The 1,134,780-nt window shown below is 38.5% G+C and overlaps 24 protein-coding genes, 7 long non-coding RNA genes and 1 pseudogene across 55 annotated transcripts in view; 12 read left to right on the top strand and 20 right to left on the bottom strand.

The window, feature by feature from the left end:
- Positions 1-1,079: 1,079 nt before the first annotated feature.
- On the bottom strand, positions 1,080-38,498 carry LOC121913711 (major histocompatibility complex class I-related gene protein-like). Of its 2 annotated transcripts, none has more exons than XM_042436478.1 (7): positions 38,246-38,498; positions 6,850-7,122; positions 6,342-6,632; positions 4,909-5,193; positions 2,734-2,859; positions 1,962-2,024; positions 1,080-1,694 (listed from the first exon to the last, which is right to left on the bottom strand). In XM_042436478.1, the coding sequence occupies exons 1-7, from the start codon at positions 38,433-38,435 to the stop codon at positions 1,546-1,548; spliced, it is 1,377 nt and encodes a 458-aa protein (XP_042292412.1). In that variant the 5' UTR covers positions 38,436-38,498; the 3' UTR covers positions 1,080-1,545. The 2 variants fall into 2 exon arrangements, with proteins under 2 accessions (XP_042292412.1, XP_042292413.1); XM_042436479.1 differs by lacking the exon at positions 38,246-38,498 and adding an exon at positions 8,948-10,130.
- LOC121913714 (major histocompatibility complex class I-related gene protein-like) lies at positions 11,331-20,827 on the bottom strand. The gene is made up of 8 exons (XM_042436486.1): positions 20,672-20,827; positions 17,400-17,672; positions 16,850-17,140; positions 15,706-15,990; positions 14,155-14,274; positions 13,187-13,213; positions 12,743-12,799; positions 11,331-12,502 (listed from the first exon to the last, which is right to left on the bottom strand). Exons 1-8 carry the CDS (start codon positions 20,724-20,726, stop codon positions 12,480-12,482), a joined length of 1,131 nt encoding a protein of 376 aa, XP_042292420.1. The 5' UTR covers positions 20,727-20,827; the 3' UTR covers positions 11,331-12,479.
- On the bottom strand, positions 25,623-126,578 carry LOC121913712 (major histocompatibility complex class I-related gene protein-like). Of its 4 annotated transcripts, none has more exons than XM_042436483.1 (11): positions 126,487-126,578; positions 120,829-121,101; positions 36,378-36,668; positions 34,953-35,237; positions 34,205-34,324; positions 31,698-31,745; positions 31,465-31,491; positions 30,764-30,799; positions 28,698-28,757; positions 26,087-26,143; positions 25,623-25,790 (listed from the first exon to the last, which is right to left on the bottom strand). In XM_042436483.1, the coding sequence occupies exons 1-11, from the start codon at positions 126,536-126,538 to the stop codon at positions 25,735-25,737; spliced, it is 1,305 nt and encodes a 434-aa protein (XP_042292417.1). In that variant the 5' UTR covers positions 126,539-126,578; the 3' UTR covers positions 25,623-25,734. The 4 variants fall into 4 exon arrangements, with proteins under 4 accessions (XP_042292417.1, XP_042292416.1, XP_042292415.1 ...); XM_042436482.1 differs by lacking the exon at positions 126,487-126,578 and adding an exon at positions 122,865-123,085; XM_042436481.1 differs by lacking the exons at positions 120,829-121,101; positions 126,487-126,578 and adding exons at positions 36,920-37,192; positions 89,150-89,316.
- Positions 42,173-300,466, bottom strand: LOC121913709 (DLA class I histocompatibility antigen, A9/A9 alpha chain-like). 3 transcript variants are annotated; one of them, XM_042436472.1, is made up of 30 exons: positions 297,796-297,996; positions 295,433-295,705; positions 294,882-295,172; positions 293,411-293,695; positions 292,659-292,778; positions 290,286-290,312; positions 289,559-289,591; positions 266,559-266,585; positions 265,831-265,860; positions 76,678-76,719; positions 74,952-74,975; positions 73,566-73,607; positions 72,794-72,835; positions 71,067-71,090; positions 69,658-69,699; positions 68,886-68,927; positions 67,157-67,180; positions 65,772-65,813; positions 64,999-65,040; positions 63,272-63,295; positions 61,865-61,906; positions 61,098-61,133; positions 60,680-60,727; positions 59,735-59,761; positions 59,006-59,038; positions 58,054-58,077; positions 56,197-56,232; positions 55,529-55,570; positions 53,959-53,985; positions 53,137-53,270 (listed from the first exon to the last, which is right to left on the bottom strand). In XM_042436472.1, the coding sequence occupies exons 1-30, from the start codon at positions 297,848-297,850 to the stop codon at positions 53,152-53,154; spliced, it is 1,965 nt and encodes a 654-aa protein (XP_042292406.1). In that variant the 5' UTR covers positions 297,851-297,996; the 3' UTR covers positions 53,137-53,151. The 3 variants fall into 3 exon arrangements, with proteins under 3 accessions (XP_042292408.1, XP_042292406.1, XP_042292407.1); XM_042436473.1 differs by lacking the exons at positions 59,735-59,761; positions 297,796-297,996 and adding an exon at positions 300,328-300,466; XM_042436474.1 differs by lacking the exons at positions 53,137-53,270; positions 53,959-53,985; positions 55,529-55,570; ... (5 more) ...; positions 61,098-61,133; positions 297,796-297,996 and adding exons at positions 42,173-42,550; positions 43,245-43,271; positions 44,815-44,856; positions 45,483-45,524; positions 300,328-300,466.
- On the bottom strand, positions 48,467-51,078 carry LOC121913716. The gene is made up of 3 exons (XR_006100363.1): positions 50,855-51,078; positions 50,187-50,228; positions 48,467-48,643 (listed from the first exon to the last, which is right to left on the bottom strand). It is a non-coding gene; the product is annotated as an uncharacterized LOC121913716 (long non-coding RNA).
- On the bottom strand, positions 129,685-141,256 carry LOC121913710 (major histocompatibility complex class I-related gene protein-like). Of its 2 annotated transcripts, XM_042436477.1 has the most exons (9): positions 141,098-141,256; positions 138,518-138,790; positions 137,974-138,264; positions 136,565-136,849; positions 135,175-135,459; positions 134,043-134,189; positions 132,567-132,614; positions 131,788-131,845; positions 129,685-131,374 (listed from the first exon to the last, which is right to left on the bottom strand). In XM_042436477.1, exons 1-8 carry the CDS (start codon positions 141,150-141,152, stop codon positions 131,835-131,837), a joined length of 1,395 nt encoding a protein of 464 aa, XP_042292411.1. In that variant the 5' UTR covers positions 141,153-141,256; the 3' UTR covers positions 129,685-131,374; positions 131,788-131,834. The 2 variants fall into 2 exon arrangements, with proteins under 2 accessions (XP_042292411.1, XP_042292410.1); XM_042436476.1 differs by lacking the exons at positions 129,685-131,374; positions 131,788-131,845 and having other exon boundaries at positions 132,508-132,614.
- On the bottom strand, positions 149,417-230,255 carry LOC121913719. Its single transcript, XR_006100365.1, has 2 exons — positions 229,768-230,255; positions 149,417-149,543 (listed from the first exon to the last, which is right to left on the bottom strand). It is a non-coding gene; the product is annotated as an uncharacterized LOC121913719 (long non-coding RNA).
- Positions 208,817-223,452, bottom strand: LOC121913713 (major histocompatibility complex class I-related gene protein-like). The gene is made up of 7 exons (XM_042436485.1): positions 223,250-223,452; positions 221,223-221,495; positions 220,679-220,969; positions 212,705-212,989; positions 212,013-212,126; positions 209,806-209,856; positions 208,817-209,601 (listed from the first exon to the last, which is right to left on the bottom strand). Exons 1-7 carry the CDS (start codon positions 223,302-223,304, stop codon positions 209,480-209,482), a joined length of 1,191 nt encoding a protein of 396 aa, XP_042292419.1. The 5' UTR covers positions 223,305-223,452; the 3' UTR covers positions 208,817-209,479.
- Positions 230,880-233,778, bottom strand: LOC121913718. Its single transcript, XR_006100364.1, has 4 exons — positions 233,637-233,778; positions 232,183-232,230; positions 231,397-231,454; positions 230,880-230,982 (listed from the first exon to the last, which is right to left on the bottom strand). It is a non-coding gene; the product is annotated as an uncharacterized LOC121913718 (long non-coding RNA).
- A 1,807-nt stretch (positions 300,467-302,273) lies between the features above and the next one.
- LOC121913715 (pyroglutamylated RFamide peptide) lies at positions 302,274-305,558 on the bottom strand. The gene is made up of 2 exons (XM_042436487.1): positions 305,495-305,558; positions 302,274-303,313 (listed from the first exon to the last, which is right to left on the bottom strand). Exons 1-2 carry the CDS (start codon positions 305,531-305,533, stop codon positions 302,762-302,764), a joined length of 591 nt encoding a protein of 196 aa, XP_042292421.1. The 5' UTR covers positions 305,534-305,558; the 3' UTR covers positions 302,274-302,761.
- Positions 305,559-307,033: 1,475 nt separating this feature from the next.
- Positions 307,034-314,590, bottom strand: LOC121913751 (LIM/homeobox protein Awh-like). Its single transcript, XM_042436541.1, has 7 exons — positions 314,359-314,590; positions 313,483-313,615; positions 311,465-311,667; positions 310,377-310,485; positions 310,118-310,253; positions 309,104-309,336; positions 307,034-307,909 (listed from the first exon to the last, which is right to left on the bottom strand). The coding sequence occupies exons 2-7, from the start codon at positions 313,606-313,608 to the stop codon at positions 307,511-307,513; spliced, it is 1,206 nt and encodes a 401-aa protein (XP_042292475.1). The 5' UTR covers positions 313,609-313,615; positions 314,359-314,590; the 3' UTR covers positions 307,034-307,510.
- A 476-nt stretch (positions 314,591-315,066) lies between these two features.
- Positions 315,067-319,356, bottom strand: LOC121913752 (histone H3.3). The gene is made up of 5 exons (XM_042436542.1): positions 319,245-319,356; positions 317,722-317,890; positions 316,941-317,062; positions 316,294-316,368; positions 315,067-315,746 (listed from the first exon to the last, which is right to left on the bottom strand). Exons 2-5 carry the CDS (start codon positions 317,831-317,833, stop codon positions 315,618-315,620), a joined length of 438 nt encoding a protein of 145 aa, XP_042292476.1. The 5' UTR covers positions 317,834-317,890; positions 319,245-319,356; the 3' UTR covers positions 315,067-315,617.
- A 981-nt stretch (positions 319,357-320,337) lies between these two features.
- Positions 320,338-327,027, bottom strand: psmb10 (proteasome 20S subunit beta 10). The gene is made up of 8 exons (XM_042435536.1): positions 326,838-327,027; positions 325,476-325,569; positions 325,195-325,292; positions 322,501-322,641; positions 321,935-322,050; positions 321,764-321,822; positions 320,797-320,948; positions 320,338-320,613 (listed from the first exon to the last, which is right to left on the bottom strand). The coding sequence occupies exons 1-8, from the start codon at positions 326,900-326,902 to the stop codon at positions 320,502-320,504; spliced, it is 837 nt and encodes a 278-aa protein (XP_042291470.1). The 5' UTR covers positions 326,903-327,027; the 3' UTR covers positions 320,338-320,501.
- Positions 327,028-329,609: 2,582 nt separating this feature from the next.
- LOC121913520 (ATPase family AAA domain-containing protein 2-like) lies at positions 329,610-351,992 on the top strand. Of its 2 annotated transcripts, XM_042436182.1 has the most exons (27): positions 329,613-330,037; positions 331,612-331,700; positions 331,965-331,993; positions 332,464-332,557; positions 333,239-333,311; positions 335,901-335,979; positions 336,095-336,220; positions 337,233-337,299; positions 337,782-337,868; positions 338,451-338,559; positions 338,666-338,781; positions 339,094-339,268; positions 340,238-340,326; positions 340,432-340,591; positions 340,799-340,889; positions 341,714-342,028; positions 342,119-342,236; positions 342,849-343,035; positions 343,578-343,763; positions 344,037-344,172; positions 344,422-344,618; positions 345,011-345,170; positions 345,708-345,830; positions 346,562-346,642; positions 350,290-350,423; positions 350,620-350,748; positions 351,913-351,992. In XM_042436182.1, the coding sequence occupies exons 1-27, from the start codon at positions 329,870-329,872 to the stop codon at positions 351,943-351,945; spliced, it is 3,351 nt and encodes a 1,116-aa protein (XP_042292116.1). In that variant the 5' UTR covers positions 329,613-329,869; the 3' UTR covers positions 351,946-351,992. The 2 variants fall into 2 exon arrangements, with proteins under 2 accessions (XP_042292115.1, XP_042292116.1); XM_042436181.1 differs by lacking the exons at positions 350,290-350,423; positions 350,620-350,748; positions 351,913-351,992 and adding exons at positions 347,855-348,601; positions 349,507-349,735 and having other exon boundaries at positions 329,610-330,037.
- Positions 351,993-354,983: 2,991 nt separating this feature from the next.
- LOC121913442 lies at positions 354,984-360,296 on the bottom strand (annotated as a pseudogene).
- A 7,055-nt stretch (positions 360,297-367,351) lies between these two features.
- Positions 367,352-385,597, top strand: LOC121912634 (zinc fingers and homeoboxes protein 1-like). Of its 3 annotated transcripts, XM_042434876.1 has the most exons (9): positions 367,352-367,709; positions 367,834-367,891; positions 369,962-370,444; positions 371,614-372,243; positions 375,038-375,164; positions 376,321-377,568; positions 380,838-380,969; positions 382,534-383,027; positions 385,401-385,597. In XM_042434876.1, the coding sequence occupies exons 3-8, from the start codon at positions 370,086-370,088 to the stop codon at positions 383,017-383,019; spliced, it is 2,982 nt and encodes a 993-aa protein (XP_042290810.1). In that variant the 5' UTR covers positions 367,352-367,709; positions 367,834-367,891; positions 369,962-370,085; the 3' UTR covers positions 383,020-383,027; positions 385,401-385,597. The 3 variants fall into 3 exon arrangements, with proteins under 3 accessions (XP_042290810.1, XP_042290809.1, XP_042290811.1); XM_042434875.1 differs by lacking the exon at positions 367,834-367,891; XM_042434877.1 differs by lacking the exons at positions 367,834-367,891; positions 369,962-370,444.
- An 86,921-nt stretch (positions 385,598-472,518) lies between these two features.
- LOC121912633 (zinc fingers and homeoboxes protein 2-like) lies at positions 472,519-613,414 on the bottom strand. Of its 6 annotated transcripts, none has more exons than XM_042434872.1 (6): positions 612,985-613,414; positions 588,540-588,809; positions 570,447-570,635; positions 486,010-489,335; positions 482,809-482,992; positions 472,519-472,838 (listed from the first exon to the last, which is right to left on the bottom strand). In XM_042434872.1, exons 4-5 carry the CDS (start codon positions 489,000-489,002, stop codon positions 482,812-482,814), a joined length of 3,174 nt encoding a protein of 1,057 aa, XP_042290806.1. In that variant the 5' UTR covers positions 489,003-489,335; positions 570,447-570,635; positions 588,540-588,809; positions 612,985-613,414; the 3' UTR covers positions 472,519-472,838; positions 482,809-482,811. The 6 variants fall into 6 exon arrangements, with proteins under 6 accessions (XP_042290806.1, XP_042290804.1, XP_042290803.1 ...); XM_042434870.1 differs by lacking the exon at positions 588,540-588,809 and adding an exon at positions 534,786-534,896; XM_042434869.1 differs by lacking the exon at positions 588,540-588,809 and having other exon boundaries at positions 482,802-482,992.
- Positions 613,415-636,965: 23,551 nt separating this feature from the next.
- Positions 636,966-851,499, bottom strand: LOC121912967 (collagen alpha-1(XIV) chain-like). Its single transcript, XM_042435553.1, has 48 exons — positions 851,367-851,499; positions 848,420-848,534; positions 838,996-839,112; positions 828,955-829,098; positions 825,823-825,906; positions 787,865-788,023; positions 787,523-787,642; positions 784,511-784,675; positions 780,256-780,417; positions 778,878-779,047; positions 776,965-777,091; positions 773,538-773,683; positions 765,641-765,770; positions 758,630-758,769; positions 757,480-757,606; positions 757,213-757,352; positions 756,472-756,604; positions 756,256-756,300; positions 754,291-754,445; positions 743,430-743,559; positions 734,131-734,253; positions 732,720-732,869; positions 725,668-725,784; positions 717,592-717,741; positions 713,864-713,938; positions 706,546-706,685; positions 704,833-704,956; positions 702,314-702,457; positions 701,897-702,061; positions 701,662-701,700; positions 698,798-698,936; positions 697,448-697,590; positions 696,594-696,703; positions 686,889-687,047; positions 684,064-684,141; positions 683,799-683,885; positions 683,058-683,111; positions 654,921-655,016; positions 654,487-654,540; positions 653,416-653,469; positions 652,552-652,605; positions 649,986-650,057; positions 647,469-647,504; positions 645,988-646,054; positions 644,869-645,057; positions 644,369-644,446; positions 642,997-643,152; positions 636,966-637,734 (listed from the first exon to the last, which is right to left on the bottom strand). The coding sequence occupies exons 2-48, from the start codon at positions 848,499-848,501 to the stop codon at positions 637,442-637,444; spliced, it is 5,622 nt and encodes a 1,873-aa protein (XP_042291487.1). The 5' UTR covers positions 848,502-848,534; positions 851,367-851,499; the 3' UTR covers positions 636,966-637,441.
- Positions 658,925-664,246, top strand: LOC121912966 (natural killer cells antigen CD94-like). The gene is made up of 6 exons (XM_042435552.1): positions 658,925-659,474; positions 660,132-660,248; positions 660,373-660,438; positions 661,155-661,297; positions 662,162-662,283; positions 662,814-664,246. Exons 1-6 carry the CDS (start codon positions 659,312-659,314, stop codon positions 662,935-662,937), a joined length of 735 nt encoding a protein of 244 aa, XP_042291486.1. The 5' UTR covers positions 658,925-659,311; the 3' UTR covers positions 662,938-664,246.
- Positions 664,321-673,945, top strand: LOC121912965 (killer cell lectin-like receptor subfamily B member 1B allele C). Its single transcript, XM_042435551.1, has 9 exons — positions 664,321-665,018; positions 666,440-666,561; positions 668,908-668,984; positions 670,334-670,484; positions 670,641-670,745; positions 671,263-671,373; positions 671,787-671,929; positions 672,767-672,888; positions 673,419-673,945. The coding sequence occupies exons 4-9, from the start codon at positions 670,334-670,336 to the stop codon at positions 673,540-673,542; spliced, it is 756 nt and encodes a 251-aa protein (XP_042291485.1). The 5' UTR covers positions 664,321-665,018; positions 666,440-666,561; positions 668,908-668,984; the 3' UTR covers positions 673,543-673,945.
- On the bottom strand, positions 688,188-689,330 carry LOC121912968. Its single transcript, XR_006100188.1, has 2 exons — positions 688,788-689,330; positions 688,188-688,334 (listed from the first exon to the last, which is right to left on the bottom strand). It is a non-coding gene; the product is annotated as an uncharacterized LOC121912968 (long non-coding RNA).
- Positions 700,610-706,603, top strand: LOC121912970. Its single transcript, XR_006100190.1, has 3 exons — positions 700,610-701,030; positions 703,953-704,044; positions 706,528-706,603. It is a non-coding gene; the product is annotated as an uncharacterized LOC121912970 (long non-coding RNA).
- On the top strand, positions 800,174-804,227 carry LOC121912969. Its single transcript, XR_006100189.1, has 3 exons — positions 800,174-800,239; positions 800,333-800,391; positions 804,133-804,227. It is a non-coding gene; the product is annotated as an uncharacterized LOC121912969 (long non-coding RNA).
- A 15,524-nt stretch (positions 851,500-867,023) lies between the features above and the next one.
- LOC121913440 (DEP domain-containing mTOR-interacting protein-like) lies at positions 867,024-882,490 on the bottom strand. The gene is made up of 6 exons (XM_042436118.1): positions 882,405-882,490; positions 879,622-879,677; positions 869,116-869,262; positions 868,083-868,153; positions 867,731-867,835; positions 867,024-867,202 (listed from the first exon to the last, which is right to left on the bottom strand). The coding sequence occupies exons 1-6, from the start codon at positions 882,488-882,490 to the stop codon at positions 867,074-867,076; spliced, it is 594 nt and encodes a 197-aa protein (XP_042292052.1). The 3' UTR covers positions 867,024-867,073.
- A 4,616-nt stretch (positions 882,491-887,106) lies between these two features.
- On the top strand, positions 887,107-960,382 carry LOC121912918 (ectonucleotide pyrophosphatase/phosphodiesterase family member 2). The gene is made up of 25 exons (XM_042435470.1): positions 887,107-887,239; positions 891,213-891,318; positions 894,005-894,154; positions 896,991-897,116; positions 897,212-897,272; positions 898,565-898,662; positions 898,753-898,832; positions 899,039-899,158; positions 906,639-906,694; positions 908,046-908,111; positions 910,534-910,606; positions 910,715-910,823; positions 912,310-912,435; positions 912,517-912,548; positions 914,301-914,428; positions 914,782-914,860; positions 915,410-915,497; positions 915,975-916,150; positions 916,313-916,373; positions 919,249-919,388; positions 923,517-923,658; positions 924,354-924,431; positions 927,358-927,490; positions 929,367-929,520; positions 959,170-960,382. The coding sequence occupies exons 1-25, from the start codon at positions 887,222-887,224 to the stop codon at positions 959,338-959,340; spliced, it is 2,571 nt and encodes an 856-aa protein (XP_042291404.1). The 5' UTR covers positions 887,107-887,221; the 3' UTR covers positions 959,341-960,382.
- Positions 960,383-972,552: 12,170 nt separating this feature from the next.
- Positions 972,553-1,014,651, top strand: LOC121912753 (venom phosphodiesterase 1). The gene is made up of 25 exons (XM_042435143.1): positions 972,553-972,628; positions 979,447-979,534; positions 981,322-981,456; positions 981,637-981,762; positions 982,458-982,518; positions 983,900-983,997; positions 985,344-985,423; positions 985,855-985,974; positions 986,558-986,667; positions 991,205-991,270; positions 991,444-991,516; positions 995,823-995,931; positions 996,468-996,590; positions 998,156-998,187; positions 998,271-998,398; positions 998,806-998,875; positions 999,139-999,226; positions 999,654-999,826; positions 1,001,668-1,001,719; positions 1,001,956-1,002,110; positions 1,005,032-1,005,167; positions 1,009,138-1,009,215; positions 1,009,432-1,009,564; positions 1,012,334-1,012,484; positions 1,014,279-1,014,651. Exons 1-25 carry the CDS (start codon positions 972,614-972,616, stop codon positions 1,014,450-1,014,452), a joined length of 2,574 nt encoding a protein of 857 aa, XP_042291077.1. The 5' UTR covers positions 972,553-972,613; the 3' UTR covers positions 1,014,453-1,014,651.
- On the bottom strand, positions 1,014,415-1,016,056 carry LOC121912755. Its single transcript, XR_006100141.1, has 4 exons — positions 1,016,021-1,016,056; positions 1,015,894-1,015,937; positions 1,015,682-1,015,810; positions 1,014,415-1,014,429 (listed from the first exon to the last, which is right to left on the bottom strand). It is a non-coding gene; the product is annotated as an uncharacterized LOC121912755 (long non-coding RNA).
- Positions 1,016,057-1,016,385: 329 nt separating this feature from the next.
- LOC121912752 (adhesive plaque matrix protein-like) lies at positions 1,016,386-1,019,978 on the bottom strand. Of its 3 annotated transcripts, XM_042435141.1 has the most exons (5): positions 1,019,867-1,019,978; positions 1,019,737-1,019,780; positions 1,019,168-1,019,653; positions 1,016,623-1,019,131; positions 1,016,386-1,016,461 (listed from the first exon to the last, which is right to left on the bottom strand). In XM_042435141.1, exons 1-4 carry the CDS (start codon positions 1,019,881-1,019,883, stop codon positions 1,016,634-1,016,636), a joined length of 3,045 nt encoding a protein of 1,014 aa, XP_042291075.1. In that variant the 5' UTR covers positions 1,019,884-1,019,978; the 3' UTR covers positions 1,016,386-1,016,461; positions 1,016,623-1,016,633. The 3 variants fall into 3 exon arrangements, with proteins under 3 accessions (XP_042291075.1, XP_042291074.1, XP_042291073.1); XM_042435140.1 differs by having other exon boundaries at positions 1,016,619-1,019,653; XM_042435139.1 differs by having other exon boundaries at positions 1,016,623-1,019,653.
- Positions 1,019,979-1,036,217: 16,239 nt separating this feature from the next.
- LOC121912754 (tumor necrosis factor receptor superfamily member 6B-like) lies at positions 1,036,218-1,044,262 on the top strand. Of its 3 annotated transcripts, none has more exons than XM_042435146.1 (4): positions 1,036,218-1,036,310; positions 1,040,536-1,040,950; positions 1,042,461-1,042,643; positions 1,043,113-1,044,262. In XM_042435146.1, the coding sequence occupies exons 2-4, from the start codon at positions 1,040,536-1,040,538 to the stop codon at positions 1,043,436-1,043,438; spliced, it is 924 nt and encodes a 307-aa protein (XP_042291080.1). In that variant the 5' UTR covers positions 1,036,218-1,036,310; the 3' UTR covers positions 1,043,439-1,044,262. The 3 variants fall into 3 exon arrangements, with proteins under 3 accessions (XP_042291080.1, XP_042291078.1, XP_042291079.1); XM_042435144.1 differs by lacking the exon at positions 1,036,218-1,036,310 and adding an exon at positions 1,039,738-1,040,009; XM_042435145.1 differs by lacking the exon at positions 1,036,218-1,036,310 and adding an exon at positions 1,040,030-1,040,167.
- A 24,848-nt stretch (positions 1,044,263-1,069,110) lies between these two features.
- LOC121912819 (F-actin-uncapping protein LRRC16A) lies at positions 1,069,111-1,110,370 on the top strand. 2 transcript variants are annotated; one of them, XM_042435274.1, is made up of 38 exons: positions 1,069,111-1,069,571; positions 1,076,516-1,076,613; positions 1,083,215-1,083,265; positions 1,089,699-1,089,758; positions 1,090,100-1,090,221; positions 1,091,186-1,091,283; positions 1,091,385-1,091,455; positions 1,091,888-1,091,961; positions 1,092,820-1,092,895; positions 1,093,198-1,093,286; positions 1,093,432-1,093,526; positions 1,093,901-1,093,987; positions 1,094,087-1,094,190; positions 1,094,698-1,094,775; positions 1,095,065-1,095,141; positions 1,095,700-1,095,804; positions 1,096,260-1,096,329; positions 1,096,660-1,096,741; positions 1,096,843-1,096,942; positions 1,097,102-1,097,156; positions 1,097,347-1,097,519; positions 1,098,080-1,098,148; positions 1,098,895-1,098,988; positions 1,099,094-1,099,192; positions 1,099,290-1,099,418; positions 1,100,303-1,100,425; positions 1,100,533-1,100,708; positions 1,101,428-1,101,515; positions 1,101,605-1,101,766; positions 1,101,982-1,102,048; positions 1,102,846-1,103,090; positions 1,103,407-1,103,522; positions 1,103,738-1,104,248; positions 1,104,363-1,104,405; positions 1,104,876-1,105,043; positions 1,105,141-1,105,278; positions 1,107,371-1,107,532; positions 1,108,628-1,110,370. In XM_042435274.1, exons 1-38 carry the CDS (start codon positions 1,069,532-1,069,534, stop codon positions 1,108,753-1,108,755), a joined length of 4,323 nt encoding a protein of 1,440 aa, XP_042291208.1. In that variant the 5' UTR covers positions 1,069,111-1,069,531; the 3' UTR covers positions 1,108,756-1,110,370. The 2 variants fall into 2 exon arrangements, with proteins under 2 accessions (XP_042291208.1, XP_042291207.1); XM_042435273.1 differs by having other exon boundaries at positions 1,104,873-1,105,043.
- An 851-nt stretch (positions 1,110,371-1,111,221) lies between these two features.
- LOC121912820 (secretagogin-like) lies at positions 1,111,222-1,118,417 on the top strand. Of its 2 annotated transcripts, none has more exons than XM_042435275.1 (11): positions 1,111,222-1,111,685; positions 1,112,537-1,112,607; positions 1,113,409-1,113,504; positions 1,113,906-1,113,995; positions 1,114,281-1,114,337; positions 1,115,364-1,115,441; positions 1,115,517-1,115,572; positions 1,115,996-1,116,041; positions 1,116,162-1,116,221; positions 1,116,778-1,116,846; positions 1,117,686-1,118,417. In XM_042435275.1, exons 1-11 carry the CDS (start codon positions 1,111,616-1,111,618, stop codon positions 1,117,809-1,117,811), a joined length of 819 nt encoding a protein of 272 aa, XP_042291209.1. In that variant the 5' UTR covers positions 1,111,222-1,111,615; the 3' UTR covers positions 1,117,812-1,118,417. The 2 variants fall into 2 exon arrangements, with proteins under 2 accessions (XP_042291209.1, XP_042291210.1); XM_042435276.1 differs by lacking the exon at positions 1,111,222-1,111,685 and adding an exon at positions 1,112,346-1,112,448 and having other exon boundaries at positions 1,117,686-1,118,416.
- Positions 1,118,418-1,121,987: 3,570 nt separating this feature from the next.
- The window catches only part of LOC121913565 (protein MTSS 1-like), a 70,971-nt gene continuing 58,178 nt past the window's right edge, over positions 1,121,988-1,134,780 (top strand). For 2 of the 4 annotated variants that reach the window (XM_042436230.1, XM_042436227.1), the window contains exons 1-2: positions 1,121,989-1,122,543; positions 1,133,079-1,133,140. In XM_042436230.1, coding sequence (XP_042292164.1) covers positions 1,122,472-1,122,543; positions 1,133,079-1,133,140 — 134 coding nt within the window. In that variant the 5' untranslated portion in view covers positions 1,121,989-1,122,471. Of the gene's footprint in view, positions 1,122,544-1,133,078; positions 1,133,141-1,134,780 lie in introns of all 4 variants that reach the window. The other 2 variants (XM_042436226.1, XM_042436231.1) reach the window with 2 other exon arrangements.

Raw genomic sequence — 1,134,780 nt, 5'->3', positions numbered from 1 at the left:
CTGGTAATATCTAATTATTTTAAGGATGGGATGACACATGGGTTGTTTTTTTTTTTTTGCTGTAATCATTCCTCCTGCTAATACTGACCATTAGAAGATCCCTTCATAATGCTCTTACAATGTAAGTGATGGAGGACAAGATCCACTGTCCTCCTTCTGTGAAAAAATGTATTTAAAAGTTTATCTAAAGCTAATATGAAGCTTCAGCCGTCCAAATGAGTCAAATCAAGTAGATATCTTTCAACATTACAGTCCCTCTTTTTGTTTTTGTTAGGGAATTTGATGCCAAAAAGACTGTAAATGTGGCAGATATCCACTTGATATGACTAACTCAGACTGCTGAAGCCTCATATAAGCTTCACATCAACGTTTAAATACATTTTTGCACTAAATGACTGTGTGGACACACTATGGATTTTGGCCGCCATCACTTATAATGAGAGAGCATTTCAAGAGGAAAACCTCTTTCACTGTTCATATGGACACCTGACTGTTGTTTTAAGACAGTCTTGAAAAACTGTGAACCTGTCCTTTAACAGTGATGAAAGTTTGAAAACTGTGGCGACATTATGTAGCACACTATAGAACAAAATAACAGCAGTAACAATGCAGGAACACACATATGTTGCGTTCCTTCTTCAAGATAACTTCATCCAGGTTTAACAAACAGGTTTATTTAAACACAAGCGCACAAAAAAGCCTCTTGGAGCCATACCCAACAGGAAGTTGGCCATTTTAATTTACTTTGCAATTTCTGCAGATTTTGCCATTTGCAGGCATTGTATTTTAACAAACTCCTCCTAGAGATTTAACCCGACTTCAGATTTAGTCAGTGTGGACTTAAGTCCTTTGTGATGAAAACTTATCAAAATCTTGAGTTTTCATTGAAAGCCGTTGCTGTAGCAACGCGGTGAACTTCGATGTTTCACCATGAAATAGGATGTTGTTGTAACTTGAATTTACATCGTTCAACTCTCACCAAATATCTCATGCTTGATAAGAGTCCCAGCCTAAACACATCTACATGTCAATATTGAGTCATAGTCATAACGCCACCTACTGACAATAGGAAGTCAGCCTTATATGACAAACATCATCTGATTTACATGGACTTTACATGGTGTGGTCCACATATGATATACAGCAACATGTTGTATTATTAATGTGTGTTCTCTAACGCCACATGGTGGACACAGAAAATGACATTTATCTCCTTCATGCACTCCGACAAGAGTCAAACCCTGAACACATCTACATAACCGCAATAAAACCCTTCAACTGCAGTGCAGCCTGACATGCACAAAGGTGCAAGGACCCGATCGTTGCTGCTTGCAGCTTTAATTATTAGTAGTAGTAGTAGTAGTAGTAGTAGTAGTAGTAGTAGTAGTAGTAGTAGTAGTAGTAGTAGTAGCAGTAGGCAGTGGTAGTATCATTGTTAAACTATCAGTTAACTTTGAAAACCTTTTAAAGAAGTTCTCTGAGCTTAATTAAACACTTTGTTCTTGTTTTTGTTTTATCTGTCAACTCAATGTCTCTTCTGGTTTTTCAAACTCTCCTTTTTACTTTATATTTCCTTCCCACTGGTAATGCATTTTTTGTTTCCTGGTGAGTTGGTTCCTCTTGGGCTTCAGGCTGACTGGAACCATCGGAGACATTGTCTGAGCCGTTGGCTGATCCATTGGCTGAGCTGTTGTCTGCAAGAATTAACAGACGTGTTACTTTCTATACACATACTAATGCTGCTTTTCTACATATCTTGTGAGGCTAAAATGCAATGTTGGTATTAACTTTTCATCTATCCAAATTACAAAACATATTTTCTCAGTTACCTCTACAAATGTCTAGACATGAAGATAGAACATTAGGTTTTTGTAATTTGGCTATCTCTTGCTGCCACTTGAGGCTGTCAAAGTATGAACCTGCATGGTGCAGCTTTCAATCAGTCAACAGAAGATACTTACCAGAAACATCAGTGCTAGAACCACCAGAACCACCGCTGCTGCTGCTGAGAGATGCTTTGGATCCTGTGAAGAAAAGAAAATGCATCGAAGTATGTGTTACCATGTTTGGAAACCTACTTATATCCTGTCTGTGCTTTCTGAACTGCTTTTGATTTATTTATTATACTAACAAGTATTGTGTGATATATCTTATTCCTCTGTGCCGCAGAGCTCTGTTGAAAAATATTGAGAGATGGACTCATCACTTTGTTGGTTTTACTTGTGGTTGGTTATTACTGTTGACAATAAGAAATATATTTAACACCAGCCTTATCCTTTAAACTAACTAACTGGCCAAACTTGTGATTTAACTGACCAGCTTTTAAAGACTCAATTTGTAATTTTTGTTTTTTTGACCCCAAGCATTTTTATGTACAAAGCCCCTGATGTCCAGAAAGAAGATATTTTTATTTTGTGGCAAAGAGATGTTATATTGTGCGCAAAAACAATCTTTTATACAAATATATGCTGGGATGGAGGGAACTAGCAGAGTTTGAGTGTGTAGTTACTCTTTAAATCAATTCAATTTAAAGAAATAGAAAACAAGTGTTAGTAAAACTTAAAAAGGAAAACTTGCAGGAATCAGTTCATTTTCTTAATAGATCTAGTTTTTTGAGGAATTAAATGTTTTATGTATTTTCTTCTATAGGATATAAAATAAAATATGGGGAAAATATATCTCACTCTACAGGTACCTTGCTGAGAAAACACAATGATTATATATTACACCTACCATTCATCCTGTTTCTATACAACACCACCAGCACTGCAGCCACGATGATGACAAGGAGCACAACCACAATCACCCCAGCAATAGTGCCTTCGATGTCTCCTCCAGGAGGGTCAGGATATTTATGATCTAAAACATAGAAAACATTTACATTAGTTTCACATTCAGTTCAGTTTTAACATCATTAATATTTAGTTTCATTGGACTCGGTGTTGATGCATGGTACTAAAATGTAGACGTGATAATCAGTGATAATTTGATAAAAGTGATAAGATACAATTTAATGACACAAAACAACATGAAATTTGGAGACTATGTCAAGGGTCAAAAAGGATTCTTATCAAAAATTTCAAAATTCAAAAAAGTTGGTTCTTGCCCCTTAATGTTGTGGTTTTTCCCTTGTAGCTACGAACTGTAATGCTAAAAATGATATACAATATACAACATGTAGATCGGACCAAGCAATCTGATTGGTCAACTAGACATTTAGAACGTGATCAAATCAACATGACAGCACACCTAGCCATGCTCAAATGAAAAATGCCTCATCACTAAAAATATTATTCCACCATTGATTAGAACTATGGACCGTGACATTACACTAACAACAACAGTCATTTCTGGGTAGAAGACTGGTGGTTGATTTGAATTGCTATATGTGAACTTGGCAAACTTGTTTTTTTCTGTTGTTATTTTCAGCTTTAACTGTAACGTTTGAAGATATATAGTTAAACACGGTGGACCAAACCATCTGACATTTCTGCTGGGCTTATTTTATGTACTGTGTTGCTTTACTAGTGTTTTTGGTTTGTTTTATTTTGTGGGGATCTGCGGTAAAACCCAGAGCAGAGTTTTGAGATGTTTTTCTTTTATGTTTCAATTCAATTTCAATTCAAATTTATTTATATAGCGTCAAATCACAACAAAAGTCATCTCAGGGCACTTTTCACATAGAGCAGGTCAAGACCATACTCTTTGATTTACAGAGAGAGAGACCCAACAATTCCCCCATGAGCAAGCACTTGGCGACAGCAGTAAGGAAAAACTCCCCTTTAACGGGAAGAAACCTCAAGCAGACCCCGGCTCTAGGTGGGCGGCCATCTGCATTGTGAAACTGGATTGAAATTAACTGATTTGGGATTGTGGGGAACCCTTCTCCACTCTTTATCGTTACCTGGCACCCCCATACACAATTTTCCCTTCAGTTGACAGTATATCTCAGCTCCCACTCTGGTATCCTCCATCAGCTGCGCCAGTGAGTCAGTGACACAGCGCTACTAGCTTAAAAATGTATGTGAAGTTCGCGGAGGTAGTAGCTAAATCTGTCCATGGAAAAAAAAAAATTTCAGCGGATATCTTAGTTACAACAAGATTGAGCTAGGAAAGCAGTTTTGTGTGGTATGTATTCAGTTTGGGAAATCCCACTGTCTCTAGAAAGCATTAGCTCAAGTTGGCTGGCTGACTCAACAGGGACTAGAAATCGTCTCTGTTGCTAGGTCGTTACTGAGGGTCGGCCTACGTGCTGGAGTAGTAAACTAGGTTTCATTACATAGAAGTCTACTGACATAACTGATTGTTTTCCAGGTATTAGTCATACCCTGTGTTTTTCCATGGAAATGGACATAACACAAGCAAAAGGTTTTTTATTTTTGGAGCGAATTTCCCCACAATATGAATACTTTTTGACTATATCTTTTATTTTGTTGGTAACCATTGTATAATCACAATATTACACTCAAGGGTGTGTTTTACCATCATTGTTGGCACGACAGTGATGCCATCAGGAACGAGGCGCTCGCCCCAAGTTCTGTAGGCATCACTGAAGAACACCTCTTGTGTAATATTGCTTAAATGAATCCACCTCATCTTCAATAGAAAAACATTTGAACACATTTTGAATATAATACTCTCCTCCAGTGAAGAAGTAACTTGACAGTAGGCAGTTTTTGATTCAGATTCTTATTGCATCTCATCCTGAGCTAATACAAGAAGGTCTGCTCCAATATGAAGCATAAATGATTAAGTAAAGACTACATCTGATTTAATACAACGTGGATCTCATTTTCTTATGTTTGTCTTGGTTATAACCTGTCTGATCATCTGACCATTTGCATTTTTGCCCCAATCAACTTTGTTGCACTGTGACAAATTGTAAATTGAAATAAGAGAGTTTCTTACCCCAAACCTTCTCCACATATACATTGGTTGCTCTGTGACGGACTTCACATCTGTATGTAGCAATGTCACTCCTTAAAATCTCCACACTTTCTCTTCTCTGGTAGGTATCGTCTTCATTTGGTCGAACGCCTGAAGAGAGCAACCCGTCCTCTTTAGTCAGAACCCGACCATTCCTTTTGATCTCCAGGATGATGTTTTTTGGGTAGAAACCTGTGGCCAGGCAGGTCAACTTGACGGTTATCTTAATTTTGGTGTTTGTAGCAAACACGTACACATCTGGCTTTGCTGGTAAGAGAAAAAAAGAGAAAATGTTAGGTGAGTTCATGTTTGCAGGGAGGCTACATAGTATTATGCTAAACCACATGTGATACTGTTTGTACCATCCTCATACTAAACTGAACTAATAGAATCTGCTGCTACAACTACTACAACAAATAGTGACAATGATATGATATGATAACATAAAAACACTGCTGCTATGACACACACTTCATTTCATTATTTCTGGTCTTTTTCCAAAAATTTTCTGAGATTTGAAGATCATGTTTGTTATTGAATATGGTGTTTACGAGGGTTGGGTTCCAATAGCCAGTTCTCGTTTGTATTTGGTTCCAGATTGGCAAAGTACCGGATTTGCTGAGCTCCAGGGCTAATTTTTTTTATATTTGCAAAGACTGGTGTACAGAGCAGACGGGGAACAGTTTTCTCATTTACAGTATATACTGTAGCTGACACTGTCCGTCTTCTATCAGCTGTAGCCAATGAATGTTAACGCCTTGAGTAACTTGACATATTGACAGTTAAATCAGCTTCAGTTGTCAAAATCTCCCGCTCAAACTTTAATTTATAATCATATTAATTATTTAAGCTAATCAATTTAATAGTTCAGAATCAGGACTTCCAGTATTTGAAACAAGTAGTTCGTGAAAAATAAGGTCTACAAGTGGGTTATAGCAGTTATTTAAATGTGTCAGATACATATTTAATCAATATTTAATATCTTCTGCTGCTCATCTCACTTTCAGGTTGTTGCAACAGGTTGTAAAATGGAACCGAAACTGAAGTGTTTCTGCCTTTGTTTCGTGAAGTTATTTTTCATTTTACTTACAAATGTTGAAAGCTGAACCTAAATGGATTCAAAAGGATTCAGAGTTAATAAAATACTATTGAACCATAATCCTAGTGAAGTGCTGTTTGTTGATGGGAAATGTTGCCACATCTGGACCTGACAATTTTCCATCACAAATACTAAAATTCAGGAAGACAAAAAAAAAGCCAGTTTTTGTGTGAATACCAATAATATCAAGAACAGTTGATTTAATGTTAAATATTTTAACAGCCTGCGTAGTAATCCTTCTATTACTAAAGCCACATCTATAATCTCTAGTAATAATGGATATAAAAATACAGAAATGATTTTCTGTCATACATACGAGCTGTTTGCAGCTGCTTTTGCCCGTATCTCATGAAAACACTCAACCATTCTATACACTCGAACTCCAAGTAGTCTTTGGTGTATTCTTTTAGGACCAGGACACCATCCCACATTTTCTTGGTTGGGACTGCTATATCAGTGGAGGCAACCCAGACTGCGTTGGTGTCATCGAAGGACAGGAAGTCTCTTCCGTCGTAGTTGTACATGTACAAGCCACGGCTATACGTCACATTGCCATCAGCCTTCGTCTTACCCTCACAGCCGACCATCCACTGAAGAATATGGACATCTAAAGGGAAAAATGAAGCAAATAATTACAAAAATTGTTTAATTGAAGCTAATTAGAAGTTATCACTTGTTCCTGACTTAAGGGAAAAAAGCAGCTTCATTTTTGCTGGAACATTTATCTTTACTAAAGGTATTACAGTTGTTAATTTCATAGTGTTAATTATTGATTCATCAAAAAGTGATCCCAGTCTGCGTCTGACATAGTTCATGAATCTCACCATTGTTGGTCTGATTCATTCGTTTCTTCAGGATGTCGATGTTGATTTTGAACCACTGCTGCTTGCTCAGGCGGGACTGTGTGCCTTTCTCCCAGTAGTCTGGAGGAAGTCGCTCTTTCATCCAGGGCTGCTTGGGAACTGTTTTCTGGAGATCACTGTCATAGTAGTCAATCATCCTGCCGTCCAGCAGACCCATAGCAGTGAACTCGTGGATGCCCGGAAGTCCGACAGGTTTGGAGAAGGCAGTGTAGATGTAAGTGAGGGAATGTTTCTCTGAGAGTCACACAGAGAGAAAGACAGACAGACATGTTTACAGACGAGGCAGATGAGCTCCAGCAGATTTGAATTAATGCTTACCAATCTATTTACTGGCATCAATCAGAATATTTAGCCACATGTATGGGCTGAACAATAAGTTCAAGGAGATTACAGCGTATGCATCATTATTATCAAAAAGAATAATTTGATTAAACACAAGGGCTTAGATACACAAGGAGAACCAAACAGGGGGGACATCATTGGTTAAACACAACAAGGAACAGGTGAAAACAAAGCAGACAATGATCTGGCTAATAAACAGAATAAGGTGGTTGGAGGGGGGGGGCAGAGACACAAGGAACGGAAGCACATGGACACATAAACAAAACATCAGATGGCAACCAGGGAAAAAACAATCACCCAAAACCATGAAGAGCATGTTTGATACCTTAATTAATATAGTTTGGTTCAAGGTATCAACTTCATATTTTGTGCATTTATTAAATAAAACATGTTCATTCCAGTGGTATGATTGTTTTTATGGTAGACTTTGTCATACATGGGCAATATGTGCTTGAAATATAGGTGTGAAATCATTTTTTTCCATTTTTAATGCCTCATAAATCAGAAATTTTGATTTCTTTCAGACATGCACCTAGTTGCTAAGACAGTACTATAACATGATTATTATATATCAAAATTTAAAAGATCTGATGTGGTTCAGTGTGAAGATATAGTGCTCCAAAGCACAAAATACATTTTTTATTACAATTTTCAGCAAGCCATAACTTGGCAAATATGCAACTGTGGGACAACTATTTCACATGTTTAAGATATCTAATAATGTAGAATAATCACTGAAAATTTCAAGCATCTAACACGAATAGTTCAAAAGTAATGACTTATTGAACTCCATGATTCTTCAGCAACATTCATTCCAGGCCATGACATGGAACAAAGCAAATAATTACAGTGAAAACAGTTTAATTTAAGATAATTAGAAGCTAATAGTTTCATTTTTCTTTTCAAGCACAAATGTCAAACTTTCTGTAGTCATCTGCTCTTTTTTCTTTCTTATATGAATCAGTAAATTCTTCTTTTTAAGGTTTTGGACTGTTGGTTGGACAAAACCAACAATCTGAGGAAATCTTGAGCTTTTGGAAAATTGGATGGGCATTTTCTCATGTAACACTTAAAAATTATATATCGCGAAAATAATCGTCAGGTTAATCTATAATTAAAATAATTATCTTATTACTACTATTATTCTATAGTTATGATGATGTCATTGTTTTATCTTTTAAATATTTGAAACAGAAAAATAAACTCGTGGCCACATTGAAGTGATCCTGACATGTTACTCAAGCAGGTCATAAGTTATTAACGATTTTCTAAGTCGTTGATCGATTTTCCCCTTGTCTTTTTTGATGTAGTAGGCTTATAGAATACGAGTACATTACAAAAACTGAAAAAAACATCAGAATTAATGAGTTAAACTCAAATAATCAACAGAAATCTGATTGTAAATAACCCAATTTATGTTGTAGCTCTGAAGAAAAGATAGCCCTGTTGAACATCATTTTGTCGCTTTTATTGTTTAACTAATTGAGTTAACTTTAGCTTAATGCGAGCTAATGTTAAGCTATGTTAAGGTGTTGTTTGTTTTGTGATTTGTACCCAGCTCTTACGTTGGTTTTGGGATTGTCATCAAACCTAAAATCACCAGTTCAAGTGTCAGACCATCTTTCGGTGGGGTATGCTACACTGATCGTTACAAAGACACTACAGACACACTTTTAACCGGAGTCACATTAATGTGCTATATAAAACTCGTCCTTACCGCTGTTTACCGTCAGTCTCGTCCCCAAAAGGACGAAAACTGCGATGAAATACATCTTCAGCACAAAGTACTCTCCATTTACTTTACTAAAAGTCCGTTTTGTCCGAGGGCTCTTCTCATTTTCCTGTTTTGGACGTATTCGTCTCCTCTCTCCTCTGTGCTACTGCCCGTGACCCGGAAATCGATCTGAGCGCGTCATGTTTACGGATGTCTCAATTCCCTTAATGCATCTCGAGGAGAGAGAAGTCTTTCCGAGGATAGACAGGTGTATCCTTTGCGGGAGTTTTTCGGCACTCGTGACGCATAAAATGTGTGCGTGTTAAATAAAAAAATAACAACCGTACATCTTTGTCACATTATGACACGTGATTTGAATTAAAAAGCAAATATACAAGTTGTCATGAACACTGCAATGCTCATCTGACAGATCATAAAATACAGCGGTGGACTATAACAAAACAATGGACAGACGATGCAGCTGTGCCGCACTTCATATTTGATTGCTGATGCTTTAGAATGACGGCTCCGTAGCGAAGATGTCTTATTTTGCTAAATGCCTGTTCTCTCCTCGTGTCTCTTCCTCGCCGTCTCCGCTCGCATCTAAGGCATGGATGTATAAACTAAGAGGGGTCTTATTTCTGCTCTGAGGAGCTATGAGCGAGAATAGATGAGAGCAGCCTTCATGGAAGTCTTTTACCGGTCGACACGCCCTCCCTTATTGGATATTAGTTATTGATTTGACGCCGCAGCTGATCGGACTGATCTGATACATCACTGCAGTTTCATACCGAAGTGGAGATAGTTTACAGATTAAACTCAAGTGTATCACTCCCAAGTTTTATATTTTTTTCTTCTGATTCGTCATCTAGTTAACCATCTGTGTTAACTGTAATTCTGATCAATAAAAGAACCATAAACAACTTTCTTAATTTATTAGAAAGATTTTTCTTTTCATGATCTGTTATTTCCCCCATTAGCTGTTATTATGGATGAAATTGCAGTGAGGGAGCAGTCTGTCTGTCAGCAAGAAACGCAGTTTAAACACATTTATAGTTTACATAATTAGTCATCATTTCCATTCAGTCACATGTAAGGCTGAAAATTCGTGGAGTGTCTGGTTTGATATGAGTTACATAATTCCCACTTTCCCTGAAACATTTAGCCTCATAAATAATTTCCAGTGTTCAAAAGACTCTAATCATATTCTGGGTTATTTAATAATGAATCCACAATCAGAATATCAATAAATACAGACGCAAAAAATTAATAAATAACATAAACGCTCTCTTCCAGTACAAATGGTTCCTGTGTCTCTGAGCAGGACACAGTATACAGTAGAAATACAGAATGCAGGTTTTTATTCATGTACATGTGTTTGTTAAACAGGTAACAGGCTGCAGAGAGAAAACAGCTGCTGAAAGTGATAACTGTGCACCTTTGATGTCATCATCAGTACTACACTTTTTACCACAAGTAATTCTAAAAAAAAAAAAATAAATGGGTTCAATATTTGGATTACAATACGTTCACATCAGAGCCCGAAAAAGGAAAAAACACACACGGTGAAAATTTATAAAAACAGAAAATATATTACATAAAGCAGACAATGAATGTGACAGTGTGAGTAAAGCAGACAAATATTTCATTAATAATAATTGTATTTAGAAAACCAACCAGGTACAAATCATCTGTTTAAACTTGCAGTGAATTTGCTTTCACTTAATTTAATATTGGATTTAAAAAGTGATCAAATTTCTCCTGTATTTCAGTGACAGGAGCATGTTTTACAGTATCAGATCAGAATTTTCAATGAAAATGAAAAGTATGTTTACAATAATTGATAATTCATACTATTTATTTTAAATGATCCCTGCTTATCACTCGATGGGGTCAAAATACATTGATTGCTTCTTTTTAATTCAAGCTAACACCACTTTTATTTAATTTCAGAATATACTTAATTGATCAAAGCTGTGTGTTTTCAGTTGTAGCCAGTTTAATACAAATCACATACACTATATACTTAGTTCTTACCATTTGTTAATGTATTTTTTACCATTATTTCCCACCTTTAAGGCAGCCATTGACTTCCACTAATTTATTTATGTTTAACATCATAATTTTGACAATAAAATCAGACATGATGTTAACTGTGATGTGAGCCTTTTGTAAAGAATATTTTTTAAATGTTCCACACAAATAAAAAAGTCCTTACTTATATGCAGTCAAATCTGACAAAGATTTTGTTTGAAATACGGTATCGACAGATAATGTTGTGGAAAATCCTGCAGCTGGGCCAATAATGTCTTCAGGTCCTCCACAACACTATATCATAAAAGTTGAAGAATAAATCAACAGTCCAACAAGAAACACACTGGTAGAGTTCAAAGTGAAAACAGATTTACTGTGTTATTAAGCAGAATACAGTAAATCGAGACTGATTCCATGGAAGCAGGCACTGAATGACAAACTCAAAAGCAGTCTCTTATATACCCTATTCCACTCCTCCTACTGTGGAGCCTATTTTTATCTGATTTTTTGGACTCCTCCTCACTTTACAAAATTCTGGTTCTTTCCACAATTATAACATAACTGCTTATTAATCAGTGACCTTAAAAATGTTGCAATTGATTGGCAATGATTCAACATGGGACTTCTGGGATGCAATTATTTCTGGATCTGTTTACTGTAATATTAAGGGAAAATGGCCATATAGCCTTTAATGAGTAATTATCAGAAATGGTGACCTTTCATAGTCACTGCCATATGATCATAGGTAACTATCGTGAGTTCTGACCTTTAATGACTCATTATCAGATGATTGTCAACTGATTATTAATAGAAGACAGTCCATCACAACAGCAACTACTTAAAGTAAAAACATTTATCCTCTTGCATAGATCTACTGTAGCATTTAACATTTGAGAAGTGTAACTGTGATTAATGATCTCTAAACTTAAATATTTTCAGATTTCAAAGAGATTCCTTTTAAAAGTTAAACGTCACATTTGTATAATTTCTTACAGGTCACAATTTTCTTTATTTTATACATTCTATGTATTCTACATTTTAACTTTATTGCTATTATTATTCAGTATGTATTTAATGTATCAGTGGGTTTTATCTTTGACCTTATGTCATGCATTCTATGTATTTTTAGTTTCACTTCATTTATTTTATCTTATTTGTATTTTTATCATCAAGTGGGTTTTATATTCCATCTTATTTTACATATGTATGTTACATATGTGTTATGTTATGTTACACAGGTACTTGTCTCATCCCTGCCACAGGGGTGAACTGTCACCATAGCAACCTATTTTTAGACCTGTTTTAAAGGTTTATCCCACTCAGATGCTACTTTCTGTCTAACTTCTTCTGTCTAAAGGACACACTCTCTCTCTCTCTCTCTCTCTCTCTCTCTCTCTCTCTCTCTCTCTCTCTCTCTCTCTCTCTCTCTCTCTCTCTCTCTCTCTCTCTCTCTCTCTCTCTCTCTCTCTCTCTCTCTCTCGTTGGTTCTTGTTGGTTCCTCTCAGACTTCAGACGGTATGTTGTCTGCAAGAATTAACAGATGTGTTACTTTCTATACACATACTGATGCTGCTTTTCCACATATCTTGTGAGGCTAAGATACATTTTTGGTATTAACTTTAACATAACATATTTTCTCAGTTACATCTAGTAACATCTTGCCATGAAGATAGTATGTAATTTTTTGTAATTTGTATTTATGTAATTTGGGAGTAACTCCTTTAAACCTTTACTTTAACTCTTGCTGCCACAGAAGATACTTACCACAGACAGTAAAGACACCAGAGTTACAGCCACCGCTGTCAAGAGGTGTTTTCACCCCTGTGAAGAAAAGAAAATACATCGAGGTATGTTTTTGGGAACCTGCTTATATCCTATCTGTGCCTTCTGGACTGTTTCCATTTATACTCTTTGGCTCCGTGGTCAATGAGTCACACCACTGTAGTGTTCCTTCAACACCATGAACACACACACTGTCATCTACTTTGGCTCAATCCTGCACACACAGTCCTGCTGCCAGAAATACAAATGTGGATTCATCCACCACTGAAAATAGTCCCCTACAAATACACTGAGACAGACTCATCCCTTTGTTGGTTTTACTTGTTGACAATAAGGAATATATTCAACATCGGCCTTATCCTAAAGCTAAGTAAGTCCTACCAAAGCTGTAACCTTCAAGTAAAAGAGAAGAAATAAAATAGTTACCTTGATGATTGTTGGGTCCACCTCCTCCTGTTAATAAAGACAACATTAACACATTAATGAACAGTTCAATTAATTACTACTCCAAAACTACATAACCAATTCTAAATTTGGAAAAGCCCTTCATTGAAGACCATCATGACTTGGGACACCTTTTGTAAACAAACAGCTGGACTTATTTCAATTAGAAACATGCATATCCATTTTTGAATTGAAAGAAGTGATTATCTGAAACAAATCAGTTTCTTTTCTCTCAGTTTCGAGGTGATGACAGCAAGTTGCATGATAAAGAACTATATAAATGTATACATTATATCACTCCAATATGGTAACAACTTGTGTGCACTGTATGGAGGTTTTTCACATAATATGCTTAAACAAAATCAATACAACAATCTTTTGGGACTTCAGGGGTTGCACAAATGAACTTCATATGTATAACTGAGCATTTTACTTTTAGATGAAATATCAGCATTGTGTGTTCTAGTGACAGTCAAAGCTCTGGCGGACTCTGTGTTTTCAGTGCAGACACAGAGAGTCTGACAGCAGCTGCTCATGGCCGGTTATCTCTGACTACCAGCTCTACATCTGTTCATGCTACACTGAGCGGTGGTCAGTCTTAATCCACTCTCGTCCACGTCCCCGTACCTCCCACATCACGAACTATGTAGCCACGAGGCCACGCCCCCTACAGTCGTCCTGCGCACATCTTTTAAATATGCTGGGATGGAGGGAGCTAGCAGAGTTTGAGTTTGTTGTTACTCTTTTAATCAATTTAAAGAAATAGAAAACAACTGTTAAGTAAATAGAGCTTTTCAATTTTTTGCTGGAAAACTAATTTTTTTTGAGGAATTAAATGTTACATATATTTTCTTTTAAAGGATATAAAATAAAATATGGGGAAAAATACATCCCACTCCACTGGTACCTTGTTGTTGAGAAAACACAATGATTATATATATTGCACCCACCAATTTTCCCTTTTTTATACAAGAACACCAGCAGCACACCCATGATGGCGACAAGGCCCCCAGTCACTCCAGCAATAATGCCTATGATGTCTCCTCCAGCAGTGTCAGGAAGTTTATGATCTAAAACACAGAAAACATTTACATTAGTTTCACATTCAGTTCAATTTTAACATCATTAATATTTAGTTTCATGTGACTCTCAGTGTTGACGCATGGTACTAAAATGTAGATGTGATAATCAGTGATAATGTGATAATGGTGAGAGGATACAATTTAATTTAATTGAGATACAATTTAATGACACAAAATAACATTAAATTTGACGAATGGTTCAGCACCACCGCCGATGGACAGCGATTAAGCCAGGTGCACTGTTTCAGTACTCTGTCTTTCTTACACTGGAATAACATAAACATAAAATAGACACAGCGGTCTACAACGCTACACAAGGCCTAGTCAATATAAAGTATTTGGTCTACAACACCATAGGCAGTGACACAGACAGGTGCTGAGATGCGGTAAACATGGAATTAAACAACACAATCTAACATTCTGATTTCTTCATAACCAAAATTTAAGTTAATAAAAACTAATTATGAATCTTTCACTCACCAATTGTTGTCCCTGCTCAGCCTGTAGTCTATTTGTGTATCCCACCATCCTCCATAGAACAAAATAACTCAAAGAGGTTAACAAACTTTGTACACAGTCCCTTTTTAAAACTTCATTCTCCTCTCCGTCATGGTGGCAAACCTGCCAACCACTTTGTCAATGTTTATGTCCCACTCAACACACAGCAAAGTGAGGTTGGATAGTCTGGCCTCATCCATGCACAAACGCAAATAGCTCTTAATGAGCCTCAGATGGCTGAAACTTCGTCTTGCGAGTTTCATTCACCACAAACACAAGAAGACATGAATATCTCATATTTTGACAAAAGTTTTCAGCAAAGTTAGTCATAAACTTTGCTTTGCTGCTTCTGCAATCTTCACTTTCCACGAAGTGAACAAGCAGCGCCTCTCTGCCATTGCAATCCACTTCCAAATGTGGTTGGTGAGGGATTACTTCCAGAGTGATAAGGACTACCATAGAGAATGAATAAAAAAAGTTAAGAGCACGCTGTGGAGCCCCTACTGAGCGTTGGCCCTGGGGCGGTCACCCCCTCTGCCCCTGCAGTGCTCCACTCATGATCCAAAAGGATTCTTAACAAAAAGTCCAAAATTTCAGAAATCAAAAAGTTGGTTTTTGCCAGTTAATGTTGTGGTTTTTCTCTTGCAGCTACTAACTGTGATGCTAAAAATGAATGAATCCACCCCATCTTCAATAAAGACAAACATTTAAACACATTTTGAATATAATACTCTCCTCCAGTGAAGAAGTAACTTGACAGTGGGCAGCTATTGATGCAGACTATATAATACAATGTGGATCTCATTTTCTTATGTTTGTCTTGGTCATAACCTGTATGATCATCTAACAATTTGCATTTTTGCCCCAATCAACTTTGTTGAACTGTTACAAATTGTAAATTGCAACAAGAAAGTTTCTTACCCCAGACCTTCTCCACATATACATTGGTTGCTCTGTGAGTGACTTCACATCTGTATGAAGCAACGTCACTCCTTAAAATCTCCACACTGTCTCTTCTCTGGTAGGTGTCGTCTTCATTTGGTCGAACGCCTGAGGTCAACAACCCGTCCTCTTTAGTCAGAATGCGGTTGTTCCTTTTGATCTCCAGGATGATGTCTTTTGGGTAGAAACCTGTGGCCAGGCAGGTCAACATGACGGTTGTCTCAGTTTTGGTGTTCGTAGCAAACACGTACACATCTGGCGGAGCTGGAAAGAGAAAATGTTAGGTGAATTAATGTTTGCAGGGAGGCTATATAGCATTATGCTAAACCACATGTGATACTGTTTGTACCATCCTCATAATAAACTGAACTAATAGAATCTGTTGCTACAACTACTACAACAAATAGTGACAATGATATCTTTAATTATAACAAAAGTATAACACAACAATATACTGGTGATACTAAACTTAGCAACATAAAAACACTGCTGCTACGACTAGTGACTTGACATATTGACAGTTAAATCAGCTTCAGTTGTCAAAATCTCCTGCTCAAACTTTAATTTATAATCATATTAATTATTTAAGCTAATCAACTTAACAGTTCAGAATCAGGCCTTCCAGTATTTGAAACAAGTAGTTCATGAAAAATAAAGTGTATGTCAGGTACATATTTAATCAATATTTAATATCTTCTGCTGCTCATCTCACTTTCAGGTTGTTGCAACAGGTTGTAAAATGGAACCAAAACTGAAGTGTTTCTTTAGTTATTTTTAACTTATTTTTAACTTTTACTACAACTGTTGAAAGCTGAACCACAGTGGATTCAAAAGAGTCAGAGTCAATAAAATACTATTGAACAATAATCCTAGTGAAGTGCTGTTTGTTGATGGGAAATGTTGCCACATCTGGACCTGACAATTTTCCATGACAAATACTAAATGTCAGGGAAAACAAAAAAAAGCCAGATTTTGTGTGAATACCAATAATATCAAGACCAGCTGATTTCATATTTGACATTTTAACAAACTGCATAGTAATCCTTCTATTACTAAAGCCACGTCTATAATCTCTAGTAATAATGGATATAAAAATACAGAAATTATTTTCTGTCATACATACAGGCTGCTTGCAGCTGCTTTTGTCCGTATGTCATGAACTTGTTCAACCAATCTATACACTCGTTCTCCAGGTACCCTTTGGTGTATTCTTTTAGGACCTGGACACCATCCCACTTTCTCTTGGTTGGGACTGCTATATCAGTGGAGGCAACCCAGACTGCGTTGGTGTCATCGAAGGACAGGAAGTCTCGTCCATCGTAGTTGTACATGTCAACGCCGCGGCTAAACGTCACACTGCCATCAGGCCTCGTCTCACCCTCACAACCGTGCATCCACTGAAGAATATGGACATCTAAAGGGGAGTGACAATGAAATAAATTACAGAGAATGAGGGCATGGAAAAATGCAGCAAATAATCACAATTAAAACAGTTTCATTTAAGCAAATTTGAGGTTATCACTTGTTCCTGACTTAAGGGGAAAAAACAGCTTCATTTTTGCTGGAACATTTATCTTTACAAAAGGTATTACAGTTGTTAATTTCATAGTGTTAATTATTGATTCATCAAAAAGTGGTCCCAGTCTGCGTCTGACACAGTTCATGAATCTTACCATTGTCGGTCTGATTCATTCGTTTCTTCAGGATGTCGATGTTGACTTTGAACCACTGCTGCTTGCTCAAGCGGGACTGTGTGCCTTTCTCCCAGTAATCTGGAGGAAGTCGCTCTCTCATCCAGGGCTGCTTGGGAACTTTTTTCTGGAGATCACTGTCATAGTAGTCGATCATCTTGCTGTCCAGCAGACCCATAGCTGTGAACTCATGAATGCCCGGAAGTTCAACAGGTTTGGAGAAGGCAGTGTAGATGTAAGAGAGGGAATGTTTCTCTGAGAGTCACACAGAGAGAAAGACAGACAGACATGTTTACAGACGAGGCAGATGAGCTCCAGCAGATTTGACTTAATGCTTTGGACTCTTACCAATCTATTTACTGGCATCAATCAGAATATTTAGCCACTTGTATGGGCTGAACAATAAGTTCAAGGAGATTACAGCATATGCATCATTATTATCAAAAAGAATAATTTGATTAAACACAAAAAACAATCACCCAAAACCATGAAGAGCGTGTTCGATACCTTAATTAATATAGTTTGGTTCAAGGTATCAACTTCATATTTTGTGCATTTATTAATTAAAATGTGTTCTTTCCAGTGGTATGATTGTTTTTATGGTAGACTTTGTCATACATGGGCAATATGTGCTTGAAATATAGGTGTGCAATAATTTTTTCCATTTTTATTGCCTCACAAATCAGAAATTTTGATTTCTTTCAGACATGCACCTAGTTGCTAAGAAAGTACTTCAAAGTCAAGAATTGCGGGGCAGATGGACCCAAATGCAGAGACTGCAGGCTGAAGAACTTCTTTATTTTGAGAAAAAAACAAAAAAAAAGTTGGTTAGAGCTGAGCAGAGCAGAATGCTGAATGAAATTTAACAGGACTGAACAAACCAGAACAAACTGAACTGACAGTCTGAACAGCGGATCCAAAGACTGAACAGAAAACCAAGACTTAAAAACTAACGAGGAGAGAAGGTGCAGGTCGGGAGATGGGTGGAGAAACTCAGGAGAGGGGAGTGAGGTGACGAAACAGGACAACAGACAGGGATTCGATTGGCTAGGGGAAACACAGGTAGCAGGACAGGGCTGACGAGGCTACATACAGGGCAGGTGTGGGGGCAAAAACAGGCTGAGGAGGAGTGCAGGAACACAAAACCCAGAAAACACAAAACTCTTAATAACTAAGTCTGAGTAAGCTGTGTAAGCACAGACCAAAATAAAAAAAGACAGACTAACTAAAAAAGGCAATTTAATATCATGCCAGAGAGTGTTTTAGAGAAACAACTTAAATCAGCCTTCTCCAACACAGTCCAGTCTTAACATAACAAGGAGAAAGGCTGAGGTCTCTCGTGGAACAGAGGAGAATAGCAACCAAGGGACACAGAGCTATACTGTGACAGAAAATCTTAACAGGCTCTATAACCATAAATAAGAACTGGACACACAGACACACAGAGTGAACACAGAAACCCAAAAGAACAAAAACGCAAAGAGTCCAAAATCAATGAGTCCATGACAGTACCCTCCTCCCCCAAGGGACAGCCCCAGACGTCCCTAAAACCTCCCCATCGGACACAGGACAGACAGCTGTTGGAAGACAAGGGGAGGAGGATTGACAAAATTGACAGTGCATCGGCCAAGACAAATCACAATTGGCCAAGAAGACTTTTTTTGCTTTCCTGAGTGAAGACAGCCAACTGGAGGTCTAGAAGATCTGGAAGGTTTGGCTGTGGGTCAGCAGACACTGCCGACTAGAGGTCTGGAGGTTCTGGCTGTGGGTCAGCAGAGACTGCTGAATGGAGATCTAGAAGGTCTGGAAGATCTGGAAGGTCTAGTTGTGGGTCAGTGGAGACTGCAGACTGGAGGTCTAGAAGGTCTAGGAGGTCTGGAAGGTTGTTGGCTGGTGCACTGGGCAGTGGAAACACAGGGAGCTAGGCCACTAGGAGCATAGCTGACCCTGGGGGCCAGAGGGATGCAGGAGGTGGAGAATTGGCCTCCTTGGTAAAGCTGGAATCAGGTGAACTTGGCAGCCAAAGGAAACAGCTAAACAGGAACCCAAGGACCAGGGACTCTATGACTTCAGACATGCAGGGACAGGATGGTTGCAGCTCAGACAGAGGGGACTGTTGGGGGCTTTGCTGTGCTGATGAGCAGAAGAGTAGCCCTGGACCGGACAGGCATGGTGGCAAGGCAACCAAAGGAGAGGTTTCATTGTCTGCCATGAAGACCAGAAATCTTGTTGACACTATGAGGGCCTCCCAGAGCCGGGCTAGGTGCCCAGGTATGGGTTAGTCTCTGCTGGGTCCATGGCTGGTTGGATCCTTCTGTCAAGAATTGCGGAGCAGGTGGACCCAAATGCAGAGACTGCAGGCTGACCCAGGCTGAAGGACCTCTTTATTTTGAGATAGTGCAAGCAAAAAACAAAAAAAGCCGGTGGAGCTGAGCAGAGCAGAATGCAGAACGAGACTTAACAGGACTGAACAAACCAGAGCAAACTGAACTGACAGACTGAACAGAACAGAACAGAGGTTCCAACAAAGACTGACTCCTTTTTAAAGCCTACATATCTCAGAAATGAAACAAGATACAAGCCAAAACTTTGCGCAGTATCCGTTTGGTCCAATGACATCATTTATAGCAAGTGTGAAGCAAATCCAAGATGGTCAGTTACCCACATTTTGATAATCAGCTAACAGTTTCAGTTTTTGTTTCAAGCATAAGTGTTAAACTTTCTGTGGTTATCTGCTCCTTTTTCTTTTATGTATCAGTAAATTCTTCTTTTTTAGGTTTTGGCCTGTTGGTTGGACATCTTGAGCTTTTTGAAAATTGCTATGGACATTTTCTAAGAATTTCTATTCAGCCAGTTTGCATCACTGATGGAATTTTTCGCAAGACCTAATGTGCGTGCCAAATTTGGTGAGTTTTTTAGCATGTTTAGGGGGTCAAATTTAGGGTTTAAGTGGCGTATTAATAAAGAAAGAATAAGAAAGAAACAAACATACGATATACAATAGGGTATTCGCCCCTTTGGGGCTCAGGCCCTAATAAAATGAAAATAATCAAACTCGTGGCCACATTGAAGTCATACTCCTGATGACATGTTACACACCCAGGCGATAAATTACTAACGATTTTCTAAGTAGTAAATGAATAAGTTACACTCAAATAATAAAATAGCAGAAATCTGATCATTACAAAGACGTCACAACTGTATCTATTTTTAACCGGAGTCACGTTAATGTGTTATATAAAACTCGTCCTTACCGCTGTTTACTGTCAGTCCCGTCCCCAAAAGAACGAAAACTGCGATGAAATACATCTTCACCTCGAGGAAGACTCCGTTTACGTTTCTATAGGCTAAGTCCGTTTTGTCCCGGTGTTGGGCGGTGTTTTGACTCTGCAGCGACAGCTGCCTGCTCTTTTTTTTTTTTTTTTTTTCAACTTTATTGATAATAATCAAACTCAAACAAAAACAACATAAATAAGTTTAAACAACAAAAAGAGGAAACAGAGTGCCAAGGAGTTCAGTTATGAAATTTAAAAAATAAAAAATAATACAATAAAAAAAAAAAACAATTCGGTAAAGGGTTTGTGCAAAAAGCACACATTCAATAAGCAAAATAATACATAGGAAAATAAATTAATTAATTAATTAAGGGGCACAGATTAATAATTAAGTGATACAGTCGATAATTTTGTATGTTTCAAATATTTTTGGGGTCTTTGCTGCTTTTCTATTTGTTATCTTGACTATAGAGTTGTAATAGAGGTTAATATCGATTAGAAATAAGGACAAGTTTGGTTTTCTATTGGTCCATTTTATTTTATGTGTGTGGAATTTGCCAAAAATGAACAGTTGGATTAAAAAGCTAACATTTTTGTCCATTGAGTTTTAATTTGAGTTATTTTTAAAATAAATGAAGATATCACTACCCGAGAGCATGACCGCCTGACTTCTTTTTCAAGACAGAAAATTTTACATATCATTCCAAATTTTTGTAATACAAACAATGGAAAAATAAGTGGAAAAACTCTTTCTTTGTTGAGACTGTAGAAATCAGAAGAATAATTAATATTCAGTTTAAACCTTTCCAGAACGTGCTTAACATAATATATTCTATATACATTTTAAATGACACCTCTTTCATTTAATTGTTAATACAATATTTGTCTGATATTCTCCTTGCTTTTTTCCAATTCAAGTCACCATAAATAGAAATCCAGAGGATATTCCGGATTTGTTTATGACTACATTTTTTCTTAAGGATATCTATATCACCAGTGAAGATATTCCTTCTCCAATCTGATGACTGAGTTGTATAATCATGAGTATTTTTCAGAACCCATAAAGCACCTTTTGGGACAGCATCAAACACCAATACATATTCTTTTTGTGTTTAGACTGAATATCTTTGTTATTCCATATGTAATATATATGCTTATATGCTAAGCTCCATGCTAATACTGCCTGTTTGTGTAAATTAGCTAGTTTAATAGGTAGTTTATTATGTTAGTATTTGGGAATAGAGAAATGTTCCCAAATACTTATTTGGTAATGTTGGTGGCCAATTAATTTTAAAGCTATTGTTAAGTGTTTCATAATCTATGACTTCCAGCGCCCCATTATCTTTGCTGTTATACAAAATATCTATTTTTAAGTGGTGAGTTTTATTTTTCCAGATGAAATTCTATAACTGTTAATTAAGTGTTTTATAAATTACTTTCCATGCTTGTGTAGGAACTATTTGAAACAGAGTGCAACAGAGTGCTACTGCACAGTGCACACACCTGGTAAACCGATAGTAGGCCTGGGTCATGCAGTGTAGCACCCGGCAGCAGTTCCTGGAACTCAACTTGGCTTTCCTTTGGCTGAGAACACCCACCTGCAGGGGGGTGAGGTTGGGTGCGTGTGTAGGCAGACAGGCAATTAATGTTCATTGTTCATAAGCCTGGTTAGGGTTAGAAATACAGTTGTAATACACATGGAAAATAATAGAACAACTCAAAATATGTATAAATGTTTTAAATCTCTTCAGTTGGCATATCTAAAGAGAGTGACTCATATACAGACCTCGAAAGGCCTTCAGCCTTTGATAAAAGAATTCTTCTTTGTAATGATGAATCTCTAGATAACCATATATTAAACCTGCTTTTGGTTTGGTTAATAATTGGGTCAAAATCGCCAAATATGAGACAGTAACTTTTTACCTCTATGTCATTTATATGAGACAAATTGCAAACTATAAGTGGGAAAAGGACAGATTTCTTGGCATTCATCTTCAAACCAGATACAACAGATGTTCGATGAATTGTAATGCTTTGGGAATTTCATCTTTGTTCCTTAAAAATAATGAGGTATCATCTGCCAGCTGACGAATTTTAATTTCTCTCCTTAAAGCTGAAATCCCTTGAAAATTGTTCATTTTGATATGAGACGCCATTACTTGAGTAACCAACAAAAATAGAAAAGGGGAGACTGGACAGCCTTGTTTTAAACCTCTTTGAAGTTGAAATCATCGTGTAGTTCAATGAGCCAGTTTTACTGAGCTATTGCATCCATTGTAAAGTGTTTTGACTGCATTCAAAAAACTTTTACTGAAGCCAAGAAATTCAATCACTTTAAACATAAAATTGTGTTCAACAGTATCAAAAGCCTCATAGAAGTCAATGAATAGTACAAAGCTCTCATCCAATAAAAGATTATTATAATCAATCACATCCAGAATTAATCTAATCTTGTTGTGAATATTCCTACCGCGCATAAAGCAAGTTTGCTTTTCATCATTTTTTTTTCAATTATTTTAGCAAATATTTTATAGTCATCAATTAATAAAGTAATGGGTCTCCAATTATCAATATGTAGCTTGTCTTTTATTGGTTTTGGGAATTAGTGTGATAACTCCTTGTGAGAGAAGGAATGGAGGTAGTTCTTCACTGAAAGCCTTATAGAATTCACTGGTTATTGTAGCATAAGTATTTATAGGGACAAACTTAGTTTGTGAAATGTCCACAAGCAAAATAATCCATCTTCCTTCATCATCAACCTCATAATTCAGAATGTGACCTTTGAAATTACCTAGAAGTACAGCGACCCCTGCTGACCGACTGCTACCATGAGAAAACCAATCTCTTTTCCCCACTGACTCCTCCAAAATTTCACATCTTCCAAAGTAGAATGTGTTTATTGAAGAAAATAAAAATCAGCATTTTTCCCTGCACAATATAGAAAGATAGATTTCCTCTTTAACATGTTATGTAATCCCCTGGCATTGAATGAGAACACTCAAACTGACATTGATCACTTATCTTTGTTTTGTTTTGTTAAACAGAAGAGGGGTCCTCACACAACAGATATTAGTGTTGCTTTTAAAGTTCTTTTCATATAGGTTTAAACTTTAACAAAATATTAGTGAGGAAAACCCACGACTCGAAGTGTCAGATTCTTTAATCTTATACTGCACAAAAAATAATAATGAATGAATATCACTGTTGTTGCTAACTATTGACATATTCCAGACTGATAATCAAAAATAAAAATAAGAAAATCCCCCTTGCCTTTAGTATATTGAAAATATTTCAACTTTTATTCATCTGATCATGACCTACAAATCATATGCTGACACCCCTGACCTAAATCCAACAGGAAGTCCGCAATATGCCCATCAAAGTACGACTTTGCGCCAATTTTGGACCCCCAAGAAACACTATTTCCTCCTAGGGAGTTAATGGTATCGGCTTCAAACTTGAATACATGACTTATGACACTGTGCTGAACAAAAGTTGTTAAAAACTTTGTAATAACTCAAATGGTTTAGATATTGTAAGCCCTGAAAGTTGGAGTGCCACATCACACCTTACAATGTAAACCAATGGGGAGGCAATCTCTAGGCATGGACTTTGTGTCAAACAAATGGCTCTGATGTCTAAACTATGAGTCTGACCACTTTGAAACCTGTATCAATGGATTGGCGACAAAATTTCCTACAAAAAAGTGTGCTTTTTAATGTAGGATTTGGCCAAAGTTATGGGATTTATGAGGATATTTCACAAGAAGAGTGACATTCTCCTCTCCAACTGAGAGGGAGAGAGAGAGATTAGGAGGGAGAGATGGGTATGGGGGTTGAATGGAGCTCATTGAGTGAGAATGACAGTTTAGTGATAAAGTGCTGCAAAAAAATAAAATCAAAACTAAAATTTGTAGCTCTGTACTGCAGTTTTTCCTTTATTAGGGCCCGAGCACCTAGCGGTTCGCTCACACTCTCCATTCAAATATATGAGTATTTTTCTGTGTCCAGCTGCAGTTACTTATTGTCTCTACACACCTGACAGTACACATGTCAATCAACCTATGACCAGGTCATGTGGGTTAAAAGTCTTTACTTTTCTAAAAATAAACACTTAGGAAGTGATTTTCTTTTACACACAAACTCATTAAGAGTTTTCTTTACCGACTGAAATTCAAGTGAATGGGCCCAAAACTTGCATAATTTTGATAACACAGGTATGAGCAAGACAGACATGTCTGCACCAAACTTTACATGTTTGATAAAAGTCCCGGCCTGAACACATCTACATGACAATATTCCATTAGTGATGCAAACTGGCTGAATAGCGCCCCCTACAAAATTTCAGCAAAGCAGCCCCAGCAGCAGGCAAAATAGTGGGCAAAGGAAGTGATGTTTATCTCCTTTTTGCATTGTCTGAGAACAGCCCAGGTCTGAAGACATCTACATGCCCGTGACAGAAGCCCTTCGATTGCATCGTAGCCCGACGTGCATGGAGGCGCGAGGGCCCGTTCAACGCTGCTTGCAGCTTTAATTTTAAATGATCCCTGCTTATCACTCGATGGGGTTGAAATACATTGATTATTTCTTTTTAATTCAGGCTAACATCACTTTTATTTAATTTCAGCATATACTTAATTGATCATAGCTGTAAATATTCAGTTGTAGCCTGTTCAATACAAATCACATACACTGTATATTAAGTTCTTACCATTTGTTAAAGTACTTTTTACCATTATTTCCCACTTTTAAAAGGCAGCCATTGGCTTCCACTAATTTAATTATGTTAAACATCATAATTTTGAAAATAAATAAACTTAAACTTAAAACTTAACTTAAAAAATATTTTTAGATTTCTAAGAGATTCATTTTAAAGGTTAAACATTACATTCGTTTAATTTCATGGACATGGAAGAATTTTTTCATCATTGTTTTTGTGTTATCTGTCAATTCAGTGTCTCTTCTGGTTTTTCAAGCTTCCCTTTTTACTTTATATCCCCTGCCCAGTAGTAATGCTTTTTTTCCCTGTTGAGTTGGTTCCTCTCAGACTTCAGACGGTGGAAGGAGACCCTCATTGAAGGTGTCAGCTGAGCCGTTGTCTGCAAGAATTAACAGACATATTACTTTCTATACATGAACTAATGCTACTTTTCTACGCATCTAGTGAGGCTGAAATGCATTTTAGTTATTAACTTTTCGTTTATCCAAATTTATTTTGATATCATATTTTCTCAGTTACCTCTAGTAATATCTAGCCATGAAGATAGTATGTTAAATTTTGGTAATTTGGATGTAATTCCTTTAAACCTTTAATTTATCTCTTGCTGCCACTTGAAACTGTCAAAGCATGAACCTGATTGTTGCAGCTTTCAATCAATCAACAGAACATGCTTACCGCAGGCAATAGAGAGACCAGAGTCAGAGTCACCGCTGTTGAGAGACCAATCAGACCCTGTGAAGAAAAGAAAATGCATTGAGGTATGTAATAACTGCTTATATCCAATCTGTGTTTTCTGGACTGCTTTTGATTTATTTATTCTGTTGGGACTACATGTGGACCACAGTTTACCACATGTTTCAAGACTCCAAGAAACCTGAGCCCTGGGGGGTTCGCACCCAAAGTGTGAAGCTCCACCCATGGATCCAGGTTATCAAAACTAGAGATTCCCCTCTTATCTCTCTCTTTTCTCCACGAGCTGCAGCAGGAGCAGCTCCTTGCTCTCTTTCACACCTCCAGCAGCTGCTGGAGCAGCTCTCTGCTCTCTTGTGTGGCCTGCTCACAGCAGAACCACACAGTCTTCTTTACGGCAGAAGACGCGAGAGCCTGCCTAAGACTCAGAAACTAAGTTTCCTTGTGCCAGCAGCTAACACACAAGTCTGCTGGCCAGTTTAACAAGTACAGGAGCTGCGAAATGGAGTTAGCTTGCCGCTAACTCTACACCAAGGAGTGACCTGGGCCCTCTGCACGACTGGAGTGCTGTCTGCCCAGCAACGCCTGCATCTTTCAGCTTCAGAGCCAAAGCCTTCTCAGCCTGACTCACCCACGGATTCACCGGCTACAAAGCAGGACACCACAAAGCATCTCTTACTTCATGGACTGGTAACAACTGGGCATAGCCTAGCAACACAGTGAAGCATAGTACGGCTAAGCAAGAATGTTTAACTCAAACAATGTACTGTACGTGTATTGATTTGGTTAAGGTTATACATTGAACTGTTGTTGTGATGTCCTTGTTGCCTACAGTCAGGTTACTGCATAGCCACACTGCTAGGTTAATGTTAGCATGCTTAACACATGTTACATCCAGTAACTAGGCCTTGCATGCAACTAACCTCGTTTTAACCTGGCACCTTTAGCATACACCAATTGGCCTTGAATAGAGAACCACACAGTTAAGAGGTTAAAACCTAGTTTGGCAAACTTTGGTTCAGGCAGCACATGTGGTTCAAGACACCACATGGTCTGGCCTTTTATCCCTGTAGTTCCCTTTATCAGCCAAAGTGTCGGCATGCCATGTGCTCAGTCACCAGGTGACTGCAGCCATCTTGCTATTGTCTTCCCTACACACACACACACACACACACACACACACACACACACACACACACACACACACACACACACACTCACACACTCACACATTCACACTTGTATATAGATACACTTAGCTAGATTAGTATTGTGTGTTGCTTTTACCCTTTTGTTAAATAAATGCTTTTGGATATACCTGTTGTCTGTTTTAATGTTGCACAAGAATGAGTTTTGCCAACCTCTGCTCTGTAAAGAACTCCAAATCCTTCAACCTTTACTAGCTATTGATATGGTGATTTTGTTTATAGTTATTAAATTAATTATTAATCAAAGTCCCAAATTCATAGATTAGTACACTTTGAGACTGAATTGGCTATCTTTTTCCCTGAGTCCAGGGTGGTGCTCCGTTATTATTAATTCTTATTAATAATTTTATTGATTTTAATAATTAACAATTATCTTTGATAATCATTAATTATTGCTGATAGCCAAACTTGTAGCCACGGCCCAACAATTCACTGAGGATACATCGGAAACTAAAGATAAAATGCTTTAAAATACTGTTTCAGGACCTGAGTCAATGTCTGCAGAGGAAGAGCTTTCTTTATGTTATAAATGATGATATATAATAGATTAAAGTGATGTAACATCACAACAGTTTCAGACAATAACAAATGTTTTGATGGTTTCCTGTAACACCATTAACACCAGCACCTCCTAACTTCACTTCCTGTTTGGTTTAAAACTTCCAAAGATTAAACTCAGTCATCTATTGTTTTTTAATCTATTATTCCGATTACATGAACATTGGTGGGTGCAGAGTTGGGCAATATGGACAAAACACTGAAAACAAACATTTTTTACCATGTGATTTATAATTAATAATTATTTTAAAGTCAACTAAAACATAATGGTTTGATTTTTAATAAATAGTAAAAGTATTGAAGATCTCATGCTGGGCCAGACTTTGGTCATATTTAGATTATTCATTTAGACATAACGATTGTCAACCTTTTTCATATTAATAATATGGTGAGATAATCAATAATAAAATGATGTCATTATCAAAACAGTATTTCATTATGTAACACTGACATCATGTCTTCCTACAGGAAAACTTTTACCTTTATTTCCTTTCAGACCAAACAACCAGGTTTTTTCCCCAAAGCATCTTAAAGTTATGACGAAACTGTAAAATACTTATTATGAACCTTCTCAAGTTTCAATACTGCTTTTCTACGCATCTAGTGAGGCTGAAATGCATTTTAGTTATTAACTTTTCGTTTATCCAAATTACAAAACATATTTTCTCAGTTACCTCTAGTAATATCTAGCCATGAAGATAGTATGTTAAGTTTTTGTAATTTGGGTGTAATTCCTTTAAACCTTCAATTTATCTCTTGCTGCCACTTGAAACTGCCAAAGCATGAACCTGCGTGTTGCAGCTTTCAATCAATCAACAGAAGATACTTACTAGTGGCACCACGGTCACTAGAGCGACCAGAGTCACCGCTGTTGAGAGACCAATCAGACCCTGTGAAGAAAAGAAAATGCATTGAGGTTTGTAATAACTGCTTATATCCAATCTGTGTTTTCTGGACTGCTTTTGATTTATTTATTCACTGAGGATACAACGGAAACTAAAGATAAAATGCTTTAAAATACTGTTTCAGGACCTGAGTCAATGTCTGCAGAGGAAGAGCTTTCTTTAAGTTATAAATGATGATATATAATAGATTAAAGTGATGTAACATCACAACAGTTTCAGACAATAACAAATGTTTTGATGGTTTCCTGTAACACCATTAACACCAGTACCTCCTAACTTCACTTCCAGTTTGGTTTAAAACTTCCAAAGATTAAACTCAGTCATCTATTGTTTTTTAATCTATTATTCAGATTACATGGACATTGGTGGGTGCAGAGTTGGGCAATATGGACAAAACACAAAACAAACATTTTTTATCATGTGATTTCTAATTAGTAATTATTTTAAAGTCAACTAAAACATAATGTTTGATTTTTAATAAACAGTAAAAGTATTTAAGATCTCATGTTGGGCCAGACTTTGGTCATATTTAGATTAATTTAGACATAACGATTGTCAACCTTTTTCAGATTAATAATATGTTGAGACAATCAATAATAAAATGATGTCATTATCAAAACAGTATTTCATTATGTAACACTGACATCAGACAGTCACGTAGCTCAGCAGCTGACATCATGTCTTCCTACAGGAAAACTTTTAAACTCTTATTTCCTTCTCGTCCTCCAGGAGACGTTTGTTCACACCTTCATTGATGTCATTGACACCACACACACACACACACACACACACACACACACACACAATTAAAGACTAAACTCTGCTTTAATGTATAATGTTAATTTTTTACATGATCTTATAATATTCTCAGGTTTGTCAACATCACGTGTGTGAGAGGAAGAAATCATAGAAAATCAACATAATGGTGCGTTGGCTCCGATCATTTATGGTGGTGTGAAAGCTGTCAAACCCTGCTGCAGACCAAACAACCAGGTTTTTTTCTCCAAAAGCATCTTAAAGCTATGATGAAACTGTAAAATCCATCTTATGAACCTTCTACAGTTTCAGAGGTTTGTTTCCCAAAAGCATCATAACTGACGACGCTCTTACAAACAAACAAAGATGAACGAGTGACTCCTGAACACTCGCAGGAGGCTCAAAGCATCTTAAGAACCTACAGCAGGAACCAAAAACTACATGTTTTATTCAAGTTTTCACTGTTTTTCTTCATGAAAAACTATAGACTCAAAAATGAACACTGATGTTCTGTAAGTAACAGTGATGTAAAAGGAAGAATTAGAAAATAAAACTAAACTAAACCAACAGACACAAAAATTAATCCAACAATTAATCTTCCAGTTTGTGTCTTCATCGTCCTCCTCTCCCTCTTCTTGCATCATATATTCATCTCTACTGGCTGAAACTTCCCCAGTGGTATATTTTCAGTTTCTTTTCTTTAGATTTATGTGTATGTTTGCTTCATGCTGACATACAGCAGGTCTGATACAGAAATGATGATGAAATGACGCAAAGTCATGAAACCTCTGCTGCTTCATTTCAGTTTTAATCTGATCTTCAGAGTAACGTTAACGCAGCTAAATCAAAGTTTACTTTCTTAAAGATCCCCTCCAGACATGTATAAAGACATAAAAATAATCTACGTCTAATAATAACGTCTCTCATATAGTTTTTCCACAATAAAAGTATAATTACCAGTTTAAAATCCTAGAAATATCATCTACTCCTTCTCCCTCGCTTCTGACTGTGTGGACACACTGTGGATTTTGGCCTCCATCACTTACATTGAAAGCACATTTGAAGGATCTTTTAATATCCAGTATGAACAGGAGGAATGATTACAGCGAGGAAAACCTCTTTCACTGTTCATATGGACACCTGACCGTTGATTATGATAGAGTTTAAAAATTGTGAACTTGTCCTTTAAAGCCTCAGTCAGTGTTTTTCTGATGGGAAAGAAAGAAAGTAGTTACCTTGGACATTGATGGTTGTGGCTGGCAGAGTGGTGACTGTAAATAAAGACAACATTAACACTACTAATAAACAGCTGCACTTATTAAAATTCAAAATATACATATTCTTTTTTTAAGTGAAAGTGTGAAGTTCATGATTCAGAGTTTACAGACAGGGCTGCCTTAACTAATGATTTGACTTACTGACCATCTTCTCTTAATATGAGTCCATGTGTCTGATAAAACGTGGAGCTTTTTCTGTCTCTACATCCTCTTTGATTTTTTTTTTTTTTTAAATAATCAGGATTGTTTGGTCTTTGGTTGGTTTGGTTTGTCTTTTGGTCTATAAGTCTATATTCTTGCTGTGTTTACAGAAATGACTGATACCAGTTAGATTTCTGAAGGTGAACTGGTAATGTATGGCAGAGGCTCGTGTCCAGAAGGTCTGCCTCAGGTTGGTGATTTATGTCTGAACAACTGCACCTGTCCACTCAGTGGCTCCTAGCCAACCTACAAGAGGCCCTTCCTCCTCCTCTGTCTCAGCTTTTTTTACACTTTAATTTATTAATCAAGTTAAATTTGGTTTATTCAGACATTTGGGATTCTTTCATCATGCTGCCTCCATCTGAGTCATTGTTGTAACATTATAAATATTCTTAGCACCAAAACATTTAACATTTCAAATTTTAAAAGAATCAATAGCAGAAAAGTAAAGCACTTACCAGAGACAGGAATAGGAACTGCTGTATCTGTGAATAAACACAAAGTTAACACACAAAAAACAAAATCAGCTAAACTAACTATTGTCAAGTTCATTGTACAGAAGTTACAGCCTGGCCAGGACTAACTAAAAGGATTAAGTTGGTATGAAAACAGCAAAAACAACAAACTGATCAAACTGAAAAGCATGAACCTGCATGATGCAGCTTTCAATCAGTCAACCAAAGATACTTACATGAGGCACCAGGGCTAGAACTACGGCTGCTGGGAGGTGATTTGGACCCTGTGAAGAAAAGAAAATACATCAAGGTTTGTGTTAACGTGTTTGGGAACCTGCTTATATCCTATCAGTGCTTCCTGGACTGCTTTCTATTTATTAATTATACTAACAAGTATTGTGTGATATATCTTATTCCTCTGTGCCGTAGAGCTCTGTTGACCTCTGTGGCTCCGTGGTCAATGAGTCACACCGCTGTACTGGGTGACATGTTCCTTCATCAACATGAACACACTGTCCTTTATTTTGACTCAATCCTGCACACACAGTCCTGCTGCCAGAAATATTCACAAGAGTTCAAATGTGGATTCATCCACCGCTGAAAATAGTCCCCAACAAATACACTATTTCCTCTGTTTGTTTGTTAAAAACTACAGTGACAAAATGACTGAGACTTTTTTAAAAACATGAAACTAAATATTTCTGATCTACGTCTTCAGTAAGAAGTAACGAGCTTGAAGTTGAGAGCCACAGACAGGGAGGGACGTTGATAAGTATGTAGAGACAGACTCATCACTTTGTTGGTTTTACTTATTGACAATAAGTAATATATTTAACACCAGTCTGATCCTATAAGCTAAGTAACTGGCTGAACTTGTTATTTGACTGATCAGCTTTTAAAGAATCAATTTGTAATTTTGTTTTTTGACCCCAAACATTTTTATGGACAAAGCCCCTGAAGTTCAGAGAGAAAATATTTTTTATTTTGGGGTAAAAAGATGTTATACTGTGTGTAAAAAACAATCATGGTCTGAAACTGTTTAATCCCTCCATTAAATAAATCTATTGTCCTTTAAATTACACAGCGTTAAAATACACAGTTTGAACACTGATTTAATTTGAGGACAATCCCAGAGCAGTAGGACTTCAACTGTATGAAATTCAGAGGTGAAAATAAAACTTTATCTAATTTTATTCTCTCAGTTTTGAGGTGATGAGAGCAAGTTGCATGATAGAGAAGAACTATATGAATGTATAGTTCATTATATCTCTCCAACATGGTAACAACTTGTGACATAATAAATCTATTTAAAAACACCAAATGCAAATGTTGTGTTTCAGTGGCTTTCCTTTTCCTAACATGTCATGATGTCCATGATCATTAAATAATAGACCTCTGCACCAGATAACCAACAATGATTTAACACCCTTTCACCTTCCTGACTTATAGCAGAAGAGACTGTAATATCTGTCTAAAATTGGTGTAAATACAGTCTATGTAAGAGATAAAACCCGACAGCTTGTATGTTCCATGATTGAAATGGACGGCACAAACACTAAGAACCATCAGTATCCCTCTAATACCATGACCACTTGGGTTTTGTTTTTACAATCGCAGCGTGAATCAATTTTAAGTTCTGGGTCACTTTTGACTGAATTCAGTAACTATGGCACCACGTTTTATTTACAACAGCAATGACGAAGCATTTTGAATTCATTACTGCTCTGATTCTATTTTTCCAACAAAACACATATATTGTGTGTAAAAACTACTTTTTCTGCACAAAATTAGCTAATTTCTGTCTGTTTGGATTTAAATTTCAGTTCAGCCAAATTCTCTTATCGTGACTCTGAGGTTCATTTCAGCTGCAGCATCAAGTATAAATATCAGAACTCTGCTAACTGTAGCCTCAGTTTGTTCCTCTCACACAGAGCTGCTGGAGACGTTAGCAGGTCTGATAAGAGACGTTGTGCTGCTCAGAGAACCCTGGTTATACAAATAATTTATTCCTTTTCTGTGGCAGTAAACACAACACATGGGCCCGCTGATAACTAACTGTGCTGTATTAAAAGCTGTATGATGTATGTATTATGTGCTGTATTATAAAGACATTCAGACTGATGACGGTAACATTAACATGATCAACCGCAGGGCTACAGCTACGTACTGACACTCCCTCACAGACACACACACACCTGAGAGCTTCTCGTAGTAGAAACTTTTACAAAGGGCCATGAATGTGCTTCTAGTGACGGTCAAAGCTCCGGCGGACACAGAGAGTCTGACAGCAGCTGCTCATGGCCGGTTATCTCTGACTACCAGCTCTACATCTGTTCATGCTACACTGAGCGGTGGTCAGTCTTAATCCACTCTCCTCAACGTCCCCGTACCTCCCGCATCACGCACTACGTAGCCACGAGGCCACGCCCCCTACAGTCATCCTGTGCACATCTTTTAAATATACTGGGATGGAGGGAGCTAGCAGAGTTTGACTGTGTAGTTACTCTTTAAATCAATTTAAAGACATAAAAAACAACTGTTAAGTAAATAGAGCTTTTCAATTGTTTGCTTCCTTGAAAACTTGCAGGAATCAGTTTCTTTTCTTAGTAGATCTAGTTTTTTTGAGGAATTAAATGTTTTACGTATTTTCTTTTAAAAGGACATTGAATAAAATATGGGAAAAACATATCACACTCCACTGGTACCTTGTTGAGAAAACACAATGATTATATATTACACCTACCAATTATCCCTTTTTTATACAAGAACACCAGCAGCACTGCAGCCATGACAAGGACGCCCACAACCACTACAGCAATAATAACTACGCTGTTTCCTCCAGGAGGGTCAGGAAGTTTCCCATCTAAAACATAGAAAACATTTACATTAGTTTCACATTCAGTTGACTTTTAACATCATTAATATTTAGTTTCATGTGACTCAGTGTTGATGCATGGTACTAAAATGTAGATATGATAATCAGTGATAATGTGATAAAAGTGATAAGATACAATTTAATGACACAAATTAACATGAAATGTGGAGACTATGTCAAGAGTCAAAAAGGATTCTTACCAAAAAGTCCAAATTTCAAAATTCAAAAAGTTGGCTCTTGCCAGTTAATGTTGTGTTTTTTCTCTTGTAGCTACTAACTGTGATGCTAAAAATGAATGAATCCACTTCATCTTCAATAAAGACAAACATTTAAACACATTTTGAATATAATACTCTCCTCCAGTGAAGTAACTTGACAGTAGGCAGCTTTTGATGCAGACTCTTACTGCATCGCACCCTGAGCTAATACAAAAAGGCCCAATATGAAGCATAACTGATTAAGTAAAGACTATATCTGATTTAATACAACGTGGATCTCATTTTCTTATGTTTGTCTTGGTTATAACCTGTCTGATCATCTGATCATATTCATTTTTGCCCCAATCAACTTTGTTGAACTGTGACAAATTGTAAATTGAAATAAGAAAGTTTCTTACCCCAAATCTTCTCAACAGATACACCGGTTGCACTGTGACGCACTTCACATCTGTATGAAGCAACGTCACTCCTTAAAATCTCCACACTGTCTCTTCTCTGGTAGGTATCGTCTTCATTTGGTCGAACACCTGAGGTCAACAATCCGTCCTCTTTAGTCAGAACGCGGCCGTCTCTTTTGATCTCCAGTTTGATGTCTTTTGGGTAGAAACCTGTGGCCAGGCAGGTCAACATGACGATTGTCTCAATTTTGGCATTCGTAGCAAACATGTACACATCTGGCGGAGCTGGAAAGAGAAAACGTTAGGTGAGTTCATGTTTGCAAGGAGGCTACATAGCATTATGCTAAACTACACATGTGATACTGTTTGTACCATCCTCATAATAAACTGAACTAATAGAATCTGTTGCTACAACTACTACAACAAATAGTGACAATGATATCTTTGATTATAACAAAAGTATAACACAAAAACATACTGGTGATACTAAACTTAGCAACATAAAAACACTGCTGCTACGACACACACTTCATTTCATTATTTCTGCTCTTTTTCAAAACAATTTTCTGAGATTTGAAGATCATGTTTGTTATTGAATATGGTGTTTACGAGGGTTGGGTTCCAATAGCTGGTTCTCTTTGTATTTGGTTCCATGATGGCAAAGTACCGGATTTGCTGAGCTCCAGGGCTAATTTATTCTTTTATTAGCAAAGACTGGTGTACAGAGCAGACGGAGAACAGTTTTCTCATTTACAGTATATACTGTAGCTGACGCTGTCCGTCTTCTATCAGCTGTAGCCAATGAATATTAACGCCTTGAGTAACTTGACATATTGACAGTTAAATCAGCTTCAGTTGTCAAAATCTCCCGCTCAAACTTTAATTTATATCATATTAATTATTTAAGTTAATCAACTTAATAGTTCAGAATCAGGACTTCCAGTATTTAAAACAAGTAGCTTGTGAAAAATAAAGTGTACAAGTAGGCTACAGCAGTTGTTTAAATGTGTCAGATACATATTTAATCAGTATTTAATATCTTCTGCTGCTCATCTCACTTTCAGGTTGTTGCAACAGGCTGTAAAATGGCATTGAAACTTAACTTAACTTACAAATGTTGAAAGCTGAACCTCAGTGGATTCAAAAGGATTCAGAGTCAATAAAATACTATTGAACCATAATCCTAGTGAAGTGCTGTTTGTTGATGGGAAATGTTGCCACATCTGGACCTGACAATTTTCCATGACTAAAATTCAGGAGGACAAAAAAAGCCAGATTTTGTGTGAATACCAATAACATCAAGACCCGCTGATTTCATGTTTGACGTTGTAACAACCTGCATAGTAATCCTTCTTTTACTAAAGCCATGTCTATAATCTCTAGTAATAATGGAAAAATGCAGAAATGATTTTCTGTCATACATACAGGCTGCTTGCAGCTGCTTTTGTCCGTATGGCAGGAACTTGTTCAACCACTCTATACAGTCGTTCTCCAGGTAGCCTTTGGTGTATTCTGTTAGTCCCTGTTCATCATCCCACTTTATCTTGGTCGGGACTGCTGTCTTACTGGGGGCAACCCAGACTGCTTTGGTGTCATTGAAGGACAGGAAGTCTCGTCCATCATAGACGTACATGTCAACACCGCGACTAAACATCACACTGCCATCAGGCCTCGTCTCACCCTCACAGCCGTGCATCCACTGAAGAATATGGACATCTAAAGGGGAGTGACAGTGAAATAAATTACAAAGAATGAGGGCATGGAAAAATGCAGCAAATAATTACAATTAAAACAGTTTAATTTAAGCAAATTAGAAGTTATCACTTGTTCCTGACTTAAGGAAAAAACAGCTTCATTTTTGCTGGAACATTTATCTTTACTAAAGGTATTACAGTTGTTAATTTCATAGTGTTAATTATTGATTCATCTAAAAGTGATCCCAGTCTGACACATTTCATGGATCTTACCATCATCAGTTTGATTCATTCGTTTCTTCAGGATGTCAATGTTGTCTTTGAACCACTGCTGCTTGCTCAAGCGGGACTGTGTGCCTTTCTCCCAGTAATCTGCTGGAAGTCGGTCTTTCATCCAGGGCTGCTTGGGAACTTTTCTCCTGAGATCACTGTCATAGTAGTCGATCATCCTGCCGTCCATCAGACCCATAGCTGTGAACTCATGAATGCCCGGAAGTCCAACAGGTTTGGAGAAGGCAGTGTACATGTACATGAGGGAATGTTTCTCTGACAGTCACACAGAGAGAAAGACAGACAGACATGTTTACAGACGAGGTAGATGAGCTCCAGCAGATTTGACTTAATGCTTTGGACTCTTACCAATCTATTTACTGGCATTGATCAGAATATTTAGCCACATGTATGAGGCAACACACTCAGAGAACAACCACCAAACAATAAGTTCAAGGAGATTATAGCATAACATGCATCATTACTATCACAAAGAATAATTTGATTAAATACAAGCACCTAGTTGCTAAGACAGTACTATAACATGATTATAATATATCAAAATGTAAAAGATCTGATGTGGAAAAAAAATGTTTAATTAACATTTTCAGCAAGCCATAACGTGGAAAATGTGCAACTGTGGGACAACGATTTTACAAGTTGAAGATATCTAATAATAATCTAATAATGTGGAACAATCCCTGAAAATTTCAAGCATCTAACATAAATAGTTCAAAAGTAATGACTAATGGAACTTCGTGATTCTTCATGACATGGAACAACGCAGCAAATAATTACAATTAAAACAGTTTAATTTAAGCTAATTAGAGGCTAATAGTTTCAGTTTTCTATTCGAGCACAAATGACAAACTTTCTGTAGTCATCTGCTCTTTTTACTTTCTTTTATGTATCAGTACATTCTTCTTTTTTTAGGTTTTGGACTGTTGGTTGGACAAAACCAACAATTTTCTCATGTAATATTTAAAAACGAACAATTATTTGAGTCATCATGAAAATAATCGTCAGGTTAATCTATAATTAAAATAATTATCATTTCTATAGTTATGATGATGTCCTTGTTTTATCTGTTTAGTATTTAAAACAGAAAAATAAACTCGTGGCCACATTGAAATCATCCTGACATGTTACATAAGCAGGCGATAAATTACTAATGATTCTAATAAAGTCTTTGATCAATTTTTCCATGTCTGTTTGGATGTAATAGGCCTATGGAATAAGAGAACTTTACAAAAACTGAAAAACTATCATTATGAATAGATTAAACTCATATTAGTCATATTAATGTGTTAAAAAAAAAACCTCCCTTACCGCTGTTTACCGTCAGTCCCGTCCCCAAAAGGACGAAAACTGCGATGAAATACATCCAACACCACAAAGTAAACTCTGTGTACGTTTGTAAAAGTCCGTTTTGTCCGAGGGATCTTCTTTTTTCTATTATGTGCCTACTCGTCTCCTCTCTCCTCCGTCCTGATACCTGTGCCCCGGAAATCGATCTCATGGCCTCATGTTCAAAGATTTCTCAATTCCTAAAATGCATCTCGACGAGACAGGAGTAGGAGGAGCTATGAGCGAGGACACACAGGTGTATCTTTTTTTCTCTTTTCTCAACTTTATTGATAACAGTCAAACTCAAACAACACAAGTTTTAAGAACAAAAAGAGGAAACAGAGTACCAGGGAATTCAGTGATGACATAAAAAAAACATTTGGAAAAAGGATTGTGCAAGAAGCTTTTTACATTCACTAAAAGCAAACCAATACCTGCCTTCCTTAGAAGCAAGTTATTTTTGACATTTCTGATAAAATAATGATAATCTTTATTTTTAAAGAACTTTTCAAAATCCATGTTCACAAAGGCAGCAAAATAAAAACAGACATATCATAAAATCATTAATAAAAAACTGATTAAAAACTGTGTTGGATTAAAAAAAAGACCATTTGAAAAGAAACAAATACAGAACTAAATACAGTAAAATCAGGAAAGGCTCCAACTCCCTCCAAATGCTCTGCCCCCCCCCCCCCCCCCCCCCCCCCCCCCCTTACTTAAAGTATAAAAAGTACAAGTATATTCATAATTCAAAATGGTCACACATACTGTATTAACAGCACTGTGCAAATGTTTTAGGCACCTTAGATGTTTAGGTTCTTATCCATAATGCAGTACTATCAGGGAGACGTACTCCAAACATCCAGCCAGAGTCATAAAGAACTATCTTCAGCTAAAGAAGAACAAGGAGTCCTGCAACAGATGGTCTGGACCCCACAGAGCCCTGATCTCAACATCATGGAGTCAAATCTAAATGAAAGTTTGTACAACTAAAAATAAATCAATCCAAATTTAGTTTAAGATATTCTGAGTGAAAAGACTCAAAAGATTCTGTTAAAAGACCAACAGAGCCAGAACATCTCAACAATTATACAAATGTCCAAGTACAAAAATACATAACGAAAAAGATAAAGTCGAAGAGTTGGTTCATCTTGGACTGACTTTCAAAAGGAAGGCCGCCAGCCTTTGGTTGAGTTGTCTGAGTTGTAGTCTAAGTGGTCATCTGAGCCGTCATCTGCAAGAATTAACAGATGTGTTACTTTCTATACACGTACTAATGCTGCTTTTCTACGCATCTTGTGAGGTTGAGATGTATTTTTGGTATTAACTTTTCATTTGTCCAAATTACAAAACATATTTTCTCAGTTACCTCTAGTAATATCTAGCCATGAAGATAGTATGTCATGTTTTGGTAATTTGGGTGTAATTCCTTTAAACATTTAATTTATCTCTTGCTGCCACTTGAAGCTGCCAAAGCATGAACCTGTGTGGTGCAGCTTTCAATCAGTGAACAGAAGATACTTACCAGAACCACCAGGGGGACTAGAGACACCAGAGTCACCGCTGTTGAGAGACCCATCAGACGCTGTGAAGAAAAGAAAATGCATTGAGGTTTGTAATAACTGCTTATATCCAATCTGTGTTTTCTGGACTGCTTTTGATTTATTTATTCTCTGAGGATACAACGGAAACTTAAGATAAAATGCTTTAAAATACTGTTTCAGGAGCTGAGTCAATGTCTGCAGAGGAAGAGCTTTCTTTATATTATAAATGATGATATATAATAGATTAAAGTGATGTAACATCACAACAGTTTCAGACAATAACAAAATGTTTTGATGGTTTCCTGTAACACCATTAACACCAGCACCTCCTAACTTCACTTCCTGTTTGGTTTAAAACTTCAAAGATTAAACTCAGTCATCTATTGTTTTTTAATCTATTATTCAAATTACATGGACATTGGTGGGTGCAGAGTTGGGTAATATGGACAAAACACTGAAAACAAACATTTTTTACCATGTGATTTATAATTAATAATTATTTTAAAGTCAACTAAAACATAATGTTTGATTTTATATAAATAGTAAAAGTATTGAAGATCTCATGTTGGGCCAGACTTTGGTCATATTTAGATTATTAATTTAGACATAACAATTGTCAACCTTTTTCATATTAATATGGTGAGACGATCAAGAATAAAAATGATGTCATTATCAAAACAGTATTTCATTATGTAACACTGACATCAGAATCTGTACAAAGTCATGTAGCTCAGCAGCTGACATCATGTCTTCCTACAGGAAAACTTTAACTCATTTCCTTCTCGTCCAGGAGACGTTTGTTCACACCTTCATCATTGAGATGTTGTAGAAAGACTGATAAAACACACACACACACACACACACACACACATACACACACACACACACACACACAATTAAAGACTAAAATCTGCTTTAATGTATAATGTTAATTTTTTACATGATCTTATAATATTCTCAGGTTTGTCAACATCACGTGTGTGAGAGGAAGAAATCATTGAAAATCAACATAATGGTGCGTTGGCTCCGATCATTTATGGTGGTGTGAAAGCTGTCAAACCCTGCTGCAGACCAAACAACCAGGTTTTTTTCTCCAAAAGCATCTTAAATCTATGATGAAACTGTAAAATCCATCTTATGAACCTTCTACAGTTTCAGAGGTTTGTTTCCAAAAGCATCATAACTGACGACGCTCTTACAAACAAACAAAGATGAACGAGTGACTCCTGAACACTCGCAGGAGGCTCAAAGCATCTTAAGAACCTACAGCAGGAACCAAAAACTACATGTTTTATTCAAGTTTTCACTGTTTTTCTTCATGAAAAACTATAGACTCAAAAATGAACACTGATGTTCTATAAGTGACGTTGATGTAAAAGGAAGAATTAGAAAATAAAACTAAACTAAACCAACAGACACAAAAATTAATCCAACAATTAATCTTCCAGTTTGTGTCTTCATCGTCCTCCTCTCCCTCTTCTTGCATCATATATTCATCTCTACTGGCTGAAACTTCCCCAGTGGTATATTTTCAGGTTCTTTTCTTTAGATTTATGTGTATGTTTGCTTCACGCTGACATACAGCAGGTCTGATACAGAAATGATGATGAAATGACGCAAAGTCATGAAACCTCTGCTGCTTCATTTCAGTTTTAATCTGATTTTCAGAGTAACGTTAACGCAGCTGAATCAAAGTTTACTTTCTTAAAGATCCCCTCCAGACATGTATAAAGACATAAAAATACTCTACGTCTAATAATAATGTCTCTCATATAGTTTTTGCGCAAGAAAAGTATAATTACCAGTTTAAAATCCTAGAAATATCATCTACTCCTTCTCCCTCACGTCTGACTGTGTGGACACACTGTGGATTTTGGCCTCCATCACTTCCATTGAAAGCACATTTGAAGGATCTTTTAATATCCAGTATGAACAGGAGGAATGATTAGAGCGAGGAAAACCTCTTTCACTGTTCATATGGACACCTGACTGTTGATTATGATAGAGTTTAAAAATTGTGAACTTGTCCTTTAAAGCCTCAGTCAGTGTTTTTTCTGAATAAAGACAACAGTAACACTACTAATAAACAGCTGCACTTATTAAAATTCAAAATATACATATCCATTTTTTAACTGAGGAAAGTGTGAAGTTCATGATTCAGAGTTTACAGACAGGGCTGCCTTAACTAATGATTTGACTTACTGACCATCTTCTCTTAATATGAGTCCATGTGTCTGATAAAACGTGGAGCTTTTTCTGTCTCTACATCCTCTTTGATTTTTTTTTTAAATAAATCAGGATTGTTTGGTCTTTGGTTGGTTTGGTTTGTCTTTTGGTCTATAAGTCTATATTCTTGCTGTGTTAACAGAAATGACTGATACCAGTTAGACTTCTGAAGGTGAACTGGTAATGTATGGCAGAGGCTCGTGTCCAGAAGGTCTGCCTCAGGTTGGTGATTTATGTCTGAACAACTGCACCTGTCCACTCAGTGGCTCCTAGCCAACCTACAAGAGGCCCTTCCTCCTCCTCTGTCTCAGCTTTTTTTACACTTTAATTTATTAATAAAGTTAAATCTGGTTTATTCAGACATTTGGGATTCCTTCATCATGCTGCCTCCCTCTGAGTCATTGTTGTAACATTATAAACATCTTTAGCACCAAAACATTTAACATTTCAAACTTTAAAAGAATCCAAAACAGAAAAGTAAAGCACTTACCAGAGACAGGAATAGAAACTGCTGTATCTGTGAATAAACACAAAAGTTAATACACAAAAAATAAAATCAGCTAAACTAACTATTGTCAAGTTCATTATACAGAAGTTACAGCCTGGCCAGGACTAACTAAAAGGATTAAGTTGCCGTCAACAAATCAGTGCTTCCTGGACTGCTTTCTATTCATTAATTATACTAACAAGTATTGTGTGATATATCTTATTCCTCTGTGCCGTAGAGCTCTGTTGACCTCTGTGGCTCCGTGGTCAATGAGTCACACCGCTGTACTGGGTGACATGTTCCTTCATCAACATGAACACACTGTCCTTTATTTTGACTCAATCCTGCACACACAGTCCTGCTGCCAGAAATACTCACAACAGTTCAAATGTAGATTCATCCACCGCTGAAAATAGTCCCCAACAAATACACCATTTCCTCTGTTTGTTTGTTAAAAACTACAGTGACAAAATGACTGAGACTTTTTTAAAAACATGAAACTAAATATTTCTGATCTACGTCTTCAGTAGGAAGTAACGAGCTTGAAGTTGAGAGCCACAGACAGGGAGGGACGTTGACAAGAATGTAGAGACAGACTCATCACTTTGTTGGTTTTACTTGTTGACAATAAGAAATATATTTAACACCAGTCTGATCCTATAAGCTAAGTAAGTCTGACCAAAGCTGTAACCTTCAAGTAAAAGAGAAGAAATAAAACAGTTACCTTGATAATTGTTGGTTACACCTGCTACTGTTAATAAAGACAACATTAACACATTAATGAACAGCTGAACTTATTACTACTCCTAAACTACATAACTGATTCTCAATCTGGAAAAGTCTCTAACTGAAGAACATCATGACTTGGGACAAGACAAACAGCTGGACTTATTTCAATTCCAAACATGCATATCCATTTTTCAATTGAGAAAAATGATTATCTGAAATTAGTAACTTGCAGAACTTGTGGTTTAACTGAGCAGCTTTTAAAGACTCAATTTGTAATTTTTGTTTTTTTGACCCCAAACATTTTTATGGACAAAGACCCTGAAGACCAGGCAGAAGATGTTTTTGATTTTGTGGCAGAGAGATGTTATATTGTGTGCAAAAAACAATCTTTAATACAATTTTTTAGTAGGAACAAGTTAATTAAAAGGTGTGTTTAAGTTTAGGATAGCTATTTAATGCTTCTAGTGCTTCTATAACATGGCCCTCAATTATTCATGGATGTCAAGTCAATGACATGGTCTGAAACTGTTTAGTCCCTCCATTAGATAAATCTATTGTCCTTTAAATTACACAGCTCTCTGAGCTTAATTAAATACTTTGTTCTTGTTTTTTTGTTATCTGTCATTTAATGTCTCTTCTGGTTTTTCAAACTCTCCTTTTTGCTTTATATCCTCTGTCCAGTAGTAGCGCTTTTTTTTCCTGCTAAGTTGGTTCCTCTCACACTTGAGTCTGTGGGCTCTTCTCATTTATCTATTTTGTGCCTCCTCATCTCCTCTCTCATCCGTCCTCCTGCCTGTGACCCGGAAATCGATCTCAGCGCGTCATGTTTAAGGACGTCTCTTCACACAATAAGATATATAAAGGATATATATGTGTTTATATATTAAAATATAACAATGTATGACATCCGTACATCTTTGTCGCATTACGACACATTACGATTTGAATTAAAAGTAAATATATAAGTTGTCATGAACACTGTTCTGTTCATCTGACAGAGATCATTAAATACAGTAGTAGGCTGTAAAAAAAGCAATGGACAGATGATGCAGCTCTGCAGCACATTATTTTAATTGACATGACGGCTCCAAAGCGAGGATGTCCCATTTTGTTAAATATCTGCTGCCTCGCCTCCTCCCCTCGCATCTCAGGTGGGAGGGACTAAGATGTGAGGAGAGGAGGCCAGGAAAGGAATCGAGGATGTACAAACTGAGAAATGAGAGGAGGGCTAGGTAGTAAGGAGACGCTCATTGGAGCCGTCAGGTGAGTTGATGTCTGCAAGAATTAACAGATGTGTTACTTTCTATACATGAACTAATGCTGCTTTTCTACATATCTCATGAGGCTGAGATGCATTTTGTTATTAACTTTTCATTTATCCAAATTGCATAACACATTTTCTCAGTTACCTCTAGTAATATCTAGCCATGAAGATAGTATGTTAAGTTTTGGTTATTTGGGTGTAATTCCTTTAAACATTTAATTTATCTCTTGCTGCCACTTGAAGCTGCCAAAGCATGAACCTGTGTGGTGCAGATTTCAGTCAATCAACAGAAGATACTTACCATGAGTCGTACAGGCAGGGCTGTAGAGAGACCCATCAGACCCTGTGAAGAAAAGAAAATGCATTGAGGTTTGTAATAATGTAATAATAATGTCTCAATTCCTAAAATGCATCTCAAGGAGAGAGGAGGCTTGCTGGAGGAGCTATGAGCGAGGATGCACAGGTTATCCTTTGAGGAAGTCTTTTCAGCACACATGACATGTAAAAGAGGCGTGACACACAGCTGGAATATACAAACCATTTGTAGTGCTTCACACAATAAGATATATAAAGGATATATATGTGTTTATATATTAAAATATAACAATGTATGACATCCGTACATCTTTGTCGCATTACGACACATTACGATTTGAATTCAAAGTAAATATATAAGTTGTCATGAACACTGTTCTGCTCATCTGACAGAGATCATTAATTACAGTAGTAGGCTGTTACATCTTGTGAGGCTGAGATGCATTTTGTTATTAACTTTTCATTTATCCAAATTGCATAACACATTTTCTCAGTTACCTCTAGTAATATCTAGTCATGAAGATAGTATGTTAAGTTTTGGTCATTTGGGTGTAATTCCTTTAAACATTTAATTTATCTCTTGTTGCCACTTGAAGATGCCAAAGCATGAACCTGTGTGGTGCAGATTTCAATCAATCAACAGAAGATACTTACCAGAACCACCAGAGGCACCCCTGTAGAGAGACTCATAAGACCCTGTGAAGAAAAGAAAATGCATTGAGGTTTGTAATAACTGCTTATATCCAATCTGTGCTTTCTGGACTGCTTTTGATTTATTTATTCTCTGAGGATACAACGGAAACTAAAGATAAAATGCTTTAAAATACTGTTTCAGGACCTGAGTCAATGTCTGCAGAGGAAGAGCTTTCTTTATGTTATAAATGATGATATATAATAGATTAAAGTGATGTAACATCACAACAGTTTCAGACAATAACAAAATGTTTTGATGGTTTCCTGTAACACCATTAACACCAGCACCTCCTAACTTCACTTCCTGTTTGGTTTAAAACTTCAAAGATTAAACTCAGTCATCTATTGTTTTTTAATCTATCATTCAAATTACATGGACATTGGTGGGTGCAGAGTTGGGTAATATGGACAAAACACAAAACAAACATTTACCATGTGATTTATAATTAATAATTATTTTAAAGTCAACTAAAACATAATGTTTGATTTTATATAAATAGTAAAAGTATTGAAGATCTCATGTTGGGCCAGACTTTGGTCATATTTAGATTATTAATTTAGACATAACAAATGTCAACCTTTTTCATATTAATATGGTGAGACAATCAATAATAAAATGATGTCATTATCAAAACAGTATTTCATTATGTAACACTGACATCAGAATCTGTACAAAGTCATGTAGCTCAGCAGCTGACATCATGTCTTCCTACAGGAAAACTTTAACTCATTTCCTTCTCGTCCTTCAGGAGACGTTTGATCACACCTTCATTGATGTCATTGACACCACACACACACACGCACACACACACACACACACACAATTAAAGACTACAATCTGCTTTAATGCATTACGTTAATTTTTTACATGATCTTAGAATATTCTCAGGTTTGTCAACATCACGTGTGTGAGAGGAAGAAATCATTGAAAATCAACATAATGGTGCGTTGGCTCCGATCATTTATGGTGGTGTGAAAGCTGTCAAACCCTGCTGCAGACCAAACAACCAGGTTTTTTTCTCCAAAAGCATCTTAAAGCTATGATGAAACTGTAAAATCCATCTTATGAACCTTCTACAGTTTCAGAGGTTTGTTTCCCAAAAGCATCATAACTGACGACGCTCTTACAAACAAACAAAGATGAACGAGTGACTCCTACTGGCTGAAACTTCCCCAGTGCTATATTTTCAGGTTCTTTTCTTTACATTTATGTGTATGTTTGCTTCATGCTGACATACAGCAGGTCTGATACAGAAATGATGATGAAATGACGCAAAGTCATGAAACCTCTGCTGCTTCATTTCAGTTTTAATCTGATCTTCAGAGTAACGTTAACGCAGCTAAATCAAAGTTTACTTTCTTAAAGATCCCCTCCAGACATGTATAAAGACAGAAAAATACTCTATGTCTAATAATAATGTCTCTCATATAGTTTTTCCACAATAAAAGTATAATTACCAGTTTAAAATCCTAGAAATATCATCTACTCCTTCTCCCTCACTTCTGACTGTGTGGACACACTGTGGATTTTGGCCTCCATCACTTCCATTGAAAGCACATTTGAAGGATCTTTTAATATCCAGTATGAACAGGAGGAATGATTACAGCGAGGAAAACCTCTTTCACTGTTCATATGGACACCTGACTGTTGATTATGATAGAGTTTAAAAATTGTGAACTTGTCCTTTAAAACCTCAGTCAGTGTTTTTCTGAATAAAGACAACAGTAACACTACTAACAAACAGCTGCACTTATTAAAATTCAAAATATACATATCCATTTTTTAACTGAGGAAAGTGTGAAGTTCATGATTCAGAGTTTACAGACAGGGCTGCCTTAACTAATGATTTGACTTACTGACCATCTTCTCTTAATATGAGTCCATGTGTCTGATAAAACGTGGAGCTTTTTCTGTCTCTACATCCTCTTTGATTTTTTTTTTTTTTAAATAATCAGGATTGTTTGGTCTTTGGTTGGTTTGGTTTGTCTTTTGGTCTATAAGTCTATATTCTTGCTGTGTTTACAGAAATGACTGATACCAGTTAGACTTCTGAAGGTGAACTGGTAATGTATGGCAGAGGCTAGTGTCCAGAAGGTCTGCCTCAGGTTGGTGATTTATGTCTGAACAACTGCACCTGTCCACTCAGTGGCTCCTAGCCAACCTACAAGAGGCCCTTCCTCCTCCTCTGTCTCAGCTTTTTTTACACTTTAATTTATCAATAAAGTTAAATCTGGTTTATTCAGACATTTGGGATTCTTTCATCATGCTGCCTCCATCTGAGTCATTGTTGTAACATTATAAACATCTTTAGCACCAAAACATTTAACATTTCAAACTTTAAAAGAATCCAAAACAGAAAAGTAAAGCACTTACCAGAGACAGGAATAGAAACTGCTGTATCTGTGAATAAACACAAAAGTTAATACACAAAAAATAAAATCAGCTAAACTAACTATTGTCAAGTTCATTATACAGAAGTTACAGCCTGGCCAGGACTAACTAAAAGGATTAAGTTGCCGTCAACAAATCAGTGCTTCCTGGACTGCTTTCTATTCATTAATTATACTAACAAGTATTGTGTGATATATCTTATTCCTCTGTGCCGTAGAGCTCTGTTGACCTCTGTGGCTCCGTGGTCAATGAGTCACACCGCTGTACTGGGTGACATGTTCCTTCATCAACATGAACACACTGTCCTTTATTTTGACTCAATCCTGCACACACAGTCCTGCTGCCAGAAATACTCACAACAGTTCAAATGTAGATTCATCCACCGCTGAAAATAGTCCCCAACAAATACACCATTTCCTCTGTTTGTTTGTTAAAAACTACAGTGACAAAATGACTGAGACTTTTTTAAAAACATGAAACTAAATATTTCTGATCTACGTCTTCAGTAGGAAGTAACGAGCTTGAAGTTGAGAGCCACAGACAGGGAGGGACGTTGACAAGTATGTAGAGACAGACTCATCACTTTGTTGGTTTTACTTGTTGACAATAAGAAATATATTTAACACCAGTCTGATCCTATAAGCTAAGTAAGTCTGACCAAAGCTGTAACCTTCAAGTAAAAGAGAAGAAATAAAACAGTTACCTTGATAATTGTTGGTTACACCTGCTACTGTTAATAAAGACAACATTAACACATTAATGAACAGCTGAACTTATTACTACTCCTAAACTACATAACTGATTCTAAATCTGGAAAAGCCTCTAACTCAAGAACATCATGACTTGGGACAAGACATACAGCTGGACTTATTTCAATTCCAAACATGCATATCCATTTTTGAATTGAGAAAAATGATTATCTGAAATTAGTAACTTGCAGAACTTGTGGTTTAACTGAGCAGCTTTTAAAGACTCAATTTGTAATTTTTGTTTTTTTGACCCCAAACATTTTTATGGACAAAGACCCTGAAGATCAGACAGAAGATGTTTTTGATTTTGTGGCAGAGAGATGTTATATTGTGTGCAAAAAACAATCTTTAATACAATTTTTTAGTAGGAACAAGTTAATTAAAAGGTGTGTTTAAGTTTAGGATAGCTATTTAATGCTTCTAGTGCTTCTATAACATGGCCCTCAATTATTCATGGATGTCAAGTCAATGACATGGTCTGAAACTGTTTAGTCCCTCCATTAGATAAATCTATTGTCCTTTAAATTACACAGCTCTCTGAGCTTAATTAAATACTTTGTTCTTGTTTTTTTGTTATCTGTCATTTAATGTCTCTTCTGGTTTTTCAAACTCTCCTTTTTGTTTTATATCCTCTGTCCAGTAGTAGCGCTTTTTTTTCCTGCTAAGTTGGTTCCTCTCACACTTGAGTCTGTGGGCTCTTCTCATTTATCTATTTTGTGCCTCCTCATCTCCTCTCTCATCCGTCCTCCTGCCTGTGACCCGGAAATCGATCTCAGCGCGTCATGTTTAAGGACGTCTCTTCACACAATAAGATATATAAAGGATATATATGTGTTTATATATTAAAATATAACAATGTATGACATTCGTACATCTTTGTCGCATTACGACACATTACGATTTGAATTAAAAGTAAATATATAAGTTGTCATGAACACTGTTCTGTTCATCTGACAGAGATCATTAAATACAGTAGTAGGCTGTAAAAAAAGCAATGGACAGATGATGCAGCTCTGCAGCACATTATTTTAATTAACATGACGGCTCCAAAGCGAGGATGTCTCATTTTGTTAAATATCTGCTGCCTCGCCTCCTCCCCTCGCATCTCAGGTGGGAGGGACTAAGATGTGAGGAGAGGAGGCCAGGAAAGGAATCGAGGATGTACAAACTGAGAAATGAGAGGAGGGCTAGGTAGTAAGGAGACGCTCATTGGAGCCGTCAGGTGAGTTGATGTCTGCAAGAATGAACAGATGTGTTACTTTCTATACATGAACTAATGCTGCTTTTCTACATATCTCATGAGGCTGAGATGCATTTTGTTATTAACTTTTCATTTATCCAAATTGCATAACACATTTTCTCAGTTACCTCTAGTAATATCTAGCCATGAAGATAGTATGTTAAGTTTTGGTTATTTGGGTGTAATTCCTTTAAACATTTAATTTATCTCTTGCTGCCACTTGAAGCTGCCAAAGCATGAACCTGTGTGGTGCAGATTTCAGTCAATCAACAGAAGATACTTACCATGAGTCGTACAGGCAGGGCTGTAGAGAGACCCATCAGACCCTGTGAAGAAAAGAAAATGCATTGAGGTTTGTAATAATGTAATAATAATGTCTCAATTCCTAAAATGCATCTCAAGGAGAGAGGAGGCTTGCTGGAGGAGCTATGAGCGAGGATGCACAGGTTATCCTTTGAGGAAGTCTTTTCAGCACACATGACATGTAAAAGAGGCGTGACACACAGCTGGAATATACAAACCATTTGTAGTGCTTCACACAATAAGATATATAAAGGATATATATGTGTTTATATATTAAAATATAACAATGTATGACATCCGTACATCTTTGTCGCATTACGACACATTACGATTTGAATTCAAAGTAAATATATAAGTTGTCATGAACACTGTTCTGCTCATCTGACAGAGATCATAAAATACAGTAGTAGGCTGTTACATCTTGTGAGGCTGAGATGCATTTTGTTATTAACTTTTCATTTATCCAAATTGCATAACACATTTTCTCAGTTACCTCTAGTAATATCTAGTCATGAAGATAGTATGTTAAGTTTTGGTCATTTGGGTGTAACTCCTTTAAACATTTAATTTATCTCTTGTTGCCACTTGAAGATGCCAAAGCATGAACCTGTGTGGTGCAGATTTCACTCAATCAACAGAAGATACTTACAATGAGTCCGATGCCTGTAGAGAGACCCATCAAACCCTGTGAAGAAAAGAAAATGCATTGAGGTTTGTAATAACTGCTTATATCCAATCTGTGCTTTCTGGACTGCTTTTGATTTATTTATTCTCTGAGGATACAACGGAAACTAAAGATAAAATGCTTTAAAATACTGTTTCAGGACCTGAGTCAATGTCTGCAGAGGAAGAGCTTTCTTTATGTTATAAATGATGATATATAATAGATTAAAGTGATGTAACATCACAACAGTTTCAGACAATAACAAAATGTTTTGATGGTTTCCTGTAACACCATTAACACCAGCACCTCCTAACTTCACTTCCTGTTTGGTTTAAAACTTCAAAGATTAAACTCAGTCATCTATTGTTTTTTAATCTATCATTCAAATTACATGGACATTGGTGGGTGCAGAGTTGGGTAATATGGACAAAACACAAAACAAACATTTACCATGTGATTTATAATTAATAATTATTTTAAAGTCAACTAAAACATAATGTTTGATTTTATATAAATAGTAAAAGTATTGAAGATCTCATGTTGGGCCAGACTTTGGTCATATTTAGATTATTAATTTAGACATAACAAATGTCAACCTTTTTCATATTAATATGGTGAGACAATCAATAATAAAATGATGTCATTATCAAAACAGTATTTCATTATGTAACACTGACATCAGAATCTGTACAAAGTCATGTAGCTCAGCAGCTGACATCATGTCTTCCTACAGGAAAACTTTAACTCATTTCCTTCTCGTCCTTCAGGAGACGTTTGATCACACCTTCATTGATGTCATTGACACCACACACACACACACACAATTAAAGACTACAATCTGCTTTAATGCATTACGTTAATTTTTTACATGATCTTAGAATATTCTCAGGTTTGTCAACATCACGTGTGTGAGAGGAAGAAATCATTGAAAATCAACATAATGGTGCGTTGGCTCCGATCATTTATGGTGGTGTGAAAGCTGTCAAACCCTGCTGCAGACCAAACAACCAGGTTTTTTTCTCCAAAAGCATCTTAAAGCTATGATGAAACTGTAAAATCCATCTTATGAACCTTCTACAGTTTCAGAGGTTTGTTTCCCAAAAGCATCATAACTGACGACGCTCTTACAAACAAACAAAGATGAACGAGTGACTCCTACTGGCTGAAACTTCCCCAGTGCTATATTTTCAGGTTCTTTTCTTTACATTTATGTGTATGTTTGCTTCATGCTGACATACAGCAGGTCTGATACAGAAATGATGATGAAATGACGCAAAGTCATGAAACCTCTGCTGCTTCATTTCAGTTTTAATCTGATCTTCAGAGTAACGTTAACGCAGCTGAATCAAAGTTTACTTTCTTTAAGATCCCCTCCAGACATGTATAAAGACAGAAAAATACTCTATGTCTAATAATAATGTCTCTCATATAGTTTTTCCACAATAAAAGTATAATTACCAGTTTAAAATCCTAGAAATATCATCTACTCCTTCTCCCTCACTTCTGACTGTGTGGACACACTGTGGATTTTGGCCTCCATCACTTCCATTGAAAGCACATTTGAAGGATCTTTTAATATCCAGTATGAACAGGAGGAATGATTACAGCGAGGAAAACCTCTTTCACTGTTCATATGGACACCTGACTGTTGATTATGATAGAGTTTAAAAATTGTGAACTTGTCCTTTAAAACCTCAGTCAGTGTTTTTCTGAATAAAGACAACAGTAACACTACTAACAAACAGCTGCACTTATTAAAATTCAAAATATACATATCCATTTTTTAACTGAGGAAAGTGTGAAGTTCATGATTCAGAGTTTACAGACAGGGCTGCCTTAACTAATGATTTGACTTACTGACCATCTTCTCTTAATATGAGTCCATGTGTCTGATAAAACGTGGAGCTTTTTCTGTCTCTACATCCTCTTTGATTTTTTTTTTTTTTAAATAATCAGGATTGTTTGGTCTTTGGTTGGTTTGGTTTGTCTTTTGGTCTATAAGTCTATATTCTTGCTGTGTTTACAGAAATGACTGATACCAGTTAGACTTCTGAAGGTGAACTGGTAATGTATGGCAGAGGCTAGTGTCCAGAAGGTCTGCCTCAGGTTGGTGATTTATGTCTGAACAACTGCACCTGTCCACTCAGTGGCTCCTAGCCAACCTACAAGAGGCCCTTCCTCCTCCTCTGTCTCAGCTTTTTTTACACTTTAATTTATCAATAAAGTTAAATCTGGTTTATTCAGACATTTGGGATTCTTTCATCATGCTGCCTCCATCTGAGTCATTGTTGTAACATTATAAACATCTTTAGCACCAAAACATTTAACATTTCAAACTTTAAAAGAATCCAAAACAGAAAAGTAAAGCACTTACCAGAGACAGGAATAGAAACTGCTGTATCTGTGAATAAACACAAAAGTTAATACACAAAAAATAAAATCAGCTAAACTAACTATTGTCAAGTTCATTATACAGAAGTTACAGCCTGGCCAGGACTAACTAAAAGGATTAAGTTGCCGTCAACAAATCAGTGCTTCCTGGACTGCTTTCTATTCATTAATTATACTAACAAGTATTGTGTGATATATCTTATTCCTCTGTGCCGTAGAGCTCTGTTGACCTCTGTGGCTCCGTGGTCAATGAGTCACACCGCTGTACTGGGTGACATGTTCCTTCATCAACATGAACACACTGTCCTTTATTTTGACTCAATCCTGCACACACAGTCCTGCTGCCAGAAATACTCACAACAGTTCAAATGTAGATTCATCCACCGCTGAAAATAGTCCCCAACAAATACACCATTTCCTCTGTTTGTTTGTTAAAAACTACAGTGACAAAATGACTGAGACTTTTTTAAAAACATGAAACTAAATATTTCTGATCTACGTCTTCAGTAGGAAGTAACAAGCTTGAAGTTGAGAGCCACATCTGGACGTTGACAAGTATGTAGAGACAGACTCATCACTTTGTTGGTTTTACTTGTTGACAATAAGAAATATATTTAACACCAGTCTGATCCTATAAGCTAAGTAAGTCTGACCAAAGCTGTAACCTTCAAGTAAAAGAGAAGAAATAAAACAGTTACCTTGATAATTGTTGGTTACACCTGCTACTGTTAATAAAGACAACATTAACACATTAATGAACAGCTGAACTTATTACTACTCCTAAACTACATAACTGATTCTAAATCTGGAAAAGCCTCTAACTCAAGAACATCATGACTTGGGACAAGACAAACAGCTGGACTTATTTCAATTCCAAACATGCATATCCATTTTTCAATTGAGAAAAATGATTATCTGAAATTAGTAACTTGCAGAACTTGTGGTTTAACTGAGCAGCTTTTAAAGACTCAATTTGTAATTTTTGTTTTTTTGACCCCAAACATTTTTATGGACAAAGACCCTGAAGATCAGACAGAAGATGTTTTTGATTTTGTGGCAGAGAGATGTTATATTGTGTGCAAAAAACAATCTTTAATACAATTTTTTAGTAGGAACAAGTTATTTAAAAGGTGTGTTTAAGTTTAGGATAGCTATTTAATGCTTCTAGTGCTTCTATAACATGGCCCTCAATTATTCATGGATGTCAAGTCAATGACATGGTCTGAAACTGTTTAGTCCCTCCATTAGATAAATCTATTGTCCTTTAAATTACACAGCTCTCTGAGCTTAATTAAATACTTTGTTCTTGTTTTTTTGTTATCTGTCATTTAATGTCTCTTCTGGTTTTTCAAACTCTCCTTTTTGTTTTATATCCTCTGTCCAGTAGTAGCGCTTTTTTTTCCTGCTAAGTTGGTTCCTCTCACACTTGAGTCTGTGGGCTCTTCTCATTTATCTATTTTGTGCCTCCTCATCTCCTCTCTCATCCGTCCTCCTGCCTGTGACCCGGAAATCGATCTCAGCGCGTCATGTTTAAGGACGTCTCTTCACACAATAAGATATATAAAGGATATATATGTGTTTATATATTAAAATATAACAATGTATGACATTCGTACATCTTTGTCGCATTACGACACATTACGATTTGAATTAAAAGTAAATATATAAGTTGTCATGAACACTGTTCTGTTCATCTGACAGAGATCATTAAATACAGTAGTAGGCTGTAAAAAAAGCAATGGACAGATGATGCAGCTCTGCAGCACATTATTTTAATTAACATGACGGCTCCAAAGCGAGGATGTCCCATTTTGTTAAATATCTGCTGCCTCGCCTCCTCCCCTCGCATCTCAGGTGGGAGGGACTAAGATGTGAGGAGAGGAGGCCAGGAAAGGAATCGAGGATGTACAAACTGAGAAATGAGAGGAGGGCTAGGTAGTAAGGAGACGCTCATTGGAGCCGTCAGGTGAGTTGATGTCTGCAAGAATGAACAGATGTGTTACTTTCTATACATGAACTAATGCTGCTTTTCTACATATCTCATGAGGCTGAGATGCATTTTGTTATTAACTTTTCATTTATCCAAATTGCATAACACATTTTCTCAGTTACCTCTAGTAATATCTAGCCATGAAGATAGTATGTTAAGTTTTGGTTATTTGGGTGTAATTCCTTTAAACATTTAATTTATCTCTTGCTGCCACTTGAAGCTGCCAAAGCATGAACCTGTGTGGTGCAGATTTCAGTCAATCAACAGAAGATACTTACCATGAGTCGTACAGGCAGGGCTGTAGAGAGACCCATCAGACCCTGTGAAGAAAAGAAAATGCATTGAGGTTTGTAATAATGTAATAATAATGTCTCAATTCCTAAAATGCATCTCAAGGAGAGAGGAGGCTTGCTGGAGGAGCTATGAGCGAGGATGCACAGGTTATCCTTTGAGGAAGTCTTTTCAGCACACATGACATGTAAAAGAGGCGTGACACACAGCTGGAATATACAAACCATTTGTAGTGCTTCACACAATAAGATATATAAAGGATATATATGTGTTTATATATTAAAATATAACAATGTATGACATCCGTACATCTTTGTCGCATTACGACACATTACGATTTGAATTCAAAGTAAATATATAAGTTGTCATGAACACTGTTCTGCTCATCTGACAGAGATCATAAAATACAGTAGTAGGCTGTTACATCTTGTGAGGCTGAGATGCATTTTGTTATTAACTTTTCATTTATCCAAATTGCATAACACATTTTCTCAGTTACCTCTAGTAATATCTAGTCATGAAGATAGTATGTTAAGTTTTGGTCATTTGGGTGTAACTCCTTTAAACATTTAATTTATCTCTTGTTGCCACTTGAAGATGCCAAAGCATGAACCTGTGTGGTGCAGATTTCACTCAATCAACAGAAGATACTTACAATGAGTCCGATGCCTGTAGAGAGACCCATCAAACCCTGTGAAGAAAAGAAAATGCATTGAGGTTTGTAATAACTGCTTATATCCAATCTGTGCTTTCTGGACTGCTTTTGATTTATTTATTCTCTGAGGATACAACGGAAACTAAAGATAAAATGCTTTAAAATACTGTTTCAGGACCTGAGTCAATGTCTGCAGAGGAAGAGCTTTCTTTATGTTATAAATGATGATATATAATAGATTAAAGTGATGTAACATCACAACAGTTTCAGACATTAACAAAATGTTTTGATGGTTTCCTGTAACACCATTAACACCAGCACCTCCTAACTTCACTTCCTGTTTGGTTCTATTGTTTTTTAATCTATTATTCAAATTACATGGACATTGGTGGGTGCAGAGTTGGGCAATATGGACAAAATAATATCTCATTATCAAAACAGTATTTCATTATGTAACACTGACATCAGAATCTGTACAAAGTCATGTAGCTCAGCAGCTGACATCATGTCTTCCTACAGGAAAACTTTAACTCATTTCCTTCTCGTCCTTCAGGAGACGTTTGTTCACACCTTCATTGATGTCATTGACCACACACACATACACACACACACAAAATTAAAGACCAAAATCTGCTTTAATGCATTACGTTAATTTTTTACATGATCTTATAATATCCTCAGGTTTGTTAACATCACGTGTGTGAGAGGATTAAATCATAGCAAATCAACATAATGGTGCGTTGGCTCCGATCATTTATGGTGGTGTGAAAGCTGTCAAACCCTGCTGCAGACCAAACAACCAGGTTTTTTTCTCCAAAAGCATCTTAAAGCTATGATGAAACTGTAAAATCCATCTTATGAACCTTCTACAGTTTCAGAGGTTTGTTTCCCAAAAGCATCATAACTGACGACGCTCTTACAAACAAACAAAGATGAACGAGTGACTCCTGAACACTCGCAGGAGGCTCAAAGCATCTTAAGAACCTACAGCAGGAACCAAAAACTACATGTTTTATTCAAGTTTTCACTGTTTTTCTTCATGAAAAACTATAGACTCAAAAATGAACACTGATGTTCTATAAGTGACGTTGATGTAAAAGGAAGAATTAGAAAATAAAACTAAACTAAACCAACAGACACAAAAATTAATCCAACAATTAATCTTCCAGGTTGTGTCTTCATCGTCCTCCTCTCCCTCTTCTTGCATCATATATTCATCTCTACTGGCTGAAACTTCCCCAGTGCTATATTTTCAGGTTCTTTTCTTTACATTTATGTGTATGTTTGCTTCACGCTGACATACAGCAGGTCTGATACAGAAATGACGACAGAATGACGCAAAGTCATGAAACCTCTGCTGCTTCATTTCAGTTTTAATCTGATCTTCAGAGTAACGTTAACGTAGCTGAATCAAAGTTTACTTTCTTAAAGATCCCCTCCAGACATGTATCTATTAAGACAGAAAAATAATCTACATCTAATAATAATGTCTCTCATATAGTTTTTCCACAAGAAAAGTATAATTACCAGTTTAAAATCCTAGAAATATCATCTACTCCTTCTCCCTCACTTCTGACTGTGTGGACACACTGTGGATTTTGGCCTCCATCACTTAAACTAACTAAATACTAAACTTAATATTTCTGATCTACGTCTTCAGTAGGAAGTAACGAGCTTGAAGTTGAGAGCCACAGACAGGGAGGGACGTTGACAAGTATGTAGAGACAGACTCATCACTTTGTTGGTTTTACTTGTTGACAATAAGAAATATATTTAACACCAGTCTGATCCTATAAGCTAAGTAAGTCTGACCAAAGCTGTAACCTTCAAGTGAAAGAGAAGAAAAAAAACAGTTACCTTGAAAATAGTTGAGTATCAATCCTGTTAATAAAGACAACATTAACACATTAATGACCAGCTGAACTTATTACTACTCCTAAACTACATAACTGATTCTAAATCTGGAAAAGCCTCTAACTGAAGAACATCATGACTTGGGACAAAACAAACAGCTGGACTTATTTCAATTCCAAACATGCATATCCATTTTTCAATTGAGAAAAATGATTATCTGAAATTAGTAACTTGCAGAACTTAAGCTTTTAAAGACTCAATTTGTAGTTTTTGTTTTTTGACCCCAAACATTTTTATGGACAAAGCCCCTGAAGACCAGACAGAAGATGTTTTTAATTTTGTGGCAAAAAGATGTTATATTATGTGCAAAAAACAATCTTTAATACATATTATTTGGTAGGAACAAGTTATTTAAAAGGTGTGTTTAAGTTTAGGATAGTTACTTAATGCTTCTAGTGCTTCTATAACATGGCCCTCAATTATTCATGGATGTCAAGTCAATGACATGGTCTGAGACTGTTTAGTCCCTCCATTAGATAAATCTATTGTCCTTTAAATTACACAGCGTTAAAATACACAGTTTGAACACTGATTCAATTTGAGGACAATCCCAGAGCAGTAGGACTTCAACTGTATGAAATTCAGAGGTGAAAATGAAACTTTATCAAATTTTATTCTCAGTTTTGAGGTGATGAGAGCAAGTTGCATGATAGAGAAGAACTATATGAATGTATAGTTCATTATATCTCTCCAACATGGTAACAACTTGTGTCCACCTCTGTCTCAGCTTTTTTTAAACTTTAACTTAACTTAAACAGTTAAATCTGGTTTATCCAGACAGGTTCATCATTCCTCCCTCTGAGTCATTGTTGTAACATTATAAACATCTTTAGCACCAAAACATTTAACATTTCAATCATTAAAAGAATCCACAGCAGAAAAGTAAAGCACTTACCCGGGACAACAGGATCTTCATCATGTTGTACATCTGTGAATAAACACAAAGTTAACACACATATAAAAAACAAAAACAGCTAAACTAACTATTGTCAAGTTCATTATACAGAAGTTACAGCCTGGCCAGGACTAACTAAAAGGATTAAGTTGCTGTCAACAAATCAGTGCTTCCTGGACTGCTTTCTATTTATTAATTATACTAACAAGTATTGTGTGATATATCTTATTCCTCTGTGCCGTAGAGCTCTGTTGACCTCTGTGGCTCCGTGGTCAATGAGTCACACCGCTGTACTGGGTGACATGTTCCTTCATCAACATGAACACACTGTCCTTTATTTTGACTCAATCCTGCACACACAGTCCTGCTGCCAGAAATACTCACAACAGTTCAAATGTGGATTCATCCACCGCTGAAAATAGTCCCCAACAAATACACCATTTCCTCTGTTTGTTTGTTAAAAACTACAGTGACAAAATGACTGAGACTTTTTTAAAACATGAAACTAAATATTTCTGATCTACGTCTTCAGTAGGAAGTAACGAGCTTGAAGTTGAGAGCCACAGACAGGGAGGGACGTTGACAAGTATGTAGAGACAGACTCATCACTTTGTTGGTTTTACTTGTTGACAATAAGAAATATATTTAACACCAGTCTGATCCTATAAGCTAAGTAAGTCTGACCAAAGCTGTAACCTTCAAGTAAAAGAGAAGAAATAAAATAGTTACCTTGATAATTGTTGGGTCCACCTCCTCCTGTTAATAAAGACAACATTAACACATTAATGAACAGCTGAACTTATTACTACTCCTAAACTACATAACTGACTCTAAATCTGGAAAAGCCTCTAACTGAAGAACATCATGACTTGGGACAAAACAAACAGCTGGACTTATTTCAATTCCAAACATGCATATCCATTTTTCAATTGAGAAAAATGATTATCTGAAATTAGTAACTTGCAGAACTTGTGGTTTAACTGAGCAGCTTTTAAAGACTCAATTTGTAGTTTTTGTTTTTTGACCCCAAACATTTTTAAGGACAAAGCCCCTGAAGACCAGACAGAAGATGTTTTTAATTTTGTGGCAAAAAGATGTTATATTGCGTGCAAAAAACAATCTTTAATACATATTATTTGGTAGGAACAAGTTAATTAAAAGGTGTGTTTAAGTTTAGGATAGTTACTTAATGCTTCTAGTGCTTCTATAACATGGCCCTCAATTATTCATGGATGTCAAGTCAATGACATGGTCTGAAACTGTTTAGTCCCTCCATTAGATAAATCTATTGTCCTTTAAATTACACAGCTCTCTGAGATTAATTAAATACTTTGTTCTTGTTTTTGTATTATACTTTGTGTTTGTGTTATCACAACAGTTTCAGACAATAACAAAATGTTTTGATGGTTTTCTGTAACACCATTAACACCAGCACCTCCTAACTTCACTTCCTGTTTGGTTTAAAACTTCAAAGATTAAACTTAGTCATCTATTGTTTTTTAATCTATTATTCAAATTACATGAACATTGGTGGGTGCAGAGTTGGGTAATATGGACAAAATAATATCTCATTATCAAAACAGTATTTCATTATGTAACACTGCACATCAGAATCTGTACAAAGTCATGTAGCTCAGCAGCTGACATCATGTCTTCCTAAAGGAAAACTTTTACCTCTCATTTCCATCTTTTCCAACAGGAAACGTCTGACAATGTCTTTGTCTTCGGGAAGTTGCGGGGAGACATTGATAAAAAAAAACACACACACACACACACAAACACATAATTAAAGACTAAAATCTGCTTTAATGCATTACGTTAATTTTTTACATGATCTTATAATGATGCTGCTTTTCTACATATCTCATGAGGCTGAGATGCATTTTGTTATTAACTTTTCATTTATCCAAATTGCATAACACATTTTCTCAGTTACCTCTGGTAATATCTAGCCATGAAGATATTATGTTAAGTTTTGGTAATTTGGGTGTAACTCCTTTAAACATTTAATTTATCTCTTGCTGCCACTTGAAGATGCCAAAGCATGAACCTGTGTGGTGCAGATTTCAATCAATCAACAGAAGATACTTACAATGAGTCCGATGCCTGTAGAGAGACCCATCAAACCCTGTGAAGAAAAGAAAATGCATTGAGGTTTGTAATAACTGCTTATATCCAATCTCAGTTTTCTGGACTGCTTTTGATTTATTTATTCACTGAGGATACAACGGAAACTAAAGATAAAATGCTTTAAAATACTGTTTCAGGACCTGAGTCAATGTCTGCAGAGGAAGAGCTTTCTTTATGTTATAAATGATGATATATAATAGATTAAAGTGATGTAACATCACAACAGTTTCAGACATTAACAAAATGTTTTGATGGTTTCCTGTTACACCATTAACACCAGCACCTCCTAACTTCACTTCCTGTTTGGTTTAAAACTTCAAAAATTAAACTCAGTCATCTTTTGTTTTTTAAATCTATTATTCAAATTACATGAACATTGGTGGGTGCAGAGTTGGGTAATATGGACAAAACACTGAAAACAAACATTTTTTTACCATGTGATTTATAATTAATAATTATTTTAAAGTCAACTAAAACATAATGTTTGATTTTATATAAATAGTAAAAGTATTGAAGATCTCATGTTGGGCCAGACTTTGGTCATATTTAGATTTTTAATTTAGACATAACAAATGTCAACCTTTTTCATATTTATATGGTGAGACGATCAAGAATAAAATGATCTCATTATCAAAACAGTATTTCATTATGTAACACTGACATCAGAATCTGTACAAAGTCATGTAGCTCAGCAGCTGACATCATGTCTTCCTACAGGAAAACTTTTACCTTTCTCTTTCTTCATTTTCTTCAGGAGACATTTGTTCACACCTTCATCATTGGGAAGTTGTGGAGAGACATTGATAAAAACACACACACACACACACACACACACACACACACACACACAAACACACACACACACACACAAACACACACACACACACACACACACACAATTAAAGACTACAATCTCCTTTAATGCATTACGTTAATTTTTTACATGATCTTATAATATTCTCAGGTTTGTCAACATCACGTGTGTGAGAGGAAGAAATCATAGAAAATCAACATAATGGTGCATTGGCTCCGATCATTTATGGTGGTGTCAAACCTGTCAAACCCTGCTGCAGACCAAACAACCAGGTTTTTTTCTCCAAAAGCATCTTAAAGCTATGATGAAACTGTAAAATCCATCTTATGAACCTTCTACAGTTTCAGAGGTTTGTTTCCCAAAAGCATCATAACTGACGACGCTCTTACAAACAAACAAAGATGAACGAGTGACTCCTGAACACTCGCAGGAGGCTCAAAGCATCTTAAGAACCTACAGCAGGAACCAAAAACTACATGTTTTATTGAAGTTTTCACTGTTTTTCTTCATGAAAAACTATAGACTCAAAAATGAACACTGATGTTCTATAAGTGACGTTGATGTAAAAGGAAGAATTAGAAAATAAAACTAAACTAAACCAACAGACACAAAAATGAATCCAACAATTAATCTTCCAGTTTGTGTCTTCATCGTCCTCCTCTCCCTCTTCTTGCATCATATATTCATCTCTACTGGCTGAAACTTCCCCAGTGGTATATTTTCAGGTTCTTTTCTTTAGATTTATGTGTATGTTTGCTTCACGCTGACATACAGCAGGTCTGATACAGAAATGATGATGAAATGACGCAAAGTCATGAAACCTCTGCTGCTTCATTTCAGTTTTAATCTGATCTTCAGAGTAACGTTAACGCAGCTAAATCAAAGTTTACTTTCTTAAAGATCCCCTCCACACATGTATAAAGACAGAAAAATACTCTGCGTCTAATAATAATGTCTCTCATATAGTTTTTCCACAAGAAAAGTATAATTACCAGTTTAAAATCCTAGAAATATCATCTACTCCTTCTCCCTCACTTCTGACTGTGTGGACACACTGTGGATTTTGGCCTCCATCACTTAAACTAACTAAATACTAAACTAAATATTTCTGATCTACGTCTTCAGTAGGAAGTAACGAGCTTGAAGTTGAGAGCCACAGACAGGGAGGGACGTTGACAAGTATGTAGAGACAGACTCATCACTTTGTTGGTTTTACTTGTTGACAATAAGAAATATATTTAACACCAGTCTGATCCTATAAGCTAAGTAAGTCTGACCAAAGCTGTAACCTTCAAGTGAAAGAGAAGAAAAAAAACAGTTACCTTGAAAATAGTTGAGTATCAATCCTGTTAATAAAGACAACATTAACACATTAATGAACAGCTGAACTTATTACTACTCCTAAACTACATAACTGATTCTAAATCTGGAAAAGCCTCTAACTGAAGAACATCATGACTTGGGACAAAACAAACAGCTGGACTTATTTCAATTCCAAACATGCAAAGCCATTTTTGAATTGAGAAAAATGATTATCTGAAATTAGTAACTTGCAGAACTTGTGGTTTAACTGAGCAGCTTTTAAAGACTCAATTTGTAATTTTTGTTTTTTTGACCCCAAACATTTTTATGGACAAAGCCCCTGAAGACCAGACAGAAGATGTTTTTAATTTTGTGGCAAATAAATGTTATATTGTTTGCAAAAAATGATCTTTTATACATTTTTTTAGTAGGAACAAGTTATTTAAAAGGTGTGTTTAAGTTTAGGATAGCTTCTTAATGCTTCTAGTGCTTCTATAACATGGCCCTCAATTATTCATGGATGTCAAGTCAATGACATGGTCTGAAACTGTTTAGTCCCTCCATTAGATAAATCTATTGTCCTTTAAATTACACAGCTCTCTGAGCTTAATTAAATACTTTGTTCTGGTTTTTGTGTTATCTGTCAATTTAATGTCTCTTCTGGTTTTTCCAGCTCCCCTTTTTGTTTTATATCCTCTGTCCAGTAGTAGCGCTTTTTTTTCCTGCTAAGTTGGTTCCTCTCAGACTTCAGACTGTGGGCTCTTCTCATTTATCTATTTTGTGCCTCCTCATCTCCTCTCTCATCCGTCCTCCTGCCTGTGACCCGGAAATCGATCTCAGCGCGTCATGTTTAAGGACGTCTCAATTCCTAAAATGCATCTCAAGGAGAGAGGAGGCTTGCTGGAGGAGCTATGAGCGAGGATGCACAGGTTATCCTTTGAGGAAGTCTTTTCAGCACACATGACATATAAAAGAGGCGTGACACACAGCTGGAATATACAAACCATTTGTAGTGCTTCACACAATAAAATACATAAAGGATATATATATGTGTTTGTGCGTTCAATAAAATATAACAATGTATGACATCCGTACATCTTTGTCGCATTACGACACATTACGATTTGAATTCAAAGTAAATATATAAGTTGTCATGAACACTGTTCTGCTCATCTGACAGAGATCATTAAATACAGTAGTAGGCTGTAAAAAAAGCAATGGACAGATGATGCAGCTCTGCAGCACATTATTTTAATTGACATGACGGCTCCAAAGCGAGGATGTCTCATTTTGTTAAATATCTGCTGCCTCGCCTCCTCCGCTCGCATCTCAGGTGGGAGGGACTAAGATGCGAGGAGAGGAGGCCAGGAAAGGAATCGAGGATGTACAAACTGAGAAATGAGAGGAGGGCTAGGTAGTAAGGAGACGCTCATTGGAGCCGTCAGGTGAGTTGATGTCTGCAAGAATTAACAGATGTGTTACTTTCTATACATGAACTAATGCTGCTTTTCTACATATCTCATGAGGCTGAGATGCATTTTGTTATTAACTTTTCATTTATCCAAATTGCATAACACATTTTCTCAGTTACCTCTAGTAATATCTAGCCATGAAGATAGTATGTTAAGTTTTGGTAATTTGGGTGTAATTCCTTTTAACATTTAATTTATCTCTTGTTGCCACTTGAAGATGCCAAAGCATGAACCTGTGTGGTGCAGATTTCAATCAATCAACAGAAGATACTTACTAAAGCGATCAATTTCACGCATGAAGAGAGACTCATAAGACCCTGTGAAGAAAAGAAAATGCATTGAGGTTTGTAATAACTGCTTATATCCAATCTGTGTTTTCTGGACTGCTTTTGATTTATTTATTCACTGAGGATACAACGGAAACTAAAGATAAAATGCTTTAAAATACTGTTTCAGGACCTGAGTCAATGTCTGCAGAGGAAGAGCTTTCTTTATGTTATAAATGATGATATATAATAGATTAAAGTGATGTAACATCACAACAGTTTCAGACATTAACAAAATGTTTTGATAGTTTCCTGTAACACCATTAACACCAGCACCTCCTAACTTCACTTCCTGTTTGGTTTAAAACTTCAAAAATTAAACTCAGTCATCTATTGTTTTTTAAATCTATTATTCAAATTACATGAACATTGGTGGGTGCAGAGTTGGGTAATATGGACAAAACACTGAAAACAAACATTTTTTTACCATGTGATTTATAATTAATAATTATTTTAAAGTCAACTAAAACATAATGTTTGATTTTATATAAATAGTAAAAGTATTGAAGATCTCATGTTGGGCCAGACTTTGGTCATATTTAGATTTTTAATTTAGACATAACAAATGTCAACCTTTTTCATATTTATATGGTGAGACGATCAAGAATAAAATGATCTCATTATCAAAACAGTATTTCATTATGTAACACTGACATCAGAATCTGTACAAAGTCATGTAGCTCAGCAGCTGACATCATGTCTTCCTACAGGAAAACTTTTACCTTTCTCTTTCTTCATTTTCTTCAGGAGACATTTGTTCACACCTTCATCATTGGGAAGTTGTGGAGAGACATTGATAAAAACACACACACACACACACACACACACACACACACACACAAACACACACACACACACACACACACACAATTAAAGACTACAATCTCCTTTAATGCATTACGTTAATTTTTTACATGATCTTATAATATTCTCAGGTTTGTCAACATCACGTGTGTGAGAGGAAGAAATCATAGAAAATCAACATAATGGTGCGTTGGCTCCGATCATTTATGGTGGTGTCAAACCTGTCAAACCCTGCTGCAGACCAAACAACCAGGTTTTTTTCTCCAAAAGCATCTTAAAGCTATGATGAAACTGTAAAATCCATCTTATGAACCTTCTACAGTTTCAGAGGTTTGTTTCCCAAAAGCATCATAACTGACGACGCTCTTACAAACAAACAAAGATGAACGAGTGACTCCTGAACACTCGCAGGAGGCTCAAAGCATCTTAAGAACCTACAGCAGGAACCAAAAACTACATGTTTTATTGAAGTTTTCACTGTTTTTCTTCATGAAAAACTATAGACTCAAAAATGAACACTGATGTTCTATAAGTGACGTTGATGTAAAAGGAAGAATTAGAAAATAAAACTAAACTAAACCAACAGACACAAAAATGAATCCAACAATTAATCTTCCAGTTTGTGTCTTCATCGTCCTCCTCTCCCTCTTCTTGCATCATATATTCATCTCTACTGGCTGAAACTTCCCCAGTGCTATATTTTCAGGTTCTTTTCTTTACATTTACGTGTATGTTTGCTTCACGCTGACATACAGCAGGTCTGATACAGAAATGATGATGAAATGACGCAAAGTCATGAAACCTCTGCTGCTTCATTTCAGTTTTAATCTGATCTTCAGAGTAACGTTAACGCAGCTAAATCAAAGTTTACTTTCTTAAAGATCCCCTCCACACATGTATAAAGACAGAAAAATACTCTGCGTCTAATAATAATGTCTCTCATATAGTTTTTCCACAAGAAAAGTATAATTACCAGTTTAAAATCCTAGAAATATCATCTACTCCTTCTCCCTCACTTCTGACTGTGTGGACACACTGTGGATTTTGGCCTCCATCACTTAAACTAACTAAATACTAAACTAAATATTTCTGATCTACGTCTTCAGTAGGAAGTAACGAGCTTGAAGTTGAGAGCCACAGACAGGGAGGGACGTTGACAAGTATGTAGAGACAGACTCATCACTTTGTTGGTTTTACTTGTTGACAATAAGAAATATATTTAACACCAGTCTGATCCTATAAGCTAAGTAAGTCTGACCAAAGCTGTAACCTTCAAGTGAAAGAGAAGAAAAAAAACAGTTACCTTGAAAATAGTTGAGTATCAATCCTGTTAATAAAGACAACATTAACACATTAATGAACAGCTGAACTTATTACTACTCCTAAACTACATAACTGATTCTAAATCTGGAAAAGCCTCTAACTGAAGAACATCATGACTTGGGACAAAACAAACAGCTGGACTTATTTCAATTCCAAACATGCAAAGCCATTTTTGAATTGAGAAAAATGATTATCTGAAATTAGTAACTTGCAGAACTTGTGGTTTAACTGAGCAGCTTTTAAAGACTCAATTTGTAATTTTTGTTTTTTTGACCCCAAACATTTTTATGGACAAAGCCCCTGAAGACCAGACAGAAGATGTTTTTAATTTTGTGGCAAATAAATGTTATATTGTGTGCAAAAAATGATCTTTTATACATTTTTTTAGTAGGAACAAGTTATTTAAAAGGTGTGTTTAAGTTTAGGATAGCTTCTTAATGCTTCTAGTGCTTCTATAACATGGCCCTCAATTATTCATGGATGTCAAGTCAATGACATGGTCTGAAACTGTTTAGTCCCTCCATTAGATAAATCTATTGTCCTTTAAATTACACAGCTCTCTGAGCTTAATTAAATACTTTGTTCTGATTTTTGTGTTATCTGTCAATTTAATGTCTCTTCTGGTTTTTCCAGCTCCCCTTTTTGTTTTATATCCTCTGTCCAGTAGTAGCGCTTTTTTTTCCTGCTAAGTTGGTTCCTCTCAGACTTCAGACTGTGGGCTCTTCTCATTTATCTATTTTGTGCCTCCTCATCTCCTCTCTCATCCGTCCTCCTGCCTGTGACCCGGAAATCGATCTCAGCGCGTCATGTTTAAGGACGTCTCAATTCCTAAAATGCATCTCAAGGAGAGAGGAGGCTTGCTGGAGGAGCTATGAGCGAGGATGCACAGGTTATCCTTTGAGGAAGTCTTTTCAGCACACATGACATATAAAAGAGGCGTGACACACAGCTGGAATATACAAACCATTTGTAGTGCTTCACACAATAAAATACATAAAGGATATATATATGTGTGTTTGTGCGTTCAATAAAATATAACAATGTATGACATCCGTACATCTTTGTCGCATTACGACACATTGCGATTTGAATTCAAAGTAAATATATAAGTTGTCATGAACACTGTTCTGCTCATCTGACAGAGATCATTAAATACAGTAGTAGGCTGTAAAAAAAGCAATGGACAGATGATGCAGCTCTGCAGCACATTATTTTAATTGACATGACGGCTCCAAAGTGAGGATGTCCCATTTTGTTAAATATCTGCTGCCTCGCCTCCTCCGCTCGCATCTCAGGTGGGAGGGACTAAGATGCGAGGAGAGGAGGCCAGGAAAGGAATCGAGGATGTACAAACTGAGAAATGAGAGGAGGGCTAGGTAGTAAGGAGACGCTCATTGGAGCCGTCAGGTGAGTTGATGTCTGCAAGAATTAACAGATGTGTTACTTTCTATACATGAACTAATGCTGCTTTTCTACATATCTCATGAGGCTGAGATGCATTTTGTTATTAACTTTTCATTTATCCAAATTGCATAACACATTTTCTCAGTTACCTCTAGTAATATCTAGTCATGAAGATAGTATGTTAAGTTTTGGTAATTTGGGTGTAATTCCTTTTAACATTTAATTTATCTCTTGTTGCCACTTGAAGCTGCCAAAGCATGAACCTGTGTGGTGCAGATTTCAATCAATCAACAGAAGATACTTACTAAAGCGATCAATTTCACGCATGAAGAGAGACTCATAAGACCCTGTGAAGAAAAGAAAATGCATTGAGGTTTGTAATAACTGCTTATATCCAATCTGTGTTTTCTGGACTGCTTTTGATTTATTTATTCACTGAGGATACAACGGAAACTAAAGATAAAATGCTTTAAAATACTGTTTCAGGACCTGAGTCAATGTCTGCAGAGGAAGAGCTTTCTTTATGTTATAAATGATGATATATAATAGATTAAAGTGATGTAACATCACAACAGTTTCAGACATTAACAAAATGTTTTGATGGTTTCCTGTAACACCATTAACACCAGCACCTCCTAACTTCACTTCCTGTTTGGTTTAAAACTTCAAAAATTAAACTCAGTCATCTATTGTTTTTTAATCTATTATTCAAATTACATGAACATTGGTGGGTGCAGAGTTGGGTAATATGGACAAAACACTGAAAACAAACATTTTTTTACCATGTGATTTATAATTAATAATTATTTTAAAGTCAACTAAAACATAATGTTTGATTTTATATAAATAGTAAAAGTATTGAAGATCTCATGTTGGGCCAGACTTTGGTCATATTTAGATTTTTAATTTAGACATAACAAATTTCAACCTTTTTCATATTTATATGGTGAGACGATCAAGAATAAAATGATCTCATTATCAAAACAGTATTTCATTATGTAACACTGACATCAGAATCTGTACAAAGTCATGTAGCTCAGCAGCTGACATCATGTCTTCCTACAGGAAAACTTTTACCTTTCTCTTTCTTCATTTTCTTCAGGAGACATTTGTTCACACCTTCATCATTGGGAAGTTGTGGAGAGACATTGATAAAAACACACACACACACACACACACACACACACACACACACACACAAACACACACACACACACACAAACACACACACACACACACACACACACAATTAAAGACTACAATCTCCTTTAATGCATTACGTTAATTTTTTACATGATCTTATAATATTCTCAGGTTTGTCAACATCACGTGTGTGAGAGGAAGAAATCATAGAAAATCAACATAATGGTGCGTTGGCTCCGATCATTTATGGTGGTGTCAAACCTGTCAAACCCTGCTGCAGACCAAACAACCAGGTTTTTTTCTCCAAAAGCATCTTAAAGCTATGATGAAACTGTAAAATCCATCTTATGAACCTTCTACAGTTTCAGAGGTTTGTTTCCCAAAAGCATCATAACTGACGACGCTCTTACAAACAAACAAAGATGAACCAGTGACTCCTGAACACTCGCAGGAGGCTCAAAGCATCTTAAGAACCTACAGCAGGAACCAAAAACTACATGTTTTATTCAAGTTTTCACTGTTTTTCTTCATGAAAAACTATAGACTCAAACATGAACACTGATGTTCTATAAGTGACGTTGATGTAAAAGGAAGAATTAGAAAATAAAACTAAACTAAACCAACAGACACAAAAATGAATCCAACAATTAATCTTCCAGTTTGTGTCTTCATCGTCCTCCTCTCCCTCTTCTTGCATCATATATTCATCTCTACTGGCTGAAACTTCCCCAGTGGTATATTTTCAGGTTCTTTTCTTTAGATTTATGTGTATGTTTGCTTCACGCTGACATACAGCAGGTCTGATACAGAAATGATGATGAAATGACGCAAAGTCATGAAACCTCTGCTGCTTCATTTCAGTTTTAATCTGATCTTCAGAGTAACGTTAACGCAGCTAAATCAAAGTTTACTTTCTTAAAGATCCCCTCCACACATGTATAAAGACAGAAAAATACTCTGCGTCTAATAATAATGTCTCTCATATAGTTTTTCCACAAGAAAAGTATAATTACCAGTTTAAAATCCTAGAAATATCATCTACTCCTTCTCCCTCACTTCTGACTGTGTGGACACACTGTGGATTTTGGCCTCCATCACTTAAACTAACTAAATACTAAACTAAATATTTCTGATCTACGTCTTCAGTAGGAAGTAACGAGCTTGAAGTTGAGAGCCACAGACAGGGAGGGACGTTGACAAGTATGTAGAGACAGACTCATCACTTTGTTGGTTTTACTTGTTGACAATAAGAAATATATTTAACACCAGTCTGATCCTATAGGCTAAGTAAGTCTGACCAAAGCTGTAACCTTCAAGTGAAAGAGAAGAAAAAAAACAGTTACCTTGAAAATAGTTGAGTATCAATCCTGTTAATAAAGACAACATTAACACATTAATGAACAGCTGAACTTATTACTACTCCTAAACTACATAACTGATTCTAAATCTGGAAAAGCCTCTAACTGAAGAACATCATGACTTGGGACAAAACAAACAGCTGGACTTATTTCAATTCCAAACATGCAAAGCCATTTTTGAATTGAGAAAAATGATTATCTGAAATTAGTAACTTGCAGAACTTGTGGTTTAACTGAGCAGCTTTTAAAGACTCAATTTGTAATTTTTGTTTTTTTGACCCCAAACATTTTTATGGACAAAGCCCCTGAAGACCAGACAGAAGATGTTTTTAATTTTGTGGCAAATAAATGTTATATTGTGTGCAAAAAATGATCTTTTATACATTTTTTTAGTAGGAACAAGTTATTTAAAAGGTGTGTTTAAGTTTAGGATAGCTTCTTAATGCTTCTAGTGCTTCTATAACATGGCCCTCAATTATTCATGGATGTCAAGTCAATGACATGGTCTGAAACTGTTTAGTCCCTCCATTAGATAAATCTATTGTCCTTTAAATTACACAGCTCTCTGAGCTTAATTAAATACTTTGTTCTGGTTTTTGTGTTATCTGTCAATTTAATGTCTCTTCTGGTTTTTCCAGCTCCCCTTTTTGTTTTATATCCTCTGTCCAGTAGTAGCGCTTTTTTTTCCTGCTAAGTTGGTTCCTCTCAGACTTCAGACTGTGGGCTCTTCTCATTTATCTATTTTGTGCCTCCTCATCTCCTCTCTCATCCGTCCTCCTGCCTGTGACCCGGAAATCGATCTCAGCGCGTCATGTTTAAGGACGTCTCAATTCCTAAAATGCATCTCAAGGAGAGAGGAGGCTTGCTGGAGGAGCTATGAGCGAGGATGCACAGGTTATCCTTTGAGGAAGTCTTTTCAGCACACATGACATATAAAAGAGGCGTGACACACAGCTGGAATATACAAACCATTTGTAGTGCTTCACACAATAAAATACATAAAGGATATATATGTGTGTTTGTGCGTTCAATAAAATATAACAATGTATGACATCCGTACATCTTTGTCGCATTACGACACATTGCGATTTGAATTCAAAGTAAATATATAAGTTGTCATGAACACTGTTCTGCTCATCTGACAGAGATCATTAAATACAGTAGTAGGCTGTAAAAAAAGCAATGGACAGATGATGCAGCTCTGCAGCACATTATTTTAATTGACATGACGGCTCCAAAGTGAGGATGTCCCATTTTGTTAAATATCTGCTGCCTCGCCTCCTCCGCTCGCATCTCAGGTGGGAGGGACTAAGATGCGAGGAGAGGAGGCCAGGAAAGGAATCGAGGATGTACAAACTGAGAAATGAGAGGAGGGCTAGGTAGTAAGGAGACGCTCATTGGAGCCGTCAGGTGAGTTGATGTCTGCAAGAATTAACAGATGTGTTACTTTCTATACATGAACTAATGCTGCTTTTCTACATATCTCATGAGGCTGAGATGCATTTTGTTATTAACTTTTCATTTATCCAAATTGCATAACACATTTTCTCAGTTACCTCTAGTAATATCTAGTCATGAAGATAGTATGTTAAGTTTTGGTAATTTGGGTGTAATTCCTTTTAACATTTAATTTATCTCTTGTTGCCACTTGAAGCTGCCAAAGCATGAACCTGTGTGGTGCAGATTTCAATCAATCAACAGAAGATACTTACTAAAGCGATCAATTTCACGCATGAAGAGAGACTCATAAGACCCTGTGAAGAAAAGAAAATGCATTGAGGTTTGTAATAACTGCTTATATCCAATCTGTGTTTTCTGGACTGCTTTTGATTTATTTATTCACTGAGGATACAACGGAAACTAAAGATAAAATGCTTTAAAATACTGTTTCAGGACCTGAGTCAATGTCTGCAGAGGAAGAGCTTTCTTTATGTTATAAATGATGATATATAATAGATTAAAGTGATGTAACATCACAACAGTTTCAGACATTAACAAAATGTTTTGATGGTTTCCTGTAACACCATTAACACCAGCACCTCCTAACTTCACTTCCTGTTTGGTTTAAAACTTCAAAAATTAAACTCAGTCATCTATTGTTTTTTAATCTATTATTCAAATTACATGAACATTGGTGGGTGCAGAGTTGGGTAATATGGACAAAACACTGAAAACAAACATTTTTTTACCATGTGATTTATAATTAATAATTATTTTAAAGTCAACTAAAACATAATGTTTGATTTTATATAAATAGTAAAAGTATTGAAGATCTCATGTTGGGCCAGACTTTGGTCATATTTAGATTTTTAATTTAGACATAACAAATGTCAACCTTTTTCATATTTATATGGTGAGACGATCAAGAATAAAATGATCTCATTATCAAAACAGTATTTCATTATGTAACACTGACATCAGAATCTGTACAAAGTCATGTAGCTCAGCAGCTGACATCATGTCTTCCTACAGGAAAACTTTTACCTTTCTCTTTCTTCATTTTCTTCAGGAGACATTTGTTCACACCTTCATCATTGGGAAGTTGTGGAGAGACATTGATAAAAACACACACACACACACACACACACACACACACACACACACACAAACACACACACACACACACACACACAATTAAAGACTACAATCTCCTTTAATGCATTACGTTAATTTTTTACATGATCTTATAATATTCTCAGGTTTGTCAACATCACGTGTGTGAGAGGAAGAAATCATAGAAAATCAACATAATGGTGCGTTGGCTCCGATCATTTATGGTGGTGTCAAACCTGTCAAACCCTGCTGCAGACCAAACAACCAGGTTTTTTTCTCCAAAAGCATCTTAAAGCTATGATGAAACTGTAAAATCCATCTTATGAACCTTCTACAGTTTCAGAGGTTTGTTTCCCAAAAGCATCATAACTGACGACGCTCTTACAAACAAACAAAGATGAACCAGTGACTCCTGAACACTCGCAGGAGGCTCAAAGCATCTTAAGAACCTACAGCAGGAACCAAAAACTACATGTTTTATTGAAGTTTTCACTGTTTTTCTTCATGAAAAACTATAGACTCAAAAATGAACACTGATGTTCTGTAAGTAACGTTGATGTAAAAGGAAGAATTAGAAAATAAAACTAAACTAAACCAACAGACACAAAAATGAATCCAACAATTAATCTTCCAGTTTGTGTCTTCATCGTCCTCCTCTCCCTCTTCTTGCATCATATATTCATCTCTACTGGCTGAAACTTCCCCAGTGGTATATTTTCAGGTTCTTTTCTTTAGATTTATGTGTATGTTTGCTTCACGCTGACATACAGCAGGTCTGATACAGAAATGATGATGAAATGACGCAAAGTCATGAAACCTCTGCTGCTTCATTTCAGTTTTAATCTGATCTTCAGAGTAACGTTAACGCAGCTGAATCAAAGTTTACTTTCTTAAAGATCCCCTCCACACATGTATAAAGACAGAAAATAATCTACGTCTAATAATAATGTCTCTCATATAGTTTTTCCACAAGAAAAGTATAATTACCAGTTTAAAATCCTAGAAATATCATCTACTCCTTCTCCCTCACTTCTGACTGTGTGGACACACTGTGGATTTTGGCCTCCATCACTTAAACTAACTAAATACTAAACTAAATATTTCTGATCTACGTCTTCAGTAGGAAGTAACGAGCTTGAAGTTGAGAGCCACAGACAGGGAGGGACGTTGACAAGTATGTAGAGACAGACTCATCACTTTGTTGGTTTTACTTGTTGACAATAAGAAATATATTTAACACCAGTCTGATCCTATAAGCTAAGTAAGTCTGACCAAAGCTGTAACCTTCAAGTGAAAGAGAAGAAAAAAAACAGTTACCTTGAAAATAGTTGAGTATCAATCCTGTTAATAAAGACAACATTAACACATTAATGAACAGCTGAACTTATTACTACTCCTAAACTACATAACTGATTCTAAATCTGGAAAAGCCTCTAACTGAAGAACATCATGACTTGGGACAAAACAAACAGCTGGACTTATTTCAATTCCAAACATGCAAAGCCATTTTTGAATTGAGAAAAATGATTATCTGAAATTAGTAACTTGCAGAACTTGTGGTTTAACTGAGCAGCTTTTAAAGACTCAATTTGTAATTTTTGTTTTTTTGACCCCAAACATTTTTATGGACAAAGCCCCTGAAGACCAGACAGAAGATGTTTTTAATTTTGTGGCAAATAAATGTTATATTGTGTGCAAAAAATGATCTTTTATACATTTTTTTAGTAGGAACAAGTTATTTAAAAGGTGTGTTTAAGTTTAGGATAGCTTCTTAATGCTTCTAGTGCTTCTATAACATGGCCCTCAATTATTCATGGATGTCAAGTCAATGACATGGTCTGAAACTGTTTAGTCCCTCCATTAGATAAATCTATTGTCCTTTAAATTACACAGCTCTCTGAGCTTAATTAAATACTTTGTTCTGATTTTTGTGTTATCTGTCAATTTAATGTCTCTTCTGGTTTTTCCAGCTCCCCTTTTTGTTTTATATCCTCTGTCCAGTAGTAGCTTTTTTTTTCCTGCTAAGTTGGTTCCTCTCAGACTTCAGACTGTGGGCTCTTCTCATTTATCTATTTTGTGCCTCCTCATCTCCTCTCTCATCCGTCCTCCTGCCTGTGACCCGGAAATCGATCTCAGCGCGTCATGTTTAAGGACGTCTCAATTCCTAAAATGCATCTCAAGGAGAGAGGAGGCTTGCTGGAGGAGCTATGAGCGAGGATGCACAGGTTATCCTTTGAGGAAGTCTTTTCAGCACACATGACATATAAAAGAGGCGTGACACACAGCTGGAATATACAAACCATTTGTAGTGCTTCACACAATAAAATACATAAAGGATATATATGTGTGTTTGTGCGTTCAATAAAATATAACAATGTATGACATCCGTACATCTTTGTCGCATTACGACACATTGCGATTTGAATTCAAAGTAAATATATAAGTTGTCATGAACACTGTTCTGCTCATCTGACAGAGATCATTAAATACAGTAGTAGGCTGTAAAAAAAGCAATGGACAGATGATGCAGCTCTGCAGCACATTATTTTAATTGACATGACGGCTCCAAAGTGAGGATGTCCCATTTTGTTAAATATCTGCTGCCTCGCCTCCTCCGCTCGCATCTCAGGTGGGAGGGACTAAGATGCGAGGAGAGGAGGCCAGGAAAGGAATCGAGGATGTACAAACTGAGAAATGAGAGGAGGGCTATGTAGTAAGGAGACGCTCATTGGAGCCGTCAGGTGAGTTGATGTCTGCAAGAATTAACAGATGTGTTACTTTCTATACATGAACTAATGCTGCTTTTCTACATATCTCATGAGGCTGAGATGCATTTTGTTATTAACTTTTCATTTATCCAAATTGCATAACACATTTTCTCAGTTACCTCTAGTAATATCTAGTCATGAAGATAGTATGTTAAGTTTTGGTAATTTGGGTGTAATTCCTTTTAACATTTAATTTATCTCTTGTTGCCACTTGAAGCTGCCAAAGCATGAACCTGTGTGGTGCAGATTTCAATCAATCAACAGAAGATACTTACTAAAGCGATCAATTTCACGCATGAAGAGAGACTCATAAGACCCTGTGAAGAAAAGAAAATGCATTGAGGTTTGTAATAACTGCTTATATCCAATCTGTGTTTTCTGGACTGCTTTTGATTTATTTATTCTCTGAGGATACAACGGAAACTAAAGATAAAATGCTTTAAAATACTGTTTCAGGACCTGAGTCAATGTCTGCAGAGGAAGAGCTTTCTTTATGTTATAAATGATGATATATAATAGATTAAAGTGATGTAACATCACAACAGTTTCAGACATTAACAAAATGTTTTGATGGTTTCCTGTAACACCATTAACACCAGCACCTCCTAACTTCACTTCCTGTTTGGTTTAAAACTTCAAAGATTAAACTCAGTCATCTATTGTTTTTTAATCTATTATTCAAATTACATGAACATTGGTGGGTGCAGAGTTGGGTAATATGGACAAAACACAAAACAAACATTTACCATGTGATTTATAATTAATAATTATTTTAAAGTCGACTAAAACATAATGTTTGATTTTATATAAACAGTAAAAGTATTGAAGATCTCATGTTGGGCCAGACTTTGGTCATATTTAGATTATTAATTTAGACATAACGATTGTCAACCTTTTTCAGATTAATATGGTGAGACGATCAATAATAAAAATGATGTCATTATCAAAACAGTATTTCATTATGTAACACTGACATCAGAATCTGTACAAAGTCATGTAGCTCAGCAGCTGACATCATGTCTTCCTACAGGAAAACTTTAACTCATTTCCTTCTCGTCCTTCAGGAGACGTTTGTTCACACCTTCATTGACGTCATTGAACACACACACACACACACAGACACACACACACACACACACACACACACAATTAAAGACTACAATCTCCTTTAATGCATTACGTTAATTTTTTACATGATCTTATAATGCTCTCAGGTTTGTCAACATCATGTGTGTGAGAGGAAGAAATCATAGAAAATCAACATAATGGTGCGTTGGCTCCGATCATTTATGGTGGTGTGAAAGCTGTCAAACCCTGCTGCAGAACAAACAACCAGGTTTGTTTCTCCAAAAGCATCTTAAAGCTATGATGAAACTGTAAAATCCATCTTATGAACCTTCTACAGTTTCAGAGGTTTGTTTCCAAAAAGCATCATAACTGACGACGCTCTTACAAACAAACAAAGATGAACCAGTGACTCCTGAACACTCGCAGGAGGCTCAAAGCATCTTAAGAACCTACAGCAGGAACCAAAAACTACATGTTTTATTCAAGTTTTCACTGTTTTTCTTCATGAAAAACTATAGACTCAAAAATGAACACTGATGTTCTGTAAGTAACGTTGATGTAAAAGGAAGAATTAGAAAATAAAACTAAACTAAACCAACAGACACAAAAATTAATCCAACAATTAATCTTCCAGTTTATGTCTTCATCGTCCTCCTCTCCCTCTTCTTGCATCACATATTCATCTCTACTGGCTGAAACTTCCCCAGTGGTATATTTTCAGGTTCTTTTCTTTAGATTTATGTGTATGTTTGCTTCACGCTGACATACAGCAGGTCTGATACAGAAATGATGATGAAATGACGCAAAGTCATGAAACCTCTGCTGCTTCATTTCAGTTTTAATCTGATCTTCAGAGTAACGTTAACGCAGCTAAATCAAAGTTTACTTTCTTAAAGATCCCCTCCAGACATGTATAAAGACCTAAAAATACTCTACGTCTAATAATAATGTCTCTCATATAGTTTTTGCGCAAGAAAAGTATAATTACCAGTTTAAAATCCTAGAAATATCATCTACTCCTTCTCCCTCACTTCTGACTGTGTGGACACACTGTGGATTTTGGCCTCCATCACTTCCATTGAAAGCACATTTGAAGGATCTTTTAATATCCAGTATGAACAGGAGGAATGATTACAGCGAGGAAAACCTCTTTCACTGTTCATATGGACACCTGACTGTTGATTATGATAGAGTTTAAAAATTGTGAACTTGTCCTTTAAAGCCTCAGTCAGTGTTTTTCTGAATAAAGACAACATTAACACAATAAAATATAACAATGTATGACATCCGTACATCTTTGTCGCATTACGACACATTGCGATTTGAATTCAAAGTAAATATATAAGTTGTCATAAACACTGTTCTGTTCATCTGACAGAGATCATTAAATACAGTAGTAGGCTGTAAAAAAAGCAATGGACAGATGATGCAGCTCTGCAGCACATTATTTTAATTGACATGACGGCTCCAAAGCGAGGATGTCTCACTTTGTTAAATATCTGCTGCCTCGCCTCCTCCGCTCGCATCTCAGGTGGGAGGGACTAAGATGCGAGGAGAGGAGACCAGGAAAGGAATCGAGGATGTACAAACTGAGAAATGAGAGGAGGGCTAGGTAGTAAGGAGACGCTCATTGGAGCCGTCAGGTGAGTTGATGTCTGCAAGAATTAACAGATGTGTTACTTTCTATACATGAACTAATGCTGCTTTTCTACACATCTTGTGAGGCTGAGATGCATTTTGTTATTAACTTTTCATTTATCCAAATTGCATAACACATTTTCTCAGTTACCTCTAGTAATATCTAGTCATGAAGATAGTATGTTAAGTTTTGGTAATTTGGGTGTAATTCCTTTTAACATTTAATTTATCTCTTGCTGCCACTTGAAGCTGCCAAAGCATGAACCTGTGTGGTGCAGATTTCAGTCAATCAACAGAAGATACTTACCAGAACCACCAGAGGCACCCCTGTAGAGAGACTCATCAGACCCTGTGAAGAAAAGAAAATGCATTGAGGTTTGTAATAACTGCTTATATCCAATCTGTGTTTTCTGGACTGCTTTTGATTTATTTATTCTCTGAGGATACAACGGAAACTAAAGATAAAATGCTTTAAAATACTGTTTCAGGACCTGAGTCAATGTCTGCAGAGGAAGAGCTTTCTTTATGTTATAAATGATGATATATAATAGATTAAAGTGATGTAACATCACAACAGTTTCAGACATTAACAAAATGTTTTGATGGTTTCCTGTAACACCATTAACACCAGCACCTCCTAACTTCACTTCCTGTTTGGTTTAAAACTTCAAAGATTAAACTCAGTCATCTATTGTTTTTTAATCTATTATTCAAATTACATGAACATTGGTGGGTGCAGAGTTGGGCAATATGGACAAAATAATATCTCATTATCAAAACAGTATTTCATTATGTAACACTGACATCAGAATCTGTACAAAGTCATGTAGCTCAGCAGCTGACATCATGTCTTCCTACAGGAAAACTTTTACCTTTCTCTTTCCTCTTTTTCCTCAGGAGACGTTTGTTCACACCTTCATCATTGGGAAGTTGTGGAGAGACATTGATAAAAAAACACACACACACACACACACACACAATTAAAGACTGAAATCTGCTTTAATGCATTACGTTAAGCACATTGAAAGCACATTTGAAGGATCTTTTAACAGCCAGTATGAACAGGAGGAATGATTACAGCGAGGAAAACCTCTTTCACTGTTCATATGGACACCTGACTGTTGATTATGATAGAGTTTAAAAATTGTGAACTTGTCCTTTAAAGCTTCAGTCAATGTTTTTCTGATGGGAAAGAAAGAAAGTAGTTACCTTGGACATTGTTGGTTGTGGCTGGCAGAGTGGTGACTGTAAATAAAGACAACATTAACATTACTAATAAACAGCTGCACTTATTAAAATTCAAAATATACATATCCATTTTTTAACTGAGGAAAGTGTGAAGTTCATGATTCAGAGTTTACAGACAGGGCTGCCTTAACTAATGATTTGACTTACTGACCATCTTCTCTTAATATGAGTCCATGTGTCTGATAAAACGTGGAGCTTTTTCTGTCTCTACATCCTCTTTGATTTTTTTTTTTAAATAAATCAGGATTGTTTGGTCTTTGGTTGGTTTGGTTTGTCTTTTGGTCTATAAGTCTATATTCTTGCTGTGTTTACAGAAATGACTGATACCAGTTAGACTTCTGAAGGTGAACTGGTAATGTATGGCAGAGGCTCGTGTCCAGAAGGTCTGCCTCAGGTTGGTGATTTATGTCTGAACAACTGCACCTGTCCACTCAGTGGCTCCTAGCCAACCTACAAGAGGCCCTTCCTCCTCCTCTGTCTCAGCTTTTTTTACACTTTAATTTATTAATAAAGTTAAATTTGGTTTATTCAGACATTTGGGATTCTTTCATCATGCTGCCTCCCTCTGAGTCATTGTTGTAACATTATAAACATCTTTAGCACCAAAATATTTAACATTTCAATCTTTAAAAGAATCCAAAGCAGAAAAGTAAAGCACTTACCTTGGGCAGCAGGAACTTCATCATGTGGTACATCTGTGAATAAACACAAAGTTAACACACATATAAAAAACAAAAACAGCTAAACTAACTATTGTCAAGTTCATTGTACAGAAGTTACAGCCTGGCCAGGACTAATTAAAAGGATTAAGTTGCCGTCAACAAATCAGTGCTTCCTGGACTGCTTTCTATTTATTAATTATACTAACAAGTATTGTGTGATATATCTTATTCCTCTGTGCCGTAGAGCTCTGTTGACCTCTGTGGCTCCGTGGTCAATGAGTCACACCGCTGTACTGGGTGACATGTTCCTTCATCAACATGAACACACTGTCCTTTATTTTGACTCAATCCTGCACACACAGTCCTGCTGCCAGAAATACTCACAAGAGTTCAAATGTGGATTCATCCACCGCTGAAAATAGTCCCCAACAAATACACTATTTCCTCTGTTTGTTTGTTAAAAACTACAGTGACAAAATGACTGAGACTTTTTTAAAAACATGAAACTAAATATTTCTGATCTACGTCTTCAGTAGGAAGTAACGAGCTTGAAGTTTAGAGCCACAGACAGGGAGGGACGTTGACAAGTATGTAGAGACAGACTCATCACTTTGTTGGTTTTACTTGTTGACAATAAGAAATATATTTAACACCAGTCTGATCCTATAAGCTAAGTAAGTCTGACCAAAGCTGTAACCTTCAAGTAAAAGAGAAGAAATAAAATAGTTACCTGGATGATTGTTGGGTATCAATCCTCCTGTTAATAAAGACAACATTAACACATTAATGAACAGCTGAACTTATTACTACTCCTAAACTACATAACTGATTCTAAATCTGGAAAAGTCTCTAAATGAAGAACATCATGACTTGGGACAAAACAAACAGCTGGACTTATTTCAATTCCAAACATGCATATCCATTTTTCAATTGAGAAAAATTATCTGAAATTAGTAACTTGCAGAACTTGTGGTTTAACTGAGCAGCTTTTAAAGACTCAATTTGTAATTTTTGTTTTTTTGACCCCAAACATTTTTATGGACAAAGACCCTGAAGTCCAGACAGAAGATGTTTTTAATTTTGGGGCAAATAAATGTTATATTGTGTGCAAAAAACAATCTTTAATACATTTTTTTAGTAGGAACAAGTTATTTAAAAGGTGTGTTTAAGTTTAGGATAGCTACTTAATGCTTCTAGTGCTTCTATAACATGGCCCTCAATTATTCATGGATGTCAAGTCAATGACATGGTCTGAAACTGTTTAGTCTCTCCATTAGATAAATCTATTGTCCTTTAAATTACACAGTTTGAACACTGATTCAATTTGAGGACAATCCCAGAGCAGTAGGACTTCAACTGTATTAAATTCAGAGGTGAAAATAAAACTTTATCAAATTTTATTCTCAGTTTTGAGGTGATGAGAGCAAGTTGCATGATAGAGAAGAACTATATGAATGTATAGTTCATTATATCTCTCCAACATGGTAAAAGCTTGTGTCCACCTCTGTCTCAGTGTTTTTTAAACTTAAAATTAACTTAAACAGTTAAATCTGGTTTATCCAGACAGGTTCATCATTCCTCCATCTGAGTCATTGTTGTAACATTATAAACATCTTTAGCACCAGAACATTTAACATTTCAATCTTTAAAAGAATCCACAGCAGAAAAGTAAAGCACTTACCTGGGGCAACAGGATCTTCATCATGTGGTACATCTGTGAATAAACACAAAGTTAACACACATATAAAAAACAAAAACAGCTAAACTAACTATTGTCAAGTTCATTGTACAGAAGTTACAGCCTGGCCAGGACTAACTAAAAGGATTAAGTTGCCGTCAACAAATCAGTGCTTCCTGGACTGCTTTCTATTCATTAATTATACTAACAAGTATTGTGTGATATATCTTATTCCTCTGTGCCGTAGAGCTCTGTTGACCTCTGTGGCTCCGTGGTCAATGAGTCACACCGCTGTACTGGGTGACATGTTCCTTCATCAACATGAACACACTTTCCTTTATTTTGACTCAATCCTGCACACACAGTCCTGCTGCCAGAAATACTCACAAGAGTTCAAATGTGGATTCATCCACCGCTGAAAATAGTCCCCAACAAATACACTATTTCTTCTGTTTATTTGTTAAAAACTACAGTGACAAAATGACTGAGACTTTTTTAAAAACATGAAACTAAATATTTCTGATCTACGTCTTCAGTAGGAAGTAACGAGCTTGAAGTTGAGAGCCACAGACAGGGAGGGACGTTGACAAGTATGTAGAGACAGACTCATCACTTTGTTGGTTTTACTTGTTGACAATAAGAAATATATTTAACACCAGTCTGATCCTATAAGCTAAGTAAGTCTGACCAAAGCTGTAACCTTCAAGTAAAAGAGAAGAAATAAAATAGTTACCTTGATGATTGTTGGGTCCACCTCCTCCTGTTAATAAAGACAACATTAACACATTAATGAACAGCTGAACTTATTACTACTCCTAAACTACATAACTGATTCTAAATCTGGAAAAGCCTCTAACTCAAGAACATCATGACTTGGGACAAAACAAACAGCTGGACTTATTTCAATTCCAAACATGCATATCCATTTTTCAATTGAGAAAAATGATTATCTGAAATTAGTAACTTGCAGAACTTGTGGTTCAACTGAGCAGCTTTTAAAGACTCAATTTGTAATTTTTGTTTTTTTGACCCCAAACATTTTTATGGACAAAGCCCCTGAAGACCAGACAGAAGATGTTTTTAATTTTGGGGCAAATAAATGTTATATTGTGTGCAAAAAACAATCTTTAATACATATTATTTGGTAGGAACAAGTTATTTAAAAGGTGTGTTTAAGTTTAGGATAGCTACTTAATGCTTCTAGTGCTTCTATAACATGATCCTCAATTATTCATGGACGTCAAGTCAATGACATGGTCTGAAACTGTTTAGTCCCTCCATTAGATAAATCTATTGTCCTTTAAATTACACAGCTCTCTGAGCTTAATTAAATACTTTGTTCTTGTTTTTGTGTTATCTGTCAATTTAATGTCTCTTCTGGTTTTTCAAACTCCCCTTTTTGTTTTATATCCTCTGTCCAGTAGTAGCGCTTTTTTTTCCTGCTAAGTTGGTTCCTCTCAGACTTCAGACTGTGGGCTCTTCTCATTTCTCTATTTTGTGCCTCCTCATCTCCTCTCTCATCCGTCCTCCTGCCTGTGACCCGGAAATCGATCTCAGTGCGTCATGTTTAAGGACGTCTCAATTCCTAAAATGCATCTCAAGGAGAGAGGAGGCTTGCTGGAGGAGCTATGAGCGAGGATGCACAGGTTATCCTTTGAGGAAGTCTTTTCAGCATACATGACATATAAAAGAGGCGTGACACACAGCTGGAATATACAAACCATTTGTAGTGCTTCACACAATAAAATATATAAAGGATATATATGCGTGTTTGTGCTGTAAAATAAGCAATGGACAGATGTTGCAGCTCTGCAGCACATTATTTTAGTTGACATGACGGCTCCGAAGCGAGGATGTCTCATTTTGTTAAATATCTGCTGTTAAGTTTTGGTAATTTGGGTGTAATTCCTTTTAACATTTAATATATCTCTTGCTGCCACTTGAAGCTGCCAAAGCATGAACCTGTGTGGTGCAGATTTCAATCAATCAACAGAAGATACTTACCAGAACCACCAGAGGCACCCCTGTAGAGAGACTCATCAGACCCTGTGACGAAAAGAAAATGCATTGAGGTTTGTAATAACTGATTATATCCAATCTGTGTTTTCTGGACTGCTTTTGATTTATTTATTCACTGAGGATACAACGGAAACTAAAGATAAAATGCTTTAAAATACTGTTTCAGGACCTGAGTCAATGTCTGCAGAGGAAGAGCTTTCTTTATGTTATAAATGATGATATATAATAGATTAAAGTGATGTAACATCACAACAGTTTCAGACAATAACAGAAGATGTTTTTAATTTTGTGGCAAAGAGATGTTATATTGTGTGCAAAAAACAATCTTTTATACATTTTTTTAGTAGGAACAAGTTATTTAAAAGGTGTGTTTAAGTTTAGGATAGCTACTTAATGCTTCTAGTGTTTCTATAACATGGCCCTCAATTATTCATGGATGTCAAGTCAATGACATGGTCTGAAACTGTTTAGTCCCTCCATTAGATAAATCTATTGTCCTTTAAATTACACAGCCTTAAAATACACAGTTTGAACACTGATTTAATTTGAGGACAATCCCAGAGCAGTAGGACTTCAACTGTATGAAATTCAGAAGGTGAAAATAAAACTTTATCAAATTTTATTCTCAGTTTTGAGGTGATGAGAGCAAGTTGCATGATAGAGAAGAACTATATGAATGTATAGTTCATTATATCTCTCCAACATGGTAACAACTTGTGTGCACTGTATGAATGTTTTTCACATAATATGCACAAACAAAATAAATACAACAATCTTTTGGGACTTCGGGGGCTGCACAAATGAAATCTATATGTATAACTGAAGCATTTTACTTTTAGATGAAATATTAGCATTATGTGTTGTTCCACAGATCATATTGAAAATATAAACCGACTGTACATGTTAACATGTTAATAAGGATGCATGCTAATGTTTAGCATGTTAGTAATAGAGATGGAAGATATTATTAAAATCCTCTTTCACAGTGTTGCATATTTTATATTGTGACAGATAGATGATATAGTGCCTTTTCACAATATTTAACTTAACCAGATGGGAAGAATGCTTTTTTGGCTAATCCAGTGATTAAACAAAAATCATCTTCAAATCAAATATTGCCATTACACAAACTCATTCATTTGCAGCTTTGCCAACAATGACTGAATGCAGTTTATTGCAAGGAACAAATCAAGAAAAAAAGTCTATTTGACTGACAAAATGAATCTATTTAAAAACATCAAATGCAAATGTTGTTTCAGTGGATTGTTTTTCCTAAGAGGAGGAAATGCAGCTTGTACTTTATAAGCAAAAGGAAATCCTTTTTGTAAACTTGTGTTGTGTCACAGTGGTTTTTAATGAGATTCTCAAAAAAATATATATTATGAACTACAGCTGGTAGCAGTTATTTATGCATCTAAGAAGCAAACAACAACAGACAACTATAGCTAACTGTGAGGTAGAAACTCAACACCTCTGGGCAGCTCCCTGCACAAATGTGTGATGAAGAGTTTTGATGAAGAGACTTTAAACTCAGTCAAATAAAAGATAAGAACCTTTCCTACATGATGACTGACAGGACTGATATTCACTGTGACCTGTGAACATCTCATGATGTCCATGATCATTAAATAATAGACCTTTGCACCAGATAACCAACAATGATTTAACACCCTTTCACCTTCCTGACTTATAGCAGAAGAGACTGTAATATCTGTCTAAAATTGGTGTAAATACAGTCTATGTAAGAGATAAAACCCAACAGGTTGTATGTTGCATGATTGTAATGGACAGCACAAACACTAAGAACCATCAGTATCCCTCTAATACCATGACCACTTGGGTTTGTTTTTACAATCTGCAGCGTCAATCAGTTCAATTTTAATTTCTGGGTCATTTTTGACTGAATTCAGCAATGACGAAGCATTTTGAATTCATTACTGCTCTGATTCTATTTTTCCAACAAAACACATATATTGTGTGTAAAAACTACTTTTTCTGCTCAAAATTATCTCATTTCTGTCTGTTTGGATTTAAATTTCAGTTCAGCCGAATTCTCTAATTGTGAGGAAAAGTCAACAATCTGAGGTATATTTCACTTCAGCTGCAGCATCAAGTATTAATATCTGAACTCTGCTAACTGTAGCCTCAGTTTGTTCCTCTCACACAGAGCTGCTGGAGACGTTAGCAGGTCTGATAAGAGACGTCATGCTGCTCAGAGAACCCTGGTTATACAAATAAGTTATTCCTTTTCTGTGGCAGTAAACACAACACATGGGCCCGCTGATAACTAACTGTGCTGTATTAAAAGCTGTATGATGTATGTATTATGTGCTGTATTATAAAGACATTCAGACTGATGACGGTAACATTAACATGATCAACCGCAGGGCTACAGCTACGTACTGACACTCCCTCACAGACACACACACACCTGAGAGCTTCTCGTAGTAGAAACTTTTACAAAGGGCCATGAATGTGCTTCTAGTGACGGTCAAAGCTCCGGCGGACACAGAGAGTCTGACAGCAGCTGCTCATGGCCGGTTATCTCTGACTACCAGCTCTACAACTGTTCATGCTACACTGAGTGGTGGTCAGTCTTAATCCACTCTCGTCAACGTCCCCGTACCTCCCGCATCACGCACTACGTAGCCACGAGGCCACGCCCCCTACAGTCATCCTGTGCACATCTTTTAAATATGCTGGGATGGAGGGAGCTAGCAGAGTTTGACTGTGTAGTTACTCTTTAAATCAATTTAAAGACATAAAAAACAACTGTTAAGTAAATAGAGCTTTTCAATTGTTTGCTGGAAAACTTGCAGGAATCAGTTTCTTTTCTTAATCTAGTTTTTTTGAGGAATTAAATGTTTTATGTATTTTCTTTTAAAGGATATAAAATAAATTATGGGAAAAACATATCACACTCCACTGGTACCTTGTTGTTGAGAAAGCACAATGATTATATATTACACCTACCATTCATCCTGTTTCTATACAACACCACCAGTACGATGACAACAAGGAGCACAACCACAACCGCCCTAGCAATAATAACTACGCTGTTTCCATAACATAGAAAACATTTACATTAGTTTCATTCGCTTAACATCATTAATATTTAGTTTCATGTGACTCAGTGTTGATGCATGGTACTGAAATGTAGACGTGATAATCAGTGATAATGTGATAAAAGTGATAAGATACAATTTAATGACACAAAATAACATGAAATGTTATTTTTTTCCCATCAGACAGAAAAACGTGGCTGGAACTAGTTCTGCCCCAGAACAAAGATTTTCCTTGTCGACTAGTAGTCGTTAGTTCAAGCCATTATGATATTAATTTAATTATTTAAATATATATTTTGGGGGGCATCAGAAACTACTGGTTTGAGTTCCAGGGCTGAAAAGATGTTATAAGTATCATTGTTAACACTGTGCTACATTACAGAGAAAAACAAAACCGTAATGAGCCTTTAAAATATACATTTTACACGCGCAAAGTGACGTTAGGACCACTACTGTTCTTAATCAGAATCACTGGAGTCTGATGGAGTCTGATTAAGAGCAGTAGTGCTCAAAACGTCACCTTGGTACAATAAATTATAAGTGGAGATTGGAGCCCTGCAGTGTTTGAGCTGTTTATCTGCGTATTTCGACATTCGCTCACTTTCAGCCCAGCACCTGCCCTCTTCCGCTTAGATGTGCGCACATGCTCCTGACTTGTTGATACCAATGACAGACCTGCTATAACAAACTGTACTTTCTTTAATTTACTCTATTTCATTTGTAGATTGATGTTGTTTACAGTTGTAACTATTATTCCAGTAATCATATTGGCACATTTTGAGAATCATCTAATTGTTTCAGTTTTCTGTTCAAGCACAAGTGTCAAACTTCCTGTGGTTATCTGTTCCCTTTTCTCTCTTTTATGTATCAGTAAATTTTTCGCCTTTTTTAGGTATTGGGCTGTTGGTTGGACAAAACCAACAATTTGAGGACATCTTGAACTTTTGGAAAATTGAGAAGGACATTTTCTAATGTAATATTAAAACAGAACAATTATTTGAGTCATCAAGAAAATAATCGTCAGGTTAATCTACATTTAAAATAATTATCATTTATATTTATGGTGATGTCTTTGTTTTATCTTTTTAGTATTTGAACAGAAAAATAATCAAACTCTCTGACGACATGTTACACTCTCAGGTGATAAGTTACTAAAGATTTTCTAAGTAGTTGATCAATTTCATTTTGATGTAATAGGCTTGTACATTGCAAAAAGTAAAACAAAATTTAAAAAAATCAGTCTATATGAATGAGATAAACTCAAATACGCAACAGAAATCTGATCATTACAAAGACGTCACAACTTTGACCATTTTACTTTCGATTTTAACCGGAGTCGCATTAATGTGTAAAAAAATATCTCTCTTACCGCTGTTTACCGTCAGTCCCGTCCCCAAAAGGACGAAAACTGCGATGAAATACATCTTCATCACAAAGTAGACTCCGTTTACGTTTCTAAAAGTCCTTTTTGTCCGAGTGTTTGTCGATATTTTAACTACGCAGCGACAAACTTCTGCTGCTTCCTGCTTCTCAAGTCTGTCTCATATAGACACGTTACTGTATAACGTATTTCCCTATAACGGTTCTATATCTATTGTCTGTCTGCTCTGCACGGTGCGTTCAGGTGCTGCTCGTAATGTAGGGACATTATTCTGCGTTCACGTCGCGTCTACATTTAGTACTTTTTGCTGCATGGGATCATTTCGTTCAGATAACTGTCTTAAATCAACAGTCAGGAACCCAAATGAACATTGAAACATGTTTTTCTTACTGTAATCATTCCCCCTGTATATTTTGGGGGGGCATCAGAAACTACTGGTTTGAGTTCCAGGGCTGAAAAGATGTTATAAGTATCATTGTTAACACTGTGCTACATTACAGAGAAATACAAAACCGTAATGAGCCTTTAAAATATACATTTTACACGCGTAAGGTGAAGTTTCCACCACTACTGTTCTTAATCAGAATCACTGGAGTCTGATGGAGTCTGATTAAGAGCAGTAGTGCTCAAAACGTCACCTTGGTACAATAAATTATAAGTGGAGATTGGAGCCCTGCAGTGTTTGAGCTGTTTATCTGCGTATTTCGACATTCGCTCACTTTCAGCCCAGCACCTGCCCTCTTCCGCTTAGATGTGCGCACATGCTCCTGACTTGTTGATACCAATGACAGACCTGCTATAACAAACTGTACTTTCTTTAATTTACTCTACTTCATTTGTAGGTTGATGTTGCTTACAGTTGTAACTATTATTCCAGTAATCATATTGGCACATTTTGATAATCATCTAATTGTTTCAGTTTTCTTTTCAAGCAGAAATGTCAAACTTCCTGTGGTTATCTGATAAGAGACGTCGTGCTGCTCAGAGAACCCTGGTTATACAAATAATTTATTCCTTTTCTGTGGCAGTAAACACAACACATGGGCCCGCTGATAACTAACTGTGCTGTATTAAAAGCTGTATGATGTATGTATTATGTGCTGTATTATAAAGACATTCAGACTGATGACGGTAACATTAACATGATAAACCGCAGGGCTACAGCTACGTACTGACACTCCCTCACAGACACACACACACCTGAGAGCTTCTCGTAGTAGAAACTTTTATAAAGGGCCATGAATGTGATTCTAGTGACGGTCAAAGCTCCGGCGGACACAGAGAGTCTGACAGCAGCTGCTCATGGCCGGTTATCTCTGACTACCAGCTCTACATCTGTTCATGCTACACTGAGCGGTGGTCAGTCTTAATCCACTCTCGTCAACGTCCCCGTACCTCCCGCATCACGCACCACGTAGCCACGAGGCCACGCCCCCTACAGTCATCCTGTGCACATCTTTTAAATATGCTGGGATGGAGGGAGCTAGCAGAGTTTGACTGTGTAGTTACTCTTTAAATCAATTTAAAGACATAAAAAACAACTGTTAAGTAAATAGAGCTTTTCAATTGTTTGCTGGAAAACTTGCAGGAATCAGTTTCTTTTCTTAATCTAGTTTTTTTGAGGAATTAAATGTTTTATGTATTTTCTTTTAAAGGATATAAAATAAATTATGGGAAAAACATATCACACTCCACTGGTACCTTGTTGTTGAGAAAGCACAATGATTATATATTACACCTACCATTCATCCTGTTTCTATACAACACCACCAGTACGATGACAACAAGGAGCACAACCACAACCGCCCTAGCAATAATAACTACGCTGTTTCCATAACATAGAAAACATTTACATTAGTTTCATTCGCTTAACATCATTAATATTTAGTTTCATGTGACTCAGTGTTGATGCATGGTACTGAAATGTAGACGTGATAATCAGTGATAATGTGATAAAAGTGATAAGATACAATTTAATGACACAAAATAACATGAAATGTTATTTTTTTTCCCATCAGACAGAAAAACGTGGCTGGAACTAGTTCTGCCCCAGAACAAAGATTTTCCTTGTCGACTAGTAGTCGTTAGTTCAAGCCATTATGATATTAATTTAATTATTTAAATATATATTTTGGGGGGCATCAGAAACTACTGGTTTGAGTTCCAGGGCTGAAAAGATGTTATAAGTATCATTGTTAACACTGTGCTACATTACAGAGAAAAACAAAACCGTAATGAGCCTTTAAAATATACATTTTACACGCGCAAAGTGACGTTAGGACCACTACTGTTCTAAATCAGAATCACTGGAGTCTGATGGAGTCTGATTAAGAGCAGTAGTGCTCAAAACGTCACCTTGGTACAATAAATTATAAGTGGAGATTGGAGCCCTGCAGTGTTTGAGCTGTTTATCTGCGTATTTCGACATTCGCTCACTTTCAGCCCAGCACCTGCCCTCTTCCGCTTAGATGTGCGCACATGCTCCTGACTTGTTGATACCAATGACAGACCTGCTACAACAAACTGTACTTTCTTTAATTTACTCTACTTCATTTGTAGATTGATGTTTACAGCTGTAACTATTATTCCAGTAATCATATTGGCACATTTTGAGAATCATCTAATTGTTTCAGTTTTCTGTTCAAGCACAAGTGTCAAACTTCCTGTGGTTATCTGTTCCCTTTTCTCTCTTTTATGTATCAGTAAATTTTTCGCCTTTTTTAGGTTTTGGACTGTTGGTTGGACAAAACCAACAATTTGAGGACATCTTGAACTTTTGGAAAATTGAGAAGGACATTTTCTAATGTAATATTAAAACAGAACAATTATTTGAGTCATCAAGAAAATAATCGTCAGGTTAATCTACATTTAAAATAATTATCATTTATATTTATGGTGATGTCTTTGTTTTATCTTTTTAGTATTTGAACAGAAAAATAATCAAACTCTCTGACGACATGTTACACTCTCAGGTGATAAGTTACTAAAGATTTTCTAAGTAGTTGATCAATTTCATTTTGATGTAATAGGCTTGTACATTGCAAAAAGTAAAACAAAATTTAAAAAAATCAGTCTATATGAATGAGATAAACTCAAATACGCAACAGAAATCTGATCATTACAAAGACGTCACAACTTTGACCATTTTACTTTCGATTTTAACCGGAGTCGCATTAATGTGTAAAAAAATATCTCTCTTACCGCTGTTTACCGTCAGTCCCGTCCCCAAAAGGACGAAAACTGCGATGAAATACATCTTCATCACAAAGTAGACTCCGTTTACGTTTCTAAAAGTCCTTTTTGTCCGAGTGTTTGTCGATATTTTAACTACGCAGCGACAAACTTCTGCTGCTTCCTGCTTCTCAAGTCTGTCTCATATAGACACGTTACTGTATAACGTATTTCCCTATAACGGTTCTATATCTATTGTCTGTCTGCTCTGCACGGTGCGTTCAGGTGCTGCTCGTAATGTAGGGACATTATTCTGCGTTCACGTCGCGTCTACATTTAGTACTTTTTGCTGCATGGGATCATTTCGTTCAGATAACTGTCTTAAATCAACAGTCAGGAACCCAAATGAACATTGAAACATGTTTTTCTTACTGTAATCATTCCCCCTGTATATTTTGGGGGGGCATCAGAAACTACTGGTTTGAGTTCCAGGGCTGAAAAGATGTTATAAGTATCATTGTTAACACTGTGCTACATTACAGAGAAATACAAAACCGTAATGAGCCTTTAAAATATACATTTTACACGCGTAAGGTGAAGTTTCCACCACTACTGTTCTTAATCAGAATCACTGGAGTCTGATGGAGTCTGATTAAGAGCAGTAGTGCTCAAAACGTCACCTTGGTACAATAAATTATAAGTGGAGATTGGAGCCCTGCAGTGTTTGAGCTGTTTATCTGCGTATTTCGACATTCGCTCACTTTCAGCCCAGCACCTGCCCTCTTCCGCTTAGATGTGCGCACATGCTCCTGACTTGTTGATACCAATGACAGACCTGCTATAACAAACTGTACTTTCTTTAATTTACTCTACTTCATTTGTAGGTTGATGTTGCTTACAGTTGTAACTATTATTCCAGTAATCATATTGGCACATTTTGATAATCATCTAATTGTTTCAGTTTTCTTTTCAAGCAGAAATGTCAAACTTCCTGTGGTTATCTGATAAGAGACGTCGTGCTGCTCAGAGAACCCTGGTTATACAAATAATTTATTCCTTTTCTGTGGCAGTAAACACAACACATGGGCCCGCTGATAACTAACTGTGCTGTATTAAAAGCTGTATGATGTATGTATTATGTGCTGTATTATAAAGACATTCAGACTGATGACGGTAACATTAACATGATAAACCGCAGGGCTACAGCTACGTACTGACACTCCCTCACAGACACACACACACCTGAGAGCTTCTCGTAGTAGAAACTTTTATAAAGGGCCATGAATGTGATTCTAGTGACGGTCAAAGCTCCGGCGGACACAGAGAGTCTGACAGCAGCTGCTCATGGCCGGTTATCTCTGACTACCAGCTCTACATCTGTTCATGCTACACTGAGCGGTGGTCAGTCTTAATCCACTCTCGTCAACGTCCCTGTACCTCCCGCATCGCGCACCACGTAGCCACGAGGCCACGCCCCCTACAGTCATCCTGTGCACATCTTTTAAATATGCTGGGATGGAGGGAGCTAGCAGAGTTTGACTGTGTAGTTACTCTTTAAATCAATTTAAAGACATAAAAAACAACTGTTAAGTAAATAGAGCTTTTCAATTGTTTGCTGGAAAACTTGCAGGAATCAGTTTCTTTTCTTAATCTAGTTTTTTTGAGGAATTAAATGTTTTATGTATTTTCTTTTAAAGGATATAAAATAAATTATGGGAAAAACATATCACACTCCACTGGTACCTTGTTGTTGAGAAAGCACAATGATTATATATTACACCTACCATTCATCCTGTTTCTATACAACACCACCAGTACGATGACAACAAGGAGCACAACCACAACCGCCCTAGCAATAATAACTACGCTGTTTCCATAACATAGAAAACATTTACATTAGTTTCATTCGCTTAACATCATTAATATTTAGTTTCATGTGACTCAGTGTTGATGCATGGTACTGAAATGTAGACGTGATAATCAGTGATAATGTGATAAAAGTGATAAGATACAATTTAATGACACAAAATAACATGAAATGTTATTTTTTTTCCCATCAGACAGAAAAACGTGGCTGGAACTAGTTCTGCCCCAGAACAAAGATTTTCCTTGTCGACTAGTAGTCTTTAGTTCAAGCCATTATGATATTAATTTAATTATTTAAATATATATATTTTGGGGGGCATCAGAAACTACTGGTTTGAGTTCCAGGGCTGAAAAGATGTTATAAGTATCATTGTTAACACTGTGCTACATTACAGAAAAATACAAAACCGTCATGAGCCTTTAAAATATACATTTTACACGCGCAAAGTGAAGTTTCCACCACTACTGTTCTTAATCAGAATCACTGGAGTCTGATGGAGTCTGATTAAGAGCAGTAGTGCTCAAAACGTCACCTTGGTACAATAAATTATAAGTGGAGATTGGAGCCCTGCAGTGTTTGAGCTGTTTATCTGCGTATTTCGACATTCGCTCACTTTCAGCCCAGCACCTGCCCTCTTCCGCTTAGATGTGCGCACATGCTCCTGACTTGTTGATACCAATGACAGACCTGCTATAACAAACTGTACTTTCTTTAATTTACTCTACTTCATTTGTAGATTGATGTTGTTTACAGTTGTAACTATTATTCCAGTAATCATATTGGCACATTTTGATAATCATCTAATTGTTTCAGTTTTCTGTTCAAGCAGAAATGTCAAACTTCCTGTGGTTATCTGTTCACTTTTCTTTCTTTTATGTATCAGTAAATTCTTCGCCTTTTTTAGATTTTGGACTGTTGGTTGGACAAAACCAACAATTTGAGGACATCTTGAACTTTTGGAAAATTGAGATGGACATTTTCTAATGTAATATTAAAACAGAACAATTATTTGAGTCATCAAGAAAATAATCGTCAGGTTAATCTACATTTAAAATAATTATCATTTATATTTATGGTGATGTCTTTGTTTTATCTTTTTAGTATTTGAACAGAAAAATAATCAAATTCACTGACGACATGTTACACTCTCAGGTGATAAGTTACTAAAGATTTTCTAAGTAGTTGATCAGTTTTATCATGTCTGTTTTGATTTAACAGGTTTATGGAATAAGAGTATATTACAAAAAGTCAACGAAAAAATCAGTCTATATGAATAAGTTAAACTCAAATAATCAACAGAAAACTGATAATTACAAAGACGTCACAACTGTGTCTACTTTACTTTAACTGTTAATCGGAGTCGAATTAATGTGTAAAAAAAAAACAACAACTCTCTCTTACCGCTGTTTACCGTCAGTCTCGTCCCCAAAAGGACGAAAACTGCGATGAAATACATCTTCATCACAAAGTAGACTCCGTTTACGTTTCTAAAAGTCCTTTTTGTTCGAGTGTTTGATGATATTTTAACTGCGCAGCGACAAACTGCTTCCTGCTTCTTAATTCTGTCTCATAGATGTAGAAAAGTTTCGATACAACGCATGTCTTTATAACGGTTCTATATCTATTGTCTGTCTGCTCTGCATGGTGCGTTCAGGTGCTGCTCGTAAAGTAGGGACATTATTCTGCGTTCACGTCGCGTCTACATTTAGCATTTTCTGCTGCATGGGATCATTTCGTTCAGATAACTGTCTTAAAACAACAGTCAGAAACCCAAATGAACATTAAACCTGTTTTTCTTGCTGTAATCATTCCTCCTGTTCATACTGACCATTAGAAGATCCCTTCATAATGCACTTACAATCTACAGTCCTCTTTGTGGGTAAAAATGTATTTAAAAGTTTATCTGAAGCTAATATGAAGCTCAGCAACACATCAGCTGTAACATTACTACACTGGGAAGAAGATAAGAATTTTTTTCTTTTTAGGCTGATAATAAACCCCTTTGTATTAAACCATTTGTATTAAAGACCACATGTAAAATAGTTATAAAAACACTTTTAAAACCAATGTGACTCACAGATTTTTGAACAGGCATCAACATTGTTTGATATTTTCTATTTATTTGTTAGACAAGCTTTGAAAAGCGTGAGATCAGCTGCAGTGACCCACATCTGGACGGACCAACAAATGTCTTTCTGTTTGAAGGAAATGTGTATGTTTTTATATTAAAGATATACTGTATATCTTAATATGTTTTTACTTTTTCAATAAAAACCTTTTGCATCAAAACAGGTAGATAATTCATTAAACCCTGAGGGGGGAAAGTAGTAAAATTGTGCAGTACTAAAGTGATCAATCACTTAATTGACTAATCAATCAACAGAAAAGTAATTGGAAACTATTTTAATTTACTTTTCAAACAGAAATGCCAAGAATTTGCTGGTTCAAGCTGCTTAAATATGAGGATTTGCTGCTTTCTTCTGTTTTATATCATTGTAAATTGAATATCTTTGGGTTTTGGACTGCTGGTCAAAGAAATCAAAACATTTGAAGGCGTCACCTTGAACTAAGAAAAAAACAGAAAAACTTCATAATTGAGAAACTGGAAACACAGGATGGAAAACTGGAATTGAAAAATTGACTAAAATGGTTGAAAATCAACTTTCTGTTAATAAATATTTTGATCTCTAATCAGCAGCAGCAGCTTCAGTCCTCAGTCAGTTTCACTCCGGATGCATTCAGTCACAGTACTTCTGTGTGTCAAACACATATTTGCAGCCCAACATGCATCAGTAGAGTCACTGTAGTTACACACTGAAGACACGTGCGCTTTACACACGTAGACAACCTGCGTACATTACCACATTGATTAAAACTGAAGTGTATTTTTTCCCATCAGACAGAAAAACGTAGCTGGAACTAGTTCTGCCCCAGAACAAAGATTTACCTTGTTGAATAGGAGTTATTAGTTCAAGCCATTAGTTGACTAGTTGTCGCACACATATGACATCAATTTAATGATTTAAATATATATTTTTGGGGGCATCATGAAGAGGTTTGTTAGTGCAGTTAAATCCTCATATCCCTCAACTGTATTGGTAAAAATCCAGCATACAGCCGAGTGAGAAAATAAGCAAGAACAAGGAAATAAAACGGTTGTTTATGAGCCAATTACGGTTAAGCATCATGTCAATAATATCTTAACAATGTTGTCTGCTCACCTCAGTGACACACACACACACACACACACACACACACACCCTCATTTCTCATTTTAGAAGTGAATATACAGTGAATAATCATGTCTACTATCATCTTTCTGATACCAATGATAGTCAAAATAAACAGATGAACAGCTCACACACTGCAGGGCTCCAAAGTCCACTTATAATTTATTGCACCACGGAGACTTAAACAGACTCCACTGTGTCTGATTAAGAGCAGTAGTGCTCTAAATGTCACCTTGGTACAATGTGTACAGTGAGCGAGCTGATTATACTCCTAGCTTATTGATACCAATGACGAACCTGCTGTAACAAACTATACTTTCTTTGATTTACTCCACTTTATTTGTAGATTGATGTTGTTTACAGCTGTAACTATTATTCCAGTAATCAGATTGGCACATTCTGATAATCAGCTAATTGTTTTCTTTACAAGCACAAGTGTACAACTTTCTGTGATTATCTGCTCCTTTTTCTTTCTTTTATGCGACAGCAAATTCTTTTTTTTAGGTTTTGGCCTGTTGGTTGGACAAAACCAACAATTTGGGGACATTTTGAGCTTTCGGGAAAATTGAGAGGGACATTTTCTTAAGATATTTGTTTGAGTCATTAAGAAAATAATCGGCAGGCTACTCTACAATTAAATTAATTATCATTTATAGTTATAATGATGTCCTTGTTTAATCTTTTTAGTATTTAAAACAAAAAAAAATCAAACTCGTGGCCACATTGAAGTCTTACTAACGTTACTGGCGACGTTTTACACGCAGGCGATAAATTACGATTTTCTAAGTAGTTAATCGATTTTCTCATGTCTGTTTTGATGAAATAGGCTTATGGAATACGAGTACGAGCACCGTGTTGGACGGTGTTTAGGGACGTTTTGACGGCGCGTCGACGAACTGCTGCTACTTCCTGTTTCTCCGGTCTTTCTGGTCTACATGGTGCATTCAGGTGCTGCTCGTAAAGTCGGGACATCTTGCTGCGTGCAAGTCACGCCCAAGTTTCCTACTTTTAGCACTTTTTGCTTCATGGGATCATTTCGTTCAGATAACTGTTAAGATTTAAAAAAAAAAAAAAAAAAAAAAAAAAACAGTCAGGAGCCAAAATGAACAGTGAAACTTATTTTTCTTGCTGTAATCTTTCCTCCTGTTCATACTAACCATTATCATTACAGTCTTTTTAGTACCAAAGTTCCTCTTTTTGTTACTATACTTCAGCTCAACAGGGAAAGGAAACACAAAGAGGGAATTTGATGCTATAAATATTGTAAATGTGTCAGATATCCACTTGATATGAGTAACTCAGACTGCTGAAGCCTCATATAAGCTTCACATCAACTTTTATTTATTTATTTTATTCACTGAAAGTGCATTTGAAGGGGATCTTTTAATAACCAGTATGAACAGGAAGAGTGATTACAGTGAGGAAAACCTCCTCCAGTGGTCATTGGACTGTTGTTTTAAGACACGCTTGAAAAACTGTGAATCTGCCCTTTAAGGCCGTCCTCAACTAACTAATTTAATCATGAGATGAGATGTGACATAAACTGGGGGGCTGAAAACCTCTGATAAACAGTTTCTACAAATACTTCTGCACAAAATGCTTCTTTGCAGATTCTGTATATTTTTGTAGCCACCAATTGCATCAATCTATCTGCTAAAGGAAGGAATCTCTGTCTGTATGTTTGTATGTCCTTTGCGAATCTCTTGAACTGTTCATCCGATCAACTCCATACTTGGTGGGTGCATTGCTGGGGAACAAAGGGACGACTTTGTGCAAGTTGGACACATGGCACAATTAAAATTAATAAACTTAAACTCTGAATAAACAAGCGATCAGCTCTGCAGCAGCCGGGCGGGGCTTCTGGGCTCTGTGACTGCATGTCACGATCAGAGCTGTCGACCCTGCCATGAGAGTGATGAGGGGACGACATCTCTCTTCATTTGATAACATTAAAAGTTAGGCTTTGTTGTGGGTTTCCTGACTCATTTAAAAAAAAGATGAGAAATAGAGAGAGAGAGAGAGAGAGAGAGAGAGGGTGATGAAGTGACAAAGAGACAGGCTGGAAAGCTTTCTCTGAGAGAGAGACAGAAATACCATGTTATTTCCTGATTGTTTCATGGCAGTGATGTTCTAAAGCACAAATAAACAACCATCAAACACTAAACAGGTGATTTACTGAGGAGACAGACGTTCTTTTGGTGCAATTTGGACACACAATACGTTTAACATTGATAAGCTTTGATTAAACAAGTGAACAGCTTCCTCTAAAGAAATGACTCAAAACAATCAATTATCAAAATAGTTGGCAACCGATTTAATAGTTGGCAACTAATCAATGGATCCACTAATCATAGCAGCTCTAATTATAACCAGCTTGACTTTGTGATGTAAACAGGAATAATGAAACTTTTTATGGCTTTCTATGATTTTTACCTTGGGCTGATCATGTTAAGACGTTTTAATGTTTCCTTTTATGTCTCACACTGCTGTCAGAAATATCACTGGGAAACAACATGACGCAGTAATGAAGTAAGTTAGCTAACGTTTTTACAACTGACTACTGCAGGTAATGTTAACCAACACTCATTAATCGTACTGAACGGTCATATTTTTGGATTCAGATATACTAGAGGCCAAAAACAGGAGAGAAGAAGCATGTTGTTAACGTTAGATCAAACAGGTAACTAGTGATCGGTACATTTCACCTGTCTGAGAAAGACGTTACAAGTAACATTGTTAACACTGTGCTACATTACAGAGAAACACAAAACCATAATAATGAGCCTTTAAAAAATCAAATCTACAAGCGCACGCACAAAGCGATATGACTCGATTCAGGCTGGTGGCGAGTACAGTGTGGGAAGTTGTCATGACAACGGTAAACTCTTGCTTCCTAAACTCTCAATTTTGAGTGCAAAACTTTCACCAAAACTTTGCAAATGCTTTTATTATATGTTGTTGGCAAATGACCATGGTATAAGTCAGATAATCAACTTGTAGGTGTAGGTTTTAAAGCACTTGGCGGAAAGGTGGTTCTTCACTTCCATAACATGCTTGAACCCTTAAACAGGCAACGTGCACCAGGAGATACACATTCTTTAACATAATGTTGGGGGCTTATTTAAAGATTTTCACCCAATCAAGTTATCATTTATCAAAAGTTTTATCTGGTATTGGTATCTAGGTCGCATGACTTTGTTCAGGTTATCTGTCATTTTTTAGTCAGCCTGATCAGAAATGTTCATGGCCGCCAGTGGTGCAGGACATGCTTACCAGGTGGTAAGTAATTATATATTAATCATAGTTATTTTCAGTAAAACAACAATATAAATTCATAACACTAACTATGACTAATGTCTTAATATTCGGATGAAGAAAAAATGGTCTGAAGGTGTTCATGGTGTTATTCAGCAACTTTTGAAATGTATGTATCCCACGAGATACGTTGCCAGATTAGGGGTAAAAAAAAAATTGGTTCATATGTAAATTTAGTTTGAAACTGGAAGACATGTTATTTTCACTGCAAAAACATATATTATCATGCACATGTATGTACATTATGACAGTATACCAATTTTATTTTACACATATATTTATATATGTGTGTGTTTATGTATATATATCTATATATATACACACACACATGCACACTCAGATAGATAGATAGATAGATAGATAGATAGATAGATAGATAGATAGATAGATAGATAGATAGATAGATAGATAGATTCGACGTTACAGTCTTTTTAGTGTCAAAGTTCCTCTTTTTGTTACTATACTTCCACCTGCAGCTCAACATGGAAACACTGTCCGAGGAAACACAAAGAGGGAATTTGATGCTAAAGACTAAATGTGGCAGATATCCACTTGATATGACTAACTCAGACTGCTGAAGCTTCATATAGGCTTCAGATATACTTTTAACCCTTGTGCCTCACTAGGGACATAAAAGGACCTTTAACATTTTATTTTTTTCGATCATTTTGGCTGTGATTATGCTGTAACCATGATCTTTGGCAAAGGGGTGTATTTTTTTAATCAAATTTTGGAAATTCAACTACGTATCCTATATTAAACCTGCAGTGCAGAACTTTTACATATAAATGAATGTCTGCTACATTCAAGTCCTTGTCAAACGAGTTCACACAATGCCGTTTAAGATAGATGAATCTCTCTGTATTTCACAGTATGCAGAGTTTTTAAATCTCAAGTCAGTAGAGACATCAATCGTGCGGCTCTTCTAGACTTTCCAAATGTTATAGGACTGAATGGATCAAATTCTGATAGTGAAACAAATCATTTCACGGGGGTTGTGTGATGCTCAAAACAATTTATCCATCGTTTTACAGCCACAGCAGCAGACTGGCATACTGGCATACAGGGACAAATGCCAACGGACCATTAGAAATATATCAGTTTTTACCTGCCCTCTCTATGTGACTGTCATTGGGGGTGCGCACAAGAGCGTGCTGCATGCTTGTGTCGGGCAATCACAGCCGAGCACCCCCCTTTACTCTCACTGCCAGAGGGGGGAGACAAAAGTCCCGTAAGCTTTAAGTCTATAATACACTGTGTGGAAACAATACTAATTTTCAGCACATTAGAGCCCTTCAGGTCCCAATGAAACCCATTAAAACCACATTTTTTTGATCCCATGGTCGCTACAGCATAAATTCATGCATTCTGTTTTATAAGACTTTCAAACTGAAGCCCTGGCTTCAAATTTGTAGTTTTTACTATTTTCCATGGAAAATACCTCACCTAATCTGCATGTTTCAATATTACCACACTCTATTGAGCAACATAATGTATCATACCTGCATTTATGACAAAGGACAATAGAATAGAATGATCATCTCTTGTTGACAAACAACGCATGCTCTGTCTGGAAAGACTGTATCATGTTAATGTTAGCTAGCTACACTGGAGAATTTTTACTAGCAATAAAACACATAAAAAATGAATGATTAACTTTATAAATACATGGATAATTTAATCTGAGACAAATAATATCCACCTTAATAAAAACAGCTCAACTTTTATGTGCCTTTCAAGTTAGTTAACATTATTTTGTCCACGGACATTCACAGACACGTTACCTAGTGGCAACTCCTCCGTTGCTTTGAGGATTGGCCATGAAATATATTTACTATTACTACTCAATGCAGGTACAAATTTACAACAGCAGGTGGCAGAGTTGTCCCATTTAGCGGGATTTAACCTGAACCTCTTTCAACTATGTTACACTTGGAGTGACAGAACAAGTGCATATCTGTCACTCTATGTTTGTGTGTGTGTGTGTGTGTGTGGGACACAAGAGGGTAAGTGATTCCCATGGCATTTTTTTTCATTTGCTCCGATTTGTGTCTCTTAAATACTGATTCATGTCTTTGAAATACAGAGATAAAAGTAAGATCAAAGCTTCCGATGACATAGATGCTCACAAACACCCATACAGACTCTCCTACATGGCAAAAACCAAACAAGGCATCCTAAACCATCAGTTTATTCATGTAGCTGCAGTCGAAGCTAAACTAATAAATACAGCCAGCTCCGGAGCTATGTAGGTCTTACCTGTGACACACACACACACATACACACACACACACACACACACACACACACACACACACACACACACACACACACACACACACACAGTCATTTCTGTTCTGAATTTTTTGAATGTTAAATGTTGAATTTTAACATAAGAACTTTGAAGGGTTAAAGGACACTTTACATAGACTATAAATTAACAGGTCAGATTCTTTAATCTTATACTGCACAAAAAAAAAGAATAAATATCACTGTTGTTGCTAATCATTGACATATCCCAGACTGATAATGAAAAATAAAATTAAAAAATTCTCCCTTGCCTCCAGCATATTGAAAATATTTATACTTTTGTGTGTTTTCTTTGATAAAATTTAGTGTTATCATAACAAAAACTGGCATTTAAAGGGTTAACATTCTGAAAATTAATGAATATTTGGAAATTATGATCAAGACTGATGTGGGTTTAAAGAAATTAACTTATTTCAAAGTGAGGCACAAGGATTAAATGCATTTTTGCACTAAATGACTGTGTGGACACACTGTGGATTTTGGCCTCCATCACTTACATTGAAAGCACATTTGAAGGATCTTTTAACATCCAGGATGAACAGGAGGAATGATTACAGCGAGGAAAACCTCTTTCACTGTTTATATGGACACTTGTTTTAAGACAGACTTGACAAATTGTGAACTTGTCCTTTAACAGTGATGAAAGTGTGAAAACTGTGACGACATTGTGTAGCACAACATAAAACAGAATAACAGCAGTAACAATGCAGGAACACACATAATATTTTGTGTTTATTATTCAAAATAACTTCATCCAAGTTTAACAGATTAATCCTCAAACTGCCTTGAAAGAACCAAATTAGCTGGTTGAGAATTAACAGGATTATTTTAGCCTGATAGCAGCATGTTAGCCTGAATTACTTATAGAGCAGCAGGAGAGTTTGTTAACTGCTTTTTTTATATTTCTGCTTCACAAAAGTCTCACATATCTACTGCAGGACAGCCAACAAAACACTTCATATCAACAATGATTTAATCAACTTACTTTATTTAAACACAAACATATGAGTACATTTAGATTATAGCCAGATAGGATATATATTCCACGAGTCAAATTATGATTAAAATATGATCACACACAAAAAAAGGAGAATATCAAAGCAGTCAACAGGAGACAGAATAAAACAGCTTCATCAGTTTCAAAGAAATACTTTAAAAATATCGACTTGAATGTAATGTCTTTCCTAAATTCAAATGGATTTAAAATGAAAAATCTATGACAAACTTTTTAGACAGAAGTTGTAAATGTAAACTTTATATTTGTCGCTACAGTCTGACAATCAATGTTATCGGCGAGAAAATTAATCTGTTTATTGCACTTCAACAGTGATGTAGATTTTAGGACTGAGCGGAGATTTGTTACACTGACAAACTGATACTTGTTTGATAGAAATATTTCAGAGTATTTTCAAGATGTTTAGACAATGTCATCATCAGTACTACACTTTTTACCAAAAGTCATTCTAAAAACAAAATAAATGAGTTCAACATTTGGATTATAATACATTCACATCAGAGCCTGAAAAAGGAAAAAAAAAAAACACAGTAAAAATGTATAAAAACATTAAATATATTTGATACATGTGAATAAAGCAGACTAATATTTCATTAATAATGATTGTATTCAACCCAACAGGTACAGATGCAGAAATCATGTTTAAACCTGCAGTGAATTTGCTTTCATATCATTTAATATAGAATTTAAAAAGTGATCAAGTGAGCATTAAACATTATAACTTGTTGAAGCAGTTGTAGACACTGAACAGTACATCACACAATCAGTAATAATTATACAAATATCCAAAAAAAAAAAATAGTTATCTTGTATTTTTGGAGAGAAAGCATGTTGTTAAGGTTGACCTTTCGCTAAAGATTGAGAACACAAACCAGACAGCTTTATACCAGCAAAGTTAAAGACAGTCAGGTCCCTAAATGGACACTTCAACAAACCGTTACACCTTCTTACAAAAAAGAAGGGTCATAGGATGATGTCACAGAGACCTGATGGTCAGTCAATAACTTCAAACAAGGACATCTATCAAATTTAGCTCAACTAGGTACCTGATGATCCACAGTTTGTAAAACAGCAGGATTAAGGCAAAGATATCTGTAGATAAACCCCAGAGGTCAGCAAACAACCCTCAGATACAAACAAGTTCAAGAGTTCAACTAACCTAGGAGGTAGAATTTCTTATTCCACAGTGTCACAGTGATGTTACATCACATTGAATAGAGAACAAACACTGAACCCTTTAGTTTAAAAACATGTGTAACATATATAATATATACAAGAAATACATTAAATGAATCACTATTTAAATCACTCTCACAAGTGTAATACTGACAAGTTGTTTTACTAAATTTACAAGCATGAATTTCTTGCTCAACACCTCATAACTCTGACTTTATTTCATGATCTGTCTTCAGGCTTTTCAAAACGTCTCATCAAATCCAGCTGTTACTGATTCTAGACAAATTTGACAAAACTTTTGTTTGAAAAACAATATCAACAGATCCACAACAGCTACTTCAAGTAAAAACACTTATTCTTACCCTCTTGTATAAATCTACTGTAGCATTTAACATTTGCTTCAGTAACTGTGATTAATGATCTCTAAACTTCAATATTTTCAGATTTCAAAGAGATTCCTTTTAAAAGTTAAACGTCACATTTGTTTCATTTCTTACAGGTCACACTTTTCTAATCACCTTCCTGAGTTTCCACTTGACGTTCCAGGATCTCTTACCCCCGATCACAATAAACTTGCCTCAGTAATGTGAAACAATAGTGTTTCTTTCACCATGACTTTGAGGTTCAGTTTAAAGAGACATGGAAGAATTTTTTAACAAATTTAAGGCAATCAATGGAAGAAAACTACAAAGAGAGAATATGTGAAATCTGTTGGAACATTATTCCAGAGTAATCAGGACTCCTCAAACTATTACACTTACTAAAGTTCAAACCCAATCCCTGTAGTGTCTGTACTTTAAAATCACTGTTGAAACATTACAACCACAAAGCAGTGTCTTTTTACTACTACTGTTCTCATCATCATCAAATGATCAATTAATTTGGAAAACTCTTAAAAGAGGCTCTCTGGCTCTCTTTGGTTCTTCTGGTTTTTCAAACTCCCATCTTTACTTTATATCCTCTGCCCAGTAGTAAGGTTTTTTTTATCTGGTTAGTTGATTCCTCTCAGACTTAAGGAGAGACTGACTGGAGCCATCAGAGCCGTTGTCTTGAGCTGTTGTCTGCAAGAATTAACAGATGTGTTACTTTCTATACATGAACTAATGCTGCTTTTCTATGTACCTTGTGAGGCTGAGATGCATTTTTGGTATTAACTTTTCGTTTATCCAAATTACATAACATATTTTCTAAGTTACCTCTAGTAATATCTAGTCATGAAGATAGTATGTTAAGTTTTGGTAATTTGGGTGTAATTCCTTTAAACCTTTAATTTATCTCTTGCTGCCACTTGAAGTTGCCAAAGCATGAACCTGCGGGGTGCAGAATTTCAGTCAATCAACAGAAGATACTTACTAGAACCATCAGGGGGACTAGAGACATCAGAGTCACCACTGTTGAGACCAATCAGACCCTGTGAAGAAAAGAAAATGCATTGAGGTTTGTAATAACTGCTTATATCCAATCTGTGTTTTCTGGACTGCTTTTGATTTATTTATTCACCGAGGATACAACGGAAACTAAAGATAAAATGCTTTAAAATACTGTTTCAGGACCTGAGTCAATGTCTGCAGAGGAAGAGCTTTCTTTATGTTATAAATGATGATATATAATAGATTAAAGTGATGTAACATCACAACAGTTTCAGACAATAACAAAATGTTTTGATGGTTTCCTGTAACACCATTAACACCAGCACCTCCTAACTTCACTTCCTGTTTGGTTTAAAACTTCAAAGATTAAACTCAGTCATCTATTGTTTTTTAATCTATTATTCAAATTACATGAACATTGGTGGGTGCAGAGTTGGGCAATATGGACAAAATAATATCTCATTATCAAAACAGTATTTCATTATGTAACACTGACATCAGAATCTGTACAAAGTCATGTAGCTCAGCAGCTGACATCATGTCTTCCTACAGGAAAACTTTTACCTTTCTTTTTCTTCTTGTTCTTCAGGGGAGTTTTGTTCACACCTTCATCATTGGGAAGTTGTGGAGAGACATTGATAAACACACACACACACACACACAAAATTAAAGACTACAATCTGCTTTAATGTATAATGTTAATTTTTTACATGATCTTATAATATTCTCAGGTTTGTCAACATCACGTGTGTGAGAGGAAGAAATCATAGAAAATCAACATAATGGTGCGTTGGCTCCGATCATTTATGGTGGTGTGAAAGCTGTCAAACCCTGCTGCAGACCAAACAACCAGGTTTTTTTCTCCAAAAAGCATCTTAAAGCTATGATGAAACTGTAAAATCCATCTTATGAACCTTCGTCAGTTTCAGAGGTTTGTTTCCAAAAAGCATCATAACTGACGACGCTCTTACAAACAAACAAAGATGAACGAGTGACTCCTGAACACTCGCAGGAGGCTCAAAGCATCTTAAGAACCTAAAGCAGGAACCAAAAACTACATGTTTTATTCAAGTTTTCACTGTTTTTCTTCATGAAAAACTATACTATATACTATATACTATACTCAAAAATGAACACTGATGTTCTATAAGTGACGTTGATGTAAAAGGAAGAATTAGAAAATAAAACTAAACTAAACCAACAGACACAAAAATTAATCCAACAATTAATCTGCCAGTTTGTGTATTCATCGTCCTCCTCTCCCTCTTCTTGCATCATATATTCATCTCTACTGGCTGAAACTTCCCCAGTGCTATATTTTCAGGTTCTTTTCTTTAGATTTATGTGTATGTTTGCTTCACGCTGACATACAGCAGGTCTGATACAGAAATGATGATGAAATGACGCAAAGTCATGAAACTTCTGCTGCTTCATTTCAGTTTTAATCTGATCTTCAGAGTAACGTTAACGCAGCTGAATCAAAGTTTACTTTCTTAAAGATCCCCTCCAGACATGTATAAAGACATAAAAATTCTCTACATCTAATAATAATGTCTCTCATATAGTTTTTGCACAAGAAAAGTATAATTACCACTTTAAAATCCTAGAAATATCATCTACTCCTTCTCCCTCACTTCTGACTGTGTGGACACACTGTGGATTTTGGCCTCCATCACTTACATTGAAAGCACATTTGAAGGATCTTTTAATATCCAGTATGAACAGGAGGAATGATTACAGCGAGGAAAACCTCTTTTACTGTTCATATGGACACCTGACTGTTGATTATGATAGAGTTTAAAAATTGTGAACTTGTCCTTTAAAGCCTCAGTCAGTGTTTTTCTGATGGGAAAGAAAGAAAGTAGTTACCTTGGACATTGTTGGTTGTGGCTGGCAGAGTGGTGACTGTAAATAAAGACAACATTAACACTACTAATAAACAGCTGCACTTATTAAAATTCAAAATATACATATCCTTTTTTTAACTGAGGAAAGTGTGAAGTTCATGATTCAGAGTTTACAGACAGGGCTGCCTTAACTAATGATTTGACTTACTGACCATCTTCTCTTAATATGAGTCCATGTGTCTGATAAAACGTGGAGCTTTTTCTGTCTCTACATCCTCTTTGATTCTTTTTTTTAATAATCAGGATTGTTTGGTCTTTGGTTGGTTTGGTTTGTCTTTTGGTCTATAAGTCTATATTCTTGCTGTGTTTACAGAAATGACTGATACCAGTTAGACTTCTGAAGGTGAACTGGTAATGTATGGCAGAGGCTCGTGTCTAGAAGGTCTGCCTCAGGTTGGTGATTTATGTCTGAACAACTGCACCTGTCCACTCAGTGGCTCCTAGCCAACCTACAAGAGGCCCTTCCTCCTCCTCTGTCTCAGCTTTTTTTTTACACTTTAATTTATTAATAAAGTTAAATTTGGTTTATTCAGACATTTGGGATTCCTTCATCATGCTGCCTCCATCTGAGTCATTGTTGTAACATTATAAACATCTTTAGCACCAAAACATTTAACATTTCAATCTTTAAAAGAATCCACAGCAGAAAAGTAAAGCACTTACCTGGGGCAGGAACTTCATCAAGTGGTAAAGCTGTGAACAAACACAAAGATAACACACAAAACAAAATCAGCTAAACTAACTATTGTCAAGTTCATTGTACAGAAGTTACAGCCTGGCCAGGACTAACTAAAAGGATTAAGTTGGTATGAAAAAAGCAAAAACAACAAACTGATCAAACTGAAAAGCATGAACCTGTGTGATGCAGCTTTCAATCAGTCAACCAAAGATACTTACATGAGGCACCAGTGCTATAATTATGGCTGCTTCTGCGACGTGATCTGGACCCTGTGAAGAAAAGAAAATACATCAAGGTTTGTGTTAATGTGTTTGGGAACCTGCTTATATCCTATCAGTGCTTCCTGGACTGCTTTCTATTTATTAATTATACTAACAAGTATTGTGTGATATATCTTATTCCTCTGTGCCGTAGAGCTCTGTTGACCTCTGTGGCTCCGTGGTCAATGAGTCACACCGCTGTACTGGGTGACATGTTCCTTCATCAACATGAACACACTGTCCTTTATTTTGACTCAATCCTGCACACACAGTCCTGCTGCCAGAAATACTCACAAGAGTTCAAATGTGGATTCATCCACCGCCGAAAAATAGTCCCCAACAAATACACTATTTCCTCTGTTTGTTTGTTAAAAACTACAGTGACAAAATGACTGACTTGAAACTAAATATTTGTGAGCAGTTTTTAAGATTTACATCTTCAGTATGAAGCAACGAGCTTGAAGTTGAGAGCCACAGACAGGGAGGGAAGTTGAAAAGTATGTAGAGACAGACGCATCACTTTGTTGGTTTTACTTGTTGACAATAAGAAATATATTTAACACCAGTCTGATCCTATAAGCTAAGTAACTGGCCCAACTTGTTATTTGACTGATCAGCTTTTAAAGAATCAATTTGTAATTTTGTTTTTTGACCCCAAACATTTTTATGGACAAAGCCCCTGAAGTTCAGAGAGAAAATATTTTTTATTTTGGGGTAAAAAGATGTTATACTGTGTGCAAAAAACAATCATGGTCTGAAACTGTTTAGTCCCTCCATTAGATAAATCTATTGTCCTTTAAATTACACAGCGTTAAAATACACAGTAAGGACAATCCCAGAGCAGTATGACTTCAACTGTATGAAATTAAGAGGTGAAAATAAAACTTTATCTAATTTTATTCTCTCAGTTTTGAGGTGATGAGAGCAAGTTGCATGATAGAGAAGAACTATATGAATGTATAGTTCATTATATCTCTCCAACATGGTAACAACTTGTGACATAATAAATCTATTTAAAAACACCAAATGCAAATGTTGTGTTTCAGTGGATTTCCTTCTCCTAACATGTCATGATGTCCATGATCATTAAATAATAGACCTTTGCACCAGATAACCAACAATGATTTAACACCCTTTCACCTACCTGACTTATAGCAGAAGAGACTGTAATATCTGTCTAATCTTGGTGTAAATACAGTATATGTAAGAGATAAAACCCGACAGGTTGTATGTTCCATGATTGAAATGGACGGCACAAACACTAAGAACCATCAGTATCCCTCTAATACCATGACCACTTGGGTTTGTTTTTACAATCTGCAGCGTGAATCAGTTCAATTTTAAGTTCTGGGTCACTTTTGACTGAATTCAGTAACTATGGCACCACGTTTTATTTACAACAGCAATGATGAAGCATTTTGAATTCATTACTTCAAAATTAGCTAATTTCTGTCTGTTTGGATTTAAATTTCAGTTCAGGCAAATTCTCTTATCGTGACTCTGAGGTTCATTTCAGCTGCAGCATCAAGTATAAATATCAGAACTCTGCTAACTGTAGCCTCAGTTTGTTCCTCTCACACAGAGCTGCTGGAGACGTTAGCAGGTCTGATAAGAGACGTCGTGCTGCTTAGAGAACCCTGGTTATACAAATAATTTATTCCTTTTCTGAGGCAGTAAACACAACACATGGGCCCGCTGATAACTAACTGTGCTGTATTAAAAGCTGTATGATGTATGTATTATGTGCTGTATTATAAAGACATTCAGACTGATGACGGTAACATTAACATGATAAACCGCAGGGCTACAGCTACGTACTGACACTCCCTCACAGACACACACACACCTGAGAGCTTCTCGTAGTAGAAACTTTTACAAAGGGCCATGAATGTGCTTCTAGTGACAGTCAAAGCTCCGGCGGACACAGAGAGTCTGACAGCAGCTGCTCATGGCCGGTTATCTCTGACTACCAGCTCTACATCTGTTCATGCTACACTGAGCGGTGGTCAGTCTTAATCCACTCTCGTCAACATCCCCGTACCTCCCGCATCACGCGCTACATAGCCACGAGGCCACACCCCCTACAGTCTTCCTGTGCACATCTTTTAAATATGCTGGGATGTTGAGAGAACGCGATGATTACATATTACACCTATCAATTTTACCTTTTCTATACACCACCAGCACTGCAGCCACGATGATGACAAGCAGAACGACCACAATCACTACAGCAATAATGCCTACACTGTTTCCTCCAGGAGGGTCAGGACAATAACCATCTAAAACACAGAAAACATTTACATTAGTTTCACATTTAGTTCACTTTTAACATCATTAATATTTAGTTTCATGTGACTCAGTGTTGATGCATGGTACTAAAATGTAGACGTGATAATCAGTGATAATGTGATAAAAGTGATAAGATACAATTTAATGACACAAAATAACATGAAATGTGGAGACTATGTCAAGAGTCAAAAAGGATTCTTACCAAAAAGTCCAAAATTTCAAACTTCAAAAAGTTGGTTCTTGCCAGTTAATGTTGTGTTTTTTCTCTTGTAGCTACTAACTGTGACGCTAAAAATGAATGAATCCACTTCATCTTCGATAAAGATAAACATTTAAACACATTTTGAATATAATACTCTCCTCCAGTGAAGAAGTAACTTGACAGTAGGCAGCTTTTGATGCAGACTCTTACTGCATCGCACCCTGAGCTAATACAAAAAGGTCCAATATGAAGCATAACCATTGTCTTGGTTATAACCTGTCTGATCATCTGATCATTTGCATTTTTGCCCCAAAAAACTTTGTTGAACTGTTACAAATTGTAAATTGAAATAAGAAAGTTTCTTACCCCAAACCTTCTCCACATATACACCGGTTGCTCTGTGAGTGACTTCACATCTGTATGAAGCAACATCACTCCTTAAAATCTCCACACTATCTCTTCTCTGGTAGGTATCGTCTTCATTTGGTCGAACACCTGAGGTCAACAACCCGTCCTCTTTAGTCAAAACGTGGCCGTCTCTTTTGATCTCCAGGATGATGTCTTTTGGGTAGAAACCTGTGGCCAGGCAGGTCAACGTGACGTTTGTCTCAGTTTTGGTGTTCGTGGCAAACACGTACACATCTGGCGGAGCTGGAAAGAGAAAATGTTAGGTGAGTTCATGTTTGCAGGGAGGTTACATAGCATTATGCTAAACCACATGTGATATTGTTTGTACCATCCTCATAATAAACTAAACTAATAGAATCTGTTGCTACAACAACTACAGCAAATAGTGACAATGATATCTTTAATTATAACAAAAGTATAACACAAAAACATACTGGTGATACTAAACTTAGCAACATAAAAACACTGCTGCTACGACACACACTTGAAGATCATGTTTGTTATTGAATATGGTGTTTATGAGGGTTGGGTTCCAATAGCCGGTTCTCTTTGTATTTGGTTCCAGGTTGGCAAATGTTGGGACTACATGTGGACCACAGTTTACCACATGTTTCAAGACTCCAAGAAACCTGAGCCCTGGGGGTTCGCACCCAAAGTGTGAAGCTCCACCCATGGATCCAGGTTATCAAAACTAGAGATTCCTCTCTTATCTTTTTTTTTTCTCCACGAGCTGCAGCAGGAGCAGCTCCTTGCTCTCTTTCACACCTCCAGCAGCTGCTGGAGCAGCTCTCTGCTCTCTTGTGTGGCCTGCTCACAGCAGACACACACAGTCTTCTTTACGGCAGAAGACGCGAGAGCCTGCCTAAGACTCAGAAACTAAGTTTCCTTGTGCCAGCAGCTAACACACAAGTCTGCTGGCCAGTTTAACAAGTACAGGAGCCGCAAAATTGAGTTAGCTTGCTGCTAACTCTACACCAAGGAGTGACCTGGGCACTCTGCACGACTGGAGTGCTGTCTGCCCAGCAACGCCTGCATCTTCAGCTTCAGAGCCAAAGCCTTCTCAGCCTGACTCACCCACGGATTCACCGGCTACAAAGCAGGACACCACAAAGCATCTCTTCCTTCATGGACTGGTAACAACTGGGCATAGCCTAGCAACACAGTGAAGCATAGTACGGCTAAGCAAGAATGTTTAACTCAAACAATGTACTGTACGTGTATTGATTTGGTTAAGGTTATACATTGAATCGTTGTTGTGATGTCCTTGTTGCTTATAGTCAGGCTACTGCATAGCCACACCGCTAGGTTAACGATAGCATGCTTAACACATGTTACATCCAGTAACTAGGCCTTGTATGCAACTAACCTCATCTTAACCTAGCACCTTTAGTATACACCAATTGGCCTTGAATAGAGAACCACACAGTTAAGAGGTTAAAACCTAGTTTGGCAAACTTTGGTTCAGGCAGCACATGTGGTTCAAGACACCACATGGTCTGGCCTTTTATCCCTGTAGTTCCCTTTATCAGCCAACGTGTCGACATGCCATGTGCTCAGTCACCAGGTGACTGCAGCCATCTTGCTATTGTCTTCCCTACACACACACACACACACACACACACACACACACTCACACATTCACACATTCACACTTGTATATAGGTACACTTAGCTAGATTAGTATTGTGTGTTGCTTTTACCCTTTTGTTAAATAAATGCTTTTGGATATACCTGTTGTCTGTTTTAATGTTGCACAAGAATGAGTTTTGCCAACCTCTGCTCTGTAAAGAACTCCAAATCCTTCAACCTTTACTAGCTATTGATATGGTGATTTTGTTTATAGTTATTAAATTAATTATTAATCAAAGTCCCAAATTCATAGATTAGTACACTTTGAGACTGAATTGGCTATCTTTTTCCCTGAGTCCAGGGTGGTGCCCCGTTATTATTAATTCTTATTAATAATTTTATTGATTTTAATAATTAACAATTATCTTTGATAATCATTAATTATTGCTGATAGCCAAACTTGTAGCCACGGCCCAACAAAATGGTGCCCCGTGTGAGGCAGAGTATTGTTGGCAATTATTCATAATTGTGCAATATTAATTTCAGCATAATTTTGGCCAGTAACAAAATTCTGGAATCTAAAACCTTTAGACTATCCAAAAGTCTTTATATTTAACACGACCAGTCTGCCATAGGAGAAGATATCTAGCTGTACTTACAAACAAGTCAAGTGTTGGGAGAATTGATTTTTTCAAATCAATTTTCGCTAAAGCAATTGGTAACCCAAATCTTGAGTTGTTGATAACTACCACTTTAAGCCCTCGTAGTGTTAAACTAAGAGATTGCTATTGCTGCTAGCCACTCAGGTTAAACCTACTCTGTAGGAAGTGTAAGAATTTTGGTTCAGCATTCGAATAGTACACATTCAATGCCATCCAGTCAAGCTGTCAGAATTAGTTGTTAATTCAAGTGCTCCCCTTGTTAATTAAAACACAGTGTGCCACCGGCCCTGTGACACATAGAGAGCTTGTACCTGGCTGTTACTGCCATGCATTCCAGCCTGAGTAAGAAATAGAGCCTGTGAGATAGAGTCACAGTGTGCTACCAGCCCTGTGAAACTTATCACAGGGCTTGAAAGTTATCCTCTAGCTGTTACTGCCATGCATTCCAGCCTGAGTCAACTTTAAGAAACAATCCTCTAGCTGTTACTGCGCTGCATCTCAGTTAGTGCATGTTGAAATCTGTTGTGCCCACTAGAGCCACTAGACGGTGTCGTAGCTACCCCTCCTCCACAGGAAGCTACTCCCCATAGTGTAAGCCACAAAATTGTTTGGTTAGGCTAGTGTACTGCCCAAACTACACTACAAAGTGTCTGCCACGCAACACCATAGCCAACCACATTGTTTTGTTGTACTAGTCAACTGTTAATCTAATCCTCCGTTCCGGATACAACAATGGAGAACCCCTGTGTAGAACAGTTTATTTCTTCCCTAGCACAGAGCCTAGAACCTGGCTACCCAGAATTCATCAGCAGGTTGAATTTCAGTGGGTGCAGGAAAGAGATAGACTCACTACTCAAGGACAGGAATGATGCACAGACCGCATCCAAAGACCCATTGTTATGCTTGCTTCTGAACTTCCACAGGCAAACCAGCCTTGCCTGTCAGAGCAGAGCAGCCCTAGAAAAGGAGGTAGATTTCCTTAGAGCGCAAAATGCTTGCCTCCTCCATGAGGTTCAGACGGCCAATAAGAAAGCCATGTGCTATTTAGAAGACCTGTACTCAGCAGAGTTAAATCTCTGCTCACACAAGGAGGAATTGTTAAGGCTTAGGTCAGAATGTCCTGCCCCACTACAGTCATTCAGCCAATGTGATTCCAGTTATTCCGATTCATACTCCTCCCATAATGAAAGGTTAACTCCCTCTCCACTCAGAAGATTGGAACAATTCCCAACTGACCCTAAGTTCTTGGGAATGAAGTCAGCTTCTCAACCTCCACTGAGAGACAGAGCTAACAGCTACCTGAGTTCCCATCTCTCTGAAACAGACACTGAAGAGACATGTAGTTTATCCTCTAGAAGATATTCTGCCCAGTGTTTTTCTCAGCCACCAATACATGACACATTCATCCGTGCTCATCCTTCCGAAGGGGGGACTAGATCATCCCAGAACTGTTCAGCCTCTCCTCAGCACTATCAGGAAAGTGATAACAGTTGTTCAGCCCCTGCCCTTCAACCAGAGAGAACTGTAGTACGTGATGCACATGTCCATGATAGTGCTAGTTTAGTCTTGTCTTCACCAGAAATGACTTCACAGTGTCCCCGCCTTAAAGTGCTTGAGCTCATAGCTAAGGACATTGATCATTTTGACCCAGACAGCTGTAATCACCACATTGAAGATTACTTTAGAGAACTAGAATACAATCTAGTTGACCTGCCCCATGCAACCCAAAGTGAGAAAGTTAAACTTGTGTGGAAAACCAGCTCTAAAGCTGTACACAAGTTTATACAATCACAACCTTCCAGAGTCAGAAATGACTACCAAGAGCTCCGTCAAGCACTAGTAGAAGAATTCTCTTTTACTGCTGACAAGACCACATCAATGGTTGCAGCCCTCCAAGTTAAACATTCCCATCGTGAGCATCCCAGGGATTATTACCAACGTTTGAGGCATGCGTACTTCCAGGGTAAGAATGCACCAGGCTTAGAAGAAAACCCCACCTTCAAGTCCATATTCTTGCAGAACCTTCATCCATGCGTACGCACTCACGTTGTACTTATGACACACCAAGGTAACCCCTCACTGCGTGAGATAAGAAAGATGACACAGGTGGCTTGGGAAACTGCTGTCACTTCCAAAGCAGGAGGGAAAACAATTGAGCCTGCCAGCTCAAACACTGAAGCGTCATACAGGTCTGCTGCCTCAAAAGACCACCCTCATAACAGTCCAAAGGGGGGTGACAAAAGGCAGCATAGGGACACTGAGCGTAAGCGCCATGTCCACCAACTGCGTCGAGATAGGCATTCACACAGTAGAAGCTTTAGAAGGCCATACGCAGAGATTCTGGCCCAGAAGTGTGACCAGACAATGGACAGATCAGATGATGACCACAGCATCTCTGACCACAGTTCAGTACATGGTCACCATCTATCAGACAGTGACAGTGCCTCTGAATGTCTCTCTCCCTCTGGCTACACGGAGCGTTACAGCCCTGAGCCACAAGTTAGAAACTTAAGGCACAAGAGCTCTAGAGTTCGCTTCTCACAATTCTAGACAGCAACACAGTCCACCCCTGTACTGACAGTAAGACAGATACCAGTGCCTTACTTTTCCTGCAGTTACATAGATACACTTGGGTTTGTTAGCAACAGTAGCAACCTCAGTTATTCTAAACTCAGTAATAGCCAGACAGCCTGCTATTAGTTGAGGAAAGCCTAAATTCTGATTCAGCTCAGACACCACTGTCCTACTTTGCAAGTACAATTGGATCAACTCTTTGGTAGTATTTTGTCAATAGGATCACTTTGCAAAACACTAGCTTAGGACACTCCATTATGTACTTTCAGAAGTAGTTATACACATGTCTTCATCCACCACAAGTTTAGGACATAGTGCCAAACAAACAACGATACAGCCATTAGGACTTTGGGATTTTTGGAAATATGATGACATCCTTCTGCAGCTACACTTGCCTGAAGGACAAAATTGTAAAGTCTGCCAAGATCAGACTGAGTACTACATTGAGTAGTCAGTATTGTCATCAGATCCAATGAGTGAAACAACAAACACTCTTGGACAATCCAGAAATGGCTTTATCATTTTAGGTGCCGCTTTCTCACCTTAACAAAGTTACACCACTAACATTCCTGTTCTCACTGACCCAAAGAGTAATGAGAAACCCAGGTTATGTTATTTAGGACTATGCCTTTGTTGTTGTCTATCATGCTTTTGTTTTGTAACTCTGACTGTTCTTGCTTAGCCAAGATAGATAGTGTTAACCACTGCCCAGATGTTACGAACTTGAATGAACGGACAAATTAACTCTTTCAACTGTGGACCATACAGTACATGTATGTTTGTGCTCCCGGGATCACACATCAGGTGCAATCCTAGGACCAAAGGGGGGATGTTGGGACTACATGTGGACCACAGTTTACCACATGTTTCAAGACTCCAAGAAACCTGAGCCCTGGGGGTTCGCACCCAAAGTGTGAAGCTCCACCCATGGATCCAGGTTATCAAAACTAGAGATTCCTCTCTTATCTTTTTTTTTTCTCCACGAGCTGCAGCAGGAGCAGCTCCTTGCTCTCTTTCACACCTCCAGCAGCTGCTGGAGCAGCTCTCTGCTCTCTTGTGTGGCCTGCTCACAGCAGACACACACAGTCTTCTTTACGGCAGAAGACGCGAGAGCCTGCCTAAGACTCAGAAACTAAGTTTCCTTGTGCCAGCAGCTAACACACAAGTCTGCTGGCCAGTTTAACAAGTACAGGAGCCGCAAAATTGAGTTAGCTTGCTGCTAACTCTACACCAAGGAGTGACCTGGGCACTCTGCACGACTGGAGTGCTGTCTGCCCAGCAACGCCTGCATCTTCAACTTCAGAGCCAAAGCCTTCTCAGCCTGACTCACACACGGATTCACCGGCTACAAAGCAGGACACCACAAAGCATCTCTTCCTTCATGGACTGGTAACAACTGGGCATAGCCTAGCAACACAGTGAAGCATAGTACGGCTAAGCAAGAATGTTTAACTCAAACAATGTACTGTACGTGTATTGATTTGGTTAAGGTTATACATTGAACTGTTGTTGTGATGTCCTTGTTGCTTATAGTCAGGATACTGCATAGCCACACCGCTAGGTTAACGATAGCATGCTTAACATGTTACATCCAGTAACTAGGCCTTGTATGCAACTAACCTCATCTTAACCTGGCACCTTTAGTATACACCAATTGGCCTTGAATAGAGAACCACACAGTTAAGAGGTTAAAACCTAGTTTGGCAAACTTTGGTTCAGGCAGCACATGTGGTTCAAGACACCACATGGTCTGGCCTTTTATCCCTGTAGTTCCCTTTATCAGCCAACGTGTCGACATGCCATGTGCTCAGTCACCAGGTGACTGCAGCCATCTTGCTATTGTCTTCCCTACACACACACACACACACACACACACACACACACACACACACTCACACATTCACACATTCACACTTGTATATAGGTACACTTAGCTAGATTAGTATTGTGTGTTGCTTTTACCCTTTTGTTAAATAAATGCTTTTGGATATACCTGTTGTCTGTTTTAATGTTGCACAAGAATGAGTTTTGCCAACCTCTGCTCTGTAAAGAACTCCAAATCCTTCAACCTTTACTAGCTATTGATATGGTGATTTTGTTTATAGTTATTAAATTAATTATTAATCAAAGTCCCAAATTCATAGATTAGTACACTTTGAGACTGAATTGGCTATCTTTTTCCCTGAGTCCAGGGTGGTGCCCCGTTATTATTAATTCTTATTAATAATTTTATTGATTTTAATAATTAACAATTATCTTTGATAATCATTAATTATTGCTGATAGCCAAACTTGTAGCCACGGCCCAACACAAAGTACCGGATTTGTTGAGCTGCAACAGCTATTTTTTTTCTTTTATTAGCAAAGACTGGTGTACAGAGCAGACAGAGAATAGTTTTCTCATTTACAGTATATACTGTAGCTGACACTGTCCGTCTTCTATCAGCTGTAGCCAATGAATGTTAACGCCTTGAGTAACTTGACATATTGACAGTTAAATCAGCTTCAGTTGTCAAAATCTCCCGCTCAAACTTTAATTTATAATCATATTAATTATTTAAGTTAATCAACTTAATAGTTCAGAATCAGGACTTCCAGTATTTAAAACAAGTAGCTTGTGAAAAATTAAGTGTACAAGTAGGCTACAGCAGTTATTTAAATGTGTCAGATACATATTTAATCAATATTTATTATTTTCTGCTGCTCATCTCACTTTCAGGTTGTTGCAACAGGTTGTAAAATGGAACCGAAACTGAAGTGTTTCTGCCTTCTTTCATGAAGTTATTTTTAACTTTTATTACAAATGTTGAAAGCTGAACCTCAGTGGATTCAAAAGGATTCAGAGTCAATAAAATACTATTGAACCATAATCCTAGTGAAGTGCTGTTTGTTGATGGGAAATGTTGCCACATCTGGACCTGACAATTTTCCATGACAAATACTAAAATTCAGGAAGAAACAAAAAGCCAGATTTTGTGTGAATACCAATAATATCAAGAACAGCTGATTTCATGTTTGACATTTTAACAACCTGCATAGTAATCCTTCTATTACTAAAGCCACGTCTATAACCTCTAGTAATAATGGAAAAATATAGAAATGATTTTCTGTCATACATACAGGCTGCTTGCAGCTGCTTTTGTCCGTATGTCATGAACTTCTTCAACCAATCTATACACTCGTTCTCCAGGTAGCCTTTGGTGTATTCTTTTAGGACCTGGTCATCATCCCACTTTCTCTTGGTCGGGACTGCTATATCAGTGGAGGCAACCCAGACTGCATTGGCATCGTCGAAGGACAGGAAGTCTTGTCCGTCATAGTTGTACATGTCAACGCCGCGACTAAACCTCACACTGCCATCAGGCCTCTTCTCACCCTCACAACCGACCATCCACTGAAGAATATGGACATCTAAAGGGGAGTGACAGTGAAATAAATTACAGAGAATGAGGGCATGGAAAAATGCAGCAAATAATTACAATTAAAACAGTTTCATTGAAGCTAATTAGAAGTTATCACTTGTTCCTGATTTAAGGGAAAAAAACAGCTTCATTTTTGCTGTAACATTTATCTTTACTAAAGGTATTACAGTTGTTAATTTCATAGTTTTAATTATTGATTCATCAAAAAGTGATCCCAGTCTGACACAGTTCATGAATCTTACCATCATCAGTCTGATTCATTCGTTGCTTCAGGATGTCGATGTTGACTTTGAACCACTGCTGCTTGCTCAGGCGGGACTGTGTGCCGTTCTCCCAGTAGTCTGCTGGAAGCTTCTCTTCCATCCAGGGCTCCTTGGGAATTTTTTTCTTTAGATCACTGTCATAGTAGTCGATCATCCTGTCGTCCATCAGACCCATAGCTGTGAACTCGTGGATGCCCGGAAGTTCGACAGGTTTGGAGAAGGCAGTGTACATGTACATGAGGGAATGTTTCTCTGAGAGTCACACAGAGAGAAAGACAGACAGACATGTTTACAGACGAGGTAGATGAGCTCCAGCAGATTTGACTTAATGCTTTGGACTCTTACCAATCTATTTACTGGCATCAATCAGAATATTTAGCCACATGTATGAGCCAAACAATACGTTCAGGAGATTACAGCATATACATCATTATTACCACAAAGAATAATTTGATTGAAATGGAAATTATCAGCCCCCCTATGGCTTGTTGACCTGATGTTTGTGAACACACAGAAAATAAAAGTTTGCACTAAGAGCCTCCAACAAACTTTATTCAACTTGGGGTCCTGTGATCCAGAATTTTTATAATCTTTAAAGTCTTCCCAACAGTACTAGATGGAAATTTTTTTTAATTAATAATTTTCTTTATTTTGTATATTATTTACTTTTTGCATCATTGTGTTTTGAAATTTACTGGCTAACAGTTTTATTTTAAAGATATACTGTATATCTTGATATATTTTTATTTTTTCAATAAAAACCTTCCACATCAGGAAGATAATTCATTAAACCCTGAAGGGGGAAAGTAGTAACATAGTGTAATACTATAATGATTAGTCAGTTAATTGATGAATCAATCAACAGAAAATTAATTGGTAACTATTTTAATTTACTTTTCATGCATAAAGGGTGCGTTTCTCTTGCACTTTATGCACGTTACACAACCTGCATAGACAACCGCATTGATTAAAACTTAAATGTATTTTCCCTCCCATCAGACAGAAATACATAACTGTAACTAGTCCTGCCCCAGAACAAAGATTTTCCTTGTTGAATAGGAGTCGTTAGTTCAAGTCATTAGTTGACTAGTTGACACACATATATGAAATCAATTTAATGATTTTAAAATATATATTTTTGGGGGCATCATAAAGAGGTTTGTTAGTGCAGTTAAATCCTCATATCCCTCAACTGTATTGGTAAAAATCCAGCATACAGTTGAGTGAGAAAAGAAGCAAGAACAAGGAGATAAAATGGTTGTTTATGAGCCAATTACGGTTAAGCATCATGTCAATAATATCTTAACAATGTTGTCTGTTCACCTCAGTGACACACACACACACACACACACACACACACACACACACACACACACACACACACACACACACCTGCCAACCTGTTTTTATCTCTTTATCACAACAGTTCCACCTTCACCTGCCTACTTGTAACTCCCAAAATGTGACTTCATAGCATTTCCAGAACACTGAAGTCCACCAGTAATTAACAGATCAATCTAATTAGCCAAGTACTAATTATTTTAATACATTTAATAAAAATGTTTAATGCAGAGAAAACATTTCTTCTAATTGATTTAAATGTATTTGTTTTCCTCATTTCTCATTTTAGAAGTGAATATACAGTGAATAATCATGTCTACTATTATCTTTCTGATACCAATGATAGTCGAAATAAACAGATGAACAGCTCGCACACTGCAGGGCTCCAAAGTCCACTTATAATTTATTGCACCAAGCAAACCAACAATTTAGGAACATTCTGAGCTTTCGGAAAATTGAGATGGACATTTTCTTAAGATATTTTAAAAAGAACAATTGTTTGAGTCATTAAGAAAATAATCGGCAGGCTACTCTACAATTAGATTAATTATCATATACTAACTTTACTGACGACATGTTACACACGCAGGCGATAAATTGTGATTTTCTAAGTAATCTAATCGATTTTAACCGGATTCGCATTTATGTGTAAAAAAAAAAAAAAACTCCCTTACCGCTGTTTACCGTCAGTCCCGTCCCCAAAAGGACGAAAACTGCGATGAAATACATCTTCACCACAAAGTAGACTCCGTTTACATTTCTGAAACTCAGTTTTATCCGAGTGTTGGACGGTGTTTGAGGGCGTCTTGACGGCGCGTCGATGAACCGCTGCTACTTTTTGTTTCTCCGGTCTTTCTGCTCTACATGGTGCATTCAGGTGCTGCTCGTAAAGTCGGGACATCATGCTGCGTACAAGTCACGTCCAAGTTCCCTGCTTTTAGCACTTTTTGCTTCATGGGATCATTTCGTTCAGATAACTGTTAAAGATAAAAAAAATAAAAATAAAAAAAAAACAGTCAGGAGCCAAAATGAACAGTGAGACTTATTTTTCTTGCTGTAATCTTTCCTCCTGTTCATACTAACCATTATCATTACAGTCTATTTAGTACCAAAGTTCCTCTTTTTGTTACTATACTTCAGCTCAACAGGGAAAGGAAACACAAAGAGGGAATTTGATGCTATAAATATTGTAAATGTGGCAGATATCCACTTGATATGAGTAACTCAGACTGCTGAAGCCTCATATAAGCTTCACATCAACTTTTATTTATTTATTTTATTCACTGAAAGTGCATTTGAAGGGGATCTTTTAATAACCAGTATGAACAGGAAGAGTGATTACAGCAAAGAAAACCTCTTCCAGTGGTCAGTGGACTGTTGTTTTAAGACACGCTTGAAAAACTGTGAATCTGTCCTTTAAGGCCGTCCTCAACTAACTAATTTAATAATGAGATGAGATGTGACATAAACTGGGGGGCTGAAAACCTCTGATAAACAGTTTCTACAAATACTTCTGCACAAAATGCTTCTTTGCAGATTCTGTATATTTTTTGTAGCCACCAATTGCATCAATCTATCTGCTAAAGGAAGGAATCTCTGTCTGTATGTCCTTCTTGAACCGTTCATCCGATCAACTCCACACTTGGTGGGTGCATTGCTGGGGAACAAAGGGACGACTTTGTGCAAGTTGGACACATGGCACAATTAACATTAATAAACTTAAACTCTGAATAAACAAGCGATCAGCTCTGCAGCAGCCGGGCGAGGCTTCTGGGCTCTGTGACTGCATGTCACGATCAGAGCTGTCGACCCTGCCATGAGAGTGATGAGGGGACGACATCTCTCTTCATTTGATAACAATAAAAGTTAGGCTTTGTTCTGGGTTTCCTGACTCATTTTTAAAAAAGATGAGAAATAGAGAGAGGGGGGGGGTGATGAAGTGACAAAGAGACAGGCTGGAAAGCTTTCTCTGAGAGAGAGACAGAAATACCATGTTGTTTCCTGATTGTTTCATGACAGTTACATTCTAAAGCACAAATAAACAACCATCAAACACTAAACAGGTGATTTACTGAGGAGACAGACGCTCTTTTGGTGCAATTTGGACACACAATACGTTTAATATTGATAAGGTTTGATTAAACAAGTGAACAGCTTCCTCTAAAGAAATGACTCAAAACAATCGATTATCAAAATAGTTGGCAACCAATTTAATAGTTGGCAGCTAATCAATGCATCCACTAATCATAGCAGCTCTAATTATAAACAGCTTGACTTTGTGATGTAAACAGGAATAATGAAATTTTTAATGGCTTTCTATGATTTTTACATTTGGGCTGATCATGTTAAGACGTTTTAATGTTTCCTTTTATGTCTCACACTGCTGTCAGAAATATCACTGGGAAACAACATGACGCAGTAATGAAGTAAGTTAGCTAACGTTTTTACAACTGACTACTGCAGGTAATGTTAACCAACACTCATTAATCGTACTGAACGGTCATATTTTTGGATTTAGATATACTAGAGGCCAAAAACAAGTGAGAGAAGCAGCATGTTGTTAACGTTAGATCAAACAGGTAACTAGTGATCGGTACATTTCACCTGTCTGAGAAAGACGTTACAAGTAACATTGTTAACACTGTGCTACATTACAGAGAAATACAAAACCATAATAATGAGCCTTTAAAAAATCAAATCTACAAGCGCACGTACAAAGCGATATGACTCCATTCAGGCTGGTGGTGAGTACAGTGTGGGAAGTTGTCATGACAACGGTAAACTCTTGCTTCCTAAACTCTCAATTTTGAGTGCAAAACTTTCACCAAAACTTTGCAAATGCTTTTATTATATGTTGTTGGCAAATGACCATGGTATAAGCCAGATAATCAACTTGTAGGTGTAGGTTTTAAGGCACTTGGCGGAAAGGTGGTTCTTCACTTCCATAACATGCTTGAACCCTTAAACAGGCAACGTGCACCAGGAGATACACATTCTTTAACATAATGTTGGGGGCTTATTTGAAGGTTTTCACCCAATCAAGTTATCATTTATCAAAAGTTTTATCTGGTATTGGTATCTAGGTCGCATGACTTTGTTCAGGTTATCTGTCATTTTTTAGTCAGCCTGATCAGAAATGTTCATGGTGGTGTTCCAGTGGTGCAGGACATGCTTACCAGGTGGTAAGTAATTATATATTAATCATAGCTATTTTCAGTAAAACAACAATATAAATTCATAACACTAACTATGACTAATGTCTTAATATTCTGATGAAGAAAAAATTGTCTGAAGGTGTTCATGGTGTTATTCAGCAACTTTTGAAATGTATGTATCCCACGAGATACGTTGCCAGATTAGGGGTAAAAAAAAATTGGTTCATATGTAAATTTAGTTTCAAACTGGAAGACATGTTATTTTCATTGCAAAAACAGATATTATCATGCACATGTATGTACATTATGACAGTATACCAATTTTATTTTACACGTATATTTATGTGTGTGTGTTTATGTATATATATCTATATATATACACACACATATGCACACTCAGATAGATAGATAGATAGATAGATAGATAGATAGATAGATAGATAGATAGATTCAACGTCACAGTCTTTTTAGTGCCAAAGTCCCTCTTTTTGTTACTATACTTCCACCGCAGCTCAACAGGGAAACACTGTCCGAGGAAACACAAAGAGGGAATTAGATGCTAAAGACTAAATGTGGCAGATATCCACTTGATATGACTAACTCACACTGCTGAACTCAGATATACTTTTAACCCTTGTGCCTCACTAGGGACCTAAAAGGACCTTTAACATTTTATTTTTTTCAATCATTTTGGCTGTGATTATGCTGTAGCCATGATCTTTGGCAAAGGGATGTATTTTTTTTTAATCAAATTTTGGACATTCAACTACGTATCCTATATTAAACCTGCAGTGCAGAACTTTTACATATAAATGAATGTCCACTACATTCAAGTCCTTGTCAAACGAGTTCACACAATGCCGTTTAAGATAGATGAATCTCTCTGTATTTCACAGTATGCAGAGTTTTTAAATCTCAAGTCAGTAGAGACATCAATCGTGCGGCTCTTCTAGACTTTCCAAATGTTATAGGACTGAATGGATCAAATTCTGATAGTGAAACAGATCATTTCATGGGGGTTGTGTGATGCTCAAAACAATTTATCCATCGTTTTACAGCCACAGCAGCAGGTTACAGCCAGTGGTGTACTGGCATACAGGGACAAATGCCAACGGACCATTAAAAACATATCAGTTTTTACCTGCCCTCTCTGTGTGACTGTCATTGGGGTTGCGCACAAGAGCGTGCTGCATGCTTGTGTCGGGCAATCACAGCCGAGCACCCCCCTTTACTCTCACTGCCAGAGGGGGGAGACAAAAGTCCCGTAAGCTTTAAGTCTATAATACACTGTGTGGAAACAATACTAATTTTCAGCACATTAGAGCCCTTTAGGTCCCAATGAAACCCATTAAAACCACATTTTTTTGATCCCATGGTCGCTACAGCATAAATTCATGCATTCTGTTTTATAAGACTTTCAAACTGAAGCCCTGGCTTCAAATTTGTAGTTTTTACTATTTTCCATGGAAAATACCTCACCTAATCTGCATGTTTCAATATTACCACACTCTATTGAGCAACATACTGTATCACACCTGCATTTATGACAAAGGATAATAGAATAGAATGATCATCTCTTGTTGACAAACAACGCATGCTCTGTCTGGAAAGACTGTATCATGTTAATGTTAGCTAGCTACACTGGAGAATTTTTACTAGCAATAAAACACATAAAAAATGAATGATTAACTTTATAAATACATGGATAATTTAATCTGAGACAAATAATATCCACCTTAATAAAAACAGCTCAACTTTTATGTGCCTTTCAAGTTAGTTAACATTATTTTGTCCACGGACATTCACAGACACGTTACCTAGTGGCAAATCCTCCGTTGCTTTGAGGATTGGCCATGAAATATATTTACTATTACTACTCAATGCAGGTACAAATTTACAACAGCAGGTGGCAGAGTTGTCCCATTTAGCGGGATTTAACCTGAACCTTTTTCAACTATGTTACACTTGGAGTGACAGAACAAGTGCATATCTGTCACTCTATGTTTGTGTGTGTGTGTGGGACACAAGAGGGTAAGTGATTCCCATGGCATTTTTTTCATTTGCTCCGATTTGTGTCTCTTAAATACTGATTCATGTCTTTGAAATACAGAGATAAAAGTAAGATCAAAGCTTCCGATGACATAGATGCCCACAAACACCCATACAGACTCTCCTACACGGCAAAAACCAAACAAGGCATCCTAAACCATCAGTTTATTCATGTAGCTGCAGTAGTAGCTAAACTAATAAATACAGCCAGCTCCGGAGCTATGTAGGTCTTACCTGTGACACACACACACACACACACGCACACACACACACACACACACACACACACACACACACACACACACACACACACACACACACACACAGTCATTTCTGTTCTGAATTTTTTGAATGTTAAATGTTGAATTTTAAGTTTTGAAAAATAAGTGATGTCGCAGTGATGTTTCAGCTTTATTTGTAGAGCAAAATAAGGTGATATGCTATTAGAACGTAAAAACTTTGAAGGGTTAAAGGACACTTTACATAGACTATAAATTAACAGGTCAGATTCTTTAATCTTATACTGCACAAAAAATAATGAGTAAATATCACTGTTGTTGCTAATCATTGACATATCCCAGACTGATAATGAAAAATAAAAATAAAAAAATCCCCCTTGCCTCCAGTATATTGACAATTTTTATGTGTTTTCTTTTATAAAATTTAGTGGTATCATCACAAAAACTGGCATTTAAAGGGTTAACATCCTGAAAATTAATTAGTGATTAATATTTGGTAGTTATGATCAACACTGATGTGATTTACTTATTTCAAAGTGAGGCACAAGGATTAAATGCATTTTTTCACTAAATGACTGTGTGGACACACTGTGGATTTTGGCCTCCATCACTTACATTGAAAGCACATTTGAAGGATCTTTTAATATCCAGTATGAACAGGAGGAATGATTACAGCGAGGAAAACCTCTTTCACTGTTTATATGGACACTTGTTTTAAGACAGACTTGACAAATTGTGAACTTGTCCTTTAACAGTGATGAAAGTGTGAAAACTGTGACGACATTGTGTAGCACAACATAAAACAAGATAACAGCAGTGACAATGCAGGAACACACATAATATTTTGTGTTCATTATTCAAGATAACTTCATCCAAGTTTAACAGATCAATCCTCAAACTGCCTTGAAAGAATCAAATTAGCTGGTTGAGAATTAACAGGATTATTTTAGCCTGATAGCAGCATGTTAGCCTGAATTACTTATAGAGCAGCAGGAGAGTTTGTTAACTGCTTTTTTTATATTTCTGCTTCACAAAAGTCTCACATATCTACTGCAGGACAGCCAACAAAACACTTCATATCAACAATGATTTAATCAACTTACTTTATTTAAACACAAACATATGAGTACATTTAGATTATAGCCAGATAGGATATATATTCCATGAGTCAAAATATGATTAAAATATGATCACACACAAAAAAAGGAGAATATCAAAACAGTCAACAGGAGACAGAATAAAACAGCTTCATCAGTTTAAAAGAAATACTTTAAAAATATTGACTTGAATGTAATGTCTTTCCTAAATTCAAATGGATTTAAAATGAAAAATTTATGACAAACTTTTTAGACAGAAGTTGTAAATGTAAATTTTATATTTGTCGCTACAGTCTGACAATCAATGTTATCGGCGAGCAAATTAATCTGTTTATTGCACTTCTACAGTGATGTAGATTTTAGGACTGAGCGGAGATTTGTTACACTGACAAACTGATACTTGTTTGATAGAAATATTTCAGAGTATTTTCAAGATGTTTAGACAATGTCATCATCAGTACTACACTTTTTACCAAAAGTCATTCTAAAAAGAAAATAAATGAGTTCAACATTTGGATTATAATACATTCACATCAGAGCCTGAAAAAGGAAAAAACACACAGTAAAAATGTATAAAAACAGAAAATATATTATATGTGAAAAAAGAAAATATTTCATTAATAATGATTGTATTCAACCCAACAGGTGCAAACACAAAAATCATGTTTAAACCTGCAGTGAATTTGCTTTCATATCATTTAATAAAGGATTTAAAAAGTGATAAAATGAAATAATGAACATTAAAAGTATATTATTTACAAACAAAAATAACAGATAATTCATACCATTTATTTTCAATGATCCCTGCTTATCACTTGCTGGGGTTGAAATACATTGATTATTTCTTTTTAATTCAGGCTAACATCACTTTTATTTAATTTCAGCATATCGATGGCCAAAGCGCAAAACCTCCTATCTGCACAATTTTCTGATTGGTGGATTTCACTTTGGATGATGAGAACAAGGAAGGCTGCTCATCTTCAGTCTGTCTGCTGGATAATCCCGCCCTTCGTTGTGACAGAAAAGTCACCTGACGAAAACTTCCTATCAGGTTCGCTGGGAACATGTTGAGTCACAAAACCTCCAACCTGCATCAGCACCAGACCGAGCTGAATTCTGACCCTAATATACTACAATGTAGTAACTATTACATTTATTACACTGGCCCATCTTTTTACCTGAAAACAAGCTTAATTTTATTCTTAATTTAATTTAAATTATTAACTTCATTTAGAGCATCGCTTTGTAGAACCTCTTCCAACTTGCACAAAGTGCAAAAGCTCCTATCTGCAAAATGATCCAGGAAAAGTGGGGAAAAACCTGCTATCTGCACTATGCGAGGCACTAATACCTAGTTGGTATTGTTAACACGTAATATATTACGTATTGGGTATCCTTAATAAATAGCATTCTGCAAGAAAACAAGTTTTTTATAGTTTTCTCAAAAAAGTGCATTTTTCAGATAGGAGACTTTGCTCTTCGGCCATCGATATACTTAATTGATCATAGCTGTAAATGTTCAGTTGTAGCCTGTTCAATACAAATCACATACACTGTTTACTAAGTTCTTACCATTTGTTAAAGTACTTTTTACCATTATTTCCCACCTTTAAGGCAGCCATTGGTTTCCACTAATTTAATTATGTTTAACATCATAATTTTGGCAATAAAATCAGACATGATGTTAACTGTGATGTGAACCTTTTGTAAAGAATATTTTTAAATGTTCTGCACAAATAGAAAAGTCTTTATTTATATACACTTACATATAGATCTCCTCAGAAACTTTAAACATTTCCTCCCTCTTTAAACAAGCCCAGCCACCTGGTCAACTGACAAGCTGTTTTTACTAAATTTACAAGCCAGAATTTTTTGCTCAACACCTCATAAATCTGATTTTATTTCATGATCTGTCTTCAGGCTTTTCAAAATGTCTCATCAAATCCAGCTGTTACTGATTTTAGTAAAATTTGACAAAGATTTTGTTTGAAATACGATATCAACAGATCCACAACAGCTACTTCAAGTAAAAACACTTATTCTTACCCTCTTGCATAAATCTACTGTAGCATTTAACATTTGCTTCAGTAACTGTGATTAATGATCTCTGAGCTTCAATATTTTCAGATTTCAAAGAGATTCCTTTTAAAAGGTTAAATGTCACATTTGTTTCATTTCTTACAGGTCACACTTTTCTAATCACCTTCCTGAGTTTCCACTTGACGTTCCAGGATCTCTTACCCCCGATCACAATAAACTTGCCTCAGTAATGTGAAACAATAGTGTTTCTTTCACCATGACTTTGAGGTTCAGTTTAAAGAGACATGGAAGAATTTTTTCACCCATTTAAGGCAATCAATGGAAGAAAACTACAAAGAAAGAATATGTGAAATCTGTTGGAACATTATTCCAGAGTAATCAGGACTCCTCAAACTATCACACTTACTAAAGTTCACACCCAATCCCTGTATTACCCGTACTTCAGGATCATTGCTGAAACATTACAACCACAAAGCAGTCTCTTTTTACTACTACTTAACTTGGAAAACTGTTTTTGTGTGGTGAGCTGGTTCCTCTCAGACTTAAAACGGTATCGGAAGGAGAGGCTGACTGCTGCCATCAGAGCTGTTACCTTGGCCGTTGTCTGCAAGAATTGACAGACATGTTACTTTCTATATACATGAACTAATGCTGCTTTTCTACGCATCTTGTGAGGCTAAGATGCATTTTTGTTATTAACTTTTCATTTATCCAAATTACAAAACATATTTCTCAGTTACCTCTAGTTATACCTAGCCATTAAGTTAGCATGTTCGTTTTGTAATTTGGGTGTAACTGCTTTAAACCTTTAATTTATCTCTTGCTGCTTGCTATATTATTAATTTAGATATAACAATTGTCAACCTTTTTCATATTAATAATATGGTGAGACAATCAAGAATAAAATGATGTCATTATCAAAACAGTATTTCATTATATAACACTGCACATCAGAATCTGTACAAAGTCATGTAGCTCAGCAGCTGACATCATGTCTTCCTACAGGAAAACTTTTACCTTTCTGGTCTTTCTTGTCTGGCAGGAGAGGTTTGTTCACATCTTCGTCATTGGGAATCTGGGGGGAGAAGTCATTGACAACACACACACAAAAATTAAAGACTAAAATCTGCTTTAATGTATTATGATAATTTTTTATATTATCTTATAATGTTCTCAGGTTTGTCAACATCACGTGTGTGAGAGGAAGAAATCATAGAAAATCAACATAATTGGCTCCGATCATTTATGGTGGTGTGAAAGCTGTCAAACCCTGCTGCAGAACAAACAACCAGGTTTTTTCCCAAAAGCATCTTAAAGCTATGATGAAACAGTCAAATCCATCTTATGAACCTTCTACAGTTTCAGAGGTGTTTTTCCTAAAAGCATCATAACTGACGACGCTCAGTAAAACTAAACTAAACCAACAGACACAAAACTTAATCCAAATATTGATCTGCCAATTTGTGTCGTCATCATCCTCCTCTCCTTCTTTTTACATCAAATATTCATCTATTGACTGAATCTTCCACAGAGGTATATTTTCAGGTTCTGTATCTTTTCTTTTGATTTATATGGAGGTACTTTTGTGTCTTTATATGATTTGCTCTTTGTTCAGTGAGACGAACTGATGCAAATCTTTGTGTGTTCTGTCTCCATATTGTACAATACTATTTTTTAATCTTCAACTCAGCAGTGTTTTGTGTATCATTTCATATGTGTGTTTTGTTTTTTCAGACAGTTTCCACAACACTAATCTGCGTGGTGCGGCTTTCAATCAGTCAACCAAAGATACTTACATGAGGCATCAGGGCTAGAACCACCTCTGCTCCAAGACACTCTGGACCCTGTGAAGAAAAGAAAATGCATCAAGGTTTGCGTTAACGCGTTTGGGAACCTGCTTATATCCTATCAGTGCTTCCTGGACTGCTTTCTATTTATTAATTATACTAACAAGTATTGTGTGATATATCTTATTCCTCTGTGCCGTAGAGCTCTGTTGACCTCTGTGGCTCCGTGGTCAATGAGTCACACCGCTGTACTGGGTGACATGTTCCTTCATCAACATGAACACACTGTCCTTTATTTTGACTCAATCCTGCACACACAGTCCTGCTGCCAGAAATACTCACAAGAGTTCAAATGTGGATTCATCCACCGCTGAAAATAGTCCCCAACAAATACAGTATTTCCTCTGTTTGTTTGCTAAAAACTAAAGTGACAAAATTACTGAGACTTTTAAAACATGAAACTAAATATTTGTGAGCAGATTTTAAGATTTACGTTGTCAGTAGGAAGTAACAAGCTTGAAGTTGAGAGCCACAGACAGGGAGGGACGTTGACAAGTATGTAGAGACAGACTCATCACTTTGTTGGTTTTACTTGGTATATTTCATTTCAGCTGCAGCATCAAGTATTAATATCAGAACTCTGCTAACTGTAGCCTCAGTTTGTTCCTCTCACACAGAGCTGCTGGAGACGTTAGCAGGTCTGATAAGAGACGTCGTGCTGCTCAGAGAACCCTGGTTATACAAATAATTTATTCCTTTTCTGAGGCAGTAAACACAACACATGGGCCCGCTGATAACTAACTGTGCTGTATTCAGAGCTTTATGACGGTAACATTAAAATGATAAACCGCAGGGCTACAGCTACGTACTGACACTCCCTCACAGACACAGACACAGACACAGACACACACACACACACACACACACACACACACACACACACACCTGACAGCTTCTCGTAGTAAAGCCGCTAGCTAAGCTACAACACAGGAACCACACAGAAACTTAAACAAAGCTCCGGCGGACACAGAGAGTCTGACAGCAGCTGCTCGTGCCCGGTTATCTCTGACTACCAGCTCTACATCTGTTCATGCTACACTGAGCGGTGGTCAGTCTTAATCCACTCTCGTCAACGTCCCCGTACCTCCCGCATCACGCACTACGTAGCCACGAGGCCACGCCCCCTACAGTCATCCTGTGCACATCTTTTAAATATGCTGGGAGGGAGGGAGCTAGCAGAGTTTGACTGTGTAGTTACTCTTTAAATCAATTTAAACAACTATTAAGTAAATAGAGCTTTTCAATTTTTTGCTGGAAAACTTGCAGGAATCAGTTTCTTTTCTTAGTAGATCTAGTTTTTTTGAGGAATTAAATGTTTTATGTATTTTATTTTAAAGGATATAAAATAAAATATGGGAAAAAATATATCACACTCCACTGGTACCTTGTTGTTGAGAAAACACAATGATTATATATTACACCTACCAATTATCCCTTTTTTATACAACACCAGCAGCATTGCAGCCACGATGGCGACAAGGAGGAGCACAACCACAATCACCCTAGCATTATGTTGCTGTTTCAAGCTGTTTCCTATGATGTTTCCTCCAGGAGGGTCAGGAAGCTTATGATCTAAAACACAAAAAACATTTACATTAGTTTCACATTTAGTTCACTTTTAACATCATTAATATTTAGTTTCATGTGACTCAGTGTTGATGCATGGTACTAAAATGTAGACGTGATCATCAGTGATAATGTGATAAAAGTGATAAGATACAATTTAATGACACAAAATAACATGAAATGTGGAGACTATGTCAAGAGTCAAAAAGGATTCTTACCAAAAAGGCCAAAATTTCAAATTCAAAAAGTTGGTTCTTGCCAGTTAATGTTGTGTTTTTTCTCTTGGAGCTACTAACTGTGATGCTAAAAATGAATGAATCCACCTCATCTTCAATGAAGACAAACATTTAAACACATTTTGAATATAATACTCTCCTCCAGTGAAGAAGTAACTTGACAGTAGGCAGCTTTTGATGCAGACTCTTACTGCATCGCACCCTGAGCTAATACAAAAAGATCCAATATGAAGCATAACTGATTAAGTAAAGACTATATCTGATTTAATACAACTTGAGTCTCAATTTCTAATGTTTGTCTTGGTTCTAACTAGGGCTGTGCAATATGACAATACATATCGTGTGACGAGAGAAAAATGTCCATCGTTTCATATTGTGCTCTATTGTTTATATCATTGTGACGCAAATCACTGCAATATTTTTTGTCATTTGGAGTCTGTCCATTCTTTGTGCAGATTACATTGATACATTACTCTTCTTGGCTTTACTTGCCAAGCTTTTATTGCACTTACAGTAACATAATGAGTTTAGTTGTTGTCAACTCTCCACCACTGTCACGCCTCTGGATCCAGAACGCCAGCATGCTATGTAAATGTAATCGGGAAAGGTATTGTTATCAGGATATGAGATTTTGGTCATATCGCCCAGCCCTAGTTCTAACCTGTCTGATCATCTGATCATTTTCATTTTTGCCCCAAACAACTTTGTTGCACTGTGACAAATTGTTAATTGAAATAAAATTGAAAGTTTCTTACCCCAAATCTCCTCCTTATATACATTGGTTGCTCTGTGACGGACTTCACATCTGTATGAAGCAACGTCACTCCTTAAAATCTCCACACTGTCTCTTCTCTGGTAGGTGTCATCTTCATTTGGTCGAACACCTGAGGTCAACAACCCGTCCTCTTTAGTCAGAACACGGCCGTCTCTTTTGATCTCCAGGATGATGTCTTTTGGGTAGAAACCTGTGGCCAGGCAGGTCAACATGATGTTTGTCTCATTTCTGGTCTTTGTAGCAGACACAAACACCTTTGGCAGAGCTGGAAAGAGAAAACATTAGGTGAGTCATGTTTGCAGGGAGGCTACATATCATTATGCTAAGCTACATGTGATACAGTTTGTACCATCCTCATAATAAACTGAACTAATAGAATCTGTTGCTACAACTACTACAACAAATAGTGACAATGATATCTTTAATTACAACAAAAGTATAACACAAAAACATCCTGGTGATACTAAACTTAGCAACATAAAAACACTGCTACTACGACACACACTTCATTTCATTATTTCTGCTCTTTTTCCAAACAATTTTCTGAGATTTGAAGATCATGTTTGTTATTGAATATGATGTTTACGAGGGTTGGGTTCCAATAGCCGGTTCTCTTTGTATTTGGTTCCATGATGGCAAAGTACCGGATTTGCTGAGCTCCAGGGCTAATTTCTTTTATTAGCAAAGACTGGTGTACAGAACAGACGGAGAACAGTTTTCTCATTTACAGTATATACTGTAGCTGACACTGTCTGTCTTCTATCAGCTGTAGCCAATGAATGTTAACGCCTTGAGTAACTTGACATATTGACAGTTAAATCAGCTTCAGTTGTCAAAATCTCCTGCTCAAACTTTAATTTATATCATATTAATTATTTAAGCTAGTAAATTTAATGACACAAAATAACATGAAATGTGGAGACTATGTCAAGAGTCAAAAAGGATTCTTACAAAAAAGGCCAAAATTTCAAATTCAAAAAGTTGGCTCTTGCCAGTTAATGTTGTGTTTTTTCTCTTGTAGCTACTAACTGTGATGCTAAAAATGAATGAATCCACCTCATCTTCAATGAAGACAAACATTTAAACACATTTTGAATATAATACTCTCCTCCAGTGAAGAAGTAACTTGACAGTAGGCAGCTTTTGATGCAGACTCTTACTGCATCGCACCCTGAGCTAATAAAAAAAGGTCCAATATGAAGCATAACTGATTAAGTAAAGACTATATCTGATTTAATACAACGTGGATCTCATTTTCTTATGTTTGTCTTGGTTATAACCTGTCTGATCATCTGATCATATTCATTTTTGCCCCAAACAACTTTGTTGAACTGTGACAAATTGTAAATTGAAATAAGAAAGTTTCTTACCCCAAACCTTCTCCACAGATATATTGGTTGTTCTGTGACGGAATTCACATCTGTATGTAGCATTATCACTCTTTAAAATCTCCACACTGTCTCTTCTCTGGTAGGTACTGTCTTCATTTGGTCGAACACCTGAGGAGAACAACCCGTCCTCTTTAGTCAGAACGCGGCCGTTCCTTTTGATCTCCAGGATGATGTCTTTTGGGTAGAAACCTGTGGCCAGGCAGGTCAACATGACATATGTCTCAATTTTGGCATTCGTAGCAAACATGGACACATCTGGCTTTGCTGGAAAGAGAAAACGTTAGGTGTGTTAATGTTTGCAGGGAGGCTACATAGCATTATGCTAAACCACATGTGATACTGTTTGTACCATCCTCATAATAAACTAAACTAATAGAATCTGTTGCTACAACTACTACAACAAATAGTGACAATGATATCTTTAATTATAACAAAAGTATAACACAAAAACATACTGGTGATACTAAACTTAGCAACATAAAAACACTGCTGCTACGACACACACTTCATTTCATTATTTCTGCTCTTTTTCCAAACAATTTTCTGAGATTTGAAGATCATGTTTGTTATTGAATATGGTGTTTACAAGGGTTGGGTTCCAATAGCCGGTTCTCTTTGTATTTGGTTCCAGGTTGTCAAAGTACCGGATTTGCTGAGCTCCAGGGCTAATTTCTTTTAATAAACAAAGACTGGTGTACAGAACAGACGGAGAATAGTTTTCTCATTTACAGTATATACTGTAGCTGACGCTGTCCGTCTTCTATCAGCTGTAGCCAATGAATGTTAACGCCTTGAGTAACTTGACATATTGACAGTTAAATCAGCTTCAGTTGTCAAAATCTCCTGCTCAAACTTTAATTTATATCATATTAATTATTTAAGTTAATCAACTTAACAGTTCAGAATCAGGACTTCCAGTATTTGAAACAAGTAGCTTGTGAAAAATAAAGTGTACAAGTGGGTTATAGCAGTTATTTAAATGTGTCAGATACATATTTAATCAATATTTAATATCTTCTGCTGCTCATCTCACTTTCAGGTTGTTGCAACAGGTTGTAAAATGGAACCGAAACTGAAGTGTTTCTGCCTTCTTTCATGAAGTTATTTTTAACTTTTATTACAAATGTTGAAAGCTGAACCTCAGTGGATTCAAAAGGGTTCAGAGTCAATAAAATACTATTGAACCATAATCCTAGTGAAGTGCTGTTTGTTGATGGGAAATGTTGCCACATCTGGACCTGACAATTTTCCATCACAAATACTAAAATTCACAATTAATTTGACATTTTAAAAACCTGCATAGTAATCCTTCTATGACTAAAGCCACGTCTATAATCTCTAGTAATAATGGAGATAAAAATACAGAAATGATTTTCTGTCATACATACAGGCTGTTTGCAGCTGCTTTTGTCCGTATGTCATGAACTTGTTCAACCAATCTATACACTCGTTCTCCAGGTAGCCTTTGGTGTATTCTTTTAGGATCTGGACACCATCCCACTTTCTCTTGGTCGGGACTGCTATATCAGTTGAGGCAACCCAGACTGCATTGGTGTCATCGAAGGACAGGAAGTCTCGTCCATCATAGTTGTACATGTACACGCCGCGACTAAACGTCACACTGCCATCAGGCCTCGTCTCACCCTCACAGCCGACCATCCACTGAAGAATATGGACATCTAAAGGGGAGTGACAATGAAATAAATTACATAGAATGAGGGCATGGAAAAATGCAGCAAATAATTACAATTAAAACAGTTTCATTGAAGCTAATTAGAAGTTATCACTTGTTCCTGACTTAAGGGGGAAAAACAGCTTCATTTTTGCTGGAACATTTATCTTTACTAAAGGTATTACAGTTGTTAATTTCATAGTGTTAATTATTGATTCATCAAAAAGTGATCCCAGTCTGACACAGTTCATGAATCTTACCATCATCAGTCTGATTCATTCGTTTCTTCAGGATGTCGATGTTGACTTTGAACCACTGCTGCTTGCTCAGGCGGGACTGTGTGCCTTTCTCCCAGTAATCTGGAGGAAGCTTCTCTTCCATCCAGGGCTCCTTGGGAACTTTTTTCTTTAGATCACTGTCATAGTAGTCGATCATCCTGCCGTCCAGCAGACCCATAGCTGTGAACTCGTGGATGCCCGGAAGTCCAACAGGTTTGGAGAAGGCAGTGTAGATGTACTTGAGGGAATGTTTCTCTGAGAGTCACACAGAGAGAAAGACAGACAGACATGTTTACAGACGAGGCAGATGAGCTCCAGCAGATTTGACTTAATGCTTTGGACTCTTACCAATCTATTTACTGGCATCAATCAGAATATTTAGCGACATGTATGAGCCAAACAATACGTTCAGGAGATTACAGCATATACATCATTATTATCACAAAGAATAATTTGATTGAAATGGAAATTATCAGCCCCCCTATGGCTTGTTGACCTGATGTTTGTGAACACACAGAAAATAAATGTTTTCACAAAGAGCCTCCAACAAACTTTATTCAACTCTGTGAACGACCGCCAACAGGACTAGACTGGACATTTTTGATTAATCATTTTTTAAATGTTATTATTGTTTATTTTTTGCATCATTGTGTTTTGAAACTTATTGGTTAACAGTTTTATGTTAAAGATATACTGTATATTTTAATATATTTGTATTATGTCAATAAAAACCTTTCACATCAAAACAGTGTAAACCCTGAAGGGAGAAAGTAGTAAAATAGTGTAATACTAAAATGATTAGTCAATTAACTGATTAATCAATCAACAGAAAATTAATTGGTAACTATATGAATTTACTTTTCAAGCAAGAATTTGCTAATTCCAGCTCCTTAAATGAGAGGATTTGCTGCTTTCCTGTTTTATATCATTATAAATTGAATATCTTTGGGTTTTGGACTAAAAAACATTTCAAGGCGTCACCATGAACTCTGGAAAACATTTTTTCACAATTTTCAAACATTTTATAAACAAAGAGAAAACAGCAAATCCTCATAATTGAGAAGCTGGAAACAAAGGATGGAAAACTGAAAAAATGACTAAAACAATGAATCAATTATCAAAATAGTTGATAATCAACTTTCTGTTAATGAATAGTTTCAGCTCTAATCAGCAGCAGCAGCTTCAGTCCTCATTAAGTTTCACTCCGGATGCATTCAGTCACAGTACTTCTGTGTGTCAAACACATATTTGCAGCCCGACTTACATCAGTAGAGTCACTGTAGTTACACACAAAACAAAGAGACCTTGAGTAGCGGAATACGTGTGTAAAGCGCGAGTGAGACGTGCGCTTTACACACGTTACACAACCTGTGTAGACAATCACTCCATTAAAACTAAGGTGTATTTTTTCCCATCAAACAGAAAAACTTGGCTGAAACTAGTCCTGCCCCAGAACAAAGATTTACCTTGTCGACTAGTAGTCTTAAATTTAAATTTAAACATTTATTTTTGAGGCATCAGAAAATAGTTTGAGTTCCATTGTTAACACTGTGTTACATTACAGAAAAATACAAAACTGTAATGAGCTTTTAAAATATACACCCGCAAAGTGACGTTAGGACCACTACTGCTCTAAATCAGAATCACTGGAGTCTGATGGAGTCTGATTAAGAGCAGTAGTGCTCAAAACGTCACCTTGGTACAATAAATTATAAGTGGAGATTGGAGCCCTGCAGTGTTTGAGCTGTTTATCTGCGTATTTCGACATTCGCTCACTTTCAGCCCAGCACCTGCCCTCTTCCGCTTAGATGTGCGCACATGCTCCTGACTTGTTGATACCAATCACAGACCTGCTATAACAAACTGTACTTTCTTTAATTTACTCTACTTCATTTGTAGATTGATGTTGTTTACAGCTGTCTAACTATTATTCCAGTAATCATATTGGCACATTTTGATAATCATCTAATTGTTTCAGTTTTCTTTTCAAGCACAAGTGTCAAACTTCCTGTGGTTATCTGCGCCTTTTTCTTTCTTTTATGTATCAGTAAATTCTTCGCCTTTTTTAGATTTTGGACTGTTGGTTGGACAAAACCAACAATTTGAGGACATCTTGAACTTTTGGAAAATTGAGATGGACATTTTCTAATGTAATATTAAAACAGAACAATTATTTGAGTCATTAAGAAAATAATCGTCAGGTTAATCTATAATTAAAATAATCATTATTTATATTTATGATAATGTCCTTATTTTATCTTTTTAGTATTTGAACAGAAAAATAATCAAACTCACTGACGACATGTTACACTCTCAGGTGATAAGTTACTAAAGATTTTCTAAGTAGTTGATCAATTTTCTCATGTCTGTTTTGATTTAATAGGCTTATGGAATAAGAGTATATTACAAAAGGTCAGTCTATATGAATAAGTTAAACTCAAATAATCAGAAAACTGTCACAACTGTGTCTATTTTACTTTAACTTTTAACCGGAATCGCATTAATGTGTAAAAAAAAAAAAACAAACAAACAAACAAACAAACAAAAAAATCTCTCTCTTACCGCTGTTTACCGTCAGTCTCGTCCCCAAAAGGACGAAAACTGCGATGAAATACATCTTCACCACAAAGTAGACTCCGTTTACATTTCTTAAAGTTCGTGTTGTCCAAGTGTTGGATGATGTTTTAACTGCATGACGGCAAACTGCTTCCTGCTTCCTGATTCTCAAGTCTGTCTCATATATAAACGTTTCTATATCTATTGTCTGTCTGCTCTGCACGGTGCGTTCAGGTGCTGCTCGTAAAGTAGGGACATTATTCTGCGTTCAAGTCACGTCCAAGTTTCCTACTTTTAGTACTTTTTGCTGCATGGGATCATTTCGTTCAGATAACTGTCTTAAATCAACAGTCAGGAGCCCAAATTAAAATTGAAACACATTGTGACTGTAGCTTTTCTGATATCTTCTGTGTTAGAACAACATTACCTGCTACTAAAGACACTGGTGTCTCATTGCCATTTATCAAGGGGTCTGTTCAGCTGGCCATCTACTACCAGTTGATCAGATGACAGCAGACAAACTCTTCGTCTTCTTGTAGCTCACTCTGCATACAACAAAGAAGAAGCTTTAGTGATCAGTTTACTGAGGGTTTCAGGTCCTAAATATGTACAGCTAGAGGCAAATTTAAGGTATCCCGCCACAGTAGGTATAAAGAGGTGAAGGTTTATTATCAACCATCAATCTTCTTCCCAGTGTCATAACATCACAGCTGATGTGTTGTGTAAAGTTATAGTGTCACAGCATGCAGTCAGTGCGGATTAGTCTGGTGCAGATTACTAAAACATAGTTAAACATGCAGGCTGTAGTTTATCTTGGTATCTCTAGTATAGTTAACAATCACTTATGTAGCGTTTTAGTCTGAGTAAAATCTCAGCTAATGAAAGAGACAGCATACTAACCTAACGTTAAGCTAGATCATGTAATTAGTTTGGCCTGGCACGACTAGAACAGGAAATATCACCTCATAGCCATAAACTGATGCAGTGAGGTCGTACATGGCAGGTGTGACAAGGTGACCCCCACAACCAACAGTGACAAAGTCCCCAGCTGATTTCTTTACAATGTTTGGGATAAACTGTGAAAGTTTTGTGTCAGCTGTCTCAATTATAGTGCATGACATAGATTCACTGTCCACTAATGCTGTGAGAACATTCCCACTATCAGTAGTCACATCTGTGTAGAATAGACTATCAGTCTTTGAGAGTCTTTGCAGGTTTTGCACAATCAGTGTTTTCTGTGACAGCACTATGTTGCTTTAGGTGTGACACAATAGTTCATAATCATCAATGTCTGCCAATGTCCAGGGTGAGCTGTGCTTTCCTGCCCTGCATGCAGATCATTCACTTTCCCTGCTGACCATAGAGAGGACGACGTCTCCCTTCTGGGCAGTTACATCTTGAATGGCCAGATAGGCGACACAGGAAACACAGCTTGTTCTCTCGACAGTGCGTGAGGGCAGAGTGAGAGCTGTCTTTACATGACTTAACATGGCGTGTCATTTAAGCCCTCAATTTTGGAAGCTGCTTGTTGGCTTTTTATTGGCTTGAGCATAACCTGGGCCTGAAGCAACACTTTCTCTAGCATTCCAGACAACCTCTCTAGAGCAGAGGCGTCTTGACTCAGCTTTTTTCTGGGGATGTCTGAAACTAAAGTAGCATTAGGGCTAACGTCAACTTTATTCATATTGATTCTGCTACACCTCTCAGTAGAAGACCTGAGTCCCTTCTCTAGTTGGTATCCATCTAACACTTCCTGAACCTCACAAGCTCACCATTTATCAATTGTCTCGGACCTAAAGGCAAGAGCTAAATCTCTACTGGGGCAGTGACCTCAACTCTGGGGTTGTCAAACATTTTACCCTGCTCTTTAAGACAACTTGCAGCAACATCAGCAGCAATATATGCAAATGGATCCTCTTGTTCTTTTGGCAGGCTGGAATAAAAGTCAGCTCGGGGCACAGAGGAGCAATGACTAGAGCTGAAATGTTTGTGCAGGAGTCCATAAGTGGCCTGTTAGTGATGCTGGACATCAATTTCACTGTTTCTTTTTCCAAATTTCACAACATCCTTTGCTCTGCCTCTTAGGTGGATGAACATTTCCTCAGCTTGGTTTTCCAGCTGAACACCACTTTTTCTGATGTCAGTCTTCAAAAGACTATGCATATATGTACACAGACACATACACTTATAAATATTATGCATATGAATACATCATTGCCATGAATTAGGGAACATACACATTTGAACACACATACACAACACATGTAAATTGATTGTTATGTGATATAAATACTGTTGTTATTGAGAATGTCACTATTTATTATGAGCTCTATTTAATTAATGTATTTCTGTAATGATATGTTATGACTATTTTTAAGTAGGAAAGCCTAACCAGGGACAGGGTTTGCAAATTAGCATTGACTAGAAATCCTGTATGCAATACATCTGTTTCATGTTACTTTAACCTGTTACAATGTTTTTTTGCATCGTCCCAGACAAATAAACTAATAAATAAAAATGATTTCTCCCATTCATCAACAGCCAGAGTATCTGAACTCTCCCCTCAGAATACAGGTGAGTCTTTGATTTCTCTCTAAGTGACCAGCTGGACTTGGGAGAGATCCAGTGTGCGGCTGGAGTCTTTCTTATTGCATGTCTCTTCATGACTCATACGCACAGCAGCTGTAGGGCTTGATGTGTTGAGGTGTGAAATAATGCTATCTGCTAGCTGCTGCCCTTTCTGCTGCACATTACTGCTCATTTGGTCAACTAGTCTCACATCATCCAGAGGAGGGTTTGGAAGTGATGTTCTAGTGCACTGTGGTGGATATAACTCATCTATAGGCTGACTGTGAGGAGTCACTACATCCCTACATCTGAAGGGACTGTGCACAGAATCCTCACCAAAAGCTGTTTTATCCCCCACCTGATGGTCACCTAGTGAAAATGGAGCAGGTGTGTTATGTAACCCTTGACCCTTACCAATACTGAGAGGAGTCATATCAGAGGTACCAAATTTGCTGAGACTAGACTAGATTAGTATTTTAAGGTAACCTAGTTACATTACAAGACACAGAAGGCAAGTAAACCATGGAAGATACCTCATCTGCATGTTTAAATATTACCAAACTCTACAGAGCAACATACTGTAACATACCTGAATCAATGACAAAGGACAATAGAGTAGAATGATCATGCTCTGTCTGGAAAGACATCATCATGTTAATGTTAGCTAGCTATACTGAAGAGACTTTTACTGGCAATAAAACACAAAAAAAAGAATGATTAATTTAATAAAAACATGGCAAATTTAATCTAAGACAAATAATATCCACCAGCTCAACTTTTATATGCCTTTCAAGTTAGTTAACATTATTTTGTCCATGGACATTCACAGACACGTTACCTAGTGGCAAATCCTCCGATGCTTTGAGGATTACCCATAAAATACATTTCACTAACCAGGATGACGCCAAGAACGATATGGCTTTTGATGGTTCAATTGAGATAATGAAAGAGAGTTGAGACGTAGATGGATTGGTTGGAGAACTTGTTGAAGGGAATAGGAATGGAGGGATGAAGTGATGGGGGGAGGAAAGGGTAAGGGATGAGGGGTGAGAGTCGAGGAACAATTTGTCGACATACATTCACAGACACATTACCTAGTGGCAAATCCTCTGTTACTTTGAGGATTACCAGTAAAATATATTTAGGACCTGAGCCCCAAAGGGTTCCTGAGCCCCAAAGGGGGTATCTGTTCTGTTTCTTTCTTTCTTTCTGTCTTTCTTCTTTCTTTATTAATCCGCCACTTCAGCCATAAATTTGACCCCCTAAACATGCTCACCAAAAACTCACCAAATTTGGCACGAACATCAGGTCTGGTGAAAAATTCAATAAAATGTAAAAATTATCCCCCAAAGTGCCAAAATGTGCTCTATAGCGCCACCCATGTCACTAAAATGGCCGCCACAGCCCATAGGAATGTCGTAGAGAGATTGAACCAAAACTCAATTATTCGTCTCATCAAGACCTACAAATCATATGATGACACCCCTGACCTAAATCCAACAGGAAGTCCACAATTCACCCATGAAAGTATGACTTTGTGCCAATTTTGAACCTTGAATAAACGCTATCTCCTCGTAGGGCGTTAATGGTATCGGCTTCAAACTTTAATGCATGACTTATCACACTGTGCTGAATAAAAGTTATTAAAAACTTTGTAATAACTCGAACAGTGTAGATTTTGTAAGCCCTGAAAGTTGAAGTGCCACATCGCACCTTACAATGTAAACCAATGGGGAGGCAATCTCTGGGCATGGACTTTGTGCCAAACTGGGGCGTCTGGCGTCTGAACTATAAGTCAGACCACTTTCAAACCTGTATCAATGGATTCGCAACAAAAATTCCTACTAAGATATGATTTTTGATGTAAGATTTGGCCGTAGTCATGGGATTTATGAGGATATTTCACAAGAGGAGTACTCTGAAATCCTTCTCTCCAGCTGAGAGGGAGAAGGAGGGAAGAAAGTGGGGGGATGGGTGTGACGGTTAAATACAGCTCATTTTTGAAGGATACAGCAGAAAGGTCTATATACATACAGTACAATATATACAAACTTTGTATGAAGTTTGGTGTTATTATCATTTATTTTACAATAATTATGAGTCTTACATGTATAATCAGTAGTGGGGATGACCTATGAGGGGAAGGGGAAAAAAATGGAGTGAGGATGACAGTTTAGTGATAAAGTGCTGCAGAAAAATAAAATCAAAACTAAAATTTGTAGCTCTGTACTGCAGTTTTTCCTTTATTAAGGCCCGAGCACCTAGTGGTTCGCTCACACTCTCCATTCAAATATATGAGTATTTTTCTGTGTCCAGCTGCAGTTACTTATTGTCTCTACACACCTGACAGCAGTGATCAATGCTTACTTTTTTGTCAAGGGGTACATTTGTTCCTAAATGAAAAAAATTAGGAGCACACAGAAATTTAGCAGCACACTGAAAAATGTTCAAGTAACTGTTTATTAAAGACAACAATTTATCACATACATATTTAAATGCTTTGTGTGTGTGTGTATGTAAATCAAAATTTATGTTCTCATTAGGGGTGCTTGATTATGGCAAAAAGCAGAATCACAATCATTTTTGCTCAATATTGACATCACGGTTTTTTAACATGATTACTTTTTGACTATCATTTTTGGCGATTGTCGATATATGCACATATTTTTTCCCACTTTGCTGAGGAAACTATTACACATGCAAGCATAGATTGTACTAAGTATGATCAAAAAAGACAATATATGATGGAAGAACTCAGGAAGACTGGAGTTCCAGAGTTCAGCATTAAAACTTTAATGAACCTGCCAAGTGGGTGGGGTAGCAGTTTTGAGTTTGTTTTTTTTAATTTATTAGACAGACAGGATTGATGTGTAGGATTTAATATTTGGTCTACAGTCCGAAGTGGAGGGTGGTGGTAATGTGCCTAATATGCTATAATTTAGCTATCGTTGAAGCGTGTGGCCGTGGTGTGGCATTGAGTTTTGATGTTTCGCCATGACAGAGGAAATTGCTATAACTTAAGTGCAAATGCTCCAGTCTGCCCCAAACTTTACATGTTTGATAAGAGTCCCGACCTGAACACGTCTTCATGACAATATTCAGTCAGTGATGCAAACTGGCTGAATAGCGCCCCCTACAAAATTTCAGCAAAGCAGCCCCAGCAGCAGGCAAAACAGTGGACAAAGGAAGTGATGTTCATCTCCTTCTTGCACTGTCTGAAAACAGCCCGGGTCTGAAGACATCTACATGCCCCTGACAGAAGCCCTTCGATTGCGTCGTGGCCCGACATGCGTGGAGGTGCGAGGGTCCGTTCAACGCTGCTTGCAGCTTTAATTACTATTCCTACTCAATGCAGGTACAAATTTACAACAGCAGGTGGCAGAGTTGCCCCATTTAGCGGGATTTAACCTGAACCTTTTTCAACACACTTGGAGTGACAGAACAAGTGCATATCTGTCACTCTCTCTCTCTGTGTGTGTGTGTGTGTGTGTGTGTGTGTGTGTGTGTGTGTGTGTGTGTGTGTGTGTGTGTGTGTGTGTGTGTGAAACAAGAGGGCATGGCATTGTGATGGTGATTCCCATGGCATTTTTTTTCATTTGCTCCGATTTGTGTCTCTTAAATACTGATTCATGTCTTTGAAATACAGAGATAAAAGTAAGATCAAAGCTTCCGATGACATCGATGCCCACAAACACCCATACAGACTCTCCTACACGGCAAAAATCAAACAAGGCATCCTAAACCATCAGTTTATTCATGTAGCTGCAGTCGTAGCTAAACTAATAAATACAGCCAGCTCCGGAGCTATGTAGGTCTTACCTGTGACACACACACACACACACACACGCACACACACACACACACACACACACACACACACACACACACACACACAGTCATTTCTGTTCTCAATGTTTTGAATGTTAAATGTTGAATTTTAAGTTTTGAAAAATAAGTGATGTCGCAGCTTTATTTGTAGAGAAAAATGAGGTGATATGCTATTAGAACGTAAGAACTTTGAAGGGTAAAAGGACACTTTACATAGACTATAAATTAACAGGTCAGATTCTTTAATCTTATACTGCACAAAAAATAATGAGTAAATATCACTGTTGTTGCTAATCATTGACATATCCCAGACTGATAATGAAAAATAAAAATAAAAAATTCTCCCTTGCCTCCAGCATATTGAAAATATTTATACTTTTGTGTGTTTTCTTTGATAAAATTTAGTGTTATCATCACAAAAACTGTCATTTAAAGGGTTAACATTCTGAAAATTAATTAGTGATTAGTAATTAATTAGTGATTGATATTTGGTAGTTATGATCAACACTGATGTGATTTAAAATTTTTTATTTATTTTACTTATTTTTTCACTAAATGACTGTGTGGACACACTGTGGATTTTGGCCTCCATCACTTACATTGAAAGCACATTTGAAGGATCTTTTAACATCCAGTATGAACAGGAGGAATGATTACAGCGAGGAAAACCTCTTTCACTGTTTATATGGACACTTGTTTTAAGACAGACTTGATAAATTGTGAACTTGTCCTTTAACAGTGATGAAAGTGTGAAAACTGTGGCGACATTGTGTAGCACAACATAAAACATGATAACGGCAGTAACAATGCAGGAACACACATAATATTTTGAGTTCGGTATTCAAGATAACTTCATCCAAGTTTAACAGATCAATCCTCAAACTGCCTTGAAAGAACCAAATTAGCTGGTTGAGAATTAACAGGATTATTTTAGCCTGATAGCAGCATGTTAGCCTGAATTACTTATAGAGCAGCAGGAGAGTTTGTTAACTGCTTTTTTTATATTTCTGCTTCACAAAAGTCTCATATATCTACTGCAGGACAGCCAACAAAACACTTCATATCAACAATGATTTAATCAACTTACTTTATTTAAACACAAACATATGAGTACATTTAGATTATAGCCAGATAGGATATATATTCCATGAGTCAAAATATGATTAAAATATGATCCCACACAAAAAAAGGAGAATATCAAAACAGTCAACAGGAGACAGAATAAAACAGCTTCATCAGTTTAAAAGAAATACTTTAAAAATATCGACTTGAATGTAATGTCTTTCCTAAATTCAAATGGATTTAAAATGAAAAATCTATGACAAACTTTTTAGACAGAAGTTGTAAATGTAAATTTTATATTTGTCGCTACAGTCTGACAATCAATGTTATCGGCGAGCAAATTAATCTGTTTATTGCACTTCAACAGTGATGTAGATTTTAGGACTGAGTGGAGATTTGTTACACTGACAAACTGATACTTGTTTGATAGAAATATTTCAGAGTATTTTCAAGATGTTTAGACGATGTCATCATCAGTACTACACTTTTTACCAAAAGTCATTCTAAAAAGAAAATAAATGAGTTCAGCATTTGGATTATAATACATTCACATCAGAGCCAGAAAAAGGAAAAAACACACAGTAAAAATGTATAAAAACATTAAATATATTTAATACATGTGAATAAAGCAGACTAATATTTCATTAATAATGATTGTATTCAACCCACCAGGTACAAACGCAAAAATCATGTTTAAACCTGCAGTGAATTTGCTTTCATATCATTTAATATAGAATTTAAAAAGTGATCAAGTGAGCATTAAACATTATAACTTGTTGAAGCAGCTGTAGACACTGAACAGTACATCACACAATCAGTAACAATTATACAAATATCCAAATAAAATAAAAAATTATCTTTTACTTCTGGAGAGAAAGCATGTTGTTAATGTTGACCTTTCTCTAAAGATCGAGAACACAAACCAGACAGCTTTATACCAGCAAAGTTAAAAACAGTCAGGTCCCTAAATGGACACTTCAACAAACCGTTACACCTTCTATAGAGTAGAGTTCAGTCTGTTTATCACTGGAGCCGTCAGCTCAGCCGTTGTCTGCAAGAATGAACAGATGTGTTACTTTCTATACATGAACTAATGCTGCTTTTCTACACATCTTGTGAGGCTGAGATGCATTTTGTTATTAACTTTTCATTTATCCAAATTACAAAACATATTTTCTCAGTTACTTCTAGTAATATCTAGAAACTAAAGATAAAATGCTTTAAAATACTGTTTCAGGACCTGAGTCAATGTCTGCAGAGGAAGAGCTTTCTTTATGTTATAAATGATGATATATAATAGATTAAAGTGATGTAACATCACAACAGTTTCAGACAATAACAAAATGTTTTGATGGTTTCCTGTAACACCATTAACACCAGCACCTCCTAACTTCACTTCCTGTTTGGTTTAAAACTTCAAAGATTAAACTCAGTCATCTATTGTTTTTTAATCTATTATTCAAATTACATGAACATTGGTGGGTGCAGAGTTGGGCAATATGGACAAAACACAAGACAAACATTTTTTACCATGTGATTTATAATTAATAATTATTTTAAAGTCAACTAAAACATAATGTTTGATTTTTAATAAACAGCAAAAGTATTGAAGATCTCATGTTGGGCCAGACTTTGGTCATATTTAGATTATTAATTTAGATATAACAATTGTCAACTTTTTTCATATTAATAATATGTTGAGACAATCAATAATAAAATGATCTCATTATCAAAACAGTATTTCATTATGTAACACTGACATCAGAATCTGTACAAAGTCATGTAGCTCAGCAGCTGACATCATGTCTTCCTACAGGAAAACTTTAACTCATTTCCTTCTCGTCCAGGAGACGTTTGTTCTCACCTTCATTGATGTCATTGACCACACACACACACACACACACACACACACACACACAATTAAAGACTAAAATCTGCTTTAATGCATTATGTTCATTTTTTACATGATCTTATAATATTCTCAGGTTTGTCAACATCACGTGTGTGAGAGGAAGAAATCATAGAAAATCAACATAATGGTGCGTTGGCTCCGATCATTTATGGTGGTGTGAAAGCTGTCAAACCCTGCTGCAGACCAAACAACCAGGTTTTTTTTCCTGGTTTGAAACCTCTGCTGCTTCATTTCAGTTTTAATCTGATCTTCAGAGTAACGTTAACGCAGCTGAATCAAAGTTTACTTTCTTAAAGATCCCCTCCAGACATGTATAAAGACATAAAAATACTCTACATCTAATAATAATGTCTCTCATATAGTTTTTCCACAATAAAAGTATAATTACCACTTTAAAATCCATTTGTATGGACAAAGCCCCTGAAGTCCAGAAAGAAGATATTTTTTATTTTGTGGCAAAGAGATGTTATATTGTGCGCAAAAACTAATCTTCAATACAAAAATTTTGGTAGGAACATGTTATTTAAAAAGGTGAGTTTAAAACAGCTTTATACCTCTGCAGAAGCAAAGTTAAAGACAGTCAGGTCTCTAAATGGACTCTTCAACAAACCGTTACACCTTCTTACAAACAAGAAGGGTCATAGGATGATGTCACAGAGACCTGATGGTCAGTCAATAACTTCAAACAAGGACATCCTTCAAATTTAGCTCAACTAGGTACCTGATGATCCACAGTTTGTAAAACAGTAGGATTAAGGCAAAGATATCTGTAGATAAACCCCAGAGGTCAGCAAACAACCCTCAGATACAAACAAGTTCAAGAGTTCAACTAACCTAGGAGGTAGAATTTCTTATTCCACAGTGTCACAGTGATGTTACATCACATTGAATAGAGAACAAACACTGAACCCTTTAGTTTAAAAACATGTGTAACATATATAATATATACAAGAAATACATTAAATGAATCACTATTTAAATCTCTCTCACAAATGTAATACTGACAAGTTGTTTTACTAAATTTACAAGCATGAATTTTTTTGCTCAACACCTCATAACTCTGACTTTATTTCATGATCTGTCTTCAGACTTTTCAAAATGTCTCATCAAATCCAGCTGTTACTGATTCTAGACAAATTTGACAAAGATTTTGTTTGAAATACGATATCAACAGATCCACAACAGTTACTTCAAGTAAAAACACTTATTCTTACCCTCTTGCATAAATCTACTGTAGCATTTAACATTTGCTTCAGTAACTGTGATTAATGATCTCTAAACTTCAAAAATATTTTCAGATTTCAAAGAGATTCCTTTTAAAAGTTAAACTTCACATTTGTTTAATTTCTTACAGGTCACACTTTTCTAATCACCTTCCTGAGTTTCCACTTGACGTTCCAGGATCTCTTACCCCCGATCACAATAAACTTGCCTCAGTAATGTGAAACAATAGTGTTTCTTTCACCATGACTTTGAGCTTCAGTTTAAAGAGACATGGAAGAATTTTTTCACCCATTTAAGGCAATCAATGGAAGAAAACTACAAAGAAAGAATATGTGAAATCTGTTGGAACATTATTCCAGAGTAATCAACACTCCTCAAACTATCACATTTACTAAAGTTCAAACCCAATCCCTGTAGTGTCTGTACTTTAACATCACTGCTGAAACATTACAACCACAAAGCAGTGTCTTTTTACTACTACTGTTCTCATCATCATCATCATCATCATCATCATCATCATCGTCGTCATCATCATCATCATCAAAGAAAGCTAAAAACGTATCTCTTCACTTAAGCCTTTAATCAGCTTTTCTCTCAGTCAGCTTCACACTACTGCACTACTTTTAAAACGTTGTATTTTACTTGATTTTATACATTCTATGTTTTCTATGTTTTAACTTTGTTTTTTATTTTATTTTATTACTAACACTACACTAAGGGTGTTTTTTTCCACGACAGCTTCGGGTTGCGTCTGACACAGATAAGACCCACAGTGATGTTAAACCTGAAGGAAGATGTTCTGGGTTAAGCTAAAAGAGGTTTATTTTGGTTAATCAAGACTGGTGGTGAGTCTGTGTCCGTTGGGAAAAGGGAGTTTCAGTTTGCTTATGGTTTCAGAGACCTAGACGCTGATTTATAGATTGTCTACACATGACAAAACGTTCTCAGCTTTCATTTATTAAGTGTCAAATTACTGAAGTACACATTCTATGTATGTATTTTCACTTTATTTGATCTCATTTTTATTGATGTTATCAAGTGGGTTTTGTTTTCTATCTTATGTTACAATAATGTTTTTACATGTTTTTATGTTCTTACATAAAAATTACATGCACTTGGTGCATGTAATTTCTTTTGTTGTAAAGCACTTTGAGCTGCATTTCTTGTATGAAAGGTGATATACAAATAAAGTTATTATTATTATTGTTGTTAAATTATCAATCAACTTTGAAAACCCTTTAAAGAAGCTCTCTGAGCTTAATTAAATACTTTGTTCTGGTTTTTGTGTTATCTGTCAATTTTATGTCTCTTCTGGTTTTTCAAACTCCCCTTTTTGCTTTATATCCCCTATCTAGTAGTAGCTTTTTTTCCTGCTAAGTTGGTTCCTCTCAGACTTCAGACTATGGGCTCTTCTCATTTATCTATTTTGTGCCTCCTCATCTCCTCTCTCATCCGTCCTCCTGCCTGTGACCCGGAAATCGATCTCAGCGCGTCATGTTTAAGGACGTCTCAATTCCTAAAATGCATCTCAAGGAGAGAGGAGGCTTGCTGGAGGAGCTATGAGCGAGGATGCACAGGTTATCCTTTGAGGAAGTCTTTTCAGCACACATGACATATAAAAGAGGCGTGACACACAACTGGAGTATACAAACCATTTGTAGTGCTTCACACAGTAAAATATATAAAGGATATATATGCGTGTTTGTGCGTTCAATAAAATATAACAATGTATGACATCCGTACATCTTTGTGGCATTACGACACATTGCGATTTGAATTAAAAGTAAATATATAAGTTGTCATGAACACTGTTCTGCTCATCTGACAGAGATCATTAAATACAGTAGTAGGCTGTAAAAAAAGCAATGGACAGATGATGCAGCTCTGCAGCACATTATTTTAATTGACATGACGGCTCCAAAGCGAGGATGTCTCATTTTGTTAAATATCTGCTGCCTCGACTCCTCCGCTCGCATCTCAGGTGGGAGGGACTAAGATGCGAGGAGAGGAGGCCAGGAAAGGAATCGAGGATGTACAAACTGAGAAATGAGAGGAGGGCTAGGTAGTAAGGAGACGCTCATTGGAGCCGTCAGGTGAGTTGATGTCTGCAAGAATTAACAGATGTGTTACTTTCTATACATGAACTAATGCTGCTTTTCTACATATCTTGTGAGGCTGAGATGCATTTTGTTATTAACTTTTCATTTATCCAAATTGCATAACACATTTTCTCAGTTACCTCTAGTAATATCTAGTCATGAAGATAGTATGTTAAGTTTTGGTAATTTGGGTGTAATTCCTTTTAACATTTAATTTATCTCTTGTTGCCACTTGAAGCTGCCAAAGCATGAACCTGTGTGGTGCAGATTTCAATCAATCAACAGAAGATACTTACTAGAGCCACCAGAGGCAAGGCTGTTGACCAACCTTTCAGACCCTGTGAAGAAAAGAAAATGCATTGAGGTATGTAATAACTGCTTATATCCAATCTGTGTTTTCTGGACTGCTTTTGATTTATTTATTCACTGAGGATACAACGGAAACTAAAGATAAAATGCTTTAAAATACTGTTTCAGGACCTGAGTCAATGTCTGCAGAGGAAGAGCTTTCTTTATGTTATAAATGATGATATATAATAGATTAAAGTGATGTAACATCACAACAGTTTCAGACAATAACAAAATGTTTTGATGGTTTCCTGTAACACCATTAACACCAGCACCTCCTAACTTCACTTCCTGTTTGGTTTAAAACTTCAAAGATTAAACTCAGTCATCTATTGTTTTTTAATCTATTATTCAAATTACATGAACATTGGTGGGTGCAGAGTTGGGCAATATGGACAAAATAATATCTCATTATCAAAACAGTATTTCATTATGTAACACTGACATCAGAATCTGTACAAAGTCATGTAGCTCAGCAGCTGACATCATGTCTTCCTACAGGCAAACTTTAACTCATTTCCTTCTCGTCCAGGAGACGTTTGTTCACGTCTTCACTGATGTCATTGACCACACACACACACACACACACACACACACACACACACAAAGACTACAATCTGCTTTAATGTATTACGTTAATTTTTTACATGATCTTATAATATTCTCAGGTTTGTCAACATCACGTGTGTGAGAGGAAGAAATCATAGAAAATCAACATAATGGTGCGTTGGCTCCGATCATTTATGGTGGTGTGAAAGCTGTCAAACCCTCCTGCAGACCAAACAACCAGGTTTTTTTTCTCCAAAAGCATCTTAAAGCTATGATGAAACTGTAAAATCCATCTTATGAACCTTCTACAGTTTCAGAGGTTTGTTTCCCAAAAGCATCATAACTGACGACGCTCTTACAAACAAACAAAGATGAACGAGTGACTCCTGAACACTCGCAGGAGGCTCAAAGCATCTTAAGAACCTACAGCAGGAACCAAAAACTACATGTTTTATTCAAGTTTTCACTGTTTTTCATCATGAAAAACTATAGACTCAAAAATGAACACTGATGTTCTATAAGTGACGTTGATGTAAAAGGAAGAATTAGAAAATAAAACTAAATTAAACCAACAGACACAAAAATTAATCCAACAATTAATCTTCCAGTTTGTGTCTTCATCGTCCTCCTCTCCCTCTTCTTGCATCATATGTTCATCTCTACTGGCTGAAACCTCCCCAGTGGTATATTTTCAGGTTCTTTTCTTTAGATTTATGTGTATGTTTGCTTCACGCTGACATACAGCAGGTCTGATACAGAAATGACGACAGAATGACGCAAAGTCATGAAACCTCTGCTGCTTCATTTCAGTTTTAATCTGATCTTCAGAGTAACGTTAACGCAGCTAAATCAAAGTTTACTTTCTTAAAGATCCCCTCCAGACATGTATAAAGACATAAAAATACTCTACATCTAATAATAATGTCTCTCATATAGTTTTTCCACAATAAAAGTATAATTACCACTTTAAAATCCATTTGTATGGACAAAGCCCCTGAAGTCCAGAAAGAAGATATGTTTTATTTTGTGGCAAAGAGATGTTATATTGTGCGCAAAAACTAATCTTTAATACAAACATTTTGGTAGGAACATGTTATTTAAAACGGTGTGTTTAAGACAGCTTTATACCTCTGCAGAAGCAAAGTTAAAGACAGTCAGGTCTCTAAATGGACTCTTCAACAAACGTTACACCTTCTTACAAACAAGAAGGGTCATAGGATGATGTCACAGAGACCTGATGGTCAGTCAGTAACTTCAAACAAAGACATCCTTCAAATTTAGCTCAACTAGGTACCTGATGATCCACAGTTTGTAAAACAGTAGGATTAAGGCAAAGATATCTCTAGATAAACCCCAGAGGTCAGCAAACAACCCTCAGATACAAACAAGTTCAAGAGTTCAACTAACCTAGGAGGTAGAATTTCTTATTCCACAGTGTCACAGTGATGTTACATCACATTGAATAGAGAACATACACTGAACCCTTTAGTTTAAAAACATGTGTAACATATATAATATATACAAGAAATACATTAAATGAATCACTATTTAAATCTCTCTCACAAATGTAATACTGACAAGTTGTTTTACTAAATTTACAAGCATGAATTTTTTTGCTCAACACCTCATAACTCTGACTTTATTTCATGATCTGTCTTCAGACTTTTCAAAACGTCTCATCAAATCCAGCTGTTACTGATTCTAGACAAATTTGACAAAGATTTTGTTTGAAATATGATATCAACAGATCCACAACAGCTACTTCAAGTAAAAACACTTATTCTTACCCTCTTGTATAAATCTACTGTAGCATTTAACATTTGCTTCAGTAACTGTGATTAATGATCTCTAAACTTCAATATTTTCAGATTTCAAAGAGATTCCTTTTAAAAGTTAAACGTCACATTTGTTTCATTTCTTACAGGTCACACTTTTCTAATCACCTTCCTGAGTCTCCACTTGACGTTCCAGGATCTCTTACCCCCGATCACAATAAACTTGCCTCAGTAATGTGAAACAATAGTGTTTCTTTCACCATGACTTTGAGCTTCAGTTTAAAGAGACATGGAAGAATTTTTTCACCCATTTAAGGCAATCAATGGAAGAAAACTACAAAGAGAGAATATGTGAAATCTGTTGGAACATTATTCCAGAGTAATCAGGACTCCTCAAACTATCACACTTACTAAAGTTCAAACCCAATCCCTGTAGTGTCTATACTTTAAAATCACTGCTGAAACATTATAACCACAAAGCAGTGTCTTTTTACTACTACTGTTCTCATCATCATCATCATCATCATCATCATCATCATCATCATCATCAAAGAAAGCCAAAAAACGTATCTCTTCACTTAAGCCTTTAATCAGCTTTTCTCTCAGTCAGCTTCACACTACTGCACTACTTTTAAAACGTTGTATTTTACTTGATTTTATACATTCTATGTTTTCTATGTTTTAACTTTGTTTTTTATTTTATTTTATTACTAACACTACACTAAGGGTGTTTTTTTCCACGACAGCTTCGGGTTGCGTCTGACACAGATAAGACCCACAGTGATGTTAAACCTGAAGGAAGATGTTCTGGGTTAAGCTAAAAGAGGTTTATTTTGGTTAATCAAGACTGGTGGTGAGTCTGTGTCCGTTGGGAAAAGGGAGTTTCAGTTTGCTTATGGTTTCAGAGACCTAGACGCTGATTTATAGGTTGTCTACACATGACAAAACGTTCTCAGCTTTCATTTATTAAGTGTCAAATTACTGAAGTACACATTCTATGTATGTATTTTCACTTTATTTGATCTCATTTTAATTAATGTTGTCAAGTGAGTTTTATTTTCCATCTTATGTTACAATAATGTTTTTATATGTTTTTATGTTCTTACATAAAAATTACATGCACTTGGTGCATGTAATTTCTTTTGTTGTAAAGCACTTTGAGCTGCATTTCTTGTATGAAAGGTGATATACAAATAAAGTTATTATTATTATTGTTGATGTTGTTGTTAAATTATCAATCAACTTTGAAAACCCTTTAAAGAAGCTCTCTGAGCTTAATTAAATACTTTGTTCTGGTTTTTGTGTTATCTGTCAATTTAATGTCTCTTCTGGTTTTTCAAACTCCCCTTTTTGCTTTATATCCTCTGTCCAGTAGTAGCTTTTTTTTCCTGCTAAGTTGGTTCCTCTCAGACTTCAGACTGTGGGCTCTTCTCATTTATCTATTTTGTGCCTCCTCATCTCCTCTCTCATCCGTCCTCCTGCCTGTGACCCGGAAATCGATGTCAGCGCGTCATGTTTAAGGACGTCTCAATTCCTAAAATGCATCTCAAGGAGAGAGGAGGCTTGCTGGAGGAGCTATGAGCGAGGATGCACAGGTTATCCTTTGAGGAAGTCTTTTCAGCACAAACATGACATATAAAAGAGGCGTGACACACAGCTGGAATATACAAACCATTTGTAGTGCTTCACACAGTAAAATATATAAAGGATATATATGTGTGTTTGTGCGTTCAATGAAATATAACAATGTATGACATCCGTACATCTTTGTGGCATTACGACACATTGCGATTTGAATTCAAAGTAAATATATAAGTTGTCATGAACACTGTTCTGCTCATCTGACAGAGATCATTAAATACAGTAGTAGGCTGTAAAAAAAGCAATGGACAGATGATGCAGCTCTGCAGCACATTATTTTAATTGACATGACGGCTCCAAAGCAAGGATGTCTCACTTTGTTAAATATCTGCTGCCTCGACTCCTCCGCTCGCATCTCAGGTGGGAGGGACTAAGATGCGAGGAGAGGAGGCCAGGAAAGGAATCAAGGATGTGCAAACTGAGAAATGAGAGGAGGGCTAGGTAGTAAGGAGACGCTCATTGGAGCCGTCAGGTGAGTTGATGTCTGCAAGAATTAACAGATGTGTTACTTTCTATACATGAACTGATGCTGCTTTTCTACATATCTTGTGAGGCTGAGATGCATTTTGTTATTAACTTTTAATTTATCCAAATTGCATAACACATTTTCTCAGTTACCTCTAGTAATATCTAGTCATGAAGATAGTATGTTAAGTTTTGGTAATTTGGGTGTAATTCCTTTAAACATTTAATTTGTCTCTTGCTGCCACTTGAAGCTGCCAAAGCATGAACCTGTGTGGTGCAGATTTCACTCAATCAACAGAAGATACTTACTAGATGCATCAGAGTCACGGCTGTCGAGAGACCAATCAGACCCTGTGAAGAAAAGAAAATGCATTGAGGTTTGTAATAACTGCTTATATCCAATCTGTGTTTTCTGGACTGCTTTTGATTTATTTATTCACTGAGGATACAACGGAAACTAAAGATAAACTGCTTTAAAATACTGTTTCAGGACCTGAGTCAATGTCTGCAGAGGAAGAGCTTTCTGTATGTTATAAATGATGATATATAATAGATTAAAGTGATGTAACATCACAACAGTTTCAGACATTAACAAAATGTTTTGATGGTTTCCTGTAACACCATTAACACCAGCACCTCCTAACTTCACTTCCTGTTTGGTTCTATCGTTTTTTAATCTATTATTCAAATTACATGGACATTGGTGGGTGCAGAGTTGGGCAATATGGACAAAATAATATCTCATTATCAAAACAGTATTTCATTATGTAACACTGACATCAGAATCTGTACAAAGTCATGTAGCTCAGCAGCTGACATCATGTCTTCCTACAGGAAAACTTTAACTCATTTCCTTCTCGTCCTTCAGGAGACGTTTGTTCACACCTTCATTGATGTCATTGACCAAACACACACACACACACACACACACACAAAATTAAAGACTACAATCTGCTTTAATGTATAACGTTAATTTTTTACATGATCTTATAATATTCTCAGGTTTGTCAACATCACGTGTGTGAGAGGAAGAAATCATAGAAAATCAACATAATGGTGCGTTGGCTCCGATCATTTATGGTGGTGTGAAAGCTGTCAAACCCTGCTGCAGACCAAACAACCAGGTTTTTTCCAAAAAGCATCTTAAAGCTATGATGAAACTGTAAAATCCATCTTATGAACCTTCTACAGTTTCAGAGGTTTGTTTCCCAAAAGCATCATAACTGACGACGCTCTTACAAACAAACAAAGATGAACGAGTGACTCCTGAACACTCGCAGGAGGCTCAAAGCATCTTAAGAACCTACAGCAGGAACCAAAAACTACATGTTTTATTGAAGTTTTCAATGTTTTTCTTCATGAAAAACTATAGACTCAAATATGAACACTGATGTTCTATAAGTGACGTTGATGTAAAAGGAAGAATTAGAAAATAAAACTAAACTAAACCAACAGACACAAAAATTAATCCAACAATTAATCTGCCAGTTTGTGTCTTCATCGTCCTCCTCTCCCTCTTCTTGCATCATATATTCATCTCTACTGGCATCATCATCATCATCATCATCATCAAAGAAAGCTAAAAACGTATCTCTTCACTTAAGCCTTTAATCAGCTTTTCTCTCAGTCAGCTTCACACTACTGCACTACTTTTAAAACGTTGTATTTTACTTGATTTTATACATTCTATGTTTTCTATGTTTTAACTTTGTTTTTTATTTTATTTTATTACTAACACTACACTAAGGGTGTTTTTTTCCACGACAGCTTCGGGTTGCGTCTGACACAGATAAGACCCACAGTGATGTTAAACCTGAAGGAAGATGTTCTGTGTTAAGCTAAAAGAGGTTTATTTTGGTTAATCAAGACTGGTGGTGAGTCTGTGTCCGTTGGGAAAAGGGAGTTTCAGTTTGCTTATGGCTTCAGAGACCTAGACGCTGATTTATAGATTGTCTACACATGACAAAACGTTCTCAGCTTTCATTTATTAAGTGTCAAATTACTGAAGTACACATTCTATGTATGTATTTTCACTTTATTTGATCTCATTTTAATTAATGTTATCAAGTGGGTTTTGTTTTCTATCTTATGTTACAATAATGTTTTTATATGTTTTTATGTTCTTACATAAAAATTACATGCACTTGGTGCATGTAATTTCTTTTGTTGTAAAGCACTTTGAGCTGCATTTCTTGTATGAAAGGTGTTATACAAATAAAGTTATTATTATTGTTGTTGTTAAATTATCAATCAATTTTGAAAACCCTTTAAAGAAGCTCTCTGAGCTTAATTAAATACTTTGTTCTTGTTTTTGTGTTATTTGTCAATTTAATGTCTCTTCTGGTTTTTCAAACTCCCCTTTTCGTTTTATATCCTCTGTCCAGTAGTAGCTTTTTTTCCTGCTAAGTTGGTTCCTCTCAGACTTCAGACTGTGGGCTCTTCTCATTTATCTATTTTGTGCCTCCTCATCTCCTCTCTCATCCGTCCTCCTGCCTGTGACCCGGAAATCGATGTCAGCGCGTCATGTTTAAGGACGTCTCAATTCCTAAAATGCATCTCAAGGAGAGAGGAGGCTTGCTGGAGGAGCTATGAGCGAGGATGCACAGGTTATCCTTTGAGGAAGTCTTTTCAGCACACATGACATATAAAAGAGGCGTGACACACAACTGGAGTATACAAACCATTTGTAGTGCTTCACACAATAAAATATATAAAGGATATATATGCGTGTTTGTGCGCACGTGTGTTAAATAAAATATAACAATGTATGACATCCGTACATCTTTGTCGCATTACGACACATTGCGATTTGAATTCAAAGTAAATATATAAGTTGTCATGAACACTGTTCTGCTCATCTGACAGAGATCATTAAATACAGTAGTAGGCTGTAAAAAAAGCAATGGACAGATGATGCAGCTCTGCAGCACATTATTTTAATTGACATGACGGCTCCAAAGCGAGGATGTCTCATTTTGTTAAATATCTGCTGCCTCGCCTCCTCCGCTCGCATCTCAGGTGGGAGGGACTAAGATGCGAGGAGAGGAGGCCAGGAAAGGAATCAAGGATGTGCAAACTGAGAAATGAGAGGAGGGCTAGGTAGTAAGGAGACGCTCATTGGAGCCGTCAGGTGAGTTGATGTCTGAAAGAATTAACAGATGTGTTACTTTCTATACATGAACTAATGCTGCTTTTCTACATATCTTGTGAGGCTGAGATGCATTTTGTTATTAACTTTTAATTTATCCAAATTGCATAACACATTTTCTCAGTTACCTCTAGTAATATCTAGTCATGAAGATAGTATGTTAAGTTTTGGTAATTTGGGTTTAACTCCTTTAAACATTTAATTTGTCTCTTGTTGCCACTTGAAGCTGTCAAAGCATGAACCTGTGTGGTGCAGATTTCAATCAATCAACAGAAGATACTTACCAAATGCATCAGAGTCACGGCTGAAGAAAGAACTTAAAGACACTGTGAAGAAAAGAAAATGCATTGAGGTTTGTAATAACTGCTTATATCCAATCTGTGTTTTCTGGACTGCTTTTGATTTATTTATTCACTGAGGATACAACGGAAACTAAAGATAAAATGCTTTAAAATACTGTTTCAGGACCTGAGTCAATGTCTGCAGAGGAAGAGCTTTCTTTATGTTATAAATGATGATATATAATAGATTAAAGTGATGTAACATCACAACAGTTTCAGACAATAACAAAATGTTTTGATGGTTTCCTGTAACACCATTAACACCAGCACCTCCTAACTTCACTTCCTGTTTGGTTTAAAACTTCAAAGATTAAACTCAGTCATCTATTGTTTTTTAATCTATTATTCAGATTACATGAACATTGGTGGGTGCAGAGTTGGGCAATATGGACAAAATAATATCTCATTATCAAAACAGTATTTCATTATGTAACACTGACATCAGAATCTGTACAAAGTCATGTAGCTCAGCAGCTGACATCATGTCTTCCTACAGGAAAACTTTAACTCATTTCCTTCTCGTCCTTCAGGAGATGTTCGTTCACACCTTCATTGATGTCATTGACCACACACACACACACACACACACACACACACACACACAATTAAAGACTAAAATCTGCTTTAATGTATTACATTAATTTTTACATGATCTTATAATATTCTCAGGTTTGTCAACATCACGTGTGTGAGAGGAAGAAATCATAGAAAATCAACATAATGGTGCGTTGGCTCCGATCATTTATGGTGGTGTGAAAGCTGTCAGTTTTAATCTGATCTTCAGAGTAACGTTAACGCAGCTGAAGCAAAGTTTACTTTCTTAAAGATCCCCTCCAGACATGTATAAAGACATAAAAATACTCTACATCTAATAATAATGTCTCTCATATAGTTTTTCCACAATAAAAGTATAATTACCACTTTAAAATCCATTTGTATGGACAAAGCCCCTGAAGTCCAGAAAGAAGATACGTTTTATTTTGTGGCAAAGAGATGTTATATTGTGCGCAAAAACTAATCTTCAATACAAACATTTTGGTAGGAACATGTTATTTAAAACGGTGTGTTTAAGACAGCTTTATACCTCTGCAGAAGCAAAGTTAAAGACAGTCAGGTCTCTAAATGGACACTTCAACAAACTGTTACACCTTCTTACAAACAAGAAGGGTCATAGGATGATGTCACAGAGACCTGATGGTCAGTCAATAACTTCAAACAAAGACATCCTTCAAATTTAGCTCAACTAGGTACCTGATGATCCACAGTTTGTAAAACAGTAGGATTAAGGCAAAGATATCTGTAGATAAACCCCAGAGGTCAGCAAACAACCCTCAGATACAAACAAGTTCAAGAGTTCAACTAACCTAGGAGGTAGAATTTCTTATTCCACAGTGTCACAGTGATGTTACATCACATTGAATAGAGAACAAACACTGAACCCTTTAGTTTAAAAACATGTGTAACATATATAATATATACAAGAAATACATTAAATGAATCACTATTTAAATCTCTCTCACAAGTGTAATACTGACAAGTTGTTTTACTAAATTTACAAGCATGAATTTTTTTGCTCAACACCTCATAACTCTGACTTTATTTCATGATCTGTCTTCAGACTTTTCAAAACGTCTCATCAAATCCAGCTGTTACTGATTCTAGACAAATTTGACAAAGATTTTGTTTGAAATACGATATCAACAGATCCACAACAGTTACTTCAAGTAAAAACACTTATTCTTACCCTCTTGCATAAATCTACTGTAGCATTTAACATTTGCTTCAGTAACTGTGATTAATGATCTCTAAACTTTAGTATTTTCAGATTTCAAAGAGATTCCTTTTAAAGGTTAAACGTCACATTTGTTTCATTTCTTACAGGTCACACTTTTCTAATCACCTTCCTGAGTTTCCACTTGACGTTCCAGGATCTCTTACCCCCGATCACAATAAACTTTCCTCAGTAATGTGAAACAATAGTGTTTCTTTCACCATGACTTTGAGCTTCAGTTTAAAGAGACATGGAAGAATTTTTTCACCCATTTAAAGCAATCAATGGAAGAAAACTACAAAGAAAGAATATGTGAAATCTGTTGGAACATTATTCCAGAGTAATCAACACTCCTCAAACTATCACATTTACTAAAGTTCAAACCCAATCCCTGTAGTGTCTGTACTTTAAAATCACTGCTGAAACATTACAACCACAAAGCAGTGTCTTTTTACTACTACTGTTCTCATCATCATCATCATCATCATCATCATCATCATCATCATCAAAGAAAGCTAAAAACGTATCTCTTCACTTAAGCCTTTAATCAGCTTTTCTCTCAGTCAGCTTCACACTACTGCACTACTTTTAAAACGTTGTATTTTACTTGATTTTATACATTCTATGTTTTCTATGTTTTAACTTTGTTTTTTATTTTATTTTATTACTAACACTACACTAAGGGTGTTTTTTTCCACGACAGCTTCGGGTTGCGTCTGACACAGATAAGACCCACAGTGATGTTAAACCTGAAGGAAGATGTTCTGGGTTAAGCTAAAAGAGGTTTATTTTGGTTAATCAAGACTGGTGGTGAGTCTGTGTCCGTTGGGAAAAGGGAGTTTCAGTTTGCTTATGGCTTCAGAGACCTAGACGCTGATTTATAGATTGTCTACACATGACAAAACGTTCTCAGCTTTCATTTATTAAGTGTCAAATTACTGAAGTACACATTCTATGTATGTATTTTCACTTTATTTGATCTCATTTTTATTGATGTTATCAAGTGTGTTTTGTTTTCTATCTTATGTTACAATAATGTTTTTACATGTTTTTATGTTCTTACATAAAAATTACATGCACTTGGTGCATGTAATTTCTTTTGTTGTAAAGCACTTTGAGCTGCATTTCTTGTATGAAAGGTGTTATACAAATAAAGTTATTATTATTATTGTTGTTAAATTATCAATCAACTTTGAAAACCCTTTAAAGAAGCTCTCTGAGCTTAATTAAATACTTTGTTCTTGTTTTTGCTTTATATCCTCTGTCCAGTAGTAGCGCTTTTTTTTCCTGCTAAGTTGGTTCCTCTCAGACTTCAGACTGTGGGCTCTTCTCATTTATCTATTTTGTGCCTCCTCATCTCCTCTCTCATCCGTCCTCCTGCCTGTGACCCGGAAATCGATCTCAGCGCGTCATGTTTAAGGACGTCTCAATTCCTAAAATGCATCTCAAGGAGAGAGGAGGCTTGCTGGAGGAGCTATGAGCGAGGATGCACAGGTTATCCTTTGAGGAAGTCTTTTCAGCACACATGACATATAAAAGAGGCGTGACACACAGCTGGAGTATACAAACCATTTGTAGTGCTTCACACAGTAAAATATATAAAGGATATATATGTGTGTTTGTGCGTTCAATGAAATATAACAATGTATGACATCCGTACATCTTTGTCGCATTACGACACATTGCGATTTGAATTCAAAGTAAATATATAAGTTGTCATGAACACTGTTCTGCTCATCTGACAGAGATCATTAAATACAGTAGTAGGCTGTTAAAAAAGCAATGGACAGATGATGCAGCTCTGCAGCACATTATTTTAATTGACATGACGGCTCCAAAGCAAGGATGTCTCATTTTGTTAAATATCTGCTGCCTCGACTCCTCCGCTCGCATCTCAGGTGGGAGGGACTAAGATGCGAGGAGAGGAGACCAGGAAAGGAATCGAGGATGTACAAACTGAGAAATGAGAGGAGGGCTAGGTAGTAAGGAGACGCTCATTGGAGCCGTCAGGTGAGTTGATGTCTGCAAGAATTAACAGATGTGTTACTTTCTATACATGAACTAATGCTGCTTTTCTACACATCTTGTGAGGCTGAGATGCATTTTGTTATTAACTTTTCATTTATCCAAATTGCATAACACATTTTCTCAGTTACCTCTATTAATATCTAGCCATGAAGATAGTATGTTAAGTTTTGGTAATTTGGGTTTAACTCCTTTAAACATTTAATTTATCTCTTGCTGCCACTTGAAGCTGCCAAAGCATGAACCTGTGTGGTGCAGATTTCAATCAATCAACAGAAGATACTTACTAGAGCCACCAGAGTCACGGCTGTTGACATACTCATCAGGCCCTGTGAAGAAAAGAAAATGCATTTAGGTTTGTAATAACTGCTTATATCCAATCTGTGTTTTCTGGACTGCTTTTGATTTATTTATTCACTGAGGATACAACGGAAACTAAAGATAAAATGCTTTAAAATACTGTTTCAGGACCTGAGTCAATGTCTGCAGAGGAAGAGCTTTCTTTATGTTATAAATGATGATATATAATAGATTAAAGTGATGTAACATCACAACAGTTTCAGACAATAACAAATGTTTTGATGGTTTCCTGTAACACCATTAACACCAGCACCTCCTAACTTCACTTCCTGTTTGGTTTAAAACTTCAAAGATTAAACTCAGTCATCTATTGTTTTTTAATCTATTATTCAAATTACATGAACATTGGTGGGTGCAGAGTTGGGTAATATAGACAAAATAATATTTCATTATCAAAACAGTATTTCATTATGTAACACTGACATCAGAATCTGTACAAAGTCATGTAGCTCAGCAGCTGACATCATGTCTTCCTACAGGAAAACTTTAACTCATTTCCTTCTCGTCCTTCAGGAGACGTTTGTTCACACCTTCATTGATGTCATTGACCACACACACACACACACACACACACACACACACACAATTAAAGACTAAAATCTGCTTTAATGTATAATATTAATTTTTTACATGATCTTATAATATTCTCAGGTTTGTCAACATCATGTGTGTGAGAGGAAGAAATCATAGAAAATCAACATAATGGTGCGTTGGCTCCGATCATTTATGGTGGTGTGAAAGCTGTCAAACCCTGCTGCAGACCAAACAACCAGGTTTTTTCCAAAAAGCATCTTAAAGCTATGATGAAACTGTAAAATCCATCTTATGAACCTTCTACAGTTTCAGAGGTTTGTTTCCCAAAAGCATCATAACTGACGACGCTCTTACAAACAAACAAAGATGAACGAGTGACTCCTGAACACTCGCAGGAGGCTCAAAGCATCTTAAGAACCTACAGCAGGAACCAAAAACTACATGTTTTATTCAAGTTTTCACTGTTTTTCTTCATGAAAAACTATAGACTCAAAAATGAACACTGATGTTCTATAAGTGACGTTGATGTAAAAGGAAGAATTAGAAAATAAAACTAAACTAAACCAACAGACACAAAAATTAATCCAACAATTAATCTGCCAGTTTGTGTCTTCATCGTCCTCCTCTCCCTCTTCTTGCATCATATATTCATCTCTACTGGCTGAAACTTCCCCAGTGCTATATTTTCAGGTTCTTTTCTTTAGATTTATGTGTATGTTTGCTTCACGCTGACATACAGCAGGTCTGATACAGAAATGATGATGAAATGACGCAAAGTCATGAAACCTCTGCTGCTTCATTTCAGTTTTAATCTGATCTTCAGAGTAACGTTAACGCAGCTGAATCAAAGTTTACTTTCTTAAAGATCCCCTCCAGACATGTATAAAGACATAAAAATACTCTACGTCTAATAATAATGTGTCTCATATAGTTTTTCCACAAGAAAAGTATAATTACCAGTTTAAAATCCTAGAAATATCATCTACTCCTTCTCCCTCACTTCTGACTGTGTGGACACACTGTGGATTTTGGCCTCCATCACTTCCATTGAAAGCACATTTGAAGGATCTTTTAATATCCAGTATGAACAGGAGGAATGATTACAGCGAGGAAAACCTCTTTCACTGTTCATATGGACACCTGACTGTTGATTATGATAGAGTTTAAAAATTGTGAACTTGTCCTTTAAAGCCTCAGTCAGTGTTTTTCTGATGGGAAAGAAAGAAAGTAGTTACCTTGGACATTGTTGGTTGTGGCTGGTGGAATGGTGACTGTAAATAAAGACAACATTAACACTACTAATAAACAGCTGCACTTATTAAAATTCAAAATATACATATCCATTTTTTAACTGAGGAAAGTGTGAAATTCATGATTCAGAGTTTACAGACAGGGCTGCCTTAACTAATGATTTGACTTACTGACCATCTTCTCTTAATATGAGTCCATGTGTCTGATAAAACGTGGAGCTTTTTCTGTCTCTACATCCTCTTTGATTTTTTTTTTTTTTTAATAATCAGGATTGTTTGGTCTTTGGTTGGTTTGGTTTGTCTTTTGGTCTATAAGTCTATATTCTTGCTGTGTTTACAGAAATGACTGATACCAGTTAGACTTCTGAAGGTGAACTGGTAATGTACGGCAGAGGCTCGTGTCCAGAAGGTCTGCCTCAGGTTGGTGATTTATGTTTGAACAACTGCACCTGTCCACTCAGTGGCTCCTAGCCAACCTACAAGAGGCCCTTCCTCCTCCTCTGTCTCAGCTTTTTTTAAATACTTGAATTTATCAAGAAAGTTAAATTTGGTTTATTCAGACATTTGGGATTCCTTCATCATGCTGCCTCCATCTGAGTCATTGTTGTAACATTATAAACATCTTTAGCACCAAAACATTTAACATTTCAATCTTTAAAAGAATCAATAGCAGAAAAGTAAAGCACTTACCTGGGGCAGCAGGATCTTCATCACGTGGTACAGCTGTGAATAAACACAAAGTTAACACACATATAAAAAACCAAAACAGCTAAACTAACTATTGTCAAGTTCATTGTACAGAAGTTACAGCCTGGCCAGGACTAACTAAAAGGATTAAGTTGCCATCAACAAATCTCTGCTTCCTGGACTGCTTTCTATTTATTAATTATACTAACAAGTATTGTGTGATATATCTTATTCCTCTGTGCCGTAGAGCTCTGTTGACCTCTGTGGCTCCGTGGTCAATGAGTCACACCGCTGTACTGGGTGACATGTTCCTTCATCAACATGAACACACTGTCCTTTATTTTGACTCAATCCTGCACACACAGTCCTGCTGCCAGAAATACTCACAACAGTTCAAATGTGGATTCATCCACCGCTGAAAATAGTCCCCAACAAATACACTATTTCCTCTGTTTGTTTGTTAAAAACTACAGTGACAAAATGACTGAGACTTTATTAAAAACATGAAACTAAATATTTCTGATCTACGTCTTCAGTAGGAAGTAATGAGCTTGAAGTTGAGAGCCACAGACAGGGAGGGACGTTGACAAGTATGTAGAGACAGACTCATCACTTTGTTGGTTTTACTTGTTGACAATAAGAAATATATTTAACACCAGTCTGATCCTATAAGCTAAGTAAGTCTGACCAAAGCTGTAACCTTCAAGTAAAAGAGAAGAAATAAAATAGTTACCTTGATGATTGTTGTGTCCACCTCCTCCTGTTAATAAAGACAACATTAACACATTAATGAACAGCTGAACTTATTACTACTCCTAAACTACATAACTGATTCTAAATCTGGAAAAGCCTCTAACTGAAGAACATCATGACTTGGGACAAAACAAACAGCTGGACTTATTTCAATTCCAAACATGCATATCCATTTTTCAATTGAGAAAAATGATTATCTGAAATTAGTAACTTGCAGAACTTGTGGTTTAACTGAGCAGCTTTTAAAGACTCAATTTGTAGTTTTTGTTTTTTTGACCCCAAACATTTGTATGGACAAAGCCCCTGAAGACCAGACAGAAGATGTTTTTAATTTTGTGGCAAAGAGATGTTATATTGTGTGCAAAAAACAATCTTTTATGCATTTTTTTAGTAGGAACAAGTTATTTAAAAGGTGTGTTTAAGTTTAGGATAGCTACTTAATGCTTCTAGTGCTTCTATAACATGGCCCTCAATTATTCATGGATGTCAAGTCAATGACATGGTCTGAAACTGTTTAGTCCCTCCATTAGATAAATCTATTGTCCTTTAAATTACACAGCTCTCTGAGCTTAATTAAATACTTTGTTCTGGTTTTTGTGTTTTCTGTCAATTTAATGTCTCTTCTGGTTTTTCAAACTCCCCTTTTTGTTTTATATCCTCTGTCCAGTAGTAGCGCTTTTTTTTCCTGCTAAGTTGGTTCCTCTCAGACTTCAGACTGTGGGCTCTTCTCATTTATCTATTTTGTGCCTCCTCATCTCCTCTCTCATCCGTCCTCCTGCCTGTGACCCGGAAATCGATCTCAGCGCGTCATGTTTAAGGACGTCTCAATTCCTAAAATGCATCTCAAGGAGAGAGGAGGCTTGCTGGAGGAGCTATGAGCGAGGATGCACAGGTTATCCTTTGAGGAAGTCTTTTCAGCACACATGACATATAAAAGAGGCGTGACACACAGCTGGAATATACAAACCATTTGTAGTGCTTCACACAGTAAAATATATAAAGGATTATGTGTGTTTGTGCGTTCAATGAAATATAACAATGTATGACATCCGTACATCTTTGTCGCATTACGACACATTGCGATTTGAATTCAAAGTAAATATATAAGTTGTCATGAACACTGTTCTGCTCATCTGACAGAGATCATTAAATACAGTAGTAGGCTGTAAAAAAAGCAATGGACAGATGATGCAGCTCTGCAGCACATTATTTTAATTGACATGACGGCTCCAAAGCAAGGATGTCTCACTTTGTGAAATATCTGCTGCCTCGACTCCTCCGCTCGCATCTCAGGTGGGAGGGACTAAGATGCGAGGAGAGGAGGCCAGGAAAGGAATCAAGGATGTGCAAACTGAGAAATGAGAGGAGGGCTAGGTAGTAAGGAGACGCTCATTGGAGCCGTCAGGTGAGTTGATGTCTGCAAGAATTAACAGATGTGTTACTTTCTATACATGAACTAATGCTGCTTTTCTACACATCTAGTGAGGCTGAGATGCATTTTGTTATTAACTTTTCATTTATCCAAATTGCATAACACATTTTCTCAGTTACCTCTAGTAATATCTAGTCATGAAGATAGTATGTTAAGTTTTGGTAATTTGGGTGTAATTCCTTTAAACATTTCATTTATCTCTTGTTGCCACTTGAAGCTGCCAAAGCATGAACCTGTGTGGTGCAGATTTCACTCAATCAACAGAAGATACTTACTAGAGCGACCAGAGTCACGGCTGTTGACATACCCATCAGGCCCTGTGAAGAAAAGAAAATGCATTTAGGTTTGTAATAACTGCTTATATCCAATCTGTGTTTTCTGGACTGCTTTTGATTTATTTATTCACTGAGGATACAACGGAAACTAAAGATAAAATGCTTTAAAATACTGTTTCAGGACCTGAGTCAATGTCTGCAGAGGAAGAGCTTTCTTTATGTTATAAATGATGATATATAATAGATTAAAGTGATGTAACATCACAACAGTTTCAGACATTAACAAATGTTTTGATGGTTTCCTGTAACACCATTAACACCAGCACCTCCTAACTTCACTTCCTGTTTGCTTTAAAACTTCAAAGATTAAACTCAGTCATCTATTGTTTTTTAATCTATTATTCAAATTACATGGACATTGGTGGGTGCAGAGTTGGGTAATATAGACAAAATAATATCTCATTATCAAAACAGTATTTCATTATGTAACACTGACATCAGAATCTGTACAAAGTCATGTAGCTCAGCAGCTGACATCATGTCTTCCTACAGGAAAACTTTAACTCATTTCCTTCTCGTCCTTCAGGAGACGTTTGTTCACACCTTCATTGATGTCATTGACCACACACACACACACACACACACACACACACACACACACACACACAATTAAAGACTACAATCTGCTTTAATGTATAATATTAATTTTTTACATGATCTTATAATATTCTCAGGTTTGTCAACATCATGTGTGTGAGAGGAAGAAATCATAGAAAATCAACATAATGGTGCGTTGGCTCCGATCATTTATGGTGGTGTGAAAGCTGTCAAACCCTGCTGCAGACCAAACAACCAGGTTTTTTCCAAAAAGCATCTTAAAGCTATGATGAAACTGTAAAATCCATCTTATGAACCTTCTACAGTTTCAGAGGTTTGTTTCCCAAAAGCATCATAACTGACGACGCTCTTACAAACAAACAAAGATGAACGAGTGACTCCTGAACACTCGCAGGAGGCTCAAAGCATCTTAAGAACCTACAGCAGGAACCAAAAACTACATGTTTTATTGAAGTTCTCACTGTTTTTCTTCATGAAAAACTATAGACTCAAAAATGAACACTGATGTTCTATAAGTGACGTTGATGTAAAAGGAAGAATTAGAAAATAAAACTAAACTAAACCAACAGACACAAAAATTAATCCAACAATTAATCTGCCAGTTTGTGTCTTCATCGTCCTCCTCTCCCTCTTCTTGCATCATATATTCATCTCTACTGGCTGAAACTTCCCCAGTGGTATATTTTCAGGTTCTTTTCTTTAGATTTATGTGTATGTTTGCTTCACGCTGACATACAGCAGGTCTGATACAGAAATGATGATGAAATGACGCAAAGTCATGAAACCTCTGCTGCTTCATTTCAGTTTTAATCTGATCTTCAGAGTAACGTTAACGCAGCTAAATCAAAGTTTACTTTCTTAAAGATCCCCTCCAGACATGTATAAAGACATAAAAATACTCTACGTCTAATAATAATGTGTTTCATATAGTTTTTCCACAAGAAAAGTATAATTACCAGTTTAAAATCCTAGAAATATCATCTACTCCTTCTCCCTCACTTCTGACTGTGTGGACACACTGTGGATTTTGGCCTCCATCACTTCCATTGAAAGCACATTTGAAGGATCTTTTAATATCCAGTATGAACAGGAGGAATGATTACAGCGAGGAAAACCTCTTTCACTGTTCATATGGACACCTGACTGTTGATTATGATAGAGTTTAAAAATTGTGAACTTGTCCTTTAAAGCCTCAGTCAGTGTTTTTCTGATGGGAAAGAAAGAAAGTAGTTACCTTGGACATTGTTGGTTGTGGCTGGTGGAATGGTGACTGTAAATAAAGACAACAGTAACACTACTAATAAACAGCTGCACTTATTAAAATTCAAAATATACATATCCATTTTTTAACTGAGGAAAGTGTGAAATTCATGATTCAGAGTTTACAGACAGGGCTGCCTTAACTAATGATTTGACTTACTGACCATCTTCTCTTAATATGAGTCCATGTGTCTGATAAAACGTGGAGCTTTTTCTGTCTCTACATCCTCTTTGATTTTTTTTTTTTTTTAATAATCAGGATTGTTTGGTCTTTGGTTGGTTTGGTTTGTCTTTTGGTCTATAAGTCTATATTCTTGCTGTGTTTACAGAAATGACTGATACCAGTTAGACTTCTGAAGGTGAACTGGTAATGTACGGCAGAGGCTCGTGTCCAGAAGGTCTGCCTCAGGTTGGTGATTTATGTTTGAACAACTGCACCTGTCCACTCAGTGGCTCCTAGCCAACCTACAAGAGGCCCTTCCTCCTCCTCTGTCTCAGCTTTTTTTAAATACTTGAATTTATCAAGAAAGTTAAATTTGGTTTATTCAGACATTTGGGATTCCTTCATCATGCTGCCTCCATCTGAGTCATTGTTGTAACATTATAAACATCTTTAGCACCAAAACATTTAACATTTCAATCTTTAAAAGAATCAATAGCAGAAAAGTAAAGCACTTACCTTGGGCAGCAGGAACTTCATCACGTGGTACAGCTGTGAATAAACACAAAGTTAACACACATATAAAAAACCAAAACAGCTAAACTAACTATTATCAAGTTCATTGTACAGAAGTTACAGCCTGGCCAGGACTAACTAAAAGGATTAAGTTGCCGTCAACAAATCAGTTCTTCCTGGACTGCTTTCTATTTATTAATTATACTAACAAGTATTGTGTGATATATCTTATTCCTCTGTGCCGTAGAGCTCTGTTGACCTCTGTGGCTCCGTGGTCAATGAGTCACACCGCTGTACTGGGTGACATGTTCCTTCATCAACATGAACACACTGTCCTTTATTTTGACTCAATCCTGCACACACAGTCCTGCTGCCAGAAATACTCACAAGAGTTCAAATGTGGATTCATCCACCGCTGAAAATAGTCCCCAACAAATACACTATTTCCTCTGTTTGTTTGTTAAAAACTACAGTGACAAAATGACTGAGACTTTATTAAAACATGAAACTAAATATTTCTGATCTACGTCTTCAGTAGGAAGTAACGAGCTTGAAGTTGAGAGCCACAGACAGGGAGGGACGTTGACAAGTATGTAGAGACAGACTCATCACTTTGTTGGTTTTACTTGTTGACAATAAGAAATATATTTAACACCAGTCTGATCCTATAAGCTAAGTAAGTCTGACCAAAGCTGTAACCTTCAAGTAAAAGAGAAGAAATAAAATAGTTACCTTGATAATTGTTGTGTCCACCTCCTCCTGTTAATAAAGACAACATTAACACATTAATGAACAGCTGAACTTATTACTACTCCTAAACTACATAACTGATTCTAAATCTGGAAAAGCCTCTAACTGAAGAACATCATGACTTGGGACAAAACAAACAGCTGGACTTATTTCAGTTCCAAACATGCATATCCATTTTTCAATTGAGAAAAATGATTATCTGAAATTAGTAACTTGCAGAACTTGTGGTTTAACTGAGCAGCTTTTAAAGACTCAATTTGTAGTTTTTGTTTTTTTGACCCCAAACATTTTTATGGACAAAGCCCCTGAAGACCAGACAGAAGATGTTTTTAATTTTGTGGCAAAGAGATGTTATATTGTGTGCAAAAAACAATCTTTAATACATTTTTTTAGTAGGAACAAGTTATTTAAAAGGTGTGTTTAAGTTTAGGATAGCTACTTAATGCTTCTAGTGCTTCTATAACATGGCCCTCAATTATTCATGGATGTCAAGTCAATGACATGGTCTGAAACTGTTTAGTCCCTCCATTAAATAAATCTATTGTCCTTTAAATTACACAGCTCTCTGAGCTTAATTAAATACTTTGTTCTGGTTTTTGTGTTTTCTGTCAATTTAATGTCTCTTCTGGTTTTTCAAACTCCCCTTTTTGCTTTATATCCTCTGTCCAGTAGTAGCGCTTTTTTTTCCTGCTAAGTTGGTTCCTCTCAGACTTCAGACTGTGGGTTCTTCTCATTTATCTATTTTGTGCCTCCTCATCTCCTCTCTCATCCGTCCTCCTGCCTGTGACCCGGAAATCGATCTCAGCGCGTCATGTTTAAGGACGTCTCAATTCCTAAAATGCATCTCAAGGAGAGAGGAGGCTTGCCGGAGGAGCTATGAGCGAGGATGCACAGGTTATCCTTTGAGGAAGTCTTTTCAGCACACATGACATATAAAAGAGGCGTGACACACAACTGGAATATACAAACCATTTGTAGTGCTTCACACAGTAAAATATATAAAGGATATATATGTGTGTTTGTGCGTTCAATGAAATATAACAATGTATGACATCCGTACATCTTTGTCGCATTACGACACATTGCGATTTGAATTCAAAGTAAATATATAAGTTGTCATGAACACTGTTCTGCTCATCTGACAGAGATCATTAAATACAGTAGTAGGCTGTAAAAAAAGCAATGGACAGATGATGCAGCTCTGCAGCACATTATTTTAATTGACATGACGGCTCCAAAGCGAGGATGTCTCATTTTGTGAAATATCTGCTGCCTCGCCTCCTCCACTCGCATCTCAGGTGGGAGGGACTAAGATGCGAGGAGAGGAGGCCAGGAAAGGAATCAAGGATGTGCAAACTGAGAAATGAGAGGAGGGCTAGGTAGTAAGGAGACGCTCATTGGAGCCGTCAGGTGAGTTGATGTCTGCAAGAATTAACAGATGTGTTACTTTCTATACATGAACTAATGCTGCTTTTCTACACATCTTGTGAGGCTGAGATGCATTTTGTTATTAACTTTTCATTTATCCAAATTGCATAACACATTTTCTCAGTTACCTCTAGTAATATCTAGTCATGAAGATAGTATGTTAAGTTTTGGTAATTTGGGTTTAACTCCTTTAAACATTTCATTTATCTCTTGTTGCCACTTGAAGCTGCCAAAGCATTAACCTGTGTGGTGCAGATTTCACTCAATCAACAGAAGATACTTACTAGAGCGACCAGAGTCACGGCTGTTGACATACCCATCAGGCCCTGTGAAGAAAAGAAAATGCATTTAGGTTTGTAATAACTGCTTATATCCAATCTGTGTTTTCTGGACTGCTTTTGATTTATTTATTCACTGAGGATACAACGGAAACTAAAGATAAAATGCTTTAAAATACTGTTTCAGGACCTGAGTCAATGTCTGCAGAGGAAGAGCTTTCTTTATGTTATAAATGATGATATATAATAGATTAAAGTGATGTAACATCACAACAGTTTCAGACAATAACAAAATGTTTTGATGGTTTCCTGTAACACCATTAACACCAGCACCTCCTAACTTCACTTCCTGTTTGGTTCTATCGTTTTTTAATCTATTATTCAAATTACATGGACATTGGTGGGTGCAGAGTTGGGCAATATGGACAAAATAATATCTCATTATCAAAACAGTATTTCATTATGTAACACTGACATCAGAATCTGTACAAAGTCATGTAGCTCAGCAGCTGACATCATGTCTTCCTACAGGAAAACTTTAACTCATTTCCTTCTCGTCCTTCAGGAGACGTTTGTTCACACCTTCATTGATGTCATTGACCACACACACACACACACACACACACACACACACACAATTAAAGACTAAAATCTGCTTTAATGTATAATATTAATTTTTTACATGATCTTATAATATTCTCAGGTTTGTCAACATCATGTGTGTGAGAGGAAGAAATCATAGAAAATCAACATAATGGTGCGTTGGCTCCGATCATTTATGGTGGTGTGAAAGCTGTCAAACCCTGCTGCAGACCAAACAACCAGGTTTTTTCCAAAAAGCATCTTAAAGCTATGATGAAACTGTAAAATCCATCTTATGAACCTTCTACAGTTTCAGAGGTTTGTTTCCCAAAAGCATCATAACTGACGACGCTCTTACAAACAAACAAAGATGAACGAGTGACTCCTGAACACTCGCAGGAGGCTCAAAGCATCTTAAGAACCTACAGCAGGAACCAAAAACTACATGTTTTATTCAAGTTTTCACTGTTTTTCTTCATGAAAAACTATAGACTCAAAAATGAACACTGATGTTCTATAAGTGACGTTGATGTAAAAGGAAGAATTAGAAAATAAAACTAAACTAAACCAACAGACACAAAAATTAATCCAACAATTAATCTGCCAGTTTGTGTCTTCATCGTCCTCCTCTCCCTCTTCTTGCATCATATATTCATCTCTACTGGCTGAAACTTCCCCAGTGGTATATTTTCAGGTTCTTTTCTTTAGATTTATGTGTATGTTTGCTTCACGCTGACATACAGCAGGTCTGATACAGAAATGATGATGAAATGACGCAAAGTCATGAAACCTCTGCTGCTTCATTTCAGTTTTAATCTGATCTTCAGAGTAACGTTAACGCAGCTGAATCAAAGTTTACTTTCTTAAAGATCCCCTCCAGACATGTATAAAGACATAAAAATAATCTACGTCTAATAATAATGTGTCTCATATAGTTTTTCCACAAGAAAAGTATAATTACCAGTTTAAAATCCTAGAAATATCATCTACTCCTTCTCCCTCACTTCTGACTGTGTGGACACACTGTGGATTTTGGCCTCCATCACTTCCATTGAAAACACATTTGAAGGATCTTTTAATATCCAGTGTAGGAGCCATTTATGTTGATTGTTGGCATGTTATTTGTTTAGTTATAACTTGCAGTATTATTTTGGACACTGGGTGGCGGTCATGAGATGCACAGGGTTGTATATCTAGGGGCATAGGTGACAGGAAACGGGAGGCACAGGCAGGTGGAGCACATACAGTTCTTATCAGATCGGGAACAGACGCACACTACAGCTGGCAGGACAGAAACCCGGTATGTTCATGACATGTACAAAGACTTCAATAAAACAACAAACTAAACGGCAGCCAACGGACTGGAAAATCTGTTCTTGAATCTGCGTAAGATCACTCCTAACCAAACCTACCTGTGTAGTAATGGCAAACCGGAAAAACAGGAAAAGAAAGGACATCGAAAAATGAAAATTGCCATTACATCCAGTATGAACAGGAGGAATGATTACAGCGAGGAAAACCTCTTTCACTGTTCATATGGACACCTGACTGTTGATTATGATAGAGTTTAAAAATTGTGAACTTGTCCTTTAAAGCCTCAGTCAGTGTTTTTCTGATGGGAAAGAAAGAAAGTAGTTACCTTGGACATTGTTGGTTGTGGCTGGTGGAATGGTGACTGTAAATAAAGACAACATTAACACTACTAATAAACAGCTGCACTTATTAAAATTCAAAATATACATATCCTTTTTTTAACTGAGGAAAGTGTAAAGTTCATGATTCAGAGTTTACAGACAGGGCTGCCTTAACTAATGATTTGACTTACTGACCATCTTCTCTTAATATGAGTCCATATGTCTGATAAAACGTGGAGCTTTTTCTGTCTCTACATCCTCTTTGATTTTTTTTTTTTAATAATCAGGATTGTTTGGTCTTTGGTTGGTTTGGTTTGTCTTTTGGTCTATAAGTCTATATTCTTGCTGTGTTTACAGAAATGACTGATACCAGTTAGACTTCTGAAGGTGAACTGGTAATGTATGGCAGAGGCTCGTGTCCAGAAGGTCTGCCTCAGGTTGGTGATTTATGTCTGAACAACTGCACCTGTCCACTCAGTGGCTCCTAGCCAACCTACAAGAGGCCCTTCCTCCTCCTCTGTCTCAGCTTTTTTTACACTTTAATTTATTAATAAAGTTAAATTTGGTTTATTCAGACATTTGGGATTCTTTCATCATGCTGCCTCCATCTGAGTCATTGTTGTAACATTATAAACATCTTTAGCACCAAAACATTTAACATTTCAATCTTTAAAAGAATCCATAGCAGAAAAGTAAAGCACTTACCTGTGTCAGCAAGAACTTCAACTGCTGTATCTGTGAATAAACACAAAGTTAACACACAAAAAACAAAAACAGCTAAACTAACTATTGTCAAGTTCATTGTACAGAAGTTACAGCCTGGCCAGGACTAACTAAAAGGATTAAGTTGCCGTCAACAAATCAGTGCTTCCTGGACTGCTTTCTATTTATTAATTATACTAACAAGTATTGTGTGATATATCTTATTCCTCTGTGCCGTAGAGCTCTGTTGACCTCTGTGGCTCCGTGGTCAATGAGTCACACCGCTGTACTGGGTGACATGTTCCTTCATCAACATGAACACACTGTCCTTTATTTTGACTCAATCCTGCACACACAGTCCTGCTGCCAGAAATACTCACAAGAGTTCAAATGTGGATTCATCCACCGCTGAAAATAGTCCCCAACAAATACACTATTTCCTCTGTTTGTTTGTTAAAAACTACAGTGACAAAATGACTGAGACTTTTTTAAAACATGAAACTAAATATTTCTGATCTACGTCTTCAGTAGGAAGTAACGAGCTTGAAGTTGAGAGCCACAGACAGGGAGGGACGTTGACAAGTATGTAGAGACAGACTCATCACTTTGTTGGTTTTACTTGTTGACAATAAGAAATATATTTAACACCAGTCTGATCCTATAAGCTAAGTAAGTCTGACCAAAGCTGTAACCTTCAAGTAAAAGAGAAGAAATAAAATAGTTACCTTGATGATTGTTGCGTCCACCTCCTCCTGTTAATAAAGACAACATTAACACATTAATGAACAGCTGAACTTATTACTACTCCTAAACTACATAACTGATTCTAAATCTGGAAAAGCCTCTAACTGAAGAACATCATGACTTGGGACAAAACAAACAGCTGGACTTATTTCAGTTCCAAACATGCATATCCATTTTTCAATCGAGAAAAATTATTATCTGAAATTAGTAACTTGCAGAACTTGTGGTTTAACTGAGCAGCTTTTAAAGACTCAATTTGTAGTTTTTGTTTTTTGACCCCAAACATTTTTATGGACAAAACCCCTGAAGACCAGACAGAAGATATTTTTAATTTTGTGGCTAAGAGATGTTATATTGTGTGCAAAAAACAATCTTTTATACATATTATTTGGTAGGAACAAGTTATTTAAAAGGTGTGTTTAAGTTTAGGATAGCTACTTAATGCTTCTAGTGCTTCTATAACATGGCCCTTAATTATTCATGGATGTCAAGTCAATGACATGGTCTGAAACTGTTTAGTCCCTCCATTAGATAAATCTATTGTCCTTTAAATTACACAGCTCTCTGAGCTTAATTAAATACTTTGTTCTGGTTTTTGTGTTATCTGTCAATTTAATGTCTCTTCTGGTTTTTCAAACTCCCCTTTTTGCTTTATATCCTCTGTCCAGTAGTAGCGCTTTTTTTTCCTGCTAAGTTGGTTCCTCTCAGACTTCAGACTGTGGGCTCTTCTCATTTATCTATTTTGTGCCTCCTCATCTCCTCTCTCATCCGTCCTCCTGCCTGTGACCCGGAAATCGATCTCAGCGCGTCATGTTTAAGGACGTCTCAATTCCTAAAATGCATCTCAAGGAGAGAGGAGGCTTGCTGGAGGAGCTATGAGCGAGGATGCACAGGTTATCCTTTGAGGAAGTCTTTTCAGCACACATGACATATAAAAGAGGCGTGACACACAACTGGAGTATACAAACCATTTGTAGTGCTTCACACAATAAAATATATAAAGGATATATATGCATGTTTGTGCGCACGTGTGTTAAATAAAATATAACAATGTATGACATCCGTACATCTTTGTCGCATTACGACACATTGCGATTTGAATTCAAAGTAAATATATAAGTTGTCATGAACACTGTTCTGCTCATCTGACGGAGATCATAAAATACAGTAGTAGACTGTTAAAAAAGCAATGGACAGATGATGCAGCTCTGCAGCACATTATTTTAAGTGACATGACGGCTCCAAAGCGAGGATGTCTCACTTTGTTAAATATCTGCTGCCTCGCCTCCTCCGCTCGCATCTCAGGTGGGAGGGACTAAGATGCGAGGAGAGGAGACCAGGAAAGGAATCGAGGATGTGCAAACTGAGAAATGAGAGGAGGGCTAGGTAGTAAGGAGATGCTCATTGGAGCCGTCAGGTGAGTTGATGTCTGCAAGAATTAACAGATGTGTTACTTTCTATACATGAACTAATGCTGCTTTTCTACACATCTTGTGAGGCTGAGATGCATTTTGTTATTAACTTTTCATTTATCCAAATTGCATAACACATTTTCTCAGTTAGCTCTAGTAATATCTAGTCATGAAGATAGTATGTTAAGTTTTGGTCATTTGGGTGTAATTCCTTTAAACATTTAATTTATCTCTTGTTGCCACTTGAAGCTGCCAAAGCATGAACCTGTGTGGTGCAGATTTCACTCAATCAACAGAAGATACTTACCAAATACATCAGAGTCACGGCTGTCGAGAGACCAATCAGACCCTGTGAAGAAAAGAAAATGCATTGAGGTTTGTAATAACTGCTTATATCCAATCTGTGTTTTCTGGACTGCTTTTGATTTATTTATTCACTGAGGATACAATGGAAACTAAAGATAAAATGCTTTAAAATACTGTTTCAGGACCTGAGTCAATGTCTGCAGAGGAAGAGCTTTCTTTATGTTATAAATGATGATATATAATAGATTAAAGTGATGTAACATCACAACAGTTTCAGACATTAAAAAATGTTTTGATGGTTTTCTGTAACACCATTAACACCAGCACCTCCTAACTTCACTTCCTGTTTGGTTTAAAACTTCCAAAGATTAAACTCAGTCATCTATTGTTTTTTAATCTATTATTCAAATTACATGAACATTGGTGGGTGCAGAGTTGGGTAATATGGACAAAACACAAAACAAACATTTTTTATCATGTGATTTCTAATTAATAATTATTTTAAAGTCAACTAAAACATAATGTTTGATTTTTAATAAACAGTAAAAGTATTGAAGATCTCATGTTGGGCCAGACTTTGGTCATATTTAGATTATTAATTTAGATATAACAATTGTCAACCTTTTTCAGATTAATAATATGGTGAGATAATCAATAATAAAATGATCTCATTATCAAAACAGTATTTCATTATGTAACACTGACATCAGAATCTGTACAAAGTCATGTAGCTCAGCAGCTGACATCATGTCTTCCTACAGGAAAACTTTAACTCATTTCCTTCTCGTCCAGGAGACGTTTGTTCTCACCTTCATCATTGGGAAGTTGTGGGGAGACATTGATAAAACACACACACACACACACACACAATTAAAGACTACAATCTGCTTTAATGTATAACGTTAATTTTTTACATGATCTTATAATATTCTCGGGTTTGTCAACATCACGTGTGTGAGAGGAAGAAATCATAGAAAATCAACATAATGGTGCGTTGGCTCCGATCATTTATGGTGGTGTGAAAGCTGTCAAACCCTGCTGCAGACCAAACAACCAGGTTTTATTCTCCAAAAGTATCTTAAAGCTATGATGAAACTGTAAAATCCATCTTATGAACCTTCTACAGTTTCAGAGGTTTGTTTCCAAAAGCATCATAACTGACGACGCTCTTACAAACAAACAAAGATGAACGAGTGACTCCTGAACACTCGCAGGAGGCTCAAAGCATCTTAAGAACCTACAGCAGGAACCAAAAACTACATGTTTTATTCAAGTTTTCACTGTTTTTCTTCATGAAAAACTATAGACTCAAAAATGAACACTGATGTTCTATAAGTGACGTTGATGTAAAAGGAAGAATTAGAAAATAAAACTAAACTAAACCAACAGACACAAAAATTAATCCAACAATTAATCTTCCAGTTTGTGTCTTCATCGTCCTCCTCTCCCTCTTCTTGCATCATATATTCATCTCTACTGGCTGAAACTTCCCCAGTGCTATATTTTCAGGTTCTTTTCTTTAGATTTATGTGTATGTTTGCTTCACGCTGACATACAGCAGGTCTGATACAGAAATGATGATGAAATGACGCAAAGTCATGAAACCTCTGCTGCTTCATTTCAGTTTTAATCTGATCTTCAGAGTAACGTTAACGCAGCTGAATCAAAGTTTACTTTCTTAAAGATCCCCTCCAGACATGTATAAAGACATAAAAATACTCTACGTCTAATAATAATGTGTCTAATATAGTTTTTCCACAAGAAAAGTATAATTACCAGGTTAAAATCCTAGAAATATCATCTACTCCTTCTCCCTCACTTCTGACTGTGTGGACACACTGTGGATTTTGGCCTCCATCACTTCCATTGAAAGCACATTTGAAGGATCTTTTAATATCCAGTATGAACAGGAGGAATGATTACAGCGAGGAAAACCTCTTTCACTGTTCATATGGACACCTGACTGTTGATTATGATAGAGTTTAAAAATTGTGAACTTGTCCTTTAAAGCCTCAGTCAGTGTTTTTCTGAATAAAGACAACATTAACACTACTAATAAACAGCTGCACTTATTAAAATTCAAAATATACATATCCATTTTTTAACTGAGGAAAGTGTGAAGTTCATGATTCAGAGTTTACAGACAGGGCTGCCTTAACTAATGATTTGACTTACTGACCATCTTCTCTTAATATGAGTCCATGTGTCTGATAAAACGTGGAGCTTTTTCTGTCTCTACATCCTCTTTGATTTTTTTTTTTTAATAATCAGGATTGTTTGGTCTTTGGTTGGTTTGGTTTCACAGTGTTGCATATTTTATATTGTGACAGATACATGATATAGTGCTTTTTCACAATATTTAATTGTGATTTATTTATTCGTAATGTAACCAGACGGGGAAAATGCTTTGGTTTTTGTTTGGATAATCCAGCAATTAAACAAAAATAATCTTCAAATATTTCCATAAAACAGACTCATTCATTTGCAGCTTTGCCATCAGTGACTGAATGCAACCTGCTCTGAAGGGACAAACACCTCGGTGTAGACAGTACAGCAAAATCTCTGATGATGGACACATTTCTATTTTCTCATAGTATTTACTGACATACAACCCAACTCTAGTTAGTAATATGCTAAGGTAAAGCATTAATGCATGTTAACATTCATAGTTACCATGGTAACATGCTAAGTAACATGAAAAACTATAGAGGACAGTAAAGAGGCTGAAATGATGTGACCTGCTCTCACTGTACCTTTATACTGCAGTTTATTGCAGCCTCAAGGAACAAATCAAGATAAAAAGTCTATTTGACTGAAGTAAAGAAATTATTTAAAAACATTAAATGCAAATGTTGTGTTTCATTGGATTTTTTCCTAAATGAGGAGGAAATGCAGCTTGTACTTTATAAGCAAAAGGAAATCCTTTTTGTAAACTTGTGTTGTGTCACAGTGGTTTTTAATGGGATTCTCAAAAAAATATATATTATGAACTACAGCTGGTAGCAGTTATTTATGCATCTAAGAAGCAAACAACAACAGACAACTATAGCTAACTGTGAGGTAGAAACTCAACACCTCTGGGCAGCTCCCTGCACAAATGAGTGATGAAGAGTTTTGATGAAGAGATTTTAAACTCAGTCAAATAAAAGATAAGAACCTTTCCTACATGATGACTGACAGGACTGATATTCACTGTGACCTGTGAACATCTCATGATGTCCATGATCATTAAATAATAGACCTTTGCACCAGATAACCAACAATGATTGAACACCCTTTCACCTTCCTGACTTATAGCAGAAGAGACTGTAATATCTGTCTAATCTTGGTGTAAATACAGTCTATGTAAGAGATAAAACCCGACAGGTTGTATGTTGCATGATTGTAATGGACGGCACAAACACTAAGAACCATCAGTATCCCTCTAATACCATGACCACTTGGGTTTGTTTTTACAATCTGCAGCGTGAATCAGTTCAATTTTAAGTTCTGGGTCACTTTTGACTGAATTCAGTAACTATGGCACCACGTTTTATTTACAACAGCCAGATGAAGAATTTTGAATTCATTACTGCTCTCATTTGATTTTTCCAATAATTCATATAGTTCAGCCGAATTCTCTGATCGTGACGTAAGAGACTCTGAGGTATATTTCTTTTCAGCCGCCGCATCAAGTATAAATATCAGAACTCTGCTAACTGTAGCCTCAGTTTGTTCCTCTCACACAGAGCTGCTGGAGACGTTAGCAGGTCTGATAAGAGACGTCGTGCTGCTCAGAGAACCCTGGTTATACAAATAATTTATTCCTTTTCTGTGGCAGTAAACACAACACATGGGCCCGCTGATAACTAACTGTGCTGTATTAAAAGCTTTATAAAGACATTCAGACTGATGACGGTAACATTAACATGATAAACCGCAGGGCTACAGCTACGTACTGACACTCCCTCACAGACACACACACACCTGAGAGCTTCTCGTAGTAGAAACTTTTACAAAGGGCCATGAATGTGCTTCTAGTGACGGTCAAAGCTCCGGCGGACATAGAGAGTCTGACAGCAGCTGCTCATGGCCGGTTATCTCTGACTACCAGCTCTACATCTGTTCATGCTACACTGAGCGGTGGTCAGTCTTAATCCACTCTCGTCGACGTCCCCGTACCTCCCGCATCACGCGCTACGTAGCCACGAGGCCACGCCCCCTACAGTCATCCTGTGCACATCTTTTAAATATGCTGGGATTGTTTGCTTGAAAACTTGCAGGAATCAGTTTCTTTTCTTAGTAGATCTAGTTTTTTTGAGGAATTAAATGTTTTACGTATTTTCTTTTAAAGGACATTGAATAAAATATGGGAAAAAACATATCACACTCCACTGGTGCCTTGTTGAGAAAACACAATGATTATATATTACACCTACCAATTATCCTGTTTCTATACAACACCACCACCAGCACTGCCGCCACGATGATGACAAGCAGCACAACCACAATCACTCCAGCAATAATGCCTCCACTGTTTCCTCCAGGAAGTTTACGATCTAAAACACAGAAAACATTTACATTAGTTTCACATTCAGTTGACTTTTAACATCATTAATATTTAGTTTCATGTGACTCAGTGTTGATGCATGGTACTAAAATGTAGACGTGATGATCAGTGATAATGTGATAAAAGTGATAAGATACAATTTAATGACACAAAATAACATGAAATGTGGAGACTATGTCAAGAGTCAAAAAGGATTCTTACCAAAAAGTCCAAATTTCAAAATTCAAAAAGTTGGTTCTTGACAGTTAATGTTGTGTTTTTTCTCTTGTAGCTACTAACTGTGATGCTAAAAATGAATGAATCCACTTCATCTTCAATAAAGACAAACATTTGAACACATTTTGAATATAATACTCTCCTCCAGTGAAGAAGTAACTTGACAGTAGGCAGCTTTTGATGCAGACTCTTACTGCATCGCACCCTGAGCTAATACAAAAAGGTCCAATATGAAGCATAACTGATTAAGTAAAGACTATATCTGATTTAATACAATGTGGATCTCATTTTCTTATGTTTGTCTTGGTTATAACCTGTTTGAAAGTTTACTTTCTTAAAGATCCCCTCCAGACATGTATAAAGACATAAAAATGCTCTACGTCTAATAATAAGTGTCTGATATAGTTTTTACATGAAAAAAAGTATAATTACCACTTTGAAATCCTCAAAATTGGTTTGTCTTTTGGTCTATAAGTCTATATTCTTGCTGTGTTTACAGAAATGACTGATACCAGTTAGACTTCTGAAGGTGAACTGGTAATGTATGGCAGAGGCTCGTGTCCAGAAGGTCTGCCTCAGGTTGGTGATTTATGTCCACTCAGTGGCTCCTAGCCAACCTACAAGAGCCCCTTCCTCCTCCTCTGTCTCAGCTTTTTTTACACTTTAATTTATTAATAAAGTTAAATTTGGTTTATTCAGACATTTGGGATTCCTTCATCATGCTGCCTCCCTCTGAGTCATTGTTGTAACATTATAAACATCTTTATCACCAAAACATTTAACATTTCAATCTTTAAAAGAATCCACAGCAGAAAAGTAAAGCGCTTACCTGTGTCAGGAACTTCAACTGCTGTATCTGTAAATAAACACAAAGTTAACACACAAAAAACAAAATCAGCTAAACTAACTATTGTCAAGTTCATTGTACAGAAGTTACAGCCTGGCCAGGACTAACTAAAAGGATTAAGTTGGTATGAAAACAGCAAAAACAACAAACTGATCGAACTGAAAAGCATGAACCTGCATGATGCAGCTTTCAATCAGTCAACCAAAGATACTTACATGAGGCATCCGGGCTAGAACTACGGCTGCTGGGAGGTGATTTGGACCCTGTGAAGAAAAGAAAATACATCAAGGTTTGTGTTAACGTGTTTGGGAACCTGCTTATATCCTATCAGTGCTTCCTGGACTGCTTTCTATTTATTAATTATACTAACAAGTATTGTGTGATATATCTTATTCCTCTGTGCCGTAGAGCTCTGTTGACCTCTGTGGCTCCGTGGTCAATGAGTCACACCGCTGTGCTGGGTGACATGTTCCTTCATCAACATGAACACACTGTCCTTTATTTTGACTCAATCCTGCACACACAGTCCTGCTGCCAGAAATACTCACAACAGTTCAAATGTGGATTCATCCACCGCTGAAAATAGTCCCCAACAAATACACCATTTCCTCTGTTTATTTGTTCAAAACTACAGTGACAAAATGACTGAGACTTTATTAAAAACATGAAACTAAATATTTCTGATCTACGTCTTCAGTAGGAAGTAACGAGCTTGAAGTTGAGGGCCACAGACAGGGAGGGACGTTGACAAGTATGTAGAGACAGACTCATCACTTTGTTGGTTTTACTTGTTGACAATAAGAAATATATTTAACACCAGTCTGATCCTATAAGCTAAGTAACTGGCCCAACTTGTGATTTGACTGATCAGCTTTTAAAGAATCAATTTGTAATTTTGTTTTTTGACCCCAAACATTTTTATGGACAAAGCCCCTGAAGTTCAGAAAGAAGATATTTTTTATTTTGGGGTAAAAAGATGTTATACTGTGTGTAAAAAACAATCATGGTCTGAAACTGTTTAGTCCCTCCATTAGATAAATCTATTGTCCTTTAAATTACACAGCGTTAAAATACACAGTTTGAACACTGATTTAATTTGAGGACAATCCCAGAGCAGTAGGACTTCAACTGTATGAAATTAAGAGGTGAAAATAAAACTTTATCTAATTTTATTCTCAGTTTTGAGGTGATGAGAGCAAGTTGCATGATAGAGAAGAACTATATGAATGTATAGTTCATTATATCTCTCCAACATGGTAACAACTTGTGTGCACTGTATGAATGTTTTTCACATAATATGCTCAAACAAAATAAATACAACAGTCTTTTGGGACTTCGGGGGCTGCACAAATGAAATCTATATGTATAACTGAAGCATTTTACTTTTAGACGGAATATCAGCATTATGTGTTCTTCCACAGATCACATTGAAAATATAAACCGACTGTACATGTTAACATGTTAATAAGGATGCATGCTAATGTTTAGCATGTTAGTAATAGAGATGGAAGATATTATTAAAATCCTCTTTCACAGTGTTGCATATTTTATATTGTGACAGATACATGATATAGTGCTTTTTCACAATATTTAATTTAACCTGATGGGAAAAATGCTTTTTTGGCTAATCCAGTGATTAAATAAAAATCACCTTCAAATCAAATATTGCCATTATACAAACTTCATTTGCAGCTTTGCCAACAATGACTGAATGCAGTTTATTGCAGCCTCAAGGAGCAAAACAAGAAAAAAAGTCTATTTGACTGACAAAATGAATCTATTTAAAAACATCAAATGCAAATGTTGTGTTTCAGTGGATTTTTTTCCTAAGAGGAGGAAATGCAGCTTGTACTTTATAAGCAAAAGGAAATCCTTTTTGTAAACTTGTGTTGTGTCACAGTGGTTTTTAATGGGATTCTCAAAAAATATATATTATGAACTACAGCTGGTAGCAGTTATTTATGCATCTAAGAAGCAAACAACAACAGACAACTATAGCTAACTGTGAGGTAGAAACTCAACACCTCTGGGCAGCTCCCTGCACAAATGAGTGATGAAGAGTTTTGATGAAGAGATTTTAAACTCAGTCAAATAAAAGATAAGAACCTTTCCTACATGATGACTGACAGGACTGATATTCACTGTGACCTGTGAACATCTCATGATGTCCATGATCATTAAATAATAGACCTTTGCACCAGATAACCAACAATGATTTAACACCCTTTCACCTTCCTGACTTATAGCAGAAGAGACTGTAATATCTGTCTAATCTTGGTGTAAATACAGTCTATGTAAGAGATAAAACCCGACAGGTTGTATGTTCCATGATTGTAATGGACGGCACAAACACTAAGAACCATCAGTATCTCTCTAATAGCATGACCACTTGGGTTTGTTTTTACAATCTGCAGCGTGAATCAGTTCAGTTTTAAGTTCTGGGTCATTTTTGACTGAATTCAGTAACTATGGCACCACGTTTTATTTACAAAAGCAATGATGAAGAATTTTGAATTCATTCTGATTCTATTTTTCCAACAAAACACATATATTGTGTGTAAAAACTACTTTTTCTGCTCAAAATTAGCTCATTTCTGTCTGTTTGGATTCAAATTTCAGTTCAGCCAAATTCTCTAATTGTGAGGAAAAGTCAACAATCTGAGGTATATTTCACTTCAGCCACAGCATCAAGTATAAATATCAGAACTCTGCTAACTGTAGCCTCAGTTTGTTCCTCTCACACAGAGCTGCTGGAGACGTTAGCAGGTCTGATAAGAGACGTCGTGCTGCTCAGAGAACCCTGGTTATACAAATAATTTATTCCTTTTCTGTGGCAGTAAACACAACACATGGGCCCACTGATAACTAACTGTGCTGTATTAAAAGATTTATAAAGACATTCAGACTGATGACGGTAACATTAACATGATAAACCGCAGGGCTACAGCTACGTACTGACACTCCCTCACAGACAAACACACACCTGAGAGCTTCTCGTAGTAGAAACTTTTACAAAGGGCCATGAATGTGCTTCTAGTGACGGTCAAAGCTCCGGCGGACATAGAGAGTCTGACAGCAGCTGCTCATGGCCGGTTATCTCTGACTACCAGCTCTACATCTGTTCATGCTACACTGAGCGGTAGTCAGTCTTAATCCACTCTCGTCAACGTCCCCGTACCTCCCGCATCACGCGCTACGTAGCCACGAGGCCACGCCCCCTACAGTCATCCTGTGCACATCTTTTAAATATGCTGGGATGGAGGGAGCTAGCAGAGTTTGACTGTGTAGTTACTCTTTAAAACAATTTAAAGACATAAAAAACAACTGTTAAGTAAATAGAGCTTTTCAATTGTTTGCTTGAAAACTTGCAGGAATCAGTTTCTTTTCTTAGTAGATCTAGTTTTTTTGAGGAATTAAATGTTTTACGTATTTTCTTTTAAAGGACATTGAATAAAATATGGGAAAAAACATATCACACTCCACTGGTACCTTGTTGAGAAAACACAATGATTATATATTACACCTACCATTCATCCTGTTTCTATACAACACCACCAGCAGCACTGCCGCCACGATGATGACAAGCAGCACAACCACAATCACTCCAGCAATAATGCCTCCACTGTTTCCTCCAGGAAGTTTACGATCTAAAACACAGAAAACATTTACATTAGTTTCACATTTAGTTCACTTTTAACATCATTAATATTTAGTTTCATGTGACTCAGTGTTGATGCATGGTACTAAAATGTAGACGTGATAATCAGTGATAATGTGATAAAAGTGATAAGATACAATTTAATGACACAAAATAACATGAAATGTGGAGACTATGTCAAGAGTCAAAAAGGATTCTTACCAAAAAGTCCAAAATTTCAAAATTCAAAAAGTTGGTTCTTGCCAGTTAATGTTGTGTTTTTTCTCTTGTAGCTACTAACTGTGATGCTAAAAATGAATGAATCCACTTCATCTTCAATAAAGACAAACATTTAAACACATTTTGAATATAATACTCTCCTCCAGTGAAGAAGTAACTTGACAGTAGGCAGCTTTTGATGCAGACTCTTACTGCATCGCACCCTGAGCTAATACAAAAAGGTCCAATATGAAGCATAACTGATTAAGTAAAGACTATATCTGATTTAATACAACGTGGATCTCATTTTCTTATCTTTGTTGAACTGTGACAAATTGTAAATTGAAATAAGAAAGTTTCTTACCCCAAATCCTCTCCACAGATACCTTGGATGCTCTGTGAGTGACTTCACATCTGTATGAAGCAACGTCACTCCTTAAAATCTCCACACTGTCTCTTCTCTGGTAGGTGTCATCTTCATTTGGACGAACACCTGAGGTCAACAACCCGTCCTCTTTAGTCAGAACACGGTCGTCTCTTTTGATCTCCAGTTTGATGTCTTTTGGGTAGAAACCTGTGGCCAGGCAGGTCAACATGACGATTGCCTCAGTTCTGGTTTTTGTAGCAAACATGTACAGATCTGGCGGAGCTGGAAAGAGAAAATGTTAGGTGAGTTAATGTTTGCAGGGAGGCTACATAGCATTATGCTAAACTACATGTGATACTGTTTGTACCATCCTCATAATAAACTGAACTAATAGAATCTGTTGCTACAACTACTATAACAAATAGTGACAATGATATCTTTAATTATAACAAAAGTATAACACAAAAACATCCTGGTGATACTAAACTTAGCAACATAAAAACACTGCTGCTACGACACACACTTCATTTCATTATTTCTGCTCTTTTTCCAAACAATTTTCTGAGATTTGAAGATCATGTTTGTTATCGAATATGGTGTTTACGAGGGTTGGGTTCCAATAGCCGGTTCTCTTTGTATTTGGTTCCATGATGGCAAAGTACCGGATTTGTTGAGCTGCAACAGCTTTTTTTTTTTTTTCTTTTATTAGCAAAGACTGGTGTACAGAGCAGACGGGGAACAGTTTTCTCATTTACAGTATATACTGTAGCTGACACTGTCCGTCTTCTATCAGCTGTAGCCAATGAATGTTAACGCCTTGAGTAACTTGACATATTGACAGTTAAATCAGCTTCAGTTGTCAAAATCTCCTGCTCAAACTTTAATTTATATCATATTAATTATTTAAGTTAATCAACTTAACAGTTCAGAATCAGGACTTCCAGTATTTGAAACAAGTAGCTTGTGAAAAATAAAGTGTACAAGTGGGTTATAGCAGTTATTTAAATGTGTCAGATACATATTTAATCAATATTTAATATCTTCTGCTGCTCATCTCACTTTCAGGTTGTTGCAACAGGTTGTAAAATGGAACCAAAACTGAAGTGTTTCTGCCTTCTTTCATGAAGTTATTTTTAACTTTTATTACAAATGTTGAAAGCTGAACCTCAGTGGATTCAAAAGGATTCAGAGTCAATAAAATACTAGTGAACCATAATCCTAGTGAAGTGCTGTTTGTTGATGGGAAATGTTGCCACATCTGGACCTGACAATTTTCCATCACAAATACTAAAATTCAGGAAGAAACAAAAAGCCAGATTTTGTGTGAATACCAATAATATCAAGACCAGCTGATTTCATGTTTGACATTTTAACAACCTGCATAGTAATCCTTCTATTACTAAAGCCACGTCTATAATCTCTAGTAATAATGGATATAAAAATACAGAAATGACTTTCTGTCATACATACAGGCTTCTTGCAGCTGCTTTAGTCCGTATGGCAGGAACATGTTCAACCAATCTATACACTCGTTCTCCAGGTAGCCTTTGGTGTTTTCTTTTAGGACCTTGAAACCATCCCACTTTGTCTTGGTCGGGTCTCGTCCGTCGTAGTTGAACATGAACACGCTGCGACTAAACGTCACACTGCCATCAGGCCTCTTCTCACCCTCACAGCCGTGCATCCACTGAAGAATATGGACATCTAAAGGGGAGTGACAATGAAATAAATTACAGAGAATGAGGGCATGGAAAAATGCAGCAAATAATTACAATTAAAACAGTTTCATTGAAGCTAATTAGAAGTTATCACTTGTTCCTGACTTAAGGAAAACAAACAGCTTCATTTTTGCTGGAACATTTATCTTTACTAAAGGTATTACAGTTGTTAATTTCATAGTGTTAATTATTGATTCATCAAAAAGTGATCCCAGTCTGACACAGTTCATGAATCTTACCATCATCAGTCTGATTCATTCGTTTCTTCAGGATGTCGATGTTGACTTTGAACCACTGCTGCTCGCTCAGGCGGGACTGTGTGCCTCTCTCCCAGTAGTCTTCTGGAAGTTGCTCTTTCATCCAGGTCTGCTTGGGAACTGTTTTCTTTAGATCACTGTCATAGTAGTCGATCATCCTGTCGTCCAGCAGACCCATAGCTGTGAACTCGTGGATGCCCGGAAGTCCAACAGGTTTGGAGAAGGCAGTGTAGATGTAAGTGAGGGAATGTTTCTCTGAGAGTCACACAGAGAGAAAGACAGACAGACATGTTTACAGACGAGGCAGATGAGCTCCAGCAGATTTGACTTAATGCTTTGGACTCTTACCAATCTATTTACTGGCATCGATCAGAATATTTAGCCACATGTATAAGCCAAACAATACGTTCAGGAGATTACAGCATAATGTGCATCATTATTATCACAAAGAATAATTTGATTAAATGGAAATTATCAGCCCCCCTATGGCTTGTTGACCTGATGTTTGAACACACAGAAAATAAAAGTTTGCACTAAGAGCCTCCAACACACTTTATTCAACTTGGGGTCCTGTGATCCAGAACTTTTATAATCTTTAAAGTCTTCCCAACAGTACTAGATGGGAATTTTTATTAATAATTTTCTTTAATTTATTATTTACTTTCTGCATCATTGTGTTTTGAAACTTATTGGTTAACAGTTTTATATTAAAGATATACTGTATATCTTAATATGTTTTTATTTTTTCAATAAAAACCTTTTGCATCAAAACAGGCAGATAATTCATTAAACCCTGAGGGGGGAAAGTAGTAAAATTGTGCAGTACTAAAGTGATCAATCACTTAATTGACTAATCAATCAACAGAAAAGTAATTGGAAACTATTTTAATTTACTTTTCAAACAGAAATGTCAAGAATTTGCTGGTTCAAGCTGCTTAAATATGAAGATTTGCTGCTTTCCTGTTTTACATCATTGTAAATTGAATATCTTTGGGTTTTGGACTGCTGGTCAAAAAAATCAAAACATTTGAAGGCGTCACCTTGAACTAAGAAAAAAACAGAAAAACTTCATAATTGAGAAACTGGAAACACAGGATGAAAAACTGGAATTGAAAAATTGACTAAAATAGTTGAAAATCAACTTTCTGTTAATAAATATTTTGATCTCTAATCAGCAGCAGCAGCTTCAGTCCTCAGTCAGTTTCACTCCGGATGCATTCAGTCACAGTACTTCTGTGTGTCAAACACATATTTGCAGCCCAACATGCATCAGTAGAGTCACTGTAGTTACACACTGAAGACACGTTGGGTCGCGAGACTACGTGTGTAAAGCGCAAGTAAAACGTGCGCTTTACACACGTAGACAACCTGCGTACATTACCACATTGATTAAAACTGAAGTGTATTTTTTCCCATCAGACAGAAAAACGTGACTGGAACTAGTTCTGCCCCAGAACAAAGATTTTCCTTGTCGACTAGTAGTCGTTAGTTCAAGCCATTGTGATATTCATTTAATTATTTAAATATATATTTATATTAGGGGCATCAGAAACTACTGGTTTGAGTTCCAGGGCTGAAAAGATGTTATAAGTATCATTGTTAACACTGTGCTACATTACAGAGAAATACAAAACCGTAATGAGCCTTTAAAATATACATTTTACACGCGTAAGGTGACGTTTCCACCACTACTGTTCTTAATCAGAATCACTGGAGTCTGATGGAGTCTGATTAAGAGCAGTAGTGCTCAAAACGTCACCTTGGTACAATAAATTATAAGTGGAGATTGGAGCCCTGCAGTGTTTGAGCTGTTTATCTGCGTATTTCGACATTCGCTCACTTTCAGCCCAGCACCTGCCCTCTTCCGCTTAGATGTGCGCACATGCTCCTGACTTGTTGATACCAATGACAGACCTGCTATAACAAACTGTACTTTCTTTAATTTACTCTACTTCATTTGTAGATTGATGTTGTTTACAGTTGTAACTATTATTCCAGTAATCATATCGGCACATTTTGAGAATCATCTAATTGTTTCAGTTTTCTTTTCAAGCAGAAGTGTCAAACTTCCTGTGGTTATCTGTTCCTTTTTCTTTCTTGTACGTATCAGTAAATTTTTCGCCTTTTTTAGATTTTGGACTGTTGGTTGGACAAAACCAACAATTTGAGGACATCTTGAACTTTTGGAAAATTGAGATGGACATTTTCTAATGTAATATTAAAACAGAACAATTATTTGAGTCATCAAGAAAATAATCGTCAAGTTAATCTACAATTAAAATAATTATCATTTATATTTATGGTGATGTCTTTGTTTTATCTTTTTAGTATTTGAACAGAAAAATAATCAAACTCACTGACGACATGTTACACTCTCAGGTGATAAGTTACTAAAGATTTTCTAAATAGTTGGTCAGTTTTATCATGTCTGTTTTGATTTAATGGGCTTATGGAATAAGAGTACATTACAAAAAGTAAAACAAAAATAATATAAAAAAAAACAGTCTATATGAATGAGATAAACTCAAATAATCAACAGAAAACTGATAATTACAAAGACGTCACAACTGTGTCTACTTTACTTTAACTGTTAATCGGAGTCGCATTAATGTGTAAAAAAAAAAAAAAAAATCTCTCTTACCGCTGTTTACCGTCAGTCCCGTCCCCAAAAGGACGAAAACTGCGATGAAATACATCTTCACCACAAAGTAGACTCCGTTTACGTTTCTAAAAGTCCTTTTTGTTCGAGTGTTTGATGATATTTTAACTGCGCAGCGACAAACTGCTTCCTGCTTCCTAATTCTGTCTCATAGATGCAGAAACGTTTCGATACAACGCCTGTCTTTATAACGGTTCTATAGCTATTGTCTGTCTGCTCTGCATGGTGCGTTCAGGTGCTGCTCGTAATGTAGGGACATTATTCTGCGTTCACGTCGCGTCTACATTTAGAACTTTCTGCTGCATGGGATCATTTCGTTCAGATAACTGTCTTAAAACAACAGTCAGAAACCCAAATGAACAGTGAAACCTGTTTTTCTTGTTGTAATCATTCCTCCTGTTCATACTGACCATTAGAAGATCCCTTCATAATGCACTTTACAATCTACAGTCCTCCTTGTGGGTAAAAATGTATTTAAAAGTTTATCTGAAGCTAATATGAAGCTCAGCAACACATCAGCTGTAACATTACTACACTGGGAAGAAGATAAGAATTTTTTTCTTTTTAGGCTGATAATAAAACCCTTTGTATTAAACCATTTGTATTAAAGACCACATGTAAAATAGTTATAAAAACACTTTTAAAACCAATGTGACTCACAGATTTTTGAACAGGCATCAACATTGTTTGATATTTTCTATTTATTTGTTAGACAAGCTTTGAAAAGCGTGAGATCAGCTGCAGTGACCCACATCTGGACGGACCAACAAATGTCTTTCTGTTTGAAGGAAATGTGTATGTTTTTATATTAAAGATATACTGTATATCTTAATATGTTTTTACTTTTTCAATAAAAACCTTTTGCATCAAAACAGGTAGATAATTCATTAAACCCTGAGGGGGGAAAGTAGTAAAATTGTGCAGTACTAAAGTGATCAATCACTTAATTGACTAATCAATCAACAGAAAAGTAATTGGAAACTATTTTAATTTACTTTTCAAACAGAAATGCCAAGAATTTGCTGGTTCAAGCTGCTTAAATATGAGGATTTGCTGCTTTCTTCTGTTTTATATCATTGTAAATTGAATATCTTTGGGTTTTGGACTGCTGGTCAAAGAAATCAAAACATTTGAAGGCGTCACCTTGAACTAAGAAAAAAACAGAAAAACTTCATAATTGAGAAACTGGAAACACAGGATGGAAAACTGGAATTGAAAAATTGACTAAAATGGTTGAAAATCAACTTTCTGTTAATAAATATTTTGATCTCTAATCAGCAGCAGCAGCTTCAGTCCTCAGTCAGTTTCACTCCGGATGCATTCAGTCACAGTACTTCTGTGTGTCAAACACATATTTGCAGCCCAACATGCATCAGTAGAGTCACTGTAGTTACACACTGAAGACACGTGCGCTTTACACACGTAGACAACCTGCGTACATTACCACATTGATTAAAACTGAAGTGTATTTTTTCCCATCAGACAGAAAAACGTAGCTGGAACTAGTTCTGCCCCAGAACAAAGATTTACCTTGTTGAATAGGAGTTATTAGTTCAAGCCATTAGTTGACTAGTTGTCGCACACATATGACATCAATTTAATGATTTAAATATATATTTTTGGGGGCATCATGAAGAGGTTTGTTAGTGCAGTTAAATCCTCATATCCCTCAACTGTATTGGTAAAAATCCAGCATACAGCCGAGTGAGAAAATAAGCAAGAACAAGGAAATAAAACGGTTGTTTATGAGCCAATTACGGTTAAGCATCATGTCAATAATATCTTAACAATGTTGTCTGCTCACCTCAGTGACACACACACACACACACACACACACACACCCTCATTTCTCATTTTAGAAGTGAATATACAGTGAATAATCATGTCTACTATCATCTTTCTGATACCAATGATAGTCAAAATAAACAGATGAACAGCTCACACACTGCAGGGCTCCAAAGTCCACTTATAATTTATTGCACCACGGAGACTTAAACAGACTCCACTGTGTCTGATTAAGAGCAGTAGTGCTCTAAATGTCACCTTGGTACAATGTGTACAGTGAGCGAGCTGATTATACTCCTAGCTTATTGATACCAATGACGAACCTGCTGTAACAAACTATACTTTCTTTGATTTACTCCACTTTATTTGTAGATTGATGTTGTTTACAGCTGTAACTATTATTCCAGTAATCAGATTGGCACATTCTGATAATCAGCTAATTGTTTTCTTTACAAGCACAAGTGTACAACTTTCTGTGATTATCTGCTCCTTTTTCTTTCTTTTATGCGACAGCAAATTCTTTTTTTTAGGTTTTGGCCTGTTGGTTGGACAAAACCAACAATTTGGGGACATTTTGAGCTTTCGGGAAAATTGAGAGGGACATTTTCTTAAGATATTTGTTTGAGTCATTAAGAAAATAATCGGCAGGCTACTCTACAATTAAATTAATTATCATTTATAGTTATAATGATGTCCTTGTTTAATCTTTTTAGTATTTAAAACAAAAAAAAATCAAACTCGTGGCCACATTGAAGTCTTACTAACGTTACTGGCGACGTTTTACACGCAGGCGATAAATTACGATTTTCTAAGTAGTTAATCGATTTTCTCATGTCTGTTTTGATGAAATAGGCTTATGGAATACGAGTACGAGCACCGTGTTGGACGGTGTTTAGGGACGTTTTGACGGCGCGTCGACGAACTGCTGCTACTTCCTGTTTCTCCGGTCTTTCTGGTCTACATGGTGCATTCAGGTGCTGCTCGTAAAGTCGGGACATCTTGCTGCGTGCAAGTCACGCCCAAGTTTCCTACTTTTAGCACTTTTTGCTTCATGGGATCATTTCGTTCAGATAACTGTTAAGATTTAAAAAAAAAAAAAAAAAAAAAAAAAAAACAGTCAGGAGCCAAAATGAACAGTGAAACTTATTTTTCTTGCTGTAATCTTTCCTCCTGTTCATACTAACCATTATCATTACAGTCTTTTTAGTACCAAAGTTCCTCTTTTTGTTACTATACTTCAGCTCAACAGGGAAAGGAAACACAAAGAGGGAATTTGATGCTATAAATATTGTAAATGTGTCAGATATCCACTTGATATGAGTAACTCAGACTGCTGAAGCCTCATATAAGCTTCACATCAACTTTTATTTATTTATTTTATTCACTGAAAGTGCATTTGAAGGGGATCTTTTAATAACCAGTATGAACAGGAAGAGTGATTACAGTGAGGAAAACCTCCTCCAGTGGTCATTGGACTGTTGTTTTAAGACACGCTTGAAAAACTGTGAATCTGCCCTTTAAGGCCGTCCTCAACTAACTAATTTAATCATGAGATGAGATGTGACATAAACTGGGGGGCTGAAAACCTCTGATAAACAGTTTCTACAAATACTTCTGCACAAAATGCTTCTTTGCAGATTCTGTATATTTTTGTAGCCACCAATTGCATCAATCTATCTGCTAAAGGAAGGAATCTCTGTCTGTATGTTTGTATGTCCTTTGCGAATCTCTTGAACTGTTCATCCGATCAACTCCATACTTGGTGGGTGCATTGCTGGGGAACAAAGGGACGACTTTGTGCAAGTTGGACACATGGCACAATTAAAATTAATAAACTTAAACTCTGAATAAACAAGCGATCAGCTCTGCAGCAGCCGGGCGGGGCTTCTGGGCTCTGTGACTGCATGTCACGATCAGAGCTGTCGACCCTGCCATGAGAGTGATGAGGGGACGACATCTCTCTTCATTTGATAACATTAAAAGTTAGGCTTTGTTGTGGGTTTCCTGACTCATTTAAAAAAAAGATGAGAAATAGAGAGAGAGAGAGAGAGAGAGAGAGAGGGTGATGAAGTGACAAAGAGACAGGCTGGAAAGCTTTCTCTGAGAGAGAGACAGAAATACCATGTTATTTCCTGATTGTTTCATGGCAGTGATGTTCTAAAGCACAAATAAACAACCATCAAACACTAAACAGGTGATTTACTGAGGAGACAGACGTTCTTTTGGTGCAATTTGGACACACAATACGTTTAACATTGATAAGCTTTGATTAAACAAGTGAACAGCTTCCTCTAAAGAAATGACTCAAAACAATCAATTATCAAAATAGTTGGCAACCGATTTAATAGTTGGCAACTAATCAATGGATCCACTAATCATAGCAGCTCTAATTATAACCAGCTTGACTTTGTGATGTAAACAGGAATAATGAAACTTTTTATGGCTTTCTATGATTTTTACCTTGGGCTGATCATGTTAAGACGTTTTAATGTTTCCTTTTATGTCTCACACTGCTGTCAGAAATATCACTGGGAAACAACATGACGCAGTAATGAAGTAAGTTAGCTAACGTTTTTACAACTGACTACTGCAGGTAATGTTAACCAACACTCATTGATCGTACTGAACGGTCATATTTTTGGATTCAGATATACTAGAGGCCAAAAACAGGAGAGAAGAAGCATGTTGTTAACGTTAGATCAAACAGGTAACTAGTGATCGGTACATTTCACCTGTCTGAGAAAGACGTTACAAGTAACATTGTTAACACTGTGCTACATTACAGAGAAACACAAAACCATAATAATGAGCCTTTAAAAAATCAAATCTACAAGCGCACGCACAAAGCGATATGACTCGATTCAGGCTGGTGGCGAGTACAGTGTGGGAAGTTGTCATGACAACGGTAAACTCTTGCTTCCTAAACTCTCAATTTTGAGTGCAAAACTTTCACCAAAACTTTGCAAATGCTTTTATTATATGTTGTTGGCAAATGACCATGGTATAAGTCAGATAATCAACTTGTAGGTGTAGGTTTTAAAGCACTTGGCGGAAAGGTGGTTCTTCACTTCCATAACATGCTTGAACCCTTAAACAGGCAACGTGCACCAGGAGATACACATTCTTTAACATAATGTTGGGGGCTTATTTAAAGATTTTCACCCAATCAAGTTATCATTTATCAAAAGTTTTATCTGGTATTGGTATCTAGGTCGCATGACTTTGTTCAGGTTATCTGTCATTTTTTAGTCAGCCTGATCAGAAATGTTCATGGCCGCCAGTGGTGCAGGACATGCTTACCAGGTGGTAAGTAATTATATATTAATCATAGTTATTTTCAGTAAAACAACAATATAAATTCATAACACTAACTATGACTAATGTCTTAATATTCGGATGAAGAAAAAATGGTCTGAAGGTGTTCATGGTGTTATTCAGCAACTTTTGAAATGTATGTATCCCACGAGATACGTTGCCAGATTAGGGGTAAAAAAAAAATTGGTTCATATGTAAATTTAGTTTGAAACTGGAAGACATGTTATTTTCACTGCAAAAACATATATTATCATGCACATGTATGTACATTATGACAGTATACCAATTTTATTTTACACATATATTTATATATGTGTGTGTTTATGTATATATATCTATATATATACACACACACATGCACACTCAGATAGATAGATAGATAGATAGATAGATAGATAGATAGATAGATAGATAGATAGATAGATAGATAGATAGATAGATAGATAGATTCGACGTTACAGTCTTTTTAGTGTCAAAGTTCCTCTTTTTGTTACTATACTTCCACCTGCAGCTCAACATGGAAACACTGTCCGAGGAAACACAAAGAGGGAATTTGATGCTAAAGACTAAATGTGGCAGATATCCACTTGATATGACTAACTCAGACTGCTGAAGCTTCATATAGGCTTCAGATATACTTTTAACCCTTGTGCCTCACTAGGGACATAAAAGGACCTTTAACATTTTATTTTTTTCGATCATTTTGGCTGTGATTATGCTGTAACCATGATCTTTGGCAAAGGGGTGTATTTTTTTAATCAAATTTTGGAAATTCAACTACGTATCCTATATTAAACCTGCAGTGCAGAACTTTTACATATAAATGAATGTCTGCTACATTCAAGTCCTTGTCAAACGAGTTCACACAATGCCGTTTAAGATAGATGAATCTCTCTGTATTTCACAGTATGCAGAGTTTTTAAATCTCAAGTCAGTAGAGACATCAATCGTGCGGCTCTTCTAGACTTTCCAAATGTTATAGGACTGAATGGATCAAATTCTGATAGTGAAACAAATCATTTCACGGGGGTTGTGTGATGCTCAAAACAATTTATCCATCGTTTTACAGCCACAGCAGCAGACTGGCATACTGGCATACAGGGACAAATGCCAACGGACCATTAGAAATATATCAGTTTTTACCTGCCCTCTCTATGTGACTGTCATTGGGGGTGCGCACAAGAGCGTGCTGCATGCTTGTGTCGGGCAATCACAGCCGAGCACCCCCCTTTACTCTCACTGCCAGAGGGGGGAGACAAAAGTCCCGTAAGCTTTAAGTCTATAATACACTGTGTGGAAACAATACTAATTTTCAGCACATTAGAGCCCTTCAGGTCCCAATGAAACCCATTAAAACCACATTTTTTTGATCCCATGGTCGCTACAGCATAAATTCATGCATTCTGTTTTATAAGACTTTCAAACTGAAGCCCTGGCTTCAAATTTGTAGTTTTTACTATTTTCCATGGAAAATACCTCACCTAATCTGCATGTTTCAATATTACCACACTCTATTGAGCAACATAATGTATCATACCTGCATTTATGACAAAGGACAATAGAATAGAATGATCATCTCTTGTTGACAAACAACGCATGCTCTGTCTGGAAAGACTGTATCATGTTAATGTTAGCTAGCTACACTGGAGAATTTTTACTAGCAATAAAACACATAAAAAATGAATGATTAACTTTATAAATACATGGATAATTTAATCTGAGACAAATAATATCCACCTTAATAAAAACAGCTCAACTTTTATGTGCCTTTCAAGTTAGTTAACATTATTTTGTCCACGGACATTCACAGACACGTTACCTAGTGGCAACTCCTCCGTTGCTTTGAGGATTGGCCATGAAATATATTTACTATTACTACTCAATGCAGGTACAAATTTACAACAGCAGGTGGCAGAGTTGTCCCATTTAGCGGGATTTAACCTGAACCTCTTTCAACTATGTTACACTTGGAGTGACAGAACAAGTGCATATCTGTCACTCTATGTTTGTGTGTGTGTGTGTGTGTGTGGGACACAAGAGGGTAAGTGATTCCCATGGCATTTTTTTTCATTTGCTCCGATTTGTGTCTCTTAAATACTGATTCATGTCTTTGAAATACAGAGATAAAAGTAAGATCAAAGCTTCCGATGACATAGATGCTCACAAACACCCATACAGACTCTCCTACATGGCAAAAACCAAACAAGGCATCCTAAACCATCAGTTTATTCATGTAGCTGCAGTCGAAGCTAAACTAATAAATACAGCCAGCTCCGGAGCTATGTAGGTCTTACCTGTGACACACACACACACATACACACACACACACACACACACACACACACACACACACACACACACACACACACACACACACAGTCATTTCTGTTCTGAATTTTTTGAATGTTAAATGTTGAATTTTAACATAAGAACTTTGAAGGGTTAAAGGACACTTTACATAGACTATAAATTAACAGGTCAGATTCTTTAATCTTATACTGCACAAAAAAAAAGAATAAATATCACTGTTGTTGCTAATCATTGACATATCCCAGACTGATAATGAAAAATAAAATTAAAAAATTCTCCCTTGCCTCCAGCATATTGAAAATATTTATACTTTTGTGTGTTTTCTTTGATAAAATTTAGTGTTATCATAACAAAAACTGGCATTTAAAGGGTTAACATTCTGAAAATTAATGAATATTTGGAAATTATGATCAAGACTGATGTGGGTTTAAAGAAATTAACTTATTTCAAAGTGAGGCACAAGGATTAAATGCATTTTTGCACTAAATGACTGTGTGGACACACTGTGGATTTTGGCCTCCATCACTTACATTGAAAGCACATTTGAAGGATCTTTTAACATCCAGGATGAACAGGAGGAATGATTACAGCGAGGAAAACCTCTTTCACTGTTTATATGGACACTTGTTTTAAGACAGACTTGACAAATTGTGAACTTGTCCTTTAACAGTGATGAAAGTGTGAAAACTGTGACGACATTGTGTAGCATAATATAAAACAGAATAACAGCAGTAACAATGCAGGAACACACATAATATTTTGTGTTTATTATTCAAAATAACTTCATCCAAGTTTAACAGATTAATCCTCAAACTGCCTTGAAAGAACCAAATTAGCTGGTTGAGAATTAACAGGATTATTTTAGCCTGATAGCAGCATGTTAGCCTGAATTACTTATAGAGCAGCAGGAGAGTTTGTTAACTGCTTTTTTTATATTTCTGCTTCACAAAAGTCTCACATATCTACTGCAGGACAGCCAACAAAACACTTCATATCAACAATGATTTAATCAACTTACTTTATTTAAACACAAACATATGAGTACATTTAGATTATAGCCAGATAGGATATATATTCCACGAGTCAAAATATGATTAAAATACGATCACACACAAAAAAAGGAGAATATCAAAGCAGTCAACAGGAGACAGAATAAAACAGCTTCATCAGTTTCAAAGAAATACTTTAAAAATATCGACTTGAATGTAATGTCTTTCCTAAATTCAAATGGATTTAAAATGAAAAATCTATGACAAACTTTTTAGACAGAAGTTGTAAATGTAAACTTTATATTTGTCGCTACAGTCTGACAATCAATGTTATCGGCGAGAAAATTAATCTGTTTATTGCACTTCAACAGTGATGTAGATTTTAGGACTGAGCGGAGATTTGTTACACTGACAAACTGATACTTGTTTGATAGAAATATTTCAGAGTATTTTCAAGATGTTTAGACAATGTCATCATCAGTACTACACTTTTTACCAAAAGTCATTCTAAAAACAAAATAAATGAGTTCAACATTTGGATTATAATACATTCACATCAGAGCCTGAAAAAGGAAAAAAAAAAAACACAGTAAAAATGTATAAAAACATTAAATATATTTGATACATGTGAATAAAGCAGACTAATATTTCATTAATAATGATTGTATTCAACCCAACAGGTACAGATGCAGAAATCATGTTTAAACCTGCAGTGAATTTGCTTTCATATCATTTAATATAGAATTTAAAAAGTGATCAAGTGAGCATTAAACATTATAACTTGTTGAAGCAGTTGTAGACACTGAACAGTACATCACACAATCAGTAATAATTATACAAATATCCAAAAAAAAAAAATAGTTATCTTGTATTTTTGGAGAGAAAGCATGTTGTTAAGGTTGACCTTTCGCTAAAGATTGAGAACACAAACCAGACAGCTTTATACCAGCAAAGTTAAAGACAGTCAGGTCCCTAAATGGACACTTCAACAAACCGTTACACCTTCTTACAAAAAAGAAGGGTCATAGGATGATGTCACAGAGACCTGATGGTCAGTCAATAACTTCAAACAAGGACATCTATCAAATTTAGCTCAACTAGGTACCTGATGATCCACAGTTTGTAAAACAGCAGGATTAAGGCAAAGATATCTGTAGATAAACCCCAGAGGTCAGCAAACAACCCTCAGATACAAACAAGTTCAAGAGTTCAACTAACCTAGGAGGTAGAATTTCTTATTCCACAGTGTCACAGTGATGTTACATCACATTGAATAGAGAACAAACACTGAACCCTTTAGTTTAAAAACATGTGTAACATATATAATATATACAAGAAATACATTAAATGAATCACTATTTAAATCACTCTCACAAGTGTAATACTGACAAGTTGTTTTACTAAATTTACAAGCATGAATTTCTTGCTCAACACCTCATAACTCTGACTTTATTTCATGATCTGTCTTCAGGCTTTTCAAAACGTCTCATCAAATCCAGCTGTTACTGATTCTAGACAAATTTGACAAAACTTTTGTTTGAAAAACAATATCAACAGATCCACAACAGCTACTTCAAGTAAAAACACTTATTCTTACCCTCTTGTATAAATCTACTGTAGCATTTAACATTTGCTTCAGTAACTGTGATTAATGATCTCTAAACTTCAATATTTTCAGATTTCAAAGAGATTCCTTTTAAAAGTTAAACGTCACATTTGTTTCATTTCTTACAGGTCACACTTTTCTAATCACCTTCCTGAGTTTCCACTTGACGTTCCAGGATCTCTTACCCCCGATCACAATAAACTTGCCTCAGTAATGTGAAACAATAGTGTTTCTTTCACCATGACTTTGAGGTTCAGTTTAAAGAGACATGGAAGAATTTTTTAACAAATTTAAGGCAATCAATGGAAGAAAACTACAAAGAGAGAATATGTGAAATCTGTTGGAACATTATTCCAGAGTAATCAGGACTCCTCAAACTATTACACTTACTAAAGTTCAAACCCAATCCCTGTAGTGTCTGTACTTTAAAATCACTGTTGAAACATTACAACCACAAAGCAGTGTCTTTTTACTACTACTGTTCTCATCATCATCAAATGATCAATTAATTTGGAAAACTCTTAAAAGAGGCTCTCTGGCTCTCTTTGGTTCTTCTGGTTTTTCAAACTCCCATCTTTACTTTATATCCTCTGCCCAGTAGTAAGGTTTTTTTTATCTGGTTAGTTGATTCCTCTCAGACTTAAGGAGAGACTGACTGGAGCCATCAGAGCCGTTGTCTTGAGCTGTTGTCTGCAAGAATTAACAGATGTGTTACTTTCTATACATGAACTAATGCTGCTTTTCTATGTACCTTGTGAGGCTGAGATGCATTTTTGGTATTAACTTTTCGTTTATCCAAATTACATAACATATTTTCTAAGTTACCTCTAGTAATATCTAGTCATGAAGATAGTATGTTAAGTTTTGGTAATTTGGGTGTAATTCCTTTAAACCTTTAATTTATCTCTTGCTGCCACTTGAAGTTGCCAAAGCATGAACCTGCGGGGTGCAGAATTTCAGTCAATCAACAGAAGATACTTACTAGAACCATCAGGGGGACTAGAGACATCAGAGTCACCACTGTTGAGACCAATCAGACCCTGTGAAGAAAAGAAAATGCATTGAGGTTTGTAATAACTGCTTATATCCAATCTGTGTTTTCTGGACTGCTTTTGATTTATTTATTCACTGAGGATACAATGGAAACTAAAGATAAAATGCTTTAAAATACTGTTTCAGGACCTGAGTCAATGTCTGCAGAGGAAGAGCTTTCTTTATGTTATAAATGATGATATATAATAGATTAAAGTGATGTAACATCACAACAGTTTCAGACAATAACAAAATGTTTTGATGGTTTCCTGTAACACCATTAACACCAGCACCTCCTAACTTCACTTCCTGTTTGGTTTAAAACTTCAAAGATTAAACTCAGTCATCTATTGTTTTTTAATCTATTATTCAAATTACATGAACATTGGTGGGTGCAGAGTTGGGCAATATGGACAAAATAATATCTCATTATCAAAACAGTATTTCATTATGTAACACTGACATCAGAATCTGTACAAAGTCATGTAGCTCAGCAGCTGACATCATGTCTTCCTACAGGAAAACTTTTACCTTTCTTTTTCTTCTTGTTCTTCAGGGGAGTTTTGTTCACACCTTCATCATTGGGAAGTTGTGGAGAGACATTGATAAACACACACACACACACACACAAAATTAAAGACTACAATCTGCTTTAATGTATAATGTTAATTTTTTACATGATCTTATAATATTCTCAGGTTTGTCAACATCACGTGTGTGAGAGGAAGAAATCATAGAAAATCAACATAATGGTGCGTTGGCTCCGATCATTTATGGTGGTGTGAAAGCTGTCAAACCCTGCTGCAGACCAAACAACCAGGTTTTTTTCTCCAAAAAGCATCTTAAAGCTATGATGAAACTGTAAAATCCATCTTATGAACCTTCGTCAGTTTCAGAGGTTTGTTTCCAAAAAGCATCATAACTGACGACGCTCTTACAAACAAACAAAGATGAACGAGTGACTCCTGAACACTCGCAGGAGGCTCAAAGCATCTTAAGAACCTAAAGCAGGAACCAAAAACTACATGTTTTATTCAAGTTTTCACTGTTTTTCTTCATGAAAAACTATACTATATACTATATACTATACTCAAAAATGAACACTGATGTTCTATAAGTGACGTTGATGTAAAAGGAAGAATTAGAAAATAAAACTAAACTAAACCAACAGACACAAAAATTAATCCAACAATTAATCTGCCAGTTTGTGTCTTCATCGTCCTCCTCTCCCTCTTCTTGCATCATATATTCATCTCTACTGGCTGAAACTTCCCCAGTGCTATATTTTCAGGTTCTTTTCTTTAGATTTATGTGTATGTTTGCTTCACGCTGACATACAGCAGGTCTGATACAGAAATGATGATGAAATGACGCAAAGTCATGAAACTTCTGCTGCTTCATTTCAGTTTTAATCTGATCTTCAGAGTAACGTTAACGCAGCTGAATCAAAGTTTACTTTCTTAAAGATCCCCTCCAGACATGTATAAAGACATAAAAATTCTCTACATCTAATAATAATGTCTCTCATATAGTTTTTGCACAAGAAAAGTATAATTACCACTTTAAAATCCTAGAAATATCATCTACTCCTTCTCCCTCACTTCTGACTGTGTGGACACACTGTGGATTTTGGCCTCCATCACTTACATTGAAAGCACATTTGAAGGATCTTTTAATATCCAGTATGAACAGGAGGAATGATTACAGCGAGGAAAACCTCTTTTACTGTTCATATGGACACCTGACTGTTGATTATGATAGAGTTTAAAAATTGTGAACTTGTCCTTTAAAGCCTCAGTCAGTGTTTTTCTGATGGGAAAGAAAGAAAGTAGTTACCTTGGACATTGTTGGTTGTGGCTGGCAGAGTGGTGACTGTAAATAAAGACAACATTAACACTACTAATAAACAGCTGCACTTATTAAAATTCAAAATATACATATCCTTTTTTTAACTGAGGAAAGTGTGAAGTTCATGATTCAGAGTTTACAGACAGGGCTGCCTTAACTAATGATTTGACTTACTGACCATCTTCTCTTAATATGAGTCCATGTGTCTGATAAAACGTGGAGCTTTTTCTGTCTCTACATCCTCTTTGATTCTTTTTTTTAATAATCAGGATTGTTTGGTCTTTGGTTGGTTTGGTTTGTCTTTTGGTCTATAAGTCTATATTCTTGCTGTGTTTACAGAAATGACTGATACCAGTTAGACTTCTGAAGGTGAACTGGTAATGTATGGCAGAGGCTCGTGTCCAGAAGGTCTGCCTCAGGTTGGTGATTTATGTCTGAACAACTGCACCTGTCCACTCAGTGGCTCCTAGCCAACCTACAAGAGGCCCTTCCTCCTCCTCTGTCTCAGCTTTTTTTTTACACTTTAATTTATTAATAAAGTTAAATTTGGTTTATTCAGACATTTGGGATTCCTTCATCATGCTGCCTCCATCTGAGTCATTGTTGTAACATTATAAACATCTTTAGCACCAAAACATTTAACATTTCAATCTTTAAAAGAATCCACAGCAGAAAAGTAAAGCACTTACCTGGGGCAGGAACTTCATCAAGTGGTAAAGCTGTGAACAAACACAAAGATAACACACAAAACAAAATCAGCTAAACTAACTATTGTCAAGTTCATTGTACAGAAGTTACAGCCTGGCCAGGACTAACTAAAAGGATTAAGTTGGTATGAAAAAAGCAAAAACAACAAACTGATCAAACTGAAAAGCATGAACCTGTGTGATGCAGCTTTCAATCAGTCAACCAAAGATACTTACATGAGGCACCAGTGCTATAATTATGGCTGCTTCTGCGACGTGATCTGGACCCTGTGAAGAAAAGAAAATACATCAAGGTTTGTGTTAATGTGTTTGGGAACCTGCTTATATCCTATCAGTGCTTCCTGGACTGCTTTCTATTTATTAATTATACTAACAAGTATTGTGTGATATATCTTATTCCTCTGTGCCGTAGAGCTCTGTTGACCTCTGTGGCTCCGTGGTCAATGAGTCACACCGCTGTACTGGGTGACATGTTCCTTCATCAACATGAACACACTGTCCTTTATTTTGACTCAATCCTGCACACACAGTCCTGCTGCCAGAAATACTCACAAGAGTTCAAATGTGGATTCATCCACCGCCGAAAAATAGACCCCCACAAATACACTATTTCCTCTGTTTGTTTGTTAAAAACTACAGTGACAAAATGACTGACTTGAAACTAAATATTTGTGAGCAGTTTTTAAGATTTACATCTTCAGTATGAAGCAACGAGCTTGAAGTTGAGAGCCACAGACAGGGAGGGAAGTTGAAAAGTATGTAGAGACAGACGCATCACTTTGTTGGTTTTACTTGTTGACAATAAGAAATATATTTAACACCAGTCTGATCCTATAAGCTAAGTAACTGGCCCAACTTGTTATTTGACTGATCAGCTTTTAAAGAATCAATTTGTAATTTTGTTTTTTGACCCCAAACATTTTTATGGACAAAGCCCCTGAAGTTCAGAGAGAAAATATTTTTTATTTTGGGGTAAAAAGATGTTATACTGTGTGCAAAAAACAATCATGGTCTGAAACTGTTTAGTCCCTCCATTAGATAAATCTATTGTCCTTTAAATTACACAGCGTTAAAATACACAGTAAGGACAATCCCAGAGCAGTATGACTTCAACTGTATGAAATTAAGAGGTGAAAATAAAACTTTATCTAATTTTATTCTCTCAGTTTTGAGGTGATGAGAGCAAGTTGCATGATAGAGAAGAACTATATGAATGTATAGTTCATTATATCTCTCCAACATGGTAACAACTTGTGACATAATAAATCTATTTAAAAACACCAAATGCAAATGTTGTGTTTCAGTGGATTTCCTTCTCCTAACATGTCATGATGTCCATGATCATTAAATAATAGACCTTTGCACCAGATAACCAACAATGATTTAACACCCTTTCACCTACCTGACTTATAGCAGAAGAGACTGTAATATCTGTCTAATCTTGGTGTAAATACAGTATATGTAAGAGATAAAACCCGACAGGTTGTATGTTCCATGATTGAAATGGACGGCACAAACACTAAGAACCATCAGTATCCCTCTAATACCATGACCACTTGGGTTTGTTTTTACAATCTGCAGCGTGAATCAGTTCAATTTTAAGTTCTGGGTCACTTTTGACTGAATTCAGTAACTATGGCACCACGTTTTATTTACAACAGCAATGATGAAGCATTTTGAATTCATTACTTCAAAATTAGCTAATTTCTGTCTGTTTGGATTTAAATTTCAGTTCAGGCAAATTCTCTTATCGTGACTCTGAGGTTCATTTCAGCTGCAGCATCAAGTATAAATATCAGAACTCTGCTAACTGTAGCCTCAGTTTGTTCCTCTCACACAGAGCTGCTGGAGACGTTAGCAGGTCTGATAAGAGACGTCGTGCTGCTTAGAGAACCCTGGTTATACAAATAATTTATTCCTTTTCTGAGGCAGTAAACACAACACATGGGCCCGCTGATAACTAACTGTGCTGTATTAAAAGCTGTATGATGTATGTATTATGTGCTGTATTATAAAGACATTCAGACTGATGACGGTAACATTAACATGATAAACCGCAGGGCTACAGCTACGTACTGACACTCCCTCACAGACACACACACACCTGAGAGCTTCTCGTAGTAGAAACTTTTACAAAGGGCCATGAATGTGCTTCTAGTGACAGTCAAAGCTCCGGCGGACACAGAGAGTCTGACAGCAGCTGCTCATGGCCGGTTATCTCTGACTACCAGCTCTACATCTGTTCATGCTACACTGAGCGGTGGTCAGTCTTAATCCACTCTCGTCAACATCCCCGTACCTCCCGCATCACGCGCTACATAGCCACGAGGCCACACCCCCTACAGTCTTCCTGTGCACATCTTTTAAATATGCTGGGATGTTGAGAGAACGCGATGATTACATATTACACCTATCAATTTTACCTTTTCTATACACCACCAGCACTGCAGCCACGATGATGACAAGCAGAACGACCACAATCACTACAGCAATAATGCCTACACTGTTTCCTCCAGGAGGGTCAGGACAATAACCATCTAAAACACAGAAAACATTTACATTAGTTTCACATTTAGTTCACTTTTAACATCATTAATATTTAGTTTCATGTGACTCAGTGTTGATGCATGGTACTAAAATGTAGACGTGATAATCAGTGATAATGTGATAAAAGTGATAAGATACAATTTAATGACACAAAATAACATGAAATGTGGAGACTATGTCAAGAGTCAAAAAGGATTCTTACCAAAAAGTCCAAAATTTCAAACTTCAAAAAGTTGGTTCTTGCCAGTTAATGTTGTGTTTTTTCTCTTGTAGCTACTAACTGTGACGCTAAAAATGAATGAATCCACTTCATCTTCGATAAAGATAAACATTTAAACACATTTTGAATATAATACTCTCCTCCAGTGAAGAAGTAACTTGACAGTAGGCAGCTTTTGATGCAGACTCTTACTGCATCGCACCCTGAGCTAATACAAAAAGGTCCAATATGAAGCATAACCATTGTCTTGGTTATAACCTGTCTGATCATCTGATCATTTGCATTTTTGCCCCAAAAAACTTTGTTGAACTGTTACAAATTGTAAATTGAAATAAGAAAGTTTCTTACCCCAAACCTTCTCCACATATACACCGGTTGCTCTGTGAGTGACTTCACATCTGTATGAAGCAACATCACTCCTTAAAATCTCCACACTATCTCTTCTCTGGTAGGTATCGTCTTCATTTGGTCGAACACCTGAGGTCAACAACCCGTCCTCTTTAGTCAAAACGTGGCCGTCTCTTTTGATCTCCAGGATGATGTCTTTTGGGTAGAAACCTGTGGCCAGGCAGGTCAACGTGACGTTTGTCTCAGTTTTGGTGTTCGTGGCAAACACGTACACATCTGGCGGAGCTGGAAAGAGAAAATGTTAGGTGAGTTCATGTTTGCAGGGAGGTTACATAGCATTATGCTAAACCACATGTGATATTGTTTGTACCATCCTCATAATAAACTAAACTAATAGAATCTGTTGCTACAACAACTACAGCAAATAGTGACAATGATATCTTTAATTATAACAAAAGTATAACACAAAAACATACTGGTGATACTAAACTTAGCAACATAAAAACACTGCTGCTACGACACACACTTGAAGATCATGTTTGTTATTGAATATGGTGTTTATGAGGGTTGGGTTCCAATAGCCGGTTCTCTTTGTATTTGGTTCCAGGTTGGCAAATGTTGGGACTACATGTGGACCACAGTTTACCACATGTTTCAAGACTCCAAGAAACCTGAGCCCTGGGGGTTCGCACCCAAAGTGTGAAGCTCCACCCATGGATCCAGGTTATCAAAACTAGAGATTCCTCTCTTATCTTTTTTTTTTCTCCATGAGCTGCAGCAGGAGCAGCTCCTTGCTCTCTTTCACACCTCCAGCAGCTGCTGGAGCAGCTCTCTGCTCTCTTGTGTGGCCTGCTCACAGCAGACACACACAGTCTTCTTTACGGCAGAAGACGCGAGAGCCTGCCTAAGACTCAGAAACTAAGTTTCCTTGTGCCAGCAGCTAACACACAAGTCTGCTGGCCAGTTTAACAAGTACAGGAGCCGCAAAATTGAGTTAGCTTGCTGCTAACTCTACACCAAGGAGTGACCTGGGCACTCTGCACGACTGGAGTGCTGTCTGCCCAGCAACGCCTGCATCTTCAGCTTCAGAGCCAAAGCCTTCTCAGCCTGACTCACCCACGGATTCACCGGCTACAAAGCAGGACACCACAAAGCATCTCTTCCTTCATGGACTGGTAACAACTGGGCATAGCCTAGCAACACAGTGAAGCATAGTACGGCTAAGCAAGAATGTTTAACTCAAACAATGTACTGTACGTGTATTGATTTGGTTAAGGTTATACATTGAATCGTTGTTGTGATGTCCTTGTTGCTTATAGTCAGGCTACTGCATAGCCACACCGCTAGGTTAACGATAGCATGCTTAACACATGTTACATCCAGTAACTAGGCCTTGTATGCAACTAACCTCATCTTAACCTAGCACCTTTAGTATACACCAATTGGCCTTGAATAGAGAACCACACAGTTAAGAGGTTAAAACCTAGTTTGGCAAACTTTGGTTCAGGCAGCACATGTGGTTCAAGACACCACATGGTCTGGCCTTTTATCCCTGTAGTTCCCTTTATCAGCCAACGTGTCGACATGCCATGTGCTCAGTCACCAGGTGACTGCAGCCATCTTGCTATTGTCTTCCCTACACACACACACACACACACACACACACACACACTCACACATTCACACATTCACACATTCACACTTGTATATAGGTACACTTAGCTAGATTAGTATTGTGTGTTGCTTTTACCCTTTTGTTAAATAAATGCTTTTGGATATACCTGTTGTCTGTTTTAATGTTGCACAAGAATGAGTTTTGCCAACCTCTGCTCTGTAAAGAACTCCAAATCCTTCAACCTTTACTAGCTATTGATATGGTGATTTTGTTTATAGTTATTAAATTAATTATTAATCAAAGTCCCAAATTCATAGATTAGTACACTTTGAGACTGAATTGGCTATCTTTTTCCCTGAGTCCAGGGTGGTGCCCCGTTATTATTAATTCTTATTAATAATTTTATTGATTTTAATAATTAACAATTATCTTTGATAATCATTAATTATTGCTGATAGCCAAACTTGTAGCCACGGCCCAACAAAATGGTGCCCCGTGTGAGGCAGAGTATTGTTGGCAATTATTCATAATTGTGCAATATTAATTTCAGCATAATTTTGGCCAGTAACAAAATTCTGGAATCTAAAACCTTTAGACTATCCAAAAGTCTTTATATTTAACACGACCAGTCTGCCATAGGAGAAGATATCTAGCTGTACTTACAAACAAGTCAAGTGTTGGGAGAATTGATTTTTTCAAATCAATTTTCGCTAAAGCAATTGGTAACCCAAATCTTGAGTTGTTGATAACTACCACTTTAAGCCCTCGTAGTGTTAAACTAAGAGATTGCTATTGCTGCTAGCCACTCAGGTTAAACCTACTCTGTAGGAAGTGTAAGAATTTTGGTTCAGCATTCGAATAGTACACATTCAATGCCATCCAGTCAAGCTGTCAGAATTAGTTGTTAATTCAAGTGCTCCCCTTGTTAATTAAAACACAGTGTGCCACCGGCCCTGTGACACATAGAGAGCTTGTACCTGGCTGTTACTGCCATGCATTCCAGCCTGAGTAAGAAATAGAGCCTGTGAGATAGAGTCACAGTGTGCTACCAGCCCTGTGAAACTTATCACAGGGCTTGAAAGTTATCCTCTAGCTGTTACTGCCATGCATTCCAGCCTGAGTCAACTTTAAGAAACAATCCTCTAGCTGTTACTGCGCTGCATCTCAGTTAGTGCATGTTGAAATCTGTTGTGCCCACTAGAGCCACTAGACGGTGTCGTAGCTACCCCTCCTCCACAGGAAGCTACTCCCCATAGTGTAAGCCACAAAATTGTTTGGTTAGGCTAGTGTACTGCCCAAACTACACTACAAAGTGTCTGCCACGCAACACCATAGCCAACCACATTGTTTTGTTGTACTAGTCAACTGTTAATCTAATCCTCCGTTCCGGATACAACAATGGAGAACCCCTGTGTAGAACAGTTTATTTCTTCCCTAGCACAGAGCCTAGAACCTGGCTACCCAGAATTCATCAGCAGGTTGAATTTCAGTGGGTGCAGGAAAGAGATAGACTCACTACTCAAGGACAGGAATGATGCACAGACCGCATCCAAAGACCCATTGTTATGCTTGCTTCTGAACTTCCACAGGCAAACCAGCCTTGCCTGTCAGAGCAGAGCAGCCCTAGAAAAGGAGGTAGATTTCCTTAGAGCGCAAAATGCTTGCCTCCTCCATGAGGTTCAGACGGCCAATAAGAAAGCCATGTGCTATTTAGAAGACCTGTACTCAGCAGAGTTAAATCTCTGCTCACACAAGGAGGAATTGTTAAGGCTTAGGTCAGAATGTCCTGCCCCACTACAGTCATTCAGCCAATGTGATTCCAGTTATTCCGATTCATACTCCTCCCATAATGAAAGGTTAACTCCCTCTCCACTCAGAAGATTGGAACAATTCCCAACTGACCCTAAGTTCTTGGGAATGAAGTCAGCTTCTCAACCTCCACTGAGAGACAGAGCTAACAGCTACCTGAGTTCCCATCTCTCTGAAACAGACACTGAAGAGACATGTAGTTTATCCTCTAGAAGATATTCTGCCCAGTGTTTTTCTCAGCCACCAATACATGACACATTCATCCGTGCTCATCCTTCCGAAGGGGGGACTAGATCATCCCAGAACTGTTCAGCCTCTCCTCAGCACTATCAGGAAAGTGATAACAGTTGTTCAGCCCCTGCCCTTCAACCAGAGAGAACTGTAGTACGTGATGCACATGTCCATGATAGTGCTAGTTTAGTCTTGTCTTCACCAGAAATGACTTCACAGTGTCCCCGCCTTAAAGTGCTTGAGCTCATAGCTAAGGACATTGATCATTTTGACCCAGACAGCTGTAATCACCACATTGAAGATTACTTTAGAGAACTAGAATACAATCTAGTTGACCTGCCCCATGCAACCCAAAGTGAGAAAGTTAAACTTGTGTGGAAAACCAGCTCTAAAGCTGTACACAAGTTTATACAATCACAACCTTCCAGAGTCAGAAATGACTACCAAGAGCTCCGTCAAGCACTAGTAGAAGAATTCTCTTTTACTGCTGACAAGACCACATCAATGGTTGCAGCCCTCCAAGTTAAACATTCCCATCGTGAGCATCCCAGGGATTATTACCAACGTTTGAGGCATGCGTACTTCCAGGGTAAGAATGCACCAGGCTTAGAAGAAAACCCCACCTTCAAGTCCATATTCTTGCAGAACCTTCATCCATGCGTACGCACTCACGTTGTACTTATGACACACCAAGGTAACCCCTCACTGCGTGAGATAAGAAAGATGACACAGGTGGCTTGGGAAACTGCTGTCACTTCCAAAGCAGGAGGGAAAACAATTGAGCCTGCCAGCTCAAACACTGAAGCGTCATACAGGTCTGCTGCCTCAAAAGACCACCCTCATAACAGTCCAAAGGGGGGTGACAAAAGGCAGCATAGGGACACTGAGCGTAAGCGCCATGTCCACCAACTGCGTCGAGATAGGCATTCACACAGTAGAAGCTTTAGAAGGCCATACGCAGAGATTCTGGCCCAGAAGTGTGACCAGACAATGGACAGATCAGATGATGACCACAGCATCTCTGACCACAGTTCAGTACATGGTCACCATCTATCAGACAGTGACAGTGCCTCTGAATGTCTCTCTCCCTCTGGCTACACGGAGCGTTACAGCCCTGAGCCACAAGTTAGAAACTTAAGGCACAAGAGCTCTAGAGTTCGCTTCTCACAATTCTAGACAGCAACACAGTCCACCCCTGTACTGACAGTAAGACAGATACCAGTGCCTTACTTTTCCTGCAGTTACATAGATACACTTGGGTTTGTTAGCAACAGTAGCAACCTCAGTTATTCTAAACTCAGTAATAGCCAGACAGCCTGCTATTAGTTGAGGAAAGCCTAAATTCTGATTCAGCTCAGACACCACTGTCCTACTTTGCAAGTACAATTGGATCAACTCTTTGGTAGTATTTTGTCAATAGGATCACTTTGCAAAACACTAGCTTAGGACACTCCATTATGTACTTTCAGAAGTAGTTATACACATGTCTTCATCCACCACAAGTTTAGGACATAGTGCCAAACAAACAACGATACAGCCATTAGGACTTTGGGATTTTTGGAAATATGATGACATCCTTCTGCAGCTACACTTGCCTGAAGGACAAAATTGTAAAGTCTGCCAAGATCAGACTGAGTACTACATTGAGTAGTCAGTATTGTCATCAGATCCAATGAGTGAAACAACAAACACTCTTGGACAATCCAGAAATGGCTTTATCATTTTAGGTGCCGCTTTCTCACCTTAACAAAGTTACACCACTAACATTCCTGTTCTCACTGACCCAAAGAGTAATGAGAAACCCAGGTTATGTTATTTAGGACTATGCCTTTGTTGTTGTCTATCATGCTTTTGTTTTGTAACTCTGACTGTTCTTGCTTAGCCAAGATAGATAGTGTTAACCACTGCCCAGATGTTACGAACTTGAATGAACGGACAAATTAACTCTTTCAACTGTGGACCATACAGTACATGTATGTTTGTGCTCCCGGGATCACACATCAGGTGCAATCCTAGGACCAAAGGGGGGATGTTGGGACTACATGTGGACCACAGTTTACCACATGTTTCAAGACTCCAAGAAACCTGAGCCCTGGGGGTTCGCACCCAAAGTGTGAAGCTCCACCCATGGATCCAGGTTATCAAAACTAGAGATTCCTCTCTTATCTTTTTTTTTTCTCCACGAGCTGCAGCAGGAGCAGCTCCTTGCTCTCTTTCACACCTCCAGCAGCTGCTGGAGCAGCTCTCTGCTCTCGTGTGTGGCCTGCTCACAGCAGACACACACAGTCTTCTTTACGGCAGAAGACGCGAGAGCCTGCCTAAGACTCAGAAACTAAGTTTCCTTGTGCCAGCAGCTAACACACAAGTCTGCTGGCCAGTTTAACAAGTACAGGAGCCGCAAAATTGAGTTAGCTTGCTGCTAACTCTACACCAAGGAGTGACCTGGGCACTCTGCACGACTGGAGTGCTGTCTGCCCAGCAACGCCTGCATCTTCAACTTCAGAGCCAAAGCCTTCTCAGCCTGACTCACACACGGATTCACCGGCTACAAAGCAGGACACCACAAAGCATCTCTTCCTTCATGGACTGGTAACAACTGGGCATAGCCTAGCAACACAGTGAAGCATAGTACGGCTAAGCAAGAATGTTTAACTCAAACAATGTACTGTACGTGTATTGATTTGGTTAAGGTTATACATTGAACTGTTGTTGTGATGTCCTTGTTGCTTATAGTCAGGATACTGCATAGCCACACCGCTAGGTTAACGATAGCATGCTTAACATGTTACATCCAGTAACTAGGCCTTGTATGCAACTAACCTCATCTTAACCTGGCACCTTTAGTATACACCAATTGGCCTTGAATAGAGAACCACACAGTTAAGAGGTTAAAACCTAGTTTGGCAAACTTTGGTTCAGGCAGCACATGTGGTTCAAGACACCACATGGTCTGGCCTTTTATCCCTGTAGTTCCCTTTATCAGCCAACGTGTCGACATGCCATGTGCTCAGTCACCAGGTGACTGCAGCCATCTTGCTATTGTCTTCCCTACACACACACACACACACACACACACACACACACACACACACTCACACATTCACACATTCACACTTGTATATAGGTACACTTAGCTAGATTAGTATTGTGTGTTGCTTTTACCCTTTTGTTAAATAAATGCTTTTGGATATACCTGTTGTCTGTTTTAATGTTGCACAAGAATGAGTTTTGCCAACCTCTGCTCTGTAAAGAACTCCAAATCCTTCAACCTTTACTAGCTATTGATATGGTGATTTTGTTTATAGTTATTAAATTAATTATTAATCAAAGTCCCAAATTCATAGATTAGTACACTTTGAGACTGAATTGGCTATCTTTTTCCCTGAGTCCAGGGTGGTGCCCCATTATTATTAATTCTTATTAATAATTTTATTGATTTTAATAATTAACAATTATCTTTGATAATCATTAATTATTGCTGATAGCCAAACTTGTAGCCACGGCCCAACACAAAGTACCGGATTTGTTGAGCTGCAACAGCTATTTTTTTTCTTTTATTAGCAAAGACTGGTGTACAGAGCAGACAGAGAATAGTTTTCTCATTTACAGTATATACTGTAGCTGACACTGTCCGTCTTCTATCAGCTGTAGCCAATGAATGTTAACGCCTTGAGTAACTTGACATATTGACAGTTAAATCAGCTTCAGTTGTCAAAATCTCCCGCTCAAACTTTAATTTATAATCATATTAATTATTTAAGTTAATCAACTTAATAGTTCAGAATCAGGACTTCCAGTATTTAAAACAAGTAGCTTGTGAAAAATTAAGTGTACAAGTAGGCTACAGCAGTTATTTAAATGTGTCAGATACATATTTAATCAATATTTATTATTTTCTGCTGCTCATCTCACTTTCAGGTTGTTGCAACAGGTTGTAAAATGGAACCGAAACTGAAGTGTTTCTGCCTTCTTTCATGAAGTTATTTTTAACTTTTATTACAAATGTTGAAAGCTGAACCTCAGTGGATTCAAAAGGATTCAGAGTCAATAAAATACTATTGAACCATAATCCTAGTGAAGTGCTGTTTGTTGATGGGAAATGTTGCCACATCTGGACCTGACAATTTTCCATGACAAATACTAAAATTCAGGAAGAAACAAAAAGCCAGATTTTGTGTGAATACCAATAATATCAAGAACAGCTGATTTCATGTTTGACATTTTAACAACCTGCATAGTAATCCTTCTATTACTAAAGCCACGTCTATAACCTCTAGTAATAATGGAAAAATATAGAAATGATTTTCTGTCATACATACAGGCTGCTTGCAGCTGCTTTTGTCCGTATGTCATGAACTTCTTCAACCAATCTATACACTCGTTCTCCAGGTAGCCTTTGGTGTATTCTTTTAGGACCTGGTCATCATCCCACTTTCTCTTGGTCGGGACTGCTATATCAGTGGAGGCAACCCAGACTGCATTGGCATCGTCGAAGGACAGGAAGTCTTGTCCGTCATAGTTGTACATGTCAACGCCGCGACTAAACCTCACACTGCCATCAGGCCTCTTCTCACCCTCACAACCGACCATCCACTGAAGAATATGGACATCTAAAGGGGAGTGACAGTGAAATAAATTACAGAGAATGAGGGCATGGAAAAATGCAGCAAATAATTACAATTAAAACAGTTTCATTGAAGCTAATTAGAAGTTATCACTTGTTCCTGATTTAAGGGAAAAAAACAGCTTCATTTTTGCTGTAACATTTATCTTTACTAAAGGTATTACAGTTGTTAATTTCATAGTTTTAATTATTGATTCATCAAAAAGTGATCCCAGTCTGACACAGTTCATGAATCTTACCATCATCAGTCTGATTCATTCGTTGCTTCAGGATGTCGATGTTGACTTTGAACCACTGCTGCTTGCTCAGGCGGGACTGTGTGCCGTTCTCCCAGTAGTCTGCTGGAAGCTTCTCTTCCATCCAGGGCTCCTTGGGAATTTTTTTCTTTAGATCACTGTCATAGTAGTCGATCATCCTGTCGTCCATCAGACCCATAGCTGTGAACTCGTGGATGCCCGGAAGTTCGACAGGTTTGGAGAAGGCAGTGTACATGTACATGAGGGAATGTTTCTCTGAGAGTCACACAGAGAGAAAGACAGACAGACATGTTTACAGACGAGGTAGATGAGCTCCAGCAGATTTGACTTAATGCTTTGGACTCTTACCAATCTATTTACTGGCATCAATCAGAATATTTAGCCACATGTATGAGCCAAACAATACGTTCAGGAGATTACAGCATATACATCATTATTACCACAAAGAATAATTTGATTGAAATGGAAATTATCAGCCCCCCTATGGCTTGTTGACCTGATGTTTGTGAACACACAGAAAATAAAAGTTTGCACTAAGAGCCTCCAACAAACTTTATTCAACTTGGGGTCCTGTGATCCAGAATTTTTATAATCTTTAAAGTCTTCCCAACAGTACTAGATGGAAATTTTTTTTAATTAATAATTTTCTTTATTTTGTATATTATTTACTTTTTGCATCATTGTGTTTTGAAATTTACTGGCTAACAGTTTTATTTTAAAGATATACTGTATATCTTGATATATTTTTATTTTTTCAATAAAAACCTTCCACATCAGGAAGATAATTCATTAAACCCTGAAGGGGGAAAGTAGTAACATAGTGTAATACTATAATGATTAGTCAGTTAATTGATGAATCAATCAACAGAAAATTAATTGGTAACTATTTTAATTTACTTTTCATGCATAAAGGGTGCGTTTCTCTTGCACTTTATGCACGTTACACAACCTGCATAGACAACCGCATTGATTAAAACTTAAATGTATTTTCCCTCCCATCAGACAGAAATACATAACTGTAACTAGTCCTGCCCCAGAACAAAGATTTTCCTTGTTGAATAGGAGTCGTTAGTTCAAGTCATTAGTTGACTAGTTGACACACATATATGAAATCAATTTAATGATTTTAAAATATATATTTTTGGGGGCATCATAAAGAGGTTTGTTAGTGCAGTTAAATCCTCATATCCCTCAACTGTATTGGTAAAAATCCAGCATACAGTTGAGTGAGAAAAGAAGCAAGAACAAGGAGATAAAATGGTTGTTTATGAGCCAATTACGGTTAAGCATCATGTCAATAATATCTTAACAATGTTGTCTGTTCACCTCAGTGACACACACACACACACACACACACACACACACACACACACACACACACACACCTGCCAACCTGTTTTTATCTCTTTATCACAACAGTTCCACCTTCACCTGCCTACTTGTAACTCCCAAAATGTGACTTCATAGCATTTCCAGAACACTGAAGTCCACCAGTAATTAACAGATCAATCTAATTAGCCAAGTACTAATTATTTTAATACATTTAATAAAAATGTTTAATGCAGAGAAAACATTTCTTCTAATTGATTTAAATGTATTTGTTTTCCTCATTTTTCATTTTAGAAGTCAATATACAGTGAATAATCATGTCTACTATTATCTTTCTGATACCAATGATAGTCGAAATAAACAGATGAACAGCTCGCACACTGCAGGGCTCCAAAGTCCACTTATAATTTATTGCACCAAGCAAACCAACAATTTAGGAACATTCTGAGCTTTCGGGAAATTGAGATGGACATTTTCTTAAGATATTTTAAAAAGAACAATTGTTTGAGTCATTAAGAAAATAATCGGCAGGTTACTCTACAATTAAATTAATTATCATATACTAACGTTACTGACGACATGTTACACACGCAGGCGATAAATTATGATTTTCTAAGTAATCTAATCGATTTTAACCGGAATCGCATTAATGTGTAAAAAAAAAAACAAAACTCCCTTACCGCTGTTTACCGTCAGTCTCGTCCCCAAAAGGACGAAAACTGCGATGAAATACATCTTCACCACAAAGTAGACTCCGTTTACATTTCTGAAACTCAGTTTTATCCGAGTGTTGGACAGTGTTTAAGGACGTCTTGACGGCGCGTCGACGAACCGCTGCTACTTTTTGTTTCTCCGGTCTGTCTGCTCTACATGGTGCATTCAGGTGCTGCTCGTAAAGTCGGGACATCATGCTGCGTACAAGTCACGTCCAAGTTCCCTGCTTTTAGCACTTTTTGCTTCATGGGATCATTTCGTTCAGATAACTGTTAAACATAAAAAAAAAAAAAAAAACAGTCAGGAGCCAAAATGAACAGTGAAACTTAATTTTCTTGCTGTAATCTTTCCTCCTGTTCATACTAACCATTATCATTACAGTCTATTTAGTACCAAAGTTCCTCTTTTTGTTACTATACTTCAGCTCAACAGGGAAAGGAAACACAAAGAGGGAATTTGATGCTATAAATACTGTAAATGTGGCAGATATCCACTTGATATGAGTAACTCAGACTGCTGAAGCCTCATATAAGCTTCACATCAACTTTTATTTATTTATTTTATTCACTGAAAGTGCATTTGAAGGGGATCTTTTAATAGCCAGTATGAACAGGAAGAGTGATTACAGTGAGGAAAACCTCTTCCAGTGGTCAGTGGACTGTTGTTTTAAGACACGCTTGAAAAACTGTGAATCTGTCCTTTAAGGCCGTCCTCAACTAACTAATTTAATCATGAGATGAGATGTGACATAAACTGGGGGGCTGAAAACCTCTGATAAACAGTTTCTTACAAATACTTCTGCACAAAATGCTTCTTTGCAGATTCTGTATATTTTTTGTAGCCACCAATTGCATCAATCTATCTACTAAAGGAAGGAATCTCTGTCTGTATGTCCTTCTTGAAGTGTTCATCCGGTCAACTCCATACTTGGTGGGTGCATTGCTGGGGAACAAAGGGCCGACTTTGTGCAAGTTGGACACATGGCACAATTAACATTAATAAACTTAAACTCTGAATAAACAAGCGATCAGCTCTGCAGCAGCCGGGCGGGGCTTCTGGGCTCTGTGACTGCATGTCACGATCAGAGCTGTCGACCCTGCCATGAGAGTGATGAGGGGACGACATCTCTCTTCATTTGATAACATTAAAAGTTAAGCTTTGTTGTGGGTTTCCTGACTCATTTAAAAAAAGATGAGAAATAGAGAGAGAGAGAGAGGGTGATGAAGTGACAAAGAGACAGGCTGGAAAGCTTTCTCTGAAAGAGAGACAGAAATACCATGTTATTTCCTGATTGTTTCATGGCAGTTACATTCTAAAGCACAAATAAACAACCATCAAACACTAAACAGGTGACTTACTGAGGAGACAGACGTTCTTTTGGTGCAATTTGGACACACAACACGTTTAATATTGATAAGGTTTGATTAAACAAGTGAACAGCTTCCTCTAAAGAAATGACTCAAAACAATCGATTATCAAAATAGTTGGCAACCAATTTAATAGTTGGCAGCTAATCAATGCATCCACTAATCATAGCAGCTCTAATTATAAACAGCTTGACTTTGTGATGTAAACAGGAATAATGAAACTTTTTATGGCTTTCTATGATTTTTACATTTGGGCTGATCATGTTAAGACGTTTTAATGTTTCCTTTTATGTCTCACACTGCTGTCAGAAATATCACTGGGAAACAACATAACGCAGTAATGAAGCAAGTTAGCTAACGTTTTTACAACTGACTACTGCAGGTAATGTTAACCAACACTCATTGATCGTACTGAACGGTCATATTTTTGGATTTAGATATACTAGAGGCCAAAAACAAGTGAGAGAATCAGCATGTTGTTAACGTTAGATCAAACAGGTAACTAGTGATCGGTACATTTCACCTGTCTGAGAAAGACGTTACAAGTAACATTGTTAACACTGTGCTACATTACAGAGAAATACAAAACCATAATAATGAGCCTTTAAAAAATCAAATCTACAAGCGCACGCACAAAGCGATATGCCTCGATTCAGGCTGGTGGTGAGTACAGTGTGGGAAGTTGTCATGACAACGGTAAACTCTTGCTTCATAAACTCTCAATTTTGAGTGCAAAACTTTCACCAAAACTTTGCAAATGCTTTTATTATATGTTGTTGGCAAATGACCATGGTATAAGCCAGATAATCAACTTGTAGGTGTAGGTTTTAAAGCACTTGGCGGAAAGGTGGTTCTTCACTTCCATAACATGCTTGAACCCTTAAACAGGCAACGTGCACCAGGAGATACACATTCTTTAACATAATGTTGGGGGCTTATTTAAAGATTTTCACCCAATCAAGTTATCATTTATCAAAAGTTTTATCTGGTATTGGTATCTAGGTCGCATGACTTTGTTCAGGTTATCTGTCATTTTTTAGTCAGCCTGATCAGAAATGTTCATGGCCGCCAGTGGTGCAGGACATGTTTACCAGGTGGTAAGTAATTATATATTAATCATAGTTATTTTCAGTAAAACAACAATATAAATTCATAACACTAACTATGACTAATGTCTTAATATTCGGATGAAGAAAAAATTGTCTGAAGGTGTTCATGGTGTTATTCAGCAACTTTTGAAATGTATGTATCCCACGAGATACGTTGCCAGATTAGGGGTAAAAAAAAAATTGGTTCATATGTAAATTTAGTTTGAAACTGGAAGACATGTTATTTTCACTGCAAAAACATATATTATCATGCACATGTATGTACATTATGACAGTATACCAATTTTATTTTACACAAATATTTATATATGTGTGTGTTTATGTATATATATCTATATATATACACACACACATGCACACTCAGATAGATAGATAGATAGATAGATAGATAGATAGATAGATTCGACGTTACAGTCTTTTTAGTGTCAAAGTTCCTCTTTTTGTTACTATACTTCCACCTGCAGCTCAACAGGGAAACACTGTCCGAGGAAACACAAAGAGGGAATTTGATGCTAAAGACTAAATGTGGCAGATATCCACTTGATATGACTAACTCAGACTGCTGAAGCTTCATATAGGCTTCAGATATACTTTTAACCCTTGTGCCTCACTAGGGACATAAAAGGACCTTTAACATTTTATTTTTTTCGATCATTTTGGCTGTGATTATGCTGTAACCATGATCTTTGGCAAAGGGGTGTATTTTTTTAATCAAATTTTGGAAATTCAACTACGTATCCTATATTAAACCTGCAGTGCAGAACTTTTACATATAAATGAATGTCTGCTACATTCAAGTCCTTGTCAAACGAGTTCACACAATGCCGTTTAAGACAGATGAATCTCTCTGTATTTCACAGTATGCAGAGTTTTTAAATCTCAAGTCAGTAGGGACATCAATCGTGCGGCTCTTCTAGACTTTCCAAATGTTATAGGACTGAATGGATCAAATTCTGATAGTGAAACAGATCATTTCATGGGGGTTGTGTGATGCTCAAAACAATTTATCCATCGTTTTACAGCCACAGCAGCAGACTGGCATACTGGCATACAGGGACAAATGCCAACGGACCATTAGAAATATATCAGTTTTTACCTGTCCTCTCTGTGTGACGGTCATTGGGGGTGCGCACAAGAGCGTGCTGCATGCTTGTGTCGGGCAATCACAGCCGAGCACCCCCCTTACTCTCACTGCCAGAGGGGGGAGACAAAAGTCCCGTAAGCTTTAAGTCTATAATACACTGTGTAGAAACAATACTAATTTTTAGCACATTAGAGCCCTTCAGGTCCCAATGAAACCCATTAAAACCACATTTTTTTGATCCCATGGTCGCTACAGCATAAATTCATGCATTCTGTTTTATAAGACTTTCAAACTGAAGCCCTGGCTTCAAATTTGTAGTTTTTACTATTTCCAATGGAAAATACCTCACCTAATCTGCATGTTTCAATATTACCACACTCTATTGAGCAACATACTGTATCATACCTGCATTTATGACAAAGGATAATAGAATAGAATGATCATCTCTTGTTGACAAACAACGCATGCTCTGTCTGGAAAGACTGAATCATGTTAATGTTAGCTAGCTACACTGGAGAATTTTTACTAGCAATAAAACACATAAAAAATGAATGATTAACTTTATAAATACATGGATAATTTAATCTGAGACAAATAATATCAACCTTAATAAAAACAGCTCAACTTTTATGTGCCTTTCGAGTTAGTTAACATTATTTTGTCCACGGACATTCACAGACACGTTACCTAGTGGCAACTCCTGGCAAACATCCATACAGACTCTCCTACACGGCAAAAACCAAACAAGGCATCCTAAACCATCAGTTTATTCATGTAGCTGCAGTCGTAGCTAAACTAATAAATACAGCCAGCTCCGGAGCTATGTAGGTCTTACCTGTGACACACACACACACACACACACACACACACACACACACACACACACACACACACACACACACACACACACACACACACACACACACACAGTCATTTCTGTTCTCAATTTTTTGAATGTTAAATGTTGAATTTTAAGTTTTGAAAAATAAGTGATGTCGCAGTGATGTTGCAGCTTTATTTGTAGAGCAAAATGAGGTGATATGCTATTAGAACGTAAGAACTTTGAAGGGTAAAAGGACACTTTACATAGACTATAAATTAACAGGTCAGATTCTTTAATCTTATACTGCACAAAAAATAATGAATAAATATCACTGTTGTTGCTAATCATTGACATATCCCAGACTGATGAAAAATAAAAATAAAAAATTCTCCCTTGCCTCCAGCATATTGAAAATATTTATACTTTTGTGTGTTTTCTTTGATAAAATTTAGTGTTATCATCACAAAAACTGGCATTTAAAGGGTTAGCATTCTGAAAATTAATTAGTGATTAGTAATTAATTAGTGATTGATATTTGGTAGTTATGATCAACACTGATGTGATTTAAATTTTTTTATTTATTTTACTTATTTTTTCACTAAATGACTGTGTGGACACACTGTGGATTTTGGCCTCCATCACTTACATTGAAAACACATTTGAAGGATCTTTTAACAGCCAGTATGAACAGGAGAATGATTACAGCGAGGAAAACCTCTTTCACTGTTCATATGGACACTTGTTTTAAGACAGACTTGACAAATTGTGAACTTGTCCTTTAACAGTGATGAAAGTGTGAAAACTGTGACGACATTGTGTAGCACAACATAAAACAAGATAACAGCAGTAACAATGCAGGAACACACATAATATTTTGTGTTCATTATTCAAGATAACTTCATCCAAGTTTAACAGATCAATCCTCAAACTGCCTTGAAAGAACCAAATTAGCTGGTTGAGAATTAACAGGATTATTTTAGCCTGATAGCAGCATGTTAGCCTGAATTACTTATAGAGCAGCAGGAGAGTTTGTTAACTGCTTTTTTTATATTTCTGCTTCACAAAAGTCTCACATATCTACTGCAGGACAGCCAACAAAACACTTCATATCAACAATGATTTAATCAACTTACTTTATTTAAACACAAACATATGAGTACATTTAGATTATAGCCAGATAGGATATATATTCCACGAGTCAAAATATGATTAAAATATGATCACACACAAAAAAAGGAGAATATAAAAACAGTCAACAGGAGACAGAATAAAACAGCTTCATCAGTTTCAAAGAAATACTTTAAAAATATTGACTTGAATGTAATGTCTTTCCTAAATTCAAATGGATTTAAAATGAAAAATCTTTGACAAACTTTTTAGACAGAAGTTGTAAATGTAAATTTTATATTTGTCGCTACAGTCTGACAATCAATGTTATCGGCGAGCAAATTAATCTGTTTATTGCACTTCAACAGTGATGTAGATTTTAGGACTGAGTGGAGATTTGTTACACTGACAAACTGATACTTGTTTGATAGAAATATTTCAGAGTATTTTCAAGATGTTTAGACGATGTCATCATCAGTACTACACTTTTTACCAAAAGTCATTCTAAAAAGAAAATAAATGAGTTCAACATTTGGATTATAATACATTCACATCAGAGCCCGAAAAAGGGGAAAAAAAACACAGTAAAAATGTATAAAAACATTAAATATATTTGATACATGTGAATAAAGCAGACTAATATTTCATTAATAATGATTGTATTCAACCCACCAGGTACAGATGCAAAAATCATCTGTTTAAACCTGCGGTGAATTTGCTTTCATATCATTTAATATAGAATTTAAAAAGTGATCAAGTGAGCATTAAACATTATAATTTGTTGAAGCAGTTGTAGACACTGAACAGTACATCACACAATCAGTGACAATTATACAAATATCCAAAAAAAAAAACACAGTTATCTTGTATTTTTGGAGAGAAAGCATGTTGTTAATGTTGACCTTTCGCTAAAGATTGCAAACACAAACCAGACAGCTTTATACCAGCAAAGTTAAAGACAGTCAGGTCTCTAAATGGACACTTCAACATATACCTTCTTACAAACAAGAAGGGTCATAGGATGATGTCACAGAGACCTGATGGTCAGTCAATAACTTCAAACAAGGACATCCTTCAAATTTAGCTCAACTAGGTACCTGATGATCCACAGTTTGTAAAACAGTAGGATTAAGGCAAAGATATCTGTAGATAAACCCCAGAGGTCAGCAAACAACCCTCAGATACAAACAAGTTCAAGAGTTCAACTAACCTAGGAGGTAGAATTTCTTATTTCACAGTGTCACAGTGATGTTACATCACATTGAATAGAGAACAAACACTGACCCTTTAGTTTAAAAACATGTGTAACATATATAATATATACAAGAAATACATTAAATGATAACCACTATTTAAATCTCTCTCACAAGTGTAATATTGACAAGTTGTTTTACTAAATTTACAAGCATGAATTTTTTGCTCAGCACCTCATAACTCTGACTTTATTTCATGATCTGTCTTCAGACTTTTCAAAATGTCTCATCAAATTTAGCCGTTACTGATTCTAGTCAAGTTCTAGTTTGAAATACGATATCAACAGATCCACAACAGCTACTTCAAGTAAAAACACTTATTCTTACCCTCTTGCATAAATCTACTGTAGCATTTAACATTTGCTTCAGTAACTGTGATTAATGATCTCTAAACTTCAATATTTTCAGATTTCAAAGAGATTCCTTTTAAAAGTTAAACGTCACATTTGTTTCATTTCTTACAGGTCACACTTTTCTAATCACCTTCCTGAGTCTCCACTTGACGTTCCAGGATCTCTTACCCCCGATCACAAGTAACTTGCCTCAGTAATGTGAAACAATAGTATTTCTTTCACCATGACTTTGAGGTTCAGTTTAAAGAGACATGGAAGAATTTTTTCACCCATTTAAGGCAATCAATGGAAGAAAACTACAAAGAGAGAATATGTGAAATCTGTTGGAACATTATTCCAGAGTAATCAGGACTCCTCAAACTATCACACTTACTAAAGTTCAAACCCAATCCCTGTATTACCCGTACTCCAGGATCATTGCTGAAACATTACAACCACAAAGCAGTCTCTTTTTACTACTACTGTTCTCATCATCATCATCATCATATAATCAATTAACTTGGAAAACTGTTTTTGTGTGGTGAGCTGGTTCCTCTCAGACTTAAAACAGTATCGGAAGGAGAGGCTGACTGCTGCCATCAGAGCTGTTACCTTGGCTGTTGTCTGCAAGAATTGACAGACATGTTACTTTCTATATACATGAACTAATGCTGCTTTTCTACGCATCTTGTGAGGCTAAGATGCATTTTTGTTATTAACTTTTCATTTATCCAAATTACAAAACATATTTTCTCAGTTACCTCTAGTTATATCTAGCCATTAAGTTAGCATGTTCGTTTTGTAATTTGGGTGTAACTGCTTTAAACCTTTAATTTATCTCTTGCTGCTTGCTATATTATTAATTTAGATATAACAATTGTCAACCTTTTTCATATTAATAATATGGTGAGACAATCAAGAATAAAATGATGTCATTATCAAAACAGTATTTCATTATATAACACTGCACATCAGAATCTGTACAAAGTCATGTAGCTCAGCAGCTGACATCATGTCTTCCTACAGGAAAACTTTTACCTTTCTGGTCTTTCTTGTCCGGCAGGAGAGGTTTGTTCACATCTTCATCATTGGGAATCTGGGGGGAGAAGTCATTGACAACACACACACAAAAATTAAAGACTAAAATCTGCTTTAATGTATTACATTATTTTTTTATATTATCTTATAATGTTCTCAGGCCTGTCAACATCACGTGTGTGAGAGGAAGAAATCATAGAAAATCAACATCATGGTGCGTTGGCTCCGATCATTTATGGTGGTGTGAAAGCTGTCAAACCCTGCTGCAGACCAAACAACCAGGTTTTTTCCCAAAAGCATCTTAAAGCTATGATGAAACTGTAAAATCCATCTTATGAACCTTCTACAGTTTCAGAGGTGTTTTTCCTAAAAGCATCATAACTGACGACGCTCAGTAAAACTAAACTAAACCAACAGACACAAAACTTAATCCAAATATTGATCTGCCAATTTGTGTCGTCATCATCCTCCTCTCCTTCTTTTTACATCAAATATTCATCTATTGACTGAATCTTCCACAGCGGTATATTTTCAGGTTCTGTATCTTTTCTTTTGATTTATATGGAGGTACTTTTGTGTCTTTATATGATTTGCTCTTTGTTCAGTGAGACGAACTGATGCAAATCTTTGTGTGTTCTGTCTCCATATTGTACAATACTATTTTTTAATCTTCAACTCAGCAGTGTTTTGTGTATCATTTCATATGTGTGTTTTGTTTTTTCAGACAGTTTCCACAACACTAATCTGCGTGGTGCGGCTTTCAATCAGTCAACCAAAGATACTTACATGAGGCATCAGGGCTAGAACCACCTCTGCTCCAAGACACTCTGGACCCTGTGAAGAAAAGAAAATGCATCAAGGTTTGTGTTAACGTGTTTGGGAACCTGCTTATATCCTATCGATGCTTCTTGGACTGCTTTCTATTTATTAATTATACTAACAAGGATTGTGTGATATATCTTATTCCTCTGTGCCGTAGAGCTCTGTTGACCTCTGTGGCTCCGTGGTCAATGAGTCACACCGCTGTACTGGGTGACATGTTCCTTCATCAACATGAACACACTGTCCTTTATTTTGACTCAATCCTGCACACACAGTCCTGCTGCCAGAAATACTCACAACAGTTCAAATGTGGATTCATCCACCGCTGAAAATAGTCCCCAACAAATACACTATTTCCTCTGTTTGTTTGCTAAAAACTAAAGTGACAAAATTACTGAGACTTTTAAAACATGAAACTAAATATTTGTGAGCAGATTTTAAGATTTACGTTGTCAGTAGGAAGTAACAAGCTTGAAGTTGAGAGCCACAGAAAGGGAGGGACGTTGACAAGTATGTAGAGACAGACTCATCACTTTGTTGGTTTTACTTGGTATATTTCATTTCAGCTGCAGCATCAAGTATTAATATCAGAACTCTGCTAACTGTAGCCTCAGTTTGTTCCTCTCACACAGAGCTGCTGGAGACGTTAGCAGGTCTGATAAGAGACGTCGTGCTGCTCAGAGAACCCTGGTTATACAAATAATTTATTCCTTTTCTGAGGCAGTAAACACAACACATGGGCCCGCTGATAACTAACTGTGCTGTATTAAAAGCTTTATAAAGACATTCAGACTGATGACGGTAACATTAACATGATAAACCGCAGGGCTACAGCTACGTACTGACACTTCCTCACAGACACACACACACCTGAGAGCTTCTCGTAGTAAAGCCGCTAGCTAAGCTACAACACAGGAACCGCACAGAAACTTAAACAAAGATCCGGCGGACACAGAGAGTCTGACAGCAGCTGCTCATGGCCGGTTATCTCTGACTACCAGCTCTACATCTGTTCATGCTACACTGAGCGGTGGTCAGTCTTAATCCACTCTCGTCAACGTCCCCGTACCTCCCGCATCACGCGCTACGTAGCCACGAGGCCACGCCCCCTACAGTCATCCTGTGCACATCTTTTAAATATGCTGGGATGGCGGGAGCTAGCAGAGTTTGACTGTGTAGTTACTCTTTAAATCAATTTAAAGACATAAAAAACAACTGTTAAGTAAATAGAGCTTTTCAATTGTTTGCTGGAAAACTTGAAGGAATCAGTTTCTTTTCTTAATCTAGTTTTTTTTGAGGAATTAAATGTTTTATGTATTTTCTTTTAAAGGATTTAAAATAAAATATGGGAAAAAATATATCACACTCCACTGGTACCTTGTTGTTGAGAAAACACAATGATTATATATTACACCTACCAATTATCCCTTTTTTATACAACACCACCAGTACTGCAGCCACGATGGCGACAAGGAGGAGCACAACCACAATCACCCCAGCATTATGTTGCTGTTTCAAGCTGTTTCCTATGATGTCTCCTCCAGGAGGGTCAGGAAGTTTACGATCTAAAACACAGAAAACATTTACATTAATTTCAAATTTAGTTCACTTTTAACATCATTAATATTTAGTTTCATGTGACTCAGTGTTGATGCATGGTACTAAAATGCAGACGTGATAATCAGTGATAATGTGATAAAAGTGATAAGATACAATTTAATGACACAAAATAACATGAAATGTGGAGACTATGTCAAGAGTCAAAAAGGATTCTCACCAAAAAGGCCAAAATTTCAAATTCAAAAAGTTGGTTCTTGCCAGTTAATGTTGTGTTTTTTCTCTTGTAGCTACTAACTGTGATGCTCAAAATGAATGAATCCACCTCATCTTCAATGAAGACAAACATTTAAACACATTTTGAATGTAATACTCTCCTCCAGTGAAGAAGTAACTTGACAGTAGGCAGCTTTTGATGCAGACTCTTACTGCATCGCACCCTGAGCTAATACAAAAAGATCCAATATGAAGCATAACTGATTAAGTAAAGACTATATCTGATTTAATACAACTTGTGTCTCAATTTCTAATGTTTGTCTTGGTTCTAACTAGGGCTGTGCAATATGACAATACATATCGTGTGACGAGAGAAAAATGTCCATCGTTTCATATTGTGCTCTATTGTTTATATCATTGTGACGCAAATCACTGCAATATTTTTTGTCATTTGGAGTCTGTCCATTCTTTGTGCAGATTACATTGATACATTACTCTTCTTGGCTTTACTTGCCAAGCTTTTATTGCACTTACAGTAACATAATGAGTTTAGTTGTTGTCAACTCTCCACCACTGTCACGCCTCTGGATCCACAACGCCAGCATGCTATGTAAATGTAATCGGGAAAGGTATCGTTATCAGGATATGAGATTTTGGTCATATCACCCAGCCCTAGTTCTAACCTGTCTGATCATCTGATCATTTGCATTTTTGCCCCAAACAACTTTGTTGCACTGTGACAAATTGTAAATTGAAATAAGAAAGTTTCTTACCCCAAACCTTCTCCACAGATACATTGGTTGCTCTGTGAGTGACTTCACATCTGTATGAAGCAACGTCACTCCTTAAAATCTCCACACTGTCTCTTCTCTCGTAGGTGTCGTCTTCATTTGGTCGAACACCTGAGGTCAACAACCCGTCCTCTTTAGTCAGAACGCGGCCATCTCTTTTGATCTCCAGGGTGATGTCTTTTGGGTAGAAACCTGTGGCCAGGCAGGTCAACATGATGTTTGTCTCATTTCTGGTCTTTGTAGCAGACACAAACACCTTTGGCAGAGCTGGAAAGAGAAAACATTAGGTGAGTCATGTTTGCAGGGAGGCTACATATCATTATGCTAAACTACACATGTGATACTGTTTGTACCATCCTCATAATAAACTGAACTAATAGAATCTGTTGCTACAACTACTACAACAAATAGTGACAATGATATCTTTAATTACAACAAAAGTATAACACAAAAACATCCTGGTGATACTAAACTTAGCAACATAAAAACACTGCTGCTACGACACACACTTCATTTCATTATTTCTGCTCTTTTTCCAAACAGTTTTCTGAGATTTGAAGATCATGTTTGTTATTGAATATGATGTTTACGAGGGTTGGGTTCCAATAGCCGGTTCTCTTTGTATTTGGTTCCATGATGGCAAAGTACCGGATTTGCTGAGCTCCAGGGCTAATTTCTTTTATTAGCAAAGAATGGTGTACAGAGCAGACGGGGAACAGTTTTCTCATTTACAGTATATACTGTAGCTGACACTGTCCGTCTTCTATCAGCTGTAGCCAATGAATGTTAACGCCTTGAGTAACTTGACATATTGACAGTTAAATCAGCTTCAGTTGTCAAAATCTCCCGCTCAAACTTTAATTTATATCATATTAATTATTTAAGCTAGTAAATTTAATGACACAAAATAACATGAAATGTGGAGACTACTTCAAGAGTCAGAAAGGATTCTTACCAAAAAGTCCAAAATTTCAAATTCAAAAAGTTGGTTCTTGCCAGTTAATGTTGTGTTTTTTCTATTGTAGCTACTAACTGTGATGCTCAAAATGAATGAATCCACCTCATCTTCAATGAAGACAAACATTTAAACACATTTTGAATATAATACTCTCCTCTAGTGAAGAAGTAACTTGACAGTAGGCAGCTTTTGATGCAGACTCTTACTGCATCGCACCCTGAGCTAATACAAAAAGGTCCAATATGAAGCATAACTGATTAAGTAAAGACTATATCTGATTTAATACAACGTGGATCTCATTTTCTTATGTTTGTCTTGGTTATAACCTGTCCGATCACCTGATCATTTGCATTTTTGCCCCAAACAACTTTGTTGAACTGTGACAAACTGTAAATTGAAATAAGAAAGTTTCTTACCCCAAACCTTCTCCACAGATACATTGGTTGTTCTGTGACGGAATTCACATCTGTATGTAGCATTATCACTCTTTAAAATCTCCACACTGTCTCTTCTCTGGTAGGTACTGTCTTCATTTGGTCGAACACCTGAGGAGAACAACCCGTCTTCTTTAGTCAGAACGCGGCCGTTCCTTTTGATCTCCAGAATGATGTCTTTTGGGTAGAAACCTGTGGCCAGGCAGGTCAACATGACATATGTCTCAATTTTGGCATTCGTAGCAAACATGGACACATCTGGCTTTGCTGGAAAGAGAAAACGTTAGGTGTGTTAATGTTTGCAGGGAGGCTACATAGCATTATGCTAAACCACATGTGATACTGTTTGTACCATCCTCATAATAAACTGAACTAATAGAATCTGTTGCTACAACTACTACAACAAATAGTGACAATGATATCTTTAATTATAACAAAAGTATAACACAAAAACATACTGGTGATACTAAACTTAGCAACATAAAAACACTGCTGCTACGACACACACTTCATTTCATTATTTCTGCTCTTTTTCCAAACAATTTTCTGAGATTTGAAGATCATGTTTGTTATTGAGAGGGTTGGGTTCCAATAGCCGGTTCTCTTTGTATTTGGTTTCAGGTTGGCAAAGTCCCGGATTTGCTGAACTCCAGGGTAATTTTTTTTTTTAAATCAGCAAAGAATGGTGTACAGAGCAGACAGACAACAGTTTTCTCATTTACAGTATACACTGTAGCTGACACTGTCCGTCTTCTATCAGCTGTAGCCAATGAATGTTAACGCCTTGAGTAACTTGACATATTGACAGTTAAAACAGCTTCAGTTGTCAAAATCTCCTGCTCAAACTTTAATTTATATCATATTAATTATTTAAGCTAGTAAATTTAATGACACAAAATAACATGAAATGTGGAGACTATGTCAAGAGTCAAAAAGGATTCTTACCAAAAAGTCCAAAATTTCAAATTCAAAAAGTTGGCTCTTGCCAGTTAATGTTGTGTTTTTTCTCTTGTAGCTACTAACTGTGATGCTCAAAATGAATGAATCCACCTCATCTTCAATGAAGACAAACATTTAAACACATTTTGAATATAATACTCTCCTCCAGTGAAGAAGTAACTTGACAGTAGGCAGCTTTTGATGCAGACTCTTACTGCATCGCACCCTGAGCTAATACAAAAAGGTCCAATATGAAGCATAACTGATTAAGTAAAGACTATATCTGATTCAATACAACGTGGATCTCATTTTCTTATGTTTGTCTTGGTTATAACCTGTCTGATCATCTGATTATTTGCATTTTTGCCCCAATCAACTTTGTTGCACTGTGACAAATTGTAAATTGAAATAAGAAAGTTTCTTACCCCAAACCTTCTCCACATATACACTGGTTGCTCTGTGAGTGACTTCACATCTGTATGAAGCAACATCACTCCTTAAAATCTCCACACTGTCTCTTCTCTGGTAGGTGTCGTCTTCATTTGGTCGAACACCTGAGGTCAACAACCCGTCCTCTTTAGTCAGAACACGGTCGTCTCTTTTGATCTCCAGGGTGATGTCTTTTGGGTAGAAACCTGTGGCCAGGCAGGTCAACATGACGTTTGTCTCAATTTTGGTGTTTGTAGCAAATGTGTACACATCTGGCGGAGCTAGACAGAGAAAACATTAGGTGAGTTAATGTTTGCAGGGAGGCTACATAGCATTATGCTAAACCACATGTGATCCTGTTTGTACCACCCTCATAATAAACTGAACTAATAGAATCTGTTGCTGCAACTACTACAACAAATGTCTGCAGTGAAAACCCTTAGCAGAGTTTTGAGTTGTCTTTCTTTTATGTTTGTGAAACTGGATTGAACTGAACTGATTAGGGGTTGTGGGGAAAACAAAACAGACCCTTTGTGGATAGAACTCTGAGACTCTCAGTTTCCACTCTAGCATCCTTCATCACGGCGCTACTAGCTTAAAAATGTCTGTGAAGTTTGTGGACGTAGTAGCTAAATCTGTCCATGGGAAAATTATTTTTTTTCGGCGGATATCTTGGTTACAACAAGATTGAGCTAGCAAAGGATTTTTCTGTTTAAATGTAAGGCATTTATTCAGTTTGGGAAATGCCGCAACCTCTAGAAAGCATTAGCTGAAGTTGGCTGGCTGACTCAACAGGGACTAGAAATAATCTCTGTCGACCTATTTGCTGGAGTAGTAAACTAGGCCTCATTACATAGGATTCTACTGACGTGAGGGATTGTTTTCCAGGTATTAGTCATACCCCATGTATTTCCATTGAAACGGAGATAATAAAGGCAACACAGGCGACAATGTGGCGGTCACTGTCGTGCCAACAATGACTATTCCTTTTGGCTGGCGTTTTCACCATAGCAACGGTCGCTTCCGCTATCGTACAAAACTGACAAAAATATTTGATTTCTAAACCAAAATTGCACAGTCTTTTGAATTTGGTTTTCTGGATTTTTGTTGGGAAACAAAAAAGGAATAGATCACGTGATTTCGTTTTTCATTTTTGGTTTAAAATGAAAAAAGGAAATAACCATGTGACTTCTGTTTTTGGTTTCAAACGCAAAAACGAATTGGCTTGATGTCCGCAGATCTGCTGGATATTCAATCCAAAAAGGAATAACGATACAACGAATCGGCAAAAACCAAAAACGGGCCGGGTTTGATTGGTTTTTTATTATTTGATTCTGACACCAAAAACGTTTTTTTGTTTTTTGTTTTGAATCAAATAACAGATTTACCGTTTTTTGGTTTTTGAATTACAAATGAATTACGAATTATCCAATGATACCTGGACCCTGGTGATACTAACCTTAGCAACATAAAAACAGTGCTGCTGCGACACACACTTAATTTCATTATTTCTGCTCTTTTTCCAAACAATTTTCTGAGATTTGAAGATCATGGTTGTTATTGAATATGGTGTTTACGAGGGTTGGGTTCCAATAGCGGGTTCTCTTTTGTATTTGGTTCCATGATGGCAAAGTACCGGATTTGCTGAGCTGCAACAGCTATTTTTTTTTTCTTTTATTAGCAAAGACTGGTGTACAGAGCAGACGGGGAACAGGCTTCTCATTTACAGTATATACTGTAGCTGACACTGTCCATCTTCTATCAGCTGTAGCCAATGAATGTTAATGCCTTGAGTAACTTGATATATTGACAGTTAAATCAGCTTCAGTTGTCAAAATCTCCCGCTCAAACTTTAATTTATATCATATTAATTATTTAAGCTAAGGAGCAAAACAAGGAGCTCGTGGAAAATAAGGTGTATAAGTAGGCTATAGCAGTTATTTAAATGTGTCAGATACATATTTAATCAATATTTGATATCTTCTGCTGCTCATCTCACTTTCAGGTTGTTGCAACAGGTTATAAAATGGAACCGAAACTGAAGTGTTTCTGCCTTCATTTCCTGAAGTTATTTTTCATTTTACTTACAAATGTTGAAAGCTGAACCTAAATGGATTCAAAAGGATCCAGAGTCAATAAATTACTATTGAACCATAATCCTAGTGAAGTGCTGTTGGAAATGTTGCCACATCTGGACCTGACAATTTTCCATGACAGATAATAAAATTCAGGAAAACAAAAAAAAAGTCAGATTTTGTGTGAATACCAATACTATCAAGAACAGCTGATTTCATGTTTGACATTTTAACAACCTGCATAGTAATCCTTCTATTACTAAAGCCACGTCTATAATCTCTAGTAGTAATGGATATAAAAATACATACGGGCTTCTTGCAGCTGCTTCTCCCCGTATGTCATGAACTTGTTCAACCAATCTATACACTCATTCTCCAGGTACCCTTTGGTGTATTCTTTAAGGACCTCGACACCATCCCACTTTCTCTTGGTCGGGACTGCTATATCAGTGGAGGCAACCCAGACTGCATTGGCGTCGTCGAAGGACAGGAAGTCACGTCCATCATAGTTGTACATGTCCACGCCGCGGCTAAACGTCACACTGCCATCAGGCCTCGTCTCACCCTCACAGCCGACCATCCACTGAAGAATATGGACATCTAAAGGGAAAAATGAAGCAAATAATTACAAAAAACAGTTTCATTAAAGCTAATTAGAAGTTATCACTTGTTTCTGACTTAAGGGGGAAAAACAGCTTCATTTTTGCTGGAACATTTATCTTTACAAAAGGTATTACAGTTGTTAATTTCATAGTGTTAATTATTGATTCATCAAGAGGTGATTCCAGTCTGACACATTTCATGGATCTTACCATCATCAGTCTGATTCACTCGTTTCTTCAGGATGTTGATGTTGTCTTTGAACCACTGCTGCTTGCTCAGGCGGGACTGTGTGCCTTTCTCCCAGTAGTCTGCTGGAAGTCGCTCTTTCATCCAGGGCTCCCTGGGAACTTTTCTCCTGAGATCACTGTCATAGTAGTCGATCATCCTGCCGTCCAGCAGACCCATAGCTGTGAACTCGTGGATGCCCGGAAGTCCGACAGGTTTGGAGAAGGCAGTGTAGATGTAAGTGAGGGAATGTTTCTCTGAGAGTCACACAGAGAGAAAGACAGACAGACATGTTTACAGATGAGGCAGATGAGCTCCAGCAGATTTGACTTAATGCTTTGGACTCTTACCAGTCTATTTACTGGCATCAATCAGAATATTTAGTCACATGTACAAGCTGAACAATAAATTCAAGGAGATTATAGCATATGCATCATTATTATCACAAATAATAAGATTAAAATGAAAATTATCAGCCCCCCTATGGCTTGGCGACCTGATGTTTGTGAACCTACAGAAAATAAAAGTTTGCACTAAGAGCCTCCAAAAAACTTTATTCAACTTGAGGTCCTGTGATCCAGAACTTTTATAATCTTTAAAGTCTTCCCAACAGTACTAGTACTAGAATTTTTTTGTTTTTATTATAATTCTCTTTATTTTAGTATTATTTACTTTTTGCATCGTGTTTTGAAACTTACTAGTTAACAGTTTCATTGTAAAAATATACTGTATATCTTAATATATATTTATTTTTCTATAAAAACCTTTTGCATCAAAACAGGCAGATAATTCATTAAACCCTGAGGGAAGAAAGTAGTAAAATAGTGTACTAAAATGATTAGTCAATGAATTCATTAATCAATCAACAGAAGATTAATTGGTAACTATTTTAATTTACTTTTCAAGCAAAAATGCCAAGAATTTGCTGGTTCCAGCTGCTTAAATGTGAAGATTTGCTGGTTTCCTGTTTTATATCATTCTAAATTGAATATCTTTGGGTTTTGGACTGTTGGTCAAAAAAACAAAACATTTTAAGGTGTCACCTTGAACTCTGGAAAACATTTTTCACAATTTTTTAACATTTTATAGACAAAGAGAAAACAGCAAATCCTCATAATTGAGAAGCTGGAAACAGGATGAAAACTGAAATTGAACAATTGACTAAAACGATGAATCAACTATCAAAATAGTTGAAAATCAACTTTCTGTCAATGAATAGTTTCAGCTCTAATCAGCAGCACCTTCAGTCCTCAGTAAGTTTCACTCCGGATGCATTCAGTCACAGTACTTCTGTGTGTCAACTACATTTTTGCAGCCCGACATGCATCAGTAGAGTCACTGTAGTTTGTTGAAGAAAATTCACTCAAGTCCTTGTTCAAAGTTTGCTGTGGTGGAAGTGGTTTAATAGCATTCCGGAAATGCGGTGAGCTTACTGACACAGAGCTGGTCTGATACAGTAGACTGACCCAGAGCAGAAGAAATGGAAAGACTTTATACAGTAAGGATCAAAGCAGTGACCAACAAATGGTGAACAAAAGATAGGAGGGGAGTGCATTTACATAAAAGATCAAGGCATATCCAGGGGCAAGTCAGGAGGGGTCAAATCAGCAGGGGTCAGGAGGCAGGAAAGAGGATTGTCCCAGACGTCACTTGATCTCTACCAAAATGTGTATTCTTCTGCAAGTTACACACAAAACGAGGACACGTTGGGTCACAGACTACGTGCATACAGCGCAAGTGAAACATGCGTCTCACAACCTGTGTAGACAACCAAACTGGTTAAAACTGTGTTAAAAAGTGTATTTTTCCCATCAGACAGAAAAACGTGATTGTAACTAGTCCTGCCCCAGAGCAAAGATTTACCTTGTCAACTAGTAGTCGTTTGTTCAAGCCATTGTGATATTAATTTAATTATTAAAATATATTTTTTGGGGCATCAGAAAATGGTTTGAGTTCCAGGGCTGAAAAGATGTTATAAGTATTGTTGGGACGGGCAGTAGTGCGTTTGGTTATTCGCAATAATTCATAATTATCATAGATAATTATGAATTATGAAATCAAGATATTGTTAACCTTAATCAATAATTCAGGCACCAATTGTTGGCTCTGTGAGGAACACAGTTGATTATTTGCAATAAATATCAACTATCAAAGATAATTAACTAATTATAACAATTAATAGAATTATTAATATGAATTAACAAAGACGGGGCACCACCCGGAAACCGGGACCAATAACCCAACAAGGTAGTCTCATAAATGGGAGTTCACCTAGAATGTTAATATCTGAGAGATATCAACATTCAAGGATGAACAAAGAAGGGTGAATTCGAGCTCTGACTCCTTCAATCAGCCACTTTTCACAATATTACACACAATAATGACAGAAGACCTTCTCTTTAAAGATATAACAGTGTTTATTAAAATTAACAAAGTTAACAAATGCTTCATTCAATAAACAACTATCCTAAAATCTAATCCTACCAAACAAAACATAAACAGCTATGTACAGGGTTGGACACATGCAGGGGAATGCATGTGTGCGCGTGTGCGACAAGATGGCAACGGGGCCTGACGTGATGACGTCATCGGTCTGCGACGCGGACGTGACTATGGGAGGAGGTCACGTCGTGCGAGAACTGGATGGCAGAAATATGGCGGTGTCTTGGTTAGACAGAAGCAAAATGGCACCGAGTGGTCGGTGTCTTGCACTCACCCAATTCTATGAAAAACACACGTGTCTGATGGTGGATAAGGAAAGACAAAGCAAAGTTTTGTCCGATGTTATCTGACCATCAGATGTGCAAAAAGATGTCGGTGCATGTATGTGTGTGCGCGCCTGTGTATGTGTTAGTCAGAAGAGAGAGGGAAGAAGGAGAGAAAGCGATCGTGAGAGGAAGAGAAGCGGTTCCTTTGTCCACAGACAGCATGTGTACGGACGGCAGTCTGTGACGCACGTTGTCTGGTTTCTGATCGACAAAGCAACTTACTTTCTCACTTACGATGGCACAAACACAGCAGTAGTCCCAAGCGGGACAAACACAAAACAGTCTAACGTGGTGAACACAACTAAACAGGCAGCAAACTTAAAATACTCCTAAGAGTAAAGCAGGAAAAATGGACTTGGTGGTCCGTCAACAACACAACAAACAATAGCAAAAGCTAAAAGCCAAATGCTAAACAACAGCAACTGATGCTGATAGGAACACACAACTAACACTGCCTCTGCCCAGACTCATGCCTCTTACTTGGTTGCTTCAGAAAGCGAGCAGGGTGTGTGTGTAGTCAGTCTTTATGTCTGGCTTAGTCCTTGGCTCGGATGCAGACGGTGGCCGTTCTCGCACGGTCAGCGAAAAGCACGGCAGCTGGCTTTCAGTGGCGTGGCGGAGAGAACAGCAGAGTCGACTCAGTGAAGAAGAGCGGAGCGTTTCTTCCTTCTCTAGGGAATTTGAGGATGCTGGATCTCTCTCGGATCCAGGAATGTGTTCGGGTGAACACGGGTGAAGTCTTGTCTCGTCCGGCGAGGGGAGTCTTCGATGAGGGGAAAAACATGTACATGGGGTACCCCCTTTAGTCAAGCTGACTCACAGAGGAACAGAAGTTACCCCTAGCTCAGTGACATGGGAAAGGCATGTGCTTCAGGGCACATTCAGTTTTTAAAGGGGTGGTGATGTCATGGCTGCGTCATCAGGATGCTCCGCTGTGCAGGAGCGTCTCCGCCAATGAGAGACTGTATGTTGACTGTTCACTGCTGAGGTGTGAAAATCGCAAAGCATCCTTGGAAATGGAGTTTGCAATGGACTCCCATTGTCTGTAAGCAGCATTTTGGCACTATTCCTTTTTTCTCGGGGGAAACAAAGGAAAAAGCACCCCGTGGTCAGGCCTCACAGGTTACATGTAGGCCTTCTCTGTGTGACCTCGTGGTTTGAGCCCCAACATCCCCCCTTTGGTCTGAAGAGTGGGGTGCTGGCCACAATCTTCAGAGCAACCCAAGGGCCGAGCAGTCCCTGTGGGTTAGAAGTAACCTGGTGGTCACACAGTCCATTTGCTCCAGAGACAGGTGGAAGGCTGGAACAGTCCGTATTTCCTGAGAACAAGAAAAGGTTGAAACAGTCCATACAGTTCACGAAGTTCAGAGGCTTGTCTGGGCAGCTACTAAGGCAAAGTCAGAGGCAAAGTCAGAGGCAAAATCAGGCTAGTGACAGAGGCAGAGTCTGAGCAGTGTTCTAACAAACCTATGGACATTCAGTATTAACCAACACAATCCTTTTGCTGCTCTTTGGTTATCACCACTAAACACAACAGATAGGTCATGAAAGAAAGGGAAAAGGAAAGTTGGTTAGGTTGATAGGCTCGCTCTTGAAAGAGGTTGGAGTTAGCCAGTGGACTGGCGCAGACTGGCGTGCTGGATGGAAGGAGGGAGTCCAGTCTGGCCTGTGTGTGTTGAATGTACCTGTACAAGATGTGTGAATCCTAGTTGTAACTGGATTTGAAGTGCAATGCCAAGACTATATGTCTGATGTGTTTGTGAAGGTTTCATGGCAGTAATAGTAGCAGATCTAAGAACTTAGTCTAACTTACATACTCACCTATGTTACACCTGACCTCAAACCTGACATAATATCTAAGGCATGCAGGGGTTATGGGGAAACAAACTGCAAGCTGATGGTAACCATGGTAAAGGAGGGAGTGGTAGTAAGCGTTAGTGCATGCTGGGTTGTGGGTACAGTACAGTACACTCCACTAGAGGGGACACTACCACAATGGCTCCACCACCCTTCGATGTGGAGGCTGCTCCATGCATCTAGGGAGTGGAAATGGCTGAAAAAGCTCAGTCAGGGGAAAGGTCTGGTCATCACCCCTGTGGTTTTGTTTCCCACCCCGCTGGCGAGGTGGTCGGCGCCTGGGAGGTCCTGTTCTGCCATCCATCTTGGCGCGAGGCATCTTGTTGCCTTCCAACGCTAGGTTGGCATATCCTGAGGTGTGGATCCACAGGACTCTGGCGTCGTCTTCTTGCCCTCTAGCAGGGTGCGTGAGGTGAGGTGACTCACTCTGATAGCGTTCGACTTCCTGGAGATAGTTGTCGATGTCTGAATCTTGACTATCAGAGTCGAAGCATTCGACGTCGCTTGTGAGGGACTCGAGCTGTCAAGTGCGCAAGCGTTGGCGTCGACGTTGCGGCAGACTGTCTGCAACATCAGAGACTCCAGAGTCACTCAGGTCACCAAGGCGATGAGAACGACTTCTTCCTCCTTCTGGTGGGGATGGAGTTCTGCTGAGACAGGGGTGTGAGCTCTGTGATGTGGTCAGCTCACTGGTCAAGGGGGGCCTGGAGGCATTCACACCACTCTCATCTGTGGAGTGATCCTCCCCCCTTCGATCTGAACACGAAGGGGTGTGACTGAGGATTGAGGGGCGTGCACCATTGGAGTGAGGGGCACCTGCATCCATCAGGTGGTCTGATGGAGGCACTTGGCAGTCATCTGGACTGTTGAGGTCAGGGACTGCATCACCAGGAGTCGCTAGGCTACTAGCTTGCATCTCCTGGTGGACTGGGGTCATCTGCTCCTTTACCTGTAAGGTTTCCTGGGGCAGGCTTCGGCTGGTTGCGCCGGGAGAAGGGACCTCTTCAAGGTCGGGAACATCACTCGGTTCCTGGGTGGCCATGTCGACAGCAGTGCTCATCTGTCTGGTCTGGCCTTTTTCGTGTCTGTCCTCTGGTCTCGTCTGAAGAGACTGGATCTGCACACGCAGGGTTCTGTTGGCATCCTGTAGCCAGAGTATCTCAGTACCTGAGCGTAGGCGGTCTTGACTCAGCCTGCGGTTCTCCTCCAGTACAGCCTGGTAGCTGTGTTGCAGCTGGCTCTGTTGTGCTTGGCTCTCTGAGGCTAGCAGCTGGGCTATGCGCTGATGGAGGAGAAACATCTCACCAAACAGGTCCGGGATGGTATGCCTGGGCTTCCCGGCCGGGCTGTAGGCGTACTCAACTAATTCCTGTGACAAATAATCACAGTCGCTAACACTATAGCAGTTAAGATTCTCTCGCTCCTCTCTGGAGAAGCGGAGGAGGGCAGTGACGATATCCTGCATGTCTTGGTCATCTGGCCTGTGGGGAGCTACGGCTCCGGCCACGTGGGGTACCTGGTGACTCATTTTACTTGTAGTAAATGCACAGTACATGGCGGCTCTAAAAATTGTTGTGGTAAACTGCTAATGCTGCACTAACAACTCTCTGCTAACACAACCACTAGCGCACACTGGATATGATACACAACCACACTGTATATGCTGGGCAGAGCACAAGAGAAGTCAAAATTTCAAAAAAATTGAAATTTTGAAAAAAAATATTAATAATGCAAAAATTATTAATTATTGATTATTGTGCATAAATATTGCAAAAAGGCTGATATCTCAGGAGCCTCACACGGGGCACCATTAATGTTGGGACAGGCAGTAGTGCGTTTGGTTATTAGCAATAATTCATAATTATCATAGATAATTATGAATTATGAAATCAAGATATTGTTAACCTTAATCAATAATTCATGCACCAACTGTTGGATCTGTGAGGAACACAGTTGATTATTTGCAATAATTATCAACTATCAAAGATAATTAACTACTTATAACAATTAATAGAATTATTAATAAGAATTAACAAATACGGGGCACCACCCGGGAACCAGGACCAATAACCAAACAAGGTAGTCTCATAAATGGGAGTTCACCTAGAATGTTAATATCTGAGAGATATCAACATTCAAGGGTGAACAAAGAAGGGTGAATTCGAGCTCTGACTCCTTCAATCAGCCACTTTTCACAATATTACACACAATAATGACAGAAGAACTTCTCTTTAAAGATATAACAGTGTTTATTAAACTTAGCAAAATTGACAAAGTTAACAAATGCTTCATTCAATAAACAACTATCCTAAAATCTAATCCTACCAAACAAAACACAAACAGCTATGTACAGGGTTGGACACATGCAGGGGAATGCGTGTGTGTGTGTGTGTGTGTGTGTGTGTGTGTGTGTGTGTGTGTGCGTGCGTGCGCGCGCGCGCGTGTGTGTGTGTGTGTGCGACAAGATGGCAACGGGGCCTGACGTAATGACGTCGTCGGTCTGCGACGCGGACGTGACTATGGGAGGAAGTCACGTTGTGCGAGAACCGGATGGCAGAAATATGGTGGTGTCTTGGTTAGACAGAAGCAAGACGGCGCCGCCTGGTGGTCGGCGTCTTGCACTCACCCAATTCTGTGAAAAACACACGTGTCTGATGGTGGATAAGGAAAGACAAAGCAAAGTTTTGTCCGACGTTATCTGACCATCAGATGTGCAAAAAGATGTCGGTGCATGTATGTGTGTGTGCGCGCGCGCGTGTGTATGTGTTAGTCAGAAGAGAGAGGGAAGAAGGAGAGAAAGCGATCGTGAGAGGAAAAGAGGCGGTTCCTTTGTCCACAGACAGTGCGCGTACGGACGGCAGTCTGTAACGCACATTGTCTGGTTTCTGATCGACAAAGCAATTTACTTTCTCACTCACGATGGCACAAACACAGCAGTAGTCCTGAGCGGGACAAACACAAAAAAGTCTAGCGTGGTGAACACAACTAAACAGGCAGCAAACTTAAAATACTCCTCAGAGTAAAGCAGAGAAAAATGGACTCGGCGGTCCGTCAACAACACAACAAACAATAGCAAAAGCTAAAAGATAAATGCTAAACAACAGCAACAGATGCTGATAGGAACACACAACTAACACTGCCTCTGCCCAGACTTATGCCTCTTCCTTGGTCGCTTCAGAAAGCGAGCAGGGTGTGTGTGTAGTCCGTCTTTATGTCCGGCTTAGTCCTGGGCTCGGATGCAGACGGTGGCCGTTCTCGCACGGTCGGCGAAAAGCACGGCAGCTGGCTCTCAGCGGCGTGGCGGAGAGAACAGCAGAGTCAACTCAGTGAATAAGAGCGGAGTGTTTCCTCCTTCTCGAGGGAATTTGAGGACACTGGTTGCAGAAGTGATCTCTCTCGGATCCAGGAATGTGTTCGGGTGAACATGGGCGAAGTCTCGTCTCGTCCGGTGAGGGGAGTCTTCGGTGAGGGGAAAAACACGTGCATGGGATACCCCCTTTAGTCAGGCTGACTCACAGAGGAACAGAAGTTACCCCTAGCTCAATGACATGGGAAAGGCGTGTGCTTCAGGGCACATTCAGTTTTTAAAGGGATGGTGATGTCATGGCTGCGTCATCAGGACGCTCCGCTGTGCAGGAGCGTCTCCGCCAATGAGAGACTGTATGTTGACTGTTCACTGCTGAGGTGTGAAAATCGCAAAGCATCCTTGGAAATGGAGTTTGCAATGGACTCCCATTGTCTGTAAGCAGCATTTTGGTGCTATTCCTTTGTCTTGGGGGAAACAAAGGAAAAAGCACCTCGTGGTCAGGCCTCACAGGTTACATGTAGGCCTTCTCTGTGTGACCTCGTGGTTTGAGGCCCAACAGTATCATTGTTAACACTCTGCTACATTACAGAGAAATACAAAACCATGATAATGAGCCTTTAAATTATACATTTTACATGCATGAAGCATTCCACCTGTTAACGATAATCAATGTGTCAGAACAACCAGCAAAGAGACTGATTTACCTTTTTCAGATTTGTGGGTCAGTTAGTTCAGTTAAATCCTCGTGTCTCTCACCTGTATCGGTAAAAATCTAGTATGTGGACAAGTTAGAAAAGAATCAAGAACGAGGAAAATCGTTGTTTATGAGCCAATTACAATTAAGCATGTCAATAATATCTTAACAACGTTGTCTGTTCACCTCAGTGACACACACACACACCTGCCAACCTGTTTTTATCTCTTCATCACAACAGTTCCACTTTCACCTGCCTCCTTGTAACTCCCAAAATGTGACTTCATAGCATTTCCAGAACAATAAAATCCACCGGTAATTAACAGATCAATCTGATCAGTCTAGCAATTATTTTTATACATTTAATAAAAATATGTTTCGAAATCAACAGATAAACAGCTTGCACATTGCAGGGCTCAAATCTCCACTTATAATTTACTGCACCAAGGTGACTTAAACAGAGTCCACAGTCTGATTAAGAGCAGTAGTGCTCGAAACATCACCTTGGTGCAATATGTTATTAGTGGACATTGGAGCCCTGCAGTGTGCGAGCTGTTTATCTGTTTATTTCGACATTCACTCACTTTCAGCCCAGCACCTGCCCTCTTCCGCTTAGATGTGCGTACATTCTCCTAACTTGTTGATACCAATGACAAACCTGCTATAACACATTATACTTTCTTTAATTTACTCCATTTCATTTATAGGTTGATGTTGTTTACAGCTGTAACAATTATTCCAGTAATCATATTGGCACATGTGGATAATCAGCTAATTGTTTCAGTTTTCTTTTCAAGCACAAATGTCAAACTTTCTGTGGTCATCTACTCCTTTTCTTTCAGTTCAATTTATCAGTAAATTCTTCTTTTCTTAGGTTTTGGACTGTTGGTTGGACAAAACCAACAATTCGAGGACATTCGAGGATCATGAGCTTTTGAAAAATTGAGATGGACATTTTCTTATGTAATTTAACAAAGAACAATTATTTGAGTCATCAAGAAGAAAATCGGCAGGTTAATCTATAATTAAAATAATTATCATTTATAGTTATAATGATGTCCTTGTTTCATCTTTTTAGTATTTGAAACAGAAAAATAATCAAACTCGTGGCCATACTAAAGTCATACTACTGACGACATGTTTTACACGCAGGAGATAAATTACGATTTTCTTAGTAACTTAGTTAATCAATTTTCTCATGTCTGTTTTGATGTAATAGGCTTATGGAGTAAGAGTACATTATAAAAACTGAAAAACTATCAGTCCGTATGAATAAGTTACACTCAAATAATCAACAGAAAACTGATCATTTCTAAGACGTCACAACTGTGATGAAATACATCTTCACCACAAAGTAGACTCCATTTACGTTTCTAAAACTCAGTTTTATCCGAGTGTTAGACGGTGTTTGAGGGCGTTTTGACGGCGCATCGACGAACTGCTGCTATTTCCTCTTTCTCCGGTCTGTGTGCTCCACGTGGTGCGTTCAAGTGCTGCTGGTAAAGTCGGGACATTATACTGCGTTCAAGTCACGACCAAGTTTTCTACTTGAAACACTGTTTGCTGCATGGGATTGTTTCGTTCAAACAACCGTCAGGAGCTCAAATGAACATTGAAACTTGTTTTTCTTGCTTTAATCATTCCTCCTGTTCATACTGACCAAGTAGATATCTTTCAACCTTACAGTCTTTTTAGTGCCAAAGTCCCTCTTTTTGTTACCATACTTCCACCACAGCTCAACATGGAAACACTGTCCGACGAAACACAAAGAGGGAATTTGATGGCAAAAAGACTGTAAATGTGTCAGATATCCACTTGATATGACTAACTCAGACTGCTGAAGCCTCATATAAGCTTCACATCAACTTTTATTTATTTATTTTTTTCATTGAAAGCATGTTTGAAGGGGATCTTTTAATAGCCAGTATGACCAGGATGATTACAGCATGGAAAACCTTTTCCAGGTCAGTGACACCTGATTATGGTTTTCACAGTTTTTTTAACATGTTTCTTAAAGTTCAAATTTGGATCCACTGTCACGCCAAGACATTTAAAATCAATGACTGTGTCAATATTTTCACCTTTGATGAGAATATCAGTGTTAGGAAGTTGTACCATAGTTTTAGAAAAAAACATACCTTTTGTCTTGTTTACATTTAGACTCAGACATGATTGATCAAGCCTTAAATGACAGGTTCACAGTTTTTCAAGTGTGTCTTAAAACAACAAAGTACAACTTAGCAAATTTTAGACATATCAGAAACTGTCTCTCTTTGGACGCAGCCAAGATATTTATGCATGTTATGATTCTACTGATATGTCTTATTGCATCACATGTTGGGGGCAGGCTGGAGAAACAGCCATAAGAGTCCTTACACAAACAAACTCTAAAAACTCCAGACAAAAAACCAATGCATTTCTAACACTGTAGGATACTGGAGAAATACATTTTACTGAGCTTTTAGAATTTAGATTATTTTCAAATTTGTGCCTAGTTTATAATTTTTTAATCGTTTGGCCTCCTCCACTATGTGACTTTGTGTACACTCATTCAGTAAGTTCTATTAGATCCTCCAGAATATCTTCTATACAAGATTGTACCAGACCATTTTATTGCACTGCATTTGGACAGTTAGCTTTCTCTGTGAAAGCCACAACCCAGAGGAATGCCCTACCTGATTATATGAAGAACTGTAGTTCCATCAATACATTCAAGGCCAAATTTAAAAAACCTACTTAAAATCAATCAGCTCTGTAACAACTGGATCTTAATTTCATCTATGGTCTTCTCATTAGCACAGGAAGTCTTGCTTTTAATTTGACAAGTTTACATTATTAATTTCTAGTTGACATTGTGGGTGTATGTGATGTGTTGTTGTGTGTAGCTTTGTATTTTGTATAATGTGTTCTGTGTGTTTTTTGCTTTGTACTGTTTGTTGTGCTGTTGTATGTTTTGATTGTGGGGGACTACAGATGCAAAATAGCTTTGAGCTAACTCTGATGCAGTGCATCATTTATGTTGAAAAATGCACACTGTCCTGATAAATAAATACAACACAATCACGAGATGAGAATGAATGAATGAATGAATGAATGAAATTTTTATTATTGTGTCATGCATACAACTGTATGCCCAGCCCACATGGGCTTACAAGACACCATGAATTCCCACAATCCAGGACCAGAGTACAACGTATATATTGCAAAAAGAAAATCTTTCGCCTTCAGATCCAGAGACCATCATCAAATAGTACAGATATTCTAATTTACTGTCAAAAGCTTTCCATATATTACTGAAAAGTCTAGGTAAACAATCTGTCTCGCCTTCTCTTCCAATCATTAGATATAAAGTTAGCAAACCTAAATACATCAAAATTAAACAACCATTCTAGTTTTTGCTCATCTGAACACCAAAGTATTTCAGGGTTTAGTCGAGCAATTTCATGAAACAGTAGCTCTCTCAAGTCATCATAATTTGTGCAGTACAATAGAAAAGATGTGACACAAACTGGAGGGCTTAAAACCTCTGATAAACAGTTTCCTACAAATACTTCTGCACAAAATGCTTCTTTGCAGATTCTGTATATTTTTTGTGGCCACCATCTGCATCTATCTATCTACTAAAGAAGGAATCTCTGTCTGTATGTCCTTCGCATATCTCTTGAGCCATTCATCAGATCCACTCCACACTTGGTGGGTGCATTGCTGGGGAACAAAAGGAGTGTCAAATTTGGTGCAATTTGGACACGTGGCATGATTAATATTAATAAACTTAAACTCTGAATAAACAAGCAATCAGCGCTTTGCTCTGCAGCAGCCGGGAGGGGCTTCTGGGCTCTGTGAATGTCATGATCAGAGCTGTACAACCCTGTCATGAGAGAGACGAGGGGACTACATCTCTCTTCATTTGATGACATTCAAAGTTAAGCTTTGTGGTCAATTTCTGACTCATTTTTTTTTTTTTTAAAAAGACTGGAAACAAAGAGAGGGAGGGCGATCAAGTGACAGAGACAGGCTGGAAAGCTTTCTCTGAGAGAGACAAAGCCCCTGAATGACAGAAATACAACGTTATTTTCTGATTGTTTCATGGCAGTTACGTTTTAAAGCACAAATAAACAACCATCAAACACTCAACAGGTGATTTACTGAGGAGACAGACGTTCTTTTGGTGCAATTTTGGACACACGACATGTTAAATATTAATAAACTTTGAATAAACAAGTGAACAGCGAGCGACTCAGCTTCGTGTCTGAGTGCAGCAGGGGCTATTTGATATAAACACTGTCACATCACAGCGGGGCGGGGCTTCTGGGCTCTAATTTGCTGAGCGGGACAAAGGCACACGCCCCACTAAATTAAACTGCCCGAGAGAGAAGAACAAGCGCACATAGGAGAAAAAAACAGAGGCAGAGGTTATAAAACTAGCCAATAGGAGCGCAGACATGTTTGATTGGCAGCAGAATCAAGCAATGGAACGCCGTAAACTGCTTCCACAGTTTAACCTCAGTTTAGTCTCACTGTCTGAAATTGAAGTATCTGTCTGGATTAAAACCATTTAATTTACTAAATCCTTATCGTTTAATTGATACGTTTGTCAACTGATACATATATATATGGTTCTCAAAAAATAATAAGCAACCTGCCCGTTCTGAACAGGCACGTTTTGAACGGGCACTGCACAAGTTGTATAAATCTCTCCACATTATATAAATTTAACACATTTAATGGAAGTTTTCTTTCTCTGTAAATTTTGTTATATATATTTTGTTTAATCGTATATTTCTATAACGTTTATACATACTTTATGTAAAATTATCATAAATTACCCAACTTACTTTTTTTTATGTTTTCTTACCTTTATATTATTCTACTGACACCTGAAACCAAAACAGATTTCTTGTATCCGTGTACTTGCTGAAGTTTCGATTCTGAATTAACAAATAAAAACTTGGATAACTAAATGATAAACTAAAATTTGTCAATCTGCTGTCCAATACCAAATTTTAGCTGGATATAGCTTCTCAAAACTGAGGATTGTTGTAATTTGAACAACTTTAGTTTTTGTTCAGCTGTTGCTCAGATTGAACCAGAAAATACAAGACATCATCTTGAGGTCTGATAACTTTCAGTGGGATCATTATTTTCTTCATTTTTGAAAAAGAAACACAGAACACAGCTGTGTTCTTACTGACAAACACACTGACTTGACCCTAATTTTGTTATGAGCCAATAGGCAGCTCAATGATAACGCTTTGAGACTAAACTGTAAGGTTTAATTGTTAAACAAGTACATTTGGGGATGCCAGAATGACCAAATCATTATGTGTGATTACAAGCACACTTCTAAATACTGTTGTCAAGAACCAGATGACTGTATCTATATTAAAACCTCCCAGGACAGTACTTTAACAAATACTTTCCTGCAAGAAACAATACAGATGACATAAAGCAGATTATACTTTCTCCCATAGTTCAGGTCACCACAGCCTTGGGTGTTAACTTAAGACTTTTACATTGTCAAGGAAGTTGCATCATAACTGCAACTTCCTGGTTATCTGTTCTGTTTCTTGTTTTTTGTTCTTCTGTGATCAAGTTCATTGCCTCAGACTTATGCAATATGATTGTAATACAGGCCAGGCTGACTAGAAGTTATCAACTTTTTTAACTAATTTACTTCAGTGCAAGGACACCTGACAAATATTATATTATTATATGACAAATTATTCTATATGAAAACATCTTAGGGATAATCAATTAATTATTTAGTCTATAAAATGTCAGAAAATAGTGAAAAATTATGTTATAACTTCTTAGAGTTCATGGTGACATCTTCAAATGTCTCAATTTGTCCAATTAAAAATCCAGAAGATATTGAGTTTACTGTAATGTATGACAAAGAAAAGCTTCACATTCTCACCTTCGAGAAGCTGCAACCAGCATTTCTTTTCCATTTTAACTTACAAAATTGCTAAAACAATCAATCAATTATCAAAGTAAATGCCAATTAATTTTCTGTTGATCGACTAATTGACTAATCGAGCTCTAAAACACATATTAGATTTTCAAGCTTCAATGCAGTGAAAAGACGTCTATGAATAAAATATTACACATATTCAAAGTCTGTAAAATCTATGTGATTTAGATAGTTGTGTGGATAAACCTATAATCAATTATATAGTTATATGTTGATACAATATTATAACTAGGGCTGCAACTGACGATTATTTTCATTATTTATTAGTCCGTCAATTATTTTCTCGATTAATTGAACGATTGTTTGCTCTATAAAATGTCAGAAAATGGTGAAAAATATTGATTACTGATTACCTAAACCCAAAATGACATCATAAAATGTTTAGTTTTGTCCACAACCCAAATATATTCAGTTCTTTAGTTTAGAGGACTAACGAAACCAGAAAATATTCAGATTTAAGAAGGTGGAATCAGAGAATTTTGAAATTTTCCTCTAAAGAAATGACTCAAAACAATCGATTGTCAAAAAAGTTGGCGATCAGTTTAATAGTTGGCAACTAATTGATGGATCCAATAATCGTAGCAGCTCTAATTATAACCAGCTTGACTTTGTGATGTAAACAGAAATAATGAAACTTTTTATGGCTTTCTGTGATTTTTACATTTGAGCTGATCATGTTAAGACGTTTTTAATGTTTCCTTTTATGTCCCACACTGCTGTCAGAAATATCACTGGGAAACAACATGACGCAATAATGAAGTAAGTTAGCTAACGTTTTTACAACTGACTACTGCAGGTAATGTTAACCAACACTCATTAATCGTACTGAACAGTCATATTTTTGGATTTAGATATACTAGAGGCCAAAAACAGGTGAGAGAAGCAGCATGTTGTTAACGTTAGATCAAACAAGTAACTAGTGATCGGTACATTTCACCTGTCTGAGAAAGACGTTACAAGTAACATTGTTAACACTGTGCTACATTACAGAGAAATACAAAACCATAATAATGAGCCTTTATAAGCGCACGCACAAAGCGAGCCGCCCGTTAACGACGATGAAAGTATCAGAACAACCAGCAAGGAGACTGAGTTACCTCTCCAATCCCGTCGGTCAGTTAGTTCCATCTGTACCATGGTCTGGGTGAATACTCTTTTCTGATTGGCCAGCAGGTGTGCGTTAAAACCGTTTAATGCACAAGTAGTTCGGCTCAAGTTTAATCACCGTTCTAAATTCATCCGCTACCCAACTTGTAACCATAAAAGAGCACAGCTGTCAAAGTTTACTGGTTAGGAAGTTTTGAAGAATGGCAACAGAGGAAAAAGAGAGTGAGAAGAAAAGAAAAAAAAACAAACGAAAAACAGCACAAGGAATTGACACCTGAAGAGCTTAAAATGATAAAGGAAGAGCAGGATGAAATTAATACAAAAAAAGCAACAAAATGGACAGTTAATATACTGAAAGACTTCTCTACCAAAAACAAAAGAACACTGATTTGATGACAAACTCTGCCGTTATGCTTAATGAAACGTTACGTGAATTTTATGCCTCGGTTCAGGCCGGTGACGTACAGTATGGCAAGTTGTCATAACAACGGTAAACTCTTGCATCTTAACCTTTCGATTTTGAGTGCAAAACTTTCACCAAAACTTTGCGAATGCTTTTATTTTATATTGTTGGCAAATGACCATGGTATACGTCATGCCTTAAAACCTTTAACGCACACCTACTCGTTGATTATCCCCTAATCCTCCTATCTCTCATTTTATCGAAACTGATAGATATTTCCAGAGGAATCAGTGCTTCAGTTATCACAGACAACCGGGAAGGGGTCACTGACTGAGTGATGAAGTTATGCCATTTTGTCACCACTTCCTGTATCCGTCCTTATTAGTAATTTAAAAGCCCTCTAGCATCCATCACACAGTCTAGCCATATATGAGGTTTTGACCTATTTTTGAGTTTGAGGTTTTTTTTTCCTGCGACTAACTGACCAATGAAAACATCAACTAACAGTTGGTTGATTACTAGGAGGCAGCCCTAGCTGAAACAGTTCCTGTAGAGACAGCCTCTGAGAAATATGTTAGTTTAAAGTAAAGCTCTTCACAGATCTCTTACTGATGATAAATACTAGACAATGCAGTAAAGAAATGCCCAAGATGTATTTATGACAGAACGAGGAAGTAAAACCTTTAAACTTTAAACTCAAGAAACTATATTGGTAAAAATCCAATGCATGGCCCTTACCGCTGTTTACCGTCACTCCCGTCCCCAAGAGAACAAAAACTGCGATGAAATACATCTTCACCACAAAGTAGACTCCATTTACGTTTTGAAAACTCCGTCTTATCCGAGTGTTGGACGCTGTTTAACGGCGCGGCGACAACCTGCTGCCTGTTTCCTCTTTCTCCTGTCTGTTTGCTAGGCATGGTGCATTCAGGTGCTGCTTTTACGGTTTGGACATTATGCGTTCAAGTCACGTCCAAGTTTCCTACTTTTAGCACTTTTTGCTGCATGGGATCATTTCATTCAGATAACTGTTAAAACAATATCAGAAACCCAAATAAACATTGGAATATGTTTTTCTTGCTGTAATCATTCCTCCTGTTCATACTGACCATTAAAAGATCCCTTCATAATGCACTTAAAATGTAAGTGATGGGCAACAAAATTCACACTTCCCCTTCTGTGCAGAAATGTATGTCAAAGTTTATCTGAAGCTAATATGAAGCTTCAGCATCCAACGAGTCAAATCAAGTAGATATCTTTCAACGTTACAGTCTTTTTAGTGCCAAAGTCCCTCTTTTTGTTACTATACTTCCACCTGCAGCTCAACAGGGAAACACTGTCTGAGGAAACACAAAGAGGGAATTTGATGCTAAAGACTAAATGTGGCAGATATCCACTTGATAGGACTAACTCAGACTGCTGAAGCTTCATATAGGCTTCAGATATACTTTTAACCCTTGTGCCTCACTAGGGACCTAAAAGGACCTTTAACATTTTATTTTTTTCGATCATTTTGGCTGTGATTATGCTGTAGCCATGATCTTTGGCAAAGGGGTGTATTTTTTTTAATCAATTTTTGGAAATTCAACTACGTATCCTATATTAAACCTGCAGTGCAGAACTTTCACATATAAATGAATGTCTGCTACATTCAAGTCCTTGTCAAACGAGTTCACACAATGCCGTTTAAGACAGATGAATCTCTCTGTATTTCACAGTATGAGTTTTTAAATCTTAAGTCAGTAGGGACATCAATCGTGCGGCTCTTCTAGACTTTATAAATGTTATAGGACTGAATGGATCAAATTCTGATAGTGAAACAGATCATTTCATGGGGGTTGTGTGATGCTCAAAACAATTTATCCATCGTTTTACAGCCACAGCAGCAGGTTACAGCCAGTGGTGTACTGGCATACAGGGACAAATGCCAATGGACCATTAGAAACATATCAGTTTTTACCTGCCCTCTCTGTGTGACTGTCATTGGGGTTGCACACAAGAGCGTGCTGCATGCTTGTGTCGGGCAATCACAGCCGAGCACCCCCCTTTACTCTCACTGGGGGGAGACAAAAGTCTCGTAAGCTTTAAGTCTATAATACACTGTGTGGAAGCAATACTAATTTTCAGCACATTAGAGCCCTTCAGGTCCCAATGAAACCCATTAAAACCACATTTTTTGATCCCATGGTCGCTACAGCATAAATTCATGCATTCTGTTTTATAAGACTTTCAAACTGAAGCCCTGGCTTCAAATTTGTAGTTTTTACTATTTTCCATGGAAAATACTTCACCTAATCTGCATGTTTCAATATTACCACACTCTATTGAGCAACATACTGTATCATACCTGCATTTATGACAAAGGACAATAGAATAGAATGATCATCTCTTGTTGACAAACAACGCATGCTCTGTCTGGAAAGACTGTATCATGTTAATGTTAGCTAGCTACACTGGAGACATTTTTACTAGCAATAAAACACATTAAAAAATGAATGATTAACTTTATAAATACATGGATAATTTAATCTGAGACAAATAATATCCACCTTAATAAAAACAGCTCAACTTTTATGTGCCTTTCAAGTTAGTTAACATTATTTTGTCCACGGACATTCACAGACACGTTACCTAGTGGCAAATCCTCCGTTGCTTTGAGGATTGGCCATGAAATATATTTACTATTACTACTCAATGCAGGTACAAATTTACAACAGCAGGTGGCAGAGTTGTCCCATTTAGCGGGATTTAACCTGAACCTTTTTCAACTATGTTACACTTGGAGTGACAGAACAAGTGCATATCTGTCACTCTATGTTTGTTTGTGTGTGTGTCTGTGGGACACAAGAGGGTAAGTGATTCCCATGGCATTTTTTTTCATTTGCTCCGATTTGTGTCTCTTAAATACTGATTCATGTCTTTGAAATACAGAGATAAAAGTAAGATCAAAGCTTCCGATGACATCGATGCCCATAAACACCCATACAGACTCTCCTACACGGCAAAAACCAAACAAGGCATCCTAAACCATCAGTTTATTCATGTAGCTGCAGTCGTAGCTAAACTAATAAATACAGCCAGCTCCGGAGCTATGTAGGTCTTACCTGTGACACACACACACACACACACACACACACACACACACACACACACACACACACACACACACACACACACACACACACACACACACAGTCATTTCTGTTCTGAATTTTTTGAATGTTAAATGTTGAATTTTAAGTTTTGAAAAATAAGTGATGTCGCAGTGATGTTGCAGCTTTATTTGTAGAGCAAAATAAGGTGATATGCTATTAGAACGTAAGAACTTTGAAGGGTAAAAGGACACTTTACATAGACTATAAATTAACAGGTCAGATTCTTTAATCTTATACTGCACAAAAAATAATGAATAAATATCACTGTTGTTGCTAATCATTGACATATCCCAGACTGATAATGAAAAATAAAAATAAAAAATTCTCCCTTGCCTCCAGCATATTGAAAATATTTATACTTTTGTGTGTTTTCTTTGATAAAATTTAGTGTTATCATCACAAAAACTGTCATTTAAAGGGTTAACATTCTGAAAATTAATTAGTGATTAGTAATTAATTAGTGATTGATATTTGGTAGTTATGATCAACACTGATGTGATTTAAAATTTTTTATTTATTTTACTTATTTTTTCACTAAATGACTGTGTGGACACACTGTGGATTTTGGCCTCCATCACTTACATTGAAAGCACATTTGAAGGATCTTTTAACATCCAGTATGAACAGGAGGAATGATTACAGCCAGGAAAACCTCTTTCACTGTTCATATGGACACTTGTTTTAAGACAGACTTGACAAATTGTGAACTTGTCCTTTAACAGTGATGAAAGTGTGAAAACTGTGACAACATTGTGTAGCATAATATAAAACAAAATAACAGCAGTAACAATGCAGGAACACACATAATATTTTGTGTTCATTATTCAAGATAACTTCATCCAAGTTTAACAGATTAATCCTCAAACTGCCTTGAAAGAACCAAATTAGCTGGTTGAGAATTAACAGGATTATTTTAGCCTGATAGCAGCATGTTAGCCTGAATTACTTATAGAGCAGCAGGAGAGTTTGTTAACTGCTTTTTTTATATTTCTGCTTCACAAAAGTCTCACATATCTACTGCAGGACAGCCAACAAAACACTTCATATCAACAATGATTTAATCAACTTACTTTATTTAAACACAAACATATGAGTACATTTAGATTATAGCCAGATAGGATATATATTCCATGAGTCAAAATATGATTAAAATATGATCCCACACAAAAAAAGGAGAATATCAAAACAGTCAACAGGAGACAGAATAAAACAGCTTCATCAGTTTAAAAGAAACACTTTAAAAATATCGACTTGAATGTAATGTCTTTCCTAAATTCAAATGGATTTAAAATGAAAAATCTATGACAAACTTTTTAGACAGAAGTTGTAAATGTAAATTTTATATTTGTCGCTACAGTCTGACAATCAATGTTATCGGCGAGCAAATTAATCTGTTTATTGCACTTCAACAGTGATGTAGATTTTAGGACTGAGCGGAGATTTGTTACTCTGACAAACTGATACTTGTTTGATAGAAATATTTCAGAGTATTTTCAAGATGTTTAGACGATGTCATCATCAGTACTACACTTTTTACCAAAAGTCATTCTAAAAAGAAAATAAATGAGTTCAACATTTGGATTATAATACATTCACATCAGAGCCTGAAAAAGGAAAAATCACACAGTAAAAATGTATAAAAACAGAAAATATATTATATGTGAAAAAAGAAAATGTTTCATTAATAATGATTGTATTCAACCCAACAGGTACAAATGCAGAATCATTTTTAAACCTGCAGTGAATTTGCTTTCATATCATTTAATAAAGGATTTAAAAAGTGATAAAATGAAATAATGAACATTAAAAGTATATTATTTACAAACAAAAATAACTGATAATTCAAACCATTTATTTTCAATGATCCCTGCTTATCACTTGCTGGGGTTGAAATACATTGATTATTTCTTTTTAATTCAGGCTACCATCACTTTTATTTAATTTCAGCATATCGATGGCCAAAGCGCAAAACCTCCTATCTGCACAATTTTCTGATTGGCGGATTTCACTTTGGATGATGAGAACAAGGAAGGCTGCTCATCTTCAGTCTGTCTGCTGGATAATCCCGCCCTTCATTGTGACAGAAAAGTCACCTGACGAAAACTTCCTATCAGGTTCGCTGGGAACATGTTGAGGCACAAAACCTCTAATCTGCATCAGCACCAGACCGAGCTGAATTCTGACCCTAGTATACTACAATGTAGTAACTATTACATTTATTACACTGGCCCATCTTTTACCTGAAAACAAGCTTAATTTTATTCTTAATTAAATTTAAATTATTAACTTCATTTAGAGCATCGCTTTGTAGAACCTCTTCCAACTTGCACAAAGTGCAAAAGCTCCTATCTGCAAAATGATCCAGGAAAAGTGGGGAAAAACCTGCTATCTGCACTATGCGAGGCACTAATACCTAGTTGGTATTGTTAACACGTAATATATTATGTATTGGGTATCCTTAATAAATAGCATTCTGCAAGAAAACAAGTTTTTTTTTATAGTTTTCTCAAAAAAGTGCATTTTTCAGATAGGAGACGTTGCTCTTCGGCCATTGATATACTTAATTGATCATAGCTGTAAATGTTCAGTTGTAGCCTGTTCAATACAAATCACATACACTGTATACTAAGTTCTTACCATTTGTTAAAGTACTTTTTACCATTATTTCCCACCTTTAAGGCAGCCATTGGTTTCCACTAATTTAATTATGTTTAACATCATAATTTTGGCAATAAAATCAGACATGATGTTAACTGTGATGTGAACCTTTTGTAAAGAATATTTTTAAATGCTTCACACAAATATAAAAGTCCTTATTTATATACACTTACATATAGAAAGTTTAAAGTTTCTCCTCAGAAACATTAAACATATCCTCCCTCTTTATATCAGCCCGCCACCTGGGCTTTTTTTTTTGGTTTTACAAAATTTACAAGTATGAATTTTTTGCTCAGCACTTTATAACTCAAACCAAATCCAGCTGTTACTAATTCTAGTCCAATTTGACAAGATTTTGTTTGAAATATCAACAGATCCATCACAACAGCTACTTAAAGTAAAAACATGTATTCTTACCCTCTTGCATAGATCTACTGTTGCATTTAACATTTGCTTGAGGAGTGTAACTGTGATTAATGATCTCTAAACTTTAAAAAATATTTTCAGATATCAAAGAGATTATTCTTGTTTTTGTGTTATTTGTCAATTTAATGTCTCTTCTGGTTTTTCAAACTCTCCTCTTTACTTTATATCCTCTGCCCAGTAGTAAGGTTTTTTTTATCTGGTTAGTTGATTCCTCTCAGACTTATGTAAGGAGATGCTGACCGGAGTCATGAGAGCCGTTGTCTTCAGTTGTTGTCTGCAAGAATGAACAGAAGTGTTACTTTCTATACATGTACTAACTTTTCTACACATCTCGTGAGGCTGAGATGCATTTTTGGTATTAACTTTTCATTTATCCAAATTACAAAACATATTTTCTCAGTTACCTCTAGTAACATCTAGCCATGAAGACAGTATGTTTGTAATTTAGGTGTAACTCCTTTAAACCTTTAAGTTATCTCTTGCTTTTGAAAGATCTTTTAATATCCAGCATGAACAGGAGGACTGATTACAGCGAGGAAAACCTCTTTCACTGTTCATATGGACACCTGACTGTTGATTATGATAGAGTTTAAAAATTGTGAACTTGTCCTTTAAAGCCTCAGTCAATGTTTTTCTGATGGGAAAGAAAGAAAGTAGTTACCTTGGACATTGTTGGTTGTGGCTGGCACAGTGGTGACTGTAAATAAAGACAACATTAACACTACTAATAAACAGCTGCACTTATTAAAATTCAAAATATACATATCCATTTTTTAACTGAGGAAAGTGTGAAGTTCATGATTCAGAGTTTACATAATGATTTGATTAATGATTTGACTTACTGACCATCTTCTCTTAATATGAGTCCATGTGTCTGATAAAACGTGGAGCTTTTTCTGTCTCTACATCCTTTTTGATTTTTTTTTTTTAAATAATCAGGATTGTTTGGTCTTTGGTTGGTTTGGTTTGTCTTTTGGTCTATAAGTCTATATTCTTGCTGTGTTTACAGAAATGACTGATACCAGTTAGACTTTTGAAGGTGAACTGGTAATGTATGGCAGAGGCTCATGTCCAGAAGGTCTGCCTCAGGTTGGTGATTTATGTCTGAACAACTGCACCTGTCCACTCAGTGGCTCCTAGCCAACCTACAAGAGGCCCTTCCTCCTCCTCTGTCTCAGCTTTTTTTACACTTTAATTTATTGATAAAATTAAATTTGGTTTATTCAGACATTTGGGATTCCTTCATCATGCTGCCTCCCTCTGAGTCATTGTTGTAACGTTATAAACATCTTTAGCACCAAAACATTTAACATTTCAATCTTTAAAAGAATCCATAGCAGAAAAGTAAAGCACTTACCTGTGTCAGGAACTTCATCAAGTGGTACATCTGTGAATAAACACAAAGTTAACACACATATAAAAAACAAAAACAGCTAAACTAACTATTGTCAAGTTCATTGTACAGAAGTTACAGCCTGGCCAGGACTAACTAAAAGGATTAAGTTGCCGTCAACAAATCAGTGCTTCCTGGACTGCTTTCTATTTATTAATTATACTAACAAGTATTGTGTGATATATCTTATTCCTCTGTGCCGTAGAGCTCTGTTGACCTCTGTGGCTCCGTGGTCAATGAGTCACACCGCTGTACTGGGTGACATGTTCCTTCATCAACATGAACACACTGTCCTTTATTTAGACTCAATCCTGCACACACAGTCCTGCTGCCAGAAATACTCACAAGAGTTCAAATGTGGATTCATCCACCGCTGAAAATAGTCCCCAACAAATACACTATTTCCTCTGTTTGTTTGTTAAAAACTACAGTGACAAAATGACTGAGACTTTATTAAAAACATGAAACTAAATATTTCTGATCTACGTCTTCAGTAGGAAGTAACGAGCTTGAAGTTGAGAGCCACAGACAGGGAGGGACGTTGACAAGTATGTAGAGACAGACTCATCACTTTGTTGGTTTTACTTGTTGACAATAAGAAATATATTTAACACCAGTCTGATCCTATAAGCCAAGTAAGTCTGACCAAAGCTGTAACCTTCAAGTAAAAGAGAAGAAATAAAATAGTTACCTTGATAATTGTTGGGTCCACCTCCTCCTGTTAATAAAGACAACATTAACACATTAATGAACAGCTGAACTTATTACTACTCCTAAACTACATAACTGATTCTAAATCTGGAAAAGCCTCTAACTGAAGAACATCATGACTTGGGACAAAACAAACAGCTGGACTTATTTCAATTCCAAACATGCATATCCATTTTTCAATTGAGAAAAATTATCTGAAATTAGTAACTTGCAGAACTTGTGGTTTGACTGATCAGCTTTTAAAGATTCAATTTGTAATTTTTGTTTTTTGACCCCAAACATTTTTATGGACAAAGACCCTGAAGACCAGACAGAAGATGTTTTTAATTTTGTGGCAGAGAGATGTTATATTGTGTCCAAAAAATGATCTTTAATACAGTTTTTTAGTAGGAACAAGTTATTTAAAAGGTGTGTTTAAGTTTAGGATAGCTACTTAATGCTTCTAGTGTTTCTATAACATGGCCCTCAATTATTCATGGATGTCAAGTCAATGACATGGTCTCAAACTGTTTAGTCTCTCCATTAGATAAATCTATTGTCCTTTAAATTACACAGTTTGAACACTGATTTAATTTGAGGACAATCCCAGAGCAGTAGGACTTCAACTGTATGAAATTCAGAGGTGAAAATAAAACTTTATCCAATTTTATTCTCTCAGTTTTGAGGTGATGAGAGCAAGTTGCATGATAGAGAAGAACTATATGAATTTATAGTTCATTATATCTCTCCAACATGGTAACAACTTGTGTCCACCTCTGTCTCAGTGTTTTTTAGCCTTAAACTTAACTTAAACAGTTAAATCTGGTTTATCCAGACAGGTTCATCATTCCTCCCTCTGAGTCATTGTTGTAACATTATAAACATCTTTAGCACCAAAACATTTAACATTTCAATCTTTAGAAGAATCCATAGCAGAAAAGTAAAGCACTTACCTTGGGCAGGAACGGCAACAAAGGCAATATCTGTGAATAAACACAAAGTTAACACACATATAAAAAAACAAAAACAGCTAAACTAACTATTGTCAAGTTCAATGTACAGAAGTTACAGCCTGGCCAGGACTAACTAAAAGGATTAAGTTGCCGTCAACAAATCAGTGCTTCCTGGACTGCTTTCTATTTATTAATTATACTAACAAGTATTGTGTGATATATCTTATTCCTCTGTGCCGTAGAGCTCTGTTGACCTCTGTGGCTCCGTGGTCAATGAGTCACACCGCTGTACTGGGTGACATGTTCCTTCATCAACATGAACACACTGTCCTTTATTTTGACTCAATCCTGCACACACAGTCCTGCTGCCAGAAATACTCACAAGAGTTCAAATGTGGATTCATCCACCGCTGAAAATAGTCCCCAACAAATACACTATTTCCTCTGTTTGATCGCTAAAAACTACAGTGACAAAATTACTGAGACTTTTTTAGAAACATGAAACTAAATATTTCTGATCTACGTCTTCAGTAGGAAGTAACAAGCTTGAAGTTGAGAGCCACAGACAGGGAGGGACGATGACAAGTATGTAGAGACAGACTCATCACTTTGTTGGTTTTACTTGTTGACAATAAGAAATATATTTAACACCAGTCTGATCCTATAAGCTAAGTAAGTCTGACCAAAGCTGTAACCTTCAAGTAAAAGAGAAGAAATAAAATAGTTACCTTGATTATTGTTGCGTCTACCTCCTCCTGTTAATAAAGACAACATTAACACATTAATGAACAGCTGAACTTATTACTACTCCTAAACTACATAACTGATTCTAAATCTGGAAAAGCCTCTAACTGAAGAACATCATGACTTGGGACAAAACAAACAGCTGGACTTATTTCAATTCCAAACATGCATATCCATTTTTCAATTGAGAAAAATTATCTGAAATTAGTAACTTGCAGAACTTGTGGTTTAACTGAGCAGCTTTTAAAGACTCAATTAGTAATTTTTGTTTTTTGACCCCAAACATTTTTATGGACAAAGCCCCTGAAGACCAGACAGAAGATGTTTTTAATTTTGTGGCAAATAAATGTTATATTGTGTGCAAAAAACAATCTTTAATACATATTATTTGGTAGGAACAAGTTATTTAAAAGGTGTGTTTAAGTTTAGGATAGCTACTTAATGCTTCTAGTGCTTCTATAACATGGCCCTCAATTATTCATGGATGTCAAGTCAATGACATGGTCTGAAACTGTTTAGTCCCTCCATTAGATGAAACTATTGTCCTTTAAATTACACAGTTTTAAAATACACAGTTTGAACACTGATTTAATTTGAGGACAATCCCAGAGCAGTAGGACTTCAACTGTATGAAATTCAGAGGTGAAAATAAAACTTTATCTAATTTTATTCTCTCAGTTTTGAGGTGATGAGAGCAAGTTGCATGATAGAGAAGGGTTAGGGAAAGATCATAGTTTGGGTTAAAATGAAAATAAAAAATAAAATAAAAACAGCTGATGTCTCACTAAAAACACCCGCTTTTGTCGGTTGAAACAGGAAGCGGACATTGGTTTCGAGGTGGTCTTGAACCGTGTTCTCTGCTGATTTCCAAGAAACTTACTAACCAACCACTGACCCCTCCTCCTCCTAATAGGAAAGATCAGCTCATATAGATCGCATGTGAACTACGTCACTTTAGAAATGTTGAGATGATATGTATTGTTGAAATGTTAATATGCTATGTATTTCACATGTTGAAACGTGGATGTTCAACGTTTCTGTGGTTTGCAGAAACGTACAATGCCAACGTTTTATTTTGGCGACCAGGCTGGAATGTATCGTACATTATATCTCTCCAACATGGTTACAACTTATGTGCACTATTTCACTTCAGCTTCAGCATCAAATATTAATATCAGAACTCTGCTAACTGTAGCCTCAGTTTGTTCCTCTCACACAGAGCTGCTGGAGACGTTAGCAGGTCTGATAAGAGACGTCGTGCTGCTCAGAGAACCCTGGTTATACAAATAATTTATTCCTTTTCTGTGGCAGTAAACACAACACATGGGCCCGCTGATAACTAACTGTGCTGTATTAAAAGCTTTATAAAGACATTCAGACTGATGACGGTAACATTAACATGATAAACCGCAGGGCTACAGCTACGTACTGACACTCCCTCACAGACACACACACACCTGAGAGCTTCTCGTAGTAGAAACTTTTACAAAGGGCCATGAATGTGCTTCTAGTGACGGTCAAAGCTCCGGCGGACACAGAGAGTCTGACAGCAGCTGCTCATGGCCGGTTATCTCTGACTACCAGCTCTACATCTGTTCATGCTACACTGAGCGGTGGTCAGTCTTAATCCACTCTCCTCAACGTCCCCGTACCTCCCGCATCACGCGCTACGTAGCCACGAGGCCACGCCCCCTACAGTCATCCTGTGCACATCTTTTAAATATGCTGGGATGGATTTTTTGCTGGAAAACTTGCAGGAATCAGTTTCTTTTCTTAATCTTTTTTTTTTTTTTGAGGAATTAAATGTTTTATGTATTTTCTTTTAAAGGATATAAAATAAAATATGGGAAAAATGTATCCACTCCAGTGGTACCTTGTTGAGAAAACACAATGATTATATATTACACCTACCATTCCTGTTTCTATACAACACCACCAGCACTGCAGCCACGACAAGGACGCCCACAACCACCATCACTCCAGCAATAATGCCTACACTGTTTCCTCCAGCCGGGTCAGGACAATAACGATCTAAAACACAGAAAACATTTACATTAGTTTCACATTTAGTTCAATTTTAACATCATTAATATTTAGTTTCATGTGACTCAGTGTTGATGCATGGTACTAAAATGTAGATGTGATCATCAGTGATAATGTGATAAAAGTGATAAGATACAATTTAATGACACAAAATAACATGAAATGTGGAGACTATGTCAAGAGTCAAAAAGGATTCTTACCAAAAAGTCCAAAATTTCAAAATTCAAAAAGTTGGTTCTTGCCAGTTAATGTTGTGTTTTTTCTCTTGTAGCTACTAACTGTGATGCTAAAAATGAATGAATCCACTTCATCTTCAATAAAGACAAATATTTAAACACATTTTGAATATAATACTCTCCTCCAGTGAAGAAGTAACTTGACAGTAGGCAGCTTTTGATGCAGACTCTTACTGCATCGCACCCTGAGCTAATACAAAAAGGCCCAATATGAAGCATAACTGATTAAGTAAAGACTATATCTGATTTAATACAACGTGGATCTCATTTTCTTATGTTTGTCTTGGTTATAACCTGTCTGATCATCTGATCATTTGCATTTTTGCTCCAAACAACTTTGTTGAACTGTTACAAATTGTAAATTGAAATAAGAAAGTTTCTTACCCCAAACCTTCTCTACATATACACCGGTTGCTCTGTGAGTGACTTCACATCTGTATGAAGCAACGTCATTCCTTAAAATCTCCACACTGTCTGTTCTCTGGTAGGTTTCATCTTCATTTGGTCGAACACCTGAGGTCAACAACCCGTCCTCTTTAGTCAGAACGCGGCCATCTCTTTTGATCTCCAGGATGATGTCTTTTGGGTAGAAACCTGTGGCCATGCAGGTCAACATGACGTTTGCCTCAGTTTTGGTGTTCGTAGCAAACACGTACACATCTGGCGGAGCTGGAAAGAGAAAATGTTAGGTGAGTTCATGTTTGCAAGGAGGCTACATAGCATTATGCTAAACCACATGTGATACTGTTTGTACCATCCTCATAATAAACTGAACTAATAGAATCTGTTGCTACAACTACTACAACAAATAGTGACAATGATATCTTTAATTATAACAAAAGTATAACACAACAATATACTGGTGATACTAAACTTAGCAACATAAAAACACTGCTGCTACGACACACACTTCATTTCATTATTTCTGCTCTTTTTCCAAACAATTTTCTGAGATTTGAAGATCATGTTTGTTGTTGAATATGGTGTTTACGAGGGTTGGGTTCCAATAGCTGGTTCTCTTTGTATTTGGTTCCATGATGGCAAAGTACCGGATTTGCTGAGCTGCAACAGCTATTTTTTTTTCTTTTATTAGCAAAGACTGGTGTACAGAGCAGACGGAGAACAGTTTTCTCATTTACAGTATATACTGTAGCTGACACTGTCCGTCTTCTATCAGCTGTAGCCAATGAATGTTAACGCCTTGAATAACTTGACATATTGACAGTTAAATCAGCTTCAGTTGTCAAAATCTCCCGCTCAAACTTTAATTTATATCATATTAATTATTTAAGTTAATCAACTTAATAGTTCAGAATCAGGACTTCCAGTATTTGAAACAACTGGCTTGTGAAAAATAAAGTGTACAAGTGGGTTATAGCAGTTATTTAAATGTGTCAGATACATATTTAATCAATATTTAATATCTTCTGCTGCTCATCTCACTTTCAGGTTGTTGCAACAGGTTGTAAAATGGAACCGAAACTGAAGTGTTTCTGCCTTCTTTCATGAAGTTATTTTTAACTTTTATTACAAATGTTGAAAGCTGAACCTCAGTGGATTCAAAAGGATTCAGAGTCAATAAAATACTATTGAACCATAATCCTAGTGAAGTGCTGTTTGTTGATGGGAAATGTTGCCACATCTGGACCTGACAATTTTCCATAACAAATAATAAAATTCAGGAAGAAACAAAAAGCCAGATTTTGTGTGAATACCAATAACATCAAGACCAGTTGATTTCATGTTTGACATTTTAACAACCTGCGTAGTAATCCTTCTATTACTAAAGCCACGTCTATAATCTCTAGTAATAATGGATATAAAAATACAGAAATGATTTTCTGTCATACATACTGGCTTCTTTCAGCTGCTTTTGTCCGTATGTCATGAACTTCTTCAACCAATCTATACACTCGTTCTCCAGGTAGCCTTTGGTGTATTCTTTTAGGACCTGGACATGATCCCACTTTCTCTTGGTCGGGACTGCTATATCAGTGGAGGCAACCCAGACTGCATTGGTGTCGTCGAAGGACAGGAAGTCTCGTCCATCATAGTTGTACCTGTCCATGCCGCGACTAAACCTCACACTGCCATCATCCCTCTTCTCACCCTCACAGCCATGCATCCACTGAAGAATATGGACATCTAAAAGGGAGTGACAGTGAAATAAATAACAGAATGAGGGCAAAGAATTACAATTACAACAGTTTCATTGAAGCTAATTAGAAGTTATCACTTGTTCCTGACTTAAGGGGAAAAAACAGCTTCATTTTTGCTGGAACATTTATCTTTACTAAAGGTATTACAGTTGTTAATTTCATCGTGTTAATTATTGATTCATCAAAAAGTGATCCCAGTCTGACACAGTTCATGGATCTTACCATCATCAGTCTGATTCATTCGTTTCTTCAGGATGTCGATGTTGACTTTGAACCACTGCTGCTTGCTCAAGCGGGACTGTGTGCCTTTCTCCCAGTAGTCTGGAGGAAGTCGCTCTTTCATCCAGGGCTGCTTGGGAACTTTTTTCTTTAGATCACTGTCATAGTAGTCGATCATCCTGTCGTCCATCCGACCCATAGCTGTGAACTCGTGGATGCCCGGAAGTCCAACAGGTTTGGAGAAGGCAGTGTAGATGTAAGTGAGGGAATGTATCTCTGAGAGTCACACAGAGAGAAAGACAGACAGACATGTTTACAGACGAGGCAGATGAGCTCCAGCAGATTTGACTTAATGCTTTGGACTCTTACCAATCTATTTACTGGCATCGATCAGAATATTTAACCACATGTATGAGGCAAGACATTCAGACAAAGACCACCGACAAGACAATAAGTTCAATAAGATTACAGCATATACATCATTATTATTACAAAGAATAATTTGATTAAATGGAAATTATCAGCCCCCCTATGGCTTGTTGACCTGATGTTTGAACACACAGAAAATAAAAGTTTGCACTAAGAGCCTCCAACAAACTTTATTCAACTTGGGGTCCTGTGATCCAGAACTTTTATAATCTTTAAAGTCTTCCCAACAGTACTAGATGGGAATTTTTTTATTAATAATTTTCTTTAATTTATTATTATTTACTTTCTGCATCATTGTGTTTTGAAACTTATTGGTTAACAGTTTTATATTAAAGATATACTGTATATCTTGATATATTTTTATTTTTTCAATAAAAATCTTTTGCATCAAAACAGGCAGATAATTCATTAAACCCTGAGGGAGGAAAGTAATAAAATTGTGCAGTACTAAAGTGATCAATCACTTAATTGACTAATCAATCAACAGAAAAGTAATTGGAAACTATTTTAATTTACTTTTCAAACAGCTGCTTAAATATGAGGATTTGCTGCTTTCTTCTGTTTTATATCATTGTAAATTGAATATCTTTGGGTTTTGGACTGCTGGTCAAAAAAATCAAAACATTTGAAGGCGTCACCTTGAACTAAGAAAAAAAAACAGAAAAACTTCATAATTGAGAAGCTGGAAACACAGGATGAAAAACTGGAATTGAAAAATTGACTAAAATGGTTGAAAATCAACTTTCTGTTCATAAATATTTTGAGCTCTAATCAGCAGCAGCAGCTTCAGTCCTCAGTCAGTTTCACTCCGGATGCATTCAGTCACAGTACTTCTGTGTGTCAAACACATTTCTGCAGCCCAACATGCATCAGTAGAGTCACTGTAGTTACACACTGAAGACACGTTGGGTCGCGAGACTACGTGTGTAAAGCGCAAGTGAAACGTGCGCTTTACACACGTAGACAACCTGCGTACATTACCACATTGATTAAAACTGAAGTGTATTTTTTCCCATCAGACAGAAAAACGTGACTGGAACTAGTTCTGCCCCAGAACAAAGATTTACCTTGTCGACTAGTAGTCGTTAGTTCAAGCCATTATGATATTCATTTAATTATTTAAATATATATTTTTGGGGGCATCAGAAACTACTGGTTTGAGTTCCAGGGCTGAAAAGATGTTATAAGTATCATTGTTAACACTGTGCTACATTACAGAGAAATACAAAACTGTAATGAGCCTTTAAAATATACATTTTACACGCGCAAAGTGAAGTTTCCACCACTACTGTTCTTAAACAGAATCACTGGAGTCTGATGGAGTCTGATTAAGAGCAGTAGTGCTCAAAACGTCACCTTGGTACAATAAATTATAAGTGGAGATTGGAGCCCTGCAGTGTTTGAGCTGTTTATCTGCGTATTTCGACATTCGCTCACTTTCAGCCCAGCACCTGCCCTCTTCCGCTTAGATGTGCGCACATGCTCCTGACTTGTTGATACCAATGATAGACCTGCTATAACAAACTGTACTTTCTTTAATTTACTCCATTTCATTTGTAGATTGATGTTTACAGTTGTAACAATTATTCCAGTAATCATATTGGCACATTTTGATAATCATATAATTGTTTCAGTTTTCTTTTCAAGCACAAGTGTCAAACTTCCTGTGGTTATCTGCGCCTTTTTCTTTCTTTTACGTATCAGTGAATTCTTCTTTTTTTTCTTAGGTTTTGGACTGTTGGTTGGACAAAACCAACAATTTGAGGACATCTTGAGCTTTTGGGAAATTGAGATGGACATTTTCTGATGTAATATTAAAGAAGAACAATACTGACGACATGTTACACTCTCAGGCAATAAGTTACTAAAAAATTTCTGAGTAGCTGATCAATTCTCTCATGTCTATTTTGATTTAACCGGTTTATGGAATCTCTTATTACATACATTATAAAATCTATCAGTCTATGTGAATAAGTTAAACTCAAATAATCAACAGAAATCTGATAATTACAACGACGTCACAACTGTGTCTACTTTACTTTAACTTTTAACCAGATCGAGTCGCATTAATGTGTAAAAAAAAAAAAAAAAAAAATCTCTCTTACCGCTGTTTACCGTCAGTCCCGTCCCCAAAAGGACGAAAACTGCGATGAAATACATCTTCACCACAAAGTAGACTCCGTTTACGTTTCTAAAAGTCCTTTTTGTCCGAGTGTTCGACGATATTTTAACTACGCAGCGACAAACTGCTGCTTCCTGCTTCTCAAGTCTGTCTCATATAGAAACGTTACTGTATAACGTATTTCCCTATAACGGTTCTATATCTATTGTCTGTCTGCTCTGCACGGTGCGTTCAGGTGCTACTCGTAAAGTAGGGACATTCTTCATTATTCCTCCTGTTCATACTGACCGTTAGAAGATCCCTTCATACTATATAAGTGATGAGGGACAAAATCCACAGTCCTCTCTCTGTGCAAAAATATATTTAAAAGTTTTCTGAAGCTAATATGACGCTTAGCAATACATCAGGGTTAGGGTTAGGGTTATACATTTTACACGCGCAAAGTGAAGTTTCGACCACTACTGCTCTTAATCAGAATCACTGGAGTCTGATGGAGTCTGATTAAGAGAAGTAGTGCTCAAAACGTCACCTTAGTGCAAAAAAATATCAGTGTTTGAGCTGTTTATCTGCGTATTTCGACATTCGCTCACTTTCAGCCCAGCACCTGCCCTCTTCCGCTTAGATGCGCGCACATGCTCCTGACTTGTTGATACCAATGACAGACCTGCTATAACAAACTGTACCTTCTTTAATTTACTCTACTTCGTTTGCAGGTTGATGTTGCTTACAGTTGTAACAATTATTCCAGTAATCATATTGGCACATTTTGATAATCATCTAATTGTTTCAGTTTTCTTTTCAAGCAGAAGTGTCAAACTTCCTGTGGTTATCTGTTCCCTTTTCTTTCTTTTGCGTATCAGTAAATTCTTCGCCTTTTTTAGATTTTGGACTGTTGGTTGTACAAAACCAACAATTTGAGGACATCTTGAACTTTTGGAAAATTGAGAAGGACATTTTCTAATGTAATATTAAAAAAGAACAATTATTTGAATCATCAAGAAAATAATCGTCAGGTTAATCTACAATTAAAATAATTATCATTCATAGACGACATGTTACACTCTCAGGCGATAAGTTACTAAAGATTTTCTAAGTAGTTGATCAATTTCATTTTGATGTAATAGGCTTATGGAATAAGAGTACATTACAAAAAGTAAAACAAAAATAAAAAAAACAGTCTATATGAATGAGATAAACTCAAATAATCAACAGAAAACTGATAATTACAAAGACGTCACAACTGTGTCTACTTTAACTGTTAACCGGAATCGCATTAATGTGCAAAAAAAAAAAAAAAAAAACTTTCTCTTACCGCTGTTTACCGTCAGACCCGTCCCCAAAAGGACGAAAACTGCGATGAAATACATCTTCACCACAAAGTAGACTCCGTTTACGTTTCTAAAAGTCCGTTTTGTCCAAGTGTTGGTCGATATTTTAACTGCGCAGCGACAAACTGCTGCCTGCTTCCTGTTTTTCAAGTCTGTCTCACATAGAAAAGTTTCGACATAAGGCGATTCTATATAACGTTTTTATATCTGTGGTTGGTCTGCTCTGCACGGTGCGTTCAGGTGCTGCCTAAAGTAGGGACACTATTCTGCGTTCACGTCACGTCCAAGTTTCCTACATTTAGCACTTTCTGCTGCATGGGATCATTTCGTTCAGATAACTGTCTTAAAACAACGGTCAGGAACCCAAATGAACATTGAAACATGTAATTGTAATGTTTTTCTTGTTGTAATCATTCCTCCTGTTCATACTGACCATTAGAAGATCCCTTCATAATGCATTTACAATGTAAGTGATGGAGGACAAAATCCACAGTCCTCCTTGTGTGTAAAAATGTATTTAAAAGTTTATCTGAAGCTAATATGAAGTTTAGCAACACATCAGCTGTAACATTACTACACTGGGAAGAAGATAAGAATTTTGCTTTTTAGGCTGATAATAAACCCCTTTGTATTAAACCATTTGTATTAAATACCACATGTAAAATAGTTATAAAAACACTTTTAAAACCAATGTGACTTACAGATTTTTGAACAGGCATCAACATTGTTTGATATTTTCTATTTATTCGTTAGACAAGCTTTGAAAAGTGTGAGATCAGCTGAATTGACCCACATCTGGGCATCCTGCAAATCCAGAGACTGACATGGTTCAATGACATCTCCAAGAATCTACTGTGACCTACCTTCAAAGACAGGATGACCAACTCATGGGCAGCCAAATATTTAATTCAACAAATGGTGTAAACTGTCTGGGTCTTAAAATGTAAATAGAACTTTTTAGGTTTAAATCTGAAATCACTTCTTTGTTAAATTGTCATAATTAATATATCTGTATGGTCAACAAGGGGAACAAATAGGCAAAAGTGGCTTTGCACTGTGTTCTAAGTTATAAACAAAGGAGAGAAGGACTGCACACTCATGACTCCTATTCAACCTTTATTTTAAATTCAGCATTTCAACACATGTTACTTTGTTCAGGAGGTTTGGGGTCTGAAAATAAATGAACTGAGACCAACAAATGTCCATCTGTTTAAATGAAATGTGTATGTTTTTAGCAGGAATATTGAAAATATCATTGATAGCATTACAGTTCATGCAAAAGATCTTAGCTAATGAGAGAACAACATAAATGTCAGCCAGGAGAGGTCACTTTTTGTTAATCCAACATTCAGAACAACTATACAACATTAATATAAAACATTAATGACAAAGCTTTAACATGGAATTCTCTGTATAGTAATATCTATCAAGATGGCTGATGTCAGATAAGCTATAATCATTTTAGCAGGCTGGAAATATATTTGGCAGCTAACCGACAACATTGCAGTCTCTTCTGGTCAGAGTGACCTGATACAGTAAGCTGGTCACTCTGAAGACACCTCGAAACCTCTTCTTGAGATAGCAGTTATGTTTGATGATGTAAATAGTGAAACACAGTGTTAATTAAATAACTTATTGTTATTTGTTACCAAATTAGGTTTAGTGATCTTTACAAGAGACATTATTTATACCTGCCTTTGACCAAAATACTTGATGTCTGAAAGTCAGTTTTCTCTTGCTGTGACCTAATTGGTATTTCTGTCCAGTGCAACACTGCAGAGTTCAGAGTTCAGAGTTCTGACAGAACACAGACCCACTACTGTGGTGGGAATGCATCTCTACGTGCAAAGAAAACTGAAGAAATCACTTTTAATCTCATGCACTGCAGTGCTAACATTAACGTTAACTTTATGTCTTTTCTTGATTTGCAGTGCTAGGTGCATGTTATTCCTGTTGTTGCAAGCACTTTGAGCTGCATTATTATCATTATTATGATTATTATTTTTGTATGAAAGGTGCTATACAAATAGCGTTATTACTATTATTATTATTATTGTCTTTCAATAGCTCACTGCAGCGCAGCACAATAACTGGGTGCCACTAACCCCAGACTTCATTTTAACAATTTACACAGAGCTCAATTGACAAGTTTAAACAAACACATATACGTGTCACCAAGCATTACAGCAGCCAAATTTAATCATGTTATCACCACAACCAGCAGCCAACAAGTGAAACAACCAGTTCAGCTATAATAGCTAATAAGATCATGCTAGAAGGCTAACGGCTAATTATAGCGCTAACACCTAATGTCTGTTAAAACAAAGATTGCAAATCACAACTAGGATTATTATTTTCATCACTATCTCACAGTAACTACAAGCAAACCTCGACTGGGCTTCAAATGATTTCCTGGACTTTTGATGAGTTTCTAGCACTGTTAAGCAGCTATCATTAAAGCTAACATTGTTTGTTTACCTTTGAGCAGCAGGGGGCAGTTGGTTTGTTTGGCCTCACACAGGGCACCATAAATGTGGGAGTATTAATACTTTATTAATGAATTACCTCGTTACTGGGGGCGCCACCTCCTTTTTGGTTAGGATTTGCTACTGCCAGGAGGGAGCACTAACCCTTGCTCAATTTAATCAATGAACCAGTCTCATTATCGTAGGTTCTTGTCCCAAACAGTGACCTCCGTTTACTGCAGCTCAAAGAAACAACCAAACACTTTTAGGATAAATGAAGACATTTATTAATAGCTAAACATCTTGAGGATACATGATAAAGCATAGATAATATACAGAAAATAATAAATAAAAAGAAAGTAAAATAAATAAGGCCTAAAAATGATAATAAAATAATAAAGAAAATTATTCAGCAAGAGTGGCTCAAAATGTGTGACTCAAGGCTTAACGTGTTGCACCGGGGAATGCTAAGGGAAAGCTAATTCAACTTCTCTAAATAAACTCTTTAACTTACATGTTATTCCACATCAACCCTTGATCACAAAGCCATGTTATGCCTTACTGTTGAGGTGTCTCGTCATGGTAGAGGCGTCATCTTGGCAGGTCCACCATTGTTTGACGCAGCATCTCCAGCGGTGTTGCAGTGAAAGAGCCCGGATCAGCTGTGGCACATCTCAGTAGATGCAGAGGCGTTGAATTCTGGTAAAGAATCAAGCCGTTTCAGGCTGCTCTGAAAGAGTCTTTAGGCCAGCTTCACTTCTGGTTTTTTGGTTCTGTTTCTTCCTCTTCTTTTTCCTCTTCTTCCGGAGCTTATGTTCAGGCTTTATTTGGCTTGTAATAACTTGAGTTAAGTGTCAAATAAAGTTTAGTCTGACTACGCTCAAATCTTCAGCGGCGTCTACTTCAAAATAAAATACTGTATGTTTTTACTTAAAAATAAGACTTAATGTTACTAATAAATCAGAGACAAATTAACTTGTTGCGATAAAAAATTAAATACGGATACATTTGGTTGAAAAACATATAAAAGAGATGTCTTAAGAGTTTTCTTGAGTCTTTGGAGGCCAGCTCAAAGAGGAATCTCTCTATAATCTGGCTCTTCCTGCTAGTCATATTTCTGTCCACCTCTAGTCATTTTCGACTCCTCTCTGTGATGCAGGCCCCAGCTTCTTGACACCACTTGTTAGGATGGTCATGTAGCGGCTGGAATTTGAAGCAGGAGGCTTGAGGCAGAGGTTAGACCGTAGACTGTAAAAAATATGGACGTAGCCACCATGATGTCACCCATTGGTTTCTGAAGGGCAGTTTTGAAGCTCAAAGTGGGCGGCTCTGGCTGTCGCCGTCTTGGCAGCGCCTACCTCCTGGCTAATCCAAAATGGGCAAAGAGGTGGAGCCCAGGTGGGCTGAATGAAGTCTGGTTGCTGAAACAAGCCACCTAGTGGCTAGTGACCTGTCACTCAAAGCGGCCACATTTTTAATTATGCATAACTTTACGGCTTAAAAAAATGTAAATGGGTGAATTATTAAAAAAATCACCCCTCCTACAGTTGTTATGAAGGGGGAAATTAGCTAGAGAGACCAAAACCATTTTTTGTACCAGGTTGTAAACATGTTTATTTCTGCTGTAAAATTGGGCATTATAACATGGGGGTCTTTGGGGCTTGACTCACTTTTGGAGCCTCAAGTGGCCATTCAAGGAACTGCAACCAACAGCAACCAGGTGTTTATTTTGTCCACAATGAAGACATAGTACAACAGTCATAATTCTCCACATAAAATACTGTGGACCACAGGCAGCATGTGATCCTGACAGCAGCAGCGCTTGATGGAAACTGGCAGCCTTATATAGATTGCCACCTGCAATGACCTCAATCCCTACCACAGTCTGGGAACCACAGTAGGGAAGTCTGCCCTTCCCCTAACATCAAAACTACAAAAAACACAACAAACACATTGAAATACTTTTATACTACACCCATGTCAAATAGTTTACCTAATCTAAATTAATGTTACACATTACAATAGAATCATAGAAAACCTGAACAGCAGATTAACCACTAAAACCCCTACACTAATTTCCACATGGTATCTCCTAGAACCTTTAAATTGATGCTCAGATACTGGGGACTCTTTTAGCCCAAACACCCTGGAGAGGAGACACAACAGAGGTGTGTGACCTACACAAATACTACACATTCTATTATTGCACAATCAAGTAAAAGTTAACTATATTTAATCCACCATCAAAGGTTATACCACAATGAGCTAATTATGTTGAGGTAACCAAACCAGCCACTAACCCCTCAAGTTTGTGCCTTATTACTTTTACCACTACTGTACGCAAATGTGCTACAAAATACTAGTACTACAAAATATTAGTAGTGTAGAGGACCTTCATTACAAACACTGTGTGCCAAATGCATGCTACTTTCCTGGCTTCCACTAGGGGCACTAGGGGCCTCTAGTATGAATACAGCAGTCAGGTGTATTGCATCTTCAGTGGGGATGTCTAAATGTGGTGTGTGTGTGTGTGTAACCAAAATACAGACACTCAAATCCTTATGGAAAAAATGGCCCTATGCAAATCCATCAAAACTGTCTGTTTTGATTCCATGACTATTGTAGCATAAAACCATGCATTCTATTTTATAAGGGTTTCAAATTGAAACCTGTGGCTTTAAAATTGTAGTTTTTACTATTTTAGAGCTGATTGGGCAATTTTCTCCTGTTTGTCCTAGAGAGCAAGTGCATACTATTAGCCTTGCTTTCCACTAGGGGCTATGCCAGGGGCATTTCATGCATTATCAAGTTTTGCAGGACATTGTAGTGTATGCAGATTTCTCTCACCGAATTGTTAACTTTTTTTAAACTTTTTTTTAGTATTTTTCATTTTATAATAACAATTGGGTAACCTAGTTACATTACACATAAGGCAGGTAAACCATAGAAAATACCTTATCTGCACGTTTAAATATTACCACACTCTACAGAGCAACATCTTCCTGTTAGAGGGGAGTTCTTCCTTACCACTGTCGCCAAGTGCTTGCTCATGGGGAATTGTTGGGTCTCTCTCTCTCTCTCTCTCTCTCTGTGAATCTGTAAACTTAAGAGTATGGTCTAGACCTGCTCCTTGTGAAAGTGCCCTGAGATGACTTTTGTTGTGATTTGGTGTTATCTAAATAAAATTGAATTGAAATGAATTGAATTGAAATAATATCCACCTAAATAAAGCCAGCTCAACTTTTATGTGCCTTCAGTTTGTTAACAGTATTTTGTCAACATACATTCACAGACACATTACCTAGTGGCAAATCCTCCGTTGCTTAGAGGATTATCTATAAAATATATTTACTATTACTATTCAATGCAGGTACATATTTACAACAGCAGGTGGCAGAGTTGTCCCATTGAGCTGAATTTAACCTGAACTTCACCTACACTTGGAGTGACAGAACAAGTGCATATCTGTCACTCTGTGTGTGTGTGTGTGTGTGTGTGTGTGTGTGTATGTATGTGAAACTAGCAGGTAAGTGATTCCCATGGTATTTTTTAAAAATTTGCTGATTTATGTCTCTTGAATTGCTTAAGTTGCTAATTATTGCCATGTTCCAGACTGATAATCAAAAATACTGACTGAGGGTTAAAATTTTTACTTATTTTAAAGCAAGGCACAAGGATTAAATGCATTTTTGCATTAAATGACTGAACACACTGTGGATTTTGCCCTCCATCACTTACATTGAACACACATTTGAAGGGGCTCTTTTAATAGCCAGTATGAACAGGAGGAATTATTACAGTGAGGAAAACCTCTTTCACTGTTCATATGGACACCTGACTGTTGTTTTAAGACAGATTTGAAACATTGTGAATGTGTCCTTTAACGGTGATGAAAGTGTGAAAACTGTGGCAACATTGTGTAGCGCAATATAAAATAACAGCAGTAACAAACATAATACATTGCATTCATTATTCAAGATAATTTTATCCAGGTTTAACAGATTAATCCTCAAACTGCCTTGAAAGAATCCAATTAGCTTGATGAGAATTAACAGGATTATTTTAGCCTGATAGCAGCATGTTAGCCTGAATTATTTGTAAAACAGCAGGAGAGTTTAACTGCTGCCACATTTCATATTTCTGCTTTACAAAACTCTCACATATCTACTGCAGGACAGCCAATAAAACACTTCATATAAACAATGATTTAATCACAACTTCCTTTATTTAAACATTAACATATACGCAATTGCTTACATGTAGACATTTGACTCATGTTGCATGAGTCAAAATATGATTAAAACATGATAAAACAAAAAAAAGGAGAATATCAAAACAGCAAACAGGAGACTAAAACAGAATCGGCAAGGAAATTAATCTGTTTATTGCACTTCTATGATAGTGTAGGTTTTTGGACTGAGCGGAGATTTGTTAGACTGACAAATTGATACTTTTTTGGTAGAAATATTTTAGTGTATTTTCAAGATGTTTAGACAATGTCATCATTAGTCCTACACTTTTTACTAGAAGTAATTCTAAAAAGAAAATAAATCAGTTCAACATGTGGATTACAATACATTCACATCAGATCCGGAAAAAGAAAAAAAAATAAACACAGGATTAACATTTATAAAAACATAAAATATGTGAATAAAGCAAGTATTTCATTAATGATTGTATTTAGAAAACACACCAGGTACAGATGCAAAAATCAAGTCTAAACATGTAGTGAATTTGCTTTCATATCATTTAATATATGATTTAAAAAGTGCTTAAATTTGCGTGTTTATGGCATGTTAGCGTGTTTTATGGTATCAGATCAGAATTTTGGCAAAAAGTAGTGTTGCAATTGAAAATGTTTCTTATAAACTCAATGAAAAGTATTATTTACAAAAAATAATATACATAATGCATACACATCATGTATATAATAGATAATTCATACTTATAAGTAAGGACTTTTGAAGTTTAAGTGAACCTGAAACATTTCTTCCCTCTTTAGTGCAGCCCACCACCTGGGCACCTGACTGAAGTTGTTTTACTAAGTTTACAAGCATGAATTTTTTGCTCAGCACCTCATAACTCTGACTTTATTTCATGATCTGTCTTCAGGCTTTTAAAAATGTCTCACCAAATCCAGCTGTTACTAATTCTAATCATATTTGACAAAGATTTTGTTTGAAATACGATAAACAGATCATCCATCAACAGCAACTTAAAGAAAAAACACTTATTCTTACCCTCTTGTATAAATCTACTGTAGCATTTAACATTTGCTTGAGTAGTGTAACTGATTAATGATCTCTAAACTTCAATATTTTCAGATTTCAAAGAGATTCCTTTTAAAAGTTAAACTTCACATTTGTTTCATTTCTTACAGGTCACACTTTTCTAATCACCTTCCTGAGTTTCCACTTGACGTTCCAGGATCTCTTACCCCCGATCACAATAAACTTGCCTCAGTAATGTGAAACAATAGTGTTTCTTTCACCATGACTTTGAGGTTCAGCTTAAAGAGTCATGGAAGAATTTTTTCACCCATTTAAGGCAATCAATGGAAGAAAACTACAAAGAAAGAATATGTGAAATCTGTTGGAACATTATTCCAGAGTAATCAGGACTCCTCAAACTATCACACTTACTAAAGTTCAAACCCAATCCCTGTAGTGTCTGTACTTTAAAATCACTGCTGAAACATTACAACCACAAAGTAGTGTCTTTTTACTGCTACTGTTATCATCATCAAATGATCAGTTAAAACCCCTTTAAAGAAACTCTCTGAGCTTAATTAAATACTTTGTTCCCGTTTTTTGTGTCAATTTAATGTCTCTTCTGGTTTTTCAAACTCCCCTTTTTACTCTATATCCTCTTCCCAGTAGTAAGGCTTTTTTTCCCCTTATGAGTTGGTTCCTCTCAGACTTAAGTAACGAGAGGCTGACCGGAGCCATGAGAGCCGTCGTCAGAGCCGTTGGCAGAGCCGTCGTCTGAGCCCTTGGCTGCAAGAATGAACAGACGTGTTACTTTCTGTACACATACTGACGCTGTTTTTCTACACATCTCGTGAAGCCAAGATGCATTTTTGGTATTAACTTTTCAATTATCAAAATTGCAAAACATATTTTCTCAGTTACCTCTAGTAATATCTAGCCATGAAGATAGTATGTTAAGTTTTGGTAATTTGGGTGCAACTCCTTTAAACCTTTAATTTATCTCTTGTTGCCACTTAAAGCTGCCAAAGCATGAACCTGTGTGGTGCAGATTTCAATCAGTCAACAGAAGATACTTACCAGAACCACCAGGGGGACTAGAGACACCAGAGTCACTGCTGTTGAGAGACCCATCAGACCCTGTGAAGAAAAGAAAATGCATTGAGGTATGTAATAACTGCTTATATCCAATCTGTGTTTTCTGGACTGCTTTTGATTTATTTATTCACTGAGGATACAACGGAAACTAAAGATAAAATGCTTTAAAATACTGTTTCAGGACCTGAGTCAATGTCTGCAGAGGAAGAGCTTTCTTTATGTTATAAATGATGATATATAATAGATTAAAGTGATGTAACATCACAACAGTTTCAGACATTAACAAAATGTTTTGATGGTTTCCTGTAACACCATTAACACCAGCACCTCCTAACTTCACTTCCTGTTTAGTTTAAAACTTCAAAGATTAAACTCAGTCATCTATTGTTTTTTAATCTATTATTCAAATTACATGAACATTGGTGGGTGCAGAGTTGGGTAATATGGACAAAACACTGAAAACAAACATTTTTTACCATGTGATTTATAATTAATAATTATTTTAAAGTCAACTAAAACATAATAGTTTGATTTTTAATAAACAGTTAAAGTATTGAAGATCTCATGTTGGGCCAGACTTTGGTCATATTTAGATTATTAATTTAGACATAACAATTGTCAACCTTTTTCATATTAATAATATGGTGAGACAATCAATAATAAAATGATCTCATTATCAAAACTTTTTTTCATTATGTAACACTGACATCAGAATCTGTACAAAGTCATGTAGCTCAGCAGCTGACATCATGTCTTCCTACAGGAAAACTTTTACCTTTCTTTTCCTTCTCGTCCTTCATGGGAGGTTTGTTCACGTCTTCATCATTGGGAAGTTGTGGGGAGACAATGATAAAAAAAAACACACAAAATTGAAGACTACAATCTGCTTTAATGTATAATGTTAATTTTTTACATGATCTTATAATATTCTCAGGTTTGTCAACATCACGTGTGTGAGAGGAAGAAATCATAGAAAATCAACATAATGGTGCGTTGGCTCCGATCATTTATGGTGGTGTGAAAGCTGTCAAACCCTGCTGCAGACCAAACAACCAGGTTTTTTTCTCCAAAAGCATCTTAAAGCTATGATGAAACTGTAAAATCCATCTTATGAACCTTCTACAGTTTCAGAGGTTTGTTTCCCAAAAGCATCATAACTGACGACGCTCTTACAAACAAACAAAGATGAACGAGTGACTCCTGAACACTCGCAGGAGGCTCAAAGCATCTTAAGAACCTACAGCAGGATCCAAAAACTACATGTTTTTTGAAGTTTTCACTGTTTTTCTTCATGAAAAACTATAGACTCAAAAATGAACACTGATGTTCTATAAGTGACGTTGATGTAAAAGGAAGAATTAGAAAATAAAACTAAACTAAACCAACAGACACAAAAATGAATCCAACAATTAATCTTCCAGTTTGTGTCTTCATCGTCCTCCTCTCCCTCTTCTTGCATCATATATTCATCTCTACTGGCTGAAACTTCCCCAGTGGTATATTTTCAGGTTCTTTTCTTTAGATTTATGTGTATGTTTGCTTCATGCTGACATACAGCAGGTCTGATATAGAAATGATGATGAAATGACGCAAAGTCATGAAACCTCTGCTGCTTCATTTCAGTTTTAATCTGATCTTCAGAGTAACGTTAACGCAGCTAAATCAAAGTTTACTTTCTTAAAGATCCCCTCCACACATGTATAAAGACATAAAAATAATCTACGTCTAATAATAACGTCTCTCATATAGTTTTTCCACAAGAAAAGTATAATTACCAGTTTAAAATCCTAGAAATATCATCTACTCCTTCTCCCTCACTTCTGACTGTGTGGACACACTGTGGATTTTGGCCTCCATCATTTACATTGAAAGCACATTTGAAGGATCTTTTAATATCCAGTATGAACAGGAGGAATGATTACAGCGAGGAAAACCTCTTTCACTGTTCATATGGACACCTGACTGTTGATTATGATAGAGTTTAAAAATTGTGAACTTGTCCTTTAAAGCCTCAGTCAGTGTTTTTCTGAATAAAGACAACATTAACTGAGGAAAGTGTGAAGTTCATGATTCAGAGTTTACAGACAGGGCTGCCTTAACTAATGATTTGACTTACTGACCATCTTCTCTTAATATGAGTGCATGTGTCTGATAAAACGTTGTCTTTTGGTCTATAAGTCTATATTCTTGCTGTGTTTACAGAAATGACTGGTACCAGTTAGACTTCTGAAGGTGAACTGGTAATGTATGGCAGAGGCTCGTGTCCAGAAGGTCTGCCTCAGGTTGGTGATTTATGTCTGAACAACTGCACCTGTCCACTCAGTGGCTCCTAGCCAACCTACAAGAGGCCCTTCCTCCTCCTCTGTCTCAGCTTTTTTTAAATACTTGAATTTATTAAGAAAGTTAAATTTGGTTTATTCAGACATTTGGGATTCCTTCATCATGCTGCCTCCATCTGAGTCATTGTTGTAACATTATAAACATCTTTAGCACCAAAACATTTAACATTTCAATCTTTAAAAGAATCAATAGCAGAAAAGTAAAGCACTTACCTTGGGCAGCAGGAACTTCATCACGTGGTACAGCTGTGAATAAACACAAAGTTAACACACATATAAAAAACAAAAACAGCTAAACTAACTATTGTCAAGTTCATTGTACAGAAGTTACAGCCTGGCCAGGACTAACTAAAAGGATTAAGTTGCCGTCAACAAATCAGTGCTTCCTGGACTGCTTTCTATTTATTAATTATACTAACAAGTATTGTGTGATATAGCTTATTCCTCTGTGCCGTAGAGCTCTGTTGACCTCTGTGGCTCCGTGGTCAATGAGTCACACCGCTGTACTGGGTGACATGTTCCTTCATCAACATGAACACACTGTCCTTTATTTTGACTCAATCCTTTTACTTGTTGACAATAAGAAATATATTTAACACCAGTCTGATCCTATAAGCTAAGTAAGTCTGAGCAAAGCTGTAACCTTCAAGTAAAAGAGAAGAAATAAAATAGTTACCTTGATAATTGTTGGGTCCACCTCCTCCTGTTAATAAAGACAACATTAACACATTAATGAACAGCTGAACTTATTACTACTCCTAAACTACATAACTGATTCTAAATCTGGAAAAGCCTCTAACTGAAGAACATCATGACTTGGGACAAAACAAACAGCTGGACTTATTTCAATTCCAAACATGCATATCCATTTTTCAATTGAGAAAAATGATTATCTGAAATTAGTAACTTGCAGAACTTGTGGTTTAACTGAGCAGCTTTTAAAGACTCAATTTGTCATTTTTGTTTTTTGACCCCAAACATTTTTATGGACAAAACCCCTGAAGACCAGACAGAAGATGTTTTTAATTTTGTGGCAAAGAGATGTTATATTGTGTGCAAAAAACAATCTTTTATACATTTTTTTAGTAGAAACAAGTTATTTAAAAGGTGTGTTTAAGTTTAGGATAGCTACTTAATGCTTCTAGTGCTTCTATAACATGGCCCTCAATTATTCATGGATGTCAAGTCAATGACATGGTCTGAAACTGTTTAGTCCCTCCATTAGATAAATCTATTGTCCTTTAAATTACACAGCGTTAAAATACACAGTTTGAACACTGATTTAATTTGAGGACAATCCCAGAGCAGTAGGACTTCAACTGTATGAAATTCAGAGGTGAAAATAAAACTTTATCAAATTTGATTCTCTCAGTTTTGAGGTGATGAGAGCAAGTTGCATGATAGAGAAGAACTATATGAATGTATAGTTCATCATATCTCTCCAACATGGTAACAACTTGTGTCCACCTCTGTCTCAGTGTTTTTTAAACTTTAACTTAATTTAAACAGTTAAATCTGGTTTATCCAGACAGGTTCATCATTCCTCCCTCTGAGTCATTGTTGTAACATTATAAACATCTTTAGCACCAAAACATTTAACATTTCAATCTTTAAAAGAATCCACAGCAGAAAAGTAAAGCACTTACCTTGGGCAGGAACGACAACAACGGCAATATCTGTGAATAAACACAAAGTTAACACACATATAAAAAACAAAAACAGCTTAACTAACTATTGTCAAGTTCATTGTACAGAAGTTACAGCCTGGCCAGGACTAACTAAAAGGATTAAGTTGCCGTCAACAAATCAGTGCTTCCTGGACTGCTTTCTATTTATTAATTATACTAACAAGTATTGTGTGATATATCTTATTCCTCTGTGCCGTAGAGCTCTGTTGAACTCTGTGGCTCCGTGGTCAATGAGTCACACCGCTGTACTGGGTGACATGTTCCTTCATCAACATGAACACACTGTCCTTTATTTTGACTCAATCCTGCACACACAGTCCTGCTGCCAGAAATACTCACAACAGTTCAAATGTGGATTCATCCACCGCTGAAAATAGTCCCCAACAAATACACCATTTCCTCTGTTTGTTTGTTAAAAACTACAGTGACAAAATGACTGAGACTTTATTAAAAACATGAAACTAAATATTTCTGATCTACGTCTTCAGTAGGAAGTAACGAGCTTGAAGTTGAGAGCCACAGACAGGGAGGGACGTTGATAAGTATGTAGAGACAGACTCATCACTTTGTTGGTTTTACTTGTTGACAATAAGAAATATATTTAACACCAGTCTGATCCTATAAGCTAAGTAAGTCTGACCAAAGCTGTAACCTTCAAGTAAAAGAGAAGAAATAAAATAGTTACCTTGATGATTGTTGGGTCCACCTCCTCCTGTTAATAAAGACAACATTAACACATTAATGAACAGCTGAACTTATTACTACTCCTAAACTACATAACTGATTCTAAATCTGGAAAAGCCTCTAACTGAAGAACATTGTGAGAGTTTAAAGACTGCGGAGGACTAACTTAGGACTTGGGACACCTCTTCTAATCGAACAGCTGGATTTATTTCAATTCCAAACATGAATTTCCATTTTTGAATTGAGAAAAGTGATTTTCAGATGTATAACTGGCCAAACTTGTGGCTTAACTGGCCAGCTTTTAACGATTCAATTTGTAATTTTTGTTTTTTTGACCCCAAACACTTTATGGACAAAGCCCCTGGAGTCCAGAAAGAAGATATTTTTTATTTTAATACATATTATTTGGTAGGAACAAGTTATTTAAAAGGTGTGTTTAAGTTTAGGATAGCTACTTAATGCTTCTAGTGCTTCTATAACATGGCCCTCAATTATTCATGGATGTCAAGTCAATGACATGGTCTGAAACTGTTTAGTCCCTCCATTAGATAAATCTATTGTCCTTTAAATTACACAGCGTAAAAATACACAGTTTGAACACTGATTTAATTTGAGGACAATCCCAGAGCAGTAGGACTTCAACTGTATGAAATTCAGAGGTGAAAATAAAACTTTATCAAATTTTATTCTCACTTTTGAGGTGATGAGAGCAAGTTGCATGATAGAGAAGAACTATATGAATGTATAGTTCATTATATCTCTCCAACATGGTAACAACTTGTGTCCACCTCTGTCTCAGCTTTTTTTAAACTTTAACTTAACTTAAACAGTTAAATCTGGTTTATCCAGACAGGTCCATCATTCCTCCCTCTGAGTCATTGTTGTAACATTATAAACATCTTTAGCACCAAAATATTTAACATTTCAATCTTTAAAAGAATCCACAGCAGAAAAGTAAAGCACTTACCTTGGGCAGCAGGACCTTCATCAAGTGGTACAGCTGTAAATAAACACAAAGTTAACACACATATAAAAAACAAAAACAGCTTAACTAACTATTGTCAAGTTCATTGTACAGAAGTTACAGCCTGGCCAGGACTAACTAAAAGGATTAAGTTGCCGTCAACAAATCAGTGCTTCCTGGACTGCTTTCTATTTATTAATTATACTAACAAGTATTGTGTGATATATCTTATTCCTCTGTGCCGTAGAGCTCTGTTGACCTCTGTGGCTCTGTGGTCAATGAGTCACACCGCTGTACTGGGTGACATGTTCCTTCATCAACATGAACACACTGTCCTTTATTTTGACTCAATCCTGCACACACAGTCCTGCTGCCAGAAATACTCACAACAGTTCAAATGTGGATTCATCCACCGCTGAAAATAGTCCCCAACAAATACACTATTTCCTCTGTTTATTTGTTAAAAACTACAGTGACAAAATGACTGAGACAATTAAAACATGAAACTAAATATTTCTGATCTACGTCTTCAGTAGGAAGTAACGAGCTTGAAGTTGAGAGCCACAGACAGGGAGGGACGTTGATAAGTATGTAGAGACAGACTCATCACTTTGTTGGTTTTACTTGTTGACAATAAGAAATATATTTAACACCAGTCTGATCCTATAAGCTAAGTAAGTCTGACCAAAGCTGTAACCTTCAAGTAAAAGAGAAGAAATAAAATAGTTACCTTGATGATTGTTGCGTCCACCTCCTCCTGTTAATAAAGACAACATTAACACATTAATGAACAGCTGAACTTATTACTACTCCTAAACTACATAACTGATTCTAAATCTGGAAAAGCCTCTAACTGAAGAACATCATGACTTGGGACAAAACAAACAGCTGGACTTATTTCAATTCCAAACATGCATATCCATTTTTCAATTGAGAAAAATGATTATCTGAAATTAGTAACTTGCAGAACTTGTGGTTTAACTGAGCAGCTTTTAAAGACTCAATTTGTAATTTTTGTTTTTTTGACCCCAAACATTTTTATGGACAAAGACCCTGAAGACCAGACAGAAGATGTTTTTAATTTTGTGGCAAAGAGATGTTATATTGTGTGCAAAAAACAATCTTTAATACATATTATTTGGTAGGAACAAGTTATTTAAAAGGTGTGTTTAAGTTTAGGATAGCTACTTAATGCTTCTAGTGCTTCTATAACATGGCCCTCAATTATTCATGGATGTCAAGTCAATGACATGGTCTGAAACTGTTTAGTCCCTTAGTTTAGTCATTGTTGTAACATTATAAACATCCTTAACAACTTGTGTGCAATGTATGAATGTTTTTCACATAATATGCTCAAACAAAATAAATACAAAAATCTTTTGGGACTTCGGGGGCTGCACAAATGAAATCTATATGTATAACTGAAGCATTTTTCTTTTAGACGGAATATTAGCATTATGTATTCTTCCACAGATCATATTGAAAATATAAACCAGCTGTACATGTTAACATGTTAATAAGGATGCATGCTAATGTTTAGCATGTTAGTAATAGAGATGGAAGATATTATTAAAATCCTCTTTCACAGTGTTGCATATTTTATATTGTGACAGATAGATGATATAGTGCCTTTTCACAATATTTAGCTCCCTGCACAAATGAGTGATGAAGAGTTTTGATGAAGGGATTTTAAACTCAGTCAAATAAAAGATAAGAACCTTTCCTACATGATGACTGACAGGACTGATATTCACTGTGACCTGTGAACATCTCATGATGTCCATGATCATTAAATAATAGACCTTTGCACCAGATAACCAACAATGATTTAACACCCTTTCACCTTCCTGACTTATAGCAGAAGAGACTGTAATATCTGTCTAATCTTGGTGTAAATACAGTCTATGTAAGAGATAAAACCCGACAGGTTGTATGTTCCATGATTGTAATGGACGGCACAAACACTAAGAACCATCAGTATCCCTCTAATACCATGACCACTTGGGTTTGTTTTTACAATCTGCAGCGTGAATCAGTTTTGATTTCTGGGTCAATTTTGACTGAATTTAGCAATGACGAAGCATTTTGAATTCATTACTGCTCTGATTCTATTTTTCCAACAAAACACTTATATTGTGTGTAAAAACTACTTTTTCTGCTCAAAATTAGCTCATTTCTGTCTGTTTGGATTTAAATTTCAGTTCAGCCGAATTTTCTTATCGTGACGTAAAAGACTCTGAGGTTCATTTCAGCTGCAGCATCAAGTATAAATATCAGAACTCTGCTAACTGTAGCCTCAGTTTGTTCCTCTCACACAGAGCTGCTGAAGACGTTAGCAGGTCTGATAAGAGACGTCGTGCTGCTCAGAGAACCCTGGTTATACAAATAATTTGTTCCTTTTCTGTGGCAGTAAACACAACACATGGGCCCGCTGATAACTAACTGTGCTGTATTAAAAGCTGTATGATGTATGTATTATGTGCTGTATTATAAAGACATTCAGACTGATGACGGAAACATTAACATGATAAACCGCAGGGCTACAGCTACGTACTGACACTCCCTCACAGACACACACACACACCTGAGAGCTTCTCGTAGTAGAAACTTTTACAAAGGGCCATGAATGTGCTTCTAGTGACGGTCAAAGCTCCGGCGGACACAGAGAGTCTGACAGCAGCTGCTCATGGCCGGTTATCTCTGACTACCAGCTCTACATCTGTTCATGCTACACTGAGCGGTGGTCAGTCTTAATCCACTCTCGTCGACTTCCCCGTACCTCCCGCATCACGCACTACGTAGCCACGAGGCCACGCCCCCTACAGTCATCCTGTGCACATCTTTTAAATACGCTGGGAGAGTTTGACTGTGTAGTTACTCTTTAAATCAATTTAAACAACTATTAAGTAAATAGAGCTTTTCAATTGTTTGCTGGAAAACTTGCAGGAATCAGTTTCTTTTCTTAGTAGATCTAGTTTTTTTGAGGAATTAAATGTTTTATGTATTTTCTTTTAAAAGGATATTGAATAAAATATGGGAAAAAACATATCACACTCCACTGGTACCTTGTTGAGAAAACACAATGATTATATATTACACCTACCAATTATCCCTTTTTTATACAAGAACACCAGCAGCACTGCAGCCACGACAAGGACGCCCACAACCGCCCCAGCAATAATAACTACGCTGTTTCCTCCAGCCGGGTCAGGACAATAACCATCTAAAACACAGAAAACATTTACATTAGTTTCACATTTAGTTGACTTTTAACATCATTAATATTTAGTTTCATGTGACTCAGTATTGATGCATGGTACTAAAATGTAGACGTGATCATCAGTGATAATGTGATAAAAGTGATAAGATACAATTTAATGACACAAAATAACATGAAATGTGGAGACTATGTCAAGAGTCAAAAAGGATTCTTACCAAAAAGTCCTGAATTTCAAACTTCAAAAAGTTGGTTCTTGCCAGTTAATGTTGTGTTTTTTCTCTTGTAGCTACTAACTGTGATGCTAAAAATGAATGAATCCACCTCATCTTCAATAAAGACAAACATTTAAACACATTTTGAATATAATACTCTCCTCCAGTGAAGAAGTAACTTGACAGTAGGCAGCTTTTGATGCAGACTCTTACTGCATCGCACCCTGAGCTAATACAAAAAGGTCCAATATGAAGCATTACTGATTAAGTAAAGACTATATCTGATTTAATACAACGTGGATCTCATTTTCTTATGTTTGTCTTGGTTATAACCTGTCTGATCATCTGATCATTTGCATTTTTGCCCCAATCAACTTTGTTGAACTGTGACAAATTGTAAATTGCAATAAGAAAGTTTCTTACCCCAAACCTTCTCTACATATACATTGGTTGCACTGTGAGTGACTTCACATCTGTATGAAGCAACGTCACTCCTTAAAATCTCCACACTGTCTCTTCTCTGGTAGGTATCGTCTTCATTTGGTCGAACACCTGAGGTCTCCAATCCGTCCTCTTTAGTCAGAACGCGGCCGTCTCTTTTGATCTCCAGTTTGATTTCTTTTGGGAAGAAACCTGTGGCCAGGCAGGTCAACTTGACGTTTGTCTCAATTCTGGTCTTTGTAGCAAACACATACACCTCTGGCGGAGCTGGAAAGAGAAAATGTTAGGTGAGTTCATGTTTACAGGGAGGCTACATAGCATTATGCTAAACCACATGTGATGCTGTTTGTACCATCCTCATAATAAACTGAACTAATAGAATCTGTTGCTACAACTACTACAACAAATAGTGACAATGATATCTTTAATTATAACAAAAGTATAACACAAAAACATACTGGTGATACTAAACTTAGCAACATAAAAACACTGCTGCTACGACACACACTTCATTTCATTATTTCTGCTCTTTTTCCAAACAATTTTCTGAGATTTGAAGATCATGTTTGTTATTGAATATGGTGTTTACGAGGGTTGGGTTCCAATAGCCGGTTCTCTTTGTATTTGGTTCCATGATGGCAAAGTACCGGATTTGCTGAGCTGCAACAGCTATTTTTTTTTCTTTTATTAGCAAAGACTGGTGTAGAGAGCAGACGGAGAACAGTTTTCTCATTTACAGTATATACTGTAGCTGACACTGTCCGTCTTCTATCAGCTGCAGTCAATGAATGTTAACGCCTTAAGTAACTTGACATATTGACAGTTAAATCAGCTTCAGTTGTCAAAATCTCCCGCTCAAACTTTAATTTATATCACATTAATTATTTAAGTTAATCAACTTAATAGTTCAGAATCAGGACTTCCATTATTTGAAACAAGTAGCTTGTGAAAAATAAAGTGTACAAGTGGGTTATAGCAGTTATTTAAATCTGTCAGATACATATTTAATCAATATTTAATATCTTCTGCTGCTCATCTCACTTTCAGGTTGTTGCAACAGGTTGTAAAATGGAACCGAAACTGAAGTGTTTCTGCCTTCTTTCATGAAGATATTTTTAACTTTTACTACAACTGTTGAAAGCTGAACCTCAGTGGATTCAAAAGGATTCAGAGTCAATAAAATACTATTGAACCATAATCCTAGTGAAGTGCTGTTTGTTGATGGGAAATGTTGCCACATCTGGACCTGACAATTTTCCATCACAAATACTAAAATTCAGGAAAACAAAAAAAAGCCAGATTTTGTGTGAATACCAATAATATCAAGACCAGCTGATTTCATGTTTGACATTTTAACAACCTGCATAGTAATCCTTCTATTACTAAAGCCACGTCTATAATCTCTAGTAATAATGGATATAAAAATACAGAAATGATTTTCTGTCATACATACAGGCTGCTTTCAGCTGCTTTTGTCCGTATGTCATGAACTTGTTCAACCAATCTATACACTCGTTCTCCAGGTAGCCTTTGGTGTATTCTTTTAGGACCTGGACACCATCCCACTTTCTCTTGGTCGGGACTGCTATATCAGTGGAGGCAACCCAGACTGCATTGGTGTCATCGAAGGACAGGAAGTCTCGTCCATCGTAGTTGTACATGTCAACGCCGCGACTAAACATCACACTGCCATCAGGCCTCGTCTCACCCTCACAGCCATGCATCCACTGAAGAATATGGACATCTAAAGGGGAGTGACAGTGAAATAAATTACAAAGAATGAGGGCATGGAAAAATGCAGCAAATAATTACAATTAAAACAGTTTCATTGAAGCTAATTAGAAGTTATCACTTGTTCCTGACTTAAGGGGAAAAAAACAGCTTCATTTTTGCTGGAACATTTATCTTTACTAAAGGTATTACAGTTGTTAATTTCATAGTGTTAATTATTGATTCATCAAAAAGTGATCCCAGTCTGCGTCTAACACAGTTCATGGATCTTACCATCATCAGTCTGATTCATTCGTTTCTTCAGGATGTCGATGTTGACTTTGAACCACTGCTGCTTGCTCAGGCGGGACTGTGTGCCTTTCTCCCAGTAGTCTTCTGGAAGTCGCTCTTTCATCCAGGGCTCCTTGGGAACTTTTTTCTTTAGATCACTGTCATAGTAGTCGATCATCCTGTTGTCCATCAGACCCATAGCTGTGAACTCGTGGATGCCCGGAAGTTCGACAGGTTTGGAGAAGGCAGTGTAGATGTAAGTGAGGGAATGTTTCTCTGAGAGTCACACAGAGAGAAAGACAGACAGACATGTTTACAGACGAGGTAGATGAGCTCCAGCAGATTTGACTTAATGCTTTGGACTCTTACCAATCTATTTACTGGCATCGATCAGAATATTTAGCCACATGTATGAGCCAAACAATACGTTCAGGAGATTAAAGCATATACATCATTATTATCACAAAGAATAATTTGATTAAAATGGAAATTATCAGCCCCCCTATGGCTTGTTGACCTGATGTTTGTGAACCTACAGAAAATAAAAGTTTGCACTAAGAGCCTCCAACAAACTTTATTCAACTTGGGGTCCTGTGATCCAGAACTTTTATAATCTTTAAAGTCTTCCCAACAGTACTAGATGGGAAGTTTTTTATTAATAATTTTCTTTAATTTATTATTATTTACTTTTTGCATCATAGTGTTTTGAAACTTATTGGTTAACAGTTTTATATTAAAGATATACTGTATATCTTAATATATTTTTATTTTTTCACTAAAACCCTTTTGCATCAAAACAGGCAGATAATTCATTCGTTCATTCATGTTTTTTCCTCCCATCAGACAGAAAAACTTAACTGTAACTAGTCCTGCCCCAGAACAAAGATTTTCCTTGTTGAATAGGAGTCATTAGTTAAAGTCATTAGTTGACTAGTTGACACACATATATGAAATCAATTTAATGATTTTAAAATATATATTTTTGGGGGCATCATAAAGAGGTTTGTTAGTGCAGTTAAATCCTCATATCCCTCAACTGTATTGGTAAAAATCCAGCATACAGCCGAGTGAGAAAAGAAGCAAGAACAAGGAAATAAAACGGTTGTTTATGAGCCAATTACGGTTAAGCATCATGTCAATAATATCTTAACAATGTTGTCTGCTTACCTCAGTGACACACACACACACACACACACACACACACACACACACACACACACACACACACACACACACACACACACACACACACACACACCTGCCAACCTGTTTTTAATCTCTTTATCACAACAGTTCCACCTTCACCTGCCTACTTGTAACTCCCAAAATGTGACTTCATAGCATTTCCAGAACACTGAAGTCCACCAGTAATTAACAGATCAATCTATTTAGCCAAGTACCAATTATTTTAATACATTTAATAAAAATGTTGAATGCAGAGAAAACATTTCTTCTAATTGATTTAAATGTATTTTTTTCCCTCATTTTTCATTTTAGAAGTGACTATACAGTGAATAATCATGTCTACTATTATCTTTCTGATACCAATGATAGTCGAAATAAACAGATGAACAGCTTGCACACTGCAGGGCTCCAAAGTCCACTTATAATTTATTGCACCAAGGTGACGTTTCGAGCACTACTGCTCTTAATCAGACACAGTGGAGTCTGTTTAAGTCACCTTGGTGCAATAAATTATAAGTGGACTTTGGATCCCTGCAGTGAGCGAGCTGATTATACTCCTAGCTTATTGATACCAATGACGAACCTGCTGTAACAAACTATACTTTCTTTAATTTACTCCACTTTATTTGTAGATTGATGTTGTTTACAGCTGTAACTATTATTCCAGTAATCAGATTGGCACATTCTGATAATCATTTAGGCTAATTGGTTCAGTTTTCTTTTCAAGCACAAGTGTCCAATTTTCTGTGGTTACTTGCTCCTTTTTCTTTCTTTTATGTATCAGTATCAAATTCTTCCTTTCTTTTTCGGTATTGGACTGTTGGTTGGACAAAACCAACAATTTGAGGACATCTCGAGCTTTTGGAAAATTGAGATGGACATCAACAGAAAAATAATCAAATTCGTGGCCATATTGTCAAACATACTACTGGCGACGTTTTACACGCAGACGATAAATTACGATTTTCTAAGCAGTTGATCAATTTTCTCATGTCTGTTTTGATGTAAAAGGCTTATAGAGTAAGAGTACATTACAAAAACCGAAAAACTGTAAGTCTATATGCACAAATTAAACTCAAATAATCAACAGAAAACTGATCATTACAAAGACGTCACAACTTTGACCATTTTACTTTCGATTTTAACCGGAATCGCATTAATGCGTAAAAAAACTCCCTTACCGCTGTTTACCGTCAGTCCCGTCCCCAAAAGGACGAAAACTGCGATGAAATACATCTTCACCACAAAGTAGACTCCGTTTACGTTTCTGAAACTCAGTTTATCCGAGTGTTGGACGGTGTTTGAGGGCGTCTTGACGGCGCGTCGACGAACTGCTGCTATTTCCTGTTTCTCCGGTCTTTCTGCTCTACATGGTGCATTCAGGTGCTGCTCGTAAAGTCAGCACATTATGCTGCGTTCAAGTTTTCTACTTTTAACACTTTTTGCTGCTTGGGATTATTTCGTTCAGATAACAATCTTAAAACAACAGTCAGGAGCTCAAATGAATGTAATCATTCCTTATGTTCATACTGACCATTCACCAAGTAGATATATTTCAACGGGTTTTTTTTCCTTTTAGGAGGAATGCAAAGAGGGGGATTCACTGTTTGGAACATGCTACTGAGACAGTTTTGCTGCTCGAGTCCTATGTCACTTTGTTTTGGCATTTTAGAATAGGTGTATCAACCTGTGAGAGAGAGAACTGCACTTTGCCTTATATCTATGCAAGGCTTCATATTTGGAAGGTTTACCTTAAGAGAGAGGAAGTTACATAACGCAGGGCAGGAGTATGAATTATGGAGCTGCTGTTTTTGCATTTTGGTCTGCCTGACACGGCACAGAGGTGTATGAATATGATGGTGTATGATGATGATGACAATGGATCACCAACAGCTTATTGTCAACAGTGAAACAGATTTGTTTACCTTGGGGATGTAAAGGTAAACAAAAGCTGTAGGTTAATGGTTAGTCTACATGGACTGTCCTCGTTTCCATCTGTCAGGTTTGACATCATCATCATAAATTATTGTGGCATTATTTGTAAGACTCCTGAGAAGTCATGTCTGTCATGTGGACAATAACAATAACAGGGCTACACATTTCTCCAACTGTGTTCTTGCTGAAAAACACAGACTTGACCCTAATTTTGTTATGAGCCAATAGGCAGCTCAATGATAACGCTTTGAGACTAAACTGTAAGGTTTAATTGTTAAACAAGTACATTTGGGGATGCCAGAATGACCAAATCATTATGTGTGATTACAAGCACACTTCTAAATATTGTTGTCAACCAGAACCAGATGACTGCATCTATATTAAAACCTCCCAGGACAGTACTTTAACAAATACTTTCCTGCAAGAAACAATACAGATGGCATAAAGCAGACTATACTTTCTCCCATAGTTCAGGTCACCACAGCCTCGGGTGTTAACTTAAGACTTTTACATTGTCAGGGAAGCACCACAACTGCAACTTCCTGGTTATCTGTTCTGCTTTTGTTTGTTGTTCTCCTGAGATCAAGTCAGGTGGCAACTGTGAGACCAGCCTCAAACTTATGCAATGCAACTGTAATACAGGCCAGGCTGACTAGAAGTTACCAATTTTTTACACTAATTTACTTCACTGCAAAGACACCTGACAAATATTATATAAAATATATTATTCTATCTGACAACATATTAGGGATAATCAATTAATCATTTTGTCTATAAAATGTAGTATAAAATAGTTATATTTCTTAGATGGTGACACCTTCAAATGTCTTGTTTACCACAATTTACGACAAAGAAAAACTTCACAAACAGTTGCCAATTAATGTTCTCTTGATTGACTGATTGATTAATCGACTAGCCCTAAAACACATATTGGATTTTCAAGTTTAAATGCAGCGAAAAGACGTCTATTAATAATATATTACACATATTCACAAAATCTGTAAAATCTATGGGATTAAGATACAGTTTGTGTGGAAAAACCTATAATCAATTACATAGTTATATATTGATAAAATATTATAACTAGGGCTGCCACTAACGATTATTTTCATTATAGATTAATATATCGATTATTTTATCGGTTAATTGATCAGTTGTTTGGTCTATAAAATGTCAGAAAATGGTGAAAAACACTGATTACTGATTACCTAAACCCAAAATGACGTCCTCAAATGTTTGGTTTTGTTCACAGCCCAAATATAAGCTATTCAGTTTACTGTCATAGAGAACTTAAGAAACCAGAAAATAGTCAGATTTAAGAAGGTGGAATTTTGAATTTTTTAAGCTGATATTTTACATATTTCCTTTTATGTCGCACACTGCTGTCATTAATATCAGAGGAAAACAACATGACGCAGTAATGAAGGAGGCTCAGCTAACGCTTTTACAGCTGATTACTACAGGTAACGTTAACCGATACTCATTCACTGCACTAAACCGTCATATTTTCGGTTATCGCACAGGTCAAAAAAACAGGTGAGAGAAGCAGCATGTTATTAACATTAGATGAAACAGGTAACTAGTGATCGGTACATTTCACCTTTTATCCAAAAAAAACCCACCAACGCATCCAGTATTAACGTTAACCGTTGGCTGTAACGGTTAACGTTACTTAATTTAACGTTAGCTAACGTTGGCTATAAACTGCTGGGAAATGGAGACGACAGTTGCTTTTTTAACTTTCGTTTTCAAAATGTGACCGCCGACAGTGAACTTACCGCATTTAATCGGCTCTAAGTTGGGCGAAAAGACTGCCCAAAATAAAAATATCCAGGTTGTTGCTGGATTCATGGCTGCAAGCTGCGACGTGATATCAGTTAAGAAAGAGGAAACTGGACCAACATGCACGCGGCGTGCTCGCTGGTTTATATAGTGCGCCACATCCAATCAAATAATTCAGAGCATGTTGCCAGGCAGATTTAACCGAATAAGGTTTTGGCCACACAGTCAGGGTTGACGGCGCTTCGGAGGAAATCTGAAAATATGGGTTTAAAGGTGTAAAGTCCTTTCCGAGCGAAATATAGATCATTTGATATCATACATGTATGAATATGTTTTTAACACGTAACAGGGACTTCCTACTTAAACTGTAAGCAGTGGTGGAAAGAGGGAAATATTGTACTTTCTACTCCACTACATTTATTTGACAGCTTTAGTTACTTTTCTGATGAAGATTTGACACAATGGATAATATAACAAACTTTTAAGATACAACACATTGTTAAAGATGAAACCAGTGGTTTCCAACCTTTTTGGCTTTTGATGTCTTACAAAAAGCAGTGTGTAGTCGGGGTCACATTTCACGTGTCTAAAAATTGTCTAAAAAGTCCAAAAACTGAAAACAGATTTGTGTATTGGAGCTTCATTCTTTCTTCTTTCCTCTCCCATTAATCCTCTCATGACCCTTCAGATTTATTGGTTCACCCTTTGGAGGGGCCCGACCCCTTGGTTGGGAACCACTGGACTTAACTAGCTAACTGTATATAAAGTAGTGTAAACTAGCTCCACCTCCAGCAGCTACAACAGTAACATGCTGCTCCAACACTGATGCTTCACTATTAATAATCTAATGATGTCATATATAATAATATATCAGTCAGAGGGACCAAACCACTACTTTTACTGCAATACTTTAACTACATCAAGCTCATAATACTTATGTACTTTTACTTAAGTAGGATTTTTCATGCAGGACTTTAACTTGTAATGGAGTACTTTTACATTACTTTATTGGTAGTTTTACTTAAGTAAAGGATCTGAATACTTCTTCCACCACTGGTTTTCACGAATTAAATTTCAAAATAGGATTTAAAAGTTTTTGAACTCTAATGTTCAGGAGATAAAATTACATCTCCTAAACACCTTGGGGCTCCATACACTTCACTGAAGTCCTCAAATATGAAAAAAAATCTTTATAACTCAATTATTAAATCCTACTATTGTTTCACCTTCGGTGGAATCAAATATTATACAGGAAAAATCACATTGTGTTATCATTAAACATTTTCCTGTCTTTTGACTTCAAAATACATTTGAAACTCAACAGCAATGAGTCTATCCAGAGAGGATATCTCAGTTAGCGTGGAGGATAATCCATAAACCTCACTGTCAAGTTTTCTTAGGGACAGTTTCTTCTCTAGAAACTCTAGTACAGTAGTTCCAATAAATCTGTTCAAAATGAAGGAAATAGAGTCACCTGCACATTGTCTTTTGAGAGAGAGGTTGCTATGGAGCATATAATTTTTCAAAGCTTTGAGAACCATCAAAAATGAATTTCCAATCACATCTGTTGCGTTTTGAGTGCCAGCAGACATGTAAGAGACAAACATCTCAAAAACTGGACAAATAAAACAAAAATTACTGTAGTGAAATGAATCCAAACCACACTGGCTTCCTATAGAGGAAGAAAAACAGAATTTAAAGATAGAAAACACTGATTCAAAGCAGCTGAGATTTACAATAAACTTGCTAAAATGAATAACGTGCAAAAATATATGACGAAACAATCATGAAGGAATCAAAAATCCAACTCCAAAAACTCTTTATTCATTGCAACAAATTAACACATGTACAAAGGCCTACTTTTAATATTTCTATATACATATATTATTACACTTTGTATTTGACAGATACTTTAACATTTACATTCACTTTTGCAGAGAGGAGTTAACATCTGACGCTGACGATGAGTGAACACGCTGCCTGCCGTTCGTCTATCGGTACATTCATACATGCACTGAAAAACAAGTCTCTCACTGCTGTCTTTCGAAATTGTTTGCAGCGTTCAATTAATATAACACTATTCAAGCATATACATTTTATCCATTTGTTTTCTTGCATTTAGTCTTGTTTGTGTAAGTCATGTTGTTCTGAGCATTAACTAAAATCTGCTTTTCTGTTCTTTCAAATATTCCTCAAACTTAAGTGCAACCTGTACTGCTTCTTATCTTTAAAGGCAGTGATCCACTGGGCAACTTTTCTAGCAACATTTGGTTGCCATAATTCATTTTAATGTGTTTTTGACCCTGTTGTTTATTGCCTAAAACAGTTGCTGAGTGTATCACCACCCTCATATTTTTACTGAATTCAACCTCTTTATCTCCTCTACTCTATTAAACTCCTCTACTCCTTCTTGTTGAAACCTGTCGCTCTTCAGTTCCACTTGTCCTCCTCCGTGCTCCCCCTCCCTTCATCCCTCCATCCCCTGTCAGTCCATCTCTTCCTCCCAAAGCGGAAGCCGAATCCTCCTTTCTCCCGGCTGACAGCTTGGAGCCCTCCGGCGATGGAGGTCAGAGCTTCGTTCCTCTTCCCCCCGTCCTCCCCCTCTCCTCCCTCCTGATAGTGCATGCTCTCCAACAAGTAACCCCCGGGGAAGGGCATCAGCGGCCGGGCCATCAGGTCTCCTCTCTGGGCCCTCAGCAGCGCCTCCTTCTCCTCCTCCTCTTCCCTTCGCTGCGGCAGGACAGGCCGGGGGTCTTGGGGCCACACAGCCCAGGCTTCAGTATGGAGGTTCTCGTCATCCCTCAGGTCCTCCAGAGCAGCCTGGAGCTGCAACAAGGCAGTTTCTAGGTCAGGTCCGTCTACTGTGGGCAGGAGGGCGGTGGGGGAGTGGGGGTACGATGTGACGGCCCATGGGACGGGGCAGAGGAGGGCGAGGGAGAGGAGGGTGAGCTGTGAGACCCCGGGATGGAAAGAAAGTCTCATCTGGTGAGAGAAACAAGTCAGGAGGGAAAAGAGGTTATTTTATATTTTTATCTGTTGTTTCTTTGCTTTTTACCAACTTACTTACCCAACTTTATAATCATGCAAAAGAACTCACAATACTGTAACTCATAGGACAGTATAAGAGAGAAATGACGACATTATAACAGCGAGAAAATGAAAGACATTTACAGAAATTATCCAAAACATACACTGATAGCACTCAGAGTCTTGGAAATAAAGAGGGCGCAAAACAGGTCAAGCTTTTCAGATTTTCACCCACATATTTACATCTAAAATTTACCATTCTGCTTTATTTAATTAACTACTATAACAAAGGAATGCATCTTAACAAAATGATAACCCACGGCTAAAATTCAAAACACAGATTTGGATCATTACGATCGCTTTCAATTATTAGTAGTATTAATGATAAAAAAACAACTAATATTTGATTCATAAAACAGGCATATACACAGTACATATAATCAGTTAGAGATACACAAAACAATCAAATTTTGTCTAAAGTCAAACTCTTCAGTGATTCTACATGTAAATGTGCAGTTCCAGTCAAAAGTTTGGACACACTTTCTCATTCAAGTGAATGGAAGGTGCGTCCAGACTTTTGACTATATATACATATACGGACGAGTGACAAATTAAAGGAAAAACCAACATAAAGTGTCTTAGTAAGGTTCTGGGTCACCACATGCTGCCAGAACAGCTTCAATGTGCCTTGGCTTTGACTCTACAGTCTCTGAACTCTACTGGAGGGATGAACGTTATCCTTCCAGTAGATATTCCCTCATTTGCTGTTGTGATGATGGTGGTGGAGAGCGCTGTCTATAGGTGTTCAGTTGGGTTGAGATCTGGTGACTGTGAAGGCCATAGCATATGATTCACATCGTTTTCATACTCATCAAACCATTCAGTGACCCCTCGTGTCCTGTGAATTGGAGCATTGTCATCCTGGAAGAGCCCACTCCCATCAGGATAGAAATGTTTCATCATCGGATAAAGGTGATCAATCAGAACAACTTTGTATTGATTTGCAGTGACCCTTCCCTCTAAGGGGACAAGTGGACCCAAACCATGCTAACAAAATGCCCCCCAAAGCATAACAGTGTATATAACCTTTATTTAAACAGCCATTGAGAGCAAACACATGGACGCCCTGGTTACAGTACATATAAAAGCACACTAAAGTTACAGTATATATCAACAACAATTCATATATAAGATGTTTAATTGTATTATTTAATTATTTTACTATTAGTACTATTATTTTAACTTTCCACAAAATGTTTTTGAAATCTGGTGTGTAGTGTTGAAGATATCCTGCCAACAAACAAACGTCCACTAACATAAAACTTAAGTAGTGGATGAATCGATAGGAAATGTCCGATTATCTGCAAGAAGGATTCAAGTAAGAATAAGTGCATTTTCCCAGCAGTCATATCTATCGTACATTTACAATGTGCTGAATTAAAACCAGACAAAATACAGAAAAAATGAGTTACCCTGCCAGAAGAAAAACTACGATTCTCAAACACTCAAAACTCAGAACCAAGAAAGTGAATTACCCTTCGGACAAACACTGGGAAACTTTGACTGGTTGAGTTTTTCTTACCATGTGGGCAAACCATCAGGCTTTTCTCAGAAATAATAAAAACATCATAAAGATAACTTAGAGCCAGGCCATGCAAAGTCTCAAAAGAATGGTTAAATCTCGAAATCAGATTTGAAAACGTGAACTCAAAGAAGAGACGCCTCCCAAAATGAGACATTCATAGACACTCGTAGAACAACACTAAGGTGCAACAAGTCCCAACAAATCAGTGCAGAGGAGAAGGTCCAATACAACTAAAGCAAAGCCGTCAATTAGTAGACCTTCATCAGGGCAAATAAGTTAAATAATGTGTTGAATAATAATGATAAATAAGTCTCACAGCAGCATTTTTAACAAACAGGAGCTATTGTAGCTTCTCATGTCTGCAGAATTGCATCACTGTGCAACTTCTTGACTGCTTCAGATGTCAACATGCTGTAAGAATTATTCTCTCAAAAGTGCAAAAATATAGATGAGAAAGAAGTTGCTTTCACCTGTTAGCATCAATGAAGAAAGAAGAGGAGGGACAAAACAAACAGAACAAAAATTCAGTTAAAAAAAAACAGTTTTCTTACCTTGTGCCACGGGTAAACTTGCTGTATCTTCTCCAACATTCGTCGCCTCTGACCTTTTTAAAAACTGCCCGCCCTCCATCCTCCCCCCCGCCGCGCTCGGGTCACAGGTTGCCGTTACCCATTGGCCCCTCGCCCCTCTGACGCAGGCAAACATTTGTGTCGACCCTCCTAACCTTCATTCTTTCAGCTGAGAAACATCGGTCCACTTCAGCGTCAAGACCCCGAGTGTCTTAATTATCGCTGCTTGATTGACGAGGCCATCCACAAAGAGGAAGAAGCCAATTCATTAAGATGTTTGTGAGGAGAGAAAGAGAGACAGATGAGAGCGGTTTTGAGGCTTCTTTTGTCACGGCGGTTGTCATGAAGGTCGTCTCGCTGGGTAAACACAGACATACCTGGAAGAATGTCATTCAGACGGTCTGGTCTTTGAGGAATCTTCTCATTGACAAACCAGTCAGTCACTCCGAAACCAATTATATGACAACAGATGCGTCTTCGTCTAGGTGTTGATTTTATAACGACTTCTAGTTTCAGGCTATTTTAAGACTCAGATTCAAAGGTTTTTTTTGTCACACACATGTGATATGTGTAGTGAAATGCAATGTTTAGCATTTAACTTCATGTCAAAGTGTTTCCCTCTTTATTTCTATCACAGTGCAGCTGCTGCTCTGACGGATTCATGTTTTCTAATAGTTTCAGCTCCTCTAATACGACTACTGACGCTGATAAATGTGTCCGCTGGTTTCTGACAGCAGCAACTTCAAATTCTTCTTTTGATTCTTTGGGAACATTTTTGTGAATGAAACTCGCCCACAAACGGAGCCGAACAGGTGGCCTTGCATTGACATTTTAGGGGCGTCGATGATGCTGATGATGAAATCTCAGGCGACGTTCATCAGGCTGAAACCAGATTTACTACAAGTTTGTGAGAGTTTGTTGAATCTGACGAGCAAAACTCAGAAAAAAGCCACAAATATTTAAAAGATTTTTAAAAAAAAAGGAAAGACATGAGAAAAGGGTAATTAATTTGACCTCAGAGGGTTTCATCGAATATATTTCTATAATATTCTAAGCACTTATTGCTTTTTTATTGTTTGTATGAGAAAGTGATGTTTCACCAGCACAAGTAATCTACATCCACATATTTGGAGATTATAGAATTCACTGGATAGATTTTATGTAAAAAATTTTAAATGTACTTCTTGAATTTATTGGGTATGTAGTCACCAAATTAATAGCTGAAAAGAAGTCCGATGGATCAAGAAACATGAGCAGTGAGACAATCAGACAGGTCGGAAACTAAACCTCAAGGTGAGACAAACTTATTCGGAAGAAAACATGAAGGCGAACAGCAAACTTTCTGTTTATAGACTGACTCCTTGCTTCTAAGAGAGATACAGTTTATAATTACTGACTACCTGGATTTAAACTGTATTTATGTAGAATAATCATGTAATTGCATCAATCAAATTTTCTTGAGAGAATGTAAACATGTTGCTGGCTGTGATGCACAAATAAGAAGCTTGAAGAGAGGAGATGTAGGAACCAGCTGATGGTTTATTCACCACTCAGGTAATAACATAAAAACAGCTCATACAGGTGGAGGTAAGTGAAAATTCAATGTCTCCCGTTCACCTCAACTGATTAAAACCCAAATGACACAATATGTGCTGGTTTGTTGTGGATATAAAATGTGTTTGTATAGAGTGAAAAGCCAACCGTCAGACAGTTTACAGTGTTTTGGCATCGGCTAAGTCTTCAAACTCATGAATCTGTTATTTTCCTCAGTAGTTTTTCCTTAATAGATTAATTATTTAGCAGATTACAACATGATGACAAGCGCTTATGAAATCCCAGAGCTCAAAGTGACATCATCTGTCACTCAAAAAACCCAAATGAGAATAATTTACAATAATATAAAATAAAAAAAAGAAAGAAATCCTTAAAATTTGGGAAGCTTTAATGTTTTCTTTTAGTTTAAAGCTGCGTATTTACTCTTTTTTGAAGTAGCCTTGTCTAGCAGTAATGTGGTCTAAAAGGATCAGCTTCAGGATCAGCTTCGCTCTCTGCTCCACCTCTGGCCTCCCCAAAGTCCCCGTAGGCCTCCAGAGAGGAGGTACAGCCAGGTGCACTCTGGGAGTCGTAGTCCAGGAAGAAGGCGGGGTTTTGCGGCTGGTGTGACTGGCTGACGGCCGGGCTGAGGGCCGGGCTGAGCGGGGCGGTGAGCAGGGAGAGCTGCAGCTCGTCGATGGTGCTGGTGGGGAAGGGCTGCGATTGGTCGGCAGGGGAGCGGGCCGGAGGCGGGGAGCCGGTCGCCGCGGTGACGCCTCTCAGGGGAGTGGAGGGGGAGTGAACCTGAGAGTCGTCGGTGGAGAGGGAGCGTCTCAACTTAGCCCGAGCGTTCTGAAACCACACCTGAGATAGAATATGTGAAACAGGTGAAACATACGAGGCACAAAACGTCTGTAAATGTAGATTTAATCTGAAAGATGGGTTCACAATTTTTCAAATCTTTTTCAAACCAGCAGTCAGGTGTCCATATGAACAGTGAAAGAGGTTTTCCTCGCTGTAATCATTCCTCCTGTTCATACTGGCCGTTAAAAGATCCTTCAAATGTGCTTTCAATGGAAGTGATGGAGGCCAAAATCCACAGTGTGTCCACACAGTCATTTAAAAGTTGATGTGAAGCTTATATTCAGCTTCAGCAGTCTGAGTTAGTCATATCAAGTGGATATCTGACACATTTACAGTCTTTTTAGCATCAAACTCCCTCTTTGTGTTTCCCTGTTGAGCTGCAGGTGGAAGTATAGTAACAAGAGGAACTTTGGCACTAAAAAGACTGAAAGATATCTACTTGATTTGACTCATTTGGACGCTGAAACTTCATATTAGCTTCAGATAAACTTTTAAATATATTTTTGCACAGAAGGAGGACTGTGGATTTTGTCCCCCATCATTATGAAGGGATCTTCTAATCGTCAGTATGAACAGGAGGAATGATTACAGCAAGAAAAACAGGTTTCAATGTTCATTTAGGCTTAAAAAAACTTTTAAAAAACTGTGAACTCGTCCTTTAACTCAGATACCATGTCATAATGATGCAGTTTTTTTGGTTTTTTTGTTTTCCCCACAAAATATATGTAATATGTTGTTAAAAACTTTAAAATTACATCTTATGTCTCAACTGTAAAAAAACACTTAATTTCTTGGTTGCAGTTGTTTTTTTAAAAAAAGTTTATTTATGTTATTTTTTTAAACTCTCAAGTATTAATATTGGTATTCAAAATCCTGTATTGGTCAGGATATATTATGAAAGGAGGTGGACTTAAAAATCCAAAATATGCAACTCATCTCTACATTTTCTGTAAACTAGACTCAAATTGGTCTAGTAAAAAAAAACAAAAAAAAAACAACTCATTAATATATATATATTCAAACAACTCCAGAGCTGTCTTATTGGCACCTGATTGTGGTTTCAGGTGCAGCTGCTCTTTGGACTTGAAGCTGAAACTCACAACTTAATTCAACTCTGTAAAACTGTATGACCTCGTACTTCGTCTGGATTGGAGGACGATTTCTGTGATGTCACTGGTTTTATAAGTTTCTTACCTGCAGGACTCTCTTGGGCAGGCCCGTCTTGTGGGTAAGGCAGGTCCAGTCTTTTCCGTCAGGGTTGTGCTTCTGGGCGAAATATGACTCTAGCGCTCTGAGCTGCTCAGTGCGGAAACACGTCCTGATTCGCTTGGTCCGCCTGCGGGTCCGCCCACCTGTCACCTTGTCATCCAATCGTGGCTCGGGACTGCTGACAGACTCCTCCCCGTCACCTGAGATCTGGTTTTGAGCTGTTTCACACATGTACAGGCAGAGTCGCAGGGTTTTGTTTGATAGCTGAAGGTCTGGAGTGTCGTGTACCAAATGTTCTTAGTATTCAGTCTCAGTGATGTCACAGACGCAGTTACCACGGTTACGATCCTCTACATAGTTTAATGTTACAGCTTCACAGAAACAAAGAATCATGTTTTACAAATATTAAATCTGTACTTTACTATTTGCACCTGCTGGAAGCAAACTGACACTTTTTATCTCATAATTTTGACTTTTTTAATTCATAATTTTGGCCTAAGTAAAAATTTTGACTTTTTAATCTCAAACTTTTGTCTTTTTATTTCATAATTAAGAATTTTTATCTCATAATTTCATCTTTTTTATCTTTTAATTTTGATTAACCATCTCATAATTTTGAATTTTTAATCCAAAATTTAGAATTTTATTCTCGTAATTTTTACCTAAATCAAGATTTTGAATTTTTATCTCAAAAATTTGATTTTAAATCAAATAATTTAGTCTTTTTATCTAATGATTTAGAATTTTTATCACCTGCTGGCAGCAAACTGAAATTTGAAGACTAATGATCAAACCTTTCAGAATAATTTCAGCTGGACAAATAGTTTAAATATAATAAAAATATTATTAATACATTTAATTTTTACTGCTCTTTTCATTTGCAGTGAATCTCAAAGTGCTTCAGCATTAAAAAACATACAACACACAACATGTGGGTGCAGGTTTGTGGTGTTGTGTGTACAACAGAGATGAAATTACATATTATTTCCAAACACTCACCTTCTTTCAGATTTGGTTCAGGCGGCGGGTTATGGGATAGCGGGACGCTCCCATCGCTGTGATAATGTGCCTGACAGTAGAGGTTCTGGCCCTGCATGCAGTACAGGTTCCCTGGCATTAATTTGACGTCACACTCCTGCAAAACATCATCATCCTAAAAACATCTGCATTTATTTGCCCTTTTTTTGTATTAATAGTAAGATGAATGAATGAATGAATTAGAAAGGTTTCTGTAAATGTCTGTAAACTGTGAGCTAACCTCGCAGGAGAAGCAGTGAAGATGGAAGGTCAGCTCACCGGACCTCATGACCAAAGCAGACGCTGGGATTGGCTGGAAGCAGCGGGCGCACTGACCACCTCCGAACATCCTGACCATGAAGAGAAAAAAAAGAATAAATACTGAGCAGAGTGGTCGTCCAGAGGTCGGGAGATGCTGCGGCTGCTGCTGCTGAGGACCCAAACCTCAGAAAACACAAATTTTATCCAAACCTGGAAAGAATTAACATCCTGAAATATTTTGTTTTTATTATTCTGAAAAACTCTAAACTGTCAAAGGTGGACTGATTCATCCTCCATTTGTGGAAGTATGTAAGTATGTAAAAACTTTAATAAATGTGGTCGTAGTTTTCAAACCACAGAGGACAATTAATAATCTCCAAGTAATTAATGGGTATTTTAGCTTTCTATGGAAGCTCATTTATGCCAAAAAAAAAAAGAAACAAGAAGAAAAGTTATTATAAAAAATGCTCATGGTATGTCATGAGATTGTAAACTTCTCATTTTATCTCATGATTTTGACTTTTTATCTCATGATTTTGATTTAACATCTTATAATTTTGACCTAATTCAAGATTTTGACTTTTTAAATCCCCAAATTTTGTTCTTTTATCTCCTAATTTTGAATTTTAATCACAAAATTCTGACTTACTGCCTCATAATTTTGTCTTTTCATCTCATAATGTTCAATTTTTGTCTCACAATTTTGACTTGGTAAGTGAAATTTTTTGGCATACCATACAAGCTTACAATTTTTTAAATTTTTTTTGTTGTTGTTTTTCTTTTACTGGTGGAAATGTGCTTCCATAGCTCTGTGACTCAAATGTAACGCTACGACATGAGAGAAACAAACTGGGGCTCCATAAGAACATAACATCATTAATTTTCAGCTGTCACACACAGGAAAATAAAACAGGACCCAAAAGACATGAGAGAGACTATTCATATTAAATGTGATGCTTGCATGTCTCATATGAAGGCAGCGTTTCCAGTTGAAGTTTCTCTTGTAAATTATTCCAAACCCAGGTTATATAGTACAGTTTATTTAACGTACTGAATATTTTTTCTGACCTGCAGTAGTCCTGCTGGCAGTAGATGTTTCCATCTCTCCAGTAGAGCGAGGGGTGTGTCTGCAGCTCACAATGACATTGGCTGCAGCGGAGGCAAACGCCGTGCCACACGCTGCCTGCAGCCAATAGGAAGAAGCGGTCGCACACCGGCTCGCCACAGCCGGCACATGTCATTGGCTCCTGGATAGAAACAGCTGCTGGAGTCTGGAGTCCGAGAAAGATTTCAATTCATTGATAAAAATGAAAGTTACTGGTGACAACCAGACAGGACGGGAGGATTTTACCGAAATTTAAACTAAGAATCTAAATGTTTAAGTTGTGAAAATGACCATCACAATTTCCTCAAGTTTGGTTTTTTTTTTGTGAACACAACACTGACACATCATCATCTTTTCAGTGGATATGTTGAACTTGTTAGCAAACAGTTGCTTATTTCCACATCCAGCAGTTACGGAGCAACATTATCATTCATTTGGAGTCGTGTTTCTGTCCACCTGGTGAATGTAAGTCCAATATTCACTCTCTTTTAGCTCTGTTTTTGTTCTCCACCAACTCCTGAGAGAAATATCTGGCTCTGTAGCTGCTAAATGCTCCACTATGTTCACCAGCTAGTCTACAGCTAACCACTATGTTGCCGTTTGGTGCTGAGCAGGTAGTTTACAGCGGCTTTTTAAGAGCTTTTTCTCTGAAAACGACGCTATGAGAGCGCTGAGAGTGAACCACAACAGTAAAGTTGTGGGCTGCAAATAATCGTTACTTGCAACCGTAGGTGACATCATCAAATCAAATTGTTGCTTTGCAATTTAAAAAAAAACAAATATATTCAATATATCTCAAATTAAAAGCAAAAGCAACAAATTCTCTCATCTGAGAAGCTGCAACCATCAAATGTTTGGTATTTTTGCTTGATGAATGACTTAAATGACTATCAAAACAGTCGTAGATTAATTTTCTTTTGATCGCTTCATGGTTAGTAAATAAAAAATGTGATTTGTGTGAAGCGGAAAGTAAATCCCATTTTCTTTTGTACTGTACAAAATATGATTTAAGAGAATTACTTTTCCATTTATTAGCCTGACAAAATGCTTAAAGTTAAGTACAGTGCTTAAGTGCAATTCTGAGGTACTTGTACTTGATTTGAGTTTTTCCAATTTATGATACATTTCATGGGGGAAATATTGTAATTTTTACCACACTACATTTATTTCACAGCTATATGTACTAGCTAGTTTTCATATCGCGTTTTTACAAGTAAAACAGATTATGTATTTTATATTTGTACTTAAGTTTGATCACTTTATTGAGATTTATTTTTACTGTGACATATTTTTATCTTGATCAGTGCCGAAAAAAGCAAATTAAATGACCTTTAAGACAATAATTTGATACAAATTTTACTTTTGTACTACTATTTTTCACTTTTAGTAGGATTTTGAATATAAGAATTTTACTTCATACTACAGTATTTCTATTTTTACTTTACTAGTAAAATGTTTCAATACTTCTTCCACCACTGTAAAACAGACTGTTAAGTTATTTACTCTGAAGTGTTACATAGTAAATGCTTTTGACAGTGATTTATTAAATGATTTATACATTGTGTTTTAGTCAATGATGGTCTGATGATTTGATTGTGAAAGTTGTTTAAGTTGCTTCTCTATTTTTGCACTTTTTCTGTAGTTTGGGAATGTAAATGCAGCCCTCTGGTCCTGGCTTGTATGAATATTTGGTGTCTTGTAGACTCATGCAGGCTGTGAACGGTTGTATTCATGACAGGAGCTTTAAAGGACAGACCATAATCACCCCTCCTGTTCATACTGACCATTAGAGGATCCCTTCATAATGCACTTACAATGTAAGTGATGGGGGACAAAATTTGAAGGAGATCTTTTAGGAGGAATGTTTACAGCGAGGAAAACCTCTTTCACTGTTCATATCGGCACCTGACTGTTGTTTTAAGACACACTTTTAAAAAATTGTGAATCTATCCTTTAATAACGATGTTGCCTTGATGCTCACATTATCTATGGCAGCGCTCTCCTCCGTCCTTGCCGGGGCGCCGCCCAGCTCCCCTGCCTCCACCTCGTCACCAAGGTCGCTGCAGTACAACAGGTCCTCGAGGGCTCGGTCATCTGGAGACATCATGATTGTCCTGAGAAGGTAGAGGAGACAATTATCTGTCCACTTGGTAATCACAGCCTTCAGTAGAGAACTAAAAACAGACTCATTTAATGTCTCTATTAATAAACCAATGTCGGACACAAACACACAGAGCCAAACTGTGACACCGGGAGGAAGAATTACATAAAGTGATCTGACATAACGGTTGTTGCTTTCTGTTACAAAACCTTATCTAACAATTTTTTAAAAATATACATAAAAATAAAAGAGACATCTTTCAGTGTGTGAAAGCTTTTTTGACTTTTAAAAAATATAAATATATAAAAACTCTCAAAAGCCAGCTGGTAAAAATGTTCTTTTATTATAATTATACAATAAACATGAGCTGGACCAGATAGACAGGTGGCGTAATGAGTTTTTTGCTATTGTTGATTAGCTTCTTAGCTACTGTACAGCAGTGAGTGTTTGCTGCAGGACTGAACTCCACAAAAAAAAGGATGAAACAGCTTCCTGCAGCACAATCCACTGTCTCACCAGTATCACTTGTAGTTTATAGATGTAGAACATCTGTTAGTCAACAGCTGGAGGAAATGTTGTGAATGAATTTTAAGCCTTTAATATGTTCTCAGGACTTTTTTGAGGGAACTGAGTTCAGTGCTTTTTAAAGACCTGCAGATACCCAGAAGATGTCAGTCGTAAAGAAAATTGTATCATAGCTTTCACCGTTTTATCCAGGTAGACAGAAGAGGAGGGAGGAGATGAATGAGATCTTACCGGTCTAGTTTAGAAGCTCCTGGTTGGTGTTTTCCTCTGTATGAACCTTTAAGAAGACGACTTCAGCAGCTTCAGAGAGTCCTGAGCTTCTCTTCCGACCAAAAACACTCTATGTGGGAAAAACAACCTCCTCTCTTTGCTTTGTTGTTTTGTGTTTTCTGTCGTGCACTTTGGATATTTTCCTCCCGGCTGTCAACCACCTGAGCGCTCTCTCTCTCCTCCAGGTGTTTCTCTCTGCAGCCGCCTGTCTTGTGGTTTTGGGATCGGTTTCCTGACCTGAGATCAGCTTCCACTGCAGATGAACCGACAGCGGGATCAGCACCAGTCCCTCCCGCCTCGCGTTGTCCCAGGTGACGTCCCGGCACACACCTGTAAACAAGAGGCCCAGCTAGCTCAGGGCGCAGGTAAGAAGTGATCTTATTGGCCGGCAGGTGAGCAGATGGGCGGGGGGGGGGCCTCACCCCTGGGACCAATTAAAAAACACAAAGGGTGTTTAAAAGGACATCTGGGATCAGAGCTCGAGGATGAAAAGACAGATAGACCTGGAGATTTCCCTCAATCCCTCAGCTGCGTTTGGACCAAACCTGCTTCTTTTATGTTTTAAGTTTTTTTTCCTGTTTAACTGAAAAAACACAACCAGTAACATCATACAAGGAGACATAATGACATTAAATGTTTGCTTGCATCCAAAATAAGACATCAGGTACATAATAGAAAAAAATCTTACTGTTTATTCACAAAATAAATGTACTTGAAACTCATTAAAATGGACACAAAATGCACACATCAATAATATTAAAAAAAAAAATCAATAAAACACAGAGCAGTGATCATCAACAGCAGATATATTTAGTCTATTCTGTACAATAAAAATACTTCAACAATGTTTAAAAATACAGCCGCTTGACAAGGACGATTATTGTTAAAAAGGAGCTGAACTTGAACTTGCGTCCTTTTTTATGAACTATATCAAAAACATGAAACCTAAAGTTTTCTGAAAGATGTTGAAGCAGAAAAGCGTCAAACATTTTACATATTCAAGTTCCTACATAATTTAAGTCCATGCTTGGCAAAATGTACATTTTTTTCAGATTCATCTCGCTTTAATTTAGATATGAAACAATGAATTTCATCATCTTGAAGTTCCAGTTTGATGTCTGCAGCCAAACACGGATGTAGAGTCCCACAGTATCGAAGCATCATAACAGACTAAAGTTGTAAAAAAAAAAAAAAGTCCTTCTTGTCCTTGTCTGTGGTTTTTATAGGTTCTCCGCTCCTCGGATCCTTCTGGCCAGCTGGACGTCGCGGGGGAACAGGGTGACCCGCTTGGCGTGGATGGCGCACAGGTTGGCGTCGGAGAACAACATGACGAGAAACGCCTCGGCCGCCTGGGAGGAAGAGGGAGGGACGCAGGTGAAGTCAGATCACGACAGATTTAACGACAAAATTCAAAGCAATGTTTTTGTAACAATTTAAAAGGACAAGTTCGTTTTTTTTCTCAGTCTGTCTTCATACAATACCGACGTACGTAGAGATGGATCTTAGTCGCTGATTGACTGATTTAAACAAAAATAACTTGTCAACACAACAACTTAATTACTCACCGATCTCATAGTTTTATGTTCAGTGAGTTTTACTGCTTCCGATCAGCCAATCATTCTGCACCGTTTGTGCTCAAGTCAAACTACAGTTTTCAGGCATCAAGGCAGCTGAAGTGCAGTGAATAAACTCTACAATCAGATGTATATTTTTAGATTTGACTCTTCAAGAAGTCCAGGTTTTCAGTGTCTGGCGTTTTTTTTAAAACCCAAAGTATCGCACCCAGGCAACTCCGTTCATACTTTATCCTCCAGTGAAATACTTGTCTCGAGTAAACTCTACCTGAGCCTCCCCTCTGAATCTGTGGTGTTTGTGCTGCTCGAGGACGCTGCTTACCTCCTGCAGGGCCAGAAGAGCATACACCTGCCACCTGAGAGCTTCCCTGGAAAAATTCTGACACACCTCGCGAACCTGAACCGAGAGGAGGAAGAAAGGTTTTTAAATCAAACGGGACCTCAGTCACACAGGAGCAAGAAAACAAGTAAACTTCTGTTGCAATTCACAAATTATATATCTAAAGATTACTGTATTTATTCAGTCTGTAGTTCTTTCCACACAACCATGAAATCCTCTGAAATTTCAGTTTTCTCTTAACTTGAGCTTTAGTCTTTATAATTTTTATATTTTAATCATGTAAATGAATCCTTGAACATTACAGGCTGAAGTGTCAACACATTTCCTGGTTATAAAACTGGACTGAGGATTTTTTTCTTGGGCAAATGCAGAAAGACGTTACTTTTTAATCTACAATGCCTTTTTGTGCACGTTGCAATAAGTCCATTTCCACAATGAAGACATTTTATACATCCTGCAGCCCTAACTCAACCATTTACAACAAGTAACCACTGCAGACGAACAACATTTAGCTCAAATGTACATGTTTACTGAGTAAAGGCGCAAATGCAAAGATTGATCTCTGGATTTTATGAATCCTGCCCCATCTGTGAATGTTTACCTCAGGGGTTTCTTGCGGTTTGACTCACCAGGCGGGAGAAAGGTCCCTTCCTGAGCAGGAGGTCGGTGCTCTTCTGGTATTTACGGATCTCCATTAAGGCTTTAGTTCCTGGACGAAACCTTCTCTTCTTGGGAGTCCCAGCAGGCCTCTCTGCAAAAAAGATAGAGTGGTTAGGAGATGTAAGGATTAGCTGTTCGCCAGGAAATCAGTCAGCAGCATATTTGATAATCGATTTATCATTTAAGTCATTTTTTAAATGAAAATTCAAACATTATCTTGTTCCCTTCATGTTAATCTGACAGTAATTTAACATGTTCGTCTCATGTCTGAAAAAGCGCAGAGGTCACTTTACGTAAGTCACAATGGCGATCGTCTGAGATCGGACCTGAAATATTTCTGAAACACTCTGAACACAAGACTGAACTGAACGCTGTCAGATGAACATAAAGCCCACAGCAGCAGTCAAACATGTAGAGACATTACATGGGCTTTGTTCCGTACTCTAAGATCACTGTAATGCTTTTTTTTTATCCAATCTTCATCTTTGATGCACACAGAAAACAAAATCAGTTTATTAAACTATGAAACGCTGTGAAAGAGACAATTTGAAGTCGCTGAGGACGCTCTTCTCATGACGCCAGAGATGTAACACATTCCGTGTCTGAAAAGGGCTTTTGTTGTTAGGTGACCTTTCCTGGTTTTCAGAGTTTTACTCATATTTAGATTTGACAAAAGCAGTGGCTTATTTCTGTGACTGGAACATAATCATGAGTGCAGGATGTCAGCCCCGCTGCTTCCATCACTCTCACTTGAAACTCCGCTCCGCCTCGGGGACCGGGTCTTTGAACTCGGGGCCGGCTGCGGGGGCCGACGTTTAGGGGTTTTGCCCTTCCTCCGGCTGGCTGAATCATCATGCCGCATCGCCTCCAACACACAGGTCAGGAACACAAGAAGAAAAAGACTGCAGCCGAGATCTGCCTGCAAGAGGAAAGACATCATGTGCTCATTTGTTAAAAAAACAAACCAGGAAGTCGTCACCTTAGAAAACGTGTATACTGACTTTTATATTTGAGATTTTATTCCTTTAATTTGACTCTTTTGTATGTATTGTTAACAATAAAGCCACAGGTGACGTCTTCATTCTCTCCTCTAGATTTAGTTGTAGTCTAAGGAAGTCGCCCCTCATGAGAGGCAGATAACTTCATCTTCCACAGGGAGGTCAAAGGTCATGTCCTGCCTTACAACAGGGACCCTGGAGCTTTAGGGTCCTGCTCAGTGGCATTATTAATTGAGCTAAGCTGCAACATTTGGTTGATTAATCGATAGTCCAAACAATTCATCAATTAATCAAGACATTAATTGACAGATTAATCAATAATGAAAGTAATCATTGGTTGCAGCCCTAATTTTGCACTACTTTATTTTATGAAGCCACAATTTAGGTTAGTTAATCAGGACAAAGACCTTAATGAAAACATTTGATGCAAGATCAAATCATCAGTGTGGTTAAGATGCAAACCACACCGCTACACCGTGTAGTCTACTGTTTTTATTATAAACGCTGGAATTAAAGAATGGATTTTGTCCCCCATCACTTAGCTACATTGTAAGTGCATTATGAAGGGATCTTCTAATGCTCAGTATGAACAGGAGGAATGATTATGGCCCGTCCTTTAAAGCTCCTGTCATGAATACGACCGTTCACAGCCTGCATGAGTCTACAAGACACCAAATATTCATACAAGCCAAGACCAGGGGGCTGCGTTTACATTCCCAAACAACAGAAAAAGTGCAAAAATAGTGAAGCAACTTAAACAACTTTCACAATCAAATCCTCAGACCCTCATTGACCAAAACAAAATGTATAAATCACCTAATAAATCACTGCCAAAATCAATAACCCTGGAGACCAAAGACTAAAAAGACCCCAAAACACATATCAACAGTGATCGAAATTAATTACAAATATAAAACACATGATCTGTTTACACAAATAACATGTCCTTTAACTAACGCTAAATTCAATTCAAACCCATCCAAACATTTAAATCAATGTTAGAGTAACGTTAGGAGGAAGATATGGAGGATTTTAACCCACAACTGGAACATTAACGTATATTCCTAACATTAAACACAACATGAGTAAGTTATTTTAAAGCTAAAACATCGTGTTGCTGTATATTTTTAAAAAATAACGGCTATGTGTTTGCTAGCACGTTAGCTCCTCAGTCGGTTTAACGTTAACGTGTGTTTTAGGTGCTATTTTATGTTTGCAACAGAAGTCATACAGTTGTAAAACTTTATCAACGCAATAAAAGAGCTTTAAACGCACCTGTGGAGCTGAATATAATTCCTGAAACACTGGAAACACAACTTTAAAAGTCCGACTGACGCCGAGCCGACAACAACAGCATCCAACTGAAATTCAAACGACGCCTCTTCGCCGGATCAACCAATCAGCATGGACTAAGTGGGCGGGACAAGCTTTTGGGGAGCGCTTGATGAGGTTTATCTGAAATCGCCACATGGGCGGGAACTGAGCCTCAGCGTACTCATTGTACGTTTCAGTGAGACTACTTCATAAATCGAGCTCGTCCCGCTTCACGACTGAAACGCACCTTGAGACTGAATGGAAACAGAAGAAAGTTGATTGGAAATCTCTTTAAAAAGCCAGTCAAGCAGATTTTACATAGATTTTACAAGCAGAGTTTACATAGAATAAAATTTTAAAATTATACTTTAAAGATAATAATAATAATAATGATAATGATACTACTACTACTACTACTACTACTACTACTACTACTACTAATAATAATAATAATAATAATAATAATAATAATAATAATAATAATATATCACAATTAATAATTGTATTTCAATTAAATAATAGCTTCAAGAATCAAAATTGCTCAGGTCTAGCAACCTTCTTATAGTACAAAACATGAAACAGCCAAGCTTTTAAAGGACAGATTCACAATTTTTCAAGTTTTTCTTAATACAACAACCAGGAGCCCAAATGAACATTGAAATGTTTTTTTTTTCTTGCTGTAATTACATAAAATGTAAGTGGTGGGGGACAATATCCACAGTCCTCCTGCTGTGCAAAAATGTATTTAAAAGTTTATCTGAAGCTAAAATGAATGAGAGAGGGAATTTGATGCTAAAAAGACTGTAAAGGTGGCAGATATCTGCTCAATATGACTTGATATGACTGCTGAAGCCTCATATAAGATCAACTTTTAAATGAATTTTTGCACAAAATAACTGTGTGGACACACTGTGGATTTTGGCCCCAATCACTTGGGAACTTGGAAGATTTAGAAAAAGTTTTAGAGAGAAGAAATAAAGAAAAACAAGCTGGAAGTAAAAGAGCAGGCTCCTGGCCCTTCAGGTGGGGTCAACAAATAACTTGCAGACATTAATCATTTAACAAAAAAAAGTTTTTATTGCATAAAACTATGATGTCATGGAAAACTACTTCCTTAACAGTGATGCTTTATAGATACTAAACAGTTCAGTTCTAAACCCTTTGACCACATGCTTTTATTTCACCAGTACACTGATGTACGACTACATATGGAGTATTTTATTCAGTGTCCATGGTCTGAACAGACTCGTCGACCACATCCAGAGAGATCGGGGTGATGGTTTTGGTGAGGACAGCTGTGGTGCCGCGCTTATACCTGTACTGTCCCTCCCTGCAAGACAAAGGCAAAAAGTGTATTAATTAGAGTTGTTCATCATCCTAAAGTGCACTGTACTGGGGGGGGGGGGGGGGGGGTTCTCAATTAATTACCAAATCCTTTTGTCTATGAAATGTAAGAAACACAAATATATTCAGTTCATGAAAATATATCTATAATATATAATTTGTGGCTCACTTTTTGCCCTTGGTCGCGGGTTTGTCGTAGCCTCGCAGGAACTCCACCCCGGCCTGGGTGATGACACATAGGTCCACGTTACTGCCTGAACCCAGGTCACAGAAAATCCCAGCGGTGATGGCGTCTCGTACGAGCTGTTTCGCCTCCTCCAGCTGCGAGGGAGAGAGGAAGAGGAGGAAAATAAAGGAAAGGAAGTAATTTACTGTAGAAGAGTTATTAAGGACAGGACAATATTGAACATAACATCACTAGAGGTGCAGTCAAGCCTCTAGTGGCCTTGTTGAAGGAGTGCTTCACTGTTTTGTGCTAATTTAATTTCAAACTTAAATGACAGGTTCACAGTTTTTCAAGAGTGTCTTAAAGCAACAGTCAGGTGTCCATTTGAACAGTGAAAGAGGTTTTCCTCACTGTTATTTCTCCTGTTCATACTGGCTATTAAAAGATCCTTCAAATGTGCTTTCAATGTAAGTGATGGGGGTCAAAGTCCACAGTGTATCCACACAGTGTGTCATTTTGTGTGCGGTTGATCTGAAGCTTATATGAGGCTTCAGCAGTCTGAGTTAGTCATATTAGTCATATACAGTTTTACAGTTTGAAAAAGACAATCAGCCTTTAACTCTAGATAAGAAACTTGTTTCTTTTTTTTAAATCAAATGTTGAATATAAATGTTGAATAACAAAGCTAAATTCCTCAGTATTTGTATGACTCAGCAAGAGTAATGTGGGTAAAAGTTTTAATGGCAGGATAGTCAGAGTCACTCATGGAGGAGGAAAATACTGTGTACTTGCTCTTTTCTGCATTTAAAAGAATAAAAAATATAACTGGAAAGCATCAAAAGCAGACTGAAGACGAGTCAGATTATTGCAGACAAAATAGATATTTTGCCCATTAACCTGATTGTACCATTTGCACTGGGTGATCTACAGTTAGAATAACAGACAAACCACTACTGAATGTCAGTCTCACCTCCATGTTTGGTTTGAATCTGTCCTCAAATACAGAGACAGCAGCTGCAGCACCAGAACCTGAAACCACAATCAAATATTACTTTTAGTTCAGTCAGGTTTAAATGAGCAGGTTTTTCTCAGAATCTCACCACCCAGACACCTGCACAGCCTCATACACATTAACGCATACCCATAGTGAGGAAGGGAAGCTTGTCGTAGGAGCCGTGTGGGTAAACACTGTACAGGTGAGCTCCATTCACATCGACTCCTCCAACGATCAGAGATGACCCGACGTGACCCTGGTACCTGAAAAACCAGAGAGACGTCACTACAACATGCAACAGACTATTAGTGATGTGACTTTTCTGTCCTGTTAATCTCTGTCATCAGGCAAATGGCCAACATGACAAAGAGCCGGGCATTTATGGACACTAAATTAATCACATCGTGCTGACGTCATTATATGTACAGTTCATGGCGGGACTCAATACATGATCAAGATCAAATAATTATCAATCCAAAAATGTCTTGTTGAACAAGATAGACAATGATTAAAATTGGATAAAAAAAATCTAACTGGGCACAACTTAATTAAATTCTAATTCTAAGACAGGGGAAAACATTGTACAATACACAAATAATTATTTAACAATTATTGAGACATTTTTGGATGTATTTTTGTGGGAAACCAGTGTTACTTCCCTTTATTGAACCTGTTGTCCTGCACACATCTATCTCTTCGTTTAATCTCCTCACCTGAACAGCATCTGTTTCAGCTGTCGGGTTACCATGGCAACGAGAGGAGGTCGCCCGGTGTTGAGTGTGTGCAGCTCCACGTTGGACGCCATGATCTGTGTGGTGACCTCTGCGTCTGCAGCAACGCCGGCGCCACAGCAGCTACAACACACACATGACACAGTTTAACAAATGTAACATTGGATGTTTCTCATATTGTTTATTATGATCTTACTTTGTGTCCCAAGTGATATTTACTTAGTTTACATCATTTGCCTGTGCTAGTACAGGCTTTTCTTGCTGTAATCATTCCTCCCGTTCATACTGACCATTAGAGGATCCCTTCATAATGCACTTACAATGTAAGTGATGAGGGGCAAAATCCACGGTCCTCCTTCTATGCAAAAATGTATTTAAAAGTTTATATATATCTTTTTGTTACTATACTTCCACCACAGCTCAAAAAGGAAACACTGTTTGATGACACAAAAAGGGAATTTGATGCTGAAAAGACTGTAAATGTGGCAGATATCAACTCGATATGACTAACTCAGACTGCTGAAGCCTCATATACTTAAAATAAACTTTTACATGCATTTTTGCACAAAATGACTGTGTTGAAACACTGTGGATTTTGGCCCCCATCACTTACATTGAAAGCACATTTGAAGGGGATCTTTTAATAGCCGGTTGTAGGATAAAGTCCCTGCATGTTTCAAAGGTAGACAGCACAAGCCTCAAGCAAGAGACCAGCTCTTTCAACAACCCCCCAGGAATGCTGGCCAATAATATATAACACAAACTCCCCACTAACCAGACCATCTAAACAACCTCCTGCAAACAGAAAGGATCAGATAAGGACCCCCCATCTCCTGCATGGTCACCAAACCAGATCACTGACCTAAACCACCTGTGATCTTCAAGCTACAAGAACCAGCAAGATGGGAAGACCAATTCACACTCCTGTGTGAACTGGGGTGCCATTTGGATAAACGACCCCCCCCAAGAACTGATCACTGGGCAAACCAGCACAAGGCATAATTACCATAATACAAACATAATTCCATCATCCTTGATAACACTATCATGTTTAATACCATGCCGGTTGAAAGCTTGCATTTTGTTAGTTTGAAGATGTGATTCAGAACAATAGGAGGTGAAACCTCAGCATGTAGAGTCATGAGTTGAGGATCGAGCTTAGGAGAGCATAAACCAGGAGCTCTCTTCCAATGGGAATTTTTCAACCAACTGGCCGACTTACTCATCATTGCAAGAACTAGACTCCAGCTTCTAACCCAAGCACATTGGACTCCATTGTCCACAAGAAGCCTCCCCAGAGAGCAAGCAATTAGTCCTACAAAATCTTCATCAGCTTGCTTAAACCCTGGTGCTTTCATGATTTGTAATTTCAACTGGCAATCCAGAACTAAGCTGTTGTACCGTTGATTTGACTCACTGCTTCTCAGGTAACACCCATCTCATCTGTTTATCAGGTCTCTCATAACAACTACACAATAGATAAGTGCATCATGCATGTCAATCATTCACCAGCCATAGCCTTGTTTACCAGTTTCCCTTTCCCTCTTGTGTCTTGTCTGTAAAATGTTGTAGTGTTTAGTACTTGTAGCTTTAGTATTAGTAATAAATGTGTATGTAACTACAATGAACTTGTTGGTGTTTTCTTGTGCTTGGATCTCAGTCACTTAACCTTAAACGACCTATACCTTTGCAAAATCATAATTAATTAATTGATAATTAATTGATTAATAACAATCATAATTCTAATTGATCTCATCTTGTGTGGCCAACAAGGAGGACTATTTCCTATTATTAGACCTACTCTAATATGAGTTATGTCGCTGGACAAATGATTTTATGTTGGAGTTGTGCACAATAATAACTCATAATTCCCTCATAAAATCATAAAGATAATTGAGTGCGCAAATTCCTACACAGTATGAACAGGAGGAATGATAACTGTGAGGAAAACCTTTTTCACTGTTCATATGGACACTTGACTGTTGTTCAGATCATGGTTTGGTCTGAATGAGGAAATCTGTCCACATATATATACATCATCTGAACTGCACCACTGGTCTGGGTCATAATTATTATGGCTGCTGGATGGCATCTGTCACTCAAACCTAACTATATGACATTTTTGGGTGACTGACATTACAATGTATTGTGCTGTTTTTCTTCGGAGGACAGTCTCCTCTGTTTACTGGTTTGGACTGCCTTCCTGTTGCTGGCTGTAAGCCTAGTTTTGGATATTGATTTAATAAAATCTCTTTCTTTTACCTATCCTGCCGTGATGTCTGCATTTGGGTCCTCCTCCAGGTACTTCACACTCACAAACCTGTCAGTTTCCTACTAAAATGTATCTTGTGGGTCGAAATTGACTCCTCTCCTTCAGTTTTTATGTCCACAGTCTTGTACATTTGACTTTTTATTAGTGAGCCAGATATTTTCTAAAACAGTTGTTCATCTTTTGTACTGATGATTCAACCAGGAGAGTTTCACATTTATGAGAAAATGAACGTGAGTTTTACTTTGCTCAAAATATCTCCTCCAACTTTTATTTCTGAGAGCATTTTCTCGTTTAACGCCACATCATATTTCATATTTCCACCATCAGAAATACAAGCAAGGATACAGCCAGGGTTTGTCCCATCCCACCTGGGGAACTGAAGATCAAACTTTACTTCTACTCACTAGATCTTAGGAGCGATGTAGTGAATCTTCATGCAGTTTTTGTCGGCCACCACCATGTCGTCTGTCGCCCTGGTGTCTGCTCCCAGGATCACTCCATCCTGGCGGACAGGGGACAGAGAATGCGAACATCTGATTCACTTCCTGAACAACTTCCAGGAAACTTTCTAGAAAATAAGAGCACTGGGTGCAGAGAAATTAAACTGATCTAAATCTGAGTATATTACAATCAAAATATCAGTGTGTTCCTGTTAGTAAGGATTCAGACTGAAAACCATAGACACCTTGTAAACGACACCAGCGATGGTTGTCCCCGTCTTTCTGGCGTTGGGAGCTTTGAAGCCGAGCTCTGACAAACTGGACTCCAAAACTGTGTTTCTGGAACAAGCAGGAGACAGAAACATGTTTATATATCAATTCACTCCAACTCTCCTGTCTCCCCCATCACTTACATTGAAAGTGCATTTGAAGGGGATCTTTTAATATCCAGTATGAACAGGAGGAATGATTACAGCAAGGAAAAACCTCTTTCACTGTTCATATGGACACCTGTCTGTTGTTTTAAGACACATTTAGAAAATTGTGAACCTGTCCTGTAACCATCTCATGACCACTCATGTTTGCCTGACCCACAGGTTGGGAACCACTGGTTTACATCGATTGATTCTAATCGCCACAGTATTTCTGTGTTCCTAAATTCAATAAAGATAATAATACAATTCCAATTGATCCCTCCTGATTGAAATGTGGCTATATATTTAGCATTAAGGACATGCACTGATATCTGTATACTGCCCAATAATTAATATATAGAAACGTAAACTTACAGTGACACAATACCACAATGAAATCAACAGTGAGTGCACAGGAGGAGTCAGATTACACAACTAAATCTGAATTATTGCTTCACATGAGTAATATTTTTAGATCTAAGTAACTCAGTCTATAATTCAAGCTAAATATGGCAATATTTGTACTTTTACCTTTGTACCTTTTTTCAACATGAATGCATTTTAGTCTATTGTCTTGTTATATGATTTTATGGAAAAATGTTTTTGTGGATAAGCAATGGAATTAAAAGTATGATATCTTACTAATCTTGTAGTTTTGTTATCTGGCAGCTCTGCTGCTCTGTATTTCTTGGTTAAATATTGTGATTCTTTGTCTCTACACTGATTCTTCTTTCTACTCTGAACCAATGAAACCTGCATGTCTGTCCGTCCTGGATGATGAATCCCTCCTCTGTTGATTTTTCTGGCAATGTTTCATTTTATTGTTATGTGAATCGGGGGTGTAAGGGCAGAGTGGGTTGTATCTTTTACAGATTGTAAAGCCCTCTGAGACAAACATGTGATTTTAGGTTATACACTGTAAACCTCACTCTCACAGCTTCTCACTTTACAGCCCTAGACTCACTTCAAATCCTTCAAATCAATCTCAAGAATGCTGTAGGGACACTGAGGATACTACAAGAGGTCATGAGTAATGATGAAAAGGTTTTATAAACTCAGAATGGAGTACAGACACACTTCAGCTTCAGATCACAGGCTACATGAGCAGTTTTTTTTTTTATAAACACGCATTTCCTCCTGACCTCCATTTTAGCTTCAGTACCAGCAGTAAAAATGGATGCAGTGTTCCTTTACCTGCGGCTGTTTTCAAAGCAGAAACCTCCAGCCTGGAGCTCACAGGGCTTCAAACTGTGGAGCATCTTTAAAGGTGAAGGCAGAAGAGATGATTCTGACAGGAAAAAACTGAGCTGAAGTTTAAAATAAAACCCTGCTGACAGCCAGTGTGTCAGCGCTTTTCATGGGTTTTTACTTTTACTTTCATTTCTACTGCACAAGCCAAGCCTTCATGCACTCCACTGTAAAAAATGATCCGCATTCATAAGTCATATGGTCTCATGTGGTGTTTGAAAGAACAATGTTTCATCAGACAGACTGAAGGTGTTGTCAAAAGAGAGAGGAAATCACACTTTTCCCTCAATTTAGTTCCATATAATTCAATATTATCATTGTATTATAATTGTAATTTATCACAAGCAAGATTCTTAGTTTTGAAACAAAGCAGAAATCTTCACCTGCAAGAAAAAAAATACCCCAAATTTGACAGAATTTATAGAAAAATTATGTATGAAAATCATTTTGCTCTGCTACACAGACTAATTTTATCACTCCCTTTGAGAAAAACATATTTAAAGACTTAAGAGTTGCTGAAATGACCTGCTGAAATATATTTCCTGATATTTCTTGCAGTGTATTAAAATTTGACAAAGAGTCAAGATGGATCCTATTTCCTGGACGCCTAAAATGTCGGCTCAGATGACATATTGCAAAATAAATGAACTATGAGTTAATGAGTAAATGAAAATAAGGGTTGAAGCTCAACGGTAACTTCATATGTTACATATTACAGTACTGTAACTTCAGCATATGCAGTTGAGCTGACAATAATTCAGATTTAGTAAAGTTTCTTGTTGCCAGTGATGTCTTGACTAGACATAGACATAGACTTAAATAGAGGGTGTTCTGTGTTTAATGTGAGCCATATTTATTCAATATAGTGCTGTGATTCTCAAACTTTTTCATGTCAAGGACCGTAAACTTAGACCACGTACCCCCACCTGATAAGATTTCTTCTTTTAAATGTTTTATTACAGAAAGTGTATGAAACCCATGACCAGAACAGTCGCACATTCTGTCATTGTGTTACTCATGGGTGGAATTATGGTGAAAATGAATTATGCCCCCCCCCTCAAGGACCCCTGGGGGTCCCTGGACAACATTTCCAGTGAATAATGAAAAAGCTAAAGAATACACTGTCTGTTCTCTGACAGTTTAATCATGGATTAATCACCTATTTATTAATGACTGATGAGGTATTAATTAAAACATAGATTTATGGTTCAGACGTGTTCTGACAATGATCACATTTACTGTCAGTGAAAAGTGTGAAAACTTTCATTTTCACCTTTCTTTTTTCACCAGTGTTTTATTGTTTTTCTTAGTGTCATAGGAAATTACATACAATTGACAAATTAATTATTTGTCAAACATTTATCTCCCGCCTCTGCTCTGTGAATATTTCAGGTTGATTAATAATGATACGACATGACAATACAGTACTGTCTCAGTACAGTGAATGTGTTGTGTGCTGTGCTGACCTCCATTTGAAAGTGAGATAGGAGGGCCCTCCACTGTTAAAATCAGGTATTACATGAAGTAGGTTGCAAATGTTTTACACAGAATTCACGTTAAGGGAATTTTTTTTTTTTTTTTTTTTTTTTTTTTTGCTTTTCTTTATTAAACAAAACACATATTACAGAATAACAAACAACTTAACGCCAGGAACAAAACACACATAGAAAGACAGGAGTAAGGGAGCAGCATAAAGAAATAGTAAAAAAAAAAAGAAAAAGATTTTAAATCAATATACATTCACATTGGTGCTGGAAAGTAACTAAGTATATTTACTCAGGCACTGAACTTAAGTACATTTTGAGGTAGGCTACTTATTAAATATTTCCATGTGATGCTACTTTATACTTCCACTCCACTACATTTCAGAGGGAAATATTGTACTTTCTACTCCACTACATTTATTTGACAGCTTTAGTTACTTTTCAGATGAAGATTTGACACAATGGATAATATAACACGCTTTTAAAATACAACACATTGTTAAAGATGAAACCAGTGGTTTCCAACCTTTTTGGCTTTTGATGTCTTACAAAAAGCAGTGTGTAGTCGGGGTCACATTTCACATGTCTATGAGTTGTTAACAGCTCCACCAATTAGTGATTTTTCCCTCTAAACTTCTCACATGCTTTCATTTCAATAAATGTTCAAATGATCCAATATTTCAGCAAAAATCAAAGATTAGAGAAAAAGTCCAAAAACTGAAAACAGATTTGTGTATCAGAACTTTGTTTTTTCTTCTTTCCTCTCCCATTAATCATCTCACAACCCCTCAGATTTATCTGCTGACCCTTTGGAGGGGCCCGACCCCTAGGTTGGGAACCACTGGACTAAACTAGCTAACTGTATATAAAGTAGTTGAAACTAGCTCCACCTCCAGCAGCTACAACAGTAACATGCTGCTCTAACACTGATGTTTCATTATTAATAATCTAATGATGTCATATATAATAATATATCAGTCAGAGGGACCAAACCACTACTTTTACTGCAATACTTTAACTACATCAAGCTCATAATACTTATGTACTTTTACTGCAATACTTTAACTACATCAAGTTCATAATACTTATGTACTTTTTACATTGCTGCACTGGTACTTTTACCAAAGTAAAGTATCAGAGTACTTCTTCCACCACTGACTAACACAGATCAGAAGCGTTGTAGACATTTGTTAAGAATTTTTTGTTTTTACACACGTACATTACGTCATGACGTCACTAGGTGGCGGCAGAACAGAGAACACAACGTTTTTGAATCCACACAGCGGTTTGACGTTTGGTCTGTATCAGTTTATCAAGTGTTCGGGTGTGTTTGTGTTTCAGCGGGTACAGCGCGGAGCAGCCGTCCGTTCGTCACGGCGAAACAACCGTTAAAGACTTGGCCGTGATAATCACCGTATTCACCTTCTTTTTCTCTACTTAATTTTTAACCGGTAAGCTAACGTCCAGCGTTAAGCTTGTGTGTGCGGCGTTACCATGGTGACGCTCCGCGCTCGAGGCAAAGGGGACGCGGACCACAGCGGCGGACCGCCGCCGCAGCAGCAACAGAGGCCGGCCAGGAGCTCCGAGTCCCCGCCCCTGGACCCTCCAGCGACCCGGAGCAGAGGCACCGTGACCCGGCTGGAGGCACCCGGACTGTCCAATGTGAGTCTGTCCGCCTGTGTAAGCAGCAGAGTGGGCTTTTCTAACCAGGCTACCCGGCATCATTTGAGTTTTAGTTCGCTTCTGTATTAACTGTCTGCGATGGTGGAAAGTAACTATGTACATTTACTTAAGTACCTAAGTACAAATCTGAGGTATTTGTACTTTACTTGAGTATTTCCATTTTATGCTACTCTGTACTTTCACTTCACTACATTTCAGAGGGAAATATTGTACTTTTTAGTCCACTAGTTACTTTTCAGATAAGATTTTACATAAAATAATGTATTTTAATATTCCAACTATTGTTTTTAGTCGTCTGCTTTTTCTTTTGCAATCTCTCATGCACTTTTAGCTGCATTACTGTGGGAATGGTGCTATATAAATAAAGTATATCATTATTATTATTATTATCATTATTATTATTATTATTTTAAAAAACATGTAATATGATGCAATACCATTACTAGAAATCTACCCAAAGTATCTAAAACTGGCTTCACACTGATGAACTACAACATTAAAATGCTCTTACATGTATTTGATAGTATTAAAAACAAACAATATAATATACTACAATAATGTAACACTCTGAAAGAAGTCTGAGAATACCTCTATACTTGAACTTGTAATGGAATATTTTGAGACTAATTATTATTATTATTATTATTATTATTATTATCATTAATAATAATAATAATAATAATAACACACAAAACAACATAATTTAACAATAGTACTAATACTAAATTTTAAAAAAACAAGACAAAACAATTGTATTTTAAATTTCTATGTAAAGCACTTTGGTCAACAGTTGTTGCAGTATAAATTAATTGACTTTACATATACAGTATAAGTGTTGTAGTGAAGTGTTAATAAAAGTATTGATGATAGTTGTAGTAGTGGAAATATGCCAAAGGGAGAAGCATTAACATTATCTGTACTTCTGGCTTACAGCTTTCTAGGGCTGCGACTAATCCATTCATTGTCAAATGTCAGAAAATGGTGAAAAATGACGATAATTGTTTCTCAAAGCCCAAGATGACGACCTCAAATGTCTTGTTTTATACCGACCAACAGTCCACAACACAAAGATATTCATTTTACTGTCATAGAAGACTAAAGAAACCAGAAGCTATTCACATTTTAGAGCAATTTTTCTTAAAAAATGACTCACAACAATTAATCGATTATTAAAATAGATGGTTACTAATTTTCTGTCAACTTACTAATCAATTAATAGAATAATTGTTGCAGCTCTGAAAAAAAGTTGGCTATCATGATGTTGTACAGTTAAAATGTCAGGTTTCTGTGACAAATGAAACCAACATAAATAATGTCAACAGTTTCCACCTGCAATGTGAAATTAAAACATATAAAAGTAGAAAAAAACAAAAAATAAAACATATAATCTGGTTGCATAAGTGTGCACAGCACATTTTGATTTTATTACATTACATTATACATGATAGACAATATTTTCCTCGCAAAAAAAAAAAAGTTGTCGATCATTGTGACAGTGACTTCTTGTTAGTTACAGTTCACCAGTTGCTGAAATGTTTTCTCTTATTTCTCAGGGATTTAATGCCGAAGATGATGACGAGAATCACGTCGATTCAGAAACACAGGAGGATGACGATCGGAAACCAGCGAGAAGCGTCATCAGGTCTGATCAAAATGTTCAGTGCTGAAGTGATTAGTCTGTTAATTTTCTTAACACAGTTCATTAGCAAAAGACTTGACAGAAAAATTGGCGCCGTAAAAAATAAAACCAGATATATGAAATAAAAATAATAGATTAAATGATATAATAATGTCCAGGAGATATCAAGTCATACAAGTTAATGAAAAGATAAAAAAGGTGCCTGTTACTTTTTATCTTTAACCCTTTGAACGTTTTCTCACACTGAGGTTTGTTTTGTGTTTATAGGAAAACTCCGTGGCTTCGAAAAAACGCAGGTAAGGACAGTGACGTTAAGCACGACAGGAAGCTTTGAACTCTTCACAAAAAAAAACTTCACAGGAATGCAGCTGCGCTTCACTCACACGACGCTTTGAAGTGCTGGAGCTTGGATTGAGTCTTTGATATCTTAGAGGGAAAACAGACCAGCTGCAAACATTTAAAATACATTTAAATAAGCAACTGTTGCCATATCAACTTAAAAGGTGATAATGTGTCAATAATGTGTTCACAGTTTGTTTCACGCTGCCCTGAAGTAGGCAAAAACTCTTTCATGATGGTGAAAATGCTGTTTGAGAGGATTTAGCAACCTGACAGGAGTACAGTCGGGGGGGAATCAACTGATTTATTATCACAAAGAAACGATCAGTTGGATCAGAAAGTTCAGTTCCTTTATGAAACCATAAGAACATGTTTGAGTGTGTGTGTGTGTGTGTGTGTGTGTGTGTGTGTGTGTGTGTACACTCAGGTGGTAGGAGGAGCGCGCTGAGGAGAAGCACCAGGCCGACCAAACGGACCAGCAGATATCAGGCCGCCAACATGTTTGACGGCATCGGCGTCAAGTAAGACAGCAGCTCTCAGCACTGCGTCCGGTTTGTTTCACACTAACTGTCCAAAAGAAAAGCAGCAAATCGTCACATATGAGAAGCTGGAACCAAAAAAAATATTTGGTGTTTATGCTTAAAAAAATGACTGAAATGATTATTCAATTATCAAATAGTCGCTCATTGATTTTCTGTCGATCGATTAATCGTCGCAGCTCTAGCGGACCTGCACTGTGGTACTTCTGTTTGCACTGATTGATTCTGGCACCGTCATTTACTGTCTGTTATTTGTGTTATCAGTGGGGCTGCAACTAACTATTAGTTTCAATGATCATGGATTTATCTACAGATTATTTCCTTGATTAACTGATTAATTGCTTGGTCTATAAAATGTAAGAAAATAGTGAAAAATGTCCATCAGCTCCACGGTGACGTCTTCAAATGTTCAGATTGTTCAGATTAGTTTACAACGATATAAAACACAGAAAAGCAGAAAATCTTCATGTCGGAGAAGCTGGAATGATGAGTAGTTGGCATTTTTTCTTTAAAAAAAGAACTTTATTGACTAATTGGTTAATTGAAACCAATCAGCTATCTTCTTTCCTGCATTAAGGCAAATAAATACCTTGTATGGATGTGATAATAGAGTTGACTGAATCTGAATGATAAGCGTTCACTTCTTCACTGTTGTTTCTGCAGCGCGGCCAGGTCGGTCATAAAGACGATGGACAACATGAAGAACAAGAGGCGACTCAGTAACAACAAAGAAGGAGTGAGTGATGCAGTCACCCAACTGAGATATATCTGTCCTGGCAGCAAACATCCATCTGCGTTATCACAGCTCAATCTGTGTCTGACTTATTTATTCCTGTTAAAGCTGCTCCCGTATGTGATCAGGAAACTCACTGTGTTTATAGTTTGTGGACAAATGTGTCCCCACATATGCACACACTCTAGTACAGTAACTATCTAATCTACTCTGGATGATCCTCAGACCTCACTGTCAACAGCTTTCATGAGGATTATTATCTCATTAGGAAGGAGTTCCAGTGAAAATAGCTATTGTTAAAGTCAGTAAATTATCAAGAGTACCTCTGTGTGCAGTGTTCAGTATAAGTTACTTGTTTAGTTTGATCTTTCTGTTTGTTTTAATCCAATGTATGAGGTGTATGTTTGTTTTTTCCATTTTAAAGCAGGTTCTCTGCAGGTTTTGAAAAAATTTGAAAAAGCATTTAACTTCCTTAAAAAGGCTTCAGAAGATATTTAAACATTTAAATTTTAATTAACAATATAAAAGGTTAAAAAAAGGTGTCGGGAGACGACAGCTGATTTTGCTGCAAGAAGCTGTTTAATCCTTTTTTTGTGGAGTTTCAGTCAGCAGCATCAGACCTGCAGCAAACACACTGACACTACTGCAGCTCCAGTAGCAGGAAGCTCATCCACTCACAGTAGACGGACAAAAACTGAAATAAATTAATTTTGTCATCGGTTAATCTATTTTCTCCTGCTCTTCTGGATCCAAGTCGCACTAATTAAATGAATGATATCATTAGGAACTATTAGGAATTGGTTTTATATACTGCAGGGACATAATATATATTTATCATCCATATCGTCCGTCATACTGTCACTTCTTACAGAGCCGTGCAGAAACCCTGCGAAAGAGAACCACGCCCTGTAAACAAAAGTCACATGACTTGGAAGTGGCTTTTTTTATTGGACAATTCTGATAAAATGTCATCTGGAGGGAGTTTGAACGGCCTGATGCCAGTCACATGACTTAGCAGAATGAAAAGTTCGCCGAATGTGCAGCTGCTTCAGTTTTGAGCTCGGCTGCGTCCAACATCACTCCCTCGTTCCCTCACTCTCTGTTTACTATATCATAGATTAATAGTTTACTTCATAGTGAGCAGAAAATTTGGATGTCAGACTTCAGACACTCACATAAAATGACGGAGGGTAAACATAGTGCACTATAAAGTAAATAGGAAGTGATTTCGGACACAGGCCTTGTGTTTACATTTGGTTTAAAACTGCAGCTAAAAGCATGTGCAGACACTCTGTCAGTCAGTGGGCGCCACCTCTCTTATCAGATGGTTGTGAGGGCGGTGCACCCAGCTGCGCCCTGCCCCCCCTCCCTCTGCTCGCCGGTCATGGGGAGTGGGCGACGCGGGCTAATCTCTATCAGCCACCACCATATTGGAAGGCAGCCGAAAGAAGAGAAGCACCAGCCCTTGTTTTTTTGTGTTTGTTGACAGAAACAAGGACTGACGTAGTTCAGGTCTGTTGGTCTTGAAGTGGTTTATCTCCAGTCAAACGTCTTTATCATTCTGATTTAACTGAGCAGAAATGGTCCCAGTGAGAAAATGTGTAGGATTTACATTTGTCTACCAGGAATGTGACTTTCAAGTAAATTATGTCACAATTTTCATCACATTGGAAACTAAAAGGCTGAGATGAAGGCAGTCAGGCTGGTTGGTTCAGTAACTTTGGTTTAGTTGGGTGTGTGGAGTGCATTGACTTCAGGGGCCACTAGTAGAGAATAAATACTGCGTTCTTACCTCATGTTTATGTCACAGTAAACTTTGAGACCTGCTGTAATTTAGAAAACCAGTAACAAGAAAAACAGTTGTTGTTGAAATGTATCTGGACTTCATTCTACCTCAGTTGATCTCCATAAACACACGCTTCAGCTCATCTTTTAGAATACGTCTAGACACTGGACTAGACATGCACAAGCTCATAAATGATAAAAGAAGTATATGTGTTGTTTAATCCCGCAAATTTAGTGTCATTTAACCTGCTTCAAACAAAGTAAAACACAATATTAAAGTGGCTATAATCAATATGTTTATAATAATGTCTGAGCTGTCAGTGTGTAATGTGTTGGTCGTGACTCGTAGGGATGAACCTACAGAGAATTATCAGCAACTCTGCAGCTCCTCTCGGCTTTACAGAGCTTTATAATGAGTTTCAGCTCATTGTTTAACTGCAGCTTTAATGTTTCAGTTCACTCTCAGGGCTCTCTTAGCGTTGTTTTCGGCTGCAGCGGGCAGCTGTTTTCAGACAAAAAGCTCTAAAAACCCAATGTAGCCCAAAAAAATCTGCATGTTTAAGCCTGAAATGTGCAGGATATAAATATTCTGAAGCATATTTGGACATATTTAGTAAAAAAAGCAAAATGTGGTCATGATTTAAAAGTGCCAATTGCTATGTTTAAGAGCCCAACAAATATGGCCACTTCTACATGGCACAATCAAGCTGGAGGTAACGCTGCCTGGGATCGATCTCCGAGTCTCTGTGATAGAAGTTGTTTTGCTTTGAATTTCTGACGGTGTTTTTATGTTTGATGAAACTGCAGAAGATCTACTCTAAAGCCCAGAGGAGGAGGACACCAGTGCCACGGCAGAGAGAGCTCAACGACAGCGACGAGGAAAACGGTTTGTACAAACATCTAGGAAGACACAGTAAGAGAGAGAAGTAAGAAGATTAATAGAGTTTATGGGAGAAGAGAGGGTCTGAAAAGCTTGTTTTTGCCTTTTCTGGTATTTTCAGGTGCGGCTGATGACGAGGACAGCAGACAGGAAGTGGCTGCCGACGAGGACAGCAACTGCAGCGTCAACCAGAACTTTGACGCCAAACTGAGCCGAGCCTCGTCGCTCTACCAGGGACCCAGCAGCGGTCAGTCCCGCACCACCGATCACCACCGCACCACTCAATCAAATCACAACTAAAACCAGTGATCACAGAACACTTAACATAAAGGTAAATGCTGCTTCTGCTCCTCTTTGTCACCAGTGGAAGTAACATAAAAGACAATTAATTCCCAACTATTTGATGACTGTTTTGAGTCATTTTTCTGAGAAAAAACACTAAAATTAGTCCACCATGACAATAAACTGAATATCTTTGGGTTTTGGACTGTTGGTCGGGACGAAACAAAACATTCGAGGACGACGTCTTGGACTTTGGGAAACAATGATGGACATTTTCACCTTTTTCTGACATTTTAAAGACCCAACAACTAATTAATTAAACGAGACAATAATTGACAGATTAATCAATAATTAAAACAATCGTTAGTTTCAGCACTGGCTCTGCCAAACAACAGTATGCAGGCCGATGGTCACAGATTTCCAACCAACTCGCCACACAGAGCGTCAAGATTTGAAAACCCTGAATGACGTTCAATGGCAGCACTTTCTAACTTACTGCTAAAGACTTTCTTTAGCAGTAAACTACATTCTGGATACAGTCAGACAACTGAACCACTCAGATAATTGTTAGAGAAAAACTTTCACCATAAATAAGAAAGGAAGACCAACAATAAAGGGGCATCCCGGTGGCCTTGTGGTCGAAGGTGCGCACCATGTAACCGCAACGTCCCTGATTCGACCTCCACACTTTCTTTTTCCTACGCAATCATCACAACATGACTCCCTTCATCGGACATGAACATGTTGTTGGACATGCATCTGTAGAGCAGAATCATCCAGTATAAATATTATTTCCCTGAGGTTACAGCACTCTAATAATATCCCTGTGTAACGTGTCAAACACATGTTGGGTAAAGAAAAATAAGCACTAAGTCCAAGACCAGGTAACTGTAAACTTCCAGTTTATTCATTTTTACCTTGTTTAGACCACTAGTCCAACAACAACAGGTGGTGATGTTTTCTCTGGTGTTGTTTAGAGTTCCCGAAAGGAACCTTACGGATCGGCGCCTCTGGACCAAACACGACCCGCAGAGGAGCCTACAGGTCAGACTGTTGAAAGAAAACTCACAACTTTTCTCTTTTATTTGGATAAAAGGAGGATGATGAACGATGCTTTCTCATCTGTGGCCTAACAGGGACGCTGCGTTAAATAACCTTCAAGGGTCTTGTTCATATTTAGTCCCTTAGTTTACTTTTGAATTACTGTTGTCATACTGTTATTTCTACTGTCTAACAGATGACTTTCAGTTCAATCTTATTTTTGTCTTTAGCTTTGAAATTGGGAAATACAGACAGAAAACCATTATTGATTTGCAGCAGACCCTAATTTAACTAAAAAACACCAAAGTACACATTTGTGTTGTTAATGTCTGAAGTGTAAAATATTGATCTGGTGTTTCTCTTGTTTGGTGTTTATGTAACTTTTATTGTGTCCAAAACTTTACCACCATTTCCTCCAGGACACAAACACACGTCCTTTAAATCTGTCTCTCTCACTTTTCATTTGTTTTCGTTTTGTCCTCCAGACCAACTAAGAGAGTGTGGTCGAATCAGTCTGATGAAGACAACGACTCTGACGACGAAGACCAAAACGACGGGAAAGTCCCTGACAGGTCAGTAGGAGGACGATGGAGGGACAATGGGCTGAAACTAAAGATTATTTTCATTATCAATTAATCTGCCAACTACTTTCTGGATAAACTGATTAATTGGTTTGCCAATTAAATGTCAGAAATTAGTGAAAAATGCTGTTATAATTTCTTGGAGCTCATAGTGATGTCGCCTGATCAACAAAATCCAAAAAAAATTCAGTTTCCTATCATGTTTGACACAGAAAACCTTCAAATTCTTACATCTGAGAAGCCAAAACTAGCAAATGTTTCTCATTTTTGCTTAAAAAATCAAAATAGTTACTGATTTATTTTCTGACTAATCAATGAATCAACTAGTTGTTGCAGCTCTACTGTAAAACCTGCTGGCTGTTCTGGAGGTGTTGTCACGTTTCTCCTAAAATATCAAACAAAATCAGGTTCTGAACAAATCTGAAGAGAGAAATAAGCCATGCAGCTGAAGAAATCTGAGTTTCTCAGGAAGCTGACACACATCTGGACGGGCTGAACCGATTCTCGTTGAATTTTCTCCATATTTAAGCTCAGCGTTGTTGACGGCGTTGTTGTTTTTGTTTTTCCTCCCAGCTGCCGCCCGCTCGGCCTGCGTACAGACGATCTTCTGGGGAATCGCAGAGAGAAAATGAATGCAGGAGCAGGCCTGGCAGACATCGATCCCATGGCCATCGACCAGTCCGTGAGTTTAGCTGCGTCGCCTGTTGCGCGGAAACCGTCTCACATTGTTACGATTTAGAGGGAAATCTGCCGGATCGTCTCATCCCGCCTTTTTCATCCCTCCTCAGGTGGGTTTCGACAGCATCGGAGGTCTGTCGGGTCACATCTCAGCTCTGAAGGAGATGGTCGTCTTCCCGCTTCTCTACCCCGAAGTCTTTGACAACTTCAAGATCCAGCCTCCCAGGTAACACACACACACACACACACACACACACACACACACACACACACACACACAGGATTCAAATATTAGTTATTTACATTATTTTACACTCATGGATAAAGAAAACACTGCCTTTAAACATTGAAGAGACAGTACTATAATATGTCAACAGCCCATGTGACTGTCTGATGATAAATTTATGGTGATTGTCGAACTTTTTGCTGTGATTTTTAAAATGATAAGATATTCCCTAATGTAACAACAAAAATCAGTGCAACTTTAATTGTAATTATCTAGAAAAAATAATTGAATTTTCTTCTTCTGTCTCTCCAGAGGTTGTCTGTTTTACGGTCCTCCCGGGACGGGGAAAACGCTGGTTGCCCGGGCGCTGGCCAACGAGTGTAGCCATGGCAACAGGAAGGTGGCTTTCTTCATGAGGAAGGGAGCCGACTGCCTCAGCAAGTGGGTGGGCGAGTCGGAGCGGCAGCTGCGGCTGCTGTTTGAGCAGGTAACACTCAGTCCTACGCTGCCCCCTGCTGGCTGACTGCAGACTCTATCATTTATCATTCTATAGTTGAAGCACTCTATAGTTTAGAACTTTTTGCAGTGTAATTTCTGTTTTTATCCCAGCAGTTTTAAATATTTTGTAATTTTAAATAAATTCTACCATCATGACTTTATTAGCTTTTCACAATGTCAGTATTATTAACCTGTTTTTCTTCACATTTCCTGTCCCTGTTACACTGTAACAATATTAATGTACTCTGTAATTATTCAGCAATTTAAATACACATTAAAAGGACAGCTTCACAGTTTTATATAGCTGTCATAAAACCAGCAGTCAGGTGTTCATATGAACAGTGAAAGAGGTTTTCCTCGCTGTAATCATTCCTCCTGTTCATACTGGATATTAAAAGATCCTTCAAATGTGCTTTCAATGGAAGTGATGGAGGACAAAATCCACAGTGTGTCCACACAGTCATTTAAAAGTCTCTGTGAAGCTGATATGAGGCTTCAGTCATATCAAGTGGATATCTGACACATTTACAGTCTTTTTAGCATCAAATTCCCTCTTTGTGTTTCCCTGTTGAGCTGTGGTGGAAGTATAGTAACAAAAAGAGGAACTTTGGCACTAAAAAGACTGTAACGTTGAAAGATATCTACTTGATTTGACTCATTTGGAAGCTGAAGCTTCATATTAGCTTCAGATAAACTTTTAAATACATGTTTGCACAGAAGGAGGACTGTGGATTTGTTAGTGCATTATGAAGGGATCTTCTAATGGACAGTATGAAGGGTTAGGGTTAGAGGAATGATTACAACAAGAAAAACATGTTTCATTGGTCATTTGGTCTCTTGACTCCCATTCTATAAAACTGTAGAATTAATTTTCTGTCTCTGGTAACATTATTTACCAAAGTCAGTGTTATATTTCATCCAGTGGTTGAGTGTGTGTTGGTGTGTGTGTCGTCCTCAGGCGTATCACATGCGTCCGTCCATCATCTTCTTTGACGAGATCGACGGCCTGGCTCCGGTCCGGTCCAGCAGACAGGACCAGATACACAGGTCAGAACCAGTGACACAAACTGTCTGCAGTCTTTAAAGGTTTTAACTCTCAGGTACATGTGGATGAATAAACTGCAGCGACGATTAAAACTTTCTGTCCTGCAGCTCCATCGTGTCGACGCTCCTGGCTCTGATGGACGGGTTGGACAGTCGAGGTGAAGTCGTGGTGATCGGAGCGACTAACCGGCTGGACTCCATCGACCCGGCGCTGCGGCGGCCCGGACGCTTTGACAGGGAGTTCCTCTTCGGCCTGCCAGACAGAGAGGTGACGCTTTCTCTCACGTTTTCTGTTTAATTGAGCTTTTTTATACTTGTGATTTATAATTATTATTATTATTATTATTATTATTATTATTATTATTAACATTTTACATCTTTTTACATTTACATATTTCCTGACTATGAATCTGTTTACCGTTGTGATTAAATGTTATTTGATTAACTGACTGTTTTTTATCTGTATGTGTTTCAGTCCCGTAAAGAGATTCTGAAGATCCACACCAGGCAGTGGAAACCTCCTCCGGCTGAAGATTTCCTGGATGAACTTGCTGAGAGATGTGTTGGTAAGAAAGACAGCAGAGGTGTTAAATCAGTCCAGACAATAAGCTTTATTCTAACCTGGATGATAAACTGGATTTACTGTACTTTTGTTTTAAAAATTAAAGTCACATTTTCTTCATACATCTTTGAGAAGAAGGATGCTCTACTGATTGTTAAAAATATATTATCTTTTTGCTCTAAATATTTTAACGGAACAGATCAAATGTCTTCTGTCCTAAATAATCAATTATATAATAATACAAAGCCACATAGCAGCAACTGCATAAAATACTGATTAGTATCATTCATATTATTAGATATATAAAATTACTTTAGCATTCCTTTTGTGTCCTTACAGGAGGATTGTTGTGCCAGAAAATATAGTAGAAACATATTAAGAGCTGTAAGTTTTATTGGGTATAATGTATTAAATCTCAACTGCAGCATTGACCTTTGACCTTTAAAATAGAGCAGCTCTGTCCTGCAGAGACACAGAATAATCCATATAGATTAAGAGTTAGAGTTAGTTAAACTAGGGCTGCAACTAACGGTTCTTTTCTTTTCCTTTTTTAATCTGCCGATTATTTTCCCGTTTAATTGATTGTTTTGTCTTTAATATGTCAGAAAATAGTGGGAATGTCGGTTATAATGTCAAACATTCAGTTTATTTTCATTTATACTAAAGAGAAGCATAAAATCCTGACACATAAGAAGCTGGAAACTGAATAAAATGATTCATCGATAGTCAAAATAGTCGATCGCTGAACCAACCTCAAGAGTTAAATCTGTGCAGGTCAATTGAATTTGTTTGCTATGTAACTTCCTGAGTCTGCCGTCTGTCTCCTAGGTTACTGTGGCGCTGACATCAGGGCGGTGTGCACCGAGGCGGCGCTGTGCGCTCTGCGGCGGCGCTACCCGCAGATCTACGGCACCTCCCAGAAGCTCCTGCTGGACGTCTCCTCCATCGCCGTCAGCAGCTGCGACTTTGTTGCGGCCATGAAGAAGATGTCGCCGGCCTCGCAGCGCTCCGCCGCCTCGCCCGCCAAACCCCTGTCACCCGTAGTTCACCCGCTGCTGGGCGCCGCCCTGCACAACATCCTGGAGGCCCTGCAGAGGCTCTTCCCCCACGCTGAGCAGGGGATGAAGAGGAGGAGGGAGCCAGGTGGGTCAGACGGCAGGTAGACTGGAGGCTGGAGAAGCTCCCGCTCTCTTCCTGATCCAAACATTATCATTTTATTCTGCTTCACATCAGATCTGACCTCCGGTATCCTTGACGACGGCCTGATGTACAGTGGAGACGAAGGATTGAGTACCTCCAGCATCTCCGCGCCCTCCACCTCCAAGAGCAGGAACTTCCTGCACTTTGCCAGGTGAGTCCGATCAACATTTCATTAAAACCTGGACCAGCAGTTCGTTATTAATTATCAGAAAACATGAACAAAATGAAAATACTCTCATCAGATTTGATATTTTAAGTGAATTAGTGACATGAACTACAAAAATGTGAGAATATCTCTTTAACCTGATGCTCAGTTACACCTTTTATCTGATAACAAACTGTTCATTTTGTCAATAAAGCAATTTAATGTATTTACTGTTACTTCTCTATAAGCTCAACAGTGTAATCTTATGCAAAAAAAGGAAGTAATTTTTACTTAAATTTACTATATTCATTTACATATGTATTTATTTTACTTAATATTTAAGAATTTGCTCTAAAACTAGTTATTTCTGGCTTTGGCCTCACGACGGCTAATTTGAGCTGAAATAAACGAGTCAGTTTTAATTTTTCACACTGAATTTAAAAATGTGTGTTACTACAACTGAGTGTCTCTCCCATACCTTTTCATTTGCTCCGTTATGTCTCTTTTCCTCTCTTCTTAATCTCCTCTCCACGTTCTTTCCTCCCCTCTTATTCTCTTGCTCGATCTCCTCTCATCACATTGCTCATCACTCCCTCTCTCTCTCTCTCTCTCCTGCAGGAGCGCAGTCAAACAGCCGACGTCTTACCGTCCCAGGATGCTCCTGGCAGGTTGCCCCGGCGCCGGTCAGACCTCCCACCTGGCCCCGGCGGTGCTGCACACCCTGGAGCGTTTCACCGTCCACAGCCTGGACTCTGCCGTGCTGTTCGGAGTCAGCAGCACCTCCCCGGAGGAAGCCTGCGCCCAGGTGTCTCTTCAGAAATAAAACACTGACACTAATTCCACAATTGTTGAGCGCCTGTTGTCGGACAGGAGGCTTGTTAGTTCTGATAAGATTGAAAAGATCGATGGTGAGTAGAGGTGTTCGAAAAAACGAAATGAAACACCGCAGGATGTAGATTAGTTTTAAAATTTGTGTTTCACTCAGTAGAAATTCAGTCTTGTTGTGACTTCCTGTCTTTACTCTGAGTATCTGCTGAACAAATGGAGTAAAATTAGGTTCAGCAAGGTTGAACATCTCCATAAAAATGATTAAAACTGCAGTGACATCTAGTGGTGATGACAGGCAACTGCAGTCTGCATGTATGATGTGATCCTTAAAAACAATATTTTGCAACCTTTGCATCAAAGAAAACCAACAACACCAAATATAAAAAAAACTATTTTAGAAAAGGGACCAACATGCAGAACTCTGTCGAGACATTTACGACTCTGAAGGGCTGAAAAATGACAGCAGACTTCGGTGTTCAGACGGTTCGCGGAAGGTAACGTCCTCCTCTGTCCCGTCAGGTGTTCTGCGAGGCTAAGCGGACGTCTCCAAGCATCCTCTACGTCCCCCACATCCAGCAGTGGTGGGAGGCGGCGGGGCCGGCGCTGAGGGCGTCTTTCCTCAGCCTGCTCACCAGCATCCCTTCCTTCTCCCCCATCCTCCTCCTCGCCACCTGCAGCGTCCCCCTTCAACAGCTGGATCCAGAGGTGAGTTTGTGTTATATACCGTATGTTGGTTTCTGTTCATCAAGGGTGGAGCTCCTGAAACACTGTGAAATTGAGATGTTCACTTATCCAAAAAAAAAAAAAGAAGCTGAGTCTGAGGAAGTCAGGGAATATGAGTCAGGAATGATGCATTATGCAGTTAAAGCCTTTTTTCTCTCATATATTTTGCATCAGTCGGTAGTTTTCAGCTGTTTAAAAACTCTAAACTGGAATAAAAAATCTTACAGCTGCTCTTCTGCTTGTTTCTGTCCTCAGATTCAGTCTCTGTTTCGGGAGGAGTACGGGGAGGTTTACACCGTCAGTGTTCCCACCCGTAAGGAGAGGACCAACTTCTTTCAGGACCTCATTCTGAACCAGGCAGCCGAGGCTCCACCCCCCAAAAAAACTGCACGTAAGGGTGCGCGGAGGAGAGTGTGTTTGTTGAGTACAAATCCTGAGTTTGGTGTTTCTTTTTTCACCTTTCTCCGGATGATCCGCACACAGATTCTTCCTCCCAGCCTGAAAATTAAACCAAAAGTATCAAAAAACCTACAGTATCACTCAAAAGTTTGGACACTTTCTAATCCAAGGGAATAAGAAGGTGTGTGTGAACTTTTTCATGGGTACCATCTATTAATCCCTCCTCCTCGTTCCCTCTCAGTGACTCAGGCCGTGGAGATCCTTCCCCTGGCTCCCCCGCCTCCTCCCCGCCAGCTGTCGGAGCAGGAGCGCCTCCGTTTGGAGGAGCAGGAGGAGGACGTGCTGCGGGAGCTCCGCCTCTTCCTGCGTAACGTCACCGAGCGCCTCTCTCTGGACCGCCGCTTCAGGGCCTTCACCAAGCCAGTCGACATAGAGGAGGTGTGTGTGGGATTCATAAAGCCGAACGAATTTGCTTCTTTTGGTTTGTTTAGTGAGAGCGAGAGAAGAATAGATACCAGAAATAAAAAAGATGTTGTTGACGACGGCCTTGTAAAACTCTGCAGATGCTAAATATATTAAAAGAAGCATAATGCTGTAAGTGCAAGGAAACAGATTTCAAAGGATACGTTTTCCAGGAACGTCTAGTGTTCTTTTCCAGTTTTAAATCCAGAAGCATTAATGTTAAACAGAAAATTAAATCAATGCTCTAGATGAAAGAAAAGATCAAAGATTGTTCAAACATTGATTTTAAAGAGTTTTAGATCGTAAGCAGTCGTACTTTCTGCATATTTGTGATTTTTAACACTCCCTCTCCGTCTTAACTCCTCCAGGTCCCGGACTACCTGATGGTGATCAAGAAGCCGATGGATCTCTCCACGCTGCTGACCAACATCGACGAGCACAAGTACGTCACCGTCGGCGAATTCATGTCAGACGCCGACCTCATCTGGCGGAACGCCCTCGAGTACAACCCAGACAGCGACCCCATGGGTGAGAGACGACCTCCAACAGCAGTTTATAGTATATCAAAGAGAACTAAAGCCGAACTTTGTGCTTTTCTAAAAGTATAAATTAACTGATTAACTGATTGATTATTTTACTCTATTATGATGTAAAGTATGATGTCATTTTCTGGTGCCAGCTTCTCAAACGTGAGGATTTGCACATTTTCTCTGTTTTGTGTAAATTAGTTTTAGACTGTTGGACATTTAAAGACAAGAACTTAGACTCTGGGAAATTGTGACGGACATGTTTAACTATTTTGTTATGTTATCGAAAATAAAAAATGATGGATTGATCAATAATTAATCTTTACTTACAGCCCTACATTGTGCAAAATACAAAAATAAACTAAAAAAATGGATTTGTCAGTATAGAACCAGAATCAGTTTAATACTTACAGTAATGTTTATGATGAATATACTGTAAATGTTAAATTTTATATAGAAAGAAGCTGTAACCATAAAGTTTGTGTAACTGTGTGTGTGTGTGTGTGTGTGTGTGTGTGTGTGTGTGTTTGTGTGTCAGACCGTCACATCCGTCATCGAGCGTGTGCGCTGAAGGACACGGTTCGCGCCATCATCAGAGACGAGCTGGACGAAGACTTTGCGAGAGTCTGCGAGGAGATCAAAGAGACGCGCATCAAGAGAGGTGAGACTTCCTCAAACTGCTGCTTCTTGTTTTTTTGCCAGTTTTTGAGGTGAATCTGCAGCGAGAAACTATGATGAAGTCGTCGTTTCTAAACCGTGCAGCACCGACAGCGTTCATGCAAATTTGTCTCAGCCGTATAACTGAGCGAATAATTCACTGTGGAAAAGAACAGCATCTAAATTCCTAAAATATAACCTCATGCAAGAACATTTCAGTGTTCATATCCTAAATCTCTCCGACTCTAGCATAATCGACGCGCCTAAAATGTCCATATAAGGCGAGGGAACACTTTGACATGAAGTTAGCTGCTAAAAAACGTCTTTCTAAAGCAAAACGCTCCATGACTGATATGAGAAGTGGTCATGTGACCATCATAGAGATATTAGAGGAGAGAATATTACAGCCTACAGTAGGTGATGTTACACTGTCAGCTGCAACACAACATGATGCTGCACAGAGACACTGAGGCAGCTGTTAACAACCACTGAACTGTTGCTGCACCAAAATATGCCGGTAAAATCATGAAGATTGAAGCAACAGTTCTTAAGTCAAACAAATGTTATTCCACCTTTGGAGAAAATCTTTTTATGACTCATAAGACAGGTCTGAACCGCTCGTACGATCTTTGTACTTCAGAGAAAAATCAAACTACAAGAAAACTGGTGAATGCGACAAGTTGTCTTAAATCATTCGTACGTGTATGAAGCCCTTCACTTTTATTTTGCTGGCAGCTTCTTCCTGCGGGACAGACCCAGAGGAGACCAGCGGCGTCTACAGCTCCACTTTCAGCAGGAACAGCCCTCGACCTCCACGTAAGTCCACCATGAAGCTCCTGATTCATGCTGAACATACTGTGTGTTTGTTTACTGAAGAGGAACAACTGTTATGATTGACCTCTGCTGGTGAGATATAGAAACTACAACAACACTGACAGAACTAATTTCCTTCTAGTCAAGTTTCTACGTAGCTTCCCACATGATGCACTAACGATTAAGTCACCACACACACACACACACACACACACACACACACACACACACACACACACACACACACACACACACTTCTTATTGCTTATTGCTCCATAATTTTCTTTTTCAGATGTTTCATTATAGAATACATGTACTGTAAATGTATAATTCCTCCTAATGTAAAGACTTTAAGATAATAGCTTCATATGTTTAAAATCAGAAACACAGAGGTTGTATTTTCCCTGGAAGTTTGTTATCCTTTAAAGTTACACATAGCAGGTTTTTTAGACTCTTTAACTATTTTCAGGCCAAGAAAAATATGAAATACATATTGAAAATGCAAAGATTAAACACTTTAAGCTCACCAGAATTAAATTCAGGCAGCAAACTTTCAGACCAACGTGTAGGGAAACTCTGGGACATGCAATAGTTTTTAAATTAACAAAAAAATGATGTGTTTTAAAGGCTAAAATCAGGAACAAAAGTATCCTGTATGCAGTAAACACCATGTTTGCCTGCAAGATGTGCAGAGGTGTGTATTCACCGTATACCTGCACATTGATTGTGATACTTTTAGGAAGGTAATCAAATGTGAGTGAAGACAAAGTTCACTAGTTTGTTTTTAAGCATTCCTATCTATTTATTTGTAATGTGTAATGTCTGTACTACGCACTTGTAAAGCATACTGAGACACTTTAAACAAACCTACTCAGTCACTTTGAAATAACGCCGATGTATGCTGAGGTAAAGCGACATCGACAGGAAGCTGCAGAGTCTCATTTAACCATCAAAGCCTCAGAGTGAAAGAGCAGACGAGGAGAGCAGGAGGCAGTTTTAACAGCAGCGCTGACAGGAAGGAGAAAAGATGATGAGAGATGAGACTACAGATGAAATGGAAAAATCAAGAGAGGAAGACGAGGAGATCAAGTGAAGAGGAGTGGAGAGGTTTGATTGATCTCATCATCCTCCCGGCCGTCTGTCTCTGCTCTGTCTAATGACCTTCACTCTTCTGTCTCCCCCCCCTCCCCACTTCCCTCTTGTTTCTCTCTCCAGCTCGTAAGAAAAAGAAGTACAAAAAGCCCCGAAAATCCAAGTGGAGCACCGGCGTCATTAAGAAAACCAAGAAAAAGAAACAACCCGTCCCCGTCTCGTCTTCCTCTTCTTCCACGTCCAGCAGGGGCGTCTCTGAGTGTGAGGAGAACGGAGTCGTCGTAACCAAAGCGGTGAATGGCTTTTCTCTTCTGAGCTCATGCACCACGTCAGAGAGCAGCGACGGCGAGCACGGCCACCTAACGGGCACCATGAACGGGCACCATCAAGACATCCCCGACGTCACAGGAACCCACAACGGAGTCATGATGAACGGGTACCACCATCCTGACCCACGTGACCTGCAGACAGCTGACAGAGTCCCCACGAGGAGCTCGGATCTCAGGCGTCCGACTCGGACCTCAAAGGCTCCCCCCGTCCCAAAGATGATGGTGAACGGGGTTTGTTTGAGCAAATTAGGTCTGTATGCCTCACAAAAAACCTCTAACCCTGCTCTGCTAACCGGTCTTCACTGGACTACGCTGCTGCAGCTTCCAAACAACGCGCATGAGAAGTGTGTCAAACACTTAAGACTCCTTCTTCTTCTGCTTCTGCCGCTGCTGAACAAGCTTCAACAGGCCAAAGCTTCAGACTCAAAGGCTCCGCAGAACTCTGGGCAGCGAGCCAGGCTGACACAAGCTGAGCTGAGAGCAGACCGTCTCTGCTTATCAGAGGAAGTTAATCTTATCAAAGTCGTACTCTTAAAGAAAGGTAGAGTTAACGCGCTTCACAAGGAGAGTAATGAGTCTACATGCTGTATGATGATCTCGTTTCCAAAAACACTATACGTCCCTTTTAGAAACGATGACATCAAATCAGTTATTAAAGGATAGATTCCCAGTGAAAGAGAATATTTGAGCGTTGTACAGTTACAAGAGGGATTTGTTTGTTTCCCTGTTGAGCTGCAGGTGGAAGTATAGTAACAAAAAGAGGGACTTTGGCACTAAAAAGACTGTAACGTTGAAAGATATCTACTTGATTTGACTCATTTGGACGCTGAAGCTTCATATTAGCTTCAGAAAAACTTGAAATACATTTTTGCACAGAAGGAGGACTGTGGATTTTGTCCTCCATCACTTCCATTGTAAGGTCATTATGAAGGGATCTTCTAATGGTCAGTATGAACAGGAGGAATGATTACAGCAAGAAAAAACAGGTTTCAATGTTCATTTGGGCTCCTGACTGTTGTTTTAAGACAGACTTCAAAAATTAAGAACACATCCTTTAAAATCCATGATTTCTCCTCATCTTGGCACATTTATCTCTTTTGTGACATCACACGCACACTCATATTTGACTCAGCATTGAGTTCTACAAACAGATCAGTCCGGTAGTAAAATCTAAACTCATTCAGCTCTGCATTCTCAGTAGTTCTCTGTAGGTCTGACCTGGAGAAAGTCATGCTTTCATATCCTCCCGCCTTGAAAACTGCAGCTCTTTATAATTTCATCACTCAGTCAGGCATCACTCAGTCTTCTTTATCCCGTCTCCAACTAGTTCAGAATTCTGTTGCAAGAGTTTTAACAAAGTCAAAAACACGGAGATGACATAACTCCCTCTCTCACCTCCCTACACTGGCTCCCTGTTAACTAGAATAAATCCTGCTTACATTACAGATCACATATCCCCATATCACACAGTCAGAGACCTGAGACCGGACCAAAGACTTTGGTCTTTCCTGAGATCCAGAAGTAAGAGTTACAGAGGCAGAGCCTTCTCTATAGCTGCCTCAAAACTGTGTTGTGTGTAAATTGCAGTAGTGGAGGAAGTACTCAGATCCTTTACTGCAGTAACAATACTAATACAGCAATGTTATAAGTAAAGGTCCAGCATGAAAAATCCTACTACAGTAACAGTACATAAGTATTATGAGCTTGATGTAGTTAAAGTATTGCAGTAAAAGTAGTGGTTTGCTCCCTCTCCCCTGCACACTGCTTTTTGTAAGATGTCAAAAGCCAAAAAGGTTGGAAACCACTGGTTTCATCTTTAACAATGTGTTGTATTTTAAAAGCTTGTTATATTATCCATTGTGTCAAATCTTCATCTGAAAAGTAACTAAAGCTGTCAAATAAATGTAATGGAGTAGAAAGTACAATATTTCCCTCTGAAATGTAGTGGAGTGGAAGTATAAAGTAGCATCACATGGAAATACTCAAGTAAAGTACAAGTATCTCAAAATTGTACTTAAGTACAGTACTTGAGTAAATGTACGTAGTTACTTTCCATCACTGGTAAAGTTATATTCAAATAAAGTTGAGTTGAGTTGCTGTACAGGTAGAAAGACGGAGAGTGATTCAACCTAAGCTGAAAAGTTTACCAATCCTTTTGGAAGGTTGATCAACCCTGGCAGGGTACTGAACCTTCCTCCTCCTCTTCTCCTTCTTCTTCTTCTTCCTCAGAGAGACGTAACAAGAATGAGACGAGAGCCAACGAGGCCGGCTCGGAGCAGCCGCAGGTGTTCGATAGGAGCAGATCTGTGGAGATCCTCGACGAGGAAACAACGCCGCTCGTAGTCGATCACCAAAAACTGAGGGTGAGTCGACCCGGGTGAACGGTCTTCTACCACACTTCTTTACAATCACAGTCAGATGTTTCTTCCTCTACATGATGCAGTGGTCACATTAGTAGTTTTAGTAGCAGTGTTAGCAGCATGGTGGTAGAACTAATGGTTTGATTAGTAATCAGAAGAATGATTATTGTCGTTAATGAAGTGTTTGTGTGTTTTTCAGGACCTTCTGAGTCGAGCCGTGGCCAAGACGGATCGAGCTGAGGTGGAGCCGCTGGAGAAGCTTTACGCTGTGCTGGCTCAGTGCATCTACAGACACCGCGGCAACTACAACAAGACGGAGCTCATCCAGGTACACTGAGACGACCAGTGGCCCCATCCACAAAACTGATGTGCATCCATCAATACAGGCAGACTGAATTGGTGTCTGTAGGGGAGGTGGAGTGATTTGAACATTACCTGCTGGTCAGTGGTTTTAATCCAGCGTGTGTGTGTGGGTCATTTTTCACCACTACTCCAGTAATAATTACAGCTGCAATGACTGCTAACGCCAACATATTTGGGAACCAATATGACAACAGAAAAAGCTCATCAAATGGGCTGTTGTAATGTCATCTACAGGTAGGTACGGCTCTTCTCTTTCAGACCCGTTTTTTGCCAATATTTGTTCACATTTTGGCAAATCGTCTCCATTAAAAGTCGGCTGAATCAGCTGTTAGCAGCTCCTGTTTGCAGTGTAACATGGATGTACAGACAACCACCATCACTGGATTACTTTGATACTGAAGAAAACTTAAAAATGTGATGATTCTCGGCAAGTTCTGCAGCCTCTTTTTTTCTAAATTAAATAACAGAGGTTTATTGGCGATGGACACAGATCGACATCAACATGTGTTTCATTTCTGTGTGTTCAGATTTAACTGAGTTACAACTCTGAGAAGACGTTTTTACTCTTCACCTCACGCAGTATCTTCACCTTCACCTTCAACTCTCCGGCGCCTCCGTGAGGAAGCTTTTGGCGTTGTCCTTCTTAATGACCATGTAACCATTTACTCATGGTTGACATCACAGAGAATATTTAATTCTCCTCCTCCCCCTGTGATGTTCATCCTGTCTGAATGAGGTTTTAGACAAGTTCAGGTTTGGTACAAATAGTTTTAGCCTTTCGAAAAAACACCTTTTCAGTTCCACACCTGTCAGTTGTTCAGACTGGTGTGTTCCCAGTGCAGCTCAGCGTATTTGTGTCACTTTGAAAAACACCAGTAGAAGTGGCAGTTATTCTTTCTGAAATGACAGAAGTGAACAAAGCAAACCAGAAGATGTTTCTGTCTTCATGAACCTCTTGGCTTTGCACATAAATCTGTAAGCAGCTTGTGTTTGACATTTAGTTGTGAAATGTGTGAAAACATAATCCGTGCTGCTCTGGCTAAAAGTATTCTGTCAGTATTTCTCTCTCCTTGTATTGAGTTGCTGCAGCTGTCCGTTCACTTTTAATTTTTTGTGTTTTTGTTTCCAGGAAATGAGGAAAGAAATCGACAGCTTCTCCTGATCTCCCATACCAGGTCTCTTTGAATAAAACCTCAGTGCATTCCAACACCAAGTTGTTTACTCTTCATTTTGTTTTTTACATTTTGATACGTTCATAAAACACATCAAGTATCAGAAATACCTCAGTATTTATTATGTCAGATGTTATTTTTAATATTAGAGTATTTATTAATGTGACCAGCTTATTAAAGAGTAATATTTATGACCATGCAGTATTTGTTTAATTCAGCTTTATCATGAAGTAAACTTGAATAAAAGTGTTGTTGAGTCTTAAATATAATCATTGTCTGTGTGTTTTGTGTTCAGCAAAAAATAGAAGTGCTGCAGGTGTTTATTTATGGAATTTCTAAAGTAAAATTCAGCACCTACACACTCACACCTAAATCCACCTAAACATCTGAAAATCACCTGACCAATCGTCTTATGGTATTCATAAGTTTAGATCGCTTTTAGTGTAGAAAAAGCAAAGTTGCAAGATTGAGAACATGTATTACATTTGGAATGTTTTATATCAATTTAGTCTGGAAGTTTTTTATTTTTAAAATATAGCTGTGAACAGTAGACATGATCAAGGTACAGTGATCAGGATGTGACAGATGTACAAATGACCATTTTAAGTCCATTTAGATTTTCAACCTGGGTAATAAGTTCAGTTGAAAGTCCTCACTCTGCTACTTTAATGTTGTTGTATATTGCTTGCTTCTGTTTTTAATGCATGCTTATATCAAAGTTTCAGACCTCAAGTAGTTTCTCAGGCTGTGAAGTAGAGCATCTTCTCTGTTCTTCTCTCCCTTTCTCTCCTTGGTTGGGCAAAATGCACTCCTGAAACTATCAGGAACAATCTGGGGTTCAGGATCTTGCCCAAGGGCACTTTCACATGCAGTTTGGAGGAGTTAGGGATCGAACCACCGACCTTCTGATTAGTGGACAACCCGCTCTACTTCCTGAGCCACAGCCGCCCCCTTGATCTCAAGAAAACCATGTATTTCATGTTATTTGCATCAAGTATCAGTTTAACGTTAATAACATATTTCAGTGCATTAAAGGAAAGTTGCCGTTTCACAATGGATAATTGAACAGAATCAGTAATACTGTAATAAATATTTATTTATTTATGTAGGTCTCCATTAGCTACTACCAAGGTAGCAACTACTATTCCTGGGGTCCAAACAGGTAAACATTACATCATAATGCAAAATAACAACAAACATTTTGGAACAAAACATTTTTAAAAAAAACAAGTAAACTACAAAAACAAACAAGCAAACAAAAAACAATAAATCAACAACAAAACTACTAACAACAATGACAGCAAGTACCCACACTAAAATGATAGGGGTACCACCAAAACAGGGTAAACAGTGACTGAGAAAATAAAATAAAAATAAAAAATGACCAAGAGAAGTCAGATATTACGTAGCAAAACATGTCCTATTTCGAGAGGGGCTGGTGCTCTGTGTCTTTAAGTATTTCTTTAAACTCTTTTTAAAAACATTTTTCTTGTTAAATGTGTAACGTCTGATGGCAAACCATTCCACATTTTCATTCTTCTGTGTGTAACAGTCCGTTGCCTTGCATTAGTTTTTGAAACAGGAAGTGAAAAACAACCTCTTGATGCATGCTTAGTACTTAAGTTATGTTAGATGGGACAGGACATTCAGGATTTTAGAAAATGACATTTTTTATAAAACAGAGCAGATAAAGAACTGTCCTGTCTCTCTCCAATGAACAACATAAGGTTATGTGCATTCTGATGATGTTAGCTCCTCTGATACAGTTCAGTACAAGTCATGCAGCTTTATTCTGGACTAACTGTCTTTATTTGACGCACTTGACCATACTACTAGACAGTAATCCAAATCAGTTTGAAAAATCAAATCTCACTACACTGAACTTGTTTGTAAGTACATCTAGATATCTACTCCTGTGGCAGACTCGCTGTGTTAAATATAAAGACTTTTGGATAGTCTAAAGGTTTTAGATTGCAGAATTTTGGTAATGGCCAAAATTATGCTGAAATTAATATTGCACAATACTCTGCCTCACACGGGGCACCATTTTGTCGGGCCTCGGCTACAAGTTTGGCAGCAATAATTAATGATTATCAAAGATAATCTGCTCTAGATTTTGACATGCACTAACTGAGATGCAGGGCAGTAACAGTCAGAGGATTGTTTCTTAAAGTTGACTCAGGCTAGAATGTATGGCAGTAACAGCTAGAGGATAACTTCTAAGTTTCACAGGGCTGGTAGCATGCTGTGGCTCTATCTCACAAGCTCTATTTCTTACACAGGCTGGAATGCATGGCAGTAACAGCCAGGTACAAGCTCTCTATGTGTCACAGGGCCGGAGGCACACTGTGTTTTAATTAACAAGGGGAGCGCTTGAATTAACAGCTAATTCTGACAGCTTGACTAGATGGCATTGAATGTGTGCTATTCGAATGCTGAATTGAAATTCTTACAATGTCTACAGAGTAGGTTCAACCTTAATGGCTAGCAGCAACAGCAATCTCTTAATGTAACACTGAGGGCTTAAAGCGGTAGTTACCAATAACTCAAGATTTGGGTTATTAATTGCTTTAGCTTAATTTGATTTGAAAAATCAAATCCCACCACACTGAACTTGTTTGTAAGTACAGTTAGATATCTACTCCCGTGGCAGACTCGTTGTGATAAACATAAAGACTTTCAGATATTCTAAAGGTTTTAGATTCCAGGATTTTGTCACTGGCCAAAATTATGCTGAAATTAATATTGCACAATACTCTGCCTCACACAGGGCACCATTTTGTTGGGCCTTGGCTACAAGTTTGACTATCAGCAATAATTAACTTTGATAATCATTATCAAAGATAATCATTTTTTATTAAAATCAATAAAATCATTAATAAGAATTAATAATAACGGGGCACCACCCTGTAGTCACGGAAAAAGATAGCCAATTCAGTCTCAAAGTGTACTAATCTATCAATTTGGAACTTTGATTAACAATTAACTTAATAACTATAAACAAAATCACCATATCAATAGCTAGTTAAGGTTGAAGGATTTTGGAGTTCTTTGCAGAGCAGGAGTTGGCAAAACTCATTCTTGTACAACATTAAAACAGCCAACTGGTATGTCCAAAAGCATTTCTTTAACAAACAGGTAAAAGAGCGAAACACACAATATTAATCATTAACATTATAACATTTCCCAAACATTATGTCGCTAACATCCTTCTTACTTCAGCATAATTCAAACATTCAACATGACATTCTTAACTAACCATCGAAAATATAATTGTCTAATACTATGGTAAATGTACACAAGGTTGAAGCAGTAATTAGGTGATGAAATGCTATCACGAAACACATCTCCCCCGCCTTAGTGATGATGAAAACTATGACTGAATCCTATTGTGATCACCAGCACAGTTTACATACAGGCCGGTTTACACAGTTCAAAAGAGCGGTGTGTCTAGCGTTATTCACCCCTCATGCGATGAGGAATACACTAAACACACACAAACAAATCGGAGAGGGGGGGTTTGTGTCTCCACTCCCCTCTCTTACTCCACAAAGGAAAAAGAGTGAGACGATATGCTGTCAAAAGGCAAATATCCACTATGATCGACTTCAACTTCGACTGACCCCCGCTGTGCTCACCGCCTCCGTCCTCATATGGGCTGGCTCACAAAGTTCAAACCTCCAGTTGAGAGATATTTGTCTAACGATATTCCCTCATCTGTGGTCTCATTCTTCCTCGTTCAACTCTGGTCGGGAGGCAAGTGAGGATGAAAGTGGAGACACAATGTCAGCTGCTGTGAATATCACACAGCTGGCATTGGTGGTTCTATGCCTCCTGTAATTTTCACCTGCAAAGAAAAAGACATACAAAAAGTAAATAAATAATCTGATTCAACCTAAAGTCTAAAAGTCAAAGCACCTAAAGACTTAAATGATAAAAATCTGTCAGTTTAAATCTCTCACATTTCTTCTTTATGTAAATAAGGGCAACAGCAGCGATGATGAGAGTAAGAACAGCCACTGAAGTGATGATGGGGACAGTCACGCCAAGCAGCTTCTCTGTTGAATTAAAAAAAAAAAAGTCACGACTTGTATGGGTGAAGTAAGAACAAAAGTACATCTGTCCACCTGTTTATTCAGTTTACTAAGACAGATTAGCAGATCAGTTGCTGTCCATGAAAATGTCAGTACAAATCCCTGAGTAACATCTGATTGCAGCCTTACCCCAGTTGGTCCTGATCACAGCTTTGTCCAGTCTGGTGACGATGTCGTCCTTCACACCAAAGAGCCGGAACACACATTCGTACTTCGTCCAGTCTTCAGATGCAACTGATGAAATGTTCAGGTCAACACTCATCTGGAAGGTTCCATTGTGGTTGGGGAGGATCTCTCCGTGTTCCACGTCCTCATGAAGCTCCTCTCCATCTTTCCTCCAGAACATATCGGCTCTGTGAGGGTAGAAACCTGTAGCGTGGCAGCTGACTGGAGAGGAAGGAGTCTTCTGGAGGAGAAACACTGAGGGAAGCTCTGGAGAAACAATGAGACAAAGAAAGATTCCCTCCACTCAAAAACATGTTTTTCGTCTTGTTCCTACAGTTGAATGTTTGAGCTTCACTGTGCAGAATGATGTATGTGCAGAGTTTGACACTTGCTGAAAGTGGAAAGTTTCTCTGTGTTCATTGAAAATCCAATTTTAAGGGGCGGGTATACAAGCATGATTTGTGACATCACAACTAGTTTGGAAGCCAATCTTGGTCCAAAATTCAAATTAAGTGTGATGTGGAAACTTGAAGCCTCAAGTGCACAAACACTGAGAATAGACTTTTCAGTGAAGCAGGAATCTTTTGTCCAGCAGTTCAACTTCTGAAATGAACAATATTTGCATATTTATAGATTCTGGATTTGAAATGAGGGAGAAGGAGTGGATGTCATTTCAAGGATTTTAACAAGATAACTTTTTTGGTGAAAAAACTGTATCAGACACAAATTATTTTTCAAAGTAGAGCATTTTATGTACATCCTAAAACACATCTGGTTGGGATCTCAGCTAGTAGTGATATGTTTGATACTGAGGCTCCGAAAGCACGTGATGAGTGTGTCAGGCAAAACAGTTTCCACTGATGCCTCCTTCTGAGGCTTGTATCATTTTCAGAGAATCACATAACTGATGACAAACAAGGCCTCAGTTTCAGCAGACACGTGACGTTTCCGTTTGAGATTTGATTTGTCAATGTGAAACCTCAACCTTTTGTGGGTCTACATCCATGGTTGGTTCGTGCAGAAAGTGCTGAGATTTTGACAGTTTGCTGAATTTAAATATTGAGAAGTTAGTGGATTCGTGAGAAATATGAAGCCAATAGCAGCAAATCTAGCATTTATACCAAGTAATGACAAAGTATGAAGAGATGTAGGATTCCTTATTGCATACAGCAGTGGCACAAAGTGCAGCAACATGTCAGTAATTGCAGCGCCACATGATCATTTATGATTATTAAAACGGATCACTTTTAAACAGAGTCTTTAGAGATCGTGGGAGATTGAGAAGCTCATCCTGTATCCAAAACCAGTGTCAAACCTCTCGAGTGACGTAACGAGGCCTTGTTTGGGGTGGTCACGTTTTTTGATGTGGTGAAGCGAGGCATCGATACATCTTGCTGCGATACTTTTGCTTTGAAAGGTCGATACTGTGTCGAGTAGTCTGCTTCGAGCGCGACATCACTAGTTGTGAGGCTGTTGTTCTTTTTCAATGTGCTGCACATGGTGTTTGAGTAAATGCCCACCCAGAGGTTAAAGAAATTGAGGAGGAATACAGATATGTTTGTGTCCATTAAACTACCTGATTACCTGTTGTTTGCAGGGAGCTGTTCCCATAGCCCACATACAGCTTAAGGAAGTTAATGCAGTCATGGGTAATGGCGTTCTTCCAAAACTGACTGTCTCTGTCCCACTCATGTTTGGTGATGACGGCCTGTGGTGTTGGAGCGATCCACGTCACTGTCTTCAGGTCAAATACAATGTAATCTTTGCCATCGTAGCTATACTGATTGAAACCATTAATGTCTCCAGTCTCATCATCCCATTCACACCCATTCATCCTCTGAAAAACGTGGGCATCTGAAAGTGAGACACAATTACAGAAACTGCAGCAAACCAGAGTGAAATTCCAGCATTGGTTGATATCAAATCTTCACCACAGAGACTCACAGTGATCCACAGACACTAAAAATCTATGATGGAAGACACTTACAGCCAATCATCATCTGGACAGTGTGCACAACCTGCATTCATATTTAAAATTGGAAGCTACATACGTTTGTTTCTTTACAACATATCGGTATGAACAAGTAAAAAAAATAAAAACTACCAGCTTAATTTCTTGTTTAAGTGCAATTATCTGAGTTAGTTTAGTTAGTTTGGGATCAAAATGCTATTCTATGAACATCAACATCCCATATGCCGTGAACAAATAAACATCTTTGTGAAAACATTTTAAACAGGTTTAAACACAGTCACTTTATGCACAGCTGGCACAGTGTGGATACCTTCATTCATCATGTAAATATTTCAATAAAACAGTGATAGAACTTGCGCACTTTTCAAACACTAACCAGCAAATGTACTATATCTGTTATTAAGGATATTATATGTAATTAAAAGCATAAATGAGGACTTTCAAATATACAGAGTAAAACTGCAGAGTTCAAATGTATTAATCATCCTATATTAATTATTTGCAAAAAATAAGCGGAAGCACCAGTATGCCAGTGACTGCAGCACCCATGAGAACACATGAGCTTCTTTTTTCCATTCTACCATTGGCAGCATATTAAATTGCTGACAATAGGGGAGCCCTAAATCCTTAAATTGCCTCTCTAAACAAGGACCATGCACAAAAAACGTTAATCTAAAAATGAGAAGAGATGATTTATGCCACTTTTAGCTATTAGCAATTTCCATCTGCAGTCCTCAGGCAGATACATGCAGAACAATCACCAGACACTAAAAACATTCATTTACATGCAACACTATTACATAACAATTATTAAGACAAATCTACAAGCACATATCAACATATAAATACCGGCACATTCATCCAGTACATCTATAAAATTACAATTCTTTACAATTAAAAATCTGAATGATCTGGGAATGAGGATGGTTTGGCGTTCCCGAAAATGTGCTTAATCAACTGAAAGAAAACAACTGTAACATACCGTCAGATTGGTTAAAGCGCTTCTTCAATTTCTGAATCTGGGCTCTGAAGTCATGCTGGTTACCTAAACACTTACTATTGTACCACTTAAGAACGTACAAATTTTCTTTAATTACTTTTTCCATCCAGCTTGTTCTAGTTTCTTACTTTTTCCTGTCGCTGTCGCAGTAAGCCATCTCAACTTCATCAACTATTCCAGCAGCCATAAACTCTGGAAAGTTTGGGAATCCAGCCGTACCAGTGAGAATATACTTCAGGGAGTGTTTCACTGTAAGACAAACACATGTTTGAATTAGGTTAAATTAATTGACATTTGACAAAATAATCACACCGCAGATATTCATACACATATTCTACACTTTGTGGCTTTGAGATAAGTACATACCCATTACTATAATAACCTACACAACAAACATAAGTACAACATATATGAGCCACAGTTGATAAACTTACTTTGAATTCAGTGTCTATTTGTACAGCTCATTTCAACAACAAGGCAAGTCAAAGTGCTTTACATAAAACATAAAAGGCATCAAGATAAAATGTAAAGAATCACATAAAAAGACACATTTATGTACATTTAAAAAGAGTTAATTGGAAAATAAAAATAAGCTAAAACAGAATAAAACAGGAGAATAAAAAATTAAGTTACAGTACAAAGAGATATGAATCAAAAGCTCCAAATCTGATTTAATAAAAGGCAGCCACATAACCACAAATATGAATTTGGAAATGTGTAACACCACAGTGAATGCACATGGACACTGATGGAACCAGTATCATGCAGTTTTCCCCTTGCCAAAAAGATTGCAGCCCATAACTAGTTACTGAAAGGGGTTTTCTGCCTCAAATTAACTTTATATCACTCCTCTGGGTTATATGTTAAAGATCTTAAACCACCCGGTCCTTTTTTCTTTACCAGTTTTGAAACCTCTAAAGGGCCTGTCAAATCTGGACTAGATTATTTAGTTTTGACAAGTCTAAGTGGTTTCTGATGTGGACCAGAGGCTTGTACTACGAAGCAGGATTTGGGGTTAGCGAGGTAACTTCAGGTTTGACTCTGGGTTTTCAGTCCTACGATGCTGGTTCACTTCTTACCGGTTCACTTCTTACCAGGATACATCACCATGGTAACTTATGATGAACAGCTCACCTGCTCCTGAGCAGGTTAACTTCAGAGGATCGGATCACATCACATTGTGTGTGTTTTCATAAGCAACATAAAGGTTTCACAGATCCGAAAGTAGGTTTAAACAGCGCTAAGGTTTTTGCTATGACATCTAACACTTTTTTTCATAGTTGTAAGCGGTGAAAATGTCGTTTCCTGTTATTTTCCCCGTAATACCGAATCGAAAGTTAAGTTCAGCGTCGTTATGTTGAGAGTTTCCCAGCGACATGAACAATATAAATATCCTACAGAGAGGAAGTGTAGAGAGGAGTGAATGAAAAACGTATCTTACCTGAACATACAATGTGAAAAAGACGAGCAACAAAATTGGCCTCTTCATGTTGTTTTGGTGCGTTTGAACCGTTAGTTTTTTCGGTATAATTGACACAGAGCAGAAACCAGAATACGGTCGTTTTTTCGTTTTTGAAATATTGGGCAAAATGCAAAAAACATAAATTCAGCTCGATTTCTTGTGTTTCTGTTCTTACTGACAGAACAAATTTACCACTCAAGGTTTTGTTTTCATTGGTGGATGGTCCATCAGCGCCCCCTTGTTCCTGATTGGCCAGTGTGCTCTATCAGTTATGTTTGCACTCTACTCTTCAAAATAAAGGTTCCACTTCTTTGCCTTTAGAAAGTGCAATGTCAATACGAAATAAATTGCTGCTTGAAAGTTTGTGAACCCTTTAGAGTTTTTAGAAAGTCCTAAAACTAGGTAAAGAGAACCCAATTAAACAAATGAGACAAAAAAACAACATTTTTTTCATTTATTTATTGAGGAAAATGATCCAATCTTACATATTTGTGCATTTGCCAGCTTTCATGTATTTTGCATCTTCTCCTTCTCTATTATTTCGCATAATATAATCTACTCAAATGTCAAAATACAGCTATTAATGTGACTCAGGCAGATCAGAAACGTGTTAGATTTGTGTCTGAATCTTACAATAATGTCGTTCAGGTGTCACTGAATTTATCCGGGATGTTGCAGAAACATCAGTACTGGTGTTCTGCTCGTTGCCTACAGCTGGCTGCAGCATCACACTGCGGCTGAAACGATAAGTGCGTCTCCAAACTGAGGAAGAGGCTGTGCGTATTTACGCACGCGGCACAGCAGCGGTAACTTCATTAACACCGGATCAGTCAGGATCTGTCAGTAATTAATGTTCAGTGTTCTGCTGCACATCTACAGGTCAGCTGTTACACACTGATTCCAGGTTCATACGGTGGGAATGTTTGTAATAAAGAAGCCCTGATGGATGAATCCTGAGCTCCATCACGCTGTTTTTATTTTTAAATCTGAGATAAGCTCACAACCCCATTTGATATCCCCCCCATGTCTGACTGTATATATCGCCATTAATATCATTCAATATCAATATCATTCAAGCCTCACAAGCTTGAAGAGAGAGAGATAGAGTGAGAAGTGAGTGTGTGCGCGCAGTTAACACTATCTGAAGACGCTAATAACTCCAGTCTAACTGCGTGTGGCAATTAGCGCCGGTCTTTGTGAATTAGACTGGTTTGTCTATGTATCAATATTACCTAATTTACATAGCCTACATGCAAATGGAACAGGCGCACCATGACGCAATGTGTTAAAAAATAGAAATGTGGAGATGTTGACAGCTACAAAAAACAAAACAAAACAAAAAAAATCCAGAACAAAAAACAGATAGGCATCTATAGAGAGGCGTTTATGCAGGGAATGATCTACAGAGACAGTGAGCATCATATGAAGCGTCAACTGCTGTGCAGTAAATCTGTTTGGCTCATTTCATCCAGCCTGTATCAGTTGGACTCAAACTCTCACTGGACTTTTGCCTCCATCAGCTGTGATCACATGGAGCTAAAACATACTCAGTGTAATTCTGCAGACTGATTAGAGATTCATTCTACCTGACATGGTCTAGTAAAAAGAACCTCCTAGTTTTCATGTCTACTCAAGCAGACTGACGATATTTGTACTTAACAGATTTACTGCACAATAACTGAGGCTTCATATGATGCTCGCTGTCCCTGTAGATCATTCACTGCATAAACGCCTATCTATAGATGCTTATCTGTTTTGCTTTGTTTTGTTTTGTTTTGTGTTGTTTTGTTTTTGTCTAGCTGTCAACATCTCCACATTTATATTTATTTTTTGAGAGGTTGAGTATAAAACCATATTGATGTGGAGATTCACACAGTGCGACACCTGCTGGTCATTTTTTGTAACTACTTTTTGCGTGCTTGTTGGTTCTTCGCCGTCGATCTAATTATTGAGAACAGACTTTAGTGTCCACAGTACATCCTGAGGAAAACTTACTACAGTGCTTTCATTTACAAAATAGACATAATGCGTTATGATCACTCAGCTGCATATGAACCTGCAGTACAATAAAACGCTGTTGCATTACTTTATGCACAAACTGAATGTTTGAAAATAAAAGACAGCGTGTTCATTTGATATGAAAAACACTTTATCGTCATTGTAGGTCATAATAAATTATTATTCAACTATAATCAATTATTAAAGGCTAAAGGTCTGTCTGTCTGTCTATATATTTCGTGTTGATATTGCACTTTCTAAAGGCCCTTACGTACTAATTAAAAGTATAATTATAATTAAAAGTATAATTTCAGCTGAACACGTTGAGCTGAACTTCGTTGTGGTCATGTGGGCTCTTGCTAGTGGGTGCATTTGGGCTACGTACCTATCATGAGTCTTATATGAAATTGTGTAGTTTTAGTATTTGAGACAATCCATTTGTGCAGGTGATTTTGAACTCTAGTGGCTGAAAAGAGCAAAAAATGGCCTCCAGAAACGTTTTGAACAACTGTGGCCATTTCTTTGTAAACACAAAAGAAAAACTGTGATTCCTAATCAACAGTCTGTTCATGAAAAGACAAAAGTTAAATTAGATTTTTTTAACATAATAGTAGAGTGTAAAATAGAATTCACACCACTGTCGCCATTAATCAGAGAGGATCTTAACCAGTTTAGATCAAAATCAATGACTTGCAGAACACAAAATTCTTTCTTTTTTCCCCTAATCAACTCAAAATTCAACAGGTTGCTATTTGAGCTCTAATACTGCCATCTAGTGGACACTTAGGAAAACACACCACATTAAATGAATATGTCAAGTATGATATTGTATACAAGCTACATTTTTTCTCAATAATTAACCTGTAGCTTACAAAAATACATGTTAATAATGTCACCGTAAATCAATATTATTTCTTAAGCCCAATTCATACAAGGTAGGTTGAGTGGGGAATTGTTTTCTCTCTCATAATGACTGTATGTAGGGTTTCCCCTCAGAAACTGATGAAGTGTGTTAACAGGGTATTTTCTGTAGTCTTAAGATGTACAAATTTGATGCATTAGTGTGAACGCCAACGACAACGTTTTAGTCCAATTTGCAGATGGTTGTGGATTTCAGTTGGAGCGCAGCCCCACCCGCCCCCATCACCCCGTGTGACTCCCCAGTCGACACTGCGGAGTCCTTCTGCTTCCTGGGAACCATCATCAGCCAGGAGGAGTGCTCAGTGGTAGCAGAACATCAGCAACCTAAACCAAGAAGGCTCAGCAGAGGATGTACTTCCTTCAGCAGCTGAAGAAGTTCAACCTGCCAAAGTCAATGATTGTGCACTTCTACACCACCATCACCGAGTCCATCCTCACCTCCTCCATCACCATCTGGTACGCTGCTGCCACTGCCAAGGCCAAGGGCAGACTGCAGCGTATCATCTGCTGTGCTGAAAAGGTGATCGGATGCAATCTGCCGTCCCTCCAGGACACTGAGGCGAGCAGGAAAGATCATGGCCGACCTCTCCCATCCCTGACATAAACTTTTTTAAACACTCCCCTCTAGTGAGAGGCTGAGGTCTGTCAAGACCAAAACCTCAACCTCAACCTCACTTTAAATTTAAACCAGCTGCAGCTCCTCTCACTAGAATATATTTTACATTTTCCTTCTATTGTAAATTCTTTCTCTTTGTGTATTATTAAGGATTTCTTAATTTTATGTATATTTTTGATTCCTTGTGTGTGCAAACCTACTTGGTAATAAATCTGATTGTGAAACAGAAGTTAAAGCATCTTTAGCTTCTGTACTATTACATATTTCCCAGTGAAAAGAAATATTTGGACAGTGTACAATTATTTGACGTATATTTGGCATAAAACAAGAGAAAATTGAACAATTAACAATTAAATAAATAGGCCTACTGGGCGATAGATTATTATCAGATTTTTTAAACTGTCAAATATCAATATCAGTATCGGCCTCAAAAGTCCTGTATCTGTCAGGCTATAATATAATAGTGTTAAAGTTCCACCTGTATCAGCTGCAGCACTGACTGTAGTCACAATAATCAGTTACAGCTGAGTCAGACCTCTGCGGCCAAAGTGCTGACCAGGACCAGAAGGAGAGAACACCTTACACCTGTTTTAAAGTCCTTACATTAGTTGCCTTTTACTTGTTTTGAAAGCACTTCATGGTCTTGCACCAGCTTACATGTCTCACATGCTTACAGCGTGTGAACCAGTGCGGCCCCTCAAGTCCTCTGACATGAGTCTGTTCCAAAGTGCAGGACTGAAGCCTTTGCTGAGGCAGCGTTTAGTTTTTACGCTCCGAGGCGCCAGAACAGTCGGCCTGAGGATCTGAGAGCAGCTGGAAGTCTTTAAACATGAACTTAAACCCGCCTCTTTAGCCTGACTTATGATTAAGAATGACTTACAGACATTAATCACTTTATTTTATTCACTTATTTTTATTGTATTCATGCCATGACATTTTATTTTATTCATATTTTTGTTATTTTTCCCTCAATTTTTTAAATTAAATGTTTATTTCACTTTATTTTTTATTATTATAGTTTATTTTATTTTATTACACTTTCATAATTTTTATTTCTCATGTTCATTATTCTCAAATTGTTTCACTGTTTACTGTCTTGTCAGTCATCTGTGAAACACTTTGAATTGCACTAACCTGTATGAAAGATGCTTTACAATAAAGTTTGATTGATTGATTGATTGATTGATTGATAATAATACAATATAATGTATCTTTATTTAAGGCGGCTTGTTAATACAGAACTTTTACCTGTAATGCAGTATTTTTACATTGTGTCATTGCTAATTTTACTCATGCATGTGATGCTTTGCAGCAGCATTTGAATGTTGGGAACAGCATGTTTCTGTCACTTCTTGCATAACATCAGCACACAGTGTGTTGGCCTACTTCAGTGTGGTAGTACAGAGCTGGAACACACTCGTGTCGTCGGTCTGTGACGTAAACACGCACGAACCCTTCTGCCCCGGCGCTGATATGAAAAAAACAAAAAACACAAAACATTCATATCTGTCAAAAGGACGTCAGTAAATCAACTGTCATTTCCGCTTTGCAGGGATCCCTTCAGAATAAATGCTGCTTGGGAATTGTTGCACATAAAAAAACCAAACAAAAAGCTGCAGAACATTAATTAAATTAATTACACCAAAAATATAGTTCAATAGGAATAACATGAAATAATAATAAAAAATATATAATATATACAAAAGGGTAATAAATATAATGAGAATGCTACGGAGCCCCACAAGGGTCACGGCAAGATTTCTTTTTTCTTTTTTTGCATTCCCTTGCAATATGTTTTGCGTTCCCATGTTTCCTCAGTGAAACCCCTCTGGGAACCAGCTCTTTCATACCTCTTCCCTTACTTGTAGGCCATATTCTCTACATTTAGAACACATCTATCTGTATCCCTGCAGTTGTCCTGAGTACTGTAACTGGTTACGAATGAAACCCAACAGCATCCTGCAGATTACTGTTCTGCTTTCATCTGGTAAGACTTCTTCATCTAAGAATTTGTTTAATTACTCTCACTAATTATATGACCATTCCTATTGAGCAGTAGTACTATATCAGCATACTTAATGCCAAGTTCAAAGTAAAATTCAATGAGCTGATCCATACTGGGGCGTTGCACTGTTGTGTTTTTGTGTTTGATGTATCTCATACATTGTATGTAAAATTTTAGTTCTGTATATAAACTCAACCAGGTAATTTTGTATTGATTGAAACCATTTATACTATAGAATGTGTAATCTTCAATGATTTGCCATTGTATTTTCCCCAGTAAAACATTATAGTTTGTGAAATCTTATTGTAATGTGCGGTGATAATATATAGTGTTTTTGTAGGGACATTTGCAATTTGTTGTCCTCAGTAGTCAGTTTACTGTAATATTGTTTTTTTGTATTATTCCGTTATTATTATTATTATTATTATTATTATTATTATTATTATTATTATTATTGTTGTTGTTGATTCTTTCACCTATATAGTGCTTACTGAAAGGTTTTTAACAAGCTAGTTTAAAGGATGGGTTCACAATTAGTCAAGCCTTAAAACAACAGTCAGGAGACCAAATGAACAGTGAAACATGTTTTTCTTGTTGTAATCATTCCTCCTGTTCATACTGACCGTTAGAAGATCCCTTCATAATGCACTTACAAAATCCACAGTCCTCCTTGTGTGCAAAAATTTATTTAAGAGTTTATCTGAAGCTAATATGAAGCTTCAGCGTCCAAATGAGTCAAATCAAGTAGATATCTTTCAACGTTACAGTCTTTTTAGTGCCAAAGTTCCTCTTCTTGTTACTATACTTCCACCTGCAGCTCAACAGGGAAACACTGTCCGAGGAATTTGATGCTAAAAAGACTGTAAATGTGTCAGATATCCCCTTGATATGACTAACTCAGACTGTTGAAGCCTCATAAAAGCTTCACATCAACTTTTAAATGACTGTGTGGACACACTGAGGATTTTGACCTCCGTTGCTTACCATGAAAGGAATCTTTTAATAGCCAGACTGAACATGGGGAATGATTACAGCGAGGAAGACTTTCTTCACTGTTCATTTGGGCTCCTGACTGTTGTTTTTAAGGCAGACTTGAAAAATTGTGAACTTGTCCTTTAACTTTTTTTGTTCGAGCTTTTATTTTGAAAAGGCGGAACCGGATATAATTTTCGGCCGTTGCTCGCTTGTAGCGGCGGTACAAAAAATGGCCATCGTCAGATTCGGTGAACTATCGGTGCCTTTTTTAATAAACTGTCCCTTTTATTAACAAAGCAACGGAGTAGACAATGCGAGTCGTGGCGGTGCGGGCCGTTACGGGAGCTACCGGGCGGTAGTCGGCTTGTTCCCAGCGGTTAGCGTGGCTCTGTGTCCGGGCTGAAGCAGATGGGAGCCTCGGTGTGTTCGGGGAAAAGGCGGAAGACTGCGCATCAACACAGCGAACCAGAGATGCTACCAAGCTACAACCGCTAGCCAGCTCACTATTTGTCCCAGGATGCGGGTAAACAGCGGCCGATACACCAGGTAAATACACACCGGGGTGACACGGGGCTCCTCTCCCCTACAGGCAGCCTCAGACCCGGCTAGCTAACGTTAGCTCGGAGGACGTTTGGTTGTTGTCTTTCCTCTTTCTCTGTTTATTTCCCAGACAGAAGCTGAGAGGACACAAGACAGAAAGACTGGAGCCTCGACGGTGCTGTAGAGATGTGTGTGTTATCAGTGTATGTGTGTGTGTGAGAGAGAGAGAGTGCGTTATCTCTGTGTGCGTGCGTGCGCATGTGTGTGTGTGTGTGTGTGCGCGTGCGGGGACAGGAAGTGCATTTTCTGCTGCAGCCTCAGAGTTTGATAGCATGAGTTTAAAGCTGCAACAATTAACTTAGTCCATTAATCGATTTGTTGCCAACTACTACATTAAACGCCAACTATTTTTATAATCGATTAATCGTTCTGAGTCATTTTAAGAAGAAAATCTTCAAATTATTTGACTCCAGCTTCTCAAATATGAATATTTTCTGGTTAATTTAATCCTCTATGACAGTTGACTGAATATCTTTAGATTATGGACAAAACATCTGAGGATGTTTTTGGAAACAGTGACAACTAATCAAGAGAATAACTGACAGATTAATCGATAATGAAAATAATCATTAAATGCAGCCCTGCATGAGTTAAGGATAAACAGCTCAGAGTGAATCATCCGTTTGCTCACAGGGCTGCAGACATCAGGACTTTGCTCCACAAAAAGTAGCTGATATGTCAAAAGGTCATTCCCATGATTGTTACCAGATTTACCACAATCACGCACAATTTGCATAACTGACCACAGATTTTCAGTAGCAAACAAGATTTTTAGATCAAAGATTAATTGAAGCCAACAGGACAAGAAATATAACCAAACAAATATCAGTATAAGAGATGAGATAACTACTGTTGGTCCCATGCAGGGAAATCAAAGTGTCACAGTAGCAAAGAGGCCGTACACAACAGATGCATGGTATAGATAAGATTAGTAACTTAAAAATAGTACATACGTATGAGCAATATAAGGGATGAAAATAGAAATAGTTGCCATGGACACAACATACAGATACTAAAGTTAATACCCAAGTGTAGAGCCGCAACAATTAGTTGATTAGTCAGTCAATAGAAAATTCATCTGCAACTATTTTGATGAAGCTATTTTCTAATCAAAAAATATTTAAAATTCTCTGGTGTCACTTTCTCCAAATTTGCTGGTTTTCAACATTTTATCCGTTGAATCTTTTTGGGGTTTTGGACTGTTGTTCCAACAAAACAAGACTTTTGATGTGTGGCGACCATTTTTTGCTGTTTTCTTACATTTCATTGACTGAACTATTAATCAAGAAACTGGTCTGCAGATGAATTGATAATGAAAATGATCAATTGTTGAATCTAGGTCTGCAACTAACGATTCTTTTCATAACTGATTAAATCTATCGATTATTTTCTTGATTAGTCATTTTGGTCTATGAAATGTCTGAAACTGGTGCAAATGTTCCCCAAAAGCCAAGATGCAACCTAAAATGTCTTGTTTTGTCCAGAACCCAAAGATGTTCAATTTACTGTCATAGAGACTAAAATAACCAGAAAATATTGATATTTATAAAGCTGAAATCAGAGAATTTGAACTTTTTTTTTCTTTAAAAAATGACTGAAAATGATCAATCGATTGTCAAAATACTTGACGATTAATCAGCTGTTGCAGCTCTACTTGCATCCACACTCAAGTGCTCGTCAGTCAGAGTTTTACCCCTTTGATACGCCTGAAAATGACATCTACACATATCAATTCTGCATTTATCATAATGATATAAAAATCAGAGCCCGACAAATAAATTGTGAGGCAGATATTAGCTTGTCACACATATATATCTGATGATATAAAGTACCAGTCAAAACTTTCTCAATCTGGGAAAGTGTGTCCAAACTTTTGACTGGTACTGTACGTCAGCTGATAAGTTTAAAGGAAAAAATGTGAAATGTCTCACTTAGTACATATCTGGGTTGTTACTCTTTAATAACCAAATTTAAAGATCCTTATTAAACATGTTTGCTATATTATTTATATCAACTTTTAAGACATTATTTGGCTTTTAGGAAACAGTTTTCACCATTTTGCACCATTTTCGGACATTTTATAGACCAAACGACTTATCAATTCATCAAGAAAATAATTAACAGGTAATGTCGCCTTAAACGTTTACATACGTTGCACTACAGTCATATAAAATAATGCTTTGCTACTTTGTCTTCAGGAATTAAGGACAACAAAGGAAACTTTTCGACTGATGACGTCCTACTTTATGGAGCCACGACGGGACGACTTGAACTGAGACAGTTTCGATACTCAGCTAGACGCAGCGCTAAGCGAAACTCAGGATGTCGAGCAGGAGGAAATCCACCACTCCCTGCATGGTTCCTCCTCGAGAAACCGTGGACTCGGATCAGGAGATGGAGGACGTGACGGAGGCGGCCGAGCCGGAGGACAGTAACGGCGTAGCGACCGTCTCCTCGGAGGCTTGCGGTCTGTCGGAGGAGCGCGGCGAGGAGGCCGACGTCCGACAGGTGTCAGACCACTACATGGACTTGAACATGGCGGAGGGAGGCTACGAGTGCAAATACTGCAGCTTCCAGACATCCGAGCTCAACCTGTTCACCATGCACGTGGACGCGGAGCATCCCGACGTCGTCATCAACACCTCCTACGTCTGCATGGAGTGTGACTACCACACCAAGAGGTAGAAGATGCGCGTGAACGGGTGTCATGGCAGGAAATTACTGTAGTTGGTTCCAGAGCCGCAATGATTAGTCGATTAGATGCCAACTTTTCAATGAATCGGCATCTATTTTGATCAACGTTTCAACATTTTGAGTCATTTTTTAAAAGACAAAAGTCCAAATTCTCTGATTCCAGCTTCTTAAATGTGAATATTTTCTGGTTTCTTTAGTTCTCTATGACAGTAAACTGAATATCTTTAGGTTGTGGACAAAAAAAAAGACATTTGAGGACGTCACCTTGGGCTTTTGGACATTTTATGGACCAAACAACTAATCGATTAATTGATTATTTGATAATAAAAATAATCGTTAGTTGCAGCTCTGTCTAGTTCTACTGATCTCTAAGCCTCCAACACTTCTTAAGCAATAATTCTGTTTTATTGTTCATTAACTTTCAGTGGAATTATATTGTGACAAACGTAGATTTGTTGATTTAGGTTTTAAGAAATCATGAGGGGCATTTTTCATTATTTCTGACATCTGCAGTCAGTCGGCAGAGCTCTGACTGCAGGGAGAGTCGAGGCGTAACACGAGTCGGTAGACGGCAAAAACAGAGCTTTTAATCAAGAATGGACACTTTTACCCTGCGTCTAGACAGAAAACGTAGCGTTAGCAGCACGTTTAGCAGATCAGCGGGGAGAGACTACACAGGAGGCGTTCAGGTACATCCGTTTTTAGAAGCGCTCAGAGCCCAGCAGTTCAAAACCAACCTTTATTTTACTTGAAATGTGAAAAGAATATTTATTTACTATTAGAATACTTATTATTTATAACATATGTGAATGATATGTTTCATGTTGTTGGTGTTTATTCTCATTCACACCTCAAATCAACTTTATCAGTTTTTCTATGCGTTGAATCAGCAGCTTGTTATGAACAGACGCGTCTTGAACGGGCGCTGCATCAGTTGAAACTGACTGGAAGTGGTTTTAAATGTGGTTCGAGGAGGATGTTCAGACAGACAGAGGTTATCGTCTCCCGCTGTACGACCACCTGTTCATCATTTAGGTCACATGATGACACAAAAGCCAGCTCTATTCACTGAAGAAGACATTGAGATGAAACTGAAAGCTCAGAGTGTTTGATAAAATAATCTTTGTCGATATTAATCTACACTCTCCTCCTGTAGTTATGACACGCTGCTGGCCCACAACGCTCGCCTCCACCCCGGCGAGGACAACTTCACCCGGACGATGGTGAAGCGGAACAACGAGACCATCTTCCAGCAGACGGTCAACGACCTCACCTTCGACGGCAGCTTCGTTAAAGTGGAGGACGTGGAGGCGGAGGAGACGTCCCGTAAAGGCATCGCCCTCAGCAAGACGCCCATCATGAGGATCAAGAGCAGACCGGAACCCAAGAAGTTCACCGCCTTGCACAAGACCGCCGTAGACGACGTCATCAAAGTGGAGAGCGACGACGAGGACGACGAGAACAAGGAGCCGCCCACGCTGTCGCCCGCCCCGATGACCCCCGCCGCCATCACCCCCCGGCTCATCCCCGTCTCCGCGCCGGTGCAGGTCCAGGCCGTCCCGCAGAGCATCGTGGTCAACAGCCCCAACGTGCTGCAGATTAAAGGCGGCTCCGGCGGCGGCGGCGCCGTGCTGCCGCCGGGGACGCTGGCTCAGGTTCTGTCCGCCCTGCAGAACCAACAGAACAGCACTCAGACACAGACGCAGCTCCTCATCCCCATCAGCAGCATCCCCACCTACAACACGGCCATGGACAACAACGTCCTGCTGGTCAGCGCCTACAACAGGTAACCGCACCTGGAGGGGCGGGGCAACAACTCAGCACATCAACATTTAGTGTCTGACAGCAGCTTTTGCATGTTTTAGTTTCTTTAAAGGTTATATTTTCTATAAAACAAACTTCATGAAAAGATCAAAACCAACAATGTTTATCTTTCAGTACTTCCTGACTTCTCTGTCTGTGTCTCTCAGCTCTAAGCTCATTGGCTCCCACTGAAAACTTACAGTAAATCTTTAAAAAAAACAGCTCAGAATTAAACAGCATAGTTTTATGTTTAAAAAAGTTTCAGTAATTTCATAAAACAGCTGCACATTGTAGTTTTTAACTAATAAAACAAGAGGAAATAGTGCATTTGTTTGGGACTATTTTCAGCAGCGGATGAATCCACATTTGGTGCTCTAGCGAGTCTTTCTGGCTGCAGAACCGTGTGTGTGTGTTCATGATGATGAAGGAACATGTTAACCAGTGCAGCGACGCGGCTCGTTGATGTGTTTTTAATAGTTTTTGGACAATAACGGCACAGAGGAAGAAGATCTATCAATACTTGTCAGTAGATCAGTTCATTGTTGGTTTGGATCCAAACATGAGATTTATTGACATGAACACAAATATAGAAAATCACCATATAGTGCATATTTTACTGCAGACCAGCCTTTTTTAAAATGCAATCAACCACATTTGCTTCATTCTTCTCATGAAATCTTGTTGTTTATCATCTGGATTTGTCGTTCTGCGTCTAATATCAACGCTCCGATAATGAAGTTTTCTTACAAAACTCCACACAGTGATAATATAACTTAGATATTAAGTAAAGGTGTCTGCGGTTCACCGTGATGAAAGAGCGATCCGCCGCAAAGTTTCAAGTCTCTGCAAGTCTGTGTTCAAAGCGATGATGATGATGATGATGACCTGAAATGAACGTCTGCCTGGGAGGAAATATGTCTAACATGACGCACTGCGGGAAATTTTTTTTTTTTTTTTTAATGGTTTCTGTGATGTAAAACACGAGAGGAAGGAGGATTTTACTCGTCACAGTCAGTCCATGACTGTGTCAAGTCTGAGAAAACAAACTCGATGATGTCATGGTGATGTCATCGGGGGTTATAAACAGAAAGGCTGTATGATGTTTAAAAGACATGGGTGTTAACAAAGCAGGGAGCGTCTAATGAAATGCACTGTCGAGTTGCATCATGGGAAATGTAGGAGCTGGACCTGCACCAGAGACTCAAAGTCAGGATATTTTAACGTGTTTCTTGCGAGTCACCAAAACCTTCTGGAAGCGCAGCGGTAATATGTGTTCAGTGTGATAGATGGTTAGAAAGAAATGGACGTTTTGAATAAATAACGTGACAAAACATAAGACAATAAAAACAAAGAATACAAAACATTTAACAGCCAGCAGTAATAAATAATCCTAAAGGCCTCATTATCACCTTTGTTATTTCCTCCATCACCGAGCAGCTGATGATGATGTATGTGCAGAGAAGCGTATTGATCATCCCCCTCTGTATTTATTAGGGCAATTTTTTTTAAGCAATGAGGCGTAAAAAATTATAAATGCGGAACAGTAAGACAATATATGTCCTTTATAATAATATAATAATATAAGTGACTCGGTGTGTCTCTCTCTAGACATCCAGACCGGATAACGTCGACTGTAAACACAGATGTCATGTGTTTCAGTTCAGCTTCTGTAGTTAGAGATGAACAAGAGTCGTAGGCGGAAGTAGAAAAGCCGTCATCATTTCACTTTTTTTTTTTAAGTACTTTTGTCAAGAAAACTATCCAAGAGATCCTGAGAATCAATCAATTAATCTGCTGATTATTTTCTTGATTAATTTGATTTAGTCTAAGAAATTTTGAAAAATAGTGAAAAAAGTGCATTTATATTTTCTTAGTGGCAACAGTGATGTATTCGATTTGCTGATTTTGTCTGACTAACAGTCCAAAACCTTCAAATATTCAATTCACGGGCATAAATGACAAAGAAAAACAGCAAATCATCACATATAAGAAATGTTTTAACTTAAAAATGAAGAAAAAATTGCTGATTAATTTTCTGTCTGTCGATGAGTCATTGTGTCATCTATAAAATATTCTCATCATCTTCCATTAAAATGAAGGTTTTAATCTATAAACTTTTGAACTAAATGTGTTCAGAACAGACAGCTCTGTTGCTGTTATCAGCTGCTCCAACAACAAACTGACACTTTGAGCCAAAAGCTTCTGCTGCATGAAACCTATTTTACTTTCATAATCATCATAAATCTCCATTAAATCCTCATGTTTCATTCTGAGCAGCCGACCAGGAACCTCCTAAAGACAGCGAGCCACCGCCCCGCTGATCTCGCCAGCGTTACGCTTCCTGGCTCCACTTTTACAGCGTCATGTGTTTCAGATTTGTATGAAATGATATACCTCTTCTAATTATAATGACAGAAATCAGGAGTTGGATGATTGAAAGTAATTCCTGCTGGTTTAATGAACGACTCCACACAAACAGCACTTTGACATCCGGACCGTGAAGGTCGGACACAAAGCAGACGACCTTGATCCGTCTGCCGTGATTAACGCACACACACGTCTCTGCTTTCACCGGCGCTGGAAATGTCTTCACTTCAGTCTGACACCGCAGGAATGGCATCACATAAATCAGCTGCCGCGTCGGTCTCTATTTACAGTCACCGTGTCATCGTTTTATTGTTTACGGGCTTTGTTTATTCCTTTCCTACGTAAGTGAACAGCTCGCTTTACAGAGCTACATTTCCCAGGAAACTCATCAAAATTCTCTTGTGCCGTAGGTTCCCGTATCCCTCGGTGTCGGAGATCATGGGCTTGTCGTCGCAGACAAAGTTCAGCGAGGAGCAGATCAAGGTCTGGTTTTCCGCTCAGAGGCTGAAACACGGAGTCAGCTGGACGCCGGAGGAGGTCGGTGCTTCACGAGATGCTTTCACACCACATCCACATCCTCCTCATCCTGTATTATTTAAGGCCGCAGTTTCACACTTTCGTCCCTCACGTGGCGTCTGATGTTTTCTAATTACTGTGAATGTCAGAAAACTTCAGACCAAGAAGCCTTGAAGCCCAGAAAAACCTAAAATATGTCTGGAGATGCTCAGATTTTTTATTATAATCAGGTCACATTAGTATCAGACATAAAGTGGATTCTTAATAATTAAATTTAATTGGTTATAAAACTAAATAAGACCTGGTACATTATCTTACACAGCAAATATTTTGACCCCACACAAGAGTCAGATCACAAACACGCAGTTGTTTTGGTTTTATTTCAGCTGATTCCAAAAAAAAAATAAAAATCTAGATTTAAAAGCCAGCAGCGACTGTGTTTTATTAACTCCACAACACTTTGGAAGGACCTGCGTGAAGCTGGCAGACTCTCACTCGTTTATCAAATCACTTCATAAAAGTAATTTTTATAGACTTTGCTGTAATGTAATGATGTCTTTATCGATTTTTGTGACCTGATTTTTTTTTTTTAAGCTGTGTAACTCTCTGCCTCTCCTTCACTGCTGTTTCAGTTTGTTGTGGTGACATTTTATTGTAGTTTTTAAGCTTTTACCATCTTTTGCCTCCAGTTAAATTTTGTTTAGTTTTCTCTGAGGGACGTAAACTGTTCTCGAGTCAGATGTGAAGTGCTTGTCAAATTTTTGGGGCTTTTGTTTCAAATATTGTGTTTATTTACACAATTTATAATTACGTTGCTGCTTAAAATCACTAGGCGTCAAGCGACATGTCAAAAATAGAGTTTTCTACGGCTAAGATCCATTCTCAAGAAGTCCGTTCTTGACCTTGGACATAGCAGTAGACTTCACAATCTCACCTCAAGCTGTTCTCGTGCTTTCGGTCACATCACATGATCTTCATCAGCAGTTGTCAGGTCTAACTGGAGCTGGAGGTGAGATTATATTGTCAACTGCTGTTTCCAAGGTTAAGGATGAACTTTGAACCTTTTACGCCAACACAGATCTGCTGATGAAGATCATGTAATATGATCAAAAGCTCCAGAACAGCTTCCAAATGGACCTTGACAGCACAGTTTACACATTGTTCTTCTTCTCTGCAGGTGGAAGAGGCGAGGAGGAAGAAGTTTAACGGCACGGTGCAGACCGTCCCTCAGACCATCACCGTCATCCCTGCCAACCTCGCCGCAGCTACGAACGGCCTGCAGTCCATCTTCCAGACCTGCCAGATCGTCGGCCAGCCGGGTCTCGTCCTCACGCAGGTGGCCGGTAACGGCGGCACCGTGCCGGTCGCCTCTCCCATCACGCTGACAGTCGCGGGCGTCCCCGGCAACCAGCCTAAAGCCGCCGAACCGTCGACGTCAGAATCAAAGACTGAAATGTCAGCTTCCTCAGCGAGCACGCCGCTCAGTTTGGACGCAGCGGCGACCAAACCGAAGAAGTCCAAGGAGCAGCTGGCGGAGCTGAAGGCGAGCTACGGCAGGAGGCAGTTTGCCACCGAGGCGGAGATTTCACGGCTCATGCAGGTCACCAAACTCTCCAAACGCGCAATAAAGAAGTGGTTCAGTGACACGCGCTACAACCAGAGGAACTCGAAGGACCACCACGGCGTCCTGCTGAGTGAATCCCCGTCCAGCAGAGCGGTGGCGTCCGGAGGAAGCCGAGGAGGAAGGAACAACAGCGGCAGCTTTAACGACAGCAACACCAGCAACGCCACCGCCACCACCACCACCACCACCACCACCATCGTCATCGATTCCAGCGACGACGCCAGCGACTGCTCCCCAACTTCTGCCAACACCCCGGGGTCATCGGGTTCCTCCAGCGACCCGCGGGTCAAATTCCGCCACGCCTTCCCGGACTTCACGCCGCAGAAGTTCAAGGAAAAGACTCCGGAGCAGCTGCTCATCCTCGAGGCCAGCTTTCAGAAATCAGACACGCCCTCCGACGAGGAGCTGAGCCGGCTGCGAGCGGAGACGAAGCTGACGAGACGCGAGGTGGACGCCTGGTTCACCGAGAGGCGGAAAATGCCCTGCGGCGCGCAGTTGAAAGACGGAGACGTCGAGGGAGACGGCGAGAGGGCGAAACCAGCTGCTGTGCCTTCGTCCTCAGCTCAGGAACGGCAGACCACCCCTCCCGTCAGCAGGAAGACGATGAAGAAAACGCCGGAGCAGCTCCACATTCTGAAGAAGGCCTTCGTCCGCACGCAGTGGCCCACGCCCGAGGAGTACGACCAGATGGCGGAGGAGAGCGGCCTGCCGAGGACGTACATCGTCAACTGGTTTGGAGACACGCGCTACGCCTGCAAGAACAGCAACCTGAAGTGGTACTACCTCTACCAGAGTGGAAAGGTGCACATGCTCAGTTCCTCTTTTACATCACGTCAAAGTAATTTAGTGTCCGAGTAACTTTCTTTATCTTTGTTAAATTTAAGGAAAGCATCAAAACTCAGTACACCTCTGTGCAATATCACTAAAATGTTAAATGATTCATGTATCATCTTACAATGATGGTAGTATTTTTAGGCAGAGGTTTCCCTGGATTTTCTTAGGACAAAGGCTGGAGAACATCTGAGGTGTAGCGTACACCTTTAGAGTGATGTACACTTAAAAATAATGATTTGACAGATATAGAGATAGCAATAGAGATAAAATAAGGGTCGTGCTACGTAGTCCTGGGATGATATAGGCTATTCATCTCCTGATTCGATATTGTCACGATACTTTGGTTCAGAATCGATTCTCAATTGAACGAACAGAAAAGGCGGCACTATTTTCAGTCTCTTGCTCCACTATGCTTTGTGCCAAATCATTCACCGGAGTCCTCAGTCCACTGAAACACTAAATGAAACATAACTGGCAATTAAGATAAATGGTCCGCAGCCTTTTTTTATTTTAAAAAGTTTACTGCATTAATTAATTTGAAAGCATTTTACAGTCTCCTGCCTGTATGAGAATAACAAACTGAGGGCGGAGGCGTCATGTCTCCAGCACCCTCACTGCTGCACCGCCAGCTCCGAGGGAAAGACGTCGCCGTCCAACACGCTGAGCGGGCGCACGGTTTCTGAGGTGAAACCCTGTTCGGAGTTGTTTTCTTTCACCTCAGAGTTGGTTTATGTTGTTTAATGCTTCAGTGTGTGTTGGTCAGCCGGTCCCGTTTGTTACTGCTGGAGTTCGCTGCTCCGCTAACGTTGGCGTAGAAAGTTCACAATATACTTCACGTTCATCTCGCAAAGGTAATTATTTAGTCATTATATCAAAAAATGCTTGCAACTGCCTTCCATAAACATCACATGCCGCAATTTTAAACAAAGGCGGCGGCCAGTAATACAAAGCATTTGAGTTAGATCTTATTTATAATGAAAAACAAACAGGTTAGATTGACTACATTGAAAATACAGGCGTCAACCTCAGTGCAACTAAAGTGAGTAAACCTGTGACCACTGAAACTAAAGTGATTACAACAGTGACTTCCAGTTCAGACTAATTGAACAAGGTTATAACAGAACATCAGTTTTCTCAGTTTTGGCCTGAGTTCATGGCTCCACATGATGATGATGATGATGAGCAGTTGCCTGAACAAGTAAGAAACCAGATTGTGAGACTTCATAAAGATGTGAGAGCGATACAAGATCATCAGTAGTGGTCAGGAGGTACAGGAGGACGCATACAACCAATAACAGAAGGTGTGACGGCGGTCGTCCTCGTGAAACGTCGGCACACGCGATTCGTTATTTATGCAGCCTTGCAATGAAAAACAGACGGGCGAGCGCTTCTGACTTGGCACGAGGATGATCTGTGTAAACTGGTGTTTCAGTGACTGCTCAGACAGCGTGAAGGACGTTACATGAAGTCAACCTCAACGGCAGACGTCCAAAAAAGAAAAACTATCGCTTACAAAACAGCACAAAACTGCCAAAGATTCAACTTTGCCAAAGAAACATGAAAAGAAGGCTGATGAATATTTTGGCGGCACTTTCTTTGGTCAGATGAAACCAAAATAAATGAGTTTGGATCAGACGGGGTCCAGCGTGTTTGGCGTGGACCTGGCCAGGACTACCACAGTGACTGCATAGTGCCGAGCGTTAAACATGGAGGAGGGAGTGTGTTGATACGAGGCTGCAGGAGAGACGACATTTATAGATGAAACTATGAAAGTACTGAATGAAAAGATGAATCCCTTTAAGAAGGTTGACAACATGACAATGATCCCAAACTAAAACTATGACCTGGCCCAGTATGACCCCTGACCTGAATCCAATAGAAAACCAGTCTCAGCAGTGGTTGTTGTAGACTGGTATCATCCTGTCCAGGAGGATCAATCTCATCAAAAACAAGGACGAGCAAATAAAATATTAAAAAATAAAAGAACAGAGTCTCACTAATGAAGGATGAGTTGACTTCTGTTGCAGTTCGTTCTTAAATAAAGACCTTTAATTATAGTTTAATTAGTCAATGAATCGGCTTCATTCTTCCTGGGGTTTTGTCTAAAAACAAATAAATGTGTATTAAATGGGCAGGATTTGTAATTACTTAACATTTCAGTGATACTGACCAGGGTTGTACTCAGTTTTGTTATATACTGTAGTTCCTCAATAACTAATATTTAGGGATGTATGATATTATTGGCGCGCCATCGATATCGGCCGGTTAAAAGCTTTAAAATTAAATATCAGCATCGGCAAATTCTGCCGATTATGAGAGGCCGATATGTCGTCATCTCCACCACCACCTGACTGCGCTTCCCCTCGACGGACTGTTTCATCCCAGCGGTCCCGGTCCTTCCTCCGCAGGCTGCGCTTCACTCAGCTGCCTGTCAGACCCGCTGCTTCTTCCCACTTTAACCTGAATAACAAACCGGGGCTCGGTGCTCTGGTTGGATCCACATGGAGAGCCGGGGCTAACGTTAGCTGGGAGGCTAGCTGGCTGTGCTTCCCTCCGGTCATGCTGTGGCTAATGCTCCGCTAGCCTCTCAGCTAACGTTAGCCCCGGCTCTCCATGTGGATCCAACCAGAGCCCCACTTTATTATTCAGGTTAAAGTGGGAAGAAGCAGCGGGTCTGACGGGCGGCTGAGTGAAGCGCAGCCTGCGGAGGAAGCACCGGGACCGTCAGGGAGAAACAGTCCGTCGAGGAGCTGCTATGTTCGGCTGCACAGATAGGAAACACTTCAGCTGACAGGATGTACCACTCTGTTTGGCAACCAGTGTATTAGGTGCATTACCGCCACCTTCTGCTCCGGAGTGTGGACCAGAGATTAAATCCTACACATTAATCCTGTCTGTCTAGTAAACTCAAAGAAAACTCTACTGCTCCTCCCACTTGGCAGGTTCATTAAAGTTTTAATGCTGAGCTCCTGAACTCCAGTCTTCCTAAGTTCTTCCTTCATATATCGTCTTTCTTAATCATTCTTAGTACAATCTATGCTTGCATGCATAATAGTCTCCTCAGCCAGCTGGAAAAAAAATATGTGTATATATCGGCATCGGCCACAATGAGTTGGAAATATTGGCATATCGGCAAAAAATCCAATATCGTGCATCCCTACTAATAGATGTAGCAGCAGTAACAGTACTTGCTTGCAGTTGCTTTAACACATTTATCAATATTTGGTGGATTTAAGGTGGACGAGGCGCTCAACGGTGGAGCCAAGAGCCAGAAGAAGTCCAGGAAGCGTTTCCGGGGTTGGTCCAGGAGAACACGCCGGCCGTATCCCTGCAAACGCTCCCCGCAGGGCGGCGTCACCACCATCAAGGTCTGTGTGTGTGTGCAGTTTATTCACACCTGATACAAGAACGTTCACATGAAAATGTACCAATACGTCTTAAATGTTAGTGAGTGTGTATTTCCTTTTGAAATAGGTTTTTGGTGTCAGACAGTTAGAGAATGAAGTCGCCACTGAAGAGCAGCAGTTTTACATGTTCTAACTTCTAAAAAATCTCCAAAAAAACATATTCAAATAAAGTAAAAACATATAGTCCATGCCAATTATTTAAACACAAGTTTTTAATGAAGTTCAGGTTCTCATTTCATGGGATTAAGTGTTACAGTGTGTTCAGAAATAGCTCAAAGCTCATTTTCACCTCAATACATTCACACGACTTTGACCTCTGGAGTGTTTATTTTACAGTCCAGGTTAATTCACCTTAAAGCTGTAGCTCGCTAGCAGTTCATTTCAGCCTCTGACTGCTCTCAAAACTCACCTGGAAATCCAGTTCTTTATTGTTTCCCTCCTTTTTTCCCCCCTCTCATCTCTATACGATCATGAACTGGAGTTTATTTATTTATTCCTTCACCTTGCATTAAGGCCTTTTGACAACCTGAGCTGGCTGCTCAGTGTCCACTTGCGGCCTCACGTCGACTTTATATGAAATCGACCCGCTTCTGCTTTCTGTCTGTAAATACCTTTAGGAATGTCCTCCTTCCCTCTACTTCCTTAAAGCAGTAGGCTGAATAGTTTTACACTAGAAAGGAGAAGAAAGTACATCCTGCAACCCTTTATCTGTAACATTAACAAAGAAACTTAACTTGATCTAGATTTCTGTTCCTTTTCATTAAAATGTGGCTTAAAAACATGAATTAAACAAATTACCAATCCATGACTTTTTCTATTTTACTCACAGTCAGATGAGTGAGTCAGTGCTCTTGAAACAGAGACTGATCCAACATTTTTACCCTTGCTCCACTTTTTTTTTTTTTTTTTTATTCAGAGGAATTTCACTGAGAGCAATACTCTCTTTTTCAGGAAAGCCCTGATCACACAGTTACACATTCTTATTCATATTCATATAATTCTTCATAGTCTGATCTGCTGGGCACTGAGCAGCTCCGCTGGAGCAGTCGGGGTTAAGGGCCTCGCTCAAGGAACCGAGTGCTTCTTCTTCACTTTCCAAGCTTATGACCCTCCAGTCATGAGCTCGCTTCTCTAACCTTTAGACCAGCACTGCTCCTAGAAGTGCCTTCCAACAGTTTACATCTTGTGTATTTAAAATGTAGAAACTAGAAAAGGAAGAAATGGAGGCTGAATAAAATCCCTGATCATTCTTGGAAGTTTTAGTGACTTGCCAGCTAATGAGAAAACACTTGCAGCAGTTAGAAGTTATATTTTTACTCATTTGATTGAGGATAGCAGTTCCCCCCTGCTTCCAAACTTTATGCTAAGCTAACAGGCTAACAACATCATGCTTATACTGAATGCACAGAGAGGAAATTACTCAGTTTGTACTCAACTTAACTGGAAAATGTTTTAATGGATAGTACTTTGTTACTTTGATGTGTTGTCATGTGTTTAAAGTTTTTTTTATTCCTCCCTCCTGAAGGTGAAGTCCGGGAAGTCGTTTCTGAAGGACTACTACCTCAAACACCGAGCCCTGAGTGAGAAAGATTTGGACGATCTGGTGGCAAAGTCCAGCATGAGCTACGAGCAGGTGAGAGACTGGTTCGCTGAGACCGCCAGGCGGGCGGAGGAGGGCAAGGAGCCCTTCAGTGAGGAGGAAGCCGAGGGAGAGGAGGAGGACGAGGAGGATGAGGAGGAGGAGGAGGAAGAAGAAGAGGAGGAGGAGGCGGCAGCAGGAGCAGCAGAGCATGCAGACAGTGAAGAGGAGATGGAGGTGAAAGAACAAGGAGAGGAGGCATCAGACGAAGACTGCAACGAAGAGGAGGTGGAGGAGGAGGAAGAGGAGGAGGAGGAGGAGGAGAGGGAGGACGCCGAGGAGGAGGAGGAGGAGGTGGAGGACAATGAAACGATCCAGGAAGAATCTCAAGGTGTCAGCCAATCACAGCCTCAGGCAGAGGAGCAGACATGAGCAGACAGGTGAGAGTCACACACTCATAGTTACAGTTAGAGGTCCAGATGAGTGACAGTTAGCTTTACTGTGTTTGGTTCACTGATTTTCACACAATAAAAAACTGTGAGTTGAACCAGAGCTTGTAAACAGAAAGTCACAGCCTGTTTACGTGCACTGAAGTAAACGGGTTACAGTCGGCTCTCTCCAGTCAGCTGATTACTCTGCCATGAATATGTGTAAGTGGGTTTCTAATCTGCTCTTTACAAGTGCGCACAGGCTCTGAAATTAACACCCGCTAAGCGCCAAATGCAGGTAGATTTTCTGTTTGGTGTAGGGTGGCTATCCGTCTGGCGGGTAAATGTTTGTACCAAAAATAGTCATGTAATAAAATATCTGGCGTGATGTCTCTATAGAGTGTAGACACGACCACCGTATGTGTTTTTTGTGCATCTAAACAGTGCAGTGAAACTGTAGGAGCGCTCAAGACGGTCTGACGCTGTGTCTGCACAGAAAGCGTAGTGTGAGCAGCGACTGGTCCATCTGTGCGTCTACACAGGAGGCGTTCAGGTACAGAGTTGAGCGTAGGTCACCCGCGTTTTGGAAGTGCTCAATGCAGCGCTTTAGTTAACTACAGTTGTTGTAAAATGTGCTACAAATAAATTTGATCAATATATTAAAACATTTTGGCCTCTTCTTTAAGTCTGTATTCAACATAAAACTTTGTTTTCTCAATGAAATGTACTGAAACAAATGTATATGTGACACAAAAGAACAATTTATTATTTTAGCTGGTAAAAAATATGCTTGGCAGGTGAGTCAAAATGTTAATTTTGGATGTGCAGACAGGGAGAGCACCGTGCAGAGCAGCTGGATGAAAGGAAGATGTTATTAAACGGAGCAGTATGTCCTCATATTTAAAATAATCACATCCAAAGTTCGACTAAAACTGAAACAAACACAAGTAGCCTAAAAAGTCTAAATAAGTCTGTTTCCACCGCTGAACATTTGACCAACGTCTTCTATCACTAATAGTTAAAATCAGTAGCCACCAATGAGGTCGGTGGTAGGAGAGAAATCTGGTTACTGACCTGCTGCATGTAAACACGTTACCTGGTTTCTCTTGAGTAACCTGGATACGTACGTGCATGTAAACGCACTGAGGGATTCAGATGTGACGCTATCGAACCCCAAGACTTGTTTCCGTATCAGAGTACCAAGAACTGTCCAGTATTTAATGTCTGTTCACTTCCATTATGTAATTCATCATCATACTTAACTTCTTATACAGCTGTTGTAACATCTGAGAAGTTTGTATTAGTTTGATAAATGTAAAAGTAGAGTGTTTTTTTTCTCAAACTAAGGTATCAAAAAAATGATAACCAGCTCACATGTGGGGCCTTTTTATTGCAGTTTCAGCCATTCACACTTTTCTGTTACATCAGAGGTTTTTGAGTAAAATCAAATACATTCAGTCCATGAAAATTATTTATCATAATGAACGTCTGCAGGCTTTTCTCTTATCCACAAGGTTTTTTTTTAGTTTGGTTCTGAAATTGCTTCAAATCCAATTTCAAGTAACAAATTGATTTTGACAAAATAAAGCTAGTAAGTGGTCCTAAAGTTTTTAACTTTTTTTTAACATCCTGCTGCTGATGCACCCGGTTAGTAAACAGTGTTTTACTGTTAGTGATGGTTCCATATTGGATCTGGAGATATATATCTGGATTCTCAGCCAGCAAAAGATGGCTGAGAATCCATTTTTAGTTTCAGTTATTTTAAGCTACTTGTAAATGTTGAGACATAAACATAATAACATTCAATGAAGGATTTGATGAGTGGAGTCGATGCCGGATGTTCAAACCCCGCAGTTACTGTTACAGTTGATATTCTTTTGACAAGAGAAAGATTAAATGTGACGTCCACCTTCATCTTCTCTCGCTCCGATTTTATTCTGTTGTTATTGAATCTAATAGATGAATCATTTGAAATGAAGCACAGGAACACAATATGACAGGATGAGTGAAGTTATGCATCTGGAAAAATACGTAGCTTTACATTATTAACCTGAACTTAAGTGTCATGTCTTCTTAAAATGAGATAAATAACAAAGAAAACTGTTAATTAGTCCTTAAAACAGGTTTGTTTTGTACCTGATATTCAGTTTCAGGTTTATTTGGAGCATCAACGTGATGAATATTTATCAAAAATTGCAGAAATTTAACTGAGAGATCCAGAAAAAAGAGGATTTAAAAACTTGTAAAGCACATTTTGTCCATAATGAAGAGATGCAATAATTGGAATTTCCTGAATCTTTAACATTAAAATGATATTTATTGAGCAGCTGCTGGCTACGTCACATCCTTCCTGTCATAATGTTTTGTTTTTTTTTAATTTGATAGGATTAAAGTTGCTGCCCCCACTGTGAAGACAACATGCAGGAGGATACATGTCAGTGTTTCTCAGCCGGCGGGTCGGGACCTGAAGTTGTGCCGCAGGAAGCCGAGACAGATTCACCGCTCAGACGGATGATGATGATGGTTACAGCGTCCGGTGGCCGAGTTGAACTTTGTGTCCTGATGCAGCTGAGAAGCACTGAGATGATGGAAGACAGAAGAAGAGGAAGAAAAAATAAAAAAAGAGGACAAAAGCATCAGGATTTACTTTTGTTTTGGCTGATGAACTTTGGGGACCAACCTGAACGCGCAGGACGACGCCTTTCACCAAAAACAGCGACACCACGAGAGTAAGTTCCAGCTCTGCTCCTGTACAAATAACAAGGCTTGTATTCTGGTGTGAATGACAGGGCTTTTGTTTTGGCCTTTTCTGTCATTTTTCTAACAAAAAAAAAAATCAATGTTTTTTTTGGTAAACTTTGTATAAAGGAAAAAAAAATCCAAAACATTTCTAAGAGGTGAGACCTCTCTTGGTTTTCTCCTGAATAAAATATCTTTTTTTTCTGAATAACGGAGGAACCATCTGACCTTTTTTTCTGAAGGGAACGTGATCTCCCCGAATCCAGCAATGAAAACATTTTTGCTGTTCTGAAAGAAAAGGTTTTTAAAACCACACTGTTTTTTTTTTTGTGAATAGACAACTCAAATTAGTGCCATTCTGTTTATAAGTTTTTGTTTTTAAAAATCAAAAAAATCTGTGCTGGAATGAATTCCACATCGATGTTTTAACTTTTTTTTTTGTAATTTTTTTTTTTTTTTTTTTCCAAGTGATTTGCTCCTGACGGCGTAATGTAATGGGGATCGAATCCATTATAATATTATTATGCTATTATTATGAGTTCTGTTGAAAAATGGTGATAATTTCCATGTTTGCAGGTGTTTGGGTCCATTCAGTTTCAACGACATCAATTCAGTCTGTGAATTTACCTCCGAACACACAAAATCGCTGAAAGACGGAAATGACACAAACACAGCAGCCGAACACGCAAACTCCTTAAAGGGAAAATCCACCTTAAAACTCTTCTCTTTAATAATAAACACATTGTGCATTTTAATGTTGTTAAAATGTCTAATCAGAGCTTTTATCCCCTACATAGTGGATATAAATAATCCCACAATTTAACTGAAATCTAATGTAACACGTAGGGCTGCAAATAGCGATGATTTTCATTATTGATTAATTGTTAAATCTGTGAAATCGCACCTAACAGCCCAGGTGACGTCCTCAAATTTCCTGTTTTGTTCAACCAACAGTCCAAAATCTAAAAATATTAAACTTACTATCACATAAAGCTAATAAAAGCAGGAAATACTCACAAATTGCAGGCTAGAAAGGAGGAATTTGACATTTTTACTGTAAAAATGACTAAAAACAATGAATCGATTACACTAAATATCTTTATATATAGATATTTGAAGAGTCACCTTGGGCTTTGGGAAACAGTGATTGACATGTTTTATCATTTTATAGACCCAACAACTAATCAATGGTGAAAATAATCAATAGTTGCAGTCTTTTCCCTGTCTGTCAAACAGTTTGCAGCTCTCTTCATATGTCCATCAGATGTCAGACTTTGACTAAAAGCAGCAAGTGAAAGGAATTGAAAGGCATTCTGGGAAATGTAGGAAATCTGATGGAACCTGCGTCAATCACAAGGTGGATTTTTCCTTTAACGTCCAGCTCTGCATTAAGGCTCTGTGGAAAATATATCAAAGAAAAAAGAGAAGCATCTCTTCTTTCTCAGCGGTTACAGATCGAACTTTTTAAGACACCAGTCGACTGTTTTTTTTTTTTTGTGCCCAAAATGTTTCATCTTTTGAGTCTTTTTTTTTAAGCAGAATGAACAGAGTTGATCGACTTGAAAGGGATTTGAACCCAAATACTGTTTGTGTCCTTGTCCAAAAGAGGAAAAAAAAAAAACAAAACAAAACAAAAAAGGCATGTGTGCTCTACTTCAGGAAACAGGCAACTTTACCTCAGTCAGTTAAGCTACAAACTCGGTAAGATTGTGACATTTACACTTAAGACAGTTTTTCTTTTTCTAGAGAATTCAATACTGTATGCATGAAAATATGAGTACACAATAATAATTATGTCTTTCAGATGGCGTTTTCTTTTCTGGGTTTTTTTTTTTTTGTCCTCGCCACCAAAGTAAGTGAATCACTTTTAAAGAAAGAAAGAAAAAAAAAAGACATAGTTATTAGTGCGTTTATTTCCTCAAATACGGGTGAACTAGTAAACAATATCTTTCAGGTTTTCCACAAGAATTACAGACAGATATTTTAGGGACAAGAAACCACAAGCACTTGGCTCGGTTCCCACAGGAACTTTTTAAACTTTTTCGTATGTGTGGGGGGAAGAAAAAAAAAAAGAAAGAAATAAGCTTTTTTTAAAAAAAAATTTTTCTTTTCTCTTCTCTCTCTTCCTGTGTTTACTGAAGCACGTAGGACTCTGTTAGGATATGCAAACATCAAAGAACAATCAGTGGGTAGAGAGGTGGTGAACTTTTTAAAATGATTTCATCAGCGATATGGGATCCTTGTTATGAGCTCTGTAATTTTTGCAAAAGTTAAGCCTTTTTTTTTTCTGCCATTCTTTAAATTGCTTTAATAGCCAACAGTTTTTAGTAGTTAATTTATTTATTATATCTGGACTTTTATGGATATCTTTTTTTTTTTTTTTGTCTGCAAGCAAAAAAATAAAAAGTGAGAAACGGGTTTGATTATTGGTTTGTTTTTTTTTCTTTAAATTTATATTATTATTACACTCACCGAGCACTTTATTAGGAACACCTGTCCAATCCAATACAGCAACTCTGCCGTTAATTCTACTTTTATGAAGCTTATACATCTTCAGTTTTGTTGACATTGTCAGAAAAGGTGATAATTCTACTTTATGAGTAGATATTTTGCCCTCATGTATAGAGTGCATCACCACCAGCAACTACGACCTCAATAATAAACATGAAGTAGAATTATCACCTTTTCTGACAATATCAACCAAAGCTGGAAATGTATAAGCTTCATAAAAGTAGAATTTACGGCAGTACTGCTGTATTAGATTACACAGATGTTCCTAATAAAGTTCTCATTGAATCGAGGGCTGGAACAATTAGTCTACTGACAGAAAGTTTATGACTATTTTCATAATTGATTAATTGTTTTAAGTAGAGCAAAAACAACAAAAACAATTTCTTGTTCCAGCTTGCAAAGATTTTTCACTAAAGAGAAAATTATTTACACGGTGAAAAAATGTCCATAAACATTTCCTGAAGTCCGACCAACAGTCCAAGACTTTATTTCATGACACAAAACTGAGAAAAAGCAGCAAATTCTCACATCTGAGAAGCTGGAACGGGAGATTATTTTGTGTTTTTGCTTGTAAAATGACTTAAACGATAAATGATGAAAATAGTTGGTGATATTAGTTTTTATTTAACCTGCTGTGCAATAAGAACGATGGCGTTACATCTACCTGCTGCGTATGTTTCTGTTGAAATTTTAAACATAAAGGTTAAAGCTTGAATCTTGAATTTGGCCAATTAAATATACATTAATATATAGTATATTGACATAAAGTGAGTAATTAAGTAGTTTGACTTCTAGAAGAGGAAAGCTTCTGTTCAACACATCCTGTTATCACCGACGTAAACAAACCTTTAACATAATCAGCAAACATTAATAACTTAGATTTAGTTTAGTTGTTGTGTAGTGTTAATACTTTTATTTATTAAAAAACTACAGGACATCACTTTGGGAGTAACGGCAGCTTTCAGTTCTGTATTTACACTACAGCTGTGTATCCTCAGTAGTATTTTTATTCACCGAGTATCAAACTGTCAAACATCCGGTCAGATTCACTTTTAGACGACATCCTTGTACGGCTGCTTGTGTTCACACAACATTTAACATTTAACTTATTTTATCAAATAAAAAGAAAGAATATAAACACATTTATATTCCTCAAACAAATATGTAAACAAAGTTTTCTGTTGGCACCAAAACTCAGGTATCATATCAAAAAAAAACTCAAACAATGCACCGCCCTGCTTTTGACTTTTGGTGTGGTGATGTGTTACCTGATAAAAACGCCTGATCACCAGAGTCAGGAGGTGGAAGGTTGAGTGTCATCTCTATGCTGGTCTGAAATCAGAAAGAGAGATCAGCTGCTGGTCAGAGTCAGGAGGAAGAGCAGCAGAGTCAGGAGGAAGAGCAGCCTGGTGAAACAGATCAACTATCTGACTTTTCACCTGAACTGAGAAGCTTGAAGCTGCTCTCTTGAACGTTTTCAGCTCCAAACAGACGAGACTGAGGAGAAGATCAGAACAGAAAATACACCAATCTACTCAAAAAGTTTTAAATGTTTTTTAATCAAAGAATGAAGTTAAAAGAGCAGGAGAGAGTAGTTTGTATTAACTCGGGTGGATGACAAGTGTTTTATAAAATAATAGTAATAATCTAAGTGCTTTCTGGTGACAGAAGCAGCATGAAAAGACAGTCACATATAAATCTGACCTCCGGTGATTTCTGTCTCCACAGTCCAGGTCAGCGTTACGTCTGTCGTCTCCTGCAGGAGAAAAACCATCTCGGATTAAGGCAGCAGCTTCGACATCAAACTTTACAACAGAAACACATGAAATAAGAAGTGACGTGCAGCAGCCCGCCTGAGATAAAATAACCGAATGAGTTTGTGCAAAACTGTTCGTTCAGCGTTAAAAACTACATCAGTTATAAGAAAAAAACGTCTCTAAGCAAACAAGCATCTTCACTTTACATGCTCACAAACTAACCCTGCTGTTACACCCTGCTCTTCTCATACAGGTCAATGAAACTTAGTTTAAAGCAAACAACATTTAAAATCTGCATCATCTACAGACAATAAAATAGTTTGACTTTAACTGAGACTTTGGTGGATTTCAGTCTTATCTACATTTACTTAACAATGGTTACAAAGTGCTTCACAGAGCAAATAAACACCACAACATTATAATAAATATAAAATTAGGATAAAATATTAAAAACTAACTAAAAAAATGAATATAAAAGGTCAAAGTTGACCTTTTTAGAACTGTTTTAATGTGAGATTAATGTGCTTTTAGTGTGTTTTTGGATTTTTTCTTAACTTGTCTAAAGTGTATCTTGAAAATCACTCCATAAATAAAATGTATTAATATTATTATAGTGAGAATAGTGGGGGAAAAAACAACAACAAAACACTCAAAAACAGGCACAAGATATAAAGTAACTTGTATATTATCTTTTATTCTATTTTAAACTCCTGTTTCACTTCCTTTTAGAGGCAAATATTGTATTTTTTACTCCACCAGATTAAGATGTGAATGTATTGATGAATCGTTGTAGATTAAACTACACAAATACTCAGCCTGTAATAACAATAATGATAATTATACACTAATATATATCAAGATACGGCAGCCGTTCTGCATTATGAGTCTGTTTATTTTTGATACTTAAAGCACATTTTGTTGTTGTTCTTTTAACTTGAGGAACATTTTGAATGCAGGACTTTAACTTACAGTGTTGTGACTTTTATATAAGTATCTGAATACTTATTTTAAGTTCATTAACAGTCGTAGAACAAACTGACCTTTGACCTCTTTGCTGTGAACAGTTTGTAAAGAAGGTGACTTCTGCTCTGCTGCTGCATCACATTTCTTAAATGTCTCAAAAACAGTTTTTTTTAAATTATTATTATTATTATTATTACAAAAAAAACCTGTGAATCCTTTGTTTTATTTAAATCATCTCATAAAACCATCCTCAGTCTTTTAAATTTCACCTTTAAACACATATTTCCTCCTCGTGCCGTTTGTTTTCAGCCTCATTCCTTCGGTCTGGTTCCCACACATGAGCCAGTATTTTTTTTTCGTGCTGAATCATTCAAGGTATTCACCGCCGTCGCCAAGTGCGCCTGATGAAACACCATAGAAACCGGCAGCACCATAGAAACCAGTCTAACCAGTCCAGAGAACATACTGTTCTTCTCCAGAAATCAAACCGCTGCCTTTGCATACCTCTCTGCACCTTTCACCCGGTCCAGTTTCACAGCCTGACCTTTACATTCTGGGGACTTTTTTTTTGGTGTTTTTTTTTGGTTTTTTATGGTTAAACTCGGTCTTGATTTGTGGTGAATTTATCCGTGAGGTTGCCAGAGAAATTTTTTCGGAAGCCATGTTGGGGCGTTTTGGCACGTTGGTGATGTGAAAAGAGAGGGCTCTGTCTTCTTGTTCCTGTTTTCTCCAGCAGATGGCGGTGTGAGCTCAAACACCCGCCTCTCTTAACTCTACTGTAAATCATGTAAAGCTGGTTGGGGTTAGGTAATACACCATTTGTTCACAGATCTGGGCATTATCCAGCCTTCCTGGAAGTTCACTGGCTGGAAACCCGGTGCCACTCAGACGTTTTTTTTTTCCTCTTTTCTGCGCTGCTTTTTAGCTTCAGTGAGTGAATTAATTTGGGAGAAAAAGCTTGATTCATGTCTGTCTTCACAACATCGAGCTCTGCCCCATTTTGTGGCATCGGGTCTCCCTCTAAAACACCAGTTACACGCCGCAAATGGTCTGGCAAGGGCCTCTGTGAAAACACAAGCAGACCGCCGGCCTCAGGAGATAAAAGTTGACTGTTTTCAGGGTGAAATAAGGAGAAAAAAGAGGAAAGAAGAGGGGGAGGGAGGGAGGGGAAAGAGAGAGAGAGAGAGATAGACAGCGACTGAAGAGTTAACCTGCACAAGACCCGTCTGAACCAGGGGTGGGACCTGTTCCCTTCCTAATCAGAGCAGAGAGAAAGGGATGAAGGAGGAGGAGGAGGAGGAGGAGGAGGGGGAGGGGGAGATAGAGGGAGGGAGGGAGGGGAGGAAAAGAGGAGGGGGGATGAGGAAGAGAAAATTAGAGTCGACACGAGTGGTGTGACGGGCCGAACAGAGGCCGTGTGAGGACAGCAGAGAACCCTTTCACTACTGACCTACTTCTGCTAACACACATAAACACTGTGTGTGTTTGTGTGTGTGTGCGTGTGCGTGCGTGCGTGTGTGTGCGAGTCTATATGGCCGACTGATGAGGACTAAATCTCGTGTTTAATGCTTCACACGCTCAAGAACACGCACGCACGCTCCATCTTGGCAGCACACTCTGAGAAGAAGTGGTTTGTGTAATGACCCTTTTAAGGGTCTAAATGTTGGGACATATATGGTTCCTTTTGATGGTTGAGCTGTTTTTAAAAGGCTTCATTATAAAGATTTTTTTTTTTTTTTTTTTAACCTTTATTTAACCTGGAATTTACAACAATCCATCACATCCACCACAGCAGAGCAGGATCTGAGAAATATGAGTGAAATAAAAGCATCACGTGGTTCTTTATGAGCGTTAAAATGTTCTCGACGCCTTGTGACGTACAAACTGAGATCAACAACGTTAGATCGTCTTAATTTTGACACGCCAGACTTTGTGACCCTCACGTGAGCCGACTGTGCTGCTCGCAAATCGATGTGGGATTTGTTAACGGGATGTCGGCGCCATTTGCGATATGAGTGTTAGCGGCGCTCACGCATCGCTTCTGTAAAATCAGGTTGATTTTGCGTCATCCGTGGTTACCGTGGTAACAGCAGGTGCGGATTAATATGAAAGCTGTTGAGCAGCTGCTTTGTCAGAAATGTTGTATCCAATCAAACTGGGCAAATTTAAATATTGAACCTTTTTTTTGTGGCAAAACGTTTGTAATCTGGAGGATTGAATCATGTAATTATTAAAAAAGAATAGATTTATTTGCACACTTGTTTTGACGTGTGCTTCAGTGCATCATAGTCCTTCAGTTTTATGGTTGAGTCAGATGATTGATTCACAGCCTTTAACAGTGCAAACAGACCAACGTTTCAACACCGCTGTGTCTTCATCAGGTTGAGTTCTTGTTCCACCGTCGACTCAGTGACAAACATACACCTGTCCTACGTCGACTACATACAGTATGTGTTTGCTGTATTCATTTGTCCTCCTTTCGTTGGTCTGTTTGCACCATTAAAGGTCGTAAATCAGTCACTGTGCTCCAGCTTTTTCTCATCTGAAGTTTGCTGTCTCTGACCTGAGAAGCGCCTGATTCAGCCGCATGTTGCCGGAAGATGTGCGGAGAACCTCTTTCTAACAATAAGGGTGCAAAGTAAGTGGCCATAAGTAGTCAGACCCGCCTCACTGAAAACCTCACAGGGACCCCTCCCGACATTAAATCCCATAAAGGCCCCTTTCTTTCAGTCCAGAATGGTTTTCCTAGATCTCACTGTAAGACTCAACCACTAAAGACATTCTGAGAAAGAGTGTTTTCACCATGTGACTGTTGCTACGACCCACAACTACAAACCAACCAATCAGAACACGACGTGACGTGACGAATAAAAACTGTCCGCTGTAACATTTCAGTTTCGGATAAAGTTGAGGAGGAAAAAAGAACAGACAAACACACCATCCACAGCGAAGGAGTTGAATGAAAAAGAAGTTTTCTCTATGAATGATGACGCGTCTCTACTTTTATTTACTTTTTTCTATTTACATCGTAACGCTACGATTCAACTGACAGCCTCAAACTGATGGACAATAGGCGCCTTAAAATCTCAAAAAATTCACAAAACTATCTATAGATCATACAAGCAAACCGATATGAGCTTTATTAATGTGTCTAAACCGTTTTCCAACCAGTATGGACGATCTAAGAAAATATAAATGTTTCTACAAGTGGCTGCAGGAGACAGGAGACAGGTCGATGTCCTCGTTTAAACTTTACTCGGGTTTCCTCACAGAACCTTTGTATGAGAGGATGCTTCTTTTTTTTTTCCTTTTTTCATCCGATTACGCAGCAAAGAGCGAGCGAGCGAGCAAGGAAAGATATAGAGTGAGTGAGTGAGAGAGAGAGAGAGAGAGAGAGGCTGTCTGATGCTGGTGTGGGTCATTCTGAGGACAACTCGCCTCTCTTCACCTCATCCCATCCCCCACCCCCCTCTCCATCCTCCTCCTCTTTTTCTTCCTATACACTCTCTCCTCCTCCCTCTCCTCCTATACCTCCCCTCCCTCCCTCCCTCTCTCTCCTTCTATAGCTCCCCCCCCCCCCCCCCCCCCCCCCCCCCCCCATGCGTCTGCAGCCTGTGTCCGTGGTCCCTGCTTGTTCGCTGCTACACATCCAAACACCTGGATGAGCGGCTGCATGTATAGCTGCTTCTTTTCTTACTCTAGAAGTTTATTCATTCATGCATTTCCCTTATAAAAAGATGGATCTACCTCTAAACTATCAGAATATGATCTATGTAGGGCTGCAACTAGCTTTTTTTTATTATTATTATCGATAAATGTGTTGATTATATTTTCAGTTAATTGTTTTCTGATGTTTTTTTAGACCAAACTCATTTCATCAGATGTTTTGTTTTTTTCTGACCAGCTGTCTAAAGTCCAGAAATATTAACTTCACTATAATATAAGACAAAGAAAAGCACAATATTCTCACATTTAAGAAGCTGGACCCATCAAATACTCGGTATTTCTACTTGGAAAATTACCTGAATGATTAATAATAATGATTAAAGTTTTGTGAACTAAAGCTACAATTTACAAAGTTCAGTTCTTGACTTTGGAAACAGCAGCTGGCAAAATAATCTCAACATAAGATCCACTGAGCAGCTGTTTACGAATGTAAATAAGAAAATTCCACAGATCAACTTTAAATTTTGGAACATCTGTGATAAAAATATTCTAAATTCGAGGTTCACCGACAAGCGTTTTGAGGAGCTTTCGGCTGTAACTCATGGCCTTTGTCAGCAAATGGATCTTGCTCAGGTCTCAATGTAATTAAAACTAATGTTTTGTCCACTTTAGGGCTTCACATAATGATTATTTTCATTATTGATTGATATGTCAAGTATTTCCTTGATTAATCAATTAGTCATTTGGTCTTAAAAGTGACGTCCTCAAAAGTCTAAACAGTCCACAACCCAAAGCTATTCAGGCATTATTATTAAAAAACATATTGATTATAGCCGCTTAAAGTCCATTGGATGCAGAGAAAGCCACCTGTAGAAATCTGCTGGTACTATGTCGGATGAAATAAAACTAAAAGTCTCTGTAAGGATACATTTTTTTTGATATATTTGTGTTGCATTCAGCACCTGAATAACTTCACTCCGCTGCATTCACTGTCGACCGTGACCCGGCGACCTCGCCGTGTAATGAAACCCGCCTCCGCTGCCGTCTGTATACGTGATACATCAAGTCGTATTGCATGTCTGGGACTGCAGGACTGATGTGAACACTGATGCATGAGGAGGTTCCTCTTCTATGTGGGATCTAATGTGTTTTATTGTGTCAAAATTAACTATTTATGAGCCCTTTTTTCAAACCACTTGGCTGCGTTTCGGAACATTATCACTTCCTGATCGTTTTGTCAGACAGGGACTCCAGTTGGCAGCAAAAAAAAAAAATCTATTTTTTTTTTTTTAATTTTATGCTGTCAGTCATTTTTTTTCAAATGGTGGCTATCTCTGAGATAAATGGGAGATGTCATTATTCATGCTAACACGCTGGCTGGCAACCTGCTAACAGTCATCACACCTCTCATTATATCTATTCAATCAGTAGGAAAAAAGGGATAAATGGTGCAAACGAGACCCTCGTCCCTCCACAATACAACTCTCCAGCCTTCTATTAACTGTCAGAGTGCTCCAGCTCTCCTCCTCCTCCTCCTCCTCCTCCTCCTCCGTTTGCTGATAATCCCTCCAACATGAGAATAAATAATTCACCGCTGTCGGCTCACTGCCACGTCACTGCAGCTTTTTGTGTTTTCTCCTCCCTGGATTTTTAGAGTTTACATGCTCGATTTACATGCCGACTGAGGGCCGCGACCTTTCGGATTTTTGAAGCTGAATGTGGTTTTCAAGAGGAGATAAATAGTCCTGAGTCATCCCATGAAAACTGTTAAGTTTGGGTCCTCAACATTTAAAGGGAAAAACGAGGCAACGTAAAACTGTCACGTCATGTTTTCAATGGCTGAAGACGCTAATTCAAGTGTACTTATTAGCATAAAGTAAAATAAAATTACAATTTTTATATTTTTAACTGTTTTCTTTTTTTTTTAATTAATTTTTAAATTTTTAGGAGCATAAATGCTTCCTTCTTCATGTGTTAATCATTTTTTTTAAAAAAACATTTTGTTTAAAATAGCATGATTAATGTGTTCCACTCCGTCACACCAGTGTATTTCTGCACCGAAATACTGTACTGTCCCTTTAAGTGACATCACTAAGAGGAAATGACATCATTTAAGAGTTTGACGAAGACCAATTCAAATGCTGGTCAGTTTTGATTTGCTTTTAGAACATTTTTTGGTGCATTTTTCTTTCAAAAATCTGCTCTGTCAAGTTTTCAAAATCCCCGTCGCTAAGTGAAACAACAACAACCTCTGAGCTAGCAACCTACACGCTGAAAATGGCAAGTTGTGTTTGTCTTTTTTATCAGTAAAAGTCTTATAACGTAGTCGACATACGTCTCCTATTGTTTTATGTTGCGTTTTCTTTTGCGGGGATTCAGCCATTTTATTGCCACGGCTCAAATAAGTTCCTCCTCGACACTATTTTGCGAGGACACAGCAGTCGCTACATTGTAGGCTTAGCGCCGCCCAAGATGATTGTGATTGGTTTAAAGAAATACAAACAAGCCTGAGGGTTTTTTCCTCTACAGAGGAATGATAGTTGATGCAACCAGATAGGTCTGACTGTCACTAAAAAAACATGGGGAAAACTATTTTTCAATGAAATTTTCAACATGTATTTGTATAAAATATGTTTTGCTAAGTGTGGTGTTAGCTTTGACCACAGAAAGAATTTTGGCCTTATAACTTTGAATCTTCCCACCCAGTCACAGGCTTCATTGTAAAATTAAATAAAAAGAGTATTGCAGGTCTGCCACATTCTTCATGCTATGAAATACAAAATTCTACACTTGGTTATGATCACAAATCTTAAAATTTCAAGGTCAGAACAGTTTCATGGAACGACCCTCATCCTCATTATTAAAAGAAGGTGAATAGTTCGTGTCCCGCCGCAGTGAAATATAGTCCTATAGTCCCCGCCCCCCCAGGCTGCTCTGTAGATGAAATGTCAGTGCGTTGAGCTTCCCCTGCTCTGTTCTGTGATAATCCCTTTAACATGAGAACATTTGCCGTGTCAATCCCACCGGCACGGAGCCCCGCCCCCCCCTCCCCCCACCCCCACCCCCCTCAAAATGAACTAATGGCCTCCTGTCTCAGATGCCACAGCTCTAACAGATCAGTTGGCCGGACCGTCACGTCCTCAGAGGACCCCTGACAGGCTGCGTTCCCTGCCCCGATCACAGAGAACATTCATCCCAACAGGGACATCAGAGAGTCTCCCAACTCTCTCTCCCAAATACCAATCAAGTCGGTCATTCCACTTTCTTTCCGTTGTTATCTCCTGTTGCCATGGCGACGGGGGAATAATTGAAGAGATAATTGAACTTTTATTGCCTCGTTTAACTACTTTCTGCATTTGTTGTGGCTCCATTTATAAAAGGGATGTGCTTAATTGCGGTTCCGTGTTAGCTGATTAATCTGCCGTCGTTGCCTCTTTCTGTCAAACACAGATTAACAACATTAAGCCCCTCCCACCGCCAAACACTCTAATGTGCGGTTTGTTAAAATGCACACACACACACACACGTTCAACACAACACACCTAATATCCATGTTTGTGCCTGTGTGCATGTGTGTGTTTTTTGTCTGATAAAAACAACAATAAAAAAGCTTCATTATTATTCATGTAAAACAGAAACAATTTTTAAAAACCTTCCTTTCTATCTTTTCCAACAAACTTGAATTACTCTCCCATCAAACACGACTCCCAGGCTGCAACTAACAATTGTTTTCTTTATCGATTGATCTGTTTTGTCAATTAATCAATTAGTTGTTTGGTCTATAAAATGTCAGAAAATGGTGAAAAATGTCAAAGTGACGTCCTCAAAAGTCTAGTTTGTCCTGACAAACTTTTCTTTTAGGCATCTAGATTTAACAGTCAGCTTCCTTCTTTACTTGTCTTTTATAAAGTTGGAATGTAATATTGGTATTTTTTGTGCCCAAAATTTGAAATGTGTCCTAACTTTGTGACAGCTTATAACAACAGGACCAAAAAACTACAACTTCATGCAGCTTTTTGTAGTTTATTCTGAGAGAGAAAACATCAGAACGGTGTTGCTTAAGATGAAAAATATGTTTTTGTGATTGCTGCAATGTTTTTATTTCATTTACATCCGCTTTATATGCATTTATAAAGAACTTCTTCCTTAAAGTAGGTAAGCAATTACAACTAATATGCATTTGTTTTACTTTAGATTGTTTTTTATTGAAGTCATTTGAAGATGGGGTTTACTTACTTGTAACAACTTGCTGTGTTTGGTTGTCTGGCTAATTTATTTATTTTTGCACAGTGGTATTTCTGCATTTAATGCTATATTTTCCATCTCTTAGGGAGATATTCCTGCTCTTAGGGTTTAGTATTACCAGCATCAGCTATGTTCACACTGCAAGTCTTGGTGCTTCATTTGGATTTATTGCTCAGATCTGATTTTGTTTTTGTTTGGTCGTTGACATTATTTTTTAAAATGTGGGCAATATCAGATTCCAGTATGAACTGATCACAGTCCTGAACTGACCCGCACGCTGAAAAGAACAATAACAAAAATGTTACACGCAGCACGCTGTCATACGGAACTAAACATGGAGGCCACTGAAGTCAGTGTTTATGGTTTCTTTATAAGTTGATGTGCAGTGGAAACTTAAGTTTGGCGATGTTTGGACAAACTGTCATTTATGGCCAAATTTGTGCCAGGCCCATGCACATGTTTGGAACCAGTGGTGCCCCCTATTGAGCGATTTCAAAATAGTTTTACACACGTGGTTCAACTTTGAAACATATCCTGTGAGTTTTGTAATGAATGGACAAACAGATTCTGATTTATAGTCTGATTTGTGTTATGCCACGCCCATTTTTTTGCATTTGTAGCGCCCCCTAGTGGTTGATTTGAATGAAACTTTCAGGGTATCTTCCAGGTACTTGTGTGGATGCATCCTGCAAGTTTTGTGATGATCGGCTCAACGGTTGTTGACTTTGGTCTATTTATGTGCTGAGCCACACCCTTTTGAATTTCATTGGTCAATATCTTGAAAACTAAAGACCTTATCAACAAGCTTTAGGCAACTTTTGATAAGCTTGGCCCAATAATGATTCACGGAAAATTTGGTAGCAATCAGACCTACGGTTTAGAAGAAGATGTCAAAAATGTGTTTTTCAAAAACATTCAAAATGGCGGAAAATCTATCTAGGCGCAAATGGGCGTGGCTTACATGGATAGAATCGTCTAGACCCGCAGAATCCAGAAAAAATAGAAATTTATTTGTGAAACTTATAGGCCAAAACGTAAAGTTAGCTGTTATAGCGCCCCCAGCTGGCTGATTTGGGTCATATTTCTTGAGCAACACTTGCACACAACTTCCAATCAATGTGCAAAATCTCACGTGTCTCACATTTACCGTCTCACGGGGATTTACGCAAACATTTTTGCAGCAGAAAAAAATAATAAAAGCAGCACAAAAACAAACAAGGTCTCAACCCTTCAGGCTTGAGCCCCTAAAAATCTGATTTGTGAAAACTTGCTGCGGTGTGAACAAAGCCTCAGAGATCAACTAAAGGTCAGACTGAGAACTGTATGACAAAGAGAGAAAGTCTGTTTCTAACCCAGAACAGATCTATTTATCTCCTTCTAAAGCAGTAGGTGTGTGTGTGTGTGTGTGTGTGTGTGTGTGTGTGTGTGTGTGTGTGTGTGATGTGGTGGAAACCTGCCCTGTGTGACGGGTCTTCCCAGGATACCAGGCAGTCAGCTGAACGTACGCACCGGCTCATGTACTCCAACGCGCTCACGTTTGAGCGGGCAAACACACTCCGGGCAGGGCACGTGTGCTCTCACCGAGGCTATATGACCCACCTAAAAAAGAAAAACAACAACACGAAATAAATAAATAAACCACATCAGCCGGTGAGTCACCTGATCAGAAGAGACTTTTATATACCGTGTTTGTTTCACAGGCTCACAAAAACCATCCGCTCACCACCACCTCGGCCTTTCAGGTCAGTGCGTCAGTAAACCTAAAACGCACGCGCTCTGCACCCACGCGAACACGTATGCATGGATGCAGGCGAGAGAGAGAGAGAGAGAGAGAGCTACGCATGAGCTCACAAACACACACTGATCTTCCTCTGAGGAACAACCGTCTGTGATCATGAAGGAGCTGCTGTCCTCAGGTGACCCCACATATGCTGCTTTTACACCTCTCAGCTTTAAATAGAAACGCTTTTATCTCACTGACCGACTGGGAACGACCAGTCAGACCTACACACAGACACGTTTAGCACCGGCTGGTTCACTCACTGACCGTCTACATGAATGAATGATGAGTTCTGTTAGAAAAGCCGCAAAGTTGTTCTGGAGGACACCAGCGAGCCTGATGCGTGTATATTCATGACTAAAACTGTGAGCCAGAAATAAGCAGACGCATTCTTTTCGTCAGATTTACAAAGCTGTGTGAATGCATGGTTCTGTTTTATAAATCTCAAGTCATTAAGGAACTTGGCGCACTCGCACGAGCCTCATTTCCACTTACACAATTATCCATAAATGGATGAACAACCACCCTTAACCAGCTGTTTTCATATCAACACGCAGCCTGCTCCACCAGTCTGTACAAGCTGTCAACGACACAAACTAGAAAGAAGACGTGCACTTTCACAGATTGTGTTGCACCGGCGAGGTTCTCCAACAGTAGAGTCATTACGCGCGGCTCTTTATAGCCTCCACATCATTAATTCATCACATGGACTGTAAACCATCGTCTGCAGTGATATCTCAGAAATGTAATCAATGATTGGTTTGTAGCTCTCATATCTAAACCGACTTTACAAGGTGTGACCTACTAAGGGTACAATAAAAAGAATTATAACAGCAAAATACAATGTTGACTCCCGTGTAAATTAAAAGACGATAAAATGAGTCACATAAAAAATGTTTAATCAACAAATGTAAATGTGCATTTGATTGTCATTGTAAAGATCTGTGTAAACGCAACACCCCCACAAAAAAGAAACACACAATCAGTGCAGCTTATTATCAACCAAAACAATGTTTTATTAAAAGATTAAGTCTCACAGCTTATATTTCATCACATCACCCTCACATCGCTTTAGAAAAACACAAGTACGTCTGGTCTGAAGAATGCGTGAGCTGCGCACATCCTGTGTTTATAAATACCAGTTTAAGTGCGGGAAATGGCGTATGCCTGAGTTTTTGTGCGTACGCATTGTTTATTGCATCTGTCACCTGGAACATGATGATCCTGGAAGTGTATTTTAGTGTCAGAATTATAGCTGATGGGTTTGTTTTTAGGACCAGATCAAGTTCAAAAAGTGGAAAAACATAAGTGATGTGTGAGTTATCATATTTCCTGATTTAATGAAGAAATTATAAGTGTCTTCAGAGTTATGTGTGGCAGGATATTGCTGCCATAGAAAATATTTGCTTAGTTTCTTGTTATAACAAGATACTTTTCTTACTATTCTGAGATATTTACTCATTATTACTTTGTTTTTTTACAAAAAACTTCAAGAATCTGATACTATATTAAAGTCTCAGCTTTAATTTGAGCAGGTTTATATCAATATAGAGAGAAGTGTAGAGTATATAGCCCTTTAAACTCATAGTACCACAGAAATAATGGCGACCCATCCAGTATCCCGCTTAGTTATTTCAGTCTGGATCAAAGTTGTGGATCCACTGACCGACACTGTCATCATCCCTAAAGCGTCATCGCCAGCGTGGCTAAAAACCACCCGACCATACCGATACCAAAATGTCACCACGTTTGATGGCATCATGATGAACAAATACTTATGTGAAAGTCTGATTTATCAAATGCAATGTCTCATTTCTTAACAGAAACAGCTGTCCGAGAAATGAGTAGTAGTGGTTATTTACATCTGTAGCACAGACAGAAGAGGTGGTCGGGTACAGCAGAGGCCACAAAATAAAAATGAAATCTCAGAAATGGCTCGAGCCTGAAACTTGGTTCAACTGTTGCCACAGCACGATGCAAAGTCATCTGGCAACAAACTGCGTTGGTCAGTCAAATTGCTTTGTAAAGTTAATGTGATAAATATAAAGTTTACTTTGCAGTTTGTAAGGATAAAAACACGGCTGTAAAGAGCTAAAACATGTCTCATAGTATTAGAAAACTGTGCAGTGTTTTCTCACAGACACGTTAAACTAATCTTCCTGAATTATATTTCAACATGCCAATAAAAGCGCAGACCACTGTGGTTTTAATGAAGTGCTGGTTTTGGTCTCAATTTGAACTCTACCTCATTTTCATGGTTTATTTTAGAGCACGACCAATACTGGATCTTCGGGGCCGATACCGATATTAGGGAGTGAAAAATTCCATTAGATAAATTCTTCCCATCTATCTAAACAAACATTTTTTGCAATAATCCCTCAAATGTGGTTATCAAACACAGATATGTCATGGAGGCAGGATATTTTACAGTGTAACAATAAACTTTATTGTCCAAAATGACATCAGTGCACTGAAACCAGGAATTTAATCATTATAAACAAACATAAATTTAAAAAAAACAAATAGAACAATTTCTAAATTACACCAAGCAAAAATATATACATATACGCCAATACTGATATATCTGTGATAGGCCAGTCAGTCAGGCTCTAGTTTATTTTTCAAAAACTACACAGGTTATTATAAATCAGAGCATAATCCTGCATTAACTGATGTTTTGTCCACTAGTTTTCAGCATAAAATAAGCTGTGAACACAACACTGACATATTTAAGTTGACATGTTGAACTTGTTAGCAAACAGTTGTTTATTTCCACATCCAGCAGTTACGGAGCAACATTATCATTCATGTGGAGTCGTGTTTCTGTCCACCTAGTGAATGTAAGTCCAATATTCACTCTCTTTTAGCTCTGTTTTTGTTCTCCACCACCACCTGAGGGAAATATCTGGCTCTTTAGCTGCTAAATGCTCCACTATGTTCACCAGCTAGTCTACAGCTAACTGTGTCTGTTTGCTGTTTGGTGCTGAGCAGGTAGTGTACAGTGGCTGAAAACGACACTATGAGAGCTGTGAGAGTGAACCAGAACAGTAAAGTTGCAGCCGGACAGATAAACAATGAGCTGAAACTCACTATAAACCTCCGTAAAGCCGAGAGGAGCTGCAGAGTCACTGATAACTCTCTGTAGGTTCATCACTACGAGCCACAACCAACATGTTACACACTGACAGCCACAACTGATAGATTAATTGATAACAGAAATAACTGCAGCTCTTCCTTTGCTTTTATAGACTTTAGACTTTTGCAAGTATGACGAACGTAACCGTACACGATGAAGCGACCGGCGTCGACTTTACTTCGGTCTCAACTTGTCTGTCATCTTAAGTTCATGAAGTGTAGAAGCTGTCATCATTGCTCATCCTCCACTGGATCACTCTCTCCGTCTAATTTCTGCAGCCGAGGACGCTGCGAGCAGGAAGATGATGATGATGATGATGATGATAACCTGCCACACATTCTGTACACACACACACACACGACCTGAATATAGGACGACACACACACACACACACGCAGCATATAAAGACCTCAAACACACTCAGAAACTCCACCAGGAAGACAGTATGTGTGTGTGTGTGTGTGTGTGTGTTTTCATTCACATCTTGCATCTATTAGTATTCTTTTTGTTTCTCGTCGTGCTTCATCGTCTCTCCCTCTGCTCTATTTTGCTCTCTCTATCTATCTATCCACCCTCTCCCCTCTCTCTCTCTTTCTCTCTCTCTCTCTCTGTCAGTCTCTTTTTCATCACTCGCTCTTGTACACCCTCCACACTTATAACCTGATCTCTCTGTCTCTCAGTCTGCCCTCATTCTCCAAACCTTTCATTTCAGTTCAGCTCAGTTCACTGTCTGTTTTTCTAGCTCCACACACACACACACACTCGTTTCCATACGTAGCCAAAGCAGAAAGTGACAAAATGAGTTACTAGTTTCTCTGCTTCCAGTTTCCATTCAAGTTGCTACGCGTTTGAGTTTAAAAATCAATACATCAGTTAAAATAAATCAGGGTGAACTGGAGGCGCCCGCTTCAATCCCACAGTTGTTGGTTGTTTCCTCCTTGAAGACAAACAGGCTGGAAGTGATTTTTCCATCAGAGTTTTTCCTCCTTCTTCCATCTTCGATCGGCACAGACTCTGAAATCTTTGGCTCTCTCTGGGAGAACAGCAATCGCTTCCTGTTTTGTGCCATTAAGCGATCATGCAGGTAACAAAAGGTCAAAACTACACGTTTGTGTACATAAAAACATAGAGGCAGCTATGACTGAAAGTTTATGACTGGTGATTTTCTTTGTGAAGGAACATGTGACCCAGTGCAGCGACGTGTTTTTAATAGTTTTTGGACAAAACGGAGGAATAAGATATATCAGGCTTTAGATACACACACAATACTTGTCAGTTCATTGTTGATTTGACTCCAAACATGAAACTTGTTGACAATAAGAAAAATATAGTTAATTTCAAAACAAGGGTCTTGGTTTCAGCTGGCACAATAAACACATTCATCTCTTCTGATTACCCTTGTTAAAAGCAAAAAAACAGAATGCTAATGTGGATAGCAGTAGATCTCTACATATCTGAGACTGTAGCACTAAACCTGTTTGTCATCATATTAAGCTTTCTTGGTGTGCTGACAGCCTCCTTTGATGACGACTTTCTTACATGAAGCGCGCCAGTTTTCCATCACCTTGTGAACTGCTACCATCCGACCCGACCGGCTCTAACATTCACACAACAACTTTCAAACTGAGGCCTGTATAATGCGTTCAGTCCATTAACAACTAGACCCTTTAAAAAACATTTAAGTTTATAGTAAAGAGGAAAGCGTTTATAGTGATCACGTCTGTCCGTGTCAAATTGATCGCTGTAAGATTATGATTATTATGACTCCTTTTTCCTGTCATGATTTCAGCTGGCAGCAGACAAGTTACTGCAAGGCAGTAATGGTGCTGCAGCCGCTAAGTACATATAATACGTGTATCATGGGAGTACAGTTAAAAAAATAGAATTACCATAGTTTCATGTAATATCATGGACGAAAAGCGGACTGCTTGATTATTTTAACAGCATTTGTATAGAAATGATTCTGTCCTGAGCTTTTTGATCCATATAAGCAGTTGATCACTGTAACTGTGATCACTATAAGCGGTTGATCACGGTAACTGTGATCACTATAAGCAGTTGATCACGGTAACTGTGATCACTATAAGCAGTTGATCACGGTAACTGTGATCACTATAAGCAGTTGATCACGGTAACTGTGATCACTATAAGCAGTTGATCACGGTAACTGTGATCACTATAAGCGGTTGATCACTGTAACTGTGATCACTATAAGCGGTTGATCACTGTACAAGGTACTGTAGAGTTCCCCTGGTGGCACCAAAACATGCAGGACTGCAACTGAGCACCTGCTTCCAGTGTCCCATAGTGTTTTGTGCAGGTTGATGATGAGATGTTGTGCCAGGAATGTTTCATTCAGATCTCCAGCAAGAACTAAATAATAACTTAATAAGTTTAAATGCATTTTCCAAAGTGCGGCATCATCATGAGTTGTGATTTACGCCCCTGGGAATTTATAAATTCGGCACAAATCCATCCAAAAGTCACAAATGTCTTGCCATCCACATCTGCGATACACTCAAATGGGAGTTGAACGCCATCAGAAAAGCCCAGTAAAGACTTTTCTTCCTACGTCAACTCTCAATTCAAAATTCAGAGCGAGACAACACCTATACTCAAAGTATCCTCATATATCTTATAAGAATCTGGAACAACAATTCAGACAGTCATCATATAAAATCATCGGCACCTCACTTTCATCGATACAATCCCCACACGCTATAAATCTTTGCCAACCAGGACAAACCGTTTCAAAAACAGCTTTTTCCCTTTGCAATATAGACATACTATTAATAATATTCTGTTAAATACTGTTCTGATGGTGGATGTTAAACATGTTTAAAAGGTTCAACACTTTAGGTGAAGGTATGTAAAAATGCTCCCTGTAAGTCAAAAGTCAGGGCTTCAATCTGCTCTTAACATTTCGTTAGAAAAGTCGCCGCTACTTCCTCCTTGTGATGCCAGTTTGCACAAAAGACTGTCTGTTCTGCTAGTTGCTAAGGTGGTTGCTAAGGTGTTTACATACGTTGTTCACTCTCATATTTCAGATCAGATTCAGCTCCGACATGTACGGATGTGTTTGACAAGTTAATATTTCAAGTAAAGGACGCGAAAAAGAAGTGACATCCTGATACTATAGTTTGTTTACGTCGCCTCCGGAGCCGGAGGAAGCTTCCTGAAGCTGACCAATCAGAAGAGAGTGGGCTCATCGGGAGGCAGGCCTTAAAGAGACAGGAGCTAAAACGGCCTGTTTGAGACAGAGGCTGAACTGAGGGGCTGCATAAAGGACCAGAATATAAATATAGTCCTGGAAATGTGCAGAATACATCCCTTTAGACTCCTCGGCACATTAGTCATTTATTGCCCCTTTGTCAATCAATCTGTTGCTGTGCTGTGTGTATTTCTGTCTGTGCACTGTTGTTGAAGGAACTGTGCTTACACACTGTACCAAAACCAAACTCGACCGGCTTAACTGTGTTTTCATTAAAGTGAGCACTTTTTTTTTTCTTTTTCTGGTGTCTGATCTCAATATGAGGCCAATTTGTTATTTCTGGAAATAAAGTAACACAAGTAATTAGTGTTTTGTCTTTCAGTTCAAGAAGTTATCAACAGTAATTAGCTGCATTAACAAAGGTCAGCGCTGCTCGGATCAGAGTTCAACAAAGCTTTAACTGACACACCACATACACAATACTATACAAAAGCTGTTTGACATTCAGTATAAACCTGATAAAACATGAAGAGGTTAAAAATCAGGTCACTTTCACAGTCTGTATTCTGGGTAAACTGGTTTTCTCACATAAACTTCACTGTTCCCTGCAGCTGTACTGTCAGGGGAACAACCTGACTATGACATTTTTGTTTTAAAATGACGTGTTAATGATTTAAACATGTTATAATGCTACACATAACACCTTTTCAGGTGAGACAAAAATCTGCTACTTTAACAGCTAAAACACACTGCGCTCACACTCTGGGAGTTTCTGAGGAGCTCAAAGGGAAAGAGAGAGAAAGTTTCTGTGCTTCTTTACATTCTGAGTTTCTGTTTTCACTTTTCTCTTTTACACCATATGGCCAAAAGTATGTGGACAGACATTTATCTCGGTCTAACGCTATTTTTAAGGTTTGGACAAGGCCATTTGTGTGAATTAAGGGGAATATTGATGATATTTTAGACTGGTGCTTCCAAACATGGGGGGTTGTGTTTGTCTCTTTCCTGTTTCAACATGACAACGCCCCTCTGCACAAAGTCAGCTCCATATAGAAATGCTTTTTTCAGACTGTTTCCACACTAAGCCAGCTAAATCGGTAAACACATCTTCTCTCTGTTTTGGCCTTCCCTCCAGACTAAACGGCCTTTCTTTTTTGCTGAAAACAGAACTTTTTCAAAACGACCTCCAGAGTGTGTAAATGTGAAAACGCCGGCTTGATGTTGTAGTGTGTACTGGAAAAACTGAGCTTTGTAGAAACTATGTTATATCGCTGACAAAACAGATGGTGGCAGTAGTGCAGCGTTTCACTGGAAGAGGTAGAAGAAGAAACACAATAACGTTAATGGTGGACGGCTTCATGTGAGTGTTGTTCTCTTTATTGTCTTCTTTGACAGCTTGTTTAGAATTTAACGTAGCTATCTACCATCTTTCTCTGCTCAAACTGTTATCTGCTCACAATAAACTAAATATCAGGAAGCCACCACAGACCATTTCTTCTTTGTTGGTTTTCTGTGGCTGACTTGCTCGTTTGTCCCATGGATGTATAAAGAGAACCGGATACAACGCTGGAGGCGGGGCCCTATTCATTCCTATGAAAGTTGCTCAGTGGCGCCAAAGACTGTATAAAAATATGGACGTAGTTACCGTGACGTTACCCGTTGGTTTCTGAAGAGCGGTTTTGAAGCTCAAAGTGAGCAGCTCCGGCCGTCGCCATCTTGGCAGTGCGTGACGCTGCCTAACTCCCAGCCAATCAAAAATGGGCAAAGAGGCGGGCCGAACGGCTGAAACAAGCCACCTAGTGGCTGGTGGGCTTGTCACTCAAAGCAGCCATGTCCTTTATTATGCAGAACTTTACTTTATTATAAAATTTAAACGGGTGATATATAAAAAAAATTCACCCCCCGTACAGTTGTCATGAAAAGAAAAATTAGCTACTGAGACAAAAACCGTTTTTTGTACCAGGCTGTAAACATGTTTATTTCTGCTGTAAAGTTGGGCATTTTAACATGGGGGTCTATGGGGATTGACTCGCTTTTGGAGCCTCAAGTGGTCATTTAAGGAACTGCAGTTTTTCGCACTTTTGGCTTCATTTTACAGACCCAGAGGTTGCCGCTTGAGTGGCGCATGAAGCCAAAGAAGTTCAACTTCTTCCGCATTGCTTCCGCATTTGTTGGGCCCATAGAGCAAGCGCACTAGTGACTTTGCCGGCCGAGTTGGCTACTTAGCCGTCCAGCTAACTTGAATGGGGATAAAACAATTCAATCGTGCGGCTCTTCTAGACTTTCAAAATGTGATCGGACCGCATAGATCAAATCATGACAGTCAGACGAGTCATTCTGTGGGGGTTGCAACGCTAAAAAGAAATATATCTGCTAATTTACAAATCTCTTTCACAATGTAAGTCTATGGGAAAAAGTCTTTTGGGCCCAATAGCATAACGTGACGTTGTGATTACACTGTTTGGCCACTATGTCACATTGGCTTCAAAGCCTTGCGCTCTTCCATGGTCTGTCCTCCGCACGTGATGAAGAACTGCTTGTTTTGGTGTTTTAATGTGGATGGAGGTATTTGTAGAAACGAGCTGAAACCCCTGCTATGGAGGCATGTTGTTCTCGCATGAATTCAGCCGGCTTAATGTAGATGTATACCTCAACCCCATCGGGATGAACTGCGAGCCAGGTCTCATCACCCAGCCTCCCTTGTTATTCCTCCTCTGTTCCACATCTCTCTTGCCGCCTCCCTCCCTCCTTCTCTCGTTCTGCCTCTCCATCTCTGTGAAAGGAGGTCCGTTACACAATTGTATCGAGGTTATTGAGGTCTTGAGTGCACAAAGACTGTATTCAAACCTCTGTGCTATTTTTCAGGAGCCGGGCTTGACGCAGACACATCACACTTACCATCTGCTGTGTTTGTGTTTGTGTGTGCATGTGATTGTGTGTGTGTGTGTGTGTGTGTCCTCTCACCTGAATACAGATCCCATTCAAATCAAAACTTTTGGAACAATTATTTTAAAATTGTTTGACATTAAAAAGGTACAAGATTGTGAGGGTATGGCTAGGCATGCGATAGAATAGACGCATTGTTAGATAGCTCCGCAAATAAAGTTTTTCTTTTCACTTTCCAACCTAAACTCTTTACATTATAGCTCCAAAACCTATAACCAAGAAGACAGAGAAAACTGTGCAGAAAAATACAACATCAGACTTCTGTTTGAATCAAAGAAATGTTTGGCGAGCTAGCCATAACTCACGAGGTGAGCCCTGCAGCAGTGGAGACGGGGTCTACACTGCTGGTTAAGTCAAAAGAACCCTCGCAATCAGATTTGCTTTCTGTAATCACAAATTTAAATAAAAAGTAGAGGACAAGTTTGTCAATCTATTAGTTCATATTCAAAAGAGAGTATCTCCAGTTACTTGAAACTGGCGTCAACAGTCATGACAGCCAGATTGTAATATATGAAAGCAAAGTTGGATTACCTAGAATCCAGGTCCACACGTCAAAACATCAGAATCGTCGGGATCCCTGAGGGTGTCGAGAGAGGCCGACCTACTGGCTGATACTCTACGACTGCGTTCCCTGGTCCCTCGCTGCCAGGGATTCTTTCACTAATGTTGTTAGACACTTATAATAACATTCTGAGCTTGTCAGTGGCAAAAACAAGCACTTTTTGTGGACGTACATTTACAGTGCGCTATTGCCCCGTCGGATTACCTTGCAGTCTGTTTTGTGGCTGCCGGCTGCAGCACTCTCTCAACACAGGACCAATTTCAAAAATTGTTGTCCCCATTAGCACTTAGACACAAGAGATGGGAAAATGCCATCCAGGTTAACAAATACAGGAGTTTCCCTTTAATACCATAAAAATGGTTACGGTCCCTGGATTCCTGTATATGTCTCAGTGCCCACCAGTCTATATGCCATTTTACTGCTTCAAGATTCCATCATCTCATCATTTATTTGGAACAACAGACGGGTGACAAATTAAAGGAAAAACCAACATAAAGTGTCTTAGTAAGGTGTTGGGCCATCATGTGCCGCCAGAACAGCTTCAATGCACCTTGGCATTGATTCTACAGTCTCTGAACTCTACTGGAGGGATGAATGTTATCCTTCCAATAGATATTCCCTCATTTGGTGTTGTGATGATGGTGGTGGAGAGCGCTGTCTATAGGTGTTCAGCTGGGTTGAGATCTGGTGACTGTGAAGGTCATAGCATATGATTCACATCATTTTCATACTCATCAAACCATTCAGGAACCCCTCGAGTCCTGTGAATTGGAGCATTATCATCCTGGAAGAGACCACTCCCATCAGGGTAGAAATGTTTCATCATAGAATAAAGGTGATCACTCAGAACAACTATTGATTTGCAGTGACCCTTCCCTCTAAGAGGACAAGTGGACCCAAACCATGCCAGCAAAATGCCCCCAACAGCATAACAGAGCCACCAGACCCCCTCACTGTAGGGGTCAAACATTCAGACTTGTACCGGCTTTTCCTTTGTCACCCGTCTGTATGTCTATTAGGAGCGTGTCCCAATACAAATACGTGATTCGACAAAGCACAAATAGTGGGTTTTTCTTTTACAAACATTTATTTTGCACAAATATATTAAAAATGATTTGTTTTTGGGAAGAAAACTAATACCAGCGTGCAGGTCGGTTACATCACTATCTCAATGTCTCTCCTCTGCTCCGCTGTTGCGTCTATCAGCAGGTCTCAACTAGGGGAGTCACATCCACCTGCTACATGACGCACATTTCCTAATTTGGACATCACTCCCGGAGTTGGGGGTGTTCCCCAGAGATAAAGCTGACCTACCGACACATGCAAAGTGATCCCAAGGGACTCTCCATAACCTGTTGTTCCCCTTCTCCTTTCCACAAAGTTAGGTTGTAAAAAATAGGCAATAAATGAAAAGTGCGAAGCAATAATTGACTTTGAAGTTCTTCCCTAAACGTTACACGCTGTGCTGTCTCTGTGTTAGGGGTGTATAAATAGGTAGAGGTCTGGCTGTGCATTTGTGATGCACTTGGTCGTCTATGATCTGAGAGACTCAGGTTCGAGACTCGGTGTGGGGACCTCCTTCGTAAGATAGTTTATTCATAAACACTTATTTTAATATCCTGAAATTAAAAGAGTAATAAAAACAAAAACTGTATTTTTTACACCTATTTCCACTTTTATTCGAATACAAATATAAATGATTTTGCTGCCTTAAATATAAATACTAGACTCTCTGCACATCTATAATGTCTATGTCAAATTTTGGTTTTGGCCTCTTTCAATTTCAACTTCATTATCAGGCTGCAAACTTGAGAGTTTTGTCCCTCTGGCGCAAAAGCCCACCAGCAGACCCCGCTCTACTAACTTCAACTTCTTGGCTTCAGATTGAACAGGCGGCCTGCAGGCATACATCTCTTCCTGTGTTTTGAACAATCCTGTAAAAAATTCCATCATACACAACCAGCCCTGTCATTTTAAAGTCTTTAAGTATATGGAAGCAAATTAATTTTTTTTTCTTAATTTGCCTCAAACTCTACATAGATAGCCCTATCTGAGAAAAACATGCTTTTCCTCCCGGGCTTAGATGATTCCGTGTTTTCCGCCTGGGAGCATAAAAACAGTCACAATTGGAGACTTATATATTAACTGGCATCCTTTCAACAATTACAACAGTCCTGTAGTCCTACCATCAATGCACTTTATTAGATACTGTACCTCCAAATAACAAATTATATTAGGACTCACTTACCACACTATGAAAATATGCCTGAACATACCATACTCAACATCCTTGTTCACCATGATCCTAACAATAAGGGGTCACTCTCTTTTCTATATTCATCCTTGCAAGCCCATGTTGTATTGTCTGATGCTAAATTAAGGAACTCTTGGGTACTGAAATCACTGATGATACATGGAGAGCAATTTTAATTAAGATATACAACAGTTCCATAAATGTTAGACATCAACTCATACAATTTAAGATTATACATAAACTGCATTAAAATCAAGGCTTCATGCTATACTGTATATCCTAACATCTTCCCCCTGTGTGATAAGTGCAAACAGGATACAGGTACGCTTTCCCATCAGCTGTGCCCCAAGCTCCACTCCTTCTGCTCTCTTATATTTGACTATATATAAAAAGGTTTATAGTAAAACAATAACCAAACCAACCAAACCAAACACTTTTCTGTGAAATCTGTCATAGATCATCACATTGCTCAGGCTGCACTCTGCAAGCGAAACGCCTCATTCTACAACAATTTTCTGAATATTTATTATTTAAAAATGTAAATATTTTATTTTTCCTTTTTTTGTTTGCTGCTTGTACTATTATAATTGTATATATGTCTTAACCCTTGCGTGCTTTTTCTATAACTGGACTTTATCTGGCCTCTGTGTTTATCACAGAGTGCTGCCATTTTAACGCATACACTACACTGTTCTTTAAAAAATCCAATAAACACACTTAAAATAAAGTACATGAATGTGAAACTGGGATGTAGTGCAGCTTTAAGTGATGCATGCACACACACACACACATGCACACACACACACACACACACACAGTGCCAGCCATGTAGGTCTATTTGGGTCAGAGCTGAAATGAAAGTGTTGTCGCAGACAGTAACAGACAGTTACACCAACACAGATTCTCTCTCAGCGCTGCTCTCAATGTGTGTGTGCGTATACAATTATATAAATATATATGTGTGTGTGTGTGTGTGTATATATATATATATGTGTGTGTGTTCGTGCTCCTGTCAGCTCTGCTCCTCTTGTCGGGCCACGTTTGGACAAGTGCGTCAGCGTCTCCTTCCTTTCGTGCTGTCATGTTTATTCTCGGCTGTATACCTTTATGTTTGTGTGTCGTATTAACCTATATTAACACTGTGAGACGGCGGTACAGACACCGCCTGACTCCTCTGCATCAAAGACGCCGCAGCAGCCGTTTGAGTCTGTCACATCTAACTAGACTAAACGTGTTTTTCTTTACATTCCCTGCGCGCCGCCGGGGTCGCCGGAGCAAGATGCAAACTCCCCTGTGTAATGTGTGAGAGTTTGAAGAGTGATTCTCACAGCGCAGACTGCATTAGGAGGCAGATCTGTGTGCGGATGTGTGCTGGTGCAGCGATGTTATATAATGTTCTTAGCGTTTTGTTTTAACCTCGGCAGGGCAGCAGATGGGTGCGGTTCAACAAGGCAAGAAAAACACACACCCGTCTGCTGCTTAAAGGGCAATATGTCAGATTTTACTGTTACTTTTCAGCCCAAATGCTGTTACAGTGAAAAAAATAACATTTCGCTCTAAACTCTGCTTCCCTCCATTCAGGTACTAACAGCATCTCTTCGACTAGATGAATGTTAAGTCAACAGTTTCAAATCACTTGCCACCAAAAGCTTGTTGCATCTAAATGGAAAGTCAGAAAGTTTGACGGAGACACATCTGCTCTACAAAAAAAAAAAAAAAAAAATCACAGCACTCTAGATTAGACGGTTCACATATCTCACCACTTCAGAGCGAGTGGTTTCACCCCTTGCTCACAACAGTCCTGTAATAAATCCGGCCTTTGTAGTAATGCACTTTAATATTGGCTCTTTGGATTATTATAAAGCTGTGTGGTTTCCCTTTTTTTAGCTTCTTTACTCTGATGGCTGCAAAAAGCAAAAAAAAAGTCCTCACTGACGTACACACAGAAGTGAAATGTTGTTTACTGCTATGTTGTAGTTGAGATGTGACGACGATATCTGCTTGACCAATCAAAGGTAATGGCACTGCGAACGCACCCAGTTCCCCCTGCGAACACCTGGATCTTCATTTAGCACCAATCAGATGTATTTAGAGAGCTGGAGGTGGTTTTGCCAGTTTCTCCCAGTGGTCACTCCCCACAGACCACCATTATAAAAAGAGACTGTTGACAGGACTTATCTAACAGCAAATAAAGTCAATTATTACTCTTTGTTTGTTTGAGGACACAGTGCATGCGGAAAAGTCCGTCCAATGGTTTCACACTATTCCACTGATGTACAGGTGGCTGTAATGTGCAGAGAAACACAGGAATGTTTCAACAAAGGCAACAAAGAAGACGACGACTGCAAACTAGTTAACATGGATGTAAACAATACGGGATTAAATTACTGATACACACAATGCGCTTCAGTGAGTAACACTTAGTGTAAGACATGACTTTTTTTGTTTTCAGGAAAACTTCACAGGGCACCTTTAATGAGCAGGTGCAGTGGGCCGCACAACACGGAAGCTAACTAAAATCTAGAAAACTCCTCTGGTTGAGCAGTTTTCATTTGAGTGAACAGGTGCCATCTTTGAGTCTGATATCCAGTTCTTACTCTGTGTTCAGACAGAAAGCCGAACGAATTTCGGTTGTGGTGCGATTACATAACAAGTCAGTGCAAAAACGTGATTAAATGTGAATTTGCATGGGGTGGAATTGCCGCAAAGACACATCGACATGGGTTGAAAACGTTTCAACTTGAGTGACAAACTTCATGAATCTGCTTCATAAAAGGTCCAGAGATGAGAGGAAACAGGAGAGACTGGAGAGAAATAACAGAAAGAACCAGAAATTGCTGGTGAGTCCTGAGTTCAGTCAGAAGCTGGTGTGATGCAGCTAATGTACACCTGGTATTTTAGCTGTTGGGGTCAAATAAACAAGCGGTGAAACTGTCAAATACAAATAAATTGGAAAGGCAAAAATGAGCTTTGCTTTCTGTCTGAACCTTACGATGCATATAAAGATGGACGTAGCGAGGTGTGATGGTTGCGTTGGAGCCGGTTTGAAGGCCAGAGTTGCACCGAGCGCTGCACGCTTGAGCTAACGTTAGCTACTTTAGGTAAACTGTGCTAATAGGGCAGGATTCGTAATCAAGTCACATTAAACTTAGTGAAATATTACGACAATAGTCTGACTCAGTGTGAGTCCCGGAGCACAGCTGTCAATCAACGCCCACACAGGCAGACATCAAAGCTACTGCAGGTCTTCAAATCTTAACGGAGCAATAATTTCCAAAATGACCACCAGCCCACTTATTAGAGCGCCTGAATTTGTCAATTGAGACCATAATGACTCATTTAAAACAATGATTGACTCAGTATTTCTATAGAGAAGTTCTCTAGAGAGAAAGGCTTTTTGGACGGGAGTCATTTGGAGCGTCTAGCGGTTGTCGATGATACTTTGAGGTACTTCGGCTTTAAGACGCGGCAGCTGCTGATTGGTCTGAACACACCTTTACAATATATCCGTGGTAACACCTCCTGAAGGGTGTCGAAATGCACTGTAGCTCCCAGAACTCGTCTCCAAAGCGGGTGAAGAACCCAGAACAACGGCTACAAGTTCAGTTACGGGTGGGTAATGTAAGTATGGGTGTTATTTATTTCTGTGTGAGTATGAAGTATAATATTTTTTTACAATGTATTGTACTTTGTATTTTTATTATATTGAACCACTGTATTTTGGGGAGGTGTTTAACGTTTTTTCATATATCTAAGTAAGATGCAAAAAAACATTATAAATACCTTCTAAAAAATCCAGTTTAACACCACAAAGTAAAACTTTAAATCCTAATATAGAATCAAATCAACAAACAACTAAAGAAGTCGTCTCAACAAAAAAAACGGAACATTTTCACTAAATCTCTTTTGTTGTGAGTGCATCACACTGAACGTGAGTTTTTATTTTTCTGGTCAATCAGTATGTGATCACACTCGCTTTCAACCCAAAAAAAAAAAAAAAAAAGAAGAAGAAAAAGCACATGACAGAAAAGAGTATTATAATTATTTTACAGGACACAAGTTGTGTCATTGATCACTAGCACAGACAGACTGAAGTCACTGATGACTCACTTTTAAGCAACATAAAACAAACCACAGGAAATATTTTCAAAGACTATTTGATCAGAGCAGAAGACATTTAACCAAATCCCCAAATATAGAGAAGTCAGTGCTGCAGTATGGGACAGATAATCCTGCAAAACCTCTAACAATCTGCGAGTTCAGCACGCAGCAGAGTAAATATGTGTGTGTGTGTGTGTGTTGACATGAGCATGTGTGTTTTCTTTTTTTTTTTTTTGGTGTTTGTGACACCTTCTGCAGCGCTGCAGCCTGTCAGATGTCTCGTCTTCAGATACTCTGACAGATTGGGATGTTAAAACTGTGATTTCAGCCCGGTTACATCAACCCCCTCCCTTTCCTTCACCGCCACCACCACCACCCCCTCTTTACCGCACCAGCAGAGCCATTTAAGATATTGTCAAAGGGAATTATAACATGTCCTCGAATCGCTCAGGATACCTCCTCCTCCTCCTCCTCTTCCTCCCGTCGGCTCACCTGGGGAGGAGCAGAGGGAGCTACAGGAAGAGGTCAGGTGATGTTTCTCAGTTCAGTTTACTGTACTTTTCAAATCAATTCACATTTGTCTCCGGAGCAGAACTGACAAACATGTTTCTGTCTATTCCTGGAATCGTACGACAAAAGCTGTCTGATGTTGTTTTTAAATGACTTTGACAAATCGGGTTGAAGGTCAGACTGATTCATCGGGGCTGATACCGACCCTCTGGATGTCACGATTTGTCGTCAATTTGACGGAGGTGAAAAGTGTGTTTTCACTCCGACAAGGATACAATAATGTAGTGAACATGTGTTATTATTCTAATAGTGTGAAACCGGACAAATTGATGATTAAGCTTTAATCCTTAAAGCCTCCATTGAGGGAAACAAGTTACTAAACAATATCAGAATTTAATAGTACTCACATTTTTTTAAAAACAATTAAAAATGAGTACTTTAGTTGCACTTAAAGAACGACTATTATGATTTATTGACAAATATTGTTGGTATTTAATGAATAAACCTGTTGTTTAATTATTTGTTTCCATCTGTTTGGTTGTGTGTTTTAATTCATTTGTGTTATATCACACATTTTCATCTATTTTGATCTTGTTTCTACAGTAACGTATTGCTGCTACTATGAAAAAACAGTGCTTCTTGTTACAACAGAAACAAACATGTTCCCCCTTTTAACAAGATCCTTCTCACATTACAACAAGATATTTAAACATTACAGCAACATATGTTAGTACAAATTACTGTTTCTTGTTTTAAACAATAAATCTGGCGATTTTCTACATTTTTCTTCTTCTTGTCAACAAATCTCATGTTTGGATCCAAACCAACAATGAACTGATCTCCTAACAAGTATTGTGTGTGTATCTAAAGCCTGATATATCTTATTCCTCTGTTGTTGTCCAAAAACTAACTATGGTCATTTTAGTTTGTTTAGAAACGGCTCCAAAGACTAATAACAGCGATCACATTTTCAGTCTCTGGAGAGTAGTTCTGTGTAAGGCAGACGCTACTGAGCATGTGCAGGAACATGCCTCCATTTACAGCTTTGCTAGCTTGTTACGCTACATATCATGTCCTCTTTACAATTTACATTGTAGCACAACAGTCGGTGTTCCTGCACATGCTCAGTGGCCTCTGCCTTACATAGAACTACTCTCCAGAGACTGAAAATGTGATCGCTGTTATTAGTCTTTGGAGCCGTTTCCAAACAAACAAACGTGCCCAAACTCTCCATAGTGAAGGAACATGTTACTCAGTGCAGCGCTGTGACTCACTGACGTGTTTTTAGACACAGAGGAATAAGATATATCAGGCTTTGGAATTAAATCTCACTAACTTGTGAGATTCAAATACAGATGACCAATTTTTCTGGTATTAAAATAAATTCAGATAATTATGCAGCCTCGGTGAAAGAATGTGTTCTCTGCTGTTGATGTTGTGACAGACATGAAGCTGATAAAAGCAGCAGAGAAGCAGGAAAAATAAAATAAAGCTGCGGTTTGGATGTTTGTCTTTTTGCTTCCTGTGTGGTGATACGAATGCTTGAAAGGAGAATAACATGCCTTTTGTGATTTTCTATTATTTATATCCTGTTATGAAGTCGGATGTTAAACAAATCAAATCCTTGTGATGATATCAGATTGTTCACACAAACGGCCGTCTGTTCAGTAGTCCTAGTTGCTACGGTTGTTCTCGTCGTTAACTCTCATATTTCAGATCTGAAAAATCTGATAAAAAAATTCACCCCCGTACAGTTGTCATGAAAGGGGAAATCAGCTTTAGAGACCAAAACCGTTTTTTGTACCAGGCGGTAAACATGTTTATTTCTGCTGTAAAGTTGGGCATTTTAACATGGGGGTTTATGGGGATTGATTCGGTTTTGGAGCCTCAAGTGGCCATTCAGGGAACTGCAGTTTTTGGCACTTCCGCATTGGCTTAATTTTACAGCCCCAGAGGTTGCCGCTTGCTACTACCATTTGTTTACGTAGCCTCCGGAGCCGGTGGAAGCTTCCTGACGCTGACCAATCAGAACAGAGTGGGCTCATCAGGAGGCGGGCCTTAAAGAGACAGGAGCTAAAACGGCCTGTTTCAGACAGAGGCTGAACTGAGGGGCTGCATAAAGGACCAGTATAAGATGAATAAGGAGTTTTTAAATTGTAAATCATGCAAACATATTCCAGTAGAGACCCCAAATATAAATACAGACATGGAAATGTGCAGAATATATCCTTTTTAAAATGATGTTGAGGGAAGAAAGCAGATTAAGAAGCTGAAATAAAAATCCCACCCATGTTAAAACCCTCTAATTTTATTACTGTCTTACCACAGAAGAAGAGTAGGAGGCGTTCTGAACGTTCAGCAGGATAAACAGTCGGCTGCACCATCAGCAGCGCTCCTCACGAGCCTCAGTTTGATCCCTGATGGGGGACAAAACGCTATTACTGTGGTGGGTTGTTTAATGCGAGGGGTAAATACACTGGTACAGCTAATTGAAACCACACACGCATTAGTGGAAATGTATGAAACACTGGCTACTCTGAGCTTCTAAACACAGCTGTAGCTGTTAAAAGAGTAAATTAGAGGTCAAATCTGTCAGTTTTCTGTGTTAAATCTTATTTTTCAGATATTTTTTTTTGAACAATCGACTGTTTGTGATTTCAAAGAAACATATTCTCACTCAGAGCTTTTATGTGGCAGAGAGCGACAGCTGATAAAAACACGCATTGTAATATTTACACGCTGAAACAAGCTCATACTGATGAATTATACAAACGTCTTCACTAACAACAGGTTCAGCGATCGATATTTAGCTGAGTAACCCTGAGTCTTAATCACAGATTTGATATATGTTGGTATGCTCAGACAATATCTGATCAATACTGTATTACAGTTGAATCAGATGAGCTGGTGCTTGAGTTTAACAATACATGAAAAGGTTGCAGAGACTCTGAGGGAAAAACAAGAGAACACTGAATGCAAATATTAGTAAAAATGTTTGATTTTGATTATTTTTACAAAGTAAATAGCGACCTTGACTGGCAGACACAGAAACAACAAGACAGTCTGAAAACACACTTAACCAGGTTCATTCATCCATCCAAAGCAAAGAAAGTGTAAAAGGGAGAGTTTGCACTCAAAAAAGACACAAAAAAAGAGAAGTCGTCCACTCACTGACTATTCCAAACTTCTAACAATTTAACGATGCAAAGTTTCTCCATCAAGTTTTTTTCCATTTACTTATCAAGGACCAGCAGTGGAAGAAATAATCAGATCCTTTACTCAAGTAAAAGTAGACAAATAACCTCCATTAAAAGTAAGACCTGAATTAAAAATGGTACTTAATTAAAGTACAGAAGTATTATCAGCAAAATCTACTTAAAGTATCAAAAGTAAAAGTACTCGTTATGCAGAATGGCTTCTTTTATATGTTATATTATTATAGTATATTGTTTGTTTTTATCACTGACAAATACATTTAAGAGCATTTTTATTAATGTAGTTCATCAATGTGGAGCCAATTTCAGATACTTTGGGTAGATTAATAGTAATAGTACTGCATCATATTGTATAAGTGTATCATATATTTTTTAAAAACATTAATAACAACAATTATTATTTAATTATTAATAATTATTATTAATACATTATCATCATCATCATCATTATTATCTATGTAATGACATTTACCTACTAATGCAGCTCAAAGTGCATGAGAAATTAAAAAAAATAAAATGAGTAAAACAATGTTATCAATCCAACCTTATCTTATCCAATCTTAATCTGAAAAGTAGATATATATATATAGTAACTATGGGTGGAAAATAAATGTAGTGGAGTACAATATTTCCCTCTGAAATGTAGTGGAGTGGAAATATAAAGTAGCATCACATGGAAATACTCAAGTAAAGTACAAATACTGGAAATTTGTACTTAAGCACAGTACTTTGGGGGGGGGGGGTAATTTTGCACAGGTGGAAGATTAAAACATGCATACGACATTTAATGACAGTTAAAATGTTTAGCATATTCTATGATCACATCAATGTTTTGAAGGTGATACATCAGTCAAAAAAACCTGTCGGGCAGCTTCAGAGACTTTATTAAGTCAACATCACCTCTGATACTAAATATTACAAAGAGAAATAAAAAAAAAATTAAACTCACAGCTTCATGTGAAATTTTGGCTTGTTACTACAGTACATGATTAATTTGTCCTACATCTATTCTACTCTGAAATCTTGTTTTTGTGAAAGAGAAATACATAGATTATTAAACCCAAAGGGAAATTACAGTGTGAAAACAGCCACTTGACATAAATCTAAATACAAAAACAACAAATTATACACCATAACTAAATAGATTAACTCGTATAAAAAATAAATAGAATAAGTAAAGTAATAGAATAGAGACTAAAGATATAACCATGACTATATTATACTATTTGCTGAGTAAACACTGTTCAGTGATGTTTATATATGATAATGAAGGAAAAACCTGTTTTACAAAAAGGTGTTTGATGAGGAAGGACAGTAAAGTCTTCACTGCTTGCTGATAGAGTTTTCATGCACAGCAGAAATGGTGCGAGTTAAATCTGTTGATTATTTTCTCCATTAATTTATTAGTTGTTTGCTCTATAAAATGTTCAAAAATGGTGAAAAATGTTGATCAATGTTTCCCAAATTCCAAGATAACATCCTCAAATGTCTTGTTTTGTCCACAACCTAAAGATAATCAGTTTACTATCATATAGGATTAAAGAAACCATAAAGGATTCACATTTAAGAAGCTGGAATTTGGACAAAAAAATGACCGTATTATGAAAATAGATGGCAACTAGTTTTCTGTGAATCCACATAAACCAACTATACACTTTTTTCTTATAATTTGCACCAAATTGCACCACCTTTTCTGTAAAATGTCCTAAAAATGAACCTGTACAATAAAGCATTACAAAGACTTTAGTGAAGGTTGGTCTCATGTATCCTCATCGCTCCTCCGAGCAGAAATAAGTAAAAGTAATAATTAAGACATCCTTTATGGTGGCGGACCAGATCAGTTTATGGGTAAGTGTGGCTCGATCAGATAAGGGAAATGGGATACAGCCGTCATCTACGGCAGCGCGAGAGTGAAGAAGTCTCCTTTGTGGCAGCAGCATTTGTGTGTCAGAAAGTGGACTTTCAGATAAAACTGCAGTCTGGTTCAGCTTTAAAAACAAACAACATTAAAAAAAAAAAAACCCTCCATGACAGGAAAACTCATTTCCCTTTTTAATTGCATCACAAATCGTTTCAGGAATTCATTCTTCGGTGAAGTGGGTGTTTTGTTTTTTTTGTTTTTTTTAAATCAAGTGTGTGCTGCTTGATCACAAGATGTCAACACTTAATCTAGACTAACACCTGAAACAAACCATGTTGAATTAGAAACACATTAAATTATCGCTTCTGCTCTCTCAGTTGCTTTAAAATACAGAAAATAAGAATAAACACAGCTGTAAATAACCCGACAAGCTGAATTTGTATTTTTGCAACAAACTGTGGAAAAACAAATGTGTGGTTTTTATGACAGTGTTATGTGGCAGAGCTACGCTGACAGAAACCTCCAGAACAAAGATGGTGTTCAGAACAAAGAGGCCTCTGGGAAGTCGTGACGACAGCAGAGAGGTCACACAAATACATATTGTATGTATCATACTGTATGTTCTTTGTTAAACAACAATTTCCTAAACCACAAACTCTGACCCTAAATGTCCTCTGGATCAGTTAAAATTGAACTAAATGCAGCTCTTTAACAGGAAACATTTTGATGTTGAACAGATGTTGAGTCATCTGCCTGCACCAAAAATAAGATTATCACCAAAATGGTGCAAATGGCTGATGTTTGTATTAATCACATTACATTTAATCATCCCTATTAGCAGCCAGAAATAATGGTGACATGTTTTTTTTAATGTATTGTTAATAGTTTTGTATTATTAGAATGAAGAAAAAAGGTCAGAAATGCTCCTTTTTGTCTCATCCACACTTATTCTGGCTCTGAACAGGCAGATGGCCTTCATCCCACACCAAAGCTCTGATTGGCTCAGTTGTTTCTTCTCCCAGTGGAAATAAAACCAGACCTCTGTGAATCATTGAAGACATTTATTTAAATGATCCTGAAAAATCTTTTTTTTAAAAAAGAGGGATGCATCATGCACATATTTATATTCTGAAGCTCTACTGGAATATCTTTGCATGATTTACAGTTAAAAACTCCTTATTTATCTTCTACTGGTCCTTTATGCAGCCCCTCAGTTCAGCCTCTGTCTGAAACAGGCCGTTTTAGCTCCTGTCTCTTTAAGATGAGCCCTCTCTGTCCTGATTGGTCAGCTTCAGGAAGCTCAGCCTGGTCACCAGAATAAAACGTTGGCATTGTACGTTTCTGCACAACCACAGACACGTTGAATATCTACGTTTCAACACGTGAAATACGTAGCATATTAACGTTTCAACAAAACGTATCACATGAAAATGTCAACAAAACGTCATCTCAACATTTCTAAAGTGACGTAGTTCACATGTGATTTGTATGAGTTGATCTTTCCTATATAGGAGAAGGAGGGGTCGGTGGATGGTTAGTAAGCTTCTTGGCAGCAAGTTGGATATCAGCAGAGAACACGGTCCGAGACCACCTCGAAACTGAATCCAATGTCCGCTTTCCGTTTCAACCGACAAAAGCGGGTGTTTTTAGCGAGACGTCAGGACATTTGCAGCCGTTTTTCCGGCGTGTGAGAAAAACCATAAAACATCATAATTCAACAGGTAGAAATGTTAATATGCTGCGTTTGTAGAAATGTTGATATGATACGTATTACACGTGTTGAAACATATATATTTAACATTTCTGTGGTTGTGCAGAAACCTTGAATGCCAATGTTTTCTTCTGGCGACTGGGTTGGGAAGCTTCCTCTAACAATTTAAAAACTCCTTATTTATCTTCTACTAGTTCTTTATGCAGACCCTCAGTTCAGCGTCTGTCTGAAACAGGCTGTTTTAGCTCCTGTCTCTTTAAGGCCCGCCTCCTGATGAGCCCACTCTGTTCTGATTGGTCAGCGTCAGGAAGCTTCCTCCGGCTCCGAAGGCTACGTAAACAAACTATAGTAGCAGGATTTCACTTCTTTTTCCTCCTTCTTTACTCCAAATGTCAACTTCTCAAATCCATCCGTACATGTTGGAGCTGAATCACATCTGAAATATGAGAGTGAACAACCCATGGAGACACCTTAGCAACCACCTTAGCAACAAAGACTACGTAACTGACAGCCATTTGTGGGCATGTGTGAACAACCAGACGACATCGAGAGGTAACTTTGCAAACGAACCATTCACAGCAGGTTGAAGCCCTAATTTTTGACTTGCAAGGAGCATTTTTATATTTTTCACCTCAAGTTTTAGCCAGTTGACCACGTTTAACATCATAACAGTATAAAAATGACAAAGATCACAAAAAGGATGTTATGCCCCCTTTAAACCCCCCTTTTTTTGCAATCCTTTGATGCTTTTCCACCTATGAGTTTGTGTTAAAGCATCATGATAAATTTAAATGACTATAACAAGTTTTTTTTTTTAAATACATGTGTTGCACAGTTTGAGCTCTCAGGACATCAGTGATGTGTGAAATTCAGAGATGACACCGAACAGATTTTGACAGTTTGCTTCGACCGGCGGTGTTACGATCATCACATGGACTTTTTCTCTATAGAGGAGTCACGGTGAGGGCAGTAATCACGCTGCGGACACCGATCCAATCTTTCCTGCATTAAATTCTCTTTGACCTCTTGTTGGTGTTATATGGATGGAGAGATTTCTCTCCTCTTATGGTGCTCTCAGGTCGTGTTGGATATGTCGGAGCGCATGAATGAGTCAAGGTAAAGGTGTAAACAGGAGGCGGAAAAATTGATTTCTCGTTCACCTCGTGTAGCTCTTATTTCCAAGACTGTGTGAGACTTACAATCGCTTTGAGGTCAAATGCAACATCTCACATTTCTCATCAAACTATTGCTTTAACAAGTAACCACTAATGTACATTTCTCTCCTATTAACAAACCCAAACACTGGAATTTACCAGGTATGAGAACCAGACAGCTCATTTGGAAAAGCAACTCGGTCAGTGACATTAAACACGGCGTCCTGAGGGAGGAAAGCATCAGGCGAGTGTTTGATGAAACATTAGTCCTGTTGTATTTTTGGATGGTGCCCTATATTTTCCTCGTGTGCCAGGTGTGGAGGTAAACTGTGTCTTCATCGATCTCATCTTTGTTGACAGAGTCAGATCAGCTCAGAATGGCACATGACCTCTTTAATTCCTTAAGAGCCAAAGCAAAATGTATGTTTATTAAGCAATTATAATATTTCTTTGACTGTAATCAGCTGTTGTAGGTGTGAGAGAGACTTTTGAAGGAGAAAGACGTTCCTGACTAAACTGAGTGAGCTGTATTTCTATTTTAAGGAGCTGCTGTTTGTCAGTCGGGAGGGAGAAGGTTGTAGCTGTGATCATGCTTCCAGTTGCTCAGTTAGCCAAGCTAGCTATTTATCTTCTTTTTTTTTTAGTTACATGTTTCTTTGGCTGTGCAGTGTAAATAAATCAACTTTTTTTTGTCATTCAACACGTCTCTGAGCCTGCCTCCTACCTGCTTCCTGAACCCTCTGACTAGACTTCCTCGTTATATATATATGTATTAGGGCTGGAACTAATGATTATTTCCTCAATTAACTGATTAGTTGTTTGATCTATAAAATGTCGGAAAATGATGAAAAAGTCCTAAAATGTCTTGTTTTATAAACGGCCAACAGTCCACAAAACAAAGATATTTAATTTACTGTAAAGAAACCAGAAAATATTCATATTTAAGAAGCAGGAAACAGAGAATTTGGACATTTTTCCTTTAAAAAAAAAGACTCAAAACAATTGATTATCAAAATAGTTAATAATAATGTATATCACTTTCATCAATCTGCAATCACTACTATTCTTTTCAATACTGTGCAACAGTTTAATAGTTTAATACAGTATATCAAGTGTACGGAGGTTCATATATATCTTACAGGGATTGAATCTGGAAAGAAATATTTAAATGTTCAGTAAAAACATTTTAAAACATTTTCCTGATCTCTAAGGACACGCAGATAGTTTTATGTGTGAAGGTCATGGTGAAAAATATGGTTTTTTGTTGTTTTTCTTGTGTTCTTTTGATTTTGTTTTAATTTCTAATTATGACAAAGTTATTTCTGTTTTATTCTCCATCCTGTTGTTATTTTGTGTCCGTCTGTCGTCTTGCTGGTGCATCTGATTTAAGCTTGTATGTTTCATTCATCTAAAAAGCGAAGGGACACAATCGGACCTTGTAGCTGAAGCAGATCGGCACCTCGTCAGAAACCCAGACGCCGTGTTTGCGAGCCCCTCCAGGTGAGGAGGTTTTGTTTGGAAAACGGAGCGCCGACAGACTGTTTAAAATCATCTCAGATAAGCTGAAGTATCCTCCAATTTAGCAGCGTAAAAGAAAAAGCTGTTCACTAATTTGTGAAGAGCATGAATCCAAACCTTTATGTGCTGATCGTAAATGTCTTGTTGTACTTTAAGTGCCAGCATCCAAAAAAAGAGAAAAAATATCAGAGAATACACTCAGAAATAATTAGACTCAGTGGCTGAATGAGCCAAGAGCTTGCATGAAGAACTCGAGGTCACAGGTTCAAGTTTCCTTTCAAATTCCCAATTTGCAAGTGTGTTTTCAAAAGCTTACATGTAGTGAAAATATTGAAAAGCTTTAGGAAAGTGTTGCGGCTGTGCAAAGTATTTGCTCGCTGCGGTACACAGCTGCACTGAGTTGTGGCGTTTTTTGGATTTGACATGCAGCTTTTGCTTTTGACAATCAAGAGCCAGCATCTAAAGGAAAAAACTTGAAAAAGCCCTTGCGTATGAGGACTCAATGGCTCAATCAGAAAAGCAGATAGGTTTTGAGGTGATAGGATCAAGTCATATCTCTACTTCTAAAGAGGATGATTGAAAGCCAAAAGTAGTGTAAAGACTGAAAAGCTGCCAGCGAGGCAGCTGTAGAAATGTAGAAATGTAGAAACGTACAGAGAAAACGCTGCTGAACTGGCAGTGACTGTGTGGCTTTATTATTATTATTAGGACAGTGTGTGTGTGTGTATATATATATATATATATATATATATATATATACACATACACAAATAGACTCCAAACCAGTGGTGGAAGAAGTATTCAGATCCTTTACTGAAGTAAAAGTACCAATACAGCAATGTAAAAATACTCCATTACAAGTAAAAGTCCTGCATGAAAAAACTTCTACTACAGTAAAAGTACATAAGTATTATGAGCTTGATGTAGTTAAAGTATTGCAGTAAAAGTACATAAGTATTATGAGCTTGATGTAGTTAAAGTATTGCAGTAAAAGTACATAAGTATTATGAGCTTGATGTAGTTAAAGTATTGCAGTAAAAGTACATAAGTATTATGAGCTTGATGTAGTTAAAGTATTGCAGTAAAAGTACATAAGTATTATGAGCTTGATGTAGTTAAAGTATTGCAGTAAAAGTACATAAGTATTATGAACTTGATGTAGTTAAAGTATTGCAGTAAAAGTACATAAGTATTATGAGCTTGATGTAGTTAAAGTATTGCAGTAAAAGTAGTGGTTTGGTCCCTCTGACTGATATATTATTATATATGACATCATTAGATTATTAATAGTGAAGCATCAGTGTTAGAGCAGCATGTTACTGTTGTAGCTGCTGGAGGTGGAGCTAGTTTACACTACTTTATATACAGTTAGCTAGTTTAGTCCAGTGGGTCCCAACCTAGGGGTCGGGCCCCTCCAAAGGGTCAGCAGATAAATCTGAGGGGTCATGAGATGATTAATGGGAGAGGAAAGAAGAAAAAACAAAGTTCTGATACACAAATCTGTTTTCAGTTTTTGGACTTTTTCTGTAATCTTTGATTTTTGCTGAAATATTGGATCATTTGAACATTTATTGAAATGAAAGCATGTGAGAAGTTTAGAGGGAAAAATCACTATTTGGTGGAGCTGTTAACAACTCATAGACATGTGAAATGTGACCCCGACTACACACTGCTTTTTGTAAGACGTCAAAAGCCAAAAAGGTTGGAAACCACTGGTTTCATCTTTAACAATGTGTTGTATTTTAAAAGTTTGTTATATTATCCATTGTGTCAAATCTTCATCTGAAAAGTAACTAAAGCTGTCAAATAAATGTAGTGGAGTAGAAAGTACAATATTTCCCTCTGAAATGTAGTAGAGTGGAAGTATAAAGTAGCATCACATGGAAATACTCAAGTAAAGTACAAGTACCTCAAAATTGTACCCAAGTACAATACCTGAGTAAATGAACTTAGTTACTTTTCATCACTGCTCCAAACTGTTGAAAGTCACTACAAAACTTAAAACCGGCATCAGAAACTGCCGTCACTTCATTTCATTTTCATTTTCTTGCATCTTTTCCTGCGTCTACCTTTGTGTCTTCAGTGGGCGGGACTAAGATGCAAAGAGTCTACAGTTCGGTGTGCTGAGATGAGAAAACGCTCCTACGTATCGTTCTGGAGCCACATGGTCAAATTGTGTATTTGGTCATTTAATTTGGAGGACTTCTTGTATCTCAAAGTCGGGTAGTAAACTGTTCAGTATAACCAACAGGAATCATAGACAACACCATGAAAATAATGCTGCTTTTACGTCATGACGAGAAGAGAAAGATTCAAGTGTTGATGACTTGCAAACATCTTAAAACCAACTCTGTCTCCAAGAAATTATGTTAAAATACGACTAAAAAGTTAATTACGTTGTGTTGGCAAATTTAGTTGTGTACGAACGTGATTTCTAGGTAGCACAGTTGCTTCAAACTACTCAAGATCGTTGATGATTGATGTGCGTTGACAAAAGAGGACTATATTCATTAAATTTCTGTTTAATTACCTTGAATGACAAACACTGATTAATGTGGTGCCTCCATATTTGTTTGCTTTTTCAGGCACTGATATTATATTATATATTATGAGATGCTAAGTTGGATAAATCAGAGCTTTCAGAAAAATCTGCAAGTCACATTAAAGACTCGGATGTCGACGTGAACGCTATTTACAAATTGGAAAACGGTAAAACACAATAACTCTAATTTGACATAACCACAGCATAAGACCATGTCGTAAAACATGCTGAAGTGCCCTTAAGCAAGACATTCAACCCTAAATGACAAACCAGCAGCTCCAGGGATAAAAAGCTTCTCCAGACAAAAAAACATCTGCCAAATTAATGTAATTTTGTTTTCTTGTGATCACAAGAAAGCTACTATGTGATTCTCTATACAAGCTTTTATCCTGATGTCCAAAAATAACCATTTCATAATCATGAGAAAACACTTTAGGATTTTGTCACAACAAGCTGCCAGAAGCCTTTTCTCCTCCGTTTATTTTAGAATCATGTACGCTGTAGGAAACAAACCGTGAGTTTTACAGTAAATAACTGGCAGCAACTGACAAGTGACTTACTGTAAAAATAAATTAAAGTAGATTTACTGTCTTTGTAGTTACAGTAGCAATATTGTAACCATAAAACGAAGCAGTGATTTAATTATACTGTACTTAAAAGGCCCCTGGATGACTGGATGTGCTGGCCCTTCGCCAGTGGGTTGAGTCTTTGGCTGACTGGTTAGTGCAGTCGTCTGTGGTCTGGGAGACTCAGTGTGGGAACCCACCTTTACTATGACATTTTACTTATTTTCACCAGATTTACAGGAATCCAATGGCCTTTTTCCCATATGGCAGGAATACTCACGCTGAATTGTGAGCTGCTGCAATTACATCTTTGATGCACTATGCAAGTGGTTTTTCCCTTGGACAGGACAGAATTTGTTTTTTACCCTTAATGACACGTTAGAGGAGCTCTGGTTTGCACAAGCTGCAGTAAAAGCCTGCAGCTCTTCGTCTACCAGCTGACTATGGCTGTTTCCTCTTTTACCAATGGTTCTTTGTGATATTTAAGATTGATTTGCAAACGGTGCAAAACATCTTGCTGTGTAGACCAATGTTTTCTAAAGAATAGCACCAGTGCACTCCTTTTTGCATTTCCTGTATACACCAGTGAGAAGCTTTAAATGTGAAGCAGCAACAGCAGGAAATGTTTGGACTGCATGGGTATCAACATAGATTTGGTATTATGGCCTTTTATTAAGACTCATTTTTATAAATACTCTATTTTAATTTCTGTGCCATTTTATACACTCAAAGTTGTTTAGGTTTCTCTAAATCCATCTTTCCTTACAGCCCAGATTCCCCTCTGTCCTCCAGCAGGAAGCCATTAACATAAAATTATCGTTATTGATGAGGTGTGGCCCCCATCTTCACCCCCAGCCAATCAGAATACTACCTAATGAATAATGCAGCATGTTTACCTGCAGTAATGCCTCCAGCTGCAGATGTAAGATGGTATATTGCGTCTATGAAGTGGAGTCTGATCCTGAATGAAAGGAAAAACCTGCTGTTGCACAGCTGAGACTTTAACAGGATGTTTCAGAGCAGTGAGATAATTTTTTTTAGTTTCCTCATCAAGTGAAAGTCATTTTTTTCCAAACATAGCCAGAGGTCACTAGCTTAGATTTAGCACAGATATATTCCTTCAGCTGAGTAACAGAAAGAAACCATGTTTTAAAACATCATCCAAAAGATTGAAGATGAAACAGGAGAAAATCCTGCGGCGTGCCGAGTCTCGTTAAGCAGACAGTCAGCTGTAAAATGTGCCGAACACACAGACACACACACAACCGCTCGCCGATAACGGAGGGAAGATTGTCTCCATCCTCTGGAGGGCTGGAAAGACTTTTTAGCTGCTGAACAACCAGCATTGCTTTGCTCGTCATCTGGCTGCGATGCAAACTGCGACTTCAGAAGTTACGAGCACAGTCAGCGTAACACTGGGCGGCGGTGGGCTCGTGCTAAAGACGGGTGTCCCTCACTCTTGAGGTGCAAATTTCAAAATTTCAAATAACTTAAAAAGATGGAGGAGACAGAATTGAGTAGTTTTACAGCACAGGAGGCTTCACCATCACCCTGATTCATCCCAAAGCTAATTTTTCTTGTTTTCCGCAATAACAGTAAATATTCTTTCCAGTGTTTCCAGTTCTTATAATTCATTCACATTCTATCATGTCCCTTCTAGCAATAAAAGTAGCAAGTATGCAACTAATTGTGCTCTGAAAATCATTCTGTACACAGTCAGCGTAACACTGGGCGGCAGTGGGCTCGTGCTAAAGCTTCCTGCAGATTTGATTTGACGGGTTTCGCCCATAGACTGTATAAAAATATGGACGTAGTTACCGTGACGTCACCCGTTAGTTTCTGAAGAGCGGTTTTGAAGCTCAAAGCGAGCCGCTCCGGCCGTCGCCATCTTGGCAGTGCGTGACGCTGCCTAACTCCCAGCCAATCAAAAATGGGCAAAGAGGCGGGCCGAATGGCTGAAACAAGCCACCTAGCGGCTGGCGGACCAGACACTCAAAGCAGCCATGTCCTTCGTTATGCATAACTTTACGGCTTAATAAAATTTAAATGGGTGAGTTATAAAAAAATTCACCCCCGTACAGTTGTCATGAAAGGAGAAATTAGCTTTAGAGACCAAAACCGTTGTTTGTACCAGGCTGTAAACATGTTTATTTCTGCTGTAAAGTTGGGCATTTTAACATGGAGGTCTATGGGGATTGACTCACTGTTGGAGCCTCAAGTGGTCATTCAAGGAACTGCAGTTTTTGGCATTTCCGCATCGGCCCCGGACGTTGCCGCTTGGTTTCGCCTCAACACTACTCACTCTTGAGGTGCAAATTTCGAAATTTCAAATAACTTCAAAAGACGGAGGAGATAGAATTGAGTAATTTTACAGCACAGGAGGCTCAACCATCACCCTGATTCATCCCAAAGCTAATTTTTCTTGTTTTCCGCAATAACAGCCCTTTAAAAACATTAAATAAGAATGTTTTCCTTTTGGTGTGTCCAGTTCTTATAATTCATTCACATTCTACCACGTCCCTTCCAGCAATAAAAGTAACAAGTATGCAACTAATTGTGCTCTGAAAATCATTCTGTTACTCACAAGGTCAACAAAGTTTTCATATAAAATTACAAATATTAGCAAATGTGAACAAACCCAACAAACCAGCTGCAGTGAAGCTCTTTGGCGCCGAGACTGACTCAGCGACACAGTTCAAATATGAGATCGTACGTCGTCTTTGGCTCAACCAATCAGTTCACGACTTCACGAGCAGGTTTTCATGACCTGATAACCATCGAGACAAATTAAAAAACTGAAAAGTAACAGCCTGCAGAAGAATGAAGAAGCAAGGCCATCTTGTTCATCAGATAAATTATTTAAAAAAAAAAAGTTTAAATACTTTAATTTGCACCATGAATGTGAGGGTTTTACTTGAAAATATTATAAAATAATCTTCAAATTAGTGATTTTCTTTACAAAAAAAGGGAAATACAGCTGCTACCTTAACTACAGTAACAATGATTTCTGCTGTAGTATGAATATTACTGTGATTTTCCACAGTAGTACAACGGTTACTGTGATTTCTACAGTATTGTGTTTATTAATGCAAATTAAAAAAAACATTTACAGTAATTAACTGTGCAGAAACAGTAAATTACTGTGGATTTATGACGAGTTCCAACTGGTATTTTTAAAGTCGGTGCAGAAGGCGCATGGCTCCACATTTATCATCAGAAAACGTTTTCAATACGTCTCAGTGTTGGTTTGTGTCTGACAACCTGCCTGCAGGCCTGCAAACACTGGAGTCATGAAAGCAGCAGGACAACGGCTCGTTTGTTGGTTCGACTCGTCAAATGAGGACACGGCGTCCTCGCGCTGCCTCTGACATTTCTGTTCCTCCTGTGGTGCGCCGTATCTGGGTTGATGAAGGTCGATGAAGGTCAAATATGATTTCAGATGCTGAGCGGAGATACAGAGGCCGTGATTCTGCATCCGGCTGTTACCAGACGCTCCTCGTTGACCCACTTATCACTCCGCCCGGTTTCAACTCTTCTCCGTCTTGTATCTTTTATCTTTTGTTTCAAGCCGCAACATTATGTTTACGAGAATTTGAGTGAATTCTAGCGGCGCAAAACATTTAAAAATGTGAAATCAATTGAAAACAAAACAATAAAGTGAGAAAAAGGAAAAGGATGAAAAAGGGAACAAGATGTAAAAAGAAACTAGAATTGAAAATATGAAAAGTAAGAAAAATTAAAGCTGCAAGCAGCGATGAACGGGTCGTCGTACCTCACGTGTGTCGGAAGGATCGGCAGCCATGTTGCTACTGGAGGTCTGATGACACAGCTCTGAATTTTCAGGATTATCAGACATTGTGTGAATGGGTAAAATATTTATTGTGTGCAATACGTGGTGCTGGAGATGACGGATATCGTGTATACATTTGATGAACTATGTGTCATTTAGGCTTCACTTCCTGTTGCCTGTAGGCGATATTACATAAGTGAAATATTAATGCAGCAGCACATTTACCGCCAACTTTCTAATCTTCGCCAGTTCTGATGTGTGCGCCAATTTTCACGAGTTTTCGAGCATCCAAAGCCCCTCAAAGTCTAATAACAGCGATCAGGTTTTCAGTCTCTGGAGAGTAGTTCTGTGTAAAACTTCATTTATACTCCCGAGCGGACGCGCACACGGACAGCTATGGACACCACGGACGGATAGTTAATGTGGTCATACTTCCTTCTTGCATGCGCGGTAGATCGCTGTATACAGGAACACAGCGTTGTGTCCGCGCAGACACAACAAATTGCAGGTACGCGGATGTCCGCACAGAGCCCATACGCACACCCTCTGGTGACGAAATTTACACCACACGGACCCCAGCGGACTCGCGGACGCTGCAACTATAATTTCAGCTTAAGGCAGATGCTACTGAGCATGTGCAGGAACGTGGTTCTGTTTACAGCTTCACTAGCATGTTGTGCTACACATCACAACCTCTTGACTTTGTACTGAAGCTCTTTGCAATGTACAAAGTCAAGAGGTCGTGATACGTAGAACAACAAGCTGTTATTAGTCTTTGGAGCCATTTCTACATAAACTAACGTGACCAAACGCTTCATAATGAAGGAACACGGCTCACTGATGTGTTTTTAAGCTTTTTGTGTAACAACGGAGGTCTACGGCACAAAGGAAGATGAGATATATCAGACTTTGAATCTGCACGCACTGGTTGGTTTGGCTCTGCACATGAGATTTGTTGACAATAAGAAAAATGTAGAAAATCATCACATTTATACGTTAAAAAGGCAAAAAAGGTAATTAACTTTAACAAATGAATAAAATTTGGGGGCAGATGCATGTAATGGCTCTTTTCCCTTAAATTTAACTATACACAAGATTAATTTTTAAAATTCCTAAAGTATTTAATTATTTCTCAATTTATTGTTTCCATGACTGATTATTAGTTTTGATGTTTGTGGATGCAGTAAACTCTGGTTTTTCATGGATTGATAAAGTAAGAAAAGCTTCTTTACATAAATGGTGATCTGGTTGTTCTCCACACGGCTGATTGACATCCATTAATAGCAGGAGTCAGAAACACAGAACAGTCAGAGTGGCAGCGGTGTTAACAGGCTGCTCCACAGCTTCTGAAATCTTTGGTTAACAAACTGAAATGTTCTGCCAACTCTTCAGGTTGTCAGAGAGCCACAGCCGATAGGTAGAACCGCATCTGAAGTGTACTGTGAATATTTTAATACCACACACATTAAAGTATTAAATGAGTCAACTGTTGGCAGGAAAAGCTCTCGAGGCTGCACCAGTTAACTCTGGGTGGGTTTTTTTTTTAAACCGCTCTGCCGACAGGAGGTGATTAACCAAAACTTACACCCAAACCATCACATCAGTTTATCATTTGGCAGCACAGAAGAAAGAGAGGAGGGAAGGAAGGAGGGAAGGACAGAAAGAAAGAGGGAAGGAAGGAGGGAAAGAAGAAGGGAAGGAGGCGGGGAGGTAGGAAAGAAGGAAGAGGGAAGGAAAGAGAAGAAAGGAAGGCAGCAAGGACAGAAGGAAGGAATGAAGGAGGGAAGGTATGAAAGAATGAAGGAAGTACAGAAGAAGGGAGGGAAGGAAGGAAGAAAAGAAGGAGGAAAGGAAATAAAGGATGGGAGGAAGGAAAGGTTGTGGGAGAAGGAAGGAAGTAATGAAAGGAGGGAAGGAAGAAAGGAAGAAATGAAGGAAGGAGGGAAGGAAAGAAGGAGGGAGGGACAGAAGGAATGAAAAGAGGAGGAAAGGAAGGAAGAGGGAGGGAAGGAAGGGATGAAGGGTAGAAGGAGGGAAGGGAGAAATGAAGGAAGGAGGGAAGAAAAGAAGGAAAGAAGGAATGAAAGGAGGAGGGAGGGAAGGAAGAGGGAGAGAAGGAAGGAGGGAAGGAAAGAGAGAAGAAAGGAAGGAAGCAAGGACAGAAGGAAGGAATGAAGGAGGGAAGCAAGTACAGAAGAAGGGAGGGGATGAAATAAGGAAGGAGGCAAAGACAAAAGAGGGAGGGAAGGAAGGAAGGAATGAGGGAGGGAAGGAAGAAAAGAAGGAGGGAAGGAAATAAGGAAGGATGGAAGGAAGGAAAGAGGTAGTGGGAGAAGGAAGGAAGTAATGAAAGAAGGAGGGAGGGACAGAAGGAATGAAAGGAGGAAGGAAGGGATGAAGGAAATTCAAACAGGATGTGACTTTGACAGTAAGTTAGTCAAGTCAACTCTAACGAGCCCGTTAGATCAGGGTCTGGGTGAATACTCTTTTCTGATTGGCCGGTAGGTGTACATTAAAACTGTTTAATGCACACGTAGTTCGGCTCAAGTTTAATCACCGTTCTAAATTCATCCGCTACCCAACGTGTAACCATAGCAACATTAAAAGAGCACAGCTGTCAAAGCTTACCGGTTATGAAGTTTTGAAGAAGAATAAGACGCAGCAGAGGAAGAAGAAACAAAGAAAAGAAAACAAGCGAAAACCAGCAAAAGGAACTGAAGAGCTTCAAATGATGATGAAAGGAAGAGATCAATACAAAAAAGGCAACAATATAATATATAAAACTACAATAAAACTCTGCCGGTATGCTTAATGACACCTTATGTGAATTTTATTCATTGTTTCAGTGGTGAGTACGGTGCATGGATGTATCATAAGAGCTGGATACCCATTCAGTCCTACAGGAACTGCTCGCCTGGCGCATACGCCAAAAAAAGTTTCTAGCTCCCGGGTTTGCTTCCGCGTTGTGCGTCCCACTGAATATACGCGGTAGTGTTTCCCCTGCTGGCCCCGCCCACCACCTCCCGCTCGGCCCGTAGACTTTACATTGTGACGACGTCACGGATTTTTAAATCACTTTTCTCGGCTCGAGGAAAGTTTTAAAAAAATATAAAGAGTTCATAATAGAGAGAGGGAGGAGGGAGGGAGGGAAGGAAAGAAAGAAGGGAAGGAAAGAAAGAAGGGAAGGAAGAAAGGAAGAAATGAAGGAAGGAGGGAAGAAAGGAAGGAAACAAGGACAGAAGGAGGGAAAGAAGAAAGGAATGAAATACGGAAGGAAGGACAAAAGAGGGAGGGAAGGAAGGAAGGAAGGAATGAGGGAAGGAAGAAAAGAAGGAGGGAAGGAAAGAGGTAGTGGGAGAAGGAAGGAAGTAATGAAAGTTCATAATAGAAAGAGTCATAATTGTTGTTTGCAGTTCGAGGCGTCTCTTTTACGACGGTGATCTGTTGGGAAAATGCTTTTTTCACTGCAGTACCGCGAGTGGCCACTGGGGAAGAACTGGCTGTAAGGCAGAGCGGCGGCGCCCTATCCAGCTCTTATTATACATCCATGGTGCGGTGTGGCAAGTTGTCATGACAACAGTAAACTCTTGCTTCATAACCTTTTGCTTTTAAGTGCAAAACATTCACCAAAAATTTCCAAATGCTGTATTGTTGGCAAATAAACCTGATATAAGCAAGATAATCAACTTATAGGTTTGCATTAAATGGTTTTAAGGCACGACGTGGAGGCGAAAACCACCATCTTTATGTAGGATATATATATAAATAATAGTCAGTATAATCATCTTTATATACATGCTTTGGTACTGTTGGTTTTCTATTCCCTTTTCTCACAAATAACTTCCTGAAGGGCATGTCAGAATCATGATTTATGTTTATTACAGTGCAGACAAAGTTCAACTTCATGCTGTATTTTTTAAAAAAAGGGGAAACAACAGCTGCAACATCCTTTCAATAGAGACGCACATCTGGACAAGCTGTGCACATCACATCACATCTATCATCGTTCACTCGCTGAGTTGTTTGTGCATGTTTGATTAATACCAATTGTCTCGTTGGTGTACAGACAGTTTCTACGCACACATTCTGAATTTGTTCCCCTTCATGTTTTAATAACTGAGACCATCAGACCTTTAAAAAGAAAAAAATCAGCTGCAAACTGGAGATTTTTGTTTCAATTTCTAAGTTTTGACTTTTTCCTCGAGCTTTATTCTGCATCTCTGTGACTTCTATTGCATTTTTTTTTCTTTTTAAAGTGTTTTCTGCCTCCCAAGGACTCCCAAGGACCAGACTGTGGAATGCTCCCTTTTAAAAAATATTTATCTTCATTACATTTAAATAAAGCACCTCTGTACCGAGTTATCAGACACCTCTATACATGACAACGAGCCAAGTTGGGCTTGAAATATTTTTCAAAATGCAATAAAGAAAATTCTTTTTAAAAAGTGCAGTGTTTTAAGTCCTCGGGAGGCAGAAATCACCTTCAACTGTTTTTTTTTTTTTTTTTGTACCTTGACAAGAAAAATGTGCTTTTGTTCTGCAGACTGATTTTTATGCCTGAGCGCCGGCGGCAGCTGTGACCGGAGACATTATGTTTTGGGGTTGTCTGTCTGTCCGTCCTATTCTCATGAACACAATATCTCAGGAACACCTTAAAGGAAATTTCATCAAAAATTTGGCACAAACATCAGTTTCCACTCAACAATGAACTGATTAGATTCTGGTGGTCGAAGATCAAAGATCACTGTGACCTCACAAAACATGTTTTTTGGCCGCAATTCAAGAATTTCTGTGCTAATTATGCGAAAACAAATGTTTAATAGGATACAATTATGAAGTTATAATATTTTATATCCAAAAAGGTCAAAGGTCAACTTCACTGTGACATCATAATGTTCTGCAAAAACACTTTTCTGGACGTGATTCAACACCGTAACTCTGGAACAGAAGCGGAGATTGAGACTGTGTTTCACATTTGTTCAGATACTGAATCTTTGGTTCCAAACCTTGAAACTGTGATTGTTTAGATCTTCTGTGCTGCCGGTTGAAGACGTGTGTGAAACGTTCACATTTTAGAATTTGTAGCTTCTTTGCAGCAACGTTCACATCTGAAGCAAAGTCTTCACTACAAATATTATCTGAGTCTGGACAGACAACCACGAGGTGGTACAGTCTATGTTTTAACTCCTATTTTCACTTTATCTTATATCATAATGTTTATTTTCCCTCTTATGTACATTTACATGTTTTTATGTCTTTCTTTGCTGTAAAGCACTTTGAGCAGCATTTTTTGTATGAAACGCGCAATACGAATAAAGTTATTATTATTATTATTGTTATTATTATTAGTTTTCGTTTACTTGCATTTGTTAAAATTTTATTTATTCTTATTTACTCATATTTATTTTCACCTCACTCATGCATTTATTGGTTTTATGTCTTTTAGTAAAAGACTTGTTGTAACTTGTTTTAAAAAGTGATGTACAAATAAAGCTTTATTGTTATTTAAATCATCCATAGACCTCACTAACAAAAACTCTTAAATCAAGATTAGTATCTCCAACAAATGACAAATATACACAATATGCAATGTAGACTTTAATGCGGCTATAATGAATATTTTTTTATATCAATAATATATTCACTGTCAGTGTGTAATGTGTTGGTTGTGGCTCGTAGTGATGAACCTACAGAGAATTATCAGTGACTCTGCAGCTCCTCTCGGCTTTACGGAGCTTTATAGTGAGTTTCAGCTCGTTGTTTATCTGTCCAGCTGCAACTTTACTGTTCTGGTTCACTCTCACAGCTCTCATAGCGTCGTTTTCAGCCACTGTACACTACCTGCTCAGCACCAAACAGCAAACAGACACAGTTAGCTGTAGACTGGCTGGTGAACATAGTGGAGCATTTAGCAGCTAAAGAGCCAGATATTTCCCTCAGGAGTTGGTAGAGAGTAAAAACAGAAGCTAAATGAGAGTGAATATTGGACTTACATTCACCAGGTGGACAGAAACACGACTCCACATGAATGATAATGTTGCTCCGTAACTGCTGGATGTGGAAATAAACAGCTGTTCAACATATCAGCTGAAAAAAAAAAAAAATTAATGCATGTTTAAAGAAAAAAGTCTGCCAATTAATAAGGAATAAATCAATAAATACAGAATGCAAGTCAATGAACGTTATAAAATGAAGCTGAATGAAGGATTTATGTACATGTGGATCTGCTGCAGATAATTAATAGTTCATATTTAGTTGTTTTTTTTTTTTTTTTGCATCGTTCAAACTCACAATCACGTATTTCCTGTTTGATGTTAAAACCAAAACACATCAGGTTTGATAAGAGCTGAAGAGCTTTGGGACTAAAGTGAACTGACCTCCATCCTGACAGGAAGTTCTTACCTTCTTACTTCTTACACTTCATGTTGTCTCATTTCTACATTTCACTTTTAATTTAGTTTCAGTTTGATTTAATTAAGTTTAGAGGAGAAACAATAAAACACAGAGTCAAAGGTAGTTTCAAAAAAAAAACAAACAACCAAAAAACAAAAACCGTGCTGCTGGAGCTGAAGAGCCTCGTGGGGACGACGGAGCGTCTGACTCCTGATATGAAAAACAGTAAAATAACGTCTGAATGTACCCGTGTCACTTAGTCTGTTGTTTGTACGATTAAAGTTATTCTGAGACGAAGGCGGCGGCCCTGTTCTCCTCTGTTCTGACAACAGTATTAAATTACCAGTTTATAAAAAGCCGTGTTTTAATGACACAGTAAACGTCGGAGGACTGAACATGTCTCCTGCTGCTTTTACAGTTAAGAGAAAAAGAAAAAGTCACATAACTGATTTAGTCTCTTTTTTTCTCTCTCTGCAGTGTTTCAGTCACTACAGTGTCTTTGAGTTATTGTTTTATTGTTTCTTCTTATTAAAAAAAAACAAAATTAAACCTCATCATCACAACTTTTACATTTCGGTTTGGGTTCTATTTTTGGTAAAATACCTGATTTGTTAAATTCAGCTAATCTTGATCTAAATTTCTTATTAAAAATGGACACAAAGTCCTGAAAGAATATTCCCATGACAACTGGTTTAACATACTTCACTGATGAGGATCATGTGATATATTCAAAAGCTCCAGAACAGCCAATAAATACTGTTTCTAAGGTCAAGAATACATTTTTAACAATTATAACAATTAGAAAATGTGCACATATTGTTCATCTGCATCAGACGGTATTTTAAAGATTTGTGTAATATTACATTTTGTAATTAAATAAGTGGTTTAATTTTAATTTAGTAGAATTTTCTTTCAATTTTATCTTTTTTTCCCCCTAAATTCATTTAATTTATCTTTTTTCCTTACAGAGTTGGGGCTTCATTTATCTAATTTACAATACAAACACTACAGCAAGTATCCACACAAAGAGACGATCCACTTGATGTATTACAACAGAAGTTTCATTGATCACCTAAAGCACTTCAGCAGGCGATCAGAGTTACAACCAAATGTTTAACATGTGGAAATACATCTGTCAGCTCAAGACACATTCAGTATGAAAACTTCTGCAACACACATGTATAAAAATTTACCTGAAAAGCAGAAACAGGCGGTTGGTAGTTCAGGTGAATCCGAAGCTCAGAGGCGTCTGAGTGCTGCTCCGCACCTGCTGCTGATCAGCCAATCAGTGATGGGATAGAAGAGCAGCTGTTTGTCCACATATGTGGATCCCAGGATGAATCTGAGTGGACGAGAGATGATTAACAGGATAGAAGAAAAACATATTAGTATACATAATTTTTGCTCTAATTTTGATAGTTGTAGCTCCTCTCAAAAAGGAAAGTTGAAGGAAAAATCACAAAAATGTATTGCAGATATTCAGGCTCTCACACATCCACCCGGGTCAGCTGCTCCTCTTTAATCTACCTGAAAAAGGCACAAAAACGAGTTCAGATAAAATAATTAAATGATTAAATAGACTGTATTATAGTTTTATTTCTTACATAGTTTCCACAATAGTGGAAAAACATTTTTTTTAGCAACCTTGAACTGTTTTATAATAATAATTTGCATGATCACCACCGACAATGTGTAATTTTTCTTGTAATTTTGCTAGTTTTATTCTTTGTTAAATGGACAAAATGATAAATTAGACTTGAGTTTGTGTTGAGGAGAAGATACCATGCATGTGGGGTACAGACAGTTTAAAAGATGCTAAAGAAAGCCAAAAATAAATACCTCCAGAGGGATAATTTTATGTGCAGTAAGTTGTAAAAACTGTGAAACTTAACCAACTGTAACACAAACACACGGCCGGGAGAGGTCAGAGGTCACACAGACTGGGAGTTTCGTAGAGGTTTAGTGTCTCGCTGAAAGGCGATTCAGCAGGAAAGTGATTGTTGATATGAGAACGTGGAAGAATTTTACGACTATTTCCTTCTCTCTGTTTTTTTTTCTTTCTCTCTTTGAGCTTGTTATCACTTTCTCTTGTTAAGAACTGCTGGACGACCTTGACAGAGCGGCAGAGGGAGCGTACGTTCGTTTGATGTTTTCGGTGTGTGTGTGTGTGTGTGTGTGTGTGAGGACTGTGTCTGTTTTGGCAGGATGTCCAGTTTCTGCTCCACCTCAACCATTTTTATCTGTATTACACACACAGATTCAAAAACCGTCGTCTTTCGCTCTATCGATATCTCTCTCTCTCTCTCGCTCTCTAACACCGCAGCTGCAGCTCTGAGTTCAGCAGCCAATCGTATGAGAGTTCACATCTCTAATCAACCAGTCAGAGCATGAAGACACACACAGCAGACCGTCTCAAGGTTCTGAACTTAAGAAAAAAGGCAAAAGTTGACTCCTCTCGTTAGTGTTCAGACAGTCTTGGTGATGTAGAGGCTACAGAGTTTGTGGTAAAAAATAGAGACAAAGAGGAAGATCTGTTGTTATCTTTCAGCAGAACATGGCAACACTGCCACATGCTTCCTCTTTGTCTCGTTCAAAAGTCAGAACTGTTAGGACAGTTTGCAGTTGATCAACAATAAAAACTGTGTCAAAATTAATCAAAATATTTCATCTTTGCAAACGAATCAAAAGATCGCAGCAATTCTGAGACTGTCCTCCCAAGAAAAACAATAAAATCTGTTTGTTTCAGCAAGCCCCATGAAGTAATTATGAAGGGAGCAAAGGAGGAAATCATTATAGAGCGTCAAAAAGTCAGACTTTAGCCGTTTGTCTTTCCCCATTTCCAACCGTGAGTCAGCATTGTTTTTCAGCCAAACAAAGTATTTATTTTAACCCAGACAACGATGTTTTCCTAAAGCTAATCGAGTAGTTATCACTGCTGGTGGGTCAGATAAGAAAAAACTGGAGGACTTGTTGTAAATAGGTCTATTATTTCCTTAGTAGTGTAATTTTTAATTTCTTTTATGTGGTGCACTGTCACTATGGCACTCAGTAGAGGAAAGGTACAGTCACACTGAGACAGGAAATGCATAGTTGAATTTGTCTGCTGGACGGACTTCAATAGAAGTGAACGGAAAACGGAGAAAATATTAATAGGACGGAAGCCACATGTGACTGTACTTTACAGGGGACAGACTGCACATTTCCAGCTCTATATTTATATTCTGGGGCTCTACTGGAATATCTTTGCATGATTTACAGATAAAAATTCTTGTTTATCTTCTACTGGTCCTTTATGCAGCCCCTCAGTTCTGCCTCTGTCTGAAACAGGCCATTTTAGCTTCTGTCTCTTTAAGGCCCCGCCTCCTGATGAGCCCACTCTATTCTGATTGGTCAGCTTTCAGGAAGCTTCCTCCGGCTCCGGAGGCTACGTAAACAAACTATAGTAGCAGGATTTCATTTCTTTTTCTCCTTCTTTACTCCAAATGGAAACTTCTCAGATCCATCCGTACATGTCGGAGCTGAATCAGATCTGAACAACACGTGGAAACACCTTAGCAACCACCTTAGCAACAAAGACTACAGAACAGATGAATGAATGAACATGCGTGATGAGCTGACGTCATCTTGTCAGGAAAGTTAATGAAGCGTGAGAGCAGTCTGAAACCTGGTCTTTGTCTTACAGGAAGCATTTTTACTTTAGTGTTAATTTTGTCTTCTGTTTCCTTGTCCTTGTTATTTTTTATCATGTTTAGTCAACCTCATCCTGTTTCAATGTCAATAAAAACTGTTGACATTTTAGTCTTTTTTTAGCCATCATATTATATTGAACATTTCAGTCGATCTAGTCTAGCCAAAACCTTTGTTTTTTGTGATTTTAGTCAAACTTGTTTCACATAAGATTTTATCTTATCATTATCTGATGAAAAGACATGGAACATGTTCTGATTTGCATATTTATTTTGAACCAACACAATTCAACAACTGGGGCACAATACTGTCTTTAAAACTATTATAAAACAATGAGAGCTGTACAGACAATAAAATGTTTTGAAACCAATTTTTTGGTCGCCCAAAGTACACGACAAACTTATCTTTCTGCTCTGAGTGGTTAGCCTAATAAAATTGAAAAGAATAATGGACACACCAATTGCAATCTGCTTGCATTAAAAACAAAAACAACGGTGTTAACAAGAAAAGAATAAAAGTGCCCCATGGACTTAATAATGACATGAGGATAACAAAATTGCTGTCTAGCAAACTGGTTCGCATGGCATCAGTATTAAAGCTGCAGTGTGGGACTTTTGTCTTCTGCCCCCTTCTGGCAGTGAGAGTAATTACAAAAACAATGTAGATGCGTGTTTACATTTTAGGCTCCACTTTAGTCTATTCCGTCGCTATTGTTGTCGCTATTGTTGTCGCTGTAAAACTGTGGATAAATTGTTTTGAGTGTCACACAATCCCCATGAAATGTCTTGTTTCACTGTAACATTTGGAAAGTCTAGAAGAGCCGTACGATTAAATTATTTTATCGCCATTCAAATGAGCAGAGAGCTAACCGGAAGTTAGCCGCTTGGCCAGCGGAAGTCTCTCTGCCAATAGAGCATGCAGAGTATTTATTCATCTGGTCAGCAGGGGAATGCCAAACCTGACACCAGATTCAAAACTCTGTATACTGTGAAATACAGAGAGATTTACCTGGCGGTGATAGACTTAATCAGCATTGTGTGAACTCATTTGGCTTGAACGTAACAGACATTCATTAATATGTAAAAGTCGTGCACTATAGCTATAAAGGTTAAACAAGGCAAGGTTTGCTAGAATAACAACAACCATGACAAGGAAAGGTAACGTTATAAACTGCTATTTTAATCAATACTAGCTGTCTACATGGGCTGAATAATTGCTTTCGTTTTACTCGTACTATAGACACGTAAATGTGACCTGAAGTTTATTTTCCTCTGTTTTATTCCTATAAATACAGTCATTGTGTTTTGAGCTCTGAGTGCTTCCAAACCTGGGCGACCTACGCTCAACACTGCACCTGAACGCCTCTAATGTAGATACACAGACGGAGCAGACGCTGCTGCTGCTGCTCTGCTAACGTACTGCTCAGGCTACATCTCCCGGGAGTCTGTGATATTCTATCTCCCCTTTTTTGTCAATGAAAATAAAGAGAGGTTTTGGTAAAGTTTTTATTTTTTAAACTACATTTTAGTCTTGTCTTTTCATGTCAACAATATTGCATGTTGATATAGTCACAGTTAGCGTTTAATGACGTCGGTGCCGTCTCGCCATCGTCTCGTCTTTGTCATGGAAAAAAAGATTGTCGACAAAGATATTTAGTCATGGTTTTCATTAATTTTACAAACATTCATCTCAGGTTTTGGAACTTTGACCATGTTTAACAACCAAACATCATCCTCTTTAACCAGTTAACCATCTGTAGCCGTCCAGTCACAGTCCGCTGAGTGGCAGCAAAGACGACAACCTTCTGTCGTCTCAGACTTTCCCTGTAATCGCTTATTTTAAATGTCACACAGCTGTTGTCATTAACCTTTATTGAAGTATATTTTGGCAGATGATGTCATTCAGCTGGGCTGTCTGTCCCGCTCCTTACTGGATCACTTGGCTGCGATGCAGTTTTGTTGTTTTACAACTGAGAAGAAAGCAAAGAAGAAGAGATCGAGCTGTTTTATGTCGTTCAGCTGTTTGCGGTCGGACGTCTCTACGTAAAAAGACCTGGAAACACCGGTGTGGGTCTGCAGGTCGTCTTCAGACCAAAAACGACATTTTAAAAAAAAGCGTTGTGTAATGATGTAGTCTCCTCACACACACACACACACACACACACACACACATGGTCAACTTGTATGTCCGGTATCAGGTTTTAGAGCTGAGATTTGGATCTGTGCCGTGCCTGCTGCACTCGCCCCGAGATGGAAGAGAGAGAGAGAGAGAGAGAGAGAGAGAGAGGCGTTCACATCTCCAACGCAACCACAACCCCCCCCCCCCCCCCCTCCGGGACGTCCCGGCATCTGCCAAGAGCCTGCAAATGAGTGTGTGTGAAAGAGAGAGAGAGAGAAAGAGAAAGCCACAGAAGAGTAAGAAAGTGAGAGGTGTGGAGTAAGTGAGTAAGTGTGTGTTCATGTTGTGAGATTGAGAAAAATGGAAGCGTTAATGTGTGTGTGAGTGTGTGTGTGTGTGTGTGTGTGTGTGTGTAGGCAAAAAGAAGAATGTGAAAATGAGAAAAGTGTGAATATGCGTGTGAAAGAGATGCAAAGTGTGAGTGACTGCAGTGAGTGTGTGTGTGTGTGTGAAAAGACAAAAAAATGTGTGAGTATGAAGAAAGATAGTTAATGTGAATGTGTGTGTGTGTGTGTGTGTGTGTGTGTGTCTCTGGCCTCTTCCAGCTGTTGTTTCTTCTTCTTCTGTCGGCGGAGGAAGAACAAAACTCTCCTGCACCAAATCAAAATGTGGCATCAAAAACACAAATTTCATTTCATTTCAGAAAGAAAACTTAACAACAGTTTCTTCCCCGACGCACCCACACTGTCAACTGGAAACCAAAAGTTTGTTTGGAGCCAGATGGTGCGCAACGTTAGGGGACAATTAAAAAAAAAGTACAGTAGTACTGACAACGAGTTGGTTCACAAGAATGGAAAAGTATCCCAAATTGTCCTTGTTTTTCTCCTTTTTGTCTCAATTTTTCATGGAAAAGTCATATTTCATTACATTCACATGTTAACAAATACAAAATCAAAACAGATTGGAGCACCAGCAAAATAAATCAAATCATTCATTCAGTCTGTAACTAAATTGTCAGTTTTTATCCCAAGACAATGAAATAAAGTTGTAATCTTTCGAAAATGTGTGACTCAAAATAAGAAGCTTAAATCAATCTTTTGTTCTGCTTCTGTATAAAATACTGACACATGTATTTGATTTAAGAACAGTTTAGCGACTGTTCAGACTGACATCCATGTCCATAAAATAAATGTACGATAGAAATCAGACCAGATTTCGCCTGGAGAAATGTTCTCACGTGAAGCTAAAAACTCATAGAAACAGGAAATGGCGGCGGCTTGGTTGTAAGTTGAAAGTACAGGAGCTAGTGTATTCAGCAAAGCACAAATAGTGGGTTTTTTTACGAATATTTGTTTCATACAAATATTTTAAAAATTATTTGTTTTCGGGAAGAAAAAAAAAAAACATGTCAAATACCAGCTTGCAGGTTGGTTACATCGCTATCTCAGTGTCTCTCCTCTGCTCCGCTGTGACGTCTATCAGCAGGTCTCAACGAGGGGAGTCACATCCACCTGCTACATGACGCACATTTCCTAATTTGGACATCACTCCCGAAGTTGGGGGTGTTCGCCAGAGATAAAGCTGAGCTACTGACACATGTGAAGTGCTCCCAAGGGAACACTTCATGAACACTTATAATAATAATAATAATAATAATAATAATAATAATAATAACTTTATTTATATAGCATCTTTTAAAAACAAAGTTTACAAAGTGCTTCGACAGACAAAGCAAAAGCAAAGACACGAAAACAGAAGACAATAACAGATCTGACCTTAAAAAGATGGCGGCCGAAGGCAAAGAAAGACAATAAAGAGATGATAAAAAGTTTAAAAGAAAGATGATCAAAGGACAACATTACATAAAGGCAAGTCTGTATAAATGGGTTTTAAGAAGTGATTTAAAAGAAGTCACTGATTCTGCAGCCTTATCTCCTCAGGCAGGTCGTTCCAAAGTCGAGGGGCCCTGATGGCAAAAGCACCTTTAGATTTAAGCCTCGACTTTGGAACAGCCAGAAGGGCCCCACCTGAGGATCTACGGGCTCGTACGGGGGTCAGCATATCTGTTATGTAGCTTGGAGCTTCAGACCCAGACGTGCTTTAAAAGTGATCAGTAAAATCTTAAAATCAATTCTACAACGAACAGGGAGCTGATGGAGAGAAGCCAGAATCGGGGTGATGTGATGTTGTCTGTTAAAACCAGTAAGAAGCTGAGCTGCTGCGTTCTGGACTTATTGTAGCACTTTAATTTTCTAAAATTAAAAGTTTAATAAAAAACAAAAACAGGATTTTTAAACCTCTTTCCACTTTGAATTCAAATACAAATACAAATAATTTTTGCTGCCTCAACAAATACAGATACAAATACAAATACTGGGCTCTCTGCACAACCCTAGCGGCTAGCAGGCTAACAACGTCCCTCCTCCTCTACCGCTTCTATTAATTCACCTGCAGTTGTATAAACAAGAATATAAACAATCAATATTTCCCCAACAAATTCCTCCATCAAGCCCTCCGCTCTCTGGAGAGACTGGACACCTGACATGTTATCGTTCAATCTGATGGAAAGAGGTGACTATATCTTAGCTCATTATTCATTAAAACAAATGGGGAGCAAAAAGTGTTCTGGTTGCACCTTTAAGGTCTGGGTTATTTATAGAAAAGACCACACTGGAAACCAAAAGGTGTTCATATTTGTTCTGAACTGCAGCACTCGAAGGTGGAGTGAAGAGCTGACTGTCATGGAGTCTCTCCTGGAAGACAGTCACAGCTTTGCACTTGTTTTTATACATGAAACGTGCCAGAAATAGTTGTGTTAAGAATGAATGGTGGCCTAAAGGTTAGAGAAGCAAGTTTGTGACCAGAAAGAGTTCAATCCCCAGACCAGTGGAAAGTCAAAAAGCAGCACTTGAATCTACCTTACAGGCCTTTTAATGCTCAATTCTGATTGTTTTTCTCAGATCTGATATCTTTGTGTTGATGGTTCACATTCACGTTTGTAGGTGACATGTGTCCGGCTCCGGTATGAATGACGTTAAAGTCCTAAACTGCCACTCATGTGCAGATTTAACTGAAATGTGAGCTGCGTGCGTGTAAGAATAACAGCATTAAAGGACGACATGGCTGCACTCGCATACATGTGCAGGATTATTTGTTGTGGAAGTCGGCAGACAATCCGGATGATGAGGATGTTTATTTTTTACCGGGCTGTTAGGCGCCGAAACCGAATGATGATGACAGGCGATATGTGCAGAGAAGTTAGACGTTACAGAAACGGATGAATTCCGATCTGACAGCAGTCGCGTCTCCAGAGATCAGATATGAATCACGACCCGAGTCACTCAGAGGCAAAAAACATCTGATTCGGGTCATTTGAGCATGTAATGCGAATGTAGCCTGAGGTGTCCGTGAGCAAGTCTCTTAACCCCACCTGCTCCGGTGCAGCTGCTCAGCGGCCGGCGGGTCAGACTGGGGGGTTGTACTGGGCAGCTTCCAGGTGTGAATGTGTGAAACTGGGAGAGAGCTAGAGAGAGAAGTTCAAACTCTGGCTCCTTTCTCACCTCCACACAGCTGACCAACCTCAGCATGAAGCGTAAATGTCACATCGGTGGCTTTGTAAAGTTACAAAAACCCCACTGAGGAGTCCGAACCCCCAAGTTCAGAAACCACAAGTCCCTGTTGTGGATACTTCTGAGTGATGGTCAACACTTCAGCGGAGAGAAGAACACACGAGCCTTTGATGTCTTAATGCTGAAGATGTTTATTGAAGTTACTTGATCAAGGAGAACCGTAACGCTGTCTCTTTCTATTCTGTCTTCTGAAAGTCTGAGTCTTTAACCCGAGCAGATCGACCTACAATATGAAAAATTAGTCTAATTGGTTCTCTAGTTTCTAAACGAAGGACCTGCACTTTACCCGTGACATCTTAAAGTCACGTTGCATTGAGCCTCAGGTCATTGTCGACACATTTCGGCTGCATGTTCCACCTATCTGTGTCGTCTAGAAGGTTCCTCTCTGGCCTTGGTTTACCACATATACTCTTCATCAGAGAGGTTTCTGCTTTCACCAAAACATCACAGACAGCTGACGTCTCGAGGAGGAGAGAATTAAGAATTACGGTGTGACCTCAAGGCTCAGTTTTGACCCAATGTCACTCGATTTGTAACCCCTAAAGATGGAAAATTCCATAAAACGATGAGTAGGATCAAACTTTGGATGCTATAAATGAGATGAAAGGATGTTTTTTTCCTTTATTTGTTTGGTTATAACTCATCCACAATAATTGTTGTTTTCCTTTTGCACTAATTCCTCTTAAAACAACCTGAGGCAGCTCAATAAAAATCATTAGTGACGATCACAGAACTTTAAATTCTAGTGGAGATCCAAACATGTGAAGGTGAATTTGGGGAAAGTGTAAAATATTTCAGTTTGAAGGAAGCGTTTCATCTCAGTTTGAAGCTACTTTTGGGGCATGTTGTAAATATGAGGGGTTATTAGTGCTCATTAGCTGTACTGGTTTTGTATCGTCATGGGAACATTTTAGAAGATGTAATGTGTGTTTATATCTTGAAACGTTCTGCAGTGGTTGTTGTGTAGCATCATTTCTGCAAGAACTTGTTCTTTGTGAAATTTAAAACAACACAGTGAAAAAAAAACGAGCTTCTAGTTATGAGATGTATTTACTTCATCTTGTAAAAAAACTCACAATTTGGCACCTTGATATCCTGCGCGGAGTCTAAAAACAGCTCAGACGGTTGTCGGGGGAGAGCGAGTGAGGAAGACGGGGGAGGGTTTCCACGCGAAGAATCGCCTCCCTCAACAGCTGCCAGAAATACTGATGTGTTCAGTTTTTTTTTTTTTGTTTTTTTTTTTTACTCTCCCTCCGTCTTTCTTCCTCTCCTAAAAGACGGGTTGAAAAGTTCAGTGTGAAATCACATTTCCGTGCGATATAGAGCCGCAGTCAGGAATGAAAGCTGTTGTGCCCCCGAAAGCTGTGAATGTGTGTGTGTGTGTGTGTGTTCGATTAAGTGCTTCCAGTGTACGAGAATGTGTTTATCGTTCTGCCTTTTAGCTTCATATTCATGCAGTGTGTGTGTGTGTGTGTGTGTGTGGGTATATATGTGTGTGTGTGTGTTTTCCCCTCACTGAGCCAAAGATTTTCCTGTGAATTGCTCCCTTTAAGAGAAAGCTGAGTTTGTGTGTTTTTGGAGGCTGCTGATGAGCGTGTATCCGCGGCAACACAGATGCAGTAACACTCTGCTCCCATATGGGTGCCGACACTCAGGGGGGGTCACGGTAAGCTCATGGGTGGTGGGGGAGGAGGGGCAGAGGGGGGGGGGGGGTTTATGGGTGAAAAAGCTCCTTTTGACAAACTTGACAAACACTCATCAGCAGCATCGCAGGTCGAGTTAAATCTCTACAGACACGACGCAGGTGGAAGGTGAACGGGATGGTTCGGATGTTCCTTCGTCATGAAGAGTTTGGTCACGTTAGTTTGTTTGACTTTGAACTGAAATTTACAGCGTTGCACAAAGTCAAGAGGTTGTGATATGTAGCACAACAAGCTAGTGAAGCTCTGTAAATAGAATAGACGTCTGTCCTACACAGAACTACTCTCCAGAGACTGAAAACATGATGCTGTTATTAGTCTTTGGAGCCGTTTCTAAACTAAGTAATGTGACCAAACTCTTCATGATGAAGCAACATGACTCACTGATGTATTTTTAATAGTTTTTGGACAAAAATGGATGTCTATGGCAGGGAGGAATAAGATAAATCAGACTTTGGATACACACCATAATACTTGTTAGTGGATCCGTTCATTGTTGGTTTGGATCCAAACATGAGATTTGTTGACAATAAGAAAAAAATAGTTTTGTCCTTCATCAACTTGAGAATCTTCTCTGTCTCGATTTTGTAATTCAACTACTTGTCTGCCTTTAATTGACAAAGTTTCCTTGAATCCCTTTCAATGAGGCATTCTGGGAAAAGATGAAGGCTGGAGTTGTTCTATATTTTTCTTATTGTCAGTGAATCCCAAAACCCTCCGCAGTTACAGCGCAATCCAGCTCTTATAACAGCCTACAAGAGTCTCATGTTTTACCAGAGAGCCGTCTGTCAGATTTCCACACAGAGAAATAAAAAGTGATCATCCTGGTATTAGTTCAGTGTGTCTCTCCTGATTGGCTGCTGACAGTAGAGGAGGTTTTTTAACACGGTCTGGTTTAAAAGTAGCTTAACATTCAACATCATCAGTGTTTAGAGGGCAGACCTACTTAAGTTTGTTGAGTTTAGATTTTGTTTGTTTCTTCTTTTCATATTTTTTTGAAGTCCGTATGTTCTTTTGGTTTTGCACGGTGAAAATAAATCAGCTTGTTTTTTAGTCATTCAAACAAGTCTGTGAGTCTGCCTCTTATCACCTTCCTCCGGCTAAGCTTCCCCACACGGTGCATCTGTCTGTGAAAATTGGTGAAAACTGATAATGAGAGGAGCTCCGGTAACCTACTGGTTTAGACGCATACCACATAAGCAAAGGCAAAGGCGATGTCAGACACCCCCCCCTCCCTCCCTTTTTTTTTTCTCCACCCGTTTTTCTGTCTCTCTGCACTTTCAAACTGTCAAAATAAAAAGCAAAAAAGGAGAAACTGACAATGAGCCTGAAGAAAGAGGTAACACTCCTGTCTAAATAATTACAGCGGATCAAAACACAGGGCAGCGGTTTTTACTTAAAGTCTACCAGCTGCTTCAGTTGATCTGCTCAGCGTTGACCAGTTACAGGCTGTGGTTATAATGGGAAGCTCCCAGTATGGAGCTGTAGTTGTAATGGAAAGCTCCCATTGTGGAGCTGTGTGAATGTTGAGCCGGGGCTGGCTGCGGCTCAGAAAACCTGCTGCGCATGAAGGTTAAAAAATAATAAAGTGCAGCGGGAACAGCTCATCGTAAGCTTCCCGGTGAGGCCTAATATTCGGTCCGATGGAGGTAAACTGCCTCTCTGTTGACGAGCAGCCGCCCATTAAAACATGATTCACACATCAGTTCAACTTTTCATTAAAATTTCTCATAACAGACGTCTTCGATTGCCCCGTCCAAGATAACCAAAGCGGCTGATAAAATGTTGATGCTCCAGATAAGAAACAACTTAGTGACTGACTGAGACTTGACTGACAAAAACAGCATCTTAAATTACATGAGTCACCACAAATAGCCGGAGCAGCTGGATGTAAGCTGAATGCACTGGTTGTTTTCGTGACTCTAAAAGTTTAAATGAAACAAACTTTATTTTACAGGCACTCCTCCTACCAAACAGATAATCACAACACGAGGAGCAGAGAACATGATTTTCATTTTCATTCCTTTCAGGTGTTTTTTTTTTTTTTTTTTTTTTTTTTTATTACCCCAAAATATTTGTTCCTTTGCTCCTGTTTGTTTCTCTTCATATTAAATTGTAACTCTGTGACGTGCGTTTTATCGTGTTGTTTAAACTGTGAGACTCGCAGCAAGGCTGAGGCTCAAAAGGGGGGAGAGAAGAGCAGACCTGCCTCGTATCGAGTGAAAAAAACCAGTCTTTTTTTTTTTTGTTTTGCTGACGTATCTGTAGCACAAAGGCTTCTCCAGCATTCAGAACATCTTCAAACAGCTGAATGAGAGACTGGAAACTCAAGAGAGGACAAGTCCCATGATGCATTTAACCACTCAGACTCAGATAATGCAGCCCTGTCTCCTAGAAATTACATTTACGTACCACTAAATTGTTTTCCCAATTATGCAGCGTTGACAAATGTAATCGCCGGCTGGATTATCTTCACAGGCAACGTGTGTTTTTTTTTTTGGAATGAATGAAGCGCTGCATTTATGTGCAATGTACAAAAAGGAAGGGTGTTGACAGCAGAGTCTAGGTTCACGTCTATTTCCTGTCTGTGGTTAGGGTGTGAGGCGCCTTCAGACTGTGTGACAAACAGCGATCGTGTATGTTTTATCGTGTGATATCTCGGTCACAATCTGCGTCAGGTGATACAATATCAGTTTGAGGCTCTCGGATTGTGAGATGAATGTGTGTGGAGAATCGTAGCGAATGAATAGGAAAAAAAAGTAAATGAGAGCTCGTCATTCATCTGCAGCTCTGATGATTTTGAAAATGCAGCAAAGTCACACAGAGTTTTGGTTAAATGTTAAAACCTTAATCTTCCCCTGAGTTTAACCCATAAGAACCCATTTCTCCTTAAAGGAAAATTATGGGGAATATAAAACAGACCACAAGAAACACATTTCTGAACTTTTTTTTTTAAATTCTACCTTCAGTGTCAAAGATCTGTAATGTAACATATATGTCATAACGATTGTTTTATATCAATTTGTTCAAGAAATGTGGTCAGAACAGGTTAAATGTAATACAGGACGTCTTATTGAAGCATCAGAATTGTTAAATGGGTTGAAACCTACCTTTAGTAACAAAAAACAAGCTTTTTAAAATTAGCTAGTTCTGTCACATTTGCTGACCAGGCACGCCGCCATTTTGGAAGTGATGTCATGGGTACACAGATTGTCACATGACTGCACCAGGATGTTCAGTAGATGTCACTTAGGGACTTCATGAGTTAAAATCAAGGATAATAAGCTGTATAAGGAACATTGAAAGGGTTGGTGACACCTGTGGGTTCTTATGGGTTAACCAAGAGCTACAACCGTCCAAACACGACCATAACAAAAGTTGCTGTAGTCACAACGAGTGGATATTGTACTGAAAGATTGAATACTTTGCACTGAAAATGAATGAAACACGTCATTACTGAACAAATGTGTTAAATGGGTTGAAACCTACCTTTAGTAACAAAAAAAACAAGCTTAAAATTAGCTAGTTCTGTCACATTTGCTGACCAGGCACGCCGCCATTTTGGAAGTGATGTCATGGGTACACAGATTCACACATCGTCACATGACTGCACCAGGATGTTCCGTAGATGTCACTTAGGGACTTCATGAGTTAAAATAAAATCAAGGATAAAGCTGTATAAGGAATTTTCCAGAACACTGAAAGGGTTGGTGTGTCACCATGGGTTCTTATGGGTTAACCAAGAGCTACAACCGTCCAAACACAACCATAACAAAAGTTGCTGTGGTCACAACGAGTGGATATTGTACTGAAAGATTGAATACTTTGCACTGAAGATTAACGAAATACGTTGTTACTGAACAAGTGTGCATTAAGTATCAACATTTTTGTGACTTCCCAAATATGTTAATTAACATTTTCTCATTAAAAGACGATAAAATTAAACTGAGACTTTGGAAACAAACGTAAAATAAAGGCAAAAGCTCCATGAAATCCACTTTCAGAAATCTGCCTTAAATTCCAAAGTTTTGATTGAATCCTGAGCAGCATGCCAACAGAGTTCTGACCTGGGACTAATTAAGACCAGGACCCCTCTGATCTCAGTTAGCCTGATATTAACCTGGTATATATAAAACATTAAATCAGAGAGTAAGAATTTAAGTTAGATTGATATGCAGTATTAGCAGATCAACAGGAAATTGATTTGCAGTTATTTTGATAATTGATTCATTGTTTAACAAACATTTAATGTTTTTTTTATAGTGTATGATGACATCACTTTGGGCTCTAGGATATTATGATTAACATTTTTTCTAGTTTTATAGACTAAAAATGTTCAGAAGCTTCATCAATAATGAAAACAATTGTTAGCTGCAGCCATTGTGTTAATCATTAACATTTGAGGGCGACTTCCTGGTGATAAACCTGAAAATATTGGACTTTATATTTTGACAAGAACTTGTTGCACTCACTTGTAGTTTTAGTTTCTGCAAGGCTTCACGAGGATTCATTCGAGACTTTAGGTCTTCTAAAGGTCGTGCCTTCTCCGGCTGCGTCTTTTTCGAAGGATCTGGTCCTGAATTGAGATGCAACAATCGTATAAAAGATCCTGATACAAGACGCTGAAAACTTACCAGCTGCAGGGCTGCTGAGCTTGACCTCTGACCTCCGTGTTGAAGATGCCCAAAAAGAAAGTTTCTGTGCAGGGATTGATAAAGGATCCGATTATTATTCTGCACACAGTTTGCACAGTAGATCTGTGGGGAGATGAGAGGGGGGGGGGGCGGCTGTGTCTCTGCTAATATAAGGATAAAGATGAAAACCCACCTTTTCACTGTTTTATTATTATTCCAGCTTCACACACACACTGTACCTCTGCTCACTCTGAAGCACATTTGTTTTGTGATGAGCCGAACAAATCTTTTTAACATCTTTGAAGCCACTTAGACGACAAATCGAGCTGCCACGTTTCATACATTGATTCATGTTTGCCCTTCAGATCAGGGTTCAAGCTCAGCCACGAATGAAAAAAAAACCTACTTCACTCTCCCTTTCTCATACTTTACAAGCAGACTTCCTTCCTCTCTGGTTGATTTCTCTGTTTAGTTTCTATTTTCACAGAACATCAGAGATTGATTTTGCTGCCCAGTTAGTCCAGATTCAACTGTTAAAACATCTCTCTTTGTTCTCCGGCTCTGTGAATGAATATGCATCGAGATTTTGGATTATAAAGCAGACGACGTTACAGAGCGAGCACACTGCCGGGTGCTCCAGCGAGAGGTGATGCAACAACTCAGAGCCGCTTTGAAGAAAACCAACATCCAATTACAGGCCGAACAGCAGCGTGAAGAGACACAATTACACAATGACGAATTGCATAAGCCTTTTCTGAGAACTTGTGGCCTCCTCCCGCCGATGTTATGTGTGCATTTGACATGCAAAGAAAATGGTGGCTGTCTCACCGGCCAATTAAGCGGCAGACATGTTTTGTAACGGTGTTCCCTCCATACGGCAGCAGCAGCAGCAGATGCCTTCCAGCGAGTCGGCTTCAGTTTTTTTTTGGTAATTTGACCGATGATATGCGTCCAGTTGACTCTCTTTTGATTTGGCTTTCAAGTGCAGCCGCAGGATTTCAGGATTCAAATGCGTGATATGTACTGTACATCCTGGGCACAGCTGGGTTTGTGTTGAACATTTTGTGAGATACAACGGCGTTAAAGTAAAAGAAGCCTGGTTTGAATCCCTGGAGTTTGCCGAGGAAATCTAGGCGGAGATTTCTCACGGGACTTCTCGCCTAAGGTTTTTCTCTTTTTTTTGCCTTTAGTTTTTATTCATGCCGGGAAGCTTATCTGAGCGCGTGTTCTGTTTCTCAACAGCATCCTCATTCACATTCACACAGTTACGCTCATTCACACCTGGGACCCGCAGAGTACAACCGCAGTCTGCTGCCGAACAGCCTCAGAGGGGAAGCTGGAGGAGGGAAGCCTCCGCTCAGATTCCTCAGGTGGAGGCTGGGATTTAACCCAGTAAAACCAGTGAGCGTGACATCGCCCTGGAGGTGTAATGATAATGTTGATACAGAAGCAATGGTTTAGAACATTAACAGTATCTTTTTTGTTTAGGAAACCTGAATGAAAATAAGGTAACTAACTATTCAGATGTCCTCATTAAGCAAAACAAAAGTGGGAAAACTGTTCTGACGTTACACCATTTTTACTGTTTTTGTTTTTTCTTGCATGTTTTAGTGTAGAATGCAACTGACAGACACATCAGAAAACTCTTAAATGGAAAAATAAAAGCTACAAAAGAACATTTCTTTATGGACCTAAAACTAAACTTCAGACATGTCAGAGTGTCGTTATAAAGAGAAAATGTTTGAACGCGGTTGGACGCCTCAGTTGGTCTCAAATCCCAATTTTAACCTCTTTGTGAGGTTATAATTGGTTTGATTTCTGCAGCAGGACAAATTGATATTTAAGACTAAAAGCCTTTTGACTTTTTCAGGCAGAGGTTGATAACTGACAGCTCAGTGTTAAAGACGGTGATTACCATACGCAAGATTCATCGTTATGATGCATATGTTCACAAATATATTTGTAGTGTCTATATTTTGTGCCCAATTCAGTCTCCTAGAAATTATGTTTATACTAATTTGCAACAGCAAATATATTTTGACAGACATGTAATGAGGCCCGGACTACGTTTATTAATATATTGAGGAACATTTTTGACAAACCAATTTAGTAACTTTTAGAAGACAGGGTTGATTGTGTCACAAAGTTATATAACATCCCTACAGTACGACGGGGCGGCTGTGGCTCAGGAGGTCCTTTCTACATGCTGAAGTGTCCTTGGGCAAGATACTGAATCCTAAATTGCTCCAGATGGTTGTTGCCAGCACCTTGTGTGGTAGCTTACTGCCATCAGTGTGTGACTGTGGAGCATGAATGTGAGCATGAATGGGTGAACGAGCAGCAGAAATATAGAAATGCAGCCATTTACAATACAGTAGGTCTGTCAGAGAATTCATTGTAAAATCTCTGCACAGAGGTACGGTGGCTGGTCAATTTGGAGCGAACGCTGCTGCTTTTCTGAAACCATGATGTTGGTGGCGGGCTTAGAAAACTAGCCTGAAGCCATGTTTCCACTGCAGGAACTTTCCCGCCAACTCAATTCCTCTACCTGTGTTTCCACCAGAGGGACCAGGGTCTTATTTAAGTTCTAGGGAGACTGTTTTACCTCCCAAAAAGTCCCTGCTGGCGGAGGTTTACTATTTACAAAAGCACAGGAACTTTGGGGGCGGGGTTTGCAGGGATGACCATCACTGACTGGTCAAACGAACTTGTGGTACCACTTCACTCATAAAAGGAAGTGCTGTAGTATCGATTTAGGACCAGTTTAGGACATTTCTCTTCGCTTTGTTAATGTTAAAAGTAAAGTAAGGCATTGTCGTCTGTTTCCCGAGCTCCCAACCTGAGAGCACGAGCGAGCGAGTGAGTAGCGGTGGTGGAGCGAGGAGAGGGAGCGGCGGTAGCGAGAACAAAGCGATGAATGAGTGAATGAAAATGTTATTTTCTGCTTGTTTTCACAGCGTTTATGTTCTAAAGCAGACATAAATAACCATCAAACACTCAACAGATGTTATACTGTGGAGAAAGATGCTCATTTTCCTTCCCTGCATTTCTCCTTTTCATTACATTCAACTCATGCAGCAGGAAAATACAAAGAACAACGGGACAAATCTGTGTTTTTTTTCCTCATTTCTGAATGTTTCAAGCATGGCTGTAATTTTTAAATTCCTCATGGGTCTAATTTGCCTGATCTACCTGGTTCCTCTCTGGGAGTTCAGTCCCCCGGGGCTATAGATGTTTAGAGACACGTCCGACGTAGCGAGTACGAGTTTCTCTTGTGTTCTTCCAGCTTGTGTTTGTTCAGTGACTCAGAAGGATTTCCAAAATGTACCAAAATCACCAGTTATTTCTCATATTTTCCTCCAGGGTTCCTCCTTTTAATTTGCAGTACATTCCCAGGCGGAGTTGTGTACAGCATGTTTAACACTTTATTTTGTCCTTAATTTTTTTTAAATTCTCAAGGAACTTAACTGGAAAGAACTGAGTCATTTGGGTACCAAGTTTAGGGAAATGGATAGAATTTCCTCTACAGAAATACATAAAATATCGATTCGTTATTGATTTATTATTGTAAACTTTATCCTCCATATACAGTATGTTGAATTTCATGCTTACATGTAGACAATTTACTTTCACATTTTTGCAGGTTTTGCATGTTCAGCTGACCTGCTGTGCACCGAATAAAAGACTAGATTTCACAAGTAGCCTAAACCGATCGATCACTGTCTATTTTTCCCAATAATTAGTTACACATTACCTAATTATTACCGGGAAACTTAATGGAAATTACAAGAAAATTATTTGGAAATCATGGATGCTAAAAAAAATCCACATCTGTTTGCATCCAGTTGTGTCTTTAAATCAACCTGTAGAAGAGGTTACAAACTCATATTTATTGGGATTTACATGTTTACATTGTTATCTACTGTGGATTTATGTGTCATGTAAAATACTTGATGCAATCTATAAAAGGGAAAACTTAAGCCTTCCTTAGGGGGCCAAATGTTGTTATTGGAGGGCCTGATTTGGCCCACAAGCCAGTATTTGCCTAACACTAATATACAATTCACACAAGTGTCTCTCTGCATGAGGCTACACAAATTTTCATCAAGGTTTGAATTTTCAAGCAGCATTTACCACTGGGAAGTTGACTAAAACAGTGCTTCAAGTAGAGAACTCATATTTACCTGATTTCCCACGGGACATAAACGCAGCGTCTTACACAAGAAATGTTTTCTGTAGAAATGTTCATTTTTTTCGCAGGTAAATTTATCTGCTGAGACACAAGCTCAAACCCCAAACACACAATATGAATATTTAGACACACACACACACAGATGCACAAACTGTTCACTTCACTAGAAAAACAACACACTTCTACACACACACACACACACACACACACACACATACCTACATTGCTCTGAGGGCATGACAGCTTTCAATCCGCTCCGCACTGCTATCAGGCCGAAATGTGATTCCTCACCTTTATTCTTATTCATTTTTAATTTTTTTTACAGCCCCCTTCACTCTCATTGTGATTCCAAAGGCAGAGCTTATCTTAAATTAACACCAGCACCGTGATATCCTTTGAGAATACCGACCAGATATTACAGCTTGCCTGGGATGGGCTCAGCGACGTGGAGAACATCCAGAATGAGCGGGATGGAAATGCTAAACAGGAAACGCCTCCCTCATCTTTTACAGTTGCATCAGGCATCGACAGTTTCAAGGCCGCATAAGTTTTCTTCTTTTAAACCGTTTTCCTTCCTCTCACCTCCATCGTCTCCCCTCTTTTTCACGTCTGAAGTGGGTTTATCGGGTGAAATCAGCCGAGGATCGGAGCGTTCACCTCGCTGCACCGGATCAGTCTGCGTTGTGGATGGAGAGAGCAGGAGGTCAAAAATGTTTGGAGATGAAGTTTTTTTTTTTTTTTTTTTTTTATTCATTAAGGAATGTTGTATGAGCACAGGAGGAAACTCACCAACAGTTTGTTTTCTTTGATCCTCACAGAGTGGAGCATGTTTCCTTTGTTGCATTTTTCTATTCAGTTCACTGAGGTTCATGTTAGCTGCACGAACCTCAGTTCTTCTGGTTTAAACAGACGCCAACGTCTGCTCTTGACATTTTAAAAAAGAACCGTGGCCCCTACAGTAGAATAGACGTAACTTACAGCACACAAATAACATGACAACCTGAATAGCGGTCAGTTGTGAAATTAAGAGATTTTAAACCCAAACTGAAACGTGTCCAAACGTGCACATATATACATTTATACATCTTACGTTTGGGTTTATAACGTTTATAAAATGTTACAGTTTATCTTCACCAGAACATTGTAGTTGAAATATTTCAAGTAAGTCACTTTTTTGTTGGTGATGTTGGAGGTTGTGCTTGAAGAGCTGAAACTAAGATGTTAAAATGTCTTTATGGATCTGTCGTTATGAGCAGGCGCGGCGTTGTGGGCGGGCCTAACGGGCCTGGACCCGCCCACTTGTACAACTGGGAGAACATATATTTTCTTGACTTTTATTTTTAATTATTAAAATTAACGTTCAAATATACAATTAAGAATAATAAAAAAGTTTCCCTCTCTAAAAAATCAAGACATTTATTAGGCTATTCTAATAAGTCGTGTTTCCATTCACCTATTTTTTATGCGCATTTTAAAGTATCGCATTAGAGAAGCTTAATGGAAAAACGCCAAAATTAAAAAAAAAAACCCTCCTCAAGTTTTTACGCTTGCTTGAGGTGGAGTTTGAAAATGTCGAAAGAGAATTTATGCGCAAAATGGCCAATGGAAACGCATTTGTGGAATAAATAATGATGTTGCGAACGTTTAACTCACATGACTGATCAGCTGTTTCCGCTGAAATATCAAAGGCTGGCGGTGAAATGTGTTTCCACTATGACCTCCCAGAACTGGCTTCAGCCATTAGAATCATTGGGGCCTACATTTCTTGAGCTGTGTCCCAAATCACGTACTTCTGTTAGTACTTTCATGTAGTACACTGTGTACACTATGTACTTACTGGCGTAGTGCGCGAATTTTGACAGGGTCGTGTTGTCTCAAATCAAACACAGCCGTTGTGCACTTACTGGAAATGACGATTGCAAATAAGCATTAGCTAGCGTTAGCATTCACACTACCAAATCATTACAGACTTCTACATTAACCCAAAAAACATACTGATGGCTTATATCGGACAACAGTATAGTGGTGCTTAGTGCTAAAAAACACATGTATACATTTGTATAATGTGGTGATGTTCACCGTAGTTACAACGTACTCTGCCGCCATTTCCAGTTTGAAAAGTGGTCCCTCCCCTTCCACTACGTAGCCAAGATGGCGACCATCGAGGGTGAGAAGTGTCCATAGTTCAACACTCAACTTTTTGACCGTTTTGAGTGCACCATCCGGGTATTCACAGTGCATTTTCCCATACTTCTCAGCGTGAACGCATTCATGCACTCAAAATGTTCAGTGTAAGTACAGAAGTATGCGATTTGTGACACAGCATTTGTTTTTGTCTCCATATAGCACGAAGTATGGCCAACACTAGCTGACATTAAATAACAATTATAACTTGCCATAGTCGCCTTCCTCAATATATCAGTCATTTCTGTTTTTGTGGGACTACCAGTTGGAAACCGTCAAAGGAAGACAAACACTATTAACTTCTGTAATTAAAAAGGCACAGCCAAAATTACTTTGGCCCATTCAATATTGAAAACCTGGCGCAGCGCCTGGTTATGAGAAAACTGGAAATAGTATTCTAGACAAAACGTTGGTTATCTACACTAACAGTTTGTTTTCTGTGATCCAAACAGAATAGGGTATGTTTCCTTTGTTGCACTTTTTCCATTCAGTTCGCCGAGGTTCATGCTGGCTGCCATTTGGTTTACACGGACATCAACGTCTGTTCTTGACATTTTAAAACGAACAGTGGCTTCTAACAGCCAATAAACACAAATACAACATACAACTGCACTGATTACACGACAACCTGAACAGGAACCAGCTGTGAAATTAAGCCTGTGATTATGAAATTATTGGTAACAAACCAAAACTTGTCCAAACAAACACTGGAAGTTGATCTCGAAGACCTGAAACTAAACAAGATGTTGAGAAGTCTTTATAAACCTCTGCTGTTAGGAGAAAACCATAGACTGTATAAAAATATGGACATAGTTACCGTGACGTCACCCGTTGGTTTCTGAAGAGTGGTTTGGAAGCTCAAAGTGAGCCACTCCGGCCGTCACCATCTTGGCAGTGCATGATGCTGCCTAACTCCCAGCCAATCAAAAATGGGCAAAGAGGCGGGCCGAATGGCTGAAACAAGCCACCTAGCGGCTGGCGGACCTGTCACTCAAAGCAGCCATGTCCTTCATTATGCATAACTTTACGGCTTAATAAAATTCAAACGGGTGAGTTATAAAAAAATTCACCCCTTGTACAGTTGTCATGAAAGGAGAAATTAGCTTCAGAGACCAAAACCGTTGTTTGTACCAGGCTGTAAACATGTTTATTTCTGCTGTAAAGTTGGGAATTTTAACATGGGGGTCTATGGGGAATGACTCACTGTTGGAGCCTCAAGTGGTCATTCAAGGAACTGCAGTTTTTCAGCCCCGGAGGTTGCCGCTTGGTGAAAACCAGAAGTTGATCTTGTGATTCAAGTTCCTGCACCTTAAACCTGCATTAACGGATTGTTTGTCCACTTGTCTTCAGCAGAAACAAGTAATGTTAGTGAACACAACACTCACATCAGCTTTTAAGTTGATATGTTGAACTTGTTAGCAAACAGTTGCTTATTTCCACATCCAGCAGTTACGGAGCAACATTATCATTCATTTGGAGTCGTGTTTCTGTCCACCTGGTGAATGTAAGTCCAATATTCACTCTCTTTTAGCTCTGTTTTTGCTTTCCACCAACTCCTGAGGGAAATATCTGGCTCTTTAGCTGCTAAATGCTCCACTATGTTCACCTGCTAGTCTACAACAACACTATGAGAGTGAACCAAAACAGTAAAGTTGCATATCAGTCAGCCATAAAGCTGAAGGGTGCTGCATGAATCTCTTAACTCTATTCATATGCTGTTGTTAATAGATGTAGGCACCGTGACATCATCCACTGATGTGTCTGAGGTCTCCATGGATGTTTTACAAGAGCTGGATACTGAAAATGGGGCCCATTCAGTTCATTAAAGAATTGCCTCTGGGTTTGCTTACGTGTTGTTTGGCCCACTGACTATGCGCAGTAGTGTTTCTGCCGCTGACCCTTCCCCAAGTTCACCCTCAGCCCACAGACTTTACATAATGACTATTATGATTTCTCAGCTCGAGGAAAGTTTTACAAATATAAAACCTCCATGGATTAAATATTCATAATAGAAAAAGTCATAATTGACGTCCTGTCAACAGTTTTACAGACGTCTCTTTTACACTGGTGGTCTATGGGGAAAATGCTTTTTGGGCTGCAGGGCCAATACAATACTTATAATACATCCATGGTGGTCTCCCGTTTTGGAGCCTTGAGTTTGCATTTTGACCGTCGCCATCTTTGGTGATTTTTGGAGCCAGATGTGACCATGTTTGGACAAGAGGGTGGAGCTATCTGCTAGCTTGGTTAGCATGGTGCATTTACAGTCCATGATAATGCTAATGCTAATTTTCCCAACACAAAACAGGCTTAAAACCATTAAAACAAAATGTACTTACTGGAAAAACTTATTATTCGACTCTGTTGAGGGTCTTTTAGTACAACCAAACGCTGAACAAGACTCTTTTTGGGCAACGAAAAATGTTACAATTAACTTTCATGAACTGAAAACACACTGTGAAATAGCGACGGCTATGGCTATACTATGGTAATGTTACCTAACAAATGTAGTCACCATAGTAGCGACCTGTCACTGAAAGTGGCCACGCCCATAATTATGCATAACTTTAAAGCCTTAATAAAATTTAAACAGGTGAGTTATATAAAAAGTCACCCCCCCTACAGTTGTCATGAAAGGGGAAATTAGCTTTAGAGACCAAAACCGTTTTTTGTACCAGGCTGTAAACATGTTTATTTCTGCTGTAAAGTTGGGCATTTTAACATGGGGGTCTATAGGGATTGACTCGCTTTTAGAGCCTGAAGTGGCCATTCGAGGAACTGCAGTTTTTGGCACTTCTGCATTGGCTTCATTTTTCAGCCCCTTGGTTAAGATTAATGCTGCTTTCAAACCATCATATAAACAAGATTCAGCAAGTTTGTGCAAGGTAATGTGCAGAATGAAGAAAACCCAATAACACTAACTGGGATGCTACACGTCTGAATGTAAATTATTCAAATTTCAAATCAGAAAATTCAAATTGTTGCCATCTTAAAACCTCCATTTCATGCCAAACCCATTGGGCTTGTGTTGGAGGCAAATGTTAAAACCTTAGCAAGTTGACACGCTAACAAATGCTGATTACTATGCTCACTTTCTTAGTTTATAGTAGGACAGAGTTGGATTTACCATCCCACACCAGTAGTTTTTAAGATCACTGTAATCCTCAAATAACATTGTGGGTGAATTGAGTATAAGTGCTTGTTGACCACATAAAACACACACACAGTGAAGAGCACAGGGTGTACCCTTTGAAAAAGGCTGTGTTTTATTGAAATACAGCAGACATCAACAGGTTGTTTTGCTGACCTGGGCGACAGAAACAGAGCTTGAATACTTTTCAACCAACGTAAAAACAAATATTGATGGCTATTTTTGTCATTTTAAGTAAAAAAACTCCAAAGACACTTTCAGCGTGGGATCCAAAGTTGAGTTAGTGTTGACTCATTTTGGGCCACAAGCTGAGAAACACAAAGTGTCTTTGTCGGGAACTAAATCAAAACAAGCCCCTGACCCACTTTGGGTTCTGACGTAGATTTTCAAAAATGCTGGTATACGAAGTTAGAAATCAAACGCACCTCGAGTACTGGAGGGAGGGTTTGAAACAGTGTTCAGGCCTGTTTTTGTGCCCAGGGCTGGTTGTTTGATAGTAGCAGTAGTAGAAGAAGCAGAACCTCAGTTATGAAGCAGGGCTGGCCTCAACTCCCCTTAAAAAGTCATTTAGTGCACCTGGTTTTCCCAAAAAAAAAAAAAAAAAAAGAATCTGAAATTGTCCTCCTACGCGCACACAGGAACAGTGACTTTGATGTTTAACTCTTTGCGGCTCAGATGTGATCTTTGTTTCTGGTGTCTGAGAAAAACAAAAACAAAAAAACTGCAGAAAAAGAGATGTTTCCCTGCTCTGAGAGACAGTTAACAGGATGATTGTAATTTTTTGCAAAAGACTCAGTTATCTCCATCGTTTTTTTTACTTCTTTCTACAAACAAATTGAGACAGTTTGATTTAAAAGTGCAGCTTGAGTCCAGCTTGCAAGAACCCTGTTCGTACCTGCAGCATGTTGATTTTGCATTAAAACGTTTAAATCCAGCAGCATATCTGGAGCTCTAAGGAAGTACTTTTGCATCTTGATTGTCTCGAATCCTAAGTTTCCAAAGTGACATAAAAAGTGCTAACATGAAAAAAAAAAAAGAGTCTTTCTTCATTTTCACACGTTTCCTGTGTGACGTGTTTGACATAATATCTCATCTAAGTGTCATTTTTAAAACTGAAGACGGCTGAAGACTGAGGACGGATGAAGATCCCTGTAGAACAAATATTTTTAGATAAGAAGTTACAGCTAGCAAAAAAAAAATATGCTTCTGGTAAAAAGTCAGCATTATTGATTCCATTGTTTATACTTTTGGTGATAATTTGAACATATTTTGAGCTAAAAAGACAAGAAATAAAATCAGCTGATGGCTCCGAATGTTTAAAACAATTAGCAGAAAAGTCTGTAGACCAATTAGAAGTAGACTTACGTGAACAACTCTTGATAAAATACTTTTTATAATGTAAACAGAGGCTAAAATTAATGTTAAATCAAGACTCTGAAAGGTTAGTTGATGGTAAGTTTCCGAACTTTAAGTGTAAAGATGCTTTTTCAGAGTTGAAAACGTTTTCATGATAATACTGATCAGCTGTACAGTAAAACTTCAGGGTAAATGAAACGGTTCAGCCCTCACGACTGTCACTCAGTTTTGCGAAATCTCGACCCTCCTCTGGTCTCTGAAATGTAAAATTTGATCGCCGAAGAGCTTTTTGGGGAAACCAGGCGCACACCGAAGATAAATTTCAAGGTGAGCAAACAGCAAGTTTAAAATGAAACAAAGGAAGGACTCGTGCACACTAGTCATACCGCTACGGTTTTTGTTTTGTTGTAGTGTCAATAAATCTGGAAGGTTTCATCCAAAAAACTGCGACTCTGACATTCGCTGCCTCAAGACCTGCATGGTCGCACAGCTGAGTTCATCCTCGTGAAACAGACATCGCTAGAAGTATAGTGACGTAGTGACTTCTACTACTGTAACTAGCAAGCTAACTGCTAACCAACTGAGCGCTGTCCAAGCTAACTAGCTTGCCGACCGTCAGTCAGCAGTTACGTTAGCTCAGTCGCTAACGGGACAACGTATACGGTGTGTTTCTGGCTCTCCGCTCTCTCAAAGATAATTAGTGTCACAACAGATTGCTGTTGGTCAACAACACAAATTCATTAAAGTTGAGATTTGTGTGTCATCCTGTTTTTCCACGCTGTAATTTTGCAATCTGGTCTGTTCTGTACATCTGTTGCTCCTCTTCTTCAGGGTTTCTCCCAGTTTCTGGCCGGTTAAAGGTTTTTTATTTGGAGTTTTTCCTTATTTGAATGGAGGATCTAAAGGACAGAGGATGTTGTATTGATGTACAGGTTGTAAAGCCCTCAGAGGCAAATTTGTGACTTTGTGTCTTTCAAATGCAGGTTTAACTGAGCCTTTAATCTGCATGAAAACAAAGATGATCTTCTAAAACGTTCCTGGTGTCAAAGTGAAGGGCTCAGCTGAGAACGTGTCACATTTTAAAAGTTTTCCTTTGATACCTGTGGTCATGTTGTCAGAATATGAGTCACAGTTTTTGGATGATGGAGCTCTAAAACCTGCTGTCTTCACTGTGAACAGCAACTCTGAAAATTTTTCAGACAGATTTGTGTTTTTACATCCAGGAAAAGGAAACTTACTGCGTTTCCTCCAGCGGACACACAAGCAACTTGTTTAAAATTTACTGTCCACTTTCACCGTCTGTCAGCCAACTACTGGCGAAGCTTCGGAGACTAATAAAACCTCTAATTTTTTTTTTTTTTTTAAATGACCGGCTGCAGAGAAGACTTTCCCTCCCGGGCGCTAGTGTGCTCGACTCTTTCCTCTTTTTAACATTCATCAAGTAAACCCAAAACATTTACTTAACTCCCCAAAGCAAATACATTCAACCATTCTTCAGAAAAATATTCAATTAAAACTATACACTTTCAAAAAATAAAGGTCTCTTGGAAGCTTTCTAAGGCTGTGCGTCCACCAGGTGCGTCTCTGTACAGCGCTGCTCTCTTTTTAGGGTTTTTTTTTTTGTTTTTTTTGTTTTTTTTTACAGAAGGACGTGCAGCAGCTTTAGAGATGATGCGACGCTTCGAGTTTAAAAAAAAAAGAAAAAAAAAAACTATGAAGACTTTAAGTGAAGGAGCTTTAAACAGGCATTTTGATCGAAGCTTCGTCAGTCGCCCGGTGGACGGAGTTGAAAAGCCTCCCCCTCCTCCCTCCCTCCCCCTGATGTTGTGTTGTTTGTTGAGGCCAGCCCTGGTATGCATTTGTAAATACAGTATTTCAGATATATGTAATCTTATCATCTTTAAATCTGACCAGGACACTACAGCGGCAGAAGCAATACATAAAGAAGCTCATATTTTGTTTTTACTATTATTCTTTTTTGTCGGAATGGAACTAGTTTTAACTAAGCCTACCAAGCCAACATGTAGTTATGTATTGAATAAAAGGCTATTTATCTTTTTTTGTTTGTTTTTGTTTATTACAGGTGTGTATGATGGTGTGCAGGACGACAAAAACAGAGAGAGAGAGACAGATATAGAGAGAGATAAAAACAACAGATGAAGAAGGGAGACGGAGAAGAAAAGGGAGTGAAAGAGAGAGAGAGAGAGAGAGAAAGAAAGGATGAAAAGTAAGAGAAGGAAGACAGTGACAGAGCGAGGAAGAGAAAACAGACAGAAAAAGAGATATAAGTATGATTCAGGCAGCATGATTCTGGATTGTGGTGTTTTTTTTTTCTGTCGAGAGTGTGTGTGTGTTGTGTGATCGTTACCGTTAAATCCTTCTGCATTTGCCACCGTTTTAACAGTTTCTTAACTGCTTTTTTTGTTGTTGTTGTTGTTTTGTTTTGTTTTTTTGTTGTTTTTTTTTTTTTTTTCTCATGTTGTTTTGTTCCTTATCGGTTTTAAAACAAAGATCCACGACAGTCACTTGGTCATACAAGCATGTTCGTCGGAACAAGAAGTGCAGATTGGCTTAAGTTCTTTTTTTTTTTTTTTTTTTTTTTTTTTTCCTTTGCTTTTCTTCAAAAAAGGGTTCCAGACAGAGTGGCTACAATAATAATAATAATAATATAATAATATAATAATAATAGCACTTGACTTCACTTCAGCACAGTAAAAAAAAAAAAAAAGAAAAAAGGTCCAAAGGTGCTTTTTTTGTGTTTTGTTTTTTAAAATCTGATTTGATGTGAAGCGAAGTCCCCCCCCCCCTCCCTCTCCCCCCCTCCCTCCTCTTCCTCCTCCTCCTCCTCCTCCCCCCCTCCTCCCACCCGTCCTCTCCTCTCAGCGGGGAAGTGGCGGGCGGAAGTCCAGTGCCGGTGAGATGAAGAAGTGACTGAAGTATTGCCAACTGGTCCGTTGTTTTTTTTTTTTTTTTGTGTGTTTTTTTTTCTGTAGTGGTTCCACTCTGGTTCAGTACAAAAAAGAGAGAAAGAGAAAGAGAGAGAGAGAGAGAGAGAGACGGAGAGAAAAAGAAAGAATGAAAGAAAAAAAAAAAGCCCCAAAAAACGTTGCACGCACACATACACCACTCCTGGCACCGTTTTTTTGTTTTCTTTTTTTAAAAAGTCCATCAACAAAAAAAAAAAATAGAAGAAGAAACAGAGCCGGAGTTCAGCCGAGAGAAACCGAGAGAGAGAGAGAGGGGGGGGGGGGGGGTTTAAAAAGAAGAAGAAGAAGAAGAGAAAAAAAGAAAAAAAAAGGAGGCTTTTGGGGGGACGAATTGCTCCCATTTTACAAAATGTAACAAAATTTTTCCCGCAAAATTTTACAAATCTGTAGCAATACAGGAAAAACAAAAACAAACAAACAAACATATATATCCTATTTACAACAAGAAGAAGAAGAACCCTTTTTTTTTTTTTCAAAAGTGTAGTGAGAATGCAGCAGATCCCAGCTTTGGCACTCGGCGTTTTTGTTTGTTTGTTGTTGTTGTTGTTGTTGTTGTTGTGTGTGTCTTTTTTTTTTTTCATGTTCGTTTGTTATTTTAAATCCACTCTGTCGGTCGGTCTGTACAGTCAGACTGCTGCTGCAGGCACACATTCAGTGCTCCGGTTCACCCTCCTCCTCCTCCTCCTCCTCCTCCTCCTCCTCCTCCTCCTTGTGTCTCCACGGCAACACAGGTCATGCACAACATCACCTCAGCCACGTCCGTCCGTCCGTCCGCCCGAGTTCACAACCTGCTAATCCCCCTCTCACGAGACGGATGCTGCTTCCTCCGGAGTGACTTAAAGGAAGAGTTCAGGGATTTTTAGAGACTTACAGTAAAGTGCTGATCGTTAACGAAGCTTCCTCTTAAAGGGAAAGTTCATAATGTTAAAGGACCAAACCTATTGATCGTTAAACAGGTGTTTTCTTAAAGGGGAAAAGATGTTAAATCCCAACCAAGCTTCCTCTTAAAGGGTCAGTTTCAGACAGGTGCACACTGATTGTTTGGGCTTTTAAAGGGAAGTTTTAGGATGTAAATTTTATTAAAGGGATGATAAAAGATTTGAAGAAACCTCTTCAAAAGAAGCATCAGAGTGTTTTTAGGAGTAGCAACCAGTCCCGCTGACCACCAACCACAGTCATTCTTAAAGGGAACGTAGTATTTGTTTTATACGCTTGATTGATCAATAATAATCAATAATCAAGCCTGTTCTTACTGCAGGAAGGTTTAGGGAGTTAAAGATCTGTTATTCTGTTACAGTGATCAACCAAACCTCCACATTTACTTTCAGCTCACCGTTTATACTCTGAAACACAAAACTTGGGGGGGAAACCGAAACAAAATCTTGTGTCTTTAAGGAGCCAATTAATCATTAACGAGGCCGTTCTCTGTTGTTTCGGATGTTCGGGAACCAATCACATCGATCATAAATCAACCACCTTTGTCCTCAAGGCTCCGTTAACAAAGGGAAAGTTCAACCGTCCTGCTGATCCAAAGAGCTTTTAACAGGAAGGTTAATCAAGGAACCGATTGTATTACTCAATAATACACATATTAACCAACGCTGTGTCCCAGTGTCACATCCAGGCTACAGTTATGAGTACAAAAACTGGAAGAAATGACGTCATAAAGTAAATTTAAAAAGCCAGCATGAGGAATAAAACTGTCTTGTCTGTGGTGTTAAAGGACGTTAAAGTCCTGCAAGACAACAATGAACAGAAATAAAGGAGCTTCCACCTCATAGGACCAAGAAACAACTTGAAAAAACAAGTTTTTGACCCAAACCTTAAGTCACTGTTGACACACGAGCTCAGTTGCTGTTATGCTTTCTTGTCCACGTCGGTTTTAAATGTTAACAGATTATAATTTGAAAGCTCAGTGAAAAAGAAAAAATGGAACTTTGGAACTTTTAAAAGTTTCGTCGCTGTTGTTTGTTGGTGTCTAATTGCCGTGTAAAAGGAAGCGCTATCAACATTAGCACATCGTGTTCTAGTTGGTGATAAGAAACTGGGACACTGAGAGGAAATCACGTACCAGTCTGACTGATCATAAACCTGGAAGGAACGCTATGTTCTTATTTCTGGCAGAAACAAAGCACGAGGTCATATATTTCACCAAAGTCGCCACAATCAGCAAAAAAAAACAACTGCACCTGTGATTGGTTAGCAGTGCTGCTAGCCCCGCCCCCTTTCACTTATGTGACATTGAGGGAAGGTTCAGGGGTCGTAAAAACCAGCGTTACTGATTATAAACCGATCCATCTCTTTATGGCACTGAAGAAGAACCAGATTCCACCTTTAAAAGGAAGCTTCAACTTGCTGCAAACCCCCCGTCGTACCTTTGATCATTAACCGTGAGTGTTTACAGCGTTTTGGAGACCAGCTCCTCGTCTATAAGCTGACGGTGTTTGTGCACTGAGCCCCTCGTCTCTGCTCCTGTACTGTAACACTATTGTAAAACTCACATCGCTGTGGAAAAATGAAAAAAAAAAGAAAGCTGCAATTTGAGATTTACTGTTGAGGGGGAGGGCAATTTCAATTATCTTCACAGATCGTGACCCTGAATTTCTCCTTGCACTCTTCAGATTTTTCAATTTCGGGAACGTGTTTATGCCTCGGAGAGCAGAGCCCCCCGGTCTTATTTAAACTCACCCCCCCCCCCCCCTTTATTTTGTTGTTGTGGTGAACGTCACATCTGGGGGGGGGGGGGGGGGGGGGGTCACTTCAGGTCGAGCACGCTGACGAGATTACCTCCGACATGACGGAGGAGGATGTTGTGCGTGATCTGGGATGCGACAATCAAGAGATAAAAATCAGTAAAAAAAAAAAAAAAAAAAAAAAAAAAAAAAGGGAGAAAAAAAAACAATATCTGATAGTTAAAAAAAACTCTTCTTTTGTTACTCTATTCTCCGTCCACCTCGTTTTTTTTTTTCCTTCCTCCTGTATGTTTCCAGCAGCAGCAGCAGCAGCAGCAGCAGCGGCGGCGGCGGCGGCGATGGTGGGAAATCCTATTCGCACCTAAAATTAACACAAGAGAAGAAGAAGAAGAAGAAGAAGAAGAGATGCATTAACAATGTTTCTCGGGGCACATGAGAAATGTCACCAGAACTCAGATCATTCCCACCTCCCCCACCCCCCCAAAAAAAAGGAAGCCAAAAAACAAAAGAGAAGGGGATTAAAAAGCAATTGTGCCAGGAGCCGGTTGTTCCTGGTCGCCTGGTGCTGCTGGGAACTGGGACACGTGAAATAACGGCTTTCACGTTTACCTGACCAACCAACTCTCTCTCTCTCTCTCTCTCTCTCTCTCTCTCTCTCTCTCTCTCGCTCTCTCTCGCTCTCTCTCTCTCTCTCTCCTAATCCGTGTAAGAGGGGAAACTGTTAAAGTTGTGTTTTGTGTGGAAGTGATTAAACGAGGCTTGCAGTCGCTGTGATTACAGAAACAGGACAATGGACGGTCACACACACACACACACACACACACACACACACACACACACACACACACACACACACACACATAGATTCCTCTGTTATGTACGAAACGGCCGCAGATTCTCAAATACTGGTTTTCAGCTCACCTGCAGTGAGACGTGGCTCTTTATTATATCAGAGACACACTGTTATTGTACAACTGTCTTCATATTTTAGTGAGACTGTAAGAACCTGGTTTAAAGTTCATAATCCAGAAGAAATTCACTCACAATTCACAACAACATGAACAAAAAAATACACACACAGATGATAAGAATGCACAGACAAGAAGACAATTAGAGCTGCAATTACTGATTATTTATGCTTTAAATGATGATTTGTAGATTCATCGTTTTGTCTTTAAAACATTATGAAATTTGTGCGTCACAACAACGTCTTCAAATGTCTTGTTTTGTCTGAGCAACTGGTCAAATCCCCCTCTCTCTCTCTGTATATATATATAAATATATAGAAAAGCAGCTTCTTCTTCCTGCAGCACGATGATGTTTGTGCACAGTTTGTTTTCACATTCATCTGCTGAAAGTGGAAAGTTTCGGGGGCCTTCCGAGGAGGATCAGGATCAGGATCTGGATCCAGTCCTGGTCCAATATTCAATTTACACAAGTGCGACGCAGAAACCTGAAGCCTCCAGTTGCACAAACACTGAACTTTACAGTGAAGGAGGAGATTTATAGATGATTTATTTATAGATTTTTTTGACGAGGGAGAAGTTGTAGATGTAACTTGAAGGATTTTAAACATATAATTTACCTTTTTTTTAGTGGAAAAAAACACATCAGACACAAATGATTATTCAGAGTAGACGTGTCTATACTGTAGCTGGTTAGTTTAGTAAGAAGAACTTTATACTTTGATCAGCATCAAGACTGAGCTCAGAGGGAAAGTTCGGGCGCTAAAATACCACTAAAAGATAAAGACTTTGGTTTTGAAGCTGAAACCGTCTGCAGATAAACTCTCTTCTATGTATTTCTTAGTGTTTTCTAATCTAGACTTTAACTGGATTACAAAAACCCAGCTACCAGAGTCTCAAAAAGGAGTAAAAAAGGAGCAGATATTAACATTTACACTGATTAAAAAAAGGTTTGATACCTTCATATTCTCTCCTTCTGTATTTCTAGCTGCAGCACTAAATGTACCAACAGTTAAGACGAGGAAATGTGGGAAGGCAGCGTTTTCTTATTATGAATCAAAACTGTGGATTAACCCCGAACCCAAACATAAATAAACATAAACATCAGCGCTGCGGTTCTGACTGACGTCACCGCTCTCTCTGCTTACAGCTGACCGGGCGTTTCCGTTTAGACGAACCCAGAGAGGAACGAAGAGGTACGACCGATGAAACCCTGCCGTCCCCGCTGGGACGTCAAAGTTTCACTGAGAGTAAATAGTGAATGAAAACAGCTACAACAGACTGGTGAGTTCATATTTGAGAGTTGATGCTGAATGTGATGTGGAGCTTCCTGACATTAAAAACTCCCCACAAACATTTCCTCATTGTTGATATTTGGAAACCCAACGGTGATGAAATCATCGGATCCAAGTTAAAGAGAAAAAAGAACCGTTTATGTTCAGCTGGACAAGCTGTGAACAGCTGTTCAATCACACACCGTTACCCAACAGCTGACCGTCCAATATGGCCGACAGAGGGGGTGAGTTTCACCATCGAAACGGCAACAAACAGCTAAAATACGCAATGATGACGGAGGTCTGAAACCACGAGAGCAACAATATTTTAACAGATTTATAAACTTCCAAACTAAACAAGAAGAAAGAATTTCACATGAACGTTCAGACTGAACCTGGTCAGGTGTGACTGAACTATCAGCTGGAAGCTTTTTGTAAGGCTGAAGGTCATGTGACTCGAGTTCAACCTTCATAATCCAGAAGAAATTCACTTGGTCAGGGTCACAAAAAAATATAAAACATTCACAAAACAACAACAGAAACTCACACCAAAGACAAACTTTTTGTCTTGTGGATCCTTAAAATGAAGCTCATAGCGTCTATATGTGACCCTTCATGACAAGAACTGTGAGCAGTTCAAACCTAAAAGCTCAACTCAAGACTTTTTCTTTTTCTTTTCTTTTATTTCACAAGAAAAAAAAAAACAGAAAAAAGTTTGAAAAATAAACGATAAACATACTTTTGTGTATCTTATTTTTTTCATCCCTTTCAATCAAACAATCATTTGGGATCCCTCTGAGGAGGATCTGACTCCCTGGTTGGAGACCACTGATTTACACTATTGACTGCATTATTGATCAATGTGTATATTGATTATTGTTTAGTGTATAAAATGTCCATCACAGAATGAGATAAAACTGAGGAAGCTAACGGCGTCTGTTTGCCGTTTGGTGCTGAGCAGGTGGAGTTCAGCGGCTTTTTACAGCTTTTTCTCTGAAAGCGGCGCCGTGAGACGCTGAGAGTGAAGCAGAACAGTAAAAGTTGCAGCCGGACAGATAAACAATGAGCTGAAACTCCGTGAAGCCGAGCGGAGCTGCAGAGTCTCTGTAGGTTCGTCACGACGAGCCAAACACATCACACACTGACATCTGATATGTTGTTATTTAAAAAATTTTGGATTAAAGACGCTTTAAGAACTTTAACTTTAAGACCAAACTAGCTCGTAACATTTGCTGCTTTGTTACCTGCCTGTAAGGAGGTCAAAGGTTAAATAACCGATGTGAAGCCGTCAAACATTAATGTTACCAATTCAAACAAGCAGAGAGCGCAGAGACCTTCTGGTGAAGGCAGAACAGCTTCTGCAGAATAACACAGACGCTGTTTTCAGTCTCTGAGCAGAATAAAGAACAAGTCTTTGAATGTTACTGTGTGATTCAGAAGAACTGCTGCACTCAACCTGAACGCAGAACTTCTGTATCAAACACGCTGCGATCGTCTGTCGCTGTGTGTATTTAGATGCAGATAAAACAAATCTGATTATCTTTTATTAGAACGTGTTACATCTAAAACCCTTGGTGGAGCTGTGAGCTCTAACTGTATGTATTGATTATCTTTATTTTATTTGAATGTACTACATTTGACTCTGCTGTTGCATAGAAAATAATACAGATTTCATGTAACATCAGGACTCTTGAGAGCTTTCCAAAAAAAAAAGAAAAAAAAAGTTTGTGGCTGTAAATTAAAAGGTTTTCTACACATTTTTAATGAATCTGCTGAATCTACTAAATGAATACAGATTATGTTGTTTTTTTATTTGAGGGTTGTGTTTTCCTGAAAACAGGTAACTTTCAGTGTCTGCTGCCTCCGTCTTTTACATTATAATGATGACAGCGAGGGAGAAGCGCTGCAGCATTTTGGCAATTAAGCTTTCATCTATAAGCTACGACTGTTGGTAAGTTATTATGGGACGCTGCGCCGCGCTCTGCTGATTAAATGAAGCCCCGAGCTACTGTGATTAGTGAGACAGGACAATGGATGGTGAGAGCGCACACACACACACACACACACACACACACACACACACACTCACACACACTCACACACACTCACACACACACATCATACCACATCAATTTGCGCTGCAGGAATTTGTTTTTGCTCCATCAATCGTTATGACTCCGTGATATAATCTGGGCGATACCATCACTCTTCATCACTCTTTATTAGTATCATCTTGCTGCTATGACCTTTGACCCCTAACCATGACCCACTTCCACTGCAGACCAAAAAAAAAAATACTTAAACTGAATAAAAGACAAAGTAAAACAAGCTTACATTTCAAACCGAGATGCTTTAATTTAACATAATTTAACAGCTTCTTCCATATTTTTTCATATTTTATTTGCACTTTTCTCTGAATCTTTCCCATCAGTTCTCTTTCTCTCTCTCGTTTTTCTTGCTGCAGCTGCATAACCTCTTTGTAATTCATTTCAGTGCTGTTATGCTTAATATTCTCAACACATATTTGTCTCTATTATCTACCGTTTACCTTGGCCTTCTCCCCAAAAGGACAAAATTATCATTAAAAGGTTCTATATGTAAAAATTATGAAGCAATTTACATTTATTCATCATTTTTTATTGCCTATGAACGAACGAGTTGTAACGAAACTTAAAAAATGAGACCTTCCCCGACTCTGTGAACTGACTTCTATGTGAAGGTCTTGGGCAGGTTTTCCCGCAAAAAACCCAACAGATGTGACGTTTTTGAGCCTTATCTTTCTCCCGCCATCGTCAACATACGACTGACTGACGATGCTTTACAGAAACATGATGCAAAACACAATGTTAGAGATCTTTTCTGTTATTATGAGAAGCGTCAGTGAGGATAAAGAGCTGCCGACTGCAGTTCACTTAACGGCCACCGGTGTCACTAATGAATGAATTTCTGATTCCTACATATAGAACCTTTAAATCAGAGTAATGTTGCAGTAAGGGATGCATGCTGAGGAATACTAACAGGCTAAAAACACGCAGTGGTCCTTCCTTGTTGACGTTGTGCCGACACGCCGATAGCGACGAGCTACTGTCACCTGTCGCTATCTTGCTACTGCAGGTCTGCCTTCATGTACCTGCGTGCATGTCTTATTGTGGTTTTGCTTTTATTGTGTCAGACTCATTTATGTATTTTACATACTGTGCATGCTTTTTGTATCTGTGCTTCTGCTTTGCATGTTCTAGTTAGTGTCTAACAACGCAGCTCAATATTCAATCTACTTTTCTATTAACATTAATATCTTCATGCTTTTATTGTCTTGCATATCTTGTATCATGAGTCTCTGTGTTGCATGTTTTAAGGATGTTTTTTTTATTAATATTATATATGTTCCGCATGCTTATAAATGACGTCAGTAACTTTGTAATTTCAATCTCATTTTCATATTCTGTTTTTAGGGCGACTCTGTAACATCTGTCCAGGAGCTACAGATGAAAAATAGCCTCTTGGCTAACTCTGGCGCATTTAAAGCAATGTTTATTAATGTGCACTATTCCTGTTAAATAAACAAACAAATAAATACATAAATAAGAAGTGGCGTAGTCCACGTCTTCATGGTAAAACTCTGGGATACATGTGGATGTTCACTCAAGTTGAAAGATTTTCAAATTACGTGGATGCGTCTTTGCTTCGTTTCGTGTCGCATCCAGCGAATTCCCATCTAATCGAGTCTTTCCATTGACTTTGTTTGTTATCGCACCGCATCTGTTCACTTTGCATTCTGTATTAGATTATCAATATGATCAATACAGTCTGTGTTCAATGACATGTCCTATATCTTTATGTAAACCTTCTGTCTGCCTTCTTGTCTTTATTTAAAAACAGCGTGATTGACGAGTTGCATTTAACCTGCTGTGATGTCACTTTTAACATGAATGATGTAGGACTTCTTCTACAGTTTCACGTGTTTAAAGGAAATTGTGCCGGAGCAAATTGTGCAGATGTGACGGCCAAGTAATAGTTTCATATACTGAGGAATTAAATACACACATACGCGCGCAGACATAAAACACACTGTGGTCCGGTGGTGCAGGGAGGTGTGCCTCGAATATCCGATCCAAAGTACACAAGTTAAAAAATGCATTTTGTGTTTGGTGAAATAAGAGGAAGGGAAGAACAGAGCTGAAAAGAAATGCGTTTGAAGAATGTAATCTTTTGAGGTTGCGGCAAAAGACGAAGTTGGCGTCATAATCTGAGGTCACAGAGACACCCAATAACACACACACACACACACACACACACACACACACACACGTACGTATAAAACACACACACAGAAATCATTTAATCACATCTATACACAACAATGTACTATTCAATATCTCACATTTTCTGTTATCTCAAAAGAAAGAGTCACTGCAGAGTCTGGGCTGAATAGCGGCTCAGAAGAATATCTGATGTTTGATTTATCCTCCCCAGTGTACCAGAGGAGAGGAGCTTAACGGCGTCAGATCATTTAAAGGACGGGTTCACGGTTTTTACAAGTCTGTCTTAAAACAACAGTCAGTGAAACATGTTTTTCTTGCTGTAATCATTCTTTCCTGTTCACACTGACCAAATCAAGTAGATATCTTTCAACGTTACAGTCTTTTTAGTGCCAAAGTCCTTCTTTTCCACCACAGCTCAACAGGGAAACACTGTCCGAGGAAACACAAAGAGGGAATTTGATGCTATAAAGACTGTAAATGTGTCACTTGATATGACTAACTCAGACTGCTGAAGCCTCATAAAAGCTTCAGATAAATGTTTAAATGCATTTTTGCACTAGAACGACTGTGTGGACAAACTGTGGATTTTGGCCTCCATCATGTTAGGATCTTTTAACGTCCAGTATGAACAGGAGGAATGATTACAGCGAGGAAAAAACCTCTTTCACTGTTCATACGAACACCTGACTGTTGTTTTAAGACACACTGTGAACCCCGTGAGCTGGTAGCCACACCGAGAGCTAGAAAAAATACTTTCAAATCCACTCCAGTGACTTCAGTGCCTTCAGTTACTGGCAAACCCCACCCGTCTGGCACTGGGTGAACTTGAAAACAAACACAACCTGATGGTAGGAGGATAACAGAACAAGGGGGGAAAACACAGTCTTTTAAAATCTACTGTATGTCTCAGCACAACTCATCAGATACATCACGGTCGACAAAGTTCAGTAAAGTTTACACTGCTGCTTCATGTAAATTATCGCTCTGATTAGAGGAAAATACTCCTCTTTTAGCCACATTCTCCAGCTTTAATTAATACCACGTATTAAAAATTTCAGCGGGTTTGAGTGCAACAGTTTTTCCATCATCAATGTTTCGTTGGATTCCAACATCCACCTGCCACAGTCAGTCATCTGTGAGCCAAACTGATTTGGAGAGCAGAAACCTGCCTCCAACAATAACTGGCACCTGAACTGAGCAGACGAGTCGGTGTCCGCAGTCACAAACTGCCAGAGTTTAGACAGCAGCTCATGTTCATTTATCATCCTGCTCACATAAAAACTCAAACATGTAGCGAAACATCCACCCAGCTCAAGTTTTTTTGTTCCTCCGCGTGGTTTTTTTTATACGTACCGCCGCCGCTTCTGTGATTAACTGGATGAAAGTGACGGTTTGATTCAAGCTTGTTTTGACATTAATAGTTGAATTGTGTAATTTGTGTAAAGAGTGACCCTCTATGCAAATACACAGCACACTGATGTTGCGCTCAGTGTTGTTCAGTCTGATGTGTGGGTTGCAGCAGAGTGGAGGAGTTTAGAAGAGCAGCTGCATCAGACTGAAGAAAAACATCAGCAAATAAACATGTTGTTCTCTACTAAGTAATAATAGTTTTATAGCTAATATATATATTGTATTATAATTCTGAATTATTCATTATATCACATAATATTAAAGTGTGAGTGATTCAAGTCAGATTCACCAAATTCTCTTAAATACACAAACTTGTTGCAAACTTGTGAGACAAATTTGTGGGTTAGACGTTGAAAGGTTGGGAGGGTCTAATTCCTGGATGGATGATGATGGAAGTTTAACCTTCATACTTTCACAGCGTTCACATCATTGTATTGATTGTATTGATTGGATGTCGGATGGACGGGAAGGATCGGAGCGAGCCTGTTCGTGGCGGCTGGAATAAACACGCCCACGCCCCCCCCCACACGACCCGGCGGGAAGGCGCCGCATCTGTCTGCAGCCCCGCCTTTAATTTAAAGTTTCTCACAACTTTATTGAAGAGTAACACTAAAATGCTGGAGAGGCCTTTTAATAATGCAATTCTTTATTATAATTTGATTTATTTTGTTTACCTGAGAGCGAGAGGTGGCATCTTTATCATTGTTTACTTGAACTTGTTTGACCGCCCCCCCCTTCTCCCTCCTCCTCCCCCCTCATCTCCCTCCAGTTAAGGTTCTGAGATGGGAGGAGATAAATGCCTTCAAGATACAACAAAATGTCACTTTATATGAGGAAGAGGCATTTATGTTTCTTTCAGAAAATCAGATTTCAACAACCATCACTTGAGTTACACACCGTCAGTTACTCAGTGTATTGATTTGATTTCCTCTTCTTATCTTTACATGAAAATATTTGGCATTCAAACATTGTTTTCATGTGTGTGAATTAAATGTTGTGATTTTTAACCAGTTTCACTAAATAAGCAAATACATCATATTGAATTAAATGTGTCTCTGAGTGTCGGCAGCTTCTGTTCCAGCAGGAAAAAAACAGCAGAAAGTGTTTTCAGACATCACTGACAGGAAGCTTTTTATTTACTAAATCTGCACTCGCTGTTGGTTAATAAAAACGCTGCATTGATTATTGATTTTAGCTGTCAAGTGTTGATTTTGAAGACATCCAAAAGTGGTGACAATCTTTCAAAAAAAACGGATGATTTAAGAAGTTGCGTCTCCACCTTGTTTAGGGCTGTTTGTCTTGAGGAAATCATTTGAACAGATTCTATTTTGATAAGCAAAAGCCTCGCGGAGACATTAAAACTTTCAATCTTCTGTCAGAACAGACACCAGAGGGAGGAAGCAGCCGACTCTGTCGTCACACTTTGCCCCAGGCGGAGCCTTTTATCTATCAAACTTTACCACAGCGGGGGGTCTGCTTCTATTTTAGGCCTCCAATATTGTATTTTTTTTTTTTGTCTCCAAATTTTCCTGAAGTTAGTATTTGTTGCTGAGCAGTTGAAGCCAAAACTCACACAGCTACACACACAGAAGCGGACTGGCTGGAGTACTTTTGTTTGTTGCCTGGGATCGAGGTGTTGGCTTCAACACTAACAGACTGGGGAGCGGAGGGGGGACGCTGGGGACCGTCGAGGCCTCGCTGAGTTAAATCACTTCACTCGTTCTACATATGAGAACCTGCAGCCACAGATTCAGTAAAACAGTCTCAGATATTAGAAAGCAGAAGGCTCGCTTTACGCTCTTTTTACTCATTTAAAGATCTTTATGATTGATTTCAGACGTGTCATTAATGTAGAGTTCAGCTGACAGCTGGCACAAGCTGTTGGGCTTTTTATAGTTTTTTTTCTACATGTATTATTTCTCGCCCATGTCTTCATTTTTCCATGATTGGCAAAAAAAATTCTTCATTTCTGCTGCTTCCTCTAAAGAAAAATAGCTAAAAATCAAAGATACCCCACTAAAAAACATAATCCATGCTTCATTATCATTCATCATACATGCATAATTGCTTGAAAGCGGATCATTTGTCATTTTTGACATTTTATAGAATAAGTGATTAATCATTTTACTGAGAAATAATGAACACTGGTACTAATAGTGAAAATAATTTAGTTGCAGGTCTAATTAAAAACATTGCCCTCTTGACATGCACAAAATGTTATTTTTGGCATGAACGTACCTTTTCAGAGAACCGTCTACGCTCCTTTATCATTTAACTAATTATGCCCCAAAATAAAACACTAAACAGCCTGAACTGCGGGCCTCAGAGCTTCAGCAAAGAGCAGAAAAAGAGAAAAGAAAATCTCCCAAGGACGCTGTCGATAACCAGACGCCTCGCGACAGAAAACACGAACCTCTCACCGTTTATCCAGTCAGCCTCCCGGACGTGTCCTCCACCATCTTCTTGTCTCTGTCCAGGAGCAGCTCGCGTCCTCTCCTCGAGTGTCCGTCCTCCAGCCAGCTCCCGAACACCTCCCGCGCCGCTCCCACCACTCCCCCGTTCTGACCCCCGTTCTTCAGCTCCACCGCGTTCTGCTGCCTCAGTCTGTCAAGAGGTCACCAAACAGTTACAGTCAGATAGACAGAAACTTAAGACTGTGCTGGTGTTCAGATCTACAGCTGATTGAATGATTATTGGTACACTGGTACTGACAGATCGATGTTCAGCTATTTAACGCTACTGATCCAGGTGTTTTTTGACCACTAGTGGCACTTTGATGATCGGGTGCACATTTTTTTCAACAAACTCTACAGGGGACGTTAAAAGTTTTCAAAATTGTTCCTAAAACATATGTTTAAAAAGCTTTAAAAACCAATTATTTAAACTTCTGCTGTTTTTTAAAGATTAAAAATGACATTAAACACAGTTAAAGATTGACGCTTTAAAAACTTAACAGTATTTTTTATAAGATGATGTTTTTCTTTGTTGTATTTTGTCTTCAGAAAATTCTGTATTTAGTGTTATTGTGTGATACAAAAACTCAGCAGCAGATATACAGATATGGAAAATTAAAATTCTGAATAAATGTTATAATTATTGATATTACAAACATCCTTTTAGTCTTTAATCACTAGACCATCCTGCTGCCCAATCAAATGCTGAAAAAATATGAAATAACACAATGAGTTTAACATCAATTTAGTTCAAAAACACACTGGAACGGGACTAAAAATGATCACATCGCCAAATAATTTCTGAAATCTATCAACCGTCAATCATTTTCCCATATTTAAACGACTTAAGTGATTACTTGCAATCTGATTTAATACAAGTGGGTCATAAGTAGGACAGTTTTTTTTTTTAATTGTAATGATGAAAAAACTAATAATTAGACTGATTTGATTCTGATGGAGGACGTTTTCTTCATATTACTGTGGACACTGAATACAACAGATCAACTGTAACAATCATGAAGGAGGAGATGACGAGCTTCAACTGTGATGAAGACTGGGACAAACTTCATGTCAGAGCTTCAATTTTTGCACACACACACACACACACACACACACACACACACACACACACACACACAGAAAAATCTAATTTTACTTTCTTGAATAAACAGAGATCATTTTAAAACCTTAACTCTTCTCAAGCTTTCCACATTTAATATATTTTTAGTGCATTTACTGTAAATAAGCAGCAAAAATGACTCTTTAATTGTAACTATTTATAGCTGTTGTCTGTACATTGCACAACACTGAATCAGTGTGTTAAAAGAACCAAAAAGAGCCAGAAGGATTTCAGAGTGCCGTCAGCGCAGGTTCATACTGTGGTGCTTTCAAAAACTGAGCCTGAATCCACAGTTGACTCCTGGGAAGCATAAAACGCTTGCCCAAATTGTTGTGGAGATATTGGTTTCCATCCTAATGGCTGTGTTATTTGGCCAAAGATGTCCCAAGCTCCTGGAAGGGAGTGCAGGCTAAATAAAGTCCTGCAGATTTGTAGGTTAATGTCCTGAAAACAATGTCAAGGGGAAACTGATTTTCAATCAGCATTGTATCATTACAATGTAAGTAGCACGTGCAAATGAAGAATGTTTAAATTCCCTCCATGTTGCCTGCGCTCAGAGCTCCCCGCTCATTTGCCAGCAAAAACTGATCTGCATTAGATTCCAAACTACGTTTCCTCATTTTCAGTAGCGGTGCCTTCAAGGACGGTAAAACGTGGGTCTCCCAAAACACTCTGCCAACCATGTTTTACACCAGCAATAGAGAGAAGCAGACACTAAAATATCATATTTGGAAGAAAACTAGTTTCATGATATGAGGTCAAATATCGCACTGTTGAATCAGACACAACAAAATCCAGAAGAGCTGAATGCAACACAAAAAAACAACTAGCTTTACAGGATAATGTCAGAGCAGAGATGTGTCGCTTCTATTACAACTTATCAGGCTGAATATAGTGCTGTGTAATCAGACAAAACAGAGAATGGAGGAGGAAGCGATCACGTGAGTTGTAACAGCGCCAGCCGAGTGAGAGGTGGCTGCAGCATCGACCGGATCGTCAGGTTTGTCAGGGAGACAGACAGAAAACTTTGTGCTGCAACAAACTTTCCTGTGCTTTGGCAAACCTGACTGTCTTCTCACAGAATGTTATATTGGACTTTGCCAACTCTGAATACAGAACAGCACATCAGCGACTGTGTTATCTGTAGCATCCAGCTTTGAGCACTATCTGGTCCGACTCATCATCGTCCAAAATGGGTAAAAGAAACAGTTGAGGTTAGAGACACCGGTGTGATATATCTAAACTCAATAAGGAAAAACGTTTTGTAAATGAAAATAAGACTCAGTACAGTACTTCTACTTTACAGTACTCGCCGGCTGCGTTCAGTAGCGGATTGGATGGGATGCACGCAGTGAATTCTGGCTGTTGTAGGATTCCCCTTAAAGGCGGTATGGGGAAACTACAACCTTTTCCTCAGTTTTCTCTAGTCATAGGGCACCAATTTCAAAATTAAGTGCATATTTCTACTGCATAGGTGACCTAGTTTTAGGAAATCATCATATTTACAGCGGTGAATTTTACCTTTAATGTGGCAACTACAAAACAACAGCACAAAACCATCGAGGGGAAGCAAAGATTTGTTTTGGACACACAGGTCACCACAGAGGTTGTGCTTCTGTGCATTTTAAAGGGTAGAAAATGGTGCTGAAATGGCAAAAACTGCAGCTCAATGAACACTGGACGCACTAAATACTGGGGAGATTAACTTTTTTCATGCAATAGACACGTGTTCAGTCTTTGGTAAAAGCCACAGACCTTACTGATATTAATCTATTTCTAATGTAAAAGTGGCGATGGAGCTAAACAAAAGCAGAAGGATTTTTTACTTTTGATGTGGACTCTACAACTGCTCAATATTGCTGGTATTGCTTTTCACATCTGGTTAATCTTGATCGATAAAGAGTGACTTGTGCTATGAAAGGGGTTTGTTTCCTACTCAAAAAAACAAAAACAAAAAGTCACTCTGAACATCAGTGGCCAACAACTTACAAATAGCAGACAGTACAAGATATAGGCACTATAATTTAAATATCCAATGAATACAGTACCTGCCGGCAAACCGGTCTTGGAGCTCATCGTGCTGACTGAGGCTGTTAGCGCGCTGCTCCATCAGCCAGCCCAACTCAACCTCCAGCACCTTACTGCTGTTGTTGTTGTTTGTTACAGCTCCTTCCTGACAGTGCTGGATGAGGCTTAAGGGAGTATTTTTGGGGGAGCACACAGGCGGCCCCTGCCCTCCATTCACTCCATTGTTGTGAAAAAGTTCTTTCAGCTCCATGCTGCCGCTCTGCAGTGCTGACCGGCTGTCGTTGAACCAGCGGGCGAGGTCGGCGCGCGCCAGTCCTGTCCGACCCTCAAGTTGGCTGAACTCCTCAGGGGAAGGCCACCGTGTTTGAGCAAAGTCGTCCTTGAGGAGCGCCAGGGATCGGCTGTCTGGAGGCACTGAGCAGGAATTTGGGTTGGGGACGGAGGAAGCAATGATGGGCAGGGTATGTGAAGGAGGAGGAGGGCTTTTGAGATGGCCCACACCGGTGCTTGGTTTGTGAATCCCATTCAGCTGTAGAGTTTGGTGTTGCTGTTGCTGCTGATGTAGTCGTTTCTCAGCTATGGCAGCGATGCCACCAGCGCCCATCCTCTTAGTGCCCATAGAGTTGAGCAGGGCCAGTTCAAGGTTGTCGCGGAGTGCACGGCGCTCCACGAACCAGCTCTCGATTTCCTGGTGAGACAGGCGGGTGGAGGCTGCCAGATTGTCCACATCGCTATGTGTGGGAAAGCTGTTCCTCAAGAAGTTCTCCTCCAAGATCTTCAGCTGTTCCGCTGTCTTTCCTTTCATTCTCTCCAGCAGGGGGAACTGGGTCAGCACCGAAGACTTTTGCTGAAAATCTGGTTTCAGCAGCGCTGGTGGCTCACCACCATCCAAATGTATGACTCCATTGTTGTGAACAAGAGAGATCTGATCACTGGACCATTTGCCATCTGTGCGAGATGTCCCGTTGGCTTCTGCCAGAGGAGTGAGTACCTTGTCTCCTCTGGGGTAGCTGGCTTTCAGCTCCATACCTTGCTGCTCTTTTAGTTTCTTGCTATGCAAGGGGAACCCTGGAATCTGGGGCGGGGCTTTAGCTGGAGTGCGAATGGATTGGATGATGGGCGGCCTCCTTATCTGTGGGGTAATGAGAGGAGGGGAGTTGGGCAGCTTCAAATCAGCAGCTGGCAAAGTGTGGGTATTGGGGTGCTTTTCTTTGGAAGTGGTGGACGAAGTTCGAGGGATAAGTAATGAGTTTTTAAAGGATGGGGCAAAGATAGGTGGTGGAACTATCAATGGCCTTGTTAAGGACTCTGGAAAGACTATGGAGGGCAGTGACACCAACGGCTTGGTTTTGGGGTTTCCTAACGTTGAGGGAAACTTCCCTTTGGACAATGAAGATTGTGATAACGACGACGATGGTGGTGGCATTAAAGGCACAGCAGCGGATGACCTCTTCATCTCTGTGGTGACCAGAGGAACTGCTACAGATCTCTTCATCTCCATAGGAACAGGAGGTGGAGCCATTGGGTGGCGGTCTTTCTGAGGGGGAGGAGGTGGAGGTGGAGCCATGAGGCCCTTATCTTTAGGGTCACCAGAATGGGGGGCGACTGCCATGACTGGTCGCTTAGACTCCGGGCCGAACACTGTTGCTAGGTGTGTTGACAGGGATCGTTTAAGGGAGTGGTTGGAGCCAATGGCGACTCCCGCGGGAGAGTTTGTGGTGGTGACTATACTAAACCCATTGGACGTGACTGTCCGGACACGAGTTGGATGCTCCACTGTGGTGTGGACAATGGGCTGCTGGGAGGCTTTGGCAAACGGCTCAGAGACAGGGCTTGTAGGCAGGACGGTGAATGTGTGATGGGCAGGAGGGATGGAGCCGTTGAACATCTTCTTCCTGGCTTCCTCCACCTCCTCCGGTGACCAGGTGATGCCTTGCTTCAGCCGCTGGGTGGTGAACCAGACTTTGATCTGTTCCTCCGGGTGCTTGGAGGCAGCTGTCAGCCATGACAATTCAGCATGAGTCGGGTAAGGAAACTTGTTGAAGGAGGTGATCAATGTCAGGTTGTCGTCAAGGGAAGGGTTATATTTGGTGGTGTTCAAAGGAACGGCTATTTTTGGTACAGAGTTAAAGTTGGGTGGGCGCTGGAGCATTGGAGTGACATGGGAAAGCCCTTGGAGGATGGTGGGTTCAGGGATGATGACTGTTCCGTTGATGTTCACTGCTGTGATTTGATCCTTCTGGATCAGGCCATCCAGCTGGCTTTTCAGTTCGCTCCCTTGATAGAGCGACTTGATAGCGTCCGGAGTTTTCACCGTGGTTGATATGCAAGGTGGAAACACAGAACTGTTGCTGTTGCCTTCACCCTGTTCATTTGTCATTTCGCATTCAACTGAATTGTCCTTGCCTTCGATTGTCTGCTCCAAGATAGTCTGATTGTTCTTTTTTATCCTCTTGAACTTGAAGTTTGTCTCACCAGGGTGCTGGCTCTCATTGTGCTCTGTGAGCGAGTCAAACTTCTTGGTGTTGAAGTTGCAGACAGCACAGAGGTACAACGGATTGAGAATGACATTAGGGTGGCTGGAGTCCACATGCTCTTTAAAGTCATTCAGGTTCTGCGTTGAAAACGGGCAGTATTTACACTCGTAGCCCCTGGGCTGCTTTTTCTGGGATTCTGGGTCAGATTCGACCATTTCCCTGTCCTTCTCCTCTCTGGCTTCTACATCTTCAATGACAGGGGGCCGGTCTTCTTTACCCAACTGCTCCTCTTGATCTAATGGCTCAGGATTCTGGGTTTCCACTGGTTTTGAAAATGTTTGCTGGTCTGGATTCTCCTGCTGGGGGTCTTCACTCTTCTCTGCAGATTCAGATGGTTCAGACTGTTCTTTTTCTGTCACATTGTTGTCTGCCAACACTTCCATGTCCATCACCTCCCCCGGGTCATCTTGCTCTTCTGGCGGGTCGCTGATGACCCGGACCATGCAAGGGGTGGAGGACTTTCTACGACTGGACATGATGGCTGCTGCTGCTGCTGGTGATTTTGGTGGTGCTGGTGTTGCTGATTGCGCTGAAGATATTGTGGTTTTTGGCTGCTGCTGCTGGTGCTGGCCGAGGACGTCAGCGTGTCGGTTTTCAAGGGGGCCTTACTGAGGTGGATCGGAGCTGATGATTGTGGATACTGGAAGGCGGGTGGAGGTGGAGTCTCCAGCGTGTGAGAGGGAGGGCGAGAACCGGCTGACGGCGCTGGCCCAGGACCGGTTGTGCAGTGGCGTCTCCCGCTCACTGGCAGTGTCAGCTCCCGACCTGGGCGTCATGGGAGGGCATCACAGACAGCAGCGGCGCTCAAGCTGCGTAGAGACAAACACAGAGAGAGAAAATTACATGTTAATATTGTTTGTGTTCAGTGAGCTGCTCTGCAGCCACTTGGGGAAAGACTAAAAGCAGAGAAAAATACATGTTAGAAAAACATTGAAAGTCCTGTTGATATTGTTTGTGTGTGATGTGATGAGCTGCATTCACTCAGAATAAGACAAAGAGTAGAAAAAAATGCATGATGGGCTATGACAGAAGGAGAAAAAATAGATGAGTACTTTTGTAAACAGGCAAACTACGCTTTTGGTTGAAGTATCCTGTTTGTTTGAGAGATGTACGATCAGCGCTCTACCAGGGATGAAACACAGCAACATCAACAGAGATATTTATTCTCACTGGGGTCACTTGAACTGAAAATATATGCACTGTGTTGTACTGTTATGTGCTTGGATCAAAGGTTCCTCCAAAGACAACAAATTAAATATGAAGCAAAACTTAAACCCCCTGAAAACTTGGTTTCAAATCTTAAGTATTTCTCTACAAAATTAAATATTTATGACTAAATAAGCAGCCAAGGTCCTAAAGGTTGGAAAAAAACATCATAAGTGTTATTTACTAAGATTTTCATATTCAAAAACTCAGCTAATTTGCTCCATCAGAACTGTGTGAGTGTGGTTTCATCAGATTTATAAGTTGACAGTGGCTGGGCAACATAAGCAAATGTAATATTCTGTATATACTGTTTGATGCACAGAAGTATGTGACATCAATAACTTTGGTCCAAACTAGGTGAGTTAAACAGACAGACTTGTAATGAGAGAGTCTTTATTAGGGATTGATAAATTGTAGTGTTTTGGAAAACTCAAACTGATGCAGGATTTTAAAGGCTGATTCCAACATCAGCATTAGACTGTACACAAAACATCCAATAAGAGAAAAAAGTGATTTTGCTTTTTACACAAACATAAATTTGGACATTTTTGGCTAAGATGTTGATAATATGATTATTAAATAGTTGAGATGAAGACAAGTACTGAGGCAGAATATTTTACAGATGAAGAATAAATTCAAGAGCTGAAGCAGTACATCTATTGGATACAATTTTGATAATCTGCTAATCATGTAATAAAGTAATTTATTAAGCAAATAAGGCAAAACATTCAGTGGTTTCAGGTCCTCAAATGTTAGGAATTTGCTGCTTTTCTATGTTTTAAATCATTAAAAATTGAAAATCTTAATAATTTGAGTAATTTAATAATTTTGAAGATGTTACCCTGAGTTCTGAGAAATTGAGGTTGGTATTTTTCACTATTTTATGACATTCCATAGACTCAATGACTAGATAATTTATTGAAAAAGGGGGATTAATTGTTAGTTGCAGCTCTAATATACTGTTAGGTGACTGGCACAGTAAATAAAAGATGGTTTGTATTCAGTAAAATATAATTTACACCTTTACTTTGGAAGGCTACAGATGGGGGAATGTATCTTAGAAATGTATTTTCTATTATAACTATATATAAAGCACAAAAATATCTGGGACAGAAACATGTAAGACATAAATTGATAAAGTTATTGTTCATGTGTACAAGAATAAACCATGCAGGGCAGTTCTCAGTTCTCCATGCAGCCTCCCTCTCCTCTAATGTCCGAGCCATGTTTCAGTGTCGGCGCTCGTCCTAAACATCACAGGAGCTTCATCGGGTCCAGTTTAACCAGATGGCAGCCGATGACAGTGTTTGTTGACAAGCCGAAGCCAGAAATTAAAAAAACGAAGAGAGTCATGACTGACAACTGAGTGAGATGCTGCACATGAAAAATTATGATGAATCTGAGTGCCACTTAATAAGGACACACTGTTCCGGGCGTATGTAAATGCAATAAATGGAGTCCACAGCAACTACAAAAGACAAAAGAAAAGTCTCCAAACTCCAAACCCCATTAAAAAGACATTAAGTGTCTTTCATAGATTCGGGCAAAGACAACTTCACAGGATAATTACCCTGTAATCATGTAATAAGAGAGACTCAGTGATGAGATCTCCTGACAGCTATCATCCACACAATGGAAGTAGGAGAGTGAGGTAAAAACAGATGGAAGAAGACAGAAAGAGCAGAGAGGGAGAAAGGCAGAAGGAAAGACAGGTATGAATAAATATGGAAAGAGAGGAAGAAAAGGTTGAAAATAAAAGCAGGACAAATGGAAAACAGCACATAAAAAGAGGGGAAGAGTGATATAAAACGACAGTGGCAAAGAAGCACAGAGATAAGAAAAAGAGAAAAGAGGAGAGAGTCTAAAAACTTCCAAGCTGATGAAAGAGAACAGGCACAAAGCAGAAGACGTTTTAACTAGGCCACGGCCTGGCAGACAGAAAGAGAACGAAGACAGTGGAAGAAAGATGATGAAGAAGAAGAGGGAGGAAAGGAGGCAGATAAACATAAAGAGCATACCTGTCAACACTGGGCTTTGAAATATAAGGAAGATTTTCTGGGACCCCACCTGACCATAATTTTTATATTATGAAAAGGGTTTCCTCCCTCGGCTCCGGAGATCTAATCACCAGGTGCCTTTACTGCCTGCCCTGCTGTAATCGAATGAACAGTTGATGTGTTCTTTGTGGCTTCTTGGGCGCACTTATGTTTAACAGACCCACTTTGACCAACACTTAAGTCCACCCTTCACACCTCGCAAAGTGTATGGTTGTTTCCTAGCATGCCTTTTGTCAGGAACGGGAAAATAGTCTCCCAGGTACTTAAACTTAGACCTATTATGCTTTCCATTATTTTCAGTCATATATATATAATGTTACAATATCAGATGGTGATATTAAACGTGGCCAAAGTGTACTCGTGACAGACTTCTTTATATGGTCATCTGCTCCACACACAGTATGCAAGTTCACTGCTCCGCTAACATTATGGCATTTTTCCATTGTTGCTGGGTTTGCATCAGTGGTAACTTAACACTACTCTGATACCGCTGCCCCCTGGTAGGCTTCCCAAAAGCTGGCCAATCAGAACAGAGTGGGCTCATCAGGAGGGGGGCCTTAAAGAGACAGAAGCTGAACTGAGGGGCTGCGTAAAGGTCCAGTATAAGACAAATAAGGAGTTTTTTGAACTGTGAATCATGCAAAGCTACTCTAGTGGAGAGTAAAAACATAGAGTTGAAAAAACGAGTGCTCCTAGAGGCTACAACAGAAATTGTGGTAGGATGCAAGTCTGAGTGCACTGAAAGCTTTAAAGTGATGGAAGTTTGCATAAATGCTATTTCAGAATTTGAGAGGTGGGTAAACAGTGTTTATATGCATTTAGTCTCCACTACAGCCCTGTGTATAACTGTAAAAATGAAAAAGGGAATATGGGAAATTTGCAGGGGAAATTACAAAATAGGAGCATGGTGAGAGAGTGGGGTGAAAATACGGGAGAAACCCAGGAAAAACAGGAGAGTTGACAGATCTGATAAGAGGGGAGGAGAAGAAAGGAACAACAGAGTATTTAAAGAGGCAGAGAGAAAGAAGAAAGATAAACAGAGAGTGGAAGAGCAAAAGAGAAAGAAACTCCTTCTTCATCTGAGTGGATATTTAAGCAAAAACCTGAAATATCAAATTTTCTATCAACAAAGTTAATAGTTGGGGGAGAAAAAAAACATTTGCCAGAAAAATGGAGAGTATTTCCGCATTTAATTAGCACTGGGCAAGCTGTTATTTGTCCCCGGTGTCACTTAAAGTTGGACATATTTCATGCTTCCACAGCCTTGAACAGCTTCTAACTGCCGGCACAGGAGACATATTTTATAGTTCAAGAGAGTATCCGGAGCCCTGTCTGAATTGTTGCACTGTGCAATGAGACTGAACTAATCCTATGCATTTACATTACATAAATCCAATGAATTTACATTGCTGTTTACTGCGCACTGCAACTACTGGGCTTTCCTCCTTGAGCAAGAGTAGAGAAGATGTGATACTGACAAGAGCTGAAACAAATGAAAATAACATGATACGTAATGACTGATTCATTGTTCAAGTCATTTATAGGCTGGGGATTTTCAAATTTAAAAACAGATCCATGGAAATCCTCCCTAAACTCAATGCCAAAAGGAGGCCGTCCTTCCGAGAAAAACAACAAAATCTGTCATTTTCAGAAGAGCTCTGAAATGACAAACTTATGCTCACCCTTTAGTGGTTGTAGTATTTCAAAGAAATCAGGTGACGTTATTATAGAGTGACAAGGTCCACATAGAGAGGAAGTCAGGGTAGATGGATGAGTCAACAAAACATTGGTCTTTAACATGGGAGATCACTGTTCACCTCCTATTTACAACCACAAGTGGACATTGTCTGCTTTTTGTGATTGTCTGTTATTTTTATAACATAGTCAAAGACCCAAAACTTGAGGTGAACGTATGTAGAAACGTTCCCTGCAAGTCAAAAGCCAGGGCTTCAGCCTGCTCTAGACGCCTCATTTGTAAAGTTACCTCTACTTCCTCCTTGTGATGACATCAGCTTGTTTGCACATGCCCACAAATGGTCGTCCATTGGCAGCCTTTGTCGCTAAAATTGTACTGTGTGTTGTTCACATTGTCCACTCCCATATTTTGGATCTGATTCAGCTGCAACATGTATGGATGTATATGAGAAGTTGACATTTGGAGTAAAGAAGGAGAAAAAGAAGTGAAAACTTGCTACTATAGTTTGTTTACGTAGCCTCCGGAACTGTAGGAGGCTTCCTGAAGCTGACCAATCAGAACAAAGTGGGCTCATTGGGAGAAACAGGAGCTGAAACAGCCTGTTTCAGACAGAGGCTGAACTGAGGGGCTGCATAAAGGGCCAGTATAAGATGAATAAGGAGATCTTAACTGTAAACAAGGTAAAAATATTCCAGTAGAACCCCAGAATATATATGTAGACCTGGAAATGTGCAGAATATGTGTCCTTTAAAGCATGACCGTGATTGTCCTCCAACCTTTAACCACCACCCCAAAAACATCTTTCCCTAAGTCTAACCAAACCTTAACCATAGTGTTGTCAAATCATAAAACTTATTTATTCTTCATGATCTGTAACAGTTTGGAAAGTCACGGCTAAATGGTCCTGCTAATAGAGGCGTCATAAAACATTTGGAGTTCATGGACCAACAACATATTTTGTCCTTTAATTTGGAGGACTTGCTACTTGAAAAGAGAATCAGGCAGATAAAAACTGACCCAAACAGAGCAGCATGATGCTCCACCACTTAACAAGCAACCATGGTTGAAAACAGCAGTAACATTGCACTTCACATCTCACACTTTGCATCTTTTTAAAAAACGCCCTGCAGCGATACAGCAGGACCCTACTCAACCTGATTACACTGAATATAATTTTGGACCCTGCCCAACTTCGGTCTTAGGTCAAGTCTCGGTTACTAGGAAACAAGAGGACCCATGAAGACCTCAAGTCAACTGTCGAGAACTGAAAGTTGGCATTGAATGTTTGGTCAGATTCTTTGGCTTGTTCACTTATTGTTCAATCAGATTTTCCTTATTTAAATCAGAAAACTTTTTCTAGCTTTATATTTTATTTCATTTAGACAAAGTTCTTTATTTAAATCTGATGCATTTTAAAGTTTGGCATGTTTTAATAAATGGAAAAAAGGCTTTATATTCCCCAAATGGGGGTAAAAAATAAAGCATTGCTTTGGTACTGAAATTCAGGCACTGCATTAGCACAGATCTTGAAACTTTACAAACTACCTGCCCGTACATTTGCAGGTTCCAGCATCTCAGATACGAAGACATCCTTATGTTCTTTGTTTTATATCGTTAATTCTATAAGTTTGGTGTCAGTTGGACAAAAAGAAAAGCAATTGAAAGAGTAAGTTAACACTATACCCACTGTTGACTAACTTAAAGTTATGAAATTATATGCACAGTGACTTCATTATATTTAGGCTGCCTTCTTCCATCCTTTGTTTCTTCCATCAGTCCTCATGCTCAAAAAGCCTCTTCCTATTTCTCACTTGTAGAGCTGCAACGATTAGTCAATTACTATTATTATTAGTAGTAGTATTAGTCCATTATTATTAATATTATCATTAGTCCAGTATCTCCTGACAGAAGGGTCAAGTCAGTCGAGTGAGGCTCAGCAGCAGGACACAACCCACAGTCCACCAAGTATCAATATCCCAGTTGTAGAGGAAGGTAATTCATCCACGACATCTGAGAACCTGGAACCAATCCAGACACAATATGTGATGGAGAGGAAGTTCCAAGGATACAGGCCACAGGCGAAGTGGCCAAAGTCCTGCAGCAAAAAAAGAGTGGGAAACGGTAAATGCAGATCTGAGCAAGATCCTGGAAGGACTTCAAGGAACAGCAGAGAAGAAGCTGGAGAGGATGAGCGACCCATGAATACAGGGTAGAAAGGTTTTGGAGCAAGAGACCCAAGGAAGAATAAAAACAACAACCTCACCCAAGAGCAGAAGGCAACAAGAAATCGAGCGCCTCGTAAAGGAGGGAAGGGACTTGAGGAAGCAGTGGAGGAAAGGTTCAATAGAGGAGAAGGAGAGAATCAGCCTCCTGCAAAAAACCTAAAAGAATGCCTGGAAAGACTACAGAGGGCAGAAAACCTCAGAATTTGATGTAAGAAGAAGGACGTCGTTCTACAAGGATCCATTCAGATTTGTGAATTGGCTGTTCACAAAGGAAAAGAAAGGAGCACTCCAAGTGTCAAAGAGGGAACAGGAGGGGGAGGGAGACAGGAACAGAGGAACATACCTCCTGACATGCCACCCATTCCTCAACTAGAACACCAGTGTGACCACAGCACTTTTAAATGAGGTCAAGTTGAGAAAACTGTGAGGAAGGCAAGGACAGTGTCAGCTGCAGGACCACATGGAATTCCCCACCGGCTGTTACAATGGCCATGGAACTGATCATCAGAGGATCCAAATAGGTCATAGGAGGAGAACGCCTGCAGTCTGGACAACAACTACCTCCCATCATGACCACAACCATTGCATGTACAAAGAAACTCCTGGAAAAAATTCATTCCCAACATAACATTGGCACGGATGTTTAAGCCCAGCAAGTCCAGGACCATCTATTATCAAAAGAAAGCTCAAAGACCAGAGATTCCACATTGACCGCCTAGTGCAACATGGAAGAGGTGGCTTCGGGCGAGGCACAAATAGACCCACATGGCAAAGAGCAACGCCTGACCAGAAGAGAGGGCTGTTGATAAAAGAGATATGCAGCAGGAGGAGGCAGAATGCTGTGCAAAAGCAGTCTCACAGGCAAAACGGGGCCAACGGACAATATGGGAAAACCTTGAATACTGGAAGCTTGCCAAACAACAGCAACCCTACGGCACATACTCACTGACTGCAAGACCAGCCTCATACAAGGACGCTACACCTGGAGGCATAACCAGGTCCTTCGGCAACTGGCACCAGTGCTGGAAGAAAGGAGGACTAACAACAGCGCCCTCTCTCCCTCAACCCCTAGCTTCTCAAACACTATGGCCTTTGTACCAACAGGAAAGGTACCAAAGAGGTCAACTGCAAGAAAAGAATCAAGCCTACTGGACACAGCCCGGGATTGGAAGATGAAGGTCGATCTAGACCAGAAGCTCACCTTCCCACCAGAGATCATTACAACAAGTCTCAGGCTGGATCCTTCTTTTCTAAGACACAATCCCTCTCTGATCAGGACCACATCCTTCAATCAAGACATATAAAAACAGACATCAGAACTCTCAGGAGTTTTATTTAATTCTTCCTGATCACCAGGAATGAAGGAAATCCAACTTTTATATACATTTACTTTTGGGGTTGTACTGCTTTCATAGAATCATAATGGCAAATGTTACTCTGGTTTGGAGTTGTTGTTTTTAATGAGATCAAGGGATCGAGAGCAGGCTGCCAACAGTACATTCTGACTATGTTAAGAGAGCACATTCAAGCTAAAACAGGTTTTAAGTTGCACTTTAAAGACTTCACCTTAGGCTCTGGGAAAATGACTGAACTCATTACTTGAAAAAATATCTATAAATTAATCAGTGATAATAAAAACAGTTGTTCGTTGCAGCCCCAAAACCCTGATCAAAATTTCAACAAATAATGTAATTTTCATTCATATTTTCAACTTCTGTATACCGGTTTGCTTAAAATACCTTCAGAGACAGCTGCTGCCAGAGGTGAGGTGGGAAAGCAGAGAGGCAGATGGAAAAAGAGAAGACAACAGGAAAAGAAAAGAGTGTAGGAGGAGTTGAAGGGAAAAGAGCAGAGAGTACGTGTATAGGAAGAGGTGAAAGGAGATGAGTGTGTAGGAGCCAAAGAAAAACAGTAAAGGCGTTGAGGGAAAAGGACAAGAGAGTGTAGGAGGAGAGACAGAAATCTGAGAGAGAGAGAGAAGAGATGGAGGGAGAGAAAAGACAAGAGGAGGAGACTTAAAGAAAGAGAGTGATAGAAGGGGGAAGACAGGACTGAATGGAACATAAAACACGGACTGGATGAAAGAAGAAAGAAAGAAAGAAAGAAAGAAAGAAAGAAAGAAAGAACGAGAGAACGGTAGAGGCAGAAAGAGCTGCAGGCCGAAGCATTTCACTTGAGCGGCCTCGCTTCATGTCGATGAGGAATAGCGCTGCTGCTGCCAGCTCCAGAAAAAAAAAGTAAGGAAAGGAAAAAACACAACAGTGTCATGTTTTGCTGCATCACTGAATCGGCCTCGAGGACTCCGGGCCAACTTCTGACGAGGGGAGTCATATGCCGCTTGGCTGCATCCCATTTTGTCGGGCTCAGCTCGCCTCCACGCATCCTTGTAATTATTTGTACAGTATTTGTGTACAGGGGATTGTTCGAAGCACAGCAGCACTCCATAATTATTGAGAAAATAATAAAACTGCAGCGGTAACAACAGTGATTTACAAATTACAAGAAGCAGCAAATTTACTTTTGAGAGGTCGTTTTCCTCAACCAAAAAACAAATAAACCTTTGTTCCTTTCTGTCAATGACACGAACTTTCAGGCCAGCACTAATAATTATACACTCATGTAACTAACATTAGGTATCTTTTAAATTGATAAAGTTCTTCCTAAAAAAAAGCTTTACCCACCAGAAGTCTTTTCTTAAGAGTAGAAACCTTCTGAAATCAAATTCATACCAGTATGGCACATAAAAACTCCCCACTGAACGTGATACCAAAGTAACTCGAGCGGATCAGCGAGGTGAAACAGGGTTCACTGCAGGTTTTACAGACACTGATGTGGGAAAAAAAAAAAAAAAAAAAAATCACATTTTCACCTCCATTTAGGACAAAGCAAACCATCAGTCTGACCACAAACTATATCCATCCACCTATCTGACTGCACTGTGGGCAATTCATTATTTTGCATGTCAGAGCGAACAAGGGCACACCGGAGAGTAAAGGGTGTCGAGGAAGCGATAAAACAACTCAGAGACAAAAATAAGGTAATGAGGAGATATCTTGGGAAATGAAATGAGAAATTAGGAGGACGAAAGGCAGATCGGAAGGAGCCAAGTGTGCTAATAGGAGGGGTTAAAGACATTTTAGTGGAACAAGGGCAAACTGGAGGGGATGAGGGCTCACAGGGAGAGAGATAATGTACATTCCTGCACCGGAAAATGAAATAAATTCCTCCGGCATTTATCCTGTGTTTACAACAAGATCTGAATAAAGTGCCCTGGAGATTTGTGAGACCGTTCTCTGACCAAAGGCTGTACATATGAACTCTAAAACAGCTAATGAGCCTCTGTAAAGGGCTACCTGTTACCTCACGGCAAGACCTCCTGGATAAAAGTGGACATTGTGTAAATTAATCAGCGTGAAGGGACCAAAGGAACATCAGAAAGTTATGAGACTGCTTTTTTAAAAAAAAAAAAAAAAAAAAAAAAAAAAAGGTGGCGACGCTTGGAAACTAAAAGCGTCCTCGGTTATCGAGTCCCCGTGACCCCCCTCCTCAGGCACATAGTCATCATGCAGCACAAAAAACTGCCAGCTCCATGTGTGTGTGTGTGTGTGTGTGTGTCCATGTTTCAATATAACTGTGTGGGGATGCTAGATGATTGATCAAAGGATGCCTTTGTGTGGGCACCTCGTGGTGCTAATGCATCATTAACACAGCTGGTAGTATGACCCAGCTCTTCTGAGAGTGCCAGGCTATTTCCAGCAGCTTCCTCTTAAGCTTATAGAGATCCAAATCTCACTTGTGTTATATAACAGTTCTGCAAAACCTACCGAAAGGACGTCATGACTAGTTTTACCTCAGGTTGTTTTTGCTGGCCCTTTGACATGAAAAGAGGCCTGAATTTTTACCAGTAACTGCAGTCCGTAGGAATTACTGACATTGGACTGAAATTACAGACAGACACACTCCGGTAGGAAAATAATCCGTCCAAACAAGGCTCTAAGTAGGTCTGGGTGATAGTGATAAAATCTAATCTGTTAGTTTTGATCAAATACCTTGATATTGATAACGTCACAATATATTAACAGAGAAACATACTTCATAGAGGATGAACCTTTTCCACCTAGGACACATCCTTTAGCAATTTCCTTTTGCAATAACTTTACAACAAAATTTGTACAAGTTTGTACATGAATTATCTAATAACCTAAAGTGAGGTGATATAACAGTTAATGAGCACATTCAGGCACTTAAGAGGATAAACTTTTCTTATTTTAATGACCCTGTGACCTCTTTTCTCCAGTGCCACCGTCAGGAGAAAGATAAATTTATAGTTGTGCACTAATGGCTAAAGCATAGCAGTGAAGAATACCACATGGAGTACACAAACACTGTGATTGGTCAGCTTGGGCTGTTTGTATTTTCTTCTACAAGTTTGATGCAGAAGAAGATACTTGATAGTGAAGAAAATGTAAAGCAAAGAAACCGCCACTGCTGACCATGATCAAAACTTTCCATCATTGCTCTACTGTAAATCATAAAGATGTTGTTAAAATGACATATTATGCAGGATTTCTGCTCTGCTCTCTGCCTGTGTGTCATGGATGTATAAAGAGCTGCAGGTCTGTGTGTCTGCTTGACTGAAGGCGGGGCTGAGCTACACACACACACACACACACACACACACACACACACACACACACACACACACACACACACACACAGAGCAGAGAGGCCACAGCGGACGAGATGAAGCTCTGCATTCACACAAAATCCAGCAATGCGTTTCCTGCAGGGTTGTGCGGAGGTGTGAAGAGGGTGTGGGCGTATTTATTTGTGCTTTAGAATGTAACTGCTGTGAAACAACATAACATTTTATTTCTCAGATTCACAGCTTTGTTCTCGCCAGCGCCGCAGGCTCTCTTCATTCACTCTGTACATTGCTTGACCACTGTTGCTCTCTTTCTCTCAGCTCGCTCTGCTCTGCTCGAGCCGGGGAGGAGGGGCCAACTTTGAATGCTTTGTTTACAAACACCAACCGACAAATCCTGCATAGTGTACCTTTAACATTAGGGGACCTTTGCTGTCATGGTTACAATAATAACCTCCTTCCTACGTGGGCTTTGTCATTCTATAATAACGTCAATTGATTTCCTCTTTTGCTCCCATCATCATTACTACAGCTGCTACAGGGCACTGTCATTTGAACGTAAACACATGTAGTTTTGGGGTGCTTGCATATACGACTGATTCTGTGGTTTTTCTTGGGAGGTGGCACCAGTGGCACCATTGTAAGACTGTTGTACGCCATGATGATCAAGTCTGATGCGACCCTAAGGTTTTAAGAGAGATTCTAGAAATTGTCAACATGTGCAGTTTATGTAAAATTTTCCTACTTTGAGGTGTAATAAAAAGCAGTGAAGTGCAGGAAGACATGGAGAGAGAGAAATGTTGCGACCTGTGCAAAATGTAAACTGAGATTTTTAAAGATTATTCTACGTACATCCACATTGGGAACCACAGACCAAGGCCAGAAGGCACTTTAAGCATTAGATAACTTGGAAATGTTAAATGGTAGAGGAGAGCAACAACGCTAAATGACTGATGGATCTTGTGAGGCAATTTGATGTGCTGATGAGAACGGAGCTGACTTTTCATTGGCAGAGAACCTTGAGAGTGTTTTAGGTTTCGGGTGATTGGCTGGATAATTGGAAACGCTGCTCTAAGCCTCACACCGACGACATGCGTCAAGTTGGCCAAACTCTTGTATCATTTAGTATCTCAAGGTTGAGCCAGCAGAGCTGAATATGAATGACATCGATCAATCTATTCATCCCTCCATCACTCCCTTACTAACATCTTAACAATCACCCACTTCTCTTCCACAAGCCTTGACTTCACATCACTGAGGACTCTGAACTGTATGTTCACTGTGTGTGAAGGAGGACACCAACAGTTACACTTCCTGTACCTGAACCTGTGAATTGATTGTTTTTACTGAACAATTATCTCAGTGGTGTTTTATAGCATCATTTTTTGCGGCATCAGGTCTTCTAACATTTTACCCCGTAGCGGTTTTTCAATTGTACATGACTACGTTTTAATGAAATATTCATGTCCCCCAGTCTTTGACTTTTCCTAAAATAACACTGTGAAGCACCCCCTATTGTTAAAAATAGTGAAGATGAATCCAGATTAAAAACACAGGCATTAAACCTATAACCGCCGTTGGGTAAAATTTACCGCTGTATAAAATGCATTTATTTTCGTGTTGTTAGGCAACATCATTTGTTGGAGTGTGTGATCTACCAACTACGTCTGCTCTTTTTATAATTTAATTTATAATTAACTTATGACCTGCAAAAAAATTCTGCAAAAAAGATTTTGTGACCTTAGGCATCCCTCTGTGATGACGATGCCTTAATACAATGACAAAGTACATTTTTTAGTATTAGAAATGCAGTAGCCAGGTGCATGGGTAAACCATTGGCGGTTTTAGGTATATAGTGTTAAAAGGTCATATCAGTGTTTTTACATTTTATATGAATATTGACAATTTCCCAAAGCATGACATACAGTTGTAGTTTAGGTTTTTGAATCTATTTTTTGATTTATTTCAGTCCTGCATGACATCAACTTGTTAATCAGTGAATGGCATATATCTGTATTAATTTATGTTATTTATAAAACCTGCAATGACTGATTTTCTGGCCACTTGGAGGGAAGCAGAAGCAAGTTGCAAACACAATATTGACATATAAATATGTTGAACTTGTTGGCAAACAGTCGCTTATTTCCAAACTCAGCAGTTATGGAAAAATATTATCATTCATTTAGTGTTGTGTTTGTTTGCCTGTTTGCCATTTGCTGCTGAACAGTTGTGTACAGTGGCTTTTTAGATGCTATGTCACCACATCATATTACTAGATCACAGCATTTAACTGGTTTGAATCTTATTTGAAGGACAGCGACCTCTTTCCATAGGTAATAACACATCTGAGCATACAAAAATGACACGTGGAGTTCCCCAAGGCTCCATTCTGGGGCCTCTTCTGTTCAACATTTACATGCTCCGACTAGCTCAGATTATGGAAAACAACAAAATATCTAAGCATAATTATGCAGACAACACACAACTTTACACAACTATATCACCAGGTGTCTTCTATCCAATTCAAGCATTGAGAAAGTGCATTGAACAAATCAGTGTTCGGATGTGCCAAATTGTTCCTCCAATTAAACAAAGATAAAACTGAAATAATAGCTTTTTCTCTGAAAACAGCTGCCTGCTGCTGCCAAAAACCACACCATGAGAGTGCTGAGAGTGAACCAAAGTTGCAGCCAGACAGCTAAGCAATGAGCTGAAACTCGCTATAAAGCTCTGTAAAAGCCGAGGGGAGCTGCAGAGTTGCTCAAAATTCGCATCATTACACACAACACATTACACAGTCAGCTCATACAGTGTACATTGTCAGTTGTACTATCACACATTGATAACTTTGACCACAATATGACGTTCACTGTTTCATGTCTCAGAGACCTGATTTTCATCTCTAAGTGAAATTAATGGAAACCAACAGCTGGGAGGTAGAAACAAAAATCTACAACATATGTAGGCTTTGAAAAATGTAGTCATGTAAAACACACATAAATCAGAGTATGGAATCAGGAAAGTTTTATTTATTTCCTTACTTTATATACTTTTAATTCACTCTAGTTCTGCAACTGACATTTATTTTCATTATTGATTGTATTGTATCAAAAAGAAAAGTATTAAATCTTCACATATGAGAAGCAGAACCAGCAAACATTTGGCTAAAATGACTAAAATGATTATTTGATTATTGGGTTCTAGTGCGAGACATCTCCCCTTTCCCGTTCTACCTTTCCTGTCATCTCTCTGCTGTCCGCTGTCAAACCAAAGGCAAAAATGTCAGTAAAATTACTCATTAAAGAAAACTGACTCATAACCGTCCTCAGTTTCATATCAGTGTGGGTGGATAGAGTTTTCCTAATCTTTATCTTATTTTTCAGATAACAACTTTTCAAATACTTGCCTAAAATGTTTCCTCTCTGAAAATCAGCAGCCACATTACTTACATCAGTGAGCTGCCTGGATATTAGTTCAATTTGATTTTCAAATGAGTTTTTACTTCAATTTTGGTTCTATTGACATTTAAATAAATAAAAGTAGACAGAAACACGAGTCAGAGTTAGCAGACAAAAGCCTGAATTTTTAAAAGTGTGTGACGCTGCATATTATGAGAGGATATTCATAATAAAATAATGATAAAGTTACAATTTCTTGTTCATACTCCCGTCACACACATAGTCCACAGGGAGGTCAGAGGTCAAGCTCAGCAACACTTACAGCACCGCCGCTTGAATCATGTTTTACACACCTGGTTGTTTTGGGTCAAACGGCAAATTTGGACCAATCAGAGCTGAAACATAAGCTACACACACACACACACACACACACACACACACACACGCTGTATGAATATCTATGAAGAGCCACACAAATATGCTGACTCACACACACATGCACAAAATCCTTGTGACCTCCAGCTGTCATTTCGAACGAATGCAAGGCGCACACACACACACACACACACACACACGCACATACACACAGTCACACAAATACCCACTGGCTTCACATGGCCATGGTTTAGGAATGCAACACACACACACACACACACACACACACACACACACACACACACACACACACACACACACCTGACATTCTATCAATTCTCCCTCTGCAAGCTGTCTGCCCCCCTGTGACCATGAAATATGAATGAAATACAATTAGCAGCTTTAAAGAACTTCATCAAGGCCAAGGCCTCCGTCCAAACAACCCCTCAAAAACCCCCAAAACCAAGCCCCAAACACACACACACACACACACACACACACACACACACACACACATACACACACACTCAGTGAACTAAGACAAGAAAATAAATAAATTTTAACAAATATTATCGTCCTTGGACAGAGTGACCAATCACAAACATCTGTCAGAACCAAAGATAAATAATTATGCCTCACAATGGTTGTAAATTTTTACAACATTGCCTTTTTGGTCCTTTTTTTATTATTTTTTTTATTTTTAAAGAAATAAAAAAAACTTTTTTCCATCCTTTAAAATTTGATTTTCTCAGGGCATGCTGCTTTGCCCTCATGAGTCCCCCGCCATCCTTCCATCCCAAAATTTAATGGATGCAGTGACTAAAAAGTGAAGGGAGGGGTGGAGAGGGGTGGAGAGGGGTGTGGGGGGGGGGGCAAAAAAATTAGGAAAGAGACAGAGAGAGAGAGATAGAGACAGAGAGAGAGCAGCGCTTCATTTCCATGGCGTTGCCATGGCAACAGCAGCGCAGGAGAGACAGCGAGGTGCCCTTCTGCCGTCGCAGCGCCTAGCCGCCGAATATTAACCAGGCCTGTACGCTCAGGTGCTAATTAGGAGAAGGGTGGAGGAGGAGGAGGGAGGTCAGGAGGGAGGAGAGGGGACGAGAGTGAGAGAGAAAAAAAAAAAAGAGAGAGTGAGAGGAGAGAGCAGAGGTCGGGAGGAGGGAGAAGAAGAAGAGGAGGGGAGAGAAAAAAAAAACACAAGAGGTGACAAGAGTGAGGAGGAGAGGTGGAGAGAGGAGGTCAGGAGGGGGCAGAGGATGAAGAAGAGGAGGAAAAGTGGGAGCGGGGAAACAGGTGGTGGGTGAAGGAAGAAGAGGAGGTGGTGGAGGAGGAGGAGCAGGAGGAGGTCAGGAGGCTAAAGAAGAGGAGGAGAGGGAGGAGAAGACAAAGAAATAGTGGTGCAAGGAGAGGTGGAGGAGGTGAGAGAGGAGTGAAAGAAAGGCGAGAGAGCATTAGTGGGGGGGGGGGTAAAAGAAAGGGAGAGGGGAGGAGGTCACAAAGGAGGAGAGGAAGAGGAAAGATTAGGAGGAGGGGAAGAAAGGCAGAGGGGGGAAACAGAAGAAGATGGAGAGATCAGGAGTGAAAGAAAACAGCGGAGGAAAAGGAGCGACGAGAGAAGGAGAGAGGAGTCAAGGGAGGAGAAATGGAGGCGATGGAGAAAAAAGTGACACGAAAAAAGAGTAAAGAAAGACAAGTTGAGGAGAGGAATAAAAAAAGAGGAATGGAGAAGAAGTAAGGAGAGATGAGTGTGGAAAAAAGAAGAGGAGGAAGAGAGAAGGAGGAAAGAAAGGAAGGATAGGAGTGGAGAAAGGTAATAAAGGAGAGATCTGACCTGGGTAAAAGAGGAGTGGAAGGAAGGATGATAAGAAAAGAAGAATGAAAGATAAGGAGAAAACAGATAAAGGAGAGAGAGAGAAGGAGGAAAAGAAAGGAAGAAGATAATGAGAGGAGAAAGACAGGATGAGGTGAAAAGAGGAGAGAAAGAAGAAATTATGGAGGATGTAAAGATAAGATGAAAAGAGAATAAAGATAAGAAGAGGAGAAAAGAGGAGAGGAAGAGAAAAGGAGAAGACCATGGAGAGATTAGGTTAAAAAAAAAAAAGGAAAAAGATAAGAGTAGAGGACAGAGAGATGAGGAGAAAAAAGGAAAAGGAGGGAGAGATAAGGTGAGGAGAGCAAAAAAAAAGGGGGAAGAGGAAGGAAACAAAAGAAGGAAAAAGGAAGGATGTCTTTTAAGGAGAATGGAGAAGAATAAAAGATGAGGAGAAAATAAGCAAGAGACGTGAGATCAGGAGGAAAGAGGAGAGAAACGGAGGAGGAGGAGGAGAGGGCAGGATGGCATGATAATAAAGAGAAGAAAAGGAAGGAGAGGGTGAGAAATAAGGAGAAGGGTGGAGAGGAAGAGGAGGATAAGGAAAGAAGGAGAGATGGAGAGGTAAGGAAAAGCCAGGAAGGAGAAAGGAGAGGAGAAGTGAGGAAGGAGGGATATGAAGTAGAGAAAAGGAGTGAAAGGAGATACATGAAAAAGGAAGAGAGAGAAGAAAAATGGAGAGAAATGAGGAGAAAGGAGGAGATGGACAGATGAGAGGAAGGAAAGAGGAGAGGAAGGAGAGATAAGGACAAGAAAGAGGAGAAAGGAGAGATTTGAAAAAAGAAAAGGGGGAGTGAGAGATGAGGAGAAAGGATGACAAGGAGGACACAGGCGAAGGAGGAGAGATAAGGGTGAGAAAGAAGGAGAGAAAAAGAAGAAAAGAGGAGCGATACGAAGAAAGGAGGAAGGGGATGTAAAGATGAGAAGAAGGGAGGAGAGATAAGAATAGATAAGGAAACGGAGGGGATGAAGAAATAAGGAAAAAAAGGAGGAGGAGAGGTAGGAGAGAAAATAAGGGAGGAGGGAAGGTAAGATAAAAGAAGGGAGGGGAGCGAGGAGAGATAAGAGAAAGGAGGGGGGGAAGGAGAGATAAAGAAGGAAGGGGAGGAAAGAGGGGGTGAGAGATAAGAAAGAAACAGGAGCGTGAGATAAGAAGGGGAGAGGAGGAAGGAGAGATTAGAAAAAGGAAAGGAAGGAGGAGGGAGAGATGGAAGGAGCGATGAGGGAAAAGGTGAGAGAGGGGATGAAGAGACAAGAAGAAAAGAGAAAGGGAGGAGGGAGAGGTAAGAAGAAAGGAGGAGAGGAAGTAAAGATGAGAAGGGAGGAAAACAGGTGAGAAGGAAGGAGAGAAAAGAAGATAGAAGGAGGAGAAATAAGGAGAAAGAAAGAGAGGAAGGAGATATAAAAGAAGGGAGGGGAGCAAATAGAGATAAGGGGAAAAAAGGAGGAGAGGAAGGAAAGATAAGAAAAAGAAAAGGATGAGGTAGAGATATGGAGAAAGGATGAGAGGAAGGACAGATAAGGAAAGGGAGGGGATGGAGAGATAAGAAAAAGGAGGTGAGGAAGGAGCAGTAAGAAAGACAAGGAGGGAGAGAGGGAACAGAAGAGAAGAAAAGGAGAAAGGAGTAGTGAGGAAGAGGAGGAGAGGAGTCTGCTCTTCGCAGAGCCTGTCAGGTTGATCTGTTCTGCTCTGAGAGGTCAGAGGAGGACAGAAAGGAAGAGGTGAGCGAGGGAGAGGAGGAAAAGGAGGAAAAAACAAAAGGAGGAGGAGGAGGAAGATAAAAGGGAGAACAGGAGATGAAAGGAGGGATATACTGTATATATATATACACACACAGAGAGGAAGAGAGAGGAAGAGAGAGGGATGAGGAAGAGACGAGACAGTGGAGGTGTAGAAGGAGAGTGAGTCGGGTCAATAAAACATGCATGAGACCGTCGGTGTGTCTATATCTGTCTGTGTGTGTGTGTGTGTGTGTGTGTGTGTGTGTGTGTGTGTGTGTGTGTGTGTCTTTCTTCACGTTTCTATATTGTTCATGCGTCTTCCTCTTTGTGTCTTCATCTTATTTCATCATCTTTCTATGTGTCTGCATATGCAACACGTCGCAACTTAGCGTGTCTGATATGGCCTCTCGTGTCCTCACATCACGTGTACGTTTCTCCGAATGTAGGCTACGCATGCGTGAACGTCTCCATATGTGAATGTGTGTGTGTGTGTGTGTGTCTTCACGTGTGCGGCGTCCTCACTTAACACGTCTCCATCCAGCCATGAGCTGCTATACAGCCTGGGAGACTCAGAGCTCCGACACAGACTTATATTCAGTCGTATATAGGTCAGTGCAGCTCCGTCCATGCTAACAGTCACTGCGCCGCCTCACGGCCTCCGCCTCACATCATTTAACAGCAGATGTCGGGATACAGAAATAAAACGTGGATTAAAGGAACAGGAAAAAGTCAAGTTTTAAAGCAGACAGGCTCCCCGTAACTGAGCACTCACATCAAAGAATAAAATATATATGCCAAATCATTCACTCCAGTAATGCTAACACTCGCATTCAAAGCGTTGTGTGGCATGCTAACACTTTAGCATATGTATGTTGAGTGATTTAAGACTCTTTGCTAACACTTAGCATTCACTTAGAGAAGCTAAAGTTAAGTTTTGAAGGAAACAGATCTTTTGCTAATCATAAACATCAAGCAGTCCCTCCAGGATTGAGTTTTTTTTGTGATTTTGCAGCAGCTTTTCTCAAAAATTGTGATGTTTTATGTTCTCTCATTGCAGCACCAAATAAAATTAGTCAATAATGCCATTAAGATAAATCCATCAACATTAAAATAAAGTTTCATTTCCAAAGAGCCTATTTTTATGTTTGAGGTAGATTATGTCCATCTTTGCTGTCTGAACATCATCAACTTGTATTCTTCTGACAAACTGAATGCAAACATCATTTGGGAACATTTGGGAATTGCTTTGCTCGGTCGATGGCATCATTTTTGTTGGCAGGTGACAACCACGACACAAAATGCAACAAGTGGTCCAAATCACAAACGGTCTGTTTATTTGGCCAATTCATGCTGAAAAGTTGTGGTAATTTAGTAAAATTGAAAGCTCTCACAAATATTGCAGAGATTTCTTGAATTTGTGATAATTGTTGCAATCGCAAAATCGCAATTTCTTGGAGGGACTGATCAAGGAAGTCACCATTTTGAGTGAGTGATAGCAGATGCTAACACCAGCGTTCTAAGTGTTGAGTGACAGCAAAAATAAACATGAAACTAACACTTAAGGATTGATTTAGTTGAATAAGACTCCTTGCTAACACTTTAGCATTCATTTATTTGAGTAGACTTTATGCTAACCCCGTAGCATACACTAAAGTGACTGATGATACTAGGCTGCGTGCTAATGTCTTAGCATACAACATGCTAAGTGATAGAGTCTATGCTAACTACTCTGCATTTTACATTGCTGAAAGACAGTTTCTCTGTTTTAACACTTAAGCGTTCATGTTCTTTTTTAAGCTTGACAGTAGACTTCATGCTAATGCAACTATTCAATGTGTTGATATTGACTCCATGCTAACATGTTGAGTGATACTTTACACTAAAACTTTAGCATACCATATGAGTGATAGGAGGCTGAATGCCAATGTTTAAGCAAACACATGCTAAGACTCTATGCTAATAATTCTCCATTTACACTGCTGAGTATTGTAAACTCTTTACTAACATTGTGGTTTATGTTAGCACTCATTTTATTAAGTAATCAAACACTTTTGCATTTAGCAATATCACTTATTGATAGACGTCGGATTCCTTGCTAAAACTTTAGCATGTGCAAGGACAGATGCCATGCTAAGATGACATTAATTTGTTGAGTGAGATTGAACCAAATGTTAACATTTTAGCATATGTTATGTTGATTGTCAACTTCAAAAACATTTTCATTTTACTGAATGACACAAGACTCGATACCAACACTTTATATTCTCTATTTTGAGAGACCGCAGACGCCAGGCTAAAAGGATAAGCGCGCTAACCCTTTTATGTAACTAGTGCCTTAAAACCAACTAGAGGAAAACTATTCTGTTATTACTCAGTTTATCAGTTTCACATAATCAAAGTTCTCATTTATTGTATATTAATTCATTTACAATGGAGAAGAATAACAATTTGTCATTCTTAAAAAGACAACTTAACTTTAAGTGGGAACTAGTTTTCTTCCCGTTGGATATGGGTGATAATTGGTGACAGGCCAAGTAAAATGGTTCATAAAATGAGTGCAAAATGTAGCATATGCATGTGTTATAATGTTATTTAATACTTAGTTTCAGTATTTTAGCATGTGCAAACAAACAGGTTACAACATCTGAATAAGGCAGTTACCTTATACCTGAACATAAACTGTGTGTCAAAAGTGTGCAACACTGCCAGGTTCAATTCCCACTGGAGCTCTATTACTAAGAACGTATCCACTCAGGGTCCTGTAAGGCGCTTTGGATAAAAGGTTCCACCAAATGGCATATTTTAATGGCAAGTTAAATCCTTTATGGGGATTTAGTGAAAGTACTGAGAACTTCCGATTAAAAAAAAAAAAAAAAAAAAAAGAAAAAGAAAAAACATCATTTTATTTTTGGCCTTGGTATTTTATAGGATAAGCTTAGCCATAGGCAGCCTACTGTTTATTCTGATGAAAGATTATTCTTGAGGTATTATTTCAGTTATTTTATATAATATACAGTGGAGACATAAACAGTCATGAGTAAGAGCTTTTTGCATCCACACAGGGCTGCACGATCAAGTGAGTTGAGTGGTGAAAAATTTGGTTTCCGCATTTATACTTGTAAATTACCGGCATGTGTTGTTTTAACTGTTTGTTGGCTGCAGTTTAAAGTGTCACAATATTGACTTATTATGTCAATTGAAGCAAATAATTGTCACCTCCACTTCTGCCGTTATTCAGGCTGTTATTCTGCGTCCTTTTTAAACCACAAAAGATGAACATTTACTATGCTAAACTGCTAAAAGAAAGTCTGGGTCATGTGTTTTGGCTCGAGAGACTTTTTCCCCTGAGTTCAGCCTGCTAGGCAGATCGTCCTTATTAACTGTGACTGGCAGACCTTTAAATTTGAATTATTATGAATTATCTATTCTCCTCACAAATATAACTACATGTTGGGGCAGTGTGAGCTTTGCCAAAACCATGAGAATTTTGTCTTGCGTGCTTGGGCTGCTTTATGTTCTCTATTACATGTTTACAGTGCTGGTAGTGTTTTGTTATTTAAAAAAAAAACTTGGATCACTGCAGGGAAAATGTCCTGCACAATGCCTGATGCTTGCAACAAGGACATATTCACTTCTAATATTACCTGATAATTCATGACAAACCAAACAAGCCATGCTGAGATAGCTGACAGGTTAAATCCTGATTATACGCCAATTATAAATCAATAACAAAGGCATCAAGACAAGAAGTATTGTACTGGCCTGATAATAAGATGGTATTTTAATAATATTTTTGCTAGAAATTACCTTTTAAAAAGCGGGGGTCATCTTATATTTGAGGATTGGACAAACTACCATGGAGAGTGTTGCATTATAGGTTGTTTGTAGCTGTTTATAGTGAGTCTGTTAAGTCAGTCAGTACTAAAAAGTGTTTTGTTAGCTCAGTTTAACCTGCAGGAGTTTCTGAAGGCTTGTGTTACGTGTTTTTCTGCCACAGAGGAAATAAATTCATGATGAGTGAAAATGAGTCCAAAGTGTCTCCTGACGTCGGAAAATGGACCAAATCATCTGTCAAGCACACACGAAGAGCTGCAGAACAAAAAGATCAAAAGATGCTGCTTTAAGGGTATTTCACTTTTTTTACGAGAGAAATAGCTTCAAGGATGAGGATTGTATTCTCCTTGGATTAATAGTATCTCAGTGAAGCTTCCCCAACAGGATGAGTGTGAAAGTGTGTTGTATCTTCAAAAAGTATTTTTACAAAAAACAGGTGTTGAAAGAGGGGTTGGCGTCTTATATTCGGGGTCAGTACGGTATAATCTATGATTCTAACCCTAACCAGCAAGACTATGTAGCGAAAAATCATGTGGACACGACTGTCTGCATACTTTCCTTATTTCAGTCTTCATGCAACAGCATACAGTGATATTCTAGACGATAGAAATGAGAGCTGCAATGGTTTAGTCAGTTCACGGATTAGTCAATCGACAGAAAATTAATCGTCAACTAGGGATGTCAGCGTCGGTTTAGCTTTCGTTTGTGAGAGCTGTCCAGCAGTTTTAGCTCATCTTTCTTCTCCTAAAAGTGTTTTTCCAACGCGTTTAGTCACAGTAACTCTCGATGCCATAACGTACTCAGGCTCTAGGTACGAATATAAATAACGACGACCCCCCCTTTTCCAACAGCTGCTTTTGGAAAAATAACGTTACTTTTTGAATATAACTTACATCACATTATAGTTACATACTCACATAGTCTTCTACCAGGATCTTGGAAACGGTCAAAAATTATCTTCTCCAGCTGTTAGCATTTATAAGACTGCCTGTTTGTCTTTTTGAGCTCCTCATCATCTGTGACAGTGGTATTTGGCAGCTTGACATATTCCATTTCTGCAGGAGAGATGTTGGAAGATGCTTTGGACTCGTTTTGTGACTCACCAGTGCAGACTGACTAATACACTCACTATAAACAGACTTTAAGACACTTGCTAGCCTAGCAATAGCAAGGCTACAAACAACCTGTAATGCAACTGTGTGTAGAAGTCAGTTTTACACCACTACTTTATCCATTCAAAAAGAATATCTGATGTTGCGAACATTGCCTAGCTGTTAGCCGAGCGTGTATGCAAATTAATCTGTAGACCGGTTAACCAATAAACATCCCTATTGTCAACTATTTTTATAATCGATTAATCTTTTAGAGTCATTTTTTAAGAAAAAAATGCTAAAATTCTCTGGTTCCAGCTACTTAAATGTGAAAATGTTCTGGTTTCTTCAGTCATCTATGATAGTAAACAAAATCTCTTTGGGTTGTTGACTGTTTGTCAAGACAAAACAAGATATTTGAGGATGAATCTTGGGCTTCGGGAAACGGTGATCAACATTTTTCACCATTATCTGACATTCTATAGACCAAACAATTCATTGCTATTAATTAATTGAGAAAATAACGGACAGATTGATTGATGGTGAAAATAATCGTTAGTTGCAGCCTTAATAGAAATGGTTTTTCCCAATCTGGCGTGGAATAACTTGACTGGCTGGCTCAGAGCCCTGACCTCAACCCCATCCAACACCTTTGACTTGAGCCAGGCCAAGAACGGAGGCTGATATAACAGCAGATTAATACTATGCGGTTTTGGAACCACATGTTTCGCTGTCCACATACTTTTGGCAATAAAGTGCATAACCTAAAACATTTAAGATGTGGAGTTTACTGAGGGTATTACACAGCCTGATCCCTTATCAGATGTAGAACAGATTAAATCATATATCGCCTACCTAGATTAAGTTCAGTTTGCAATCACCATCTAAAACAACTCATCCATTTGTTTTGTTATTGCCTCTTTTTTTTATCCAGAACCTCCCTCTGACACTATCACTCAAGCTGCAAGCTTCATCTACCGCTGCTCTCATTGTGAGTCGCACCGGATAAGACTGCCTAAAATGCAAATGTAAATGTAAATAACCGTCCAATGATGGTACTCGTGCGTATAAAAGCTCTGCCGGGGGTGTTTGCATTCCTTCGCGGTGGAGGAAAAAAGAAAAAGGCTTCCTCCTCTTCCTCTGAATAGGCAGGATGGGCCACCTCGCCGGAGAGAATTCCATTAGTATTGGTTTCTGTGGAGGGTTTTACTGTCACATGGGCTGTAATGCTGCCTCAGAGGGCCTTTACGGCCTGCCAAGAAACATTTCTGGAGCCCGGCGTGGAGGGAGCCCTGCTGAGGGGGGGAAAAAAATGCAGCCGACTCCACAAAAGGACTTCTAATAAACTTTTATCAGTCACAGTGCTTTGCTGAAGACCAGATTTATTCTTTCATGTTATTCTGTTTCCACTCTGTCTTTTATAGCTGCTCTTACAACGCTGTGGAGGAATGTGGTCTAAAGCACCTCGATGATTGGAGATTTGTTTTAATGTTTTGGTTCTGATTTAAAGCCTGATTACTGGATGTGAAAATCACGGAGAGTCTGCACACTTTAGAGGATCTTATCTTGTAGTTTATGTGGAATTAAGATTCAAATATCTCACCTCAGTATGAATCCTCTGTTCAGGTTGTGATGATTTTGTCAAGCATATTTGATTTTTATGACTGCAATCCAGAACAAAACTCGTCATAATCTTTATAATCTGAACTGGTTAACACAACACAACCAGCCTTTGACTTTATTTTATCTTTTAGCTGTTAAAGTGGTGACAGGAAGGAGCGTGAAGAGGGCGAGGATCGTTAAATCTGGTTCTGATGAAACAAAGATTAATGAAACCTTCCTCGCTGTCTCATTAGCTGTGTTAACCAGCAGTCACAAACAAGATAATCATGTATTGTTACCTGTGAGAAACAGAGCCTGGTATCAAGCAGGAATAACTAACGCTAACATTCAGTGGCAAAAGAAGTAGTATGCCCCTTTATTCAGGGAGGACAGGAAGTAAAGTTGTCAAGATCGAGTTGGGGTTTAAATCTCGTCACAAACCAACATTCAAGTTCTTTTTTATTTTAGGGTTAAGGGTACTAACCCTAACCCTACCCTAATCCTAACTCTACCCTAACCCTAACCTCTAACCCTAACCCCCTAACCCTAACTCTACCCTAACCCTAACCTAACCCTAGCCCTAACCCCCTAACCCTAACTCTACCCTAACCCTAATCCCTGACCCTAATCTAACCCTAGCCCTAACTCTACCCTAACCCTAACCTAACCCTAGCCCTAACCCCCTAACCCTAACCCCCTAACTCTACCCTAACCCCCTAACTCTACCCTAACCCTAACCTAACCTAGCCCTAACCCCCTAACCCTAACCCCCTAACTCTACCCTAACCCCCTAACCCTAACCTAACCCTAGCCCTAACCCTACCCTAACCCCCTAACTCTACCCTAACCCTAACCTAACCTAGCCCTAACCCCCTAACCCTAACCCCCTAACTCTACCCTAACCCCTGACCCTAATCTAACCCCTGACCCTAATCTAACCCTCTAACCCTGGCCCTAACCCTAACCTAACCCTAACCTAACCCCTTTTCCTAACTGTAAACATGTTCTAGATGTCTAACCTTAGCCATACAGCAGACAATAGAAATAAGTTTTTTAAAAAACGAACACTGGCATTGAACAAAGTTTTGCAGAAACACTGAATATTAAGGTTCTGTCTGGCAGTGATGTTAGGCCACGTACAGACCGACCTCATCCTTGCATGAAAAAAATAAGCCTGCTCATTTATTTAAATGAATCCGGAAGCGAAGTGGGGACACAAATGCAGAGTAAAAAAAAAAATCACAAGGTTGTCCGGAATAAAAAATGAATCTGTCTCGACTTTTACTGCAACGCAACACGGCGTCATTCAGCAAGCCGCCGCACTGGGCAATCAATACATGCAAGACTTAAGCCTCGAGCCTCATGAAACATGAGCTTCAAAGAAAAAAACAAAACATAGTTAACACGATGTTGGAGAGTAAGCTACCTGTGATGCAGAGGTGGACATGATGAGATGCTTCAACACTCTTCAAAACATGATTTACGTCGTGTTTGAACGTGGCGGCGCGGTGCAGCAACCAAAGTTTTCATCCAGCTCGAAGGCTATCTGCGTTTGCTTGTCAAAGTTAAGACATCAAAAAGGACAACGAAAACACACATGGACTCAGAGGACTTTGTGATTCAAAGTGATTCAATTTACAGTGATGTTAACTAACTAACGAGAACACTGTATTTCTGCTGTTTATCTCAAAACCGTTGCAGCGAAAAGATAAACAATTGCAGAGGTGATCACTTTGCAGAGTATTTTACCACAGCACTGTTTTCAGTCTGAATGTTCACTTAGAACAATGACCAGAGGCAGTTAGCGAGCGCTATGTTTGAACTTGAAAAAGAGGATGACGAGCTGTTGAAACAGAGGAAAGAGCAAAAAATTCATACATCTGTAAATGCTTCTTACATCTCTCCGGGCACTGCTAACTTTTCTTTGTCTTAAGCCAACTTTAATTCATTGGACAGATGCATTTAGAAGACAACAAAACAAATGTGAAGAACATGACTTCAAAGACCTGGCTTGACTGAACCTTAAAAAATAACGGTGAAGCCTAAAATGTCTCATTTTAATCAGAAGTTTCGCTATTAGCAGTGTTCTAGCTACTCGTACTATCTCTACTGAATATGGTTTTGGTTTAGGACGAGCTTAATCACTGTTTAGGAAACTGAACCTACAGAAATAACTCACAAGATCTTTTTGACTATTTCTTTCATTGATTACAGTGCACTTCTTGCTGCTGAAAAAGTAAAACACATCACGTCTTGTTCAGCTTAAAAACTACCAAACGCAGAGGTTAAGAGTCGTTAATTAAAACAATTAAGAGCCGCTCGTTAATGCCCGAGCTTGTCAATCACTGATAATGACATATAAAAACAGAAAATTTAGTCCCATTTGGTTTATTGATTCCAAATTCCAAACACTTCAAGACCTAGAAAATGAGTTTTCTTTCCAAACATTTCATGAAGAACATTTACAAAACTTGTTGCAGACTGTGAGTCGTCTCCGCCTGTATTAACTCGTGCATCGATATCCAATTATTACCTGGAACATTCAAGTATTTCATATTTGATTGTCTACCTGTAAACTTATTATCTCATTGGCAATAACTGGGGACAAGCTCTTATCTCACTTATGAGAAACCTGAGAGATGCCTACCCGAGATTAACCGGGATGCCGAGGCACGCACACACCTTATCTTGTTTACTGTTGGGCTTCTGCAGTCTGCCTAAGCTCTGTTTCCATGGTAATATTAGGATTATTTCATGCTGAAATATTCAGAATATTGTTTATTCGTGTATAAATCAATTGGATATTGCCGATGCTCTGATTGCATTGATTTCTGAAAAAGCTGCATGTCTCTTGCTTCCAATCTTCCTCTTCTATTCTTTCTCCCCCTGAATTTTTTATTTTATTTTTTATTTTCTCTTTTCATTATTGTGAAAAGTGTGTTTATCACTCAGCCTGTAACCAAATGTCCTGCTGCTTTTCTGCCTTCTCTGAAAAACACGTCCATACAAAACGATAAAAATTCTCCTTTAGCCACCCCTGATCTTGCACGGCGAGGTCAGAGTTCAAGGTAGGTATTCAGTGGCTTGCTGAAGGGCCCTTGAGCAAGAAGGCTTGTTTGTATGAAGGGGGGGGGCTTGAACCCAGTTACTCTCCTTGCTCCTTACTCAATCTTGGAGAACCAACCAGAGGGAAATCAAAGTTAAATAAAGAGAAATGAAAGAAGAACAAATCACCGGTGAGCGGGGGCACAGAGCTGCATCTCGACACTTCACCTGGAATCTTGTTTTGATTTCGAGGTGGGAAGAGAGGCGAGAGAACGGGAGGATGAAAAAAAAGGAGAGACAGAAAAGAGAGACAGGAGAGCAATTAGGAAACAAAGGGGGAGAGAGTGGAGAGAAGGAGGAGGAGGAGGAGGAGGAGGAGGAGGAGGGAAACAGGGAGGAGCAGGCGAAGAAGAAGACAAATTGAGAAACACCAGGTCAGTGACACAACACACACACACACACACGTTTGCTTTTTTTCCCCCCACTCCGTTTTACCCCCATTACATTTTAATCGAACAAGCGGCTCCTCTTGCTCATACCAAACACCTTCATTACCATCTGATAACAGGAAGAAACACTCCGGACCAACAGGACCACGCTCCTCACCGCTGAGGAGCGACGCCGCCACGGAGACGCGTCTAAACTTTAATACTTTACTCATGTTGTCTGTGTTCTTCCATTATGATGTTATTCACCAGGATGCAGTGATGGATGAAAGCGTCCTTCATCCCCCAAGTAGTCTGACCCTTCTCCTTCTCAGACGGCGTTCAAAGCGAGCTACGGAGAATATTTCTGCTTTGACACCCAAAAATCTGTTAGAAATCCGCCTGATTTGTAGTAAAATAAAGGTACATTTTCAAAATAAAGCTATGTTTACATTCAGTGTGTCTGCTTGAGGTCTAACAAACATGTCAAAGAAGCTTTCAACCACATTTCATGGTCTGGCATCGGACGGCCTGTTTGATCTTTCTCTGGACATCCAGCGACTCCTAAAGAAGGCCATGAGATGTGGTCGAAAGCTTCAGAAGCAACAAGTAGTTTGGACTTTGTGTTAAGAAGCTTTTTTTTGGTCCAGCTGCTGTTTCCACTGAATGAATGAGCTCAATGCACCCAATATTTTCATTAAATAATCATTTGGTTTATAAAACGTTAACAAAATATTTCCTAAAGCCCAAGGTGACATCTTCAAATGTCTTGTTTTGTCCGACCAAAAACCGAAAAAACAATGAATCAGTTATGAGAATAGTTGATAATAATTATTCTGTTAATCACATAATTGATAAATCAACTATTCAGTTCACCTTTACAGCAAACTCGTTCCTCTTTCCTCACATCACTGCATGTATTTTGCAAGTCGTTTAACACTTTATTATCAGTTCTGTTGTGGAAACCAGACTCTTTAGGAAAACATTACCAAACCAAGAGGGAGGAACATTTTCAGGTCACAGTTGGAACTCTTGCTCTTAATTTTTTTTTTTTACATCATAGAATCAAACTCCACTTAAATTAAATTAGAATCAGAGTTCATAAACCTTTGTTAGAGCGATGCTCTGTCTGCGCTACATTCCCGTGCTGCAGCTGTGAAGAGCCTAACATCTGATTTTTAAGGTGTATTGGGAAATTCGAGGCAGCTGTGTGAGCTTCTGCGCTGCAGGGAACTCCAACACCATCATTAGAGGGTCAATCAGCAAGGCGGTGAGATGTTAAACGTCTGCACTCTGAAAAAGTTCAACAGCAGATCTCAGAAAACGACTCGGCCTCTGTCTGGAAGAGCCTCAGACAGATCACCGACTATAAACCGAAAGCCCCCCGACTCCACTAATGACTTGCACGTTGCCAATAACCTGAATGAGTTCTGCTGTTGATCTGAAAGACGATGGCACAGTCCTGACACCATCCTTCCCCCGTGACTCCATCCACCAGCTCCTCCTCCCCCACCTCAGCAGGAGCACGGGCCTCTCCACGACCCTCCTCACCTTCCACAATGACAACCACTCAAGAGACTGAACCCCCGCAAAGCAGCTGGACCAGACTCTGTCTCTTCCTCCACCCTGAAGCACTGTTGCAGATCTTTTGCCACGTACCAGCAAGCTTCAAGACCTCCACCATCATCCCCAAAAAACGAAGGACCCCAGGACTCAACGACTGCAGACTCATCGCCATGACTTCTGTGGCAATGAAGTCTTTTGAGCATCTTGTACTGTCCCACCTTAAAACCATCACGGACCCACTCGTGGACCCTCTGCAACAGGTCTGTGGACGATGCAGTAAACATGGTCCTCCACTTCATCCTCCAGCAGCTCGACTCTGCGGGAACCTACGCCAGGGGATCCTGTTTGTGGATTTCAGCTCCGCCTTTAACATCATCATCCCAGCTCTGCTGCAGGACAAGCTCTCCCAGCTGCACATGCCTGACTCCGCCTGTCCCCTTGGACTCCTGGACCATCAACGCTGATTCCCCTCAAGGCTGTGTCCTTTATCCACTTGTCTTCTCCCTGTGCACCAACAGCTGCACCTCCAGTCATCAGTCCATCAACCTCCTGAAGTTGGCGGATGACACAACCCTCTTAGGGCTCATCCCAAGTAGCGATGAGACTGCCTACAGGGTGGAGGTTGACCATCTGGTGACTTGGTGCGGACAAAACAACTTGGAGCTCAACACTCTAAAGACAGCGGAGATGGTTGTGGATTTCAGAAGGTACGCAGCCACAACCGCCCTCATCACCCCGTGTGACTCCCCAGTCGACACTGATGAGTCTTTCCCCTTCCTGGGAACCATCATCAGCCAGGACCGTCAAGCGGGAGCTCAACATCAGCAGCCTAAAACCAAGAAGGCTCAGCAGAGGATGTACTTCCTGCGGCAGATGAAGAAATTCCACCTGCCAAAGCCAATGATGGTGCACTTCTACACCACCATCACCGAGTCCATCCTCACCTCCTCCATCACCATCTGGTGCGCTGCTGCCACTGCCAAGGACAAGGGCAGACTGCAGCGTATCATCCACTGTGATGAAAAGGTGATCGGATGCAATCTGCCGTCCCCTCCAGGATCTGCTGTCCCTCCAGGGCACTGAGGCGAGAAGGAAAAGATCACGGCCGACCTCTCCCATCCCCTGGACATAAACTTTTTTTAAACACTCCCCTCCGGTGAGAGCCTGAGGTCTGTCAAGACCTGAACCACACGCCACAAGAGCAGCTTTTTTTCCCCCCATCTGCAGCTGCCTCATCAACGAGGTCCAGGACCCCCACTGACATGGACTCTGTCCCACCCATGGACATTACACGTTATATTAATGTAACACCCCACAATCTCACATTTGCACATCATGTGATCTTTTATCTTACATAGCGTCACATTAATGCTATTATTATTATCATTATTAATGCACACTCTCATTCATCTCATTCTCTTCTATTTATTATTTAAACTTTAAACCTGTAGCAGCTCCTCCCACTTAGAATATAGTTTACATATTCTTTTTCTTTATATTGTAAATTCCTCCTTTCTTTATTTTTTGACTGTTATTGCACCACAACAACACCGAGACAAACTGCTTGTATGTGCAAACCTACTTGGCAATAAACCTGATCCTGATTCGGCTCGGTGAGATTTTTTACTGTCTCGTAACACGAACTGACCGTAACACATCTGCAGGGGAGTGGATGGAGACGGTGATCAATACGGATGACTTCATTTCCTGACCAGGTGGCTTTTTAAAACCTTCAATTCCAGGCCTGTTTTTTTTTTTTTTTTATAGAATAACAGTAAACAAAACACTTTTGCTAAAACGATAAAAGTGTTAGTGACGACCCGACACAACAACAACAAAGACTTTCATGACGTTTTTCGACTTTCTCTCCTTTTTTTGAGAAACACATCGACGACGTCACAAAGGAAGCTTTATTCCGTCTCCGCTACATTGCCCAAGTTTGTCCATTTTTCTTTCCTCACTTCAGCAAAAAAAAAAAAACACACACATACATCATTCTGCACAGCGAAGAGAACAACATCCAACTGAAGGAACAAGAAGAAAAACACTTTTTTTTTTTACTGGACTTTAAATTTCCCCTTTAGTAGCTCCAAATGGAAGCAAACTGTTTTTTTTTACGTGCTATAAAACACATGTGTAAAACGACACATCCTTTATCTCTTTGAGTGAAATATTCAAACCCAGATAATCATGTTGTTTATGGCTACAGTGTTGCATCACATGGAAAAACTCTTGCAGAATCCTGACCATCATTTATTTCTATCTTGACAAATAAAGTGCTGATTTCTAACAATGTGTCGGTGGGGTTCAGGTTAATGAGTTTAATGTTCTCTGAAAGTCTTCGTTTCCAGCGGTACCCGGTGTTCTGTTGCTCCGTAATGAGACAAGTAACCTGCTCTGGAAATGTTTGATTTCCAGGTGCTGATGCTGATGAGCTGCTCGGGTCTGTTTCTGTTTCTGCCTGGATATTCTGGCGCCGCAGCCGCTCGACACTCCGGGGCTGTGGAGGGTTTTCCTCTCGTGCGTGCTCTTGCGGTTTTGGGCCTCGCTGCAGCTATTTTTAATCAAAATAAAGTGATTATGAATATGCAAATTGAGTCATTTACTAATTGTTGCAGTCAATCCCTCCCAGTCTGCCACCCTGAATTAAGCAGAATTTTTTTTTTTTTTTTTTTTTGGAAAAACTCATCTCCAGCCAAGAACGAAGGCTGCCTGCCACACTTATGTTAGAGGGTCAAAGGTTCCGTTGTTGCAGCAGACTGCGTTCATCCCCGCTGAGCGTCCTTGAGCAACAACCTTTTCCCTTTTCTACTGCAGGCCCAGTGACCTCTGACCTCTCTGCTGACATATTAAAAAAAAACAAAAAAACAAAGATGGATCCTTCATGAGTCAAATTTAAAAATTAAAGTGCACAAAAAAACATCTAGTGTGCAACAACCTGCTGAGTCTCTGCCGTTACTGAGACTCGCTGACTGACTTCATTTACTGAGCGGTTTGTGTAATTTTGACCCGAAAACGGCAGGCTGCACACAGCGGAGGACTGCCCTGCACGGTGACTGGTTTTAATCTCACTCATACACACACACACACACACACACACACACACACACACACACACACACACACACACACACGCTAAGCTGCTCATTCTAATAGGCTAAGCTTTACTCCATTTGGTTAAATGCTTTGTTTAAGAAGAGCTACACCAGTGGAAGGAGGGAAGGGGGGGGGGGGGGATGAGGAGACGACGACTTAGGCGGGATGAAAAAGGGAGGAATGGAGGAAGGAAGGAAGGAAGGAAGGAGTAGAGGGAAGGAGGAGATTAAAGTAGGAGGAGAGAAGCAGAGGGAGATAGGAAGGAAGGAAGAGACAGGAGGAAAGGAGTCAAGGAGAGGATGAAAAGAAATGAGGGAGGTAAGGAGGCAGGAAATGCATGGAGGGATGGAGTGAATAAAGAGAAAGAGGAGGGAGGGAAAAAAGGAGGATGTGGAACTAAAAGAAGCAATGAAGGAAGGAGGAAATGATTCAGAGGAGAAAAAGGGAGGAGAGGAATAGGGATTGAAGGAGGGATGAAGCAGGGAGGTCATTAAAGAGGAAGGGTAGAGAGGAGAAGATTGAAGGAAGGATGGAGGGGGGAAGGGAAGTGAGGAGGAAATAAGGAATGTACATCAGGAAAAAAGAAAAGACGGATTGAAGGGAGGAATGAAGGAAGGAGGTGAGTAAGGAGGGAGGAAAGAAAGGAGGGAGGTGACAAGGAATGTACAGTATAGAGAAGGAGAAAAGACTGATTAAAAAGGGAGGAATAAAGGAAGGAGGGAAGTAAGAAGGAAGGAAAGAAAAAGGGGAGGGAATAAGGAAAGTAGGGAAGAAGAGAGGAAGGACTGAAGGGAGGAATGAAGGAAGGACAGAAGACAAAGACTGAAGGAAGGATGCAGGGAGGAAAGGAAGAAAAGGGAAGTAGGGAGGGATGGAAGGATGGAAGTAAGGAGGAAGGAGGAAAGAAAAAAGGGAGGGAATAAGGAAAGTAGAGAAGAAGAGAGGAGGGATTGAAGGGAGGAAACAAGTAAGAGAAGAGAGGGAAGAAGAAGGAAAGGAAGGATGGAAGTAAGGAGAGAGGGAATGTACAGTAGGGAGGAAGGAAAGAAATACTGAAGGAAGGAAGGAGGGAAGAAAGGAAAAGAGGAAGACAAGAAGGACGGCAGTAGGGAGGGAACAAGGTATTCAGATGAAGGAGAGGAACAAACTGGTAGGAGGAAGATCGAGGAAAAAAATGGAGGAAGGAGGAGTGTCATGTGATGAGTAAAAGAAACAGAGGTGGAGGAGGGGGGGGGATGAAGGGAGGAGAGGATTAGGAAGAAGGATTGAAGGGAGGAGGAATGTCACGAGATGGGAGTAAAAAAGAAAAGAGAAAAAGGAAGGAAGGAAGGAAGGAGACAGAGGGAGGGAGGGAGGGAGGGAGGGAGAGAAGGAGGGAGAGTCGGGCTGGAAGGCCAAATAATGGAGCAGCTCATCTCATGGTGAATTTGAATGGAGGCTGAATTAATTTAAATCTCATCACGGCCCGCCCTCTAATACCTTATCAGTTCTGCACGGAGACAAGGGACGTAATCGCATTAGACCCGCCACTCTGCTCTACTACGCTCTGCTACACACACACACACACACACACACACACACACACACACACACTAAAACACACACACACACACACACACTCAACACAAACCAACAGATACACACATACCTGTGCTGGTATGTGCTGCTTTTATTACACAAACACACACTGTGCATGTACTGATGCTGCCATGGTGCTGTGTGTGTGTGTGTGTGTGTGTGTGTGACTTCATACTGTGTGTGCATGTGCATTTACACACACACACACACACACACACAAACACACACACACACAGCATGAAGAAATGCCCCCATGAGTACAACCCAGCAAGACAACAGTATGCATGTAAAGACACACACACACACACACACACACACACACACCCATGGGTGCTACAACACACACACACACACACACTCAGCATGGAGACACGCTGATGAATGGATGTAAGAAAACACACACACACACGCACACACAGAGAGAGAGAGAGTTGTATGGACGAGCAGAGCAGCCTTCCAGTTACCTTCTAGGGGAAAAGGCTCATGGGAAGTTATGCACTGGCTGTTGACATTGGCTGCAGCGGGACGAGAGCAGCTTTACAGCGCCGACTCACACTGTAATGTACACACACACACACACACACACGCACACACACACATCCTGACCACAGCCAAAAACTCACTCCAAACAAGATGGCGGTGGGTTGAGTTATAGTCTAAAAGACACCAACTCTCACACTCTCCAAACAAGATGGCTGGGAAAGTCTGCAGCGTTCCTATCAATAAATGCGACTGATAAGAAATAAATAAAAAATATATAAATACACGTCGTGGTGATTTAGGGAGGCTGGAGGCTGCGTCAAGGGGCCATACTGGTTGATTCTGGTGTGTTCAGTCACTGGGGAATATCAATATTTGGACTTGTATATGTTATAAATGTTCTAACTCTCTGTAATCGCCATTTTTGAAGGACCTGTGGCTCCTAGATCGTCACTCGTCTCCATATTTTCTTGCCTTTTAGAGATCTTGAGTTTTATTTCTGTGGCCTTATTGGTTGTTTGTTTTTCATTCCTGTGGATATTCAGACAAACGTAGAAAGACTTCCTCCTTTAAGGTTTTGGTGTCAGTCCCTCAGAATCAATGTTTTTTCTACAACTGGATACTGGAAAATATCAATATTGAGCCCTGTATGTGTTATAATTGTAAAAACAATGTTTATATCTTTTGTAATTGCCATTTTTTTTCCACCTCTGGCTCCGTCTGAGCAGCAACAGGCTTCCATCGGTTTATTCGCTCTTATTTTTCTTGCCTTTTTAGAGATCTTGAGTTGGATTTTTTCGGGGGCTTATTGGTTGTTTTCGGTGTGTTTGTTTTTCATTCTTGTGGATAATCAGACTAACGTAAAGAGACGCTGCTTCCTCTTGAAGCTTGAGAGTTTCAGCCTCAGAATCAATAAACAAAAGATTTCTTTCTTTCTACACAGCTGTCATCTTCAAAAAAAAAAACATTCAAACAGTCCAAAAAACCCAATGCGGTTTGAATAACGAGGCTCCTCTTCTTACTATGCTTCAGTAGTTTTGCTCTCCACCTTCTGTAAGGATTTTTGAACAGTATTGTGGGAAATGTAGGAAATCCCCAGTTTAAGTTACAACACATCGTTACGAAATAACATTCAGAAGGCATCAGAGTCACCAAAAGATGTGATTTTAGTTCATTTTTGGTTCAATATTCAAGAATTTCGGTGACACCTGCATGAAGAATAACTCCTCCTTCCTACAGCTGAGTTAAGGTCTAAGATCCAAGAAGCAAAAGAGAGAGAAGCTGTGACTTCAGAGCTGCAACAATCGGTCGATTTATTGTTCAGTCGATTACTAAACTATTTTGATAATTGAATAATCATTTAAGTCTTTTTTTTTTAAGCAAAAACGTCCAATTTTCGGTGGTTTCAGCTTCTCAAATGTGAGAATTTGAAGAGAATTTTTCTGTATCTATGATAGTAAACTGAATATCTTTTGGATTTTGGACTGTTGATCAGACAAAACAAGACCGAATTATTGATCGTTTGTTCTTAGCAGTTCAGTTCAGACTGAAGATCTGAAGACATCACTTTGAGATCGATTGATCGAGGCGACAACCTGCAGATTAACCGATGATGGAAATAATCATTAGTCGCTTCCTCAATGTGACAGATCGTTGGTACTGAATGAAATCCGCGTCTTTGCAATGTTATTAAATTTAACAAAAGACTCTAAACTCAACGTCCTTTTTTATAGCTTTTTAACAAATATTACAAACGTCTTAATTCTGGAGGAATGATGCATATCAATACTGGGAAATGTGAAGCGGGCACTGGAGGTGTTTCTGTATCTCCATTTCCATTTTCTTCTATCAACAACATCCTCAAAACGTGATTGATCTCCATTGATGATTCAGCTGGCAGAGTTCAATGGCGATTGTCTCCAGGAAAAATGACTTCCAGAGCCAAGGCCGTTCAAAATTCCAAATTTACAACCGTAGAGGACAATGGTGAATCCTGATGCCCGTTATATGCCACTAGTGTGTGATTTCCTTTCCACCTTGCTCGATAAAAAGCACACCGCTTCCTGCATTGGCACCGAACACTGGAAGAGAGCATAAATTCCTCCAATACCATTTCTAGGAATACTCAGACTGGTTTCCAGAATTCTCTGAACTTTTACCTGAACTACTGGACATTTGGAAATTAAGAAAATGTCACAATTTAAAAGAAAAGAGCTCATTGAGGGGGAAAAAGTGGAGGAAAGGAGGATTTTTAAAATGTAAAATAAGACGTGATGATGTCTGACATGATTCAGTGTGATGGTAAGAATTCAACTTTATGTCTGGATTAGCTTTACACAGCTTTAAACAACCGGTTTGTTGCACCAAATGCAGTCTAATAGGAGGTGTGCGAGTCCTGCAGTGGACTGGGTGAAGAGGCAGGGTTGCACCAGTAGTCTGACCTTTTTTTTTGTCACAAACTAAATTGTATGGTACAGCTAATTATTATTTGTTCAGAAATGTCAAATCAAGTACCCCTGAAATGGCAAAACATTAATAGCTGCTGGCCCTGGAACAAATTGCTTTAATATTGAAGGGATAAAATAGTGATTACATTAAGAGCATAAGTGAAGTTAATAAAATACATTTGATGTTAACCGAGCGAAAATCTAAAAAGCATGTCAAGGTCACGCCGCCAATCGCCAATTTACCTTTACAGCTTTATCCCGAGAGACTTAATGTGACGTGAGTGCAACGGCAGAATAAACTTCTCAAACAAACCAACAACAATGAAGAGGTCAAAGGTTATAATACATGTACCAAACGCTGCTGAGACTCTTGGTTCTGTTTGCTGCAACGAGGTGAAAAAGTCGTTAAGTTTTAAGTGTAAAAATGTAAAGTTTTAAATATTTGATCATGACAAAAGTCTGCAGCCGAGACGAGACACTAAACATGACACAGATTCCCTGGAATGTCATTTTTTTTGGGGGGGGGGGGTTGAGTATCTTAACTTTCTCTGCGATGAGTCAAAACTTTTAATCTACTTTTCTTCAATTCCCAGTCGTATTGTGACACCATCCCATCCTCAGAAACCGACGCTGGATGTTTGATAATCACTGAAAGAGCAATGACTGGTCAGATGTTTGACAAGTCTGGAAAGCAATAGATTCCAATCAGATTCCTCAAAGGAGAAAGAAAATTTCCCCTTTTTATGAAAAACAGATGTTTCAACTCTATTGTACTTGTATTTAATCTTTAGTCACAATTTCCATGTGAGACACAAAGGGACCTTTGTCACTGCAGAAGTTTTAACTTATGAAACAACAGTTGGGTAATAACATTGAATAACTCTGTAATGACTCTGGTATATGTTTATATATTTCATATCTAAATGTAAATTTAAGTCTACGATGAGTGAGAAACCTTTCCTGTATTCAGGGTCCATGGATGGATTGAGTTACCTCCTTTAATGAGGGACAAGACAGATCCCTCTAGCTTTGAGCCAAAGGCAAAAACAACAGCTACTAGACAAGAGTTTCTGTGTTCCCTGTTTCCAGAAAATGTCAGAAAAACTGTGAAAAATGTCAATAACTCTTTCCCAAAAGCCCAAGGTGACGTCCGACTCCTCAAATGTCTTGTTTTGTCCACAACCCAAAGATATTCAGTTTATTGTCACAGAGGACTAAAGAAACCAGAAACTATTCACATTTGAGAAGCTGGAACCAAAGAATTTGGACATTTTTCCCTAAAAAATGGATCAAAACAATTTATTTGATTATCAAAATAGTTCACAATTAATTTAATAGTTGGCAACTAATCGATTAATCATTGCCGGTCTAATCTTAATATGTTTTTTGTTTTTTTTGTGTTCCACCTTTATTCACTGATATTGTATTGATACTGACATCTTGAAATAGTGTCATCATTTTTATTGATTGTTTGTTCTTAGCATCCAGTTATCTACATGTGGTGCTTATGTTATAATATTTCTTCTGTTGCAATCTTGTTAAATGGTTGGAAATATCAGCGGCAACAACGGAAACAAGTCCAGGACTTTATCGTTCTATGCCTGACTGACAAAGTCTGATATGTCATATTTTAAAATATATTAGAGTGTCATCAATAAACCTGCACGTCTACAAGGCTTTTTAGCCTCTTGTAGCTCTGTAGTTCTGGTTTTATGGCTTTTTTGGTGTGTGCTGTTTGTATAATACAGTATTTTCTTCCTTTTTTCCCTTTTTTAAGTTAGATTGGATAAAAATCAGCAAAGCTAACTGAATTTGATGTACATCTGTTTCTGTTTCGGTACAGAAATATAGGAGAATTTGTGTCCACGCAGGATTTTAGTGGTTGCCTAGCGACCAGGCTAGGAATTTCGTCATTTTAGGGGTCATTTGACCTTCAGTATCACAAAATGTTTTAGGGCACAACGACCATTGAGAGAAATAAGAGGATTTGGAGAAAAAACAACAGGAAGTAAATCATCATCTCCTCTACTTGCTCTTGGACAAATTGCCATACCTGTTCTTATAGGAAGGGAGGGAGTGTGTGTGCCATAAAACCAAAGTGGTCAAATAAAGGAATGAAACTGAACAGCAGGACGGGTTTTACAATGCAATACGTTTGTGTGACAGAAAGTGTCTTTAATCTGACTCGTCATCATCTTACATTATCCCAAATATTTCCAACAATTTTCACACCCAGACAAATCCATAATTTTAATCAAGATAATGGTCCATTTCATTTGGTCGTCTGTCAGTGGCGTCATAACCCCTTCTACCAAAGAGTAAACACACACACAAGATAATACATCTGAGTGGTGGTTGTCCACCAGAAACTCTGTCTGAATTGACTTTTTATCCAGTTTTAAGCCACATTTTTACATTAAACTTTTTTAGATCTTGGTCATTATAAGTCTATCTTTTAACAGGATGAAGGATTTTAGTCATCGGGAGAAACAAGCTGAGCAAACGTTAGCAGCAGCTCGGCTACCATCCTCTGTCCGCCGAACATCCTTGGTTTTTAGCGTGAAACTGCTTTATTTAGTGTTTTTACGGGTTTTAAGCACTGTGTCTGTTTGTTTCGTGGCTCCAAGCTTCCTTACCTGCATATAGTCTGTTGTCTGTTCTTCTCAGTTTTTTTCCCGTTTTCCTTATATCCAAGCTGTTAGACTGCTACAGTTAGCCAGATTTTGAAAGTAACATGAACACAAATGCCGCGGTGGCCGTAGGGCGTAAAATAATTCGGGCATTTCGGGGCATCATGACCAGCGCGAGGGGCAACGACGGCCATGGCTGTTGTGAAATTCCTACCCTGCTAGTGACACAACTGTAATCATAAGCAACGTTTCCACCCAAACGTAGCACAAATTTTAACCAAATTTCCAGAATATCTGCCGTCCATTACCGTCAAATATTAGGAGATAAACAGTTCAATGAGGTCATTGAAAGAGCGGCAGTCAAAGCTCGTTTGGAGCGATATTTCAACGTGTTTTCCCCCACTCTGGGTTTTTAATGTGCAAATGGAAAATGCAAATAAAAACAAGTGGAAAGAAACACACTTACGGTCTGTGTGTTGAGTTATTGATTATGTGCTCGTTTCTGATTGTCAAGACTAATAAAATATGTGGATGTTTGGTGGAAACAGTTGTTATGTGTTGTTGGGAACATTTCAGCTCGTCTTTAGTCCGTCTTCAGCTTTAAGAGATGTTGGGCTGAGTTTATCACTGTAAATCCCCGTTTTTATATTAGATGTAATATCAAATTACACAAATATAACTGACTTGACACATCCAATCAATGACACAGTTTAACTATTTAATCGACATCCTGTTTCTAAAGAGACAAAAAAAAAAAAAAGATTTTCTCAAACTACTGTTTCACTAGGAATTTAAGTAGTAAATTCCTGCATCATTTAAAACGCATAAGACGACACATATTTCAGGATTAAAGCACTGGCTCAAGTGTGAAAACTGTTTCCAAGAAAGAGAGAAGGAGAAGAAAATAAATCCACACACACACACACACACACACACACACACACACACACACACACACACACTCACTCACATCTCAAAGCTGAGGATATTCTGAGGTTGGAAAAGATTCATCGAAACCAGATGAACTTTCGAGGTCTTGTGCAACGAGACTGACTGCTGTTTACTGTATGTGGAGCGAATTATTCCTCGAGTCCCCCGGATCATGTTGAGCAACACACACACACACACACACACACATTCACACACACACACACACACACACACGCAGTGAAACACATGTGCATGACTGAACCGGCCAATAACGAGTGTGTACAAGCTCGTCTAACTGTGTGGTTTTCACTGCGGTTTATTCTCCGTCCAGAAAGCTGCTGGCAGGCATCTGTGCATTTAAACAGTGGACACACGTCAGCACGCCTGATGTGGTTAAATTCTTAACGTTTTCTAGAAATCTCATCATTTTCTAAAGGATGCGCCGCGGCAGACGCAGGGGCAAGCTTCCTGCGAGTTCATGGCTCCGTTTGCAAAGAAATCTTTTAAGTGCAGAGTATTTCTTTGTGCGAGGATAAATACTCTATCAAAGCTCTGAACGTATTGGCGAATGCCACAAGTTATTCAAGTTTCATTTAATGATTTCTCCGGAAAAAAAAGGGCACTGTCCATTTGATTTGTAATTTGGCCACAAGCAAGGCATCTATGTCGATGAAAAGGACTTTATTTGGCTCAGAAATATTATTAAATGTCAATTTATTTCTTTTTTTTTATATGCCAGAAAACAAAATTTAACTCTTTTGATTTCTCTCTCTGCCCAGACATCTGTCTACCTGCTGGACCATCTGATGAAAGGAAACAAACAATCAACAAAATATCATTTCATCATTAAAAAAAAAAAACTAAAGCAATGTTGAGATGTGTATGGTCAACTAAATAACATACGATATGTGACACTAGAGGCTCTCGTCATACAGTTTTTTTGCTGGAGTTTAACGAGGAAAGTTACAGATTAAAGCTTCGATTGATGATTGACGGGTGGACATGAGGTCGATATAATCACACACACACACACACACACACACACACACACACACACACACACACAGCAGAGCTCGAAACATCTGTGCTTGTAGAGGAAAAGCTGGTAATGATTTAATTAAAGAGAAAAATTTAAGAAGAAAACGTGTGTGTTTTGCTCCCGGCTGGCAGCATCATAAAGGTTTCAAGAGACTTAATATAAAAACAACAAATTAGAGCTTAAACTGTTTAATTTAAACCATTTAATGTAAGAATGTTCTGGATATTTAGATACACAGTAAATAAGATGAATAACTGTTTTAGAAATTACATGTTTCTTTGATAAAAAGTCGAAGGTACAAGACTACGTACATACAAGTTTTCAGTTAACTACAACTCCCAAGGTGCATTTCTCAAGAAACATCCAACCAACAGCCTTAAAATCTGGTTAATTAACAGCACTTTTGATGTATGCCTGACAGGCCAGGGAGAAAAAAACAAGGGTGGATAAACTCCTGGTGCCTGTTATATAATGGGATACGGGGATAACGGCGCATATTTTAATAATAATGACGGCAGCAACACTACATGAGCATGGGTAACCAGGGTAACCAGGGTAACCAGGGTAAGCTGGCGAGCATACATCCATGGGTGTTGCTCTGCCAAAACAGGTTCCGCAGGTCGGACTGAGTGATTTACCGATAACGCAGTTAACAAATATTTAACAGGAGGCTTCATACTAAAATATGAGCAAATACAATTATCAGCTTACTTCCAATAAAGGCCTGGTTGAGGTAAATAAAGGCCTCGGCCATTATTAGAGGACATACAGTAGACATGTGTGATGTGACCTTGTCTCTCTGTTTGTTTTACTAACTGCTTTGCTGTCTCCTTCTTGTAGGAATCATGTGTTCCCTGTAGCAGAGAGTATATATACGGATGTATAAGTGTGGCAGCTTTTCGTCGGGACTGTTGTGACGGACGATGAGTGATGGCTGCCCTCGGTTTGGTCTGTGTCTGCGTCCTTTTTGGTTGACCTGAATGAACTGAAACCAACACCGAGGTTCAGTGCAGTTCAGCGGCTGCTGCTGCTGCTGCTGCTGCCGCGCCAAAAACATTCATCTACCACCATCAGCATGTTGACATTTGTGGTTCAGACTGGAATGTCTCCGCAGCTATTGGATGAAGTGCAATGCAATGTGGCGCAGACATGCATGGCCTTTCTGAGCTTCGGTGATCTCCTGAACTTTAATGTAGCACCATCATCGGGTCACTATTTTATTTTTACTGTCTTCAAACTTTGGTTTTCTTGCATAGCGTCGTCTTGTTGTTTCTTTCTCATCACACATGCCTCCATCTTTACAGTGAAGTGTCCAAGACATGCCTACTCCTCTGTGTTTCAGGTACAAAGACATGTTTATGAAGTGTTACAGCTCACAAAAAAATGAACATCCAACTAGATGAACCTTTTGCTGCAGACACTTTTGACATTTTACAGATCGAATGATAAATCAATCATGAAAACCTGCTGCAAGAAGTTCATTTCAGAGACACGCCTCCCTCCATGGTACCTCAGATTTAAGGACAACCAACCCCTACACACACACACACACACACACACACACACACACATACGTGTTCCTCTGTAATAAAGCGTCAGTTAATAAGAGATGAATTTTTGTTGGCCGCGCCGGTTGGAGACGGAGGAAGACGCTCTGGCAGCCAAATCAGTGTTTTTACAGCCTGAATCACAGCTTACCACTGATACTGGCCCAGGGAGGAACACACACACACACACACACACACACACACACATACACGATACTGAAGGAGTGATACATGCACACAGACACAAACAATCGCCCACACACACACAATCCTGCACCACATGTAGAACTACAGCGTTCGCTTGCACACAACAGAAAGAAATTAGAAACAAACGTGAGCGTATACGGTATAAACACACACACACACACACACACACACACACACACACACACACATATATATATATCTTCAGATTTTTCCAGTGTTGTTGCTTCAGGCAGAGCTCAGGACTCTCCACTCCTCCTCTAGTCACACTTATTATCCAAAAAGTAAAAATATTGATTCTTTATCGGATCGAACCGGCTTTGTATTGCAGTTAAAAATGTATCTGTAGTGTTTTTGTATGAGATACGACTCACACTACACCTTTTAATCAGCTGTTAATCCTTATAAGTATATACTGTAAGTTACCACAGAACCCTGAACAGACTCTTCTTCTTCTTCTCTGTGTGGATTTCCTGCAGACTCAATGCCTTTCAAGCAAACTGCTGCCTCTCACAGGGAGGCCCCAACAGGTTTGTCCACTGACAATTCCAATAAAGTTCTATTCAAACAAGTTGTTACCGATCAAAAGGAAAGGTATGTTAACCTGGATTAACCAGGTATCCATAGATGTGTACTCACACACTACAAGACAGCCAACACAAATATCTGAAATGCCGGAAAATCATTGATCGTTCAGGTAATTAATCCGACGTCGTGACTTTAACCTGCACGTGAAACCGACCTGCAGACTGATTGTAACATCGAAGGCAACAAATCCAGGCTTTAAATCAGTGTCTGCTTGGTTTAAAATGACACATATTCTGCACATTTCCTGGTCTAGATGTATATTCTGGGGCTCTACTGGAACATGTTTGCATGATTTACAGTTATTTATCTTGTACTGAACCTTTATGCAGCCCTTCAGTTCAGCTCCTGTCTCTTTAAGGCCCCGCCCCCCCTCGATGAGCCCGCTCTGCTCTGATTGGCCCTCGACAGATATCCGCCAGCTTCGAATGTCAACTTCTCAAATACATCCGTACGCATTTGAGCCGAAATCTGATCTGAAAATACGAGTGACGAGCCGTCATCAGCTCGTCAGCGAGGTAGAAAAAAACGTCGTAAACGAAGCGTTCACAGCAGCTGGAAGCCCTGACTTCTGACTTACAGGCGGCGTTTCTACATACGTTCACCTCAAGTTTTGGAACTTTGACAAAATGTTTAACATCTGACATCAGGACAGGGAATAAATAACAGGAAAAAAATCACAAAAAAGCAGAATATGTCTCCTTTAACGCCCAGACAGGACACAAATACACACAAACACACACAGACAGACAGACACACACCTGCATTTCTTTCTCTCCCCCCAGTCTGTCTAGCCTCGTTCTTCAACACACACACACACACACACACACACACACACACACACACTAAACTGTTCACATTGAGTGAAGAAGAACAACAGTCGCCATCAGAAGGCCTTCTTCTTGGAGCAAAATATCTCTCCCTCTCTCTCTCCCTCTCTCTCTTTTTCTTCCTGTCTCAGTCTACCTCTCTTTCTCTCTCCCTCTCAATCACTCCTCCGGTGCAGTTTGGGCTGTTTCCATGGCAACGCGCCGAGTCCCATGGTCGCTGGAGGGAGAGAGCGCTACCCCGCTCGTCCTGCCCAAAAAAAAAAAAAAAAAAATTGAAGAAAAAAAATAAAACATAATAATAATAATAAAAATCTGCTAAACACTCCTTCAAACTATAGACTACGATCTGTATGTGTGTGTGTTGTGTTACTGTGTGTGTGTGTGTGTGTGTGTGTGTGTGTGTGTGTGTTGTTACTGTGTGCGTGTGTGTGTTTTATTTTTCCCAAATGATTGGAGTGGCTACCAAAAAACACCAATTTCAGTCTGTGTCTGGCCGAGTCTTTGTCTTTTTGAGACACAGAAACAGATTCTGCTGTGCAGCTTCGGATATCGATGATTATAGACGATCAATTCATGCGAGCGTTCTCGAGCACGCTGCGGTAATAAATATCATTACTGTATTAATTACTATTATATTAAAACAGTCAGTGGAGTACTGATCCGATGCTGTTTGACTGATTATAAGTATTAATAGAAGAGCTGCAGCGTTAGAAACTGAATCTCATGAACGTTTTTGATCAGATTTCACATGTTTATGTAGGAATTTCTTCCATTTCCTCAGTTTCAGTTCGGTGAAAATTCTGGAGAAATCATGACAAATTAATTATCTTTTAGTGTGAAAATGGTCAACAGATGTTCAGCTATACGCAGCCTTTATTTAAAAAAAATGCCTTAAAAAGCTCCACAAAACTGATGAGGATGTGATATTATAGAGGATTCTACTATCTAATAATCAATATTGGAAATGTGAAGTGTTAGATGTGTGTTTTAAAATGATTTGCTGGCATTTTCAGGGGAGAAAGAAAGAAAGAAAGAAGAAAACGAAAAAGAGGCTGTTTGTGTAGAAACGTGGCTGCAGATCGTCTGTCGTGTATTTTTTTTTTTTTTTTTTCTGCGCTGTTCATTCAACAGGCAGCCTGAGAGGAGGGAGAAGATAATGAAAGAGGGTGGGAGAGGAGAAGAAACTGACAGAAAAAAGAGTGGAAAGAGGGAAAGAGTGAGGAGGAGGAGGAGGAGGAGGATGGGGAGGGAATAGAGCTGAAGATTGGTACGGAGGGAGGATAGACAGACAGACAGACAGAGGAGAGTGGAAAAGGAGTGAGGGAATGACGGAGATACGAAGAGATAAAGAAAAGAGGACGGTGAGGAGGAAGAGGCGGGGTGGGGGGGGGATAAAGAGGAGGAGAGGAAAAGGAAAGCAGAGAGAAGAGAGGAGGGAAAATAGGAAGGAGGATGGAAGTGGAGGAGAAAGGTAGTAGGTGAAAAGAAAGGTGGGATAGAGAAGAGGAGAAAAAGAGGGAGGAAAGACGGAGGAAAGACGAAAAAGGAAGATGAGGAAAAGAAGGAGGAAGAAGAGGATAAAGAGGGAGGTACAGGAGAAGACAGATGAAGAGGAAAGGAGAAGGAAAGAGAGGGAAAGAAGGAAAAAGGAGAAAGAAAGAATAAGAAAGACGAGAGAGAAAAGCAAGAAAAGGAGGAAAAATGGAGGAGAAAGGAAATGGAGGATGAGGATGAGGGAAAGACGAAGGAGAAAGCAGGAAGCAAATGAGAGGGAAAGAAGGAGAAACAAAAAGAAAGGAAGACGAGGAGGAGGAAGAACCATAAAGAGGCGTAAAAGAGAAAAATAAGACAAGTAGAAAGGAAAAGAAGGAGAAACGGTGGAGAGAGAAGGGAATACAAGAAGAAGAAGAGAGAAATCTGCTCGTTATTCTCTCGGTTAATTGATTAATCGCTCGTTATATTCGCTCGGAGTCAAAGGTGATGTCTGTCAGAACCTAAAAATACACATTTTAACATCATGTATGAAGCAGAGAAACGTTTCATTGTCACATCTGTGAAGCTGAAACCAACAAATTTTAAGGTATTTGTGCTTAAAAAAACGATTATTCTGTTAAACAACTAATCGATTAATTGACTACGAAGAGAAAAAGAAGGTAAAAATTAATCTTTCTCCTCATCCTACATTTTTTTCTTCCTTCTCTCCTTTTTCTTTACACCTTCTGCATTCTTCTCTCCTCTAACTTTCCCTTCCCATCACTCCCCTGCTTTTGTCTCATAATCTTCACCCATTTATTTCCCTCCCTCCCTTCTGTCTCCTCTTTGATTCTTTTTTCAAAAGCTTCCCAAACTCCTGCGTCCTCCCGCAGCGTCTATTTGTTTGTACATCAATAATTTCTGGTGACAAACGGCGGCCTTTTCATCGCTCACATGCCAACCTGAAGCCTGACACGCTCACTTTCACATTTCTTTTCATTTTCTCTCTCTTTTTTTTTTTTTTTTTATCATCTTTGTGTGTGTGTGTGTGTGTGTGTGTGTGTGTGTGTGTGTGTGTGTGTGTGTTGAGCGAGTGGTCGCTTTCTTTTTTTTTTTTTTTTTTGTTGTCTGTTGAGATAAATACTCCTCCCCCCCTCTGAAAAATCAGACAAAGAATTAAAAAAGAAAAAACTGCTCTGCTCCATGCAAAATAAGAATATGAAGTAAAAAAAAAAAGAATCAATAATAACCTTGATATAATAATATGTTTACAACAAACCTCCCAGAAGTTGTCTTTGAAACAAACAAACATGATGTTAAGTGACAGTTTTACTTCCTATATGTATCATTTCTTTCTTTCTTTATGTTTTTTTTTTTTTTTGCACAATTAAGACATCAGGCTAAAAGACATACAATCATAAAGAGAAATGAAAACGTGCAGATGATGAAAGAATCAATCAAATGTAATCAGGCAGACAAGAAAAAATAAAACAAATATATGATTGTTTTCTGGACTTTTATGGTTAAAGGTTCGGTAACGTTTAAGCAGAAAAACAACTACTTGACTGATTGATTGATTCCATTCAGTCTCAGCTGCGTTTCCTTGGTTTCCCTTATGTATATCTCAATTTTATATCTTGATTTGAGCGTAATACGCCGCTAAATAATGTTGTTTTACGATGTGACAGCGCTGTGGTTGAGGTCTGGTCAGGTTTAGGCACAAAAACCACTTGGTTAGGTTTAGGGAAAGATCATGGTTTGGGTTAAAACGCTCATTTGAAACGTGGTTACTACTTCCTTAAAGTTAGACAACTTTCATCATCATGGCAGTAAACAGTAAACACCATGTTACGGTTTTTTAAAAAATGCGACCAGCAGTCTACTAACCAATCTAACTAACTATCTAACCATCCAGCTAATCCGTCTCCTCCTAATCAGGACGTCACCTTATATATAATCTGAACAGCGTCACTTCTCCAGGTCGTAATTACTACGGCCACTAGATGGCGTCTGTCACTCGAACGTAACTATAGGTTATTTTTGGCAACTGAAACTATGACCTATAGTATCGTAAATTTGAGAACCCTGCTGGTCACTTCCTGTTTCCAACTACGAGTCAACGTTCTTTCTTTCCTTCTTCAGCAGTTGTAACTTGGTTTTGTTTTCTAACGTTATCTTTTAGCCGTAATCACTGTTGTTACAGGCACACAGGCTTTGGGGGAAATGGTGTTCTTTAAAAGGCCTAAAAACATAATTATATTTTAAAAAAGTATTCAGTATTCATGGGAATTTGATTGAGGTTTTCTTACTTCCTGATCAGAGCACAGAGGTTGAGGTTTCACATCAGCTCTTAATGGTCCAGAGTCTCCATAAACTCACATAGATATACAGGTAGTTCAGCGGTTCCTGACTAGTCTCACTTCAGGGTCCAGATTCTCCCTCAGACATCACAGTCACAGTCCACACATTGACCAACTTAACACCCATTTAGTATATTTCCATCCATCCACAACCTCCTTGTTGTGAACAAAATCACACAAAATGAAAACTAAAATAATTTAAATAAAACTTAAAGATCAATAAAATAGGAAGCATTGCAGGAAGAGAAATTAGGACTCAAAAGCAGTGTTTAAACAAACATTCGAAGCACTACAACAGCAGTTACAACTAATTCAGTCTTATTCAGAACTATTATTACTGCAGAACATGTCAACAGACGTAATACAAAGAACAAGACAATACAACAGCTGCAGTGTGAAAATCCTAAAAGAAGAAAAGTTGTTTTCAAGCCAGGCCAGTACTTCACTTCTAAACATTTCTTTTTCTTTCTTTTTTGTGTTTAATGTCAGTAAAACAAAGCTGAAAATATATTCTGTATCACTGTTGTTCAGAGAGCAATTTAATCTCTGGAAAGATATGCAAGGTGAGGGTCACATGACCCGCATCGATAGGTTACTTGTACTGTAAAGTTTGGTGCTGTAGCACCGCCACTAACTAGGAAGCCTGGCATGGTACTTCATGGTGGTGTGGTTAAGTCTGGCTGCATCGCCGGACTGGTCTCATACGAATCAGACAATTCTTACTAATGTGACAATTTACACAGATTATTGGATTTATTGGTTTTATGGACCTGATCTGATGGGGTTTCCTGGCTGCTTGAACACAGTAACCGTTCTGCCTCTCGGACTTATTGGTCTGTTGTTAGCCAACGCTACCATCTAGCCTCCAGGTTAGCCTAACTAGTTAGCCTGTCTAGCGAGCTAGGTAGCATCATGACTCCTAATCCTTCACTGTCCAATTGTGTGGGTTGCATACATTTAAAATTGCAAAATCAGCGACCTGGAGGAGACCATCTAAATCCTATACGGGGATCTGATTGAAGAGAGGAGCAGAGAAGGTGATGCAGAGCTGGATGATACTATTCCCATCTGTGTGGGTAATGTTTGCCAGAACAAGGCTTGGTGAATTTCAGAACAAAATGGGGCGAGACCCAAGTGGCTCAGCCAGTTGGGGTGCAAGGGGTCCGAAGTACCATCATGCTCAACAGCTCATTGTTGAAAATACAAGTACAAAACAGATATGACATTCTGGACCTGGAGGAGCTCTCAACGCTGCAGCAGCATCAACAGTCATCTTCTCTGTCATTGGCGGATTTACTGGAGTTATTGGAATTAACACTTCGCCATCGAAAACCCAGACTGGACCCCCCTTCCATCCCAAAGCTGTCAACCCTCCAGGGCTGCACGAGCAGTCCTACAGCGGTCTCTGCTACTACCAGTACTGCTCCCACTTGTACCAGGCGTTTGATGGAGCGACTGGATCCTGCGGGTCCTGGTGCCACCTCTCCTCTGTTGCTGAGGTCGATGCTGAATGTTTTAAATAGAACCTGCTGCTCGACAACTACAACTACCATCTGTACTGGTCATGGGAGAGCCGCCGCCACCCAGGAGCACTGGTGTCAGGCATCAAACATATGCTGCCGAGTATCCTTGACCAGACTCCCTCAGTCCAAACTGTAGTGCTTCATGTTGGAGCGAACAATATAAAGCAGCAATAATCAGAACTATTGAAAAGGGATTTCTTGTCCTTGTTTGAGACACTCCAGAAATCTGATAGGAAATGTGTTGTCTCGGGGCCACTTCCCTTCTCTGCAACACATGGAGTTCTCTCATCTAAAACAGCTTCACTGCTGGCTGAAAGGCTGCTGTAACTTTATGAATATCAGCTACATAGACAATTTGAATATATTTTTTAATAGATCCACACTTCTGAGACGAGATGGCATTCATCCTAATCAGTCTCGTTCAAGGTTGTTATCTACAACTATGTGCGAAATGGTAGAACAGCTGAAATGGGAGCCGCCGTCAATCATGAAGCCTCCTTGCGATGGGTGACGCCTCCAGGTGAACCCGGTTCAGAACGCACTCTCTGCTCCCGTGTTTGACATTCCTGTACTGATCACTAATGGCCCTTATAAACACCACCAGCCTATTTCTTGTACAAGTTGTTATAAACCTGAAATTTTAAATTTAATCATAAAACCCAAACTCCAGACCCAAACTCTCGGTTGCCATTTGCGAGTAAACCCTCCTGTGACTCCAGGCAAGTCCTATTTAACCCACATGCTTTCAAAACCAGAAATGGCCTGGGGTTGATGCATTTAAATATCAAAAGTCTGTGTAATCAATTTAAATTAGATCACCTGAGAATTCTTGTATCACAGACTGACCCTGATATCCTGGTTCTGACAGAAAACTGGCTTAAACAGAGAATACATAATTCTGAGGTTTCCTTACATAACTATAACTTGTACAGATTAGACAGAGTTGGAAGAGGCTGCGGCTGTATATGTGGAGTCATGTTTAACTGTTACTGCTTTAAATGCTGTCACTGTACCTCATTCTTTTGAATTTATTGCTCTGAAAGTTAACTTATCTAGTAATAATTCAATTAATGTGGTGGGTGTGTACAGACCAACCTCAGCTGTCTGTAGTGTAATTAATAAATTAGCATTAGACTAATTGCTCAGTACAGTAACTCAGGGACACTGGTTCTAGGTGACTTTAAAAGATTCAAATAGTCTTAAAAGAGACATGTGACAATGTCAGTCTGTCACAACTGATCGATGAGCCAACCAGACCTAATTTGAAGGATCTTTCATAATTAACATTGATAGATTTGATTCTGTCCAATACGAGGGACAAAATTACCGCTTCTGGAGTTTCTGCGCTTGGCCTTAGTGACCGCATGCGCTCTAGCTCTGCGTTAGAAATGCTAGACTGGAAAGATCGAGCTCTAGGATTGTTATCAAAAGAAATTTAAAAACTTTTAATGAGCAGGCTTTTCTCAGTGACCTTGCTGACAGTAATGTACATCACACCTCTGAAATACCAGATGTAGAATTGGGATTGGAATATTTTACAAATTCATTACTTGCTATCATCAATAATCATGCACTTTTTAAAAAGCTTAGGGTTGTAGATAGATAGCCCCCCCTGGTTCTCCACAGAATTATCGATGATGTTCAAGGTAAGGGACAAAGCCTGGGCTCTAGCGAGGCGTACAGGTGAAGCAGCCCATTGGCTGACTTTTACACAACTCTGAAATAAATGCACATCCTCCCTGAGAAAAGCAAAAGCCAATTATTACATAGAATTAATCTCTAATGCAGTAAATGTAAACAAAAACAAATCCTCTATATCTGTTCCTTCTTATGGTACATTTAATGACTGCTTAATAAATAAGACATCAGAGATTTGCCATGCTTTCAACACACATTTTGCTGCTGCTGGGAATCTGTTTGATATGGTGTACTCAGGATTGGTTTTTAATAGTAAGCCTTTGGCTCATGTGCCCGCCTTAAACTGTACCTCTCAGTTCACCCTACAGGCCTTCACTCCCTGTGTTGTTAAGGAGGAACTTCAAGCTATCGATTGCAAGAAAGCAACCGGGGAGGATAAACTAGACCCTTACATTTTAAAGCTCTGTGCCCCATTTATTGCTGAACAAATTACATATCTCTTTAATCTCTCTATCTCTGCTGGAATTATCCCTCAGGTCTGGAAATCTGCACATGCAGTCCCACTGCATAAGGGTGGTGATAAAAATGATCTTAGTAACTATCAGCCAATTTCCAAACTGTCCTGTCTTGCTAAAATCCTGGAGTCATTAGTTAATAATCAGCTCAAATCATTCCTCTCAGGAAATTCTGCGTTAAACCACACCAATCTGGTTTCAGAGCTAAATATACTACTGTCACTACTATTACTTTGCTTATAAATTATGCTGTATCTGCTGCTGACAAAGGGAAATATTGTGCTGCCCTCTTTGTTGATTTAACAGAAGCATTTAACACTGTTGATGATGCTGTGCTCCTACAGAGATTATGTGATATTGTTTTTGATTATAAGTCCTGTAAATTGTTTCAGGACTACCTGTTTCATAGACAGCAATGTGTGATTTTGGGAAATGATATCTATATTCTATATTTTTACTACTGTCAAAGGGGGTTCCACAAGGTTCAATATTGGGTCCTGTTTTGTTCACAATTTATATCAATAATATTACATCCTTAATAACGAATTGCAATGTACATCTTTATGCAGATGATACGGTTCTGTATTGCTATGCTGATACTGCACACTCAGCCACTGAAATCCTACAAATAGCCTTTTACAAAGATGTACTTTTTCATTTTACTATTCTCTACAGCCAGAGATATTTTGGACAACAGTTTGCATATTACCACTCTGAATGGACACAGTATTGAGAGAGTCACAGACTATAAATATCTTGATATCTGTCTGGATCAAAAAGTTATGTCTGAATTTCACAATGACACAACTGTAAGCAAGCTACAACAAAAATTTTGATATTTGCACAGAAACAGAGCTAATTTTCCTATGCCCAGTGGGAAGTGCATAACTGAGGCTGTCTTCTTGTCTGTTATGGATTGTGGTGATGTTATCTACAGACACACCTCTGCTTCAACTCCAGCCTCAACATTTTGCCATGCCGCCATAGCAAAATCTTTGCCAGAAAACAAAAGAAAACAAAACATTCCACAATTAGTTATCTGTTGGGTGATTATAAAACTCAGTCCGAGCTGTCTGAAGTCAGAGTTTTTGGCTTTCTCCAGCTCCAAAATGGAAGCAGCGAACCACGTAGTTACTAAGGTAAAGGCCGAAAAAAAACCTCAAATGCCATCTCTCACACACACGATAGATGGTAAATTAACAGTGTTATGAGTCGGTGTGTAATTCGCCGTGTATCTGATCCACTAACCAGCACATATTTTAGTCAGAAATCTTAAAAAATAGCGCAGCTAACCAACAGAGGCTGGTAGCAAGTTGAGGTGACAAAATGTAAAGTTTGTAAGGAAATACAGTTTATCTTTATGGATTATACTGATGCCAAATTAACAAAAAGACTGTCGACATATGACGCCTTTTATCTTGTGTTTCTACAGTTATGTGTTTTTGCAGACATGTAAGGAATAGCAGGAACTTTGATTTAATAACAAACTGCTAATATGTATATTTTGTCACCACTACAGACACACTAAGTAACTGCTTAAGTATTATAAGGTTGTCTGACATTGACTGCTGTTAGTTATTGGTTTGATTATTGGTTTACAGCCTAATAATGTTTGTTTGTATTGATTACTGACGGTGGCTGATCAGGCTAATTATCAGCTAATTGTACTCAGTGTCTAACGGCAGTAAATGGCTGCCCTTTGTGTGCGTGTTTTTAAACTTCTTTCCTAATTAAACGTGATGTGTTTGATGGTGTCATTAATGACTCCTGATGAAACTTTAAAGCTCAGCATTCTCGTTGCCCTTTAGCTTCCCTTTTTTTTATAAGTCAACATTTATTCACCTAGAAAAAAAGTTTATATTTCTCTATATAATATGACCTCCTCTTTCTGTTAGCTGCTGCTGTGTGTCTGCAGTGTATTTACTGGTTTTTCACTCGTGACTTCAGGCCAGTTGGAGGAGTTAAACCTGTGACTTTCTGCCTTTGGATAATTATCCAGGCTGCTGCTGTTTCATGCTGTTTGCAGGGTTTCCAAACAGAATCCAACATCCAGCAGCTGAAAGTGCTGTGTCGAGATCTGTAGGCAGCTGTATAAACTGTGTGGCTGTTTTAAAGTTGTAAAAATACCTTGTTTTCCAACGCGTCCTGGAAAAACCTGGAAATATAAGGCTTTTTACAAGTGTAGGACGACACCTTTCGACATGATCTAAGAAGCGTTAACCCCCCAAAAGAAGTCTTATTTGTAAAAAAAAAAGAATCAATAACAAGAACAATCAGCGTGTAGCGTCTGTTGTTTCTCTTCACAGTTGTTGTTGTTCAGTTATAATTGAATTAATTAATTAATTTACATTTTCTTTTTCTGTCTGGTTTTTTTCCAGAACAAACCACTACACACACAGAAGGGCAGCTGTGGCCAAACATGTCTTCTTGTTTCTGCTCCATTGTTCAACAGTTTCTCTTCTTGTAAATTTCCACCAGGAGCAGGATGGGAAATAATATAAAAAAAAAAAAAAAAGGAATCTAGTCAGTAGTGACCCTGAAAAGTCCCCTGTCATTGCAAAATCTTATGGTCTGTGACTAAACTCGGTGACTTATGACACATTGGTCTTTAGAAGTGAGAGGGTGTCAGACTTAAGTCTTTTTAAAAAGTCTTTTTTCAGAGTCTTCTAAGTGTATGGTAGGCATAATCCGATGCCTTAGTGACTCATCCGGGAAGTTCACATTGCCCCCACGGCGAACCTCTCGTTCCACAGGAAACAGTGAACTCTTAAACCTCTAGATTCAGTTTATCACTCCGCCCTGAGATTTATTACCAGTGACAGTTATTCTACTCATCATTGCATCTCGCATGAAAAAGGTTGGGTGGGCATCTCTTAACAGTTAGACATCGGTTTCTGTTTGCCATCATATATCACTTCCTTAATAAACCGGTCCTATCGTCATTATTTGACTTTTCCAAGTGATCTGGCTAATGGTTGAAGTCCTGCCTGCACTAAACACTTCATTTGGGGAGAACTGCTTTTAGTTTTAGTGCTGCAAAACACATTAAAACTGAACACAATTGTACCTACAGGTCAGTTTAAAACCATCATTACAAACTACTCTACTATTTGTTTTCTTGCTTATTTACTCTGTTTTAATGGGAAATGATTGCATGCCTCTCAATGATTTAAATGAAGGTTAAATGAACGAATGAATGAAAGATAAAAAGTAAGTTTCTGCAGTTGAAAGTGAGCCACCAGCTGGGAGCGACTGCAGTTAGATGACAACATATAGGAAATAGATTTGTGTTGTTGGAACGGGCTGCTCTTCTTCTTCTTCTTGGCTTTCACGCTCGCTGAGAAAAACAAATTAACTCAAGAGTTTGAAACATCACACTGACGCTGTTTCAGGTGTCAAGAGAGACTGAAAACTTTATGTGCTGTATCTGTGTGTGTGTTGTGTATCATTAACTATGTGTGTGTGTGTGTGTGTGTGTGTGTGTGTGTGTGTGTCCTTTTCATTCGTGATAGTAAAGAGAACAAGTGACATCTCATCAGCACCCTCCACTACATCCACCACCCCCCCCCCCCCCTCCTCCCTTCATATATCCAACACACACACACACACACACACACACACACACACACACACACACACACACACACACACACACATACACACACACACAGAGAGAATCTGCAGCCAAGCAGAGAAAATAGTTTGGCTGCACATCCTGTACTGCTTGTTTAAGCTCCACACTGAGAAACACCAAACTCTCTCTCTCTCTCTCTCTCTCTGTTTCTTTGTCTCACTGTCTCTTTTTCACTCTATTTTGTTCTCTTTGTCCCTCTTTCTTTCACACACTTCTTTCTCAGACACACACACACACACTCTCTCTCTCTCTCTCTCTCTCCCTCTCTCTCTCTCTCTCTCCGTGTGGACAAAGCCTTCATTCAGAGGAGGTTTTGGTCAAGCGGATCCAGATCTTTCTGATCTGGGTGACTGGCTCCTACCTGGTTTTTTTTTTTTTAGAGCTTGCAACAATGAGAGTCGATTAAAGTCTGATGTTTTGATAATGTAATAACTGTTTTAGTTTTTTTTATGAAGCTAAAACTGCAAAAAATATCCATCAGTCACAGCTTCTCAGATGATCTCAAAACGATCAATGGAGGAGATAATCTGCAGATTGATCGATAATGAAGATAATAGGTGGTTGCCTGGTTTACTGGGTGTTTATGTGTTTAGCTGACTGACTGTTTCTCATGTGTTTCACATTTAGTCAGCTGATTATTAGATATAGCTCCTATTTGACTCATTTTCTTGACTATGTTTGTTTGTTTGTTTGTTTTTTTAGTTGGAGTGATTTTCTGGTTTGTTGGTCTGTTTTCTTAAAGATGACTGACTGACTGACTGGATTTCAGATCTGCAGGGGTTCAGTCTGCTGGTGACTGTTTTTCAGATTTACTGACAAGCTGGTTACATTTACTGCCTGTTTGTGTTGCTGTGATGAAAGTGTAGAGAACAATACAGGACGTTAACTGCCAGGCTGTGATGCAATCTGAGTGTAAGTATCTGTGTGTGTGTGTGTGTGTGTGTCAGTGTGTGTGTGTGTGTACATAAAGCCTCTTAATATGATGCAATTATGGATTAAGTGTGTGTGTGTGTCTCTATAGATTGTGTCTATGTATACATATAGCATGTGTGCAGAATGATGCAACATGTATACAGAGCAGGAAGCAGCTACACACTCCAATAAACAGATATACTGGCACTTGGGATGTGTGTGTGTGTGTGTGTGTGTGGGAGAGAGTACAGTACTATTGCAAATGTTGGTGCGTGAGCGAGTGTGTAAACAAGTGTGAAAGTGTGTGTGTGTGTGTGACTAAGTACTATTACACATGCAAAAAAAGGGGAAGAATCTTACCAGGAGGTGTGTTTGAGCAGCAGGGGAGATGAATGCATGCATATGTGTGTGCGTGTGTGTGTGTGTGTGCCTAGCATGTTTGTAAGCATATGTGTGTGTGTGTGTGTGTTGACCAGCTGGTGTTCCACATGTGGACGTGTCATACAGAGCCAGGGACTCCAACAGAGAGACCCACTCCTACTGTGGATCTCTGCCCGGAGTGTGTGTGTGTGTGTGTGTGTGTGTGTGTTAGTACTATAATGCATCATGTGTGTGTGTGTAAGTGTGTGTCTGTCATTCGGTGGGTGTGTTAATGTGTACAGATGAGTCTGTTTATTTGTGTATGTGTTCATGAAACCGCAAAGTGTCAACACGTTGAGTCATAGTGTCATTCAATATGAACACAATGAATCAAAATATGAGTCAGTATCAATACAGAGAGTCTTTCTGTACCAATATAATGAGTCACAGTATGATGAAGGATCAATACAGTGAGTAAAAACATGACTTAGATCAATAAAGTGACTCACAGGATCAATAAACTGAATTATAATGTGATCGACTATCAATAAAGTAAATTAAAAAATGAGATTCAGCATCATGACAACGTCTCTCAGTGTGATTATGTATCAATACATAAAGATATTGATCAGCTCTTCGTGTTCGGAGTCACATGTCGGGTCCTTTACTGTGTGTCGTAGTAGAAATACTCCGTATCTGCAGAGTATCTGCAGTCAGGGCGCTGTGGAGCCGACCAATACACTGCTTAATATTGGCTGCTTGTAAGGTCGGCTATTTACCCTGTGTGTGTGTGTGTGTGTGTGTGTGTGTGTGTGTGTGTGTGTGTGTGTGTGTGTGTGTGTGTGTGTCCAGAGGCAGTGCAGTGAAGGGGAGCTAATCCAGTAAAGTAACAGAGAACCGACAGAGTCAGAGGTCATTATCATTCACACACTGCCGAACACACACACACACACACACACACACACACTGCACAATGCTTAATCTGCAACACACACACACACACACACACAGAGACACAGACACACACACACAGTCTTTGTCTTGATATCCACTTTGCTGTATTTATTTTTTTTTACTGCTTCTCTCTCTCGTTTACACGCATCAAGGTGGAAAAACACTAATTCGCCAATTCTATTCTTTGTCTCTCTGTACCCACCCCTCCACCCCCTCCACCCCCTCAACCAAACCAAACCTACTACCCACCCACCCACACACACACACACACAACACACACAACACACACAACACACCAGATGGGTCTTAATCTCCCGTTGCCATAAACAAACACAAACGTTCGAAGAAGCAGACAGAGAGACCACTGTGTCGGTGTAACTTCTTGTCGTCTAACATCCTGTTAATTCCTGCGACGGCGTCAAACAAAACTCCTTTGAGTCACACACACACACACATACGGGCACACACACACACACAAGCACACACACACACACACACACAGGCATTGGCCTTGGACAGAGACGAGCTGAAAACAAGCTAATGCTACACAGATGTAGGGGTGAGCAGAGGCCTTCGCTTTCCACGCTGCAGTGGTGATACTGAATGTGTGCACTCGCTGAATGTACCGTATGGAGTCTTATAGTGTAGTAATACTGTAGTAATACTGTAGTAATACTGTAGTAAATGTCAGATATGAGACGGTGCAGTCGGACTCTAACTCTAAGTTTTCTCTTCAAACAGCGAAGCAGCTAAAACCTGCAGCGACGTTTTTAAGTTTATTGAATTTTCAGCGGTTTGATTTGTCAGTTGTGATTTTTGGAAAGCACTTGTCGCCCGGGTAGCCGCTCAGTCCAACACTCTGCCCTCGACGGCTGCCAGCCGACACTGGCGCACGAGTCAGAAACCACCGTCGTCTCCACTCAACTGTGTTTTGTCATTCGCTTCTTTTCATCGGTCTTTCTGGAGAGACTCAAACATGTTTCCAGAGTGTGAAACTGGGCTTGAAAATCAAATCTGAGCTCATAATTTTAAAAAAAAAGGTGAATTTGGCCGGCGTTCAGTAACTACAGTGGCTAATGCTGCTCCCTCAGCATGTTGGCAGAACAGGAAGAGCGGGAAAACCTCCCATTATTCTGACTTGGGAGCGTTCTTCGGATGGACGGGAAGGATCGGAAAGATTCCCATGTTAAGGACTGGCGAGCGTTCACGTCCTCTGACGACTCAGGAAGGTTGAATAATAACTGAGCCAGTCATATGAAGGTTTAAAATTAATTAAAAATTACATTATATCCACTAAATTCAGCGTCAGACTTTGGCTGAGGCGTCCATGTTTGTTTGGTTTTCAGGCACAAAGTCAGATACATCAAAAAATCCCAGTTTCCCAGTCCTACTGGAATTACGACTCAGAGAGCTCTTTATAAGTCGGAAACTCATAATTACGGTAACTCTGATATGATGTGAATGCAGCATAACTCCTCTACAACGTTGCTAGCTTTGTACTAACACCAGATAAATGGAAATGAAGCTTAAATTATCTGTAGTTACAGTGTAGCTGCTTGTTAATTCACTGAAAAGATTGCATTTGTGCCCAAAATGGATTTGAAAATGGTTTAGTTGTAACTATCAGTGATGCTTTGAAGCTGTTTTTAGCTTTTCATCTTTACCGAGTGGGACAGAAGTATCGTATCTATCAGAAATCACAATTATCTCAATATAACGTGACCGTTGGGCATCCTGGTGGTTTAAGACGTGAAGTACAGCTGGGTTTTTTTCTGTCATCCTTCATGTTCCCTGTCATCTCTCTACTGTTGTTGTTAGCTAATAAAAGACATCAGAGATGATCAACCTTGATCACTTATCGTAGGTTGATTAAAGATCGATTGTGCGTCTACATCGCTTTGTAAAGCGCCGACCACAGACTGTAAAATCAATGGACTTCATGGTGCATTCAGGTGCACTTCGTAAACTCTGAAATCTACATCGCAAAGCGCGTGAGACTTCACGTTGCATTCAAGTGCACCTGGAAAACTCCGAAATCTATACTCGCACGGCCACGAAAGTTGTTTAAAAATGGAAAAGTTTCTATTTTGATTTTATTTTCCTTTGTTGAAATACATACATCTGTCATTACTTTCTTGTTCTTTCACTACAGCACTTTTTAATAATCACATCAGCAAAGCAAAACCATAGATTCCAACCTTCAAAATTCCATAAAATAATCAAATAAAATTGTTACCAGCGTTATTCTTGTATAACGAGCCTCTAGGTATCTCTCTGATGGTTTTCCATGTTGTTTTACTGCAGAATTTTTAATAAAATCATAACAACAATATCCAATTCACTCCAACACAGGCACAAATATCAAATATCTTGTGAAATTGCACCCCGGTCATCCAGCACCACAAATAGAACGTGATTCTGTGGGAAACACTGTATATGATATCTTATCTCGGTATATATGACAGGCATTTTGCTCAAGGACTCTTCAGCAGCAACACACACGTCACTACTCACCGACACTTTGACCGGTTGCGTGACGATTGGTTAAATCACAGCTACATCCTTCCTGCTCCAGAAGGGTGAGAGTGAACCCACCGACCCGGGAGGAAGTGCTTGGAAGATATCAAAGTTTCTCTACATGCACCGCTGCACTGTTGTAACTCTTCACACCCCCCAGGGATGAATTACTTGGAAGGAATCAAGATGTTGTTACAGAGAAACAGGCTCTGGCCTCTCAGAGAAGATTAACAAGTGTAATGCTGTACAGATGTAGGCTTGGTACAACTCCCACTCTGTGCTCTGGAGAAGACGCTGCTCGGGAGAATCTGCCAGTACGAATGAAACATATATACAACAGACGCTGGGAAACTGGTTTATAAGTCGGATGCACTTACATTTATCGGGATGCTTCAATTTATAGTGTTCATCATTTCAGGAGGTATCATGTCATGATGTGTTGTTTATTTTATTTCCTAACCTGCTTCATCTAAATCTGCTTCTGCTTTACTACATTTCCCAGAAATCCCTGAGCAGAACTTCAACTGGACTGGGTAATGTTTAAATTAGTTTCCTATGTGGTACCTGAGTATCTAAACAATACGTTTTTTGAAGATCCTTTTGAAAAACAAGAGTCTAAAATTGGCATAATTTGAATTTAAATCAGGAATCATGTGATGAAAGAATAAGGTGGTGTAGGTCATAGACTGTATATAAATATGGACGACGCGTCTCCTCTTCCTATCGCTATGCAAAAGTGAAGCCGAAATATCTCCGTTCCGGGAGCGGCCATCTTGCCTGTGTGACGTCATTCGGAGCCAGAGTCTGCTGGGCAGTAGAGTCGGGCGGCGGGATGACACATGGATGTATTATAAGAGCTGGATACTGGACTAAAAATGGCGCCCATTCAGTCCTATAGGAATTGCTCGCCTGGCGCATACGCCAAAAAAAGTTTCTAGCTTCCGGGTTTGCCTCCGTGTTGTGCGGCCTACTGAATATGCGCAGTAGTGTTTCCCCCGCTGGCCCTGCCATAGACTTTACATTGTGATGACGTCACGGCTTTTTAAATCGCTTTTCTCGGCTTGAGGAAAGTTTTACAAACATAAAACCTCCATGGATCAAAAGTTCATAATATAAAGAGTCATAATTGACGTTGTTTGCAGTTCGAGGCGTCTATTTTACAATGGTGGTCTATGGGGAAAATCTTTTTTGGGCCGCAATACCGCGAGTGGCCACTGGGAAAAATTGGCTGCAAGGCTGAGTGGCGGCGCCCTATCCAGCTCTTATTATATATCCATGGGATGACGGCCCGCAGGACACGCCCCCCTCAGCCGTTCCGCAGCCTGACGGAGGTTTGAGAGAGGCTGTCACAACTGTCTATCATGACGTCAGAGCCCCCTTTCTATATCGTCAAATAACTAATTATAAACAAACTTATATGAAAAATGAGCGCTTGGACAAACATCAGCATGATAAGAACTACCTGAAATGACAGAAACCATCTTTGGGAATGTTTGCTAACGTTAGCTAACGTTAACTGACTAACTAATCTAATTACGAATATTGTCCTTCACAAAATGCCATGAGTTATGTTTGTCTGTTTGGAGTTAGTGCGTGTCTTGTTGTGGAGAGTTCATCTGTTTTTTTGGTTCTAGCATACATCTATGCTATAGCTAAATGGTGCGCGGCCAAAATGTACCGGGTGGAACTCGTGCTCTAGAATTATCATTCCACATGTCTGAGTAAGTGGATTATTAAACTATTTTGACAGTAACTGTTTGGGTCATAGCGTATTCTTCGTACGACTGCATGCACGGAATCATAACGTCCGTACCGTGACGGTTTGCGGTGAATAAATGCTTCTACGAGAGACTCTTAATTAGGATACTGTATTAAGAGACAGTTGGTAGGAGATTTGAATGCTGTCAAGATGGAACAAACTACTGATTTGTCATTTGCCATTTGTGGGTTGTACATGGAGTTTGCTGTTGTACTTTTTCTAATAAATAAAGGAGCGTCCTGTGTACCAGACTGCAGCAGTACATTTATACCCAGCACAGAATTAAATAAAGAATTAAAAAAAAATGTATTTAAAAACTGTGTACAGATGGGTCACTACACTACATTAAATATATTAAACATATTAAAAATCTATTGGCATTTATATGTTATTAGATGTAGATCTCTTTCTCTACACAAACCGGGTTCAGACCGAGCAGCAGCAACCACATCTTGAGGCTTAAGTACCTTAAAGTGACACCAACAGCCGCTAGACGCTCCAACTGACTCTCCATTCAAAAGGCCTCAACTTCTCTCTAGAAAAACAAACTCAATCATTGTTTTCAATGAGTCATTCTGGTCTAAATCCCTAAATTCAGACCACTAATAAGTACTGCTCCATTGATAAGATTTGAAGACTTATAGCAGCTTTGATGTCTGCCATGGGGGCGTTGACTGACAGCGGTGATTGACAGTTGGCTCACCTGCTGCCCTCCCCGGACTCCCGCTGAGTCGGACTATTGTCTAACGGTGAACGCCGTATTGTCTATACGCTGACAATAGTTGTGTAACAGTGTTCAGGGTGGATTTTTTCCTTTAGGCAAACACACAAATACTTGGTCCAGGTCCGTGTGTTTCTGTTGTTTCGACCCTTGAGGAGGATTTTTGTGGAAAATTCATGCAGCACTAATGCAAAATAGACTCTCAGAAATCAAGCTCACAAAGGGAGAATCAACAAGGGTAATACTGTACAGATGGAGCCGTGGTCCAAGTCCCATTTCTTTGTGCTCTCTACACGGATATTGTTTCGTGCTCCAAGAGGAAAACCAACTGAGCAGGAGGGGTTGGGGAGGGGGGGGGGGGGTCGAATTCAGTGTCCACCCAACAAGCTCCAATCTTCATATGATTATACAACAGATTTATAGTTAAACTGCTTTGGAAAAAAAAACTGTTGAACTTGAAATATTCTTTTCACAAATAGTCTTAGAACCAAATCAACACATGAAACATTGTTCTGATATAAGTCATATTTTACAGGCTGCCGTTTCTGTCTCTTTCTCTCTGTTACACCACCTCCATCCTCGGGGATTTGTTTGGAAACTCCTGCAGTACAAATGGATTGTTAGAGCATTTTCTCTCTCTCTCCGCTCCTCCCATCCATTCTCTCTCCAGCTCTCCATCCATCCTCGACATCCTCGACCCTTCTCCGCCCTCCAGTCCCGTCTCCAGTCTCTCAGCGGGGAAGCTCAGGTTTCAAAAAGCCAAATTTAACTGTTCTAAAAGACCTTTTTTGGACAATGCTCGGAGTCAAAATACAGGAACAGAGCAGGAAGAATTCTCACCAAACCGACTGTCAACAGATGTAAGCTGTACATTGTGATCCCAAAGCAGAGAGGAACACACCTCGTATAATTTGTACAAAATGTTTTTACAGAACAAAAATAACCAAAAAAGAATTGTTTCTTCACTCGCATATCATTCTGCAGACAGCATCAGGTGAACAACACTTCTACAGGACATCAGTTGGACCACGACACACTGTAGTGACAAAGTTCTGCTGAATTTTTTGGCTGAAATCAACCATCAACCCTGTGACCGCTGGCCTTTATATGACTTGTATGATGTAATATACAAAGCATGCTGCAATTTTTAATATTTAACAGCATTTTTTTAAGCATGATTGTCACCCGGGACTGCAGATAAATTAAGTTTTTAAACGGATTTAGAGGCATTTACTTACCTCCTGTTCACACATACTGTACAGTTGTGACAGGATGCCATTTTTTTGTAAAAATGAACCAAAGTTGAGGAAGTTTCAAGTTCATGCAAACATGAAGGGAGAAACAATCTGGCGACAACCAATCGCTCTCGTTTTGATTCCCTTATGAAACGGAAGAAGTACAGAAACACTTCAACAAAATGGTAGAAAACTGACCAATAGGGCTGTAGTCTGCTGGTCGACTGGTCGATTAGTTGGTCGATATGCTCTCGTCCCCCCAAATTCTCATTGGTTGAATAATCTCTGTGTTACTTTCATAAGGAGAGAAGTGCCACATCAGTAGATTTCTAGGATTAATCCATTATTTCTTGCGGCGGGAGGGACAGACTAACAAATTGCCTGTGAAAACAACGGGGGTGTATTCAAAACACCCCCGTTGTTTTCATCACTTTGAACTCGCCCAACCTAATGGAGACTGCTGGGTCTAACTGTACTCGACGTTTACTGAACGTTTACTGAACGTAGTGAACATTTACTGAATCAGTGTTTCTCCTGTAATTATAACAATGAGAGGCCAAAAAAACATTTTTTAATGCCAAAATTAACGTCAAATATCCATTTATTCGGAAATCAATAGTGTTTGGGAGTCTCTGTGCGGCGCTGTTCTGAAACGTGAGTCAACCTCTGTGTCGTTACCTAGGAAACTATTGGTAGCGTAACTCCGTTTAGGAATAGGGAATTGCTTAATATGTTTGTGTAGCAGGTGGGAAAGACCGATTGGCAGGAAAGTGACGGTGGATGCGAGCGGAGCAGAGGAAAAGGTTAGTAGTAAGTTGTCAGTCTGGCAGTAAATGTACAGTACAGACTCCAGTGTGTCAGTTAATAAATGCTAAATAGTCAAGTCTGTTGTTTCTCCAAATGCTGGAAAAGTAAAGGAGGTTAGCTCCAAAGTTAGCAGCAATAGGTTAGCCTAACCTGAAGATGCTAAACAGTGAAATAGCATCTTCAACTGATCGCGACTAATCGATTAGTTGAAGATTATGTACGAGTTCAGTTGACCGCGGTTTTCTTTGGTTGCCTACAGCCCTACTGAACAACTCGCCAATTCTGTCCTGAGCTGCAGTAACTGATTTTTTTGGCCACTTTGGGGCCAAAACAAGTTTTAAACACAAACTCTTAAGTTGATATGTTGAACTTGTTAGCAAACAGTTGCTTATTTCCACATCCAGCAGTTACGGAGCAACATTATCATTCATTTGGAGTCGTGTTTCTGTCCACCTGGTGAATGTAAGTCCAGTATTCACTCTCTTTTAGCTCTGTTTTTGTTCTCCACCAACTCCTGAGAGAAATATCTGGCTCTTTAGCTGCTAAATGCTCCACTATGTTCACCAGCTAGTCTACAGCTAACTGTGTCTGTTTGCCGTTTGGTGCTGAACAGGTAATGTACAGTGGCTTTTTAAAGCTTTTTCTCTGAAAACGACGCCATGAGAGCGCTGAGAGTGAACCAGAACAGTAAAAGTTGCAGCCGGACAGATAAACAACGAGCTGAAACTCACTATAAAGCTCCATAAAGCCGAGCTGATAATTCTCTGTAGGTTCATCACTACGAGCCACAACCAACACATTACACACTGACATATCAGACACTGCTATTATAAAACATATTGATTAAAGCTGCTTTAAGGAGCCACCAGGACTTGAGGCAGAATAACAGCACATGGAAACACGTCACTCAGGGAAGCAACTACTTAGTCGTACACCAGCGGAGTGGCAAAGTCATGAAAATAAGCTGAACGCAAACATCTTAAAGCTTCAGGTTTGTTGGATCTTGGGTTTAATACTGGCGTTCACAGTAGATTAATCGATTAGTCGATTGAAAGAAAACTAATTGGCAACTATTTTGATAATCGAGGAAACGTTTTAGTCATTTTTCAAGCAAAAATACCAAACATTTGATGATTCCAGCTTTTCAGATGTGACAATTTGCTTTTTTTCTTTGACATATATGACAGTAAATTAAATATCTTGAGGTTTTAGGCTGTTAACGAACACATTGCCATTTTTTCACTAATATTTAACGACTAAACAATTAATCTGGAAAATAATTGGCAGATTAATTAATGAAAATAATCATTAGTTGCAGCCCTACTCTGGCTCACAGCAGATTCCTCCACTCTGTAGAGATCTATTGAAGGGATGAACACCGTTGTTTCCGAAGATATTCCCTCATTAGGTGTTTTGATGATGATGGTGAATCTACCAACTGCTGGGTGGAGATCATCAAACCACTCAGTGATCTCTTGCTCTCCACTCATTTATTCAGGTTGTATATTCATAAATCATAATTACACATGCCTGTTTCTGTCATCTCCTTGTTGTTGCTATGAAAGATGTGAAAACATCAAACAAGCAGAAAAAGAAAAAAAAAAAACACCAGGAAATGAAATATTTGGCGACATAAAGCCCATCTGTGTTCAGCAAAGCAGGCAGGAAGCAGATTTTACTTATAAATGTGGTCTAGATTAATCAGAGTGGACGTTAAGAGCAAAAAAAAAAAAAGAGGCTTTAATTACATGTTGAAAAACAAGATCTGTAATGAGCATGTTTAAGAGCCTGATATTAATTTTAAACTCCCACATCTTCACGTTAAAAAGCTCTGCATGTATTTGAAGGACCTGTAGGTATTCTGTAACTGCTCCCCTGGAAAGAAAAAAATAAATAAAAAAAAGAAAGAGAAATGCTGCAGCTCAGTGTAAATGCAGGTTGGGGAATCCTCCATAATGTTTACCGAGTTTACCGACTTGGCTGACGGCTGTGTTTTCTTATCCTCTAACAGAGAGGGTGATTTGACTGATGCTCGTAACAGATTGCATCACAGCAGGAGACGAACTAAAACGGTTTACGCAGCGCGGCTCTCCCTAAACTGTCTAACAGTGGCAGCGCTCCACCTTGTAAATTTGGAATAGTAATTTTAGAAATTTCCCAGCAGTCTATCTGCAATTGGCCGTCACTGGGAGTACTGTTTGATATCAAGTGAAGTATCTCAGTGTACCACCTCCGAGCACCAGAAATATGATCTCAGCTCTGTGAAAGCAAACACTCTCACTACTATTTCTCAGAAACCCACCTGAGCCACATTTAAATCTGCTTTTTCTTATTCATAAGCCAGTTACAGCAGTTTTTTTTTTTTCTCTCACTACATGTTATTAACACGTGTTTTTTAAATGTGCTTTGACATGTGACCCCACACCAACCGGCGCTTACATCTACGTGTCTCTGTAAACACACACACACACACACACACACACACAAAAAAAAGAAAACAAGCAAGAATATAAAAAAAAAAAATGTGACAAAATGTTCCAGCAAGTTGAATCTGACACCTATTTTCCAATGGTAACTATCACTCCAGGTAAACTCACAACTTCCAGGGGTGTCATTTTCACTGGAAACAGGGGGGACGTGTCCTTCTAACTTATCAAAATCCTATTTTTTATCCAAGATTTTCTTACTAAAATGTCTCTAAACTGCAGCTGTTGGACAGTTAAAGGACACTCTCTCACTGTCCAGCAGCTACGATCCAGATGAGAGACGAGACGAGCTGGTAAAAATGTTATAAGCTCATCTGAGTCTCCTTATTAATTATCACAGCGATGAGCTTTACGAGCAGCAGCGAATGATGTAGAGATTGTTTTTTTTCCCTACATTTTGTCTCTCAGGCTACATACACGTCGCCTTCCTTTATTGCTGCAGGTTGTTGAGGCCTCTTCATCACTTCTTCTGAATTAGTTGCCAACTATTAAATTAATCACCAACTATTTTATTAATTGATTGATTGTTTTGAGTCATTTTATGAGGAGAAAAAGTCCAAGTTCTCTAATTGCAGCTTCTTAAATGTGAATATTTTCTGGTTTCTTTAGTCTTCTGTGACAGTAAACTGGTTGTGGACAAAACAAGACATTTGAGGAAACAGTTCCTGACATTTTATGGACCAAACACGAATCAATTAATCCAGAAAATAATCTGCAAATTAATCGATAATGACGCCTTATTTCTTTTGAGTTAAGAATACTAATAATACCTGGAATCGTAATGTCCTCCATTGAAGTTCTGCTGAGGAGATTTGTACTTTATTGATCATTAGGAGGGTTAAACGTGGGTCATTTAGATGCTTTCTTCTCCAGCAATTAGCCTGTTTCTCGTCTCCATTATGAACACATCAACCACATTTTACTTCATCCATAATTGGATTAGTTACCTTTAAAAATCTCCATTTCTGCTGTCACTTCAGCTCTTAAAACACGTGTAACGTCCGTACCTTTCTAACCCCTCCCCCTGAAATAAAATCAATTTGAGAATGTTTTTTTTTTTTTAAATATATTTTTTGAGGAATATCTCTTGAGTGGCACTTAACAAAATTGAACAAATGTGTTGGGGGATGGATGGGTGGGTGGGTGATTGGAGGGGGACTGTGAGGCGGATCTACCTTCCAGACTACAGCAGTCTAACACTCATTACTCTGAAAAACACTTGACTTCATCATGGCCTCAATTATGTGGCGCTGGATAAACTCCAGTGTTACTGAGCTGCTTTCGCAGGACGGATGGAAGCTGGTGTTAAAAAAATCCAAAAAAACTGGGTCTGGAAGGAAAGTGATTGACTGCAGCTTGAATCCTGACCTCCTTATATGTTATGGATGGAGTTTCTGAGGGTCTTTGAGTTGGAGAGGACTCACTTTAAACCTCCAAACACTTGATTCAAGCCTGAAAACCAACAGCTTTTATAAGAAGAGTATTAAATATGAATAACAAGTGAAATTTCTGGTGTTGATTAGACTTTCATAAGAAGACTTCATTTAAATCAAATCTTGTTTATCTATCTGTCAACAAGTGGTTTGTGGTTTCTGTAACTCTTGACTGTGCTATCATGGTCATTTTAAACTCTCTCTGATTGGTTAACTTCGCCCTCAACGTGGATCAAAACCTCATGAATTCAACCACAGCACGACTATGTTGTCAATTGGTTTTTGCATTAGTTCAGTGAGTCATAAAGCTGTCTTGTGAGTAATATATGATATTTTGATGCAGATACTCAGTTATCTTGTTTGATGTGATTTAAAGGTATTAAACCCAAACTTAGCTAAACCAGTCGGCTTTGTTTTGCCAACTTACTGCTCAAAGCCAAAACTACAAAAATCTGCTTGCATGCAGTTGTTGAAATGTTCTTATTTCACTGTCAGTGCAGTAAAGCTAATGTCTGCTTAAGTAGTTTGACAACATTGTCAGTGTATCTTCTGAATTGAATTAGTGAGAAATCTGAGGCCATATTTAGCGTATCAACAGGACTTTAATCTGTGTTTATCATTCCAGGGTTCTTCAAAACTACAGTAAAAGCACAAAAGTTTTGTTTCCTTCTCTGAGACGCCTGTTAGTTGGTAATTTATTGTGAAAAAAATATGATATTTGCTTGCGTTGACCATTTCCAATTAGTACGTCCTGTATTAATTATGCTGAAAGCTAGCTGTAGCATAAAGCTAACAGTTCAATATTTACCCTCATGTATACAGGGGATGCTGCTTAAGTTGTGTTTTGAAGGCAAGTAGAGCGATTAATCTGTCAACGATTAATAGATTAGTTGTTTGATCTATGAAATGTCAGAAAATTGTGAAAAAATGTTTTCCAAAGCACCTCAAAGATATTCAGTTTACTGTCATAGAGGAGTAAATAAACCAGAAAATATTCACATCTAACAGCCTGGAACCAGACAAATCTTGGCATTTCTTCTTAAAAAAATACTCAAAATGATTAATCGACTGTCAAAATAGTTTAGTTTTAGTAAGTTTCTGTTGATTGATTAACTGATTAATCATTGCAGCTCTAAAGGAAAGATGCAGAAAAATGCTGAAAGCTGCACAGAGCGATTAATCCAACACAATTAAAGGATTTTTAATGTGAAACAGTCAAATCTCTAACCTCAATGACATAATTAGAATATTAATGTCTTTGTGGAAATATATTTTATTCAGTGCAAGTTTTAAATAAAATGTGTTGTAAAGCAAAAAACTCTTTTCTTTCTTCTTTTCATAATTTACTTTATGTGCACTGTTTTGGATATGATTTTTTAGATATTTGTACCCTATATAACCATATTTACACCTTACTGTGGGATTACACTTCTATCAGAGCACACTAGTGTTGAGGACTAACACTAGTTAATGCTGAAGACAGATTAATTTAACTACAAAAAATAGTCAATAGAGTTAATTTCAGTGTTAAAATGCCAAATGAACTCTGATAGTGTTGTTCTGTGTTTGTTCATTTTGCTGTTTACATTTCTAGGAACTCATGATATATACAGAACTTTGCAAAAAAACAACAACAGAGGTGGGTTTGGATCTGTACACAGATTTTGTATGACACATTTCTCAACTCAGAACACCCACAACCACACACAACAGAGGGGAGAAAAAAAACAACCTAAAAGTTTCAAACTTAACACTTGAGACCTTAGAGGAAGTGATAAAAATCACACACACAAGCCAGTAAACACAGCAAGTGAATCACCACAAGTAAAATGTTTCCTGCTCAACGCTGAGATACAACCAGCCGCTGCAACAGCTCCGATGCAGGTGTGTTGGTGGAAGACAAAACCAGAAAAAGACACAAAAGGCGTAGAAATAAGAGTGTTGTGTTGGTGAAGTGATGGGAACTATGACGCTTCCACTACGGCGCTGGGAAGCCCACACACCTTCTGACGCCAAAGAAATCCATCTCTGTGGGAACATGGAACATCCGAACCGTGCTCCAAGCTGGCAAGGCTGCCGAAGAAATGGTTAACTACAATCTCTCAGTTCTGGGTTGGGTAGAAACAAGATGGACACATTCAGATGAGGTTGAATTGAGCTATTATGATGACGAAGGACACTAGAAAGGACACGAACGCGACCGCCTCATCACTGCAACCTTCAAAACCAACAACAGGAGAGTTAAAGCCCACATAATCCCAATGCCATGCGTCCACCAACGATGCAGATGACGAGGTCAAGGCCATGTTCTATGACAGCTTGAACCACCTACTCCGTAGTATTGGAGCAAGAGACCTCAAAGATGTTTGGAGTACAAGAGAGGCCACAAAGAAGTTCAAAAGAACATCAGGAGTGACAAGAGAACACAGGTGGAGAACCTGGCCAAGGAGGCAGAACATGCAGCGACTCAAAGGAACATGACAGAGTTATATACCATGCTGTAGATGCAGAGTGAAGGTCTCTGGCACTTCACCTACTTCCAAAGTGAACAGAGAAGGGAAAGAAGTCTAGAGAGATGATCATCATAACACACATTACAAACACCATTTAAATAAAGTAAGTTGGGTATGAAAAAAGGTAAAAAAGGTAAAAAAAAAAAATATATATATAAAAAACAACCAATCATATACATCCAGACACATATCAGCCAATGGGACATCTACAAAGATGGGTTGCATATATGGTCATGTGGCTTCAGGCCAATCGTTGTCCAAGATTAACAGAGGCAAGGGGAGTGTCCAAGAAGGGGCATGGGTGACGCCATATTTGGTATATGGTGTCACCCATGTGTTTGTAATGTGTTTTATGATGCCCCTAACGAAGGCCACGAGCCGAAACGCGTTGGTCAACTAATAAAGTTGTTCTTCATACCACAAGTGTTGCTGGAGTTCTCATCTCTCCAGAGTTATATACCGTCACAAAGAAACTGTCTGGGATGTCTCAACATAGTAATAAACCATTTACAGACAAGAACGACCAACTGCTTTCAACCCAGGAGTCGCAGCTCGACAGAGGGTTAGAGCATTTCGAAGAGGTCCAAAACAGGCCGCCACCAGCAGAACAGCCACATATTACTAAAGCTGGCATACCACTACAAATCAAGTGTGACAGACCAACAAAAACAGAAAATAAAGGCTGCAATCAACCAACTGAAAACTGGCAAGGCTGCTGGCCCTGACAATACTCCACCTGAGGCCCTCAGAGTAGACATAAACCCATCGACAGACATGCTCTACGGCTTCTTTGGAAGAATTCAGGAAGAGGAAAAGACAGAATAGTCGGAGGGACACATTGTGATACTTCCAAAGAAAGGTGACCTAAGAAAAAAATGTAACAACTACCGAGGGATCACCCTACTTTCTTTACCCAGTAAAATCCTTAATCAGGTCAGGAAGCTGTAGACAAAAGGCTCCGGGACCAGAAAACAAGAGTCAGGAAAGATCACTCATGCACAGACCACATAGCAACACTACGCATCACCACTGGACAGTCTATTGAATAGAACACGTCCGTGTACATCAACTCCATTAACTGTGAGAAAGCGTTTGAAAGCTTAGACAGAACAACACTATGGCGCCTAATGGACCACTATGGAATTAACACCAAGATCATAAACTTTATCAAGATGGAACCTCATGCAGAGCTTTAATGTCAAGACGGGCGTCAAGCGGGGATTGTCTACTTTCACCATTCCTCTTCCTCCTGACAACTGATTTGATGATGAGGGGAAACAGCTGAAGGGAAAATGAGATTCAATGGACAATGTTGGAGCAGTTAGATGACCTTGACTTTGCGGATGACACAGTTCTCCATTCACACACACACAAATACAAATGCAGGAATGCGACCCATCTTGGTCTTAAAGATCCACTCCAAAACCAGCAACCCCTATCCTCATGTACAGCATTGCCCTAGAGGAGGTAGAAGCATTCACATACTTAGGCTCTGCTGTGGACACCACCGGAGGCAGAGATGCCAACATAAAAAAAAAAAATACTGGATCAATAAGGCTAGGGGTGGTGTTTAACATGCTCAGGAAGATCTGCAGCTCAAAACACATCTCAATCAATACCAAAACACACACGTTTAACTCTGAAGCAGGTGATGCTGTATGGATCAGACACATGGAGAGCAAAAAAAAAAGTTGGATTGGATACACCCTAATAAACAAGAGGTCACCACAGGAACAGCTGGAGAAGAGGCGATCTCAGGGAGTGAGATCTCAAAAGAACCACCAACAAACCGAGCGAGGTGGAGGACATTTTTTTAAAGGTCTGTGCTCCTAGAAGAGCAAAGGGCTGAGGTCAAGTATGTCAAGATGGTGAAGTGCAGCAGCAGCAGCCACACTTTAAATCTACAGCTCAGAGAGAGAGAGAGAGGCGAGCAGCAATCTGCCTGCCCACACACACACACACCTCCTCCACAGGTGTGTGTGCATATGTGTGTGTGTGGATTTTTTAGGGTGAGTCATTCTCTCCCACGTAGTCGATACCTCCACCAGCGGTTGTGGAGATCCCATCAGCCCTCAAACACACACACACACACACACACACACACACAGCACCTGCACCGCTGCTCCTCCTCACCCTCCCCTCCCACCACCGGTTCAGATCCCCGCTCCGCTTCCTGCAACAACAACGCCACCACCACCACCGCCGCCGCCGCCGCTCGCTCGCTCGCTTGCTCAGATTTAAGACTACCGCAGCAGCATTTGGAGGTAACAGATGGCGATTTTATCAACAACAGTATGATCACAGAGTGACACAACATTAGGGCATCACATTAAGCCTTTGTTTTTCCACAATTAATAACCAGACATACCAACAAGCATTTCGATGCTGCTGTGAAAATGTTGATGTGATGTGTGGTTAAATATTTTGGCTCATCATATAATTAAGACTCATTCACAATGGCTGCCAGTTATAACTGTGCAGATATACATACAGCACTGTAATATATCACTGCTGATGAAGCCACATATCTGCAAAAAAATAAGCTTTTCAGGAAAGGAGAAAACAATCTTATCACTTAACGCCCATCGATTTTTGAAATGATACAGTCTGTTTTAAATCAGTTTTCATGGACCTGAGGGTCATGAGACTCACTCAGCATTTTAATGACAGAGAAAACTCTCCATGCAAGTAAGATGAGGAGAGAAACCCACCCGAATTATCAGGTGCTGAGCCGTTTCTGCAATCCCAGCAATGTGCCATTTCGGTGGATGCTTTCACTCGAGATGCTTCGTGGCACCTTCTATGCTAATATTTTTAGCAGGGGTGACCCATTGTGCAAACTGCACCCATCACCCTGGCAGTGTTAGTATCGTGCTTCACCCCTTGAGCTTCACAGAGCCCATTCACTAAAGCAGAAGGGCCGTGAAAATAAACCTTCCCGAGCACCCAGTGGGGCTGGCACCGGCCTGCAGGCTGGCTGGAGCCCAGCAAAATGCTGAAAAAGCTGACTGGACAGCAGCCAAACGTTGGTAAATTCTGGCTTAGGATGGTCAGGTTTTCTACCCCGGCGAGCCCTGAGACTGGTGACTATGATTTGGTTTTTGGTGCTGCAGTGGAAAAAAAAAATCTTATATGCTGGCAAAAAAAATGGTAAAAGTAGCTGATGCACACTTTAAAAATGATTACAGTATTTTCAACACTCTTTAAAGCTGTTGCTGGTGTATTTTACTGGTGTTGAGTTTCCAGTTTATTTATTACATTTCAACAACTCGTACGTCATGTGACCGCAATGTGTGCTATAAATCAGGAAGGTTTCAAGCATTTCCAGCATCAGTTGGTGCTGAAATATCAACGTGAGAAACATATGACCTTAAAGACTTTGAACAGGACGAGACGGATCAAAGTAAAAAAGATATATTAGTTCATGATATGATGTAGTGTCTCCTAAAAACAGCTGTGTTCTCTCTTAACAGAGAATCAAAAGGTTCAAGAAAGATGTAAAGAACTGCAGAGCAAATCTCAACTAGACTTGTAATAATAATACAATGTATTGGACTTTATTTTGAAAGGCCAACAACAGCAAATTCTATTAAATACATTATAAGTTTATCTAACAAACTGGTAATTAATAAGCATTTTAAACTCTGCATTGTTTACTTCTTCTTCTCTGCCTTTGTTGAGTTTCTTGGCCCATTTCAGCCACCATACCATCAGTGGAACAGTGTGAAACCATTGGCAGGGCTGCAACTAACCATTATATTCATTATCGATCAATCTGTTATTTATTTTCTTGATTAATCAATCAGTTGTTTGGTATAAAATGTCAGAAAATGGTGAAATATGTCAATCACTGTTTTTTTTTAAAGCCCACGCTGACGTCCTCAAATGTCACAGAGGACTAAAGAAACTAGAAAATATTCACATTTGAGATACTAGAATCTGAGAATTTGGACATTTTCTTCTTAAAAAAGACTCAAAGTAATTAACGAATTATCAAAATAGTTGCTAATTAATTCAACAGATGGCAACTTATCAATCAAGCGTCACCAGCGTGAGATAAAACGAGGGACCTACTCATTAAAAAAAAAAAAACATTTCATAAAGCTGCTAGAGGTCAGAAACTTCACAGGGTACCTTTAATTTGAAAAAACTTTCACGTACACAGTTGTGAATATCACATCAGTGGGTCGATTAAGACGAAACTACCTGAAGAAAAAAAAAAAAAAAACAGTAAACAGAAGCCCGTTTGAAGGCATCGTCGCACCATTACTGAATGAATCTACTGTCCAATCGTCAGCGAGCGTTTCCGTCCTGGTTATGAGACGTTTATCCATATAACAAATATTCTGCACCGGACCTCCATGACAGCTCCAGATGTAGTGACCAAAACTTTTCACACACACACACACACACACATAAAAAAAAACAAAAAACCTGCAGAGCTTCTACTGAGACAAGCTTTGTGGAAAAGTTGCCCGAACATGTGCTGTGTCCCACATTACACAATTGTCCGGCGTAGCAGCAGCCTCTGTGGCAGCTCGGACTACAAAGTCGGTTTAGTTTAGTGCCGCGGGGGCACCAGAGGCGGTACACGCTGCCATGTTTAAACTGTTACTGCATGAACCTGCTGAACTGAGCATGTTGGTTCCAGCTGAGGAGGGATAGACGCCGGTTTCCAAACCAGCACACACACACACACACTCTCACTCTCTTTCTCACACACACACACACTCTCACTCTCTCTCTCACACACACACACACACACACACACTTCTACCTGATTCAAAAACCATCTCTTCTTTCCATCATCCATCCTGTGTCTGACTGTATATACAGTTTGAAGTACGTGTCTCTTCCATTAGTCCTCTTTCTCCTGCTTTTTTTTTTTTTTTTCCTCTCTTTCCCTCAAGTATCAAATCTCCTTCCTTCTTCTTCTCTCTCAACTCTGCTTCTCATTTCATCATCTCTGCTGTTGGATCATTTGATACTTTTACTCTCAAATATGATTTTTTTTTTTTCCCCCTCTCTCTCTTCCTCCTGTTTGCCTCCTGTTTCCTCAGACCGAGCTCTTCCTCGCTCCATCCATACTTTTTTTTTTTTTTAACTCTAGAAAGGCCAACCTGCTGGAGCTCTGTTTTGAATTTTGTCACATCTTTTAAAAAAAAAAAGTGTCCCCTCCCTCCCTCCCTTCTCTTCCTGGAGTCACATCCTGTACCGAAAAAAAAAAAGGTGTCTTGGCCTTCTCTTTACTCGTCTGAAAAATCTCTCGGCCTTCCGGGTTCAACTCTCCTGGATCCTCGTCCATCACTCTCTACATCCTCTACAACCTTTACAGCAGAACACTTTCTACATTACGAGCAGCTCTTCTTCTTCTCTTTTTCATCAGACTCTCAGAAACCTTTATTGCATAGTTGGAAGCAGCAGACAGGAAATGATGTGGATGGTTAGGAACCAGGGATGTTGAGGTTATAGTGGCGTTTTTATTAAAGATTTCAAATTTATTAAAGACAAAAGAACAAATGAGAAAACTATCTTCATGTTGGAACAAATAAGACCAACACTGACCGGATTTAAAACATGTAAGTACCTCTTTAGTTCTTGAATGTTGTGAAAATTGTGTGTGAAGGACACTGAAGGGACAAAGGAGACCAAAGTTGTGAGGCTGGTTTTCACTTTCAAGTTTTCTCTTCCTGTCGGAGGAGAAGAGACTGTACCCGACACGAGTGTTTAGTTCCAGTCATGTATATCAAGGATCGCTGAGTGAGATATTATCTATAAGTAAATACCGGTTGACATGAATATTTCCCTTTTTTTTTTTCCTCTCCCCAGACCTATCAACTGAGGATCTGCTTCTTCTTCTTCTTCTTCTTCTCCTCCTCGCGGGTTTTCCTCCTCTGAGCCGTCTGATCAGAACCTCCTCTTACTTACTCGTCGCTGCCGACTGGGGGCTCCGAACAAATCTCAGGGATTTACAGCAGCTTGCTTTACAGTCTTCACACTTTACTGCAGAATGTGGAGACTCTCTGACACTTCATTTTTCCTGCATTTGTCTCTCTACAGCGCCGGATGATGTGATATACATGCATGAACGACTATAAAGTGACATTTTATGGAGTTTATAGTATGTATTTGGATGTTTTTATCCACCACTTAAAGCTGATGTTACTCTACATTTATTTCCAATACATTTGGTGATTAAAACTTCTATACTCGTCGTGTGTTTTTAGGACTTTCTCTTTGTTACATTTGGTAACAAATTGAAACAACATGACTTCAATCCAGTAACACCTCGCCTCGCTCTCTGTTTATCCATGCTGTGCAGATTTGGCTTCAGTTCGAGGGTCTGCAAACTCTTTCACATGTGATCTCTGACTTCCTGCCTAATCAATGCGGGATCAGGATTCATGCTTAATTTCGTATGTTTTTGGCTGCAAACACGTTGAAAGTTGCAACACTTCTGCAAGCAGTAACTCTGAGAGAAGGCTGTTAGAGGCTGAAGCAACACTGTTAAATAGTCTAAAACTACAACTGACAAGTATTAGACATTATTTTATAATTGTTTTACTTCATCCAAGAGTTTGTAACATGTCAGAAAATACAGGAGAATCCCAGCAGCAGCTCTCACATCTTGAAGCAACTTAGTCATTCTGATCTCAATCTCTAAATTCAGACCCTCTAATGAGTGTGCTGTTGGTCATTTTGGAAATTATTGATACATTAATAAGATTTGAAGACATATCGTGGCTGCTACTGTGACATAACCTGCTCCGAGGGAGAGCAGGTTTAATGTTACTTGATTATGATACCTGCCCTTGTTAGCACAATATAGCTAACGTTAGCCCAAGTGTGCAGTGCTCGGTGTTCCCAGTAAGCTAACGTTAGCTTGGGTCAACTTAGTCATTCTGGTCTCAATCCCTAAATTCAGACCCTCTAATGAGTGTGCTGTTGGTCATTTTGTGAAATTATTGATACATTAATAGGATTTGAAGACTTATAGTAGCTTTGATGTCTGACATGTGGATGCTGATTGACAATTGGCTCACCTGCTGCTCCCTCCGCTCCCCCTAATGTTACTTGATTATGATACCTGCCCTGTTAGCACAATATAGCTAAAGTAGCTAACGTTAGCCCAAGTGTGCAGCGCTCGGAGTTCCCAGTAAGCTAACGTTAGCTTGGGTCTGAGGTAGCGGGTTGTGTGTTTTCTGAGCATGAAAGGAAACAACCTGCACTCCTTATCTGGAAGGTTTTGGCTACAAACGGTAAAAATGGCGCCGACCATAAGCTGCAACTCTGGGCTTCAAACCGGCTCCAATGAAACCAACAGGAGACGTCACACCTCGCTACGTCCATCTGCATATACAGTCTGCGGTGGAATCCTAATAATAAAATCCAAGAACAAGTCAAATTATCCAACCAACTGTCTAAAAACCCAAATAAATTCAATTTACAGTGATATAAAACAGCAAATAGTCACATTTAAGAAGCTTGAATTGGTATTTTTACTCAAATGACTTAAACAATGAAGGTTGATGTACGACACAGTGACGGCTCCCACTTTAACATCTGCTTTCTCCATTTAGGACACACACTTTCTTTACGCTTTTACAAAATTGCTTCTCAAGTTTCTAATTCATTCGGATGCTTTTGGACTTAAAAGCTGCGGTGAAAGAATCTGAGAAGGAAACAACTGACACTCAAATAATGTCAGACGCTGAAACGCCCCAAAGTCTGATTTACAAAACCTCCACATGGAATTAGTTAGTGAACTGACGTCAATCACTCTTATTCAAAGTAGGTATTAACGCCGCTCTGAATGACATGCAAAGCATATTCATTAATTAGAAAAAAAAAACACTTTAACACAGCAGCGATCGAAAGCATCCGACGCCGCCATTAAATTATTAGAATTAGATTTAAATCCGGTTTCTGGAAGATTTACAACAAAAAAAGAAAGTCTGAGCTTCCGTTTCTGCAACAAACGGAGGCTCACCTGCCTTCACTCACCATAACACACCATCACCTGCAACAGCATCATGTGACCAGTTTACTTCTTCTTCGTTTTTAACTAACAGGAGAGAGTCGCATCTCTTCTGTTCCCACAAACACAAAGCATCCTCCTCCCGCTCGTCCGTCCTGCAGAGACGCCGTTAAACCAACAGAAGCAGAGACCTCGGGGCGAATATCTGACACCGAAAATGATGGCGTTTACCTCTCAGTCCAACATGTGTGAACTTTTAGACATCGCAGGTGTTTAACACAAGGTTGAACACATCCAGACATAATGTGTTTTTTCCTCCCAAGGATTCAGTCTCAGACAAAACCGTCCGACCAAAACTTGGCAGCATCTCATCACATTATCCAGTGACGCTAAAGATGTAGCTTCTCCATTTTTAGATGAAACATTTCAACTACAACATCTATTAAAGAGCTTTGTTTGTTGCTAGTTGACTAAACTAAACACTCTAAACTGAATACAACTGGACGTACCTGTCTGTAGTCAGTTCAGGAGTTTCAAAATAAAAGATCTTTGCTTCACAGATTGATTTAAGGACGTCCTGAATGCTGATTAAATATGTATCTGACACTTTAATCTGATCCAACAAGTTACTTAATCCAAATACTAAAGGTTCAATTATTGATATAATGTGAATGAAAGAAGAAGATGCATCACTCTGTTGGAGATCTTAAGAAACTTACTCACAGAATTAACGTTAATTAGTGACAGCTGACGGTGTTTGCTGCTGTCAGTTTAACCGTCAGAGAGAAAGTGATGCTCAGTGCAGGTAAAAGTGACAATTAATCACATTCACACGTTGTCATTTTCACTCTCCGATGCAGTGAAACGTTGCTGCTTGTCTGAAAGCAGAGCAGCAGCAGCAGCGAAGGAGGAGAAGTAAAGAGAGCATCGGATTTTAATTTCACAGATAACGATCGGACGTCTCTCGGCCGCTACTCACTGCACTTCCTCAGAGGGGGAGGGGCTTCACCGGTGAGAGGGGGAGGGACTTTTTTTTCCTGAGGCTCCACCTCCTCCTGTCGCTGTCGCGTCGTCCTCGATCTTCACGCTCCGTCACTCTTCTTCTTCTTCTTTCTCCTTTCTGGATGATCCTCAGGCCAGCGGCACTCTGGGTAATCTCCTGTTGAACCTGACAACAACAACGAGAGAGAGAGAGAGAGAGAGAGAGAGAGATGTCAGTGATGGGGAGAGTGTGTGTGTGTGTGTGTGTGTGTGTGTGTGTGTGTGTGTGTGAGAAATAAACAAACACATTGAAGACAAACTGGATCTTCTGCACGTGTGTGTGTATGACGGCAGGTGTGAAGGCATGATGGTGTGTGTGTGTGTTTTAGAGAGATGGATTCATTCAGAACAGGTTCAGCAGAGGTGTGTGTGTGTGTGTGTGTGTTTGTGTGTGTTTGTGTGTGTGTGTGTGTGTGTGTGCGTGTAAAGGGGGGAGAAGGAGCGACGGAGCCCAGTATGGGCCTTAAAAAACTGCACCAATACAACTTGGCCCAAAAAAAAAAAAAAAAAAAAAAAAAGAGGAGGCGGTTACCGTGGCAACATGTGCCAAAAAGAAAAAGCGACAAAGAGAGAGAGCGAGAGACAGACAGACAGCTCTCTCTGTCCGTCCGTCTGTCTCTCGCTCTCTCTTTGTCAGAAAAACACAGAGTGAGAAAGACTCTTTACATCTGATCAGCAGCAGATTCTCTCCGCTCAGCTTCTGTTTTAACACCCAGACTAAAAAAAACACTGAACCTCGCAGCGTCGCTCTGGTTTTACAAGCTCGCCGCCGCCGCGCTCGAAGTTCAGACGGTCACTTTGACCTTGATCGCCGGTGACCTTTCGATCCACGACCGATGAGCCGACGGCTGCCTGTGACGGACAAAAAGCTCCTTCTGAAAGTACCAGAGTTCACTAACATCACTAAAGCTGATTGATCGATTAGTTATCAACTATTAAAACTAACGATTGTTTTCATAATCTGTCAAATTCTCTCGTTTCAGCTTCTAAAATGTGAATATTTTCTGGTTTCTTTCGTCTTCAATGACAGTAAACTGAACATCTTTGTGTCACGTTGACCTTTATGAAACAGCAAATATAAACAGATTTCACCATTTTCTGATATTTTATGAACCAAACAACTAATCCACTAATCAAGAAAACAATCAAACAGGTTAATTGATAATTAAAATCATTGTTTATTGCTGCCCTAAACACACACACGGGGTCAAAATATTAGTGATTAAATACAGTATTTTAATAGCTTTTTCTGTACGTCGGCTGGTTTTCAACACTAGTAGAGGAGAGTGTTAATGAATATAAGGTTCTGAGTATAAATGATGTCAGAAAACATGAAAAAAAAGGATTTTGTCACTTTTAATTAAGGAGCAGTGATGAACCGTAAAGGCTCGGCTACACCGAGAGTTTCTGTTCTCAAGAAAGAGACGTTATGTTGTTTTTCTACGAACAACGGTTGAACTGTGAGGAAAATTCAAGCGGGAAACATCCAGGGCTTTAAAATGAAGCCAGAACCTGCAGTTCCTTAAACGACCACTTGAGGCTCCAAAAGTGAGTCAATCCCCACAGACCTCCATGTTAAAACGCCCGACTTTACAGCAGAAATAAACATGTTTACAACCATTTTTTGTACCAGGTTGTAAACTAGATTGTGTTTAATAAATTGTCCGTTAGGCGCCACCTGCAGCTACGCAAACACGTCACACGAGAGCGACTCCGCGATATAGTTCTGACAGCGTTGTATCCACCAACAGGAGTAATCTGGATACATGAAGAACAGCTGAGAGGTTGTTCAAGAAGAAGAAGAAGAAAGGATCGAACATCTCCGACTTAATGCAACATCTGTGAGATCCAGCTGTGCTGCTCAAATGAAGCTGATACACCAAGTAATATCTAAAAATATGACTTTAGTAGCAAGTTACTTAATGAAACACTGAGTTTTTAGGTAATAAAAAGGTATAAAAGTGTCACTAACAACCAACGAAGCAGCGGTGAGTTAAGAGTTGAGCAACATTTATAAATTAATGTTAATTAAAACGACATGTAATCATCCTGCTGCTTCCTCCCACATGTTGAGTAAACATCAGGTAATACAGGTAAATATTACAGGTGTAACATTAGGATCTTATAGACTTCCAGCATTATAACATGAGATCTAATTAATGACATTTCACTGATTAATAACACCTGTTCACACTTTATTTCTTTCATTTTTACTAAAACTGGAAAAAAAAACCCTGAAAAAACAATAATAATTTTCTTAGCCCTCATGTAGAATTAGATTAATTATTAAAATAGATGATTAAAAATGATTTTTTTTTAAACAAATGAGGCATGGATGACAGTTGATGATAATAACTGTCCATCTTAATCTTATATTAATAATCAGCAACTGTTAAAAAACAAAAGCCAACAAAGAAACATGGAGGGAAAAAATAATATAATAAAACCTCTAATTAAAAAAAAAAAAAAATGCTGCTGGTGTGATTTTTATCCGTCTGTAGTGGTGTGAAATAAATTAATACATAATAAGAATGAAACCATAATATTCCATCAACATCTATAATCGTTGCTCCTCGTCTTACATCGATTCGAGGGATAATCAAGCTCCTCGGATGTAAACAGGAAGTTTGTTTCAGCCGATATTATGCTAGTAATTAATAATTAGCAGCTCCTGTTTGCAGTGAAACATGGACGACTTTCGCTGGATTACTGTGATACTGAAGAAAAGTTCTGCAGCAGATTCCATGATGCACATCAGAAGACGATCGTGTCCTCGGGACGTGTAAGTCACACCGAAACTAAAAAAGACCGAGATATGACTCAAAGAAGAAGAGTTTTGACGCAAATTGCGGCTCACGTCTGTCCCCATAACGCCCGCCGGGGGAGGAGGAGCCAATGAGACGCTGCTCTGTGTAAACATGACTCAGCAGAAAAAAAACATCTTCAGTCTTTTTTTGTAGTGGATGCAATTTGATTTACAAACTGACACATGGATGTTTATTTACAGCCATAAACAAAACATCCTGATGAGCGATCGGCGACGTTATGAAGCTCCTTTAAGGAGGGAATCACCGGCCGTGTTTTCCCCAGGATGTGGCGTGTATGTGTGTGTGTGTGTGTGTGTGTGTGTGTGTGTCGGCTCTGTGAGTGAGCGGATGAGATCATCAGAGGACTCTGCAGCACAGCGGGGAGAGAGACTCACAGAGAGAGACAACAGGTCTTTTCCAGAGAGTCTGGATCCCCCTCAGGACTGACCTCATCCTCCATCCATCATCCACCTGATACTTACCAGCTCTACTGTGTGTGTGTGTGTGTGTGTGTGTGTGTGTGTGTGTGTGTGTGTGTGTTTGTACTGAGGCTCAGAGGTGATCATCACTCCACAACAGTAAATATTTGTATTTAACTGTATGAGGTTGAGTCGGTGTACTTCACTTAAAGGGACAGTTCACCTAAATTACAGCATCACATGATCTCATTTGCCACCACTATCTACCAGCCAGACACGCTTTCAGCTTCCTGGTATCTATTGCTGTTGTGTTAATTTGTTGTTGTTAAAGCAGCTATAATCAATATTTTTTTAACGATAATAATGAAGCTGATCAGCATCTTTTAAATCACTTCTTTAAGTGTTAATCCAAAGTTTTATGTTTCTAATTTCACTATGTTTTACTGCTTTTACCCTATTTTAATTTATTTTGGGTAGGCCTGGGCGATAAAACGAGCGAAGAGGGACGAACATCCATCGACAAGGCTACGCTAGCGCTAACGTTAGCCGGAGTCCCCGTCACGTCTAAACTAGGGATGTTCAGAGGATCCAGTATCTGTATCTGTATTTGAATAAAAGTGGAAAGAGGTTTAAAAAAATCCTGTTTTTGTTTTTTTTACCCTTTTAATTTGAGAAAATTAAACTGTCACAATAAGTGTTCATGAAGTATTCCCTTAGGCGCGCTTCATTTATCTCTGGGGAACACCCCCAACTCCGGGAGTGATGTCCAAATAAGGAAATGTGCGTCATGTAGCAGGTGGATGTGACTCCCCTCACTGAGACCTGCTGATAGACGTCACAGCGGAGCAGAGGAGAGATACTGAGATAGTGATGTAACCGACCTTTTTCTTCCCGAAAACAAATAATTTTTAAAATGTTTGTATGAAACAAATATTCGTAAAAAAACAAAACAAAACGAAAAACATTATTTGTGCTTTGCTGAATACCATATTTGTATTCGAGCACACCCCTCGTCTAAAGTAAGGTCACGTCTCTCTAGTAGAGACATCCAGCACAAAGTAAACAGAGTAGCAGCAAAAGGCTAGTTAGTATCACTGAAATGTTAAGTAATTACAAATCCTGCCCATTTAATACACATTTATTTGTTTTTAGACAAAAACCCAGGAAGAATGAAGCCGATTCATTGACTAATTAAACTATAATTAAAGGTCTTTATTAAAGAACGAACTGCAACAGAAGTCAACTCATCCTTCATTAGTGAGACTGTTCTTTTCAGGATGATACCAGTCTACAACAACCACTGCTGAGACTGGTTTTCTATTGGATTCAGGTCAGGGGTCATACTGGGCCAGGTCATAGTTTTAGTTTGGGATCATTGTCATGTTGTCAACCTTCTTAAAGGGATTCATCTTTTCATTCAGTACTTTCATAGTTTCATCTATAAATGTCGTCTCTCCTGCAGCCTCGTATCAACACACTCCCTCCTCCATGTTTAACGCTCGGCACTATGCAGTCACTGTGGTAGTCCTGGCCAGGTCCACGCCAAACACGCTGGACCCCGTCTGATCCAAACTCATTTATTTTGGTTTCATCTGACCAAAGAAAGTGCCGCCAAAATATTCATCAGCCTTCTTTTCATGTTTCTTTGGCAAAGTTGAATCTTTGGCAGTTTTGTGCTGTTTTGTAAGTGATAGTTTTTCTTTTTTGGACGTCTGCCGTTGAGGTTGACTTCATGTAACGTCCTTCACGCTGTCTGAGCAGTCACTGAAACACCAGTTTACACAGATCATCCTCGTGCCAAGTCAGAAGCGCTCGCCCGTCTGTTTTTCATTGCGAGGCGCGTGCCGACGTTTCACGAGGACGACCGCCGCCGCCACCTTCTGTTATTGGTGGTATGCGTCCTCCTGTACCTCCTGACTGCTGGGTTAGGGTTAGAGTTAGGGGTAGGGCAGGTACCTCCTGCTGCAGCCTACTGATGATCTTGTATCGCTCTCACATCTTTATGAAGTCTCACAATCTGGTTTCTTACTTGTTCAGGGCAACTCCTCATCATCATCATCATCATCATGTGGAGCCATGAACTCAAACTGAGAAAACTGATGTTCTGTTATAACCTTGTTCACTTTAGTGTCAGTGGTCACAGGTTTGAATAAGATCAAACATCCTTCACTTCACCTTAAATATACTACAATGATTGTAAGATGAACACTTTTGTCGTCTCCTCTATATATAAAACTACATCCTGATATATCCACAACTGTACTTTTTATTCTTCTTGTGAAATGAGCCGCTGTACTGTAAAAGTGGGTCAAAACATCCTTTCTGACATAACTGTACCGTCGTGTCCTCTCCTATCTATATGTACAGTACATTGTGTGCTGCGTGTTGCAGGTCTTACAGTCCTTTTGCATCATATGTGAGGTCCAGCTGTCCCTGCTCTATGTCACTACCGCCGCTGTATTAATATTTAAGAGACAAAGTCACCGAGACAAATTCCTGTACGTCCTGCTCCGACTCTGACGCAGGAAGCTTCAGATTAGTGCGACGGCAGAGGACGTGGCCTCAATCTATTTCTCCCTTGTCCATACCTCCGCGCCCCGTGAATCGCTTTAAATATATTTAGGCTGCGGTGCTCATCTGGATATTTTGCATATCTTAATTAGTGCTTACAAAACATGCAAATGAACCAGTCGGCCCTAATTAATTAGCTTTGTGGGTTTTTCTCCTTAAGTGGCAGTCGTGAGGGGGCGTCTATCTGCCTGCCTGCCTGCCCGTCTCTATGCTGTTTTTGTCCTAACCTGAATTTAATCAATCAGGTCAATTAAAAAGGGGGCTTCTTGTTTACAGTGACGGTCTGCAGAACGGATCTGAAGCAGAGATTTACTGGATGAATTATGCAAAAGAAGAACATGAATCAAAACAATATTCCCTGATTTGTTTTAGTCTCTTTGGTTTTTTTTTTTGCAAAAGTTTCACTTATCAATATATCTTTTTTTTTTTCTTGTAATCAACAATGAATCTAATTAGCATATTGGTACAAATATAAGAACATGTTTTATTCTGATAATTGCATTTGAAAAAATGGGAGATTGTATAATATTTAAGGATGAGACAATTAAGTAACTTTCCTACTGAGAGTGTTGCATTATGGGTTGTTTGTAGCATTGTTTGTATTGTTAATGACGCTAAGCTAATGATGTTTCTTCCCAGTTTGTTTACACTCAGTTCAGTTCAGTTTAACCTGCAGGAGTTTTCTTCTGCCACTGAGGAAATAAAATTCATGAGGAGTGAAAATGAATCCGTAGCCTCTTCTGGAGACTTTACTGGGGGGGGGGGGGGGGGGGGGGGGGGGGGGGGGCTAACGGATGGTCGGCAGGTCGGGTCGTGTGTGTATGAAGTTAATTAACAGAAACTCTGCAGCTCTTTTGAGCCTCTTTTAGTTTCTAGTTTTCCTTCTGCAGAACATTTAATGTTTATTTCAGTTTCATCAGTTTTTTTTTTAAGTATCGCGACTCAATATCGATATTTCACAACAGTTACGAGTCGACAGCTGCTGGGATCAAATTAATTAAACAAAATAAAAGCGTTAAAATAATTCGACAGACAAGAGTTTTGCATGTTCATGGATTGAGGTGTGATGGAGACCAGAGGAATTAACCAGTTATATCCTGTTTGTTCACTAATCAATTCCTCCACAAGGTCCATTTATTAGCTGTTCTGGAGCTTTTGATCGATCGGCATCTTTTAAACCTTCTTCTTCTTCTTAAAAACATACTTTTATATCAGACAGCTTTTCCTCATTTGTTTACTTTGTTTTAATTTAATCTTATGTTACACAAATGAAATTGATTTTATCGTTTTGTTTTTTTTTTAAATTGAATAATTCATAAGCAGATAATATTGCAGCAGCAGACGAGTTCTTATATCTCTGACAAAGTGTTTTATCTTCAGTGTGACACACTCGATGCGTTCGGGGGTCTCGACTACGCTGGTTTGTTTGGGTTCTCGGATGAATAACTGACACGCTGCCTCCGACAGATGACGGCACACATCTGGATGTGTTTTTTATGAAAAACCAAACTTGACATGACCAACAGCCACAGCAGCTGTACAAGAAGTTAATTGAGATTTGAATCATCCAAATATGCAAATATTAAAAAAAAATCCCATTACATTACCTTTTAATTCACTTTAAAACTTCATGTGAGGGATTTTAAAAAAAGCATAAAAATCCCTCCAGTATGTCAGAAACACAGCGTCTGATACAAACTACAACATCTTAAGGAAATGAGAGAAACCGCCTTGTTTCTGGCTGAAGGTCAACACATTATTGCAACTGTGGGGATTTCCACACAACAGCAGCGTCACCACGACGTGCAGAGATACAACGTGCTCAGAATTAATAAGTCAATTCTGAGCGAGAGCCACGGACGCATTAAGACGTTAAAAAAAAACAAAAAAAAACCTTTATTTATTCAGGGTGCATCGACGGGACTCTCCGCTCACTCCTGCCTTGGTCAAGAGCGCCGGCGGGGATGGCAGAAGAAGAAGAAGAAGAAGAAGAAGAAGAAGAAGAAGTGTTGAAGCTGAACAGTTTTTCAGCCACACATCCGACCGTGGCGACTTCCACAGCAGCAGCATGTGACCAGAAGGGAGTTGTTTTTTTGTTTTTTTTTTAACTGTGAATGATGGAAAGCATCTTATTTCAGTTCCAAAAAACACTAGAACCACATCCAAAGACAACCTGTCCTTAAGATTAATATCTGCAAAGTAAAGAGGAGCTCGTCTGCACGCTTCAGTCTCAGGAATCTGTTTAAAAAAAAAAAAAAAAAAAAAAAAAAGGTAAAAAGGAACATGGAGTTTATTTTAAATTGAGTGCTTTAAATATTTCACAAGTGCGGTTTTAAGATATATTATTTAACCTTTATTTAACCGGATCGTCTCACTGAGGTTAAGAGCAGAAGTGGGTGATGTGACGTTGAGTAATATGATATTATGAGGTGTTTAGTAATCATGAGCACAGATGAAACTATTGGTTGATTAATAGAAATTCATTAGCAACTATTGTGATCATCAATCAGTCGATTTAGTCACTTTTTGAGTTGGGTTTTGGACTACAGGTTGGATAAAAAGCCAGTTAAACACGTCACCTTTGATTCTGGTAAATTATAAACGGACATTTTTGAATATTTTCTGACAATTTACAGACTTAATGATTAATAGAGAAAATAATCTGCAGATGAATTGATAACAAAAGCTCAAAACAAACTAATTTGTTATTTTCTTGTGGTCCTTGACTTCCTGAACGTCACTGATTGAGTCTCTGTCTGTCTTTATGTCTGACTGAATGTTGACTCTTGTTTGTTTGCTGTAAATCTTGTTGTTTGTTGCTTTGAATTTGTACACTGTTGTAAACTTTTTATTTTTCTGTATGTTCTGTGCGGCCTTGGACAGGAGAGCACGGCCCCTCACTGCAGAAATAAAGGTTATAATAATAATAAAAAAATGTCTGTATGTTTGTATGTATGTCCTCCGCTTTTCTCGTCAACCGTTCATCTGATCTACTTCACACTTGGCAGGTGTATTACTGAGGACCCGAGGAAGTGCAGCGTCGAGTGTGAAGTTGTTCGGATGAGAAATGTTTAAGATATCATTAAAAGAAAACATTTAGCGGATCTTAACTTTTCCAATTTGGCGGACATGCAGACGCATATCTGCACCATACAGCAGCCAATCAGGTGTCGTTTCTGTAATGTTTTACATGTTATAAACACTCTTAGTTTCATACATTCAGACATTAACTTGCTGCAAAAACTCAATAATAAATTTATTGTAGTGTAAAGCTGAGATAAATGAAACAGATCCTGACGCGTCTCGTCTCACAGTCTCCAGATTAAAATGTATTTGTTGTTTGTTGTTTTTCCTTTTGAAGGTTAATGACATTAAACCACTTTCACATGACTGAAGTTGCTCCTGTTTTGGCACCGAATCCTCCACAGAGGAGCCATGTGTGATGCTGCTGTGAGAACCACTGGGTTTTACCCAGTTTGGGTCAATATACCACCAATGCCATACTGGGTTAATGTTACCCAGAAAACCACTCAAACACGGGCTTGTTCTGACCCAGTTTTAGTGTTATTTTTTACTTTACTGTTGGTTAAAGTTTTATAATCTGCTCTACTCTATTTAAACTTACATGTCAGGGTTTGATATTGATTGTTAATAACTTGTGTATCTTTTGATTGTCATACACACATCGCTTTATGTAAGAAACAAAACATTTGTGACAGTTTTTAGCTAAAACTTGTTGTGTTTAACACTGGGTCAAAACAACAGATCACTACTGTTAACCCAGTGTTGTGTTGGTGCTGGGTGTTTTTAAGTGTGTATAATAATGATGTAAATACGCCAACACATTGTGATACTTTTATATGACAAATTATATCACAAACAGTACAAAAAACAAACAGTAAACAAACAGTAAACAAGGTAAAAAGGCTGATATTTTCAGAATAATTTTCCCAAAAAGAGCAAATCTTAAGAGAGCAAAGTCCTAAAGAGAAGTTTCACTAATTTCTTCCAGAATCAACCAAATGTAAAGATATTTATGATTAAGGAAGGTGAAACCATCCGAGTGAATCAAGAAGGAAAGAAAAAAATTACGTTTTTTTATGTTTGGAGCCATAAAAACAACATCTGGTAACCTGTTTTAATCTGAATTCACAGATCATCTTCTGGAATAAACACAGAGTTCAATCATAACAGCAATACTGCTGAATAACAAAAACACCACCGATTCCATTACTGGTTTGGACAACGGTGAATTCCTCCCCAGTTATTGGTGCCGGATACCAGAAATCTCATGTCGGTGAGGACTCAATATGTCAGGATGACCGGCACTCGACCGAGCTAATAACAGGACGGGACAAAGAGACAACGAGCTGAATAAAGACTGAGGGGGGGGAAAAGTCTCCCCCACCTGCTGAGAAAGTAATAAAAACACACACAACCGCTGTGACACCAGGTTTATACACACACACATAAACAGAGAGGGAGAGTAAAAACATCTAATAATATTTCATTGATTATATTAGGACGGTACGAGCGGCTGCATCTCTAACACACAAAGACAAACTCACAAACTACAGCTGCTCAGTCAGATTCTGTCAGAGACCACGTTTCCTTCCACAAGAAGCACAAATTTCAACCAAATTTACAAAAAAAACCTCCAGTCGGTGCCATTAAACATTAAACTGTTGCAGAAGAAGAAGACGACAACGAGACGACGTCATTAAAAGAGCGACAGAACGATGGAAATCATGATGGAAATATGACGTTTCTGTTAGTTTCATGTGTTGATGTGAGGAAGGTTACAGTCTCCTCATCGTCGCTCCACAACAGATCTGATGCACGTCGTCATTAGACAATTAATTACCAACAGTTTTCAGACAGCTGGTTGGACAAAAATGTGACTTTTAATAGACGCTGAATTAATTAACTGAATAAATAAATGATTGAAATGATGAAAATAATCGTTAGTTGCAGCATTTTAAATCATTTTAAATGTCTGTAAGTCGACTTTCTTTTCAAACCAAAGTGAAATAAATGGAAAACAAATGTAGGAAAACATTTTAAACATCTAAACTACTACAGCTTTAAGAGTGTTAAAACACCACCTGGAATTAAACTTCAACTGGTTGAAGATGAAATGAAGGTCGAGCTGAAACGAGCTGATAATTCAACAACAAGCATGTGGTGATGATGATGATGATGATGATGATGATGATGATGATGATGATGACGATGATGACGATGACGGAGAGTTCACGCCCCAACGCAGCCGCAGAGAAGCTGATCTGCACTCCGAGCTGTATGAATATTACTAAACCTGTATGAAAACCAGGCTGATAAATGATGTATCAATCTCACTCTATCATCAACCACGGCACAGAGAGAGGTCTACGGTCTTTAAATGAAGTTTTATGGGACATTATTCTATTTATTTCATATTATTATTATCTTATCTTATAATGTGTTGGTCTGTGGATCTTTTAAAACATGTTTTTGTTGAATTACACCTCTAAAAGTAGTGATGTCTCTCGTTATGTTTGTATAGATTATTATTAGAGACATAATGTGCAAAAACATCATTTTTATCCAGTTTTAACAGAGTCGAATCAGAAAACAGCTTTTAATCTTTAATCTTTAATCTTTAATCTTTATATTTAATAGTTATCTGCACAATAAACAAACAATATAAGATGACTTCAGACTTTTAAACAGGTTTTAGTTCATGATGGAAACTAGAGCTCGATATGAAATCAACACTCCATTTACAATTTTAATCTTTTTTTTTTTCTTAAAAACAAACTACAAGAGACAGAGGAATTATTCAAATAGGTTTTATTTTTATTTTAACAATAAAAATGATTAACAAAAGCAAAACAAACAAACAAAGATGAAATTCCCCACTGAGGTTAATAAAGTGCAAACACAACTTTCACCAAACTTCACTTTTTTTTTTAAATAAATAGGTGCCTCTTGGAGAAATCTACTGTATCCCTGAAGAAAAAAACACTTTTGTAAACAAAACTAAACATATGTTATTTGCATGCTAAACACCAGCCCACACACACACACACACACACACACACACACACACTCGCTCGCTCAGTGTGACGGGGCACGTGTAGCAGGGATAGAGACGTATTTCTTGGCCGGTTTACTGAGCCGTGGGACGTTCGCTTCGCCGTGTTTCCGCCACTGAAGTGGATCAGAGTCTGCGTCTGTGTCAGGAGACGAGGAGGAGGTTGCCAGCTCACTTTCAGTTCCGTCTGCCTCCGACTGAGAGGAAGAAGATGGCACTTTGTTTTCTTGAAGAAGCTCGCTAAAGTTTTGTTTTTTTCTTCTTCTTTGGCTCAGGCTGAGCTTCTTCTTCTTCTTGCTGGTCCAGGCTGTGATGTGAGTGTGGCAGCTCTTCTTCTTATATATGGTCTGTAACCTGGGATCCATCAGTGAGGACTGGTCTAAGAGTTCATCTAAGAGAGGGTCACTGTATTTGTCTTTAAAGTATCCCAGTATGACTGTAGGAAACTGCTTCTGAACACATGTAGGAGACGCTGACAGAAGCCTCCCCAGACAGGGCGTCAGTGAAAATCTCGCAGTGGTTTCACGGCTTTATTCACCGACTCTAATACATCTTTGTCTTACCATGTGGGCACAAGGTGTCTGCTTATTCTTCTCTGACCCCCAGGACACGGACTACTGTCATCTTCTGCCTGGAAGCCCTCCTGGTTGGGGACTCTGTGATGAGCTGATGAGAGAGCAGACTGAGCTCAGCCTGTATCACAGCATCTCTCTCTTTCTTTTATACAACCTTTGTACAAACCCCAACGGTACCGTTCAATCTGCGAGTCCTTCACACTAGTCTAGAGCTGTGCATGACTCAGCGTTTTGTCAGTCAATACAAATATTCGACTATTGTTTTTTTTATCTAGACTTATCAGAAAATGTACTGACATGAGTTTAAGAGATGAAGGATGAGGATGATGATGAGGATCAAGATTAGGAAAATACTTTAATTTACTACATTTACATTATATGCGTAGCAACAAGCAACACTTGAACGGGGTTCAGCGGGACGTTCAGGGTAACAGCAGCGTTCACGTTATATAGTAAACAAGCCGAGTTAGCCCTCCGAGCTAATGGTTGCTAACTACTAGGGATGTGCAGAGGGTCCAGTATTTGTATTTGTATCTGTATTTGTTGAGGCAGCAAAATTATTTGTTTCTGTATTTGTATTCGAATAAAAGTGAAAGTAAGCTTAAAAATCCTGTTTTTGTTTTTATTACACTTTTGATTTTAGAAAATTAAAGTGTTACGATAAGTGTTCATGAATAAACTACCAGGTCTTGAACTGGAGTCTCCTAGATCATAGACGACTACTGAGCTAAAAGTTTACTTATCACCTCATTGCAGACAGACCTCTACCTATTTATACACCTATAACACAGAGACAGCACACCGTGTAACATGTAGTACAACTTCAAAGGCGATTATCGCTTTGTACTTTAAATTTATTGCCTATTTTTTACAACCTAACTTGTGGAAAGGAGAAGGGGAATAACAGGTTATGGAGAGTCCCTTGAGAGCACTTTGCTTGTATCAGTGGCTCAGCTTTATCTCTGGGGAACACCCCCAACAAATAACTTATATAATATTCATATAAAACCCACTATTTGTGCTTTGCCGAACACTCCACCAACTACGCTAACGACGGATCGGAAATGTGCAACAACACTAGATATCAAACGAAAGCCAGAGACTTTATCGTAGTACGTTGAGCTTCTAAGCAGAAGGCAGAAGACATCGTCGTCTCAGAGTCTTCTATCTTCTGTCTCAGACTCATCGTGGGTCCAAGTCCGCAGCCGTCGGTACCTGTCGCAGACCCCCCCCCCCCCCCCCCCCCCCAGAGAGCAGCGTGAAAGAGAGGAGCGCTCACTCTGCAGCTTTTTCTAGGGACTGAAATGTCCACAGAAGCACACTGACTGACAAAATAAAACAAACAAACAAAAGAAAAATCAACAGCTCGACTGGAAGAATCTCTGACTGATGATTCGAATCTTCAACTGTCAGAAGGCGGCTTCACCGTTCTCTGTATAAAGAGAAAGTAGAAACAAATCAATCAATATTGTGTTATGGACACATATGTTCTTTTTTTCTGTTTTTTCAATTTTATTGATGCAAACAAAGGACTCAGACACAAACGTGTGTATGTTTGTTATATATGATGTATGCATGTGTGCGTTTTGTGGAAATATGTATTTGATTAAAATGTCTTAAAGTCTTAAAACCACCATTTAAACTAGTAAATTAACTAAGTTTAAGTAATTAAGAATGTTGATTATGGCTTCTTTCAATCAATAAACTAATTTTTAAAGCTCTATTCAGACAGATAAATGTAGACACTTACTGATCTTGTGGAGGTTTGTCCACTCAGAGCTTTGATCCTGTTGCTGCAGACGTGATCCAGGAACTCAGAGCGTCTTTCAGCCGCTGGGTGATTATTATTATTATTTGGCCGGTGTGGTCACTGGAGGAGTAAACTGTTCAGACACTTTCGTCGGTAATAAGATCCGCCGTCAAGCTCACGTAGAGCCGCGTAGTTCGACTGGACCGAAGGTCTGTCGTAGTAAAACGACACATCCTCCAGCTGCTTTGTGATTTTTTTTCAAGTGTACTGTTTTATCGTAAACTTTGAGTTTGGTAGCTCGTATAACGAAACCAAAATTATGACTTTGATATGAAACCTGCCTAAATACCTCAGTGCCGATACTGAAGTGATGAAGATGAAAGGACATGGAACTTAAGATTCTTTGTTTTTTATTAATTAAAGAAAAAACAGAAAATATTTGGACACTGTTTAAACTTAAAAAATGACTCAAACTCAGGATTATTAGCCTGCGCACTACAGTAGTTGACTCAGTACATCTCCCTGATGGTGGTCTGCACTCTACTGAGCACATTTTCTAGTAATAGAAATAATTATTGACAAAAATGTACATGCCATGATCACCATTACCAGTACTAATTGAGAATAAATTGATCAGCTGTTGTTGTTGATCTTTATACTGATTTCTAGCTAAATTAAACTGTTATCACTGCCCTTAACTGCCTCGTCAAACTCCGATGGTGAAAAAAAAAGTTTGCTCGTCACAAAATAAATCACTGGTTTGACTTATATTTGATTTATGATTATGTCATCCATCACATTCACTGACCTGTCGCTCTCTGAATTCCTCGAGGAGTTCGGCGTCTGTCGGCGAGACGCTTCGGTTGGTCTTTGAGGGTTTAAATCGTCGGGGGCTCGTCCTGAGACCGTCGGCTATGTAAGCAAAATAAAACCGTTATTTCGCTCCGTGCGTCTGCTTTGCCGTGCGCTAGCCTGACTTAACTAGGTTCACTTAAGGTGGACTGACCTTTAAGGTGGACCTGCTATTCTCATTTTACTGTCAATCTCAGCTGCTGCTCTTAAACTGAGAACAAAGAAATGCCTGGCTGCTGAGTGTCTTCCAATATTTTTTTATTAGTGCATGCTGCCGTGTTAATATTTTACCTGTCTGGCGGGGGGGCGGGAGGGAGGGGGGGGGGGGGGGGGGGGATTTTTTACTATGAACTAGAGGAGCTCAGGGAAGTGGCAGCACTTCTGTACCATAATTACCCGAGTGAAAGTGAAAATCAATTTCCGTTTTTAAACATCATCCTGGACCATACATTTGAATTAATTGATAAAATCTCGATTGATTTATTGTCCAGCTCTAAAAAGGGAAAAACCCCTTGTCAGCCGTCCACACATGTCGGCGCCATCCTCTCCGCCACAAAATTCCCGCACATTTGCCATTATTTTAGTGATTAGAGCAGCTGAGGCAGGGTTCAAACTCCAGCTCCGGGTCTGCTAATGAGCGAACAAACAGCCTCTATTAGTGCTGTGAATGCATAAACACACTAATGCGGCTGGTTGAAGTCCGCCTGGTGCAACATGGTGCTGCAAAAGCCTGTTACCAACCAATTAGGACCAGTATGGCAGAGCTGAGGACTGGGTGAGGAGGAGGAGGAGGAGGAGGAGGAGGGTGAGGAGGGGAAGAGAGGAGAGGCTCATCACTATCACTGCACATGCTCAGTTTGGCTCTGGTGAAGGGGGTGTGGTGCTGTTGGTGTGTGTGTGCGTGCAGGGAGAGGGGGGGTGGTGGTGGTGGGGGGGGGGTGAAGTAGGGAGTGGGTGGGTGTTTGACTCCATTCCTCCTCCTCCTCCTCCTTCGTCCTCGGGGGATCACACGTTGTTTGTACTGTATTTTTGCACCACATGACTTGCAGATTTTTTTTCTTTTTAAACATTTTTTTTCCTCCCCTCCCTCCCCTCCCTCCCTCTCGCTGTGTGACCGGCGTTCTTGCCAGGCAGGAAAGGCAAAACAGCTGTGGCTGTGCCGAGCAGTTCCCCATTAACCAAGGAATTATGCAAGCAGGAAATTCAAATAAGATGCAGATGAGTGGATGAGCCGAGCTCCAACCAAATTCCTCTCCCTTCACCACTAAAAAAGAAAGCTGACAGGAGCCTAACCCAGCGCTCGCAGTCTGGGGCCGAGCGCTCGCCATTTTCAAACAGTTTAAACCGCCCTGCGTTTAGTCAAATAAATAATATTAATGAACTGAAGTAGCACCTTCTCTGACAAAAAAAAAAACCGCCACCGCAATGCAACAAAAAGGCAAAGTGTTTGCAGTTTAAATACAGATTGTGTAATGTTTTCACACCATTAAATCATCACCACATTAATCCTGAGATATTAATTAGCATAAACACACAAAGCCATCATCATCATCGGAGGAGAGGGAAAAAAAAAAAAAAAAAAAAGACCGTCAGCCTCCATCAGTCTGGTTTTTTACATGATGATGCGGCAGGACGGATCTGACAGGAAGTGTGATGGATGAGTGTGAAGGCAGGAAGAGAAAAGAAGGAAGCAAATAAAGCTTAATATGGAAAAAAACACTTGAAACCAAAGTGAAATTTCACTGGTTTGTAACCAAAACATGATGCACAAAGTATTTTTATTACTGCTTAAAAAACAAAAAAAAACAAAACAGCTTTAATGGCAACGTGTGACTGACTTTAACTCACTTTAAACCAGAGCTGCAACTAATGATTTTACATTCGTTATCCATTCATCTGCTGGTTGTTTTTGGGGAAAAATGGGCGCCATGAGAGCCTTGAGAGTGAACCAAAACAGTAAAAAGTTGCAGCCGGACAGATAAAAGCTCCGTAAAACCGCCCGATGAGGAGCTGCTGCTGCTTCAGATAATTCATCACCACTTTTGGATTTTTTTTTTAGATGACAGATCCTGGTTGGTCACCAGCTGACGTGTTTGGTGGCTGCAGCAGCGTCGTTTTCATTTTAACACTTGAAGCATTTAAACGACACTCTTACCCCCCCCCCCCAAAAAAAAAAGACAGGAAGTTCAGTGCCGAGTCCTATCCAAGCTTTTATGTCTTCCACATTTACTTTTTGGGGGATTTTGCAAAGAAAAAAAAAAACTTTTCCAATTTAAATTCCTGTTTGACATCTAATCTAATCCTTCAGCAGCTCTGCAAGAAACAAATAAGCATCTACTGTAAGAAAGGAAAAAAAGGGGAAGCTGCGTGACACAATTCTTCTGGGTTTTTTTTTTTTTTTACACTTCCTGCCACAACACTTTCTCTTTAACCTTTGACCTCCTTTCATCCCTGATCACTTGTCGTGTTGTTGAAATCTGGGTTTTCCGGCTCGTCGTTGCAAACCTCATTAGCGTGTCTCTGCATTGTGGCGTTAAAAAAACCAGCCAGCGTCCCAGATGACACAGCCGACTGACCTGACTTTATCTTTATCGTTCTCCCCTGTAGGATGAGGAGGTTTCTATTATTAGCGCCGTATAAACGTGGCCTATAGCCGTACGTTCGTCCTGGTTTCGTTGCCGCACTGCACCGTGGAACAGAAAGCTTCACTATAACCATATTTCCTGCCTCATATACTTTTATGCTGGTTTTTTTTTTTTTTTTTTTTTTATGACGGTAATAATGCAGCACCACTAATGTGTGTGTGTGTGACAGCTTTAATATGGCTGCACAGAAGCTAACAAGAGCTAATATGGAACAATGTCCTGAGCTGCAGAATAATTATCCTACAATGTTGTTGGTGAAACCAGGCAAGACTCAAGACGGTGCTGTCGGTAAGGATCAGAGTGATGATACACACACACACACACACACACACATACTTTAACAGCATGAGAGCGCTCTGATAGGCCAGACAGCAGCAGGGAGTGAAGACGGAGAAGCAGCCAATGGGGACGGGGGATTGTTGGTCAGCCTACAGCGGTCAGCCAATGGAAATGTGGCTCAGGCTCCCCGCAGGCGGGGCGTTCGAGGTCTGCCTTCCTTGTTTTGTGTTTTTGGCTCGGACTGGGAGCCACATTCCTGCCGTTCCCCCTGCTCCATTCCTGGGCTGGTGGCTGGGTTCAATAGGTGAAGCAGGGAACTGTGGGAAACTAAGGAGGAGGAGGAGGGGAGGGGGGGGGGGGTGGGGGGGTAAGGGTGGAGGGGGGGGGGGGGGGGGGGGGGTGGTGGGAGGGTAAGGGTGGAGGGGGGGGGGGTGGCAGTGGCACGAACATGCATGTTTGAAAACCTCAGGGAAAGGTAGTCGGGCAGAAAATAAGGAAGACACAACTTTAGAAAGCAGAGAGGCGTCCTACCTGAACACGCTTCGATACCTAACTTCAAGTACGGATATCACAATCAATCAATATTTAATACTTTTTCAATGACGTTCAAGGTCTAAATCAAATCTGAATCACAGGTTGCTGCTTGTACGGCTGAAGCTTCGCGATTCAGGGCTTCGACTTTTTATTCTCTTGATTAATCGGTTCGTTGTTTGGTCCATAAATGTTTCCTAAAGTCCAAGATGCACCAAAGAAAAAGGGTGTTATGGTAACCAAGGAGTCAAACAAGCTGACTGGTTGATCCAACATCCTGTCAGTTTCAAAAAATAAAGTTCAAGTGTGTGAAGAACAACCACACACACACACACATATATCTCAGAATGACACTTGTTCCAGCTGTCAAACCCAGCTAACACTGCAAATACAATCACTTCACACTCCACTTGAGTGTTGCAACTTTACAAGACTTGATGTCCAAACCCAGAGAAGAAGAAGAAAAACCATCGCCGGACGGTGAAGACGAACCGTCAACTGGTGACGCTGAACATCTCCATCCAATCATCCAATCAGAGCCCTGACCCTGACTGACGAACGCACGATGACTTTGAAACCAAACTGTTGTTAATTACTCATCAATGTAATTAAAAGGGACGCAGATTTCACCTCAAATTGCAATAGATCATTATTATACATTAGTAACTTATCTATCTCAACAAAAACCTGGACTATTTATCATTTAGCTTCCTGCACATTAAGTGTCTTCTTACATAAACCTGCATTATGTTTCCAGGTACTACATTTGAGGAAATAGATAAGTTTACTAGCATAAATAAAAACCCTCCTTCCTCCTGGTTTCCAGTAATTTCTCTCTTCCTCATCATCATTCAACTATATTATGAGGATGTTACGACCTCAACCCTTTGACCTTTGTACCTTTGAGCTTTGAGTCTGGGTGTGTTTGCATTCTTGGCGTCTGGCTGGATTTAATAACTTAATGTTCTCTTTGTTCTCTGTTCTTGGACTCATTGAGACAATCTGTGATATTAAAAGGATCTATTGGAGAACGTTAGCTAAACTAGCTAAATCATAAACAAAAAAAACAACAAAATAAAAGCAAGCAGAAACATCTCAAGAACAACAAACGCCCAAACAATGAAAAGATGCTCCTAAGAAGGCGATTTATTGACCTTTTCACCAGCTGTGAATCCCGAATCCCTTACTACCTGATGAAGATGTGGAGTCAAAACGTCCTATTTCTACTCAATAAATTGCTTTTTTTGGGAGCATCTATTCATTCAGAGGGTGTTTTTTGTTCTTGAGATGTTTTTGCTCTAAGTTTACTCTCTTGATAACGTGATATATTTATGATTCAGGCAGTTTAGCTAACGTTCTCTCATAGATCTTTAATATTACAGATTGTCTCAATGAGTCCAAGACCAGACAACAAAGAGAACATTGACGTTACGTTATTACAGCCAGACGCCAAGAATGCAAACACACCCAGACCAGCTCAAAGGTATGAAGGTCAAAAGGTCAAGGTCGTAACGTCCTCATAAAATAGCTGAATGATGATGAGGAAGAGAGAAGTGACTGGAAACCAGGAGGAAAGGAAGGTTTTTTTTATTTTTGCTTCGGGAAGGAGGAGAGGAGGAGGAGGAGGAGGAGGAGGAAACTGGAGAAGGGAGGATGATTGAGGAGGAAGACGAGGACGTGAGGTACTTCTTGAGCAGATGAGTTTTCAGCCGCTGACACTCCAGAGGAGTGACTGTGCGGTTCTGACTGGAGTGGGGAAGGTCATTTTCGGCTTTGAGGAGACGGGAACTGATGGGTGAACTGATGAAGAAAAGTCTTATAAGCCGGCCAAAAAACTGAAACGGCTTCAATCAGACCTGCACAGATTTCTGGACAATTCAGGAGATATTGAAAAACATGTTTTTTTATTCGAGTTGTGGCAGAGACGTTAATGGTTTATCCACCAGAGAGCACTGACTGTTTTCAACTGTAAAACGTCTCATTGTCACAATTCTTCATCAGGCTGTGACGAACAATAATTTTCTCTCATCAATTATCTTTATATTATACCTTTCAATTAATCTTTTAGTGTATAAAATGCCCAAGTTTTTAGGTCTTTAATTGATTGTTTCGTCCAAAAAAAAAAAACAGCCAAACCAGAGAAAAACAGCCAATTACCACAATCCTCAGAATATTTTCTGAGTTGATTTATTGTTTTGTCTAACATAAGAGGAAATAGAAGGAAAATGGCTGATTAAAAGTTCCTAGAGTCCACAGTGACTTGTTTAAATTGCTTGTTTTACCTGATCGACAGTCCAACCGTCAGTCAGAAGTGGGAAACAGTGATTCTTTGGCATTTTTAAATTCAAAGATTGATGGTTCACTTATTATTTCAGGTCCAATTCTTTCCGCTCTAAGAAATGTTTAAGTTATGCGTTAATGTTAAAAAATGAATATTGGTCGATATATTGTTAGCATTTTTTTTCTTGGCTCTAGAGACGACAACATCGGTCGATCCACCACGTTGGTCCAGACAGACATATCACAACAACTACTGGATGGATCGCCATGTAATTTTGTTCAGATATCCGTGTTCCTCAGAGGATGAACCCTGCTGACGTTTCCTCTAGCGCCACTGTGATGTTGAAGGACATGACTGATTAAAAGTTCCCAGAGCCCACAGTGAGTTATTTAAATTGCTTGTTTTACCTGATCAACAGTCCACAACCCATATTTACCCATATATTAAAATTTTAGAGGCGAGAGTCAATGATTTTTTTGGCATTTTTCAATTAAATGATTGATGATTCACTTATTATTTCAGGTCCAATTCTTTTTGCTCTAAGAAATGTTTAAGTAAAAAATGAATACTGCTTGATATTCTGTTCGGCCAATCCACCACTTTCGTCCAAACTGACATATCACAACAATTACTGGATGGATTGCCGTTAAATTATATTCAGATATCCGTGTTCCTCAGAGGATGAACCCTGCTGACTTTGGTGATTCACTGGCTTTTCCTCTAGCTCCACCATGAGGTTGACATTTGTGGTTTTGACTGAAATATCTCAACAACTATTGGATGTGTTGCCATGAAACTTGATACAGACATTAATGATCCCCAGAGGATCAATTTTAAAAACTTTGGTTATCATCTGATTTACCGCCATCAAGTCAGACTATTAATTGTCCAATACTTGTTGTTTATGAACAAATATACCTGAAAACCTAACCCTAACCCTATACCTGCAACACTAACGCCATTCCTATCAGTCTCAGCTGTGCTCTGTGTTCAGTGCTAATTATCAAATGTCAGGATGCTAACATGCTAAATTAAGATGGTGGAAGGGACACACATGCATGTTATTTTTAGTATGATAGCATGCTGATGTCTGACATTAACAGAAATTCATCTATGATACCTACCACAAACAACAAAAATAAAAAAATATGAAACAAATAAAGACTGGAACTAAAGATTACCTGCAGGTGTACTAATAATTTGGTTTTTGATGCAGATTAGTGTCTTCTGTTCAGCAAGGAGAGATATTACAACCAGCCAAACTGGTTCAGTTTGGTTACATCTGGTGGATTTCTCTGCTCCACCAATCAATCTGTCATTTTGGCAAGAAACCAACCACTCAGGGGTCTGTATGTTCTTAACAAAAACAAAAAGATTTAAATAAAATTAATTTGGCTAGTAAAAGAGCAAGGAGTGGCTGGTGAATTCGGAAAACCATCTGCTGTTGTGACCGGTTTAGAAAGACAGAAGTTCATTTCCTGTCATGGTGATGAGTCAAGCACAGAAATGGCAGGATGGCCCAAGCCTGTGCCGCCAACGCCTAAAAATAGTCCCCGTGGTTCACGCCTTGTCTACACTTCACCAAAACGTGGAATTTTCTACCACATTAAAAAGTAAAGTAGGAAACTAACAAGCCTGAGTTTGGCTAAGTTTATACCTCCCTGTGTCTCTCTTTCCACTCGTCCCTCACCGCTGTGTTTCTGTCTGCCTGAGGACAGAAACAAGAGGCAGTAAAGGTAGGAAATGTGTTTGTGTTGGACTAGTTTTCTTTCCAAGTTTACATTTTGCTTCCTCTTCCATCTTTCCTGTAAACCATACACGATCTAATGAGGCAGAAATGCTATAAAAATAACAAAGAAAAGTATCCTGCAAGGCAATAAAAGGTCATAAAATATACTTATTGTCCTCCTTTTCCACTGTATTTATTGTATATAATAATATATTTCTTAAATAATTCAAGAGATGGTAAATAGGGCAGTAAAATGTATTCAATTTAAGGGATATGGCTGGTGATTTTCTATATTTTTCTTATTGTCAACAAATCTCATGTTTGGATCCAAACCAACAATAAACTGCTCTACAACAAGTATTGTGTGTGTATCCAAAGCCTGATATATCTTATTCCTCTGTGCCGTAGACCTCCGTTATTGTCCAAAAAACTATTAAAAACACATTAAAGAGCCACACTGCTGCACTGGTTGATATGTTCCTTCATTATGAAAAGTTTGGTCATGTTAGTTTGGTTAAAAACGGCTCCAAAGACTAATAACAGCAACACTGTAAATTTCTCAAAGAACTTCAGCAGAAAGTCAAGAAGTTGTTGATAAGCAGCACATGTTTTTTTTTTAATTGTCTGGTTATTTTCTCAGTTTTTCAATTAGCCTAATCTTTTAGTGAAAGGCTGCAACCAATGATTATTTTCATTATCGATTAATCTGTCAATTATTTTCTTAATTAACCGTTTAGTTGTTTGGTACAAAAAATGTCAGAAAATGGTGAAAAATGTCGATCACTGTTTCCTAAAGCCAAAGATGACGTCTTAAAATATTTATTTTTATCCCAACTAACAAACCAAAACCCAAAGATATTCAGTTTACTGTCATAGAGGACTAAATAAACCAGAAAATATTCTTTTTGAGAAGCTGGAATCAGAGAATTTGGACATTTTTTTCTTAAAAGATGACTCAAAACGATTAATCGATCATCAAAATAGTTACCGATTGATTTCATAGTTGACAGCTGATCTATTAAATGACTAATCGTTGCAGCTCTATTTTAGTGTATAACATGTCAGAAAATACTTAAACTAACTTTCTGTCTTTAAATTGCTTGTTTTGACAAAACAATTAGCCAAAATAGCGAAACACAGCAATTTACCAGGATCAGTATTTAGATTTTTTGATTTATTGTTGTGTCCATAACATACGAGATAATAGAGAAAATGGCTAATTATAGGTTGTTACATATAAGTACAGTATGAAGTAGGGATGTGCAGAGAGCCCAGTATTTGTATTTGTATCTGTATTTGTTGACGCAGCAAAATTATTTGTATTTGTATTCGAATAAAAGTGGAAAAATCCTGTTTTTGTTTTTATTACGCTTTTAATTTTAGAAAAGTAAAGTGTTACAATAAGTGTTCATAAATAAACTACCTTATGAAGGAGGTCCCCACACCGGGTCTCGAACTGGAGTCTTCCAGATCATAGACGACTGCGCTGATTACTGAGCTAAAACTTTACTCATCGCTTCATTGCAGACAGACCTCTAACTAACAAATATTTTTTAAAAATATTTGTATGAAACAGATATATTTGTATTCGGGCACACCCCTAGTATGAAGCACAACAAGCTAGCAAAGCTGTAAACAGAACCACCTTCCCGCACATGCTCAGTTCTTCCTTACAAAGGACTACTCTCCAGAGAATGAAAATATGATCGCTGTTATTAGTCTTTGGAGCCGTTTCTGAACAAACTAACATGACCAAACTGTTCATAATGAAGGGACATGTCACAGAATAAGATATATATATAAGATAGATATATGAGAATGGTTGACGATGGGAATAATATAGCAAATCACCAAACTTATCCTTTAAAGATATGTTTTTTTGACATTGTCATTTGGCTTTTAGAAGACAATTTAACAGCTAAACTTTCCTCTTTGCTCTCATTTTAAAAGACATGCACTTGCTTTGACTGACAGTGTCCTGCTCTAAAAGAAAGTGAGAAAACCTGTGTGCTGTAACGGCTCTTCATCCAGACTCTCACACTCTCCAAACGTGCACAAACTCAGCGTGAAATATTAATGTGGATGTTAGGTAGCAAACAGCAGGGGCTCGGCTCTCCACACACACACACCCAGAGTCTGTCTGTTCAGATTTCGTTAACAGTGGCTCTGCAGACGGAGAAAGAGGTCACTATGACAAATACCTGCAGTACCCTGACCTGCATACAGTACAACTCTGCAGGGTGGAAAGTGAAAAAAAAAAAAAATAATAAAAATACTCTGCCCTGCTGATTTCCAACACAGCTCAGTGTGGAGGAGACAAAAACGACCAGCTCCAGGTCATGTGATAATCTTTCATGTCTGAGAGTTTTGGGATTGATGACACATCCAAAAAAATCACAGACACACAAAAAAAAACAACTTTTCATCAAAAGTAAAAAAGTACAAGCGAAACTTCGAGGAATGTGGCAGGTTATTCAACAAAAATGACCATGTCTATAATCCTCAAACACCCGTCTACCTTCGCTGTGGTATGCAGCCGAGTATGAAAGCTACTCACTCAGATGGACTCGCTTTGGGTCAGTGAACTGATGTGTAAAACATTTTAAATCTGTCGGGAAAGTTGAGTCTTTGTGGATTATTATCATTATTATTATTATCTTCAAATACGCTGCAGGTTTTGCTGAACAATCTATCACATTGTTCAAAGTTTCATTTCTTTTTGTTGAGTTTTTAGTGCTTTTGTGAATTGTGTCAAAGGCTCAAGGATGAAATGTGTCCATTTTGGACAATCTGCGTTAAACTATTTGAATATTGTTTTTGGCTTGGGAGGTCAGGTTTTCTTCTTTTTCTAATAGCGGCTATTAGCAGCATCACAAACATGTTTTATTCAAGCGGTAATCTCCGAGGCTGAAAAATGAGGCCAATGTGGAAGTGACAAAAACTGCAGTTCCTTGAATGGCCACTTGAGGCTCCAAAAGCAAGTCAATCCCCATAGACCCCCATGTTAAAATGCCCAACTTTACAGCAGAAATAAACATGTTTACAGCCTGGTACAAAAAATCTTTAACTAATTTCCCCTTTCATGACAACTGTACGGGGGGGGGGGATTTTTTTATAACTCACCCATTTAAATTTTATTAAGCCGTAAAGTTATGCATAATGAAGGACATGGCTGCTTTGAGTGACAGGTCCGCCAGCCGCTAGGTGGCTTGTTTCAGCCATTCGGCCCGCCTCTTTGCCCATTTTTGATTGGCTGGGAGTTAGACAGCGTCACGCACTGCCAAGATGGCGACGGCCGGAGCGGCTCACTTTGAGCTTCAAAACCGCTCTTCAGAAACCAATTGGTGATGTCATGGTAACTACGTCCACATTTTTATACAGTCTATGGTTTAATTAAATGTAAAGACCCTAATCAGATCCATCTATCTATCCACTCATCAGTTAACATACTGCTACTGATCGTCACTATGTGTCCCAAGACACATAGAACCAATCACAATGTTTGTTTACAGTAACTTCCAGGTAGAGAAACCTTACATATGGTTTATTGGTGCAGAACAACCTGACATATACTTTCAACTGTTTTCCCCACAACCGCAATTCAGTTCAGTTCAATCCAGTTTCACAAATATAAAAAGACAAACAACTCAAAAGTCCTTTTTTATTGATGGGTTTTATCGCTGATCCCCAGAAAACAAAACAAAACAAAGCAAAGACGCTAGCAAAGCAACACAATACATAAAATAAGCAGAAGGCATCAGATAGGTCGGTCAACCGTGTTTAACTATAAATCTTTAAAAGTTTTAAAAGTTATGTCTGAAAATGACTTGAAATGACCGATTTCACAATTCAAATCAACTGCCAGTTGTCTACATGGGAGATGTTGTTGTTGTTATTGTTGTTGTTGTTAGCACGAAGTCACAGTGATTCAGTCTATAAGCTTAATTAATAGGGCTGCAACTAACCTTTATGTTGATTATCTGCTGATTATTTTCTTAAACATTTTGTCTATAACATGTCAGAAAACAGAGAAAAATGTCACTTATAATGTCTTTATAATGTCTTGTTTTGTCTGATCAACAGTACAAAATCCAAAGATATTCAGTTTACTATCACGTATGACACAAGAAAGCTGCAGATTCTCACATTTAAGAAGGTGCAACCACTGAATATTTGGCATTTTTGTTAAAAAAAAAAAAAAGCCTTCTGTAAGCATCTTTACTGGATCATTTATGGTTTCAGCACATTGATCAAGAGAATCTCAGCTGTAGACGTAGAGTCCAATAACTTTTTACTGAATAAAATCCAGTATTGAATTCACTTATCGAACTCAAATCTCTTAATGACTCTACTTCGGTTTACCTTTCAATTTGCAAGTAACTAAAGTTTAAAGTAACGACAACTCAAAGGTGGTCGGTGCCGTAAGAAGCTGCTACCTACATGTTTTCTATTGTTCTTTGCTAATGAAAAGAGAGATTTGTTGATGTTGCAGCTTAACGAATCCGGTTACTTTGCCGACAAGGAACCAGATCAAAAATGGAAGATGACCAGTGAACTATACTGACTCACTTGGATTTATTTCATATTTCTGTCTCATTTTAATACAAACCCTCAGTGCCTGAAGCTAAACTATGTTCTGTTTCGTCACTTCTTGCCATTCACAACTACTTTTTTCTTTATTATTCACATACCAGGACACACAAGTAGCTTTTATGTTTTAGTAGGACTTCACCATTTCTAAAGATCTTCCTGCTGGTTCAGGGATTCAAACCAGCAGCTCTCTGATGGCAGCACAGTCACATTACAGTCGTACTCAAGAGATCCTGTAGCTCAGACCAGATGAAACCGATCAGGTTATGTGATCGATCGTGGAACTGAAGCATCACTTTGCATCTCGACTTCTGATTCCCCCCTTGATATTATTTTAGTCTTCACGACAACTTCCCTTTTGAAAAGGTAGACGGGACGGTTTGGTAAGTAGAGTAACATCTTCACCTCCTGCGTCTGAAACGGATTCATTCATCTGAGATGAATAAGCCTCCGCCGGGGAGTATCGTGTTCAGCACGTTTGGTGTGATGGGGGCCTCGGTAGCAGCAGGGTTTTGTTCGGAGTGAAGGAACAGTGTGAGTAATGTCTGCCCTGATGACTCTTTCAGTTACAACTGCGGGGGGTGAGGGTAAAAAACTACAATATGTCTTTATGCAGCTCCTCAAACAGCCGGGTTTTAAGAGAACACACAGAATGGATGGATTCATCTCTTTGATCGTATTGAACATTCAGCAAAGTATCTCATGGAATAACATGCACAATTTCATTTTAACTGACCCGCGACAACTCTGCAAAAAATGTGAAGGATCACATGCTTTTCTCTTTTTTTTGGAGCCAGTTTCATGGCCCCTTTTACAAACGCCATTAAAACCAAGTGAAACTCAAGTGTGTGTAACTTCAAAAATACTTTTTTTTTTTCTATGTGGTTTTTCAGTTCATTATTCAGTCTGTTAATGTTTAGAGCTGCTAGAAACTGTCCATTAATCAATAGACAGAAAATAAATGTGCAGCAATTTTAATAATTGATTTTTTTTCAGTAATTTCTCAAAAATAGCCAACAGCCAACTTCTTCAATGTGAAGATTTTATGCTTTTCTTTGTCATATGTGATAGTAACCAGGGCTGCAACTAACAATTAATTTCATTTTCCAAATTTGATTCTGTTTTTTTTTTTTGAGTTTTTGGACCAGAAAATTGTGAAAAGTTTTACCAAAGTCCAAGGTGACGTCCTCAAATGTCTTGTTTTGTCCCAACCAACCAAAAAACTCAAAGATATTCAGTTCACTGTCATAAAGCACTAAAAGAAAAAGCTGGAACCAGAGAATTTTTTTTAGAATGACTCAAAATAGTTGGTGATTAATTTAATAGTTGGCAACTAATCTATTAATCGACTAATTGTTGCAGCTCTAACAGTAAGTATATTTATGTGTAAAATCACAGAAGGTTCACTTTACAAGAAGGTAGCACACATTACACATAAATTCGATTGTAAACACATGGGAAAAAAAGTAAAAATAAAACTCAATACAGAACAGAAACCAGTATTAAGGAAAGTGCAGGTTTTATAATCAGGGTTTAATTATTTATCTGTATGTGAGTGAAAACAGATAATATTTAAATAGGTCTCAGCGGTGTTTGTCTCTCTGATCGAGTGGTGAATTATTCCACTGTAGTGAAGCTCAGTATGAAAAGTAAACTGATTATATTTGGTCGTTTTATAACAAGAATATCTCACTATTTTCTGACATTTCATAGATCAAATAATAAACCAATAATGTAAATAATCGTAAGTTGCAGCCCTGTTAATGTTGGTCGTTCCTCTATTTTATTTTAGCGTTTCTCGCTGTAGTTCTGGTACAGAAACATGACATTCCCTTTTATTTTTTCTTATTTATTTTTTGGGCTTTTTAAGCCTTTATTAGATAGCGGACAGCAGAGAGAAATGAATGGAGAGAGAGAGAGATTAAGAATAACGTGACAAAAGTCTGTCGCCTACAAAGCTCCGATTGGCTCGGTTGTTTTTCCAACTCAGGAAAACTTAACTCAGTTTGGTCGTGCAGCTTCTACGGAAAGGGCGGGAAAATCCGCTTATTTACATTATCAATGAATCTGCTGATTATTGTCTCGGTTAATCGTTAAGTCTATAAAGTGTCATATAAAAGTGAAAAACGCTTGTTGTGATTTTCCACCACCCAAAAATATTCAATTATAGAACACATTAAAGCAGTAAATCTTCGCATTTGTAGAAGCTGAAACCAGAAAATTTCCTGCATTTTTATGTGTTTAATCAATTATCATAATATTTGCTGATTCATTTTCTGTGTGCAGAATTAAAATATGTTGGAAACCATATTCATCTGTATGAATTACTGAAATATTTTGGAGAAGTGTGCAGCGATATAGAGGCCTGAACTCAGGCTAGCAAGAATGATTCATGGGCATCAAACTGTATAAAATTAATATTATATTAGGTGTGTAAAAATGTGACGTATTCCAGCATCATTAAATCATTTTATTGCATTAATTGTTTAATATTTTATATAATAAACTAATTTACAGTCTTTAGAAACAAACTGATTTTACACTTGTTGTAGGACTTGCTCAAAAGTTTTCCTTGACGAAGGGAATTCACCTGCTGTTGGGTGAGGTTTTGTTCTTTCTCAATGATGTTGCAATGCATTGTGGGATTTCCCACTCCTCCTACGAAACCACTGCACGCTTCCTTCTTCCCGTGTGTCCTTCCTGAATGTGACTACAATTACATTTTTACTTTTTTTTTTTTTTTTTTTTTACCTAGAAATGCCGCCTAAACAGAAACCTTCCCCGGGTTTCAAACAGAGCTTTTTTTGTGTCTTGTAGCGCCGCTGCCAAGAAACTATTTCCTATTTACACTGAGTGTGTGTGAGAGACGGAGACTGAACGCTCCAGATTCCTACGAATCCTAAATTTGGAGAGCAGCAGGATGGCAGGATGAGGCTAATTCAATCAGTTGAAAATGAAAACAGAAACTATGAGTTCAGTCTCATTTATGTGTTAAACAGTCAGATGTGAGTATGACCAGAAGTCCAATTCAGAAAGGAAATGCTCTATGGAAATCATATTCATGAAAGATGAGCTGTCGATTTATTATGTTCTAACATTTCTGAAAAGTAAAATCATCTTTCTGTTTTTCATCTTTTTTTTTCTGCTGCAAAGCTGAAGAGGATTCGAGAGGAAAGAGAACATCTGTTCACCTGTTCATGCAAAGAGCAGCTGCTCCTGATGTTTTGGTTCACGCTTTATCATGTAATTGAATCTAACAGGGTTAGTTGTGTAATGATATGCAATCATAATGTATTTACAGCAATAGCTTTTACATTACAGATCCTAAAAAGGGAGGTTTGTATGCAGCCTCGCTTCAGATTAACTAAAGAATAATATTTAATCTAATCGCCCTCTCATACGCTTCTTAAGATTTATTGTTATCAATATTATCATCATTAGGTTTATTTCTAATTTCCAGCATCTTTCCACTAAAACTCGTCTGGGAAATAAAAACAGGTCACAACATATCGAGTCCCAGGTGACCGAAGACGCAACAAACTACTAAATAAAAGTAATTTATTCATGACGAGACTGAGGACACATGAAATGTCTTAGTTGTTTATCAGGTAAAAAGACCAAATATTTGTTGTAAACAGCTTCATAAATGGACAGATAATTAAGTATACTTTGTTTGAAAGTCAAGTCATCATGAAATTAATGTTTACTGGGCTAAAAGGTTAGGCTCACTCAAAACGTTGAGGACTCTCTTTAATGGCTGTTAGTCATTTATTTTGACATTTTATAGAAAAATAGAATCACAAACAGGCTTATTGCCAAGTAGGTTTGCACATACAATGATTATCTTGTTAAGTCAGGTGATTATAAATAATATAAATAAAACTTTACAATAAAAAATAAGTAAAAGTATATTCTAAGTGAGTGAACGGAGGAGTTTAAGAAATATTGACAGGGACTGTAGATGTAATAATATAAATAATTGCATTAAAGTAAGGCGTCATGTCGGATATGATGGGTTCACAGATATCATATATGTAAATATGTACTTTAATTACTGAAAATAAAGTGGATTGAATACTTAATAATGAAGCATTTTTGCAAGACTAGATATTACATCATGTTCTTCAGTAAAAGACAAGTTAACATTTTAAAAACTGATTACTGGGTTTTATGTAATTCATTATTTGGTTGAAACACAGACTCCTATATGTAATTTTTGGGGCATCTTATTTTATATTTTATGGTTTTATTGGAGACAGTAGAGAGATGGGACACGACCTACAACAAAGGTCTCTGGTAGGACTCGAACCGGGGACGTTGCAGTTCATGGTTGACGGATTGAACCCCTACGACACCATTTAATTCAATATAATGTTGTTGATATGCAGTACATATCATGATACCGTAAAATGTCTCTAAACATATTTAGCTTTTTGTGATTTTCTGTTATTTTTATACTATTGAGATGTCGGATGTTAAACATGTTCAAAAGTTCTAAAACTTGAGGTGAACGTAAAATGTAACGGCCATCGTTGCTAAGGTTGTTGCTAAGGTTGTTGCTAAGGTGTTTCCATGGGTTGTTCACGTTGTTCACTCTTGATTTCGGATCAGATTGGGGCTCGAACATGTACAGGTGGATTTGAGAAGTTTATATTTCGATTAAAGAACTGCTACTGCTGCTACTATAGTTTGTTGTGGGCTCATCAGGAGGCGGGGCCTTAAAGTGACAGGAGCTAAAACGGCCTGTTTCAGACAGAGGCTGAACTGAGGGGCTGCATGACGGGCCAGTAGAAGATAAATAAGGAGTTTTTAACTGGAAATCATGCAAAGATATTCCAGTAGAGCCCCAGAATATAAATATAGAGCTGGAAATGTGCGTGATACTTCTTCTCCTTTCAAAAAGAAAAACTGATCATGAATAAAATTAACAGAAAGAATGGCGAAACCCAGCAAACTTAATATTAGAGATGCAAACATAATATAAAAATCCAATATCGCCATTAAACCATAAAATACACTCCTGTCTGCTTACAGTTACTTGCACATTGCTTTCAATGGCTTAATACACCCAAAAGCAATTGTGTTTTACCATGGTAACAGTGGCAGTTGACAAATTTGTCTCACCAGTACACAGACATATTGCCCAACTCTACTTTGAGGGGAATTCGGGGAAAGTAATTTGAATTCATTTGCCACACTGGTAACCTGTTCATTAGTGGTGGCAGCTGAGTTTTTCACTTTATTTCAGCCGTGCGAAGCAGCTCAGCGGAGGAGCTGCTGTCAAACAGACACAGAGACAAAAAAAAAAGTGGAAAATGGGCCGAAGCAGCTTTTAGAAAAACTGCCTCTCGCCTGGAAAGTTGTTGGCTCCGACTGTGGACCAGCTGGGAAAAGCTGGAAAAGCTGGGAAACGTGAATGAGAAACATCTCCGTTGCATTAAAAAAAAACAAAACACGCAGCTTAAGTTCTCTTGAGCAAGGCAGCGCTCTCTCTCTCCCAGGGGAGTTTATCACGAGGCGGCAGCAGACGCCTGCGGTGATACCGGGCGGCCCCCAGGTGTGAACGTGAGGAAACATATGAATATCAATGAGGATGCTGATGGAAAACAGGGAACGCTGCTCAGTGAGCTTTTTCTGGATAAATGAGGGTTTGAACAAGGTTCAAATTAACGATCCAGACAGGAAAGGAGGGGGGTTCTTCAACAAATCACAGTTCGGGAAGGAGGGGGGGGGAAGCTAATCTAAGACGTTTTTTGTCTGATGAGCGCATCAGTGCTGCTGGTCACTCATGTGTTGAGTGATTGAGAAACACACACTGCAGGCTTTAATGAGAAAATAAGCATTCTTTTCTCTGTTCATGAATAAAAATGACTTCTTGGAGATTTAAAGGGGAAAAAAAAAAAAAATCTAAATAATATCAGCAGTGTTAACAAATACAGCATCTGTTTTTGAAGTGTTTCGCTTGGAAAAAAAAAAAAAGATATCCAAAAAACAAAAGTGACACCTACTCTCACCAGATGATTGATGGCATGAAACAAAAACAAATTCAGCTACTTACAAAAAAAAAAAAAGGACATTCAGTAAATTATGTCAAAATGACAAAATGACACACTTTCACTGAGTGGATATATTTTAGGAAAGAAATTCAGGTGACAGCCTAATTTTCGTCCTCAATAAGAAACCTGCAACATTTTTGGGAAATATGAATCTCTTTTTGTAATTGATTAATTCAACTCAATTCAATAAAAGTAATTTTTTCTAGCAAAAAAAAAATTGAAAAAAAAAATCACTGGTTCCAGCTTTTTAAGAGTGAATACTTTCTGATTTTCTTAATGATGTTCTTTGTATGACAGTAAACGGAATATTTTTGGGTTTTTTGAGTGTTGATTGGACAAAAAAAAGGAACTTGTGATGGACATTTCTGCTATTTTCTGACATTTTATCAATCAATTGATATGGAAAATAATCATTACAGCCCTAGAAGTCAAGTGCAGTAAACTAACAAAATTAAGAAACAAATATACTAAAAAATGAAAATCTCTACACTTGGCTTAAGTTTGATTGTTACAGGAAAAAATGCCACTCTGTATGGTTTGATATTTCAAAAAATAGTGAGCCAATTGTGTTTGTTTGTTGTTGTTTTTTTTGGCAATCCAAAAAACACCAACAGAGTCTGTCAGTCAATAAACAATCAAATAAAAACTCTAGTGTTGGCTGACTAGCTTGACAGCAGTTGAATGCTGACAGACAGCTAACGCTAGCAGATACTGTAGAAGTCTATACAACAGTCTGAATCCCCCCCCCCTCCCCGTTATACTTTTGACACACATCACATCAATATTTTAAATTCTTCATTTTTATGTGGAGCTATCCAGAGCAGTCAGAGCTGATCAGCAGCTTCTCCTCTCAAGTCTGTTAAACTGGAACGTTAGCCGTAACGTTAGCTAACGTAACAATAGCTCGACAGCCACAGTGAGACTGAGAGCTGTCAACACACGTACGCAGTGACACTTCTGAACACAATCGGAGCTGAAATGATCATTCAATTAGGCAGTCGGCAGAGAATAAATCTATTTTAATAACTGATTTGTTGTTTTGGTCATTTTGAAAGCAAAAATGTCAAACATTCACATGTTCAAGCTTCTAGAAAATGAAGATGTTTGAAGATGATTTGCAGCTTTTCTTTATTTTAAGCCTTGAGCTTTCACCATTTTCTGACATTTTACAATCCAAGAAAACCTACTAATACATAAAGGTATGTGTACTTTTCTTTTCACCTTATTTATCATCCACAATCCATTTTCTACAAGTTCTTCTTTCAGTTCTTGTACTGAAAATGAGATGATTATACACTCACTGAGCAATTTATTAGGAACACCTGTGCAATCTAATGCAATCCAATACAACAACTCTGCTATAAATTCTACTTTTACAGAGCTTCCACAGTTTCAGATAGTTGGATAGAGGACACAAGGAGGGGAAGGAGACCTCCTCAACGGCTGACGGAGGAGAGAGTCAGCAGCTTTAGATTCCTGTGCGTCCACATCATTTTGAAAGGAAAAATGTCAAACCTTAACAAGTTCAAACTTCTAGAAAATGAAGATGTTTGAAGATGATTTACTGCTTTTCTTTATTTTAAGTGAAAGTAATATCTTTATAAGCCTTGAGCTTTAGTGACCTTTCACCATTTTCTGACATTGTACAAACCAAGAAAACCTACTAATACATAAAGGTATGTGTATTTTTCTTTATCCATCCACAATTTCATTATTTTCTACAAGTTCTCATTTATTTAATGTGACTGAAAATGAGATAGTTATACACTCACTGAGCACTTTATTAGGAACACCTGTGCAATCTAATGCAATCCAATACAACAACTCTGCCATAAAAATTCTACTTTTACAGAGCTTCTACATTTGGGACTCGAGGAAGGGAAGGAGACCTCCTCAACGGCTGACAATCCGTGAGTCTGAGGAGGAGAGAGTCAGCAGCTTTAAATTCCTGTGCGTCCACATCAGTGATGACTTCACCTGGACGTGTAACCCAGTGGACCCAGCTGGTCAAGAAAAGCACAACAGCAGCTGTGAGGAAATCTGGCACGTCGATCGAGGAGTCTCAGCAGCTTCTACAGTTGCATCTCCACCAGCTGCGTCACTGCGTGGTATGAGAACAGCACCGCCGTGGACCGCAAACGCCTACGCAGGGCGGCGACGCCTGCCGAGAAGATGGTCGGGGCGTTTCTACCATCTCCATCGCCGGAGAGGAGTCCGCAGAAGAGCCTGAAGCATCATCAAGGACTCCACCCACCTCCAAACACAGGTTTTACACACTTATGTCCTCCGGTAGGAGGTGCAGAGGTGTGAAATGTTGGACCTCTAGCCTGAAGGACGGCTTTTACCCAACAGATCCTAACCCACCTCGCCATACAGGAAGCTTCAGTCTTGCCTCGCTTGTAAATCGATTTGGATAAAAGCGTCCGCCTAATGACTAAATGTAAATGTTTGTATCGTTTATGGCCCCGTTTGCATAAAGCAATGACCTCCTATAAATATACTAATGGGCCCGTTTGACCTCCTTTCAGAGAATCCAGGCTCAAACAAAGGCTTCTCTGACAATGTCTTAAATGTGTAGTTGTGTTTTTTTTATATTGTGTCTGAGGCTCTGACATCATGTGACCTCCCTCTGCGGCGTTCCAGACTGCTGATGAAGCTGTGGGCGGAACTGAACTACAGATCGATGTTAAACTGATTGGCCTGGAGGGGAAACTACGGTTACGGCTCACAAACAAGGTGACATATTTGTCAGTGATCGGTCCAGACAGACACTTCATCATCATCATCATCATCATGTTGGAGGACGACATGTTTATTGTTGGGGTTGTTTACCAGTCACACGGCTCCCTGCGGCGCCGGATGAAGACAAGCTTTCTATACCTCTTCTTCTTCTTCTTCTTCTTCTTCTTGCAGACGACAGAAGTGAAGTCTTATTGTTTTATTTGCATGTTACATAAATATTAATTACTTTACAGAGCTGACAGCCACGCAAACACAACTGTTTTTATCTCATGTGCAAATATAAACCATTTGCATTTATCTTGTATTTTATTGTATTTACTGTATTATTTTCACTGCACACACACACACACACACACACACACACATGTATTTTTAGGAATATGTCATTAACACATAAATCACATCTCCGCTTTCTGCTTTGACCCATGCAGGTTTTTTTCGGAGAAGTTGATGCTGATATTTCTGGACTCAATCCGCTGTTTTGTGCCAGTTTTCGATATCCTAATATTCGGTCTCCTCCTGCCAAAAATTTTCAAACAATTACAAGTATTCCGTGTTTCCCCCAGTTATTCTTGGCAGTGTGGAAAAAGCCTCTCTGCAGCAGCATGTAGCCCACAAGACATTCAAACTCCATTACCATTACCATTAATATTTACTGTTGTTACACAGTTTTTCCACACTAATGTGATCAAGATCAATATTTTTTTCATCAGGATAGATTCAAGTGATATTTCCCAAAGAAATGGGATCAAACATCATCTTACAGCAGGTGTCATATCAGATACGGATGCTGTTAAATGATATCTGATTCTTAATAACCAAAAGAGATGCTCTGATTATCTCAGATTATCTGAGATACCGATCAGAATCAGTTGATATAACACGATCAGTCGTCCTTGAATTTGCCGACGTGGGGGGAAAAAAAAACATAAAAATAGGTGATGCAAATAAAAAAAAAAGGTAGTTAAACTGTGTTTTTCCTGCCAAGTCTCCACCTGAAGTACACTTTGGGAGTTGTAAATGAAAACAGGTTTTTGGAGGATTATTTTTAGATGTAGGTAGAGTTTTGTGATCAATATCACATACATGTCTTGAGCAGAGCGGGGTGATATTTCAGTTGAACGTTTACATCCAAATTTAGTGCAAATTTTAAACAAAATTTCCAGATTATCAGCAAAAAGATTCAAATTAATGCAAATTTCTATCCACTGCTGGTTAAGAGTTCTGTATTCTCCAGTCGATGCCGTTAAGCAAAAGAAGAAGACGCAACGAGATGACGTCGTTAAAGGAGTCGCAGTCGAACCTTAAACGGTGAAAAATATGACGGAAATGTGACGTTTCTGTCGCAGCGTCCTCATCGCTCCACAAACATCGGATGTTTTCACCTGAAGTGAACGGTCACATGCTTCATGCACGTCACGATTCATTCGCCGAGTCGTCTGTTTCCGTCGCATTTTGTCGCATTTTTCTTTTATCAATTTATAAAAGTTTTGCAATATTTTGAGATTTTTTATCGTATTTTCATCATTTTCAGTCAGGTTTTATTTTTTTATGTGTAAACTGGAAATGAGAATAGAATCAGGTGGATAGAAACACTTGATATTATCGTTTAGCTAAATAATATTATGATAATACGATCGTTTCATGTTATCGTTCTATAAAATTCTGTCATTAAAAATGATTCTTTACAAGCAACGGAAAGAAGTTTAGTGTCAGAAGTTTTTGTTTTTACACATATGAAGAGTTTGCACTGATTCAACTGTTAATAGTTCTTTCGATTTCACAACCAGTTTATAAAATGTTAGAAATATAATGAAAAAGTGAATCATAATTTCCTTAATTTGTTCAACAAACATCCCAAAACTTCAAAGTATTCAGTTTACTACAGTAGAAAACTCTCTTCAAGCTGCACATGGTGATTTTTGGGGTATTTTAGGCGTCTAAAGTTCATTGATTATCAAATTTGTTAGTTTCTGTCAATCAACTCGTCTCATGTAATGTGTAACATTTATGGGATTTTGCATATATTTGCCATATCTGTATATATCAAATATCCTTAATAATGTTGTAACAGTGATTTAAACCTTATTCTGCTTTTTCTAAACGGCATTTTGTTACTGAAAGCTCAGCAGTGAACTGGAGATGCAACAAGTGTACGGCTGCGTTACTGTTGTCTGGATGCTTTACGACAACAGAAACTGCAACTTCACCAGGTGTAAAGATTTACTTTATCATCTGATCTTTCCAAAAAAAAAAAAAATCATTGTGTGAACATAAGAGGGATAAAACTGCCATTTCTGAGAGAGAGAGAGAGATTGTAACGGTAAATAATTCATAACAGCCCCATAGATGTGAAATAAATAACCCAGAGTACGCAGGAACATATTCATATTTCGGAGTATTAAGTTTAAGTCGGAAAATTGCCGTACATGGGTAAAAGCCTTTTCACAGCAGGAACGAATATCGGTGCGGATTATTCACACATAACTTTAAAGAAATTGATTTCATGGTGTGTAATGAAAGCTTCCATACTGGTGCAGAATCACAACCATATTCATTTCTGCACATTTTTGGATCGCAAGAGAGAGAGAGAGAGAGTAAGAAAAAACCATCAGCCAATAAAAAAAAAAAAAAATCCTTCAGACAAGTGATTATTAAAGATGATCAAACAACCAAAAGAAGGACCCTGTTTATGTCTCTTCAAACTGGGAACCCTGACTGGATACTGGATCGATCAGTATCCAGTCACAAACCCTTAAAGCCTTCCAGTCGACGTGGAAGGTGGGTTTGGTCCAACAGCAGCCGTGCAGATCCAATACAGCAAGTATGTGTGTGAGTGTGTGTGTGTGTGTGTCGAGTTTCCCCATGAAGAGCTCCAGCAGCGCGCACACACACACACACACACACACACAGTGTTTCTGACCAGCCCTTGCTCTCCAGTGACTCACCACACACACACACACACACACACACACACAGAAAATCACCGCCACTTCACTCACTCACGCACAATCTGGCACGCTCGTACTCGCTTTCCCAAACACACACCCACACACAGCCTCACTCACTATTTCATAAAGCACCAATAGCACAGTAAATGTGTGTGTGTGTGTGTGTGTGTGTAAGTGTGTGAAATAAAAGCAGAAAAAGAGGAGTGGAAGTGGAAAAGTGGGGAGAAAAAAAAAAGTCAGTGCAGCTGTCATGCATGCTTTCTGCATGTGTGTGTGTGTGTGTGTGTGTGTGCATGTGTGTGTGAAATAAATAGCAGTTTGACAGAGCAACAAAATATTAGCTGTCACATAGCGTGTGTGCGTGTGTTCGTTCCGGCTTGTATAGCTGTCATAAACCCCTCGTGACTGAATGCCATTGAGATCAACACAAACCCAGAATGGGGTCCGTTTCAAATCGGCCACAAATAATAAAAAAACATGCGTTGAGCGGCAGTTTTTCAGCGATAAAAACCAACGATGTGAACAGTCTAAGCGGTGAAATAAAAGCTTACTACCGCTGCTGCTGCAGAGAGAGAGAGTGAGCGTGTGTGTGTGTGTGTGTGTGTGTGTGTGTGTGTGTTGTGGGTGATTGAGGATTGGGGTGACAGGTCAGGTGGCGACAGCAAACGGCAAATACAGCTGCACTTCCTAGGAACTGGCAAAATGTGTGTCAGTGTGTGTCAAAGAAATAGCAGCGTGTCAGAGCAAGAGGAGGAAAAGCGAGAGAGAGAGTGTGTGTGTGTAGAAGTCTCCAAGCAAGGAGGAGAAAGCGCACATGAGGGTGTGTGTGTGTGTGTGTGTATATGTGTGTGTGTGTGTGTGTTGGGGTTTGTGACAAATAAATAGCAGCCAGAGAGCAAGCGAGCGCGCTCTGATTCGGAGACTGGCAGCATGACTGACTGATCCCTGCATCCATATCATAGGATTAAAAAGCCTGACACGGCGGCGATACAATAGCGGCAAAATATGAGACAAAAAAAAAAGTCGGTCAATGGAAACGGAAATGTGATTATGAACCAGAACAGGCGAGAGGGAGATAATATTAAAAAATCTGACACACTTTCAACAAGACCCATACAGTGGCATTGGCGGCGGCGGCGGTGGTGGTGGTGACGGGGAGGAGGTGGCGGTTAATGCTGTCACCGGGCAGTATAGAGAGGGGAGGGAAGGACGGGGAGGGAGGAGCTGCTGCCAAATATGAGCCTCTCCAGTGTTTTCCAAGAGCCAAGACACACTTCAGTCACACAGTCAGGGATGAGGCAGAGGGTAAAAACCTGCCCAAATTCAGTTTACACACCTGTTCCTCTAAGCCTGACAGAAAATATTCCTCCTGTATGTCCTTCAGACCAGCCAGGAGTCACATGAGGACAGCGAAGGGGAAAAAAAACCCCAGAAATAACAAAAATGGTTCATTATGTTTGCCTGAGAGAGGTCATAGGTCATCATGTTTTGTTTTTGTTGGTTTTTTTCCCCCGTCTACTGCCACATCACACTGCATATGGCCTGAGCCGGCTTGCGAGGCACACCTAATTATTCATGATTTTATGTAACAAGATTTGGGTAGAAAATTAGGTCGGAGGAACATACTGAGCATGAACTGGAAGGACTTGGAAAAGGGAAAAGTTTGATTCTGAGCAGATTAATAACAAAAAAAAAGGACTGCCATATTATATATACTGACGATCAATATACCAGTTTAAAAGAAAAACCCACAATCTGGGTCAACACACCAGTTAGAAGCCAGTTTGTCTTTACAACAGCCATCATTTCTGTACCAACCAGTTAAGAATTAAAAAAAAAACATTGTTAAACATACACCTGTTAGCCAAACTGCCAATAGTAGATGAGTCATTAACATCTAACTATACAAACTTGTTTCCATATAAACCAGTTAAAGCCAGTCTAATATTTGGATACTGACAGACAGTTTCTTTATAAACCTGTTAAAAACCAGACTGCCATATCATACACTGCCAATCCCAGTCTATAAACAGCCAAAATACCAGTTTAAAACAAACACTTTTCCTTTTGCACAATCTGGGTCAAAACACCAGTTATGAACCAGTTTCATAATTTCTATACAAACCTGTCAAAAAAATGAAACACATATACCTGCCAACAGCAGATAAATTGTTAAAATCTGTCTATACACACACACTGGTTTCCATATAAACCAGTTAAAACCTTAGGCAACTGACAAGTCAATTTCTTTATAAACCAGTTAAAAACCAGACTGCCACACACACTGACAGTCTGATCCTTATACAAAACAGATTAAAACCAGGATACTGGACATACTGGCAGCTTGCTTCTATGGAAAACCAGTAGAAAACCAGTCTGCCATTATCTGGCATGAAGTCAACGTACAGACAGACCAGTCCTTTTATGAAACAAGTCAACAACAAACCGTTTCTATATGACGTTAAACCACTTAAATAACATTATTCGGAAAACTTAACCCACTTATTGGTTTCTATACTGAGCCGTTAAAGACGTTAAATTAATAAACTAACGGTCCGTTTTAATGTAAAACAGTTAATATCAAACTGATCGGCAGTCAGTATGTGCACCACCGGTCCGCTTCTATACAAAACACACATTAAAGCGACTCTAACGTTAAAGACAGTCCGTTTAAACACATAAACCTGTTACAAACCGAACAAGCTTAAAAACTGCCGGTCGGTTTCTCTAAAAACCAGTTAAAAACCAGTCTGCCGTTCGCCGCCTGTGTGTTTCTATACAGCCCGCTGACGGCGGCTTCACCTCAGATGACCCAACCAGCCAGACTGGCTGTCTGCTAGCTAGCCCCGTTTGAACCTCACATACAGCGGGCAACAGCAACACTTGAACCGACACACTACAAACCAAACTGTCACTTGCTCTACCGTTGCCGTGTCACGAGAAAAAAAACAAAAACACCGGGATTATTTTCTACTTGGCTCGGCGAGAGTAACGCTAACTCGGAGGGGGGAAGAAGGAGAGAGGGAGCCAGCCAAAACAAATGCGTTTCCCGACATGAAAGCACAACATCCAGAGACGGGCAGCCACGTTTCGTGCTGCTGTGTGCGGGGAAAGGCGAAGCTAAAGCTACACAACTTAGCTTCACCGGGCTGCTCGTCATTAGCAGGGGCTAAATGGCTAACGGCTAGCTCCGCTGGCTAATAAATTTATTATGTGCACTTTCACCGGGGGTGGAGGGGGGACGGCAAAAGTTAGCTACCAAAAAAAAAAACAACGCAAACCGGATGACATTCACTTGTCTGACAACTATCCTCAAATATATCCCGAGACCAGTCGGTCGACTAAAGTTGCCTGACAGCCAGGTATCTAACTGTTTTAATTCTAGTTTGGCTGCCGTGGAGGTTTGCTGGGTGATAGCAAGGTGATTCCCACTCTGAGAGGCTGTGATGGAGGGGACGGTCGCTAGCAGCGGCAGCCTGGGCAAACACAGCCGGCCAGCCAGCCAGCCAGGCGGCTAGTCTGGCTGCAACCAAGCCGCTTTAATAACTTCACTTTTGCGGTCACTTTGGTCAAAATTTCTCTCTAGGAGTTAAATAAATAAGAAGTTTCCCTTGTGTCCTACCTGTGTGTAGTCTCTGGGTGCAGGGTGCGACAGACTGGAAGTTGATTATTCCCAGATATCCAGAGTGGTGCGGTGCGGGGCGCATATAGCTAGCGCTGGGTACAGTAAAGATTGTAGCATAGCTAACCTAAAGACAACAGTAGAGAGGAGAAAAAAAAGCCTCCTCGTTGCTCATAGGGGGGATCGACGACAAAAACCACATGATCTTTTACGTCAGCATATATTTGCATAGGATGCCAAATTTATGTTTCGCGTCCAGGTGACGTGCAAATGTACAGAAAAGTTTGATTATGGCGCTGCCGGACGCTGGCACGGCTGGTCGGGTTGCGGTGGAGAGGCGCAGGCATGTTGCAGCCATGCACCCCTGTCCCCCTCCTGCAGCTCTGATCTGCACCCGTCTGCTGTTTCATGATTTACAGCTCGGATGGCTGTTACTAAACATCACTGTTACCTCCTTGTATATTCATGTAGGAGCTCACAGCACACCTGTGGTGCTCTATATTGAGTTTATAATCACTTTATCTCATGCAATGCCACTTTTATCTGCAGGGGTATCACCATACTGCATCTGCAACATTACTATCGAGACTTTCAGTCTGGTATATAGTATCCTCTCTTTTTACAATCCTTATCATGACTCTTTTACCTAAATACTTATATGGGCTAATAAAAACAAAATGATTGCGAAAGCTCATCTTCATAACGACGTATAAATAATAAACATGATGTAAGACACAGAGCAGAAAAATAGCAAACTGTGTTCATTTTCTTTTAACACCTGTTTGATCCTGGAGCTGACCTCACAAACAGCAACCTGCTGTGGTGCAGCAGCAGCAGCATCGCCCCTGAGAGCAGCTCATGTTAAATCACAGTATGAGAAATCTGAGCTACTTTTGATCGTAAAGAGATGTGGGAGTGGAAGTTTCCCCCGTTGGTCAGATTGCTGTCTGCATTTCATCAGGCTCATGTATTTTTGATAAATGGGCTTGTTGTAGCTGATCAGAGGCAATAAATGTAGAAACATCCCCTCACGCACGTGTGAAAAGATGACAGAGAGTGACACCTACAGGTGCAGCTGGGAGCTACATCCTGCATGATTATTATGGTTTTCGCTGTCGTTTATGGTTAACATATACAGTGTTTAGTTTATGAGATATTCCCACAGTCGCAGAGGAGTCTCAGCTGATTCCGTGACCTTTGACCTCTCAGGTAAAATGTGCATGTTTACATGAAAATGAGAGGAAACAAGCTGCTAATTATCCTGGATGTGATTCAATGATTGAACAGCCTTTGTTTAAACACATTACTGTTAGAATATTGATTAGCAGATTTTAGCAGTATGAATAATTTTAGTTAAATTTGAATTGACTGCATCATTGATTCATGAATTTCTTTTTTTTTTTATAGCAGCATGACTCTTTAGTGATAAAGAAAAATAATTTAATCTTTATTTAGTTTGCAGCTTTTTCCAGTGAGGTCAGAGGTCAGGCTACAGAGCAGCAGCAGCAGCTCTTGAATCCTTGATACTGTTTTATTGTCTTGCTCAAGGACACTGCAGCAGACTTGTGTTTGGGTTCAAACCCAAACTTACCAGAATAAAAGATAAATTCTCTCCTCAGTGGAGCAGCAGACCAAATTAATTTAATGTTGTTTTGATCTATGGTTTTATTTTATGGATATCAGCATTGGTTAATTATGGAGGAATGATTTGAACATTGAACTTTGAGCAGTAGACAAGGAAGCTTTCCAGGAGGTTTCAGAGTATCTCCAGTTAATGCATCACATTATGACACATCCTGGACTGGCTTTTTCACCTAAAAAATGATAAATACTTCTTGTGTCAGCCAGCTTGTTAATGACCCTAATTCTGCAAGGGCAGGTTTTCATCCTGCGCACCAGACGCCTGCGACTGCCTGCCAGTCAGGAGTTTATTCAAAGTCAAATCCACTCAAGAAACTGCTTATTAAGTGAGCTGCATATTTTATAACCATCAAAAAAAAACACACAATCCTTATTCTTGGATGCGGTGCGTTAAGAGACAAGTCGGTGAAAAATAATACAGGACGTTCAAAACAGTATTGACGCCACAGCCGAGCCATCTTTGCAGAAGAGTTTTCTGCAACTGGAAGCTCTTGCCAGTGTCTCCAGAATACACAATCAGGTAATGTTGCCAGGCAAGAGTGCCAGCTCTAGCCAATAGGCAGAGTTGTGGCCAACATTGCTTAGCAACAAAAGTTAAAAACTGAACCACTCAAGGCTTAAAATAGTCTTTAAAATAGTAATCAAGAGCCGTCAGTGTCACAATTTCTGCACATAAAAAGCTTGGGAGGCAAAAACCGCCCTGCCAAAAAACCAAAAAGATGACTTCAAAGTTTGTCTCCTGCCCTGACAAAAAGGACTGTTGTTGCAGAAGTGTGAATTGTTAACAACTGGTACCTCCGAAATATATTTAAAAGGGGGACCTCTCACACAATGAACTCGGAGAAAGCCAGCTGTGGTGGTCCAGGACTTCAAAAACCCAGAAGAGGAAAGAAAAACTCGGCTCAATCAAACCACAGAAGCCACTTATTTTTGTTTTTATTCACATTCGCTCATTAACCAGTTGGCCATTTGAATTTTGCGTTTTATGTGACACACCCTGGGAGGGAATTTGCATATTATTGTGGTTAGACAAAAAAAAAAAAAAAAAAAATCATGTATGTGTAAAACGACACATAATGAAAAGACATCAGAAATCAGAGCTACTAAGGAGGCTTTTAGCAGGTTTCCAATCACTCAGTGGTCATAAAGGTCAAAATATGACTGATGTAATCTTTCAAATTGCACACAGTAAAGTAAAAACGGCACAACACACAGCAGTTTTTTTTTCCTTTTTGTCTCGTTTCAGAAGCTTTTGCAGCTGCTGCCCTCCTTTCTCACAATTAATCAAATGAAGTAGCCTGAAAAGGAAAAATAAAAGTCATTACTCGGTGTCACAGTTCAGCACACTGTGCCGAGGGCCAGCGGGCGACTTTCCTACTGCTTTTACTTTTGAGAAGCAGTAATATTTAAGAGGCTGCATTTGTAACAGTACAACAACGAGATGGAAGTCTGGTAACCATTCAGCTCGAATGTAAGTAATGTGGTACAAATGCACAGTAAGAACATAACAAACTGCAGATTAAAACATATGGAGCAATATTTGCCGCTTCACCAAACATCAAGTTGATAGTTTATGCATCAGTGCAGAAGAAAACCCTTACATATACAGAAGGAATTACATTTTTTTACATACTGAAGTGAGTTAGTGAGTCTCTACATGGTGACTATTATGCAGCAACATTCATTGTGCAATAGAAAACGTGTCACTCTCTAAATGCTTACAGACTGCACTGTGTATGAAGAGATGTGTGATGATGTATGACAAAGCATCGATGGTGAAGTTGATAAGGTTGTTGATCAATAGTGACTCAGCAACAATTTTTACCAGCTGCAAAAGTTTCAAGCTTTCGTAAGTCACTTTATTTCAGTTTTGTGTCACACACTCCTACACTGAGGATGTTTATCGACTTTGATCTGACATGTTACATTCATCTAAATCAGTTACTCAGTTAAACCGCTCACAGTGTTTATGCAGTGTTTTCATTCATGTTCCTGTTTACATATGCTCAAGGGTTTTTCATTATCTCAACACAAAATACTTTAGCATGAAAGCTAACGCGGGTTGTTGTTCAGAGTCTTGTGTTGTGTAGCCGGATGCAATCAGGCTCAGTGTGACCGCCTGCTCTGCCGATGATCAAACACCACGTTGTCGCTTTATGCAGGATTTGATTTGCTGTATAGAAATAAGGACTCCAGCTAAGTAAGTAGATGAAGGAACAGTATTTAATCAAAATGATGTAAAACTAGGAGGCGCCATCATGAAATCAAAGAATTTAAATGATGAACCTTTTTAGTTTCTAATTTTTGGTTTCTGATTCACGGGACAAGTGATTTACAGAGCAGATACTATATGTAGCTGTTGTTTAATATCAGTTGGACTTTATGGGCCTGATCCCACCACCAATTATAACATATCTACTGTACATCTACATATAAATATACACAGTGACAAAAATAGTGTTTTTCCTATTGGACATAGTGCATAAACAAGTTAAAAAGAGTCGACTAAAAATAACAAATTTACACACCAAAATGATTGTGTGCAGACTGTAACATACGCCGCCGCCTCACATTTTTTACTGCTCCCCCAGGTCAGATAGGCTGAGCTGCTGCACTGATAGTACCAGTGACTGGCTGGTGCATCATAATCAGAGCGAGGTGTTACATGCATATACATGGAGGTTATGAGCTCTGGCTCTGGGCCTCTGTGGCAGCGCTGCACTGCTCACATTGACTTTGCTGACTTTGTGTCTTGGCCAGAAAGTCAAAACCTTTTCAAGGGATCACAGCCAAAACGGCTGAGAGTCTTTGTTCTACAAAACAGTGAACAACCTTGAACATCCTTCACTGCAGCTCCAGACCGAGATGTTCAAAGTCACCAACAGTCTGTAGAAAGGATGGTTTTTTTGTGTATTTATACACTCGTTTAGGAAAACACACAATTGCTGTTTCTCTCCATGCAACATGTATGAATACTAGCGAGTTGTGCACATGTTGTTTTATTAACATGTGCTGTTGTACAGGTAACACAAAATGTGCACTGAGCCAAACGGCACACATTCCCTGTAATGCTTTTTTCTCTATTCAAAGTGGGAACTCTGTATTAAAAAGGCTGTAACTTTGGATGATATTCAGTAGATTTGACTATGTGTCAAATTAGATTTGTCCCCCATCTATGCCATTGGAGGCACAATAGGAAGGGATCTATTAAAGTCCAGCTGAAATCACTGCAGACATGCCTTTTAATGTATTTTTAATAGTTTTGTATTATTATAAAAAAGATTTATTATGTTTTAAAAGAAGAAAGGTCTTTGGAAAAATATCAGAAATGCTACTTTTTGTCTCAGTTGTCGATGTCTGTGTTTGATTGACAGCAGCTGGCAGGCTACCGGTGTTAGCCTGTACGAACAGAGACAAAGTAAACAAACTGCTGTAGCTACAAGTCATCGGACAGACAGCGTGTCGCTAACAGGGATTTTGAATAGCAACAACCAAACCAGCATCTAACGGGTGTGAAGTGACATCTGCAGGTATGTTTAAATGCTGTTTAATGTGCTGCAGCTGAGCAGCTAGTTAGCTATCTAGCCTGCTAACTGACATTAGCGGTGCACTTTTCCCCGCTGAATGTTTGTTTGGTGGCTCGTACAACAAGTTAAGCTGCGGGAGAAGACGTGTTCATGTTTGTAAGTTAAATAAGAAGGAGACTTTAGCAAGAAAACTAATGGGTGGGTTGTTGTGTTGTGTAGCAGGATGCAATCAGGCTCAGTGTGACCGTCTGCTCTGCTGATGATAGATCGACACGATATCACTTTATACAGGATGTGATTGGCTGTAGTGAAATAAAGACTCCAGCCAGGATTTTCTTTTCTTTATCTCAACTTTTCATGTTTCTTTTGTAAATATTTTTGTGAATTCTTGCACTTTTATCATTAGTATAAAACATTTTAGTGTTCAATATTGTTCCATTGGTTCATTGGCTTTGCACGTAAGTGCTACTTGTACTGAAATCCATTATTGTATCATCAGTTGTATTGTTCTGCTCTGCTTGTGTACTTATCCATAATGGCATTTTATTTTTATTTGTTTTAATTATTTCACTGTTCTGTTTCCTGATGTGCATGTAGTTGTTACAGCAGCAGCAAATCAGAATACAGGAGGGATACTCTGATTCTGCTGCTGTTGTAACACCTGAATGTCCCCCCGGGGATCAATAAAGGTTATTAAAATATAAATTTCTCCCTTTTGGTTTCTGATTTTTTTCTCAAAAGAGAACACAGGACAAGTGGGCAAAACAGGCAGTTTAATTTCAGTTGGACTTTAACAGCCAGTATGAAAAGGAGGAATGATTACAGCAAACAAAAATGGTTTAAATGTTCATATAGGCACCTGGGTATTGTTTTTTAGTTGTTTTTTTAAAAAATCTACACAGTTTTGGTCACCTGGCTTGTGATATTTTACAAATTTCATGGGGGACACTCAGCACCATATCATAAAATGAATGAGAACATGTAAAAACAACTGCTTTCTGTATGTAACTAAAGGGGACACATCATGCTTTTTGTGATTTTCTGTTATTTATATCCTGTTCTGATGTCCGATGTTAAACATGGTCAAAGTTCAAACTTGAGGTGAGCGTATGTAAAAATGCTGCCTGCAAGTCAAAACTCAGGGCTTCAACCTGCTCTGAGCACTTTGCAACATTTTTTCTACCCTGTCAGCTTGTTGTGCACTCCCATAAACAGCTGTCTGTTCTGTAGCTTTGGTTGCTAAGGTTGTTGCTAAGGTTTTCAAACATGTTGTTTGTGTTGTCCACTCATATTTCGGATCGGATTTCAGCTTGAACATGTACCGGTGTATTTCACAAGTTGACATTTCATGTAAAAAACAAGAAAAAGTTTGTTTCATGGTTTATTGACGTAGCCGCTCTAGGTGCAGCTTCCAAGAGCTGACCAATCAGAACAGAGTGGGCTCATCGGGAGGCGGGGCCTTAAAGAGACAGGAGCTAAAACAGCCTGTTTCAGACAGAGGCTGAACTGAGGAGCTTTTAAACTGAAAGTCATGCAAAGATATTCCAGTAGAGCCCCAGAATATAAATATAGAGCTGTAAAAATTCCCCTTTAAAGCAGGATGTGTTCTGGTAATAAACACATCCAGCTATTATTGCAATGGATCAACGACAATCAAAATGTTAAATCTGATGCAGAAGCATAAATTTAGCTTTTGTCCTTCTTCTGCAGAACCAAAGATGCATGCCTTCTTTTTCTTCTTCTCCTGCAGTTTATGTTGAGTCACTTGCTTGGCTCTTCTTCTTCTTCTTTGGCGCTCATTAATAATTACAAACATCAGTAACTCCACACAGTATCAGTGTTATTTCAGTGTTTGTGTGTGTGTCAATGAGCAGGAGTTTATCAGATGTCGTGAGGCTGATGTTTACACACGACCCTTCTTGTGAGTTGGCGATGCAGAGAGTTAGAGAGAGCGAGAGAGAGAGAGAGAGAGAAAGACGGGAGTTTCTGCTCTGCTGCTTCGTCTCTTCTTGTGTTCTTATGTTTTTTGTGTTTATTCAGATTCACAGGAGAAGCTGAGCTGCTCCACCTGCTCTGCATAATAACATCCAGAACACCTCTGGGCTCATTTACACACAGATGAGTGTTTATGAAGCTACAGTATCAGTACACAGAGGTGAGGCTGCAGACGGAGAGATCGGTTTAGTGACTGGAAGAAAAAAACAGAAAACCACCTGCGTTTAAAGGAAAATTGTGTTTTTTCTTTCATAACTTGGGTCCGACTGTCATTATGCTGCCCGTCTTTTATAAGTTAGGATAATAAACTTGTCAACCAAAACAAAACAGAGCAGACGCAGGGTTTTAAATAACAGATATCTCATTTTAGAATTCAAGATTCTGTATAAGCGGCATATTGTATATATGTAACCATGGTAACACACATGCACATCAGCAAGTCATTTACATGGATTTATTTCCCCCCAAAACAATCAGAAAGTGAAAAGCAGTTAAAACAGCACTTTGCTTTGCTGGTGTCAGTCTGCTGTAATTTAGCAGTTTCTCATTAACAGCGAGTGAAACGTAGTAAACACATCTCACCTGGAACATTATGATCCAGTTTCTACCTGTCTGTCATTATTCATGAGGTCCGGTTGTAGTGTTGACTAATAATATCATAATGAATCATTTCCTCATCAGCTCTGTTTGTAACTTGCAATACCAAAAAACTGAGCAATTTTTTTTTTTTGTCATGGTGGCAGGAGTTTTATACACTGAACTACGCTGTCGTAGTTCAGTGTATAAAACATCAGAAAATAGTGAAAATGTTGATTATTATTCCCTGAAGTCCAAGTGAACATATTCACATGACTTGTTTTGTCTGATCAACAGTCAGAAACACAAAGATGTTGATCGTGGTTTATTATAATAGTACTCTAGAGTACTACCATGTATAGTAGAGGTCAATAGTAGGAGGTTAATCTGGCCATGGATTATGGGATGATGCAACATCACCAGACACATGAACAGCTGTTTATTATTTTCATTTTGTGTCTTTATTCTTTTTTTTTTGTCTTTCTTTGTGGCTTTATGACGTCTGATCTAGAAAGATGCTGTATAAATACATTTTACTTTACAGAGTCAACTGATGGTAATATAAGTTATAATTAAGTCCAGTTTAACCCAGTTACCTTATTTAAGAGAAACTACTTTTTTTCCAGACTTTTAGCCTCATCACTGAATCTAAAGCACTTTTAGGACTTCTTATATGTGTTAAAAAAGTGAGGCCTGGAAGTTCAGTTGACCTCGGAAAAAGTTGTTTAACTAAATAATCCCAACTCACAATTCACTAAAACTGTCTCAGGTCTGAGGAGGTTTTGTCAAACTGCTATTTCCAAAGTTATTCATTTACAGAACTGATTTTAAAGTCTCCTTCCACTCAAAATCATGTTTCTCTTCTTGTTCCTTCAGTTGGATGTTGATGTTGCTGATGTATGTAAGTATGTAAGTTTCAAACCACACATTAACAACCTTGTCCAGTCCTGCTTCCTCCAAATCAGAACCGTTTCCAGAATTAAGCCGATGCGCCACCGTGCCGACCTTGAAAAAAAATCATCCACGCTTTCATTTTCTCTAGACTAGATTACTGCAACTCCCTCCTGTTCCGCCTCCAACTGGTGCAGAACGCAGCAGCTCGGCTTCTTACTGGTTTTAACAGGCGACATCACATCACCCCGATTCTGGCTTCTCTCCATCGGCTCCATGTTCCTTTTAGAATTGATTTTAAGATTTTACTGATCACTTTTAAAGCACGTCTGGGTCTGAAGCTCCAAGCAACATAACAGATATGCTGACCCCCGTACGAGCCTGTAGATCCTCAGGTGGGGCCCTTCCGGCTGTTCCAAAGTCGAGGCTTAAATCTAAAGGTGCTTTTGCCATCAGGGCCCCTCGACTTTGGAACGACCTGCCCGAGGAGATAAGGCTGCAGAATCAGTGACTTCTTTTAAATCACTTCTTAAAACCCATTTTTACAGACTTGCTTTTATGTAATGTTGTCCTTTGATCATCTTTCTTTTAAGCTTTTTATCATCTCTTTATTGTCTTTCTTTGCCTTCGGCCGCCATCTTTTTTAAGGTCAGATCTGTTATTGTCTTCTGTTTCGTGTCTTTGCTTTTGCTTTGTCTGTCAAAGCACTTTGTAAAGTTTGTTTTTAAAAGATGCTATATAAATAAAGTTATAATTATTATTATTATTATTATTATTATGTGCTGAGTTTGTTTTCACATTCATCTGCTGAAGGAGGAAACTTTCTCTTAAATCACAGTTTAACACGTGTGTCTACGAGCAGGATTTGTGACATCACAACCAGTTTGGAGCCAGTCGTGGTCCAGTATTATACCAACTGACACACATGTGAAGTAGGTCGGAGACATCTTGTGTCTAACTGTCAAATTTCCACTTTTCTAAAAATCCCCCTTGTTCACGTTCACATGTACTTTTACAACAGCATGGATGAGAAGTCCTTCAAGTGCTCAGAAAAAAGAAAAAAGAAAAATTGAATATCTATTATTCTTTGACAACTGAACAAAATTCAGAGTGAAATTCACTTAATTTTACAGGTCCCATAATTTTATACTAATTACCTGGAAGTTTTCTGAGTAATTTTCAGGTATTTAACGGTTCATTTTACAGAGACGTTGGTGCACTTTGGTACAAATTATAAGAAAAAAACTGAAAAAAAAAGTGTTAAGTTGGTTTAGTTGGGAAGTGCTGATTTATTACAGAAATTACTTTTTCAAAAAATGTTCCTAAAAGCAGCTGCTGTGTAACTGTTCATTCATTCAGGACATTTCTCTGAAAGGATCATGTGATTTGGTCGCATACAGGAAATGTTTGTATCATTTGAGAGTTTTTAAGAAACAACCTAATATGCTGAAATGTAGTTTGACACACACTCAAACACTTTAACCGACACTCTGTCAGTTAAAGAATTATTAAGAGTCTAATTTATTAAGAAATTTTGCAAATCAACAAAAACTCAAATATAATGAATCAGCACTTTCTAACAAATTGCACCTCCTTCCCTGTAAAATGTCCTAAATCTTTACTGTTAAATACCTGAAAATTACTCAGGAAATTACTATATAATTAAAGGATTATTTTGTCAGCTGCTGTTTGCACAATTATTTATCTAAAATTAGAAGTCTCAATATGAAACGCTACCAGTAGAATCGTATCCCAAGTGAGACTCAAATTAAATTATTTGCTTATGACCCTAAAATGACATCTGACAGCTCACAGCTGACCCGTCCGTCAGATCAGACAACAAACATTTTTTTATCTTCTGTCAGTTATGAAGCAAATATGAGACACTGAACCTTCCTCCTTCTTCTCTTTCTGTGGATGTTAAACCATCACATAATATTAACATCACTTCTAAACCTTCAAATGTCTGTTTTTCAAACCTCAAAACTCACATGACACAATATTAATAACATTTCATTTGTCAGTGTCTTTCTTTAGGGAAACAAATTCACTTCAGGAGCTTCAGTCACATGGATTTTATTTTCACGATGACTCGACTGCAACCTGATCAAATTTAATTCGTCTTGGCAGATTTCGACCTAAATGTGGACCGCGTGTGTCAGATTAAAGACGGTTTCTCTGCAGTTATAAATATCACACGTGGAATCTGATTCAGGAGTCACATTCATGATGTTCATTCCTGCACTATAAATGTACAGGAAACTGTCTTTGAGCTGTTTTTTTTGCAGAGATGTGCAGCAGCCTTCAGAGCATATTGTGGTTTCAGATACGTTTCACTTTGCATCTGCAATTTAAAGGTATAATATGTAATTATTCCACATTAAAATGTCTAAAAACAACTAGACCTATGTTATATATGTTGTTGAGTTGTGTACTTACATTATCCCAAATGTTTCCAACAATGTTCAAACCCAGAGAAATCTGTAATTTAATCAAAGTAACAGACCGTTTCATTTGGTCGCCTGTCAATGGCGTCATACCTCCTCTACCAAAGAGTAAACACGCACCAGATGCATACGGCGGCGCTGTGTTTGTCCGCTACAATGGCGTCTACCAAAGAGTAACTTACACACATACAAGATAATACATCGGCGTTGTGGTTGTTCCACAGAAACTGTTATAAACTGACTTTTATTCAGTTTTAAGCCACATTTTCATGATAAATTTAGGTCGTTTTTAACTATATCTTTTAGCCGGAAGAAGGATTTTCGTCATTGGACGTCTGGATCTTAAGTTATCAGAGAAATAAACTGGGCAAACGTTAGCAGCAGCTCGACTAACAGCCCCTCCAGGAAGTCCGGTGGTCACCAAACATTGTCAGAGAAACACTGATTTTTTTAGGTAAAACAGCTTTAATTAGTATTTTTAACGATTTTAATCTGTGTGTACGGTTGTTTTTGGAGAGGAGGAGACCTCTGCGGACAATTTGGCTCCCGGGAGAAACCGGCCGAACGTCTGGATCTAAAGTTATAAGAGAAATAAACCGAACAAGTGTTAGCAGCAGCTCGGCTAACAGCCCGTACCGGACGTCCGGTGGTCGCCGTACATCGTCGGAGAAACACTGATTTTTTAGGTAAAACAGCTTTAATTAGTATTTTTACCTGTAATCTCCGGGTCCGTTTGTTCTGGAGAGGAGGAGACCTCTGCGGGTAAAAACATCCTGAATGATGAACACTGGAGTAATCCTATCCCGGTGAAGCCGGTTATTTAATGACGAAGACAACAACTCCCAGGATCCCTTGCTACTTCACACCGTCATCACACTCCGTCTTTTGTTATTGTTTTGATTGAGACCCCTAGCGGCTGAAATTACATATTGTGCGTTTAAAGCCAGCTGTTCAATAGATCAGCTCTCCTTCTTCACTGATCACTATGTTTATTTATTAGAATTACTTTCTAGATGAATTTCAATCTAACAGTCACAAAAAGAAAGTTCAGGTTAAATCAGGATCATAATTTCATTACTAAATAAAATATGAAATAATGCACGGCTTTCAGTAAAGAGCATTAAAGGTCAAATTTTAAAAAAGTCTAAACGTGTCGACTCTTTTGGAAGGTGCTGCTGTGAAACAGGGTTTAATTTTTGAACTCTGATTCTCACTCAGTCGTCACAGATGTTAAAGAATCTGCTTGAGAAGCTCATGTGGTTTAATCAAAAGCTCCAGACCACCTGCTAATGGACCTTGTGGTGTGTTTGTTTTGTCGAGGTGTTGTTAGGGTTAGGTATGTCCCAACCCTAACCCTAACCCCTAACCCTGACCCTGACTGTATAAATCTTACTGTTGCAAACTTTGAATCTCAAATTCAACACCTGTTGTTTCTCCAGATTTAAACGCTGCGTCACATCAGCAGCTTCCTGAAAGGAGTCGACCTTGTTTGACTTTTTTTTTAATTATTTACAGCGAGCCAGACGGGCGTTAATGTAATTATTTCATTCTCAGAGTTTTCCACATGAATGAACTTCAGGTTTATTTATCGTTATTTCTGTAACACGCTGCCTTCTGTTTTCAAGATTCAATTATTTTATTCTCCCCAAAAGGGAAATTGTTTGCATAGCAGTAGAAAAACACAAGAAACAAAGACAACATCAAACATAGAAAACATAAATGTTATAAAAATATATACAAGTCAAAACAGTTCAGATGCAAAATGCAAGAAATTCATGTCAAGGTATTTAATGACCTTTACTGTCTTTAGTCTTTAATGATTATTTCAGTACATTTACAGTCACAAGTATGAAAACAGGAACAATCTTCAGCTCCGGCTGCATTTTTAAGAACTTCAAACACCCAATTTATAATTTCTAATCGAGGTCCTAAAATCTGGAACTCAATTCCCAGTGATTTAATTTTAAAAAGCTTATCCCTGCATTTCTTAAAATAGGTCAAGAAGTCCTCGGTATTAACTTTTAGTACCTTTCTGTTTTGAACAATTTGTAGATTCTGGTTTGCACAGATGAGTGCATGAATTATTATTATTATTGTAGATATTTTGCTCCTGAAATATGATGTTGTTGTGATGATGATGATTTGATTTTAGCTTTTTGGCTAAAGGCTGCACATCTCCTGTGACTGGAAGCTGACGTGTGAGATATGACTTCTTAATCTTTATATAATAATAATAATAATAATAAAAAATTCACATTGTGTATTATTATTTCATATAAAAAGATGCAATAAAATGTGCTTCACAAAACATGAATAAAAACAAAAACATAAAAGTACAAATGGAAGATATAGGAACAATAAACAGGTGAAAATCCTCATTTTATATGATTGATTCTTTTTTTTATCTTCCTTAAGAGATTATGGAGTAATATTCATGATGCGCAGTGCAAACTGTTCCTGAAGTACAAAGGAAGATGGTCTGTTGATGTTTGGTCCAAAACCTAAATTAAGAACATATTTGCCTGATGAAAAACAGCCCGGGTGTGGAAACTTATGTGAAGCAGAATTTAACTTAAAGTCAAAGATCTCTGTGAGCAGTTACATTCAGAAACAGTTTCTGTGTGATTCAAGTGAGACTGAAGACAAAGTTTTATGTCTTATTGCTCATTATATGATGATTTAAGGGCTACACTATTTAGTAAAATGTCTCTACTTTATTTCTGATTAATTTTTCTGGATGACTGATGATAAAAACTTGAGCTTTGTTTCAGGAAGGAAATTTTTGAATTTGTAGAGCAGGTGCAGAAGCTGTTTGTTTGCAGTTTGGTTTAAGAAGTTTTGTTCATGTCTTATGTTTGACAAATGTTTCACCACTACAGCTGTAGTGTCTTGTGAGTCCATGTGGGTTTAACTAACTAACTAACTAACTAAAGAGATGAGTTTGATCTGTTCTGTTTCCATCGGCTTCACCACATGAGGGCAGCATTTAGTCAATTTAGAAGCAGAGTTGAGCAGCTCGACTCTTATTTTATTTATTTATTATTTCCCTCTTGGTGATCAGAGCTGCTCAATATAATAAAGTTGTTTTTTTTTTCCAACCCCATTTGTTCTCTGCAGTGATTCCAATAAAACTCATCAAAACCAAACAAAGAGAACAAACATTGTAATTTGAATCCTCCTTTAACTGTAGAGGTAATTATAATCAACCCCATCAGAACTAAAGAGCTGTAATTACAGTATTTAACCACTCTGAGCACTTCTGATGATGACAGGCTATCATGAGCGTTCCCTACGAACCGCTGCGACACCCAGATATTCACCAGAAAACAGAAACAGGGTGTCTGGCATGCTTTTAAAGGTGCATTCAGTAATATTTCTGTTGCTCTTTGCGGTAAATAATAAATCTTATATGAGTGGTGCAGAATTTTAAGCTAAAAAAAATGTTAAATACTGATGCAGAGTTGTGGTTATATGTGTCGGGGCAGGTAAGAAACTTGTGATGTAGCGTCTACAGTGTAATCCTGCAGTTCCTGTTTGCTATTTCTGTGAATTAACCAGAATTAAAAATAGTTTTTTGATTGATGTCAGTTGTGTTTTTCTGATGGTTTTGTGAACGTTGAGCTCAGGATGAGAGAGTCCGCTGTAAAAACCCACAAAAACCATCAGTTCAGATAAGAACATTAACACCCACCCACCCACACACACACACACACACACACACACACACACACACACACAGGGGCTGCACTTCCTCAGTGAAACACACACACACACACACACACATTATTGGTTCGTTGTGGCAGAATGGAAGAAGTGTGGTCAGAGGTTGTATATGTGTGTTAGTATGTATGTGGTCGTGGTTTTTAAAAATGTATTGATACAGGAAGTGTGTACAGCGTATGTGTGAAGAAGTTGTGAAAACAGTTATGAAGAACGACTCACCCCCCCCCCCCCACACTCACACACACACACACACACACACACACACACACACAGCTGCTGTTTTGCGATCACACCACGTGCAATAATATATCACTGAGCAACAGTGGAAGAGGTACTCAGGTACTTTACTGAAGTATAAGTACTAATACAGCAATGTAAAAATACTCCATTACAAGTAAAAGTCCTGCATTTAAAAACTGTAATACTTATTAGTTATATGAATAAATGGTTTATAACACATTATAATGTAGTTATACGTAGATATGAGGACATTATAAATTATAACTTCTCCTATGAAGACATATTTTATATTTTTACATCTCCTAATCAATCAATCATTCAAACTTTATTTATATAGCATCTTTCAAACAAATCAATTGCAATTCAAAGTGTTTTACAAGCAATTGACAAAACGTGAGATATTAAAAATAGATGTATTTATATTTATATTATTTATATATTATTATATATTTATATATTTATGATAGATTTAAATAGATTATTTAACTAATGCACACAAAAATAATTAAAAAGCAAAAAGAGTTAATTGAATGGGACAATAATAAAAGATAATACAAGCAATAAAAATAATTTAAAAAATAAAATTAGGAAATACTACACAAAATAGGTTATAATAAAACAGTGAAACGCTAATAAAATAAAATAAATAATAATGATGACAATATATAAAAGATGTTTATAATAATAAAACCATCACATAAAACCCAGACTGAACAGATTTGGTAGAAATGGCTTCACTTTGTTCTTCAAATGATAAAATACTGTTTTTGTGGCACATGAGCCTTGAAACTAAGTCCGAGTGTCCCAGTGTGTTTAGTCTAAAGGCCAATTTCTCTTGCTGAGCCTTTGAACAAATGACTTGAAAGACTTCTGTTTTATCCTGGTTGAGCTATAAAAAAATTCTGTAACATCCAGGCCGTTATATCTAAAATACAGTTAAAAAGTGAGTCACTCGGCCTGATGTCATCAGGAGACACGACCACATAGAGCTGAGCGTCATCAGCATAGCTGCGGAAAGAGGTGCTGAGCCTCCTGATGACACTGCCCAGGGGTAACATGTACAGATTAAAAAGTAACAGTCTTAAAATTGATCCTTGTGGTACTCCACAAGTAGACTCATAGTGTTTGGAGGAGTGGTCATCTAAAAAGGGAGGCAGGGCTTCAGTTCTGTTACTATTTTCTTGAGAGTTTCAGCATCAACCAGGTTAAAACATTTCAATGTGACAGAGGATACAGGTAGAAGTGCAAAGTGCTTGTTCTGCTGGCAGATACCAGATCTAATGTTGATATTTGTCCTAATATACACACAGGAGGAGTTATAGTTAATTAATAAACATTTATATCTGCTTATAACTACATTACAGTGTGTGTTATAAAACATTTATTACATTTATTATGCTTACAAATACTAAATAGGTGGATGCAAAGTGAAGTGTTACCATAAAATCAACAATAATAACAAAAAAGAAAATAAATAGAAATAAAATAGATACTCAATAAAAAGTCAATAAAAACATTCAATTAATGTATGACTTAACACATATATTTCATATAACTGCGACTAGTTAATTTTAGTGAAGTTTATTGATTTTTTTATTAAGTATCTTGTCATGGCTGTAATGGTTTCCTGTGTTACACTTCTGTTATGCTTTTGGTCACATGGTTTTGCTCGTTTATATTATTTGGGTTGAATCATTAAAGGACTTCATTGCATTATTAGTCAGATTATAGAAATATGTACTTAAATTGATATTCATGTTTATTCTTAGACAGGTTAATGTAGGCTGGTTTTTTATTAAGAGGATTGTGTGTTCTGTCAGCACTTCCAGCCAATCAGCTGCTCTCCTGTTCTCAGTTTGCTCACCTGTTCCCCATTCCCTCATTAGTTCAGTTTGTACTTTAGTCCTGGTTTTCAGTTCAGTTTTATTAGATCTTCTGTTTGGTTTCTTCAGTCTTGTTCTGTTTTTCTCGGGTCAGCCAGCTTTTTGTTTTGCCTGCAGAGGCCCAGAATAAAGAAGTTTTTCATCTCAGCCTTCGTTCAGCCTGCAGTCTCCACACCTGCTCCGCTACTCATAACATGTCTATTAAGTTGACCTTCTATAATAACATATCTGTCTTTTATGCGGCATTCTTTTAATGTAAGAAGACGGGAGGCAATAAAAAGTCATCTTGACCTTGAGGAGGAACGATGACAGAGTAAAGGTAAAGCAAAAGACTCAAGTCGGAATATAGAGAAGAGTGTAAAAGATCTTTATCACTTTATTTCTGTGAGAGATCAAAAGATGGTAAAAAAAAAAAAAAGTGAGTTGTTCGTTCTGTCCTTCACAGCCGCAACATCTCACATCAACCTGTGATTTATGATGCAGCAACACATCAGGAAGCGTAAAAGAGAACAAACTCTGGAGTCTAAACAGCTGCGATTAAACTCTGATAAGAGTTCACGTCAAATAAAAAAACAACACAGTGAAGGAGTTTCGCCTGAGGGTGGAATTCAGAGGAATCTTCCTTTAACTGTTAAACAGCATCCTCAGCGGACGGATAAATTAATGATCATTTATTGGTCCAAAATGGAAATTCGACTTCTTCTCCTCGCTGTAATTAGATTTTCCTCCTCTTTCGTTTGCTTTTTTTACCTTTTGAACCTCAGATTTCCTCTTCAGTTTCCTCTTTTAAGTGGTTTATAACTTTTAAGGCTGCATCGTTACACTGAGTGGGAATATTCATCTTTTTATGTGCATCATTTTAAACATCCAGTTCAGCCTCACATGTTTGGTGTCTTTGGAAACTTCACCAGAGATTAAATAAAGTTCTGTATGTTTGAATTTCTTCTTATCTTCTACTTTTTATTGTACTGTTCATTTTTGCTATAGTGTTTTTTTTTGTTTTGGTGAAGCAATTTGTAAAATCAAGGCTTGTCGAGTGATTGGGCATACCCTGTTTCGAGGGTATGCCCAATCCAACTCCACTTTCTCCTCAGAATCTGTAAGGTGATCTCTCAGATCCACATTTCTTACTTTGTCTCTCCACCAGATTTTGAATATACTTCTTAGGCAGGTGTTAATGAATGTCTGTAGTCTGTTTGTTGTTTGTTTGGTTGTCCTCCATGTTTTCAGATCCATACAGCAACACCTGCTTGACGTTGGTGCCACAAACATCACCCGACAAGCCTTGAAATGGAACCAAGAAAAAGAGGTCGACCCAGGAATAGCTGGAGAAGAGATGCCCAGGCGGAAAAAGCTAGAAGTGGGCTCAACTGGGGAGATCTAGAGGGAATCGCTAGTAATCGAGTGAAATGGAGGTCGTTCGTCGATGGCCTATGCTCCTTGGAGGAGCAAAGGGCCTAAGTAAGTACGTAAGTAATTTGTAAAATATTTTTGTTAATGAAAAACTGTTGGTGGACGCTAACAGACGACGCAGGTTTGAGCCTGTATGACTTGACTTCACGATTGTAGAAAAGAGAAACAGAAACTGGAAGAGGATAAAAGGAAAAGCTGAACTTTCTGGTTGGTATGAAGACGTTTGTGTTAAATAAACAGCTTGGTTCTTGCTTGACGTTTAGCATTGACTTGACTTGGTTTACTTGAGTCTAAGTCACAGTGATTTAAGACTTGCTTGAGCCTTTAAGGTTAAGACTTGAGACTTGCTTGTGACTTGCACATGTGTAACTTACTCCCACTTCTGATATTTGTGAGCATGAACTACTTTCTCCCAAAGCCACAAAACAGAGACTGAAATTTGTGATGCCATCCAGAATAAAGTCTGGAGCTGCTTCATATACAATGAATGTGAAACTAATTTTGTAGTAATTTTTTAATACCCAAATAAGCTTCACTCTATAGTAAACTTTCATATCTGAAACATAAAATGTACCTGTATACTAGGCTTGGGCAATGTCTACAGAATTACTGTGTAAAGCAAGCAGTAAAAGGTAATTTTATGATATATTCTGGTTATTAAACATCTTGAAATCTCATACATCTCAAATGGGGATCTGTGTTGAATGGATTGCACAATATTGTAAAATGTCAGTAGAAAAATGTATATATTTATTCAGTGTCAAAGTTGATATAAAGGTACTTTTACATAGACCTTCTGTTTTTGTACATTCAGAACTCCATATATTAATGTGAAATGTCTGTAGACATATTGGGGAGTTGCAATTACTGTCAAATAATGTTTATATAATGTATACCCCATACATTTATGGGAAAAGCCTGTAAATATGTTGGAGAGTTGCTTGTAATTACTTTCAAATAATTTATATAAAGTAATGATTATTAAAATTATGTTTTTGTAAACTATTATCACATGATCTTATTTTTTTGTACAGTATAAAACCAACATTTACCAGGGATCTACTGTAAATAGATTGGATAATCACATAAAATAAAAGCTTAAAGCTCTCAAGATGCCATTAATGGGTGTTAAAAGAGGGTAATTTGAATATAATTTTACATAATTTGTCTGTGTTTTACATCCAGAAATCTGTACTTTGATGGGGAGTTCTTGTGCATGAATTGGATAATCCTATGAATTTACCAAAGATTACTGTATGAAAACAAGAGTCTTCATTTAAATTAGGTAATTTTAAGGTAGTTCTGCAATCTTTTTCATTTTTTGTGCAGATTTATACATTTGTTTAACATTCTAGCAATGTTTTATAATGAGATTTTATTTTTATTTTACAAGGGTTGGACTGTAGAAATGTAGACAATGTTCAAAGTAAATATCTGTATTTTTAAAATAAATCTCCGTAGAATCTCTCAAGTCTTTTTTTACCATTATTTGACGGTAAGTGTTTGGCAACTTTTGCTGCCAGACTTTTTGCCATTTTTTTTACGATTTTTTTTTTTTTTACAGTGTAGAAATGGTCAAAACTATAAATGTAAAGTAATGGAAGCCACTGAATAAAAAGATCTGATAAATGACTAAAACGTGAAAGTAGAATCACTAATCGAGTTATAGTACAAACCTCTTAAGAGACATTAAGTAATTAAGAAGTTAAGATTTGTTTATATCACATTTTAGGAACAAAAGTTAGAAAATGTCTGTCTGTCCTGGGAGAGAGATCCTCCTCTGTTGCTCCTCTTGATGGTCAAAGGGTTTTTAAGGAGGTTTTTCTTGTCTGAATTGAGGGTCTGAGGAAGAAGATGTTGTCTTGCTGTACAGACTGTAAAGGTCACTGAGGCACATTTGTAATACTGGACTACTGACTTGTCTTGACTTCCTAATAAAAGCATTAAATATCAAACAAGCAGAATAGTAAGAAGTTATTTGTGTCTTTTAAATAGAATTTATCAACAAAAAAAAAAGAGGAGAGCATAAGTGAATAAAAGCATCACATACAGTTCAGCTCAGATGCAGGACGTTTCCGTGGAGACGCAGGAGAAAATTGATTTTCCTGCCCACGTCCCACTCTGTAAACGTGAATGAATCACACTCTCATCTACTTCAGCTCATTTTTACACAAAAGAGGCTCCTCAACCTGCTGAGCTCCACAGCAGAGGAGGCACTCTGCACCGCCTTCATATCATCATATCAGGAACGTGTGTGTTTATGTGTGTGTGTGTTTATGTGTGTGTGTGTGAGACAGTGGTGCAAGAAGTATTCAGATCCTTTACTTAAAGGACCAGTGTGTAGGATTTAGTGGTGAGGTTGCAGAGTCAGCAATGTTAAAATACTAAATTACAAGTAAAAGTCCTGTATTAAAAAAAATCCTATTGCAGTAAAAGCACATAAGTATTATGAGCTTGATGTAGTTAAAGTATTGCAGTAAAAGTAGTGGTTTGGTCCCTCTGACTGATATATTATTATATATGACATCATTAGATTATTAATAGTGAAGCATCAGTGTTAGAGCAGCATGTTACTGTTGTAGCTGCTGGAGGTGGAGCTAATTTCAACTACTTTATATACAGTTAGGTAGTTTAGTCCAGTGGTTCCCAACCTAGGGGTCGGGCCCCTAGGTTAGGGTTAGGGGTTAGATTTTAACCTAACCCTTCTAACCCTAATCCTAACCCCTCTAACCCTAACCCTTCTAACCCTAACCCTTCTAACCCAAAACCTTCTAACCCTTCTAACCCAAACCCCTCTAACCCTAACCCTTCTAACCCTAACCCCTCTAACCCTAACCCTTCTAACCCTAATCCTTCTAACCTTAACCCTTCTAACCCTAATCCTAACCCCTCTAACCCTAACCCTTCTAACCCTAATCCTAACCCCTCTAACCCTAACCCTTCTAACCCAAACCCTTCTAACCCAGACCCCTCTAACCCTAACCCTTCTAACCCTAATCCTTCTAACCTTAACCCCTCTAACCCTAACCCTTCTAACCCTAATCCTTCTAACCTTAACCCCTCTAACCCTAACCCTTCTAACCCAAACCCCTCTAACCCTAACCCTTCTAACCCTAATCCCTCTAACCCTAACCCCTCTAACCCTAACCCTTCTAACCCAAACCCTTCTAACCCTAATCCTTCTAACCCTAACCCTTCTAACCCAAACCCTTCTAACCCTAATCCTTCTAACCTTAACCCCTCTAACCCTAACCCTTCTAACCCTAACCCTTCTAACCCTAACCCTTCTAATCCTGACCCCTCTAACCCTAACCCTTCTAACCCAAACCCCTCTAACCCTAACCCTTCTAACCCTAACCCCTCTAACCCTAACCCCTCTAACCCTAACCCTTCTAACCCAAACCCTTCTAACCCTAACCCTTCTAACCCAAACCCCTCTAACCCTAACCCTTCTAACCCAAACCCCTCTAACCCTAACCCAGGTAAAACAGGCGTCTAGTTACTGTACGTATTATAATCAGGCGGATAACAGGTGGTCAGGACAGTGATGTAGGTTTATGTTTTATGGATATTTTCATGTGTTTGCAGTTGCTAAACAGCTTTTGGAATCCCAACAAAAAAACAAAACAATCAAAAAAACTAAACCTTGTCATGTTGTGATCCAGGTAAGAGAAGAATAAAGAATCTTTTATCCAACTGTTTTCTATTCCCGTCAGACACAGATACGACGCCTGGTTTAATTTCAGCCGGTTTATTTCTTGCTCTAAACTTTTTGAGAGCTGAAAACAGGTGGTGTGATGTTGAGCTGCGGCGCTGCAGCTCACCTGCTGGTTTCCAATCAGCTTCCTGCAGCGTTCAGCCCCCTGAAAATACTTCAACGTTCTGTTCGCTGCCACTTTAATTAGACCTCAGTCACATCACCCGCTGAGGGACGGCAACACGATAGACAAACAAAAAAAGTCCAAGCAGACAAACACCGTACTTGTACTTCAGTTTTATTGTTGTGAGAAAAATCAATACCGAGTAAAAAATAAATTACTTCCTTGATTTTTTTTGTTTTTTTTGTTTTAAACATCCTGGTCAGAGGTGGAGGTGGAAATCTCAAACACTGCGGCCTGTTTTTTTTTTTTTTTTTACTCCTCTCAGATTCGAAGGCCTCAGCAACACTGAACTGAAAGGAATTTCCAAGATATAAAGTTAAAAGTGTGCTTGGCCAAATTTTAGTTCACTCTGTTAGAGAAAACATCACATCCAGTGGTGAATAAATGAAGCACACCTTCGTCCTTTCATATAATGGATCTCCAGCAGTGAAACAAATATAAGACATCCAACTTAAAAAAATCGAACACATTTCAACTTCAAACGGACTGAGCTGTTGTGTTTCTGTTGTCAAATCAGTCTCTAGTTTCTGCAGAAAATATGAAAAATAACGGAGACCCGGAGAGTTTTTTCCTGGAACAGATGGAGTCCAGTTTAACTTAAATTAGCTTCATGATAAATGTTATAAATAGAAGCAGATTTGTCCAAAAGACACAACAAAAAACAAAAGTGAGAAACAGCTGTCAGTCTTGAAAAAAAAAAGAATTCATGTTTCATTTGCTTTTCTGTTCGTCAGTTTACGACTCAACAGCTTCTCTGTTCCAGAAGATCCAGAAACCAAAATACATTTACAAAGAAAAACTCTCTCTTTCTCTCACATTAAGCTGTTTTCTTATTTCTTTTTTTTTTTTAATCAACCTTCTCAAACAGTTTGAGCTTAATACTGTAACAATAACTGTATATGACTCTGAAGAAAAAAAATAAAATATAATCTTTATATGAGACAGTAAAATGTGTCTCTATGACACAAAAAATGATACATCGTGTGGTAAATGTTAAAGAAAAACATGCAGATTTTTTTTTTTTTACATAAATAATGTGATTTAGTTCTGATGCTTAGGAGCCTTTAAAATGAACAAATGGAGGAAATAAAAACATCAGAATTATGGTGCATGTCTTCGCTTTCTGTTGTTTTGCTCAGTCAAAAATCTTTAGTTTGTTTGTTATGTTGTTTGTTTGCGGAGAGAAAAACAATCTTCATCTTGTGCTTAACTGGAGGTAAAACGGCTGAGCAGCTACTGATGTAAATGTGACGGAACAGTTAAAGGACGGGTTCACAATTTTTCAAATCTGTCTTAAAACAACAGTCAGGAGCCCAAATGAACAGTGAAACCTGTTCTTTCTTGCTGTAATCGTTCCTCCTGTTTATATTGACCATTAGAAGATCCCTTCATAATGCACTTACAAAATCCACAGTCCTCCTGCTGTGCAAAAAATGTATTTCAAAGTTTATCTGAAGCTAATATGAAGCTTCAGCGTCCAAATGAGTCAAATCAAGTAGATATCTTTCAACGTTACAGTCTTTTTAGTGCCAAAGTCCCTCTTTTTGTTACTATACTTCCACCTGCAGCTCAACAGGGAAACACTGTCCGAGGAAACACAAAGAGAGAATTTGATGCTAGAAAGACTGTAAATGTGTCAGATATCCACTTGATATGACTAACTCAGACGTTTTAAAACATTTTTGCACAGAAGGAGGATTGTGAAAAACATGTTTGACTGCTCATTTGGGCTCCTGACTGTTGTTTTAAGACATAATTGACACCTTTAAGCTAGGAAGTGCAACTTTATTATATAAGTATTTTAGAAACTAAATCTGAAGTAGTACTACTGAGTGAGTAGTACTACCTGCTGCACCGTTAGGAGGCACTTCACCAACCAGGTAAATAACAAACAACAAAACTGAAGAGAAACTAGAACCTAAAGCAGGACCTGCTAAATGAATCCGATGAATTTGATGACGAAATGTTTTAGATACTTGAGAGAGGTCTTGTGACATAAAGAGAGCTGTGAAATATAAACCCCAGATAAGCTCAATCCATTTTAAAACAATTAAAATAACAAAAACAAATAAAAAAAACAGTTTTCTTGAATAGCATAGATGAGTTACCCCCACCCCGTCCCCTCTACAATGTCCATAAGAAATCCTCTACATCAGGCACTTGTTGATTAGTCCGTAACGGCTCCAAACCGCCCAATCAGAATCAGCGAGCGGCCCTCCGCGTCCTCCAGTCACCTCCTCTCAGTTAGTTAGTCCAGGCAGCTTCTTGGCGCCTCTCATTAGTCTCCTTTTCTGCCCGAGTGTCTCCTCCTCCCCGTCCAGGCTGCGGGAGCTGCGGTGGACTCCGGGGGACCTCAGCTCGATGTTGTCGGGGAACAGCGCGGGGTCGTCGGGCTGCACGGGCCGCGGGGCCGGGTAGTTAGGCTGGTAGTAGCGGTACGGGTCGTCCTCCTCCGCCTCACCGTAGTTCTGGAAGAGGTTGGGCGGCAGTTGGACTGCGGGGATAGCGCCGCCATCAGTGACATCCTCGCGCTCTGTGTTGCCAAGCAATCCAGGCAGCCAGCGAGGCCAACCACCCGGGCAACGAGCCAGCACGCCAGTCAGACAGGCAGACAGTCAGTGAGAGCCCAAACAAAGACGACCGCCGCCCACAAACACCACAGGAAGCAACGTTTTGGATCGATTTGTTGTGTTTTGATTGGGTTAGCGGGACAGGAAGAGGGGGGCGGGACAGGGAGGAAGAAGGGACACAGAGGGACAAGAGTTACCAAAGGTTACCAAGAGTTGCCAAGGGTTACTGAGTCAGGGTTACCAAGGTTACAGAATGACAACACTGAAAGCGCAGTTAGAAGGAAGTTTAGGACAAACCGCTTCAAATAAAAGTTAGAATAAGCAACAATGTTTGAGTTTAATGTGAGAAACTTTGTGCAAATGTCTCAATTATTAGATTTGTTACCTATTAAGTCACATTCAAACCGTCAATTTAACTAATTAAGTGTCTTTCAGTGGTATCTTTCAAATGATGGTAAAAACAACATGAAAAATCTCTATTAAAAAGTTGTTGTGCTGATGAGTTTTTAGGTATTTCTGTATATCAGAGCAGTTATAAAGGAGTTTGTATTAAGTCAGTGAAGCTTGTGGTTAAAGAAAGCGGCACCAGATGATCCTGATCTAGAGGGAAAAGCCAGGAGAGGATTAACGTGTCAGTGCGGCTTTATGATACAGTTTACTGACTGTTCAACCAATAAAAGTCTTCTTATTGTCAAGAAATCCCATGAAAAGAGTCAAACCAACAATGAACTGATCTGCAAACAAACACTGTCTGATACATCTTCTTCTTCTGTGCCGTTATTGTCCAAAAAAACTATTAAAAACACGTCAATGAGCCACATCGCTGCACCGGGTGACAACACACACACCGTCAGTCCTGCTGCCAGAAATACTCACTAGAGCACCGAATGTTGATTCATCCGCTGCTGAAAATAGTCCCAAACAAATGCACTATTTCCTCTTGTTTCATTAAGGTGTAAGGTTTTAATGGCCAGATGTTTTGGGAAATTTCAGTCATTTTTTTTAGAAATGAAACTATTTATTTGTGAGTTACTCTTAAAGATTTATGTCTTCAGTAGGAACCAACGGGCCACAGACAGCTTAGAGACACATTGTTAGTTTTGGTCTTTTCATGGGATTTCTTGTCAATAAGAATAATATAGGATTTTATCACCTTTATCCTTTAAGGTGGTGGTTTAGATTAAAACAATGAAGACCTGAAAACATTTAGTGTGAATAAGATTGATGTGTTCTTTCTCAAATTAAATAATTGAGGATCATTATTTGAACTCTAGCGGACAGACAGACAGCATGTTGTAGTAATTCACCTTAGAAAGAACCTGAGAAGACTTTAATGTCTGTTTTTCTGTACATTTTATTTAAAGAACACTTTTTAATATCCTAAAAGATGCCTCACAAAAAAAGATCTTAATTAACTAAAAACACTAAAAGGTAGCAAAAGACATTTATAACTTTTTGTGACTTTATAACTCTGTTTTTTTATCTGTTTTTGGGATATTTCTGTATATTACATTATGTTCATGTGCAGTGAGAGAGAGCCGGGGCTGATCAGCTGATGCAGCGACACCACTTCCATCACCTACAGGATTTTGCAGTGTTTGCAGCGGCTAAAGCTACTTATTCCCTGCTGTCGACACTCTGAGTGTTTGTGAACAACGTAGGCTCAGTAGTCGTTGGTATACTGTCCTGCTGGGGGGAGAGGAAAAGTTGTAAAACAAGGCGATGACACAAACAGACAGACAGACAGACAGACAGACAGACAGAGAAAAAGAGACACAAACACAAAGGAAGAGGAATGAATACAAACATGCAGACGTTACTCACATCATCACACAGCAGGCTGCGAGCTGCACAGCGCCGCTTAGGCTGCTGTTTGACCTTTAACCTCAACAGACATCAAGGATTAATAACATCATGCATTTTTAACTTTTAAAGATGACTCACGCAGGGTTTTCTTTATATATATATATATATATATATATCACAATTAATCCAATTACTTCCAGTGTGTTTGTATGTGGTGAGAATGAAAACAGTTGACTGGATGCTTGTGATGAGTGCTGCGGCGCTAACTGTGAAGCTGTTAACGTGTAATTTCCCATGTGTGTGTTTTTTCTTTAGAAAGACTGTGAAAACAATCAGAGCTGTTTGGACTCTGGAGGGCAAATTAACACATAACAGAAACAAAAAGCTGCCTGAAGCGCTGAGTCATCATCTGCAGCAGCAATTTGTTGCATCTACTAGTGATATATATATATATGTATATATATGTAAGAGAAAACCTTCTGTGAAGCATCTTTCTAGCGACTGATTAAACCCACAATCACAATACTGAGTGACTTCACATCATAATCTCAGTGGAAACATGTTAAGATGCAGAATTCAGTCTGTGATTGGCTGCATGCAGTTTCAACCAGCTACTGCAGGAAGGAACACGAGTAGAACAACAGGAAGCTTAAAAGGTTTGTTTCACCCAAATTATGACCAAAACATTTTTATACACCACAGGATGGTTTTCAGAAGCATGAGGCTGGTTCTGGTTCTATGTGTTGAGGTTTTGAAATAATTTGAGACAATTTATGATGGAATTTAGCTTTTTTTTTTTATTTGTTGTACTAAAAACAACAAAAATGACATTTAAGGACAAAGTTAAGTAAAAATACGTCCAGATTTTTATCCTGTTCTTGTGTTAATTGAACTTGATATAAAGTCAAATAAAAATAAAGTTAATTTAAGTATCTATATGTCAAAATCTCTGTTTTTCTTCCTGTAAAACATAATATTTGATGATTCATCCTGCAGTCAGGGGCGTATAAATATATATTTTTGGGGGGACCCGTCAGTCGTGTCCATCATATAAAACCAGACTTGACTTCACTTAATGACGTCATTAAGCATGAAGGTTTGTTAAATCTGCCCTCGTTCTTCGCCTCTTGTCTAGTAAAAACAGAAAGTGAGGAAGGTGGAGGTGAGAAAAGCTCTTCAGCTCCACTTCTATCACTTCTTTCCAGAAAGATAAGATCAAATCTGTCTTGAACTAATAACCTGCCCACATATTCAGTTTCATCTAGAGATACGTCACATTACAGAAGCTAAAGACTCTCTGACGCATCACTTAACAACTCAACAGTAACTTCTCTTTTCAGGAACAATTTCCTTGAAAGTTTATATCAGTAACAGGTTTTTTAGTTGTTGTCATGATTTGGGTGAAGTGTCCCTTTAAAGCGCTGACAGACAGAGTTCTTTACATCTGATGCTTTATTCATGACAGCTAGTTGTTGGGATGTTTACTGTTCATGTTTCCAGCAGAAACAAACCTACTAGTTGATCACATGATATTTGAAATTGTACAACATTTCAAAATCACAGTTTACAAGTTTCAGGTTGAGGTCGTCATGCGTATTAGAGAAACAGTCTGAACACATCCAGTCTACTGATACTGAAGCAGAATTCTGCATCTTAAAGCGTGATTGTGTTTAAAGGTTTTTAATGTGAGTGTTGGATTGATGACATGCAGCTTGTTTAACTCAGTGGCAGCTTTTCAACATGAAAAGGAACCAAATGAATTAAATGTTTCACTCGATGACCTTCACTCCAAAAGACACAGTCACTGAAAAGCTTTCATGCTCAGTTCTACAGTTTACAACGTCCACATATTTAAAGAGGCTGATGGGTTTCAGGGAACATTTTTCTACTATCATAATTACAGATTTGAGACTTTTTAAAGGTTAAAGTTAAATGTTTGTTTCTTTCTTATTTGAAGGTTCTCTGTATCTCTTTTTACAACGTCCACACTCTGGCTGTAATTATAAAACAAGCACAGTGAAGGATGGTGTAGTCCACTAGTATCACTGCTGCCAACTTAGCCGCTTTTAAGACTCTTTTAGCGACGCTTTTTTAAAAAATTGGCGAGCAACAAACCTGGTGACTTTCTGGGCAGATCTTTAAAAATGTGTCTGGTTATTCTCTATAATTTTCTTACTGTCAATAAATCCAAACCAACAATGAAGTGATCTACTAACAAGTATTGTGTGTGTATCAAAGCCTGATATATCTGATTCCTCCGTTGTTGTCCAGAAACTATAAAAACACGTCAGTGAGCCGCACCGCTGCACTGGATGACATGTTCCTTCATCATGAGGGCAATGGTTACTGCTGACTGACTAATATCAGCCATCATCTGTTTTTAGTCTGTGGAGAGTAGTTCTGTGTAAGGCAGGCGCTACTGAGCATGTGCAGGAACGTGTTTCTTCTTCACTAGCTTGTTGTGCTACATATCACAAACTCTTAACTTTGTACTACATTATAAATTTCTCAAAGAACTTCAGTACAAAGTAAAACACTGTGAACAGAACCGTGTTCCTGCACATGCTCAGTGGCGTCTGTCTTACACAGAACTACTCTCCAGAGACTGAAAACATGATCACTGTTATTAGTCTTTGGAGCCGTTTCTAAACAAACTAACACAACCAAACTCTTCATGATGAAGCAACATGTCACCCAGTGCAGCGATGTGGCTCACTGATGTGTTTTTAATAGTTTCTCGACAACGGAGGAATAAGATATATCAGGCTTTGATACACACACAATACTTGTTAGTAGATCAGTTCATTGTTGGTTTGGATCCAAACATGAGACTGATCCTTTAACTTGTCTTCTTGTAGGGAGTCACTGATATCTCTCAGTGAATGAGAGACATGAATGAGCTGGGAATGTGCATTCCCAACGACCAATCACTGATCTCCATTGTTGGTCCAGGGAACTCCTCTTTTGTTTTAATTTGACTATAAATACACAGAGTGAGTTAATTCCAGTGGTTCCAGTGGATCATCTGTACAACTGTCAGCATTTAATAGTTTTTGGATATTAGAGGTAGACTCAGATGTCTATTGATGAAACTCAATGGCATAAAAACAATAATAGTTAATGGCTTAGCTGGTTAGAATCAGTTTAGTTTAGTTAGACATCATTGTCTTTACTTTCATCTTTTAAGATCTTGTCTATATGTTGTTATGTTATGACATCACAGACTTTTCGAGCAGGTTTTAGCTACTTGTCACTGAGCAGTATGGTTGATGATAAGATTAATTCACTTGTATAAAAACGATACATTATTAACAAGGAAAGAACATTGGTCAAAAACATGAAAAACAAATATATTAAATAGTTTTATCAAACTAGTTTGTCGGCTGTTCTAACTGATGTATTTAAGGGACCCTACGTACCTCCAACATTGTAGCCCATACAGGAGTTCTGGTCGCAGTAGCCCGGAGGTCCCGCAGGTCCGACCGGTCCAGGGACCCCTGGCCGACCAGAGGCTCCGGGATTTCCAGGTCGCCCTGATGGACCCTGACTGCCAGGTCTGCCCTGCCCATTGGCTCCTGAGAGGAAGAGGAAGAGGAGGCAAAACAAAGGATTTAATGAACACTTTATGTAAGTGTGATACTCGTGCAACGGACAAAAATACAAATGTCAGTTAAAAGAAAATGATGATGTATTTATTGTGTAATATGTTTTGCATGTTCTTCATCACTTTATTATTATCATTTGACCTGAGTGTGTGTTTACTGCACATTACACACTTTAACCTCTCATTTTTAAATGTATTTTTTTATTTTCTTTTTCTTTTTTATGTATTTTAATGTTTTTCTTATGAGTTACAACTACTGTATGAAAAATGCTCTTCTTCATTTATATGCTTATGGCAGATTCACTATATGTGTCACTCAGACTGCCGTCTACTGTTTTTTGCAGAAGTTAAGCTCCTCAGAAATGGCATCATTTTACATGTGAGTAGCAGTAAACATGCTCTAGGACACTTCTTATGGGAGAAAAAAGACAACATAAATGTAAGATTTGTAATTTTTTTTGTCTTGGGAAGATTGTCGGGGTTCCAGGGATATAATTGATTTGATGACTCTGATTGTTTTTCCTGGTTGTAATTGTTCTGTATCAGCCAGCAGGACATCGATACGTATCACGATATAAGTTGTTTTTGGGAAGGAAAACAACAAATCTTTTTTAAAAGATGCGTTCACTTCTCAACACTTTATTTCTGGTTTCCACACAGACGTTGATGAAGCTGTAAAAACTGTTACTGGAGGTAAAGTCAGAAATTTGATGATTTATGAAACAAGATCTCAAGTTATAAGAAGCGTCTTTTTCTCAGTAAAGTGGATTTACTGATGCTGATTTTGAGCTCATCACAGAGAGACTGCAGTCTTTATAAAGTGTAAGTTCTGCTGATTTTTACAGTGTGTTTTTGTTTCTGTTTGTTCTGCTTTGACAGAGTTTTGATTTTGAGATTAAGAGGTACAAATATCGACCCTCCGTCCGGACTAAAACTGCATTTTTCTCCCTTGAAAATGAAGCTTTTCCAAAATGGAGTGTAAATGTGAAAATGCTGGCTTGGTGTTGTAATGTGTTCGGGGAAAACAGAGCTTTATTATTATATTGCTGACAAAACAGTATCTTATCTGCTTTAGTGGTTTAATGTGGACGGAGTTAAAACTCCAGCTGTGTGACGATGTTACTCAAAAACAGCGTTTTAGAATTTAGCTTCATGTAGACGAAGTCTGAGAGCTTCAGTGTGGTTACCGGGAGCTCCTGGAGGTCCTCTGGGGCCTTGGACTCCCACACCTTGAGATCCCTTCTCACCCTTCTCTCCTGGTTGACCTGGACACACACACACACACACACACACACACACACACACACACCACTTGATTTCCAACCACTACATTTTCTCAACACATCTCTTCCTCTAGAGTAGCAACATACTGTATGTATCTACGTTACTTCTGTTGGTACATTTTGATGCTTTAAAGTAAATTCCCTCTTATACAGAATAATGTATTTGCAGCTTTAGTCACAGAATAACACAGCTGGTCTGGAAAAGGTCCTTCATACATGCTGGCTGCCAGATATTAGTCTTCAACCTGCTACTAATCTACTAATTTCTCTCAGTATCAACATGTGAAACTTTCATTTGTGCCTGTCAGTTAAACTGAAGGTCTTCCAGCGTCCAGTAACACCTCGTTAATAATCTTCACTCTCCTCCTGTTTATCTCCTCTGTTGGTCTTGTTGACAGTCTCACCTCTTTCTCCTGGTTGCCCGTTCTGTCCGTTCTGTCCTGGGAAGCCAGGTCTTCCTGGGGGCCCTTGTTCTCCCTGAGGCCCTGGGGATCCATTTCGGCCGGGCTCTCCGGGGGGTCCCGGCACGGTGCGGATGGACACTGGCGGGCTGGGTACGTGGTTGAGGATGGAGTTGTAGCGAGCCATGTGACCTGGAAATTTCAAGAGCAAAAATGAACAAACTAAACAAGCTCAACTGATTTTACACAACAAAGTTTGTTTCCAGGTGTTCAAGGTGTAAAAAGTGATATAAAGTATTTAGTAATTTATATGATAAATTGCCTCAAGTGATGTCATTTGAGTCAGCATTGGTTAAAGACTACAAGTTTGAAAAGTAAAACAATCTGGAGGTGTGTAGTCAGAAAGAAGTGAGGTTATAGACCTCTGTGGCTCCTCCAGGCTACGTTAGCCACTGCTAGCATCACACACCAGTCTCCACCTGAACTGTCGGTGGTTGAATTGCATTGTGGGTAATGTGGGCACCATATTTTGACATGGAGAAGAATGTGTGGAATAAAAAAGACGACGTCTCTGGTTCTGCTGCATCACTTTTAAGTCTGACAATGTTACAGAAGAGTGATGCTAAATTCCTGGAGAAGCTTTTTAAAACTGAATGTACATGAACTGCAGCTAAATTTAAATCATCACTTCATAAAAGAGAACTTGACTGTGGAGTAGAAGCTCAGTAAACACGTCTGACTGCAGCTTCAGTCAGAACGAATGATCTGCTGAAGCAGATTTGTCTTCAAACAGATCTTAACACCCGAATAGCCTGAACAAACAGGCGGCATGTGTTCCTGTTGCTCTGGATAATCCACAGAACACACTATCAACAGCTTTTATTACTGAACAAATAGTGTGAATTAAAACTGTTGGCAGAGAGTTCTGTGGATCATCTGGAGTAACAAAGAGATATTTCTGCAGAAATCTCAAAAAAGCCAAATAAAACCAAGATGATCTGGTAAGAAGAGAATATATATTCTTTTGATAAATCTTGAAACTAAAGCTTTTCTAACCTTAATCCTAAAACTAAGTCTTAAGACTGGATGAAATGTCAGGTCATGGGATTGTTGTGTACTCACTCTGAATCAGCTGCTCACAGACCTGCCTGGCGATGGCCTGAACTGATGCTGTCGACTGGAGGTCACCCTGAAAACACACAGAAGCAGAAGTGCTATTTATAATTTTTATATGAACGGTGGTTCAGATGATGACAAGTACAATGACTGAGGTGTCCTGATATAACAGATTATAAACACATTTTGAAAGAAATTGATGATGATGAAATGCGTTTGTGTGCGCTGGTTCTTTTTAAAAACTTTCAAACAGGAAGTATAAAGGTTTATTAAATCATTCTTTGCATCTGTTGTGTTTGATTTCTCAGCTGTTGCCACAGTTGCTGCAGATGTCGGACATTTTTCCAGCTGTAATAGTTCCTTCATGCTGATGATGTTGTGAACACAGTGTCCAACAACACCACACACTAAAGCAGTTTATTCTCCATGCTCTTATTTCTACATGTTCTTTGTTTTGTATTTTTGTCTGTGTGAAAGCAAAATGTAGTTGAGCTGTTATTACTGAAGTCAACTGTTGCTCTGAGTGTTTCCCTTAAAGAAAAAAAATAAAAGAGGCAGCCATTCGCCTGCAGCTGCTGTCAGCTGAGCATTTACTGAAACTCTACAGTAATTTAACTTAACTTAATTATGGCGGGAAAACCCTTTAACTTGTCATTAGAGAGCTTAAACACACTAAATCACTCTCTGCTGTGAATCCTTCAATCCAAACAGCAGCGTCTTCTGGACGGCTCGAGGTCGACAGGCTGAGATGTTCACATGAAATAACCAACCATTGAGTCTGATGTTTTTTTAGATAAGAGAAGTTCTGAGAAATTTGCATAGAGCGGCTGAATGAAAGATCACTGTGGTCTGAATATAACATTAGAATCTCTTGAGTTACATGTGAGGTCAGAGGTCTTAACTGTGGCACCATCTCAGTTTGGAAATACCCAAATTCATCTGCCAGCAAGATGAAGCAGAGATAATAAACCTGATGCAAGATTTTGTTATCGTCTTCGCAGGAGGAAACACCTTATCATGTTTTTCACTACAGCTCTACTTATTGCTTACATACAAATTCTTTTTTTAGTCTTTTATCTTTTGGTTCTTGGAAACTGTTCATAAAAACCTTTTATTATTTATTGTTATTGTTTATTTTTGTGATCAAACTTTTTTATTTGGTCTTATTTTTTACAGCACTTTGGGCTGCACATTTGCATGACAGCCATACAAATGCCATACAAATAAAGTTATTATTTATTATTGTATAAAACTGCAGGCTCATAATATAATAATATAATATAATAGGACACAATATAACAACACAAACTACAGCGTCAACATGAACTGCAGCTTAAAAAATAACCAAAGAATCAACAACTTCAGTTAAGTTAACAAGGGGTCACAATATGCTGGTGAGTTAACATGCAGGAAGATTTATTTATTTATTTATTTATTTCCATACAAAGATTATTGGCTACTCCTGCCTGATGGAAAAAGACACTTACCCGTTCACCCTTGTCTCCCTTGTTTCCAGGAGGACCCTGCAGAACAGAAGAGTCGATCAGAGGAGCAAAAAAAAGAATTAAACTCTGACAACCTGATCAGATGTGACAACGACGATGAAGACGATGAAGACATGAAGCGAAGGATCCTCCGGACAGGACTTCAACCTGATCATCTGTCACATGTAGCAAGAAGACTTTTCTTTAAAATCTGACTAACGAGTTTATAGTTTTTCTTTTCTGCTTTTTGATCATTTTAGGGCCTCAGGTTCATGTTGTTACCTCTGACTGAAGCACTCCTGACTGATAATTAATTAATTTATTACCTCAGGAGTTAATGTACTGAACTGAGCTGCTGTAATCTGTAGTTTGGACATTCTCTTTGACATGTTTGATGATGATTTCTTTGAGAGGCTTTTATATAACTGTCAGGTTAAAAAAAACATACAAACTCACAACTAATCTGAATAAATAACGGTGCTCCAGTTAACAGTCCTTTCCTTGGAACAATGAGCCACTAAAACCAACAACATTGGTGCTGTGATTGGTAAAAACACGCAGTAGAGAACTGACTGAAGACTGGATCTGGACAAAGTTATCTGCCTGAAGCATCTTCAATCCAAGCTTGTAAAAACACAATAAATTGACATGATGATAAACATTTCAGCTAAAACATCTGAGCTATTAAAAACCAATCTTTATCCAACCAGCGCCGTCACCAAAAACTACAACTACTGTATGTTTTCCTCCAGAAAATTCACAAAAAGACTTGCAGCTGACAATAGCGTTGTTAATTAGTGAAGGAGAGCTCTTTGCAGTCCACCCACGTATCTGTAATTACATGCTTGACAACATTTTATCACAGCGGTGCAAAAGTAATTTGTCAGCAGTTTGTATCACATCCCACAGAATCTCATCTTCCCTGCGACGTCGAGATGTGATTTGCTGTCTGTGAACGTTTCATTTATTCAGGAATAAACGCCAAAGCAGAGAGCGGTCACATATTGAGTTAAACTAAACACTTCATCAACACAAACAAAGAACGTCTCTCATTATCCCACAATTTGATCACGTTTTGCTTCAGGGTGCCATGATTCCATTCAAAAAGGTTCAGTAACATAACTATAAACATCCATCATGGAAATTAATATCAGTCAATATGATATGATGGAAATTCTTGCCTGCAGTGTGATGAAAAAACTCTCTGTAGTCTCTTACAGTAGCAGTCAGAAGTTTGGACTCATTTTCTCATATGTGAATATATTTATTAACCTGAAGCTTAAACACAACACGCAGGATGTGAAGTAACAAAGTAAAAGCAGCTCAACATATAGTGAGCTAGAAAAGAGCACGAGGTCAGGAGGAGCAGTGTGTCCAACATGTTGTCTTTATCAGACCTGCAAACTCATGTAGGATGAAAAAGACACCTACAAGTTTGATAACTGAAGTATTTTTTGGTACCAGCCTCTTAAATGTGTTACTTAAATAATAACTTAAACATTAATCCACAAATCAAAAATGAAGTATTTGCAGCCATAATTATTTTCTGTCCTGCTCAGCCAGGTGCCTCTTTTTCAGCACTTTCCCTTCCTCGACTACTCCTCTCCTTCACTCTGCTGCGCTTGAGGACGGCTGCAGTGAAACTCTGCTAACTGAAGGACCGTTTACTGACACCTGTAGCACACGTATGACGCACCAAACGGACAAAAGCAGCAGCCGAGGTAAAGTACCTGACATGTTGATGCTACTGATGTGTCGGATTTTACACAGAAAACCACAGATGTGGGTGTTTTGACACACTGTCGGCTAAAATGACAAGTAAAGCGGAACTTCTCTTCATAATGTGCCGCTTTCAGAGCCATATTTATCACCCAAAACTGCTGTAAAGCAAAAAGTTTGCAGCTCTGGACAACACATCCCAGCCAGAGCTGATTTAGTACGGCCTTGTCTTATGACAGTGAGACATTTTAGAGTCTTATAACAATACTAAAGGTTACTTATTCTACAACACAATAAGATGCTGAGTAAGTTTAGAGCATAAAAGCTTGAATCTTTAAAATGAGAATCTATTATTTTTCCAAACATGCATAAATAAAGTAAATTTTTAATACTATCCATATTGTAAAAGAAGTGTTAATTGCAGAATATGTTGTTTAGAAGGGCTGGCTGCAGGAGTTCTTTCACAAACTGGTGACGACACACACTCTTCCCCAGAATCAGCTGTGTGTTAATCAGATAAACCCGGAGAGGAAGGTGTTAATCCCGCCGACATGACACTCTGATCACCTCACTGGACTCTCTGTGTTCCTCTGACAGACTCTGTTAAGCCTGACTGACATGACTTCCTGCCTCTTCCTGGATATTTACACACAGCTTCCATGTTCTTTCAGCAGCTTTTGTCAGACGGGTGACAGGAAACAGATTAGACAACAGGTTGTCTTCTGTTACAGGGTTTAAACCCAAACTGGTAAGGTAAAAAGATAAACGAGAAGAAGCGGTCCTAGTGTGTGACAGACTCACCGGTGGTCCCAGTTCTCCCTGTTTTCCTGGAGGGCCCGTGTTTCCTGGGGCCCCTGGGGCTCCTGGAGTCCCCTGAGGAGACACAGACAGACGTGAGGAGGAACAAAACAGTGATGCATTGAATCATAAGACAAAATGTTCAAAATGGACGTCATGCAAGAAGCACTCGTACGAGCGATTTAAGAAAATCAGTGGCGTTCATCAGTTTCCTCATACTCAGAGTATCTCTGCCTTTCTTCACAAGGGGAGAAACACTTTATAAATTACATATATTATAGGAAGCTATTTTCCTGCAGGCAAAAGGCCAGCGCTGGTCCAAACGTAGTCTATATGCAATTTTTCTGAGGCGCAAGTCTACTATTTGACTATTTGGTCATTTCCAGGCAGGAGGAGACGCACAGCTGAGGCTGTGTTTACACTGATTAGGCGGCGCGGTGCAATTTTGGTGCTCATTTTGGCACAAAATTGCGTTTGCAATAAAACCTTCTCAGATCACCTCTTATCGCACACGGAGGGCAATTTATGTGGCTTCAGTTGGCAGAGACACACACACACACACACACACACACACACACACACACACACACACACACACACACACACACACACACGCACACAGACATCTCCAAAATCACAAAACACCATTTCATTTGTGTTCTGTTGGATACCGTTTCCCACAACAACTTGTAGAATGTGGATCCTTTTCCATGTTTACTAAACAGCTGTAGACGTCCCACAGCAGCAGGAATGTGTTTCATCTACAGTCTCTGATTTGAAAGACGGACTGTGCGCTACTCTGATGACACGTCATTGTATTAATATTTTCTAATTGTTTTGGCTCCTCTACTACTGACATTCCTCAACTTATTATTTGTTATCTGCTGATTTCTGAAAACAGGATTTAAAGCTGTAGTGCGATTCTTGTTTTTACTCTTTGGGAACGAAATTCACCCACAAACGGAGAGGAACATGGAGCCTTATATGGACATTTTAGGGGCGTGGATTATGCAAATTATCCTCATCAACAGGTGACACTCATCAGGCTGAAAGGAACGATTAACGACAAGTTCAGGCAGTTCAGAGAGTTTGTTGAATCTGAACACTCATACAGACAAACATCACAGAGAAAAGTAAGAGTTTTAGGATAAAAATATGAAAATGTTCTTGCATGAGGCCCAATGTCCGCTACAAGTACTCAAATAGCTCAAGATATAGCATTACGGTCAATATTTATCAGTTCAGTTACACATATCATTGACTTAATAGTGCATTGTTTACCACCAACCAAATACAGAAATATCAGGTATTTAAATTTGTTTTTCCAGGTATTGTACTTTCAGTCATTCGCCACAGAAGACTTCCAAACAGTCTAAAAATGAATTTGATTTCATAAATCTACTGAGACAGAACAGCTTCTGTTAGAATTGATAACGTGTCATCTTCTTCTGCACTCATCTCCTGTGGAGTACCACAGGGTTCCACATTAGGCCCACTTTTAATTTTCCTTACATACACTTACTTTGGGGTCTATTTTTTCCCCCCAGAAAATATAACATCTACTACCACCTCTATGCAGATGACACTCAGCTGTGCTTAGGTGAAAAAAACTGGTGATCCATGCTACTTTAACTCCCTGCTGCACTGCCTTAAGGAAGTAAAATTTATGGTATTTCCTATACACTTGTCTACTTCCATTCATTTCATACTTTAATTAAAAACAACAACAAACAACAAAACAAAAACCTTCTGTCTAGTGCTCTTTCTCATTGTACCTTGTCAGCTATTTGAGAATTTGTCCCACAGCTCTATTTGAGTCACTGTCCTTTAATGTCTTGCCTTGATTGTTAGTTGCTTAAAAGCATCTGCCGAATGACACAATGTAAATGTGAAATCCTGGAAGACTAAAAGCTTCCTACGGCTGAATGAGAATAAAAACTGTGGTTATCATTTTCAGCCCAGCAGAGTCCTCTAACACACAAATTAACATTGTTGGGACTCTGTCTGGGTGTCATTGTTGATTCTAGTCTGAACTTTAATAAACAAATCAACTGTTGTTTTCTGCATAATTCCATCAATCAATATGTGCTTCTTTTGAGTGTCAAAAGTAAAAAATCTATGTATATTGGTGGAAAAAGTTATTTGGTGTCAAGTGTTTGTCGTTTTCACTAAACAGCTGCTTTTGATACGATTCTCCAGTGGCTTGTTATCAGTGAAGAGGAGAGCCACACTGCAGTAACAGAATATAAAGTACAGTAGCTTTAATACAATTTACAGGATTTTGGTCAGACAGCATGCTGTAAAAGAAGAATAACTTGAAGCACCTTTGGCTGACATATCCACTACATTCAAACTCCAAATCTTCTCACAAATCCATAATTATCTCCTACAGTCACAGTTCCAATTAAGATCGACCTTCAAGCGTCCAGCATGAGAACCAGTAGCAAGATAGGGAAACTGTAACTCGGTCCGGTTCAGCTGCCACAAATCCTCATTTCTCTCCTGTGTCTTCCTCAACAAAATCACATAAACAACAGATAAACAATATCATAACTTCATAATCACTTACAATAATCCCTGTGGGGCCCTCTCTGCCTGGGGGTCCGTCTTTTCCTGGCAGTCCCTGTGGAGGAGAATAACATCAATACGTTGGAACATAAGGTCCTGACATGGAATTGTTATTGTTTTGGTCCAAATTATTCTCCTCGGTTTTAATATTATTTTAGTAGTGACTTTGACCATTAGTAATATAGTAGTTATACAACATCCACCCCTACTACGACTACAGAATTAATGAATAAATACATATTTTTAGGAGCCCACCCCACATGGACTTTAAAGACACTACTAACACCACCTACAGATGCAAGAGAAAACAAAAGGATAGCAAGCCAATACATTATATCAGATATGAAATTAAAATTAAACATACATATCATACGTTGATGGCAAAAAGTGAGCTATGTGGGTTACAAAGTGCTTCACAAAGTGCAAATGCAAGCGCACGATGACAAAAGCATATGATGCACACTTCACTCAAAGACAAAAGTGATTGAAAGAATAAAAACAATGACAAAGGGGAGCATCACTAAAGGAGAAAAGGTGATGTGGGTCTTAAGATGAGATTTAAAACACTCAACAGAGTTTGCTGAGCTGACCTTCGGGGGAGACTGCAGTGCAGTGGTAGACGAAGCAGTAATGACAGTGCTAGTAGTATTAGTGATAGTAATGGAAGTAGTATCAGCAGCATATGTATTATTAGAGGCAGTAGCAAGAGTAGTAACAGTAGTATTGGTGGTAGTAATAGTAGTAGCAGTAGTAGTAGGAATAGCAGTAGTAGCAGTAGTATTAACAGTGATAGTAGTAGAGTATTAGCAGCAGTTTTAATAGTATTTGTAGTAGTATTCCTATAAATTAGTATGCAGCGACTTACTCTGGATCCTGCAGGTCCCTCTCTGCCTGGTTCTCCAGCTCTACCAGGAATTCCCTGCAACATTGAGAAGAGAGCAGAGGTCACTGAAGGTCGAACTCACACTAAGTCTGAATCTTGACAAATTAGATGAGTATTTAAAAAAACTGTTCTGAACTGTTTCAGCATCAAAAACTGTTGCTACAAGATTCAAATAAACCCTCACTGGGAGGTAATCTGTATATATTTCATTTTTAGTCATGTGTTTTGTGTGTGATATGTATTTAAAGCGATAGCTTTTTATTTTCTTCATGTTATTTTGTGTTTTCATTTGTATTTTTCACCACTCCTATAGATGCTGGTCTGCTGAAATGAAGAGTTAGAGATTTAACCTTGTTAGTATGCAGGCTATACCTCCTCTACTCCAGATTTGATTCCAGCTGAGAAGTTTACTGCATCGTCTTTCTCTCTCCTTGTTTCCTGTACTATCAACTCTACAATAAGGGGCAAAAAATGCCAAAAAATACAGTATAAAAAAACTTGACTCTTCTGTTATAAATTATGTTGTTCCACAAACACTGTAATATTGGAGCTTGTTATAGTGTCACAAACTCAGGAAACAGGAATTGATTTGAACCACAGAGATCAACCTTTTGCAAATGGCAACATTATTTAAAATCTGCTATTTGTTTCTGAAAGGTCATATTAATCCCAGTAATTTACAGTAGTGCAGTAATTACTCGTGGGAGGCTCTTCTCAAGCAACAAACCTCTCTGAAATGGCACGTTGACCCCATGTTCTGTCACTAACAATGTTAATTAATTTATCTCCCTGTTCAAACCACTGAAAAATAAAGAAAAACACAACTCTACCAAGTATTTCACAGCTCAACATCAACACAAACAAGGTGAAAATTTGTATTATATCATTTTGCTGAATGAAAAATAACAAGCAGCCAGTTGTTAGATTCTGATTTTGCAAAAAAAAAGACTTTAACGTCAACCTAAATGTAACCTTATGTCAACCAAACAATAGTTCTGACTCAAAATGTGACCAAACATTAGATTCATGTTGTGTTTGCAGTTTTTTTTTTACCTGCGTTCCTTGTTGTCCAGCTTCACCTTTCTGTCCTCTCTCACCTTGAGCACCCTGCAGATAACAAAATATACACATTTAGTGACTTATTTTACAAACGTAGGCTTCAGTTCCTGTGTAATTTGTATGATACTGAATATTTGCAACATGCTGTAAAAATACAGTACTTTCCATATGTTAGAAAAATACATCTAAATTCGAGAGAAATATGTTAAAGCAGATTTTGTATTTCATAATATATTATTCAAGAAAAATGACTATGACTGTGTAGACAAGCACATGATATACAGTATATTTTATGTTATGATATATTTACATACAATTTAACTTTCAAAATTCGCTAAAAATTTGAGGAACTTAAGTTTTGATTAGAGTGAGAACACTAAAAGAATTATAAAGATCTGAACTAAATGAGACTCGTATGTTTATCATACAGGGGGCCCCATGATGGAGCGTCCACTGGGTCCCTGTGGTCCTTGGGGTCCCTGAGGTCCTGGTACACCTATATCACCAACTGGACCCGTTGGCCCCTGGAGAGAGAGAGAGAGACAGAGATGCATGTGGTAATCTCTCCTGAACACTGATGGTTTGTCAACCTCACAGCAGTTCAACAGATCAACATGTGAGATAAAAACAACCATGTGTTCGCTGATCCGTTACACTTCACCAGAGCGTACAAAAGTATATTCAACTGTTTCTCTCAGGATGGAATAAAAGAAAGACTGAAGCCCAGCAGATCACATCTAAAAACTCCTCAGAAGAATGCTTGTCAGTATTTGCAGTGTGTTCACACAAGTGTCAAAGGAATACTGAGGAATGTGTAAAGTGTTGTGAGTGTGGTATTTGTCTGATAAAAGCGTACATCAGGACACAGAGCTGTTTATTTTACTCTTGTGGAGCAAGTTAAATCTCAGGTCTTAAAAAGCACGATGCAAGTCTTTCAGGTCTCTGAAAGCTGACCATTAACATGACGTAGCATACGAGACACAAAGTCCTATGTTTTGTTTATTATTCTGTATTCTATTCTAGTATTTTACCAGGTCAAGGTCAAGTTCTCAGACACTTTCACAGCAGTCCAAGTCTTCATTTTTGTTATTTAAAGAGATTCTTCGTCTTCTCAGGTTGAAAGTTTAAAGCCCTTTTCTCTTCACACAACAGTGATGTCACGACGTACACTTGTACATCACTGCAGCAAGGTTAGAAGTTAAACCCCTGGAGGTCAGCAAAAACAAGATTTCAGCTCCAGTAAATAGTTTAACACAGTCCTAGATTATTGCTCATGGCAGCGCGGCCCACGATACTGGTGCTTTATGCTTTAGTGGTCAAATTTACAGTTAAGTGATGAAGTTATTATCTCAGAATGTTATTATCCCACATTTGCTTTTTGATTATTGCTCAATTTTTGAGCTAAAGCAATGAGGTGCAGACCAGTGACAAGCATAAGCAAATACAAGTCCATCAAAACCTAATTGATAAACAGGTTACACAACTGTCCTCAAAAATACTATTAAAATGTTTTAGCCTATGTTGCCTCCATCAGGGTGGTTAATGAAGTTCACTTCCTGTTGATTAATGACAGGTTTTTTGTTAATTGGCCATGGTATAAGTGTCTGCAGTGTCATGATGTCAGAAAAGAAGAAGCCTCTGCCACCTCTGTGTGTGTGTGAGTGTTTAGTAGTCGTGTCAGTGTGTGACTGTTATCTGCAGGACATTCAAGGGGTCATTGGCTTTCACAGACATGCAGCAATGCGACTCAGCGATGTTGGATTCATGAGGCTGCAGAACGGCTCTCTGGGATCACAGATAGATTTATAAACGTCCTTACAGCACAGTGCCGGACCACAGCTCTGCCTGTGAGTCCAACCATAACCCACCAGGGACCCGGACAGCCCAAGGCCTGATAACGCTCCAGTGAGGAGGGGCGCTGGATGAATGAGAGCCTGAAGACTGTTTCTGATTAAAGCCAGAACACCACCAGTAAAATGACTTTTTTTACTTATCACAGCTGAGTTCAAGAGAAGGTCAGATCTTGCCAAGGTGACTGAAAAATTACCATCTACTATGTGTTGTACTGCGGGTTTAACATCTTGCTTTAAAAACATATCAAAACAGCTCAGAGGTGAAGGGCTGCACTGAATAACACAGCAGCACTTAATCCTGACCTTAAAAAAGCTCTACTGGTGATTCGGGGTTTGAGTCAGGCGAAAGCGGCATCTACCATGGCTTGAGGCTGAAGCAAATGCGGAGGTACAGGTTCAATATCACCACAGCAACGGCTGCTGGATGCTCCAACTGACTGACATTCAAAAAGCCTCAACTTCTCTCTAGAAATACTGAGTCAATCATTCTTTTCAACAGGTTATTCTGATCTTAATCTCTAACTTCAGACCCTCTAGTAAGTGTGCTGATGGTCATTTTGGAAATTATTGCTCCGTCAAAAAGATTTGAAGACTTATAGTAGCTTTGATGTCTGCCATGTGGGCGGTGACTGACAGCTGTGATTGACAGTTGGCTCATCTGCTGTTCTCAGACTATTGTTGCAATATTTCACTAAGTTTAATGTTACTTGATTACGATACCTGGCCTGTTTGCACAATTTAGCTAAAGTAGCTAACGTTAGTCCCAGTGTGCAGTGCTCTGAGTTCCCAGTAAGCTAGCGTTAGCTTGGGTCCGAGGTAGTGGGACGTGTTTCCAGAGCGTGACAGGCAACATCCTGCACTCCTTAAAGACAAGACAAATCCTGCTGCCCAGTGGTAGAAGATGTACTCAGATCCTTTATTTAAGAAAAAGTATCAAGACCACAATGTAAAAATACTTAATTACAAGTAAAAGTCCTGCATTTAAAATCCTACTCAAGTAAAAGTATACAGTAAAAGTATGACCAGCTAAATTTACTTAAACTACTAAAGTAAAAGTATTTGTTTTGCAGAAAATTGGCAAATTGGCACATAAGCAGCATTTTCTTGTTGTAGCTGGTCGAGGTGGAGCTAGTTTGAACTGCTTTATGAGGGTCACAAGATAAATCTGAGGGGTCGTGAGATGCTACATGAATTTGGATTTTTTTTTCTCTTCTTTAATCTTTGTGTTTTAGTGAAATATTGTAGAGTTTTACCTCTTTTACAGTTAACTTAACAGTTGTGTGAGGGGAAATTTAGGGGGGAAATGTTGCTTTGGTGGAACATCTGAAACATGACAACAAGACAAAACTACACACTGAGTTTTTATGAAGGGCCATAAACCATAAAGTTTGTGAACCACTGGTTTAATCTTTAACCATGCAGTTTAATTTATAAACTCATCATTGTGTTATTTTATGCACTTTATGCTCTGAAATGGAGGTGAAGTGGAAGTATCAAGTAATGTAAAATAAAAATACTCAAGTAAAACACAAGTACCTTAAAAGTGTACCTAAGCACAGTACTTGAGTGAATGTATTTAGTTATATTCCCACCACTGCTGCTGCTTCTCTTTGATTGATGAATAAAAAAATGATACATATCTTTACAGAGGAAGGAAATTGTGTGTTCTCTACTGAGACATGATGGGGGGGGGGGGGGGTTTATATGATCAGCTCTTTGATGTCACAAGCATCTAATGTGTGTATGTGTTCCATGTTGCACTCTTAACAACGTATGAAACAAGCACATATTCCTGATAAAATAAAGATTAAGCCAAAATTAAAGGCACACTTTAATACTGACATGACGATTCATTCTCAACTTATTTAAAAACTGCAAGAAAAACAGTCTTTGCTGCAGTTTTTATGGCCTAAAATACTGCACAGCTGGTAAATTTCAGATTATGACGAGATATTTAAAGGTACAGCGATACATGGCAGATATTATCCTGTTACCAACAAATAAGGTCATAAGCTGCTCATCGTGCCAAACAAATGCTATTTGCCTGTAAAACTATGAATCCAGAACTCTACTCTTTACTCTGTTTCTTACATGTTTATTAGACTTGTGCTTATTTCACATTTTTTTGGGGGGTGTGGGGTGGGCAGGGTGGCATTTAAGCAAGGGTCACAGCCGATATTATGAAATGATCAGTAGTGGTGATAACGTCACATCCGTATAAAACATTTTAGTCAGTATATGTTGCTTCGGGACGCCATTTTGTGACACGCAATCAGATCAGGACACGTAGCTTCTTTTTCTGATTTTCTTAAAATGTTTTGCATGTTCATTTTTTGATCATTTATATGTTGTGATGTTGCGTTCCATCATTGGTGTAAAAATAGTTCTCTATTTCTTTAATCTACTCCTTTATCATCTAATCCATCAAACTACAGCAGCACAACTGACATTTTAACCTCATTATCAGTTAAAAAAAAACAGCTTTAAGAGCTCAACCATACTTGATAAACCAGAGATCCTGTATCACACTACCTCTGTGAGAACCCCCCCCCCCCCCCCCCAATATCAATCGCCTCTCATTCTGCTGTTTTTTGAATGACAACTTCAAAAACAACCTCACTTATTAAAATGAACTAAACTAAAATATAAACTAATATATTAAACATCCGCATGCTTTTATACTTGATCTTTCATAAGCCCAACTAAAGATAAGAGAGAGGAAAATCTTTTTTTTACTACTTCCTGTTGAAACCTGGCTGACACACACAGAAACAGACAGACACACCAGACAGAAAACACAGAAAGCAGCATCAGAATACAGCACAAAGTTATATTTCTCATTTTAAACTACGGCAATACAGCAGAAATACAGCGATGCAGTGACAGCAACAGAGTACGACGAGTAAATCGAGACTAGAAAAAAAAGCTACAGAGACTTTTCGGTTGTTTTTTTTAATGCCTTAAAAATGTCTTCCAACATTTATGAAAAGCCGAATGAGCTGATGAACGCGAGATACAGCAAAGGAGCCCAAGGGGACAGAGGAGAGAGAACAGAGAGACTGGTCGACATCTACGAGAGCTTCGACCGTTTGACTGATCATCGGGTGGATTTTTCGACACAGGATGGAGGTGAGTATTAAATACGGTAGAATCAATGTTCAGTATCTTTGTTATTGTTAATATAAAAAGTGACAAGTGAGTATGTGCTTGTATGTGGGCATGTCTTTAAAATTAAGCACTCAGCTAAGTCTGTTCAGTTTCATATTTGTACAAAATAACGACAGTAGTTGACGACATTATAATTTAATCTAGTTCCTGAGTTTGCCTGTTGGCTTCTTGTCGTGCTAATTTTAATCGTCTGAAGTGTGTCGACTGTGGCAAAATGACAAAATAAAGCATATTGAAAACACCAGCACAGTACAGTCAGAAACAAAAATCGAATAGCTGCTCATAGCTGAAAAGAAAAAATCACCACAACTGGAGAAATGAAGTAATGAACTCTTAGAAAAACATAGTGGCTGTTTGTGAAACTGTTGAATCCGATACTTCAGTAGTGTTTAACAGTTGTGGTTTGATTTCTCAGCTCATGCAGTAATGCCCAGTCTTCATGCCTGAGGAGCTGCTTGCTAACAGATATTAATATCAGTCTCTCTCTTTATGTGAAAATGATGTTTTGGTGTAGTTTCCTGCAGGGATTGCATTCTCACTTCTAACACCATCGTTCTCATCTAGTAAAGTTCTAGTTCAAATATCGAAATGTGTTGTCTGTATACTTTGCGTCTGTAGGAGCAAACACTCGTCATCCTCCAGCTGTCCTGAGAGACCCTTTTACAATTGCTGCAGTGATTCTGGGTCTACTGTGTCTCGTGCTACTAATCGGAATCACTGTCCTGTTCAAACTCTGTGAGGATCTCATCTTTATTTTAATATTATATTTTTCAATGTCACTCAAAATCTTGATCAGTTGTTCAAATTTGATATATTTGCTTTATTCCTTTTTTTTTTTATGTTTGTGGATTCTTACCAGATACTTCAGTCTCTCTGGAAAGGGACCAGCTGACTGAAGCTAACAAGCTGAGGACAAACATTAGCGGTGAGAACGATTTAAAAGAAACAGCAGACTTTAAGTCATATTATTCTGTCATTAGCTGATGTGAAATCTGTCACTAACACATTTGTGCATGTGAAAATAAATTACATATTTCAATGCAAAGTGATAATTACAGGCAGCATGAATGCATGAAAAAATTGATTTTAATATAGTTTTAAAATCAGAAATCAAAATGTAGGAATGTCTGACTGGTAGATACAACTTTTTGCTCTGTTGTGGTTCTGGAAAAAGACCAGCTGCAGAGACAATATGACGACATGTTGAACAATCAAAGCAAAAATGCAGGTATGAAAAGCTTTATAACAGAAAATACAACTAGACCTGCAAGCAGGTTTTGCAGAGTTTGTAAAGAAATAACTACAGCACATAACTCTTCATAAACAATATATTGTGATTTTTAAATTTCTGTTTGTGTGCATGTTTTAAGAAATTAGATGTGCTAAAGGCAAGGTTCAACTTGACGCTGTTGTTCTGTTTTAATTGCTGTTTATGTTGTTGATTGACTTTTGTTTTGTGGAACTTTCAGCTTAACAATAGCTTTACATTCAGATACAAATTAAAAGCAGCTACAGTCCAAAGTAAACACCCTAAAAGGGAGAAGTAGCAGGTAATATACTGTATACTAAACTAAAAAGTGAACTTTTGTGAAGTGAAACGTCTGGACATAAGTGACATAAAAATATTTGTTTGACAATAAGAGAGTTTGTGTCCTGAGGGATGGAAGAGATTTCGATGCAGTTGTTACTACAAATCTACTGAGATGAAGAGTTGGGATGACAGCAGAGCAGACTGTAAGAACAGAACAGCAGACCTGGTGGTCATAAACAACAAAGAAGAACAGGTGAGTGACTTAATGTGTTTATTTGTACTTTACTGTGTGACTCCATGCATGTGCAGAAGGTCTGTGTTTTTATTTGGGAGCTTGTGTTGAATATCCTTCATACTGTGTGTGTTCATATATACTGTAAATATAATATGTGTGTGCCAGTATGTTTATGTGTGTAAGTGCTTTTTGGCTGTCACACATAACCAGTTTTACTAAGAGATGGTAAAAGGACTAAAATAATTGACTTTTGGAAAATACTTGAAGGACCTTTAAGGACCTAAATTAAAGTCCTCTTCCACTCAAAAATATCTTTCTTGTTGTTTCTTCAGTTGGATGTTTGAGCTTCACTGTGCAGAATGTTGTATGTGCAGCGTTCAGGCTGTTTTTTACATTAATCTGCAGAAGGAGGAAAGTTTCTCCCCTTAAAAGAGTTTAAGATGTGTACATATGCATATTATTGTGACATCACAACCAGTTTAAAGTCAATCATGGTCCAGTATGCAACTTACACAATTGTGATATGGACATTTGGAGCCTCTGGTGCTCAAACACTGAGAATGGACTTTTCAGTGAAGTAGGAGACATCTTGTGTCCAGCAGGAAAACTTGTGAATTGAAAAATATTTGCATATTTATAGATTCTGGATTTTTCAATGATGGAGAAGAAGATGTTGTTTTAAGAATTTCTAACCAAGATTTTTTTAATTTTTGTGGAAACACCATACCACACACAACTTATTATTATTAATGATATTATTACATGTTTACATTTACATTTCTACTTGAAAAATGGTCACAACATGAAAATGAATTCACTACCATAGAACTGTTAGTGTATCCACAGAGAAATAATTATCAGCTTTTTTTGTCAAATGATCAGGAGTTTCTCAGAGAGCTGAATGAAGATGGAACTTCCTGGATCGGCCTACAGACTGTGAAAACCTCAGAGTGGCCGGAGAAATGGGGGTGGAAATGGGTGGACGGATCAACACCTTCATATATGTGAGATATTTTACATTTTATTTTTATTGAATCATGATACATCAAGGTCATTGTTTATCATTTAAAGTGGGATTTAAAAGAAAAGCAGGGGGGCAATAAAGATTTCATAAATAAAAAAAAATCAGTATTTTGTGAAGTTATATATTGTTCCACCACAATCTCAGGTTAAAATGTGGCTGATATTGAAGTTACAATCTCAAACCTGAAACCAGGTAGACGTTCAGCCTAATGAACCTGCACTCTATCAGGCTGCCACATGAGGGCACCGATGTTTTCATATTAATTCAATTGTGTGCTACTGTCTTTGTTTAAAGAAAAAACAAAATTCTCATAGTGCTGGGAGAGCTGGGGAGCCTTTCCTTACATTAGCTCAGTAAGCTGGATTGGTCTGCCTCTTCTTCTATGGTGTAGGCTTGTGTACTGGTTAAAAACACAAAGAAACTAAATATGAAGTTGAATAAGAGGGTCAGTCCAGACTTTGTTTGTATTTTGCAGTTGTTACCTGTATCAATATGGTGTTTGTTCTGCAGGACCTGGGAAATAGACCAGCCTTTACCACCTATGAACTGGTCCACAGTGTCCATTAATCAAAAAGGAAAATGGATCATTAGCAATGAATCCAAACAATGGATCTGTGAGAAAGAAGTCTCCTGAAAGCTTCCTGGTGATCCTGCAGTTATATTTATACAAAGTAACTGTTATGTTCTGGGTTTAAATCCTGTTGCATGTCATTATTCCCTCTCTGTCCACATGCATCTTGTTCTTAATAAAGGCAAACATGAGAAAATGAACTGTACACGAGTCTTTAATGTTCATAACATGTCAGAAGAAACAAACAGAATTACATTTTCTTTGCTGTTCTTTAAGTCTTACTGTGAACCCACGAGAAAGTATCTGATATATTAAATGAATTTAACAAAGTAAATCAATCAATTAATATTGATGAATCAATGCATAAGCAGCATATATATCACTTACAGCCTGATTTTCACAAACTGTCTTCACCACACTGACAGTCAGCAGAAATTTACTGAACCAATATAATTTTCATGTCAGCTCCAAGGGGAAAGAAATTGACAGTTTTTATAGTTCTTGATTCATGGATTTTATTTCCCCGCCCACTGTAGCGGGCGAGGGGAATCTGCATATGAAACCAGCCACACTGGGAGCTTAAATCAGCCTTAATTCTGTGTTTCTACTCTGCCTTTGCAAGATTTGGCCTGATAGTAGCAGTAGAAACTTCAGTCTGTCAACCACAATCATTCTCAGTACAGTATTTTGATGTTAAATGATGGATTTACAGACTGTCCTTGCTCCACACCATGAACAAAAAATTGAATTTACCACATGTCAAATTTTAACTTCATTAAACATGACAGTGTGGTAGGAAACAGTTTCAGAGTCTCTGTAAAACAAGATAAAGTAACTGATAAAGTAGCACTTCCTGTTTTGTACGAGCTGTTGATTTGCTCTGTGTGTCTGTGAATGTGTGTGTATGTGGGGTATTTAAGAAAGCTGTGAATAAATGTGGTTACATGTATGAACACATACAACAACACATGCAAATCATTGCATTTTTTTCCAGCTTTACACTCACAAATTCATACTTTATTTAAATGGCTTCGAATTGAACTTCAGAAAATCATCAAACTGGAGTTAAGTTTTCATTCAAATGAGTAAAACGAATAAAAGGATCTGCATCTATCGGTGTTTCTTTTCCTGCTGCTATTTCCTCAGAGTTTTTCTACTGAAACCAGACAAAAGTCTGGTCAGGAAACACTGAAGGCAGCATCCCAACAGTTCATCATGTTCTTAAACTTGTATCAATTATAGTTTGTTGGAGTTTTAAATTGGGTACATGGTGGATTGTTGTTCGCCCCATAGGGCTGACCAAGGGTGGGGTGTAATAACTGCTTACATTTAAGTTTTATAGCAGAAACTGTCTCAAAACTGTTGTTTGTGTCCTCAGATATATATGCCAAACCAGATTTACCAAAAAAGGTGAAATATAACAGAAACGTTCAGGAAGACGGAGCAGATTGGGTTGAGAGAGAAGTGGAAATCTACAAGAGTGCAGACGTAACTGAAGATGGTGACACTGATCATCAGTCACAGGAAGGAGGTAAGTGAGAAATTATGAAAGTCAATATTATTCAAAATGATGTGCGTGTGTTTGTGTGGGCGTCTATCATTACTGAATATTCCAGTCTGTTAACATCTGCTTATCTTTTTGTCTACTGGCTGTGTACTAAACACACAATTCAGAGACTGAGGATTTATGTTAAAGGCAAGAAAAAACACAACAAGAAGCATAAAGATGAAAGTCAGGTTCCAAAACGGTTTGAAGACAAAATCTGGAAATTATAAACTGAATTAACTTGAGATGAATATAACTTTTTATATTAAGTTAATGAAAAGACTAGTTGATTCCACTAAATTCCAGTGTAATATTTTACAGTGTAACGAAAAAGACTATTTTCAGCGGCAAGCAACTTGTTAAACTTAACAAGTCTTTTTGACAATTTGAAACCGACTAACATGAAAACTGTCTCTAAAACACTTGTCTGACAATTAGGAAAGTGGTGTCCTGAAGGATGGAGGAGGTTTGGATGAGGAACACTTGGTTCCTCTCCTTGGACTATAAGTCCAAGGAGAGGAACACTTGGTATAAAAGCAGAAGAGACTGTCAGGACAAAGGAGCAGATCTGGTGGCCATAAACAACCAAGAGGAACAGGTGAGTGTTTATTTGTGCTTTACTGTGTGAGTCTATGCATGTGCAGAAGGTTTGTGTTTTTATGTAGGAGCTTGTGCTTATTTGCATGTCCAATATGCATGTACACCAACCTGCACTGCCTGCTGTATAGTCATTTAGGTCCACTTCCCTGTTGCTTTTGTTGATGAGCTTTCATGAGGTTCTTTTAAGGGTGTGGATATTATTTTCATATTAAGACCCTGTGTATTTTCAGCCTTTGTTTTGTAACTGTGGTTTTGTTTACGTTACTGCACATTTGCAATGAATTTGAAAAGTCCTATTCCTGAAAAGTGAGGTTCATTAAAAAGGAAGATAGCAAGGTTAGCATGAGTGGAACAAAAGGGTGTCTGATTGAATATTAACAGATCAAGATGTAAACAGGCTGGATATTTCCAAATATTTGTGTGAGAGAGAAAATCACAGGAACCATTTGATGGAAATTGATGACTTGAATGAACATGGAAGAACACTGATAAACTAGTAAAATGAGATGGTCTGACCTCTGATATTAGTTCTGCATGAAAAAATGCAGCTCTCTCATCCTTTTTAATGGAGCAGTTTGTTGATGTAGTGGGGTGCCAACGCAGAGGGCTCAGCACGACAGCATGGTGGTGTCCGGCAAAAAAATTGAGGCTGCTTCAACTTTTGCTGCAACGAAGTGCGACGTCGTCCAGCAAGGTGCTGCGTTTGCTAATTACATACATGCAAGCCCACTTTCCTGATGGATTACTTTGTGACGTGAATGCTGTATTCGCCTGTTTACCTTCTGATCATTGTGACAAATGATAAAAAAGTGGCCACCGTGATAACTTTCTGTAGTTGGTCTGAGTATTGCAAACCTCTGTGTGGTGTTTTGGCGCCTGATATGCCTTTAAACGCATTAATCTGTAGCTCCAACTTGACTTGCTGGATTGTATTTCATTGTCTCACTGGTAACTTTAACAATATGCCCCATGCACTGTTTTAATGCAGGGCTGATTCCAGTGTGCAGCCTTACACAAGCAGTTTCTTCTGCATTATAAATGGATTTCTCTACCTTTATCCATAACAAATGTGTATTTACTTTCATACCGTTGTGCCCAGTCCTGAGTGTGTAGGATCCCCCTTGTGTTTGTTGTGGCTTAGTGTGAACATGACAGTGAATAAGAACTAAAAGTATATATTGTAGTACAGTATGGCTGTAGTGGCTGTTTGTACATGTGTCTTTATACACACATGTACGAATATTTGTATATTTGACTTTATTGTAGCAATGATTAGTGTCTAAGAGGAGCCAGTTTTCAAGTTCTTTGAGTGTTTCTAATTTATGCACCACAGAGGAACTGAAAAGTTCAACAACAAATTTTAAACAGAATGAATTATTATGAACAGAGAAATGATTATTGTCTCTTGTCAACTATTAGAAATGTGTCACTGAGCTGAATATGAATGGAGAGTCCTGGATTGGTCTATGGGCTACTCAAGAAAAACTGGAATCAGGAGGATGGAAATGGGAATGGGTGGATGGATCACCGCTGGCAGAAATGTGAGACATTTTTAAAGTTTTTTGTTTTTATCACAGTGTCATCAAAGTGACTGTTTGTCATAAGTAAGTAAAAACTTATTGAATAAGTTGTAAAAATGAATTCAGTCGATCAATGTCTTTAATTCTTCAGAAATTGAAGTAAATAAAATAACTTGTGAGGAGTTTTCGAATTGCCATAACACAGTCAATTTAATTAAAAGTAGCAATACCACAATGAAAAAAATACTCAGTTACAAATATAAGTCCTGCATTACAAATCCTACTTAAGTACAAGTACAGATTTATTGGCAGCAAAATGTCTATTAAGTATCAAAAGTAAAAGTACTTGTTATGCAAATTGGTCTCATTTAGAGTGCAATGGAGTTTTTTTTATAAAGCACTTTGTAACTTTGTAAAGAAAAGTGCTATATAAAGTTTATTATATGTTATATAGTATATTATACATATGTAGTTAGAAAAGGGATACTGATTCATTGATGTGTACAAGTAAGAACATTTAATGGCTAAGGTAGAGCTGATTTGAACAACGTTTGTGCTTGGTGAGTGTATATACACTCACCGAGCACTTTATTAGGAACGCCTGTGCAATCTGATGCAATCCAATACAACAACTCTGCCATAAATTCTACCTTTACAAATCTTATACACTTTCAGTTTTCATTGACATTGTCTACTATATGTTTATTGTATCTTATATTTATGGTATCAGCTATTGTTAATTCTTCCTTGTCTTCAGGATGTGTCCCTTCCTATTTTAAGTATGCTACTATCCAGCCCATTTTAAGAAAAGAAACTTAGATCCTACCTTGCTCAAGAACTATAGGCCTGTATCTAAACACCCACTTTTGTTGCAAATTTTAGAGAAGGTTGTGGCCAATCAACTCACTGATAAGTTTCAGTCTGGGTTTCGGAAACAGCACTCTACTGAAACTGCTCCTCTGACTGTTTCTGACGATATTTTAATGTCCTCTGATACGGGTGATTGTTCTGTGTTAATCCTGATAAAGAGGTTATGTGATTGGGTTGGGCATATCAGGTATAGCATTAGACTGGTTTACATCTTATCTCACTGACGAACTGAAGTTTCACCGTCTCTACTGGTGACTTTGTGTCTGATTCTTCTCCACTGTCCTGTGGTGTTACGCAGGGCTCAGTTCTGGGCCCCGGTTATTTTCTTGATATTTGCTGCCCTTGGGACAGATTTAATATTGCTTATCATTTATTGGCAGATGATATCCAACTTAACTTAATTTAAACCTAGTGAGGCTTTTAGATTATCTAAGCTCCTAGACTGTCTTAATGCTATTAGAGACTGGACGGCAGAACGTTTTTTACAGCTTAATGCTGATGAGATGGAGGTTCTAGTTGTTGGTCCAGAAAAGGTTGCCTTGGCGATTATGCAAAGTATTGGGCCTCTTAAATCTGCTGCCCGCTCCAACCTCCATAATTTAGGGGTAATATTTGATCAATCCTCGTCATGTAAAGCAGCTGACCAGATCTTGTTTTTTCCACTTAAGAAGTTCATCTCTAGTTCAGTAGTTCTAGTTAACAGCTGAACTAGAGATGATTATACATGCTTTCCTTGTCTCATCTTGCATTGATTATTGTAACACACTTTTCTCCTCACTTAGTATCTCTGCTCTTGATTGTCTGCAGACAATCCAAAATGCTGCCGCCAGACTACTCATGAGGTCAAACAGATGGTCTCACATTACCCCCATACTTAAATCTCTTCACTGGCTCCTCTAGTTTAAAATTCTCACTGAACACAAAATGATGGGATTACTGAACAATTTTTCATTCTTTAATTCACAGCTTTTGATTATATTGGCTTACAGCACGTAATTATGTGTTAAAGTACCAGTGTGTAGGATTTAGTGGATTCTAGTGGTGAGGTTGCAGATTGCAATCAACTGAATACCCCTCCCCTCCCCTTCCAAGCATGTAGGAAAACTTACGGTGGCCGCAAAACTTTCGAAAAAAGGGAAAGGCCCTCTCTAGAGCCTGTGTTTGGTTTGTCCGTTCTCTACCTTAGAAACATGGCGGGCTCCATGGAACAGCTCCCTATGTAGATATAAAGGACTCATTCTAAGGAAACAAAAACACAATAATTCTCATTTTCAGGTGATTATACACTAATTAAAACATACTTATGAATATTATATTTAATTTCTGCCAAGTCCGTCCCGCTAGATGCCACTAAATTCTACACACTGCACCTTTAAACGAGTAATTCATTACAAGAAATATGAATATTTGAGGTGAGATTAATCAGTTTACTTCAAACTGAAAATAATCTGGAGTTTAAGCCTTGTTAAAAAGTAGAATATTTTATTTATCCTACAGGTTCTGGACAACAGGACTGTGGAACCAGTACGCTGCAGGATTCTGCAATCAACAAGGACAATGGATAAACTGGATATGTGAGAAATAGATTTTCTGTATTCTTTGTTGAGAGAGGGGTTTGTTTTGGGATCAGCTTTGTCAAATTAGATCAAATACAACTTACTGTACTATGAAACGCACTGTGTTTCAAACCACAGAATCATATCATATATTTGCATGAAGCTGGACATCCAAACCAACTAACAATAGGAGGAGGAAAGAGAGAAAACCACACAGAAAATATAGAGATGTGGTTCACATGTAAGAGTGAGAAAGGGAAAGAGAGACAGCGACGGAGAGCTAACGTGTGACAGAGTGAGGTACAGTGGCCCTGAGGTGGAAAACACATCAAAAATAAACAAGCAAACAACAACAACAACAACAAATATTTCACAAAACACAGCTAAACAGAAAACACAACATTTGTATTTCTGTGTTTTGTGAAATATTGTTTTTTTTTCTAAAATATGGTTGCATTCTTGTGAAATGTTAATGTGTTTTCTGTTTTTTAATGCTATCTAATGTTATCTAATGTTATTTTAATGCTATCTAATGTTATCTAATGTTATTTTAATGCTATCTAATGTTATCTGTGCTCGACTGTTTAATTACACTGTGAAGATCAAAAGATCAAAAATACTTATATGAGCATGACTGATATTTTTAATTTAATGACATATGGCATTTTGTTAGCAAGTGACCATGGTATAAACAGGATAATACTCGCTAAGTGTCCATGGAGGAGAACCAGGTTCTTAACCCCCACTCATACTCATCTTGGACTTTCTTTTGTGCTTCTCTTTACTGTTTTGGGTCCAATATTCTCTGTACTGTGTGTCACCAGTTGTGCAAAGCTACTCCTGCATTTAATCCAGCTGCACTTAAAGTATTTATCAAAGAGCCTAGGTTGTGTCAATGTGGAAGATTTTCTGTCATCCTTTTTCTATTCTTTTAACAGCACAATGGTATTCTTAGCATCTTAAGGTCATGATCACTGTATCATTCTAGATGAAATAATAATACTTATCAACTTAAAGACATAATGTGGGCACACAGCTCTGCTGTTGAGTGAAATGTTACTGTTAGAAAATAAAGACAAAATAACATTAAAATAAAATCAACAGCTATGTTTTTCTGGAGCAAATAGATTTTATATACAGTTTATCTGAAAGCTTTCATCGTTCCAACATCCGGACCATTGAATGTCTAAATTTAATTTACAAAAAAATCAACAAACTGGTTGCTATCTAACAGCAACAAATTTAGCTTTGCATCTGTGGTTGTGGTTTCTCAAGCTGACACTTCCTGTGTTGAAAGCTACTCAGCTCAGAGACACACAGTGAAACCTGGTTCTGAACAGGCTCAGTTTGTTTTTTACTTCTTTAAGATGTCTACAGAAATTCCTGCTGTACCACAGTTGAGTTTGAATGTGAGATATACCAGAAATGTCCAAGAAAACAGAGGAGAGGGAGAGGAGAATGAGGTGGAGATCTTCAGCGATGAGGAGCATCAAATTGATTTCGGATCACAAACAGCCCGTAAGTCTGAAATAATGAATAGTTTGATAATTCACAATTCACCATGAGTCACCATTCACTACGGATCATTATCAGGTGTCTTGGTGTTGTAAGCTGTAAACTGTAAACTTCAAACAAGCATAATAAAAATGTTCTTTATATATTTTGCCTCTGTAGGACCACGCACTCAAAAGAATCCTGCAGCTGTCAAAAGAAGCGGTTTGAAAGCCATAATGCTGGGAGTGCTGTGTCTTCTGCTGCTGACTGGAATCTTCATACGTTGTGAGGAATTGCGTTTTTAATACAAACTGTCATATCTTGAGTCTCTGTTTTTATTTAGTGTCTTGATTTAAGCTTTTTCTGTTGGATAATATCATGGGTGAATGTCCATATATTTGATCAAAATTTCATGCAATTTTCCACCTGAAATCAGTGGGTGTCTTCAGTAGTTTTGTGGGAAGAAAACTGAAAAATACAAACATGAGATTGTCCTAAAAAAAAATAAAGAACCAGTGTATGAACTAGCATTCTTCAATAACCTTAACTTAGTTGGACAAATATACCAACGCCCACAGCAAATGTGATCCCTGCAACCCTTCAGTTACATATTACAATGCAAAGTGATAATTACAGGCAGCATGAATGCATGAAATAATTAGCTGCATCGCAAATTCATGTGCCAAAAACTTGAGTGGTATGTTCCTGAAGTGATTTTAATATAGTTTTAAAATGAGAAATTAAAATGTAGGAATGTCTGACTGGCAGATACAACTTTTTGTGCTGTTGTGCTTCTCAAAAGATATTTCAGCCATTCTGGAAAAAGACCAGCTGCAGAGACAATATGACGACATGTTGAACAATCATAGCCGGTTACAGGATTCAGTAATGGAGCTCCAGGGCAAACATGCAGGTACGAAAAGCTTTATAACAGAAAATACAACTAGACCTGCAAGCAGGTTTTGCAGGGTTTGTAAAGAAATAACTACAGCACATAACTCTTTATAAACAATATATTGTGATTTTTAAATTTCTGTTTGTGTACATGTTTTAAGAAATTAGATATGCTAAAGGCAAGGTTCAACTTGACGCTGTTGTTCTGTTTTAACTGCTGTTTATGTTGTTGATTGGCTTTTGTTTTGTGGAACTTTCAGCCTAACAATAGCTTTACATTCAGATACAAATTAAAAGCAGCTACAGTCCAAAGTAAACACCCTAAAAGGGAGAAGTAGCAGGTAATATACTGTATACTAAACTAAAAAGTGAACTTTTGTGAAGTGAAACGTCTGGACATAAGTGACATAAAAATATTTGTTTGACAATAAGAGAGTTTGTGTCCTGAGGGATGGAAGAGATCTCGATGCAGTTGTTACTACAAATCTACTGAGATGAAGAGTTGGGATGACAGCAGAGCAGACTGTAAGAACAGAACAGCAGACCTGGTGGTCATAAACAACAAACACGAACAGGTGAGTGACTTAATGTGTTTATTTGTGCTTTACTGTGTGATTCCATGCATGTGCAGAAGGTCTTTCTTTTTATTTGGGAGCTTGTGTTGATTTGAACATCCTTCATACTGTGTGTGTTCATATATACTGTAAATATAATATGTGTGTGCCAGTATGTTTATGTGTGTAAGTGCTTTTTGGCTGTCACACATAACCAGTTTTACTAAGAGATGGTAAAAGGACTAAAATAATTGACTTTTGGAAAATACTTGAAGGACCTAAATTAAAGTCCTCTTCCACTCAAAAATATCTTTCTTCTTGTTTCTTCAGTTGGATGTTTGAGCTTCACTGTGCAGAATGTTGTATGTGCAGCGTTCAGGCTGTTTTCCACATTAATCTGCAGAAGGAGGAAAGTTTCTCCCCTTAAGAGAGTTTAAGACGTGTACATACGCATATTATTGTGACATCACAACCAGTTTGGAGCCAATCACGGTCTAGTACGCAAATTACACAAATGTCATATAGACATTTGGAGCCTCTGGTGCTCAAACACTGAGAATGGACTTTTCAGTGAAGTAGGAGACATCTTGTGTCCAGCAGGAATCCAGGATTCTGGATTTTTCAATGATGAAGAAGATGTTTTAAGAATTTCTAACCAAGATTTTTTTTTTTTTTGTGGAAACACCATACCACACACAACTTATTATTATTAATGATATTATTACATGTTTTAACACATGATTTACATTTACATTTCTACTTGAAAAATGGTCACAACATGAAAATGAATTCACTACCATAGAACTGTTAGTGTATCCACAGAGAAATAATTATCAGCTTTTTTTGTCAAATGATCAGGAGTTTCTCAGAGAGCTGAATGAAGATGGAACTTCCTGGATCGGCCTACAGACTGTGAAAACCTCAGAGTGGCCGGAGAAATGGGGGTGGAAATGGGTGGACGGATCAACACCTTCATATATGTGAGATATTTTACATTTTATTTTTATTGAATCACGATACATCAAGGTCATTGTTTATCATTTAAAGTGGGATTTAAAAGAAAAGCAGGGGGGCAATAAAGATTTCATAAATAAAAAAAAATCAGTATTTTGTGAAGTTATATATTGTTCCACCACAATCTCAGGTTAAAATGTGGCTGATATTGAAGTTACAATCTCAAACCTGAAACCAGGTAGACGTTCAGCCTAATGAACCTGCACTCTATCAGGCTGCCACATGAGGGCACCGATGTTTTCATATTAATTCAATTGTGTGCTACTGTCTTTGTTTAAAGAAAAAACAAAATTATCACAGTGCTGGGAGAGCTGGGGAGCCTTTCCTTACATTAGCTCAGTAAGCTGGATTGTTCTGCCTCTTCTTCTATGGTGTAGGCTTGTGTACTGGTTAAAAACACAAAGAAACTAAATATGAAGCTGAATAAGAGGGTCAGTCCAGACTTTGTTTGTATTTTGCAGCTGTTACCTGCATCAATATGGTGTTTGTTCTGCAGGGCCTGGGAAATAGACCAGTTTTTCCCACCTATGAACTGGTCCACAGTGTTCATTAATCAAAGAGGAAAATGGATCATTAGCAATGAATCCAAACAATGGATCTGTGAGAAAGAAGTCTCCTGAAAGCTTCCTGGTGATCCTGCAGTTATATTTATACAAAGTAACTGTTGTGTTCTGGGTTTAAATCCTGTTGCATGTCATTATTCTCTCTCTGTCCACATACATCTTGTTCTTAATAAAGGCAAACATGAGAAAATGAACTGTACACGAGTCTTTAATGTTCATAACATGTCAGAAGAAACAAACAGAATTACATTTTTTTTGCTGTTCTTAAAGTCTTACTGTGAACCCATGAGAAAGTATCTGATATATTAAATGAATTTGACAAAGTAAATCATTAATATTGATGAATCAATGCATAAGCAGCATCTTAATATATCACTTACAGCCTGATTTTCTACAAAATTAGTACTTTTACTTTAGTACTTTTAAGTAAAATTAGCTTCTAAATTTTACTTAAGTATGATTTTAAATGCAGGACTTTTACTTGTAATAAAATATTTTTACATTATTATTATTATTATTATTATTATTATTATTATTATTATTATTATATTACATTATTTTTTTGTCTGTCAGCAGCAGCTCCTGATGAGCTGAGAGGTCAGCAGCCGCACAAACTGTCTTCACCACACTGACAGTCAGCAGAAATTTACTGAACCAATATAATTTTCATGTCGGCTCCAAGGGGAAAGAAATTGACAGTTTTTATATTTATTGATTCATGGATTTTATTTCCCTGCCCACTGTAGTGGGTGAGGGGAATCTGCTTATGAAACCAGCCACACTGGGAGCTTAAATCAGCCTTAATTCTGTGTTTCTACTCTGCCTTTGCAAGATTTGGCCTGATAGTAGCAGTAGAAACTTCAGTCTGTCAACCACAATCATTCTCAAAGCGATCTGCCCTGCAGTGGTGAAAGTACAGTATTTTGATGTTAAATGATGGATTTACAGACTGTCCTTGCTCCACAGCATGAATAAAAATTTGAATTTACCACATGTCAAATTTTAACTTCATTAAACATGACAGTGTGGTAGGAAACAGTTTCAGAGTCTCTGTAAAACAAGATAAAGTAACTGATAAAGTAGCACTTCCTGTTTTGTACGAGCTGTTGATTTGCTCTGTGTGTCTGTGAATGTGTGTGTATGTGGGGTATTTAAGAGAGCTGTGAATAAATGTGGGTGCATCTATTAACACATGCAAATCATTGTGGTTGACTGACAACCTTGCATCTCCAAATTCTTGCACATTTTAAACAAAGAAAAACATTTTTTCAAGCTTTATTCCCATGAATTCATAGTTTATTCAGAAAACCACCAAACTGGAGTTAAGTTTTCATTCAAATGAGTAAAATGAATAAAAGGATCTGCATCTATCAGTGTTTCTTTTCCTGCTGCTACTTCCTCAAAGTTTTCCACTGAAACCAGACAAGAGTCTGGTCAGGAAACACTGAAGGCAGCATCCCAACAGTTCATCATGTTTGTACTGCTTACATTTAAGTGGAAATCTACGAGAATGCAGACGTGACTGAAGATGGTCACACTGATCATCAGTCACAGGAAGGAGGTAAGAGAGAAATTATGAAAGTCAATATTATTCAAAATAATGTGTGTTTGTGTGGGCGTCTCTCATTACTGAGAATTCCAGTCTGTTAACATCTGCTTATCTTTTTGTCTGAGCTCTAAGTTTGCTCTCAGCTCAGTTTGTTTCACTCAGTTTTCCAATTTTGAGCAACCTTGAGTACTAATCCTGAGTAACTGCTGCCGATCTACATCTGTGTTTGTTTCTTTATCCCTGAAGCATGAAACCTTGTGGTTTGGAGCTGTGTTTTTATTTTATCCACTGTAAATAGTTCTCTGTCTACTGGCTGTGTTCCCTCATGTCTTAAACACACAGTAATGAACCCACTTCTCAAGAAACCAAGACTTTACCCTCTGGATTTTAAAGAATGTAAACCCATCTCTATTTTTATCCAAAGTTTTAGAGAAAGTTGTTTATTTAAAGTTGGTTTATTTTATGAATAATTGCAACATCTTTGATAAGTTTCAATCAAGTTTCTGTTCACGTCATAGTGCTGAAACTGCTTTCATCAAAGTAATAAACAATATTTTACTTTCAGCTGACGCAGACTGATTTGAATTTTTCTCAACTTTAGCTCAGCATTTGCCTTAAAAAGTGGGTTGTATCAGGGATACTGCCCGAGACTGATTCAAATCTTCAAACAGAACTTGTTGGTTAGCGGTTGGTGATGCCTCCTCTTTAGCAGACCCTCTGACCTGTGGCGTTCCCCAAGGCTCCATACTTGGCCCCCACCTTTTCTCTTTAGACATGCTGCCACTGGGACATATCATAAACATAATATTCAATATCATTGTTATGTGAGTAAATAATCATCAAGTGAGTTTATTTACAATGTTTTGAACACTTCCTGATGAAGGTCTGATGACTGAAACATCGTTATTAATGCTAAGAATATTTTCCAGCTGTGTACAGATGTCAGCCAACCACAAACAAAAGCAGTGAAGCTACTGAGTAAAGTGCCATCACAACAGAGGGGAATTATAAAAAGATCCATGTTATTTTCTTTTAATGACCTCGCCCTCTGTGTGCTTTGCCTCCGTAGGACCACTCTCACAAAAGCATCCTCCAGCCCAAAGACGGCCTTTCAGAGGCGCTGCATTGTGTGGAGGAGTGTTGTGTCTTCTGATGACATCTGGAATCATCTTCCTGTCCATGTGTTGTAAGATCTTATAAACACGCCTGAGCAACTACTCTGCAGCAAAACCAGTAATGTAATATTTAAACCAACAGTGTTAAGTTAACTCATTTTGGGAGAACTTCATTAAGCTTAAGATATTGAGTTTAATCAACAAAAACTTTGTTTTGCAGTTACATTCTCAGTTTAAAGGGTCAGTTTTTCTTCATGACATGAAGGTCTTAAGCTTTCTCTGTTACTTTTGACGCTATATTTGTACCAGAGTTAGTATAGAGACAACTTGTGAGGCTGCTCTGAATAACTTTATAATTATTTAAATTATAGATACGGGGGCAGGGACTGAGGTGGATACAAACCCTTCATCATATCATTTGCTTCACCATCACAAGAACCACCAAGGCTTGAGATTAAAGTAAAGAAGACTCTGGAGAGTTTTAACCCACAAACAATGCATTCTGGGAAGTCTGCTAATAAACTTATTGTTATTATGATTATTACTTATTTACTGATGTAAACATTAATCTAATTTTCTGAGTGAAAATTCCAACATACAAGTTCACATTTTTTCTACAAGCTCTCGTGTTTTGTTTTTTTCAAATTAGGCTCACATGTGTGACAATATTTAATGCAAGTGAAAATTTAAACACAGAAGTGCATATTTTTGTTCTAAAAGTTCTTATTTTGCAACATATTTACCTTCATACTAGAGTCTTTCTGGATCGGTCTAAAAGCAGAGTACAAATATAAATCAACAGGATGGGAACCGGAATGTGAGAAACTTACAATTTTTTTTAAGCATAACGCCATCAAAAGTACTGTATATATTGTATATAATAAAAAATGTTAAAAAGCAGGGCACCAAAGAAGCTGCCCTATGTGTAAAAAAAGACTCCAATAAAAAAAGCTGCACTTATAAATAAATTACACAACCATGTCTCTGCAAAATTTGGTGCAAATCCATTTGGTAGATGTGGAAATATGTTACAGGTTAAATGAAAATTTAGTGTTGAAGTTATTAGTCATTATTTGCATCAGTGACACAGTAACCCCTGGTGAAGCGACTCACTCTGTAGTATTATAATAGTAAATTTAACTTCTCATCCAGAGCACTGGCATGGATGTCTTCATAGTTATCTATCTGCGTTGCACTGGCGTGATTAAAACAGGGCTCTATGAGCTCTTCTGTGTTTTGTTTTTTAGATTTACCTGCCTGATTTGTAGAGCTTAATGCCAATTTACAGTATTTCATCAGTGTCATGTCACTTTTGCCCAGTGATCAGCTGAGGTCTTTCCCAGTCTTGTTTATCACCAAATAGACTCCAAAACAGGGGAATTCTAGTTTCAAAGATTCAAGTTTAAAACAAAGCAAGTAAATAAAAAGATTTATGTTGTTAATCTGCTTTTTGATTTGTTTCTGACTAGATGTTTTAGCCACGTTGGAAAAACAGAATTTGATGACAGAACGTGAGCAGCTCAATATCAGCCTCACCCAGTCGCACAACGGAAACACCAATCTGACTGAAGAGAGAGACGGGCTACAGACCAGATATGACATCCTGAGCAAAAACTACAAAGTGTTACAGGATGAAATGGATACATTTAAGCGCTCTTTTAGGCCATAACCAGTGATTCCCATGGGTTGACTGCTTTGGAGTGGCGGGTGGGGGGGGGGGTCATATTTGGGGGCATTTGAAAAACTCAAGACAGAGACTCATCAGACATTTCTCCGTTCTCTGTTAAAGAGCGCCTGAGATTGACACTAAAATGAGAATTGCTGGTCCACCTTAGAAGTCGGTCCACTTTAAGTGAGCCTGGTCAAGTTAACGTGTTGTTGCTAACTTTGGGGCTAATCCTCTTCGATAGATGAGTATTTTCTTTGCCTTGAGGAGCTGCAGGATTTAGTAACTGACACACAGCCTGTTTTGTACATTTACTGCCAGATTGACAACTTACTGCTAAACTTTTCCTCTGCTCCGCTCGCGTTCACGTCATGTTTCTGCTGCTCGCTCTCTGTGCTTGTGCAACTACACACGCACATTTACACACACTTACACACACACGCACTGTCTTATTCCTTAACGGAGCAACGCTACTCTAGTACCTTTCATGTAGATGTCCTTTGAAGAACGAAGAGAGGGAGGATGACTAAAGAAAATCCACAATAACATAGAGTGTTATTGTGCTTGCACAGTGGGTGAGTGACAATCATTAGTAGCCCGTTGGTATTAATGATCGCCTGAAATTTTAGCGGCGGTGCGCCGCTGCCAAATGAATATAAGGGAAACACTGCCATACCACTGCACATCATGGGTACCCATGTAGTCATTGCGCCCACTCTGCCCACATTAATCTTTCCACCAGAATTCCTTTTGCCAACGATTCAACCCTCCTTAGATAATCATGACCTGGATGACTGAGAATCATTCACATCTTCTATTGCAACTTTAGACTTTATATACTTGTCTTATACTTTGTCTACTGAGCTGTTATTTTGTTATTTTAACTCTTCTGCACTAATGAAGCTACGCCTATGTGAACTAGTTCACACAGTCAACTTGAGTCTACATCACTCTCACGTGGTTTACTCTTCACTTCTGTGTAGGTGACTGACGAGGTTAGAGCATAAATGTCATATGTCACTGATGGACATATTCTACATTCACATAAAAATGAATCCCAAGTCAATGGATTTCTAAGTTATATCTTCAATCCATTGAAAAAGGTCTCTCCAGGCTGATGGTGTGCATATTTTACTGTATTTAACATGAGCATGAAAATTAGCTTCAAGCTAGTATAATACATCAGAGGTTGCATTTATGTTATGCTCCTTTACAAATAAACAATATGAAAATAAATAACTATTAATGCAAGCTTAAGAGTTCTCCCCTGTTTACCTGCAGTCATGGTAAATTCAGTATAATGTTTGTTTAGCCAGAAACAAACTGATGTATCTGTATCTGAATGGAGAGTTAGCATAACTGGGTGATACAGCATCGATATTATCAAAACCATTAATCAGCTGACACAGTTGTGGTCATAGTGATGTGAGCCACCTTGAAACTGTATGTATTCATAACCTTAACATTGTTAATATTAATACAGGAAATTTTGTGCCAAAATGGCACATTATTGTGCTTTAATTCTGTTGATATCACCCAGTTCTGGCAACAACCAATTTAATATTTACCAACCAATTTATGATTGTAGAATTCTGCTGTATAACGTGCTTCATAAAACGGGACAAAGCTGTTTTATTTCTGTCACTCAGTTACATCCTTCAACTTGGCTTCAGAGCAGTTTTATTACGTTCATGACACAGGAAATAATGTTAGAGCGATGCTTCTCATGAGGACAGCGTGAGGGAGATACAGAATGGATAAAGAGTCTATTTGGTTGCTTCACACTCACAAGCTGCTGCTCATATCTGATATATTCTAGAGAAAAACACACATCTGATATTAACATGAACCTCCAGTGCTGTAGATAAGAAACGACCAGAAGAGTGTTGATATGAAAAGTCAGCACATACGTAGCAAATACATTTATTTGTGAACATTTCGGTCACAGTTTGACTTTAAATCAGATGCAGGTTGTGCAGCTGTTTACCTGGTTTACATGTTGCCATGACAACTTCAGCCGGGTGGATTCATTGTGTGGTGCTCTGACATGAAGACATTTGGAGATATATTAAATATTAATAAATTAATTGTCTACATAATGTAAGAAAGAACTTGGAACTTCAGAATAATGACATAACTTTTGATCTTTTTATGTTGTCAAGAGTTGAGAGAGAGGCTTCAACTTGTTATAAAATGCTACTAAATGCAAAAAGTGATAAATGTGAGAATCTAAAGAAATGTAATGAAAATAAAGTGACCCCAATATATAATCTTTGTAACTGAGTTGTTATCTGTCCATCTAAATCTTAAAGACCATGGAGGAGGGACTGGGCTTTCCTACTCTGAGGACACCCAAACTGTGTCTTTGTTTTTTGTTGTTGTTTTTTTTAACTGTATTGTGTTAATGTTGTTTGTGAAGAATTGTGCTCTAGTGTTTCATTTCTGTTGGTATATGTTTAAAATATAAATAAACTGGTGGAAAAATTGTGTGGTGCTCTGAAGTTGTTTGCATTTGCACATTAGGTTTTTTTTTACATTAAATTTTAACAACTAGATCTGTGAAAAAACAATTTCCTACTCTCTTTGTTGATAGAGGTGTGCAGAGTCGAGATGCATTCAAGTTTTCTCCATAGTGTTGAAGTTATTTGTCATTTTTTGTGTCAGTGACACAGTAACCCCTGGTGCAGCAACTCACTCTGTAGTATTATCATAGTAATACAAAATAAATCAAAAACATGAGTTTGCAGGTTGCATTTATTATGTCGTTTACTTCATTGTATTAACAGAAACTGTGATGATTCTCAGGCAAGTTATGGAGTCATAAGGAACGTCTTTTCCCCTGATTTCTAAGACAAACAGCTGGCCTTATTTGTATTATTTTTTACTAATTTGTTCTACATTTTTTGAAGTATTCCATGTTAAAACAGCTTGTCTTCTGTTTTTGTATCAGTCTAAGACCCAGACTGTGACGTGAGACAGTGGGTTGTTGTTTTTTCACACGGTAACAAATGTGTTGCGTGTATATCTGTATTTGTGGTTTGTCATGCAGCTACTTCCTTGATGCTTCATGTTTAAAAGCTGCCTGACGCACAGAGAAACAAACAAACAAAGAGTAGATTCAGTTAATTCAAGTTCTTTCACCTCTCAGCATGTCTACACACACCCAGGCACCAGATTTGAGTTTGACTGTGAGATACAGCAGAGGAGGGAAAAATAACGGAGGAGAAAAAGAGGAAAGTCAGGTGGAGATCTACGAGGATGTAGACACTTTGGGACGCAGTCATATTGATCTTGCATCCCGTAAAGTCGGTAAGAACAAAATAACTAAATATTATACAAAGATGATGTTTTTTGCGTATCTGATTAAATCCTGAATGATGAATGTTTATTCCATTTAACTTAAGGATAACTAAGGATAAAATATCATCAGTCTCTGTAACATTAGCAAACATTTACAGACTTGACATGTTGAGATTTAATTTTCTGCCACTTTAGGTAAAATGTCACAGCTGGATAAAATGATCCATAATTCCAAAAAACAACTTCAAATGTGCTTCATGAAAATACATTAATATACTTTGTCTCTGTAGGACCACACACTCAAAATGATCTTCCAGCTGTCAAAGGAAACCGTGTCAGATCTGCTGTAATGATTCTGGGAGCTTTGTATCTTCTGATAGTGGCTGGATCCTACATACGCTGTGAGGATTTGCTTTTTATTCTATAATACATATTGGTCTTTATTTTGTGCTCTGACAGTTTGGTATTTTCTTGACTCTGAAATCTGTTTTGTCTGTCTGTGTGGTGTTTTGGTGCCCCAGTAAAGTGTTGCACTGGTCTGATTGAAACAGGGCTCTATGAGCTCTTCTGTGTTTTGTTTTTTAGATTTACCTGCCAGATTTGTAGAGTTTAATGCCAATTTACATTATTTCATCATCAGTGTCATGTCACTTTTGCCCAGTGATCAGCTGAGGTCGTTCTCATTCATGTTTATTACTGAGCCCCCCAGGGGTCACCAAATAGACTCCAAAACAGGGGAATTCTAGTTTCAAAGATTCAAGTTTAAAACAAAGCAAGTAGATAAAAAGATTTATGTTGTTAATCTGCTTTTTGATTTGTTTCTGACTAGATATTTTAGCTACGTTGGAAAAACAGAATTTGATGACAGAACCTGAGCAGCTCAATATCAGCCTCACCCAGTCACACAACGGAAACACCAATCTGATTGAAGAGGGAGACGAGCTACGGACCAGATATGACATCCTGAGCAAAAACTACAAAGTGTTACAGGATGAAGTGGATAAATGGAGGAGTATGTATCAAAATATGTGTTGCCCTACCTATTACTTTATTGAGATTAGCCATAACAGGTCGGCCTGCGACCTGCAAACGTCAATGGAAAGGCCCTAAAGCTCCCGCTGACATTGAAAGGATGAATTTGTTAACTAAATCAGCATAAATTCTTAATTTTTTTCTCCTTTTATTGCGTATTTTGTCTTTGAGTTGTTGTTTCTTTTAACTGTATCGTGTTAATGTTGTTTGTGAAGAATTGTGTTCTAGTGTTTCATTCATGTTAGAAATAATGTGTGTTTTTTTACCTTACACTGTGTTTGCAACCGTTAAAAACGTAAAACTTTATCATAAGACACCGGTGAAACATCACAGAGCATTACAACATTATTCCAGCATTTGTTTTCTGTAACCTTTTTATGAAACACTGTGTTCTCTGTTTTGTTGTGTATCATGAATACACATCTTGACTTACCTTGACACACATGTATCGTGTTACTGAGCTTGTTCTTAACGCTGAGTCGTGGCTTACACAGCACAAAATGTAATAAAGCAGATGCCTAAAACATGATATTAATAACAAAATCTATTACTGTCCTTGTTTTGCTTCTGTGTGAATGTGAGTGTGTGTGAGTGTGTTTGCTTACAGCCGGGCTGCCATGTGCATCAGTATATATATATATATATAACACCACTGTGCAGAATTACAGTGGTGTTTAAAAACAGTACTATATTTGTCTTTGAAATATTCACACTCTCAGTCTCTTTAACATGTGCATGGACGTGAGTGTGATCAGAGCGGCTCACAGTGAAACTTACCTGAATCAATAAAGGTTAAAAAAAAGACTAAAAGACTTCACAGCAGCTGTTTGAGGTTTGACCCACAAACAAAGCAACAGGTGCAGAGTGTAGCTGTAAGACATTTGTTTGTGGTATCAGGAACACGACTTACCACCGGGCCCGGCTCTCCACGATCACCTCTGGCTCCTCTGATTCCTGGGCCTCCCTGTTTGAAACACAAACAGCAGCAGGTGTTTGGAGGCTCGCGATCAACACATTTAAATCAACAACGTCTCCATATCGTGTGAGTGTCTGCGCAGATCGACGGCGAGTCATACCCCCCCCCACCCTCCCCACCCCCCACAAAGCTGACAGACAAACTGAGAGATGAGAAATATGAGTTTTAATCTGGCAAACTGAAAAGTGAAATGAAAACTGTGCTGGAGTGAAGTTGAGTGACTAAAACTATACATGAAGTTTTTGCCTGCATGCATGAATATGTGGTATATGTGTGTTTCTGCTTTGGGGTAGAGCAGCTGAGATGACAACAGCTGGTCCACCTTAAGGTCAGTCCACCTTACGCGAGCCTGGGCAGGTTAGACTAACCCACTTTACTTCTCCAGCAGTTGGGGAAACAACAGATAAGACTATAAACCTTTATAGTCAAACTATTATTATAGTTTAGCCAAAACTGAGTGAAGTGAGTTGATCTCCTGTCAACTGTGTTCTCTTGCAGAAGGAAACAACAACTTTTTGATGCCTCGGAGCATAAAACCCAGATGAAAACACATTTAAAATAAACATTTAAGACTTGAGTATTTGGACGTTGTAAGGTAAAACGTATCAGACAGGATATCCTCAGTGACTGATAAGAGTGTGTGTGTGTGTGTGTGTGTGTGTGTGTGTGGCTCACTGGTGGTCCAGCAGGGCCGGCGGGACCTTTGCTATCCTGGGTGCAGGTGCAGGCTTTGGGCAGCGCCGGGCAGTCTACCTCTTTCCTCTGGATGATCACAGCACGGTGAGGATGACAAAAAAAATAAAGAGACGGCGGTGACGTGACATGATAAAATGATTAAAAAAAATGAAGCAAGCAAAGTGGGAGTGTGACACATCGGTCCTGACAGTTTATCAACAGGAAACTGGAGAAAAAGTGAGACAAAGACAAACTGTGAGCTCACCAGACCAGGAAGTTCGCAGCACTTGTCTCTGTTTGCCCACGAAGTGCTGCAGACGATGTCAAATATCTGGAGCTGAAACTGAAGAAGAAGAAAACACGAAGAACTCGTTTAAATGACACTAAGGTAATGTAAAAACACACAACCAGTTTCTGCCATTGTCACCAGGTTGAATATAAAATGGTCATACAGGTCAGAGAATGATGGAAAAGCAGTAGTGTCAATAAGGGCAACAATTACTTTGTTTTTCAGTACTTCCCAGTTGTATATGATACTAATTCCTGGAAATAATTTAAAGTAATAAATTAAAATGTATCAATCAACATGAGCTGGATTCAGATGAGTAGCAGAAAATTGATGGATTGATTAAGAAATTACAAAATAATCAATTAATTTTAAGTTCATTTAAGTTTTTGATTGTGCATAGTGAGTGTTTGCTGCAGGTCTGATGCTGCTGACTGAAACTCTGAAACTAAAAAGGATTAAACAGCTTCCTGCAGCACAATCATATAATCAAAGCTTCTGCAAATAAAACTTAAGGGAACTTAATTCAATGCCTTTTAAGGCTTTTTAAGACCTGCAGATATCCTGAAGCTTTATCACCTAGAAGTTTTATAGTATATATATATGTTTCCACAAGGCACAAAAATGGTTAAATCATTTAATGAAGTGGTGCAAAATAAGTGTTTTTGCATTTCTATGAGCAGAAACGTCTCTTCAGTCCAGCATATTTCACTGAGATTGTCTTTTATTCTCTTGTGTCTTTCCTGCTGCTCTCTTGCTGTTGATGTGTGTAACTTTTGCCATTGCGTTTATCTATGTTAAGTGTCTTTGAGTGCCTTTAAATTTAAATAAAATGCATTATTAATGATAAGATTATTATTTACTTGTTAAATCTTGTAAATAATTTATAACTATCTGCTGTCTGTAGGCGCATAAACTAAAACATTTTATAATATTAACCCTCCCTTCACCTCCTTCTTGTCACAATATCAACATCTGTAATTTTTAATTATTAGATTAAAACAAACATGAAGTTATTACTCTACATGCATGCAGACACTTCCTCTGTGGGCTCCATTATGGCATCTAAAGTTGGACGTGTAAAACAAATGTGATGGGAATCATCAGGGAACGTTTAAGTCAAAATACGCCAGGAATTTGAAGTGGTATTGTTATTTCACACGGCAGGATTAAAATCACTGACAATCTCTGCAACGGCTACAAATCACTGCATGTCTCCAGGCATTTTAGCACCTCGCAAATAAGGCTTTTAATCATAATCCTCTCTCATACAAAAAAGTGATTACCTCGGGTTTACAGCTTTCCTTTGAACCTTTTTTGCACAGGTCTGTGTTTTTCAGTTTGTCTAATTAGGCGTGGTGAATTCTGAGGTACTAAATTAGAGTATTAGTCAGGGCCAACATGTGAGTCATCGGGTTTAAGACGCAGTGGGAGATTCCAAGCTTCACGTTGCATCGCAGAAATATTCAAAGACGCAAACTAGAAAGAAGAAATTCAGCTGCTCCTGGAGGCCAATGTACAAAAACTGTTCATCCTTCAAGAGAGAGCTAAACTTGTTCCTCCTTTCTGCTTTTTTTCTCTGGTTCAGGAACCTTGTTGTACTGTGACGGCGCCTTGTTAACGTGCGTGTGATAAATGGTGAAGATTAAAAAGAAAAGATTAACAGCTGGGTAACGACCTCAGGCGGGTATCAAGCCTCAGATCTGCAGTTTGTTTTTCCTTTCTAAAAAAACCACCAACGTGGCGGCTCAGTTTTGGGCACCGAACGCGACTGTGTGGCTGTGTGGAGGAAATATTGAAAATTACACCGGTGGGGATTATCTGACACGTAAGTGGAATTCTTGAGCTTCAGAGTGGAGTCAATGTCAAGGGCTTTGTCTTCAAAGGGAGATCAAAACAATCAGACACAACGTCTGCTTCTGCTGTTTCTGGAGGAGAAGAGCTGGAAATTGATTTGTTTGCATTCATAAAGCTGCTCAAGGAAAACGGCTTTGAAGAAATTATTTAATCACAGATGAAACCGGCATAAGATCAAATATTATAAATTGAACTGTAATTCATTTAACTTGCTACTGTTGCTACTTTTTTTTTTTTTTGGGAGAATATTAATGTGATCAAACTCAGATCTGAGATCAGTGCAGCAGATATTTTTGGTCGACATGCTGAAAGTGACCCAGGATGGAGCTTTTAATCACCCTTCTCTCAGGCAGACATTAGTGTCTGTTCATCTCACTATAGCCCCTTTGATACATGAACCCCTTTATGTTAATCTGATTTAATTTAACATGTCGGATCTTACGTCTGAAAAAGCGCCCGAGTCGCTTTTATTCAAAAGTCACGAAAGCTATCAGACGAGGTCGGACCTGAAACGTTTCTGAAAGACTTTGAAGTCTGAGCTGAACGCTGTCAGATGAACATAAAGACGTCTGAAAAGGTTTTATGCTTTGAATGTCAACTTGCGGAGACTTGAAACCTGCTTGACACACAATAGGTGATCAGTCAAAGTAGTATTTTATTGCTTTTGTCTTTATATTTAAGTTACTGTCATGCAGCGGCAAGCAGAGTGCAGTTTTTAATTTGACTCTTGTTTGTTTGTGGAGTGATAGTAATCTAACAGCCACGTTACCCGGTGGTCAAAAGAAGAAGGTAAACAATCAATAAACATGAACATTAGAAGGATTATCATGTTTCTCAACGATGTAAACAGGCCTCTCTATCAACTCTTTACTTCTTTTCAGTGTCACAGAGTTCTGACTGTGTGAATGTGTAGTTGTGTAGCATCTCGTGTGTTTACAGCGTCTCACCGGTGCTGAGTTGTCCTTGTTCCCTCTGGAGCGGACCATCCTGCCCAGAACTTCCAGTCCGTCTGTGGTGATGTTTCCCGCTGCGTTGATGGTTTTCTCTGTCACCAGCTTGCAGTCGATCACCACTTTGGCGCTGGTCTTGCTGATGGCGATGTGAAGCTGCGTGAGAGAAGATAAACGACACGTTCACTCTCTCACTTCTTTAAAAGTGCTTCAAATGCTGAACATGGTGAAGATTGAATTATTAGAAATTAATTAATTGAGTCAATGGAATGACAGTTAATTTCAGGTTATTCATAATAATAATAACAACAATAATAACTTTATTTATAGAGCACTAATGAACAAAACACACAACAAAAGCGCACATATAAATAATCAATACATTTTTAAATTAAATCGTTCACAGAAACACAATGATGCCCACAGGAGGAAGGTAAAGAAAGGAGGGCAATGGAGAAACTAAAACCATGAGAATCAAAAGATAAAAGATGATAAAGGATGATAAGAGACAACATCACACAAAAGTCAATTTTTATAAGAGATTTGGCTGCTGGTCAAAGTAAACACCATGAAGACAGTAGTTTTTATCATCACTCATTGACTCCTTCCTTTATTTTAGCCTTTGGGGACTCTGTAGGGTTTTAGTTGTATGTGGAAGAACAGCGCCCTCTACCTGTGTGTTACTGTAAGGTAACCAAGCAGGTTTCCCTCCAAATCCAACCAGGTGACTCAGACAGTAAAACACAGAGAGGAGGCTGATAATTGGTTAATGGGCTGCATTTACCCTTACGAAAAAAACATGTGATAACTCACATGTGTTTTAACATGTGAAATATTCAGAGGCACATGCGGTTTTTGGATATTTCACATGTGAAGCATTCAAGGGCACATGTGGCAACAGTCACAATGGATTTATGAATGTTTATCCAGACTTCATCACATGTGATACAGTCTGGATAAACATAAAACACAAATCAACTGAGAACATTAAGTCCCTTAACAACGATAACATTAAGTAAACAACAGGTATAACATTTCAAGGATACAACATTGCCAGATGTAACCGAGTCACTGACTCAGTGGCAACATTATACTTCCTAAAGGATTCTGAAGGACTGTATTTGCTAAACTCAGAGAATGAAAGAATAACAAGGAGTGACATAATCCATTAATACTGCTTCAACATTGTTTTTATATCCTTTGAACACTGACACTCTCCTCTCTCTTCATTCATATACAGATATTTAATGTTCTCAAAACGTGTGGACATTCAGGCAAAAAACACCCCCAAAAACATTTAAAATTGCATAGAGCATTTATTTGAAAACTGCCATAGAACATGCAAAATAATGGCATTGTAGTAAAACAATATCCTTAGATTAAAACTGTAAAATATAAAACTGTAACTCCCTCCGGCATTCATGTAGTCACTCCTCTTCATGCCTGGTGGGGGACAGAGAAAAGAAAATATTGCAACCACTTTTTAATACTGAACACTTGAGCGAGCCTTCTCACCAGGCGAATCAATGTTTGTACACTGTTTTATTTTGGGTCCTGATGAACTTGTTAAAACTAATTAGGCTTTAAAGGATTAATCTATATTTTTTTATTGTCAACAAATCCCATGAAAAGAACATAATGAAAAAAATATAAAAATGTGTTAGTCCGTCTTTTAATACTTTTCCACTGCAGTTTTTAGCAAACACTGAGTGTTGAGTGTGTGTGAGCCACTTCATAATCAAGAGTTTGGAGCCGTTTCTAAACAAAGTAACGTGACCAAACTCTTCATGATGAAGGAACATGTCACATAGTGCAGCGGTGTGACTCACTGACGTGTTTTTAATAGTTTTTGGAACAACAACGGAGGGATAAGATATATCAGGCTTTGATACACACACAATACTTGTTAGTAGATCACTTCATTGTTGGTTTTGGGATGTGCTCCTCAATCCTTGCTTGAACCGGACTCTAGGTGGACGCCATCTGCCTTGACCGGTTGGGTTGAGACGTTATTATATTTATATATTCAAAAGAAAGAAGAGAGAGAGAGTATACTGAAGTGGAAGAAATCATTTCTACTGCTGGATAACAGGTAGGTTAAGTTAAAAAAATACCTTTTGATTTTCCTCCCGAAGTTCTTCAATGGTACTTAGTATCTGTAGGTTAATGATAACGTTGTGCGAATCACGGAGTAACGTTAAGTTAACGTCGACGTAACGTTACACTGATAAATTCACAGATAAAGCTATGCAACGAATGATTTCACTGAACAAGTAATTACACGTGGCAAAAAACAAACAATTAATTTATGTACTTATAAAAGCATACGACTTAACGTTACAACTCTTAGCATCTAACTAGCTAGCTAGCATGGTGCCAAAGTAACGTTAGCGTTAAACTAGTTTTAAGTTAACGGTTACTCACCACTCACTGCCAGTAACTTACCGTTGCTGAGTATTTTCGCCATCCTTTCCATGTCGGCTTACCGGCGGAGCTGTGCTCCAGCAGCCCTACCATGCCAGGGTCATTCAGCATTTTCTTCTTTGATACACATTTTTCTTTAAATACACTAATTTGGTCGTCGTCGACCCGTTAAATCACCGCATCCCGATCCATTTCTCTGTCTCCGTCTGAGACGTTTATCTGCTTCCAACGGTCAAAGATGACGATGCATTCAAGATTCGTCTTCATCAAAAGCTTGTTTCACGTTTACTTACAGAGGATAATAAACGTGTTACGTAAAGTAATTTTTTGGTGCAGATTTTACTAACTTAATACGGATTAAATGAAATGAATTAATTAAATGAAAAAAATAGGTCAGACATGTAATTGATCAAATAATAAACTACAGAATATATAAACGGTATTACGAAAATAAACCTACCCTATTGCTCCATAGTGAACCTCAGAAACGGACATGGGATACATTATTTACAGCCTATAAATGCGACATCTCACATATTAGTATAATACATAAAGTAATATATATGTCTTTTTGAGACCGTTGTTGTTCACGTTTATGATCATTTATGTATTACACTCGATAATTGTAATATTTCCGTGAGGTCCCGAAGGCAGCATGGGGAACCCAGAGTGTATGGGCGGGAAGCGCGAGCTCAATACATTTATTAATACACTCAATACACTTAGGTGGTGGTAGCAAAATGTCCAGGAAGAGAACATTTTACAAAGAGTACTTTTTCAATCAAAAAATCTAAATTCATCTTGAAACTTGAAACATGTTTTTAATAACATGCTAAATCATGTCACATGTGAAATGTCTCAGTTTATATGGAAGGAAAAGCTCTTGAGTTTACATGTGAAATCAATCTGTGCTATGTGTCAGTTCACATAGGAAATGTTGATTTTCACATATAAAAGTTTGCATTCAAAACATGTCTTTTATCACATGTGAAATCACAACATCACATGTGAAATGTCTCAGTTCACATGTGAAAGACTTAATTTCACATGTGCTTTCAGCGATTTTCTAGTCTTCTGACCACTCAAAGCACTTTACACTACATGCCAACACTCACACACTGATGACGCTGCCTTCAGGAGCAGTTTGGGGTTCAGTATGTTGCTCGAGGACACTTTGACATGCTGACTGGAGGAGCCGCTCTACCTCTGAGCCAATAAACTGACTTCATTCATTATTTATCAGGGGCAACACACATCAGTTAACATCAATATGATGTAAATGTGTCAGATTTAATCTGCAGGCAAAAAGATGACGTACACAAAGCTGACAAAACAACATCACAGCACATATAGAAGATAAAGCATAAATGAATGGAAACATTAAAGATCCCCTCCAGACATGATGTGATATATATAAAAACACTCTGCTTGGAATAGTAATATGTTTAATGTGTTTACTTCATTAAGAATCTTAAAATTACATTAAACATCTAGAATCAATGAATATGCAAATGTTGTTTATTTTCTGAAAGTTTTCCTGTTGGACACCAGATGTCTCCTCCTTCACTATAAAGTCAATCCTCAGTGTTTGTGCACTGGAGGCTTCAGGTTTCCACATCACACTTGTGTAAGTTGCATACTGGACCATTTTAACTCCAGACTAGTTGTGATGTCACAGATCCTGCTTGTGAAAACAGCCTTCAAGTGTCAAATCCTCCATTTACATCATTCTGCACAGTCAAGCTTAAACATCCAAGTGGAGCAACAATAAGAAAAACACGTTTTTGACTTTACTTTGGGATTTTAAATAACTAACAGATACAGAATCAGAACGTTCATCTTATTTATTTGCCTCCAGCAGTTATTTAATGTCTGAAGTTAATATGGTGATAATAAGTGGGTGTTAAAATGCTTCATATTTATTATGTATATTTGGTTCCAGTTGAGGGCTGCAACAGTTTGTCATGTTTTAATGATGTGGTAAACAAATAGTCTGGTAAAGGACTTAAATAAACATTAATTTATAAGGAGACTGCTCAATAGTTGATGGTGAAACTGTGTTCATATGTTACTAAACTGTTTTGCCAATTACATTGTATTAACAAACATAATCGCTACTTGGATTATATTCAGAGGCAAATTTTTTTAGATTAAAGGATGAACAACAGTTATGTAACACAAGAGCGTGAGCCTCACATCCTGAGTCCTGTGTGTTAAGGTTTAGTTAACAAAAGCACTTTGGTTAAAGTTAATGAAAGATGGCGGTTTCAGTTAAACATTAATGAACAAGTTGTCTCGTGCTTCAAGTCACTGCAGACTTTTTCTGTATTAAACCTTAACCAAGCGCTGCCAGTATCTAAACATAACTATATGAAAGTTTAATATTACTGTAGTTACTTTTTACTGATCAATCAGTCTCAACATTTTCTCATTATATTATTAGAGAAGATAATTCGGCTTTACGTTTCCTGCAAAACATATTTGCTGGTGCAGATGATATGCAATGACTATAAATGTAATTCCTAGGAGACATGGTTGTATGAGATTAATTAATTAAAAAATCATTTCAAAACATATCTAGTAAATAAGAAAGAAGGCTTGAATTTTGTTTTCACAGCAAAATGCACGGTGGAAACATGCTCGCAATCACATACTGTACAAACCCCCACACATAGACAATCTGAACTAAAAATACTTTTATCTTTTTCATATTAATTAAAAGCAAATAAATTAGAAATGCTGCACCCAAGTGAGGCTTTACTGAGGCTTATTCAGCAAAAAACAAACAAACCAAAAACCTGATTTTGCTTCCAGTATCAAAGTTCCCTCAAAAAAACAAAGCCTCATATTTCAAATGAATGTTTTCACAGTATTATGATAAAGCACATTTATAACAACCTGCAATGAAGCTGGAAACCAGCAGAGTGACGAAGCTATTTACAGTCACACATCATGGACGGTAAAGTGTTGGACTGTGTGGTGGATGAAGAGGCTCCTCGACACCACCGACCCTCCTCTTCTGTAACTGTAACACCATCAGTGATTCTGTTCTACTGGAAGCTGTACGGACTCGTTCACACACATACCTGAACTCTATGAACCCTCCTCTATAAACACACCACTGTGGAAAAAAAAGAGTTTTTAACAGCAAACAACTGATTCACTTGTGTTTGTTTGTTTCCTGGACGGCTGCTATACTACAAAAAATATCAAATTGAATTTGAGTAAAAATAATTTAAAACCAAAAAATGAACTGAAAAATATACAAGAGTGCCATATTCTATTACTACACTCTCCACTTGTCTTTCACTCATCAGGATTTCTCTTTTGCTGTCACTTTTTTCAGTTTGGCTGCTTAATTTTTTTGTTTCAAACCACTTTTTTTTGTACCTTCGGACCCCCGACCTGTCCCTCTAAAACTAACTGGTGAGAGCTTTGTGTCAGAACTGAAAAAGTTCAGCTGCAAAACTATTGAAAAGTGACAGAAAAAGAGAAATTCTGATCAATAAAAGAAAAGTTTATTCGATTTTTGGGAGATTTTGTTCAATTATTATGAAACAAATTAAATATACTAAAATAAAGAAACTAAACTGTATGAGTTGTTTTAATACCTTAGCTTGTCTGTGTGTGTTTCTCTATTTTCTATTTCTTTATTTCTCTCACTTATTTAAATTATGTTCTATGTTTTTGTCCTGGCAAAGAGAATATTAAAAAAACACACACAGCTGTGAGGAAACCTAAAAAGTGTCATTTTGATTCTATTAACTGAAGTTGGCAAAGTCAGAAAAACTGCTTTCATGACACCAAAAGAAGAAAAAAGACTCACTGTGTTAATATCAGAGGAAATAAATGCAGCATTTTATTCTAAAGTATGTATTCATGTGGCTTTTATACTCTTTATTTGATATTTATGATCTATTACAATCATTACTTTCCAAGAAATCAAACACAAAACACACAAATATACATAAATAAAAAATATAAATAAATAAAACTTTTAAAAAAGTAAAAGTAAAGATTGGATTTGACTTAGGAACTCTCTCAATTATACTATGGAATTTCATAGATTTAATTGACTGGGTTCTTCCATTTACCAGTTTGTAATGGTTCGGTATGACTGGTTTCATTATTATCAGCCAGCAGCAGTTCATTCACTGTGGAGGGAAGACGTTACTTTTACTGTTTACTGTTCAGCCTCCACAGATGATTATTATCTACAAAATTACACAGTTTTACAAACAGAAGGATGCAGACTGTTAATAACCTGCAGCAGAGAAAATCACCTCCATCATCAGTCTGTTTTTATATAAAACTAAACTTAAAAGACATTATTTGAATAATCATATACAGACAAAGTACCTGAATGTAAATGGTGTTTTGTATATTTTGCTTGTTCTATACAGTAATTACAAAATAAACTGCAGTATTGGTTGCATTAACAGCAGTATTTAGGGAGTATTAGTAGTACATGCAGTCAGAGTTGTAGTGTTGTAATGAGGTATTTTGCTGCATGTTATGTATTCAAGGTGCTGCACCAATAAGTTATTATTAGTATTATTAGAAGTAGTACTGCAGTAGTAGTAGTAGAAGTATGAGTAGTAGTTGTAGTAACTTCCTCGTCACTGTTTCTGTCCTCAGAGTTAAAGGCTCAACAGCTTCTCCTGCTGGCTGCAGAGGTAACATGTTTACTCCAATGATGACTGAGAAAAGATTTATTTTTTAACAGCTTATTTCCCCAAAATGAACTTTATTTACACTAATTATCGTTATTAGTCATCAGTATTAGTTGTAAGGAGAGTAATAGTAGTTAAACAGCCACAGACACAGCAGCTGTTTTCAGGTCAGGAGTCATTATGTTTGAGAAACAACAGAAACTAGTTTGTGTTTGAACATATTTTTATAATTTTGATTTATATAATCAGCCAGTCTGATGTTAAAATGTGCTCTTGTATCCTGTCAATTATCCACCTGCACTGCTTTTGAAGTTAAAACAACTGTGATTTGATATTTTTTTTGTGAGAATATTTCAGGTATTCAACAGAATTGTAAACTCTTGTAAATAATTCAGGGATTTGGTTGAAATCGATTTAATAACTGTGATAAACAGTTGAGATGTTGATGTGACGATACCGAGTACCGATCCAATACCAGTGTGTTCAAAAAAAAGTATAATAATATAGAAATAAATATCTAATATATATATTATATTAACTAAATCCTTGCATACTGCACACATCACTCTTTTACTGGTGTAAATGTTGCCAAATTGCTGACATTTTGCTGGCTCTGACTAATGTTACTCTAAATTACTAGAAATCATTTCTTCTTCGCTGTTTTATAACATTTGTTGTCAGTGGCAGCACAGCGTAACTTGATGTGTAGGCTGCTGTTTTACAGCAGCGAAGAAGAACTGATTCCTGGAAAAACGGCCGTTTTATCCAGTAGAAACTACTAACTACAACTAAAGTTGATTGTTTTGCACTGTTGACCCGTTATCTTTCCTGTCACCCAATGGAAACGCACAGGACAAATGTAAGTTTGCTGACATGTGCTTGAAGTCACAGAAGTCGCTTGCTGTTTATGGATATTGGCTACTTGTGTAGTAAAAAATCTGTTAAACTGCATACAGGTGTACAGGATGCTGCTGGGAAGCAGCATTACATGATACTGGATCAGTGCATAGACTCACATACTCACCAAAACCTCATCCAGCATTTTAGGCTGTATCGGAGGTATTTCTGATACTGGTATATCAGAACAACTCTAATCACTAGGGTTTTAGATGTCTGAGGTCTGCAGTGAGAAGACAGTTAGGATCAAAGTTTTATACTAAAATATCTGAAAGTTTAAAGCTTAAATATCTGGACAGTCAGCTGTAAAGCTGTGATCACAGAGTCCTGTATCTGCTGCCTGTCCACTCCAGTGTGTATAAATCCATACTTATAAACACAACGCCATCCTTTGCAGAAGCCTCTCCGACCTGCATTAGCGCTGCAGAGCTGTAATATAAATCCTGTTGAGGGTGTGAAAGCGTGAAGCAGCATCAGATTTAAAAACCTCGCTAAAGGATATTTCTACGCTCTTGTCATATTTCCAAGATATCAGCTTTTCAGGAATAAGGAAACCAGAAACATTCAGAGTTGAACTGAAGCATGTGAAAAGGTTACAAAAAACTTTTGTAACTCACAGGAGACAATTTAATCTTTTAAAATATGTTAAGATATTAAAAACCCAAATAGTGATGTCCTCTGTCCTCTGATCAAACAGACACAAATATCATACGGACTCTTCAGGGAGGCACTGCGGGTGCTGGTCCTCTAGGATTATCATATCCAGCACGCACACACACACACACACACACACACACACACACACATTGAGCTGGCAGAACAAAAGGTGAGAAGGTAAGCGGGATAAGCTCTGCTGACAGCGAGCAGACAGAAGTGACTGCGGATCAGTCAGTGAGTCCCTGAGCACTGACACACAACAAGACTGTGAGCAGGTTCAGACTCAGGGCACAACTCAACTTCAGTCAGCCTGTCAAGACTCCAACCACTGTGTCAGTGCTCAGCCGGGGTTTAGATAAGAGAGGAATGAGCGCGAGGAAGGATGGAGGAGGAGGAGAGGAAAGACGGAACGAAGGAAGGGCAACTTCCATCCCTACAATACAGTCGAAGAATGGGGGTCAGCTTTCAGTTACTCTGGTCCCAAACTGTGTTCTGTTTTTAAAGGACGGGTTCACGATTTTTCAAGTGTGTGTTAAAACAACAGTGAAAGAGGTTTTCCTCTCTGTAATCATTCCTCCTGTTCATACTGGATATTAAAAGATCCTTCAAATGTGCTTTCAATGGAAGTGATGGAGGCCAAAATCCACAGTGTGTCCACACTTGTATAAGTTTTATACTGGATAATAATTGGCTCCAAACTAGTTGTGAATCATCATGAGATTTAATGTGAGCACAGAGAAACTTTCCCCCTTTCAGCACAACTCTGCACAAACATCATTCTGCACAGAGAAACACATGAAACACACTACTAAGTGGAGAGAGAAGTTAGCGTCAGTAAGAGGTTGATAGTGACCTCACACTGAAACTCAACCAGACATAAAGCTCAGCTGAGGTTTGTTTACACTCCACAAAAGAGATGACAACACAGATGTTGTTGGATGTTTTCAATGGAAGTACGAATCACTTTTAAGTTCTGCTTTATCGCTTTCATCCAAAAAGAAAGAAAGAGAGAGAGAGAGAGAGAGAGAGAGAGAGAGAGAGTGATTCTGACCTTATGAAAGCTGCCGTAGAAGAGTTTTTTGATTTCTGGCCCCTCGAAGGTGACAGTCTGGAAATCTCCTTTGTAGTCGTTGTTGAAGAACGTCAGAGTCTTTCCTCCGTCTGCAGGAAGACACAAAAACTACTTAACAAAAGAAGGTAAAGCAGACGCTTGCTGTCAAAAATAAACAGGATTATCACTGATACTGAGCCACTTTTAAAAAAAACCACTTCCTTTATATTCATTGTCTCCTTTGTGACCTCAGTTCATAATAGAAATCAATAAAGAACAGCTGCTATCTGAACTGCTGCTTCCTGACAACACTAAGTGCTCCTGGTATTTTGTACATTCAGTGTATGATTTTGATGGCTTTCTACCAAGCGGCAACCTCCGGGGCTGGAAATGAAGCCAACACCTAAACGCCAAAAACTGCAGTTCCTTGAACGGCTACTTGAGGCTCCAAAAGTGAGTCAATCCCCAAAGACGCTCATGTTAAAATACCCAACTTTACAGCAGAAATACACATTTACATTTCCCCTTTCATGACTGTACAGGGGGTGAATTTTCTTTATATCTCACCCGTTTAAATGTTATTAAGCTGTAAAGTTATGCATAATTAAGGACATGGCTGCTTTGAGTTACAGGTTGCTAGTCACTCTTTGCCCATTTTGGATTAGCCGGGAGGTTAGGTGGAGTCAGGCACTGCCAAAACCGCTCTTAAGAAACCAATGGGTGACGTCACGGTGGCTGCGTCCATATTTTTTTTTACAGTCTATGGTTTCTACTTAAAGAATAAAAGTGAAATATAAGGGAAAAGAGGAATATAGTTATATGTTCTTATAGACTTTCTGAGCTTCCAGACTCACTGTCCAGGATGACTCCAACCAGCGGCTCGTTGTTCTTGTTCAGGATCTCCCAGATGGCGAACGGCTCCTCGGGGGTGTTGGGTAGCAGTCTGAACAGCAGGGTAATCGTGTAGTCTGAGGGCAGCCCTTCAGGATGGATGTACCTGTGATTTGACACAATGGATAATATAACAAGCTTTTAAAATACAACACATTGTTAAAGATGAAACCAGTGGTTTCCAACCTTTTTGGCTTTTGACGTCTTACAAAAAGCAGTGTGTAGTCGGGGTCACATTTCAGATGTCTATGAGTTGTTAACAGCTCCACCAAATAGTGATTTTTCCCTCTAAACTTCTCACATGCTTTCATTTCAATAAATGTTCAAATGATCCAATATTTCAGCAAAAATCAAAGATTAGAGAAAAAGTCCAAAAACTGAAAACAGATTTGTGTATCAGAACTTTGTTTTTTCTTCTTTCCTCTCCCATTAATCATCTCACAACCCCTCAGATTTATCTGCTGACCCTTTGGAGGGGCCCCGACCCCTAGGTTGGGAACCACTGGACTAAACTAGCTAACTGTATATAGAGTAGTTGAAACTAGCTCCACCTCCAGCAGCTACAACAGTAACATGCTGCTCTAACACTGATGCTTCACTATTAATAATCTAATGATGTCATATATAATAATATATCAGTCAGAGGGACCAAACCACTACTTTTACTGCAATACTTTAACTACATCAAGCTCATAATACTTATGTACTTTTACTGCAATACTTTAACTACATCAAGCTCATAATACTTATGTACTTTTACTGCAATACTTGAACTACATCAAGCTCATAATACTTATGTACTTTTACTGCAATACTTTAACTACATCAAGCTCATAATACTTATGTACTTTTATTGTAGTAGGATTTTCTTTTTTTTAATGCAGGACTTTTACTTGTAATGGAGTATTTTTACATTGCAGTACTGGTACTTTTACTTAAGTAAAGGATCTGAATACTTCTTCCACCTCTGGAGCCAGAACAGACTCAGGTAAATATCCTGCAGCCTTCTTAGTTTTGATTTTCTCAATATCTTGATCAGCTGATCTTCATATTCAGAAGTTTATATATCATTTTAGTCTTTGTATTCACAGTAAACAGTGTAGACTTTGGGTTCTGCATACAATTAATACACATTAGGATATATCAGAGCTTGTTCTCTTTTACAGAAACCATCTGCTGCCATTAAATCTCACTGTGAAAATCAGTCTGCTATATGAGATTCATGCGGCAGACAACAATAAAGCCTGAAATAGAAACAGCATTATTTTTGTGACTGGTAGAAAACTGTTACCAGTCTGAATGTGTGTGTTTACCTGGTTGGCTGAGCCAGCAGAGCGTCACTGTGCAGGTGGAAACAGGGGAAGGTGTTGAAGGTGCCGGGTACCATGGAAACACCAGAGACGCTGCTGTACCGATTCTCCACCAGCCCAAACAGCTCCATCATACGGAAACCTAACAACACACAGCGGGAGGTAGAAGTGTCGACTCGCTAACATCATGTAAAATTAGATACAAAACCAGTTAATAGATGAATCATAACTGAATCATGAGAGTAAAAAGCACATTTGAAATTAAAAGGAATATGAAGTTTTCCTTCACATGAAATGTACAATGACTTTAGGTCCATTTAGAAAAGATTTGTTTCATAAGAGGAGGTCAGGTGGTTTCATTATTGCAGGCACTTGCTGGTGTGGGTGATGTTTATCTTCCTATTACAGTAAAAATTACAGCGCTGATTACCTGCTGTTTTTCAGTTGGTCCTCCCACCAATTTGATACCAATTTTAGTATTTTAAAAGTGCAAAAAAATGATTTGATTTGATTTCTGTGTGCCGACTTGTTAGCTGTTGTTAGTTTGAGGGTAAAACATAACAAAGAGAGTATTCTGGGTACCTGTGTTATGATTAACTTTAATATTATCACAGAGGGAAATTAGTTTGCAGTGTGTGCACCAAGTTTATACACTATAAAAAACAGACACACCAAGAAAGAAAGAAACAATCAGCAGTAATCCAAGACAAAGTCCACACATGCATACATCCTTAGTAAAAGTACACAAACCTACACCAGTGTACAGCAGACTGTATCGCTCACAGTGTAAAGATATGGAGAACAACTCTATTCTTCACAGTAGATTTCTTGCCCAGTTTATTCTATGCTGCTCTCTCCTAATGAGCTTCACAAACTCTCTGTATTTAACAATTGTTTAAACGCAATTAGGAATTGGATGGCAAACTATCTTCTGCAGTTAAATGCAGACAAAACTGAAGTCCTGATCTTTGGCCCTGACAATCTTCAGTCAGCAATCAGGCAGAACCTCGGTGCCGTATCATCATCCTCCCGGTCTTGCCTGCGCAATAATCTTGGTGTAATTTTCGACCAATTCATGAGTTTTGAAGCGCATGTTAAGATGCTAACTACATCATGTTTCTTTCACCTGGATAACATAGCCAAACTCCGGTCTGTGGTATCAAAAAATGAAATGGAGATGTTAATACATGCTTTTATGCTTTTATCTCATCACGTTTGGACTACTATAACTCTATTTTTACTTGTCTTAACAAATCTTCCATACAACGCTTACAAACTGTCCAAAACGCTGCTGCTGCTGCTAGGCTTTTAACACGATCCAACAGATGGTCACATACAACTCCTATTTTAATCTCACTGCACTGGCTTCCAGTAAATTTTAGAATTCATTTTAAAATTTTGGTGCTCACTTATAGAGAGAGCCCTACATGGCTCCACAGTACATTAGTGACCTTCTGCACCCCTACACCACTGGTCGAGCTCTTAGATCCTCCATGCAGGGCTTTCTAAGTGTACCTCGTACACATTTTAAGACCCAGGGGATCATGCCTTCCAATCAGCAGCCTCCAGACTCTGAAACACTCTTCCAACAAGCTTAAGGTCCTTGGATAATTAAAAAGCAGCTAAAAACCCATTTGTTCAGACAGGCATTTGGGTAGTATGTGCTGTTTTATCTTGTGTATTTTATCTGGTGTCTTTGCTTTTCTTTATTCTGGTTTTATTTTATTTTTATTTCACTTTATTTTATTTTATTTCTTTGACTGTGAAGCACTTTGTAACTGGTGTTTGTGAAAGGTGCTATATAAATAAACTTTGCTTGCTTGCTTGCTCTCTTTTCTATATGTTGATACCAGTGGTGTATGACGTGCATTAAAACACTTGCATCCATTGTGTTTTCTGTGCAAACCCCCACGTGTCTGCTCGTCGCCGTCCTATTTCACAGCATCAACACACTTTATCCATTTAGAAAAGCAGTAATTTCACCCTGGATACTCTCCCGCCTACTGTACCTTCACTACTTCCTCCATCTGTATGATGCATCTGATGTGTTACAGGCTTCAACTGTGAGATGATGCAACACTCTTCGCCACAAGTGTGTGATGAAGTTGACACATCGAGGTTTCAGCAGCATACACAAGACTTTTTAAGATCCTTTATAGAATCCAATTTAATACCTTTTTCACATCTTACCAGTCAAAGAACACCGGAAAACCAGCAGGGACAATAAGGTCTACAAGTAAGTATATTTATATCATATTTTTATATAATATATATAATCAATAAATGTGTCCTTGACCTAGATATGAGGCAGAAAATGTTAGTAATTTAAGTTAATTTAAGGTTTTGAGCTTCCTGCTACTGTAGCTGCATTAGTGAAAGTGTTTTTCTGCAGGTCTGATGCTGCTGACTGAAACTCTAAAAAAGGATTAAACAGCTTCCTGCAGCACAATCCGCCGTCTCACATGTAGTTTATAGATGTAAAACGTCTCCTGACAGCCGCAAACACACACAGAAAAAAAAATCACATACAACTAATGTCACTGTCTACAGCAGGAAGGAAAAATATAATCTAGTCTCCTGCAAATAAAATTTACCTTTTTTCCTCTTTTAAGAGAATTTAAGAGAACTTTCAAGGCTTTTGAAGACCTGCAGATATCCTGTAGACTGAAGCTTTATCACCATGAAAAGGAAGTTTTATAGTGAAGTATACAACGTCCCGCAAAGCACAAAAAATGGTTGTCTACAGCAGGAAAGATTAAATATTTAAGACCTTTGTTAATCAAATTTAAGGGAAGTGAATTTAATGATTTTAAGGCTTTTCAAGACCTGCAGATACCCTGCACACAATAACAACGTGGATCTGTTACCTGGTGTTGTGCTGCCACTCATCGGTACTGCTGGACAAGCTGAGGGATGAAAAAAAAGTTGCGTTTAATTAAAAAATAAATAAGCTTCACATGGAAAACAACTTTACATCCAACATCAAACTGGACTGAAAGTGACTGAACGTCTTCCAGGATCAATCTAGACTTTAATTCACAACCAGAATCTAACCAGACGACCTAAAACAGTTTAATGAACTCAAAACCTTCTGTGACTCACTGGCAGTGGCGGCTTCGCACACAAAGGTCACCAGCTTCTCTTCGATCTTCTTAAAGGCGTCCAGGTCGTCCACGAAGAAGACGTGTCTGTCGCTGGGTTTACTGGCGATGCTCACCAGCTCCCCGTAGTCAGCGTCAGCGAAGCCGATAGCAAACACGATATAACCTTTACAGGGTGAAAGAGAGGGAAAACATCACGACTTATAACATCTGGACAACCAGAGGAAGGATTTGGATCAGGTCTCTTCAAAGGTTTTCCTCCAAATATGAAGCAACTATTCAATGAGTCAAAATGATGTCAAGGTTTTCTTCTTGGATTTCATGGATCAGTATTCAAGATTCAATTAAATAAGTAAGTTATTAATTGTTTGAAAACTAGCCCCACAGCTCATAAAACCATAAACAAGGCGACTCTGACCTTCCATCTGCATCTCCTTAGAAACCTTGTTGACGTCATCCTGGGATCGGCCGTCGGTGAGGACCACCAGGACGTTGGGGATTCCTCTCCTCATCCCTGCCTCCGCCGTAAAGATGTTTTCCTTCACGTGCTGGATGGCTCGACCTTGAGCGGACACACGGACCCGTCAATCAAACCCATCGTCCAATCAGCATGTGAGACTGAGAGGATTTTTACTGTAAAGTACGGCTGCGCAATTCAGACTAAATTGATCATTTAAATGATTTTTGCTAAATGTTGTTTTTTAATTATCTCTGTAATAATGTGTGAGAAAGAACAGAAGGAGCAGATACTGATACAAAAAATATTATGATAACCAGCAGGCCGTCTTTTGATATATTGATTCACATATATTTTTAACTTATAGTCGAGCTGAAGTCTGTCACTGTGGACAGTTTGGTGATCAGAAGTCAAAATAATTTACTGCATCGTCAAATTTTTTATAAATTATTTTGAGTGATGTTAATTTAGACACAAAAACTGTGCACCATCATTTACAATCTAAAACGTAAACAAATTATAACTTAATGTAATAAATGATTAATTCAAAATTATTGTCCACCCACATGAGAGACAAAAAGTAAATCACAGATCTATTTTTAATTGCATTTTACATTTGAGCTCAGCAATAACAAGGTAATAGTAGGTTAATGTTCTTATAATAAAGATGTAATAATAAAGAAATATCAAGGTAACTTTTTAAAATAATAATAACCAGATAATAGTTTGGTATTAACAATGTGTATATCTAGGTAATATTAGAGAGAAGTTATTGTAAAAGGGTAATAAGGCTCCAAAAACAAAGAGGTAATAATAAAGATAATAATAAGGCAGGACTATTTAGTAATATCATTGTAAAGTTTTGGAACCTGCTAACAATAATAAGGTCATATTTCAATTAAAAAATGGTAATACAGTGTCATTAATGAGGTAATAACCTGATAATAATGAGGTAATGTTGAAATTCTTTTTGTTTTAAGGTAATACAGTAAAAAAATCTACTTTTAATGCTGTGATTTGTTACCTGTAAACACACTTTGTAGTTTCTGTGTAATAACCATGAATCAGGACTGTAAAATGTAAAACTACCCATTTCTATTTAATTTTATTGTAATATTAGATTAAACCAAACACCAGTAGGAACAACATTCCTTCATCACATCATGCTTTAAGTCATTCATCAAGCAAAAAATGCAAAAGATTAGCATGCTAATACGCTAATAAGCTAAACTCGCTGGACTAAGCATTATCATTGTGAGAATGTTAGCATGCTAATGATAGCATTTAGCTCAAGTACAGTACAGACTCAGTCTTGTTTTCATGATCACTTCGTGCTTTAAGTCATTCATCAAGCAAAAATGCAAAAGATTATCTTCTTCCAGCATCTCCAGTGAGAAAATTTGCTTATTTTCTGCTTTTATTTCTGGTCAAGCGAACTTTGAAGATGTCATCTGAGCAGTTTTTACTATTTGACATTTTATAGAAGAACAATTAATTGAAAAAGTGACCTATAATGAAAATAGTTGTCTTGTGTCATTTATTTGTCAAAAACTGATGAACTTCTTCATTTTAAAAACTGCATGCTGTATTCTGATCACAGTGTTTTCTTCAGAACGTGATGTTTGAAGCAGGATGGACCACAGAGACGCTGTGCAGTTGCTACATTTCAATAAAAGAACCGAGTGGCATCAGGTATTTCACACAGATCCAGTAATCAAATACTCTGCAGGCCTGTGGGAACGCTGGGAAAACGAATTCTTAATTGCAGTGTGCAGAACGAGGTGATTGAGTGCTCTTAAACTCCCCAAACTGCTGCTTCCTGATAGAAAGGAGGATTAGTGACGCTGTTACAAATCTGTTATCTGCAGTCTCGTCCCTGCAGGAGAAACTGGCTGCACTGCTTTGTAAACACTGATTAATAACTACACTTCTCCCTGCTTCCCCACAGACTTCCTCTCATTACTAACATGCTCAAAAATATAAGCTTTCATGCACTTTTACACGTACAAGATAAATGCAAACATGCAAACGCAAATGTTCTACATGTGTGTGTGAATGTGTGCAAGAACCAGGTGCACACAAGAAGTGCAAATGTTTGAGTTGCACACACACTCATATTGACACGAAGCACACAAGCAGACACACACTAACACATGGATTTAACTTTGTGTTTGCAGTTGCCTGCTGCTCAATAAGTATTGATAATGTTATTAAGAAGGTGAGTGTGCACATGTTAGACTGTTGATTTGTCTCACGCAGCCGTCTTGCTTGGATTTAGAGATGATTTCTTCAGGGGAAAAGCTGGATTTTGTCTTATTTCAGTCAGTCTGAGTACAGACTTTTCCTCAAACTCTGTAAAACTGCAATAACGAACTCAGACGCGATCCAATAACTCATAAGCACCGTAGCAAAGCTCCCCAAGTTCTCCTTATTACATTGTGTTTTTCTCTTCCTCAGCGGCCTGTCTGCTGTGTACTCACCTGTCTTGGTGTTTCCTCCCTTGTAGGAGATGTTGTTGATGGCGTCCAGCAGTCGCTGCTTATCGCTGTACGAGTTCAGCTTGAACTCAGTTCGTGCGTCATCACTAAACTGGGCGATGGCGACCTGTCAGACAACACAGGAACATTCATGAACAACACTTAAGTGCAAACTTTTACTTTAAAGCAGGAGTATTCAACTAACATTTAAAGAGGTTCACTTAGAGAAAATTTCTTGAAGCAAAGGTCCAGAAGATCATAATGTCTATAACTATTTAGTGTGATATATATTTAAGTAGCCTCGTAGTTGTATCAACACCTGACTGTCCAATCAAATGAATTTAGTACAATTCAAAAACTTTTTGACGTTTATTGTTAACATAGAGCTGAACATATATGTATGACTGCTGACATGTTTAATGTAATAATAATAATCTCATCTACTAAATAAAATACGGCTGCATTTGAAAATGAGAGAAAATAAATAAAATGTTCAAATAAAGTGCTTAACTTCAGAAAAATAAGATAAAGGGAGGAAAAGCTTGAATTTCCCCTTTTCTGTTTCACATCTTGACTTTCTCTCCCTTTCTCCGTCTCACTCGTCTTTTTCTCAACCGTCACCGTCTACCGTAAAGACTAGAAAAGCTGCACCAGTTAAAACAGAAGCGCCCTGTCAGGTTTTAAATCATAACCTCCCGTCTTGGCTGTAGGTCCGGACCCGGACCGCGGTCCGCCAGTTAGTGACCTCTGCTTTAAAGGGCTGGACTATCAACAACACTGACCAAGATAATATTTTCTGTTTACGTCTATTTCTAATCATGCAGACACTTTTATCTTTTATTATATTCATTTTTTTGTTACCACGGACACCTTCCTGTTGAATTTTTCAGACGTAACTGAGAAGCAAAAACTAAAGTCAGTTAATTTCCCTTGTATTGGAGTCATGACACAAGTTTCAAAGGTGGATATCACAAAATCAGTGAAAATGTATTTTTTGTAATTTGGGTGAACTGACCCTTTAATGATGCTATGTGTGGAATTTGTGATTAGCAGTCATCATTTATACAGAATAAAAACTACATTTCCCATAATTCCTGCTGTTTTTTGTCCACTTTTCTCTAAAGAAGAGAAACATGACAGAAACTTTGCCAACAGCAGAAAATCTGAACTCTTCATCTTCATCTTTGTGTGCTGATGAAGAACAGAACCTTCTTCTTGTTTTGGCTGTTTTGTAATCAAGCTCATTTTTAATCACACCTGAATCTGATGTGGCTGTGATGTCATTTATGTACTGCATCACACAAAAACTTTTCATTTTTAAAACACTTTATAGTATTAAAAGAGGATGAAGAAGATAAACTGAACTACTGCTTTACCTGATTAGTTACTCACACCGCCATCTTTTTTATTTTTCTGCACCGTTACTTGCACATTACATTTATCCTGCACATATGTAAAAACATGTGTAACCTGTTATTTACTCTGCTTATACAGAGTCACTGCAGACTGATGCTGAACTGTCGTCCTCACAAAAAAATCAAGCAAAAACTCATCATGTTTACTTGAAGACGTGACCTCTGTGCTCGACTATTAATAACCTGTCAGTCAGACAGTGTGGAGCGAGAGCTACCAGACATTAAGAGTTGAGAATAACACATGTCAGAAGTTTCATGAACTACATGTAGTTCACTGTTTCAGGAATGCCTCCTGGAGTACCTGTGTGCCATCTGGGCCGATCTGGTCCAGAGCTCCGGCGGTGCTGTACAGGAAACGAATGATCTTCAGGAAGTTTTCATCACCGATACTCCAGGAACCGTCAACCAGGAAGACCAGGTCTGCTCGGGCCGCCTTACAGACTGGACAGAGACAGACAGAGAGAGAGAGATGATGGTGAGGAGGAAATACAAAGCAGACTGATCACAGCGGTGTATTTTTTTTACATTTTCTATCTCCTTCTATATCTCCCCTATGAGACGGTTCACAGGTTTGTTTTCGACAAGGACGAGGAGATAAAAGGAGGAAAAAAAAAGGGAGGATAGATGGAAGCAAACGTAGAGGGGGGGTGAGACGGAGGAGGATGCAGATGAATGACAATGAAGAAGACGAGAGCACACACACATCTGTTTTATTCATATTATAACGTCTCTATCATGGTTGTAACTTATTAAATAACTTGATTGGTTGTTGTGTGTCCATGTGACCTTGAGTTATTTCCATTTATGTTTGATTTTTATGTTTCTCAGTGAGTGTAATCTTATGTGTTTTAGTTTAATCTGTTTTTCTGCTCTTTGAATATAAAACATTGATTGTGCACATTGACTTTGGTTTGTTTAAATCTGAGATGAAAATCATTCAAACTGTGGAGAAAAACTTTTAAAGAAAAACTAATCTGGAAGCAACTTTTTCATAGTTTTGTTGTTTTGCAGCAGAATAATCGAACAAACAGACATTTATTGGTTCTTTTTACTCTTCGCTAGTTTGATAACTTTTGCTTTTATTTCTGTTTCTTATCACCGTTGCAAATAAACAAACTTTGACTTTATTTTGATGGATGAGGAGTCAGGAGCTTCTGAGTAAAGTGAACCTGTGATTGATGAGACTTGAAGAGGTCTCGACTTGTAAAACGATTGAAACTCTGTTAAACTCATTAAATGCAAAACACACAGTCGCCTCCGTTCCTGTTCAATCATTCCAATCACTTCCCCTTTCTCCTCTAATAAAATCACACTCGAGGGTCAGCTGGCGCCCGATTGATCTGCAGACGGCTTCAATTCTGTCATCTGCTCTTTGTTTACTCCAAACATATTTAATAAACCACATGAGGTGAGAACTGATTTTCTTTCATAAAAAAAAAAAAAAAAAAAGCTGCATTAATTTAGTTTTTTAAGGGCAGGAATGTTAATATACAATTATTTTAGATTCTTATTTTAGCTGCAGTCTCTGGTGAGACAGAGGAGAGAGAGACGGCAAATAAAAAATACAAATAAATCAAGCAAATAATTTGTGAAATATGTGTAAACAGTGGATGATGATGAGGAGGAGGAAGAAACAAGCTGAGAGGTTGCTGATTGTCTGCAGATCAAATTTATTTCTGCCGACTTTCTATTTATTTCCTTTTTTTTTTTGTTTTGTTCTGTCTGTTTGTTTAGCAGCTTTTAAACTGTTATCATTTACTCAAACTCAGCTGTAACTTATCATTTTGTCAGTTTAACAAAGTGTAAAGCTACCAGGAACCCAAATTACAAGACAAATGACATGAAAATGTACAAATCTTTGGTGATAATCACTGAAAATATCATTATACAACAGTTCAAAGTTGTAAAAAAGACAGTTTACAGCAGACAAATGTAAGAAATAAAACTATAATACAATCTATTTACATGTAAAGTGGTTTTTTAAATCCTTATAACTCATTTTTGTGTATTCCTGTAAATCACTGAATATATTAATAATTCACAGCTTTAAAACCTTTTTTAGAAAATGTTTATGATCTACATAAATAAATAAGATTCTACTTGAAAGACTCACATCAACACCTTCAGTTGGTTTTCTCAGCTTGTATCTACATGATATAAACACTGACTGAGTATTTTATTAGGATCTAAAACAGCCTTTAATTCTACTTTTATGAAGTTTGATAATTGAGGTCGTAGTGTGGTGTAATTTTATAAAGACTCATGAGTTGCTAAATGGAAAAGAACCTGATGGTGCAGAATGATTATGACAAGTATCATAAGTAATAAGTAGTAGTGTGTTGAATTGTCATTATAATGAATATATAGCCTCACAGACCACATATAATCAATGAAAGGGCACAAAAAAAAAGAATCTCACTTAATGCACTGGATAAACTGGAGGGTATGTTTGTGTTAAACTTCACTTTAAATGTGTTTGTATCAAACTTAGTGTTTCAAAAAAAAAGAGTTGCTGTGGGAAAGGAGGGAGGTGTGAGGAGGCAAGTATGGCAGTGGAGAGAGAGCCAGGGGGAAGCTCTGACAATAACGGTATGATATGATCCTTAGCAGTTACATAGAATAAAAGAGCATAACTGGATGGAAGTGGTCATGCCAGATATGACCAGCTCAGGCCAAAACCTATTTCAGAGATTTTGGGTGAACAACAGGTGACGTAAAAAAAATAATATTGGTGTGGTTGGCCAAGTACGAAGAGGATGCCGACCCTCGGGTATATAAGACAACGCCCTGAGTTGCCAAACTCAGAGCAACGGGGTGGTCTATTATGAACACTGTATTGCTCTCCTCTATTGCCTGATTGACTCCTGATTTTTGAACAACAAAGAGAAGTTTGGCCTTGACTTTTTTCAACAGAGACCCAGCGGAACTGATACGACAGCAGTATGTGATGGTGATCTGGAGTGAAATATGTTGAAAAGTGTTCCTAATATTTTGTCCACCCTCATGTATGTTAATGGGGTGGACACAATATTAGGAACACTTCTCAATACAATATTTATAATATGATATAATAACATTTTTGTGAATGAAACTCGCCCACTAACGGAACAGAACAGTTCGCCTTATATGGACATTTTAGATGCGTTGATGATGCTGATGATGAAATCTCAGTAACGTCCGTCTCATGAACAGGTGACATTCATCAAGTGATTTACAACCAGTTTGGACAATTAAGAGATTTTGTTAAATCCAACTTGGAAAACTCCAGTCCAGAGATTTAATATGAAAATATTCTTGCATTTTATTACTTATTGCATACTAGAGTATTAGTACATAGTAGAAAACTGAGGCATAATTAAAAACAGACCTGCCTATTTTCAATGAAACATGAAAAGTTTCATTGAAAATAAGAAAACGCCTCAAGATAAAAAATGTTTTGGAACAATATGTCTAATCTGTATTCACCACTGTGTGTATTATTTTAATTGTGAACATGCGTGTATCTCAGGCCAACAGAAAGCATGATAATATAATAAGCTATGAAAATAACTGTGTATGGCCGCAGGCGCTCTGTGTCTCTCTGGTTCTGTTTATCTGGCAGCTCCGCTCTCATCCACTAAACCAAAGTGTCTCATGAACACAAAGTCTTTGATTTACTATAACTTGGAAATAAAAGACTCCCTCTCTCACTGGCTGATTACAAACACCAAAATCCAACATGTAACTCGTTAAAGGACCAGTGTGTAAGATTTAGTGGCATCTAGTGGTGAGGTTGCAGATTGCAACCAACTGAAAAATGAAGCCAATGCAGAAGTGCCATTCTCTCTAATGGCCATCAGGGGGTGACTCCACTGGCTGCAAAAAGAAGTCTGATTGTATGGAAGTCTATGAGAAAATGACCCAACTTCTCTTTTGATTTATTACCTCAGTAAACTGTTTCCTAATGAGTTTATGGTCTCAATTACTAGTTTCAAGTCTTCTTCAATACAGCATGATATTCATTTTGTAAATTATGGTCCCATTTAGAGTCAAATAGATGATAAAGCAGCGTATGCTTTAGAGTGTGGCAACATTGTGATTGACAAGTTGCTACCACAGCGACAATGTTGCTTACATAATGTAACCATTGCGTACAGATGTAGCTGCTGCTATTTCACAGCATGTCTTCAGTTCACTAAAGTTAATTGTAACATTGTGGTTGCCAAAAAAAAGTCTTGTTCAGCATTTGGTATTAATAAAGGACCCATCAGTGAGTCGCATGATCAGTTTTTCCAGTGAGTACATTTTGTTTTAACGGTTTTAGGCCTGTTTTCTGCTAGCGAAAATTAGCATTAGCATTATCACTGTTAACCATAGATTGTAAATGCACTGTGCTAACCAAACTAGCAGCTAGCGCTATGGTCAGCTCCACCCTCTCATCAAAATATGGTTATTTCTGGCTTCAAAAATCAAACATGGCGACAGCCTAATCCAAGATGGCGACGGTCAAATCGCTACACTCAAGGCTTAAAAATGGCAGTTTGGCGCAAACCAATGGGTGACGTCACCGTGACTACGTCCATATTTTTCACAGTCAATGAATACCCCTCCCCTCAGGAGATCCTACGGCGGCTGCGAAACTCTCGCAAAAAACATGAAAGACCTTCTCTAGAGTCAGTGTTTGGTTTGTCCGTTCTGGGCTACTGTAGAAACATGGCGGTGCAACATGGCGGGCCTTGTGGAAGAGGACCTGCTCCCTCTGTAGATGTAAAGGCTCATTCTAAGGTAACAAAAACACAACAATTCTTATTTTCAGATGATTATACACTAATTAAAACATACTCATGAATGTTATATTCCATTTCTGCCAGTAGATCCCCCGAAATCTGACACACTGGTCCTTTAACAGAGACTCTTCTCCCCTCACAGATATGAACAGATACCTTTTGAAAATGAAACGGTTGATGCAGGAGTGACAGACATGAAGAATGTGAATTACATGTTTCAGGAGATGGAAAACTGCTGCAAGCGTCCAAAACACACAATTTATTTTAAATTACCCTTTTTTATCTTGTATTTAAGTTCTATCTTTATAATTATGTGTTCGTACTTAAACGTGTAAGAATTGGAACAGGAAATTATCGCTCACTTCATCACCATATATAGAACCTGTTCAGGATTCAAAGGTCTCTGTGTGTGTGTGTGTGTGTGTGTGTGTGTGTCGCCGTGTGGGAGGCAGTTAAAGCTTATTTACTTGGTTTATACTGTTTTCCTCACACACACACACACACACCTCAGACTCAACATGTCACATTATGATTTATATGAGATGAAATGTGGGCGGACAGTGAACTAAACTTAGTCGCTGTAGATACAAGTACTGCACAAAAGGTTTTAAGCACTTTAGATGTTCAAGTTCTTATCCATCTGCAGCATGACAACGACTCTGAATATCCATCCAGATAAAGAACAAGGAGTCCTGCAACAGATGGTGTCTGATCTCAACATCACGGAGTCAGTCTGGGATTAACGTGAAGAGACGGAAGAAGAACTGCGGCAACTTCTCCGAGACGCAGGAACGACCGACCTGCTGAGTTCCTTAAAAAAACTGTGATTTACTTCAGGTTTCTTCTGTTTATTGAACTTTTTATGAAGTTAACTGATAAATTAAAACTATTCATGGCGTTATTTCTGAAAGCACTTTAGTTTTGATGCCTTAAACCTTTAAACAGGAGAAAAATATATAAACGAAAGAAAGCAAAATGTGAATGAAACCTGAACTAACTGCTTTAAATCTTTTGTATTGTATCTGTCACAGCAATATTGCAGTTGAATTCCTGCACTGTAAGATATAAAAAAATGTTTTATTATTTTGACCCCGTTGCAACAGATGTGACAAAAAACTGACCTCTTGCTAACGGTCAGTGCTATCATATCATATACAGCACCAATCAAAAGTTTGGACACATCTTACTGTTCACCTGAATGAGAAAGTGTGTCCAAACTTTTGACTGGTGCTGTACATAAAGTGCATCTCGGGCTAATTAATACAGTATTTTAGGATTCTCCAGCTTTTATGTCTCTACTGTCATGTGAACAAGCTGCAGCTTTGTGTCATTTAAAGTCTTTAAACACTCAATTTCATCTTTAGTCTTCATTGACTTTATCTGACAGTATTGTTGTGACCGTACGCTACTGGAATACAGAACTATTCCTTAAAAACTAATAAAGCAAAGAGAAATAATAAAGTAACAAATGGCCTTTAATTGTACATTAAGTGCTGATGTTTTATCAGTTAAACAGTCACTGTAACGTAGCTCATGACAAGTGACACTAGTTTTCAGCAGAAACATGTAGTGAACACAACTCTGATATGGAGCTATTTCCCTATCTTTATTCAAGAGCGTTGTATATCAATTTGAGAGCATAATTTATTGATTTCACGTTCAAATTTTGTAATTTGTCCCTCAAAACCCTGCCCTCGCACTCAAATAGCCTCTGCTTGCGCTTAGATTTGCTCTGTTTCTGCTCAAACTGTGTGTTTGTACTAAAATATAATGTTGCTTGCACAAATTTCCTGCGCTTGTGAAACTTCTGCTCTCAGATTTCTACTCTGCTCTAACGTTCAATTTCTTAGAGAAATAAAGCAAGGGAAGTACATTTTATAAAGCCCTGGAGTGCGGGAGTGGATGAACCCGGTTAAAGAGTACCCGCCCGTACGGGACGCTCTAAGAAGTAAAGCGAACAAGCTTGCAAGGAGGCAGGGATCATTTCATTGGTCAACACTAAACCTGGCCTTCTATTGGTTGGGGGATTTTGACGGGGTTGTTGCACAAAAAAATCCAAGAGCTGAAGTTTCATGAGCACAGAAGCAGCCTGAGTGTGAGGAGAAGAGCTGAAGCTCGAGCAGGAAATCTGTGCAAGCAACATTATATTCGAGTGCAAGCACACAGTTTGAGCAGAAACAGAGCAAATCTAAGCACAAGCAGAGGCTATTTGAGTGCGAGGGCAGGGTTTTGAGGGAGAAATTACAAAATTTGAACGTGGAATCAATAAATTATGCTCTCAAATTGATATACAACGCTCTTGAATAGATAGGGAAATAGCTCCATACTCTGACACATCATCAGCTTTTAAGTTGATATGTTGAACTTGTTAGCAAACAGTAGTTTATTTCCACATCCAGCAGTTATGGAGCAACATTATCATTCATTTGGAGTCGTGTTTCTGTCCACCTGGTGAATGTAAGTCCAATATTCACTCTCTTTTAGCTCTGTTTTTGTTCTCCACCAACTCCTGAGGGAAATATCTGGCTCTTTAGCTGCTAAATGCTCCACTATGTTCACCAGCTAGTCTACAGCTAACTGTGTCTGTTTGCCGTTTGGTGCTGAGCAGGTAGTGTACAGTGACTTTTTAGGGCTTTTTCTCTGCAAACAGCTGCCTGTTGCGACCCAAAACGATGCTATGAGAGCTGTGAGAGTGAACCAGAACAGTAAAGTTGCAGCTGGTTTATATTTGCTGGCAGCCAAAAGCTAAATAAACATGATAGAAATGTGTTAATTGTATCCCAATTAAAACTGAAATAATCAGATCATTTAAACTAATATAACTACGACTAATAATATAAAATCAGCTCTTACCTTCCATGGCAGCAGGGATTGTGGGTAGCGGGGTGGTGGTCGGGGGGAGGGTCGGCGGCGGGGTTGGGACAGGTACTGCATATAGAGAGACATAAGACACACATAAATGTATGAAAACCTGCAATTATGACGATGCATTCATCGTTAAACTATCACCACATACGATATGACCCCAGAATTAAACCCCCCCACTAAAAAAACACAGAGGAGCCTCAGACAGTCACATGTAACATACAGAATGTGTAAAATAACAACATGCAGACCTGTGATTTCAGCTCCTGTATAATTTGGTGGATTGATTACAGCATCAGCTGCAGACTAAATCAAACTCCAACTGTCTCTGCTTTCAGCATCTCACCTTTAATCTGTGTGTGTGTGTGTGTGTGTGTGTGTGTGTGTGTGTGTGTGTGTGTTTGTGTGTGTGGGGGGGGGGGGGGGGGTGGGAAGATAAACCAGATAAACCAGCTGCCCCCCCCCCTCCTAAACTCACACAACATACACACACACACACACACAGTTTATTTACTCGGAGCTGTTTAGGCAGTAAATCAGCTACCTGAGGCTGCATTACTGTGAATTACTTGTGATGGCGGGTAGAGAGTGTTCGGCAGCGGCTGCCTGCGGCGATGGGAATAGTCATTTGGAGGAAAGGCTCAGGCTTTCATTTACATCAAAACAAAGCTATAAATCACTGTGGAGGCTCTCTACAGAGCGACAGAGCAGAGGGGAGCGGCTTCAAGCAAACAAATACCTGCTCTGGAGAAGGAGGGCTCTTTTCTTGTTCCTGAAAGGTAATCCATCTCAGGAAACATTATTCCTGCTATGATTTTTGTCAACGTTTCATTATAAATGCCTGGCAGAGAAGTGGAGGCTTGAACAATCAATCGACGCCCTCAAATACAATAAAAAAAAACAGCAATACAAACAGTCATAACTGCTCAAATCTGTCTATGTTTAAGACTCATTTTTTTGGCCTTGTTTACACCTGCTATTAACATCCGTCTCGGGTGATCTGATCAGCTGTAAATACAGGTGTAAACGCACCCAAGACACATTGAGGACGGACTGAGATCCGATCACTCCGAACACATTCGGAGGCGGTCTGGGCCGCATGTGGCCACATTCTTTTAGTAGTGTAAACGCAATGCATCCTGGACCACATTGAAGGACCGCCTACTCAGCTGACGTCCTCTATTTTCCGGCAGACTAGACACAGGATCCTCCGTCCAAAGCTGTTCAACTGGTTTGATGACAGGATAAACAGATAATTTAGTTTTTCATGTGAATTAAAAACGTAATCCACCTCCCATTTTTTGCTGTTTTTCCCGTTTCCCTGACCAGTTTCCCTCTTCAAATCCACAATTAGAATAGAAATTAAACCATTCATTTCTCACTTGTCTGTCTAAAAAAATATTTCAGAACCTAAACGTAGCTGGATAGTTTCCTCTGTCCTGTCAAATTGATGACTACAGTTTTTAGTTTTGCTCGGCTGCTCGACATAATGGAGCTCAGGATTTATCAGGACGGCTGCTTTGGATGTGCAAAAGAACATTAATTAACATTAGATCCTGACCGATGCTGTCGGCGTGTTGGAGATTTAAATAATCAATGAAGTTATGCTGCTGTGTCTTGTGTGTAAATGCGCACAGTGTCTCTGTCTTGTCTGGTCTTTGAAAACGGAAATGATGTCCGTGTTTATTTGCATATAGAGCGGGGAAGTGAGATCGGATCACATGTTGGTCGCTTATGGAGACACATGTTAATACCAGGTGTAAACAGGGCCTTTGATTTCATCCCCAGCGCCTCCTCGTGCCTTTGGTGTGTATTGTTTTCTTATTGTTTAATGGTTTGTGTGAAGCACAAAACAGCTGCATGGAAGCAGGAAAAAAACACTACAAATCTATTAAACTTACATTATGATTTCTTTTAAAAAGGCAACCAGTAATAATAATCTGTAGTGAATTGATTACAACATGCAAAACGGCCGGTTTTATCCTTTAAAAAAGATGAAACTTGTAGTTACTGAATTTACCTGCATGTGATGAATTTATGAAAAGAAAAAGATGGCTGCATATTATGATTTTCTGTTCTGCGCCCCTTGGAAATTAAAGATATTCCAGTAGAGTCCCAGATTAAAAATATAGACTTAGAAATGTGCAGAACATGTCCTCTTTAAACTGCAAGTGTGTTGACGCTTCAACTCCCAAGTAAGACGTTCAGATAATTGGGTTAAACTTCTTATTTCTGCAGTAAATCTGGTGAGTAAAGTGTCGACATAATCAACAGGAACAATGGCTGAAACTACAAAAAAAAAAAGTGTAAAAAAAAAAAAAAAGAAAGTTTTTCTGTTAACACAGGATTTCACTGCACATGGTGATCACTGAAAATAAAAATAAAAGCTGCCCACCCACCCCCAACACTCCCCTCCCCTTCTTGTCTCCAGACAGTGGGACTTGATTAGTGTTCGGGGCCGCCGGCGCAGAACAAACGGCTCCTTCTGAAAGGAAGGAAGAGGACTCAGCTTTCATCGCTCCCATGAGGATAAAAGAGGTTTTATGTTGAAAATGACGTGATCGTCTTCCCGGCTTGTAGTGGGCTTCTTCTTTTGTACACAATGACAGCTGACAGCGGTTTGTGTACGAGTGTGTGTTTCTGTTTTATTGTTATCATGACACATGCATGGGCGCATTTAAATGGGTGTTTGACACATCGTACGGAGGAGGAAAAGTCCTTCTGGATGTGTGTGTGTGTGTTTGTGTGTTACAGCCTCACACGAGCCTCGGCTATGTGTGTGTGTGTGTGTGCAAAAAACTGAAAGTCAAAAAGCCGTATTCAGTATATCCATTGTAAAACGTCTACAGTGTGACGTGTGAGTTGTTTAGTATAACATAATCCTTAAACTAATCCTGTAATTCACCTAGTCTGGATAAGTAGGCTGTTCCTTTACTCAGACGTCAACATGAACCAAAAACCCGACTTGAAAGACTTGAAACTTTGGACTTTCTTTTTAATCTGTAAAACCAGGTCATATTCTCTGTGAACTAAACTTATTTTTTGTCTAAAACATCAAGATAATAAATAGTGATTTTGCTGATTGGTCAGGACTTCGGCTGCAGCGACTCTGCCGATTGTTTTTCCTATGAAATGTTAAGAAATAGTGAAAGAAATGCATTCACAATGTCTTAGAGGCCATTGTGATGTCTTTAATTTCCTTTTTTTGTCTGACTAACAGTCTAAAACCTTCAGATATTCAATTCGCTTTCATGTATGACAAAGAAAAACAGCAAATCGTCACATATGAGAAGCTGGAACCGGGAAGATGTTTGGCATTTTTTCATGAAAAATGATGAAAATGATGATGATGATCAAAGTAGATGCCAATTAATTTCATGTTGCAGCTCTTATCAGGAGCAGGTTGAATCAATACTAAACAAATGTTTGTATCTGAGCTTAAATCTTGTGGTGAAAGCTGATCTCAGCATAGGTCTTTTTACAGCTGAGAACATCTGACATGCATTTTTAATTTTATTCAGTGCAAAAAATAATTAATGAACTGAGAAGCTGCAGATTTTTACACAGGAATGTTTAAACTAAACCACAACAAATTTCTATCAAGCATCAAATCAATCATAAAAAATCACACCAAAGTGGCCAAATGACACAAACATTTCTGTGTTTCTGTGAAACTGTGCAGTTGTTCGGTGTTTCACGTGTGTGTTTGTACTCACATGTCTTCTCGTACGCAGTGACTGCAGGTCCTTGCGTTCCGTCCTGCAGCTCTGCGTAAACACTGATCTTATACTGCGTATTGGCATTCAGGCTGTTGAAACAGTGTCTGTTGGCTCCTCCGCTGAGCTTCGTCTCCTGCTTCTGACCATCTGCAGTGAAAACACAACAATTATTACGTTATCACACTGGAATGGCCTCCATTTGTTCAGTGATTCTGTATTTAATCATCCCTCCGTTCAGCCGAAAATAAGGTCAACATGTTTTGTAAATGTGTTGTTAATAGTTTTACATTACTAGAATTACTAGAAGCAGCTGCGGGGGCGTGTCGGTGTCTGTGTTTGATTGACAGCAGCTGCGAGGGCGTGTCGGTGACTGAGTTTGATTGACAGCAGCTGCGGGGGCGTGTCGGTGACTGAATTTGATTGACAGCAGCTGCGGGGGCGTGTCGGTGACTGAGTTTGATTGACAGCAGCTGCGGGGGTGTGTCGGTGACTGTGTTTGATTGACAGCAGCCGCAGGGGCGTGTCGGTGACTGTGTTTGATTGACAGCAGCTGCGGGGGCGTGTCGGTGACTGTGTTTGATTGACAGCAGCTGCGGGGGCGTGTCGGTGACTGAGTTTGATTGACAGCAGCTGCGGGGGCGTGTCGGTGACTGAGTTTGATTGACAGCAGCTGCGGGGGCGTGTCGGTGACTGTGTTTGATTGACAGCAGCTTCGGGGGCGTGTCGGTGACTGTGTTTGATTGACAGCAGCTGCGAGGGCGTGTCGGTGACTGTGTTTGATTGACAGCAGCTGCGAGGGCGTGTCGGTGACTGAGTTTGATTGACAGCAGCTGCGGGGGCGTGTCGGTGACTGTGTTTGATTGACAGCAGCTTCGGGGGCGTGTCAGTGACTGTTTGATTGACAGCAGCTTCGGGGGCGTGTCAGTGACTGTTTGATTGACAGCAGCTTCGGGGGCGTGTCGGTGACTGAGTTTGATTGACAGCAGCTGCGAGGGCGTGTCGGTGACTGTGTTTGATTGACAGCAGCTTCGGGGGCGTGTCGGTGACTGTGTTTGATTGACAGCAGCTGCAGGGGCGTGTCGGTGACTGTGTTTGATTGACAGCAGCTGGCACAGAACAGAGACAAAGTAAACAAACTGCTGTAGCTACTGCTGTCATCGGACAGACAGCGTGTCGCTAACAGAGATTTTGAAGAGCAACAGCCAAACCAGCATATGAAGTGACATCTGCAGGTATGTTTACATGCTGCAGCCGAGCAGCTAATTAGCTATCTAGCTGTTAACTGGTGCACTTTTGCCCAGTGAATGATTGTTTGGTGGCTCGTTGAACAAGCTAAAGTGCAGGACAAGACGTGTGTTCATGTAAGTTAGATAAGAAGGAGACTTTAGCAGGAAGCTAATGTGGGTTGTTGTTCAGTCTGTGGCTCTTGTGTTGTGTGGCAGGAATGCGATCAGGCTCAGTGTGACCGTTTGCTCTGCCAATCATAGAACAAAACCTTATTCAAGATTAATTTTCATGTATTGAAATAAGGACTTCAGTTATGTAGTCATGAAACAAAAGAGTTTAAAATGTAAATTTCTCCCTTTTTGTTTCAGATTTTTTCTCAATTTATTGATTATTTTTATTAATTGATTTACAGAGCAGATATGTTGCTGTAGTAGACAAGAAAAGGCAGTTTGAATTTCAGTTGGACTTTAAAAGCAAAACTATCTGAGCCTCACAACCAGCTTCTCACTAGGTAATGAGTAGGTCACAGGTAATGTACCTGTGACTCTTGATGTAGATCTCCTGATCTAAACTAAAACTGCATCATCATTATTGTACTTTCCTTCAGGCTGAACTGTATGTACATTTTCTGGAGGAGAGCCAGAGAACAAAGATTCTCCAGTGAATTAAGATGTTTTTTTTGTTGTTTTTTTTCAATTTAGAGAATTACATACATGTCACCTCACAACAGATATTTTGCAAATGTAAAAAATGCAACTTTTCTCTCAGACACCCAACCTTCAATAATGTAGTTTTTGTTCAGTTTTGGTTCATTGGAGCCCTTTTGACCAAACCTTTGTCTCTATGGGCAAATGATGTTAAACATCCACCACAGAACAGATGTTTCAGAGTTTCAGAATTTTAAAAAGAAAGGGCGAAGAGAGCAGTAGAGGTCGCAGTATTTGCTGAATCTGTCATTCAGCACACAAACGTTTCATTAACACAACAAGCTCAATGGTGCTCAGTTAGTCAGTTCTCATTCCCAGGGCGTCAAATACCGACGCTTTGTCACGCCCCTGGAGTCTGACACCCACGCACAAGACATCCTTTACAGTCTGTATGAGACGCACCGCGCCTTCAACTAACTCCAATGTAAATCCATTCAAGTCATTATTAGACGCCATCGCCGGACCAATGACGCCTATATCAGGTGACATTTTCCTTCAGTTGGATGGATGCTCACTTCTAACCACGGGTGTCACGTTTCCAACCTCGACTCGGGACAGTTTTTTGTTATGGCATTTACTGTTGCCATGACAACATTTCAAGTGATCTTTTTAACCCAAGCCATGATCTCTCCCTAACCCTAACCCTAACCCTAACCCTAACCCTGACCCTAACCAAGTGGTTTTTGTGCCTAAACCTAACCAGACTGCACCAGTTGCTCTGAGTGTGTAATACTGGAGCAGAAGGGTCTACATTGAATTTAGTTGAAAGCCCAGTGTGTCACTATACAGACAACAAAGGATGCCTTGTGCGTCCGCATGAGACACCAGAGGGGCGTGACACAGCGGGATGAGGACGGGTTGGTTAAGAACTCAATCTTCCTTCTTGAAAAGATGGACTGACGGGTGTTTGTTAAACTCCTGCGTATATTTCAGATGCGGATGTTACTCATGATTATGATTAAATCTGGAACCATTTCCTGACTTTTCTTGTTTGTTATGTGAATGTTTCTGCTTGGTTTGTTTTCACTTCTATTTGCTGCCTAAATAAAACTAAATGAAAATTAAACTCATAACAGTCATGAATGAGTGACGGACTAAATCCAATTACTGAAGTAATCAACATTTGTTTGTGTATTTTTTGTTCACTCCGCGCTGGCGGCCGGCGTCTGCTGCAAACATGTCAAATATAATTCTGAGAAAAACTTATTATCCACTAAACATCATGAGTTCACTTTGACAGCTTCATCACTCAGGGCAGGTGGAACATTTTAATGAGTTAAAGTGCTGCAGTATTGTGCCACTTCAATTATTTTAAGTTCAAGCTAATAATAAAACTGTCAATATAAAGCCAGTTTAAATACAGCACACGTACGTACAAATCTGAATGCATTTGTTTACGAATGCACAGAAAAGAAAACAGCACAGGTGAATATTCACTTTATATTCAGCCATTTAATTATTGAATATATTCAGGTCCTGTGTTTGTATTTAATTTTATATCCTTCTAACACAAACTGTGACAAAGCAAAATCTGTCATTTCACCTCCTAGGAGCTCATTTTACAAAATATATTAAATACAGAAAAGAAAGTAGAGAAGAAAATAAAGTAATACAATCAAAATGAGGTTTCACAGTTTTAAATCTGGTGATGGAAACATAACTGACAACGATGTTATATGATATTTGCACACATGGTTTTGATGCTATTTGTAAACTTGGGGAGGTTTGAAAAGCTCAAACTGTGACTGTGACTGTGTGACCAATCAGACGAACCAGTAAAGCTGGAGATCGTTAGATGAGTTGCAATCAGATTCCTGAAACTCACTACAGACACAAACTGGCCAAACAAAAACTATTTTTTTAAAAGAGTCTTAAAACAACAGTCAGGAGCCCAAATGAACAGTGAAACATGTTTTTCTTGCTGTAATCATTCCTCCTGTTCATACTGACCATTAGAAGATCCCTTCATAATGACCTTACAATGGAAGTGATGGAGGACAAAATCCACAGTCCTCCTTCTGTGCAAAAAATGTATTTAAAAGTTTATCTGAGGCTAATATGAAGCTTCAGCCGATTCGTTGTAGTCAAATCAAATTTACAGCCTGTTTATAACACATTTATCTATTTTTTTAAACTGTCCTTCCACTGTCCAGGGAAATACAGAGAAGGGATTTTATACTAAACATACTTTAATTTAGGAAGATATCCAATCTTATTTGACTAATTTGGACATCTGAAAGCTCATATTATCTTCAGATAAACCTTTGAATACATTTTGGATTTTGTCCCCCATCACTTAAAGTGATTTCTATAAACTCTGATTTAATTTAACAATAATTTTTGTAGAATTTTACCACCTCTCCACTCTCTATTCTTTATGAATTTTCCTCCCTAATTTCCCTCCCTGCCTTTATTTCCCAACCGTCCATTTCTAAAAAAAAAAACTGGACAACTTCTCTCTCTTTCTCCTGCAGCGAGCACATTTTTCTGGTAATTATTTACCAGCTGTGCCAACATAAATCCTCATTTAGCTCAACTGTGTGGTGAGAGAACCAATACCTCAGAGCTCCCTGAAGAAACACTTGGGGACTGCAATAATGTGTGCCTTTTATGTGACGTTAATGATGGCGATGTTGTTGCTGGAGGCCTAAAGGTGATGAATGAACAGCCATTACTTTCCTATTTGGTGGATGACGGCTGTATTTAAAGTCCGTCTTACCTTTTGAGGTGGTGACTGAATGGTTGACGTGTACAATGGAATCAAGGCTGCACCATCTGTTGTTTGATGTTATTTTGGTGTGTGGGAGTTTGTTATCAGTTTCAACTAAATGGGAAAATATACAATTATTTCTGTTGGTGCTGAGCCCGTTGGCTGCGGAAAATCAGGACTGAAGAAAGTGCTTTAATAATTGCAAAGGTTTTGTAGAGGTGACCGAGTCATTTTTGACAGCTGAGTACAAAAAAAGAATTTCATTACGCAAATGACAAAGAGTCTGGAGGCAATTTGAAGCCACAATTTAAAGGTTTAAAAGGTTATAATTTCTTCACGACTGATAGATTAGCAGATATCTTGCGCAGCGGCTCTTTAATTTCTGTCCAACCTTTCAGTCTATCAAAGGTTCGACCATTACAGTCAGATTTATACAGGTGAAATCTTTCAAATATGCTGCACAAAATGTGAAGTTTATATTAAATGCTGAACATGAAATAAAGAATTTTGTACATTTAATGAATGTAAATGGAAAGAGTTCATTTTTACCCCTGAGATGTGTCTCGTCAGGGTGCAAAAGCCACAGAAACAGTATTGAAATCATCACAGAGCAACAAAAGTCTCCTCTGAAACTGAAATGGCTTATAAATGGCAGGTGAACTATAGGACAGACTTATAAAAAAAGAAGTTGAACAACATCTTTCCTACATTTCTAGGTTTATGTGATTAAATGTGCACTTTTATACCGACAGAGAAGAATGTAAGAATGTGACAAGAAAAGAAAGAAAGTATCACTGCAGATTTTCCAGTCTGTAGCTAGAAGTTCACATCAACACTGACTGATTGATATCTGATATTTAACAATAGGCCAACTCATACATCAGCTGCACCCTCGTCTAGTGCACAGACACACTTTAGGTCTTTTGACAGGATGTCAGCAGACGACAGAGGGGAGACGAGAAACCTGACTGGAAAAACTAAATCATGTTTTGGGTTGTTTACTATATGTGATTTGTATTAAATGGGATAAAACATGCAAAAACAATGGCGTCACCCTTTAAACTAAGGGTAACTAAGGGTCTTCTTGTCATGTTGCATCTGCCTGTTAGCAAGTTTTTCTTTATATTTATAGTCACATATAAGGTACAGCAGGAACAACTTGTCACCTCAATTGTGTTGCTGCCAGGAACAGGAAGAGAGAAACAACTCAAATTCAGAAGCATTCAACAAACAATACTTATTAAATAAGACTCTCATTCTGAGAGACAAATACAGCCACCTTGTCTCCTTGAAATTACATTTATACAGAACTAAAGTGCAACAGAAAATGTGTTTTTAAGGAAATGGAGAGTCACCCAAATTACATTTTCTGTTAACGTAATGAGAAAATGTTTGTTTTTGTGACCACACATTTCACTTTTTTCCCCACTAAAATATCACATTTTGCATTGCAATATCCGCTCATAGTGACAACAGCGATATTTAACTTTTTTTATGGTTATGACAGACACTGGCAGCTCTCAGCTAAGGTTAGGGAAAGGTTGTAGTCTTGGTTTAATACAGAAAAAGTCTGCAGTGACTTGAATCACAACAAGTTTTATTAGCATTTAAGCGAAACCACCATCTTTCACTAACTTTAACCAAAGTGCACACAGGACTCAGGATGTGAACTCAGGTCTCTGCTGTCAATGTGTAAGTAAATGCAGTGCTTCATTAAAAAAAAACGTTACCTGTGAATATAATCCAGGCAGTGATTACTTCTGTTAATGCAGCTTAAATGGGAAAACAATTAAGCCGTAGATGGTTGTAATTTCTAGGTATGTGACGGGGTTTTACATGGTCACCGACTTAACGGACATTCAGAAACTTGGGTTTGAGTGTCATTTACGTCTGTGGTGACTCATTTTCACACTCCCCCCCCCCAACCCACACACACACACACACACACACACTGTGAACTTCAACTAGAAACACTTGTTTTTATCGACTCAATGAAACTAGTCTTCTCAGAATCAGAGAGTCGGCTGCAGGTGCTGCCAAAACTTCATCAAAGGACTCTCGAGAAGCTAATTCTGTATTTTTTTTTCCTCTTCTCTTCTCTTTACAGCGTTCCTCCTCAGAATAGACACAACACGACGTAATTACTGTCATTCCTGTAAGAAGAACATCTCATCCCAACACACTTGGCAACAGATAATATCGACCTTTTTGTCTTTTTTCCTGTATTTTACCTCGGGCAGCAAATGTAAATGTCAACCGGACTGCGGTCCGTAAGCCTCCCTCGTCTACAGAGCGGCTCAGTGTCTGATTGCACAGCTAAACCTTTAAGACTGTCACCACGTCTGTGATGGGATACAACAATATCTTTGTCATCTCGGGCTGCTTAGGGATTTAGAGAATTGAGCATTCTTGCGCTGCATACTGAAACTCCCACTAATGAAAGAATGCGAGTATGTATGAGCCCCCCCCTCCCTCCCCTCCCCTCCTGCCAACACAAATATGCAGCAGCGTAGGAGCTCGATGGGAAAATCTGAGAAGGAGAATCATAGCTGCACTTACAGGATTCTGTATCCCACTTTCTCGTTGATGTACTGATGCACAGTTACGTTTAATGACCTTGTCGGCTTAAAATCCAGCAGATAACAGAGGTGGAGGCAGGAGAGGAGTAAATGTGTGTCCATGTATTTGCATATGTATATATATATTTCCCTGTATCAAGGTGTAGGTGATCTTTATCCCGCAAGGAGAAATTTGTGATGCAGCTAAATTGATTAAAAAATAAAATTTCTTACACTTCTAAAAGGAAATTGCTGACATTGTAGAAAATACACTTGTTAACTGTGTTTCCCAGATTCAGAACTGAAGATCAATATTAGTGTCAGAGAAACAAAACATTTGAAGACGTCACCTTGGACGTAGACAAAGCGATTTAATTAATTAATCAAGAAAATAATCGTTAGTTGCAGCTCTGATCTGGTTTACTGCACACAGACACTGAGCCAAAATATTGTTGGTCACTTAAATGCAAACACAAACTGATCCTGACGTTTAAAAAAAGAAATGTTTCTATATGAATATGAGTCAAAATCCACAAGATTGTACCTTTAAACATGTACAACAAGATTGTAAAGTAGCTATTGGTTCATATATAACTACTGATAATATATCACTGATGTTCCTCTGACTGATACCAATTCTGAGTGGAGCTGGAAGTTTAGTTACTGGGTTTTAAATCCAACGTTCTGAAAATGCTTTTGCCTTTGAGCAGAGGGAGAAAAATAATGAGATGGAAATCAAAATGTAGTGCAACAATCGTCCCAGGCTGAACCCGATCCACCGAACATTCGGTTGAAACGTTTCTCATCTTAACCTCAAATAAAAACATGATGTGAGCAGCGGCGGAAAAAGTAAAGTCTGTGTGTTACTCACTGAGCATGGATTCGATGAGCACTCTGTAGGCGTTGGCGTGTCGGTGAGGCTGCCACTGGACGCACATACTGGTCATCCTCACCTGATATGGACTCAGGTTGGTCACCCCCAGGTACACTGCAGAGACAGACAGACTCTATATGTTACAATTAGTTTATTTACATATGGCTGAGGATTGAATTATAATGATAATTCTGATTATTGTTAGTGGAATCATTTATTTGATGTATGGATGGTGAACTATAGTATTAAAATATGTGTGATCTATGACTGTATGTGAGATTTGTCTTGACTTTGAAGTTATATGTAAAGTTTTTGACTGTAAAAACTCATCAAAAACAAGGACAAGATGGATATTTCCAGATGTTCCACTTCTGAGAGAAGCTCAGTGGGATTTACTGTGGATGGAAATTGAAAACTTAAATGGATATGGATGTCATTAAACCATTAAAACCAGATCGGATCACCACCCTTCTTTAGATTTGTGAGTTAGTAATTACAGAATAAAAGTATTACTGAATACTAGAGGGTTCTATCTGATTGGCTAACTGAGGAGTTTAGTGATTTAAGTTTGATTTAGCCCCATTATTATCTTTAACAGGACACCTTTTCAATCTTAGTATTACAAACTGAGTACATCGTCTCGCTCTGTTATGTGAAAGATCCTTTTGGGAAATTAAGAAAGACAAGAGAGCGGAGCAGAATGAACTAAAACACATTTACAAAAAGAAAAACAGACTTAAAAGTTCAGTTCTTCACTCTCAGCAGTGAGTTTTTGCGTCAAACGAGTCTCAACAGCTAACTTGACCTCTTCTAATACAGTACTATCTGTGTTTTTCAGAGGTAATTTTAAAAGATAATTGCTCTTTAATTGAGGAAAATAAGGCTACAAAGTGCCATTTTCAGGAGATGTTTATTCCTTTTTCCACAATTTAGATATTCTGACTTTGAAACTCTGACAAAAAAGCAACTTGAGGCATCTTCAAAACTCTAAAAATATACACTGTGGGGTTTCTTCTTTACACACTAGTGTGATAATAAAACTGTATATATATATATATATATATATATATATATATATATATATATAGCTGCAACTCATCTGAGAAACCACACACACCATCCTGTTTGCAAGGCGAGTTTATTTGTATTGCACATTTCAACAACAACGAGGCAATTCAAAGTGCTTTACATAAGACATAAAAGGCATCAAGAGAGTGTGAGATTTAAAAAAAACAATGACAGATGACAGATTTTAAAAAAAACGTACGGCTAGTTGGCTTCAAGGACACCGACGCACCGGCGCGCGCGCGTTTTTTTTCATGGAGTTATTTACAGAGAGAGAAATATATAGCTGCACTGTCTTTGCTCCAAGAGTTCGGCTCATAAAACAGACACCCAAACAAACCCACACACACACACACAAGCTCTATTTATGCAAATGGTATGTATGGACTTTTATCATCCAACTTTTGAAAGCGTCACTTGTTCTGAGTTCACAGATATTAGCATGCCTGTTTCTGTGAGTCAGTAATGGCCTCGTACATCACAGTATATTTTACATTTCACTCTGACAAAACAGAACATTTTCCTTGAGTTGAGCCTAAAATGTAATCTGCATTATTTTGGATTTAAGTACAAATGCATAATGTATCTCTGCATAATGTTATGTAAAAAATCTCACCATGTGATTTAATGAGAGGGCAGGAATAATAATAATAACACGGATAAGATGAGGAGCTCCGACAACCGGAAGAAAAGTAGAACCATTTTCCCTGAGAGAGTCAGTGGAGGTGTTTCAGGCACATCAGATGTCTGCTGGACCCCCTGTGGAGGTGGTCCAGGCCCCGCCGGAGGAAGACTTCTCTTATTATGGACCAACAATGTCGAACAGCCTGCCCATAATCCTTGAATACATCTTTTTAATCTTGCTTTTAAACAGACTGTTTTATAGCCTTGACTATTCTATTGAATCTCACTTGTTGCTTCACACATCTTATTGTTTGTATTGTTTGTTTATAACCATTAAGAGTTAGTTTTTATGAAATCTTTGTAAAGTAGAGCTGCATTTCATGTATGAAAGGTGCTTTATAAATAAAGTTTATTATCATTATTGTTACTATTATTCATTGATAATCATTATGATATATCCCATCTGACCTGTGGACACTGCAGTATCCAGTAAGAGCTGAAGGACATGACGAAGGGAAAAAGATGCATGAGAAACCTTTTTCAGCCTGCTGCCATGGCGACCTGGATCCAGATAAGTGGCGGAAACACAGCCTTCATTTTGCTGACTGTCTGTCACCAAAGATGACATCATCAGTTGTTTGTTCAAACACTTAATGTGACCTCCGTCTACATTCTCCTGACAAGCAACCTCCTACGGTTGTGCAGATGATGACGGTCGTCTCCATGATGTGACCCATCAAGCCTGACTGTACAAAGCGTGAAACTTTGACACAGAAATGGTTTTAGTAGCCTTCACTTAACCAAACCTAGACCACAGAGATGAAAGTGCAACTATACTGCAGCTAATCTGACTGATACCAGTTTATTTGTTAAATGCTTCAATTTTAACTTTCCTTATTGTTTAAAACATTTTTTGTTCCTTATGATTCACATCACTCACCAACACACTCAATCAGCTCTTTATGGTCCCTTTTGTATCTAAGCTGGTGAAAAAGGCTTTTATGTTTCAGGCTTTTGCTTTTGTTTACAGAAATCTAATTTTTCTCATTTTAGTTTTTTTTCATTGTTGTGTTGCTGTGTTATCTACTATAGTGTCTTGTGTTTTGTATTGTTCTGTTTTTCATTTGTTTTGTGAATGTTTGTTTTGGGACCCCGTTGAAAATAAGATGACACATGTCAAGGAGTTTATCCTGATATAACATTTTCTAAACTATTTCTACTTATTGTTCAAGTCTTAATGAGTTTCACATTCTGGACTTGTATCCTTTCAATTACAGCAAAAACAAAAAGCATCAGTAATGTTTATCCATCACTGGCTGTTTAAATTGTACATAACTTAAACCAAAGGCTAAAATAACTTAAACCAAAGGCTAAAATAACTTAAACCAAAGGCTAAAATAACTTAAACCAAAGGCTTAAACAGCTTAAACCAAAGGCTAAAATAGCTTAAACCAAAGGCTAAAATAACTTAAAACAAAGGCTAAAACAGCTTAAACCAAAGGCTAAAATAGCTTAAACCAAAGGCTTAAACAGCTTAAAACAAAGGCTAAAATAACTTAAACCAAAGGCTTAAACAGCTTAAAACAAAGGCTAAAATAACTTAAACCAAAGGCTTAAACAGCTTAAACCAAAGGCTAAAACAGCTTAAAACAAAGGCTAAAATAACTTAAACCAAAGGCTAAAACAGCTTAAAACAAAGGCTAAAATAGCTTAAACCAAAGGCTAAAATAGCTTAAACCAAAGGCTAAAACAGCTTAAAACAAAGGCTAAAATAACTTAAACCAAAGGCTAAAACAGCTTAAACCAAAGGCTAAAATAACTTAAACCAAAGGCTAAAACAGCTTAAAACAAAGGCTAAAATAGCTTAAACCAAAGGCTAAAATAGCTTAAACCAAAGGCTAAAACAGCTTAAAACAAAGGCTAAAATAGCTTAAACCAAAGGCTAAAATAGCTTAAACCAAAGGCTAAAATAGCTTAAACCAAAGGCTTAAACAGCTTAAACCAAAGGCTAAAACAGCTTAAAACAAAGGCTAAAATAACTTAAACCAAAGGCTAAAACAGCTTAAAACAAAGGCTAAAATAGCTTAAACCAAAGGCTAAAATAGCTTAAACCAAAGGCTAAAACAGCTTAAAACAAAGGCTAAAATAGCTTAAACCAAAGGCTAAAATAACTTAAACCAAAGGCTAAAACAGCTTAAAACAAAGGCTAAAATAACTTAAACCAAAGGCTAAAATAACTCAAACCAAAGGCTAAAACAGCTTAAACCAAAGGCTAAAATAAAGCGATATTACAGAAGAAGAAGGAGCTCCTGTCTCACTTTGGTCCTCAGCTGTATTATTTGTGCTGCTGTGTGACATTGAGGCATCAGTCCGCTCATCTCTATCGGTCCGTTGGCTTCATTAACATGCTGCTGAGAAATATGACAGACACTCCTGGGATCCCACTGGCCTCAAATCATCTTTCTCTCTCTTTTTTTGAATTCCAACCCATCTCTCCATCTTTCTTCTTCTTCTTCTTTTCCCCCCATCTTCATCAGGATTTGTCCCCCCTTCTTGCCCCTCCGACCCCTCCTCTCCAAACTCCAAATCAACCAAGAAGTGTTTAATTGTCATGCAGCTGGTGGTCTCAATTCAAAGCGTCCATTTAGAGCTCCATGTTCTGGCGTTCAGGTGACGCCGGTATGGAGAGCTCTTACACAGAGAGGAATGAGAACAGATGAAAGGGGATCAGACCAAACCAGAGACCTTTCAGTTTCAAAAAGGGGCTATTTCACCAATAGACCAGCCTTCAGTAAAGTGTTTAATTATTATGCACGGGAGGGAAATCCAGGCTCCAATGATTGTACTTGAGAAGCACTGATTGATCGAACGAGGGCCAGACACTCGACACCGGAGGAGCCTCGGGAAGTATCCACAATCTCACCGGTGAGATAACTTAAATCTATTGCATCTACAGTTCATTGCAGCTCTGGGATGTAATTAGGTGAAGTTGCCGTTAAAAAGTGTCAGATGGCTATCAAGGTATTGATGTCTGCAGGTGTCTGGCTGCTCCTCTGATTAGATTAGAGGAGATCGTTTCATGCACTTGTATTCAAAGCGGTGGGAACAGACAGAAAAGTCTGATAACAAGGTGCATAAATGATCAGGTTTGGAAAATGCCAAGCAAACAATTAAGACACTGACTAGAACATGGTGTGAGAGCAGAGAAATACTGGTCTGACGTGGAAAATGCTTTAAAATGTTGGAAAATTGTGCCAATGAAGACGTGTGTGTGTGTGTGTCTGTTGCAAAACCTTTCAAGGAAGTGAATCAAGAAAGTGACGTTTGATATTTCAGAACCCCCAGACTTAAATCGTATTACTTTTAAGAAACTGTCTGTGTAGCTGCACAAATTGTAACTTTAGATTTTTGTCAGGGAACAACCACTGGAGGAAAGAGTCTGACCCGCTGTGTGGGATGATGTAACGTACTGTAAATACGCCACTGCTATGAAAACACAATCCAGTCCGTCTTCATAGAGTAACTAACCTCAAAAGAGCAGAATAAAAATGAAGCAGGACTGTGAAGCTAACAAGGCCGAGACTCCATCCGAGCTCTTTTTAATCAGTGGTTCTGGTTACAGCTACTAAAGAATAATAATAAAAAAAGAATCAAGGCTGAATCCTGTAATTAGTTTGTAGAGCTGGGAGAAGATATATAATGAATTAATGGATCAGGTGTGTGAAAAAGAGGAGAAACGATGTGGCTGCAGGTACGATAAGTGATGTTAGATGCAGTTTATATAAATGATTTGTGCATTTAAGTCTTTAAACTGTCGTGTAAACAGCAGCGACTCCAACTGAGACGTAGATTCATGAGATTAAGCATAACTGGACAGATGAGATTTGGGATAAATCAAAGCTGTGGACGTCTCAAGCACATAAATATAATTACTGTAACTAATAAATAGCGTTTTGCTGAATCTCTTCAAGACAAAAATGTCTATTTGTGTCAAAATTTGACTTTCTATAGTTTACTGACACACTAAAATGTGCAGGTTGAGAGTTGAATTTCTTCATTGTGACCTGAAAGAAAATAAGCAACATGAACACGATATGTTTGATCTTTTGTTTAGCAACAAACTAGAGATGTGCAGAGAGCCCGGTATTTGTATTTGTATCTGTATTTGTATTTGTATTTGTATTTGAATAAAAGTGGAAAGAGGCTTAAAAATCCTGTTTTTGTTTTTATGACACTTTTAATTTTAGAAAATTAAAGTGTTACAATAAGCGTTCATCAATAAACTACCTTATGAAGGACGACGTCCCCACACCAGGTCTTGAACTGGAGTCTCAGATCATAGACGACTGCGCTGATAACTGAGATAAAACTTTACTCATCGCCTCATTGCAGACAGACCTCTACCTATTTATACACCCATAACACAGAGACAGCACAGCGTGTAACATGTAGGGAGGAACTTCAAAGGTGATTATTGCTTTGCACTTTTCATTTATTGCCTATTTTTTACAACCTAACTTTGTTGAAAGCCCCACCTTACCTCTCTGAGCTGCTGCAGACCTACACTCCCAGCCGCTCTCTCAGGTCAGCTGACCAGCTGCTCCTGACGGTGCCTAAAGCTCGGCTTAAGCTCAGAGGTGAACCAGCATTTGCTGTTGCAGCTCCAAAACTGTGGAACGGATTACCGCCGCTGTACATTAGACATTAGGCCTCCTCACTGTCTCATTTTAAATCTCTTCTTAAAATCTTTTACACCATGTAGTGAGTTGCACCTTGTGTGAGCAGTGCATTTTATTTATTTCATTTTATTTAATTTATTTGATTTTATCTTATTTGATTTTATTTGATTTTATCTTATTTAATTTGTTTTTATCTTATTTTATTTGTTTTTATCTTATTTTATTACTTTTATCCTCTTGTGTCCTTCATCGTTTTATTGTGTTCTGTTGTGCTATTTATTGTGTTTTTTATCTTGCGCTGCAGCACTTTGGAAACCTTGTGTTTGTTAAAATCGTGTTATATAAATAAATAAAGTGGATTGGATTGAAAGGAGAGCAGCTCAGCTTTATCTCTGGGGAACACCCCCAACAAATAACTTTTTAAATATTTGTATAAAACAAATATTAGTATAAAACCCACTATTTGTGCTTTGCTGAATAACGTATTTGTATTCGGGCACACTCCTACAACATACAGACCATGAATGAGTTGATAGATACGGATGATTCATCTGCATTAACATAGCTGGAAGCTGTACAAGAGTGTTTTCTAAATATTATTTATGTCTTAACTTCTTATATTTGTATTTGTTTATGTGAATAGTTACTGATTAATGGCAGCAGATCGAAGATGTGACTCACAGGTCTTGGCCCTTCCTGCGAGGGCCTCGCTGGATCCGGTGGTGTAGGAGGCGATGACCTTGACGCTGTACTCGGTTCCACTCAGCAGATTGACGATCAGCATGGTGTTCACGTCCTCGCCGACGAAGGTCTCCAGAGCTGATCCCGGGGCTGCGGAGAGGCGGGATAATTGAGGAGCCACGTCAAGGAGGAGCAAACGGTCAGTGAAGGCGAAGAGCGCAGAGAGACAGAGGAGCGAGTTCAGATACGATCATTAGCTTCAATTCCACCAAGTAGGAGAGGATGAGAAATAAGTCGGAGACGGAAAGTGCAAAAGTGACAGAAGTGAAGTGTGAGAGTTAAAAGTTATGTAAAAGCACCAGAATATAAATGAAAACATGTGTTTATCTGTTAGTTCTTCTTCTTCTTATGAGATTAGATGTGGAAATAATAAACCGTCCAAGTTTAGCATTAAAATGTAGAAGTAACAACTTTACATCAGATAAAAGATCTGTTGAACTTTTCTATTCATTTAGTTTTTATTATAGAAAACAAAACCGTACTGTATGTGTTGATGTCATTATTACTGACTGGTGTGTGTGTGTGTGTATTTACATACAGATGTGTGTGACTGCAGTCTATTCATTGTTTATATATCATTTATTTATTTACACTGAGCAGAACCAGACGTGCTGTTTGAGGCACAACCACGAAATTTACACTCAAACTTATCGAAAACTGAGTTTTGGCTAAAAATAAACCAGTTTCTTCCTTAAAATTTGTTGCAGATATTCATTATCCCTAAAAGATAAATCCTTTTCTTCCTCTAGCGCCACCCTCAGGTCACAGAGGGGTCAATGCACACATCCTCAGTGACTTCACAGAATCACTGACTTCTTAAAACCCATTTTTACAGACTTGCTTTTATTTAATGTCGTCTTTCGAGCATCTTCGTATTGTCTTTTAATCTTTTTATCATCTCATTATTGTTTTCTATAATGAGTTGTTTGTTTGTTTTGGGGTTTTTTTTGTGTCTTTGCTTTGCATTGTTCTACTTTTGTTTTGTCTGTCAAAGCACTTTGTAAACTGTGTTTTTAAAGGTGCTATATAAATAAAGATTATTGTTGTTATTATTATTATTATTATTATCCTCCAAATCTCAGCAAGCAATCATGTGGACCTGCATGTAAAGCAAGTTGTCTGGTTGATTCAGTCAGTCAGTGTGTCTGAACCGTAGAAAACAAACATAAATGTGCAGCCTGCAGAAGCATAATTCATGCTCCTCAGATGATGAACGCTTCCTCTTTCCTGCAGCAGCACCATCGGGACAAACTTTACACTGTTAATCCTTCTACTGGTAGGAATATAGAACAATATTAGAAGGAATATTAGTAATAGAAAGTAGAATTCGTTGTGTGTGATTGTGAATTACCAGATAAAGGCTGGTAGACGACTCTGTAGCCCATGGTGGGTGACGGTGGAGCGTCCCAGCTGATCCTGAAGCGGTTGTACCACTCCTCCGACACCCGCAGGTTCCTCGGAGCTGAGAGAGGAACTAAAGAAGAAGAAGAAGACAGAGGTTATGTTTCCATGAAAATGTTGCACATATTTTAACTGAATTTGTGTCAAAATAAAACTATGCAAAAATAATTCAAATAGTACATTCACAAGGACATGTTTTCTTTTAATAATTTGTCTCTTCTGATGGAGTTTTTATCAGCTGCTTTGGGTCCTGGTCTAGACTTGAACCAGGGACAGAAAAGGGAAGAAAGGAAGGAGGAATTTCACAGTAAAAGAGAAAAAAATCATGAACAAAAGAGGCGACAGGAAGCAAATTAGAAGCTGGTTAAAGGACAATAAAGATAACGACACACTGATGTACAACATATTTATAGAGTAAATGAAATGAATGACACTTTCAGCAGAAATGTAATTCACTGCATGTCACAATGATTAAAAAAGTGCTTTAATACAGAAAAAAACTGTCATGAAACAGCAAACAGAGAGAAAACCGGAGGGAAAGAAAGATAATGAAGAAGTTTCAAAGAAGGATAAAATGTTGATAATAGAATAAAAGAGCGAACAGCTGAATTAGTCTGTCAGGAAGATATTAAATCCAGAGGAGTTATCGCTCGGACGACAGCCGGGACAGAACTTTAGGAAGCAGAGCTAAATGGCGGGGACGGTATTAATAGCACATGTAAGACCTTCTCTCTTTAAGGAAATTTTTTTTCCATCCATCTGTTCGCTCACATACATTTGTAGTCCATACTGTTCCCGCTGAAACGTGATAGATTGAAATCCTGTGAAGATCCCTTCAGTTAATGGTGGAAACGTGAGACTTTTCAGGTCCCAAATCCTCTGCCTGGTTTCTCTTCTACACATTTAAAATGCTAAACCCCCCCCCCCCCCCCCCCCCCCCCCCTCCCTCCCCTCCCATCATCACTCTCTTCATGTTCCATCATCCCTCTTCCCCGAGTATCCATCTCTCCTCTCTCTTCCCTCCATTTACGAGCTGAAACCTCCAGATTATGCCGGCTCTTCTGGCTCATTTTCCCTCTTCACCTACCGTTGTCGTTTACCATTAAAAAGCCAATCATCCTCTCCACGTTCAGCTCTACACCCCCCCCGTTCCCCCCCCCTGTCTGTTTAAATCCCCACCTTATACTATCTATCTCCGCTACGCCCTCCCTGGTCCTGACGAAATTGCCATCGCCCTCTGAGCTTTTTTCTGCCGTTTCTCCTTCTATGTTTTCACCCTTCAGGCCTAAACAGAAATGAGAAACTGCTGATTTAATGCTACTTTTTTTGACAGGAACTTTTTTTTTACAGCAGCTCTTGCAGGAACTCAGTTTGCAGTTTTTTTGGGTTTGTGGGCATCAACGAAAAGTCTCTCATTCATGGCGGGAATTCTGCCACGTTTTCATGTCGTTCTGACCATAATTACAAGGAAAAAACCAGCTCGTCTCCTAGAAATGATGTTTATATACAACTAAACTGCTACAGCCAGGACGTTTAGCAGGAAAAACTGGCTTCATTATTTCTCTCAACATAATGAGAAACTGTTGTTAATTAACTTATTTGGCGAGTTGCAAGAAAGATGTATGTGTAAAATATTTAGTCACAACATATTTCATTATTTTTTCCTCCAATATTACACTACATGTATATATTTATGTATGTATATATATATGTATGTGTGTGTGTATCTATGTTTTATATTTCTTTTGTAAAACACTTTGAGCTGCATTTTATGTCATGAAAGGTGCTCTATAAATAAAGCTTATTATTATTCTTCTTATTATTATTATTACAATGTCTGCAGATAGTAACTATAGTAATATTAAACCTTTTGTTAGCTCTGTTTAGACTCATCTGGTTCAGGTTAGAGACAAATAGTCTTGGTTTAATACAGTAAATAATATATTAACATATCGCTTCATTGCCTGTGAATATAATGCAGACAGCTTTATGTTTGACAGTGCATCATATTTAGGAGAATTATTCAGTCGTGTATACAGTAAATGTGATTTCTAGGAGACGTCATGTCAGCCTCCGACTGGTGATTCTGAGTCGTAGATACTGTGAATTTCTGACAAACGTGATTTGATTCTATCTGGTTCCACTTAACTGGTATGAGCTGTTATAAACATGTAACACAACAAAAGCTATTTTTTTAAAAGCTTTCAAATAATAAAAATGTGTCAAATCATCACACTGGCTTAAAATCTCCAACTTGTTACTGGCTCTTCTGTCAGAAAAATGTTACTCAACACTCGTCTTTGTGTAATTTTTACTCTTCACAGACTATTTTATGATCAAAATAGTCAATTAACTAATTAATTCATGTCTCTAGATTCCACATACGTTGCTATAACGCTTTGTATCTTCACTTAAATGTGATTGAGCTTCACTTTACTTCGTTCTTCTAGCGTTAAAAAACACTTCAGCTTCTTTTTCAGACTAACACAGTCAACAAAGGTTGAAATCTTTATCTTCTCTATTAAAATCTTCCTCATTCACATGTAAACATCACCTTACGGCTCATTTCTTCACCTCTCCGGATTATACGATGATAATATCTGACGGCTGTCTGTCACCGATCAACTCATAGTTCAAATGTTTGGTTTACTTTGACCTTTCTGTCAAACCGTCTATGTGTTTTCTTTCTTTCTTTCTTTCACTGCCCGCTCTGTATTCCCTCCCTCACCTCTCAGCGTTCACCCCATCAAACCCTCAGATTATTCTGCTCCTTATGTCACATATCTGTCTTCAATTCGAGGCTAAAAACCCCCCCAATCATCCTCTCTGCATTCCCTCAGTGTTCACCCCCATCCCTCATAGGTTCAAATCCCCCCAGATCACACCGGCTCCCTTTGTCACATCATCTATCTTCACTCTAAAAAACCCAATCATCTCCCCCCCCCCCCCCCTCCTCCTCTTCATCTCTGCATTCCCTGTCGCTCCTCCCAGGGCGATCATCTCATCCCTCACTCGGTAACAGGAACCATTCATCATCACCGGGTATTGGAGGCCTCGTTTATAAAAAAAAGAAGCGGAGAACATCGTTAGCGTCTGCTAATGTGTGTAATGTGCTGCACAGGGAGGACATGATGGGACGGAGCGGAAAGATGAATGACTCGAATTTAGCGTTTCCTCCTCGCTGGAAGTGGAGTGTTTGTTCCTGTAATGCACTTGGCAGCAGAGAAAATCATTAGCCTCTGCCGGTGCTTTTCACGGCAGCGCTCGGTCACATTTAACAAAGGAGAAGAAGATGCTTCCTCGTTTATTTCTGTCTTCGGCTCAACGGTAAAGAAAATGGATGTTGTACGCTGAGCCACCGAGACAGACCACTAGCTCATTCTTCTTCTGCAGAGAGACACAGGAAATCACCTGAACATCTTTTTTCTTCTTTACTGAGACGCTTGTGTTTCAATATGTTTAGCAGCTAATAGAGGCTGCTTTAAAATTTAACCAGAAGTCTAAAGACAGTGAAATGAAGCGTCCAAAGATAATTTCTGAGTATTTTTTTTAGATTTTTCTTCTATCTTTTTCCCCCTGTAAAATGTAAAAATATTTTTGATGACCAGTGATGCCAGAGACGTCTGAAGGGCCCAAGCGGCAACCTCCGGGGCTGTAAAATGAAGCCAATGTGGAAGTGCAGTTCCTTGAACGGCCACTTGAGGCTCCAACAGTGAGTCAATCCCCATAGACCCCCATGTTAAAATGCCCAATTTTACAGCAGAAATAAACATGTTTACAGCCTGGTACAAACAACGGTTTTGGTCTCTAAAGCTAATTTCCTCTTTCATGACAACTGTACGGGGGGTGAATTTTTTTATAACTTACCCATTTAAATGTTATTAAGCCTTAAAGTTATGCATAATGAAGGACATGGCTGCTTTGAGTGACAGGTCCGCCAGCCGCTAGGTGGCTTGTTTCAGCCATTCGGCCCGCCTCTTTACCCATTTTTGATCGGCTGGGAGTTAGGCAGAGTCATGCACTGCCAAGATGGCGACGGCCGGAGCGACTCACTTTGAGCTTCAAAACCGCTCTTCAGAAACTACGTCCATATTTTATACAGTCTATGGACGGGCCACAAGCTGCAGTGTGTCGGTTTTATATCAAACTTGTTCTTTATATTTTCTATAAACACACATTTTTAGTTTTTTAGTTGACCAGATGGATGATTATCATCCACAGTAGAGTTTTAAGGGCTAAAACATTCATCAAAGCACTTTTGTAAACTGTATTTACATAAATTACTTTTTAAAGAAAGGTTTATTTTATTAAATTAAGCCAATTAACATCATAATGACGTCTTAGATGAGCAGGTTTTGCTTCTTGTTTCTCCAGGGGTTTATACTTGCTGATAAAAATGAATCCTTTTCATTTTTTTTTTTGTGTGACAAGAAGGAAAACGCCCCCTCAATCCATCTCTACTCCGCCTCTGGCAACAGTTCTGCAACATTTTGTTGAGCAGTGAGACGTCCTAAAGATGATGAATCACTAAACAAGTTTCTGCTTTTAAATTACAATGTTTGTTTGAAGAGTGATGAGAGTTTGGTTTAGGACAGTGACAGTTTCTTTCCTCTTTATTCTACCAGGAAATAAATCTTCCTGTTGGAAGCCCGGCAGAGGTTCGGGTTTCAAACACCTGATGTGTGCAGGTGTGAACCAGCACATTGTGATGTGGGGATTTGAACCAGCAACTTTTCAGATAATACAATTGTAAAGTTCCTAAAACCTTTAATGCCAGGGATAAGAGGTCAAATTAGGCGATTGTAGAGTCACATTCTTGTCATGATCTGGCCGAGAGACATGATAGACTACACGTTGGTACCCGACCAATCATAGCTTGCCGTCTTTCATGACCTGTGTGATGTCATCGGAAGGAGATGCCAGGGACGGACTTCCAAAACGTAAACAAGCAATGGCATCTGAAGTGGTGTGCGTGATACCGGCTGTCTGGTCGCCATAACGCCACAAACCTTTCCTCATTTCACAGTTCCACCTTGCAGCATGAGCAACATCGTTCCACTTGGGCTTTGGCATGTTGACAGTTTTGCGCAGAAGAGCGCTCTATGCACCCATTGGTCCACGTTGTGGAAGTTGTTGCGCTCGGTGAGAGAAGGTAGAAAAATTCTGACATGCTAGTCTTTTTGTTGGGATGTTGTGTAGAGACATTGGTTGTCGTCCACTACACTATGCGGGATTTAAACGATCACCTAAGGCCTGTTTTGGGTCCCCATGCCCCACATCTGTCAGGTTGGGTTATTATCAGGATGATATTGTGTAATCTGAATCTGGCAAAGACAAGGATGCCCAGTTGGAGCAACTTTTATTAAGTTTTGAACCAGTCTAAATGTTTTGCTATAACGATATACATTTTAAAATAACATATCATCAATCATATCACCTTTCTTTGTGACAGAACATGTTGTGGAAGTTCGGTGAGAGAAGGTAGAAAAATTCTGACACACTAGTCTTTTTGTTGGGATGTCGTGAGGCGTCCCAGATGCAGCATTGGTTGTCGTCCACTACACTACAGGGGATATAAACAATCAATTGTCGTGCCCAATGCCTGTTTTCTGTCCCGACACCCTACGTCTGTCGAGTTGGGCTGTTATCTGAACCTGACATAAGACAAGGACGCCCACTTTTATTAAGTTTTTAACCAGTCTAAATATTTTTGCTATTAAGATATACATTTTAAAATAACATATCAATCACATCACCTTTCTTTTCTCAATATCGTTTCAGTTTTGTTTCCTTTCTTCAGTTTTTCATGTTTGATTCTCTCAGATTTTATTCAATCTACTGTTAATTTGTTCGTCTTTATTCTTTTAAACCATCTACATTCTCTACATCACTCTTTTCTACCGTTACACTTTCTATTCATGCTTTTTTATTATAATAAAAGAAATCTTTCATTCCATCATCATAAAGCTGGACTTTTTCTTTTAAATAAAAATTGAAACGGTGAGGGATAAACCTCACCAACACCTGACAAAAGAAAAATAAATAAAGCCAGATAGTGAGAGAGGAAAACTACAAATAAATAAATGTCATAAATAAGATAATATTTCTGCCATTATACTTTCTATTCATACTTTTTTTTATTTCTATTAAGATACGTTATTGAGGCAATTTCAAGCGTTCAATTTCAAGCTTCACAGTTGTTGTTTTCTTTAATAGAAATCAAAGCAAGGTTCCACCCTTCCATCCATCTTTCCCGTCATTTTCCCCCTCATTTCTCCCTTTCCCCTCCAGAGTTTCTCAGCACAAATCCAATAATCCGTTGCTATGTGTGTCTACTACAGCGCAACTCTACTGGTGATCACAGAGCCAAGATGTCAGAGCGTGTTACAGGGTCAGGAGGTCAGCACTCTGATCACAGCAGCTTCTCATCTCTACACTCCAACATCACAGGCTTGTATTTGCCGGGTTATTTGCCCCAAATATAACAAATGACTCCTTGAGTTAGACAGCAGACAAACACGATGTTTGATCAAAAATAGCTGAAAATATGGGTTGTTTTCAAGTTTATTCTAGCATCCTTCTGTTACCCTTCATGACAGCTCACTGCCTTTTTTACAGGCTTTCTTTTAAAGAAGGGTACGGTGAAAGTCGTGGAGGACTGAGACACGAAGGACTAAATAACTGGATGAATGAGCCACTGAATAAATAGTTGCATATATAAACAAACAGAGAACTAATATTCATAGACGATAAAAACGCTTCATAAATTTAAAATAAAAAACATCCTAATAATAACATTTTGAGACTTTAGTAGAATTACTGTGAAAAATCTATCTATCTATCTATCTGTCCATCTATCTAACTATCCATCCATCCATCCATCCATCCATCTATATTCTATTCTATTTAAAGTGCAGAATCAGCTTGCAGCATGGTCCTGATACACTTTACAATTAAAAAGAATACATAGGACAAAACATACAGCAAGCAGATAAAATAACAAAAAATAAAATAAGACAATTAAAACCATCAATGTTAAAGGGATGTTAAAAGGTGATGGAACAGAGTAAGTTCTAGGTTAGACTGTAATGAAGTGAATAGGAAAGGAAGGTTTTCAGTCTTGATTTAAAGGTTTCAACTGAATGTGCTTCTTTAACATGTAATGGAAGATCATTCCAGAGATAAGAGATAATGCTCTGAAGCCAACTGTTTTTTTGTTGAAGGAATGACCAGGAGACCAGCATCGAGAGAGCGAAGAGGTTGTGCTGGTGTATATGGTATAATTAGCACAGATTAATACAGTAAGGTGGTGCAAGTCCATGAAAGGCCTTACAAGTTAAAAGAAGAACCTTAAAATCAGCTCTAGCTTGCACTGGTAACCAGTGAAGAGAGGTCAGACTGGGTGTTAAATGGTCAAATTTTCTAGTTTTTATCAAGATTCTAGCTGCAGCATTCTGAACAAGCTGAAGACTTCTAGTAGCACAACTAGGAAGACCAGAGAAGAAGAAGCCTGGAAGATACACACCCATGGATTATGGTTTCAGCATCACACAATGATAGAATAGGTTGGATTTTGCCAATATTACTAAGACGAGAAAATAGCCTTGATAATGGACTGAACGAGAATCAAAAATCACTCCAAGGTTTTTATTGGTCGAGCTTTCTGAAAGCCATCAATAGTAACACATCAGTGCCCATATTTCGTTGGTCCAACAGCTAATAACTTTGTTTTATCAGCATTTAACGGCAAAAAATTTGTATTCATCCATTTTTTTCTAACATTTCTGATAGACACGCCTCTAAATTTAGGAGTTGAGAAAGGTCATTTGGCTGTACAGATACATATAGCTGTGTATCATCAGCATAACAATGAATATTAATATCATATTTGCATATGATGTCACCAAGGGGAAGCATGTAAATAGAAAAAACCAAAGGGCCAAGGAATGAACCCTGAGGTACACCAAACTTCACAAAATTCAGCGATTGTATTGTTGTAATTTACATGTTAAGTTCTATTTGATAAATATGAATGAAACCATGAAACCACCATCTCCTGGATACCAATATGCTTCTCCAAGCAGCTTAGAAGTACGCTGTGGTCCATGGTGTCAAAAGCTGGACTCAAGTCAAGAAGCAGCAACAGTGATGGTAAATCAGAATCACCGGTAATTAGTAAATCACTGACTAATCTGGTCAAAGCAGTTTCTTTGGAATGACAGGACTAAAAGCCACACTGAAATTTATCAGAAAGATCGTTGTTGGATAAGTAGGCAGTAAGTTGATTAGTGGTGGCCCTTTCAAGTAATTTCATAAAAAGGCAGATTGGAAATTGGTCTAGAATTGTTCAGAATTTGCGGATTGGCTCTGAGGGCACAGAGCCAAAGAAAAGCAACTTATTGATAATTTCAAGAATAGGACGATTTAAAAACAGGAAACATTTTTTTAAAAAGATTAGACAGTATGGGTCTAATACACAGGCTGTGGGTTTGGAGGCTGGTAGAGGCCTCAGGGGAAATCATTTCAAACTGTGAGAGAGTGCGGTTGGTCACAGTGCCTGCATCGATCAAAGTATTGGAGAGTTCACAGCCATCATTCTGAGAGGAGTGTGGACCAGTGACTTTATCTCTGATTGAGTCAATCCTATTTGTGAAGAATTTCAGGAAATGATCAGCATTGACTGAGGAGTTATTGACAGGGATGTTCTGTGTGAGTTTAGCGACAGTATCAAACAGAAACCAAGGATTATTTTTATTAGTGTTAATCAGGTGAGAGAAACATGCTGTCCTAACAGCTGAATGTGCACTCTCGACCCAGGCAAAGTAAAAAATCTCTTGTTTTGTCGTACGCCATCTGTGCTCAAGCTTTCTACAAATCTGCTTGACTGCACAGGTGTCATCTGAAAACATGGTGCTGATTTCATCCGAGTGCGTTTTTTCTAGTTGTAAGAGGAGCGAGTCAAGCATTATCTGTAAGTAAGCAATATCTGAAGTTACAGCAACCAACAACAGTTTCACTACAACCACAAACCTCATGTCACCCCTCTCAACTCCACCCATCCTCCTTCCAATAAAAAAACTCTTCAGATCTACAAGAATCAAGACGTTTGCAGCTATATTAAAGTTTTAAATGTGACAGAACTTTAAAACAGGTGAGAATGACACAAATGAAGTGAGCAGAATTAATGAATCTGATCAACTGAATCAATTAAAAGACGGTCAAACAAACTAATAACTGAATCAGACTCACGTGTTCGTCCCATCCGAGCCGCTGTCGGTCCGTCTCCTTCCATGTAAACGGGAGTGATGGCGATTTTGTACTCGGTATCTGACAGCAGAGGCTGCAGAACCAGGCTGTTCTGACCCGTCGGCACTGTCCTCTGAAGGCAGAAACAAATGACAGATCAATTTTAAACCATCTTTCCCCTTTTCAGGGTGTAGCAGGACACGTAGGTGGTGACACTAGTGTTTGCAGAAACTGATTGAAGAAAATGAAACACATGAAACATAAACCATCCCTTTATAGGCAAGAGTCTCTAGTCTCCTTTTTTAAAATTGGATTTCATTAGTTTAATTAATGCTACAGTGCACATAAACTGTAAGATCAAACAGTGTTAAGTTATGTGCTGATGGCAGATGTTGTAACAGCAGGACAGTCTGACTGTTGGGCTCTAAACTCTGCAGGACAGACACATGCTGGTAGACTGAATAGAGGCTTCCACTGCTTTTAAGATGTTTAATAAAACAAGAGTCTTATGAAGTTCTTTTTCTGGTGTTTTGTCAGTTTTTTAAGAATAACCTGCACCGCTGCAGGATCTGAACAAAATTAGATTTTGGTGGAATTCCTCTTTGATATCTATCTTATTACATGCCGGTATTTTCTTTGGAACTGATTCATGAATGAACTTGAAAACCAGCGGTATAAAAGCCTTTTATTGGAGAGTTGCTGCAGGTTTCAAGAGCTGCGGAGGTTAATTGTATCCCGGTTTCCTCCCCACTTGTCTGTGGCCTTTTGTTAAAACTGATCCCTAAATGACTCATCGGTCCAGGTGAGACGCCCTTCACATGCCGGAGAAAAAGGTAATCTGCTCCTTTACCCTGCAGGCTTCTTCTTCTCTCCTTATCTCTGCTTCCAGCTCTCTCTTCTTTCTTTTATTTATGTCTTCTCTGTTGTCTTGTCTACCTTTGTTTCTCTCTCTACCCCTGTTAATGAATTTTAATGATATATATTGATTTCTATTGTCATGTCTCGCTATTTGTCTCTGTGAATAATACTTTCTCTCACACTGATAGCCCAGGGGTGGGATCTTCCATCACATTACCACAAATCAATTCGTCAATCAACAGGAAATGAATCTGCAACTATTGCTATTGCTCCTAATAACCGTTTAATCATTTAAGTAACTTTTCAAGGAAAAAAATAACAAACATTCTCTAGTTCCAGCTTCTTTCATGTGAGAATTTGCTGCTTTTCTCTGTTTTATATCATTGTGAAATAAATATTTTGGGGTTTTGGGAAATTGGCCAGAAAAAACAAGAAATTTGAAGTCATCACCTTGGAAACTCTGACTTTTGATGACCAAAGCAAAATGAATTGCTTAATCATGATCATTAATCACTAGTTGCAGCCCTTAAATTGAATCGTGATAGTAACATAAACCTTGACATTGTAATTTTTCTGGAAATTAAATTGAGAAACTACTTAAACTCACCAGATTCACCTAATTCAGTGAGTGAAACACCTGACAAATAAAAGTACTTCTTCATATTCGCTCATTGCCCGCGATGGTTGGAACAATTGGAGATACTAAAGGAAGAGTTAAAACTGTACAGCAAAACTTCTCCTGACGGAGTTTCAAATATCAGTCAGAGACATTTTCAAACGCTTCACTGTTGGGTTGTTTTCGTGGAGTTTCTTTTGCTGTCTGATGACCTGTTTCTACCCCCAGATAAACTTTGATATGGTTGTTTTGTTCTGGGTAGAAGAAATCTTTCATCTTCTCAAAGGTTGACTCGTACATGTAGACAACCTCAGTCTTTTCATTCCTCTGTCTCTCTCTTCTCCAGCCCTTTTGTCTCCCTGTCCGTCAGTCCGTCGGTCCATCGGTCCGTCCGTCCAGTTTGCATTCTGACCATGTACAGTCTAGTCTGTCTCCATCCACAAACCCTCCACCCCTCCCCCCCAAAAAAACGTCAGACAAGCACCGTGGGCCTTGACAAATCAATTTCAGCTCAGTCTGATGAAAAAGGCAGCAAGTCTCTAAACTGTCACCAAGCCACACTGTTGGAGGAAACTTCCTCCAGCTACACTCCTTTTTTTTTTTTTTATAAATGCAAACATGGTTTCATAAAGTATTTATAGGATTCAGAAACCCAATCTAGTTTTTGACAGAGTCTGTTCAGGCCAAGAATATTAAGTTGGATCCATCCGAGACGTCGCCGGAGCCACAAGGCTCGAAGGCAAAGCTGAATGGGGGAAACTCAGTCGAGTACATAGGTGACGGGAGTTTATTTAAGGTGACTGCGCTAGTGAGCAAGAAGAGAAGAAAAACCTGACATTAAGCCTTCTTAATACACCCAGGTGTTGAAGAAGACTTAAAGAAACCACAAATGTACATATGAGACCATGTCAACTCCCAGTTAAATAAAGTCTGGACTGTCTGGAAGTCTAGAGTCTTTCAGTAATAAATGGTCAGTGCTTACTGTATAACAAATTCAATCCTTGCATATTTAACATTCAACACCTTAAAGGAATACTCCACTTATTGCATTGAAATAACATCGTTGGACTCAAAAGGATTGAAATCAGTGCAGCAGAACCAGAGATATTGTCTTATTTATTCCACATTACATTATCTACAGATTGTGGTGCGTTATGCTAGTAGCGGCTAACGTAGCCTGGAGCTGTTAGCCTCCAGCAGAGATGAGGAGCTACAGAGGTCTGATAACCTCACTTCTTTCTAACTCCTCACCCCCCAGACCTTTTTCATTCTCAAACTTGTAGTCTTCAGCCTCAACCGACAACGCTGACTCAGGTGACATCACTTGCCGTTTCACACAGTTCCCTCTGGAGACACAAAAGACTCTATACTACTGTTTACACGTATGCAGCAGGACTCCCCAACACCTGGAAACACACTTAGATGTGTTGTATGACATCACCATGACATCACACTTGACAGCTGTAGGAAACACTACATCGGTGAAAGGACCCTCGACAACACCAAAAACAAACATTAGCTGCCTGTAACACCAGACAGAACCCGTACGTTTCCACTACATATCATGTGATTGAAGTTCCACACTTGTGGTGACAAGAGAACCAGCTTCATTCACTGAAGAAGGCCAAAAGATGTGGATGAAACCTCTGAAAAAGCTAGTAAGTGAACCTTTGAGCTTAGATCTTTTCGTTCCCAAAAGTCAAGAATGAACTTCCACTTTCAAACACAAATCAAAACAGCTCAGAGTGGCTCCTATGATTTACTGCTCTTGAATTTGTACCTTTTCCTTCAAACCTAATAGAAATTTCTATATCAGACATTTAAATGAAACTTACTGTCATCACCTCACAGTGACTGTTCGTTTCAATGAGCTTCAATCCTTGAATTTTAGATATTATAAATAACCAAAAGTTTGCATTACAATGGTTAAACCTGTGATGACAGATACTGTTCACGTATCCCTACACGTCATGTTAGAATCTGGCATTTCCATATAAATAAATGATCATATTTTCATTCACTACTTTTTAAAAAAATTTTGTTAACATAAAATCTCCTCCAATGTAAAAGAGGGGATCAATGTTCTGTTGGTATAACCATCAGAAAAAGAAGGAGAAAGGAAAAATAAACACAATTAAAAACTTGAAGACAGGAGTTGGATTTTTGGCCTGAATATATATATAAGCTACAAGAATCAGTGACAGAAGGAAAACCATGATGCTTAAAACTTTTTAATCCTCCTCTTGACAAAGTTTTCACCTCCTGGTACGACGTTTTGTTGCAGAGCAATAACAGCAAAAACTCTGTTTACACTCAGTGGAATTGCTCCTGATGCCCGGCAGCTTTGGTTTATTGGACGCTGAATGAAGCGCAGCGCAGGGAAATAACAGAGCTTCAGTATCACAGCTGTCGGTGGACAGAAGGCTGCAGGCTGAGTCGAGTCGCCCCGCAGCCTCGGTGTAGATACTGACATCTGGTAAAACACTGATAGAGTCATTTAAATAGATGCAACCATTACCTTCTGTGTTTATAGTTTGTAGAAAGCTGAGAATTCTGAACTCAGTGACATCAGGTTTGTGTTTTAAATAGTTTTGTTTAAAGCTGCAGTGTTTGAATTGTGACCACTAGGGGGCAGAATACAGACTGATATAATATCGCTTGTGTTTCATCAACAAAGAAGTGCTGTGACTCTGTAATTTTGTCTTTGTAGTGGAGATATGTCGCATTGTGTACATTGACATCTCCTTGCACCTGTATTTTAGCAAATGTCTGACCATTTTTATGAAATATTGTGCAGCATGAAATACTGACAGGAACGTAAGAACACAAGAGACTTTATTCTACAGCAAACCTGGATCAGCTGCTCGTGTTATAGCCATGGTGATTGGTCAGAATGTGTTGGTATTTGTGTTTTATTATGCATCTATAACAATATGATATCATAACAGAAACTGTCTGGGTGTTAGTGCATGTTTATATCATATTTTTTTCATAAAAAACACAGAGTGCAAAGTCAGTTACACTATTACCCACAGTCTTCCATGGTATGGGCCTTTTATTGTGTAATTCCAACTTATATTATCAATAAAATATGTTTTTACTTAGGTTGATAAATGAGATTACAGAAAAAAACAAGTAATAAAACCGTCTGGTCTGGTGATTGTTTGGGAAGAATGGACCCAGACTAAACCAGAAAGAGAACAGACGAGAAAATGGGTGAACTGCATGAAGTCAACACTGTTAACAAACAGTTGTGTGGTTACACACCCAGCAGACATAGAGCAACATTATAATCGCGTTGGTGTTGTGTTTATGTCCACCTGATAACTGTAAATCTAATATTCGCTCTCTTTTTAGCTCCATTTTTGGTCTCCACCAGCTCCTGAGGGGAATATCTTTAGCTTTTTAGCTGCTAGATGTGCCGCTAACTTCACCAGCTTGTCAATAACTTTGTCCGTCTGTTGGTGCTGGGCAGGTATAAAGGAAACTTCAGATGTCCAAAGCATTTTCATTCTGTCCTCACTGCTGGACAAAGTCAGTATTTTATCATCTAGACGGCACTAATTTAAATATAAGAACTGTGCTGCTAAATTTACACCAATTAACTTGCACACAATACATCCAAAATGCATCTCCGTGTATATGTGAGAGACTGTTGGAGTTGTTTGGCTGTGATGGAAACTTATATTTGGAAACACTGCAGGTTTTTCAGTTAAATGTGTTTTAAGTGTCTCTGGGGACGATGTGGAACAGCTGGTCGACGTGAAGCACAAAGTTTCAGGGATGAAAAACAGTGAAATGTTGTTGTGAACTTGGCAACAACAATAACAGTTCTCACTCTCCAGATTGCTTCTTCTGAGGGAAAATGTTAGAAAAGAAATAAGACTGAAATAAAAAACTCTCCACAGTGAAAGTTGTGGAGCCTCTTAACTACTTAATTAACTCTTTCCAACATCAACCGTCTTAGACAAACACACTGTAGGACTTCAAATCATCTTCTCTCAGACAAGACAGGAGGATTTGACCCAGCTGTGTCCATCTGTCCATCACATACTGGTACAGATTTGACAGGACTGGGGGTCAGTCACTACATCAAAGGTATTTAAACCTCTGAAAGCACCAAAAAGGGAGAGTATGATGTACCTCGGGAGGCAGCTGGATTCGCGAGAACACGCGAGAATCCATCTCGTCAGGCTTCAAGTTACATGCTTGTGACGCTCATCCAGCTGCTGCCTCGCAAGCTAAGACGGCGACAGACAGATGGTTCATCCAATCACCTGCCAAGTGTGTTTTTTTTTTGAAAGCGCCCGCCTGCCATTTTCCAGACAGTTTCTGAGGACGACTTCTCAGACGGTTCTGTGTAACGAACCATCTGGTGCATCAGGTTCGAGTCTCCAGCTCCTATCAGGTAGAGAGCTGCCATGATTGGTTGATTGACTGGTTAGTTGATCGATCACCAACTATTTTGATAATCAATTCATCGTTTTGAGTTATTTTTTTTAAAGAAAATGTGAATATTTTCTGGTTGTTTTAGTTCTATATGACAATAAACAGACATTAAACGTTATATCTTTGGGTTGTTGGACTGTTGTTTGAGACAATCAAGACATTTTAAGTTGCATCTTTGGTTTTGGGAAACAGTTATTGACATTTTTCACCATTTTCTGACATTTTATGGACCAAACACCTAATGGATTGAGAAAATAATCAGCAGATTCATTGATAATGACAATAATTGTTAGTTGCAGCCCTAATCAGGTGCTTCATTCATGGTGGATCATATGTGAGGCTACGTTCACATTACAGGCCTTAATGCTCATTTACAGTGTTTTTGTGTTGTTGGTTCACATTCATGTTTGTAATTGATCTGTATCCGGCTCCGGTGTGAACACTGTTGAGGTCCTGAACTGGCCACACATGCGCAGATTTAACTGAAATGGATGACGTGGCTTCGTGCTAGCGAACATATCCAGGATTATTGGTTGCGGAGGTCAGCAGACAATACAGATGATGATATTGAGAACATGGTTATTTTTACCGGCTGTGATGTGTCGACACTGAATGATGATGACAGGCGATACGCACAGTGTAATGAAAAAACCACACTTAGACTCATATTGTATAACCTTGAACATGTAACCATTTAGTTTATGCTCACCTTTGGTTAGCGTTAGACTGTATGCTGATCCCTTGCAAGGTTTTACATCAAAGACAGAAAGACAACTTGGTCTTTGTCAGTTTTATTTTCAGATTTCCACCACAGCAGAGAGGTGAGACATTAAAAAAAAAAACACCACCATGCCGTCTGATCTGACTGTTCTGACAGCAGTCACACGGCCAGAGATCTGATAGGAATCAGATCCACATATGCAAGCATGGCCCAGATCTGATATGAAAATATCTGATTTGGTTTGTTCAAACTTCTGTGAAAAAATCTGATGAGTCATTTGGAGGCAAAAAATAGATTTGGGCCTCTTCAGGATGTAATGTGAACGCAGCCAAAGAGATGTGAGACAAACACTGTGATTGTTTTGTTTTAATATGTTCAACACATTTATTTTGTCTCTTTTTTTATGATGCTGAACTGCATTAAACTGCTGCATAAAATCAGTGATTTAATTAAATTTGATATGATTCAGTTACGACTAAGAGAAAACACGTCACCTACAGCTTCGTTATTAGCAGTTTCAGATCAGATTCTATCAGTGAAGATAAGCTGGGATAATAATAACTGCCATCCAGAAATCAATTGCATGTAAATGAGTTATTTTTTCTTTTTGTAATGGCTACTGTCCCTCACTTGGCAGCAACAAACCACAGAGTGAAAGTTGCTTTGAACAAAGCAGGAGAGGAAGCCGGCCAGTTTTTTTCCCTCCGGCAGATAGACATCTAAATGGTCGCTATTGAGTGCAGCACTTGGTGATTCATAACCTGACCAGATTGCCAAACAGAACCCACAGCTGTTCGCACTTTGATAAGAGATCTCATTTAACAAGTCGCCGGTGCGAGCAGCTGGCGACTCTTTATTGTCAGGATGAAAAGGCTGATGCGGGTCCGGCGGCCGGACTCCGGCCGAGGAGACGCAGCGGCTTCCGGCGTTGGCGACACCAACAAAGTCACACACACATAAATACACACCTGACGAGTTCAGAGTCTAAAATATGATTGTTGAGATTGTTTGACATTTACTAACCTGACATACTGCTGACACCTCACTGCACTTGACTGCGTCCATTTTATGCTACTTGATACTTCACTACAATTCAGCTGTTACTTTTCAGATTAAGATTTCACACACAAGTAAATATGATACGTCTGTAAGGAACAACACGGTTTAAAGATGCTTACCCACTGATACTTCAGTATTAATAATCTTATAATGTCATATAGTATAACAGCTAGTCGCTATTTTAATTATACTGTCTTTTTTTGTGTCATTGTGTAGTTTTACACTTTTTACTCCATTGTAACAAGACCCTCAGTGTATTTAAACTGTTTTAACCACTTTTTTACCACTAGTTTTCAGTGAAAACAGGTAGTGAACACAACACTGACACATCATCACCTTTTAAGTTTATATGTTGAACTTGTTAGCAAACAGTTGCTTATTTCCACATCCAGCAGTTACGGAGCAACATTATCATTCATTTAGAGTCGTGTTTCTGTCCACCTGGTGAATGTAAGTCCAATATTCACTCTCTATTAGCTCTGTTTTTGTTCTCCACCAACTCCTGAGGGAAATATCTGGCTCTTTAGCTGCTAAATGCTCCACTATGTTCACCAGCTAGTCTACAGATAACTGTGTCTGTTTGCCGTTTGGTGCTGAGCAGGTAGTGTACAGCGGCTTTTTAGAGCCCAAAACGGCGCTATGAGACGCTGAGAGTGAACCAGAACAGTAAAGTTGCAGCCGGACAGATAAACGACGAGCTGAAACTCACTATAAAGCTCCATAAAGCCGAGAGGAGCTGCAGAGTCTCTGTAGGTTCATCACTACGAGCCAAACACATTACACACTGACACATTGCTATGTTGTTATTATAAAGATTAATGAATATAACTGCTTTACGTAAAGGATCTGAATACTTCTTGGAGCTTTAGAAATAAAGGATGTCCAGCACATCTTAATTATCATATAAAAGTTACTACAAGAAGACAAATGAAGATAAAAAAATAAATTTGTCTTCGGATCATGAGCAGAAATAAAATATTTCCTTTGTTTTTCTTACTCAGATGTAAAATGTATTGAGTTTCAGTAAAATTTCTAAAGCTTTGTTGAGTTTGACGAAACCTTCATCAGTATGTTTCTATTATATTATTATTATTTCTATTATATTATTATCTATAATTGTATAGTAACTGCATGTGAATAAGAAAACTATTAAATCACTCAAGTTAACACAACAGAAACATCTTTGTATGTTCGCAGCTCAAATTTTAACTGTTGCTACTTTAAGTCTTGATACATAACTGGGAAGTTACTATATTAACATGATCACACATGTTAATATAGAAACAATGAGGGAAAAAAAAGAAGGAGGCAAAAATAGTACTGTTGTGTTGTTTTTTTCAATTCACAGCTTTGATAACTGACATTTAAAAGACACTTTTTATTTCTCGAACCGACTGCCGACATCTCAACTTTAATTTTGGCATTTATATCAACATCTATTTAGCATTTTAATGTTTACTTGTCAAGCACGTCCACACACGAGTACAGCAAGCAGTCACACTGACACAAACACAGCACGTTTCCACCAAACAGAAGCCGCATGTCATCACTGTTTGTTTCTGTTTTCTGTCTCTTTACCTCTCTCTCTCTCTCTCTCTCTCTCTCTCTCTGTCTCTCTCTCTGTTGTGGCTCATTAGTGTGAAGACTTGCCAGTCTCTCTCTCTGTCTCTCTCTCTCTCTCTCTCTTTGAAGACCTGCCACTGTTTTCATCATCATAATCTTCCTCCCTCTCTCTCTCCTCTTCCTCTCAACTCGACTCTGAACACCAGCAATCGACTTCAACGCCGCCATCTTTTGTCTCCCCTCCCTCTGTAGATGATTGACACTTTATTTAAATCAACATCTATCTGTTTCTGTTCCTCCCATTCACTCTCTTTTAGCTCTGTTTTTGTTCTCCACCAACTCCTGAGGGAAATATCTGGCTCTTTAGCTGCTAAATGCTCCACTATGTTCACCAGCTAGTCTACAGCTAACTGTGTCTGTTTGGTGCTGAGCAGGTAGTGTACAGTGGCTGAAAACGACGCTATGAGACGCTGAGAGTGAACCAGAACAGTAAAGTTGCAGCCGGACAGATAAACAACGAGCTGAAACTCACTATAAAGCTCCATAAAGCCGAGATGATGATTCCCTGCATGTTCATCACTACGAGTCACGACCAACACATCTCACACTGTCAGCTCAGACACTGTTATTATTATAAAAATATCTCTTATAGCTGCTTTAAGGTGTCAAGTCTCCACTGTTAAACATACTGTATGTTCAGAACTGTCACCAATAAATAACTAAACACACTGAAGCTTCTTCTGGTGGAGCTTCGATGCTATAAAGAGGCACAACGCAGAAGTGCAGAGAAAGTAAACACATATAAACCAGCAGCAGAGAAGTGGATTATGCTGCAGAAGTGGTTTAAAGAGTCTCTATCGGTGTTTTGATTCTTTTTGACACATTTTGTTTCTGCCTGGACTCTGAGTCACCAGTCAAAGACATTTTATATCGTTTTGAATCCAGCAGCTGCAATCATCCATGAAGGAGCAAGTTATAAACCTCTCCAGACTTAAGATAGACTTTAAAAAAACATTAAAATAGAACTAACAACCAGAACTAATGTAGTAAACACAGTTAAAATCTCAGCGATGCAAATATTTAAATGTTTATCTGACTTGAAACCATCTACTTGCACCTGTAAATGACGAATTAAATGACAAATATCGATTTAATTCATCAAAAGCCGACGAATAAACCGCCATTTCCTGGTTCAGATCCCGCTGGAGACCTTCATTGTATCTTTGTCTCCTTCATTTCCTGTCATCTCTCTGCTATCGCTATGTAGTGAAGACATTAAATCAAATTAAAAAAAATAAAAATAATGCAGAAGTTTCATATTCAGAGGTTGAATATCTACAGATACTTGGTCTGTCGCTGGAAGTGTTTCATATTTAGGAGTGAAAAACTCACCACCTACACTGTTGACATCTGATTTCTTGAGGGAGAAGATCAGAAACACCAAAGCAAAACACATCAGGAAGAAATACAAAATTAAAAAATGTCACTAATCGCCACCTAAATGTTCAGCCGGCTCGCTGATCATGTGACGACGGTCCAAACGTCCCTCAGTCGTCTGTTATTAAACTGATTCTACATGAAAACAGTCAAAGTCTCACCGTCTCCTCCGCTCGGTCTCCTCTGGCGCTGATGTAGCTCAGCCGATAATGTCGGACGTTCCAGGAGTCGAGCTGCTGCCACGACACCCGCATGCTGAAGGTGGTTTCATCGTCGATCCTCATGTTCCTCACTCCGTAACGAGGAGCTGGAGGAGCTGGAGAGATCAGAGAGAGTTAATGTCAATTCAATGAAGCACAAAACTGTCACAGAATGAAGAGACTGATCGTATGCAGATGTCATTCATTCATTCATTGATCTGTCATCAGTTAAACTTGTAATCACATATTTGCTTTCTGGTATAGTCATAAAACTATTTTTATTTACTGGTTTTTATCGCCAGCGTCACATATATGATCTTTATCTACTTGTACCAGATGTTCACTGAATTAGTTTCATGTTTATACAGTCATACATTTAAATTTAAGACATCATTTCTACTGTTCTGTTAAACAGACTAAAACTAGAAATATTGTCTCAGCTTTCAGTTTACATCCATGTCGATTTAATAAAAGGTATTAAGTGTATTTTCCTTGTATGTGTTCACATGTTTGGCCAGTAAAGGTCATTCTGATAGTAGGGTTGCCGCGGTGCTCGATGTTACCGGCGTTAGCTGATGCCCAGCTTTGCTTTCTTCTATAGAAACAAACCCATTTATGTCATTGTCACGTATCAGCGCCCATGTTCATCAAATTAAAAAACTCCAATTTGTAAAGTATCAAGCGTGTTATAAATACTCAGTCGGATGACGGACGCTACAATTATAAACTGACAGTATCAGTAGCAGAGTGAGACGTCAGCTGTTAGCGGTTCTCGGTGCCTGTTTTCAGCAGCAGCTCTCCTGATGGCAGGCGAGTTGCTCTGGTTCTGGTTCTAAGCGGCGGTCGTCGTACACGGAGGACGACCCGCTGGCAGCAGCCTGAAGCTCGCCGTCACTAACTGTTAAATAAGGGGAAGATTTAAACTACAAAGCTAACGTTAAAGATCAAAGTAAGAGCTCTACAGATGAGCGTCATTGATGAATATCGCCACAAGTTTTTTAGTCGGTGGGAAAATTTCCTCAGCATGGCGTCCCTATCTGATAGAACACACAGTCGTAGCCATGATAGGAGATGATGATTGGCCTTTGACCTTTAACCACCAAAATCTAATCAGTTCATTCTTGAGTCCAAGTAGACGTTTGTGCCAAATATGAAAAACTTCCCTCCAGGTGCTCCTGAGATTTTACCAGAATGAGACGGACGGACGACCTGAGAACATGACGCAAAAATACTTATGTACAACATTTAAGGGCTGAAATTAGTGATTATTTCCAATAGTTTGCGTTGTCACATCATAAAACATCATTATTTTTTTAGACAAATGATGCAGATTACTGCTGACTCAGGAGTGCACGTGGTCAAACGTCGTATTCGCCGGTTTAATTTGGAGGATTGTCGCAGCGCTGATTCACATTATTCTGCTGATTGACAACGTGCCGACAAAAGCAATAAAAAAAGAAGATTGTTAACTGGCAAACATGTTTTTTATAAGGAAGGAAATGAATCAAACCTTTTGTTTGTTTACAAGAAAAGGCGACAGGAAGTCATTCATTTCCTGATGCAGAAATGTCATGTTGTCAAATGTGTTTAATGAAGGTTCCCAATTATGTAAAGTGGCTGCGATGACGTCTGACAGTCAGCGTTCATAAAGACCGGAATAGATTTTCACTGCACTAAATTCACACACACAAATTACAATTTTTTGTCCAATCTGAATCTGGACGGATTTAATCAGCGACAAATTATTTTCCACTCAGGTTATAAATGAAAGGAGGAGGAGGAGGAGGAGGAGGAGGACGATGGGGGGGGGGGTATTAGGATGAAATAATGGATGAAGGATGATGGGCGAGTTGGAACATGAGAGGTAGAGGAAGGTGGAGAGGAAACGAACGCAGCTCGATACAACGACCGGAGACAAATATTTACCTGCTGTGGTGGTGGTTGTCGTAGCGACGGTGGTTGCTCTATCAACTGAAAATGAAACAAAATGTAATTAAATTAATCTGCTTGATAAAAAAAAACCATTCACAGAAGCTTCATAAAGAACTTAAAGGATCCTTTGATGTTGTTGTTGTGAAAGTTTCATCGACGTTTCATCTCTTAATCTTCAGAAACGATGTAAAGACGATTGATGTGATTTACCGGTGGTCTCCACCAGGATGACCTCGTCGCTCTCCGCCTCGTTCTTGTAGATGGCGGCCAGGACGACTTCGTACTCGCTGGCGGGGCTGAGTCCTTTTATCAAGTAGGTGTTTATGTTTCCGCTCACCAGAGCCTGAAACAGCAGGAGAATAAAGAGATGAATCATTCTTATTTTAGTTAAAAAAACTTTATCAGCTTGAGTTTAATCTTCTACATCAAAACATCTGATTTTAGATTTATTGTAATTTATTTGCAGTTAAACAAGCCTACAGTGTGTTTTTAATGTTACAACACAGCAGGAGACAGAAAGATCAAAATAAAGACAGAAAAAGAACCAGCAGATAAACCATCAGCCAATGGGTGAAGAGACTGATAACACGTCTTGTTTTTTTGGGGATTATCATCATCTCTGAGATGATCTCTGAGCTGACGGGATAACGAGAAGATACAGAGACGACTTTCATCTTTCTTTTTTTTTTTTTTAAGTTCACCTCTGCTTCTTCGTTCTGTATCTTAATTGAATCATCTGATGCAAGTTTATCAGATTTGAGATAAAAACGCGGCTGAGTTTTAATCAACAATCTATAAAAGAGACAAAAAGACGATGCATGATGTGACTGTTAGTTTAGTATAAAGTCAGAATAATAAATAATGTTGCAGCAGCTTTTATTCCCTTCAGGTTTGTTCAGTAGTTTAATGTTGTACTATTTATTCTACTACATCAGAGGTACGTCAGTTTACCTCCTCTCTGTCTGTTCCGTCGGCTGGCATCCAGGTGAGTCGGTACAGCAACACGTCAGAGGCCGGGTGTTGCCATGACACCCGGAAGCTGTCTGTGGTGATGTCACTGCTCCTCAGATCCAACGGGTCTGGGACGGTCTCTACACACACACACACACACACACACACAGACAGACAGTTGTAGTTATGGTAACGACAGCCGTTCATGTTTTGTTCTGCATGTTATTAGAATGAATGCAGACTAATAATACTGATGTTAGTTCCTACTTGTGGTGAAGCTTTTAGTCACAGGCTCCGCTTGTCCCTCGTTGTAAACAGCAAACACACCGACTGTGTACTCCGTTAATGACGTCAGGTTCTTGAGCATCCAGGTCGTCACGCTGCCCACGTCCACCTGTAGACACAAAACAACTTAGACAGTTTGTCCTGATGATGATGACGTTTGGTTGAACGGTGAATGAATGAAAACGAATGAAAACACACATCACTGGGAAAGTGTGCGGTGCCAGTGTGTGTGTTGTGTTGACAAATCTAGACGTTCAAGGTGTTTTCAAGCCTGAATTGTCTCTGAACTCAGATGTAGACCAAAACAACAGAGATCCTTCAGAGGAAGTGGTCTCGGTGCGATTCATTAGTGGGAACGTGATCCGACCTTCATCTGACTTCAAGGTGAACTTTGTAAGTTTGAGCTAAACTGTTCCTGTAGCCGAGTCTGCTTGCATCAACAGATTCTGGCAGTTAGCTGCGATCATACAAACAGTACGTCGCCTTCTTGAATTCTTTTCTGTGTGAAAAGAAACAGAACCAAGTAGAAAAAAGCACAACCAGTTTACCAGTTCATCCACTGGTCTGATTCAGACCAGAGTGAACAGAACGGTTTGTCACTGAGTAAATGTCAGCTGTAGACAGACAGATCTGTTAGTGAGACCGAGGTTCACTACGGGTTCATGACCACCGCTGGTGACACGTCATCGCTGCTGTGTGTACAGACATCAGCTGACAGCTGGGAAAATAAAACACTGTCTGCTTTTTAAAGAGTGCAGCCTTCTCTCTCTATACCAAAGCAGAACATATCAAAAAGGTAAATAATGTACATAATATATAAAAGTTTAGTGTCCCTTCATCACAGCTTATCACTCCACAGTGTGTTGTGTTATTTAAGGATTTTTTTATGTCTGAAGACGTGATATCATCTAATATTTCACAAGGAAAAAAGTTAGACAAACTGAACAAATATAATTATTACAGAAATAATGATCTCTAAACTTTATTCCTCTGGTGACCCTTCAGATTTATCTTCAAACAGAAATAAAATGAAAAAATATTAAATCAAACTTTGTGTCTGAACTTAATCAACACTGATGGAAGTAACGACGACGATTCTCCATGTTCACGTCCTTCAGACGCGTCCTCTCACCTCGTTGGTCTGGACTCCGTTGGTCTTGACGTACATCACGCGGTAGCCGATGACCTTCCTGGAGGGGGAGTCCCAGGTGAGCCGGGCGGAGCTGTGGTCCACATCTGAGAAACGCAGGTTCCTCGCCGGGGTCAGCGGTACTGAGATGGAGAGATGAGGCAGGAAGTAAAGATTAGCACACAGAGAACAACTGTATTTATATCAGTCTACCTGGAAATCCCTTTACCAGCTGCTCTGTGTTCGGTTCGTACCACAGAGAAACACAGACAAAGCTTTTGCACCAATTTTCATCCATTAATTAATTAATTAATTAGTTATCCTCTCCTCATTTAGACTTTTTCTTAACGATTATGCAAATCCCTTTAACTTCAGCTAAGTTACACTTCTGTTATATTCTACTGTATGTTTCATATCGTTGGATGTCTGTTCATCTGCTGTTCTGTCATTTCACACTAATAGAGTAATAATAATAATAATAATAATAATAATAATAATATAATAAAAGGAAAATAAAAAGATGTTCCTTCACTGCTTGCAGAAGTTTGCAGGCTAATAAACAGAAAGTTAAAAAGAGAAAAGATGATAATAATAAAACCTAAACAGTGTGTTCAGCCTCAGCGATGATCATTTAGCTTCATTAGCGTCTCGCTCTCTAATGAACTGAATTAAATTACACACTATAACCTTTGTTCGTTTGACGATATGAGCAGCAGAAACAATAACGTCACACAGTCGAGCCTCGATAAGATCAGAAACACCGGCTGCAACAGAGCTGCGCTTATCAGGGGTCAAAGGTCAGCGGGGTTTTGATTTTGCAAGTGATTTCACAAACTCATGAAATAGACTCCACTGTTTTAATTATAAAGTGGACAAAACCTTATTACATCACACACCCTCGCGCCGGCTCTCTCTCTCTCTCATTCTTCCTCTATGTCTCTCGCCCCCCAGAGGTGCCGCGGAGTTCTTCACCCTCGTTCTGGTTTTAATTCAAACAGAGAATCTGATTCGCTCCCAGTGGCTCTGAGACTATTCTGCTTTGAATCGCTGATATGTTTTCTTTTTTTTACAAAAAAAAAAAAAATCCCGCCATCGCTTCACCTCAATTATACGGAGGGTCAGAATAAAGACAGAGAGAGAGAGAGATGAAGGGAAGCAGAGTCTGCCTTCGACTACTTTAGGGGTCGTGGAAAGGTCGGCGCAGAAACGAGCAGGATGGGAAATTAAAAAGTTTAGAGAGATAGGTAAGTCTCTAAAGTTTCCACATTTATGTGTCCGTATAAAAAAAAAAAATCACATTCACACAGATGTCAGATAAATGTAAAAAAGCTTCTTTTAATGGTCAATCACAAGATTTTTAGAAGTTTTACTCGGAGAAAGCTTCTATTTCTCCAACATTTAAATACTTCAATAAAAGTTTGAATCAATGCAGTGAAAGCTCTTCATGCATCTCACGGTGATATTTATCTCGTCTTCTCTGACAGACGTTTCCACCGTTAATAAAACAATCAACCAGCTAAAAGCTTCGTAATCCTGTTTTATAAAGTGAGACGTCTTCATGTGCAACAGCTGGAAAAATGTCTTGGATTGACTTACGAACGGAGCCTCCGAGTCTTCTCAGATTATATATTTTTAATATCATGCACACACAAGATTAAAAAAACATGATCTTTCCAGACTTTGTACTGGTGAATATTTAAGTGACTCAATAAAGAAATAATTGCAAAAAAAAATCTCCCTTTGACTGACTCAGCAAACTTCAACATAACAACAACTCACAGTTATAATTTAACCAACATTCTCAGTTTCTGCTTTTGTTTAAAGTCCTCTCTTGTCTTCTGCTTTTATTCCACTGCGGCTGAATGTTTTGCTGTTTTCTCTCCGTCACATCCCTTCATTCACAATCCTGACGTCACCTGAATGGCTTTATTGGCTTTATTGATAAGGCTGCATATGATACAACACTGCTAAAGCATATTTACACAAACTATACAATCATAGCAGACAAATTAATGAATAAACTATATAAAAACAATACAAGAGAGCATAGAGAAGAATAGGGGCTATGGAAGGCAGGTTTATAACAAATGAATGATTGATGATTAAACATTACACAACTTGCTGCCGGTCTACAGCAGTCCTCCCTCTCTCCCAGCAGGACTGGAAGTCTCTCCGAGTCACTTTGGTATTGGTTGCAATGAAGCCAATCAGTCTCTAGATGCCGTTCTGCACGACCCGCCTCCTCCCATCAACCACCATTACATCTCTGGTTCCCATCAACCACCTGCTGGCTCTGCTCCGTCCCGTCTGATATCTTCATACGAGCCTTTATGAAGATGCTTGTTACACACTTCAAACTCATCTCTCCTCATTGAGCTGTAATTTTTTAATCTTGTAAAACCGCTTGTAGTCATCAGAGCCGACATGATGCGGAAAGACGAGGCATTATCTTTGATGTCTTTTATTTCTGCGACGGCCTCTTTTTTTTTTACCGCAGAGATCATTAAAGCCTCTTTCTTTTTCTCAAACAACAGTTAAATAATCAGATGAAACGAGGGATGAGGGGGGAGAGAGAGAGAGAGAGACGGGGGTCTGAATGATTATGAAAAAAACATTAAAAACCACTTCCTGCATGTCCGGATTCCAAATAGGATGCGAAAAAACATCATCTTCACCGCAGGCAAAATGATCGCAACTAATCAGCAGAAACAAAAAAAAAACAGATTCATGTTTTCTCGCACTTAACAAACGAATGATTAACTTCACTCAGGCTGACTGGCTGAACGTATGCACAAACCATGGAGGCATAAAGCTCTGCCTGCATGGATGAGTGAAAGTTATTTTAATTTGGAAAGTAATTTGAGAGAGACCTCAAACCCCCTTCCCCCCCTCCTCATAAACAACCACCGTCTTCCTCTTAACAGCCACCGGCGTCCTTATCTGACCTGCATTCAAAGCCTTACACGCTTCATAAAGACATAAACATGCCCTGACTTAAAGCCGCACCCCACAGACCTTAAAGAAGACTTCATAAAATGTTAATTGGTGAGCGTGGTGGGGATTTAGGGGGGGAGGGGGGGAGGCGGAGGGAGGGAGGTGCTCTCGTCAAGTCTTCAGAACTCTTAAGAAGTAAAGCGAGGTACAAAAAATAGCTTTACAAGGGGAAGCTGGAGGCCTCCTGCAAGTAGCGACTCTGGCATCGCCGGTTGCCAGTTTTTTGTCGAGGTGCAGAAAACATGCCGGGATGTGACTCGAACACGCTGCAGCTGTCCTGGAAGAGCCACAAAAACTGCGAGTAAACAAAACGGCAGCAGCTGATTTCACTGATTAGAAGAACTTGGAGCGCAGAGTGAGAGCTAATCAGAGAAATCAGCTGCTGTAGTGTTTGGTTGGAACGAAAAGATGGTTCCCTCTTCATCAAAAACTGCCTAAACCTCACTGTAAGATTTTAAAAAACAAGTGTTCTTCATTCATAAACATCTGCGCCGGGTTGCATCAGCTCGTCATAAATCCATCACTGAGTTTGAGTGTAAAGTCTGAAGTGCTTAGTGACGGTTAACTAGTTTAAGCTGGTCGTTTATTAGATGAGGTTGCACCATTAAAGCTTCATATGTCTATCTAGTAAACACTTTTGTCAATTAGTTGTAGCGTTGTCCAATAAGAAGCAACCAACCACGTAAACAGGACGTCACTGTAGCATCACAAACTGTAATATAACATCCAAAAATATCAGTTTTAGGGAACAGAGGATAAAATAATGATGAATGTGAAAGTAGTTGTGACTTTGCTTTATTTTTATCTGCATATCTGGTGAAATATGTGTGTTTTAGAATTAGCAGTATTCATTTAGTTTACAGTGGGAGTGATATGTCCCGTTATGCTACGCTAACTGTTGTTATTTGGTCATTTACTGTAACATAACATCCAAAAATATCAGTTTTAAGGGACAAAAGATAAAATAATGATGAATGTGACAGTAGGTGTGACTTTGCTTTATTTTTATCTGCATATCTGGTGAAACATGTATTCATTTAGTTTACAGTGGGAGTGATATGTCCCGTTATGCTATGCTAACTGTTGTTATTTGGTCATTTATTGTAACATTTCTGTCATAATGTTTTATAATTTGAGATATTTTGTGTTTTTTTTCTATGAAATGTAAAGTTTCTGGTCAAATAAGTCGACAGTATAACATATTAGCTATTTTACTCTTTGCTCAGATACTAGCATGCTAACATTAGCTTTGTCAGTTCCACCTGCAGTTAGTAGCTGTAAGTATTTAGCAACAACTCCAACAACTCTATGTAAGAGCCAGTTTGTTTGGTGCAACTGGTTTTCATTTAGTGATATATGAATCTGATGTTAAACACTTTAGTAATGTGTCAATTAGATGTAGCGCTGGCCAATAAGAAGCAACCAACTATGTTACCAGGACGTCACTGGAGCATCACAAGCTGTAATATAACATCCAAAAATATCAGTTTTAAGGGACAAAAGATAAAATAATAATGAATGTGAAAGTAGGTGTGACTTTGCTTTATTTTTATCTGCATATCTGGTGAAAAATGTGTGTTTTAGAATTAGCAGTATTCATTTAGTTTACAGTGGGAGTGATATGTCCCGTTATGCTACGCTAACTGTTGTTATTTGGTCATTTATTGTAACATTCCTGTCATAATGTTTTATAATATGAGATATTCTGTGTTTTTTTCTGTGAAATGTAAAGTTTCTGGTCAAATAAGTCGACAGTATAACATATTAGCTCTTTTACTCTTTGCTCAGATACTAGCATGCTAACGTTAGCTTTGTCAGTTCCAGCTGCAGTTAGTAGCTGTAAATATTTAGTAACAACTCCAACAACACTATGTAAGAACCGGTTTATTTGGTGCAACTGGTTTTCATTTAGTGATACATGAATCTGATATTAAACACTTTAGTAATGTGTCAATTAGATGTAGCGCTGGCCAATAAGAAGCAACCAACTATGTTACCAGGATGTCACTGGAGCATCACAAGCTGTAATATAACATCCAAAAATATCAGTTTTAAGGGACAAAAGATAAAATAATAATGAATGTGAAAGTAGGTGTGACTTTGCTTTATTTTTATCTGCATATCTGGTGAAAAATGTGTGTTTTAGAATTAGCAGTATTCATTTAGTTTACAGTGGGAGTGATATGTCCCGTTATGCTACGCTAACTGTTGTTATTTGGTCATTTATTGTAACATTTCTGTCATAATGTTTTATAATTTGAGATATTTTGTGGGTTTTTTTCTGTGAAATGTAAAGTTTCTGGCCAAATAAGCTGACGATATAACATATTAGCTATTTTACTCTTTGCTCAGATACTAGCATGCTAACGTTAGCTTTGTCAGTTCCACCTGCAGTTAGTAGCTGTAAGTATTTAGCAACAACTCCAACAACTCTATGTAAGAGCCAGTTTGTTTGGTGCAACTGGTTTTCATTTAGTGATACATGAATCTGTGCTTAGTGAACACTGAGAAAAGTGGTAAAAGTTTGAACTAGTTGCAGCTGCTGCAGCCGGCTTGTGTGTCTCTCGGTAGATGTGTGGTTTCCTTCTGACAGCGTCAGACAGCTGTGACTAAATCTAAACGTCTTGTGATAAATGAAATGTGTGCAGAGTGTTTTCACAGATGAGAGCGGCGGCGGCCGGAGTTCGGAGGGTCATAAAATCTGTCAGGAATTTAATGAAATTGAATTTCATCAACATTCAGTAAAGTTCATTGACGTTTTCACAGTGATATGCAGATTTACTGTGTGAGTCAGTCAGTCAGAGTGTTGTCGTACTTCTGTCTTTGTGAGGACAGATTTGAGTTTCAGACCTTGACAGTGAAGACATTTTTATGCAAATCAGGACATTTTGAAGTGAGAGAACATTTTGTCCAGTCTTCACTTCTTCAAAGGGGCTGTTTGAGAACTTGGTTTTAGATTGTACAATGCAGAAAAACTGAGTTCATGATGGTTTAACTCGCTGCTGCAACTCGACATGTGACCACGGCAACCACAGAAACCACTGAAACCACAGCGAGGGTACCGAACAGGAGCTGATTTTACTGGTATCTGAAATTTCCTGAATTAAATACGTCGATACCAGCAGAGAACTGACAGATAAATGAGAAATAGCATCGATCATCGTTCATGATAGAAGTTAGGAAAACATCCTACATGATCATTTCCTCTACAACCTGCTCTATTAATCTGCATTATGAAACATTCAGTATCTTTCCCACACACGTATCTGTCTATCAGTATTTGTCAAATGATATTAAACTTCCACAGATGAATCAATATTTTGTATAAAGTACAGATTCTTCATTTGATAGAAAGAGATTTTATGCTATAAAACTTGTGATAGACGCCTCTTCTTCTTCTCTCCAAGAAATTAAAGTGCACAATTAAAGAAAACTTTTAAAGAAAAGACGTAATACCAGCAGACCTCAGGAAAATATCTGTGATAAATCTTTTCACCTTATAATTAAATTAACAGTCCTTTGCACTCGCTGTGCATCCATCTGAAGGAGCTCCTGAACCGTGAAGCTGAGTTATAACGAGCTGTACGACGTCCACGTTATCATCAGGTTTTTATTGTGATATGATCTTTATCTTCTATAATAAATTGAAGGGATGTTAAGATAACACAACAGCACGTCTCCGTCCAGAATCAACCCAGAACCTGCGTTAGATCTGACAAACGGACTGACATGTGCGGTTGTGTGTAGATTGAAACTGTTTACCGCACTTTAACACAGCTGTCAGTCTGGCTGCTCCTCCCAGAACGGACCTGATTACCCGCAGCCATCTGTAACTTCGGTTCCTACCGCTCCAGTGTTAAATTGGGGGAATTAATTCAGCAGTTAGAGGGCTCGATTTAGTCATTTGAGGGTGGAATTATTCATTTTAGGGAACACGTTTTGTGTCGTTGGACCTATTATTAATTGTGTGTGTGTGTGTGTGTGTGTGTGTGTGTGTGTGTGTGTGTGTGTGAGACTTACATGTGGTCTGCTGGCTGGTCATGGGGTCACTGGCCTCCTCGCCGTACATGGCGTAGACGGTTACTGTGTATTCTGTAGCCGGCGTCAATCCTTCCAGCTCCACCTCGTTCACCGAGTCCGCTACCTTCACCTACACACACACACACACACACACACACACACACACACACACACACACACACACACACAGAGCATGAAATATGAAGCAGTGTTTATCTTATCTTGTCTCATGTCTCTCATCCATCTGTACATTTATCTATCTATCATCTACCTTCTTCTAACATCCAACCATCCACATTCCTGTCCGGACAAGCAGCGATTACATAAGATGATTCCTCTGAATGAATGTTTCTACAGCAGCACCTACAGATCCGATCACAGTCTCACATTTTATGGAGAAAAAAAGGCAGCAAACAAGACAGCAGGATGATAAACTCTGCCTAAACTTTACCATCTTTCACCTTCTGCCAAATACAAACCGGATGTAAATATATAAAGAAAGAAAGAAAACTTGGCAGACAGGTTAGCTCCGACAAATGTTTGTCCATCTGCTCTTCTTGTCTGCTCGTCCCATAAATAAATTGTTTTCATTTCGGAGCCCGAGAGAAGTGAGACGTTCTGCCAAAATTTTTAGGAGTCATACTTCGTACACATTTTTAGAGCAGAGAGATCAGAGGATGGAGTCCAAACATGCTGCTGATTGAGCCCAAAACACATCAGCAACTTCCTCTTTTTAATTCGTCCACAGCTATTTCTGGCCTTGTTTCACTTTTCTTGCACAATTAATGCTTTAAAAATTTAAAAAAAAAAAAAAGCGTCCAACAGATGAGCTTATCTTGGATCGTGGTGTGAATGCAGCTCAACAGTGATCTTAATGATGTTTTCCAACTGCCCTCGAAACATCTGTGTTTAGATTTGTGTTCCAAATTTCTGCTCTGAGTATAAATAAATCAGTTTTTTCATGGATGTCTGTTTGGCTGTGGAGCTAAAACACCCCTCTGACTTTTATTACGCTTGTGTTTGTATCTGTATGACAGACGGGATGTATCGGGCTGATATCGACTTCTCAGCCAAGCCTGTCAAATTCATCCTAAAAGGTTTTTTTTTCATTAGTTCTGGGTTTTCAGTTCGTCCCGCGATGCTCTGAATGTTAAAGTCAGACTGCAAAAAACATGACTGCGGCGTCAGTGAAATCTTCCTTCATTTGAAACCAGATGTTTGGTTTTTACTGCTCGTCTTCGTCTTCATCGAGAGGCAGAAGCCCCCCCCCCCCAAAAAAAAAAATCTTAAAGGAGTAGTTTGACATTTTGGGGAAATATGCTGATATCTGCCAGGAGCAGATTAGCTTAGCATAAACAAAGGTAACTTGTTGATTTTACACTTCGGGTTTTGTCAGAGCTTTTCCCGCAAACGTTCATCCATCAGTGGAAAAGCTGCTGAGTAACGCAGGGCGACAGGCTGTAAACTTTTACAGATTCTTGTCTCTGAATGACCTAAATACATAACTGTGATGAAGACACAGAGAGAGAGGCTGCAGCGTGAAGAAGAGCCCTAGTTTAATGTGCTACAGTGAGTGAACGAGATAAAAACGTGTTAATTAGTGAGATGTAGAGGTTCTGGTAGGGGCCTGTTTTCCTTTTATTTGGGAAGTTTAGGTGATTGGCTGAGAAACCTGTCAGTCAAGGAAATATCGATGGCAATTCAGGTGACGTCAGAACATTCAGCCGCAGTGGAATAAAGGCAAAACACAAAGGAAGAGATGTTTCTTCTTCAGCTTGACCTTGAACTTGAACCGAAAGCAGAAACATAGATTGTTTCATGTGTTTTCATTTCATTATTCAGTCTGACATCATGTTCATGTGAGCTGTTTTTGTTTAGGAGTTGTTGTTATGTTGCAGTTTTGCTGAGTCAGTTAAAAGGAGATTTTTTTGCAATTATTTCTTCATTGAGTTTGAGGATGAGTCAATTAAATATTTACATATCGATGGCCGAAGAGCAAAACCTCCTGTCTGAAAAATGAAAACTAAAAACCATCAGGATCAGTTTAGGGTTCAGTATCTCGTCCTTTAACAAATACTTCAGCCATCAAATTGTTGTTGTCCCTGATATGGGAGTTATTACTTTTTATTTAAATTATGATGTTATAGTTTTGGGATTTCAGGCGTTTATTGTTAGCTTTATGCTAAATGTCTTACGCTTCTTTATGTTAATTTGTCTTTTAACATGTTGGAAAGTGTTTTCACTTGAACATTTTATCCCTTAGATTCTGTTTTTGTGTCTGTTATCCATAAATAAATCATTATGCTCCTTTAAACGCCAAACATTTGGTGTCAGTTTTGTGTTTACACCACAATCAGATACTTTTTTTAGATCTTTATCGTTATCTTTTAAATATCTCTTTAACCGAACTTTTACCAGCGTTTCTGTTTTATTTGACCTTTTATCCAGTTTTTTTATTTTGTGGTTTAAAGTAGCTTTTATGGAACATTCATCTGCCTGTCAGTGGCTTTGTGCTGAGACATCAGCACAAATTAGTTACTGAGATCTTAATTTCTGACTTGATGCTCTTGGAGAAAAGTTGTAAATGTTTCTGTTCTTCTCTCTGACCAGGAAAACATCACTTTTACAATTTGTTAGCATGAAAACAGTTTTTATGGAGATGAGTCTTTTCAGCTTGCTGATCATATCTGGCAGTGTGTTTGTTCTCTCTCTCTCTTGCCCACTGTCACTGTGTAAAGACTTTTTTTTTTACTTTGAACCTGTGTGGATGAAAGCTCCTCTCTAAGTCAGACCGGACCGGGTTTGACTCTGGCTTCGGCCCAGACGAGTCCCCGCACGGCTCGGCAGCCAAGCCGCGGCTCTACAGTAGTGCCTCAGAGCCAGGCTTATCCTCGCCACTGGAAAGCATCCATCCTGATTCTGAATTCCTTCCTAAATTATTTTTATTGCTTTCTGCCTGGAGGGAAATGTGACAGCAGGCGTAATGAGGTCTAATGGGAAAGAGAGGGATACAGACGGCTGGCTGTGCCCTTCATACCTCTCCTCTTCTACCTCATCCATCTCACCTTGCTTAAAGAATTAATTCACCGCTATGAATATGATGATTTCTTAAAACTAGGTCACCTACGTAGTAGACATGTGCTATTATTTTGGAAGTTGGTGTCCTATGACTAAAGAAAAAGGCTGTAGATTCCCACCATGACACTCTTATCCTACAACAACCATGATGCATTGCACAGTTAAAAAAACCCCTCTTGAGTCTGTTGTATTAATTTCAGCTTGTTTGGGGAAAAAAACGTAGGCAAAGAAGGTCTTTCACAGTGGTCACCATGTCAGATTAGACCATCATAGTGTCAAACATTCTGGCTGTGTCTTGGTCAGGAGACTGGCAACGCTACAAGTGTGACCCCTGACCAATCATCAATCACGAGTTCATAGGTCAACAGGGAGGAGGGTCAAGAAATTGCCAATCGTGGCTCCAGAAGTGCGATGTGTGATGCTTCTAAAAGAAAGAAAAAATGATTGTGGACCCGTTCCTGGGTGTTATGAGGACAGTATGAGCCGACTATCCTTCAAAAAGAATTTGAGATACACGTTACATAAATGCAGCTACCAGGTTCGCTGTAAGTAAACAGGTCTAGTGGAGGGAAAATTATTGGGTTTTGGGAATGTATGCTCTAGTAAATGAAGATACAAAGACATGTTTTAATTTTAGGTGGTTTCACAATCACTGTAACTGAAGTGCTCTCTGGTGCACATATGTAAACACTGACACAGAAAGTCAAAGCTGTCCAGCGGCTGAGCTGAGCTGCATTTAGTGTCTCAGACAGCAGGTCATCTCTGCCTCCTCCACAGGCTGATTCAGGCGCCAGAGAGACTATTGGTCAACATCAAGGAGCATGTTGTACGAGACGTCAAACCAGGCAGGAAAACAGAAAAAATTCTGACATGCTAGACTTTCTGTCGGGGAGTCGTGAGGCGTCCCAGATGTTTCTTTGATTATGTCACACACATTATGTCTTTCCCAATATTCATAATCTCTGGAAATTTGTCAGCAACGACAAAATTGTGTCAAAACTGGTCTGAATTCCTGTAGTTCCCCGACAAGGAGCCAGACCCAAAGTGTTCAAGCTGGATGCGGCTGCATAAGTTACAGGTCACACAGTCGCTGATGTGCTGTTCTGTCAGAGTGTCAGAGTTGGCAAAGTCCAATATAATATTCTGTCATAAAACAAAGCCAGGTTTACCAAAGCATCGGGCAACCGGTCGATGCTGCAGCAGCTGCGGCGCGTATATCGTCTGCCGCTGTTACGTAGCTCCGGCGGTCGCTGCCTCCTCAGTGCTCTGTTGTGTCTGATTCTACAGCGCGATATTTGGCCTCGTAAGTTATAATAGTGGCTCCGCATCTCTGCTCCGACGTCATACTGTAAAGCTAGTTGTTTGTTTGTGTTAGTGTCAGGATCACAGAGACACTCGTTAGCTCATTAGCATTAGCTCTACTGTGTCTCATTCAACAGCGCGATGTTTGGCGTCGAATCATGAAATTAGTTTTCTTCCAAATATACTGATATTATAAAGTATTTATATATATTTCAGTGTTTTAGGAGACCCACATTTTACCGTCCTTGAAGGCATCATGACTGGAAATGAGGAAACGTTTGTAGTGAAACACTCTTGCCGGCAAATGAGCGGGGAGCTCTGGATCAAGGCAACATGGAGGGAAGTTAAACATTGTTTATTTGCACATAAAACCCACATTGTGATGATACAACGCTGGTTGAAAATGAGCAAAGTTTCCCTTTATCTGCCAACGATCTGCATGTTTTAATTTTTGTTTTACAGTTTTTCAGTTTGTCTAGAAGTGCGTTCACCTTTCTCTTTCCTTTGATCTCCAACACCAGCTGATAGCTTTTCAGTATATTTTGACCTCTGAAGAGTCATTTTACAGTTTTTTTTCATTAAAGCAATGTAACTTTGCTCTCTGAGGGCAGCAGGTTTGTTTTTTTCTTACTTTTTAAAGGCACAATATGTAATTTCAGCCACTAGGGGTCTCAATCAAAACAATAACAAAAGACGGAGTCGCAGAGGTCTCCTCCTCTCCAGAACAAACAGACCCAGAGATTACAGGTAAAAACACTGAATAAAGCTGTTTCACCTAAAAAATCAGTGTTTCTTCCACGATGTTCGGCGACCACCAGACATCCAGTACGTGCTGTTAGCTGAGCTGCTGCTAACGTTTGCCCAGTTTATTTTTCTGATAACTTAAGGTTCAGACGTTCGACAACTAAAATCCTTCTTCCAGCTAAAAGATATAGTTAAAAGCGACCTAAATTTATCATGAAAATCTGAATAAAAGTCAATTTATAACAGTTTGTGTGGAACAACCACAACTCCGATGTATTATCTTGTATGTGTGTAAGTTACTCTTTGGTAGACGCCATTGTAGCGGACAAACACAGCGCCGCCGTATGCATCTGGTGCGTGTTTACTCTTTGGTAGAGGAGGTATGACGCCATCGACAGGCGACCAAATGAAACGGTCCGTTACTTTGATTAAATTACAGATTTCTCTGAAAATTGTTGGAAACATTTGGGATAATGTAAGTACACAACTCAACAACATATATAACATAGGTCTAGTTGTTTTTAGACATTTTAATGTGGAATAATTACATATTATAGCTTTAAGTCGTGCACCACAGGGAAGCTGAAAGTTTGTGTCACATACTTCGTCCGTTGCTCTAATAATTACACAAACGACTGACTTCATCTCTGCCTCTTTCACTCTCTGTGAGGAGGTGAAAGAGACAATTTAAACACCAGACATACGGTAGATTGTATAATGCATAATGTATATACAGCTTTTAAACACACTGTCAGTCTGATACCGATGGTTTTATTGCAAAGCACTTTGCATGTTAGTTAAAAAAAAGTTTATCTGCAGGTTTATATTTGTTATTCTAGTTCAACTGTGTTAAATGCACCTCAAACACACTGCCAAACAAACTGTCATCAGACGAGGACACAGGTAGACGTTAACCAAACGTCTCCAGCTCTCTTTTGTCCCTTCTGAGCTTCCATACGACTGCTGAACAAAGAGTCTGTGTGACTTTTAATGGATCTATTGCACAGTTGTCTACATTTACAGACCAGGATAAGGAAGAAAACCCAGTCCACTGTGGTTTCATGTGCAATACTGACTGATAGTGAGTGCAATATTACTTCACTTGTTTTATTTAATTGGATGTCAAGAGGAGATTTTTTTTGGGGGGGAGTTTAGAAATACCCCCAAAACATTCATTCCCCTGCCTGCTCTCTCATTTTTATTTTTCCTCTTCATCTTCTCACCTCCTCCACCTCAGTGAGCTGTGTATAAAGGATGATGCGATCGATAGAGAACGAAATAATATAACAGAAACGCCACACATGAAAAAAGAACTTGTACTTTGAAGTCACTCAATCACAAATCACAAAGCCGGCTCTGCAGGTTCGTTCGTTTAAGCTGAATCCTAATTAGCGGTATGTGCCGACATGAAAAGAGCACAGACAGTCATACTCTTTAAAAACATTTACAAAGAGACATTATGTGATTCATGTGAGTCAAAAGTCACTTGTGAGGCCACAAAAATGCAAAAAATTAGCAAACTCCAGACAACAAAGAAGAAGATAGATAAAGATATTTGTTTTTAAAGTGAAGCTCTGACACTCAAATGCCTCAACAATGAAAACCAGTGACAAGAGGGCAAAAAAAGGAAACATTCCTGAGATAAATAAGATGCTCCAGTACAGTTGATCCCACATCCAGTACAAGACCAGACCTCTGTGAGTTAGTCACTGACTCTTAACTCTTCTCTGCACATCAAACCAAAATCTAAAATGAAATATCGGCATCAGCGAATATGCAATACTGCACTACAGACAAGCCAACCGCTCCCTCATAACAGAGCCGGGCTCAGGATGAGCTGAGGGTTGGCGCTGATGCTCGATGGTTAAAAACACATCTGTATGAATATTTTGTCTCAGTTATGTGTTTAAACTATGTCACTGTGCGGCTAAGCAGGCTGCCATTTAACCTGCGAGGTAAAGTCGTTTTCCACCAATCATCTCCAGCTTTAAGGGGACTCGGCTGTAGGCCGACGTTGTTTCCTGCCACAACACGATTTAAAGTGTTTTGCGTGTTCGTCAGGTGCTGCTGCTCCATCCAGCTGACACATAATCAGACTAACATACGTCTTAAAAACAAACAAACAAACACTAATACCACACAGACCGCCGCTGCTGAGCCACCATGAATCACCGCAGGGGAAATTCCTTCAACATGACGGCTCTAATTGAAATACAATAAATACTGTAGAACAGACATTACCATTCACATCAACACTCTCCTTCAAGGACCTCCATCACATGTTTTATTGCATTTTAAATATTTATTTCACACTACATATCACATATGATGGAGAGAATATAAATTGCCTCTTTGACTTACAGTAGATTGATTGTTACTCTCCTATAAAATCTGGAGATGTTGCAGCATCAATAATTAAAGGTCATAAGATGATCAGACATGAAGGTTGAAGTATGTCAGCATGTTTACATCATGTTGTTGTTTTAGACTTTTCTGTTTAACAGAGATGTGAAACAGAGTCTGTGTGTTTGGTGATGTGAGTCAGGAAGCAGTGGAGAACGTTTTCTAAAGGCGACTACAAGGACGAACTGAGCATCAGCTGTGTTGATGTGTTGATACAACAATCTGAGTCCAATTTTTTATTGAAGCAGCGGGATCATAGACTCACCCAGAGCTTTATTAGGAACACCTGTGCAATCTAATGCAATCCAATAATAAACATAATGTAGAATTATCTCCTTACACACACACACACACACACATTCCTCCTCACCTCCTTCTCGTCTGCAGGGTCTCCCTCCGTCAGCGGGGCGTAAAGGATCATGTACCCAGAAGCCCCGGCGGCGGTCTTCCAGCGGACCCTCATGGTGCTGTGGGTGATGTCGAACAGCTCCAGGTCGTTCACCATTGGCAGAGCCACTGCAGGACGCAAACACAGCGTTACATTGACGAGCTGATTGATTATATCAGTCAAAATACTGTAGTTTGTGCATGAATCCATCAAGAGTTTCATGTTCATTTTGAGTCTTTTTTTAAAGTTAAGTGCAACATTTTAAAGTTTTGACACAGCTTGACTTTATTTATCTATTTTAAATTCTTAGCTACTAAAATGTTATTCAAATAATATCTGAATGTCCGAAAAAAAGCTGAGAAAATCCTCAAATAAAAGTTATTTTCATTTTTATATTTTATCTGCTAATTGAACTGTTCAGTTAGTTCATTCCTATAATTAATCTTTTTCTCTCAGTTCATTTCAAACTGCCTTCAGTGAAGCTGCTGTTGGTTTCAGGTTCTTTTCTGAAATGACAAAACTAGAAATTCGGATGAAATATTGACAACACTCCACACACACAGAGGACTAACTCTCCAGATCCTTCCTCTCCTCTCTCTTCTCCATCCCGTCAGACGTTCCTTTGGGTTTTTATCCGTTGTCTTAGCCAGCCAGTCCACCTCAACCAGCAGCAGCAGCTTATTGCAGCAGCCAAACCTCATTAACTTTGGTACAAGGTCGACCTGCAACTTAGCATTCATCCTTGACCAACAGGGAGGAATTCCCTGTCATTCATCAGCGAGCTCCGAGCTTAGAGAGTCCAGAGAATCCTGCCAGGCTCCGGGTTTTAGTGTTTGAGATGTCAGGACGAGGCCTCGGGCAACGCAACCAGAATTAGAGCTCACCGCGGGCGTCCCTGTCAGAGGTGGAGGATCAGGCCTCCGATGCATAATGGAACACCTGTGTGTCTCTTTTGTGGCCCAAATTCAGGGTTTTTTTTTTTTTTTTTCTGTTGTAGTACGACACACTTCTGCTGGTTGATTAGCGTTTCCATCAAAGATGCTGGATGGTGATGAACTGACCGTCTCTTCAACTGCCCAATCAGACTACACGCTGTTCCTTTTAAGCCTTTATTCCTTCAGAAGAAGAAGAAAAGGAAAGTCTAGCAGAAAACCATCCGTTGGGACAGTTTAGTTGTCTGGTGTGGTTGTTTTTCTCCTAAAAACATTGTGTAAAGAAAAACAGCTTCTTTCTCTTTTTCCTTGTTAAAGGGTTTTTCAGGTGGAGCTTTTCTGTATTTGAATGAAGGGTCTAGGATGCAGGATGTTGTAAAACCACCTGAGGCAACTTTCCAATACCTGGTTATATAAATACAAACGAACCTGACTCGACTCCTGTTTATACCTGATAAAATGTAGACAATGTGATGTCATATTGAGATATTGGCTGCTGCATCAACTCAAGTCTGACAGCAGAAAATGTGTCTGAGATCTAAAACACTGACAGTAAGTAAATAATTCTGCTCCAACAGTAGCAGAAAAAAAAAGACCAGAATGCAATGCAGCATGTTAACAAGTTAGCAAACAAGATAAACGCCAAAAGATCTGGCTTTTCTTGGGGATTTTTGAGAGTAAAAAAAAGAAGTAAAATTGTAGAAATATATCAAGTAAGGTAGATAGTAGAGATCCCAGTATTTGTATTTGTATTTGTATTTGTTGAGGCAGCAAAATTATTTGTATTCGAATAAAAGTGGGAAGAGGCTTAAAAATCCTGTTTTTGTTTTTACGACACTTTTAACTTTAGAAAAAGTGTTACAATTAAAGTGTTACAAACAAATATTGCCTATTTTTTACAGCGTAACTTTGTGGAAAGGAGAAGGAGAACAACACGTTATGGAGAGTCTGTTGGGAGAGCTTTATCTCTGGGGGACACCCCCAACAAATAACTTTTAAAATATTTGTATGAAACAAATATTTGTATAAAACCCACTATTTGTGCTTTGCCTATTTGTATTCGGGCACACCCCTAGTAGATAGTTGATGGAAAGTGGGCTCACCAAAGGATAAGTGAAAGAAATGACAAAACCAGTGGGCACTTGCCAGTTTAACCAGTCGTGCAACACAGACACAACCAGTTGCAATATCTGTATTGTTGTATTTTACAGAGTGACCCTGAAGTGTCCTTCACACTGTGTGATTTCAGGCTGTCTGAGGTCGACAGTCGTGAGAGAAACGTGGCGAAATCGTTGGTCGTCAATCCAAAACAGCGTCCTTGATCTCACTGTGAGACCTGACGCCTGAGGCAAAATATCTGACTGCTGCTACTGACCCGCGTCTACAAACCAACCAATCACAGCACAGTGTGAGATGACACAGAATCTGCTGGCTGGTGTGACTTGTCATAAGTGCAGTTTTTTGAATAAAGTTTAGGGGGAAAATAGACTCGTTCTTCTTAATGCGTTCATGGCAAATACAAACCAAAACAATATTTGTGACTTTTCAGAGCATCTGCAGTGTCTCTGCTTTCACATTCAGCTCCTGATCTGACACCCTCACACTGACAGTCTGATGCAGGTTGTGACCAAGATTTTATTACAGGCATCTCGCACAATGTGAGATTGTTGTCACACAGTATAAAGGAGCTCAGGACGATGATGGATTCACCTCCTCTTCAAGGTTACAAGTTAAGACTGACAGGACGACACGTTTCCTACACCGTGAAATATCATATCAAGAATTCAGTGTCATTAATTATAATTATACTTATATATACTTATTTCAATACCATTTTAGAACTCATCTGACTTGAAGTCTCTTGACTTGCATTGATGAGTTGAAGGAATGCGCTGCAGAGTTCACTCAACTCATTAAATCAAGTTTTTAAAGAAGCACGATCAGCATATCAGCAGATTTCCCAGCGAGGTTCGTCTGAGAGTTCAAACTCTCCACAGACTCTTTGTAGTTAGAAGAAAACACACATGATGGAAACTCAATACATGTTAAAATAAGTCACGGTTGTTTTCTTTTCATAACGATAAAAAACGATGCAAACCGTGATGAAGGTTAGTATCCCTCCACGTTCACTGTAATGATAATAAGCTCAGTGAGAGCAGCCTTGCATGTCATCTCTGTAATGACTCTACAGAGCAACAGCAGCAAGTTCACGGTGTGAAAATGAAAAACTGACACTTCAAATTAAGAAAATGTAAATGAAAACTAAAATTAATCTGAATTAGATTTAAAATTTCAAACAAAAACCTGACTAGTTTAATGAATTAACAGATCTAAACCCCCTGAAGGCAACATTTACACATCATGAAATATTCAGTCAACATAACTAAATATTACATGTTGTATAAACCTTCGTGATGTTAGAGGAACTATTTGTATTTGTTGACTCATACGTCATCATTATATTCTCGTAAACTTACATGTGGTGGCGCTTCCTCTCAGGGCCTCGCTGGCGGAGCTGTGATAGATGGCGAACACAGCCACCTGGTACTCCGTCAGAGAGTTCAGATAGTTGAGCTCCACGCTGTTCTGTGTCCCCTGGACCACCTTAAAGACACATAATACTGGGTTTTAACTTTATATAATGCTGAGATGAAGAAGAAACAGATTTAACAACTTCCTGTTTGTCATTTCATCTGTCGCTCAGGGACCCGGCGCTCTGATTCCTTTATTTCTTTAAAAAGAACTTTAATCATCTCTAATTTTTGTGCCTCTTTGTAACAGACAGCAGCGCTTTACCTGTCAAAAAGCATTAAAAATATCCCAGAGGCCCCCCCTGTTTATTAGCCGATCACATATTGCAAGGTTAAAAAAAAACGCACCACATGTTGCTGTAGGCATTCAGCTCTTCTCCAAAGAGATTTAAATGAAGTGTAACTAGATCAGATTAGCTTTGATGAAACCTCAGTTCTTCCTTGTGGGGGGAAACTGGGGCCGTTCCAGCTGCAAGTTGTAATAAACATCAAAGAGAAATTGGGATAAAAATAAGAAGGAACCGTATAAACATAAATATAAACTCAGGAAAATTACAGCACTCTACGTCTGCAGGTAGGGAGACGTTTCAGTCCATCTACGAGGCAGCTTTTCAATTAGCTGAAGATGTTTTGCAGTTATTATGTCACCTGGGGAAACACCTACGACATAAATCACACGCGACGCCAGCGGCTGAGTGTTGATGTAGTTGAGGAAACACTTCAAATCAGCTCTGCATTAAATGTTAATTACACGTTTTTCTTTTTTTTCTAATTATGTGCTGATGCTTCAACTGTTTGTAGATTTATTTTAGATTAACTGACTGTTTAATTAAGGAAGCGCAATATATTTGACCACAGCTTGGTTTTATGGTCCCCTCATTGTAAATTTTACTGAATTGTTGCCATTTATGATGCAAATCACTTTAAAGGATCATCTGAGCAGCAGATACATCAGTATCTTTTGCCACCAATGAAGTTGATAAAAGTAAAACCTCTCTTGTCATTAATGATGAGCGAGACGAACAGATGAACCATTAAATCAGTCCACTGGATCAAAGCGGATACATCCACCATATACCTCCCTATAAATATCCACAGATATGATTCAGAGCATATCTTGCAGTGTAAGGCTGCAGTCAATCATGTTTCATGTAATCTGTACTGTTAACTTTTTATTCCCTGACTTTAGCCTTTCAGGCAGTTCCTCCTCCCTTTAAAACAGCATCAAATGTAGGAAGAAGCGCTGTCTTCAGGACGAACTCAGGCAACAAATGTGTCTCTGTGAGCTTCACGGGGAGATGAAATAGATACACACAGACAGATATAAATATAAAGTGAACACACCAAAGCACATTTATTCAACTGTCAACAAGAAAAATCTAATCTGACGATGACACTGACGACGGTTATGAGCCGAAGGGAGACGAATCTCCAGAAGGAGACGGTTAGACAGACAAAACATTTGGCAGCTGCTGCACTGCGGAGGAGTGTTCAGTAGAAGAAGCAACACTTCAGTATAAAAATACTCCATTACAACGTCACTTAAGTAAAAGCACATAAATACTACAGCAAAATGTACTCAAAGTAAAAATAAACCCTAATAATGCAGAAAAATGTCTCCTGTGAGTGTTATACTATTATATATATTAGCTACTTAAGTGTTTTATACAGGCTACTGTTGGTAGCAAACCAGTACTTCAGTAAATGTATTTAGTTGATTTAAATTTGGTTAACTGGAAGTTCAAGTGTTGACCATTGTGGCAGGATAACTATTAAACAGGCTTCACAAGAAATATTAAAGGTCACTGAGGGGTCAGATTTAGAATCCTGATATAATGATAATAAAATAATCCAGGTACCTTTTCATCCGGCTGTCCTCCGCTGGCAGGATAATAAACCACTCGGTACTTCTCCACCTGGCCTGGAGCATGAGTCCACGTCACCCGGAAACTACGAGCCGTGACGTCCGAGGTCACCAAGTCACTAGGAGGAGACACAGAGGTGGGCGGAGGTGCAGGTTCTCCTCCTCCTGTAGAAGAAGAAGAAGAAGAAGGAGGAGGAGGAGAAGAAGAAGAAGAAGATGAAGGAGAAGAAGAAGAAGGAGAAGAAGAAGGAGGAGAAGGAGAAGAAGCAGAAGAAGAAGGAGAGGAATAAGGAGAAGGAGAAGGAGGAGAAGAAGAAGCAGAAGAAGGAGAAGAAGAAGAAGAAGAAGAAGAAGAAGAAGGAGATGAAGCAGAAGAAGAAGAAGAAGATGAAGAAGAAGAAGGAGAAGAAGAAGGAGAAGAAGCAGAAGAAGAAGAAGAAGAAGAAGAAGAAGGAGAAGAAGCAGAAGAAGAAGAAGAAGAAGAAGGAGAAGGAGAAGGAGAAGGAGAAGAAGCAGAAGAAGGAGAAGGAGAAGGAGAAGATGCAGAAGAAGAAGAAGAAGAAGGAGAAGAAGAAGAACAAGGAGAAGAAGCAGAAGAAGAAGAAGAAGGAGAAGAAGCAGAAGAAGAAGAAGAAGAAGAAGAAGAAGAAGAAGAAGGAGAAGAAGAAGAAGCAGCACTTAGGTCTCAGTTCATTGACGTCCAAAACAGGTGAAAGAAACACAGTTTTCTTGCAGTTTTTCACTCTTTTGTCCACAATTGTTTCCCAAAACAAGCTTTTTGACCGTCCACCTGTGCTGTGCAGCACTTGATGAGTTTACAATGATCCACATAACATTAACTGACTCCAGCTGACTGTCTGTTTTATGATCTTTGTACAGCAGTATATGATATATCCAGACTCAATGAGAAAAAACATTTTGTAAATGAAAATAAGCCTCCGTAAAGAGATATAACACCGCTCACTGACTTTGTCTCTGTGTTCTGTGAACACACTGTCAGTAGATGATTGGACAAGACGTGCACACAATGCATTCTGGTTGTTGTAGGATGCTCTCTTAAGAGCAGTACGGGGGAATCTACAGCCTTTTTCTCAGTTTTTTCTAGTCAATGTGCACTTATTTTCAAAAATAAGTGCACATTTCTACTACATAGGTAACCTAGTTTTAAGAAATCATCATATTCACAGCGGTGATTTTTCTCTTTAAGTTGGGGGCAAGTCATTACTTAGATGAGATCGCTGTCTCATATTAGATTGGGACCAGGTTTTTATTGCTTGGGGAGTTCCTGCAGTCATAATTATAACTAACAGCATCAACAGAGGAGTAACAATCCTCTAGTATCTCTGTGGTATCAGTCTGTCGTCTGTTCAAACCTTTGATCTGCTTGTCGAGCTGATCCACTCTCTCGCAGACCGTCTTGGTGAGACCTTCCACGATGTCGCTCATCACGCTGAAGTCCGCCACGTTGTAGACGTGAGTTTCCTCGGGAGGGGAGGCGATGGCCTTCAGCTCATTCTCATCGGCGTTTTTCACACCTGGAGAGGAGAGAGAGAGAGAGAGAGAGAGAGAGATAAATTTCTGATGATGCAACAGGCCCTTAAATTTCAAACTTTTAAATGGGCTCTGTAGAAAAACAATTCATTATATATTTATTAAACTTAATTTTGAGTTAAGGGTTGGTGATGAAAATAAGTCTGACATGAATAATAGAGAATAAAGGAATATTGTCAATAAACTAAACCAAAACAATTACTGAAAATCATTCTGTATCCTCCTAATATAACACTTCTCTGGCTGTTTGCTCTGCCAAAAACTACAAACCAGTCTCCAACAAATCCTGGAAAGTCCTTGAATGATGCTCAGATGAAGGTTCACGGGGTGAGATGTGCTGCAGGAACATAACTGCGGTATATTGCATATTTCAGCCAAAAGCTCACCATCAAGTTTACGATTGATTTCCCTCCTTCCAGGCATAAACTGGATTTGGTTCAATGCAGTAAAGTCTGAAAATCAACTTGAGGAGACTTGTAATCCATCACACTGAACCTTCAGTCACCTTTATGTTTTATGTATGTTTTTTTTTTAAGGTTGCGCCTAATGATTGTTTTCATTATTGATTAAGCTCCTAATTATGAGGAATCTATCATTTCAGTTTCCCGCAGCCCAAACATCATATCTTAAAACTGCTTGTTTTGTCTAATAAACAAAAAATCAATTTACAATGATGATAAATTAAAAAGAGCAGCAACTTTTTTTCATATCATGACGAATGAGTCAAATGATGAACTGATTATTGAAACTGTTTGCAATAAATTTAAGCTTCTGCACTATGGTTACATAACAAAGTAGACATTGCTTTAAAAACTTTAAAATGACCCTGCTATTAAAAAGAGTTTTAGATTAAGATCTGACAGCTTCATTAATCTCCAATGAGGAAACTCATTTGCCACCAAATCAAGTCATACTGACAATAACACCAATCATATATAACACCATAAAAAGCCATTTGAGACATGATTAACAGCTGAAAGGTGCTACGGATCTAAACCACATCTAAAAGTGTTCATTAAAGGTGCAGTGTGTAGGATTTAGTGGCATCTAGTGTTGAGGTTGCAACCAACTGAATATCCTCCCCTTCGAAGCGTGTAGGAGAGTATACGGTGGCTGTGAAACTTGCGAAAAAGGCAAAAGACCTTCTCTAGAGTTAGTGTTTCGTTTTTGTCTGTTCTGGGCTACCATAGAAAGAAACATGGCAGTGCAACATGGCTACCTCCGTGGAAGAGGACTCCGTCCCCTATGTAGATATAAAGGGCTCGTTAAGAGGTAAGAGATCCATTAAGAGGATTATCCACTGATTAAAACATATAAATATTATATTCCATTTCTGCCGAGTCTGTTCTGCTAGATGCCACTAAATTCTACACACTGCACCTTTAAGACATCTGACTGCTGCTGGAACAAAAGACCTTCTGAGTCGTTCAGGCATCACTAGTCGCTCATTGAATGAGCCTCTGAGTTCATTAAAAACACTGTAATGGACGGCCTTCAATATACAGAACCCTTCTTAGTTCGGCCCTTGTTCTCTTTTCTACAGTAACCTCTACAGCGACTCGTCTGATCATCTTATTGATCCTGTTTTTTTTATCATCCACAGTGCTGCTGCTCCCCCAACCCCCCAGCAGAGCAGAGGACACGAGCTAAGATCCTCTGATAAAAAAACATGAAGAAGCTTCTTGCTGATATTAAAAGGATCGAAGTCAAGACTGAGCCTTCATGAATACAACATCAGTTCTTTTAACAATTTACTGTCCACGTGGACACCAAGAAGTTTTCTATCTGCTGACCTCCATCCTTCCTCCTCCTGAAATCAATAATTAACTCTTTGGTCTTCACAACATTCACTTTAAAAAAAATCATCACACCAGCTGACAAATGATTCGACCTCCAGGTCATTGACCCACTAGAGCAGTGTCATCTGGTGGGGGGGGGCAGGGGGGGCGCTGAGCAAATCTCAGGAGACACTCAGCATTTCTCTGTTTATGAGAGGCTGAGATTGGCACTAAAATGAGACCCACTTTATAGGTCAGTCCACCTTAAGTGAACAGTGTGCTGCTGCAGAATGAATACAGGGGATACACTGCCTGACTAGTCAGCAGTACAGAGTGTGAATAAAAAGAGGCCTGCTCTAGTTAAGATACTGTCAGACAGTTGTTATCAAGCCCGACAAACTGAGGTCCAGACAAGAGATAATCTAACACCCAACCAATAGCTTGTTGACTGAAAAGTGTGATTGAATTGTATTAAAAACACTAGAAAAATGGAAAAGCATAATCCTACCAGAGCTGGCAGTTGTTTCAAGGTGGCTGTAAAAGCTGTGAAGCATCAACAGCAGTGCTTCATCTACTCCCACACCCTTCATATATGCTAATTGCAAAGGATCTTGAAAGACTGAGACTTGTCTCCTCCGGTGACCCAGATCAACCCTTTCAAAACATTTCATTATGTGTGATGTCAAGGACTGCAGGTCTAAGATTAGTAAGACCTCTAACAAGACAAGATGTTTTCCACATTACTGCAATTTTTGATGAAGACAGAGACAAAGAAAAAAAATTGAATGAAGGACTGAGCACAACTTGTCAGCACAGACTTTCAGGGTGGTGATTGGACACCATCAGGACTCGCTGCCATGTTGGCCTGACGGCACTTTAACTGCTGTCCAACCTCATCAACAGTGACAGTAATAGCTGGGCTACAGTCCTCAGTACCACTCTGTACCAGAGATGACAGGAGAGGCAAGAAAAAAAACAAATTCATCAAACCTTGCAAAGAAATAGCATTTCCATTTATCCCAGAGCCAAGGAAACTGGGATTACTGGTCCCATAGCCAGTAATAGATTTCATGCCATTCCAAAGGCCCGTGTATTACATTTACCCTGTTTGATTTTATCATCTTAATCAACACTAAAGAATGCAGTTTTCTTCCTATTAATAGCAGCTTCAACCTGCCTCGTCACCCAAGGTTATTCATTAGGTTTATTACAGACTCGACACAGTAATTAATACAACAGGTGACCTTGTCAGAGATGCTGTCCAGATCATTGCCATCATTTAAAAACAAAGTCCAATCAATGTAGTCAAAGCACCTTCAAAGCTTCCCCCAACCACACAAACACCTGCTGTGTCTCAAATCACAAACTTCTGTACTTACACTTAACATTTTGAGTGCATAAGTGCGTTCACACTGAGAAGTACGGGGAAATGCAGTGCACTGTGAGTAGCCGGATGGTGCACTCAAAACGGTCAAAAAGTTGAGCGTGGAACTATAGACACTTCTCGCCCTCAATGGTCGCCATCTTGGCTACGTAGCGAAAGGGGAGGGACCACTTTTCAAACTAAGTACAGCGTAAGTACAGTGAACATCACCACATTATACAAATGTAAGTTATATATGTGTTTTTTAGCACTAAGTACCACTATACTGTTGTCGGATATAAGCCATCCGTATGTTTTTTGGGTTAATTTAGCAGTCTGTAATGATTTGGTAGTGTGAACGATAACGCGAATGCTAACGCTAGCTAATGCTAATGTGCGATCGTCATTTCTGGTAAGTGCACAACGGCTGTGTTTGACTTGAGACAACACTACCCTGTCAAAATTTGTGCACTGCACCAGTAAGTACATAGTGTACACAGTGTACTAGATGAAAGTGTACTAACAGAAGTATGTGATTTGAAACACAGCTAAAGTCTTGAGATATCAAATTATGGTCCGATTGCCCAAGAAGGGGGAAGCAACTTAGCAACAAAACTCTCCTTAATGTTTGTATAAAACAGATCGATGGTTTTATCAACCCACGTAGAACATGACACTATTTGTTTAAAAGAGGACATGGTGGATTAATACGGATTACAGCTGTCAAAAGAAGAATGTAAATACAACCAAGAGATATAAAGAGTCAATTTGTACAAAAACCCAGCAGTCTGATGACTGGTTGTTAGTGTTTTTATTTATATGACGTCTGAATTAATGTTCCAAGCGCCACCATTCCCACGTTTTTATGCCATCAATAATTACTTATCATTTAAGTAATTTATCCAGATTGTCCGTGTTAGTGTTGGTGGATCATACCAATGGCAAACAGCTCTATCCCAGCTTCCCTCAGGCTCTGTGCGGGGGGGATCACATCATCCTGAGACTTCCCGTCAGTGATGAGGATTCCTATTTTGGGAACGCCGGGTCTGGATCCAGACTCTGGTTTAAAGCTGTTCTCCAAGATAAAGGTCAGAGCCAGACCTGGACAGACACACAGACAGACAGGATAAAGTGCAAACAAAGTGACAGGAACACCATTACAGAAGGACTCCATAAATCAAGCATTTATGTTGTTTTTTTTTATGTCTGGCAGACACAGACACAAATGAACCAAAATAATGCAGAAAAATGAGCACTACTTTGGCGTAGAGGGTGCAGGGAGAAATGTCATTTTAAAAAACATGAGAAAACTCAACATGAGGGCAAAAACTAAAACCTTTTCCACTAAAAAACAGACATTAAAAAGACTTGATTTACTTGGTGATTTTGTCTATTTTAAAATTTGAATTGCATAAGGGATTGTTGTCTTCAGCAGGCTTTAGGTTTACTGCCGAAGTGATGAAACTATGCGGCACATCGTTAGTGTGCAGAGAGCAAACAACTAAAACAATATCTAAGGATAAAAAAAAAAACTCTTATATTGCACAAATCTTGTACTAAAATATACAGCCAAGATTTTTTAAAAAGATGTTTAACTTCTCATGGAATATTCTCATCCTGCAGAGAACATACAATCCCTAAGGTAAAATATCAAAACCACCAATATGACAAAAAGCAGCCATGACGCAACATAAAGTACGTTTTAGACCTTACAATGTGCAGCAGACTGGAAATAACACTTTTTTTTTTTTTTTTTTTGGATTTTCCCTATCCTTGTTTTGACATGTTGTATTTATCATCTGTTGGACAAAGCAACTGTTAGTGTAGTCTACTGTTAAAAATGACTGACAGGAGAAAATTAGAGCCACTTATAGAACTTTTTAAAGAATAGTCGTAATAGTAAGTTAAGTCCTGGCTGACAGTATGATTGCACTTATGGTTTTCCTCGAAGGTGCGGCGTGGACTTGCTGAAATGACTGAGCTAAACCGCCGCTTCAAGAGTCACAATCAAAGATTTAATGAACACGACGGGTTTAAAGTCTTATTATTAGCCTGGCAAGTTTTTAGTCTAATGAGTGTGTTAACATAATGAAAAGCTAAGTTCAGGCATGTCTATTACTGACATAACTAATACTTTTCTCAACTCCTAACAGACTCATTTAATCCGTGCTTCATCTCACCCTTCACCAAAACACGCTGAGGACGTAAATCTGTTAATTACAGTCATTGCAAAGTTGTAATAAAGTTCGATGAAGTTGACTTCAGTCATCAGGAGCCGTTAGCAGCAGCTGTTCGTAAGTTCAAACTTCATCTTGTTATAACGTTGGTGTTCACTAAGTGAAGATTCATGTATCACTTAATTAAAACTGGTTGCAAACAAGTTCTTTCATAGAGTTTTTAATAAATATTTACAGCTAATAACTGCTACATAGAACTTTTTGCTATAAGCTAGCTGGATGAATCCAATGACAATGCTAATGTTAGCTTGCTAATATCTGCCCGTGTAGATTGAAGAGTAAAAGAGGTAAAATGGTAGATGGTCGACATATCTGAGCTGTAACTTTACATGTCACAGAAAAAACCACAATATACCTCAAATTTTACCAATAACTTTGAGTAAATGACCAAATAGCGTCAGTTAGCTTAGCTTAATTAGATATTTCCCTCTCACTGTAAGATGCATAAACACTAACTCTAAAAACACATTTTTCCAGATGTGCAGACAGAAATAAAACAAAGTCAGACCTACATTCACAAAGGTTTGGCAGTTAACTTTATTTTTCCTTTTGGCCCTTAAAACTGTTTTTGGAAGTTATGTTCAAGCTATGTGATGCTAAAGTCACTTCCTGTTTACGTTGTTGATTCTTCTTATTCTTCTTGTACAGCACTACAGTTTGCAACCGATTTACACATTAGTGTTTAGCTAAGACATTTCTTACGTTTTAATGCAATATGATGTAGTAAATCACTAGTTTGAAACTAGTTAGGAGTTAATAGTAGTTGTGCTAAAACTTAAGAAAAACTTTATACACTTAGTGATGAATTCACGTTGTTTTATTTCTCTGTTGAAATGTTGTTTCCAGATGAACTTTTATGACATCATTCACCAGTAACCAACTGTGCACCAGTGCTGATGTACTGTAGGCCTATATCCCACCGACTACAGAAACTACTGGTAACCAGTTCAAAAAAGGGAGGAGAGACTCATAACTCTGATACAAACCATGAATCAACATTAATGTTTAATATGAAAAGTCTAGAGTTCTCTCCTCCTCCTAATGTCTGACGTCTACCTGCCAGCTAGCAGCTCATTTAAGTAGTTGTGGTTTTTGCTTTTAGTTCAAATTAGTTCAAATCAGCTGCTGGACAGTCAGGACCCATAATTAGTACATTCCAGATATGTTTTTTTATGATTTGGGTGAACAAATATACAATACCACAACTATCTATTTGACGATATGCTTGTTTCAGATGAAGATATGTTACTGAAAAGAGTCTGAAAGATTCTAAAAGACTCAGAAATGATTTAGGTTTTAAATATATTTGGGTTGAGGCTGTGATACCATAATCCTGTAACTGAGCAATCAGCAGGCACAACATGAATACTGTATATTTGCTGTTGCTTCTACAATTTGAACCTGATGATGCACTTAAAGTAAAATATCAGTGAAGCTCCAGATTTTCATCTACTGCCTGAGGTCAGAATGATGTTAAAACTTTAATTTAAATATGTTTGGCCTTCTGACTCACAGTCTGTTCTTATCAGCTCAAGGCTGTAATGTAACAAACATTTCAATACATAACTGAAACGCACCGCACTGAATACATTAAGGTGAGGTAGAGGACTGGCTTTGGTCCAAGTCGACCTCTGGGCGTTATCTGTTACCTGTGATGGGTATGACGGACCATAATAACCAGAGGGAGGCTGAGGTTTGGTTGGCAGCGTACCTGTCAGTGTGTTTCCTCCTTTATACGGCAGGTTCTTCACAGCATCAATCACAGCCTCTTTGGTGGAGTAAGCGTTAAGATGCCACTCGATCCTGGGGTCTCCACTGTACTGAGCCAGTCCTGCACACATACATTATCATATTGAGGTTTTACGTTACACCAAATAGAAATATTCCTGTGCATCGTTTTAAAAAATATTTCCCTAAAATCCACTTTGCATTTGGTATCTTTGCAAACTTTGGGATCTGCAACAAATCTGCAGTCCAGCTGAGGTGAAATAAGGCATTTTAAATGAAAACGTCCACCAAATGGTAAATGAATGAAACACAGAAACTTCCTCACCGATCCTGGTCTTGTCAAACTCAACGGAGAAAGCCTTGACCAGGTTTTCCAGGAACGTCCTGACCAGCCTGAAGTTGATGCGGCCGATACTCCAGGAGCCGTCCACCAGGATCACGATGTCGGCTATGGCCGGCGTCTTACACATAAACCCCTCCTCAGCTAAAAGACACACAGAGAAAATGACGATAAATTTACGAGAGAAAACATTTAAGCGACAGTTGTCATGTGCGACATTGTAAAATTAGTAAAACACCTGCACTGGTGGTGAAAGTTTGGGCACAGTTTTGGTGTTAAGGAAGCATATTGTAAAAACCTTCTATAATAAAAGTTAAAACGGACATAAACCTTTTACACAGCGGCCTACAGCACACTCGATAAATCTGCAGCAGTAAAAGTGGGACAATTTGATGTGTAGCTTCTGTCCCAAAGTATTACAAAGTGTTTCATTAATTCTAATTCAGTTCAACTCAGTATAATTAAACCCTGGAGGAGCGTTTTAGCAGAAGAAAAATAACAGCCCGCTCTGTTGTTTGTCTCTACAGTTTACTGGGTGATAAAACAGACCAGACTCTAATGAGGCAACAGCAGTTCATTTACAAAAGCCAGTCCAGCACACAGCGAGCCAAAGGCCAACCGAATTAGGAAACAACCATGTTTCTATCAGCCAATTATCTTTAACACAGAGCTTTAGGAAACCTCTGCGAGCTCGCTTCTCGCTGGAAAAACATTGGAATCGTTAAGTCCGCTGGCTTTAATCCTGCTGAGATGCAGCTGAGCAAGGCACTAAAGATCCCAGCAGCTCCAGTTAATTTAGTGGGCAGTTTCCTGGTGGGAATATTTATAACTTCATGAATGTGAAGGAGTATACTGCTGCCAAAGAAGATACTGTTACATGAAAGTATGTAATTCTGATGTGAAACGGGTCTTTATCACCAGCTCTGCATCTCTACAGAACCTTTTAGCCTCTTTTAGCTTATTTTTTAGGTTGTGCAGCGTATTTACTGTATGTTTCACTCTCATAAAAGCCTCACAGGTAGCTTTTTTCAAGCTCTGATAAAGCATCAAACGGCAGAAAGAGTTACAGCTCACCGAGTGTGGCTGAGCCGATGGTATCTTATTTAATTTTCCTCTACTACACAATGTGCTCCTGAGCAACAAACCCAAACTTAAACCAATCAGGAACCAACAGCACATCTCTGTGGTTGTACTGGGAGGCTCTTAGCTGCAAATGTAGAAACAAATGAAGCTGAAGTGGAGCCCTACACGCCCGGCAATCCTTCTCTGAATAAATAAAGCTTAAGAAAACACACACACACACAAAAAAACCCCAATCATGCAGCTATTTAATGGTTATAAAAACAAAAAACCCCCGATGGTTTACCTTTACAGTGGATTGACTGTTTGAATTACCGATTTACTTGTCGGGAGAGACACACAAGCATCGGCCACTGATTTACGTTGAGCTCTAGCTTTAATCTGCACCCGCTGGCACACACGATCTCTTATCCTCCAGATGTATAAGAGAATATTTCATTCATGTTGCAGCATGTTTTAATATCTCAGGAGGTGGTGGGGAAGGGGGGGGTTGTGTGTGTGTGTGGAGGGGCGGCGGGAGCATTCTTCAGCTAGTTCATTTCATTCATCATTGACAGGAAATGAAAAGTGTATCACTCCTTACAAGTCTCTACAGTGTCGGAATTTAAACCTCCTCCTCTGTCTACCAGACGAGTCTCCGTCCCGCCGTCCAACACGACTTCACTGGGCGAATGAAAGCAGTGTAAGGCGTACATAATACACACAGGCGTTTATTATCAGCTGGTTGTGCGGTGAGTGTTATAGAAATTTAAGCTCCTTCTGGAGTTGTCGCTGCAAGTCGCAAGAAGTGTGTGTGTTCATATGTGTGTGTTTTGTGTCTTTACACAGAAACTATAATAGCGAACGTTTCTGTGAGTTTGTTTGTCTGTTGGCGTTACAGAGCTGTGATTTACAGGAAGTAATTAAAGAGAACATTAGCTACTGGTTGACAGATTTATTCTGAATGGGACAAAGCAGATATTGAAAATATAATAATGCAGGAGTATCAAATGGCTCAATGTTCTGCCTAGTATTACTATTATAATGCAACCTTTTAAGAGAGAACTTACAAAGTTGCATTACCAGCTTCTTGTTCACTGACAAGGGTAAATAAAAGAATGAATAATTACAACTTCCTGTTCTAAAAAACTCGAGAGAAACAAGTGACAAAAGCCTGAATAACAGATCTTGTGAAGAGGAAGAAGGGTTAACACGGATTTAAAAGGACGTTTCTCAGTCGATACAGGAAGTGAAACTGAAGGGCAAAACAGTGCTTTAGAGCGCTAAGAGAAAGAGCGCCGACATCCTTTTAATAGCACGTCTGGGGAAAATACGAGCACCTGGACAGATGGCGAAAAAATGAAAAAGGACGGACAGAGAGAGGGAGAGAAGAAGAGGCAATGGAAAAAGATGCATATTAAAGGGTGTAACACAACTGCTGTGAATACCTATGTTGTGTTTATTTCTGATTGATTTAATAATAATAATACTTGTCCTGGTTTTCACTTAATAACTACACAAAGTAAGGACACAAGCAGCGAGAAACAAGATGAAAGCGAACTGGATAATGAGAGAGTCGGTGCAGTCGGGTTGAAAAGAAAAAGAGGATATAAAAAGAGAGAGAGAGAATGAAAGAAGGATCAGCACTCTGAGAACAGCGGGTGTGGTTGAGAGAAAAGAAAACAACGGCAAAGCTTGAATTAACCTCCATGATTTCTAGATATTTAAACGCCCGTTTTGAGGTCCTACATGACTTAATTAATATGAGCGACAGTTAGCGCTTCGGCTAAAGTTACAGAGCAAAGAGAGACACCTACAGAACCGCCGACACCAGCAGAAGAAACTCAACAGCGAGGAGCCTTAACAATACCACTGAGAAGTTTTTTTTAAAAGGTGGAACATTAAGGCGAATGAACAGAAATGAAAGTTGAAAGGACCGTTTTTTCTTACATGTGTTCCTGACACTCACTCATCCAATTTAAAGTTCTACATTGAGCCTATCTTTTCCAAATCAAAAACTGTGAGAACTGACCCACAGGTTAACCAGAAGTAAGACTACAGAAGTATCATTGATCCGTATGTTCCGGCTCTGCCAATCCAAATACTCTTTTTGGGAATGTTCCAGAAAGGAGCTAAAACTACCTGCTGTAGGGTAAGATAAGATCACTGCTTTTACTAATTTTTTTGGCACGCTGCCTGATACTTTTCAGACAGGAGGAAGCTACTCCACCCACAATTTCTCACTCAATTAGAGACGTATTCTCAAACCTGAAACTCAGAGCTTAGAGTTAAGGTGTGTATGGAGCTGCTTCTTAACGAAAGAAAGAAACCTCCACGCAGGTACAGGTACAACATTGGGAGTGTAATATTGTATTTGTTATGAGGAAGGAGGTTTTTTTTGTCTTTGTAAAAATTTTAAAATCAATAAAAAGAATTTTGAAACAAAGAAAGTAGAAAGGAATCAGGGAGGATGTTAGTTGAGGACGATAATCATAAACAACATCATTGTTCAATCAAGAAACCTGTTGTTTTTCTAAGTAATTATATTAATATTTTGTGTTGTAATGACCTGGGACAACTGGGTGTTCTTGCAGACTGAAGCTGAATTCAGATTAAGGATGTGCAGAGATCCCAGTATCTGTATTTGTTGAGGCAGCAAAATTATTTGTATTTGTATTCGAATAAAAGTGGAAAGAGGCTTAAAAATCCTGTTTTTGTTTTTATTACACTTTTAATTTTAGAAAATTAAAGTGTTACAATAAGTATTAATGAATAAACTACCTTATGAAGGAGGTCCCCACACCGGGTCTCAAACTGGAGTCTCAGATCATAGACGACTGCGCTGACTACTGAGCTAAAACTTTACTCATCGACTCATTGCAGACAGACCTCTACCTATTTATACACCCGTAACACAGAGACAGCACACTATGTAACATGTAGGGAAGAACTTCAAAGGTGATTATTGCTTTGCACTTTTCATTTATTGCCTATTTTTTACAACCTAACTTTGTGGAAAGGAAAAGGGGAACAACAGGCTATGGAGAGTCTGTTGGGACCCTGATAGATGTAACATTGGACCAGAGGACAGACACTGAGATAACAATGTAATCGACCTGTGAACTGGTATTTGACATGTTTTTTTTTTCTTCCCAAAAACAAATAATTTTTAAAATATTTGTATGAAACAAATATTTGTATGAAACCCACTATTTGTGCTTTGCTGAATAACGTATTTGTATTAGACACAGCATGAAATGTTTGAGGCAAAAAAATGTTTGCATTGATTCAAATGAAAGATGTATTTGTTCTTGGTGTTGTGAACAAAACTTTTCTTTTCTTTTTTTAATAAATAAATGTCATGATTGTCAATATTTTAGTCTTTACCAAGTAGCAAAAGCTAAGTAATGAGTCATAAACTCATCCATCCATCTATATAATCACGGCTCAATAATCAATCCAGATGTAACCCAGCAGGATAGTCGACAGCTGAGCCACATCTGGACATATGTGGATATTTAAAATGAACAGTATGAACGGTTTTGGTACAAACACTGATGTTGATGCCCTGTGGGTAAAGCAGGAAATTCACTGCATTCTTTGTCACACTTTGCTAACCTGTTTATTGCTGCTGGCAGCTGTGTGTTTTTCCGGTGTTGTTTCCATGATAAGAAACTTCCCTGATATGATCTGAAAAATGTCCTGATGTGAGCCTGCATGGATCAATGTGCAGAGCTTTGACAAACTAGGCTGGAAGAGTGAAAAAAAAAAGTCCATGACTGACTGATGTGAGTTTGTCTTTCGCTAATTAAAGAAGCAACAACACAACACTTTACCTGTCGACCGCCTCACTTTGCTAAATTGGTACAAATTGCCCCTCTGGAGGGGATCAAGTCTTAAAATAGGCAGAGTGAAATATGGAGGGAAGAAGGGTAAGAAAGGACGAGAAAGAAAAGGAGGGAGGGAACAGAAACTTCAGAAAGAGAGATTTGTTGACAGATTCCTCGACCAGATAGCTATTAGCAGAGAGACCCCCTCAGGCAAAGTGTTCCTCCACAGGTCAAAAAGTCAAAATGGCGCAGGTCTGAGGCAGATCCCGAGACAGCAAGGGTCAACGCCGTCAAATGGTGGATGTACCCCAAAGTCGGCTAATTGTAAACAACATTATAACGAGTCCTCTCTGTTTACTGACATTCGCAAATATATTCATGACTGCAGGCAAGGCCTACAGGTTGATCAGAGGTTATGTTCAGCCAGAAAGTCCCTAAATACATACAGAGCTGTCAGGTTTAAGGTTAAAGATAATGAGACTTTCTGTCTGTCTGTTCAGAATTATGTGGTCACACTGAATCTATACCACTGAGGGTCAGTTTACAAGTGTAAACTGGATAATTAATGAGTATTTACTATTTCTATTTCTATTTCTGTCCTTCAAAAATGAAAAATATTATAACATTACAATTAAAAAGGAAATATTACATCATATATTTCTGTTTACATGATGGTTCAACACCCCCATCATCACTAAAGACGTGTCGTGCTTGATGTCTTTCATTAAATTCATTAAAAAAAGGAAAGAAATCTTTTTTCCTGAGTCGGTCGGGATGAATTAGGTCTATTTTACTTTCTTACAAAGGTTACAAAGACACAAACAGAACATCTCTGACGTCCTGCAGTCAAAGCGAGGTCGGGGTTAGCCAACAGCTCGAGGCGATGAGGGAGGAGCTGGAACTGCAAGGCCAATACCTGCCGTGTCAAAGGTGAGCTATCGCACCTCAGGGCTCCGCGCGGTTGATTTATCTGAGATAAGAGTTTACACGGCACCGTGTCGAAAGGTCAGCTGCCTCTGATTCCACCGCTCCACGGCAGCATGACAGCTTGTGAAACACCTTTCATTTCCAGCTCATATAGAATTCCACGTGGTCATCCGTGTGGAAAGTTTAACAGGTACAACCCGCTTGGACTTTTACATATTTTGCAGAGTTACATCTTGGAATTCAAATTGATTTAATTGGGCTTTTTTTTACCATTTCATTAACACAACATGCTTAGTGCTTTGAAGACAAAAAAGCAGACATCTGTTGGTATTCAACCCCCGTAAACCCCCGTTGGTATTCAAGTATTCAACCCCCACTGCAATTACACCAGCAAGTCTTTTGGGGTTATGTTTCTACCACCTTTCTGCAATTTTTGCCCATTTTTCTTAGCTCAAGCTCAGTCAGATCTGTGAACAGCAATTTTCAAGTCTCACCACAGATTCTCAGTTGGATTGAGGTCTGAGCTTTGACTGGGCTATTCTAAAACATTAATATTCTTTGCCTTAAACCAACCCAGTGTAGCTCTTGCTGCATGCTCAGGGTCATTGTCCTGCTAGAGGTTGAACCTCCGCCTCAGTCTCAAACAGATTTTCTTCAAAAACTGTCCTGTGTTTGGCTCCATCCATCTTGCCCTCAATCCTGACCAGGTTCAGTAGACTCTATGATTCCCTGGTGTTGGAACGAGTTACCAAACTGGGTTTTCCCTCTCAATTATTAAGACCAAAGACCTCTGCACTTCATGGACTGAAAAGAAATTGGAAAATCTGCTTCTTTGCATTCTATGTACTCTATGTATTGCCTCTGTGCACTGCCTGTTGACACCTACGTCCTATTGGACTCAAATGAAATTGTAAATTGTAAATTGTAAACCAGTTTCCAGTATCTGCTGATGAAAAGCAACCCTACAGCATAATGCTACCACCACTGTGTTTTGCTGTGGGGATGGTGTATTCAGACTGATGTGTAATATTGGGTTTTTGCCACACACAGTGTTTTCCATTCATGCCGAAAAGTTCAATTTTTGTCTCATCTGACCAGAGCGCCATCTTCCACATGTTTGCTTTGTCTCCCACATGGCTTGTGGCCCAGTTTCTTATGGTTTTCTTTCAGCTGCAGCTGGCTTTTTTCTTGCCTCTCTTCCATAAAGGGCAGGTTTGTTGACTGCACGACTAATAATTGTCCTGTGGACAGATTCTCCCACCTGAGCTGTGGATCTTTTCCAGCTCCTCCAGAGTTACCATCGGCCTCTTGGCTGCATCTCTGATTAATGCTCCCCTTGCCCGGTCCGTCAGTTTAGGTGGACGACCTTCTCACTGTTGTGCCATATTCTTTCCTAATGATTTTGTAATGATGGATATAATGATGCTCAGTGTGATATTCAAAGCTTGGGGTAATTTTTTTACAACCTAACTCTGCTTTGTACTTCTCCACAACTTTATCCCTGACCTGTGTGGTGAGCTCCTTGGTCTTGATGATGCTGTTTGTTTAGAAATGTTCTCTAACAAACTCTAATTGCGAAGGAACTAATTGATTTCTGAAGGCAGTTGTTTGCACCTGATCTCAGTTAGGAGTTTTCACAGTAAAGGGGGTGAATGTGAACTCAACACTGAGTGGGCCCTAATGGCTCCATTATTTCATTTCAAAGTCTAAATTATTACACTTTTCTCAAGATTAAGGTTAGATGAAGATGCACATCACATTCACAACCACTGACTACTAAAATTCCTGAAACATGTCATAATTCAACTGTAAATGTTAGAGGAGTGCAGTAATCACACCCATAGACATTTAACTGGTACAGAAGAACCTGTAATTTGCATAAAATATAAAATACTGTATAGAGTTTGACATTTCCATTGATTTTCATACAGGTATTTAGCAAACAATAGCTGCTAACGATGTACTGAGTGAAGAATGTAAAAGTTGAAACCCTTCTATGTCTCCGGTAACTAGAATTGTACAAGAGGAGACATTTAGATTAGACATTTTTATATTCATGACTTGAGCAGTATTGTTAGATTTATCAAAAGGTTCTGGGTTTTTTTTTTTTTTTTTTAAATTACTTTAGGTTTTGGCTTTGCACCTTGTCAGGAAGGAAAAAGACATGCCAATTTGAAACAGTTTCACAATGACAAGTTTGAGACTCTTGTGACTCCTTTATGGCAGATCGAGGGAGGTTTTTCTGTACTGAGAAAGAGCACAAATGGCTCCTCAAGCTAATAACCGGCAGCATCTAATTTCTCTCAGCGACATGAAAGTGGAGCAAGCTGGTTAGGATGCAGCTGCAGATTTCTATGAGCTCCGGATGATGATTTCTAACCTCACGTGTCTCCTGTCGTCCCGGTCACATGACGATCTCCAAACCAGCACCAAACACCACAAGCAAACTGTTCAAAATGTGTGTTTCTAACTGAAAATATAAGGAGTGTCACATACTTCAGCAACAGCAAAGCTTCACTAAAGTAATAATCATGATAATAATAATAAATTAGATTTATATAGCACCTTACAAAACACCAAAGGAAACTTTACAAAAGCTTTACAAAATAATAAGCAACTGAGAAGTTAACTGGTGAACTGTGGGCCAAAAGCCTGAGCAAACAGGTAGGTTTTGAGGGCTGATTTGCAAGGGAGAGAGTTCCAGAGGGTGGGGGGGGTGAAGAAAAGCCCCGAGTCCGAGGAGCGCAGGCTTCAGGATGGTGTGTGTTGGTGGAGGAGGTCTGAAAGGTCTACTGGGGGGACCAGGGAGTGGAGGGATTTGTAGGTGAGGAGGAGGAGTTTATAGGAGATGTGGTATTTCACAGAGAGCCAGTGTAGGTGAATGAGAGTGGGGGTTTGGTGTGGGTAAGAACCCTGGCAGCTGAGTTCTGGACATATTGGAGCCTGTCCAGGGTTTTTACTGGGTACCTCAAACAGGACTCCATTGCAGTAGTCCAGACGATTTGAGATGAAGGCATGGATCAAGGTCTCGGCAACGGTGTTTGAGAGTGAAACATAATGAAATTAGCAGTCTGAACTAGTAAAAAAGAGCAATCCTTATGTATGAAAAAGAATTCCACACTATGGAGCAATTATACGATGATCCCTCGTCATCAATGTGAACAGGAAAAGTGAGTATTACCAGAAGTCTCTCTCTTATTAGCTGACACTGAGCTCCAAAATGCACCAATGAAGCTGCTGCTCAGTGTTCTTGCACCGCTCCCAGGTGTGTGCCTGTCTAACAGTATAAATGTGAAACAGTTTGTTGCATAAAACAAACACGTTCAGCACAAAGTTCCTCACTGAGCTTGCAAGGCTACAAATCTAAAACTACAGATCGTCTGAGCGGTCGACAGTGTCAACCAGATAAATATTTACCACGTAGAAATCTCCAAATCTCCATAGGATACAAATGAATCCCCTGTTTGTTGTTGTTGTTGATGTTGATGCACCAGTTCAGCCTCTGGAAAGGGAAAGGCTGCTTCTGCTGCTGTTGCTGTTGCTGCTGCACTGCAACGTGCTGAAATGATCCGTCTGCAGAGCCTCACTTACAAGCTTAAAGTAGATTAATGCACCTCATCACTGCCAAAATAAATCTAAACAAGGACAGGAAAGCTCGTGAATCATGGCTCATTTCAGCCTTGTCTCGGAGTATGAAATAAATGGCTCTAGAGTGCAGAGAAGAAATATGGCTCTATCTATATTGGATATTTCTCTGGTCAGGAGGAGGAGGGGTTTTTTAGGGGTGCTATGTTCCTTTGAAAGCTAATTTATGGTATGGTTGGGGCCAAATTACTACTCCCGATTTGTCTTCATTAGGTTGTAAAATTTTCTTAAACATTCGGCTCTTTATGTCTCCGAGGCATTCTTCAAATCTCAAGTGTCTCTGCTCCCACTCACTGATGTTATATCAGTAGGTAAGTGTCTAAAAAGCTATAAAACATGGATGTATTAAAGTAAGAGAGAAGGTAAATACACCCCAATTTAATGTCATTTTGATCAAACACTGTTTTTCACCCTTTACACAACTGTAGCTCAAAATTACATAACTATTCAGTGAAAAAGTCCTTCTGACTGTTTTCAGGAGGAAAACTTACTGTGGGTGTTACAGAGCCGAGCAGATTGAAGCTGTAGCTGAGTTGGCCGAGCTTCTTAGTCTAGAAAATGTCCACATTTACTCAAAATACGTTGCTTTACGATATTTAGGTATTTGTCAGCTTACTAAAGATGTTTATCTGTGATCTTACTGATTGTTAGATCAGATTTTTGTGCTGCTAAACTTGGACGTTTGTAGTTTCAGGTCACTGCAGCAAATATTGTGAGAAAACTAAACACATTTTTGGACAAGTTTGGACTGGAAGAGACAGCTCTGCTCTGATGGAGTTCAGGGTTCATCCTGAGAAAAGCTGCTTTACACACAATTTCACTAAATGAAGCTTAGCGTAAATTCAGGCAGGAAGACTCTTAATCATTCATTCATTCATATTTTCACTCTTCTCTCTCGCTGCTTCTCCCGTCACTTCTAGATTCCTCCATGGTCCCTAAACAGCCAATCACGGCCTAGCTGTCAAAATTTAAAACTGTCTCCCTCTCTGTCGCTGTCATCCACCTCCACAGCCGCAACTCCGGAGCTCGATCCTCGCCTCATCATTCATCTTCCCGATCTCACGTTACGGCAAGGCCCGAAGTCACCAGGAGCCGATATCACGCCACCTCGTTCCATGCCTCTCTCATCACCGCCACCGGTGTCTAGACTCCATCGGGGGGTTAAACTATTCCTGCATTCATCGCCCCGTCCATATAGACTTTTGACATTCACTATCATGCTGTCCAATAAACACTATTCACTACGTAAGAAACTGAAGCTGCATCTCAGTCATTGATGAGAGCCTGGAGACTCAACTGTAAAGACTGTAGCTGTGTCTCAAATCACATACTTCTGTTAGTACACTTTCATGTAGTACACTATGTACACTATATATTACTGGCGTAGCGCACAAATTCTGACAGGGTAGTGTTGTCTCAAATCAAACACAGCAGTTGTGCACTCACCGGAAATGACGATCGCAGATTAGCATTAGCTAGTGTTAGCATTCGCGTTATCGTTTGCACTACCAAATCATTACAGACTGCTAAATTAACCCAAAAAACACACTGATGGCTTATATCTGACAACAGTATAGTGGTGCTTAGTGCTAAAAACACATGTACAACTTACATCTGTATAATGTGATGTTCACTGTAGTTACAACGTACCCAGCCACCATTTCCAGTTTGAAAAGCGGTCCCTCCCCTTCTGCTACGTAGCCAAGATGGCGACCATTGAGGGCGAGAAGTGTCCATAGTTCCACACTCAACTTTTTGACCGTTTTGAGTGCACCATTCAGGTTCTCACAGTGCATTTTTCCACACTTCTCAGTGTGAACGCACTTATGCACTCAAAATGTTAAGTGTAAGTACAGAAGTATGCGATTTGAGACGCAGCATGAGTCTCTCCTGATTGAAATAAACTCGTCATCTGTGTTTAACAGCTAAACTGTTGGCTGTGTAGAAAAACACAGAACATTAGCGTTAGATCCTGATCGATCCAGCTGGCGTTTCAGGGGGAATTAAATCATTAAAGAAAGTTACCGCTGCTGCGACGTGTGTAAATGTTGCACAGCACCTCTTAATCTGGAGACGCTCTTATTGTTTCAGCAGCTATGTGATGCTGCAGGTATTTGATCGACTCAAAGGGAAGATTAGAAACATCAGTATTGATTTTTCTGCAACCTGACAATTTATATTTATATTCATGTGACTGATATTCATTATTAAGATTAATCAAACCCATTTCACACCTGCCTAAGCTGTATTGTGACTGACATTTCAATAGACTAGATGTGAAACACTATACGGACGTAAAATATAAGTAAACTCAAGTTAATTTGTGACTTGAGAGAGCTCTGTATGGGTCTGCAGTTTGTTATCATTGAGTGATCTCAGGGCTGAAATGTGGAGAAAAAGTTTGAGACACTGAAGGCAGCAGCTCAGTCAAAAGTTTCCTGCCTCCTGTTTCCTACCTGCATGCGTCTCATCATGTGTTACATCACTCCCCGTCCCTCCAACGCAGACTTCGCTCTGTTGCATGAAAACACCAGAACCAACGATGCCACTGCTGAAAATATCATAATTCCCAATGGAGGTTTTCTCAAAATTTGAAGTTTTTATATGATTAATGTAGCGACATATGTGGTTTTATAAGCTTTCAGCACTCTCCTGCAGTATAAATAACCTCTGATATCATCTCCAGCCTGTAAATTGTGTATCACACACAGCTGGGCGGTCCGAGTGTAATCAAGAGTATCAAGATTCACACTGCGATGTAATGAAACCATGCATCTTCCTGCTGTAATGAGACAATAACACACACATTACTTTTTTTTTTTTTTTTTTTTACAGGAGGATGCTTCCAGTTAATCCTTAATAACACAGGAAGGTCTGAGCTGACTTCTCTCGTGAAGCGGTGAGAACGGCGCCCGAGCGGCAGATGAGCAGCGATTTAGACACACGTAGAGATGGAAATGTGACTTTTTTTTTTTCTCCTACGATTCATTAGGACACACCGCTGGGAAAATGATCCGTTCTCAGCCAGCGGAGAAAAGATGAAAATAGCAGGTGATTACACGCCACAGGTGACTGTTCAGTATCACATTTTAGAAAAAAGCATTAAAGAAAAATATTTTTAAAAAAAGAGCCGATAACCCACCTGATGTTATCTGACACCTCATTTATTTGTGAAAATTACCTGAATCATAATAAGGTCATTGGAGGTGTTAAGATGACCTGAATTACACTTGCTGTGCTTGTCTTTACAGCATGATGTAACACCGCTTTGTGTAATTCTTTTAAACAAATGAATATTAACAATAACATTGTGGAGTTTATGACTCGATGGCCAAAGCGCAAAACCTCCTATCTGCAGAATGTTCTGATTGGTGGATTTCACTTCGGATGATGAGAACAAGGAAGGTTTTGCTCATATTCATTCTGTCTGTGAGATAATCTCGCCCTTCATTGTGACAGAAAAGTCACACAACAAAACAAAAACACAACACAGAGTCTCTGGATGTGTAGAGAGGCTACAGCACGAGTGAGTTACACAATCACTGAACATTCATTTCCAGTGGACGAGGAAGCAAATACACTGAATTTAAGGAGTTCTGACCCTAGTATACTACAATGTAGTAACTATTACATTTACTACATCTTTTTACCTGAAAACAAACTTAATTTTATTTTTAATTTAATTTTAATTATTAACTTAATTTAGAGCATCGTTTTGTAGAACCTCTTCCAATTTGCACCAAGTGCAAAAGCTCCTATCTGCACTTTGCGAGGCATTAATATCTATAACACATAATATTATAATATAGTCCAAAAACAGTGTATTATGTGTTGGGTGTCCTTAACAAATAGCATTCTACAAGAAAACAAGTTTTTTTTTAGTTTTCTCAAAAAAGTGCATTTTTCAGATCGGAGGTTTTGCTCTTCGGCCGTCGATATGATTTATTTATGGATTACAGACACAAAAACAGAATCTAAGGGTTAAAATGTTTAGTGAAAACACTTTCCAACATGTTAAAAGACAAATTAACATAAAGAGGCATAAGACATTTAGCATAAAGCTAACAATAAACGCCTGAAATCTAAAACTATATCACCATAATTTAAATAAAAAGTAATAATTTGTTGAAGGACAAGATACTGAACCCTAAACTGATCCTGATGGTTGCAAGAAAACAATTTTTTTTTTTAGTTTTCTCAAAAAAGTGCATTTTTCAGATAGGAGGTTTTGCTCTTCGGCCGTCGTATCTGTGATAACGTTGGTGTTTGCATTTCTCCAAATTTGTCCCAAATCTCCCAGCCCGTCCCTTCCTCTCTGACAAGTTGACTGACTGTGTGATTTTCCATCAGCCTTCAAAACTCATCATCATCATCATGACTCAAACTGTCTGGTGTGGTCTCTGCATAATGTTACATAAAGCAGTTCTAAATGTAGACGTGTTGCTGTTTTGCTTCTCAAATACTGATGCATGTAAAATAAAAGATGATCCAACCTACAGTATCAATATCCTGCTTTTAGTGCCATAAAACAAAATAATTTTGCATTTCAAGTGGAATCAGCAGCAAATATTTTGGAATAAACAGAAAAATGGTGCAGTTGCAAACATGTAAAGACAAAGAAATGAGAGAAACCTTCAGAAACTCAAGTACATCCACAGGAAATCCAAAACCATTTGATTGACAGTGTTGACTGACTGACTGACTGAAGTACCCTGAGACTTGTTAGTATGTAAACAATCTGCTGTAATTCTGCTGAAGGTGAGCGACTTCCACACTCTGTTTGTCTCTAATCTTGAGTCCCATCAACTTCAACGACTGTTCAGAGACGTGCGGCCGGCTCGAGAAGCGTCATCCATCACCGTGACAATATGAGTGATTTAAAAACTGTACGTCTTGTCTGCAGGCATGAAGACATCTTAGAGGCACTGGTTCATCATCTTCAAACCCACACACACACACATTTGTTTCACCTGTCAGCAACGTCTAGTATTATAACGTCCAAAAAAAACCCCTGATATTTTTGTCAGAGAGTAATCTGCAGCAATAAACGCCTTCTGACTGCTTCACTAAAGTCTATTTCCTGCTGTTTACAAACTGTTTACCCTGCTTGATACTGTACAGCGAGTCAATCCGACAAGCTAAAGCTGCTTTATCTTTACTTTCTTCAGAGGTGAAGTCGCTGAGTGAGCACTTCCTTTCTTTCAAAGCTCATTACCCAAAAGTTTCTGCTGCCTGGATAATGAATCAACCTTGAACTTTGCTGCTAATTCAATCACTGCAACACGTGTTATGTCAACCGCTTAATGAGACGCTAACAGTAATCATTAAATATTGCTTCTTAATGGACAACAGTCTTATTTCTCTGTGTGTGAGTTAATAAAGCCTTGTTCTTTCATACTACTGCTAATGCAAGTACTACTATTACTACTGCTTAACATAATACTACAATCATTTTACTACTTCTTAAACTACTGAGAGAAATAGTTTAGCAACATTCACTGACAAGACAGAGATTCTCATTATTGCCTCTGACAGTAAAAAGTATTGGGTCCCTTTCATCAGCTGTTGGCTCAAACTTAAGAAATCTTGGTGTTATATTTGACCAGGTTATGTTTGTGATCAGCATGTTAAATCATTGACCCGTATATGGTTTTTCCATCGTCCATCGTATCACAACCGGAACTAGAAATAATCATCCATGCCTTCATATCATCCCGTTTCTCTGAACTGGCTACAAATGGTCCAAAATGCAGCTGCAAGGCTGTTAACCAGCAGGATGACTCACATCTCTCCTATTTTAAAATCTTTGCACTGGCTGCCCATTCGTTTTAGGATTCATTTTAAGGTTCTTGTTATTGCATATCGATGGCCGAAGAGCAAAACCTCCTATCCTCCTATCTGAAAAGTGCGCTTTTTTGAGAAAACTAAAAAAAAAAGGACACCCAACACACATCAGGATCAGTTTAGGGTTCAGTATCTTGCCCTTCAACAAATACTTCAGCCATCAAATTGTCCTTGTTGTCCCTGATATGGGAGTTATTACTTTTTATTTAAATGATGGTGATATAGTTTTAGATTTCAGGCGTTAATTGTTAGTTTTATGCTAAATGTCTTATGCTTCTTTATGTTAATTTGTCTTTTAAAATGTTGGAAACTGTTTTCACTTGACATGTTACCTCTTAGATTCTGTTTTTGTGTCTGTAATCCATAAATAAATCATAGAGCCCTGCATGGATCTTATCCATCCCTACGTCGCCAGAAGGTCACTTTTTAAATTGGCTTTTGTGTCTTCATGAGTTTTCTGATTGATGTGTGTGATGTGTAATGATCTTTTTTTTTTTTTTTTTTAATTTTAACTTGTGACACATGTTTTTACTCTACGTATGATTTGATGGTCTTATTTTCAGCTCTTATTCCTGTGAAGCATTTTATGAAAGGTGCTATACTGAATAAAACATTTACACTGCGCTAAATGAAACTCATCGTACGAGTCAATCATTTGTATATTTAAACACAAAATCTGTTTTTGTCTTCATCGTATGTTTCACCGAGTACTTTCAGTAGCTGACTTGTAGAATATCAACGACAGGATTTCAGTGTTTTGTCTCACTCCTCAGATGAGCTTCTTATGGACCCCGTGCGGTGATCGTGATATAACTTTGTTCATAAGGTGACATTAAACCTTCGCCGCCGTGTAGAGCAGGTCGTACAAGCGACAGCACACCTGTCACCGCCGAGCTGCTGCTGCTGCTGCAACGAGTTCTTGTTGACATTGTATTTTTTTTTTTACAGGTATGTTGCCACCTCCGAGGATCCGAGTTCACACTGTTCACTACAGAGAGAGCTGCGAAGAGACGCCGCGTGTGTGGGACTGACGCACAGAGAGAGAAAAGAGAGAGAGAGAGGAGAAGAAGAAGAAAGGTTTTGATGTTCTTTAATGAGAACTCTCACAAGACTGAAAAAAAGAGAAGTAAAACCACAGGAAATCCCACAGATATGCACACACACACATAAATACACACACACACACACACATAAATACACACACACACACACACACATAAATACACACACACACACACACACACACATAAATACACACACACACACACACACACACACACATAAATACACACACACACACACACACATAAATACACACACACACACACACACACACATAAATACACACACACACACACACATAAATACACACACACACACACACACACATAAATACACACACACACACACACACACACACACATAAATACACACACACACACACACACACACACACATAAATACACACACACACACACACACACACATAAATACACACACACACACACACACACACACACATAAATACACACACACACACACACACACACATAAATACACACACACACACACACACACACACACATAAATACACACACACACACACACACATAAATACACACACACACACACACACACACATAAATACACACACACACACACACATAAATACACACACACACACACACACACATAAATACACACACACACACACACACACACACACATAAATACACACACACACACACACACACACACACATAAATACACACACACACACACACACACACATAAATACACACACACACACACACACACACACACATAAATACACACACACACACACACACACACATAAATACACACACACTGAACAGCAGCAGAAAGAACAAAACTACAAAACAGCAACACTGAGGAGAGAAAAACACTATTCACTGCTCATTTTATATCGACCTGCTCGACATTTAAATCTTTACATCTTTAATTGTTACGATTAACATCTGATTAGTAAAGCTGTCAGAAACGGAAACAAGCAAAAAAGCAACTAACAGCAACAACAACAACAACAACAACAAGGAAATTAGATACCGTGTTTGTTAAATGAGAAAATGATGATAGAAAGGTAGATTGATTGACAAACGTGCAACGACAAACGCAGCTCATCTGCAGGTCAAATAGAAGAGAAAGTAAAAGAGAAATAAAGATGAACAAAGGGGAGAAAAGATGGAGATACAGTAAGAAACTTGATTGATCGCAGGAGAGACGAGGAGAGAACGAGGTACAGTAAAACAAAGAGATGGATAAAGAAAGATATATGGAAGGAAAAGACAAATGAGTCACAAAGAAACGAGAGAGAGAGAGAGAGAGAGAGAGAGAGAGAGAGAGAGTGAAAGGCCTGTGACAGAAATAAGAAGGAAGGAAGTGCCAAAAGATAAGAGCAGCTGAGAGATAAAAAGCAAGTGACAGTGTGAGATAAAAGTGAAAGGAAAAGTGATAATGAGAGAGAAGGAGGGAGGGAGGGGAGGGGAGGGGAGGGGAAGAGAAATGAGATGGAAACAGAGTAAGAAAGTGTCTTTTTCTCTCTGGTGGTGGAAACTGGTGGAGAACAAACTGACAGTGCTGAAAAAAAAAAAACCCCCCCCGGAGGGAACGACACGTCGGCCAGATATTTACAGCACGGAAACAAAGACGGAAACAAGCAAACAAACACAAAAAATGGAGGAAATAATTACAGGCGTTGACAGACACAGTGGATGGTTATTCCCATGATGGAGGAGAGAAGAGAGAGAACACTGACGTACTGTAAGAAAAGAAGAGTCAGGAAACTACAGATGATGTTCTCCACACGATCGTCTCAGACCAAGTTCAGCAGATTTCAGTAGATTGAGTCATTACTCTGAAATTGACAAGTTAGGAAGCGCTGGAGCACAGATCTGTGGGTAAATGTTCAGCATGTTGGGAAAACTTCTACTTCTACTTGAAAAAAAAAGGTTACATATACAAAAATAAATAAACAAAAACATAGAAACCAAAAGTCCACATGTGGGTCGACATCACTGATGGAGTCTTTTACATATCGACTAATCATCCGATGCATGAAACCTGTTCTTGCACCATTAAAACCATCACTGAATCCCAGTTCATGAGCAAGACAAATGCAACATGCACTCAGAGGAGCAGCACGTAACAATGCTTTTCCACATGAAATTTCATTTTCAACATCACATAATCAGTGCAAATTTCCAGAAGATCTGCACGCAAAAATGCTAATTAATGCATGTTTCCATCCACTGCTGTTATATGAATATTAAGAGTTAGGTGCAATTAAACTGTTGCAGAAGAAGAAGACACAACGAGATGACAGAAGACGTGGAAAACATGATGGAAATATGACGTTTCTGTTAGTTTCATGTATTCGTTTGAGGAAGGTTACAGTCTCCTCATCATCATCGCTCCACACTGATCTGATGTTTTCAGCTCTTCCGTGGAAGTTTTTTTTTTTGCTTAAATCTGCTAACATCGCATTTTGTTGCATTTTGTTTTTATTGCTACATCAACTTTTCCACCTCAACCGAGCTTAAAAACGTTTTTATTTTAACTTCCACTCTGGATTTTTATGTGCAAATTGAAAATATGTAACAACGCTTTTCACACAATCGACATGAGCCAAGTTTCCATCCAAATGTAGTGCAAATGTCCAGAAAGTCTGCATACAAAAATGCTAATTAATGCATGTTTTTGCATTTTGTTGCATTTTGTTTTTATTGCTACATCAACTTTTCCTCCTCAACCAAGCAAAAAAAACGTTTTTATTTTAACTTCCACTCTGGATTTTTATGCGCAAATTGAAAATGTGCATAAAAACATGTGGATGGAAACATGTTTACTGACTGTTTATGACAACATGTTTATTGTGAGCAGCTTTGCTTGTTTCTCTGCATTGATACGTAGCAAACAGCCTCCCTCAGCTTATTAACCACCGACTCAGTGAACGATCACGAGTACACGAGCAAAATGTGAAGAAAGCAAAACTTTTTCCTGTTTCTGTTGTTTCCCATCAGACTTCATCTGATGTCAAACACAGCGATGAGCGTTTCCACGCAGCTGCCTTCATACTGCTTTTTTCCTCCTCCTCCTCTCTGCTCCCCTCCGCTGCCGTCTGTCTCCCTGCGTCCCTTCATTTCTCTCTCAGATCTAAATGAGGTTGTCACAGTGTCAAATAGAAGGTGATGGAGCTTCAGCTGCATCAAACCCCCTCCAACCACCGCCTGCCTGCCTGCCTGCATCAGTGGGAAACCTCTCCCTCACTACCTCTCTCTCTTTCAAATTTCACTAAATCAACATCTCTTCTCCTCTCTGACCTTCACAGCACCCTGCACACGCCAATTATTGGATCATCATTCATCTTTAATAGTGGCGCGGCAGATCGACATCACACTGAGTCTCGCTGTTTGTAAACGCTCCTCTTCTTCATCTGTGGCCTTTTTACAGGCCAGCGTGTGGAAAAAAAAGGCTTTTTAACAGCATGTTTCAAGCTTTGTTTACGTCTAATAGCGTTCAGTATATTCAACGGCAGCTTTGTCACACTTGTAGCGCCGTATGCAACCTGTTTGATTCTAGAAAATAGTAATTTGTCCTCCGCATGCATTCATATCACCAAGTTCTCTATCTGCAAACAAACAAACGTCTTTCACTGTCTAAACATCAACATTTGGCTGAATAAACAACAAAACAAACAAATTCACTGTCGTCCCGCCATGTGTACGGCAACATGTTGTGTACACAAGGAAAAAAAAACAAAACAAAAACTAACATCAACATGTCCAAGTATTGACATATGCAGCGGCGCAGATCCACATCTTGACTGTACTTGTGCAGCTGCACGTCGTCACACAGCCGACACGCTGCTCACAGCTGACAGGTTAGACCGAGCCCGAGCTTCCTTCAACACCAACTGTCTCAGTGTAGAAGCATCCAGGCTGCAGAGAAACCAACTGGCCCTCCAAAAAAAAAAAAAAAAAATTGAAAAGGAGCAGATGAATCATCTGAAAACTCGCCACGATTTGGTGTTTCTCCAGTAATGAGAGAAGAAACGTCTCAACTGCTTCACTGGAAGAGTTTCTACTTGCACATTTTGGCCAAAAACTTGAAGGTTTTTACAGAGTTTTTCTATTTGAACATTTAATGCCTGATTTACATTAATATATCTGGTTTATAACTGATGCTGGTATCCAAATAAACTAACTTACTGCAGGAATATTTATTAGTTTACGACATTTCATAGTATATATATATATATATACCTGTGTTGACAGTGAGACAGTTTGCAGGAGTTTTTTCACATTTTATTCAAGTTGTGCTTCCCTCCATCACACCTGTCAGATACTGAGATGTGTTATACAATATATACAATAACGTAAGGGAGGAGAAATGCCAAAAAAAAGCATCTGGAGATGATCCACTCAATAAAAAATATATGGTGAAAATACAGAATATATAGAACTATATAGGGTGGCTTTTATTCTAACCTAAACATTCAGACTTGTCAGGGCGTAAAGTCGATTATAACTAATTTAACATAAAACAAATGTATTTGTCAGTTAGTATGAAGTCATTTAAATGCCAAAAACTTTTATTAACATCATACAGTAATGCAGGATTGAGCAGGGACAGTGTTGTGTGCACAGACGTTCCACATCTAAGAGCTCAAAGTCAGCTGCTGCATACTGTGAGGAAAACAGTATTTGCCGAATACAAATACGTTATTCGGCAAAGCACAAATAGTGGGTTTTATACAAATATTTGTTTCATACAAATAAATAAAAAATGATATGTTGGGGGGTGTTCCCCAGAGATAAAGCTGAGCTCCCAATGGACTCTCCATAACCTGTTGTTCCCCTTCTCCTTTCAACAAAGTTAGGTTGTAAAAAATAGGCAATAAATGAAAAGTGCAAAGCAATAATCACCTTTGAAGTTCTTCCCTACATGTTACATGCTGTGCTGTCTCTGTGTTATGGGTGTATAAATAGGTAGAGGTCTGTCTGCATTGAGGCGATGAGTAAAGTTTTAGCTCAATAATCAGCGCAGTCGCCTATGATCTGAGACTCCAGATCATAGATCAGAAATTAAAAGTGTCATAAAAACAGAAACAGGATTTTTAAGCCTCTTTCCACTTTTATTCGAATACAAATACAAATAATCTTGCTGCCTCAACAGATACAGATACAAATACTGGACCCTCTGCACATCCCTAATGGTAAGATGATCATGTTAATTTGGTATTTTATTCCATTTACAGGTTGCAGTGACAAATATCAGACAGTCAGTTATGTAACTTTGACTAAATGTTCACTGTGAGGATAGATTGACGTTTGTCGAGCAAGTTTCAAGTCTCTGCGAGTAGATAGCTGGCCGCAAGGAAGAAAACCAATCCAAAAAAGTGATATTTTGCAATTACAGATCATCAGTCATCATATGAAATATAAGTGATTAATTGATTAATAGTTAATTAACAAAAAACCTTGATGTGTTTGGTCCTTTCACCTTGAGCTAACCTCATTTTTCTATCCTAGTGGAGACATTTGCTCCACATGAAGAACAGTACAATCACTTCAGGAATGCAAGAACACACACAACACACACACACACACACACACACACACACACACACACACACACACACACACACACACACTTTCCACTGTATTTCTTGTGCAGGTGAACAGACTGCAGCAAGGAGACGGTGATGTAACTCAGGCCGACAGCTTCGAGACAAATACAAACAGTGTTCGCTAATTCAGCCGGATCGCTGAACCCTGACCTGGAATAATTTGGATTCCGATCAGGTGAGATAAGTGTATCAGGATATAAGTGTGATACCATAAAGACAAAACTCAGTGAAGCTTCATGTTACAGCAGCGAGCCCACACCTGCCTGAAAATGATGAAACGTAACACTTGAACATAAACTGTAGAGATTGTAAAAAGCTGAAAAAGGTTAACGCACGGTTCATATTTAACAATCCTACTGTTTCCTGTAGTTTCTTGTTTGGGCGATGCAGCAGTGACACACACACACACACACATACACACACACACACACATACACACGACATGAGTAACATGAAAAAGATTCTTCATTTGATTCCCTGCTGTCAGAGCGATGATTTAACGCTTCACTGGAGTGTTTAAGTTGTCCAGATGTACAGTTTTACACATCATCGTTCTCAAATCTTCTGCAAACCATCAGCTCAACTTCTCACAATCTATAATATCGACATTTTCCATATATGTACGTTAACATACAACATACAAGTCAAGGAGGGAAATCTTCCAGATCACTAACTCTCAATCATCACAATCATCTAAATCTTCATCCAGAGCTCAACTTTCAATCACATTTATGGATCTACTGTTCTCATTGGGTTAAAAACGTCTTCCTCCTTAAAGTCTTTTAGCACACATGTTTAAGTTCTTATCCATCACTGATTGGTCTCAAATTGATTCTGCAGAACGACAACGAGCCCAAACAGACTTTGCACTTTGGTAAAAACTCATATTGTATAACCTTGAACATGTAACCATTTAGTTTATGCTCATGTTTGGTTTTGGTTCACTGTCTGGATCCAAAAGAAGGGAGTTAGTAGTTTCGTCTCGGACGTGCTACAGTTATTTTCCAAAGTGTCTGACAGCTTTGATGAGATCCAGCACTGGACCCCACAAACATCCTGATACATGTTTCCAACACTCCACTATAAAAACGCATGTACGCTTTGTAACTGACATCAGACTGCAGTTACAATCTGTTGTGACTGTACGCTGATCCCTCGCAAGGTTTTTCAGATTTCCACCACAAGTCATAAAGAAGCTACAAGAAGAACAAGGAGTCCTGCAGCAGATGGTCTCTGATCTCGACATCATGGAGTCAGTCTGGGATTTTAACATGAGGAGACAGAAGCAGGAAGGACCGACCTGCCGACTACCTGAAACACTGTGTGCAGGTTTTGAAAGAATTCTAACTTTTAGTGCCTCAAACATTTGCACAGTGCTGTTTATCATTTAGAGGTAATCAATAAGCTCATCTAAGCTGTTTTTCTCTCTCTGAACATTGATTTTTTTCTTGTTGTTTGTTTGATTTTAATCTGTGCAAATAAATAAACTCTGGTTTAATCTTTCTAGCCAAACACACACAAGTGTTTATAAGGATTTAGGATGTTACAAAAAGTATTTTATTTAATACTTAAAAACGTATTTTTACTTCTTCTTGTTTTCACATTTATCTGCTGAAGAAGGAAACTTTCTCACCTTAAATCTCAATTTAACACGTTTACCTACGAGCAGGATTCGTGACATCACAGCTCGTTTGGAGCCAATCGCGGTCCAGGATGCGACTTACACAAGTGTGATTGAAGCTTCCAGTAAACAAACACCGAGAATGAACTTCACAGTGAAGGAGGAGACATTCTGTGTCCAGCAGTTAAACTCTTTAAAAGAAAAAAATACTTTTCCAGCGAGCGAGGAAGAGGAGATGTAGTTTTAAGGGTTTTAATGAGGTAATTACGATTTGTTTAGTGGAAAAAAAATATATCAGACACAAATTATTATTCCATTATTTAACACGTCTGGATGGGATGTTTAAACTCAAGAACAAGGACGGATTCTGTAATCGTCCAAAACTCAGACACCCAACAACCATCTGCGAACCCATGAGCCTTCACACAAGAAACGCTGCCATGGCAACCAGCATGAGTCACACTGTTTATCCGCCCTTCAGTATGAAGTATCTGGGTGTGTGTCCACGTGCATGTGTTTGGTTTCCTTTAACTTCAATAATAACCTCAATAATAACAATATTTATGAAGTTTACCTGTCAAATCTCAAAATCCAACATCAAACTTTAGAGATTACACTTAGTTGCCAGTTTATTAGGTACATCTGACTGTTGAGCTGTTTTTCCAATACAATTCTACAGCAGCACAAACTGTGAGTGTATGATATTATTGCAGGACTTTACTATCAGACTGCATTATTCTTATCTGAGTGTCCCTCATAGAACAGACACTGGGTGTATAAACTGATCTCAGCACTCATGCATGGGTTACAAGTATGATGTTTGTTTCATGCTTGTCAAAAATGATCTAAAGGAAATTATCTCCTGTTGGAAATTGCAGTTTGCATGTTGTAAATCGGCTGAAACAGGCCTCTGGCTGCTGATTCTTGGCAACAACCAATAATCTTTGTTCCAGTCGACGCCGCCTCATTGACAGAGTTACTCAGAGCTCTGATTAGTTCAGTTTAGATAGGGATGTGACTAATCTCTTAATCTGCCAATCATTTTCTCATTAATCAAGTTGTTTGGTCTATAAATGTCAGAAATTGTTGATCACTGTTTCCCAAAGCCTGAGGTGACGTCTTCAGATGTTGTTTTGTCCACAACTCAAAGATATTTAGTTTATTATCTACCTGATATCTAAAGAAACCAGGAAGCATTTCAATAAAATTACACTGAATACACTGAACATTTTGAGTGCATAAGTGCGTTCACACTGAGCAGTATGGGGAAATGCACTGTGAGAACCCAGATGGTGCACTCAAAACGGTCAAAAAGTTGAGTGTGGAACTATGGACACTTCTCGCCCTCAATGGTCGCCATCTTGGCTACGTAGCGGAAGGGGAGGGACCACTTTTCAAACTGGAAATGGCGGCCGGGTACGTTGTAATTACGGTGAACATCACCACATTATACAAATGTGAGTTATACATGTGATTTTTAGCACTAAGCATCACTATACTGTTGTCGGATATAAGCCATCAGTATGTTTTTTGGGTTAATTTAGCAGTCTGTAATGATTCGGTAGCGCGAACGATAATGCGAATGCTAACGCTAGCTAATGCTAATTTGCGATCGTCATTTCCGGTAAGTGCACAACGGCTGTGTTTGATTTGAGACGACACTACCCTGTCAAAATTTGTGCACTACGCCAGTAAGTACATAGTGTACACAGTGTACTACATGAAAGTGTACTAACAGAAGTATGTGATTTGAGACACAGCTCTAGCTTATATTAAGTATAAATGTAACAGTCAAATGAATTACTACTGTATTTCACTTTCTTGGCATTAGGGGATTCAGTCAGTACACAACCTATGTAATAATCAGACATCTGTGATATTCAAAATATTGTCGTAGGTTAAATGTTGTCTTTTCCTGGTCTTAAAGGCTGAATTTTTGAGTATTTGACAATTATGGCTATAATAAAATTATCAATGAGTGCCTCTACTTGTGTGTCTATCATATCTTTATTACTGACAGTTTCTCCCTAAAATGTTCTTATTTGTAAATTTAATTATAATTAATTAATTAAAACATTTATTTGTGATTATTTGAGAGGCTGGAACCTTTTTCTTTAAAATTACCATAAAAAAACGATTAATCGGTTATTAGAATAGTCGGCAATGAATTTTCTGTTGTTAATTGTTGCAGCTCAAGTTCGGAAATCCAATATCTTTGGCATGTTTAGTCAGGTTGTTTTGTTTGTTTGCCTCTGAAATAAATTAAATAATAATAAAATAATAATGATAATAAATAACTAATATTTTCCTCTTCAGTGACATCAATCTTTAGAGGCTGAATGGATAAAACTCAATCTGTGGACTATTACAAATATATTACAACACAAATCTCCTTAATCTACTTGTTTCAGTTCCACAGAGAAAAGCTAAACAAACATTAATGAAAACACACGTTTCATATCTTCTGTCTTTGGTCTTGTGAATTTGTGGTTCTGGTGCCACAAAGTCTCTTTTGAATCCATCTGTGTGCAGTCAGGTGAAAGGATTTCTGTCAGCTGAAGTGAAGTGCAGGTAGTATTTTAACTTTCAGTCACAGGATGTGATGTAACTCTCCCTCCTGTCATTTTCTCTGGGAGGGGACGAGCCCCCGACACACAGAAACCAGGCCGAGCTGTCACAGGAAGGGTTTAGAGATGCGGTATGTCATCAGACTAATCAGCAGGGAACATCCCATTACAGATGTTTCACAGCTAAAACACATCCTCAAGGCTCGACAGCAGAGTGTGTGTGTGTGTGTGAGTACAAGTTCACCCTCTAGTTGTTTAGAAAGAACAAAAAGCATCAACTTCACTATTCACATTTAAAGTCCAATTAGCTTAAATGTAATTACAAAACACCTTTAACAACACAAACAGCTTCGTCTTACAGCAGCAGTAGAAAAAGCAAAACACCCACACAACATCTGCAGAAGCAAGAAATATTAAATAGTTTTATATTATATAGTTTAATTTAGCAGCACTGAATCCAGAGTAATAATTATCTGGGACAGTTGTCTGCAGGTGAATTAGCATTTTACAAAGAAATGACACAATTCTGCTTAAATCCAGTGAGACAAGCAGCTTCTTGCTTTGTTACAGTTTGTCATCAGATGAAGAGCAGACAGACAGATGTGTGAAGGGTGGTTAGACGGGACGGGAGGGCAGACAGGTGTATGCGCTGACCTGTGGGACACCTGCCGATGCCACCTGGGTGCTCTGAGAGCGCAGGCGATGTATTAGATGAGTTATGGCGCTCTCATGTCAGATTACGCTCCACATCCATCACATGATGGAGGGCAGACGGCGGGAGAATTAGACAGATAAATAGTTGGTCTGGTGGGCAGGAAGACGGGAGACAGAAAAGCTTCGATATAAACTGAATTAACACGTTTTATATTTTAGTTGATACTCTGATTCAGAGAAGTTGACAAAGGTGAGCAGGACAGATGTTTCTGTCCTGATCAACAAAACTTGAGAGACTGTCCTCGCCAGGAAAACATCACAATAGGTCTTAATGTCAGTCGCCCAAAAATGACAGTGATGTTTGAGTGACAGCTGTCATCTAGCGCTGTAATATATGTGGACAGATTTCCTCATTCAGAGGAGGAGGAGGCTGGAGGCTTTAACCCAACAGCTGACTTTGTCACAGGAGGCCGCAGTTTGTTTCCTGTTTCCAACCGCAAGTCCGGACAGTTTTTAAAAACGCGTAACCACGATTATCCCCTAACCTAAACCCCGTGGTTATTATTGTAGCCATGACGATGAAGGTGGCTTAACTTTAAAGACAACCTATTCTGCTCATTTCAGCTCTAAATGTTTTATTTTTGGACTCCACTAGAGTAGCTCGGCATGATTCACAGTTAAAAAAACTCCTTATTTATCTCATACTGGCCCTTTATGCAGCCTCAATATACACAGTTTCTCTTACGCCTCGTTTTAGCTCCTGTCTCTTTAAGGCCCGCCTCCGATGAGCCCACTCTGTTCTGATTGGCCAGCTTTAAGTGTCAGAGTTGTGTAACTTTACCGTCAATGCAAACCAAACATTTCCTGCTTTATTGCTTCAAATTAAAAGCTTTTCAATGCCTAATTAACAGGAGATTTTTATTGTGAAGAATTTACAGGAAGTAAAAACATGTTCCTCACTGAATTAGCGTCGTTAGCGGCGCTAAAAACCGGTCGAAACAACAACATATGGAGCTATTTGAAGCTATTTGTTCAGCAGAACAGTTAGAAATAACGCAGGGAGGAAGATTACAAGCAGAAACTGCCACAGTGATGATGATGATGTTTGATGAAGATCTGCAGACAACCAGCACACCTCCAACAGGTAAACTACTTATTTTACTTTGCTGTGTAATGGCGTCGTGGCTTGGCGTTACTACTCCTGGAGCGGAGCAGAGAACTTACACGCTGTGCACGTAGCAGATGTCCATATAAGGAAATCCGTCATGAACTGATGTCAGCTCGGGCCGAAAGTAGAAAAAAAACGTTGAAAACCGAGTGTTCAGAGCAGCTGCTGCTTTCTGCTCACAGGGATTACTGCTACATACGTTTACCTCGTTATTTTACACGTTGGCCAGTTTTAACATGAACATCCGACATTGTGACATATATATATATATATATATATATATATATGTCTGAAAATAAGGAAAAGCTTTTTAAACCAAACTATGATCTTTCCCTAAACCTAACCAGACCTGAACCACAGCGCTGTCATGTCATAAAACATCATTATTTAACTGTGATTTGTGACAGTTTTGGAAACAAAGACAAATCATGACAAATAGAAAAAGCTCTTCTGTGTCGTTCTGGAGTCACACGGTCAAACAACACTTGTTGAAACTTCTAGTTTTCATAATCAAAACATGATTGTGTGACTTCCTCATCAGTCTGTGGGTGTTTCCCATCAGACTAATGTGGCTCCTCACTCACATCTCAGCTCCTCCCAGCAGGGACGAGCACAGAGGAATTAAATCCTCGCTCCCGCGGTGGTGCTATCGCTGAAAATGTTAACAACACGACATGCTGCCAATCACAGCTGCTGTAAGGATTTCAACTGCAGCCTGAATAACTAAAGAAAAGGATGAAAATGTAGCCAGAAGATCCTGTTTTTTTTAAACACTGCTGCCATGATGTGGAACAACCTCACGCTGCACATCCAGATGTTAAAAAAAGAAAGAGGCTTATAGAAGTCAGGTCAGGACTTATTTATCATTTTTACTTTACGGTTGCATTCATACAGCGCTTATTCACACTCACGTTCACGTTCACACTCACACATCGATGGCGGCAACCAGTATCAGTATCTCGTCCTTCAACAAATACTTCAGCCATCAAATTGTCCTTGTTGTCCCTGATATGGGAGTTATTACTTTTTATTTAAATTATAGTGATATATTTTTGGATTTCAGGCGTTTATTGTTAGTTTTATGCTAAATGTCTTATGCGTTTTTATGTTAATTTGTCTTTTAACATGTTGCAAAGTGTTTTCACTTGAACATTTTATCCCTTAGATTCTGTTTTTGTGTCTGTAATCCATAAATAAATCATATCAATGGCCGAAGAGCAAAAACTCCTCCTGAAAAATGCACTTTTTTGGAGAAAACTTAAGGATACCCAATACATAATACACTGTTTTTGGACTATGTTACTATATTATGTGGTATTGTTTACGGTATGTTTGTATGGTTATTGTTAACAAATATTATAGTAATATAGTCCAAAAACAGTGTATTATGTATTGGGTATCCTTAACAAATATCATTCTGCAAGAAAACAACAAGTTTTTTTTTAGTTTTCTTAAAAAACTGCATTTTTCAGATCGGAGGTTTTGCTCTTCGGCCATCGATATACTATTATATCATAATGATTTTACAAAAACCTTTGGTGGAACTGTTTATTTTACGATCTTTAATGAGCTCACCATCACAACTGTAGCTGCTGAATGAAAACCTTTGTTGCCTGCAGCTATGTTTGCTCACATTGATGATAATAAACAGACAATAAGCAGTTTATTGTGCTGTTTAGTGATATTTTGTCAGGAAATATTTGGATACACAAAGGAGAAACGGGTTATGCTCGAGGAGTTTTTATGGACAGTTCGATTTATTTTTCAAATTTCAATCGTAACAGCTGAGAATCCAAGAAACATACAGAGCCTGGTAGCCATGTGAGTTTATCTGTAACCATCCATGTAAGTGTGCGGCTGACCTGCATAGACAAGCGTGCAGAAACGCAAGCAAACAACAACAACAACAACAGCAGACAAACAAACAGCCAAACCTTCAGACTGACAGCCATGCAGGCAGGCAGGCAGGCAGGCAGCTGTTAAAGGTCTGATCAGCAGCGAGGCAGCGGCCCAAGAACAGACCTGTGAGGCTATAGCTGTGGTATTCAGCAAGTGTGGGCAAGGAGCGGACTGTCAGCTATGAGCACTGAAAAGCAGACAGACGAGAAGCTGCAGGAAAAGATACACAGAGAGAGAGAGAGAGAGAGGTGGAGAAATGCTGCTGAGACAGAGCCGAGAGTGAAAATTGAGAGAGAAATAAGGAGGAGAAGGAGAGAGAGGGGAAAAAGGGGAGACAGGGGAGTCTTATCATGATGACTCAAATTGTACTACACGCTTTGAAGCAGGTGTGTAAAATTGATTTTAATGCCGTGACTGAAAAACGTTCAATACTTTCATCAAATGTGATCTGCAATGAAAATTCTCTCCCCCGTCATCTCCAGAAGGCAAACATGTGTCTGTACTGGATCGATTAGAGCAGGCAGAAGAAGAAGAAGAAGAAGAAGAAGAAAGGCGGATAAAAATAGGTAACAAAACTCACACGTTTTTAAGGTGTCGAATGTCACCTGAAATGCTTCCAGAGATGAAGATCTGCTCTCCTTATAGAGCTGATACACACACAGCATTTTGTTTAAATATTAAACTAAAGACTGGTATTGAATCCTAATCTCAGGTGTCATGAAATAAATATGAAATAGAAAGAGATAACGAGGAGGAGACAGAGAGACAGTATGTAGTGATACAATAAGCTCCTGTAATAGAAACATGTTGTAACAAGAAGGGAAGGAAATAAATCCAAATAGTAGTTAAAGACTAAAAGATGGAGGAGAGTAATGAGAAAAAGTGATGGAGAGAAAAAAAACCTGCTCAAACAAATATAGACGTCAAGAGAGAGAGCTGATGAAAAAATAGAGCTGGAGGGGATGATGATGGTGGAGTGTGTGTGTGTGTGTGTGTGTGTGTGTGTGGTGGTGGGGGGTTAACAAGATGAATGAAGAAGAAGAAGGTGGTGGTGGGGTGTTTTATCACTCGTTGGCTCTTCTTCTTCTCTCCCTCATCTGTCCCCTTTAGCCTGCGGCCAGTTAGCCAGGCAGTTTGAAGAAATGATAGGTGACTAACACACGCACACACACACGCACACACACACACACATCTAGCATTTGGTAACGTCCACGCAGAAATCAATCCTTAAAGGAGACGTCAAATAAACAGCATCTTGCAGCTTGACAACAAACCACAGAAGAAGAAACTCAGCCATGATGACAAAGTCTCATCAGTCATATCGGAATGAATGATAATTAGCAGCGTTCATCAGCTGTGAATGACATTAAAAACACTGATATCTCCTTTCAAAGCGGCTACATGGAGCTAAACAGACCAGACACCCAAACACATAAAGACCATTTCAACATATGAACAATAAATGAAACTAATTCATGCTGCAATTTGCATTGAAATAGAACAGACTTGGAGGAAGAGATAGTGGATGTAAAAATGAGAACAAAACATAGACTGTAAACAGCAGAGAGCTGCGGGTGAATGAACATCATTAAACTGAAACCCGATGAATGAAATAATTCTCCTAACGAGCCAGTCGAAATATAAAAAGACCTGGCAAAGATCTGATTGGATTGAAATGTTCATCCATTTGGATTCAAACTGAATTGTGGCTTTGCACTAAATGTGTGTTTCTTTCTTTCCATTGTTGCTGTCTTCTAACAGCTCTGCACCTACATGATACGTGTATAATTACACCTTCGTTTAGCAAGGTTTTAATCATTATTTCACTGGATCCTCACATGATGTCAAAGACCTCAGATACAGGCTTTAAAGATATAATATATCTCTCACAATTTAACCCATAAGAACCCACAGGTGTCACCAACCCTTTCAATGTTCCTTATACAGCTTATTATCCTTGATAAGTGACATCTACTGAACATCCTGGTGCAGTCATGTGACAATGTGTGACATCACTTCCAACATGGCGGCGTGCCTGGTCAGTGAATGTGACAGAACTAGCTAATTTTAAAAAAGCTGGTTTTTTGTTACTAAAGGTAGGTTTCAACCCATTTAACACATTTGTTCAGTAACAACGTGTTTCGTTAATTTTCAGTGCAAAGTATTCAATCTTTCAGTACAATATCCACTCGTCGTGACTACAGCAACTTTTGTTATGGTCGTGTTTGGACGGTTGTAGCTCTTGGTTAACCCATAAGAACCCACAGGTGTCACCAACTCTTTCAATATTCCTTATACAGCTTTATCCTTGATTTTAACTCATGAAGTCCCTAAGTGACATCTACTGAACATCCTGGTGCAGTCATGTGACAATCTGTGTACCCATGACATCACTTCCAAAATGGCGGCGTGCCTGGTGAGCAAATGTGACAGAACTAGCTAATTTTAAAAAAGCTGGTTTTTTGTTACTAAAGGTAGGTTTCAACCCATTTAACACATTTGTTCATTAGCAACGTGTTTCGTTAATTTTCAGTGCAAAGTATTCAATCTTTCAGTACAATATCCACTCGTTGTGACTACAGCAACTTTTGTTATGGTCGTGTTTGGACGGTTGTAGCTCTTGGTTAACCCATAAGAACCCACAGGTGTCACCAACTCTTTCAATATTCCTTATACAGCTTTATCCTTGATTTTAACTCATGAAGTCCCTAAGTGACATCTACTGAACATCCTGGTGCAGTCATGTGACAATGTGTGACATCACTTCCAACATAGCGGCGTGCCTGGTCAGCGAATGTGACAGAACTAGCTAATTTTAAAAAAGCTTGTTTTTTGTTACTAAAGGAAGGTTTCAACCTATTTAACAATTGTGATGCTTTAATAAGACGTCCTGTATTACATTTAACCTGTTCTGACCACATTTCATGAACAAATTGATATAAAACAAGTTATGACATATATGTTACATTACAGATCTTTGACACTGAAGGTAGAAGTCCATTTGGTCTGTTTAATATATATATATATATTTCCTTTAAGGAGAAATGGGTTCTTATGGGTTAACATGATTTTATCACCAGTGTGGCTCAGACTGGATCAGACTAAAGGCTGGTGTGCTCGTCAGATGGTCGACCAGCTTCAGAAACCGCCTCCCTCTGTGGTCTAATAATGACGTGACGCCTCAATCCTAACAAGAATCAGCCCAACATTTTATAACGTGTGTCCGCACCTTTAATGAGCCGTAAAGTGGTCGTTCTGTGTGTGTGTCAGATCCCATCAGCTCCACCGGTTGAAACCTTGAATCCTGTCGTGTTTCATTCATAATACAGCGAAGAAGCCGCAGAGCGTTAGCATTATCGTTAGCCTGTCCGGCTAATAGACTTTGAAGAAAACATGATGGCTCATGAATTGCAGAATCCTTCTGATTAATATTTGTACCCACCGGCGCAGAGTATCTCACACACACACACACACACACATACACACACACACACACACACAACTAGCACTTTAAAATCAATTTTTTAGTCAACTGATGGAAATTTGTTACAACTTTTGCTTCTCAAACGTGATAATTTTCTGTTTTTTATCCATTTCATATGATTATAAATTGATTTCCAAACCAGTATTTTTTATTATTTGATATTTTATGGCCTAATTTGATTATAGATTGATAAAGCAAGTATTAGTTTGTTGACGCAGCAGCTTTTGTATCATAAAAGTCTTGCTTGAACTTGTTTTAGTGCTTGTTTGCTTTTGAAATCAGTGACAGAAACCAGATTTAAACTCTCTATTTTCCTCTTTTTTTCTCTCTCTCTCCTCTTCCTCCTCCTTTGCTCCCCCCCCTTGAAAACATTTTGAACATTTTCTGACACTTTGGCCAAATGGCTGCCCTTCCTGCCAGAGTCGAGGCAGAGGCCGCGCAGCACGACGCACCGCAGGATCTCTGACAAACATCGCCGACTGTTACTATGTCGGTCCCCCGTCAGACCGCGCTCTCTCCCTCTTCCACTAATGGTCTGCCTCCTCCAGTGACAGCTTCTGCTGCTGGACCTGTTTATATTTATAACTCTGTTAACTGGAGGAGACAGCTTGAGAAAAGACAGAGAGGCTGGATGAGAGAGAGAGAGAGAGATTTAACGCCAGATTTAACTCTGGCTTCTGAATAAACACATTAAAGGTTCTCTATTTTGGAACTTCTGTGGATATTTTTGTGTAAGTGATGTTTTTGAGATGTTTTAAGCCATGAAGATTGATGCCACTCATATACAGTATCTGAAGCTACAGCCAGGAGACGGTTAGCCTAGCTTAGCATAAAGACTGGAAGCAGGGGGAAACTGCTAGCGTGTCTCTGTCCAAAGATAATCTGCCCACCAGCACCTCTAATTCTAACTCTAATTAACCTCATTAATCAACACGCTGCATCTCATTTGTTTAATCCGAGGGGTTACGAGTCGCACCATGATTTCCTTCTCGTTGTGGCTGCGAGGTTGCCAGGCAACCAGCGGAGACTCCAGAGATTATGCTAAACAAATAAATCCATCTCCTGTCTGTCGCTTAGACAGATACGACAGTTGTATCAATCTAACTCTCTGCAAGGAAGCAAACAAGCAGTTTCCACTCAGCCTAATAAGCATTATATAATATTAATTAATTTCTACCTGAGCGTATTTTATGTTATTATTAACTGGTGCTTGTTTTCTAACTAAATACTATTGTTACTTCCAATATGGCTGATTATGAGCGTTTGCTTGGAAACAAAAAAAACAAGTAACTGACAGTTGTGATGTGTATGAGGTGTGTTTACATGAGTAACGACACACACACACACACACACACACACTCACACACACACACACACACACACACACACGTCGTCGGTACGGAAGTTCTTCAGCGTCAATGAAAAAGACATAAAGCAACTGAGAAGCTCCTGTAACCTGATGCTCTCTTTTATTTAGTTTATTTTGTTTTGGAGAAAAATGTGAGTTATTTAATAGTTAATGTTTTATATGAATTAAAGAAAAGTTACAAAAATGTTTGTGTGTGTTGTGAATTATAATTCTTAGAAAGAAAATATTAAATTCTTTTAAAGAAGGAGGTCAGACTTTTAAAAAAATTGGAATCGGCCAAGAAATAAACAATCAGTGCATCTTTATAGTTAATATTTGCCAACATTAAGTTTAAACCAAGTCTATATTTTCAATTGCAACCATAAAAGAAACTGTAGTAATGCAGATGTTTCTATGTAAACGTTAATCCCTTGTATTAATGTTGTGAATGAACCTTCTAAGATTAAAAAAAAAAAAAAGCTAGTTCTCCAAATTTCACATGTTAAGAGTGCAATTTGTAGAAAATGTACATTTCATATCCTGCTTTGGCTTCTGTAAACATTTGTTTACACAGAAACTAAAAGTTATTAGACTTTCAGACTAACAATAAGAGACGGACGCAGAGAGAAGAAGAAGAAGAAGAATAAAAGCGACTGCAGCAGAGTAGCAATCATACAACACCCAAGCAGCAGAAATGAGTCAGAAAAAGAACTTTTATGGACGTCCTATCTGTAATTATCTCTCTGGATCGGATCCCTTTTTTGGACTCGCTGCTCGCTCGCCTCCCTCCTGCCGTCAGTCTCATTTGTTCTGTGAGTTCAAACACAGCTGGGGAAGTCTAGCGCCCGTTTTTTAAAAAACATCTGTCGAGTCGTGAGTTTTTTCTCACAGAGAAACGGTTGAAATCAGATCTGTCACATTTGAAAAAAGCGTCGCTCGAACATCTTGTTTACAGACTCTTCGGTCCTCCGTTCTCTGTTTAATTATCAAGCTTCAAAAGTCCAACATAGTAAGAATCCAGATGTTCCTCTATTTCAGCACATAATATATAATGGAGGCTATTTAATGGAGACATTTAATACAATTTTGTGGTTAAATTTAAAGTCTCTCCATTAAAGAACCACTGACATCCATCCGATCATGATGGTTGAACTGGACTACATCATAAATACGTCCTCTCACCATTTATTCACACAAAATAATTAAAGCCAACTATTAAATAAGAGGAATTTATCTATAAAATAGTTTACAGAACCACAACAAAACTAATCGTACCAACTGTATGAACCTGATTCTGAAGCTCTCCAGACTCATTCTTGCACTTCGTTGACAATTAAAACATCTTTATAGTCCTCTTAATGTTTGCTGCTGCAGCGTCTCACCTTCCCCACGAGAGCAGCGAACGCAGGAAAACAGTGATTACAAAACATTAATTCCCGGACAGAATTAAAATGACCTCAGGACATCAGAGTTAAAGTAAAATAGACTATTTCAGGTAGAAGAAAAGAATCCCCCCTGACAGGCTTTGTAGTTTCTGCTGTCTGTCTGGTGGTGGTGGGAGGGGGGATGGGGGGGGGAGGAAATAAAATAAAAAAAGACCAATCACCAAACTTCACCTGACGAGGTGTCTGGTGCCGCTCAGAGAAGAATAAAATCCTCATTTAAAGGATTCAGGCTTGTAATTGCTTCGGAAGTGATGAGGTGATAATATGAAATGAGATTCGCAGTGAGGAGAAAAGCTGGAGTACTGTTGCAAATGTGGAGTTTCTTCTTCTTTTTTTTTTTTTCCTTTCGTTCGTTCTTATTCTGAGCAGAGACACAAAAAAACGTGCAAATTTTCATAAAAAGGAAAATATGAAAACAAGCTGCAGCAGACAAACTAAATGAGATGAACTGATAAGTAGATTTAGATCTGAAAGTTTCTCCCCTCTGTGATGACTTTGAGAGCAGAAGCAGTAATTTGAAAGTCTCGTCTGCACCGTCATTAACACCAAATCCTACGTTTCAAGGTTTTCAAAAAGGCAACGGCACTCACACAAAAGGGACACATCATATTTACAAAACACTGCAAAGGAACACGGCACCATGTCAGGAGGTTTAGGTCAACAAAACACTACCAGATAAACATTCTGCATATTAGTTTTATTGACTTCTTTTCAGTTTTCAGAGACGACACAGCAGCACCGACGACACCCATAAAAGAACCAAAATTTCAATCAACCTTTATGACACAAAAAAAAGAACATTACAGCTTCACAAAGGTGCAATTCTGAGAGATTTTACTGAGGTATAAATCTTTTGCACCCGTCTGATGTTTGCAGTATGAGAAGAAGACACACAGCAGCTTACCTGCTTGGTTTTTTTTTCCTTGTAAAGTGTGAAGTTTCATCTCAGCGTGCGGGTGTTTACAATCAACTTTCAACGTTATAATCGCCTTGTTTACCGCACTTGTGTTTCTTCTCGATTCATTTCCTGGCTGTCGCTTGAATTCCCTCCCTCCGTTTTCACACCGTTTCATTTCCTTTTTCCTCCCTTGCACACTTTCTCTTCAGGAACGAGGCTCGATGATAATCGCGGCGTAAGTGCGGGGGGGGGTGGGGGGGGGATATTACATTCGCGAGGCCTTTCTTTCTTTCCTCCTTCAGACGTGTGAGAACAGTAATCAGGAAACATCATGAAATGGTTTTCCAGGAGAAACCGTCTTTGATCTGCAGCGTGAGTCGATGATTTGTCCGACCGGCAGCGAACGCAGCCGTTTAAAACAAAACTCAGAGGCCTCCTTCAGATTCCACTTACCTGCTTTTTTGCTCTTTTTCTCTTGGTTAAAAATCTCAGTTTGAGAAAGGTCAGAGGATTGAAAATGAAAACTTGATGTGTCACTGCTGGAGAAATCTTTAAAAAAAAAAAACTTCTTTTCTTCACAAAAAGAGATTCTGGAGAGCAGAGACAGTGCTGTTTTCTCCAATTTGTTCCTGGTTATAAGACACTTTTCTTACTTTCCCTTTTGAAGTTGTTCTTGAAGAATGTCAGCTTCCTGTAAATGGTATTTCAAAGAGAATCTCCTTTAAAAAAAAGTTTAAAAAAAAAAAAAAAAGATATTCCTCTGCCGGTGTTATACAGGAGAGGTCTTGAATCCAGACGACAACACGGATCCTTCATCAGTCTTTTTTTTTCTGTGTTTCTGTTCGCCGGGTTTCGCCTCCCGTTTCCCTGCTGAGGGATCTTACCTTCTGAGATCTCGTTGTTTTCCTCGGTGACTCCGCTGTCTGGTCTCCTCTGGGACTGAACCATCTCCACGGCTGATCGCTGAGCTGGAAGAAATAACACAGTAATGTAAGAATCTCTGTTAATGAACGATGGGAGAGGGAGAGGAAGAGGAAGAGGAAGAGGAAGAGGAAGGGAGAGGAGAGGGTAAAACACAGTGGATCAATCCATTTCAATCAATGAATCGAACAAAAAAGTGCAAGATATTTCTAAAATGCCAAGAATAGAATATTCCAAAACAGATAATAACAGATTTTTTAAACAGCCAAGAGGCAGAGACTGAAAAACAACATCAAAACCTTTTTTAGTTTGATCGATTAGACACAGTCTGATTAAAGATTAAAGGTCCTGATGAGCCTGAAGATCTCAGCGACTCCACACTGATGTTTTTTTGTTTTACTACACTTTTACCTCATTGGATGAGAAACTGATCTGTCGACTGATAATCAAACATCAGGTGAAGACGGTTATGATTTAAAAAAACTACGACACCTCACAACGCTTTTAAGATCTGCTATTTAATTAGCTTAATTGCTAATGGCAGCAATGATTTTTAGTTGTTAAATGTCATCACCTGCGTTTAGATGTAATAAAACGGTGCTTAACAGTATCTTTTTCAGCGTCGCACCAATGAAGCGTTTGTCAGCACAGCGGATCATGTAATTGAGGATCCGGTGATATCCTGCTGTTTTCTTGAGGAGCTGCATGATGTCAATAAATGCTGAGTCAAAGGTCTTCTCCACCTCGACAAGAATACATTTCTGGAGGAAACACGCTGCGCCTGTAGATTTATGGCATTTAAAAAAATCCAATTTAAAAGCACCATGTGTAGTATTTCTGTTTTCCTGATGCACAATGTGTGAGTAGCTGAATGTCAGCGATGGAAACAAACAGCTCAGTTGGAATATTTCTGAATTCATTCTGCATTTTGCTGTTTGAATTCACTCCTGCTTTACTCAAGTTGTTTTACTCTCCGTCCTCCACCGACCACACAACATAATAAACAACAAACGAAGTTGGATAAACAGCAGAAGTATCACTGAACAATGGAGGTCAGCACTAAAAGTACCCGGTGCAGTTTTTAACCACTATTATCACACTATTCCACAGATCAACAGGTGGCCGTAATGGGCCAAGAAATGCAGAAGTTTACCAGTAAAACCAGGAAAGAAGAAGACTGGAGGCTAGTGTACATGGATGTAAACTATGTAGTAGGGATGTGCAGAGGGTCCAGTATTTGTATTTGTATCTGTATTTGTTGAGGCAGCAAAATTATTTGTATTTGTATTTGAGTAAAAGTGGAAAGAGGATGAAAAATACTGTTTTTATTTTTATTACACTTTTAATTTTAGAAAATTAAAGTGTTAGAATAAGTGTTCATGAATAAACTACCTTATGAAGGAGGTCCCCACACCAGGTCTTGAACTGGAGTCTCAGATCATAGACGACTGCACTGACTACTGAGCTAAATTTTACTCATCGCGTCATTACAGACAGACCTCTACCTATTTATACACCCATAACACAGAGACAGCACACCGTGAAACGTTTAGGGAAGAATCTCAAAAGCAATTATTGCTTTGCACTTTTCATTTATTGCCTATTTTTTACAACCTAACTTTGTGGAAAGGAGAAGGGGAACAACAGGTTATGGAGAGTCCCTTGGGAGCACTTTGCATGTGTCAGTAGTTCAGCTTTATCTCCGGGAGTGATGTACAAATTAGGAAATGTGCATCATGTAGCAGGTGGATGTGACTCCCCTCGTTGAGACCTGCTGATGTAACTGACCTGCGCGCTGGTATTTGACTTTTTTTTTCTTCCTAAACACAAATAATTTTTAAAATATTTGTATGAAACAAAAATTTGTTAAAACCATAGACTGTATAAAAATATGGATGTTGTTGCCGTGACGTCACCCGTTGGTTTCTGAAGAGCAGTTTTGAAGCTCAAAGTGAGCCGCTCCGGCCGTCGCCATCTTGGCAGTGCGTGACGCTGCCTAACTCCCAGCCAATCAAAAATGGGTAAAGAGGCGGGCCGAATGGCTGAAACAAGCCACCTAGTGGCTGGCGGACCTGTCACTCAAAGCAGCCATGTCCTTCATTATGCATAACTTTACGGTCTAATAAAATTTAAACAGGTGAGTTATAAAAAAATTCACCCCCCGTACAGTTGTCATGAAAGGAGAAATTAGCTTTAGAGACCAAAACCGTTGTTTGTACCAGGCTGTAAACATGTTTATTTCTGCTGTAAAGTTGGGCATTTTAACATGGGGGTCTATGGGGATTGACTCGCTTTTGGAGCCTCGAGAGGCCATTCAAGGAACTGCAGTTTTTGGCACTTCCACATTGGCTTCATTTTTCAGCCCCGGAGGTTGCGGCTTGGTTAAAACCCCACTATTTGTGCTTTTCCAAATAATGTATTTGTATTCTCCGTCCTTCTCCTCTGTTCCTCTTCCTGAGGTTTCTTCCATGTTTTCCTCATTAAAAGGTTTTGTTTGTTATTGGAATCGAGGGTCTAAGGAAAGAGGATGTTGTGTCGCTGTACAGATTGTAAAGCGCTCTGAGGCAAATTTGTGATATTGGGCTATAAACATAAAAACTGACTCGATAAGATGCACACCATCAATTTTAGTTGCTCTGAAGGCAACCTGCACACACAGTAATTCAGCCCCTGAATCACGTTGCTCTGCTATGTGATGTTGTTGTTCTCGCGGCCACACCCCCAATCAGTGATGTCACAGCAGGTATTCTGCCAATCACAGCTGATGGAAAACACCCGCTGTGACATCACTGATTGGAGCCAGAAGTGCAGCTCGATCTCAACAGAGACAAGTTCAGCAGCTGTTTTCTGTCATGTGGGACTTAGACGTGGCTACGACCCAACATCATAAGAGCTTAAGGTCATCGCACTTCATTTCTTATTTCAAGTTCAGATAATTATCAGCTTTTGTTATTTGGTGCTAAATCTGTAAACTCACAGTCTGAAGGCAGCCAGAGTATTTCTGAAATAACTATCAACATTGCTACCAGCCTTCAAAATGACTCATCAGAGGAGTTCTACTACTGGAGGTTGATGAAAATGATTCAGTCTCTTACCTTCATGTTTGGCTTGAAGAGGTTTGCTTTGCTGTCCTCCCTGGACTGCAATGACCTTAAAGCTGTATTCTTTAGAGGGGTCAAAGTCCTCGATGATGAGCTTTGCTTCCTGTTTTGATATCTGAACCTCCGTCTGCTTCCCACCTGTTGAAGGGAAAGAAAATAACAAAGTCTGATGGTTTGAGAGAAGAAAACGTTTACCAAGAGTTGCTGGTTTGAATCCCGGCTGCACAAGAGTCATTTCTATGGTTCATTTAATCACTAATTTATTGATTTTACACGTCAGAATCTCTTTACAGGTGTTGGGGGGGGGGGATATTACACATATTTTTCATCAAAATATATGATAAGACAGATCTCTGCTCCTCACCAAATCGCTCCCATCATCCACTTTCGTCTCTCAGGTCCTAATTGAATTAACTGAATTAATTACCAGCTATAACACGTATCGCTGTGTATATGATTTGCTGTTGCACACTTTTGGTTCAAACAGATGATGATCCGTGAAAAGTACTCTGCTAGGGCACAAATTTAGCATCAGCTGCATACTGTTAAATATGGAAGTAGCAGGTAGATTTGCTTCACTCACCAGCCAAAACAACAATGGTAAACTATTGTGTGGTTGGTAACATTTGAACATTCACTAGACATTTGGCCGGTGGACAAAAACATTAATTTTGCACCCTGTGCTCTGCACCTCAGCCTGTCTGAACTTGAAAAGAAAAATTACTGTTCCTTCACTTAAAAATCACAAATTTTACATCAGAGGAAGCAAAGATGAAAAGTTAGCGTGAGAAAAGGCACGTATGGTGTGAGATCTGTGTCAATTGCGTGAGTCTCGCGGTCAAAGCGTGAGACTCGGCAGTTCTGAAAGAAGTGACGTTAGCAGACGTCTGTAGCTCCTCATCTCTGCTAGAGGCTAGCAGCTCCAGGCTACATTAGCCGCTATTAGCACAGTAACGCCCAAATCTCCGACTGAACTGTTGGCGGTTGAGCTGCTGCAGGTTTTGACCAAGCCTCCAGGAACATAATGGCCAAACCATGTAATTACAATTTACGGGTCTGTTAAGTGACGCACACTGGCCAATAAACCATCACTGTAAAATGGTGCGAGTTACAAACCCTGTAAAACGACTCTTTCTGTTATCAGAATTTGATGCAGTAACATTTGTCCAGAGCTGTATGATCGAATTTATTTCAATCATGTGAGTGTTGAGCCAACAAGAAGTCAGTCAGCTCGGTCAGATGAAGTCTTACAGAAACATTTTCTGGAACATTCAGACACTTTTCTGGCTTCAAGCACCACTGAGCAGCTTTCATGGGAATGAGCGAGGTGCCATCTTTGAACGGACTATCCAGTTCTGGTTAATACATCCATGGTTTTAACTAGCAAGAAGAATGTGTAAGATACAAAAATGATAATATCTCTGGTTCCAATGATAGTCAAATTAATAAACTAATCTTTTAATGGGGGAAAACAAACCCATGACTTTCTCGCTGTTGGTCAGTTCTCAGATGAACTGGTTCAACTTTATGACCAGTACAGTTTGAGCAGCTCATCTGAGAACAACATGTGCTGTCCACACTGCTAAGTACCCTACTACAACAAAAATACATTGAATTAATGGACTTAATGGACTTAGTGACATTAGTTTTGAGAGGCTAAAACTGGCGGGTCCTTCACTACCTCTTTGATACTTCAGTTATTTAAAGTGTGTGAACAAGTTGGGGCTCGATATCTCGCTCAAGGACACTTCGGCTGCTGATGAAGACACTCGCTGTTGAGGAAAATGCCATCGATGACACTTCAGTTATTGAACAGTCTCTCAAACCACCAGACCAGACTGTAGTTTCGAATGACTTCAAACTATTCTCAAATATGTGAAAACGTCTTCAGCTGCATTTAAAAGTGACACGATTGCTCAGAAAGGAACACAGAGAAAGCCCTCTGGCATCAAAAAACAGAGCGGAGGAAAGATTAACTTCATTAAAGCCCGAGGCGAAGACGACTCATCAAAGCAGCAAAGAAGAGACGGGAATCATAAGAACAAACAGTCAGAGGTATCAATCAAGAATAAGAATGTAATAAGGAGAATAAATAAAAATCATATAATTAAATCAAATATAAGATATGAATTCCGCATACTAATCCTGCCAAATAATATGCCTGGCTGTGTTAGAAGCAGACTGAGGATTTGGCAGAAGGCAGCAGTTTACAGATTGACTGAGAAGCGTAGGTTTCTATTTCCTGGCTTCGAGAGAGCGTCTGTCATGTCCGCAGATATTGACTGAGAAGTCCAAGATCATCAGAAGACACGCATGCAAATTAGTTTAGAGATTTGTGATGAAAGAAAAGTGTTTATTCACTTCTTTTCTTTTTTTTAAATTTTTTGTTAAAGTAAATTTAATTTGTCATTTTTCCATCTGCTAAGTTCCTTTACTTTTGCTGCTGCTGCTAGTATCAATAAATCTCCTTATAAATTGTCAGTTTTCAAAGCCAAGTTCTTTATGGAAAATGTTTTGCTTCCAAAAAATCTAATCTTCACCATTTGGTCCAACAAAACAAATGACAGCAAAACAACAAAACATGCAAAGATGCTTTACAAACAGGAATGAATGTTAAGACAAAAAGATACAATTAAGTTATGTATATTTTTATGAAAATGTTAATACAATCCTGTTAAATATTTCCGATTGTGATTATTTAACCCTTTCATGCATAGTGGTCACTACAGTGGACAGCTGTTCAAAAGCTATCTTCTTATATATATGCATGGGTTTTAAACGCACAATGTGTAATTTCAGCCGCTAGGGGTCTCTCAATCAAAACAATAACAAAAGACGGAGTGTGATGACGGTGTGAAGTAGCAAGGGATCATGGGAGTTGTTGTCTTCATTGTTAAACAACCAGCTAAATTACAGATTTCTCTGGGTTTGAACATTGTTGGAAACATTTGGGATAATGTAAGTACACAACTCAACAACATATATAACAAGGGTCTAGTTGTTTTTAGACATTTTAATGTGGAATAATTACATATTATACCTTTAATGGTATGGTTGCCCTTGCAGGTAAATAAATTTTTGAAACATCAAGTAACAACTAAGGAGTAATGCAATTGTTAAAATTGTATTGATTTTATGTTGGGAGAAAATGACAATTAATCATCTGTCCACTAGGGGTGTGCCCGAATACAATTATGTTATTCGGCAAAGCGCAAATAGTGGGTTTTTTATGAATATTTGTTTCATACAAATATTTAATTTTTTTTTTTTTTCAGGAAGAAAAAAACCCATGTCAAATACCAGCGCGCAGGTCGGTTAAATCACTATCTCAGTCTCTCTCCTCTGCTCAGCTGTGACGTCTATCAGCAGGTCTCAATGAGGGGAGTCACATCCACCTGCTACATGATGCACATTTCTTTATTTGGACATCACTCCCGGAGTTGGGGGTGTTCCCCAGAGATAAAGCTGAGCTACTGACACACAAAGTGCTCCCAAGAGACTCTCCATGACCTGTTGTTCCCCTTCTCCTTTCCACAAAGTTAGGTTGTAAAAAATAGGCAATAAATAAAAAGTGCAAAGCAATAATCGCCTTTGACATTCTTCTCTACATGTTACACGGTGTGCTGTCTCTGTGTTATGGATGTATAAATAGGTAGAGGTCTGTCTGCAATGAGGCGATGAGTAAAGTTTAGTTCAGTAATCAGCGCAGTTGTCTACGATCTGGGAGACTCCAGTTTGAGACCTGGTGTGGGGACTTCCTTCGTAAGGTAGTTTATTCATGAACACTTATTCTAATGGTTTAATTTTCTAAAATTAAAAGTGTCATAAAAACAAAAACAGGATTTTTAAGCCTCTTTCCACTTTTATTCGAATACAAATACAAATAATTTTGCTGCCTCAACAAATACAGATACAAATACAAATACTGGGCTCTCTGCACATCCCTACTGTCCACTAAGTTGGACAAACTCCTTGAAAAATGAGTGTTTAAAAAAAAAAATGAAGTTCAAATATTTTTTTCATACCTAAAGAGGAATAAAAACACTTATCCTGACTGAGGTTATCATAATTCACTGCATGTATCTGCTTCAAACTAAGACAAAATTATGAGTCGTGTCTTTACTTCAACCAGGAGAAAATAAAAGCTCAATGAAACCATCCAGCAGAGCTTTACAAAAGTTCCCTGCTGTTCAGGAAAATTAACCACCTCTCGGTCACCGCTTTTTCCATGTTTACCACACTCAAACTGATACCAGCGGTCTACAGCGTCATTCATCTCCCTCACTGGGCCCAGAAGGCACGCAGTCCTCTCTGAAACTTCCAGTTACCTTTTTAAATGAGATTTTTTTTCCCCTTCTCTCTCTCTCTCTCTCTCTCTGTCTTTTCTTTCAAAACTAAGCACTACCCAAAGGCAACATGTTGCAAAGCGAGCTGTGTGGGCATGTCTCAGAAATGAGGCCGTCGTGCTTTGGTTAAAATGTCAAGCGTATTTGAAAATCTCTTAAGATTACACAAAAAAAAAGGCAGTAAAGCTTTCTAGCACACGTAAGGTTACAGCGCTTGTTACTGTTAAAATGAAAAGCATTTACAACTATGTGATAATAGACTGAATAAAAGAGAGACACGTTTTTGTTATTTGAAAAAAAAAGGTGCAGATAAAAAGATTTTGTCCAGATCTGTCACCCTCTCCCTCCTTTGTCCTTTATTTATCTATATCCAACATCCCTTCTTTCCATTTACTCTCTCCTTCATCGCTCACCAGCTCCTTCCTTCATCCTGCCCTCCAGTATCTCCCTTCTTTTTATATATTCCTCTGTCGTTCTCTCCATCCATCCATCCAGCTAACTCTCCCTCGCGGTGTCAGGGGAGGGCCGGCCCTGTGCTTACTGCATCTTATCTGACATTTTCTCCATTAATGTGATCAAACAGACGGCTGAGCCGCACACTGAAAGCTACGGGTTTACTCCGCCGCCGCTGGCTGACGACTGACTTCACCTTCAAAACCTCAGCCCACGATGGATCTCAGAGTTTCAAGCAGTGTAGCAGTAAATACATTAAATAAAGCAGGTAAAATGTTTAAAGCCTGTATCTATCCTAAAATGTTATTGTCTCCATTCTAGACTGAACAAATCACTTGTTATTTCCACAAAAAAAGTTCATTTACTTCCATAAAAACCCTTAAAATGACATCTAATCCTTCTTCCCCTCATTGAAAAATACAGAATCTATGAATATGCAAATATTTTTCATTTCAAAAGTTGATCTGTTGGACACAGATTTTCAGTGAGCACAGAGAAACTTCCCACTTTCTCACAGCAAGTTAATGTGAAAACAGCCTTCAAGTGTCAAACTCTGCACATACAGTGAAGCTCAGATATCCAACTGATGTAACAGGAAGAAAAACACATTTCTGAGTGGAGAGAGAGAATTCAAGCTTTAATACTTTGGTGACTTTTTGAACACTGATGGCGCTGTAGAGCCTGTACAGCATGCAGTGAGTGTGATTTAATATATATATTCTCTTATTATGCAGAGGGTGTTGATGCAGAGTGACAGATGGTGGCAGTAATGTGCCATATATGAAGCAATACACCGTTAAAAAAGGAGATTAACATAATAAAAAAAAGGTTGTGAAATGTTTTTTGAGATAGGAAATTAATTATTTTTATGCCTGCGGATACACTCAATGCATTTTAATCAGGACGGTATGTAACCAAAAACATATTGTTTGCTTGCAATAACAACTCAAACAGGACAATGATTCCCCAAATTCACCACTAATACGTGAAATAGAAGAAGTGTTAGCTATGAGATCTTCTGGGAAATAAATTAATGACTTTGTATTATATATATTGTTTCTTATGCTGCTTCTTTATTGTTTTGCGTGTCTGGTGAGTGAAAAACTATATATCTCCACAAACCCCCTGAAGGACCCCTGCTGGACCTCACACCTTATATTGGGAACCTTGTTTAACTGTGCTATAACTTAAGGCTTTATGAATTCTTTCCATCATAACAGTAACAGGAGTAGAAGACAGTTTTTTTTTACAGTTTTTACACATGCAGCTGCACTTTTTCCACTGTAATAATGTCCCCCTGCACCCTGATGTCTTCTTTACTGGTAAAACAGAAAATAAAGAGAAAGAAAAGAGAACAACCAGCAGGAAATGAATTGTCCCAATGGTCTGAAAACCTATTCGATTCAAATGTGTTCCTGTAAGGCGAACTGACTGAGTAGGTAGCGGTTCACGCTGATTACAATCTTAATGTTTGAAACATTTCATCACAACAATAAAACAGTGAAGAACAAACTAATGTGTTCTAATTTTCTCTGCACTGCAATAAAAACCTGAACATACAAGTCTAGTCTGCAACAATTTGGTCACCATTTGTCCAACTTACATGCTCAGCGTAACACACACACACATAGTCTACATTATTTGTGAGGTATCTCCTTCCGTTTTTAACTTCTATATTCAAATGAGTAACACCTAAATCCAACCTAAATCATTTAGTTGTCAGTACAGTGGAGTGAAACTGAGCAGAGTGTTAAATTAGACCGTACAAGCTTTGAAATCCAGTGGTTTTCTATAAATAAAAATACAACAAAAAAACATTAGATACAACTATTATTTATGTCACAGCCCACTGAACATGTTTAACAACCTGCACCAACAATAAAAAACCTTTACAGCATCACATCCTTCTACATCTGCTACTTGTTGAGGCCTAAAAACATAGAAACAGTTCTTTACTGAGCAGTTCAATAATATATAGAAAGATTTCTAGTTTCTAGTTCAAGTCAGTGACCAAGATGCCATGCTGGAAGAATAAGAACTGAACGTCATCTTCTCTTCCTTAAAACCAAAAACAATTTGAAGTGGTGGCCCAAATTACACGGTAACAGGAGTGAGAAGGTCATGTTGACGCCCTGCATGCGTCAGAGTCACAGCTCAGTCATCATTTTATATTGAATGCTGGAACACATCACTGTATTTATACATGTTAGTTGGGTTGACCTAACAGCTATCAGACCAGATCAGACATATAGATGGATCATCTTCAGTATCCATTTTCATATCATGCACCTTCGGCCGGGAAAAAATTTAAGATAAACTTCATCTGGAAACATTCAAGCATCATTTAAAACATGTTTCATGAGGAATTTAACTGTTTTAAATAGACGAGTTTTATCTCGCTCATATTTCTCAGATCCTGTTCTGTTGTATTTTGACCAGGTCTCCTCTCGAGATCATGTATCTCGAGAGAAAACCTTAATTTAAATTTAAAAATGAGGGAAAGTCGTGTTTACTCCCAACATGATGGCCTGCCCCACAGAGAATCCAGCAATACGTGATATTTTTTTTCCTAGGATGGCGAAGTCATGACTCTGATTGGCTTGTATTCGTTGTCAGAGGAAGACTAGGGCGGGTCATGACTTCGCCATCCTGGGAAAAAAAAAAAATTGGCGTCACATGTCACCCTGATATCACATGATGCACTTTATAAACTCATCACACTATAATCACAACATTAAACCTTACAGCTTTGCATCACATCCATAAACATTAAAAACATCTGTAGTGCACCTGTTTTCTCTCACTGCAATAAAAAAAACTCCATCATGATCATAATCACAGGGCAGCTTAAAAACAGTGCACATATTTACTCAACCTTATAACTATGATTACGGTCAATCTATGATATAGAATTAATGTGAGTATAAGTGCAATAAAACCAACATAATGTCTGTGTTAAAACCAGCATTTATGTACCTGAACCTGAGACTGACAGTGATGGCGGACGCCTGGTGTCAGCTTACACTCAGTTACCAGTTTATTTGGAACACCTGGATAAAACTAACGCAGGGCAACCCTGCAAATAAATCCTCCCTTCGTGAAGGTTATACGATACAATATTTGCTGTTTTAGAGAGAAAATTATGGTCATTTTGGGGTTTTATTGGGTTACACTGTTATATTTAGTCTCTTTCCGCATTTATGTTATGTTGTGTGGGTCACACCTCATCACTGGAATACTCAACATCTCACTTGAAACAACACCTGAACTGGATTCAATCTTTGGTCCGTGCCAATTAACAACACTCCAAACCTCCAGCTGAGCTCCAGAGACACATGCTGAGTCCTGCCAGACCAACAAATCAGCGCACTACATCATTTTCAGGCATTATAGAAAACAAACTTAGATAAATCTCTCCTCAATAAACCCAAAATCGACCACACAGCGGGCACCAGAGCAGCCCCCCGCCCCCCGTATCAGTTATATCAGATCCTGTGTGTGTGGTTATGTGTCTCTTTCTCTGCAGTTATGAACCAACATGCAGGTGAAAATTTCTTCTCCCTCGGGGGAAGACGTCCAACTACTGTGCTCCTCGGTGCATAACTAGAATTTTTGTCCCTTCGGCTAAAGAGAAACACCATAAAGTGGTTTTGGACAGTAACTGAATTAACCTGCATTCTACTCAGTCATTTTTACAACAAATCCCATGTTGGTGTCGTCTGGGTACAACATTGGTTTTAACTACAAGCAGCGATGGAGGTTCTTCTTTTTATGACCTCCAAAACATACTGCTGAAGAGCCCTTAAGCAAGGCAATAGTCAACCAATCCATCACAGGGGTTGAACCGCTCAGCTTTTCCAGGTGTGAATGTGGGTAAGTGTGTGAACACCAGGCAGGACTGTACAGGAGGAGGAGGAGTGTGAATTCCTTGTCAGATTTCCCCTGGATGAATCAAGTTCAAACTAGAAGGTTTTTCTGTTGAGAGCAAAGCTCCACAAACACTGAACGATTCTCTGACTGGCGAAGCCGAAGCCTCGAATGAAACAGTTTGTTGTTTCAGGTTCATTTTCTGGTCTTTTAACCTTCTGTAGCCTGTTTGTTATGAATGAATTGTTGGTGAAGACTCTCATGACACAAACACCTACTTTACATTTGAAAACATGTTTGAAGTAGCTCCTGGTAAAGGTGTGTGTGTGTGTGTGTGTACTAGGGATGCGCAGAGATCCCAGTATTTGTATTTGTATCTGTATTTGTTGAGGCAGCAAAAATTATTTGTATCTGTATTTGTATTCGAATAAAAGTGGAAAGAGGCTTAAAAATCCTGTTTTTGTTTTTATGACACTTTTAATTTTAGAAAATTTTATACACCCATAACACAGAGACAGCACACCATGTAACGTGTAGGGAGGAACTTCAAAGGTGATTATTGCTTTGCACTTTACATTTATTGCCTATTTTTTACAACCTAACTTTGTGGAAAGGAGAAGGGGAACAACAGGTTATGGAGAGTCCCTTGGGAGCACTTTGCTTGTGTCAGCAGCTCAGCTTTATCTCTGGGGAACACCCCCAACAAATATTCTTTTTAATATTAGTATGAAACAAATATTCGTATAAAACCCACTATTTGTGCTTTGCCGAATAATGTATTTGTATTCGGGCACATCCCTAGTGTGTATGTAACAGCACATTTAGGGCTGTGACTAAAGATTATTTTCATTATCGATTAATCTGCTGATTGTTTTCGACGTTTGATATTTTAGTGAAAATAGTGAAAAATGCCTGTTATACTTTCTTAAAGCCCAAGTCGACGCCTTCAAATGTCTTGTTTTGTTTTCTATGTACGACAAACTCAAATCCTCACATTTGAGAAGCTGCAACCAGCAAATATTTGCCATTTTTCCTTAAAAATTACTAAAACAACATTATTCGACAATCAAAAATAGTTGCAGATTAATTTTCTGTCGATCAACTAACTGAATAATCGACTAATAGTTGCAGCACTAGTCACATCAATGTCTTTTTCTTGTCGCTTGCTCTTCTATCTGTCCACCAGAATACAACCAAATTTGGTCATTTTTTAAGAACTCTATCTAAAAACAAACATAACCTCCGTCCGTCTTCAAGATAAAAGTATCAGTAACAAACAGACTGGGGTTCAAATCCAGTAAAGCAACAAAATATGATCATTTTCTTTATGAAATACAGTCTTTTGGCCGTTTTTATGACTGGATCTTACCTGGTTGTGTGGTGTAAATCACTTTGTAGCTTTCAAACTCTCCTTTTGGTTCTTTCCATGAGATGTGCAGCTTGCTGGGACTCAGGACTTTGGCACGAAATCTCCGTGGCGATGAAACTGGACAGAAACACAACAAAATAAAACAGCTTTACACAATAATTGTCGGTCTGAAATATACTGTAAATATATGAATGATGAATGAAAATTCCCTGTCATGCAAAGTCCAAACCTCCAATATTTTGTCTTCATATCAGAAACCCAGACTGTCATAACTGATGCGTATTAGTGGATAACGTCCATAACAACAGATGGAGTTCAACTTCATTCAGTCAGTGGTTGAAAATAAAAAGATGAGCTTTCATTCAACAGTTTATAATTTTGATTAAAAGATTTAAATTTTTTCAAGTCAACAGTCAGGAGCCCAAATAAACAGTGAAACATGTTTTTCTTGCTGTAATCATTCCTCCTGTTCATACTGACCATTAGAAGATCCCTTCATAATGACCTTACAATGGAAGTGATGGAGGACAAAATCCACAGTCCTCCTTCTCTGTAAAAATGTTTTAAAAGCTTATTTGAAGCTAATATGAAGCTTCAGCGTCCAAATTAGTTAAGTAAGGTAGATATCTTTCAAAGTTACAGTCTTTCTAGTACCAAAGTTCCTCTTTTTGTTACTATACTACACTGCAGTCGAGCAGGAAAACGCCACCTATCTAGACACAAAGAGGGAAGGTTTTACTTAAAGGACTGTAATTGTGGAAGATTTCCACTTTACATGACAAACTCAGACAGTTAAAGCCTCATATTATCTTCAGATAAACTTTTAACCCCTTAACACCCACCCTTTTTATAGAATATTTGCCTCTTTGGCACACCCACATGGAAGAACTGTAAGGCCATGATGCATGTATTAGGCTTCATTTGACAAGTGACATCTTCTAGTTTCTGGAAATGTGTTTGTTTAGCATGAGGCTAAAACACAAACAAAACTACATCAGTTTTTGGTCCTCGTCTATCATGAGTCATATTTGAATAACAATAATTAGGACATGCTTCATGCTAGAACTATGCAGAACACCATAAACCTTCTACATCTTGTCAACCTGTATAAAACACCAGACCTCTAGGTCTAACCTTATGGGAGCTCGGGAGTTTTTAGTTTGTGGTGTCACTGGTGTCCTCGAACCTCTCCAATCATCTCCAATTGGCCAAATTGTGCCGATTGCTTTTACTCATTACTGTGTGATGCTGCCGCTTAAATACACCTCTTCTCAAAACGAGGACTGTGGATTTTGTCCCTCACTTACATGAGCGTATTTGGAGGAGATAATCTAATAGTCAGTATGACCAGGAGGGGTTATTATAGCAAGAAAAACAAGGTTTAATGTTCATATGAACACCTGATTATTGTTTTAAGGACTCACTTTAAAGATATATAATTTCCAGCAGATATGAGTCAACTGTTCAGCTCCGCATGTATCAATAATAGCTCTGCTGTGTCAAAACGGTGTTGCTATGAACAGATGATGTGCTGACAAAAAATGTCACTTGTTTATCCTTAACTAGTCACACGCAGCATCATCGTTCAGGTTTCACAGATCCTGCTTTCTCCTTCTGTTTCACTTATGTGCAGCTGTTCACTGTGACTGAGTTAAGTTAGACTGAACTCCCTCCAGAGTTACGGCGGCAGTCGCTCCATCTGTGTTGTTAACAATTAAGAAAGGGAAATAATAAACAAAAAAAAAACACTGTATCTCATCCAAGTGGGAGGATACACATCAGAGAGATTAGCTTGCACAGATGTCACATTAAAAAGCAAAAAAAGTCCCATTGTCCTCCTCTTCCTCGTCTTTTCCCCGCGTACTGACGAGAGGCCTCATTGTGCTTGTCGCTGTGGGTATAAGACAGGTCTTCTTCTCTGTTCCACTTACCGTCTTGCATCAAAGCGACGCCCCTGCCTCTCATCCTGATTAGTTGTTGGCCCTGACAGCCGCCTGCAGGCCTACCCCCCCCCCCCCCCCCCTTTTACTTTTCTCTCTCTCTCTAACCTTCCCTTGTAATCATTTTCACAAGCTCACACTCTCTCTATGTCTCCGTCTCCTCTGTCTTTCCTTTCCTATCTTATCCCTCCCCTTGTCCTAATCTCATTTTCATTCCATTCTTTTTCTTTCTGCGCTTTTGAAATTTTCGTCAGAGGGGGGGCGAGAGGACGACGAGAAAAAGGAGTGAATGTGACTTTTTTCTTTTTAACCGCAAAGGAGAGAAAGAGACAGAAGGGGCACCAAAGGGAAAAGCACTGGAATAGCATCTGTGTACTATTCCTCTCCTGTCCTCAGCAGGAGTGTCTAGATGTACTACACAACACAGGCTAAATCCAAACTCATCTACAAAATATCCAATTTACAATGGCCTTGACCCCGTGTATGAATGCTCAATAATACTGTTATTCTGCACGAGAAGTGTGATCACATTTCACTGAGCTCCTAAACAGTGTTGTTGTGTTTTCAACATTAAGACGCCGCTGCTTAAAACACTGGAATAAGGCCATTGTAAAGCACTCTGATGCCAAAAAACACATTTCCAGGGTCAACAGCCACATACCCCCCCCCCCCCCCATCGTTTTCACACCGTCAGAGCCAAATCCCAAATAATAAATATGTATATCTATTCACAACACATTCCCTGATCTAATTTGGTTAACTATGAAATAAAAAAAAGTGAAGAAAAAGCCAGCGGGTGGAAAATATAATATAAAAACCCACAAACTCTTTCCTGTGTTTGTGTCCTCATTATGAGGTAAGCCATCTGCTGCCGCCGACTTCTTTAAATACCTACACTGTGATTGACGCCTTTTAGAGAGCTCTGACGCTCTGGAGGCTTAAAGGGATGGTTCACCCAAAACAAAACAACAAGAAAAAACATATTGATTATTTAGAAAATGCACCTTTTAGAAGGATTTTTTAAAATTTTTGTGTGTCTGTTTGAGACAAAAATGCACACGTGTTGTCTCTCTATATGACAATGGCGATAACATTTAATGTGGAAGAGCTGTCTGCATCTTTTCCCCACAATACAAGATTTAGTCAATCCGATAAGACCTATTGCCAAACACTTCTGCAGCAATTTCGGGTGAACCGCCTCTTTGTGCGTGTCAGAAAACTACTATGTAGGTATGCAAAGAAACTTCAGTTCAGCACAGGAAGGATAATCCTGATTTTCAACGGAGAGAGAGAGAATGTGAAGCCGGCCGCATTCAACAACAGGCAAATATATTTATATACAAACACACATAAGGAATACTGTAGCAATTATCTCACCAACCTGGGGGATGAGAGTGAGGGTTGCATGGGATTTCGGCTCAGGGTTTAGCTCTGTGTCTCGGGAAACAAAGGACATTCTCTCGTCTGGAGAGCGCCGCTCAAATCCCACATGATTTGAGAAGCAGATTTCGCACCTTTTCTGTTTGTAGTGTAGTTGAAATGTTTTTGAGTCTTGGTGTGTGTACCAGTGTGAGTTCCACCTGCGTGTTCATGTGTTTGCATGAAATATGTATATTTGCCCGCCACTGGAAGCAAGTGTATTCTGTATGCACATAAAAATATCTATGCGCTTTATTCCATGTAGCTTTGCTGGTTGTTTTTTTTTTCTCTCTCACGCCTCTAAAGAAAAACCTGCCGGTTCCTTTGCAGCAGCTCCACACACACACACACACACACACACACATATATAAACACACACACGCCATGCATCTTCTCCGTGAGATTGTATTCTCACGCAGAGACAAGTATTGGATGCCGAGCAAACAGCCTGGCAAAGACAAAAAGGCCTCGCCTGTAGAGATGGGAACTTAATTCTCATCTATTTTTCATGGAGAATCTTGTGCAAACAGCCCCGGCCGACTGCCGCCGAGGGTTGGGAGGTGTCCGTCACACCCACGGGGGAGTCGTGCAGAAAGTCAGAAATGCAAGTGCGGTTTAAATTCTCAACGAGAACAAGCGAATCGGGGAGGGGGGTGGGGGGGAGGGAGGGGGGAGCGTTATTAGGTGAAGGGATGCTGCTGAGCTGAGCAGAGAAAACTTTTGTCTGTGAGCAGGAAGCTTTGAAAGGAGCTATAAAAGGAAGATAATTTTCAGTTTGCAAACTGGTCTTTTACAAAAGAACTTAAGACCCATGTTGACACTGCCGAGAGCAGGCTATCTTAAAGACAGACAGAGCATTCAACACCAATAAGTCATTATCGCATTAAAATTTCACAAATCATTGTAATAACTACATTGTACTGCACACACTGTATATTTTTATTGGGAGCCATTGGGGTCAGATTTGTGCTGTTCTTCCACAGAAAACTAGAGCTTAAAGCTTTAAGAGTGTGGAGATGCATTTATGTTTATTAAATCTCCTCCTTTGCCTCTTATTCAGTTGGAATCTCTGCACAAAAAAGATGTGACCCAGAAAAAGGTACCACTGAACATCAACGCTGACATCTGACCACATTCCCCTCTTCTGTTTCCCCCTCCAAGGCACAAAAACCTGCAGACACTTCTTCCATTATCTCTGCAGGCAAGGAAAAACATGAGAAGCCTTCACAAAAGGTTGAGCTTAGCCTGGAAGTCATTCTTTGACCTTTCACCTTTTAAATAGGGGGATTTTGTGACAGGTGTTGGTTTGAGGGTTATTTAGAAACTTGACTAAGTAATTACTAAATACCAGCCCTCACTCACTTTTCTCTTTGGCACAAGGAAACGTAGCAAACAGAAACCCAAAAATAGAAAAAGAAAGTTTAGCTATTATTTTATGTCCCTGTCTTTATCTGACTCCTCTGTAACTAACAACACGCTGCGGTGCTGAAGAGTAGCCCGATGGAAGCTCTCCAAGCTGTCCATAACTCCCTCAGTTCTTCCTGGGTCACTGCTGTAGTCAAGGCTAGTTCACTATGTCCTCTTCGCTGAGGAATGCTGTGGTTGCTTTCCTCCTTACACATACTCTGGTCAAGCAAGTGCTCTTATTGTGACAGAGCCATTCTCTTGGTTAGCCAAACTGTTTTTTTCCAAGTTCAGACAAGCCTCATTAAAGCTGCTTTCAGACACCTAGTGGAAACATCGATAGGTGGCGACCGCAACATTTGTCTACTCGAACCGCTATTTGGACTTTTGCCTGAAGAAAACAGTACATGACCTGATTTTAATGATTACCCTGAGTACTCTGACTCAGCTATATCACACCGGTGTAAGAAAGATGTTGATTTTAAAAAATAGGGCTTGGTACAACATCTGCTTTGAATTTGGATTATCTAGTATGGGCCAGAGAACACTGAAATAAGAACATTTGATAGATTAATTATGTTATTTTGACTGTCTGCTCAACCGTGGCATAAACAGCAAATATGTTTTGCTAGAATCGTAATGCTGGCGAAATTACATTTTCTCATTCATGTTGGGAAAAAAAAATTGAGAAATTGTTAAGCTAAGTGAAATGTCAAGTAACAATTTCTTTTTTTTTTTCCTGCCACAATATCTCATCTTGCAGCGTAATATCCGCCAGTAGAAACTACAGCAATATTAATCTTTTTATGGTTATGTCTAGACTCTGGCAGCACTTGGTTAAGGTTAGAGAAAGATCTTGGTCTTGGTTTAATGCAGAAAACAAATCTGCAATGACTTGAATCTTTCACCAACTGATCTGTCACCAACACCCGCCATCCATCCCGACCTCCAACCTCAGCATTCAGAGCAATCTGTAAATGTAACGCTTAATTCGATAGAAAAAATGTAGTCTATGAACATCTTGGCAGCAATTGCGTTTGCCAACACAATATAATTGGGAAAACAATTTTGTTTTCGTTCCAGTTTTTTATGAATGGGTCCCCATTTTGTGTGTCTCATGGATGTGCACGAGGAGGAACGTGCCTCCTGTGCAGAAACATAATGATTTATTTATGGATTACAGACACAAAAACAGAATCTAAGGGATAAAATGTTTAGTGAAAACACTTTCCATCATGGTCCCAACATGTTAAAAGACAAATTAACATAAAGAAGCATAAGACATTTAGCATAAAGCTAACAATAAACGCCTGAAATTCAAAACTATATCACTATAATTTAAATAAAAAGTAATAACTCCCATATCAGGGACAACAAGGACAATTTGATGGCTAAAGTATTTGTTGAAGGGCAAGATATTGAACCCTAAACTGATCCTGATGTGTGTTGGGTGTCCTTAACAAATAGCATTCTGCAAGACATATAACGCTTAATTCGATAGACAAAATGTAGCCTATGAACATCTTGGCAGCAATTGCGTTTGCCAACACAATGTAATTTTTGTAACAGATTGCTCTGTTAATGGCACCCTGTGGAGTTTCTGACTCCCAGCAGTGCTATAAAGCAGTTTTTCATGAGTGGCTCCTGTGCAGAAACACAGCGTTCATGGTAAAGGTTGGATCTGCACAGGTAACAGCAGCAGCAGAGTTGTGATCTGCTGCCAACCAATCAACACTGGGCAGCAGACCCAGGGGTAATCGCTCACTGACAAGCATCTTATGTAGAGTTATCCAGGTTATAAACAGACTTTGTGGTTACAGCACCATGTCAACTGGCTTTAGTTTTACCCCACAGTGCTGAGCAGGTTTCGTCCTGTTTCAGGTTCAACACTGCCAACAAACTCTGAAAGTTGGCGGATGCTAAATCTGTTCGGGTGCAGCATTAAGTACTTAAATGTGCTCAAAACAAAACATTGATCTTTTAGTGTGGTCCTTATTTTAGACATTCACATACCGGATGAGACACCCAACCTGCGAGATTAAAAACAGGTACAAACACGTAGCCTAGACTTAAATCCATGGTCAGGTCTTCTGTATAATAAGACGGTTAATTGGAGACACTCCATGAATATCAATCCATCATTTGCATGCATGGTCAGATGCTCCTTTAAGGAAGTGAAAGGTCTCCTCGGTAAAAGGGAGTGCATAAGATTGTTAATGGATGATAATGGTGTTGAGGAGACTCATCTGTCTGTTAATGAAGTAATAAATGAAGTTATATGTTAATTGCAGAGTAAGTTAATGGGGTAAGAGATGATGTCAGCACACCGGAAAAAATGAGAAAACACAATTATATGAAGAGCTCTTGTTTTACAGGCAGTGAGGCGCTGTAGTAAAACAGAACACAAGATTAGCCCCAATGTTTATCAGTATCAAAAGATCGGGGGCTTGTAGAGGATCTCACATCTTCAACCTGGGTTACAACGAAATCTGTCAGTAGAAAGCTCTTCAAACAGTCCCCCAAATAAATAAACACATTAGACACGTGTGGATTAATTACAGAGGTGACAGAACGTGCCACAGTAGGGCTGTGTGATACAACCGAAATCTCATATCCCGATATAGGTCATTTTATATCCCAATAACGATACATCTCATGATAGAGCACATTTTCTGTAAATTCTTTTGCGTGCATTAAATTACTCTTCTTGGCTTTTTACTCACAAAGCTTTTATTGCACTCACAGTAATGTAACGAGTGTAGTTGTCGTCAACTCGAGTACTTGACCTGGTTTGCTGCCTCTCCTCTGCTGCGCTGTGTGCAGCCCCACCCGCAGTGAAACACAGAGAGCAGAGGAGAGTAGCGCGACCATAAATGAAAGAAGAATGTAGTAGAGACTCTCACACTGAGATGAAATGAAACGAGTGCACATAAATTAGGTAAACGACATAAATAAACTTAGTCTCTGCTGTCATTTATGGCTGCGCTACTCTCCTCTGTGTGTGTGCTGCACACACAGCGGAGCAGAGGAGAAACAGTGAACCAGGCGAAGTACTCAAGAAGAGTAATTTATTCATGTAATCAGCATAAAAGATGGACAGCCTCCAAATGACAAAAAATATTGCTGTAAAGAGTGTGATTTGCGACACAACGCAAATATATCGTCATATCACACAGCCCTAAGTCACAGTACATGTTTGTCTAGCTGACAGTAAAACACGATTCCTTGTTATGAATTCAGTATCAAGACTTTTCCCTTTGAGACACATGTGGGTGATTGCACATTAAAAGAACCAGTCAAAACAGAAGAAACACATCAAAACTGATACACACAATGAAAGTCATAATTAAACCTGATGAATAACATAGTGGGTGCAAAGGATGATAACTGCATTTCCACTGAAGGGCCACACTTAGCCAGAAATCTGTTTATTTATTTATTATTATGGAAAAAGATTATGGAAACAACCAGTTAATTTTTCAAATGAGGGAACGACTGTGGCACTTGTTCGGTTCTGGCAGTGCTAGAAGAAGCTCTCAGTTCCAATAAAACAATTTAAAAATAATCCATCATGAGTCTTGCTTTCAAAATCCTACTTAAATTAAAGTACAGAAGTATTATCAGTAAAATGTACTTAAAGTATCAAAAGTAAAAGTACTTATAACTGACATATTATTTTTATATGACATTACTGGACTGTTTATACTGATGCATCAAGCATCAAACTCCTGTGCAAGCAGCGTTTTACAGTTGTAGCTGCTTAAGGTGGAGCTAGTTTTAACTTCTTATATACAGTTAGATAGTCTAGTCCAGTGGTGCCCAAACCTCTGGATTGGGCCCCCAGCAGAGGATGAAAAGATAAATCTAAGAAGAGATAATTAATAGGGTGGGAAAGAGGTGAAAACATAGTTATACTGCAAAGATTTGCAATAATTTCTTTTGACTTTTCTCTCTTTTTTTGTGAAACATAATTTAAATGAAACCATCTGATTAAAACATGCTTATGTTGTTTTATGCAAAATCTTAATCTGTAAAGAAACAAGGAACAAAAGATGTCAAATAAATGTAGTAAAAAGAGTAAACAGTATGATATTTTCCTCTGAATTGTAGTGGAGCAGAAGTATAAAGCAGCAGAAAAAGTTTATACTCAAGTAAAGTAGAAGGAACTCAAATTTGTACTTAAGTACAGTATTTGAGTAAATGTACTTACTTTCCTTCACTGGATCCTGGAAAGCTCTGAGAAGCCCTGTTGGCTCTGTTCTGTAGAAAGCCTTGTTTGGCTCCAGTTTGCATTTTTTTTTAAAGCAAACTGTGCTGAAGAAAACGTTCATCATCATCAAATGATCACTTTATCTTCAATGAGGAAGCTGTTGGCAATGTGGGAAGTCCTAGTATTCCCACATGGCACTTGGCAGCACTCATATCTCTCATTTAAGGGCGGCATTAGCTAGTCCAGTTTCTACCTACTATATATGGTGCCATAGTGAGAAGTCCTAACAATTTAGCATTGGGGTTGAAAGTTCTGGTTTGTCCATTGGGGAACACCAGGGTTAGCACTACTGGTCGTATTTGGGCCCCGTGTGGCTGTGTGCTGAGCCTCCTGTCGGCCATGTTGACCCTGTTGGCCCTTGAGTGGAAAGCACGATGTAGGAGGTACTTACCTTGGCCCTGCGCTGGCTGAGGGAACAGAGTAACGAGAACAAAGCCGAGCAGGCAGAGGCTCAGTCTGACTGAGAACTGCATCCTGATACCGGCGGACAGGAGGACACGACACACCTGAGAGGGAGAGAGGAGTGAGGAATGATAAGAGGGAGAGAGAGGACAGGAGGTGTGAAGAAAGGTAGAAAAGACAAGAGGAAAAGAGGGAGTGAGGAAAAAAAAAACAGGAGGAGGAAGAGGAGATGAGACAAGGAAAGTCAGAGAAGTCAAAGGGGGAGGTGAGGAGGGAGGTGAAGGGAGGAGTGAGTGAAGAAAAGGGAGGATGTAGGAGAAAGGGAGAGAGGACAAGGGATTTAAACTGTGCTGTTTTAACAATCATGTTATCTTGCATTGTTGTGCAACCACAAACAAGACTACCAGTCACAATAATGCCAGTTAGATTTGAATCTCTACAGTATAGAGGTGTGACGATATGACGATATTAGATAGTGAACGATTCAAATGTCTCAACGATCTGCCTTTATAGAGAGATCGTCAGTATTGTGCTACAGTGCACATGGTATCCAGTTCGGTTTTTTGTTGTTTGTTTTTTAATGTAACCCATTAATAAAATCCTGCAGTCTGCTAGCAGGACGCTAACGGGTAACAGCACCAATGTGGTGAGCGCCTTGTACCACATTTTACAATCTACAATCCACAAAATGACCTCCAGCAACAAGGATTTGGGGTAAAAACAAGCTCACAGCAGAGCAAATTATCTGCACGGTTCACATCAGGAGCTCAAACTGTTTGCTTTTAACAGTATCATCACCAGCTCACCAGTTAGCTCACAGATTTGATGGTTGGTAGTTTGTGAAATCTGCAGCAGTTTTAATGTCCTGCTAGGAAGCTCAGCTGCTGCACATCATGTTAAAGCTGGGCTGCAGGTAAACGCCACCGTTTAGCGGTTAGCTCGCCTGCTAACTGGTAGCACTAACTTCTGTCATGCTGCAAGCTAGCATGATAGCGTCAGCTCAGGTGTACTCGGGTGTTGGTGCCTTTTTTTTAACAGTGCACATCCTGGTAGTTCTCCAAAACGACACACCAATGTTGAAGTTTTTAGCTGTGAAATTAGTTTGGTTTCCTCCTGTAATATCCATTTTAAACAAGGCCAAATAAACTGTCACTACTTTTTAATGCAGCTTTGCACACCTGCTCTTATTTATTTAAGGAACTGTTTGTGTTTTAATGTAATTTTATGTGAGTCTTTCATGGGTGTATGTTTTTATGTTGTTTGTGAGCCCCTCACCTAAAACATTTCTTTCATTATGTGTTAGACAGTAAAAGTTTTTGAATCTTGAATCTTGAGCACTGTTCAGTAACTTGCAAAATAGTTTTAAAAACCGACATGAAAAAGAAATGTGATAAGATTGTGGATCGTGATCCTGCCGGAAAAAAATGGTGATATGACTACAGTATCTTTGGCCAGTTTAAAACGTTACATTTTACAGTACTTTTTTAAGAATAATAGCTTGTATTTCATTGTTGAACATATCTATTTATCAAAAAAGACCTGTGATTTCATTAACTGTGCTGGAATAGATTTGATTTTTTTTCTTCAAACTTGTCAATGGAGATATGAATAAAAATTCATCTCTAGTAGGAATGCCACCCCTACGGACAATGTCACTTTCCATTAGACCATCGCATACTTTCAACTACCCCAACCCACTGTTCCTCCCTTCAAATGTCTTCCAGATTTACAGATTTATATGATCCCTCCTTAGATAAGCTTTCAAATTTTACAAATAGTCCTTTTTGTATGTAATATTAAGTTATAATGACACAGTTTTGTGCCATATTTGGACACTATGAAGCTATATAAAGCATGCTGTATAAAGTACTGACTGTAAGAAAGTGAGTAAAAAAAAAGAGTACAATCACTGTCACGTATGCATGCCAGCCATCAGCGCTGCATCAAAGCACATTTCTCCCTGCACAAGGATGAAGGTGCGGCAGGTAACACAGCTGTCACCTGTAACTGCAACTGTTTTCACTTAAACTTGTCCAAGAAACAATACAAACAATACTAATAAAAGAGATGCATAAAGAGGTGTTTTTTTTTTAACCGGAGGACTGTTTTTGATCAGTGGCACACATGGACCTTTCGTGTCTCAGTCAAGACTCTGCAGCTGTAAAGATTTAGATTTGTACCACCTTCTTTTAGTGCTGCAGCAAACTTTCAGCTTCAGGCGTTTTTTAATAATGTATTGATATGACTGACACCTACTACGTGGTATTTTCACCACGCTGGTATTAAGACAGGGTGTGCTTGTGATAATAAAAGCAGATTTAGGATTATAGGTATGTTGACAGCAGCCCTGCCTCAGTGTACCTTAAGAAAAATCACTACAATATCCATGAAATGTTCCCTCAGGGACTTACAGCATGACTGTGGCTCACTGTATTGAGTTTAGGGAGACATTAAAACATCAAATTTATGTCCAATTCAAATTGAATTTATAGAGTATCAGCCTCTAAATAGTTTAAAGCCTTGTTGTGACACTATTGCACGCTTCTAACTTGCTTCGTGGCATCACTAAAGATCGTTTTAGGGATTATGTCTTTGCATCTACCTGATCAATCAAACTCCCTATGAGGAACTGTACATACAGTAATAAGCATAGTTGCGCACTAAAAGAACGCACAGCCACCCAATGTTGCATGGAGAAAAATGATATATTAAATCAACAAACCACTTTCTGTTTAGAGTAAATAAAAGCAGCGGAAGTTTTTCGTTAATTGAAATAAGCACAGGTGAGATCTGCACGTTGCGCAATAATCAGCAAAACTGTGCGCAGAGCGAGGTGAGGTGAGGTGCGGATAAAAGGATCCGCGGATCTTTAAATGCTGTTTGTTTGTTTGTTTTTTTGGAGATGTGTGCAGTGTGTGAATAAAGAGCAGTCGTACCTTCTCAGATCATATGTTTCCAGGCTCCGCAGCTCTCCTCCGGCCAGCTGTAGGAGCAGCTCACTAGTCCCCAAAGCGACTCTGATCCACTCTGTTCACCAACTCCCCGCTCAATCTGTCGACCTCGACACACGTTACACAGCATGAGACTACCGGTCACACGCTTCACAATAAAGTCCCTACTGACTGCCACATTGTAGTGGATGAATCATCAAATCATCTTCATTTTTTAAAATGAAATATTTGCTATTCCTGTTCTTATCCGAACCATTTCTACCCAATGTGATGCTCTTCCTTTATCCAGCCCGCTTCCCCATAACAGTCTTTGTAAAATGTGTACAGAAATCAGCTGTTAGTTAATATATCAATATTATAACCATCTGTGAAGAATGCTGAAACTCTAAAAACGGCATTTTTACCGAGGCTGGAGGTTCCCAATAAATGTCACCTAACATTATGCACTTCACACTACCAGCACCATTTCTGTAATATGTTAATGTCCATGAATTTCTGACATTTAGCAACTTCTCAAAGAGTTCAATAAGTCAAACATTTGTTTTCTTGATTGAGAAAATATTCGCTAACATGTCAGAGTTAAGATAGCCTAGCTTAATGTTAGTTAATGTTCTGCTATCGTAAATAAATGTTACCCTTTACGTTAGCCAAAGTTAGCTATGTAGGAGCTACATTTAAGCTAACTGACCTACAGACATTAGCCTAAAACAAGGTTAAAAAGAAAAATTCAAGGTTAAAAGAAAAAAGCCATGCTGTTTATTATTGTTTTTGATATTGTTTATAATTTTTATGCAATATTTTTTTGTTTTGAGTTTTATCAGTGTTCCAAATTGACTGTTTTTAGCCCCACCTGCTACAGTTTAACTCAACTACAGGTTAGTCCTCATCCTTGAAGTCTTTTCTTTTGTAAGTCTGAAATTTCCTGTTTGAAAACACTTCCTATAAAACATAAATCTCACCTTTAGATATTAGAGGTGTGAAGTGGGAGACTTGCTTGGTTTTAGTATTTTCCCCTATTCTGTATTCCTGTTTTATTTTTTTATTTTTATTTTTTTCTTTAAATTACATCTTCAATGTCACTTAACACAAAAACACAGGACTCTCCCGGACAATGTAACAGTCCTTTAGGTTTAATCTATGGCCACCAGTTTTACTTATACTGTAGTATAGATAATATAGATTGTATTGAATCAGTACTAATAAGCAGAGACGCTTGAGAGACAAACATAAAGATCATTTTTGTCTATTGTGGTATCATAGAAGATGAACAGCAGCTTTTCATTGTATTTGTTGGTATTTGTAGAGCAGCACATCATTATTTCACAGTCACAGATTGCTGTAAACCAGGAGATGGTTAACACCTGAGCCCGATGCACCTGAACTCAGGCAAATGGTGTAACTGGTTGTGAAGTGTTTTGATATGTTTTGGTTTATTATAGCAATTTATCCTCCACTTCCACAAAACTGTAAAGTGCATTTTAACCATTTTGGATTCATTTGGTAAACAAAAGGACACCAAGACACATACCTGGAAAGTTTTATAACTTCTTGGTGTATCTGTAAGTGGTGTTGGACTGTAAACAAAACTTTAAATTAATCTGTTTTTTATTTCTTTGAAGAAAGTGTGTATCACTGCCCTTTATTTGCTGGGAGATTTTTAAATTTAGCATTTCAAGTGTCCTCTTCAATATAAGATCAACCAACTGCTATAAAATATTACATACAATAATTTAAAAAAGACCAAATTTGTCCATATGACAAATATTAGGAACTAACATTCAACTAAAATTTAAAATAAGCTTCATAAAAGTAGAATTCATTGTAGAGTTATTGTTTTGTATTGCATTAGATTGCACAGGTGTTCCTAATAAAGTGCTTGCTGAGTGTACAGTCAGTATATCAACTGAAGATGACAGATTTCTCTTAATTTGAAGGCAGAATAGCCCTTCTTCCTGTCTCTCTGTGTCTGTCACCATCCAGCTTAACGCTGCTACTTTGCTTCCCTCTCAGTTGAGACTTGCAGAGAACTGATGGGTGTTTCCCGCTTCATTCACCATCCACCCCTGCAGCTATTCATTCCTTTTACCTGGTTTAATGTGAGGCGAGGCAGCAGAAAAATGTGTTTGAGCGGTAGCCAGGTTGAGTGGCTGGCAGGGACAAAATGTGTATTTCTGTGACCTCTGGCTATGTGTGCTGTATGACTCTCCAGGGCTCCTGTTAAAGTCCCCCTCCACTCAAAAGTCAGTTTTTCTTTTTGTTCCTACAGTTGAATGTTTGAACTTTACTGTGCAGAATGATGTATGTGCAAAGTTTGACACTAGAAGACCGTTTTCACATTCATCTATTGGAAGTGGAAAGTTTCTCTGTGTCCATTGACAATCTGATTTTAAGCGAGCAGGATCTGTGACATCACAACTAGTTTGAAAGCTGATCTTGGTCCAATATTCAACTTATACAAGTGTGATGTGGAAGCTTAAAGCTTCACATAGACTGAAAATGGACTTTAAAGTGAAAGGACACATCCTGTGTCCAGCAGTTAATGAAATATATTTGCATATTCATAGATTCTGAGGGGGAAGGAGTGGATGTAATTTTAAGACGAGTTCCAAGCAGCGTATTTTTATATGTCTTAATAAATGTCTGGTGGGGATATTTAATATGTTAATATACCTCTTTCAGTTCTGGGCAGGTGGTTTGCTGTATGAACTAAAAGTGAGAATTATGAGAGAAAAAAACAACATATAATTGTTAGAAAGACAACTTTCCCTCCAGTACATGGAGATGATTACACAGGCTCATAGTGGAGAATAAAAACACAGTATCAGTGGATTGAAATGCTTAAAAAACTTATTCTTTAAAATCTAAATCTGCACGAATCAAATCCCTCTTCATTTTGTTTCAATATATGAATGTATCCCAAATAATAATCATTTTCAAAATAAAGCTACAAAGTGCTTTACATGGTTAAAACACATGAGTATTACAAGTTGGCAGTAAAATCAGACAATTAAAATAAAATGGAGCAAAAAACAAACCTTAGAATAAGATTTTTTTTTAAAAAAGTAGTAAGAAAACAGATAAGACAATAAAATAGTATGGTATAAATTAAATAAAGGCTTTTTTTAAGTTTTGAGACGTGATTTTAAAGATGAAAGCAGACCAGCTATATTCAGTTCTGTGTGCTTTTTCCCTGTTTATACCTTCATGTGGGTTAAAAAAAAAAACTTTCACTATGTGGTGTAAACACAAAGACCGAAATGCTTTGACCATAATTTGCCTTTAATTACAATGTGTTTGTTTCACCAGCAGTGTAATTCTATGGGCCTTGAATTCCTTTAGATAGTAACTTCCACTCAGAGCTGCAGCTTTGGATGTGCAGCTGTTATCTCTCAGATAGCACAGAGCCTTGGATGAATAATGGGCTTCTGTCTACTGAAGGTGAGGCGGGCAGCTTCTCCACACCGCAGTTATTATGAGTTTGTTTGCTGACCATGTAGCCTGTTAACCGAGAGTAGAATCAGAGGTCTCTGAAGTTTCCTCTGTATTATCATAATCATGAATATTAAACAGTGAAATTATGTGTGTTCCCTTCAGAGTTTGAGTTTCATGGCTCCCAAAACTGCAGCTTGAATAAACAGTTTATCCTCGACAAGAATCCAAAGATTTTGTTGCTTTTTTTTACAGTCAAATGTGCCCCAATGATCCTTAAAGCCAGTGACACATACAGTATTTCATGGAGTAAATTCAAAGTGTAGCTACAGTAGCATGAAACTGGTGTATGACATGATTGTATTGATGAATTTTAATATCAGAAAAAGTATTGAATCATATTTTTTGGGCTGATTTTTGACCAAAAGGACAATTAGTAGAAGAAGAAGAAGAAGAAGAAGAAGAAGAAGAAGAAGAAGAAGAATTATAATGCATTATAAAGTGTTTTATGGCAAAAATTATAAGTATTTGTAAAACAATAAAATAAATTTGCTCCGACTTTTTCAGAGATGTGAGGAGCTGCTGGACGGTTGAAACCTGCGTCATCTCAGCCGCCAGCAGCTCGACTCCTGAGATGATCGGCCGGTCAACATGTCGTCATCCTGGTGGGGAAAACATGATCTGTGCAGCTCTTTGGTGATTTACCGCTGGCTCTAATGTCTCTGCAGCATTTTAATATATGATATAATTCCTTTTGGAAGATAAATGTTGGTCTCACAGATGAAATCTAACAGTTGTAGCTGCAACATTAGTTTATCTGAATGTAAAGTGAAGCTTCATGTTCAGCCCTGGGGCTCTATATGTGCACATATCAACCACATTTACATAAATATATATGTATTAAAATGAACAGATCAGTCTATATTACATTTAATTGTACTTTATTAAGCTACACAACAGTTTGGATTATTATTACAGACTCATGACATAATTTACTGTAACCTCTGGCTGTAAAAAGGTCGATCTGCAGTCTTGCACACCTACATGACACACCTGCTGTGCTGCACTGCACCGCCCCCCTGATGTTGTCATGGTAATGGCATGCTACATGACACCCCCCCCCGACCCCTCACTGCTCCTGCCTAAACTGAACCAAGTAGGTGTGTCATGTAGATACTGCGAGTCTGCAGATAGACCTACTTTGAACTGGTGCACTTCCTGGAGGCTTGGTCGCCACGTGTCGCCACTTCCTCTATCCCTCGTTTCAAATTAAAATCCCTCTAGCATTTCATATATGGTCCAGCCTTATACCTGGTTTTGACCTTGTCTTGTTTAAGTGTAAATCATGCAAAGATATTCCAGAAGAGCCCCAGAATAAAAATATAAACCTGGAAATATGCACGATGTGTCCCCTTTAAAGGTCTAAATGAACCATGTTTTTAAATTTTTAGATTCATCTCTCCCAGTGTCTGCTTCCAGTATCTTCTCTCTCTCACAGTGGACACATTTTTTGGCAACCAAACCCTTAATTTGTGAATATATAAAAAGAGTCTCTTCTCCCATATTAATAAACCAGAGAGCTGAGACTTTATTATTCAGTGATGGGATACTGGGATAATGCTTCACTGACAGTGAGTAGCCACAAATGAACTGACTGAACTGCAAAATTCAATTAAATTTCTTTTTCAAAGGACCATTTAATCTTTTTAGCTATTAAGTTATCTTACATAATCAAACCTGAAGAATTTTATTTCTTTGATTCCTTCAGTTTATTGTATAAACAAATCGTTTTATGTTGGATCATATATATAAGGAGTCCTGCTGTAGCATTAATTTTCCCAACAATTAAAGGTAGGATGGGGCAAATTTATGGCAGCTATTAAAGTCAGACATGGTTTTCCACACTGTTAAGTTGGAAGTTTTTGAGCAAGTCATTAATATCTTATTCTATTATCCATCTGTATTGCATTATGCAGGTTCATGTTGCTGGAGCAGTAAAACCCAGCTGAATTTAATGAGCTCAGTCATGAGGTTTATGTTCTCTTCAAGTGCTCCTCCATAGCAAGCACTTCGTTCAATTATCTGTCACATGGTGAATTGCCTCTAGATAGTGACAAAGTGGAGCCCATGCAGCCTTTGCTACAAAGATCCTAAAGGTAGATATTCCCACACAGGTAGGTGTTGGTCCCTGGTTTTGCCAGTAGGAGGTAGTACATGAAAAGTGATCCACAAACTGTTGCAGTAAGTGTCAGGATCTGTTGCAACACAGAAACATTTGTACTGTACATCAACAGCAAACAGGACACATATATAATATACTGTGTGTCTGACTCAATCCATCTTTTTCTCAGGAATATTTTGGGATACTTGTTGTACAATTTGGTCGTGTCTCCCAAGAAACGATCAGGATCTATAACACAGGTGTTAAAAGAATAATACAACAGTTTGGAAGATGCAAAGATTAACAGAAAAAGTGACTCTGCCAAAACTGATAAAAGTACACCTTCCAAAAACTCTGCATTTTTTGCAAAAAATACTAGAATACTTAAAGTTATTTTGCTTTGTTGATTTTATAAAAACAGCTTCTGTCAGAAAATGAGTTTTGAAGATAGATGTTGGTAATTTTGTGTTGTTTTTTCTTTGAGTACGGTCAGTGTGAAAAGTGCCCTGAGATAACTTTTGTTCTAATTTGGTGCTGTATAAATAAAATTGAACTGAGCTGAATTGAAATTTTGTGTCATTGTATAGTTTTACACTTTTTACTCCATTGTTACAAGATCCTGAGCTTATTTAAACCTGCATTAAGTATTTTTTTGGCCACTTGGGGGCAGCAAAAACAAGTAGTGAACACAACACTTTTAAGTTGATATGTTGACCTTGTTAGCAAACAGTTGCTTATTTCCACATCCAACGGTTACAAAACAACATTATCATTCATTTGGAGTCGTGTTTCTGTCCACCTGGTGAATGTAAGTCCAATATTCACTCTCTTTTAGCTCTGTTTTTGCTCTCTACCAACTCCTGAGGGAAATATCTGGCTCTTTAGCTGCTAAATGCTCCACTATGTTCACCAGCTAGTCTACAGCTAACTGTGTCTGTTTGCCGTTTGGTGCTGAGCAGGTAGTGTACAGTGACTTTTTAGAGCTTTTTCTCTGAAAACGACGCTATGAGAGCGCTGAGAGTGAACCAGAACAGTAAAGTTGCAGCCGGACAGATAAACAACGAGCTGAAACTCACTATAAAGCTCCGTAAAGCCGAGAGGAGCTGCAGAGTCTCTGACAATTCTCTGTAGGTTCATCACTACAAGCCACAACCAACACATTACACACTGACAGATCATACAATTGTTATTATGAAAAATGTTGATTATAGTGCTTTAATGGCGGTCATGTATAAAAGGAAATATTGTAAACTAAACATCAGATTAGATACTTGATCAGGGAAGCAGAACGTCTGGAGGGTTTCAAGGGTTGACGCCATTGTTTAGAAGCACTTACCTGCTTCTCATTCAGAAAGCTGCCCAGTATAACCAGTGCCTTACTCAAGGGCACCTCAGTGGTATTTCTTTCTATATCAGGTTTTTCCCATCTGGTCTTTGGGATTGAACAAACTCACTGCTGAAGCCTTTTGTTTACATTCCATCCATTGAGCCGTCCACCACAATCACAGCACAATTTGATGTCGCTGTAGATGTTACAGCTCCTGAAATCATTCCTGAAACATAGCTCTGCAGCTGCCACCACAGCGACATGCACCATTTCATCTCTGTCATCATAACATGTCAACACCCCCTGTCATTGATTCAAGAGGTGCCGCCGGGAATAAAATGTCCTGTCAGAGAAATATCCTGTCTTGAGTGTTGAATTTTTGTTTCTGGAATACAAAACTGTAGGTTTCATCTTCTTGTTTTAATTGTATTTAGTGGTGTCTATTTTTGAAAGAATCATGACCAAAATGGCAGCACAGTTGTCATCATTAGATTTAGAGTACAATGTTTGAAGTTGCGATTAACTCTTCTTCGGTTACAGAAAAAATGTTGTACTCTGTCTAGAGCTGCAACACTATCAATCAAAGTTGATCCATCAATTAGTTGCCAACAATGAAATTAATCGCCACTATTTTGATGATTAGTTAATCGTTTTGAGTCCATTTTTAAGAAAGTCAAATTTTCTGGTTTGAGATCATTAAATGTAATATTTCCTGGTTTCTTTAGTGTTCAAAGTGAGTAAGTTGAATATCTTTGAGTTGTGGACTGTTGGTTGGGACAAAACAAGACATCTGAGGACGTCATCTTGGGCTTTGGGAAACAATAATCAATATTTTTCATCATTTTCTGACATTCTACAGACCAAACAACTTATCATTTGGACAGATGAATTAAAATTTATTGCAGCTCTTACTCTTTATGAATGTAACAAAGAACAATATTTTTTTAAGGGAGTGTTTTACAGCGTTGCAAGACTTTGAGAAACAGAAAGTCTTATTTTTCGGACAACGTTCTGCACACTGATATCACATGATTAGATGAACCACGAGTCAAAGCTGTTCTGCTTAAGGATCATCACAACCTTGTGTTTCACCCTATTTGCATGATCATCCATGTCTCTCTCTCTGGCTGTGTCAGGCTTAAATAAAATTCTTCTTTTAACCTTCCTCCACCTTTTCATTTGCATTTTCTGTTCATTATGGAAGTTGATTTAATAAGCGAAATCAATAATGGATCAGAGCTTTGACCTTTCCAGAAACCATCAGAAGAATCCTGATAGTGTCCATTAGATAGAAAAAAAAAAAAAAACATTATAAATGATCATAACTCATTAGGGCCTATCATATAATGGTTTGATCCTCTTGGTTCTTCTCTTTCAGCTGCTTCAAAAAGCACAACGAAAAAACCTTCAGCGATGCTTCTTTTAGCCGTTATGCTCTGAGCCGCTGGAACAACCTTCAGAGAGGAGCTGAAAATATATTGATATTTTTAAACATAGACTGTTTATCCCGGCTTTCATGTAGTATCTTGTAATTTTATGGTGTTATTATTATGTGATTTATTTATTTATTTGGTTTTTTTAATCTATTTATTTTGTGTGTCTGTTATTGCTTGTATATTCTTTTATTATTTTAACCATTTTAACCTTTTATTGTTGTCTTATTCAATCAATAAGGTAGGTTTTACTAAATCTTTTTCTTTTTAATCTATTATTACATTTTACATTTAAGTCATCATGTTTTTGGTATTTTATTTGGATCTTGGTGTGCATTAGTCTTCTATCTTCTTATCTATATTTACTATCCAAGCACTTTGAATTGTATTCCACTTGTGTGAAAGTTGCTATATAAATAAAGTTTTATTGATTGATTGATTGATTGATGTTATGGGTTGGTTTTGTTTCTACTTTCAAGCTGTGTTTTCAAGCAGTTTATTTCTGTTTCTAATGGTTCTCATTACTAGATGCACTGGTTTTTTAAATCGTTGTGGTTTTTCATAGTCTCTATTATGAGCTGTATTGGTTTCTAATAGCTTGTTATGGGTTCGCATGGCTTCCATCATGAGTTGCAGTGGTTTCTAATGGATTCCAGTGTAGCGAGTGGTTTGTATGTACAGTCTGTAAAGGTTATTTGATAGTAGCTGCTGGTTTCCATCACTGTCTAGATTCTGGTTTGTAATGGTTTCTTTTGCATTCGCTCATGTTTTATGGTTTACAGTAGTTTGTGATTGTTTATAAAGGTTTATTTCTGCATTGTCTGATGTTTGTTTCTACTGGGTTTTGATGGTGTCTTAATGTTTTCCATTTGATCTCCAAGTTGGTTCATGGTGTCTTGCTGATATTCACTGTACAACGGTCCTTTCAGGTATCTCTTTGTTGTTGTTTGTTCTATAAAGGCTTGATTTAGACATTATAGAGAGCCAAAGTGAAACTGGAACTTCCAAGTTCTGTTTCAGAAGTAAGAAAACCTCCTTTCAAAATCCATTTACATTTGTAGTGATGTAAATAACTCTAAATACAGCCTTGGAAGAAACAGTAATCTCACTCAACAGTGCGGTGTGTTGTTCACTCCACATGTTTAAATCACAAAGATTTTAACTTCTGATAGGAAGTACTGTACTGGATGCCGACTTGTCTAAAAATATGGACAGTAAACTCTCACTTACAGAAGCTGGTTGAACAGAGGTTTGCCCGAACATGACGTCATGACTTTGGCTCTCTATTTTATGTAGCCAATGTTAAAATAAACCTCTGTGATTAGCACTCGGAGTTGCTAGGAGATCTGTAATACAAGTGGTAAATCCTTCTCCACATTCGGTCTACTTCTCTGCTCTTGTTGAATGTGTCTCTGCAGGCTCGGAGCGGAAGGCCGTTCAGCTGGAATTCTCTAAAATCCCCTGGAATGTTCAGGAATACCGGCCTGTCCTACTTACCACTGAGAGGATGTGGTTATGACAGAAGAAGTAAAGAAAGTGAGAGCAGGGATTGGTAAGGAGTGAACCCTCCTCCCCCAGCTTCTACTGTCAAGGAGCTCATGAGCAAAGCATCAAAGTAGTAGAGGTGATGATTGAGGCACAAGAGCTCTTATAATTTGTCTGATAAAAAGCCTTCATGCTTCACAAACTTGCTTTAAAATTCCAGTTTTCATATACTGTCATCCACTTGACCTCTAGTGTAACCCCTCATTCTTGGCTCCAGCAGTTTATGTTCCTGAACTTTACACATGACCTCTTGACTTTGACCTTCTTTACGAATTGGTTGATAACCATCAGTCACTGGGAGGATTCCCTGTGTTGACAAAAGAGAATGACAGTAATGATAGGGATTCTCTGTCTTTCTTGGGATGTATTTCACAAACAGAAAGTTGCAGGAGAAAGCCAAGTTCAACAGTTCAACCCAAAGATTTACAGTCGTTTCGTAAGATCCGCAAATGAACATTGTCTGGTAATATCATAACTGCCTGGTCTGAAATCACAATACAGACTCGTCATTTGTGGTTCCATGATGGTGGAAGCAGCTACCCACCTCCACACAGTCTGCAGACTCCCTTGGTGTATTCATGAAACGCCTGAAAACTCAGCTCTGCCATGAACACTTCAACGCTTTGAGTCCCTTTTACTTTTTAGCACTTTGACTGTTGAACTACTCTCTGGTTGTTTATGGTGTTTCTTATGCACTTGTCTACTTCCATTTGTTTCTTACTTTAAAAACAAATAAAAACAAACCTTTTGTCTAGCGCTTTTTCTCATTGCACTTGTTGTACCTGGTCTGCCAAATGACTAAATATAAATGTAAACATAAATGTAAGATGATATTATGATATTAAGATGATTATGCAAATTGTTTTGAAGTGGTGTCTGTAAGATTTCACAAAACAAACATCCATGGATGTCAATTCTGGTTTCTATCATTATTTTTTCTCTAATTTTATATTCTTGCATCCTCAATAAATCTAACATGTTACTGCAGCATCAGCTTTTTATAAGCTAGAATTTAAAACCCCTGTAGCATCTGACCTGCAGATGCTGAGGATTAAGGGCTGAAAGCAGCAGTGGTGGCCTAAAGATTATAGAAGTGAGCTCGTACAATACCCGGACCAGGATGACTCTGGGTGGGGAAAAAGTGAAAAAAAAAGCTTGCTCAAGGGCACCACTACTGACATGCAAGGCCTTTAACCCCAACTGCTCCAGTGGAGCTGCTCAGTGGTCAACAGGTTAGACTGTGGTTGTACTGGGTGGCTTCCAGGTGTGAATGTGGTCAAGACATTCCTGCAGAAGAGAGACTGTCAGTGAAACTTCACTGAGTAAATAAAGGTAGAAAAGAAAATGATTTAAAAAACTTAAAAGACTGCATTGAGTTTCACCAGGTCTACAAACAAAAAAATGATCAGTCATCAGAATAATTTCCTAACAACTGTAGGGCTTTAAATGAAAAGATGTCTTGAGTCTGAAGAATGTGAAGAATGTGACCAAACACCAAAAGAAAGCTAGAAAAAGGAAAAGAGAAGCAGTAAAACAGTCGTCTTTGGTTAAAAATATGTTGGTTTAAAGTCATGTGGAGAAGCAGCACCATGAATATGCTGGATCACTGCCAGCAGCAGGGACGCTGCACACACAGGTGCTGCCACCTCCTGGTGAAACTGCAAACTGCCGTGTTGGTGAACTGCATGTTAAGTTTCAAGTTTCTTTATTGTTACATCTCATTATACAAGTTTAAGTGAGTAAAAGTCTTAGATTTCAGCTCCTTGACAATGCAGTAGGAGAAAATAGTGGACATATTTAAAACAGTAAAAGCCATAGTAATAGATAAGAGTATAAACAACAAAAACAGTATAAAACATATGGGTGCATGTATGTATGTATGTATGTAAAGTGTGATGTGCTTGTGTCCTATGTATAATATATGAATAAATTACTATATGTACATATGTGTGTGCTCATGTATGTGTGTGTAGGCTGTCAGTGTCCAATGTTTATAAGCCTGGTAGCCTGGTGGAAAAAGCTGTCCAGGGCCTGCTGGTCTGGGCCTGCTGGTCTGAGCCTTGAGGCTGTGATACCATTTGCCAGACGGTAGCAGCTGAGACAGTCCATGGAGGGAAGCTCATATGCACTGATGTCCTGGGCTGACTGCACAGCCCTCACTGAGGATGCTTTCAGTATTGCCTCTGTAAAAAAGCCTGTAGAATCTTCTACCATGCCAAACTTCTTCAGCCGCCTGAGGTGAAAGAGGCGTCGCTGTGTCACCACAAGGCCGGCGTGCTCGTCTTAGGTGAGGTCCTCAGTGATGTGGACACAGAGGAACTTGAAGCTGCCGACTCTCTCCACAGCAGACCCATCGACGTCGGCGGGTAGTCTACGATCAGCTCCTTGGTCTTGTCGACGTTGAGAGAGAGATTGTTCTCCTGGCACCACTGCATCAGATTGTTGACCTCTCCCCTGTAGGCCGTCTCGTTGTCATTGGTGATCAGGTCAATGACTGTCGTGCTGTCGGTGAATTTAATCACCAGGTTGGAACTGTGCAGTCGTGGGTGTACAGGGAATAGAGGAGAGGACTCGGGAAACATCCCTAGGGATACCCTGTGTTGAGGGTCAAAGATATTGGAGCCCATCAGGAAGTCCACGATCCAGCTGCACCGGCTTGGATTGAGACTCAAGTCCTTGAGCTTGGAGTCGAGTCTGGAGAGAATCATGGTGCCGAATGCTGAACTGTTATCTAAGAACAGCATTCTGACGCATGTGTTTCTCTTCTCCAGGTTAGTGAGGGCAGAGTGTCGTGGTTATGGCATCGTTGGTAGATCTCTTTTGCTGGCAGGCAAATATGTGAGGGACCAGTGTGGGAGGAATCATTCTGCAGATAAGATCCTTAACATGCCTCCCAAAGTGTTTATTAATGATGGTAGTGAGGGCAACAGGACGCCAGTCATTTAAGCGTGTTATTTTGCTTTTTTCAGCACTGGAACAATGGTGGATGCGGAGGGGACTTCACAGAAGGAGAGATTAAAAATGTCGGTGAACCTACCTGCCAGCTGTGCCGCACACGCTCTGATCACACAGACTGGGATTCCAGCTGGTCCCGACGGTTTGCGGGTGTTGACTCGCTGGAGCATCCTGTGCACGTTGGCCTCGGGCGCAGGATGCATCGGAGGTGTAGCTGAACACAAAACTCAAGTGTTTCAAAACCTGACTGTGAAGCTGCTGATGTAACAGCAACTCTTTATATTCTTAAACACATGACCTTTTGACAGAGTGAACTTTGGCCTCTTTTACAACAGCGAATGATGGTTAATCACTGGGAGGATTCCCTATATGTCAGGTGACAGAAGAGAATGTCCATGTGTAATCAATGAATCAGTCGCTCGAGCCTTCATATATATTTTATTCATATTTCTCATGAGAAATTCAAATTGTAAGTACTTTTACAATCAAATTAAAACAAAAACAGGTGAAAAAATAAAAGAAAGGGGTGACTTAAAGCAACTCATTAAGAAGTCTAATACATACAATGTTTAAGTAGTACTACATTAAATACTGATAAGCCTCTAATAGGCTTACTCTCTGCTTGATGTGTTGTAGTGCACATCAAGGAAAGTGAGACTTTTTATTTCTAATCAGGATATTCAGTTTCTTAAAAGAAAATCCTTGCAGCAATGATATCAGTACCCAGTATTTTAAAACAATATTCGACCATAATTCCACTAGCTGTCTTTATGAAAACCACCATTAAAGATGCAAGAGGAGCTGAGAGACTCACTGTGTCTCTCTCTTGTGTTAGCAAATCTGGAGTCGACAACACATTAATTTCAAAAACTCTCTCTCTCTCACACACATACACACACAAAACCATCATAAAATAGGTGTTATAAAAGTATAAAAGGTAAAGGAATACAATAAGAGAGACTTTAAAACAAAGCACTTCAGTTCAAGTCTGCTCCCTCGTTAACTTGTTGTTGATCTTCCCTTACACTTCCTCACAGTCTTCCCTTCCTTTCTGGGAATCAGACATCGCAGAGAGCGATGGAAAAGTAAACACTGTCGAGGGAGGGGCACGTGTTTCTATGTGTGTGTGTGTGTGTGTGTGTGTGTGTGTGTGTGTGAATGCCTCTGTGATGCATGCAGGTAATGTGTTATTGTGTGTGTGAAGGAGGCAGTGAGGTGGCACATGGGGTTAAAAGTCCACATCAACTGTTGGAGCGACATCAACAACATAATTACTTCCAGGATCAGTTTCTAAGACAACACAACGCAGGTGTGTCTGAAAACACCTTCAACTGATCATCTTCAGTGATTTTTTTTTTTTTTTTTTTAATAAATATATGTACATTTTTCTCATGTTCATCATCATTTAGTATAAGTGAGTCATCCAAGTTCATGAGAGTCTTTCTGTGCCTGGCTGATCTTTATTTAAAGGATATTTAAAGGATATGGCTGGCGATTTTCTATATTTTTATTACTGTCGACAAATCTCATGTTTGGATCCAAACCAGCACTGAATTGATATACTAATGTAAGTATTGTGTGTGTATCAAAGCCTGATATACCTTATTCCTCTGTGCTGTAGACCTCCGTTATTGTCCAAAAACTATTAAAAACACATCAGTGAGTCACACCGCTGCACTGGGTGACATGTTCCTTCGTCATGAAGAGTTTGGTCACGTTAATTTGTTTAGAAACGGCTCCAAAGACTAATAACAGCGATCATGTTTTCCGTCTCTGGAGGGTAGTTCTATGTGCAGGTAGTAACACTGCCAACCTCTGTGAAATACAGCTAATTTCTTTCTTTCTTTAGTGTAAAGTCAACAGGTTGTGATATGTAGCACAACAAGCTAATAAAGAACATGTCAGCCAGTGCAGCGGTGTGGCTCGCTGACGTGTTTTTAACCGTTTTTGGACAACAACAGAGGTCTACGGCACCGAGGAATAAGATATATCAGGCTTTGATACACACACAATAAACACAGCTCATTGTTGGTTTGGATCTGCACATGAGATTTGTTGACAATAAGAAAAATATAGAAAAGCACCAGGCAAATCCTTTAAGAAAAAGTCTCTTTCAAACATGAAGTGATGAGTTTTAAGTCGTCTCTTTAAGCCTTTACGTGGCAAATTCATAGAAGTAAAACTTGCTAACGAAAGCTGAGCTTTTTCTGAGCTACCATTCACTTAAATATACATTTTAGTGACATCAAGTGGCCAATTACAGGAACTGCATCTTAACTCCCAGAGTTTCTGTATAGTGCTATCCAGAAGTGTCATAATGACACTCGCTGGAGCTGCAGGCCGCATGCTGTCTTTTCTCATCAGACACATCCAATTATTTCAAAACGGCTGTGAATCTAGCACATGTGTAAAAACATATAGACATGTCATCGCTGGACCACTATGTGCTCGAGAACCAATTATCCAAAAGGCCACATTGTGTTTGTTTTCTACTGACAGACTCTCTTCTCTTCCCAGAGTCAATTACTGGGAGTTTCTCATCAGCTCTAAAGACCGACGCCGACGCTTTTCAAAACTTTACAAGCTCATAATTCAGAAGGTGTGGCTGCCGTTGAGCGCAAGTTTTAGTCTTTGAGTTAAATCGTCAGCCTTTCCATCAGTTCAATAACAACTTCAAAACAGAATGTTTCCCATGTAACGAGGTTATCTCCTGTTTCATTCTTGTGTTTTTGGTCCCTCATAGAAAAACCTCAGACACATATCAGTAACTGTTACAGTTATTAAACCCTGGACATGGCAGCTGTTTACTGTGCTGTTTATACATCCATATTTCTTTCATTCCTCAATGGTCGGTCTCCTCCATCACCTCCATCACCACGGTTCTGGGTCCTGTTAGGATAAGGTGGCTGACAGTCCGGTAGTCCAGATTGAGAACATTTAGACCGTTGACCGAAACCACAAACTGACAAACCTGCAGATTAAGAGGAGACGGAAGCAATAAGAAAAGTTAATTAGTTAGGAGTCATAAACAAATTCACTGGTAGATCTTTATGATGATACTGACGGCAGTTTTCTGGTGTGCTTAGTTTAATTATTAAAATTATTTTTTAAGATTATGCAATGCCCCTGAAGATGTAAACTAAACTGTAGTTTAGCATATAATGTTTGTACTGAATCTCACAGTTTTAAATAAGTTAGAAGAAAAGGGGTCTGCCCAGAAGACATCCATAGACTTAAAGAAGCATATTTTACAGTGTGGTAACATAGTAAACTGGGATTTTTTTTCTTCTAAATGCTGTCAGAAAGAAATGTAGCTTCAAAAAAATGTAGTGACCACCAGTGCAGAAGTGATTTAACCTGCAGTTCCTCTAACGCTAACTGTAGAAGTCAGTAGTAACACTGCCAACCTCTATGAAATACAGCTAATTTCTTTCTCCTTCTAAATAATAAAGGGAATAATTTTCTTCAACCACTACATTTCCCAAGATGCCTACTGTACCTTCATCCCTGCAGCAGCAGCTGGGCCGCAGGGCTCCACAGCCTGGATGTGACACGGCCTGTTTCCTCTCACCACAAACCCCCAACCCACTGCATCGCCCACAATCTGAAACACAGGGAGGTCTGTCAGACATTTATGTGCAGCAAACATGGCTACACTGAAATATGAGCCCATTTAAAGTGATTAAACTATATTTTGCAACAGAAAAGGTTTGAACAGATGAACGTGTTCCAGGATGTTAGATAAGAGATGTGTATACTGAGAGTTTCAGATGCTGTTTTCTTTCCTCTCGTGTAATTTGAACTTAATGAAACATGTTTATGGTTAGAGGAAGGTTAAATTGTGGACGTACTGTGAATGTTTTCTTCATGTAAGGTCCTCCTGGTGTTTGCAGCTCCTCCGTGCTCACTGGTCTCTTCAGGACTGAACATGAAACAAAAGTATAAATGTCAAAATGGATATTGAGTAAATTGGTTGGTTGGTTTTCCAACAATGTCAGCAAAAAATGAAACAAAACAGAATTATGATAACACGCACACAAATACGATACACTCAAAAATACACAAAATACACACAATATGGTTAAACCTGTATGTCTTACACGTTGTTGATAATTATTTTGATCTCAAAATTAGATTTTGGCTTGTACTTTTACATAAAAAACAAGAAAAATGGAACATCTCAATCTCAGTATGGAACAAATTCTTAATAATTCTGAAATTTAATGAAAGTACCACAAACAAGTCACAGTAACAGTCTTTATAATTGCAACACCTCTTTGATACAGATGTAATTCATAATTAGACTCTGTGATTGACATCTCATTGACACTGTCTGAACATACCACTTGCTGGGCTTTGTATCTGACTTTCAAACAAACAAACAAACAAACAAACAAACAAACAAGGACCTAAACAGTGTCTCCTGAACTGTCCACGATCCAAAGAAATGTGAGTTTTTAGATTTTTCTGCTTTAAAAAGCATCTGAAGCACCTTTAAGACCTACAAAACTCGGAAACCTCAAACCGTCTAAGTGTCTTTTTCAACTAGTCAATCAAAATGTGAACAAAAAGATCATAACAGTCGTAGCATGTTCACGTCATATTGGAGTAATCGTAATTATGAGTAATTTCGACTTGTAAAGAGCATTCTGGGAAATTCTTTTCTAAAGGCGTTGATGTATCTGACTTTGTGCTCCGTAATATGCAAGTTCTTGAAAATCAAGCAAATATGGACGCCTTACATCAGCCGCCTGTCGTTCATAGTGGTTAAACCCAAAATGAATGGATATAGTGTTATGTTGTCAGTGCACATACAACCATCTAGAGTTGATGACGTGAATGCGGCATTAGCTCCTCCAGTCTGTACAGTTTGGTTTTCTTTACCTGATTTGGGGTTGGAGAGAACTGGGGAGGAGGAAGAGGAGTTACTAGGGAGGCCAACTGCTCTCCTGCTGTATCTGCTTCCATCACTGCTGCTCCTCAGCCGGGCTCCACATCCTCCTCCTGCCTTCATCTCCTTCGAGGGAGCAACTGATGGAGAGAAAGAGAGAGAGAGAGAGAGAGAGAGAGATGAAATCATGACAGACTTTCCGAAGCAATCAGGTGTCGAGAAATTGACCCAGTTTTGTGTTTAACTTCCTCAATTTTAATTTCCAATTCTGTTTCTGTTCAAACATGCCTTGATAACAGCTGACGCTTCCTAAAATAGCAAAGATAAGAAAGTCAAATAGAGGTCACACTCATGCATGCGAGGGGGCTTTTTACTCTTTTAGCTTTAACATCATATCAAGTGAGCAAACGAGGGACCCAAATGTCCCCAACTGCCCCTCTGATCAGTCTAAACGCCCTCCTGGTGAGCTTAAAGAGGATGTATTCTGCACATTTCCACATCTATATTTATATTCTGGGGCTCTACTTTGCATGATTTACAATTAAAACTCCTTATTTATGTTATATTGGCCCTTTATGCAGCCCCTCAGTTCAGCCTCTGTCTGAAACAAGCCGTTTTAGCTCCTGTCTCTTTAAGATGAGCCCACTCTGCTCTGATTGGTCAGCTTCAGGAAGCTTCCTCCAACTCCAGAAGGCAACATAAACAAACTATAGTAGCAGGATTTCACTTCTTTTTCTCCTTCTTTACTCAAAATGGAAACTTTTGGAGTCTTGAATCTGATCTGTAACGTAAACAACACCTGGAACAACCTAATCAATAAAGACAACAGATGGCCGTTTATGGGTTTGATGGACCGTTAAAGGTGCAGTGTGGAGAATTTAGTGGCATCTAGCGGAACAGACTTGGCAGAAATGGAATATAATAATCATAAGTATGTTTTAATTAGTATATAAACACCTGAAAATAAGAATCATGTTTGTGTTGCCTTAAAATGAGCCTTTATATCTACAGAGGTCTTCTTCCACGCCATGTTGCACCGCCATGTTTCTACAGTAGCCCAGAAGGGACAAACCAAACACTGGCTCTAGAGAGGGACTTTTATGTTTTTTGTATGTTTTAGCAGCCACCGTAGGTTCTCCTGCATGCTTGGAAGGGTCGGTTGCAATCTGCAACCTCACCACTAGATGCCACTAAATCCTACACACTGGTCCTTAAGGGGAGGTAAACCCCTGAGTCTTGTCTTGCAGGGAACTTTTATTTTACATACATTCACCTCAAGTTTTGGGACTTTGATCATGTTTAACATCCAACATCATAACAGTATAAAAATGACATGATATGTCCCCTTTAAGAAGTGCTCTGATTTGACCTTTAGTTAAAAATTAAACCCTTTTACTTATTGTGTTTTGTTTGTTTGTGCATCAGCTTTGACTCTGATATTGTGAAAGTGTGTGGAATTAGTTGCTTTTGTCTGTTCTTATATTTATGTTGTGTTTGTGTTTCTTATATTTGTGTTGTGGTTTTGTGTGTTGTCTTTTTGGTTGTCATAAAATAGTTTGTGTGTGGATGTGTCCCTTTTTTCATCCTGGCTCCTGACCTTGTATGTGCCACAATATTACACCCACACACACACACACCCTCTGTGCCATAATCTCCACTGACCTGGTTTCATCTCTTCAGTGGGAGTTGAGGAATAAATGATGATAAGGTGGTTAAATCTATCTACAGTAGTCCTGTTAAATATTTAAACTAGTCAACACAGACTTATAGGATGAGATGAGACTTTGGGCCCATTCACCTCTTCAACCAGCCTCTTCTCAAGTCTGCCAGGTGTTTCATTCAGTAATTTATCTGATAGAGTTCATTAACCAACAGTAAGAGGACGTGTCAATTACACATTTTCATCTGTTGTCCCTGGCCAGATGTCAAAAACACTGCATGTTGCTTTGTTTACAGGCTTTTATTCAGTGGACATAGTGCTCGTTGTTGACATTGAGCAACGTTTAATTGGGTCATTCTATAATTGGATGACCCAGTGACTGAACACATGCAGATAATAAAATGATAATAAAACAATATAACATGTCATGGCCTTTGCCTCATAATCACAACAAGGCTTCCCGTTCAGGGTAATAATTTATCCAGTGCTTCCCCTTGTCGCCGTGGTTATGGTTCCCGGATACATAATATTACCAAAGTGATTTATAAACAGTATGTGTGGTATGTAGTATGTATGTATGATATGGTATATATCAGTGGTATGTAGTAGTTTAATAGAAATGTTATCCCCAAACTGACAGATTTAAACACACGAGAGTCAGATGAATTAATTTAAAGTTTCATTAATTTAAGCTCTTATTGTTTCTCACAGCTGCTGATTATTAAAGCAATTTTAATGAATACTATTTGTCTTATGTTTCCAAAAAGTTGAACTTTTCTGAAAACTACAAACGAGCTTGTGTTATTTGAAATAAAAGAGCAACTGATCTGAATAATAGGCCTTATTATTCAGATTCATTATTATTAATCTACTGTGGTCTGTATGTGCAGTAATCTCCTGGTCTGATCCATCATTTAACCCCAAATACATCAGTTTGTGTTTGGCAGCATGTAAAGACCAGAAAACTGCTGGAATACAATGAAAGCAACAGTCTGCACTCATTAGTTTAAACCATCCGCTGCTGCAAAATGCAAAATGACAGCATCATAAAACACAGATCACATGATTGCATAACATAGCGAGAGATAAAACAATAAAATTATAGAAATCATTCACTTTGAATATAACTTTAAAAAGTGATTTTAAAGGCAAGTTTACTTGTGTGGCACCTTTCAACAAAGTGCTTTAAATGAAACATAAAAGCATTTAAACAAAATTTAAATGTAATAATACACATTTAAATAGAATTAAATAAAAACAGACATAAAATCTGACATTACACTGCAGCTATGATGTTTACAACAAAACCCTTAAAGTCTCTCAACCAGTGAAGCTGCTTTACTTGATTACTTTTAATAAAAATTAACTGAGCGAGTCTTTTCTTTATTAACTCATCACCCAGTTTAGAACCGCGTTGCAGCAGTGGTTTGCATGAAATGAGACACTGTTTTAATGAAACAAAGCAAAATAAACTAATAAGCAACTAATAAACTGGAAAATGAATTTATCACAAAAAAAACAGAGATTTACTAGATTAACCTCCAGGACTGAAAAATCCTGTAATGAGTGAGGAGCAAAGATGATCTGATGGCTAAATTCAAACATTAAATAAGTGTTTAAATCCCTTAAAATGTTCAGATGCAGACGCTGATGCTCTGATTTGTTTCTGATTTGTTGATTTGCAGTGTTCAGTGAATAAACTGAAGCAGTTCTTACCGGCTGTTCGAGGTCCCATCTTTCCTCAGTGGTTTATCCAGACACTCAGAGGTTGAATCCAGACAACAAACAGCTTTAACTTCTCGTATAAACCGACAGTCAGTCAGTCTGTAGCTGTTCTCTGCTGTTATTAAACCAGTCTGTTCTCAGGACAGATGACAGAAACATACATGTTCTTAATCAGCTGGTCAGTTAAACCTCTGTGTGTGTTTACAGATCCGAAAGCGAGGGTAGTCATCCGGTAAAGAAAAAAAGTGTGTGTGTGTGTGTGTGTGTGTGTGTGTGTGTGTGTGTGTGTGTGTGTGTGTGTGTGTGTGTGTGTGTGTGAGCTAAATATTAAACCCTTAAACAAACAAACTGACCCTCATCAGCAGGGAGGAGGAGACACGTTTCAAATAGAACTTTTCTTGCCTCTGAAATAGCAAAGTAATATTAACAATACACTACAATTTACACATCATTTAAAAAAATACATAATAACAGTGTGTGCATTAACTGAGAAAACATTTTTTGAACATCACTGCTAATGATTTATCTGTTTTATCTCATAGAATGAATCATTTGTGTGAAACTTTTACAGTTTTGCAGAACTGAGCAAAGATTTCAAGAGATTAAAAAAGTTCTTGAGAGCTTCACAGAATCATTATATTGTAAGATAAGAAATAAAACATTAAACCAGGAACAATATAATATATAAAAAAACAACTTTTCATTAAAAAAACCTGTAAAGTTTTAGATGAAGTCCTGTCAGTCCTCCAGGCTGCTGGTTTGTCCTCAAACACTGTCTGATAAAGTGATTTGAACCACTTGAACTGTTGCTACGCTGTGTGATTGTGTTTAATTTCTATTTTTAATAACTGAACTAGGACTGACTGTTCCTGGAGGCTGAATAACATGAATAATATCTACGTTTAACCTTTTGTTCCATCAGCCGCCAGAGGCTGTACAGCTACTGATAGGACCGCTGGATTTCTCCCAATAAAATCTTGACATTGCACAACTTTAAAAAATGCTTTTCTTTTTTTTTTTTTTTTTTTTTTTAAAAAAAGGAGTTATATAAAAGTTTCAAAAGCAGGTAGACGTGTGAGGACTGAAGGAAAGTCGTTGCCTAAGAATGCACCTGAGCCTCGGGCCCGGTTGCCATGCAGACTGTAGGAGGCTGCAGCTGGAGAGGAAAGGGAAACACGGAGATCGTTTCTGCTCTGATGGACGAAGGTGAAAGCAGATTTCCATTAGCTGACATGCAGCAGCTCAGGAACTGGTTTGTTGAGACTTTACTGTGAGACAAGTTCTGAGGGGCGAGTCTGGTCTCAATATTATTATTTAAAACAGGACATTGTATCATGTATCGTAGATCTGTCTCATAACCTTCAATGAGAAAAATGGTTGAGTCAGAATCAATTAAGCCACAAATATTTGCAGTAGATGCCACAAAACCTGCCCATTGACAAATATGTTGTCAGAATATAACGTTTAATATAACTAGTGAGGCATAAAAGGCATTTAAACAAAATTTAAATGAAACACAAAATATAATAATATACATTTAAATAGAATTAAATAAGAATAAGACATAAAATCTGACATTACACTGCAGCTACAGTGTTTACAACAAAACCCTTAAAGTCTCTCAACCAGTGATGCTGTTAAAGCTGCTTTACTTGATTACTTTTAATAAAACTTAACTGAGCGAGTCTTTTCTTTATTAACTCATCACCCAGTTTAGAACCGCGCTGCAGCAGTGGTTTGCATGAGATGAGACACTGTTTTAATGAAACAAAGCAAAATAAACTAATAAGCAACTAATAAACTAGAAAATGAATTTATCACAAAAAAAAAACACCAGAGATTTACTAGATTAACCTCCAGGACTGAAAAATCCTGTAATTAGTGAGGAGCAAAGATGATCTGATGGCTAAATTCAAACATTAAATAAGTGTTTAAATTAAATGTTCAGATGCAGAACAGAATTATTGAAATTTAGCAACGTGTTAAAATCCAAAAACATAACAAAGACTGTGTATTCCTCACTACTGGCTGTTGGTTGTATTAACACTTTTCAAGCTTCAAGTGATCAAACCTCCTTTTAAACAGTATTTTTATTATGTCTGGTGTAATATATATTAAAGTAATGATCTTTTTAAATAAGCCTGATTATATTCAAGTAGAAGTCTTGGGAGATAAATGTGTTTTACGACTGTTCTTGTATCAGCAGAGTCATCGTGTCAACGTGGCCGAGAACGACAACAATGACGAAATATGCATCTGTCGTCACCGTCAACAACAACAACATGTTTGCAGACAGAGTAAACATGTTTCTGATAAATCCACATTCTCTTCTGTCTGCAGGAGAAGAAAACAAAAAAAACTATCAGGGACATTCCTTCCTCTTTAGATCAGAGCTGATCATCAGCGATCAATCAATCAAGTGTTGCTGCTTCAGTTCCTCATCAGGAGTCAAACAGACAACATGGCTGCTAGAAGTGAAGATAACGAGGACAGACGACAAGACAACAACACAAACAACACAGGAAGCGTTTATAATAATAAGGTTAATTTATGGAAATACTTTATATAAACGACATTGAAGGTCCTGATATGAATGTTTATATTTGGTTCTTTTGGCCAAACTGATCTCAGTGTTTGATATTATCTTGATAGATAACATTAATCATCCTGGCTTCTTTGTATATTTTAATATTCGCTTTATTCTATATTGTAACAACCAAATAATTTATGACTAATGCATTCAAACTTTAAAGTCAAACAGATAGTTTCAAATCCAAAATGATTTGGATTTGGTTCCTCCGACTCCAGCGGGGGTTTAGCTAATCTCTTAGGGCCCCTTACCTTCATGCTCATGCCAGAAATCTCGCTGTTATTTTTCATTTGGCTCTAAAATTTGATAAACAAATTAATTCTGTTGTCAAAGGTTGTTATTTCCACCTACGAAACATTGCCAAATTGAAACCACTCCTCTCATTCAATGTGTTGCCTCCTATTCAGCTGTAAGATAAAGCTTCTTCTACACTTAGTCTAAAGAGAGAAGCTCTAGCTTTATATTTTCTGTTCAATATTATTGACTGTTTATCGGCATTTTCTTTAAATGCAAATATCCAGAAACATACGACTGAATCTGACACAGACGGTTTTTTCTCTCATAAAACTTTGCACACTGAATTCAACTGTACAGGAATTCAAACAATCACACATGTATGTCTGTCTATGATCGACCTTTGTCTTCTGTTGGACTGTTATCATTCTAAGAAATAATTTTCAATGTCAAAGTGCAAATTTGTCTGTATGGATCAATAATTTCCCTTCAATTATTCCAACTCCTCCAGTGATCTTGATTATTGGAATCCCTCGAAGTTCTAGTTGTGCTCCAAAAGGTCGATAAAACAACTGTGTCATAATGTATTTAATGTATATTATCTATTTTTAGTGACTTATTTACATTCTGCCTGTTGTCTTAATTGTGTGCAGTAGATATGGAAACAGTTTGCATTCACAGGAACCAGTTTACAGAACCAGAACTCACAACAGTTACAACTAAAAATGTTTGATGGGATTTATCAGCACCGGACTGACTCAAACAGGTGATCGTAGTTCAATCCTCGTCTCTTTGTGCGTCTTTGACATGAGAAAGTTTGGGAACTCCTGGTTTATCTGACCTGCAGACCGACCTGTCAACAAAAACAAACACAGCAGCGTCTTCACCTCTGACACGGTGACCCCAGAGCTCTCAACACACCAGCATATCTGCGTAAGTTCATTTATTTGTTTACTCGTCTCAAGGAAACAGATCAATTCAATTAAGAGAACTGAACTGTACGACTGAGACCTTCCAAAAAAAAACAGCAAACGCTCAGAAACAAAATTAGCAACCTGTTCTATAATGTGTATAAACGAAAGCTGTGAAATCCTCCAAATGACTCCAGAACGACACATAGAGGAGTTTTCTGATTATTTTCCTCATTCTTGATGCATCATCAACCTTAAAAACTCAACAGCTTGATGGTCTAATGCTGCGGTGCCTCATTGATCTGATGGACCAATAAGCTCGCAGGCTGCAACACAGACGACATCACAGTCAAGATACGATGTTATGCTGAGTGTTTAACATGCTGTTCATGTTTTAATGAGTCAGTCTGTGCTTTTACTTTATGTATATGTTGCACCTGCAGTAAAATGACTCACACATGCAGGGATCAAACATATAAAACATATTAAAACCTGATGCATTCTTTATGTTAAGTCAATTTACAATATAAACAAATTCACCTGAAGGGTTTTAAATGTCTTTATAGGGTTTCATGATCTTTACATCACTGTGTGCACAAATATAAACCTTCAGATGTCTGCACATCTTCTGATATTAAAATACAATCATCACATCACATTTTAGTAGTTGTACAGTAACTGACTGTGATGATTTGAGGACGTTTGTCTTGCAGGTATCCAGATTACTTTCATCTCTCTTTCCTGTACTTGAGATGATGTCACCCTCTGCTGGATATAAACTGTACACACATTCACTGTTGGAAGTTTCTTCCTCTGTAGAACATCAGCAGGTTGTCTTTCCTTCCTGTTTTTGTCTGTTTGCTCTTCTATCTGCGCTACTGTAGATGTTATAGATGTAACAGCATTTGTTACATTTTAAATGTAAGATCAGATTTATATGTAATTATTAATATATTATAGGTTGCTTATTTTGTTTTTAGGGTTAAAGATGCAGGAGACTATCCCATCATGCACTGACTGGGTGAAAGGTCACCAGGCTTTTTCAGACTTTATGAAGGAAATGTTATTATTTATATTATATACCAGAGAGTCAGAGCTGCAGGGGGAGAGTACGAGTATTATGGCTGCTTAGAAAGACAGAAACATGGAAAGAAGGGGTATCATAATGAAATATGATATGTTTATAATAAAAATACTCATGCAGTATATTCATATCATACTGTCTAATTAGCACTACATTATTGTCCTTTGTAAAGCTTTAATCCCCTTGTTGACCAACAGGGAGCACCAGTGTTGAAGCCGTAAAACAGCTGAACTTGATTCTCTTCCTGTTCCTCTCTCACAGGATTCTCCAAAATAAGATTGAACCTCTGCAGAGAACTGACTGAAACACAGAGAGATTTCCTGAATGTAAACTCAGGGAAACCTGGGAAAAATCTGCAACTTAGATACATTTACTGTGTTCTGTCTCAATAATAGAATAAGAAAAATTGAATGAAAGGAGGAGGTTTCATTACTGCATTACAATCACGTCGTCTTCTGAGGGATTCTGTCTTGAAATATTTCATGAATCTAATGTGTGTCTCTTATCAAAAAGTGTCTAAATTTGTAACTTCACACACATTTAGTAATTTTTTTTATAAATATTAAACATTTCCTATATTTCTTGAGGCAAAAATGATTATAAATCATCTAAAACTGAAAACCAAACCTTCTATAAATTCTCATTATGAGCACAAATGTTGCACCGTTGTGGGTGATCTAGGCGTGAACATTGGAACAGACTGTCCGAGCGTGAGCGTGTGAGTGGGTGTGTGTGTGCGTGTGTGTTTGAGCATAGTGGAGCAAATATTAACTTTGTCCAAAGTACATAACTGTTCCTGAATAAAGATGCGCAAATGTCAGCAGAGTTAATGTATTTGAGCTCCAACCTACCCTGAACTTCCAGCTGTCTTCATGCAACAGAACTAATGTTCAGTCAGTGACATTAAAGGCACCGCAAGAACAGAACAAACCAGAACTACAAGCAGGACACAAATACAACCAATGGGATTATAATGTTGTTCTGTGTTGTTGTAGCCTGATTAAAAACTCTTTTATAAACCCTTTTTGGCCTTGCTTTTATCTAGAAACTATTATTACTGCCGTTTATTTATCATGTACACTACTGCAATTACAATTAAGATGATAGTGAAAGTGGTTATGAGTAATAATTGCTGATATTGCTGTTATATACACATATATTTTGCTTTTTTTGACTTAACTTTAACTTAACTTTAAAGCAGCTATAATTGATATTTTTCATAATGAATCAGATGTCAGTGTGTAATGTGTTGGTTGTGGCTCATAGTGAGAATTATCAGTGACTCTGCAGCTCCTCTCGGCTTTATGGAGCTTTATAGTGAGTTTCAGCTCGTTGTTTATCTGTCCGGCTGCAACTTTACTGTTCTGGTTCACTCTCAGTGTCTCATAGCGTCGTTTGGGGCTCTAAAAAGCCACTGTACATTACCTGCTCAGCACCAAACAGACACAGTTAGCTGTAGACTAGCTGGTGAACATAGTGGAGCATTTAGCAGCTAAAGAGCCAGATATTTCCCTCAGGAGTTGGTGGAGAACAAAAACAGAGCTAAAAGAGAGTGAATATTGGACTTACATTCACCAGGTGGACAGAAACACGACTCCACATGAATGATAATGTTGCTCCATAACTGCTGGATGTGGAAATAAACAACTGTTTGCTAAGTTAGTTCAACATATCAACTTAAAAGATGGTGATATGTCAGTCTTATAGTATAAAGTAGTATTCACTACTTGTTGCTGTCCCCGAAGTGGCCAAAAAAATCAGTTGAGCAGCTTTAATTCTCTGCTTTTAAATCAATTTCATTTTACATAAACATAGCATTGACCACAGCATTTATAGCCTAAACTAATCCAACACAAAACACAAACAGTGTTACAATAAAAACCTGATCTGATTCCTCCTTAAAAACTACAGTTTTTAATTCATTTTGAGTTCTGTGACTTCAACAAGACGTCTGTCCAAAAGAACATTGTATACAAAATGAAACTGTACAATTTATAACTTTTAAAACTAGCCTCCTAAGTTGGTGAATGTATGTTTCACACTTAGTTGAGCTTTTAAAGTACTCAGTCTTGTAGCTCTGACTGTTTATCAGAGAGCCAGATTTTTCTCCAGCACAGTTTCTTTTTGTACAGATAATCCAGCAGGCAGAGTCTCGTGTCATTCCAATGATTGGATGGGCTCCAACTTCCAGTTCCAGTAAGAAAAAACAAACTGGACTTTTACTTCCAGGACCCTGGATGTCTGAAACACTTTTCTCTACATCCTAATTTACTTGTTTCCTTTAACAGGTCTAACCGGATCCCAGTCTCATGATCTGGAGAACTTCAAGAGCAGTATTTGGCAAGACAAGCCTGGAGACACAAAAGGGCAGAGCTTACCGTACTGGTGAGCTTAGTGAAAACCACATCTGCTTTTTAATTTAACTGAATGACAGCTCAAAATTTCCAGTATCTCCTTTTTCCCAAGTTTAGCAGCAGCTGTGATGTCAGCCTGGTCTGGAGGTGACCGAGGATTTTTCTTCAGCTAGAAGAGAGAAGCTTAATGTCTGCGTAAGCTCGTCCTCAGGCCATGTAGCCTGAATCTTCTCAGTGTCAGAGTTTGGATCCGGGATGACACGAGATCAACGCAAGTACAAAGCAACACATGTGAGCTCTTGTACCTGCAGGGAGCCGCACATATGGAGCCTCATTATACTGTTTAAATAAGGATGATGAAGAGTACTGGAGAACTTTATTGTATGTTATTCCCCATCTCTCTCTCTCTCTCTCTCTCTCTCTCTCTATCCTCATTTCCTGTCATCTCAAGACTGCAGATATTTAATAAAGGAAGAAGAAGACTAAGAAGAGTTTGTTTTATTTGATAATCACCATGTTTACATCATACAAAACTAAAATAAAACAATTTCCTGTGTGATCAAACCATTTGGAAGTAATTATATTTTCAGTTGACTGAATCCAAAATACTTATATGTGAGATTAAAATATTTTAACTTAAATTTACATAACAGTCAAGCAGACATAAGAGTGTAATACATGGACATGCAGCAAAAACAAACAAAAAAAAAAACTGTGAAAAACACGTTGCATGCTTCTAATTTCCAAATTTTCCCATAAATGCACATTTAGGATAAAGACAAAAAATCATCTTTGCTTCAAGTGCTTCAAAGTGGAAAAAAGAGGTATTTTTAAATGGAAAACTATAATACATGATATCATAATAATATCCATTATTTACAGAAAACATTAACAACAAAAAAGAGAAAAAAGACAACAAAACAGGAAACGGCTTCACAACTCAACTACCAACAGCTGCTCAGTGCTGCTCTGTCCTCTGCTTCTTAGGAAGTGGACTTGACAATATATATAAACATATAGATCATTTTTAGACTTTGCAACATCTGTCCAGGGACTGCAGATGAAAAAGAGCTTCTTGTCTAACTCTGAACCCTGAAGGGTTAGAACCCTATTGAGTTAATGCCAGTTTATTATTTATTTATTTATTTTTCTTCTGCCGTGGCTCAAATTGCGGTGAGCTGGAATGAGCTAAAACCATTAAATTTGTCCCAGAAACTAGAGGTGATGTGCATGTGCTGCCCAAGAAATATTAACCCAATTGGCCAAATGGTGGTGCTGTAATTAAGGCCCAAAAGTTCACTTTTGGAAAGTATTTCAGATTCACCTGAAATTTCACACACAAGTCCAGCTCAACGTGATCTACAAAAGAGCCTCTTGGACCATCCGCCATGATGGATTTTTTGCTGATCTGCATAAACTGAAAAAGAGTAATGTGACATCTACTTTTTGGATTTATCTACCAAATTTGGTAAACAGTCTTGGAGGAGTGAGATAGGCAATCCTACTATAAATGAACAAGATCCAAAAACATGGCCGCCATTTGCAAGAGGCGGGGTTTAGCAGGAAATTGGCTATAACTCATTGACCATTTGTCCAGTCATCATAAATCTTGGTAGGTGTGTGTAGTAAAAGGTCCACCAAAGTGTTTTGAGCCCGAGCTATAGGGGGCGCCACAAATACAGAAAACATATACTGTAAAAAACATGGATGTAGCCACCATGACGTCACCTGTTGGTTTCTGAAGAGCGGTTTTGAAGCTCCAAGTGGGCAGCTCCAGCTGTCATCGTCTTAGCAGCGCCTAACTCCTGGCTGATCCAAAATGGGCAAAGCGGTGGAGCCGAGATAGGCCGAATGAAGCCTGGTTGCTGAAATAAGCCACCTAGCGGCTAGCCACCTGTCACTCAAAGCAGCCACGCTCTGTACAGTTGTCATGAAAGGAGAAATTAGCTATAGAGACCAAAACTGTTTGTTGTACCAGGCTGTAAACGTTTATTTCGGCTGTAAAGTTGTGCGTTTTAACATGGGGGTCTATGGGGATTGACTGCAGTTTTTGGCACTTAAGCATTAGCTTCATTATTTAGCCCCAGAGGTTGCCGCTCGCTCAAAACCCAGTAAACAGAATTTCGCCAGTTTTGGTGTTCATGCTCTGGGGGTAAATATTAACCAAAATCTGAAGCGCCATACTGATTGGTGTGAGTGGGCGTGGCCTATTACATATTTACTCATAACTCAAGATGCCTTTTAGAAAAGCTGATTAAACTCACTGTAGACATCCTGCGCTACCTCCTGAACATACACACCGAGTTTCATTAACATCTGATGAAGGGGGGACAAATAGTGGAAGTTATTGAAATGCTGAAGGCTTTGTGATGAAACAAGTGTGTGATTGGTTTCACTCCTTTAAACAGAATGAAACTAGCTGAAGTGACTTTTCTCCCCTTTGTAAAGCCTGAAACCTGCTCGTTGCTGCTCGCGGCTTTAACTTTGGTTGATTGAGCTGCTTCTTTCTGTTGTGTGCAACAAGATTTGAACCCACATCTGTATTTTTATTAACGTTTTCAGTCCCTGTTAAATAAATCAATAAATAAACATAATTTCTCATGAAAATAGAATTAATAAAACACAAGACAGAGAAAACAAATGTACTGAAACTGAACTGGTCACACATGCACGGATCTGAAGCGACACATCTGTGGATGTTGTTGAATGCCCGTCGGACCTTACCTGTCCACCCACACGGCTGCAGAGTCCAGGTGCACTGAAACCCGAGCTGCCGTCTGACTTCCTGCCAGGATCAGCCGACTAAGCATGGCCTCAGGTGATGAGGGGGCAGGCCGGCCAATCAGATAGTTCGATGGCTTATGGAAGGTAATCTGTGCTGGGGGCAGATCGTGTGTGTGTGTGTGTGTGTGTGTGGGACAGTTCGTGCTTTGTCATCCACCAAGACACACACACACACACACACACATAGAGCTCTGCAGGCCTCGGAAACATCTGTGAATCTCTTGAAATGTTTGTATTTTGCGATCATGCCTATGAATATCTTTGTGTGTAGCACGTTTTGCACACAGCCGTGAGCCTGTGCATGCCCATACATATGTGAATGTTTATATATGTGTGTGGTCCTTGTAAGATGAGGATGTTCCCCCCACCACACCCCCCTCGAGGTGGTAGATGTACAGATCACTTTCAAAGCTGGGAAGTTTGTTCCCCCCATGAACAAAATGTTCCCGGCAGAGTGCAGGCTGTCAGTGGGAGCGGGGCCTTTCAAAAGCCTTGATGTGTTTAGATAGCAGCGCTGTGAAAAGCAGTGTAATACCGCAGCTTTCTGCGCTACTCATCCAAAATCACAGGGCGGATAAACATCTTACGAAGGCTGATACCCGCCTTGCAGAGAGCTCTGGCGGAGGTGTTTATCTGCCTCAGAGTGGGAGTGCTGAAGAAACTTTCGACAGGAGATCTCTCGTCACAGCGTGGCGTCTTTGTGCCGTTGCTTACAGAGGAAAACAGAGAGTTCAGATGTCTCTTTCACAGCGATTACAGCTCGCTCACCTCGCTCACTTCAGGTGTCTTTCAGCATTTAGAAGAAGATGGATTTAGTGATGTGGGGGTTAATTTCATTATCTATTTAATCATTACCTCATTTTTTTTGTTTAAGTTACATTTCTAATCCCATCACAAATATTTAGAAATCCCCAGACAGTTTCAAATTTTTTGTTTTCATGATGGCGCCCGTTAGTTACTTATCTGCTTTAATAAAGCAAAAATAAATCTTGCATTCTGCATCTTACACAGTTTACTCAATATTTTATTTCTAAAAACATGTCCCCTGGGAATTCCTGGAGTCATATAACGAGCAAATATGTGCACATTTATAAGTTAAAACACTTTCAACACTTTTCAATTCATGTCGCTCAGAGCAGAATCTGGTCAGTTCACACTAGCTTGTTTCTAAATATGCTGCCTATAAAATTTGCTTTATGATAAGTTTGACACACTAGAGCTGCAACTAATGATCATTTTCATTATCAATGAGTGTGTCAATTATTTTCTTGATTAATCGATTAGTCGTTTTTGAACCATAAAATGGCAGAAAATAGTGAAAAATGTTGATTACTCCTAAAATATCTTGTTTTTTTTACTGTCATAGAGGCCTAAAGAAACCAGAAAATATTAGTATTATTAGTATTATTCTTAAGATATGACTCAAAAGGATTAATCAAACTAATTAATCTATCAATCAACTAATCAATTAAACAACTAATTGCTGCAGCTCTAGAAGACACCTTTATATGGAGCCAAAACTCTGTGAAAAAATATGAAAGGCTGATGACAAACAATCACACTTATATATTTACCTTATGAAAGAGAAAAACTTAATTAATATTGTCTTTGCAACAGGAAGTACTTGGAACTGTTGAATGAATCTTAATTAGTTTTGACAAACACAGACATGAACTGTAACATCTGCAGTGTTATTTTGTTATGATAATAAAATTACAAAGGTAGAGTTTGATACACTTATGTAAGAAAATATAACATGTTGAGTAACTTGTAGAGGGAGTAGTGAAAACATTTGATAAGCAGCGTCCTTTCTGCTTCTGGCTGCTCCTGACCTTTGACCTTTGATTTGTGTCTCGGAGATAAAAGTAAAGGAACTAATTCTTAAATCCACCTCATCTCATAGAAAAGGTCTTTTAGTAATGAGCTGAAAGATTAAAGTTTGTCATGTCTGTGTGTTGAACACAAACACTGATGGTTATCTGTGATGATGCGTGGGAACACATGAGCGATGTGGGTGGTTTGTACACATCACTGCATCGCTGTTGTTGAGCAGAGATTGAAATATATCAACAACTACTGGACGGATTTCTGTGAAGTTTTGTATAAAGATTAATGTTCCCCAGAATGTTCATGACTTTGATGATCTTGGCTTTTCACTTAGAGCCGTAATGAGGATGTCATTTTTGTTTTAGTGAATTGTTGGATGGATTACCATGCAGCATGATGCAGATAAGCACTTTGTGAACTTTCATCTCATGCAGGGACACTCAAATACAAGTCTTAGAGATCCAGTTAATACATTTTCACCACATCAAAGGTCCAGTAAGGTTTATTTCAGTACAAATACTTCAGGACTCGCAGCATCTCTGTGTTGATGGGAGATGTGACATCTCTGTTGTGTAACCAAATCCTTAAACTGGAGCATTAAAATGTGTGACGTCCAGGTGGAGACGCCGCTTTAAGTGTTCATTGGTGAGTCCTGCTGGAGTCTTGATATCACAACTTCATCCTGGTTCAGTTTTGTGGTTCTTATCTCTGTGTTTTTTTTGGGATAGTTTTGTTCAAAACAGGCACGTCTGGTTCTGTAGTGGTGTTCATGTTCCCTACTCTTCACTACAGCCGCTGTTTTATTGCAAATCAAGCTCAATGAGCAAAATGAAGAGTATTTCTCAGTCCAGTCATCCTTAAATGCTTGTTTTTCACTGTCAACCTTTCTTCTTTTGTATTGGCTAGATTTGATCAAAATATTTTACTTTTTCAACTGGAGCTCCAACATCCAACAACAACCTCACTAAATGTGGCGTCTAGCAGGCGGCTGAATGATGTCACGTCACCTGAGGGTTAGGGTTAGGTTAGGGTTAGGGTTAGGGTAGGGCAAGGGCTAGGGCTAGGGTTAGGGTTAGGGTTAGGGGTTAGAGGTTAGGTGTTAGGGGTTGGGGTAGGGTTAGGGTAGGGTTAGGGTTAGAGGTTAGAGGTTAGGGTTAGGGTTAGCGTTAGGGTTAGGGGTTAGGGTTACAGGTTAGGGTTAGGGTTAGGGTTGGGGTTAGGGTAGGGCTAGGGTTAGGGGTTACAGGTTAGGGTTAGGGTTAGCGTTAGGGTTAGGGGTTAGGGTTACAGGTTAGGGTAGGGTTAGGGTTAGGGGTTAGAGTTTAGGGTTAGGGTTAAGGTGACAGCGGTTTGTTTCTCAAAATTAGTCCGGAATTAAAGTTCAGCTTTAGTCCTTTCAGATGTGTCAGGGCTTTGATCAATATATTCAATTTTCTCTGCAATATTCAAAGTGTTATGGCATGTTAGAGTCATATCCTGTAAATAACGATGGACATAGCAAGGTGTGACATTGGAGCTAGTTTGAAGCCCAGAGTTGCAGCTTATGGTCGGCGCCATCTTTTCTGTTTCCGTTACAAAAAGCAGTGTGTAGTCGGGGTCACATTTCACATGTCTATGAGTTGTTAACAGCTCCACCAAATAGTGATTTTTCCCTCTAAACTTCTCACATGCTTTCATTTCAATAAATGTTCAAATGATCCAATATTTCAGCAAAAATCAAAGACTAGAGAAAAAGTCCAAAAACTGAAAACAGATTTGTGTATCAGAACTTTGTTTTTTCTTCTTTCCTCTCCCATTAATCATCTCACGACCCCTCAGATTTATCTGCTGACCCTTTGGAGGGGCTCCGACCTCTAGGTTGGGAACCACTGGACTAAACTAGCTAACTGTATATAAAGTAGTGTAAACTAGCTCCACCTCCAGCAGCTACAACAGTAACATGCTGCTCTAACACTGATGCTTCAGTATTAATAATCTAATGATGTCATATATAATAATTTATCAGTCAGAGGGACCAAACCACTACTTTTACTGCAATACTTTAACTACATCAAGCTCATAATACTTATGTACTTTTACTGCAATACTTTAACTACATCAAGCTCATAATACTTATGTATTTTTACTGTAGTAGGATTTTTCATGCAGGACTTTTATTTGTAATGGAATATTTTTACATTGCAGTAAAATGTTTGCCAGCCAATGTTTGGGCATCTTTATTCTTATTCTTTATTCTTCATTAAATTTGATTTGTTTGTGCAGACTGCAGTATTTGGATGTTCTTTTTTTGTATTATGTTCTAAAACTTCTTATGAACATATATTGATAGTCACTTATCTTTATAAGTACTAGAAAGTTCCAGCAGGAATCCCAACATTAAGCAGGAATTTATGAGAGACTTTGGTGTCTACTAACTTGTCCAAAACTCTCTATATTCCTTTAAGACAAACTGAAATTTGTAGAGGGGAGAATCGGAGATTATACAACCTCTCTTCTCCCTCTGAGTGCCTCTCTCTCTCTCTCTCTCTCTCTCTGTCTCTCTTTCTCTCTCTCTCTCTCTCCGGATCACTGTAGGAGTGGGTGATCAGTTCAGTGCTGCTGGCTGTGTTGGACTCCGGAGCGACCTGACGCACTCTTGTACCAGAGCGCAGCTGTCACCATTACTTCATGCCTATTGGCCCGAGACCGAGAGAGGCAGAGGCAAAGCAAAGGCAAACAACTGGGTAGAGAGAGAGAGAGAGAGACAGAGAGAGAGAGAGAGAGAGAGAGAGAGAGAGAGAGAGAGAGAGAGAGAGAGAGAGTTGGACCCCTGCGCTCTGCTCCATCGATCTGCAGAGGCGCACAGAGGAACTTCTACCGGACGTTGGAGACAATTTCTGAGTTTTAGGTTCTTTAGGAGGAATGCAAAGAGAGGGATTCACTGTTGGAACATGTTACTGGGCAATTTGGTACGGTAAGACTGTGACAGTTTTGCTGCTTGAGTCTTGTGTCGCTTTGTTTTAGCTCTGTTAAGCGTTTCCCAGCTGCCTCCCTCCCCCGGAAAAAAAAAAAACTAGTCTTGCAGAATAGATGAATCGACCTGTGAGAGAGAGAACTGCACTTTGCCTTATATCTATGCAAGGCTTCATATTTGGAGGGTTTACCTTAAGAGAGAGGAAGTTACATAACGCAGGGCAGCAGTATGAATTATGGAGCTGCTGTTTTTTGCATTTTGCTCTGCATGTCGCGGCACAGAGGTGTATGAAGATGATGATGATGATGGTGACGGTGGATCACCTGGAACAGCTCACTGTCAACAGTGACACAGATTTGTTTACCTTGGGGAGGTAAAGGTAAACAAAAGCTGTAGGTTAATGGTTAGTCTACATGGACTGTCCTCGTTTCCGTCTGTCAGCGCGTGGGTTTTGACACGCGCTGACATCATCATCATCATCATAAATTATTGTGAAATTATTTGTAAGACTCCTGAGAAGTCATGTCTGTCATGCGGAATGAATGAAGTCAAAATGCAAAATATCTAATAATAGATTTTAGTCACATTTAAAAGTATTTTTTCATCTCCAACTGTAATACTTACCTTATAATAATAATATAAATAATAATGACAAACTTTATTTCCGTTGCACAATTCATGCATGAAATGCAACACAAACTACTTAAAGGGCAAGTTCACAATTTTTCAAGTGTGTCTTAAAACAGCAGTCAGGAGCTCAAATGAACAGTGAAACCTGTTTTTCTAGCTGTAATCATTCCTCCTGTTCATACTGACCATTAGAAGATCCCTTCATAATGCACTTACAATGGAAGTGATGGAGGACAAAATCCACAGTCCTCCTTCTGTGCAAAAAATGTATTTAAAAGTTTATCTGAAGCTAATATGAAGCTTCAGCATCCAAATGGAATGTTACAGCAAGAAAAAATATGTTTCAAAAGCAAAGAATCAGAGCATTTACAATAAAACAAGGATAAATACAATGAAATGGGATAAAATTAAATTAAAAAGACAGGATAATGCAGATAAAACAACCATTAAACATCCGGTAAAAACACTTCAGATGAAAGCAATGGTAAAAAGAAATGGGGCAATTTAAAAACCAATAAAAGAATCCTAAATTTAATACATTCTCAGACATGCAACCAATGTAAAGATTTTTAAATAATGTATGCATGTATGTTATCCTTGGTTGTGTATTTATTCTTAAATCTACTATGAGATGCAGGATGCACACAGAGTCCTGCATCAAGAAAACACACAGCGGCAGTTTCTCGCTGAGTCGATGCTAAAATAAAAGCTGTAAGTGGCTCATGTTAAGATCTGACTCACTGAGATGTTTAGAGTATGAATAAGCTGCACTGGCAGCTTAATCCAGGAGTTTCCTTAGAATTTTAGTCCAGAAGAATGTTGTAATAAGATATCACAAAGAGGAAAGATGAAAGCTCCAAGATAAAGGGACAGGAACATTTTAAACTCTATGTTGGGGCTGAAATGAATCATATGAGTCATTAATCAAACAGAAATAACAAATATTTTCAAGTTCCAGCTTCTTACATGTGATAGTTAGCAGTTTTTCTCTGTTTTATATCAATATAAATGAACATCTTTGGGTTTTGAACTGTTGATAAGGAAAAAACAAACACTATTTTATAGACTAAATGATTCATCAAAAAATGATTGACAGATCGTTGAAATAATTGCAACTATGTGTCAATAAAGTATCAAATATTCAACCATGCATCAATAAAGTAAACAAAAGCTTAACCTAAGTTGTACAATTTAACATGTGACTAACTGTGACTGGACTGAACTGAACAAGAATCAGCATGAAAACACCTGCAGCAGGTTGATGGTGAACTGCTGACTCATCACTACTGGGGTTTAAAGGGCAAATAATCACATTTTAGAAGCTTGAAACATCAAATTTTTTTGGTATTTTTGTTTGAAAAATGACTGAAACTATTAAGTGATTGTCAAAACAGCTGCCAATTAATTTTCTGACGACTCAACTAATCTATTAATCGACTAATTGCAGCTCCTGATTGTTTTGTTTATTATTTTATCTGTGTGAGCCCTGTTTCATTTCCTCATTATTTCATTAATACTATGAATGTTCGATCATGTTTTGCACATTTTAAAATACATTTTGACACGTCACTAATGATGCTGATACATGTTTATTTCACAGATAAGCTCTTTTTGTTTGGCTCCTTGAAGCATTTTAACATGATTCAAGCTCACTGATGTTGCCGTTATTATCCTAATGAGCTTTACATACGACCTTGTGTGACCTTGGTGGAAATTAAACGTTTATCTGTAGCAAGTTAGTGTCAAGAGTGGAATCACAATGCACTCAACCTTTCCAGGGTTGTTGCCATTTCTAGCTGCCTGGTGACCTCTGACCTCTTTGGTGAGATGTGAACGTGAATGTGGAGAAAAGGAAATCCTAATTAGGGCATCAGGGTAGCATAGTGACCACTTTTCCAGCACCTATTTTGGTGCTGTAAACATCTACACCGCTGAAGAGACGACAGAGTACATTTACTCAAGTACTAAACTTAAGTATTTCCATTTTATGCTACTTTGTGCTTCCACTCCACTATTTCAAATGGAAATATTGTCCTTGTTATTCCACTACATTTATAGCTACAAATTACTTTTCAGATCAATATTTTATAGGTAAAAGAAATGATCAGTTTATAAAATGTGCTTTATTATAGAAATTATAGCAGTTGTTAAAGCTCTAATATGTAACTATTCTGCATTAAAATGTCTAAAAACAACTAGACCTATGTTATATATTTTGTTGAGTTGTGTACTTACATTATCCTAAATGTTTCCAACATTTCCAACAAACCCTGAGAAATCTGTAATTTTAATCAAGGTAACGGTCCGTTTTATTTGGTCGCCTGTCAATGGCGTCATACCAAATTGTATAGGTGCACAAGAAAATACGTCGGCGTTGTGGTTGTCCACCACCGTCATGTCATAAATTGACTTGTATTCAGTTTTAAGGCACATTTTTACAATAAACTTTTTAGATCTTAAATTTAGGTTGCTTTTAACTAGATCTTTAAACTGGATGAAGGATTTTAGTCATCAGACGTCTGGATCTTGTTATCAGAGGAACAAGCTGTGCAAATGTTAGCAGCAGCTCGGCTAGCAGCCCCTCCCAGACGTCCGGTGCTAGCCAAACAGCGTTACATATGTCAGAGTTTTTACCAGTTTTAATCCCTGTTGACATTTATTTTGGAGAGGAGGAGACCTCTGCGGATAATTCAGCTCCTGTTAAAAACCTGCTGAACGTCTGGATCTTAGGTTATCAGAGGAACAAGCTGAGCAAATGTTAGCAGCAGCTCGGCTAGCAGCCCATCCCAGACATCCAGCCAGCAGAACAGTGTCAGAGAAACACTGATTTTTTTAAGCGAAACAGCTTTATTCAGCGTTTTTACCAGTTTTAATCATCGGGTCTGTTTGTTTTGGAGAGGAGGAGACCTCTGCGGATAATTTGTCTCCTGCTAAAAACATCCTGAATGATGAACACTGAAGTAATCCTAACCAGGAGAAGTTGGTTGTTTAACAGTGAAGACAACAACTCCCATGATTCCACACTACTTCACACCATCAACACACTCCGTTTTCCATTATTGTTTTGATTCAGAGACCCCTAGTGGCAGAAATTACTTATTACGTGTTTAAAATTAGTTCTATGTCAACATTAAAATGCTACATACATCGTGAATCACTATGAATATCAAAATAATACATCTATATGGGGCCATTTTTTCATTGTAGTATTGCTACTTTAACTTGAGTACAAGATCTTCTTCCCCCACAGGAAACCAGCATTTCTCTGATTAACGCTGACATGTAATCACACTGCAGTGTAATCATTAGTAATGTGGTGTGTTTGTGGTGTTCTGCAGGTAGTGGTTGTGTTCTGCCTGTGGGGTTCTGAGGTCAGCAGAGCTTATGTGTTTCAAGCCAGCCGACCTGCAGAGGGAGGAGACATGCCACCCCCTCTCACTAAAGGTGAGAGCAGCCTCGCTGTTTGATCACACACTTGATCATGGCAGGCATAATTATTATTATTTTTATGTACATTTCTTTCTTTTCAAAGAAACAAGACACTTTAATCTGTACTATTTGCACTTTATTGCCTTTTTACTTGTTGTTTTTTTTACAGTTTTTACTGTATCAGTTCTTATTGTGCAAAACCTGCTTTTTTTACATTTGTATAATAAGGGTGATTGTGTAGGTTTTAAAGATTCAGTGTGTAAGAACTGGCCACCTGATCCAAACAAACAGGGGGCAGCATATCAACCCTCCCTTTCCCCTAAATGTACCCCCCCCCCCCCACCACCACCACCACCATTATCACTTCCTGAATATAGTGTAAAGCTTACTGTTTACAGTGACTCTGTGCATCTATCTGCATCTCTCTCTGCATTGTCAAAATATATCAAAATGCTATGGAGACATTAGACACAGTGGAAAATTACAAGCAGTTGCACCACAGACATAATTTACAACATAACTCTGAGTAACAACTGAATAGGTACACATGCCTCTGGGGTAGGTGTAAATCATAAAATGTCACAGAGCTCACTGATGGTAAAACAGCAGTTTTTCTGCCACACAACATCATTTTTTTCATTAACTGACGCAATTTTATGACACAGTAATCCAGTAGAGACCTAATTTATTGATATGACATTTCAATATCAATCCAGCTTTGGTGCTAAGATGCCAAATGTCTCATGCCAGCTTGCACATAGTTGGTGTCAAAGCATGACTTTTCCATTACTACTGGTGGCTCAGGGCAGCTCTACTTCTTCTTCTTCTCATGTTGGACTGAGAGCAGACTGAACACTACAGTGACCCACTGTCGCCCCCTCAGGTACAAAGTGGTATTACAAGACAGGATGGCTAGCTAGCTGGTTAGCATGCTAACTCCAGTAGATATCTCTGCAACACAATACATATAAGTAATTTCTTCACATTCTGTTGATAACTTTAGTTAATTCTGGAATGATTTAACTACAAATTGCAAATACTTAACACTATTGTTTACCATTTATAAAAGTTTAAATGTTATTTAGAGAGATTTGGTTCCTTCCAGTCAGCTACATTTCACTACACTATGAAAATCTTATGTGAATTTATAGAAATATAAAACTAGCTTCAGACAGGTAAATTACTTTTAAATCACCCTGCTTGGGATGAATAACGTTCTCTGAATTGAATTACATTGAAGTGATATAAATAACACTATTATATCACTGTGCAGTTCTCTTCATGCAAGCGGGGATCATTTTTCTGTATTCAATGATGCTGTTACATCTGAGAATGGATATATGCCGCAGAAAACCATTGCATTGATGAGTTATGTCGATGAAATATAAAATCCAGAAGCCCATCAAAAAGCAGACGCTGATGTTGAAAAAAGTATAATGTGAATTTGGTTGTTTTCTCCGTTGGATTAAAAAGACCAGCAGCTCTGTGGCTGCGAGTATTCAGAACACCCCACACATGCTACTATGATGAGACTTTGACAAAACATAAATACTATTGTTCTGATAGACTAGAAGTTAAATCTTTCAATATTAAATTTTATAAAAAGTCAAATGTCAGAGGAAAATGTTTGAGCCCTATAAGTGAATTCAACGGACTTTTGCTTCTGGCTAATAGCACAAGTATTTGAAGCAGGTAACAAGTACAGTACAGCTCATTCTATACTTTTGTTTATTTATGTTTGTATTAGTCTGTGATTGTTTCATAGTTCACTGAAAGCAACTGAAACCAAAAGCTTCCTGTAAAGTAGGAAATCAAACTCACGGCAAGTTTATGCAAGGCGTCAAGGTTACGCATTCTGATCAGCATGTTAAATCATTGACCCATACATGTTTTTTCTATCTACGAAATATCGCTAAACTCACGTCCGTCGTATCACAACCAGAACTAGAAATGATCATCCATGCGTTCATTTCATCCTGTTTGGACTATTGTCTATCTCTGAACCGGCTACAAATGGTCCAAAATGGGGCTGCAAAGCTGTTAACCAGCAGGATGACTCACATCTCTCCTATTTTAAGTTCTTTGCACTGGTTGCCCCTCCGTTTTAGGATTCATTTTAAGGTTCTTGCTATTACATATAGAGCCCTGCATGGACCTTATCCATCTCTACGTCGCCAGTAGGTCACTTAAGTCGTCCAACCAGGACCTACTGGCTGTCCCTCGCTCGCGGCTGAAAACTAAAGGTGATCGTGCCTTTGTGGCTCCAACACTATGGAACTCTCTTCCTGTACTTATATGGTCAGCAGTCTCTATAGAAGCTTTTAATAAACTATTGAAGACCCATCTTTTTAAATTGGCTTTTGTGTCTTCTTGAGTTGTCTGATTGGTGTGTGTGATGTGTAATGATCATTTGTTCATGTGTTTCTACTTGTGGTACCTTTTTTTTTTAATTTTTAATTTTTACTCTATGTATGTTTTTATGGTCTTATTCCTGTGAAGCACTTTGTGAATTTCATTTCTGTGAAAGGTGCTATACTTAATACACTTATTATTATTATTATTATTATTATTATAACATTCATGAATGTTTGGTCCAACTTTAGTATGTAAATATAGTATCAATAATCACTGATATTTCTTTAAGAATAAAATCATATCCCCAATGTGCAGCTGACTAAATGTGCTCCTCTCCTCCCTCCAGTCACCTCAGAGTGGGTCAGCTCAGCGGGCTCCTGTAAGGGGAGGTGCTTCGAGCTGGAGGAGGCCAAACCTCCGGGATGCAGATGTGACAATCTGTGTAAAACCTACTACAGCTGCTGCATCGACTTCGACGAGCACTGCCTGAAAACAGGTCAGTCTCATACAGTGTCACCTTGCATTTTAAAGAACACAGCTGGTGTTGTTCTATATTCTTTAATTGTCAACAAATCCCATGAAAAGACCAAAAACTCAATACTTTCTGATTTCCCTGCCCTGTCTGTGGCACTCTGAAGGAAATCTTTTAAAAAATGGGTCACAAATATATTGTGTCATTCTCAAAAAAGTCTAAATAATCTCCTGAAACAGCTGGCCACAGAAGTTTCTCAAACAGAAGGAAATAGTGCGTTTGTTGAAGACTCTTTTTGGCAGCTGATATAGCAACATTTGTGAGTATTTATGGAAGCAGGACAGTGTATGTGGGATCAATTAAAATGATGGCTGGATTAAAGGGACGTGCATCTCCGTCAGCGCCAACGATCCGATACATTAAAGATACATATGAAGCAACTACCAATGTGATATGATATGATTCACCCCTATTTAAGCAGACAGCAAATAATAAATTAACTTAAAAAGTGCCATTTTTACTTAACATCCTCTAGTAGTGAAACTCAGTAAGCATCTCAGTTATGCAGTTTCTTTTTTGGCCTCTAAAAAAAACACTTGGACCTTTTACAAACAGCCCTTTCACAAGTCCTTTGGAGTTTAATGATCTATGTCTCCAGTTTACATGCATATGCTCTGTGACCCAAACAATTACTGTCTACATAGTTTAATAATCCACTCACTCCAATGTGTGGAACAATAATTCTAGAGAGCGAGCTCCACTTGGAATGTTTTGGCAGCGCACCGCTTAGCTGTAGCACACCAGCACGCCTGAGAAGCAGTTTAGAGAGGAAGAATCAATCTAAATATCAAATTATTGGTCACAATTCTGAATAATAAATGCATATAAGGGCCTCTACTAATTATATATAGATAAATCAGATTTTACAGATGCAAAGATATTAGAGACACTGCATTGCAAGTTCATCCCAAATTGTATCCGGGCAATTGCATCATGAATGTTTATGCTGGTGCATTGACATGAATAAATGTTTCCATCTCTACTGGATTAGCTTCCTATTGGGGCCCCTGAGGCAAAAATTTGTTGCCCCTCAGTTCAGCCTCTGTCTGAAACAGGCAGTTTTAGCTCCTGTCTCTTTAAGCCCCCCCCTCCTGCTGAGCCCAAAGTATATTAGTAGTAGGTTTTCACTTAACCTCTCAAATACATCTGTATGCTTGCATGTTCGAGCCCCAATCAGATCCGAAATACGTGATTGGACAACATGAACAACCTTAGCAACAAAGGCTATGGAACAGACAGCTGTTTGTGGGCATGTGTGAACAATTTGATGTCAGTTTGATGGGGAAGTAGAGGTCAATGAAGCATTCAGAGCAGGCCAACACCTCTTCCTAACATACAGCGAGCGAGTGAACTCCAGCAAATGGAGTGTGAAAAATTGTCCAGATATACTACGAACGATGGAGGTGAGAGCCGGGGGCAGAGCCGGAGCTTCTGGAGGAATAACACCCAGAGTAACACCAGATTCTGCTCTGATCTGGAGCCGTTTACTGGCGGGAGGAGAGCTCAGAGTATATTTTTTAAACTTTTGGGATTTAAAAGTGGATTTATCTTCACTCCTATCTCTTCGTCCATGTCGACTGCTGACTGGAGGGGAAACGGAAACGTCAAGGACGTCAGCGTAGATTTTGACCAATGAAAACAGAGTTAGGTGTGCGAAACTTTGCAAAAATAGAGCCAATGCGAGCAGTTTTTCAAACAAGACATCTTTAGTAGGAAACACTGAAACAATCTGATGTTTGCTCGCTTGCTTGTTCTCATCGTGTCCAGTCAGGAACCGGTGTGGTTTTTCACCTTCAGGGAACATTTTTACATATATTCACCTCAAATTTTGTAACTTTGACCATGTTTAACACAAGCATCCAACATTATAACAGTATAAAAACAAAAGAAAACTGCAAAAAAGCATGATATGTATCATGTAAGTCTCATTTTGTGCACTGAATAATGCTGTTATGGATTTTGCCGTTGATGCAGTTTCTATAGGTGGTCCTCTTCTCTTCATCCGTCATCATCTGAGTGTTCATCACAGGTCATCCTGACAACCCTCCTCTATTACAGTCCAAAAAGAGAAAGCAGTGAAAGAGATCAGTACTTCTGAAAACAGAGGATTAAGTCAGGAAAGACCTCTAAAAGACAGAGGGAACACATGTAAAAACTTCCATGGAAAAGCTGAATCACTATTATGACATATTATATCATTCATTGATACACGGAAACTAAACACTCATTTACAGCTGCTACTGCTAAAAGATTAAGCAGTAGAGTTATACATTTACTATGAAATGTGTTTAGATTAGCAGTACTATAGTATATCCAGTGCTCCATAAGCTCAGTGTACACAACATGCTAAGTGCTTTCTGCTGGTGCTGCTCATATAACAGAGACAAAGGACAAGTACATCAGCTTGTCCCAGAGTTAGCCAAAAGGCAAAATTTTCATCTAAGTGATGATGATTTTCATCTGATGCTAATTCAGATCTTGGCCTGGTGAAGAGAGTGCAACTGCAATTTCATCTTGAAAACATTAAGCAAACAACACTGGGGCATTTTCCAGAACAGAAAATCTTTCCAAATGAATTCTACAACCATGAGCTACTTTTGACTAGATTTATGAGGTCTGGATAGTTTATAATCAGATAATTCGTTACAGACTGTGTGAACCTGAGATTTAGTTTGTCATAATTCAATGTATTTATTTGTGACATTTTAAAACGAGTCGTAGCCATGCTGTGAGTTATTTTAAAGCGGTGTGGTTACTGTAATTTACTGATATTTAATTTTCCTTTTTCCTTGTGTCTCAGCGGGAGGTTTCGAGTGCACACAGGATCGCTGCGGAGAGACGAGGGATGATGAGCACGCCTGCCACTGCTCAGAGGACTGCGTGGAGAGAGGAGACTGCTGCTCCAACTACAAGTCGCTCTGCAAAGGTACACATTATGACGTCGCTTCTCGTTAACGTTGACATTTAGAAATGGGCATGTAAGTAGGTGATGATTACTCTCTGCTGTGGTTTTCCTCTGAGGTGAGACTTCATGGGTGCAAGGAGACTGTGAGGAGATCAAGAGCGCCGAGTGTCCCGCAGGGTGAGTCTGAAACTGATGTTTCACACCATGTGAAAAAAGTCGTATGAAGCCTTTTGTTGCTCCAGAGGGAGCTGTGTGAAATCTGATAAATTGCCTCAAGTGATGTTTAAAAGTTTTTTAAAAAATGAAAAAATCAGAGGGTGTGGAGTTAGAAAGAAGTGAGGTTGCCAGACATCTGTAGCTCTTCATCTCTGCTGGAGGCTAACAGCTCCAGGCTATTAGCTGCCACAAGCTTCACATACCTGAATCTACACAGTCAAGTGCATTTGCAGATTGGCAGTTAAATTTATTATATTTTTTTGGCCACTAAAACTGTTATTTTTGGAAGTTATGTAACAATTCATAATGCTGTGACTGACTTTTTATTTACATAATTGGTTGCTTCTAATTGGACGGCACTACAGAAGTTTCCTAGAAACACATTACATTACACATTACCTGCTAAGATATTTCTTAAAGCACCTATAATTAATATTTTTTATAACACCAATGTTATCAGTGACTCTGCAGCTCCTCTCGGCTTTACGGAGCTTTATAGTGAGTTTCAGCTCATTGTTTATCTGTCCAGCTGCAACTTTACTGTTCTGGTTCACTCTCAGCGCTCTCATAGCATCGTTATTAGAGAAAAAGCTCTACAAAGTCACTGTACACTACCTGCTCAGCACCAAACAGCAAATAGACACAGTTAGCTGTAGACTAGCTGGTGAACATAGTGGAGCATTTAGCAGCTAAAGATCCAGATATTTCCCTCAGGAGTTGGTAGAGAGCAAAAACAGAGCTAAAAGAGAGTGAATATTGGACTTACATTCACCAAGTGGACAGAAACACGACTCCACATGAATGATAATGTTGCTCCGTAACTGCTGGATGTGGAAATAAACTACTGTTTGCTAACAAGTTCAACATGTCAACTGAAAAGCTGATGATATGTCAGAGATGTGTTCACTACTTGTTCCTGCTGAAAACTAGCAGACAAAACATCAGTTAATGCAGGTTTAAGTTTAAATGGTGCAACCCAATTACATAAATAACTAGTTTGGTACTTATTATTACTCACTGAGACTTAACACAATCTTAGAGATGGTTTTATGATTAGCTGGTGCAGCTCTTTCCTGGTCTTCACTCCAAAGTTTTAGTGCCATGTAGGAGGAAGACTCCAGTTTGATGATGTTCTCAGTGACAAGTTTTAAGAACTATGAAATTATAAATCTTAAAATAAAATAAATATAAAATTTTGATACTCCAAAACTGCTTTTGGTGAATTTTGTCCTTGTCATCCTCGTCCCCCTCAGCTTCATCCGTCCTCCCCTCATCATGCTGTCTGTTGACGGGTTCAGAGCCTCCTACCTGAAGAAGGGCAAATCTGTAATCCCCAACATACATAAACTCAGTACGTCTGTCCTCAGTTCTTCTTTTCTGATCTAAGTGCCTAAAATATGTCTTGTGGAGTTTAATACTGAAAGGTTTTGTTTCCTCTCAGGATCATGTGGTACGTCGTCACCCTACATGCGACCCGTCTACCCATCAAAGACCTTCCCAAATTTATATACTCTAGCCACAGTAAGTCACCCTGCATAGTGTCTGAATGTCTCATGTAGTTCCAGAACGTACAGTAAAGCAGGGTTAATATGTACTCAATTTACACAGGAGACATTTGTAGGCTATGTAAATACACATGTTTGCCAATATCCATGTTCAAAAGGTCTGTACAGCCTGTTACTGTTGTGATGCTGCTGCAGGACATTAACTGTGGGATCTCTCTCCAGGGTCTTTACCCAGAGTCTCACGGGATTGTGGGGAACACCATGCATGACCCGGTGTTTAACGCCACCTTCAGCCTGCGCACCAGAGAGAAACTGAACCACCGCTGGTGGGGCGGGCAGCCTGTGAGTAAACTGCAGACATCCAGAGGAGGCTTGTGAATGTACTGGAACCGGTTCAAAATCACAGGTTGTCTAAACAAACCTGAGTGATAGAAGGTTGAGCTGATAAGCGATCAGGATCACTGTAGGTTTTCACAAAACAGAAGCTTTCAAGCAAAATCTAGCTGCTTCCTAAAGGCCCAGTGAGAAAGCTTCTCTCAATAAACATCTTTCAGAAAATGAATTTATTTCCAATTTACCCAGAATCAGATTTAAGATTGATATTGTTTAGCTTAGCATAAATCCTAGAGCAGGTGGAACTGCTAACCTGTTTCCATCAAAAGTGAACAAACTACATTCCAACAACTCCAAAGCTAACTTATTTACACTTTGTATATTGTGTATTTTAACTGTAAGGACTGTAGAAGGAGATATTAAGGTTTCTGGATTACTTAGTGTTATGTAGATGTTTGCAGTTACTACATCCTGCCAGGTTTTACCACTGTCCTAAATCTGAACAAATCACACTTGACTAGCTTGTTAACTACAGTAACAGGATCCAACATGTAAATAAGACTGTCTCTTATGGATAAGCTAGCAGTTTTTCTCTGTTTCTAGTCAGGATTTGCAGCAATTAAACTGATTAAATAATGTATATTGCCAAAAGGATAGAAAACAGCTAGCTAAAATGCACGATTGTTGAATTATGGCTGTAACTGCTATTTGCACTCACTATGGTGACACTATAGGAATCATCATTGTATCCCCAACATTCATATTCATTTTTAGCAGGTTTTGACACTGTATTCACACTACAAAACTGTTAGTATATTACCTGGCTGGTGAGAAGGCCCAAAGATCTTGAAAAACAACAAAAAAATAAGTACTATACTTTGTTTTCTCTTTGTGAAGTTTAATCAGAGTGCATATCGCGTGATTCCTATTTGTGCATTGTACAGTATTGGTTTAAGGTCAATTTCCATATATTCAGATATTCCTTTTTTGGAATTCCTAATCTGGAAATTGTTCTCTTAATATATTTGCTACAGCACTATTGTTTTGTTGAGAGAAGCCTTTTGTGTGTCAACATGTGTCAACATAGAAAGGAAAGAGATCATTTGAGCCTATCAAATACCATCCTGGTTTTCTGGTGTTGCTCTGCTCCGTGAGACCTTTGAAATCAGCTGTTGGTGTTCTAGTTGTAGTTGTGTCTGTGCTCAGCATCTGTAAAGAGGAAGTAGTTGCTCTGCACGCTTTGCTGCTGCATCTGCTCTTGCATTTCCTGTTGAGACAGAGTCTGTGTTATTTGTGTGCACCTCGCAGTTGCATATTGCCAGCTGTTCGGGTAACATTACAGCATCCAGCAAATCTGCTATCAGTTGTCCCTGTTGTTGTCAGAAACTGTTTGTTTTTCCACAATGTCCCAAAATCATGGACCACCCCAAAAGCATGCCTACTATCTGTAAAAATAGTGGTTGTTTTCCCTTCTGCCAATTTGCATGTTTCTATCACTGCTTCCAATTCTGCTGCTTGTGCAGGGAAGTGTGTGAGGAGTGGTTCTGCTTTCACTGTCTCATGTTGTGTTACTACAGCATAACCCGCTATTTTTACCACAGCGTTTTGATCTATGGATGCTGATCAACTCTACATTAACCAGTGGTATGTCTTTGAGGACTGGCTTTTGGGCTGATCATTTCATTTGTTGTTCAAGTGTTGCAGGGTTAGGCACAGTACATCGTTTAACAGCAATGTTAGATACTTCCAACAACATTGCATGATATACCAGCCATCTAGATGCAGAAAGTTGAGCTCCAACGGAACGATTGACACAGAATCTGGTACCAATAGTGTCAAGTTTTGATAACCTACCAAACATACCTCCTCTGGAAGCCATAATGGCTTTTTCTGCAGCTGCTATTGCTCAGATTGAGGCCCTGCAGCCACTGAGTCTAATCTTGATGAGAGTCTCCATGCTCTTGTAGTAGCACAAGTCACATGTGGCCATTTTTCTCATCAACAGTCTGTTTGAACGGTTTAGTCTTGTCTTGTAGCCCTAATGTTGGTTTATTTTGTAGAGCTATTTTAAGTCTGTAAAAGTCCAAGTCACTTTCTGATGTGCGGTCGGTCCTCTACCATGAATCATGCTGCTAACTGGTGCCGTATGAGGTCATTAGTAGAAATGACATCACCTGCTTCTTTGTTTGTTTGGAGTATTTTGGATACGTAGCTGCTACATGTTCCACAGATAAGGATTTACCTTGTTCTGTGATCACCTGTCGCTACACCAATTATAATTTGCTCAGACTAGCTTGGTGACCATTATCATATCATTTTATATGTTGCAACAATGTTCTTGTATTATTTTCACAGGCATCTTTTGCTGATTAGCAGATCATTAAGTCATCAATCATACTGTAAGAGAGCGCTCCCCCCATAGCAAACTTAACCCTGCCTGGTTTTCTTTCAATGCTGCAGAGAACATTGCTGGACTTTCACAATAACCCTGAGCTAATCTAGTCCAGGTGTACGTTTTGTACAAATCTGTTTATTCATCTCAGGAAATACTGGTGTTCTGACTGGTGAGGTTTCACATGTGACAATAATTCCTGCTTTCAAGAGTGAGTTAAAAACTGGTGTTGTACCCTCTCTTCTGGTTTCAATGTGATATTGATCTTTACATGGTCTGTATTCTGATTTTGGATACAATTTCAATTGGTTGCGCGTGCTTAATCAGACTAACATCATATTTACTTTTAGCCCAGAGAGTCGTAGGAATATCTGTCAGCTCTGGGGAGTCAGCTGTTAATTGAACCATGGTTGTTGTTTTACCGTGAAGGCCTTCCGGTTATAAGTGTACAAGTCTTTTACCCATGAATATCATACCACACGCTGTTCTTCATGCTTTAGAGGTTTACTGTAATCTGGGTTTTCCCTACTGCTGTGTTTCAGTATTAGCCTCACCAGGTGGTCTTAGGTTTTCCCACTACTTTGTTTTACTCTCTTTTTTTCTTCAGGGAGATGTGTAGTGTTGTGTCTTAGTTCTTCTGCTCCTGTGTCTTGTGTCTCATCTGTCCAATACGACCTCTTACTCAATTTAAACCATTCTTTGTCTTTCCTGAACCACTCTAGCTCAGTCTCATCTTATTCATAAGAAATGTGTGTAGTACAGTATGAGTTTATCTGCTTTATGTACTGCACTTCCTGTTTCTGCATGTCTGTGTCTGTTTCAAACAGTTCTGAGGTAATCTGACCTGGGCCCTGAGAGTTGCAGGTCCTGTTGGTACATGTACAGTGGCGTGCCACGCCCCAGTTGCACATATTGACCTGGGAACCCTGATACTCTGGTGACTAACCCTTTTCCCCTATCCCCATCTTCTGTGATTACAGACAGCGGGGTGGTGTACTATTCTTTTGCTGCAATGCTTGTTGCTCTCATAGTGTGAATGTACCCACTAGGGGTGTGCCCGAATACAAATACATTATTAAATAAAGCACAAATAGTGGGTTTTATACGAATATTTGTTTCATACAAATATTTTTATTTTTATTTGTTTTTGGGAAGAAAAAGAAAACATGTCAAATACCAGTTTGCAGGTCGGTTACATTGTTATCTCAGTGTCTCTCCTCTGCTCTGCTGTTACATCTATCAGGGGTAAGTCCCAACGGACTCTCCATAACCTGTTGTTCCCCTTTTCCTTTCAGCAAAGTTAGGTCGTAAAAGATAGGCAATAAATGAAAAGTGCAAAGCAAGAATCACCTTTGAAGTTCTTCTACATGTTACGTGGTGTACTGTCTCTGTGTTATGGGTGTATAAATAGATAGAGGTCTGCCTGCAATGAGGTGATGAGTAAAGTTTTAGCTCAGTAATCAGCGCAGTCGTCTATGATCTGGGAGACTCCAGTTCGAGACCTGGTGTGGGGACCTCCTTCATAAGGTAGTTTATTCATGAAGACTTATTGTAACACTTTAATTTTCTAAAATTAAAAGCCTTAAAAAAAAACAAAAACAGGATTTTTAAGCCTCTTTCCACTTTTATTCGAATACAAATACAAATACAAATAATTTTGCTGCCTCAACAAATACAGATACAAATACAAATACTGGACCCTCTGCACATCCCTAGTACCCACCACTCAATTTTTAAAGATTTGGAAATTCAGCCAGCTTTATAGCAGAAATAGTAGTCCCAAAAGTTACCAGAAATGTAATATTTTTGCCTGCAACCTTGCAGGGTCATTTCAGGTGTCAACCTCACAAGCACTTATCTTTGCCATATTGAGCACTTCTTTATATCTACTACATGTGTGTGCTTGCTTCATTTGGCTATCTCTGTGCTCACTGTTCTAGGATCATATAACATGACCTAAACCTGTCATTTTGCTAACTGTCACACTCTTATCTGTGCACTGTGTCACAACATGATGACAAGAGTGACTGAATCTCTTTTCATCTTTGTCTTGTTCTGGTAAAGGAACAGTGTACTATTCTCTGACAGTATTTTCACCATCTCCGATTTCTACCAGCTGGAGTCAAATCACATCTATTAATTAATTAATTAGTAGTGCCAGTGTGGGCATACATCTTTCTGTATCACAATCAATGTCTCTTTACTTCAGAATGTATCTAAAGCAGTCCTTCAGTGAAGTAGGATTTCAGATGTGTTCCCCATGGTGTCATCTTGGTTGTTTGTAGGTCTTGTGAGACCACTGTTTCCATCTTCAAGTGGGTTTGGCAGTTCTTCGCCCACTCATATCATATCTCTGTGAACACACTGTGTTTGGAGGATCACATTGTTGGCGTATCTGTCATCAGGAGGGAGAATACCCTCCACCATTGGGAAGATACCACCCTTCTCCTGACCTGTGTCTCCCTCTGGATCTGTGGGATAAGGAACAACGTGTGTCTTGTTTCTAGTGTGCATATATAGCGGTCTTCGCCCTGGACTGATCTGCACTGGAGGTGCTGTGGTGAGGTCAGGGCAGCTGCCAGGACCATTCTTGGGTTGTGGTCTTCTTCTCCTCGGTGGTTGTTTTGTAGCTGGAGATGGCCGTGTTCCAGTCGGGTTCCCACTAAGCTGTTTTGAGACGCTACACAGATCTTAAGCCATCCCTGCTCAACATAATATATTCACTCTAGGGAAACATGACATAACTTTTGGAAGTAATCAAAAAGGAAATGAAAACGACCTCTGCTGCTGTTGTGTGTGTGTGTGTTTCCCACGACTCCACCTCCAGATTCGGGTGTCTTGACTTCGTCTATACTGGAGACACACACGCACTAACAAAAGCAAACATCCGGTGACAACATAGCAAACCGACTGAATAGCATTATATTTAACAAACCGTCAAGAACACAAACAATTCAACTCAAACATCAGCCAATCTCTTTCCTCTTTTCCCATGTCTTGAGCCAAAGCCTCCATTTGACAGAAAACCAGACCTTTTTACTCAAGATTCAAATTTGCTATGAGCAGGGTTGGACCTTTTTCTTCTTCACACAGGCAGTTTTTCTGAATATTTACTGCTCTCTCTCTCTGTGCTGAAAGCAGCTCAGCTTCCTGTTGTTTTTTTTTAAAACTGCAGCTTTCTGCTGCAACTCTGTCCTCTTAAATCAAGGCAGACTTGCACTAGCTTATTTTATTATATTCTCTTAACTCTTTAATAACTATTTTAATCATATTTATATTTATATCATTTTATAATGTGTTTCTTTTGCACTTTGTCTTAAATACTTTTAATATTTTAGTAAAGCACATTAAATTGCCTTGTTGTTGTTGTTGTTGTTGTTGTTTTACAATGGATATTTTACATTTAAATTTCAGATCATCATCCTTATGTTTTAAACTCTATTTTTATTCTACTGTATCACTTTGTCTTCCATACACAGACAGACTACTTTTGCTTGTTTTCACCTTCTATATATTGGACAAGTTGTCGGCTTTTCCCTCTTCTCTGGTTTCCTTAGTTAACAGATCTTTCTCATATTATAAATGTTGTTTCTTCAACATTTCTTGCAATTTATTTTCTGCATTTTCCTGTTTTTTTTATTGATTTTTTTATTTTTCCCCCTTTTCCTTCTTAAACTTCACTTTTTATTTTATTTTTTCTTTTCTTTCTTTCTTTTTTTTATGACGTCTGATCTACGACATGTCTCAACTTCACAGCTTGATCTTTTCCAAATGATTATCTTTTTAAGAAATAACAAATAATTTAAGAATCACAAGTCTGTTTCTCTCTGACTGATCTTCTCTACATCAGCTTTATTTCTCCTCTTCCTCTGGGATCCTCACTACGGCGTTTGACTGAATTAGTAATTTCAGTACATCGTCACCTCGAAAGCAAACCCGTCTACTCTATCCTGACCTTGTTTCCTTCTCGTTTAAAATAATTCAAGAACAATCACAGAATTCACTTTACTTCGTCTTTTTAAACACAATTCAGGATTTACTGGCTGCCCCTTATCCTTCTCCAACCATCTGTTTGCTATCACAGATCATTAGATTGATAGAGCGGCCATTTTTTCTTACCAGACAATACGTTATGTGAATTCCTTACGTTTCTCTGAGATCCAGCGTCAGACTCAACAGCCTCCAGCACTCCGTCTTCTCACCGTTTTGATGGGAGGATACAGAGTTTGTCAGTCGATCCAAGACCAGCTGTCTGTGCACAGTTTTCCCCTTTGGAAATTTAAGATGAATTCACAGAGAGCAAGTTGTCTTTCAGAGTTTTATTGCGATATCCAGAGTACACGTTTGCAGATGCGGATCTCCCAGTTTGCTAAACTGAAAGAGATTCTGTATACAAATCAAAAATCGTGTTTTTACATGCAGGTGTGTTGTCACAGAACATACTATATTCGTCATCCTAACAGGTGTCTTTTAATTATTATTCCTTTTCTTCCTTTGGGAATTTTCTTCTCTGCCTGTTTACTGAGAAATAGAAGCTGAAGGCCGAATCTTACAGCTCGCTTTTGTTAACTTATCAACACCTGTTGGGAACCGACTAACAGACTATTATGTTGTATTGTTCACTTGTTTTAAGACAGTATAACAGTAAACAATATAACATAAAATAAAGACAATAAAAATAAGAGTATAAGCTTTCATTTAATAAAATTAATTGATTTCTTTTGTATTAAAAGCAAAAACAGTATTCAATGACAATTAGTATGTAGTAGGGGTGTGTCCGAATACAAATACGTTATTCGTCTAAAGCACAAATAGTGTTTTGTTTCATACAAATATTTTTAAAATTATTTGTTTTCACTTCATGAACACTTATTGTAATACTTTCATTTTCCAAAATTAAAAGCGTAATAAAAACAAAAACAGGATTTTTAAACCTCTTTCCACTTTTATTTGAATATAAATACAAATAATTTTGCTGCCTCAACAAATACAGATACAAATACAAATACTGGACCCTCTGCACATCCCTCGTATAGTAAATGTACACAATATATGAGCTGCAGTAGAATATCAACCTTTTTGTTTTCTGTGTTACAGATCTGGATCACAGCAGAAGAACAAGGAGTGAAAGCAGCCACTTTCTTCTGGCCTTGGTACTTAAGTTAGTACTGGAATATTTTTCAATAGCTTCAGACTATGAACTGAACACTGAACTGGTAACTTAAAACAAACCTCTTAAAGACTTATTATTGCTTATTAATGGAGCCACATATATATTTTATAATCTTAATTTTAAAATCTTAACATTACAAATAATATATATGCTTCCAGATTATCATTTTGATTAGTGGAAATGTGTGATGATTGCTGTTGTCATCTTGGAAGACATCTGGTACAATTTTAGGGCAACTGCCAGACAAATTTAGCTAAGATAGCGACTGAATTAAATTTGAGCAACTCAAATACGGTAGCGTTAAAGCTAAAGAGCTAAACGTCTTCTTTAAATTCACTTCATGAGCCTTTAAAACAGCCAAATAAGAAGATATTTGAATTCAAAGCCAAAACCTTGAGCCATGTTTAAATTGATAAAGACAAACTCAGTTTGTACAGATGCAGTTTTCAGGCCATTCAAGCATTTCAGGCTGGTTTTTAAACTCTGAAATGCCAAAAAAATTTAAATTCCCTTCAGATATACACCAAGGCTGTGGCTGATCATTCTTGTTTTTTACAGATTTTAACTAAAGTTGGTTGTGCAGACAGATTGATTTCAGATGACATTTGCGTTTCCATGACCTAATGTTCACGAGGGCAGCAGAGGCTGAGCATTCGTCACATCCTCAGACTGACAGACAATAGAACTAAACACATGTTAACACACACACACACACACAAGACAATACTCTCACACACACACACATACACACACACACTCACACACAACAGAGGCCATTGAAAGCTGAAAGCGTCCCGAAACACCAGCTTGTTGAGTCACTGAGCTCTTCTGATTAGAATTCATGACCAAGAGCCTCATGTAACCAGAACAACAACAAAAAAACATAAAAAAGAGTTAAAATCAAGTATTTTCAGAAAGAAAACTAGACGGCAAAGTGGTAAAAGACAGATTTTAGACTGGTTTTATATATATTGATACTGATTTTAATGTGTTTCCAGTTATTTGACATATAAGAACAGTTTATTCTTTTAACTCTGTGAAGAAACTTTGGTCTCTTTCATTTGTGTCATGCAGCACATATTTTTTAAACTTGATACTGTAATGGGAAATTGCTGATCACTCAATAAACACACAAAGAGAGCATTGTTAGGTCAGAAGTATAATGCATACCACCTAGCTGAACATTCATTTCCAGCGGACAGTACATAAGCACCAAGTAGCATCACAAAATAACATTACTACTATATTAAATTAAGGACAAACCACACTATTCAGTTTTCTTCCACAACACCGTGCTTCTTAATCATTAATTTCCATGTTGTGTTTTTCAGGGTGATTCCTTTGGAAAGGAGGATTTTAACCATCCTGCGTTGGCTGCATTTGCCTGATGCTGAGAGGTGAGTCCTGCTGCTCTCAAAACTTTGGTTTTTGACTTGAAGAAAGAGAGAAATGTGTTTTTTTTTGTTTTTTTTAAAACAATCAACGTCTTGTAATCATGTCTAATGGCAGACATTATGACTTAATGGCAGTTAATGGCTGGAAAAGCACAGGTGGAACTAATAACAATAACGAGGGCTCAGTTCCACTGAAGTGTCCAGTAAATTGTGGCGGTGAGCCAACATACACAACACCAGGACTCTGGAGGAAGGAAAGCTTAATTATCCGGTTATTGTTAATGTTATTATGTTAATTATCTATCTATCTCTTATATTATTGTTATTCCAGGCTACAGTACATTTCCTCCAGCTTTGCTTTGTGGGTAACTTTATTACACTGCATCACAAAAATATGCTGAAGTTTAATGATAATATATATGGAATAATAAATAAATTTGACCTTTTTTACACTTTTAAATAATTTGGTTTCAAGTTTGAAATCTATCTGATTACCAGTAATGATATCAGATAAATAAGAAGTTTAACACAGTTATCTAAACATCTTACTTGGGAGTTAAAGCGTCAACACACCTGAAATGTTCCTTATTTTTAGTCCGTTGCATGTTTAAAGAGGACATATTCTGCACATTTCCAGGTCTATATTTTTAATCTGGGGCTCTACTGGAATATCTTTAATTTCCAAAGGGCGCAGACTAGAAAAATCATAATATCCAGCCATCTTTTTCTTTTCATAACTTCATCACATCGATGGCCAAAGCACAAAACCTCCTATCTGCAGAATTTTCTGATTGGCGGATTTCACTTTGGATGATGAGAACAAGGAAGGCTGCTCATATTCAGTCTGTCTGTGAGATAAAATTAAAAGAACATAATCCACCTCCCCTTTTTTCCTGTTTTCCCCGTTCCCCTAACCCGTTTTCCTCATCAAAGATTAACGTTGCTGAATAGTTTCTTCTTTCCTGTCAAGTTGATAACTACAGTTTTTCGTTTTGTTGCGCTGCTCGACATAATGAGCTCAGGATTTATCAGGACACAGAATATTAATTAACATTAGATCCTGACCATTCCTGTCGGCGTTTTAAATAATTAAGTTATGCTGCTGTGCCTCGTGTGTCAATGCACACAGCGTCTCTCAATGGGGAGATCGCTGCATATAACTCTATATTTGTTATATATATACAGTACTGTGCAAAAGTTTTAGGCAGCCTAGATGTTTAGATTCTTATCCATTGTGCAATACCATCAGGGAGGTGTCTGATCGGTCCCAAATTTATTCATGACTTGACAATGACCCCGAGCGTACAGCTAGAGTCATAAACAACTATTCTCAACAAGAAGAAGAAGAAGAAGGCTGCTCATATTCAGTCTGTCTGTGAGATAATCCCGCCCTTCGTTGTGACAGAAAAGTCACACAACAAAACAAAAACACAACACAGAGTCTCTGGATGTGTAGAGAGGCTACAGCACGAGTGAGTTACACAATCACTGAACATTCATTTCCAGCGGACGAGGAAGCAAATACACTGAATTTAAGGAATTCTGACCCTCGTATACTACAATGTAGTAACTATTACATTTACTACATCTTTTTACCTGAAAACAAACTTAATTTTATTTTTAATTTAATTTTAATTATTAACTTAATTTAGAGCATTGTTTTGTAGAACCTCTTCCAACTTGCACCAAGTGCAAAAGCTCCTATCTGCACTTTACGATGCATTAATATCTATAACACATAATATAATAATATAGTCCAAAAACAGTGTATTATGTGTTGGGTATCCTTAACAAATAGCATTCTACAAGAAAACAAGTTTTTTTTTTAGTTTTCTCAAAAAAGTGCATTTTTCAGATCGGAGGTTTTGCTCTTCATTCATCGATATGAACCTACGAGCAGGATTTGTGACTTTACAACTAGTTTGGAGCCAATCGTGGTCCAGTATGCAACTTACACAAGTGTGATGTGGGAACATGAAGCCTCCAGTGCACAAACACTGAGAACAAACTTCTCAGTGAAGGAGGAGACATCTGGTGTCCAGCAGTTCAACTTTTGAAATGAACAATATTTACATAATCATAGATTCTGGATTTTTGCAGGGGGAAGAAGGAGATCAGAGTATTTTTATACGTCTTAATACATGTCTTGAGGGGAATTTAAAAGATAATTGTTGTTCTTACATGGAGTGTAAGTGGTCTTATATTTATATTGGAGTGTCAGTGTCTGTTGAAGATAAAGTATTCTGAGTGTAGAGCAGATGCGGGGTCAGTGAAGGGGTCAATGGGCTGATAAGTGTATTTATAGTGTAGTGAGGCAGCAGGTGATGTGTTTCTTAGTTTCAGTGAGTTGATAAAAGAAGCCAAGCGATGGGTTTTATCTTTTATCATGCTTAAAAAGTTTTTCCTGTGTCTGCTGTGTTTCCAGGCCGTATGTTTACGCCGTCCACTCAGAGCAGCCTGACACCTTCGGACATCGACTAGGACCGCTCAGCAGCGAGGTGAGTGTGAGACGGGAGTTTCAAGTATCACGTCATTACATTTTTAAAACTGTCAGTCACCTCAGTGCATTTATTTTTGTGTTTTATCCTGTTTGGTTCTGTGTTTAGCTGGACAACCCGCTGAGGGACATCGATAACATCATCGGTCAGCTGATGAACGGTCTGAAGCAGATGAACCTGCATCGCTGTGTCAATGTCATCATCGTAGGAGACCACGGTACGAGCCCGGTATCACCTTCACAGCTGGCGAGACTCAAATACAGACAATCCCCAAAAAACAGACTCATTGTATTGCTCTACCATGTCTGGGAAGTTTTTAAAATACATTTAAATACAATCAGGTTTCAAAAAACCTTCCCAAATTACAAAAAGACATACTTTAACATGTCTCCAATATAATGAACACTGCTTGCTCATACCTTTAATCTATTTAATGTCAAACTTTATTCCTGTGTCTATATGTTTATTTACATTTTACATAATAATATCTGCACAAAGTCCTCCCGTCTTGACTATTGCAATTCACTGTTCACAGCCCTGAGTTGTTCTTCTGTGTCTCGTCTCCAGTTGGTCCAAAATGCGGCAGCCAGACCGTTAACTAATACACAGTGTAGGGCACACGTCTCACCTGTGTTGGCCAACCTACATTGGTTACCAATAGATTGTAGAATTGATTTTAAAATTCTTTTAATTACCTATAAGGCACTACACAGACTGGCCCCAACCTATATATCTGAATTACTGTGTCCCCTGACCACGGTGAGATCACTGAGGTCTGCTGATCAGTACCGTCCGGCTGTGTGACCAAGGGTGACCGTGCTTTCGCGGTTGTGGCCCCCCTACCCCCCCTCTGGAACCACCTTCCTTTAGTAATAAAAAATGCAGAGTCAGTCAACAGTTTTAAGAAGCTCTTCAAAACTCACCTGTTTCGTAAGCACTTTATTGCGTAATATCTGATCACTCTCTGTGATCTGTGTTGCTTTCACTGTTTTTATTGTTGTATCTGACTTCTGTGTCGTTATTATGCTTTTATTGTTTTTACATTGATATTATGTGTTGTTACACTTTTTATTTATTCTTATTTTTATTCTATTTTATTTTTCTCTGGTTTTTATTTTCATTGTAAAGCACCTTGTAACTCTGGTTTTGAAAGGTGCTTTATAAATAAAGTTAACTTACTTACTTACTTACAAATGGTAATAACTGCATTCCCCTTTCGATCCATATTCTTTATATGTTTCAGCATATTTTGCAAGTTTTTGTAAATCTGCATGTTTTTTTTTTACCTCTCTGGGTGATCTATTCTATCTATTCTACCTACCTATTATATATACTATACTTATTGTAAATACTTTATACCTAGAAGGCAATCCAGTCATCTGATTGACATTACAGTCAGTTTTTATTGGAACTACTTTCTACCAAAGAAATAGTGTTGAGATTCTCTAAGTGGGACGATGTTTCTCTATGTTACTGTTAAGTTCAGGCTCAAATTTTTTATTTTTCTACACTTTGAGGAGCACAAACAAAGTCACACCCACCTACTGTATATTCAGAGTAAGTTTCAGAGGCAGATATGTCAAAATATTGGTATTTAAATCCAAAACTCTCAGCGTGAACAGAAAAGAAGATGAGAAAACGTGTTACTTTTAGGTGAACTGACCCTTTCAATAACAGTAAACGCCTTCGCTTCTGTCTCTCAGGTATGGAGGAGGCCCACTGTGACAGGACAGAGTTTCTCAGCAGCTACCCGCTCAACATAGACGAGATCACGCTGATCCCCGGCTCGCTGGGCAGAATACGACCCCGCGACCCCAAATCCACCACATGTAAGATGATGATTACTGGTTTTAAGAGAAGACCACATCAGCTGTCAAATCATCTTAACTTGATGTTTTCTCCTTTTCCAGATGACCCCAAAGTTGTGGTTGCAAACCTCACTGTAAGTATCATAATACAACAAACTCAGTCGACTGTTTTTCCTGTAATTTCTCAAACTGGCCAGTGTTGCCTGTGTTTGTCTGTGTGGGAGAGAGAGAGAGAGAGAGAGAGAGAGGGAGGCTCTGTTTACACCTGGCATTAACATGCGTCTTGGGTGATCCAATCACAAGTGGACAGCTCTAAATACGTCTGTTTACACCTGGTATTAACATGCATCTCGAGTGCCCACTTGTGATCGGATTTCACTTCCGTGCTCTACGTGCAAATAAACACATACATCATTTCTGTTTGCAAAGACCAAATAAGTTGTTGTTTTTAACGTGTGGGAGGAGCGGGGGTCAGTGTACCCTCCGTCCAACACTGTGTTCAACTTGTTTGATAACAGGATAAACAAATGTACAATGCATTGTGTCCCCACACGAAAATCATATCGACGGCCGAAGAGCAAAACCTCCGATCTGAAAAATGCGCTTTTTTGAGAAAACTAAAAAAAACTTGTTTTCTTGCAGAATGCTATTTATTAAGGATACCCAATACATAAAACACTGTTTTTGGACTATATTATTATATTATGTGTTATAGATATTAATGCATCGTAAAGTGCAGATAGGAGCTTTTGCATTTGGTGCAAGTTGGAAGAGGTTCTACAAAACGATGCTCTAAATTAAGTTAATAATATAAATTAAATTAAAAATAAAATTAAGTTTGTTTTCAGGTAAAAAGATGTAATAAATGTAATAGTTACTACATTGTAGTATACTAGGGTCAGAATTCCTTAAATTCAGTGTGTTTGCTTCCTCGTCCGCTGGAAATGAATGTTCAGTGATTGTGTAACTCACTCGTGCTGTAGCCTCTCTACACATCCAGAGTCTCTGTGTTGTGTTTTTGTTTTGTTGTGTGACTTTTCTGTCACAACGAAGGGCGGGATTATCTCACAGACAGACTGAATATGAGCAGCCTTCTTCTTCTTCTTCTTCTTGAGAATAGTTGTTTATGACTCTAGCTGTACGCTCGGGGTCATTGTCAAGTCATGAATAAATTTGGGACCGATCAGACACCTCCCTGATGGTATTGCACAATGGATAAGAATCTAAACATCTAGGCTGCCTAAAACTTTTGCACAGTACTGTATATATATAACAAATATAGAGTTATATGCAGCGATCTCCCCATTGAGAGACGCTGTGTGCATTGACACACGAGGCACAGCAGCATAACTTAATTATTTAAAACGCCGACAGGAACGGTCAGGATCTAATGTTAATTAATATTCTGTGTCCTGATAAATCCTGAGCTCATTATGTCGAGCAGCGCAACAAAACGAAAAACTGTAGTTATCAACTTGACAGGAAAGAAGAAACTATTCAGCAACGTTAATCTTTGATGAGGAAAACGGGTTCGGGGAACGGGAAACAGGAAAAAACGGGAGGTGGATTATGTTCTTAAAACAGAAAAACAAAATAATGCATTTCTTTATCCTGTTATCAAACAAGTTGAACACAGGAGGCAGTAATTCAATTTCACAGTCCTTAAATGTGGTCCAGGACACATTGCGTTTACACTGTTAAATGAATGTGGCCCAGACCACCTCTGAATGTGGTCTGAGTGATCGGATCTCACACCTGTATTTAGAGCTGTCCACTTGTGATCGGATCACCCGAGACGGACCTTAATACCAGGTGTAAACAAGGCCAGAGAGAAAGTGAGAGAGAGAGAGAGGTCAGGTCATTCACCTCAATCTTTGTTGTTTCAGTGTAAAATGCCGACTCAGCACTTCAAGCCGTACCTGAAGCAAGATTTACCCAAGAGGCTTCACTACGCCAACAACCGCAGGATCGAGGACGTCCACCTGCTGATGGAGAGGAAGTGGCACATCGCCAGGTAGCCTCTTAAGAACTGACTCTGTTACAAGTGATGTTTCAATAATTATTACATATGTGTAATTACCATAAAGAAATACAACAGCCTCTGTTCTCCATATACAATAACTAAAATGGACTAAATAAAATAAAGAATATATAAAATAACGATAAAATAAACCAATAAGAACAGAGTATAAAGATATAACTCTACTGCTGAATATGCAGTACTCTGTACAGTGATAGACTCAGGTTGTTAAATGTAGTTTAAAAAAGGTTTTAAAAGGTTTTAAAAGTAAAAAATATTTTTGGTTAAAGACTGCGGTTTGATCATTAGAAAATATTTTTGAAATGATATTTTTGTACTTGTTTCAGGAAAATGCCAGAAAAATTGAGGACTCGGTGTGGATTCTTTGGTGACCACGGCTTCGACAACAAGATAACCAGCATGAGGGTACTGTGTTGTTTCACAGTTTCTTTAACATTATCATTATGCCTCTTTTTAGCTTCCGTATCATACTATACCAGCCTTATAATGTTTGCACTGTACTGTATATAATAACACACCCCTGTGTTTGCTAGATTATTGCATTTCACCTGATGTCTTTTTGAGATAAACCCAATAAAACCCCCAAAATTTTATTTACTCCCATTTCACTGTAGATGTTTTGAAACTCAACATATGGCTCCAGAACAAAATCAAAAGCGTATTTTAAAGGTTCCTCATGCTAACCACAATGATCTTTACTGAAAAACTAAAGTACCTGATAAACCCACACCATGTGACTCTTAAACAGGAAGTTAAAATGTTATTGTGCTGCAGAAATCACCACGACATCATCTGCAAACTGCTTCTGATGTATCACACAGCAACCTTTTAGTCCAGCTGCTGTTTAAGAACTAAAAGCATATTACAAAATCTATGCATTTTGCCACTGATTTACAAAAGTACTACACCTTTCTTTGTTTTAATGTGTACACTTCTCTTTTATCTTTCTGGCAGACGATCTTCATGGGCCATGGTCCGAGCTTTAAGTTCCAGAAAAAAGTGCCAGAGTTTGAAAATATAGAATTATACAACGTCATGTGTGGTGAGACTATTTTTTTGTGTTATTTTTTTTGTTTATTTTATGTTAATTTAATCATTTATGTTTAAATTCCTGTAATTTTGGTAGTAAAAAATATTTTGTAAACCAATTTTATAATATGATGATGGTTTTTTATCATTGATATACTGATTGGACAGGACCGCCAAACTGTTACAATTAGTATATCCTGCAAAACATTTTCATAGGATAAATTCTGAGCCACATATCCTAAAAAACATGTTTTTTGTAACATGTGGTTAAATAAATAGTTGCTGAAATTATGGTTTTAGTCTTTGTTTTGTGTAGTTTAATAAAAGAAATAAACAGTCTGCACGGTCAGTACATCAGTCATGTACTTCAGTTAATATGTATATATGAAACAATTGTGATGTTTTTCTCACAACAAGATGAAACCTGGTCGATTATTCCCCAACATTTACCGATTCAAAGATTTTTTTTTCGATCAACTCGCTGTCATAGACTTGTTAGGACTGAGACCGGCCCCAAACAATGGTACATACGGCAGCCTGAACGACATGCTGAAGGAGCCGCCGTACCAACCCACCATGCCAGAGGAAGTGACGCCTCCGTCTCCCGTGTCTGACTCTGGTCAGATCACTGTGACCCATGACCTCGGCTGCAGCTGCGACGATGAGGTCAGCAGAGGACTGTGACGTTGCAAAATATCTTTTTCTAACATCAGATAAGATTGAGCTGTACACTATTTGTACACTATTTACAGCTGGCTCCAATTAAATATTTGTCCACAAGGTGGCAGAAAAACATAAAAAAACATCTTGTGTGTTTTTCTGTCACAGAACAAAGTGGAGCAGATCATTGGAGGCTTTGGTCATGCACCAGATGGACTCTACAGCTACAGTAGGTTTCTTTTACACGTCAGTCTGTAAGGATGAATAACTTTGTATGTTAATGCTGCAACAGGAACACTGGACCACTGGACAGCTGTATGTCAGTGACCACTAAAGACAATCAATTCTTTGTCTAACTGCATGTTACTGCAGGGAGATTCTTCTAGACTGCACACTCATATTAAACCAAATGACTGACAGCCAAAGAGAAAAAATTACTTCTTTGCCTACAACCTGTTTAAAACATGTTAATTAAGTATTTGACCGTTATCTTAGAATTTTCCATCCTCATTAATTGTCACAGGTGACTTCTGGTTTAATGCAACTTTCTCCAACTTGTTAATTGATTTGTTGTTATTGCAGTGCTGAGGTGGTGTTCCAGTTTTCCACTTTTTTTCCCAGTTTCTATTGTTTTTAAAGCAGCTATATTTTTTATAATAACAATGTATTCACTGTCAGTGTGTAATGTGTAAGTCGTGGCTCGTAGTCATGAACGAACAGAGAATTATCAGTGACTCTGCAGCTCCTCTCGGCTTTACAGAGCTTTATAGTGAGTTACAGGTCATTGTTTATCTGTCCGGCTGCTGTCTCTACTCTTATCTCTACAGCAGGCAGCTGTTTTCAGAGACAAAGCTCTTAAAAGCCGCTGTACACTACCTGCTCAGCACCAAACGGCAAACAGACACAGTTAGCTGTAGACTAGCTGGTGAACATAGTGGAGCATTTAGCAGCTAAAGAGCCAGATATTTCCCTCAGGAGTTGGTAGAGAGCAAAAACAGAGCTAAAAGAGAGTGAATATTGGACTTACATTCACCAGGTGGACAGAAACACGACTCCAAATGAATAATAATGTTGCTCCGTAACTGCTGGATGTGGAAATAAGCAACTGTTAGCTAACAAGTTTAACATACCAACTTAAAAAGTGATGATACAGACGGGTGACAAATTAAAGGAAAAACCAACATAAAGTGTCTTAGTAAGTTGTTGAACCACCAGAACAGCTTCATTGCACCTTAGCATTGATTCTACAGTCCCTGAACTCTTCTGGAGGGATGAACACCATTCTTCAAAAAGATATTCCCTCATTTGGTGTTTTGATGATGGTGGTGGAGAACGTTGTCTGACACGTCAGTCCAAAATCTCCCATAGGTGTTCAACTGGGTTGAGATGTGGTGACTCTTGCTGACAGTCTGATCACGTCCTGTCACCTGAGAAAGAGCTTCTCTTCTGTTTTTTTGTTGAAGAAAATCACTCAAGTCCTTGTTCAAAGTTTGCTGTGGTGGAAGTGATTTAATAGCATTCTGGAAATGCGGTGAGCTTACTGACCCAGAGCAGAAGGGATGGAAACACTTTATACTGTAAGATCAAACAATTGGTAACCAAAAGGTAGGGAGGTAGGGCATTTGCATACAAGATCAAGGCGGTATAGTAAAGGGGGGGGGGGGGGGGGGGGGGGGCTCTCAGGTAGGTGAAATCAAGGGGGCAAAAACAGGGTGGGGTGCTGCATTCAGACAGGATCAAAAAGGTCAAAATCAGCAGGGGTCAAAGGCAGGAAAGACACACAGTTGGCATCTTGTTGATCAAGGAGTTGTTCCCAGACATCACTTGATTATCAAGTCTCTACCCAAATGTGTATTTTCTTCTTCATTTTCCTTACATATCACACTAATGCACGAGCACCACGGTCATAAAATGTGCACTGTTGACCACAATTTTCTGCCCCTTTATACTGATGTCTTTCCCATAAATCTAAATGCAGATGTCACTTTAGTTACTGTTCCTCTTGAAACACGAGCCAGGTGAACAGTCTTTGTGACTGAAGCTCCTGCCATTCGTGCCCCAACAATAAACCCTCTTTCAAAGTCACTTAGATCTTTTCCTCTTGCCAAAGAGCATGATTGGACGTTAATTGCTTAATTGTACCATGCAGTGCACCTGTGTGGAAGCATCTGCATTCGTTATGTTTCTCCACTCATATATTCAGGTTTTTAGCTGCGACCAGCAGCTCTATAGCTCACTCTGCTGGTTGGTCAGTTGGTCCCATCCTTTGGCCGCCACAGTTTTCACCCAAGGAGGCTGAAAGTATATTTGAATGCATGTTTACGTGGATGTGCATGTGTGTACGTCACCTGTCTGTATGTCAGTGTTTAGTTTAGTTTATTAGGATCCCCATTAGCCGTTACACTAGGCAACAGATACTCTTCCTGGGGTCCACATTGAACACAAAATACATCCAATAAAATCAAGATAAAATGGAAAGAAAATAACAATTTTTTTAAATCATAAAGAAAAAAACAGTAGTAGCGTCATGTTCAGTACTTGTTCATGTGAGTGGCCATGTAGGGCTGAGCACCATATTGACATTTATATAAATCAATCATGATATGAGACTAGATATTGTCTTAGATTTTTGGCATAAGTGTTTTCTTTTCCTGGTTTTAAAGGCTGTGTTACGGTAAAGTGATGTATTTTTCTGAACTTACCAGACTGTTCTAGTTGTTCTATTATTTACCTTTACACACTTAGTCATTATATCCATATTATTTATAATTAGTTATCAAAAAGCTCATTGTGTCATCAATAGTCATCCCTACGACGAGATATATAGTCAAAAATATTGTGACATTTGATTTTTTCCATATTGTCCAGCTCTATGGCAGAGTGGCCAAAAAATCAGTTTCTGCAAGTTTAAAAAGACATTTTATAATCTATAACTTTTATGACCTCTAGTGGTGAACAGTAGGAACTGTAAAAAAACAAAACACAGAGAGAGAAGCTTTACACAGTGTAGAGGCATCTAAGCTGAAACATCTTTCTGTCGGTCAGTGGAAGTAACTGTGTGTGTGTGTGTGTGTGTGTGTGTGTGTGTGTGTTTCTTTATGCAGACAGCACTCATCTGCCGTTTGGTCGTCCAGCCGTGATGTTTGACACTCACTACAGTTTGCTTCATCACGTGGAGTTCATCAGCGGATACAACAAAGAGCTGGCAATGCCTATGTGGACGGCATACACACTGCCACGACAGGTACACACACACACACACACACACACACACATATAAATACTGATACCACATGTCATGTAGTGGCTGCACATTATGAACACTATTTTACACCAACTTGAACATTATGTTCATTTTTTTTTTACAAATTTCTGACTGAAAACTGAAAACTTTAATTTAGTAACTTTAATTTGCACGGTTGCACATTTACATCACTGCCTATTCTTCATTTTTTCACTGATTTTCTTCCAGGCAGTTATTGGTTTTATTCTGTTTCTATTACTATCTTGCATGGAAATGAAAAACTCTTCACTTACTGCTGGAATATTTATTAGTTTACAAGTTTTTTATTCAAGTTGTGCTTTCCTCTGATGCACCTGTTGCATGTTCAGCTGTGCAAAGACTTTATTCACTTTCCATAAGAATTAACTTGAAGAGATTCATGAAATTAACAGTTTCTTATAGTCATTTATCATCTCTGGGTTTTTTTGTGAGGTTACATCCTGTGGATTGATTGATTGATTGATTGAATTGTTTATTTAAGTGACCTTAACCTTTATGGTGCCCAGCCCATATGGGCTTACAAGACACTAGACAAAAATAACCAAGATGGCCACATGACATATCGTAATGTACAGTTACATTTCAGAACATTTAGTTTACATGGAGGAAATGTCCCGTTATGATGGATACAATGTTCTCTGTCTTAGCTGTCAAGCATCTCCTATAAATTTCGCTACAATAAAAAATTCCATATTAAAAATCAGATAACCAAAACAAATCAGGGTTTTTCAATTCTATCTTTTCAAACAAACAATTCCTTAAGTCATTGTACAAAAGGCAATGAAATACAAAATGAAATTCATCATCGACAACACCAAGATCACAAAGAAACGCAGCTGTGAGTTGGGGGACTGTTTTGAGAACTTTCAGTGGTGATGCGTTCAAGGACATTCAAATTTTTTAAAATCTGGTGCACTTTTGATGTAAGATATGACAAAATTCATCAGTGATAGCTTACTGTTTGCTTCTAGATGCAACTTTTCTAGATTTTTTTTTTGTTTGTTGTTAAAGCAGCCTATTAGCTTTTTATTAGTTGTGCAATGTCAGTGCTTCCTTGAACACATCATTAGGCAAAGGAATGCAGGCTTGCAACAGCATTACATCATGTTTACGACAAATTTGACCCAGAAAAAAATAAAGATGGATGACCTGTGATGGATCATCTGTCTGTATTAAGTTTCAAGTGTCAGCACGTTGATTTTAATAGCACACTTAAAATAAAGTCCAATAAACAGCTGCCCGGAACACAATAATACATATATCACTTGATTTGAAACCTTATATACTGAACTGTGGGTCCTGAAAGTTTCTCCGAAAACTGTGACACAATATATCTCACGCTTGTACTAACAACATGACCATATGTTTCCTCACAGCTCTTGACTCTCAGCTTTTCATTTAGTTAAACCAGGCGTCGGCCCACATCAACAACACACTGAACACTACATGTTGTTGTTTGCACTGAGTGACTGTTTGTTTTGTGGCTCGGCGGAACACTGACGAAGCGGCACAAACATGCAAACATAAACACACACACGTCCATCAACACCAATAAACACGCAGACTCACAGAATCTTAGACTTTCAACACGCAGTTTATCAGGTGTTTACAGGAACACGCTGCAGTTTACAAGCCGCAGCTGAATACACGCCATCGTGCATGAACAGCAACAAAAACACACACAGGCATGCAGTATGCGTCAGCACCACTAACACTTCACACTTTATTTTTTTGCTGCAGATGACACAAGAACAAGAATTTTCTTCTTCACTTGTTTTTCTCTTTCTTTACTGTTTGTTTGCTCTCTTCCTCTTCTTCCTCGTCATCTCCCTCTATGTCTTCAAGCAACCTTCTTATGCAGTAAAACTTGAACCAGAGCAACAGATGGTCTGAGCTTGCAGTTAAGAGTCCGGGAATGGTATTTGGTCTCTCTTTAACCTTTGAGAAACATGTCATTATTTTACAAGAGCTCCCTCCTGCACCTTCGTCACAATAGTTTCGCTCTGATGTGTCTGAAACTCTTCTATGGTGAAATCGTGGCATTTCACAGAGCGAATTCCCGCAAGTGGTCGGTATGTGTCTTTTGTCGATGTGGTTGTTAGAGATGATTCAACTGGATGTTTTTGGCTCGTCAGTAAATATCCTGCCTTGACAAACACCATGGAACCACTGTTCCTCCTCCACATACATTTAGGATTTTTACTGATAATCTTGAGGTCTTGTTTAGAAACCAGCTGGACAAACTGGGGGATGGAATGTTACTCAAGACATTTACTCGAGCACTGTACTTAAAGGATGGGTTTATAATTTTTCAAGTTTGTCTTAAACAGTCAGGAGCCAAAATGAAAAGTGAAACATGTTTTTCTTGCTGTAATCATTCCTCCTGTTCATACTGACCATTAGAAGATCCCGTCAGAATGCACTTACACTGGAAGTGATGGGAGACAAAACCCACAGTCCTCCTTCTGTGCAAAAATGCATTTCAAAGTTTATCTGAAGCTAATATGAAGCTTCAGCGTCCAAATGAGTCAAATCAAGTAGATATCTTTCAACGTTACAGTCTTTTTAGTGCCAAAGTTCCTCTTTTTGTTACTATACTTCCACCTGCAGCTCAACAGGGAAACACTGTCCGAGGAAACACAAAGAGGGAATTTGATGCTACAAAAAGACTGTAAATGTGTCAGATATCCACTTGATATGACTAACTCAGACTGCTGAAGCTGAATAGAAGCTTCACAGAGACTTTTAAATGACTGTGTGGACACACTGTGGATTTTGGCCTCCATCACTTCCATTGAAAGCACATTTGAAGGATCTTTTAATATCCAGTATGAACAGGAGGAATGATTACAGCGAGGAAAACCTCTTTCACTGCTCATATGGACACCTGCCTGCTGGTTTAAGACAGACTTGAAAAACTGCATGCCTTTATAACATCCAGATTCGATTACTTTAATGCAGTTTTCTTTGGCCCAGCTATGACAGCAACGAAAACGCAGCTGCCAGAGACCTCACAAGATCTAAGAAGTTGGATCATATCACACATGTCCCGATGTCTTTGCATTGGCTACCAATTCAAGCGAGAGCTGATTTTAAAAAATGGATCGGCTCCTTCGTATATCTCCAGTCTCATTACTCCCATCGTGTCCTTTACGTTACTTAACTGTTCCTCACTTTTAATAAAACATCTTTTGGGGGTAGAACATTTTCCCACCAAGCTCCACATCACTTGGAATAAACTTCCGCTGCACATTTGGGAGGCGAGCTCTGTTAATGTTTTCAAATCTAGTCTCCGTGTGTAATGACCTCTCCTAACTTCACCAGCTGGGAACTGAAGTTGAGTTGATCCTCTGACGAATCTCTTAAAAAGAATCTAAAAAAATAAGATAAATGCTATTTAATCTTTAGATAAAAAGTTGATTTCACTATTTGAATTAAAGTAATATCGACGGCCGAAGAGCAAAACCTCCGATCTGAAAAATGCACTTTTTTGAGAAAACTAAAAAAAACTTGTTTTCTTGTAGAATGCTATTTATTAAGGATACCCAACATATAATACACTGTTTTTGGACTATATTATTATATTATGTGTTATAGATATTAATGCATCGCAAAGTGCAGATAGGAGCTTTTGCACTTGGTGCAAGTTGGAAGAGGTTCTACAAAACGATGCTCTAAATGAAGTTAATGATTAAAATTAAATTAAAAATAAAGTTTGTTTTCAGGTAAAAAGATGTAGTAAATGTAATAGTTACTACATTGTAGTATACTAGGGTCAGAATTCCTTAAATTCAGTGTATTTGCTTCCTCGTCCGCTGGAAATGAATGTTCAGTGATTGTGTAACTCACTCGTGCTGCAGCCTCTCTACACATCCAGGGACTCTACGTTGTGTTTTTGTTTTGTTGTGTGACTTTTCTGTCACAACGAAGGGCGGGATTATCTTGATTATCTCACAGACGGACTGAATATGAGCAAAGCCTTCCTCGTTCTCATCATTCAAAGTGAAATCCGCCAATCAGAAAATTCTGCAGATAGAAGGTTTTGCGCTTTGACCATCGATAACTGAGTTTGTTGTCTGTGTCTCTCAGGAGGACATCACTCCGGTTCCGGAGGTTTCTGCCGGCGCTCAGTGTGTCCGAGTCGACTTCAGAGTCTCCGCTGATCACAGCTTGAGCTGCACCGCCTACAGCCAGAACAACCACCTCACCTACGGCTTCCTCTTCCCCCCAGGTAACCCTGCAGGGCGGACACAGGACGCTCAGTGGAGGAGCCTTTATGTTCTTCACATTAAATGTACATATTGCACATATATAAATAATATCACCTGAAACATAAATCAAATACAGTAAGATATATAACATGCAATAAAATATCCTTATAAATTTGTCAAAAAATGTCAATATCATCAACTTCAATCAGTAGAAAACCACAAAATATTCAGTTTCCAGTGCCATTACTGGTATATTTTAAAATAAGTATACTTTTCATATCTTTATTAAATGACAAAAATCTCACCTTTATTTAGATTTTTTTGTCCAGTTTTAAAGGATGAAGGTCAAGTTTCAGTATTTTAGTTGTTGTTCTGTTCCTCACTGTAAATGATCATTGATCCTGTGAGTTGACTATTTTCATAACTACATATCTTTTCAATGTGAGATCAGTCTATAAAGCTCTTATAATAACTGGGATTTATATAATAATGTGATCAAATTCATTGACAACCAAGTGTTAAACAGCTTTCATTACTGTTAAAAGTTTTTACAGAACAAACTACTAATGATTTGTTGATTGTGCGGCTGTCAAATAAAATAAAATAATGTTTTTATGGCAACATTTCATAAGATTTTTAGCTGCACAGACAAACACAGACTGTAGAGGAAAAGTCTGGATGCTGAGTGTGTTGTGTGTGTGTGTTTTATCGGCAGAGCTGGCGTCGTCTCCTGAGTCCAGATACGACGCTTCGCTCATCACCAACACTGTGCCCATGTACCCGGCCTTCAAGAGTGAGTAACACACTTCACTTCATTTACTTTATCTTTATATCGATCTTTGAGGGGAATCTGGGGCATCAAACTGATAAATTGATGCTTCAGTGAAGAAACATAGTAAAAATTCGAGAATGTGAATAAAACAAATGAACAGAAGTCGGATCAAATAACACTGTAGCTGCTTTTTACTAAATATTAAACCAGAAAACATGAAACCTCCACATTAGATTTTCTTTGCACACTAATCTTTTAAAATGATCTGTGGAAAGATGGCAGCATCATTTAGGAGGTCTCATGTATGAGGAAAACACTGCAGAGTTTCAACAGTGAGAATCAGAGATCGGGACTCATGCAGGAACATTTTCATATTCTTCTCCTGCAACGTAGTCAGATTCAACAAACTCTCTTAATTTCACAACCTTGTATTAAATCTCTGGTTTCAGCCGCATGAACGTCACCTGTTCTTGAGTTTTCATCATTAGCATCATCAACGCTCTTAAAACGTCCATATGAGGCGAACTGTTTCGCTCTGTTTTTGGGCGAGTTTCATTCACAGAAATTTGAGTGAAAAGACAAAATTGAAACCAGCAGACACATGTACCAGTGTCAGGCATCGTATTAGAGGAGCTGAAACTATTAGAAAGCATGAATCCATCAGAGCAGCAGCTGCACTGTGATAGAAATAAAGAGGGAAACGCTTTGACACGAAGTCTTTCTAAATCAGGGGTGTCAAACTCATTTTCACTGAGGGCCAGATGTAACTTTTAAACCCACATTACTCCATCAATCAACCATCAAACTATCCAAGAGAAGAAAGAAAAATAACATAAAACACAAGTTATGACGTTACCTTTCTTCAAAACTGTTTTCTTATAGTTGAGAGGGGCAGAATATTTATAAAACCAACAATTGTGAACTGCTAAGAACATGTGTGACACAATGCCGACGTAGATCGTTCTCTTTGACCACAGACGCCGCCTCATAACACAGAAGACAAACCGGTTTTTCTCCTTGAAGCACAAACATGTTTTCTCCTTCCCGTCTTTCTTGAAACCACCTTCCGTCTGCATCACTTTTTCTCTTTCTGGACATTTTGGGGTCATTATTTATATTTTTCAATTCCACTTGTTGGGATAATCGCATTGATGTGGATACATTACGGTCTAGTGGTGGGATACAGTCACTTTGTGGGTAACATAATCGGCATGCATTGTGGGAAATGTAGCTTTATTGTAGTTTATTTTTATTTTTTCAGACCTTTTTCTCTTGCGGGCCACATAAAATGACATGGCGGGCCACATAAAATAACACCCCTCTCAGTAAACTGGCAGCCATGAGGATGATTATATGAGGAGTCAGTTCATGACCTGTACAAAGGCTCTGGATTTCGTTCATACACAAGAGATAATTCGAAGTACAAGAAAACTAGTAAAGATTTTCTGTAAATCACGTGTTCGTCCCTTTGAAAAACAAATCTGAGTGCTTCTTGCATGAGGCCCTTTGTGTCTGTAAGAAGATTACAAGCTACAACCTTAAATCAAGTTCAACTGTTGCATCTGACTCAACCAAACAAATAGAAAAAGGGATTTGATTTTGATTTGATTTGATTTTTTGATTTGGATTTGAAGGCGTGTTTTTTCTGCGTTATTCAGACGTCAGCGTGTACCAGATTTATTTGTCCCCTCTCTCTTCCTGTACATCAGCCTCATCCAGTCGTGTCACATGACACAAAGGACAGAAACACGGTGATGTCAGGTCTGAGCAAGGACCGCCTGACACCCATTGTTCCTGGAGGGGGGGGGCGGAGAGAGAGAGAGAGAGAGGACTTATCAGGACAAAACAGCCCCCTCTGAAACGCTGTCTCATGCAGATATATGTCATTCATCATCGTCGACAGCGGAACAGAAAGTCTTTGTGGAGACTATTTTGAGGCCAGGGAAGGGATCGGTTTCATTAGAGTTCAGCAGGAAACAGAATGTGTCACAGTTCTTATTTTTATATTTTCAGTCATCCAAAATGACAAAGTTTGACAGTTCAGATCAGGTCAAAGATGTCTTTTAACTGATGTCTTATCAAAATTATACAAACATTTTTATTTTCTAGCTTATTTAAGGATGTTAAATTTGCTTTGGTCGATTCTTTTGAATAATATTTTACTCCTATCAACTTTTTGTTAAACAGCTGTTTTAAAAATGAGTGGATTACATTTATTATTGCATTTAATGGATCACTTAAGCTTTTATTCATATATAGTAATTATGTAGAGCTTTACAAAAGTAAGTTGTTAAATTAGATGTAATAAATCAGAAGTTTAACAATTAATCAATCAATCAAAATCAAAATATCACAACCTGCAAATCTATTTCTTTAACAAATCCAGTGAATGTACATGACTTCATCTGTGAAAGTAAATGTTTACTGACAAAGAGAGAGAGAGAGATGACGCACTTTGTGTACGATAAACTATCGAACTTTATTTATATAGCGTGTCGTGGACAACACGGGTGGTCCGAAGTGCTTAACAGCACACACGGACGGAAACAAAACAAGAACAACGGAGAAAAAACACAACAGATGAAAAGAAAAGAGGAAAATGAAAATAGTTTTTATTTATTTGAAGGATTCTCTGCTTGTTGGCAGAACCTTTTGATTTCTGCAGCTTTTCACAGCCAGTTGTATAATTCTACCTTTAAAATTAATAAATAATGAACAAGTATTTTCTCTTCACAGTGGAAAAACCTTTGAAGCTCAGTGTTGAAATACAGTATTTTATTTACAATTGAATAGTAAATCAATTAAATGTGCAGTGAAACTAAAACGTGAAGATTCAGGTTTGTTTTTCTGCAGAGCCCCAATCATATCTGTGAATGACTGATATCTGATATTTACGCAGAGGCCAGTTAAAAAAAAAATGTCCCTTTGTCTTCTTGTGTGCGTGCAGGAGTGTGGACTTACCTGCAGGGGACGCTGCTGAGACGTTACGCCGAAGAAAACAACGGCATCAACGTTCTCGCTGGACCGATCTTTGACTACAACTACGACGGCCTCCGCGACACCACAGAGAAGATAAAAGAGTAAGACTCAAGAGTTTCCATGGTGGTCAACTGGCAGTTACAGACCATAATACTGCAGCGGTAACAGAACTGGCAGATCCAAAAATGCTTAGTGGAAGGTCTGTTTACAGTTTTCCAGAGCTTTCAGACACATCTTGTGGGCTTCATCAGCCAGAGCAGGAAAACAGGAGCTGGAGAAAGTCATAAAATACAGTAAACAGAGAAATAACAAAAGTTACTTTAAACATTATTATATTGATATTAGAAATTACATCAAATATTTTAAAGTATGTTAAGCTCACTGCAATTTGATTTTTTTATGTTTAAGTGCTTATGAGCTTATATTTTTCATGCAGTCTTACTGAATAATATAACATGTCTCCTGCTGCCTTCATGAACATCAGAATAACAAATTTCAAGTGTTGGATTCAGTCAAAGTTGGTTAAACTAAAGGCATCTTCACGCTGTGCAATTATGGGTTGTCTGCGACCAACGTTGACAATCGTCAGAGAAACGTGGTGAAATCTTTAGTCGTCAGTCCAAAACGGTGTCCTGGATCTGGATCCTGGATCTCACCGAAACTCGTCCACGGATGATCAAATTTGGCGCTTTGGCGACCAAAGACTGAGTCTGCAGCTACGACCCACGTCTACACAAACAAACCAATCAGAATACGACATGAAATGACACAGAACACACCGGCCGACGTGACATCTTGTAAGTGCAGTTATTTGAATAAAGTTTAGGGAGAAACTTAATACGTCCATGACACACACACAAACCAAAACCATGGAGGTGAAATGAAGAAGAAGTTTGTGTGACTTTGCTGCGGACGGATGATGGCGACGTGTCTACGATTCGCCACGCATTCGTCTCACACTCTGACAGCCTCAAACTGACACAGATTGAAAGAAAAAAAACAAGAAAACAAACAAAAAATTAATAGAAACAAAATCACTAAAAAAAGAAAGTAGTCCAAATGATATGATGTCTGCGAAGATTCTCAGTCATCCAGGTCATATTTATCCAGGGACGGTTGAATCGAGAGCAGCTGGACTTGGTTGTTGATACTTGAAGACATTTCATCTCTTCTTCACTTCTAATCTACTGTTGAGGACTCCAAGGTATTTAACCTCTGTGGGGTCGTTATCAAGGTCATTGATACCACTTGATTCATTAGTGGAAGTTTCATTGCTGTCTTTTCATGCCTTCACATCTGGCCTTGTGAAATCTCCAATGACCATCGTTTACACTCGGCCTCGGGTGACTCCAACGACTCTCACGACTGTCGTTACAACAGCCAGAAGCACTAACGAACCAAGTGGTATCAATGACCTTGATAACGACCCCACAGAGGTTAAATACCTGGAATTGAAGAGGCTCCTTGGATGAGAGTCTTTAAATAACTACAACCAAGTCCAGTCGCCCTCGATCGAACCCTCCTTGGACAAATTATATGATATTACAGTAAAACAAAAAGCTTAACAGTTACAGTCAGAGGAGAAATCTGATTAATTATCTTATCTCTCACATCAGATACATCGCAAAGAGGTTCTGAGGTTCTGTTTTGAAATTTTTAGCAACATTTATTATTTTTATCACTGTTCTTCATTAGATGATTTTAAATGTGTTTTTGCAGTACTGCTGTCACTCTAGTTTGTACTAACGATCTTTGGGACAAATTATTGTGATAAACTGTCATTTTTCACTTATTTTGATTGTTTCTTCACAATGTAAAATGTTTGAATCTGTTGAGTGTTTTTAGTTTTGTTGAGACTCCAGACTACAGCTGACCAGGCACATTTAATCTGATATTTTTATTAAATATTAAAACAAACAAAACTTAATTAGCAATAACTGACTGTGACTTAATCAAGCACCTGGTTCATCTGTGCAGGTCCGCGGCCGACGCTCCACCTGTTCCCACACACTTCTACACGGTGGTGACGAGCTGCCAGGAGCTGAACCAGACGGTGGAGGAGTGCGACGGCGCGCTGAAGGTCTTTTCCTTCCTGCTTCCTCACAGACCGGATAATAGTGAGACCTGCAATGTGAGTCCAACCAGCCCCAGCAGGGGTCAGCGTTGTCCCAGCTGTCACCGCATGCTGCATGACAACAGTTCAGTTCAGGCTCTGATACAGTAAGAGCAGAAAGGAGACACACACAGTGAGAAGGTTGTGTGCCAGATTGCTCAGTTTGACCTTTGTCACTGTTGCACTTTGACCCAGCTGAAATTCACCTATGGTGAAACTGTGGCATGTCACAGTGTATTCCCGCAAGAAGCATGAAAGAAAATACGTTTACGTCAGCATGGATAGAAAGGTCACAGTACGTGTTTTTTTATGTTGTTAGGGGAGATGATTCAACTGGTCTCTTTTGAAGCTGCTGCTTGTTTTGGCTCCTCAGCAAATATCCTACGTTGATGAACAACCGCTGTTGCGCCTCCAAATACTTAGAAGGACTTTAACTGATAATCTTGAGGTCATGTTTAGAAATCAACTTGACAAACAGAGAGGTGAGTCTGGAGTCCAAATGAACATTAAACCTGTTTTTCTTGCTGTAATCATTCCTCTTGTTCATACTGACCATTAGAAGATCCCTTCATAATGACCTTACAATGGAAGCTAATATGAAGCTTCAGCGTCCAAATGAGTCAAATCAAGTAGATATCTTTCAACATTACAGTCTTTTTAGTGCCAAAGTCCCTCTTTTTGTTACTATACTTCCACCTGCAGCTCAACAGGGAAACGCAAAGAGGGAATTTGATGCTAAAAAAGACTGTAAATGTGTCAGATATCCACTTGATATGACTAACTCAGACTGTTGAAGCCTCATATAAGCTTCACATCAACTTTTGGCCTCCATCACTTCCATTGAAAGCACATTTGAAGGATCTTTTAATATCCAGTATGAACAGGAGGAATGATTACAGCGAGGAAAACCTCTTTCACTGTTCATATGAACACCTGACTGTTGTTTTAAGACACACTTGAAAAATTGTGAACCTGTCCTTTAAGTACAAATACTCTCATGCACTTTACTTGATTATTTCCATCTCATGCCACTTTATGCTTCTACTCCATTATAATGAATCATTGTAAGTTCGTTCCACTAGATGCCATTAAATTCTACATACTGCTTCCTCCACCACTGGATAAACTGACCAGGAAGATGCAAAAGTTGGGGAAATTTGGGGATTTTTATTTTTTTACTCAACCAGACAGTCTGTCACATGTTTAAGGAGGCTTATTTAGGGTCTTGCATACAAACTCAAAGTGCTTCATGGTACTTTAACAGTAGTGTTATTTTTTTTTGACATTTTTGCTGATTTTGTGGAGCATTAACAACGAAAAGTTGGACTTTGACAAGAAGAAACAAACAAGTGAGTAAAATTGAATGAAATGTTTGAGTTTAAACTAAGATAAACTATCAAATTCAAAATAATTTCGCAACTTTTAATCTATGATATTTGTTAAGTTCAATTGGGTAATTGTTTTGACGTGATGTTATGTCAGAGTTTATAGCTGATACAGGCAGTGACTGTGCCTTGAAAACTGATAAACAAGCATCAGATGACTGTCATTCACCTATGATGCTTAAAACATCATAAACATGAACGTTAATCACAGTAAATAACAGTGGTAATAGTGAGTCACAGTCTCAGTGTAGTCTCAACAAATATGTTGCCAAATGTCAAACAAAGCAGACTTTTGATCTGCAAAGATGATTACTTACAATCAAGTCACCCGCTGTGACTCATAGACAGTCAGCTGGGTCAGAATACAGAAAACAGCTGAAACTGACAGTCACAGTTTCAGTTTAGCATAAAAATAGGTGGTCAGTCAAACCACTGTTTTGGATGGCATTTCTGTCCATTTCCAGTAACTGCAGTTTTACAAGGAAAAAGCCCTATTATGAGTGTAATATCCTCAGTACATATGCTTTGGATAACTTTATAAGTTAGAGAAACACCTTTTCCTCCTCAGGACTGTGATGACACTTATATATGTATGCATGACAACAGTTTTACTGAGGAGCAAAAAAAGCTCATCAAATCATTGCAAATTAAAGGCGTAACAAGAATATTATTAACCTTCAAGAACTACGTTTGTCTACCAAAAATTATATGTGGGTACTTTAAATACAGACTCTCATAAATATTCTTTGATAAGATTCAGATGAACAGAAAAATGTCCAGTCAACAAAACTGATTAAAAAACATATGTAAAAATTACCTGATAAAATATCTCTATTCAAAGTTTACAAAGTGTGACATTGCAACAAGGAATAAGGACAAAATGTGAAAGGTAATGGGAAAACAATTTAGAAGTAATTTCGAAGAGACAGAGTTGGTCTGTTTTTAGTTTTGCAACGTTAATAATTACTTATATTAGAAATACACACATGTAAAGAAATGAAACAAACGAGCAAAGAAAAATGGCAACATACTAATAGCTATATACCTGAAATGAGGGGCAAAAAAGGTAGTTAACTCCACATTGTCAGCACTGTTGTGGATATTTTGAGCACCTCAGTGGAGAAAAGTGGACACGAGCCTTTAATGTCTTAAAGTTGAAAAAGCTTATTGAAGTACTCGATCAAGGAGAACTGCAATAGCGAACTTCAAAGTCATCTGCAAATCGGATGCTTTCTCTTTCCATTCTGCCTCTGAAGGTCTGAGGGTCTTCACAGTGTCAGTTCAGGTCACGTTGCATGGAACATCAGGTCACTGTCAGCACATTTTGGTTTGAATGTCCTCCGAGCTTGGTGACCATGGCGATGCAGATTTACCCTCTATCAGAGAGGTTTCTGCTTTCCTGAAAAACATCACAGACAGCTGGAGTCTCAAGGAGAGGAGAAAATGCCTCCTTCCTGCTTAAGAATTACAGTGTGACCTCAAGGCCCAGGCTTGACCCAGTGTAACCCAATCTGAACCCCTAAAGATGGAAAATTCCATAAAAAAGCACTACATTTATTGAAAGAGCAACGTTTTGTTCATGCAGTAGACCTTTTGTCAGACATTGAACTCACCACTTGTTCATTGGAACTGTAACTTCGGCGGTTTTGTGCATTCATTTGGCGTCTCTGTCTGCCAAAGAAGCTCTGATATAAACTGACTTTTTATCAAAGCTTTGGTCACATTTTAACTTTTGGATCTTGGTTGTTTTTTTTTTTACCATTTTTTACTCTTGATTGGACAAAGGAGTTTAATCATCTGGCGTCTGGATTGTAAATAACAGAGAAACAAACTGAGCACACGCTCATATCGCTTGGCGGCTTGACCCAACTCACTCAGCTTGTTTTTAACATGTAAGCTAGCTAACGGAGCTAGCTAACTTAGCCAACAGTGACTTCAGTTATCAGGGTCAACCCCATCTGTCTGTGTCAGCTGCATCCATCTTTCTTCAAAGATTAGAAAGTTGGAAGGCTGAATCTCTATGCTCTACCAGATCCATGAAGCTGAGAAGCTCATGGACACCATCATCTTCAGGGCAGCACAAACCAACGCATCCTGAGACCCAGAGCCTGATGCCTCTGCTCCCTGTCCTACTGCTGACGCTGCCTCTCCTCCAGTCATCGTTCCAGAGTCCTGTGTCTGGCTCGGAGCTAGACCCAAAGCTCCAGTCAGCTCTATTCCTTCACACCACGAACCCTGGACCCTGATCACTACTCGCAGCACGAGAGGAAAGCTTCCCTTTCATACACTTCCTAACCATGGTATTAAGTCAGATAATAAATGCAACATCCACAGCATGCATGGCTTCCCTCCTCTGGATGGGGAATACCAACCTCCACCTTCAGCTCTCCCGTTGCCTCCGATCCCCCCAGCAGCCATACTGGGACACTCCTCTCACACCAGTGTTTGCCGCCCAAATCCACACTTTACACCAGCACCGTTACCTCTCTTCCAGACCTAATAATTTGAACCAGCTGTCCTCCCACCATGATTGTTAAGCCACCACCAAAGAGTGGATGAATTTCCTCCATCTAAAGCCTGACAAAACAGTTAATTTTCTCCTGGCTATACTTCTGTAATTCCATCTTTAGTTAGTCAAACATTTAGCAGACAGACCTTTAACCAGAACCAGCCATAGGTCCCACATCACCTTTGTTCTTGCTTCCCTCCATTAGCTTCCTGTAAAATTCAGGATCAACCACAAGATCCTGCTGATTACATATAAAGGCATGAGATGACCTCTAGCAGTTCTGACCTCCTCGTTCTTCATTCCACGTCTACAATCTTCAAATCTCGGTCTTTTATCTATCCCTCACGCAAAACAAAAGGTGACCACACATTTGCAGTCTGAAACCCAACTCTGTGGCATCATCTTCCACAATCTATTAGATCTGCTGAATCTTTGGATTGTTTTAAACGGCGCCTAAAAACTCATTTCTACTGCGGGGTATTATATTTTATATTGTAAATTACACTATTTTGTTAATCTTTTTGTTTTAATTTTGCATATGTGTGTGTTTGTGAAGCGCTGTGTAGCTGTGTGTTTTAAAAAAGTGTTATATAAATAAAGCTTTACTTACTTACTTACCACATGAAACATACTTTAAACATACTTTATATTCGAGCTACAGGCTTACATGGACAGACTGTAGTTTAATCATTCAATGTCTCCTATTTGAACTTCTACTGCTGGTAAATATTTGATTTAAAAAAAATGAAAAAGCTGAATAATATTTATATAACTTCATAGCCTACAGTGTTAGAGGCTATTTTGGCGATTTACCTTCAACTTGTTGCAACTGTGCTGCATTTTTTCCTCTTGACTTCCTGTCACACCACCAACAACAATATACTGATTTTTAACAAAAGGTTGCAAGAGATCTATCAGTATTTTTTAGATTTAGTAAATAACTGTAATAAAATAGCACATAAAGTTTCTCTTTTTTCTCTCTCTTTCTCTCTAACTGTCATTTTCTGAATCATATGAAGGCTTATTTGTGGCGTTGTAAATCATCATGATTAACCTCACGAGTTGAAAACAAACATGATCTCCATAAACCAACTTCTTTGTCATACATTATTCACAGTGCTTACTAATATGTGTTGGGAACTACCTTCTTGTCATCGTTCCCAAGATTTTTTGGGACTTATGTTATTCTGTTTATCACTCAGAGTTGGTGTGGGAACATAGTTGTGGCTTTCTTGATTGCTACACAGACCAGATCTGGTTCAAGTCTGTGTAGCAGGCTGTTAACCCAAAGCAAAAACTTGAGGAATCCCATTTTTTTTGCAGGAGGCTGCGTGAGGCTCTGCAAGCATGCATGTTTATACATACACTGCAGATATATACACAGTATATATTAGACTGTAGCTCTATTTTGAGAGAGAACTATTAGCAAAAGGAAAAGGCTTCGTGATGTAAATCTCATGATAGGATGAGTTATTTGAACCTACACAGTCGTCACACTTCATGCTTTAACTCAGCCCACTTGTTTACTGTGTATGGATTTGTTTATAATCTAAGAAGTATCTGTTACATAAACCGGTCTGGCTTTTTCATTTTTCCTTTCATGGCAAAGTCGGTTTTGGAATCTGATATCTGGAAAAGCCTTCCAATTCTTTCTTGTATTTAAAACTCTGACTATGTTTATGAAATTTTATGTCACAACATAGAGCACTGACTTTTTTTCAAGGTTGAAAAAAGGTTCAAGGTAGAATTTGTTGTCATTCCCTCCATATATAATTCTCAGCAAACAGGCAAAACAATACTGTGTTCCCTCAGTGTGCACAATAAGAACAGATACACTAAAAACAGTAAAAAACAGACAACAAGTAATAAGACAAAAAAAAGTGCATAAAAACAACAATAATACCTGCAATAGTCAAAAGAGGCAACATAAAAATGGCAACAGGAACAGCAGAGTCGACTTGGTGAAGAAGCGTTTCTTCCGTCTCGAGGGAATTTGAGGATGCTGGTTGCAGCAGCGGTCTCTCTCGGATCCGGGAATGTGTTCGGGTGAACACAGGCAAAGTCTCGTCTCGTCCGGCGAGGGGAGTCTTCGATGAGGGGAAAAACACGTGCGTGGGGTACCCCCTTTAGTAAGCTGACTCAAAGAGGAACAGGAGTTACCCCTAGCTCAGTGACATGGGAAAGGCGTGTGCTTCAGGGCACGTTCAGTTTTTAAAGGGGCGGTGATGTCACGGCTGCGTCATCAGGATGCTCCACTGTGCAGGAGCGTCTCTGCCAACGAGACTGTATGTTGACTGTTCCCTGCTGAAATGTGAAAATCGCAAAGCATCCTTGGAAATGGAGTTTGCAATGGACTCCCATTGTCTCTAAGCAGCATTTTGGCACTATTCCCTTGTCTCAGGGGAAACAAAGGAACAAGCAACTCGTGGTCAGGCCTCACAGGTTACATGTAGGCCCTCTCTATGTGACCTCATGGTTTGAGGCCCAACAGTAGCTTGTTTTATTGCCCTCAAAGTGGCCAAAAATCAATTCACACTGCTTTAATTTATTCCTTTTTGATTCTCATTTTTCTTGTTTGTTGTTGTTGTTTTGGTGTTTTTTACGTCAGCAGAATCTGTAAGAGATAATGTGTAATTATGTGAGTCAAACTTATATACTCAGAATAAGTTGTTTACCCCTTAGAATCATTTTGGCAGATCGGAACACACTAATCTCTCTCAGATGTGGACCAGAACAACTGCACAGAGACGCTTTGAGGAAGTAGTCTCGATGTGGTCACAAACCAACTCTGGAGCTAGCTGGATGCTAGTAGTATGTTGCATTTGACCAGAAGATTTTCCTTCTTTCTGTTTTGCAACAGCTCCAGACGTACCTGACCAACTTGAGGAGAGAACATTCTCACGTGGCTATTAGTGAGGCATTTTGGTTCACTTTAAGGGCCCTATTTTAACGATCTAAGCGCACGGTCTGAAGCGCATGGTGCAAGTTAATTCAGTTTGTGTCCATATCCACTTTTGCTAGTTTAACGGCGGAAAAAATGGTCGTAGCACCAGGGGCATGGTTCAGAAGGGGTTGTACTTAGTCTCTTAATTAATCATGGGTGTGCTTTGGGCATAACATGCAATAAACCAATCAGAGTGTCATCTCCCATTCCCTTTAAAAGCCAGGTGCACTTGCACCTTTGCGAATTGCCATTATAGTGGTGCGTATGCCAAGTAGTAAGAAGGAACGCTTCTCTGCAGAGGAAACTGATCTGCTCGTGCACAAAGTGAAAGCACACAAACTATAACTGGGCCCCTGCCGACCCTCCCGTGGCCCCAGACCACCAGTTTAAGATTCTGTTCATTCATTTGTTGCAAATTTCTTTTTGTTTGTTTTTTGAAAAAGTTTATTTTTTAATTACAGCATTGGTTTCTTTAAAATCGTTTTGTTCAGTCATGGAGTAAAAGGTAAAATTAGCGGGGTTTTAATTGCTGAAAGTATGGAAACCTGATCACTGTACTCTCAGAAATGTTAAAGAATATTTTTTAAATCTTGTTCAGAAATTAAATCATTAATTTTAATCATGTAAAGAATCATCATACACAGTTATCAGGACTTGATCAGCTCTCCAAGGTGCTGATCCTGCTGCTGGCAGCAGCTAGGAGCTGTCCAGAGTTCTGTCCTTCTTTAGTTTAATCATTGTTTTCACCTCATTTATTTCCTCATGTGTTCCTCATGTCCTCATGTATTGTTGCAGCTTGAAAGTTGATCCGTATCTGATCCGTTGTTGATATCCGTTTGCTGGGACCCTGCAGACACCCTCAACCTGACGGGTCTGTTTAAATACCTCTTATTTTGTTTCATCTGTCTTTGCTACAGTTAGCTAATTCTGATAAATATTAGGACTAACCATTATGACATGTATTTTTTAAAATATGTTGATGTACACAATAATAATCTGTCACATTGTAATCCTTTTATTTGTAATCTTTTGCATGTTTGTACGCTGCTGTACATTCATGTGTGTGTAACAAGCAGAGTGTGGGCGCGTTATGCACCCGCCAGTGGGAAAATGACAACTGTGTCGATCTTAAACTAGCGAAGACACTTGTCAAGACCTGTAGCAAAGGGCCCTAAATATTTTCTGTGTGAAAAGAAACTGAGCCAATGGGAAAACGCAACAAGTTTTTCAAACTCATCCACTGATTCGCACCAGAGCAAACAAATTATAGGTTTTGAAATTGCAACTCCCTTTCCATTCGTCCAGCATTATTTCAGTACAGATATTTTACGATCCCAATTTTGGGATCCAATTATGCTATTATCCTGTTTAACGTAGCATGAATCTCTCAACTGATGTATGTCCACTTATTTTGTCAAAGAAAGACAGTAGAATGTGACTCTAGAACATTGTAGGCAGATAATTTTCTGTGGGATTACGATAATTTTGTTCAGAGTTCCCCTTTTGGTTCGCATGGAAAATTTCAGAGTTTGATTAACTGACCTTGTCGAGTGAATGAGTCATATCTGTGAGGTGGTCCCATCGATACAAAACAGGTCAAAACAGGGATGATTTTATTTATGATGTTGACTCAGCGATAATCAGAATATTATGATTTGTCCTAAATGAGTCATGACTTTTGATCAAACTCATGAGGCCGTCTGTACACACTGTACCAGGCCAGCTGCAGACGAGAATAGCCGTTCAGTTCATGTTTAAGAAACGCCCAAACATTCCTTTTTAATTATGACTTTGTGCAGTGTCGCTGACTGTTTTGGCTTCTTCTTGCTTACCCCAGAAAACCCCGGTATTCAGTTGGTTGCAATCCACAACCTCAGAGCTAGATGACGCTGAATCTTACACACTGGTCCTCTAAGCCGGGGGTTCCCGACTGGTCTCACCCTGGGACCCACATTTTCCCATGGTCATTAAGTCGAGACCCACTTTTATAGAATTCAAACCAAGCAAATATACGTGTGTTTTTTTGAAAACACACGTATGTCATCTTTTTTTTTTTTTTAACATAAATACATATATTTACATGTACAAAGTGAATTTCAGAGCACGTTATTAAGAAACTGAGAAGGACCATGACAACTGCATGTACACTAAAATAAATATCAAAACTGCACAAAATAAATAAAGCCACAAAATGAGATATTTTCACTTATATACTTATATCCCTCCATCAAAGCTAAAACAGCTAGAATGTGCAATTGCTTCTTTCCACAAGCCATAAGACTCATAAACAGTCAAGCACCTTAAACCTGTACATGCAAAAAAAAAAGCACTTCACTACATATTACACACTGAGGTTTCTGTCCCTTTTTATCCTCAATGTATGAAAATCCACATTTTAAATACTCCAGGTCATATTTGCGCTTCAACATCTTGCCTCTGAACATCAACACAAACTTAAAGTGAACGTCAATCAAATGATGGTTACGACGCGAGACTGCTGCATGTCTCTGATGTATGCCTGTCAAAAAATGTTTTTTTTGACAGGCATACATCACAGAGTAAAGTACAAATAAATTGTATGATACACATGTATTATCTACTCTTTGAGAGCAACTTTCTACGGTTCAACTCTAAACTCTTTAACCTTTAGATGAGGTCAACCAAGGTTAGGCTTCCCCTTCTCCTGTCGTGAGAATGGCACTGATGGGAATCTCCTGATGTTGCCTCAACGTCAGCGCTGCAGCATGTTAAGGCATGACCTTCCAATGTGAGTGAGTCACTCTGAGAATATACCGAGCTGCAAGCATTTATTTGGATTTGGATTAGGATGTCAAAATTAAATCTGTAGATCCAAGGAGGATAATCAGGGTTCCAACAGTAGTTTTCCACAGTAGTGAAATGATCTCCATAAACAAACTTCTTCATCATACATTATTCACAGTGCTTACTAATATGTGTTGGGAACCATTCACACAAAAACTACCTTCTTGTCAACGTTCCTGAGATTTTTTGGGACTTATGTCATTCTGTTTATGACTCACGTGTGTAGTTTCAGCTTTCTTGATTGCTACACAGACCAGATCTGTTTCAGGTCTGTGTAGCAGGCTGTTAACCCAAAGCAAAAACTTGAGGAATCCCATTCAATGTCTCCTATTTGAACTTCTGCTGCTGGTAAATATTTCATTTAAAGAAAATGAAAAAGCTGAATAATATTTATATAACTTCATAGCCTATAGTGTTAGAGGCTATTTTGGCGATATTTACCTTCAACTTGTTGCAGCTGTGCTGCATTTTTTCCTCTTGACTTCCTGTCACACCACCAACAACAATATACTGATTTTTAACAAAAGGTTGCAAGAGATCTATCAGTATTTTTTTTTAGATTTAGTAAATAACTGTAATAAAATAGCACATAAAGTTTCTCTTTTTTCTCTCTCTTTCTCTCTAACTGTCATTTTCTGAATCATATGAAGGCTTATTTGTGGCGTTGTAAATCATCATGATTAACCTCACGAGTTGAATGTGTTGGGAACCATTCACACTAAATCTACCTTCTTGTCAACGTTCCCGAGATTTTTTGGTTATTCTGTTTATCACTCAGAGTTGGTGTGGGAACATAGTTGTGGCTTTCTTGACTGCTACACAGACCAGATCTGGTTCAAGTCTGTGTAGCAGGCTGTTAACCCAAAGCAAAAACTTGAGGAATCCCATTTTTTTTGCAGGAGGCTGCGTGAGGCTCTGCAAGCATGCATGTTTATACATACACTGCAGATATATACACAGTATATATTAGACTGTAGCTCTATTTTGAGAGAGAACTATTAGCAAAAGGAAAAGGCTTCGTGATGTAAATCTCATGATAGGATGAGTTATTTGAACCTACACAGTCATCACACTTCATGCTTTAACTCAGCCCACTTGTTTACTGTGTATGGATTTGTTTATAATCTAAGAAGTATCTGTTACATAAACCGGTCTGGCTTTTTCATTTTGCCTTTCATGGCAAAGTCGGTTTTGGAATCTGATATCTGGAAAAGCCTTCCAATTCTTTCTTGTATTTAAAACTCTGACTATGTTTATGAAATTTTATGTCACAACATAGAGCACTGACTTTTTTTCAAGGTTGAAAAAAGGTTCAAGGTAGAATTTGTTGTCATTCCCTCCATATATAATTCTCAGCAAACAGGCAAAACAATACTGTGTTCCCTCAGTGTGCACAATAAGAACAGATACACTAAAAACAGTAAAAAACAGACAACAAGTAATAAGACAAAAAAAAGTGCATAAAAACAACAATAATACCTGCAATAGTCAAAAGAGGCAACATAAAAATGGCAACAGGAATGTGGATGAGGAGCTGTTTTGTAGCACTTCAGCAAATTTTAAAGCGGACATAACCTGCTTTTTGTGATTTCCTGTTATTTTTTTTTATATTTCTGCTCTATTTATAAGGTGATAATATGTCACTATTGTGTTAGTAGCTTGTTTTATTGCCCTCAAAGTGGCCAAAAATCAATTCATACTGCTTAAATACTTTATGCCAACTTAATTTTCAATTAATTAATCTCCAAGTAAAATGAAATACAACCTGCAGAATATAAAAATGCTTTTTGTGCAACATATTTGAGCTTTTATTAACATAAAATTACAAACAAATCAATGATACAATTCATTAGTCCACGTCTGTTATGTTAAACATTCAAACCAAAGGCCAACACGAATGTAACAGAGTTAACTATACAGATGTATTAAATTAAATTTGCTCCTTTAATTTATTCCTTTATGATTCCCATTTCTCTTGTTTCTTTTTAAGAGATGAACTCATGATCTTTTGAAGGCTGGTGTTTGGGGTCACCAACTCTTCCCCACATTTAATCATGAGTTGTTTTGGTGTCTTTTTACGACAGCAGAATCTGTAAGTCCTACTTAAGTAAAAGTACATAAGTATTATGAGCTTGATGTAGTTTAAGTATTGCAGTAAAAGCAGCGGTTTCCTTTGTGGTGTCTAGTTGCACTTTTGATCATCACAAAAATATTATTTTATTCATCCTCTCTTTGAATACAAATGTATATATATAATAGAACACCGTGTATTTATATTATAGTACCTTTGCTCATGGCTGGACTAACCTTCTATGGGGCCTCAAAGTTTGTCGTTTGGCCCCGGTTGACCCGTCTACATATGGTAGTACTCTAGATCTCAGATGATTAGATGAGTGACTAAATAAATGCCAAAATTCTCTAGTGGCAGCCTCTTAAATGTGAATCTTTGGCTTGTTTTCCAAGTGAACTCAACATCTCTGTGTTTTTGGCTGCTGGTCAAGACATCGGAATATGTATATATATGACTTTCAGGGAGTAATGTTCAGTATTTTCACTATTTTCTGACATTTAATACACTGATCAATCAAAAGATTATTAAATCAAATAATATTTTGCATCAGTCTTACAGTCCTCTGACTGAATAACCTGTCCTTCAGTTTTCTGTGTGCAGTTTGATAAAAAAAAAAAAAAAAAAACACAACTTTAAAACAAATGAGCTCAATGTAAACTAAAAAATATTAAAGTCTTTAAACTAGATTTTCATACAGAGACCCTCTTCAAGACCGCAAGACGGAGGATGTTAATATTGGACTTCAGCGCTCCAAATTTATGATTCACCCAGATGATGTGGACTAAAACCTCTGGGCAGTTTGCTGCAGATTAGAGTTAATCTCTTAATTCCTGCAGCTGTATCCTCAGAAGCTGAAGTTTAAACTGAAACTGTGCTTTGGCCTGTACTGGTCTACCCAGTCCTGTAGAAATCATCCACATACCATGAGAGGTCACTGTGGTTTTATTAAAAACTTCATGTTCTTTTCTGAACTCCAGAGAGATTCTCACTGATTCTCTCACAGACTGAGGAAGTCAGTTCATAGAGTTTACAGTATTTATCACCAGTCCAGCGTCTGCGGGAAGGGCTTGACGTCAGTTTGTCGGCAGGTGAGACGCTGAATAGTTACCTGAAGCTTTGAGTCAAACAAAAAGTAATGTAGGTAATGTAATGTGATTTAAAATAGTCTTGATGTTGCAGTAAATCATAAGGAGTTATAACTGTGGGGACTGTGAAATGTGAAAAGATAAAACAGTTGTTCCAGTGATATTTCTGATCATTTTCTCTGCAGTTGAACTGCTAAATCAGAAAGCTAAAACTGATTTCCCTACTTACAATTTTCAGGGAATTATTTATATACTACATTTGTCTGAATCTCCTGCGTGGGGCCAGACTTTATAAGGTAACTTCAGCTGCTGTTTTGCTGAACCTGAGCTGGTTTTTGAAAGAACAATTTATGGTCAAAGAAAGTTTAAAGTTCAGAACTCAAAGTTTGTTTATAGGTGTTGGAGAGCGCTACTGTATATGTGAGAAAAGTTGCATTTTGTGTCTTTTGTGGCTCAATTAGTTATCAAAATCAATTCTTTTATATTTATTAATCTACTCAAATCAACCTTATTTATTATTCTCACATCTCATTTCTACAACTTCAAAAGCTGGTTTATAATATATCATCCAAGTGTTACCTCCACATTTGAAGTTTCTTACAACAATCTAATAATTTGCTTTATAAGGAACGTCTCATTTTTTAATAAAAAGAAGCAGCGGAGGAAGTTTGAGAAGACACTGACTATGTTTACATGCACAAAATGTTCCAGTTTTTGCCCTTTATGCAGAAAAAGACAACCTTCCTACTAAGCTGTTTATATGTCTAACGAAAGTGAATATTCCACTAATATTCCTGTTAAATGTAGAGAGGGGTTTTCCAGGGTTTCCTTATGCTCCAGTGGGAATCACAGACACAGACATCCGCAGGCAGTGAAGTGAACGAGCCAGGAGGAAAATGAGTGTGAGTGTGATGTGACGAGTAGGGGAGAACCGGGTAACATGAGCCACTTTTTACATATGATGATTTTTCTGCAAAATGAAAGTGTATTTGTTTCAAATAATAGTTATTATATATACCTCAGGCTGTTGTGTACCAATGGAAATTAAAACAAATTATCTAATTATTATGGTTTAATAGTCCAATGGCACAACTTACCCCAAGGTAAGGGTAAAATGAGCATGGGGATGGGGTAAATAGTGCTACTATTATATACTGATATAAAAATTACACAAAATCAAACAAATTAATTATAAAATTAAAAATAAACTGAACTTTATTGATGCCATCAATTTAACAAAGGCAGAAACTTGAACTTTTAAATAAAGCCATTTGTTTGTGTCTTGTTGTTCAACATGTTACCTCAACATTTTCAGTGAAGTTTTAGCTACAGAAAGAATGTGTGCTTCTGTGTATAAAGACAGGGGACAAATTAAAGAAAAAACTGGTCCAGGTCTGAATGTTTGACCCCTACAGTGAGGGGGTCTACAGCTTTGGGGAGCATTTTGCTGGCATGGTTTGGGTCCACTTGTCCCCTTAGAGGGAAGGGTCACTGCAAATCAATGCAAAGTTGTTGTGAGTGATCACCTTTATCCTATGATGAAACATTTCTATCCTGATGGGAGTGGTCTCTTCCAGGATGACAATGCTCCAATTCACAGGACACGAGGGGTCACTGAATGGTTTGATGAGTATGAAAATGATGTGAATCATATGTTATGACCTTCACAGTCAACAGATCTCAACCCAACTGAACACCTATAGACAGCGCTCTCCACCACCATCATCAAAACACCAAATGAGGGAATATCTATTGGAAGGATGGTGTTCATCCCTCCAGTAGAGTTCAGAGACTGTAGAATCAATGCCAAGGCACATTGAAGCTGTTCTGGTGGCCCGACACCTTACTGAGACACTTTATGTTGTTTTTTCCTTTAATTTGTCACCTGTCTGTATGGACAGCATGTTTGTTCATGGCTTAAATTTAATGTTAGTCAACAATTAGGTATTTATTCATCAACATTGTAGCACTTGTAACAGGGATCAAACATGAACAGTGTCTCTAGTTTCTAGAATATCAGAAAATAATTTTTCGGGGGTAAATTGAGCCATTGACTCAACTTGCCCCAACATCACCGGCACGTTTTACCCCACTACCCCCATTTTGACAAAACTGTTTCACACAGTGGCTCAGATCCACAATTATGCTAAGTTTATGACTTTGTTTTGTAGCTTGTCCAAAACTTATCTTTTTTAATTAAGATACAAGACTGATGAATTTAGTAACATGATGAATTCACTTGGCATGACAAAAATCTTTTTTTTTTTGCTCTGTTTTGCTGACCACTCTCTCCATGTGCTTGAGTCCAAGATGGATTGAGTAATGTGAACTATTCTTTCTTAATTTGTGGTCACATGATTACTTTTGCTTATGGTTACCTAGATAAAGGGGGTGGCTCATTTTACCCACACTGGCTCTATTTACCCCGTTCTCCCCTATTATTAATTTATAGTTATAGGCACACTCAGAACCCAGGTTGTCCATGATGTTTAGTCGTCACTGTCAGCCCATGGCTGCATGACAGGATAATAACCAAACCCCTCGTGGAAAAGGCGCGCTCTGTTTTCCCAGCCCGCCCTGAACAGCTCCCCTGTCTGCCTTCCTGCACCAGCATGACATGCATCTCTATTCCAGCCTTGCAAACTGTTGGTTAGTTGGTTGGTTTACACACAGAGCTGACTGTAAACAGGCAAGAGGCCACAAACTGTGGTAAAAACCCCAACCGAGACACACATTCTGAATGCACTGTGTACATGTCCAAAGAATGCATCAAAAACCAGAATGATATTGGCATATCCCACTTTCTTAGTCTAAAAATACTACATTTGGAATAATGCTTAATTAAGAATATCCAAAATGTGCAGTTTATGTGCCCCTTTAGCCTATTAATGTGCATGTAAATGTGGTCACTGAAGAGCAGAGGTCAAATTTATCAGTTTATCAAATAATTATTCAATTTATCAGTTGTTGGATGGAAAAAAAGTCATATTCTTTCCTAAATGAGCTGAATTTTAAATTATCCAAAGATAAAAATCCTCCTCTTGAGAAGCAAACTATGAGGTATTTTGCTGTGGTGAACTCCCGTGGACTGGAAGCTTCTTGGCTTCTTGGCTTGTATGGGAATTTAATGTGGCGGCTCTGCCAAGAAAAACTCTGTAGTCCACAGTAGTCCATGCCTAAGGGCAAGGATCCTATTGTTTTTATTATAAACAGTAGCATGCCAAGATAAATTACATCTCAGTGCTTTTTGTGGCTTTTTGTGGTTTGGGTGAATTGATCCCTAAGTTGAAATAGCTGCTGGAACCAGAAAAGCCACAAACATTTCCAGTGTCAACACAATTGCTTTACACAACACAAAAGCCTGTCAAGGAAATTTAGCCTGACATGTTTATTGTCACAGAACTGCCCGGTCTTCCAGAGGCAAACCAATAAAACCAAGTGTATTTGATCTCAGTATGAGTGATACATGTTTAGTCATCAGCCAGTCATCAGTCAGATATTTAATTAAAAAATCATTGTTGGCCTTAATGAGTGCAGCAGTTCGGAACTGATGTTGAGCTTTTAAGCTTTAACAGTAAGGCACTGCACCAAGAGACGTAGCAATGCGCCAACAAACGCAGTTGAGAAGACTGCAAGCTAGTAGACACAGGAAATAAAAGCAAAGCTTCATTTTATTGCAAGAACTGTATCTGATTGGATTTCCGGAGTAAAATAATAAGTTGCAATTTACATTTATATATAATATTAAATAAATGACGGGTGTCAGGTGTGACTAGTTACTGAAACATGATTTTTAACCTCTTCCACATCACAGTTTATTCATTTGAATTCTCAAAACAATTAATTGATTATCCAAATAGCAATTAATGTAATACTTGGCAACTATATGATTAATCAACTGATCGTTGCAGCTCGATGCTCACTCCTGGTGATCCCCTCGTTCCGCACGTCTCATTAATCCTAGACAGGAACTGGCTTGTTTTTCTATGTAATAAGTCTGAGTCAGACTGGAATTTTCTAAATCATGGGCCATAAAGGGGCCACAATTTGCACAGAGTGGCTAAGTGGCTATGTCTGACACCCATGCACAATTCCTTATTCAGTAAGGTGTTTGTACATTTCCACAGTCATTCCTTTTTTTGCTGTTGGCTGTGTAGCTTTGAGCAAAGACTCACATCGTTGAATATATTTTGTCTGTCTATTTTATATTTTGTCTGTCTGGAGAGAAGCAAATAAAATACAAATTTGACCCCTACTTGATCATGAATGCCCCCTCAACTTTCATAACCCTACTATCATGAAGTATACCGACACAGTAAATAATTGTTAATCAATATGTAGTTTACTAAAATTCCATTAACAACATTTACAGGATGAAAACATATGCATACCTGCACAGGACACTCTGCTCTGCACTGGGAAATGTCTGGAAAGAAGCAAATGAAATAAAACGTATTTAAGTTTTTACTCAAATGTGAATGCATCTCCTTTTCCATAACTCAACTGTCATCATGACACACACAAACAGTAATTACCTAAATGCTGATCCATACAATAGCAGTATGACGACAGTAGCTTACCATCAGGTCCTACAGGAGCAGAATAACTGCTTAGTGACTGTGATGGTTCTGCTCTATCCTCACTCTGGCCGTCTTCAGCCCAATCTGTACACATTGCAAAAATCCATGCTTCTATTCAGCTAAAACCCTGTTGTCTGCCAATTACACAATCACAACTATTTGTTTAAAAAAATGTTAAGGAAAAGATTCGATGCTTAAAACATTCAGTGAGAGCTCTGGTAGACATTAGAATTCACTGCTCAGCATAACAAAGCCATGAAACCTCACAACAAGAATTCAGTTTGTCCATATGTGAACTCTGGTGTCATGTTATATAGAAAGCAGTTATTTTTATCTGTTGTCATCATCTTGCTGTGATTAAATGTTTTCTGTCCTGGTGAAGAGGGGTTGGAGTTGGCTTCTGCTCAACTCCCTGTTGCTCTCTCTCTCTCTGCTCAGACTCATTTTCGCTGGCTGGCTGGCTGGCTGGGCGTCTCTTTGGCCAAAAACTGAATATCCGCCTGTCCTTTCTTTTCATATCTTTTCCATCTCTGTTAAACAATAAAGTTAACACAAACATGCAAATTACTAAGCACTGCATGGTTTAACATCAGTGGCACAGTGAATTCAAGCTTGACGTTTTCAAGTGGGAGATCAGATATTTCCCTGTTTTCCGAGGTGCCTGGGACACAGGGTTAGTTTCATTTACTAAACAATGACTGTTGCATGACTGAAACTTTATTTCACGAATAAGAATTGTCTTTCAGATGGTGAGCTTGTGAGCATAGGTAAACAAAAAAAGGACTAAGTTAGCTAGCAACTGTATGTGAGAACGAGCTAATGTTAGCCAGCAAGCTAACTGTTACAGTACATTCCAACAATAGAATAGTTAACTAACTAGTGATGTAGTAACTTTCTGCTACCTAATGTTTGAGTGTAAGTTCAGTGCCTGCAGTAAGTAAATGCTCTTTCATACGTTAACACGAACTAATATGGGGAATCGTGACTTATGAAGTTTCTGTGGTGGATGAAATGTTGTGCGCCACTGTTCACTTCATCTCACCGTGCAGTATCATGCCGCGTTCAAGTCACATCAGAATTACCAGTTCCCACTTATAGATACGATTCTCATTAACCAAGCATGTATTATAAGGATGTATTATAAGAGCTGGATACCGGCCTAAAAATGGCGCCCATTCAGTCCTATGGGAATTGCTTGGCTGGCGCATACGCCAAAAAAAGTTTCTAGCTTTCAAGTTTGCTTCTGCATTGTGCATCCCACAGTAGTGCACAGAAGTGTTTCCCCTGTTGGCCCTGCCTGCAAATTCCTGCTCGGCCCATAGACTTTACATCGAGAAAAGTTTTACAAACATAAAACCTCCCTGTATCAAAAGTTCATAATAGAAAGAGTCATAATTGACGTTTGCAGTTTGAGGGGTCCTGTCAACTGTTTTACAGACGTCTCTTTTACAATGGTGGTCTATGGGGAAAATCCTTTTTGGGCTGCAGGGGGATTTTTCGCTGCAATACCGTGACTGACCACTAGGAAATATTGGCTGCAAGGCTGAGTGGCGGCGCCCTATCCTTCTCTTATTATACATGCATGCATTCAAGCTGCATCCAAGAATCTTTCCCATTATTATGTTCCCTCCCACATGACATAAACACAGCATCACTATAGTTACAAGAAATATTGAGGTGCCACAGTTTGTGACGTTTACTCATCTGTAACGAGTCAAGCGACATGTGACAGGACAGGGCACTTCAGGGGCCAATCAGATTCCAGCCCTGCCCCTGGATCTGCCCGTGGTCTGAGTAGTTGTTTGATAGGTGCTGGATACAAAAAAAATTAAATTTAACTGAACATCAGGACCACCTGCACATTAAATCAAAGCTCCCTTTGATTTTATTTGCGATGTTTCTACCTGCATCACTGCTTGTATTGCAGTTGTTCTACTGTGTTTCTGTCTAAACACATATGGACAGAGACAACCATTCACGCTCACATCCACATCTACAGGCCATTTCAAGCCTCCAGTTAACCTAACCTTCATGTCTTTGGACCAACCAGTCCTTCACATTAAACAAAACACATCATTGGCCCATGCACTCCAGGACGACACATAGAAGTGTTTTCTGGTCTGCAGGACAATATCAATCACTCAGTTTCTTTATAAAGTAAATGATATTTATTGAACAAGCATGATAGATGAAGGTGGATTAGACCCCATCGTGATGTTGCTGGATATGAAAGGGGGGAGGTGAATGCAAGAGTAGTATAGGATAACCCCCCGATGGAGTCTAGACACTGGTGGTGGTGATGAAGAGGCATAGATCTTGGAGGTGTGGTAGCGGCTACTGGTGAACTCGGGCCTGGTGCTGAAGTAACGGAGTGGATGCGGCCATGTAGGTGGATGGATGGGGTGGAGGAGGGTCTCGATGATTGCTCTGGAATGACAGCTGACAGCGACAGAGAGGTGTTACGGACTAGTCAAGTCTAGGGGATTCAGTATTAAAAACCAATACTAGTCCTAACCTGGAGGGTGTAGAAAAAGAGAAAACGTGGAAGAACACAGAGGAAGACGGACTGGTTTCCAATATTAGAGAGACAGTCTGGAGGTGGGTTACCTTATCAGGTTTCCCCACCGACTAGCATTTCAAGTCCCTCCGACTGCCTCGCCAGCGCTGGGCGTTGCTCTCGTGACCCGTGAGCTCCTTCTGGCGGTTCAGTTCAGTTTTTGGTGGTTGGGGGATGGGTCCCCGAAGAACAAAACTGGTTTTACTCAAGGGTGCAGGAAAGGTGCAGGAAAGGTGTGAAGCTGTAAGGTCTCGAACGCTTACAAAAAGGACGTCTCGCTGGGCTTTAACTCAACTCGTATCACTTTCAATTTTCGCGCTTTCCCAGCTGAGCCTCATCACGTTACTCCAGTGGCTGCGCGCGCACCTCACCGTGACGTCCTTTTATCAACCCGCAGCTTAACCACATCCCCTTGTTATCTTCTCAATGAAAACCAGTCCAGTTTAGGAAAGGGAAAGGAAGAAAGAGGAACTATAAACCCCGAACCCTTTACTCCTAACAGAGGGAAACGGATTTTAAAGTTTGACAGGTGAGCCGTGATTGGAGTGAACTAGGAGTGACGCCCCTAAACAGCTGATGCGAAAGTGGGAGGAGCAGGGGAAGAAAGAGAGGAGAGGGAAATGAATGAATGGCTACAGAAAGTCTTCCTGCCTGAATTTACGCTAAGCTTCATATCTTTTGTCTGTGCTTTCTAAAACTGTTCAAATCATCTGTTTAATGATGTGACAGTACTTTGGTTAAAGTCTAGTTATAGGTTATAGTTATATTTCGGGGCGCTTGCTGAAACAACTGATCCTGACGATTTTCTTTGGAGGACAGTCTCCTTATAACTGGGAGTTGAGACCCACTAGAGGGGGCGGAGCAGCTGTAGAACAGCTGCAGGACAGCGGGACTCTCCTGTGGAATATGAAAAAACAAAAACAGCTCATATTGAAACCAATATGTTAAACTGAACTAAACCTGAGCTGACATGTTTGTGCTTCATCACAGATGAATTGTGCGACTGGGTGTGTGGGTGGGTGTGACTCGCTTTTAAAATAAATACATCAGATTGACAAGAAGATTTATTCCTGAATGTTTTTTCTTTTCCATTTGTGATCACATAAAGGGCCTCAGTGTGTGGGTGTTGAATAGAATGTTTTTGGAAAACACTCAAAAATGTCAAACTGTTCTTTGATCCATATAAGATTTTGTTTCTTTGTTTGTTTGTTTGCTTTTTGAATGTTAAGCGTCACCTGTCTTTTGTGTGTTATGGGTCACAGTGACTTAAGAGATTCTGATGAATGGGAACTGCAACATTAAAGAAATTTCATGGAATTTTTTTGTCACAAAGTAAAGTGACTCACTGTTTGGTACAGTGGTCTATTTTTTTTTTTTTTTTCAAAGATGATGACAATTGATAAGACCTGAGCAGGCAGAGCAGGTTTACCCATTAAATAGCACAGTTGGTGGTTTGATGCTGTCAACATGTAAAAGTGTCATTGAGCAAGACATTGAACCCAAAATAGTTTTCAATGTATAAATGTACAAAAAAAGTTAGTCACTTTGGACAAAAGCGTCTTCCAAAAGGATGTAAATGGCATGAAAAATTATTTGTAAAACAATTTAAGTAAGGGCTTTAAATCATGAAAAGTTCATATTAAATGCAGCTTACAAGTGGGGGAATCAAATAATGTTAATGTTTTTCATCTTTAAGTCAAACCCTTCCATTAGAGAGCATATAAAAATTCTTGAACATTCCCTGATTTATGGTCCAATAAATCGTAAAATATAAATATAATACAGCCGTAAGGGAAGAGAAAAAAAAGAAGAGGAAAAAAAATCATAAAATTATAAATTCATATTGTAGCCTTTCAGCCATAAAAAGTCTGGAAAAAATGAAGGAATAAGGAATGAAAAAAAAATCCAAGATGACCTGGAAAATCTTACAACGAGGTTGTTTTATTATTATTATTGTTTATATCTCACAGGCATGAAAATTTGTTTCTGTTTGGTTCCCTCTTGACCTTAAACTGGCATTAAGTGTTATTTTTGGCAACTTTGACAATATCGACATATAATAAACATCTTTTAAAATCAATATGACGAACTTGTAAGCAAACGGTTGCCATTTAGACATCCTGCAGTTACGGAGCAACATTATCATTGATGTAGAGTCGTATTTGTGTCTACCTGATGAATGTAAGTGCAATATCCACTCCTTTTAGCTCTGTTGTTTTCCACCAACTCCTGAGAAAAAATCTCTGGCTCTTTAGATGCTAAATGCTGCACTATGTTCATCAGCTAGTCTTCAACTTTGTTTGTTGCTGTTTGGCGGTGGGCAGGTAATGTACGGTGGGTTTATCTGCTGAAGACAGCTGCCTGCTGCTGCTGCTGGAAATGGTTAAGTTGTTTTTGACAGACCTAAGCTGAAAATTTCCAGAAAAATGAATCACTGAAATGTTTGTGATTTCAGGGCAAATCAAATGACGCTTTTCTGTTAAGGGACTGTTAGTGTATCACAGTCTAATCACACGGTTGCTTGCACAACTGACTGTCTGAACTTATAGTCACCGGTTTCTTTATTTTTCTTTTTAATTTTCGGACCTGTACTTTGTTATGATTCTGAGTTCAGAAGCTGCCAACAGATTTCCTTTTTGGCAGCAAAGAGCTCATTGTTTGTGCTCAGTGGAAAAGACGTCATTACACGATAACATAATACAGCCAGTAGCTGCAGCCAGCTACTCCTGCCCCTGACAAACGCATTTCCTGTCTCCATGTTTCCTGTCTGATAAAGACAGCAATTGTCACTTGCTGGATTCTCTTTACATCTCATTTCACCTATCAATCAAAGAATTTCCCCAGCTAAGTGCCTTTAACTTTAGGTCACCAATTAGATACTTGGAGACAGCAACATCTTTCAGTTGGTTGGACGGTCCACTGCACAAATATTAGATGGCTAGTTATGAAATTTTGTACAGATATTCATGGTTTCCTCAGATTTTTCCTCTTACACCACCAGCAGTTTAACATTTGTGGTTCTGAGTACCTGACATGTAATCGCCTTGATGGATTGCACTGAAATTTGTAGATCTTGTAGATCACTGTTTGCATCCTGTCTCCTGCTAAAGTTCTTTGTAGGTTTCTTTTGATAATGAGAACAATCTATTCCCTTACCTTAACCAAGCAGTTTTAGTTACCAAAACCTAACCAAACCTTAACATGAGATGTGGAAAACCAAAGAGAACACTCATTTATATATTGATCACTAGAAGGCACTGGAAAAACAATCTATTCTGTTGTTTAGGAGGACTATATTAGTCATAAGAACCCGTGATTCTTATTTCTGGGAATAACAAAGGTGGTTTTTCCTCTCGCCCTGTTCAGCACTCACAGTTTCTCTGTTGGATCCCTTATCTCGAAATATGACATAGTGGAAATATATTTTGGGTACATACATAGATGTTTGAGATGTTTGTGGTTCTTTCTCCCACTAGAGTCAGCCGGCCGTGAGCGCATTTGTTTGAAAGACACCTCCTCAAGACCACATTTATGGTCCTGCACCTGGAAAATCTGACTAAAAGGTGGCCTAGTTCAGTATAGAGCTGGTGTCGAGAAGGTTTTTTGAGGAGAGGGAAAACACTGGCTGTCTTGAAATAGTCAAGTATGCAGCCTTGTCTGGTTGACAATAGAGAGAAGACTAAGGGCAATGAATGATTGGGCCTCTTTAAGAAGTTTGGATGGAATTATATCAGCAGGGCAGGACGATGGACGGATGCAAGAAGCTATATTTAAAAGATGTTGCATGGAAATAGGGTCCAGACAGCAGAACAGGGAAGGTAACTCAAACAGAATGATAATCTCTGGATGGAATGGATGGAAATTTGATCTGAGACCATTGATCTCATCAACAGAGAAATTTAGAAACTTATCACAGTCATCAGAGGAGGTGGAAGGAAATCCAGAATTATGTAAGTTGCAACCTGCAGCTTGTTATGAATCAGGCCAGACTGCCTTATGAATGATCAATTGTTTGCAGAGCCCATTAGACTAATAGAACAAATCACTGCAGGCAGATGAATGAGTGTTTCAGGAAATAATGAGCTGTGAAGTATGTTCAGATGATTTAGTGATGTGTTTTGACAATAACATACGCCCAGTGAAGGTACTCAGGGGTTTTCCCAAAGAGGCATTTTTTTCAGTTCTTGTCCACAGTGAACTTTGGGAGTAATTCTGGGAAAATCATGCAGACACTGTATTAAAAAAAGAGAGAGAGAGCACTGGACAACTGAAATGGAGGAAAAGCTGATTGATACACAGCCGACCAGAACCTCATTTTTAGAAATTTCACTCTCCTCCAGTTACAGCCTACGATACCCGTGCTTCTCCCTCCAGGATCTCACACAATCTCTCACCTTTTTTTTTCTTTCTTTTTTGACCTTCTCAGTGAAAACTGCACTGCGTATAAACAGTATAAGCAGCTGGTTGTTGTCCATGTTTATATTGTCACAAGAACATGCAATAATTGTCAGCCTACGGATGTACAGAGAGAACTGGATACAGGAACAGTGCTGGGCTTTGAAGCAAATTTGGCATGGTTGACTCTAGTGGGAGAAAGAAACATAAAAAAAAAAAGACATCTGCTCATCACCAGATACATTTTTTTGAGCATCACAACCCCAGCAAAATGACTATGGTTTCACTATCAGAATTGGAATCATTCGGTCTGATCACATTTTGAAAGTCTACAAAAGTCCCACGATTGAATTGTTTAATCCTCATTCAAGTCAGATGGAAGGCTAAACCAGATGTTAGCCATCACAGCTGATGGAAGTCTCTAGTGAACATGCTCCATGGATGCAGTATGTTTTCATCTGGGTAATTTCTTGACAACAGGAAATGGCTTTTCTGGCTTCCTGCACTACTGAGCAACTTTCATAGGAATGAACAAGACCCCGTCTCCAGCGCTCTGTTGTGTTTGAGCTGGTAAACTGCAGCAAGGAACCTTTTTGGTGTTGAGTATAAAGTTTCTTGAAGTTTCTTCCAGTGTATGAAACAGAACTGACTCATATGGGGCGGCTGTCGCTCACTAATCAGAAGTTTCCTTACTTCTCCTCTCCACTTGTCAAATGAGTGTAAATGGGTGAATGAGCAGCAGAGACATTGTGAAGAGCTTTGGATAAAAGTGCTATATAAATACAGCCATTTATGGAAAATCATAATTCATGTTGGGGCTTCAGCAGGGACCACTGTGAGATGTCCAGAAGATTGAAAGTACACTGTGGTGTAAACATCATGAGACAGCTGTTAATAAGTCCAAATATGTTTGACCATAGAAGAAGAAGCCTCCCAGGTGGCTTACTTCCAACTCCATTACATAATGCAGTTCCTCAGTGTTTGTCTTAATGGAAGCCTTTGTTTGAGACTCCACGTACTGAGTGAGCGAATGTTTACTGGACGTTTAAATGGGGTCCTTAGATGTGGTAAAATCAACTTTAAAAAAAACCTTGCAAAAACCTTCATTGCACTTACAGCAACGTAACGGGTGTAGTTGTCAACTAGAGCTGCGTGTGTGTGGAGGGCAGCAATGTCAGCCCTGCCCACACTGAAACAGAGGAGAGGAGAGTGACTCAGCGCGACTATAAATGACAGCAAAACGCAGCACAGACTATGTTCACTCATGTTATTTACCTGATTTATGTGCACTTGTTTCATTTCAGCACATTGTGAGGCTCTCTTCTGCGTTTTGCTGTCAGTTATGATCGCTCCACGGAGCAGAGGAGGGGCAGTGAAGTAGTTGAGTTGAGGACAACACTCGTTACGTTACTGTTACTCAGTTGTTTGCCTACTTTTGAGCCACTTTGTTTGAGACGATCACTGTGTCTCTCCACCTTTCAGGCCTCTTGGCACTGTAGGCTAGATGTGCGAGATGGTGACTTGCTTCAGTCAGGAGGGGAGCATTTGTTTTACAGATTTTTAGCACCATCTGTTGTTTTGAATGTATGTTTACATTTAAAAGTCTGGACCACGAATATAAGATGACCTCACTTTTTTCAGATGTTTTTCTAGGAATGACAATGGATTTCCTTGTCTTATATTTGGACCAATATGGTACATTTTCTTTTCCATTGTCTCTTTTTTCCACTTCCTCTTTTTGATGGACACTGATGAACGTAAAAGATCCAAAAATACAAGAGGAAACTATGGAGTATGAAATATCTGTGTACAAGTGTCCCATGACAAAAAACTTACTACCACTAAAAAGAGGTAGTGTAGAGTATGATATGATGTATCATTGATCCTGTGACTGTTTCTTGCCAGTTAAGACCACAACCTTTTGCTCTTACTCCTGTGTGAACTGTACAAACTATCAAGACTCCTTGTCTAGTCATTTGACTTTTATTAGATATTAGTAATTATTTCAACAATCAGTTAAAGAGGAAATATTGTGCACATTTCCAGCTCTATATTTATATTCTGGGGCTCTACTGGAATATCTTTTCATGATTTCCAGTTAAAAACTCCTTATTTATCTTCTACTGGTCCTTTATGCAGCCCCTCAGTTCAGCCTCTGTCTGAAACAGGCCGTTGTAGCTCCTGTCTCTTTAAGACCCGCTTCCTGATGAGCCCACTCTGTTCTGATTGGTCAGCTTCAGTAAGCTGCCTCTCAGCAGACGTCTTGGGAGCTACGTAAACAAACAATAGCAGTCGGCTTTCACTCCTTTTTCTCAGTCTGTGCTTGAATTGGAAACTTCTCAAATGCAGAATCTGATCAGAAACATGAACAACCCATAGAACAACCTTAGTAACAACCATAGCAACAAAGGCTACAGAAAGGACGCCCACTTGTGGGCATGTCCAAATGATCTGATGTCATCACAAGGAGGAATTACAGGTAACGTGAACAAAAAGTTTTGCTTTTGACTTACGGTGAGCATTTTTACATAGGTTTACTTACTTTGACTGTGTTTAACACAGACATCCAACATCATAACAGTATAAGAATAACAGAAAATCACAAAAAGCATGTTATGCCCCCTTTAAAGTTTAAGTAGCATCTTTCCAGAACATTTATGAATTGCTTCAAGTAAACAATGAGTAAAATTTGAATAAAGATGCAGGAATTACTCCAAGAGAACTCCTGCAACTGTTGTGTCAGATCGATGGAAGACAGTTGAAGAAAAAAACACCAGATCAAAAACTACCTTTTGAAGATAAAAATCAGGAGTCAGAGGTCCAAGCAGCAAAGTGTTCTTTAATGCCAGCAATAAAGGAGAGCAAATTAGCGCATACAAGATGAACCAGGTCGCTCTGAAGGTTTTTTCCTTCAGGGTGTAGTTTGTATACCCTTGGGTCGGCATAGGTCACACCTATCGTCCACCCTCCTTAATTTTTGGCCAATTACTCTATTATTTTTATCTCCGTCACTCGTTGTTGGTCAAAACTCTTCAAGACAGGTTTTGAGCTGTCGTGGATATGTACTGGCATTTTCAATTTTATCTGGTTATGTCCAATTTTTTTATATAAGTATTGGGGATCATTTTACACCCTTATTGCCAAATTGTCTTCTGGCCTTTATTTTTTATAAGTTATTCTAGTCACTTTACACCCTTATGTCTTGATCTCCTCCAGAGAGTATTTTTAAAAAAGGTGAGGACTTTAATGCAGACCCAAGCAAAGTGACATGGAATACAAACACACTCAAATTTCTCCAGTGTATGATTATGATTCTTTTACCGTGCTTCTATACGTACATCGTGATTAAATGTGATTCATGAGATTACAAATACATCATCAATATAAAATTTAACACACTAGCACTTATTGCTTATGAAACTTATAAAATCAATCTGCATAGATTAATATTGTCTTTAAGCACACCAATGACATTTAATGAAAATACACCACACAACCCTCAAACTTTCTCTTGAAATACAAAGAAAGACTAACATGCTGTGTTAGTTTAGTTTTGACCACTACTGAGCAGAGGAACTCCAAAACACTCTGTCAGACAGTCCTGACTTATTATCACCATGTTATGCCTAATGTCTTTGCAAACCATTCCTAATTACACATCAAGCAGACACAGAGCAATATGATCTCCTAGTTTGGGTTTGCACTAACTCCTGAGAAAAATATTTGACTCTTTTAGGTGCCTGATGTTTCACTTTCTTTACCAGCTAATATTTAACTTTGTCTATCTGCATTTCGGTGCTGAGCAGGTAGTGTACAGTGGGTTTATCAGAACTTGTTTGCTGCAAAATTAAGTCAAGTCAATTTTATTTGCCTCAGTGGGCTTTACAATCTGTACATTGATACAATATCCTCTGTCTTTAGACATTTGATTCAAATTAGGAAAAACTTGGAAGAAACCTGAGGGAGAGCAACAGAAGAGGGATCCCTCTCTCAGGACGGACAGACAGGAAACAGATGTGTATACAGAACAGAACAACAAAGACAAATTGCAGACATAGAGCATGGAGGACAGGATTATAATAGATTATAATATACTTTATAATAGATTTATAATATATACAAAAATAGCTGCCTGCTGCTGCTGGAGACACTGAGACTGAACCACACAATAAAAAAAGCTCCAAAGAGCAACAGAATTGGTGAAAATAGAGAATAGAGGTCACAATGTGTGTGTGTGTGTGTGTGTGTTTGGGTGTGCATGTCACTAAAACAATACTACCTTATTTGGTAAAATTACAACATGTTTTTACATTGTGTTTACTGGCATGGTCATCATTGACTTCAAAGGAACATGTCTTATATCATGAGCGGAAATTAACAAATGATCCAGGTGCATCATTTTTGGTCATGCACAGTATGTCATTGCACAACGCCGTCTAATCTTTAAAAACAAGGCTGGCTTCCAAACAGCTTTAAGCTATGGACCACTGTTTGCTCCAGGAGGAGGTCTGTTTTTTGACGTTTTACCAGGGAAATTCAACGAGGAGTGAAGCAACAGTTGAAGCTATCACTCATTACATGTCTAATTTTGTCCTTCTTGAAAAAACACCCCAGCCTTTTTTATATCTCTCACTCCCGTTAGATTAGTCTAAAGATCAACACTAATCAGCGTTCATGTAATGCTCAGTACCAGGAGACACCATGTACCATCCTATTTCCCAGTAATGATGAGCATTGATGCTCCAAAGAAGAATGAATTTAATCTAATTTTCATATCCAGGGTGCTGTGCCTGGACTACTTTCACTGTGTTCTAAATGACTCAGCATGCTGCACCTTGAACTTGTTACTTTTATAAGTGTTTCTACAAGAACAGTTAGTTTTTCAAAGCTTCTTTCCAGGCGTTTACATTGTTTAAACCAAGATGGTGAACGTGGTAAACATACCTGCTAAACATCAGCATGTTAGCATTGTCATTGTGAGCATATTAGCTCACTGACGTTAGAATTTAGCTCAAAGTATGTGTGAAGTACCGCTAGCATGGCTGTGACTGGACCATTTTTGACAATCAATGAATTTGTAAAGTTACTTATCAAGCAAAAATGCAAAATATCAGTTTATTCTATCTTCCAAGTGTGGGGATTCTCTGTTTCATATAACTGTAAACTGAAAAACTTTTTCTTTTTACATTTTATATATCAACAGATTAATCAATCAATCAATATTTGCAGCCCTGCAGTCCTTTATGTCTACAATCATTGCTGCACGAGGACTAATAGTATCCACAGCAATGAACCACTTCCTGTCTTTGTCTCTGCAGAGTGCCGACGACGAGTCACAGTGGGTGGAAGACCTGCTGAAGCTTCATACGGCCCGAGTCCGAGACGTGGAGATCCTGACTGGCCTGGACCTCTACCGAATCACCAACCTCACCTACACCAGCACCCTGAGCCTCAAAACCTACCTGCACACCTTTGAGAGTGACGACTAGACGCACAGAGAGACAGACACGTACATACAGGATGTCGCCCTTTGTAGAAGTCCTGCATTTTCACTGCATCCTGAGGAACTGCCTGAGAATTGCTTGGAAAGGGGAACATATTTTTGAAAAATTGAAAATATTAAAAAAGAATGGTTTGGCAAGTAGTAGTTTGGAAGATTACAACAGGAATATTCAATTTTATTCACAAAAATCTGAGGAAGAATAAGCTAGCACAGGAATGATGCAGGATGGGGGACTTTTCCGACAGCTGCCACAATACATTTCATAAATACAGTATGTACATCCTCATGCGCACGTATGACCTTTCTGGTGTTTTAGCTATTTAACTATAAATGATATGTACTTTATATTCCTAATGTTCGTCCATTGCATGCTGTAGAATTGAACAATTTTGAATTTGTCTTTTCTTAATTATATAACTCAATTAGTAGACTCTTGAAACTTGCTTTTGTTGTATAACTGATCACAAGGAATATTATCAATGTGAAGTAACACAATGTGGACTTCTCATAGCAAACTACTCTCAAGCTAATCTTAAAATTAGATCTTCAAGCTGTGTGGAAAGAAACAGAAGCCAATAGCTGCCTGAAAAGTTGGGGAAAATACATGAAGAAATGTCAAAGGCTACAGCATGGTTTCCAGTAGTGCAAGTATTTATCATTTGTAGCTATGGGCAAAAAACATGCAAAATTGTTGGGCTGGATCTGTGAAGGAATAGTTTGGCATTGTGGGAGTATTTGCTTTCTTGCTGAGAGTTAGATGTGAAAATTTATGCCATTTTCATATCTGTTCATTAGATATGAGGCTACAGCCAGCAGCAGGTTAGCTTAGCTTAGCACAATGACTGGAAACAGGGTCAAAACACCTAGCAGCACCTCTAGAGCTCACTAATTGTGTCTCGTTTATTTAATCTGTTCAAAAACCGAGGCATAAAAACAACAATTTACTGTTTTACAGGGTGTTATGTGCTTGACTATTTCTTGGCCGGGCGCTAGCTGTTTCCACCTACTTCCAGTCTTTATGCTAAGCTAAGCTAACTGTCTCCTGGTTGTAGCTTCACATTCACACACACACATACAAGAATGTTATCAATCTTCTCATCTAACTCTAAGTGTATTTCTCAAACTGTCAAACTATTCCTTTAAAACAATATGCAATATACATATGCAAATCTAGCAGGTAGACAAATAAGAACACACAGTCATGAGTACACCAGGATCCGATAATATATAGTGACCTTAAGAAGTTCCAAATAATATGTGGCATTAAACGTGTAAGAAAAAAGACTAAATTATGCCCTGTCATGTTTTCCACACAAATATATGCCTTCTAAAATTACTCATGAGGAGAAAATAATGATGTGTGGCTTTAAATTAGACAAAATGTAATTATCATGCAGTCCAACAGAGTCCTTCCTGTTCCTTGCAGTCTGCTGACAGTTTCAGCAGAGAGGTAAACAAATGAAGGTTGTCTGGTTAGCAGACAGGCTCAGTACAGTTTCCCCTGAAAAGACAGAAATAACCATTAAAATAAACAAACAAACTAAAAAGGAAAAAACCCTACCCCTGGTGCACACATGGACATACACATAACACACACACACCTACTGTAACACCTTTCTCTCTGTTTCCACCCCCACCCACCCCCGTCCCAGCTGATTGTCTAGGTGTATATTTTTATACAATTTGTCATATTTATTGCGTAGCAGAATAATAATAACAGCACCTAGTGTAACAGTATTAATCCAGTGTAACAGATTTGTCCCTGTTTTACTGTAATAAGGTAGAAACGGATCACTGATGCTTTCATCATGGAGGTGACGAGACTGATCCTGCCTTAAAGGAAAATTATTATAGTTTTTTTTTTTTTTAATCTGGGTCTTATATGCAGATTTCTATGGCAGCATTTTACTCACCAGCTTTTTTGTGGAACATATCCACTTTTAAATCCATTATTTAGTCACAGCATCTCCACCACTTAAAGCATTTCCAAGTAAAACTGATGATTATAGTTCCTAAACATAATCATCATTGTTTCTCTGCAAATCTGTGTCCATGCCCAACTGTGGTAGATCTGGTAAACTAAACACGGGATAAACTCTAGCAGACATTTTATGGACAATGGACATTTATAATAATAAAGTTTGACTTTCACTTTCATATTGATCCTGCTGTGTCCCGCAGAATCTCTGAGTCTCTGTGTTTCCAGGCTGTATTAAAAAAAAAAGAAAAAGAAAAACAAATTTTCCTTTAATCAATGTCAGCCAAAGAACACAGCAACATCACCTAATATTATTATTAGACTTCCTGCAGCCATCAGAGCCTGTGTTTTTAGATGTCTGGTATTTACTTTCATAACATGATACTGATGACTTAATACATAGTCAATAAAATTGCCTTTAAGAGCTTGCCAAGCTGTAGATGAAGCCATGTTTATTCCTGTAGTCTTTCAAATAAAAGCCGTAGAGAAACATAAAACTTTGAGTGACTGGAATCAACTTCTTCAAATGTTTTGTTAGACAGCAGCCTAGTGATGTGTGTCTTGGAGTTGAATTCATGTTTTCCATGGAAAAATGGTGACTCATCTATGTATATTTACAGGTAACTTTGGCTACAATGTATAAATAGTTTCCAAGGAGACAGCTTTATATTTGAGTAGATTCTGGATGCTTTGTTGTCCAGCATGTCACTATCACTCACACTAATGTCTACGCCAGTACACAAATACTGACAGAATAAACAAGCTTACTGTGGCACCAATGCAATTGGTTAGACCAGACAAACTGTTTTTCTGAGAAGTATTGTTTACTGGATTGTTAGTTGTGTTTATTAACTTGTAGTATAAAAAAACACAACTGTTTAAAATAATAAATAATAATAATAATAAAATAATACTCCTCTATATTTAGTAAATGGACAGGACTGACTATTAATCAATCAATCAATCAATCAATTTTTATCTATATAGCGCCATATCACAACAAAAGTCGTCTCAAGGCACTTTTCACATAGAGCAGGTCAAGACCGTACTCTTTAATTTACAGAGACCCAACAATTCCCCCATGAGCAGCACTTGGCGACAGCGGTAAGGAAAAACTCCCCTTTAACGGGTAGAAACCTCAAGCAGAACCCGGCTCTTGGTGGGCGGCCATCTGCTTTGACCGGTTGGGTTGAGAGAGAGAAAGAGAGAGGTAACGGGGGAGGGGGACAGAAGAACTATTAAACAATATGGTCATGTTATTTTCAAGCAAATACCCAGACCACATGGCTTTAGGGACATAATCTCGCGTGACACAAGTCTTCGGACATTTATGTGTTAAATCCTTCAACATATAATTCTAATACTCATCGTTTTAAGGTCTGTTAGTGATTAAAAAGTAGAGCTGAAACAAGTTTACGATTCTGGAAAACAAGAAAACAACAAACAACAAAGGATAAGAAACCAACGTAACCATTCACAGGAGGCAGGATAGAAACTGTAAATTTCCATCAACTGCTTTGTGCATCCGACGTTCCAGACTTTGACGTCAGCAAAATAATTCTTCTCGTTTTTTTAGGTAAGCAGCACTTGTGCCTGATGAATAATAGCATGTGTTGGCCGGGTAGACACTGTTCTTTGACGTGAGAACATTGAAAACATGCTGCCTGGACTGATAACTTACGCCTCGATATTAGTCAGTCAGATGGATGAATTTACTCATTTATTTGTTTGCACATTTAAGAATACATCTTTTTTTTAAGGCTGGTGATTTTCTATATTTTTTATTGTCAATAAATCTCATGTTTGGATCCAAACCAACAATGAACTAATCTACTAACAAGTATTGTGTGTGTATCAAAGCCTGATATATCTTATTCCTCTGTGCTGTAGACCTCCGTTATTGTCCAAAAACATGTCAATGAGCCACACCGCTGCACTGGTTGATATGTTCCTTCATCATGATAACAACGATCAGCTTTTTTTAGTCTATGGAGAAAAGTTCTGTGTAAGACAGACGTCATGACACTGAGCATGTGTGGGAACACGGTTCTGTTAACATTGTTTTACTACCTTGTTGTGCTACATATCACAGCCACTTCACGTTACACTACATTGTTATTATCAAGTGCAAAGCAAAGCACAGCTGTGTGCCAGTGTATTACATTCCTGAGACTGAAAACATGGTCGCTGTTATTAGTCTTTGGAGCTGTTTCTAAACAAATGTGACCACAATCTATGTAATCTTCATGTCACCCAGTGCAGCAGTGTGGCTCATTAATGTGTATTTAATAGTTTTTGGACAACAACAGAGGTCTACGGTACAGAGGAGTAAGATATATCAGGCTTTGGATACACACAGAATACTTGTTAGTAGATCAGTTTGTTGTTGGTTTGGTTTTGTTGACAGTAAAAAAAAATATAGAAAATCATCAGCTTGATCTTTTAATCATTCTGTCCATTGGTGAAAAATGTGTTCAGCTAATAATTACATATTTGAGCTTGTAAAAAAATCTATTTAGAAACATTTACTGTATTAATGAAAAAAGAAGCTGAAAAAAAGAAGCTGAGGAAATGAACCACAACTGAGTGATTCCCTTTCTCTCTGTTTTGAACGTAGTGCCAAACAATATGTGTCAGTCATGTGTCACAAAAATGTACCACTGATTGTTACAGAGACGTAATTTCTACCCACAAACCCATTATTTCACAGACACAGATGCCTTGTATAATGCATCAGCTGCTGACTTATCAGCTGCCAACACATTCATAGTGTTCTGTTTCTCCCTGAGAACATTGAAATAAGTGCGTCAATATGGTACAGTTGACAGACTAATGTTTCCTACTAGACTGTGCTCTGTTTAGCTGAATCACTATTGACTGAAATCTAACCCGAAAGACTTAATGTTGAATGATCAAATTTTCTACAGAGGGAAGAAGTGATGGGATATTTGCTCGTGGAACTCAGCTCGATAAAAAAACAGTTAAAAAAGAGTTAAAATTATGTGAAGGTTGCTGTTGCTTGGTTTCCAGCAACTGTAACAGTGCCTGTTAAAGTTTACCTTGGACAACATCATTCACATGAGCATTGTCTGATCTGTCTCCACTGTGGCGTGTCAACTGTTTTTGTAAGGCCAATAAAAGATGGTAGTCACAGTCAAAAGAAACCAACTTGCACTTTTGGTGGGAAACAGGATAGAAACTGTGATCTCTATCAGATGCTTTGTGCGTCCAACCCTCCTCGTTTTGATGCCAGCAAATGAATAATTGTTCATCAGAGGATTCGTGACAGCATTCAAACAACACTTGTGCCTGATTTCACCATGCACAATAGCGAGCATTGGCTGGCGAGATGTCAAACACATTATACACATTTGACATGAAAACATTGAAAGCGCGCTGCCTGGAATGATCAATCATGCAAAAAACCATTAAAAACACATCAATGAGCCACACCACTGCACTGGTTGATAAGTTCCTTCATCATGATAACAGCAATCAGCTTTTTTTAGTCTATGGAGAGTAGTTCTGTGTAAGACAGACGTCATGACACTGAGCATGTGTGGGAACACGGTTCTGTTAACATTGTTTTACTACCTTGTTGTGCTACATATCACAGCCACTTCACGTTACACTACATTGTTATTATCAAGTGCAAAGCAAAGCACAGCTGTGTGCCAGTGTATTACACTCCTGAGACTGAAAACATGGTCGCTGTTATTAGTCTTTGGAGCTGTTTCTAAACAAATGTGACCACAATCTATGTAATCTTCATGTCAACAAGTGCAGCGGTGTGGCTCATTAATGTGTATTTAATAGTTTTTGGACAACAACAGAGGTCTACGGTACAGAGGAGTAAGATATATCAGGCTTTGGATACACACAGAATACTTGTTAGTAGATCAGTTTGTTGTTGGTTTGGTTTTGTTGACAGTAAAAAAAAATATAGAAAATCATCAGCTTGATCTTTTAATCATTCTGTCCATTGGTGAAAAATGTGTTCAGCTAATAATTACATATTTGAGCTTGTAAAAAAATCTATTTAGAAACATTTACTGTATTAATGAAAAAAGAAGCTGGTTGGTTATTAGCAATCATTCATAATTATCATAGATAATTATGAATTATGAAAATAAGATATCGCTAACCTTAATCAATAATTCGGGCACTAACTGTTGGATCTGTGAGGAACACAGTTGATTATTTGCAATAATTATCAATTATCAAAGATAAGTAACTAATTATAACAATTAATAGAATTATTAATATGAATTAACAAATACGGGGCACCACCCGGAAACCGGGACCAATAACCAAACAAGGTAGTCTCATAAATGGGAGTTCACCTAGAATGTTAATATCTGAGAGATATCAACATTCAAGGATGAACAAAGAAGGGTGAATTCGAGCTCTGACTCCTTCGATCAGCCACTTTTCACAATGTTACACACAATAATGACAGAAGAACTTCTCTTTAAAGATATAACAGTGTTTATTAAACTTAGCAAAATTAACAAAGTTAACAAATGCTTCATTCAATAAACAACTATCCTAAAATCTAATCCTACCAAACAAAACACAAACAGCTATGTACAGGGTTGGACACATGCAGGGGAATGCATATGTGTGTGTGCGTGCGTGTGTGTGTGTGTGTGAGCGTGCGTGTGTGTGACAAGATGGCGACGGGGCCTGACGTGATGACGTCGTCGGTCTGCGACGCGGACGTGACTATGGGAGGAAGTCACGTCGCGCGAGAACCGGATGGCAGAAGTATGGCGGTGTCTTGGTTAGACAGAAGCAAGACTGTTATGCAATGGACTCCCATTGTCTGTAAGCAGCATTTTGGCGCTATTCCTTTGTCTCGGGGGAAAGAAAGGATAAAAGCACCTCGTGGTCAGGCCTCACAGGTTACATGTAGGCCCTCTCCGTGTGACCTCATGGTTTGAGGCCCAACAGCTCAATAAAAAACAGTGTTAACGATTTTGTGAAGCTTGCTGTTGCTTGGTTTCCAGCAACTGTAATAATACTTGTTAAAGTTGACCTTGGACAACATCATTCACACAAGAATTGTCTGATCTGTTTCCTCTATGGTTGCGTCACCTGTTTTATTAGGCCAATAAAAGATGGTAGTCACAGTCAAAAGAAAGCTGAGGTAATGAACCACAACTGAGTGATTCCCTTTCTCTCTGTTTTGAACGCAGTACCAAACGATATGTGTCAGTCATGTGTCATAAAAACAAACTACTGATTATTAGAGAGACATAATTTCTACCCACAAACCCGTTATTTCACAGACACAGATGCCTTGTATAATGCATCAGCTGCCGATTCAGCAGCTGCTATCACATTCTTAGTGTTTTTTTCTCCCTGAGAACACTGAAATGCACTATATTGCCAAAAGTATTGGCTCACCTGCCTTGACTCACATATGAACTTAAATGACATCCCATTCTTAAGCCATAGTATTTAATATGATGTCGGTCCACCCGTTGCAGCTATAGCAGCTTCAACTATTCTTGGAAGGCTTCCCACAATGTTTAGGAGTGTGTTTATGGGAATTTTTAACCAGCATTTGTGAGGTCACCTACAGATGTTGGAAGAGAAGGTCTGGCTCTCAGTCTCCGCTCTAATTCATCCCAAAGGTGTTCTATTGGGTTGAGATCAGGACTCTGTGCAGGCCAGTCAAGTTCATCCACACCAGGACGGGAGCCCAGTCAACAAACATAAAAGAGCTGAAGAGAGACTCACAGTAGCCTTTCCAGTAACGCACATCTAGCAAAGCAACACTACACTAGTGCAGATCTTATTCATAGCGATTGTCGCTCTGGATGAATGAATTAACCTAAAGACAGCAATTGTACAGAGACAGTCTCCTATTCAGCAATTAAACAGGCCAAAAAAAACTTTGCCTGGATGTAACTCTAGTTCTATAAGTATGTGTGTAACCCACTTAGTCCGCTGCCTCTCTCTATCAGAAAGTAAATATAATTAAAGTATGATACAGCCCAATCATGCACATTACTGTGTGTTTAGTGTGTGGTGATAGCAACGGATGAAATGCAACCATCAACTACAAATCAAAACCTTTGCTATTGGTATCTACGGTGGAATTCCTGTTAATCCCTTGGCTTTGACTGTAAATCCACCTTTAGTTACAATGAGGGGAAAGCTTAATGCTACAGCATACTATGATGTTGTAGACAAGTGTGCTTCCATTTCTATGGTTTCATTTCTAACAGTTTGTGTTTATCCCAGTCCTGTTTCAACATGACAATGTCTCCATGCACATTGCTAGCTATTAGAACATTACACACACAGACCCACGCAGACTTCAACACCACCCAACATTTCTGTGATTAATGGAAACTGGAGCCAGACCTGATTTCACAATGATGTAACCTCTTGACAACACTAATTTGTCAAAAATTGCTTGTTTCAACATACAGACGGATGACAAATTAAGAGAAAAACCGGTCTGGAATGCTTGACCCCTACAGTGAGGGGATCTGGTGGCTCTGTTAAGCTTTGGGGGGCATTTTGCTGGCATGGTTTGGGTCCACTTGTCCCCTTAGAGGGAAGGGTCACTGCAAATCAATACAAAGTTGTTCTGAACAATCACCTTTATCCTGTTATGAAACATTTCTATCCTGATGGGAGTGGTCTCTTCCAGGATGATAATGCCCCCAACCATAGGGCACAAGGAATATGAAAATGATGTGAATCATATGCTATGACCTTCACAGTCAACAGATCTCAACCCAGTTGAACACCTATAGACAGCGCTCTCCACCACCATCATCACAACACCAAATGAGGGAATATCTTTTGGTAGAATGGTGTTCATCCCTCCAGAAGAGTTCAGAGACTGTAGAATCAATGCCAAGGTGCATTGAGGCTGTTCTGGTGGTCCGACACCTTACTGAGACACTTTATGTTGGTTTTCCCTTCGATTTGTCACCTGTCTGTAAGTAGGTGTGCAAGCAATCATAAGTCTATTCAACACATTCAAATAGCTAAATAAAGCTGCCTGTTCCACTTCATTTGCAGTCAACTTTAATTGCCATTCAAGAGTAAAAATTCACACAGCAGGCCCTATTATTGGTATACTTTAATAAAGTTGGGTTTTTTTCACCTTTGATTAATTCAGGGCAGTTTCCTTGTAAGTCAAACACTCTTTTTCAGGAACACCCTGATGACACTCATACAGTTGTACCCATTCACACCTGGAGGCTGTCCAGTACAAACACAGTCTGATCTGTTGGACGCTGAGGAGCTCCACTGGAGCAGTTGGAGGTAAAGTGCCTCGCTCAAAGGGCACCTCAGTGGTAAAAATGAAGATGGGGCCAATGTTGCCCTTTCACTTTTCCCACCCAGATTTATTCTGTTGGATCCAGGGATCAAACTAGCATCCGTTGCAAGCCTATTGGGTTTCATCAGACTATATTTCATTGAACATCGCCTTGCATAAAGACCTTGAGGCAGCTGTTGGAGTGTGAGATTGTTTCTTGCAACTTGTAATGCAAAAATACAATGTAATGCTGTTTGTGGTCTGTTGAAATAACCAACAGTCCACAAACGCAGATGTTTTGTTTTCTTCCATGTTACACAAGTACCTTACTTTGAGTGGAACTGCCTGAAGTTTCCACACAATGTGCTGATAACCACTGTACTAAAGTAAATACCTCAGATGATTAAGTGATGAAAGACCTCACATCTCACCCCATTGCACCACTTTACGTAGCTACAGTAAAGAATCCTGCCTCATCTGTTACCAGAACCAGTTTGTCAGCCTCCAGTACACATTCCTCCTAATTTTCTGTTTATCTTGGTGGTATCCTCTTGGTTGGTCCACATCCATTAGTGATATAGTTTAGAAACAGTAACATCAGAGGGTCAGGTCATTTGGCATATCTTCCTTATCTAATTCGTAACATAACATGCGATTACCTTTATTTCCTCTGAATGTGTGGGAGATGCATCTTCCAGCTCATGCTCATTTAACATTTCCACACCAATAATGGAAATTGAGGTCTATGCACTGCACTTTTAGACGGAGTGATTGTGAGTAATTTCCTAACTGTGACTGCCATCTGTGAAAAAGATGTTCAGTTTGGAGTGCAGTGGGAATATTATTTCTAGGTAAAGCACTTTAAACAGTAGTAAATTTAATCAAATATGGCCTCTTTTTAAGGAACTGTACCCAGTCACCAAGAGTGACTAAAAGCCAGACCTCATATGAGCTTGTAGGGGAGAATGGGGTAACATGAGCCACTTTTTTACATTTGATGATTTTACTGCAAAATAAACATGTATTTGTTTCAAATAATAGTTACTGTATATACCTCAGGTTGTTGTGTACCAATGGAAATTAAAACAAGTTATCTAATTATTATGGTTTTAGAACAATGACCCATCAAAAAAAGTTAGTCCGATGGCACAACTTGCCCCTAGGTAGGGGTAAAATGAGCATGGGGATGGGGTAAATCGATCACTCTACGCATAAATTGTGCCACCGATAAAATCTGGTATAAAAATGACACAAAATCAAACAATTCTGAGATAATTTTGAACCTCATTAATGCCATCAATTTAACAAAAGCAAAAACTCACTCTGTTAAGTAAAATTACATGTTTGTGTCCTGTTGTTCAACATGTTACCTCAACATTTTCAGTAAAGATTAAAGTGTGATCTTTGTGTGTTAGCTACAGAAAGAATGTGTGCTTTTGTGTATACAGACAGGTGACAAATTAAAGGAAAAACTGGTCCAATGCCCCAATTCACAGGACATGAGGGGTCAATGAATGTAAGAATGAGTATAAAAATGATGTGAATCATATGCTATGACCTTCACAGTCACCAGATCTCAACCCAGCTGAACACCTATGGGAGATTTTGGACCGACGTGTTAGACAGTGTTTTCCACCACCATCATCAAAACACCAAATGAGGGAATATCTTTTTGAAGAATGGTGTTCATCCCTCCAGAGGAGTTCAGAGACTACAATCAATGCCAAAGTGTATTGAAGGTGTTCTGGCAGCAGGTGGTGGCCCAACACCTTACTAAGACACTTTATGTTTTTTTCCTTCAATTTGTCACCCGTCTGTATGTACAGCATGTTTGTGTGTGGTTTCAACTTAACATTAGTCAGCAATTAGGTATTTAGTTATCAGTATTCCAACACTTGTAACAGTGATCAAACATAAACATAAACATTGTCTCTGGACTCTAAAATTTTAGAATAATAATACTTAAATACACAGGTTACTCTGTACATATGTAGCCTATTTAAACTTTTGGGGGTAAATTGAGCCGTTGACTCAACTTGCCCCAACATCACTGGCACATTTTACCCCACAACTTCCATTTTGACAAAACTCTTTCACACGGAGGCTCAGATCCACAATTATTCCGAGTTTGTAGTTTACACTGACTTAAATTAACATTTAATAAAGTCCGAAACATATCTATATTAATTAAGATACAAGACTGATTACTTTTGTAACATGATGAATTCACTCGGCATGACAAAAATCTCCCCTATTCCCCTAATTCTCCCCTATAATGGTTACAGCTGGACTGTAATTATTATACTTCAAAGTCTGCAAATAATTAACTCCAGTATGCCATGTGTAGCTGAACAAGAAAGAAAGTACAAAATGATAGTGTTTATTCTCTGAGAAGTGCAGTTGTATGGTGTTTTTGAGGCACGAAAGGGCCAGTGTGGCCATTCAGAACACACTTTTGTCTTCAGATGAAGTCGGACGACACTTTATACAAACTAGCTTGTTTCAAGCTTCCCCCGGGCCTTAAGACTTTAACATGGACAATAAAATGCATGTAAAGATAAAATTCAATGAGCTAAAGTATAATTGAGTTATTCACCTATGAAAAGACCCCCTAAAAACCAGAATGGTCAAAGACAGCCCTGCACAAAATCTAAAACAAATCAAGAAAAGCTGACAACAATTTGAGAAAGAGATCAGCAAGAACGAACACAGGACATTTAACAACCACAAGCATATTTCAAAATAATTTTACAGCATGAAAAGCACCTTGCATATGTTTTGTGTGTCTTTGGCATCATAGACATAAATAAAGTTACTGTACCAATAACTTCCTGACAGTGAAGTGGGTCATTGGTTGTAACAGCTTTTGTATCAAATTGTTGCAAAAATGGGTACCAGAGCAAAAAATTCTCTCTTGAAAATAAAAAGGGAGTCAGAGGTCCAAGCAGCAAAGTGTTCTTTAATGCCGGCATGAAAGGAGAGCAAGTAGCACTTTTACAAAGTACCAAATCGCTCCAAAGATTTTTCTTTGGGGCATTGTTTTTATGTCCTTGGGTCGGCTTAGGTCACACCTTATCATCCACCCTCCCTAATTTTTGACCAATTATTATGTATCTTTTATCTCCGTCACTCGTTGTTGGTCAAAACTCTTCAAAACAGGTTTTGAGGTATTTGAGGATATGTACTGGCATATTCAATTCTACCTGATTATATCCAATTTTTTATATAAGTATTGGGAATCATTTTACACCATTATTGCCAAGTTGTCTTCTGGCCTTTTTTATTTTTGTAAGTTATTCTAGTCATTTTACACCCTTATTTCTTGATCTCCTCCAGAGAGTATGTTTGAAAGGTGAAGACTTTAGCAGACCCAAGCAAAGTGACATGTAATACAAACACACTCAAATTTCTCCAGTGTATGATTATAATTCTTCTAACGTGCCTCTATACGTACAGTGTGATTAAATATGGTTCATGAGATTATAACTACACCAATACAAATTGTATCACACTAGCCCTTATTGCTTATAAACTTATAAAATCAATCTGCATAGCTTAATATTGTCTTTAAGCACACCAATGACTTTTAATGAAAATACACCACACAGCATGGCCCAATCTATCATCAGTGTGTCATGGTGCAGAGACAAACGGCAATACAGCAGCACAGAAAGTATATATATATATAACACATTCTGCTTAAACTAATACTGCACAAAAAATGAACACAACATGTAAACATTCACAGTGCAGGGTGGCAAAAACATGTGAACCCATAGGCTAATGACTTCTCCAAGAGCTAATTGGAGCCAGGAGTCAGCCAACCTGGAGTCCAATCAATGTGATGAGATTGCAGGTGTTCGTTAAAGCTGCCGTGTCCTATAAAAACACACACCAGTTTTGAGTTAGCTGTTCTCAAGAAGCATTGCCTGATGTGAATCATGCCTCGCACAAAAGAGCTCTCAGAAGACCTATGATCAAGAATTGTTGACTTACATGAAGCTGGAAAAGGTAACAAAAGTATCTCTAAAAGCCTTGATGTTCATGTCTCTACGGTAAGACAGATTGTCTACAAATGGAGAAAGTTCAGCACTGTTGCTACTCTCCCTAGGCGTGGTCGTCCTGTAAAGATGACCGCAAGAGCACAGCGCAGAATGCTCAATGAGGTGAAAAAGAATTCTAGAGTGTCAGCTAAAGACTTACATAAATCTCTGGCACATGCTAACGTTTTTGTTGACAAATCTACAATAAGTAAAACATTAAACAAGAATGGAGTTCATGGGAGGACACCACGGAGGAAGCCACTGCTGTCAAAGAAAAACATTGCTGCACGTTTGAAGTTTGCAAAAGAGCACCTGAATGTTCCACAGCACTACTGGCAAAATATTCTGTGGACAGATGAAACTGAAATTGAGTTGTTTGGAAAGAACACACAACGATATATGTGGAGGAAAGAAGGCACAGCACACCAACATCAAAACCTCATCCCAGCTGTTAAATATGTTGGAGGGAGCATCATGGTTTGCTGTCATTGACGGAAAAATGAATTCCCAATTCGCCGAAATATCAAGACATTTTTGCAGGAAAACGTAAGACCATCTGTCCGCCACCTGAAGCTAAACAGAGGATGGGTGATGCAACAGCACAACAACCCAAAGCGTAAAAGTTAATCAACAGAATGGCTTAAACAGAAGAAAATACGCCCTCTGGAGTGGCCCAGTCAGAGTCCTGACCTCACCTGATTGAGAAGGCGTGGCATGACCTCAAGAGAGCAATTCACACCAGACATCCCAAGAATAAACAAAACAGTTTTGTAAAGAGGAATGGTCCAAAATTCCTCCTGACCTACAGGAAACGTTTAGTTCAGGTTATTGCTGCCAAAGGAGGGTCAACAAGTTATTAAATCCAAAGGTTTGCATACTTTTTCCACCCTGCACTGTGAATGTCACAGTCACAGCACTCTGTCACAGTCTTTGAATGAAATGTAGAGATGGACAAAAGTTTGAGCATTCACATGTACATAAACATTTATATTTTATCAATATACTTGTTACCTGAGCAGACCTGGCAGTGATTCCTCTCTTCTTTTTCTCAGTATTAATGTGAAAAGTTAACCCAATATATTACACATCTAATTGTTCGAATATAATGTCCAGTAACAACATTAAAACCAATGTAATACAAGGCCAGTAGACTTGGTAACACACACAGCATTAGGTAATTTCCATAAACTGTTGCAAATATTTTATGTTCAGGTTCTCTGCAGTCATGTTTACACAAAACCGTACTCATAAATTCTACATTCAACACGTAAATACAGGTAGTGTATAATATGAAGGAAAAAACACCACATTAGAATTGTAGAGTAAAACTTTATTTAAAAAAGGAGCATGTGAGGGATTACACAAATATCCAGCAGCCACAGCCCAACACCTGGATGCTTCTTTCTGAACATACTGAACAAGCTGATGCTTCCATCAACACACCATCACAGGCGCCATAACGCTGTCTCTCCATGCTGAGCAGACTGAGAGCATGATATTCATCTAAGGAATGGTTGCTGGATGTCCTGCAGCTTCTGCTTCACTGTGATGGCAGCTCTGGCCCTCGTTGCAGGCTGCAGGCTGTTGATGGACAAAAGTATAACACAAGATGTTCCAAAGTTTAAATATTACATATTTCATGTAGACAGGCTAGTAACTGTTCATGATTAAATATATTCTAAAATATCCTTCATTAAGCTGTGGAGTTAAGTATTGTTCAGTTATATCACTGGTTATCAACAGTAAGTGTCAAATCACAGTCAAACATTTAAGAACTTAATATTTTTTAGGAAGCCATAGTAATCTGGTGGATTGTATAACACTGATGGATGTGAACTGAGAGTAAACTGCTGCACATGAAAAAACCTTGTAACATTACTGTGAGACAAAAAGGCAGATGTGTATGAGTTACTAACAGCAAACTGATAGCTCATTGCTAAATAAAGCAACAGGGATTAGTTAATGCTAAATTTTCGCCAGTTAGTTTGAGTGTGTTACAGGTTCAGAATGAAGCTGTGCGTCCAAACTGGTACAACATATTTATTCATAGGGGTTACCTGTGCAAAACATATTTAAATTCTTATTATTCATATCATCATGGCGTTAGCTCAGTTTACATCAGCTCTACTATCTCTGAACTCTGAACACAATGCTACAAACACCCACATGTGTAAGCTGCAGAACGCACTTTCATTTCATCCAACAGCTCTCGTCCAGATCTGGACCACAATGTCTGCCAGAAAACCCCATACGGCAAACATAAGACAGGCACTATGTCTTTGCAGGGTGCCATGTACTCTCTATTGTTCTCCTTCACTTCATTGCAATACAGAGGAAGCCTTTTAGAGCAAAGGTCCTGATTTGTCATTATTCAAATAATCAAGAGTTTATCAAGTGAGGCCCTTTGTTACAGTTCCAAGCTCAAGGTTACACTCAAATTACCTGTACCATCCCTTTTACTTTCTTACTGTAGATGCCCAGTTACTGGCAGCAAGTCAATATATCACATCTCAACATCATTAATACTCCCTATTGCATCATCATTATTGGCCACAGTTGCAAAAGTTAATCTTAATACTTGTCAAATAAACCAATAAATATTTCAAAGTTATCAGGTGTTACTGCTATTTACAACAATCATATTGTCTCACATTGGTAGTTTGAATCTCTATATGGTGGGTGCTGTGTGTAGTGTGTTCCAGGTCTAAGTTAATAATTATACACACACCTTGCTACCTTTTCATCTCACTTGTATCAGGTGAGTCACAGTAAAAGGTGTCAAAAGGGTCATCATGTATGGTTTGACAGACTGAAAACACAGAAACGTGAGGTTATCTCACTGTTCTGACAATCAGTTACTTATCTACTACTCACACCTGGTCCAGAGGTCACCACTATATCTCCCTTTTTCCTTAAGAAGAGGAATGTGGTTGCCTCTCTGTCTGTCTGTCATCTGTCTTTCCGTCTGTGTGCTGTGAGAGTGTGTGACCGCCACATTCATGGGAGCCATGGGTTGGGTGAAGGAGTCTCAGAAAAAGAAGATTATTGTGAGTATTGGTATTGGTTCTGAATTGATGGTAAAGAGGAAAGAGAGGATGCACATTACATTTGCTGCAAGTACATACACATTTAGGTATTTCATTGACATTCATGAGTGTTAGGTAATTGTTTTTAATTGACCAGTAAGGCTTAAATATGGATAATAGATATTTCAAAAATGTGTCTTATCAGAGCTGCATACAAAAAGAACCCAAATTCCTGGCAAAGTTTGTGCAATGGACCATTGTTTAGATTGAATCTACACTATCATTAGTATAATTTGAACAGGTTCACCAATGTAGAGAATGCCTTTAAATATGCATACTGTTGTCAATCTTATAGTAATGAAAATGACTTTTAATAAATTACACCACTCAGTATAATATCACTTTATTACTCCCAGAGGAAAAGTAACTTGTCATTTGGCATACGTAGTGGCTAAAATTATTGATGTTTTTGCAGTTGTGAGAATTATCTCTAATAAGTCATCAAGGACATTGTAAGTTCCTTACTAACAATACAGTATAAATATAGATTTGTGCTATTGCAAAGTTTTACGGAAAATCTATTGGGAAACTGTTCATCGATCTGTTTTTGGCTCATCCAGCAAATTAAATATTTGACAAGAACAAACATATCAAAGAACATTGCCCTTAGAGAACCGTGGAGGCGTCTGCGCCCTCGGCTGACATCACTGCCTCTCTTCACTCTAAGCTAGAGTGAAGATACTGGTATCATATAAAACTAGATGATCCAAGGCATCCATTGATACCAACCATGTCATGCTAGCTTGTCAATAAGGGGGCTAAATAATGCTCCAAAGTTAGGCTAAATTTTGGTGAGGGAAAAACTGGCAGGGTCATTTTCAAAGGGATCCCTTGACTTCTTGCCTCAAGATATCTGAATGAAAATGTGTTCTATGGTTACCAATGAGTCTCCCCTTTACAGATACTAATCCCATGCAGTTTTTTGCATGCAGTATAAATGTGTTATTTTCACCTGAATATTGCTGCATACTGGGGTCCCTAAACAATCTTGCATAAATTGGTTCTGACCGGAAAGCTGGTACTCTTGTGGATTCAGTTCTATTCATGTGTGATGATGTTAGTCCCCACAGTAGCCATTTCTTTGTAGTGAGACCAATTTTTGAAACTTGACCTCACTTTATAAAATGACCTATTGTGACCTCTATGATAATCACAGCCTCATGAAACTTTACAACCATGAACTGGAGACCTAGGGGATTCAGAGGATGTATGGCGTTCCTAGGTATATTGACAATAAGGGGGTTTCTGAGCAATTTCCAGAACAGAGTTTCTCACCATCCAATTGCCGTAAACTGCGATTCTTACAGAAATTTCCAAATGTTTTTGATACCAAATGAATGATGAATTTTTCTATGGTGTTCCACACCTCTTGGTGTCTTAATGTGGTATTTTGAATTGATTTTTGACCATTTTTATCAATTCTCGAGTGGTCAAAAATGGCTAAATTTTGCACCAAATCTGTGTAACAAATGGTATCCACCCAAAAATTGCTGCAACAATTTATGAAACTAAATCTAAACTAAACTTTCAAAATTTGGATAGACTGCATCTCAAATTAATCTTCAGGTTCCCAGCTTCCAGATGACCCAAAATATTGGTGCCCTTCCACCTTTTTTTAAAAAAAAACAAACAAAAAAAACCTACATTTTTTCCGTAGTAAGTTGAAACTGACAGAAGTATATGGTATCCATCATTCTTCATTTCACATTGAATATAACTGAAACTTTTGATTTTGATTCACAAGTTAACATATTATTTAATACAATAAAACAAATGAAAATGGCCAAAAATATTGGTACCCTTAACTTAATATTTTGTAGCACAGCCTTTGGAGGCAATAACTGCAGTCAAGCGCTTTCTGTAACTCTGAATAAGGTTTCTACACTTCTCCACTGGGAGTTAGTGGGCATTCATCTTGAACTTCTCACAGGTTTGATGGGCGCTGTCTCCCAACTGCAAGTTTCAGCTCTTTCCACAGATGTTCAATGGGATTCAGATCAGGACTCATAGCAGGCCACTTCAGAACGGTCCAATGTTTTCTTCTCATCCACTCTTGGGTGCTTTTTGTTGTATGTTTGGAGTCATTATCCTGCTGGAAGACCCATGACCTGCAACTAAGATACAGCTTTCTGACACCGGGCTTTATGTTTCGCTCCAAAATACCATGATAGTCTTCTGATTTCATTGTGCCTTGCACAGATTCAAGGCACCCAGTGCCTGAAGCAGCAAAGCAACCCCAAAACATCACTGGGCCTCCTTCATGTTTTACAATAGGCTTACTTTTCTCCTCTGTAAACATAGGGTCCTGGGTCTACATGGAGCCCATTTTCATTCAGACAGCATAAGATGGTGTGACTTGAAACTATTGTACCTTGAACTTGAAGATCAGCTTGGATCTGTATTGAAGTTTTCCTTGGTTCTTCCTCACCCATTCGAGCAATGTTGGCTACAGTTCCATGGACCTTAAACTTCTTATTAACATTGGCAACAGTGGTCACAGGAACATCAAGCTCTTTGGAGATGGTCTTGTAACCTTTAGGTTGACCATGCTTGGCTGTTACCTTTTTCTAATCTCTTTAGACCACTCTCTAGTTTTCCTTCTGTTTTCCATGTTCACTGTGATGCACACAGTGGCACAAAACAGCAGAGTGAGTAATTTTCTGCTTTGAAACTGGCTGCATGAGTGATTATAAGATTGAAAACACCTGTGATACTAATTAAAACACAACAGTCCGCTTAAAGTATCATTACAAATCAATTATTTCTTACAACTTTTAAAGGGTACCAATAATTTTGTCCATGCTATTTCAGAATGTCTTTGTAGAATAAGCATGAATTCAGTTATTTTCACAACATTTTTGTTTTGTTCCACTGCAAACCATACATAAATAGACATTCACCGATAGTAAAATATCTTTTAATTTCAACACTGTTCAGGGTCAATGGTGCATTATTTTAATAAAATGCAAGGGTACCAATAACTTCGGCCATGTCTGTATACCACTTCTATATGGCATACACTGTTAACCTGCTATCTCCCCCTAAAGAAGACCCCCCCACCCACCCAAAAAAGACAAAAATTGGTCTATGATGGGTCTCTAAGGCTTAATGCATTAGAAATAAGGATTTGTGATGACAAAATCTCTGACAGTGAACAAATATGGTATCAAATATATATTGTCTGACCGTATATCCTTATATTCCCCGACCATAGTAAGCAGTTTCCATTGCAGAACCATTCTTGCCCTGCACATCTGCAGTCTCTGTACCCCAGAAACTTGTAAAATATTGACTCGGAGCAGTTTTATTTTTACACATAGATACAAAAGTCCTACTGTAACAGCTTTGAAAGAAGTATTATTTATGGGTTGTAAGATTGACATAGAAACAGTAAACTGTAGTGGTGACATGCTGTAATTGAAGAGGAATATGAATATCAACAGCAGCTGTGCACTGCAGTTGGACAAATTGGTGTGTTATATGAGTGAAAATGTTGCTGGTGGCAAACCCTGTGCTGTTCTTGTTGTAACTAACTTGGCTGCCATTCAAAAAATCAGAGAACTATGTGTTTGTCTTTTTGGTTATTACACTGGTTTCTCCTTCTAAAGGATAGATTTGGTGGCAGCTTTACATTACACTTGTGTTAGCACACTCTAAAGAAATCTATTTTGATGTCCGTGTGTGTATTTGTGTTATACAGATAGGCGTCTTGGCTGCATCGATTGTGACACTGATCCTCGGTCTGGGACTCGGTCTTGGATTGGATTTACAGAGATGTCGAAACGAAGGTGCTGTCACAAACACACTCACATGTATAGCCACTGATCTGCACATGTCTGTGCATGCTCACACACTTATTCATTGAGTGGAAAAGGGAGCTTCCCATGGGTAATTTCCTTGGTAAACCCTTGCTCATATTCCACAAAATTCTGACAATAAACCCAATCACTTTCATTGTCCTATGAATGGGGTCTTTTTGCCAAAATTGTCAAACTCAAGGCATCTTAATTCTGATGACTCGACTAGCGACTCATCAGTTTTATGCGGTGAGTCAGAAATGAGTTTCATGCTGAGGGAATTTGGTCAAAGTTAAAAAGATCATTCCTAAACAAATGCAGCAGGGTTCTCTCCTAACGCCGTGACATAACTGTGAAGGCACTCAATAAATGGCATGTTCTAACTTTGTATAACTTATGTATCACTGGCAGTTTGTACATCATTTTGATGATTAAACCAAGATGCTTGCTGTTACTTCAAAGACTATGGAGATTTCTATCAAGAGATTTCTGCATTTTCTGCCAACTGCGCTGCTGTACTTACCATTATCCATATAAACATCTATATTAACAGCTGCTCGCTATTTGTCAGTTTATAAAACTGAAACTGAGGTCAAAACATTATAATTATATCCGCCTCTGGTCTGCCAAAAATTACTCCCACTGTAACACTCTGGGATTTACACTGACATACAGCATTTATTACAGCATAGTTAACTGGTCTGTGAGACAAAACACATTTTGCTTTTTAATTCAAAGTTCAGGATATTTTGACAGTACAGCAGTGTTTTTGGTGAGTAGTGATACATGATTTTATTTCCTGTTACAGCAATCTCAGTTATCCACACAGGTTGATGTGAAGGGTGTTTTACATGTGTGATGGCAGTGATAGTCACACTGTGTTAGAAGCTCCGGGCCTGTACAGGCTTCATTGCAATCTGTGTCATGTGATACTAACATTTCTTGAAGATGTATTTACCTGTGATACCAATACCGTCTTTTGAGTCATCCTGACTTGTTGTAAGTCAAAGATTAATGGAAATGCTTTGTCATCTTAAGTAAGGCTATTTCAGTTCTGTTGCAGACATTTACACTGGTGAGTCACACCTCAATGTCACAAGGAAACCATACGTTGCGTCACATGAGAGTTTCAATGTGACAGATCAGCATGGCTCATGTTGCTGGGAATCATGTGATGTAAAGCTTTTCATTCCCCACAGTGGTGGAATGACAGAAGATCTCAAGAGGCACAAAATTGCGAGTCATCAAGTCATGATGCTGACTTGTCAGAACTAAACAGAGTTACTGTAAAGCTGATACTAACGTACTATACAGTGCAGTATTAGGGAAACTGTCAATAAAGGTCAGCGATTGCGAGAATAGAGGGGGTCATACTATTCTGAAAATGAAGTGTGAAAAGAACTCATTGAATTGCAAGAATAAAGTAGTCATTTTAAGTACTTTTGAGAACAAAGTTAATATTTCAAGATAAAGTCTGAAATGTTTTGAGAAGCTTACATTTATATTAAAACTATTTTAATACGTCTAAGTCATAACATTACCAGAGTAAAGTCATCATCTCAAGTGAAACGTCATTACATTAAGAATAAAGTCATAACACAGTATTTCAAGATATAATCTGAGCTTCAAATTCAATTAACAATAAACAATAAATATTTTGCATTTTGATGATGTTGGTCATAAAGTTGAAATAATTTCTATCTGCAAATATCTCGTGTGGATTTATAGGGAAGCTGCCCCAAAAAAAATGTTAAATAGGTCTTGTTTTTCTGTTTTAGTCGTTCCTCAAACATCCTGCAGGAATCGCTGCAACGAGCCCTACGACGGCGAGGTCCCTGGATGTAGATGTGACGTCAACTGCAAAGCCAGCAAAAGCTGCTGCTTTGACTACTACGACATCTGCACCGTACCTAGTGAGTTATAGTTTTTGACTTAAGTTTTGACTTTAATTTCCCCATGATAGCTAGAAAATTTCAGAGGCAAGCGTTGGCTGTTGGCCATTCCACTCAAAGTGGGGATTTACTATAAGATATTTTCACAAATCTTTGATAAAATCCAGAAAAGGAATCCATCTTTATAATACCATCCTTCAGCCCAGCAGTGGGAGTGCACAAAGCTGCGCTGTGGAGAGAAGAGGCTGACGGAGAGCAGATGTCACTGCTCCGATGACTGTCTGTCTGCAGGAGACTGCTGCACTAACTACCAACATGTCTGCCGCGGTAAGAGTGAGAGGAGTCAATAAAGTCAAGTCAAGCAAGTTTTATCTATATGGCACCTAATCACAACAGAAGTTGGAAAGGACTTCAAAAAATAATACAGGAGGAGATATTAAATAACATCAGAGAAGATAAGATTACGAGAGATCAAAAGCAAGGTTGCACATAGAACTAGTTGAGCTGGAAAATGTTTTTGACTTTTTATTTTGTTCAAAATTTCTTAAATCTACAGTGACTGAAAATCGACTGACATTTGGTCTTGTCGAGTCTTATTCAGTCGTGTTCGTTGCCGTCTCGTCTCTGTTATACAAACTGTCGACTCCTAAGCTGATAATCTGCAAGTCGGGACTGAGTAAGGCATTTTTTAATCATCAGTATAGATAAAATGTGATTAATTTCTGCTATTTTTCTACTACTTATCGCTCTTGGTATAACAGTTATGACGGGACTTAAAAAATATTCGAACAGATGTGATCCTAGCAGCAACAACCTTTTTAGTGATGTTTCCCAGGGCTGCTGTTGGTCGAAAACTATATTTGATTAGTAGTTTGTTTATACTGGAGAAGGAGAAACTGTCCAAATCCTTTCCAAACCGTCCATACTGCTTGAAATATGAATAAAAAGACATGTTACTTTGTTCTGTTTATTCACAAATCCTGATATATAATGCCTACTGTATTTTCTCCACCCTGCTGTAGGAAAGACAGAGTGGGTGGAGGATAAGTGCGAGGACCTGTCAAACTCCACATGTCCAGCAGGGTAAGAACTTCATTTGAAAGCTCAAAAAACTAGAAATGCAATACATATTATTATATCAATTATAATGTTGTTGTCTGCTGGAAAACTTGTCACCTCTAATACATGTTTTGTTTTTATAAAACTATCCAACAGTTGGTACAGAGCTGACAAGACAGAGGGTCATTCCTAACATTTAGTTACCTAAATGTAGCTGTTGGTTAATACTTCAGAGGACAAACTGGGGAAAATACAAAGTCTTGTTTTTGTCACAAAGTTATAATAGTTTGCAGCAGAAGATAATCTTCAAAGTCCCCCTCCGCTTAACAATGTGATAAGTCATGCATGTGCAGAGTTTGTGCAGAGTTTTAAAGCTGAGTTTAAGAGGTAGACATATGTCCATGCTTTTACGATATCACAACTAGTTTTGAAACAAATGGACTTTTCCATGGGGGGAAGGAGTGCAGTGCATGGTGCAGCATATTCATAGATTCTGGGTTTTTCAGTGAGGGAGAACATGTAGATAATACAAATATGTTATTCGGCAAAGCACAAATAGTGGGTTTTTAACAAATATTTGTTTCATACAAATATTTTAAAACTGATTTGTGTTTGGGAAGAAAAAAAAAGTCAAATACCAGTTTGCAGGTCAATTACATCATTATCTCTATCACACTGTCTCTCCTCTGCTCCGCTGTTACGTCTATCAGCAGGTTTCAACAAGGGGAGTCACATCCACCTATTGCATGTCACATATTTCCTAATTTGGACATTTCTCCCGCAGTGGGGGTGTTCCCCAGAGATAAAGCTGAGTTACTGATACACGCAAAGTGCTCCCAATGGACTCTCCATAACCTGTTGTTCCCCTTCTCCTTTCCACAAAGTTAGGTTGTAAAAAATAAGCAATAAATGAAAAGTACAAAGCAATAATCCCCTTTGAAGTTCTTCCCTAAATGTTTCACGCTGTGCTGTCTGTGTTATGGGTGTATAAATAGGTAGAGGTCTGTCTGTAATGAAGCAATGAGCAAAGTTTATTTCAGTAATTAGCGTCGTTTATGATCTGGGAGACTCCACTTCGAGACCCGGTGTAGGGACCTCCTTGAGTGAGGTAGTTTATTCATGAACACTGATTGTAACACTTTAATTTTCTAAAATTAAAAGCGTAATAAAAATAAAAACAGGATTTTTAAGCCTCTTTCCACTTTTATTCGAATACAAATAATTTTGCTGCCTCAACAAATACAGATACAAATACAAATACTGGACTCTCTGCACATCCCTAGTAGATAATTAATATCTTAAATCATGCCTGGAGGGGGCCTTTAAACTTTTTTTTTTTTTTTCTTGTGGTTTGTTTTGTTAATCCAGTACCTGCATGTATCTGTGTCTTCTGTTCCCCTCTTAGCTTTGAGCGGCAGCCTCTGCTCCTCGTCTCTTTGGATGGATTGAGGGCTGAGTACCTGCGGACATGGAGCAAGCTTATCCCTGTTCTGGACAAACTCAGTTAGTGTCTGAAAGGAAGGATGTGTGATGATATCGTTCAAAGGAAGAGCTGGCGAAGTTCTTATTTTAAAGACGTTTATTAGACGATGGCCATCGGGTCCATTCCATTTACAAAGATGGTCTGGGCACCGTACCACTGTCGGTGCACAACTTATATAGGGTTACACATCTGTATCTTATTACATGAATAACATAGGTTCTTCATGGGCACTAATTCAGTTGGGAGCCATCCATCAAGTGATTGACAGATACCTTACAACATATTATGTATCACAACATACCACATCTGGAACCGCTCCAATCTTGACCATGGACCCATTGTTTGTATCTAAAAGACCCCCCAGAAGGGCTATACCGTATTGCATAAGGTGACATGCAGACTATGAAATGTTTATGTCACATGTCCACCACCCAAAATCAGTAAAGTACATAGGGTCAGATAAACGTCATACTAACAGTGTCAACCTCATTTCTCTATTAATGCTGATGATGCACAGATAGCAAAAGAGATATCTTATAGAAAATTCAACACGCTAGTTGCTCTTATACTCATAGAATAATGTTTGTTGGAATAACAGCTGGTTTTAAAGCGATCATATCTTCTTTCCAAAATACCCTGCTGAATCAGATTAAAGTAATTAGGCAGCCCTTAAGAACACTTATTTTTTGATCTACATCACTGGGTGAATGTTTGTGTATAATTAACTCTTTTTTGTAAGAAGCAGTTTTAATGAAAACCTTTAGGGTAATGACAAACCAATCAGTCTTCAACACTAACAAACCTATTAGTGTTATAATATTCAAGCCCTCTATAATTATCTACAATATATTTTGCAATACTATCAATGATTTCCATGGAACATTTCTTCCAGGCAGCTGTTGGTTTAAGGTTATTACAGTGTTATGACAAGTTGAGGGATTAAATTAGCCTGGCAGGTAATCCATCACAGTAAATATATGATATATGATATTTCACCACTGATGAAGCATTTTGACCAACCAAAGCCTCTTGGATGAGAGAGCAAAACGCCAGCTGTCAAACAGCAACCTTTGTAATGCCTTTGTAATAACTGGATTGCCTTTTAACTGCCATTGTTTATTGGTCAGGAATCTCTCAAATCCTGTTAGTGTGATTTCCCACTGGATTTTCCCATTACCGAAATAATGATTACAAATGGTTCATCACCTACATAACAAATATGTTTGCAAATTCATGTGTGTGTGTTTAGACAATGACGCACATGCCCTCATTTATCCAGATGGCTTTTCCCAGCAAAACACCACCACTCTCTCTTACATTCTTACATAGAGGCTAATAGCTGCTGTCTTCCTCTTTTCGTTAACAGAGAGGTGCGGAACCTCGGCTGAGTACATGCAGGCAGCATTTCCTAGCAAGACTTTCCCCAATCACTACACCATTGTTACGGTAAAGATACAAAGCCATTACACAAAGCTGCACACTGAGCCATGCACACGTGGCAGGATGAAATGTAATACTTAGAGCACCTCGATCAGGGCAAAACCTCCCTTTGTCCAGTACTTTGTTTTATGTCTGTATCTAATTAAACCTCAGAGAGTTGTAGACTTTACTCTTGTTTTTTCTTTGATGCATTGTAAAGATGTGACAAGACCTGTCCAGAAATTCATTCACAGTCAGTCGAGGGAACAACAACCATAAAATTATTTACCCCGACAGGCTTGCTGGATATTCCAACTGTGACTCATTCAAAAGGGTCATTGTGACTTTACTTTACTACATACAAATCAGTGATGACTCATGTCGAACATAATTGTCTCCCATATTCCTCTCCTCTCCTCTCCTCTCCTCTCCTCTCCTCTCCACTTCTCTCCTCTCAGGGTCTATACCCAGAGTCTAATGGTTTGATTGACAACACTATGTACGACCCAGTATTTGACGCCACCTTCAGTCTGTCCAATTCAGAGAAAGACAATCCTGCCTGGTACCTTGGACAGCCTGTAAGTCTCAGCAGGTTTGATTCATTCATTAAAGGATACGTCTGGTGATTTTCTATATTTGCTTTGCTAGCTTGTTGTGCTACATCTCACAACCTCTTTATTTTGTACTGAAGAAATTTACACTGTAGTAGATCTACAGCACAGAGAAATGAGATATCAGGCTTTGGATACACACACAATACTTATGAATTGATCAGTTCATTGTTGGTTCATATTTCAGTGATACTAAATATGCCACGCTGAAATTGCACAATGCATTTCATTGTCTGTAGCACTGATAGAAAGTATGACGTTTTGGTTTTGAATATTTTACATGATGCAAGCTTCAATCATTCAGTGAAACAAGCAGATACAGAGCAGCTGATGCATCTGAAATATACTGAATTTCTGCGCACAGCTTGTGACTTGCTTGTGAATCACAGCTTGATCAGATACCAAACATATCAGGCTCAATTCTAGAGAAATGTCAGAGGACATAGAGAATAATTTCATTTGACTGATATCTTGTTGTTGAATATTTCAGTTGTATGCATCCGTGCTTACCCATATTTTAGTGAAGATGATCCCTTGTTTTTGTCTGTAGATTTGGCATACAGCAAAGTACCAGGGGCTGAAATCAGGGACTTTCTTCTGGCCAGGATCAGATGTCAAAATTAACAACAGCTTCCCCGACATCTACCAGCCTTATAATGGGTAAGGAGGGGGTGGGAGCGTATCACATTCTTGTGGTTCTGGTTCCCATAATTGTCATAGACTGAACAGGCAGAAAAAATATTGCATACATTTCATGTGTTCAAGGTTAAAAATTCAGTGGAAATACTAAATCTGTTTTAGTTTTATGGCTACAACTTTTTGAACTCAGCATAACATTTTCAGTCAGTTTCCATGTGGTATGGAAGATTTAAAATGCCTACATTAAAACAAATCAATGTGTATATGTATTTCTTTTTATGTATGGTTTTACTGGCATAATGAAAACGAACAAACAAACCTTTTTTGTTTCACAACGAAAATCCAGAAAACCAAATTCAAAACACCATGCAATTTTGGTTTAGAAATCAAGTATTTTTGTTAGTTTTGTACGATAGCGGAAGCGGCTACATTAGCCTACCCATGATCCTCAGCGACCGTTGCTATGGTGAAGACGCCAATGACAGCCTTAACATATAGTCAGTATAACATTATGTAGTACTGCAGATTATTGGTTATGATCGGGATCAACGTACTTTACTGTACATTGAACTGTAAACAAAATAATGTGTGCTATGGACAAAGAAACCAAGTGTATGAAATATATGAAGGTGACAAGAGAATTGATCAAAATTAGGAAAGTGAAAGTGTAGGGCTTAAATGAGGGATGTGAAATGTAAAGTTCAGTTTTATAACCCTGTCTTCATCCCGTTTACACACACGCATGGCTGTCGCTGGCGTCTTCACCATAGCAACGGTCGCTGAGGATCATGGGTAGGCTAATGTAGTCGCTTCCGCTATTGTACATACTGACAAAAATACTTGATTTCTAAACCAAAGTCGCACGGTCTTTTGAATTTGGTTTTCTGGATTTTCGTTGGGAAACAAAAAAGGAATAGATCACGTTTTTCGTTTTTGGTTTAAAATGAAAAAAGGAAAAACCCATGTGACTTCAGTTTTTGGTTTCAAACGCAAAAACGAATTGGCTGAATGTCCGCAGACCTGCTGGATATTCAATCCAGTAAATGCATAAAAAAGGGGATACATATGGCGATGTGTAATTTATTCCACTTTTTTTTTTGTTTGATTTGTTTACATTGAGGCATTTTAAATCTTCCATAATGTTGACGTCAATTATTCTTACTAAAAAAAAAGAATACAGAAATCATACTTACACTTTTACTTATGTGGGATAACTTAGCTGTTGAGTCAGATCCCTACAGATGCCCTTGTTCATTCTTGGAAGCTAAAACCACAGTCTGCTGTGGTTCTTGTAGGGATGTCAGGATAACACATCATCGCCTGTGCAAATGCATAACACAAGGGAAACTGCTAGATCAAGAAAGTTAAACTTTCCATAATTATCACATTGTGAAATATCTATTTTTAATAAAAACATCTTCACATTGATATTTCAGCTCTTTCTAAGACTCATTAGACTTCAGACAGCTTAAAAATATCAAGATAATTGTGAGCCTCATGCAGTAAGGGCAGCGTCAAGGTCAAATAACCCTCACATATTTATGCCGAGGTATGTCTCTGAGCAACGAGACACACACACACACACACACTGTAGTTTTGCTATTCTGTAAACAAGCACTTGCTGCAGTATCACTACACTTTTATCCCTACGTTGCGGAAAAGTTGACATTAGAGATGTCTGCTGAGGTTCAGTCATGTTTCCTCTTTACCATCACTGTGGTTGACAAATCAACCATATCTGTTTGCACTGTTACTGAATACAAACTGTTCCAACCACAAAAGTCAATAAAATCTCTAGGTAATAAAACAGAACATTGTTTTTGGTCGACTTGTTGGCAAACGCCTGAGTTTTGTTGTAACCTCAGTATATCACAGCCTGTCATCAGTGCCTTTGTGTAAAAAGGAATGTAAAACATAGTGCAAATGTCATCTGCAGAGCAATTTATCACTATCCCAGAATATAACCGCAGTATGAACATTACATAATATTATCTTTTAATTCTTAAATCATCACAATCATTACGAGAACAGGATTATTATGACACCCAAAGCCTTGAGGCAGATGTTGCAATAGTTTATCAATCACTAACCTCAGTATCCACATCAGCTACAATGAAAGAAAAACAGATAAGAAGCTATCTGTTTTAAACAATTGAACCTATTCATTGAAGCTTTATAAAAAACAAGAGTGGCTGTAATAGATATATAAATGTGATAAATCATTCTGCGCAAAGCGTCCAAAGTGCCAAAAAACAAGTTGGCTCTTACTTTCCTTTAATGTGGTCACACCTATCGATTACAGCATTCTGGTCTTCTGTTCAAATGGAAGTTGAGAAATTTCTTGGCATTAAAATAATTGTCAGTGTGATATGATATATAAATATTATATATGATATATAAATTACAATCAATTAGTCCATATGAGAGGATATCCAAGGTATTGCAAAGAACCTTAGATGACTTTGTAAAAGAATGGTTGCCCCTGAGCATATATCTCGATAATGAGAGGCCTGCCGTTATCTGTAAAGGAGTAGATTGACATTATTGTGCTTACCAAGCATAATCTCACTGTTAATTTGAATGCAAATTTTTCCCCATGAATGTGTGCATGGGTTTTTTTTTTGTCATTGTTAAAGATAAGAAAAGAATTGCTGCAATCAAACATTCAGATAATACTGGAAATGCAATCCATTGCATTGTTTTTTGCAGATAACATTTTATACTTTGGTTTAATGTTTGATCGATGTATTATTAAATGTGCAATGTACTGATAGAGGATTGGGAATGGTTGATAATGCTGATTTACTGCCTATTGTTCCATCAAAGTGATTATTGCAACAAAGCAGCAATAACAGGATCTCAGCTGATAAAGTCAGGATCCCTCATGGGATGAAAGAGGTTGGTTTTCACATTTACAGATGTCCACAAACTTTATAAGCCCAGGACCTAACTTAGGTGAATTCAGAGAGGATGACAAATCCATTTCTGTGGTCTGTTTCTGATAAACAGTTGTTTTCATCGCATTCACATCCTGAGTGGCCTCAGCTGTTTCCCTGAAGTGGGTATTTCCCTCCTCAGGTGTGCAATATTATTCACTACATGAAACCACATGTCTTCTGAGATAACTCACAATTTGTTTGGAACAAGAACACTTTTGTTCCTCTACACTGGTATCAAACCAGTGAAGAATAGTCTATCAGTATCAGAACAAGGTCTGGAATTAGATTACATTTTTCACATATACTGTACATACTGGGTCACATTTATGGCTGCCTAAAAAAAGCCAAACATAAATACATGTTTTGATGATTTTTACTGGATAAGGCTGGCGTTATTCTATATTTTTCTCACCATCCACAAATCACATGAAAATGATTATGATTCATGCAAAATGGTGACGTTATCTAGAAGTGTGAACTTGTACTCCCTCTTCTGAAATCTGAACAAACAGACATGATGCACCTGTATTTAAATTCAGTGTGACAAACACTTCTCGATGTGCCTCACAAATAAACATCCATAAATCTGCCTAGAAATCAAATAGAAAAAAAGATGCTTCAAAACTGGCTTGAGATTCATCAGATCTTCAAGTTTTAAAGTGTTTAAGTAACTGCAGCTGGACACAGAAAAATACTCATATATTTGAATGGAGAGTGTGAGCGAACCCACACCTTTTTGAACATTTACTGCTTCCACATAGTTACAGATGCAGACTTCATTTGAGCTTTAAATGAGTCACGAGACTTTGGCCAACAAATCTTGAATTTACATGTTTTTTCTATCTTTTATTGTTTTTGAGATACTAGAGTGTGAGTTTTAAAGTCTTTTCTTGCTCCTCCTGTGATTTTATAATGAGTGTGTATTGCGGAATGTTTCACAGCACTGAGGGAGTGACATCACCAGGAGCAGTTGGAGAGGAGGATTTTAGAGTACGCTTCTTGTGAAATCTCCTCATAAATCCCATTACTTTGGCCAAATCTTACATTAAAAATCATATTTTAGTAGGAAATTTCATGGCGAATCCATTGATACAGGTTTGATAGTGGTCAGACTTATAGTTTAGACGTCAGAAGCCTCTGTTTGACACAAAGTTCATGCCTCCCCATTGTTTTACATTGTAAGGTGTGATGTGGCACTGCAACTTTCAGGGCTTATGAAATCCAAACCGTTCGAGTTTTTTAAACAACTTTTTTAACAACTTTTTTCAGCACAGTGTCATAAGTCATCTTTTAATGTTTGAAGCCGATACCATTAACGCCCTCAGAGGAGATAGCGTTTGTTCGGGGGACAAAATTGGGGCAAAATCTTATTTTGAAAGGCTAATTGTGGACTTCCTGTTGGATTTAGGTTAGGGGTGTCAGTGTATGATTTGTAGGTCTTGATGAGACGAATGATTGAGGTTTGGTTTGATCTCTCTACAACGTTCCTACGGGCCGTGGCGGCCATTTTAGTTACATAGGTGGCACGAGAGAGCAGTAGTCCTCTGCCTTTTGGGCTCGGTCCCTAATAATAGGCGTGACAAATCCAGTGTTATTAACCTTTTTCATTTTTTTTTCAGTAAAGTGCCATTTGAAGAAAGAGTATTCAATGTGCTGAAGTGGCTGCAGCTGCCAGATGATGAGAGGTTGGTTCAGCAAATTCAGTACATTCATTTGTGGCTGCATTAGTACAGAGATTTAAGTTTTACAGACTGTAACTATGCAGAACAATAATTCTCTGAGATCATGTAGGTCAACTCTTTTGAATCGCACTTGATGTTTTAATACCAAGTCATAATAAAACTCATCTTCCCTTCAGACCAGATTTCTTCACGTTGTATCTGGAGGAGCCGGATAAATCTGGACACAGTTTTGGTCCTGTCAGCGGAGGGGTAAGTTGATCTGACTTATCTGACTCATGAGGATTTCATTAAAATCAACTGTGAGGAAAATGGGATACTTCCTCACTTAAAAAAATGCATTTTCCATTGAGAATAAGAGGAATGTCAGCCTTTTTTTTGTTTTTGTTTTTGTATTTGCAGATATAAAATTTGATAGTCATGTGATGTGGAGGCAGACCAATAGGTCACAGGTTTAGAGTCATTTTTGTGAAACTAATCAGTTTTGCGCTGTGGACCAACATGGCTATTACACATTTTGTGAGACTGGGTTGAAAGGGGACATAATCTGCACATTTCCAGCTCTATATTTATATTCTGGGGCTCTACTAGAATATCTTTGCATGCTTTACGGTTAAAAACTCCTTATTTATCTTCTACTGGCCCTTTATGCAGCTCCTCAGTTCCTCCTCAGCTTCTGTCTGAAACAGGCCGTTTTAGCTCCTGTCTCTTTAAGACCCGCCTCCTGATGAGCCCACTCTGTTCTGATTGGTCAGCTTAAGGAGGCTGCATCTCAGCTCAGCTCAGCTGGTCAGCAACATAGAGAAAAACATTGCAAACAAAGTGTTCACAGCAGGTTGATGCCCTGGGTTTTGACTTGCAGGGAGCATTTCTACACACAGTAACCTCAAGTTTTAGAACTTAGACCATGTTCAGCATTAGGATTGGTGCTGAATCCAAATACGTTATTCGGCAAAGCACGAACATTTATTTTGTACAAATATTTTTTAAATTATTTGTTTTTGGACAGACAAAAAACATGTCAAATACCAGCGTGCAGGTTGGTTACATCACTACCTCAGTGTCTCTCCTCTGCTCCGCTGTTACGTCTATCAGCAGGTCTCAACGAGGGGAGTCACATCCACCTGCTACATGACGCACATTTCCTAATTTGGACATCACTCCTGGAGTTGGGGGTGTTCCCCAGAGATAAAGCTGAACTACTGACACACGCAAAGTGCTTTCAAGGGACTCTCCATAACCTGTTGTTCCCCTTCTCCTTTCCACAAAGTTAGGTTGTAAAAAAATAGGTAATAAATGAAAAGTGCAAAGCAAGAATCCCCTTTGAAGTTCTTCCCTACACGTTACACGCTGTGCTGTGTTATGGGTGTATAAATAAGTAGAAGTCTGTCTGTGTATTTGCAAATTTATGCATTCAACAATTCACTTTGCATGCTCTTCTTTTTTATTTTGAATGAATTATCTGGATGATGACATCAGATGTTGGCTCGTTTTATTTTTCTCTCGCAGCAGCAATTCCACAACAACAATATTATCCAAATTGATCTAGTTTCTGCCTGCATTGTGATGGGATCTGAATACTTGACTTGCTCCATTTATTGGCTCTATTTATTTTTATCTATTTATTTAGAGGATGAGCCTCTGCGTAGGTTTTTGTTAGGTTTGTTTGGGATAGCAGGGCCAGGTTGATCTTCCAACTTGTTGCAGTTATGCCTGGCTGAGATCAGATCACAATGTGAGCCAAAACACCTCGACACATAGTCTGATTGGTATTTAGTTTTTTTCCTTATTCAGATAAACACAGATCACATGCGTCATAAATGTATTTGATGATGACAGATTCAGAGAGTAAGAGGAAAAGAATGTCAAATGATATTTACAATTCCAGCGGAACATGACGATTTTGTTGACTGAAGGTGTTTCTGTACGTAATGCAGTTCTTTGGTCTGGTTTGGCAGACTTTCAGTCGTTAAAAACTTAGGTTAACATTGCAATCAGAGTACGAATGAGCTATCCAAGTCCACTAACACAGACTGTGAGACAATGCTAAGCATTTATGAGTCAATTACAATTTAACTTTTAAAACTGACAAAAAGTAGACACAACAAAAGTTGTGGGTATTGATGGACACTATTGAGCCAAAATTCGTCATGTAACAGAAATGAAAGATAGAAAGAAAAAAACTCTCAGATGGTCATCAGGAGGATTCACATTTTGAAAGTTTGATTTCAGCACCAGAATTGCAGCAGGAGGAATACAAAGTTGTATTTTACCAGCAGAACATAGTAACAAGAAAACGGCTTAAATTCTCCTTTTCTGGTTTATATTTAGGAAACAAAGTATAACTAGATTATCGGCTGAAATGCTGTTTTTTTCTGATGGCAGGAGAAATACAAGTTATTCAAGAAAAAGGAGAGACAAGAATATGACTTGATCCTCCTAAATGTTATATAAAGTCAGGAAAACAAAAGACTGCGTATAGTTGACTGTCTTTGTGTGGGTGGGACACATCTGCTGATGTTGCAGCCCTGTAAAAATACAAGTTTGTTATAATTTACTGCTTTGATGGTATCTACACAAATGCAGCTGCTTTCAATATCAAATTTAATCCACAGGAGATAACGAAATATCAGTGAAAAACACTGGGTGGTTGCGATGCAGCGGCAGGGACTCTGATGATCTGCCGCTTGCCTGCCTGACAGGCAGGCACTCATTTCTGTGTCAGACTGCCTGACACAGAAATGAGTTTCACACATCAGTTTTCACACGCAAAGGTGTGATTCATTAACAAGCTGGCTTGATTAATCACTGTGCAGGAAACTTGAACACAGATGCCTGTAATGCTTGTAATCAATGTTGAAATGTTTGCAAGTGAGACAGAATGAAAGTGGAATGAAATGAAAAGGAAACATGAAAAATGAAATGTTGAGTGCAGGTTCTCTTTTAGTTGTCCTTTCTTAGTGTGATCTGTTTTAAATGGCCATGGGTGTGATCAATTGATTAGTTTATCCTTAAACTTGTATTAGTATTACATTAGTATTTTTATGTTAAAAGATAAGGCTGGCAGTATTGTATATTCTTCTTATTGTCAACAAATCCCATGACAAGAGTAAAACCAGCGATGTGTTAGTTAATCTCTCAATACTTTCCACCTGAAACCCATTGGTTCTTATTTAAGAAGTATATCCTTAAAAATATAAAGCTTTAAAACCATATCTGGTGCAGAAAATATGGTTTTAAAGAAAACGTCCCTCTCATTTGATTCATTTGGAGTTGGCTCAGGCTGCCTTAATTACTCACAGAAACTGTCCACCATAAAAAGGCCAATGTAACTCAAAGCATTCTGTTACTCCCACAGTTTCTGTGTAGTCAGAGTCCTGTGTAAAACCATGGTGAGCAGCAGGATCTTGTCCACTCAGCTTATCTTGAAGAACACGTTGTACCAGATCACCCCTGAGGCAGATGCTTCCAGTTTTTTAAAGAAACATTTACACTCATGCTCCTTAAAAGCAGTTTATCTGCAATAATAAATCGATGGGACACTATCAATCTAGCTATCTCTGCATCTGCATGGCAGATGCTTCCAGCTGCTGAGCCAACATTCATACCCTGTTTTTATGTAGTATGTGCCTTAAGAGCAGACAAAGTTTTTTTGTTCATCCGTATGTGAGTGTACAGTGAATTAAAGGTCACTGTAGTCCTTTGATAGCTCACATCTGTGTCAACAGTTACTACACACATACTACAAAATAAAAATTAAAAATAAAATAAAAACAGCCGATGTCTCACAACAAAAAAGCTGGTTTTCTCGCCAGAAAAACAGCTACAAACGTCCTGACGTCCTGCTAAAAACACCCGCTTTTGTTGATTGAAACGGGAAGCAGACATTGGTTTCGGTTTCAAGGTGGTCTCGAACCGTGTTCTCTGCTGATTTCCAATTTGCTGCCAACAAACTTACTAATCATCCACCTGCCCCTCCTCCTCCTATATAGGAAAGATCAACTCATACAGATCACATGTGAACTACGTCACTGTAGAAATGTTGAGATGATACGTATTTTGGAAATGTTGGAATAATACATTTTGTTGACATTTTCATATAATACGTTTTGTAGAAATGCTGAGATGATACGTATTTTACGTGTTGAAACGTAGATATTCAATGTTTCTGTGGTTTGCAGAAACATACAATGCCAACATTTTATTCTGGCGACCAGGCTGCAATAACCCCGCTGTGCTCACACCAACAATAGTGCTGTGTCAGAAAACCAAATGAGATAGTTTTGCAGTGAAAGTCTGCTGGGATGACTGTTTAAATTTTAGATGCTATTTCTAGCTCATCTTGTTTGCTAAAACTCTGGAGATGCAGCTTCAATTGCCAACATGTGAGTTTAGTTTTAGTGTGTGCAGTCTCAGTGATGACCACTACTATTCTGCAGTGAGAAGGGGGCGTATTTATTTTTCAAAAAAAAACAAACATGTGAATTATATTATATTTTATATTATATTATGTCATGTGACTGTGTGTGCATGTGTTTGTTTCACCTGTTTTCTCCAGCTGATTGAAGGACTCCAGGGTGTAGATAAGATCATCGGCCAGCTCATGAATGGCCTCAAGCAGATTGGCCTGGACCGCTGTCTCAATATCATCATCGTGGCTGATCATGGTAACAAACGACATAACACGGCTTTGAGAACATTTTAACATTACTTTAAACCAATGAATTACAGCGTCATGGCTTAGAGAAAAGATAAAATGTTGGTTTAGCACAGAAAAAGATCTTATGAATCGGATGAAGTGAGAAATCTAGCTCCTTTGTCATTGTCATAATAAAATTCATTTTTTCATTATATCACAGTGGCCTGGCCTTATGTTACCTTACATAAAAATTATTCCAAAGGCAGTGAGGTATGCATATTTTAAATTTGGGAAAAAAGAGAACATTGGTTATGTCAGGAAATCATATCAATAAGGCAAACAACTAGCCAACATGGATACTGTTAGAAGGAAATTTGTTAGTTTCATAGCAGCAAATTCTCACACCTGATGTCTGAATCACTAACCATATGGTGATTCACTTTGATGGGTCTTCCATGGACTGAAATTGATAAGCAAAACATGCGAAACCACCGGTATGTTCTTCCTCTGAGAAAAAGAGTATAACATAAAAGGGATTAATATAACAGCTGAATGCTGTTGCAGGTATGGAGGACACAAGCTGCGACAGGAAGGAGGTGCTGCAGGATATGGTGGGCGACATCAGCAAGTATTGGGTCACGGAAGGAACACTCGGACGCATCAGAGCTAAAAACAAAGACACAGTCTGTGAGTAAATATTAATGTATTAATTGAATGTTTATTTGTATAGGGAAGTGCCGAAATAATATGAACTAATGCCACATACTACAGCATTTATAGCCTAATATAATAGTTTGCAATGCCCGTCCCTAGATGGGTCTTTAAAATACATAAAATGCAGTGATAAAATACATATGGAACTGCACAAAACACAAAACTCAATAATACATATATACACACATTAAAGCACAAAACTCAAAAATGACTTTGATTAGAAGTCATCTCATGATGAGAGGCAGAAACAAGGTGTTGTTTCGGCATTACAACGAAATTGCAGGAAAGTTTTACCATTGACTGCCGGGGTCATGTAGGCATTTATTTATAATTTCTTAAGAACATGGCAGTAGTGTGATCTTAAATGCTCAATTATAGATCATCATAAGAGGCCTGATTGTTGTAGATGCTGCTTATGACCAAGAAGTAACACAATAACCTGTGTGAAAAGCTCTATTTCACTCAACATTTAAACAAGCTAATGCACTGAGAGAACTGCTCTAATGCTGCTTCATGAACCCGAATGACCCAGTAAGAATACAAGAGATGGCTCTAACCCAAGAAACACTGATATTATTAAAAGGGTTCCAATAACATCCATAGCTTTAACATTTTGTCAACCCATCTAGAATCATGTTGTCCCTTGCAACAAGCAAAAACATGAAAAATCCACTTGATCACCAACACTTATGGCAGTGATGATAAATAATAACCCATACATTTTTCATTCAGTAGCACCAGCACAATGCAGGTCTGTTTGTTTAACCGGAACAAAACAGATGCTTTCACAGACCATTTTCTGATAATGCCTTGTTGGACTGACAGAGTATCTGGGCGGCACACAAACATTCCCATCACAGTCAAGGACATGTTGTGTCAAAGCGTTAATGATACTTGACCAGATACAGATACAGATAACGTGTCCAGATACAACAGCCAACAACCAACAAAGGCAAATTCTCAACCTGTGAGAAACATCGCATAGTTTTACATCATCATTACATCATGGAATCACCTTTACTTTTCTTCATCCCGGTTCAATCACAAGTAATTATTTGCTCATTGAACATGTGAAGTTGGAATCTAGATATTGAACTTCTGCCATTAGATTATTTTTATTATCCATTATGATAGCAATAACTGAGGACTTGATTCCAAATCCTAACTTTGTATTGGAATTGGGTTAACATTCGTTTTGCCAGCACTCAGAATCAAACATACAATCAATGTAGTAATGCATGTAAAACGGAAGAAAATAGGCTGGAAGTATAAGAATAAGCTTCAGGTCTATGTGCATACGGTGCTAGTGAAAGAAGAAGCTGTTGATTTACTCAGACACACATGAGAGGCACGACTTAAAAAAGCAGCTGCATTGCCTCCAGTGTAGACAATCTGAAAATTAAGATAAGTGACAAGTGACACAATTGGTTTGGATAATAGTTATCCAATTATTGCTTCTGCCAAAGCAATAGTTGGATAATGCTTTGGCAGAAGCTTCTAACATGTGATTAGTAATTATATTTTTTCCCTTCCAACAGTGGACTCAGCTGGACTTGTTGCTAACATGACTGTAAGTATTTAATGTTCTCACTATTTACCATAAATGAGTTTCAGTTTTTTTTTAATGTTTTGTCTGTGTTTTGGTGATCTTAGTGTAAGAAGCCAGACCAAAAGATCAAGCCTTACCTGAAAGCCAACCTACCGAAGCGCCTCCACTTCGCCAACAGCCGTCGCATCGAAGACGTCAGCGTCTTGGTCGACCCAAAATGGCTGTTTGAGAGGTACCTATCATGCATGTATCTGTGCTTCATCTGTCCTTAGTTCTCATAGTTGTTTCTCAATTGCAGTTTTAGCTTGACAGACTGTTTTTGAGAGCGGTCACCAATGGTTATGAGCAAAATACACTACCAAAGAAGGTTCCAATAACCCAACAAAATGCCTTTGATTAGAATTCTCATGATGAGAGGCAGAAACAAAGCATTGTTTTGTCATTACAACAAAATGACCCGTGGTCATCCTGAAGGATACAAACTGACAAAGTGTAGGAAGGTTTTACCATTGATTGCCTGGGAGGTATTTGTAGAGAAAGTCCTTGTGTGAACTGACTTTGGAAACACTGCACACCTCTGAGACTGAATCAGAGTGATTTTTAATGCTTAATGAAGAACTCTTCTGCGTGTCCTTACAGATATCCAGGATCTCTCACATTTTGTGCTGGCGGGGCACATGGCTATGACAACGATGCTGAGAGCATGCATGTGAGCACTGAGGATTCGTATTCCATGCTATTCTATTAGTATTCTACTATCAGTCAAAAATCGCTTACCTCTATTGTTGCATTGAACTGCAAAATTACAGCTAGAGAATGTTGATTTATTGCAATTCATGTTCCTTAATTTTCACCTTCTTTTTTTTTTTGACTCTCTTGATGTTTTGTTTTGGTTCCCAACCCGCCCCCCCAACATGGTTACAATTGCTATTGCAGCACAAAAATATTTCTTTCCTTCTTCTTTTCTTCCAGGCCATTTTTCTCAGTTATGGACCCAAGTTTCAGTACGAAACAGAAATCGAACCTTTCTCCAACATCGAGTTGTACAATCTCATGTGTGGTAAGTTTATAGTCAGAGTAAGATTTGATTTGATTTATTGAACAGTGACAGTGTGCAGTAAAGCAAATAAACTTTTGGCTGTAATTTATTTTAGTTTGGCTGGGAGTTCACAGCTGTAAAAGACAAACACTAAGCCACAACCTCTGACATAAAACTGATTAGAACCTGCAGGGACTTGAAAATTGCTTCTGATGAATGGTGATGTTAAATGCAAAATGAATCGTGAAGAGTTATAAAAGGAGTCCCTGTTTGCACTTAGTATTACCACACATTATCAGTAGCTGACAAAAAATACACAAATGTGAACTGTGATGGATTACTTTTTGCTTTAAAGTTTTAGCTTCTGCGGTGTGCAGTACTTAATAGACTAAAACATGCAAAGTCATGGGTGTGGTTCACTAAACTTAACAGTCATTGTCCCATGCAGATGTGCTGCAGATCTCTCCAACTGTCAACAACGGGACCCACGGCAGTATGAACCACGTCCTGAGGCAGCCTTACCACATACCGATGTCCCCTGTAGAGAAGAGCACGCCTGTTAATTGTTCACTAGTCAGCCTCAAAACTTCAGACACCCTTGGATGCTCTTGTTCTGCCCTGGTGGGTATCATCACACGAATATGCTGCAGAGTAGAGTCACATTGCACAGAAAAGAGTTGAGTGGAACAGATAAAGTTACAGATAAATATGTGCACAGACTTGTTGTCACCCATATGCCAACATTTATGAATCTGAATTGTTCTAAAATTGGATGGGTATTCCAGTAAACAGTTATTAGCAGAAGGGGATGCCCAAATAATTATTGCTGTGTGCAAACCCACATGATAATAACACACTGGGGGGGATTATATTCCCCAGCTGACCTTGGAATGCAGAGAGACTCCCCCAGGCGATCCCAAGGGAGTTTCTGGGAAAAGCATTTTCTGGTCTGCTTCACTGTTGTTACAACAAAATTCATTAAGTCTTTCCTTGAATGAATGGTCAATTAAGTTTGGTGAAATTTGAATAACTTTGAAAACAAGGCTTGTTCAGCTTGAAATGATGCCGAGAAGATGTAATCATGTTTTACACATGGAATCTGTCGCTTGGTCAAACTGTGCAGAGTCCCGTATTTTCATAAATTTCACAAAGTGAAATTTCTCAAAGTGGAGGATTATACAAATCCTAAAGCTTTGTTCATGCTTCGATTTGTTTAGTCTGGTACACTTTGTGTCTGGTTACACTCTGTAACTGCGGAACCGAGCCAACTTAGTCATTAGGTGTAACTGGAATAACCTGATAAACTTCAAACTTTAGCGGTCCACTTAAATTAACATCAACCTGGGAATCTTACGAAAAGCTAAATGCAGATATAAACAAAGACCTTAGTCACATCCCACTGCACATCTAGAGAATGAGTTTAATCTTTAACAGGAATCCATTGATTAGATGTATTTTTCACTGTTGCTAATAATAGACAAGTCTGGATAAAGGAGAGCTCGGACAGATGTTAAGAATCCAGAGAAGCAGGATGGGAACAGAGAAGAAGAAAGAACTAGTCATAACTATGAATGATAAGACAATTACAATATGTTGCTGTGACTCAGTTTGTGACGTTTATAAAAATTGATATCTGGACAATTGAATCAGATTTACACTATTTGGCCAAGAATATGTAGACACCAGAGATGCCAGAGGACAGTATGCTTCCAACGTTGTGTCAACAGTTTTGTGTTTTGTGTCCCTTTCCGGTGTCAACATGACAATGCCCTCGTGCAAAAAAGCTAGATCCATAAAGAAATGATTTCCCCAGTTTGTGGCTGAATGGGAGCAAAATCTGCTGGAAAGCCTGAAACCAGAAGAGCGGAGGTTGTTATTTAAGGCTCAAGTGTCCATATATTTGTGGTAGTATATGTAGTGATGCAACAAGACGCAATAACCAGCAGTGGATGACTGACGGTGGATAGATGTTGCAGTCCTCTGGAGAGCTGCTAACTTTTCATAGACTTAATGTAAGACTTGATTTTAGAAGTAAAATATTTTGAGAATTACTCAGATTAAAAATTCAAGGAGTAACATTCACTGCATGTTGACAGTAAGTCTTTAAGTGGAAGTTGTAATGATTTACTTCTTAAAGTAAATTCACACTGTTATACTGAACAACCTGTGTTTCAAGTATATATATATATATATATATATATATATATATATATATATATATACATTTATTGTAACTAAACCGATTCAGGCAGTTTAAATAATATATATTGTAAACCCTTTTACAATTTATTGTAAAGTATATGAGTAAATAACGATGTATCAGTGTTTTTATGATGAAATCTACAGTCAAATATATGACATCATATTGTTTCACATTTAATTCTGTAAATATACCATCCTAGTTAAAAAAAAAAAACTAGCATGAACTTCCTTTAATTTCCGTTCCATTTTTTTCTCTTTAGAATGGAACAGTGGAGTTGATGAACAGCCGTCTGAATCTGACAGCAGATGAAAGTGAGGTGGAATTTTGATTAGCAAACCTTTTTGCTTTAAAGAAGAATTTTTGTAATTTGTGTTTTTATCTTCTATATTTTTTGGATTCTGGACCATTTCCTTAAAATGCTGTTGTTAATTTGTCTAAATATCACAATATCACAACTGAATACACTTTGAGGACACTCACTGTACTGATCAGTCTCATTTGTTATTTCTAGGACTGTCAAAATTCACTTTTTCTTTTCCTCTTTCAGAGTCTGCTGCAGAGAATAAGCACATGCTGTTTGGTCGCCCCCAGATGCTGCAGCCTGACCAGAGTTACTGCATCCTTCATCAGGAGGGATTCGTCGCTGCCTATAGCCACAAAGCCTTAATGCCTCTGTGGAGCTCCTTTACTATCAACAAGCCGGTAAGCATGGGGGTGGGGGGGTGGGGGGTGAATCAAAACAAACAATCAAAGACAAGAACATGCAGGAACACTACAGAATCTGGCACTGATTTATGTGTCATGCTCTTGAGCATCATTGACATTCCTGCAGTGTCAGTGTCAACACATTTACACTGCCAGTTAAGCAGAGATGTCAGTCACTATGGGCAGATGAAAGTAGTCTGTGTACATATGGAAGTTATTCAGTCTTAACACTTGTCTGAAATTGGTTTTGATGTAGACTTTGTGAAAAAATAGCACTCAATGAGCTCCATTCAACCCCCATACCCATCTCTCCCTCCTATTCTCTCTCTCTCCCTCTCAGTTGGAGAGGAGAATGTCACTCTTCTTGTGAAATCTCCTCATAAATCCCATTACTTTGGCCAAATTCTACATTAAAAATCACATTTTTTAGTAGGAAATTTTGTGGGGAATCCATTGATACAGGTTTGAAAGTGGTCAGACTTATAGTTTAGATGTCAGAAGCCTCTGTTTGACACAAAGTCCATGCCTCCCCCATTCATTTACATTGTAAGGGGTACATGTGATATGATGTGGCACTGCAAATTTCAGGGCTTATAAAATCCAAACCGCTTGAGTTATTACAAACTTTTTAACGAGTTTTTTTCAACACAGTGTCATAAGTTATGTATTAAAGTTTGAAGCAGATATCATTAACGCCCTTGGAGAAGATAGCGTTTGTTTGGAGGCCAAAATTGAGGCAAAGTCTTATATTGAAAGGCTATTTGCAGACTTCCTGTTGGATTTAGGTCAGGGATGTCAGTGTATGATTTGTAGGTCTTGATGAGACGAATAATTGAGTTTTGGTTTGATCTCTGTGACATTCCTACGGGCAGCCATATTAGTTATATGGGTGGCACTAGAGAGCACATTTTGGCACTTTGGGGGTTAATGTTTACATTTTGTCAAATCTTCTTTATGCACTCACACATTGGAAATTATTTGTATTAAATCTATTTGTTCAGAGATTTTTTTACACATTCAAACATTTGAATTCATTTGATCAAAATGTTTATACACATTCACACATTTGAGTGTATTCATACAAAATGTTTTCATTCATTCAGATATGAATGAATGACTACAGACCTGTTGCTTTGACATCTGCAGTCATGAAGTGTTTTGAAAGACTCATCCTGTCCTTCCTCAAACCAAGAGAGCCCAAACCAGAGCCAACCGCTCTGTGGATGATGCTGTTCTCTCAGCCTCCACCACATACTACAGCACCTGGACACGCCCAGCACCTTTGTCAGGGCTCTGTTCTTAGACTTCAGTTCAGCCTTCAATACTATTCTCCCTGACTGTCTGCGCACCAATCTAATATAGCTGCAGGTACCCTGCCCCATCTGTGAGTGGACTTCTTGACCAACAGGAAACAACAGGTGCAGCTTGGCATGCACCTGCTGTTTCCTACAAGTCAACAGGTACAGGTACCCGTGAGTGTTCTGCACGATGCCAGAACTGGGTAGTGGCAGTAGGATAGTGGCGGACCCATCACACCCAGCTCACTGCCTCATTAGTAAAGTTCCATCCAGCCCAGCCACAGGTTCTGCTCCATCAGGACCAGGACAACCAGATTCCTGAACAGTTTTTTCAATCCCCTACTACTGTGCAATATTTAGCATAATGTAGCATACATTATTATTATTATTATTATTATTATTATTATTATTATTATTATTATTATTATTATTATTATTATTACTTAATCTATTTGATATCTGGCCAATTAGACATTTTTAAATAACTTTTTAACCATTTAAACATTTTAATATAATGCAAGCTCAAATGAGTATACATACTCTCGGTCTTAACTTGAAATATATATTCTTATTTATGATTATTTTATTCTATTATATTCTACTCTCATTTTTACTTAATCCTAGTGTGCTCATTTAGGTCTTATTCTGCTTTTTTCTTGCTGTATCACCAAGTCAGATTCCTGACTAAAGCGATGCTGATTCTGATTCTGAATGCTGTCTTACAACAGTCAGATACACAATAAAGCCTCAGACCAAAAATATTTGATAAAATAACAAGTCTTGCAGACTTGTTTATGCTCTTAGAAAAAGGCTTATGATTCAAATCTGAGTCATATTTCACTAGAACAAAAAAATATGTGTCCATTCAGTTAATAACGTACAGCAACAATATTACAGCAAACAAAATTACAGTAACAATTTCAATGCATTGCCAGCATGCTGGTTGCTGGTTCCTGTGTGAATCATGAGTAACTTTGGGAAATATCAGCGGAGTATTTGAACTGATTTTACCCCTAAAAATCTGGGGTAATTTCGCAGCTGGTTATTGACTGTTAGCAGGTATAAAGTATGAGGGGAAATTTGGAGATGGCATAAACAGAATGCTGAGTGGAGGATGCAATAGATGCAGATTCGCTCAGGGCACTCGCCACTGAGCCTGTGTGGGAACGTGGTTTCTTTTTAACAGCTTCACTAGCTTGTTGTGCTTCACATCACAACCTCTTCACTCGAATTTGACAAATTTATGATGTACTGTAGTACAAAGTCAAGAGGCTGTGATATGTAGCACAACAATCTAGTGAAGCTGTAAACAGAAGCTACGCTCCCACACATGTTCAGTGAGATCTGCCTTACACAGAACTACTCTCTGGAGACTGGAGACGTCTGTGAAGCTGTTTCTAAACAAATTAACGAGACCAAATCCATCACGGTGAAGGAGATATCTAACGGTGTGATTCATTGTTAAGATATATCAGGCTTTGGATATACACACAATACTTGTTAGTAGATCGGTTCACTGTTGGTTTGGCTCTGCGCGTGAGATTTGTTGACAATAACCACATAATCTTGATAAATATGATGATTAATTTCGATGTAAATGTTTCTGTTCCTGTGCTGTAGTTAAACCTGGACCCGTTACCACCAGTGACTCCAGACTGCTTGAGGGCTGACGTCAGACTTCCAGCGTCCCAGATTCCTAGATGTGACCAGTATGATGCCGCTGGGAATCTGACCCACGCCTTCCTGTACCCTCCCAGTACGCATCAGCACATCACACCTAGACAAACTCACTGAACTGACCTCAATAAACCTCATCTATAGTTGTCCATGAGTCATATCCGGTGGCACAAACACACTTTCACACTTTTTCTTTCGTGTGCCTCTCCCTTTCTCAATCGTCACTTCCACAGAATTTCCCACATACACACTCCTCCACACACACAATTGCACACAAATCCTCTATCATTTCTCACACATCTTCTGCTGCAGACACTTGAGGGATTATTTGAGGAAATATAAAACCGTGGCATTGTTTCATTTTGAGTTCAGTCTGTATCTCAAAAATGGGCTGAAGTCAGTCCACAGACTAATCTTTAGGCTGTTTTTTTCAGATTTTTATGTTTTTTTAAATACAATTTAGTTTTATCTACTTATTAATTTTCAACTGCGTGTTTGCACTGTGTTCTACAGTTCCTATATTCTTATATTTCCTGTACGCCTTGTCCCCATTTACATTCCTGAATATCTTATTCAAAAAATGTTTGATTGACATCCTGTGCATGAATATTACAAATGGGAGAAAACTCTTCTCCTCTTCTTTTTGTGACGTTCATGGACTGTCTGGTCTGCTGACATAGTAATGTGGCATCTCTGCTGTCCGCAGATGATTTTCATCATCGGTCTATACATTATTCATCATTATCAGCATCAGTTGCAGAAATGGAGGCAAGTCCTGTACATCAAAAAGATAGTAAAGCTGGTGTTGAACATAAATGATTAAATAGTTGCCAGGGACTTTGTGAACATCAGCTGTAGAGAGAACCAGGCCTTTAGTTCCTGTTATTCTCTGTTTTTAATAAGCATAATAATAAGACATAATAATAAGAGTTAAACGTTAAGAGTCTTCTGCAGACATGTCAAAGTCTACCTTTCTTTTTGCCCTTTTCCCAGAAGACTTCTAAAGAGAACCATGTGGGTTAAGTTTCCTGTTATTCTCTGTTTTTAATAAGCATAATAATAAGACATAATAATAAGAGTTTAACGTTAAGAGTCTTCTGCAGACATGTCAAAGTCCACCTTTCTTTTTGCCCTTTTCCCAGAAGACTTCTAAAGAGAACCATGTGGGTTGAGTTTCAAAGACAGAAGCACCAGAGAAAACAAAAAAGTAGGAGCAACCAGAATGAATCAGGCAGAGAGAAACAGTGTTTCTGCAGAAGAGAAAAACATCAGACTCATTAGATCGATGAGTATTAGTATTCTATACTATTGCAGCATGGTGTAGTTTTTTTCAGTCTTTATTAGTAACTGGCTCTTATTCATTTTTGCCTGCCACTTTGTTTAACAGGTATTTATTGCAGTTCCATTTGCATTATTTTACACTGTACAGGTGTTTCTGTTTTTCATGTTCCACTCTTTCTTTACTCTCTACCATTCAAGTATAGAGAATAGAATGAAAAATGGACAGTACAGAAACAAATACAGCACCAAACTTAATTAAGTTCAGTAGTTTTTCCTCTTTCGTTGAGCAACAGTTACGTAGTACGTGTCTTAACCCATAGGCTACCAGGGCGCACCAGCTTATCAGAATTTCTGATGAAAGCAGATCAGAAAAGTGAGTTTAACAGCCCGAAATGCAGACTGGTTTATTCCTGTTGTCCTCTGCCTGCCTGCCTTCAGCTGTAGTGCAGAAGTCATTATTTTGAAGGATTTGGATGCGTCTGTTTGTTAAGGATTTTAATGTCTTTTCTCTGAGCTTTTCAGCCACTCAGCCCTTGTGTGACTCTTCCATGATTTAATTATCGGTTTTTATTTGAGAATATACAGTATGAAGCTAATTTCTCTCATTGCCTTTTTCAGTCATTGCACAGAAAGAAGATAAAACATACAGATAGCTGTTCAGGTACCAGTGAACAGCCAGTGAACCAAACAGTTATATTAATATTCAGTGGGCACGCTTTTCATATCAAACTGCACCACCAAAATGCAGAAGTAGCATGCAATTATAAGATCAAGAGTAAATGAAGACATGATCCTCAGTGAAAAACCCTGGGAAAACCCTCTTATTTTAAACCAACGGCTGCCAGGAAAGGCAAAAAACGGTTGCATGGCCCCCTATGACTAAGTGGGTTCAGTAAAAGAAAACTTTCTCCTCAATCTTGACTCACAAAACGTGAAATTGAAAGTCTGTCAAAATGTGCCCATCCACCCTCAACATTTACAGGGCTTAACTTTCCATCTCAAGTTTAACTGATACTGTTTCCTCTCTTGCTGGGAAAGTATCCTCTCATTCCATTGCATTGACCTCTTTGCCAGCGTTAGTTAGTTAGTACGTGTCATTTCACAAGATTTCCTGAGGCCAGGCGGGCACTGGAGTCAGGAGAGGTGGGTGGCATATTTTTTTATGTGTGGTTTCACACCACACCACCACCACATGTCAGTTTCATTTATTTCAATGAAATGAAAAACCTGCAGTGCTTTCTTTTCCCTAGAAATTTCCTGTATTCCCCCTAATAGTACCTCTCAGTCTCACTTCAGGTGGCACACAAAAACATTGTGGGGATTTACAGGATATAAAAACATGCACGTCCACTGGGCTCCACAGGAACATCATCACAGGAGAACAAATAAGGGAGTAAGACAGATTTCCTGTCTTACTCCCTTATTTTTGTTTCTTATCATACTATGAATAGCAGCAAGGTGTTGCTGGAACTGAAATGTTGGTTTCCAAAGAACTGGAGCAGTTTTGGTTCTTAATCAAAATAAATGAGTTTGTGAAAAATGTTTTTTACTCCGATAGTTAAAAAAGAGCTAGTGTAGATTTCCTGAGCCAAATGCATTAATGGTATAAAATTAAATCAAGAAAAGATGATAGAAGACATGCATTCAAGATTCAAGATTTAGTTTATAGTCATTTTCTTGTGTATTTACATACACACAAAAAAAACCCTGAAATGCTGTTCCTCCCACAGCAGTGCAACAACAACAGCAAGGATAAAAATATACTGTATATCTAAAAATTACCTATAAAATTTTTTTTAAAAACACATATAAATCCCAGAGAAAAAAAACAAACAGAAAAAGAACAAGCAGTTAGCAGCAGAAAATTACATCACTTGGGTGGATGTAGGCAGCTCTTGCAGTGACCAGCACTGATGGGAGAGTTACGTAATCCATTCTGCTGTCCAGCAGACATTAGGCAACATGTTGGAACTGCCAGTTTGTATGATGAAGCAATCAGCCTAGCTTGCACTCCTCCATGTTTGCTCCACTTCCACATGCTGAATTTGATCTTTCCTCTCTGGTGCAGTTCCAGGTTGAGGCCATGGTTTCCTTTAGGTCCACTGGACGCAGCAGGCCAAGCACGCTCAGCTGATTTAGCCCCCAGCCAGTATTTCTCATAGTGAAAGTATTTGTCACGTCTAAAAGAAACTTGTTATGTCCAAAAGAAACTGACGATCCGAGATATATTTATCTTTCACTCCACATAATGACCCATAGACATAGACAAGGACAAAGACACTGCAAAGTTGGAACTAGGAGAGGCGGCCATACCACCAACAAGGACCGTTGGATTTCTTTTCTTGTCTTGACAAAATAACTTGTCTGTTAGCTTTCTCGGTGCAGTTTCTCCTTTGGAAGGTTCGTAACAGTGGCAGGTAGCAGTTAGCAGTTGACAGCTAGCTAGTTTTTTTTAATTTAAAAAATATATCCAAAGATTATATTTCCTCTTCTGTTATTGCTGGTTAGCGCTGTTGTTTTGAGCCATTTTTGTAGAACATACAAGCATCGTATAGCAGGAAGCGTCGAGCCAAATGCATTGTGAGGAGTAAAACTGAAGATTAGGTTTAGTTGTGCAAAACTGTTTAGGGTGGCAAGCAAAAAAGACAAACATTTTAAGAGAGAAAAGCATTCTTATAAAAGGACTGTATTCAATTCTTCAGTTCTCACTTTACTCGCTTTCAGCACATTCCAAAATCTGTTTTGTGTTTCTTTTTATGTGTTTGCAGATCTAAATGTGACAGTGGACCAGCAGTATGATGCTCTACTGATGACTAATGTGGTGCCAATGTACCCTGAGTTTAAGAGTAAGTTGCTGGTTAATATCAAACTTTCCTGATAAATGTCAAACTGTAATACACATCATTGGATGTTATAAAGATAAATGATGTTCAATCGGTTCAATGAGAAAATTCAGAAATTCACTTGTATCAACCTCCTCTTCCCCTTCCCTTTTTCATTTCTGTTCCCTTTTTTTTTATACTTTAATCTCATTTCCTCTTTTTTCCTTTTCCCTTTCTCAGAAATCTGGGACTATTTCCACAGCAGCCTGCTAAAGAAATATGCTTCTGTTTATAATGGCATTAACGTGGTGTCAGGCCCTGTCTTCGATTACAACTATGACGGTCACTATGATACTCCAGAGCAGATTCACCAGTAAGTTTGATTTCCGAGTGAAAATGATAATATGATCACAGATATACTGGAACCAGTGTATATTATACTGTCCAAGATACACCCAGCTTTTGCCAGTTAGTGTGCTTGGTGAACTCCACACTCACAAACCTTGAAAGGATATTAAAAAATGATCTTTTAAGAGCTGTGCCACACAAACAATCACGAGCAATTGAAGAGGAGGTATGAGAGTACAAAACTAGAGACATAAAAAGGCACTGAGAGATAAAATAAATACAAGGGAAAATGTGGAGTTTCATTGTTTATAAAGATAAACAGCATGGACAGTTCTGCTACAGTAAAGTGAGAAACATGACCAAACAATTTTTCTCGGTTGCTAAGACACATTTCTTCAAGTTATGCTTCATTTCCCAAAACTCTAAACACAATTGAAAACTCATTTTCGCAAATGTCAAACATAACTTTTCACTCAGAACTTTGCCTTCAGACATCACGCAAAAGCAATCAAATACACAAACACTATAAAACAGCCTTTACACGCTAATGAGATCAATTGAAAAGAGTAATGATGATGCTGATTTTTAATTCCTTAATGTAAAACAGACTGAAATTCAGTGAAAAAGTAAATGTACTGTAAAAATACGCAACTGATAAAGAATGTAGAATACAGTTAAATTATTTCCATGTATTTACCAATATAAACCAATGAGAAATCATGTTTATTTTGCCTCAGGTCTTTGTGGATCCATTGTTTACAAAACAAGTGAACTGACCCATCTATCCTGCGGTTCTGAGTGGTGACTCTCAGTGTTTACATCTGAAGAATTGTGTATGAACTGGGTTCCAGGGGTGATGACTTGACTCAATGGTGTTAAATGCTAGCACTTCCTTAGCATGTTAGTCAAAACAGGGAAAGAGTGTTTATTGATTTGGGTAATAAGTCTGTCTTTTGGGTTGTTTAGTTAAAAAAAAAGCCCAGTTATAGTGTTCAAACGACTGAGACAAACTGTAATTAAGTAAAAGGCAAACAGAAAGGCTAACCCTAACCCTAACCCTCATTGTTGGAGTAGACATCTAAAATTTCAGCTCTGGATAGTAAGTCAAAATGATTGTAAACTAACTTTCTAATTGTCTTAATGTGTAATTTTTTTTGACTGTATGTGTTGAAATTTAGTCCAGCACTATACTGAGAGAAGCGTTCTCCATAATGGCCTGTGACATTCAGAGGGATAAAATATCCAATATCACACCATGGCCAGGAAAAATATTTATTTTCTATTTGCTATAAAGTAGGTATAAAATAGTGCAAGACAACAGTTTGATTACTGATGCATTTAATTGCAGGTAATCATACCGGCAATGAGTATGATTCATGCTACTGCACTAATTAACTCTCAGTTCAGTTAACTCTCAGTTTGACTGAACTGAGAGTTAAACTGATAACAAAGAGGAAGATGATTTAACCACTGGAGCCATAATGTGTTTTGACATGTCCCAGTGTAAAAATAATGGACTCACTGGAGGGAAATATTTCTCATCTTAACCCTTATCTGTTATTTCCTCATATCAGGACATAAAGTACATCTGCAATTCTCACGAATGCTCAGTTTAACTAGGATGTTGTCGCGAAGCATAAATCTACATGGAGTGGGGAAAAAAAGCTAAATCACATCTGGAGACAATGCAATCCATTACACTGGCTTGTTATTGGTATCCGCCTACTTGTTTCAGTTAATTTTGATGCATTTACTTGTTCTTTGGAAAAGGAGGTCCCACATTACTGGGAACTGCTGTCTTGCAAGTGTCACAAAACACACGCATGTACATGTGTAAATTTAATTTTGAACTACATCATGTTAGGAGTTACAGAGAATCCTGCTGCCTGTTTTTGCAAATACGACAACATTTTTTTTTAAACTTTTACAGTTGCATAGACAGAATGTATGTAAAAACACAAAGAAGAGAAAAAAAATACAGAAAATGGCTAAAAGAAAAAGAAAAAGCAAGCAAGCAAAGTTTATTTATATAGCACCCTTCACAAAAAACAGTTTCAAAGTGCTTCACAGTCAAAGAAGTAAGTATAAAGTGAAGCATGTGGGTGGATATTATTAAAATGCTGGCACATCTGAATTGAAAGTCTGCGGAAGTGCGTGCGTGCGTGCGTGTGTGTGTTTGTCAGTGGTGTGTGTCAGCCGTCAAGTACTGAGAACTGTTGGTTCGACTTTCTTGTTTCGGTTGACAGTAACTAGAAGTGGACTCTTTCTTTGGAACTGGAAGATACGGCATTTAAGAGAAATGCCAGTATTACTGTAAGATACATAAAATGAAATGCAGCATGTTACATCTTTTAACATAAAGACAAACTGACTGAGAGTCATCTTAAAGTGTTACCAAGCTGACAATTAGCATGAATATAGACAAAAATAAAGCAAGCAGTCCAAATACCTGTGTGTACTTCTGGCTCTCATTGTTTTTGTGTCCTTTATATCCAACAGAGACAAATCTAAATATAGCATACAATTATATTTTTAACAATAGTGTGCAACAGTTTGCATTTGGCCCTTACCTGTTTCAACATGACAATCCCCATTTACAAAGCTACTTTAACCACATACAACATCTTTGGGATGAAATGGCCTGAAAGCCTGAAACCAGAAGAGTAATACTCTTTCCATGTATTTACGTATATGTATATGTGTTTGGGAGGATGTCTGGGTTTCATGGAATTGCACCACACTTTTTGTGACCTTTCCTGATAAACATGACTCATGTGTTTTTGTGTGACTCCAGGTTCGTGTCCGGTACCAACATCCCCGTCCCTACACACTATTTTGCTGTGCTGACTAGCTGCAAGAACTCATCCCAACCTGTGAATGCGTGTGAGCTGCAGACTGTGTCCTTCTTGCTGCCTCACAACTCCAACAACTCTGAAAGCTGCAAAGTAAGAACCAGTTTTCGGGAAAATGACGTTTTATTGAATCAGCTGTGTTCTCGAAATTGTTATCCACGGGTGATCTTACACTAGACCATCCAAAACAAAGTGAAACTCTGACTCTGTGTGAAACTGCCTCCCTGCTGGTCACATTTTACACTGGCGGGTCCTGAATAAAAACTACAGTGTATTCTGTTCCAGTTAAAGGGAGGGAGTGAAACCACCTCAAAGTAATAAGAACAGATAAGTGAGTTTTAAATAGATTTCCTCATTCCATTCCATTCCATTCTTGATTATTTGTTCACAAAACATCAGACATTAACAAAAGAGAGAATTTCCGGCACCTCATCTACTTCCATGGTAGAAAAGGGAAATACCCCAATCAGGCTCATCTAAGGACACAGTAAAGTTGCTCTTTATACTCCAAGTCTTTATACTAAATCAGGCAGCGATAACATATATTTCTTGGAACAAGATAATAAAAAGGCTTCTACTGCGTGCTAATTTTACACCACAATACATATGCACTGGATGAACAAGCAATTTAGATTGGTATATGCAGTGATTCTAACACATGTCAAGTTTGTCCTGAGGGTGGCGGTAGAGGTAAGCTCATGGGATCAATACATTAAGAGGAGTTCATACCCTTCGAATAATGAATGTTCTCAGTAGACATTAAGTGCACATTTCGGTCCGACGATCACCAAAGCAGGATAAATCCACTGGAAACCATTATTACTTAGAATGAATTTAATGGAAATTGGTCAGTTGTTTTTGCTAAAACACATTTCTTGAAATTACTGTGTGCTTCATTTCCCAAAACTGTGAACACAAATGTGTACAAACTTCAACCTTCCCATGTCAAAACCAAACTCTCCACTCGTTACCATGTAATCTTACATCTAAACCAAATTTTGCCTTCAGATAATGTGTATAACACACTACAGAATAGCCATTACATACTGGTGAGATCAGTTCAAAACTGTAAAAACCAGTTACTGCAATGAAAAATGGTTAATGGTTTTAATTTCTCAGTGTATTGTAGTGAATTAAACTGAGACTGAGTGAAAAAGTAAATGTACTATGTAAAAAAACAAGTCAAATGAGACATCGCCCTGTTATCGCTCTATCCCGAGGTTCTGACTGGTGTGTGAACAATTTTGACTCTTCCACCTGAGGAATTGTGTGTTAATTGGTTTCCAGTTGCGATGACGTGAGTTAATGATATTGAATGCCAGTGATTTCTAAATGAGCACGTAACTGAAAACAGGGGAGTAGTGTTGATAGTTTTGGGAAATGACTTTGTCTTTTGGTAGATGGTGTCATGGTTTGGGATGTTTAGACAGTAGGCCCAGTCACAGGAAATACTAGTTTTCTGAACAGAACTTTTTTAAGAAAGTCAACCAAATGTGCCTCTAGTGAAGCATAATTTACAAACCCTAACCAACAATCAGTCTTAGCAAGTACTACAGTACAAGTATTACAGCCCAAGTCAATTATTTTTTGATAACAGGAAACAACAGAAAGAAGAACAACAGCCTTAAATGTTAGAAACATCATTACTAACTGTTTGTTGTTCTGATTAGTTGACCTTGATTACACTTTTTTTTACACTCTCTTTTAGATTCACTCTTTTAAAGTCTAAAGTCTTATAAAAACCCTTTTAAGTTTTTATACATGTAAAGCACTTTGAAATGTCCTGTGTATGAATTATACTATACAAATAAACTTGCCTGGTCTTGCTTTTGTTCAAACAGTCAAATGTATTTATTTATTTATCCTCTTTTTGTTTTGCATCAACAGAGTACAGAAGCTGAATCTCTCTGGGTGGAAGATCTCATGTGGTTCCACCAATCACGAGTCAGAGATGTTGAGTTGATCACAGGATTGGACTTTTACCAAGGCAGCAATCGACCAATCCCTGAGCTGCTGCGTGTGAAGACCCGCCCTACCGCTGCCATTCACAGAAAACAATGAAAAATGAATTTTAAAAATAAAACTTTTGTATTTTAGAGATAAAAGTAATAACCAAGATCAATTCAATATCTGTTAAATTTGTCATTGTCTTACATTGTGTTATCACTTTATCAAGACAGGACCGAAGGTTTATATAATCTGTCTATTTATTTATGTCTTAATTTTGAATCATTTCATTTTATTTTTTTTATTATTTAATCCTCCATAAATATAAATTATATTCCTATTGTCATGATTTTTTGATTGATTTTTTTTGTTATCTATGTTAAAGGGTTTGTTTCTTGTAAAGCTCAAATTAGATGGAAAAGGTTTCATCTTGTCATCAATTTCAATTAACAGTATTAATATTTCAACTTATTTAGGCAGAAAAGCAACTGTCTTGACCTCACAGCTCCTTGAACATTGACTTTGAACCAGAGAGGGCCAAATAAATGAAAAGATTAGTCTCTCTCATAGAATATCTGAGCTCTAGACTTGAAATTTCAAACCTGGCCTTGAGTAAAAAGAAAATAAGGACTTGAGAGTTGATGGATTTTTTTTTTTTTTGATTTTTTTTTGCTGTGAGACAAAAATTTAGTTTTGACTAAAAGTAAAGGTAATTATGACAGCACCAGCGTAGGCTTTAAAAGCCACGCTGCCACACACTTTTCAGTTTTTGAAAATATTGAATATATTTTTTATGCCTTTTTGTCTGTATATTGTACCAAGAATTATAACAGTGTCCACTAGACTCAAGAAATGTTGCTGTTGAATATTTAATAAGTTTTCAGTGCTTTGAGGAGCACAAATGAAACTCCATTCACCTCCATTGTATTGGGAGCAGCAAACATTTTAGAGGTGGATATCACCATTTGGGTGAACAAACTCTTTAAAGGTTTCCTCATGTTGTATCAGTCACTGTAAATAAAATACTACACAATAAACTGTCACAATTTAAGAAACAATTAGTAATGGCAATTTTATTTAAAAAACATTTGTTGGTGTAAGTCTGAACAGGAAGCCTTGTTAGATGTCTGTGTATTAAACATATTTAAAGGATATGTGGAGTCATCTATCCAAGATAAATACATAAAAGTCCATTTGTTTTTGCATAACCTAGGTCTTTTCATAGTCTTAGTTACCCAGATATGGAAGCAGGAACATCACAGAAACTTCCAACAAGGTGAGAAACAAGTTGTAAATTAAGTCAGCTGCATCAACTAAATTGCTATAAGCATAAATCGGTTTACTTATGCTCTGGGGCTGGGGCTTGGCCGGGTAGCTCGGAGACCGCTGCGGCTGGGGTTTGTAGCTTCTTGGGAAATCCTCAGCCAGTTCAAAGTAAGGTTTAATGCCACTTGAGCCTCTGTAGCTGAGTTCTAGAAGGAGAAGACACATTAATGGTCAATATAGTTGCCGAGTTGGTGAATGGAACTGCAGTTTGTGTAGGATTAAACCTTACCCTTTGCATGCTGCCCAAAGGATAACAGTGAGAGCAAGAGCAGCCTGAAAAAAAGAAGGTAACATGTCAACAAACCAACCAGGTTAGTGCTGTAAGTATCTGCTAAAAGATAGAAAAGTAATCTTACCTCACACAAGAAGCCTTTTTTTTTTTTTTTTTTTTTAAAAATGGCATAAATCGGTTTACTTATGCTCTACAATATGTGGACTTTTTGCAGATGCTAACCTGTTAGTTCTTTTAATGGCTACTACTGTAGAGATGTAAACACTTCATAAAGCCCATCTTCCCCAGATGGAATTTCCACAAGGGGTCAATTCCCAGCTAATACTTACCCACTCCATCATTGTGTTAATTTTTTCTAGGCCAAGAAATCTGAGGGATATCTGTACTTTGGCAAAAAGGTATATAGATTCAGACACTGAAAGATGCAAGACATTTAAAATAAAAAACCTAAACATGACTGTCAAGGAAGGGACAGGACACAGGAAGGGATTCATTTCCACACTGTTTATTATAATATGAATTACAGTTATTGCAGTGCCTGATGTGTGCTTCCATGAACAGGAACCTGAAAACAGAAACATTTTAGCAAGTTCAGTTTCATTCCAACATGACTTTTAAAACTCCAGAAAGAATCTTAGTTAGCTTGCATGTGATTAAAATATGCTACCATCATTTACCCTCACCCACATGAACACAATAAGTTGTCAATAAGTTTTAGCTACCTACTTGCAGCCACTTTAAGACCCCTCCCAAGGTTGACGAAGTCTATTGTACACAGGCACCTGCTGCCGCCAATGGGGCTGATACACTGGTGCAGAACTTCTGACATTAATTTGCGGGTTTGAGTCAGTTGAGCCAGAGGCAACACCTTCCTGGGAGAGAGCAATATCCCACATGCCAGCTTTGCTTTGGGTTACACCATAGCTTGGGGGCTGCTGGGGCTTAGCCGTGTAGCTCGGAAGCCTCTGGGGCTGGGGCGGGTAGCTCGGAGACCGCTGCGGCTGGGGCCGGGGCTTGGCCGGGTAGCTCGGAGACAGCTGGGGCTTAGCACCTTCCCGGGAAAGAGCCAAATCCCACATGCCAGCTTTGCTTTGGGTTACACCATAGCTCGGGGGCTGCTGGGGCTTAGCCGTGTAGCTCGGAGACTGCTGGGGCTGGGGTGGGGGCGGGTAGCTTGAAGACAGATGGGGCTTGGCACCTTCCTGGGAAAGAGCCAAATCCCACATGCCAGCTTTGCTTTGGGTTACACCGTAGCTCGAGGGCTGCGGTTCGGGTTTGGACGGGTAGCTCGGAGACCGCTGGGGCTGGGGCTGGGGCTGCGGTTTGGACGGGTAGCTCGGAGACCGCTGGGGCTGGGGCTGGGGCTGCGGTTTGGACGGGTAGCTCGGAGACCGCTGGGGCTGGGGCTGGGGCTGCGGTTTGGACGGGTAGCTCGGAGACCGCTGGGGCTGGGGCTGGGGCTGCGGTTTGGACGGGTAGCTCGGAGACCGCTGGGGCTGGGGCTGGGGCTGCGGTTTGGACGGGTAGCTCGGAGACCGCTGGGGCTGGGGCTGGGGCTGGGGCTGCGGTTTGGACGGGTAGCTCGGAGACCGCTGGGGCTGGGGCTGGGGCTGGGGCTGCGGTTTGGACGGGTAGCTCGGAGACCGCTGGGGCTGGGGCTGGGGCTGGGGCTGCGGTTTGGACGGGTAGCTCGGAGACCGCTGGGGCTGGGGCTGGGGCTGGGGCTGCGGTTTGGACGGGTAGCTCGGAGACCGCTGGGGCTGGGGCTGGGGCTGGGGCTGCGGTTTGGACGGGTAGCTCGGAGACCGCTGGGGCTGGGGCTGGGGCTGGGGCTGCGGTTTGGACGGGTAGCTCGGAGACCGCTGGGGCTGGGGCTGGGGCTGGGGCTGCGGTTTGGACGGGTAGCTCGGAGACCGCTGGGGCTGGGGCTGGGGCTGGGGCTGGGGTTGGGACGGGTAGCTCGGAGACCGCTGGGGCTGGGGCTGGGGCTGGGGCTGCGGTTTGGACGGGTAGCTCGGAGACCGCTGGGGCTGGGGCTGGGGCTGCGGTTTGGACGGGTAGCTCGGAGACCGCTGGGGCTGGGGCTGGGGCTGCGGTTTGGACGGGTAGCTCGGAGACCGCTGGGGCTGGGGCTGGGGTTTGGACGGGTAGCTCGGAGACCGCTGGGGCTGGGGCTGGGGTTTGGACGGGTAGCTCGGAGACCGCTGGGGCTGGGGCTGGGGTTTGGACGGGTAGCTCGGAGACCGCTGGGGCTGGGGCTGGGGTTTGGACGGGTAGCTCGGAGACCGCTGGGGCTGGGGCTGCGGTTTGGACGGGTAGCTCGGAGACCGCTGGGGCTGGGGCTGCGGTTTGGACGGGTAGCTCGGAGACCGCTGGGGCTGGGGCTGCGGTTTGGACGGGTAGCTCGGAGACCGCTGGGGCTGGGGCTGCGGTTTGGACGGGTAGCTCGGAGACCGCTGGGGCTGGGGCTGCGGTTTGGACGGGTAGCTCGGAGACCGCTGGGGCTGGGGCTGCGGTTTGGACGGGTAGCTCGGAGACCGCTGGGGCTGGGGCTGCGGTTTGGACGGGTAGCTCGGAGACCGCTGGGGCTGGGGCTGCGGTTTGGACGGGTAGCTCGGAGACCGCTGGGGCTGGGGCTGCGGTTTGGACGGGTAGCTCGGAGACCGCTGGGGCTGGGGCTGCGGTTTGGACGGGTAGCTCGGAGACCGCTGGGGCTGGGGCTGCGGTTTGGACGGGTAGCTCGGAGACCGCTGGGGCTGGGGCTGCGGTTTGGACGGGTAGCTCGGAGACCGCTGGGGCTGGGGCTGCGGTTTGGACGGGTAGCTCGGAGACCGCTGGGGCTGGGGCTGCGGTTTGGACGGGTAGCTCGGAGACCGCTGGGGCTGGGGCTGCGGTTTGGACGGGTAGCTCGGAGACCGCTGGGGCTGGGGCTGCGGTTTGGACGGGTAGCTCGGAGACCGCTGGGGCTGGGGCTGCGGTTTGGACGGGTAGCTCGGAGACCGCTGGGGCTGGGGCTGCGGTTTGGACGGGTAGCTCGGAGACCGCTGGGGCTGGGGCTGCGGTTTGGACGGGTAGCTCGGAGACCGCTGGGGCTGGGGCTGCGGTTTGGACGGGTAGCTCGGAGACCGCTGGGGCTGGGGCTGCGGTTTGGACGGGTAGCTCGGAGGCCGCTGGGGCTGGGGCTGCGGTTTGGACGGGTAGCTCGGAGACCGCTGGGGCTGGGGCTGCGGTTTGGACGGGTAGCTCGGAGACCGCTGGGGCTGGGGCTTGGCCGGGTAGCTCGGAGACGGCTGCGGCTTGGCCGGCTTATCAGAATGAATCTCAATTCCATAACTTGAAACAACTCCAGACTCAAACCTGTCTCCATTCTGTGGTAGAGCAAGATCCCACATGCCAGCTTTGGTCTGGAGGACACCATTTGTATTTGGGTTAATTTGATAGTGTGGCTGCTCAGGGGTCTGTCTGGGTTTTTGAGCCATCAGAAGGCCAGGTCTGTAACTAGAAACACTTCCCTCTGGACTGTAACTATTTACTTGCCTACCATATGAACCACCATAACTTCCAGCACTAGGTGCAGGAATGGGTTTCAGGCTCTCGAGTGACGTTGTTTCAGTGGGTCCATAACTACCCTGAGAACCTCCAGGGAGTGCAGATCTCTCATAACTGGAGGAAGCTAAAGCAGGTTTGTAGCTTCTTGGGAAATCCTCAGCCAGTTCAAAGTAAGGTTTAATGCCACTTGAGCCTCTGTAGCTGAGTTCTAGAAGGAGAAGACACATTAATGGTCAATATAGTTGCCAAGTTGGTGAATGGAACTGCGGTTTGTGTAGGATTAAACCTTACCCTTTGCATGCTGCCCAAAGGCTAACAGTGAGAGCAAGAGCAGCCTGAAAAAAGAAGGTAACATGTCAACAAACAAACCAACCAGGTTAGTGCTGTAAGTATCTGCTAAAAGATAGAGAAGTAATCTTACCTCACACAAGAAGCCATTTTTTTTTGAAAATGGAAGTCCAACAGCCTATACACTTTGTGCTGCTAGTGGCCAAACAACAAAACCAAAAGCTATTGTTTCTGCTTCATAACTGCTGCAAACACCGGGGCTCTTTTTAAATCCTGGAGTCAACCAATGAAGTGTTAGTCTGATGAGGTGAATAGAATCAGGTGTGTGAGATCAGCAGAGTTCTTTCTGGCAACCTGGGCAGGTGTTTACACTTTAGCTAATGGGCCACCACTTCTGTGAGCTTAGTTTTTCACTGCAGTTTGCAGACCTGCTCAGTTGTTTTGAATGTTAGAGTCTATCCGAGCACATTATTTAAATGTTGGCCATCTAAAATTGTAAATCATACTTAAAGGTACTTACTTAAAAGGGTGTATGATTGTGAAGATTTTTGTACGTGTCATTTTTCATGTTATTCTAGTTTTAGTTTGCGCAATCTGTACATGTTGTATGCTAACTCATTCCTTTTACAGTACAAATCAGATTTGCTCAGAATGAAATGTTTTTTCAATTCAGCGTAAGATTTACTCACAGCCATGACAAATCACTCTGTTCATGCAGGATCCCTTCACTGTACAACTGCCAAGTCATTTGTTTCACATCATTTCAGTGCACTTAGAAGAGAATCAGTTTACTGTAATGTAATGTTCCTTGAATGGACTACCAACCTTACACCAGTTGGCAGTGTAACATGGTGTTTTTGAATATAACAGCTTTTAACGTTCTGATCCAAGGTTCCAATTCCTGCAGGAGAAATAGCAGCATTAAGACCTGAATGTTTACGTCTACACAGTGTCTGGTCTTTGGCTAATTCACTTCCTTATATGTATATATGTAAACACAACACTGTGAGTAACCTGCTGGTACCACTCGTACTCTACGGTGATGATGCTAAGTTTAAACACAGATGGGTTCTTGAGGCAGTTTCGGGAAAATAAGACTTTGCATGGAAAGGATCTAAAATGAGTCACTCAAGCATAGAGAAGACCCTCAACCGTGCAGTGGTGGAAGCAACAGATTACATTTATTCCTGTTACTGTAACAATGTTGTTTTTTGTGTAATTGTACTTTTTGTAATTATTGTTTTATTTAACCAGGAAAACCTCATTGAGATGAAAAATCTCTTTTTCAGGAGTGTCATGGCCAAGATGGGTGGCAAAAACAATGAGTACAGACAAACAACATAAAACACATAACACAAATATATGGAGTATGTCTCAAAAATACATCATCACAATAGCAGAGTGAAAACACTGCAGTGTAAATCATAAACACAATCTCCAATATAATCATATTTCAATCAGGACAGACTTGCATGATGAAGTGAAAATGTGAAAAGGGGGAAGTTAAGACGTGAATAGAATAGGATATCCCCCCCAATGGAGTCTAGACACTGGAGATAGTGATGAATATGGGAATACTGGGATCTGAATGATGATAAGAGGAGCTGCTTCTGGTGATCTCTGACCTGTGTGCTGACGTGATGAAGTGGAAGTGAATGGGGAAGGTTTTGATGATTCGCACTGAAATGACAGCTGACAACAACAGAGAAAAGATCAGATTTAAAGTTTGGCAGCTAAGACATGACAGTTTGATGGAAATCATAGCGGAATCTGATTTGTTAACTAAGAGTAAAGCCCCTAAACAGCTGATACGAGAGCAGGAGAAGTGGTGGGAGAGAGAGAGAGGAATGAGAATGAATGAATGATTAATAGATAGTCTTCCTGCTTGAACTTATGCTAAGCTCCATAAAATATTACATCCAAAATACTACAAAAAATTCTTTATAACAAACCAACAGCTGTCTAGATAAAAGGGAAGTAAAACAAATAAGATTAATCTGAAATAACGACTCAATGAGGCTAACACATTAGCTTCTAAAAAACCCTTAAAAAACATCCACAGCCCTTTGAGAGGACAGACAGATTATACAGCAGTGCTTTAAATTCCCAAAGAGGAACAAAATTTTGTAATTTAAATCAAGTTGCAGAGGGTGCAGAATACATAAAAGTGAGTTTTACCTAAGTCAGTGCAGACTTTTAGAACCATTAATAAATATGAGTCCTGGGAATGAGGAGCAGCTATTTACTTTTTGTATGGATGTATGAATTTACATAAATTAGGTGGTTGTAACCCAAGAATGGCTTTATAGAGAAATAAAAACCAGTGCTGTAGTCTATGGGAGGTTAAAGAGAAGTAAAACCATTAATTGATTTTAATAATCAGTCATTTTATGTAAGCATTTTATATTGCAAGTATTGTACTTTGCTACATTTCAAGTCTAATCAAAAGTCACAAAAAAAGGCATCAAATCAGCAGCTGCAACACAGAAGAAGCTGTCCATGTACATTTGGTAACAAGCCTATCAGTGTATGAACACTGCAAAAATTCACAACAATATAGTACAATATAGTACAATATAATTAAAGTTGGTTATAATCACAGGTTATGCATCCAGCTGACCTTAATTAATCATTGATGTAATGCACCACATGACAAGAATACTAAGTGACTTACGTCAAACTCACCCCCACAGTGTTTCATGACATATAGGTTCAATTAACACATGTATACAAAACATTTTCATTACTGAGAGAACAGAAACAGTCATCAGGCAGCCATAAAAACAGCTGTTTGTCATAAAAGCCTGCAGACACAAACATCAGCCACAGTAATGGAGTTTCCCAAGTAACCTGCAGCTAATGCAGTTCCAGTGTAAGATGTTTGCGGTTCGATAAAAGACTTCCATGTAGGATACATTTGTGTTTACTCATGCCAAGTCTCAAGGAAGAGGAGTGCAGATGGAGGAGAGTGCAGATGGAGGAGAGCATAATGTGCTAAAAAAAAAAAACATCCAGAAGGCTCAGGTTTTTTCCATCCAGAGCCAACAGCCCCGCCTCAGGAACCTGATAAACTCTGTTCATTGAACCAGTTATGAATACACAGAAACAGCACTGTTACTGTTTTACCTGGAAATCAGGGTTTTTTTTAGCCACATTGGCCATGTGCCTCTAGGGATGCCAGCACCCCTTTGGTCCAGCTGGAACATCTTGACTATTGCATAGATTGCATTTAAATTTTGTGCATACATGGTGTCCAGAGGATGAATCCTAATGACTTTGGTGATCCCCGAACTTTCTTTACACCTATCTGTGAAATATCTCAACATCCACCAGATGGATCTCCATGAAATTTGGTTCAGATATTCACGTCCCTCTCAGAATAAACTGTAATCACTTTAGTGATCCCATGACGTTTCCTCTAGTGCCATCATGAAGCCAAAATTTCAGTTTGTCCAATATTTTCACACTCTCATCAGCCTCGCTTGCACTTTGTGTTTTGTGCTATAAAATATTGGCATGCTAACACACTTAATTAAAAACTAAACTAAGGTTGTGAACATGGTTAATATTATAAATGTTAAACATCATCATCTTAACATTGTCACTATGAGCATGTTAACATGCTGACTTAAGCATTTAACACCACTATGCCTATAGGCAGGGGCGTCGCTAGGCTTTAGCCCCCCTAAAATAAATGTGCATTATTAGTTTAAATCATCAATAGTTTTTTCTCATTCATTTTTCATTAAAGTCGATCGAACTGTGCTGTCCCCAAATTCAGGACCTGGGAGAGGCTGCTGCTGCTCTAATACAGAGTTTCCATTGGCTGTGCTGCTCACTCAGAGCCCACAGCAGAGACTGTAACAGTAGTCGGAAAACACTGAAGTTGAGACAAGATGTTGGCTAAAATTTTACCAAGATAAACATAATATACAGAGTGAAATAGTAAGTAGTTACAGAGTGAAGATATCTAGCTCCAATATGAATTTGTGGCAAATGATGATCAATGTAGCGAGCTATCAAGTTGTTGTTTCTTGCTTAACGTTTGCTAACTCTGGGTTTAAGTGGGGAAAAGACAAGAGGATAGGCTATATAACACTAACGTTATACAGTGGAAACCGCTTATAAAATCACAGTTACAGTGATCAACTGCTTATATGGATCAAAATGTTCAGGACAGAATCAGTCTTATACAAATGCTGTTTAAATAATTCGCATCCTCTGTTGATAATTTCAAAAAGCAGCTCAAAACTTATTTTTATGGTCTTGCTTTTAATTAACTCAAATTTATTTGTTTTTTACTGTTATCAACTGTTTTTACTACCTGTATTCTTATCTCCTGATGATTTTATCTCTTTTTATCTTTTTTTTTTCTTGGTTGTTTCCTATTTTTAAATATCTGTTGTTTTTGTTTGTTTGTTTGTTTTTAATGTCTTTTTTGTAAAGCACTTTGAGCTACATTTTATGTTATGAAAGGTGCTATGTAAATAAAGTTTATTATTATTATTATTGTTATAATTATCAATTTGTTACCTGCATCAATTAGGGGATTTTTTTCTCTTCAAAGTTTCATAATTGCAATACATAGGTCTGCTTGAGGGCCAATTTTTGTCTCACCAGACATGACTGTAGTGGCGATGATGTCACCATGATGACACCCTGATGTCACCACTACAGCAACAGTAGTTTCCGGTCATGCCATGTCATTTTAAGGTCATCTCCATTGTGTGTGTGGGGTGTGTCAGACAACGCTTAAAAACAAAACCAAAAGTCTGCTGGGACTTGTTACCAGCTGGATTTGTGTATTTTCCCTAGAAACAAGGTGGGGTAACATTAAACAACTGAATAAGTGATGTCATCCTTATCGTATCCATTTACTGGGACTATGTACAGTGTTAATCATGTTGGGCCTCAAACCATGAGGTCACACAGAGAGGGCCTACATGTAACCTGTGAGGCCTGACCACGAGTTGCTTGTTCCTTTGTTTCCCCCGAGACAAAGGAGTAGCACAAGACGAGACTTGGCCCGTGTTCACCCGAACACATTCCCGGATCCGAGAGAGACCGCTGCTGCAACCAGCGTCCTCAATTTCCTCGAGACGGAAGAAACGCTTCTTCACAGCCAGCTGCTGTGTTTTTCGCCGACCGTGCGAGGACGGCCACCGTCTGCATCCGAGCCCAGGACAAAGCCGGTCATAAAGACGGATTACACACACACCCTGCTCGCTTTCTGAAGCAACCAAGAAAGAGGCATAAGTCTAGGCAGAAGCAGTGTTAATTGTGTTTTCTTATCAGCATCAGTTGCTGTTGTTTAGCATTTAGCTCTTATCTTTTGCTATTGTTTTGTTGTGCTGTTGACGGACCGCCGAGTCCATTTTTCCTGCTTTACTCTGAGGAGTATTTTAAGTTTGCTGCCTGTTTAGTTGTGTTCACCACGCTAGACTGTTTAGTGTTTGTCTCGCTCGGGACTACTGCTGTGTTTGTGCCATCGTGAGAGAGAAAGTAAGTTGCTTTGTCGATCAGAAACCAGACAGACTGCCGTCCGTACACACGCTGTCTGTGGACAAAGGAACCGCTTCTCTTCCTCTCACGATCGCTTTCTTTCCTTCTTCCTTTTCTCTTCTGACTAACACATACACGCACCGGCATCTTTTGCACATCTGATGGTCAGATAACGTCGGACAAAGCTTCGCTTTGTCTTTCCTTATCCGCCATCAGACATGTGTATTTCACAGAAGTGGGTGAGTGCGAGACGCCGTCCACCAGGCGGCGCCATCTTGCTTCTGTCTAACCAAGACACCGCCATACTTCTGCCATCCGGTTCTCGCGTGACGTGACTTCCTCCCATAGTCACGCCCGCGTCGCAGACCGACGACGTCATCACGTCAGGCCCCGTCGCCATCTTGTCGCACACACGCACGCTCACACACACACACGCACGCACACACACATATGCATTCCCCTGCATGTGTCCAACCCTGTGCATAGCTGTTTGTGTTTGTTTGGTAGGATTAGATTTTAGGATAGTTGTTTATTGAATGAAGCATTTGTTAACTTTGTTAATTTTGCTAAGTTTAATAAACACTGTTATATCTTTAAAGAGAAGTTCTTCTGTCATTATTGTGTGTAACATTGTGAAAAGTGGCTGATCGAAGGAGTCAGAGCTCGAATTCACCCTTCTTTGTTCATCCTTGAATGTTGATATCTCTCAGATATTAACATTCTAGGTGAACTCCCATTTATGAGACTACCTTGTTTGGTTATCGGTCCCGGTTTCCAGGTGGTGCTCCGTATTTGTTAATTCATATTAATAATTCTATTAATTGTCATAATTAGTTAATTATCCTTGATAATTGATAATTATTGCAAATAATCAACTGTGTTCCTCATAGATCCAACAGTTGGTGTCCAAATTATTGATTAAGATTAACAATATTTTATTTTCATAATTTCAAATTAATAATTATCTATGATAATTATTAATTATTGCTAATAACCAAACGCACTACTGCCCGTCACAACAATCACAAATGTTACCATTTGATGTACTGTCCCAGAGTTAGCTTATAACTCATTTTCATCTGCAGTCCCTTCGGCAGATCACAAGTAAAACATATAACAGCACAATAGCAAACAGTACAAAGCAAAAAAACACACAGGACACAATATAAAATACAAAGCTACACAAAATAGCACATCACATACACCCACAATGTCAGCTAGAAGTGACTAATGTATGCTTGTCAAATTAAAAGCAAGATTATTTGCGTTTGTGAAAAGACCATGAGATGAAATGTAGAGTCAGTGGTTACAGAGCTGAGCAGCTTTTAGCAGACTTTTTAATTTGTTTTTTTACACACTGATGGAACTGTAGCTCTTCATATCATCAAGTAGGACATTCTGAGTTGTGGCTTTCACAGAGAAAGCTGACTGCCCAAATGCAGTGCGACGAAATGGTCTGGTACAATCATGTAAAGAGGATATTCTGGAGGATCTAATAGAACTTACTGAGCAAGTGTCACATAGTGGAGGAGGGGCCAAACCATTTACAACTCTATTAACCAGGCACAAATTTGAGAATAATCTAAAATTCTCAAAGCTCACTAAGTTGCATTTCTCTAGTTCCTACAGTGATGGAAATGCATTGGCCTTTTGTCTAGAATTTATAGTTTGTTTGTATAAGGACTCAAGAGGTCTAGTGGCTGTTTCCCCAACATGTGATGCAATAAGACATACAACAGCAGTTTTAACTTCATAGCTATGGAATGCAGCTGCACGTGTACTAACAACAACTAGAAAAAGAGATCACATTTCTCCCATTTTAGCTTTGCTGCTCTGGCTTCCTGTAAAATCTAGAATAGAATTAAAAATCCTTCTCCTAACTTACAAAGCCCTTAATGGTCAGGCACCATCATATCTTGAAGAGCTCATAGTACCGTATTATACCTCCCAGAATGCAGCTTACTGGTGGTTCCAACAGTCTTTAAAAGTAGAATGGGAGGCAGAGCCTTCAGCTATCAGGCTCCTCTCTTGTGGAACCATCTTCCAGATTCGGTCCGGGGTGCAGACACCCTCTCTATGTTTAGGAGTAGGCTTAAAACTTACCTTTTTGATAAAGCTTATAGTTAGGGCCGACCAGGCTACCTTGGATCAGCCCTTAGTTATGCTGCTATAGGCCTAGACTGCCGGGGGACTGTCCTTTCTCATCTCACAGGAAACCCTGGGTTGCAGGCCCAGCCTTTGCGGTCCTTCGCAGTCCTGTTGGTATCCTTCCCTGGTTATTGCTGTTTCTGCTGTTATTGTTATTATTAAGATTGTTGTTATTCTGCCCCCACCCCCCACCCCCTTTCCCTCTTTCTTTCTCTCTCTCAACCCAACCGGTCAAAGCAGATGGCCACCCACCAAGAGCCGGGGTCTGCTTGAGGTTTCTTCCCATTAAAAGGGAGTTTTTCCATAGCGATGTCGCCAAGTGCTTGCTCATGGGGGGAATTTTTGGGTCTCTGTAAATTAAAGAGTACGGTCTAGACCTGCTCTATGTGAAAAGTGCCCTGAGATGACTTTTGTTGTGATTTGGTGCTATATAAATAAAAATTGACTGATTGATTGATAAAGAAGTAAATAAAATGAACAGTATACATTAGTGAACATTTGTAGGGGCATAAATGAATACAGTAAAAAGTACATGGAAATAAATTTATAGGGAAATAAATGAGGAAATAAACAAATATTGTGCACATTTATTCATTTCCCAATACAGTAACCCTAACCTCCAAAATAATATTATTTATTAAATACTATCTTCACAGATGAGGTCAGCCATAAATATCACATTGATTTTTCCAGTTCATGCTGAAATTTTTCCATGTTTCCCAGGATGTTCACTTTGCATTAATGTTCACTATTACTGGTTGTAAGCAGTATTGGATTTTATTTTATTTTTTCAAGTCGGAATGTACACAGCAACTATCAACTACAATGGTAATGGCATCAAAAACAAAAAACATACCTGGTAAAACCCAATACACTTGATGGAAATCTGTGCTATTCTTAAAGGCCCGTTCTAGACAGATTTAAAGACGATAAAAATAATCTGCTATGACTAGTAATTGGTGTCTGATGTGGTTTTTCCACCAAAATCATTCATTCATTCATCATGTACAAAAAAATCTTAAAAGGACATCTCCTTCTTCTCCTTCTTCTCCAGATGCAGAGTACATGTTGATGTCAAGTATGAACAGGGTATTAATGTGAGAAGGGAATGTGAAGGGAAATAAAATAAGCTATCCTCCCAAAATATCCTCCCAAAATATTATTTTGGATTAGAAGTTTCCCAGAATGTCAGTGGCCTTCAGTTGCTCCAACACTGTGGTCCAGTCTGTAAACATGTTACCTCAGAACAGTGCTGTGTGTCACCATTATTGCTGTAGATATATAAATTTTCCTATGGAGCTTTAACTGAGGGGATTATATACTGGGTGTGTTCTGGAGAAACATAATATGCGCTGTGGAATTATTTTGACTTTTCTCTTGCCGGAAAATATTCACATTTGAGAAGCTGGAACCAGAGACTTTGGAGAATTTCCTCTTTAAAAATGACTCAAAACGATTATTTTATTACAAAAAATAGTTGGTGATTCATTTAGTAATTAGAAACTCATTGATTAATCGACTAATCGTTGCAGCTCTAATCTTAGTGCTACATTATACAACACATTACGACCGAGCAATCCGATTGGTCAACTAGACATTTAGAACGTGCTCAAATCAGTATGACAGCGCACCTGACCGCATCACTGTCGTGCAAACAATGACGGTAAAGCACATCCTCTTGTGTAATATTGCTTAAGCAAACAACATTGTCCTTACTACTTTTTGGTAATAGTTTGTGTTTTGTCTCTCTCTTATCCGTAAAGAAATATTTTTCACAGATCAGTGTGGAAGAACTTGAGCCAGATCATCAGAGTTCAAACAGCAGAGTTACAGAGTAATATTGTGACACATCCAGTGATTCAACTGATAAAGAATCATTTGAAATACATCATTCAGTGTGTCAGTGTGTGCATGGATGGTTTACACACACACACACACACACACACAAAGTAAGAGTGAAGGAGGTGAAAGTGAATTTGGCAAAAAAAAACAATTAAAGTGTGATTACGTGAAGGTCAACCACATTTGTATTGTTTTCGTAAGAACAAACCATTTGAATGAATATAATGTAAGACATGTAAGAAATCAGTCTGTTGCCATGGCAACCAGCAACTGCAGAAAGCAGCCTGCAGCTATGTGCTCATTTCTCAAGAACCCTCTTTACTTGATGTTTCTTGAGGTTGCAAAATTATTTTCTCTCCACAAACCTCTTGCTGGTTTGTTGTTCATTGTTTATTTGTAACCCTCCCTTATTGTTACCATGGACATAATAATTAAGGAAATTACAAATACTTGTTTTCATAACTATTCAACTCCTCGTTTAACCCCAGTTCTTCTTTGCAAAACTGCTCAAGCTCTGTCAGGTTGCTCGGGGATTGTGAGTGAACAACCTTTTTCAAGTCCACATTCTTGATCAGATTGAGCTCTGACTTGGACTCTGCAGGCCTCCGTTCTTCATAAGTGGATAACTGAGTCATCCAGATGAGCATGTTGACTTCATTTATTATGGAGATTTTCTTCTCAGCTGCTTAAAATCCTTCAAGAGCTGTTGTCATAGCAACAAGTCCCAAAACCTGCAGAAGTACAGTTTATTGGAAGTTTAACAGGGTTATGGTTAACCCTAAACATGAACTCATTGCCAGATGCGAATATCTCACTTCCTCAGATTCATAATGAAAGAATGTTGATGAGAACATTCAGGTAATAGATAAAACCTGTTGGTGTAATTATCACAATTCATTTTTACAATGAAGCATTACCAATAGCCTACTTAGATGCACAGTACCTGAAACCAGTCTTCCCCAGTCCTGAGTTTGTATGAGAAACTTTTAAAGCCAACCTGCTCTGTGTCAATGTTATTAAATAAGGATGTTACGTAACTCATCACTGCTAAACAGTCAGATATTACCAGTAAATGTGGTCAGACAGTGAGCGATGTTGAGTGTATGATTGGTAATGTTCTCCTCAGCGGACATGCAAGAGATTTTTAAGTGATAATTATAAACCTGCTATGAAAATGAAACCCTTCTAAAAACTATCAAAAAGCAGCTTTAATTGCAGAAACGATTTTCAGGACAGTGAGTTCTGCAGTTAATTAGGGCCTGAGCCCCAAAGGGGCGAAGACCATATTGTTTTTTGTGTGTTTGTTTCTTTCTTATTATTTTTTCTTTATTATTACGCCACTTCAACCCTAAATTTGACCCCCTAAACATGCTCAAAAACTCACCAAATTTGGCACGCACATCAGGTCTGGTAAAAAATTTGATAAAATGTAAAAATTAACTGCCAAAGTGCCCAAAATGTGCTCGAGAGCACCACCTATGTAAGGCTGCCACTACACAAAGGAATGTCGTATAGAGATCGAACCAAAACTCAATTATTCGTCTCATCAAGACCTACAAATCACTTTGTGCCAATTTTGGACCCCCAAGAAACGCTATCTCCTCCTAGGGTGTTAATGGTATCGGCTTCAAACTTTAATACATGACTTATCACACTGTGGTGAACAAAAGTTATTAAAAACTTTGTAATAACTCGAACGGTTTAGATATTATAACCACCGAAAGTTGAAGTGCCACATCGCACCTTACAATGGAAACCAATGGGGAGGCAATCTCTAGGCATGAACTTTGTGCCAAACTGAGGTGTCTGTCATCTAAACTATAAGTCAGACCACTTTCAAACCTGTATCAATGGATTCGCGACGAAAATTCCTACTAATATGTGATTTTAAATGTGAGATTTAGCCAAAGTAATGGGATTTATGAAGATATTTCAACACTGAAATCCTTCTCTCCAGCTGAGAGGGAGAGGGAGGGAAAAAAAGTGGGGGGATGGGTGTGGGGGTTGAATGCAGCTCATTTTTGTAGGATACAGCAGAAAGGCCTATATACATACAGTAGATTATATACAAACTTTGTATGAAGTTTGGTGTTATTATCATTTATTTTACAATAATTACGAGTCTTATATGTATAATTCAGCAGTGAGGATGACCTATGAAGGGAAGGGAAAAATAGAGTGAGAATGACAGTTTAGTGATAAAGTGCTGCAGAAAAATAAAATCAAAACTAAAATTTGTAGCTCTGTACCGCAGTTTTTCCTTTATTAGGGCCTGAGCACCTAGCAGTTCGCTCACACTCTCCATTCAAATATATGAGTATTTTTCTGTGTCCAACTGCAGTTACTTATTGTCTCTACACACCTGACAGTACACATTTCAATCAATCTTTGACCAGGTCATGTGGGTTAAAAGTCTTTACTTTTCTAAAAATAAACTTGATGAAATTAGGAAATTAATTTGTTTTACACACAAACTCATCAAAAGTTTTCAAATTATTAATTGAAATTACAGTGAATGGGCCCAAAACTTGCATAATTTTGATGCCACAGGTGTGAGCAAGACAGACATGTCTCACCCTGCAGAAAATTGTCATCCCCACACCGTTGAGATTTGATGTTTCGCCATGGCAGTGGAAGTCGCTATAACTTTATTGTACATGCTCCGGTCGCACCAAACTTTACATGTTTGTAAAGTCAGACCTGTCAGCCCAGGTCTGGAGACATCTACATGCCTGTGACAGAAGCCCTTGGACTGCACCGCGCTGCTTGCGGCTTTAATTATTTAATATGTTTTAGTGTTTCAAATGTCAAAATAAATATGTTGGCCTTTCAACAGTCAGAATCTTTTAGATGAGTTTATGTCTTTTCACTCAAAGTATCCCAAACTAAATCTGGTTTGATTTTTCTTTGTAGTGTACAAACTTTTATTTAGTTGTATGTTTTATCATGTATAAGTATCAGTAACTCTTCATCATAAAAAAAAAAATATAATAATTACACCAGCCAATGATTTGTCAATAATGTTCTCATCCAAAGTCATAATTATATCAATATTCATTCATTATAAATCTGAGAAAGTGAATTATATCTGAAAATGAGTTTCATGTTTGAAAACGTCTTGGTTGTGATCCAGGTAACTGTCAGGTTTGTTGCTATGACAACAGTTAGATTTTAAGCAGCTCCAAAGAACCAAAGAATCCAGACTCATGTCAAATCATCCACATTCTAATAAGGATAACCCGGTTATAACCATCGTTTTTAACCCATTCCTGTGTAGCCTTGACTTTACATGTGGGCTAATTGTCTTGCTGGAAAACAAACCTTTAAACGGTTTCTTTGCATCAGGTTTTCTTCCAGCGTTTCCCTGTAATTTCCTGCAAACATTTAACAATCTACCCTCACAAGTTCCAGAGAAACATCCTAACAGTATGATGCTGCAACCACCGTGCTTCACAAGGGGGATGGTATGTTTTTGATGATGTGAAATGTCCTTGTATCTGTCCTCTGACTTGTGCTTTTTTTGAGTGTTGTTTATCTTCATGGTGATTGTTTTAGCGCAATACATGACTCACCAAAAATTGGACCTCCCAGATACACCATTTAATTGAAACCCCACTAGAAACAGGTGGTCTTCATTTAATTTATCACGAATACTATGAGGAAAACTTCCATAAACGTTTGTTTTGTTTTGTTTTTCTCTTGGTTATCCAATCTGAATTCAAATTTTGTCATTGCTTTCATCCACATTGGTTGATTATGCACACACAGAGGTATTATTTGAACCGCAACATAAACCTGTAACCACTCTGCTTACTCATTTGGGCACCTTTTTTTTATGTTTTTGCCTTTAAAGGAGAGTTGATAGTGGAGAAGCAGACAGGAAACAATGGTAGAGAGAGAGGGGTTTGACATGCAACAAGGGTCCCAAGCCATCTTTTTAATTTCTCAGAAAAGGTGATGATGCTGTATTCCATAATATTAATAATTAGTATTACTTAGAAACAATTCATAACTCCAGGACTTAGCCTCTGTCACTGTGGACGGGAAAGCCTTTATGAAATTTTGCAAGGAGAAAGACGGTAATAAGGGAAGCAGAGCAAAGCAAATTTTATTTGTAGTGCACATTTCATTCCAGGGGAAATTCAATGTGCTCCACATTTAAGTAAACACAACACAACACACACACAAGAGACTAAAACTACTAACATGCACAGGAAAACGTAAAGGTTTTCAGTCTGCTTTTAAATTCTGTTGGAGCACATCTTATCACACCTGACAAAGTATTCCAGCAGCTGGAACTACAGTAAGCAAAAGCTTCTTCGCTAGTTTTTGTTTTAACTCTCAGAACAACTAGAAGACTCAGGAAGACTGAGTGTGACTGTCACACCTCATCCTGGTCACCATTGGTGTTTTGGTTTTGAAAAACGTGGTGGCTGTTCTGGAAATGTTTTAAAATTCAGTCTTAACTGTCAACCCAAACCAGATTCTGATTCAACCTGAGGAGAGAAACTGGCTGCACAGCTGCAGGATGATGCTTCATTTTCAACTCAAATAGTTGTTCAGATTATTCAATCGGTTACTTGATTGTCAGAAAATAACATTTGATTAATCTTTTCAGTCTCTTTTTAGCTAAACAAATGCTGGTGCTGCTTTTCATCAATCTTTTCCATCAATCATTGTAAACTGAGTTTGTTTGGATTTCGGACTGTTGGTCGAACAAAACATGCAATTAGAAGATGTCACAAAAAGACCTCTCAAGACATTTCATAGACTAAACCGTTCATTGATTAATGAAGACTATGACTTATAGATCAATCAATCATGAAAATAATAATTGGCTGCAGCCTTAATTGAAAGGTTCTGGGAGTTTGAGGACTAACATGATCATCCTAACACTCCCCAAAGTGTTCTGATTGGTCTAACATCCAGCTTCTGGGCCCAATTCATTCTCAGTTGATTCTTTCAAATATCTCAAAGCGGAAAATGAGCTTGCAGGATCTTGGTTGGATTTTTGAGGAAGGATAGTGTCATATTTAATTTTTTCCAAAATTACAGAATATATTCTAAAAACTACTGTGTATCTTTATAAAATATCATCCAGATGACAAAATATCTGCAACACAACAATGAATGCACTTGTGTTCCTAAATCTTTCTTAGACCTATGACACAGAAACTCACATTTAATTGAGTAAAGATGGGTGTCATGACACAATATATACTGTAGAAATTATGTGTTAAAAGACAAAAACAACGTGGTGTTCACCAGGGATCCATTTTGGGACCATTACTGTTTATCAGTAAATTATTTAAATTGTAAGTAGTAATTCAATTATTAGTAGTATTTAAGTAAATAATCTGTCTAATGTTCATTATAATTTATTCCCTATAGTGTTTGCATACACTTAAATGTCCAATCGCTGACAAAAGAAACTATTTAACTACCTATGCTGACTCAAATTTCTCTAATTTAAGGGACCTGAAAAGATGTGAACTTGTCAAATTTCATTCACAACTTCACACTGAAACACCATAAAATGTATGCTGTAATTGTTTTCAAATGTTAACTTTTAAATCTTCAAATCTTACTTAACACCTTATAGATTATAGAAAACATAATTACATATATGATATTGTCATTAATACTCTTGTATAGTATTATAGAGTCACATACAGTATAAACCATTGGTCACTCATATTAATCACCAATAAACCCCTCACAAACATGTTTTGATCAATTTAAAGGACAAAAAAAAGGTAAACATCTAAGATTTTGCACCTTTAAATCATGAAATCATCTCAGACAAATGCAAGTCTGAAATAAAAAAGAACTGATGTCATTTGGCCACAAGGTGTCAGCCATTTCTATAAATAATCATAAACAAGAATCAGCATGCGGTCATTGCCAGTATTAATAATAAACAATACTGATACTGATGGAGAACTTTTTGAAGCATTTCTACGGACCCAGATTGGAGTAGGTGTGTATTTTAACATCTTTTACATTATTCTTATGGTATTAGCTTTTGTTTGTAGACAATTAACCCTTTCATGCATTAATTATTAAATCACAGAGTAAAAAAAAAAATTACTGTCTATTTTTACTCTTAAACAAGTGAAAAATCATGTCAGTAACTTTTTTTTTAATATATTGAATTTTGAAATGTGTCTACTGTAGTGGACACCATGTATCAATGGAGTAAAAAGTGATTTATGGAAATATATATATATATATATATATATATATGTGTGTGTGTGTGTGTGTGTGTATATATATATATATATATATATATATATATATATATATATATATATGAATACACATAGGAACATTAGATAACAACGAAAATAGCGAGGACATTTGAAAAACAAGACCTAGGCCCAATAGACAGAATGTACCCTTTGTTGCATGACGTCTACTGGAGTGGACGGATGTATTTTCAGTCACAGAAAATAATGTACAGGAAAAATATTATTAAAACCTTGATAAGATTATTTCAAACATCTTATTTAGTTGAAAAATATACTTTTTACCTGTTTTTCTTTTCTCTATGAATAAAAGTATTTAACAGATTTTCCTGAGCTACTTGCTGCATTTCCTCCACCCTCCGCCATTTTGAATTTATGATTCAATATCTCAAGATCACAGAGAGCCAAAAATGATATTCAGATGGAATTGTAGACAACACTTTGGAGGTTCACCACCTGGTAGTTGGGACATGGTACTATAACTTAAATGGTTCAAGATGGCTTCCAAATACCTGTCCACTGTAGTGGACACCATGTATGAAAAGGTTAATATGAGGCTTCAGCAGTCATATCAAGTGGATACAGTCTTTTTAGCATCAAATTCCCTCTTTGTGTTTCCTCGGACAGTGTTTCCCTGTTGAGCTGCAGGTGGAAGTATAGTAACAAAAAGAGGAACTAAAATTAGCCAGATAAGCTCACACTGTCCAACGACTTGGACAGTGAACAAAGAAGAGACATCTCGCGTTCAGCAGTTTCAAACTTTTGAAATTAGAAAACGTTTCTGGATTTTTCACCGAGGGAGAAAGAGAAAATATCAGTTTTACACTTTTTAACAAAGTAAGTGAACTTTTTTTGTGGGGAAAAAAAATATCAGGTACAAATTATTTGTCAAATCAGAGTGTTTTTATTTGTTGTAAAAAATGTCTGGAGGAGACCTTTAACTTTATTGACGTTGATGGTTGAATCTCATTCCCTTGAATGCAGAAGTGTGTCCAAACTTTTGACTGGTACTGTATATATTATACATATTTAAAAGCACAAAGGCTTACAATTTTATTTGTTTTAACCACTTTGCATTTTGCAATTTGACTGTATAAACAGCTGCTTTTGTAACAGTAGTGCATAGAAAACAGAACAGTGAAAAAAAAGTTGTAGATTACAACATACAGTGTAATTCCTGTATTCCCAATGTGAAGTTACGGAATAAGGTGGAAGCAATCCTAAAAATTCAGTTCAGTTCAATTATTTATATAGTGCCAAATCATAATAAAAGATATCTAAGGGCAGTTTTCACATAGAGCAGAGGGTTGTTCCATCAAGCTGGATAAAGGGAAAGCCTGAATTATTTCCATAAATTTCGCTAATTTAAGTGAGAGTTCAGTTTCATGACTGTAGCTTATATGATGGTAACTTATACAGCTAACTAGCTTAATTTAGCTGTGAGTCAAAGAACATCCGACAGACGGAAACAGAATCCCAAAGGACGGTTCCCTCAAGTGTCTTTTCGCACTCGCATCACTTGTCCGTGTTCGGAAACATAAAATGGAAGAGCTGTGAGGGACTTTTACAAAAATACTTCAGTTCATCTCCATTTCATTCATGGTCACTTTTGTTTTGGAGTGAACCCTTTTTAGTTAAAAGCTTAGTATTTATAATTTAAGACATAAAAGTGTGTTTTTTTGAAGTTATTTATTTATTTAATTTCACTCATTTTGTTCAAGCTGTGAAGACAAAAAGAAAATTAATTTAAAGTCCAAACCACGACCTTCTGCTGTGTTTAACATACAGTGTTAACTGCTTACAGTGATCAGCTGCTTATATGGATCAAAAAACTCGGGACAGAATCATTCCTGTACAAGATTAATGCTGTTTAAATAATCCGCCTATGGTAATTAAGTAGTCTGCTTACAGTGTTCATTTTGGGTCTCTTCATACATGACAACATATGGAAAAACATTTTAAAAGTACAGTAATTCTATTTTTTTGTAATTCACTCCCATGATAAGTTGCTGTGGCACCATTATCGCCACACCCTGATATTATCTGTCCTAGTGATAATATAGCTACAGTCAGTGATCTGAATGCTCGTTTATTAACAAATAAAGATAAAACCATGAAAAGCAACAAGCGCTGCTCTTCAGACACATCTGGGTGGATCGAACTGTGAACCCTCTAGTAACAAGTTCGCTCTTCTAACCATTAGCTCCTCACTAACACCTTTAGCTGGAGACTTAATGTGTCACCAGTTTTTTTGCCAAGCCATCTCCCTAGCTGCTCTAGTTTTCCCTTCTTACGCCATAGTATTAATCATCCGTTCTGGGCTTTTTATGTACTCCATGCAGTCGTAAAACTGCGGTTTATTACACTCTGCTCGAATAAGCATTGACTAGACACTGCACAGTGATCATTACTTTTACTTTCAAAGCGTGTGGTATGGAACCATCCATGTGATTTTCAGGCAATTAGATGAAAGAAATCCATATTTGTGATATAAAAACATTTGAAAATGGGTCAACTTTGACCCGAGAACAACAGGAGGGTTAAGGAAAAACTCCTCTTTAATGGGAAGAAACCTCAAGCAGAACAGGGCTCTACACGGGCAGCTACCTGTCCTGACTGGTTGTATTGAGAGAGAAAAGAGGGAGGGAGGGGGAGAGAGACACAGAGAAGCATAATAACAACAATAAAAACAATAATTATAATAGAGATATGACCGTTAATAATAACAGCAATAATAGCAGGAGAAGGTGTTGAGGCAGGATACCCATTGTCCCTGCAGCCATGCACCGCGACATCTACAACCCGGACTCCGGTTTTTCCTGAGAGACAAGAAAGCACAAACACTCTGGAATGAAGCCAAGTTAATAACATGCATTAATGGCACATGAATGCGTACAAATGGAGAGGAGGAGTAGAAGAGAGGAGCTGCGTTATGGGAGGTCCCCCCCGGCAGTCTAGACCTATAGCAGCATAGGTAAGGGCTGGTCCAAGGCGACTATTAGCTTTATCAAAAAGGAAAATTTCAAAGCGTACTCTTAAACATAGAGAAAGTGTCCGCACCCTGAACTGAATGTGGAAGATCCACATGAGAGGAACCGGATAGCTGAAGGCTCTGCCTCCCATTCTACTTTTAAAGACTGTAGGAACCACCAGTAAGCCTGCATACTGGGAGCGAAGTGTTCTAGTGGGATAATAAGGTACTATGAACTCTTTATGATATGATGGTGCCTGACCATTTAGAGCTTTGTAGGTGAGGAGAAGGATTTTAAATTCTATTCTGGATTTTATCCTTATTTCTGCTTACAACTACATTATAGTGTGTTATAAACCATTTATTAAATGTTCATATACTGCTTATAAATGCTAAATAGGTTGATGTTTTTTGATATTGATATTGGTGACTGATATTAGTATAGTAGCGATAATTACTGTACAGGCTTATCAGTATGTTTCTATTTTATTTTTTTTACTTACTTCAATTTCTATCACACAATATTTACTATAGAGGACAATCGGCGGCCATCATTAGGGCTGCAGCCAACAATTATTTTCATTATCAATAAGTCTGCCGGTTATTTTCTCAATTGATCGACTAACCATTTGGTCCATGAAACATCTGAATAAGTTTCTAAAAAAAAAAAGTCTGAGTCAACAGTCGAAATCCCCAGATATTGAATTTACACGTCACATAAGGCTATGAAAAATAGAAAATCCTCACAAATGACTGACTGAAACTTTGGGAAAGTTTGACATTTTTGCTTTAAAAATGACTGAAACAATTGATCTTTTATCAAAATAGCCATGATAATATTCTCATTATTCCCCTGAATGGAGGCATTTTACCAAAATTATTGACAAAACTAAAGGAAAACGATCAATAACTAAACTTTAAAAATCTTGTCCTATGGAATTTATGAATGAAAAGGCTGGGTATCTTTGTAATAGTTCACCCTCTAGTGATAGAAGTGTGTTACACACCAGTGTTCTGCTCCAGTCAAAGAGAACCAAATTCACAAGGAATTAGACTCAGCAGCTCTCAGTAGACTCAGATATACAAATATATAATGAACAAATATCATATACAGGCAGCAGCTGGACAACAAACAGCCTCTATATTCAACATGCTTTAAAGTCAGCCAAAATCACCTTTCTCACTCAAACAGCTGTCCAATGCCTTGATCAGAAGATGTTTTATTTGATACTTTTGTGTTATTGTCTTCATTTTTTATTAAAATCTGAAAGTAATAATAATAATAATACTGAAAATCTTCTGCCAGGATCCTGACATGAAACTCCAGGCAACTAACTCACACACTAAATAAAATTCTCATTTAGTCACATAGTCATCCTTATTGTTATAACGTATTCAGACCCTTATGATAACAGCACTTTGGTGTGTGTCATGAAAAAAAACCAACTCTGCTGACCTCAGAATCAATCATGGCCCAACATATATATAGGTGAGGAGGCAGTGAGAGTATCATCCTCCTCAGTGCTGAAGCAGCTCGCAACATCAGACGTGGCATGTTTTCGATGGTAGGTGGAGATAGAGAGGTCGCAGACGTGTCGAGACACTGCAAACTAGTCTGTAGGCAACGCGTGAAGAGAGCCGTTTACACTCCTCAGATGTTATTATACATATATATATATATAAATTAGCTAACTGGATCTCTCAGCGTACCGAGGATTAAAATGTGTAGGCTGGTTCTTTGTTATTTTGTGTTTTATTGTTATTTTTGTGATGGAAACCTTCTTGGTGATTTTTTTAACTGGAAACTAGTGGAGACCTTAAAAACGAAGTGACAAAACTGGGCCTTTTTTTTTGTTATACTCTGAGGATTTTCATTCATTTTCATTCATTTCAAGAGTAGATGGATGATGTGGAGTGATGTGACCAACCTGCTACATATGTGTGATGATGTATTTCCTTGTTGCTCCATTTTCCTGTATTTCCATGTTGTGTTTCGCTGCGTGTCCTTGTGCTGCCTTATATCCCTCGTTTCTTCTTGTATTTCCTTGAGTTTTCCTAATTTCCTCTCATGTCTCCCTTCTTTCCTTACAGATGTTCCTCCCGCTCCTCTCCGTGCTGCTCCTGTCACAGCGCTGCGCTTTGGTTAACGGGGTTAACTCGGTTTACGGCGTTAACGGCGAGCTCCCCACATACAGAAGCACAGACCCGACCACCGGCAAACAGGTGGTGTGCGACAAATGCCCGCCCGGAACCTACCTGCTCTCGCGCTGCACAATGACGCAAAAGAGTGTGTGCGCGCCGTGTCCTCGCGGCTCGTACACGGAGCTGTGGAACTACATCGGCAGATGTCTGCGCTGCGGGGTGTGCGGCAAGAACCAGGTGGAGAAGAGGGTGTGCAGCGCGGACAGTGACTGCCAGTGCGAGTGTAAACAGGGATACTACTACAAGTATGACATGTGTCTGCGCCACCGCGAGTGCCCGTCCGGAGAAGGAGTGCAGACCAAAGGTAAGCTGATGCTTTCGGGGTACAGTCCAGATCGGGTTGGGAGGGGCTGAAGGTCCCCCATCAGAACATGTTCAGAACCTTCTCATGAAGGGGAGATCAGGAATTAGATTAACTCAATATCAGGGATCAGCATGGTGTTGGATACCTCTAATTCACCCCAGTGACACCCCAGTAAATAGTATAGGCTATAGTTGTATGTTTGACACATCGGTAGTCCACGTGACAGCTATAACCTGTTGCTGAACAGAAGGCTGAACACATAGCATACACCATTTAGACATGTCAGAACAACACACTTTGACATGTCTGTATGTAAACTGATTCAAAACTTAGACTGAAAGAGATGACTCATCATAACAGACTACCAAAGACTCCAATACCCATAATGCCTCTCTGCATACTGTAGCCACTCTAATTTCTGGTTGCAGTATCATTAAAAAAAAAACATTTTCAGGATTGCTTTTAATGTTTCAGTATAATTTACTATTAAAGTTTAATTCATATCACCTGTTAAGCTCTACAGTCACGTTTGGTTCGCATCACTGAACTAATACTGTTACCATGGAGAAAGCACTGTCATGTTGCAGTTTTTAACAACTAAAACTCGTTAAATGGGCTCATTTTTAAAAAACGAATGAAGATTTTGGAGGCAAATGTGAGAAATGACAGCATGGCTTGTGTTTCCACAGCTTTCAAGAATCAAGTGTTATTGATTTATGATCATTTTAAAGGTGGTGACGCATGTTTTTAGAGATCCACCAAGATGAGCTGAGCAACATCAGCAACAAGTGGATGTAATCACATTCACGTAGTAGGATTTCACTGGATTTTAAGGACTGAATGAGAGGAAGTAAGTCTGGGCATGTTTTAGACTGAGGTGTACTGCCCCACACAGGCAAACAGTGGTAATTACGAGCTCCATGCTTACACAACAATAAAAAATATAAATATATAATTATGTTTCTGAACAAGTCCATCCCTGCACCAGCAACATCTTTCATTTGACAAAAATGCAACTTTGGATCATTTCCTTGCAGTTTCAGAAGAGTATATTTCAGTAGTATACTGGTCCACTTACTCTTTCTGAGCTTTCAACCAAACTGTCTTCAACAGTCTGCAGGTGTTATGGTTATCAGTCATTTGAGCCAGTTCAAGTTGTTGATGAAGACTGTGAAATGTGGTTAAATGCTCCATAAAAGCCTGTAAGAGGACCTTGAGATGAGATCGTCTTTGTTGCATATCCTGATCCGCAGGTCAAGACTTAACTTCTGTGCTCAAGTGGCTTCTAATGTTTTGGTACATGACTCTTAATTGCACGTGATCAAAGAGGTTTCTCGTTTTTTGCTGCTGTTTGTGGTCAATTTGATTAGTATGTAATTGCTCAGATATGTATTTCCAAATAGCTTTTAATTTCAATCAAAGCATGATGATGAGAAGCAGTCTCCAATCAGGATAACATCCAAACATATTTCCATTCTTCATCTAAAACAACTGCACATGTCTCCTCCAGGTACACCGCATGCAGACACAGTGTGCCACGTTTGTCCCAACGGCACCTACTCTGCATGCAGCTCTGCTGAGCAGAGCTGCATGCAGCACCAGAACTGCGAAGCTTCAGGGCTGCGGCTCGTGCTGAAGGGCTCCAACTGGCATGACAGCGTGTGCTCGAGCTGCGAAGCCAATGGATCAAAAGGTAAGATCACCAGTTTATTAAGAAAGGTTGGAAGGTTCATGTGTTGTTGTTGGCCACATCTCTGGTTTTACTTGTAAATATGTCAGCCCTTTTACTAAAACAAAGACACTCAAAATCACACATTTCCCTAAGAAGCAATATCAATTTGCAAATTCAAAGGCCACCAGTGATTCTTTACATTCACTTAATTTCAAAAATAAACACCTATATTATTGATATTATTGTTATTGATATCATTTAGACACTCATGTAAGAAGGTAAGTTTCTGGACATTTCAGAGAGTTGAATCTTGCTACAGATCCATCATGGTTCTGATTTATACACCTGAAACATCCAAGATTTAAAAGTCAGCAGCCAATCAATTGAAATTAATTGATTTTAAAAGATTTGTTTTTCCACATGTGGCTGGTCATTAAAATGTGGACAGCTCTTTAGCTGCTGACTGAGTCATCTTCTTTATTTGTTGCAGATGGAGCCGAATACCTTAGAGAAATCCTTCCAGCTTTCTTCATTCACCAGAGAATAGGCAATAAGCGGCTTCGTCAGATCGTGCACAGACTCTCATCTCAGAACAGCAAGACACGGAACGGAACTCTTTCGGGTCTAGACATCTCAGATCTTCATGCATGGATCAACGCATGGGTTGCATCTGCCACGGCAATGCAGCTTCGGGACCTTCCAACAGTAGTTAGTAAGATAGCGCATAGTGCTGGTGAAAAACTACAGAATAAGCTGCAGCGTATTGACTCTCTTCTAAACGAGCTGTGTGAAGAGGTGGTTGTCAATGTAGTCTGAGGCAGAAAATATCTCACTGTAGGTTCTAAAGAGGTTGGCTGGTCCAGAGCAGCTCAAAAATTTCTGTTCTATTCAAGATGCACTGTTCACAAGCCTCTAGCTTTAGTACTTTTTGCATTAACTAAACAAGAATATATTTAGGAGTCTATTTACTTAACTCTTTTTGACACATTTCATTTTTATTCTTCTTAAAATTGACCAAACAATCCACCTAGCTTGAAATGCAGCTGTCCTGTGTAACCAACATTTCAAATATAGTAATAAATGATACAATCACAATAAACTATGTAAGGCAACATGTTTTTGAGGACACTTCATTTCAGGTCAGGTGATTGACATGATTGACATATGTATTGCAAAGATACTACGTTATACCTTACAGTAACAAGCGTTGAACTCCAAAACACAAAACTCTGGTCTTTTATTTCTGGGAGTGAAAACAGATAAAGATCCTGTATAACTGACACTTAACTCTTAAAGTATTAAAAACAAACAAACAAAAATGACATTGATATTAGTAACAAAAAGTGTTGGCCTACTACTGCGTATCTACCTCTTCCTATGTCTGCAGTTAAACATTGGCATGGCACCAGCCGTTTTAATTTAGGTTTCATAGTTCTACTTTTGTGTTATGGCTTAATATGTGAAGTGAAATCTTAATTTATTAAGTTATTTATATGCCTGAGGTCAGTCGTGTCCCAAGAGAACAAGGCAATGGAGTTTGCCATTCATTATTTTTATACATAAAGTATTAATAGTAAGTTGAAGCATGTATGGCTGCTTTGAATGATGCGCAAATAAAAATGATCACAAATCAGTGGGAATTTTTTTTTTTATCTCATTTATTTATGATTTTTCTCATAAAACATGTTAAGCTGAAACAAACAAGATAAGACAAAAATACTACAAATACAACAAATCAAAAAAGGGGACATATCTTTTTAAAATGCATAATAAGAGTTTCTCTTCTATGAATCTGAGTATTAGAAAACATTCTCACATCTCTCTCTTCAAGATGACCAGCAGTTCATGAGAATAAAATCTTCCTGCTGCAACTTGGGCTGCACATTTATATAGTAATAGTGCGCTCCATTAACCATACAAATACAGTTGTGATGAATAATTTCCTTGGAACCAGGGCTCAAAAAACATCTAAACTGGATTGGTGCATTAAAAAAAATTGCAGTACAGATAAACATCAGGTGTTCCGAGCAGCCAAGAAAAGCGAGCAGTGGATCCAGACTGATGCTGTGTTTATTGATGATGATCAATAGCTGAGAAGCATAGGACAAATCCAAACTGAATAGGCTTAAGTGCCTAACACGGGAATGCACACTTGTATGGCTCACCTAACATCAAATTAAACCCACAGAACTTAAATCACTTCATAGACGCCACACTTAAAAATCAAGATGGAAAAGCCAGTTCTTCTCTACCATCAGCAATAATGCCAATAGTCTGTTTGGTACCAATAATTGGCTGATGAACCCCCAAACTCCTGTTACCTTCATTAGTCATACATGTGAAGGTATGAGCTTGACCGTGACAAGTTCCGTGTCAAACAAAAAAAAAGTAAAACAAGTCAAGACCTCCTTTTGTTTAGTTCACCACAACTAACTAAACATAAATTTGTAAACTAAAACTCAAACCTGATTCAGGAAAAAATTCAGTCTTAGTCTGATTGGATCTCAGAGCTGCCTTTGAGATGGCTGATCATATAAAACTACTAAACACACTGGAGAAAACCATGTCAAGTTCAAGTCCTATCTACATGACAGGAACTACTTTGTCGTACTTGACAACTATGTATCTGAGTAGACCAACATGACAGTCTGGCTCAATCCATGGATCTTTTCAATTTAACATTTACAAGCTTCCATTATACTGAATTATACATTAAAATCTATGATTATAATATGCAGATGACACACAAATTTATTTAACAAGGACCCCATTAAAATGTGATCTGTATACGTTATCTGGATAAGTAAAAAACACATGTTATTGCAAGTTGTAAATTGGGATTTGAATGCAATCAGATTAGGCCGCCTTTTCAGATGGTCAGGATCGCAGCCAGATGTAAATGAAATCTATACAGTGTGATCACATTCATAAAAAAAACAAAGTTCGTCTCTTTTTGTTAGCTTAAGCAAACCCCCACAAAAACTGCTATTAGTAGCGTAGCCTATTAGTCTGTAAGTCTTCGCTTGCAAAAAAGGTATATAGAATGAATGATGTCCGTTGGTGGCATTTCTTCCCTTAAACTTGAGCGGCAGGTCCAACAGAACAGAAACAGAATGTTTGTGTATGTTTTTGCTGTGTTTTAAATGACTGATGCAAATCACTTTGAATTGACTTTGTGTATGAAATGTGAATTTCAATTCAATTCAGTTTTATTTATATAGCACCAAACCACAACAAAAAGTAATCTCAAGGCACTTTTCACATAAAGCAGGTCAAGACCGTACTCTTTAATTTACATAGACCCAACATTCCCCCATGAGCAGCACTTGGCAACAGCGGCAAGGAAAAACTCCCCTTTAACAGGAAGAAACCTCAAGCAGAACCTGGCTCTTGGTGGGTGGCCATCTGCTTGGGTTGAGAGATAAAGTGATACACAAATAAACTTGCCTTGCCTTTACTCCAAGCCTTTATCAGTATTCAGTATTTTCATCAAAATGTTTCACCAGTTTGGATATCAAATGCTTAGGTGACCTTTAAAATACCCAAGAGCAGCTGTCAAACAGGAAGAGTTTCAAATATAACAGTATGGTTGTTAGCAAAATTTAAAATCTGTGAATAGCAGTTTTGGCAATCATTTCAACAAGTGGCTAGGATGTATTTTCACATTAAAATTCAACTCGAAAATGAAAGCTCAGTTTAGAGCTGATGAAATCAAACAGGAGAAGACACAGCATTGTTTTTCTGAGTATTTATAATGACCATGTGAATCACAAATGTGCAGTAAAAGTACAGTAAATGTGTGGTTATGTTGAAGATAAGTAATGGGTGGAAAAGAAGTAATCATCTGTTTTTCTGTCTGCGGCTAGACAGCTGTGTGTCTACGCTCCCAACAATCTTTCCCACAAATTTTAGACTGAGATGTGGCTGACAATACTGCTGATTTGTCTCTGGTTCATTTAAGGTTATTTCCTGAACACAGCTACAGAACAACAAGCTGGTGACCCTAGAGTGACATTAAGTCTCTTAAAGGGGACATATCATGCTTTTAGTGATTTTCTTTTATTTTTATACTGTTATGTTGTTGGATGTTAAACATGGTCCAAAGTTCCAAACTTGAGGTGAATGCATGTAAAAATGCTCCCTGCAAGTCAAAAGCCAGGGCTTCAGCCTGCTCTGAATGTTTTGTTTGCAAAGTTACATTTACTTCCTCCTCATGATGACCAGATTGATGATAAGATTGTTTGTGCGAGCCCACAAAAAACGGCGGTCTGCTCCATCGTCTTTGTTGCTAAGGTTGTAGCTAAGGTTGTTCACGTTGTCCACTCGCATATTTCGGATTGGATTTTGGCTTGAATATGTACGGCAGTATTAGAGAAGTTTACATTTTGACTAAACAACGAGAAAAAGAAATGAAATCCTACTACTATTGTTTGTTTACTTGGGGGGAGGGGGGCTTCCTGAAGCAGACCAATCAGAACAGAGAGGGGTCTTCAGGAGGGGGGCCCACAGGAGCTAAAACGGCCTGTTTCAGACAGAGGCTGAACTGAGGGGCTGCATAAAGGACCAGTATAAGATAAATAAGGATTTTACTACTGTAAATCATGCAAAGATATTCCAGTAGAGCCTCAGAATATAAATATAGACCTGGAAATGTGGAGAATGTGTCCTCTTTAAATGTTACTTCTGTTTCGTCTGGCATTTCAGAGCTGCAGTGGGCCAACTTCCTTAAAGAGCTACAGTATTATTAAGGGATAAAGTGGTTTAAGGCTGAAAAGGCAAAAACCCTTGAGAAGCAGGTTGAGATAAACTTCATCACCCTTTGCTTTAAGAAAACCAGACAACACAACACTACAAAATACTTTATTTGAATGCCCTCCATTTAGTGTTTATATGCAGCTTAAAAACAGTTATAACATGTCATACAAACAATGTGAGGGTCATGGTCTTTCAGGTACGAGTCAGATGTGAAAAATGTTCGAGGGAGGCCAGTTTGAGTAACAGATCCATGAGTTAGAAGGCGTAACAGACACCACAAAACTGCCCAGTGACTCATTTCAAATGATGATGTTGCCTTTCAACCTCCTGGGGAAGCTCTTCATCATCAGGTTTTAAAATAACAAGGATTCATGATCTATTATTTTCTAAATTGAGCTGAATTTGGAGTTAAATAATCTAGTTTCAAGAGAACTTATCCTGAATTTCCAAAGTGTCATTGTTTATATCAAGTCTATTTTATCAGTTGATGCTTCATAGCGGCCTTGGTTACAGTCTGGTTAGATTGTTTGATATTAGTAAATTTGTCTAGATTGTAGGGTTTTTTTTGAGTGTGGACAAAAATACAGAATTGTAAATGCAGAAGCTGATTCATTCAAGGCTCAGAATTTAACATTATCTCATTCAACAGAACGAGAAATATCCCAAGATGACCAGCAGTTCATGAGAAGCCGACACCGATGTGGGCTTGGATTTTTATTTGGGTTACTTGTAAGAAATACATCATACTACTATAAATACTGTATGTCCTGTAAACCTGAAACTAGAAAGTAGACACTGTAATCTTTTCATATCAAACACATTATAAGCTTATTCACTTCCTGAAATGTCATCAAATTAAGCATGAAATGTCACAGATTGAAACCATTGTGACCTTGTGGGAGAGATGTTAGAGAGAGATGTTTACTTAGAGATGTTTACTCTCCCATGATAGTCCATGAACTGTAAAACATTGTTCTCTATGATTCGTGATCTAGCTAGATCAACCCTAACCCCTAACCCTCACCCTAACCCTAAACCTAACCCCTGACCCTAACTCTAACCCCTAAACCTAACCCTAACCCTAACCCTAACCCTAAACCTTACCCCTAACCCTAACCCTAACCCTGACCTTGACCCTAACCCTAACCCTAACCCTAACCCTAAACCTAACCCTAACCATTTGAGAGCCATGGGATTTGATTTGTCTACTATGAAGGTGCTGTGAACTTTGACACAAAATAAATCCAGGAGCTGAAGATTATTTTATTGTTCCTATATTTGAATGGCTAAAATATAGATATGCATATAGTTGACTTATACTGACATTTCATGTAAATAGAAACCACACTGGCAAAATAATATCTCAGCATACAAATGATTAGATTTCTACAAATGCTAAATAGATTAAATTGGCTGTTAGAGGCTTTAATGTCAACTACAAAACCTGTTTAGAGCAACTGTAAGTAAAAAATGAAACTTCTTGTTCCACCTGTTCATTGACACAAAAATAAGTAATTACTTTTAAAGCCACCTATTGCCGATTGATATCTTAAATTTCTAGCTGTATTTATGTTTTTGTTGTATTGTCCTTGCCTAATTCAGACAGCTTTCATTCTATTTGTTTAGAAACTGATTCAGGCTTGTATCTTTATGCATAGAGGGAATTTGATCACTATTACGTACGAGCAAGTGGGTGAAAAAATATACATAATATAGAAACAACAAGTGGACAATAACACATACAATGTCTATATAAAGGTTGAAGTGTTTTTTAAAATTGTAAACAGGATACAAATAGGCTTGTGCATAGGTGTGAAGAGTGTGCAATGAGTGCTGAAATAAATATTGAATCGGTAACAAAGGGATAAGTAACTCTATATACATACAGTCGGTGGTTATCTTAGTGAACAACCGAGTCTTCGACAACCATCTTGATTGAAATGATTTAATCTCAATGCTGCCTTTGACCCAGTTGACTATACTGGTTAGTCTCTCAGGCACAGTGCTAAAGCAGTTTAAGGCCTATCTCCAGGACAGGAACTGGTTTGTCTCAATGGGTAATTCACTAGTAAATTCACTAGACTGTCTCAGTTAAACTTTAACAACTACATCAAATCTATTACAAAGTCTGCATTATGTAAACTTAGCAAGAATGTTATTCATGTCCGGAGAGGACATGAATAACAAGGAGCAAGTGGGTGAAAAAATATACATAATATAGAAACAACAAGTGGACAATAACACATACAATGTCTATATAAAGGTTGAAGGAGGTGATTGTTTATACCACAAAATCAAAAAATCACGCTGTGAGAAATCAATTGAAGCAGAGGAGAGAAGGAGAGACCAGATTCTTCACATAAACTATGTGGGGAGTTCAAAGTGTTTCTCTGAAATTGCAGTGTCAGAAACCCAGGCAACTACAGCCGACAGTACTGCATATGTCAACAAAGCAGGCTTAGGAATGTCAGGTTGCCTAACAAGATAAATGACAAGATTTCACCACAGAATAACTCCTGCTGTTTCTCACCACAGACTCATGTAATGCAAATAAAATGTCTCACACCTGGTTCATACCAAAATCAAGCTTCATTTTCACTTATTCAAGTGTGACCTGCCTTATTCATTCTTGTTTCAAGAGAAAGACTCTCATTTTGAGAAAATTACTGAAACAAGATGATTTATTGAAAGCGGGTTGAATTATGTATTATAAAAGATGCAGAAAAACTAGTTCACGCATTTGTTACTTCTAGGCTGGATTATTGCAATTCCTTATTATCAGGCTGCCCTAGCAAGTCTCTAAAGACTCTCCAGCTGGTCCAGAATGCAGCTGCACGTGTTCTGACTAAAACTAGAAAAAGAGATCACATTTCTCCCATTTTAGCTTTGCTACATTGGCTTCCTGTAAAACCTAGAATAGAATTTAAAATCCTTCTCCTAACTTACAAAGCCCTTAATGGTCAGGCACCATCATATCTTGAAGAGCTCATAATACCGTATTATCCCACTAGAACACTGCGCTCCCAGAATGCAGCTTACTGGTGGTTCCTACAGTCTTTAAAAGTAGAACGGGAGGCAGAACCTTCAGCTATCAGGCTCCTCTCCTGTGGAACCATCTACCAGATTCGGTCCGGGGTGCAGACACCCTCTCTATGTTTAAGAGTAGGCTTAAAACTTATAGTTAGCTTATAGTTAGGGCCGACCAGGCTTGCCTTGGATCAGCCCTTAGTTATGCTGCTATAGGCCTAGACTGCTGGGGGACTTCCCATGATGCACTGAGCTCCTCTCTCCTCCTCCTCCTCTCCATCTGTATGCATTCATGTAACATCAATGCATGTCACTAGCTGTACTTCTTCCCCGGAGTTTTTTGAGCTTTCTCATCTCACAGGAAACCCTGGGTTCTGGGCCGAGCCTTCGCGGTCCTTCACAGTCCTGATGGCATCCTTCCCTGGCTATTGGTGCTTGTGCTTGTTGTTATTGTTATGATTGTTGTTCTTCTGCCCCCCCTCCCCCTTTCCCTCTCTCTTTCTCTCTTCAACCCAACCAGTCAAAGCAGATGGCCGCCCACCAAGAGCCGGGTTCTGCTTGAGGTTTCTACCCGTTAAAGGGGAGTTTTTCCTTACCGCTGTCGCCAAGTGCTTGCTCATGGGGGGAATTATTGGGTCTCTGTAAATTAAAGAGTACGGTCTTGACCTGCTCTATGTGAAAAGTGCCTTGAGATGACTTTTGTTGTGATATGGCGCTATATAAATAAAAATTGATTGATTGATTTATTGATAATTGAATATTTTAATTTATTTTGAGATTCGATTATGGACAGAAGTTAATTGACAAAATAGGGACTTTTCTTTACAGTACGGCTTTATCCTTTGAATATCAGGCTGGGGAATAATAAAATGGCAGTTCAGTCCGACTGTCAGAATTGTCCATAAATACAATTCTTGGAACATAATCCACTTCTCTTTGATGCTAACCATGTCCAAATTGTCATATTTTAGGCCAATAGCTACATAATCAGCTAGCTGCCTCTTTCTGTGTAAAGAACTACATTTTATTTATGACAAAAGACATTATTAAATGATATGTGGATGTAAAATTAACCAAGGTAACATGGTTTAAAATGATCTAGCTAGTTAGAAAGCTATTAACTGTCATATAGAGGGACAATGTTTGATCCTTAAAAACAGGGTTTGGTGAGGATGTTTTATAAGGGAAACTCACTGTTAGTTTGAGGGAGTTTCCATTTACTGTTATAATATGAGCCCTCAGATTTTAACTCAATATTAAAAATCGTCTTTTCATAACATTCTGCATTCTGGAAAAGATATTTCTGAACTCTTGGTTATTTTTACATCCAATTCCTCCCTCTCTCCCACTGGATGCTAGGAAAACCATATAAAACATTAAAACTTGAAAATAAGAACAATTATACAGTAGCACCAGACAAATTTAAATTTATTACAATTAAAAGTACCATAAAACCCATTTTACATGCTGGCTAAACTAGTGTAAAATACAATATAAAGCTGCTTTAAACCACAGTCCATGAATATGTGGTTGGAATTTTTTCTGAAGGCCTTTTAACAAAGGTGGTGTGCAAACCTGTCCAAGGATATACAAAACATTATCAGTTACATTCATCAGTATGGACTTACCTTTAAGTGTTGTGGGAAGTGTGAGGGTTGAAGCAACAAAAGATTTCCTCGGTAACACCCTGTAATACATTCATACAGATCCATCTGGTAAAACAGAAACTCTTCGCTTGAGCAACATCGTTACTAACAACCTTGCTCCAGTTCATTCCAGACATCCAGACATCATTAGTTTCAAATTTATTACTTGCCAACCCCTGACCTTCCTGTTAATCAGTTTTAAAGCCAAAAAAAACACATCTTCATAATGTTTGATATCATCAGATACATTGTAAATCCCATAAGAGAAAAAATGTTTATTTATGAAGGACAGATGTTCAATGTTCAATTAAGTGTTTTGATAAGAATGTGTTGATAAATCTTTGATGTGGGAGAGAAGGTGCTAACCTTGGATGGATAACAAAAGCCTCCCACATTGTTTTCCCATTAGCTTTCACACTCTGCCAAAGGCTTCTCTGACATCAGATATTTGTTCTCAATAAACTTCACATATTCAAGTAAGCAGCAACTGGAATACAAGATTTTCCCTATCAGCATGCAAGTTTGAGTTGAATGTGTCTCTAACTGTGAATAGAAACAGTTTCTGAATGTTTTATTCACTACTACTGTTAGCCTCCTTCACATCTGCAGAACTTATCTACACTCTATAGCTTGGTTATGCTAACGCTAGGTGTAGCTGCTCCTATCTGCTAAAGCTGTTAGATATTTGCTATTCTGGTAATTATGTATAAAGGATGAAATTATACTGGTGGCCAGTTTAATCCCTTTGTTACATGCATCTGTTCACTTTTTTTGTGAATTAGCCTTGTAAAGCATGTGTGCCACAGTAACCCTATTGTTGGTTAATGTTGCATACTGTATATTTGGCTTCTTATTGTTATTATATTCAGCCCCTTTTTGTTTTTGTTCTTGTTATAGACCACACAGCGTTCAACTCTACATCAGTAAGCTTAAAGCGTTGCAAAACTGGTCTGCCGTGTTAAGAAAAAGTCTATACCTATACAGCCCTGAGGGATCAGCTATTCAGTGTATGTTTTGAGTAAAATATTCATAACCAAGATTTTTCATTTGGTGGCTACAATACATAAAATGATAGATCACACAGAGATGTCTAAATCAGCCTGACATTTTGTATCTTTGACAAATTTGGGTTTTAATTGATAATTTCAAATATTTTTTTGTGTTAAACTCTGATTTTAACTTTGTATAAGCGTTCCTGCTGAACTCTGGATATCCTTCTTTTATGCAAGTGACGGTTTTTAAACTTTCAAATCACAAATTAACCTCTGTAGCCTGAACATTTCTTGTTTACAGAATGTTACTAAAGGCCATTCTTGTCAACCCAGGAGTCAGTTACAGGAAATGCGGGGGCCTTTTTAAGGGGAATGAACTTGTACCTAAGAGAGTGATAAGAGTCACGCACCGGCAGTTACTGGAACCACTTGTATTTCAAGAGTGAGAGCTGAGTGTACCTGCTCTACGTGCAGAGACCAAATGCCAACAATCCACCCATGCCAAAAATGTGTTCACACATAATGTTCATAGTGCTCTGCCAAATTACAGCTGTCATTGCGATATTATTTAAGAGCTACCTATCTAATCAAATTTACAGGAAAAGGAAAAGGAGAGATGTTCCACTGTATTTATTAGTCACAGTTTACGACCTGGTCCACTTCCTGGTCCAATTTTCTCAATATGAAACAAATCATAGATTTCCTGTTAAAAAATGTCACAGTTTTGTTATGACTTTTTTCTTGTAAATTTACAACTCAATCCTCAAATTTAAAAAAAAGAATAAATTAGATTATTGCGTATCAATTGGTAGAATAATTCTGCGTATTCCAACTTTTTCATCGTAATATTACAACTTGTTTTCTTGAAACATTCTGCAGGTTATTTGCTAAGAATACAAATGTAAATCAGCCCAGCCGCAGTTCACCTGATTTGCATAAAGTGCCACTGAGTAAGAAATGACCCCAGGCTGTTGTTACTGGAAAAGAAGGGAACACACACACAAAAATGTAAATCATGAGGAAATATGAGTAAAATAATAACTGTCTGCTTCATTGATATTGTGAAAACATCTTTTAAACTCTGTCTCTATCTCTCTGCTATAGTCTCTCTCCTTCTCAGTGCTGCAGATTTTACACCTGCTTTTCTAAGACCTTATATGTCAGACTCTTTAATGCTCTTTGATAAACAAGGAGACACGTAATTCAGCTGTCTAGCAGCTAAAAAGGGTAAATTTGACTTATATAACTCTCTATCCTTAGACCAATGATTTAATGTCATCAGTAATTCCAATATACTTTGTATATAGAAAGTGTGAAATATGCAGATTTTTTGTGATAGGGCGCACTGTGTTCCCTTTCAAGTTGTAAATACAGTACAGTATGTCTCTGGACAAGTATCATTAAAAAGCAAAGTCCCCTCCAATGTATTTACTGTATTTGTTTCAAACAAATATTTTCAATATTATTTGTGTTTGGGAAGGGAAAAAAAAGTCAAATACCAGCACGCAGGTCAGTTACATCACAATCTCTGTCTCAGTGTCTCTCCTCTGCTCCACTGTTACATCTATCAGCAGGTCTCAACACGAGGAGTCACATCCACCTGTTGCATGTCACATATTTCCTAATTCTGTATTACCCAGAGTTGGGGGTGTTCCCCAGAGATAAAGCTGAGTTACTGACACACACAAAGTGCTCCCAAGGGACTCTCCATAACCTGTTGTTCCCCTTCTCCTTTCCACAGTTAGGTTGTAAAAAATAGGCAATAAATGAAAAGTACAAAGCAATAATCCCCTTTGAAGTTCTTCCCTAAATGTTTCACACTGTGCTGTCTCTGTGTTATGGGTGTATAAATAGGTAGAGGTCTGTCTGTAATGAAGCAATGAGTAAAGGGTAAAAGTGTGTGGACTTCCTTCATAAGGTAGTTTATTCATGAACACTGATTGTAACACTTTAATTTTCTAAAATTAAAAGCGTAATAAAAATAAAAACAGGATTTTTAAGCCTCTTTCCACTTTTATTCGAATACAAATAATTTTGCTGCCTCAACAAATACAGATACAAATACAAATACTGGACCCTCTGCACATTCCTAGTAGACACAGTATGCAAAGCTTCTCTGCTGTTGAGGATTACTCCTACAGTGTCAGTAACAATCTCCATCTATCTGTGCCACCATGTATCCTGGAAATCCTTGTACAGTATTTCAGTTTACCTCGTGTTTCAGTGTGTGACATATTGTGCAAACACTGAACCCTTGATATCCAGGACTGATCACCAGTCTATCACAAGGCCAGCACATACAGACAACCACAACCACATTTATCTATAGACAGTTTAGATTATTCAGTTCCCATAACGATGTGTGTTGTAATATTTAGTTTCCTTTTTTCTGACAAAATGTCACATCACTTGAATATCATGTTGTTTAGCAGCTGACTTGGGGATACCATATTTTGCACAAGAACTCAGCATGAAAGTAAAACAAACAACAAAAACAACGTATGATACGTTGACTGTATTACAAAATACATTTGATGGTGTCACAAAAGGCCGTTGACCTTTCTGTAGCTCTGGTTGCTAAGGCTGTTGTTAAGGTTTTCCCATGCGAACATGTATGGATGAATTTTAGAAGCTGACATTTCAAGTAAAGAATGAGAAAAAGTAGTGGTTTGTTGACGTAGCCTTCAGAGTATCCGGGGGTCGGCCGTGATGCAGTTTCTGGAAGCTGACCAATCAGAACAAAGTGGGCTCATTATGAGACAGGAGCTAAAACGGCCTGTTTCAGACAGAAGCTGAACTAAGGGTCTATGAAAAAGGCCAGTATAAGATAAATCAGGAGTTTTTTAAACTGTAAATCATGCAAAGATATTCTAGTATAGACTAAAAATGTAGACCTTGAAATATGCAGAATATGTGCTCTTATTAAGACAAACATTTCCTGTTGAGGCCTGTGTCCTTAGTGTTTGCTTAGCCAGAATGGTTCCACTGCGGTGTTCATTGTGAGCTGCTCTCAAACATGCAAATATTATTTAGACACACATGAAAAAGCTGACGTTATTCTGCCGAAAAGCCAGTGCAAGTCACTGCTCCTTCCTGCGTATTTGCAGCAGCTGATATAGCCTTATCTCCATGATTAGAAACCAAATATATGTGTCAAATGGAATTTTACTAACGTAAAAAGGACAAGACTGGCACAACCTTTTTTTTTACTCCAACATAATGTGAATATTAGAAAACGACTATATTACTGCTGAATATAAACAATATACATTAACATTTATAGGAAATAAATTGGTACTGTTTTGTTTGTATAAATCTTTATATCCAGTTTCACTTTTACTTCACTACATTTCATAATAAAACTGATTGGTTTAGTTTCAAAGCGATAGTACATAGCCTGAGCTTATTTGCAATGCTGTCACTTGTTATGTACAATGTACAAGACAGTTGTTATCATATGCATGAACAAGCAAAAATAAAAAAAAACGTTTAATTTTGTTCTTTAGTCTCACTTTCAATTCTCATTATGTCACAGTCCAGCAAGGTATCTTTAATCTTTCACAGTGCTGCAATTATTAGTAAAGGCGAAAAAGGCCAAAAGGCCTAAATTTGTTTAATGTTTTATTTAATGTTTAGCAATGGTCGCGTGATATAGTATAAGAGCATGTACCTCGAAAGAAATTCGTCTTTCTTTTGCATGTTATTTGATCCAGCGCCTGTTTGAAGTTTATTGGATTTGCGTGTCTACTACACATTACCTACGTGAATCACTAACCCTGGATGTGTGCCTCTTATTTGAATATCTCACCATCTGCACGCAAGAGCCACTGTATCATTCATTTGCCTGTCTGCACATGCTAAACTTTTTTGTTTTTGTTTTTTTTTCTGTTGTGTTTACAGAACCCCGTGAACTGTGCATGAAAAAAAATGATTGAAAGGGATCTTTTTTTGGAGCTGGCAGTGCACTTCAAGGTACTTCCTTATTGGCATCAGCCTCACATTGTAGGAACTGCTCATGGTATTTTTTCACAGAGCCTTGAAATTCCCTCTAGTGACTGACAGAATGAGGAGACACATTTTATTAAGGGGTAACACAAGTTCATCTACACTGTTATGTTGAGACAGAGAAGTGACTGAATGAGTTTCCAGTCATATCTAAGTCTGCTGCTCTGATAATTTCCTCATGTCCAACTTATGGGGTTCTGTAAACACATTAACTTTGATTAATTGAGTTTGAAACTGAATCCAAAAGGAGTAGCAAAAGTATGAGAGAGATTACATAAACTAGTTTCCCCCCTTAAATAAAATGTGTTTCCTCTGCCCTGAAGTTCAAGGCTCTAGGAAGAAAATACGTCTTCTGCAAAATGTCAGATTAGGTTTGGCACTATACAATATTTACTTATTTCAAATATTACAACTACTACACCATGAGGCTGAAGCCAAGTATCTGAAAGTGCACTGACAGCTCCAAAAAAGGCGCACTAATAAGTGTGCTGGTGGTCATTTTGGGAATTATTGCACCGTTAATAAGATTCAAAGTCTTATAATAGCTTTGATGTCTGCGCATTTGTTTCATTTGCACATTTGTTTCCTGGTTTTGTCCTGTGTCTCCTGCATTCTGGTTTGTTTCTGTGACTTTCTGCAATTTATTAAATATATCTGCATCGGATTTTCCCTGCCTACCGTCTCTGCTTTTGGAACACCTGCTCCACTCATCCACCCTGACAAAAACTACATATGCAGCCGGGAAGGTTGCAATATCTAATAGCTGTAAATAAATGTTATAATGTAATCTCTCTCAGAGCTTTGCCACTCTTTTTTAATTTAACTTTTAACTTAATTTATAGTAAATTTGATTTTGTTCTTGTTAATCTGACTGAGCGAACCACACAAGAACTCCCATGTGCCTTGTGCCTATGCAAATGGAAATAAAGTTCCTAAAGAACTGCAGCATTACCGAGGAAATTGTATTCATTTGAAACCTGATTAGCATGGTTATCTAACAGACATCAACTGACACACTGAGCTTTCTAGATGGAACCCACATATTTTCCATATGGGTTAGATCTGATTTGATTAGGCAAATTATTTGGCTCACATGGAACATCTAACTGAGGCAAACTGCATGCTGTGTAGAATTATTTGGGATAGACGTTATTACCCCACAGGCAACTATAGGTAACCCCTTTAAACCAAATTCTATATATGGTGATCTCAGTTTGGAGGGTACACAGGCTAGATTGTCACTTAACAGACAGAAGTTTTAAACTACAACACCTCTCAAATTGTCACGTCCTACCGGGACTTTTTCTGTTTTTTGGACTCTTTGTGTTTTTGTTCTTTTGACTTCCTTGGTTTTTGTTATCTTTCTGATTTGAAACCGCTTGGAATTTAATTAAATTTTGTGACTCTCTAATATAGAGCCTTCAAGGTCTTAAAAAAATAAGACTCATTGTGAACTGCTCTCACAGCTGCCTGGCAAACATGCAAATAAATACAGGGAATGCATTTAAATATACATTAATAAGCTGATATGTTTCTGCTGAAGAGTCAGTGCAGGTCACTGCTTCTACGAATTTGCAGTACGTGATATAGTCTTATTTCCATGGTTAGAAACCAAAATGTATTTTTAGTGTGTATTCAAATGGACAGTCAGCTTCTTTTGAATATAAACAATATACATTAACATTTACAGGAAAGAAATTGGTGCTGTTTTGTTTGTATAAATCTTTATATCCAGTTTCACTTTTACTTCACTACATTTTATAATAAAACTGATTTGTTTAGTTTATAGCAAAAGTAGATATATAAATCATACATATCATAGTGTTGCAAATAAGCCTGAGCTTATTTGCAATGCCGTCACTTGTTACATGCACGTACCTTGTGCCTGTGCAAATGGCAGTAAAGTCTCTTGTGTATCGAGTTAAAAGATGACCTGCAGCATTACAGAGGAAATTGTATTCATTTGAAACCGCTTCGAATTTAATTAAATTTTGTAACTCTCTAATATAGAGCCTTCAAGGTCTTACAAAAATAAGACTCATTGTGAACTGCTCTCACAGCTGCCTGGCAAACATGCAAATAAATACAGGGAATGCATTTAAATACACATTAATAAGCTGATATGTTTCTGCTGAAGAGCCAGTGCAGGTCACTGCTTCTACGAATTTACAGTACGTGATATAGTCTTATTTCCATGGTTAGAAACCAAAATGTATTTTTAGTGTGTATTCAAATGGACAGTCAGCTTCTTTTGAATATAAACAGACCTGCGACTCTGTATTGTAGAGCCTGCAAGGTCTTCGTTTGGTTTGTTTTCATTTAGGACCGGGATTAGATGGAAGGAAGAAGCTAATTGCAGAACAAAGAGTACAGATGGGGTTCATTGTGTTCCGGGAAACATCTGCATAAATGTTCTCACATGCAACAAACTTGGTATACTCAGACAATAACAAGAAAGAGCACTCTGTTCAAGATGTACTAGGGTTGTCAGCCATAATGTTGCTCTGTTCACAACAGTCCAGGCCTTTGACTTTGTGTGGATGCAGCAAAATTATTTTAAGCCATGAAAGTAAAAAAAGAGTAGATACAGTCCCTATGTCTCGAGTAAAAGCGAAACATGGTGTGAGGCATATATTTTGTGCTCTTGTGCAGCCCACAGCTGCCCTCCTTAGCTTTTTCTGGAAGGCATCTTGGACTGTGCCCCGTACACAGAGCTATTTAGGATTAGGATTTCTTATTTAGATGCAGCAGGCCTTCAGCTGCAAACTTCAAGTGGCAGGGGGAGTACATACAGTCTGACTAAACTCTGTGAACCTGGGAAACACACATCATGACCCTGTGTGCTTGTGCAAAAAAAAAAAAAAAAACCCAACCATCCTTTCAGATTATTCACTGACGAATTTGGCATCTGCATGTAACCAATGAATTATTTCAGGATTCTTGTGTTACATTAGGTACATTTATTTCTCAAAGGAGCATTCAATTATACAAACAGACTCAGATTAGATTCAGCACACCTGCACATTTTCCCAGCGTCTGCCTCAGCTACTGTAGTGCATGATTAACATTCACCAGTTCAACTGCTGGTTTTCTCTCTAGCTCCTCTAGCTCTTCTCTCATACTATTACAGTTACTCAGTGGCTTACACTGAATTGTGTTTCCTGCAACTGCAGTCTCATTTTGAAATCTTCTCCATTGAAGGGAAAGTTTGGCTTCAGCTTATGTTATTCCAGTGACTTGATGGCAATACACTGACTTTCATTTTCCTGAGTGCGGTCATGCTGTGGTCATTCTCAGTAAGCGACAGAATGAGTGGCTGTACTGCATATGGTCTGTCTGTCCAACATCCTGCCAACTCCCTGTGGTTTCACTTCATCATCTGATTATGATTCTACATACATCACATAGGTGCAGAGCAATTAAAAAAAAACAGCATCATTTACCTGACGAAGATCCGACCTGGATTGAAAATGTCGTCTATGTGAGTTAAAATTGTGGCTTTGGTGTAAGTGTGTAGATTCTTCTTCCATTCACTCTGAATGATTCAGAGCCAGGTGCTTTCCACCAGTGGCAGAAAATGAGAACATGAAGGGAAATGATTGACTCAGGTTACAGTTTACAGTCTTCAATTTTCATTCATTTCTTTTGTTTTCTGTGTAATTTGTTAAATTAGTTTGACGGTTTGATGAAAAGAACTTATAGTAGTAATAGTTTTTATGTCGCTCAAATTAAATACAAATGTTGGAGATATTTGTTACAATTTATTGGCTTGTAAGGCTTGTAACATGAAAGGGAGTGCATAAAGATTTGGCAATTACTTTATTTAATTCATAAAGGAAAAAAGGGACTCTGTTGAGGTGATGAGATGATCAGGTGATTGGTTTATCATTTTATATAAACAGAATTATGGAAGTGAGATCATTGCTCCTTTGTTTCTCTGTGCAAGTCATTGAGAGAAAAAATGTACTCTAGGACGCCCTCTGCTCTCCTTCCATACTGGTTTAAGCCCAAATAAGGTGAAATTCTGTGTCTTGAGTCTTGAGAAAATGTGACTCTTGTCTGACACGCATGTTAATATATATCTCATGGCTGTGTGTCATTGGCTGTATTCATGTAAGCTGATACATTGACCAATCACAGATTTCTCTGTTCCCTTATTGTGCAATTATATTTTTTAATCTTCAACCCAGCAGTGTTTTGTGTATTATTTCATGTGTGTTTAGTGTTTCTAAGACAAGTCAATGCTGTAAGGCATGTAGATTGTGTCTAAATATACAGCACAGCTTTCCACTTTATTCATCAATGGATAGAAAGGTGGCAGATGTATTTTTATAAACTAAGGCTTAATGAATGAAGCAACTTTCTGAGCACCTTTGGACAAGGCAGCTTGCCAATAACCCTTCAAAAGGTGACATTTACAGACAAGTTTCATGGAACCAACTTGATTTAATCAATCATCCATACGAGGTAATGGACAGGAGTCTGGTTTGGTGATCTTGTTTACCTTGAGAAAGTCATGTGTATGGCCTCAAGGTGTGATCTGGCTTTTTCACCAGCAAGCATGGTAAGACTTAAATAAAACAGGATGGTTTATCTGGTGAAGCACCATAGAGACGTCGGCGAATGTGTTCAGCATCTCCTACTGTACTTTAGATTCTTATCCATTTTGCAACACCCTCAGGGAGGCGTCTGATCATATAGCCAGACTCATAAAGAACTATCTTCAACTCCAAGAAGAACAAGGAGTCCTGCAGTAGATGGTTTGGGCCCCCACAGAGCCCTGATCTCAACATCATGGAGTCAGTCTGGGATTAACATGAAGGGACAGAAGCAGCTGAGATGCCGAAATCCACAGAAGAACTATGGCAACTTCTCCAAGAGGCAGGAACAACCGACCTGCCAAGTACCTGAAAAACCGTGTGCAGGTGAACATCCTCACTTCACTTTTAGCGTCTAAAACTTTTGCACAGTACTGTACATCAATGTCATGTTCGATCAAGTGGCTACAAGAAGGAATGTCTGAAAACAATGAAGTGAAAGACAACAGCAGTTTATGCAACTGCCTCATCCAAGACTCAGACAAACGGAAAAACTGACAAGAGACTCAGTCATCAAGGGTGTTCACATCCTTTTTTTAACCTTTGGGGTTGACAATATAGGGAACTTGTATAATGTAGTACGTTGGTACATAGAAGTTTAGAGGAAGAAGAAGAAGTTGAGTGGAGGTGGTTGCCAGTTTCCTTAACAGCTATTAGTTTCCACTTTCTCCCATAATGCCAAAGCACTAGCATTTTTCCTAGGAATTATGTTTATACTGTGTACTGCTAATTTGATTTTTTGGTTATGTCCTCAGGAAAATGTAATTGCAAGTAAGTGGATTATGTTCAGTGGCGACGCCAGTCTCTCATTGGTCCACAACTTTGTTTTGTTATGGCAACAATGACTGGATGGTTTGACATGAAATTCTGTGCTGAAGGGATGAATCATAAAGACTCTCTGAACTGATGCCAAACTTTCCCTCTATTTCAACATACTGTGTCTCAGATACAGATAACAGATATGAAGAGAAATTTTGTAAATGTAAGTTATGTAAATAAATGCATACCAAGTGATGCTGTGAAAAAAAACAAAAAAAACCCATCCCTTTAATATTTAACACCCAGCTGTAGAAGTCAGCTGAGGGAAAAGTTTGTTTCAGTACCTTGGACAGATCATCATCATTAAACTCCTATGAACCCAGGTCTATTTCAGACTTCAAACTTTCAGATGATCTTTTTCTGCAAACTGGGATTAAATTAATTCTGCCAGTTTGTTTTAAGAAATGTAAAAAAAAGAAACAGTCATATGGGATTGGCATGTTCCTAGAATCCAGATGTGCAAAATCTCTATAAAGCTCTATATTGCCATCTTATGGACAAGTCAAGTCTGCAACATCTGAAGACGGTGAAAAACAACAGTTTGTTTTGCTGTTATACACATTTTTGAACAAGTATACACTGAACATTAACTGACTAACTGAACTATTAACCAACAATTGCCACATGTGGAAAAACCAAAACAACCCTCTCAAGAATGGTTCCAGTTGAATTGATTTTTCATTGTAAAATATTTGATCTCTTCCTTTGAACTTTAAAAATACTGAAAACAACATAATTAAACTATTCAAAAAGTAAAGTCTTTCAAGTAAACACATTTCACATTTAGTCCAACCAGTTAAACAAACTCTGAAATGTTTTGGATGTGCTCAACTCTGTTCTCACACCACATTTTCCGAAATCTCATCACATCAGAAAGTGACCAACAGGAAGGCTCTTATCGACATGCTCTTCTTGCCCTGCAGGAAGGGCACAAATAGTCTTGACTAATGGCATTGTGTTAAATTGCATCCAGTAGTTTAAGAACAGTTATCATCCCGTGTAGACAGTATAGTAGATTGTAGAATACTTTTTTTCCATTTTGAAAGGAGATTAAGCTCTGTTCCAATAGAAGAATCCAATTTGATCTTTTTGGTTAATGTGAGGAGTAGGATAATCTGCTATAAAGCCAAATTTATCCTTAAAATGCTGAACTGTATCTATTGGATTTCCATTGTGAGCTTTTTAATTGAGCTGTTTAAAAGAAGGATCATCAAACTTGTGAAATGCATATATTTTCTCTTTGAGGAGTTTGGAAGTTTTACATTGATAGGAAAGATCTGGGGGCCATCAAAAGCAAAGTCTGAAATGTTATTACAGTAAATGTATTTTTATATATTTATGGAGGCTGAACTCAACCAATTTAGTTTAGTTTATTAATTTATTTGAGAGGGACAATTGATATTAACTACATTTCTGAAAATATGCCAGAGTTAGCCAGAATGCTAATTTATATCTGTAATCCCTGAGTATGTACAAAAATAAAAACATTTTCAGTAGAATAAAAGAGCACATTATCATGCGATATAATACAGAATATATAACAGTAAGATATATAAACAATAACAAGTACAGTTACTGCAGTTACTGTACTACAAACAGGTCTACGGCCTGCAGCTGAAGGTCATTATTATCCTCTAGAAAGGTGCATAGTTGTGAGTTGACAAGTGAATGAATACCCGGTTGTGAAAATTGCATAACAGTGATGGATGGACAATGTTGTATGGGGCAAAATATGGAGTAAGACAATATTTTTGATTCAGGACTAAATCGAGGTCCATTAAAGCAGCTGCTGGTATCCTTACTGTTATGTGTGCAGATGTAAACTCACTGATGGCTACTTGACTCCATCTAGTGACTGAATAAGATTCACACACTGAACCTGATTCAATCAGACCAAGACCAACTTCACTTTGATTGGACAACACCTAGTTTTGCAGGTATTTAGTCGTACAGTATTGGACAAAATGAAATTGAGACCTGATGATGGCGCAAGATGAAAAGTTAAAGTCCCCATCCACTCAAAAATGTGTTTTGCTTATTCTTCCTTAATTTGGATGATTGAGTTTCACTGCGGAATGATGTACAGTATACACAGGGTTTGAAGACAGTTTTCACATTCATCTGCTGAAGAGGGAAAGTTTCTCTGTGACCACTGAAAATCTGAGTTTAAGGGTTGTTCCTTTGAGCATGATTTGTGACATCAGGTTCAGTATGCGATTTACATAAAAGACATGGAAACTTGAAGCCTCTAGTGAATGTACACTGAGAATGGACTTGTCTAGTGAAGTAGGTGACATTTTGTGTCAAACAGTCCAACTTTTAAAATGAACAATATTTACATATTCATGCATTCGTGAGGGCGAAGGAGATGTAAATTGAAGAATTTTAATTAGGTAATTGTTCTTTTTTGTGGAAAAACCAGATGAGACACCTATCATTATTCCAAGCAAAGTATTTTTTATATATCTTACAAGATGTCTGGAGGTCATCTTTAAGAGATCATCAGTTATTACAATTGATCCATTAGGGAGACATGAGTGTTTGTACCAAACGTCATAGGAATCTGTCCAAAAAAAACCTCAAAAGCAACAGGATCATTAAAGTCATTCAGATTTGTCTTCTGGGAAGCTTGAATGTCCGTAGAGACTTTTGTGCCAATCAATCAGGTAGATGTTGAGATATTTTGTTGACCTACTGGTGGCGCTAGAGAGTGAATCAGGTCATCCTCTGGGGACCACGAATATCTGCACCACATGTCATGACAATCCATCTGATACTTCAGAAATTTAAATTTGGTGTAAAGTGGTGGACCAACTGCACGACATTACCATCCATAAAACCAGGCTACTAAAATCCCCCAATTTGGGGTTCTCTAATTTCTCTACAGTCAGAATAACAAAATAATTTGTGTTGTTTGTTCTTATATTTTATTTGCATTCTGGTTTATTGTATTCAGTGGTAAAATTACTTAAACAATTCGCCATGTAGGAGCTTTAAACTTTGTGAAGACAATATGAAATAAACTATTTTAACACAGGATTAAAAATGTCTATCTAATGAGTCTAATGTTATTGTAGAAGTTACATGTCAGTCAGATATTTATGGCAGATTATTCCACAGGTTTGGTCCATAATAATAAAGGGCAGCCTTTCCATTACGACATCTTCATTTTAATGCACTAACCCTAACATCATCTTTAGTTTGCAGTGGGACATTTAAGCTTGTTTTACTATTTGACAAGTTTTTTTTAAAATCCTGAAATCTTATAACAACACAACGTGTCAGTGAACAATCATTACTATTGCTGTGACATCATTATTTTGGGCGACAATAGGAGTCAAACACAGACTGTGGTCAAGAAAAGTGAACCAGCGAATGAATCTGACATTAAAAAACATCAGTGATTTATATAAATATATAAATGTCCCAGCCACAGCAGACATGGTGCACGATATTTTCTTTATTATTCCTGGAAACTGTATTTTTTGCACTGTCCCATGTTTTCTGAAGGTGTGGGACTGTGGGAAATATTATGTATTTTGGTTTAATAATGGTTGAAAGTTTAACGAGGCAGTTTCATTGGCTCAGGATTTTATGCTATTGTGCCATAAATCTGCTGCTTCAAGTCAGATCATGAGTATCAACATTTTTAACTATTAATAATTTTAAAAATCCACATCTATATAACTATTTTGTCTATTTATTTAGCCTATTACAACAGATTGATGTGCTTAAATTAAATCCATATCAGCCTATAATTCTAATGGTGGGTCACGTTTACAAAGAAATGACTCCCACACCCATTCGGCCAGGAAAAGGCAAGGAGAGAAAGAAATGCAAAACAGCAAGAAGACAAAATAAGGCAGGAAGGAAAGCTTGATTAACACAAAACAAATCAGAAGCTGAAAGGGAGAGAACAAGGAAAGAGAAGGACAGGAAGTGAGTTCAAATAAACCATTGGACTGAGGGAAGAATGAAATATAAGGATTTGTTTGAGTCAACGCAGCAAGTTGAGTTGAGATTCCTAAACCTCGGACAGAGAATGAATTAATTTTCTTAAAGAGTTAATCTGCATTGTCTTGTCTGTAAAAGACTTTGTAGACCAGTGTCACACTTTAGCAGACAAGCTTCACAAAAACATGATTGGTGTGTTTGAATATCTGTTATAATGTTGCTGAACTCTGTTCTTTACATACCTGATAATGTTCTGTTTTGTGTCTTTTGCATGGTGGCTTAAAAATAAAATAAAAAGTGTTGAGCTCTGCTGTAAAATAAGATATATTAGTGAAAGTCAAGTAGATTATTTATAGAAATCATTTCACATAAATACTGCATGGGCTTAGGAGTGTTCACCCAACCATTGACACATTTTACTATGTATTGATAACTTGTAAGTACAGTACTTGAGTAAATGTAGATTTCCTGCTTTTTCAGGATTTTTCATTATGGGGCTGTTAACTGGCAAAGTGGGAACACAAGCCTCTATCCTTTGTTTATTTTTTCCAGTTGTAACTGAGGGCTAAAAGAGTTACAGCTTACTTTCAGTGCTGTTGTTGTTGCCAGTAAAAAATGGCATCAACGCTCCATTCCTGTTCGACTGCCACCTGTTTGTGTTTGTAAAGAACAGATTTGTTTTGCTCCAACAGGATAAAGTTGAGGAATTAAATCAGTGTTAGAATTCACACAGTAAATTTTCAAGGGGACAAATATCTTTGCAGGAGGGCCGGATTTGGCTCGGGGGCCACTATTTGCTTACCAGTGATGTACTATGTATTAGGACAGCGGTTCCTAACCTTTGGGTCAGGACCCCCACAGGAGGTGGCTGCATTAATCAAAGTGGTCGCTAAAAAAATAACATATTTTGGACACACAAAATTGTGATTTTTTTGTCAAGCTTTCTTCTAATTTTTGCTTTATTTCTTGTGGATTACTGTTTTACTTCCTCAAGCCCCTAAAAGTATTCAAATAAAACAAAGTAAATCCTCTTTCTGAAGCTGCAAGGTTAGTCAATTAATCGATTACTCAATCAATAGAAAATTACTCAGCAGCTATTTTGATAATTGAATAATCATTTTTGTAATTTTTTAAGCAAAAGTGAAAAAAATAAGCTGGTTTCAGCTTCTCAAATGTGATTATTTATTGCTTTTCTTTGTGGAACATGATGATAAACTGATTATCTTTGGGTTTTGGACTGTTAGTCAGAGTAAACTAGGCATTGAAGATGTAACCATGGACTGTGGGGAAATTTAATGGATATATTTCACTATTTTCTGTCATTTTGTGGACAAAAAAATTAACCATTGAATCAAAACAATAATTGGTAACTTAACTGGTAAACAATGCAACAATGTGACAAGGGGGTCACAGGCAAAAAAGGTTGGAAACTATTGTATTAGGGGAGTAATGCTGCATTCATGTGCTCCTCGGAATGTCCCATTTCCCGAGTTGGGAAGTCGTTCTTCTGACTTTGGTGTGTTCATGAGCTTTTAAGTTGTAATGAGGAAACAACATGAACACTATAAAGAAGATGTGTTGTATTTTGTCCCAGACTTGTTGCTGCACCAGTACATTCCCTAAAATTTCTAAAATATTGCTTTCCTTGACTTGTTATCAAGGTTTAGTGAATAAATAACCTTTCTAACTAATCTACGTCACTCTACCTGGACAGCAACTTATGTTACAACCTAATACCATATTACAGATTTAATGTGAGCAAATATTTGATATACAATACATCAATCAGTAAAAAGTTTCCTGCCATTAACAAAACATTTACTTACGTCCGCCATGTTTCTGCGTACGTCAGCTTTCAGCAAGTGGTGTACCAAAATTTTCACCAACTTTCTGAGTTGTTGTTCTGACTAGCCCCTGACTGATATATTGGTCAGCTGACCAGCTGATATTGATAGATATATCGGTATTGGCTTATATATTGTGCAATATGTGCTGAGATATACACATATATACATATTTTCTTAAAAGTTGTATGGGCAGCATTTTATGTATATTTGATCCTTTTTTCTTGATTCAAGTTTAATGTATATATGTTTTTTTCTCCCTTGTTTAAAAAAAAATTCTAGTTATTTATCATTATTAAATTCCAAGTGAAGTTAACTGTTTCAGTGCACTGATGTCATTTTATACAATTAAGCAATATTACAAGAGAGGGTGTGCTCTAACGTCATTGTTGACACAACAGTGATTTGAGCACGTTCTAAATGTCTAGTTGACCAATCAGATTGCTTGGTCAGAGCTACCTGTTGTATAATAAAATTTATTGTTAAACTGTAAAATATCATGCCTCCATTACATATCTTTGTCACAAGTGGTTTATAACCACAGATGAGGGATCATTGCAAAAAAACTGTGTTTATGTATTCTGTATATATGAAATCATCGGCCAAAATATCAATATCAGAATTTTTTTACTCTCTAATATTAGTATAAGCATCGGCACCAAAAATCCAGTATCGGTCGGGCTCTAGTTCCCATTTGAGGGTGCGTTCACGTGAATTTTCCCGGTTGGGGATTCATTTTTCCGATTATTCCGACACCCCGTTAATGCGACATAATACAGAAACATGCTACTGGCTTAAATGGCCACCAGATGTCGCCACTTTACCATTTTTTTTAGCAGCAAAAGTTTTTTCCTGGACAACTGCAGGAGAGGAGGGATCACTGGAGTGTGTGTGCTTGTTGTCATACACACACACACCGACTGTCTGTCCTCACTTTTGGATTTAATCTGCCTCATATTGAAACTACTTTTTAATCAACCCTTCCCGTCACTTCAAACCAGTATAATGCAGAAGTAACGTGTGTATGTGTAAGTGTGTGCGCGTGTGTGTAACGTTCTCATACAGGCATGCAGACAGTAACGGTTACTGTAGGTAAGCAGGGTGTCGACAGGTAACCAACGTTAGGTTAGCTGGAGAAAACGGGACAACACCTTTTTACCGTATTTTGTCGCTTCCTCCGGGTTGAAACTCCCAAACGGAGCCGCTTCTCTTCTCGGGTGTACCCGCTACCACCGGACCCCGTCTTCGGTGTTTACATCGGCAGAAGAAATGTCGGAGGAAAAAACGGACATTCCCACAGAACTGCTCGGTAAGATAACGTTAACTAGTCATGGTTAGCGGTGAGATTGCGTCGGTAACTTCAGCTACCTGACTCCCACCGGCGCTGCTGTTGTTGGCAGACAGAGATAATTAACAAGTTAGTTCAACTTTTGTATTATATCTCAGGTGAGTAGTTGTAATTAGCTGCTAAATCACAGCAGAAACAACAACAAAAAAAGTTAATATAAACCCACTAATGTCTGTCACAGAGGTTTCACAGGACATAAACATACTTTAAAGCCAGATTAATTAACCAAAAACTACACTTAAAGTTACTTAAGCAATGCATAAAAGAGCTTCAAATGACATTTAAACACATACTATGAAGGATATAGCTTGAAATAATATAGGAATGTTACTTTTTTTTGGGGGGGGGGGGGGGGGGGGGTGAAAGCGTCATAAAGCATATACTCACCAATTAAACAAGAGTATTTATCATGGGAGAACTGTAGAAATGCTAAATTGATACTAGAAAAGGTGAAAACTAACCTACTATCAAGCAAAATAAACTGTATACCAGTTATCTTCACTAATGTTGGAACATTCTGGTGACTTACTAGTGTCTATTTAATGGTGCAACTATCACAGTTTTTTAATTTTTGGGTTTTTTTTCAGCATATAAAGTCATGAGTTATTTTCATGCCCTGAGGGTTAGACTGGCTACCTGAGAGTTTCTCCTCTGCCACTTCCTTATCTGAAATGGGGGAGAGAGAAAGCTTTGGGAAAGGGGTGTGTCCTGTGAAATTCCTTTGGATTGTGAGATATTATCAGCACAGACTGCCTGGATGACTGAGTGTCAAAAAGAAAAACAAAAACAATAAATCACTGCAGTTCTGTTGGGAAAAGTAGCCAATAAATTAAACATTGGCGGGGTTGTTTAAAAAAAAAACAACCACTGAGCTGTTAAGTTAAAGCACTCTGGAGTTTGACCTAAATTGACTTTTGGAAGCAGATATTTATGGATTGAAGCTGTTGCTATCTAATTCTTTTAGCCAATGCCCCCAGTTTTACAAATCTGACCATTTAACTGCTGTGTCAGATGATAAGAGGACTTTAAGAACAGATTATTTTTATAGACTGTCACAAGAAATCAACAGCAAAGCCAGTATAGGGTGGTGAGGCTGACTCACAACAACCCCGTGCTCTCTGTTACGGTGTCTGCAGCCCCATCTCACACTGTATGTCACTGGACGGACTGATGAATGGGGCTTTTTGTTGGCAGCCCTGCTGTTGTTTTTAATAGGACGGGCTGACCTGACGCTGCTCATCAGCAGCGTTTTAAAGCTAGAGGAAGAGGTTAATAAGGTTGTTGTTGACGTGCAGGAAAGCTGAGTGTAAAGTGGGGATGGTTAGGAAGGGGGGGGGGGTTTGTCTTTGGATTGAACCTTTGGCAGCAGAAAAATGTTAAAGTACAGGCCAGACACACTCACATGATAATACCAGTGTAAACACAAAAATAACATCAGTCAGTTGCCTTGGTTGTGATTTTCAAAATTAAGCAGAGATATAGTTTATTTTGCTTTCTAAGTTAACTCATTCACCCCTCAGACTAGAACTGCATTATTTTTTCAATTTATCGATAGTTCAACATCACATTTAGGACCATTGTTGATCGACAGATAAAATTAATCTGCGACTATTTTGATAACTGATTAATTATTTAAGCAATTTTTTTAGCAAAAATGCCAAATATTTGATGGTTTTAGGTTCTCAAATTGGAGAATTTGCAGCTTTTTCTCCTCTTACATGACAGTTAATTGAATCTCTTTGAGTTTTGGACTTTTGGTCGGACAAAATAAGCCACTTAATGACCTCACCTTGGGGCTCTAGTAAAGTGTAAAGGGTGTTCTTCAGAGTTTGAACATTAATCAATAAAGAAAATAATCATTAGTTGCAGCCCCAGTCTCAAGACTACAACAATCCACCAACCAAACATATTCAATTAACAGTATAATGATGTAAAAATAGAGAAAAGCAGCAAATTAAGGATTCACTGATACAACTTTTTCTGTTCCAGTACCTCAACTCAGGGTATCTGCCAATACCGAGAACCAGTCAGACAGCTGTGATCTCTTAATCCCGCATTTAAAATCTGTAAACCTCACTGTGTGGAACTCGTTGTCATGTTTTTGTAATGTAAGATAACACGAGGCCACCGTGACTCATGGAAAGTAACTGATCGCTGAAATTCATTGATAAAGAAACAGTGACACTGATAAAGAAACTGTATTGAATGTGGATTGTTCACATTGTTCACATTTGGCTGATACCTGATCAGCTTCTTAAGGTCATTATCTATGCTGATGACAATCCGCTGTATCAGGTTGGTGCGTCCCTGGAGCACATCTGTTTGCTTGCACATTTAAGAATCTGGAACTTAAACATTAAGTAGATTATTCCAGTTGTTGTTGATTAATCATCTGTTGTTTGGCTACGGATCATTTCAGCACTACTAGAACTACAGTAAAGGCGCCTTTAGACTGTTCGACAACAACAAGCATGTCAGACTGTGCGAGTCATCTATAATAAATTCTTGGTCACAGTCTGTGTGTCAGATGACTTGATATCAGTTTGAAGCTGTCAGATTGTGAGATGAATGTGTGGCGCTACGATGTAAATAGAAACAAGTAGATATGAAAGCAGAGACACATAATTAGTTCACGTCATCCGACTGCAGCTCTGATGTTTTGAAAATGCAGCAAAGTCACATTAATGTATTTTTAATTTCACTTCCATCATTTTGGTTTTTGTGTGTCATGGGCGTATGAAGGGGAACAAGTTTGTTTTTCTCTCTAAAGTTTATTCAGTGTATTCTGTGTCACTTCATGTCGTATTCTGATTGGTTGGTAGATGTGGCTGTCTTTCATGGTGGATGAGTCTTACACTGAGTTCTTGGGCCAACATTTTGGATTGAAGACCAAAGATTTCACCACATTTCTCTCATGATTGTCAACTTTTGTCTCAGACAGCCCAAAATCACACTGTGCGAAGGCGCCTAAGTCATCATTTCTGTTGTCTCTTTTAGGAATGCACCAATCTGAATTTGATGATTCAGTACTAAAGCCCGTTTTTTCCTAGTTCAAAATCTGTCACTGCCATAGACTTTAAAAAATATGAATGTAGTTGCCGTGATGTCACCCATTGGTTTATGGACTGCCGTTTTGAAGCCTTGAGTTTGGAGATTTGACCCACGTCATCTTTGATTTTTGGAGCCAGAAGTGACCATATGTAGACGAGAGGGTGGAGCTGACCCTAATGCTAGCTTCTAGCTTGGTTAGCATCGGTTAGCACAGTGCATTTACAGTCTATAATTAACCCTCCTGTTGTCTTCCTGTCAACCATGCAACTTTTGTCCTTTCGGGTCAATTTGACTCGGGAGGACAAAAGTCAACAGATGCTATAAATTTTAATAAAATACCCAAAATTCAATGAAAGTAGTGATCATTACTTTTACTTGCAAAGTGTGTGGTATGGAACCAGCCATGTGATTTTCAGGCAATTAGATGACAGATATCTATATTTCTGATATAAAAACATTTGAAAACGGGTCAAATTTGACCCGAGGACAACAGGAGGGTTAACTGTGATAATGCTAATGATAATTCTAATTTTTGCTAGCAAAAAACAGACTTAAAACCATTAAAACAAAATGTACTCACCAGAAATACTAAACATACGATTCCTTAGAGGGTCTTTTAGTACAATCAAGCGCTGAACAAGACTTTTTTAGGCAACCAAAATGTTACAATTAACTTTCATGAGCTGAAAACACACTAAAATAGCTGCAGCTACGCCTATACTCAGTGAATCTGTGGTTACACCGTGGTTACATTACATAAACAACATTGACGCCATGGTAGTGACTTGTCAATCATAACGTAGCCACACCCTGAAGCATACGCTGGTTTGTCATCTACAGTATTTTATTCTAAATGGGACCATAATTTACGGAATGGACATCATGCTGTATTGAAGAAGACTTGAAACTCTGTTCAAGAAACTGTTCACTGAGGTAATAAATCAAGTGAGAAGTCATTTTCTCATAGTCTTCCATACAAACGGACTTCTTTATACAATCAGTGGAGTCGCCCCCCGCTGGTCATTAGAGAGAATGCATGTTTAAGGCATCATTTTACTATGCTCCAGGTCACATGAGGTTGAAACTACACATCACCTGTTAACTATAAGTGGAAGCTGTCAGCTACTGTTAATGTTAACAGAGCAGAGCACCAAAAAGAAGAAACAGTTACTTGAGATTAATCACGTTTGTCTGATATTTTAGTGAAGTTTTAAATTGAACTGTAAGTTGTGATCATAATCCCATTTGTTGGACTGTTGCAGCCATTAAAACATCACAGATTTCAATAATTCATTCAGTGTTTAGAGCAGCAGATAGACCAGTTTTCATGAATTTGTTTTAAGCTGGATCATTGCTGTCGGATAGAAGAGAGGTGCTGACAGTAATTTAGCTTTTAAAGGTTGCAGATTGTTACATTAAAGTAATTAGTCAGCAGGGAAACTCCTTGTTTTGATGTGACTGTGTGTTGGACGGAGGGAGAAGTCCATGTGTTTCTAATCAGCCTCCACGCTGCTGCTTCGTGCCGTAATGTTTTGATCCTCCTCATGACCTCATCATGTGTCTGGGCGCGGAGAGGGAGGAGGAGGGCGACATGATGTCATCAAGACACCTCCTTCTTTATCGCCATGCCTTCTTGTTTTCTGTCTTGTTCTTGTCCCCCCCTCCTTTTCCCTCTTGTGCTCACTTTCTTGTTACTTAATCTTTCTAACTCTTACTTCTTCACCCTCCCCCCCCTCTTCCTCCATCTGTCCCTGGATTTTTCCCACCACTGCTAAAAAAACAGCAGAGGTTCACTAGACCTCTTGCCCAGCATTAAAACAGAGCCAAATTAACAGAGGAAGAGGAGGATCCAAGTCTGTCTGGGCAGAAATCCATAGTGTTTCATGTTTTTGCTTGATCCTCACAATACACTGGATTGTCAAATGTAAAACACTCTATAGACAGAAGACTATACTTTTCACACTACATTTACATTGCAGAATATAGAGGCTTTACAGTTTTGGCACAAAGCGCTGAGCAGCTACAGCTGGCTCCATCATGGAGGTCTGAAAAAAAGATTAAAGTTAATTCAATAAACATTGTTCCTTTATAGATGTGATTCTACATACATGAGTACAGCTGCAACAGAAAATGAATCGGCAACTGTTTCAATGAAATAATCGCTTTTTTTTTGTTTTAAATTCAAAAATGCCAAATATTTGCTGCTTGTAGCTTCTCATATGTTAAGACTTGAAGCTTTTCTGTGTCATACATGATAGTAAACTGAATATCTTTGGATTTTGGATTGTTGGATTGTCAAAACAAGACATTTGAAAATATCACCTTGGGCTCCAGGACATATAAAAGGCATTTTCCACAGTTTTCTGACACTTTTTAAGCAAAACAACTAATTAATTTATCAAGAAAATAATCAGTAGCTGCAGGCCTATACGTGAGTGTTTTACAGGGTATTTATTAAGATTCAAATAAGTGATTAACATTTAGCATTTGAGGAACAGAAAAAATGTTTAACTGACTGAAAACACTGAAATAAAATGAGAAGAAAAGCAGGTAAATTGGCTGCTGTGTCCATCATTGTTCAGCAGCAACAACAACCAGAGTACGGATGACATTTTTACAAGTTACAGGGATTTTTTTTATTTGTTAACCTGGGTCTTCTTCTCTTATATTTGTCCATTATAGCCGTCGGTCATGATAACAGTTTGTTCACCACATCTGTCGGAGAGATTTAGGAGAGATACAGCAGCTACAAGGATTTCCAGGGAATTCAAAGACACATTCGAGACTATTTCTGCTATTGCTTGCTTGCTGGATTCAGCAGTTTCCAAATCTCTAAAAGCTGAGCTGGTAAATAAAATGTTTTCATGATCATCAGTTAATGGATAAAATAAAACCCTTCCTTTTGGATTTTATCCAAATGCCCAAATTTCCTCTCAGCTCTTTGTTCATGTTCTTTCACAAATAGTGTTTGGTTTGATGTTTTCTGTTTAGTTTTAACACCATGCTGAAGATCAGGAAATCAAATCACATGTTTGGATCCAAACCAACAATGAACTGATCTACTAACAAGTATTGTGTGTTTATCAAAGCCTGATATATCTGATTCCTCCGTTGTTGTTCCAGAAACAGCTGAAAACACATCAGTGAGCAACACCGCTGCACTTATCACAACCTCTTGACTTTGTAGTGAAGTTCTTAGAGAAATATACAGTGTATATCCAGAGGTTGTGATATGTAACACAACAAGCTAATGAAGCTCTGTAAACAGAACATTCCTGCACATGCTCAGTGTCGTCTGTCTTACATAGAACTACTCTCCAGAGACTGAAAACATGATGCTGTTATTAGTCTTTGGAGTCATTTCTAAACAAACTAATGAGACCAAACTCTTCATGATGAAGGAACATAACACCCAGAGCAGCGGTGTGACTCACTGACGTGTTTTTAATAGTTTTTGGGCAACAACAGAGGTCTACAGCACAGAGGCATGAGATTTGTTGTAAGTTGAAAACAAGCAACCAGAAGAATTCCACTCATGACACTGTGAATACTGCCATAATGGCTTGTTTATGTGGACTGATAGCCACAGTAAACATGGTAAACATTTGAAGGAGCACCACATAATTACCACTTTAATTAACCCCTCGGTTTTAGCATTAGAGGCGTGACGACCGGTTCTATTTCTGCTGCAGTTAGCGGCATGTTAAACAGGACCAAAACGAGGCTTCAGGCGATGAAATTTCCCATCTGAAACTTCCGTACCTGTCGTGTAATGAGTTTTAATTTAACCCCCCCCCCCCCGACTTTTGTGGTGGTAATTGTCAGGTGTCTTATAACCTTGTTGTCTGTTGCAGAGAGCGTGCGGGAGGCGGTGGGTCGGAGGGTGAAACTGACCCTGAGGCGCAAAGTCCAGCTGGAGGTCAAAGGTGACAAGGTGGAGAACAGAGTGCTGGTAAGTGACAGCTGGTCAGTTGTTTTTCCTACCAGCTGCGGTATGAATTCGACCACATGTGGACTCAAGTTTATGCTGCATGCTTTGGTTTCCTGAGCTTGAAGGTATTTTTTAATTATAGGGTTTGGCATTTAAATGGTTTGTGTGAATTTAAACTCCTCAAAGGTTTGCGCATCAATAACACAAAGATTAGCCTTGTTAAGTAAACTGCCTGAAAGTATTTCCTAGTCATTACTGTTAAAACTCATTACTCCTGAAAAATAGTTGCCTGGATATCATATATCAGTCAAACTTCACTTTTTTTGGCACATTTCATCGGTGCAGTTCTGCAGTTACAGATGACTGGCAAGCTGATAATTAGACAGAACTGATTTAAACTGTAAAACAATTTGAGATTAATGCACACAATATAATAATAAAACCAATAGGATGGATTTTGAAAAAAGGAGTAAAATAGATAAAAGACTAACAATTAAAATGGATAAAAGGGAGTAAAACATTTTAAAACATGAATACAAGATGACAAAATGATTAGATAAAATAAGTATAAGAGTATAAATATTAAAAGCTGCCTCACCGCAAGTTTTTGTCCTGCACTTTGGAACAACTAGAGGACTCATATCAGACCTGAGGAGTCTGTACATTACAAATAATGTATGTCAGACAAAGAGGTTGGTGCAAGACCTGCAAATGCAAGTAAAAGAAATTTAAAATTACAAGAACTGAGGGGCAACCAACCAGTTAAGAACTTTAAACTAGGTGTAATTTCTTCTCCTCTCTCTGGTTTTATCACTCCTAAAGGGAAAACAATCCAGCAGACTGACTGTGTAGGTGTGGACGTGTTACTACAGGAACCAGTGACAAGCTCAAATATGAACCAGGAAGTGCAAGTTGACTCCAAGACGCTACACAGCAGTTTATAATCCTTTGAGGCAGGATTTTAATACACTGGAAGGTAGTAATCCTACCTGTGTGTGCGTGCACCTTCACATACTGTATATGATTGGCCAATGACTCAGGAGTTTTATAGCTGTGGCCCTCTGTAGTATTTGTTTTTTATGTGGCCTTAAGCTAATAAGTCTCTCCTTGTGATTCTAAATTAAGTTTGAAGTGTTAGCGACTGGATTTAGGTCCTTTTCAGTGGACTTTATTGTTCCAGGTTTCATCCTCCATAGATATAAATAAATTCTGTGCTGAAGTGCCTTTTTAGCAAGACGGTGAATCCCGTCCTGTATCTGACGCTGACCTCTGACCTCGGAGGAGGAGGAGGAACCAAAAACGCAAATTAGGCTGCAGTGATCGATTCTGATATTGGGTGTAAATGTGCACAGGACTCTTCTGTGTTTTCATCTTCTGCATGTGTGTAGTAGTATCTAAACTCTTTCTAGAAACCTTGAAAGCAAGATTTCAAAATAAAAGAGCAGGCTGACAACGAACAGATCAGGCATGTGATTGATGATTGAAGTGAATGGGAAGTCTACAGTGCAAAGACAATCAAAACACCTCCAAAAAATCAGCCTGAAATACAAAGTTAACCAGAAACTGACTTTAATGGGAGGTTGTTTGAACTTCCTGCACTGGGACACCAGTTATCTACTGGCCTTTCTTTGTTCCGATGTGTTGCCTGTCTTAAGCGCTGAGCTTTTGCTCGACTAGGTCAAATATTTTGAATGGCTGCGGCTACAGTGGCTCAGTGTGAGAGGAGGCTGCTGCTGCTGTGAGTCATGAACGCATGTTCGGTGTCTGTGACTGTTAGATTACTGATCTTTTGTTTTCACTCTGCAGCTCAGATACAAATCTTTTTAAATCTTAACCGGGCAAACTGACAATGTGAGTTTTCTCACCGTCTCATGTCTGTTTTGAAGCATCAGGGCCACCAAAGTACACATACTTGGCCTTGTTCCACATCATTTAACAAACTAGTTAAACTCTATCTACATACAGATCTCACAGTTAATGTAGTGAAATACTACTTTGTTCTCTTTGCATACAGTACAAACCTTTAATTAACAAGATCCACTCTCTATTTGCTTGGAAATTCAATTTAGAGTAGCTTAAAGGAAATTTTACGGAGCCTTTAAGGTATCACAGAGAAAAAATAATAATAATTGTGCACACTATTTAATAATTCGTGCTGTCAAATTACTAATTCATGCAACCAATTACTGTCGGGAACATTTTTATTTTACTGTAAGCTGTTCATCGTGTATGTCAGATACAGGTTGGGAACATTCATTTGGCTGCCACTAAAAAACAGTTTCTTCCTTCTCAGCCAACAAAAGCTGATTGGACGTCTTTGTGTTTTAGCTTCAAGTCACCTTAAATTGCTGAAAACTCAAACTTAATAAGATTTGACACTGGATTTGAACTCGATATCAAACCACATCCCCTCGTTTCCTGTATTTGTCGGCCAAACCTCAGCTCAGACTAATGATTAATCCGTTAGAGGAAGTGCAAAGAAGAATCATGGATGACACATAACAAACATATTGAGTAAAAAACTGCTGTAAGTCATGTGTAAATGTGGGCTTGATCCCCCCCTGACTATTCAGGATGCTGCAGTATGTTTCCTGTCCTTGAAAAATACTTATGATAATGTAGACAACAGATATAATGCAGCAAGAACACAAACATTCTCTTCTGTGAACTCACAGTCACAGTTAAGTAAGAGGTGGGTGTTACTGCGGCTGGTGTCATGTAACTGCAGGTATGTGAACTCACCTCAGCTGTTTTGTGAGTGTGAATATGAAAACTTACAAAAAAAAGGGTAATCAGTATCAGGATGCAAACCTGGTTACGTCTCACTGACCCATCCAACCCCCCCCAACGGCCCACGATGTGCAGTTAAACCCATTTTTAATTTTTGAATATATTTCTTTCCTTTGACAACATACCACATCTCTTGCAGAATGTGACTACAGCTCCTGTTGGGACTTGACTAAAGCAACCCACTCACAGCCAAAGGGTGTTTGGACACACACACACACACACACACACATTCCACAGCTGTAGATCCTCAGATTAGAAACCTGTGCTATAATCTCTCGAAATGACGCAAAACGCTCTAAGTGTCTCATGATAATGTGTCGGGCGGGATTTGTTTTCATTTGTTTTAAAAAATTAACACAGATTGTTTCCTGAATCACGTTACAAGAAAAAATAAACCAGCGAATGTATCAGAGGAAAAACATCTGTGAGCCAAAAAAACAAGAGTGAACCCAGAAAACACTCTAGAGTAAAGGATACGGACTGATGATGTGGCTTTTTTGGCATCATTTATTAGCTTTATTTCGACTGAAGTGGCAGCCAGCGCACCTGAACGTTGGAGTCAGTGATGAAGTGCCTTATGGTGCAAGATTGCGCCACATCAGCAGTGTGTGTAAATCTATTTCTAAGGTTGTTTGTAAGTCCTTCCTACAGCTGTAGCTAGTTTCAGACTAGTGATTTACTGAATAGATATCTGAATAGATAAAGTGAGAGGTTAATATGAATTACACTACCTTATTTGGTCATTTAGTCTAACATTATTGGCATTATGTTTTGTAACTTACGCTATATTGTTATTTCTGTATAATATAATTCAAACTAGGGTTGGAAATATTGTCATTATCAATTAATCTGACGCTTATTTTCTTGATTAATCGTTTTTGTCTGTAAAATGTCAGAAAGTATTGCAGTATATAATTTCTCACAGCCCAAGTTTATGTCTTAAAATGTCTTTTTTTTTGTCTGGCCAGCAGCGCAAAACTCAAGAATTTTCAGTTTACTATCACATCTGATAAAGAAAAGCATCAAATTCTCACATTTGAGAAGCTGGAACCAGCAAATGATTGTTATTTTTGACAAATGACGAATTGACGTATTGTTGCTGCTCTAATTTAAACAACTTTTTTGATCGAGTTACAAAACCACTTCTACTCTTAAACTCAAACAGGTCATATATTATTAAGCTAGTTTTGTGCTGTAACGCGGTTACAGTTACAGTAGGTGTAAATATGAAGTGAAAGAGCTGTTGTTGTTTTGTGGTACAATCCATGTTAATTTAGTGATAAATAAATCTCCACCTAGTAAACAAAACTAGTCTAAGTGGGAACACAGGCACAACTGGTGCAACCAGCTCCAGGTCTACCAATTGCCACTAGATGTTGAGCCCCCCCCAAAAATCTGGCTGTGTTGAATTGACTGAGAAAAGCCCCAAATTCCTGTTTTTCCACACTTTCAAGATTGGTGTGTTTATGGTCATCAGAAATGTTTGGGTTCACATCATAATTCGACCAGCACTGTGCTAGATTGATTGGTTGCTGCTTGCTTGTCTAACCTCAGCTCCGTTGTCTTTATCTAAACTAGTGCAGCGCCTGTTCACAACGGGCCGACTGCTTGGCCTCCGGCTGCTACTTCAATGCATAGAAACATTAATACAGTTGATTTGAGGTGTGAATGAGTATATACACAGAAAACATGAAAGAAACTAACATTCTATTATACACAGATTTTATAAATAATAAGTAATCTAATCGTAAATAAGAGCACAGAGTGGAGCGGCTCGCTGATCGCTGGTTTATTCTAAGTTTATTAATATTAAACGTATCGTGTGTCCAAATTGCACCAAATTTGACACTGCACTCCCTTGGATCCCCAGCATTACACCTGCCAAGTGTGGAGTCGATCAGTTGAACTGTTCAATAGATACATGAAGGACATATATACATACATACTGACCATACAAAGATTCCTTCCTTTGGTAGATTTATATTTTGTGGATTCTGTAACTGAAAAAAAAAATGGTGGTGAGCAGTAAACCTGAATCTCTCTGAAAGTCTCCCTTCAGAATTGACAAAACGTCATCAATGTTATTATTCAATCGGTGGTCTGCAGCGTCACTATTACATCAGCTGAATCAAGTTAAACTGCAGGTTTTACATCAGACACTGTTAGCGGCGCATCATGGTCCAGGTTTTTCACTGTTGCTCATCTGTTTTTTATTAAGCAGTCTGCCCATGTGGACTCGCTCACCTGCTCGCTCACACACATCAACCTGCTTCCACGTCTTCAAAGCACCTGAACCAGACATTTAAACTGAAAACAGGTTGTTCACATTGTCTCTGAACACATCGCTATCCCTCAGGCAGGTTAATACCTTTTCCAATTGGCTGAGACTCCCATCAGTCAGGGAGGAGCTTGTATCTTATTGGCTGTTCTCTGACCTTTGAGCACATGTGACCTGGCGAGACCTCTCTGAGCTGTGGGTTACTGTACATACCACAGCTGGCTCAGCCTCCTGTTAACTACTGCTCGCTCTCTCTCTCTCTCTTTCTCTCTGTCTTTCTTTTAATCCCACTGGAGTGAAACTGTGAATGCGCGGTCCGTTTTTTATTTGCAGCGTTTCAAACCTCAGCTCAGCGTTCGCACACCGGTGATGAAAATAAGTTACTAATTTCGTCAGCCAGAAACACACTGGCGTTGGCTGAGCAAGCAGCCGTAATGTGCACTCTCTCTCTCTCTCTCTCTCTGGCAGGACAGAAGTTCAACACGTGGTGAAAGATAATATATATCATTATCCCACTCAGTGAAAAAACATCTCCAGAGGTCAAGGCCTCTGCCAGCTTCTCTGAAAGTGAAAATAGACAAAGCTGAGTGGACAAAAGGGCCAGGAGGAAACATATTATGGTCATATTATGACCTTCATCACCTTTCAGTCTATTGTGTAAATGCATTGTTTAAATTGGATAATAAATGGATCGACAAGGATAACATGTTATAGCGAGACTATTTAGTTCCAACATGTTCCCAAGATTTTAAAAGACAAACACAAAATATGTAACATAAACCTAAATAATTAAATGCATAAGAATGTAAAATAGCCGTAATCTGCAGGCAGAACATGTTATGTGTATATATATTTTAAAAGTTGTTGTAGAAGCTTTTGCTTATAGACAAACTTTGCTTAGCAAGCAGCATTTTACAGATGAGTGATTTAAGGAGAATTCGACATTCATACTACAGTTATTATGCAGCTTTTTCAAGATTCAGTATTGCAATAAACTTTGTTTTATTCTCTTTACAAACATGAAAACAGGATTCAAATTCATTCTTTTTTGTCTGTTCCTACATTTTGTTTGTATTTGTACAGTATGGTTTCTATCTCTAAACACAACAGCAACCCAGTCACTGTGAACTTATATTTATTTAAATTAACAGTGTTAATGGACATCAAATCTCAATACACATTTGGTAACTGAAATGTGATTGGGGCACTGAAAACTGTGAAGTACTGAAAGATGCTTCTTATTCTCTAATCAGATATTTTATAGATCTAAAGAATTTTACCAGATTTAGACTATTTTACTTATAGAAAAGTTTCTGTATGGCTGCTTATATTTAGACAAAATTTAACATTTGAGAAGTTTGTTAAATGAAGGTTTTGTTGGAAAACTTGTATAAATGATAACCAGGCCTATAAACTACTCATAAGGACAGAATCCGGTTCGTCTTTGACACATTAATGGTGATATTGTCCTGTAAGTGTTCATTGATATAATGTAGTGAGAATCTCCTGGTTTCTGTCTCTCTGTGTCTGACCAGTGTGTGTTTCTGTCCTCAGGCCTTGGCATCACATCGAGCCTTTCTGCTGACAGCACGCATCCCATCCAAGGTTGGTATATCTGTGTGTGTGTGTGTGTGACATGGTGCAGAGTCTATACAGCAGCAGAAACAGGCTGTAAACGTTGAATTTTCCTTAAATATCATCGGATCTTAAACACTTAAACCTCAGCGAGCAGCGTGACGGTTCTCGTCATTCTCTATCTTTTGTAGCTGGTTTTCATTTGTTCATTTTTTCCTCTCCTCTCCATTAATTCCTCCACCTCTTCCTCTTCCTCTGCAACTATTTTAAGAATCGACTCATTTTAAGCAGAAAGGCAAAATACTTGCTGGTTGCAGCTTTTAAGATTTGTGGATTTGAAGCTTTTCTGTTTCATACATGGACAATAAACTGGATATCTTTGTCTTGATCAGACAAAATAAGTGACCTAAGAAGAGGGTCTGACATTTTATAGACAATTCATTGATTAATCAAGAAAATAATCTCTTTTTCTTCCTCTTCCTCTCTACTTCTTTGGTTTCTTATTCGGTCAGTCCACACGTGTTGCTTCTTGTTCTTCTGGAGTCACTTTTTCTTTCCCTTTTGTTCGTTTCTGTTCTTCTGTTCGAGTCGATCAGTCGCAGCGAGTCTTAACACATCCCTGATGTTTAGACTCATGCAGGTAGAATTAGACGTTCATTTATATAAACTGTGCATCATTAGTCACATATCATCTCCTACATTACCTGTACCTTTGTAACTGTGTCGTTTGGTGGATTAAAGGATAATAAGATACTTGTTAATGGATCAGTTCGTTGTTGGTTTTTTGTCTTTTCGTTGGATTTGTTGGCATTAAGACAAATATCGAGCCCTTTACCCTACTTTCTGTTGCATGTGTTTTAACTTCTCACAGTGTATTTTACTAATCTCTGCTTTTATTCCTCACGTTACACTTAATAACCCCACATTCATGCTGCGTCTGTATTTCTTCTTCTGCTTCTTCTTCTGTCTAGTTCTGTCTATGTGAATTATCTTGATATTGTAGTGTCTCTTTCAGTTCTCTCTCTCTCTCTCTCTCTCTCTCTCTCTCTCTGGTTTACACTCTATCTCTATGTCTCTCTACCCAGATGAGAACAGGTCCCACCATATGGAGACATCTGATAGTTTTACCCAGAATGCAGCTGTGAGAACGCAGCCTGTGGGAAAGGAAAACACTGGGAGGAAGAAAAGTTCAGCGTGGAGAGCGAGAGAGTAAAAACATGCTGGAAACAGTTAAAAAAAAAAAAAAAAAAAAAATATTTTTTGATTGTAGTAAACTTTGAAGTGTTTCCTAATACAGTTAAGTAAAAAAAAACATGACAACGTATGTCAGAAAATTCACTTTCAAGGGATAATAAGTAATTTAAGTGCTTTTTTGGCAAGATGATACCCATCTTCCAGACAGGTCCCGCTATATTTACAAGTTATTGAAGAGGAAACTTACAAGTACTTCGGATTATGACTCAAAAAAAAAGCCATTGCACATTAAGATTTTAGCCTGAAGTCATGAACTTCCCACTTTTAAGCTTCATAAACTGCTTTAGAAATTATGAGTCATCAGAGCCCCTTTTTAAAAGAGAAGTGAAGCCATAAATGCAGATCTAAAATTATTGATGCTCTTTTCTTTTCTCAGCCTCTATTTTAATAGTTCTCATGTAACCCTCCGGTTTGTTTGTTTATCGCTCTCTTACTGGTCATCGCCAGTCTCAGGCCAGACGACATATAAATAACTGCGATACACTCAGTATTAACTGGTCTGATGCAGAGTGAAACTGGGCTCTGCTCCTACTGGAACTAAACACAGACTCCCTACAGGTCCTGACCTTTGACCTCTGTATAAATAAAGCAGAAAAGATCATTTCCTGGTAATAAAGTGCAATTAGATTGACCCTTTGTAGCAGAGAGAGATAATTGTTGAATCAGTGAAGTAATTTAACTTTTTCACATCCACAATAATATTTGTCTGGAGATTTTTTTTTATTTTTATTTTTTACAGCTGGGATAAAGAGACCTCTAGAGCCAAATGTAGCTGTAATATCATTGCTGAGAAAATTATAGAGCCGTTTCTAAACAAACTAAAGTGATCAACTTCCTCATAATGAAGGAACGTGACTCACTGATTTGTTTTTAATAATTTTTTCGGACAACAACGGAGGTCTACGGCACAGAGGAATAAGATAAATCAGGCTTTGGATACACACAACTATAGAAAATTGGCAGCTATATCATTATTAGAGCTGTTTTGTAGCACAGTTCAAATAAAATAAGTGAACTCTCTCTGCCAGCTGACCCCTGATCTGTTGTTCCAGAGTAGGCCAGTGGTTTTCATAGCTGTGCGCGTGCGCATTTTTGTTGGGACCTTTTCCGGTATAAACACCGACCTTGTCGGGACCGGTGGTCGTCATGGGGACCAAAGCCGGGTCCTAACGAGACAAAACGTCGTTTATGAGGTCCTGGTTAAGTTTAGGGGTATTGAGGGTAGGTTAAGGTTGGGATTAGGGTTCAGGTTGGGCTCTGCGCAATGAATGGAAGTCAATGCAATGTCCTAACAAGGATAGCTGCATAAACGTGTGTGTGTGTGTGTGTGTGTGTGTGTGTGTGTGTGTGTGTGTGTGTGTGTGTGTGTGTGTGTGTGTGTGTGTGTGTGTGTGTGTGAGAGAGAGAGAGAGAGTGAAACAGAGGGTGGTTTGTTCCTCGGTGTGTACAGTCCCAGCAGAGAGGCAGCGGAGGGAGAAAAAAAAGACAATGGAGGAATTTAACAGCTGGCAAGGAAAGGAGGGGAGGGGGCACTGTTTCTCTAGATCCCTCGCCCTCTCTCTCTCTCTCTCTTCCTCTCTCTACATTCCTCATCCCTTTTTACTCTTTTTCATAACTCTGGCAGTGAGATAAAGAAGTCAAAAAGTATATTTACCTCCCTTCTTTTTCTCATCTTGCTTTCTCCCTCCTGCTTTTTGATACCTTTTATATCTCACTTTTCTCTTTGCATCTTTTAGCTCAACATTTCATTTTTTTTTTTTATATATCCTCTTTTCTCCGTCTCTGTCTCTGTTTTCTCCTGTCTTTGTTTTCCTGTCTTTTTTTCCTTCCGTTCACTTGCTCGTTTTGGCAGCGAGTTAGAAGTCCACTATTATTTTTACTTTCTCTCTCTCTCTCTGGATTCAAAGGGAAATGTGTATGAGAGGTTGTGACGCTGCTCCAGACATTTGTTCTGCAGACTATTTGTAGCTGGTGTTTTTACATGCCTTTTGTCTCTGTGAGTTTTTTTTTTCCTATCTCCAGGCTTTGTTCAGGTCTTGATAGTAATGATTTCATAGTTTCATATCAATAAATGTCTGTTTCTGATTAATGTAATGTAAATGATTCAGCCTGCTCACAACCTGCCTCCATCATTTGAGGAATTTCTCACAGGAGAATTGCTGATTATGTAGATTTTGTAATGCGGATCCATTCCTTGAAGTTTGTTCCTCTTTCCAAATGGAGGTTATGGTGACGCACTAACTAACATGTTTTGTCCATAGACTGTAAAAAAAAAGGACATAGTCAGCAAGTTTGACTGTTGCTATCTTGGTCTTTTGGAGCCAGAAATGACTATATTTGGACAAGAGGGTGGGGTTGACCCCAATGCTAGCTGCTAGCTTTGTTAGCACATTGCATTTACAGTCTATGTTAACTGGAGATATTGCTAATGCTAATTTTGGCTAGCAAAAAACGGGCTTAAAACAAAAAAATGTACTGGCCGGAAAAACTGAGCAGCTCATTGCTTAGAGGGTCTTTTTGTACAACCAAACACTGAATCAGACTTTTTAGGTGACCAAAATGGTAGCGTCTTGTCAGTCACAACATAGCTACACCCTAAAGCATACCCTGCTTTATCATCTATTTTACTCTAAATGGGACCATAATTTATAAAATGAACATCATTCTGTATTGAAGAAGGCTTGAAACTAGGGATCGAGACCATAAACTCATCAGGAAAGTATTTTCTAAGGTAATAAATCAAGTGAGAAGTTGGGTCATTTTCTCATAGACTTCCATACAATCGGACTTCTTTTTGCAGCCAGTGGAGTCGCCCCCTGCTGGCCATTAGAGAGAATGCAGGTTTAAGTCATTTCCACATTGGCCTCATTTTCCAGACCCGGAGCTTCCATGGATGTTTAAAGACAACTGGATACAGGAAGCACATTTGACATAGCGGCCAAACCGTGTAATTACAACGTCACGTGATGTACATTGACCTAAAGAAACTATTTCCCATAGACTTACATTGTGAAAGAGACGTCTGAAAATCAGTGGATGTTTTTTTTAACATTCACTATCAGCATTTGATCCATTTTGAAAGTCTAGAAGAGCTGCACCATTGAATCATTTTATCCCCATTCAAGTTAGCAGGAGGGCTAATCTGGAAGTTAGCCGTCTTAGCCGGGAGAGGTCTCTAGTGAGCGTGCTCCATGGATGCATGCGGCCCATAGAGCGTGCGCAGTGTGTTTTCATCTGGGCGATTTCTTTACAACAGGAAGTGGCTTTTTTGGCTTCATGCGCCACTGAGCCTGTATCCAGTTCTCTTTATACATCCATGGGAGCTTCTACTCTAAAAGTCCAAAACAAGTTGAAGCTTGATGAGGCAGTTCAGTCAACCTCAGCTGTGCAGTATTTCAACAGGCTAAATAAGCAAAGACGTTGTTTTTTGATTTAACATTTTAGTGCTAGTTTCTGCTTGTGGACACCCTAATATTACACCCATATGTGATAGTTGACCATGTCATACCAAAACTATGGGCATTAATCTGCTGCTATAACAGCCTCCACTCTTCTGGTTTCAGGATTTCTACCAGATTTTAGAGCCTGGCTGCAGGGATTTGCTCCCATTCAGCCACAGGAGCATTAGCGAACCCCATCCCGAAGGTGCTGGATTGGGTTGAAGTCAGGGATCTTAAAGTTGCAGGCCACTCAAGTTCTTCCACACCAAAGTGGGAAAACCATTTACTTTCTGGAGCTGGCTTTGTGCTCAGGGGCATTAACAGGAAAGGGCCTTCCCCAAGCACACTATTGTCTAAAATATCATTGTATGCTGGAACTAAACTAGGAAAAACAGCCCCAAACCAAAAGTACACACAAGAATGTGGATAGGGCTGTTCACATAATTATGGATGTACTTACAAACACTAATATGGACGTTTTTGTTCTTTTAATTCTTGAGAAAAGAACATTTGCAGAGGATGAATTTTTGCAAGAAACCAAATGTGAAGACAACTCGCTTCCCAGGAGTTAAACCGTTTAACACTGACCATCAGGTTTCCTCCACAAGATAACAGGAATGTGGCAATTTTTGAAGATTTGTGCATGTCTACGTTTTTTTTTTTTTTTTTTTTATGGTTTAGACATAACCAACCCTTTTTTTTATCCAGATCAACTTTAAATTAATAGCTAGACATTTTTGGGAAATGTCCTTATTTACTTAAATGAGAAAATGGATACTAATGTCTGTGCGCTTAGTAACATGCTAGCTATTAGTTAAGATTAGCATGACTGGAAACAGGTGGGAACAACTAACCTGACTCTCTCTAAAGATAAATAAATCTACCTAATTAACACAAACAGAAATATAAAAATGACCATTTGTGGTTTGAGAGGGGGTTAAACTACTACAGTTACTACTACTACAGTTCTAGAGATGACCATGTCAGTCTGTTTCTCTTGAGTGAACTTTTCATCTGGCGCCATCATCAGATTAACATTTCATTTTTCCCAGTACTTCGCTTTATGATCAAAAACCTTCAGAACTAATGGCATCTTTATCAGCTGTACTTTGTGCTTTGTGGTAAATAGCAAATGTTAGCACGCTAACACGCTCAAACATGGTAAACAATGGTACACATTACACACAAGGTTAGCATTGTCATTGGGTGTCATTGGTGTCTGTTACCTGTAGCCCTCATCTAATAAATATAAAGTTCTTTATGAAACACTTTCATTGTTTTCTTCTGTCTGTCTAATGAAGTTGGAAACCTCAAAAACTAATCAAAACTTTTGCTTCAGAAGCTCAACATCTGCATTACAAGTCAAACTTTTTGCATCATTTTAGGGGAAAAAATAAAGTAAAAGCATATATGGGCACTCAGGAGTGTTTGTGCGTCACCTGAAGTCTTTCGACATTCAGTTATTGAAAGATTTTACACTTAATGTCCATGTTTGGTAAATGTTTCCTGGAAAAAAAAACCTCCAGTTCTCTGGAAGAGGCAAATCAACTGGTTAGTTTTTTTCCTGAGAATTTCACATTGTTGAGAATAAAGTCTCTCGTGGGACATATCTATAACCTTCATTTATGATTCATTGAATTAAAGAACACAAACAACACAACATGTAGCCATTGTAAGGCTTATATGAAGTAGATGTAGTGTAGAAATACATGATTAACTTGATATATATGTACAGTTGAATTTCATCACATCTGTCTGTGTTTCTTCAGGTTGAACACTCCTTCAGCTACCTGGATATCCAGGGAATCAGCAGCAACAAGCCCACTCAGGTACAAACACACACACAAACAAAAAGCAGTTTTGAAATCACAGCATTGCATTAATGACACACAAATACACCTGACCGCAGCTTATGTTTTTACACACACAAACACACACACACAAATCTCCTCCTTTCATAGTCTTTTTCCTCCTTTGGTTCTAAGTTTTTACTTTGTCATTTGTTTATCTCTTCTTCTTCATGGCTAAATTGAACTTTTTTAAAACTGCACAGACTGCAGCCAGTCTGTTAAATGGAAATACAGCATGGGGGTGTCAGCATTTTATTATTCTCTCAACAGCATTTTGAGTCATTCAGGTTTTTTTCCTTTGCATGTGTCGCCCCCTGCAGTTGGTGTTGGAGTGTGAGCGCGGCCCATGGAGCCTCCGGCTGAGCTCGGTGGAGGAAGTAGACGAGGTGATCGCTCACATCGGAGGCTGCCTGCACCGGATCTGCCCCGCCGGCTCACCTGTGTAGGTACCACACAAGAGTCTGAGCGAGAACAGAGAGGAAATGAGGCCTTCAGGGGCTTTCAGAGGGTGGGAAAGAAGGGATCATTTAAAGCTGTACACTGTCATTTAAGTGTTTTGATTTTAAAATGCCACAAATTATGTTGCTACAGTAACTGAAAGTATTAAAAACAGTTGCTGTGAGGAACCGAAAACGCAATTTATTGAACAAATATGAAAGTACATTTTCAAAATAAAAGTTCATTGTTAGTATGATAAATTATAACTTATAGTTCAATGTCACTTTTGATGCTAAAAAAGTAGAAGTTTTGGTGTAATGAGTCGTAGCTTCTTCCGACACCTTTTGGTCCTGTAGAAAATGTAGAAATTGTTTTACTGTATTGTGTTGTTGGAGTGATTACATTTATTTTCTTACATTAAAGGGATAGTTTGACGCTTCCTGTTCACAGTGATACAATTTAGAGCTGAAACAAGCAGTCAGGTAATCTGCAATAATTATGTTTATCAGTTTTTGACCAAAAAAATACAAAAATTGACTCGTTTCAGAGTCAAATGTGAAGATTTTCAGTTTTTGATGCTTGTCTTATGTTTGTCTTATATCATAGTAAACAGTCAATATGTGGCTTTTGGGCTGTTGGCTGGACAAAACGAGAAATTAAAAGTCCTCAATTTTGGCTCTTTTTGTAACATTTTTCACTGTTCTCTGACATCTAATTGACTAATCAATTGATTGAAACAATCTATAGATTGATCGATAATGAAAATAGTTTGAGTTCGTCTCCGTTCATTAGTTGTAGCCCTCTGACAAACTGGCTACTGGGATGCAGTATTTAGATTTTTCAGAATTGTGTGTTCAGGGAAAGTTTATTCTTGTCATTTTTTTCTGTTTTTGAGGATTTTAAATGAAGTTTAGAAGTAAGATTTCCTTTTCTCTCTCTCTTTCTCTCTCTCTCTCTCTGTAAGGAAGGAAGGTGATGAGGAAGCTGAGTCTGAAGCCTCCGGAGAGGACGGCGGCGCTCCAGGCCGTCTGGGATGAGCAGGGCTCAGCTGATCTGGGACCCTGCGGTAAATCAGCATGAACATATTCGGATTTCAATTTTTTTTTTTTTTTTTTTTTTGTATTTTAATATTTCGAGTGAATCTCGCTGTCATGTGACTCTTTGCAGGCGGTTTCTCTCATCAGTACTGGTGTGTGTGTGACTACCTGGGTCTGCCCTACAGAGAGGAGGTCCAATGGGTCGGTGCCGTAGACTTGAAGCTTTATTGTTTTTCTGCTTTATTCTCATATTTCCGTCTTTTTCTTGTGAACATCCTATTTTTTCTTTTATCAGCTGCTTCAATGTCTTTTTATACGCTTTTTATGATGCATCTTCAAGTGTTTCTTCTTCTGCTTTTTTCCTTCTTCCTCCTCAGTTTAATTTATACTGTTCGGGCTTCTGTTGCTTCCTCATATGAGTCATCTTCTTCATTTTTTCCTCTTGTATTCTTCTGCTTCTTTTTCTTTTACTCACTCATCCACCGCTTCTTGTACAGCCGTTTTTTCTTCTTCTGCTACTTCGTCTGCGTCTAATCAAATCTCTTTTTTCTCTGCTCTTTAATAACTACGGCAGATTCTTCTCTTTGTTTTTCTGTCTGTCTCTCACCTGTCGTCATCTTCACCTCCTTTCAGGATGTGGACACCATCTATCTCACTCAGGACACCAGAGAGCTCAACCTGCAGGACTTCATTCACCTGGAGAACAGGTACGTACGCTGCTCAGCACCTCTGGGTTCATCTTGCATCATATGTGCGAGTCTGACAATGAATTTAAAGCTTTCAGATGAAGTGAAGGTGAGCTGATGAGGAAGGAATGTTTTATTTAGAGCAGTATGACAAAATGTGACAAAAGACTGGGTTCCTGGAATGACTTAATTTTCAATTAATGAAGCAGGGCTTCAGGGTGAATCAAGGCCAAAACAATTCCTAACTAATCCCTAATCAAAACAAAAGAGGAAACAAAAGACATTTTCTAAACCTAACTCCCTGTAATAACAGTGTACAAAAAGAAATGGCGATTCACCCCTACTGCTTCAAGAGTTTAGTGGTCTTAACTATGTACAAGGCTCATTATCTACAAGGTCTGAGCTGTCACGCTACACAAAGCAAGGCAGCTTTAGCAAACGGCTAGGCTAACACAGACTAATTAGAGCTACAAATGCTAACGACGATCCCACACACACACACACACAACGCTTGACAAAAAGGTGGAGGGACGAGGCTCCGCTGACAGAACCGACCCCCTGGCGTCACCTGGCAACCCCGGACCAGCCAATCCCCGGCGGCCGCGGCACGAAGGGACAGCCGATCCGGGCTGGAACCGGCACCTGTCAATAAACACAGATCCCGTACAGAGAAGACAGAGCTCCCACTCTGTGATGAAAACATTGCACAATTTCACACAAAACTATACGGCAGAGGGCCGTAACACTTGAATATCTTGGGCATATATGGGCATATATTCAACAATGCAATACATTTTATATGTGATTTAACATTTAACAGCCTTTAGTGTCACTCTATAGTATATAATCTCTATGTTTTATGTTTTATGTTGTCTGCAGGGATCTGGTGCCAATCATTGCAGCTCTGGAGTACAACCAGTGGTTCACTAAACTCTCTGCCAAAGACTATAAACTGGTAATAACAAGCCACTCCACTGTTACTACAACCATATGTAAAACTTGGCTTTGTGTTTCATATTTCACTGAGCAGTGTGTGACAGTAGACATAAGGGGCCTCTGGTGCCTCAGCCGAATTATACGAGCAAGATTGTTTTTGTCCAATTTTTATTTCTGTAATTAACACGACGTTCATTGTTTTGTTGCCATCAAAGCATTAAGACACTGGTGAAGATCATCATTATTGTTTCAATTACAATATATTTTCAAATCATTTTTTATTTGCGTGTTTGTGCGTGCTGCTGTGTTTCCGCCATCCAGCCTACAGACGTGTGCGACCAAATCCTCAGAGTGGTGGCTCGATCCAGCCGGCTGGAGGAGCTGGTGCTGGACAACACTGCTCTCAAAAGGTCAGAGGTCAAAGAGAACCACACCGGGACACAATATTCCGTTAGGTTCAGGTTTTAATCGCTTGTCGACCGTATAAGATCTCATGTGACATGCTGTGTAACTGGTAAACTGTCCTCAGACGTGTCGTCCTTCTTCTTTCTTCAGTGATTTTGCTCAGAAACTGGCCGGCGCTCTGTCACATAACCCCGCCTCCACGCTACACACACTCAACCTGAGCAACAACTCGCTGGAGGACAAAGGTTAAAACACACACACACACACACACTATCAAACCCTGTTTTCACTGTGTAGACAAGGTGTGGCGTGCAGATTGTCTGTGTGTCATTTTAAAGTCAATAGATAGATACAGAAGAAACGGATGATGGATGTTAGATTCTACAATATGCAAAATATTTGATTTCTCAATCATATCCACCTTTCTAAAGTTAAAGATCATGCCCATCAACAAGCTGTTACATTGTATTGTTCAAGAACTTAAATTTGGCTTTGTGAAACATGCTCATCCGCTCACTGTTGACTCACAAAGGGAGCTCTCAGGTGAAGTCATGCGCCCCCTGGTGGTTAGTCAGAGGCCCTCAGCTCTAGACTGAGTGTGTGTGTTTGCTTCCTGCAGGTGCGTCTGCTCTGAGCGCTCAACTCGCCAAACTGCCCATGGGCCTGAAACACCTGAACCTCTCCAGAACCTCCATGTCTCCTAAAGGTGAACATGCAGTAGAGTAGAAGTAAAACAGTTGTCACTGTACTAATAAATTATGTTTTTCAGGAGTTCATGTTTGTCTGATGATGTTTTTTTTTGCAGGTGTGAACAGTCTCTGTCAGGCTCTCTGCGCCAACCCGGCCATCTCCTCCACCCTCACACACCTCGACCTGTCGGGAAACTCACTCAAAGGTGACGACCTGCCGGTACGCAGCCGCCTCCCGTCTTCTCCCTCTGTCATATATCCAACTTCAACTAACATAAGTTCCCTTTAACCATCATATAGACAGTGCAACAACATAAACACGACATTAACTGAGTGCAAGTTGGAATTACATCCAGTTCTATTTGGGAATGTTTTTTTTAAACCTGCCTTGTTTTCTTAAAGGCAGGTCACTTATTAAAAACATTCAAACCCTTTTCAAATGATAACATGTACTTTATGATTTAATCTGCATTTCTTTTAGTTTATCTCACCTTAATCAGCCTCACAGAAATTGTGCAGCGATTTTGTGCTGTTTTATGTTTTTTATCTTCCTGTTTGGCCTTTAGTTTGAGTATTTGATGGTTCTTCTTAGTCTGACACAAACTTAAACCTAAATTTTAGTAAAACATTTTTAGAACGTTGACATAAACTAAAGAATACGCAGAGCTACACACAGTTTTCACATGTGTTGGTGTAAATGTCTGATGTGTTCTTTTTCCCTTCACAGAATCTGCACAGCTTCCTGAGTCAGTCCAACTGCCTGGAAACTCTGGATCTGTCCAACAGCGACTGTTCTCTGGAGCAGGTGAAAACACACATACTGTACACATTTAAAATCACACTGATCAATAAAAGAAGTAAAGATAAATAAGTGAAGTAAGTCACAATAAAAACAAGAACTAAATTGTCATGATAGAAACAAAAATAAAGATAATCATAAAGGTTCCAAAACTGTAATAACTAAAAATATAATCTGATTTTGTCTGTGACTGAAACATTCAGTTTGTTTATGGACATTTCACTGCCAGATGACATGTATTATACCTTTAGGAGACATTTTCCTCTGCTAACATTCAGCTTTGTGTGTTTTTTAGGTGTGTGCGTCTCTGCTCAGAGGATCTTTGAAGCATCTTTCTGTCCTCAACATGTCAAAGACGGTTTACTCTCACAGGTCAGACGATAAAATCTCACTTCTCTGTATGACAACAGAATAATTAATTTATTTGCACAGTAAAAACAAAACAACACAACAAAAGAGAAGAAACAAATTGTGCAGGTGAGATTTAGAAACCCCCACCCCCTCCTAGAGGCTTATGGGAGTAATCTCACCTCATTACACATTATAAACAGATACAAAAGTCATGTGATCTACAAAAATAAACAAACAAGCAACCACACAGTCAAAAGCAAATATAAAATAAGCAGCACAAACCAAGCAAAGACACAGAACAGATAAAATAATGTAATGGGTGTGTGTGTGTGTGTTTTAGTGTAATGTATAAGTGTGTGCTTACTGAAGCAAACTTTTAGTTAATTGGTTACTTAGGTTAAGTTTGGTTCATCAGACAGGTCCTAAGCTTATATTTGAAATTCTTGAGAGAATATAATATATAATAATATAAGATGATATAATATATAAGAAGCTTTGGGACATGTATTATTAATTTATAGATAGATTGTAGTCTTTGTTCTCACTGATTTTAAAACATCTCTCTACAAACTCTCTCAGGAAGAGTAAAGAAATCCCTTCGTCCTTCAAGCAGTTCTTCAGCTGCTCTCAGGCTCTGAACTCAGTCAGCCTGTCGGGAACCAAGCTGCCTCTGGAGGCTCTGAAGTAAGAAAAACATCCAACCAAATCTAATTTTAACGAGGCTCTCATTTGCAAAACATTGTAGAGGTTTACCAAAGAGACAGACAATCAGTCAGTGATCTCCACCAGTCCAAAACAAAACAGCTATAAGTCAGTGTTCTTACCTCAAGTCGGCACTATGTAAAGTTTCATTTCTTAATTTTAGCTAGCTTTTAATTTCAAGTTTCCAAGTGGTAGACCAGAGAAAACAACAGAGCTCCTAGACAGTCTTAGTTATGGCTTTATTTTTGTACTGTGTCTACTGCAATTCATTTATTGCAGTAGAAGTACATGAAGCAGTTTGAAACTAGAAGCCTTCATCACAGATATAACTCCTACAGTTTTCTGATGTTGTTTGGATGAAGTGTGAAATATTTTCAGTCTGTTAAAGCTGTTGCTAAACTGACAGTCTGATTGGTCAGTGGTTTTTCTGTCTGCAGAGCTTTGTTGTTGGGACTCGGATGCAACCCGAACCTCAGCGAAGTGTCTCTGGATCTCAGCTGCTGTGAGGTAAAACTGACACGAACCTCCACATGCTGTAAAAGTCCATCACAATTAAAACATCTTCATCAGGGTTCATCATCCTACCAATGAAGACCAGATAGCCAAAAATGTTTGGTGAATAAAACCTGGTTTACTGGAGAAGATTTGTGCAACATGTTTTAGTAGAACATTGTTAAAACACTGTTTAAACACACTTAAACACTGTTACAGACCTTATAAATGGAAGAAATCAATGTCAAAATGTGCTAAAACACACAAAAACACTGATAGATCCTTAACTAATTATTGACATTAGTATTTATAAGTATATTGAGAAACTGACTCTTCTGCTTTCAGCTGCGTTCAGGAGGCTCTCAGATCCTGGAGGGTTGTATCGCTGAGATCCCCAACATCACCAGTCTGGACATCTCTGACAACGGTGGGGACGTTTTAAAATTTAAACATTTTTAGATGATGCTGTTATTGACTTTGATCGCGGCCTGTTCATCTGTTCATGTGTGTGTGTGTCGTACCACTCAGGTTTGGACATGGATCTGACCACGCTGCTGGTCTGGCTGGCCAAGAATCGCTCCATCAGACACCTTTCACTGGGCAAAAACTTCAACAACATCAAGTCCAAGTGGGTGACGTAGCATCACTAGAACTGTCCAGCACTTTATAAAGCATTACATCTCAACTGGACTGGTTTATTCTAAAACAATTAGACATCTTACCAATCAATTTGTTTTAAAAAAAAAAATATTAGTCACACTTTAATCTTTGACAAATTTTTCATCAGAAATGTGGCTCCAGTCCTGGACAACCTGGTTCATATGATCCAAGAGGAGGAATCAGTGAGTGATCAACTTCCCTTCTGTTAGATACTCAAACTGTCCTCAAGTCTTTTCCCCTGTGTACACCTGTCTGTCCTTTGTTTTCTAATTTATTACCAATAGTTTGACCTTTTATTTCTATATTTGACACTTAGGATAAAATGATCTAAACCCCCTGCCTATAACATGGCTCCACTCTTCTCCCCTCCAGCCGCTGACCTCGCTCTCCCTGGCTGATTCCAGGCTGAAGGCCGAGCTCTCCATCGTCCTCAACGCTCTGGGCAGCAACACCTCTCTGACCAAACTGGACATCAGCGGAAACGCCATGGGAGACATGGGGGCAAAGATGCTCGCCAAAGCCCTGCAGATTAACACCAAACTAAGGTTAGCAGAGAAACGGGTCAGCGTCTCTCACCGATGCAGTCACAGTCTTAGATGACTTTTAGAGGAACGTTTATAAGTCTGAAAACTGTTTAAGCATCAGTACCCAGAAAACCTGAAACAAAATGTCAGTACTTCCTACCATAAAGACATAAAAAAAATAAGATGAAACATGAGGGAGTTCAGCTCTGATTTAAAATAAAACAAACAAAACAAAGAATGAGTTGAAAGCCAAGTAAAGGAATTATTATTCAGTAGTAGTAGCATTAGTAGTAGTAGTAGTAGCATTAGTAGTAGTAGTAGTAGTAGTAGTAGTAGTAGTAGTAGTAGTCGTTGTTGTCGTAGTAGTAGTAAGGCGTCTCTGTTGTTGACCACTCTGAGTAAAAAGCATTAAGTTCTATACTGTCACTATTAAAGTCACTAATTCTCAAAAAGATTGACAATAAGACAAGGAGCAAACTGTGTTTTATTCAGATCATTTATCTGTGTGTGTGTGTGTGTGTGTGTGTGTGTGTGTGTGTGTGTGTGTGTGTGTGTGTGTGTGTGTGTGTGTGTGTCTGCAGGACAGTAGTGTGGGACAGAAACAACATCAGCCCTCAGGGTCTGCAGGATGTTGCAGCTGCTTTAGAGAAGTGAGTATAAAACCACCTGTAATGTATTGTCTCAGTTTAACAAAGTCTGAACTCAGAACTAGGGATGTGCATTTGAAGAGATGTCCTTAATCGATCATTGGGAAAATTAACGATCAATTATCGATTAATCTTTTTTTTAAATATATGTATTAAAAATGGCAGAAAATACTAAAGAAAGCATATTTTTCCTCAATGAAATCTTTAGTCCAAGAAGAAATTATAGACCAACAGCAGTCCTCCTATACAAGGTGGTGAAACTGTTAACAGAAAACAAAACAGAAGGGATATGTGGCGCGCTCGTAAAGACAGCGGAGCACTAGCTCCTCTGTGCTAACACTGAGGTGATGGTAGGTTGAGAGGAGGAGGAAGATTCACCAGTGTCGGGTGAACGTTGTTCAAGCGGTACATCATTGGGGTCGTTGTTGTGTTGTAGGTATACACGGCATTGCAATGTGGTTTTTTAGCTCGAAGTGGTCCCACGCCAAACTTGGCCTTGCTCTCCTCATGTTTACTTTCGTCTAATTTCTACGGCAACTGAGTGTTCATTTCCCCTCTTGAATTTAAATTGCGCCCCCGGCTGGTTGCAGCACGTAGTGAAATTCATCGTAAAAATTCTTAATGATCAATTATCGATCATCGATTAATCATGCCCATCCCTACTCACAAAGCTCTGCCCTGACTTCATACTAGTTTTGATGAATACATCATGACGATTTACTGTTAATTGAATTTTCTCTCTCAATCAGGAACTACACCATTCGTTTCATGCCTGTTCCCATCATGGATGCTGCTCAGGCGCTGAAGGCGAGTCCCGAGAAGACAGAGGACGCCTTGCTGAAGGTTACTGTCCTGTTTTTCTTTTCATGATTTTATTATGAGAGGATGTAGATTGAAATGTCATCTGATATACGTATAAATTAAGATTTGAACATTGTGTTTTGTCAGATGGAGCAGTACCTGCTGAGGAACCATGAGACGCGTAAATACCTCCAGGAGCAGGCGTACAGGCTGCAGCAGGGCATCGTCACCACCACCACGCAACAGGTGAGCACACTGACACACTCTACTGTCAGACCTTCTCTTAAATTAACATGTTATTTGTTGTTGACTGACCTCTTTGTGACCTTTGCTCCCCGTGCAGATGATGGACATGATGTGTGTGAGGGTGCAGGATCACCTGAACTCACTGAGGTTCACAGAGACCAACTCGGTCCAGGAGGACATGAAGGTGGCAGAGAACCTCATGATCGATGCCAGGAACTCAAAGACCGTAAGACATAAGACCGCGTTGACCACTTTAATCCACTAGCCTTCTAAACGGCCAAATGTTGTCTGAGACATTAAAATCACAGCCACCTCTCCAGCATGCAACATGTATTTGGTGATTTAGGCACTCAAAAAAGTATAAGAATATTTCCTTCCTTGACTTGTTTGGCCCGACCAATAAATCAAGCAAAAGCCTCAGTTCTTAATCTTGTTCTTCCTGTTGCGATTGTAAGTTCCTGTAACAGCAGCAGTGGCCTGATGATAATATTGTATTTTGATTAGATTTAACGTGTGTGTCTGCGCTAATGAAAGCAGAACAAGTCTGAATGTTGAACACTGGAATAATAAAACTACTTTAACATTTCAGTCAATCAATCAATTTTTATTTATATAGCGTCAAATCACAACAAAAGTCATCTCAGGGCACTTTTCACATAGAGCAGGTCTAGACCGTACTCTTTAATTTACAGAGACCCAACAATTCCCCCATGAGCAGCACTTAAGGTAAGGAAAAACTCCCCTTTAACGGGAAGAAACCTCAAGCAGAACCCAGCTCTTGGTGCATCATGGGAAGTCCCCCCCAGCAGTCTAGGCCTATAGCAGCATAACTAAGGGCTGATCCAAGGTGAGCCCGGTCGGCCCTAACTATAAGCTTTATCAAAAAGGAAAGTTTTAAGCCTACTCTTAAACGTAGAGAGGGTGTCTGCCCTCCATTTTTAGCTTTCAAAACTGTAATTTCAACCAGCCTCCATTAATGATTCATTTAAATGCAGATCGAGTGTTAAAACGGCAGCGATTGGGCCGCAAAAACACTCACGAGTAAAACATGCTCTTGCTGTCTTTCTCTCCCTCTTTCTCATTATCTCTGTACTTCACTCGTCCCTCCAGTTGCTCCCCAACCTGTACCACCTGAGGAGCGGGGGCTCGAGGGGAGCGTGTGTCGGAGCCATTCAGGACAAACTGGAGTCAATGGCCGGAGAGGTGTCCAGAGTGATGGACGAACAGCTGCAGGTAGTTACTGTTTTTATTGTTAGTTACTGTTTTTAACTCGAAACTAACAATAAGATTCAGTCTGCTGTGCGAACGCTGAAGGACGTGATCTAACTCTTCCTCCCCAGACGATGCTGGTGTCCATGGTGGATGCCGCCGAGGGTCTGTGCCCTCATGTGATGAAGAGGAGCAGCCTTCGACAGGAGCTGCTGAAGGCTGGTACGGGGAGGATGACCGTTCCTCGCAGCTTCATCACCACCACGCTGCTGGAGCAGTCCGGGGTCGACATCATCAATAAGATCAGGTTTGATTGGCTGTGTGTGTGTTTGTCTGCAGTCTAGAGTCTAAAGGTGATTAATTTAATACCTTTGTTGTCCAGATATCTTGTCATGTGCTTCATGTGCAACAAACTGGTTTTGTGACATCCCAGTATGCTAACTTTCATTGTACTGTACACATTGAATGTTTGCGGGAGGGGGGGTGATGATGCAGAGACTGTTTGACTCATTCCTGCCAAAAGATTCAAGAAAATGTTGGTTTTCTTTGGTGGTTTGAACTTGAGTGGAAACCTAATTTTTTTGTTGTACTTAGTTAAGTTAGATTTACACCAGAGATCTTTATGGGTCTTAAGAAGTTGGATTAGAGATTTAAAAGAAATAACTGATAACTACCTAATAGATGAACCTTTCAAAAAAAGAAAACAAAAACAGCTGATTATGAAACAACCTTAATTGAATCATTAATTGAACCTGAGCTGGGTTACAGCTGGGTTTTCCTTTTACGGTTCTTAATCAAGCACCAAACAATAGGGAGAACCTGATACATAATAATCTGTCAACAGTGATACATCTATCTGTCTGTTTCTTGAATTATAAGGGTCTAACAGTTGTAAACAACAGTCTGATGTGACTGACAGGTTCTGGCCAAACGGACATTTTGAAAAACAAACGTGATCTTCTGTTCTGCATTGTGTTGTGTTGTGTTTAATCTGTGTGTGTTGTGTTTTTTTTCCTTGTGATACAGTGAAGTGAAGCTCAGCATTGCGTCATTTCTGTCTGATCGCATCGTGGACGAAATCCTGGAGTCTCTGTCCAGATCACAGCATACATTGGTTAGTGTCCTTTCTGCCTGTCTGTCTCTTTGTCTGTCTTTCTTTCTTTGTGTCCATTCATCTCCTTCTTTTCCTCCTTCTGTCTCCAGGCCGACCATCTGATCAGGAAGGACCAACCTCTGCTGCGTCAGGAGCCTCAGATGGAGGCAGAGGTTCTGGATGAGACGGTTCTGCAGCCAGAAAACCACAACCAGGAACAGAAACAAGACCAGGACCGAAAACACGGGCTGGAGGACATGGACACCTGCATGGTTGGAAAACACTGAAGTTGCATAGCAGCCTGTATAAACAGGGTTATGAAGTGTGGTAGTTAAAAATATTCTGTCATGGTCTAAGCAGAGTCGAGCACACAACCATCAGAAACACCATAACAAATATTTTAAAAGTCTAAACCAACACATCTACTGACATCCAAGATTTGTTCTTATTCAAAAAAATGAGATAACAACCTGTTTTTGCTCTTTAGATGACTCCTAAATCCAAGAGGAAGAGTATTCTGGTCAGGATGCTGCGTCCAGTCTCTGTGGCTTTTGGTGAGTGACACAGAAAATCCATATTTTCTTACTCACCCTTCATCACTTCCTGCTAAAATTTCACATTATTATAGGTATGTTAACTGAAACTTTATGTGGCATTTTGTTCTCTCTCCACACACCAAGTATCTAAATCTGTTTATATGCGGTGATTGTTATTTATTAAGGCAGAAATTCCCAGTTGGTAAGGGTTAGGGTTCAGTTGGCAGCAGAGAAACATGGATTCCCACCAGACTTTTATTTTAAAAAAGCAGTTCCTTCTTCAGAAAACAATTATACAGCCATGATATTTGATAGTGATGATGAAAGGAAGGAGGAACATGAAAAGAAAGGGAAGTTTGTTAGGAGATTATTAACATTACGTCACAGCCCAGAGAGTACTGGAGAAATTATTTGTTGTTAATGTTATGATTTAATTAACACTAACTCTTGCTCACAGCTTAGTGTTTGTTTCAGTTCACGACGGATATTATTCACTGTCTCAACAATTTCTCGCTATTCTGCAGCACGTCAGTGTGTTTCCTTCCCAGTTTCTTCCTTGGACAGCTTCATATTAGATAGGACCCGCATTCTTGACATTTAACAACCAATCATAGGACAATGACAACCATGTGACCATGACGAGATGACTACAACTTAGAAATGTCAATTTTTAGAAATCTTTGTTTAGGTTATTTGTAGAATTTCTGAATAGTAAGAAGTTGTGTGTCAGTGTGTCTTGATTCTATCAACAGGTTGTGCTAAACATTATTGGTTCTTAACTTTCCCACGTTTTAATGCCTCCTTTTGTCTAACAGAGATGGAGTTTGACCTAGACAAGGCTCTGGAGGAGGTTCCCATCCATGTTGAGGACCCACCTCCTCCTTCACAGCCATCGGACAAAACATCAACCAGCTACGGAGACCTCCCCCGTTCCCCTACTCCACTGGACACGAAGCCTGTCTGTTTGAGTGAGCTGCCGCCTGTGGAGCACAAGACGCTGGAGCATCGCACCAAACTCCGTCCAAAACCCAAGAATAGGGCAAAACCCAGCCGACCAACTGTAGGTTCCCATCAGTTATCTGTAATAACGTTTTTCTTAAATCTATTAACAACAGAACAACTTTTTATTACAAAACTCAAATATTATTAGAAGATACCGCCACTCTCATATCATAGTAATACCTTTAAATGTTTAAAGATATCAGAATTAGTATAAATGGTGATCTTGACATTGCTCTTAATGGATAATGGATAAAAAGACAAATTCAGGTTTTTCACATCTCTAGAATCTATATTGTGATCCTTGACTCGTAGACTTTTAGAAATCTCTCTGTCACTGTCACTCTATTGTTTTATTCTTGCTGTCTGTCTCTCAGCGGGAGGCCACCGGCAGCTCGGCGCCACAAGAGGCGGAGCAGAACACCATCATGGGAAAGCTGGACGAGGGTCTGGAGGAGTTCTTCTCCAAGAAAGTCATTAAACTTAGCTTCAAGTGAGAGTCATTCTTCAGTCTTCTTCATTATCTATTTTTCTATTTAATGGATTTAAGCTTATCCTTTGATGTCACCTGTGATAATTGCTAAAATCATATTGAATACAAGTGAAGTACAGTTGTGTGTCATCAGCATAAAAAAGTAGCCAGATACTTCTTTGGGTAAATAAAAGTATATTCCTTTCTAATTCTGTTATTATTTTTAAATTCTCCAGACGTCCCACTGTAAAAGGTCCGTCCTCAAGCACGCGGGAAGGAGCAGAAAAGAAACGTGAATCCAGGAAGAGCGGTTTCTTTAACCTCATCAAATCCCGAACTTCCCGCTCAGAGAAAAGCCATGGGGCCGCCTCTGTCAGCCCACCCCACCCTGCTTCCTCCACCAGCGCCCAACAGTCTCCGTCTATTACCACAGTAACAGAGGAGTCAACGCCGACATCCCCCGGGCCGCAACAGGAGGTCCACAGGGCTCAATCCTTGGACCACACAGATTCTGACACTGAGGTCTCTCCAACCGCTGCTGAGGAGGAAAAGGAGGAGGACACCGTAGAGAAGAATGAGACTGTTGAGAAGGATGAGACCGTTGAGAAAAAGGACACTGAGGAGAAAAAGGAGAACGTGGGGAAGAAGGAGAACCCCCATATCCCGCGTCATATTGGTGTCCCCGTAATGGGCATGGACCTGATGGCTGAGATGAAGGCCAGGCAGGAGAGAAAAGCTGCTCAGAAGGTGGGTCAGCAGTTAATAACATATAATAGTTTTAAATAACTGTAATTAGCAAAATATGTGAACTCATACATTGCCTTTATTATTATAAAAGGCCCTTTGTTTGTCTGTTTTCAGTCTGAGTCGTCGCTCTTGGCGGACAAGGTGAACGCTGGCACAGGTAAGTTTCATTGATATCATGATACAAAGGACCAACGTTAGATGTTGTAGCCATGGCTACAAGCTTAAACAATACAGTTTAATTAAATAAGGCTGTACTGGTCTGCAAATGGGAAATTCACATGTTACAGCAGTACAAGAAACAGCTGAAGGGTTAATCAGAAAAATTAAGTAAATGACATCCAAAGCTATACACATTTTTTAAATTGCAATACATTACTCACTACATGCCACATATAAGACATGACTTGAGCATTGTATAGGAAGTTGTGCAAATATATACATATGTGCAGAAGAAAAGAGTCAAATGGAGGTTTGAGAAATTTCCTGATAAACATTTAAATTTTCTGATTTAACAATACAATAACTACATTCATTAAGTCTAATAAGTACTGAAGTGAAAATCAGACCATGATACCTCCCACATCTGGACTGTTCATCACTGTTTCGGTCGTTTTCCTGTCTCAGCAGACGCTGATGACTCCAGACCAGAGCCGGCTCCCAGGTTAAAACCACCCAGCGTCGGCCCCAAACCACCTCCACCTCAGGTAACCAAACCCCTGCCGAATCCCCGCATCTCTGGGCCCACCAGTCCCACCAGTCCAACCAGTCCCAGACCAACCAGCACCTACGTCCATGGTAAGCAGGGACAGATAGGAAAACAAAAGTCTGGGTAGTTTGGGTTTAGTTTTGCACTGAGAATGAATTTGTTGTTTTGTTGGTCTCTGTGTCTCAGATGATTCTGCGGAGGCTCCAGCTGACAGCTCGTCTCACAAAGGACCACTTCCTGTTCCTTGCCAGAAGAGGGCGTCATCAGAGCAGGAGAGAGAGAGCACCAGCAGCAATCCAGCTGGACCCCTGTCTCCAGTGGACGGTTGGTATCTCAACCTTAATAAACTGGACAGTGACAGTAGTGTTATATTTATAGTATTTTATTAAAGAACAACTCTACAGACACAAATGGTGACCAAGTCAGTTTTGGCTAAAAACTGACTTGTCTGTCATATTTTATTTAAATGTGTTAAATTTTAAAGTGTTAAAGTACTCATTTACAGTGAAGAATTGACTGGACTTTTATTTAATTAAGTTTCAGATGACAAACTATCGCTGGAACTTTCAAATTCTGATTTGATCCACTTTATTTTGAGCAGTAATTCACATTATCGCCACTGATTAGTATCTTTTTCCTCCCCTTCCTGTTCTTAATTTCCTCTTGTTCTTGTTATTGTCACTAATCCCATCCTGTCACTGTCACTCTGATCCAGTTCAAAACCAAATAAATATTGATTATCAGAGAGCTTCAAGCCACAATCCTGGTTCTTTTAAGTCCAACAGACCAGTTATACCAGTGTACAGTAGAGGCCTTTGCATTTGACCTCCCATAATGAGAAGCTACTGATCTTTAGGGCTTGATACAGTTTGATATTATTTTATAATATTGTCAATATTGATCTCAGTACAATACCTGAGCGATACCTTTTTTGTCAATACCTTAGTCCGGGAAACTTTTTTTCACTTAACACAAAACTGAATGTCAAACTGCTTAAAGCATCTGTGTACAGTAAATACAGTAAAATACAGTCTAAAGTTAGAAAAAGATTTCCTCTTTCCTATCTAAACTAAGAATAAGTACAGGAAACAACACTAATAATACGACCAAAGATTCAGCTCCATTTTTCGACACTTGACTCATTTTCATACTCTGTATTGAAGTTTCTCTACTGATCTGTCTCCAGTCTGTGAAAATAGATCTTTATTCTACTGATTTTATAATGCAGAAAGAATTCAATGCCTTTAACCATGTTTACCATATTTACAAGTTGTTACGTATCTTCTGGACATAATGCACAAAAATAAATGTGTGTTTTTTTAAGAACGAATGATCAAACAATTTTTGGCCAGTTTTTTCAGCTTTAGGAGACACCTTCCCATTCACTGTAATGAGAAACGTTTGACCGGTCCTGTATCTTCTCTCTTAATGATGAAGGTTGCATGACTCAGCGTTCTCTGTGTGCCGGAGCATTGCTGAAAATATAACACACAATTTATCAGGTGACAACTTGTTTAATGAACGCTTTCAAGGACATATTTGACGCCTCCACACACAACCACACACGGTGTAATTAACACTAACAGGAACTTAGTATTCTGCGTTTCCTCTGTGTAATCAAAAAGACGAGTTGTCTTTTATAATTGTTGTGTAAAAAGATGTGTTTTTAAAACCAAAGAGACAAGAAGAAACTGTAATTTATGCATCTCCAGAGGCGTTAACACATCCGTCACTTCAGTGTATTTCGGTTGGATTTTATTTGTTTAAAAGACAAGAAGGTCTTTCCCTAAAGCGCTGCGTTATGTGATCAATTTTCCATCAGTAACCTTGAAGTTAAATAAAAATTTAATATCTTTTTTGTCAGTATTAAAACAGGCCACATGAATTTATTTCCAAAATGCCTCCATGAAGAGAATTTTGCTTTATAAATTATTGATCTGACATTAATTAGCAAAAGTCAGACGACAAAAAGTACAGATCAGGAGTCATCTTTTCTATTTATATTATTCATAAACAATAATTCATAAATATGTATTTTTAAATACTTTATATTGTTGCTATATTTTGTTATTCATTTTCCATTTCCAACAAGCACATAAGCTGCCATGTTTTAAAGAAGAAACATTTGTTTTCATTTCCTGTTAACTATCAGACTGGCCTTTTTTATTAATTTTAGAAATCTGAGAGTTTAATCAGTCTAAACGTCTCTTCTCCAGTATTGTAAAACCTTTATAAAATGTACTTTTAGTCCTGTTTTTTGGTGTGTATCTACTTTTAGTCCCATTATTTTCAGGTACAAGTTGAGATCAAACTAATGAAACAAAGGCGACAAATACTTGATGGTTGTCAGATCAGAATAAACGTGATGTATCGGGTCAGATGTTTCAGTGTTTTGTGTCTCCTTCTCTGCCTGTAGTTGAGTTTCCTGCGGACGCTGATGCTTTCGAGTCGCCCGGCACGGAGGTTGAACCCGCTGGCGGCGGCGGCGGCAGACAGTGGTCGTCTCTGAAGGGTTCAACCAACCTTCCTTCTCCGAGAGAGGAAGACCGAGAGCGAGCCAAGTCCCTCCCCGCCTACGGTTCGACCAATCACAATGCTTTTCACAAAAATAATAACTTACACTACATTAATGTTACTTGCTAACACATTCCTAGTTTCATATTATGTATATTTGGGATTTTAGCGGCAAGTTACAGCTTAACAATATCAGTCAGGTGGTAAAAACAAAACATATTTTGACAATATTCAGTTCTGCAGGTTTCCTACAGGTTATTTCTTAATGGGGATATGAATCTATGGCACCATTACTGCTCTGCCTGTAAGATCTCTGTGATTTTCAGCCTGTCTCTCTATGCACTTGTCATAGTGTTAAATGTTTACAGTAAAAACAATATTACAATGTTTTCTGTGTCTGATTAAAAAGGTGAAATTCATCCAATACCTGACAATGAGAAAGAGGGACTACAGTTGTAGTTTTCTAGTTTTAAAGTCACCTTTTGTCAGTTTTCATACTGTCAAAACTAAACCTGATTCCCCTGCATTCAATGTCAACTTCTTATTGTTGTTGGGTGATTTGAGTCTCTTTGAAACATGAAGTGTGCACTCTACATGTACACCAGTATCCTGGTTGTGATCAGGTTTTTAGAGTATTATGTGTTGTGTATATGCTAGCTGGAGTACTCCCATACAAATCAGGATAGTGTTGCATGTAAACACCTTATGCAGGTTTCTCAGTATTCTCTGTTGGTAGAGAAATGACACAACTGCACAGAGATGATCAGAAAGCTGAATACTGTTAGAATCATGTGAACAGGAATATGAATAACCAGGTTTCTCATGTGTCACGTAAACACTATATCCAGAATGTCAGGATACTCGTTAGCATGTAAACTCACTCAGTGTCTAAATTTATCTTTCTCTGGTCTCAGAGTCATGTGTTAGTAATCAGTTTTTAGGTCTAACTTTAGTTTAAGTCCATCTGTCTAATAGTTTGCTAAAAGTTTATTTTATCTGATATGTTTACTTTAGTTTTTCTACTTTCATCAGGAAGTAAAATAAGCTTTCTAGTTTCAAAGTCAGTCTTGGTTTTGTGGTTACAGGCTCTAAAAGACAAGAAGACATTTTACTCTTTTTGTTATGTCTGATGTTATTTATTTTCTCTGTCTGTCTCCAGTGAGGCCTCCGTCTGTGGCAGACACAGATCTCAGTCCAGCTGAGGAGGAGACGACTCCTCCCGTCGCCGACATCAAATCTGAAAACAAATCAGAGGACGAGTCTTGTGACGACAACGTTTCAGTCTGATACCGACAACAAGCTGTTTACACTTAAATCCTGCTCGACTGTCCTTCCTCCACCAGAGAAACTTTAAAGAGGTCGACTGCATACAAACTCTGGAAAGCAGAGACGATGATGATACTTTTTTTTTTTTTTTTTTTACTATTTCTGATGAGGCACATGTAAAGCGCAGGGGACACTGTAAGTTGTGGCGTCTGTCCTGCTGTTATCAGAGGTGTTTTCTTACCTCGGATCAGTCGCAGCTGTCCAGCCAAAACAACTCCATTACTGTCTCTGTCAACAGCTCTAATAGGACCGTAAAGAGCAGAACCAGATGGGTTTTATCTGGTGCAGAGAGGATCTGTGGTTGCTTAGATAACCATGTCCAGCTATAAAAAGCTTAGTTAGTCCAAAGCACTGAGGAGAATGACTCTGACTTTAAGTAGATCCACATTGAAGCAGTTTGGGTTTTATGTCTGTCCTGCAGGTAAATTGTGGCTGGTGGGTCAATGACCTCTATCAGCAATTCTACTGGACAAATAACTAAACATAAACAAGTTTCAGTTAAGTTTTTTTTATCCCGCAAACTTTCTGTTTTCATCTTTAAACAGTAGGTTGTCCACAAATTAGAAAATGATATGAGCAGCAGCCGGTGTCAAAATCAAAGAGAAAGATTTTTTATTTTTTTTTACCTCAAAAGGTCAAAGTGACATAAAAAACTGCTTCAAACTGACGCAAATTTATCAGTTTTAGCTTTTTTTTGTTTCACTAAAACAGACATTTCTCTATTTTATGACCGCTAACGATGCTAATCCGCCTCGTAAAAAAAAAAACTGCTGAAGGTTTTATTTAATTACAAGGAAACAGATGATCGATACTGTGACCTTCAACATGCATTGGATATTATGATAAGCCATAATTCTATTTGTTATTAAAGATTATGCAGATATTTTGTTGTTGATATTGTTCGTCAGGGTTGTGCAGGACATTCATTGAGTCCATCAACAGAAGAGGTTTAAGGTGACCTCATCTATTTACACATATATAAGTAGCTGATATGTGGTGATGACAACTGAGTAAAAAAGCTATCAAGTGGGCATTGAGTCAAAATGATTTTGTCAAACTACTATTTCCAAAAACAATAATAGACTTTCATCCTCTATAATAAATTGTAGTTCCAGTTCTACAGACGTGTCTTACACTGTAAAATGTTTTGTCTCACTCTCCTCTCAAAAGTCGTATTTCTTGAAAAAAAACCAAAAATTCATCCAATGGGTTGAGTTATTGTTGAGTGTCCAAAATAAGACGTAATAATGCAAATCTGTGTAATGATAAAGTTGTGAAAATTCCAGATAATTCTATAAACTTCTTGAAGGAAATTCATTTGTATTAAAAAAATAGGCTGAAATAATCTCACTTCATTGGAGTTTTTCCATTAATTTTAAGAATATTAGTTTTAAGGACTCAGTAATATACAGTAAATATGACAGAGAGGGTTTTTTTCAGTGTATGTGTGTAATGGCCAGTATTCACATCAACCTGACAGAGTTACTGTGCTTTACTGTGAATGAAATACAGTAAATATTCGTATATAGCATTTATAAGCAGTATACAAACATCAATAAATGGTTTATAATGTAGTTGTAAGCACATATCAGGACCTTTTAAGTGTTTATTAATGCACTGTATTTGTAAACAATTATAACTTCTCCTATGATGTCATATTTTACATTATTACAACTGCTTTTTACTATATTGTCATTATCTGTTTATACACCAGCGTACATGTAAAGGTGCATACGGGAGGAGTTATAGTTCATGACCAATACATTAATAAACACAAATACAGTATATCTGCTTACAACTACATTATTAACTGATTATATATTGTATATAAATGCTAAATAGAGTCAACAGTATTTTTAAGTGTCATGTTACAAACTCTGCAATCATAAAACCATCGTAGTTGTCAAATTATGTCATTAGTGGTAATAATTTGCTACCATTCATCCCATATATTAAAAAAAGTGAGAAAGAAGCTAAAAATTCAGTACTAAACTCCCAGAATTATGAGATTTGTTTTCTCCTTAAACAGAGACGTTCAAATACTGTCATTTATTAAGACTTGTTTGGTCAAATGAGTGTTTATTGCCTCAGATTCATATTTAAAATCTAAATCAGTTATCAACACTGCTGCTGTATCCTCACCATAATGCTCTGATTCCTGTTAATCGTGTACTGCTGCACTTACCGATGTGTTTATGTATCAATGTAAATATGTACTAACATTACGGTCGTGTTTATAGAATAAATGGGGTTTTTATTTTCAGAGTTAAATACAGAAACTCTGGGGTTTATATTGTATAATGAGCTTCAAATCTTGATTTATTATCAATGAAACGTGCTGATGAATTTATATTGAATTCCATTTTTTTTTTAAAATACACGGTGATGGTTTTCATTTTATTGGGAAAATATTTTTCAGTTTTGTCATTATTTTTTCAAAAAAAAAAATCTGCTTTTTTAAAAATTAGTTAAATAATGTGTTTTATTGTTTTTATGTCAGTGGCCCTGCGAGCCTTAAAATGTGACATCAAGCTGTCAAATATTTCTGTATTTGTATGTTTATACCAATAAATTCTGTTTTACTGGTCAGACTCTCTCTCTCTCTCTCCCTCCTTCCCTCCCTCCTTCTCTTCACAAGCTGTTGAACCTCTTTTGTCTCATTTCGCTGATTTCAGGAGACGCCAGAAGGTGAAAACAGAATAAATTTGTCCCTGTTTTTTCTCTCTCTCCTTTGAGACACTCGTGTTTATCTCTGGAAGAAGCTTTTTTTTTTCCTTCGTTGTCGGTCACCAGCTCGACCTTTGGACTGGTTTTCAGCACCATGGACAGCGCCTTGGACAGCCTGGACGCTGCAGGATTTTTACAGATTTGGCAACATTTTGACGTTGACGGTAAGAAGAGAAGAGTTCATGTCACTAGAATCTGAACTATTTATAAATGTTCCTTTAAATGCATCACAAATATAAAACCTTGAATCTACCATTTCTGTTTAGAAATTACATTAAACTGACGATGTAACAGTTTTATTAACAATAGTAAGCCAGATAATATTTTACTCTTTTATGACTATCAATAGACTCTTTTTATATCAAAGATGTTGATACAATATGTGGTAGTTAAAGGCATTCAGCCATTTTTTCACATTTTTAGATCTATTTGAGGGAGATTTTAATGCATTTTCTCAACATATTATCTAATAATTGTCTATTTCTACTGCAGGATGTATCCACACTATAGAAATTAATGATTTCAATCAGAGACTCATATTCCCAAAGTCAAAGATTAGGGAGAAAAAAGCTTAAAAATAATAAACTACAACCTATTTTGATCCACAAAGTTTATTTTTTTTACAAATGAAAAGCAATAATTAAACCAGTTGAGCTGCAGGGGAGGCTTTATCTTATATTTAAAGCTTAAAGCTCCATAAAATTCATATTAAATCAAGGGTGAAATGTGTAGAGAATAAATAACTTATAATAAAAAATAATAATAAAATCCTTCGTAGACTGTGATTTAAAAAAAAGTGAACAATGGTTGTTTGGTTGGTTGCTAATTTGTTAGCCTCATCAGCTAGCAGGAAGCTAATGGCAAAAACAACCAGCTTAGAATAATGAGATTTGACATTTAGAGTTTATTTGTTTTGTACTCAAGCAGGTGACGTAACTTTTACTCCATTAACATGTTGCTGATATTTAGCTGCTTTGTCCCGTTGACCTGACGAGATGTCTGGTTGTGTTTTTAGACAACGGCTACATCGAAGAAAAGGAGCTGGACGCTTTCTTTCAGCACACGTTGAAAACACTCGGGATGAAGGTAAAGAAATAAAAATGTGAGGCTATAGTTTGACATTATTGTCTTCCTACCTGCTTAAAATGATTAAATACATATTCTTTAGCGTTAAGAAAGACGCATCATTTTCACCCTTTTAGCCTTAAAGCTACAGTGTGTTTTTGATATTACCAGCAGGGGGCGCCAAAGTAAGAAATTAACAATAAATACAGAATATTAGATTTTGGTTTGCACAGTAGTGGTAAGTATCAAAGTGATTGAGGTTAGAATTGATTGTGATAGTGATTTTTATTGATTGTCATCATCTTTATGCTGATCACTGAAATGAGGTCAAAGTTCATCCATCACTGTCAGTTTTAAATGTTTTTAACAGTCTTTGACATATACAAGATACTTAGCACTGTAATAATGATTCAACCGTGAGAATTACAACTGTAATTCATTACATTTTAAACATAACATTTAAATGATTATTTAATATAGATAGTTCATTATATTTTGTTTATTCATTTTCTCTCTTTGTTTTCTCCTTCACAGTAAAATATATAAATATGAGAATGCAAGTTTACTGTCATATGTAAGCATGTGTTAATCTACATTGTGCACTCTTGCAATTAATTTTTAATTAATTAATTTTAATTTTTAAAACAATATATTACTGATAATTTCCTATGTATACAAAACTACTTTGAGATGTACTATTAGTAGTTTTGGATGTTTCCTTTCAGTCACCTGTTGGTGGGATTAAGACAATTGAATTGAAGACTTGAAATCTTATTTACATTTTTAATTCAACAAATTACATCATGTCCATGTTGTTTCCAGAGAGGAGAGATAACTGAGGACAAAATAAGAAGACTGAGAGAAAGATTCAGGTCTGCTTACGACATCACAGCCGACGGACGTCTGCAGATCCAAGAGGTGCGATTACAGCCGTCTCTGGGTTTTAGAGAAGACGACACGTCAACATACACAGTTTTGTGTTTTCAGCTGAGATTTTTAGAAATGTTGGACTCGGGTCACGTCAGCAGTCTGCAAGAACAAAACCACAACACTGAAGAATGATTTCTGACTTCTACTGGTTCGTAGTGTCCCAAACAGAGCTGATGTCAGGAAGTGAGTCTTGAATGATGGTTCAGTTATTGATCTACTCAACTTTTTGGGGAATATGGAACAGGAAAGATATTCGTTGGTACCTTTTTTTAACAAAGTGTGACGTTGGATGATCTTATGATTGAGTCTAGTTATCATGTAAACAAGTTACAACCAGCTCATCTCTCTACTCTCTGAACTGATGACAGATGTTAATCTTCTGTCTCTAGTTGGCCACCGTGATGCTGCCTGAGGAGGAGAACTTCCTGCTTCTGTTCCGCAGAGAGACGCCGCTGGACAACAGCGTGGAGTTCATGAGGGTGAGGGTCAAAGTTCATCTAGTAATGGAGAGTATATGTTTGTATAAAAACTACAAAAAAGTACAGTTAAAGGTACAGAAGACACTATTTACATGGTACAAAAGACATATCAGTCTAGTTTATTGATTATTTTTAATGACATTTATACTCCTATAACATAATATTTTCAAGAGAATAGAAAAGTATATCAATGATGTATTTAAATTTTAAATATTGAAGGGTTAAATGACTTTAGTTTATGGGATATTTATTGTATTTTCAATGATTTGTCTTTGTCTTGTGCAGATCTGGAGAAACTACGACACCGACAGCAGCGGTTACATCTCAGACATTGAGCTCAAGGTAACCGCTGAGTTTTGAACAGTCCTCTATAAGATCTGGTGCAACAGATGTTCAGAGAATGAGGGATTAGATTGTCGTGGCGGTCTGGATCCTCCGATTTCTGGATCTGTTTGTTTACAGACTCGAGAAGTGTGTTTTAATTAAGATATGAGTGACAGGAGCGATGTGTTGTTTGGCTTTAAAAGCAAATTATAGAAGTGTTTAGATTAAGTTTTCAGTTGGTCGACCACTTTGGTCCAGACTGAAATATCTCAACAATTATCAGATGGATTGTCATGAAATTTGGTTCAGACGTTCATGTTCCTCTGAGGAAGAATCCTACTGACTTTATTGATCCTCTGACTCTTCCTCTAGCGCCACCATGAGGTCAACTTTTTAGCTCTTTATTGAAATATCTCAACAACTATTGAATGGATTACTGTGAACTTTGGTTCACACATTCATGTTCCCCAGAGGATGAACTATCATAAGTTTGATGTCATCTGGTCAAACTTTCATCTTGTTGTTAACTTTGGTTTCTGACCAAATATCTGAGAATCTAATCACATCTCCATCAGCCTCAGCTGTACTTACTGTTCTGTGTTTAGCACTAATTATCAAATGTTTGCATATAATAACCCAGTAAGTAAACATTAAACATGCTAGCAGTATCAATGTAAGCATATTCACAGGTGGATGTGAGTATGTAACTCAAACGCAGCCTCACAGAGCTGCTAGCATGACTGTAGGCTTTGTATCATTAAAAACTGTCAATTTATTGTTAAAATGGGCAAAACCTTCCTACTGCTGGTGATTAAAATAATAACTGATTAGTATATTTGCATACATTTAATTATTCCTACTTTTGACACTCAATCATTTGTGTTGTGGTAAGTTCAACTTTCTATTCCATATCGTCTTACTTAAATCTTTTAGCTGCCTTTCAGACGAACAGTGATTCTAAACAAGTCCTTTCTTCTGAACATTTGGCTGTTTTGGGTATTTTTGTTGTCTCTCTTTATTTTGGTGTCTTGTGTTCCCCTTCAGGGTTTCCTTCAGGACCTCTTCCTCCAACACAGGAAGTCCATCACCCCTGAAAAACTGGAGACGTACACCGACACCATGGTAACCGTCAGACTTGCTTTACACAGCTGCTTTTTCATTGGCTGATAATTTCATTCTGTTTTTTTCCTCCCGTAGATGAAAATGTTTGACAAAAACAGAGACGGCCGACTGGATTTAAATGACCTGGCCAGGTATCGTTGATATGTGTCATGTGACCAGACAGAGAATCATCAACAGGCTGTAAAATCAAAGAAAAATACAATTTCAGACGTTATTTTAATCTGTTTAACAAATGAGCTTTATATTTAAAAATGCAATAAACTAATTTTAGCCTGTTAAAAATAAAGATGATTCTGTTTCTAAAAGCATGACGGCACTGTGCTAAAATATTATTATAAACTCAAGGTCCACTTACTAACTGTTTGCAGAGCTTTTGGCTGTATCCCTCAGCCTTCTTCAGCAAGTAGAAGTAGTACTGTTTACAAATGTCCTCAGGTAACTTTTGTAGGAAACAATGTAATTTTCTTAAAGCAGATTTGTTCATTTTACTTTTAAGAGTGAATTATTAAAGTCATCGTATCATAAATCATTTATTTTACTTTTCTTTTCTCCAGAATTTTGGCCCTGAAGGAGAATTTCTTACTGAAGTTTAAAATGGACGTAAGTTTGTTGAGGATTTTTCATTTGTATAATTTTATAGTGTTTTTTTGCAGAGAAAAATATCTTTTTGCTGCTGGTTCAATGAGGGAATATTGATTTTAGCTGCGTGTTTGGTTTCAGGCTTGCAGTCAGGAGGACAGAAAGAGAGACTTTGAGAAGATATTTGCTCACTACGATGTTGTAAGTTTGAATTTATGTCTTTTTAATCATCTGTTAACACTCACACTTATACTGACATTATCTTCCCCACTAAAGATTTATTGGATGGAGAGTTTTTGTTCTTGTATTTAATGTGACCAGACGGACCAGAGTAGTTTTTCTGACACTTTTAAAGTTAAAACCAATTAAATAAAACAACATAAACAAAGATACTATTTAGAATCTGTAAAGGTTTAATTTAAGTCCAGTTTACAGCATGTCTGTGTTTTAGTTTGGCTGAAAATCTGATTAAATGGAGATATTTAATTGCACTTCATAGTTATTTGGCACTTTGCTTGATAAAGTTCTGTGAAACGCTCTCAGGACATATTTTACATGATGAAACATATAATCAAATGGACCTTCATAGAACCAGGATCAGGTTTTATACAGAATATATTTCTGTTTTAAATTGATTTTCAGTCATCACATTGCAATGAAGGAGGTCGTGGCAGGAAGTAGTGTGTTAATTCTCTTGTTTTTATTCTCTGTTGATAATTAAATATGTGTGTGCGTGTGTGTGTGTGTGTGTGTGTAGAGTAAGACGGGTGCGTTGGAGGGTCCTGAGGTGGACGGATTTGTTAAGGACATGATGGAGCTGGTGAAGGTAAAACTTTTTCATCCATTATGATCTTAGAGCAGTTCCATGTAAAACTATACAAATAAAGTTTCCATGTGTTTATAGTTTTTATTTCATCAGATATCAAAACACCTGAAATAGAGACTTTTAATTTTCTTTAGTCTGTTATTTCAATGATTCAGTGACATTTTATTGGCATTTATTTTCTCATTTAAATAGAGTGAAGTGTCCCAGAGTGAGATTTAAATAACTGCACTCCTTTAAAGATATTGTTAAATTACTACTGTCAGTGTGTGATGTGTTTGGCTCGTAGTGATGAACCTACACAGAATTATCAGCGACTCTGCAGCTCCTCTCGGCTTTACGGAGCTTTATAGTGAGTTTCAGCTCGTTGTTTATCTGTCCGGCTGCAACTTTACTGTTCTGCTTCACTCTCAGCGTCTCTCATAGTGTCGTTTTCAGAGAGAAAAAGCTCTAAAAAGCCGCTGTACACTACCTGCTCACAGTTATCTGTAGACTAGCTGGTGAACATAGTGGAGCATTTAGCAGCTAAAGAGCCAGATATTTCCCTCAGGAGTTGGTAGAGAGCAAAAACAGAGCTAAAAGAGAGTGAATATTGGACTTACATTCACCAGGTGGACAGAAACACGACTCCACATGAATGATAATGTTGTTCCATAACTGCTGGATGTGGAAAATAAACAACTGTTTGCTAACAAGTTCAACATATCAACTTTCTTTTTGCTGATTTTTAATAATTTCCACTACATTTGGATGGAAACTTAGCTTGTTAGACATTTTTAGCCACCAAGAGTGATGCAGGTGTTGACCTCTGACCTCTCTGGTAACCCTCCTCTCCTCTCCAGTCCAGCATCAGTGGAACAGACCTGGACAAGTTCAAGAAAGCTCTGATGGGTCACTGCGACATCAACGGAGACGGGAAGATCCAGAAGAACGAGCTGGCTCTCTGTCTCGGCCTCAAACTCAGCTAACGGGACACTTCCTGACCTTTCTCTCCTCCATCACTTTCTTCCTCTTTCTTCCCACGTGACTTATTCCTCCTCCCATCCTAATTTAACCCTCCTTTACCGACCCTGAGTTTGATGTTTAAACACCACATCTGCATATTTTCTGCTCGTTAACAGAAGCACGTCTCCATAACTTCACAATAAAAGCATATTAAACGCCGCAGTATTTAAACAAAGCTTTGAGTTATAAGATGCAAAAAACAAAAAACCATCTAGTGGGTCAGTGTGTTATGTTTTTAATAACTGCATGACATGTCGCCTCTTCGTTATGTGCTAATAAATGAAACAAAAATGTTGTGAAATCGGACAAAATGAATGAATAAACATATTTAATATTTGACATTCGTGTCTTATTTTACTGTGTCTCACATTGAAAGAACATCAGGAAGAAGAAAACTCGTTTTAATGTTCATTACTGATTATTGTTTATGTTGTTTATGGTCTGTAAAGCACTTCGGTCAACGTGGGTTGTTTTTAAATGTGTTTTATAAATTGACAGTTTCATGTAATCTGACACAATCTCTTAATCGTCCAAAGAGCAACGACGTTTGTTCGGTGTAAACTTTCACCTCCAGAACAACAACAACAACAACAGCAACAACAACAGCAACAACAACAACAACAACAACAACAACAACACAACAACAACACGGCGCTTTCTCTACCCAGCTGCAGAAATTACGGCTCAATTTGGGATTTAAAAAAAACCAACCAGATGCCCAATCAGACAAATCGGAGGCAGTTTTCCAAGCAGGTGGTTGTTCTCAGGAAAATTACAGAGGACGAACATCAAGAGTGAAGACTGAGAGTCGCAGCTGCGCTCAGCTGTTCCCACTTTGCAAATCACGTTGCTTTGTTTCACTTTTTTTTTACCTCCTTCTCTCCTCCTTTTTGTAACATTATGAGCTTTAACTTCAGGTTCCCGCCTCCGTCAGTGACGTCACCGCAGGTGTTTTTTTTAATTCTCCTCATCATCACTCTGAAAGACTCTTTAATGCTTCTTTCAGGCTGCTGATTAAACGCTCGTCGTTTCTTCTTCATGCTGTTTAAAAACAGAGTTCATGATGCTTCATCAGTGTCCAGCTCCTCGTCCTCCCACTTCTTCTTCTTCTTCTTCTCCCCCCTCCCCTCTCTTCTCTCTCTCTGATAGCTGTTATTAGTTAAGTCTCCTGTTTTTTGGGGGGAGATAATGACACAGAACACTGCTTTTTGTGACTACCAGTGTGTGTGTGTGTGTGTGTGTGTTGTCGCTCCCTGTCATTAACCAGCAGTCTCTCTGTGGTTAAAATGACACGGCTGTGACTGTTTGAAGCTCTGCCAGCTTCATCATCTGATCCCACATCTTCCTCCAGGAAACCGCTTCAGTCCCCGACTCCTAAAGCCTCAGCTGAGGTGAAGAACTCTCCGTGTTTCCTCTCAGCTGTAGTGGAAACTGTTTAAAGATGAATGTTACGTGTCTTTACGTTAACCCTCCTGTTGTCTTCCCGTCAAACATGTAACTTCTGTCCTTCCGGGTCAATTTTGACTCGGGATGCTTTAAATTATAATAAAACACCCAAAATTCAATGAAAGTAGTGATCATTACTTTTATTTGCAAAGTGTGGTGATTTTCAGGCAATTAGATGAAAGAAATCCACATTTCTGATATAAAAACAATTGAAAACGGGTCAAATTTGTCCCGAGGACAACAGGAGGGTTAATAGCACAAATCTACATCAAAAAACAAGAGGAATAAACTTAAAAAAAACAAAAAAAACAAAACTTGGAGCTGTTTTATTCTGGTTTTCTTGGAATTATTGTTGTTTTCAGACCAAAAAAAGGTCAAACTTCAATTTCAACATAGTGATGTAAAGAGATCTTTTTTAAAAATGATGAGATACAAAAAAAAAAACCTTAACATAAATGTAAGTAGCGGTTCACTGACGGAGTTTGACCAGCAGATGTCGTCCAACTCACATCAGGATCCTCTAGTCTGTTCAGAAACACTCAACTGAACTCAAGTGGACAAATGATGTAAATGATGCTCATAAGAATAAATCATCCTGAGTCTCAATAAGAGACAAACTGAGATCAATGAAGTCAGATGAGTCTGAAGCTGAGAAAAATATGTAAAAGTGAGAAATGTAGAGAAACAGAGGGGGGGGGACAAACACAAAGTAGAGTAAAAATAATTATATATATTTTGTATTTTCATATCATAACATTAAAATGGTTCATTCTACATGAGATCACATGACACACAATAATACAACATACAGTAAACAAACAACTTCCAGTGATTCACATGTTCTAAATAAAAACTAATTAATGCTGAAAACCCAAAGACTGACTGTAATCTGAAGAAAAACATGTTTTATACAGATAGAAGAAAAAAATATATATATATATAAAAGCAACAAATACGAGATAATGTTCATTAATGACCAGGTGTCTAAATACTGACACAGAGTGAAAATGTGTGAATGTTGACATGTAGTGTAAAAGAAAACTAGAAAGGCTCCATTTACCATTTAAAATAATAATTATTAATGCATTAACTGTAATTAAAATCACATTTAATTTGCCTCAGAGCTGCCACTTAATAATAGATATAATATTTTATGAATGTCTTATCTTTTGACTGATGTTTGATTGTTGAGTATATTAACTGTATAATATAAAATCTAAAAAAACACATCAAATAATATTAATTTTTACCTGATAAACATGTAAACACAGGTGATATTTAAGCTGCAGGTTGTTTACAATGAAAACAGTTGAACATGTTGTTTTATAAGGTAACAACAGAAAACTGAATCAATCTTTTATTTCTTCCTCTTTTTCTACGTTTTGACGTCATGCAGTGAAGCGGCCACTAGATGGTGACGTAGCTTCAAGTATCTGAGTGATCAGCTGACTCACATTGACACACTGACACACTGATTCTCAATGTGGGGTCCAGGGACCCCCAGGGGTCCTTTAGAGGGTTCCAGGGGGTCATTGTTATAATAAATAAATATAAATCCATCTGTAAATAACACAATGACAGGATGTTTAACTATACTGATCACTGGTTTCATACAATTTATGTAATAAAACATCTAAAAGTAAAAATCTCATCAGATGAGCTCAGAGGACTGTTATTGATTTTAGTATTTATTTTTAATAATTTCAATCTATCACACAGCTGATTCTACATTCCTGTAAATGGTTTATTTATTCTACTGCTGATTATTGGCTTCATATATTATTTTAATATTATTTTGGTGTCTGTGTGTTTTATTGTCTTGGTCTCCTGTTAAGTGATTCTCAGTCTCCATTCTTATTATTTAACCTGTCGAGACTGTAAATAAACTGACTTTAAATATGAAATATCCAGAATATATTTTAACAACAGCAACCTTTAAAAATAGTATTAAATATTAGTCAATATTAGTCAATATTTACTCAGCTAAGCATGATTTTTTCCCAATATTCTTAGAAATAGAATCATTTAAAGTGAGTGATATTAACGATTTAACGATGTATTTTATTCTACAATATGTTATTTCAATTTATTTTTCTATTTTTTCACATTATAATTTTGGCTAAAGGTTCTTACTGTGACACCTAAATATGTATTCTTATTTTTTTATTTTGTCTTATTTGTCTCATGTTTCATTATTTGATGACAAACCTCTCTTCTTCTTTCCTTTATTTTGAAGAATCCCAATATATTGAATTATTACAACTATTATTATTATTACTTTATATTTCATAAGTGGTCTCTGTGCTTATTGAACTCCAATTTGAAGGGGCGGGGTTACGAGCAGGATTTGTGACGTCACAAACAGTTTGGAGCCAATCATGGTCCAGTATTTAACTGACACGAGTGTGATGTGGAAACTTGGAAGAATCCAGTGAACAAACACTGACAATGAACTTTACAGTGAAAGAGGAGACATCTTGTGTCTGACAGTTAAACTTGTGAAATTAATTTGTGAATTTGCATATTTATAGATTCTTTTTAATGAGGTACAAAGAGCAGATTTCATTTTAAAGATTTTAACAAGATAATTAAACTTTTTTTTTTATGGAAAAAACCATATCAGACACATGTAATTATCCAAAGTAGAGTATCTTATATAAATATTAAATCATATCTGGAGGGGATTTTTCTTTAACAACAACAAAAAAAAGCTCCATCACCTGAGGGCGGGGCCAAGCTGCGGCGCGTCCACGGCTGCTCCTGCGCGCTCCCGGCTCTGGTCTCCTTCAGTCAGCGGCGGTGTGGAGCAGCTCGCTGGGCTGAAGTTAAATCTCTCCGGCTGTGTGTCGCTCGCTGTTTTTCTCTGCTGTCAGCCTCTTCTTCTTCTTCTTCTTCTTCCTCTTTTTCTTCTCCAACATGCGTCTCCTGCTGCAGACATGGGATTCATCTCCTCTGACTGGAAACTAACTGCTGCTTCTGTCCGTGTCTGGCTCTCTATCAGCCGGGGAAACCCTGCAGCGCCAGTCTGAGCGGTTTTTTTTTTTTTTTTTTTATCAACACCTTCCTCCTCCTCCTCCTCCTTCTCTCTTTAATTCATTTGTTTCCTGACGCTTCATGTATGGACTCCAGCAGCTGTGAGTGAGACTGTTTGGTAATTTCCTGTTCACGCAGCTGAAGATGGAGACGGTGATGGAGAGGGAGTGCAGCGCGCTGGGGGGGCTTTTCCAGACTGTCATAGGAGACATGAAGGTAACACGGTTATTTATTGCATCTGATTTGTTGATCAAAATCAATATTAAAACACGTGAGATACTAAAGACAGACAGATCCTGCAGGCTCCTGTTGCACAAAACCATAAAAAAAAAAATCAGATTTATTGCGGCTTTATTGGAGATTTCCAGGCGTCATCATTAATTTGCTAATTATCCAGGAAGGAAGGGAGGAAGAGGAGGAGGAGGAGGGAGGGAGGGAGAGGGTGTGTTCAGGCTCTGGAGCTTTATTTTTTAGATGCAGCTTTCTCTAAACATGACTTGAGCTTGTTAAACCAGTAACATCCTGATAAGCAAACACAGTTACAGGCTTTTTAATTAATATGAAGGAGAGTGAAGGAGAGTGATGAAGAGTGTGTTTCTTCTTCTTCTTCTTCTTCTTCTTCTCTGAGCTTCTGCTGTCAGAAGGATGTTTGTGGATTTTTCTTGATGTACATAAAAGAAGAAAAATCAGGTTTAATAAGAATCTGTAAAAGAAAAAGACGTGAAATGTGGTTTTCAGCTGAAATTATCGGTCAGTTAATCAATAAGGCAATTATAACTATAACTATCAATAACTGATTCATCATTTATGTGACATTTGAAGCAAAAATGACCCAGTTTTACCTTTTAAAATGTGAGGATTTGCTGCTTTTCTTTGTCTTATATGATAATAAACTGAATATCTGTCAGTTCTGGATACTGATAATAAAATATTACACAACACATGAAATAAACTCACATTATTATTATTATTATTATTTTGTAACAGCTGTGACGTGCTGCTCTGGATGTTTAACAGTTGATAATAAACTTGTTTTGTTTTTAGTGGATAAAATACAGTTAATAAACGTGTCTTTGATGATTTCCATCAGTGGGACTCTGGTTGGAGACGATGTCACCTCAGACTGTGATCGACAGTTTCTACTGTTCTTCTGACATTTTATAGACCAGATGATTCATTGAGAAGTTAATCGGCAGACTGATGATGAAAAGAATCATCAGTTGCAGCTTTAAATGGCATCAACTAAACATATGTGATGAACTTCAGATTAAAGCGGAAACTGTTGATTATTTCCTCTTTTTGTCTTGTAGAAACATTGTTGACTCTGCAGTGATTGTATGAAGTAAATGTAAATATGTGTTTGGTTTGAGTCAGTTTGTGGTTTAGACCTGGTTTTAGCTTTGAACTGGTTTTAATGGTTATATGTAGGTTATGGTTGATGGTTTTTGTTAAGAGTTGGACTCCAGTTTGCCCGCAGTGGAACCATGTAGCCCACAAACAATATGTCACAGCAACATTAAATCTGAAGCCTGCGTCAACAGACAGTAGATGAACTGTCCTCCTCATCAGTAAACACAATATAAGATTCATCAATATAAAACAATATGTAAACAATGAGTCAAGACAAAGCAGCCAAGTGTGTGTGTGTGTGTGTGTGTGTGTGTGTGTGTGTGTGTGTGTGCAACATGAAGAATATCTTCTCAGTTAAACATCACAAGCAAAGAACCAGTAAACTGCAAACTCTTTGATTGTGTTTTTAAAATCCACAGACTGAAGAATCTCCTGCAACAACAAGGAGAAGTTTAGAGAAAGAAGGTTTAGAGTTATAAAACATCCATGATTAGGAACGTGGTGGATTGAAACACAGTCTGCAGTTTTCTTCACCTTTGAGAGTTCACCATCACTGTGCACAAACTCCTGAAATTAAATCACTTCTTCCACAAAGTCCTCCTGATGTTTTATGGTCCTGTTCTGTGTCTTTACGTTGCTGCTGCGTCGCCGTCGTGTTCAAACTGACGTAAATCATGTTGTTAAAAACAGTGTTGAAGCACAGCGAGATGATTCACTCCTCATCACTTCCGGCTCTGAGGCCCCTGAGGCCCCGAGGCCCAGTAAGTCTGTGCATTAAGACGCCGTTGAGCCCACACACACCTGTTTCCACGGTGACGTAATAACAGACAGGTGGTGACTAACAGGTGTAGTGGTTGGTTCACAAGAGGGAGGTCTGGGAAAACTGCCACACCCTCCTCTTCTTCTTCTTTCTCCTATTTCTCCCTCTTCTTCCTCCATCTGCTCTTCCTCCAGACTCATTTCCCTCCCCTTCACCTGCATTTTTCTCCTCTTCCTCCTTCTCATCATCTTCTTTCTTTCCCTCCTCCTCCTCTCTGGCGTCCTGCGCTGTCTTGATATTTTCCATTTTTGAATTCTTCTTCTCCTCTCCTTTACCTCCTCTTCCTCTTGTGTGTGATGAAGTACTTTTGGAAGGACTGACACTGTAAATCTGAGTGAAACTAGAGTAAGTTTAACACGTTTTTTGCTGAAAAAAGTACAAATGTAGATGTTATTTTCATGTTTATGTGCTGGTTGAAACATCGTACTTGAACGGCAGCCTGATGTTTTATTCATACACGTGACTCGCAGACATCCAGACGCAGGTTTTCCCTCCGTTAGCAGAACGAGTGTGTGGGTGGAAGAGCTTTTACTGTGTCACTGTGGAGGAGACTCCAGTCTGCTGCCTCTAATTGTCTTTTTTTTTGTCTGTGTGTTTGTACGCCGAGCCTGCAGAGACTCCTTAAAGCAGACCTTCATCCTTCATTTTAACCGAAGGAAAACAAATCGCTCGGTTAATGAAAGTCGAAACGCTTGTCTGTCACTAATAAGGTGGTTTGTTTTCTTAGAGATGATACGTGAAACAGTTTTAGCCTCTTTTTTCCACTGCAGGAACTTAAAAAACCCACAACCTGGAGCTTCCTAAAACCTTTAAGAACCTGCTTCTGTACCAGGTTCTTCCTTCTGTTTCCTGTATTTTACAAAAGGGGAGATTTGTGCCATTAAAAAGTCAGACGCAAGGATGAATATGGCGTTTTTATTGGCTGTTTAGCAGGTGGTGGAAGGAAGCAGTTGTGGAAAAGACAACAGAAGTGGCACCGATATTGTAATCGGTTTTCTTTGGTGTTTATGTTGGGAACTGCACAGGCTGGTTGGCAGCCGAGGTGAACATTGTGATCCTTATTTTTCTGGAACTTGTATTTTCATATCTCCTCCTAAGATTTTGTGCCATGAACGCATCACCAAAATAGGCGGAAAACAGTGGGAACAAAAGCAGAAAATAACTTAAAAAGTGCTTTTTGAGGTCACATCTGAGGTCTAATCTGATTAATATGAAGATTAATAGATCGCTTAATGTCTTTGATACCTGTTAAACAGTTGCAACACTTTGGTTAAAGGGTTTATGATTAGTTTTATTATCGATATCGTTGTGGCTGGTTGAAGGTCAGCGAGGGCTTCGGCCTGAAGGAGGAAAAACTTCTACAGGACTCCGATGTAAAAAAAATGATAAAAACAAGTATTTATTCCACAGTTTGTAGCATCTTCTTACAGGAGTATTCAAAGCCAAGTTCTCCTAATCAGCAAACTGGACTACAGTAAGAAAACCACAGGTTGACCCCAGTAGATCTCTTAAAGTGACAGTAACCTACTTCACTGTTTTAACAGAAAGATTAAATAATGTTGCCTTTACAAAATATCACGCTTACATCAACGTCAATTAAACTTAACTTTAACAAATTACTATTATAAACTTATTCAATAACTTATACGTAATTTCAATTTACATGAGTTGTTTATCTAAACATACATAAACGTAACTTGGCTCCCACAATCGTTTTGTCTATAAAATGTCAGAAAGTGATGAAAAATGTTTATTAGTTCTTAAAGCTCTTGGTGACAAAGATCAACAAACATCCAAAGATGCTCAGTCTAGTCTCATTTATGACACAAGAAAGCTTCAATCAGCAAATATTTGCAATTTCTGCTTGAAAAAATGACTAATATGATTAGTCGATTATCAAAATAAAAGCTGATTAATCGACTTTACTTTAAAACAGTTTTAAACAGTTATTAACCAGGAAACTGTTTGCTGCTGCATGTTGTTACAAAGAATAACTCTGGTAAACTTGTATTTCTCAAAGGATTTTTCATAACAAGTCATAACTCAAAATCTGTTTAATTAGAGTCTAGAGTCATTTTAAAAATGCCCTTTTGTTATTTATATACTCAACATATTTGTCATTTCAGTCATTTTTTAAGCAAAAGTGTTGAATATTCACCAGTTCCGACATCTCGAATGTGAAGATTTGCTGGTTTTCTCAGTTTTCCACGACAGCAATTTGAATATATTTTGGGTTTTGAATGATCTGTAGCTGTAAAAAAGCACTTTGATATTCAATCTGTGTTGTCCACCATCTCTGTTGAGGGCTGGATGTATCTGCTCTGAAATGAGATTGACCTCCTACCCTCCTTTTGATTGAATCGAGTGTGTGAGATGTGTATCATCGCGGTCGTAGGAACCTTCTCGTTCTCATTTCCTCAACACAAAATATACATTTCCTCTGTGCAGGTCGGCTTCACCTGGACTCAGTGTTTTATTTATTCATGTTACGTATTGTATAAATGTGTGTGTGTGTGTGTGTGTGTGTGTGTGTGTGTGTTTCTGGCTGTGTGCTGTTCATCATCCACACTTCATTGTACTGGAGAAATTGAAGCAGACACATTACTGTTGATCCGTTTAAGTGGAACCGATCTGCATGTTTCTCCCTGGAGGAGAACCTGGCTCATCCTCTTATACTGTGAGCTGCTTTACACTGAGCTTCACATCTGCCTTTAAACTCTCTGTTATAATGTTCTTCTTCCTGTCAAATAGAAACTGAACTCAAGGTTTACAGTTGTTGGAACTTGCTCACAGCTGCTCTTTCAGTGTTTAAAGTAATTTTTGGATTTTAGGCAGACAGAAAGACACAGATCTGTGAGATACACATTTGCCTGATGTGTTAAACATCTTTTCATCCTGTTGTAATCATGTTTGTGTCCAATGTTCACTCTGCGTTTAGCTCTGCTTTGGTCTCCACTGTCTCCTGAGAAAAACATCTGACTCATTAGCTGCTAAATTTCCTCGTTATCTTCCCTCTCCAGCTAGTTGCTAACTAGCTGTCTGCTGTTCAGTGCTGGGATGGTGGTGGTGTAAACGACTGAATTATATGGAGAGTTGATGAGAGCCTGGAGACTCAACTATAAAGACCATAGTTGTGTCTCAAATCACATACTTCTGTTAGTACACTTTCATGTAGTACATTATATATTACGGGCGTAGTGCACAAATTTTGACAGGGTAGTGTTGTCTCAAATCAAACACAGCCGTCGTGCACTTACCAAAAAGCATTAGCTAGCATTCGCGTTATCGTTCGCGCTAACAAATCATTACAGACTGCTAAATTAACCCAAAAAACGTACTGATAGCTTATATCAGAAAACAGTTTGATGGCGCTTAGTGGTAAACTCCAGTTTGGAAATGACTGGCTTACATGGGGGGTTGATGAGAGCCTGGAGACTCAACTGTAAAGACTGTAGCTGTGTCTCAAATCACATACTTTCACACTTTCATGTAGTAAACTATGTACACTATATATTACTGGCGTAGTGTGTGAATTTCTACAGGGTAGTGTCGTCTCAAATCAAACACAGCCGTTGTGCACTTACCAGAAATGACGATCGCAGATTAGCATTAGCTTGCGTTAGCATTCACGTTATCGTTCGTGCTACCAAATCATTACAGACTGCCAAATTAACCCAAAAAACATACTGATGGCTTATATCTGACAACAGTATAGTGGTGCTTAGTGCTAAAAAACACATGTATAACTTACATTTGTATAATGTGGCGATGTTCACCGTAGTTACAACGTACCCGACCGCCATTTCCAGTTTGAAAAGTGGTCCCTCCCCTTCTGCTACGTAGCCAAGATGGCGACCATTGAGGGCGAGAAGTGTCCATAGTTCCGCACTCAGCTTTTTGACCGTTTTGAGTGCACCATCCGGGTTTTCCATACTTCTCAGTGTGAACACACTTATGCACTCAAAATGTTAAGTTAGATACGGCACGATTACATACAACGTCAACGGAAAGACACGATTAGATGCACATTCGTCAGGGTCAGGGCAAATTGATGCATCAAAATGTTTCAACTTTTATGAATCTACTTCATAAATGTAAAGAGATGAAGAGAAAAGTGGAACAAATTTGCTCTTTTGTGACCTCTCACAGGATTAAACGGGTATAAAGAATGGATAAATGAATGGTTATATTAAAAAGATGAACAATAAATCTCTTAATTTCATTGAGATTAACAGCTGTTAATCGACTTACTATTCCTCAGATGATTGACAGGAAGCAGAGTGTACTGTGATGTATTGCAGCACTGATATGTAAACAGTAAACTCATAAACAGACATTTAAAAGAATAAAACTTGATATTTGTGTTTAAAAACACTTTCTAAACTGTGTCGAACATCTGTAAAGTTACCCGAGGCTGAGCTAAAATAATCCTCGTCTCTTTATTTTGGGGCGCTGCTACTGAAACTGGTGTAGGAGTATCGAGATCGCCATGGAAACGTCAGACTGGGCAGCTTCATTGGCTTTGGTACTTCGGCCAAATGGGTCACTTTGTCTTTTCTGGGGTATTTTTTTTCCTGTGAGACTGTTTGTTGGCATCGACTCACCGGCTGATGTGAATCTTTTTCTGCTCTGTTCAGCGTTTTCAGCTCTGATGTGTTTATTATCTGACATCAGGTGGAGTTTTGTTAGTTTTTAAAAGGTGAAATCTACTAAATGTCGGTGGTTAGATTTAGTTCATCTCAGATACAGAGTTACATCCTCGGGTGGAGTCCAACTCTCTTTGTAGAGAAGAAAGGAAGGAAGAATATTCTGTCATTTCCTCTGATTTTATTTACATTAACACCACAGAGGAACACAATCATGCTGAAGTTTGAGGAGCTGGAGTCAGATTTGTGTTTTTATCTCACACCAGCCGCGATAAAGAAGAAGCAAACAGGGATGTCTTGGTTTTAAAGCCTGTTCAGTCGTTCACAGAGCCAAACAAACAGAGAGATGGATTCCTGAAGGACCAGCAGGCTGCTGCTGCTGCTACTGCTGCCTCCGGTTGTTGCCACGGTGACAATTTATGTCCTCGGTGACTGATAGATGCAGCGGCCCTGCCCTCGCCTCGGTGTGTATGTGTGTGTGTGTGTGTCAGAGAGTGAGAGAGAGAGGATGAGATGTGTGTGTATATACAGTATAATAAAAAAGAGATGATAAATGAGTAATAAAGAGCAGAGAGATGAAACGGTAGAGCATAAGAATAATGAAAGGTGTGTGTGTGTGTGTGATGAATATGAAGGAGAGAAACAAAGAAAGCAAATGTATGACAGAAAAAATAAATGTGTGTGTGTGTGTGTGTTTGGGTGAGGATGCACGCACGTGTGACCCCTCCCCTCCCCACAAGCCCTTCTTCTCCTTGTCTGAAGCCCCTCTGCAGCAGCAGCAGCAGCAGCAGCAGCACCAGCACCAGCGTTACCATAGCAACGGTAGTCAGGCGATGACGCTGGCTTCACAAACAGAACAAGGCTGAACACACCCTGCTCGGCTGCACTGTTACAGAGAGGAATGACGCTGACGACAGACGGCACACCTACAACGTGCAGCTAATTTCTAAAAGAGCAGAGAGCTGAAATGTTAATACAAACACCTGCACAGTATAATACAGTATAATATAATACAGTATAATATAATACAGTATAATGTAATATAAGATAATACCAGCAGTCACAATAACAGTCTCTAAATGAGCACAGAGATGTTCAGTCACTGTCAGGCTGCACGAATACAAAAAACGTTCTGAATTAAAGACATTTTTGGACATTTGTGGAGCTGCAAAGATTAATCGATCAGTTGCCAACCATCAATTAATTATTCTGAGTCATTTTTTAAGAAGCAGATTTCCAAATCCTCTGATTCCAGCTTCTCAAATGTGAATATTTCCTGGTTTCTTTAGTTTTCTATGACAGTAAACTGAATATCTTTTGGGTTGTGGATAAAAACGAGACGTGTGAGGACGTCAGCTTTGGCTTTTTGAAACGGTGATCGACATTGTTCACCGTTTTCTGACATTTTACGAACCAAACAACTAATCGAGATAATAATCAACAGATTAAGAGATATATAATCATTAGTTGCAGCCTTACATGTTTGTTTGTATAATGTGAGGTTATAGCTAGCAGCCAGTTAGCTTAGCTTAGCATAAAGAAACAGGAGGAAACAACAACGAAAGTAACAAAACGCACCTCTAAAGCTCACTAATTAACAAAATATAACTCTTTGTTTAAAGCATATAAAAAAAACACATCGTAAAAATGACAAGTAGTGTTTTTGGTTGAATCTTTCCCGGTTGCCTAGCAACCTGACAGTGACGCCATTACTCCGATATGAAGCTGTAGCCTCATAACTTGCTGTACAGACTTGCCTCAGTGTTCTCGCTGTTGCTGGCAGTGCACTTGTGAGATAGTTGTTATCACAGTTTCGTTATTGTCTTTACGAGCGTAACCATGGTGACACTAACAGACTGTCGTTAACGTGACGTTGTTTTGCTCCTCGTGTGTCGCTTTCACGGGGCGGACGAGGTGTAAGTAACGAGTGTGTTACCTTTGTCATGCTAATGTCAGTAAGTGAGCTATATTTTTATAGCACCTTTCAAAACCAGATACAGAGTACAAATAAAAATGAAATAAAAACAAACAATAATAAATAATGTAGGGCCGCAACTCACCATTATTTTCATTATGGATTAAGCTCGAGGTGACGTCATGAAATGTCTTTTATCCATAACTCAAAGATAATCAGTTTACAGTCACAGAGAACTAAATAAACCAGAAAATATTCACATTTCAGGAGCTGAAACCAGAGAATTTGGACTTTTTTTCCTAAAAAATGACTTCAAACAATTAATAAAATATCAAAATAGTTGGTGGTGTTGTATTGTAAAGTCATTCTGCATGTTACTGTATAAATACACTACATAAAATCTGTACTAATCTGTTTTAAACACAAAGACATAAAGTGTGTTTTTAATTGAAGGCTTCTTGTAGGATTTTCTAATGTGGGTTTAAACTATATTTCATTTAAATTCATTACAGATATTCTAAGTCTAGACGAGAGAATCCAGTGAGTGAAGATGCTTCAGATCTTTAGCTGCAGTAAAAAAAAAAAAAAAAAAAAGCCCCACCCTCCCCGAAAACACCAGGAGACTCCCGCTGACATTAGAAGTGCTCCCCAGTTTCTTCTTCTGTCTTTGTGTGTTAGTCTGCAGCAGCGTTACTGCACTGCAGTCTGTGTATCTGTCTCATATCAGACCCGGTCTGCGGACTAACTGTATTTGCATGCCTGCGGGTGTTTGTTTGGACTCCTCGTAGACAGTCTGGGGTGGGAGGGGGGGGCGATGGGGGGGGGTATATAGATTGACCGTATTGATTTGTCTCCTTGTTGTCTGTTGATCATCTGATGCTCTGAATTGATGTGTTTTGACTAAAGAGAAGAGACAGGAGGATGTTTTCTGTTTTGCTGTTGAATGTTGAATGAACATTAATATGAAATGAAACTGAAAAACTTTTTAAATATTTCTTTGTACCGTCGACTTCTGTCTCATAACTGTCTGTACACTGTGTCAGTTTTATGGAGACTGTTTATAAGTTAGATGTCAGATGACTGGATTACGTTACTGTTGCTGCTGTTTTTACTGAGCGCTTTGCACCTACAAGCTGGAATAATATGCAGAACAATCTAAAGCTTACTTCTATTTATCATTTAATTGTTTAATTTAATTCTTTATGGCTTCCAGCTGTTTGTATTTGCTCTTAAGGTTTCAATATTTTACTGATTTGACTCTTTATTACCATTTTTATCAAATGTTCCATATCTGTCTTTTGATGCCTTGGATCTTTTATATATATATTTTTTTATTCGGCTACATTATGAATGAGTCTTTATCTCAGTGTGTCTCTGAGGTGAAATAAAGATTATGATAAATAAAAAGTTGATGGAGCAACACAGCTGATATGTTAGCTTCCTCTGTTTTGGACTTCCTGCTGTCAGTCAGCAGCACAGATTTGCAGGTCAAAGTTCACCAAATGTGAACACAATGATTTACTTCACTCAAGCAAACGATCCACTGATCGCAGTGATCCCATCAAAATAAACTGATATCAACACAAAATGTTGTCGTCTGAAGCTCCGTTGGCTCCTTTATTAGCGCAGATACTGACGTTATTAACCAGATCAGGACGCGCTCGATCCATAATGAGCACTGTTTCAGTATATTTGTGAAATAGTGAAATGAAAGTACAACAACACAACTGTATAAACTTTCTAGAATAATTAAATTAAAGTTGAAGTGTCGTTTGGGGCTGAAAACTACAAGTTTGAAAATGAAAATGTTGCTCCTCATCGTTAGCCTGCTGGAGGCTAACAGGTCCAGGCTACGTTAGCCGCTACTAGCATAACACAGCTGAATCTCAGACCCAGCTGCCGGTGGTTAAGTTGCATTGTGGTGTTACAGGAGTACGATGCTTAAAGCTGAAACACTTTTAGTAGTTTTGATAGACTGTAAATCCTTCATCAACTTGATATTTCTCCTCTTCCTCCTCAGGGCAGTTACCCCGTCTGGGACGACTTCGTCAGCAAGGCCAGCAAACTGCAGTCACAGCTCAGGTAAGACACACATGTTGTTGAAAGATATGTCTCTATTTTTTAAAGTATCATTTTTGGTTCTGAAACTCAGATCATTTAAATGATACTCTTCCATAAACCTAAACTCCTCCATCACACTGTTTATTACTGCACTCCGATCAATGAAATCACTATTTTCCATGAGATTAGAATATTCCAGAGCCAGAAGGAACAAAACATTGGAGTAATTAAACACAGAAAGCAGTTTTTTAGCTGTTAGCATAGCGATATATCGAGTTTATGGAGAATTTAACCAATAAATGTTGGCGTAAGCGCTGTTTTTGAGGGTCAAAGAACTTTAGGGTCTAATTTAGAGCTGCAACGTTTAGTCAGTTAATTGATCAACTATTTTGACAATCAAATAATTGATTCAGAATGTCTTTTCTTTAACAAAAATGGCAAATATTTGCTGGTTTCAGCTCCTCAAATGTGATAATTTAATGCTTTTCTTTGTCATTATCAATCAATTAATTGAGAAAATAATCAGCAATTTAATCAATAACAAAAATATTATTATTGTTAGTTGCAGCCCAAATCGTATTTCTTCCCATATGAGTGTTGTTGAGGATTTTGATCATCATTAGTCATCGTTTTGGGGTTTAATAAGCAGTAAATCTAAACTCCAGCCTTCAAAACGTGGCAGCAGAAACCTGTACCTGAAGTTTCAGATGCTACATTTATTTACTACTCTGCAGACTCACGACAGTAAACACTGTAAAAAGTAAACGACACACAGGTGGAACACAAACACACACATGTTGAAACTCTGAGTAACCGGAGCTCATGAAAATCCAATCAGTCTGCTTCATTAAGTGTTTAAATGTCAGGTTCACCTCTCCTTCCCTCCGTCGCCTCGTCCCCGAAACTCTGGTTCAGTAGATCCACACACACACACACACACACACACACACACACACACACACACACACACACACACACACACACACACACACACACACACACACACACACACACACACACGTGCACGACTCAATTAACCTTCCGCGACTGGCAGAGATTAATGATGCCACCATAAAGTCATTATCAGTGAGATGCATCAGCAGCAGCCTCCAGAGATTCTGCACCGGGCCAGAGGTCACCAGAGGTCACCAGAGGTCACCAGAGGTCACCAGAGGTCTAAAGCTGATTACAAACACCCTGACTGCACCCTTCCTCTTCCTCCCCCTCCTCCTCCTCCTCCTCTTCCTCTTTCTCCTTACCTTGCGTCTGCACCTTCAGTGTTTATTTTACAGTTCAGACGCTGCTCATGTAGCTGAGATTAAATGACCGTATTAATAAAGGCTGCATATATTTGACATGACTGCAACATAACGTATCATTTTAAATTGATTCCCAGCAAACAGTTGCTTTCAATTCATTGTATTACAGCATGAAATCAACTCGCAGTCACTTAAGATTAGCTTGAAAAGGTCATTCAGCATCCAAAACATTGATTTGTTTTGTCAGTTACATTCTGGTCATGTGACGTTTTGTGTACGTCTCAAATGTTGAAAGTTAGAACTTGCTTCAACTCACCAGCCTGACGTTACTTTTCCTCAACGTCTCTGCTGAAAAGTTAAAAACCAAAACAACTATTTTCTTCTAACTTCCTTAATTCTAAT

This window comes from Thunnus maccoyii, chromosome 15 (assembly GCF_910596095.1).
Source record: "Thunnus maccoyii chromosome 15, fThuMac1.1, whole genome shotgun sequence".
Classification (NCBI taxonomy): Eukaryota; Metazoa; Chordata; class Actinopteri; order Scombriformes; family Scombridae; genus Thunnus; species Thunnus maccoyii.
The sequence above is the reverse complement of the archived record's forward strand: the minus strand, read 5'-3'. Positions and strand labels throughout refer to the sequence as shown.

Bases quoted from the DNA above. Each gene is read 5' to 3' on its own strand.
- LOC121913710 (XM_042436476.1), bottom strand. From the start codon at position 141,152: ATGTATTTCATCGCAGTTTTCGTCCTTTTGGGGACGAGACTGACGGTA. The intron at 136,850-137,973 runs GTATGTATGACA...TTCTCTTTCCAG, and splicing joins AAAGCAGCTGCAAACAGCCT to CAAAGCCAGATGTGTCCATG. The intron at 135,460-136,564 runs GTAAGAAACTTT...TTCTCTTTCCAG, and splicing joins ATCTGTGGAGAAGGTTTGGG to CTCTGCCAAAGGTGTTTGTG.
- LOC121912820 (XM_042435275.1), top strand. From the start codon at position 1,111,616: ATGGACAGCGCCTTGGACAGCCTGGACGCTGCAGGATTTTTACAGATT. The intron at 1,113,996-1,114,280 runs GTGAGGGTCAAA...TGTCTTGTGCAG, and splicing joins ACAGCGTGGAGTTCATGAGG to ATCTGGAGAAACTACGACAC. The intron at 1,116,222-1,116,777 runs GTAAGTTTGAAT...GTGTGTGTGTAG, and splicing joins TATTTGCTCACTACGATGTT to AGTAAGACGGGTGCGTTGGA.
- LOC121912967 (XM_042435553.1), bottom strand. From the start codon at position 848,501: ATGCAGTTCTCAGTCAGACTGAGCCTCTGCCTGCTCGGCTTTGTTCTC. The intron at 754,446-756,255 runs GTAAATATTTGT...TGATCTCTCCAG, and splicing joins GACAACCACCACCACAGCAG to CTCCTCCAGCTCCTCGTTAC. The intron at 654,541-654,920 runs GTATGATAAACA...TGTTATCTGCAG, and splicing joins GCTCCATCATGGGGCCCCCT to GGTGCTCAAGGTGAGAGAGG.
- LOC121913712 (XM_042436481.1), bottom strand. From the start codon at position 89,210: ATGAAGATGTATTTCATCGCAGTTTTCGTCCTTTTGGGGACGGGACTG. The intron at 34,325-34,952 runs GTAAGAAACTTT...TCTATGTTTTAG, and splicing joins ATCTGTTGAGAAGATTTGGG to ATGGGAAACTTCCTGACCCT. The intron at 30,800-31,464 runs GTAAGTGCTTTA...CTTTATTTACAG, and splicing joins AGTTCCTATTCCTGTCTCTG to TCACCACTCTGCCAGCCACA.
- LOC121913715 (XM_042436487.1), bottom strand. From the start codon at position 305,533: ATGTTGGAGAAGATACAGCAAGTTTACCCGTGGCACAAG. The intron at 303,314-305,494 runs GTAAGAAAACTG...TTCTCTCACCAG, and splicing joins AAGTTTACCCGTGGCACAAG to ATGAGACTTTCTTTCCATCC.
- LOC121912966 (XM_042435552.1), top strand. From the start codon at position 659,312: ATGTCTTCCAACATTTATGAAAAGCCGAATGAGCTGATGAACGCGAGA. The intron at 660,439-661,154 runs GTGAGAACGATT...TTTGACAATAAG, and splicing joins GCTGAGGACAAACATTAGCG to AGAGTTTGTGTCCTGAGGGA. The intron at 661,298-662,161 runs GTGAGTGACTTA...TCAAATGATCAG, and splicing joins TAAACAACAAAGAAGAACAG to GAGTTTCTCAGAGAGCTGAA.
- LOC121912819 (XM_042435273.1), top strand. From the start codon at position 1,069,532: ATGTCGGAGGAAAAAACGGACATTCCCACAGAACTGCTCG. The intron at 1,090,222-1,091,185 runs GTAGGTACCACA...TCTGTAAGGAAG, and splicing joins TGCCCCGCCGGCTCACCTGT to GAAGGTGATGAGGAAGCTGA. The intron at 1,097,157-1,097,346 runs GTGAGTGATCAA...TCTCCCCTCCAG, and splicing joins TGATCCAAGAGGAGGAATCA to CCGCTGACCTCGCTCTCCCT.
- LOC121913440 (XM_042436118.1), bottom strand. From the start codon at position 882,490: ATGCTTAGTCGGCTGATCCTGGCAGGAAGTCAGACGGCAGCTCGGGTT. The intron at 879,678-882,404 runs GTAAGGTCCGAC...TTGTGTCTCCAG, and splicing joins GCAGCCGTGTGGGTGGACAG to GCTTGTCTTGCCAAATACTG. The intron at 868,154-869,115 runs GTAAAGAAAACC...TTTCATGTTCAG, and splicing joins TCTCTCCAACCCCAAATCAG to TCCTGAAGAGACCAGTGAGC.
- LOC121912753 (XM_042435143.1), top strand. The intron at 998,876-999,138 runs GTGAGCACTGAG...CTTTTCTTCCAG, and splicing joins ACGATGCTGAGAGCATGCAT to GCCATTTTTCTCAGTTATGG. The intron at 999,227-999,653 runs GTAAGTTTATAG...TGTCCCATGCAG, and splicing joins GTTGTACAATCTCATGTGTG to ATGTGCTGCAGATCTCTCCA.
- LOC121913714 (XM_042436486.1), bottom strand. From the start codon at position 20,726: ATGTATTTCATCGCAGTTTTCGTTCTTTTGGGGACGGGACTGACAGTA. The intron at 15,991-16,849 runs GTATGTATGACA...TTCTCTTTCCAG, and splicing joins AAAGCAGCTGCAAGCAGCCT to CTCCGCCAGATGTGTACGTG. The intron at 14,275-15,705 runs GTAAGAAACTTT...TCTGTGTTTTAG, and splicing joins ATATGTGGAGAAGGTCTGGG to ATCATAAACTTCCTGACACT.
- LOC121912634 (XM_042434875.1), top strand. From the start codon at position 370,086: ATGTCGAGCAGGAGGAAATCCACCACTCCCTGCATGGTTCCTCCTCGA. The intron at 372,244-375,037 runs GTAACCGCACCT...CTTGTGCCGTAG, and splicing joins CTGGTCAGCGCCTACAACAG to GTTCCCGTATCCCTCGGTGT. The intron at 377,569-380,837 runs GTGCACATGCTC...GGTGGATTTAAG, and splicing joins ACCTCTACCAGAGTGGAAAG to GTGGACGAGGCGCTCAACGG.
- LOC121913713 (XM_042436485.1), bottom strand. From the start codon at position 223,304: ATGTATTTCATCGCAGTTTTCGTCCTTTTGGGGACGAGACTGACGGTA. The intron at 212,990-220,678 runs GTATGTATGACA...TTCTCTTTCCAG, and splicing joins AAAGCAGCTGCAAGCAGCCT to CTCCGCCAGATGTGTACGTG. The intron at 209,857-212,012 runs GTAAAATTGATA...TTTTCTTCACAG, and splicing joins GCTGGTGGTGTATAGAAAAG to GGTCCAGATCACGTCGCAGA.
- LOC121913711 (XM_042436478.1), bottom strand. From the start codon at position 38,435: ATGAGATCGATTTCCGGGGCACAGGTATCAGGACGGAGGAGAGAGGAG. The intron at 7,123-38,245 runs GTAAGGGAGGTT...TGTGACTCTCAG, and splicing joins GGGACTGACGGTAAACAGCG to AGAAACATTCCCTCACTTAC. The intron at 5,194-6,341 runs GTATGTATGACA...TTCTCTTACCAG, and splicing joins AAAGCAGCTGCAAACAGCTC to CAAAGCCAGATGTGTACGTG.
- LOC121913520 (XM_042436181.1), top strand. From the start codon at position 329,870: ATGGTGACGCTCCGCGCTCGAGGCAAAGGGGACGCGGACCACAGCGGC. The intron at 335,980-336,094 runs GTTTGTACAAAC...TGGTATTTTCAG, and splicing joins CGACAGCGACGAGGAAAACG to GTGCGGCTGATGACGAGGAC. The intron at 337,869-338,450 runs GTCAGTAGGAGG...TTTTCCTCCCAG, and splicing joins GACGGGAAAGTCCCTGACAG to CTGCCGCCCGCTCGGCCTGC.
- LOC121912752 (XM_042435140.1), bottom strand. The intron at 1,019,654-1,019,736 runs GTAAGGTTTAAT...TTCTCCTTCTAG, and splicing joins CTTTGGGCAGCATGCAAAGG to AACTCAGCTACAGAGGCTCA.
- LOC121913751 (XM_042436541.1), bottom strand. From the start codon at position 313,608: ATGATGTCTCCAGATGACCGAGCCCTCGAGGACCTGTTGTACTGCAGC. The intron at 310,486-311,464 runs GTCAGAAAAAAT...CTTCATGGTCAG, and splicing joins TGCCAGCAGGACTACTGCAG to GATGTTCGGAGGTGGTCAGT. The intron at 309,337-310,117 runs GTGAGTGTTTGG...TGTGTGAAACAG, and splicing joins TGAACCAAATCTGAAAGAAG to CTCAAAACCAGATCTCAGGT.
- LOC121912754 (XM_042435144.1), top strand. The intron at 1,040,951-1,042,460 runs GTAAGCTGATGC...TGTCTCCTCCAG, and splicing joins AGAAGGAGTGCAGACCAAAG to GTACACCGCATGCAGACACA. The intron at 1,042,644-1,043,112 runs GTAAGATCACCA...TATTTGTTGCAG, and splicing joins CGAAGCCAATGGATCAAAAG to ATGGAGCCGAATACCTTAGA.
- LOC121912918 (XM_042435470.1), top strand. The intron at 908,112-910,533 runs GTGAGTCCTGCT...CTGTGTTTCCAG, and splicing joins CATTTGCCTGATGCTGAGAG to GCCGTATGTTTACGCCGTCC. The intron at 916,151-916,312 runs GTCAGCAGAGGA...TTTCTGTCACAG, and splicing joins GCTGCAGCTGCGACGATGAG to AACAAAGTGGAGCAGATCAT.
- LOC121912633 (XM_042434872.1), bottom strand. From the start codon at position 489,002: ATGTCCAGTCGTAGAAAGTCCTCCACCCCTTGCATGGTCCGGGTCATC. The intron at 482,993-486,009 runs GTACTGTATTCA...ACCTCTTGACAG, and splicing joins CAAGACCGGTTTGCCGGCAG to ACTGAGGCAGCAGAACGCGG.
- LOC121912965 (XM_042435551.1), top strand. From the start codon at position 670,334: ATGTCTACAGAAATTCCTGCTGTACCACAGTTGAGTTTGAATGTGAGA. The intron at 670,485-670,640 runs GTAAGTCTGAAA...TTGCCTCTGTAG, and splicing joins TTTCGGATCACAAACAGCCC to GACCACGCACTCAAAAGAAT. The intron at 671,374-671,786 runs GTACGAAAAGCT...TTTGACAATAAG, and splicing joins GCTCCAGGGCAAACATGCAG to AGAGTTTGTGTCCTGAGGGA.
- LOC121913752 (XM_042436542.1), bottom strand. From the start codon at position 317,833: ATGCGGCATGATGATTCAGCCAGCCGGAGGAAGGGCAAAACCCCTAAA. The intron at 317,063-317,721 runs GTGAGAGTGATG...TCTTTTTTGCAG, and splicing joins GAGGCGGAGCGGAGTTTCAA to AGAGGCCTGCTGGGACTCCC. The intron at 316,369-316,940 runs GTGAGTCAAACC...CTCTCGGTTCAG, and splicing joins AGGGACCTTTCTCCCGCCTG to GTTCGCGAGGTGTGTCAGAA.
- LOC121913709 (XM_042436472.1), bottom strand. From the start codon at position 297,850: ATGTATTTCATCGCAGTTTTCGTCCTTTTGGGGACGGGACTGACGGTA. The intron at 65,041-65,771 runs GTAAAAGTTTTC...TTTTCTTCACAG, and splicing joins GAAAATGAAGAAAGAGAAAG to GGTCTTATGAGTCTCTCTTC. The intron at 61,907-63,271 runs GTAACTGTTTTT...CCAATGATGAAG, and splicing joins GATACTCAACTATTTTCAAG to GTGTGAACAAATGTCTCCTG.
- psmb10 (XM_042435536.1), bottom strand. From the start codon at position 326,902: ATGCTCCACAGTTTGAAGCCCTGTGAGCTCCAGGCTGGAGGTTTCTGC. The intron at 322,642-325,194 runs GTGAGTAGAAGT...TGTGTGTTGTAG, and splicing joins TACATCGCTCCTAAGATCTA to CTGCTGTGGCGCCGGCGTTG. The intron at 321,823-321,934 runs GTATGCGTTAAT...TTGTGGTTTCAG, and splicing joins GCTTCCCTTCCTCACTATGG to GTTCTGGTGCTGCAGCTGCT.